The sequence below is a fragment of the Lissotriton helveticus genome, chromosome 1_1, assembly GCF_964261635.1.
Source record: "Lissotriton helveticus chromosome 1_1, aLisHel1.1, whole genome shotgun sequence".
Lineage (NCBI taxonomy): Eukaryota > Metazoa > Chordata > Amphibia > Caudata > Salamandridae > Lissotriton > Lissotriton helveticus.
This window is the reverse complement of record NC_136057.1, coordinates 1997995521-1999148953: the sequence shown is the minus strand read 5'-3', so window position 1 is coordinate 1999148953 and position 1153433 is coordinate 1997995521. Positions and strand designations below refer to the sequence as shown.

General features: G+C 46.0%; 6 protein-coding genes across 8 annotated transcripts in view; 4 read left to right on the top strand and 2 right to left on the bottom strand.

Annotated features, from left to right (window-relative positions):
• Positions 1–83762, top strand: part of DBT (dihydrolipoamide branched chain transacylase E2) — a 182061-nt gene extending 98299 nt beyond the window's left edge. Inside the window, exons 4-11 of the mRNA XM_078644489.1 lie at positions 12292–12473; positions 43198–43325; positions 45632–45875; positions 55523–55689; positions 57909–57986; positions 64490–64681; positions 76692–76763; positions 80737–83762. Of these exons, the coding sequence (XP_078500615.1) occupies positions 12292–12473; positions 43198–43325; positions 45632–45875; positions 55523–55689; positions 57909–57986; positions 64490–64681; positions 76692–76763; positions 80737–80904 (1231 nt within the window). The 3' untranslated portion in view covers positions 80905–83762. The remainder of the gene's footprint in view (positions 1–12291; positions 12474–43197; positions 43326–45631; positions 45876–55522; positions 55690–57908; positions 57987–64489; positions 64682–76691; positions 76764–80736) is intronic.
• A 36450-nt stretch (positions 83763–120212) lies between these two features.
• Positions 120213–180459, top strand: LOC144776166 (dynein light chain Tctex-type 5-B-like). Its single transcript, XM_078659255.1, has 2 exons — positions 120213–120284; positions 173444–180459. The coding sequence occupies exon 2, from the start codon at positions 173444–173446 to the stop codon at positions 174080–174082; it is 639 nt and encodes a 212-aa protein (XP_078515381.1). The 5' UTR covers positions 120213–120284; the 3' UTR covers positions 174083–180459.
• A 41155-nt stretch (positions 180460–221614) lies between these two features.
• On the top strand, positions 221615–422245 carry LRRC39 (leucine rich repeat containing 39). 3 transcript variants are annotated; one of them, XM_078644464.1, is made up of 9 exons: positions 221615–221740; positions 229847–230047; positions 254756–254861; positions 285832–285988; positions 304574–304710; positions 361097–361242; positions 413936–414088; positions 420589–420725; positions 421112–422245. In XM_078644464.1, the coding sequence occupies exons 2-9, from the start codon at positions 229920–229922 to the stop codon at positions 421165–421167; spliced, it is 1020 nt and encodes a 339-aa protein (XP_078500590.1). In that variant the 5' UTR covers positions 221615–221740; positions 229847–229919; the 3' UTR covers positions 421168–422245. The 3 variants fall into 3 exon arrangements, with proteins under 3 accessions (XP_078500590.1, XP_078500596.1, XP_078500603.1); XM_078644470.1 differs by having other exon boundaries at positions 221734–221871; XM_078644477.1 differs by lacking the exon at positions 221615–221740 and adding an exon at positions 229199–229279.
• On the bottom strand, positions 414646–597313 carry TRMT13 (tRNA methyltransferase 13). Its single transcript, XM_078644453.1, has 11 exons — positions 597049–597313; positions 576321–576367; positions 576160–576226; positions 569364–569426; positions 567505–567574; positions 541902–542008; positions 512771–512938; positions 476667–476739; positions 468527–468601; positions 436262–436670; positions 414646–421686 (listed from the first exon to the last, which is right to left on the bottom strand). Exons 1-11 carry the CDS (start codon positions 597232–597234, stop codon positions 421503–421505), a joined length of 1449 nt encoding a protein of 482 aa, XP_078500579.1. The 5' UTR covers positions 597235–597313; the 3' UTR covers positions 414646–421502.
• A 507-nt stretch (positions 597314–597820) lies between these two features.
• SASS6 (SAS-6 centriolar assembly protein) lies at positions 597821–805960 on the top strand. Its single transcript, XM_078644440.1, has 17 exons — positions 597821–598066; positions 629093–629153; positions 634271–634350; positions 637394–637498; positions 640152–640323; positions 650838–650915; positions 660460–660579; positions 669898–670089; positions 672410–672604; positions 672730–672819; positions 692008–692187; positions 721077–721158; positions 752429–752562; positions 756125–756274; positions 757001–757098; positions 770287–770375; positions 805539–805960. The coding sequence occupies exons 1-17, from the start codon at positions 598002–598004 to the stop codon at positions 805625–805627; spliced, it is 1980 nt and encodes a 659-aa protein (XP_078500566.1). The 5' UTR covers positions 597821–598001; the 3' UTR covers positions 805628–805960.
• Positions 805961–996890: 190930 nt separating this feature from the next.
• SLC71A1 (solute carrier family 71 member 1) overlaps positions 996891–1153433 on the bottom strand; it is a 294743-nt gene continuing 138200 nt past the window's right edge. The window contains exons 2-12 of the mRNA XM_078644426.1: positions 1144051–1144146; positions 1135229–1135291; positions 1120889–1121016; positions 1097359–1097473; positions 1096812–1097030; positions 1091868–1091981; positions 1072622–1072693; positions 1056257–1056369; positions 1025669–1025766; positions 1021497–1021660; positions 996891–998608 (exon numbers count right to left, since the gene is read on the bottom strand). Coding sequence (XP_078500552.1) covers positions 998402–998608; positions 1021497–1021660; positions 1025669–1025766; positions 1056257–1056369; positions 1072622–1072693; positions 1091868–1091981; positions 1096812–1097030; positions 1097359–1097473; positions 1120889–1121016; positions 1135229–1135291; positions 1144051–1144146 — 1389 coding nt within the window. The 3' untranslated portion in view covers positions 996891–998401. The remainder of the gene's footprint in view (positions 998609–1021496; positions 1021661–1025668; positions 1025767–1056256; positions 1056370–1072621; positions 1072694–1091867; positions 1091982–1096811; positions 1097031–1097358; positions 1097474–1120888; positions 1121017–1135228; positions 1135292–1144050; positions 1144147–1153433) is intronic.

The following is a 1153433-nucleotide window of genomic DNA, read 5'->3' as shown; positions in this document are numbered from 1 at the left end:
AAGCATTGTATTTGTTCAAGGTATCTGGCCATCTCATGGATGACTCCAATCCCATACAATTGAATAGTGCTTTGGAGTAAGGATTGTCCATTGTTTGTATGCTTTCCACTTTTACAGAGCTACATTGATGTGTATAACTAAAAACAGATAGCTCCTTCTTTCTTGACGAGAGGAACCAATTAGCGACTAGGAGAGCATAGTGTGGTGCCTAAAAGCGAGTCCTGCAAAAAGTGAGTGTATTTGACATTCTACACATTGAGCTGGGAAACACATTGATCCATTTGAGGTACCTCATTTGTCTCTTAGAGAAAATGGAAACCCATACATCCTGGTGTCCAGTTGCTCACATCCATCAGGTTTATTGAACTCCGAATAGCTACCACATTTGCCAAGACCAAAGCCTACTTCAATAAAACATCCTTTAATCGAGGCTTTAATGGCAATCTTGGTTCAATGGTTTGGACCTCCTTCTCCTTTTTAAAATGTTTGTTATTTCAGTCCTTTGTGTTAGCCAACCACCACTGGAATGCTAGTTTGAACGTGTAATTTCTGCTAAAAATGCATTACTGTCCTAAAGATGTTAAATTAACTTCTATGGGTCCAGATGTTGTAGGGCATTGTGGAAACTCTGGGGAAAAACACACTTGCGTGGGCAAGGCAAGCCAATCCACCAGTCTGATGTGCACTCCAAGGGAGCATACTTTGCTTGAAATGTACCTCAACTAGCTTCAGTCAGTTTGGTGACGCACCTGGAAGCACATGACACTCTAAAATGCAAACTAATGTACACAAAGTGGACCCTCCCATCTTAACAGCAATCTTTTATGTGGATAAAGAAATGTTCGTGTGTTTCTATTCTTGCCAACTAGTTCAAAGAAAGTATGATTTCTGATTACTGATTTCTGCAAGAAACCCCTTTATGTATTGCCATTTGTGGAAAAAAATCACACTTTGTTATATTGAGCCCAGCCATCAGAATATCCTCATGGCACTTCCTGGTAAAGAGATACTGAGTAAAACAATATTTTTACAAGGCTGAGCTTATAAGCGATTTTGACTGAGCAGGCTTGATCATCCTCACTGTGGATGGTCCTTTGGAGTATCTACTGCATGTGGATCCATTGAACCACAAAGGCCCTGTCTGCCGAGTTTCAGTATGTTGGTGGTGTCTGGAGAATGTGTTTTGATTGACAACATCGAGTATCCAGGAGTGCAATGTTGCATGATTCTGCTGAGATGTTGGTACCTTTCCCTGACTGTAATTATGCATTGGGGTAAAAGAAATGTTATAATCTCTCCACGCCTAGGTCCTCATTGGATGTCTTTCTCGATATTCTCAGAGTGTTCTGTGAGTTCTTGGGCTTTGCTATTAATTGGTCTAAGTCAGTGCTGTTGGTACTGTCCGGTGACCCGCCGGTGGTCCCGCAGAACTGCCCTCTCCAGGTGACTACCAAAGGTTTTGTGTATCTGGGTATCTATATTGCTTTGGACGCCAAGACGAGGTATACTGAGAATTTGCTACCACCGCTGGTTAGATTGCGCTCTGATGTTGTGCGTTGGAGGACGTTGCCCTTGTCGCTTTTGGGCAGGTCGGTTCTTTTAAAAATGTTAGCTCTTCCGCGCTTTCTGTACGTTCTCCAAAATGCCATGGACCTGGTACCTGCCAAATACTTTAAGGAAGTTGAGGCGCTCCAGAGACTCCTCCTCTGGGGAGGTAGACCCCGTATTGCCTACGCTAAGCTTACCCTGGCCTGGTATGACGGCGGTATTGGTCTTCCCGATTTGAGAAAATATTATTGGGCCTCCCAGTTAGCAGCTATTAATCAGATAGTTTACGGCCTGCCGGGAGACCCAGGGAACGCTATGGATCGTAGTCAGTCCCCTGTGGGAGACCTTCTTCGGGCTTTGTATAATCGGCCGGGGCGATTTTCTCTTACGGGACCCACCTCGCACGCAATCAGAGTTTGGCATGCTGTTAATAGGAACCTGGGCTGGGAAGGGAGACTGACCCTCGCGACCCCTCTCTTTAGCTCAGCCAAACTGGGTAACTTGTGGACCACCAAAGGTTTTGACAAGTGGGAGTTGATTGGACTTAGTCAAATAAAAGATGTCTGGGGGAAGGGGGAGGTACTGACTTTTGAGGCACTTCAGTAGAGTCACCACCTTCACGCCAGGGAACGCTTCCGCTATTTACAAGTCAGGCATGCCCTTTTGTCCCATATTTCGTTGGGAGACTCCCTCCCCGATGCCTCTCCCCTTGAATATTGTGTTGGATGGACATTTACCTGAAAAAACCATTTCCCTTATTTACCGTAAGCTGATTAATCACATGGATGACCCGCTGAGGTCTCTCAGGGAGGCTTGGATTGCGGATGGGTTAGAGATGGATGATGAGGACTGGATTGAGGCGGTCTCCTCCCCCAAGGTAGTGGCGGTGCAGATGAGATTGCGCTTGGTACAGTTGAAGATTTTGCATAGGTCCTACGTAACTGGTCCTGGGCTGGTGAAGATGGGATGGAGTACGAATGGTGAATGCAGGAGGGGCTGTGGGGAGATTGCTACATTCCTTCACATTCTGTGACATTCCTTCACGTTCTGCGGCATTGCGATAGCATCCAGGCCTATTGGCGCGACATACATGAGATTCTGCGGAATGTTCTGGGTTGTGAAGTGCGCTTGGAAGCGCGTAGGTGTCACTTAAACGTTTGGGAGCCCTCAGACCTTAATCAATATCTAAAGCAATGGGTTACACTGGCCTGTATGGTTGCCAAGCGCAACATAGCGCAATTATGGGGTGCTGCTCAATCGCCACGACGTGCCAAATGGGCCCAAGATCTCGACTGGTGTATGTTCAGGGAGCGTGCGGTGTATGTAGCGAGGGGCTGCCCCGAGAAATGGACGAAGATATGGGGGCCGTGGAATGTATACCGGGGAGATATCTGCGTTCCCCCAGCCAGGCGAACTGACTCGGCCACTCTGGATTCCCCTTGATTCCAAGTTTTTACTATACTGTTTTTAGGTCGAGCAGACTACTCTCAATGCGTGAGCATTGAGAGTCTGCTACAGACCTAATGTGGCCCGTATTCAGGAGAGTGGACAGCTACCAGACGCGCGCTTTGACGAGGTCAGATTTCACCTCGGGAGCGAGCGTCTGGTAGCTGCGCATGCGCAAATCAAATCCCTTGCTCACACACACACACAGGCAGCCCCCACCCCTCTGCATGCACGCACACACACACACACAGGCGCGCGCATGCACACGCAGGCATACGACACACATACAGGCACACATACAGGCACACTATCCCCTACCTCGCATTCTCTCTCAATCACACAGTCACGCATGCGCACACACATTCCCACACGCACACACGCGCGCACACATTCCCTCACCCCTCCCAGGCATACACACAGGCACGCACGCACTTCACTCAGCCCTGGGCCCCACTCACCGACTGCGCTCTTCCGGCGGGCTCCTCTCGCGCTCCGCGCCTCACGGAGCATCTCGTCTCCTCTTCACAATCGGGGCTCCCTCAGGTCCGAGGAGCCCCGCAACAGGCGCAACACTCCTCCTTCTCCCCGGCCCCCTCCTGGGGACCCGGGCTGATTCGGACAGGCAGGGCGCTCCATGCGCCGGCAGCTCGCGGACCTCGGGAGGCGGGACTTCCGGTCGGCCGCGACCGGATTGGCCGGCCGGCCAAGAGCTTCCGGGTCGCCGCGGGACTTGTATTTAATATACAGTCACCCTTCTTCCCTCATTGTCGTCCCCCTCCCCCAGCTGCATGCCTCCAGGACAACATACGCAGTAGATCTTGGATTTTGGCAGCACATTAATCATGTGCATCAGATGATGGCTTAGCGCGATAAGCTGAAAAACAGGTACGTGTGTGCTTGTTGTTATTGCTGTTGGGGGACACGGTAACCCGGGACCGGACCCGACCGCACCGGCCGAGGCTGATCTTTTTTAGTCCTTGTTAATTTGTAGCAGGCTGATGAAGCACATTAGAAGACAAGGCGACTTTCAGTGTCCCGAGGCATTAAACTGGCTATAACAGCTTTGCCGTTCTGCGATTACAACGCCCCTTTAATCAAAACTTCTGACCTGTGCGACTCCCGCCTCTGTAGTAAATATACGATTCTCCAGGAGTTTCCGAAGTCACTGCGAGGGCTTAAGGGAACAGAGAGCATCACCCCCCAGGACACTACCCTTTGATGCACAACGTTCACTAGTCAGGCCTATGGTCCGAGAATGGCTTAACTTATTCATGTCTGTATGTTTTCAGAGCCTCAAAGTGATTCAACTCAGGCACTCAAGCGCTATGTAAAGCCCCGAAACAATAAATTAGCCGTGTTCATCTTTACTGCCTATCCCTCTAGCTGTAGCCCCCACAAAACCAGTACCGCTCTGCTCTGTACACTACGAATGTGAATAAACAAACACATGTCCCTGGAGCGGGCGCCGTGCACAGTGCTATAGTTAATTAGCGAGGCAGGCCACACCTGGGATTTTTCATCAGAATTCTAGAACTTGTAGCATTGGTTTTATGCTGGGTTAAATACGACTCTGAGAACCAGATTGTAAGAAAAACGCCCGGACTGCCCTAAATAGGCTCGCGTGGACCTAGGAAACTTGGCAGCTGACGGGTACCTTCAGTGCAGGTTAATCTGTGGTCTGCAGAACAGTTAATATTGTAATTTCAAAGTTGTACTGTGTAATTCAATACATAAAAATAAATAAATGACCTCGTGCATCGTAAAGCACATTTTTTGTTTCCAGTAGCTGAGATGCCTGTCACACGAGCACTTACTTCTTTGATTTAGGTTTAGGCGAGCTCAGCTGGCGCAACGACTTGGGACTCCCCATGCATGACTCTAGCCTGGTTTTGTATCGTACCACACATCGCGAAACCTTTCACTTTGTGCATTAATCATGTGGCCCACAAAAGCAGCAGCTAACTACATTCTATAGAAAAAAAAATTTGCTTTTCTTACCGCTACTGTACATCGTGAGTACTTTCACCTTGTGCACTAAGCTTGCGACCCACGTTAATTAATTAACAAAGACACATTCCGGCAGTCGCTCCTCCTTAACCCTCGGTAGTGCATATGCTTTTCACAGTATTGGTGACTGCGCACTCACACATTGCTCACTCACAGTAATGTAGCCCACACATACTGCACCCTCACACACACTGCCCCCTCACACATTGCGCACTCACTACTTTAGGCCACACACACTGCACCCACACACCCCGCACTCTCACACACCTCGCAACCTCACACTCTCTCATTACACTGTGCCCTCACACACTGCCCCCTCACACACTGACCCCTCACACACTGACCCCTCACACACCACGCACTCACACATTGCGCACTCACATTGCTCACTCACACTACTTTAGGGCACACACACACCGCACAATCACACCCCTCACACACGGCCCCCTCACACACTGCCCCCTCACACATTGCTCACTCACACTACTTTAGGGCACACACACTGCACAATCACACCCACACCCTCACACACCTCGCACCCTCACACACTCATTACACTGCCCCCTCTCACACTGCACCCTCACACACTGCACCCTCACACATTAGCCCCCACTCGTCGCCACCACAACATCACTCAGCGCCACCACAGCATCAACAACAACTGGTTCAAATATGTTCTCTCAATGTTTCAAGCTTTATTTCAAATGTCACAATAAAATGTTAATATTTCACTTCTGTTCTTGGATTTTCGGCACAATAAAATACACTGAACATAATCTTCACAACAGTTATTTACAAAAGTTTAAGCTATTGCCATTATAAATTACAATAAGTATTAATTATTAAAAAAAACATTGATATTTGTAATATCAATACATGTAACTCACGTAAATACAACACATTGCATTACAAATGCTATAGGTGTCACATTTGCGAAAGTTATAACTATTGGCATTGTAAATGACAAAGCTATTAATTTCGCTATTTTCAAAACCAACACATAACAATATATAAATGCAATTACAATACAATACAATAAATAAAAAAATTGTAATTTACAATACCAATAGCTCAAACTTTCCTAATGCGAGACCTATTGCATTGTAAATGCTTGTTTTATCCTGTTTGCGAGTCATCCTCTGCTCCTAGCACTTTGTATTAATGTCGACTTATCCCCAATGCAATTGTTGTGTTTGTATTTTGTTGATTTATGATTAATAAAAAGAAATATAAAAAAATAAAAAAAATAAATGTTCTATGTTTGTGCCCCAAGATTGAGTTTGATTGCAGATTTCAGAGTTGTTGGTGCCTTCCACTGGGAATGGGTGAGTGGTGGGAAAGGAGGATGGGGTAGTGGTAAGGCAGACTGTGTCAAGAGTATGCAGAGACGGTGATGATATGTCCTAACTACAGACCCACTCTGAGTAATGAGTCCTTTTAAACTGGGTTGAATTCTGGGCCTTTAATAGTTTGAATTGGCATGATGGACTAACTTCCGAAAGCGTGTTAAGAGTAAGCTCAGTCTAGAGGTTGATGGTTTGTTTGACTTTGAGAAAAATGTACTTACATTTTCTTTCATTGAATTTTATTATGTTCCTTGTTATCCATGATACTACAGAAGAGATTAGTTTTTGTTTCTTGCATGTGTTGATTTTTCTTCCAGTTGATGTATTTCCTGTTTAAAATGTTGTGTCTTCAAAGTAGAAGTGGTAGAAAAGATCTATATTCCTTAGGAAGAATCCAATACAAACTTTGAACAATATGTGTGATGTACTGGGGGTCAGGTGGAATCCTTGTAAGACCCCCACCAAGCCACAGATGGGAGATGGAGTGGAAAGGACTTGGTCTGAGTGGTTGTGGTTGGCTAAAGAAGAAAGTTCTGATGCATTGGAGAGAGGTGTCCAAGATATCTGCTGTGTCTGATTGGTGATGGCGCAGGATCTCCTATTCTGTCGTACTGAGGGCTCCTTTCGGGTCAAGCCATATTACCTGGCATGTCTTGTAAATCTGTGGCATTTAGGAGGAAGGCTGGGTCTTTGCACAGGAAGCAGCCGTTTCCCATTTCCAATCTTACCTCTGCTTTCAAAGTCGTCTTGACCCCATTACAGTCAGGGCAATCCTGAATGTTGTAGATAAGAGGAAGATTGGTTGAAGGTGTCTGAGTCTAGTATGTTGTTCGAACTATAGCTGAAGCCAGTCTTGTGGTAACACAGAACACCATTTTAGCAGCACCCAGTTGAATGAGTGCAAACCGCAAAGCTGAACCAAACTCATGTTGGATTGTGGAAATTGTGAGGGCCATGTGTACGTTTCTTGAAAGTGGCAATGTTGAGCAGATAACCACCCCAGACAGAGTAAATGTGTGGGGCCAAGGCAAAGTGGGGGGTTCACTTCCTATTGTTTTAGCCAACCTAATGCCAACCTGCAAATTTATTTTCCCAGGAACCATGCCCTGAAACTCTGCAGTGGGAAGGGGAATACACATCTGCTTCTTGCCAAAAAAGGATCTCGAAACCACCCTATCTGAGCCCTTTCCCCCATCCTCCTATTTCTTCCTGTGCTTTGCTTTGCAGTGCCAAGCAAGCCTTGAAGGTTTTGGCTAAGCAAGTCCGGAATCGGTCAGGGTGAATAAACAATGTCTTTGAGACATGGATGCTACTTGCTTCCCTGGACCTTCCCAATCCCAACTCCCCTTTTACCACCCCAATCCCAACTCCCCTTTTACCACCCCTCCCCTGGTCCCTCTTTAGTCCTTCCACTCCCAACGCTGAAAAGCCTAGGAAGAATCACTGACCTAATCGGCATTGTTAAAAGTGTAAAGAAAAGTAACCCTATGATTGATCCCTTGGAGCTCAGGGTGTATAAAAACTGAGCCATTAGTTGTACTTTAGAAGGAAGTTGAGAAGTCTCGGTGTACCGGATCAGAGACCACTTAAAGGAGGGAATGTCTCTTTTGGGGCTCAGCCAAGACTCATTTACCGCTGGTTAGCGATTGTCTGTCGTGGCACACAAAGCAAAACATGGAATGGAATGGAATTTTACTTGGAGTAAATAGCCATGGTGCAGATTAAGTCCAACATTCTCTCTATTACGTTTTTGTTTGTCAATGAAATGTTCCAAGTGGGCCAGGGATGACCAAATGTGGTCTCTGGGTTAAATTATGCCCACAACTGATTAAACTGATTTAAGTTGCTGGTTTTCCCATTCAGACGAAACATAGCCCAGGTGTGCCTAGGCTGAATACATACAGCAATCTCTTTTCTATATTGACAAAAAGAGCAAACGACAATAAGGTGTTAAGTAATTACAGGTGACAGAATATTTCAACCATTGCCTTTTGTTTTTTTATTATGCAATCGTGTGCAAGTCTAGCAGATCGGCTCTGCCGACAACTGATTTACCTTGAACATTAATTTTTGCATCTTGTAGATTCATCTGTGCTTCAACCAGCCTCCCCATAGGTCGAAATTGCTGTAGGTGGCACCTTTCTTGCTTTCTGCCTCGAACTTGGGCACCTAGTTAAAAAAATTACAATAAAATCTTTCTGATACCTGGGGTTGTTTTTCAAAACTATATACAGTCTTGGAACAACCTGATGGCAGGCCTGTGTTTAAGCATGTATATATAGAATTGACGCCAAGCTGCAAACCCCAAGTTAGAACTCGACCGCCTAGGCTTCCCATCAACCAATTATTGTTGCCATTAATATGTGAAAATTATTGCTCTCATTGTAAAGTTATCAGCCCATGAATCATGTCACTCTTTTACAATTATTTCAAATCTCTTGTCTGCAGTTTCCATTGACAGACAGCAGTCTGCCTGGTTTGTGACCAAATCTATCTACTTGCAAGATTCCCGGTTTCCATTGGAGCGGTGCACTCCTACCAAACTACCTGTTGTCCAGCCTTTTAGCAAACAAATACTGAGATGCCAGCCGGGCCAGTAGGGCACCATTAGTCCTAGTTTATAGATCGAAGCAAAGGTGTGGGCGAAACATTTTAAAAATCTATGAATATCATTCACTTGCGTGCTTTAATAATTAATATACCAGAAAAAGAACATGATCCAAAATATAACCCCTTTCTTAACACTTCCGGCTGGATGTTTTAATTGCCACTGCAAATCGAATCTCGGGAGGGAACCAAATCCCTGAAAAAACTCTCCATACCAAGTCTGAAGGAAGGTTCAAACTAGACAAAGCGAGCAGACCATTTAGGAACCATAGTTGGGTAAATAGTAACCAGATGACATCCATTGAAGAAACTTTCTGGAAATGTGTCAAAACAATATTCACTGTGAAGCAATGTGCATATTCATCAGTCAGATATCTCGGTGCTCAGTCCAGTTGATGACATGACAACATCACCAAAAAAGCAAGACTCATGCGTATAGAGTCCAGGAGCGGAAGTGGTTTTCCAGGGGGCATGACGTGTAAATATACACTTCCAGAGATCCAAAATAATTCTCTGACGAAATACCAGCATGCCTTTGCTGCATCGGTTCATAGGATGATAGCACGTTCTTGTGTTGATACTAGCAGACTAGACACATGGCCAACATGACCTTGCTGGGTACAGAGAGAGCAGTAACCACAACTTTCTTCAGTGCTGGGCATATGAGTTGCACTGCAATAAGAGGTGTAAGGAGGAAGGTACAGAAGCATTGCCCTGCATCCGCATTATCTTAACTGATAATCTCCAGAGCAGTTATGTAATGCTTCAGTACTGAAACCAATCTACGTTAGTTGATAAGAACACATTTTTATGCAACGTATACATACTGCCACGGGTTTAATACTGAAATGCTATGTAATGCTACAGAGCACATAACACAAGTGCCGAAAAATAAAACGGGGATGCAAGGCTCTCACTCTGTGAACCACATTAGGATCCAAGCGTTACCTTGTCCCTCTTTCAAAGTTCCCAAAATATCTTCTTTATACTCTTTAATGCACAGGCTCATCATACCCAAATTTATAGTTTTATCTGTGGTCATAATCTTCACATTCTTTTTAGTCTCTAAATACTGGTTCACTCCATCATCCACACTAATGTCAAACTTTAAAGTGGCTTTTCACCCCTTCATAAATATAGACATAACCAGTCACAAGAGCAGCTGCTGTGGTTCAAAATAAAATGTTGGTTCTGCAGCATGACTAGCACATTTTTCTCCTCTTCCATGGATCTCATACTTCTCTCAGAATCTCTTGTTAACAAGTCTCTGTGCCTCTGCTCTACTGATCCTTTGTCCACAATGAACGTCAAGTCACAAAACTAAACAAAGGCTGACAATCTAACCAGGTCGGTGAATCGCTAGTTAAGAGCCCAATGGAAAATATAGCATGCACTGCCAAACACTCTTAAAGCACACCACTTTCCAACCCAAGTTAAGGTTCCCACTGTGACCTCTGCTGTTTCACATTCACATGTACCCTTTGTGTGTTCTTCCAAACAGACCACCTCAGTATGCTACACTATGTGAAGGACGCCTCCAGTTATCCCTAAAGGTGTCGGATTGTATTTTCGGCTGCAAAGACCGGATTATGCTTCCCTTGTTGATGCTGAATGTCCTCAAGATGCCTCTCTGGCCTTTGCTTGCAACACTTATGAAAGTCTCCAATGTCTCCTATCTGCCACATTGTAGATCTGTTTTTACAACTTCAAGTGGAGAACATGTCAGATTCAGAGCACTGACCTTTTCCCTCCTTCGCAGTGTGAAACGAGTAACCCTCAAATGTATGCTCCAAGTAATGCTGTCACTAGTTGTACTTCAGGCCATGTGTCTGTGGCACAGAAATTAGACCATCATACCCCAGTACTCATGAACTTCCCTCTAGAAGTTGAGATTGCTTTCAAGTTTGGATGATCAATTTCCAAAGTCCTTCCCTCTATCACCCAGTAAATTCATCATCTCTGTTGGTTCTCCCTGCACAAGGAATTATTCGAGACTGGCTCTGGAAATTTCTCTAATGGAAAAAAAGGTCTAAACAAATATTTGCGAGCTTCGCTCCTAAATATTGAAACACTCCGTTACATTAAAACACTCCTTAACCAGTTACAAAAAATGCCCACACCTGCTGGCCCTTTGCAATGCCTTGAAAACCTATTATTTGAAGTCACGCTTCCAGTCATTCTATACCCTTATCACTTCTTCCTTCTCCTGTCCTGCTGTTGTAAATTATATGACACTGAGACCTGTTTGTGCGTTGATGTATTGTCATTCATTCTCTTATAAGCCCTGTGCTCCTACTTTGACAAGGCCATTCACTAAAATTGAACTGAGACAAGACGAAGGTACTGGTACTGGGAAAGGATCCATCAACGTGGGGTCCTCAATACTGGCCAGAAACCCTGGAGGCAGTTACCAAGGTTAAGAACCTTGGACAAGGTGCTATCCATGAGACCGCAAGTGTCTAAGGTAGCAACCACCTGATTTGCTGTCCTGAAATGGCTCTGAAAGCTTCTTACTTTTGCTATTCTCCGATCAACAGACTGTAATCCAGGCACTTATGTCAAGACTGGACTACGGTAATGTGCTTTACCTGGGGGTGGATAAAGCATCCATTAGATGTTTACAACTGGTCCAGAAGTCAGAATGGTTTATAGACTCCCAAAAACTGCTTCAACCTTGCACCTTCTTTGTGAACTCCATTGGCTTAAGGTGCAGAAGCAAATTCATTTCAAAACCTTGTCCTACATGCACAGAGTAAGATCAGAGGCCGGCCCATGATGTCTTCATGAATTAGCTAGACCTTATCATCCGGCATGTACCTTGAGCTCTAGCGGACTTTCCCTCTGCAAGAGTCCTAGACTGGAATGTACTTGCATTGGAAGTCAATCTTTCGCACACCAAGGTCCCAAGTTGTGGAATGCCCTCCCAGAATTCCTGAGAGACTGCTCCCCTTGACGACCTTCCACAAACATCTGAAGACCTGGTTGTTTTAAGCTAGTGTGACTTGGATACGACCCAACCTATCATGTAAGCCCCGGGAAACCCCCAGTAGGTAGCTGTGCGCAATATAAAATGTCATATATAAAAATGAAATTTACCCCCATATATGTTTGCCACATGAACAAATAGACAAATGGGTTTCCCAGTCAGAAAAAAATGTAAATGTGTATTAATTAAATATGCCTGTAAGTATGAGCATAAAGCAGTTAACAGTGGTTTATAATTGTTTTGCCATTCCAGATAAACCTACATTTACAAACTTTTAATTGTTATATTTATTTCTACATGTAATTATGTTCAGTCCATTTATTTACATCTTTTTCTCTGTTCTGCTCTAAGGTATGTGAAAGAAGGAGACACTGTATCACAATTTGACAGCATTTGTGAAGTCCAGAGTGATAAAGCGTCTGTTACCATCACCAGTCGTTATGATGGAGTTATTAAAAAGCTGTACTACAATCTTGATGACATTGCTCTTGTGGGCAAACCTCTTGTCGACATAGAAACTGATGCAATAAAAGGTAAGTCCTGTTTTCTATCAACCGTCTTCGTCTTAATCCACTTTCTCTTTTCTATCACTCAATTCATTTGCATTTCCACATAAAAACATACAAATATCAGTGTCAGGTCCTAAATAAAATTTTCTTAAGGTATCTTACAGCAAATAAATATGCAGATCAGTCTTATGGTTGAAGATTGCACACAGCTGTGTTGGCACATAGTACAGACGTTGTATGTTTTCTGCAACCCCCCCTCCCTCCCCACACTGTCCTCAACTGTTGACTAGAGCAGATTCCTATTTATTTTATGTAAGGTGGACCATGAAACATGACCGATTTGATTGTAAGTATCCTGTTTTTTCACAAAATCCTATTTGGTTTTCAACAATAACAGCAGCTGGTACAAGTAACATCCTCTGGTGATAATCATGTTATAGTCACTTTCTCTCTGTGAACAAGGGCTACACACTGCACCTTAGGGTGCAGAGAGGAGTACATTACTAAGTGTGTCAGGATATGAACATTTCTATCAGAGTCAGGTCTATGTAATGCACCATCTAGATTGTATCCAGCCTAGGATATACAGTGTCTCAGGGAGGCTAAAGGGGAGACTGGGTGAGAGGAGTGTGATCAGAGCGGGAAGGTGTGGAAGAGAGGGACATTGGAGTCCCATGTCACACCAGCAAAGACCTGGCAGAAAGGGTGTATTTGTACATCAGGACTATAGTGTTTTGGTGTGGTTCCACCAGGCACCCAATATCTGTTTATTTTTCCAAGGGCAACACCTGGCTATAAAATGTTTCTTCTCCATAGGACAGCAACGGTCTGTACCCTGCCCCCTGAAGAGATGAAGCTTCTCTGGTCCTCCACTTGCGAGATAGGCCCCTCTTAGCAATCCTCCAGCCCATGCCTAGGAGCAGGTGGCAGCTTCTAGGGCCACCCTCCATCCCTATAGCAGGGACTGGTGGGTTACCATCAAGGGGCCTGCTCATTATTGCTGCAAGTGAGTGCTCGTTGAGGGACCAATATTGTTTAATAATCAAGCAGTCAGCAGTCATTGAAAGATTGTGCTGACGGCATTTAAGCTAAGAGTTTATGTGGGGGTAAGTTCCATTGCCTATTTTCCAGAGCCTCCCTTGTGTGTAGTAAGTCCTGTGGAAGTAGCTGAACTGAATCGGATGAAGACGGTATTAAATGACGAATTCACATGGGCGAATCTGGCTGCTCTCTATTTGTCATCATCCAAGCCTCCTAGCCTGCCATTTGGCGCGTAGGGAATTCAGAGTGTCAACCCAGTTGACTATGAGAGGATAGGTTCTTGATATGTCATGGTTGCCAATTGGCTTGAGTATCAATTTGGCCTCTAGTGTTTGGAACTCCAGAAGTGCCACAATGGGGATTGAGTAGATGCCGCTGTTGCTGGAGCCGAAAGAATTGGAAATTGTGCAATGAAAATCCATCCCTAAGCCCCCTAAAGAATCTTTTGTGGCAACCATCCCAGACATCTCCTAGCTTAGAAATGCCAATGTAGAGCCAACCCCTGAAAACTAAGGATCTGGTTGGGCAGGGAGCCAATCCCCCAACCACAGCGGAGTTTCTTGTGTGGGTATTTTGTACCACCCAATATGCCTCCGAGCGTTATGCCAAGCCCATAGTGTCATTTTTGTGCCTTTGGTTTAGCGGAGGATGGATCTTTGAGCTATAGAGGAAGTGGGGGGGGTCTTTCTCCAGGAAAAGATCTAACTCTTGAAGATGAGCTGAGTGATCTCTACCTCCGAAGAGGCAATCATTGATCACGATCAGGCGTGCTGCCCATTTATCATACTGAATATTTGTGGCAGCTAGGCCACCCTCTTGGGGTGGATAAGGTGCATATGATCAGAAATACCCTAAGCTGCTTGCCTGCTGACAGGAAGTTCCAAAATGAGTTGCAGATTTAGTAAACAAAATGGAGTCTGCATTTGGGAAATTCTGAAGGGTGTAAAATATACATTTACATATATCCATATTCTATTTGGGATGGAGTGTGGACCACTTTTCAGATCTTCATCGGTTTTTTTCTAACAAAGGTGATATATTTTAATTTGTGGGCATAGGAAGAGATATATATCACTCAGTTTAAATGAGTCTGTGCTGGCTTGAAGTTGGGAAAGCTTCACCTGGATGAACATCTCCCCTTTGATTGGAGCCAGAATTGACTTCTCCCAGTTGACAATAGGACCTGAAGCAGAGCCATATGTTCTGGAGATTTTAGGTAATTCGCCAGTTGCTGGTCGGTCATGCAAAAAAAGTAGGATATCAGCTTTCAAGGAGATGCAGTCCTCTGTCATGTCCTTTCACTGAAAGCCCTGCACTGGTGCACCTCTCCTGATCCATTCAGCTAGTTGTTTGATGGCTAGGGTGAGCAACGGGGTGGGGGGTAACCCTGTCCAGTGCCTATTACAAAAGGAAAGGGGTCAGACATCGCACATCACTCTATTAGCCCTCACTCTGGTACAGGTTATGAATAGAATGATACGGGCCAGAAACCAAGGACCAAAGTTCATTTTGGTCATGACTTGATACAGGACATTTCTAGTGGATGGAAATGAATACCTTTTCAAAGTCGAGGAGAACTAAAGGTAGTGACTGCCAGATACCGAAGGATAGCTTAACAATCCTTCTTTACCATTTTTATCTTCCCTCAACCTCTAACTGCCCTAGCCTGAAATTCACTTACAGAGCCCTTACTTTTAGAAGGATTGGTTCTGGCACTGTTCAATTACAATATTATGGCATGATCATTGAACTCCTGCTGATGTTTATCATACACTCACACTCCACATATAGCAAAAATGCCTCATCAATATAATCAAAACACAGAGATGCATATGATCCATGAGACCAATCCAATTTGTTGGTTGTAGAAATGGTTTGTAAGTGTATGTGGCAATAATGGTTTGTTTAGGACTAAGACCCTCACCCACCCTAAGGTGGCATGCTTCATTATACGGTCCATCCTCACACCATAAACCCAGGTTGCATGGTGTGGGCTACAACTCATTTCAAAAGAAAGAGGGAGGGGCTCTTAATGTTTTCAGCAGTGGTGGGGTCCTTATGAGAGCAAGGCCATGGGTGGGGTGTGTAGAGTGCAGGGTAGTGAATAGATGATAACAATGGGTTTCAAGAAATAATCTCTAAACTGAGAGAGGTGTTCCAAAAGGGAGCATAGACCACATACATTTGGCGTGGGAGATAATTGTTGCGAAGATGCCATCTTATTTACAGGATGCTAAGCATGTCCCTAATGCATTAAGGGATCTCCAGTTTGCTATGGGCAATAATTACTTGGTCAGCTTTGATGTTGTATCTCTCTACATTTTGTCTCTCGCGATGAGGCACGCAGGAAGATAGAGACTCTCCGACATGAAAACTTATTGGGTGAAAGAAACGCCATCTCTTTCATAATTGATTGCGCCACTCTAGCCATGAAGGCAAATTTCTTTTGGTTCCACACCAACTTTACTTAACTACCCGAACTTGAATGTGGAGTACCTTTGCTCCAAACATGATAAATCTAAATATACATTACTTTGAACGCACACACATTTACCTTGATCACAATACCTATCTGAAACATGGAACCTGGGTTTATGGTGTGAGGGGGGACTCTATGATGAAGTGTGCCACGTAAGGGTGGGTGAGGGCCTTCGTCTTAAACATAAACTATTGTTAACAGTTGGTAAAGGCAATCTGTTTTTACAACCAACAAATTGGATTGGTCTTATAGGCCATGTGCATCTGTTTGTGTTTTGAATAATTATTGGGAAATGATGCACATTTGGGGCCAGATGTAGGTAAATACTATTTACCGATTCTAAAATACCGAATTTTACCGATTCTGTATTTTAGAATGGGTAAATGGTATAAAGGTATTAATGAGGTAATTTTTACCGAATCTGTAAAATTTGGTAAATACCGATTCGGTATTTACCGAATCGGTATTCCCCATTCATTCCTATGGGCCTCCAGGCCCATAGGAATGAATGGGGAATACATATTTGGTAAATACCGAATGGGTAAGGGGGGAAGACCTACAAGGGTGGCAGGGTGTCACATTGACAACCTGTTGCACCCCTGAATAGTGCATGGGTGCACATGTGGCACACATACATGCCATAAGGGCATGTATCTCTGCCACATGGCACTGTTTAAAAAGCACAAAATTGCTTTTTTAACGGTTTTCGTTATTGGTAAATAACGAATCCTTACAGGTGAAAAGCATTCACTTGAGTGGTTCCTACATTTCAGATTCGGTAATTTACCGAATCGGTATTTAAGAATTTGGTAATTTACTGAATTCCTAAATACCGATTTGGTAAATTACCGAATCTGAAATGTAGCCACCTACATCCCAAATGCCTAATACCGGTCGGTAACGGCCGAAATTCGGTAATTTCGGCCGTTACCGACCAGTATTAGGGTTCCTACATCTGGCCCTTGATCTCTTAAACTTCCCTTTAGACCCTTTTGTGTGTATAATCTCTGTAGAGTCATATGTCACTAATCCCTACTTCAACCCAGTCTCTTTCATCTCTAATCATGCGCAGATATGCAGTGGATCGGTCGGGTTGCATACCCAGTGATCCCTTTAACTTTGAACCCCTTACAACCACCCCCACTCATTGTCCTCTGCTCTTCTAACCTTCCCAACTCCCTCGGTCCATAAATCATGTTTAGCTTACCTCTGCCCAGATATCCTTAAGCCACTTTTAATGCGGTGTAGGCATACAGTAACCTCTTTCTTTATCACTACACATTGCAAAGTTCCATTGCCTCGCACACAAATCATGAGGTCTCTCCTCCATCCATCTTAACATATACTAGATATACCACAGGAATACCTAATTTTTATTTGTTTAGTGGGTAACTTCGTCCATTGCAGCAATGTGATATGTGGAAGGTTCACAGGCAAAGTGTATCTGCAGCAGCCTAACTCCTACTATACAGACCTCTCAAAATACCTTGTGACAAGAACAGTGTCGCCCACAAGGTAGGGTACCAGATATTTTAAAGTTGAACATGTGTGAAATTAAAATAGGCATGTTCCTCCAGTGACTGGGCCCCAAAAGCGATTTTCACTGGCAAAGCTGTAGCTAAAGCCTAGAAAATTATAAACTTTAATTGTAACTTTTGACATGAAATCACTATAAACATTATGCCAAGATTATTGGTCGTATTTGTTAGATCCAATTTGTTTGTGCATTTAGAGTTTTAATAGATATTTAGTGAAAGTAACTTTTAGAAAATTACCTCTGCCTGAAGGTGTTGGAGGCTAATTTGCATAAGCTCTCCAGCAGATGCCCAACCTGTGCTTGGCCATAATGGGTTATGAAAACTGTTCCCAGAGCAGGAATAATGGCCTGGAAGTGGGGTAGTGTTTTCTTCCCCTTGCAGGAAGACTGGTTAGGGTGGGTCCAGGAATTTTATTAACTTGTAACGGTGTGTGCACTTTTCCAAGTAAATATAAAGTGAGACTGGCTTCAAACCCAGTGGGAGGGAACCTGCACCCAAAATTGGTTTGGAGTGGAAACAGGAGAGGAAACTGCTCATTTCACTTGCCACACCTCTGTGTTTACATGAGCTCTGCCTAATGGAGAAATGGGTTTTTCTTCTTGGATTTTAGGAATGAGGGGCTCGGTTTGTCCGCACAGCGGGCGCCGCTGCTGACGCGCCAAAGGCAAGCCCGCCTGCGCCCATCCGCGCCAGCACCGCACCCAGCACCAGAACCACTGGCCCTCTCGAACGCCACGCCACCTGACTCCACTAAAACTCCAGCACCCTCCACGCACTCAACACCGGACGATCACGCCCCTGCTGCCAGGCCGCCACGAAGCGCACACAAGGACCCTTCTCCTACCGGAACTGCAGCTACACCGGCATCTGACCCGCCAACCCACCGACAAGGAAAAGACCCAACTACCTCAGATGCATCCTCCTCAATATCTGCTCCGCCCGCAAACACGCAGTTGAACTCTGGGACCTACTCGACTCAACCTCCCCAGACATCGCCTTCCTGACAGAGACCTGGATGAACCCCTCCTCTGCATCCCGGACGGCTATAAGATCACCTGCAGGGACCGCACAAATGGAGTAGAAGGAGAAATCTCCATCGTCCACAGAAACACCCTCAAGAGTCTCGACCAGCACCGACGACCCCCTCAGCACCGCTGAACACCTGCACTTCAAGATCCACACAGATCCCAACACCACCTTCGGAGGAACCCTCATCTACAGACTCCCAGACCCCGACCACAGTTCAGTGACTCCATCGCCAACTTCATCAGCACACACGCCCTCGCCTCCATGGACTACATCCTCCTTGGGGACCTAAACTTCCACCTCGAGAACGACGACGACACCAACTCCTCCACCCTTACCGACAACCTAGCCAACCACGGACTCAGACAACTCATCACAACATCCACCCACTCCGCCAGTCACACGCTCGACCCCATCTTCTCCGCAAGCCCCCATGTCTCCGTCAACCACACCACCTAACTCCATTGGACAGACCATCGCTGCATCTATTTCACCTTCCGGAAACCCACCTCTCACCAGCGCTCCCAACAGATGCCTCGCCGCTGTTGGAGCAAAGCCACCGAAGAGCAGCTAACCACCACCCTCGCCCTGGGCCCACCCCCCGCCGAGCCCACCGGCACCGCCGCAGACAGTGGATCGACGACTGCGCCAACACCCTCGCCCGCTCAAGAGACCCTCCAACAGACACACCAACAAGAAAGCCAGGTGGTTCACTGAAGACCCTCCAGGCCTCCAAGCAAACCTGCCGAAAGCTGAAGAAGAACTGGCTCCATGAACGAACACCGGACAGCTACGCAGCCCACATGAACGCCACCTGCAGACACCATCACCTCATCAGTCGCCAAAAGAGCCTCCTTCACAGATCGCCTAGACAACGCACACAACAGCAAAGAGCTCTTCAACATAGTGAAGTAACTCTCCAACCCCAGCTCCTACGACATCCCACCTTCGCAAGACCTGTGCAACTCGCTGGCCACCTTCTTCCATCGCAAGATCATAGACATTCAAAACAGCTTCAACAACACAACCACCACGACAACCACTGAAACCCCCGCCCCCACGACCACCATCCGCACCAACCGCCTACTCTCCTGGACCAACATCAACGACGACGACACCACCAAGGTCATGAACACCATCCACTCCGGATCTCCATCAGATCCCTGCCCACACCACATCTTCAACAAAGCCAGCACCGCCATCGCACCCCATCTCCGGAAGTCATCAACATCTACTTCGAGAGAGCAACCTTCCCGGAGAGCTGGAAGCACGCCAAGATCAACGCCTTACTCAAGAAACCCAAGGCGGACCCCAAGGACCTTAAGAACTTCCGGTCCATCTTCCTGCTCCCATTCCCGGCGAAGGTCATCGAGAAAACTGTCAACAAACAACTGACCCGCTACCTCGAGGAAAACAGCATACTGGACCCATCAGTCTGGGTTCCACAGCAACCAGTGCTCCAAAACTGCCCTCATCGCCGCCACCGATGACATCAGGACCCTGCCAGACAGTGGAGAAACAGCGGCCCTGATCCTCCTGGACCTGTCAGCCGCCTTCGGCACGGTCTGCCACCACACACTAAGAACACTCCTCTACTACGCTGGGATCCAAGAGAAGGCCCTGGACTGGACCACCTCCTTCCTCACCGGCAGAACACAGAGCGTCCGCCTCCCCCCCTTCCGCTCCGAAGCCTCCAAGATAATCTGCGGCGTACCGAGGGCTCATCCCTCAGCCCAACTCTGTTCAACATCTACATGGCACCGCTCGCCTACGTCGCCCGACTGCACGACCTCAACATCATCGCCGACCACACAAAGCTGATCCTCTCCCTCAACAAGGACCCCCACACCGCCAAAACCAACCTCCACGAAGGAATGAAGGCCGTCGCCGAATGGAGGAGAAACAGCTGACTGAAGCTGAACTCTGAGAAGATGAAGGTCCTCATCCTCGGATCCACCCCTTCGGCCTGGAACGACTCTTGGTGGCCGACCGCACTGGAAACAGCTTCAACACCCACCGACCACGCACGCAACCTAGGGGTCATCCTCAACTCCACCCTCTCCATGACCAAGCAGGTCAACGCCGTCTCTTCCTCCTGCTTCAACACCCTACGCATGCTCCGCAAGATCTACAGGTGGATCCCCACTGAAACAAGAAGAACTGTCACCCAGGCCCTCGTCAGCAGCAGGTTGGACTACGGAAACGCCCTCTACGCAGGAGCCTCAGCCAAACTCCTGAAATGGCTTCAACGCATCCAGAATCCCTCTGCACGCCTGATCCTCAACATCCCTCGCCGCAGCCACATCACACCTCACCTGAGAGACCTGCACTGGCTCCCAGTCAATAAGAGGATAACCTTCAAGCTCCTCACCCACACATACAAGGTACCCCACAACACTGGACCAGTGTACCTCAACAGCCAACTCAGCTGCTACACCCCCACTCGTCGGGTCCCGTCCGCCAACCTCGCCCTGGCCACAGTCCCCCGCACCCGAAGTGCGACCTCCAGCGGCAGATCGTTCTCCCTCCCCATCCACCTATGGCAGACCCAAGACCTGCTGTCCTTCAGAAGACTCCTTAAGACCCGGCTCTTCGAGCAGTAGCAGCATCCCCACCCGCAGCGCCTTGAGACCCTCACGGGTAAGTAGTGCGCTTTACAAATATTATGATTGATTGATTAAAACAGGAACTGCTCAAAAAGTTGGTAGGGTTTCCCTTCACACGATTTACACCATTGGTTACAGTGTCAAGAAGACATACATGCGCATTGACTAGTGCCAACCATAAATGTGGCTGTCTGAGGATCCCTCCTCAAAAACACTTTCTGGACCTGAGGATGATCAGAAGAGGACTGCACCCTGCATGCTGTAACCAGAGAGGAGTACAACTGGACCTGCTGCATTTTGTCCACAGGACAAAGAAGTGGACTTCCAACGGTCAGTGAGCTGACCTCCTTTATGGCTAAAAGGGCGCAATGAGCTCCTGTAGGCCTTTTGACCAGTACCAACTGGACCCTGCTGGTGGCCTCAACTAAGTGATCCCTAGTCCCCAAGGTTCTTGAAGCCTAAAGTTTGACCCAGAGGAGTTGCTCCTGAAAAGGTTGGATTTAGAAAAGGTTTGGTCTTCCACAACCACCGGCACAGTCAAAGGGACCTCTGATAAGGCTTCCGATTTCGATTAATCTTCCTCCGATACAACTTCAGGATTTCTCTGCTAGAGGAGTTAAAACTCCATTAAAAAAATCAAAAAGATTCTCTGAAGGTACCTTAGACCGGGTCAAACCTGCTTTGTGTATCTGAACATCACTCCATCACGGTCAGTCTGAATTCATGCCTAGGTCTTGATCTATGGATTACATAGACTATCATTGGGGCTTACTACTTTTTGGCACAATATTTACATAAAATTTAAAAAAAATCATATTTCTTGTTCCATTTGGATGTTGTTCCACTTGTATTTTGTGTAATTTTATTTATTACATTTTACTTTTTATATTTCCTTTTGGGATTTTTATTGTTTGATCTTTTTATATTAGTACACTTTATTTTTTTTTTTACTGCATAAATACTTTAAACATTCCTCTAAGTTGAGACTGTCTGATTTGTGTTGCAACTTTTAGGAGGTTGAGCTCAGGTTATTATAGTGACTTTAGGGGTCAGCCTGGCAAGTTAATGTTCCTTGAGGTGGACGAACACAAGGTAAATTGCTATTTGATGAATGATTTTCCTTCCCATACTGCCAAACCATTTTTATGTTCCGTTTTGTGGGTACTTCTTGCTTTGTACAAATGTGTATGAAATGCTTTTTTATGGCAATCTAGCGATCAAATTAGTTTTGTTTTGTGGAAAAGATCTGGCTAGATATAAAGTAAAGAGCACAAAAAGATTACTTTTGGAGTGTAGACTCTCTCCCCTGCACTTGTGCACCCATTACATTCAGTAGTTGTTAATATCACTGCTTTTTCCTTTCATGGCCCTGGAAACCCTGTGGTAGATGCATGGAGCAAGAATGTTATGCCATGCTAAAGCTTAAGCACGTGGGGTCCGTCGTAAGGTTTCACTATTAGTTGCGGTTTACAAAGTAACCAAAATGAGTAAAATACATGTGTGCAAAAGTAACACCCATTATTTCCGATGTTCTAAACCACACCTCTATGGAAGGCTGTGCTTTATTAAAGAACATTATTATGAAAGGCATGTGATGGATATGTAGGTGTAACTCATTCTAATCCGCTAATTTTAGGGGATGTTAACCTACACTTTGATAATCAGACCTCTCCTATAGCTACAAGCCTGAGGAACGACTTAAAGACGCTTTATTTCCAACAGCTGGTAAATTAACTCACTCATATTTAGGGGCATATTCTTGACCCCATCTTTCCAATTCAACCTTAGTAAGAGCCGGGGGAGCTACTTTAACTGCCTGGTCTGATCACGCGTTTATCCCTTTTCAGATTCTTTGCCGAAACCATTACTTGTCCACTCTATTAAACCTCGAAAATGGACCTCTATCACTCCCATACGTCTGCCTTGAGCGGCAGGCCTCTATGCCTAGACACTTGTCCCCAGGTTGCCAGTCAGCAGGTTTCTGCCTGGATTGAGGAGGTTCTAGATGCTACAGCCCCCTGGAAAACGCGGAACAAGTCTCGCTCCAGACCTTTTGCTGATTGGCTCACGGAGGACCTTCTGCGGATAAAAAAGGCAGTAAGCTCCTAAAATGCAAGTGAGGTAGGAGCTATTGCACCCTAGACAAAGACATTACGTGCGCTGAATGATTATCATAAGCAGATCAGGCTCGCTCGTACTAAGCCTCGGCGGTGAACTCAGCTCCGCTCGCGAAGTTTGTAGAGTTTTCTGCACTCCGCATTACACGGAATTCGTGGAGTTCCAAAAAACAAGCAGAGCTGAGTCTTTTTTTCCTCGCTCGCGCTCGGCAACATCAAGTTGGTGATCGCGAGCGAGGAAAGTCCACCTCCTGCGAGATTTTTCAGCGCGGGCGGTCCGATTTCTCAATAAGAGTGGCTGCGTATGCTACCGACCGCTTGTGTTGAGAAACTGAAAGTTTGCGTTAAGAAAGGTGCCGCTCTGGTAGAAAATCTACTTGAGCGGCAGAAAGGAAGCAGCGCCCACTTGCGCTGTACATGGTGCTATTCGCGATAATTTCACAGCTCTGACAAACACCTAGCGCTGAAAATGACAGCGAATGGCATTTTTCTAACGCACTCCGCCGCTTGTGGAGCTCCATGCGGCGGAGTTTTTTTTTTTTTGTCAAACGTATTTTTATTGAAAGTTTTGGCAGAGTACATTATCTCCCGTTACCATTGCAGTCATTACATAAATGAGATTGAAAGGACATAACAGACATAGACGTCGGTAAGAGTCATACAGACCGTTAGGGTCGGACCCCAGCCCAGACTTTGTAGATTGCACATTGAAGGGTTACAGCTTCTAGTATAATAGGGTCAGGCTATGTCCCCGCTCTACACATAGCGCGACAGGCAAATCAAGAATTTTCTCGTTGATATCTGTGGCAGCTTTATCTGAAGTTTGACTGCAGCAAGAACGTTGTATCAACAGTACTACAGTGGAGTAAAAACGGCTCCCAACCTTAGAGCAGTGAACGAGAAAGAATCAGTCAACCCCTTCCCACCCACCTCCAACAATATGGTGGCGGCATGAAAGAAAAAAAAAGAAAGTAGGGAACACAAAAAGAAAAATGAATTGCGAAGGGCTTCAGGGATTGTACTTCATAGCTGGAAGAGGTGAAGTGCTCTGATGGAGGACAGGCAGACAGCAGAAGGCAGACCTTGGGATAGAAAGGTGACCAAGGGGCCCCATTTGAATTCAAAATTTTAAAGTCATCCCTGAAGATGTCTGACATTTGTTCTAGACTAAGGAGCTTCCATAATCTAAAATGCCAGAGGGAAATCGCCGTGGCTTCTCTCTTTTTCCATGCTGCCGCGAGCGTAGTCTTTGCGGCCCCTATACAGAGCCACATGATCTTTTTATCTGCCCGGGTTTGGCAAACTATACATATAACATGAAAATGTTTTTACGTCACTATTTAAAAAAATTATTTAGCTCGGTTTTCGAGCTGGTGTAGATGTACATAATCTCTACATGACCTCCGAGCGTGCAGGTTGATCCACTTTTTGAACCTTGGGGGGTGGGGTAATGTTTAAAATGAAGTGTCGGTAACTTTACCAGGGAAGGGCTGGGTGGAAAGGAACACACACACATACACCTCACTCACAAGCTTGCATTCACACATGAGCACACACCCACCTAGTCACAGCACTCACTGACAAATTCATACCTGCATGCAGCAAACATTTAAAAAAAACACAGAAAACATAACTGTCGCTCTCCTAGAGGTGAATACAAAGTAAGGTCCTTTGGATGAAATAATATTATCCACACTTCATTCAATCAGCACATTACATAAAAATCTGGTGTCACGCCTTACTTACTTACTCACCCATACTGAGAAGGATTGAACCATATGTAACCGGGAGATATACACTGATAAGGTGCGCAGGTCACCCGACTATTATTTTCACCATATGCACACTTGGGCCCATGAATTCAATTCACCATATTTATTAATCGGGTAACCTTACACTCTACTACCAGTAACCCAGTTCATTCTTATTGTTTCCACTGTACCCGACTTACCAATCCACGTCACGGGTACCTATGATCACAATGGATCAGGAGCTAGCTGTAAAAGGAAGGCAGACACCAAAATACAAATACCATTTACTATATCCGCACTCATATAATAACCACAGACTCAGGAAGTTTTGAAAACCTTTATCTAAATTTCATCAATCTCAGCAAGCAGAAAGTTAACAGTAAGTAGGCTGTCAATAACCAATATCATAAAAAGGGTATATCCGTGTAAGAAAATAATAAGACCAAATATTTAGAAGCCTAAAGGGAAAGTAAGAACAAGGAACATGCTAGTAAGAAATTTACAGGAATTTAGACTTGATGTGGAGTGATTAAAGGACGGAAAAATAAGGAACATGCTAGAATGTCACAGATTGTATACCCCTCAAGGTGGGCAAAGCAGAAGAACTTTAATGAATCTATAGAAGATTCAAAGGAAACATGTAGCTCTAGGGAAGGTAAAAATTGGAACACGCTAATACTCCAGAGCAATCACTTTACTTTGGATAAAGTAGGGTAAAGAAAAGGAACATCTATATTTCATGAACTGTATGTAGGAATGTACTTATAGGATGGGGAAAAAATGGAGCATGCTAATAAACAGCAAAAGTATAAGACTTTATTTATAGGTCCGCACAGGGAGGGTAAGAAAAGGAACAATGTGCAAGTACGATTTATTAAAAGCAAGGAGATCGAGGACGCAAATTAGGGTCCCTCAGAGTTATATTTACCTAGAACGGTGTGGAGACCAACCCTGGCCACGGGTCAGTTAAGGACAGGAGAATCCCCAAGGAAATACGGTCGCCGGTAGGCCAGCAGGTGCAGAAGGGAATCCCAGGACAGGAAAACCAGATTAGGATCAGGACAGGATCACCAAGGTAAGACCAGCACCCGCAGTTCAGTTGCAACGCCTGCGCTACACCCTCTCTGCAGCTATCAGTCAAAACCCCGATTGGGTTATCGAATTCCCCAGCAAAGTGCTCCGCCAGCACTTAAGGTTCTCAAAACCCCGAATGGGTCTGTGAGACAGTCGGACAGAGTGCTCCGCAGCACCTCTGTTTCCGGATCAGCTATTGAGTGCGTTGGGTCAGTGATAGGTCAGCTATTCGGACATGTCGGACAATTTCTCTAGCTAAACCTAGGCTAGTAATACTGTTTTCGGGTCAGTGTACCACCCCCAAAATGTTGCAAGTGTAAGAATCTCCAATTTCGATTGGTCAAAAGAAAGGACAGGTCATCACACCAACTAGGATTTGACTTTCTCAAGCCCTAATTTACATCTTTTGGGACCGCCTATTGAATTTGGGGTTCCCATGACATGTGCTTTTCACCTAACAATGGTTAATACAATATTCATATACAATTGTTTCAAATGTAGTACAGTTCGACTTTGTCTTGCTGGGTTACAGGTCGGTTCCCAGGAGCATCTTGGCTGTGGCTGCCAGCTGGCTGGGTTCCACTGGTGCAAGGTTTTCTTCCCTCTGCCAGGGTGACATGCGCAGTAGGGACTTCTAAAATGGAGTAGTAAGCACCTCCCAGGCCCAAAAGATTTGATACATGAAAAGTAAAGGAAAACAATTTAGAACACAGAAATAAAGGCGTACACTGTATACCAGGAATCCCTATATAACTCCCATTACTTTATAATAACTATAGCATTAGGATTAGTGCAGACAAACAGTATAGCGAAAGCTGCAGTGCAAGCTTCGGCATGTGAGGACATAAAGCAGCCATCTTATTGCTAATGCGCAAGTGCAAAGGATTCCCACCTGAACTGCGAGTACGTCACGTCACATGGGTATGACCGACGCATGCGCAGAAGAAATTCCCGCGTAGCAGCAGCCATTTTAGTGGCAAGCGTTTTAGGATGAGTAAACACATAAGCAAGCGTCACTGGGACACCCTGTGTAATGTAAAATGTGCAATATTAGTAACACGAACAGGTTGATTATATTTTATTAACATTATTTGAGGTTCTTGATACAAGCAAGTCGCTTTACATGCGAATCCTTGCTCCATCTATCCCCTCTTTGATGATATTTTATATCATCACAAATTAATAGAACCAGATGCCAACTCTTCTCATTTTTCCCAGTTCAATCTCTTCAAACATTCTGTTCAGCTTTTCTTTAGTCTCTTTATTAGGGTGAGAATTGTTCACCCTTTTATAAATCTGAATATTCAGTTCCTCTAATTCAAGTTCATCCACATTTCTCTTCACTCCTCTCTTGTTCACAGTGTACTTCTTTTGGTGTTTGCGACATTTGCAGAAGATTATTATGATAAATACTGCTATACCTATTCCCGCAATTGGCATCAGTACTTTACTCAAAAGACTTTAACCTAAATTAGAAATCCAATGACCTACGGCGGAGAGACCATCAGTAAGTCTCTTCCAGGCACTGTAAACCTCCAAGTGGTTTGAGTTCTTTTTCCCAAATTTGTTATGTTCCTTACATACCCTTTGATTTCAACACTTTTGTCAGGTATGTAAGTGCAACAATGTTGCGCTTTCAGCATTCTGCAGACTCCGCCCTCTTTTGCCAATAACGTGTCAAGAGCAAGTCTATTCTGTAAAACCATTGATCTCACCGCAACCAATTCGGTGTTGACCATCGGGAAACCTCCAGCAGTGTCGGTTGATAACCGATCCACAACTGTTGACAATTTGCAAATTCTGTGTGTATTCAGAACCACTCCCACTGTAGGTTTCAGTGCACTAAAAATATCTCCTACTATTTCACCAGCACTTTCTCTTTTAGTACGCGCTAATTCATTCGTTTTTTCAGTGCTTCCAGTGATTTTCCCCACATGGTATATCTTTGGGAAGACAATACCAAAATAACAGCTCCCGTACCAATGGTCGGGCAATTTGAAATAAGCCTTATTTCCACATATAAAATAAATTCCTGGAAACACAGGCTCTGACCCATCTTTGAAACCCCAACCCCCAATTACCTTGTAATTGTGTTCGCATTCACTGGAACCAATAAAAATATTGTTATAATAACTAGTTTTCTCTATTTTAAGACCAAGTTTCCCTTTCTTTTCGAAATCCAGTAACATGGCAGCATTAGCTCCACTATTTGAGGTGCTCCCTACACTCTCTGCCCATTTACGATTTTTCTGGTTCTTGTCTTTGGCTTTCCTTTGGAAACTTTCTCTCCTTTTCTCTACCATATTCAGAAATTCCTTTTCCTTTTCGTGTAATGAACAGGTTAAGTTATTCTTGTGTGCATTATCTATCTCTATTTTTCCTATAGTTAGAAAATAGTCACTCATGTATTTAGCTACATCTCTAGTTGTATGTACAGGGTTCAGGTTTCTTCGGACAGGAAGTTCAGCAAATGTCACGTCAAGATTTGAGTAATAATACTGTAAAGGTCCTCTTCTATAAAATAAACTAGTTAGTATGCTACAGGAAATTCCATAGGTTAAGGGCAAGTGGTGGTAAGTCACACCAGCTAAGTGGGTAGCTTCATGCAGACATAGCAATCATCTATTTTCATAGCTTCTACATAATGTACTAACAGGTTTGCGAAAACATTTAAATGAGTTTTATTCTTGATCTTATTGAAATGCAATCTTTCCTCATCTGGTGCTTCATAATCTAACTGTGTTTGTTTAAGGCTAAGTGGTTTGTCTAGTACGTCTACTCTTCGTGGTGTACTTCTAGTGTGTGATTCTACAGTGTCATCAGGTAGTCTATTATTTGGGTACAGACTGGGATTTTTACTCATTATAGAAGGAATAGTTATGGTTAGTCCTATCCAAAGTATCAGTACTATTGCTACACTACATAAACATACTTGGCAGCATGTTTTTAAACAACCTCGTCTCGGTCTCCCATTCACAGAAGAATCAGACATTTTGGCTCAAAAGAAGCTTCAACCCCTCTTTGTAACTCTTCACAGCTTGCTTACTCGAGTAACTTTTCAGGTTGGATTTGCTTCTTCACTGGTCTGGTCAGCAACCAATTCTTCCTCACTTTCGTCACTTATTTCCAGATTCTCAAATTCTTCCAGCACAAAGTAAGTCCACTCAGGACTCGGGTATTTGTTGTTAAGTTTCTTGATACGAGCACTTCTTCTCTTAGGCTTTGTTACTGCTGGTTCAGTTTGACTTGAGACCTCATTTACTTGCTCAGCCTCTTCGTTTATTGTCTTTAGTCGCAATCTCAGTCTTTTCACAAATCTGGGTACTGAGTCACCTTTTCTGAGTCTTTTAACTGGCACTGTGTCTTGGCCTTCTTCAAACACTCTTTTGTTTTCGTTCAGTTGTGGCACATTGGGATCAAATTAGTCTTCTGTATTGTTCCCTAACTGACTAGGTCCAGGTCTTTCATCTGTTTCTTCTGCCTGGTCCCTAAGCTGTCCTTGTTCAGGTGTATGCTGATTTTGGCTTTGATCTGTTTCGATTTCTTCTTCCTGAACACAATTGTCTAATCCTATCTGTTCCTGTTCAAGCTCTTCGAACTCTTGATTTTCTTCCGCTTGAACTTTCGCCCTCGTTTCTATCTGTCCCTCTCCTTTCTCAGGAGTTTGTGGTGGAGTGTCAATTACCTGTTCTCTCCCTATCTGGTCCTCCTCAGAATCAGATTTGACTTGGATTTCGATGATCTGAGTACCTTCTTCTTCACCTGTCTTGTCCTCACTATCCCACTGTCTATCTAAATTAATTTGTCTTCTTGTTCGTATAGGGTCGATTGTCAGATCGATTATTTGGACCCAATCTTCTTGACTGGAGCTCGGTTGTTCTTCTTCAGCTACTTCAGGACCGATATCTTGGGATCCTTCAGCTGCGCAACCTTCAGCCTCAGTTTCGTCAGGTTCAGTCACTCTCTTCGTATGGCTGGCATGGATCCAGCGAGGTACTCCTGCACACTTCACAGCTGTGGTGGTTACCAGTATCACCTGTCGTGGCTTTCCCCACCTCGGTTCAAGGCAACTTTTCCGAGTATGCTTCTTTATCACTACCCAGTCACCTGGATTCAGGTCATGTGCAGGAGTCGTCGGCCTGGCGTCGGCGTCTCCCCCAACCTGGTGAGAGAGAGAACGCACTTGGTCAGCCAGCTCTTTACAATATTCCAGCACCAAATCATCAGATATGCTTATCAGTTTGTATCCTGGCACCCATGCCTGCCGCATTGCTCTTCCCATCAGGATTTCATGGGGACTCAAACCTGTGTTCCGGTCTGGAATACTTCTGAGTCCCATCAACACAAGAGGCAGTGCATCTGGGTGATATGCACAGTGCAGTTTTTGCGTAATTTTGAAAGCTTCACAGATTTGCTTAATTATTTCGTTCTGGAAATGACTTCCTCTGTCTGATTCAATTGTGACTGGGAATCCGTACCTAGGTATTAGTTCCCTGAGTAATAATTTGGCTACTGTGATGCTGTCATTTCTACGTGCTTGATAAGCTTCCACCCATTTTGAAAATAGGCAGACAATGACAAGTAGGTATTTCATTCCTCGACAAGGGGGCAACTGAATAAAGTCTAGTTGTAGTCTAATAAAGGGGCCTTCTACCTTTCCAATAGTTCCTGGTAATACCACAGTTTTCTTTCCAGGGTTAAATTGTTGGCAAATCAAACACCTCTGGCAGAGTGCCTCTGCTACGTTTCTGAATTTCAAATTGAACCAGGTCCGACGAAACATGCAGATCATGGCGTCCCTGCCTAAATGTGTGTCTCCATGTATTAACCTAGCCATAGGAGCAAGCATACAGTCTGGCACCACAGGCACATCATCAAGGTAAACAATGACCCCCATCTTCATTTTTCCTTCGACAACCAAAGTTTCTCCATCTTTGCTTTTCCTGTGGCTCTGCTGCTTCCTGCAAGTCTCTCACTTCCTCCCATGTATTCACTCCCTCTAGCATCAAAAGTTGGAAGCTGTTTCCATTTCCCCCAATCTTTATATTGAGTGATACTTGGTATCTTGCACAATGTGGGGCTAACTGGTCAGCATATCGGTTACCTGCTGTCACTTTGTCATCACCAGATTTGTGAGCAGCACACTTGACCACAGCCAATTATTTTGGTAACTGGATTGATTCCAGTAAATACTGTACATATTTTCCATTTCGGATAGGGGTGCCTGGAGAAGTCAGGAACTCCCTTTGCATCCATAGCTGGCCAAAGTCATGCACAACCCCATAACCATACTGGCTATCCGTGTATATGGTTATTTTTGACTTCCTCCCAAATTTACAAGCTTTTGTCAATGCAACCAATTCAGCTATTTGTGCAGACTTGACTCCATATAAATAGGATGCTTCCACTGGACCTCCTAGAGTGCACACTGAGTAGGCAGCACTTAGGCCACCTTCCTCATGTCTCATGCATGAGCCGTCTACAAACAACTCATCTTCACTAATCAGAGGGCTTTCTCTTATGTCTGGGCGTGGTTTTGTACTGAACTCAGTCAAATCAATGCAGTCATGTTCGATTTCCTCCCTCACTTCTGCTGTGAATGAGCTAGGCAGTAAAGTAGCTGGATTCAGAATATTACATCTAGCAATTGTCACGTTTCCTGCACCTACAAGGATTCTGTCATACTTAGTCAGCCGACTAGGTGTGAGGTACTGGGTTTTAGTTCTCGTCAATAGAATCGCAACAGAATGTGGAACATACACAGTTACTGGATGTCCCATCACAATGGACTCACTCTGTTCCAGACTTGTGCATGTTGCAGCTACAGCTTTCAAGCATCCAGGTAATCCAGCTGCTACTGGGTCCAATGTGGAATAAAAGTATGCCACTGGATGTCGAGTCAAACCATGAATTTGGGTCAGGACTGAAAGTGCACAATTATCTTGTGTGTCACAGAACAGTGCAAAATCCTTTGAATAGTCAGGCATTCCTAATGCAGGAGCAGTACACAGACACTCTCTCAGTTTTACGAAGGCAGTTTTGCTTTCGTCATCCCACTCTACAGGATCTTTTGCTCCTTTATTTGTCATTTTTATCAATGGTCTTGCTAGGACTGCAAATCCCACAATCCACTGCCTACAGTATCCTACAACTCCTAGAAACATTCTGATTTCTTTCTGGGTATTGGGCAATTCCATGTTTCGAATTATTCTAATTATTTCTGTGGTGACTTTCCTGATACCTCTCTATCTGGTTTCCCCAGATATTTCACTGATGTGGTACAGAACTGCAGCTTTTCTGGTGACACTTTATGTCCACCTTCACCTAAATGGTTCAGCATGGTGTCAGTAACAGTCGTTTCTGCTCTTAGACGCCACCAAGAGGTCGTCTATATATTGCACCAGAACTGATTTTCCGGGCAATATTAGGGTTTCAAGGCACTTTTTCAGAATCTGATTAAAAATTGAGGGCCTTTCTGTGTACCCTTGAGGGACGCGATTCCAGACGTAGACATGGCTGTCGAATTCAAATGAGAAAAGAAATTTGCTGTCTGGATGCAATGGAATTGAAAAAAATGCATGACATAAGTCAATGACGGTAAACCATCCAGCATTCCATGGAATTTGGTATAGAATCACTGCAGGGTTTGGCACAACGGGACAGCACAGAACCACAATTTTGTTAACCTTGTGCAGGTCCTGTACTACCCTGTAGTTACCACTAGGTTTCTTGATGCCAATTATCGGTGAGTTACAAGGACTGCTCAATACTTCTTGCAAAATTCCTGCTTCTAGTAATCTTTTTATTTCAATAGCAACTCCTGCTTTTACTTCTGCACTCATTTTGTACTGTTTAGTATTTGGGTAGACTGCATCTTCTTTTATGGCTATTTTAATTGGGTCAACATTTGCCATGAATCCTACATCTTTTCCAGTAAAATCCCATACTTCCGGTTTCACTGTCTCTTGGAGCTCTTCGGGTAAGTCTTGTATTGTCAGTCTTTTAATTTCTGAGTCGGGTCTTGCTAACATTAATTTGTAAATTCCATCTTCATCTGGGGTCTGAATTTCGACGCCATTTAGAGTGCAAAAGATAGTACAATTCATTTTGCACAGCAAATCTCGTCCTAGCAGGTTTACAGGACTGGAATCACACACAACAAATCTATGCATTTCTTTACAATTCCCAATTTTAATCTCCATAGTTTCTGTAACTGGGGTACTAATTAGCTGATTAGAAACGCCCACTACTTGGATCGCTTCTCCGAGAGGGGTATGTTGGGAACGTCTGCTGTTCTCACAGTAAAACGGGTAGCACCAGTGTCCCAACAGGAAGGTGACGTCATTTCCTTCAACCTTTCCTTCAATGTATGGCCCTGACTGGTCCACCGGCAAGGAGGCGCAAAGCACGCACTCCTCGTCCTCCCCCCTCAGGCACCGTCAGTAGGTGTCATCACAGAGAAATGTGTCATTTAACAAAAATTCTGAAGTTGCTGCATTTCTATCCTCCCTTCCTTCCCAACCTTCGTTGTCTTCACCCTGTTGTGCTTTGTTCCTATAATTTGGTCTAGGCGCACGAGGCAACTGATTCTGTTTTACCTGCTGCTGAGTCTTCCGTGGAGTTTCATTCTGCTTCTGTGGATTTAAATCATTAATTTGCACATTACCATTCTGCACAGCCTTACACTCGTCCAGTTTCCAATCTTCCCTTGGCAGGGGAACTTTTTCTTTGCTTCCTCTCGGCTCATTTTCGCTCTGGGCTTTCCCCCACCCCGGGGCCTTGATTCTGAGTACTAGTCATTTTACTCAACTGCTGTTCCTGGTGCTCTGCTAATTTTACCTGTGCCCACATGACCTTTTCCTTTAACGCTTTTCGTTTATCTGCCAGCTCATCCTCGCAATATTTAGCATACTTCAGGACCTCATCAATGGGCTTAGATTGGCAGCAAATTTTATTGTCTTTGATCCACTGTGAAATCTCAGGTCTTAACCCTAGCACAAATCGATAAATGAAGTGGGTCATATATTTCATCTCAATGTTGTCCAGACCACTGTAACAGTCGCTCATAATAAGAGTGTACAGTTTCATCTCGATTCTGGGTAGTTCTATCTATTCGGGTCCAATCAGTTTCCTTTGCAGGCACCTTTCCTTTTAGATGCAATATTACCTGATTGTATTTTTTCATTACATCTGCTGAAGGAGCCCCTGTCTTTGGGTCCCTCTGGTACTCTTCACTAGGCCAATCTACAGCAATTTTACATTCTGTTCATAAATCTACAGGAACTACGATGTCAAAGAACCCATCTAGATCTTTCAGGAGGCATTTCTGAACTTTCACAAATCTCTCGACCTGTCTGTACCAATCTACAGGTTTTTCTCGTAATTTTGGGAAGTCATTTGTAAAGGACACAATATCCTGTCGGGACCATGGAACATGTACATATCCTCCACCTGGCACTTCTCGCATAGGATATAATTTTTCTGCCTTGTCTGCTTCTTTTAAGACATACTTAGAAGCATCTGCTTGGATCTAATTTCCTCTTTTTTTTCTTTGCCCACCTGGCTTTCCATTTTTCTAATTCTCCCCATTTTTGTAACAATTTAACAATTCTCTGATCTGTACCTTTTTCCCTGACACGTTCATGTTTTCCAAATCTTTGTCAGAGAATTCTGCTCTGTAGGGTTTTTGCAACACTTTAGATTTTCCAATATCTATTCCCATACTAGCTGCAGTGTCCATTAATTTCTCATGGAACACTCTGGTATTACGGGTGATGCTTTTGCAGATAAATAGCAATTCTTCTTCAGTCAGGGTGTTTAGTCTGTCCAAGCCCACATTTCCAGCCATCAGTTCTTCTACTTCTATTCTCAATTTGTAAATATCTAATGGTTTCGGCTGAGAATTTTGTTTTTCTAATTCTCGACTCCATCTTTCAATTTCTTCAGGAGTCACTACTGTGGCACTTCTAGTACCCGTAGATGACCCAATCTGCACTTCTCTCGAAGTGAAAGGAGTGTTCTTCCTCTGTGAACCCCCTTCTGGTTCCCTTATCGATAAGTCCATCAAGGAAATCACAAATTTTCACTTGCACTTGCCTGATCTACAATTAAGGGCTCTCTTCTCGGCTGTACTACGGATGGGGTGATAACTGGAGTTTTCGGACTATTCTGCTTATCCCCGTACAAAGGAACAACTGGTCCAATAGTAACTGGAATTGTCAAAGCTTCAGGACTTGTATTCAATTGGGAGATCTTCTGAATTAATTTTGTTCTTTGTTTAATTATAGCTTCTCGTTCTCTATCCTGCAGTACCTTTTCCATGGTTGTTTCGTGCACTATTTGCAGAACTAATGGAGGACTAAAATTCGGGGCAGTTGGGTGTGTCATACTTGGTCCATCACCATAATTAGGTTTCAGGAATGGATTTCCCGTACTTAAAGGTCTTGGTTCCTCCTGATAAGGCGGTCTTAGTCAGATATATCTCGCACTTGGGTCTTGATCCCTCAATATAAGGTGGTGGATTCTTCATTAACAATTCCTCAAGATAATCATCATCTGAATCCCCACTGGTCATTAAATGCTTTGTTTTCTCTGTCCTTTTCCCTCCCATGGGCTCTTCTACTGTTATTACAGGGTACAGTACTTCTACCATCATGTTCTGTCTCCATTCTTTCATTCTTTTTTCTTGGCTCTCTCTATTTACTTTCGGGTAAAACTTTGTTAACCCTTTGTCATTCCTGGGTCTGTCTCGCTCAAAAGCTTCTATTTCCCATTCTTCTAAGACTTCATCTTGCGTTAGTCTAGGTCTGGAATGTAAATCATTCATTCGGGTCCTCAAATTGAACAAAATCCTGCCATTAAATGTGCCTTCTAACGGAAATGCCAAAATTCCGTCATCTTTAGTATATTCCACCCAATTTTCCAAACATACGCAAGCATGGTACCCTCTGTCAAACATCATAAATGATGCGGGAGTATTAGGTGGTGGGATGATAACTCCTTCTCTAGTTTTGATAGGTTTGTCTTTCTTGAAATAATTCTTTACTTTGTTTACTAAGGTAATTTTCCTTTTGCTTCCGTACATGATGCAATTTCTAGCTGTTCTCCACTGATCTCTTACAAACACTTGAGATCTAGGATCCGGTCGGGACTCTGGATGTCTCGAATACCATATATACCTTTTCGCAAATGATCTTTGTTTACAAAAATTGCTTCCAATACAAATGCGTCTTTTATTTTCCTGCAACCAATCCAATGTGCGATTTCAAACCGTCTCAACTAATAGGTGCGCGACGTTACTCGTAAACGAGTTCTCATGCTCCTGTGTTCACCCATCCTTTACAATTTCTGTCTCCGCTACACGCTCGCTGTTTTGACCAATACCAGCGCGGCACTGACTGACGTCAGCGCAGCTCCGCAACTGACTCCCTCCTCCACACAGTAAGAAACTTCGATTTCTACTCTTTAAAGTGCAAGTGCTCGGTTTAATTCACTACGCAAACACATTCGCCACTGTACTAGAGTGTCTAGAGAGAAAAGATTTGTTTCACTGCAAGTAAACCTCTTCTATTTACTTTTCAAATACTGTGAGTAGATCCCTTCTGCCTACTCTTCACAGAAGCATTAGTGAACCTGCTACTCCTTCGACTCATCCACTTTGGGATATATATACTAAGCCAAAAGTTTCACCAGTGAACCCCTTTGCTACCAATCAAGCTCAGATGAACCTGCTACTCCTTCCATGTGACCCTTACTAGGTGATATCATAATAGAAGTTTTGCCAGCGAACTCTTTGCTATCATTTATTCATACATTTATACAGAAAACCCTAATTAGTGCTTCGAGTTCTGCCTAACCTGCATCAATTTTCCTCGAATAACTGACCTCACTGCGAGGTGGATTCTCCTCACCACCCGCTATTCTGCCCCCGGGGATTCCAGACAAACATATAACAATCACTAACGAGTGTATTAGTACATATATCAATATAGCAGCAAGAAAAACAATTTAAAACATTTCATAATTTTCAAAGCAATTAAAATTGACAATTTCACTTTTGATCGATCAATACTTTTAGCAGCAATAAAATGTTCACAGTTTAGCAGCAGTTTTACCTATTTACCTATCCTAACTAGTCCTACCTACCTTTAACTAGTCCCTAACCATTTCCTCTGCTACCAGAAAATTACTGATAAGGCGCGCAGGACACCCAACCGTTATTTTCACCATATGCACACTTGGGCCCATAAATTCAATTCACCATATTTATTAATCGCTTAACCTTACACTCTACTACCAGTAACCCAGTTCATTCCTATTGTTTCCACTGTACCCTACTTACCAATCCATGTCACGGGTACCTATGATCACAATGGATCAGAGAGCTAGCCGTAAAAGGAAGGCAGACACCAAAATACAAATACCAATTACTATATCCGCACTCATATAATAACCACAGACTCAGGAAGTTTTGAAAACCTTTATCTAAATTTCATCAATCTCAGCAAGCAGAAAGTTAACAGTAAGTAGGCTATCAATAACCAATATCATAAAAAGGGTATATCCGTGTAAGAAAATAATAAGACCAACCATTTAGAAGCCTAAAGGGAAAGTAAGAACAAGGAACATGCTAGTAAGAAATTTACAGGAATTTAGACTTGATGTGGAGTGACTAAAGGACGGAAAAATAAGGAACATGCTAGAATGTCACAGATTGTATACTCCTCAAGGTGGGCAAAGCAGGAGAACTTTAATAAATCTATAGAAGATTTGAAGGAAACATGTAGCTCTAGGGAAGGTAAAAATTGGAACACGCTAATACTCCAGAGCAATCACTTTACTTTGGCTAAAGGAGGGTAAAGAAAAGGAACATCTATATTTCATGAACTGTTTGTAGGAATGTACTTATAGGATGGGGAAAAAATGGAGCATGCTAATAAACAGCAAAAGTATAAGACTTTATTTATAGGTCCGCACAGGGAGGGTAAGAAAAGGAACAATGTGCAAGTACGATTTATTAAAAGCAAGGAGATAGAGGACGCAAATTGGGGTCCCTCCGAGTTATATTTACCTAGAACGGTGTGGAGACCAACCCTGGCCACGGGTCAGTTAAGGACAGGAGAAACCCCAAGGAAATACGGTCGCCGGTAGGCCAGCAGGTGCAGAGGGGAAACCCAGGACAGGAAAACCAGATTAGGATCAGGACAGGATCACCAAGGTAAGACCAGCACCCGCAGTTCAGTTGCAACGCTTGCGCTACACCCTCTCTGCAGCTATCAGTCAAAACCCCGATTGGGTTATCGAATTCCCCAGCAAAGTGCTCCGCCAGCACTTAAGGTTCTCAAAACCCCGAATGGGTCTGTGAGACAGTCGGACAGAGTGCTCCGCAGCACCTCTGTTTCCGGATCAGCTATTGAGTGCGTTGGGTCAGTGACAGGTCAGCTATTCGGACAAGTCGGACAATTTCTCTAGCTAAACCTAGGCTAGTTATACTGTTTTCGGGTCAGTGTACCACCCCCAAAATGTTGCAAGTGTAAGAATCTCCAATTTCGATTGGTCAAAAGAAAGGACAGGTCATCACACCAACTAGGATTTGACTTTCTCAAGCCCTAATTTACATCTTTTGGGACCGCCTATTGAATTTGGGGTTCCTATGACATGTGCTTTTCACCTAACAATGGTTAATACAATATTCATATACAATTGTTTCAAATGTAGTACAGTTCGACTTCGTCTTGCTGGGTTACAGGTCGGTTCCCAGGAGCATCTTGGCTGTGGCTGCCAGCTGGCTGGGTTCCACTGGTACAAGGTTTTCTTCCCTCTGCCAGGGTGACATGCGCAGTAGGGACTTCTAAAATGGAGTAGTAAGCACCTCCCAGGCCCAAAAGATTTGATACATGAAAAGTAAAGGAAAACAATTTAGAACACAGAAATAAAGGCTTACACTGTATACCAGGAATCCCTATATAACTCCCATTACTTTATAATAACTATAGCATTAGGATTAGTGCAGACAAACAGTATAGCGAAAGTTGCAGTGCAAGCTTCGGCATGTGAGGACATAAAGCAGCCATCTTATTGCTAATGCGCAAGTGCAAAGGATTCCCACCAGAACTGCGAGTACTTCACGTCACATGGGTATGACCTACGCATGCGCAGAAGAAATTCCCGCGTAGCAGCAGCCATCTTAGTGGCAAGCGTTTTAGGATTAACTGTAGCTCTCCTAGAGGTCCCAGGACACCTGGGACCTTAGGTCAGCCAATAAGGGATGGCAGCAGTCCTAACCTCGTCAAAGTGTGATGGGGTCAGTGAGATTCCTTACCACACCCTACTCTGTGACAAGGTGTCACTGATTGACTTTTGGCCCTAGGCACTTCAGGGCTTAAGACAGAAGCGCCCAGGTCCGAGGCAATTAGTTACGCTACCACTCATCATAAGGAGCAGGGCCTTGAGGCACTTTTGCCAGGCTGAGTAGGTCATGACCACAAGGCTGTGAAATCCTCTGCCTGGCAAAGTTCAGCTCAGGCAGCCAGGAGCCTGCACGTTCAGCGCATCTCTAGCTCCTACCTGTCTAACCGGTCAGGCTGACCTTTGTTGATCCAGACACACTCTTTTTGCGACCTCTACCAGCACGTATAAATGGGCAGCTGCTGTTGGAACGCTTACACAAAAACATGAACAACCAGACGAAACACCGTAAACGCGGTGCATCCACATATGCGTATTTTATGTAAATAGGCCACGGAAAACACTGATGCACAGGTTGGCAGATAATAGTGCATTCCATAATATTGCTGTTATTTAACATCTAGGCAACTCATGCAAGTCATGAAAATCCGAAACAAAATATCGCTGCTGCATTCTGAGACCTCAGACTAACTGTGTACCTGCTTGCAGTAAAGGTGGGCTGGAACTCCCTGCAGTGAGTGGATTTCCAGTTTGACTTTGGAGACTCTAAGCAGGTACTATCCATTAAGGGGTGGTAAGATGTGGGAAAACACCCCAGAACATGATAGGGAGCCTCCGAAAGTTTATTTTTGTTTTTGTAGGCGATGAGGTTGGTGGAGGGAGTAAGAAAGCCTCCCTCACCCCTTCCATGACGCTGCCCTCTTGCCACAAGATGGCAGAGCTGAAACATGCACTCTTTAAGTGGGTCGGGTCTCACCGAGTCTGAGCACGGGCAGTTTTTTTAAGGGGGGCTCAGAAAGTGTCTCTATCGGGCTCTGTTTTGTGCCCTAGCTCAGTCAGTCTGGCTTTTTTCCTGGACTGCAGTGACAGTAGCCCGGAAAAAAGTGCCAGGACACAAAACAGAGCCCGATAGAGACTAGTTTCGAGACAGCAGGCACATCTTGTGCGCTGCTGACACTGCTCTCTTCTCACTATTGTGCGCTGCTCTCTTCTCACTAGTGTGCGCTGCTCACTTCTCACTAGTGGAGAAGTTACGGCATGACGTTATGCCAGGTGAGCGTTGTAGGGGATGTGAAATCCTTTAAAGAGTCATTTTCTCTCTGTATTTCCCTCCTCTTTCTGAGACTGAGGTGCAGCAATATTGTTGTGGTGTCACCAGGGCTTTAAGCGGAAGCTTTCTCAATATTATCTACAAGCCAAAGTTGCTGCTTATTTATCTTTTGCAACTAACAACCATTGACAAAGCCAATAGTCCTGACTTGTAGGTATGATGTGACTTGTTGTATCATATATTTGGATGCAATGACAGAACCAGCAAAATACAAGTCTGGCAGCACACTATGCTAAACACAGATTTCTGGCTTTCATGTTTTTAGCCACGCCCCTAATTACATTGACCACGCCCCCTTGAGAGACCCCTCCCAGTTTTTTTTATCCCACTTAAAGCTCTGCACTCACGCTTCATCCATCAAGTGCCTCGTTCGCATTAACTAACTCAGACATCCACAAAACCACACATCCCTAAAACAACGAAGAAGCGCTCTTTTTACTCATAAAATAATGTGGCTTTGTGGAAGCTTCTTATGTTATTTAGTGTCCTTTCCTTTGGGACACCCGATGATGTTTGTGAAAATGAGCATCTTTGATGCTCGCAGCGTCTAAACATGATGGCAGATGGGGCCTGTATCGGGGATAGGTAATTGTGTCGACAGCAAGGCTAGTGATTACAGTAGTAGCAGGTACCAGAGCCACCGGAGCACTGAGCATGGAAGCAGATCCGTCCTGCTCTGTCTGGCGTCAAGCCATCTACACAGTTTGTCAGGCAGGCCAGGCCCGAGGACATTCGCATTGTCCCAGTAGAGCGCATCTCGGTTGCCAGGACTGTGCTGAAACGTCTCGGTTCCCATGCACTTGGCAGCTTGTTTGTAGGAGCCTTCTTCTGTCCCCGGCAGGTGCTTGAATCCAGATTCTTTCTGTGGTTAGCTTGGTGTGCGGACAGCATTTGACACCGACTGCGTTAAATGAAAAGAAAATGCATCCATGTATGAGGCAACATAAATACACTGTTTTCCAAAAGTGTGTCCAGAAGTTTAGCTGAGTAAATAGTGTTCCACGTTTTACTGCTTCTTGGGAATTGTCACAGTTTGACTGATGCTTTTTCATTTCCATCCACAAAGGTCGGGTCTACAACAGTCTGCAGAAAATAAGAAATTGATCATCTATTCCTGAAATGATGATGAACCACCAGTACTTATTTTTCACCTCCTCATGGGCATTCATGCCGAAGCAGCCGAGTCACACTATATGAAAATCTTTACATACACAAAGACATCAGTTTTACAAATACAAACCTCTTTTTAACCTTTAGATAAAAATACTTCTTATTGACGTCTGTGGCATTGCTTGACTTTGTTTCAAGAGCATAAGCAGTCAAGTTTGCATATTACAATCGCATTGTAGTTCAAATTGGCATGCCATTTGTCTGGTGTCACCTGTCAGAAAAGTTGTTTCATATTCTCCCATCACTAGATGCTAGAACCCCTACCAGTTAAATCGCTTAATACATCACATACAAATGGGGAGAGGTGTGGCGCCGCGGCCAGGGCGACTGACGCTGGAATCTGGGGACCACGGTTCGATCCCCGGCTCCGGCGGCAGGTTTGCCCAGCACCATGTGACTCTGGGCAATAACTTGCTTAATCTTCCCGACGGCCCCCAGCACCTAGAGACCCTTACGGGTGATTGTGCGCTTTACAAATGTGGACTTTAAATAACTGGAAACTGCTGCCTTCGCTCTTGGTATTACTATTGGTGTTTACCTTGCTGTGAGCGCAACATAGTGTTGTACGTAATATCCGGCAACAGCGGATGAAGCAAGACCCTGTTTTGTGAATCCATTGTGTTCACGGTCCCTCCATGCCCGTTCCTATTATGTTAAGGATATGCTGCCTTACAGGGTTGGTCATTACGGTTGCAGAAACCTTAGGTGAACCCAGCATCTTTGTAAACGCAGCTCCAGTTGAAATTACGTGCCCGTGCCACACTGGTCGAGTGACCAAAATGTCTTGAGGTAGCAGTAGTGACATCACACCCCATTAGGCCTCAGATGGCACTTTAACCTCAACCGCCCTTTATTCACTGCTGGTGCGCTTTGGAAAAGGAAAGGAATGTACACTACATCAAATAAACGGGTCCAGGGGCCCTATTTACAATCTCTATTGGGCTTTAAACCCCTGGGCTAGGATGGGACTAGCCAGGGTAGCAGATATGTTTTCCATAGTCACCACCACCACCACTAATTTACTTCCACTGACAGGATACAAGCTTACATGCATTTTAGTCCACTCGCAAAGTATGTTTGAATTGGGGGAAACAACTAGGCAGGTTTTTTGAGGCCTCGTACATATTTGTAGTAATAACTGTGCATTTCCTCACTGTCGCTGCCGACGGTCTTTAGTCGTTGGTAATGATCGCAGTGTCCTAGGTTGCAGAACCTCTACTCCTACCCCTACATTATTGTTGCTACGGTATTTAAATAACCCCCTGTGAAAATTGCATTGACGCCTCACAGCTCTGCTGTAAAATGTATCATACGCCAATATGGGTTTGAAAACGGAATTTTTTTTTACAATACGTGCTTTGTAAGTAGTACTTCGACATGTTCTGTCCCACTGCTGAACGTTTTTTTCCTGCTTCTTGTCATTTTCAGATGTGTCGGCTGAAGAGGATATTGTTGAAACGCCGGCCGTGTCTCACGAGGAGCACACTCACCAGGAGATCAAGGGCCACAAAACGCAGGCCACCCCGGCCGTGCGGCGCCTCGCCATGGAGAACAATGTGGGTTGGTGGATGGAAGAGGCTGGGTATCCAGCACTCGAGGCGGGTCACCTGTACGCTTGCGCTATAGAGGACTAGACTGCATGCGGAAGGACACAGTAGCGCGCGCGCGGTGAGGGAAAGGCGCTTTCTTGTAGAGCGGTGAAGTGGGTAGGCATGGTGATGAATTGGGGCTGGCCAGCCAATACCGGTCGTTCTTTGTCTGGAGGGGTGACCTGCTTCAGTTCGGGAAGAATTATTGCTTTAAAAAACTCATTACTCAGCCCTAAGTGTGAGTGTGGTCACTGGAGGGCCGGGCAGCAGCTCTGCTGGTGTTTGAAGAGAATCCTAGTTACAAGAAGGCACCAGGCAGTCATCTGCGGAATGCCGCTCGAGCTGCTCATTACATTTTTTGTTCTCTTTGCTTGAAGCTCATTTACAAGACCTTTAAAACGGGTCTTTTGCTCGGGGCTAAAAGCCGCACAGAGGGCATTGTATAGGAATTCCCACTGCTTTTAAGAGCCAGTAGTCTGAAAGGGGTTCTTAACTATTTATTCCTTCCGTGCCTCGTCTGCCTCGTGCTTAGCATGATAATGTATTTGGATCTGGGGTTCCACATTTAGAAAATTAGAATTTAGCTTATGTCAACGATTATGCCGTGCTAATGCAATTTGCGCATACCCAGCAACTTGGGGAATTGTGGACAATTTGGAAGGATGAGTGAGAATCAATCCGATATTCCCTAAAACTGCAAGTGGGGAAACATTAAAGGGAGAATATGTGGAATATTTGTATTTTTTATATTTAAAAATACTTTTTTGTGACCATTTTTATCATTTTGTAAATAAAAAAGCAAATGGAAATATCCTCAACAAGGAAATACCAAAAGTAACAATCATTGAAATTCAAGATATATATATATATATATATATATATATATATATATATATATATATATATATATATATATATATATATACATACACACACATATAGTGCTAAAGAAAAACAACATCAATAAGTTGATGTATGTGTTTAAAAAGTTGAAGTTCTGTGGTAGCTGTCTTGTTCTAAACACTTTATGCTGTAACAATTATTGTAACCTCCTCCAGTTAGCCATTTAACTCCTGTCTGCAGCCGCACACATATTACAAAGGTATCGAGTTAAAATAAGTAGTCCTCTGCTTTATTTTTGTTGCATTTACACTGGCTGTTGCGTTTTGCATTTCTCCACTGCATTATAGTCCTTATACGGTGTGGATTGGAGGCATCTGGTGTAATAAAAAAGTTATTCACCTTTGTACTGTAATGTGCACTCTTAGTCCTTAGTCTATCCATTTAAGATGACCCGGGCTCCAACCCCCAGTTTCGATGCAGTCAAGACATTCTGTGCACATAAGTGGTTGTTTAGGAACCCGAGGGTGGGAGATGCATATAAGAAAGGAACATGTACCTATAGTTGAATTAACAGTAGGTATGTTTGTCTCAGTGCCCGCTTCAATGGACAAGGCAGTAGGACATGTTATATGGCAATACCTACGGCAGTGAATTGGTTTTCCTTTACTTTCAATGATTTTGACACCGTGGTTCATGGTTTCATTTCTCTTATATTGAATGATCTGACCTCTGCCTTTATTTGCATCTGCTTGAGTGTTGTACATACAATTCAGGCGTGATAGAATAATGTTGCATGTCTGATTTGTATTACGGTGCCTCCTCTGATCAGAAACCGTGGCACGATTTTCAGTGGTCCAGGCAAAATAAAATGTTGCTAGATGGAGGGTTCCCCAGGCATAGAAAAGGGGCATTTTGCGACATTTTCTCAGTAATTTGGCAACACCTTTATCTGGTGTCCGAAATTAATACCTCACCTTATTTTACAGAAGCAGCTTCTCTCCCTCTGCTGTAAGATAAATACAGTTTGAAACGGTGGTGACACTGTTTGATTTTGAAGTCATCTTGGTTTGCGTACCTAGGTGATAGGAACACTAGAAGCACAAACCTTTTCTATAATGTTGAGCATTTCAGGGTTTACGTCAGCCTCTTGACGTGTCTGAGTATTTGCCACTGCCAGACCTAGTTTCTGGTACAACCCCTGCTTTCATTAGCACTTCTACTTTCACTTAAACACAACTTTTTAAAGCTGACGGTTTCCCAAGACATTTAAGGTTTCATGTGTTCTTGTCCTGACTGGACTAAATTGACATTTATAAAGTATTCTGTAGTCTTACCTTTATAACAAGTTGATTGTTCGAATGTACTATAGTAGATTAGGATTTTGTTTGTTTGGTTCTGATTGACTGGACATTGTATTTTATATTTTTCAGATCAAGCTTAGTGAAATTGTGGCAACTGGAAAAGATGGCCGAATCCTCAAAGAAGACATCTTGAACTTCATAGCTAAACAGACAGGCGCCATTTTACCTCCTTCTCCTCAGGCTGAGATCATCCCTCCTGCCCCAAAGTCGGAGTTTGTTCCTGCAGCACCAAAGGGCCAGGTGCCTGTTATTTCATTGCCCCTATCCAGACCTGCCCTGGTCACAGAAAAGGACCGAACTGAGCCCTTAAAAGGTACACATTATTTATCTACTCTTACCATAGAACTCGAAATTGCAATTGGAGGCAATGATTCTCCAACACGAAAAGGGGAAATGTTTGAATGGGCAAATGGGTTCATTCAGCTCTGAGACATATAAATAAAAATACATAGAGTCAGGAACGTTGTTAGAACTGGCTATTTCTGGTAGGCTAGGGCTGACGCCAAAGCCAGGCAGAAACCACCATTCTAGTCAGGGCAAGGGAGTCACACGCCAAGATAACCCCTGCTCACCCCCTTGGTAGCTTGGCACGAGCAGAGAGGCTAAACTCGGAGGCAATGTGTAAAGCATTTGCGCCAGCACACAACAGCAACAACATCCTAGGCACACCACAAAAGGAACTCCACACAAGGTTATATAAAAATAACTTCTGTATTGTCAAAATCACATCAGATAGAAATCACACATGTACATTGTGCCAACTGGCACGGGCAATATTCACAAGGGATTATTTACAAGACAGGGCAACATGGGCCACTGTCAGAATCAACACTTTTAGAAATAGAAATACTGTCAGAAATTAGAATAAAAGGATATAAAATCACTGTAGCACAAAATAACAGTTATAAATCACATCCAGTAACTACTGGGAACAGGTAAGTACCACCTACGCAACCCTAACCACCTTAGAATGTCACGCAGGGGACCAGGACCTCACTAGGACCACCTGTACTGGAAAGAACAACCACCTAAGAATAAAATACATTTAGGGGTATCAGCAAGAACACATTACACCTGATGCATCACAACATTCAGCGGTGTAGGAACCAGGCACATGATGCATCTAAAACACATTCAGAGGTGCAAGAACAAGGAAGACACATGATGTCTAAAAACATTCAGAGGTGCCAGAACCCAACTCAATAGCGCAAAAACACATGATGCATGAAAACGCATTCAGAGGTGTAAGATCAAGGTGCGTAATCATATTAAATGCATTACATTTCCTAGCACCATATCACATCGCGCAAAACTCACATTAGCCACTACTTGGGGCAGTCCCTAGGCCAGCTGGCCTTGTTGGGTCTAGGACGCCCTGTGTCTCAGTGTCAGGGCCTAAACGGTGCAGCTGCCCACTAATTGCTGGGCAGCTGGGATAAAAAGCAAACTAGGGCATGGGCTCTCACTAGCCCTTGAACAGTACTGCGCCACACGGCAGGAGCCCCACAGGCTCTTGAACCAATATGCCCCCATGAACCTCTCTGGTTCATCTGCACCTGTATTATCAAGTTCTTGTCATCCAAGAATAGTCTCTAGTCTCTAAAAATCAGTAGTAAAAATAACGTTACTGACTTATCTCAAAGTGGCTCTAAAAACGAGTAAACCAAGCAATGCCAGCGTAAGTAACCTACTGCACTGGCTCTTCAAACTACTGAGCCTCAACAATGTGAGCGCCTCCCAGGTAGTCGTGCCAGCACCCTCATGGACACTATCAGGTTAATATCCCACTCCTTGTGATGAAGCGCTCACCCCAAAAGCCTCGATGCCAGAAGACCTCTGATGTCAGCCCCGGCCGGTCCCGGTTGCTCTCCCGCCCGCTATTGGCAATCCAACAAGCGGCGCGGGAGGTATGCAGGCACTTGGTAGTTGGGACGGCAGGCCGGGGGTCACAGAGGCACTCGCGGTTCCCTCGGCGAGGACGGGTCTTCTCCGGGAAGGCTCTTCTTCGCGTCGCGGCTCCCGGGCATCTTCGAGCGCAGCTCCTCTCTGATGGGCCAATCACGTCGCGGCTCTGCAGGTGAGCCCTCGCAACCACCCGGGAGTCAGCCAACGGCAGTGCGGCTCCCGGGACCAGCCCCTGACGATGTCGAGCCGACAGCCAATCAGTGCGCGGCCTCGGCGATGACGCTGCGGCGCTGGACCAATCCCAGCGCGGCGTTACTGGGGGGCTCGTCTCCTTGGACCAATGGGAGCGCGGCGGCTTCGATCTTCACCCCCGCAGCTCCGATCAGGACGGCAACCTTCGAAGGGTGTTTCTGGCCCCGGGCAGTGGCGGTGAACAGGCGGCAGATGATTTTTGAGGGCGCAGGTCACGGCAAGACCGCCCTCCCAGCCACACAACCGCTTTAGTGCAGAACTTACGAGGGGAGACACCGCGGACCTCCGACCCTCGCTGAGTATGTGCCGATGAGCACACCGATCTCTGCCCACGCTCAGCAGTTGGTCATAAGCACGCACCCGGCCAAAACAGCCCGATCCTTACAGCGTTTTCAGTTTCTTGAGGAACCTTTTAACCCTGGGTTCCAGGAACAGGAGGCCAGCTCTTCTCAGGCCTTTGGAGATTCAAGTTGAAGACACAGCACACAGCAAAGTCTTTTTGGGTTCAAGCAGGCAGGGTCACAGCACACAGCAAAGCCCCTTTCTTCTTCTCAGCTTTTAGTTGAACAGCAGAACAGGTCAGCCCTTAGAGCACACAGCAAGGCAATCTTCCTTCAGTTCTCCAGCAGCCCTTCTTCCAGCAGAGGTTCCTCTTGATTGTAGAATCTAATCTTCTGTAGTCAGGGGTCCTTCTCTTATACCCCTAAAAGTCTTTGAAGTCCTTTGAAGTCTTTGTGCAAGTGGGCCCTGAGCCCGGTCTAAACCAGTTCTGGGTGTTGCAGGAGCACTGGGGCTTTCCTGGCTTCCTTCTTTCTTTCAGTATCAGGGACAGAGGTGACAGTCGCCCAGCGGGAGGTGGAGCCAGTATTGTGGTCAGGCAGGCACAGCCCTATTCACTCCTAGGTGCTATCTCCTCCCACTTCCCTGGCAGCAGATGCAGCCTTTCATCCACGGGCTGACTCAGACAACCTCCTGGGGGCTCTGCAGCCCCTGTCACCCTCAAACCAGACAGTCAATCCACAAGCAGGCCCAGGCAACTTGGGCCAGGCTCACCAGCCAATCACACGCCAATCACACGCCAGGCACAAATTACACAAATATGCCAACTTCTAAAAGTGTCACTTCTAGACTAGACATAATCATGCCGCATATACCATTGCGCAGCATTCAGTCTCACGAGTTCTCACATACCAAACTCGACCCTGCACTCCCCACACATCAGGAACTACCATGGGCATACATATTCCCCATTCATTCCTATGGGAGGGCAGGTCACTCACCACACATACACAGAGAGCTCACGCACTTTACACTGTACCACAGTGAAAAAGTGAGCAGAGGCCTAAAATCACCAACACCAGGTTCCAGAAACAGGCTAGGAAAAAGCAAAAAGTTTCGGGTTGAACCTGCCAAAAGGGCCAGGTCCAACAAACGTTAATCTAGGATCCTCAGCAGCTGACCAGAAAATGGATTGAAGGGGATGTTTAGTGAACCGCTGGCACTATTGCTAGTTGAAAAAGATGAAAAAACGCAGTTCTGAATCAGCAAACATGGAGGGGGAGGGTTAAATTATAGGGATCTTTATGGTGTTTACATTGTAATGGTATTTCAGTCTGACATGTTTTTGACTGAATAAATAGATTTAAATTTAAAAAAAAATAGCCTTAATGTTGATAGCCACTGCAAACTTGGTCTTTTCTGACCTCAAATAGCTTCACACAGGATTAGGGATTATACGCTTATAAAGTTTCTAGCTTTTTCAGCATTATTTTGTCAGGATTAACTGCCTACCCAAATGTAATAGTGAGCCTTAAACCATACAAATGTTTTCCATTTATCCAGCAAAGGATTGCTTGATAGTAAACTTGTTTATTTAAGTACCCCACCTCTACAGTAATTTACATTTTATGTTTTATGTTCCCTTTTCAGCCCCAAATGCAATTAAACCATGGTGTTTTGATTGAAGTGTTTTATTTAATTAATACAAATCCATGCAAATCAATGAGTAACGTACTCCAGGTTGCTGCATTGAGTGAAGCAGCCTTTATCCGGTGTCTGCAGTGCATGCCACAAACAATTTCCAATTCCAATTGAGTTTCTTACAGAGGGTTTCCTTTTTACAAACAATCAAATTAAAGAAAGATTTTTACAGCGGCATCCCCTCTATTAAAGCGGAGTAGGGCTGCCTCCCTGCTGCCACCCTCCAATAAAAGGGTAATAAAATCGTTTAATTTTAATCCCCCGGACCCACACACTTAGGACTCTGACGAGTCTTGCGGGCAGGTCCAGGGGATGACACTACTGGTGGAGGGAGTGGTAGTGCACTCCCTTCATTGCGCATGAAGGTTTGGCCATCCAAATTCAGACCGGCCAAACCCTCGTGCGCAGTGTAGCTCTCTCCAACCCCAGCTGCGTTGCACAGGCTCCTAGTTTGCCTGGGAGCATACGCTGCCAGCGCTTAGCCTATCCCGATGCTGCTTTCATGCAGCGTCAGTATTGGCCACAGTGCAGCCTGGAAGCCTGTGCCCAGATGCAGGAAGAGCGTGATGCGGTGGGAGACAGTGACGTTAAGGTAAGTTTAAAAAAAATATTTATATATATTCTTTTTGATCCCTGAACCTGCCTCCGCCCACCCCCACCTCCCTCCTGCCTCCGACCCATCCTGCCACTTTGGAAGGGGACGGGCCCCACTGCTGGATTTTTTGCCTGTTGGCTTCTTTTCAAGCAAAAGATTCAGATTAGACAAAAAATGAAATAAGCAATGAAGAGTCTGCAATACTCTAACACCCATTCCAACATGTTGAGATGTGCTGGAATGCCTTCACGAAGAAGTAGGTTTGTTAACCTTTCTCTGAATTTTAGGATATTTTTTCTGTGTAAGGTCTGGGAAACCAGAGGGTGGAGCCATTGCAGTAGAGAAATATTCATTTGAACCACGCATATGTGAGCAGTTTAATAGCCATTAGGTCAAGGAAATCTCTGCCTAAAGCATCTGATAAACTGCTGCTACTGGATACCTGGTTAGGTGTATTAAAGCTCTCCTATGCAGGGCCCTTTGGAAGAAATGCACAAATGATAGCTAAAGCCGTGCATGTTCAGCATTATCCATAAAACTTCATTCTAAGCCTTTTCAGACTTGCCAACAATCTTTACTTGAATACTTGTGTAGGATAGCCAGCCGAGATATTGCCACCTAAAGACAATTGGAATTTAGTGTGGTAGACTCTTAAGGGGACAAATACACCTAAGTAAGCATAAGCGTTGAAAATGCTTTAGAGAAAGGTGTTGGTTTGAAAGACAAGTCTAATATCTGCTATCGGAATGGAGAAAAATACGACACTCTGGATGCATAGTAGGAGCCACAAATGCCAGCAACACGTGTGTCAAACCCAAGACACAAATCTGCTGATGCCACGAAAATTTGTTAAAGCTCATTTCTAGGCAAAGATACAATTCCAACTTGTGAAACCAAAATTGTACCTATGATGACTCATTCCACCAATTTCACAAAACATCAAAGATAGTCGAGCAGACCATCGAAAATAACGGTGTGGTTCAAAACAAAAATTGCCTGCCCCAAATAGTTGGTACTTTACTCCATATGCCTTGTACTCTTTAGGTTTCGCCTGGCGTCCGCTGCACAGCAGCGTTCGCGCAGGCGAAATCTTATGTTACAACAGTACGAGGGGCTTTGTCCCGCCTGCTCTTCCATTGGCTAGCTCCATAAATGGAGGCTAGCCATTGGAAGATAGATCTGTCCGTCATTGCCGGAGCAGATTCGTGGGCGTTCCGGCGATTTTTACTCATCCCGCCCCCTTGCGATCGTCATTGCGGCGGTGGGCGGATGTTGTTTTTTTTCCCGCCAGGGTTTGTTTTGGGCATTTCTTTGAAGATGGCGCCCGGTGGAGAGTGATTTCAGCCCCTGCTCTGTATCCCGCAGGAGAGTGAGCTCTGCCCGTAATGCTTTTTTTTGTTCGCCGTCACCGGCCCTTCTAAAAGTATTCTTACTTTCTGTGTCCTCACTGGCCCCCTTTCCTTCGGCTGTTGCCGGCGCGTATAAACGCGCCTTCCCTTTGTCTGTCTGTGGGTCCCGCTGGCTCTCAGAGGAATGCGCTGCCAGCTGCCCATGTGTGCTGCAGTCACTGAAGGGTGCCCATGGCTGCTTCTCGATCTTGTTTTCTTAATCTCTCTTCCGCCCCCCACTTCCATCTCTCGCAGTCTCTCCCTCTTGCTGTCCTCTTCCCTCCCCGTCGCCCTCTGCGCTTTCTCCATTCATTATTCCTCGCCGCGGCCAGTGCTCACACTACTGCACATCTGCCTGCTCTTTTCTCAGGCTGGGCTATTATTCCCTCGTCTCCACTGCAGGCAGCAGCCTCCTCACAAAGTAATTCAAAGCCTCCCCGGCAGCGGCAGCCGGTGCCCGGCCACGTGCAGCCCTGCTCCGAAACGTCTGCGCCGACAATAGCCTGGCGCAGTGCAGAGCTGGCCGGGGCCTGATAAAGCAGAGGCTGGCCAGGAGGGGCACGAATCAGACCGCACATTCAAAACCGGCCTCTTCGAAATGCGACTGGGCTGAGAACTTTTATTTCCAGCAGCGACTTTGTCTGGGCTAAGAAATAACATCCCGACTCAATCCCTCTTTTATGCTGCTACAACATTTACAATTTTTATTTTCAAACCGCGCCGACGTTCAGCAGGATTACTTGTCTTTTGTTAAACTGATCAGTAAAGTGTGACGCGTGAGACTGCGAGCGGACATGACAACCTTACTATGTGAGAGGAGTGTGGTGGCGTGGACTTTTGGGCGGCTAGCAAATAAAGACGCACACACCAGTACTCTGGTACATACACTGACCACGCCAGACGCGCTGTCAGCGATTTATTGGACCCTACACGTCGCCGTGGGGTAATCAGAGGTCGGTGACTCCAGTACTACTTTTGACCTCTGATCACAACTAGGGGCTAATTCTGTTTCCGATGAAAACCCCTGTTGTGGCCTGTTGCTCGCTGTGCATGTGCCCCCTCCCCCCACCCCCCTGACCGTCATTGTGCTCGAGTCCCCCCCCACCCCACTTACCCTTGTTGTGCTCATGTCCCCCCACCCCCTGACCGTCGTTGTGCTCGAGCCCCCCCACCCCCTTGACCCTCGTTGTGCTCGTGTCCCCCCCCCCCCCTCAAAGCTAGCCTGTGTAGCAAAGCATGAATTTCAGCTTTGACTATACATTAGGCCGTGGGGTAACTCCCGTAGGTGAGCTAATTAGTCGCCACCAGGTCAGAGCCCCATTCCTGTGAGTGCGGGCCCCACTAGCCCTGCGCCGCGTTGCCTGCTCCGCTGCACGTGCAGTGACCGCATTGACTGCCCCAGCCCCACTGACTTCTCATGTCTCTCTGCCCCCGCCGGTCGCTCCCAACGACAGCCGCTTGTGTCTGGCTGTCAGTGCCCGGGTACAGCGTTTCTTCCAACAACAAGCGCCTCCCTATTTGGCCAAATAAGGGCATTCCTGCCCTCGCATATAACCAACCCTTCAACCTATAGACTGGCCGACCTCACCTAGGCATGTCGGCTTTAAAGCAATGTGCATCACACAATGAGCCAGACACCATTCTGGGAGGAGATTCTTTCTGCAGCAGCTCCGTAAACAGATCTCTACACACTCTGTTAGCTACGCTCTTTTTTTAACAACTGTTTTTATTAGTGTTTTTGCCTCTGTTGCCTGCTTGCAGTCCGGTTTTGTGTGTGCCTATGTTGCCTGCTTGCGACCCGGTTTTGTGTGTGCCTCTGTTGCCTGCTTGCGACCCGGTTTTGTTTGTGCCTCTTTTGCCTGCTTGCGACCCGGTTTTGTGTGTACCTCTGTTGCCTGCTTGCGATGCAGTTTTGTGTCTGCCTCTGTTGCCTGCTTGCAATGCGGTTTTGTGTGTGCCTCTGTTGCCTGCTTGCGACCCGGTTTTGTGTGTGCCTCTGTTGCCTGCTTGTGACCCGGTTTTGTGTGCGTGTGTGTGGGTGCAAATGCAATAGGTGTCGCATTTGCGAGAGATTAGGCTATTGGCTTTGTAAATGACAATGCCATTTATTTATGTTTTCAAAGCCAACACATAAATAAAAATGTTGTCATTTACAATGCCAATAGCTCTAACTTTTCCAAAGGCGAAACCGTTGCATTGTAAATTCTTGTTTTTTGTTCGCTGATAGAAACTGTTCGAGTTCGGCGATGGGAGGGATTGGATGAGTCCCAGATAGGCTGTCCTGTTTTCAGTGTTTATATTTTTTGTCGATTTCAGTGGTGTTTTCTGAGTGTTTGTCACACCTTTTGAAATTCGTGCTTATCAGTGATTATTCAGCAGCGTAACCCCCAAAATAGATAGTAACTGTATTTTCCAGGGTTTACAAAATATTTTGTGGTTTTTGCAGTGATTGTTATAAAGTACATATTTATTATAAAGTACATATTTATTATAAAGGAGAACTAATGGGGGTTTGTAGTGTCTTACCATTTCATAAGTCTGATGGACTTATGCTAGACCATTTTAAGCATGGAAAGACTGTGCATTGTACTTTCACTGACACTGACCTTATTACTGTCTCTACCATCTCATTACCTCTTACACACACTCATCAGGACTCTGTTTGATTTATATGATTAAGTAAGAGTGCCATATTCAAATGTGTTAAAACACACATTCCTGGACACAGTTTGGGTCATGAATCTACTTCTTACTAAATACTGTGGTATTGTAAGGGTTGTCAACCCTGCCAACCTTGTGAAACGATTACAATTTTAAATTACACCAGATCAATTGGTAGCCCTGTATTCTAAGGCTCCAAAATCTTAATGCTTTAAGCATGCTCGCCACTGCTTATCTGCACTCTTTGCCTGACAACATTGAGGCGGTGCTGCTGTTGTGTGTATATTCACAGCTGTCAAGTCTCCCCGAGGCAAATTTCTCACTTAAATCAGTCCTTATATTTTAGTAGACATCCCATTGTATTCTAGGACTTACAATTTTACTGTTAACATTGTAACTATGGGCTCCAAAGCCCCAGCAGTAAAGTACAGTTGGGTAAAAAGCCAGAATTAACTAAAGGTATCACAAATAACAAGGCAGTTTTGTTGTTTTGTTGGGGCATGGAAAGATTTGTCATGATTTCACTGCTATCCCATGTTCATAGTGAAATCCCTCTTTTCACAGGTAACCTGTCACTACACCATGAATGTTTAAATCCTGGGGTACTTGACAAGTGACCTGCTATCAATACTGATTTTGTTTGAAAAGGGGGCTGAGGTGTCAAAGGGTTTTACCCGTTCTGTGGGTAAATATGATAGTACATATTGGCCATTTCACTAGTCAGTGGAAGTATTATAACAGCCAAAATATTAAACATCATTTTAGTACTTCTAGGTTCTCTGCAATGCATAAAGTCATTTGCTCATACCTAAAACATGCTTCAAAACCCTGCCTCTTGAATCCAAGCACATAAAACTGGAGGAAACTAAAGGATGAAACAATATTTCAGTGAACTCTAAACAACAAAACTGAGGCAGAATAATCCTTGAACAGTTTTTCTTGCTGCTACCTTGTATAATACAGGTACATTGTGTTGACCCATTCAGAAATAAATAAAAAGGAGTCATTCTCAATTTCCTTTCTTTAAATGGCATAATAATTTGTGGTTGTGCCGGTGTTTATCAGTGTAGATATGTTGTGGGGTTTTATCAGTTTTTACAGCTTTAAACCTAAAGCAGGATAACATAACAGGCAAACATAATATATGATTGGCTGAAACATTTTGTGTACATGTTTTAGGCTTCCACAAAGCAATGGTCAAGACGATGAGTGCTGCTTTGAAGATTCCACATTTTGGTTATTGTGACGAGATTGACTTGACTCAGCTGGCCCAGCTAAGAAATGAACTGAAACCTGTGGCTGAAACCCGTGGCATTAAACTTTCCTTTATGCCATTCTTTATAAAGGTGAGTGCATCCTTGTGCCAATACTAGATGCCACGGTTCACCAAATGTAGTAAGACCTCTTCATTTTCTCCCCTTGCAGTACTGCCCCCACCTGCTTTTTACAGGACATCCTTTCCTCAGTCTTGTTGGGATTCAAACTGGTGAAAATTAATGCTAATTGTTCCCTTTAGTGATAATTCCTTCCCCTCCATTTCATGCAGCGACTAACCATGTGTGATATAAAGCTCCTTCTTGTTGACACCAGGCTTCCTTCATTGTCTTTCTGCAACCTGTCTAATGTTCTCCTATCGCATGATTGAAGTTTTAACGAATTAGTCTTACTAGTCATCTACGATTTAACCATGCTGAAATGGAATGTCTTTGCAGCACCACCTATCAGTCCAGGTTATACAAACTCCAGCGGGGCATGAGGTCCATTCTGCCACTTAGTAATGTGTAGTGGCCCCGTGAAAATAGCACATTGCTAGCTCTAGAACTTGACAGTGGGTGCCTCATCTTGATTCCTTCTGACCACTTCCTATCCTGTTGTTTTTATATAGCAGCAGTCAGTCAGGCCACCCATTAGTTTAGCACGCTCTGTTTCAAGCTGTGTGTAAAGTGAAAGACTTGCATTTAAATTGCAGACATACATGACTTGTAGTATTGTTTCCTTCAAGGTTCATTATTTGAGTAACATTTGAAGTACCGAAAATTATATTATCACCTCCCAACAATAATCATTGCATTACAAAATCCCCTTACCATTACCAATAAGCAGTCGGTCGGCAGTGTAGAAGGTTCAAGCGTTTATTACACAAACTCTGCCAGAGGAGCTCCTTGCGACCTAACCCACGAGGTCCGCCAAGAAGACTGCTGGCACATTGTCAGCACATCACATATATACAGTTGCGTTGGCATCATTATTGCCTAACATGGAAAAATACAAATTGGTACAGGCTAGTACAGTAATAGGAAAACCCATATAAGGCACACAAAGGGCTCCTGGTTTCGCTCAGGCAGCAAGGTCAGACGGGTGACTCCCTTCTGTCTTCCCAGAGACGGTCCACCCTGCACCCCTCCCGGAATGTGCTTATCGGCCCTTCTTCAGCTAACTACGACCGTGTCGATTCTAACGAGCTGAAACAGCAGTTTCTGCAACAGTTGGTTTCTTTCCCAGGAGCAAGGCTTTAGAGCTAAATGAGAATAGGGCCTGTGCATGTACGATATTAAAGAGGGCCATAATATGGTATTCATATAGCGTAACGTGGTGTGAAGCTAAATTAAAGTAAATACCGCAATACTACTTTTTGCGTGTCTAAAGTGTGGGTTTAGGGACACCATGCTAATCCTAACATATCGATTATCAATACTACGTGATCAGGAATCGATTCTGGTACCTCACATTAACATGGGAAATAGTAACACATTAGTACCAGTCCAGCTGAATTGTCGTTGTAAGAGCAATACAAAACTCAGTTATTAAAAAATGTCGGAAACCTTGCACTTACACCTGCATTCTATTCAGGCTGGGCTTTGGCACCATAATGTTGCATTCAGTAAATGCTGATATCACGTGGTGCGGTGTTCCATCCCCATTGGAAGTTCCAAATCACAAACTGGAGAGTAACCAGGTAATAACAGATTACTTCCATTGCTCCAAGTTGCAAAACTCATAATTTATTGTGTTTTTCCCTACACAAATTTAGCGAGGTTTTAAAATAGAGTCTGCACACAAATCTGGATCACATGTTTAAATTGAACAGTAATTTCAAACATGTAATCCAGATTTTTGTGCAGACTCCATTTTGTACTCCAATAGGGATTACCACTGCTCTGACAATCGGTTTTAAAGAGTGCGGTCTTTAAACTAGGTCGATTCAAGCCTCTCGCTTTTACTGGCTGATAAGCAAAGGGGCTAGCTAAGTAGATAGTTGTGGTGTGAAACTAGTGTAGAATCCTATTATTGAGTTTTCACTTGGGGCGTATGCGAAGAAATATGTGCCTCGCTGGCTTACAATTAGAAATTTTATTAGCAAAGCTAGCAATTAAATGCTTCTCTTACAGAAGTCTCTTTGTTCAAACTGTGCTCCAATTGTCATTTTTGTGGTGGAAAATGCCCTTACTAAACTGTCGCGATAATTCACTCGTACATATGTGTGTGCGGAAATCTGTTGTACTTGTGTTTTGCTCCGTACATCACAAAAAATCTAATAATAAAATGTACTGCATTCTGTTTGCAGGCAGCATCGCTGGGGCTGTTACATTACCCGGTGCTTAATTCATCGGTGGATGAAAACTGTCAAAATATCACATACAAGGTTTGTACAATAAGGAATGTGTAAAATAAATTGAATAGTAGCATCTCCGTTTGTTTAAATAAAGTCAATGGACGTAAATTTAACTGTTGGAATAAAATTATGGATTTAGTTGACCTTTAAATACTTTATGATTTGTTTTAACTACGAGTATATTCAATTGTTAGAATAAAATTACATTAGTTTCTTTACATATTTTATACTGCTTTTTACGGGTCACATATCTTGATTTCTAATACTAGACTACTGGGTAACCGCGGCATTATCCGAGTTATCATTGCTTTTAATCGCCTGTGTACCTGGTTTATACAAGATCAATCCATGATTACTGGTATGATTCTTGCACTTCTAAGACACTAGACTCCACAGGATGTAATACAAGAGTAGCGGTATGCAGTTACTGAGTTTAAGGATGATGGATCTATCTGAATTTTCCTAATATGCAGTATGTGGGTTCTTCATGATAGGCCTTGAATAGTGAGCTTTTAGATGTAGCACAAGAAGCATTCAGTAACAAGTACCGTTTTGAATGTAGAAACACAACCGGTGTTGGACAGAGATGAGGAAGTTGAGTGGCACGTTGTTGGCACGCTTGTACTCATCTACTCGGCAATATGGCCTCTGTGCTGCTTGTTGGCAACTCTAAGCTGATTGACTTTGGCCGTAGTACAATCCAAATGGATTAGCAAGGTGTTGATGATCTGTGTTTATTTGCATCTGCTTTAATAGGTATTTCTGCACAACTTTGTGTTTTTTTTTTTTTTTTTTGGAAGAAAATATTAATTTGACTTCTTTAATTGTTACTAAATATGACCTGGATGGATATTAACTAATTGTCTTATGAGGCATTGCTGTGCAATACAATTGAACATTATGAATGAACCTTTTCCCCAACGTGCTTGTGGCATTTCCAAATTAGCTTCTTTACCAGTTGACGCTGCTGTGTCAGGGCCCCCCTTCTATTGTTAATGCTCCGTCGATGAGCGGTGGAAGGACGCACCAATGTAGTTCAAGTGCAGGCATTCGTGCACCGATCATTTGCGGAGGGAACTTTATCTGTGAAGGCTTCCAGGGTAGATTTAGTGCCTGGCTCCCTCCTGCAAAAGAAAAAAGGAAGTTGACTGGCTGAAAAGAAGTTTTCACTCTGAAAATACACCCACCAGGGAGGGCATCCCCACTACTTCATTGAAAACTCCTATTAATAGTGTTATTCAAGACTCCGTGGACAAACTTTAAATTAAACTGGATTGTATGATTAAGGGACTGTTTCAACTCTTGGGGCAACATTTAGGAAATATCGAGCAAGGGAAGAATGATCTTAAAGAGGGCTATTTTATTATCCCTCACCATGGGGGGGTAGGGGGGGGAGTATACAGCGGACTTGTTCGGAGGGTAGCCTGTCTAATAATAGCCTGGTAAAGGGTGCCTTAGGAAGATTAGTCCAGGAGGGCGCTTTGGATAGGAGCAAAGACATTTCTTTGAGAGAGACTGCTCGTTCAGTTTCATGGTCTTCCGTTCGTTGTGCTAGCTCTTCTTTTGTTTCTCAATATCGTTCAGTGTTCTCAGAGTGAGGTTGTTATAATTTTGTCGCCTGCTGCTGATTTATGGCACAGTTGTGTCCTACGTCCAGCTAAAAAATAAGGTGACCCATTGGATTGGCTCACACTCCAATATAGATGTGAAAGCTTTACAAGGGGACTGCGTGATGGTCCACATCAATTGCCCTACGGAAGCAGCGCAAGTTTTGGCTGCTATTTGCTCCTTTAGACTTGGCAAACTGTCTTTAATTCAGGCCCTTCCGTCGGGTTTCTTCTACATTTGTCCTGAACACAAGTGGGTCGCCTGGGTATCTTCCCGCCTACAAAGCTTCCCACAACCATGTCTTTGTCGATTGCTAATCGATATGCTCCTTTGAGCTCTTTGAAATCTCGTGATTGACTTGAACATCTTGATTCATTACCTACGGTAGGAATTCCACTTGATGGTTGATCTTTTGTTCATTCCCCGGCAGGCCCAGCTGTGCGTAACTTTAATTAATTTAACTTATTAAGCTGAAATATCACCGGACTTGCCTCCAAATTGAGTGACCCGAACTGGCATTTATTCATTAGAAAGTTCAATATGATATGGTTACAGGAATCATGGTAGACTTTGAATTGTTTCTTTTTGGAGGGTGGTAGAACTGGGGGTCTCTGTTTGGCAATGTTATACACCTTTGACCAAATAAGGCCCGTTGCTTCTAAGTCAGGGAAAGGAGATTACACTCCTGGATAACCCCTGCTCACCCCCTTGGTAGCTTGGCACAAGCAAACAGGCTTATCTCAGAGGCAGTGTGTTAAGCATTTGGGAACACATACAGTAATACAGTGAAAAGACTACAGATGTACACCACACAGGTTTTATAAAAATAAGTATTCTTTATATAGACTTTTCACAAGACCATAAACGACAAAAATCCACAATACTGTAATCAATAATAATTCTTCAAGATGGTAGAAATAGTTCAAAAATAGGTTATTCACTTGAAAGCAGTCTTTAGCAACAGATACCCCAAAGGGAGTTATCACGATGTCAAGGTCAAAGAAATACCAAAGTACTGCGCTGTGGCACAGCAGCAGGTGTTGGCCCTATGTCGCAAGTCGGAGCAGCACTCACGGCTGTGGCATGCTTACGATGTCATTCGCTGATGTCGATGTGGCGGCCGGCGTCTGGTCAACGTTGCAAGTTGGAGCAGCGCTCACGGCTTCGATGCAGAGGACGGCATCACTCGCCGACGTCGGTGTTGCAGAATTTCTTCTGCAGCGGCTAAAACAGCAAGTTCCAGGTGCAGGCTAACAGAAGGGGTGAAGTCTGGTATCTCTGAGACTTCGGTCAGGAGGCAAGCTCAAATCAAGCCCTTGGAGTAATAATCTGCAAGATGATGAAAGTTCTTAAAAAGGTCCTTCTCCTTTCCTTAGCAATAAAGAAACCACTGCAGGCCAACCCAGCAAACAGCACACTGGCAGAGGGGCAGTCCAAACACCTACAGCTTTCTTGGTTCTTCTCCTTGGCAAAGGTTCGTATTGTGTTCCCAGAAGTAATCTAAAGTCTTGGGATCTGGGTCCCCACATTTATGCTGCAAAATCCTTTGTCCTCTGAAGGCAGAGGGGCCTGTACCTAGTCCTAACCAGTTCTGTGCAGTCCTGGAGCACTTTGTTTACAGGACCCCTTCTTTCAGTTGGCAGGGTGGGCCAGGGTCAACAAACACACCACAGGAGGTGGAGCCAGCATTGTGGAGGCAGGTACAACCCTATTCAGACCCAGGTGCTACTCCTCCCACCCATCTACATGCAGATAGGTCTATTCCCGCCTTGTGCTGACTCACACTGTTTCCTGGAGCCACCCCAGCCCCTGTCACTCTCAAACCAGACATACAATACACAAGCTAGCAGAGGCAGGCTGGCTGGTTAGGCAAGAAAATACTTACTTTCTAAAAGTGGTATTTTCAAACACAGAATGTTAAAACCAACTTTACTAAAAGATGTATTTTATCATTCTGAGTTCAGGCATACTAAATTCTGGTTCTGATCACTAAAAACGCTATGTGATATGTTGAAACTAGATATCAATAAGAAAAGAGGCAGAAACAAAGATAAAATCTAGAATAGTATAACGGGCCCTGGCAGTAAAAGTAGGGAGAATTTATGATTCTGGGGAGTTAGCAAACTTATCCAGAGAGAAGTCTAGATTATTATTATTTAAGATATTGTTTAGCTGTGTACTTTCTCTTGAGTGTTCCATATGTAAACCTTTTAAACCCTACAAAAAAAATACTTACACAATCAAGGGAGCTCTCACATTAATATATATTAAAATTACCAGCGATGATTAAATTGGACAAGCCTTCTCCTTTTCTAGGTAGTGATTCAATTAAAGAAACCAGCAATTGAATATTAAAAGAATTATGTGACCCTGATTTTGCATTATAGAAATGCAATAAATATAATGCTGTGGAACCAAGCAAAATTATTCTAATCACTACCCAGAAAAGGAGAAGGCGTGTCCAATTTAATCATCGCTGGTAATTGTAATATATATTTATGTGAGAACTCCCTTGATTGTGTAAGTATTTTTTTTTGTAGGGTTTAAAAAGGTTTACATATGGAACACTCAAGAGAAAGTACACAGCTAAACAATATCTTAAATAATAATAATCTAGACTTCTCTCTGGATAAGTTGGCTAACTCCCCAGGATCATAAATTCTCCCTAATTTTACTGCCAGGGCCTGTTATACTATTCTAGATTTTATCTTTGTTTCTGCCTCTTTTCTTATTGATATCTAGTTTCAACATATCACAGGGTTTTTAGTGATCAGAACCAGGTTTTCCTTACCTTAAGATGATGGCGGCCCATTTTAACTAGATTCCAGGGGTCATCAGAAGTCTGTTCTCCAACTAATCAGGGGAGGCACTGAAGGTGGGGGATGGTGGAGACTGAACGCTTGAAACAAACGTTGTTTCGTAGCTGCGCGCTGGATTTTGCCAACTGTTTAGATTTAACTGCTAGTAATCAGGCGATCATAGCGCACTTCAGAAATATTTTGTATAAGGTAGTGGCGCTTTTACACCTCCTAGAAACTAACTCTATCCCCCCACCGCCAAATGGTTTGATTCTAGCTGTTCCAAGGCCTTATGGATGGACCCTAAAGAGTGCACTAAAAGCTGACTCCAGAGATGGAGAGCTTGTTGCAACTTGCCATTCGAACTATATATCTGAGCTAAAAAGGTGCAAAGATGCCCCGAGGGAACAACCTTGGGATGATTTAGCTTAAGCAAGCACTTGGAAAAGTAGCTCGACTTTTTGGCACATTGCTAATCAACCATAATTTGCGCAGGCCAATAATGTTGCCTTATGCCATCATATTGCTGGTAACCATGGGTCTATCATTTCGAAAGTATATATAATAATTCACCCCATGCGGAGGCAGTTGTGTTAGAAATGCAAATTTTCTGGAGTTCGTATTTGGATTCTTTTGGGGGAGAAAGTCACCCAGGAATTGTTAGGACTAGCAAGCAATAAAGCTCCAGTTCTGGATGGATTTCCCCCAGATGTGTGCCTAAATGACGTTGTAGTCTGGGTCCCAGTATTGACTCGGATCCTAAACGCGGTGGTTAGGGCGGGTCCCCTCTTGCTTGGTCCACATCAGTTATAGTTCCTGTCCTCAAAAAGGGCTTCACATGGATGTTGCGGTTTTGATGGCGAGTACTGCTAAGGGATTGCAACCCCTCCTGAATTCCTTTGCCACCTTTATGGATAAGCTTGATTCGGCAGTCAATTTTACTAAGTCCTTTGTGATGGTAATGGGTCCCAGTTCGACCAAGACGCAAGCTTTTAACATTTGCAATCGCACCATTTCAAAGGTCAAGGCTTTCCCATATCTGGGAGTCCTGTTCAATTCCAATGTGGACCGGAAACCCCTACTGGCAGCTAAGAATGAGGAGCCTACTAGATCTGTTGCGACAGTTTTTGACTTTGCATCTAGGCTTGGTAGTAAACCCCTTCAGGCCCTGGTGAAGTTATACCATGCCAAGTGTATCTCTAAGGTTTCATATGGAAGTGACCTCTGGGGCTACGTAGCATTTAGCCGCCTTCAGATCACAGAAACTAAATTTTTGCAGCTGTTGTTAAGCGTTCCCCAAAGTACCCCGTCTGTGTGTTCAAGAAGGGTTGTGAGTTGGTTACTTGAGTGATTTATTAGCTGTTTGTCCTTCGCGGGGTTGGATCAAGTTGTGGACCAAGGAGGAACTCACTCTGAATAGATTGAGTTTGAAGGATTATCGTTTGCTTGATCATGCTCTTAAAATCTCTTGCATTAAATAGGTTAAGGATTCTATCCTGCATTTAAGGACGGGGGAGCTTTTTAACAACCCTGAAAGCATAAGCTAATCTGATAGAAAGTGGGTAAAAGTCAACTTTTTAGTATGGAGATCAATGTATAGAGAGGAGATTGAATTTGTGACACTCACGCTTTGGGGCTATGTGTTGCTGATAACGACTCAGATGATGGAGCCCTCTCCCTCCCATGTTAAAAACAATAGGGATCGTTTTATGCTGCACTTGTCGTTGGAGCTCCCCAGAGCATGTCATGATCATGGGTCTTTGGGTCCCTGCAGCTGCGACAATGTGTCTCTGCAGGACCTGTTAGATTTTGAGATGTTTCGTAGATAATATATTGAGCCTAGAAGATCTTTTATTATCCGGCTACTGTAGGACATGGGATTCTCTTGTACGACCAGCACTCATATTTTTACAGATGATGTCTGACGAATTTACATTTTTTAATGCAGACGTGGAAAGTCTAAATGGAGTTTAATTCTCAATATGAATTTTATCTTGTTTTTACTGTGAACATAAATACTCATGTTTTATTTATTTTTTTGTTTACGTTTAAGGTTTGAAAAGAAACAGAATTGTTAGAGACCATCGTGTTACATAGCCTAACTTATTTTACATGGCTTTTTTTCAGGCTGCTCATAACATTGGGATTGCTATGGACACACAAGGTGGTTTAGTTGTACCCAATGTGAAGAATGTACAAGCCTGCAGTATTTTTGAGATTGCTGCTGAAATAAATCGCTTGCAGACGTTGGGCTCTACTGGTCAGCTGGGAACAAAGGACCTTACTGGCGGGACATTCACTCTTTCCAACATTGGGACAGTGAGTATGGCAGTCATCTGTGCTGCAGAAAAGAAAAACTGCATCATAGTAATTCCAGCACAATGCATGACGTGGTGAAGAACATTTAGTAAACTCCGTTACGGAATAAGTTGCTGGATCTGTTTAAATTCTGCAGTCGTTAAACTCTTTCCTCTGATATAGAGTTTCAGTCCTCCTGGGGATGTTAACTTTGTTCTAATAGCGTTTTTCTATTTTTGTTTCGGAATTAGGGGAAATGGCAGTCTGTGCTTGCTTGTATGTCTGCTCGCTTGCAATATTTTGTCGACTGCGGGTCCTGGTTGCATGCAATATCTTAAAATTGTGAATGATGGGCTTTTTTGTGGGCAGTGTGTTAGAAGAAACTTTTAAATGTAGGGAGATTGAATGCTGTAAAGATGCACACTTTAAGAAGGGATGTGCTCGGTCTCTTTATTATGCCCAGATTGTACCTTGCAAATGAAAGATGTGTTGGGGAGGGGAACGACCAAAAATTTAAAGCAGTGGTATTTATAATAAAGTTGAGTGGTGCAGAGCCTGTTGGGGTGCTAGTTGGCCACTTTCTGCTGAGTAATCCGAGCACCACTTTTGTTGGTAGCACTGAGTGAAGCCTGAGTGCAGTGGATTGACCATGTGAGCTGGCAGAATTGCTTTGGAAAGGGTGGTGTAATTAGAGGACAGAGAAAGCTCATGGCAACACTAAGGATAGTAACTGGGAGTGACACTCTGCTTTCTAGCAGAGACAGTATGGTTAGCAGAGGTCATGCTCAGCACCCACGGTGAGTGGTAGCGCACAAAGGCCTACTTGTGATTGAGAATTCCCAGATTGGCTTGAGCCAGCATAAATTGCGGTGGCTCAGGACGTTTTGTGGACTCTAGTCTGGGCTTGGTGAGACAGAGACCAGTACAGGGATGACACATGTCAGTGGGCATCTAAATCGGCATTACTGCGGCACAAATGTGGCCCTCAAAACTTTTAAGAAACCTAGCAGGCAAAGACCAGCCAGGGCTATCTCCTTGCCTACAGTAGGGACAACACTCTAACCTGTGAGAAGAGTGATTCTGAAATAGGTGTTTTGGCTAGGGGTCTGAAGGAAATGATGGAGCCAAGAACTCCATATTAAAGAAATTTGCTGAAAGAAATTCAAGACTACAATGGAGGCATGGTTGGAGAAAATGGAGCCCAAGGTTAGGGTGGTGGAGGCGAAGACAAGATCTCTGGATACTAAGGTGTGCAGTCTGGAGAACATGGGAGGGTGAGAGGGAGGGTGGAGAAACAGGCACAGAAAGATATAGTTTCAAGGATTCAGACTTCGGGGTAATAGTCATTTTTAACAGTAAGATTAGAGGCTTTGGACAATATGTGAATAGTGGCTAATCTTAAGGTCCTAGAGTTTCCATCTGCTGGCTATGGGACAACCGTGTGGTAAGTGATGCATTCTTTCTTTAGCCAATTATTGCCTCTAAAGGAAAGTAGTACTGGAGAGTCGGAATGCAGACTCCAATACTAATCCAAGAAGTTGTCTAAGGTGTCGGGCAGGGGCACTATCATGGTAGTTTTGAACGATCAAGATCTCTCGGAACCTATTCTTCAGAAATCGGCCTCTCTGTTTCCAGATTATAGTGCGTGGACGTAACAAGTGGTGCCAGGAATTCCAAGTTTTGCATACATCACTTTTGGTTGCTGGTATTGCACCACCAGTGTGGAACCATGCCAAACCAAAAATATGGTTCAGCAATAAAACGCTTTCTCTCGTATAATGGTGGCAACAGCTTTTCTGAAGGGACTTAGCTTAGGTGCATAGGACTTTTAACAATTCACTCTTCGCTTTTGGTAGTTTTGTCCTTTTAAATTGCTTGCAAGTTCAGATTTAATTCAATTCCCCCACATAGTTACGAATGTAGCGACATGGGTGTGACGGAAATTATTATTTGTTGTGATTTTATTGGTTAGGGTTGTGGTACTTGTATCCCTGACTGCGTAACCCTACTCTTGTCAAATTTTTCTGCCCAATGTTTTACTGTGCTTTACCCTCCTTTTCTTCCGCTTAATTCCATCCTTTTATTTTGGAGCTCATTTAGAGAGCAATACCTCTGCATTATTTATTAGTTCAAAATGTTGGAGTTGTGTGCATCCTTTATTTGTATGTTTGCCTATTTTGTGTGTGTTTTCTTAAAAAGTACATGAGAATGTACCTGTTGGTCAGCAGATCATATATGTTTTCCTAATAAGCATGATTGAAACAGAAAATATTATGAAGTAGTGAAGGATAGCAAAGCACATCTGTTGAACATGTCTTGGGGTTTATAGCAAGATACTAACAAGAAATATTAGAGCTCATAGGATTTGTAGAAAATCACAGAAAACAAAGCAACCTTGTGACACGTGAAGTCTTCTTGCAACTGGCAGTGAGGCTCATGTCATGTCAACAGCAAGACAAAGGTTAATTTTCTTCTTGCATGGTAAGCCAACTTGAACATTCCTAGATTGTTTAAATCTAGTTGCACCCTTTAGTCTGTAGCCTCGGGTATTGCACTGATACCTTAAATCACTATTTTTTTCCCCCCAAGTTCCCAATGTTTGGTGAATATGTAACACTCTGCAATAGACTGGCACTGGAATAGGAAGTTAGCCATCCCAAGTGACTGCTGTGCTGATGGCAGAGCTCCACCTATAAGTGTTTACACATTTTTAGGTCTCGCCTGAGACCGCACATGCTGTCTCTTCGAGACATTTAGTAAGTGGCTTTTAAAAGTGCTACCAGAGGCTTTGGCTGGCCTCCGGCTTGCGTTCACGAGCGCGTGCACGTGCACAGCTGCCATGTGTTTTTATTGGTGTTATCAGGCTCCTCTGCTCGCACTCCCCTCTCCCCCTCCCTCTTCGTCAGTTTCATTTGTGTCTTCTATTGCTGTGAATGCTCCTGCTTCCACCAGGCACACACACCACCAGCCGTCAGTGCACGCTTCCACCAGGCACACACACCACCAGCCGTCAGTGCACGCTTTTCCACCAGGCACACACACCACCAGCCGTCAGTCCACGCTTTTCCACCAGGCACACACCGCACCAGCCGTCAGTGCACGCTTCCACCAGGCACACACACCACCAGCCGTCAGTGCACGCTTCCACCAGGCGCACACACCACCAGCCGTCAGTGCACGCTTCCACCAGGCACACACACCACCAGCCGTCAGTGCATTCTTCCACCAGGCACACACACCACCAGCCATCAGTGCACGCTTTTCCACCAGGCACACACACCACCAGCCGTCAGTGCACGCTTTTCCACCAAGCACACACACCACCAGCCGTCAGTGCACGCTTCCAGCAGGCACACACACCACCAGCCACACCACCGGCCGTCAGTGCACGCTTCCACCAGGCACACACCACCAGCCGTCAGTGCACGCTTTCCCACCAGGCACACACACCACCAGCCATCAGTGCATGCTTCCACCAGGCACACACACCACCAGCCGTCAATGCACGCTTCCACCAGGCACACACACCACCAGCAGTCAGTGCACGCTTCCATCAGGCACACACACCACCAGCCGTCAGTGCACGCTTCCACCAGGCACACACACACACCACCAGCCATCAGTGCACATTTCCACCAGGTACACACACCACCAGCCGTCAGTGCACGCTTTCACCAGGCACACACACCACCAGCCATAAGTGCAGCAGACCGGCTCTTCTCAGAGTTTCTTGGTAAATATGTGTTCGATGCCTGGGAGGGAGTGGGTCGGGATTCCTTAAACCATGCTGAGTATGCAGGTGCAGTGCAGGAACTCCTGTGTGAGTGAGTCATGCTGCCTGTGGCTCACTCACTCCACACTTGTAAATTGCGCATGCACCAGGCTTTTTCTCATTTGCAAAGTTTGGCACATGGGCAGCCCCCACACCCCCGGGAATGACTGCTTCCTACAACCAGAATGGAAAAAACATTCAGAGCAATGAAAACAAGTTTATTTGATGCTAAGAACTGTTAACAAAAACCATGTCCAGCTATTGTAGATCTGGCAATTTAAACAAAACAGCAACAAAAAACAAACCAGCATTGGCATAGCCAATAGGTCCCGCTTTTTGGACCCTATAAGTATTTAGTTATGCAGCAGAATATCCTTGGTGCAATAACACCAACTGTTGCATGGCTAAACACTTACAAGGTCCCAAATGCGAGGCCTATTGGCTATGCCAATGCTTGTTGATCTAGATATGCATCCATGGCCTATACATTTTGGATAAATGGAAAAAGGCGCCTTTAGAACTTGTTGCTGATTGTCTGCTGGACCCTCCTGATTGCTCATTGATGCTTTGATTATCAACAAAAGAGTTCATTTTTATAGTTTTCTCCTATGAGGGAGTGCTGAGGAGGCTCCCAAGAGACACTCTCCTGCCAAAGCGAAATACCAATATTTGTGATTATCCCATCGAAATTGAGATAACAATGGGTGATGTATTTACTGCACAGCAATCGTCAGCAGTTCAATCACCCAATGGAGGGAGCTAAAGACAAAAAACGACCTGCCTACTCTATTGATTTACAATGGTATACCTCCCATACATTTTTATTACATATTACATAAGTAGTCTTACTTAAGCCACCATAATCAATAACCCAACCTTACTAGAAGAATTTATCAGAAAATGTATTCAGTCTTCTATTTATGAGTCTTTTTATTTTTTTTATAAGTATTGTACTTCACATACACATATTCTTGGGACAAATAGAAACATTTATAACGCAACAAATAAAGATAATGTATAAAGCAAAGTTACTCTCTCCAGATAATTCCAGCAACACCCCAAGCATACCAGGTGTCTGTCTTTGGTTGTTTTTTTGTGTTTAACTTATTTCCCCCCTTTCTGCCGCTCTGTATTTCACTAACCAGGGGACCTCTTATGTTCTTGGAAACAGCTAGTCACATCCTACCTCTCTTGCATCGAGCTATGCAGAATGGGAGCCAGGTTGGAGGGTCCTCACAATCTGTTGACACTTCTGTAGTTTAGCTCTCCATTATAACTACTCGGCATCTTCTTCTGTACTCTTTCTAGGCAAGTACATTTCAGTCATCTGACCGCATTGAGCTGTTTTAGATAGTCTTGTTATCCCACCATGCCTGATTCGGGGGGAACTAGGACTCATGTAATCCATCATTCTGTGGGTTACAGTTTTTTCTTGCTAGAAACTTTATTCTGTTGCTCGCTTCCAAGCATATTTTCAAGTTGCAGACTCCGTTTTTTTCCTGGTAAAATGAGCAGTGTAACAACGTTGTTGTAACGTCTTAGTGAGAGATTAAGGCATTTCTTTTACCTTGGAGACCCAATGACACCACTTGCTTCTGTTGCTTCCAGTCAGCTGCAACTTCTAATTGACACAACACAGTAGACACATAGAAAGTGAGATGGACACAACAGTTTATAACCTCTAGATAAATGGGAAGCAAGCATACGAGGGCCATGTTGGGGATGAGATGGAAAAACATCTAGTTTATTATCTACACTTGACCACAGTTGTTGAAGTTCTTTTATTGTGCTTGGTCCAGCTGTGCATTTGCAGGTAAGTACATCCGATAAAAAAGGTCCATGTGATAAATAGTTCTTCCAGTACTTGTAACACATTTAGCAGTGCTTATCGATGTAAAACGAATCTATAAATAGATTATGGTGACTGTATATTTCGGCCAGGAGAAGGAACCCAGGATTCATGCAGGGACCGGTAATATAATCTAAGATCCATCCCTGATTGTTACTGTTGCAGTTCTCAGTCTTGTTGTTCAAAATCCAAACCCTCTATCCATGCTTCAAGCTTGAAAAGTTCATGAGGGGAAGGATTTACACATTGTCCAAGACCTGTAATATCAGATGTGCATAATATACTTTCTTAGCGGGAGAGGAGAGGAAATACCAACGGCTCATGGAGGAATAAGAGAGAGGGGGATGTCAAAGGTAGTGCTGTCAAAGGAAGTCATTAAATTGGAGCAAAGATAAATGACCTGACAGTATTTCAGAGAATTCAAATTGGGTTGTACAAACATAAAATCTGCCTCCTGTAAATAGGGAAAAAGGCAGCAAAGTCCCAAGTAGTCCGGAGTGAACATTACTTGCTGATTAAGGAGTGCAAAAGCCTACATCGTTGGTTGGCTTGTTGCTGAGAATTGGCTGAAGGAGCCGCCTACTTCAGCAAAGTCCGGTCTATTGATGCTGATATTTACTAAATTGATTTTCTCTTAAATTCTTGCTTTCTCACTCATTAATGGTCTAGCTTATTCATTTAGAGCTCTTAATTCTTGGGGGGGGGCAGAGGGGGGTGGTTTGTGTACACGCACAGCTAAGTTGATTTTATTGCAGTTCATTTGATTAGTGTTGAAGACTAAATTGCAGCAGAGCAACACATGGCCACTAGAATAGTATTTCCTGAATATTTCTACCCCTTTAACTTCCCCTCTTCTATAAAAAATTACCCATATCTGCTCACATAGGGACTGGTAGGGTAGTGATTTTAAGTGATTTGTGGGGGAGGTTGACACATGGTCGTAGTGAGCTGATCTGTGGCTAAGGTGGGGGAAGAGGATTGCTGATGGGTAAACTCCAGTTTAGGGCATCACTTTCACTCAATCTATAATACTGAGCCTGAGACTTGCCAACACTCAATCCCAAGGCATCTCCACTTCACACTTTACAGGTCACGTAGTTAGTGTCGTGGATCGATGACTAGTGATTTTGACAAGAATGTATTTAGTTAAGCCACCAGCAGCTCCTTTACAGATGCTTTGATCTACCCTTACTAAAAATTACAGGCAGGCCAAAAAATGCATACTTTTCCACCGTACTAATTTTATTTAGGAAGTGCAAAAACCCCACTTTGAGGGCATTGACCGACAACATCCTACATAGGAAGCTCATGCTTTGGAGCTCGTTGAGATCTGCATCTTCGCACCTGAAGCGTGAATTTGTGAAAAACGCCCTGTTTCTTTGTAGTTATTTTCAAAGGCCATTTGCTTTGAGTTTCTCTGTTTCACTTAAGGTCATACCTGCACATGCTTTTTAGAAAATCAAACTGTAAGTCTATTTGATCCTACTGTAGAAAGCTTCTCAAATTGGGTATAAATGTTCGTGTCACCATCTCTCAGGACGCTTCTGTCCTTGGTGAATTTCAGGTAGATGACTGCCCAATTTTGATGTGGCCACTACGGTTTTTAATAAATACATACTCCTAACCAAAGTAAGAGTACTGAAGTTTTCCTCAACATGATCAATATAGGTTACATAGTTAGTTTTGTAGGCTAAATGTCTTATAAAAAAACATGCTTGCTGATGGTGGCCTTGCTGGACGAGTAAGTCAACGTTTTATATACAGCATTTGATGCAGAATAATGTTTGTGTTAAAGTTAATAAGAGCGTTCAAGATTAGGATTACAAATAACTGTAATAGTTGCCCAGTGATCACAAGTGTAGTCCTTTATGTTCACTAGTGTCCTATAAAGGCAAACATCCACTTTTCTCTGTACAATCTCTTTTCAATGATTGAAAATAAACTGTCCTGGTTATCCTCAAAGACTCCAAGGCACTCCGTTTTGGGGAGTTGTGAGTGGAACCTTTATAATCTCTTGTCTAGTGGCTATTAGAATTGTAAAGCGGGTGCACAGAGGCATATGGATGCAACCTCTTACAAACAGACTGTTCACTGCAGTTTATCTCATTTTCAGAAAACATTATGAAAAGGTTAGGTTTTTGTACTTTAGCCAGGATTACAGGCTTGATTATACAGAGAAACACATTTAAAGAATTGCAGAGAAGGTATTCTGGAGCTCTTCTGTGCTTTGGAGTTTCAAAGGAATTCTCTCTCAATTGAGGAATGGGGGAGATGAGAACTTATCTGGGACCTATTAACAAGGTTCCAGGGGGAAGACACCCCATTCCCAATGGCCTCTGAGTGGCCTAGGTTACAGCAGGTTTCTCTCGTGCTGCTTTTCTACAACATATGGAAATGGTTTTTAAGTTGACATAGTAGTTGCTCAGAATGGGAGACCACTGCGGTCCTGAACTGGACATGGCATATCTTCTGGGAGTTCTTTGATCATAAGCCAAGCCTCATCTGCTTGCTTATATAATTCTGAAGTAAACAAGGGAGTAGAGCACATTAGGAATAATTAGGGGGTTACTGTGGGGTGCCCATTAATAACAGGCTAGCAAGTTCTCTTTATCTCTCTATGTTGTACTCACTGTCCCTCATTTCAAGTCTGAACTGAAGAATGAATATACCTTCTTGGAGAGAGTGGGGGGCATTGTGGCCTGTGTTTGAATCCGTCTAGCAAGACTTGATTCTAGAGCTAGTTAAGCTTACAGCTTTCAGGCTGAGGTATGTATCTGGTCTAGGCGATCTACATCTTTCTTTAGTGCTATCTTTCTAAGCTTGGAATTACCTGGCAGCTGAAAAGCCCTGGACTAAATCATCTGCATTTCCCTGAAATAATTGCTGTTTGCTACTGAGCTAAAGGAGTGTATGGCTTTGGGTTCCATTGAGCAGCCCATAGTGATACTAAATAGGCTATCTGTCAAGGGATTTCTTTTCTTGGAAAGGAGTCCTGAGAGAAATATGAGAACATGTGTAGGATAGTCTTATAAATACCCCTGTATTAATCCTCGGTGCGAGTATTATCACCAGAGCAGGGTATCTGGGATTCGGTATGCTGACGGGAAGTAACCTTGCCAGACAGCAAAAGTGTCTTACTCCTCAGTAAGAATCAATTTTCACTAAAACAGTTGTGCAGAAGCTCAAATCTCGCCTATCCTGCAGTTTTGCTTGCGGGCCAGCCGGATTAAATTTGAGACATGAGCTTAGGTCTTGGAAGACAGTTCATTTAGGATTTCATGTGGGTTCACAATGTTGTTTTTCCGAACTAATAAAACATTGCGATTATTTCCTTGACCATTTTCGCTTCTGGGAAAAAGCACCACAAGACTTCCACAATGTGAAGAAGGTGCTGATTTTCCTCAGGCTGACGTAGTTGACAATGCAAGGTCGGAGGCTCACATGCTCCTTGTGATAAAAACCAGTCCTTGTTCAGTTTGTCGCAAAAAGTGGTGTTCCAGATATTTTTTATGGTCCAATATGACCTACCATAAATTCTTCTGTAGAACAGGTTTAGCTAGGTATAGATACTTTACTAAAGGCCAAGCGTTAGTTGTTCAGCACTACTTTGTAACTTTGGCCAAACGACTTTCAAAATTACCCTAGTGAACGTCGTGCTGCTAGAGAGTATTCAGTTGGCCAGATTACTGCAGTTATTATTACAGTAATAATGTACCTGCTTGGATAATCCTTTGTTCACCCTTCCTGGTGTACACTTCTGTTGCATATTTGCAGACAGTTGTCTGCTATCCAATTACAAGGTTTTACATTTTCAAGTCTCATACATCATCGAGTTCCCTCTAAAGCCATTCGTTTTGGGGCCAAAAGTCCAGCACAACACAAAGCTTGATTTTGTAGCTGCACCACTTTGGTAGACCCGCTGCTTGCCCCAGTCCCATGTTTTACCTTCCAATGTAGCCACTGTTTTGGTCCTCAGAATCCTCCAGCGGGGCAGAACTGAAGTTGTAGCGAGGCAGAACTCTGCAAGGCAAGATACTTTTACTGTGCGGTCCCACTGAACCGTGCAGCAAAAAGCTGTGAGCTGGCCAAATTGAGATATCCTCCCTGCCTAGAAAGCATCCTTCCTGCACAAGTCTATGAACCTTGTCCTGGTTCTCTGGTTGTGGCAAAAATGGCTGAATAGTTCTCTCTGGTCATTCTTGCATTCCCTAGGTCTTCACAGTGGACAAATCTCTTGGGCTCCGGCAGTGTTCCGTTCTGTGGTCAGTTTGAATGTCTTGGAGTCGAATATCCTTCTTCTTTTTGTGTCCCTTGAGGAGGCAAACAGTTGGGCAGCTGCCTGACCTGTTGATAGCAAGTCCAGTCCCTTTGTCAGTTTCCTTTTCTTCCAGTAATCTTATTTTCTCTTGTGTGTTATTCCCAGGTTAAGCAGTGTTCTAAGGAGGCGCTAATGAGCTGCCAGTTTTATCCTGTGCCCTAGCCAGTGTCCTACACAATCTTGTCTACTTTATCACCCAAAGTCCAACTTCCTCTTTGCTTTACTGTCCAAATTCCCGAAAACTCTAATTCTAAAATACCTTTTCCCTTCTTCCATCATAAGAGACTCTGGCGCAGCCTAAACCAATCCCTCTATAGGTGCGATCTCTTCATCTGTTGTGGCCCAAACCTGTTTTCCCCCTGCCAGACAGTTTAGGAGGGCCCAAAGAATGAATGGGAGCAGTTGCTGTTAGCCTTATTTGGCATCTCTATGTCCAAAGCTGTATTGTAAAAACTGTACTCCTTCTGTCCATTGTTCCTGTCCCACTCCCGTAAGCCAAATCAGTGTTAATCGGCAAGTTGTTGAAAACACCTATGCCTTCTTAGATCTAAAGGCCAGGCCATTGACCTTTGGAGAGCAGGGTTGTTCACTCCAGTTAGGATTCTATTTCGCAGGCCTAGGTGAAATTGAAATGATGTTGGCGTAATTTCAGAAACTCCATGTTATGTGAAATTCCCAAAATTGCATCTTTATGCCACGTCTCATAATAACGGGCCAGGCATGGTAAACGTCTCCTGTAAGTGCATACAAATGGCTCAAACAGTCTCAACACGATCAGCTATTGTCCTGCACCACTTCTGTTCACTCTATATTTTCAACACAAAATGTGTCCTTGCTTTAAAAACATTAGGTTAGGATGCAGTTTGCATTAAATATTGCTAAATGACGGATTTACATTTTGCCTAATTGCGCATAATTTCCCCAAACATTTGCGTAATCATGTAAAAGCAAATTACGCACATTTCTGGATGGAAGATGAGTGGAAACACTGGTTCTAAGCTGGTAACCCAAAGTATATTTTTGTTAAGGTTATGTTTTCCACTAATGTTATTAAGAAAGTCCTTTCACCATGAAAGTAGAATTTTAATACTGAGTGGAATGTAACTTTGAATTACTTTGCTAACATTTTCCCTAGTGGAGATATAAAATAATGGTTTTAATTACATGCACGCCTGATAATGGAAAATATAGTTCAAACTACACCATAACAGCTTTTGGATATAGTTATTGTAAGGGCATGTTATTTCCAATATGTGGTGTACTTTGTTAATACATATGTATTAAGCCCTGCAGGCTTATGACACACATTAGGGCAACCTATTAATATATACAAATATTTGTTTATTTTCATGTATCGCTGGAGTTCTTTTAATCTATGGACCAATTAGAGCAAAGTGGTACTCCTGGCAGCCATGCATTTTTGTTATATGTGGGTGGTGTAAATGACAATTGAAACCCACCTATGACATTTAACTCCCATGCTATTGGTGCAAGTTTTGAGACATGATCTTAAAGGAAATGTATATGTCAGTGTGGTAAATCAAATGCGCAGAGCATGATTTAGGGAAGCCTACAGGTGATCTACCAGAGGCTGACACAACTAGAACAAAAATGATATCTTGCTTACAATCTACATATGAGTTAAACCAAATTCTATAATTCCTGGCGAGCTTTGCTAAAGATTTTAGATTAATTTTAAATGTTGGAGCTCACTAAGAGCCCCTTTGCAATCCATACTAGGCTTTTCAAAATGGGACAAAGCCTCACTTCTTCCAGTCAGTTGTGACTAAATTTACTGCAGTGCCTTTTTCTACATTTCCTCATTTGCGGCAAACTTGTGCGTGAATGGATGACGTTCTATAGATGGTAACTGATAGTGTTTTACTGTTACATCATTGTTTGTCTACAATTAATTGAAGCATGGTTATGAAAACACTATGAACAGAAATAAATGTGTTGTGCCATACCCTACTTGTTTGATTTGCCAATAACAAAACCTGAATATTAGACCACCTTCTTAAAGGGTTGAATAATCGAAGAATGTTAGTGCAATTCAAAAGTATTTGTAATTAACACGAGCCTTTTTTCACAGATTGGTGGCACCTACACAAAGCCAGTGATTCTTCCCCCTGAAGTAGCAATCGGAGCCATTGGAAAGATGCAGGTTGGTTTGTAAAGCATTTAAATGCTTGCAACAGTTCTAATTCACCATAGAGTGCCTTTTTTTATGGTGGCATCTTGTGGTATGTCTTTTCTTATCATAAAATTCTAATCAATCAAAGAAGTGTTGTAACCTAGCATAAAGTACAAATAGGCAGCTGTCTTTTCTTGGCGTAGTACTTCGGGGCTAAGAAGTTTTGTGCTGATGTATCTTAATAAATAACAAGCATTTGCAATGCAATAGGTCTCGCATTAACATGAGTTTAAGCTATTGGCGTTTTAAATGACCATGCGTTTTATTTGCTTCAAAAACGTAAACATAAATAAAAGGCATTGTCATTCACAATGCCAATAGCTCAAACTCGTTAGAATATTGGTGTGGGGTGGGAGTTTAAAGTGCAGCTGAGAGAAGAGCTTTGGGGGTGAGATTGAGCTTCAAAATGAACTCCACCTTTATCACTTGAAGTCATTACTTCAAGAAGTCAACATTCCACTGAGTTGATATACTCTCTGCAGTGGCTTCCCAGATGATGACGAACTTTTACTCTTAAACGGATAATGATGTAATTTCTACTGATCACCATTTTGAGGATTACTGCTTCATTTAAATGTGCACACGTGTTTTGAACTTTCTAGAATACTTTATTGTGGAAAAAAACATTCAGGGTAGTTCTTAACGACTTAATAAAAAATGGGCTGGACCAATGCATCGACTGCTGGAACGAGTTGGGAAAGAGGCATACATTCGAAAAATTATAAAACACAAATGCATGGTAGAAGCTGGCATTTACTGCTGTTATTTAAAAGTCCAGTGACAGGTCTTCGTTTTCAACCCAAGTGTTTTCTAGGTCACTCTACCGATCACTCAAACAGTTCCTGCACAATTAATGATAACAAAAGCAATTACACCTCTTACGCCACTAACTGACTTGACCAGCCAATACATAAACCCTCAGCAACCTAAAACCATGCAATCTATTAAAAACAAGGATGGACTCTGAAGCGGCTCTGTTGTCTAACCGCAGTCTAACGCTGTTTAGAAGAACTGGAAATGTTCGGCAACTGCGTAGTCAGGATCTTCACATGACGCTCGCTAAACATGAAAGCAGAGTCACCAACTAGCCGAGCATATAGGCATTGCTGTGGGTGATTGGGGAGGGGGTGGAAACTGCAGGTCATTGGGAGAAGGCAGTGATTAGCATGGCCTCCTGTTAATCAAGTTTGCGGAGGAGGAAAGGTGGGAGGGAACACGGCCTGGGGGTGTTGTTAATTTTGAAAGCGGGCGCCCGTGTTCTTAATCTGAAAGCGGCACCGCTGTTGTTAATCTGAAAGCGGGCACCGTGCTCAAGTGTAAAGCGTGGCGCTCGGGGGTGGGATAGGGATGAGGGGCTGCAACCAACGGGCTCCATTGTTCACATACTTTGATAGATTTAGGTGAACCAGGCATTACAAAAGAAATGCGCAGCCGCCATACTCTATCCTGAAGCATGCCTCAAGTTTTAACAAGAAGTCAGCGGCAGAGAAAGCGTTCGCTTTTACTTCCGCTTAATAAAACAAGCGTTAAGAGCGGCCGGCCGGGAAACTGAAAGTACGGCCGGCCAGCCATGATTCAATTAGGGGAGGAGAAGCCGCAGAGCGCACGCTGGGCGAAGCCCTTTGATGTGCTGTGCGGCCGTGAATGCGCGTGCTTGTTTGCTCACGTGAATCACGTGAACTCTAAGAAAACCGCAGCGCAAGAAGCCCTTGGTTTGACGAGGATTTCGAGCACTTGAATTCTCGCTCCCTCAATGCGCTTGCGCGCATTTAAGGTCACGAGACCTAAAAACCTTTAAGAGTTCAAAGTGATCGCATTAGGTACAATGTGTTGTGTGAAGCTTTTCATTTGGTTGAAGAATGAGAACAGCAGCATGGTGGTGACAGGAGAGGTGTCATGGGATGTGAAATGGGAGTCCTTTAGTCCCCACCTAAGAAAGGCAAAATGCCAAATTAGGCCAAAGAGGTTGGAGGAAAGATACAACATTTCATTGCTTTAAGCCACTAAGAATAGAAAACAAACATTGGCAAAGGCTATGGGTATGGCCTTCGTAAGCTGGTGTGATGGGTAATTTTTTACATTTTATGTTATAACCATATGTCTCAAAAGTAAAATGTAGAAGAAAAAAGATAACATTCAAATGCCCAATTGGTATTGCCAGATGCTTGCAAAAAACATTTGTAAATCAAAAAATGAACAAGCTATTCCATAAGTTTTTAATAGAACCATACGGGTTCTTCCTAGCAAGCAGGTGTATTTTTGTTTTAATGTACCTCATAGGATTATCATTTGTGCAAATAAAAATATAGTAGTGACTTTGTAATAATGCAGATTGAAGGCATAGTTTAAACACATAGGATGACTAAATAAAACTCATATGTGTGGCGGTTCAGAAGGAGGGACACGTACAACTGAATGGGGTAAATGAGGTTTTATTCGTATAAACGTTTTCTTTTTTCTCTGGGTAAGTCTTTCCCGTGCAAGGGTTGCCGGGTTCAGGGACTCCGTAAGTCTTCTGTGTCTTCTGGGACTTGTTCCCCTCGGTCTAGTCTCGGCGGGGTCCTCGTCCTTGGTGTTCGCCCAACGCCACATGCAGAAAAGGAAAGAGAGAACTCTAAGAGTTTGTTCTGGTTGTTTGCACCCCAGGGGGACCAAGGACGTGAGGGCACCAGTGCTTGAGTGAGCTTCACAACTATATCCGAGCGTGATAGACAGGTGCACGGGACGAAGGTGAAGAAAGGAGGTAGGGGGGGTCAAGGGAAACCAGGTAGGGAAAGAGACGTTAAGTACACTATTTACACGGCGTTGCCACGCCTCCCAAGCCAGCCCGCCACACGGTGACGCACCTGTGTGAGCCACACTCCTCCGTGAGCGTGGCTGGGCGATTCGTGGAAACGGTGGCCTCCTGGCACTGCTTCTCCTCGTCTCCGCTCCTCCGCTCTTCCTCCTCGTAACTCCCACGCTCTCCGCTCTTCTCCTCGTAACTCCCACGCTCTTCGCTCTTCTCCTCCCAGGTGTCGGGACACACCGATCTCTGTCCTTCCGGGTATTTGTCCACTCCTCTCGACCGTGCGTCACAGGGGGGCGTGACTCAATGCTTCCTGTTGGATTCGCTGAGGCATACCAACGCGTCACAGGGGGGCGTGTCCTCCCTGTCTTCCTCTTCCGCGTTAAAGGAACAGTTCTCCTTTCGGCTGTCCGGCCGGTTCCACCATTTCTTCGGACTCCACTTCCCAGGAGTTCAGAGCAAAAAATGTGTTTTCACGTGGAGTCCTAATAGTAGCAGTAGTGTAATCTGTACACAATTGGGAGTTTGCTTGGTTTATTACAAACCGCAATGTAACACTGCATGTGATTCAGTATTAAACATTATTTCAACTTTTTGTAGCTCTTTCATTTTTATTGAAGAAATCTGACAAAGTGTGCTGTACTCTGCTCTTGTACGAAGCAACGTAGGAATCGTGTTTTAGCCTAGCCAACTTAGTTTTCTTTTTTTTACTTCAGTGGGTTTCGAACGAATACATGTGTAAAGCGGTTCACATTTTGGCCAATTGAACTACAGGTTGTAGTGGTTGCACAATGCTATTTCAAACAAGCTACTGGTTTGGTCTGTGTACACTAGCACAACTTTCACTTGAAACTTTGGAGAAAAGACATTGACACTGAGCTGTAAGGCTATGTTCCTCTCTGACCTGTCACTCTCGGAAAGAAACACTGTCCTAATCATAATGGATAGTACAGATTTTGTCCCTCATTTCCTTGTTCGAGTCACCCCAACCCATCATTACAGGAAGTGTTAATATACATCTGTTTTCAAAAAAAGAATTTATCCTGTATCTTCTGTGGAAGAACTAAAACAGAAGTTTCAATTAACAAATAAATCTTAATGTTGAAATGATGTTATTCTTTTTCATTTACTTACTGTGTTTTCGCTTTTTACCAGGTTTTGCCTCGATTTAATGCTAAGGGTGAAGTAATTAGAGCACAAATCCTAAATGTGAGCTGGTCAGCTGACCATAGAATTATTGATGGAGCCACCATGGCCCGCTTCTCCAATTTGTGGAAATCCTACTTGGAAAATCCTGCTTCCATGCTTCTGGACCTCAAATGAAGGTGTGCACATCCACGAAGATCCCGGGCTTAAAGCGGACCTCTTTGAAGCTGACTATGCTAGCATCTCCAGTGTTATCATGCCCTGGTGAAACCTTTCAACACAGTTGTATAGATGTTGACTAATTTATTCTTTGTAGGGCTGTCATACTTTATAGGTCATGGTATGGTTACTGTTTCTCACTGGCTTGCTGGGAACCTTGATAAGCTGATGGAGCGGTCTGGAAGAAGACGAATCATGTGTAATGATCAAAACCTGGCTAGCAGATGAATGTTCGCATTGAACTGCTGACTGTTTTTAGGGGTATTTTTTATCACTCAAAGATTTCAAATTGGAACAAAGTTATTTTAATTAAAAAGCAGTGTTTCTCCTCATCAATGTGATTAAATGAATACCATGTTCAATTAAAAAGGCTTGTTTTTCTTTCTTTGAAAAACGTTGCATACATATTTACTGCTTGTCATTCTCATGGTTTATATTTAGACTATATTTTTGTGAAATGCTGTACAACATCAGTAAACTTCGTGTATGCATTGCATACATCACTTTTGTATTTTCCATTTTATTCCACTTATATAAGGCTTAAATGAGGCCTCTCAGGCCAAAATGTACATTAGAATGCAGACAATCCGAGTGAATGTTTTCATGTTTATTTTTTTTGACTTGCCTCTCGTCGTGCAAAGCAACTCCCAAGATTGATGACCAGAAATGGTTTGTACACGAAGCAATCCCAGCTGTCCAAGAAAGTGGCAATGCTGCTGCAATGTTTGTTTCTTTAAATCCTGAAATATTAATGCTACTAGGTGATCTGTTGTTTAAACACATTTTTTGAAAATTTTCAGACTGTTTGAAAAGCAGATGTTCTCTTAAAATATTTGTGCTTCAAATATAAACGAAGTTCATTACCACTTGAAATATCCGCAGCATGTAAATGACTAATATTTAAAACTTAAATAATAGTCTTCAACATTTTTTAGAAATTGTTACTAAGGGCTGTATCAACAACTGTTAGGAGCTGCAGTGATAAAAAATGTTGCTTTGCCATAATTTTTTTTTTTTTTGAACTATCCTCACTGCAAACGAAACTGACCTATTTTCAGCCTAACGGTTAGGCTGAAAATAGGTCAGTTTCGTTTGCAGTGAGGCCCTAACCCTAACCCTATGGCTAAACCAGCAAACTTGCCTAGCTGACATTCTTAAACGTCCCTGGGAATGTCTTGAGGTGAAAATGTAATTCTGTAATTCATACCCCTTGAGAATGTTGTAAAGCATTATAGTAACATGGTTCTTCAAACATTTTAGTGTTGTGGCTCAGCAATTCAACACGTGCGTGCTAAGGCTACCATAATGTTTTTTAGCAGTCCAGCGCATTCCTCAGTAGACCTAGCCTAAAATGGTGTTACCATTACTGGTTGTCAATGGTATAAGAGACCAATTTGAAATGCTGCCTGAGCATTTGCTTCGAAGGTGCCCTACCTTTGCCGCCACCGACCTCTGATTGATTTTTATGATGTACATCTAAGTGTTGGGAATGTTCTCTTGTGTTTCTGACACTGTAGATTTAGGTTTCTTTTTTTAATAGTACTAAATATTGCTTATTGATCTTCATGCCCACAGTGTCCTGGAAAAGGAAAACGTTGTCAGTCTAGAGGTAACAAGCATGCTTAACACCTGGATTGTTCTGTATGCAGTGAATCTTTATTTAACATGAGAAACGATAGGTTGACTGCAAAAAATATGAAACGTTTTGTTTGACATAAGATTGTTAAGATAGAAACAAAGGAATGAGGGTGTTGATGGTTCTTTATCCAAGTGCTCATATATCTATTTGTGGGCAACATTATTAGATTGTTGTCAATTTCGATATCCGGGCATTTAGGAACATATATTTCGATGTAAGAGGTCAATTTTTACATGTATTTCATGCTACTAACTGGGATGTGGGAGCGGGGACATTTGTCATTGCAGTGCAAAAATACCAGTTTAAACATTTCTCTGTCATTATGATCGTTTTGCTGGAAATTCCCTTTTTGTTATTTTCTACTTCACTACATCTTTTTTCAGGCAACTTTTTTTTCTTCTATCGTACAAGCTCTGTTTTACCAAAAAGGTTTGATGGTGTATTTAATTATAGATATTAGGTACTGATACTAATGTAGATGCTGATATTCAGCAAATAGGGTATTTTTAGTAGAGACCAATGAAATGCTAACGATTGTTGTATGGATTATTACAGCATCTTCCAACTGGTATACCTTATGTTGGGAAGAATGTTCGAGATTTCTTTCATCTACAGTGAGTGCACAGATACCTCTGATGGTGGCATTTCACTGCTGGTTCTGTGACGCAGAAATGAGTGTTTGTGCAAACAATGTCAATTTAACTATGGAGGTCATATTAAAGTAAACTAGGTTTATGAGTTTGCTAGACTGCGGCTTGCATTCATAGACAACCACTTCCATTTTATTGATGTGATACTCCACATTTAAATTAAAAACATACAATTCATTCTTGAGTATTATGACTGTGTCATGGAGCTTCAAGACGACTTATTCGTGATATTTCAACTGTACCAGTGGTTTAATCGGTGACAGTTCAAACTTACTTGGTTTTCACATTGTTAGTTTAAGCTGACGAATGTCAACTATCAATACAACTATCGGGAAACCTGCTCCAGAACACTAATATGAACAAGGGAGGAATTTGTGTTTAAGGGATAAAATTGAAAAATCGGTTTAGTTCTCGAAATATGAAGAGGCCTCTTTTTACAGATGTTCAACTGACACTCAAAGTGCTATGCACTTAATGAAATGTACTTGAAATGCGCCTTAATAAAAGTTTTTATTAAGAAACCATTATTTTTCGAGTTAATTGTATTCTTTTACCCATAAACAGTCCGACCCTCGCATAAAGTTAACATATTCTTTCTTATATGTCTTCCTGTTTGCTTAGGGACTGCATTCTTAAAACCTGCTCCCTCGTTTAGCGAAGCCTGCAACCATCTTTTGACCAATGTCACTTGTGTGCTCCAGAGTTACCTATAGTTCTCGCCTCCGGTGCATCTTGTGTGTGTCCTTTACTCCATCTCAAATTACTTTCTCATTCCAAGAAAGAGACCAGAAACTGCCTTAGTCCTGTTTCTGAGATGAAATGTGCCATTACATTAAATGTGCCATTACATTTCTCTTTCGGGGGAGGGGAATTGCAGCATTAGCTTTGTTGGCTGTTGAGTATTTTCTGCTGAATCAGTCAATCTTTAAGGCCCTGATATCCACCAGGAACCACAATATAGGCTATTTAGTCGCAAGTATTGCAACTAATGTAATTTTTAAATGTATTGTGATTTGAGGCATTCATTCCTATTTTAAACTCGGAAGTACTTTCTAAAAGGTTTTTGTTAATTATTCAGTATAATAAATGAGCGGCAGGTCATTGTGTCTGTCATGTTCTCTGTCTAAGGGTGTGGCATTCCGTAATGGTACACCGATCTCTCATTTTATGTAGGCAGAATAATTGCGAAAAATGAGCTTTCACTGGACAGTAACAGTCAAGATGATCTCAAGTCTTTCTTCCCTGCCCTCTTACCTAGTAGCCCTTTTCTTGCTTTGACTTGCAAGATGCCATTGCTGGAGTTGGGAACCACATTATGGGTGGATTTATGTCTCAGTAGTCCCTCATTTTGGGGTGTAATAAATCATTTAAAATTATTTGGTAGACCTTTATCAAATCATTCTGTTGCTGGATTGACATCTGACAAAATCTAGATCTGCACCTTGCTATATATGTCATTCAACTTCTGGCAGATTCCAGCAACATACATCAAACTCAGTCGGCTCTCCAAGTTGGATCATAAAGGTTGGTGTGCTCAGGTGTTGCACCTCTCTCTGGCCTAGGTTTGAATAATCAATTGTGTGTTTTGTGTGCATTTAGTAGCCTTTAGGTCCGGTTTACCACAGCCTGTTCTTTTTCATAGTTGGAGCAAGAAATCTTAAGAAGTATGTTCTCAGGAAGTGAGCGTTTCTGCTGCATCATCTACTTCATTAAATACCCTTGATTGTGAGCAAATACATGTGGCTGTTTTTCGTTTTTACAAGCAAGAGCTGAAAATGGCTTCTGAAATGGATACTATGGGGTTTGAGGCACTTGGCGAAAGACATATCTTGAGGGTCATGTCCCTGACCTTTGGCAGGGCCATTTTGACAGCCATGACCTTGACCCTATATGTGCCCTCCTCACCAACACGTGGGACAGGTGAATAAACAAGTATCTCGAAAGTGAGCGTGCCTATTTTCTCCCCCACCCTCCCTCCACACTTCATCTTCTTGATGGAATCTTCTTGATGGAGCGGAGGCTGATGGCAAGGCAGAAGGTGGAGTGAAGGGACAGGACCAGGACCTGACATTGCCTCTAGGTAGAATTCTTTACCCTCCTTCAGCAGACGAAATGCTCACAATTGGGGACTTTAAGGTGCCTCTCTAGTGTTTTTGATTTAGTGATTTTCTTACACATTGGTGATTCTCCTTGATTATTTAACTGCTAAAGGAATCTTTGTTTGTGCTGTCCGAATAGTTGTAGTCTTTACTATTTATGGAATTGCTTCTGATTGCCAGTTTGATTACTATATCCTTTGACACATTGCTTCACCTCCATTACAGCACCTAGTACAGAAAACAATAATTTACTGAATTTCTTGATGATCAATTACACACACTCTGTGACAAGAATTTGTGTTTGCCTCATTTACTCATTGTCCCTGTATGTGTTGTATGATAGTCAAAGTCTGCACAGATAAATGAACCGCCAAACAGGATGGAGTCCTTCATTGTCAGACCCTCTGAAAACAGATGCACAGTGTAGCAAAGGAGGCATTCGTAGCACAGATACCCATGAAATGCAAAAACTCATATTGGGATCATAGTTGAAGGTGTTCCAATCGTAGGTGGTTTACTGCTTGGTCATGAATACCTCATATTTAATTTCCCAGATTACTGACATTTCTCTTCAGTTTCTGATTTCAAATGGTATTTCTATTACATGTGTAGACTATGCTAGTGGTGTGTGGTCATTCCTTTCTAAAATGGCCATCAGCTTTACAAGAACAAGGTTGGTGATTTGCAGTTTCTTGTTGTAGTGAAAATAAGCAGACCCTGAATTAGTTGCTTCCAATGCCTATGTTCTTGAAATGGTGGTCATCAAAAACTCTAACACTGGGGCAGAACTGCCATTCACCAGCTGATTCCAGTCACTGGGTATCCTCCCATTTCCCCATCTTGGGTATCCTCACCGACTAGGGAGAAATGCATGCCATTGCAATCACTGTTAAAACTGGTCTCCTCATTTGTGCTCTAGCAAGAGGATGAGACATGGACATGGAGAAATATGGCCGCCGGAATATGGGTTTTCCCTTCATCACCTTTAAACAAAGACATTATATGATTAAAACTTACAATAATAATGCCTATTTGTAAAGCGCAGACATATCACCGCGTTGAGTTTTAAGGCGCTGGGGGCCGTCGGGGAGATTAAGTGAGCTATTGCCCAGAGTCACATGATACTGAGCTGCCACCAGTGATTGAACCGTGAACCCCCATGCTCCCAAGTCAGCCGCTCTGGCCCCTGCTCCACACCTCTGCCCTTAAAACATTAAACATAATTTTTAGTCCTACTAAATCATCTAATCAGGATGATGAGTGAACTATATAACAGAACCACAGGCTAGTTCCACACTGGCCTTAAAGGTCAACAAAAAGCAAAATGTGGCTAATGGTTTCAAATATAGATGCCGTTTTGATCTGTTCTGTCACATTATGCTTTATTTATAAGAACAGACTCCTTCCCCTGGCTGGATGCTGCCACCTGCTCTACACAGTAAATTGATACTTGTATAGCGCACTACTCACCCGCAAGGGTCTCAAGGCGCTTGTACGAATACCGCTGTGGAACCCATCCTGGCTTTCCCTGAGAGGTGTCCACTCCTGGGCACCCCCAAGGTGAAGGCCAGGCATCCTTAGCGTTGTGGGGGCTGTTGTGGAGATTAAGCAAGCTATTGCCCAGAGTTGCAGAGTGGGACTCCATGATTGGAATAGGCACCGAGGCGAGAATTATCAGGTCCGTGGAATTTTGAGCCCAAGACCCGCCGAGGCGGGGAATTGAACCCTGGTCCCGGGCTAGACCGCTGCATCAGGGTCTGCCGCTCTAACCATTGAGCCACACTTCTCCACAGTCAACTTAAAGTTATTGACCAGAATGTTGTGTTACCTCCAGTTTATTGGGTCACAGTGAGTAGATTCCCTGGCAGGTGTCCCTCACTCCAGCCCACTGAGTTAGGCTGCGGTGGAGAGGAGTGTTTAGATTCGGACAACCCTGTCCAAGACTCTCTCATTCATAGGTGGTATTCAGAGAGCTCCTGTATGTACCTCTGAAATCCGTATGCACACACAATTATTTCACAGAATGTTTATTGTAAATATTTCAACAAATCATATGTATTAGAATGATTGTAATTATTACAAACAGCTCAGGGATAGTTATACAGATTAGGGTACACGTTAGATATGTCCCAATCATAATTAATCAAACACTTCTATCCTACTAGTATTACCTAATTGTTTTGTGGCCAGCCTTGTGACAGCGTGGTGACTAAATTCAAATTATAAGCTAATACACAAAGGTGTCATGCCTCCCTGCTTTACTTGCCTTCAAGCTCAAAGTCAGAACTCCATGATTCTTCTCTCCTTCCATCAAGCTATCAGTGTGGGTAACCTCACTTCTCTACCAGTACCTCTGGGTATTCGAGTGATATAGAAACTATATATAACAAGCTAGAACATATATCCAGCCTATTAATATAACCTGCACGCACTGTATCCTTCATGTATTGTATCCCTCACTTGTACTCATAAACCATGCACTTATGCACACCTGAACAGCACTACATCCTTCACTCAAGGCAGGGGCTCACGTCTATTACCATGTAGAGAACTTTTCCGTCCCAACAGCAAATATAACAATTGACCTATTTTACAGTGGCCTTCTAAACTGAGATGGTTTGAGCTTCAGTGTATGTTGCTTTGTGAACAGCCACAAGAGTATCCCGAGCAGGGGCATTGTGCAACCCTCCGCTTTAGCAGCTTCAGTGGGGGTAGGGTTCTTTATTGTCTGCTACTCGGCAGACAAAAGCTAATATTTCTGTAAAGGAATACAGCATTAAAAGAAGAGTAATCAGGGTCAACGAAGAAGACAAGATGGGTAAAGAGAAAAGGGAAAGTTGGAATGTATATTGAATGGACGAAATGGTGAAACGATGTATGGATGTATAAATGGGTAGATGGATGAGTAGTTTACAGGATGAGTGAATGGATAGGTGGGAGGACAGGTGAAGGATGGTAGAGTGAAGAGATGGACAAGTAAAAGGACGGCAGAGTAAAGGGATGGATGAGTGGGTTGAATAGACGAGCGAATGGATGGTAGGATGGATGGCAGAGTGGATGGATGGATTGATGAATGGATGGATTGATGAATGGATAGATAGTAGAGTGGAAGGTCGAATGGATTGCAGAGCGGATAGATGGTAGGGTGGATGGATGGATGACGAGGTGGATCAACGGAAGAAATAAAGATTGAATTATGGCTGAAAATAATAATGGATGACGAAATGTATAGATAAAATTGTGGATGTCAGCGGGTGGATGGAAGGTCAAAAGGATGAATGTATAGAAGCTTGGATGGGAGAGATGAGGGTGCTCTTCTAGCGAGGGTTGTGCTCTCTTGCTTTGCTTGCTTGGTGTCGTCAAAAGTTTTAGTTCAAAGTGGTGGTAGTTTCCATCTCCTTGCTACTCCCTTTATCCTGAGGCCAGGAAATAATTCAGATTTTTTTGTTTTTTATTGTATATTTAAAAATAAAGTTACAGAAAATACAATTCCTAATAAGACATTTTGAAAATTAATAAAATATTCTGCTTTCGTTTGGTATCAGTGTTTACACATTTCATTATTAGTTTTGCTCAGCTGAGCTGCTTTGGTTCTTTTGACAACATTCCTGAGAGGTCAACTGTGATTTTATTGTGGTAATGTTCTGCATTTATTCTGCTCGTTGCTACTACGTTGTCGTGTTTGTTTACTATTGCTACCCTCATATACCAGGCACTTCAATCCTTGCATAGCTTTCCCGACATTGCATGCGCCAAAGTGTACTAAGTCTCCTTGGATAACATCTCTGTTCAATATTTATAAAAGGAAAAAGCCCTTAAGTCACTTACCCCAGATTTGGAAAGATTTAGTGCATTGCATTCTTTCAGATGTTAATCTTCTGGCAGTACACCCACAATCCAAGTTAGATTTAAATGAGTATTTTTTTCATGAAATTCCTCAGGACCGAACAGTTAGTACAGTGCTTTACAGACCAGTTGTAGGCGTAACAGAAGCAAAACGAAAGCATGTTTTGTAATTAAGTATAAATGTATGTTATTTTAAAGAAGGAACGATGCATACTGCCAATTATTAGTCGTTTAAGTCTTGTAAATGTTATGTTGAAATCATAGCTCAAAACCGAAATCACCGAACTTCATGTCTGTGTCATCGTCATTTAAATGAAATAAGCGTTTGGTACATACATCCTTAACTTTGCCACTGTTAACTTTCTAAGGATCATTATTTATTTTCATATTGCGATTCATAACACACCTGCCAATTCTAAGCGCTGTAACTGTTAGTGGGATTATGAAGGCTGTGTTTTATTTATTTTTTATTTTATTTATTTATTTAGAAGCTTGTAAAGCGCACGGCTACCCCCAACGGGGGTGTCCCGGCGCTGTAGACGTGCGGCAGCCAGAGAAGTTCAGTGAGGGCTAGATCAGAGAAAAGAGCCAGGTCTTGAGTTTCCTCCGAAACAAGGGCTCTGATGTAAGAAATCTGAGTTCCATCGGTAGTTGATTCCAGAGTTTGGATGTGGCCACAGCAAAGGTCCGGCCTCCAGTGCGTGCAAGACGGAAACGTGGGACATACATTAGGCGGAGATGATTAGATCTGAGGTCACGTGTTGATTGTGTCATTTTAAGTCTATGCCTCAGGTATGCAGGGCCTCGTCCATTAAGAGCTCTAAAGGCAAGGACCAGGGCCTTGAACTGTATACGGTACCTCACTGGCAGCCAGTGCAGTTTAGCCAAATAAGGTGAAATGGAGTGGCGGTAGGGAATATTACAAATCAGCCTGGCCGCTGAATTCTGCACTGTCTGAAGACGGTTAATGAGATACGCCAGTGCTCCTACAAACAGACTATTTGCGTAGTCCAAGTGGGACGTAATTAGGGCATGGACTACCGTCCTCTGTGAGTCACGTGGGAGGAAAGGGATGATTTTTTAATCATTCGAAGCTTTCCGAAGCAAGGTGCTGAAACTTTATTGATTTGGGTTTTGCAGGATAAAGCTGTATCAAATTGGAAACCCAAATTACGGGCAGCTTGGACTGGTACCGGGGGGGTGGGGGGGGGGTTGAGTTCAGACGGCCACCAAACCTTAGCGGGAATTGGAGATTTCTGATTAAAGAATAAGACCTCCGTCTTATCAGTGTTCAGTTTTAGATTGTTAGAGGACATCCAGGAGGCGATGTTCACCAGGCAGTGGCGGAAATTAGCCATGGAGCTATCAGAGTGGTCTGTGTTGGACATTTGTTGAGTGGATTCTGTGTACCAGAGGTGCAAGCAGAAAAGCACCCCCACATGGTGGTCATGAGGCACAGGGTCAGACTGATTTGCATATGGCCATGTCTGAACTGGGGTGGCGGAGTGAGCTAAAGAACGGTGATGGATTAAACCCTGATCAGTTGACTGGGGGTGAATGTTTGTATTGTCAACGCTCCGTCCATCACCACCTTTGGTTTTTCTTTGTTCGCCCTAAGTTGGCAGGGTAGGCTCAGACGTGAGTCCCTTGCTCACTTTGCCACTGGAGTCAAGCAAACCCGGCTGAAGACGGCTGTAATGCCAGAAACCGGTCCTGGGAAGCTTGATTCCGGTCCAGGGAAGACATGGCTTGGCAGTTCGGGCTGGACTGTTCCCATGAGGCACAGGGTCAGACTGATTTGCATATGGCCATGTCTGAACTGGGGTGGCGGAGTGAGCTAAAGAACGGTGATGGATTAAACCCAGATCAGTTGACTGGGGGTGAGTGTTTGTATTGTCAACGCTCCGTCCATCACCACCTTTGGTTTTTCTTTGTTCGCCCTAAGTTGGCAGGGAATGCTCAGACGTGAGTCCCTTGCTCACTTTGCCACTGGAGTCAAGCAAGCCCGGCTGAAGACGGCTGTAATGCCAGAAACCGGTCCTGGGAAGCTTGATTCCAGTCCAGGGAAGACATGGCTTGGCAGTTCGGGCTAGACTGTTCCCATGAGGCACAGGGTCAGACTGATTTGCATATGGCCATGTCTGAACTGGGGTGGCGGAGTGAGCTAAAGAACGGTGATGGATTAAACCCAGATCAGTTGACTGGGGGTGAGTGTTTGTATTGTCAACGCTCCGTCAATCACCACCTTTGGTTTTTCGTTGTTCGCCCTAAGTTGGCAGGGTATGCTCAGACGTGAGTCCCTTGCTCACTTTGCCACTGGAGTCAAGCAAGCCCGGCTGAAGACGGCTGTAATGCCAGAAACCGGTCCTGGGAAGCTTGATTCCGGTCCAGGGAAGACATGGCTTGGCAGTTCGGGCTGGACTGTTCCCATGAGGCACAGGGTCAGACTGATTTGCATATGGCCATGTCTGAACTGGGGTGGCGGAGTGAGCTAAAGAACGGTGATGGATTAAACCCAGATCAGTTGACTGGGGGTGAGTGTTTGTATGGTCAACGCTCCGTCCATCACCACCTTTGGTTTTTCTATGTTCGCCCTAAGTTGGCAGGGTATGCTCAGACGTGAGTCCCTTGCTCACTTTGCCACTGGAGTCAAGCAAGCCCGGCTGAAGACGGCTGTAATGCCAGAAACCGGAACTGGGAAGCTTGATTCCGGTCCAGGGAATACATGGCTTGGCAGTACGGGCTGGACTGTGCCCATGAGGCACAGGGTCAGACTGATTTGCATATGGCCATGTCTGAACTGGGGTGGCGGAGTGAGCTAAAGAACGGTGATGGATTAAACCCAGATAAGTTGACTGGGGGTGAGTGTTTGTATTGTCAACTCTCCGTCCATCACCACCTTTGGTTTTTCTTTGTTCGCCCTAAGTTGGCAGGGTATGCTCAGACGTGAGTAAATGTAAATGTATGTGTCTTGTAAAGCGCACTGCTGCCCTGAGGCGTCGTGGCGCTGTAGACCACTGGGGAACCCGTCCTGGCTATCCCTGTGAGATGGTCCCTACTGGTATCTCCAAGGTGAAACCAGGCATACCCGGCGAATGTGGGGGGCCGTTGTAGAGATGAGGCAAGCTAATGCCCAGAGTTGCCGAGTGTGATCCCTGGTTAGAGTAGGCACCGAGGCGAGAATTATCGAGTCCGCTGACCCTGGTCCACGACCCTGCCGTGTCGGGAATTGAACCCTGGTCCCGGGCCGTTCTCTGCTTCCGGGTCTGCCGCCTCTAACCAGTGAGCCACACCACTCCACGTGAGTCCCTTGCTCACTTTGCCACTGGAGTCAAGCAAGCCCGGCTGAAGACGGCTGTAATGCCAGAAACCGGTCCTGGGAAGCTTGATTCCGGTCCAGGGAAGACATGGCTTGGCAGTTCGGGCTGGACTGTTCCCATGAGGCACAGGGTCAGACTGATTTGCATATGGCCATGTCTGAACTGGGGTGGCGGAGTGAGCTAAAGAACGGTGATGGATTAAACCCAGATCAGTTGACTGGGGGTGAGTGTTTGTATTGTCAACGCTCCGTCCATCACCACCTTTGGTTTTTCTTTGGTCATATATACTGTGCCAGCGAGAAAACATTTCCTACTAGGGATGGGTGCATCGGAGAAAGCGGCTTACAAAGGAGAACCCGGATTTTAACTGTAATAACAATTTATTGTGCTATTGCATAGCTGAGCGAATGTACTTTCCCTCCTTTATATTTAAAGTTCTTAATGGATTGTTCAGCATCATAAATTGCTGGCAAGAAAATCTAAAAAAAAAACATTTTATATATAAAATAAATTCTACTGGAGGCTCACACAGGATCCACGACACCCTAGTCCTCTGTAGGCCAGCAACACCAACCGGGGTGCCAAGGCATCTAGGACAAACCTGCAGCGCCCCTCGCAAGTCACCCCAAAACCGCAAGCCGTATCTGGCCACCTTCTCGCCGCAAGAAACCGCCACCTCTACTAGCCTCCCAAACCACTTTCCGTCAGTCAGTGTCCAGTCCCTGGATCCTCCCTGTCCGCATGCCAGCCTGCCAGGTGATGGCATCCGACTGTGCGGTCCACTCAGGTGTGCAAAACCCATTGGGCAAAAAGGGCTCCAGCCACTAATCCACTCCCTCCACTGCACCCTCCCCACTCCTGTATCTTAGCCCGTGCTGCTACAGCTTCCAGCACACAGATAGTTCGGCACCTCCAGTTTGCTGGGCTGTGCTGGAGATGAGGCCACAATAACAACCTCAATCGAAGCTTTTTGGCTATCAAAAGTTTTATCTGCATAAAAAAGTATAGGGACTGTGATCCCGAAGCAATGGAAACAGGCCAAGAGACATGGCTAAAAAAGAAACGCATATTTACTACTATTTTATTCACCTGCCGGTATGTATATGTAAAATATAATGCACACAGTTATTGATGGTAAATGCATTCTTATATGTTATGAAAGCTCAATTATTTAATGCAGATGTCTGTGTAACTAGGCGGTCAAACACCTGAACCTTTGGGGGGTGCACTGGGGAATAGTGACATGTATTTATAGTGCATAGGTTGTGACTGAAATCACTGGGAATCTGTAACTCATTATTTTAAATTTGTATTACATACAATATATGATAGGCTGCTGCAATATGTGCAAACCTGTTGGACTTGATGTAGAAAGCCTTTTGCAGCAACGTAGCCTGCGATTTGCAAAATAACAGCGTTTGAGAATTCAAAATGAACTTTTTAATCTATTCAACCCATACGACTAGGTAACAGGTTACCAAATCAGAAAATGTTTAAGGAAGATATAAATCACTATTTGGAAAGGCCATGTTTAGCACGTGCCTTCTAAATATCGATTCATTAAGGTATGTATGAATGTTTTGCGACCAAAATCCAATCGCACAACATTGAAAAGACTCAGACTCCTGAGTTGTGGTGGTAACACATTTTCAAACATAAGTGTAAAAGAAAAAGTTTCTTGAGAAGTAGGGAGTGATCCAGGGGACCTGTGCTAACTCTTAAATACACTTACATTCATCCCTGTTTCTCTACGGAACATGGGCTGCAATTTGAAAATAAATATTTACTCTATTCAGATGCAATCACAGACATCGTGGTCAGCTGGCCCCAGCACTAGACCATCCTGGTGATGGTATCCAACTATAGTGAGTCACAATTCACAACCCACCTCATGAATGTTGATGTGGTAGGTTGGATTGGGACCCATTATGATTCCGAATTTTGTGATCTGACCTATTATTTTACAAAATTATTTACCATTCACAAAAGGTGTGTAGGATAACAGGAGTGCATGAAAATAGGTTGGTAGTATCAGGCAGTAACTAGTGCAAACGTTCTTTTATTTAATACGTTTCCTTTAGAAGGATTCACTCTGGAATGTAGCTGATAACACCCTTACATTGTGTCTCAAAAAGAAGTAACCTTTGTCACCATAAAGCCTTAAATGTCTCCATTAATGAAAGTCCTATACTGATTCCCAAGCAGCCATTATGGAACATTTTGTGAGGTTTTTATTTTTAAAGATTGGCAATGTTATTCCTAATTATTTTCGCCCACATCAACCACTTGGGTCATACAAAAGCCCTTTGCAGGTGGACGCCGCTTTGTTTGCGGTTCCAGTGCTTTTTGTGCCTCATGGTGTTGAGCTCCCTCTGCCTAATCAGCTCACATGCAAGGTGCCCATAAAAAAATATGAGCCCTGATTGGGAACTGTGTGGAGTCGAATTTCTGTGTGGAAATCCATTCAGCACATTCATAAGAGGTATGTTGTTTCTGCACCTGAATGTACTGCGTATAGGAACAATAAACCAGATTTTACCTGCAGCAAAAACCACCAGGTAAAATCACTGTGGGAACAGGCTGCATTGTAGCACCTACCAAACCTTAGAAAAGGCACAGGAGGAAGCATTACATGCTTTCCCCCCCCACCAGCCATCATTCTCCACTCTCCTCACCCTCTTCCAGTGCTTAATTTGAGCTAATAGGGCCCACTGGCATTCCTTTTTGGGGACCAGCAATTATTTTCCTCATTGAAAATTTCCAGAGAGCAGGAGAGGGAAAATGCACAAGGGGAAGGGAGGGGAAAGAGAAAGAAGTAAACACTGTCACAAAGGGAAACAGCTGGAACCTGCAAGAGTGAGAGAAAGGAGCAAGGAGAGTCTAGTAGTTGATTCAAGAGAGATGGGGTGGATTCCAGACTGTGCAGCTCTGGTATTCAGCACGCCTGTGCCAGCCGCATTCTTCTGGCCAGAGCACTGGGAGCTGGCACTTATTCTTCTACAAATGAAGCACTGCCCCCTTCACAGATTATGCATTTTCAGTCAGTATTCTAAAATCTTGAGCTGCATTCATTAGACCTGTTTATACCTTCATACTTAACACCTGCTTTCATCTGGCACTGTCCCTTGTGGGTGGAAAAAAAAGTAAAACTTGAAACCGTGCAGCAGCTAATTTTAGTACAAGATACCGAGGCTCCTATTGTGTAGTCTTTTTTGCTTTTATTTATACAGCAGTCAAGCAAGAAAACTACGTTTCCTATAAAACCAAAGAGAAAAACTACAGAATGACATCACCCTGTAAACACCAATAGGATGTTGAGTAACCTAATAATTATGTTGACTGTGAACAACAACTCCTCTTTTTTTGCTGCTCACAGTCAAGATACGTACTCTATTTTGCCTTTCGTCCATTTTTAATAGATTAGTGTACATGTTTATTCAATTGTTTTACATAGATATTTTATTGTTACTGTTTTAGCCTTGTGCGCGGTCGAGCACTTTGCTCTGCTCGTCCCATGCTGGTTGTCCGTTTTCTGTTACGGGACGTCTCCTGTCAGCAATTCTCAGCTGATCCTGCTGCCTTCCTGTTATTGACCACATTTCCTCACAGCCGCATTCTCCTGTTTTCTTCATTAGCTCCGCACTGGATGCTTTCTCTCATGGAGCTTTGCCAATATAGGACCGCCCTCTGGTGCGGCCTTGTATTTTTCTCCGCTCCTTGCTCTTGGTGAGTTCACCTTCATTGGCAACTTCCTGCTACTAATACATGCCCCTTTCTTTCAATCTACTCCTACGCTCAATTTAACCCTTTGTTTTCTGTTTTTTATACAATTCTAGGAAATAACTTTTTGTGTCACTTTAACCATGTCTGAGGAGAAAGATTCCCAGCAATTTAAAGATAATTTAAATTATTTTATTGAAGACTCAGTACAGCTGGCTTTTTCAGTCTCTATGCAGGATGTATCAAAAAATGTTGAAGCCTTTTTATCAAAAATGCGTTCTTCCTCCAATGAAGGCTCTTCTTTCAAGAGTAAGAAACATGCAGCAACCTTTGGGTCCCCTAAAGGTGTTTCAGTGACATTTTGTCCTCCCACCGAGAAGTTTCAGAGTCAGAGCCTCCCTCCTCCCCAGTCTCATATCCCAGTTAAGAGTCACCGACGAAGATGGTGTGTTGTATGACACAGATACTTTAGATGCGTCTGCAGATCCTACAAACTATGGGCCACCAGATAAAAGGCAGAAAATGTCTCCTCTTGATGGTAGTGTGTCTCACCCAGTGTCTCATGATTTAGTGGATCCCCTCAGTGAACTCCTGTACAATCCCTCATTTATTCACCATCCAAACTCAACTGAGTGGTTGCCTGCTGACCATGTGGCAGAGTATGTATCTTTTTATTTACGTAATACCCTCGATAAGTCTACCAGGAATAAATTAAAGTCTAAGTGTACCTGCCCTTCCCTCCCTAAGAAAATCACTGCTACTCCTATTATCGATTACAATATGCTCATGTTATTCACCAAAGTCGGCAAGGATCCTAAAAAGGGAGTGGAAAGAGCCTGGTCTAACTGCCAGGATAGGATGCAGGATTTGGTGGGCCCTCTCACCAGGATTCTACACTTGGCAGAGGAAGCCAAGATGGATGGTACTCTTATTGATCCTGACACTCTCTCCAATTGGGCCCAGCGGGCTATTTGCATTCTGGGCAATACTAATGAACATATTTTCCTGGAAACACGAAAAAGGTTGTATCTAAAGATTGACCCTGAACTGGGTACCCTGGCCTCTAAGGAGGTAGGTCTGTAGTGTAGCTCCTATTTTCCCAATAGGCTCTGCACATTGGAATAGTACCTACAGCAGTAAAGGCCTAGGCCAGACGTTAACTAGGTCTACTACTGTCGATACTAGACTTAATTTTTGGGTTTGCCAGCTAAGCTCAGAGTTCGCTAGAAACTTTCTCGAATGTTCAAGGAAGGATTAACTTCCCTGATTAGACAAGAAGGGATTTAGTTTCTGACAACCATAGAACATGACAACTTTGCTCTCCCCTAATCAAGAGTCAATCTCAAGAGTCGTGTGAGCACAAGGCAATTATTTTACTCAGTCAGTACGTGCATTCTTAGTCTCATCAGAATGTAGAGAAAAGGAAGAGACGGGCGTGTTCAATAAAAGATGTTATTTATTGATCAGTCTCTTTTCTCGTACAAGAGAAATGGATCGATATTATTGCGATACTTATAGTTAAGTAAAGTGCATACATTAAAAGCAATAGTACAAAATAATACTGTAAAAACATTGATATGGTTTCTGAGCCATATGATGTTTAAAATGATTAAAATATATTTACATACACATATACATTTGACTAAACGTACTCAACTGGTGTTTCTAAATACGCCTACCCCGTGTACCTGACCTAAGTCTAATGCGTGGGCGGGAATAGAAAGTTACAGTTTAAGTTAAGTTGGTTTTTGCCAAGTGAATAACTAAAGAATTCTCTAGGAGGGGTTATTCAGTTCTGTACCTGGAATTTAGGATGAATGAGGAATGGTATCTCTTTCTCTGCTCTCGATATTCCAGGCTGCCTGCGAGGGCTACCCGGAAGCGCCGGTGCTGGGTCTCTCGGCTTGAGATAGCAGCGCGTCTCTCAGCGCGTCAGGAAGGCGGGGCTGCTGCCTGCGGGGTCTGCTTCTGCTCTCTGCTTCGGCAAGTATGGCTGCTCCGTCTTGTCACCACGCGTGTGTTTTGCATAGGGCAAGGTCGGCAATATTTATACCTTAAAGGTGCCGGGATTGACGTAAGGATGGACATAGGTACGTCAATAAAGATGTCATACGACTTGCTCGTTAGCACATTCTTTACTAAAGTTCTCTGTGAAATCAAAACAATGGCCGCACGGATTATCCAGGTTGTCCTAGGTTTGATTTGTTATGAGAACGTCGTATGCCTTATCAGGGGCTGGAGGAATGTCGCTTGTCTAATTAGATCTCAAGCGTTATGACCTAATCAGATAACACGTTCCTGTGCCGTAGTGTGACTGCGTCAGATAACGGTATCTGCATCATGGGGGTTTTCTTGCCTCATGGGCTGACTGTTAGTTAACTAGCTAGTAAGTTTAACCAGAATAGGGTCAGGAATAGGGGGATCGATTCAGAACCTATAGAGATACACGACACCCACTCCACGCTAACTATGGTCATATCTACTAATCTATGCATAGTATAACATACTATAGAGTATAGTGTATACCTTACCACCCCAAAATACATAAATGCATTTCGAAATTTTCAAATATACTGAAAAATTGCAGTCATATATATTGTATGCACTTAAGCTATGAATTAAATGCAAAAGTAAACACGCATTGTTATGCATTATTGCTTGTTGGTATATGAGAAATACACATGAAATGGCTCTTAATATGGCTATACAGAAAAAAAGTCGAAACCATTTCATCACATAATATATTTTGTGAACATACCAGCGGGCAGCTAAAGTCTATATAAAGTCTATAAAGTATCTAAAAAAAAATAGAAATCTTAGTTCTCTAGGAATAGTTTCTTACTTTAAGCAGAAGATCAGTGTCCCGGGAAAAAATATATAGAAAAATATTTTAGGGGCTTGCTGAAAAAAGTTGCTGTCCGTGAACTGGATTGTAATTGTTCATGTGACTTTATTTTTAAAGTTGAAGGCCGAATTCAGGGAACGCCGTGTGCGAGTTTACTCAAAAGTCTCTATTTCTGTTCCGGAGAGAACATCATATCATTCAGGCTTTCGAAAAAACTGTCAACAGCTTCATGGGAAAGTTCCTCTAAGTCGGAAATAGGGGTAACCATGCATTCGTGCGCATGATTGTCTCCATTGACATTCTGATTTGCATTGCTGACAGAAGGTCGTACCTGTTCGATGCTGCTTTCATCTTGAACTTCACTACTCTTCAATCGCAGTGGTGAAGATTCCAGGAATGCCGTCATCAGAATTGGCAGCCTTTGAGGGCAGCACAGTGCGTGAACCTTGGTAGGAACCAACAGTGTATCTGCATCCACCGGCGCATCCGATTGTAGCGTCAGACAGGTGTCTAACACGCATTCTTCTCCGAATAGCAGACACCTTAGTACAGGTAAAACACACCTTTGCCACATTGGTCGAAATGATAGAAACCAAGTCATGTTTAGGTCTCTAAGCCGGGAGAGTCCCAGGATTTTTGATATCCGGTCCCGGTATCCAATGGCTAGGATCGTATCTTCCATTGTCGTCAGAGTTTGATCTGTGACATGGGTTGCCATAACGAAAAATAAGGACCAGGAATAGGATTCCTGCAATTAGTCCTAGGATCAGGGGAAGTCCGCCAAAAATCGAATGGACGAAATCTGGAAAAATACCCAGTATGGCTTTGAATGGTGTTAATGCCATCGAAAATACTGTCTTAAATACCTTTGAGACCCCAGTGGTATCAGAAATATTTAAGATTTCGCTCAGGATTTCCGCGAAATGTACGGGGGAATTGGTTGATAATAATGTATGTATCTCTGCAGTCGTCCTTGCGACTTGTAGATCATACGTTTCTTTAGATGACGTGAGCCTTGTAGGCATCTGAAGAAGCACTGTTTTCATTCTGCTTAAAGTGTCTATTCGAATAGAAGTAATTTTCAGACCGGGCCATGCCCTTGCCTCCCTGTCTGGAAAGGAGCTGGGGAACAAAGAACGTCCACAGCACTTGACCTTCGCCGTCGTAGTGACGAGATAAGGAGTCCCGGGCATAAGACTACAACATCTGCGGTCTACAATAAGAATGTAACTCCCATTATAGAGTCTTTGAAAGAATGGTTCTATTTCAGTTGCAGGTGCGCCTTGCTGGTGACATGAAAGGTTGTATGAATTCCCTTCACAGGCTCCGTGCAAACTAATACCGTTACACAGAAGCGTGCCGCTTAGTGACATAGCACAATTGTTGCCACTAAGAAACACTTTCTGTCCTTTGTTACTGACACATGCATGTGAATAGGGCAGGTTCCAAGTTGTTTTAAGGTACCCCTTTCCCAATTTCTCGTACATGCCAGCCTGTATATATTTTTGGCAGTATTGAAACCTGAAGGTTGAGATTGGAATATTTATGATTCCGTGGATTATCCATTCACTGACAGGTCGTTCTGACATTGTCAACGGTAATCTTTCTAGTTTTTCAATGCTCAAGATTGTATAATCAGCACCCTTCTGCGCCATACCGATTTGTCTATCAGTAAGGTTAAAGATTTGGAATAGTGACGTTGTGTTGATTAAACGCCAAGGCACATAGCCAGAACGCAGATTTTGTAACGTCCAGCCAAGCTGTACAATAGAACGCAATTGTGACTGACCATGTTGTAATAACAGTAAGTCTTGCGATAATATATCGATTGCTGAAGACACAATGCTGTCCAATGAAAAAATTCTGGAGGACAGAGTCATTAACCCATTGTCCACTACAGAAAGTGATTTTTCCAAATTAATACGGTCAATTTCCCGTATTCTTTCTGCTGTTTCAATTTGAGTAACCTTCCAGGCCTCATTGTATGCTGCATATACAGAGGCTGCTATGAAACGCTTATGACGCTGTTTGCGTGGTCCCAGTATGAAATCACGCAAGTCAGCACCATCAGTAAGTAAAGTTAGGTGTTGCTTAATTTCAGGCAGTGTGGAAGTTTGTAGCCATTGAAGGCATAATTTGCCCACACTGTAGGTTGTTATTATCCCTGGGTGATGTCTTTGGGGATATCTAGGTTCTGGCCTGGTCATTTTGAAACCCTGTGTTTTATTCAGGAATCTATCTTGACAGTTATTTGTATCTGTGGGCCAGATCAACCATTGTTTCCAATCAGGATGTGTTCTGTTTTGGTTAAGTATATGGTTTATGTCTATTTCTTCATCTGTATCAGAGTTATTGCTAAACATTGTTGGCTTTGGAATAGACGGGTTATTTAAATCTTTGATTTTGGCTAAGCCAAGACAGGTGGTTTGTTGAACAGTGTCATTTAAAAATATCATTTGTTCTGGGATCATGCAGGCTCTAAACAAAGCTTCTATACCCTGTACTTGCCATTCTTTTGTACCCCAAACACTTTTCAAATCAACATTTTTGTCCCAATAATTAAATCCAAAAGTATTCATTTGTTCAAAGAATAAGTCAGAATAAATCAATTTTGTGTTGGTTATCATGGTTTTGGTCCCTGTCTTGTTTGACAATTTAAAATAAAATGTTTCCGCATTACTTGTGTTAAAACCTGAAAAATATGAATATTTGCCATACACGGTTCTTGAGCTCCCTTTTGGAGGTGTAGCACAATGTTCCCATTGATTAAAATTTAAAACATTTCTAGGTTGTGCAGATTTATGCAAGAAATGGTTACCATAATGGTTATAGCAGTACATGCTGTCATAATTTGTAGAACCCTGCAAATAATCATGTTTTGTAAATTTAGCAGACATTACTAAGTCAGACATCATATTGTTAATACTTTCAAAGTCCCAATCATCAGCAAATGAGTTTGGTTTTGCAAAGTCACTCAAGGAGATCTTGATTTGGTGTGGATATTTCAGGATCTCGACCGGACCATAAATTTCATAGTCAGTGTTGTCCCAGGCTACCCCACCAGGTATTGGAATTGCTGTGAAGTTGGCTGAAGAAAGTTCTGAAGAAAGTTCTCGTTTCTCGACGTGTGAAGATGTGTGTGGTTTGAGGACCAAGTTGATGTTCTGACTTGCTGTGTCCATTTTAGCATATTTTCCCTCAATGAAGCGTCCCAAGGTAAATACCATGATGAGCCAAAGTATGAGGATAAATGCACCAAAACCCACCCAAAATTCAATCCATGGAGAAATCAGATATGTTTCTTTTAGTTGTTTCAAAAGTTCCTTCGCTTTGTCTTTAAAGGATTTTGATGAAAGCTGTGTCTTTTGTTCGCTGAAACCGTCAGAGGAATCATCGAAGTTGATGAAGTAACCGGATGCAGTTCTGTCAATTGTTCCAATTGGTTCAGGATTTTTGTTTCTTGCATTTTCACTTGGTACTTCTGTATAGATTGGTGTGTCTCTGCTAAATGTCTTTATTTGGGTTTTCAGAGGTCTTAGTTCTATTGCATTGTTGCATAGTCCTTGTTGTTCTTCTGTAGGCGTTTCGAATGTGATGAGCCTCTTTGATAGGACCTCTGTACTGGTAGCAAACCTTGGTGTTCTGCTACTTATTGGGAGTCCACTTGGCCTACCGTTGGTTATCGGCCACATGTTGTGGTTTTACCAGGTCGATGGATACAACTCGGTTCTCCTTTTTTCCAGCAAGTGGCGGTAGTACAACTGATCTTGTCCCGTTGACAGACAAGACAGGAACTGCTTTTCTGTAAGAAGGCCCAAATTCCTTCTTTACCGCGATCTTCTCCCTGACTAGATCCCCGACTTTTGGAATCCAGACAGGTCTTGCTGGGACAGGTGGTGATTCTTCAGTGGTTGTTGGCTGTTCTTTCAACTGTATGTTGCTCAGGTCTTTTCTTGTTTTGTTTAAGTCCTGCAAAATAGCCAAACGGTCTTTGACATCAAAGCTTTTTTCTGTTACCACTGAAGTCTGACTATCAAGGTCAGAGATCAACATCCTAGTTCCGAATAATAATTCGTACGGACTGAATCCCTTCAGAGAATTTCTTGGCAAGTTATTTAGACTACGTTGGACACTTATTAGATGTTTGACCCACCCAGCTCCCGAACCTAATACCTTTGCCGTTATAGATTGCTTTATGTCACGGTTTTTTCTTTCAACAATTCCGTTCCCCTCAGGGTGAAATGGACAAGAGTACCGCAATTGCACGCCCATGCTGACCATGGCCTCCTTATAAGCCCGAGAGCTAAAAGCAGGACCATTGTCCGAATGCAGAATGCCAATTGCGTATGTGCCGATAAAGACCCGCAAATCTTTTATAACAGTTCTGGCGTCAGCCGTTCGCTGGGGCCACATCCATATGAATCTCGTGCATGAGTCCACTGCGACCAAGATATATTTATAGTTACCGTCCCTTTGTAAGGGACCACAGTGGTCTAGATAAACACAGGCTAATGGTTTATCCGAGATTAGAAGGGGCGTCTGTGCTGGACGTCTCACAGTTGATACTTTCATTTTTTGACATATTTCACATGCTAGAACATAGTTCCTTGTTTGTCTTCTCATTTGCGGCCACCAGTATCTCTGTTTTAATAATGATACTGTGGCTGAGACGCCAGCATGGGTAGAAGCAAGCCCTTCGTGTGCCGCTATTATTAGTCCTAATCTGTGTTCCATGTTTGGAATTGCCCTAGCCCCCACTCCAGGGATTTGAGCAAAAGGAACATTGTTTTCATCTGTTATGTATGAGTACTTTAATGGAAAGCCTTTAGGGAGTGGTTCTATCGAATCCTTTTCAGAAGCGCTGACAGCTTGTAATATTTCGCTGTCTATTTTTGTTTTTGACCGGGTGATGGCAGCTACGGAAGCCGTTTGCACAGCTGCCTTCGCGGCCTCATCAGCCAATGAATTCCCTGCAACGTGAACGCCATCACGTTGATGACTCAGTGTATGTATCACGTGAGTCTTTGGTAGTTCTTTTTGTAAAAGAGCTACTTGTTCCCATAGCATTTTATGCTTGATTGTGCCTCCTTTCGCATCCTTGAAACCATTTTGAAGCCAGATCTGCAAGTATTCATTATAAGATTGAACGCAATAATACGAATCGCACACTATGAGTGTGGGGAATTCTCGATCGGTATTTTCAAGCGCCATCTTGAATGCTAGTAATTCAGCTCGCTGAGCTGTGCAATCTCCTAGAGATTGGGTCTTAGTTAGGGTTGGTTTAAATTTCCCTTCGTGCCAACGACCTTTAACAATCGCGCACGCAGCACTGTAAGCTTGTTTACCCCCTACTGCGGGTTGTGCTGATCCGTCTGTATATATTATACAGCCGTATTGGTCTAGAGGCAGAATTTCGGTTGGCAGAGGACATTCGAATTCATATTGTAGAAATTCTTGTGTTTTTAAGTAAGGATCAAATTCGTACACCACGTCTGTTGCAGCAAGAGAGTTAGCCCATTGTATCCATCTCGGATGGAGTGCTTTCGCATTTGGAATGCTTGCCTTTGTTACCGCCTCTAAGGCTGGTATTGGTGTCACGATTATTATTCGTTTACCTTGTGCCAGGGCTCGTTCTTTTGCTATAGCTGTCTGTGTTGCTGTAAGAATTTTTTCCGTTGGGCTAAATTTCATTTCAGCCTTAGTGTACAAGTGCGATTTAAATGCAATTGGTACCTTATCTCCCTCATTAGAGGTTAGGTATGTGAATCCGCATCTCCCTGGGATGACTCGGATCACAAGGTTGCGTGTATTATCACGGGTTTCTAATTTTGTTTTAATTAGCATGTCTGTTTGTAAGGATCTCAAAATTTCTGTGTGTGCTTGAGTCCAACTGGATCTTTTAAAGTCTGGTTTAATTAGATCATAAAGGGGTTTGACCCTTTCTGCGTAATTTGCAATATATGTTCTTCCGAAATTTAGGAAGCCTAGAATTGACTGTAGGTTTTTTAGTGTTTTAGGAGCTTGGATTACGGCACATTTCTCTAGGAAATTGTCTGCCAGGCTTTTGCCTTCACTTGATAACTCATATCCTAAGAATAGGACCGTCAGATGGGCAATTCTGGACTTTTTGAAGTTGAATTTGTAACCCTCTGCAGCGAAACCAAGTATTATGGTGTTCACTCTTTTCAAGTGAGTCTCCAAGTCATCATCTGTTAAGTAAATGTCATCGACATAAGATAATGCTTCATCATCATATAGTTGTAGTAATTCTGTTACTCTCGCTGAGAATACCCCCGGGCTGTTCTTGTACCCCTGGGCTAACCGACAGAATTGTTTTTGAGTGCCATTTACTGAGAATGCAGTTAAATATCTGCTCTCTGGTGCTATGTTTTGACAAAAGAATCCGTTGGAGATGTCCAAGGTTGTTTTGTATTTTTTGCGCACTATGTTATTCATTAGTGCAGCACTGTGTGAGTTTTGCACTGCAAAAGTTTTGCAACATGTGTTAAGGTGTCGGTAATCCAAAACTAGACGGTACGAATTGTCTGGTTTGGAGACCGGAAACAAAGGATTGTTCATTTGTGAGGTGCAAGTTTCAATCACCCCCTGGTATTCTAGCTGATCTAGTATTTCATTTACTTGTTTTTTAGCTTCTTGCTTAATTGGGTACTGCCTTTGTGCAGTAGGTTGTGATTTTAACTGGATTTTGTGAGGAGGAGAATCCTCATCCCATCCTACATGATTTTTATATAAAGCAGGTGCTAAGGCCACTGCCCACTTTCTAGCAAGTGTATATTTTTTATGAATCGGTATTTGATTCGAGAAGGCAGGCATAATTACTTCTTCGCCATGAGGGCACTCCCTGACAAACTCTGGTGGCCAGTCTTTTTCAGCTAGAAGGATGTCATAGCCTTTGGATAGGTTATCCCAAAATAGTCCCCTTATTTTCCTAGTCTTATCTCCCTCTATACGTAATGTTATCTCGTATATTTTGTGGGGCTTGCTAACTCTGGTATCTGCAGTTTCCACTTGAAGGTATTCATTCATGTCCACTGTCTCCAGATGATCCATAAGGACTTTGCGAGCTATGCTCACCTCTGCTGCGCTGTCTAGCATTGTCTGAGCCCATTCTCCGTTTTTCAGTTGTGTCCTCAGTATTCTCGGCATTGTTAACTACCTTGATACTGGCTACCTTCTTTTTTGGAAATTGTGATTTCTTTTTCAGTTGAGCAGGTTCCTTGTCTTTGGACTTGGCGTGCTCTTCTGATCGTCCTCTTCTTTCCGATTTCTGCGAGGAATTCTGAAAAGATTGAGAGGGACGTGTATCAATGTCTTGATATCTATCAGGTTTTTTAATATTATCCCTATTTCTAAGGTTATATCTATTCCCAGAGGGTTCACTCTGAGGTGACCTTTGTCTCGGGTTTGGAGATTTCTCTCTTCGCCTAGGAGACCTTCCTCTGGACTGGAATTTCTTTTCTTTTGGATTGGATTGTTTGTTTCCATCCCAGTTCTTTTTTGGTGAATTATTATTATTATTAAAAAACATTTTTTCTGGACTTGTAGTCAGTTGCGGTTTTACTGGTATTCCACCTAGACTATCTCTGCCTAGTTCTTCATAGGATTTTTCTATGATTCTGGCAATTTCAGCTGGTTGGTCTGCTATATCTGTCTCTTTTAACCTCTGGCGGATCGCCACGTTTGCTGCTTCACCCTTTATGTTGGCTAGTAATATAGCCGAGACCTGCTTGAAGTCTTTTAGTAATTTCATACCAAGAGTTAAAGCAGGTTCTGGACCATATTCATCTTGAATTTGTTTTAGCACATCTGGTATTACCGAAATGGATGGAACACCGTGCGTTTTTGTGTAGATGGAAGCAAAGACTGTACCCCAAGTGTCACAGTCCTCAATGTGTGGTGCGATTCCCATTGGGAGACATATAGTCAGAATTCTGTGTTTTTCTAATGGGGTGGTGTCAGGAAACACCGCCTCTATTTGGGTAATTTTCTGTGCCAACCAGAATGGTATCTGTTCCCGTTTAGCTGGAACTTTACCTAGGCAGGATTGGATGTTCTGTGGTGTAATTTTATTTGTGTTCCCCTGGTGAGGGGTCAGCTGTGGAAGTTTAATCGCTGGCTGAATTGTTGAAGTCCGCATTACATACTGAACTAATTGTCTGTGAATTTTTAGTAGTTGTTTTAGCTGTATTAACAGCTCTGCTGCAGGCATTCTTTCGATGTCTGGATATGGTGTGTATCCGGCTAAGACCGGCCACGTTGCTCCTGGTCTTCCTAAAGGACCGAGCCTTGTAATGTGATTATTATGTTTTAGGGCGCCATCAAATAAGAGCAAATGCTCTTGGAATTTGAGTGGTACTTCCACCTCCTCGAAAGGAGTGTACTCATTAGGAGGTTCCTCTATTTTGTAATAGTGGAAGTACTTTGTTATAGTATTAGCTGCTGGAAAATGTATCCATGTATAGTATACCTCTGTCTGCCGATATTCGTGTGCCTCGATTACGAATATGACTGTGCCACCTCTAGGTGTCAGTCCATTTTCTATAAGTTTTAAGGTTATAGATCTCCTTTTGGCGACCGGAATGAGTATTATATCCGCGTCTGCTGCTTGCATGGTAGCATCAGCATCTGCTATTTCAGTAGCTAATCTAGTAACCTCTCGTTCTTCATCGCTGTCCATTTTGCTGACAGGATGGTATTATGTTTATTTGCAGATCAGGTTTCTTTATGGAAACAGAGATTAGATGCACAATATTTTGGAACTGTTTTATCCTTCAACGTTGACTAGACCAAGAACCATACATAGGAGTTTCCTCCTGCGAGGTTTTGGAGGATATAATAACCTTTCACCCACTCCAGACGTCTTTGGAGTATTTGGGAAAAGGGGTCTGAGTGAGAAAGCACGACTGAGTTACTCTAAATGTCTTACGTTAGTTTTATCGCCCTTTCCAAACGCGTTGGGCGCCATGTAGTGTAGCTCCTATTTTCCCAATAGGCTCTGCGCATTGGAATAGTACCTACAGCAGTAAAGGCCTAGGCCAGACGTTAACTAGGTCTACTACTGTCGATACTAGACTTAATTTTTGGGTTTGCCAGCTAAGCTCAGAGTTCGCTAGAAACTTTCTCGAATGTTCAAGGAAGGATTAACTTCCCTGATTAGAAAAGAAGGGATTTAGTTTCTGACAACCATAGAACATGACAACTTTGCTCTCCCCTAATCAAGAGTCAATCTCAAGAGTCGTGTGAGCACAAGGCAATTATTTTACTCAGTCAGTACGTGCATTCTTAGTCTCATCAGAATGTAGAGAAAAGGAAGAGACGGGCGTGTTCAATAAAAGATGTTATTTATTGATCAGTCTCTTTTCTCGTACAAGAGAAATGGATCGATATTATTGCGATACTTATAGTTAAGTAAAGTGCATACATTAAAAGCAATAGTACAAAATAATACTGTAAAAACATTGATATGGTTTCTGAGCCATATGATGTTTAAAATGATTAAAATATATTTACATACACATATACATTTGACTAAACGTACTCAACTGGTGTTTCTAAATACGCCTACCCCGTGTACCTGACCTAAGTCTAATGCGTGGGCGGGAATAGAAAGTTACAGTTTATGTTAAGTTGGTTTTTGCCAAGTGAATAACTAAAGAATTCTCTAGGAGGGGTTATTCAGTTCTGTACCTGGAATTTAGGATGAATGAGGAATGGTATCTCTTTCTCTGCTCTCGATATTCCAGGCTGCCTGCGAGGGCTACCCGGAAGCGCCGGTGCTGGGTCTCTCGGCTTGAGATAGCAGCGCGTCTCTCAGCGCGTCAGGAAGGCGGGGCTGCTGCCTGCGGGGTCTGCTTCTGCTCTCTGCTTCGGCAAGTATGGCTGCTCCGTCTTGTCACCACGCGTGTGTTTTGCATAGGGCAAGGTCGGCAATATTTATACCTTAAAGGTGCCGGGATTGACGTAAGGATGGACATAGGTACGTCAATAAAGATGTCATACGACTTGCTCGTTAGCACATTCTTTACTAAAGTTCTCTGTGAAATCAAAACAATGGCCGCACGGATTATCCAGGTTGTCATAGGTTTGATTTGTTATGAGAACGTCGTATGCCTTATCAGGGGCTGGAGGAATGTCGCTTGTCTAATTAGATCTCAAGCGTTATGACCTAATCAGATAACACGTTCCTGTGCCGTAGTGTGACTGCGTCAGATAACGGTATCTGCATCATGGGGGTTTTCTTGCCTCATGGGCTGACTGTTAGTTAACTAGCTAGTAAGTTTAACCAGAATAGGGTCAGGAATAGGGGGATCGATTCAGAACCTATAGAGATACACGACAGGTCCTGCAGCCAACGGATTGTTATTCAGTGAGTCTTTCATCCAAGAGTTAGACAAATATGGTTCTACCTTTGCTACCAGAGACAATGCTCCGTTTTCTCTCAAGAGGATTTTTGCCCCTCGGATTTTCACCAGGGCCAGCAAAGGCCAGAATCGATTTGCCAGCTGCTCCTCCAACCGAGGCTGCTTAAACCAACAAAATCAATCCGACTCCTACTACAGATATTCAATTCTACCCCGCCATGCCAGAGGCTACCTGTCCATATGCTACAGGAACATAGGAGAGCAGTACTCTAGTTAGTGTTTCCAGTTCTGGCCTTCCTCCCAAAAGGAGGCAGACTGGCTCTGTTCCTCAGTTCATGGTTTTCTCTCACCACGGATCCCTGGGCAACTCAGTCAGTTCAGGGATATCTCATAGAGTTTTTCCAACCTCCGGTCCAATTTCAACGTCCTAGTCCTCTCCGTTTCACCCAGGAGCAAAACAGCCTCATACACAATGAAATGCAGTCCCTCCTCTCCAAACACGCTATAGAAGAAATCTCCTTCAATCCTTCAGATTCTCCTCAGCACGATTTTTAACGTGCAGAAAAACCCCCCAAAATTTCGGTTAGTCGTATATCCAAGAATTTTTAACAACTTTGTAGTGTAAAACCACTTGGAAACCATGCTACATCACAGAGATGTTCTCATTCGAGACGATTGGTTGGTCATACTCATCCTCAGGACGCTTATCTTACTGTCCCTATTCATTCGTCTCACAGGAAATATTTCCAGTTTCAATGGGGAAATTCTTTTAATCGTTACAGAGTGCTTCCCTTTGGCCTGTCTTTAGTCCCGTGGTGTTTTATTAAGATTCTCACACCAGTGGTAGCCTTTCTCAGAGTTAAAGGTATTTGTCTTATTGTTTATCTCAATGATTTTCTGATCTTGGTCCAGAACAGGATACTTCTTCTTTCTCACTTACACCTTTGTCAGACTCTTCTCTTTCGTTTAGGTTTTCCTATAAATATCCAAAAGTCGGCCTTGATCCCAACTAAACAGTTGGATTGCCTCGGTTTCCGGATTGACACTACCTGCTCTATTCTTAAACTCCCTTCACACAAAGTATTTCTCATAAAAAAGGAAATCCGTCATTCGCTAGCTCTTCCTCACTTCTCCCTCAGATCATTGGCTCGATTGGTAGGCCTTGTAGCTTCTTTAATTCAAGTTATTTTTCCCAGGCCCTCTTTAATATCAGGTTCTTCAACAATTAAAAATTCAGCAACTTTGCAGATGTCTAGCCTATTCATATCCCGTTTCCTTAGATCAAGAGACCAAAGAAGAGCTTCTTTGGTAGCTTCAGCATCTAGATACCTGGAACAGGAGAACTATTATCTCTGCCACCCCAGATCTTGTATTAGAATCTGATGCAAGCCGGACAGGTGGGGCGCAAGATGTCGTCAGTTCTCGAATGGAGGCGTATGGTCTCTGAAGGAGTCTTTGCATATCAACAGTTTAAAGGTGCTTGCAGGTTCCTTTGTCATCCAGTCCTTTACCAAAGAAAGAGCAAGTTCACCATTCTTCTTCACATGGACAATCTGACTGCTGTCAGATAGATAATTCACCTCAGTGGGACTAAGTCCAAGGTTCTAGCAGATTTAGCTAAACATCTTTGGGATTATTGTTTACAGTACAATCTTTCAGTCTGAGCTGTTTATCTTCCAGGAAAATTAAATGTAGTGGTAGACTGGTATTCCAGACACCTTCAGTATTCTAGCGAAAGGCAGTTGCACCCTTCTGTGTTCAATCGTCTTTCTTCTATCTATGGCATTATGTTGATAGATCTTTTGAACTCTCACCTCAACTCCCAGCTCTCTTCTTTTTTCAGCTGGAGACCAGAGCCTCGGGCCCTGGCTATGGATGCTTTTCTCCAATCTTGGCCTCAAACTCATCTTTATGCCTTTCCTCCTTTTCTCCTAATTGCACAAGTTCTAGCTCAGGCTTGCAGATAATGATCTTCTCTGATTCTAATAACTCCATTTTGGCAAGCCCAACCCTGGTATCCCACTCTGTTTGAGATCAGAGGTGGCTGGTCCATAGTGGGTGCTGTAGTAGTGCCCCACCAAAGAAACTGCTCACTGCAATTCAGGCAACAGAAATGTAAACAGACGAATTGACAGCTTTCACAATTTGTCTATTTACTTTTCTGGGCCTGTGCTTCACACAACTGAAATTGTGCATGTCAACACACAGAACAGGAGAGAGCAGGAGTCCAGATGCACTGCAAATGTGAGGGAGGGGCGCTGTTCATTTCAGCTCCTGACTCACATTGACAAACATTAGATATGCTGAGCATGCACAGTGTAGTGCAGCATGTCTAAGTATAGCATCCTGCTTGGGGGGTGACGTGTTTCTGACACAGTCACCTCATGCCCTATAAAATGCCAGGATATAGCCGAGTAAACAAAGGTCAGCCCCAAGTCGCATTCAGTCTTCTAGTTGCAACTGTCAGAAATCAACTCGTGATCTTGAGATGCATCATGGCTTCGAAGGCCCGTAGAAGCAGAGGAGAGAATCCATGAAAAAGTTGGCCTGCAGTAAATCGACTGGAAACGTGGCATTAAGGTTAGTTTCTTTTCAGTTAATGTTAAGAGTTTTACTAATTATTGACAGGATGCATGTATATTTTTTTGAAAACAGATTTTATTGTCAGATTGTATATATTATGCAGAGCCCTGTAACCCAGGGATAACTGCAGGTGAAAATAAACAGTACATCATCCGAGTGGCAATCGACTTTTCTTATGTAAGTACAAACAAATTATCAAAGGGTCACAAACAACTGAACACCCTCCCCCCCTCTCTCCCCACCCAACTGCCCCTGCCCCCCCAGCTCCCTCCCCCAACTCCCTCTCCCCCAAGGTTCTACCCATATGTAGTGATAAAAGCATAGGAAAGACACACCATCGTAGTATATGCACACCCTCCTCCCACGTTCCCATGACCCCCTCCCCGGAACTATCCGTGCCTGTCATTCCACACATGGAAGATCATCCCGCTCCACTGGGGGGTCAAGCCACAGGCCCTTATAATCCGCCCAGCGCTTCCAAATTTTATAATGTTTCCGCGGGCAACGCATAGCTACGAAAATTGGCTGCTCCAACCCCATACAATAATCAAATCCCTTCTTTCAAACGACCACCGACGGGGCTCGTGAATTCTTCCACCCTTTAGCGATGTCTCTTTTGGCCAGTGTAAGTGCAAGGAGCATCAGGTGTCTCTTGTAGAGGTTGCCCCCCATCTCCTCCATGACATGCAGTATGGCAAACTTCGGCGTACGGGGGAGCATACATCCCAACACCTCAGACATGCAGGCCAGGACCCCCCTCCAGAACCGAGACAGGGATTCACAGCTCCATACTGTATGAAGAAACATCCCGTCCTCCCTGTTACAACGGAGACAGACCGGTGAGGCAATCAGCCCAGCCCGCCACAGCCCAACCCTTGTAAAGTACACTCTGTGTAAGTATTTAAACTGAATAAGGCGGAGATGCATTGCTATGGCTGCACCCCTGGTGGCGGCCAGTGCCTCCCTCCAATCCTCCTCCTCAAGCTCGCCTATATTTTCCTCCCATTGCTCTGGATGCATGTATATTAAGTTATTTTTAAAGTAGTTTTTTTTTGTAATATGTTGTACAGTTAGCATTGAGAGTGTGCTGTGACCCCCACTTAACCTTCATATAATCCTATTTAACTTTCTTTCTAAACAGATTTTGTTTTTTCTGTTTACTAGAAGTTCGAGTCAGGCTCATGCCTACCTCTGGCTCAGCTAGAGGCTCTGTTGGGTTCAATGTGTCCTCTGGTTCCCTCCCTCTACACGAGATGTGGTGTTATGGGAAGAGCTGCTGACTATGGGACTCTGGAACCATGTTCAAGTCTCGGCGCCAGCTCAACATCAATTGATTTTGGGCAAATCACGTAATTTCTCGATGCATATAATACCTATTTTATAACCGACATAAGAATTCACTAAGGTATAAACAAATCTTAACATGAAGAAAGAAAGATACATACCCATTGACTGGCTGATTTGTACAGAGTGAAACCAGAAAACCTGGATAAATTGTGGCTTCACAGCTTAAATTGTGTCTTCTTAGGCAAATATTTTGTTTCACCAAAACTTTTTACTTCATTATCGTATATGAAAGAAATCACTTTTGAACATGTATCCAGGCTATTAGTTGTACAAAATTATCACTTTTACTAGTGCAGTGCTACAATGCGCCCTATTAATGTCAAAGCTTCAACGTGTTATAGAAATTCACTTTTTGAACTTTGAAGAGACTTTATCATATTTTACGTGGTTTGTTGTGTGATTTACCCAACACACATTTTCATAGCTTGGCTTGTGCATGGGCTCTGAAATCTGAGCCAACTCTCCCTGTTAATGTATTGTCTTGTCCACCTCTACTATGTACCAATACAGCGCTAAGAGGAATGTCTTCTGACTGGTGTACATCAGTCATTGTTACATCATCAGACAGCTGTAGGGTCAAGTTGGTCCTGCTATAACTGACCTAGTGAAGTGAATGATAAAGGGCAAAATGGTAGCGTGATGCACTTAGTACAACCGAATGCAGCAAGTCCTTATATACCTAGAAAAGCCAAGGCATACTTGCACATCCAAGAATACTCGAATATGTCATCAGTGTCCATTCAAAACCTCTAGATTTCAAGCTAATTAATGTGGCGATTAAGCTCCAAAGTGAACATTTTGTTCTAATGTTTTACTAAATCTTTGTAGCGGATAATCCTTGATGTAAGTTGTGCTTTTTAGGTTTGTCTGCTTCCTTATCCAAATTTAAAGAAGGCATTTACACCTTACCACTTTCAAAGTTCACCAGCCGCCACTGTTGGAGGTGGCTTCAGATTCTCCGGTTTGGATTCCTCCATTTCCCAAATTAATGCGTTGTCCTCTGGGTCATCCACACAACATGATTATAGAAGTCTCTCTTTTTCTGATAACTTGGAGGATTTCGGGTCATCCTGAAGAACCCCAGGAATTTTGGAAGACGCTATCCCGCTCATTCAACAGTCACGGGCTCCTGACTCGTCAATAACTTACAGATCGGCTTGGCTCGCCTGGTGTAGCTGGTGTATGAACTGAAATTCAGATCTCTTTTCAGCTGATGTAACATTAATTGTTAATTTCTTAGCTTCTTTAGCCTATCAAGGTAAAGCTCACCACACTATTAATGCATGCAGATCTGCTATTTCAGGCGAGCATCATCGAATGGATGGCAGACCCATTGGCAAACATCCTTTAATTTATCAACTGTTAAAGAGAGTAAGACATGTTAAACTTCTAGTTCCCATGTACAATACAATGTGGGATGTTAATTTGGTGCTCAAACTGTTTATTTCAAGGCAAAATAATGTTTTGCTCACTCTCAAACAAGTCTCTGCCAAGCTTGCTTTGATGTCTGTCTGAAAGCTTTGGATAAGTCTTCTTTTCACTGTTCCACTTTTGGTGTTTCCTTTTAGGTTTACAGACATACCAAGAGCAATTTATCTACCATTCATTATCCCTTTTTCTCTTCTCAACCCAAGTTGTGTGTTCGAACTGTTTAAAAAATGATGTTGCTCGTTCTACAGATTTGAGATACTCCTCTTCTCAATTACTCATTTATTTTAAAAACCTCATAAGCCTGTTTTCCCCCACACCCTTGCCCGTTGGGGACCAAATGGATCATGTTCCTAGATGGTATTAATATTGATTCTTCTGGCGCCCATTCAGCCAGGGGAGCCATGGCTTCTCGGACTTTCTGGGTAGGGGCCACTTTATATATTCTCGAATCTGCAGATTGGTCAAATTTAAATACTTCTAGAACTTTTTATTGTAAACCTATCGCTCATGTTTCTGATTCTGTTATTGTAATGCTTTGAACATGCATAACAGAAGCCTCTTTGTCCTGTAATAAAATTTAGATTTTTGAGTGGCTTGGATGAGCCTCATTTCTTTGCGGACTGTTTCATGGACTTGTTCGTCATGCTATTTACCTTTTATTCAGTTCTTTTGTTTATATTCTTACCTGTTTACCTTCTCACTTCAAGAAAAGAGGACTTTTTGTTCACAGTCAACATAATTATTAGGTAACTTGACATCTTATTGGTGTTTACATTGTGATGTCATTCTGTAGTTTTTCTCTTTGGTATTATGGAAATCGTAGTTTTCTTGCTTGACTGCTGTATAAATAAAAGCACGAAAAGACTGCATTATACTCGCCTTCATGTCTTTAATCAAATCTAGCCTTTCTGACGCCAAGTCTAGGAAAATCTCAATTATTATCAGTCACAAAAATTGGGAAGAAGTTATAGCGTACCAGCTTTTAAAACATGTTGAAATACACTGGTTAATAGATGCTAGGTGGCTGAGTTTAGAACCTTTTTTAGGGCCTGAGACTGCCCCTGTGGCTGTATTAAATGACGCCAGACAAGCTTACAATAATGGCATTTCCACTTGTGGTATCCTGCTGTTGCAGTTCTGTCATCCTGTTACCTTCAAATGAGGATCTTGAAGACAAAACGTTTTGTTCCATGCTTCAAGGCATTCGTAATTTGCCAGTATAACTTGCCGTGAATTTCAGAACATTTGATAGGTTCTCCAAGGCTCATCGTACGCTGCACTGGTTGCCAGTTTCAAAAAGGATCCATTATACAGTACTATGCTTACCCCCAGAGGCTATTATGAAACCACCTCAATGCTGCTTATCTGTTTGCTTCGGAGTCTTAGTGTTCACTTCATTTTGGCTCTTCCCGCGTGCTATCAGTCCCCAGATTTAGAACGGCTTGGTGTGGAAGTAGAAGAGGATGTTCCTTCTCATTGTTTGCTTTCTCAATTTGGATGCACTCAGTCTTGGCCTGCACAAAATAGAGGGCCATTCTGTGTTTAGGAGGGCTGTTAAAATGTATGTTCTGATTACTTTCAGATCTTTTCTGATGTCGTTAGTTAGACAAGGTGCCTTAGGGCATTTGTTGCACTTTATAACTAACAACTCAACTCATCTTCTATGTGTAGATTTTCAAAGTATTCAGTGGGTGGCCTCAAGTACTGAACATAAGGCCGGTGGCAATTTTAGAAGAAGTCAAGCAAGCAGAAATTATGGGTTGTAGTTCTGGCCGTTTGGGGATATTGTCATCTGAGAGAAAGCTCAGGTGTATAACGCCTGACCTATGCATAGACTGAGAGAAACCTCAGCTATGTACAGCCTGAACGTATTATTTACATCTAGCCAGATGAACACCTCTGCTGCCTAATGCAAATGCCTCTACAATCAGTTTCTCTAGTGCACTGTAAGACAGATGTACAATGTATTTACCATATGCCTTGAATGCTGTTTACCCGGTGTGTTGTCTACGCAGAGACAGTACAAAAGCAACGCCTCGTGTATGCATTGTATTGCTGTTTTGTGCCTCTTAGCTAATCTAGTCTGGCAGCAAAATACTTCTGAAACCTTATTCTGCTATCAAATGGAGCCTGGGTCTATCAAAAGCAGCACATTTATCCTAATATGTAAAACAGAATACCAATGCAAAAGTGTTGCACAGTGAAAACACTAATTTGTACACTACTTGTTCATGTGTAAAGTGACAAACCGGCAACCATGTAATTTTCCTGGGGCCGTATTACAGATAGTGCCACAACGTGTGCACCTGCTACTGATGACACTGAGACTGGCACACATGTAGGGCCAGTGCTATCACAGGAGGACATTCCCTGATTTGCTTACAGACATGCCTTGTGCAGATGATGTAAGCACTTTGAATCTGTGCCCACACCATATTATGGACATGGGCACAGAGGCAAACATGACCTTAGGAGGCACACAGATAGTCTGCAACAAAAAGGTGGCTCGCTATCAGTGCACCCCAAAAGGGCAGCCCTCTGAAGAGGTGGGAGGGTGTGTCACTGCACCTGCCTGCAAGGGGATCGCTCTCCCTCTAAGCGCAGGCAGGTTGCCACCTGTACTGTGAAACACAGAGCAGCTTCGAAGCAGCCACTCCCTATTTCACTGAATGTGCTGCCTCCAAGGAAGCACACGTGTGTGGCTGCCCCGGGGCAATGCATTCATTATAATAGGGCACACTGCCTCTGTTTGCGCCCATTGCACCTGTTTAAAGGTGCATCCTGGCCAAACAAAGACAGTTATTCTTATGAAAATACAGGCCTAGGTGTTTATCTTATGCTCCATTCAAGGTTAACCCTTTCTCTGTCCTGGCCTTACTTCTTCCTACAAATAGTATAGAAATGTAATAACATCCATTACAAAGAATATGGTCATTCATTTCAAAGGAATTTTGGAGAAATGGATAACAAATGTGGCAGTTTATAACACACGTTGCCCTGGAAGGATTCACACTTTATGTAATGGGGCCTTCAGAACAGAATTGACTGACTTTGTTATTAAACATATGCTATTATGAGGCACTATTTATTTGCCTGATATTGCTCATCAGCAACACATTCTCTGTTATGAAGTTTGAAGGAATACTTGCATCCTTTGCATGCTTCAACAGCATTCAAGGCACTACCTTTTTTGTCAGGTCTATAGGCCAGATAGCTTCCTGCAAGCATACAGCTCAGTCATCTCACATGTGGACTGATTTGTGTCTGATGCTAACAATAACTTATTTTTAATTTATTTAGAATAGCACGGGTTCCTGACAGAGTAATTAACAGGTGGCACTATTGCCAATTGATTGGCACTCACGTATCCAGTCTCAGGAGGAACGCAGCATCTGTTAGTTGTTCAAGGCGAGTGCGAGAGCATTGATGGCCACTTCAGCAGTTGGTGGCCAATGAACTACATAGTCCGCGTGTTGTGCGTCACGTGGCATACGTCGCTGCAGTTACTCCAAAGAGGCAGTGCCATAATCCTAGACCCATCAGTTTTACAGTCCACGCAAGACGTTTTCGGCTTGCCCGGTCTCGTAAGGGTGACATTTATTTTTTTTTAAAGCGGACAGTAATATGCACAAAACTCAACAGTTGGTAATTAAGCACGATTTTTCTTACATTAAAAATTGCCACGGCCTAATAAAAGGACTAGTCGCCTAGTTGCTGTGCAACCAGTTTGCACACTTTGTTCCCTTTAGAATTTTTTTCACCAGAACACTAGAGGTGACAGATATCCGACGACTCCTCTGTCAAACCACTAGTCCCTACATGTAGTCCTGAGGCTTTTACCAGTGTTTAATTTGAGCCTGTGGTTTCCAGTGCTCAGCACGAGCTCTAATAACAGTCTCCCTCATGGTGGTGCTGTTGGCTTATTCGGAGATGAGCACAACAACTTATGTTTAATCAGGCACTATACATTAACAAGCATTTGCAATGTAATAGGTCTCGCTTTGTGAGAGTTTCAGCTATTGGCATTGTAAATGACAATGCATTTTATGTACCTGTTTGGATGATAAACACATAAATAAAAGACATTGTCATTTACAATGCCAATACCTCAAACTCTTGTAAATGCAAGACCTATTTTACTTTAAAGAAGCGGCTACCATTGTCCCGGGCTGCTTGGAAAGTGAAAGCATGGCGCACTGAATGTTGTAGGAAAACATGTCCTGCCTGCAGTAGGAGAAACTCATTAAAGAAACTCATTAAAGAAAATAGTGCTTACATACTAAATAAGACATACCATGTAACAACAGAAGTAAAATGACTATAATTTTTTTTAAAGAACATTAAAAAAAAAAGTAAAAGGGCTAGTCCTCATGGGAGGTTACTGTAGAGATGACTCATATGGAATTGTAAATGTGTTGCTTAGCAGCTTAGAATGTTTAGTTTTGAGTAGATGATATTGAGCTGTGAAGCAAGCTGTGGATGAGCTGGAGGTTCCTGTACCTACTCTCCAATAAAGATTTTAATCACATTTTTCTGCTTGGATTCATCTTTACATTGGCGACGAGGCGGTACTAAGGAGGGACTAACAAATCAGAAGCCAACATTTCCAAAGGACAATGACACAAGCCAATGAAAAATATGGGCGGAGAATGGGCGGAGCTTCAAGTCTGTACTCCAATACAGCATGCCTCGCAGAGCACCGCATGCGCTGCCCAGGCTCGACCTAAAAACGACTACTACCTGCATCAACACCATTCTTAAACCTTTAAGTGGCTGGAATAGTCTGAACTGTCATGCTTATATGAGTGTGGTAGTGTTGGGTCTGTCATTTGCAGCACTGGAAGTGGCAATGGGTGGTGCAAAATACAGTGGCCTCCAGAAAAGGGCCATGGCACTTACCCATTTTACAAATTAAGCACTGTGTTTTTACAGTGCGACGTTTTTCTTGAGTCGCGCATTCAACTCTTGGCTTCTCCACTAATGCATAGTGTGATCTTGATGAAGTGGCTTTGTCCCTGCCATGCTCCAGCTGCTAAACGCGGAGCTCGTTAAACGTTCCTTAAGTCCTCTGCAATGCAAGTGGAGTTAGTGAGGGAAGGGGGCGTGCAGGGGTGGGAGAGCAATCCTTTCCTAGCAACCACATGACACAACACAAACACGAACCAGAACTCATTACAGAGGGCGGTTTTATGATCCAGGCGGTGGAGAAACGCACAAAGTGATGGGGGCGAAGTGGGGGGAAGATGAATGAAAACAAGGCGCTGGGAGAGTACCAGTCATTCTAGCGTTAAAGGCTGAGCGGAGCGTCCCAGACACCAGCTACCCCTCCACAGGAACGACAGGAAAGTTAGCATCCAGACAACAAGTGTCTTTTCTGGCCATAAAAACGCCACCTGCTGCAGGAGGGCTGCCAAGAAGAAACGGTGCTGTTTCTAGCGGTTTCCTTCAAAGATTGTGGGCCACTCAGTAAAAGAAGGTATCGTGTATTTTTGGGGGGTGGGGGCAGTGTGATTACAACTTTTTTTTTCCTAATAACTGTATTTTATTATTCGTACTATATCCGGGCTTAACATCCTGTCTGGTTGAATTTGAAAGGTGATGTGTTTGCACTCAGCACTGCAAGAGCGGTAATTGACATGACCCCCTGGCATGAATATATTGTTCCGACATAAAGTTTCATTTCAAAAGGTTTTGGGCAAAATAAAATTCTGTGTTGTGGTGAAAAAACTGTTAACAGAACGAGCAGAGTTTAGCAGTGTTGTTTTCGTATATAGTGCTGAGCAACTCGAGTGTGGTTTCAAAGCGCTGTAGGAGATACGTCACGCAGAGTTAGGGTCGTGGTTGCTCTCCCATGTGGTATATTTTGTCTAGAGGCAGATATATGTTTTATGTGGCGATCACCACAGGCGTTCACAGTTATAATGAGGGTCCTCTGAGGGCGATGTAGGGTTCGGTCTTGATCTTGCTAGTGGTACAGTGTAGTCTGGAAGGGTATTTTGAAGACCCAAGGTGAGAAAGTGAGAAACGTGGACAATAGGCGTGAGTCCTTCAAGTGTGAAACATATGGGATGGGAAAAGGGGTTCCGCTCAAAGCTGCCCTGTCCCCGGCTAGTGATTTTCCATCCTGTTTTGTCAGCCCTACAATACTAGTAAGCACAATGGAACTCGTGACTTCATGTTTACTATCTAAAAAGTGAAACTGCTCGTCTCGGCAGGCTAAATGTTGTTAACAGATGAAAAAGAACGGGCGGAACCCCCTCTCTTGACATGGGGTCTTCCGAGAACTCGGTAATACTCACTCAACAGTGCCCCTCGGACTGAACTCAGCCGGAAGAGGGGCGAGGTGTCCTGGAAAAAACTATATTGATTCCGGTCTTGAACTGATTTCTAAGTCTAGCTTATTGACAGCTTAATTTTTTTACAACCCTCAAGTAATCAAAATGATTCCTAAATTAAACAATACATACATGTGTGCATTTAAATTAGAAAGGCGTTTCAGCCGTCTTCATTCAACTGTTCTTCACATGTTGATTCTTCCAGCAAGGGGCAATGGGTACGCCTAGGGCACAATAAATAAAAAAAAAAACCAAGCATTGAAAATGCAATAGGTCTCGGATTTATTTGAGTTAGAGCTAATGGCATTGTAAATGGCAATGTCTTTTAGCCGTGGGTTATGGAGTGTATGCATGTGGTGTGTAGTGCAATTATGTGGGTTGGATTGAAATTGTAGCAATGGTGGCATGCTGCGCTTTAGATGAATATGTTTAAAAGTAAAGTGCACCATACTGCGATTGCTACAATAGTTAATTGTGGATGCGTTAACAATTGATGTGTGCACTGATGGCTCACTCTGCTGTCTCTCATGCTGTCACTCTCACTCTGCTGTCACTCTCACTCTGCTGTCACTCTCACTCTGCTGTCACTCATGCTGTCACTCTCACTCTCTCACTCTTCTGTCTCTCATGCTGTCACTCTCTCTCTGCTGTCACTCTCACTCTGCTGTCACTTATGCTGTCCCTCTGCTGTCACTCATGCTGTCACTCTCACTCTGCTGTCTCTCTCTCTGCTGTCACTCTCACTCTGTTGGCTCTCACTCTGCTGTCACTCATGCTGTCACTCTCACTCTGCTGTCACTCTCTCTCTGCTGTTACTCTCACTCTGTTGGCTCTCACTCTGCTGTCACTCTCACTCTGCTGTCACTCATGCTGTCACTCTCACTCTGCTGTCACTCATGCTGCCACTCTCACTCTGCTGTCACTCATGTTGTCACTCTAACTCTGCTGTCACTCATGCTGCCACTCTCACTCTGCTGCCACTCTCACTCTGCTGTCACTCTCACTCTGCTGTCACTCATGCTGCCACTCTCACTCTGCGGACACTCTCACTCTGCTGTCACTCATGCTGTCACTGTCACTCTGCTCTCGCTCATGCTGTCACTCTCACTCTGCTGTCACTCTCACTCTGCTGTCTCTCACTCTGCTGTCTCTCACTCTGCTGTCTCTCATGCTGTCACTCTCGCTCTGCTGTCACTCATGCTGTCACTCTCACTCTGCTGTCACTCTCACTCTGCTGTCACTATCACTCTGCTGTCACTCTTACTCTCACTCTGCTGTCTCTCATGCTGCCACTCTCTCTCTGCTGTCACTCTCACTCTGCTGTCACTCTCACTCTGCTGTCACTCATGCTGTCACTCTGCTGTCACTCATGCTGTCACTCTCACTCTGCTGTCACTATCTCTCTGCTGTCACTTTCACTCTGTTGGCTCTCACTCTGCTGTCACTCTCACTCTGCTGTCACTCATGCTGTCACTCTCAATCTGCTGTCACTCTCTGCTGTCACTCTCACTCTGTTGGCTCTCACTCTGCTGTCTCTCATGCTGTCACTCTCACTCTGCTGTCACTCTCACTCTGCTGTCACTCTCACTCTGCTGTCACTCATGCTGTCACTCTCACTCTCTCACTCTGCTGTCTCTCATGCTGTCACTCTCTCTCTGCTGTCACTCTCACTCTGCTGTCACTCATGCTGTCACTATGCTGTCACTCATGCTGTCACTCTCACTCTGCTGTCTCTCTGCTGTCACTCTCACTCTGTTGGCTCTCACTCTGCTGTCACTCATGCTGTCACTCTCACTCTGCTGTCACTCTCTCTGCTGTTACTCTCACTCTGTTGGCTCTCACTCTGCTGTCACTCTCACTCTGCTGTCACTCATGCTGTCACTCTCACTCTGCTGTCACTCATGCTGCCACTCTCACTCTGCTGTCACTCATGTTGTCACTCTAACTCTGCTGTCACTCATGCTGCCACTCTCACTCTGCTGGCACTCTCACTCTGCTGTCACTCTCACTCTGCTGTCACTCATGCTGTCACTCTCACTCTGCTGTCACTCATGCTGCCACTCTCACTCTGCTGTCACTCATGTTGTCACTCTAACTCTGCTGTCACTCATGCTGCCACTCTCACTCTGCGGACACTCTCACTCTGCTGTCACTCATGCTGTCACTCTAACTCTGCTCTCACTCATGCTGTCACTCTCACTCTGCTGTCACTCTCACTCTGCTGTCTCTCACTCTGCTGTCTCTCACTCTGCTGTCTCTCATGCTGTCACTCTCGCTCTGCTGTCACTCATGCTGTCACTCTCACTCTACTGTCACTCTCACTCTGCTGTCACTCTCACTCTGCTGTCACTCTCACTCTCACTCTGCTGTCTCTCATGCTGCCACTCTCTCTCTGCTGTCACTCTCACTCTGCTGTCACTCTCACTCTGCTGTCACTCTCACTCTGCTGTCACTCATGCTGTCACTCTGCTGTCACTCATGCTGTCACTCTCACTCTGCTGTCACTATCTCTCTGCTGTCACTCTCACTCTGTTGGCTCTCACTCTGCTGTCACTCTCACTCTGCTGTCACTCATGCTGTCACTCTCAATCTGCTGTCACTCTCTCTCTGCTGTCACTCTCACTCTGTTGGCTCTCACTCTGCTGTCTCTCATGCTGTCACTCTCGCTCTGCTGTCACTCATGCTGTCACTCTCACTCTGCTGTCACTCTCACTCTGCTGTCACTCTCACTCTCACTCTCACTCTGCTGTCACTCATGCTGCCACTCTCACTCTGCTGCCACTCTCACTCTGCTGTCACTCATGCTGCCACTTACTCTGCTGTCACTTTCACTCTGCTGTCACTCATGCTGTCACGCTCACTCTGCTCTCACTCATGCTGTCACTCTCACTCTGCTGTCACTCTCGCTCTGCTGTCACTCATGCTGTCACTCATGCTGTCACTCATGCTGTCACTCTCACTCTGCTGTCACTCTCACTCTGCTGTCTCATGCTGTCACTCTCACTCTGCTGTCACTCTCTCTGCTGTCACTCTCACTCTGCTGTCACTCTCACTCTGCTGTCACTCATGCTGTCACTCTCACTCTGCTGTCACTCATGCTGTCACTCTCACTCTGCTGTCACTCATGCTGTCACTCTCACTCTGCTGTCACTCTCACTCTGCTGTCACTCTCACTCTGCTGTCACTCTCACTCTGCTGTCACTCTGCTGTCACTCATGCTGTCACTCTCACTCTGCTGTCACTCATGCTGTCACTCTCGCTCTGCTGTCACTCTCACACTGCTATTTCAAAGAACAGTGGTCCTAAGCATAGAAGGGATAATAACAAAAAGTTTTTATAGACTTCAAAGCGCGGGGACGCACTGGGTCAGTGTAACCAGGCGCTCTACAAACTCCCGTAACATAGCATAACTTCAATAAGCACTATAAAGTTGATGCCTATGTCCAGCCGGACATGGAATGTTTATTAAAACGATGTATAGATACGAAAAAATGAAAACAAAAACAAATACATTAGGGCACAGTCCTGTACCCAACATGAGGAAAAATTAGAATAGAAATATGGAGAAAAAGTGAACGAAATATCAGGCAATAACTTTGGAGTCAATCGTGGCTTGCATCTTATTACATAGTACAGCAAGCTCTAACCGAAAATAACCACAATATAGAGACACAATGGTTAACCGCATGCGCGCTGCGGCGATTTTCGCGCTACGCAGCTTTTTTCAAAAAGCCGCGTTAGATGGCGAGCTCAGCTCGTCATCAGCGTGGGAGCGGCGCAACTGATGATGAGCTGAGCTCGTCATCAGCGCCGAAGGGGTTAATTTGTAGTACTGTTTGTGAAAGTCGACGTTTCGATCCCACGCGCCTACATTACCGGGATCATCATCAGGACTAATTGATATAATTGCCTGGTTGATAACATTTAGCCTGTTGGAATAAGGGGAGAGAAAAAACAGAAGATAGTGACCCAAGAGAATCACATAAGGTTCAAGTACGGGCATGTCAACAATAATTGGTGGTGAGGGTGACATCATTATAACAGACTATTTGTGACTCAATCTTTAGATTTATTCCGACAACCGGTGCCAAATTGGTGCTGGTGGTGCGAGGAGCCTGGAACAGCACGTTGTGAGTGCGGCTTAGCAGTGGCTTTCAGGGAAGGGGTTTGAATCATGCTTCAAGGCTGTTTGTCGTCGTTTTGAAGTGAAGGACGGCAAAAGTTTGTAACGTGATACGATGGCAGTGAAGATAGTGAATGAAAATTCAACAACGCAGTGAATGATCTGGACGCGCTCGGGAATTTAAGTGATTATTACGCGCAGTGTGGGTGGGACCGGTGTCTGGGGAACACCGAGGTATTCCATAAGGGAATACCGCTTTGATGGATTAAAATGAACTGCGCAGTTTAATCAAAATCAGTGAGTGTACAGGTAAATGACAATGTTGAGAATACCGCAGTGATGGAATAACCTGTGAAGTGCAGGTTCATGACAATGTAGGTAGGCGGCGGAGGGGCGAGATGTGCCGCTACCCTTGTTGTGGCTCAAGACGGGTCATAGGCGTCCTAGGGTTGGTCCCAAGTCGAGGCGCTTGGTGTGTTCTCCTGCAAAAAGTTCAGGTAAAACGTTCGCTTTACTGAGACCAATGGATGAACAAGGGTATGCTGGGATAGCGGTGGAAACAGCCTTGCCGTAATTACCTTGTATTTAATCAATGTTCATGGACCAGTGTGTTTCGGGTTTCTGTGTACGCCCGGGTCCTGCGGGATTATCCAAGAATACCGAATGCAATGGCGGTTTGGTTCCGTTTGGAGCTGAAATTGGGATAAGGAGTAAATTATCCCAGCAAACTGTTTGAAATTATCCCAGCAAACTGTTTGAAACTAAACTCAGATAAAACTGAGGTGGTCACCTTTGGCCTTCTCAGTCCTAACTGGTCCCCAACATGGTGGCCATCATCATTCGGAGCCTTGCCAAAACCGGCCACAAAAGTGAGAAATTTGGGCGTCATCTTCGATGACAAATTGAACTTTATGGCCCATGCCAATCAAACGGCCACCACAGCATTCTACAAACTACGCCTGGTTAGGAAGATCCTCCCTTTCCTTCCTAAAAATGTAGCCAAGACCTTGGTCAGCTCTCTGGTCCTAACAGCACTGGATTACTGCAATGGTCTGTTCTCCAATGCCCAAGTCAGAGTAATCAAGAAAATGCAGACAATCCAAAATGCTGCAGCCAGACTTCTTTCAGACACTCCCAAATTCAAGCCCATAGCTGAGACTTTAAGAAGTTTTCATTGGCTCTCTGTTGGGAACAGAATTAAATTTAAAACACTATGTATTGTCTACAAATCGCTACATCACCAAGCACCCCAATTTTTGAGAGACCATCTTGTTCCATACGCTCCCTCTCGAACACTCCGTTCAGCAAAACAGAACGATTTGGTAGTACCTCGGACTAAGCTGGTCAACTGGGGAGACAGGCGCTTCCTGGTCGCCGCTCCAAAACTGTGGAACACTCTCCCACAATTCATAAGATCCAGCCCAAATCTTATCTCTTTCAGGAAGAAACTGAAAACATGGTTATTCAATCTCTAAAAATTGAACAAAATTACACAGGAGAGCAAACAAATGTACAGCGCCGAGACGCCTGCGGGCAATTGTTCGCGCTTAACAAATGTTAAAAATAAATAAATAAATAAATTAGCCAACTAGGAACACCCTTACCTGCGTGGAGGTCGGGTAGCGGGGTTCGGGTGGGGGGGGGGGAAATTAGGGATTCAGAGCCGCTTACCTCAAAGGAGCCTCGGGTGGAGTAGACGCTGTGGTCGTTCCTCCATATACCGCGTGGTAGCTGGAACACTCTGGCACAGGGCTGCCCTGGTTTTAACCAAGAGTGTATGCGCACCATTTTGGTAATGGGGCGTTAAAAGAGAGGGTAGGACTACAGTGGTGTGAAAATTAGGTGTTGGGGCGTTGAAAGAGAGGGTAGGACTACAGTGGTGTGAAAATGGCGATGGCCATCTTGGGACGGTGAGCAAGGGTGGTGAAAATTATTTGTGAAGTGGACATTCCAATATAAGTACCCGATTTGTGAAGGATTAACGTGCCTTTTGGTGACAATATTTACATAATTTACACATTAATCAAGTACTGATATATACATATGTACAATTTGCACAGTTCAGACTGCTAATTTACTAATTTTGGCAAAATTACGGCACATTTAGTGCAAGGTTCACACAGTTGTATGCATATATACATACATGTACAGATCACGCAGTTCAGACTGCTAAATTATCCATTTGGGCACAATTACGCTATGCCTCTTTGGTCAGAAAAGGTTTAGGTTACATCATCCTCCATTGTGTGTTAACCAGTTATGGGGAGTGCTCCATTGAATTGCCCAAAGTTCCAGGTTGTTAAGAGTTCATATTTCAGGTGGTTTCAAGTTCAAAATAAAGTGGTACATTCTTCTGTTCTGTTCAGCCTGTTTCTTATGGAGTCAAAAAGAATTATGGATTTAAGCTCTTCTCTGTTCAGTAATTGTGACATGTTACCACCTCGCTGTGGCAATTTCAGTGCTTTCAAGACTGTCCAGCGAATGTCATCCTAGCTATGATTGGTATCCGAGAAGTGGTCAACCAGTGGGGCATCTGGTGTCCTGCACCTAATACGGCTTCTATGTTGGCAGATTCTAGTCTTTACCTTTTGTGTCGTTTGACCGATATAGACTTTATTGCAAGGAGAGTATATTGGATAAATCACGTTACAAGTATTACAATTTGAAAACGTGTTGCATCTCACTGTAGTATTGTTGAATGTGTAAATTTTACCTTCAATTGAAATAACACAAACATCTGCTGTCACTCATGCTGTCACTCTGCTGTCACTCATGCTGTCACTCTCACTCTGCTGTCTCTCTGCTGTCACTCTCACTCTGTTGGCTCTCACTCTGCTGCCACTCATGCTGTCACTCTCACTCTGCTGTCACTCTTTCTCTGCTGTTACTCTCACTCTGTTGGCTCTCACTCTGCTGTCACTCTCACTCTGCTGTCACTCATGCTGTCACTCTCACTCTGCTGTCACTCATGCTGCCACTCTGACTCTGCTGTCACTCTCACTCTGCTGTCACTCATGTTGTCACTCTAACTCTGCTGTCACTCGTGCTGCCACTCTCACTCTGCTGCCACTCTCACTCTGCCGTCACTCTCACTCTGCTGTCACTCATGCTGCCACTCTCACTCTGCTGACACTCTCACTCTGCTGTCACTCATGCTGTCACTCTCACTCTGCTCTCACTCATGCTATCACTCTCACTCCGCTGTCACTCTCACTCTCCTGTCTCTCACTCTGCTGTCTCTCACTCTGCTGTCTCTCATGCTGTCACTCTCGCTCTGCTGTCACTCATGCTGTCACTCTCACTCTGCTGTCACTCTCACTCTGCTGTCACTCTCACTCTCACTCTCACTCTCACTCTGCTGTCTCTCATGCTGCCACTCTCTCTCTGCTGTCACTCTCACTCTGCTGTCACTCTCACTCATGCTGTCACTCATGCTGTCACTCATGCTGTCACTCTCACTCTGCTGTCACTCTCACTCTGCTGTCACTCTCACTCTCACTCTGCTGTCACTCATGCTGCCACTCTCACTCTGCTGCCACTCTCACTCTGCTGCCACTCTCACTCTGCTGTCACTCACGCTGCCACTCACTCTGCTGTCACTTTCCCTCTGCTGTCACTCATGCTGTCATTCTCACTCTGCTCTCACTCATGCTGTCACTCTGCTGTCACTCTCACTCTGCTGTCACTCTCACTCTGCTGTCTCTCACACTCTGCTGTCTCTCATGCTGTCACTCTCGCTCTGCTGTCACTCATGCTGTCACTCTCACTCTGCTGTCACTCTCACTCTGCTGTCACTCTCACTCTGCTGTCTCATGCTGTCACTCTCACTCTGCTGTCACTCTCACTCTGCTGTCACTCATGCTGTCACTCTCACTCTGCTGTCACTCATGCTGTCACTCTCACTCTGCAGTCACTCATGCTGTCACTCTCACTCTGCTGTCACTCTCACTCTGCTGTCACTCTCACTCTGCTGTCACTCTGCTGTCACTCTCACTCTGCTGTCACTCATGCTGTCACTCTCACTCTGCTGTCACTCATGCTGTCACTCTCGCTCTGCTGTCACTCTCACACTGCTATTTCAAAGAACAGTGGTCCTAACCATAGAAGGGATAATAACAAAAAGTTTTTATAGACTTCAAAGCGCGGGGACGCACTGGGTCAGTGTAACCAGGCGCTCTACAAACTCCCGTAACATAGCATAACTTCAATAAGCACTATAAAGTTGATGCCTATGTCCAGCTGGACATGGAATGTTTATTGAAACGATGTATAGATACGAAAAAATGAAAACAAAAACAAATACATTAGGGCACAGTCCTGTACCCAACATGAGGAAAAGAAGAATAGAAATATGGAGAAAGAAAGTGAACGAAATATCAGGCAATAACTTTGGAGTCAATCGTGGCTTGCATCTTATTACATAGTACAGCAAGCTCTAACCGAAAATAACCACAATATATAGACACAATGGTTAACCGCATGCGCGCTGCGGCGATTTTCGCGCTACGCGGCTTTTTTCAAAAAGCCGCGTTAGATGGCGAGCTCAGCTCGTCATCAGCGTGGGAGCGGCGCAACTGATGATGAGCTGAGCTCGTCATCAGCGCCGAAGGGGTTAATTTGTAGTACTGTTTGTGAAAGTCGACGTTTCGATCCCACGCTCCTACATTACCGGGATCATCATCAGGACTAATTAATATAATTGCCTGGTTTATAACATTTAGCCTGTTGGAATAAGGGGAGAGAAAAAACAGAAGATAGTGACCCAAGAGAATCACATAAGGTTCAAGTACGGGCATGTCAACAATAATTGGTGGTGAGGGTAACATCATTATAACGGACTATTTGTGACTCAATCTTTAGATTTATTCCGACAACCGGTGCCAAATTGGTGCTCGTGGTGCGAGGAGCCTGGAACAGCACGTTGTGAGTGCGGCTTAGCAGTGGCTTTCGGGGAAGGGGTTTGAATCATGCTTCAAGGCTGTTTGTCGTCGTTTTGAAGTGAAGGACGGCAAAAGTTTGTAACGTGATACGATGGCAGTGAAGATAGTGAATGAAAATTCAACAACGCAGTGAATGATCTGGACGCGCTCGGGAATTTAAGTGATTATTCCGCGCAGTGTGGGTGGGACCGGTCAATACAAAGGGGAGGGACTAGGATAGGACAATATTTTACGGGGTCCAGTGTACTCGTCCTATAGACTCGTGACACAAAGGGATGTACAAAAATTCCCCGGGAAGAGTGACGGAGAGAGGTGTGTGTGCTAGTAAGTGGGGGGAATCCCCTTGTTGGAACTAGAACCCTCACACACCCAGCAAGCTAGGTGTCATGCTTCATCATATGGGCTCTGCTCCACGGCAGACTGGCGCTGCAATGTCTGACGGGCTCCCGAAACCGGGGCTCTTTATCGGAGATCTTCTGTTCCCGCCATATGGTGCATGCGTGTGAGAGGGCCTGGGGAGTGTGGTCGTGACGTGAATTTTAAATTAAAAAAGGTGAGCCAGTCCACATATTGAATTTATTCTCGTAGTAGACTCCCTTGGTTAAAAACAAAGGATGGTGGTGTGGGAGGGGAGAGACAATTACCCTGACACTATTAGAGTGAATTGGACTACTACCCTCAATTATCGGTCAACATGTTTCTTGCCTGATGGCAATTCTTCAGGACCTAATAGAATCGTACCACACTGTGAAAATTGTAGTGAAAACTATATAAATATATACACAAAAGTGAAGGGTCAAAAACTTGCAGGTAGGTATACGACCGTATTTAGTCAGTAATACCAGGGTGCAGGCCAGTCGGTCCTGCTGCAGTGTGAATGCCTGTAGAAATGAGATTGGGTTAAGAGACATCATACAGGATAACTGCATTAATGAAGTTACACCCTGAAAGGATAGTGAGCGCACACACACCCACAATAACCGTGCTAGTTAAAAAACCGATCATGAACACTGATAATAATGGCAAGCCATTGATGTGGACAATTAGTACAAGCCATTGCATGCATCGGTCGGAAGTGACATGAAGAAACAATTTTGTACAGTGCTGTACAATCTGAGGAGTGTAATCTAGGTAACCTTATCCTAAACAGGATCCGTGATGGACCTCTCAGTCTGCTCCCGTGGGACCGGCTGGGGAGGTATGGTACCTGATTAGCAGGAGACAATGGTTGTTTACAGAGTGGGCAGTCTATCGACATATTTGTCTGGAGTGCTGGCACCCAGGCGTAGACAAACCCAGTGGCACTCGAGACAAGGTAAGGTAGGGTGCCTCCCTACGTGCCCCGAGCACTGGAATCGTCCGGTGTGCCCCCCACTGCCTCAATCGGCCAGGGCTACACCGACCACCGGGGCGAGTGCGGCCAACAAGACCAGCGCCCGCCGTCTGTGCGCCGAGCCCCAAACGAAGCGTCAAGGACCCAGCGCGAGCTGGCAAAACAGCCGAGCCAGGTGGCCGCGTCCGTCCCGCAATTAAAGAAAGGCGTGCTGCACCGTCGTGCAGCGGGAGGCGGCCATCCAGAGAGTAACATGCCCATGGGATACAGTGGGGATTCACGAAAGAGCTTACCTGGTCAGTCGTCAGCGTACCAAGGCGGCTACATGAAAAAGTCTCACCTTCGGCGGCAGCAGTCCGGGCCGATTCACCTACCCCACGAGCAGCGTCTGGATAATGACGCAGAGCAGCTGGTGACGGTCTCTCTGCGCGGGCCATATTTAAGCGCCATCGAGATTGCCTGCTGCAGCATCGCTTTCCATTATGGGACCGCCCCCGCCCATGACTGCGCATGTGTTGTGTAGAGGGGGACTTTGCCAAGAGACGGTCTGTTGGTTATGGCGGCCATCTTGGAGTGGGGAAAGTTACAGATGAAAGCAGATGGGGAAGATGATAACTGTTCCTTATAAAGGCAGGGCAGTAGGGCATTTGACTGCGAGTATCCAAATTACCAGATAATCAAATGTAATGTGGCCTTACCATAACCGGGATATAGTATTAGACTCGCCAAAAGACGGTCTGATGGCTATGGCGGCCATCTTAGAGAGGTGAAAGTTAGTAGAGGAAAGCAGATGGGGAAGATGATAGTTGTTCCTTTTAGAGGCTGGGTCATAGAGCATGTGACTGCGAGTATCCAAATGCCCTACTAATCAATTGTAAAAATGGTCTCAACATAGCAGGGATACAGTAATAGACATATCATTGCTCGTGATGGACGTCGCATCAGTGTGTAGATCATAAGATCATGTGCCTAAAGATACCCAAGGGACAGAGTCATTTAATCCAACAAGGTCCAATCGAAGACGATGGACCCATCTTTGTTCAATCCTGAACAGGGCTTTTTTGGAAATGACTCGGTGGGCTTCTAACACCAACCAAGTGAGACTGTTTTCTGTGTGTTTGTTTTGGAAAAAATGCTCGTAAAGTTTGGTATGTGTTTTGTGGCACCTGATGTTGCTCTTGTGCTCTAAAATCCTTATTTTTATGTGCCTCATGGTCATTCCTATGTAGTTTTTGCCACAAGGGCAAGTAATCATGTAGACACAGTTGGTGCTGTTGCAGTTGGTGTGCTTGCGTAGTTGCCACCGAAATGTGTCAGAAAATCTTACTTCTTTACATTGGGATGCCTGGGGGCATGCCGCACATCCGCCACAGGGGAAATGACCAACCACTGGGGGAAGGTCCCACAGTCTCCTCTGGTTATCACTGTTGTTATGTCTCGGGCGGGTGTGTATAAGGGCATCCTTGAGATTTGCAGTTCTTTTAAATGCGAATCTGGGATTTGGAATTTCTAGCCCTCCCGAGTTGATTATTGGCCAATGTTTATTTATTGTTTTTTTGAGAAAAGTGGAATTGGGAGTGAAAGAGGTCACACATGTTATCAACTCATCTTGGGCTTTAGGATGTTCTTCCAAAAGGTTTATTCTAGGGTTATTCAGGGCTCTTTTGCGTGACTGTTTGATTAACCTAGTTGGATACCCTCTGTCTTGTAGTTTGTGTTGTAGCAGAGTGGCCTCCCTTTGGAAATCTTCTGTATCCGAGCAATTCCTCCTAATCCGGAGGAATTGGCCAAAGGGCAGGTTATCCCTTAAGGCCCGTGGGTGATGGCTCTGGAATAGTAGAAGACTGTTTCTATCAGTGTTTTTACGAAACAGGGTCGTGCTCAAGCTGGTAGGATTGAGGTTGATGCATAAGTCCAGGAAGGGGATGGTGGTGGTTGATATTGTTTCCGTGAACTTAAGGTATTGATTTTGAAGGTTAATCCAGCTGCAAAAGGCCTCACAGGTCCTGCGATCACCCTTCCAAAAGACCAGGATATCGTCAATATACCTGCGCCATAAGGTGATATTATCACGATAGGGGTTGTGTGCAGACTGGATAACTCTTTCCTCAAAGGTCGCCATGTAAATACATGCCAGGCTTGGAGCAAATGTAGAACCCATAGAGGTCCCCTGGATTTGATGGTAAAGTTGGGGACCATATTGGAAAAAGTTTTCGGTTAAAGCCAAGGATGCACATGCCATGATAAATGAAACCGGAGTTGGAGAGGACCAGTCCTCCAACAGTAGGGTGGACTCCACTGCCTCCAGAGTGGCCTGTTGAGGGATATTGGTGTAGAGCGCCTCAACATCCATCGTGAGGAGGAGGTCCACACCTTCCCTCCCCTCAAATGATTCAATAAGTCAGAGGACATCCCGGGTGTCTTGTAAAAAAGATGGGATTTTCTTCACCACAGGTTGCAGAAAGAAGTCACAAAATTTTGACAAGGGCTCTAGTAGGGAGCCTATGCCAGAGACAATGGGTCTCCCAGGGACTGGAGTGACACCCTTGTGAATTTTGGGGAGGGTGTAAAAGTAAGGGATGACTGGGTCCGTGGTGACTAAGAATGCTGCTTCGTTTTTGGAGATCCACTCATTTGTCTCGCCCTCAAGTACAAGGCTAGTAATAGTGGTCGTGAGTCGTTTGGTGGGGTCAGTGTTGAGTGGTCTATAATGGGAGATGTTAGCAAGTTGCCGTCGGCATTCTGTGTCATAGTCAGCCTGATTCTGGATCACAGTGGCCCCACCTTTATCTGCTTGTTTGATTACTATACTGGTGTCATTTCCAAGTTCAACCATAGCCTGTTTCTCAGCTTTAGACAGATTCACATAAGAGGAAATGTTAGGTTTGTTGTCTAAACTCCTCAGTACTGCTTTCTCAAAAGCAAGAATTTCTGGGGGAACCATCGAGTCTGACGGTGTAAAAGTAGATGGTTTGCGTAGACCAGTGTCTGTTTTGTCCTGTTCTGGTTTGTCTGCAAAAAAGGAATGAAGGCGTACCTTCCTGAAGAGTTGCTTAACTTCACAAGTTTCAGTGAAGCTATCAGGGGTTGGAGTGGGCACAAAGCCTAGTCCTTTCTCAAGGAGTTTGGTTTCCTGACTGCTTAAAGTTCTACTAGACAAATTCACAATCAGACTCTCCTGCCCCTGGTCGTGCTCCTGGTCTCTACCGCTGTCTGTGCAGCCGATTGATCTTGCCACTGGACTGTTTTTTTACCTCCTCACTTGCGCCCTCTTCCTCTGCCCCAGCCTCTGCCTAAAAAAGGTGGGTTGATTGGATAGAATTGAGGAGGTCCTTGAGGGTAGAAGGGGTACTGCCAGGGAGGGGGCATCTGTGGGGGTCCCTGGAACATTTGGCCATTGTTCGGCATTTGGTTCCAGCCTGGATGAGGGTGGTTACCACGGTTGTTGGGTCTGTTGTTGTCACTGGAGTCACTGCCAGAGGAGCCCCTCCGGCTATCATTATCCGAACTCCCATCAGTGGAGTACCCACTTTTGTTATTACTGTACCCCTCTTTAAGATAGGGGTATACCTTTTCCTTGTCAAATTTGGCTATATCCTTCTTCAGTTTGGTCATTTTTTGTTGTATGAGATACTCGCGGTTGTCAGTAATCTCTTGGTTAATCTCAGCCAACTTCGTTGTGAATGGAGTCTTTTTCATAGTGCTTTGAAGCGTGGCTTCTATGGCTGTGATTTTCACTAATAGGGCATCAGCCAATCTTTTTGCCGTTTTGACGATCAGAAATAAGAGGTCTTTGGTACATTTCCAGGAAACGTGGCACCAGTCCACCTTAAATTGACCGTCTTCTAGGAACAGTCTCGGCATGATGTTCACGATGAGACCCTGGGGAGCTATCTTGGCTCTTAGATATTCCATCATCATTTCCCCATGTATAGTTATTCTAAGCCATTCTTTTTTGAGGGTAGTTATAGTCACCCAATCCTCAGTGGTAGCACTGGAGGCAGTAGCTCCACCCATTCCAAAGAGTGAGGGAGCTGATCTCAATGCCTCTTCGATTGTTTCTTCATCGAAACTTAGACCTGGTACATCCTCCATAGTGAGGTACTCCAGGTCCTGGTTTTAGAAAAAATAGTAGTGAAAAGGTGATAAAGAATGCCAACTGTACGTAGTGTGTATCAGTGGACAAAGTAGGGTCCTCTCAGTAAAGGTTTGATTACTGTAGGTAGCCTCGAAATCCCACGAGAGAGCTCTCGCGCTAAACTGTCAATACAAAGGGGAGGGACTAGGATAGGACAATATTTTACGGGGTCCAGTGTACTCGTCCTATAGACTCGTGACACAAAGGGATGTGCAAAAGTTCCCCGGGAAGAGTGACGGAGAGAGGTGTGTGTGCTAGTAAGTGGGGGGAATCCCCTTGTTGGAACTAGAACCTTCACACACCCAGCAAGCTAGGCGTCATGCTTCATCATATGGGCTCTGCTCCTCGTCAGACTGGCGCTGCAATGTCTGACGGGCTCCCGAAACCGGGGCTCTTTATCGGAGATCTTCTGTTCCCGCCATATGGTGCATGCGTGTGCCAGGGCCTGGGGAGTGTGGTCGTGACGTGAATTTTAAATTAAAAAAGGTGAGTCAGTCCACATATTGAATTTATTCTTGTAGTAGACTCCCTTGGTTAAAAACAAAGGATGGTGGTGTGGGAGGGGAGAGACAATTACCCTGACACTATTAGAGTGAATTGGACTACTACCCTCAATTATCGGTCAACATGTTTCTTGCCTGATGGCAATTCTTCAGGACCTAATAGAATCGTACCACACTGTGAAAATTGTAGTGAAAACTATATAAATATATACACAAAAGTGAAGGGTCAAAAACTTGCAGATAGGTATACGACCGTATTTAGTCAGTAATACCAGGGTGCAGGCCAGTCGGTCCTGCTGCAGTGTGAATGCCTGTAGAAATGAGATTGGGTTAAGAGACATCATACAGGATAACTGCATTAATGAAGTTACACCCTGAAAGGATAGTGAGCGCACACACACCCACAATAACCGTGCTAGTTAAAAAACCGATCATGAACACTGATAATAATGGCAAGCCATTGATGTGGACAATTAGTACAAGCCATTGCATGCATCGGTCGGAAGTGACATGAAGAACAATTTTGTACAGTGCTGTACAATCTGAGGAGTGTTATCTAGGTAACCTTACCCTAAACAGGATCCCTGATGGACCTCTCAGTCTGCTCCCATGGGACCGGCTGGGGAGGTATGGTACCTGATTAGCAGGAGACAATGGTTGTTTACAGAGTGGGCAGTCTATCGACATATTTGTCTGGAGTGCTGGCACCCAGGCGTAGACAAACCCAGTGGCACTCGAGACAAGGTAAGGTAGGGTGCCTCGCTACGTGCCCCGAGCACTGGAATCGTCCGGTGTGCCCCCCACTGCCTCAATCGGCCAGGGCTACACCGACCACCGGGGCGAGTGCGGCCAACAAGACCAGCGCCCGCTGTCTGTGCGCCGAGCCCCAAACGAAGCGTCAAGGACCCAGCGCGAGCCGGCAAAACAGCCGAGCCAGGTGGCCGCGTCCGTCCCGCAATTAAAGAAAGGCGTGCTGCACCATCGTGCAGCGGGAGGCGGCCATCCAGAGAGTAACATGCCCATGGGATACAGTGGGGATTCACGAAAGAGCTTACCTGGTCAGTCGTCAGCGTACCAAGGCGGCTACATGAAAAAGTCTCACCTTCGGCGGCAGCAGTCCGGGCCGATTCACCTACCCCACGAGCAGCGTCTGGATAATGACGCAGAGCAGCTGGTGACGGTCTCTCTGCGCGGGCCATATTTAAGCGCCATCGAGATTGCCTGCTGCAGCATCGCTTTCCATTATGGGACCGCCCCCGCCCATGACTGCGCATGTGTTGTGTAGAGGGGGACTTTGCCAAGAGACGGTCTGTTGGTTATGGCAGCCATCTTGGAGTGGGGAAAGTTACAGATGAAAGCAGATGGGGAAGATGATAACTGTTCCTTATAAAGGCAGGGCAGTAGGGCATTTGACTGCGAGTATCCAAATTACCAGATAATCAAATGTAATGTGGCCTTACCATAACCGGGATATAGTATTAGACTCGCCAAAAGACGGTCTGATGGCTATGGCGGCCATCTTAGAGAGGTGAAAGTTAGTAGAGGAAAGCAGATGGGGAAGATGATAGTTGTTCCTTTTAGAGGCTGGGTCATAGAGCATGTGACTGCGAGTATCCAAATGCCCTACTAATCAATTGTAAAAATGGTCTCAACATAGCAGGGATACAGTAATAGACATATCATTGCTCGTGATGGACGTCGCATCAGTGTGTAGATCATAAGATCATGTGCCTAAAGATACCCAAGGGACAGAGTCATTTAATCCAACAAGGTCCAATCGAAGACGATGGACCCATCTTTGTTCAATCCTGAACAGGGCTTTTTTGGAAATGACTCGGTGGGCTTCTAACACCAACCAAGTGAGACTGTTTTCTGTGTGTTTGTTTTGGAAAAAATGCTCGTAAAGTTTGGTATGTGTTTTGTGGCACCTGATGTTGCTCTTGTGCTCTAAAATCCTTATTTTTATGTGCCTCATGGTCATTCCTATGTAGTTTTTGCCACAAGGGCAAGTAATCATGTAGACACAGTTGGTGCTGTTGCAGTTGGTGTGCCCTGAATAACCCTAGAATAAACCTTTTGGAAGAACATCCTAAAGCCCAAGATGAGTTGATAACATGTGTGACCTCTTTCACTCCCAATTCCACTTTTCTCAAAAAAACAATAAATAAACATTGGCCAATAATCAACTCGGGAGGGCTAGAAATTCCAAATCCCAGATTCGCATTTAAAAGAACTGCAAATCTCAAGGATGCCCTTATACACACCCACCCGAGACATAACAACAGTGATAACCAGAGGAGACTGTGGGACCTTCCCCCAGTGGTTGGTCATTTCCCCTGTGGCGGATGTGCGGCATGCCCCCAGACATCCCAATGTAAAGAAGTAAGATTTTCTGACACATTTCGGTGGCAACTACGCAAGCACACCAACTGCAACAGCACCAACTGTGTCTACATGATTACTTGCCCTTGTGGCAAAAACTACATAGGAATGACCATGAGGCACATAAAAATAAGGGTTTTAGAGCACAAGAGCAACATCAGGTGCCACAAAACACATACCAAACTTTACGAGCATTTTTTCCAAAACAAACACACAGAAAACAGTCTCACTTGGTTGGTGTTAGAAGCCCACCGAGTCATTTCCAAAAAAGCCCTGTTCAGGATTGAACAAAGATGGGTCCATCGTCTTCGATTGGACCTTGTTGGATTAAATGACTCTGTCCCTTGGGTATCTTTAGGCACATGATCTTATGATCTACACACTGATGCGACGTCCATCACGAGCAATGATATGTCTATTACTGTATCCCTGCTATGTTGAGACCATTTTTACAATTGATTAGTAGGGCATTTGGATACTCGCAGTCACATGCTCTATGACCCAGCCTCTAAAAGGAACAACTATCATCTTCCCCATCTGCTTTCCTCTACTAACTTTCACCTCTCTAAGATGGCCGCCATAGCCATCAGACCGTCTTTTGGCGAGTCTAATACTATATCCCGGTTATGGTAAGGCCACATTACATTTGATTATCTGGTAATTTGGATACTCGCAGTCAAATGCCCTACTGCCCTGCCTTTATAAGGAACAGTTATCATCTTCCCCATCTGCTTTCATCTGTAACTTTCCCCACTCCAAGATGGCCGCCATAACCAACAGACCGTCTCTTGGCAAAGTCCCCCTCTACACAACACATGCGCAGTCATGGGCGGGGGCGGTCCCATAATGGAAAGCGATGCTGCAGCAGGCAATCTCGATGGCGCTTAAATATGGCCCGCGCAGAGAGACCGTCACCAGCTGCTCTGCGTCATTATCCAGACGCTGCTCGTGGGGTAGGTGAATCGGCCCGGACTGCTGCCGCCGAAGGTGAGACTTTTTCATGTAGCCGCCTTGGTATGCTGACGACTGACCAGGTAAGCTCTTTCGTGAATCCCCACTGTATCCCATGGGCATGTTACTCTCTGGATGGCCGCCTCCCGCTGCACGACGGTGCAGCACGCCTTTCTTTAATTGCGGGACGGACGCGGCCACCTGGCTCGGCTGTTTTGCCGGCTCGCGCTGGGTCCTTGACGCTTCGTTTGGGGCTCGGCGCACAGACGGCGGGCGCTGGTCTTGTTGGCCGCACTCGCCCCGGTGGTCGGTGTAGCCCTGGCCGATTGAGGCAGTGGGGGGCACACCGGACGATTCCAGTGCTCGGGGCACATAGGGAGGCACCCTACCTTACCTTGTCTCGAGTGCCACTGGGTTTGTCTACGCCTGGGTGCCAGCACTCCAGACAAATATGTCGATAGACTGCCCACTCTGTAAACAACCATTGTCTCCTGCTAATCAGGTACCATACCTCCCCAGGCCGTCCCACGGGAGCAGACTGAGAGGTCCATCAGGGATCCTGTTTAGGGTAAGGTTACCTAGATAACACTCCTCAGATTGTACAGCACTGTACAAAATTGTTTCTTCATGTCACTTCCGACCGATGCATGCAATGGCTTGTACTAATTGTCCACATCAATGGCTTGCCATTATTATCAGTGTTCATGATCGGTTTTTTAACTAGCACGGTTATTGTGGGTGTGTGTGCGCTCACTATCCTTTCAGGGTGTAACTTCATTAATGCAGTTATCCTGTATGATGTCTCTTAACCCAATCTCATTTCTACAGGCATTCACACTGCAGCAGGACCGACTGGCCTGCACCCTGGTATTACTGACTAAATACGGTCGTATACCTACCTGCAAGTTTTTGACCCTTCACTTTTGTGTATATATTTATATAGTTTTCACTACAATTTTCACAGTGTGGTACGATTCTATTAGGTCCTGAAGAATTGCCATCAGGCAAGAAACATGTTGACCGATAATTGAGGGTAGTAGTCCAATTCACTCTAATAGTGTCAGGGTAATTGTCTCTCCCCTCCCACACCACCATCCTTTGTTTTTAACCAAGGGAGTCTACTACGAGAATAAATTCAATATGTGGACTGACTCACCTTTTTTAATTTAAAATTCACGTCACAACCACACTCCCCAGGCCCTCTCACACGCATGCACCATATGGCGGGAACAGAAGATCTCCGATAAAGAGCCCCGGTTTCGGGAGCCCGTCAGACATTGCAGCGCCAGTCTGACGAGGAGCAGAGCCCATATGATGAAGCATGACACCTAGCTTGCTGGGTGTGTGAGGGTTCTAGTTCCAACAAGGGGATTCACCCCACTTACTAGCACACACACCTCTCTCCGTCACTCTTCCCGGGGAACTTTTGTACATCCCTTTGTGTCACGAGTCTATAGGACGAGTACACTGGACCCCGTAAAATATTGTCCTATCCTAGTCCCTCCCCTTTGTATTGACAGTTTAGCGCGAGAGCTCTCTCGTGGGATTTCGAGGCTACCTACAGTAATCAAACCTTTACTGAGAGGACCCTACTTTGTCCACTGATACACACTACGTACAGTTGGCATTCTTTATCACCTTTTCACTACTATTTTTTCTAAAACCAGGACCTGGAGTACCTCACTATGGAGGATGTACCAGGTCTAAGTTTCGATGAAGAAACAATCGAAGAGGCATTGAGATCAGCTCCCTCACTCTTTGGAATGGGTGGAGCTACTGCCTCCAGTGCTACCACTGAGGATTGGGTGACTATAACTACCCTCAAAAAAGAATGGCTTAGAATAACTATACATGGGGAAATGATGATGGAATATCTAAGAGCCAAGATAGCTCCCCAGGGTCTCATCGTGAACATCATGCCGAGACTGTTCCTAGAAGACGGTCAATTTAAGGTGGACTGGTGCCACGTTTCCTGGAAATGTACCAAAGACCTCTTATTTCTGATCGTCAAAACGGCAAAAAGATTGGCTGATGCCCTATTAGTGAAAATCACAGCCATAGAAGCCACGCTTCAAAGCACTATGAAAAAGACTCCATTCACAACGAAGTTGGCTGAGATTAACCAAGAGATTACTGACAACCGAGAGTATCTCATACAACAAAAAATGACCAAACTGAAGAAGGATATAGCCAAATTTGACAAGGAAAAGGTATACCCCTATCTTAAAGAGGGGTACAGTAATAACAAAAGTGGGTACTCCACTGATGGGAGTTCGGATAATGATAGCCGGAGGGGCTCCTCTGGCAGTGACTCCAGTGACAACAACAGACCCAACAACCGTGGTAACCACCCTCATCCAGGCTGGAACCAAATGCCGAACAATGGCCAAATGTTCCAGGGACCCCCACAGATGCCCCCTCCCTGGCAGTACCCCTTCTACCCTCAAGGACCTCCTCAATTCTATCCAATCAACCCACCTTTTTTAGGCAGAGGCTGGGGCAGAGGAAGAGGGCGCAAGCGAGGAGGTCAAAAAACAGTCCAGTGGCAAGATCAATCGGCTGCACAGACAGCGGTAGAGACCAGGAGCACGACCAGGGGCAGGAGAGTCTGATTGTGAATTTGTCTAGTAGAACTTTAAGCAGTCAGGAAACCAAACTCCTTGAGAAAGGACTAGGCTTTGTGCCCACTCCAACCCCTGATAGCTTCACTGAAACTTGTGAAGTTAAGCAACTCTTCAGGAAGGTACGCCTTCGTTCCTTTTTTGCAGACAAACCAGAACAGGACAAAACAGACACTGGTCTACGCAAACCATCTACTTTTACACCGTCAGACTCGATGGTTCCCCCAGAAATTCTTGCTTTTGAGAAAGCAGTACTGAGGAGTTTAGACAACAAACCTAACATTTCCTCTTATGTGAATCTGTCTAAAGCTGAGAAACAGGCTATGGTTGAACTTGGAAATGACACCAGTATAGTAATCAAACAAGCAGATAAAGGTGGGGCCACTGTGATCCAGAATCAGGCTGACTATGACACAGAATGCCGACGGCAACTTGCTAACATCTCCCATTATAGACCACTCAACACTGACCCCACCAAACGACTCACGACCACTATTACAAGCCTTGTACTTGAGGGCGAGACAAATGAGTGGATCTCCAAAAACGAAGCAGCATTCTTAGTCACCACGGACCCAGTCATCCCTTACTTTTACACCCTCCCCAAAATTCACAAGGGTGTCACTCCAGTCCCTGGGAGACCCATTGTCTCTGGCATAGTCTCCCTACTAGAGCCCTTGTCAAAATTTTGTGACTTCTTTCTGCAACCTGTGGTGAAGAAAATCCCATCTTTTTTACAAGACACCCGGGATGTCCTCCGACTTATTGAATCATTTGAGGGGAGGGAAGGTGTGGACCTCCTCCTCACGATGGATGTTGAGGCGCTCTACACCAATATCCCTCAACAGGCCACTCTGGAGGCAGTGGAGTCCACCCTACTGTTGGAGGACTGGTCCTCTCCAACTCCGGTTTCATTTATCATGGCATGTGCATCCTTGGCTTTAACCGAAAACTTTTTCCAATATGGTCCCCAACTTTACCATCAAATCCAGGGGACCTCTATGGGTTCTACATTTGCTCCAAGCCTGGCATGTATTTACATGGCGACCTTTGAGGAAAGAGTTATCCAGTCTGCACACAACCCCTATCGTGATAATATCACCTTATGGCGCAGGTATATTGACGATATCCTGGTCTTTTGGAAGGGTGATCGCAGGACCTGTGAGGCCTTTTGCAGCTGGATTAACCTTCAAAATCAATACCTTAAGTTCACGGAAACAATATCAACCACCACCATCCCCTTCCTGGACTTATGCATCAACCTCAATCCTACCAGCTTGAGCACGACCCTGTTTCGTAAAAACACTGATAGAAACAGTCTTCTACTATTCCAGAGCCATCACCCACGGGCCTTAAGGGATAACCTGCCCTTTGGCCAATTCCTCCGGATTAGGAGGAATTGCTCGGATACAGAAGATTTCCAAAGGGAGGCCACTCTGCTACAACACAAACTACAAGACAGAGGGTATCCAACTAGGTTAATCAAACAGTCACGCAAAAGAGCCCTGAATAACCCTAGAATAAACCTTTTGGAAGAACATCCTAAAGCCCAAGATGAGTTGATAACATGTGTGACCTCTTTCACTCCCAATTCCACTTTTCTCAAAAAAACAATAAATAAACATTGGCCAATAATCAACTCGGGAGGGCTAGAAATTCCAAATCCCAGATTCGCATTTAAAAGAACTGCAAATCTCAAGGATGCTCTTATACACACCCGCCCGAGACATAACAACAGTGATAACCAGAGGAGACTGTGGGACCTTCCCCCAGTGGTTGGTCATTTCCCCTGTGGCGGATGTGCGGCATGCCCCCAGACATCCCAATGTAAAGAAGTAAGATTTTCTGACACATTTCGGTGGCAACTACGCAAGCACACCAACTGCAACAGCACCAACTGTGTCTACATGATTACTTGCCCTTGTGGCAAAAACTACATAGGAATGACCATGAGGCACATAAAAATAAGGATTTTAGAGCACAAGAGCAACATCAGGTGCCACAAAACACATACCAAACTTTACGAGCATTTTTTCCAAAACAAACACACAGAAAACAGTCTCACTTGGTTGGTGTTAGAAGCCCACCGAGTCATTTCCAAAAAAGCCCTGTTCAGGATTGAACAAAGATGGGTCCATCGTCTTCGATTGGACCTTGTTGGATTAAATGACTCTGTCCCTTGGGTATCTTTAGGCACATGATCTTATGATCTACACACTGATGCGACGTCCATCACGAGCAATGATATGTCTATTACTGTATCCCTGCTATGTTGAGACCATTTTTACAATTGATTAGTAGGGCATTTGGATACTCGCAGTCACATGCTCTATGACCCAGCCTCTAAAAGGAACAACTATCATCTTCCCCATCTGCTTTCCTCTACTAACTTTCACCTCTCTAAGATGGCCGCCATAGCCATCAGACCGTCTTTTGGCGAGTCTAATACTATATCCCGGTTATGGTAAGGCCACATTACATTTGATTATCTGGTAATTTGGATACTCGCAGTCAAATGCCCTACTGCCCTGCCTTTATAAGGAACAGTTATCATCTTCCCCATCTGCTTTCATCTGTAACTTTCCCCACTCCAAGATGGCCGCCATAACCAACAGACCGTCTCTTGGCAAAGTCCCCCTCTACACAACACATGCGCAGTCATGGGCGGGGGCGGTCCCATAATGGAAAGCGATGCTGCAGCAGGCAATCTCGATGGCGCTTAAATATGGCCCGCGCAGAGAGACCGTCACCAGCTGCTCTGCGTCATTATCCAGACGCTGCTCGTGGGGTAGGTGAATCGGCCCGGACTGCTGCCGCCGAAGGTGAGACTTTTTCATGTAGCCGCCTTGGTACGCTGACGACTGACCAGGTAAGCTCTTTCGTGAATCCCCACTGTATCCCATGGGCATGTTACTCTCTGGATGGCCGCCTCCCGCTGCACGACGGTGCAGCACGCCTTTCTTTAATTGTGGGACGGACGCGGCCACCTGGCTCGGCTGTTTTGCCGGCTCGCGCTGGGTCCTTGACGCTTCGTTTGGGGCTCGGCGCACAGACGGCGGGCGCTGGTCTTGTTGGCCGCACTCGCCCCGGTGGTCGGTGTAGCCCTGGCCGATTGAGGCAGTGGGGGGCACACCGGACGATTCCAGTGCTCGGGGCACGTAGGGAGGCACCCTACCTTACCTTGTCTCGAGTGCCACTGGGTTTGTCTACGCCTGGGTGCCAGCACTCCAGACAAATATGTCGATAGACTGCCCACTCTGTAAACAACCATTGTCTCCTGCTAATCAGGTACCATACCTCCCCAGCCGGTCCCACGGGAGCAGACTGAGAGGTCCATCAGGGATCCTGTTTAGGGTAAGGTTACCTAGATAACACTCCTCAGAATGTACAGCACTGTACAAAATTGTTTCTTCATGTCACTTCCGACCGATGCATGCAATGGCTTGTACTAATTGTCCACATCAATGGCTTGCCATTATTATCAGTGTTCATGATCGGTTTTTTAACTAGCACGGTTATTGTGGGTGTGTGTGCGCTCACTATCCTTTCAGGGTGTAACTTCATTAATGCAGTTATCCTGTATGATGTCTCTTAACCCAATCTCATTTCTACAGGCATTCACACTGCAGCAGGACCGACTGGCCTGCACCCTGGTATTACTGACTAAATACGGTCGTATACCTACCTGCAAGTTTTTGACCCTTCACTTTTGTGTATATATTTATATAGTTTTCACTACAATTTTCACAGTGTGGTACGATTCTATTAGGTCCTGAAGAATTGCCATCAGGCAAGAAACATGTTGACCGATAATTGAGGGTAGTAGTCCAATTCACTCTAATAGTGTCAGGGTAATTGTCTCTCCCCTCCCACACCACCATCCTTTGTTTTTAACCAACGGAGTCTACTACGAGAATAAATTCAATATGTGGACTGACTCACCTTTTTTAATTTAAAATTCACGTCACGACCACACTCCCCAGGCCCTCTCACACGCATGCACCATATGGCGGGAACAGAAGATCTCCAATAAAGAGCCCCGGTTTCGGGAGCCCGTCAGACATTGCAGCGCCAGTCTGACGAGGAGCAGAGCCCATATGATGAAGCATGACACCTAGCTTGCTGGGTGTGTGAGGGTTCTAGTTCCAACAAGGGGATTCCCCCCACTTACTAGCACACACACCTCTCTCCGTCACTCTTCCCGGGGAACTTTTGTACATCCCTTTGTGTCATGGGTGGGACCGGTGTCTGGGGAACACCGAGGTATTCCATAAGGGAATACCGCTTTGATGGATTAAAATGAACTGCGCAGTTTAATCAAAATCTGTGAGTGTACAGGTAAATGACAATGTTGAGAATACCTCAGTGATGGAATAACCTGTGAAGTGCAGGTTCATGACAATGTAGGTACGCGGCGGAGGGGCGAGATGTGCCGCTAACCTTGTTGTGGCTCAAGACGGGTCATAGGCGTCCTAGGGTTGGTCCCAAGTCGAGGCGCTTGGTGTGTTCTCCTGCAAAAAGTTCAGGTAAAACGTTCGCTTTACTGAGACCAATGGATGAACAAGGGTATTCTGGGAAAGCAGTGGAAACAGCCTTGCCGTAATTACCTTGTATTTAATCAATGTTCATGGACCAGTGTGTTTTGGGTTTCTGTGTACGCCCGGGTCCTGCGGGATTATCCAAGAATACCGAATGCAATGGCGGTTTGGTTCCGTTTGGAGCTGAAATTGGGATAAGGAGTAAATTAGCCAACTAGGAACACCCTTACCTGCGTGGAGGTCGGGTAGCGGGGGTCGGGTGGGGGGGGGGGAAATTAGGGATTCAGAGCCGCTTACCTCAAAGGAGCCTCGGGTGGAGTAGACGCTGTGGTCGTTCCTCCATATACCGCGTGGTAGCTGGAACACTCTGGCACAGGGCTGCCCTGGTTTTAACCAAGAGTGTATGCGCACCATTTTGGTAATGGGGCGTTAAAAGAGAGGGTAGGACTACAGTGGTGTGAAAATTAGGTGTTGGGGCGTTGAAAGAGAGGGTAGGACTACAGTGGTGTGAAAAGTGCGATGGCCATCTTGGGACGGTGAGCAGAGGCGGTGAAAATTATTTGTGAAGTGGACATTCCAATATAAGTACCCGATTTGTGAAGGATTAACGTGCCTTTTGGTGACAATATTTACATAATTTACACATTAATCAAGTACTGATATATACATATGTACAATTTGCACAGTTCAGACTGCTAATTTACTAATTTTGGCAAAGTTACGGCACATTTAGTGCAAGGTTCACACAGTTGTATGCATATATACATACATGTACAGATCACGCAGTTCATACTGCTAAATTATCAATTTGGGCACAATTACGCTATGCCTCTTTGGTCAGAAAAGGTTTAAGTTACATCATCCTCCATTGTGTGTTAACCAGTTATGGGGAGTGCTCCATTGAATTGCCCAAAGTTCCAGGTTGTTAAGAGTTCATATTTCAGGTGGTTTCAAGTTCAAAATAAAGTGGTACATTCTTCTGTTCTGTTCAGCCTGTTTCTTATGGAGTCAAAAAGAATTATGGATTTAAGCTCTTCTCTGTTCAGTAATTGAGACATGTTACCACCTCGTTGTGGCAATTTCAGTGCTTTCAAGACTGTCCAGCGAATGTCATCCTAGCTATGATTGGTATCCGTGAAGTGGTCAACCAGTGGGGCATTTGGTGTCCTGCACCTAATACGGCTTCTATGTTGGCAGATTCTAGTCTTTACCTTTTGTGTCGTTTGACCGATATAGACTTTATTGCAAGGAGAGTATATTGGATAAATCACGTTACAAGTATTACAATTTGAAAACGTGTTGCATCTCACTGTAGTATTGTTGAATGTGAAAATTTTACCTTCAATTGAAATAACACAAACATCTGCTGTCACTCATGCTGTCACTCTGCTGTCACTCATGCTGTCACTCTCACTCTGCTGTCTCTCTGCTGTCACTCTCACTCTGTTGGCTCTCACTCTGCTGCCACTCATGCTGTCACTCTCACTCTGCTGTCACTCTCTCTATGCTGTTACTCTCACTCTGTTGGCTCTCACTCTGCTGTCACTCATGCTGTCACTCTCACTCTGCTGTCACTCATGTTGTCACTCTAACACTGCTGTCACTCGTGCTGCCACTCTCACTCTGCTGCCACTCTCACTCTGCTGTCACTCTGACTCTGCTGTCACTCATGCTGCCACTCTCACTCTGCTGACACTCTCACTCTGCTGTCACTCATGCTGTCACTCTCACTCTGCTCTCACTCATGCTGTCACTCTCACTCCGCTGTCACTCTCACTCTGCTGTCTCTCACTCTGCTGTCTCTCACTCTGCTGTCTCTCATGCTGTCACTCTCGCTCTGCTGTCACTCATGCTGTCACTCTCACTCTGCTGTCACTCTCACTCTGCTGTCACTCTCACTCTGCTGTCACTCTCACTCTCACTCTCACTCTGCTGTCTCTCATGCTACCACTCTTTCTCTGCTGTCACTCTCACTCTGCTGTCACTCTCACCCTGCTGTCACTCATGCTGTCACTCTGCTGTCACTCATGCTGTCACTCTCACTCTGCTGTCACTCTCACTCTGCTGTCACTCTCACTCTCACTCTCACTCTGCTGTCACTCATGCTGCCACTCTCACTCTGCTGCCACTCTCACTCTGCTGTCACTCATGCTGCCACTCACTCTGCTGTCACTTTCACTCTGCTGTCACTCATGCTGTCACTCTCACTCTGCTCTCACTCATGCTGTCACTCTGCTGTCACTCTCACTCTGCTGTCACTCTCACTCTGCTGTCTCTCACACTCTGCTGTCTCTCATGCTGTCACTCTCGCTCTGCTGTCACTCATGCTGTCACTCATGCTGTCACTCTCACTCTGCTGTCACTCTCACTCTGCTGTCTCATGCTGTCACTCTCACTCTGCTGTCACTCTCACTCTGCTGTCACTCATGCTGTCACTCTCACTCTGCTGTCACTCATGCTGTCACTCTCACTCTGCTGTCACTCATGCTGTCACTCTCACTCTGCTGTCACTCTCACTCTGCTGTCACTCTCACTCTGCTGTCACTCTCACTCTGCTGTCACTCTGCTGTCACTCTCACTCTGCTGTCACTCATGCTGTCACTCTCACTCTGCTGTCACTCTCACTCTGCTGTCACTCATGCTGTCACTCTCGCTCTGCTGTCACTCTCACACTGCTATTTCAAAGAACAGTGGTCCTAACCATAGAAGGGATAATAACAAAAAGTTTTTATAGACTTCAAAGCGCGGGGACGCACTGGGTCAGTGTAACCAGGCGCTCTACAAACTCCCGTAACATAGCATAACTTCAATAAGCACTATAAAGTTGATGCCTATGTCCAGCCGGACATGGAATGTTTATTAAAACGATGTATAGATACAAAAAAATGAAAACAAAAACAAATACATTAGGGCACAGTCCTGTACCCAACATGAGGAAAAGAAGAATAGAAATATGGAGAAAGAAAGTGAACGAAATATCAGGCAATAACTTTGGAGTCAATCGTGGCTTGCATCTTATTACATAGTACAGCAAGCTCTAACCGAAAATAACCACAATATATAGACACAATGGTTAACCGCATGCGCGCTGCGGCGATTTTCGCGCTACGTGGCTTTTTTCAAAATGCCGCGTTAGATGGCGAGCTCAGCTCGTCATCAGCGTGGGAGCGGCGCAACTGATGATGAGCTGAGCTCGTCATCAGCGCCGAAGGGGTTAATTTGTAGTACTGTTTGTAAAAGTCGACGTTTCGATCCCACGCGCCTACATTACCGGGATCATCATCAGGACTAATTAATATAATTGCCTGGTTTATAACATTTAGCCTGTTGGAATAAGGGGAGAGAAAAAACAGAAGATAGTGACCCAAGAGAATCACATAAGGTTCAAGTACGGGCATGTCAACAATAATTGGTGGTGAGGGTGACATCATTATAACGGACTATTTGTGACTCAATCTTTAGATTTATTCCGACAACCGGTGCCAAATTGGTGCTCGTGGTGCGAGGAGCCTGGAACAGCACGTTGTGAGTGCGGCTTAGCAGTGGCTTTCGGGGAAGGGGTTTGAATCATGCTTCAAGGCTGTTTGTCGTAGTTTTGAAGTGAAGGACGGCAAAAGTTTGTAACGTGATACGATGGCAGTGAAGATAGTGAATGAAAATTCAACAACGCAGTGAATGATCTGGACGCGCTCGGGAATTTAAGTGATTATTCCGCGCAGTGTGGGTGGGACCGGTGTCTGGGGAACACCGAGGTATTCCATAAGGGAATACCGCTTTGATGGATTAAAATGAACTGCGCAGTTTAATCAAAATCTGTGAGTGTACAGGTAAATGACAATGTTGAGAATACCGCAGTGATGGAATAACCTGTGAAGTGCAGGTTCATGACAATGTAGGTACGCGGCGGAGGGGCGAGATGTGCCGCTAACCTTGTTGTGGCTCAAGACGGGTCATAGGCGTCCTAGGGTTGGTCCCAAGTCGAGGCGCTTGGTGTGTTCTCCTGCAAAAAGTTCAGGTAAAACGTTCGCTTTACTGAGACCAATGGATGAACAAGGGTATGCTGGGATAGCGGTGGAAACAGCCTTGCCGTAATTACCTTGTATTTAATCAATGTTCATGGACCAGTGTGTTTCGGGTTTCTGTGTACGCCCGGGTCCTGCGGGATTATCCAAGAATACCGAATGCAATGGCGGTTTGGTTCCGTTTGGAGCTGAAATTGGGATAAGGAGTAAATTAGCCAACTAGGAACACCCTTACCTGCGTGGAGGTCGGGTAGCGGGGGTCGGTGGGGGGGGGGGAAATTAGGGATTCAGAGCCGCTTACCTCAAAGGAGCCTCGGGTGGAGTAGACGCTGTGGTCGTTCCTCCATATACCGCGTGGTAGCTGGAACACTCTGGCACAAGGCTGCCCTGGTTTTAACCAAGAGTGTATGCGCACCATTTTGGTAATGGGGCGTTAAAAGAGAGGGTAGGACTACAGTGGTGTGAAAATTAGGTGTTGGGGCGTTGAAAGAGAGGGTAGGACTACAGTGGTGTGAAAATGGCGATGGCCATCTTGGGACGGTGAGCAGAGGTGGTGAAAATTATTTGTGAAGTGGACATTCCAATATAAGTACCCGATTTGTGAAGGATTAACGTGCCTTTTGGTGACAATATTTACATAATTTACACATTAATCAAGTACTGATATATACATATGTACAATTTGCACAGTTCAGACTGCTAATTTACTAATTTTGGCAAAATTACGGCACATTTAGTGCAAGGTTCACACAGTTGTATGCATATATACATACATGTACAGATCACGCAGTTCAGACTGCTAAATTATCCATTTGGGCACAATTACGCTATGCCTCTTTGGTCAGAAAAGGTTTAGGTTACATCATCCTCCATTGTGTGTTAACCAGTTATGGGGAGTGCTCCATTGAATTGCCCAAAGTTCCAGGTTGTTAAGAGTTCATATTTCAGGTGGTTTCAAGGTCAAAATAAAGTGGTACATTCTTCTGTTCTGTTCAGCCTGTTTCTTATGGAGTCAAAAAGAATTATGGATTTAAGCTCTTCTCTGTTCAATAATTGTGACATGTTACCACCTCGTTGTGGCAATTTCAGTGCTTTCAAGACTGTCCAGCGAATGTCATCCTCGCTATGATTGGTATCCGTGAAGTGGTCAACCAGTGGGGCATTTGGTGTCCTGCACCTAATACGGCTTCTATGTTGGCAGATTCTAGTCTTTACCTTTTGTGTCGTTTGACCGATATAGACTTTATTGCAAGGAGAGTATATTGGATAAATCACGTTACAAGTATTACAATTTGAAAACGTGTTGCATCTCACTGTAGTATTGTTGAATGTGAAAATTTTACCTTCAATTGAAATAACACAAACATCTGCTGTCACTCATGCTGTCACTCTGCTGTCACTCATGATGTCACTCTCACTCTGCTGTCTCTCTCTCTGCTGTCACTCTCACTCTGTTGGCTCTCACTCTGCTGTCACTCATGCTGTCACTCTCACTCTGCTGTCACTCTCTCTCTGCTGTTACTCTCACTCTGTTGGCTCTCACTCTGCTGTCACTCTCACTCTGCTGTCACTCATGCTGTCACTCTCACTGTGCTGTCACTCATGCTGCCACTCTGACTCTGCTGTCACTCTCACTCTGCTGTCACTCATGTTGTCACTCTAACTCTGCTGTCACTCGTGCTGCCACTCTCACTCTGCTGTCACTCTCACTCTGCTGTCACTCTCACTCTGCTGTCACTCATGCTGCCACTCTCACTCTGCTGACACTCTCACTCTGCTGTCACTCATGCTGTCACTCTCACTCTGCTGTCACTCATGCTGTCACTCTCACTCCGCTGTCACTCTCACTCTGCTGTCTCTCACTCTGCTGTCTCTCACTCTGCTGTCTCTCATGCTGTCACTCTCGCTCTGCTGTCACTCATGCTGTCACTCTCACTCTGCTGTCACTCTCACTCTGCTGTCACTCTCACTCTCACTCTGCTGTCTCTCATGCTGCCACTCTCTCTCTGCTGTCACTCTCACTCTGCTGTCACTCTCACTCTGCTGTCACTCATGCTGTCACTCTGCTGTCACTCATGCTGTCACTCTCACTCTGCTGTCACTATCTCTCTGCTGTCACTCTCACTTTGTTGGCTCTCACTCTGCTGTCACTCTCACTCAGCTGTCACTCATGCTGTCACTCTCAATCTGCTGTCACTCTCTCTCTGCTGTCACTCTCACTCTGTTGGCTCTCACTCTGCTGTCACTCTCACTCTGCTGTCACTCACGCTGTCACTCTCACTCTGCTGTCACACATGCTGCCACTCTCACTCTGCTGCCACTCTCACTCTGCTGTCACTCATGCTGCCACTCTCACTCTGCTGTCACTCATGCTGTCACTCTCACTCTGGTCTCACTCATGCTGTCACTCTCACTCTCACTCTGCTGTCTCTCACTCTGCTGTCTCTCATGCTGTCACTCTCGCTCTGCTGTCACTCATGCTGTCACTCTCACTCTGCTGTCACTTTCACTCTGCTGTCTCATGCTGTCACTCTCACTCTGCTGTCACTCTCACTCTGCTGTCACTCTCACTCTGCTGTCACTCATGCTGTCACTCTCACTCTGCTGTAACTCTCACTCTGCTGTCACTCTCACTCTGCTGTCACTCATGCTGTCACTCTCACTCTGCTGTCACTCATGCTGTCACTCTCACTCTGCTATCACTCTCACTCTGCTGTCACTCTCACTCTGCTGTCACTCTCACTCTGCTGTCACTCATGCTGTCACTCTCACTCTGCTGTCACTCTCACTCTGCTGTCACTCATGCTGTCACTCTCGCTCTGCTGTCACTCTCACACTGCTATTTCAAAGAACAGTGGTCCTAAGCATAGAAGGGATAATAACAAAAAGTTTTTATAGACTTCAAAGCGCGGGGACGCACTGGGTCAGTGTAACCAGGCGCTCTACAAACTCCCGTAACATAGCATAACTTCAATAAGCACTATAAAGTTGATGCCTATGTCCAGCCGGACATGGAATGTTTATTAAAACGATGTATAGATACGAAAAAATTAAAACAAATACATTAGGGCACAGTCCTGTACCCAACATGAGGAAAAGAAGAATAGAAATATGGAGAAAGAAAGTGAACGAAATATCAGGCAATAACTTTGGAGCCAATCGTGGCTTGCATCTTATTACATAGTACAGCAAGCTCTAACCGAAAATAACCACAATATATAGACACAATGGTTAACCGCATGCGCGCTGCGGCGATTTTCGCGCTACGTGGCTTTTTTAAAAAAGCCGCGTTAGATGGGGAGCTCAGCTCGTCATCAGCGTGGGAGCGGCGCAACTGATGATGAGCTGAGCTCGTCATCAGCGCCGAAGGGGTTCATTTGTAGTACTGTTTGTGAAAGTCGACGTTTCGATCCCACGCGCCTACATTACCGGGATCATCATCAGGACTAATTAATATAATTGCCTGGTTTATAACATTTAGCCTGTTGGAATAAGGGGAGAGAAAAAACAGAAGATAGTGACCCAAGAGAATCACATAAGGTTCAAGTACGGGCATGTCAACAATAATTGGTGGTGAGGGTGACATCATTATAACGGACTATTTGTGACTCAATCTTTAGATTTATTCCAACAACCGGTGCCAAATTGGTGCTCGTGGTGCGAGGAGCCTGGAACAGCACGTTGTGAGTGCGGCTTAGCAGTGGCTTTCGGGGAAGGGGTTTGAATCATGCTTCAAGGCTGTTTGTCGTCGTTTTGAAGTGAAGGACGGCAAAAGTTTGTAACGTGATACGATGGCAGTGAAGATAGTGAATGAAAATTCAACAACGCAGTGAATGATCTGGAAGCGCTCGGGATTTTAAGTGATTATTCCGCGCAGTGTGGGCGGGACCGGTGTCTGGGGAACACCGAGGTATTCCATAAGGGAATACCGCTTTGATGGATTAAAATGAACGGCGCAGTTTAATCAAAATCTGTGAGTGTACAGGTAAATGACAATGTTGAGAATACCGCAGTGATGGAATAACCTGTGAAGTGCAAGTTCATGACAATGTAGGTACGCGGCGGAGGGGCGAGATGTGCCGCTAACCTTGTTGTGGCTCAAGACGGGTCATAGGCGTCCTAGGGTTGGTCCCAAGTCGAGGCGCTTGGTGTGTTCTCCTGCAAAAAGTTTAGGTAAAACGTTCGCTTTACTGAGACCAATGGATGAACAAGGGTATGCTGGGATAGCGGTGGAAACAGCCTTGCCGTAATTACCTTGTATTTAATCAATGTTTATGGACCAGTGTGTTTCGGGTTTCTGTGTACGCCCGGGTCCTGCGGGAATATCCAAGAATACCGAATGCAATGGCGGTTTGGTTCCGTTTGGAGCTGAAATTGGGATAAGGAGTAAATTATCCAACTAGGAACACCCTTACCTGCGTGGAGGTCGGGTAGCGGGGGTCGGGTGGGGGGGGGGAAATTAGGGATTCAGAGCCGCTTACCTCAAAGGAGCCTCGGGTGGAGTAGACGCTGTGGTCGTTCCTCCATATACCGCGTGGTAGCTGGAACACTCTGGCACAGGGCTGCCCTGGTTTTAACCAAGAGTGTATGCGCACCATTTTGGTAATGGGGCGTTAAAAGAGAGGGTAGGACTACAGTGGTGTGAAAATTAGGTGTTGGGGCGTTGAAAGAGAGGGTAGGACTACAGTGGTGTGAAAATGGCGATGGCCATCTTGGGACGGTGAGCAGAGGTGGTGAAAATTATTTGTGAAGTGGACATTCCAATATAAGTACCCGATTTGTGAAGGATTAACGTGCCTTTTGGTGACAATATTTACATAATTTACACATTAATCAAGTACTGATATATACATATGTACAATTTGCACAGTTCAGACTGCTAATTTACTAATTTTGGCAAAATTACGGCACATTTAGTGCAAGGTTCACACAGTTGTATGCATATATACATACATGTACAGATCACGCAGTTCAGACTGCTAAATTATCCATTTGGGCACAATTACGCTATGCCTCTTTGGTCAGAAAAGGTTTAGGTTACATCATCCTCCATTGTGTGTTAACCAGTTATGGGGAGTGCTCCATTGAATTGCCCAAAGTTCCAGGTTGTTAAGAGTTCATATTTCAGGTGGTTTCAAGGTCAAAATAAAGTGGTACATTCTTCTGTTCTGTTCAGCCTGTTTCTTATGGAGTCAAAAAGAATTATGGATTTAAGCTCTTCTCTGTTCAATAATTGTGACATGTTACCACCTCGTTGTGGCAATTTCAGTGCTTTCAAGACTGTCCAGCGAATGTCATCCTCGCTATGATTGGTATCCGTGAAGTGGTCAACCAGTGGGGCATTTGGTGTCCTGCACCTAATACGGCTTCTATGTTGGCAGATTCTAGTCTTTACCTTTTGTGTCGTTTGACCGATATAGACTTTATTGCAAGGAGAGTATATTGGATAAATCACGTTACAAGTATTACAATTTGAAAACGTGTTGCATCTCACTGTAGTATTGTTGAATGTGAAAATTTTACCTTCAATTGAAATAACACAAACATCTGCTGTCACTCATGCTGTCACTCTGCTGTCACTCATGATGTCACTCTCACTCTGCTGTCTCTCTCTCTGCTGTCACTCTCACTCTGTTGGCTCTCACTCTGCTGTCACTCATGCTGTCACTCTCACTCTGCTGTCACTCTCTCTCTGCTGTTACTCTCACTCTGTTGGCTCTCACTCTGCTGTCACTCTCACTCTGCTGTCACTCATGCTGTCACTCTCACTGTGCTGTCACTCATGCTGCCACTCTGACTCTGCTGTCACTCTCACTCTGCTGTCACTCATGTTGTCACTCTAACTCTGCTGTCACTCGTGCTGCCACTCTCACTCTGCTGTCACTCTCACTCTGCTGTCACTCTCACTCTGCTGTCACTCATGCTGCCACTCTCACTCTGCTGACACTCTCACTCTGCTGTCACTCATGCTGTCACTCTCACTCTGCTGTCACTCATGCTGTCACTCTCACTCCGCTGTCACTCTCACTCTGCTGTCTCTCACTCTGCTGTCTCTCACTCTGCTGTCTCTCATGCTGTCACTCTCGCTCTGCTGTCACTCATGCTGTCACTCTCACTCTGCTGTCACTCTCACTCTGCTGTCACTCTCACTCTCACTCTGCTGTCTCTCATGCTGCCACTCTCTCTCTGCTGTCACTCTCACTCTGCTGTCACTCTCACTCTGCTGTCACTCATGCTGTCACTCTGCTGTCACTCATGCTGTCACTCTCACTCTGCTGTCACTATCTCTCTGCTGTCACTCTCACTTTGTTGGCTCTCACTCTGCTGTCACTCTCACTCAGCTGTCACTCATGCTGTCACTCTCAATCTGCTGTCACTCTCTCTCTGCTGTCACTCTCACTCTGTTGGCTCTCACTCTGCTGTCACTCTCACTCTGCTGTCACTCACGCTGTCACTCTCACTCTGCTGTCACACATGCTGCCACTCTCACTCTGCTGCCACTCTCACTCTGCTGTCACTCATGCTGCCACTCTCACTCTGCTGTCACTCATGCTGTCACTCTCACTCTGGTCTCACTCATGCTGTCACTCTCACTCTCACTCTGCTGTCTCTCACTCTGCTGTCTCTCATGCTGTCACTCTCGCTCTGCTGTCACTCATGCTGTCACTCTCACTCTGCTGTCACTTTCACTCTGCTGTCTCATGCTGTCACTCTCACTCTGCTGTCACTCTCACTCTGCTGTCACTCTCACTCTGCTGTCACTCATGCTGTCACTCTCACTCTGCTGTAACTCTCACTCTGCTGTCACTCTCACTCTGCTGTCACTCATGCTGTCACTCTCACTCTGCTGTCACTCATGCTGTCACTCTCACTCTGCTATCACTCTCACTCTGCTGTCACTCTCACTCTGCTGTCACTCTCACTCTGCTGTCACTCATGCTGTCACTCTCACTCTGCTGTCACTCTCACTCTGCTGTCACTCATGCTGTCACTCTCGCTCTGCTGTCACTCTCACACTGCTATTTCAAAGAACAGTGGTCCTAAGCATAGAAGGGATAATAACAAAAAGTTTTTATAGACTTCAAAGCGCGGGGACGCACTGGGTCAGTGTAACCAGGCGCTCTACAAACTCCCGTAACATAGCATAACTTCAATAAGCACTATAAAGTTGATGCCTATGTCCAGCCGGACATGGAATGTTTATTAAAACGATGTATAGATACGAAAAAATTAAAACAAATACATTAGGGCACAGTCCTGTACCCAACATGAGGAAAAGAAGAATAGAAATATGGAGAAAGAAAGTGAACGAAATATCAGGCAATAACTTTGGAGCCAATCGTGGCTTGCATCTTATTACATAGTACAGCAAGCTCTAACCGAAAATAACCACAATATATAGACACAATGGTTAACCGCATGCGCGCTGCGGCGATTTTCGCGCTACGTGGCTTTTTTAAAAAAGCCGCGTTAGATGGGGAGCTCAGCTCGTCATCAGCGTGGGAGCGGCGCAACTGATGATGAGCTGAGCTCGTCATCAGCGCCGAAGGGGTTCATTTGTAGTACTGTTTGTGAAAGTCGACGTTTCGATCCCACGCGCCTACATTACCGGGATCATCATCAGGACTAATTAATATAATTGCCTGGTTTATAACATTTAGCCTGTTGGAATAAGGGGAGAGAAAAAACAGAAGATAGTGACCCAAGAGAATCACATAAGGTTCAAGTACGGGCATGTCAACAATAATTGGTGGTGAGGGTGACATCATTATAACGGACTATTTGTGACTCAATCTTTAGATTTATTCCAACAACCGGTGCCAAATTGGTGCTCGTGGTGCGAGGAGCCTGGAACAGCACGTTGTGAGTGCGGCTTAGCAGTGGCTTTCGGGGAAGGGGTTTGAATCATGCTTCAAGGCTGTTTGTCGTCGTTTTGAAGTGAAGGACGGCAAAAGTTTGTAACGTGATACGATGGCAGTGAAGATAGTGAATGAAAATTCAACAACGCAGTGAATGATCTGGAAGCGCTCGGGATTTTAAGTGATTATTCCGCGCAGTGTGGGCGGGACCGGTGTCTGGGGAACACCGAGGTATTCCATAAGGGAATACCGCTTTGATGGATTAAAATGAACGGCGCAGTTTAATCAAAATCTGTGAGTGTACAGGTAAATGACAATGTTGAGAATACCGCAGTGATGGAATAACCTGTGAAGTGCAAGTTCATGACAATGTAGGTACGCGGCGGAGGGGCGAGATGTGCCGCTAACCTTGTTGTGGCTCAAGACGGGTCATAGGCGTCCTAGGGTTGGTCCCAAGTCGAGGCGCTTGGTGTGTTCTCCTGCAAAAAGTTTAGGTAAAACGTTCGCTTTACTGAGACCAATGGATGAACAAGGGTATGCTGGGATAGCGGTGGAAACAGCCTTGCCGTAATTACCTTGTATTTAATCAATGTTTATGGACCAGTGTGTTTCGGGTTTCTGTGTACGCCCGGGTCCTGCGGGAATATCCAAGAATACCGAATGCAATGGCGGTTTGGTTCCGTTTGGAGCTGAAATTGGGATAAGGAGTAAATTATCCAACTAGGAACACCCTTACCTGCGTGGAGGTCGGGTAGCGGGGGTCGGGTGGGGGGGGGGAAATTAGGGATTCAGAGCCGCTTACCTCAAAGGAGCCTCGGGTGGAGTAGACGCTGTGGTCGTTCCTCCATATACCGCGTGGTAGCTGGAACACTCTGGCACAGGGCTGCCCTGGTTTTAACCAAGAGTGTATGCGCACCATTTTGGTAATGGGGCGTTAAAAGAGAGGGTAGGACTACAGTGGTGTGAAAATTAGGTATTGGGGCGTTGAAAGAGAGGGTAGGACTACAGTGGTGTGAAAATGGCGATGGCCATCTTGGGACGGTGAGCAGAGGTGGTGAAAATTATTTGTTAAGTGGACATTCCAATATAAGTACCCGATTTGTGAAGGATTAACGTGCCTTTTGGTGACAATATTTACATAATTTACACATTAATCAAGTACTGATATATACATATGTGCAATTTGCACAGTTCAGACTGCTAATTTACTGATTTTGGCAAAATTACGGCACATTTAGTGCAAGGTTCACACAGTTGTATGCATATACATACATGTACAGATCACGCAGTTCAGACTGCTAAATTATCCATTTGGGCACAATTACGCTATGCCTCTTTGGTCAGAAAAGGTTTAGGTTACATCATCCTCCATTGTGTGTTAACCAGTTATGGGGAGTGCTCCATTGAATTGCCCAAAGTTCCAGGTTGTTAAGAGTTCATATTTCATGTGGTTTCAAGTTCAAAATAAAGTGGTACAGTCTTCTGTTCTGTTCAGCCTGTTTCTTACGGAGTCAAAAAGAATTATGGATTTAAGCTCTTCTCTGTTCAGTAATTGTGACATGTTACCACCTCGTTGTGGCAATTTCAGTGCTTTCATGACTGTCCAGCGAATGTCATCCTCGCTATGATTGGCATCCGTGAAGTGGTCAACCAGTGGGGCATTTGGTGTCCTGCACCTAATACGGCTTCTATGTTGGCAGATTCTAGTCTTTACCTTTTGTGTCGTTTGACCGATATAGACTTTATTGCAAGGAGAGTATATTGGATAAATCACGTTACAAGTATTACAATTTGAAAACGTGTTGCATCTCACTGTAGTATTGTTGAATGTGAAAATGGTACCTTCAATTGAAATAACACAAACATTGCACCCCCCACATTTAAATTGCCCCACAATGGGGGACAGACCCCAGGCAGATTCAAGAGTAGTAGATTGTGTAGGAGTGGGTAAGGCTGCTCTAACCAAATGGTCCTTGAGGTTCCTATTCTTTTTAAAGGCAAATAGGGGCCTGTCGATGTTCAGGATACCTGCATTGATGATGGGCCAATGGTGTAGTATCATTTTGCGTAATTTGTTAGACACAGGGGAAAAAGTAGGGACACATGCTATTTTCTCTAGCTCATTTTTGGGTTCAGGAGTTAGCAAGGTTTCTCTAGGGCAATACCATGCTCGTTTTGATGCGTTTTTCACAATTCTCTTAGAATAGCCCCGATCTTTTAATTTTGAGGTTAGGGTTGATGCCTCTCTAAAATAATCCTCCTTGCAGGAGCAATTTCTTCTGATTCTCAAAAATTGAGAATATGGGAGAGAGTCCCTCAAGGCCCTAGGATGGTTACTAGTGTAGTTTGAGAGCGTGTTACGCTCTGTAGGTTTCCTAAACAGTCGTGTCAGGAGTTCCCCCTCACAGTGAAAAATAGTAAGGTCCAGGAAGGCTATTGAGGAATTGTCAGTGGTGATTGTGAATGACAGACCAGAGCAGTTATTGTTCATCTAATGGAGAAACTGGCGTAGATCATTGATGTCATGTCTCCACAGGATGAAGATATCATCAATGTATCTACGCCAGAAACTGATACCAGAGAAGAATGGGTTAGTGAGTGTCAGGATAACATTTATTTCGAGTTGGTCTATGAAGAGTATAGCCAGATTGGGAGCAAAAAGCGAACCCATTGAGGTACCTTTGATTTGCTGGTAAAAAAGGTTATTGAATGTGAAGAAATTTCGAGTCAGGCAGAGTTCCAGAAGTTGTAAAATGAATGTGGGGGTAGGTACGGCATGGGGGCGTGGGCGAGAGTCCAGTGTTTTTTGTATCACCAATAGGGATGCTGTCTGGGAAATATTGGTGTACAGGGACTCCACGTCCAGGGTGCATAATGTGTCAGTAGTGGGATTGAAAGGGTGATGTTCTATCAGGTTTATCATTGCCATTGAATCTCTAACATAGCATTTTGTTGAGGGAACAAATCCCTTGATAAAAAAATCACATATGATCCAAGCGGTTCTAGAATAGACCCGCATGCTGAAACAATTGGGCGGCCTGGGGGATTGGTTATGTTTTTGTGAATTTTGGGAAGTGTATATATAACTGGGGGCGGGGGGATTTTACATTCAGAAAATTGAATTCTTTTTTGTAAGAAAGCCTTCATTGAGCCCGTCAGTGGTGATTTTCAAGATCAAACCTTGAATTTCCTTTGTGGGATTGGATGCCAGTCTTAGGTAATGGTCCTTATTATCCAGTTGTCTTTGGATTTCTGCCATATAAGCATCTCTTTCTTGTAACACGATTCCACCCCCTTTATCTGCACTTTTGATCACTAGTGCATTGTTAGTTTTCAGTAAATTGATCGCTTGTTTTTCTTTGAGGGTAATGTTATATGGGATGAATCTTTTGTTCTGCTCTAGATTTATAAATCTTTGAGAACCATTTTTTTCGAATGTCAGAATTTCTGATGGTAACATTCCTGATGATGGCAAGAATGTAGATGGAGGGCGGAAAGGAGTGTTATCAGTTGTGGGGTGAATTTGAAAGAAGGCTTGGAGACGTATACGTCTGAAAAATCTGAGAAGTTCTGTCTGGAGTTCCATGAAGTTTGGTGGGACTGTAGGGACGAAGGATAGTCCTTTTTTAAGTAAGGAAAGTTCATCCTGTGCTAGTAAATGATTGGACAAGTTGAAGATGGGGATAACATCTGTGTGTTGTGATGCTGGCCCTACCATTGGTAAAAGTTGTTGCGGGTCTTGCGTTCCCCTGGCGGATTGTGCCATCGCTAGACTTTCTTGACCCTGCCCCGTTGGGGCGGGTCCTGCTGGCCCCTGGCTAAAAAAGTATTGGGGTAGACTCCCCCCGCCTAGTGGAGCTGCGTTCCTCCCCTGGATCGGAGCTGTCTGATGAATCTGCCGAAGTGTCTGAAAAGCCGACCAGATTTTGGCGCCTGTTAAATCTGCCCCAGGGTCTGTTGTTCTGAGTGTTAGAATAGGACGTTTTGGTGTAAAAGTCCTTGTATAAATAGGGGTAGGTAGTCTCTATATTATATGTTTTGATGTCCTTTTTTATTTTGTTTGCCTTTTTATTCTGTTCCAGTCTGTGGAAATCGGCAATTGTCTTTTCAACTTGTTCCAGACGTTTTTTACTTTCAGTTGTTGGATTTGAATCTTGGATGTGTTTTAAAATGTCAGAGATCTCTATTCTCAATGCTTTCACTGTTTCAGTGGCAATATTGATTCCCAATACTAACCAATGGTGGGAGCAAGTCGTCCCAATGTAGCTGAAGTTGGAAATGTATTTGGGATTGTCAGTGAAAATCCCAGGAATGTTTCGGACCTGTAAACCCACGGGAATAACCTCAGCTTTAAGATAATCGGTGAGCATTAAGACCATGAGCTGTAGACGGACCTGCTTCTTCCTGAGTTTCTCTAGTTGGTCTGGAATAGAGGTGTTGGAGGGATTGGGGACTTCAGGAGTGTCTGATAGAAGTGAGGGGCCAGAACAGAGTTGTTTGATGTAATCGTCCGTGTATAGTGGTGCAAAAGCTGACATGCTGAGTCACTTGTGAGGTATTTAGAAGATGTGAGAGAGAGGTAAATGAGTACTAGGGTGGCCCGACCCGTTATCGGGTGGGTATGGGTAGGAACCCTTGCAATCCAGCCATTGCGCTAAAGTCTCAGTTTGACAAAACAAGGGGACCCGGTGGGTTCGCTTTGGACCGCGGGTAGTTAGTTATTTCAAAGAACAGTGGTCCTAAGCATAGAAGGGATAGTAGCAAAAAGTTTTTATAGACTTCAATAAGCACTATAAAGTTGATTCCTATGTCCAGCCGGACATGGAATGTTTATTAAAACGATGTATAGATACGAAAAAATTAAAACAAAAACAAATACATTAGGGCACCGTCCTGTACCCAACACGAGCAAAAGAAGAATAGAAATATGGAGAAAGAAAGTGAACGAAATATCAGGCAATAACTTTGGAGCCAATCGTGGCTTGCATCTTATTACATAGTACAGCAAGCTCTAACCGACAGTAACCACAATATATAGACACAATGATTAATTTGTAGTACTGTTTGTGAAAGTCGACGTTTCGATCCCACGCTCCTACATTACCGGGATCATCATCAGGACTAATTAATATAATTGCCTGGTTTAGAACATTTAGCCTGTTGGAATAAGGGGAGAGAAAAAACAGAAGATAGTGACCCAAGAGAATCACATACGGTTCAAGTACGGGCATGTCAACAATAATTGGTGGTGAGGGTGACATCATTATAACGGACTATTTGTGACTCAATCTTTAGATTTATTCCGACAACCGGTGGAAAATTGGTGCTCGTGGTGCGAGGAGCCTGGAACAGCACGTTGTGAGTGCGGCTTAGCAGTGGCTTTCGGGGACGGGGTTTGAATAATGCTTCAAGGCTGTTTGTCTTCGTTTTGAAGTGAAGGACGGCAAAAGTTTGTAACATGTGATACGATGGCAGTGAAGATAGTGAATGAAAATTCAATGACGCAGTGAATGATCTGGACGCGCTCAGGAATTTAAGTGATTATTCCGCGCTATGTGGGCGGGACCGGTATCTGGGGAACACCGAGGTATTCCATAAGGGAATACCGCATTGATGGATTAGAATGAACGGCGCAGTTTAATCAAAACCTGTGAGTGTACAGGTAAATGACAATGTTGAGAATACCGCAGTGATGGAATAACCTGTGAAGTGCACAGATTCTCTTAAAGCTGAGGTTATTCCCCTGGGTTTACAGGTCCGAAACATTCCTGGGATTTTCACTGACAATCCCAAATACATTTCCAACTTCAGCTACATTGGGACGACTTGCTCCCGCCATTGGTTAGTATTGGGAGTCGATATTGCCACTGAAACATTGAAAGCATTGGAAATAGAGATCTCTGACATTTTAAAACAAATCCAAGATTCAAATCCAACAACTGAAAGTAAAAAAACTTCTGGAACAAGTTGAAAAGACAATTGCCGATTTCCACAGACTGGAACAGAATAAAAAGGCAAACAAAATAAAAAACGACATCAAAACATATAATATAGAGACTACCTACCCCTATTTACACAAGGACTTTTACACCAACAGGTCCTATTCTAACACTCAGAACAACAGACCCTGGGGCAGATTTAACAGGCGCCAAAATCTGGTCGGCTTTTCGGACACTTTGGCAGATTCATCAGACAGCTCCGATCCAGGGGAGGGAGGCAGCTCCACTAGGCGGGGGGGGGGGGTGAGGCCACTCCAATACTTTTTTAGCCAGGGGCCAGCAGGACATGCCCCAACGGGGCAGGGTCAAGAAAGTCCAGTGATGGCACAATCCGCCACGGGAACGCAAGACCCACAACAACTTTTACCAATGGTAGCGCCAGCATCACAACACACAGATGTTATCCCCATCTTCAACTTGTCCAATCATTTACTAGCACAGGATGAACTTTCCTTACTTAAAAAAGGACTATCCTTCGTCCCTACAGTCCCACCAAACTTCATGGAACTCCAGACAGAACTTCTCAGATTTTTCAGACGTATCAGTCTCCAAGCCTTCTTTTAAATTCACCCCACAACTGATAACACGTCTCACACTCCTTTCCGCCCTCCATCTACATTCTTGCCATCAGCAGGAATGTTACCATCAGAAATTCTGACATTCGAAAAAATGGTTCTCAAAGATTTATCAAATCTAGAGCAGAGCAAAAGATTCATCCCATGTAACATTACCCTCAAAGAAAAACAAGCGATCAATTTAATGAAAACTAACAATGCACTAGTGATCTAAAGTGCAGATAAAGGGGGTGGAATCGTGTTACAAGAAAGAGATGCTTATATGGCAGAAATCCAAAGACAACTGGATAATAAGGACCATTACCTAAGACTGGCATCCAATCCCACAAAGGAAATTCAAGGCTTGATCGTGAAAATCACCACTGACGGGCTCAATGAAGGCTTTCGTACAAAAAATGAATTCAATTTCTGAATGTAAAATCCCCCCACACCCAAGTTATATATACACTTCCCAAAATTCACAAAAACATAACCAATCCCCCAGGCCGCCCAATTGTTTCAGCATGCGGGTCTATTCTAGAACCGCTTGGATCATATGTGGATTTTTTTATCGAGGGATTTGTTCCCTCAACAAAATGCTATGTTAGAGATTCAATGGCAATGATAAACCTGATAGAACATCACCCTTTCAATCCCACTACTGACACATTATGCACCATGGTCGTGGAGTCCCTGTACACCAATATTCCCCAGACAGTAGCCCTATTGGTGATACAAACAACACTGGACTCTCGCCCACGCCCCCATGCCGTACCTACCACCACATTCATTTTACAACTTCTGGAACTCTGTCTGACTCGAAATTTCTTCACATTCAATAACCTTTTTTACCAGCAAATCAAAGGTACCTCAATGGGTTCGCTTTTTGCTCCCAATCTGGCTATACTCTTCATAGACCAACTCGAAATAAATGTTATCCTGACACTCACTAACCCATTCTTCTCTGGTATCAGTTTCTGGCATAGATACATTGATGATATCTTCATCCTGTGGAGACATGACATCAATGATCTACGCCAGTTTCTCCATTAGATGAACAATAACTGCTCTGGTCTGTCATTCACAATCACCACTGACAATTCCTCAATAGCCTTCCTGGACCCACTATTTATCACTGTGAGGGGGAACTCCTGACACGACTGTTTAGGAAACCTACAGAGTAACACGCTCTTAAACTACACTAGTAACCATCCTAGTGCCTTGTCATGAACCTGCACTTCATAGGTTATTCCATCACAGCGGTATTCTCAACATTGTCATTTACCTGTACACTCACAGGTTTTGATTAAACTGCGCCGTTCATTTTAATCCATCAATGCGGTATTCCCCTATGGAATACCTCGGTGTTCCCCTGACACCGGTCCCGCGCACACTGCGCGTAATAATCACTTAAATTCCCGCGCGCGTCCAGATCATTCACTGCGTCATTGAATTTTCATTCACTATCTTCACTGCCATCGTATCACATGTTACAAACTTTTGCCGTCCTTCACTTCAAAACGACGACAAACAGCCTTGAAGCATGATTCAAACCCCTTCCCCGAAAGCCACTGCTAAGCCGCACTCACAACGTGCTGTTCCAGGCTCCTCGCACCACGAGCACCAATTTGGCACCAGTTGTCGGAATAAATCTAAAGATTGAGTCACAAATAGTCCGTTATAATGATGTCACCCTTACCACCAATTATTGTTGACATGCCCATACTTGAACCTTATGTGATTCTCTTGGGTCACTATCTTCTGTTTTTTCTCTCCCCTTATTCCAACAGGCTAAAGTTATAAACCAGGCAATTATATTAACTAGTCCTGATGATGATCCCGGTAATGTAGAAGCGTGGGATTGAAACGTCGACTTTCACAAACAGTACTACAAATTAACCATTGTGTCTATATATTGTGGTTACTGTCGGTTAGAGCTTGCTGTACTATCTAATAAGATGCAAGCCACGATTGGCTCCAAAGTTATTGCCTGATATTTCGTTCACTTTCTTTCTCCATATTTCTATTCTTCTTTTCCTCATGTTGGGTACAGGACTGTGCCCTAATGTATTTGTTTTTGTTTTCATTTTTTCCTGCCTATACATTGTTTTAATAAACATTCCATGTCCGGCTGGACATAGGAATCAACTTTATAGTGCTTATTGATGTTTTTAAAAACTTTTTGTTATTATCCCTTCTATGCTTAGGACCACTGTTCTTTGAAATAACTAACTACCCGCGGTCCAAAGCGAACCCACCAGGTCCCCTTGTTTTGTCAAACTGACTCTCACACTGCTGTCACTCTCACTCTGCTGTCACTCTCACTCTGCTGTCACTCATGCTGTCACTCTCACTCTGCTGTCACTCATGCTGTCACTCTCACTCTGCTGTCACTCTCACTCTGCTGTCACTCATGCTGTCACTCTCACTCTGCTGTCACTCTCACTCTGCTGTCACTCTCACTCTGCTGTCACTCATGCTCTCACTCTCACTCTGCTGTCACTCTCACTCTGCTGTCACTCTCACACTGCTGTCACTCATGCTGTCACTCTCACTGTCCAGTTTTTGATTTAAAATAAACAGTCAGTCATGCTCAAGACGATCACCGGACCGATTCAACACTCTGATATGCAACCAAGTTTTGCTAAGTACATGTAGACCCTCCGGAGAATGGTCACTGAGGATTGTTGCCAAGGATAGAATGTATACATTGAAGATAGTCACAGACAATGTCCCCACAGGAGATGGTAGTTTAGATGGGGAGGTATGATGCCCAATAGACCTGATAAGTTCTATTGTTGAGAATGGAGGACGATCAATGGAGGACAATCTGGCAAATCCACAGCATGAATCAAGTTGTATACGGAATATTACCAGGTTAGTATTTATTTATTTAATTCATATTTTTCTGCTATGCTACTGCACCATAATGGTGTTAGTGTGCTTTACATATGACATAAATTGGTCTGATTTAAATCAGAGGAGAAGTTTTCCAAAATGAAACAGCCATTCTAGCAAATGTCTGATTTTGTTCTTGAGGGGGTTTTAACTTTGGGATAAAGTGATTCTGTGCTTCTAAGTCCCCATCCAGATATGTTGAGGAGATCAGTCACGAAGGTTATAATTCGAAAGTGGAATGCCTCATGTCTAAACATGAAAAGAATTCTGGCTTTCATAGGAAGCCATTGTGGGTTTTTTAAGATAAGTGAGATGTGGTCCCAATTTTTTTTGTAGGTGATAAAAGTCTTACTATGGAGTGTAGAACTGTTTTCAGTAGTTTGGGAGAAGGTAGAGGTATGCCCGTCAATAAATGATCAAGATTGGAAATTGCAAGTGCTTTTGCAGCAGCATTTAAGTAGGTGGGGCAAAATAATGTAAAAATATTTTAAGTTCACAGGTGTGATAATTAGCTGCTCTTAGTATGTCGGGATAATGGTATGGTGGAGTCAAGGATGAAGCTCAGAGATTTTTCTGTGGACTAGATAGATGGGGAAAATAATCTACCTTGACTTCATGAGAGGTTAGGGATTGTTTTTTCAATTTATTTTCCCACGATGAGCAGAAACTTTATGAATATACTATTGGAAGGTTCTCCAACATCCTTTGTCAAGCAGGAGGAGAGGACAGGCATGTAGCTGATTGAGGACGTTTTCAAGTAAAATACCCACATGTTAATGAAAGTAGACATCTTCCCACTCAAATAAGGTATGCAGCAGTTGTAGATAAAGGTTGAAACGTGTGAGTGCAAGGACTGACACTTGTGGCACACTGCAAGACATCAGTGCTTTGACCGAGATTTACTTGATGGGGAAGTTGAGAACCGGCTCAGTTCTAGTCTTTACAAACCCATGCAATCCTCCAGTATAGAGACAAGGGGGCCTGGTTCGTTTGCCTCTGATGTCCTGAGATCCATCTTCTTAAAGCTCTGCAAAACCCAGCCATGTACAACCCTTTCAGCACTTGCCTCAGTGTTAATGATGGTGAACTGGCCCAGGCTTCTCAGGAGGGTTAGTATGGGCACTGTAACAGGCTCAATATTCAACCGCTAAACAACAGCACAATATAATAACTGATTGTCCAGTGCAGAGCTTACCTTTGTAAAAAGAAAAATACTTTTGAAACACAGTGAAACTTAAAACTACACACAACACAAAGGTATTTGGTACTCGGAGTTATGTTATGTTATGTTATATTAATTTATTGTGCGCAAGACTACCCCCGACTCCAAGGAGAGGTTGACAAGGGAACGCACAACAGGGCGTCCCATAAAGGCCTGATCTTGAAAGAGAGCAGGTCTCACTGGATCGGATGGAGACCCAGATTTAACTTGCAAAGCAAGTTTATCAAACCCATCCGAGGTAAGAGGGGGAAATGAACGCAGGGTGATCTGACGAGGTGTCCCATTGGAACTCCCCGACGAAACCCCAATGCTAGGGAACGTCCGATAGATAGCTTAGACTTTTCCCAAGAAATAGGAGGCAAGGGATTCGCAGTGGGAGACAGAACTCCCGGCTGTAGAGGGAGTCCGCTTGGCCATAAGATCTTTAACCGCCTTGAAGATGGCCCTTCTCTGGTAACCTTTTGGCAAGAATGTCCCTTTCTGTTTCCTTCTGCCACCCATTAATCTAAATGTTCCCTGGTGTGAGCGAATGTCCTGATAGGCCTGTGTTACCTCTTAAATAAGGCTTCTGCAAAATGTAGTGTACAAAATGATGCAAATGCTTGAAATCACTGGAATATTGAGGCGTATCATCTGTAGTTATGCAAGATAAAGACTGCCAGAACATTTAAAAAAAAAAGTATATAATGCAATGTACGATTTATGAAACCAAAAAAACTCAATGAAGTGTGTTTAAAAAAAAATAACCTGTTGTGGGCTAAAGCACAGGTGCAGGGCACCTCCCTTTGGTCTGGTAGGCATTAACAGCACTCAGTCTCTCAATGTTCGAATCACCTGTATTCAAGGCTTGTGATTGGCCTTGCATCATCCTGCCGCTCTTCTGTCCTGGCTTTCCTGCAATCAGGGAAAAATGTGCCAGCCACAGGTGCATGGCATGGCTACACCCCTCCTTGGCGCAGATCAGGTGGCCCTCTTCCATACCATCAGTCCACAGTGATGGGTGGGCTCACAGCTTGTGTTAGGGCCTTCTCGAGACTTCGGTGAGTAGGTCAAGTGAGGGCCTTGGTTCTCCTTGGTCAATGTGGTGATGCGGCCCACTTCTGGCGTAGATCCAGCGACGGCCGTTGAGTAGCTTCAATGTGCCTCAGCAGCAGTGGTTGAGCTGTGATCATGGCACGCTTCCATCAGTAACTCAGTAACCGCACAGTCCCATGGTCACACTCTGGCAAGTGCTGCAAGTCAGCAGCTTCTCTCTTCAAACGTAGTACATACAGGTAATACAGGGCTGGCCACTATCCATGTGGGCACACGAGGCAAGTGTCATGTGCTTACTCGGTCTCTTCTTTAGCAGTACAGACCTCTTCAGAACACTTTGGAGCATGTACCATGGCTGCAACAGCGAAGACTTTAGCAACACAAGTGCCATGATTTGATAATAATCAGGTTCAGGTTTAATATATCTTTATTCGGCTATAAAACAGCCATAAAGGAACAAAGTATCACACCACATGCCCAAAAAATGTACAAATACGCATATGACAAAAGATACAATAGAAAATGATATTTTTGTTTAAAATTAGAAACTAAAAAGTAATAAAATGCATGCGACTGATTCAAATCTCTTCCAAATAGTAATTGCTCTATTTATAAAATGTGACGTAGCATAGCAGGTATTTAATGAGTCTAATTTCTTTAAGCTTAGCAGGGCTAGTTTGTGTGATCTGATTTTATTCTTACGTAAAACAGGGACCAAAAATGAGTGATGTAATAGTCATTCCTTCAGTGGCACGGGCTGCTGGGCACACAGTGGTACCAGTGCCAGGACTACGACAACACAGTTGATAAGGCAATTTGCTCAGACACACTTCCGCAGTGCCACACATCCTCGGCTATGATTGCGATGACTGGCACTGAGGCTAGAGAATGCCATTCACACTTCCATGGACTCTGTAAGGTGGACCCATAGTGCCTGGGTCACTTCTCTGGCCCATGCCAGTTGTCCTCTCCTCCTGCAGGGTTTGCTTGCTTCTACCCTCTCCCTCAGGAAGAATCCTCCAGTCGTTCCAGGGCAACAAGCAGTTATTCTTCCAAGTCAGACTCCAGGTGGTATTCCCTCACCTCTGGGAAGCTGATTTTCGGGCAGACACCAACCCTGGTTGTGCAGTGGCCCTCTGGGAAATCTGTGGAGCACTTCTTCCTTGGTTGAAGAGAACTTGAACTGGAACCATAAATTGGTCAACGACTCATACTCTGATACACGTACAGCAGAAAAGAGATGTGTATTGTCTGTCTGCACTTTCAGAACTGATTTTTGTTGCTTCTTCTTTCATGTGTCCTTCTCAAGCTGTTTGCCAGACTCTGCTTTTGTCTAAAGTGATGCTCCTCACAGCAGGGCTGGAGCCCCACAACAAATGCAGAAAGAGGTGGGAACATTCTGCACCTGGCTATTACAGCTACACTCGACTGTGATCAGGAAGAGAGCCAACAGCTGACCCTTCACTAAAGGACCATTCACAATCTGGCACCAGGAACTGCAGTTTTTTACTCTTCGGCCCTGCCATCAATTTAATGGCAGTATTTAGTAGGACTAATCAACAGCTCTATGCAGCACAATGACCTCACTGAATTTATAAGAGGGCCTTGTTTCCTCTTTCCTCCCTTCAGTGTCTATGTCCCCTCCATCCAATCTCAGGAACGGGTTAACAATACACTTGGACTGTCGGGGAGAGTAGCATCACATCCACCATGTGCAAATGGGCAGGCTACGGACTTCCAACATGAAGCCACAGTCCTTCCTCACTCTGGTTCACTCGGATAAGTATGCTACGTGTAACATGAAAACCATGTACATACATACGCACAAGCATGCTCTTGTGATATCAGCACAGGGATCCAGGTTCACCTGTAGTTGCAGTTACATGAGTAGGCCAGTAGGCCACTACTCTTGTGACTTCAAAATCATGGTAAGTGGCCGCCAGCCGTGACATGGACAACAGTCTTCTGCCTCTACGGCGCACATGCTTGGTAAGTCCCCTCCTCAATCCAGGTCTAGATTCCTATCATGTCAGGCCTAGGTTTTGCACACTCTCTGAATTAGTGTGAGCCTGGGGCCAGAATCAAAAACTCAAGTTAGTGGGTACTCTCAACTGGGCACAGGACAGGGGTTATGATTGTACAACATGCAAGGGGCATTCCAATCTCAACAAACATGCTCTTAGTGGATGAGGTAAATTCACTGGTTGGGAATACCATTTTCAATTGGTTTCCCAAGCCTTGGCAACACATTTGTAATGGGAGGGTAGGTTTTGGTTGATGTATGTGTTATCTTTATATTGGTGTTAGTTGGTTAGTTTGCAACTATGGAAATGTCCCTGTTGAGTTCTGATCCATTAGGTGGAAATGGGCTCTGATAATTGTGGGAGGTAGAGTATCATGGTAATAGTTGGTGGTTTTGAGGAGTTTCATATATTTGGAGAGTTCAGCTTTGTCGATGGAAGAGGAGTCACAAGTGTTCTGGGTTTGGCAACGAGGTCCTTTATTGGGTGAAATATTTAGTTGAATATCTTAACATTTAAACTTAATTGCTCTTGCAAAGTAAGAGAGAAACTCATTACATTTTTTTATGGATGCAAATGTAGTGGCTTACAAGATGGTGCTGATAGTGTCAAATCCACAGAAAGACTGAGTAGTATTAGAGTGACAGACTGACTGTGATCCAGAGAGGGGAGTATCCCTTACCTCACACTAATGATTGTGATCTCCATTCCTCAGGGAAAAACCTGACTGGGAGTCAATGGTGTGAATGTCTGTCTACAAGTGGGAGCAAAATTGTGAATTTCTCACTTTTCTGATTTGTTTACACTACAAATTTAATTTGGACAGCCTACAAATTTAGTGCTCTGATAAACCAGGATATTTTAGTCTCTTGCACAAGATGAATGTGCAAAAAGTGGTTAAACGGTGGTTGGGTTCAGTTGGGAGCAATTTTGTTTTCAGCAGTGGTAGTGATTTTAGTCCTCAGAGTATCAATTTTAACTTATTATACAGAAATGTCCCCTTATATTATTACTATGTTATTGAAAATGATTTTATGTGTGCAGTATACCGAGATTCAGACCCGATCCAGGGTTTCTAAGCACATTTCTCAGCGATTAACCACGTTGTGTCGAAATTTCTTGAAGGCTGACAGCCCACTGACCCAGGCCTCTTCTACTTTGCAGATGGAGCACCTGGTTGCAGAAGGAGGACGGATTCACAGAAAATCCAGCAGTAGCTTTGAGGGTCCCCGAACAGGAAAGCACTTCACCAAACCTGAAGGGAAAGAGGGGGAAGCCTCTAGATCTGTAACAGAACCACAGACCAAGAAAGAGGCGATGAAACAACAGGGGAGGGAGGCCTGGACCAAAAAGAAGCCGCTCCCGCTGGACGCCAGGAAGCCCTGCGCCACCAAGCCGCCCAGCTGCACCCCTGCTGCGAGGAGGCCGGGCACGCTGATCCTGGCTCCCAGCCTGGAGTCCGTCTACCAGCCGCAGCCCCAGAGGCTCTTCTCGGCGCAGGAGGCCCAGCAGGTGATGAAAGCGGTGCTCGAGAGGACACTGCAGGACAGGCGCCATGAAGGCCCAGGCTGGGCCCAGCTGGCCTTGGACGTGGCCGAGGAAGTGAAGCAATCCATCAGGGACCTGGGCTATGAGAGGTACAAGCTGGTTTGCTACGTCGTGCTGGGCCCTGCGGGGAGGACTGGGCTGAGCTGCAGCAGCCGCAGCCTCTGGAGCCCGGCCTCGGACACCTATGCGGAGTACGTCTTCAGGAACAGCCGCGTCTTTGCTGTCTGCGTGGTCTTCGCCGGCTACTATGAGTGATACAAGTGTAGGAGTAAAGATCGTGCCATACACTGAATTTAAAACACAATATGAAAACACTGGCTCTGAGTCCCCTCGGCAGGTAGGGAGCATGCACTGTCGCTTGGAGACTAGCTGTTGAGTCTAAAAACACTCTAAAAGGGGGCTTTTAGCTCGGCTGTTACTGACAATACGTTGGCATCTTCTTTATCAGCCTTCTCCCTTGGCAGCGCGCGCCAGGGTCACTCCCTACACCACTTCCGTTTCTTTGTGTGGCGACTGGACGAAGTCAAGGTTGATTTATTTTAATTAATGTCAATCTGTGCGCGTCCTGCCGTCCTGGACTGAGGTACTATTTCTTTTTTGTGTGTGCATTTTTATATAGCGCACTTCTGTCCTCTAGTGGCCGAATCTGATTATTTCAAACCAGACCTCAGTTGTCTTTACTGGATTTACAACCAACCTCTTATGCTACGTTTTACAGTTCTTTGTCTTCCTTCCACTACCTTGAGTTTTGAACTCAACAGCTTGGTGATTCTTGGCTTCTACAAAGAGTTACAAGTTATTTTTTATTACTGTTGTTATTTCATTTGGAACTTTCAAACTGCACGTTTTCCACTAGTGACATTGTGTCACTCTAAATGTCCATGGCCATTTGTTTTGTAATTTTTTATAGCTCGAACTTGACACAAGGTATCGGAGCTCTTTACATGAGCACTAGTTACATTACACAAGTTCACATTCATGTTTATATTAAACAGGAGAGATTAAGTGATTTGACCAGACTTGCAGGATGTTGAGCTGAGCAGAGACTCTACCTGCTCCAGTGCTTAATTGGCAAAAAAACGTAAGTGTCGGTGCTCTCGTTATGTAACTGTCACACTCCTCCTACAAGTGTGAAATGTCGTACTATTTCAGGCCCCCAAAGCTATAAGAATTGCTTGGATGACAGGTAATAGTCCTTTTTAATGTATATTGAATTAATAACTAACTGTTATGAGGGTCATCTCAAATTAGCCACACAGCGCCACCTTGTGGCAGACTGTCTCAAGCGCTGGTGTTGACATTTAAGTGCATGTGCAGAGCACAGGAAACCAACGGCTCAAATTAAACACTGCTGGTTCCCCGCTTCAGAAGTCAGCATCTCTGGCTCTAGCCCCATTTCATTCTTCTTCCTCCCACCCACTCCTTCTCAATTTTACTTCTTAAGTCTGCTTGCATCTTGTTAGAAAACAAGTATTAGCAAAGCCAAACGGTCTCGCCTATGCCAGATCTATTGGCTTTGTCAATGTTTAGCCATATTGTCTAGCAGCCTAACAGTTGTGCAGCATGGCTGAAAGTGTAAAAATAAAAAGTGGTATGACGCAGTCAACATGGGCTGGAGAATAGCGCTTTTTTTTATTTAACCATGCAGCACAGCAGCCACACAACGCAACGTATAGCACGTTGTTTTTTTTACCTTTGGCAATGCTGCACAAAATTGACAATGCCAATAGAGCTCACATTGGCGAGACATATTGGTTTTGAAATACTTGTTATCACTTGGTCAACTGCTGCATAGCTGGCCTTTCCAAATGCATGTAAAAAAGTTCTAAATGCCTTGTAAAATTCTAGCTAAGGTGAAAGTAAAGTCATTTCCCGGTACATTTTTTCCCTGCCTCAATTTGCAAATACCTTATGTGGATGAATGTTCATTTTATTTTCAGTAAGTACCCATCATCAAAAAGACAATTATTTGGGAAATTCTTGTAGGCTTGCACTTTTATAATAGATGTCATTACTGGGCAAGATATCAATGGAAATGCTCCCGGCACAGAACTCAGGGTGCCTCTTTCTGATCTGTATGTTTTTACAATGCATCATCCTAAATTTCAGAGTTTTTAGGTTTGTTGTTACTGGATTTTGTTCTCTTTCAATTCTTATGCAGTCCTCTCACTACAGAAAACATCAGTGTGGTATTGATTCTGTGGATTCAGAACGGCCTGGAACAGTTTAATAATCAAAATAGCTGTTATGTTTCTACCTGACAAGATGCATGTAAGTGCCATTTTCTGGCTACCTTCAATACCTCTAGTCACTTGTAGTAAGAAAATGATGTGCCTGCTCAGTTGCTGCTCAACTCCAATAAGTGATTATAGTTGAGTCGTGAAGTTATTAGCAGACTGTATGACAGGCAGGTAAAGAAATGTTTATATCTGATTTTTAAACAACGAAAATGAATGCTAACTTTAAGCTCTTCTGAGCTGTTTCCATGAAATGTGCTGTAATTGGCAAAACAGGGCCATTTACGACAGATTGTTCCTTTTGGGAGAGCTTTAATGCATTAAAGGAAAGCAGGAATCACTTTGCATGTTACCACACGGCAACTATAGCTAATTTTGAGAGGGAACTGCATATAAACGGTATCTGATTTTGCAACAAAGTACTAGCTGTATATTGGTGAGTTTAATTTGCTCTACAGATTTCATATTCACTTTGCACAGTTTCAACTATTAATATGAGGGGTCAAGAGACCAAAAATGTAAGCTTTTTGGGGAAAAGGTAACGGTTTAACCATGCAGTATGGTAGTAAAATACCCTCCACCATATGTTTAAAGGATATTGCAAGCCACCTTGAAATACCATTATCTTCGTCCCCATGCCTCTTTTTTTGTGCCTTGCAGTATATGATAGCAAGTATCCTTTCTGTACATTATAAGTAGAGGTGTGCAAAATTCATGTAATTCGCTTTTACACAATTATGCAACATTTCTGGAAAATTATGCAAAATTGTACGAATCACAAATTCATCATTTAGCTCTAGATTTTAGCACAAAATGCATCCTTGTGTCAATTTTAGACGCAAGAAAAAATTTTGCCCAAATAAAACCACAGTTACTGCTGACCCGCGTTCTAGTTGTTCACGTTGTTCCTTTACTCCTTCACTATCATTTTGCTATAGATGGTGGCATATTTATGTGATATGGCGTAATGGAGTCATTTTGGTAATTTTGTATAACAGGCATACCACTACTCCTGAAATTACACCTGCGTAATTTAAATTTCACCTGAGTATAGTTATAAGGATATTGCAAATCACAGAGGTGTCCTGTGACCAAGTAGCACAATGAGGCTGAACTGTAAGGTACTTCATAAGGGCATGGAACTCCAAGGTGTCCCACACTAACATTTTTATTTATGGCAGAGTGTATTTTATTCCTTATTATACATGCTCTCACATCACCCGCCCCACAAACCGCTTGATGTTTTGCTGTTTCATATGAAAAAGATAGTATGGTTGCAGACATGAAAAATACAAGTAGAATATGTAGTATGAAATTAAACACTCAAAAAGCAGTTAGTAAATTGTTGCTAAAACATATTTTGCAGAAACATGCAGAGATTCTATTTTTCCACCTATGCGTGATCAAAATAAACATGTTTCCATAAATGTATATTTTCTGCTGAGCACTGTTATTTTGGATAAACAGATCAGAAGAACATGAGGCAGTCGTTCATTCAAATGTTTATGCTATTTCTATTATTATGAATATATTGAAAATGAAAATGATGTATGCTAAATGTTGGGTGCATGTAGCTCTTTCAAACTGTGGGATAAAGCATTGTTATACAAAGGCATGCTCTTGCTGTTTAAACTGCAGGTGTAAAGCTGAGACCTGCTTCTTACTTTGGCTGCCTGCTCTGGAAGCAGGCTTTATGATGCCACAATTCAACTGTATTAACATATTGCCCTTGAGCCACTCCATAATGTTATTATTGCAGGTGATTGAGACATCACAACTCGACTGTAATAAGGAAATCTGAGATGAGGTTTGCTTGCCCACAAGTATTGGATCCTTATAATGTACAGCAGAGGGTACTTTTATCCCATTTATGATGTGGATCTGCAAGAAACTGCCCTGGGAACAGCTTCATCTATGTGTAGCATCCAAGCTCTATTTGTACCTTTCTTTACTCAGTCACAGCTGCTGCTCTCAATACAGTATTGCAACTCAGGATAAAAAAATCAAAAAAGCCATATCATAAAACAATAGGTGTTTGCCTTTGAGCTCTAATTGAAGGCCCTGCGAGGCCCTTGGAGGTACTGAGAAAAGCTAGGTCTTCCAGCTGACTGCCTAGCATTCTGTATACACGTAGTGGCTACAAGTATACCATCGTTGGAGCAAAAAGATATGCTTTTCAATGGAGCTAAAATTACATCCAACAAACTCTTCCAAGTTCACCAGGAAATGATCACAACATGCACCGAAAAAGGCTAGATGCCTCCGTCTCAACACTTATGTGATCTAATGACATTCCTTGCGAACAAAGTCACTTTGGTCTGAGGAAATCTCACTCAAGCAGTCAGTCAGCCATTACCCATCCGCCTCTCCATGAGATCCTTGCTACGTACAAAACTTAATTTAAGCCAAGCATCAATCTCCTAGATCAGCGGTTCTTAACCTTTTGATTTCTTTGGACCCGTCAGTGCTTAATTTGTGAAAGAATAACTGCCTGGGCCGAAATCTTTCTCATAAGCCTGTGGCTAGCACTACTGAATATTGATACGCGGAATACCACGGCTGCTGAGTCTCGATGGCACCTCATGCCTCTTTAATCCACCATCAGAGAGTCAGGCCCCCTTTTTCTCACTCTTACAAGTTCCTGCTTCCTCCATTTGGCACTGTTTTTCTTTCTTTCTCTTCCTCCTTCTTTCACCCTATTGTGTTTGTTTTTGCTCTGGGTCAAAATTTGATGAGGTAAAATAAGTGCCATTCTCTAAAAATGAGTTTTGATAAGCCTCACCTGCAACCACCAGCTTAAATTGAGGAATGCTAATTCTAAGGGGAGAGGATGTAGCCGACTTTGAAGTTGGGGAACCAGGTTCGAGTTTGGTGGGAGACTCATACATCCTGTGATTCTGGGTAAATCGCTTAATCTCATTTTGCCTAAAAAATGAAGGTGTCCATCTGTAATGCAACTGGTGCTCATGTAAAGCGCTCTGATACTTTTAGGTCGAGTTTGCACTACATAAAACTGTAACAACAAAAAAACAACATAAACAAGGTCATATGTATTGCGAGGGTGCATATTTTCCCATATGGGGGAGGCCTAATTATGTTGCCCCACAATCCAGATGGCCTAGAAACTGTACGGCAAGTTCACATAAATATTCCCTAGTATCCAATGAAAACATTCGCTTAAGGCCCACTCAGGAACTGGGAGAACTGTTTTGTTAAAAGCTGCATCATTATATTGTCAACCAGTGCTTAATTTGTAAAAAAGCGTGTGTTGGTTTCCTAAGCTTTGCTTCACTAGGACGGTCAGCGCCAATAAATGTCAGCGCACCGTTTACCAAGGTTGCGTAGTCTTCAGTATACATCATGCCCCTATTATTCACTACGAGCACCATCTGCACCTTTATCCCACCCTTTCAGGGTCATGCTTTCTCCCTTTCAGACTTTTTCTGTTTATTTCCTCCTCCTTTCAACTTTGTGTGTTTTCCCTCTCTTGCTGCCTGGGAAGTGTCTGGTGATGAAAAGTAAGGGCCGGTCCCCAAAAATGAGTACCTGTGGCAACCACCAACTCAAATCAAGCACTGAAACCCTCGCCCATGCAATCTCTACAATTTAAACCTCAATACAATATACAAAACTGCAGAAACAAGTCTATATCAAATACTCAGATTGTGAAATATTTGAATTAATTCAAGAACAAAAAACAAATGTGAAAAACAACATTTTAATGGAAGGGTTGGCTTTTTCCGAAATGTAGTATTGTCTCTAAAAGATAACACAATATTCCAGACTCTGGCCTATAACTTGGTCTTATTTCTCCTAATGCATACTCTCCTTTTGTGGACTGCTTCAATTGAGGGCACCATTTGTCTATACAAGATTCTGTTTGCTTTATTTGCGCTGCTCATATGGCTCAAGCCGAGGATGCCAACTTAATTTATGGATTCCAATTTCAAAGTCCTTCATTTTTACAGAATGTTTTAAAATGTTCAATTTTTCTTTTTTGTGTATATGTACTTTATTAATTTAATAATTTTTTTTTTTTTTAAACCCTGAACTCCCTGTGGTCCGAGGACCATAAGTTAGGAACCACTCTCCTAGATCATGACAAGATCCATCACATCATCCTTAACTTCCCAGCTGGTCACTCAAAAAACAAAGAAAACCTCTTATCTCACTGGTAGAAAGAAAGTTAATTAACCAAACATCCTGGCATCTGTAAACCAGTCTCCTGCCTACCATGAATTTCAGGGAATAACAGGTATTCAGAAGGGACCATTACTAAGAATTGTGTTAATCTTCATCATAAATCTGTTGCTTTCATCACAGTGGATCATGGCAAATTTCATCTCCCAGTTGAAGTCCTTGCTATCAAATAGTACACAATTAGAAATATCCACATCTGACAGATTCAATTCTTTAAAAATCCTTAATAATTGTCTCAGTATTGTTTTAGCATTAATAGTTTTTGAACAGTATTAAACTTGTCATGAATAAAATGAATGAAAGGAAATTTTCAAAAATGCATTGCTGATTTACTTTTCCTCTAATTCAGCTACTGTACTGCAGCACTTCCTTCTCTCACTCACACATGTAAACTTGTGGGTGCAAGTTCCCTGTGTCCTGTCTGTGTGGTTATGAAAAAGGGAGATGTGTTGTTCTGGAGGATGATCCTGCGTATTGATTTTCAATGTGTCTTACTCTGTCTGGGAGTCAAGGCAGGAGAAAGGCTGGACAGTGAACTGCTTAACTCCTAAGAAGATATCCATCTGTACTTTAAAAAATATAAGGGACCAACCTACATGAGCAATGGAGTACGACCAATTTTATGGTATTTTTTTAGGAATTATAATTGTTTGTTTTTCGAAAAGTATTACATTTGACTTGAATTAATTAAGAGTATGTTGCATAATTCATAACTGATTTGGTTTTTCTGTAATTCAGCTCCTTCCGCTATTCATCCTTGTAAACTCCTCTTTGGCTCACAGTGGTGCATGTAGCGGTGGATACTGTTTGCGTTTTTCTACAACTGACCTCAGCTGCATCCCGTCCAGCCTGATGTTTGCGTCGTGGTCCCCCTCTGACTGACACCATCAATAACAACTTTCGCGCTGCCACAGATTTGTAGATGTTCAAGGTAGGGTGCATGTCACAGAGGTACAGATGCGGCTTGTGAGAGGTTCCACACCCAGGTATTCACTCAGAAACGGGGGTGCAAACGCAGCTGCATTACTTTCACCAAGGTGTATTCAGCTTCTGGGTCACACTATGATCAGAGAAGGCTGTGGAAGTTTCCGGTGGCTCTCCTCGACCTCTGACCCACACACCAAAGAGGGGTTCTCACAGTTCTGGGCAATGCATGGTTAGCATTTCCCGTTGTTTTAGGGGAGTGCCAATGATTGCCCATTAGCAGTGGGGTGCAAAATGTTGCCCTTGGAAAGTAATCTCCACCCTCTCTTCGCTTGACAGACTGACCTTTGATTGCCTCCAGCAAACACAGTACTTGTAAAAAAAAGAAACTGCAGTAGAAGCCTGTGTCCCTCATAGACCAGGTACAGCCCAAAGGACAGCAGGGAAAACCTTTCTCCCGCTAACAACAAGTGCAGCTTGACGATGCATGGGCAACACGGACATATGCAAAGAAAATGTCAGTCAGTCAGTCAGTCAAAAACTTTATTTCAGCTATTACAGCCATAAAAGCACATATAATATGACATTGTCAAATAGACATCATAAAATAGCACAATAATTTAAAAGCTAAGAGATACAAGTTTTCATTAGGACTCCTTGACAGTTAAAACATATCAATGGATTTAGAACCTGAAAGAATGGACTCTTCTGAACATTTTGCGTGCCGATAGCCATAAATGCTGGGATTATTGTTTTCAGCCTCAAGATCTCTAAAGTAGGACAAGCAGGAAGGAAAAAAATCGAAACAGCATTTCGAGTTCAAGACAGAGTGGTCTGGTCTGGTCAGCCGCCCGATAAATTTGGAATAATCTATACTCGATCTGAAGGAGCCCATATAGGGGTGGCAAATACTATCCTTGACCTCGCACTTTTTTAGTCACCCCATGCCACAGTCTCGCCTTCCAGAACCATCTTGACTGGAATCTTCTCACTTAACATTGCACATTGTGTCCATAAGCGCTGGAAATTGAAGTGTGGGAGTAGTGCAGCACCCCCAAAAATAACCATGCTAAAGTTGAGAAGGTGAAGCTGCAGTAAACATGCCTTTGAAGACGCAATGCGTTCAAAGATAGTGGTCAAACATCAGGCTATGTCGTCTGACAAATTGCTGCTTATTCTTTCAAATGAGATAGTGGCTTTACTTATCTTTCCCTTACTGCAAACTGGGAGGAATTTGTACAGTGAACTATGTGACAATCTTGCTGGGGCATGCCAGGAAAGCCATCTGTAGGATGGCATATTTTTTCTAACAAAACACAATTTAAATAGCTTTAAATTAACTGTACAAATATTTCAAAATATATCAGGAGCAAGGAAAGCATAAATAATGGACATATTTAAATATGAAGTGTGATGGAAACAAAGATTTTTAATAGGATTCAAACAAATCAAGCCACTTTACTTGGCGATGTGCAAATTCTAAATACATTGAAACCTGATCCCACATAATTTGTGCGCTGTATAGTCTTATCAGTAAATGTGTTTGTCTGATTTAGTGGAAATTGCGCTGTCTTAAATGACAGTGTGCTATCACGCCATGCTTTAATAATATATTTTCAACAGCATGCTCCAAAATGCACCACCAGCTTCTCACTACATCCTCAGCACACTCCTGCTGAGTATTCGTGGCTCATTTCCTGCACTTGTTCTTTATGATTCCTGCATTTTTCACAATACTATGACTTCTTTGATGTAACCTTGATTAAACGCCACCACTCTGAAAATTGTTCCAGCACCAGTGTTTGGGTCTGGAAAATGAAAAATTTCCTAGCTATCGTAAAGGAAAGTTTCAATTCTATTAAGGATGCGGAGGCGAGGATTAGGCTGTTCTTTCTCCACTTTATTCATTCCAGCGGCCATTATAAACAAAACAACATAATCAAACTACATTTCCCATGATGCCCAGGGAAAATGGAGAGAGAAAAAGTTCAACAATAACATTGTCCAATCCTGAGCCAGGATCACCAAAGACTTCTCCTCGAGGATGCTCTACCCTCCTCTTTCTTTGTGTGACTGCAGCCTGCAAGTCTTCGAGTTACTCTTGTTTAATGGCGTCCGAACCTAGGGCAAATAAGGAATAGGTTGTGATTCCAGAATACGGAACAACATTAATGTCCTCAACAACAGTGATTTTCACAACCAGTGCAAACGAGTTACTCACCACACGTACAAAGGTGTTCTGGGATGGATCCTCAACCGGGTGGGCAAATCCTTGCTTCTGCATCCTTAATAGAATTGAAACTTTCGTTTATAATAGCTAGGACATTTTTCATTCTATGTCAGGACCTGAGGCTTCGGATTAGGCTAGTTTAAAGCTCATCCACCACCAGAGATGCCAGTGATCACACTGGCTTGCAATAGAATCTCTTGAAGGTGGAGTCTCAGGACCAATCTGCGGCGTTAATGATATATTCCAACCGCGCCGCCAGAGAAAAAGCTTTGGATGCCATTGCACCCCGGACAGAATGAGCCCTGAAATGAGAAGTGTCTATCCCTGTTTCCTGCAAATCACAGCAAACCCATCTCGCAACCGTAGGGGAGGAAACCGCTCTGTATGGTTTAGTAAGAGCTATAAACAATTGCCTGATGCCCTGAGGACGTATATCGACTGTCGCCAATTCGTAGGCTATTAGAGGTTCTGACCACACATCATTTTGGGACATCCGGGAAAGCAGGATAGGACACAGACTTTGAATTACATTTGGTTCTCCTGGAGATATGAAATGTAACTCCTATCGGAGTGAATACTCAGCCCGTGAGATCCGAGGCTCGCACATCTGAAACCCTGCAACTGGATAATAAACAAAGAATGGACACCAGTTACGGTGGCATCTGTTTCCTGGAGAGATACTTATTCGATGGCCATGAGCGGAACAGATTTAAGACCTTGTTAACATCCCAAAGAGTAGAGTGCCGAGGTTCTGGGAGTGCGTATAGCCTGATGCCTCTTAATACCTTGCACACTAACAGATGTTCCCCTATTGGGTGACCATCCACTGGCATATGGCCTGCCGAAATTGCTGATCGGAAAGTGTTGATTGACCTGTAGGCTAGGCTCTCTTTCACCAGGGAGGCTAAGAAGTTAAGGACATAGACAACATCGGACGCCAACTCCCCCATCTAGACCAAGTGGAGCGGTATATCTTGTTAGTGCTCTCTGCCAAAGACTTTGCGAGTAGCGAGGCATCATCCTCCGAAAGGCCTGGCACCTCACAATGTTGGCTGTAACCCACCAGGCCATCAGTTAAAGGCCACCTGAGAGGAGGAGGTGTTGGGGATTCCCTTGTGGATCTCTGAGGAGATACCAAAACTGGGGTAGATGGATTGAAAAATCCCAAAAAGGTTCCATCAGAACTGGAAACCATGCTTGCGACCTCCAAATTGGGGTGATCACCACCAGATCCGCCTGTTGTCTTCTCACCTGGGTGGACTCAAAAGAAATCCTCAGCACACATCTGTAGTGTATCTAAACATTTATCTGCACATTGCATGCATAAATATTAACACAGTATTTTGAGTTTCTTGTTATGATACCTTTCCTGAATGAAGAACCGATTTTAAAACAGAAGACAGATATTTTACCCTTTGTGGGTTTGAATTATCACCACATAAGAAAAGAATATACCAAATATTGTAGAGCCTTGAGAAAGTTACGGGACGATTTCCCAGTGTATGCGACGAAACACGTGTCAGCTGAAGAGAAACTATAAGAATAAAGAAAGAAAAACAAGAAACTCAAAATACTGGGCTAATATTTATGCATGCAATGTGCAGATAAATGTTTAGATACGCAACAGACTTGTTCTGAGGATTTCCTTTGTGTATTCAGTGGCCTTGGCCACAATTTTGGGGGAGGTTGGTGGTTCTTCTCACCTTACAGCACCGTTCAGAATTTAGGATCTATTGAAACTCATATATGTGTGATTTTACTGAGTGATTCAGTTTCACCTAACTCAATAGTTCAAAGGTCACCTTGGTGGACACCCTCATTATCATCACAAAGGGGCCCAAGCGTAACCCTGTTCCGCACTCATTGTGCAGGAACGCATCCGCCACCAATGTTTCCGGATCCGAGCGTCAACTGTAATACCTCAGCAACTAGGTATCCAGTCCGCAACCTGATTGGATATTACCGGAAGATGTTCAGCCGAAAGTGAAATCTGGTTAGACACGCAGTATATCCAGAGGGTCCGTGCCAGATACAATAAGGCTCTGGATCTCGTTCTCCCCTAAGTGATTAATGTAACGTATCGCTGCCACATTGTCCATCTTGGTAAGGACACGACATTGGGCCTTGTCCCTGATCCAGCATTTCACCGCAAAGGAACCTGCCATCAGCTCCAAGTAATTTATGTGAAGACCCTGTTCTGCGGAGGACCATTTTCCTCCGGTAGAAATAGCCCCACACCGGGCACCCCAACCTGAACCACTTGCGTCGTACTCTATCACTAGGTCGGGTTGTGATCCGAAAATCGCCCGACCATTCTATGCCTCCATGTGGGAGATCCACCATCGCAATTCTGTTTTGGCCTCCTCCAAGAGGGGAACAAACTGGGAGTAAGTAAGGCCCTTGCGAAGGTTAGAGCTTTTGAGGCGTTGAAGGGCCCTGTAATGCAGGGAGGCCAGAAATATGGCCTGTATTGAAGACGATAGGCGGCCCACCACTCTGGCGAGTTGGCAAAGAGATATTGTGGGTTTGGCTAGAGTTTGTCTCAGTTCATGCCTGATTTTGGCCAGTTTGTGAGAGAGAAGGCTGAGTTGCCTCGACCGAGTCGACCAACAAACCAAGGAATTGCGTCTTCTGAGAGGGATGAGATCTGACTTGGATTCGTTGATCACAAACCTTAGGGACTCTACTGCCTGCTGTAGTTGGGATAGCAAGCGTTGGGGACACTGGTCATTATGAGGATATCGTCCAGATAAACAATCAACCGCATTCCCTCCAATCTGAGGTGCTCCACCACTGGCTTCATCATCTTGGTAAAACTCCACCGCGGGGCGGCGAATAGACCGAAAGGAAGGGACATAAATTCGAATGTCTGTGAGTTCCATTGGAACTGAAAAAAACGCCTGTGAGTTAAAAGGTTGGGATTGTAAGAAACGCATCTTTGAGGTCCAGGCGGACCATCCAGTCTTAGCTTTGGAGAAGGTCTCTGAGGAGGTGGATACCTTCCATCTTGAAGTGGCAATAGAAGAGCCACTCGTTGAATTCCTTGAGATTTATTGCAGGCCATTAGCCCCATCCTACTTCTTAACTAAAAAGATGTTGCTGAGGAAACCCCGTGGTCGAAAAGTCAAGATTACAATGGCCCTTTTCTGCAAGAGGTCTGAGACTTCCCTGTCTATCAGAAGCCTCTGTTCCCTCGGAAAGGCAACGGTCTTGGGCAAGCTAACTGGGTAGGATACTCAAAAAACTCTATCTGGAAGCCTTGCACTATCTGCAACACTCAGGCGTCTGAGTTTAAAGAGGCCAAATTGTGGAAAAAACATTGCTGTCTGCCCCATCACCACATCCTCTGATCTCTGTACTCTCACCTTGTTGGTTGTTGTAGGCTCTGTTTCCTCTTCCTCTATCACCTCTGCGGCGTGGATGCCACCTGGTAGGGAAGAAGTTCCCAAACTTGTTGGGGTCCTGCCATTGTCCTCTACGGGGTTCTGCAGACTTAAAGGAGGCTTGATTGTAGGGATGGCTGGTCGATCGCCCCCTACCACGACCGGCTGTGCCAAAAATATGCGGGGTGAAGATACATTTTATAGAGGTTTGGGCCTTGTCAAGGCATCGAATGTATTAACGGATTTTTCCAACTCCCTGACAGGGGGGTCTGCAAAAAGTTGGGCTTCCGCCACCGGCCAGCATCCGAGGTGGCCAATTCCCCAAACTTAGGGTCAATTTTAATCAACAAAGATCTGCAGCGTTCCGTGGAAATTGCCGCATTAGCATTTCCTTGGGCCCTGCTGGAAAGAGTCTCAGGGGAGATAAGCGTAACTGAGGATTTGGTGTCTTACGCCATATCTAAGATTTTAGCTAAGGGGCCTGCTGTGACCAGGAGTTTATCCTGGCACGCCCTCCAGGAACGATCCATGCCCTTCTAAGGGTCCCTGATAAATTTGGCCATGAACATGGCCATCTTAGGATCCACCTCAGGTGTGAGAGAGACCTTCGCATCTAAGGTCAGTCTTGGACATTCTGCTCTTAGGTAACTTCTAACCTCCTTATCTAGTGGCTTACAAAGTCTGGACAAAAGTTTTCATCAATGTGCAGGTATGTAACTTCCTCTTCCTCCTCCTCATAGTACTGGTCATCAAAGTCCTCCATAATGCTTAAAGATGAGGACTGTAGTCAGACCAAAGGGATTAATATAGGGAATTTCCCTGCGGACATGGAGACCCTTAGGGTATAGCTCACGTAATGTGGGTCTTTTACTCCCTACTGCTATTGAGGGTGTTTACCTGCCTGGGCTGGTCCCTTGAAAATTAAAATCTGCCTTACCAGAGATACGGGTGTCAAGCTCCAGGCAGGGGGCTCTTTTACTGGTTGATAAGGGCTGTAAAACCTGATCTTCTCCAGTGTGTGCACAGAATTGTTGAAAGGCACAAAGGATCGAGAAGTACGGCCAAGTGAGTCTCTCCACGTCAGTTACCACAATCACTGAGTGGAAATGAGACTCGCCGGCCGTGCAGGAGTAATGGCGGGCTAAAGCGCGATCAGCGAAACAGGCGCGGTCCCCTAGCAGCGTGAGGGTCGCTCCGTGTCAAGAGCCTGCCGGAATGCGAGCGCCTGTGTAAGGAGCAAGAGACACTTCTGCGGCCAATTATAGCTGAGAAAAGGTGCCACGAGAACCGGGAAACAAAGCAAAAGGTAACCGCTTATAATAAATAGTCGCGCTTAGGCACAGCATGCAACTTCTAAATGTTACACATTACAAAAACCAACATTTTAGTCAGAGAAGCAAATGACTTAACTTGATGCTGCTGGAGCAGCGAAGAAAGAGGAGGGTATAGCATCCTCAAGGGGAAGTCATCGGTGATCCTGGCTCAGGATTGGACAATGTTATTGTTGGACTTTTTCTCTCTCCATTTTCCCTGGGCTTCATGGAAAATGTAGTTTGATTATGTTCTTTTGTTAATGATGGCTGCTGGAATGAATAAAGTGGAGAAAGAACAGCCTAATCCAAAACCTCCGGTCCTGACATAGAATTGTTTGTTTGTGTCACATAGAACACCTGTCCCAGTGAGAGTTGTAATGAAGAGGAAGAACTTAGGAGACGCAACCTCTTGGGTGTAGAACACATTTTTTCCACCAACAGTCCACAACATAGGAGATACTGAGAGCACTGGTCACTTCAGCTGCCAGTCCTGGAGTGCCACCTATCAGATTCCATTGGAGTGATCATAGAACTCCACATTCCAAATATAAATTCTAATAAAAAAAACTGTGAAACATAAATAATATAAGCCATAACTATATATCATACGACCTACATCCCCAACCTTAATGAAAAAAACAATAAATGAATTTGAAGAAATCATAGTTTAAAAATTGTGTATGTAATTTAATTGCACAGAACATTGAGAAGAAATTTGGTGCGCATTTGTAATGTCTTTCCCACCAGAAAAAGATTAAGACAATCTGGAACTGTAACATGCACATTATCAGTGATTTGATTAGCAGTCAAGCTTTGAGAAATTATAGGACAGGAATCATTAGCAATACCCAGGTCAACATCTTTGCTGAGGGGCCCAACATCACACAACAATTCAGTATTATCAGACAACTGGGAATCATTGAAATCTTTAATAATGCTCGTACTCCTAAAAACCTCAGCTTCAGTATTAGAAATTGGAATCAATCGGTTTTATTCCACCATCCTTTACCTTGAAAGCAAAAGCGAACTCTCACTCATCTTCAAGATTTCAGCAGGAGGAGAAAATTTAGATACCCCCTGTCTGAAATAAAAAGGTTTCTTAATAAAAACAGAGCCAACAGAAAAATCGAAATCTTTCCCATGTTTCCTATTTCTTATTCTGAGAAATTCTGTCACACAAATTACTAACATCTGTGTCAATATTTACAGCTTGCGAACAACTTAACCAATTGGGAACCAATCTTAAATTAGGACGTCTACCTCTCGTCAATTTTGAATTGAGAAATGCCAGTAGTGTAGCCGCAGCTTGTGCAGGTAAGAGCGGTGGGGCCGGGTGGGGGTGTGGGATTTAGACAGACGATGAAGAGGGAAAATTAAATAAATACCTAATTTTCCCTCGTGGTCGTCTGTCGAAATCTTCCCCCTTGCCCCAGACACCCCAGCGCTCTTACCTCCACGGGCCGAGGCTGCAATAGTGGCTTGTGGAGTGGTGGGATACAACCACCCTTACCCTTACAAAAATGTAGACACCTCCTAATCAGAAGTTCTAGCTGTTTGCACCTCTTCTTTTAGAAATCAATTCTCCCTTGTAGGACGCTGGCTTTCTATGTAGTGTACTAAAATGAGTTACACTATGCAGGAAGTCCAGACAACCCTTATTGGTTTACAGGGCTTAAATTAATAATCCCAAATGCTCTATTTGTGGTAGTGTGGGCGAGTAGTTTAGGCTTATCAGAGGGTAGTGTTAAGCATATGTTGTACACACAGAATCAATAAATGAGACACACACTCAAGAAGAAACACAATAGCAATTTAGAAAACTAACTGAGATGTTTATATAATTTAGACACTAAGATCATCAAAATTAGGTAAGTACTTTAAATGTTCTAGATTTTAACACGTAAACAATAGAAAATCACAACTGTCAGATTTGAGGCAATAGCCTCAAACGTGGTAATGTTATCCTATATGGGAAACATTCATGGCATAGGGACACCTACAAACGATTCTCAGGGTTACTCTCCTGGACTTCAAAGGTCCTGAAGGTCCAAAGAACAACCAGCAGTTCAGATTTACCTGCCCTTGTGTGTCCGAGTGCAGAGGGGCTGGTCAGGATGGCAGCCTGTTCACTCTACTCGTTGAAGTCAATAGAGAAATCTGTCACGAGAAAAAGGCAAAAAGTGGGGACTTGGGGACAAGTCTGGCAGAACCGAAAGGGGTCTCAGCTCTTGAGTGTCTCTCTATAAAGGAGGCACCGTCGGTTGACTTATAATCGGGCTGTGGGGCTTGAATACAGAGGTGTTTTGTCTGGCGGGTCCTTTGCACTGGAGGCTCTCACTTCTTGGGGTCGTCCTGGCGATGGGGGCAAACAGGACAACAGGGCAACTCTCTGTGCTGGATTCGGTGATGCTGATGCCCCTAGTCAGTTGGTCAATCTTGGCAGGGTTGATGTCTGGACTGGACACTTAACAAGCCTTGGCTGCTGTTAGTGCTCTGATACCCATGATATTGGTGCTTGGATCCCGGAGGATCTAGTGGCTCGAAACTCCCTGGGGAGAGGGGACCAACCTCTGGGAGCCACAAAGTCCTTCACCTGGGGTGCTAATTCCTGGGTGGACCCAGTGGTCAGCAGAACGGTGTATTGCGCAGACACGGTCGGTGACTGTAGAGTGCAGGGGAATGGCTCCTCCACTTCAAGGTAAAGGCTGGTTGGTTGGCAAAGTGGTGGTAGCCCTACAAGGCTTTAGAAGGATGCTCAGGTGCTAGACTAGTAGGACTGCAGCAGGCAGGTAGGGTTTGTTGCCAGATCTGGATCTGGACCACAGTTCTTGCGTTTTTGGCTATTCTTGGTCCTCCTTCTATTCCCAGTAGATGAATCTGAGTTCTAGGTGTCATGGGGCCTCCTACATATTGAATGTAGGGGCGCTAAGGGGAGTGTGAGGTAGTAGCCACACCTGCTTTATGAACACTTACTGGGCAGAGTGGGCATAAACCTTACCCAGAGTTCCTAGTTACACACAAAATAAGATAGTGGAACCCTACTTTCATTGTTCACTTCAGGTAGCCCATGTTAGGGATATGACTAGCCTGAAAGAGAACACACCTTTTGACTAGTTGATGTTCCCTCCTTCCTGTTCCAAATGGGCCTCAATGTAGGGGGTGGCATCTCCCAGGTTTGGGGGCAGCTGGTGATGCATATCAAAGGCTGTAAAGGCTTTGAAGACTCTGGCGTTGATATGCTAAAACACTTGCCATCCTGCTGGAGGAGGTGTGAATACCTTCCTCCAGAGCAGCCATTGTTTCTGACTTCAGAGAGCGTAGGCTTTCACCGGCATGGAGTCTCTAACTTGTCTGTGGCGGCAGGATGACCTATACCAGTTAGCCAGCACACTAAGAGACTTGTAGGATTCAGGGGGCACCTCTAAGGTGTCCTCTGGGTGCATGTTAGGACAAATCCGATTCTGCCATTAGTATGGATTTCTTATGATAAGGTGTTTGATACCAAACACTATTATTTTCTATGAGGCCATCATGTAGTTGGGTAACTCTTAATGAACAGTGCCCAGTACATATACTTGAGATGACTTCCTGAACACTTACAATTTCCTGCCAATGGAACCAGACATCACTGGGACATATCTGTTCATGCAGATATGGCCTCACCTATAACATAATGCTCCCTACCTTAGGGCTCTAAGGCCTGCTGTAGGGGTAACGTACATATAGTATAGACAGTGTGCAATGGCATGGCACACAAGGAGTATGTCATGTTGTGTTTTCAAAATGGTTTGCACCATTTCACACAGCCTTCAATGGCAGTCTGCTTGCAATGTGTGTGTGGGTTTGTTGGACCTGGCATCCTTGGTGTGATTCCCCCTGTCTTTTTGACTTCTGCCTCCTGTATCTTTGCTGTGTGCTGAATTTCATATGTGCTGGTCTATATGCTTTGGGCACTTTGCCACTGCTGATCAGTGCCAAAGTGCAAGTGCACCTTATGTAAATTGTGTTTATGGATTGGTGTTTCCATGGTTGGCTTATTTGATTTACCAGTAAGTCCCTAGTACAGTGCACTGTGTGTGTCCAGACCTGTAATTCAAAGGCTGCTAATGTGAGAGGGCCTGCAGTACTGGTTGTGCCACCCACAGAAGCAGCCCTTCAAAGAGTGCTCAGACCTGCCACCGCAGTGCCTGTGTACAGTTTTACACTGCCATGTCGACCTGGCAACGACACCACTTGCCAGGCCCTAACCTTCCCTTTTCTTACATATAAGACACCCCTAATGTAGGCCCAAGGTATCCCTGTGGGCAGGGTGCAGGTGGGAGAAAGGCAGCACATGTATTGATGTGCGTGGCATGTCCAAATAGTGAAATACTGAGCATTTCGTTTTTCACTATTGAAAGGATATCTGTCCCATAGAGTGGCATGGGAGATACTTTGTACCATCTTACAAGTATAACTTCCCATGGGTAAAAGATAGGAGGCTGGAATTTAGCCTCTCTAAACTCAGAATTTAATAACACATCTTTTAGTAAAGGTGGTTTTTGTGTTTGAAAATGCCACTTTTAGAAATGAATATATAGAAAATGAAGGGCCACCCAATATTCCCTTGAAGGCTTGGTTGAACAATAAAGTAATCAATGTAAAGTACCCACAAAGGATTTGTTTTCACAAATATTTGCTTATTTAAAGAAATTCAATATGTCAAATTATGACATCAATATAATACTTCAAAGTTATTCAGACTAATCAATATACGAAGCAATATTCCCATTTAAAAAAAAAATAAAATAATGTATACAAAGGTGTTCACATTGGATCAGTCTAGGAAAAAACATACATTAACCATGGTTATAAAGTCACTTTCCATATTTTTCAAAAGCACAAGTCAGTGTATTTAAACGTCCAAATCCTATACACATTTTGAAACTGACTCAAAGGAATTCTGTTACAAATAACACATATGTCAATTTATTCAAAGGAATTTGGCCACTACTTCAGAAATTCGGACTCTATAGCAAAGTGTGGGGTAAATGGCGCCGTTACCATGGCCTGGATGGGGGACTCAGATCTGGTGGGAGTGAGCCGGCAATCAACCTCGGACGGGGGGGAGTGTGCTAGAGACTTTAATGATGAATCAAAATGGGATTCGAAGGGAGATCTGATTGTACTGGTGAAAGTGGAGGACTGTGAATTGTTTTTACCGGTGGAAGAGGGAGGGCGGGGGGAAGTGGGGGACATGATGATTCTTTTTTTTTTTTATATTTCTTTTTATTAACTCAAGGCATCCAACAGAGAAGACACAATACAGATGACTCACATCATAATTTACAGTACAGTTGACAAAATGTGGAGAGGAGTCGAACCAAAAATCACATTATAAAGGATATCACGGGGATGGGGGAACAATAAATACAGAATTTCAAGGTGGTGTACAATTTCGCCTCTATACTGATTCCATTGATTCCAAATTAAAGCCCACTTCCGAGGACGTCCTCTCGCAACATACACAGTTTTTTCTCGAAACATACTCCAATCCAAATCTTTCTTCCAGTTATCGAGAGTAGGAGGGATCTCAGCACCCCATTGTTGGGCAATATTCCTTTTAGCAATAATATAACTCAGTGTTGTCCACTGTGTCTGCGCACTGTTCAGATCCGTAGGTTCCCAAGCATTAAGAAGGCACCTTCGCGCCTCCGGCAAGAGTGGGACTCCAGTGACCTCCTGAATAACATTATGAATCCTACCCCAGTACTCAGTCATGTAGCTACACTCCCAGAAAATATGCATGAAAGTACCCACCAGTCCACATCTCCGTCTACATAACCCTTCCTCCGACAACCCCATCTGTACAAGGCGAGGACCAGTAACATAAACCCTGTGCAATATTTTTAATTGTACCAGTCTCAACCTCGCATGAATTGCTACCACTTTGGGGGAGGACACAGCTGATTGCCAATCTTCATCATCCAGTTCTAAACCATCACCTGTCCACTTTACCCTCAGATCCGCCAGTAAGTCCGCCCTATTATTGATAAGTTTTTTATAGATCAGGGAGATCGTTTTATCAGGGAGGTGACCATCCAAGATCCTATCCTCAAGAGGCGAGGCCTCTGGTAATTCCTCCCCCATAGGCAGAGCAGCCGTTAAAGAATGCCTGACCTGTAAATAGCGGAAGTGCTCCGAAACAGAAAGCTGGTACTCTACTCGCATTTCTTCAAATGATTTCACTCGCCCCTTGCTCCACATGTCCTTAACAGTTGAAATCCCTATCAGCTCCCACTTCAAATCCCTTAGTATTCCACAGTTTACCTAATCTCTCTGAGGCAAAGAGTGGGGTAACCTGCGTTAATTTATTTTTCCACCCCAAAGAACTCGTGGTATCATGCCAGATTTTTACCACATGCTTCGTTGGTCTCGTGAGACCAAGTTTCACCGGGTTAGAATACAGTGCTCTGTTGTAGCTGCCACCTGGCAAAAGCCATTTATCTATGGCATATCCGGGATCCTCCACTGGCCCATAAGTCCCATGATTGATAGCAGCCAGCTGGGAGGCCCAGTAATAGCGCTTGATGTCCGGGAGGGCGATACCACCATCATACCATGGGATCGTCAACTTGACCAGAGCAATGCGGGGTCTCCCCTCCCACAACAGGCTTTGTTGAAGTCCCTCTACCTCGCGGAAGTAACTCGCAGGCACTGCATCTTAAGTATTCTGAAGGGCATAAAGGAAGCGAGGAAGGGACATCATCTTAAAAAGGGCTGCCCGTCCCAACAAAGAAATCAGAAGCCGTCGCCAATGCGCAGAGTCACTTCTAAGCCGCTCCAGTGGGGGAAGTAGATTTTTGACATATCTAGCTGTCGCATCCAACTAAACAGAAGTACCTAGATATTTAAACCCATCCTTGGCAACCTGGATATGACAATTTCTCGGATTGACCTGGGCCTCTCCACTAAGGACATACAGCACAGATTTACCCCAGTTAATGGAAAGTCTAGAGTTTTTACCAAAAGAAGTTAACACATCGCATACCACCATGAGGGATTTCCGTGGAGAAGTCAAATAAAGCAGAATATCGTCTTCATATAAAGAAATCCGATCCTCCCACTCTGGGGACCATCATATTCTACGGATTGATGGCTCCCAACGGATCCACGCCGCCAGGGGCTCCAGGGCTAACGAGAAAAGGAGAGGCGAGAGAGGGCAACCCTGTCTCGTGCCTCGTTCTAAAAGAAAGGGTGCCGAGACTCGTCCATTAACTACTACCTGGGCAAGCGGCTCAATGTACAATAGCCGTATCCAGCCAATAAATTCAGGGCCAAATCCAAATTTAGCCAGGACCGCCCACAAATAAGACCATTCCACCGTGTCAAAAGCCATGGTTGCATCAAGGGATAGCGACCACCGCTGATTCCCTCAGAGTATGTGCTCTGGCTATCACTCCATGCAACCTCCTTAAATTCAGTGCAGTATTTCTATGAGGTATAAATCCTGATTGGTCCGGGTGGATCAATCCGCTAATCACTTTTACCAATCTGTTTGAAAGGGTCTTAGCCAATATTTTGGGCTCCGCATTCGTAAAGAAATAGGCCTATACGAGGTATATTTATCCCTGGGCTTACCGTCTTTATGAATCACTACCACCGATGCCACTCTCTGGTCCCTAGGCAGGATCCCCTTCTCCCGGGCCTCAACAAACATACCCTTTAAATAATGAGCTAATTTATCCGGTTTCAGTTTGTACAGTTCAATTGGAAGTCCATTAGGGCCTAACGCCTTGCCTGAGTTTAATGAGCGAATAGCCAGGGCTATCTCATCAGCTGTTAGAGGGCTATCCATAAAATCAAAATCTTCCTTACTCAAACAAGGGAGCCGTATATCACGAAGTAATAAATGGGAGTCCTCTTCCGGTCGATCCGAGACTGAAGCATAAACCCAATGAAAATATTTCGCAAAACAGTCTACTATATTCTGGGGGTCTGTGACTACCTCCCCTTCATCTGTAACTAGTTCCGGGACGACACGCTCAGCTCTTTCTTTCTTATCCAACCACGCTATTAGCTTCCCTGCCTTATCCCCAAGATCATATAATCTCCCATTCTGTTCCCTGTCGAAAGCTCTAGCCCTATCTGTAACCAGCGAGTTATAATCATGCTGTTTAAGACTTAAAACATGTAGTTTGTCCCGTGTCACCCCGTGCTCCAAATCGTCCTCTAATCTGCCAATTTCAGTTTCCACCTCAACAATTTCTTTATTCTTTACTTTTTTGGTTCCAGCTATTAAGCCCAAAGCTTGACCCCTGATAACTGTTTTGAATGCCTCCCAAAGTGACACCTTAGATAACACCGACCCTTCCTTTTCAGTAAAATAATTGTCTAACGCCTTTATGAGGTCCCCGCGCACCTTAGGGTTTCGAATGTACCACGGGTTGATGGGAGCAATTCTACCTGCAGCGTGTGATCCAATACAGAATCGAATCCACAATGGGGAGTGATCAGATATGCCTCTCGCAAGATGCATCACCTCTGTAATACAGGATGCCTGATCCGCTAGGACCAAACAATAGTCTAGCCGGGAGAGGCTATTATGTGCTCCTGAGTGGAAGGTATACTGCTTTTTATCCGGATGAAACAATCTCCAACTGTCTACCAAGCCCATCGCCTCTATAAAGTCAGGCAACCATCTCTGAGCATGTCCCGTATCTCGCGGGGGACACCTGCCCACTATTCCAGAAACTACAGCATTAAAATCACCACCTATAAGCAATAGACCCACAGGGAGTTCAAGCAGTAGCCTCCCAAGATCAAAAAAGGTTGTAGACTGCAGACCCGGTGGGACATAGACCGACAAGAGGGTTAGGACACGCCCCTCCCATCTACCCGTAATCCCCACATACCACCCTCTATCGTCTATCCACGTGGAATCCAGCACCAAGGGGAGAGCTTTTCGGATTAGGATGCCCACCCCCCTAGAACAAGACGTGAACCCCGCATGAGCAACCAATCTATACCCCATCCTATGCATAGCCATGCATGTATTCCCAATCAAATGCGTTTCCTGGAGTAAGACCACATCTGGCGCACAACGTTTTAAATATTGAAGAATCACACTACGCTTGATTTTGTCCCCCAATCCATTAACATTCCAACGTATAATCTTAAATTCACTACCCCCATTATCATAAAAAAGGGAAAGATAATCATCTGGTGTCTGTTGCACATTAGTCCAAACCAATACAGTGATGCCAACTATAACACAAAACATAGAGCAAAATAAACATAGTAATACAAACATTTCTTCAACTCTTCTCCCCCCTCCACCCACCCTGCACCCCTGCCTGTCGCTTACGTGCATCCCCAACTCGCAGTGTGCCTGTCGCCCCCTCGTCCCCAATCTAATCTACAACTACCAAGAGGTAGAAACTAGAGGGAGGGCTTACACTCGCCCGCCATCTCACCCCGCTGCCGCATTCCGTCACTGCCACCCCATGTCAGGTCTATACATTGCATCACCTATGCAGCCATAACAAAATTAGAGAGAACTTTACAAACCCACTCAACCCCCCGACCACACCATAGGAAAATATAAACCCAGTGTCCCTGTTGCACATTATTCTTGTTCCTCTACCTCATCCCGGCCCTGGCCCTTCATTTCCGTAGCTACCACACTATCCAACCAATCCGCCGCCTCCAGGATTGTCAAAGAACCAAGCTCTCCCATTAAGTTCCACTCGGAGTCGGGCCGGGAACATCATAGCATATTTAAGTCCTTTGTCTCTCAGTTTTTTTTTACCTACGAGGAAGTTCTGACGCTGTTTTTGTACCATCTGAGTAAAGTCAGGGAAAAAGGAGAGGGTCGCGTTTTCATACTTCAAGGGGGGTCCATTTCGTTCAGTTTGTAGAATCACATCCCTGTCCTGAAAATTTAGGACCATTGCTATCATTGGACGAGGGGGCGCTCCCGGTCTCGGTCTACCCCCCGGAACTCTATGTGCCCGCTCCACTGTGAACAGGTTACTGAGGCCCTTGGGTGTGAGATGGTCAAGGATCAGAGATTCGACAAACAAATCCGGCGTTTGGCCTTCTGTTTTTTCGGGTATTCCAAGAATGCGGACGTTATTGTGCCTGACCCTTCCCTCGTACTCGTCCAGTTTGCGTTCAGTGAGAGCTCTTGAGGTCTTAAGGTCCTGCACCTCTTGCTGCAACTGACTCACATCATCAATTAGACTATTAGATTTAAGTTCAAGGGATTTGACCTTTTCATTGGTCTTTGCGAGGTCCGCTCGGATCAGCCCCACCTCGATCGTGACATTGTCAAGTTTGGCATCAAGGGCTTCCATCTTCTGACCCAGTGATGCCTGCACCCCGTTAATAGCTGCCATTAGATATGTTAGCGTTGGGTCAACCGGGTCAGCAAGTGCCCACTCTCCCGCTAATGGCGTCTTCTTCACTTCCCCCGGGGATCCCTTGGAAACGGTATACCTATCCGGCCTATTTGATTTGACAGGCCTGGATCCCCTGGAGGAGCGCGGTAGGTACTTGTTCGACTCCGGTCTTGCCGACATGTCGCCGCAACTTACCACTAGCACCGACCGGAGTGAGCAACTTCACCAAAGGGCCTGGGAATATATTCCAGGGTTCAGGGGCCAACGGTTCACTGCACACCGATCAGCAGCCTCCACTCATCCCGGGCCGAGCCAGCGTCCACCGGGCCACCGAAGCGCCGCCCACCCTCCACCGGTCTCCAGTTTCTTGCCCAAACTACCAGTCCTCAATACCCAATAGAACAGGTGTCAGGGCCGATCAGCAGTGTGAGCAGGCGTGGCAATGGCTCTCAGAAAGTTCCACATTCAAGCCCAAAAGCACCAAACCCCCAAGGGCCATGCACACAGTATGCCGATCTGCGTCCAGGGGGGGCGGCAGTACCAACCATACCGCTCCCTGCATGTATGGCTCAAAGCAGGTATATTGCCCCGCTGCTTCCCAGCTTATGTCGGCAATTCGGGCAATAGGAAGCCGTCCCCCACGCTCCTATTATTATTATTATTATTATTATTATATAAAATTTGTATCGCGCGCAGTTACCCAGGGGCATCCCGGCGCAGTGAACACAGGAAAGGAAGGCTATCACTCAGTCCTACACCGGAAACAAGTGTGTTTTCAATAGTTTCCTAAAGTGCAGGATATTGGGCTCAGCGCGGATCTTGAGGGGCAAGGAGTTCCAGTGTGCCGCCACTTGCACCGAGAAACGTCGGCCCCCAGAGCGAGCTCTTTTTACTCTTGTAGTCTGCATCAGATGTCTTTGATCTGAGCGCAATGGACGTGTGGGCTTGTAGGGGCGTGCCATAGCGGACAGAATAGAAGGACCCCTACCATGCAAAATGTTATGGGCCGTACATAGTGCCTTAAATTTCACCCGCTCCTTAACAGGGAGCCAGTGAAGCGCTTTCAAGGCGGGGGCAGCTGACTGTCTTCGCGGCACATTCATCAGAACCCTCGCGGCTGCGTTCTGCACCTGCTGGAGGGTTTTAAAAGTCGCTTCGGGTGCGCCCAAAAATAGCGCATTCCCGAAGTCGAGCCGCGACAGAATTAGACCACGGATCAAAAGCTTCCTAGATGAATTAGGGAGCAAAGGTAACACCTTGCGGGCAGATCGCAGCAAGCCAAAGCAAACCCCCGCGGTTTTCCTAGCATGGGTCCTGAAGGACAAATCTTCCTCTAACCAAACCCCCAAGCTCTTGATTTCCTTCTTGGGGGATGGCGGGTCACCCAGGGACCGAGGCCAACAACTAGTGATGAGAGAGGGACTGGCCTTGCCCAGCACCATCAGCTCAGTCTTGTCACCGTTGAGCTTCAAAGCGGACTGGGACATCCAGCGATGAACATTAGTAAGACAGTCATGGAGGACTTCAGGTTGTTCCTCCAGCTGGGTGAGGCCTACAACCAGCTGAGTATCATCAGCATAGCTGATGATCTTCACTCCTGAAGGGGAGACCACTCTTTCAAGTGGAGCCATATAGGTGTTAAATAAGGTAGGGCTCAAGGATGAGCCCTGCGGGACTCCACATTGAAGAGGGAACAAGGTGGACTGTTCTCCCCCTTCCCATACTTGATAAGACCGGTCTGAGAGGAAAGATTTCAGCCATTTCAGGGCCATCCCTTTAACACCCACCTCTGCCAGCCGTTGGAGGAGCACCTGATGATTAACGGTGTCAAAGGCCGCACTCAAGTCCAGGAGGATCACTGCCACTGATCCCCCTGAATCAAGAATGCTCCTTGCTTCCTCCACCACTGCCAGCAAGGCTGTGTCTGTCCCCTGACCAGGGCAAAACCCGTCTGGGAGTCCCCTAGCAGATGGTGGTCTTCAAGATGGCGAGAGAGCTGGTAGTTGACCAGCTTCTCTGCGACTTTTGAAAAGCCGGGCAAGAGTGAAATGGGCCTGAAGTTGGCCAGATTTGATGGGTCTAATCCAGGTTTCTTCAATAGTGCTTTGACAACAGCGGATTTCCACCTTTGAGGCACTGTGCCCTGGGCAAGCGACAGGTTAATAAGATCCGCAAGCGGAGTGGAAAGAACATTTGCTACCTGTTTAAGGAATGTCATGGGCGCCGGGTCACTTGGAGACCCACTCTTCATCCTTTTCAGGACTTTTTCAACCTCCTCCTCTGAGAAGGGGCCGAACGAGGGCAGCTCAACGGGGCTTATTGTTGGGCTGCCGTCCATTTCCAAACTCTGCGACGTCGCAGGCAGTGAGGACAAAATCTTCTCGATTTTCAAGTGAAAGAAGTCGGCCAGCTCCTCACATTTCTCCTGCGGGTTGTCATGGACAACTGGAGGGACAGGAGCCTTCAGCAGCTCTTTAAAGATCTTGAAGGATTCCCCTGGTGAATTGCTTGCCTTCTCAATCCTGTCACTAAAAAAGTTCTTTTTAGCCTCTTTCAAAGCCACTTTGTACTTCCTCATCCCTGTCTTGTAGTCGTTCCGATTTTCGTCGGTCCGCTCTCTTCTCCATGCACGTTCTAATCTTTTGCATGAAGTTCTAAGAACCCTGAGTTCGGGAGTGTACCATGGGGCGGAGCCAACTCTTCTTTCTCTGAGAGGCCTCCTCTTTTTCGGGATCAGCAAATCCAAAGTGTTAGTGAGCCAATTGCCCACCTGCTGATCCGCCATAGTGGGGTCAGTAACAGGGGGAGGACAGGTTCTTGCCAACTCGGCTGCCCAGCTTTCCACTGGTAGCCTTGACCAGAGACGTTCCACTGTGTACCGTTGAGGTACCGGGTCTCTCCCCTTCACCAACTGCCACCTAAAAGGAACCAACCGGTGGTCAGTCCAGGGAAGAGCCAAGGGATGTAGGGCAAGCAGGTTTTCCGAGTTCGCGAAAACAACATCCAGCTGATGGCCCCTCTCATGGGTGGCGCCGACATTAACAAGGCGAAGATCAAGTGCGCCCAGCATGCCTTGTAAGTCTTTCGCCCATCCATCGTGAGGGTCATCAAAGTGCCCGTTCAGGTCCCCAAGAACTACAAAATTAGAGGATGCAGCGGCTAATGGTATCACCGCTTCGATAAAGGAATCTACAAAGTTTCCCATAGTAGCAGGAGGCCGATAAAGAAGGAGGCCTGATATGGAAAGAATAGAGGATAGTCGCAGCACAAATTGACAGCTTTCAGAATTATTAATGCCGCAATTTACAGCCTTGCACATGTAATTGTCTCTGTACAAGATGGCTACCCCATCCCCCCTCCCATCCGGCCTGTCCTGATGAAATATGAGGTATCCCGGCGGGAGGGCTTTTACAATATCCGGTCCAGAGCTAGGGGTTAGCCAAGTTTCTGTTAGAAACAACACGTCCAAATTATGATCTAAAATCAGAGAATGGATTTCCGTGGCATGGCAGGGTAAAGACCTGCAGTTGAGCAAGGCCATAGATAACTGTGTTTGGTCCCTGGCGCCACAGGCCGAACAACAGAGAGCACATTTCAAATAGGGGGTACCTTCTACCCAACAATAGCTACAACCAGAGCGTCTGGGGGCATGCAGTGACATCAGAGTATCCTTAGAGTACCTGATAATGGGATCCATGTGACGTACAGGATTGAACAGAGTGACATGCCCTGTGCCCGTCTGGGCACGGACGGGCGCAGACGGGCTGGACTCAAGCGCGACTCCGGCGCGTCCGCTGCCCGCGTCCGCTGTGCGGAAGCATGACTGACCATTTAAGTAGAGCGACTAGAGTGCTCGTCCAATAGCGCCCAACCCAAGATGGCCGCCAACTACAGCAACCCGGGACCCGGTGATCTTAGCCCAGAGGACGGCCAAGCCCCACCTGGGAAGCGGGGAAAAGACTGAGAAAAGTGCTAGCGTGCCAGTGAAATAAATGTCAGCCCCTAAGGTGTGCAAAATCTGGCTCGAGGGGGGGGACGGACACAAGGGAAATTCTATAATAACAATAAGTATTATTCAAAGCTTTAAAAGTTTTAAAAAGAGCGACCGCTCGGGAGCAGCCTTTAGCGTCTGTGCGAGGTAATCTCCTCCGCCTACTTCGGCACTGTTCAGGCGGTGGGATCAGAAGACAGATCATCAAAGCCCCGAATTTACCTCACGGAGCCGGAGCCGGGCAAAAGGAATACCCCCACTCGCGTTCCTCGCAACTCACCGCAAGCACCCTCGCAGAGGTGACCGGCCGCAGCTCCTCACCATCCTGCAGCAAGCAATCGGGGCCGGGCAGATGATTCCCGCTGCTCGCGATCCTCCCCACACACCTCGATCCACAGGCGGGGGCAACGGGACACTTCAAATGCTCCGGGGAATTGATATATATTTCTCCGGCTGGAGCGACTCAAAATACGGCCCCCAATGTTGTCGCACTGGAGGTCGGCCACTTCAGACACGCAGATCCCCGGCTCCTCCTCGGACCAGGCCCCAGACTTAGGCACGTCGCCACTCCTGCCCAGAGCCACGGAGACGAGTCGGGGGAAAAGGTAGGCACGCCGCTTGCACTCCCAAAGCAGGGGGTGATCACAGCTTACAGGATATCTGCCAGGATATTACATATGGGAGCGGTGGTCAATGGAGCCGGGTCTCTACACGACCATCATGGCCGTCGGCTTGACATGATGATTCTTAATGACATGCTTGTTATGTGTTTGCATAATAAAATACTAATACAAATATATTTTTTTAAATAATAATCACCAAAGAAGCCAAGAAAATCATTTTCATATTCCCTGAAGGCCTTAGGATTATTATCAGGGTTTTCCAGCTTAAATTTTCCTGACCAAATTTTAAAAAAGGTAGTCCATTGAAGATTTGAGCATGTACTCCTCCTTAGTTAATAAGTGTTTTAAGTATCACGAAAACAGTAGGACCAGGGCTTTCTCATGGCTGCAAGATATGTAATACAGCAGTATAAATTAGATGGAATTCAAAAATCCAGATGTAGGACACCACTGAGTGCACAGTGTGAGATGTTCGGGAGTGACGACTACAAAACTTATTTATTATATTTAGAAGTGCAAGTTCTAGAAAGCATCCAAAAAGCTAATTCCCATGGTGGACGTGACAGAGAAAGTGCACGAAGGAGGAAAGAGGTAATTCAAAAAGGGAAGAGTAAAGGTTCAGTTTAGAGGAGTAAAAGGTGCTGGCAAAAGAAGCGATTTGGAGTTTCAACAAAAACAGATTTGAGAGTTACTGCATGCAAACATATCCGTACTAGGTGCAAATGTAACTCTGGTGATCATGCGAAGTTATTTTAGATGTTAGTTATTCGTCAGCTGTGGGTTTGTGAGAGTTAGTTGGAAGTCATAAACTTATAGGATTGCGCTTTGTCATTAGTGTTTAACAAAGAGCTTTGTTGGTGAATTAAAAGAAAAACATTACATAGTTTCACTGTATAATTAAACCTTCTTGAGTAGTTAGAAGATCAAAAAACTGTTTCCTTTAACCCCTTCCATGCGGGGCTGTTTTCCCCGCCGTGCTGGGGGGCGGGGGCGGCGCGCACAGCGCCCCCATGCTCATGACGAGGTCAGCTCGTCATGAGCTACGGCGCTCCGGTGCTCATGACGAGCTGAGCTCATCATGGCCACACCCGTTCCAATGGAACGCTCAGCACTGCAGGGGAATCAGCCCAGCATGCGAGCGTTCCACGGAACAGGCGCGGTCATGACGAGCTCAGCTCGTCATGAGCACCGGAGCGCCGTAGCTCATGACGAGCTGAACTCGTCATGAGCGCTGAAGGGGTTAAGGCGTATTCAGATAGTGCATCAGCCTTCAAACAAACATATTAAATGTTGAGATCTGAGAAGAGGGGAGACACAGTGAAAGGAGCTACGAACAGAGAGAAGGGAAAAGGGTCATTCAGTTTAATATACTGCACATGAGCTGGAAAGGGATAAGGGCAAGAACAGGAAGAAAGGAATGAGAGCGTTACAATATTTTCATTTTTTATCAATGTTTTTGCTGAGCTAAGAAACGCAATAATTAGTCCTGTCCTGGAAATATTGTGTGCATAATCGTAATTGAAAGGCAAGATGGAATTTGGAGGCCACTTAAACATAAACATCAGCACAATTCGGAGATATGTATACATACAAAAGCAACTTATGTCAGGTCATTCTCAACCAAGTGAGAGGGTGCAGATGGCCAGGGAGTTGGAAGCTGCTTCTCCTGTTCAGAATATCCTAGGAGACAGACATGCTCAATCCACACTTTGGATTTCAGCAGGTAAGGGCCTCACTAACTTGAAATCTAACAATACTGTTTGAATACAACTTTACTCCCTCTGCTGGCCAAAAAACGAAGTGCACAGGTCCTAGTAAATACAGTTTAAACAGCTCACAGAAGCACCCTCCGATGTTGAAAATCCCTGTTGCTGGGGGGCAGAGGGGGGAGCCAGGGGAGCTGGACTCACTGGCTTGTGAACACAAAATGGTGGCTGGGAGTGCACTGTTTTAACATACAGGTCTTAGCACAGAGCAAAGGAGAAATTTGGAGGGAAAACAGAAATTGTCACCAAGGAATGAGAGGGACAAACTACAGACGTTGGACTTCAAATCCCACAATTCAACACGCTAAATGGAGGCAATCATGAGCAGGGAAAACCACAAGTTTAAAACACAACACAGGTGATCAAATATGCAATTACAAGCAGGCTAAAACTACAATTTTTAACTGTAACAACCACAGGCAAAGACAGTAAAAACAGAAAGTGAAAATCGTTTTTTAAATACATTTTTGTCTTTGGAAGAGACAGCACGCGTTTGTCTCCTTACCACTTCCTAGACTCTGCTCACTGCAATCTGGGGCACAGGTAGGCTGCATTTCACAAGATGGAGGAGAATGATTTGAGGTGCACCCAGCAAGGCCTTAAGGGGCCTGGGCAGGTGTGAGAGGAGGGCTCACACTTGCCTGGTAGCTGAATAGCCAATGGTCTGCTGGCCTGGGGGTGGGGGCTGGGCAGCTGCTTCTCCTGTTCAGAATCTCCTAAGAGACAGGCAGGCTCAATCCACACTTTGGACTTCAGCAGGTAAGGGCCTCACTAACTTAAAATTTAACAATACTATTTGAATAAAACTTTACTCCCTCTGCTGGCCAAAAAATGAAGTGCACAGGCCCTAGTAAATACAGTTTAAACAGCTCACAGAAGCACCCTCTGATGTAGAAGAGGCAGGGGGGCTGGTCTCACTGGCTTGTAAACACAAAATGGTGGCTGGGAGTGCACTGTTTTAACATACAGGTCTTAGCACAGAGCAAAGGAGAAATTTGGAGGGAAAACAGAAATTGTCACCAAGGAATGAGAGGGACAAACTACAGAGGTTGGACTTCAAATCCCACAATTCAACACGCTAAATGGAGGCAATCATGAGCAGGGAAAACCACAAGTTTAAAACACAACACAGGTGATCAAATATGCAATTACAGGCAGGCTAAAACTACAATTTTTAACTGTAACAACCACAGGCAAAGACAGTAAAAACAGAAAGTGAAAATCGTTTTTTAAATACATTTTTGTCTTTGGAAGAGACAGCAAGCGTTTGTCTCCTTACCACTTCCTAGACTCTGCTCACTGCAAACTGGGGCACAGGTAGGCTGCATTTCACAAGATGGAGGAGAATGATTTGAGGTGCACCCAGCAAGGCCTTAAGGGGCCTGGGCAGGTGTGAGAGGAGGGCTCACACTTGCCTGGTAGCTGAATAGCCAATGGTCTGCTGGCCTGGGGGTGGGGGCTGGGCAGCTGCTTCTCCTGTTCAGAATCTCCTAAGAGACAGGCAGGCTCAATCCACACTTTGGACTTCAGCAGGTAAGGGCCTCACTAACTTAAAATCTAACAATACTATTTGAATAATACTTTACTCCCTCTGCTGGCCAAAAAATGAAGTGCACAGGCCCTAGTAAATACAGTTTAAACAGTTCACAGAAGCACCCTCTGATGTAGAAGAGGCAGGGGGGCTGGTCTCACTGGCTTGTAAACACAAAATGGTGGCTGGGAGTGCACTGTTTTAACATACAGGTCTTAGCACAGAGCAAAGGAGAAATTTGGAGGGAAAACAGAAATTGTCACCAAGGAATGAGAGGGACAAACTACAGAGGTTGGACTGCAAATCCCACAATTCAACACACTAAATGGAGGCAATCATGAGCAGGGAAAACAACACGTTTAAAACACAACACAGGTGATCAAATATGCAATTACAGGCAGGCTAAAGCTACAATTTTTAACTGTAACAATCACAGGCAAAGACAGTAAAAACAGAAAGTGAAAATGTACATAAACAAACATTTTTCTAAAAATGCTGTTTTGTAACTTACATGTGTGCTGCATGAAGCAGCACACATGTAAGTTACAAACTGGCATTTTAGGTTTGTTTATGTGCAGGAAGGAACACCTTCCTGTACATAAACAAACCTTCCTGCTTGCAGACACCCTTGCATTCTGGTGCAAGGGTGCCTGCATTGGCGCTAAGATGTGAAACTTAGCGTCATCGCAGGGGGAAACGCAAGCCTGCACCATGTCCTTGTGAATATGGTGCAGCCTTGCTTTTCCGAAGTGGCGGAGAGAGGCGTTAAGCCAAGAAGGCTAACTCCTCTCTCCACCACTTCCTTGTGAATATCCCCCCAGGTTGTGTGATATCCCCAACTCCATTAACGCTAAATCCATAGGGTAGGCTTACATTCGTGGATGCAGTGACATCACTTTCTGAATGTCATTACACTCTCCTTTTGCTCTGAAGGTAAGTAAGAACACCGTGTTAGGGATTTTGAACATTACAGGTTTTGTATATCCTGTCACACTGGCTTTTCCAATGTACTGGATTACATTTCTATTTTCATTGTGTACTGTGTACTTTCTATTTGTTTAATTCCCATTCATCCTGTAAATACATTGATATATTTTGAGATATTATTAAAGTCTTATGTATTTTGTGTCTTTATAGTGCTTTTTCACTGTGAGGCCTGTGTGCATTTTACAGGGAACTCAAAATGCATATCTAGAGATAAAATACGTGTAGAGGCAGTGGAAACATTAAGGGATCAAATAAGAGCACAGTAGTACACATTGGAGATGCTGGGCAGTGTGAGATCCAGAATGATGGTACTGTACTGAGGAGGGACCTGTTTTGAGATTCAGAAGGGTTTAATTCGGGTATTTTGAGGAGTAAAGATGATCTGCTTCTCAGACCTCTGCTGCCTCCTGAGATGTTAAGTAGATCAGCCAAGTCTGGATTTCCTTGTAGATGATAGACCTGGCTTTGCATCAGATACTTGCATGGATTTGTGCCCAGTGGAGTTCTTTGTTTCTGGGTGTGGTAATATCGTATTTGCATAAGAGGGACAGGAGACAGACAGTTCAGCGAAGCACTGCTGTATTGGGGCTTGTGTTGATTAAAGGATTCCAGCTAATGGTGCTTTTCTAGATTGACCCATTAAAGAAACTAGGGGGAATTTTTTTTTTAGTTCTGTGAGGCAGAGCAAACACTGATTTGGTGATTCTTTCATGTTTTTTGATGGATGACAGTTAGAGAGGAGCTAAGCGTGAATTCCAGCAAATTCAATGAGGGTGCTAAGAAAAGGTCAACGCCGTCCTTATTATGTATGTCACTCAAGCAGGCAGTAATCCAATTAGTTACTTTATTTGTGTGAAAGAAGAAACTATTTCATTTTGGAGGTCTTTAGTTGCAGGATATTGTCAAACATCCCCAGTTTAAGTGTGATGAGAGTATGGTAGAGAGGGCAATTGAGAAGTTCTGATGTAGAGTTGTGAATCATCTGGAAAAAGGGGGATGGACACCTCTGACCCAAGCACCAGACTCTGGGGCTCCAGATATGAATTAACGGGCCCTGCCTGAGGTATGTTCCCCAGTCTTCTCAGTATGATGGTGTCTGAATAGAAATTAAGCCTACAACATCAGACCCTAGCCGCGGATGTACATGCGGTGTTCCTGATCAACTGTATTGAAAGCCACTGGGACGTCTCGTTGAATGAGTAGATAGGAATCTTTATCATCCAGTGTGCTGTACATATAGTCTAGGAACCTTATGGTTGGTGTTTGTAGTCATAATCGTGGAAACATGATTGATATGTTGCCAGCTGGTGACATTTGAGGATGCAGGTTACCAATTGTGATGAAACATCTCTCTGTAGTTTTGTCTGGCCAATGTGGGTTGGCGATGGATCTGCATTTATGAGAGAGCCTTAGGATCAAGGATGGACTCTGGCTAGACAGTCAGATCAGACTAGAGAGACAGAGACTTAGCATGTCTAGAGTCCCAATAGGTGTAAAACTCCTGCATTCTCACCTTTGATAGTGATTAGTTGTCCATGCAACTGCATGGTGTGGCTGAAAAACCAGGCAACTGTATTCTACAATATCTGCAAAGCTCCAAGCTGCCACTGCAAGTAACAAATACTACCCCACACAAGCATGATGAATCTGTTTAACTGATGATCTATATGTAAGTGAAACACATGGCATGCCATTCAGTACATCCCACTCAATACATAGCTGGGACGTGTAGTGTTGTGTAAATAAATAATGACAGAGCTATTTATGTCTGTAGACCTGTGACATGGGTGTTGGAGGGTATTAAAGTGAATGCAGGTTTAGAAAATGTAATTCTTGCTTACACGCTGAAGAATAAAGATGTGTATAATTACTTTTTGTGTGTGGCATAGTCATTGACGAGTACCTGGGCTGAGAAGAAAACTACAACTGGCAATGAGTAGGGGATAAGTAACTACAGAGAGCAATCTTGCAGAGAGTTTGCCATTGTACAGCAAACTGCTCGTGCATGCCACATGTGCCGCAGTTGAAGTGCAGAATTAACGCTGGCACCTGTGGATTCTTGGTGCATTGCCAGCCTATGTAAGTTTTGCAAACAAATAAAACACATCATTGAAAATCTACACATCGGTGGCCGAGAATCGTATGAAAAGGCCACAAACAGAGGTATCATGCTACTATGCAATTTAATGCTATGTGTCATGCTCCAAAACGAAAAAAATAAAAATAAATAAAGTTCTAAATCCTTCCCTCTACAATCCCTCCACTATCCTTTTTAATCCCAATAATAGACTAACATGTCCGCCACTCAAATTCATTTAATATTTCAATGTACTAGTTCACCATTAATTCACCATTAATCCTTTATGGATTTCAGAGTAGTGTGCTACTCGCCAAAAAAGCGCTTCAACACCTCATCAGGGGTAGTGAATGCCAGGTAAATGCAAAACTCTACCCCTTGTCTATCCCTCCACTATCCTTCTCAATCCAAACAACTGACTAATATATCCACCACTCAAATTAATTTCATATTTCACTATTCTAATTCACCTCTAATCCTTTATGAGTTCCAGAGCTGCGTCCTACTCGCTGAAAAAGCTCTTCAACACCTCAACAGGGGTAGCAAGTCCTATATAAATGCAAATCTTAATCCCTCTTCTATCCCTTTACTATCTTTCTCAATCCAAACAACTGACTAACATATCCACCACTCAAATTACTTTCATATTTCATAATACTAATTCACCACTAATCCTTTATGGGTTCCGGAGTAGCGTGCTACTTGCGGAAAAAGCACTTAAACACCCCATTAGGGGTAGCAAGCGCTATATAAATGCAAACCTTTTTCCTGCTTCTATCCCTCCACTATCCTTCTCAATCCAAATAACTGGCTAACATCTCCACCACATAATTCGACGTCTCTTCAGGGTCAGTAAGCGCTATATAAATGCAATTACAATACAATACCATATGAAGTGATAATGCTAAAGAGGAATGTAAGAAGTTAAACTGTAATCTGATGTGCTATGAAGAAGAGATCAACCAGGGGGTTACAAAGAGAAATTTAAGCGTAAAGCCAATTGAATATCATAATGTTATCTGCTTATCAAATCATTCGGATATGAAAATACTTTTCTACTTACCAAAACGACTAAAGAAAGTAATCAAACCACTGCCTGCTGTGGAGTGGTCCCAGAGAGAGGTTGTGCGTGCAGAGGTATTCATAATAAAAGAAGGCCACCACCAAAAGCTGTCGAGTGGGGGCTCAGGACAATTCTATAGATCTCCATTGAAATAAAGAGCTCCAATGGAGAGCAAGGGCAAGGCCAAACCTCCTCCAACTGTCAAGGTCGACCCTGAAGTCCGCACATCAAAAGGCTCTAGGGATGGCCTCCATGAGCAAGTTCACCAAGACACGTTAGGGAGACCAATGTTGTCCACCTATGGTTATACTGCTGCTACCTTCTTAACACCGCCATCATCATTTGATACTGCCAAAAAATACAATATTAGCAATAGATGGACTACTTGGATAGAGACTTTTGAGGATTTCATAGACGCAATCAAGAAAACAGGTGCCAAAAAGATTATCACGAATACAGGTGCAGCTCCTCTAGGGTGGAGGAGTTTCACCTCACTGCTCTCAGAGCAGGAAAAGTATAATAATCATAACATTGTTATTATCATTTTATTTTTGTTGCTATAGGGTCCAGTTAGGGCGAGGCTGGTGGGACAGAGATGAGGTGTGGTTTGTGCACACTAAGTGGGCATTACTGCTTGGCCGTCCGTCTTGGAGCGGCTAAACAGCCATGCACACTTTGCATGTTCTCCACTGGGCTGTAATACACAGCTTCGGTGAAGAACATGCGCAGGTTCCCTGTCTGAGTGCGGAACCATGGCGCTCAGACCAATCACAACACTGCATTGCAGTGTTGTGATTAGCTTAGGGAAGCCTGTGTGCTTCCTTCTTCTGGATCGAACCAATGACAGAGGAGGTAAGAGGTTTTATTTTATATATATTGTCCTGCCCGGCCATCCCCGTTCCCACTACTGCCACTACAAGTATCTGAAGAACATGGCTGTTGAAGTGTGTAAAGCAGGCTGTAAAACAGATACCGCAGGATGGGGAAGTGACATACAATCACATCAAAGAAGGCTTGAATGTCAAATTCAATCCAATGCCAAATGTAGATTATGAACGATATATCTTCAGTCAAGAACGCCAGAGAGTAAGTAAAACCGTTGATGTATTGGTTGAGAGACTGGATCTCCTCATATAGCACTGTAATTTCAGTGAATTTAATGACAAGAAAGCTACACGCGGGGGGCGTGGCTTGGACGCCGATCGGGATGGCGGCGTGAGCTCGTAGCTCCGCGCAGAATCCCGTTAATTCTCCTGCTTTCGGAACCCTAGGCGGCCCGGAGACGACGCTCCTGCCCTCTGAAGTGCGAGGGGACAGCTGGACACTATTGGTGAGCCGCTGGGGGACTGCAGGCCCCGAGGAGACCGAGTCGAAGAGGCGGCTGAGGTGTTGCCGAGGGTGCGAAGAAAATGGCGGCGAGGAGTTCGGCGGGCCCCGAACTCCAACTCTGAGCCGAGTTGTCGCCGTCTGGCGAGGGATACTGGCGGGAGACCCTGCGTTCGGCTGATCGAGGCACTGGGGTCGGAGGTGCTGTGCCTTGGGGTCGAGTGACGCTGCCTTGACTCACCAGGAGCTTGGGGACCCTGGCTGGCTGCCGCCTGGAGACCCACACTTTCCCCCTCAGGCTCCCGAGGGGGGCGGCAGAGCGGAGTGTACCTAGCTGGTTGTTGCTCCTGTGAGTTTCTGTGGAGACATTGCTCTGCCTGGTGCCCGACTACCTGGCACTAGCCTACGGGCGCTGACGACAGCGGGCTGCAGGACCTGTGACGCAGCACCCCGGAATGGCGGCGACTGGAGGGCCGGTGGCCGTGAGATGCACTGAGGAGGGCTCGGCGACATCGACTCGGCTGGGCGAGGGTCCCTCCCCGGAGCTTGACCGAGAACAGCGGCTGAACCAGCGATTGGATGCCATACTTGATGCGATCGCCTCGACTAAGGACGCGTTGCACCAGGACATCGCCCAAGTGGCCACGGGCCTAGGGCTGCTCCGCGCGGATCATGCGAAGCTAGCGGACAGAGTTAAGGACCATGACCAACTGCTGCTGGACCTGAAACCATCGGTGGTGGCCGCGGAGCATAGGATTGCGGACATGTTGGCCCGGCTGGACTCGCTGGAACGGAGGGCGGAGGATGCTGAAGGCCGCAATAGGCGGAACAACGTGCGGGTCGTCGGCCTTCCGGAACGGATTGAGGGGGAGGATGCGGTGGCCTATATGGAGACCTGGTTCCGCACTGTGGTGGCGCCGGAGGGGCTCACTCCTTTTTTCACGCTGGAGCGGGCCCACCGGGTTCCTGCTCGCCCGCCGGGGATTGGCCGCCCCCCCCCGACCGATGGTGGTGAGGCTCCTCCACTACAAGGAGCGAGATCTCCTCATACAGCGGGCCAGGATGTCGGGCCCTTATGAGGTGGAGAACAGTAGGGTTACGATCTTCCCGGACTACACCCAAGCGGTCCAGAAAAACCGGGCATCATTCTTGGCGGTGAAGAAAGAACTCAGGGAGGAAGGCGTTCAGTATTCCTTGCTCTACCCGGCTAAGTTGCGGATCATCATGGATGGGGCTACGCACTTTTTTCAGACTCCGGATGAGGTTTGGCTTTGGCTGGAGTCGTATAGAGCGGGGACGGACAGATCACATAAAAGCAGACGAGATGAACCCAAGCGGTCCCGGGTGAGGCAATCGCAGCGAATCAGATCCCGCAACAGGCGCCAGCGGGAGAAACGGGAGGCTCAAATGGCGGCGGAGAAGAGGGATGCACTCGCAGCGACGGCGGCCATTACAGGGTCGCAACAGAACAGTGAACGGGCTGAAACGGACTCGGGAGGGGAAGGCAGCAAGACGGGCGAGGAACTCTCGGAGGCGGAAAGCTTGAAGGGGCCGACGGTGACCCCACAGACTTCCGATGGTATCTTTTGCAGCTGAGTTTGGACTGGGCTAGTTCGAGACTTCACGGTAGGGTGGTATCCTGCTGTTGGAGGACGGGATGCCGGGAGGGGAGGCTGAGTGTTTCGGGAGGGATGGAGGCGCGGGGTGCGAGCTCCGCTTGCTGGGGTCGGCGGCGACTCACCCCCTTGGGCCCTTAAGGCCGACTGTGGTGGAGACCACAGGGTAGGAGAGTGGGACGTTGGTTCTAGGTTTGGATGGGGGCGGCCATTGGGTTCGTGAGCTCTGTCCTGGGGAGTGGGGTTTGGGGAGTTTTTCTGTTTTGGGGGTGTTTGGGGGGGGCAACTGCATTGGGGGGGCTGTGAACATTCGTTATTTGCTTTGGACTGTACGAAGTTGGAATGGGGACGTTACCTAATCTGAAATGCCTGACGTGGAATGTCCGGGGGCTGCGAACTATGGTGAAACGTCATAAGGTCCATGCATATCTAGTACGCAGGGGGGTTCAGATTGCCATGCTCCAGGAGACTCATCTTACTAAGAAAGAGTGTACTGCCTTGCAGAAACGATGGAGGGGCCAGGTGTTTGGCACCACTTACTCAGCGTATGCCAGGGGGGTGCTGATCTGGGTGAGGGCGGGGATACCCTTTCAATTACTGAATCAAGCTGTGGATCCGGATGGCAGGTTTGTGGCGGTGGAGGGGAGGTTATATGGACGGGATGTGGTTTTCTGCTGTGTGTATGCACCGAACGCTGATCAAGCTCGATATTTTGATAGCCTCTCGGGGTCTTTGGCCTCTTTCCTGGCGGCCCCAATAGTGCTAGGGGGGGACTTTAACTCGATCACGGATGTGGTTCTGGATAGGTCCCATCCCCCCCTGGTGGACTCCCCGGTGCGCAGGTTAGCCGCGCACAGGAAGGACTGGCAGGATAGGTGGGGGTTGCTGGATGTCTGGAGGGAACGGCACAGGGGAACCAGGGATTATTCCTTTTACTCTGCTCTTCATGACCTGCATGTCAGGATTGATTCGGTGCTCTGCAGTGGATCCCTGGCCCCGCTGATCTCCCATGCGGAGTACTTGGCTAGAACGATCTCAGATCATAACCCCCTATTGGTGCACATTCAGTGGCAGAGAGAGCGCTCAGTAATTCCAATGTGGCGGCTTCGGCCGGAAACGCTTGAAGATCCTGTGTTCTCTGATACGGTTCGACAAGGCATTGATAGCTATTTCGGAGTGAATGAGGGCTCGGCCACGAGTAGGTCCACTGAATGGGATGCAATGAAAGTGGTGGTGAGAGGAGTGTGTTTGGGTAGGTTTTCGAATGCTCGCACGGCTGTGTTGACTGACCTTATGAAAGCGGAAGAAAGGTTGAGGGACTTGGAGCGCCGCAGGCCAGCTAGACCGGACTTACAGGCCCAGCTCTTAGAAGCGAAAGAAGTGGTCGCCACTGAGACGGAACGTTTACGTAGCTATGATCACAGGCAATATATCATCAGGGCGCATGCGGAAAGAGACAAGGTGGGTACCCTCTTGGCCAGACTGGCTAATCCGGAACTTAGGGGCTCCCCGATCCTCGGCATTCGTACTGCGCAGGGAGAGATGGTATACACCCAAGCAGCGGTATTGGAATGTTTTAGGGGATATTATGAGGAACTGTATCAGGGCCAGCTGGGAGTGGGGGACCAGGACATTGCGGAATACTTGGGGGCAAGGCAGCTTCCGGTCCTAGATGAGGAAGACGCGAAGGAACTGGGCGGCCCGATCACGCTCTCGGAAATACGGGCGGCCATCAAGCATATGGCTCGCAACAAAACGCCCGGGGTGGACGGATTACCGATTGAATTTTATCAGCGGTATGCGGACTGTTTGGCGCCCAGGCTGTTGGTGGTGTACGCTGAAGCCTTCGAGGCTGGGGTATTGCCTGGGTCCATGCGGGAGGCCTTGATAGTGCCGCTCCTAAAGCCTGGCCGGGATGCTGCGGATGTGAGGTCTTACCGCCCGCTATCCATGCTGACGGTGGATTATAAAATTCTGAGCCGCATACTGGCCACCAGACTGGCCCCATATATGACGGGCCTGGTACATAGGGACCAGGCCGGGTTCATACCCACGAGGAGCACGGCGTTGAATATTCGCCGCTTGGTGGGGATAATGGACGCCATCTTGGACGAGGAGGGAGCCCCGGCGGTCCTATCCGTGGACATCGAGAAAGCCTTTGATAGCTTGGAATGGCCGTTCCTGGACGGAGTTTTGGAGAGGTTTGGCATGGGCGAGGGGTTCCGCAGGTGGACGAGGGTCTTGTATGCTTCGGCGGCGGCGAGGGTGCGCTTGGGCGGCCTGGTGTCTGCGGCGTACCCGGTGGGCAGGGGCACGCGGCAGGGATGCTCTCTGTCCCCCCTGTTGTTTGCTCTGGCGATGGAACCTTTGGCGGTCCATGCGAGGTCGGGTGTCAGGTACGCGGGGATAGCGAGAGGCGGGCAGTGGCATTATATATCGCTGTATGCGGATGACTTGCTCCTATACCTGGCTGATACCTCGCGGGCATTGACAGGTGCGATGGAGCTACTGTCGGAGTTCGGCCAGCTGTCGGGCCTTAAGGTCAATTGGGCGAAGACTTGTGTGTTCCCGCTGCGAGCGGACTCGCCCGTTCCTGGCGGCGACTTGGGCGTGGTGTGGGAGCCATCTTGTTTTACCTATCTGGGTGTTCGCATCTACCACGCGACTGCGGACCTCTTGGAGGGCAACATTGGACGCTGTGTTCGGGCACTGAGGGGCAGCTTGTCTTTCTGGTCGACCCTCCCGCTGACGGTTCTGGGTAGGATTGCCCTTTTGAAGATGGTGGCGCTCCCCCGCTTCCTCTATTATTTCCGAACGCTGCCTGTCTGGATTCCCCAAGGGGTCTTCAGAGACCTGAGATCGATGATTATTGGCTTCTTATGGGGGCACGGCCGCCGTAGAGTGGCCCTGACCACGCTCCTCCGCCCTAAGGTTGAAGGGGGCATGGCTGTGCCTGACTTCGAGCTGTATTATCTAGCGGCGCAGCTGCAGGTTCTTACACAGAACGTAGCTAGGGTGTTCCGGGGTCCAGAGGAGGACCGGGACCGAGGGATACGACGCCACGTGCTGTCCTACATTGTCATGCAGCAGAGGCTTGAGCTGCGGGCCCTCACTATGGAGGAAAGGACGCTCCGGCTGTGTTGGCAGAGGAGCCTTCGGAGAGCGAGGGCTTCGCGGCCTTATGCGCCGGAGATCCCGATCGGCATGCTGACGGCCTTGCCGCACGGAGGAGATTGGGAGGAGGCGGGACTACAGGTGGTAGGCGACTTGTACGTAGATGGGGCTTTGGCACCGTTCGAGACGCTCCGGGACCGGTTCGGGCTGCCCGACGGGGGGTTCCTCCTGCACGCGGCGGTGGTGGCTGCCATACAGAAGCACTGGAAGGGGGGGCTCGTAGAACCCACGACGACTATGGCGTGCCAATATGTGGTGATGGCGGCGGGCACGGTCAAAGCTGTGACGTGCCTCCATAATAGGATGTTGAATGAGGGACTGGAGCCACTCCTGGGGCTCAAGGCTAAATGGGAGGAGAGTGTGGGCCGGCACATACCGGATACGGCTTGGGGACACATCCTGCGGCGCACGTGGAAGGGCACGAGAAATGCGCGCTTTCAGCAAGTGCATTTCTATGTGCTTCATAGGGCCTATTTAACTCCAGAGAAATTACAGCGGTACTTCCAGGTGCCGGATGCTCGCTGCCCACGGTGTTCGTCTCTGGGAGCGGACATGGATCATTTGTTTTGGAAGTGCCCGCAATTGGGGACCTATTGGGCGGAGGTAGGGGGACTCCTGAATGTAGTGACAGATAGGGAGGTGGAATTTGACATGGCGGCGTGCCTGCTGCTCTGGTTCCCGCACACTAAACGCACCAAGGTGACGAGCAAGTTCCTTGATCTGGGTCTGATATTGGCGCAGAGGGAGATATCGTGGCATTGGAAGTCCAGGGGGGGGCCCTCGCTGCGTAGATGGAAGAATGAATTGCTGCGGTGGTCTGCCTGTGAGAGTGTGCTCCGGATGCGGCAGGCTGTTAAGATGGGGAATGAGAAAGTTTTGGAAGCGGCGCGTGCATGGGAGCTAGTGGTGCAGGCCTTGCGTGATTCTTTTGTGGACGACGAGGATGGGGAGAACTAAACCGGTGGACACCACGGGGCGAACACAGAAGTGCTATCTTCCGCACTGTGGTGGTTCCATCTAACTTGACAGGACGAGGCGTACGCCCAGCAGTTGCCAGGGGGGGGGGCCTTGGGGGGGACTGGTTCATGAGGGTTCGGGGTGGGACGGAAGCCACTGGATGGTAGCCGCCTGGGTGCTTTGACTCTACTAGGATGGTTGGTACAGGGTGGAGTATGAAAGGGCTGGAGGGAGTAGCCAGGCGGGAACGAACGATAGCACCTAGGGCAGGCCCCGATACGAGCGGTGTCACTGTTTACCTCTGGGATGGCTGACGGAGATGTTGTTGTGGGGGGGGGGATAAAAGCAGATACGTACAACGACTTTTCGACCATGGTCCCCGTGGGACGTGCACCGTGCTTTTCCTATTAAATGTAATGACATGCCGCCCGGCCCCCGGGATGCGGGCTGAATGGCTGTGTATGGTTTGGACTTCTTAGTGGACGGGGGGATGTCACGAGTGCAATGGTTGATTGTTTGTATCCTGTGGTTTCTAATTTTGCAATAAAAATATATTTAAAAAAAAAAAAGAAAGCTACACGCCTCAGAGTGATAGATGGATGCCTGTCAGATCCTTTTTGACGACGATTTCTGAAGGAAACTCTGAGCAAGTCGGCACACCTGCCGGTGATGACGAGCATGCTAATCGACAAGCGGCTGACATGGAGGTCGGAGGTGCCCAGAGTGCGTCAGTCATGAACTTGAAAAGCACAAAGCTGAGGGACACAAAATGATGTCTCCACAGAAAAAGAAAATGTGCTTCAGATGTGGATTGTCATTTCCACACAATGGTAGCTGTCACGTCATTGAACAGATTTGCAACTACGGTGGCAAAGCAAACCATTTTGTGACAGTTTGTAAGGCGAAGGGAAAACTAAGTGTGTCCGAGAGTTGCATCAGTGATTTTTGGCGCGCTCCCACAAGGTCAAGCGGTAACACCAACTGAGGCAAATTAAAATCAAACGAAGTCAAACTAAGTTAATCATTATCAAAATCATTGTCAAAGACTACCTCAGTGTCAGTTTCAGGTGAAAGTGACAATGATAACTGTGCAATGCCGATGTTTACTTCAGAGAGGGACACACATATGGGACTAGTTGAATGTGAGAAAAAACACAGATGAAAGAAAGATCAACAAGAAAAAGCATCAGTGACCTACAAACATTGTCCGAAGATTACCTCAGAATAACAATGGGTTTTCAATACTTTTTATTATTGGTAGCGAAGCATCGATCAACATTATGCCTGAGGAGAAATATTGTGAATTGTCTCCATTACTACAACTTACGCAATTGAAAACTAAAGTATATACATGGGTCATGTTGATACCTTTAAAAACTCAAGATTCATTTAAAGCCATGATGAAACAGTGGTAAAGCACCCATTCATGCACTTCAAGGTACAGCTTCAAGTGCTGTCTGCTCAGTTTCAACACTGCTGCTGAAATAAGTGCACTACAATATGAATGCTCATCATGAAAAAGTAAGTAGATTTCCTTCATTATTTTGTGGGTTAGAAAAGCTCAAGACTATGAAAGTAAAGTTACATATAAACAAGGATATTCGTCCTATTGTCCAAAGACACAGAAGAATTGCATTTCACTTGCAAGAAGCTGTTGAACGAGAACTTAATTTGTTGCTCAAACATGATATCATTGAATGCTGCACTGTGCCAACGTCATGTGTTTTTTCCATAGTGGCAGTGTCTAAAAGAGACAGTGAAGGAACTGTACACATTTGCGTTGACATATGTAAGGCTAGCAAGGCAATTGAGAAAGAACAATATCCAGGACCGCACATTGCAGATATGATAACTCAGTTGAATGGTTGCAAAGTTTTTCTCTCGACTCAACTTAAACAAAGGATATCACCAGTTGGAACTTGAAGAGAATTGCAGTACATTACAACCTTTAGAAAAACACATTGGTCTGTTTCGCTATAAGCAACAGACTTTTGGCGTATCCTCTGCTGTAGTACTTTTCCAAGATGTCAATTGCCAATTCATTTAACCTGTTGTAAATGTTTTCAACTATAGTGATGACATATTAGTCTTTGGAGCTACTCAAAAAGAGCATGAAAAAGCCTTCATGCAGGTATGTCATTTTTTAGACAAAATTGAAATTAATTATTTGTCTATGTCTTTTTTGGTGGGAGTATGACACCTGATCCAGCCAAAGTGCAAGCGCTATGTAATGCGAATCCCCCACAAGATATGTCCATGTTACATTCATTCTGCTGGATGACCAGTTACTGTTCTAGACTCATACAAGACTTTGCCACGGTCAGTACACCGTTACAAGAATTGACAAAAAAGAATTGGTCTGTCAATGGTCATGTGAGTGCGAGGAAAGTTTCAAGAGAATCAAGCTAGCCATCGAGAATGCCACTGAAATGGCTTACGTTGATCCTAAGCTTCATACAGAGGTTGTAGTTGATGCTAGCCCTGTCGGGTTAGGCGCAAATCTTGCACAGCACAATGGACAGCCATCTGTCCTTCGGGATATTGTAGCTTGCACCAGTAAAAGCTTGTCACATACTGAATATGCTTATTCACTACATGAGAAAGAAAGCTTGTCAGTGGTGTGGGTTTGTGAATATTTCCATGTTTGCTTATACGGAAAGCCTTCCACAGTAATGAATGATCATAAAGCACTATTGACAATATTTTGTAATCCTAAAGCCAAGATGCCTCCTCGTATTAAGCAATGGAGTCTGAGATAACAAAAATACAACTACACAATTATTCGCCGTCCAGGGAAAAATTAAAATCCTGCTGATTATTTTTCAAGAGTGCAATTACAATGCCCTAGAAACCCATCTATGACAAATGAAGCCTAAATAAGTCGGGGTACCACGTGGGTGGACGGCGTCCCCCCACTTATTTTACCGGGTGGACGCCGTCCCCTGCCCTGCCAAACAGCTAGACTTCACTCTTTGGCCTCTCTGGGACGAAGAGCTCGGAGCTCACGGCGCGCTTCTCACGCGCTTACTTCTCAGATGCAATTGCATCTAAGAGGTGAGCGAGGGGAGGCAATGAGCCCGATGGTGCAAGCCACCTTTCGTGACGTCACTTCCTGTTGTGACATCACTTTCGGTGACAGTGTCCCCCACTTCTGTTTTTAGGACTTGTGCCCTGCCTACCACATGATCTGGCCCTCTCCTGCAGCACGATTCCAGTGCCCCAGCTCCAGATATATGAAGCCACTCAGAACCACTCAAAATGGCTTTGTGTGGCTTCAAAACCCTACTTAGAGGTTTGCGTCATGCATGTACCACGTTGCCTGGTGCAAACGCGAGGCAAGCCTCTCATAAATATGCCTCTGTGTCTTTACAAGTTCAAAACAGTCCGATTTAGTAAATATGGACTCTTTTTTACATTTATCTAACTCGCTTTATGGTGCCTGTTTTACTTTGGTGCCTGAGCCTTTTAATCTGTCCAGGCCCAGTCGACCCTGTACGGTCAGTCAGCAAATGTGGGTGTAAAATCAATCAGTCACGAGCGCAGAACTGCTCAGCTGCTACAATTCATGAGTTCTAGCCAATGACGTCACGGCGCTCTCTTTTCCCCTTAGATGATTGACGTCACGGCGCTGCTCTCTTTTCCCCTTAGATGAATGACGTCACGGCGCTGCTGTCTGTCCCCTTAGATGATTGACGTCACGGCGCTGCTCTCTTTTCCTCTTAGATCATTGACGTCACGGCGCTGCTCTCTTATTGACGTCACGGTTCTGCTCTCGTTTCCCCTTAGATTATTGACGTCACGGCGCTGCTCTCTTTTCCCCTGAGATGATTGACGTCACGGCGCTGCTCTCTTTTCCCCTGAGATGATAGGGCAGACGAGAGTCACTGCTCGGTGCTGTCGTGTGACGCTGCCTGAGCAGCGCTCGAGTCGCCTTGTGATCCTGCTATTCTGGGTTTTGTCATGGGATAAAATTAGACTCGGGCTGGGGTCACGTTACACTTTATCGCGTCCTTAGTGAAGGGTCTTAATGCCTCTCAGTGGTGCCCCTGACACTGGATCACGGGCCCTTCTCTGCGGCCGCGCGCCAGAGCTGTGAGTTCTGAGTGAAATACCACCCGCAGGACACGAGTCAGGTACGTCCGTGTTCAATATATGGGCGAGAGAATTATTCAAGACGTCTCGTGGCTTGGGCACGCTGCTGTGTTTCTGGGGTTTATGTCTGGACTACTTTCAACAGCAAAACACTTGCACGCCTTTAATGCAGGTATTTCTTAGCCGTCTGTAGCATTTTAAAGCTGTCATTGAAATTCAACCTCATGAAGTGATCACTTGGGTTGTGGTTTTTTTTATGGCACCACATATCTGCAAAGTTCATTGCTTTTGGTCTTAGCATAGTTTCCTGGTTCATCTTTGCCAACGCAAAAGTTTTCTCTACATAACGAGATAATCTAATTCTCACCAAGTAGCGAGATAGGTCCAATCTAGTCGAACACAGCCGTCTGAAAGTGTATGCAGAATTTTGCTATCCACGTTTAACTTTTAAAGAGCTTTTCTTTGCACAGTGGGAATGTACAGAAGAACATTTACCGTTTTCTGAGTAGTATATCCTATGCAGAAACATTTAATTAGTGTCAATATAAGAACAAATGCTACATACATTGTCACCAAACTTACAATGTTCAGGCTGAATGTGGCAAAGCAAAAAGTTTGCAAACTTTGTGAAGTTGCAGAGTTTCCCATAGACATTTTGAAGGGTGCAACTTTGAACACCTCTATCTATGAGCCGAATCTTAATTTGTTGTCAGTGGGAAATCCAATTTGGTATGAGCACCTACCTCCTCTGGCTTGTGATTTGCATGATAGTATGACATATTGCATATTAGAATCTTGAACATCACGGCTGGTAGGTACTCCCTGGCATGGGTGGCATCTTCAGGTAGTTTGGGTGTTTTGACAAACAACTCTTTGCGTTATGGAACACACACATTCACTTTTAGCACTGTATAAAAAGCTCAGCATGCAAAGTCTTTTAGCTAAAAAGTAAGTAGTCACACACCACACTTGGTAGCCACGCAGAAACCCAAAACTGAAACACACACACACACTTTTGCTTTATAATCTCTTGTGAGAACACGGCCTTCAGCCTGTGGTCGTCATGGTCCACGTTTATTCTGAGTTATATGCAGAACATTTATAACAAGTTGTCCGAGGATCAAGGAGCTGCTCCAATCATGCTGCACCTGTTGGAAGGCGGATTTAGAAATATTTGTGGCCGCGCTGGATGCAGCGCACGGCTGTCCTGTCTGGTGGTGAGGTATTACTCGTGGTCGGGAGAGCAGCCACCCCACACTGTCAGAAGTGGTCTCGTCCAGTGTTTAGACACATCTAATAAGGCACAAGCTGAAAAACATCGAGGGGGTCAAATTAGCAGAGCAGTGCACAGTGACATCACATCAAATGAAGTCACATGAAGAATAGTGCTTGGCTTACGAAACATTTAATTGTTTGCACATATGAAACATACTTTTCATGGAACTAAACATAAATTGAGGAATGCGGAGATTGCTTAAGAATCTGCCCATTCTTGAAGTTATCGTTTATAATTTGAAGTCATCAATTTGATATCGAGGGTGACATATGAAATCAAAGGCAATTGTTTGTGATACATTTTAAAAATGTGACTGTGCAATAAAGATTGAGATTATGTAATATATTTCCAGCGCTCTATAGTGACCTCTTCATTACATGAGTATTTTACACTAACAAACCTAATTATACGGTCATTATTAAGAATATTTTTATTTCAGTTTTAGTTTTTGTGATTGCTTATGTTTTCCACATATTACGGAATTCTTCAGCTTATAGTAAGGATTCATTTAATACGTTTGATTAAGAACGTCTCTACGAAAAATAGGATACGATTATCTCTGTCCAACAAATTAAAAGCTCTTCAGTTTATATAAATCGAAATGACAAACATTTTTAAATAGAGGTTTTGTACTTGATAGTTATATTCAAAATAGAGTTTTCTATTTTTCACTGTGGATATGAAAGATGCTTGGTGTATTTTTTTGTTAAGAGTCAATAGTTTGGTATTCATGTGTTTGTTTACTGCTGCTGTGTTTAACCAGCATCTAAGCACAAAAGGAGTGGTGGGCACCTAATTCATCCTAGCCCCCCCCTGGGGCGTCCTCAAGTTTAAGGAGGATGCTATCTGGGGTTAGCCCTCTCCCCTCCACCGTGAGGCGAAGTGTGCTAGTGATGCATGCAATGAAACAGTACTTCAATGGCAGCTTTTGGGTACTTTTGCTGTCAGAGGGGGAGCAGATGGGAGAAGTTGAGCAGGGTCTGCAGTGCCTGCACGAGGTACATGTGTACACAGTTGAAAGGAGCACCCTTAACATCCATGTGAGACTCTGTTTGGCTTTTTCAACGAGGACGTGATCACATTTTACCACTTTGACGAAGAAACAATTTTATTTTTACTTGAGAAAGTTAAGGTAGCCCACAAGCCACATTGGAATGTGAAAACTGCAATTCCACCTCTAGTGACGTTTTTGAGCATGTTACATTTTTAAGATTTAACTTTCATTGTTCAGTGTGCCTCCAACCTCCCAGCATGGTCAGGGCCGGACTGAGAACCAAAACCGGCCCTGGCAAAGTGCTCGGCCGGCCCCCTGGGTGTGCGACCGAGCTCTTTGCCGGGGCCGGTTTGCTGCAAAAATGGACCTGTAACAAAAACGGCCCCCAGGGCCCAAAACCGGCCCCCACCCTTGCGGCGCACCGGGGGATTGCCCGGTACCCGCAACGGCCAGTCCGGGCCAGAGCATGGTTCAGCCTTCTTCTGCTTCATGGGTGCAGAGTTTGGCCACTCTATGTGCAAAGCAAGAACAAAATGTAAAAACTAGAGCCATATCGAGAAACTATTAATAGCTCCAGTCTTTTGTCTATGTCAATTGTAGTCCCAGATTAATGCTTAGATTTCACCTACTTGTTTTTAGTCACTAACCAACCCTGGGTCGACAATTACATCTATTGTAACAATAACCTCAATGTGACTACACTCAAAGGATGGGCACTTACCAATAGCATTCCGCTGTAGGGTTCAAGTGAAACCCGATTCAGTTGTCCTCCCAGCCTATTTCAGTCAATGTGGTCTGTCTATGCAAAGTTGCAGTTCTTCCAATGAAGCAAAGCTTGTTAACTTTTAACTTCTGCCAACACTCTTTTTCTTAGCTTCATAACTTTTAATCTCTTCCAATGTTCCATTTTCTTAGCCCCAGACACGTCGTTTTCATGAGCTCTTTGGTGAAGCACAGCAGGTACTGAGTATCAAACATGTTTGCAGCATAACATTGAAAGATCAGTGTCTGCTTAACTGATAAGCCTGCATTACACGGCAACTGCAGATGCTGCATAATTGTCAATATTGCTAGGCCATGTGTAATGTCACTAAGAGTTCAAATCTGCCTGACCAGGCACTGGCTTTCTCAATAATAGAGTGCTAGTAAAGATCACCAATACAAATGTCCAAAGACCTATAGCCATGCAGACCTGCCTCCAAAACTACTTTCACTGTGGACTTCATGTGCACCCTAATGTGCACAAAACAGAAATGCACCCCAGTCATTGACTTCAAAAATTTCCTTCATATGTCAGAACCGCCACAATAGTAACCGTAAACCTCCTCTCTAGCATACCCTTATGCCTAGACACCTTTAATTATATTGGCCTTAAAAATAGAAACACATTGCAGATACCCTTAGCCCGAAAATTCCCCATAGCAGCAATGCATTTGGCTTGCTCCTCACCCATTGCACAAATTCCCCGCTACCCTGCCCACTATCTTGCCTTCTCTTCCAGCCTCTGCCAAGTTCCCCCTGGTGCGTTGTTCCGGATCATGCTTTCTGCATCTTATTTTTACAAAACTGAATTCTAAAAAAAAATTCCACCTTTAAAACCTCGTGGCTGGGATGCAGCAAAACTGACAGGCAGGGTACTCAGACTCTGTTGCTTACTGCACATATGGTGCTTTCTCATTCAGTCTCTTGGGTCAGTTATAGCAGAAAAAACATCATCCTGACCACAGTCTCTAGCCACCCTTGGTTGGGGCTAACCACAGATGGCCGACTGGGACTTCCACTCTTGGACACAACCCACTCAGGATAGCACTATCCATGTCCTCTCCGTCCGCGCCTCTAATTTGTACTTTCACAGGGTCTTAGCCACCCAAGATTCATCAAAAAAGACATTGCAAGACATAGTTTCCATGTTCTTAGGAGGGAACTTGGCCGTATTCCACTATATCATTATCTGATTCTGCAATGACTTATAAAATCCTTATAACATATATATAGTATTGCAGAGTGTACTTAATTACATATTTTTTGTTTTGTAATGAGCTGGTTGGCACATCTCCCTGTAGATAAACAATACGTATGCCAAGGTCCTGATGGAATCTACAGATGAACCAAAGGTGAACACCCTTGGGACTCTGATTCATCTCTACTGCAGTTATTCCATCTCATTGACTGGGACTCCAAATGCATTGGGAGCCCAAGTGAAAGCAGCAAAATGGTTCTCCAACTATAACAACACCAAAATTCCCCTACCCTCAAAATGATGATCTTTTGGTGGAAGATGGCATTGGGAACAGCAGTTTGCTTCATCCTAGCGGGGGAAACACAGGACTGCAAAGAACATTTTTTTCTATATTGGTGATATGGTCTCAGAAAACCTTGAATGACCACATCTCATTTGTCTGAAACAGCAATTGAGAGATTTGTGAAAATATTTGTCAACCCAATCACAACCCAAGCTTACACAATAATGCTGTCCAAATGGCTTGAATCGTCACCTACAGTATCAAAATGCGGAGGCTAGAAAACACAAAGAAACATCTGTCAGTATTTCAATTATCTTACTCAGAAAGAATGTTCCTCTAACTAAATGATATTGGACCACGTGTGAAGACCTCCATTGAGAGGAGCACCAGAGTAGCTTACAGTCTAGTGGACATGGCATCGAAGAGCCACGTCTCAATGGAAAAACAACTTTGAAGTGGGCTTGCCTATAAGTAGGCTTTCCTGTTTTCAGTTTCTGTTTTTTTTTGTAAATTCTGGTGGGGCTTTATCAGTGTTTTCAATACCTTAAAAAACAGTGGTTATCAGTCGTCACACATTTTCACACCATTAAAAACAACAGAAACAGTTTTTTCCCCAGGGTTATGGAACGGTTTGCTTTTATTATTGCTTGCTTTCTGCAATGATAATACATGGTATACAGGCAGTGTACGTACAGTGCATATGAGGTCCAAATACATTTTTACACTTCAAACTTACTGTGGTACACCATAAAAATACTTCTTTTGTGAGTCTTTGGTCAGACACGCTCGCTTTTTCCGTCCCACGTAAACTTTTATCTGTGACAAGACCCTCTCTGCTTTGCCACTAGAGATGAGCAACGCCAAAACAGCCAGTACACAATTTGCTAACACTGGCCACTGATATTGCTTTCCATGCCAATACTGGTGCACCTGAAGATTGTGATTCTCTGGGACAGGTTCAGCAACATATGCGTTGAACTGAGCACATATGCCCTCAGAGTTATTGAAGTGGTCAGAAATGAAGCAGTACTTTTCAAATTCTGGTGAAAATTCCCCTTTATAGAAGGGCTCTAGAACTTGCCCAGACTTCTACAGTGAGGCTTAATTGACTTCAAATACCATGGTGGTGAAGGGACATCTTTATGCATCATTGCAAGCCATTTCTCATGCGTTGTAAAATAAATTTCCTGAATTACTCCTCAACATTTCTTTGCTTATCAAGTGGAAAACATTCTAGTATGTTGCAGTGCCAAAGTTACTTAAAGTGTCGCCAGCCTACTCTCAAGGAGATGTTTCACATGTACACCAATTAACACTGAACACTTGGTAGGCAAGAGTGTTTTCACACTCTAGTTTTATGATTGTGTCTACTACAACAGTCATGTTTTCCTATAAAAATTTAAGAATGCAGTAGAGTGTACTTTTTTTACATCACTATTAATATGCGACCAAAGATCCTCGCATTTCTTGCCTATGCCATCATCACTAAGCATAAACTCTGTAAACGACTGCCACTTCAATAATACAGCATTCATGGCCTCTAGGACAGAGAACCAACATCTATATGACACAGTTGGGATGACCAAAATGGACTACCAAGTCAATATCATTCTTCATTAACTCTGAAGATTGTAAAGATGCTTTCAGCATACCATCTAGCAAGTGGCAAGGATCTCCTACAGAGAGGCACTTCAGCTCAGGTATTTAATTTTCACAGTTCATCACAGAACATTTTCGTATACATAGCTGAATTACTGCAAATAAAACCAATATCACTCCAATCTTTATTGAACTTGGTATGAATGTTTTGCAGACGCATTCCAAGTGGTAGTGCGTTCAATGTTTTCCAAAAGTCTGGTGTCATGCTTTCACCACTATCCCAGATGCTTGTTGACAGCACTCTTTTCACACAACTTGTCACCACACCTTGCATTGAATGTTTAAAGCCTGGGGTGTTTGCCAATGTAATACTATCCATACCGACTTGCTAGAAAAGGGAGCTGATGTATCAAAGGGTTTCACCAATTTTCTATGGTTCAATGCGATGATACATATTGGGAAAGATTCTTATGAAACCAGCCATTTTACCTATCAGTGAAAGAATCAAACGTAGCCAAAATATCAAATATGACTTTGATATTCCCTGATTCTCTACAGTTTATAAAATAATTAAATACGACCTAAAACATACTTCTAAATCCTGCATCTTTAGACCAAAGACCACAACTGAAAAAATCAAAAGGAAGCAGAAACAATATTTTAGTGACATCCATAAACAACAAAACTCAAGCAGAATAATGTTAGCCCCTTCTTTCTTGCTGCTACCTTGTATAATAAAGTTACATTATATTTGCCCCTTCAGGAAGAAATAAAAATGATATTAACTCTCCCTTTTCCTCTCTTTGAATGGCATTTAGTTTGTGGTTGTGCAGGTGTTTGTTCCAGTGTTTATATCTTTACACTGTTGAGGGCTATTTTCCTTTCAGTGGGGTTTTATCCGTTATTAACCTACTGGTGAGGGCTATTTTCCTTTCGGTGGGGTTTTATTAGTTATTATAGGTTTAAACCTAAAACAGGATAGCCTGCCTATCAGATTATGATAGGGAATATCGAGGACAAAAAATTGAAAGGTCACAATATCGTGACCAGAATTTCAAGGGACAAAATATCAAAAGGTCACAATATCGTGACCAGAATATCGAGGACAAAATATAGAAAGGTCACAATATCATGACCAGAATATCAAAGGACAATATACCAAACAGGTAAGTGGCTAGAGGGAGATAAGGATTTACTATTAACTCCACATCTGTTTACCTTGAAGATATATATATAACACCAAGACATGTAAATGGGGAGTTAGGTATACAAAATGTATACAAACATACCATGTGATATTATGTCTCTCGATATTCTGTTGAAGATATTGTGACTGTTCAATATTTTGTATTGGTATTCCTGATATACAGAATCTCTGACAATTGATAATGATGTCAAATCAAGCACCTGTGCAATCCCACTGAACATACTGAAGAAATGACATCAAAGTCTTGAAAACCAAAAGCAGGTAAAGAAACTCAGACAGTTCAATAAGATGACTTTGCGGGACATCTTGAATGTGGCAAATAACCTTAATCCTACCTCTGGGCGCTGATTTTAGGTGCAAAAACTGTCCAAACTCTGAAAATCCCAGTTATGATGAAAAAATGAGAACTTAAGGCAGTTTTTGTTGATCTGTCCAGCCTGCAGGGACTTACGGAAAAAGAGATTAAAAGGAATCCGGAGAAAAGTTAAAGGAGGGGACATAAAACATTCTATGGTATAGCTTATCAGCTTGCAGACCAAACCTACTGCCTTTGGGGGTTCTAAAGCAACAGCAACATGTGTGACAGAAGCACCGAGGCAAGGGAACATCACCTTGGTTATTGACCTATTTTAGTTTCTGGTAAATTGAAAAACTGTCATTCAAGTTCCTGCAAATGTATAATTTACCTAGATGTGCTATCGCTTTGTGTTTCCTTCTTTGCTTTTTAATTTTCTTGCTTCTATCCCACTACTACTTTGCATATTGAACATCATTATAGGTTTTTCAGGTGAGTGTGTTCATTAGCTTATCTCTTTTCTGTTGATGTAGGCCAGCGCCTTAAAATGTTTGGAGAGTGACATGGAAATGCCCTCGACAAGGCACACAGCCACGTGAAAGCAAAATGAGAGGAGTCACAGTGTGTTTTGGGACGTTTACAAACATTAAGGCCCTTTGGGAAGGGCGTATTGAGAAGGAAAAAGAAAAGCTTCAAGTTGAAAAAGTAGCACGAGAGAAAACCTCAGTGAAGAGGTAAGTTCATAAAAAAAGATAAAACCATGAACTCGTCTATTTCTGTAGTCTGCAAACCAAGGCATTTTCCTACTGATTCCAAGTGATGGACACATCCAAAGAACACATTATGACTAGATTACTCATTGTAATTAGTGCTGTAATAGTCTTCTTCTTCACATTCCGTACTCATGAGGTGGAGTCCACATTTTGGATAGGAAACTTTACTGCTTCAGGCATTCCCTCCAGGGATATAACCTGAATATTATCCAAGATCCTTTCAGACCAAATGCCCACCACCCCTGGAAGGAGGTCAGGGCATAGGGGCTATAGCCAGTTAGAATAGGACTACAAGTAACAAAGCTTACTTGGAAGTCAGCTATGAATTTCGTAGGTCTCTCTTCTTTTACGCACTCTGTACTCATGAGGCATACTAAACCAGTTAGCTTTTGGCCAAGTAATAAGGCAACAAAGAGGCTCAATTTAGAGGTTGATGGTGAATCATCTAATGCAATAAACAGGCAAATGCCTCATTCACCAAACTCTTACTTCCCCCGTATTATCAGAAATAAGAGATCTGTTGTGTTTAAAATGGCAGAGCCAGCCACCATCTCTGCTGTCGGAGGCACCCTTACCATTGACAAATGTAAGCATTTGAAGGCTGATTTGGCTTTCAGTGGCCCGCTCTATGTAAGGTATGTCATCTAGCAGCTTGTCAGCCATTTAAATTGTTTTCTCCATTGCCAATATTCACTCTATGGCTGTTCCAAAGGGAAAAATCATCACTGATCCCTACCCATTGGGAGAAAGCTCCCAGAGCATCAGGAACATTGTTCACTTTCCAAAAACAAGGTCCCACTTTAGGGATTTACCTTTGGAGAATAAAAAATTCTAAATGATTTGCTGAACCGCCATGGCATGGTGGACCAGTTGGCACGGTTACCGTTCACAAAATGATCTCCCACAGTGGTGACGAAAGGCCTGCCACAAACCCGTCAAATTTTGACTTGGTCCACAGACCAACATTGGGCCTGCAGGCCAAGGTAGCTGTCAACCCAGTGATTTGGCTGCCCATCCACTAAACACGAAGGGCCTGATGTACATTTCGGCAGATGGGTTAAAGTGATGGATATCCAGTCTGCCGAAATTAAAATCCAATAGGATATTATGGGATTTATATTTCAGCGGACAGGATATCCATTGTGATGTGGTATCCAGTCTGCCGAAATCTAAATCAGGCCCCAAATGAAACCCCAAGTCTTGAAATTCTGCAAACAAATGTGTTGATTGTATTTAGCAGATTAAATAAAGAATTAACTGAAAACCTATGTGAAGAACTGAACCTGAATATTTTGGTATTCTCCACCTTCAGTATGGAATGCTGAGCAAGCACGGTGGGAACAGCCAATGATTTGCCCTGGATATGTCTGACAGAGGAACTTTCGGACCTCAGCCAAGGATGCATTTCTCCTCCTTGTAGACTGAGCCTGCATCCAAATAGCAAGAGATGCGAGGCCCACAGAAGTAGAAGAGATACAAGAGCTGAAGAATAGGCTTATGAAATAGTGAACCTTATTAAACAAATTATAGCAGCAGTGAAAGTCTTTTTGCCCTCAACTGATACCCACACATTATGTGCTACTATTCGATTGTTGGTACTGAATTTGTCAATGTAACACACAAAGAGCCAATGTAAATTGGCTTCTATGGAGGAGAATGGAGAGGGTAAGAAACAATACAGAACAACATTCTGAAGTAATGGCTACTAAAAAAATACACTTAATTGATAATAATGTAATTTCAATTGATTTCAGAGTTTTAAATGGATGAACTGTAAGCTTCCAGAATTGAAGGAAGATCTCACATGGGTACTAACGATATCAACAGAGATGGAAATTAGAAACACTGCGAAGCAACCCAGTCACCAAACTTTCCCATCTCCTAATTAGAGAAAGGACAGAGAAGGAACCTTCACAAAGGCTTCTTGTAGAAATAGTTAATACAGGCAGTATACAATAGTCCAAAGGAGATAACCTTTTTGAGGCACATCAACATTGAAGCATGCTCTATAGCATGTTGTCTGCTATGACATCAAGGAGTGTTCCCTGCAGGTAACCTTTTACTGCCAGCCCTCCAGGCTCAATTTCTAGTTACATAGCTACAGATCACAGAGATTTTTTTTTCTTTCCCACTCCACATGGCAGATGAAGTGAATATCCACCATAGAGGTGCTACTGCCATTCGACAAAGAAACTGAAACCATCCTATCCAGAACCAAGAAGTGTGAACACAGCTACCTCTGCCTTCTCTAGCCTCATATTCAGGTGAAATGAGGGGAAGAAATAGTGAAGTCCTTTCTACTGGATTTTTGCAGGGCAAGGGGTGTCCCAGGTGATCCCCCAGCCTTGGTAGTGAGGCATGGTTGTGTTGGGAGGTCATGGGACCTGAAGAACATACAAAAAAGGTTGGAGCCAGGTACTGAGCAGTTCCGCACCATTATGCTACTTGTGTGCATGAATGTCCATTTGATTGCTCCGTTAGTGAGGCAGCCTGCTCAGTTGCTGTCCTTCCGTGCAAGTCCCCGACTCAGGCGGCCATAGGACATAGCAGTTGGGGATGAGCAACAGTGCACCCCAAGGCTGAACACCCAGCCCCTGTGGCGCTGCCTTGCTACGCGCACTAACCTTTTCTGCGTGCAAGACCCCATTACCTCTCAGAGGTGAGCTGCATGCTGCCGCACCACAGCCTCATCCCGCCAGCACTGTCAAGCAGCAGCCTCACAGCACTTCAAGAGAAACTCAGCTCCAAAACTATGCCCAGGAGCCTCCTGTAACCCCAAATGGCCCTGCATCCCAACCCACGCGAAGGCCTAGCCTCGTGCCTTTCTATAAAGCAGTACTGAGATGGAGGGAGAAACAATAACAGCTGGGCAAGCGAACCATCATGGTCACTGCTAATGCCCAGTCTGCCCTTGAAGCAAGGGCTATAGCCAGCACCTCCACTCCCAAAAGGAGGCCTACCACCTGCCAAACTAGCCCTGCCACAGCTAAGTTGGTCATTATTGTTGCAGCCAGTGTGCCAGCTGCCCCTACAGTAAATGCTCATGTTACTTCATGGCAGCACTAGGCACTTAGCCTGTACTCCACCTCAGTTGGCCCCTGCCCCACAGGGAGAAAAAAACTGCCTCCCCCCCGGCATCCAGCCCCACCTTAGAACCCTTCTTCATCACCGACACCCCGTCCTCCCAATCAGCAAAATTGAGGACCTGGGTAGAAAGACAGGAAATGTATTTTGCCGCAGTGGGGCTCGAAACATACATTGCTCCTCCATCTGGTAGGTGAAGCCATCCACAAACTCTCTAAAAACATAGTTGGAGCAGGCCCTCTTTACACCTATGCCACCATCAAAGCAGCGTTGACCACACACCTTGAGCCTCAGCCACCTCCAACTAGGAGCAGGTCCTTCTCCGCCAGGCCCGGCAGATACCATAAGAATCAATGGACAAATTCTACGCCCAGCTATGAGAATTTGCTAGCACTTTTACCCACCCAGATGAACAAGATGAGATGAGCGCACAGTTCATCCAGGGCTGCTCTTAGCCGAATTTACAAGAGCGAATACTTCAGGTCCCCCGCATAACCCTGGTGAACATCCTGACACTGGTCAGGTCGAAAGAACTCTTTAAGTCATGTGTATCCCACATGGAGGCAACTCTTCATAAAGACAGAAACCGTCAACCAAGTTATGCAAACCTCGCATGATGGCAAGAAAGACTGCCCTAGGAACACCCCGACCAACAGGCCCTGTCGATGGTGCGGCGACGCAACTCTACATATCGGAGACTTCAAGGCGAAGGAAAAAAAGTGCTTGGCTTGTGGAAACATGAACTATTACACTAAAGTCTGTTGTTCAACTCCATGCCAAAACGCCCGGTGAAAAAGGCACGACAATGCTTTAAAAGGCTTAGTGCACATGATCCATGCTGTTGACCCAGCCCAGAAACAGGCCTACACAGCACCCTGCTGCTAAATCACCATCAAAGGCCAACCGGTCACTGTGCTCATAGACACAGGAGCATCAATTGACATATTGCCACTGGAGCTGCACCAGTCAATGCTCACCCCGCTGACCCTTCACCCCATGACCACGAAATTGTATGCCTTTGGCACCACCATGCGCTTCCCCCTTGCTGGAGAACTTCACAGCCGCGACTGCACAAAAAAGCCGCTCTACAAGGGCGAAGATCTATGTCACTTGAGGAGTAGCAGACATGCTTGTAAGTTGCCTCACAGCATAGACACAGAACTGTCGGTGGATGCCAGCCCACTGGTATAGGGGCCGTGCTTTCCCATAGGCAGCAGTGCGGAGAGGAGGCTGTTATCAACTATGCTAGGTAAGCCCTGACTTCCACGGAGCAGCACTACTCCCATATTGAGAAGGAGGTGATTGCAATACATTGGAGCTGCCAGCACTTCCACCTATCTTGATATGGCCATCCCTTAGCCACAAATACAAATACCAATCACAAACAACTAATCCTGATGTTTAAAGGATCCTCAACAAAGACTACTTCCAGGATCTAAAAATGGATCCTTCAACTACAAGACTACCAGTTGTTAGTGGAGCACAAGCCTGGATCACACGATCCCTCAGACTCTCTATCTTTGCACACCCGTGCAGCCATGCCCCAAAAAAAGAAAGAGGTGGCTGACACTGAAAAATATGCGAGGATGGTTGTAGAGTTGTCTAAGTCCCTCCCCATAACCCTGGTGGATATCGTGGAATTCACCAAGACTGATGACTGCCTCCAACTGGCCATCACAGTGACTCAGTCAGGGAGCTCGTACACTGTCACTTCAAAACTGTCTCAAACAACAGAGACGGCCTGACAGACACTGGTATCTTTGAACCACATAAGGAATGAGCTTACTGTCACAGTGGAAGGGCGTCTGTGAAGAGGGCCTTAGCATGCATACTAACAAGCCTAATCCAATGAATCATGGATCTCGCACACAGCTCCCACTAACGAATCGTCAAGACAAAGAACAGACTTTGCAATAAAGTATGGTTACCAGGACTGGACGACCGAGTCAAGCCACAGCCCCCCTAGACCACTCCTAGGTCCATCATCACTGAGCCTATCCCTGAAGTGCCATGGCACCACACTAACACTGATTTTGGAATCTCCCAGATGGAAGACATTTACTAGTAGTCGTCAATGACTTCTCTAAATACCCAAAGGTGGAGATTGTGGGATCAATGTCTGCAGAAGAGGCCATACCAAAGTTTGAAAAGATCATGGATACCCGTGGCCTGATCACAGACCTGCAAACTTATAATGGGCCTCCTTTCAGTGAGCATGTAATAGCAAACGGAGAGCCAAGCATCGCAAATTCACTCCTAGGTGGCCACAAGCAAATGGGGAAGTAGCGATATATATATACGAACCATCACAAAGACCATTCGCATTGCCCAAGCAGAGCAACAGTGTGCCGAAAAGTCAATTTACACCTTCCGCAAAGATTACTGACTAACTCCCCACACCACCAACGGAGTGGCACCCAGTATTCTTTGCTTGGGCCGGATGGTCGAAGTTGCCATCCTGCATCATTCTTTATGAACTGAGGCTCCCACGCTGGCCATTCAAGTGCCCTCTTGACAGATGGACCAAAACCGGCAAATGTCAAGACTAAGGGCCAGACCTTTCAACATGCAGGTGGAAGACTGGGTGCTAGTGAAGGACCAACACCACAGGAGTAAGTTCCAAACTCCCTTTGAACGCAAGCCGTTGTGGGTCACCCAGATCTAGGGCAATAAGTTGTCGGCTAGGAGGAGTTTGGAGTCAGTTACGCGTAATGCCTCCAGCTTCAAACATTTCCATCTGACCTCAGGGGGCAGTGGAGAGTGGAAAGAATAGGACATTGTAGCAGACCACCTATGCCAAGAACCCGGTGGTCCGGTAGAGGAGATTGAGCCACTGACCTTTCATCCAGGAGGGTCAGAGATGCCAAACCACTTGACTCCTGAACATGAGTCACAAACCACAGTCCTGTGAGGAGGAGGAAAAAAGGAGCAACGGAATCCTTGTAGTGGACACCAGAAAAGTCCCGACACCCAGGCTTGCCGAATGTCGGCTTGTACTGCCTTGCCACACTCTCCGGAGTAACCCCACTCTTTCCTGTAGGTTCCATAACTATGTGATGGATACTTAACACCAATGACTTATCAGGTTTTCCAGCATGCTGAAATTGATAAAAAAAAATTACGTACGCAAAAGCTGTAGTTATCTGCATATGTTTTTAAACTTGTGATTGGTCTGATTTTCATTTTCTTCTATCTTTCCATGATGGGGAGGAATGTAGTGTTGCAGGCCAAAGGGTGTCCTAGGTGATCCCGCAGCCTTGTTAGTGAGAGGTGGTTGGGTCGTGAGGTCATGGGACCTTAACCCGTTCGACGCTCATGACGAGCTGAGCTCGTCATGAATTACGCCTCTCGTACACTCATGATGAGCTCAGCTCGTCATGTAACACGGGTTTTTCAAAACCGCCGCGTACAGCGGGAAAACCGCTAGCGCGCACGCGGTTAAGACAGAAATAAAATGGCACAGCCCGGTGTTGGACAGTTCCGCACAACTTGTGTGAGTGAGTGTCCATTTGATTGTGCTGTTATTGGTACGGCCTACTTATTTGCTGACCCTGCAGAGCAAGCCCCCGGCCCAAGTGGACACACAACATAACACCTACCAACTCATCAGACAGCATGCACCCCCCATGTACCAGGACAATATATCCTTGCACAAAACCCGGGGAGTAAGCAATTCTCTCAACCAAAGTTGTTAATCTGCAGAAAATCCTTTAAAACGCCTCCAGATACAAGGAGAAGTCTAAGAGTAAAAGACAGATTCTTCTCAGTCTCTTTGCTTGAGGGTTCTCAATAACCAACAAGTGTCAATGGGGTCTGGTGGCTCAGTCAACTCATGCATCCATTCCAGAAACATGTGATAAAGCAATTCTCTCAACCAAAGTTGTTAATCTGCAGAAAATCCTTTAAAACGCCTCCAGATACAAGGAGAAGTCTAAGAGTAAAAGACAGATTCTTCTCAGTCTCTTTGCTTGAGGGTTCTCAATAACCAACAAGTGTCAATGGGGTCTGGTGGCTCAGTCAACTCATGCATCCATTCCAGAAACATGTGATAAAGATCAATTCAAAATGGTCAGGCGCTATCAGTAGATGTTTCCTAAGTTAAATTTGCCCGGCGTAAAACGCCTCTAATACCATACGAAGTTATTCAATAAAGAGGCAGGCGCTGGGGACAGGAAGACAGGAAACAAGTTTATTCCGTCGGAGTAGAACACATCAGATCAGACAACAAGGTATCGTCTCGAGGTGCTCTCTCAACCTCTCTGAGACCTGGTCTTTTATCCCCTGGGTTAAGACATGTGAACGTTCTTTATTACAACAAGGGCATTGTGAAGTATGAGAACGACATCCCCGGCACCCCCCCAGTTCCGGCCCATTCCAACACATGACAACAGTAGAAGCCCTTTCCCCTCATATGATTAGGAGGGGTTATCACGCAGCTGAGTGTTCTGCCGATTCCTTTGGAATGTGTGCGCCTGATCGAATCTCAGGGGGTGGGGACGTCATGATCAATAGTGGTCTCTTTCAGGAGAGGCGAGTGCATACAGTAGTGGGCAATAAACTGTATCCTCGGGCTAAGGGATGACCAGCGGTTCGTACAGGCAGTCGGGCTCAGAGGAAGGGGTCATCAAAGGAGGGGTATTCATGGACGGAAAGGAGGTGTTGGTCAGGCGCAGGGTGTGATTCCCTGAGACAGAGTCATGGGGGGGGGGTTCATGACTTGTGCATGTGAGCGCGGGGCAGCCAGGAGGCGCGGGGAAGGCTTGCAAGGTTCAGGGAAGTGTGCTGACGGGCGATCGTGAACAGGGAGACCATGGTACCTAAAATGGCTGTCGTGTATGCTCATACGTGAGTCTGCAAGATGGCGTAGATGATGTTCAGTACACGAACTAAAATTCCACAGTCCTCCCTTTAACATGTCTCGCCAGCTTGTCAGTTCGGATCAATCCCCATGAGACCACGCACCTCTATCTCGTATAGGGGACTCATGTGCTCATTTTTAAAGTTCAAAGTCTTTGGGCACATACAGTTGGAAATGAGTGCACATAAAGGTGGTAAACATTGAATACCTAAGCAACACCCACATAGTATCATGATTGGTATCAATAAAAACGTGAACAATCTCCACCCCCAGTTCTTCAAAGTGTCCCAGAACCAGCCTCCAAGCGACCATCCTTCCTGCTCCTGGTGAACCTCCGAGGACAGTCTGTGGAGGTGTTCGATTGCTTTGTAGACTGAAGGTGAGTTATCTGGCACGTAGGTGCAACAGCTGGAGCCGATGATGCGGCATGCACCTCCACGGTCGGCCAGAACCACATCTAGAACAAGACGGTTTTGAAGAGCCACCAGGCGGACTGCCTGAAGCTCAGCCGTGTTGTTAGCAAGGATGCCAGCGGTGATGTTAATGGTTGTTTCTAATGCCTGAGTCAGGTGTCGGATAGCGCGGCTATTTGCCATTGGTCCCCACAGAGGAACAAGTCCCTTTGCTGCATCCAGGAACTGTGCTCCGGTGGAGTCGGCTTGTTCAACATCTCCGGCGCGCTTTTGCCGGTGGTGGTTGGCTGAAGCCACATACGTGGGAGGGAGAATGAAGGCGATGTAGCACGTACCCCTCCAGCCTCTTGGGAGCCAAGTGTAAGCTTTGGTGCCACAAACAAAGTACATATTCGGGGAAGCAACAAAGGAGGGGGGGTCAGCTGAGACCAATGTTTTGGTGATGCAACAAGAACTGTGACCCACCAGCTGCGTTCCTTGTCCTTCGAGGCATACGAGTCCTGTGACATTGATGACAGACAGGGCCACGGTCAGGGTGGCAGCCGTTTGTTTCCGCAGGTGGGAGAAGGTGGGTCTGGCTGGATTGTGGAGCACTTGCATTTCGACCCTTTCTTTGGCAGGGATGTTCGTAAGGAAAGTTGAACCTGAAATTGCAGGACAAAAGGGAGCAGACGTCTTTTTTATTTTGTTCAGCCAGAACCCATAGTAGAAGTGTGACACGGTTTGACCAGAAGTGGCGTTGTCCTTGTGGCTTTCCTGCATGAGGATCAACCAGGCGAGGAAGGAGCCGTGAACTGAGAAAGGAGAAGGGATGAAGGGGATGGAATGTCCGGTAGCATGTGGGAGCAACCCACAGATCCAGCAGTTCGTGGCATTTGCAGCAAGGTTGTGCTGGTGCAACAGTTGTACGAAGGAATTGTTCCAGAACTCCCTACGCCTTTCTCGGAGCTGAGGTGAAAGGGTGATCAGGTGGTGCTCTTTCATGGTGGTTGGCTGGACAGTGGTTGGCAACATCTGGTGAGCGGGTGTGCTTTCCTCCAAGATCCAGAAGGAAGTCATGAGGAGGAGGCAGAAGAGGAAGACAATAAAGAAAGCGATTGTCTTTGATTTGTGCAAATTGTCAGTGTTTGGGTTCCTGTAGTGGGTATTTCCTGTTGCTTCCGACGTCTTCTTATCTGGCGCTTCCATCATCTTCTTATCTGGCGCTTCCATCATCTTCATCTTCAAGGTGCTCGGTAGTGGGCAGAACCACAGACTTTGTTTAGCTTCTCTCCGGGTAACCCTTGGTTGCTTTGGGTCACCGTTCTGAGATTTTTAACTTAGTCAGTGGCCTACTTAGCCGAAGCTCCCTCCTTTCGACGCAGGAAATACCCTTCTCGAGATGGCACAGTGGGATCAGAGTGTTTTGCAAGTTCAAGTGCCTCGGTATCAGGATAGCAGTTCAGTGATGGTCGGTCTTTGTTCAGGAGCTCTTCTTGGGTGCTGACGTTGTCTGTCGTGGCCAGGGTCGAGGAAACCTTCTTGCAGTGGTGTGCATGCAGCAGTTCTTTTTCCCCTCCACTCGAAGAGCCGTCCGAGTGGTGATCAGTACTTGCCAGGGGCCCGTCCACCGGGGTTCCAGACTCTTCGCTCGTTGAAAGTTCCGGATTAGGATGTAGTCCCCCGGTTGGATATCGTGACCGGGACCCCTGGAAGCATCGGGGATGGCCTGCTGCACCTGTTGATGAATGACAGACAACGTTTTAGTTCATTTGCATAAATAATCTGACAACAGGACGTCGGGGACGTCGTGAATGGAGGTCGGTTTGGGGGCAGTCCAGAGGTTCATAGGCCGCCCAAACACAACTTCGTAGGGGGTCAAGTGGTGCTTAGTGGGAGTGGAGCGCATCGATAGTAATGCCAGTGGAAGGGCATCTGGCCACTTAAGTCCTGTGGTGGCCACTATTTTTGACAGTTTCAGTTTCAGTGTAGCGTTGTGTCGTTCAACCAGGACAGCGGATTGGGGGTGGAAGACTGCGTGGAACCTCTGTTTTACCCCCAACCCCTTCAGGATTAGTTGGATAACTTCAGCTACGAAGTGGGGGCCATTGTCGCTCCATAAAATTCGACAAAGGCCGTAGCGAGGGAAAAACTCTTTCAGTATACTTTGGCAGTAGTCATGGCAGTGTTATCACGGGTCGGATAGGCTTCCACCCATTTGCTGAAGGCACATACAATGACCAATACGTACTTCAAGCCTTGGCACCTCTCTAATTGGATGTAATCCATCTGAAGGACCTCAAAGGGGTGGTCGGGGATCCCAAACCCTCCCCGGGGTACCACAGTTCCTTTCCCGGGGTTGTGTTGTAGGCAGATAAGGCACTGCTGGACCAGGCGTTTGGCTGAGTCGGGGATCTTGTTGTTGTGCCAGACTCTGGAGATGAGTTCAATCATGGGGGCAGAACCTATGTGTGCAGGGGAGTGTGCCATGGTCAGTATGGGGATCAAGTATGCATCAGGCAGCAACCATTTGTTCGTGTCTTTTGTCCGCCAGCAGTCCTCATCGTCCCTTAGACCCACCCGCGCCCACTCAGTCAGTTTGTGTGGTGTGCTGGCCGATTGGATGTCCCTGATTGTTTCCCTAGCGTCGGTCCATTTTTCTGCTTGTGACCTGGTCACATACATGCGTGTCGTTGTCCTATTCTCAGCTGTGGTTCGGGCAGTGGTGTCGGCCAGTGCGTTTCCCTGTCCGACTAGGTCTGTCACCTTCTTGTGTGCTTGGCATTTGATCACTGCTAATCGTTTGGGGAGAAGAACTGCTTCAATCAGGGCGGAGACTAAATCTCCGTGAAGGATGGGCGTACCGTGGGACGTCAGGAATCCCCTTTCCCTCCATAGGAGCCCAAAATGATAAACCACCCTGAAGGCGTACTGGCTGTCCGTGTAAATGTTTGCCGTGGTTCCTGCTGCTATGATACATGCTCGTGTGAGGGCAATTAGCTCTGCTGCCTGTGCGGATCGTTGTGTGATGCGAGCTGTTTCAACAACTGTTCGAGCTGTCGTCACCGCATAGGCAGCAGAGGTGGTGCCGTCTGGGAGTTTGATACAAGAGCCATCTACCCATAGTTCTCCATCAGGATCTGTGAAAGCAATGTCTCGGAGGTCAATTCTACTCCTGGTCTGTTCGTCCGTGAGGGTCACACAGTCGTGTATAGGGGGCACATCGGGGTCATTTTCGGGCAAGGGTAACAGTGTAGCAGGGTTCAATGTCGTGCATCTCTTCAGGGTGATGTGGGGTGCAAGTAGAGTCAATTCGTACCCTGTTAGTCGTGCGCTAGTCAGGTGTTGAGTCTTAGTCTGGTTCAAAAGGGTGTCAACTGCATGGGGCACTAATACCGTGAGGGAGTTTGAAAGCACAATTCCCTCACTCTGGCGGATAGAGACAGCAGCAGCGGCTACTGCTCGAAGGCAGGCAGGTAGAGCTCTGGCGACTGGATCAAGAGTGACAGAGAAGTAGGCACAAGGGCGTTGTTTGGCGCCGATGGGCTGAGTTAGAACAGACAATGCGCATCCCTCCCTTTCGTGAGTGAAGAGGGAGAAGGGCTTGGAGTAATCTGGTGTTCCTAGAACGGGTGCCGAGCAAAGGGCATCCCGCAACTCCTTAAAGGATGCTTGGCATTCGGGAGTCCACGGGAGTGGGAACAGAACATCTTTGGCCAACAGGGAAAGTAGGGGTTTTATAATGAGACTGAAATTTGGTAACCATTGTCGGCAGAAAGAAGTAAGGCCCACTAATGAACGGACTTGCTTCTGTGTTTTTGGAATGGGGGTGTCTAGGATGGTTTGGATTCGGTCGGGTGTAAGTTTCCTCCCTTCTTTGGACAGGAGATGGCCTAGGTATGTTACTTGGGGCTGGCAGAACTGCAGTTTCTTTTTGGAGACTTTGTGGCCATTCTCCGCAAGAAAGTGCAAGAGTTGGATAGTGGCTGTGATTGCAAGTGGAGTGGTGTCGGCCGCCAAAAGGATATCGTCAACATATTGGATCAACACCACTCCATCTGGTAGCTGGACGGCGTCCAGCTGTCTTTTGAGGGCCTGGCTGTAAATGCTGGGACTTTCAGTGTAGCCCTAGGGAGCTCTACAAAATCGGTATGAACAGTTTTTTAAAGTGAAGCCGAAGAGATAACGGCTGTCTGAATGGATGGGGATAGAGAAAAATGCATTTTTAAGATCAATAACGGTGAAGGTGGTGGCAGTGGACGGGATGAGAGTCAGGATGGTGGCGATGTCTGAGACTACGGGGTACTGTGGCACCACCACTTTGTTGACTTCTCGCAGGTCGATGATGAAGCGGTACGCTTTCTCATCTCCCTCACCTTGCTTCTTAACAATGGGTAGGATAGGGCTATTGCAGACATTACTAACCACTTCCTCTACCACTCCTGCATCTACCAAGGACTGAATAATCGCTACCAATGCCTTCTCGCCTTCGGGCGATATCCGGTACTGTGGGAGTTTCGGGAGTATTGCATCTGGTCGAACAGTTATGTGTACGGGATCGATCATCATTCGTCCTACATCCGAGTCGTTTCTGGCCCATAGGTACAGGGGTAGGGTATCGAGCAAGGATAGGTCAGCATCTGTTATGGCGTACATATGTCGTGCGGGGTAGGGTCTGGACATGCTCGGGTTGTCGTACAGGATGACTCGGACTCCATCCGGGGAACACCTAATAGTAGCTCGGAAATGTTTCAGTAAATCAATACCCATAATGGCGTCAGGGGAGTTGGAGGAGAGCAGAAATGTTGTGTCAGTGGGATTGTTTCCTAGGTCAAAGAAGATAGGTACAGACAGGGGATTAGTGGAGGGCGTTCCATCGAAACCTATCGAGGTAATGTGTGAGCCAGACAAGGGTGCCCTTGGAATCAGTCGTTTTGATAATACACTACGTGTCGCTCCAGTGTCTACCAAAAATGGAGACTTTGTACCCAAGACCTTAGCAGTGACGTAAGGACCTTGCTGGTCAACACAGAGCTCGACTGGATCCCTCCCTTGCCCCTGGCAGTCCTATGCAGAGTCGTGAGCATTGTTGCAGTCGGACTGTTGGCACTGATTCTGTCGGGGGCGGTCAAATGTGTTTGGTCTGCCAGATCGGTCATTGGTGGTGTCGCGGGTCTGCCCTCGTCCCTGCCCTCCAGTTTTGGAGCCATTTGTCATGTCCCTTGTTTCTTTATTTTTAATCATTTCCCGAAGGGCCAGGCATTGAGACTTCCAATGCCCAAATTCTTTGCAAAATGCACACTGGTTCTCATCGAGGTCGGTTCGTGGAGCGCCAGGTGTGGGGTTGCGGTCTCTAGGGGCCGAATTCCTAGGGGCATTCGACTGGTAGTTTCCCCTATATCGTTCCCTTCCTGTAGTCACTTCATGCAATTGAGCAATCATCACTCGTTCTTTTAAGTCCTTTTTCTTTTTCTCATTCGCCCTCTCGTTCTCGTTCTTTTGGTGTTCATAATACTGAGCCATCTGAAGGATAGCTGCAGGTTTGGAGGCTCCCCAACTACTCTCACTCATCTGTAACTTTTGGGAGACCTCTTGCGATAGCCCTTTTACGTAGTTTTGCACGAATAGGTGTTGCCCGGTTGCGGTGGTCATGTCTTGGCCACTGTAGTCGGAGAACACTGTTTCAAATTGGGAGAAATATTCTGATACATCTTCCTGAGGTTTCTGACGACAAGCCGTGACTACCGACCAGTCTACCTTCTTTTCTGGGATCAACGTCTTTAGCTTCTGTACTATTTTGTCGGGGAGTTCCAGTATGTCTTTTACAGGTTTCTTTCCGGGCTCTCGCTGCCTATCTAGGTCATCGAGTTGTTTCCAGGTGTGTCCGAACAGGTCTGTGTGGTCGGCTTTCCGGATTTGCTTCCACACATCAGCCGGCAGACACAACCCGAAAAACAAATCAATGTCTGATAGAGTCATTATGGTTGAGCCCAAGGCTGTGCCTAGTTCTGTATAAAATGCTGTAGGGTTCTTTCGTAGATCGGGCAGGGTTTGCCTAAAAGTTAAAATATCTTGCCGATCCCATGGTTGGTAAACCCAGTTGTACACAACCCTCCCTTTTGCATCTGCGTGGTTGATATCATCGTTTGTTCCCTGACCTCTTGGGGGAACCCAATAGGGGGCGGCTTCTCTGATAGGCATCATCGTGTTGGCTGCTTCTAATGAGGACTCAATCGTCTCAGGGACTGTGATCTTGACCTCTGGTTTCTGTTCCGCGAGGTGGCGGAAGACCTCAAGCGTTTGCATAAAGAGGTCCGTCACATCGCTCTCAGTTCCATCTCCAACATCGACCCTTCTATATAGAGCCGTCAATTTAGCAGGACCTTTATTCTGGTACCTATCCTCATACGCGTTCAGGGTGTGGTAGCTGAACCGTAAGATGAAATGCCGTCTGTGACTACCGGCATGTAAATTGTGCATATTCATCGTATATTCTTCGCTCTCCTTCCGTTCTACCAATGTTTTTGCTATCTTGTCGATTCCATCCCGCTCATCTTTGCTCAACCTATTTGGTCTGGCTGTTAGGTGCCTGCTAGTCTCATGTTCATCTGCTGTTGTTACCAATGCGGCTGGTGCGAAGGCCGTAAGAGCCGGGGCACTAGCGCTAGGGTCACCCACACCTGCACTTGGAACTGGTGAGTGTTGTGCTAGAGGCTGGCTGGGAGCATAAGGAGGAGGCATGTAGATAATTGGAGGACCGAGCAGTAACTCGTCGTTTGCCCGCTGTTTGGAGGGCATCTCCGGGTAGAGCGCAGAGGTGGTCCTGACAGGGCATTGGCCTGCCAGTCCTGATTCTTGCGTTTGTTTAACTTCCTCTCTTCTTCTTATTTCTTCATCTAGTTCTTTTGCGGCCAGATGGGCTGCTTTTCGTAACTCTTTCACTATTTTTGCTTCTTCTCTTTTCCTTCGATGTTCTGCTTCTTTGCGCCACATGCCAATACTATCGAGCATAGTGGGCGTTGCCTTATTTATTTTTACAGCTGCTTCTAGTGTTTTTATTTTATTTTCATCAAAAGAACCTATCAGTGGCCACTGACTTTCAGGATCCTTTTTTGTATATTTATGCCATAACTTACTATAAGCTATAGCGACTAGTCCTTGCTTAGTAAACATGTCCTTATTAGGGGTGCCTTCCAGTGGAGCTGGATGGTTCATCTCTAATAAGCGGTCCAGGTTGACCCAACTATTAACCAATGGGGAGAAGATAGGCATGACGGATTACAATGGGGGGGCAAAAGCCTGCACTACCTATCTTTTCACTATTTGCAAAGACTGGACAGAATATTCTATTCTACGCTATTTGCAAACAGAGAATACCTCCAGAAAGAACCAATTCCAAACAGTCAATGTTTGGACAAACAATCAATCAATGAGGAATGAAATAGGCACGACGTGTTAAAGGCTTGCGTTGCCTACCCTTCACTATCTGCAAAGGGAGAGAGAATATTCCTATTCTTCCCCGTTTGTAGGCAGAGAAGATCCTTAAGAGAACCAACTTCGAACAATTCAATGCTCGATTCAATCAATCAATCAATGAGGAGAAAAATAGGCACGACGTGTTAAAGGCTTGCGTTGCCTACCCTTCACTATCTGCAAAGACTAAACAGAGTATGGCGATTCTGTACTTGTTTGCAAATAGAGAATTTCTCAGAAACAGTCAATAAGTAATACTAGTATTTTCAAACAATCAATCAATCAATTTCGCAATTTGTCGTGTGTCACGACCTTACCCGGACCGCATGGACAGTTTCTCGTCTTCCGCTTCCAGCGCCCGATTGTCCTCTATTCTCTTGTTGCTATCGCGGCACTCCTGGTGGTTCCCAGTCAGGACCGTAGATCACTCGGGAGAGGTCAGCTCGGAATCAGTGAAGTTCAGATGATCGGCTGTCAGACGAGGGTCTATCGGACAGGAGCTCTCCCGATCGTTGCAGTTGTTCACTCTGTTGTCGGGACCTCTCCCACTGGATCCACGTGTCGCTGATGGGCCCCGCGTTTGGGACGCCAATTGATAAAGATCAATTCAAAATGGTCAGGCGCTTTCAGTAGATGTTTCCTAAGTTAAATTTGCCCGGCGTAAAACGCCTCTAATACCATACGAAGTTATTCAATAAAGAGGCAGGCGCTGGAGACAGGAAGACAGGAAACAAGTTTATTCCGTCGGAGTAGAACACATCAGATCAGACAACAAGGTATCGTCTCGAGGTGCTCTCTCAACCTCTCTGAGACCTGGTCTTTTATCCCCTGGGTTAAGACATGTGAACGTTCTTTATTACAACAAGGGCATTGTGAAGTATGAGAACGACATCCCCGGCACCCCCCCAGTTCCGGCCCATTCCAACACATGACAACGGTAGAAGCCCTTTCCCCTCATATGATTGGGAGGGGTTATCACGCAGCTGAGTGTTCTGCCGATTCCTTTGGAATGTGTGCGCCTGATCGAATCTCAGGGGGTGGGGACGTCATGATCAATAGTGGTCTCTTTCAGGAGAGGCGAGTGCATACAGTAGTGGGCAATAAACTGTATCCTCGGGCTAAGGGATGACCAGCGGTTCGTACAGGCAGTCGGGCTCAGAGGAAGGGGTCATCAAAGGAGGGGTATTCATGGACGGAAAGGAGGTGTTGGTCAGGCGCGGGGTGTGATTCCCTGAGACAGAGTCATGGGGGGGGGGGTTTCATGACTTGTGCATGTGAGCGCGGGGCAGCCAGGAGGCGCGGGGAAGGCTTGCAAGGTTCAGGGAAGTGTGCTGACGGGCGATCGTGAACAGGGAGACCATGGTACCTAAAATGGCTGTCGTGTATGCTCATACATGAGTCTGCAAGATGGCGTAGATGATGTTCAGTACACGAACTAAAATTCCACACATGTATTTACCCAAGTGGCCACAGGTTCAAATCTGTGGTTGATAAAAGGAGTACCATTGAGTTGCGAAACAATAAACATCTGTTATTAAGCGTGAAGATGCCCCAAGAGGGAAATATTCACTTTAAAAGTACACGTTACATTAGGGGAAGGAGCTCCGACTCGTTCAGGCCCACGTTCTTAGAGCAAAGGGTAACTATGTGACCATGTTGTCTGTCATAGCGCCCTGATTGCTGGTATCCGTCGTAAGGATATCCTGCAAAGCAGAAGTCAGTGAGATCCATTGCAAAAAGTGGATGAGTTCAACCGTCACAACAATGTGTCCTTGAGATTGGGAACAAATCTTTGAAGTTCTTCAAGGAAGGGTTAATTGACTATGCAAGTATGCTATGATATTTGGTTGGCACAGTCTGCCCAAGTCACCAAGAAGTTACATGTCATCACGTGGTTGGTGCAGCGTAAAGTTGCCCACTCTTTACATGTCACAAAACCCCAAAATAACAAATTCTTGACACACCAAATGAACGTGCTCTCTGCCCATTAGTTATACGTGCCTTTATGATTTGTGCACACGTTACATCTGATACTGCTGATGCAGTCTTTATTATAGAGTATGGTTTAGTTGAATGTTTTTGAATATTTAGTTCATATACATACCCTCTTCAATTAAAGAAATGCATTGAAAAACATTATACAGAAATAGTACAGCTAAAGTCTATTAATAAAGTGACTGACACGTATTAAATAATACGTTTATACGATTATTATCACTAAAAGGATTTATAAGAAATAACGCATATCATACTGAATAATGAGACATTTGCAATGTTTAATTAAACTTTAAACCTATTCTTTCATTTCATTAGTGCAGTTTTTCCACTTGATTTATAAATGTGCAAATTAGCCTCTGAAATAGCTAGAAATGTCGTTCATGGCTCTAAATGATCCTTATAGGAGTAGAATGACAATGGAGACTGCACGATAACATTTCATCACTGTATGCATTAGTATTACATGTATATATTCATGAATGTAGTCCCCAAGTATACTTACTGTTAGAAATGTATTTGCATGCTATATGATTAAGTGGACTAAGGTACTAAAAGAAATATTATAAACGTAAATGAAAGATTATTAGGATGCAGAGTAAACGTGCATTATAGATTAAAGGTGTTTAGTTAGCTGTTTTACATTAAAGGCCTGATTTGTGGTCCCATAAGAATCACTTGCATGTCTGCATTTTGCTGACTTGCTGTTCTTTGAAGGAGTTCTCAACAGCTATTAGTTTGAATTGATGCATTTCTTGTAACAAATAACAGATATATGTTTGGGAACAGATTCCAAGATTAGCTCATGAGAACTCTGTGGACAAACAATGTACTGTTGTCTTTAGCCATGAATGTGGGACCGAGAGGATGCTCCAATGTTCAGTATGTGACTTTCTTATGATGTTACATTCTAAACACCATGTGCAACTATACAAACATTTCAAACAAATACAATGGATTGCTATTGATGACATACCTAAAGGGGAGATGACAACATACTTCATGGATTATAATATAGGGATTGCCCTGGACGAGGGGGCAGATGACTTTGGACTTTTTTCCAGACCACATTCTGATCTTCTATATTGAACTTCCTCTCGTTTCTTCCAGAGCCCTCCTTTGGACTCTGACCTGAAACAAGCTTCCTATTCCCTAAAACCCAAATCCCTTGGCCCTATGAATGGACTCTTATAGGCTTTTCCCATGTGACGTTAATTTCTCACGTATGGTTCCGCTGGCTCATGAGCCATAACCAATAGCCAGTTCCTGAAAGAGATCGATCTTGCTGTTCCTCTGCTTCACTGCCACTTGTCTGCCTGATACACAAAAACAGAATCTCTATTAAATCTGGCTCCAATAAACGCAAAACTCACTGGTGTCTTTTATTATTGCTCTATAACAACAAAGAACTATTGCCTATACTGATGTAAATTTACAAAGAGTTTGCCACCAGAGCAAAGAAAGTTTATCCAAGCTGGGATGTGCTTATAAGTAGCTTTTTATTTTGATATCTCAGTCAAAAACACAGGAGTATATTTGTATTAATCATATACAGTTTGAACAAGAACAACATTTTTTATATACACTAAAGAAAATGTGGACAAAAAACCAGTGGATTGTTAAAATTCAACATACATGCCAAATTCAATCATATCACAATCATACCTTACCATTCATACACTAAACATAAACAAATACAAATACACACCCGACTAAATAAAAATAGATAATCGTGTAGTGTATTATGTCTGCTGCAGTCTATACAATTATCTGTACAATTATATTTACAGGTATAAATCAAAATGAATCAGCAGAATCAAAAACAATATATACAGTAGTTTTTTATGTATAAACCGGTAATGTGCCTCTATGTACACACTACAGGAAAAACCATGAAGGGGGAGCAGACACTAAACATGAAAAGGGCCTACGCGTTTCAAATCCCCAAGAGTTGACAGGGATTTTCGTCAGGGCCAGGTGGTTCACTACGGAGAATGTCCGAGGAAGGGATAGAGCCTGGAATGTATCTGTGTTGTTGCCAGTTCAAGTAGAGAAGGAGGGCCGGGGGTTCGTGGAAAAATGCGTCCTTGAACAGGATCAGTCGTTGTAAGAATCCGATGAAATTATATTGAGAAGCAGCCTCGGTGTTGAGCTCTGTGAGTTTCCAAGAATCGGCGCTCCACTCCACGCATGCGCGGGAGACCAGTGCCACCGGGGACGCCGATTCTTGGAAACTCACAGAGCTCAACACCGAGGCTGCTTCTCAATATAATTTCATCGGATTCTTACAACGACTGATCCTGTTCAAGGACGCATTTTTCCACGAACCCCCGGCCCTCCTTCTCTACTTGAACTGGCAACAACACAGATACATTCCAGGCTCTATCCCTTCCTCGGACATTCTCCGTAGTGAACCACCTGGCCCTGACGAAAATCCCTGTCAACTCTTGGGGATTTGAAACGCGTAGGCCCTTTTCATGTTTAGTGTCTGCTCCCCCTTCATGGTTTTTCCTGTAGTGTGTCCATAGAGGCACATTACCGGTTTATACATAAAAAACTACTGTATATATTGTTTTTGATTCTGCTGATTCATTTTGATTTATACCTGTAAATATAATTGTACAGATAATTGTATAGACTGCAGCAGACATAATACACTACACGATTATCTATTTTTATTTAGTCGGGTGTGTATTTGTATTTGTTTATGTTTAGTGTATGAATGGTAAGGTATGATTGTGATATGATTGAATTTGGCATGTATGTTGAATTTTAACAATCCACTGGTTTTTTGTCCACATTTTCTTTAGTGTACATAAAAAATGTTGTTCTTGTTCAAACTGTATATGATTAATACAAATATACTCCTGTGTTTTTGACTGAGATATCAAAATAAAAAGCTACTTATAAGCACATCCCAGCTTGGATAAACTTTCTTTGCTCTGGTGGCAAACTCTTTGTAAATTTACATCAGTATAGGCAATAGTTCTTTGTTGTTATAGAATTGTGTCTCAGCCTTGCTGATTAGGAGCCAACCCTTTTTGTTCTTAGGTTTTATTATTGCTCATCACAACTGTTGGGTTTTCTTTAGTCAGTCACTGGCCAGAAAATCCTTGCTACCTTCCTGATGATGTAGGGCTTGTACTCTTATTCTCTGTTATGAATGGGCTTCCATCCTCTTCTTGGATCAGAGGAAAGGTTGGTATTGGAGTAGGGAACTTATATTCAATGCAATTGCCATTCCTGCATATAGAGGCAGCAATCAAGCTGTCCTGATCCTCAGTGCAGATGATTGCTTACCTACTAATTTGGCCTCAAACTAGCTGAAGGAGACAATTTGCCTGAAGTCAACCTAAATGAACTCATCTCAAATTAATTTAAAGGCCTTCATGGCTTCTCCTGTACTGCTGCAATGTGCTGTCTCTGCTTGGATACCCTACAAAAGTTTTTGTCTAATTGAATTTTGAAAAAGGGTTCCTTCTTAAAGGTAATATCTCAATGGCTTTGTTTTCTGCCCTGCTTAGGCTCACTAATTCATTAGGTGGATATATGCCCTGGTGTAAATGCAAACTGCTAGGTTAAAAGCTGAAGTGTGGCTGCCATTGAATGCAAACTAAGATAGGAATTTCCTGTGCTTGCAGCAGTTGCAAGCATTTGATTCCCTCTTATTTCAATTGCAGGGAGAACAGCGTGGAAAAGTGGCAACAGAGACTCTGCACGTCCAACTTTTAAGTCTTGAATCATTTGCTTTTTCATTTGGTCTTGAATGGACGTCGTCAGTTAGGACTGAAAGCTGAACAGAGAGAAAATTCACCTGAATGCTGTGTAGAAGTGCCTTTCCCCCATCAGATCCTTTAATCTATAGCTTCGTCTAATTAAAAAAATAACATCCTTCATTTCTGGAAATAATGGGATCTTGGCATCTTTAGATGTTTGATACTGTTTGATGACCAGCTTGTCCAAAAGCCTTTGATCTTCCACAGCAGATCAAGCCATATTCTCCCATTCATGGGATAAAAACTGGGATAATGTGACCTAATGGATATATTTTCCATCAATTGATTATCATTTGGTGTCTGTATCTTGTTTCTATGAAAACTCTGAAGGGGCGATGAAGAAACGCCTTGCTTTATCTTTTGAATTTTAGATCCACCCTTTGGCAATCCCCCCTACATAATCTTCCTCACTCTTCTTCTTGATACGCGGAAAAGGCTGGCACCTCTTTTTGTTCCTCCTCTTATGGGCAGTAGAAGGGATGGGCAAGTGTCATAAAAGGAAGAGAATTTGTCCTCAGTAAACATTCACTTGGAAGATCACTTTCTAGGTCTAGCCCTGCTCAATTTACCAAACATTATGACCACCACCAGGAACAACACTTTCCTGTACCCTGCAGCACTCTTATTCTACTGACAGTCATCAAGTATGTACACACTGATCTTTCACATTGTATGAGAATGTGGTTCTACTGCAGACCCACATTTGTGTTGCTTTCAAGTCCCCTGCCGGAATTTCCAATCCCAGGAAGGTAATCAGAGAAAGATGCACATTGGTGTGTCCCATAATACCTTGCAACCATAAATCCAGCTTTTCTTGATACCTGACCTCCCTCTTTTATTGGCAGCCACGGATTTGCCTCCACCATTTAGTTAGTCCTCTTGCCCTGCAAGCGATCTCTACTCTGCGTCATTGCCCAACATGGAGCTATTATTATTGTTGGTTCTTTAACTCAAATAGTTTCCTGTTTGGGTATGAACTTCACCTCATGACTGGGATTAAGGAGAGGAATGTGAAATTTATATTTTGAGGTCACTAGATGTAAATGACACAAAACTATATCTAAAAAAAGCTGGAATTGTGCACAGGTAAAATACAAACCTGTTAAACCGGTCAACCGTAGAATGTTTTTCTCCAAAACATTTTGCCTTCATCTTCCTTTTTTGCTGATCTTGTATTTACTGGCCTTAGAACTCCACCCACTTCACCACTGCTTAAAACCTGGTAACATTGGCTTAACCCCAGTTGGCATATTTAATATACTTATAAGTCCCTAGTAAAGTGGTACTATATGTACCCAGGCCCTGTAAATTAAATGTCCAGTGGGCCTGCAGCACTTATTGTGCCACCCACTTTAGTAACCCGTAAACATGTCTAAGGACTACAATTGCAGCCTGTGTGCAGCTTTAAACTGCCATTTTGACCAGGCAAAATAAACCTTTTGCCAGGCACAAACCTTTGTTTGATTTACATATAAGTAACCACTAGGGTAGGCCCTAGACAGCCCAGAGGGCAGGGTGCAGTATATTTAAAAAGTAGGACATGTACTTTCAAGTTTTATATATACTGGTAGTGAAAAGCCATTAATGTGTTTTTTACTACTGCTAGGCCTGCCTCTTCCATAGGATAACCTTGGAATTACCTGGTTACGTTAAATAAGCTTCAGCTTCCAGATAGGAACAAGTTCATGTTTGATGGTTTTGGAATTGCAATGAATCTCTTGTTGTAAAGTCGGATTTTTAATTACAATTTTAAAAATGGCACTTTTAGAAAGTTGGCATTTTCCCGCCTTATCCATTTAGATCCTGCAATCTGTCTCTTGGTCACATGACTGGATGTAGCTGACAGGTGAGCTTTGTGTATTCCTACTAGACAGCCACACACAATGAAAAGCTCTGGTGTGCCTAAACGGGCCATCCCTGGTAGGATGGGAGAGCGGCACTGGGTACAGCCCAACTTACACTTAAAATAGGCTGTGTTCTGCCTCCACACAAAGGGCCTGTAGTTAGTCTGGAGCCAGGGCAAGGGGGCAGGACACCTGTGCACTTTAAAAGGAAACCTCTACAAGCTTCTCCCACTTCAAAGGAGGCACCTGGCATACATATTGGACCTCAGACACCAACTCTTCAGTACACTTCTGGAACTGTGGAAGACTCTAGCAGGAAGAAGGGCTGCTGTGCTGTTGAAAGGGCTGCCACTCTGCTGGACTGCTACATGTTGTGCTGACCTGCTGCTTGCTGCCCTCTTGTCTGGGTGAGAAGGACTGGACCTGCAACCTGTACCCATGACCACCAGAGTGACTCCAAGGGATAGACTCTTGTAACCAGCACCTGGCTTCGGCATCAGTTAGTTCTACCCTGCCAAATTGTGCCACCCCAGTACTCGACCCATGGAAGTGGGCCTAAGAGTTCTCTGCCAGCCCATCTGTGGATACAGCAGAACCGAAGGATCACCTCTGCTGCGCGGCGCAAACCAGAACAGAACCGACGCATCACCTTTGCTGCGAGGGTTCTTCCAGCGCAAGGACTCCGCATCGTCCTCGCAGCCCACAGCTGCATTGGAACCACTTCTGCACAATGCATTCCAGACACAGGACAGACTCTTTGCCTGATTCTTGTGTATCAAAAGTATATAACATAGGAGTGTCTCACATGCAAATAATTATTTTCTTTCCACAGTATTACATCTTCAGATTGCATGCTGTATCATAAAGCCTCCTCCTGTTATATTGCTAAAACTTTGCATGAAAAATATACCATAACTTAAAACTTTTGATTGTTCCCTCTCCTTCCTTTCTTTCTTTCTAATGGCTCTCCTCCTCTGGATGCCTCCTGTCTCTGAATATTGCCTATTCTATGTCACTTTGCAGTCTGCCGTAATCTCTTTTATCATATTTCTGCATATTGTCCACACCTTATTGAATAGATCACAGCCTTCCCATCTTCTAAACCATTTCCATAGTAAGCGCCATATAAATGCAATTATAGTACAATACAGTACGACATAGATGAAAGTGCTGAGGGTATTAGGCTATAGGAACAATTAAACCAATACAAAGTACAGTATATGCATTGTCATTTCTCTCCCTTGTAGGATTGCTCATGTATGGGAAGACCGAGTAAGTTTTGCCAAACTCAAAGAAAAAGTCATCAGTGAAGACGGGAGACTTATTTTAAGGATAGAAAAGGAAGAATGGAAGGTATTGGCCTAATGTTACTATTTTCTGCATTGTTCGGAATAAACCTACCTGCACATTAGTTCCCTTAAAACAATTGTTGTGGCTTACAAGGGCTCCAGTCAATTTCTCCATTGTTATTTCCTAATGCAATTTTTTAATGAAAAAATAGAGGGACCATACATTAAAGTGTACTTCACCGATTAAAGACTCTAATTTCCCAAAAAAATCATCTGACAGATCAGCCTAGGCTTTGTTTCCAAACCATTGAAACCATTTTAATGTAATTTGCCATGTGGATAATGTGCTCACTAGTCATTAGGTACCATGAGGTAAGAATAAAAGATCTTAACAGCCAGGAATTATTGCTAAAGGTTCCTAAGGTGTGAACTTCCATGTTGTTAGATATGTTATTTTGATACAGTCTAAGATAGAACACAGAGACCACTCCAACATACTGTGCTGTGTTTCTAGCAACCAATGCACACTGCATTTGGCAATTTACGAACCAAAACACCCCTCCTTAGCCTTTTTGAGATACATTCTTAATTCACCTTCCAGTTTGATATGAAATCCTCTCTTCTAGGACACCTATCAATGATGGGGTTTCTAGCAGTGTCTATGCTGTAGTATTCAAACACTTTTGACAAATTTATATAGGCTGTTTGACACCATTTGTTGACTTCTTTCAATGATTATAAACAAGAGGATTCAAATTAAGACAATGAATGTGTCAGTGTTAATGCTCTGCTTAGTAGAAATATCAGCACAAAAGTGGTATAGCCAGATCCTTGACAGGATGAGCCTTGAGTGACAATGATAATACCATGCTTTTGAAACATAATTTTGACCGGGGCAAATTGAAAGAAAATAGCTGCGCACTTACATCATGTTTCTTATATGTCTAAAAATGTTAAGCCTGCAAGTGCCTCACTCACTCAGTCAGTCATTCTCACTGACTCAGTCACTTACAGATCAGTCATCTTGCTTGCTGTCATTGTTTTTCTTGTATGCCCTGCTCCCCAGTCTGTGGCGACCAGGAATTAGCAATGCCACAAGACTGTGAACATTCTCAAAGCCCTCTTGAAGAGATATCGGGCATCATCATAGTTTTCCCCCAAACATCATCCAACTCAGGGCATTCTTCTTTCTTTGCCGTCCAGTTGAACACCTCTGAAAGTTTTACAGAGAACAGCAGCAATACATCTTCTACATTTAAGGCTGCAGGACCACATCTCCCTTGTTGCTACACCCCTCGCTGGCTGCCTGGTGCTAGAAGACCTACTTTAAAGACAGGGCACAATTCTCACAAAAGCTAATATTTGTTTGGGTAGATCATAAAATGTCTCTCATAATAGGGCACTACATTTCAGACAGGTACCCCATCAATCATTTCACTCTAGAAGAAGAAACCAACCAATGGCACCTACTTCTCAGTTCACACAGCAAAATTACGAACCTTTCTTCCAGCAATGTTGATAGTGGCAGTCACCTAAAATTTAGGTGGATTGCGAAGACCTGCCTTTTTCTACTTGAATCCATTGAAAATGGTCAGATCAGTCTCACTCTACCACCACCCTGGCAGGTTGGCAACCTTTAGATCCTAGTTACTACAAGCAGAAACATCCAACACAGGACTCAGACCCCTGTCTCTACACACAACAAAAATCATTCCGCACAAAGGGCCTGCACATCTGTAGGGAGATTTACAATGCAATACCAGATTTGTGAATCTGACCAAATATCCCAACCTTTATGATATATACTTACTCTCTTATACAATCACTGATACAAGCACACACTGATCAAATACAACCACTCTGAAAATCACTGGCTGTCATGTATAGTCATTTATATACTCCAACTCTCACATGCACTGTGTTTTACATTTGTAGTTACTTGGACATGTAGCACTCAGATATTCATTCACTCACCATCACACCCATAAACACACTCACCCACCCATACATCTGTTTTCACATGCACTCTTGAACCCATACACCCAATGAATGAAGCACTCACACATCTATACACGGAGTCACACACCTCCAATCCACCCACACACACACTCAGGCACCCATACAAATACTCATGCAACCAATCAATAACCCATATAGACACTCATGTAGTTACTCACCAACCAATGCAGCAGCTTACACAGCAATAGGTAGACTGATACAAACATTCACACCAACCCATGCATTCAGTAAGATACATTTAATCACTCACTTGTACAGTCAGTCACGCACCTACTAAGTCCTCCATCCAGACACGTATACACTAACTCATTCTTTAATACATCTTTGCATATATATATAAAACATATTTAAACTTTACAGAAACACACAGTCACTGGATGATGTAATCAGTGATGTCATATCAGTGATGTCATTTGAGATATTATCAGTGATGTCATCAGTGATGTCACTGACCATGTCATGAGTGATGTAATATGTGACGTCATCAGCAGTGCATTGCGGGGGCGCGAGTTATAGTTAGATGGACTAACTATAACGGGGTAATTTGGTAATTTCTATGGTTTTGTACTAGTGAAATGTCCAACTAACTATAACGCCCCTAAAAAACTATGTTTTTTTTCAGTGAATATATATATACACACATATATATATGTATGTTTGTTATAGTGGTACATTTACAAACACACAAACATTTTCATACAATGTAAAATATATTTTTTAACAATAATGTTATATATATATATATGTATATATACTCAAATGCAACACAGTGCAATATTTATTTTCCAAGCATCAATGGCCTTATCCAAAATAAACTGCATACATAAATGTTATTGTACCTTTCAGCATTGCTTCAATGTGTTCCGGGAAATAAAAAAACCTTCTCCGGTATCAAGACAAGAGCTTTACAGTATTATTTTAAGTCATCTTCCCTGTTCTGCTACACAGTGAAACTTAAATCTGTGTTAAAGATAACTTTCACAGAAATAGAGATAAAGTGAGAGCGCACTTTTTCAAAAACATGACAGGCATGACGCACTCATAAAAACACCAGATGCTTCTCCACAGAAGTATTTCACCTTTCTGTAGAATAGATAAACCTTCAGTAAGCCACCACATGTTTCTTTTAATTGTTAAGTCATAAATCTCCTCAGCAGGTCTTTAAAAGTTGACTGGAGCAACATTTGCTCACCTTATTAAAACAAACACATTCTGTCTCTTCTTACATGTCAGTGAGCAGGCTAGAAAATAATCTTTTTTTCTTCAAGGAAACTGCTGTCGCAAGTTGCTGTTATATCTTGTTCTATTTTGTGCAGTCACAAATTATCCTAATACCACTTTATTCTGAAGGTCTTCTCCTTGAGAGCCCAGCCTTGCTAGACTGCTTCTGCCCCTTGGGGTTCCAAGCCATGTCTCTGTCTCCATGGCCTTTAACATTCACTTATTGTTAATTCACTCATCACCATAAACACATGCTTGGTTCCAAACAAACCAGCAGTTTGTACCACTGGTAAAAACGAATACTACTTCTTTGTCAGTTTAGAAAGCTTTATTAAATAAAATATGCAAAGTAAAACATCATTACAAGAATAAATGGCATTGGGAAAATATATTAAAACAATTAAAATGAAACAGTATGTAACGCAGACCCTAAAGGGGTAAATAAACTGTACCAAGAAACAAAGCTTTCAAAGGTGCTTTGTTTTGTGGGAGGGGAGGGAAGGGAAAGAGAGAGAGAGGGAAAGGGAGGGGCAACTTAGAATACAAATTCAATGCCCGAAATTACTATAAGAAGATAAAAGTGAAAGGGAGATAATAAACATCATTTAACAAATTAAGGGAGTAAGAGCTAAACGTTCAGGGGACATGTTTGGAAAGAAAATCTGTTAAAGGCAACCATAACAAATCTTTTTTGATTAATAAAGGTACAGTGGTGGCAAAGGCACGGTCAAGCCTATGGTGATGACATAACAAATTCCACCAGGCATTATATGAAATCTTTGATGTATCTTTCCAATTGGTTGTAATTATCTGAAACGAAATTGCTACAAAAAGATCCAAGAATGTACGTACATTACAAGGAACATTCCAAATAGGTGAAGAACCACCCAAGAAAATATGTAGAATCTCGAAAGGAAAAGCAGTGGATTAAATGACATTTAATTTAGACCAAATGCAAGACCAAAGGTACTTAACCAACGGGCAGTGAAAGAACATGTGGAGTAAATCACTACTATCACATGAGCATGACCAGCATTTTTTTTAATCAACTAGCTTGAATTTGTGTAAGTCAGAAGGAGTAAAAAAAGTCTATTGTAAAAAAAATAAAAAGTCTGTGTGGTGCTAGCGGAACGGGAGACAGTATGTATTTTAGACCAGATAGTGTCCCACACCTGTAGAGAAAATTCTTGAGCTAGGTCTTTTTCCCATATAAGCTAAAGTTTAGATTTGAGTCTCTCAGTGGTGGGATAAGAGAGTATTTTATAAATAGCAGAAGCTCTGAGCGGAATAGAGAAGTCTGGTGGAGATAAGAGAGACAGGACAGTGGTAGAAAGGGAACTATTCTGAGAAATAATAGAGGTTAAGGTGTGTTTAAGTACAGAAAATTGGGAAGAGTGTGCATTAGAAAGGTTAAAAGTATCACGTATGTCCGGGAATGTTCTCAATGAGTTATCCTTAAGTAAGTGTTCGTAAGGGATGATGCCTTTGTCAATCCATTTTTTCCAGAAAAGCGCTCTGTTAATCTTGAGGAATTTATTGTACCAGATCGGAGTCAAAAAGAGAAGAGTAGCTTGTGAGAGAAAGGAACGAAACAATGAAAGAGCTAATGCTTTGGAATGTGTAAATATGGGTGTAATAAATCTCTTTGGAGGTTGAGATAAACGAGTAGCAGTAAGGAAAGAAAAAGGGACAAGTTGCGCAAGTTCTATTGAGCTCCAGGCTGTTAAGGGAGGAGAAAAGGAGTCTGTGAGAAAAGGCCAAATTTGATTTAAAGTGAAGGCCAAGTGAAAATGAGGGATATTAGGAAAATTAACCCCACCCATATCTTTGGGTTGTTGGAGGCGAAAGAGGGAGATCCTAGCTTTGCGATTATTCCATAAGAATTTTGTTAGGAGGCGATTAATGGTTTTGAAAAAATAGTGCGGAAGAGAGATAGGAAGCATGGAAAGATAAAAGTTAACAATAGGAAGTAGCATCATTTCAACAGTTGCTAACCTCCCCCACCAAGATAAGAAAAGGGGCGACCATCCCTCTATGAGCGAAGAAACCTTTTTAAGTATATCCGTATGGTTAATTTTAATGGTTTCTCTAATAGTATTGGCATAAAGAATACCTAAACACTTGATATATCTGGGATTCCATTCAAAGCCAGATCCCTGGAACATATGAGAGAGACAGAATTTGTTAAAAGGTAGGACTTCAGATTTGTCAATATTGAATTTATACCCAGATACTAAAGAATAATCCTGTAGTAAAGAAAAAAGTGCAGGTAAAGAAGTGGCCGGAATAGAAATATAAAGTAAAATGTCGTCTGCATAAGCAGTAAACTTAATCTCAATGTTCTTATATGTGAATCCAGTATAGGACGAAGAACACCGTATTTTTTCCTAGAAAGGTTCTAATGCAAGAATAAAAAGAAGGGGGGAGAGGGGACAGCCTTGTCTGGTTCCTCTCTGAAGGGAGAAATAGTTTGATTGTACATCATTAACCCAGATAGAGGTAGAGGGATCGAATATAACAGTTGAATGTAGTTAATAAAGGGAGGACTAAAACCATGCCATCTTAGTGCTCCAAACATAAAATCCCAGCTGACCCTATCAAATGCTTTTTCAGCATCTAATGTGATAGCTGCAACAGGGGATTCCATCTTTGAAGCAAGATGCAGGATATTAAGAAGAGTTGTGGAATTGTCAGTTATAGATCTACCTTTGATAAATCCAGACTGATATATATTAACAAGATCAGGGATTACTTTATTATTACGAATGGCAAGAATTTTGGCATACATTTTACAATCTGTGTTAATGAGTGAAATAGGCCTATCATTTTTGCAGAGGGAGAGATCTTTATCTTTTTTAGGAATAAGGCAAAGCATTGCCTGTGTGAAAGATACCCTAGATTCGCCTTTAGCAAGAAAGTAATTAATCAATGAAAGTAAGTGTGGTATTAAGACATTCTTAAAGTGGAGATAAAAGCGCACCGTAAATCCGCCTGGGCCGGGTGTTTTATCCTTGGGAAGAACAGTGATAGCAGTAAGTATGTCTTTTTCTGAGATAGGGATGTTAAGGGAGGAAAGATCTACAGAATTATCCAGAGATTTGGCGATAGACTGAAAGAAAGAGTCAATAGTTGCAGAAGAAGGACTAGATTCTGGATTGTAGAGGGAAGAGTAGTATTGGACGAAGCAGTCAAGAATTTTAGCATCCGTGAACTGAGAAACTCCCTGAGAGTCAGTGATGGCAATAATCTTAGATTTTTGTTTTTTAATTTTAAGGTAGTTCGCTAATGATTTGCCAGCTTTATTACGTCCGCCATACATTTTAGCATTACATTTAAGAAGGTGAATAGAAGCTGAATCCCAAGAATGTTTATTGTATTGCATTTTCGCTTTGATAAGAGAAGCTAGTGTGTCAGAGGAGTTAGTGGTAAAGTAAAGGTGTTCAAGTTCTTTTATTTGTTGAAGGATTTGAGATGCGTCTGAAAGGGCCTTTTTTTCTTACGGGATACAAAATCTATAATACAACCTCTGGCGGCAGCCTTGTAGGCATCCCAAATAAAGTGAAAATCCGATGTGAAGTTAAGATTATTGTGGAAGAATTCATCCAGGAAAAGAGTAAAGTGATCAGTAAACTGGGAATCTAGGAGGAGAGAGTTATTAAAACGCCAGCGTCGAGAGGCGGTACTAGTTGAGGGGTAATCCATGTCCAAAATGACGGGAGCATGGTCTGAAATAAGAATAGATCCTATTTCTGAGTTATTCATGAATTGGAAAATGTGTTGAGTGAGGAAAATATAGTCAATACGAGAGTGTAATTAATGCATCAGAGAAAAAAAAGAGAATTCAAGTGAGTCAGGGTGGGATGTTCTCCAGGAATCTATAAGGGCTCTAGAGGAGATGGATTTATGGAAGGACTTCTGCATTTTATTGGGAACGTATCTGGTTTGTGATTTCTGGTTTAGAAAGGGATCCATGAGTTGGTTACAGTCTCCACCCATAATTAAGTCCTCAGTAACATGGGAGGAAAGAAGTGAGGAGAAGTCATTCTAAAAGGTTAAATCAATACCATTAGGGCCATAAACATTACAAAAGGAAAGTTGTACATTGTTGACAATACTATCTAAAAACAACCATCTACCATTAGAATCATTTAACTCTTTCTGTAACAGAACAGTCAACAATTTACGAAATAAAATGACAACACCATTTTTGTTGTTAACTGCAGGAGAGCAAAAGACTTCTCCTACCCATTGTTTACGCAAGGAAGACACATCTTGCAAAGTGAGATGTGTTTCCTGCAGTTAGCTATTTGACATTTCAATCTCGCTAGATGAGATAAAACACGTTGCTTTTTAATAGGGTTGCGAATACCTTTAACATTCCATGAAATGATGCGAAGACCACTCATTCTGGAAAGTAGAATGAAATTAGGAAAAAGGGTGTAAAACAATCAGAGAGAAAAGAAAGAAATGAGAAAAAGTACGAACAATTATTAAAAAAGTAGTGAAAACAAGGAAGAATAAAAGGGAAAAAAATGGGCCATGTGACCACCACAGAGGAAAGAACCAAAGCAGATCAAGAGAACAGTAAAAATTCATTAGCTGGAATAGAAGAAAGAGAGAAGGATGTAATAATAAATGGTAAGTGAGAAACATTTTGCCAAAGGAAAAGAAAGAAAGAGAAATACAACCACCACAGAAACATGGTGAAATGATTAAGTTGAGAGGGAAAAGAAAAATACAATCTAAGAAGAGAAAGAAAAGAAAAAAGGAAGGGAGAAAGGAGAAAGAAGGGAAGGGAGTGAATAGGAAGAAGGGAGCATTATGTCCCAGAAGGATAGGAAAAGAGGAGATGACAAGAAGCTGAAGGGCTTTAGTCATAATAGTCAGGGAAAGGAGCACAAACAATATAGAGGGAGGGGGTGCGGGGGAAATAAACCAAGATGACCACATCACTGGAAGGGAAGCGTGAACAGAATCGGCAATATGACATTAGGTAAAAAGGAAGGGATTAATAAGCGAAACAAGACATAGTAAACAAATGAGACAATAAGACAAAGAACAAGCATTTACAATGCAATAGGTCTTGCAGCATTAAAGTTTGAGTTATTGGCATTGTGTATGACAATGCGTTGCATAACATTTTTAGCAAACTTTGAATTGGTGAGCAGTGAGAGTGTGTGCAAGAGTATGCTGTTTTTGAAAGCAGTGTGGTATAGAGGGCAGGAATTTTGGATGACCTGAGCAATGTGGATGATGCACCTCACGCACGGGGCTGACCCAGTTATTATTCACACAGCTCTGATGATGCACCTCACGCACGGGCTCACAGTTGTTATTCACACAGCTCTGATGATGCACCTCACGCACGGGGCTGACGCAGTTTTTATTTACACAGCTCTGATGATGCACCTCAGGCACGGGTTCACAGCTGTTATTATTCACACAGCTCTGATGATGCACCTCCGGCACGCGTTCACAGCTGTTATTATTCACACAGCTCTGATGATGCACCTCACGCACGGGGCTGACGCAGTTTTTATTTACACAGCTCTGATGATGCACCTCAGGCACGGGCTCACAGCTGTTATTATTCACACAGCTCTGATGATGCACCTCAGGCACGGGCTCACAGCTGTTATTATTCACACAGCTCTGATGATGCACCTCACGCACGGGGCTGACGCAGTTATTATTCACACAGCTCTGATGATGCACCTCAGGCAAGGGCTCACAGCTGTTATTATTCACACAGCTCTGACAATAGGTCTCTGGCGAGACCGCGATTAACGCCACAAGTCCTAAAAAAGGTAGCAGCATGCTGCCAAATCGCTGGTGGTGCTCTGGAAGCAGTGTCAGCGCTGGAAATATCCAAAAGTACTCCCCAAACTTCATTACAAGAAAGGGAACTGGCACTCGAAGTCAGGGGCATTAGACCTGTTTATTGAGTCAGGTCACCTCGGGCACTGGAACACCAAAGAGACGCGTTTTGGCAGTAAGACTGTCTTTACCAACCAAAAGTGTGCCATATTGGTGCTCTATTTAAACATTAACGATCAGACATAAAAAAAAATCACTTTTCTAAGGAGTAAAATACTAACCATGTCAGGACACACATAGAACAATTCAGTAGTGAAGTATTAGACCATTGTTATAGCTTCACACTGTCAATAGCAACAAAATTAAAACTCTATATGAGTTCACCTGAAACTAACTTCCAGCCAGTGTCTCTGAGCGCTATTCCTGTGATTAAACAATGGCATTATGTTCCACAGTCCCTCGATGCATCTTAGTGGCACATGTAAAAACTGGACTGGAATACAGTTCATGTCTTCAGCTGCAGTAAAGGCATTCAAAAGTTTTGAAAACAAACCAATCATGCATTAAAGCCATCCTTTAAAACAATGTTAATCAAAGCAATGCCACCTTTGAGATTAATTCAGGAACTCCTGTCATTGGAAATCATGTCTCTAATCTCAGAGGGACATCCTACACTTGGATTCTGAATAAAATGTCATTTTCTGCATTCAGTATTTCAGGATTTGCTTTCCAAATAAATTGCTTACAAAGGCAGAGGCATAATATTCAACTTAAATTCCTGTGTGCCGCGATCCGACAATCAGTGTTGAGGTCCCCTGACATATACATATAATCTGTGCTGAACATTACTTTAGCGTTGCATGTTAAGTTCAAAGTGAAAAATTTTACCACACCACTAGTTCACACTCCTGCTGAGATGCACACCCTAGTTTTGTCATGTTACCAGCTATATTAGGGTTTCTTTAGAGACTCTTTCACTCCAAACCATTCTGAGATACAGTAATTGATCTGTGCGTGTAGAGACAAATCACTTCTGTGGCACTTGCGAGTCAAGTTGTAGACAGCACATTCGTAATTCAAAGCATGAAAGAAGTTACTGCATGATAAATGTCCCATGATTTATGGTTAGTCCACGCAAAGTATGTTAAGCCATTGACGAGTCCTTTCTGCTGCACTTGTAAGTCAAGTTGTAGAAAGCATGTTTGTTATCTAGTGCTGCAAAGGAGCTACTGTAGTTGTTTTGTTATACTTTGGGATAACTGCCCGATCTCATGATGTATAATTGGTCAGTACACCTCTCTGCCATAGACAACATATAGTAAATAAATACAAGGCTGAAAGGAGACCCCGTGATAAGATACGAAAGCAGAGCGACAGAGCTGCTGAACAGGAGACCGAGCCCTTCTTAAAATGGCCAATGACTGCAATATGTGCGCGTGCACTCGAAAACGAAACCTAGCGTGAGGGCGGGACTTCCGTCTTGTGCGCGAAGCCGGCGCCCACGGAGTTCCTGGTCCGAGGAGCAGTGGTGACGCGGGGCTCCCATGCCTGAGGGAGAGCCCCGCGGAGGTGACAGAACACCGGATTGGCGGTAAGTGGGCCTTAGGGGGGGGCGCTTGTGTGTGTGCGCGCGTGTGTGTGTGTGCGACGGCGGGGGTGTCTCTGTATGTGTGCGTGTATGTGCGCTCCTGTGTGTGTATCTGTGTGCGACGGCGGGGGGGTGGGGTGGGGGAGTGTCCTGTGTGTGTCTCTGTGTGCGACGGCAGGGGGTGGGGGGGGAGTGTCTCTGTGTGTGTGGAATTTTAGTTTGTGTACTGAACATCATCTACGCCATCTTGCAGACTCACGTATGAGCATACACGACAGCCATTTTAGGTACCATGGTCTCCCTGTTCACGATCGCCCGTCAGCACACTTCCCTGAACCTTGCAAGCCTTCCCCGCGCCTCCTGGCTGCCCCGCGCTCACATGCACAAGTCATGAACCCCCCCCCCATGACTCTGTCTCAGGGAATCACACCCGCACCTGACCAACACCTCCTTTCCGTCCATGAATACCCCTCCTTTGATGACCCCTTCCTCTGAGCCCGACTGCCTGTACGAACCGCTGGTCATCCCTTAGCCCGAGGATACAGTTTATTGCCCACTACTGTATGCACTCGCCTCTCCTGAAAGAGACCACTATTGATCATGACGTCCCCACCCCCTGAGATTCGATCAGGCGCACACATTCCAAAGGAATCGGCAGAACACTCAGCTGCGTGATAACCCCTCCCAATCATATGAGGGGAAAGGGCTTCTACTGTTGTCATGTGTTGGAATGGGCCGGAACTGGGGGGGTGCCGGGGATGTCGTTCTCATACTTCACAATGCCCTTGTTGTAATAAAGAACGTTCACATGTCTTAACCCAGGGGATAAAAGACCAGGTCTCAGAGAGGTTGAGAGAGCACCTCGAGACGATACCTTGTTGTCTGATCTGATGTGTTCTACTCCGACGGAATAAACTTGTTTCCTGTCTTCCTGTCTCCAGCGCCTGCCTCTTTATTGAATAACTTCGTATGGTATTAGAGGCGTTTTACACCGGGCAAATTTAACTTAGGAAACATCTACTGAAAGCGCCTGACCATTTTGAATTGATCTTTATCAATTGGCGTCCCAAACGCGGGGCCCATCAGCGACACGTGGATCCAGTGGGAGAGGTCCCGACGACAGAGTGAACAACTGCAACGATCGGGAGAGCTCCTGTCCGATAGACCCTCGTCTGACAGCCGATCATCTGAACTTCACTGATTCCGAGCTGACCTCTCCCGAGTGATCTACGGTCCTGACTGGGAACCACCAGGAGTGCCGCGATAGCAACAAGAGAATAGAGGACAATCGGGCGCTGGAAGCGGAAGACGAGAAACTGTCCATGCGGTCCGGGTAAGGTCGTGACACACGACAAATTGCGAAATTGATTGATTGATTGTTTGAAAATACTAGTATTACTTATTGACTGTTTCTGAGAAATTCTCTATTTGCAAACAAGTACAGAATCGCCATACTCTGTTTAGTCTTTGCAGATAGTGAAGGGTAGGCAACGCAAGCCTTTAACACGTCGTGCCTATTTTCTCCTCATTGATTGATTGATTGAATCGAGCATTGAATTGTTCGAAGTTGGTTCTCTTAAGGATCTTCTCTGCCTACAAACGGGGAAGAATAGGAATATTCTCTCTCCCTTTGCAGATAGTGAAGGGTAGGCAACGCAAGCCTTTAACACGTCGTGCCTATTTCATTCCTCATTGATTGATTGTTTGTCCAAACATTGACTGTTTGGAATTGGTTCTTTCTGGAGGTATTCTCTGTTTGCAAATAGCGTAGAATAGAATATTCTGTCCAGTCTTTGCAAATAGTGAAAAGATAGGTAGTGCAGGCTTTTGCCCCCCATTGTAATCCGTCATGCCTATCTTCTCCCCATTGGTTAATAGTTGGGTCAACCCGGACCACTTATTAGAGATGAACCATCCAGCTCCACTGGAAGGCACCCCTAATAAGGACATGTTTACTAAGCAAGGACTAGTCGCTATAGCTTATAGTAAGTTATGGCATAAATATACAAAAAAGGATCCTGAAAGTCAGTGGCCACTGATAGGTTCTTTTGATGAAAATAAAATAAAAACACTAGAAGCAGCTGTAAAAATAAATAAGGCAACGCCCACTATGCTCGATAGTATTGGCATGTGGCGCAAAGAAGCAGAACATCGAAGGAAAAGAGAAGACGCAAAAATAGTGAAAGAGTTACGAAAAGCAGCCCATCTGGCCGCAAAAGAACTAGATGAAGAAATAAGAAGAAGAGAGGAAGTTAAACAAATGCAAGAATCAGGACTGGCAGGCCAATGCCCTGTCAGGACCACCTCTGCGCTCTACCCGGAGATGCCCTCCAAACAGCGGGCAAACGACGAGTTACTGCTCGGTCCTCCAATTATCTACATGCCTCCTCCTTATGCTCCCAGCCAGCCTCTAGCACAACACTCACCAGTTCCAAGTGCAGGTGTGGGTGACCCTAGCGCTAGTGCCCCGGCTCTTACGGCCTTCGCACCAGCCGCATTGGTAACAACAGCAGATGAACATGAGACTAGCAGGCACCTAACAGCCAGACCAAATAGGTTGAGCAAAGATGAGCGGGATGGAATCGACAAGATAGCAAAAACATTGGTAGAATGGAAGGAGAGCGAAGAATATACGATGAATATGCACAATTCAAATGCCGGTAGTCACAGACGGCATTTCATCTTACGGTTCAGCTACCACACCCTGAACGCGTATGAGGATAGGTACCAGAATAAAGGTCCTGCTAAATTGACGGCTCTATATAGAAGGGTCGATGTTGGAGATGGAACTGAGAGCGATGTGACGGACCTCTTTATGCAAACGCTTGAGGTCTTCCGCCACCTCGCGGAACAGAAACCAGAGGTCAAGATCACAGTCCCTGAGACGATTGAGTCCTCATTAGAAGCAGCCAGCACGATGATGCCTATCAGAGAAGCCGCCCCCTATTGGGTTCCCCCAAGAGGTCAGGGAACAAACGATGATATCAACCACGCAGATGCAAAAGGGAGGGTTGTGTACAACTGGGTTTACCAACCATGGGATCGGCAAGATATTTTAACTTTTAGGCAAACCCTGCCCGATCTACGAAAGAACCCTACAGCATTTTATACAGAACTAGGCACAGCCTTGGGCTCAACCATAATGACTCTATCAGACATTGATTTGTTTTTCGGGTTGTGTCTGCCGGCTGATGTGTGGAAGCAAATCCGGAAAGCCGACCACACAGACCTGTTCGGACACACCTGGAAACAACTCGATGACCTAGATAGGCAGCGAGAGCCCGGAAAGAAACCTGTAAAAGACATACTGGAACTCCCCGACAAAATAGTACAGAAGCTAAAGACGTTGATCCCAGAAAAGAAGGTAGACTGGTCGGTAGTCACGGCTTGTCGTCAGAAACCTCAGGAAGATGTATCAGAATATTTCTCCCAATTTGAAACAGTGTTCTCCGACTACAGTGGCCAAGACATGACCACCGCAACCGGACAGCACCTATTCGTGCAAAACTACGTTAAAGGGCTATCGCAAGAGGTCTCCCAAAAGTTACAGACGAGTGAGAGTAGTTGGGGAGCCTCCAAACCTGCAGCTGTCCTTCAGATGGCTCAGTATTATGAACACCAAAAGAACGAGTACGAGAGGGCGAATGAGAAAAAGAAAAAGGACTTAAAAGAACGAGTGATGATTGCTCAATTGCATGAAGTGACTACAGGAAGGGAACGATATAGGGGAAACTACCAGTCGAATGCCCCTAGGAATTCGGCCCCTAGAGACCGCAACCCCACACCTGGCGCTCCACGAACCGACCTCGATGAGAACCAGTGTGCATTTTGCAAAGAATTTGGGCATTGGAAGTCTCAATGCCTGGCCCTTCGGGAAATGATTAAAAATAAAGAAACAAGGGACATGACAAATGGCTCCAAAACTGGAGGGCAGGGACGAGGGCAGACCCGCGACACCACCAATGACCGATCTGGCAGACCAAACACATTTGACCGCCCCCGACAGAATCAGTGCCAACAGTCCGACTGCAACAATGCTCACGACTCTGCATAGGACTGCCAGGGGCAAGGGAGGGATCCAGTCGAGCTCTGTGTTGACCAGCAAGGTCCTTACGTCACTGCTAAGGTCCTGGGTACAAAGTCTCCATTTTTGGTAGACACTGGAGCGACACGTAGTGTATTATCAAAACGACTGATTCCAAGGGCACCCTTGTCTGGCTCACACATTACCTCGATAGGTTTCGATGGAACGCCCTCCACTAATCCCCTGTCTGTACTTATCTCCTTTGACCTAGGAAACAATCCCACTGACACAACATTTCTGCTCTCCTCCAACTCCCCTGACGCCATTATGGGTATTGATTTACTGAAACATTTCCGAGCTACTATTAGGTGTTCCCCGGATGGAGTCCGAGTCATCCTGTACGACAACCCGAGCATGTCCAGACCCTACCCCGCACGACATATGTACGCCATAACAGATGCTGACCTATCCTTGCTCGATACCCTACCCCTGTACCTATGGGCCAGAAACGACTCGGATGTAGGACGAATGATGATCGATCCTGTACACATAACTGTTCGACCAGATGCAATACTCCCGAAACTCCCACAGTACCGGATATCGCCCGAAGGCGAGAAGGCATTGGTAGCGATTATTCAGTCCTTGGTAGATGCAGGAGTGGTAGAGGAAGTGGTTAGTAATGTCTGCAATAGCCCTATCCTACCCATTGTTAAGAAGCAAGGTGAGGGAGATGAGAAAGCGTACCGCTTCATCATCGACCTGCGAGAAGTCAACAAAGTGGTGGTGCCACAGTACCCCGTAGTCTCAGACATCGCCACCATCCTGACTCTCATCCCGTCCACTGCCACCACCTTCACCGTTATTGATCTTAAAAATGCATTTTTCTCTATCCCCATCCATCCAGACAGCCGTTATCTCTTCGGCTTCACTTTAAAAAACCGTTCATACCGATTTTGTAGAGCTCCCCAGGGCTACACTGAAAGTCCCAGCATTTACAGCCAGGCCCTCAAAAGACAGCTGGACGCCGTCCAGCTACCAGATGGAGTGGTGTTGATCCAATATGTTGACGATATCCTTTTGGCGGCCGACACCACTCCACTTGCAATCACAGCCACTATCCAACTCTTGCACTTTCTTGCGGAGAATGGCCACAAAGTCTCCAAAAAGAAACTGCAGTTCTGCCAGCCCCAAGTAACATACCTAGGCCATCTCCTGTCCAAAGAAGGGAGGAAACTTACACCCGACCGAATCCAAACCATCCTAGACACCCCCATTCCAAAAACACAGAAGCAAGTCCGTTCATTAGTGGGCCTTACTTCTTTCTGCCGACAATGGTTACCAAATTTCAGTCTCATTATAAAACCCCTACTTTCCCTGTTGGCCAAAGATGTTCCGTTCCCACTCCCGTGGACTCCCGAATGCCAAGCATCCTTTAAGGAGTTGCGGGATGCCCTTTGCTCGGCACCCGTTCTAGGAACACCAGATTACTCCAAGCCCTTCTCCCTCTTCACTCACGAAAGGGAGGGATGCGCATTGTCTGTTCTAACTCAGCCCATCGGCGCCAAACAACGCCCTTGTGCCTACTTCTCTGCCACTCTTGATCCAGTCGCCAGAGCTCTACCTGCCTGCCTTCGAGCAGTAGCCGCTGCTGCTGTCTCTATCCGCCAGAGTGAGGGAATTGTGCTTTCAAACTCCCTCACGGTATTAGTGCCCCATGCAGTTGACACCCTTTTGAACCAGACTAAGACTCAACACCTGACTAGCGCACGACTAACAGGGTACGAATTGACTCTACTTGCACCCCACATCACCCTGAAGAGATGCACGACATTGAACCCTGCTACACTGTTACCCTTGCCCGAAAATGACCCCGATGTGCCCCCTATACACGACTGTGTGACCCTCACGGACGAACAGACCAGGAGTAGAATTGACCTCCGAGACATTGCTTTCACAGATCCTGATGGAGAACTATGGGTAGATGGCTCTTGTATCAAACTCCCAGACGGCACCACCTCTGCTGCCTATGCGGTGACGACAGCTCGAACAGTTGTTGAAACAGCTCGCATCACACAACGATCCGCACAGGCAGCAGAGCTAATTGCCCTCACACGAGCATGTATCATAGCAGCAGGAACCACGGCAAACATTTACACGGACAGCCAGTACGCCTTCAGGGTGGTTTATCATTTTGGGCTCCTATGGAGGGAAAGGGGATTCCTGACGTCCCACGGTACGCCCATCCTTCACGGAGATTTAGTCTCCGCCCTGATTGAAGCAGTTCTTCTCCCCAAACGATTAGCAGTGATCAAATGCCAAGCACACAAGAAGGTGACAGACCTAGTCGGACAGGGAAACGCACTGGCCGACACCACTGCCCGAACCACAGCTGAGAATAGGACAACGACACGCATGTATGTGACCAGGTCACAAGCAGAAAAATGGACCGATGCTAGGGAAACAATCAGGGACATCCAATCGGCCAGCATACCACACGAACTGACTGAGTGGGCGCGGGTGGGTCTAAGGGACGATGAGGACTGCTGGCGGACAAAAGACACGAACAAATGGTTGCTGCCTGATGCATACTTGATCCCCATACTGACCATGGCACACTCCCCTGCACACATAGGTTCTGCCCCCATGATTGAACTCATCTCCAGAGTCTGGCACAACAACAAGATCCCCGACTCAGCCAAACGCCTGGTCCAGCAGTGCCTTATCTGCCTACAACACAACCCCGGGAAAGGAACTGTGGTACCCCGGGGAGGGTTTGGGATCCCCGACCACCCCTTTGAGGTCCTTCAGATGGATTACATCCAATTAGAGAGGTGCCAAGGCTTGAAGTACGTATTGGTCATTGTATGTGCCTTCAGCAAATGGGTGGAAGCCTATCCGACCCGTGATAACACTGCCATGACTACTGCCAAAGTACTACTGAAAGAGTTTTTCCCTCGCTACGGCCTTTGTCGAATTTTATGGAGCGACAATGGCCCCCACTTCGTAGCTGAAGTTATCCAACTAATCCTGAAGGGGTTGGGGGTAAAACAGAGGTTCCACGCAGTCTTCCACCCCCAATCCGCTGGCCTGGTTGAACGACACAACGCTACACTGAAACTGAAACTGTCAAAAATAGTGGCCACCACAGGACTTAAGTGGCCAGATGCCCTTCCACTGGCATTACTATCGATGCGCTCCACTCCCACTAAGCACCACTAACCCCCTACGAAGTTGTGTTTGGGCGGCCTATGAACCTCTGGACTGCCCCCAAACCGACCTCCATTCACCATGTCCCCGACGTCCTGCTGTCAGATTATTTATGCAAATTAACTAAAACGTTGTCTGTCATTCATCAACAGGTGCAGCAGGCCATCCCCGATGCTTCCAGGGGTCCCGGTCACGATATCCAACCGGGGGACTACATCCTAATCCGGAACTTTCAACGAGCGAAGAGTCTGGAACCCCGGTGGACGGGCCCCTGGCAAGTACTGATCACCACTCGGACGGCTCTTCGAGTGGAGGGGAAAAAGAACTGGCTGCATGCACACCACTGCAAGAAGGTTTCCTCGACCCTGGCCACGACAGACAACGTCAGCACCCAAGAAGAGCTCCTGAACAAAGACCGACCATCACTGAACTGCTATCCTGATACCGAGGCACTTGAACTTGCAAAACACTCTGATCCCACTGTGCCATCTCGAGAAGGGTATTTCCTGCGTCGAAAGGAGGGAGCTTCGGCTAAGTAGGCCACTGACTAAGTTAAAAATCTCAGAACGGTGACCCAAAGCAACCAAGGGTTACCCGGAGAGAAGCTAAACAAAGTCTGTGGTTCTGCCCACTACCGAGCACCTTGAAGATGAAGATGATGGAAGCGCCAGATAAGAAGATGATGGAAGCGCCAGATAAGAAGACGTCGGAAGCAACAGGAAATACCCACTACAGGAACCCAAAGACTGACAATTTGCACAAATCAAAGACAATCGCTTTCTTTATTGTCTTCTTCTTCTGCCTCCTCCTCATGACTTCCTTCTGGATCTTGGAGGAAAGCACACCCGCTCACCAGATGTTGCCAACCACTGTCCAGCCAACCACCATGAAAGAGCACCACCTGATCACCCTTTCACCTCAGCTCCGAAAAAGGCGTAGGGAGTTCTGGAACAATTCCTTCGTACAACTGTTGCACCAGCACAACCTTGCTGCAAATGCCACGAACTGCTGGATCTGTGGGTTGCTCCCACATGCTACCGGACATTCCATCCCCTTCATCCCTTCTCCTTTCTCAGTTCACGGCTCCTGCCTCGCCTGGTTGATCCTCATGCAGGAAAGCCACAAGGACAACGCCACTTCTGGTCAAACCGTGTCACACTTCTACTATGGGTTCTGGCTGAACAAAATAAAAAAGACGTCTGCTCCCTTTTGTCCTGCAATTTCAGGTTCAACTTTCCTTACGAACATCCCTGCCAAAGAAAGGGTCGAAATGCAAGTGCTCCACAATCCAGCCAGACCCACCTTCTCCCACCTGCGGATACAAACGGCTGTCACCCTGACCGTGGCCCTGTCTGTCATTAATGTCACAGGACTCGTATGCCTCGAAGGACAAGGAATGCAGCTGGTGGGTCACAGTTCTTGTCGCATCACCAAAACATTGGTCTCAGCTGACCCCCCCTCCTTTGTTGCTTCCCCGAATATGTACTTTGTTTGTGGCACCAAAGCTTACACTTGGCTCCCAAGAGGCTGGAGGGGTACGTGCTACATCGCCTTCATTCTCCCTCCCACGTATGTGGCTTCAGCCAACCACCACCGGCAAAAGCGCACCGGAGATGTTGAACAAGCCGACTCCACCGGAGCACAGTTCCTGGATGCAGCAAAGGGACTTGTTCCTCTGTGGGGACCAATGGCAAATAGCCGCGCTATCCGACACCTGACTCAGGCATTAGAAACAACCATTAACATCACCGCTGGCATCCTTGCTAACAACACGGCTGAGCTTCAGGCAGTCCGCCTGGTGGCTCTTCAAAACCGTCTTGTTCTAGATGTGGTTCTGACCGACCGTGGAGGTGCATGCCGCATCATCGGCTCCAGCTGTTGCACCTACGTGCCAGATAACTCACCTTCAGTCTACAAAGCAATCGAACACCTCCACAGACTGTCCTCGGAGGTTCACCAGGAGCAGGAAGGATGGTCGCCTGGAGGCTGGTTCTGGGACACTTTGAAGAACTGGGGGTGGAGATTGTTCACGTTTTTATTGATACCAATCATGATACTATGTGGGTGTTGCTTAGGTATTCAATGTTTACCACCTTTATGTGCACTCATTTCCAACTGTATGTGCCCAAAGACTTTGAACTTTAAAACTGAGCACATGAGTCCCCTATACGAGATAGAGGTGCGTGGTCTCATGGGGATTGATCCGAACTGACAAGCTGGTGAGACATGTTAAAGGGAGGACTGTGGAATTTTAGTTCGTGTACTGAACATCATCTACGCCATCTTGCAGACTCACGTATGAGCATACACGACAGCCATTTTAGGTACCATGGTCTCCCTGTTCACGCTCGCCCGTCAGCACACTTCCCTGAACCTTGCAAGCCTTCCCCGCGCCTCCTGGCTGCCCCGCGCTCACATGCACAAGTCATGAACCCCCCCCCATGACTCTGTCTCAGGGAATCACACCCCGCGCCTGACCAACACCTCCTTTCCGTCCATGAATACCCCTCCTTTGATGACCCCTTCCTCTGAGCCCGACTGCCTGTACGAACCGCTGGTCATCCCTTAGCCCGAGGATACAGTTTATTGCCCACTACTGTATGCACTCGCCTCTCCTGAAAGAGACCACTATTGATCATGACGTCCCCACCCCCTGAGATTCGATCAGGCGCACACATTCCAAAGGAATCAGCAGAACACTCAGCTGCGTGATAACCCCTCCCAATCATATGAGGGGAAAGGGCTTCTACTGTTGTCATGTGTTGGAATGGGCCGGAACTGGGGGGGTGCCGGGGATGTCGTTCTCATACTTCACAATGCCCTTGTTGTAATAAAGAACGTTCACATGTCTTAACCCAGGGGATAAAAGACCAGGTCTCAGAGAGGTTGAGAGAGCACCTCGAGACGATACCTTGTTGTCTGATCTGATGTGTTCTACTCCGACGGAATAAACTTGTTTCCTGTCTTCCTGTCCCCAGCGCCTGCCTCTTTATTGAATAACTTCGTATGGTATTAGAGGCGTTTTACGCCGGGCAAATTTAACTTAGGAAACATCTACTGAAAGCGCCTGACCATTTTGAATTGATCTTTATCATGTGTGTGCGTGTATGTGCGCCTGTGTGTGTGTGCGCATGCGTGCAGGGGGAGGTGTGCCTGTGTATGTTTGCGCTTCCCAGGAGACAGGAGATGGCCACGGCGAGCGCGTTCGCGCACGCGTGGCCTGCGCCGATCGCCTTTTGGGAGATGCGGGCGGCCAGGTGCTGTCTCCTGGGAAGCAGACTCAGCAACTATAGATCTCTGGCGAGACAGCGCTTACCCGCTGTTCAACGCCACGAGACCTAAAAAGGGAGCTTACCGGGGTGTAGGTGAATACATCAACGGGGTACGTCAAACAAGTAGACAGACGAATGGTACACGTAGGGATCTTCAACCATAGTAAAAGATACACCTAAAACAGACAAGAGAACAATAAACAGTTAACTTAAGTTCTGTAATCTTCCTAAAGATCTCGGGATCGGGGAGACAAAAATAGCCACACGACAACAATGCTTAGGTTTGCTTCCCAGCAACCGTTTAATGTATACAGTGATTTGGCCAAAGTAAATAGTGAACTATTGTCTCGCTGTTGTGCGGAATTCCCCCACAACCAATAGTCAACCTAGAAACAAACAATAAAGTATAACGATACCCGTTAGCCGCCCAGGTCCTTCAGCAGGGCTTAGGTCCAACCGTCCTCCGCATGAATACCGGTCCCGGTATTCCCCAGCGGAGGGCACTGTGCAGAGCAACGGCCGACAATGCCGTTCGAATAAGGCTAATGGGGTTGGCTCGGTCCACTGTGTGGGAGCGCCAGTTGAGATGGCCTTTTGCGCTGTGTTTGAACGCACTCTGGAATGCCCAGCCGGGCACTCTACCGTAAGGTCCTGTGAGCGAGGAAGGGAGCAGCCGCTCCACCTTCAGCTATTACACACGGTTAGATAATCTCCACTTGTATTTCCGGTGTAGCGCACTGGTGATGTTACGGCACCTACACCCTCCGGTTCCTCCCTGATACACCGGAATCAAAACCCAAGCAGAGACGCGGCAAACACCTCCGTGGTGTGCGTCTCTGCCCAATCCTGTCCTGGGAGCGTAAAAACCAACACTCAACCAATACTCCTCAAGAGTGACGGTAAAACGAGCAGCCGCTCTGCCTTACCTCCGTCGCGGAACTGAAGCCTCCGAAAATCGGGTCTGGTGTCTTCCGCGAAACAACACGGGTCCGGCTTCTATAATCAGCAAGGTCTCTGCAGTAAACAAGGAGGCCGGCAAGGATCTCAATATCCGACGCCGTCCCTTGCTCCTGTGCGCTTTAAATAGGCGTTTCTGGTACTTGAGCTGGTCGCGCTAGGCATGCTGGTACTGGTAGTTCCTGATCCGCCTGCTGATTCCGGGCTTCACTGCTGTCCTGCGCGGTAGTACCACGTTGCGCAGCAGGAGACAGGGAATCCTTGACAAGTTCAAAGCAAGTGCAATGACCTAAAGGGAAGAAGAAAAAAATATAGGACCATAAAAGAACAATTAATGTTTGCCCAATTCCATATATATGTTCATCTCGATGGGTATGGATGAATTTCCGAATGTCAGCTGGGTCCTCAAATGAGAAATATCTGTCTTTGTAAGTCACTTTAAAGAAGCAGGGATGTATAAGACCATAGCGAGCATTCATAGATTTCAAAGCTGGCCTAAGGTCTAGGAATTCCTTACGTCTGTTAGCAGTTGGCTTGGATACATCTTGACTTAAGAATATTTTATGTCCTGACCAAAACATCTGCTTGTGTTGCTTGGCTGCAGTGAGGATAGTCATTAAGTCGGAGTATAGCAAAAAATAGGCGATGATACCTCTTGGTTTGGTGGCTGAGGATGCATTTTGAGGCCCTAATCTGTGAGCTCTTTGGATATTAAAATCAACATTCTTTGGGAGTCCAGCAATCTGTAAAACTTGAGTTTTCAAGAAGAAAATTATGTCAGATCCCTCTGAACCCTCCGGTATTCCATAGATTCGTAAATTGGTACGTCGATTTCGATTTTCCAAATCCTCTCTTCAGTTGGTTTACTTCCTTGGTAAGAGAGTCAACTTTTGCAATGACATCCTGAGCATCGCTTATCTTTTGTTCAACATCAGATGATCTCATATCCAAGCCAGACCATTTTTCTTCAATTCTTTGGAGAGTGGTAGTGGTTTCTGACATAAATGGACGGAAGAGACGCAGTTCATCCATTATATCTTCTAACGTGATGGGAAGATGAGATTTAGTTGGAGAAGAGGGGTCTTTCTTCAGACGTTTTCTTTTGTTGGTTGAAGAGTCTTTCCGGCCCACAGAAACAGTCCCAAAGGTGCTATGTAGTTTATTATATTGTGTGAGATCCATGTCAGAATAATAATGAGACAATCAGAAAAATAACTTAAGCACACAGACAAGAAAAAAGAAAGGGATCAACCCACTAAGGACCCAAAAAAATTGAATATCTGGTTCAAATTGGCTAGATTGACGCCAGGTATAGAAAAAGGCTGTGAAAACGTAGCCAGTATATTGTAGAAAAGTTCAGTAGGCGCGTGTGGACAGGATAAGAAATGGTAAAAGTCTGTCCAGGGGCAGGGCAAGACACTGAAGCGAGTATCAGCCGTTGGAAGAAAAAGATTGAAACTGGTGTGAGTACTACAGATAGCAGGTAGCGTACCTCAATATCAATGCCCACAAGGTGAAATCAGTTATTAACCAAATAGAACAGGAGGGAATGTGCAGAGCAAACAGCAACAATGTTGATGGTGCTGAGGAGAAAGAAACGCCTACTCCATTAGAAATGTGCCTTATTTGAAGCGTAGGCGTGGCTGCAGCCTTGAAATATGGGAACCAATATGAACAATATCGCAACTTTTTCAGTTTTGGGAGCACTGCTTAAGTAATCCCCGTTTTGTGAGGCAAGATATTTCACGCTGCTCTAGGCGCACAAAATGGCAATATGTAAAGCAGACAGCATTGACGGTGTTGAGGAGTAAGAAACGCCTACTCCATCAGAAGTGTGCCTTATTTGAAGCAAATGCGTGTCTGCAGCCTTGAAAGAGGAGGAACCAATATGAACAATATCGCTACGTTTTCAGTTTTGGGAGCATTTCTGAAGTAAGCCCTTTTCCATGAGGCAAAATATTTTCAAGCTGCTCTAGGCGCACAAAATGGCAATATGTAAAACAGGCAGCGACAGTACTGACAATGTCATTTTGTTTTAAGGAGCATTGCTCAAATAAGCTCCGTATTGTGAGGCAAAATTGTGTTCACTGCGTTCCAGGCACGTAAAATGGCAGCCTCGACAACAGGCTTGAAGAAACAGAAGTGAAAAAATGATGAAAACAAACCTATCGTCATGCGCCGGTGGTCGGAAAACACGCCATAATGATCCCGGCGGTTTCCGACATCGATGCTGCTGAAGGCAAACGGAAACAGAGCCAAATGAAGGTCCCTTCGCTGCAAGGAGAATGCCGAGTCTGTAGAGCCTCCTCAGGACGCAGCCATCTTGCCGCCGCCGCGCGCACCACCACGAATACTACTTCTTAAACCAAAGTTTTGTGACAACAGCAATTCCATTATTCTCGGTGCTACTGGGAAGACAGGATTTGGTGAAGTGTCCTTTTCCATATTGATATGAATGTGCTACACTAGCCACATAATCATGTTTTATATAATGTTTTAGACAAAAATACATTTAGTTTCTAACCCTTACAGTAGGAAAGTTCTTAACATTGCTGCAAACACTGTGTTTGACACTTTCGCAAACGTAAACTGGACATTGTTCAATTGTTGATTGATGAATTTAGTCATAACATAACATAATTGCAGTCATAACATATTTTGTATTTGTAAAGCACATTCTTACCCTGGAGGGTCCCGTGGCAACGAAATAATTGATGTTAAATAGTGCCCTATTCAATTATACTCATTTTATAGACCTCGGAAGGAAGAAAGGCTGCAGATCATTGTAGTGAATGCATTATTCCACTGAGGCATCACCCCTGGTATTTGCAATTGCAGTATGTTGGCAACATCACCAATTAATGAACTAGAAATTACTTTTCTCTACAACATTAAGGGGCACATTAGGATGGCGGACGGACTTGCGTCCGTCCGCCACCCTAGAGTAGGAGGGACCGTCCGCATGGGCTGCGGCGGTCCCTCCGTGCAAATTAGGATGTGACCGCCACCCTGGCGGTCACATCCTGGATATTTAACATTGCGGCGGGTGCAGCTTCAAGCTGCACCCGCCGCAATGTTAAAAAAGCATACATTGCATAGGTATGCAGCAAGCAGCAGGCACCGCGCGGTGCCAGCCGCTTGCTGCATACATATGCAGGGGGGTACCATAGGTACCCCCCATGTGCACCACCCCCCCTTCACCCAGGGGGCCCGCAACGGGCCCCCGCAGTGAAGCACCGTATGCTTTTACACGGCGAAATATCCGCCGTGTAAAAGCATTTCTTTCTGTGCATCCTAATATGGTGGACGGTGTCTGAGAGACACCGTCACCATATTACAGCTTTTCCGCCGCGGTTGTAAGCCAACCGCGGCGGAAAAGCTGCGGACGGAAACCAGGACCCACCAGCCATCCTAATGTGGTGGTGGATCTTTGGTGGGTCCGCTGCGGTTTTTCCGCATCCTCCGGGCCGGCGGTGGATTCCGCCGGCCCAGAGGATGCGGAAAAACCGCAATCCTAATGAGCCCCTAAATGCTTACATGAAATTCAGACACAAAAGAATCTTTCTCTTTCATGAAAATTTGTTTTTCACAAAACAATCATGTCTATATCACAGGCAGTGTACGCAAACAGGCACACATTGACAGAGAAAGAGGACATGTAAGCTTTGAACATTATTTCTCAAACTGTGGGTCACGAAAGTCCAAGTATTGAATAAAAAATGCCTTTAAATTCTGTATTTGTCTTCTCACATTTGCTGTGCTTCAAAGACAGAGGTCAAAGGTCAGGCTATGACAAATTGCTGCTGTTTTATTTTTACATAGGCATTGGTGTTTGCAAGCTCCTCAGTTTGCAGTCAGCGAAAGAAAAGTAAAGTGAATTATGCTACAATTTTGCTGGGGTACAGGTGTGGGAAAGGAAAAGCTTTTGGATGTCATGATTTTTGTAACACACAACATGTCCATACCTGTTAATGACCTTTACACATCCAGCAGTTTGGAAAGCAAAAACAAAGCACCTTTTTTGGTAATTCTGAGGTGTCATGGAAACAAAGATTTTAATAGGATCAAAACAAATCAAGACACTATACTCTGTGGTGCTCAAATGATAAATGTTCACTGAAACACGATTTCCACACTTTATCATTTGTGTGCAATATAACAGTAAAACTGTATGTCAGTTCAAATTTAGTGGCTATTTTTATGGAAAATTTGCTGTCTGAAAATGATGGTGCACTAGCACACAATGCTTTAGTTACATTAAAAAAATCGTCTGCCTTATGGCCATTAAAGCTAAGTTTGTTGTTTAAAAATTGGGTTGTGGTTGTAAAAAATGTTGGAACCACTGCTTTAGAAGGATCCCAACCGTGCTGCTTGTCTTTTTAAAGTCTAATATTTAGATCCTAAAGTCACCCTTGGGGGACAGAAACACAATTTATTTATTTATTTTATTTATAAAGTTTTATACAGCGCGGACTAGATCCCGAAGGATATCAGAACGCTTTACAGTTATAGGGAATGGTAACAATCAGATCATGAATCAACCATGGGTAGTAAAATAATCATAAGATCAAATAGTTCACACATAACAATTCAATTATAAGCCGAGTGGACAAGGAGGGGGCTATATGATGTAGCGTAGTGATATAAGGGTAGCAAGTGAATAATCATATACAGGAATAATAGTCAATACCCTAATAAAATCTAAACATGAATGATATGGGACTTCTACTAATCATTGGATCAAGTGGTGAACATCTAATAGAACATTTACAGACCTGGGTGAGCGCCGGATGGGCAAGACGAAGTAACATAATGATTTAAGGGAAACAAACACAATAATCATGTACAGGAATAATAATCACTACCAAATAATAATCATATACAGGAATGAATCAAACTATACAATGTCCGATGCATTTCGGGCAGAAAATAAAGTACAAGAAAGGTATATATATTGCCCCTTCTATTAAGGTAAGAACTTCTTCAAGAGGAATTTTTTGCTTCCAATGTGAAAGCGGCGTTGGAAGAGATCCTCAGAATTTTGGGTGGAAGAGAGTTCCAGATTTTAGTAGCAGATCCAGAGAAAGCTCGGTGGCAAGTTCTTGTTTTGCGGAAGATCTGTGGTTTCAAGAGGAGGGAATTGGCACTCCTTGCCAATCTACCTCCTCCAGATAGTTCTAGTTTTTGTGTGAGGTAGGTGGGGGTTTTGAAGTGGAGGGCTTTGTGTGAAAGGCAGGCAATCTTCAGATGGATTCTAGCTTCTTAGGGTAGCCAATTTAGTGATTTTAAAACCGGAGAGATGTGTGTATTTCGCTTGGTGCACGTGATCAATCTGGCCGCTGCATTCAGTGAGGCCTTTAGGGGGGGCCAAAGAGTATTTAGGGAGTCCACATAGCGTGGCATTGCGGTAGTCAAGTCTCGGTAGGACAAGTGCTTGGACCACTTGCGTGAAATCTGCTTGCGGTAGGAAAGGTTTCAGATTCCTGGGTGTTCTTAGAAGGTGGTTAGTTCCCTTGCACGCGTTGCTGATGTGAGACTTCATATGCAGATGCTTGTCCATAGTAATTCCTAGGGATTTAGCTGAGTCTATGATGCGGGTGGAGCAGTTGAAGGCGGTTAGTTGGTTCACCCATAGGTCGATTTTAGGAGTATATTCCGGAGGAGAAATGAGGAGGAATTCTGTTCTGGAGGTGTTTAGCAGGAGGTGGTTCTTAGTCAACCAATTTTGGGTAGTCAGGAGGGTAGAGTTGAGTGAAGTGATGTCCTCCGGAGAGAAGATTTTCAGATAGAGTCGGGTATCGCCTGCATACATATGGAACCTAATGTCCAGGGAATTTAGAACATTAGCTAATGGTTCCAGGAACAGATTGAAGAGAACAGGAGATAAGGAGGATCCTTGGGGAACCCCCATGCTGACTGGGAATGGATGGGAGAGTGAGTGGTTCGCTTTAAGTCTTTGGGTTCTGTGTTGCAAGAAGGACGCAAACCAATGCAGCACCTGATCTGAAAGGCCCATCCTATGCTCCAGAATGAATAGGAGGTTGTCATGATTGACAGTGTAAAATGCGTAGGAAAGGTCAAGTAGGATAAGGAGGCAGGATTCATTTCGATCAAGCATTGTTAAGATATCATCTATCACGTGAGTGAGGGCCGATTCAGTGCTATGTCCACTACGAAAGCCAGATTGATGTTGGTCCGGAGGTGGTAATTTTCGATGTGTGCACATAGTTGTGACTGGACGCATTTTTCCAGGAGTTTGGCAAGGGTAGGTATACTGGATATAGGTCGGAAGTTGTTAAGATCTGTACTATCGACTGGATTTTTTTAATATAGGCGTTACCTGTTCCTCTTTTAGGCATTCTGGGATCATGCCTTGTGACAAGGAAGCATTGACTATCTTTGTCCAGAAGGGGGTGATTTTGTCAACTAATTTGAAGATGTTAGGTGGTAACGGATCATTGAAGTGATTAGAAGGGTTGATAATCCGCAGTACCTTTTTGATATCATTTTCATTGAGAGGGTCAACGTTTTCCCAGGAAGCGTTGTTCTTAATACCCCTGCTAATTGATGTTGTCTTGTCAAGAATGGCCAGTAGGGTTCATTGGGTGGCAATAGTGCCTTCCTGGCTTCCAGATCAATGTTGATAAGCCTAGTTTTCTCCGTAAAAAAGACAGCCAAATCAACACAAGAGGGAGGTCAGATGTCTGAATCTGACTGGTTAGGGGCTGCTACCGATTGTTGTTTAACCAGTTCGAATAGTTTCTTGGGTCGATTCGCCGCTTGGTTAAGTTGGGTTCTGAAGTACTCCGCCTTGGCTGTCTTGATTTGTTTTTTTATATGCACTTCTTACTGCTCTACGGTTTTTTAGATTGTCAGCAGATGGGGTGGCTCTCCAGGACCGTTTAATGGCCCTTAGATTACGCCGTTCGGAGTTTAGGTTGCCATTGAACCATGGTTTGGACATTTTTGTAGGTGCATTTTTTTGTTGGAGTGGGGCCATAGAATCCATGATGTTGGAAATGGAAGAGTTGTAGAAGTCGGTGAGAGCATGGACTTCAGATAAGTCTGAATGTGTAGAGAGGGCCTGATTACAGTGGGTTGCTAGTTCAGCTGTATTGGAATCTCTGAGGTCCCTTTTCCAGATCTTTGGTTTGTTTTTTTGTGTCTTACTCCGATGAACCTCCAAGTTGATATGGAAGAAAATAATGTGATGGTCCGACCAATCACATGGTATGATGGAATCCACTGAGATGGAATGCCCTTTGGAGATTATGATGTCTAAGGTTTCCCCTTTAGTGAGAGTAGGCTGGTCTTAATGTTGAATCAAATCGTGGTCGTATAAGAAGGAGTTTAGGCATGAGACTGCATGATCATTAGTGTTAGACCAGTGAAGGTTAAAATCTCCCAGGTAGAGGTGAGACTGGGCTCAGTCCACATTGCCAGAGATGATTTCCATTAAGTGTTCACTGAAGGGGAGATTGTCGCCTGGGGGGTGGTAGAATGCGTGTAGTTTGCAAACCAGATGATTGTGAGAGGAGATGCTGAGACAAAGGTATTCGCATGTTACCGGCGAAGATGACTCTGAAAGGGAGACCGCAAGCGTTCTCCGGTGTATACAGGCTAGGCCACCACCCTGCTTCTTATCTCTGTCAAGGCGAATTATGTCATGGGTGGGGGGTACCAAGAGGTCAAGAAATGGAGTGGACAAATGGTTGAGCCATGTTTATGTGATGATAATGATGTCTATCTCATTCTGTTGAATGAGGTCGAAGCTAGCTAGCAGACCTACAATTAAGTAGTATGCATTTGAGTGGAGCCGCACTATGGGTGGGAGGGGTCTGTGAGATATTGACTTGCTTGAGGTTATCAATATTTATGAATCTGCAGTTGAGGTAGGAGTCTCTGTTAGGGTTAGAAAGAATGGTATGGATTATTCCGTTTGGGTTTGTGTTAAGGACCGCATTGGACGAGTAAGATTTGAGCAGATTGTCGATTTCATTGGGTGTGAGACCGGACGTGCTTCTTGGACGATAGACTGCGTTAGGTAGAGGAACAGATTTAGAGGTGGTAGGTGACAGGGGATGGTCGCAAGGAGGTGTGCCAGTGGCATTGGCGGCGGCTTTGGGCCTGATCATACTAGCGAGGAGGGGGCTTAACAAGGGGAGATATTCAAGTGAAGGGGTTTTCAAACTGTGGAGTTCGAGGGAGAGACGGTGCAGCTGTAGGGAGATATCGTCCAAGCGTGCCAACAGGTCTGGGTGTTGGGAGAGGGGAGGAGGGTGAGTGTGGAGACCTGAAGAGGAGGGCAGGTGACTAAGTGTGTTAGGGGGTCTGAAACGGTAATGGGGGATACACTGGGAGAGAATGTTTCTTAATAGAAAGAAATACTAAGTGGTACCCTGTAGTGTAATTACAAGTTAATCTCGTAACTAAAGACTAGATTTATAACATAACTTGGATGCACCAAATAACTGAGGCACGCTTTTTTATTATTACAAGAGGTGTGTACATGTTGCTTGTTTTCTGCTTAGTGCAATACTATAAAGGCAATGTTAATATTCTGTTTTACTCTGCTATGTAGACAAGGACAATCCTAATAAAATGGTGTTCATGCGCTTCCATATAAAACAAAATTATTGTGAATACCATTTAAAATAAGACCTGTCGAATGTTGATAGTTTTCTTTTTTTGTGTATTTTTATATCATTTGAATCCCCTTTGTATTAGAATATTAAAATGTCTAGTTAGACAATAAAGCCAGACAATTTGTTGCACAATTTGCCTTTATGTGTATAATATGTCATATAATTAGCCTTTAATTAATGCATAGTTTGGTACTGCAGTGCCACATAATTCCAATGACCTTAGAAATAGAAACATTTGTAAATAAGGTATGTGCCTGGTTTTATGTATCTATTATTTTTTTTAGAACCTACCTCCTTCTTTGGCGAAACTCTCCAACCTTCAGGAATGGCAAATACACAGAACAAATCTAACGAGAATTCCCAACTTTATCGCAAAATTTACCAATCTTATAGTTCTGGATTTATCCAGAAATTCTATTTCAGAGCTACCCAAAGAAATTGGTGAGTTTACAATTTCAAACTCATTGCTCTGTTTGGTTTTAGTAAATTAGTTTTTGATAAGTTCTTGTGCAAGTCAGTAATATTAACCAGATAATAATGTGACTTCTGCTGGAATTTTATAAGGTCACAGTTGTAAATCCTGTCAGAGCCTGGCAGATGAGGTGTCTGAAGTAATTGCTCAGTTCCCAAGTGACAAGGTACCAGGCCCAAATGGCTTGAAATGGAATTATTTAGGAACATGTAGGTCATTGTCACAGAAACATGTTCTGCAAATGTTTGAAGCAGCAAGAAGGTGAAATTGATTTGCATATGGTCACTGCTGTACAAGCCTGGAAAGTGGAAGACTATTGTGGATTGTATAGGCTGATTTTTCTCTATATATTGAACCTAAGCTTTTGACAAAAAGTATAGTGAATAGGCTATGCAGGGTAATTGAGGAACTTGTACATCTGGGCAAATTACGATACATATGAGTATGAGACTGAGCCTAAGAAGAATTTATAAATGCATGAAGTATGCCTATATGGTATGGAAACCTACACCTTTCACTTGGCACTAAAAAGGCATTCAATTCAGATGAGTGGGCTTATTTGTTTTCTATTATCACTAAAAACTGCACTGAACCATTGTTTATTCCTTGGATACTACTATTTTAATCTGAACTGATATCCAGGGTGAGAGTGAACGGTGTACTATTGAATAAATTCTGCTTAAGGGGGGATAAAAGACAGACTTACCCTTTAATACCATTGCTGTTTGCCTTTGCACTGGAGCTGTCAGCATGTTGGATTGGGAGGATCTGGAGGCTTATTTACAAGCCCCTTGCACCGCTGGTGTGTCAATTTTTGTGATGCACTGGCAGCGCATTTTCGGCCCCATATTTACAAGGACAGGAAAAGCCACCCTGCATGGCTTTTCCTGTCCTTGTAGGTGCATTTCCCTGTCCTTGTAAATACGGCCCCTTTACACACAGCACTTTTCGTGAAAGGGGCGATTCATGGTTGTTGCCACACAACACCCATGGAACCTGACACATTTCCAGATTTACGAGAAATCGTAAAGCTGTAAATGCTTCTGAATGCTACGCCTCCCCAGGGGAGGCCTAGGGAGGTGCAATGAGGAGAAATGTTCTATGCTTTCTGCAGCACACATAGAATGAGGAAATCACCTCTTATAATTGTGTATGTAAAGGAAGGTGTCTCTTCCTGCACATAAACAATCATTTAAAAAATGACATTTTGCAACTTCTATGTGTGCTATGCCAATGTAGCACACATGGAAGCTGACAAACGCCATTTCAAATTGGTTATGTGCAGAAAGGAACATCTTCCTGTACATAAACAATCATCCCCATGACTCAGGCATCCTTCCACCATGGTGCAAGGGTGCCTGCGAGGCGCACGGGAGCCAATTGTGCACCTGCGCAGGGAAAAGCACAGGGATGCGACATATTATTGTAAATATGTCACATCCTTGTGCTTTGCAAGTGCCGCAGCATGGCCCAGCCAAAGGGCTTGCGGTGCAGCGCTGCGGCACTTTCTTGTAAATGAGGCCCCTAGGGTCTCAGATGGACTAGTGAAAAGGAAATAATTAATCCTCAAATACTGGCCATGTTTCTTAACATAAAAAGAATAATTCCTGCATTTTACGCTTATCCTGTGCCTCACATCACAGAGGTTCATTGAGGAAATATCGTCCACATTAGGGCAATAGCAACTAGCTAAGGTATACTGGCTATGCCAGACCTTAATCTTTGCCACTATCCACCACCCCCCTTCGTCTGCCTTGTATCTCATCACTTCCACGCCAGCATTCACCATAACCAGAATGGCTAATCCCTTTGTGCAATGTTGCTGATCTGTGACCACTACTTTCTCCACCCACCTTTGCTTTGTCAAGCGGTTCATGCACCCCTTATGCAGTAAATGGGTCTACTGCAACAAATAACTTGATTCATGCTCTCCCTCAAATAATGAAGCACCAGGCGCTGCCTTCTTCTGACCCGCAGCTCATTCACGTTACAGCCCAAAACTGAAAGAGAATTGTTCCCCAACAGATCATGCTTTCCCCAAAATCCTTTACAAATTTCTCTCCCACAATTGTGACCCTGACTAACCTACACGAGGACTTTTTTGTTTTATATGTTAAATATTATATGTATAAATGTTACAAGTATTCTTTGCTTATTATATATAAATAGCAGCTAAAGAAAACTCAGACAAAGAGTAATTTACATTTTAAGGTGTTTGGTAGCTACACAAGGTTCTGAGAAAATTGAACAAAGTTGATACCATTTCCACACACAGATTGCAACTCAAAACCCAAATTTGAGTTACCTTTCCAGGTAAGCAAGCAACATTTCCGATTTCTATTTGTATGTGGCACGTAAGAGAGGAAAGAATTTGTGGACACTACTCTGATGAAGGAGCTGGTGAAGTCTGAGCAAGGTGTTAAACAAAGGAAGAGGGTTCCACTCTCCCTATTGGGACATGCGATCCTCTGTAAAATGATTATCCTCCCTAGTTTACTCTTTATAATTTAGGGGAGAGAAGTTGGCCTAACGGCTGGGCGGTTGTCCTCAAATCTGGGGAACTGGGTTTGAGTCTCGGCAACAACGCTGAACATCCTGCGATTCTGGGCAAATCACTTAATCTCCTCGTGCCAAACAAAAAAGTTTAAAAAAATGAATGTGTCCTCATGTAACGCAACTGGTGCTATTTAAAGCGCTCTGATACCCGATTCGGGTGAAGTTTGCGCATATAAAACTCTGTAAAAAAAAAAATACCCCTTAGTGGATATTAGGAAACTTTTTCAAGAACATCGAAGGGACACTCCCTACATTTTTGTGTGATGCCGCACTTCTATAATATCAATGACAATTGCCTTGCCTGGATTTACACAAATATTATTTAGTATCGCAGTTAGTAATAGTCAATGAGGGAGCTTTTATATTACAGTAGGAACTGTCACCGATAGACATGGATGTACTTGAAGATGGGAGGTGTCCTTGAATTTTTAATGGGATATAGGAGCGCACCGCTGGTGCCAGACCACATGAGGTGTGGAAAACCACAACCTTGAAACGACTTTGTGGGTGAGCAATATTTTAGAGATATGACAAAATTGAAAGGGTTGAGGAAGTGTAACTTGAAAGGTATCTCTACACTGGGTGATGTTTGGAGTCAGAAGTGGTTAAATAAACTTGACCAACCGAGCATTGGAAGCCTGGTCCTCAGTTATCTTGCAGCCAAAAGGTGGAACACTTTGCCATTGATTTTGAGATCTGAACCTACGGAAAGGACCTTTCACAAGGGACTAAAATCTAGGCTGTTTCGTCCTTAAAACAGGGATTATCTAGATGTCTTCGTGTCATGCTCCTGCTATTAGGCATAGTTCTTCTTCTCCCTTTCTCTTTATTTCTTCTAAGGGGGTTAGAATCCTAGCACAGGAACACACCGTTGGGTGTAACCAGGCGCTTTACAAATGGTGAGTACATAAAGAAGTAAATAAATTACATTGAATTCAATTATAACTAGCAGACATGGAAGTCTATAAAATATGTACAAATGAGCCATGTATACGCGGTATGTATTGGGGCTATTGAAGGGTTATGAGATTTCTCCACAATAGAAAACTAAGGGCCAGATGTAGGTGAGGGACATTTACCGACTCATAAATACCGAATTTTACCGATTCGGTATTTATGAATCGGTAAATATTAAGGAGGGAGATGTAGCTAATTTTTAAATTAGAAATACCGAATCGGTAACATTCGGTATTTACCGATTCGGTAAATACCGAATCGGTATTTCCTATTGATTCCTATGGGCTGTGAAGCCCATAGGAATCAATGGGAAATACCGATTCGGTATTTACCGAATCGGTAAATACCGAATGTTGCAAGGGTGCAGGGGGTGTCACTTTGACACCCTCTAGCACCCGAAGTAAAGGCATGTGTGACATGTGGCACACATACATGCCCTAAGGGCATGTCTGTGTGTCACATTGCACAGTGTGCATGCACAGATGTGCATGCACACCTGGATTCGGTATTTTACCACCCAATAGGATTGGGTGGTAAAATACCGACTCTTAAGGGCCTGTGACACTCTCAGGAGTGTCACCTACATTTGGATTTACCAAATCGGTAAAATTACCGATTCGGTATTTTACAAAATCGGTAATTTTACCGAATCGGTAATTTTACCGATTCTGTAAAATAATGGCCCCTACATGTGAAAACCCAAATACCGGTCGGTAACGGCCGAATTCGGCCGTTACCGACCGGTATTTGCTCTCCTACATCTGGCCTTAAGTGTTGACCCTTTAACTGAAAACAAAAATTCTGGATATATAGGACACTGGTAATTACCACTGAAGAGTCACTATATTGTTTAAGATCAATGTGTGCAAAAGAGGTGGGACTTTTGGATGGCAGAAAACTGGAGTAGGCATAGATATACCCAAAAAGAGGTAGCAATCCAGACACATATTTTGCACATGCTCACAGGTAAAAGATTATAGGAAAATTTAGGATGATTTATGCCTAAGACGATATGGAGAGACAGGTAGCTTTTTCATATCACTTGGCAATTCTCGCTATCCAGGCATTTTGAAAGAGTAAAAGAACAGGCAGTACTGATTTCAGGGCTACCACTTTTAAATGATACAAAACTGCTACTGGTAAGTGTATAGGAAAACCAGGCTACTCCCGACTGTATTAAATTATTATGATATATTGGGCTAATTGCAGTCCTTTGAGATATTGCTAGACTGCAGACACCCCTGAATAAATCATCATGGTCTTAATTGAAAAACTGATGCCCATGGAGTGAAACTTGCCCATATGGATAAAAGGTGTCAGATTGATAGTAGAGACTTGGTAGGATTGGAAAGGTTATAGCGAACCACTTTGGTTAAGATCTAAAAGTGTCAGCCACGAAGAATTAAACATTTTTGATCGTAGACCTATAATTTATCTCCCTTGGCAAACAATATTTCCATATGTTTTTATTCGAGCAAAAGTAAAATTAATAACATTTGTTTAAAATTAAAATCCTATAAGGGCTGGCTTCGGGCTTCATTTGGGGTTTCTTGGTGGGTCTGCCCATCAAACTTGTGGTTCTCCTGCCCCAGTAAGAGATTGGGGAATTTCCACATTTCCTACAGTGGAGCCTCCGTTGGATCTGGAATTGGATACACTTGACCCACTGTCCTAACTGTCACAGTGCCCCCAGGTCACAGTGCCTGCAGCCCCGCACTATCAAGACTTCTGCTCGGAACCACCACACAAAGCAAGGCAATCCTTGGCAGGAAAAGACAGAAATGTCCTCGACCTCAAAGTTTCATGAATGTCACATTAGGATGGCTATAACAATCTAATATAAAATAATATAATCTAATATAAACTAGTACCCAGCGGAGGTCGCCACTGGGTAGTTATAGTTTGGTCTGAATTGCCATAGGAAATGCCTTTTCTGGTTTGCTAATAACATTGACGCCATTTGTCAAATCTTCTGGAATCTATCCAAATAAAGCTCTTTTTGCCTAGTTTCATCAAGGAAAGTTTCATCCGTCAAGCAGTGTCTATGAAATTTGGCAGGAAGCTGCATCTGGCCCAGACAGCATGCTTTTTGTGATTTGGTGTAAATCTGTTCATTTGTTTTAGAAAAAGTAGGGATCAAAAAAGTAGGGATCAAAAATGTTGTATGGCTGAACAGTGGTGTTTGAGGAACTCTAGCAAGAGTCCCTCAAACCCAACTTCAAAAAGTAGAGAGTTCCGATTGGCCTAGGGACCTTTTTTGTGCCCTTGGGCCTCCTTGGTTCTGCGAGAGTGCACAGCTGCGGGTGCGAGTGCTCTGATTTGCTGGCCACAACAAGAGAAAAAATGTTGAGGCAGCCATCCCAGGACTTGGGATTAGGGGCCAAATGTACAAGGGGTTTTAGCTGTTGCGAATGGAGAATCAGACCATTTGCAACCGCTAACTAGCCTTTAGGCATGTACTAATCCTACTTTGTAACTTACTATTACGAAGAAGGTTGGTCAAGGGCGTACCTTCCTATTAGCGAGTTGCAGGGGGATGTATTCATGTTTTGACACCAGAATGCTGTCGCAAAACATTCCTAGATTACCTTCTGCTTCAAGTAGGTGGTAAGCCAGTCGCAAACAGTAAGGGGTGCCCAGGGGACCCCTTCACCTTTGTGTTTGGTAGCAAAAACTTGTTTTAAAAGGAGGCAGTGGTCCCACAGACAATTGCTTTCTCTTAAAAAATGTAACTGGACTGTTTCCTTTTTCTTTCTATATGCATCCCTTGCTTTAAGGAAAACAGGCTGCATCTAAAAAAAAGTTGCTTTATTTAACAGCAAACACAGACATGGTGGGTTGCTGTCCCTAGCAGGCCACCATCCCTGTGATTTTGGCCATTTCAATGGGTTACAAATTATGACCTGCCTCATGAATATTGATGACGCGGGTCCATATGCGATCTACTGGGAATTGCAAACAGTTCAAACACACTGTTGTACATTGCATTTTGCAACTTCCTAATTGGGAGTTGCAACTAGGAACTTACAAAATGTATGAGTCCTACATGTGGCCCTTAGTCCCCTGCCCTGAAATAGTAATAGTTAAATTTGGTTTAATAATAACTTTGATGCTGATGCACAAATCTTCACAAAACCTTCCAAATAAATCTCTTTTTTGCCTTGTTTCTTCATGGAAAGTTTCAGGGTGATCCATCAAGTGGGGTTTGGGAAAAAAGGGGGGTCCCAAAATATGAAATCCCCATGCATTGTTCATTGACTTATTTGAACAGCGCTACTGCAAAAACTGCTGATTGGATTTACACCAAATTTGGCAGGCAGCTGGATCTGGCCCAGACAGCATGCTTTTTGTGATTTTGTGTAAATCTGTTCATTTGTTTTTGAATAAGCAAGGATCAAAAGTGTTTGTATAACTGGGCAGTTGGGCTTGGGGGACTCTCGAAAGATTCCCTTAAACGTAAATTTAAAAAATAGAGCGTTCTGATTGGCTTAGGGAGCTTTTTTCCCCTTGGGCCTCCTCACTCTTGCGGGAGTGCACTTCAGCGGGACCCAGCGCTTTGATTGCCTAGACGCAACATGAGAAAAAATACTGTGGCAGCCATCACAGGACTCGGGGACCTAGTCTCCTGTCCTGAAATTGTTTATAAAAAAAACATAAAAGGAGGCAATGTAGTGATACCCTGCACCCTTAGCCCTTGCGGAGGGGGGCTGGGGCCAAAAGTTTTTTTTAAACGGGTTTTTGCAGCAAACTCGCTAGGCTTCTGCAGGATCACAGCAACAAAAAAAAGGCATCTGGAACATGCAGTGTAAAACAAAGAGGAGCCTGATGCAATTTCAAGGGGGCGGGTGGCACATGGCCCTACCGCCTGGGCTGATCACGGCCCCGGGACCCCATTCCCCAAGGCCTTGCATAATTTAAAAGGGCAGTGGGGGGTGCGACTCCCCTCGAAGAGCCTCGCTGAGGCCCCAAGGGCCTATCCCCAGAGCTGAATTAAAATTAAAAGGGAGGGGGCAAGGGGCTCCCCCTTCCTCAGCCTGTAAAGGCCCCTGGAACCCCATCTCCAGTGGCCAACAGATAAATAAAAGGGGGCTGCAGACATCCTCCTAGAACCTCTAAAGTTCGAGGGGACCCCATCGCCCAGGGGCAATTCCACTATGGTGTTCTAGGCAACCCACCCCTGTGACATTGTTTCCCTGCCTGCAGGAGCATGGGCAGGAAAGGCATGTCTGCTCCCATCCAGCTGGAACGTTAAAACTGATCCCACCGGGTGGGAGCAGACTTGTGTTTCCCTGCCTGCGCTTTTGCAGGCAGGAAAACTCATATTGCACCCACCAGCAGGAGCAAAGTCGGCTCCCAATGCACCAGGGCTTGATGCATGTGGGGAGCCAGCAGGGCCGCCGTGGCCCCCGTGGCTCCCAACAGAGTGTGCTGTGGATGCCCTGGGTCACCCACCTAAGGCTCCATGGGATGGGGTCCGCAGGGCCAATATTCGCTCAGGGAGGGTGCTGCACCCCCCACTTCCCTTACAAATGAAAGGCCCTGGTTGATGGCGTCCTTGGGCCACCAGAGACTTGGGAGGGAGGCCCGCACACCACCCCTCCACTTGAAATAAAGAAAGCCCTGGGAAATGGGGTACCTGGGGCCGTAAAGGCTCATGGAGTGGATTGAGCTCTCCTCTGCCCTTAAGGCTCATGGAGTGGATTGAGCTCTCCTCTGCCCTTAAATAAAGAAAGGCCATAGGGATAGGGTCCCCAGAGCGTAAAGGCTTGGGGAGGAGGGCTGCATACTCCCCTCCACTTAAAAAAAGGTATTGGAAGATGGGGTCCCCAGGACTGTAGATGCTCAGGGAGGGGTCCACGGGCCCACCTCCCAAATAAATATTTTAAAAAGGGTGTATTGGGTGGACACCGGGAGACCAAGAGCATATTTGTTTAGGAAAAGTGAATAATAAATAAGTGACAAGAGCCACTCATTTAATATTCCCTGCTCTCTGAAGAAATGCCTTCCAAGGGCGTTTTAGTTTATATTTTCTTGAGCTTGATGGTGCCCCTAGAATAGTAAGGGGCACCATCAAGCCTGTTTTTCCAATGTTGTTAGGGGTTGCAGGGAGTCCAGCAGCCCCCCAGCAACATGCAGTGCTTAATTTGAGACGGTGGTTTCCGGTGCTCAGCACCGGAACTTAATTATCAGCACCAGCACTTAATTGCCAGAACCTGTATTTATGACAGATGCCACATGGTGGCTCTGTTTGTGCAATTTAAAGATGAGCAGAAAAACTGTTTTCAGTAAACAATAAAAACAACTAATACCTGCCACCCATTCTTAAAGCTTTGGCGGCCCTCGAACAGTCTCAATTGCAAACTGCGGTGGCCTCCTGTTGAGGGCCTGCCACTCATTTTTTTTACAAATTAAGCACTGGCAACATAAAAAAAAAACAGTAAGTCTCCGTCATTAAATTCATGAACTCAAGAAGAACGTACCAATACTAAAAGAAATCTCAAAGGTATTTTTGTCTAATTTTATTTAAAAACAAAACAATATGTCTGTCTTATTTTAAACATTTTTCAGACCACAAAATGCAATATTAAAAAATATGTTAAAAGAAAGACTCACAGACATGCTTTTCTATTAAACCTTTATTAAACATTTTTATAATAATCACTATTATTAAACATTAAAATGTGTGAATTACTGAAATATAAATTTGTGTTAAAATATTGGTGATTTTTGGAGAAAAGATGATGGCCCACTTTTTATATTTTGGTGTTGTGACTCTTTGACAACATCAGTAAGCCTGCCTGAGTTCAGCTGGGACTTGCGAGCCCAACCGCAAATGTTTTCCTGCCAAAGGCCATGTGCAGCGTGGGGTTACTACCCTGTGAGGGGTTGGATGCAGGGCCCGTGCACAGCAGGAGGTTCCTTGTCCAATCCATAGCTGCGCACGGCCCTCTCCATGACTGCTAATTACCCCACATATTGCATCACTCATGACATCTTCTATAACATTACTGCAACATCTGAAATTACATCATTATGACAAAACTGTGCATGGCGAGGTTGCAAGTTATAGTTACTTTAGGTCTCGAGTTATAGTTACTTGAGATAACTATAACTAGTTAATTTCAGTGGCTTTCTGAGTTCAAAATGTTGCGTTGCCACTGAAATTTTCACCTAACTGTAACTTCATTTTACCCTTTTTTCAGTGACAAATATATATATATATATATATATATATATATATATATATATATTTGTAATCCAAATTGCTCTGCATTAGAGAAGCACACGAAAGCAGTGAGGTAACAATCCTCTATTTATTCATATTGCCGAAAATGGTTAACATCCGTCTTTCTCTCTGTTTGCCGACGCGTTTCTGTGCTGTTCGCACCTTCTTCCTGGGCTTGTGGTAATGCGGCGTTGTAAGGCTTCTGCAGCTCTTCAGTGATGCTGTCTATCGTAGTCCTGCATCAGGTGTGTGTGCTTTGTAGCACATAAAGACAAGCAGTGAGTTATGGGAGCTGTAGTCATCCTTTAACTTCCCACAGTGGGCTCCGCATTGTCACTTAATTTAAACAGTCTCAGTGGTTCGTGAAATCCACTGTGATATAAGGCACTTTAGTGTGCCCCGGAGGTCATACCATCTTCGTATTTAAGCAGAAACTGCTGTGCCATTTGAGCCGGAAATTTTCTGGCCCCACGGCCCCTTCCACCAGCGGCTCCGTCCTCCATCTGAAGGTAGTGCTCCTCCCACGACGAAGCTGTCGTGCGTAATTGTTTGTAATCCAAATTGCTCTGCATTAGAGAAGCACACGACAGCAGTGAGGTAACAATCCTCTATTTATTCATATTGCCGAAAATGGTTAACATCCGTCCTCTCTGTTTGCCGACGCGTTTCTGTGCTGTTCGCACCTTCTTCCAGGGCTTGTGGTAATGCGGTGTTGTAAGGCTTCTGCAGCTCTTCAGTGATGCTGTCTATCGTAGTCCTGCATCAGGTGTGTGTGCTCTGTAGCACATAAAGACTCGCATGACCTCCGGGGCACACTAAAGTGCCTTATATCACAGTGGATTTCACGAACCACTGAGACTGTTTAAATTAAGTGACAATGCGGAGCCCACTGTGGGAAGTTAAAGGATGACTACAGCTCCCATAACTCACTGCGAGTCTTTATGTGCTACAAAGCACACACACCTGATGCAGGACTACGATAGATAGCATCACTGAAGAGCTGCAGAAGCCTTACAACGCCGCATTACCACAAGCCCAGGAAGAAGGTGCGAACAGCACAGAAACGCGTCGACAAACACAGAGAAGGACGGATGTTAACCATTTTCGGCAATATGAATAAATAGAGGAACATTACCTCACTGCTGTCGTGTGCTTCTCTAATGCAGAGCAATTTGGATTACAAATATATATATATATATTCACTGAAGAAACCATAGGTTTCACACTCGTTATAGTTAGGAATTAGCATTTAAAAAACCTTTGAAATTCACTGAAAAAACCATAGGTTTCACACCAGTTATAGTTATCTGAACATTTTACTCATACAAAACCATTGAAATTCCCACGTTATAGTTAGTTGGACTCACTATAACTCGCGCGCCCGCAATCCACTGCTGATGATGTCACATATTACATCATTCATGACATGGTCAGTGACATCACTGATGACATCACTGATGACATCTCAAAAGACATCACTGATGACATCTCAAATGACATCACTGATGACATCACTGATGACATCATCCATGTGATAATACGATGCACCTCCTCACACTCTAATCTAACCTTTGATACACCCAGTGTTAAATACAAACTACCATTCCTGAAATTATTGACACACCAATACCAGTTACTACATACACACTCACAGATTCCTAAGTCTACACACATCCACTCATTCACCCATACAATCACTCATACATACAGTTACTCATCAATACAACACTATCATATGCACTCATACACCTATACAGACACTCACACACTGCCACTCATCCATGGAGTTACTCACAAATCTAGTCAGTCATGCAAAGAATCAATCACACTCCCATTTCCTCATCTATACAGTTATAGATGAGGAAACTAACACATACTTACTCTCTTTTACAATCACTGATACAAGTACACATTGATCCATACAGTCACTTACGCAATCACAGGCTCTCATGTATAGTCATTGATATATGCCAACTCTCACATGCACTGTGTTTTACATATGTACTTACTTGGACATGGGGCACTGAGATATCCATTCACTCACCAACACACCCATGCACACAGTCAACCGCCCATACAGCTGTTTCCACACTCACTCTTAACCCATACACCAAGTGAATCAACTGCTCACACATCTATGCACAGAGTCACACACCTCCCAGCCACTCCCACACACACTCACCCTCACATACAAATACTTGGGCAACCAATCAATAACCCATATAGCCACTCATATAGCTACTAATCAACACATGCAGCAGCTTACACAACAACAGTCATAATGATGCACAAATTCAGACAGTTTAGTCACTAACCCATGCATTCGGTAAAACACATTTAATCACTCACTCATACAGTCAGTCACGCACCTACTAAATCCTTCATCCAGACACTCACACATACACTCATTCTTCAATATGTAAAACATATTTTAACTTTACAGAAACACACAGACACTGGATGATGTCATCAGTGATGTCATCAGTGATGTCATTTGAGATGTCATCAGTGATGACATCAGTGATGTCATTTGAGATGTCATCAGTGATGTCATCAGTGATGTCACTGACCATGTCATGAATGATGTAATATGTGACATCATCAGCAGTGGATTGCGGGCGCGCGAGTTATAGTGAGTCCAACTAACTATAACGTGGGAATTTCAATGGTTTTGTATGAGTAAAATGTTCAGCTAACTATAACTGGTGTGAAACCTATGGTTTTTTCAGTGAATTTCAAAGGTTTTTTAAATGCTAATTTCTAACTATAACGAGTGTGAAACCTATGGTTTTTTCAGTGAATTTCAAAGGTTTTTTAAAAGCTAATTCCTAACTATAACGATTGTGAAACCTCTGTTTTTTTCAGTGAATTTCAAAGGTTTTTTAAAAACTAATTCCTTTATATATCGAGTTTGTAACCTACGATTTTTAGTGTTTTTTTTATCAGCTGTTTTGTATAAGTATTAATTATTATTTAATTTTTTTTTTAAATAATTTTTTCAATGTATTTTTCTTTTTTTTAATCATTTTTTCCTGGTGCGCTCAGGGTGCGCGCACCGGTAAGCTTACCCGTATCATTTTGACTTGGGGCGCTCAGGGTGCGCGCACCGGTAAGCTCTCCCGAGAGCGCAGCGAGAGCGCTATTTCTGCGTTCGTAAAAAAAATATGTATGAAAAGTAAATAATAATGCTGACATTCAGTACCATGCTTATAAAAGTAGTATTTTTGATTTTCCGAATGAAAAGGATTTTGCATTTCCGTAAAGCTACCAAAACGTCACTCAGGCGCGCCACGTAAGCGCCCCTGGAAGCACCTACATTCGCGCCCCGTAAGCGCCCCCGGAAGCGCTCCGGTGCGCGCAGCGTAAGCGCGCCAAGTCATGTGACCTTAAATTAACACTTTTCATTGTTGTAAACAGTTTTTTTTTACAAAGAATGAAAACCCCACCCATTTCCTTCACTTCTTCTTTCACTTTTGTGACTGAAAGACCTGTTTTTTGCTGCTCACACTTTTTGGAATTATCATGGCTGCTAGACCCACCAGTAGCAGTGAGGACTCAGATGGGTTCATTGAAGAAGAGACTCCTCAGCCTAGAGTAAAGGAGCACTTCATATGGAAATTTTTCTCAATACCTGCTGATAAAAAGAAAGCAAATGCTCCAAAGGTCCCTATGACGCTATCCCTAAGACCTATTTCCAAGAGATTGAGAGTCTTCAACGGCAATTGATATGGGATGGGCGTCCGCGCATAGCGCTTGCAAAGCTCACCATCCCTTGGTATGACGGGGGCATGGCGCTCCCCGATATCAAGCGATATTACTGGGCTTCCCAGTTGTCTGCCATTAATCACGTGATGTTTTCCCCGGGTCGTAATCCTGCATTCGAGATGGACAGACTCCAGCTTCCGGGTGGGGACTTTACTAGAGCGCTTTATTCCCGATCGGCCGGGCGCCATCTTGTGGGCCCATCCAGGATTGCAGTAACGGTGTGGCGGGCTGCGAGTGTGAGTTTGGGGTGGGAGGATCGATTGACGTTGGCGACGCCGCTTTATGCATCCGAACGTTTGGGCGGGCTCTGGTCTACCAAGGGTTTCGACCGCTGGGATGTGATTGGGATCTGTAAGGTGGGTGACGTGTACTCGAACGGTTGTGTGAAGTCGTTCCAGGCCCTCCAGGCGGAATATGGTTTGAGTGGTAGGGAATTTTTTCGCTACCTGCAGGTCCGGCATGCCCTCGCCTCAGTCTTGGTCCCTGGTGAGGCCCTGTCTGAATCTTCCCCCCTCGAGGACCGTGTCCTTGACGGGCATCTTCCCGATAGCACTATTTCTCTTATTTACAAGAAATTGATTAATAATCGGGCGGACTTACTGGTCCGACTTCGGGAGGCTTGGGTTTGCGATGGGTTGGAACTGGACGACGAAGATTGGCAATCGGCGCTCTCTTCTCCCAAGGAGGTGGCCATTCCTGCCCGTCTCCGCTTGGTTCAGCTTAAGATTCTTCATCGGGTCTATGTCACTGGTCCGCGTCTGGTTACGATGGGCTTTTCTTCGGATGGGCTGTGCAAGCGTGGATGTGGCTTGAGTGCAATCTTTTTGCATATCCTTTGGGAGTGCCCGGTTGTGGCTGCTTATTGGACGGCTGTGCTTGAGGTGATGACTGCTGTTACGGGTGTTGCCCTGCGACCGGAGCCTCGCAGATGTCTGTTGAATGTGTGGGAGCCCACTGACTACTCGGTGGCCCAGACCAGATGGGCTACCCTTGGTTACATGATTGCGAAGCGGGATGTCGCGCAACTCTGGGGCGCTTCCAGGCCCCCTGAGGTCTCAAAGTGGGAAGATAATATGGACTGGTCCATGTTTCGTGAGAAGACGGTTTATGTGGCCAGAGGCAGGCCCAGGGCGTGGACGAAGGTTTGGGGCCAGTGGAATGATTGTCGTGGGGATATTTGCACCCCTCCCCTTGACAACACAGCTGAGATTGTCCTTTCTCCCTAGACTAGAGTTCCCGGAACCCTTCCGTAAGGGTTTTTATACTTCCGGTTCTCCCCGCTGCTCCCCTCCTCCCCCTCCCCGACTTGATTGGAGCCTCTGGGCTCTGGGTGTGTTCTCCTGATCGTGGAACCGTCCCCTCCGCTCTTTGGGCTGACCTTAAGTATCATTCATTCGCCTTTTAGTGTTTGTGTTTCTTTTTGTAAAAAATAAAAATACAAATTGTTCTGTGATGTCTATAGAGTAATGCTTTGTACTTGAGCTGTACCCATCCGCGGGTGTACATTTTTTTACTTGCACTGTGCCTTGTTATTAGCGGCCAGCCTGTGAGGTTGTAGGCCCATTCTTGTACTTTTCTATGCTTACTCCAATAAAGGTTTTGAAAAAAAAAAAAAAAAAAAAAATGCTCCAAAGGTGGAGTGCAAAATCTTCCATACTGTACTTTCCCGAGGAGACCCCACAAGGAAGTACAGTTTCGGAAATTCAACTATGATTCGCCATGTTCAACGCCGGCATCCTCATAACTATGCCCGGGAGAGTGTCAGGGCTCTGGCACGAGAGGCTCCAAGAGATGATGCCTCTACTTCAACTGGAGGAGCAACTGTATCGGTGAGGGGGCGACCAGAACAGCTGATTACAAATATTCAGCCTGTTTTCGACGGAATCACAATCAAATGCAAAGATTGTGATGAATTACTTTGTTATGGGGAACAAACTATTATGAACATTGTCCGAACCAGAGAGAACCACCGCCGCCGTCCCCGCCCCTAATTTTGATTCTTTTTTTTGCTCCTGTTGAGCAGTTTGCCATTCCCTGTTTTTGTTTTTGTTGAGAAAAAAACGAAAAAAGAAGAAAAAAAAAAGTTATTTTAAGAACTACCTCCAATTCTCAAAAAAGAGCTGTATTCTTAAAAAAATCAAAAAGAGTAACTGAAGTGGAGTGTAGTGAGAGAGGAGAGGAAAATGAGTGAGAAAGTAAAGAAAGGGACGAGAGGGGAAGGGAAGTGAAGTAGGGGGAGTGAAAGAAGGTGAGTGTGGGAGGTCAGGAGAAGGAGAGTGAACATGTAGATGAGGATAAGTGAAGAAAATGTAGTAAAGGAACGGAGGTGTGGAAGGGTAAGAAAAGAGCAGTGATGTTTAGGAAAGAGTGGAGATACAGACTGGATAAAGGCAAGTGAGTGTGAGACAAGGTGAGACAGAGAAAGTGAAAGAAAAAGTGAGAGTAGAAGACTGAGGGCCTCATTTATGAGGCCATGCGTCACTTTTACGCCGCCGGTGCGTCACTTTTTGTAACGCACCAGTGGTGTAAAAAATGCGCCCTGTTGAGTCATATTTACAAAGAGACGCATCTAGGTAGATGCGTCACTTTGTAAACCCCTGCGCCACATCCTGCGCCAGGTATAATGTATGCAAGGGGGGCGTATTGACGCAAGGAAGGGTCGTAGAAGTGACGCAGTGAAATCTATGAGATTTCACTGTGTCACTTTTAGGAAAATCGTGCGCCTGCCTCACAGCAGGCGTAAGACTGACGCAGGCCCTTTCACATGGGGCTTGCCCCATGTGAAAGGATGCATTGCGGGAGTTGCGTCACTTTTGTGACACACTCCAGCAATGCATCACTTTTGCACTTACAGATACGTCAGAAATACTGACGTATCTGTAACTCCTTGCGACATGATGCGTCATACATTAAATATGACGCATCAGGAATGTCGCAAGGAGAGCACACTGAGAAGTGACGCATCACTGCTTTCACGCAGCGATGCGTCATTTCTCATAAAGGAGGCCCTGAGTGAGGGAGGAAAGAAACATAAGTGAGGGAGTGTGGCTGTGTTATAGGGAGTGAGCGTGATAGAAGAGGAGTGACAGACTAAGGGGTTAGAGAGTATTAGGCTAACAGAGAGAGAAAGAGGGTAGGGGAGTGTAGAAGTAAGAGGACAGAGGGAGTAAGAGAAGGAATTAGTGAAGTGGAGTAAGGAGAGTAAGGGAAGGGAAAACAGTGAAGGAGCGAAGGATGGGAAGAGAGAGGAAGGAAAGTAAAGGAGAAGGTCTGAAAGAAGGTGAGTGTGGGAGTATGGCTCAGTTATAGGGAGTGAGCGTGATAGAAGAGGAGTGAGAGACTAAAAGGACGGAGAGAATGAGGCTAACAGAGAGAGAATGAGAGAAGGGGAGTGTAGAACTAAGAGGACAGAGGGAGAAAGAGAAGGAGTTAGTGAAGTGGAGTAAAGAGAGTAAGGGAAGGGAAAAGTGTGAAGGAGCGAAAGAAGGGAAGAGACAGGAAGGAAAGTAAAGGAGAAGGTTTGGCATTACACTATTACACTATTTTCTTTCACTGTTTTTCCCTGTGGTACGCTCTGGGTGCGCGTACCGGAGCACGAACCTGGGAACGCACCCAGCGCTTACCCCGCGATTTTTTTTTTTAAAAAAACGTTTTTTGCCCTTCAGGGTCCTTCTAGGCCCCCCTCAGAAAACCTAGGGGGTCAGGAGGTGTCTACTCAGCCCCCTTTTAATTATATCCCCCTTTTTATTTTCACCTCTTGTGTATCGATTCTACCGAGACACAAGATGGCGGACTCTCCGGACTGTTTAGACACCCGACAGCCAATCAGCTTTCCGCTCGCGCACTCCCGTAGCGCGCCCGGTGCGCTCCCCGGTATGCGCACTTGTGAGCGCTCGGAGAGCGCCTATAGATATATATGTGTTTTTGAAGTTAATTTTCAAAAAAACCACTGGAGCAATTTTCACCAAATATAGCAAAGGCACATCTGCGTACCAGTCCCTACAATTTTGCCAAGTTTGGCGTAATTCCGTTCAGCGGTTCGGGCTGTAGACTTGTTAGACCGTCCTATGGAAATTAACATGGGGAAAACACGTTTTCGGACCCCCCCTTTTTTCTCAGCCCCCACTTCACGAATCCCCCCGAAACTTCCAGGGAAGGAGCGGAGCGGAGCTGGCCAAAATTTTGGAAAATTACACAAAAATTCCTCAAGCGGCGCCAGAGTTATTCCCAATAGAATGTTGTGGATTTCCTGTGGTAGCCAATCCTAACTATAACTACCTACTGGCGACCGTAGGTAATATATATATATAATTAAATATATAATTTAACTTATTATCCAACATTCTTACAATTGAAGTCACATAAAAAGTACTGTATTTAAACAGATATCACTAAGAGCATGCTTAGAAACTGCCATTGTGTTTGCCCGTTTTTGCGTCTTTAAATGATTAATTTCACAGCTGTGTCATATTTTATCATGATTTAAGGCGTAACCAATCAGTATTGTCGTTATTACCGCACTAGCACTTTAAATTTCAGCAACTCTTTCGGTGCACCATGTGACCAAGCCCTCTGTGTAGGGCGAAACGTTATCCTGCCGTGGTGTGCTGCTAAATAAAAAACTCACTAGCACTCTGGGTCTTCCGTGTTCTTGCTAGTTGGTCAGCCGAGGATTGATGGCGTGGCAGCAGGAGTACACATGTGGAAATATATATATATATATATATATATATATATATATATTGTTCCATCAATGTTGCCCTTGCAAATAAGAGGTCACTATATATATATTTTATTATTTTTTTAAAAGCAATCCTACAGCATGCTGACAAACAGCTGTGGTTTGGGTCTTCTTGTACCGTAGGTGCAGCAGCGTGAGGCTATCACGCAGGATGTCAGAGAGGAGTTGTGTCTAAATCAAACAGCAGGAGCCCTATCTTAGAGATAGGTCAAATTAGTCTGGCATTAACAGACGCAATCAGTGAAAAATGTTTTAATGAGAATTAATTTAGCATTTCAGTTTTTTTGAGTGAATTCTTGTTTTTTGCAGGACAGCTGGTTCGACTTCGAGAGCTCCTTGTCAGCTATAACCGAATTAAATGTGTCCCAGTGGAGCTAAGCGACTGTGAAAGCCTGGAGAAATTAGAACTGGCAGGGAACAGAGATATTTCTGACCTTCCACACCAGGTTTGGGAAGAAACACATATGATACTTTTATTGTGTCCAATACCATATTGGTTTTACTGATAAAAAGGATATGCCACATCCTCTCAAAACATAGTGCTCCACTGCAGTGCAATAAACAGTTACCTTGTTACCTTCTAGCTGGGGTTTACAAAGTTCAGTCTTATTAAAACTATTAATGTGAAACACAAAATTCTTGACAAATAATGTATGTGTTGTGTATGAATGCTTAATTGATTCATTTCTAAAAATATAAGTTCCAGGGCCCTCGTCATGAGGCCATTGGAGCTGGCATCACCCAATGCCAATTTTGTCAATTTAGGCGATTCCAGGCCCCCAAAGCTATAAGAATGGGTCGGGTGGCAGGTATTAGTAATTTAAAATTCTTCTTGAATTATTAAAAACTGTTGCTGTGCTAATCTCTAAATTAGACAAGCAGCGAGCGCCACCATGTGGCAGACTGTCATAGGTTCCGGTGTTGACAAGTGCTGGAACCCACCGACTCAAATTAAGCAATGTAAAATATATTAGGACTCTCTCATTGCCATAAAAACAACTTTGATTATTCTGGAACCAGAATTTATCTTTACAAATTCATAAGGAAACAAAAATTGTCCAAAGTACCCACATTAAGAGAATTATCTACTTCCACAATGGGAAGAATAGCGGACGAGACACTAGCAGAGCCAAGAAACCTATTAAGTGATCTATCAGTGGCGGACTTGGGTATTTTGGAGGATCTTCTGTCTTTGCAAGAAGAAGGTGGAATGGATATTGTATTAGAAGCCACACAAAGCTCTTCAAGTTCAAATTTGATCACAGCTTTTATCGAAGGAAGAGGCATTACTCCCTTTAAAGCCGAGATCTAGATATACTCCTTTAATGGCAAGAAACAATCTAGATGTGTTCTCAGAACATCTCATTAGAGAACTGCGACATATTAATGAAATGACCCAACGCAATTGGTACAATTTAACCATTGAGAAACTAATAAATATTGACAATGTGATTGTGAAACCTTCGGATAAAGGGGGTAATGTAGTACTGTGGGGCCAGAGATGTATGTGAATGAAGCTATGTCACAATTGACAGACAAATTAGATTTTTGGAAAGACACAGGGCTAATAAGTTGGGATGAATATCGTTTTTTAAAACAAGATTTTCCAGTCATACCTCCTTTCTATATTTAATTGCAGCCCAGAATAGCCTTTTTGAAAACATGTCTAGATATATTCACTATTTAAACCCGATAGTTAGCACTTTACCATCACATATTAGGTATAACTTAGACTTCTTGAAACTAATTTATGAAGTCAAATGAGATTCTAATATGCTTCTAATGACTCTAGACATGTCAACAATATATATAAGTATACACCATAGGGATGGTTTATGAGCTGAGCAACACTTTCTAAGCGTGAGACTGTCAGGGTATGCTATGCATAATACTATCCTCCTAGAAATGATTGAGTGGTGTATCACTAAAAACATTTTTATCTTTGCGAGCCAGCTTTACCAGCAACAAAGAGGGACAGCTATGTGTACCTGCTTCACCCCCAATTATGCTATTTAACTTATGAGCTGGTGGGAGGAGCAGGGGCTCAGGGGTCACGCTATGGAACATTGGTTACAACATACCATTTTGTGGGTGAGCTACATTAATGACCTCTTTGTGCATAGTAAGGGAGGCTAAACAATTTATGATGAAGCTTAATGAAAATGACCTCAACCTACCATTTACAGCTAAAATAAGCTCTGCATATGTAGGCTTCCTAGATGTAAATATTCATGTTGGATTGGATGGACTGGAAACCTCTATATTTTGGAAACCTACCACAGGTGATCCAGCGCGAGCCAATACCTAATCAGGGATCAATACTTGATAACATTCAAATGGCCCAAACACATTCACCCAAATCCCTGATGCGCTGCGGGTCAATTTATATTGACAAAATTAGTTCCCTTCACAGATTCATGTTCATCATTTATGAATACATAACTAAACCTGTACATCAACTTTCTTTCTTCTTGGTCAATGGACCAATTAGTTGAATAGTTGATGGTAATGATAGCACTATCTAACTAACTATCTAGTCAGCTAAATGATCACAGACTCTCGGTAAGATTAACAAGCTTTATCTCATAATCAATGTAAAATATTAAGCTCAATCTGCATTTACAGTCACAGTGCCAATAATGAAATTCACAAGAGAGAGAAAATAACAGCATATGCAAACAGATCAGTCTCATCATCAATTCAATATGCGCATGAAGGAGTGGATAGATTATGAGACATACATTTTAGAGACAAAAATACATTTGCAAAGTACGAGTCAGAATAATACCAACCCAAAGGATATGTGAAATACCACCCCCTTGGCCGAGGAGATGTGGGGATCCCCTGAAGTCAGTGAACAAAGATTCAGGACCCAGGAGCTGGACAGGGACAGGAACAGGAACAGGACCAGCTAGGCCTCTCTGCAGACCGACGAACAGTAACGCATTCACCCTTCTTCTCTTTCTCCCCGCAAGATAAAACCCCTAAAAGTACCCCAGTTATACCCTAAAACCTACATGTCCGCCCCACATCAGTTGAAACATTTCACACAAAATACGACAGCCTATTGGTGGATTTTAGGAGGTGTTCTGACACACCATTGTGACTTCATTCATGATGCAAACATGTTTCTTGTTTTTCATCCTTTCCCACCACTTGATAGTTGACTCGTTCACACAATTTAATTCATGATACAATTAAACATTTTTGCACATAATATTCTGCAATGTCCGTGGAAGGAGTCTTTAGTGAAACGGTCGGTCACATCCCTTGGCAAGCGAACAATGCATTCAGTGCAGTCTAGCCTTGAACCTCTTCTCTTTCTCTGCAGTGCTCAGCACTTCCATCTGTTTAGGTCATGTGTTCACTTTCGCTCATTTTCCAACCCCTCCTCTATCCATCAACAGAATTTGTATAGCGCGCTACTCACCCGTAGGGTCTCAAGGTGCTGAGGGGGAGGGGTTGCTACTGCTCGAACAGCCAGGTCTTGAGTTGTTTCCTGAAGGAGAGATGGTCCCGGGTCAGCCGTAGGTGAGTGGGGAGGGAGTTCCATGTCTTGGCCGCCAGGTAGGAGAAGGATCTTCCTCCGACGGTGGATTTGCAGATTCGTGGGACGGAGGCGAGGGCGAGGCTGGCGGATCGGTGCTGGCGGATCGGTGCTGGCGGGTGGGTGTGTAGAATGTGAGGCGGCTGTTGAGGTACCTCGGGCCCGTGTCGTGGAGAGGCTTGTGTGCGTGGGTGAGGAGTCTGAACGTGATCCTCTTGTTGACGGGGAGCCAGTGCAGGTCTTTCAGGTGGGCAGAGATGTGGCTGTGGCAAGGGATGTCCAGGATGAGTCATGCTGAGGCATTCTGAATGAGCTGGAGTTTGGCAGTGTTTCCAGCGTAGAGGGTGTTCCCGTAGTCCAGACGGCTGGTGACGAGGGCCTGGGTGACCGTCTTCCTGGTTTCAGTGGGGATCCATCGGAAGATCTTTCGGAGCATGCGCAGGGTGTTGAAGCAGGATGACGAGACGGCGTTGACTTGCTTGGTCATCGTGAGGGAGGAGTCCAGGATGAAGCCCAGGTTGCGTGCGTGGTCCGTTGGCTTGGGTGCGGTGCCCAGGGTAGGGGGCCACCAGGAGTCGTCCCAGGCGGAGGGAGATGGTCCTAGGATGAGGACTTCCGTCTTGTCTGAGTTCAGTTTCAGACGGCTGATCTTCATCCATTCTGCGACGTCTTTCATTCCTTCCTGGAGGTTGGCTTTGACGGTGGTGGGGTCGTTGGTGAGGGAGAGGATCAGCTAAGTGTCGTCGGCGTAGGAGATGATGTTGAGGTTGTGTTGGCGTGCGATGGCTGCGAGAAGGCTCATGTAGACGTTGAAGAGGGTGGGGCTGAGTGAGGATCCCTGCGGAACGCCGCAGATGACTTCCGTGGCCGCGGTTCGGAACGGGGGGAGGCGGACTCTCTGGGTTCTTCCGTCGAGGAACGAGATGATCCACTCCAGGGCCGCTCCTTGGATTCCTGTGTTGCTGAGGCGCTGTATCAGGGTGCGGTGGCATACGGTGTCGAAGGCTGCTGAGAGGTCCAAGAGGATGAGGGCAGCAGTTTCCCCGTTGTCGAGCAGGGACCTGATGTTGTCGGTGGCTGTGAAGAGGGCGGTCTCGGTGCTGTGGTTTGCTCGGAAACCGGACTGTGAGGGGTCGAGGGATCCGTTGGTCTCGAGGAAGGCGGAGAGTTGTCTGTTGATGGTCTTCTCGATGACTTTGGCTGGAAAGGGAAGGAGCGAGATGGGGCGGAAGTTCTTCCGGTCCGTGGGGTCCGCGGTGGGTTTCTTCAGGAGGGCGATCAGCTCGGCATGTTTCCAGCTCTCCGGGAAGGTGGCGGAAGCGAAGGAGCTGTTGATGATGTTCCGGAGTTGGGGTGCGATGATGGAGTCGGCTTTGTTGAAGATGTGGTGTGGGCAGGGGTCGGTAGGGGAGCCGGAGTGGATGGTGTTCATCAGGCGGGTGGTGTCTTCGGTGCTGACAGGGGTCCAGGTGCAAAGGGTGCTGGTGTGGGGTGCTGGTGTGGGGTGCTGGTTCGATGGTTGGGTGCGTGGTCAGCGCGCCGAAGCTGTTGTGTATGTCGGCAATCTTGCGGTGGAAGAACGAGGCGAGTGAGTCACAGAGGTCTTGCGAGGGTGTGATGTCGTTGTTGCCGGCGCTGGGGTTGGAGAGCTCTTTAACGATGCTGAAGAGTTCCTTGCTGTTGTGGGTGTTGTTGTCCAGTCGTTCTTTGAATGTTGTCTTCTTGGTGGTGCGGATCAGCTGGTGGTGTTTGCGGGTAGCGTTCTTGAGGGCGGTCATGTGTTCTGCTGTCTGGTCGTGGCGCCAGGCTTTCTCGAGGGTGCGGCAGGTTTTCTTGGAGTTTTTGAGGTCGTTGGTAAACCACGAGGCTTTCCTGCTGCCGGGTCTGCTGGGAGGATTCTTCAGTGGTGCGAGTTCGTCGGCGCAGTTGGTGAGCCACTGTGTGAGGTTGTGGGCTGCGGATAACTTAAGAATAATGGCGGCTCATTTTGACTCACTATGGCAAATGAAACATAAAAATTCATTAGTTACACATAATTGCACTTTTCACTGTTATACCACCCACCTTTACACTATTCCCTGTTATTGTTTTCCTAGCAGAAGCTTAAGCAGAAAGCAGCATTATTTATTATTTTTAAAGAAGGATGCAAGGTGTGGCCTAGTCATGCATTATTTCTCATTTCTTTCAAAGCACAAATGTGAATATGACTTAGTCCTTTCATGCATTAGCTTACATTAGTGGACCATGCGCAAAGCAATTTTCTCTCGTGTTCATGTGATGTGCATGTTAGTCTCTTACCATACACTGTTAGTATGTATTATGAGGGTGTCAATTCGAGCAGGTTTCTTTTTGCAAAATCCTGCTCCATCATTCCCCCCTCTGATGGCTTACTGGAGCCATCATAATTTATCTTATTTCAACACTTGTAAAGTGCACTGTCACCCAGCAGGCATCCTGGCTCTAACATATGTGTGCCCAGCTGGGCTCATGCTAGGGGCATCTCATCAGAATAGTAGAGTTATGCACTAGGGAAGAGACATGTCTTTAATCTCTTCCTGAACGGAAGAAGATCTTCCAACTGTCTCAACTCAAATGGAAGATTATTCCATAGTCGGGCAGCAGAGGTGCTGAAGGCTCTACCTCTTGATTTTGTTTGTTTAAATCTTGGCACCTTCACCATTCTAGCTGACGAGGAGCGAAGGCTCCTACATGGGACATACCTGGTGAATTTCTTCTCCATTAGTTTAGGTCCAGACCCATGCAGGGCCTTGAAAACTATGCAGAGAGACTCAAATTGGACGCTTTGCAGTATAGGGGGCCAGTGTGGCAACGACAAGGCCAAAGAGGCAGATGAAAGTCTTGGCCTCCTCAAGGCTAGCCTAGCTGCTATTGTTTGAATCCTCTGGAGCCTCAAACCCACCATACCAAGTGCCATCTTCATTTTACCTAGAATTCAGTATTCTGCTATCTTTTTATGGCACTTTCATCTAAAACTTTCATCTGGTCATAGTATCAATCAATCAATGTATTTATAGAGCGCACTACTCACCAGTGAGGGTCTCAAGGCGCTGGGGGGGGGGGAGGGTGCGGCTACTGATCGAACAGCCAGGTCTTGAGAAGTCTTCTGAAGGTCAGAAGGTCCTGGGTCTGTCGCAGGTGGGTGGGGAGGGTGTTCCATGTCTTGACGGCAAGGTAGGAGAATGATATGCCGCCAGTGGTCGCTCGGTGGATGCATGGGACGGTAGCGAGGGCGAGGTCAGCGGAGCGAAGCTGGCGGTTGGGGTGTAGAAGGTAAGTTGTTTGTTGAGGTATGCTGGTCCGGCATTGTGGAGTGCTTTGTGAGCATGGGTGAGGAGCTTGAAGGTGATCCTCTTGTTGACGGGGAGTCGGTGCAGATCTCTCAGGTGGGCTGTGATGTTACTGTGGCAGGGGATGTCAAAGATGAGGTCTGCGGAGGCGTTTTGTGTGCATTGAAGTCCTTTTTGGAGTTTGGCCGTGGTTCCCGCATAGAGGGCGTTACTGTAGTCCAGCCTGCTGCTGACAAGGACGTGGGTGACCATCCTTCTGGTTCTGGTGGGGATCCATCTGTAGATCTTGCGAAGCATGCGGAGGGTGTTGAAGCAGGAGAAGGAGACAGCGTTGACTTGCTGGGTCATAGATAGTGTTGAGTCCTGGATGAACCCCAGGTTGCGTGCGTGGTTGGTGGGTGTCGGTGCAGCTCCCAGAGTGGCCTGCCACCAGGAGTCGTCCCAGGCGGAGGGGGTGGAGCCGAGGATGAGGACCTCCGTCTTGTCAGAGTTCAATTTCAGACGACTGGTCTTCATCCATTCTGCGACGGCCTTCATTCCTTCGTGGAGGTTGGTTTTGGTTCTAATTCTATCTCTTCTCTTTTCCATTTTCTTGCTCTTCATTTATTCTTCGATTCTGTCGCTTCTTTTCTTCCACTTCTACATTTAATATACTTTTGTGTTATTATTATTACTAAGGCTACTTAGGCTACTGAAATGATTGGCATTATTATTTACCCTAATAGGCTGCTTCCAAAAGTAGACAACCATTTACCTACTGAAGAGAAACTCTTACCAAGTCTCTCCCAGACACCGTCAACCTCCAGTTGGGTCAAATCTTCATGTAAGTTCATAATATTCTTTTTACCTCAATACCTTTACTTTTCTCAGGGATATAGGTAGGGTTGGATTTTCAACATGCCACAGACTCCACCCTCTTATGCTAATAAGATATCAAGGGCAAGTCGATTCTGCAAAACCATTGATCTGATTGCAACCATTTCAGTGTCAATCATCAAGAACCCACCTTCAGTATCTGTTGATAAACGATCAGCCACTGTGAACAATTTTTGAATTTTGTGTGAATTCAGAACGACTCCAACTGAGGGTATCAGTGCACCAAAAATATCACCTACTATCTCTGAAAAACTTGCTCTCTTGTTATGTCTTAGTCCTTTTTTTATTTCACTTAGTCTGTTATTGTTTCTGTTTACACGGTAGACCTTTGGAAAGACTATTGCAAAATAACAACTACCATACCAATGTGCAGGCAACCTGTTATAGGCTTTCTTACCACACACATAATAGACTCCTGGGAAAACAGGATCAGTTCCACCCTTCAATCCCCAACCTCCAGTAATTTGGAAAGTATGCTCACATTCACTAGTACCAATGAAATAATTGTTATATGTAGTTTTCATTCTAAGCAAACAAATGTTTCCCCTTTGATGCCAGTCCAGGGACATTGCAGCGTATGTCTCGTCTTTCTCATAATTTCCTTGCCTGAAAGCCCACGGTGACTTCTGTTCAGCAGCTTTTCTATGGAAACGTTGCCATCTATTCTCTACCATCTCTATAAACACTTTTTCTTCTACTGGCAAACTACATGTTAGATTATTTCTACAACATATTCTATATCTAGTGTCTTAGTATTATGGAAGAATGCTCCCATATAACATGCATTTTTACTACTCACAACCTTATTTAGCTCCTTTATTACGGGTATTTCAGAAAACACCAAATCTATATTAGAATAATGATACTCGAGCCTTCCCGTCACGTAAAAGATGCTCATTAGGACACTGCAGGACACACCATATGTTAAAGGTAGGTGATGATATGTCACCCCCTGTGAGACAGACGGAGGTAATTGCATGCACACATAACAATCACTCACATTCATCGTGTTAATATACTCATACAACAATTTAGTAAAGACATTTAACGAGAAATCACTAATTGATTTATCATGATGGAGAATGCTTCTATCCATTGGTTCTATGTTATGGTTATTAGGTGTTTCCTTAGTAACATCACCCACTCTTTCACTTGTTACATCATTAGTATTATTTCCGTAATTAGTTAACGTTAGAATAGCTACAAGGACAATTAGTAATATCCACATAAATGTTAATAACATGACACTACATAAGCAAGCTTTAATACATCTACATTTTAGACTAGACTTTGGATGTTCGGTCACTTTTTCTTCAGCCATTTTGTAGTCTACAAAAATCTATCGAAATCTATGAACGCTAAACTTCTTAAAAATAAAAAATTCTGGAAAAATAGTGTAATCCTACACTTCAAGGCTTTCTTCTTTACTCCTTTCTTTCTTTTCTTTTCTTTAAGTCTTCTGAGTCATTAACATTTTCTTTTCATCTGACAAGGTTGCACCTTAATTTGTCACAGTTCTTTTAAGGAGGTCTCAGTTTGTTTTCATCAGCTTACTCATTGTCATCACTGTCTTTTTCTTCACTTGGATCTGAGCTTTCAATTTCTTCCAAGATGACATACGTCCATTCCGAAGCTGTGTATTTCTTACTTGGAATTCTTATTCTCCTTGTTTTTCATACTAATTCTTCTCCAGTCTCTTCTTGTTCTGTTTGACTTGAGACCTCATTATTTTGCTCTGGTCTTCTCTTTGATTTTCTCCTTACAAGAGTGTATTTCAGTCTTTTCACTCCACCTGGCCAATTGTCACCTTTTCTTGGTTTCTTAGTTTGAACTACCCTTTCACCTTCTGCATCTGGTTCACAGGTTCTTTTATTCGGCCTTTCTTCTATCTGTTCTTCTTCTTGATTTTCAATAACTTCTGTTTCTGCTGATTCAACAGTAATTTCACTTTCCCCTGATTCAACAGTGAACTCTCCGGTTCAACAGTAGTCTCACTTTCTTCTGGTTCAACAGCAGTCTCACGAGACCCAGTAGCTGCGGCCCACTCTACTTGACGTGTGCATGCTGTTCATCATCTGTTTATCCTTCAGAATCTGTCCCTCTAGATTCTTCAGCTTCACACACTTCAGCCTCTGGTCTTTGTCTTTTATTTACCTGTTGCTGCTGCTCTTGTCTTTCAAGTGGACTTGGGACTCGTCTGGTATGGCTTGCGTGAATCCAGTTTGGCAGGCCACCACACTTCACTGCTGTTGTCGTCACCAGTATGATCTGGTAAGGTCCGTTCCACCTAGGATCTAAACATGATTTTCTCACGTGTTTCTTGACGAGAACCCATTCACCAGGATTCAGATCATGAGCTTGGTTCCGCTGTGTTGTAATGACATTTTCTCCATCCCGGTAAGACACAGAACGCACCAGATCAGCCAATCATCTGCAATAATCAAGCGCTAGATCATCAGATATACTCATCAGTTTGTTTGCTGGTATAAATGCTTGTCTCATTCGTCCAATTAGAATTTTGTGAGGACTCAATCCCGTCTTTTTGTCAGGAGTACTTCTAGATTAATCAATACAAGAGGTAAAGCCTCAGGCCATGTCAGTGTTGTGGATGCACACACGTTCCCTAACCTAGTTTTATAGTGCCATTCCAGATGCTTTGGGCTGACAGGCACAATGCAGCTTCTGTTCAATTTGTAATGCTGCACAAATCATCCGAATTATCTCATTGTTAATGTGAGTTCCTCAATCTGTCTCTAAAGTGGCTGGAAATCCAAATCCAGGAATCAGTTCTCATAGAAGAAGCTTTGCGACATTTAAACTGTCATTCCTTCTTGTTGGGTTGGCTTCCACCCAGCGGGAAAACAAGCAGACAACAACCAACACATATTTCAGCCCGTTACATGAGGGAGCTATGTAAAATCCAATTGGAAATGGGTAAATGGTCCTGCTGCTTTTCCAAATGGTCCCCAAATAACAACTGTCTTTCTGCCTGGATTTTGCTGCTGACAGGTGACGCACCTCTGGCAAAGGTTCTCTGCAGTGACCCTGAACTTTGGGTTATACAATGACTGCTTGAAGAGCCTGATCATTGCATCTCTTCCAACATGTGCAATTCCATGGTATACCCTGGCCATATGGGAAAGTAAAGAATCTGGCATGACTGTTCTTTCGTCTATGTAGACCCATACTTCATCCTCTGCTCTCTTTCTACAGCCAGAATTTCTGCAAATGTCCTTTTCCTCATCACTTGCTTCTTCCTGCAGCTGCATAATCTCATCCCAAGTTTCAAATGAAGATGTAAACATAAGATGGCAATTGGTATTTCCCCTCTCAATCCCTCTGTTTAAGGCTATCAAATTTCGTTCACAGAAACGCGCTATTAGGTCGGCGTATCCGTTGCCCTTCGTCACATAATCATCTCCTGATTTATGTGTGGCGCATTTGACCACTGCAATTCTTTTGGGCAGTTGTAAAGCATCCAATAAATCCTTTACAGTTTTGCTGTTCCTTATAGGGGAACCTGAAGAAGTCAGAAATCCCATTTGCATCCATAGATGACCAAAGTCGTGTACAACCCCAAAACCATATTGACTATCAGTAAATATGGTTATTCTCAGGCTTTTGGCAATTTTGTATGCTCTAATCAGAGCTATCAATTCAGCAAATTGGGCGGAGTTTACCCCTTTTAGACAGGCTGCTTCTAGAACTCCCGCTGTGGTGCAAACAGCATAGGCAGTGCATAATTCATCTTTTTCATTTCTCAAACATGATCCATCAACAAACAACTCACAATCTGATTCTTCCAATAGAATGTCTTCTATGTCTGGCCTAGATTTGGCAAATGCAAAAACAATAATTGATGGACAGAATGCAGAACAATGTCATACATTCACCCCAGTACAGCAATCTGGGCCTAAATCCATCATTTTTTTGCTCACCATGCCATTCCAGTTTGGACCCAGCCATATGCAAATCAGTCTTGACCCTGCGCCCAATGGGAACAGTCCAGCCGGAACTGCCAGACCGGGTCCTCCCTGGACTGGAAACAAGCATCCTAGGACCGGTTTCGGGCTTTCAGCCCTCATCAGCCAGCATAGCTTGACTCCAGTGGCATGGAGAGCACGGGACCCACATCTGGGCATACCCGCCCCCCTCAGGGTGACAAATGCAAAAAGAACAAATGATGGACAGAATGCAGAACAATGTCATACATTCTCCCCAGTACAGAGATCTGGGCCTAAATCCATCGTTTTTTTGCTCACCATGCCATTCCAGTTTGGACCCAGCCATATGCAAATCAGTCTTGACCCTGTGCCCAATGGGAACAGTCCAGCCCGAACTGCCAGGCCAGGTCCTCCCAGGACTGGACACAAGCATCCTAGGAGCTAAATATAACACCTACAGCCCTCCGTAGCTTCGGACTTATTACAACATACGAAGAACTTAATAGGCATTTTTAAAGGAAAACTCATAACATATTTTATACAATTTTTGGTTTGCCAGCAGAGTGTTTTACATGCCAGGGGTATGGATGGCAGACAAAGGGCTTGGGATCTCCCCCTTAAGTGTAGTGAGACAGAGAAACCCACCTAATGGATGAATTGCAAAGCATGAAACCAAAACACCAGGGGTCAATCCCAGCTTCACCAAATTGTGTGACCATAGACAATTACCTTTTTGTCCTATGCCTCTTTGTTCATTATCACCACTTTGTGTGATCCTAGGCAGTCACCTGGTTTTACTTATTACACATCAAATGCAAAGATAAAGGGCAAAGAGACTCAGCGACATAAACCAATTGCTTAGGATGATAGAAAGCCAGGATTGATAGAGCACTTTGAAATACTTCATGACGTGTGGTGAGCTAACACCTCTCATGCAGCTTCTAAAAGACTAGAATGTTGCTCCATCTGTGGTCACAACCTGGGCGACATAAAGGTGCACATGATAAATCACGTGTCTCTCGTTCTTTTGAGGCCTCGTCGACCGGTCGGTGGGGTGAAGGCAAAAACGATTCATGTTTAGAAGCTATCACTTCATATGAATGCCACTCATTGCAGTGCATAGTCTAATGTACTTAACTGAAACACTTCTCTATGTTAAAGAAGCAAACTATTTCTTAAAACTGAAAACAGTGTCTCACTCGTAGGTAGTGTTGATAGGGAGTAAGGGTTATTGTACTCACATTGACCTTCTGCAGTATGGCATTCATACCTGCCCTCGTCTGCTTGCCGCCGGAGAAAGTGCGGCGAGAGGTGCTGGTTTAAAAAGGGGAGGGGTAATGGGAACTGATGATGTCCCTGCCTCGAGGCAGATGATGGAAGTGACGTAATTGGATGAGTGGCAAGGCTACAGTGGGCTTTCATTGCTAATGCTCTCGGGAGACGCTGTCTCTCTGATTATGGAAGAGATTTGGTCCCCCTCTCTGCCATTCTTTAGGTTTCGCCCTGGCCGTAGCAACTGCGTAGCAGTTGCTCCGCCCAGGGCGAAATCTAATGTTATCTCAATAGTGGGGACTTGAAACCACCCCTTCTTCCATTGGCTAGCTCCATAAATGGAGGCTAGCCATTGGAAGAGATTGGCTGTCAATCACGCTTTCCCCGTGAAAACGCGATTCGGGGGCGTTTCTCGGTCTTTTTTTAAGTCCCGCCCCTTTGTCCTGGGCCGCGCTGTGATTGGCTGCCGGCCCAGGGACACCCCCGTGACATCATTCCCCGGGCCGCGCTGTGATTGGCTGGCCGGCCCGGGACCTGACTTGTTATACTGCTTGAACTCGACCCCAAGATATCGGAGCGCTTTACATGAGCGCCAGTTGCATTATGGAAGGACACATTCATGTGTTTTTAGGCACGGGTAGAATAAGTGGTTTGCCCAGAATCACACTGATGTTGAGCCTCTAGCCAGACTCGAACCTGGATCCGCAGCTTTAAAGTCGGCCGATCTGGCCGTTAAGCCACACCCTCTTGAGGCATAGCCGGGCCACTCCTAGTAGTTGAGCACCGTATATTCAGCCCTTGTATTTTTGCACGCCAGTGACCTTTTTACTCTAGCTGCATGGGTTCGAATCCCACCTCAGCCACTTATTATCTTTTTTTGTTGTTGCAGTTTTTATACTGCTTGAACTCGACCCCAAGATATCGGAGCGCTTTACATGAGCGCCAGTTGCATTATGGAGGGACACATTCATGTGTTTTTTAGGCACGGGTAGAATAAGTGGTTTGCCCAGAATCACACTGATGTTGAGCCTCTAGCCAGACTCGAACCTGGATCCGCAGCTTCAAAGTCGGCTGATCTGGCCATTAAGCCACACCCTCTTGAGGCATAGCCGGGCCACTCCTAGTAGTTGAGCACCGTATATTCAGCCCTTGTATTTTTGCACGCCAGTGACCTTTTTACTCTAGCTGCATGGGTTCGAATCGCACCTCAGCCACTTATTATCTTTTTTTGTTGTTGCAGTTTTTATACTGCTTGAACTCGACCCCAAGATGTCGGAGCGCTTTACATGAGCGCCAGTTGCATTATGGAAAGACACATTCATGTGTTTTTTAGGCACGGGTAGATTAAGTGGTTTGCCCAGAATCACACTGATGTTGAGCCTCTAGCCAGACTCGAACCTGGATCCGCAGCTTCAAAGTCGGCCGATCTGGCCGTTAAGCCACACCCTCTTGAGGCATAGCCGGGCCACTCCTAGTAGTTGAGCACCGTATATTCAGCCCTTGTATTTTTGCACGCCAGTGACCTTTTTACTCTAGCTGCATGGGTTCGAATCCCACCTCAGCCACTTATCTTTTTTTGTTGTTGCAGTTTTTATACTGCTTGAACTCGACCCCAAGATATCGGAGCGCTTTACATGAGCGCCAGTTGCATTATGGAAAGACACATTCATGTGTTTTTTAGGCACGGGTAGATTAAGTGGTTTGCCCAGAATCACACTGATGTTGAGCCTCTAGCCAGACTCGAATCTGGATCCGCAGCTTCAAAGTCGGCCGATCTGGCCGTTAAGCCACACCCTCTTGAGGCATAGCCGGGCCACTCCTAGTAGTTGAGCACCGTATATTCAGCCCTTGTAATTTTGCACGCCAGTGACCTGTATGAGCCTTTTACTCTAGCTGCATGGGTTCGAATCCCACCTCAGCCACTTATTATCTTTTTTTGTTGTTGCAGTTTTTATACTGCTTGAACTCGACCCCAAGATATCGGAGCGCTTTACATGAGCGCCAGATGCATTATGGAGGGACACATTCATGTGTTTTTTAGGCACGGGTAGAATAAGTGGTTTGCCCAGAATCACACTGATGTTGAGCCTCTAACCAGACTCGAACCTGGATCCGCAGCTTCAAAGTCCACTACATTCATTCATACCCCCACAACAGACATACATCCATCCCACTCCATCCATCCATCCCACCACTCCATCCATACATCCCCCCACTGCATCCAACCATCACACTCCATCCATCACAATCCATCCCACTAAATCCCTATTTACATCCACCACTCCATCCATCCATAGCCTCCCTCCATTCCATCCATACAAAACATCCACTCCATTCTGCCAGCCATCCCCTAATCCATCCATATATCCATCACCACACTACATTCATTCATAACACCACAACATACATCCATCCATCCCACTACATCCAACAATACATCCCAAAGCATACATCCTTTAGCCACTCCATCCATACATTACATTCCAAATATGTAACACAGACATCCATACTATCCATCCATCCCATAAACTCCATCTATCCATCCATCCATACACTACTACATACATACAGCCAAACCACAATTACAAGTGCAGGGGATGAACAGTGCTAGTGTGAGTTCAGAGTGATGAGTGTGTCTTTGATAGTGCAGCCCATTAAGGTCATACTTATTTGTACTGGCCATGCTTGTTTCTTAACTTCCTGACATTTTGACGCAGCGTGAACACATTACTTTTTGTGGTCCAGCCCACGTAGTTTAACTTGTCTGATTGCAAAAGGCCTACTGTGTGCCTACAACCTGTCCATTGCTTACCATTGGTTGTGTTTATTGTCAATCTCATTTATTTGCTTCTTATTCGATGACTTTTTTTGTCTCGGATTGTACTCCGAGAGAGTGCATAGGTTTATCAGCTCTTTTCTTCTGTCCCCAGTGTGATCCCCACAAAATTTCCACCCCCCTATGTTCAATGTTTCTCTCTCAGAGCTGTTGGCAATGTAAATAACAATGCCATTTATTTATAAGTAAAAAAAAAAAAGAAATGTCATGAGCAATGCCAATAGCTCTAACTTTTCCAAAGGCGAAACCATTGCATTGTAAATGCTTGTTTTCATTTTGCTTCCTTCACCTAGGGAATCTTTTGAGATGCCTCCTCCCCCGTTGATTCAGAAAAGGGGGTGGTGATGAACAGAGTGCCTGAATTAAGCAGACCACTCTTACCCAGTCCAAAGATCAGGGCTTGATCCATCAACGTTTTTTAGCTCACTGCACCATCCCAGCTCAGAACTTGGCTATATGCAAATTAGTCTGTTCCTGTCCCAGTGCATGATGGGAACAGGGCAAACCAAACTACCAAGCCAATTCTTGTACTGGGAAGGAAACAAGCTTCCGGGGACCGGTTTCTGCCATTTCAGGCGTCGTCGGCCCGGCTTGCTTGAATCCTGATGGTGCGATGAGCAAGGGACTCACATCTGAGTATACCCTTCCACGCTTATGGTGGACAAAATGATTCAGAAAAGGGGGTGGTGATGAACAGAGTGCCTGAATTAAGCAGACCACTCTTACCCAGTCCAAAGATCAGGGCTTGATCCATCATCGTTTTTTAGCTCACTGCACCATCCCAGCTCAGAACTTGGCTATATGCAAATTAGTCTGTTCCTGTCCCAGTGCATGATGGGAACAGGGCAAACCAAACTACCAAGCCAATTCTTGTACTGGGAAGGAAACAAGCTTCCGGGGACCGGTTTCTGCCATTTCAGGCGTCGTCGGCCCGGCTTGCTTGAATCCTGATGGTGCAATGAGCAAGGGACTCACATCTGAGTATACCCTTCCACGCTTATGGTGGACAAAATGATTCAGAAAAGGGGGTGGTGATGAACAGAGTGCCTGAATTAAGCAGACCACTCTTACCCAGTCCAAAGATCAGGGCTTGATCCATCACCGTGTTTTAGCTCACTGCACCATCCCAGCTCAGAACTTGGCTATATGCAAATTAGTCTGTTCCTGTCCCAGTGCATGATGGGAACAGGGCAAACCAAACTACCAAGCCAATTCTTGTACTGGGAAGGAAACAAGCTTCCGGGGACCGGTTTCTGCCATTTCAGGCGTCGTCGGCCCGGCTTGCTTGAATCCTGATGGTGCAATGAGCAAGGGACTCACATCTGAGTATAACCTTCCACGCTTATGGTGGACAAAATGATTCAGAAAAGGGGGTGGTGATGAACAGAGTGCCTGAATTAAGCAGACCACTCTTACCCAGTCCAAAGATCAGGGCTTGATCCATCACCGTTTTTTAGCTCACTGCACCATCCCAGCTCAGAACTTGGCTATATGCAAATTAGTCTGTTCCTGTCCCAGTGCATGATGGGAACAGGGCAAACCAAACTACCAAGCCAATTCTTGTACTGGGAAGGAAACAAGCTTCCGGGGACCGGTTGCTGCCTCCCCCGTTGAGGCATCCCCGTGTACAGTTTGGGTGGGGTAAGTGCTGAGCTTTTATCACTGCCATCCTGTATGAACCACAGCACCGTAACCTCCGGGTTGCTTTGGTGATTTCTTAGCAACACATTGCCATAACACGTGACTGTAATACTTGAAAGCATTATCATGCCGTCATATTCAACTGCTGTATTTCAAACTGTGTATAGTTTTTCATACTACGTAGGTTCCTAATCATATGTGACTCATGTTAAATGTTCTCACTCACCACCACTTCCTCACCACGTCTTTTTATTCACTTCTATAGGTTGAATCAATACATAGGAGTGGTTCTAAACGACTGTTCCCAGACAACAACAACCACTCACCTCTCTCAGGTTGATATAACCAAGTGTATTATTTCCACTCACCCTCTGAAAATTTAACTGACCCTTCTCACTGGAGTAAGGGTATCAGAGTTCTTTTTCTTGCTTTTAATCATACCGAACAGATCCAAGAATAAATATTACTAGGGGTACCGGTATGTTATTTTGTATTCACTTACACACTCCCCACACACCCGCACTCACTACTACGGCGTTCCTCTTAAAAGATCTCTGCTCAAGAGCCCTCTTGCGGGGTCCGTGGGGGACTGCAGTGCCAACCCCATGAGGAGCTAAATGCCCTACGATTAAGCATGACACCTTAACGGGTGTGTGAGGGCAACTCTTCAAATTCGACGACATTTCCCCTACATACATTCCTTTTCATCCAACCTAATATTCATCTGTTTAGATGGATCACTAGCAACCTTTTTAGGTCTTGGCTAGCGAAGGCTGCGCTTGCGCAGTCTCGCTCGCGAGATCTTATGTCTCCTAGTAGTGGGGCTTGAACCCACCCCTCTTCGCCATTGGCTGGCCTCCTAAACGGCGGCCAGCCATTGGAGAAAAGGTCTCTCTGACGTTGTGTTTTCACTGTAAGCCCCGTCCTTTTCGGATTGAGGGGCGTGTGTTTTTCATTTCTTTCTTCCTCTAGAAAAACACGCCCCCCCAGTCCGAAAAGGACGGGGCTTACAGTGAAAACACAACGCCATGGCGAGTGCTTGTTAAATTAGTGACACTGGGAAACCCGGGGAGTAGAAAGGCGGTGGTTTTAAATTCTGGTGTTAGTTTATTCTGTGCGTTAAGGTAAGAACTGGGCCTTTAGCGGGTGTATGTGGGGAGGCTGTTGTGAAGCTAACAGACGCATTAACTTATCCGTTGGTTTCCTTTTCCCTAGCGCGCCGGTTTTGCCGTTAAAGTGCACAGCGCAACTGGTAGTGATGTTGCTTGAGATAGGACATTTGCGGCTATCTTCTCTGCCTTATTACCGCAGCCACCAGTGCCTTATTCTCCTTATTCTGGTGGGGCCTGCCACGGAAGCACAAGATCAGAACATGTGGTGCTGCTAACCAAACGCCTCCTGGTTTTTGGAGCGCGTCTTTATTTAGTAAGCTTACTAGTCATACTAGAGAAGGAGTCTTCTTAGTGCCATGCCTCGTTGTCTTACGAAAGTGGCAAGCACGACTAGAGTTTTTCTGCATGACAACTACGGTGCTCCAGAAGCAGTGCTATAAGTGGAAACAATTAATCCGAGCCCCCATAAATTGGTGGCAAGCGGTGAAAGCCGAAAGGGGGTTGTCACGAGGGATATCTGAAAAGCAAAGTTTCACTGTTGGTTTACACTTTAAAAAAAAATGTTTTTTCTCTCGACTGCAAATAAATTGGCAACACAAAGGAACTCTGTTATGGTTTACTTAATTGGTCACAGACCTGCTGCATTTTAAAATAGCTTACCTGGGTAAGGGCCCTGCTGTTGAGAGCTTTGTGTGCCCAGAAAGCTTTCACGAAATAGAAGTAACCTTAATGGTACTTTGGTGATTAATACACTTTCCGGATACCTCTGTGTTTTGTTAAGCCACAGTTTTAACTCATAAACTAGGGTAGAGGTATTAATGTGCCTTTCTGTAAAGACCAGGGTCTACCAGATAGCTCACTTTGCTACTGCTTTTTCCGTGATCTCTTTTTTTTGTTGCTGTTGTTACTTTTAGTACACAAGTTATCCTTTTTAGGACTCGGCTAGCGTAGGCTGCAATTGCGTAGTCTCGCTCGCGAGATCTTATGTCTCTAGTAGTGGGGCTTGAACCCGCCCCTCTTCTCCATTGGCCTAAACGGCGGCCATCCATTGGAGAAGAGGTCTCTCTGACGTTGTGTTTTCACTATAAGCCCCGTCCTTTTTGGATTGAGGGGCGTGTTTTTTTCGTTTCTTTCTCTCCTCTAGAAAAACAAGCCCCCCAGTCTGAAAAGGACGGGGCTTACAGCGAAAACACAACGTCATGGCGAGTGCTTGTTTTGGTTTCCATATGAGCGGGTTGTCGAAATGGAGAAAGAACTAAAATATGTTGGAGCACGCGACGTGCAGCGTTGCATGTCAATGGCTTGCCTTGTACTCTGTCCGGTAAACTAATGCTTGGCATTGTCTTACAGGCACATGCATCAAAGGATTTTGCGATCGCAAACGGTGCGAATCGCAAAAATCGTCCGTTTGCGATCGCAAAATCCTCTTTTGGAATGCATGATGGTTCAAGGCCCTCGCAACTTAAGAATTCGCAAATATTTGCGAATTCTCAAATTGCGATTGCATTTAAGGAATCGAATTTTGCGATTCCTTAAATGGAATGCATGAAACATTTAAAAATTGCGAATTCGCAATTAAGGGGAGCAAATTACCATGAGGTTGAACCTCATGGTAATTTGCGAAAACTTTGAAAAATGCACTTTTGTGCATTTTTCAAAGTTTCAAAGGGCATGTGTGTGCACAACATATGTGGAAAGAAGGTGTGCACTCTGTCATCATTGTATTTTGTGATCCACAACATATGTGCACAGATTGATTTCAGGGGTGTAACAGGGTGTCCTTTGGACACCCCTGCACCCTTGAAATCGCATTTTCAATTTGCGATTCGCTAATTGCAAATCGCAAATTGAGAATTTCTTCCCATTCATTCCTATGGGCCTCTAGGCCCATAGGAATTAATGGGGAGGTATTCCTTAATTGCGACTCGCAAATTGCGAGTCGCAATTAAGGAATAATAAGAAATTGCAAAATGTAATGCAATTTCTTGATGCATTGCATTTTGCAATTCCCTAATTGCGATTCCTTAATTTTCGCAATTAAGGAATCGCAAAATGTAATAATGATGCATGTGCCTGTTAGTCCCCATAGCAGGCTTGCTGAGTGGTCTCTTTGTGCAAGGGCAGCACCACACTGCGTTGTAAAACCTGCGACAATTGGGGCTTACATCACTGCAAACAGCTGAAAACCAGGAACATGGGCCCTTTTCATCAAAGTCATCCGCTGCGAGTGAGCCCAGTTCTATATATAGAACCATGTTCCCCATCTGAGCATAATGAGGCTGTAATGTGGCACAGACTGATTGCGTTATTTACTGGTTGCGCGATACTGCAGCTCGAGGATGCAAGGTCATGACATTGGAGACTTGTATGTCACGGCACCAATAATGTGCAGGTTTTACAGTTATTTTCTAAAATGCAATAACAGTAATTGTACTCTTGTTCGTGTCGAGTATCTGTTTGCCGTTGTCCCTCATTCCCCAGTCCCTCGTTAACTTAATGTTTTTAGATCTGGATTAAGACCATTTACCCATGAGGATTACTTCTTTTCGAGGCAGGACGTTTTTTTTTCTCGAGGCAGCAAACGTCAGCAGCCATTGTGCATAAGGCCACGCCCACTGGATTTAAGACCTCAGCCATCCCTTGTTATTGTGAGGGGATAGTCTCAATGGTGGCTCATCCTGATTTTTTATCCTCCTTCTTTCCGCTATCTGACAGGGCAAGTGCTCATCCATTGCGGAGATGATAGAGGGACACTTCCAAATAATATTAGATTAGATTAGGAGCAAGACCACTGACTCATTGTCAGTGAAACTGCTCTCCCACCCTCGCAGCTCCACCATTAAGTGAGGTGCCCCTGCCCCTGCACTCTTGAGTGTTGGTGATCGAGGCCCTCCTCCACCCGCAGGTTTCCCTGCGCCTCATCCCTGGTGGTCCAGTGGACCTCTGTCTCCTTTCTCTCACTCTACTCCTTCACTCGTTTTTCTACCCTTTCTATCTTTCACTTTTCTGCACCTTTCTGCATCTCTGCTCTTTTGTGCCTTATTTCTGCTTATTTTCCCTTTTTTCTTTATCCCTTCTTTCCTCCCTTTACCTTTCCCCGCCGCTGCTGCCCCCGCGGCCCCCCCCCCCCCCCCAGCGCGACCGGCCCAATTCAGCTCCCCTCCCCGCCTCCCAGCTGTCCAGCCCTCCCCGTCCGCGCCGCTGGTGCACCGTAGGCGCGTCAAAGTCTGCGCCCGTCTGCGACCCGTCCGCGACCAGCACCAGGAACCCTGGACCTCTGCCCTGCCAACGCTACGACCCAGCAGCACTCCACGCACTCAACCCAGGCTGCAACAACAACTGCAAGCTAGCATCACCAGCCGACACCCATGGACCCTTCAGCTGTCACCGCTGCCGGCACACCTGCAGCACCGCCAAGAACACGGATCCAGCACAACCCGCCCACAAGAACACAACCGAACCGAAGACCCTGCAATGCATCCTCCTCAACGTCCGATCCCTCCACAAACATGCCACAGAAATCTGGGACCTCCTCGACAGCACCACCCCGGACGTAGCATTCTTCACCGAAACCTGGACCAACACCACCTCAGGACCGGACATCGCCATCGCCATCGCCCTCCGAGGAACCCTCATCTACCGACCCCCTAGATCCCGCAGACCCTTCGCCAACTCCATCACGGACATTATCTCCCCGCAGGCCATCGCATCCACCAACTACACCCTGCTGGGAGACCTCAACTTCCACCTCGACAATCAACTGGACCCCAACACCACATGCCTCCTGGACAACCTCCACAACATTGGACTCCGCCAGATCGTGACCGAGCCCACGCACTCAGCAGGACACACCCTCGACCCCCTCTTCACTACAGGAAACTCCATCACCTTCAGCCACAACACCGAACTCCCATGGACCATCGTTGCGTCCACTTCACCTTCAGAACACCCTCCATCCACAGACACCAGCACCTGCTTCCACAAAGAAACTGGACCAAAATCACCGACGACAAGCTTACCTCCTCACTCAACAACTCCACCCCAACCATTGCGGAAAACGACGACCCCAACACCGCAGCCCGAACCCTGCATAGATGGATCTCGGACAGCACCAACACCATAGCCCCCCTCAAGAAAAACAACAATATCCGTGCCAAGAAAGCCAGATGGTTTACCACCGAACTTCGAGAATCCAGGCGCACATGCCGCCGCCTCGAAAAGCCCTGGAGAAACACCAAATCCACAGAAGCCCACAACAACTTCAGAGCCACCACCAACGCCCACCATCAACTCATCAGAGAAACGAGGAAAAAAGCGATTGAAGACAGAATCTACACCCATGCACATAACAGCAAGGAACTCTTCAGCATCATCAAGGAGTTTGCCCAACCCACCAGCGAGTCTACCGACATCCCTCCCTCACAAGACCTCTGCGACAAACTCAGCACCTTTTTCCACCACAAAATCAAGAGCATCTACGACAACTTCGACGAAGACAACCAACACACTGAACCCTCACCAACCACCTCAGACACCCGGAAACCAGCGATTGATGACTTGGCAGCCCTCACCACCGAAGACACACTGAAGACAATGAAGTCAATCCACTCAGGGGCCCCCACGGACCCCTGCCGCCACCACATCTTCAACAGAGCCGCCAACACCATCGCACCCATGCTCTGCCACACCATCAACCGCTCCCTGGTGACCGCCTCGTTCCCCGACGACTGGAAACACGCCGAGGTGAACCCCCTCCTAAAGAAACCCTCAGCGGACCCCACCGACCTCAAAAACTACAGACCCATCTCCCTGCTCCCGTTCCCAGCGAAAGTCATCGAGAAAGCCAACCATCAACAGCCAACTCGCCACATTCATTGAAGAACACAACATCCTCGACTCCTCCCAATCCGGCTTCAGAAAAAACCACAGTACGGAAACCACCCTCCTCGCGGCAACAGACGACATCCGCACCCTACTGGACAAAGGAGAAACAGTAGCCCTCATCCTCCTCGACCTATCAGCGGCGTTCGACACAGTCTCCCACCGCACCCTAATACGCAGACTCTACGACGCAGGAATCCAGGACAAGGCCCTCGACTGGATCTGCTCCTTCCTCTCCGGCAGGACGCAGCGGGTCAGACTCCCCCCTTTCCTCTCGGACCCCACACCTACCACCTGCGGAGTCCCCCAGGGCTCCTCCCTCAGCCCGACGCTCTTCAACGTCTACATGGCTCCACTTGCCCCCATCGTCAGAACCTACGGACTCAACATCGTGTCATACGCAGACGACACCCAGCTCATCCTCTCCCTATCCAACGAGCCCAACACCGCCAGACGCAACTTTCGAGAAGGCATGGAAGCCGTCGCCAAATGGATGAAAAACAGCTGCCTACAACTAAACACCAACAAAACAGAAGTACTCATCATTGGCGCAAACCGCGACGCCTGGAGCGACACCTGGTGGCCCACCGCCCTCGGAAACCCGCCAACCCCCACAGACCACGCACGCAACCTGGGAATCATCCTGGACTCCGAGCTCAAAATGGACCGCCAGATCAACTCTGTCTCATCTTCCTGCTTCCACACCCTCCGCCTCCTTCGTAAGACCTTCAAATGGATCCCCCTCGAACACCGAAAGACAGGCACTCACGCCCTGGTCACCAGCAGACTCGACTACGGCAACGCACTCTACGCCGGAATAAACAAAAACCTCATCCGCAAGCTACAGAACATCCAGAACGCCGCCGCAAGACTGGTCCTCAACCTGCCAAAACACTGCCACATCTCCCAGCACCTGCGCACACCCCACTGGCTCCCCGTCGAGGTGAGAATCACCTTTAAGATGCTCACCCACGCACACAAGGCCCTCCACGGCACTGGACCAGCATACCTGAACAGCCGACTCAAATTCCACGCATCCAAAGGACCCTACGATCAGCCCAGCTCTCCTACGCCGTGGTCCCCCGCACCAGAAAGACCAGATCGGGAGGCCGCTCCTTCTCCTTCCTCGCGGCCAAAGCATGGAACGCCCTTCCGCTCCACCTCAGACAGACAACATCGCTCCCCATCTTCGCAAGAAACCTCAAAACCTGGCTCTTCGACAGACCCCCTCCTTGATGGAATGGAACCTGCACTCCCCCCACCCCTAGCGCCTTGAGACCCTTACGGGTGAGTAGTTGCGCTTTAACAAACCCCTGATTGATTGATTGATTGTGGTCACAGTAGTGCACTATTCACATCCACCCCTAGGCCATAATTCCTATCTGTGATTCAGAATGTCATGAACAAGTCACAGTTTTTTTGCTGGTGTATATGTGTACTGCCTGCCTGCCTACGTTTTACTGGGTGGAAAATATGTAGGGGGATGCAATGCCCGCAGAAGCACCACATTTTGCATTTAATACTTTATTGTTCAGAGGAAAACTTTGAATATGTATATATCATGCCGGGTAAAATATCACACTCCTCGATATCTGTATTTTATTGGGGAGGGAAATACCTGAAGCCTCTCCGGCCCACTCGTAATCCAGTTCTTTGTGGTAAAGTGAATCTTGCCCTATGTGTGCTCCATCTACCACGTGACTCCATATGACACCTTTCAATTCCTAGCCCGGTTTGATGGATGGAAAAACGAGGAGATAATCTATATTTTACTAAAAACAAAACGTAAGTTCGAAGAGATGGGTTTGTGTTCTACAATTAAAGGTTATGAATATTTGTTTTAGGTCTGGCGTTAGCCAAGACTTTTAGATTTGAATACACTTATATGGACCATGTACTTAGCTATAGGTGCTGTCGGTCAGCTCTCTTCACCCATTGGTCTGTCAGTGTGTTATTGACATTTTTGTTCCACCCACATGCATGCAGCCTGGGAACCTGATCAGCCCACTTCAGTCGTCAGCTTAGCTCTCTGAGTGACGACGTTCTTTTCTTGTACAATGTGCACCTACACACAGTAAGTATTTAATTTAAGCAAATTTACAACAACAAAAAATCACAAACATTGGCAAAGCCAAAAGTTAGCAGCCAACAATACCAGATTTATTGACTCTACTAAAGTTTGTGTTTTTTGGCAACAAGTGTAGTGTACTAAGAGTGTTTGAAACATGTTCCAACCCAGACAGAAGTCTTGCTGTTAAATGTTGCAGTAATTGTAGGTGGGCCACGTTTTTAGGTTTCGCCTGGCGTCCGCTGCGCAGCAGCGTTCGCACAGGCGAAATCTTTTGAGAAGCAGTATGGGGCTTTGTCCCGCCTCTCTGTTCCATTGGCTAGCTCCATAAATGGAGGCTAGCCATTGGAACAGAGATGCGTCAGTCATTGCCCAAGCAGATTCGTGGGCGTTCCGGCAATTTTTACTCATCCCGCCCCTTTTAGAACGTCATTGCGGCGGTTTTAATCATTTCTCCTAAGATGGCGGCCGGGCGGTAGCTTACTTGAGAAGCTCCGCAGTGCCGTCTTGAACCAGCGTGTGCCAGTTCCCGCCTCCCTCCCGCTGTCCGTGTGCCTGTTCCCGCCCGCTGTTCGTGTGCCCGTTCCCGCCCCCCCTCCCGATGTCCGTGTACCCGTTTTGTGCCTTTAGTGAGGGCATTTTACTCGTTAAGTGCCAAGTTTTGAATCCCTGGCGAGTGCCCACCCCACCAGGGACCTTGCGGCAATTTCTTTTTTATTGTTTATTGCCCAAGCTAGTGCTTTATATTTAAATTAGAGAGGGTGCCTACCCCTCGTTTAACCAAGATTATACCCGGCGCCCGAACCGGAAGTCAGGCAGGCCGAGGGCGGGACTGCGGGACCACAGGAAGAGGCCGGGAGCCCACCCCACCTCCTCTGGAAGCTGCCGTGTCCGGAGAGACATGGCAGCATGACTCAGCGCACACTGCCTCCGAAAGACAAGCCATCTCCTCAGCGTAGATCCTTCTTCTGAGCGTAGTTCAGAGCACACCGCCTCCGGAAGACAAGCCTCTTGCCAAGCACCACAGTGAACAAACAGGAGTGTGGAGATCTCCCCTCACCGGTGCTGCTCGTAGCGCAAAGCCTCCAAGGGACAGGAGGATAAGCTGGAAAGATCTGGGGATTAATTTGTCTGCACGTAAAAGGAAGAAAAGCCTCACTAGGAAAGTGCAGGCACAATGTGTGCTTGATGTCGTGAAATCACTAAGGTTTCCAGTGTGGAGCCACCACAGACTGCCAAGAGCTCTGGACACCCTCAGGAAGAGGCTTCCGTCGGTACTTTACCATTGGTGAGAATTCGCAGAATGTCAGTGCTTTGCATGTTTACATTGTCTATGGGGTCCTACTTCCCACCTCTTCCACCTTTACGATATCTCAACATGGGCTTTCCTTCCAGTCATCGTCTTCTTTGGTAACTTGTTACCTCTCACGCTAGCCTAAGGGCAGCAGCTTCTCGCCATCACACCAGTTCTCATGCAGGTCAGCACAGCCAGTGTCAGTGTGATTGTTGGGAAATCTGACACACCCCGCAATCTTACTGACCAAGCCACGCCCCTGCCTTTCCCATCCAATTGCTTTCCCCATCCAGTCCTGGTATTTGCCCCCTCCACACATTGTTGCACCATCACTCCCCCCTGCATTGTTGCTTGCTTGCCCAGTCCGTCCCGTACTCCTCCCACATTGTTGCTTTCTTTGCCTGTCCACCCGCCTCCTGCATTGTTGTTGCTTGCCGATCTGAATTCCTACTGGTGGTTTATCTTTCTGTTTAGGGACAGTGTGGATTCTTCCGGTATCTTTAGGCTTATTCTTTGTTTATTGACGTAATTTCAACTTTTTATTAAAATTTCTGTCTCATGATATTGCGGCACTGCGACCTGTCCAAGTTGTCTTCAATGCTAAAAGTTTAGACTCCTGCCCCCATTCCTACCATGCCCCTCCTGCGTTTTTAGGTTTCGCCTGGCGTCCGCTGCGCAGCAGCGTTCGCACAGGCAAAATCTTTTGAGAAGCAGTATGGGGCTTTGTCCCGCCTCTCTGTTCCATTGGCTAGCTCCATAAATGGAGGCTAGCCATTGGAACAGAGATGCGTCAGTCATTGCCCGAGCAGATTCGTGGGCGTTCCGGCGATTTTTACTCATCCCGCCCCTTTTAGAACATCATTGCGGCGGTGGGCGGTGGTTTATTATTATTTTTTTTAGGTTTGTTTTAATCATTTCTCCTAAGATGGCGGCCGGGCGGTAGCTTACTTGAGAAGCTCCGCAGTGCCGTCTTGAACCAGCGTGTGCCAGTTCCCGCCCCCTCCCGCTGTCCGTGTGCCCGTTCCCACCCGCTGTTCGTGTGCCCGTTCCCGCCCCCCTCCCACTGTCCGTGTGCCCGTTTTGTGCCTTTAGCGCCGGCATTTTCCTCGTTAATTGCCAAGTTTTGAATCCCTGGCGAGTGCCCACCCCACCAGGGACCTTGCGGCGATTTCTTTTTTATTGTTTATTGCCTGAGCAAGTGCTTTATATTTAAATTAGAGAGGGTGCCAAACATAACAGTGCCTACCCCTCGTTTAACCGAGATTATCCCCGGCGCCCGAACCGGAAGTCAGGCAGGCCGAGGGTGGGACTGCGGGACCACAGAAAGAGGCCGGGAGCCCAGCCCACCCCACCTCCTCTGGAAGCTGACACGGAGAGACACGGCAGCATGGCTCAGCGCACACTGCCTCCGGAAGACAAGCCATCTCCTCAGCGTAGATCCTTCTTCTGAGCGTAGTTCAGAGCACACCACCTCCGGAAGACAAGCCGCTTGCCAAGCACCACAGTGAACGAACAGGAGTGTGGAGATCTCCCCTCACCGGTGTTGCTCGTAGCGCAAAGTCTCCAAGGGACAGGAGGATAAGCTGAAAAGATCTGGGGATCAATTTGTCTGCACGTAAAAGGAAGAAAAGCCTCACTAGGAAAGTGCAGGCACAATGTGTGCTTGATATCGTGAAATCACTAAGTTTTCCAGTGTGCAGCCACCACAGACTGCCAAGAGCTCTGGACACCCTCAGGAAGAGACTTCCGTCGGTACTTTACCATTGGTGAGAATTCGCAGTTTGTCAGTGCTTTGCATGTTTACATTGTCTATGGGGTCCTACTTCCCACCTCTTCCACCTTTACGATATCTCAACATGGGCTTTCCTTCCAGTCATCGGCTTCTTTGGTAACTTGTCACCTCTCACGCTAGCCTAAGGGCAGCAGCTTCTCGCCATCACACCAGTTCTCATGCAGGTCAGCACAGCCAGTGTCAGTGTGATTGTTGGGAAATCTGACACACCCCGCAATCTTATTGACCAAGCCACGCCCCTGCCTTTCCCATCCAATTGCTTTCCCCATCCAGTCCTGGTACTTGCCCCCTCCACACATTGTTGCACCATCCCTCCCCCCTGCATTGTTGCTTGCTTGCCCAGTCCGTCCCGTACTCCTCCCACATTGTTGCTTTCTTTGCCCGTCCACCCGCCTCCTGCATTGTTGTTGCTTGCCGATCTGATTTCCTACTGGTGGTTTACCTTTCTGTTTAGGGACAGTGTGGATTCTTCCGGTATCTTTAGGCTTATTCTTTGTTTATTGACGTAATTTCAACTTTTTATTAAAATTTCTGTCTCATGGTATTGCGGCAGTGCGACCTGTCCAAGTTGTCTTCAATGCTAAAAGTTTAGACTCCTGCCCCCATTCCTACCATGCCCCTCCTGCGTTTTTATTGCTTGCTCCCGTCCCTCTCCCTTTCCATTTAGCTATTGTTGCTGCTTTTCCCTACTCCTCCCGCCTCCCTGTTCGTTATTGTTGCTTGCCTTGTAACTTTGACCCCTCCCCTGTTGTTGTGGCTTACCTGTCCATCTTCCCCACAGACACCCTGTTGCGTTCCCACGCCCCTCATTACATTACTCACCTTGTTACTAGCCCTCGTCCCTCATGCTCCCTATAGCATTGTTGCTTGTGCTGCTCTGTTATTTCCCCCTCCCTTCATACCAGAAACAAAACAATATGATGCAGCCAGTGCTGGCTGTGTCATGACATTTCTTTCTCCAAATTTTCACACATGCTGCACAGCACCCACACTGCTTCATATGGCTAAAAAAACTCTCCAAGCCAATAGCAAATTCATTTGTGTCTTTTGTTGTTTATTTGTTGATGATATGTGCATGATTTATTTGTGTCTAACGGGTTCACATCTTCGTCTGATTACTATGACGCTATGACAATGCTGTTGATATCTGTGGGTAGCTCCACCTGTAGCATTTGGCTGGGGATGGCAGCAGCAGGGAGTTGCTCCAGCAGCAGTCATTTAGACTGGAGGTAGTAGCGACTGGTGGCGGTGGATGCAACAGGTTGATCTAGGATCCTTTGACGTGTTTTGAGCCACTGCCATTGGTTAATTAGTGCCAGTGTTTGCCAATGATCGGCACCGTTGCTTGTTTCTAAACACCGACAATTATTTAGAACAGTAAACCACAAGGCGACGCTGTCTCTCTATTTTTTAGCAAACCAATGCAATGTACTATAAAAACATAAATAGGGGGCGTGGCCAAGATGGCGGAGTGAGCGGACGTATCTCGCCACAGCTCCTGCCAACGGCCTGAATTCAGCACCGGTTCCGGCGCCTTTTCCAACCGAAGTCGGTGCCCAAGGCTGCCGGAACCATCCCAGCACCGGGGCGGACCCGCTGGGGGCGTCTGACGGCGCCGTGGACGGAGGCGGCGGATTGTAACGGCCCGGAGGCGCGAAGCGCCCATCCCCCCTCCGGCCGAAGGCGAGGCCGACGTGGAGTAGCGGACGCGGCCGAGCGGAGTGGCCCTGGCGCGGCGCCTCTGCGGGGCCTGGGACGGGACCCGCCCGCGAGCGCCTGGAGGCTGCCCCGAGACCCGGGACGCCTGCGTGAGGCGCCGAGAGCCCGGCGGAGGACGAGAGCCGGTCCGACGGCAAGAAGCACACGAAGGCTCCGCAAGGCGGGGAGGACAACGGAGGCCGCCAGCGGCGAGACGGGAGGTGAGGGCGGCTCCTGGGCGCACCGGGTGCGCTGTGACGGGCCGTAGGCGGCATTGGGGCGATTGTGGCGGCGAACCTCTCGGCGGGCACACCGGCCCGGGGCCTGCCGCGCCCTGCGTGCCTACCTCTCCTAAATTGCCTAAGCATGCGCTAGGGGCCCAGCGGGGGGTGTCTCCTACCTCCCTCAACAAAGACTGAGGTTGACCAGGCCTGCCTCCCTCCCTGCGTAGTAGACGGCGTCCGCCGAGGGACGGCGCTGGGGGGGCCCTCCCAGGCACACCGAGTGTCCACGTCTAGAGCTGCTGTCCTTCCCCAGGTCCCGAGGAGCTGAATGCGGCCGGCGTGGAGCCGCGGAGACTGACAGCGCCACGCGGTCTCCCACCCACGTGGCCTGCGGTCCTACCCGGCGGCGCACCCGCCCAGGATCCGGCGGCCCACAGAACTCTGGTGTGCAGTGACGGTGAGCGTTACCCCTCGCAGGCACGGCTTTCTCCACTCCCCGGCGCCCCTGACTTCCACAGCTTGGACACTACGACAGGCGCACCACAACCAGTTGAACGAAGGGTGTGAGGGACGTGCTGCAATATCGGTCCAGGATCCGCAGAGGGGCACTCGTGAGAGGGAGGCCTGGTGGGGCCCCTCACCCGTTGGCAAGCTCACTGAGACGCACGACCGGTAGCCCGAAAGGAGGTCACGGAGGGGGGAGTGCTCGGGCCGCCGGGGCAGAGGGATGTCCACGGGCAGGCCGCCCAGAGGCAAGACGGTGAAAGAGATGTTTGCTAAGTCGCACTCCCCTCCGCAGAAGGACGCCATGGCCCCAGTGCCGAAAAAAGTGGAACGGCCCCCGGAAGAGGGCGCGGAGCCCATAACGAAGGCCTTCCTAGAGTCCCTCTTTGCCTCCCTGCGTGATGATATCCAGACCTTCAAGACTGAGTTCACCAGTGAGATCCGCGAGGTGCGGCGCGAGATGGACGGCATAGGTGAACGGGTGGCGGACCTGGAGGCCAAGGGCGACGAACGGGAGACGGAACTCTCAGCTCAGCAACAGGAGATCATCCGCCTGCACGATCAGCAGGTGGATCTGCAACTCCACCTGAAAGACCTAGAAAATCGCTCCAGGCGCCATAACATCCGCATTCGCAATGTTGCCACGTCTGATGCCACTCTGGATGTATTTCGCTATGCCAGGGAGCTCTTCAACCATGTGCTGGGGAGGCCTTTGGACTCTCCCCTGCAGCTTGACAGGGCCCACAGGACCGGTCCGCCCCGCGCGGCAACGGCTCCACCGCCCGACATCTTAGTGTGCGTTCAAGACTACCGAACCAAGGAGGAAATACTACAGAGGGCTCGCCAGAAGCACCCGATAACGTTTCAGGGCACCTCGCTGCTGCTGTTTCAGGACCTGGCGGCACTCACGCTACACAAGCGCTGGCTCTTCAAGCCGGTTACCTCCTTCCTACAGCAGAAGGGCATTCCGTACAGTTGGGGCCACCCTTTCCGCCTCGTCTTCAGACTGGAGAATAAGCAGTACCAGCTTCGATCGGTCACTGAAGCTTGCTCTTTGCTTGGTATAGAGGCGCCGAAAGAGGAAGCGGAGGCCCAGGGGTCAATGCCAGAGACCGAGGGGAGGAGGCCGCAATGGAGCCAACAGCGGCGGCGGAAGCGAGTCAAGAAGCCACCGGCGACGGAGATCGCAGCAGGGCAACGCGCCGCGGTGGATGCAGTGGCCACAGACAGCGGCTCCGGCCCCATAGGATGACCGCTTCAAGACATTGATTGATTTGATCATCCGCTCTGGCCACCTGGCCGTTGGCGGGAGGAAGACTCCCGGACAGACCAGTAAGACTACCTTACTTTACCTCTTTTTTCTCCTTTTCGTCCTTGGATGAGAGACAATGATACTTTCTGGGGCATACACTGACGGTTTGCAGTTGGGGGGGAGGGGGGTGGGGAGTTGGGGTTGGGCTGAGTTCATGGGGGTTGGGAGTGGGGGGGAGGGTGGGGGGGTTCGTGGTCCATGGTCGGCGGGCGGTGTGGTGTGTTGGCTCCTCTATGGGAGGGAGGGCGGCGATACCGGGGGGTGGGTGAGTCTGCCAGTCGGGGCGCTGGGCACAGCACTAATGGCTATCTGTCAGACTTTCTCTTCCTGGATGGCACTGGATGACTTTGTTGTTCTCACTCTGAATGTGAGAGGCCTGAACAATCCGGTGAAACGCAAAGCAGTACTCTTGCTCTTAGAGCAATCCAAGGCTGACATCTGCCTATTGCAAGAGACGCACCTCCTAGCTAGGGACTGCCACCGCCTTCATTCTAGCAAGTTCCCGCTGCAATTTTTCTCCTCCTGTACAGAGAAAAAAGCCGGGGTGGCAATCCTGGTAGCACGCACGTTCAAGGGCAAGGTACTGGGTAAGATGGCAGAAATTAAGCGACTATTGCTGGTTTACAGATTTACACTGGGAGACCTGAACTACACGATTGGCTCGATCTACGGGCCAAACGAGGGCCAAGAGAAGTTCCTACACACTGCACTTACAGAAGCGACTGACACAATAGACCGTCACATTCTGCTTGGGGGTGATTTGAATTTGGTCCTAGATAACTTACTAGATCGATCCTGCCAGCGCGTTAGCCAGGTGGGTGCTTTGTCAGCGTCAGGATTGGCCCGCTTGAAAGACCTTGGGCTTGTGGATGTTTGGCACGAGCTTCACCCAGGCGAAACGGACTACACACACTTCTCAGCAGCGCGTAGAACATATGCACGCTTAGATTACTTGCTTGTCTCCACGGCGGCGCGCTTGCTTGTCACCAATGCAGAAATCGGTACGGCGTCCCTATCTGACCACGCCCCAGTCACGGTCACCCTGGCAGGGCCAAGGGAACCGCGTTTAGGTAGGGTATGGCGGCTCCGAGACTCACTGCTCTACAAGAAAGACGCGGTTGCCAGAATTCAGGGAGCCATAAAAGATTACCTGTCCCATAACAGTAACGGGGACACAGCACTGGCTACTCAATGGGCTGCGCTCAAAGCCGTGCTAAGGGGTGAATTTATATCGATTTCCTCTGCGGAAAACGTAGAACGCCAGGCCAAGAGGGACGAGCTCACCCAAAAGACCAGGGAGCTAGAGCAGATTCACAGAAGGACGGGAGCCCCGAGGATTTGGCGTCAACTAAGAGCTGCCCGTCAACAACTGGCAGCATTGGACATTGACAGGGCGGAGTATGCAGCTTTACGGCTGAAACACGCATACTACACTGGGGGGGATAGATGCGGGCGTCTCCTGGCACATAAACTACGAACGGTTGCTCAGAAGCGTGAGGTTAAAGAACTGAAAAGAAGCGATGGTACTAGGGTCACCGGTGATCGAGCAATAGCGGGGGCCTTTAGCGACTTCTATGCTACTCTCTACGGAGCAGACCCGCCTGATCCGGAGGCGGAAACGGCCTTTCTCGAGGGGATCCCATTACCAGCCCTAACCCAGGAGCAAATGGATAATCTGGAGAGAGACATCCGCCCGGAGGAAGTCATCTCGGCGATTTCTCGGCTCAAACTCGGGAAGTCGCCGGGGCCGGACGGCTTCCCGGCGTGCTTCTACAAAACCTTTTGTGTTCAGCTCGCGCCGCTGCTGGCCAGACTCTTTACATCGTTTGCGGAAGACGGGGCGATCTCCCGGGAACTGCTTGAGGCCTCCATTGCGGTTATACCCAAGCCGGACAAAGACCACACCGACTGTGGGGCATACAGGCCCATCTCCCTTTTAAATGTCGACCTTAAACTCTATACAGGGATCCTTGCCTTCAGACTGGGCCCCTATATGGGAGGTCTTATTCAGCCGGACCAGTCTGGCTTCATCCCGGAGCGCCAGGCCTCTGACAACACCAAACAGGCCTTCCATCTCATTGAGAAAGCATCCCACACACACGGCGAATACATGATGCTGGCCATCGATGCAGAGAAGGCCTTTGACAGGGTTCACTGGACCTATCTTGAGAAGGTCCTGCTGAAGGCGGGTATGGGACCCAAATTCCGGACTAGAGTACTGAACTGCTATAAATTTCCCTCTGCCTCGGTCAGGGTTAATGGCTTTTCCTCCCCACGTTTCCAGATTGAGAGAGGCACTAGGCAGGGGTGCCCGCTATCCCCTCTCCTGTTTGCCCTCTACATGGAACCGCTGGCACAGCTCATCCGAACTGACCCGGAAGTTAAAGGCATTAAATTTGGGGCGGACGTCCATGTCATAAGTCTCTACACGGACGATGTCTTGTTGTCACTCGCAGACCCCCGGAGCTCTCTCCCTGCCTGCATGGCCGACCTAGACAGGTTTGGCAGTGTGTCGGGCTTCAAGGTCAATTTGACGAAATCGGTGGCCCTCGACCTATCCCTGACCGTGGACACGCGCACCACGTTACAGACCCAATTTCCTCTGCAGTGGGCTACGGAAGCGGTTCCCTACCTGGGCATCAAACTGGCGGCCTCCCTTCAGACCACTGTGGACGTTAACTATACCCACCTCTGACAGAAAGTTAGACAGGAGCTGGGACAATGGAAACACTATCCACTGTCCTGGTTAGGCAGGGTAGCGGCGATCAAGATGACGATTCTCCCTCAGATTCTCTACATTTTTCGCACTATACCTCTCGTCCCTCCTAAAGGATGGATTAAATTGATGCAGTCGGAGCTTTCTCAATTTGTCCGGAATGGGAAGAAGCCGCGTCTGAAAGCTCAAATAGCGATGCTCACGCCGGAACAGGGGGGGATCGGGATTCCGAATTTAGCCTCCTACTTCCAAGCGGCACAATTACGCTTCATGGCGGAATGGGTCCAATGGGAGTCCGGGAAGCATTGGTTATTCCAAGACCAAGCGGTGGCAGGGCGCACATTGCAAGAGATCCCGTTTATGCGCAAGATACACAGGCCTCGCAACCTGTATGCGTCCCACATTACACGAGTCCCGCTTGAGATCTGGGATCGGGTTGGAGTGGAGCTTGGTGTCACCACCGCCCCTTCACCTCTCACCCCCATCCTTGATAACCCCGACTTCCAGCCGGGGCTAGATGGGAAGGCCTTCGAACGATGGAAGTCTGCTGGTTGCCGCTCCCTTTGCCAGGTGTATGGTCCCGAAGGGATAATTCCCTTTCCACAACTACGCCAGGACTTCGGCCTTCCGGAGACCGAGCGACTCCACTATTTCCAAATCAGGCACTGGGCCCTTAGCAAGACAGTGAGAGCGGACGCGGATAGGCGACTGACGGATTTCGAGTATTGGTTGATCACCCGCAAGTCAGACAAGCAGCTAATCTCGGACCTATACAAAATGCTCACACACAAACACAAGTACACCTACAGCGCGAGTAGGGCTCGCTGGGAGAGAGAGTTGGGGAGGACCTTTACACATAAGGAGTGGGAAGGTATATATTATAGAGCACGACACTCGGCGTATCATATGGGGCTCACTGACACTCTAACGAAGGTGGTGACCTATTGGTACTACACTCAAGAACGACTATACGAGATGGACAGTAGCAAAGACCCCCTGTGCTGGCGGGGCTGCGGACAACTGGGCACTCTCACACACACACTATGGGAATGCAGCCTTCTGCAAGATTACTGGTGTCAAATTCTGGACGACGTAGATAAACACTTTGACACCGAAATCCCACGGTTCCCTTCCTACGTCATTCTGGGGCTCCCGAATGCGCTGACCTACCCATTACGATCACGTAGGGGACGCCTGATAGCTATAGCTCTGGGTTCGGGGGTAATGGGGTAGGGGGTTTGGGACTGTTGGGGTTGGGGTACCGGGGCGGGGGGGGTGTTGGGCACGGGGAGGGATAGGTTGGTTAAGGCAAGGGGGGGTGGGGACGATAGTTCAAGAGTGTGTTGATGATCTGCACATCCAAGCAATAGGGGCATATTCTACATCAGCGACTGTAGGAGCGGGCTGGCGGAGGGAGTTAGAGCGGCCCTGAATAGCACTGCAATGTTTGAAACGCGGCCGGCGCGTGTTGGGTTGTAGGCGGCTTGCTGTGTATAACCACGATTTTCTATATACTGCATACTCCTGACCCCTCTGATGTAATCGAGCCCTAGCTCCTACTGAAACGATTGACAAGCGCTCTTGATTGTTGATGCCTGTACTGTGTTGACTTACTCAATAAAAATATTTAATACTAAAAACATAAAAAGAAATAGCACTTTGGGGCCTTTCCTAAAGCTCGGGGCGACCTGGAATTGTGCAAAATGTCAGCTTCTGTAAGTAATGCTGCCACAGTAATACAGACACTGGCATTTGGAGGAGCTGTGGTTAATGCCAGCTGCCGTGGCAGACCTCTGGCCCTAGGACTTTAATTTGTACAAATGAAACCGGGGTCTCTGCAATATTTGTGATGCAAATTAAAGGCTTCAAAGCATGATGTTCACAATAACCAACACCCTCACATAAGAACATGCTTAAAACGATCCCTACAAATGAAAAGTGATTGTAAGATAACTGATCGATAATATGCTTTTCGGGCATAATTCCAGCCAGAGGAACACAGTGTGTGGGTGAAAGAGTGGTAATTGCACTGCTTTTAGCAAAATTGAAACATCACCGTTTTTCCATTTTATGCAAACTGCAAGGACTTCCCGTCCATGCTGGCCCTGGAGGGTGCGTCCCAACGGGGGGTAGGGGGGCTGTGTGTGTCTGTGGCTCTGTGTATGTGTGTGTGTGGCTCTGCGTGTGGCTCTGCAGGTATGTATGTGTGTGGGACTCTGTGAGTTTCTGTGTTTGTTTGTGGCATTTGCGAGAGATTAAGCTATTGGCATTGTAAATGACAGTGCCGTTTATTTATCTGTTTTGAAAACCAACACATAAATACAAATGTTGTCATTTACAATGCCAATAGCTCTAACTTTTTCAAAGGCGAAACCGTTGCATTGTAAATGCTTGTTGTTAATCTCTTCCAGATATATCAGGGTTGTTACAAAGAGAGGTAGGGGACTGCCAGGGCTGTTTGCCCCCGGGCAGAGCACTTTACAGAGCCACACACTGCTACTGTCAAATCTAGGTATTTATTCCAAATGTAGGCTTCACGTGTTTTTGTGGTATAGTAAGACAAGTTAAGACCGCTGCCGATTTTAGTGTTTTATTCATGAAAGAAGTAAAGGCAACTGCCACTAGGTGGCGCCATATGCTCCAAATGTTTCGTCAGACATTGCTCCTGTTTTGAGGTGCTTGTGCTGAAACGTGAGGCCCTCTCACACAGATCCCATCTGTTGTATATTAACTCTCCAGCACTTTCAGGATAAATTCCACCAAACATTCCTACTGATGGATGATAACCTATTATATGTGACATAGTCTAAAATAGTCATATTTCATATGACATGGTTTGGTTTTATTTAACTTGTGAAAACAAAATAAACCCTCTTCCTTTAAGGTAATAATGAAAATGAGATGTCTGGGAACAGTTTCCCTGATGAACCTTCCAGCAAAGTAAGTACTTTTAGGCAGCCAGAGTACAGGGTCCTCAGATCGTTTTTTCAAATAACCTGAATTAAATTGCAGCACAAACAATGTTTTTAGTATTCGTTGTTCAAATCACCCGATCATTTATTCCTATAATTTAACATTTCTCCATTCATGAAAAAGAAACCTTCAAGAGGCAGCTTTGTTGAAGCATTTGACATCTGGCATGTGGTGGAATACTGCAGTTGGATTCATTAAAAGACACTTGCACAGGTTATTTTTCCTTCATTCTTTTCTTGTTTCTTCTGTTCTTTCTTTTTTTCTTGCTTCTTTACTCCTTTTTAGGTCTTTTATGGGTGCAGGGAATGGTTTACCCGGGATTATCGCGCATGTTCCCTCTTTTCCCCCTTGAGGATCCTCAAATGTTTCTTCCCCTCTCTGTTTTGCCTTTTCTCCATACCCTCGAATCCCTCCCACCCTCCCTTGGTGTTGTGACTACGTCCCCCCTTCCACTTAATGGAACTCTGCCTGAGGAAATCTACTATGTTTGTATATATATGTATATAGGGATAACTCTAATCAGTAGTATAGGCAGTAGACCTTTGTACCATCTACCATTCCTATGTGTTTCTTAGAGTATATCCATTCATATCCCTTCCCTATGTATATAGAGATAACTCTAATCACTAGTATATGCAGTAGACCTTTGTACTCTCTACCATTCCTATGTGACTCTTAGAGTATATCCAGTCATATCCCTTCCCTATGTATATAGAGATAACTCTAATCACTAGGATATGCAGTAGACCGCTGTGCTCTCTACCATTCCTATGTGACCCTTAGAGTATATCCAGTCATATCCCTTCCCTATGTATATAGAGATAACTCTAATCACTAGTATATGCAGTAGACCGTTGTGCTCTCTACCATTCCTATGTGACTCTTAGAGTATATCCATTTGTATCTCCTCCTTGTGTGACTTTACATCTTGTACATTTGCAATTTTTTCTGTTTGTATCCTTTATGTAACGCATGTAATCCTAAGTCCTTATGTTTCTCAACTGGTTCTTATGTAAAGCGCTCTGACACCTTCGGGTAAAGTTCGCGCTATATAAAATCGCATAAATAAATAAATAAATAAATGTCCCAGGGCAGCGGGACCCGTGCACCACGGTATGGAGGTTTGGTGGGTAGGGCGTCTGGCGGCCGTCTCGAAGTGAGTCCTGTGATGTTCGGGGTAGGGTTCTGCAGTTTTGGGTCGATCGGGGCCAATATTGAGGCTTTATTTTTGTGCTGGGGTGGGGGGGGGGGGTGTTATATGTTGAAATTGTATCCTTGTACTAGATTAAAAGGGGCTCATACCAGTTAGGAGCGTTTGATAGCCGTTATTCACTTACCTTCCACGTTGTTGTACCCTAGGTTGAAGACAGGCAATGTGACCTATTAAATGGGTCAGTGGTGTATACTTTCCAATCTCCATGCTACTCGCCCAAAAACGGTGTGCTGCAGGCATAACGTCTTTCATACACTGTATGATGGACATCCTGGCAGCCTTTTGTTTTAAATCTCCTATAACACGCAATAGGGGCTTTGGGGCAATCTTTCCAGTTTAATGGCCTGTTGTATTACCACTCGGCGTACATACTGTGGTTACTGGCCAGCCCGTTTCAGCAATTCTCGTACTGTGCGCAGGAGCGTTTTGCCTGTTCACGTCCATACGTGCCTATGGTGTTACTGGGCCAGTCTCATTTACTTATTTATTTATTGCGTATGCTTTAAAAATGCACGTTGTACCCTTCCTTATGTATATTGGTTTGGCCAATACTGTTTACATTAAGAATCCAATACACTGTATTTATTGGAAGATGTTCTTTTAGGCAAAAGGTCTGCTTGTGGGTTTTTTTGGTATAAAAGTGCATATGGTATTTACTTACACCCCCGCAGCTTAAAGCTCAATTTGGTGTGAATAAAATGTATTACAGGGTGAGAGGCCTATGCTACGCATTACTTGCGTGCCTGTATGTGTGTGCGTGGGTGGCTCTGTGTGTGTGTGGGTGGCTCTGTGTGGGGGTGACTGTGTGTGTGGGTGGCTCTGTGTGTGTGGGGGTGGCTCTGTGTGTGTGGGGGTGGCTGTGTGTGTGTGTGTGTGTGTGGGTGTCTCTGTGTGTATGTGGGAGGCTCTGTGTGGGTGGCTCTGTGTGGGTGGCTCTGTGTGGGTGTGTGGGTGGCTCTGTGTGTGTGTGTGGGTGGCTCTGTGTGTGTGGCTCTGTGTGTGAGTTCAAATGCAATAGGTCTCGCATTTGCGAGAGATTAAGCTATTGGCATTGTAAATGACAATGCCATTTATTTATATGTTTTAAAAACAAAAACATAAACAAAAATAATGTAATGAGCAATGCCAATAGCTCTAACTTTAACAAAGACGAGACCATTGCATTGTAAATGCTTGTTCTTCATCTTTACACTCTGCTGCCTATTAGGCAAGCGTCCCTTTACAGGAACAGTTACCCTCTAGTGATTTTGACGTATTGTCTTGGGAGCACGGGTACTAGACCTCTTTTCTTAGCTTCTCGTCCCTCTATCTGTGCATTCGATTAAGCCCAAAGCACCAAGGCTGCTTTAGAAAGTGATACTCTTGGACGTCACCAAGGGGTGGTCCCTGATGACTCTCAAAATAACAGGCCTTGGCTGGAAGTAGGTAATCCCCTAGCTTGAACTACACACAGTACATGTAGCCATGCACACAACTGCTTGTAAAAAGTGTCTGGCTGTCAGGCCCTTGCTAAAGAAAGTGACAGCCAGCTTGGAATGGTCAATACAGCATTGTTTTGCTGTGTTTAACACTAATTTTAAAAGTGTTACACCCCATCATTCAGCTAAAAGTATCTTGGTGATCTCATCCTTTCAAAAGAAAAAGATGTCACAAAAACATGCCACACACAATGAGCGCAACATAAAGCTAATATGTTTGAAAGAGCTGTGTACCGAATTACGAGTTTTGCGGTCCATTGAAACACCAAACCTGTGGTAGAGGTGCGGTGGCGGTCGAGGACCACTGCACCAGCGGTCCGACCGCCGTATTACGAGTACCTTGGTCGGAGCTTTTTGGGATGGCCGCAATTGCTAGGGATCCACGATCCCTGGTGGTGGCATGGTGGTCCGGGGAAGCAATATGTATTGCAGTGCTGCTGCGGCACCGCCATGCATATTACGAGTTTCCCCATTGCCAACCTTTTCATGGAGCCAATCCCACCATGAAAAAGCAGGTGATGGGGAAACAAAGGGGGCCCTACAAGGCCTCCTATTGCCTCTGTGCATGGGGGTACCTTCAGGGGGGAATATGTTGTTCCCCCTATGTGAATGCACCTCTGTTCCTGCACAACATGTCTGTTCAGTCCATGACGTGCAGGTACGTCGTCCATTGGCAGTCATGCGGCGGTGCAGTTATGAGGCTCACTATGAGCCTATAAACTGCACTGCCATAGGACCACCACGCTGCCTGACCTCTAGACAACAAAATAACTCGTAATCTGGCAGGCGGGTGGAGATCGAGTTAGGCAATCCTGGAGCGGGGCGCTGTCGTGGCGGCCCCGTCCAGGACTGCCAAACTCATAATCAGGCCCTAAGTCTCCAGGCGTTTCCTGAATAGCAAAACAACAGGCAGATTGTTCCAAACTCTTTTCACAGCTACTGAAAACGGTCGCCTACTCAGGTAGGTTTAATGAAATCTGGTAAAGTAAGCCAGAGATTCTGATAGAGGATTCTAGCGATCATTGTAGAATGCATTATAGACGAAGTATAATGCTTTATTTCACGGCTAAACAGAATAAACTTGGCTGGTGTAGTAGAGATATTTTCAGAGATGTTTCGCTTCAAAATTAGCCTTGCTGCTGAGTTCTGTAGTTATGGCAGGTAAGCTCAGGTAAATGTCATTACAAGAACCCACTCTTGATGATATGAACACACTAACAATTTGCACTTTCTGAGGCACGGATAAGATGTGTAAGATTCTTATTAAATATAAGTAACTGATACAAGTTGCCTTGCTCTTCCATGGTGAGTTGTTTATCAAATCTAATAAGGGTGGGCGTAGTTCGCGAAGTAGTGCTACGCGAAGCTACGCGAAGTGCACTTCGCAAACTTCACGTAGCACTACGTGAGCTGCGTAGTAGCATGTTCACACTGTACAAGGTGCATTTTCAATGATTGCACAGTGCGAGCAAGCATCCGGCACTGTGCAATCATTGAAAACGGCACCTTGCACAGTGTGAGCTGTAGTTTTCTGCCGCTCAAGTAGATTTTTACTCAAGCGGCAGCTTTCTTAACGCAAACTGGTAGTTTCTCATTGCGAGCTGTCGCGAGCATGCACGACCACTCGCAATGAGAAACCTGTCCTACCCGCGTTGAGAGTCTCGCCGGGATGTCATTTTGCTTGCTCGCGGTCGCGAACATGATGTTGAGGACCGCAAACAAGCAAAAAATGATCGCTGCACTACGCTACGCTGCGCTACGCGTGTTCGCACTGTGCTACGTGCAGCTCGCGTAGTGCAAAGTTGCACAAACTTCGCAAACTACGCCAGCGTAGTGTAGTGCTTCGCCCTAAATTCTTCACACACTGAATTCAGGTCAGTTCATCACCTAACGAGGAAAGTCAGAAAGGAAGATTCCATAACAGAATATCTTCAAAAGGAGCAAGAATCTGTTTCCTTCATTGAATTTGAACTAGTTCCACACGTCTACCCTTTAACCCAAGGCAGACAATTGTGGAGGTTATCTGCTTTTAGATTGGTATTTCCAGCTATCTTAAAAATGATCTGGGAATCGTCTGCATAGATGAATATTGACAAACCAGCAGAACACATAAGTGTGGCAAATTGTGCAGTGTACAAATTAAAGAGTAGAGGATACAAGCTGGAGCCCTGAGGAACTGCACATGATAATTTCTTACTCTGATAGATATGAATTGAACTTTGACTGTGCAGATGTTTTTTTTCCCCACAAAATCCTGGAAACAAATTAGGGCAGTGTCCTTAATTCCTACATTAACAGAATACTTTAGCAAAAGTTGATGCTCTAAGGTTTCAAAGGCAGCAGACAGATCCAGCAGGATCAGTGCAGCAGTTATGCCTTGATCCACGCAATGCCGGAGCTCATCTAACTCTGCTGTTCCTACAGTTTCCATACTATATCCTGTGTGAAAACCACTTGTACGGGACGCGGTAAATTATGGAACAAAATGAACAGGGCTCAAACACAGCACATTCAAGAAACCCTGCTAAAGTTGTCAGTTGTGAAACTGGCCTAACATTTTCCACACATTCTGGGACCAACTATGGATTTTTAATGAGAGGTGTAATGTATGCTTTTAGGTTCCTGGTACAGTAACTGTCCTTAAAGAAGCACTAAAAATATGTTGTATATGCCTTGTTGAGTTCAATAGCAATTCTTTGTGCAGATAGGCAGGGAGAATGCCCGATACAGAATGTGTAGACCTATCCTTTTTCATCAAAGCATAACATTGAATATTAATACAGAAAAACATGAAAATGTCTGTATTTTTGCCGGAGAACCCACTTGACTCTCTTCATTCACCTTACACATGCTTCTTCGTGCAGTAAAAAATACTTTAATGTTCTCTATTTTTGATTGAAAATGGTTGCACATTGACTGGAATCAGACAAGGAACTAGAATTTTGAGTGGACTTCAGAGTCACTTTTAACTCATTTATAACAGCAAAGAGCACCTTCAAGATGTTTGGCACTGACAGACGTTTGGGAGAAAAACAGGCTGGTTTTACATCACCTAATCCCTTCCTATAGGCACTAATCAAGGTCTTCCAAAAAAGTATGTGTATGTAGTATAATTATAGTGATATTAGTTTGGATAGGACTAACAGTTTTCATTCCTTTTGTGGTGAGCAAAAATACTAATATTGACCCTACTGAAATTGTAAATACTGACATTGAAGAACTGACAACACAGAGTGTAGCAAGACATGAGAAAGCACTCAAACAAACAAAACGAGACCTAGAAGCATCAGATGAGAGAGGACTACATTATCATGAAGTTAAGAATAAGACACATTTAAATGTTTTCGCAAACTTGTTAATACACTATGTAGAGACTATGGAAATTGAGGATTGCTATGTCTGCATGAAGCTACCTACCTCTGTGGCTGAAGGCATGACATACCATCACCTGCCCCTGACATACGGAATATCCTGTAGCATTTTAGCAAGCTTATTTTACAAAAGAGGACCGTTACAGTACTATTACTCTAACAATGACGTGATCTTTTCTGAACTTCCTATACGTGGGAACCTGAATCCTGTACATACCAAAAGTGACGTTACTCGCTATATGGGCGAATACTTTCTGACTATAGGTAATATAGACATAGGTGACGCACACAGAGATAACCTGACCTGTTCTTTGCGTGAGCAGGAAAAGATGTTCCTGAACATGGCAGAGAGGAGGAGAATAAAAATACAAAGAAAGGCAGATGATGAGAGACAGAAAACGCCAAAATGGGCTGAGGACATGGAGGGCACCTCAAATGGTGGGGCGGGACCTGCTCTGTTGCTGGATTTTGAAAGGAAGGGAAAGCTATGTCTTCACCGCGAGAAGACTAGCTACTATAATAACATTTTCATTGGTTCCAGTGAATGTGAACATAATTATAAGGTAATTGGAGGATGGGGTTTCAAAAATGGGTCAGAGCCTGTGTTTCCTGGAATTTATTATATATGTGGAGACAAGGCTTATTTCAAATTGCCGGATCACTGGTATGGAAGCTGCTATTTTGGCATTGTCTTCCCGAAAATATACCATGTGAATGAAGTTGCTGGAAGCAGTGAAAATACTAATGGCTTAGTGCGTAGTAAAAGAGAAAGCGTAGGTGAAATAATGGGTAGTATTTTCAGTGCACTGATACCTGGAGTGGGAGTGGTTCTGAACACTCACAGAATTTGCAAATTGTCCACTATAGTGGATGTGTTGTCTACAGACACAGCTCATGGATTTCTGCTGGTCAATACCGAAATGGTTGCGATCAGATCAATGGTTTTGCAGAACAGACTTGCTCTTGATACCTTATTGGCAAAAGAGGGCGGAGTCTGCCGGATGTTGAAGGCACAACATTGTTGCACTTATATTCCGGACAAAAGTGTGCAGCTCAAAAGATATGTGAAAAACATTACTAATTTGGAAAAGGAACTCAAACCACTCAAGGTTGACAGTACCTGGAAGAGACTGGTAGATGGTCTCTCAAATGTAGGTCATTGGCTTGCTAGCTTAGGTAAAAGCTTATTGTTTAAGGTACTGATGCCAATTGGAATTATAGGTCTTATCCTATTTTTCATATTTGTCTGTTGCAAATGCCGTAAGCACACCAGAAAGCATCAAGTGAATGCCAGAGGAGTGAAACGAAGTGTGGATGAGCTTGAATTAGAGGAAATGAATAATCAGATATACAAAAAGGTGAAAAATTCTCACCCTACCAAAAATGAGAAAGAGAAGCTGAATCGCTTGCTGGAAGAGATAGAGTTGTATAAAGTGTGAGAAGTTGGCATCTGGTTCCATTATTTTGTGATGATAGTAAATATCATCAAAGAGGGGATTGATAGAGCAAGCTTCGCATTGCGACTTGCTCGAGTCATGAACCTCGCCTGTGTGTAATCAATGAATAAAATTTGTACGTCTTACTAATCTTTTATTTTTATATACGAACGAAGTAGATGAAGCTTGCTTATGTGTTTTCTAATACGACTGATCCATGTCCCTAAAACATGGCCGCCGCTTGGAAAATTGCTTCTGCGCATGCGTCAGTCACACTCACGTGACCTGACGTAATTATAAGTTTGGTGGGAAAGGGTGCGCATGCGTAATACACAGCTTTCGTGAATAACGTGGTGATGCTCTTGTGGTCGTGTATATGTTGCTAATATTTCAATTGCATAGTATATTTTTATAATGATAAGTTTAAAGTACAAAACCAATGATGTGTTTACATACATTCACTTCTATGTTTTAATTTGTTACTTTTCATGTACTGCGGGAAATGGGGGTCCGAACCGGTTGGGAGCCATATTGTAGGTCGCTTCTACGCATGCTCATGCTCATGGTACGCAGCCAGTGGCAGCCTTGACCGGTGGAACTCAGCCAGCTGGCAGCCACAAGCAAGATGCTCATGTGAAAGCCACCTTTGACCTGGCAAGATGGAATCGACTGTCCTCGAGTTGTTACAAAGGAACAGTTCTTATTGTATTCCATGCAGTTTCTCATGGGAACCCCAATCTTGCTAGGCGGCACCTTACTATGCAAATCAGGCCTCTAAATAGTCTGTTCTGATTGGTGTGTTAACCAAAACCTACCTTAGGACCAATCCAAATTGAGGGATTCTGACACTTTGCAACATTGGGGGGTGGTACACCGTCCCAAAACAGTATATCTACCCTGGGTTCACCTAGGGAAATTGTCCGACTTGTCTGGTTTAGCTGACCTGTCACTGACCCAACGCACTCAATAGGTGACTGAAGATACAGAGCGCTGCGGAGCACTCTGTCCGAAATTTGACCATAGACTAAGGTTTTACTAAACCTTAAAGTGCTGGCGGAGCACTTTGCTGGGAGTTCGCTGACCCAACCGGGGTCTTGATCGATAGCTGCAGAGAGGGTGGAGCGCAGGCGTTGCTTCCGAACTGCGGGTGCCGGTCCTGTCCTGAGGGTCCTGTCCGAGTGGTCCTGTCCTGATTCTAATCTGGTCTTCCTGTCCTGTCCTGGGTGTCCATTCTGCACCTGCTGTCCATTGAGGGGTATCCTTCCTTGAGGGTTTCCTGTCCTTAACTGACCCGTGGCCAGGGTTTGGTTTCCACACCAGTCTAGGTAAATATCGCTCTGAAAACTCAAAATCTTGCACCTTTCTGAATTTCTGTCTTTTGTTTCAATAAAGACATATCTTTGCATATGTTAATTTTCCATGCTTTTCCGCAACCATTGAATCATAAAGTCATTTGCATTTGTTTCATAACGTGTTCCTATGTTACCCTACCTGTTAGAAATTATATTTTGCATTGCAGAACGTAATTTCCTGATATGGTCTAGAACATCCTTACTTAAACTGTCTAAAGAACTTTTGCCTTGAGGCATAGCGTGTTTTTCTTCATAGTCTCTCCTATAGATATATATATGTCCCGAAAATCCTGTCTCATTTCCTTGAGATAATTTCAGAATACTAGTCCTAATCAAAGACTATCCCATCTTTAGTGATTCATCTTAAACGTTCTAATTTCTGATCCTTCATTTTGAATGTGCCCTGGTTCCATTAGCTTATAAATGGTTGCACTGACTTATTTGCTATTCAGCTGTGTACTGTATGTTATTCTGTTTATTGATTGCTTAATTACTGTGAATTTGATACTCTCTGAATATTACTAAATTAGATAAAGACTTTAAAACTTCCAGTTGTCCGTGGTCATTTTACAAAGGGTTTTGAATGTTATTTGTTGGGTTTGTATTTTGCTGCCTTTCCTTTTACAGCTAGCTCCCTGATCCATTGTGGTCATAGGTACCTGCATCGGTGGATGGTAAGTCAGGTACTTTAGAGAATAACGAAAGGAACTCACACAATTATTGGTAGTAGACCGTGAGGTCATCCGATCAATGTATATGGAGATTTGAAATATATGGGCCCGAAGCCGGAAGTGGCGAAATTATTGGTCGGGTGACCCGCGCGCTCTATCACTATTAAAGGTCAAATTAATTAACATAGTGCAGTTCAGGCAAATCAAGTAACGTATGGTTATTTAAAGGTAAAATGGTAGGGTTTGTTTCTCTGTTTATTTGTTTACTGGAGGTTTTGGCCATTCATTAGTGACAAGGCCTGCTTTCTTTTCTAAAAGAAGAGACTAGAGTGTTTATAATGTATGTAACTCATTTTAGGGTATCACAAGAGGGGTTAAGATAAAAGACGTTAAATGTTGGTGCACAGAGTATGTATCAGTTGCTGGCATTTAGGGGTCAGTGTCAAATCCAGTAAACAGACAATTACACCAAAGTGCAAATGTTATAGTGATACCTTGTTAGGGTTTTTTAAAAATAATTGTATTCGCATTTAAGGCAGAGATACATTCAGAAACTGGGACATAGGAATTATGCCAGCAATAATATCACGTATGGGTGTACATCTTCCCATAGAGAAAGAAATGGAGAAGAGGGCAGAAGCAATAAGGGTATTTGTGATGTGACTAGAAGAGAGAGGAGAGAGAAGAGGTGGAGGGAGGAGGGGGGGCAAGCAGATCCAAAGAACATATCCTATTTGGACATACTGTGTTACACATCTTACTTAGAGAGTAACAAAAGAAGCTGAAGAGCCTAGTGAGATGGCTAGTGTAGAAGACGAAAAAGTACCTGTGTGCTTATCTGTCACATGTGGGTCAACTTACATTGATAAAGGAGATCATAAGGGTCAGTGGCGCATTCATGAATGAAAAATGGTGACGCATCTAGTGCAAGCCAGGCATATGTATGTATGGTGCGTTAATCGGATGTGGGCACCTGACCTCCCACAGGGGAGCGTATCATAGTTATTTGTCCGGCTGCGGGCCCTGTGCGTGAACATAGATAAAAAGGGTTCCCAAATGTCTTTGGGCCTAGAAGGTGACGGCATTTGCTTCCAGTAGGAAGCCAGCTGCTCCTGACAATATAATGCATCGCGTATCCAGGAGTCAATCTTTGGCACTGGCTTACGCCCCGAGTGCAATGCGACTCTATGCTTTGCCAGCAGAAATAGCATAGCCGCTAATTGTCGGATTCAGGCAGGAAGTCATGCACGTAACCCAAGAGGCATACTAGCGGTGTGTAGGGTGTTGGGTGGTTCAGAATCTGTGTAAGAGCTTGATTTATGGCCTGCCAATTTGTAGTAATCTGAGGACAAGTACACACTAGGTGTAAAAAAGTGTCCTGTGAGGTCACACATCCCTTGCAGTGCGCATCTTGTGTGATCCCCATATGTTGTAACTGTATTGTTGTGTGATATATCTGGTGTAGGAATTTAAAGTGAATTAGCCGCAGTCTAATTAGGGGAGAGGGCGGTCATTTGTGTACAACTGTAGTTCCACTGTTCTTCAGTTATTGTGATGCACAGATAATTTTCCCAGACTGTTCCTGCATTAGAGGTGCAAATAAGGGCAGAATCTTGCATGATGTTATTGAATCTGGTGATTAGTTTGTGAGAGGTGCTGTTAGTTGTGGCAGCGTTTCAGGGAAAGTAGCATGGACTGTTAGGCATACGGCTCGTATTTGTTGATATGTCAAGCACAGTAACGTTGGATTAATCAGTGGGAACAAAGAGGGGAATGAAGCGGCCCTCCAAGTATAGGTCTGCAAAAGTGAGCAGGCTTCTCTGTTGTGCACATTTTCTGGTGAGGGTGGCTTGTAGTGTGGTAAGTAATAGATTCTGACCTAGCGGTATTGATGGGGCATATAGAACGGTGAGTTTAGTGCGTCTGCGCGTGCCATCCCAGGCCCAGCACATGCATTCCACTATGTTTATTATCTTCCAAGGACGTCTATAGTGCTCATAAAGTACAGTATTTAGTGGACAGGGAGAGGTGGCATCCGCCTCCGCTGCCATGTGGAATTGGACCCTTATTGGATATAGCCAATTAGAATAGATAGTGAGCCTGAGCTAATAACGCATAGAGGTGCTGGTCAGGTGCACCCAGGCCCCCCTGATAGAAGGGGAGATTCAGTATTTCCCACTCTATTGGAGGTTGCTTACCGGCCCAAGCAAGGGATGTAAGATTGGAGCGCAGGAACTTGAAGAAAGAGGCAGTGAGGGGGATGGGCACATTATTAAAAAGATAAAGAAATTTGGGAAGTACTATCTTCTTGGCTATCGCCAAACGTCCAGTTAAGGAGAAAGGGAGTCTGTTCCATGTTCGAATTTTCTCTTCGAGCAATGTCTTGGCTCTCCCAAAGTTTACCCTCCATAATTCCTCAACTTCTCTTCTTAGCCAAATTTCCAGGTAGCGTACTGGCTCTTGCACCCAATGCAATGGTAATACCGACGACACTAGAGAGGTGGCGCCTGTAAAAGGAAACAGTGTGGATTTGGCCCAGGTGATACATATGGATTTGGCCCAGTCGATACATATGCCAGAGTAGCCACCAAACCCTATAATTACCTGTGTGATGGGATCAAGATTAGTTTGCGGATTGCAAATGTATAGAGCGATATCATCTGAATACATACTTACAATGAGGTTGCGCAATGTGAAATGTAAACCCTGGTGCATGTGATGTTGACGCAGTTTTGCCGCCAGGGCTTCCATAACTATTCCGAATAGGATAGGCGATAGGGGGCAACCCTGACAGGTGCATCTTGTTACCGGGAATGGATCGGATAACATGCCGTTAAGGCAAAATCTGGCTGTAGGGGCTGTGTATGATAGTTGGATGAGGCGGACAAATGTGGGGCTTACGCCTAGACAAGCAAGAAGGAAGAATATGTATGGCCAATCCAGAGAATCAAACGCCTTTGTGGCATCAAGTAGAGCAGCATGAGCAGCAATGTCAGTCTGTATGCTGTGAATCACGTAAAAGAGGGTGCGCAGATTGTGCTCAGTGGACGGACCGAGCACAAAGCCTGTTTAATCTGGGCGCACAATGTCGTGTAGAAGCACAAGTAGAGGATTGGCCAGTAATTTAGCAAGAATCTTATTATCAATGTTAATCATAGATAACGGCCGGTAGAAATCTCAATGATTGGCCGATTAGTCCAGCTTGAGTATAGCGACAATAACAGCCTCGCAGAGGGAGGGGGAAGCTCACCGGCTTAAACAGAAGCCTCAAACATGGCCTGTAAGTGTGGTATGAGCAAGGGGGCAAATTCTTTATAGAAAGAGGCAGTCAGGCCATCTAGGCCCGGTGCCTTGTTGCTAGCTAGACCCTGTATAACTCGCCTGATCTCATCCTCAGCAAAGGGGGCGTAGAGAAACTCCCGACATGAGTGATCGAGCAAGAGTAGTTGTAGTGTGTCCATGTAGTGTTGAATCTTGATTGTGCAAGTAGTATCCTTAGTGCTATAGAGGTCGACATAGTAAGATGTCATAGTGCGAAGCAGATCTTCAGGTGCATTGTGTCGCTCCTGATGCTCGTCGCGTAGCTCTACTACATATTCAAAGGCCGTCAGAGCATGCGTGCTAGAGTTTTCCCAGGTCGGTCTCTCTCGCCATACCTACGTGCCGCCTCTTCATTATATTCACTGTGGGTTTCCCGAAATTGTGTTCAATGGCAGAGGGGGAGTTAGCCTGCCGATGGTCTAATTCGAGCAACCGAAGTTGACCCTCCAGAGTGGCCAGTCGTGTTTGGATTGCCTTAAGGACTCCCGCCTGTTTGGTGAGGCACACTCTCCAAATCACAACCTTAAAGGCTTCCCAAAATACCGAAGGGGAGGAGACAGAGTTTCTATTGTGTTAAAAAAACTTTAGGATATACGTATGCACTTTTGGTTGGAATAAAGTACAGCGGAAAGCGTTGGGTGGGAGCCGCCACATAAACGCGCATGGTACAGCCGGCGGGAATGCAAATACAATCAGGACAAGAGCGTGATCAGATAGGGTTCTGGATAGAAGGGTTACCTCAGTCATCCAATTCAGCGCCCCACCGCCCTCTCTGTTCCCGAACTCCAGGTAAACATTTTGTGTGGCAATCATCGATGTAGGCTAGCCTAGAAAACTCCCCAATCCAAGCCGGACTGTGTGTCCGAAGCGGCAAGTGCACCCAGTTGATTTTTCCTGCGGCCAAGTGGAAGATGTAACAAGTCAGTTAGTGCCGGCAGGGGCCCCAGAGAAGGGAGCCATCAGACGCACCCTAGATACCACAAAGGGGTCTGCAGTTGATGGTGATGTGTCCTAAATAAAGTGGCAGAGTTATTCAATATCACCCATTTTATCCTCCTGTCTGACATGTGACGAAGTCTGTTTCGATGCAGACTCTTTTGCAAGGCAATTAGCGAACTTGAGAGTAGATTTTGGGTCTGTGAAGTGATGCGGTTTGCCCCCATGTGTGATGCACAGTTTGGCAGTATATAAAAGGGCGTAGGTAGCGTAGACTTTTTGCAGCTCTCTTTTACCAGGGAGGAATTCTCTATGCGCTGCCTGTACGGAAGGTAGAAAGTCCAGGTAGAATGATAGTCTGTTTCCTTGGAATTGTATGTCTCTTTGTTCCCTGGCTTGGCGTAGCACAGTGTCTCGAGCCTTGTAGTTGAGCAAGCGTGCCACAATAGGTCTGGGGTTGGACCTGGGGGGGACCTGGGAGCCATAGTGCGGTTCGCTCTTTTAACAATAAATAAAGGGGAAAATGCTTCCTGAAGAGTTCAGGAACCATGGTTTCCACATAGTCTTCCATTCTCTCGATATTTGTGGATTTTGGAATGCCAATATTTTTATGTTACTGAGCCTTGATCACACTTCTATGTCTTTGCGTTTGCATTTGATAAGCTTCAGCATTTTATCCATGCACAGGAGATGTGGCGTGATCCTTGTTTCCAGGCTTTATATCCTGTCTTTACGTTTATCGACTCTCTCTTTCATTCAATCAAGTCGATTCGCCATGAGATCTAGCTTAGCATTAATGGCACGTAAACTGGATTTTATATCAACTAGGATTTCTTTCTGATCGTCGTCTCGTTCTTCCGCATTCCCAGCATTGTCAGGTAGGTCGTCCTGAGCTGGGTCTCGGCCAGAATGACCAGTTCGCCTCTTACCCTCATAGGAAAGCTTCGACTGGTGTGCATCCTGCCTCCACATATTTGCGAGGTTGTGCATGGCAACTGATGGCGCCAAAAAGACGGCAGGTGGACCGAGGAGAGTCGAGATTACTTAGACTGCAGTGCCCGCAGGGAGAGAGTGGACCAGGTGACAAGCAGCAGCACCGTCCTCTGCGGATAGAGTATCTTCGGAACCAGGCATTGCTAAGGGAAATGCAGGTAAGTTCATTGCAGTCAGTACAGTGTTTATGGATGATCTATTTATGTGCAAGAGACTTCAGGAGGTGGACGCAATAGCATCCGCTGATATTCAGGTATATTGGGACCCCCACCACACCCGGGAAAATTATCAGGGCCTGGAGACACGAGCAGGCTGGGCGGTGCTCAGTCAAAGTAGGAGATGGAGCCCTCAATAGTATCCAGCAGATAAGGAGAAAGTTGATGCGTGATCCTGTCCCTGATATTAGTGAAGAGAGTACCTGAAGTGGAGCGCCCAAGCCCAGAGAGACATGCCGGCCATCTTCCAGCAGCCCGGAGGCCGAGGAGGGATGCGGGGCTTCGAGCAGTGTGGAATTCCCACCTCGATAATAAGTCTGCTGCCCAACTGCTGCTGGGAGCTCTGAGGCTGGATGCAGGTCCAATAGTGGGCCTCTACGTCCTACGCATAGAAGAGACATGTCTTGCCGTATCTTGGCAGACACAACGAACATGTCTGGGCAGCATGCAGGATGTAGAGGAGACACAATGAGCCTCAGGGCCATTACACAGCTCTTCTATGCGCACAACTCTCTCTGAATAGAGGGATAATAGAGGCGATTCTGTATGGTGAACCTACCATCGCCTCCTGAGAGAACCGTGCAAATCTGGAATACGTCCACTTATAATTTTAGCCTAACACGAGGCAAGGTGTGGCTTAGCGAATTAAAAGGTTCTCTTATCTGTAACTGCATTACATAAAAGAAAATAATAAGACTTCGGCTGTAAAACCATGAAGTCTCTCAGAGCCCTGATGAAGCCTTCTTTAAGGTGAAACGCGTTGGCTGCGCTTGCATGAATGGACACATTAAAGAAAGATTTGACTTCAACATTGAAGGCCCAAGAATCGTCTTTGTCTAAACTTTTTTTACGATTGTTGCCTCTCCATTTATGATTGTACCCAAAGAAATGGTGTGGACTGTGTTTTACTTATCAGTACTGTGTATATTGTGTTTTTGGTCAGAAGTTCTTTTCATGTTTGGCCAAGGCTTATGAAATGTGGAGTTATTAAGCAATCTAGGAAAACACTGATTATTACTTCTTCTGCCTTTTAAAAGGATTCATCCCGCTTCACCATTAGCCCAGTGCCCATCTTCTGTGGTAGCTACAGTGCTAGTCAGTGAATACAATTGGAATGCCAGAATCTGTGAGTGTTTACAATGCTGTTATATATTGGTTTCAACATTGGGGTGGTAGATTGAGAGACAAAATCAGCTGCCTGTTGTCAACTCTGTGTCAGAGTGGGAGTCTGGGATCATGACCATCAGCAAGCTTGGCTGTGAGGTGTCTGACTTTGCAGCTGGAGATCCGTCAATGAGGTGTTCTCGACTACACTCATGCAGGTGGCATGTCAGTTGCAAGGATATGGCACATGCATAGGTCAACATGCTTAGCTGTGAGGTATGCATTTGGATGGTAGTTGATATCATTGTGAGGTGTATGGCTGTTTACCACCTTCTGAAAAGTTCTTGTCTTGAAGTGCAGCTGGCAACAGAATGGTTATGTATAATTTACAGTCTACCCTTTCCTTGCAGGCTCTGCCATCTTCACTGACCCTGTTTTGATGGTAGATGGCAGGCAATGACTTTACCTACATATAGACAAGTGCCCTTTGATTATTTTGGAGCCGAGTCCTCAGAGACAGAGTCCAGAGCTTTTCACCTTTAGACACAAACCAGTTGATAAAGGTATTATAAAAACTTATAAAAACTATGTTGTGATAACTGGAATGTGTTAGAAATAGACATTACACCATTCATATAATATCAGGCCTTTTCTTCTGCTTTTAATGAATATATATATATATATATATATATATATATATATATATATATATATATATATATATATATATATATATATATATATATATACCAAGGTGTTTGACCCTCAGTTATTTCTGATGTTAGAAACCCTTTGCTTGTGGCCCAGCTGCCTCAGGGCTGCTGGCTACACAGCATCAGAAGGCCCACGGAATTAGAGTTGTGGTTCTGATAGTTATTTCCCTCTTTGCCACCACCATGTAAGTCTTGGAGGTCCGGAAGAAAGACACGCATTCTCAAATCTAATAGGTCTGGTGTTGGCCATCAGCCTTCAGGCAATTTTTGTTTTGTTTGTAATGGTGTTTGCATAATTGTATTGTTTGGGAATATGTTGGGCCCAATCAATCTAAATAAAAATCTACAGGCAAAAACGTTTGTTTCGTCTCAAACAACACAATACTGGACAGCATGCCGTAAATTGTACAGCATGCCATACCTTGTAGTGAAGTTAGACAAAATTAATAAGTCCATCCACACATAATTGGAAGAAGTCTGGTTGTTATACACCAAATTTTTGTAAAAATCAAAAGGTCTTGGCTAACACAGTCTTAAAAAAGTCAATCAGTCTAGCACTGGCTTCTAACCTCTTGCCAAAGAAGGAAAAAAAATTAAAGAAGGAAAGGAAGAGAGAAAGAAAGCAGGCAAGAAAAAAGACAAGAAAGAAGGACAGCGAAAGAAGGAAGGAAGGAAAAAGTGAATGAGAGCTAGAGAAAGAGACAAAGAAAGAAAAAAGAAAGAGGAAAGTGAAACAACAAAGAAAAGGAAAGAGGGAAAGAAAGAGAGAAGGAAAGAGAAAGAAACAAAGCGAGGATAGAGAAAATTGAAGAAGAAATGAAAGGCAAGAATGAGGAATGGCGAGAGAAAGAAGGAAAGAAAGAAAGAAAAAAGGAAAGTAAACAGAAGGAAAGAAAGAAAAAATAATGAAAAAAGCAAGAAGGAAAGAAGGAAAAAAAATAAGCAAGAAAAGAGAAAGAAGGTAGGAAAGAAAGAAGGAACAGCATTAGGAAAGAAAGGAAGAAAGAAGGAGAGAAAGAAAAAAAGAGGATAACCTAATAGAGAACAGGTTCAAATTGACACAATTTAGTATGCTGTGAAATAGCAACAGTCAGAAAAGCAAAACATTAGAAAAGCAAAACACTCCAAAAGGAATTTACAACCACATAGGCAGGAGATGAAATCTGATAAAGATGAACTGTGCATCAGAAGCATACTGCTATCACATCAGGCTTTACACACAAAAGAAACACTGAAGTAAATATAAAGTAAAAGCATAAACACTGGCACTGTAGGGAACTGCGAAGGTGCCCATGCAAGAGGGTAAAATGCAGTCACTCATATTAAAGTTAACCAGAGGCTTTAGTAGGCTGACCCATTGCCCCATGCTATATGCTGTAGTCAGCAGAAGAAAAATGTGAATGACACAACAACAGACCAATGGATGTAGAGATGTGACTTAAAGCATTATATGATAGTATATTATACATACTTTAGTAAAATCAAGAGATATTGCTAACACCAGACCAAAAAAAAAAGAATAATGTCCCTCACCCAATGAGAGATACCCCCAGCCAGTTAAGGGCATGTTTTTGGTTTTTAGAAACAAACTATAATTGTATTACTTTGTTTCAGAACTACATAAACTTCGTCAGCAAGCTTACAATGCAATGGAGGGTCAGCCGGCAACAGTTTTATGCCGAAAGTGCTCCTGCCACATCAGCGGAAACCCTTATTAAAATGAAAAAAGTCCCTCTGGTGGCAACAGGGATCTTTAAACAAGACAGGCTAGCTGCTGCTGGGGTTAAAGAGGTAGGGCCTCTGTTGCCCCAGCGACGTGGTGGTGAGGCCAATGAGGTGAGAATTACCTCTTTTTTCTTCACAATCAGCCAAGCTATTTAGCAAAACCTTACAGAAGAATTTGGCTTTTCATACGTTCATCCAATTTAATAATGTAAATAGACTTCGGAAAATTAAAAATTTGAGGAGGAATCTTCAATAAGTCTCTGCACTGCATAGTAACTAACATATGCAGGTTTTCTTTCTTTTTAGCTGAGTGACCTCAAGAAACTTCACCACCTCGATTTGAGCATGAACCAATTTACAACGATTCCCGACGCAGTACTGAATATGCCAGCATTGGAATGGTTAGACATGGGAAGCAACAAGATTCGGAAGCTGCCGGATTCTATTGATAGGTAAATGTTTTTATATATAGATCCATACCCTAAAATGCAGACGTACATTGCCAATGATCCAAATAGACCAACTATGTTTATAATGGCTGGAAAGGTGGTAGAGGTATTTAAAACATAAGAACAACAACCAGGCCAAGGAGGACTTATTCTCTACCCTCCGTTTCTTCTTGTGGGTGACCTGGTCATACAAATGCTGCACAGGTACAAAGGAAACAAGAATTGGCATAGCCAATAGGTCTCGCCTTTGGGACTTTAGAAGTGTTTAGACAGAGCTTTTGGCTTTGGCAATGTCTTTAAGCTATGTTGTAGAGCTTTGTGGCTGCTGTGCAGCATGTTGAAAAGTTATAATAAAAAAGTGTTATAAGCATTTTTGCTACCTTATATATAACCAGGAAGATATTATGTACAAATGAACGACCATATTCAAAAATAATTAACATAAAAAATGTCTCTAGCTTTTTTGTCGATGCACTGATGGCAACTTCTTCCAGCCTGTTCTAATGCTTGATTGTTATAGCTTTTTTTTAGCTGGTGGGGTTAGACATAAACCATGGGAGAGTGGAGGTTGGAAAATAGTAACAGAATTACAACTAACCCTGGGTGGAGTTTGTGGAGTTGCACTACGTGGTACTCCGCAAAGTGAAAAAAAAAACTCCACCACACTATGCAGAACTCCGCAAGTGGTGGAGTACGATAGAAAAATCCTTTTCGCAGTCATTGCACCGTGCCGGATGCTTGTCCACACTGTGCAATCATTGCGAACAGCACCATGCACAGTGCAGCGGTCCCTGCTTTCCTTCTCAGCCGCTCGAGTAGATTTTTACTTGAGTGGCAGATTTCTCAACCCGAACGGGCAGTTTCTCAATGCGAGCTGTCGCACGTTGAGAAATCTCGCTGGGATGTTCCACGCTCGCGCTCGCCAACTTGATGTTGACGATCGCGAACGAGGAAAAATCTTGCAGGAGATTTATTTTCTTTGCTTGCGGTCGCCAACTTGACGTTGACGAACACAAGCGAGGAAAAAAACTCCGCTCTGCAACGCGGAACAGAGTTTTTGGGAATTCCGCGAGCTCCGAGTAACTCGGAGTGAAAACTCTGCAAACTCCGCGAGCGGACCGGAGTTCACCGCCCAGGGTTAATTACAACATGAACGGCAGATGGACTTTGGGGGAGAATTAACAGATGCCAGATTCCGAGGGTAGAGAGAGGGGGTCCTGAGTAATTCTGAGGTTGTGATGTGCTGGTGTGGAGGTGATGCTGAGTGATACTGAGGTGGTGCTGATTGGTGCTGAGTGACATTGAGGTGGTGCGAAGTGATGCTGTGGTGCTGAGTCATGCTGAGGTGGTGGTGCTGCACTGGTGGTGCTGAGTTGATGCTCATGCTGAAGTGGTGCTGCATTGGTGCTGAATTGCTGCTGAGGTGGGGCTGCGCGGGTGGTGGGGCACTGATACAAAGGTGGTGTTTTGCTGCTCCTGATATGGTGCTGAGCTGATATTGAGGTGATGCTGCGCTGATGCTGAGGTGGTGCTGCACTGGTGGTGGTGCACTGATGAGGAGCCAGTGCAGTGTGGATGCTGAGATGGTGCTGTGGTGATGCTGAGGTGGTGCTGTGTGATAATGAGATGGTGCTGAGTCATGCTGAGTTGGTGCTGAGTCATGAGGAGGTGCTGCTGTGCTGATACTACAGCAGCATATTCCTATTTAAAAAGATAGGTTTTAACATAGTCTGTGCACATTTTGGAGTGGTCATGTGTGTCTTTGGCCAAGATTCGCTCACCCATGCTCTAATCTCATCCACAAAGAACTACGGACAAGGTAGTAACCTTTGATGTCAGAAAAAGGTATCCATCTAGTAGCATGATTGCACAGTGTGAAACTGGAACATCTGGCTGGTATCAATCCTGGCTCCCATGCTTGGCCAAACTGTGTAATCCTTGGTTAATTTCTTTCCCTGAGCCTATGTTTTTGTTCATTATCACATACAAGAGCACCTTTAAATACGAAGGTTCATGATGTGTACTGTCAAAAACTTCTATTGTGTACGGTTTAGTAGTCTATAATGTTGTTCCATCTATAGTAAAAATCCAGGCCGCATGTTAGGTACAAATAGCAACTTACATTTTAGTTCCCTACTAGTGAGGTCATCAGGGCAGAGCAGGAATGCTCCTCAGTGCATGTTTAAAAACTCTCATTATTAATAATACTAGTCCCCTCAACAAGTTAAACTAGCAGCATACGCTGAATATAGTCTAGTTTTTCTCTCACAACCACAGTCTTTCCTCACAGCCTTTCTAGAAGAAGTGGAAAATTATGGGCTGGTGTCAGGTTATAAATTGAACAAAGGGAAATGTGAGATTGTACCCTTAACTAAATACACCTTCAGGGAAGATTTTAAGATCTCTAATTTCGCCTGGAACTCTAAACATATAAAATATCTCGGCATCTGGTTCTCTTCCTCCATTAAAACATCCATTTCTCTAAACATTGATAAATGCTCTGCCAAACTTAAATCACTAACTACAAGATGGCACCCCCTCCATTTATCTTGGTAGGGTCGCTTAGACACTATCAAAATGATGCTCACACCTATAGTCTTATACATCCTTTCTAACATACCAACGTCCATTCCATCCAACTTCTTTCAAAAAATGTATTCCATTCTAACTTCATTTTTATGGAATGCTAAAAAATCACGAATGGCGCTACAGAAATTAACTAGACCAAAATCCGAAGGAGGGGTTAACTTTCCCCATTTCTCTAATTATCATAAAGCCTTCCAATTAAGACAACTGTCAAATTGGATTACTACTCAATCTGAAACTAGACCTCTTTGGGTGGATCTTGAACTCTCATTTTTAACCTCCTTCTCATTCCAGGAATACCTTTCCTTTACCCGGAAGCCACAAAATCTCTCTACTCCCATAATTAGGCAATCAACTAAACTATTATCTATTGCACCTCACTTAGTTACACATAACACAGAAACTTTTCTCAACTCCACAATTTGGCATAATAAATTGATCCTTTTTAAAGGGAACCCATATACTGGAAGGTATGGAGGAATAAAGGTCTACTTTGGGTGCACCAATTTTTTGACCAAGGCTTACCTATTCAATTTACACAAATGCAATCTCTTTATCACTTACCTCCTTCCTTTAAACCTAAATTTATGACTTTGCCGAGTGCAATAATTGAGACACTTGCGAAACTCACCACTCCACTCCCTTCACAATCCCATCCCATATTCCCATGGCATAATCTCCTGCTCATACACCCCAAAGCCTCCAATATTTATTCTCGTTTAATGACACCTCCCGATAATAGACAGAAAACTAAAGTAGAACTCTCATGGGAATCTGATCTGGAAGTGGATTGGCCCATTACTACATTTGGACGAAACTCAGGAAATCTTCAAGAGCGGCCAGTACAACACACAAACACTTTTCTTTATCTACAATCGTTTGTTTTTCACCCCTTTTTACCTAAACAAGATACACAACACAAATCCTAACACATGTTGGACATGCTCCCGAGGTGACGCTTACTTCAAACACATGATATTTACATGCACACATGTTTTTAAATTTTGGAAACAAGTTTGGCACCAGATCAACATTATTTTTCATACCAACACACCCCTCCCCTTACTAACCTTTTCCTAGGTAGTTTATCACCGGAATGGGGGGAACCTCAACCCCAACTAAGACTCATTGACTTGCTACTGGCTGTAGCGTTTCAACAGATATAAAAAAATTGGAAAGACTCTTCAAAACTATCCTATTTAGCATGGTGGTATGCAGTATGCCATAACCATCGTTTAGATACAGCCCTTGTCCACCCTATCTCTTTAGCTACGAAGAGATTACACCTCTGGTCTCCTCTCACGCATTTTCTGAATACAACAGCAGAGAACACTTCTTCACCAGTTCCTTTAATGCAAGAAGTTACCAAGCCTCCCTGACTTCCTACTGTTTGTTTTCACATAATTGTGCTCAATTTATCACTTCCTATTACACCCTTTCAATTGTATATTTTTTGACATGTACTACTATTTACAATATCTATAAACCTTTGAATGTATTCCTATCATTCCTTAAGTTATATTATTATTACCTTGAAGATTTTTGTATATTAAGAGTATTCTTAAATATCCTTTTCTGTTTGATATGCATCGGTAAATGATTGCCTGTATGAAGTATTGTTTTTTGCAATACCTTTAATTTCTAAATAAACCTTTATTTGAACTTAAAAAAAATACTAGTCAAAGCACAGATATAATCTGATGTACTAAGGTGAATCGCTTCTAAGGATAAACCTTTTTGAATTCTGAGGATACTTTATAATATTGTTAACATGATGTTTGATGCATGATTTACATGCCAAAATGTGTTAAGGCTAAGCTTGGCTCATGCATGGGCTCCTAAAAACAGAGCAGACCCTTTGCTTGGCTTTGCACTCGCTGTTAATTTTTTGGCTCACCAACCTCTAGAATCTACGCTTATAGTTTAAAAGTATCTCGTAGAATTTTTTCACACAGGGACAACTAACATAAGCGAATCACAGATAATTGGTGAAACATTTTTTGCGTAAAGCAGTTTGCCACAGCAAAAATTGTGCAATGAAAATTCTGAGAATGTCACAACATACTTGTAACGGATAATTCTGGTATTTTCCCACCATAATTCAAATCTGCCCTGTAATTCATTTCATTTCATGAAGCTTTATTCGGTACATGTTAGACGATGACCATAAAAGCACACAAGCAAAATGCATAATAAAATACAGGTACAGTTTAAAGAAAAAAAGGAATAAATATTTAAAATATCATGCTATTTCTAAACTGGATTGATTTACATATAAAAGTCGCTGTATAAAAACATTTGTCCGTGGTATTCACATTGTAAATCAACTTCATTGCGTCCTCCACATTTCAGACACCATACTTTACAAAAATTGGCTTCAAATAGGCCACCCTGACATTCAAAAAGAGAGTACAAATTAGCATAAAGTGCAAGGTGCTTTGCTTCGAACGCCCATCACATGGGCACGGCCCAACTGGGTGCTTCTTTGGTTGGGGAAAAGCCACCAAAACGTGAGCCGTACCAAGTCTGAGTCTGGTTAAAACAAACCTATGGGCGGGTCTAGTTACCATGTTCAAGTATAACTGGAATCCATCACTTTCAATATATTTGTTATAAAGGTAGACTGTAGTGAGGCGACAGTTAACTGCTAGACGTTTCTGGGCTCTATACAACATAAAAGTATTTTCCATATCTGATTTAGAGATGTTTCCTACAGAACATGGTTCTACCAATATGTTAAGCCCAAAAATATCCCGGAAACTGTCTACAACATACTTGAGCCAAGGTATCTTAATATAATTGTCCAGATCTAGACAGTCCTTGATGACGTTTTGATTAAAAGCTGTCTCTTCCTTCCGCCAAATCGCACGCCATATCATCAGAGGTCTCAGCAGGATGAGGTCGCCTAAATAAGCGACACCCAATTCTCTATGGATCAACTCGTTTGGGGCTGAGGTTGGTAGGCAAAGAAGTTTTTTAAGGAAAGTATCGTCTTCCCTCTGCACAGAACCTGCATTTGTATAACCCCATAGCCCTGCCCCATATAACGCAATTGAGACACTCCTGGCCTTGTAGATCAACAACATGTCCCTGATCCGCCTATCGCCGATTTTGGAGGCGAATTTAAATATACCATAGGCGCTCTTTGCCATCTTAGCCCTAACATTTAAAAGTTCTTGGGACCAGCTACCAGTACACGTAAAGGTAACACCCAGGTAGCAAAATGTTTCCACTTGCTGCACTTTCACCCCTTCAATAAAAAAGGCGTGCTTTTTATTGTTTTTGGCCCCACAGATCATTATATGTGTTTTACTCTTATTAATCAACAACTTTCTTTCTCTTATAAAATCAGAGAACCTATCCATCAGGCGCTGTAGACCTATAGGGGTCCTTGATAATAGCACAGCATCATCTGCATAAAGCAGAACTGGCACGCCTGATCCATTAACCTGTGGAGCATCCGCCTTGACTATTTTCAAAAGGAATCCACAGCGTTAACAAAAAGAGTAAACAACAAGGGGGCAAGAACACAGCCCTGTCTAATTCCCCGCTTTACATTAAAATTTGGGGTGCACTCTCCATTTACCCCATAGCGCAGGCAGGCTTGCATCTTTTCATAGAGTCTAGCTAGGAAAAAGATAATAGCCTCCGGTACACCCAGTTCTAGCAAGACTGGCCATAGAATAGAATGGTCTACTAGATCAAATGCACTGCTTAAATCGGCAAAACAGAGATATAGGGTACCGGGCTTTGCCTTTGTATACTTGCCAATTAAGAGTTCTAAATTCAGGCACTGATCTAGTGTCCCTCGGCCCTTTCTAAAGCCATACTGGGAGCTCGCAAGGATCCCCTTCTCCTCCGCCCAAACTTCCAACCTAGACAGCAGCACTCTGCTCATGACTTTCACCGATGAGTCGAGCAGACTAATTGGACGATAGTTACTTGCTGCTGACTTGTCCCCCTTCTTATAAATAGGGACAATAATGGAGTCTCCCCATGTAGGCAGAATCAGGGTAGTCACAGCTGCGTTAAGAACCAAGGTAAGAATAGGTCCCCACAGTAGCGGAACAGCCCTATACACATCAATGGGGACTCCATCAGGCCCTTGTGCCTTGCCTCCCTTGCTAGCCCCAATACTACTTTCAACTTCTCCCAGGGAGATGCCCAACGGGACTATAGGCCAACAACTTTGTTCTCCCTCAATTGGGCCACCAGCATGAAATATGGCCGAAAAATGAGATACCCACACCTCACTACTAACATTAGATGCAACATGTGGGACTTTATCGTCCTTAAGAAAGGGCGAATTGACCGTGGACCAAAACAAACAACTATCAGAGGTTTCTGCTACACGAGATAAACTATCCCACGCTTCCAATTGCAGCTCCCTCTTCCTTTTTGAGTGTCTTTTTATAGTCACGTCTCAGGAGTGTAACTTGGTTCTGATCCCTCGGTCTAAGTGTTAAGGCCTGTTTGAGTTGGGCAAGGAGCGCTGTACAGGCATGGTCAAACCAGCCCTTATTGTGTACAGCATTACCCGACCTACGTCCTGTAAATATGGAGTCAATAATTTTACTGATATTAACAAAATTATTCATAATGGCAACAGGCGCACTACCTGCTGCCAGAATGCCCTCGATATTTACCAGAGATTTTGATATGATTATAGGCAATACTGTAGTAGATTTTTCCCCTTTCCACCTTAACCTAGTCCCATTTGGCCTGTGTGGCTCGACACTGACTAGGGTTCTTAACACGTCCTGACTTCTACAGTGCCAGGACTCTATTCTCAATACAATACAATTATGATCACTTAAAGTAGGATCCTCAATTACCAAAGTCCTACAGTGTGGTACAGTACTTGATGAAACCATAACGTGATCTATGTTGGAATTGGTATTCCTTCCAGTGTATGTAGGGATAATTTGACCACTATTATCTGTCGCTGGCTCTAGTAGCTCTAAATCAAATGTTACCATGATATTGTTTATGGCCTCCCCATATGTGCTATGTGGAAAGTGGGGTGTATTCTCACCACTATTATTTAATACCCCACATGCCCTGGAGGACGAGAGTGGACAAATCGGAGAATTAAAATCACCCAGCCAAATGTAGCTAAAAATACATTTTGCTTCAGTTTCAAGCTTCACGAGTACATTTCCCAATTCCTCAATAACCTTATACCGTGAGTTATCAAAAATATTGTTATAAAAGTTAATTAAAAGCAGCTCTGAGCCTTCCTTCTGATGTACCCATAAAATTTGGGAATGGCTTCCTACTGTTATATGTTTAACAACAGTCAACAATAAGTCCACAGATATTAGTATGAGCAAACCACCCTTTGCCCTGCCGTACCGTGACTCAGTAGCTTCTAAACTATAACAAACAAACCCTTCAAAGCTAGGTTTTGTGGGACACCAGGTTTCCTGGAAACATAAAATATCGTATGACCTGATCGTGTCCACCCATCCCAATTTTTCCCCTTTGGATGCCCAACCAGCTATATTCCAGCTAACAATAGATGTACCCTCCATAGTACAACTTTTGGGTTGAACTAAAGCATTATCACAATTAACAACCTCTACACGGGGTACAACCTCAGCTGGACCACCATTGGTCTCCTCAGTACATGTGAAAATCTGGGTATTCACCGCTCTCTTTAAAGCAGGGGCAGGTTTAAGCCTATTTCCATAGTGCAGAGTAGGGTTTGCTAACCGAGATCGCTCAGGCTCTATACTAGTCCCATTTAAGTTTCCAACCTGGGCATTTAAGGTTACCCTCAGACGGGGCCTACTAACCTGTGAATGTCAATCATTCAGATCCAATGTACTCAAGGCTTGGTATCTATTCTGAGTCGGGATCTCAAAGATTGGACGCTTGTTTGTATTGGGAGGCCTACTGCCCTGTCATTCAACAGTCTAGCTCACCTCTGTCTAGGACCTGAAAACAACTTTTAGATGATCCCTGGTAACTGCCCGTATGCTCGGTGGTTCCGCTGAGCCGCGAAGGATCTATGTGTGTAAATTCCTCTGTTCTGCACCAGAGGCTCAAGGGGTGTGATGGATGTGTTAATCACCAACCTTTCTACAGTAGCATTTCTCACATGATACACTCAGGGTTTCAGCAATAAGTCCGCTCCGTCATCTGTTAAAACATGGCGACTGCGGGCAGATGAAAACGGTAACCTCAAAACACCTGATTTGCACTTAAAGCAGATACTATCTTCTTGTCATTTCCTATATCTATGGTTGAGAAAATCGAAATATGACGAGCAGCTACTGTAAACACAGCAAGTAAATACAGGCCACATTATTAATTTCTCCTTAGAAAGAATGCCCCATTTTAACACACAAAGCTGGTCTTTGAAAATAAGGTGTTTATTATGCCTGGGCAGAGTTCAAAGTGACAAAAAATCTCTGCACCCCAAGGCGGAGTTCCACAAGCATTGGAGTGCGTTAAGTCGCGTGGTTCATGCTGATTTTTAGCGCTGGGTGTTTGTCCATTGCTGTAAAATCAGTGTGAAAAGCACCACGTGCATCGCAAGAGGGTGCTGCTTCTTTCTTCCGCTCGAGTAGCAGTTCTACTTTAGCTTTCTCAACACGAATGGAAGGTTTCTCAACATGAGCATCTGCAACCGCCTACATTGAGAAATATCACTGGGAGGTTGTGTAGCGGTGGATTTTCCTCACTCGCGCTTGCCAACATAACGCTGGCAAGCACAAGTGAGGAAAAAATCTGCTCCAACTCCGGGTGCTACACGGAGCACAGAAAATTCTACAAACTCCGCGAACAGAGCAGAGTTCACTGCCCAGGCCTAGTGTTTCTGCGAGGAAAACCAAGGCATCTAGGAAACCACTGTAATTTCACCAAGCGATTACACGTTTTGAGTGTAAATGCCACTTTTAACACCAATGTATTTTTATTAAAAACTTCCACCTCGAAGCTTAGTGACTTTGTAGGAATCAGAATTTACTATAACACGAATCACTAGTGCTCAGCCTTCCTGGCAGCAAAAGACTATGAGCAGGCTGGACTATTCTTCGAATGTAGAAACGTGGCCACAGCAGCACCCATGGCACGGTCCATCGTGTTGTGCTGGACTAAGCTATACGGGGCAGAGCAAAAGCTTCTCTCCATGTTGCTGGTCTGTCTGTACTGTCACAGATGAGTGCTAACATGATGGAATAGATTTCACTCCGCCAGTGATGGAGCAGGTTTGAAGAATTTCAGACTACACATTTGTACAGCCTGAGTGACCTAGGGAGTTGGCATACAGTGGTTGGTCTGGGGATGATGGAATGTAAGGAAGCAAATGAGGCAAAAAGGTGAACAATGATTTCTGAAGATGGGTCTTCAGAAACAAAAAAAATGGCACAGGTCCTGTGTTTAGTGATCAACAGTTATCACAGATCGTTTGAGGCCCATTAGTGAAGGCACATGGTAGGGGACGAAGACCTAGTAGTGTAGCGATAAGCTGTGTGAATTATGTATGCCTGCTACAGAGATTGGTGTCATCTACTCAGTGTTTAATATATGTAGATGTTTTTATAATTATGTATATGTAGTACTGCAATAACGCTCATTTATTGATATTATTTCCTCATTTGTTGTACTTAATGTTATAACCTTCGAATAATGGAAGGGGTCAGTCTACCATGCCGGGATTTGCATGCATGACCTCCAGAACACCGCCTCTGCTGGCGGTGAGCATTCAGCTCACTGAGCAATCCTCTCTAATTAATTCTTATGAGCATAAATTTGTTTTGTGTACCTTCAGTGGAGAAGGTGTTTGTTGGCTTGAAATTGAGCTAACAATCCTAATAGTTTTACTGACATTTGCCATTTCTAACAGCTGCTTTTTTCCAGTAATACCTGCTCCAGGCGGATGGGTTGTGGGGAAAGGAGGGCTACACAAACAAGCGGCAGTGTGTCTTGTTTTTCAGGTTGAACACCTCTCTCCCTGTTGCTTCAGTGCTCCTTGAGCAAGCTGTGCCTTAAACAGTCCAGAAGGCCCCCTCCCAACCCATCACGCACTCTCCTTGCTTCCCCAGGCGGTGGTGAGTAAGGGGTCTGTCACCAGCCTCCAATATGAGTCACACTGGTTCTTCCTTGCCACACACAAGTGGTGCCGGGCATATGGAAACCTCGGCCAGATAAGTTTTCTCCCGGCATTCGATGCAGCAGACTTAGGCCGACCTGGGTTAGTCATTCGGAGGATTGATTACTGCCAGTGCTCTTGTCAGAACTCCCTGTAATCGGTCACAGTTCACCCGGCAAACCCTGCTGGTTATGACAATCCACTGCACCCAGGTTCCCTTCTTGTGACTCACTTGGCTTTTAAGCACGACTCTGGCTGGTTCACTGCCAGGTGCACTTTATGAAGCGTTGTTTTTTTCTATTACACCGTCCAGTGTGTGAAACTGTGACCTAGACTGTGATTGGCTTAGTTCCAGCCACAAACCTACATAAAAACACATGTCGCACATTACCACATACAGACCTAAGATTCACTCAAAAAGTGGTGGAAGGAGGTCCAAATAAAAGTGGCGTTGGAAATTCCACTAATCATTTCAGTTTTGCAATAGGTGCTGTATGTTCAATACATTAAGGAATATAAACACAATTTAAGAATTTTCCTAATCCTACTCAGATGCATGAATGTGCACATGAATTACTTTATGAGATGAATAATGTACTTGTGAGTCACAAGGGGATCAGTAAGAATATACAATAAAATGTTGATCTCTAAACGATAAGAGGCTGAGTGGACGCGATGGGATTGGAACCTGCGGCCATGGGGCCAGACGCAGATTTCTTGGGTCGATGTGTTCATCCACTGAACTACCAGAACATTTAGTCTACGTATCGCTCTGTAACTGGCCCCCGGGAATGTAGTGCTCTCCGCCTCGCCCACTGCCAGGGGGTCGAATGTCTGGCCCTTTTGGGCCGGCAGAAAAATAAACAAGTGAGACCAGAAAACTTCTGCCCCATCTCTCTCTTGCCATGGGTATCTAAAGTTGCCGAAGCCTATATCAATTCCATCCTCACTCTGTTCACTGAAAATAATTATCTGCTTGACCCTTCCCAGAATGGGTTCCGCCCTTGTCACAGCACAGAGACTGCTCTCCTGGTGGTAACGCACAAGTTACTTACCTTCGGTAACGATATATCTGTAAGAAACAGTAGTTAGTATTAGATTCCTTACCTTAGAATATCCCCAGTAAAGAATTGGCTTGGTAGTTTGGTCTGCCCTGTTCCCATGATGCACTGGGCCAGGGTCAGACTAATTTGCATGTAGCCAGGTTCTGAACTGGGATGGTGCAGTGAGCTAAAAAACGGTGATGGATCAAGCCCTGATCTTTTGACTGGGTATGAGTGTTCTGCTTAATTAAGATACTCTGTCCATCACCACCCCCCTTTTTTGAATCGTTTAGAATATCCCCAGGCGTCAGATTGGATCCTGAAAATTTTGTGTAGCAGTACCCCTGCGCGTCGGTAGGCGTCATCTGCGGCTCCGCGTCCTTCGTTGGCATCGTTGGCGCCGGAGTACTTAGACGCCGCCCTCGCGCGCTGACGTCAGTTCTTATACACAGCTTTTGCGCGCCAGAAACGCAGAGCCATGATAAAAACCAACACTGGTGCCATGAAAACTAGGGCCCTGAAAGGGGATGACCTTAACCCTAGATATCCGTTCGCAGAACGGGGAGGATGGGTGGGGCGGTAAGGAATCTAATACTAACTACTGTTTCTTACAGATATATCGTTACCAAAGGTAAGTAACTTGTGCATCTGAAAGAAACAGGTTAGTATTAGATTCCTTACCTTAGAATAGATACCCCAGCAATACCAACCCCGGTGGTGGGTCTGCAAACCAATGATCACACCAGAAAGTCCTGGAGAACGAAACGGCCGAAAAAGCCATCTCTCCGGACTTGGCTGTCCAGGCAGTAGTGTCTTGTGAACGTGTGCAGCGAGGCCCACAAAGCTGCCTGACAGATGTCCTGCAAGGGGACTCCCCGACCCAGGGCAGTAGTAGCCGCCGTGGCCTGAGTGGAATGGGCACGTAGCCCCACAGGAGGCTCCTTTTTAGCCAGACAGTAACAAGCCTTGATGCACAAGACGACCCATCGAGAAATGGTCAGTTTGTGCACCGCCCGTCCCTTCTTAGCGCCCACGCAACCAACAAAGAGTTGGTCATCCACCCGGAACTGGCGTGTGCGATCCAGATAATATGAGAGCGCACGTTTTGGGTCCAGACGGTGGAGCCTCTCTTCCTCTTTCGAGGGATGCGGAGGCGGAAAGAAGGTGGGCAAGGTGATGGACTGCCCGATGTGGAAGGCCGTGACTACCTTGGGCAGAAAAGAGGGTCGCGTCCGCAACCCAACTTTGTCCGGATGGACAGAAAGGAAGGGAGGTTGAGAAGAAAGAGCCTGGAGCTCACTCACTCTCCTGGTAGAGGTGATGGCAACCAGAAAGGCAGTCTTAAGAGTAAGGAGACGAAGAGGACAGTTATGAAGTGGCTCGAAGGGAGCGCACATCAGATAAGTCAGAACAAGGTTCAAGTCCCACTGAGGCATCACGAAAGGAACAGGAGGAAACATAGGAGTGATGCCCTTCAAAAACCTATTTACAACTGGGGACTTGAACAAAGAGGGCTGATCAGGGAGCCTTAAGAAGGTGGAAATGGCAGAGAGGTAGCCCTTTAGAGTGCCCAGAGCAGAGCCCTGCTGGGCAAGAGAAAGAAGAAAGAGGAGAACCTCTGAAAGAGGGGCAGAAAGGGGATCCACAGCCTTTGCTGTGCACCATGCCACAAATTTGTTCCACCTGCAGGCGTATAGAGATTTTGTGGAGAGACGCCTAGCTGCCAGAATCACATTACAGACTTCAGGAGGCAAGTCAAATGGCCTCAACTGCCGCCGCTCAATCTCCACGCATGTAAGTGGAGACTGGACAGGTTCGGGTGGAGGACCGTCCCCTGTTGCTGCGACAGAAGGTCCTCCTGAAGAGGCAGACGAATCGGGGGATCGACTGACATGAGTAGCTCGGGATACCAGTATCTTCGTGCCCAGTCCGGAGCCACAAGGATGACTTGGGCCCTGTCGCGCCTGATCTTCTTCAACACTCTGGGCAGAAGTGGTATAGGCGGAAAGGCGTACAACAGACCGCAACTCCACTCGCAATGAAAAGCGTCTCCGAGCGAGTGCCGCCTTGGAAATTCCAACGCGCAGACTGATGACATTGCGCGTTCTCTTCTGTGGCGAATAGATCTAACCATGGCTCTCCCCACTGCTGAAAGAGGCCTTGCGCCACGTCCGAGTTCAGACGCCATTCGTGATCCATCATGCACCGAAGGCTGAATTCGTCCCCCCTGGCGTTCGGGGAACCTGACAGGTGTTGAACCACCAGGGCCACGCCCTGATGTTCCAGCCACTGCCAGAGGCGCAGAGCCTCCTGGCAAAGGGTCCACGACCCCACCCCGCCATGTTTGTTGCAGTACCACATGGCGGTGGTGTTGTCCGTGAACACCTGCACTACACTCCCCTGGACAGAGGGGAGGAATGCCTTTAGTGTAAGCCGGATCGCCTGCAGCTCCAGAAGGTTGATGTGGAGCCGGGACTCTGCCGGAGACCAGAGGCCTCTGATCTCCGCCTCTCCCATGTGGCCCCCCCAGCCCTGGAGGGACGCGTCCGTCACAACTACGTGCTCCGGGTGGGGTAGGGAGAGGGATCTGCCGCTGACCCAATCACGGTCCGTGAGCCACCACTGCAACTGTCTTGCAGTGCCCTCCGAGATCAAGACATGGTCGGACAAGTTGCCCTGATGCTGGGCCCACTGAAACTTTAGGTCCCACTGCAGAGCCCGCATCCGCCACCTGGCGTGATGCACCAGAAGGATGCAGGAGGCCATCAGCCCCAGAAGCCGCAGCGTCAACCTGACCGAGACTCGGGATAAAGGCTGAAAGATCGGAATCAGAGCCTGAATATCCTGAACCCGCTGTTCGGGAGGATAAACCCGAAACTGCGCCGAGTCTAGAACCGCTCCGATGAAGAGGAGCTTCTGAGAGGGACACAGGTGCGACTTCGGCACATTGATGGAGAACCCCAGCAGGTGCAGGAGGTCGGCCGTAGTCTGGAGGTGGCTGACGACTGTCTGGGGCGAGCCCGCCTTCAACAACCAGTTGTCGAGGTAGGGGAAGACTGAAACCCCTAACCTGCGCAGATGAGCTGCGACCACCGCCATCACTTTCGTGAACACCCGTGGGGCGCTGGTAAGGCCGTAGAGGAGCACGGTAAATGGAAAGTGCTCGTAGCCTACCGTGAACCGCAGGTAGCGCCAGTGGGCCGGCAGGACGGGGATGTGGAAATAGGCGTCCTGCAAGTCCAACGCTACCATCCAGTCTCCCAGGTCTAGGGCAGCTAAGACTTGAGCCAAAGTCAGCATCTTGAACTTCTCCTTCCGGAGGAAGCCGTTGACGTTCCGGAGGTCCAAGATAGGGCGTGGGCCCACTTTGCCCTTCTTGGGAACCAGAAAGTAGTGGGAGTAACAACCACACCCTAATTCTGGCCCAGGAACGCGCTCGATGGCCCCCTGGCCAAGAGGGCCGTAACTACCTCTTGCAGAAGTTGCAAGTGATCCCCCGACACGCGATGGTACTGCGGTGGCATGGCTGGAGGGGTCGCCTCGAAGGTGAGGGAGTAGCCCCTTTGGACGATTTGCAGCACCCACCTGTCCGATGTGATGGATTGCCAGTGGAGGAGGTGATGGTGAACCCTGCCCCCCCACTGGCGTCAAATGGGCCTGAAAGATCGGACTAGGAAGGCTTTGAGGCGGATGCTGCGGGGGTGGATGTAGACTGGCCGCGCCGTTGTCCCCTGTTACCGCCGTGATGGTAACCACGTCCGCTACCGCGCTGAATGTTTTTTTTTTTTTTTTTTTTTACTTTTTTTTTTGAAAACTTTATTTTTGTTGCAGATTTATGTCACAAACAATAAGACAAAGATGCCGACAGTGCTATCCGTATGCATTACAGGCGTCAAACCAATGATTGAATATCACACAGCCCATCAGCCCACAACCCGAAGGCCGGGCGGCAGTAGGTGGTAACACGTCATAGCAAATAGAGAACACAACAATGCATCTGTACGGCAGAGTAATTCGTTCTGCTTTTGTCTCCTACTACATTTAGATTAACCCCCAACTCCCCGAAGGAACCCCCCCCCCCCAAAAAAAACTGGCATCTAACGGGAATTAACCCAAGCGTGTACAGTTCGTTCACCTCAGTGTGACTCTCCTAGGGGCCGAAGAGGCAGCAACGATTGTCCAAAGGAATAAGAAGAACTCTCACCTGAGACAAAACACAGTATCAGCAGGAGTAAGCATAGACGTGCGTGCTGGGCCAGGCCCTACTCCAAATTAGTACCCTCCCTCCCCCTCCCCACCACCCTCACTCTCTGATCCCGAGCCCTCAGGGGTGAACAACTCCGCACTCGTGCCCTCCGAGTCCTCAGCAGTCGCTCCTACCACACGCATCATTCTCCACGCAAGCAGGTCATCTTGTAGCCTCTCATCCCTGCGCACCTGTTGCATGAAAGTTTCCTCCGCTAGGGTCCACTCACCCACATCTCTAAGCCACTGCGACACCTCCGGAGCCCTCCGTCCCATCCACGTAATCGCCACCCTCCTCCTTGCCAGCACCAACAGCAGCTGTAACATCTTATAGGACAGGTTACGTTTCCTGGGTTTGGGGACCAAGGCTAACAAACAATGTAAGGGAGTCAGCTCCAGCCGGAGCCCGGTAATCGTACGTATGCGCTCCACCACCGACCGCCAGAATGAACCGCGCTGAATGTTAGTCTGCGTCCAGTGGCTGGCAGGACATGTGGGAGCACCCCTTCCGTGGCCACGAAAGGAGCGCTGGGCAGAAGATTGCTGGTGCGGGGCCGACAGGCCCAAGGACTTGGCCGTATCCCTGGAGTCCTTAAAGCGTTCCAGCGCATGATCTGCCTTGCCACCGAAGAGGTGGCTGCCATCGAACGGCATGTCCATAAGGGTGCTTTGGACATCAGCCGAAAAGTTGGTGGACCTCAGCCAGGCGTAGCGGCGAACCGCCACAGACGTGGAAAACGCTCTTCCTAGCGAGTCCGTGGTATCCAGTCCACATCTGATAGAGTACCGCGCTGCATCTCTTACCTCTGCTAGGGCTTGAGCGCGTTTTGCCCAGGCTCCCTCTGGGCACTCAGGCAGCACGGCCACAACCGTATCCCACAGAGAGTGGGTGTAACGGCCCAAGAGGCACACGGTGTTGACTGACCGCAATTCCAAACTAAGGGAGAACATCTTCTTTCCGAACTGTTCATACCTCTTGGATTCCCGATCTGGTGGTGCAGTCGGGAATGCGGATTGGGAGGTAGAGCCCTGGATAACCAGACTCTCGGGGTGGGGTGGGTGGACTAGAAACTAGGGTCGCCCGGGGCTGGGCGGTGGCACCTAGTGACGTTCCTATCTACAGGAGGACCTGTAGTAGGCCTGGACCAAGTGCCCAACAGGACGTCTGTGAGAGCCTCATTAAACGGCAGTAGAGGCTCTGGGGAGCTTACCTGCGGTTTAAGGACCACTGTGAGGACTGTTGCGACAGGGAGCTCAAGAGCCAAGGCCTTGGTTGCCCTCATCAGCACCACACTATAAGCTGCCCCCTCCTCTGTAGCCACGGTAGGAGGGGAGACAAAACCAGTGTCTGGGGAGGTATCCATGCCACTGGATTTCCCTAGTTCCTGTGTCCAGTCCTCATATGACTGGCACTCACGTGCCAGGGGGTCCTCAGACCCCTCCCAGTCTCCCTCGTCGTCCATGTCCTGAAATTCAGGGATAAAGGATGGACCCAGATCCTCGAAGAATTCCCCTTCGCTCCGACGCCGGATCCGGACCGAGGGTTGGACCAGGGACGGCGGCGTCCGAGGACGGCGCCGGGGGTGACACTCTAGGGGTCGACGCCGGCAGGGTCGTAAGGTCGACCAGCGTCGACCCGGATCCGGAACCGGATCCAGTGGGGCCTTGTGGCGCCGAAGTCACCGACGGCACCGGGGCCGAAGCACCCGACGGCGCCGGGACCGAAGCACCCGGCCCGCTTGGGCTCCCAGTCGGTCCGCTGGGCCCGAAGGCGCCGCGGAACCCGACGGAGGAGAGAGCGACCACAAGGCCATGAGGAAGGCGTCGATCTCCTCCGGCGTCGCGTTCTGCCCAGGGACCGGCGGGTATGGAGCAGGCCGCGACGCCTGCGGCTCCGGCGGAGCCGCGTGGGTGATGTCACCCGAACCCCCGGCCGCACCGCGCGAGCGTCGGGGGAGTCAGAAGAGCAATGTCGCCTCTTCGACTTCTTGTGCCTCTTACCTGAGGACTTGGAGCCCGACGAGTGGTGTCGACTCGCCGAGCTGTGATGACTCCAGCCCCGCGACTGGTCCCTCGACCTCCTTCCAGACCGGGACCTCGAGCAGCGCGGGCCGACGGCCGGAGCACGAGGCGCTTACGGGACCGCTCCCGCCTAGCCTTCAATGTCAATGCCCGGCAGTCGGGGCACGACTGGTCATCGTGGTCAGGCCCCTGGAAATGAAGGCACCGGCGGTGGGGGTTGGTAACCGACATCAGTAGGTTGCAGTCGGCACAGGGCTTGAACCCGGGCATCCCTACCGGCACAGATGTAGTCGCACGACTCGAAACGGATCCAAAAAGGATCGAAAAAGCTTAGTCAAAAAGTGACTAAAGGGTACCACTTTCTCCGGACCTGTGCTTGCTGGCGCGGAAAAAAGAAGAACTGACGTCAGCGTGCGAGGGCGGCGTCTAAATACTCCGGCGACATCATCCTGGCACCAACGACGCCGATGACGGACGCAGAGCCGCAGACGACGCCTACCGACGCACAGGGGTACTGCTACGCAAAATTTTCCAGATACAGTCTGACGCTTGGGGATATTCTAAGGTAAGGAATCTAATACTAACCTGTTTCTTTCAGATTGAACACTTAAGGGGTGCTCTGGGCGCAGGGCGCACGCCGGCTCTGATACTATTAGATCGGAGACCAGCATTTGATACAGTGTCCCACCAGATTCTACTGCAGCACCTGGAGGAGGCAGGCATTAGGGGTCTGACTCTGGGCTGGTTTGTTCCTTTTCTATCTAAGAGAACCTTTCAAGGGTCGGTTCCTCCTTTCAGTTTCCAGGTACATGCCATCCACCAAGGGGTCCCAGAGGGTTCGGCTCTCAGCCCAACCCTATTTATTATTTACATCCAACCCTTAGCTGAAGTAGCCAGGAGTAGAGGATTAACTGTGGTATCCTATGCAGATGACATACAGTCGCCGACAGCGCCGGGGCCGAAGCACCCGACGGCGCCGGGACCGAAGCACCCGGCCCGCTTGGGCTCCTAGTCGGTCCACTGGGCCTGAAGGCGCCGTGGAACCCGACGGAGGAGAGAGTGGTGGCACTGTCTCATGACTCCAGGCAGGACGCGCTCAAATTCAGGGATGATCTAACAGCTATAGCAGACTGGATGATCGCCAACTGCCTCCAACTTAATGCGGAGCAAATCAAAGATCTTGTTGGTGGGGAGAGACACCGAACTGTGGAGTGAGCGGTGGTGGCCAGCTACTCTGGGCTGCCCACCCACCCCTAAGCAGGCAGTCGAAAACCTGGGAGTATGGGTCAACTCTGCCTTCACCTTTCCGGCTCAAACCAAGGCGGTAGCCGGGACCGGTTTTGGACTTTTATGTGGGCTCAAGCCATTGTTGGTTTTATTTCAAACATACCATCCGTCAGGTCATTGTCCAGGCCACTATTCTATCAAGGTTGGACTATGCAAGCTCACTCTACATGGGGCGAAGAAAGCGGAGATTCTCCGCTTAGTAAGACCAAAGGCATTTTGAAAGCCAGACGAAACAACCAATGAAAAGCACTGGGCGTGTTCAAAGCCCATAGAAATGAATACTGCATGTCTCAAAGACAGCGCATGCGCGCTGTCTAGGCTCGAACTAAAAAGCAAATTGTTTTTGGCGCACTATTTGCTGCTTGCACAATAAAGAATGAAGCAAATAGAATTTGCTGCAGTACATATGAGATACAGACTGAAAAACAATTGCAAAAAAAATGTGCTTCATCATAGCTGATAATCAATTAAACTGCGTAATCGAGATTGAAAATGTGGCCAAAGAACAAACATTGTAAAAAACCTTGGAGCCAAGTGACTTTGCACTAGTTTTTGTTGCTTTCATGAGTTACTAATTTTGCGTAAAACATGTATTTTGCATTTCAAAAGAGACAGAAGATGTAGGTTATTTATTTATAAAGTTTTATATAGCGTGAACTTGACCCATGAAGTTATCAGAGTGCTTTACAGATGGTTGAAGCAAAAAGTAAAACAAGAACACAATCGACAACATAATCATGAGAGGTAAAAACAGTGTAGGTTCACAGATTGAAGAATGTAAAATCTCTAGGACAACTCGACGGGACCCTGAACATGGTCCGCCAGTCTAGTAGTAATCATGGGAGTATATCAAAGGTCAAGGTGATTGGGAAAGGGAAGAAAGCGAGCAATAACATAATTAGTCTATCCTGTTTTTGGTTTAAACCTATAATAACTGAAAAAACCCCACTGAAAGGAAAATAGCCCCCACCAGTGTAAACATATAACACTGAAAAAAAACCTTCACAAACTAAATGCCATTCAAAAAAGGAAAAGGTGAGTGAAAGAGTAATTTTTAATTCTTCCTGACAGGGCCAATACAATGTAACTTTGTTATACAAGGCAGCAGCAAGAAAGGCTGGGCTAACAATATTATGATTGAGTTTAGTCGGTCAGGGATGATACTAAAATATTTTTCTTCTTTTGCCTTTTTCAGTTGTGTGGTCTTTGGTCTAAAGATGCAGGGTTTAGCAGCATGTTTTAGGTTTTATTTAATTATTTTATAAACTCTAGAGAACACGGAAATATCAACATCATATTTGATATTTTAGCCATGTTTGATTTGTTCACCGATATGTAAAATGCCTGGTTTCATAAGAATCTTTCCCAATATGTATCATCACATTTACCCACTGACAGAGAATGGGTGAAACCCTTTGTTGCATTACCCCCCTTTTTTAGTGAGTCAGTATTGATAGTAGGTGAATTGCCAAACAACCAAGGCTTTAAGCATTCAATGCAAGGTCTAGTGACAGGTATATGTGAAAAGAGTGCTGTCATCAAGCATCTGAGATGGTGGTGAAAACATGACACCAGATGTTTGGAAAACATGGAACGCAGTGTCTCTTGGAATGTTGCTGCAAAAAGTTCTTACCAAGTTCAAAAAAGATTGGAGTGATATTATTTGTATTTGCAGTAATTCAGCTATGTGTATGAAAAAGTTGCGTGATGACCTTTCAAAATCGACACCTGAGCTGAAGTGCTTCCCTGTAAGAGATCCTTGCCACTTTCAGATGTTATGCTGAAAGCATCTTTACAATCTTCAGAGTTAATGAAGAATGCGATTGACTTTGTAGTCCATTCTGATGCACTGTTTCATTATGCGCAGTAACTAAAAAGCAAATATTTCTCATTTTTTGCTTTGTGTGGCATCACAGAAAGAGTCATCCCAACCGTGTCATTTAGCCGGTGGTTCTCAGTCCTAGAGGTCGTGAATGCTATGTTATTCATGTGGCAATCGTTTACTCAATTTTTGCTTAATGATGATGCCATAGGCAAGAAATGTGAGGATCTTTGGTTGCATATTGATAGTGATGTAAAGAAAATACACTCTACTGCATTCTTAGATTTTTACAGGAAAACATGACTGCTGTAGTGGACATAATAAAAAAAACTAGAGTCTGAAAACACCCTTGTCTACCAAGTGTTCAGCATAATTGGTGTAGATGTGAATCATCTCCTTGAGAGAAGGCTGGTCGGCACTTTTAGTGACTTTGGCACTGCAACATCTTCCATGTTCGAATTCTTGCCACTTGATAAGCAAAGAAAGGTTGCGGAGCAATTCAGGAAATTTTATTTTACAATGCATAAGAAATGGCTTGCAATGATGCATAGAAAAGTCCCTTCACTGACCATGGCATTTGAAGTCAATGAAGCCTCACTGAGGTACTCTCACAAGTTCTAGTAAAGGGGAGTTTTCTCCAGACTTTGAAAAGTACTACTTCAATAACTGAGGCATATGCAACAAGTTCAACGCATATGTTGCAGAACCTGTCCCAGAGAATCACAATTTTCAGGGGCACCAGTATTTGCATGGAAATCTGTCAGTGGTCGGAGTTAGCAAATTGTGTACTGGCTGTTTTGGTATTGCCCATATCAAATGCCACTGTTGCGAGGGCCTTTTCACAGATTACCGTTTACATGGGAAAGAAAGAACGAGCGTGCATGACCAAAGACTCACTAAAGAAGTATTGTATGGTGTACTACAATAAGTTTGATGTGTAGAAATGTATTTGGACCTCATATACCCTATATGTACACTGTCTATACACATGCACTATCCATGCAGAAAGCAAACAATAATAAAAGCAAAACATTTGATAAACACTGTTTCTGTTGTATTTAATGGTGCAAAAATATGTAACCACTGTTTTTTTAAAGTATTGAAAACACTGAAAAAAAAACACCAGAATTTACCAAAAATAGAAACTGAAAACAGGAAAGCCTAAACATAAATCAAGCGTAGTACAAACTGTGAAAGTTCTCAAATTGAGAATAGTAATATTTCTAGGACAGATAGACTGGATAATGGGCAAGGTCATACAGACTAATAGCAGTCATGGTTGCAGATCATGAGTCCGAATGAATGATCTAGTGAAGGAATTTGTTCATTAGTAGTCATTTAACTTGTATTTTGAAAGATGCAGTTGAGTGAAACAGTCTGATTTTGGGTGGTAGGGAATTCCAAATTCTAGGGGCCACACCGAGAAGGTTCTGTTGCAGGTTTTCTTTTTATGGATTTCTGTGGTTTCAGTACCAAGGTGATGGTGCTTCGAGAGGATCTGCACCCATCAGAGAATTCTAGCTTTTGTGCTGAGTACCTATGTGTGTTGTAATGAAGTGCTTTATGGGTCATGCAAGCAATTTTTAGCTGAATCCTTGCTTCATAAGGGAGCCATTTGTGGGTTTTTAGATCCGGGGTGATGTGGTTGTTTCTTTTTGTTCCTGTGATATGTCTAGTAGCCGCATTGAGAGAAGCCCTTGCAGGTGCCAACTAGGATCTGGGAAGGCAACAAAGGGTTTCACTTCCATAGCGCAACCTGGGGACGACTAGAGCTGGGACCACTGATTTGTAGTCATCTTGAGGGAGGAAGGATTTTCATTTTCTTAAAATATTCATTTGATAGTTGGCTCCTTTGATGGTGGTACGGATGTGCTCCTGCACGTTCGGGTTCTTGTCAAGAGTTATTCCTAGAGATCTTATGGAATCAATAATGTGTAGTGAGCAGTTAAGAGCAGTTAGATGATTCATCCTTAAGAGCAAAATTGGGTGACTGGTTGGGACGATTAGGAGGAATTCCGTTTTGATGGCATTAAGTTTGAGGTGGTTGCGGGTTAGCCAATTTTGTACTTCTAGTACAGTTGTGTTGAGGGACCTAATGCCTTCAGGTGAAAAGATATTCAAGTACAATTGGGTGTCATCAGCATACATGTGGTAATGAATGTTGGCGGAGTTCAAGATCTCAGATAAAGGCTCCATGAAAAGGTTGAAGAGGGTAGGAGAGAGGACCCTTGAGGGAACCCTAAAATGACTGGAGTGGCATTGGACAGGATTGGTTCACCTTTATTCTTTGAGTTCTGTTGTAGAGAAATGAGGTGAACCAGTTTAGTATGGGTCCTGAGAGCCCCATCCTCCTTTCAAGTAAGTCAAGGAGCCGGTCATGTTTAACTGTATCGAAGGTGGATGTTGAGTCTAGGAGGATTAGAAGCCAGGAATCGTGCAGATTCCACATTTTTAGCATGTCGTCCACTAAGTGTGTGAGTGCAGATTCAGAGCTGTGGCCTTGACGGAGGTCGGACTGGAATTAGTCAACAAGTTGGAACTGTTCATTATGGTTGCAAAGTTGGAACTGGATGCTTATTTCAATCAGTTTAACTTACTTTGTAATGTTGGAAACAGGGCAAGTTGTTTTGGTGCGAGCAATCTGCAGTAGGATTTTTCAGAATTGGAATTACCTGACCTACTTTTAAGGCAGTCTGGGATATGGTTTGAGGGTTTAAGCGCTGTAAGGATGATGTGAATGTCGTTTTCGCTGTGGGTTTTGAATGTATTCCAGGAGGCATTACTTTTGGGGGTGTGCCCTGAGGGACCAGGTGGCTCAGCAATTTGTGAGGTATGGGGGTGATTGGGGCAGGGGCAGGAGGGGAGTCTGACTGGCAGTATAACCTGAAGGAGTTCCCCTACTATCCGTAGGTCCATTTTGATTGTTTCTGTCTTTCCCAGGAAGGAGGCAAATTCATCATAGTTTGGCAGTAGATTGGACCCAGTTATTGCTGAGTTAGGTTGATTATTTGATTGTTGTTCGACCAGGTCAAAGAGTTTTTTGGGTTGGTTCTTCGCTAGGTCGAGCTGGGATCTAAAGAAATTCACTTTTGAGCTTCTGATGCGTTTATTATAAGTGTTTCTCACCGATCATAGCCGTTTTAGGTGTTTGATGGACGGTGAAATTATCCATGCTCATTCAGCAAGCCTTAGGTTGCGTCTTTCTGTGTTTAGGCTGTCATTGAACCATGGTTTCAAATCTTTGGTGGATATTCTTTTCAGTTATAAGGGTGCAACTGATTCTAGGATGTTCAGTATGGAAGTATTGCAGTGAGCCGTAATGACTTGGACATCCATCATGTCAGCCTGGGTAGGCAGGATGTTGTTGCTGAGGGAAGTCAGATCATCCAGTTTTATATGCCACAAGCTTCTCCAAAGTTATTTTTTTTTAGTTGGGTCAATATTTTACTGATAGCATTTGTGATGAGGAAGGTGATACGATGATGATCTGTCCAGTTGCAAGGGACTAATCATTTGAGTTGGCTATTATCCACCTTTGCAAAGATAAGGTCCAAAGTTTCACCCTTGTTGTGTGTAGGACTGTCACAGAACTAGGTCTGCTAAAAAAAATGGTTTTAAGACTGCTAACTGCAGAGTCATTCAGGTAATTCCAATGTAGGTTGAAGTCTCCCAGGAAGATCGGGGTAACTTGATGACCAGTGTGGGTTCTGTTGGTTTCCATTATTTTCTCAATGAATGGAAGGTTGCTTTCTGGTGGGTGAAAATTGCAAAAAACACAGTTGATGGACAGAATGTAGAACAATGTCATACATTCACCCCAGTACAAGGATCCATCCACCCCCTTTTGTACCGCTTTTGTTCCCATGAGGCACAGGGTCAGACTGATTTGCATATGGCCATTGTTGAACTGGGGTGGCAGAGTGGGCTAAAGAACGGTGATGGATTAAACCCAGATCTTTTGACTGGGTGTGAGTGTTTGATTGATTCAGATGCTCCGTCCATCACCACCCCCTTTTGTACCGCTTTTGGCCGCCATAAGTGTTGCAGGGTATGCTCAGACGTGAGTCCCTTGCTCACTTTGCCACTGGATTCAAGCAAGCCGGGCTGAAGACGGCTGGAATGCCAGAAACCGGTCCTCGGAAGCTTGTTTCCGGTCCAGGGAAGACATGGTTTGGCAGTTCGGGCTGGACTGTTCCCATGAGGCACAGGGTCAGACTGATTTGCATATGGCCATGTCTGAACTGGGGTGGCAGAGTGGGCTAAAGAACGGTGATGGATTAAACCCAGATCTTTTGACTGGGTGTGAGTGTTTGATTGATTCAGATGCTCCGTCCATCACCACCCCCTTTTGTACCGCTTTTGGCCGCCATAAGTGTGGCAGGGTATGCTCAAACGTGAGTCCCTTGCTCACTTTGCCACTGGATTCAAGCAAGCCGGGCTGAAGACGGCTGGAATGTCAGAAACCGGTCCTCGGAAGCTTGTTTCCGGTCCAGGGAAGACATGGCTTGGCAGTTCGGGCTGGACTGTTCCCATGAGGCACAGGGTCAGACTGATTTGCATATGGCCATGTCTGAACTGGGGTGGCAGAGTGGGCTAAAGAACGGTGATGGAATAAACCCAGATCTTTTGACTGGGTGTGAGTGTTTGATTGATTCAGATGCTCCGTCCACCCCCACCCCCTTTTGTACCGCTTTCTGGTGGGTGGTAGAATGTGTGAAGTTTGCATATGGGACTGTTGTTGCTTGCAATGTCAATGCATAGGTATTCAGAAGAGGATAGGGCCACGGTTTGTGACTGTTCCACTAAAAAATTGTTACAGTAGATGCAACCGATCCCACCACCAGGTCTGATAGATTTAACTAGTCTAATGATGTTGTGAATAGGGGGGACTAGCAAGTCTAGTATAGGAGCAAAGGTATCATTTAGTTATGTTACTGTAAGGATCACGAGGTCGAGCTCATGTGTGAGGATGAGGTCAGAAATATCTGGTGCTTGTATATTAGCCGATCTGCAGTTGAAAAGCATGCATTTCAAATAATGGTGTCATCTAAGGGAGTCTGTGTGATGGTTATACCCTTAAGATTGGCTTTTTTTACAGCTCTGGTGTTATGTCTAGGTTCTCTGTGTGGATTAGCAGAACTGCTTGGATTTGGCCCAGAGTGTCAGTGTTGGTGGCATTAGTAGAGTTATAACAAAAGGAGGAAAGCATGAATGTCACTGTTAGCTAGTCTGGTGTTCAGTCTTCTGGGCCAAGAGGAGGCGTTATGGGAGGGTATGGTTCTCCATCTCTGGTGAGGAGAGGAAGAGATCCGGGAAAGAAGTCTACAGCAGAAGTTAGGGGCTTGGGCGTGGATAGGACTAAAGTTCATCGGAGACCTGATGAGCCTTGATTGTACACCAGCTCTGTGGTGATGTTTGTGAGGCTATGCAGTTCTGCCGAGTTGAGAACGGGTGTGTGAAATCTCATCTAGTCTGGATTCCAGAGATGTGTGGAAGCTAGTGGTCCTAGAGTGGGGGAGGAGGCTGGGTGGTGAGGGGCAGCATCGGGTTGTAGTTTTGGAATTTTGCTGGCCTAGGACGGTCAGATGGGAGGGGAAGTCTGGGTAGGGATGGTGTTATGTGTGTGTGGTGGAAATGAGAGACTCCTGCGCTGAGTGAGGGTCATATCAGATAAAATGTTGATCAAGTAAGGAATTTCGGACTTCAAAAGTGTCAACCATTGGGCACAGGGGGGAATCGTGGGAGTGCAAGCGGGACCCGCTAGGGTGACTTCGGAAGACAGGGGTATTGCCGCTGTTGAGGAATTAGAGCAAGGACTGTGCTCACTGTTCTGGAGGCATAGTGATTGTGGTCAGTTCCGGGTGAGTCATGGGGGGCCTCGGTCCATTACAGAGGGTGTTGTACAAATGGTATTGTAGGAGGATGGTGACGTGGGGGAGCAGGGGTGGGAGATGGATAGGGGGCTGGGTGTGACAATGTCAAGAGTGGTCACTACTAGGGGTTCCTGAGATATGCCAATGGGACCAGTACCACCTTGGAAGGGGGAGGCATCCTTATTGGTTACAGCATTCTTGATATCGAAGATTTCATCCAATATTTCTAGATTGCTATTTGAAGATTGGGTAGGGGATAAGCCCATTATTGTATAGGGATACGGTAGCATCTGCTCTGCGGAAGATTGAGGGAGTGACAGATCCTCTAAATCCATGTGGTGTTTTCCTGGAGGTAGTGATCCGTAGCATGGAGTATTGGGCTTTCCTCCATAGTGTCATTTTTTTTTTTGTGTACAATATAAGGTCACTAATTATAACTCCTTTGTTTGAGCAGAAGTATGGGTCAGAGATTAGAGTTTCAGGGTGAGATTTGAGGAGTCTGTGTCTTAAGTTTTTTGCTGCATTGTTTGTTAGATTAGGAGCGTAATATATTTTATAAGCATTAAATCCAGTCGGCTCTAGTTTGATGTCAAGTGCTCTAGGGGAGTAAGGGCCCATGTTGGTTGAGCAACTAATGCCCAAAGGGAGAGATAGTATAAATAGATGGAGAAGCAGATACAAGAAATGTTCAGTGCAGCTACTCGTTAGAGCCCTGGCGTGGGAAGTAATGTTCTGTGCGGCTACACATGGCGTGGGAAGAATCCTGGTCTGGCCTGGAGACAGTTGTAGCTGTCCTGGCAGCCTCGTGTCCCCCCCAACCCCTCCCAAAATTAAAATCCTAAGGAAAGTATATGCACAAAAACTTTTAGGGGCTCTGGTCAGTCCTCTTCATCCCTGGGTCTTTCCGAGTCTCATTCACTTTTTAGGTCGAGCTATAGTTGCGCATGCCTAGCATGCGTGTCTTGCTCGGTACCTATTGTTTTCAGTTTCACGGGAATCTGAGACAGCATTCGGCCACGGGCCTCTGCTGTCTCAGATTTGTCCGTGTGAGCGCGCTTTCGTATCTGGCTGCTGGCAGCTTGCTGGAGACCGCTTGAGTGGTTTCGGTGTGCGTGTCTGCTGAAAACTTAAGGCATGTTTAAAAGACACAGCACACGCACACTTACACGCAGGCAGGCACACACACAGGCACAACAAACGCAGGCACATACAAGCGCACCCCCCCCCCGAACACGCAGGGCTTACATACACACACAAACGCGCACACACACTCCCAACCCCACTCACCGGGCACACGCAGGGCTTCCATCACTGGGGGGGGGGGGCACCGTCAATGTGCCCCGACGCCGCCCCTCACCGGGTCTGTTATACTCCTCTCGTCCTGTTCCTCCGTGTCCAGACTCCGCAGCCGCTCCGTTGTTTCTCCGCCCCTTCCGGACAGTTCGTGCGTGTCACGCCTCTCCTTTCTTCCGGCCGGAAATCCTATTTGCGTGTCAGGCCTCGTTTTCACCACGCATTTACAGCAATGCCGAGAGCTTGAAACTTCACCTCAGAAAAGCGGTTTGTAAATGCTATTGTATTCTTAACTTGGCGTGGGGTGCGGTCCAACGCAGCCAGCGTAGGACTCAGTGCTCGGAAATTGGTGTTAAATTGTACTTTACCTTATAGCTACGAAAATATTTTCCCCTTGGTGTTTTGCGCTTTACAATTCTTGTTTTTTCTCATCAATATGATTGTAAAACATGTCCGGACGAATTGACGAATACTTGACGTCCTGTTTTATTATTTCATGATGCAATGGTTTTAACTGCCCACCTAAGAAAAATGTGAGCTTCAGGGCTCAATGATTAAATAAATGCATACGTACATATAAAGCGCCGTAGTCAGTATTTGAGAAGCGTGCACAACATCTGTAGTGAGGTATTTGGTGCACGAGCAGGGTGTGCACCGTGTAAAGCATGGTGCACGAGCAGTGTGAGCCCCAGGTGTGCTCGGGATAGGAACACCTGCGCACAATTCACCCGTGCACAAGTGCACACAGCCGCGCCAGTGCTCAGCAGGCACACAGTTTTATGAGCACGTCCCAAGGGGTGTTTTCCCACAACTCCCTGTCACACTGCTTACTCGGCCTTTAACACATGAACAAAAGGATGGCTGCGGTTGCTCGGACCCACCCCCCCATACCCAGCTGCAACTATCTCCCAGGCTCTGCCTTTCTCTGAATGTATTTCTTCTATTGGGTTTCCACAATGTCTTCCCACTTCTTTTATTTCCACCAGTCCCACGTTTGCCGTTTCCTTTACACTTTACCCAGCCTCAACTCCGGTTTTCCTTTATTTTTCCTCTATCATTCTTCCGTACTTTATCAGTACCACCCTTTTTTGTTTTCATTTCTTCTTTGTCTCATACAATCTTTTCCACTCCCCCTCTCAGATTAGTTTGCTGTCCTATTACGCTTTCATTTGCCAATTTGCGGATTATTTCCTTTTATTGCTTCTTCTTGTTTCCTCTGCCTCATCTTTGTTTTCTTTCGCATCACTGAACACCGATGCATCACTGAACACCGCAGCATCACTCGTCGCCACCACAACATCACTCAGCGCCACCCCTGCATCAATCTGCGCAACCATTCAACAACAACTGGTTCAAATATGTTCTCTCAATGTTTCAAGCTATATTACAAATATCACAAAAAGATGTTAATATTTCACTTTTGTTCTTGGATTTTCGTCACAATAAAATACACTGAACATAATCTTCACAAAAGTTATTTACAAAAGTTTAAGCTATTGCCATTATAAATGACAATAACTTTTATTTAAGTATTAATTTTTTTTTTTAAAAGCCATTGTTATTTGTAATATCAATATATCTAAGTCACGTAAATACAAAACATGTTGCATTACAAATGCTATAGGTGTCACATTTGCGAAAGTTAAAACTCTTGGTATTGTAAATGACAAAGCTATTAATTTCACTATTTTCAAAAACAAAACAAATAAAAAAATTGTCATTTACAATACCAATAGCTCAAACTTTAGTGTTTTAGGGTAGGCAGAAGACTGAGGGTCAGGGGGAGGGTCGTGCAGGAGTAGTGTTTTAGGGTTTAGGGTAGGGAGAGGACTGGGGGTTGGGGGAGAGTTGTGCAGGGATAGTGTTTTAGGGTAGGGTCGGGGGGCCGTGTAGGGTAGTGTTTCAGGGTAGGGAGAGGACTGGGCATCAGGGGGAGGGTCGTGCAGGGGTACTGCTTTTGGGTAGGGAGATTACTGGGCATCAGGGGGAGGGTAGTGCAGGGGGAGTGTTTTAGGGTTTAGGGTAGGGAGAGGACTGGGAGTCGGGGGAGTGTCATGCAGGGGTAGTGCTTTAAGGTTTCCTTGCAAGCTGTCCTTGCAAGCCTTTGAGGCAGAATTCAAGGCGCTACCCCCGCTGAGGGACCAGGATGTATCAGGGGTACTGGATGAGTTTGGGGCGGGTCTGAAGTGTGTTTTGGACACCATTGTTCCCGCTCAGCCTCGGGCTAGATCTACCCGGGATCGCCGTTCAGCCCCCTGGTATTCAAGGGAGCTTAAACAGGAAAAATCATCGTGCAAAAGGCTGGAGAGACAGTGGCGTCGGTGTAAGTCCATACAATCTAAGGCGCTTTTCAAATTGGCTCTGGTATCCTATCACCAGAATTTGAAGGCAGCCAGATGTCGGTATATAGTGACACAAATCGAAAGAGCAGATAATTCTTCCAAGGCATTATTCGACATTGTGAAAGATTTCACGGCACTGGATGCCTGTAAACAACCAGTAATTGAATCACAAGAATTATGTGACTCGTTGGCCGGTTTTCTTCAGCAAAAAATTGAAAAAAATATACGCCAACTTTCCTTCCCCTAAACAGGACCCCACTTCATCGGAAGGGTGTGGGGAAGGTTACCCTGACCAGGTTGAATGTCTACTGGAACATTGTACACCTATCTCCCTTACGGAGGTCCTTAAAGCCTTGGAAACAGCTAAATCAGGCTCCCTGGCAAACCCTTGCCCCCCCAAGGTTATGGCACTTTTGGCAAACGCTCTGGCACCTTCAGTTCAAAAGATTTTTAATCTTTTGATCTCCGAAGGCGTGGTTCTATTCGCATGGAAGGAAGCTTTTGTCTGCCCAATACTGAAGAAGGCTACAGCTGATCCTCAGGACTTAGGCAATTATCGCCCCATCTCCTTGCTCCCTCTTTTGGTAAAAATGCTGGAAAGCTACATTAATCAACAATTAAATAGACATCTTGAATTAAATTCTATCCTGGACCCTTCACAATCTGGGTTCAGACGGGGCTTTAGCACAGAGACAGCCCTGCTGGCCATAACAGATTCCTTGAGGATGACTATGGACGGAGGAGGATCGGCTATTCTGGTCTTGCTTGACCTCTCCGCAGCATTCGATACCATCTCACACACGAAGCTCGCGGAGAGGTTGAGCTCGGCCGGTATTCAGGGTCTAGCCTTGACGTGGCTGCAGAGTTTTTTGCAGGACAGACAGCAAACTGTTACCATGGGCCCCTATCAGTCCAAAAGCATTCGGTTGAACAAGGGTGTCCCCCAGGGCTCCTGCCTTAGACCCACCCTTTTTAATATCTATTTGGCACCGTTGGCTAGGGTGGTAGAAGCCCTGGGGTTCGAAACAGTGTCATACGCCGATGACACCCAACTGGTGTTCAACTGTGGACCAGATAGAGAGGCCGATAAACATCGTTTCTGTACGGGTATGTTGGAGATTTCCAATTGGATGGGTAAAAACTATCTCCAGCTTAACCCAAGCAAGACAGAAATTATGCTTCTGGGCAAGGCAGGAGAGTCATGGTCCTCGGACTGGTGGCCGACGCAACTCGGTGCCCCTCATGTGCTGGCACAGAGTGTTAACAACCTGGGCATCAAATTGAATCAATCCCTCTCAATGCAAGACCATATATCTTCAATAGCCAGGGCTTGCTATTTCAGGCTGAAGCTGTTATGAAAAATTCTCCCCTTCATCCCTATGACCTATCGAAGGACGCTGATCCAAGCGACAATTATTAGTAGGCTAGACTATGGCAACACTCTTCTAGCCGAGGTCGGAGTATCCCACCTGAAAAAGTTGCAGGTCATTCAGAACACTGCTGCCAGGCTAGTTCTGAATCAACCAGCGGGCACACCATCACTGCCTTTGTTAAAATCACTCCACTGGCTTCCGGTCAAACAGCGGTCCTTTTTTAAGGTCTGCTGTCTGACATTTTCTGCCCTTCAGGGCTTAGGTCCCGTCTATCTGCAAAAGAAAGAGGTAAGATACAGACCCACCCGAGCGCTGAGGTCTAATTCGATGTGATTACTCCAAGTACCGCGCATCAAACGCAGTAGGTCGGGGGGCAAGGCCTTCTCTTACTTAGCCCCCAAATATTGGAACAGTCTCCCAGTGGCCCTGCGTGGAATTTCCTCTTATTATGCTTTTAGGAAACAACTCAAAGCATATCTGTATTAGCAGCCCTGACTTTCTGTCCTGCCATTTCGCTCTCCAGGTGTGACTGAGGAAAGCGCCGAGATGCCCCCCGGTGATTCGTGCGCGATACAAGTTCTCCACATAACAGGGTAGGGTCGGGGGTCGTGCAGGGTAGTGTTTTAGGGTAGGGAGAGGACTGGGGTCGGGGAGGGTGATGTAGGGGTAGTGAGAGTACAGGGGATCGGGGAGGGTCGTGCAGGGGTAGTGCTTTAAGGTTTAGGGTAGGGTCGGGGGTCGTGCAGGGTAGTGTTTTAGGGTAGGGAGAGGACTGGGGTCGGGGAGGGTCATGCAGGGGTAGTAATTTAAGGTTTAGGGTAGGGCAGGGTAGTGTAAATAATCTTAGACACTTTTACCAAGTGTATGCCTTTAGCACGCTTGCCTTTGCATTGTAATGGCATGCATGGAAAAGGCACATGCCTGGTAAAAGAATGCGTTGTAATGGTAGGTCGACGAAGGGGTACTAGCATAGTAATACCCGCGTTGTAATGGCACGCGTGATATTAGCATGCGTAGTATCGTCATACATCCAGAAAAAAGAGAAACTTCCACACATGCAATGTAGGTGTATAGCAGTGGCCTCTAGCAATTTAGGTCTCAGAGGTAAGACACATGAAATATGTGGACTAGTTCTGCCAAATGGAATCCGGAGCTCTCTGGAGATTTAAGAGTTTTTGCTGCTGATTAAAACTCCCAGATCTGTCAACCGAACTGGAGAAATACAAAGATCTCCTGGAGATGCAGAAGAGGACTACTAGTAACACTACTACTACTACATGTATAGCATACGAATACTCTACAGGGTCTCTAGGTGCTAATGACCTAACACTTCGTGTTGGAGACTGACATTCGGATGCAGCAGTCACTATTGGTGCCGTGGTGCATCTGCTGCCCCTGCCTTACTCTCCCTTTGACCCTCCATCTTGTTTACGTGTTCCCTGGCCCGCCCCTCCTCCCCGCTACCGCCTCCCAGCTGCTGCCCCTCCCACCCACGAATAGAGGGCTCCCTACCTCCTGTGACATGCTGTGATCGCCTGAACCTGCTCCAGCACGGTCGCTCCACCCACGCTCCCTGATCCCAGCTCCTGCTCGTGCTTTGGCTTGCTGGTGGTATCGTAACTGAACTGCTGATTTCTACCCGCATTATATTTAATTTGCATCGCGCTTCTGTAGCGTGCATTTGACTGTGCATTTGTGCTCATTGTGTTTCCGCATTGTAACTGAGCTGCCTCGTAGCGCGACTTTAGGCATACTACCTCACCTGATTCTTCTAGCTCGCTCTGCTGTACTTTGCAGCGCGACACTTGCTGAGGCATTATTTACTTGCTGGGACTTCGTCTGTGCCCCCGGTGCCGTGGTGCATCTGCTGCCCCTGCCTTACTCTCCCTTTGACCATCCATCTTGTTTACGTGTTCCCTGGCCCGCCCCTCCTCCCCGCTACCGCCTCCCAGCTGCTGCCCCTCCCACGCTCCGCCCCCCCACTCTCCATTTATGTCGGATGTCCACACGCGCAGCGTCCACGCGCTACGGCCGCGCCGAAGGTGCGCCAAAGGTAAGCCCGTCTACGCCCGTCCGCGCCTGGACCGCGCCCAGCGCCAGACCCCCTGGTTCCCGTAATGCCCAGCCCACTCGCATCACTTACGATGCCACCTCCCTCCTAGCCCTTAACCCCGGCCGTCCCCCAACTGCGTCCAAGCCGCTCCTGGACACACCCATGGACCCTTTTCTTGCAACTCCTGCAAGTTAGACGGCACCAAAATCAACTCCTCATCCACCAACACCAAACAGAGACCTGACACCAACCACCTAAATTGCATCCTGCTCAACACCCGCTCGGTCCACAGACACGCCATCGACCTCTGGAATCTACTAGACACCATCTCACCGGACGTCGCCTTCCTAACAGAAACATGGATGAATGCCTCTTCAGCCCCAGACATCACCATTGCCATCCCGGAAGGATACAAGATCATCCGTAAGGACCGCATCAAGCACACAGGAGGAGGCATCGCTATCGTCCATAAGAACTCCATCCGCATCTCAACCAGCTCAGACGTCAACCTTGCCAGCGCCGAACACCTCCACTTCCAGATCCACACCGACCCCAAGACCACACTCAGAGGCACCCTCCTCTACCGGCCTCCAGGACCCCGTGCACAATTCAGTGACGACATCACTGACTTTATCACCCCACACGCCCTCCCCTCCGAGGACTACATTCTATTGGGAGACCTCAATTTTCACCTGGAAAAAAGCAATGACAGCAGCGCCACCACCCTTCTGGACAATCTCGCCAACCTCGGACTCAAACAACTCGTCACTACCCCCACCCACATTGCAGGTCACACACTCGACCCCATCTTCACCTCCAGCAAACATGTCTCATTCAGTCACACCACAGCTCTTCATTGGACGGACCACAGCTGCGTTCACTTTATCTACAATAAGACCACAATCCACAACCATCCTCAACCCACCCTGCGAAGAAACTGGAACAAAATCACCATCGACCAGATCTCCTCATCGCTTCTTCTAAACCCCCCCGCCCACTCCTCAAACCCCGACCAAGCAGCTATTAACCTCACCCAATGGATATCCAACAGCGCCGACATCCTAGCACCGTTGAAAAAACGTCAAATCAAACTAGGCAGCAAAAACGCCTCCTGGTTCAACGATGATCTTAAGAAATCGAAGAAACTCTGTCGCTCCCTCGAGAAGGCCTGGAAGAAAGACCCAAACACCAACACCAGGGACGCCTTCAAAAACGCCACCCGCATACACCACCAACTAATCCGGTCTGCCAAGTAAGCCGCATTCAAAGACCGACTAGATAACAACGGCCACAACAGCAAGGAATTATTCAACATCGTCAAAGAATTTACCAACCCATCAACCAACTCCAACGACATCACCCCCTCCCAAGCCCTCTGCGACTCGCTAGCTTCCTTCTTCCACAACAAAATCGCAGACATCTACAACAGCTACGACAACCGACCCGGAGACCAACCCACCCAACCTTCCGCAGGACCTTCACCCCCCTTGAACATCCTTAACGACTGGAACCCAATCTCCACTGAGGACACCATCCGCCTGATGAACTCCATCCACTCAGGATCCCCAACTGACCCATGCCCTCACCACATCTTCAACAAAGCAGACTCCATCATAGCACCACACCTCCGAGATGTCATCAACTGCTCCCTCAACTCCGCCACCTTCCCGGAAAGCTGGAAACACGCAGAACTCAGCGCCCTTCTGAAAAAACCCACAGCTGACCCCAACGAACTCAAAAACTACCGCCCCATCTCGCTTCTTCCATTCCCGGCCAAAGTCATCGAGAAAGCTGTCAACAACCAGCTCGCTACCTTCCTCGAAACCAACAAATCCCTCGACTCCTCACAGTCCGGCTTCCGAGCCAAACACAGCACTGAGACCGCACTTATCGCAGCAACAGACGACATTCGAACCCTACTGGACAATGGAGACACAGTCGCCCTCATCCTCCTCAACCTCTCCGCTGCCTTCGACACAGTCTGTCATAGCACCCTTCTACAGCGCCTCAGAAACGTCGGAATCCAAGGAAAAGCACTGGAATGGATCACCTCGTTCCTCACCGGAAGAACCCAGAGAGTCCGCCTCCCACCATTCAAGTCAGAGGCCTCTGAAGTCATCTGCGGCGTGCCACAAGGATCGTCACTCAGCCCCACCCTCTTCAACGTATACATGAGCCCACTTGCGGCCATCGCTCGCCAACACAATCTCAACATCATCTCCTACGCTGACGACACTCAACTGATCCTCTCACTCACCAAAGACCCTAACACCGCCAAAACCAATCTACATGAAGGAATGAAAGAAGTAGCCGAATGGATGAAGCACAGCCGTCTGAAACTGAATTCAGACAAAACAGAAGTCCTCGTCTTAGGCACCTCCCCCTCCACCTGGGATGACTCTTGGTGGCCAGAGGCCCTTGGAAAAGCACCAATCCCGACGGACCACGCACGGAACCTGGGCGTCATCCTGGACTCCTCACTCTCGATGACCAGACAAGTCAACGCCGTTTCATCATCTTGCTTCAACATTCTTCGCATGCTCAAAAAAACATTTCGCTGGATCCCCACCGAAACTAGAAAAACGGTCACCCACGCACTGGTCACGAGCCGCCTGGACTACGGAAACACCCTATACGCCGGTACCACCGCAAAACTCCAGATAAAACTCCAATGCATCCAGAACGCTTCAGCCAGGCTCATACTAGACATCCCGCGTAAAGAACACATCTCTGGTCACCTGAAAAACCTCCACTGGCTCCCCGTAAATAAGAGGATTACTTTCCGCCTCCTAACCCACGCACACAAAGCACTTTACGAACTTGGACCCGAATGCCTCAACACACGACTGTCCTTATACACCCCCACCCGTCAGCTACGATCTTCCAACCAAGCCCTTGCCACTGTACCTCGCATCAACAAAACCACCATGGGAGGTAGATCTTTCTCCTACCTGGCAGCTAAAACCTGGAACTTACTTCCCACTCACCTTCGCCTTACTCAGAACCACCTAGCATTCAGAAAGCAACTTAAAACTTGGGTATTCGACAAGTAATTCCCCACCCTTCCTCAAGCGCCTTGAGACCCTATGGGTATGTAGCGCGCTATATAAATCTCTTGACTTGACTATTGTCAGAACGCTGCTAGCTGCGGCGCATGAAGGGTTTTAACTTTTTAAACATGTGAATTATTGAAATACTGCTTACTGCTATTTGCACCAAAAGTTGCTCTTGCCGTTACTCCCTCACTCCGGTCCGATGCGGCAAGTGCCGTTGCGCGGAGGGCTCCTTGGGAGTTGCACACACTTCTTGTTTTTGCTGGGGTTAGAGCACCAGTCTTTGGCACCCCCAACACTATTTAGGCCAAGACGAATGCGCACGCGCAGCGGGCGCGCCAAAGGCAAGCCAGTCTGCGCCCATCCGCACCCCGACTGGGCCCAGGGCCACAGCCCCCTGGCCCGATGTCCCCAGACCTAAAGAAAGTACATTACACAGGCAAGGAACCTTTAAAACTACGCATACCATCTAACAAGGCATGTTCCCACTTGGTACTAGAGGTTTCTGCCAATACACCTCTAAAAGCCTGCCCCCAATGCTTTTCCAAACCTTCTATCTGCTTAAATCCAGATGCTACTAACACACGGTGCACTAACAAAAACAAAAACGTTACAGCAGCTCTCATTAATGCTCGTTCATTAGGCAAACACAAAGACGAAATAGTAGACCTGCTAACTGACCATAATCTTGATGTCCTTTTTATAACGGAGACTTGGACAGACCCTGCATCTGGACCAAATCTCGTAGCGGCCACGCCCGAGGGCTACTCCGCCTTAAGACTAGATAGACCGAATAAAAAAAGGGGCGGGTTGGCGATAATCTTTCGCAGTAATTTAACAACTAAATTAGACCTTATCCCTTCTCCAACCGGTGAAGCAATGTACATCTCTATTCTGCTCACTCCCTCCCAAACCTTTAAAGGAGTTTTACTCTACCGTCCTCCAGGATCTAGGACAGAGTTTCTTTCCACTCTAAGTAACCTGGTGGAATATATATCAGCCGAAGACACCTTCTTCATTCTAGGTGATTTTAATTTTCACCTAGAGAACCACCAAGATAAGGACACCAGCACACTACTTGTAGACTTGGAAGCGGTGGGTCTATCACAGCGAGTTCTTAAGGCCACACATACAACAGGTCACACCTTGGATGGCCTCTTCTCTAATTCTCAAAATATCTCTCTAAAATAAATTCTCCCTTTAGTCTGGACCGACCATCATGCAATCATATTTAACATTCTTACCGACAATACATTTCCTCTAAATACCATCATAAATAGTCCAGTTGTAATTAAAGCCTGGAAAAATATAGATAATCATCTTCTCATGACACATCTATCCTCCACCCAACCTGACGTCTCTCCAGATCCAAATATTGCCTCAGCTAACTACGCAAATTGGTTGCATAATACATTCAACCTGTTAGTTCCTAACAAAATACTCTAAAAAAATCGGAGCTCTCCGTCAGCTCCGTGGTTCACTGAATCACTTAGGGAACAAAAGAAAGTTTGCAGAAATCGAGAAAGACAATGGCGTAAATCCTATACCAGTGAAGAGAAACTCCTTTACAAAGACGAACTTGCCAAATACAAACTTATGATTGCGTAAGAAAAAAGCAAACATTATGTAGCTCAGATTGAATCGGCAAAAAAATCCAACGAACGGCTCTATCAAGTAGTCACTAAGTTATCAGGTCATACCTCCACTGTAGTCTCAACTCCTTCACTGTCACTGTCGAACTCTCTAGCGTACTCTTTCTATGGAATGGAATGGAATAGATATTTATACAGCGCAAAACTGCCACCCTACGGGTATCCTGGCGCTTGGATGAGAGAAAAGGCCCTAAAGAGCAGAATCAATTATCCATTAAGAAGGACTAAGGCGCATTCCTTGGGAAGAGCCAAGTTTTCAAACTCTTCCTGAAGCCGATCAGCAAACCGGCCTGTCTTAAAGTCAGGGGCAGTTCATTCCAGATGCGAGACGGCATCACTCCAAAGGCTCTGCCCCCCTTCCGGGATCTCTTAAATCTGGTGGTGGTAATCAGACTAGTATTTGAAGAGCGGAGCTGCCTCCTTGGATTATACCAGGTAAATATTTCTTGTAGTGGAATCGGACCCTGGCCATGTACTGCCCTATATACAATGCAGAGAGATTTGAAACAAATTCTCTCTCCAATGGGCAGCCAATGAAGGTCTCTTAAAGCCAGTGTCGTTTAGGACCTGTGTTGTCTATTTAGCGCCAGCTTTGCTGCCATCGCCTGTACTCTCAGCAACCCCTGCACAATATATTGTGGTGATCCCAGATACAGGGAGTTGCAATAGTCCAGTCTACTCAATATTACACTCCTCACTACAAGAGGACGACTACAAGAAGTCCTGAAGGACTTCCTTCAGGAAGTAGGGGAAGAATCTTCCGTAGTACTCGTAGCAAGGAGAGGCAGACACTGGCAGTTTTATTAGCTTGCACGTCGATTTGAAGATTTTCATCTACCATAACTCCCAAATTGCGCACGACTTTGGCCGGAGCCAGAGAGTCACCCTCAGGAGTGAGCTTGAACTCTATTGGCAGATGTCGAGACAATCTGTTGGCAGGGCAGTACACAACCTCCGCTTTTACCTCATTAAACTGTAGATAACAACAAGGGGTGGTGATGGACAGAGTTTCTGAATTAAGCAGAATACTCTCACCCAGTCAAGAGATCAGGGCTGGATCCAACACCGTTTTTTAGCTCACTGCACCATCCCAGTACAGAACCTGGCTATATGCAAATTAGTCTGTTCCTGTCCCAGTGCATGATGGGAACAGGGCAAACCAAACTACCAAGCCAATTCTTACACTGGGAAGGAAACAAGCTTCCGGGGACCGGTTTCTGGCATTTCAGCCGTCGTCGGCCCGGCTTGCTTGAATCCTGATGGTGCAATGAGCAAGGGACTCACATCTGAGTATACCCTTCCACGCTTAGGGTGGACAAAATATTTAACAACAAGGGGTGGTGATGGACAGAGTTTCTGAATTAAGCAGAATACTCTCACCCAGTCAAGAGATCAGGGCTGGATCCAACACCGTTTTTTAGCTCACTGCACCATCCCAGTACAGAACCTGGCTATATGCAAATTAGTCTGTTCCTGTCCCAGTGCATGATGGGAACAGGGCAAACCAAACTACCAAGCCAATTCTTACACTGGGAAGGAAACAAGCTTCCGGGGACCGGTTTCTGGCATTTCAGCCGTCGTCGGCCCGGCTTGCTTGAATCATGATGGTGCAATGAGCAAGGGACTCACATCTGAGTATACCCTTCCACGCTTAGGGTGGACAAAATATTTAACAACAAGGGGTGGTGATGGACAGAGTTTCTGAATTAAGCAGAATACTCTCACCCAGTCAAGAGATCAGGGCTGGATCCAACACCGTTTTTTAGCTCACTGCACCATCCCAGTACAGAACCTGGCTATATGCAAATTAGTCTGTTCCTGTCCCAGTGCATGATGGGAACAGGGCAAACCAAACTACCAAGCCAATTCTTACACTGGGAAGGAAACAAGCTTCCGGGGACCGGTTTCTGGCATTTCAGCCGTCGTCGGCCCGGCTTGCTTGAATCCTGATGGTGCAATGAGCAAGGGACTCACATCTGAGTATACCCTTCCACGCTTAGGGTGGACAAAATATTTAACAACAAGGGGTGGTGATGGACAGAGTTTCTGAATTAAGCAGAATACTCTCACCCAGTCAAGAGATCAGGGCTGGATCCAACACCGTTTTTTTAGCTCACTGCACCATCCCAGTACAGAACCTGGCTATATGCAAATTAGTCTGTTCCTGTCCCAGTGCATGATGGGAACAGGGCAAACCAAACTACCAAGCCAATTCTTACACTGGGAAGGAAACAAGCTTCCGGGGACCGGTTTCTGGCATTTCAGCCGTCGTCGGCCCGGCTTGCTTGAATCCTGATGGTGCAATGAGCAAGGGACTCACATCTGAGTATACCCTTCCACGCTTAGGGTGGACAAAATATTTAACAACAAGGGGTGGTGATGGACAGAGTTTCTGAATTAAGCAGAATACTCTCACCCAGTCAAGAGATCAGGGCTGGATCCAACACCGTTTTTTTAGCTCACTGCACCATCCCAGTACAGAACCTGGCTATATGCAAATTAGTCTGTTCCTGTCCCAGTGCATGATGGGAACAGGGCAAACCAAACTACCAAGCCAATTCTTACACTGGGAAGGAAACAAGCTTCCGGGGACCGGTTTCTGGCATTTCAGCCGTCGTCGGCCCGGCTTGCTTGAATCCTGATGGTGCAATGAGCAAGGGACTCACATCTGAGTATACCCTTCCACGCTTAGGGTGGACAAAATATTTAACAACAAGGGGTGGTGATGGACAGAGTTTCTGAATTAAGCAGAATACTCTCACCCAGTCAAGAGATCAGGGCTGGATCCAACACCGTTTTTTAGCTCACTGCACCATCCCAGTACAGAACCTGGCTATATGCAAATTAGTCTGTTCCTGTCCCAGTGCATGATGGGAACAGGGCAAACCAAACTACCAAGCCAATTCTTACACTGGGAAGGAAACAAGCTTCCGGGGACCGGTTTCTGGCATTCCAGCCGTCGTCGGCCCGGCTTGCTTGAATCCTGATGGTGAAATGAGCAAGGGACTCACATCTGAGTCTACCCTTCCACGCTTAGGGTGGACAAAATATTTAACAACAAGGGGTGGTGATGGACAGTTTCCAAGCCAATTCTTACACTGGGAAGGAAACAAGCTTCCGGGGACCGGTTTCTGGCATTTCAAGCAAGCCGGGCCGACGACGCCTGAAATGGCAGAAACCGGTCCCCGGAAGCTTGTCTCCTTTCTGGTGAAGAATTGGCTTGGTAGTTTGGTCTGCCCTGTTCCCATGATGCACTGGGCCAGGGACAGACTAATTTGCATATAGCCAGGTTCTGAGCTGGGATGGGGCAGTGAGCTAAATAACGGTGATGGATCAAGCCCTGATCTTTGGACTGGGTAAGAGTGGTCTGCTTAATTCAGACACTCTGTTCATCACCACCCCCTTTTCTGAATCTTTTTTGGCCACTATAGGTGTGGCAGGGTATACTCAGACATGAGTCCCTTGCTCACTGCTCCATCAGGATTCAAGCAAGCCGGGCCGACGACGCCTGAAATGGCAGAAACCGGTCCCCGGAAGCTTGTCTCCTTTCTGGTGAAGAATTGGCTTGGTAGTTTGGTCTGCCCTGTTCCCATGATGCACTGGGCCAGGGACAGACTAATTTGCATATAGCCAGGTTCTGAGCTGGGATGGGGCAGTGAGCTAAATAACGGTGATGGATCAAGCCCTGATCTTTGGACTGGGTAAGAGTGGTCTGCTTAATTCAGACACTCTGTTCATCACCACCCCTTTTTCTGAATCGTTTTTGGCCACTATAGGTGTGGCAGGGTATACTCAGACATGAGTCCCTTGCTCACTGCTCCATCAGGATTCAAGCAAGCCGGGCCGACGACGCCTGAAATGGCAGAAACCGGTCCCCGGAAGCTTGTCTCCTTTCTGGTGAAGAATTGGCTTGGTAGTTTGGTCTGCCCTGTTCCCATGATGCACTGGGCCAGGGACAGACTAATTTGCATATAGCCAGGTTCTGAGCTGGGATGGGGCAGTGAGCTAAATAACGGTGATGGATCAAGCCCTGATCTTTGGACTGGGTAAGAGTGGTCTGCTTAATTCAGACACTCTGTTCATCACCACCCCCTTTTCTGAATCGTTTTTGGCCACTATAGGTGTGGCAGGGTATACTCAGACATGAGTCCCTTGCTCACTGCTCCATCAGGATTCAAGCAAGCCGGGCCGACGACGCCTGAAATGGCAGAAACCGGTCCCCGGAAGCTTGTCTCCTTTCTGGTGAAGAATTGGCTTGGTAGTTTGGTCTGCCCTGTTCCCATGATGCACTGGGCCAGGGACAGACTAATTTGCATATAGCCAGGTTCTGAGCTGGGATGGGGCAGTGAGCTAAATAACGGTGATGGATCAAGCCCTGATCTTTGGACTGGGTAAGAGTGGTCTGCTTAATTCAGACACTCTGTTCATCACCACCCCCTTTTCTGAATCATTAAACTGTAGGGCGGTTTTCCTAAGCCAGCCTGCAGTTTAACACATGAACTCCTGGAAGGTATCCAAATATACTGCTCTTTTGCCCTCCAAGGAGAACACCAGCTGAGTGTCATCTGCATAGTTGACAAGGTCTACCCCATAGGATTTAATAATGGGGAATAGGGGACGTAGATAGATATTGAAGAGGATCGGCTTATTGCCGAGCCCTGTGGTACCCCATGAAATACTGGGGACATGTCAGAGGTGAATGGCAGTAAAGACACAGCCTGTTGTCTTCCTGACGGGTAAGATCGTAGCCACTTTAGGACCCGTCCTTTGACCCCTAAACCGTCCAATCTCTCGACCAGCACATCATGGCTCACCGTGTCGAATGCGGCTGACATGTCCAATAGTACCAGGACAGATGAATTCCCATTGTCAGCACGCATTCGCAGATTATCAATTGCCGTTACCAGTGCGGTCTCAGTCCCATGACCCTGGCAAAAACCATACTGATCCCTATCCAGCAATAGATTATCCTCAAGATAGCACTACAGACGTTTGCTAACTACCTTTTCAAGGATTTTAACCGGGTAGGGCAGTAAGGAGATCGGTCTGAAACTCGCTGGGTCGGTTGGGTCCAGGGATGGTTTTTAAGTAGTGGAGTTACAATAGCTTGCTTCCAAGCCTCTGGTACCACACCTTCCTCCAATGACTGGCAGCAGATCTTCCATAGCCATGGAAAAGTTTCTTCACCCAGGATTTTCCAGATTTTATGAGGAAAAGGGTCTAATGGGGAGCCTGAGGACACACTTTGAGCCAGCTGGTTGAAAGAGTCCTCTGAGGGGACATAGAAGATGTCTAAGAGAGGTAGCTAACTGGGGTTCAACACCAGACTTCCCGGCTGAGCCAGCCAGGTCGTCAGATTGAAATTTCCCAACAATTTTATTTATTTTGTCCTCGAAGAAGAAGGCAATACCATCGCAGAGTTTCTGTGATGCTACTACCTTGTTGCTCCTACAAGCTGGACTAGATAGATCCCTACAATATTAAAGAGCGCTTTAGTACTATTGGGGGCTTGCTGAATGGATTTAGCATAAAAAGCTGCTTTAGCCCTGACAATAGATTCCTTGTAATGGATCTGTACCATTTTCAGAGCTTTCCTATCTAAATCCAGATAGGCCCTCCTCCATTTTCTCTCGGCCTATTTGCATGCTACACGTATCTGTTTTAATTCATTACTATACCAGGGGGCAGAGATTTTTTTTCCTGTTTGTGAGGTGCTATATTGGCACCACTATATCAAGGGTGTCCACCACGGCCTTACAGTAGGTCTGATAGTTTTCCCCTACAGAGGTGGAGGGAGTAAAAGACATCTGGCCCTGAAAAGACAGTTGGGTCTTGTTTTTCACCAGTTTGGCCCATTCCCTTCCTTTTCGAAAAGTCAATGACTGGTTACTTTTGTCCTCTAAGCTGGGTAACTTAATAGAAAAATGAATTAAGGAGTGGTCCGTCCAGCTTTGAGGCATGATATCAACCACCTCTGTCTCGGCCTTATTTGCATAAAAGAGATCTAAAACATGACCTCCTAGATGCGTTGGTTGAGTTACTAATTGACTAAGACCAAGGTTCTCACAAGTTTGCCTTAGGTCCCTCAAATGGTTATCTAGGCTGCCATTATCCCATAGGTTAAAATCTCCCAATACCATCATACGCGCATGAGTTATACTCAGGTCAATAATGGAGCTAAAAAGATCTTGAAACTGGGTGTCCGCCCTCGGGGTCTATAGCAAAGCACCCCCGTAAGTAGTCTGCCCATAGCCTCCTGAATTGAGAAGCCCAGTCGTTCGATCCCGTGAACCTCATCAATTTGTAGGGGTGCAAAATTCCATTTTACCCCCCCTCCTCTCCCAGTTGTCCTTGGTTTGTGAAATATTTTATACCCATCTGGGCAGGCAAAGCCCAATTGCACCCATGACTCTGATGTAGTCCAGGTTTCGGTTAAAAAAAGGGCGTCCAACTCCATGTTTTCAAGCATGGTGGACACCTCCTGGTAGTGTTTCCCCAGAGATCTACAGTTGATCATCCCACAGTTTAGGGTATTTCTACATCGACCCTCAATAATGGATGGTGGACACATCCCCCCTTCGTCCCTCATACCTATGGAGAATAGCTGTTCCCTGGAATATCTTATTCTATCCTGGAAAAGGTTGCAACGGGCAGCGTGGCTGGCGCTGGGCGTGGCCGGTGCGCGGATGGGCGCAGACGGGCTTGCGTCCGCGCGCCATCGGTGCGCCCGCTGGGCGCGATTTCCTGTTCTAAATAGGTAGGCGAGTGCCCAACCAGTAGAGCACAGCCCCGGAAGTACGGCCGAGCCCAAGTCCCCACGCCCAAGATGGCGCTAATGAAGACCGCTTGCTAGCTATTCTCGCTAAACAGCGAGATGAGTGGAAACGTAAATTACATTTACTCTGAATTCGCATCTCAAACTAATATTACCGACCAATCTCTGACCAATGGCACCTCAGAACATATTCTGGTGCAATTTAAAAATACCACTCTGGACCAAATTGCTAGTCTAATGTCCTCTATTAAGTCAGGTTCAGCCAATGTCCCTTGTCCGCCGGCTGTACTCACACCAGTCGCTGAACAGGTGGCATCTATTTTAGCCAAGATTTGTAACGCAATGTTTTCTTCAGGCATATACCCCACTACCTGGAAGAAAACTATCTTAAAACCTTTATTAAAAAAATCAAACCTGGACCCGGCTGACACTAAAAACTATAGGCCCATAGCCAGCCTGCCTTTTACGGCCAAAATAGTTGAAAATGTGATGAATATTCAACTCTCCAAGTACATAGAAGACCATCATCTGTTAGATGATAATCAATTTGGTTTTCGCAGAGACCATGGAACAGGGACCGCACTAATTAAGGCGTCGGAAGACATTAGAATTATTCTGGATCAGGGAGGAACAGTAGTTCTTATTTTACTGGACCTCTCAGCAGCTTTTGACACGGTCGTTCACACCATTCTGATCGACCGTGTCACCAGAATGGGTATTCAACATAGGGCAAGAGATTTGCTATTATCCTTTCTCACCAGCCGCACTCGGTTGGTAAACTTAGGCACTTTCCATTCTGCCCAACTGGCCCTCCCGTGTGGTGTCTCGCAAGGTTCGTCCCCAAGTCCGACTCTTTTTAATATCTACGTGTCGGACTTGGCCAGAGTCATCAAGGCACACGGGATGGGCCTTACATCATATGCCAACGATACCCAATTGGTGCTTGCAATAAATAACAACAAAGAAAGGGTAGCAGCTAACTTCCAAAAGGGCATGCTGGCCATCAGTAGCTGGATGGCCAGCAATTGCCTCAAGATGAAAACGGAGGTTATGACCTTTGGCAAGTTACCTCCCATCTGGTCCCACTCTTGGTGGCCCTCTTCACTGGCACCCATCTCCCCCCCTCCCCCCGATTCCATTCGCCAAGGTTAGGAATCTGGGCGTCATATTTGATGACAAACTGACCTTTGCATCTCATGCCAACTCGGTGGTCTCAGCCTCATTTCATAAACTACGTATGATTAAAAAGATTTTGCCATTTCTCCCATCGAATGCAGGAAAAACTCTGGTACATTGTGATGTCTTCCATAGATTATTGCAATGGGCTTCTTGCGAATGCACAAATCAAGGTCATTCAAAAGCTTCAAACAGTCCAGAATGCGGCAGTCAGAATGCTGTCTGGAACCCCCAAGTTCAAGTCCATCTCGCATATCATCAAGAATTATCAGTGGCTTTCTGTGAAAAATCGCATAAAGTTTAAGGCGTTATGTATGGCTTTTAAGGCCTCCCGTAAAACTGGACCCCAATTTTTAATAAATCAGCTAATAACCCATATTCCGAACAGGGCACTTCGCTCATCCACCGCATTTCAGCTAAAGGTACCACGTACAAAAACTGCCTCCTGGGGCGATAGGCGCTTTGTTGTCACTACTGCAAAGCTTTGGAATGCTCTCCCGTTGGAGAGCAGATCCTGTCAGTCCTTGCTAATCTTTAGAAAGATGATAAAAACCTGGCTGTTCAACCAATAACATACTTCCCACGGTATCTGCTTGCTGTCCGTAGCGCCAAGATACCCTCGGGTATTTGAGCGCTTTATAAATCTCAAAAATAAATAAATAAATAAATCCATGCTAAAGCCTTGGTGAATGAGGGGTCAGTTTTCAGACAAAATGGCAGTGGTACTTCTGGCTCACTGTAAATATGAAAGTACCAATGTGAATTTACTAGGACACTGGGAGCAGATCAAGCATAAACTAGACACAAGTTCAGATCAAAGGCAGAATCTTAACCAGGTTCACAACTTTGAATTCTTCCACTATGTAGGGTCTGGAATACCCAGAACTGGCATGGCAACTCTTCTAGGGTGAGCTTGGTCTTTTGCAAGATGAAAAGGTTCCAGAACTCCACTAACAAATCAGTGGTGTGAACTTGTGTTGAACGAACTCCACAGCCAATCAGAATAGTTGCAACAGTGGAATGTAACTATCTAGACAACGATAAAGAAGGCTTCAATTGACTTGGCTACCTTTGGCAGATTTAGGACCATTTGTGGGCTCAGTCTTGAATCCAATCTGAGGGAGAAGGGCTGGCAAACTGGCAATGTACCAGGATTCGGCACTTATCTGCTAAATTGATTCCTGGATGTATGTATTGTAAAGCACTTGTCTCTCACTAGTCAGCATCACATAAGCCTATGTCACTGGCTACGACCTGATACTTGTATCCAAATTCTCTGTTTGGAGTAAGAAGAGGTTTAGGACACAGGGAGGGAACTACTCTCAGTGTCCTCCAGATATAAAGATAGGCCATTCAAGATACGGGAGACAAGGAAGGCACTCTACTCTATCTGGAGGTGATTTTAACATTTAGGAGAAAGAGATACACCAGCATAGCTTTGGCTTCAGCAATGCTTTAGACTGCTTGATAAGAGTGACCACTGCTGCCAGAAGGGGCTCAGGTGCTTGTGACTAGCGATAGAGGCAATACTTCTAAATAAAATAACCCCACTACCATGACTAGAAGTACACACAAAAATCTCACCTGGTGGTACAACCACCTTCTCATGTTAGCAAGCCAAATAAAATGGTGGGGGTTTTCTCCGTCCTGGTCAAGGACTCTCAGTCCGCCAAGTTAACAGGCTACCTCCATACACACAAGTAAAAACACTATGCTATCTCTTCACCTCACAGATAGCTTGAGGAGTGTAAGCATCCAGTATCACATGCAGAGACAGATGTAACTCCTATTCAGTGTATGGGATCAAATAATAGATAAACCTGACCGTTGGGAAAGGCCTCGAAGGGCAATACTTTTGACCCTGTGCCTTAAGTGCTTAATCTGTCGCGAAAACTGGAGGAATTACAAAGAGGTCTACCCCCATCATTAAGTACTAAATTAACACCATACCTTTACTTAGAAAATATGGAGTAAAGTGGATTGAAATGGCGTAGAGTGAAATGTCCTGGAGTGAAGTACAGTGGAGTGGCACAGGGTGGAATAGAGTATCATAGAGTGAAGGAGCAGAGAGTGGCACAGAGTGGAGAAGCATACAATGAAGTAGTGTGGCAGAGTTGAGTGGCATAGAATGGAGTATAGTGAAACAGAATGGAGTTGCCTAGAGTGGAGTTAAGTGGTGTAGCGTGTCGTGGAGTGTCGTATGGTAGAGTAGAGTGTCATGGAGTAGAGTGTTGTGTAGTAGAGTGTCGTGTTGTGGTGTAGAGTGGAGTGTCAGAATGGAGTGGAGTGTCGTAGAGTGGATTGTAGTGGAGTGTTATTGAGTGTTGTGGCCTAGAGTGGAGTGGCGTAGAGTGGCTTAGAGTGGAACGGTGTTCAGTGGAGTAGAGTGGAATGGTGTACAGTGGAGTGGCATACAGTGACGTAGATGGTAGTGGCATAGTGTCATGGAGGGAGTGGAGTGGCATAGAGTCGCGAGAAGTAGAGTGGCATGGTGTGGCAAAAATTGTAGCAGAGTGGAGTGAGCATGATGTGGTAGCGTACTGACATTACAGACAACACATTTTCAATTGAAATTATCATTACACTTGCACAGACATACAGTTTTACTGATAAAACTATACATTCTACAAAATATAATGTGTGGAAATCGGCATCACATAGTGTACAGATTTGTTTTGGTTGTATTAAAATATTTGTTCTCACAACATTCCAGAATTACCAAAATATTTGCTTCATTTGTGCTCTAATAATTCTGACATTTTTTGAAAAATATTTATAGTTCATTTAAAGGCATTTACATTTTGATTTATGCCAGAAAGAAATACCATCCTCAAGCTTTTCCTTTCGGTCGTCATATAAATCATCTCACTTGGCATTCAGAGAAAGAGAAGTAATCACCAACTCCCCCCTCCGAAGACAGGGCTCAACATTCGACCCCTCTCTTTTAATGACCAGCCAATGTGACAAGATAAAAACAATATTTAAAGGACTGTCTATTGCTCATTCACTTCTGAAATCGAGTATGGTTATTTTGGGTGTATTTCAGCACCCGCTACGCTCCTACTTCCAGTGTCTATGGCATGGGTGTGAAATTGAGGAAGAGGATTACTTAAGTTATGCTATTAGTAGAGAGCACTGACCAAAATAAACAGGCTTGTAGACCCGGTGTCTCCAACTAGTCGATCGCGAGCTACCAGTAGTTCTCATACACCTTCAAAGTAGCTCACAGACTTGAATTCATTTTTAAATAAGCACAGGGTCTCATTTGTTTTTAACTTTAAGGGAAGGCTGTGCTTACTATACATTATTGTCATCAGGCTACAGATAGCAGGGCCTGATAATAAGCAGTAATCAGTCAGTTGTATGGGCCAGGCTGGGTCACAGAGGTGAAGAACTGAAGTATGTAACTCTTAAATAAAAGTCCTTTGTAGACTTAATATTGGAGCGTAAGAACAAAATGATGTTTCTCAATGCTTTTAAATAGGATAAAATTAAAAGTTACCTTAATGATGAACTCTTCATTTTAATTTTATCCCATTTCAAAAAGTTGTATTTACAAGCAGCAGGCCTTTTGCTCCCAGTGACCAGTAGACAGTGTGCCATATTTATAACTGACAAAATAGTCATTTTTTTTAAATCGGAGAAATTTAAACTGTAGAAAACCTTTTTTATGAAGCATTAATGTCTTTCTCCACTTTCAATTAAGCCAAATACCTCTTAATGTTTTACGAAGCATGTTTATTCACTTAACATTTCTCCCATTTAAACAAATGTATTTTCTGTTATAAATGTGAAACTATGTCTGCAGGCCACTAGGAGTAAGATGCTTGGTGTTTGTAAATGTGACACTTGGAAATGGGAGAAAATGTAAAAGATGAGTTTAATGGAATCCCCATATACAAAGTTAACTTTTCAGTCTAATTTTCTCAATACAGTGCCATATTTATAAGCGAAAAATACAGCCATTATTTTAAGTTGGCAAAATTTAAACTGGTGAAACATGTGCCATACTCTGAAAGTTCAGAAAAATGTTCAGCAAACATGTTTAATTCTTCCCATTTTTGTCATACATATAGTGGTGCCACATATGGCAAATGGTATGTCCTGTGCCACAAGTACGTACGACACGGTCTCTCAGTCACCCGTACGCATATATCCCATTCATGCGCACTTATGTTCATGCATCCCCAAAGACTACAATCTCACTGACACACATGGCAGCCCTATCATAGTGCCCTTAGTCAAAGTATTTTGTTCAATACCATAGCATTTGGCTCTATGGACATTAGGTTAAGGCCAATTAAGCTCGGTGTGGGAGAGACTAGTAACAAAACGTGAGTAGCTTAGCCTTAAGTAAATTACGATGATTTTCACTTATCAGAAGTAGCGCCCACTACAGAAAAGGTTGGAGACCCCCTGTTATAGACAGAACCTTGTTCCTCACAGGCATGCAAGACTGATGAACTGGTGGTGACAGAGATAAGAAAAATCCGTCAAACAGAAATATAGAAGGCAGGAAATGTTGTCACAGAAATACTGCACGTTTACTGCTTCCTGACCTAGTATACAAGGGAGACGACTGAAAACACATCTACTCTTGTAGAATCCTTTACGAAAAAGAAAAAAATAGTTCCCAGAAGGTGAGCACTCATAGAAGAATGGTAGCCAGCCAGAGAGGTGGTAAACAGGCTATGCTCCATATCAAGCCAATGGTAAGCAATGGACAGAATGTATTCCTAGGAAAACTTTCAGCATGCCTCCAATAGGTCTTTGCTGTAGGCTTCAACCTAATATGGTAACGGAAAGCTCTTCAGGCATTCCTATTTCTGCAATAAAAGAATATTGCATTCTCATTGCATTGGGAGTATAGTGAACAGTGCATAGACAGTGAACTATGACATTAGGGGTGTCTGTTTAAATGTGGTCAATTATCCAGGAGTATCTTATATTTAGGCGTGCTCTACATAGCAAGCAAACACTTGTGTTGAGGCATGCATGCAATGACATCTAGTAAAGCCAGACATTGCTACTATGATTAATTTGGCAGTCTTCATGATTGAAGTCACATTTCAGTGCAAAAATAGCATTGCCTGTTAGGATGCGATCATGCTAGGATGAGATCATGTGATGTATATTTACAAGGCATTTCAGTAGCATTCAGTATGAATATATAAAAAACGTCCCAACCTAAACTCATCTAATGACCGCCAAACAGAGTTAAATATCCATCAGGAGTTACAATGAAAAATGAAAGTAAATACACTGGCACATGACCATCTATGATGACCTCATTACATAGCGGCATGAGAAGTCAGCTATTAAAATCTGCAATTCTGAGGTAACAAATGAACTGCGAAAAATATAACTAGTCCACAATACCATAAGATGCCGAAAAGAGAGGGAAGATTATGGAAGTACACCAGAGATTCATAGTTGCAGGTTTGTAGCCACACAAACAGTTTGCCCAAGTAAGACATCATCGATGAAGAAATAAACACAGCGTGGATGCCAGAATTTCAAAGTTGCCACGGTCAGCAGATTTTTGCAGTACTGAAGCAATGACCATAGAATCATCACCTTTCTCCCTGGAGAGGAAACATTCTAGTCTCAAATTTAGAAAACAATTCAATAGATTTCCTTCTACAATGTATTTGTAATTATACCGGATTTTGAATGTTGCTTAGCTGCTGGCAAGTCCTGGGAAACCTTTGGTTTGAAGGGCGGTGGAATAGCTGCTCATACTTTCATAAGCGTTCTACCCAAGTATTTGCAATAGTATTATGAATGTGAGATTCACGATATTTAAACATTGTAAATGCAAACAGACAAACACATAAATATGACATAAAATGTATTTTTTTTAATAAGACATTAAATTCCGTCATAATTCTCTGGAATGAAGCATCTAGCAATTTGTCTTATTATTCATTCTAATGTGCCTATTCTGCAATCATGATGTCTTGTTTAATGGCTGCCTTAAATATAAACCTTGTATTCCAACAGGATGAAAACTCTGCATACATTCTGGATACAAAGGAATGAAATTGCAAACCTTCCAGAATCCATCAGCCACATGAACAATTTGAGCACTCTCGTTCTCAGCAACAACAAACTTCAGGATATTCCAGCGTGCTTACAGCAATTGTCAAATCTGAGGTAGACATTATTTTCATACTTACAAATAAATGCTTGTATGAGTGCTCAGTCACCGGCGCTTAATGTGGCAGTGGTTTCAGGTGGTGGGCTCCATCATTCATTTCTGGGGCTAGAGACTTATTTGTCCTCATCATACTTAAATAAAACGAAGAGCAACAGAGTGAAAGGCTAAATAGCTTGAAAGAAGCATGAGGAGGAAAACTTGGAAACCTGACACCAAGGGAGAAATAAGTGTTTAAACAAAACATGCAAGAGTGCGATAAAGAGATATGAAATGCATGGCGGTGGAGGCATGAGGCATGAGGTGGAATGAAGAATAGGCAGCCTTGGCAGCATGCTCCGATTTATGTTGTGTTGTATACATTTCTGAAGCTCACGTATACCAAACGGTATCATGACGCTGGGGTAGCTGAAAAATAGTGTGTTACTGATCATTACACATATCCTTGCTGAAAAGTCAAATCTAAAAAGCTTTCTAAACACAGAGTAGCAGGGTTAGACCTAATTTCAAGAGGGAAGGCGTAATGGATGCGGTGGGCAAGTACCGCATCTCAGAGTCAGAGTCAAAATCACTTTATTCGATTATTTTAAAATCATAAAAGTATGCTATACAAATACATTGGGATATCAAGAACAGTAATTAATTAAAAGGCAGTTTAGAAGTTAAAAACAATAAATATTCAATATGTACACAATGTTCAGTGGCAGTCAGGAGAGACTAATAGCTGAGTTAACAATTTTTTTTGCAAACTTTACAAAATCCCATAGAATGATAATTTCAGGAATTCTTTTGATACAAACTAATCAATCATGACATCTAGCACTGATCAACATTTACATGATGTAAAGCTGAGAACGACCGAAGTCTATTCTGTTTGGAACGAATAGAGGCAGTCAAACAGTTGGCTACCCCAAACATGACTAGTGGAGACTCCATAAGTTGCAAATACAGCAAGGCAGGTTTTATCTGCTTAAACCCTTTGTCCCTTAGTATTGGCTTGATACATTTTTTCCTGCCAGTCTTAAAAAAGGGGCAAAAAAACACAAAATGCAGTAAATCCTGGTCAGAGAAATCGTCACATTTACATGGTGCATTCTCATGAGGCTTGCACCACTTATCATCAATACCCAACAGAAAATGCACCTGATTAAAACGGAATTTTGTAAGAAGCCACCGATGGAATGGTTTAGTAACAATCGTCAAATATGATTGTATAGACATTGACGTGATCAGCATATAATGTGACCTTACAGTTGGCTTCATAATTTCACACGCTTCCCTTTCCGATTGTCGTTTTTTTATAAAGTGTGTTTTTACCCATTTAATATCTTCTCTTGTCAGGTTTTCAGGGTTAGTATACAGTTCAGGTCAGCCCAGATAAACTGCTGTAGATTTAATAAATGCCAACCACCGTATCTCCGCCACTTTGTCCCGCCCCATACAGTCCCTAATGATTTTATGATTTAGAGATAGATTGGGATTTAGCCAGGTTCTGATCCATGACAAAAGTGGGGCCATAGACAGGGTATCTCCAATATACCCCATCCCCAGTTCCATGTGCACGGCAAACGCTGGTGTAGATTGGGGAGACCCATAAGGGATCGCAGGAATCTATTTTCCTCTCTCTGTATCAGGGCAGAGTCTTTATAGCCCCATATCTTGCAATGGCTATGGTTTTGGCTCTATAGATGGTCAATATAGCCTCAGCTGGTTTCCCACCCAGTCGCTTTGCAAAACCCAAAATAGCAGCCAAGTGGGAAGGCGTGACGGATGCGGTGGGCAAGTACCACATCTGTAACGCACATATATATATATTTTTTGTTCACAAGTTAAGCATTGCCAGTCACTACACCACAAGTACTAATCAGATAGCTGATATAACAATGTTTTCTTGTTTTGGAATAATGTTATGATAACAAATTATGCTTACCTTTGTTTTTTAAGCCCTCGATATACCAAACCGCATTATTTGCACCCATCGCCTGTAATGCCGGCAAAAAAACCTCATACCAATTGCCCTGTTGATGTGTGGCATGAATATTGTTCCAACTCTTTGGCCATATAGAACACATGGCACCAACATGTACTGACATTGAAAAAGCTAATACAGTAACAGGGCATAGGATGCTCACAGCTCACTTTACCTAAACCCCTCATGGTAAGTCAGTAGGCTGTAGGGGAGGGACCCAACATTTTAGGATGCTTTGACTCATCACAAGGTACGTTTTACCCACTTCTCTTAATCTTCAAAACATGAAGAACTACATGCACCTCTTTTGCTAAAGATATTTTCTTACATCTCATGAGAACACAAGCTAGACCTAATGGTTTTGACAATGCTTTTATAAAATAAATTCCCAGTCTAACAGCTCGGTAGTGGAGAGGAAGACAAGTGTGAAAGCAGGACATAATAAAAGACACTAATCTATAGTATTCAGAAGCAAACTGTGAACACTCACATGTAGAGAAGGCTAGGCAGTGCTCGATTTGTACAAGAATGAATCCCTGGGCCCACATTTCTGCTCAGACGCCTGCAGCCGGTAAATTTAAATGTCGGCGCACCAGATACCAAGGATGGTTGTCTTATGTCTACCTCATGCCTCTTTAGTCCACTACCAGACAGCCCCTATCCGTTTATCTCACTTTTGCTGGTTCTGGCCTTCTCTCTTTGTGATGGTTTTTCCATCTTTCCATTCCTCCCTCTTTCCGATTTGTGCGTTTTCCCTCTCTTGCTATCAGTAAGTATGCAGAAAAATAGGTGCCGGTGGCCCCCACTGGCAACCACCGGCTCCAATTAAGTACTTACGTTAGGATTATATTTATTTATTTATTTTATACACTTATAAGGCGCGCAGCTACCCAAAAAGGGTTTCCCGGCGCCGAGATACAGCACTAAAGATAAGTATGATGAAATAGAGCAAACAAAATTTATTTCTCAAACAACCAGGTCTTAATGCTTCTCCTGAACCTGGCCTAGTTTTCCTCCTTGCGGATGTGGGGAGGGAGTGCATTCCAGAGAGTGGGTCCTAGGCGTGAAAAGGACCTCCCTCCCATTCTTGCTAGCTTGAACCTAGGTACACAAAAATTAGCTGCTGATTGCGAACGCAGGTTTCGTTCGGGAATGTAATGGCGGGCTAATGCTTGGAGATATTTTGGTGCCATGCCGGCTTTAATCCTGAACATGTAGCTCAGGGCATTGAACCTGATCCGGTTCTCAACTCTGAGCCAATGCAGGTCCCTCTGGTATTTTAATACACTGGTGGTTTTAGGGATTTTGCATAGTAGTCTGGCGGCTGAATTTTGTACCAATTGCAGTCGCCTAATTACAGCCTGATTTGAACCAAGGTACAAAATGTTGCCGTAGTCAAGCCGAGAAGTAATAAGGGCATTGACTACTGTCTTTTGAGTAGCAGAGGGCAACATCCACAGGATTTTCCTCAGCCGCTTCATGATGGTGAAACAAAGGCCAACGACCTTGTTGGCCTGTTGTCTCATGGAGAGGGCATTATCGACAAGTACCCCCAGATTACGTACATAGGTGGCTGGTGAGGGGAGGTTTCCCAAGCCAGAAGGCCAGTGGGCGGAGTTCCATAAGTTTTGGTTTTTTCCCAGGAGGAGGACCTCCGTTTTTTCTCCATTTAATTTCAGCTGGTTGTTGGACATCCAGTTGAAGATGTCGTAGACCTTGCTTGAGAAAAGAAGAGCTGAGGGGTTGGATTCGGACAGTGAGAAGATGATCTGCGAGTCATCAGCGTAGGTCATAAGGGTGAGTCCTGATTTGTCTGCTACGTCTGCCAGAGGACGAAGGTAAAGATTAAAAAACAGTGGGCTCAAGATAGAGCCCTGGGGTACTCCATGAGGGGCACTGAACGTTTCAGAACATGCGAGGGGGGAGGTTATTTGGAACGTCCGTTTTGTTAGGAAAGACCTGATCCACTCAAGTGCAGTTCCACAGATGCCATTCCTTCTTAGCGTAGTAAGTAGCTTTTTATGCGAGATGGTGTCAAAGGCCGCACTCAGGTCTAACAGAATGAGTGCGACCGTTTGACCCTCATCCAGGAGTTTCCGGATGTTCTCGGTTACTCCTAGCAGAGCAGTCTCAGTAGAGAAACCTGCCCTGAAGCCTGATTGTGACGGATGAAGGAGGGAATTTTCTTCAGTGAAGTGGGTTAAAGCGGAGTGAATATGTCTTTCCAGAAGTTTCGAGAAAGCTGGTAAAAGTGATATGGGTCGGTAGTTGGCTGGTATCTCGGATTAGCTGAGGGTTTCTTCAAAAGTGGACTAACCATGGCGTGCTTCCAGAGTGTAGGAACAGTGGAGAGTCTGAGGGAGGAATTTAAAGTGTCTGCGATGATATTCAAGGAGGGAGCCTCCAATTGTTTCAAGACACTAATGGGAATAGGGTCACGGGGGGAGCCAGACTTTACAGTTTTGAGGGTAGACCTCAAAGTCTCAATAGTAATCAGGGGCCAGTGGTCTAGGGTGTTTGTGGCAAAAGGTGTGAACGACGTGTCATCTTGTGGGGCGATTACACTAGTGTTCTTATTTATGTCACTGATTATTTTATCGATTTTTTCTGTAAAGAAAATGGCGAGATCTTGACATTGTTCTTTGTTAAGCGGGTGGGCGATAGCAGTAGTTTGTGCACCCGCTAATTCCTTCACCGTACTGAAGAGCGTTCTTGCCCTGTTTGTTGGTGTGTTGGTTGATGGTGTTTGCAACGTGAAGGGCTCGGGCCTTTATGCAGGCCGTGTGATATTTATTTCTTGCTTTTTGGTATATCTCTTTTTTTTCAGGTGCGTAATCTTTCCGCCACTGTCTTTCGAGTGCTTTGCACTTAGATTTTACTGATTTTAAGTGGTCATTAAACCAAGAGGCTGGGGGGCGGTGACAATTTCCCTTAATGTGATGGGGGGGGGGGGGGGGGAGGCAGACGTCTGCAGCGTCGCTGAGCCATAAATGTGTCGCATTGGCAATGCTTTCCATATCGTGGCCTTGAGTTGGGGGATTTATGGCTAAGGTGTTATTTAGTTGTTCGATGCTAAGTGTCTTCCAGTTTTTCATAGAGGTGGCTGGACAGATGGGCTGCAGCTGGGTAGGGGCTGGTAGTTTTAGACTGAAATGGATTAAATAGTGATCTGACCAGCAGACGGGAGTTGTACTGAGCCATCTCAGGTCAGTAATGTTTGAAAAAATTGAGTCGAGCAGGTGTCCTGCTTTATGCGTGGGACCAGAGTTCAATAGTCTCACGTTCAGTGCTGTTAGATCATCCAGCAGGTTAGTGCATGTGGCATTCGAAGGATCGTCTAGATGCAAATTTAAGTCTCCGATCAGCGAAAAAATTTTGGAGGCAAGATGGAAAGGCGTGATGTAATTCGCTGAATTCTGAGCCCACGTTGTAGCATTTCCAGGGGGCCTGTACATCAACAAACCAGAAAACGTGAAGTTGGGATTTAAGGTGATTTTAAAGAAGGCAGCTTCATATTCTGGGATGTCAACCGGCGCAAGGCTACATATTAGTTCTCTGATGAAAATAATGGCGATACCGCCACCTATTTTGCCCACTCTGTCCTTCCTGGCTATTGCATAGTTAGGGGGGAGAGCGGTGGCTACGTCAGGGCCAGCGCTATCATGGAGCCAGGTTTCCGTCAGGAAAAGTGCACTGGGTTTGTCTTCCAGTAGTAGGTTAAAAATGTCTAACATATGCTGAGGTAGAGAGCGGCAGTTTATGCTATAAAACAAAAAAATCTAAGGCCTTGGGTTTGGGTATTTGTCTCGGAATCGTGCTACGTTCTCTCGGGTCAGGGTAGGGTTGGAAGTTGGTGAGAGTGAGCTTACAGTTAGGGCATGAGGTGTTACCTGTGAGGTCAGGCCTGAGTGTAGTGCAGTTTCCATGGATGGCGGTACGTAAAGCCCTCAGTTGATCAGAGTTCATACCTGGTTTGCGCAAGGCCGGCCCGACATAGCTTTCAGCCCCGTGCTCTGTCCTGGCCCGGACGGGCACAGACGGGCTGGTCTTTGGCTTTTCTTCGGCACGTATACGGCGCTGACGCTGCGCGTATCCGCTGCGCGTTACAGTGGACATTAGGCTTATGTAGAGAACGGGCTAGTATTCAGCTCCGCCTCTACAACACTCGCCTAATCAGTGCCTGCACCGGGAGAGAACCCGGAAGAAGGTACCGCCCTGCACCCTCCACACTAACAAGCCTAACGCTTGCGGTGGACCGGGGTTTCAGGGGCGACAGGTGCCTCAGTGATAAGTAGCTCCAACACAGTTTAAAAATGTAACAAAGTGCAATTTTTAACATCAATCACACAGCGGGATGTAAAGACTTTCTAGTACGCGCTGCAACATACGTTCGTTAGAGCACGTGGGTGAGTGTCAGTGGTACAGATTCAATATGATTAGGAGTTATTAATATGATCTGTGTTGGTTTACATTATATTTAACTTTGGTCAATTTTAAAGGAAATAACTGGATTTTTTAATGTGCAAACAGATTTGTCAACTTCAGAGATAATCCACTCCAGCTACAGGTAACATTACCACCCTGTGAAAACCCGGAGGAGGAGGATGAACGGGAACTCTTTGGCCTAGAGTTCATGCACGCATACATACAAGAATCACTCCAGAAAGGTGGGGAAATAATTCTTACTCGTTCCTTCCATGACTACAAACAAAAATGGCATAAGACAAAGTTGACATTGGCACAAACCAAAGTCTAACAGTACCCTTGAATTTCAAGGGTAGATTATTATTAAATGCAGTAATGTATGCTAATTTCAGCCTACATCAAGTATCCTTTGTAGTTCTCTTTAAAATGCTGACATCTTTGTTACAAGGCAGGATGTGAATTTCAACCTCACGTTAAGGATGGTAGCTTCACATTATGTCTCTCTATTTGTGTAATTCTTACTTTAAAAATGGATTGTGGAGCATGAAACAACTGACTTAAAATAAGTGGGATCAATGTACATTTATGGACGTAAATAATATGTTAACAAGATTATTTTTACTTACAGAAACAGAAGACACTTATGCAGCTGTTCTATCAGTCACTATTGAAATGGAACGCTAAATACCACATTCCACGCCCAGCTTGCCAGATCTGACACATGCCAATGGATTATACCAAGGACGGTGCTCTTGAAGTCAAAACATTGCAAAACGTATATGATGTGTGACTGGGGCATCTAAATGCGTAACAAAGACAAGTCTTTCGGGCAGTGTGGCATACTTTTCTGACAGCTGCACTCCAAAGAGAACTGCTTAAAGAAATCCTTTTCCAGTCACACAACAAGATGGTGATAAAAACCGTTAACATTGTTGAACAAGTGATAAGTCTGTAAACAAGGTTTAAAGAGTGCAGGCATATCTGTGGCCATTCTAGCAAAGTACTCCATCTTGGAAAAGCTACAACAATGCAGATTGACTTGGTACAGCTGTCAACAGTACGTTCTCCAAGGACACCGCAGGGTCTGTGTAGTATTGCAGGTCGGCCCGATAGCCGTTGTGCTGTAAATAATGGATTCTCCCACGGTCAATCAACAGCTTGCAGAGACGCCCTATGTTTTCTCGTTCTTCCACGGTAAGCAGCCTAGAAGAGACAATAAACATCTTACAACAGCATATTACAATGGACATGCAACAACATCAATGTCCATTTCCCCCAAAAAAGACAAAAGATCTGGTCGCGAGCCCAGTTACTTTATCAGAAGCATTATATGCCTCAGCAAATATGATCAATCAGTTGTACTTCATAACCAACTTCATCGATTTCAAAATAGAGGCAGTGGGGAGTAACATGACTGTGTCACACTTAGTCTATAAAGAAATTGTGATCATGTAAATCAAAGGCTTAAGGAGTTCTGCTCCAAAGCAAGGACCTGCAGCTACTTTTACAATTTTGAAATGTTTAAAAATTTGCATCCACCCACCAGCACCCTGTAAAAACATCTCGGCTAATCTGTTCATGAGAACCTGGAGTAGAGAAACAAAAAAGATCTTGCCTGAAATCAGAAGAAGCGATCTGCCTGTTAAGACAGTTACACATATTAGCACAGACGACACCCTTTCAGTTGGCAAAATGTTGTGAGGATTTCACAGACATTAGCAAAAACACAACAGTCATGAAATAAAATTTCAGATGCATGATATTCTGCCTAGAATCTCTATGTGTTGGGTGTTATAAATACATGTAAAAAGAAGTATACAAAAATGTAAGGGAGGGAATGCTTGAATTAATTTCAGTCACCGGTAAGTACTCAAGGCCGCATCCCAGTCCATCATTGTTTTGCACACCATGCCACCTCCGTTTGGACCCAGCCATATGCAAACAAGTCTTCATCCTGCTCCAATGGGAACAGTCCAGCCCGAACTGTTAGGTCAGGCCCTCACCAAAACTGGAGCACAAGCAACCCGGGAACAGTTTCGCCCTGGTTAAGGGTCATCAGGAGGTATAGCTTGCTTCCAGTAAATACATATAGCAGTAGTGTAGTAGTATTTCCATGAATTCTGTGATGAAAGACACCTGCAGAAATGATAAAAGTGAAATTGTTCGAGGAGCTGAGGGGATCAGAGAGAGCACTTAAAGTAAACGACTCACGTGGACGTGTTGCTTTTTTCAGGGAGTGTTCAGGCCATCACAATGTGGTAACGCCAGCATGTTTACTGGCAACTGTGACCAACAGTTTCCGGGAAAGAAACTCTAAAATTTGTAGGATTCGAATGTAGATGTCACTGCATTGACATTATCGAACCTAGGAATGTAAATTCACTTGAATAAACTACCCGTTTAAACTATACTAATCATAAATGTTGGCTATTTGCCTGTTTTGCTGGTCTCTCAGGAGTACTTGCCTTGAGCAGCATCACTACTCTGGAAAATATTTCTGTCTGGTTAACACATTTTAAAATTCCAACAGAGGTTGCTGAATTTATATGTTAATTGGGAACGTGATCTCTGAGTTTACATTTCTTTTATTTAGTTTTCACTTTTACAGTGCTGGATGCTACTCTTTTTTCAAAACTACATTATAATTAGGAATTCGAATTACAGTATCTCAGGGAAAATAAACAGGATAGGTTACAGTCACTATTGTAGTTTATACATGCTACAGGTTAGTCTTTTAGCATACATAAATTTGCTCAACTTCTCCGAGACGGCTCCGATAGGTGTTGAGTATGCTACGGACTCGTAATCTAGAATGCCTTCGGTCTTAATTTCTGCTTCCCAAGAATAATGTCCAGGGCCCTTTCAGGTAGTGACTGGGGTATCCAGCACCATATCAGCACCTTCAAGTTACTGTTAGCTGGGCAAAATCATTCTCTTTTGTCAAGTGTGTGAGGTTTTCTTGCCATTACTGAGTCCAATAAATGTCAAGCATTTTGCCACCTCCAAAATATAGATTTCCTGCCTTGGGTCATGATTCTCAATTTCAATGAGAAGAGTATTTTGGCTTGGGCAACATCAATAAGAGGTCTTTATTAGGTGGTTCAAGATCACTGCTTTTCAGCTCTACAGTTCTAGAGGCATCCAGTAAGAAACATATTTGTGTCTCTTATCTGTGGGTTTCCGATCTGCTGGGCTGCTAAGGATTTACTCCTCTCAAACTTGGCTTCCCAGGATGAACACTATGATGGGTCCCACAGTGCCACTTGATATCCCAGCTTTGGTGCACTAAAGTGTCAAAATGTATGAATAGCCTCTGTAACCACCTCCGTGGGAATTTCCAGGGTTTTTGAAATTGATAAGGTGTGATAACCTCTAAAATATTATTGAAGTTCTATGTCCTGAGGGCATTTTCTATTAATTGCATTCTCTGATCTGCTACTCTATGGCACTTCGAGGCTACCATGACTCAATCTTGGGTCCCCTCTATGTCAACCCACGTCGGTTTAACTTGTCTTGGCAGGATGTGTGACTTTACTGCCCAGCACTGTTATGGTGTCTTGTAGCTTGTTGAACTGACTATTCAACACATAAGCAATTCTGTCAATCCTTTGCAACATGTCCATCTCATTGTTATGTTATGTTATGTTACGGACTTTTGTACTGCGCACAGCTGCCCCAGCTAAGGGGCGTCCTGGCGCATGGCAAGTAATAAGCAACATCTACAGGGAACATAACAGAGAAAACAAGGCAATTTATTCAAACAGAAGGGTTTTTAGAGCTTTACTAAAAGTTAAAAGATCAGAAAGCAGTCGCATATCAACAGGGAGAGAGTTCCAAAGCTCAGCCGCTCTGACCCGGAAAGAACGGCCACCTACCCGGCACAACCTGTAACGGGGGATCACTGTAAGAGCTTGACCCAAAGATCTTAGAGACCTGGCGGGCACATACCAGGACAGAAGATTCATAAGAATTTGAGGGCTCCCACCCAGTGGCGGCTGGTGACATTTGAAAGTGGTGAGGCGTAAACACTGCACTGTGGCGAGCGAGTGAGGCCGAACCACCTATGGGGGGATCGGGGGGTTCTCCCACGAGAACATTTTGAAAAAAATGGGCAAATGGTGCATTCTCAAGCACAATGATTTGAGAAAGAGGTGGCTTGTCGAATACATCTCTGGGAGTAGCCACACAAGTCTCTTTGCACTTGCACAGATACATCACTCTCCCTGCATTACATAGGCACAGTCACCCTGCACTCATAGACCCATTACTCACCCTTCCCTGACACATCACTAAGCCAGCATTCACCCATTCACATCACTCACCCTGGCCTAACACAGGCACTTTGCTCACCTGCTCACCCTGCACTCACACAGACATCACTAACCCTGGACTCACACAGGCACCCTGCTCACCCTGCACTCACACAGACATCACTAACCCTGGACTCACACAGGCAAACTGCTCACCCTGCGCTCACACAGACATCACTCACCCTGGTCTCACACAGGCACACTGCTCACCCTGCACTCTCACAGACATCACTCACCCTGGACTCACACAGGCACACTGCTCAACCTGCACTCACACAGACATCACTCACCCAGGCTAATTCTAAAATGTGGGAACTCATTTTAGAGATGTTTATAAATAGTCACAAATTAGCATTTCCGTTTTCCCCTATGGACTTTGTACAATTTCTGTGGAAAAATATGCCATGTGGCGGAGACTCAAAGCACTGGAATGTCGAATTTGCTGCCTTGTACTGTCAAGCCACCTGCTAGTCGAGTGGTGTTTCATTAAACTCATGTGTAAGTAAGAATACATTATTAGTATGCTTAAATTGAGATTAGGCTGCATTTCAATAAACTGATGCGATAATGCGGTGTCCCAGAAAGCAAGTAAAAAGATTCGTAATTGAGCAGTTATGCTGCGACATGGATGGATGGTGACACTTCACAAAATTATAAAAAACCAAAGCTTAATCTATAAAACTTTGACATAGGCACAGCAGTACTATAATTATTAAAACATATAATAATCATGTCATACTTCCCTCTAGGGTTACAGGCTGCTGTAAATCTCCCACTAAAGAGAATCGGGGGGGAGGGGACAAAACGAATGAAAGAGTAATTTCCCCCCATTTCATATAGGATGCTACTACCTCTTCTCTCTAAATAATCATTGCGTGTTCACGCACCTTGAACACGTCCTTTCCCCACTCCAGTTACATCATTTATATATATTGAGAGATGTTCCTAAGTAAGTAAGGGTGAGGGAGGGATGTAATTAGTAAATGCTCACTCACAGTGTCCGGCTTTGATGTCCCCAGTTTCTTCAGCCCGTCCAAAGGCAGCAGGTCGGCTGAGTCATTGTCATTGTGCATGAACTAACTGCTGCACCAACTTCTTTATCCTCCTCTGAATGCCTACTGTCAGCACACGATCTGCTTTGCGTGTGCTGAGACTGCTGTCTCGATGGGAGAAACGTCTTGTCTGCAGGTGCGCTGAGTGTGCAGACAGCGCCGTGCCTCACTGAGGTGTAAAGGAGATGTCAGCTCGCGGGCCATGTGCAAAGAGCACAATCTTTCTGGGAGTCATGGGAGGCGCGGGCGGTGTCCTGGCTGTGCAGGATTACTGCGCCTCACGAGGTGAGGCTGAGGGAGCTGTCAGACCGTGAGCCCGTGTGTAGAGTTAGAGTTTGCAGATTCACTGAAGACATGAAACGTGTCCGCCGGTGAGGTAGGTGTACTGTCACTGCTATGCCTCACAAAGGTATTAAGGAACTGTCAGCCTGTGAGCAAGGTGTACGGTCAGTCAGTGCTGCGCCTCGCAGAGGTATGAAGGAGCTGCTAGGCCCTGAGCTAGGTGTACTGATTGTGCTGTGCCTCCGAGTGCGGTAGGTGTACCAACAGGTGTAGTACCGACATAGCTGTGCCTCAAAGAAAGGTGTGAATGAGCTGTGCACTGAACGTGCTCAGCCACAGAGTGATGTAGGTGTGCCTCACAGAGTGAACTAGGTGTACTGACAGTGCTGCTCCTCACAGAGAGGTATGGTGGAGTTGTGTACTGACCGGTCTGAGCCTCACGGAGTGATGTAGGTGTGCCGACAGCGCTGTCGCTGTGCCTCTCAGAGGTACGAAAGAGTTGCCAGCCACTGCGCAGTGTGGGCGTGCTCGCTGCAGAGCAGCTTGTTAGCACTGTTGCTACTTGCTCCCTGATCTCGGCCTCCTTCCTCCCCGACTCCGAGTCCGACAGCATGCCCGTCTGCCCGAGTAGAACATGATGAACATCTCGGTGGCGGACCCCACGGGGGCATACACTCACAGTGATCTCTCACCCAGTCTCTCAGTCTCAGCTTTCCTGACCTTGTCAGCTCCCGCCCTCATTATAAAGCAGGAGACTAGGTCGGATCCAGATTCCATCTGATCTCACGCAGCTCTACAGCGAGTTTAGGCGGGGCCGCGGGCAGTACAGTTTGGCTTTTTTTTTATGCTGTTAACTTCTCTAAGTGCCACATCGGGGCTTGCTGCCGTGCCCTGTCGCTCATCCTGGTGGTGGCATCCTCCTCAGACTGGTGGTCTTGCAGGGCAGCTTTCATAAGCTGCTCACTGACACTCTCGCACTCGCAGGCCAGCAATCTTCCGGGCCTCGCTGACGCTGTGGCCGGGACACCCAGCGCTGGAGATGCGGGTTTCTGTGAAGCGCTCCTCGTGCCCGTGGTGGGCCTAGTTTAAATTCTTCTAGGGCAAGCGCGGCGGTAACTCAGCCAATCCTGGCGCAGCATAACATCGCCACTGCGCCAGGATTGGTTAAAGAGCAGGGCTAATACTGCCCATAATGAGACCCGGCTACCCCGGGTCACTGCCTGTGTTCGTGCTAGAGGAGGAGGAGGGAAGGGGCTACTGCGTGTGTGCGCATGCGTGGGCAAGTCAAAAAAATGACTTGTCCTAAATGCGCACACACTGCCCCTGCCACGCTGCTATCTGCTGCCAGCCCGCCACTCACTAGTCACTGCCGCAGGCCCGCCCCCAACACCCTCGGCGCTTCCGTTAGTAGTTAGTGACTTACTCCGACCGGGTCCGACATCAAAATCAATCATTGATTATTATGACTGTCGGGCCGGCGCTGCGCTCGTAATTTAATTTTTTGGTATGCGCAGTGTCAGTGACGTGACGGTCGTCCATGGGGCCCATGGCTAGTGGGGCAACGCCCCAACGCCCCCAATGGACGAACCGCCACTGCTCCCACCCCTCAAAATCTTGAAGGCCAGACACAGTACTTTAAACTGGATTCTTGACCTGATAGGCAGCCAATGCAGAAATCTCAAGGTGCCGGAAACGGAACATGTTCGAGGTAGGCAAACAATGGCTCTCGCCGCGGCATTCTGGACACGTTGGAGGCGGGTAACCTCCGCCACATTAGCCCCTACCAGAAGCGAGCTGGCATAGTCCAGGCGAGATAACACTGTAGACTGGACTATCAGCTGCCTGGTGCGGTGGTCAAAAAACTTCAAGACGGGACGCAACGACCGTAGTATACCAAAGCAACAGGCCGCAGTTCTCTTCGTATGGCCCACGAAGCTGAGGGAGGGATCCATCCAAACTCCGAGGTTCTTCAGCTCAGTGACCGGAATGGGGACATGTCCCAGTTCCGCTGGCCACCATCTGTCTCCCCACAGTTCCGACCTCCTACCGACTATCATGATCTCCGTTTTCTTTGCGTTGAGCTGGAGACAGTTGTTCTTCATCCAGCTCGCCACCGCCCTAAGTCCGCTCTGAAACCTGGGGGCATCCTGGTCCGCATCCCCGCTGATCGTAACCCCTAGCCGAGTGTCGTCGGCATAAGAGACCATGGTAATGCCCCATTGCTTGACGACCTCAGCCAGCGGTCTCACGTAAAGATTGAACAACGTGGGACTCAGCGAGGAGCCTTGCGGCACCCCCTGTTTCAGAGGATGGAATTGGGACTGGAACGGTGGGATGGCAACGCTAAAGAAACGATCGTCTAAGAAGGACCGGAACCACTGGAGGGCCAGACCACACAGCCCAATCTCCTCCAGGCGATGCAATAGGATGGGATGCGAGACGGTGTCAAACGCGGCGCTCAGATCTAATAACTCATTCCCCAGTGATTAGTGTCTTGCTGTTGCTGTTCGTCTGTCTCACATTTCAATGTTTGTGCCACTTCCATGCGGAGGATCTTCATCCTCACAAGCACTCAGTTTCATCAATCCTTCACCACTACCCTATGCACTGTCTGCGCCAAATGATCTCAACAGCAATCCTATTCACTCTCACTCGGCTAACTCGTGTTCTTCTTGAATTAGCACTACTGTTCACCACAATCTTGAGTCTGGAGGTTCTGGTAAGTCCTCCTGAGATGAAATGCGTACATCCTAGTGCTACCCACTCACTTTCTTGGCCCCACACTTCGGTTTGAGAAGGAAGAGATACTGAGTGTGAACTCTGAATAGGTTGGTTAAATTTTGCCCCTGTGGTCACTTGGACTGCAGAACCAGATTACAGAAGAACCTTAGTATTACTTTCACACACTGGAGAGTAAAGACATGGGAATATAAGATAAGAAATTAAAAGAAAATAAACATCACCCCATGTTGCATATCTTGGTTATGTGCATTGATGCTTGGGCTCGGATAAGTGAATGACTGGAATGTAGGTTGGGGATAGGGATTATTAAATGTTGGTGAGAGATAACTCAAAGTTAATCAGGTGCTTGTCGCGACTAAATATTTAGGTGTCCAGCCATGCAAGGATTTATGGGTGATTATAGTCTTGAATTATGACCTTACTGCAGTCGGAGACTATTGAATGGTATTTGATGTTGTGAAAGTCCCGAAAGAAGAGTGTGCACCAGGACACGCTTTCTTAGAGCTCCCTATTATTTGGAGAGAGCTTTGTTACACCCAGGTAAATGGCATTACAGTTATCAACGTGCCACATTACCATAGCAAGGATCAAAGCAATTTTCTGAGTTATTTGTAAAAGGCAAAGATGACAAACAGTTGACAGAGAACAAAGTTTTTCTACTTGATTTGTGAAATAGAGGTTGTCATCAAAGACCTTGCTAAAGAGTACATATCAATCCCATCCCTTATCATCAGGAAATTGCGCAGGCTATCGGATGTTCAGACTGTTAAAAGTGGAGTGGTGTAGGATTAACCGTATCCAGTCCGCAATCCATTGAGGTTCAGGCGCTCTGCATCATCCAGATTTGGATGAGTTAAAGGCCAGCAGCCGCTCTGGGTCTGTCAACTAAACCCTTGTAGCTTGAGGTAGAGCACTATATTGTTTGCATACATGTGAAACCCAATGTTGTGGATGTCAATGATGCTTATCGAGGAGAGCCATACAACTGTTGATTATCAACGGGTGTGAACCTTGAGGCACTCCACAGTTTATGGACAAGAAAACCCAATTTGACTTACTGAGTGTAGTTTTGTAGGACGAAGGTGAAAAACTGCAGGACGGTTCAGCCAATTTCATATGAACTATCTAGCAATTCTATTAATCTGCCATAATTGATGGCATTGAAGTCCGCAGAGAGAACCAGTATAAGGAGCATGCATGCATGGACACCATCCTTGACCTTTAAGAGCCAATAGGCACATTGTAACATGCAGGATCTTCACATAAGAAGTTCAGAGGCCATAAGAACGTTTTATAGCTTAAACATTTACTGCTGTATATCATTAATATGAACAAATGCAGTTTCAAGATATACTTCTAACTGCATAATGGAAACTAAAACCTAAAAAAGATGCACCTCTCCCGAAGCCTATCACAACTTTCTAGCTTAGAGATATGCTGTGCAGAAAACCCTGCGATGTTTTGCAAAAAAGGGCTGAACATGCTTAATGAGAAAAATAAAAAAAAACAGCTATTTGAATCCTTGATGATAATCACTGAGATTCTGAATGATATTAAAAACAATGATGAGAAGGAGGAAGAGGGCAATAACAATTATAAACTGTGGGATAAAATAGCTCTTAAAATACTTCTTAACTGCATCGCTGCGGCAGCTTTTCCCGCTGTGCGCGGCAATTTTAAAAATACCGCGTTACATGACGAGCTCAGCTCGTCATGAGCGTACGGCAGGTTACGCTCATGACGAGTTGAGCTCGTCATCAGCCTGGAAGGGGTTAATCAGCATCTCACAAAAACTAATTTGTATTAACTTTAGCAAGAAAAATGGTACACGGGACTTACCAAGCTTAGACCTGTTAGCTTCAGGATAAACACAATTATTTGTAATGAAGGCTTTAGTACATTGAGCTATTTTACAAGCTGGATATGTCAGGATTCATAACATAAAGGGAAAGTCCCTCGTTCTCACAGTTACAGAATCATCACTGGGAAACGCAAGACTGAGAATGGGGGGTGATTGACCCTTGTATTTTAAATCAATGATGACATGCAGCAAATAATTTCTTTTAAGTTATCTACAGTTGCTAAGGTACTTGGCTTGGTCCAGACATACTCATATTATACCCATTGTGAAACATTAGCCCTTGCAACCCTACAAAGAGACTACATTAAAAGACAATGTAATTCTTGTACACATTCTCTCAAGTAGTTCTGGCATTGCTGTGTCGGTTTGACACATAGCCTAACCTTTAGCCTGCAGTAACCAAAGAGTCACAATTGAGCTAATGACAGTAATGGCTCCACCCACAGAATCTAGCCACAGTAAGCATTGACTATATGCAGAAACAACTTATACCACAATGTGCCGCTCACAGGAAATCAAAGGCCTGACTGTCATCTGGTCCAGCTTTCACACATAGCAAGCCCATCAGAAAGCAGAAAAGTTCCGTTTCTGGAGCTGGGAAACCCCCTTCCCCATCACTGTTTAACTCTACAAAAACACCAACAAACTTGTCAACCCTGACAGATATGAGCTTAGGTAATGTGAAAGTTCCAGGCCTGGCGTGACTTCCTCTTTTTCGCCTTAACCTCTTTCCATAAAAGACTCATGTCAGTGAGGCACAGCAATTTTCCAATGCATCAAAGCCATAGTAACTGTTATGGAATACAGCCTTCCACTACCAATCCCTAAAATGCTCCTTTTGTAAAGAGAGTCATGTATGGTATAGGGAAGGAAAAGTCCTCTGCATGGTAATGGACGTGCACCCCTGCCCTGAGAGTCCAACTGTACTGATGTCTGGATCCCTAATGGTGATTTTTCTTATAGGCAAACAAGGATCGGGCATGAGCGCCATGATATAGGCCTGTCTCAAGGATTGCGATCTTGTAGATCAGGGAGGAACGCCCAAAGCAAAACCCTCCTAGTGCTGGAAGGCTACTGCCTTCACCAGGAGTTAAGCAACACACACGAGTACAGTGTAGTGATCAGTAGTAGTGAACAGGTCCTTTTTAACCTGCGTCACTGGAGTGAGGCCTAAAGGCTCATTAATTTTTTTAAGTTACGCTGCTGTGTGCTTAACTCACCCTTGGACTACATCAGTTGTGAAGTGCTGCATAGAGCAGAAGTGGTGTATCTGCGCTGGAGGTATGTGTGACTGAGAAGGGTACAATTCAGGGATACTGCAGCACTGAGCACTGCGTAAATGCCTGCGCTGGATGTATGTGTGCCTTTCAGTGGGACAATACTTGAAAGATGTGCATGTGCTAAATGTATGTATGCTTATGAGTTGTACAATACATGAATAATCTAGTGCTGTGCATGGTTAATACAGATGCTGTATGTAAGGGTGCCTATGAGGTACATTACAGGTATGTCACAGTAAGGTGCAGTGTGTGAAGGTGGTATACAAGTGATGGAGCATGCAAGCACTAGGTATATGTGTGGCCTGTGTAGCCGGACTATAAACGTTAGAGTCTCTTCTACTGTGACAGACTGTTTTTCAAGAGAATGAGAAAGAACATGAGTGGACACTACAAAAGAAGCAGACTCCCAACATGAAACCTTCAAAGACTCTGACCCTAAATCACATTTGAGGTCTAGAAATGGACTATTAGAAGGGGAGTTTGAGACACCAAAAACTGTTATCTGCCAAGCAGCCAGGTGGTCTGTGTGAGGAGAGGAAACTGCGCAAGACTTCTGCCTGTGACCAGGACTAGGGGCCAAGGCCTGCTAGTCTCCCTGCTGGGTGAGTTGCATCACCCAGGGAATCCAAGACCACCTGCGCTTGAGCACCAGCACCTGCCTGCTTGCCAAGAGCAGTGTTCCCTGTGGCAAAGGGGAGTGCGTTGGAGGGATCCAGGTCCAATGGGGAGCTCTATCGAGTGGACTCTCGCTCCATGGTGTGAGGAAATGGCAGCTGCACTGATGAGGTCATTGCCCATATGCATGACAGAGTTGGTGACCCGTGTCTGCCATGAAGTAGGCTGTGCGCCGCGCTGCACCGATAGGGCCAAAGCCCATGTGTAGTAGCCAGAGCCCATGTGTATTACCAAGTCGGCAACCCCGAACGCCTGGAGGTGCCTCTGTGAACAGACTGCCTTGGCGGGATGGGCCATAATCTTGAGCAGTAGCTAGTTGCAACCCCATATGTCAGGAGAGGCAGCTACCGAAGACTTCACCATGCTGATCGGGTGGGAGCTGTTGTACTGTTAGATACCTTGACCCAGTATACCAGAGAGGGTCACTGGGAGCATCAAGAACTGCGACCTGATCTGCCACCCCCCTACCAGAGAAGTGAGGGTGTTGTGGGAGCACCTGATCATCATCATCAAGACGAGGGATCTGCAACATGATCACCACAATCATCCCGCGCCAGGAGACAAACCGGAAGCTTACTCTGCAGGAGGAACTGCAGAGAATCTCTGGTCGCTACAGGAGTGAGGGACTCTCCACTGGTTGAGTGCAGCCACCTTGGCTGCATGTGGCAGACTTAACTAATCCCAGCTGCAGCCGATTCATGGCCCAGTGAACGGGGCACACTGAGGAAATCCAGATGCTCCATGCCTATCCTTGAAGTTAAGACTGATTTCAGGCCTGTCTGTCCCGGGGGAACTTGCTGTTAACTAGGGAAGACGCTCTGGAATAACATTGCCTTTAAAACAGAGTCAAAGCAGACTCTAGTGACTCGGACTGCTAGTGGGGCTTAGCCTGGATAATAACAATAGTGAATGGGGAATAACCACTATTGCTTACACAGGGAGGAAATGGAATCGGCAAAGAAACACACAAAGGGGGATTCTTAATTGGGAATGTTGTATTTTTGTGTGGTATGCAGTAGAAATAAAATACATTTCTTTTTTCATAAAAGTGAACATTCTTCTGGTCTATGATTTACTACTACTGCAGTGTGTATTTTGAATTGTGAGCTGTATTGATACTATCAGTACCCCTCCACCACCCTGAAGGAGCCTTGGACTGCTCAACCATGTTATGAATTAGAGTTAGGTGCATAAGTTACTTGCCCAGTTACTCAGAATCCGTAGTAAATTGGGCCCAGGACAACAGGAGTAAAAGGCCTCAATCCCCACGTTTGTGCCCAGTAACCCCTGCTTGCCCCTTGGCCGTCTGAAAGGGGTTTTGACATATGGGGTATAGAACACCAGAAATGCCATGTGGGTTAGACAAGAGGATGTATACATTTCAATGAGGAAGAAAAGTTTGGCTCAAATGTTTATTTATTTTTCTTCTGCTTTAATTGGAATCTTTGCCATAACAGGTGGTTTTACTATGTGTTTGCTATACATTATGTGTCTTTGTCCCATACCCACAGAGGTTCATAGACTGATTTCAGATATGAATGAACTGTTGGCTAAATGTTCATCTTTCATGCAATACCCAACGCTGCAGTTTAGCCTGTTCTTAAGCACGCTCTAGTTTACAAATGATGCACTATGACACAGGGATTTACAGACAACTGCCCAGAATCACAAACTGTGGTCCAGAGGGTAAGTGGGGATTAGAAGTCAGGCCTCTGGTCCGCACTGGTACAACTCCTCCTAGCGGTTCAATATATTATACTATAAAATGTTCATAACAATAGAATTTATTTCACTAATAAAACAATGTAAGCATAGCCTGCATGAATGTTAACAGCAGAGGATCCTCTGCCTCCATGAGCAGAGGAAAATAAAGATGCAGAGAGTTCAACTAAAACTACTTATAGAACTTTCATATTTCGGTATTGAAGTCCTAGGTCTGATTATGCCCTTTTGTACCAAACTCAACTTAACAAGAATCCAGACACATCCTGGGAGCTAGTGACGAGCCCTCCTGTCTTAGTCTGTATGCTCCAAGCTCAAAGTCCAGAATTTCTGAAACCCCCAGATGATGAATGATTGAATGAAATATTATTTCTAAAGCACGAACAGTTGCTCCCTGGCGCTGCCAGTAGTAGTCAATTATCCTAGCCTATACATCTCTGAGAAATATTTTTTTCATATCTTTTTTCAAACGGGCTTCGGTGTCCAACTTCTTTAGCTCTTTAGCCAGCATATTCTAATGTTTTGCAGCTAGATAGCAGAAGGCAGGACCCCCTCACCTAGCAAGCCTTACTCTGGGAAGTACAAGAACACCCTGATTAAAAGATCAGAGTTTTCACCTCTGCAGATACTCTCTGAATCTCTTAGGAAGATGGAGAGATCGCTTTTTGCGGATGGCACTAAAAGTAATCAACAGGGCCTTTAACATAATCCTCTTGTTCACAGTAAGCCAGTGAAGCTGCATAAGCCCAGGTCAATTGGACTGTCTTTTGGGGATTTTTTTTTTGCATGGTCTGTTGCATTTTACGCCACTTGGAGTTTAACAACTATGCAGGGATCCCCAGAAAAAGGAATTGGAATAATCTAGTCTGGATGTTACCAAAGCTAAAGAAATCTGCTTTCCAGTGTGAACAGGTAAGATTACGAAGGTCTTTTGCAAAGACTTCAGTAGACCAAGTCAGGTTCCAGTGATCGCCCGGATGTAAAGTTTAAAGGAGAGGTCTGTATCATAAACTCAAATGGAGAAGGACAGCAAAGACTAGGGCTTCCAATTTGTTAAAGCTGGGCTTAACAGAGCTCAGTTGCATCCAATTAGAGCTCAGTTGCATCCAATTAGCTACCTTAGGAAAGTAGATCTGGAAGGGTTCCACCAGTTTAGCATCTGTGTTCTGAAAAGAAAGCAGAAGCTTGATGTCTCCGGCATAAGATATTATATTAAAGCCCAACGTTCAACCACCTTAGCCAACTAGTGCCATGTAAATATTAAATAATGTGGGACTTAGTGCCAAGTCCTGAGGGACACCGTGTCTTAATACTTTGAAGTTGGAATTGTACACTAACAGGAAATATTTTATCCATAAATTGGCCCTATCCTTCACACTGACAGCCTCTAAGCATTCTAGCAAGATACTATGGGACATGATGTCGACAGCTGCCGAAAGATCCAAATGAAGTACGACAGAATATTTACCTTCATCTAGACTATGTTTGACAAATTCATAGATCACTAAAAGTGGTGCCACAGTAATATGTCTTGGGCGAAAGCCTGCCTGTGTTGAATGAAAGATACCATTAAATTCTAAGAACTGGATTATCTGCTTGTTTACAATTTTTTCAAGGACTTTATCCAAGATAGAAAACATGGAAATAGGCAGTTACTAAAAGAGAGGAGTGATTTACATTAGGGTTTTTCCACAGCGGACTGACAAAACATATTTAAAAAATAACTGTCAATTGGAACTAGTGAAAACTTAAAGGGGAAATATGACTTGCAGTCAAAAATGATCACCAAATTTTAGCTTTCTTGGTAACTATAAGCTAAAAACTAACTTCAAACTCAATGCTTTAAAAGTTTACCTTTGCAGGCTATCAGAACTGAAATTCTGCAGCTGGTCTTCTAAGTCATGTTGGTCAGCATTATTTTCAAGCTCTGAGCTCACAGCATGACTAGTGGAAGTGTCATCTGGCTTCTTTCGTATTCCACACGTGGCCCAGCTTGAGAGTCGCTGAAAAAAGCCAAAATCTTCTTCACTCAAGCCAAGTGTCTGGAAAAACGATTTACCTACATAATGTTTCCAGTCACACCTATGATGACAACACAATGCGATAACAATTCCAGCGACGGGCACTGATACATCATGCCCAGATGCATCACCTTTAGTAGAACTGTTGGGAGCGGGTTCAGTGATGTCTCTTTTTAAACGTTTAGAAGAAGGTTCCTCACCCACAGCTGCACAGGTTTCTAGTAAGCATCTCAAAGCAAGATCTGTGAAAGCAAAAGTGTTTTGGCACATCAATAACTTCATATCATGGAAACAAATATAGAAGTATGTAAGTGCAATTTAAAATTCAGGTCACAAATGGGAATTTGCATAATGATTCAACACATTTTGCTTGACACGCATTAAAAATCAAAGATACAGAACATTAATCTTAGAAATATGACAAATCTCTCCTAACCACAGGACACAAAGGGCAAAATGTAGGTTTTTTTTGCAGTGTTTTAATAGCAAATTTAATTAAGAATTCTGACTGGTCTTTTTTAGCAAGACAAATATTACTCCCAAGGAAATTCAAAAGTAAGCTGAACTTCTGAATTATTATTAGACATCTCCAATGCCCTAAATGGTGTAGTGATACAGGTGTGTCGTTTGTTTGTCCAATAACATATATATCACAACCTAAACCATAAACAATTATTTCTTGGCTCAGTACAACATCATATTTTTTTTATTCTACTCCAAATGTATTTTCCTCTGGAAAGTCTGTGAAAAGGTGTTTTAAGAAACACTAAAAGTGTAGTAACAAAGTACTATAAAATATTGTCACACAGCGACCTGCAGCTCTGTTTTTCCAGTGTAGCTTATTAGTTTTCATAGAAAAAACAATTTCAAAACCATACCTGGATGACAACACTGAAAAATGCTGTAGGTTAAGAGTAAACTAAAGTTTTATCATTACATTATTATTTGTTGTGGAAATGGTTACCAGTTATTGGAAATGTTTGAGAAAATTGCAAGACTAAGCAAGATCATAACTATTTGCAGATACCTCACCTTTTGAATTTGCCTACACCACAGTTTGGATTCTGAACATTTGCAAGCAATTGCTAACTCGTGCGGGTAGATGGCACCATCGGACTCCACAGCACCTCCAGAAGTGACAGTTGAGAGCCACATTTAGTGGCTACCCCTGTAAAGTGTTGTACAGTCTATTTTTAACCTCCTATTCGCCCTCTGATGTGGAACAAGAGTGACTGATCTAAATAAAATGGCAGTGTGCAAATGCTACAAGACAAAAGGAGACTAGGCTGTTCCCAGAAAGTCAGACGGTCACTAGGGTGCAAAGGGGGGGGGGGGGTGTAGTACATTGTAAGTTATCTTTCTAGTCTTTGTAGAACTCCTTTACTTGATGTTCCATATTCTGTATCCTTTGTATGTTTGTACTGTGGATTCTATACTGTGGCAGTTGACTAGTTGCTGCTGCAGTGGAGAGTCTGCTCTTACTCTACCGCTTATCCTGTATTAAAGAATCTTACCAACTATATCTACTTGGCCACTGGACTTATTTACCACAACTTTTTGGTGACTTGAAACCGATCCCTTCGTCTTGCTGCCGATCCAAGAGCCAAGAGCAGACCAATTTGAGGTGAACCTGTTCCGACATCGCATTTGTCTGTTCAACCCTCCTACACATCCAAAGAAGTTTACAGAGAACTCTCACGGAACCTTTCCGTCTGCTTCACTAACTGGCAAGTAAAAAGCTCAAGTCGAACGTTTGTTCCCCTTCTCCGTTCACCTACCTCACTCCTCCGTTTATGTGACTTGCCGTCTTCTACTCTTGTCTCTTCATTTTGACAAATGATGACGTGTTAGAATGTTCCCGTGGAGTTGGTGAATGCTTTGATGACGTCTGACTGCTTGCCGAGTTTTTAGCTTCAGCCGTACGCTACGTGTGAAGCGTCTACCCGACGCTACGAGTGCAGCTACGTTTATACAGCGTCAACACGTCTTTGGAAGCCATTTTGTGTTACCTTAGTAACCAGTTCATCTCCAGCGACGCAACGATATGAAGTAAATGACATTTAACTGGTATTTTACAGTTACAAATTCGTAACACGCTGTTCTTCTTTCAGCACTTTGAAGACTTTCACGTCTCTTCACCGAAATATTATTTCTGACACTTAACTGTTTTGGACACGTCAAGATTATTTTTCAACAGGTACTTTACGAATCTAACTCGGAGTGTGTTTTCTCTCTTAACGACTTTGGCACTAATTTAATTATGTCTGACCAAGTTGCTTTACAAAATTGCACTGTTGTCTTACCGCCTAGCTTCCTTCCCATTCCAGGTCAACCTAGCATATCATGGGAAGATTGGTTTCCCATGTTCGAGAACTATCTGGATGCATTAGATGCGCAAGAGTACTCTGCTAAACGTAAAAAAGCTCTTCTTTTGAGTTCACTGGGTAAAGAGGGTCAACGCGTTTTTAAATTCTTACCACAGGTTCTTCAAGCTGGTGCGCAAGCCCCTTTAGACGAATATAAAGAAGCTGTTTCTCGTTTAGAAGTAAGATATGCCAAAGAAGAAAACCTTGTTATGAATAGATACAAGTTTTACACTAAAAGTAAAAAAATGGGTGAAACTATAGATGATTTTGTGTCCAGATTGCGTGAAATGTCTGTCAAGTGCAAATTTGGTAATATGACCGATGAGTTGATTAGAGACCAACTCATAGTACAGTGTAACAATAAGAAAATTCAAGAGCGTTTATGGGCAGCAAAGAATCCCAACCTTCAAACGGCAATTGATTTAGCTAAGATTGTTTAGCAATCTGAGGGATGTATGAAGGAACTGGAAAAGAGAGCAACTTCAAGCGATGTTAGTGAAGTGTCTTGTCATTCTCACATGCTTTGTCCACAGGAGGACGATGATCAAGAAGATATCGCTCTCATTAAACACAGAAAGTTCTTTAACAAAAAAACAGTGAATGTCAAAAGTCAGAACGCATCTAAACCTGTCACTTCTAAACAATGTTTAAGATGTGGTAGTTATGGTCACGCTTCTGACTCCAAGTTTTGTTTTGCTGCCAAACAGGAATGTATGAAGTGTGGCAAGTTAGGGCACTATGCTAGAGTGTGTAAAGGAAAAAGTCGTTCATTAGTGTCGTGTGTAAGTGACATTCCAGAGATCGCTGATGACACAAGTAAGATTTTAGTAGTAGGGAATGATGATTGTCTTCACCACGAAGAGCACAAACGGAAAAACAGACCTAAAGCGTTGTTTACCATAAATGATAAAAATGTTAATTTAATGGTGGACACTGGTTCACGCTACACCATCATTCCTAACTGTGTTTTCGTGGAGGTAAGGGGCATGGGTCCACTTCTCCCAAAGGACATTTCTCCTGGTGGGTATCAGGGTGAACCTTTAGACATCCTTGGTTATTTTGAAGCCAACATCAAGTTTTCTACAAGACAAATTCATGGGAAGGTCTATGTTTCAGAGTCTGGTCCTGCTATCCTTGGGTGTGTTCACCAGTACGACATTTCTATTATTGCAATCCCCGTGCTGATCCTCAATTCATGGTTGTTGAGGGCATTGAGTTATATTCTATCCTTTCCAATTTTAAAACTGTTTTTGGTGAGAACTTGGGCCGTCTCAAGGGCTACTCCCATAAAATTATACTTAAGAAAGACTCTATTCCTGTCCAGCACAAAGTGAGGCGTATCCCCATTGTCATCAGGGATGAAGTGAAACGTCTTCTTGATGACATGTTAGCTTCTGGGGTGATCGAACCTGTCGAAGCTTCTCCTTGGGTTTCGCCTATTGTCGTCACGAAGAAATCGGACGGCAAACTCCGTTTCTGTGTGGACCTCAGGTCTCTTAATCAGTGTGTTGTGGCTGATACCTTCCCTTTGCCTAACATAGCTGAGCTTGTTACCACCCTTAATGGCGCAAAGTTTTTTTCCAAACTGGATCTCAGGAGTGCGTATCACGAAATTGATTTACATAAGGATTCCAAGAGTTTAACAGCCTTTATCACTCCGTGGGGCACCTATCAATTTACTCGACTCCCTTTTGGTCTCAATTCAGCAGCGAGTGTTTTTCAACGGATGGTTTCTAGCATCTTTGAAGGCGTACCAAAGGTTGTTTATTTTCAGGATGACATTTTGATTTATGGTCTAACTGAAGATCAACATAATTCCACACTCAAAGTTGTTTTAGAAAAATTATCCACTGCTGGTCTTACCTTGCGCAAGGACAAATGTTTGTTTGGGGTGGATCAGGTGGATTATTTGGGTTATACCATTACCCCTTCTGGCATCAAACCCAAAAAAGACTTGTGTGAGGCCATCCGTTCTGCTCCTCGACCTTGTGACAAGGATCAGTTACGTTCCTTTATGGGATTGATCGAATATTATTCGAAATTTGACAAAAAAAATTCTGATAAGACTGTTAGTATCAGGGCTTTGCTTAAACGTGGAGTATGTTTTATCTGGGGAGCCCATCAACAAGAGTGTTTTGAGAATATCAAGAAAGAGATTTGTGATGCAAAAGTGTTGTCTTCATTTGATATCCATAACAAGTCAATAGTCACTGTGGATGCTAGCGCGCATGGTTTGGGGGCTATGCTTTCACAAATAAAGGGGGCATCTGAAGTTACTATTGCTTTCGCATCGAGGACTCTCACCGACTCTGAGAAGAACTATTCAGTTATTGAGAGGGAGGCGCTAGACGCTTCCTGGGCAGTTGAATACTTCCGGACGTATCTTTGGGGCATGAAATTCATTTTAAGGTCTGATCACAAGCCTCTTATCAAAGTCCTTTCCCCAGGAGGGGCGGGTAAGGGTTCTGCCAGGCTTATGAAGCTTGCAGCCAGGCTGCAAGAATTTCAGTACTCTGTAGAGTATATTCAAGGATGGAGGAATGTTCAGGCCGATTACCTTTCGAGGTTGTCGTTAGACTGGCGTTCCTCTCATGATTCGGAGGTGCCTTTGGACATGGATAATGTAGCTGTTGCTTCAGTTGAAGACGCTGTCTTTGTTGGTGAAGGAGTTTTTTCTGCTAGTGATTGGTTAAAGGAAATGGCTGTTGATTTAACTCTTCAGGAGGTGGTTAAAACTTATCAAGTTGGGTTCTAGGCGTGAAAGTTCTGTCTCTGTTTCTGTCAGACCCTATATCAAGGTTTTGGATGAACTTTCTATAGTGAACGACATTTTACTTAAAGGAGAGAAATTTATACCCCCTTTTGGGTTGAGAAACAAATTGCTGGCTTTGGCACATGAGGGGCACATGGGTCAGACACTCACTCAAAGACGCATTAAGGATCACTTTTGGTGGCCAGGCATCGATACACAAGTGGCGGAATGGATTGAGAATTGTCCTATGTGCAGGGAGGGTGAGAAACGCTTGAAAACTGGTCCAAGGGTTTTTCCCGATACACACATACAAAGTCCTGGTCTACCATGGCACACGATTTGCCTTGACTTCAATGGCCCGATGGGTGAGTTAAATGAAAGGGACAGATTCGCCATAGTGGTAGTTGATGTTTTCACGAAATGGTTGGTTGTGCACTTCACTAATGATATCACTACATCGAATACCATCAGGTTTTTAGGTAATCTTTTCAAAGATGAGGGTTTGCCTTCAGTCATCATCACTGATAATGGTCCCCAACTCACATCTAGAGATATGCAAGTATTTTTAAAAGAATGTGGTATCTCCCATCATCGTACGTCTTTATATAACCCCCAGGGCAATGCGATATGTGAAAGAGCAAACAAGGTAGTGAAGGGTATTATTCAAATGGCTTCTAGTAGTGGGTGTATTGTCAGAAAGATGGTTAACGAAATGTTGTGGGCTTACCGCACTACTCCTTTAGCAGTTGGAGATCTGTCGCCTTTTCAATTGATGAGAGGACGTGATCCAGGTTTGAAGTTGTTTCCTTCTTGGATGAGAGATGTCGTTACTCTGCAGACTCAGGGTTGTGTTTTTGAAGGTAAACAGGTTGAAGTTTCTTCCTCTTCCTTTGTTCCTGATTCCTCTCCTTTTTTGTGGGGGATTTGGTCAAAGTTAAGTTGGGAAGGCTACAAAAGGGTTTGTCTAAATTCAAGGGTCCTTTCAAGGTAAAGAAGGTACTCGATCATTGTGTCATTCTTAATAATGGGGAGTGTTGGAACTTTAGAAGAGTTGCTCTCTATAAGAGAATGAAATCTGCTTCGTCTAACATTTCTCTTCCCTCACTGCTTGGTGGTAGTTCCACTTCCCTTTTGCCTGATTGTAGTGTTCCTTCTACAAGTGGCTACTTGTTAGCCAATCACACACCCGTGGAGCCTCCAGTTCACAATGAAGTCACTAGTTCTGGTGGTGGTGATGCTCCTGCTCCTTCGCAGGCCTTTCCTCCTGTTCACAATGATTTTGTGTGTACACGTTCTCCTAGGTCTCGACGACCGCCTGTTTATTTGCAAGATTTCTTTTTTTTTTTTTTTTTTTTTTTTACAACAGAAAGGGAGAAGATGTGTAGTACATTGTAAGTTATCTTTCTAGTCTTTGTAGAACTCCTTTACTTGATGTTCCATATTCTGTATCCTTTGTATGTTTGTACTGTGGATTCTATACTGTGGCAGTTGACTAGTTGCTGCTGCAGTGGAGAGTCTGCTCTTACTCTACCGCTTATCCTGTATTAAAGAATCTTACCAACTATATCTACTTGGCCACTGGACTTATTTACCACAGGGGGGGGAAGAGTACTCAATGGAGAACTACCCCAGGGTATCCATTTTGTTGGATATAGAGGCCTCACACACCCTTGCGGGTGTCATGCTTCATCATAGGCAATGCTCCTCGTTGGGTAGGCGGTGCATTTCCCAACGAGCAACACCTCAAAGAGGGGCTCTTTGGCGGAGATCTTTTAATCCAACTGCCTATGGGTGAAGTGGGGGTATGGGGCCAGTGAAGTGTAGACGGTGTGGGTGAAGGTAAAATGAAGCAAAAGGTACCGGAAAACAACTTTATTCAGGTGGTCCTTCGCCTCAGTTAAAACCAAAAATAGTCTGTTCTCGCTGCAATTTAAGTTTCCACATATGGAACAGTACTAAGATGTGAGAGATATGGTCTACATGTTTCTCGCTAAACGCTCATTGGCAAGCGATTCTTCAGGACCTAAAAAGACACAGTACTACTGTCTACAAAACATGACCTATATAAGTGTCAGTTTACCAAAAGCACAGACATTGTACTACCTGTTGAACAACCGCTCCTGCCTGGAATGGGAGACAAAAGAGGCCTTTACTACAGGTAAGTGACAAAATGCATTTCTCAAAGTGACCGTGAGTATATAGTGACAAGGTGACATACTAGTGAATGTGCAGCTAGTATGTGAATAAGACCAATAGTGGATATTCATTGCATGAGTATCTCGAGGACAATTAAAATCAATGTATTAAAACCAATAGTGCGCAGCATCATTCGTACAGGGCAAAATCCTAGACCATCCAGCGAGGTCAAAGTGTGATTAGACTCACCTCACAGTCAGAGTTTATACGTGTCAACAGTGCCCGGCGGGTCAGACATCAGGGTTGAAGCCAAAGTAGCTTAGGCTGGGGAGAGGTAGAGAGGTGTTGGCAAACTCAAAGTGTGTTTCCTGACAAGGGTTACGTCCACCAACGACATAGACAGTAACAAGAGTAACTGAGGGTTGTAAGAACTGAAGCCACCTAACTGGTTGACCCCAGGGGTTTATATACAGCATCAGATATTCATAGGAATGGTATAGACTGACAGAACATGTGAGGTGTGTTAAGTTGGTGTCATGTCTGAGCATCAGTGTAACCTAGGTCATAGATAAGGGCTCGAGTGTCAGTATACATTCGGTATTAGGTTAATGTGCAACATTTTCAAGAGACGAGTCATCGCTGCTCTTCACCGGGTGAGATAGCCGGTCTCCCGATCACATCGGAGGTGTGGCAATTAACGCCCCTCCAGGGCAGAGCCTCAAAGGGCCAGTTAAAAGTCCCGGTAAAGATATACAAAGTACAGTAGTTCTAGGTATGGCGCGTTAGTAAGCGCCGGTAATGATCATTAGGCAAACTGAACAGTTGAGTGAGCCCAATGACGCGCAGAGCTTATTACCCGCAAATCACAATTCAATCAAGGCGCGTTGGTGTGCGCCGGTACTTGTTAAGCAAGTTGTAAAGTATAGTGAGCCCAGGGGCGCGCGGAGCACATTACCCGCTAAACAACATTCAGATTCAGATATTCAGAGAGAAAAAGTTCTAGCTAAGGCGCGTTGGTATGCGCCGGTAATTATTCGGCAAACTGAAAAGTTGAAAAGTGGAGTGAGCCCCAGGAATGCGCAGGGCTTGTTACCCGCCAGGTACAGTTCAATCAAGGCGCGTTGGTGTGCGCCGGTAATTGTAAAGTGTAGTGAGCCCAGGGGCGCGCGGAGCACATTCCCCGCTAAACAACATATAGTGGCACTTACTTCATCTGCCCGTGTCCGTACCGTGTAGCCTACCCCTCACCGTCGAGCCCGGATAGTAGAGAAACGGTAAGGCGCCCATTAAGATAAAGGGAATTGGGGGGGCGTGGCGGTGTTCTCATCCGGGAACCCGAAGGTCACATGACAACATATGCGGGTGGAGCGGCCAGTGCAGAGTGGAGCCGGGGTATGAGTAATATCTGAATCATGTCTGTCTGGGCAGTGATGTACCTGGTCATTATTCGTATGGGACAGACTATCGCATGTGTCTAACTTAATTTAATATTAGATAGTAGGGCTCCAGCGTAAATTCAAAGCTTGTGTAAAATGTAGGCAAGGAGGCGGGGGCGAAATGGCAGTAAAGGTTTTTTTTTTTGTTTAGTTGGTCATCTGTTTATTCATACATCTGTGTATAGAGAGACCCCTTAGTGGGTTGCCATAGTGTACTATGATGATAATGAGGGTAACAATCTGTATGAGGTAGGGACCCCAGGGTGATATTGTACATAGCCCTCACAGTGTGCTCCATGGAATGTCCTCATTAAGCCCACAGCTATCTGTTGCTAGTCGGTGTACCCACCTCTGTTCCTTCAGGAATAGGTTTTGTTTAGATTTATCGGTAGTAGCTGCCAGTACTAGCCATGATAATGAGTCAGCTGTATGGTTCTGTTCCACGAAGTGTCTGCACATTTTGGTGTTAATCTTTTTGCAATGAAAGTTGCTCCTGTGCTCTGAGATGCGGGTCTTGATGGGGCGGGTGGTCATGCCCACATATTGTAGTCCACCGGGGCACCGCAATAGATATATGCAGTGAGATGTATTACAATTGGTGTGCCCCCGTAACTCCCATGTGAAGGCGTCCGTAAGTTGTATTGTCTTGTGTATTGTCGTAAAGGGGCATGCGCTGCATGTCCCACATGGGTAGTGTCCCTGCACTGGTGGTAATTGCCACAACGTTGTCGGTTTAGTTGTAATTGCTCTTTTGGGTCTGGTCTGGACTAGGATGTCCTTAATGTTTCTGGACCTCTTAAATGCAAATCTGGGTATTTCTAGATTCAGTGTCCCTGTGTTGAGAAGTGTGCAAATGCTATCATGAGACACTTTTAGAACTCCAACTTTACAGAACATGACGAGAGAAGGTGGTGAGCAATCTGTGGTTACCGTATCTACCATAAAGAGCATTACCAAAGTATCTTGTTCTTCAACTGAATACTTCTAATCACAGATTGCCCACCTTTTGAACAGATACTAAAGCTGTACCTCCTTAAAGGTGGAAGGTTTTAGAAGCCTTCAAAACTAAGTGGGCAAATTGCCCTCTCTGTGGATATGAAAATTGAGGCAGTAATCCCTGTTAAACGTATGGATGGACACTCATATGGCCTTCTGGCAGATGTCCAACACAGGATCACCCCTCGCACATGGAAGTATGCATCCCAGATTGAGGGTGGAGACGACCTGGGGACAAAATAAACATCTTGAACACGTTCTTCTGAAAGAAGGTTAAACCTAAGGTCTAATATTGGCCTGAGTCCTGCTTTTTTTTATAGTCACTCCAAACATCTGGGAGTAATCCACCTATCCATCTCTGTCTCAGAAGCCCTTTCTACAGCTGCATTCGTTAACAGTGACTGTACTTCCTGGGTGTGGCTGGAGGCATGATCTGCCGAAGTCTGAACACAAACAGAAGGAATGGGGTGGGTTCCAGCAGTTGTAAAAGAAAGTGTAACCATGCTGAACCACTTGCAGCACCCATTTGTCTGAGAGTGAACTGCACACCAGCTGGGCAGCTAAAACCGTATTCTGCAGCGTACTAGCCATTCGTTACCATGGGTAGGTAAATTAAAGCGGTTTGGCTGCAGTCACATCAGGCAACGAACAGAGAGTGGACTGCTGTCCTTGCTCGTGAACACCGCTTCAGCCACCACGATGGTCTTTGATCCTACCGAAAGGCTGCACAGGCGATTCCATGGCTTGCCTTAGGCAATAAGTGAGATCACAAGTATAATCTGTATTTTTTGTGTTTTTGGTGAAATTGAAGGAATGGGGGACCAAGAAGCAGATCAGAGCAGAACGGTCTTTGAAGCATTCCAATGCAGAATCTGATTTTTCTTGAAAAAGCATGGAGACATCAAATGGCATGTAAATAAGGGATGCCTGTATGTCCCTAGAGAATCCTGTGGGGGCTCATTAAGGCATGATGTCTGATCACCACACTGGAGGCTATGGCTCGACCTATACAGCCCGTTGTATCTAGACTGGTTCCCAACATATACTTAGCTGCATCCTATCCATCTTTAAATTGTTTGCGCAAAAGCATTTCTGAATTTCTCATAAGGACAGGTAAGATCTTGCTGGCCATACCGCCAATGATATGTGTATAGCGGCCCCACATGCAGCCAGTGCACAGGGACATCGAAGCCTTACTGGCAGATGAGAAGGTCCTTTTCCAAAATGCAACAATGGGGAATGCACTGGGGTTGATCTTGCTGGTCGATGAATGAACCCACAAGCTCTTAAGAGTCGGGTGGTGGGTCAGAAATGCAGGGTCTCCGAGGGGAAGGCCTAGCACAACCAGCCACAGGACAACTTACTGGGGGAGCCAAGCACAGCGTGCACCAGTTTGCCATCAATGTACCGGTCAAAGCTTCATTAAGGGTGGCAAGACTTTTGAAGACGCAGCCCCAGGATGCAAGGCGTCAGTCAATAGGTTTGCCATGGTCTCTATTGTAGGCAGCTGAAGTTCCAATACTTCTGCAGCTCATTGGACAACCACCACAAAAAAGGCACACGTCTGTAGGTGACATTGAGAGGCAGCCTGACTCGGTCTAAGAGGAAGTATCCAGGCCACCGTGGTTCTGTGAATCTAAATATAGGCCAACATCAGTGTAATGAAGGAGGAGTAATTTATCCGCTTCCATGTCATCAAGGAGAATGTTGTGAAGGCCCTGTACTGCTTTCCAATCCAATCCAACCTTTGGTAGTGCAGACATCAATAGATCGCTACAACCTGGCAGCCCTTCAAAACTGTGCCTCGGTTATCTCATAATGGGACATCCTCTTGGCATGAAGTGACATCAACTCCAGAACAGAAACAGGTGTTGTGGATGGATGTGGCGCAGGTACCACTGGTGCAGAGGAAGCGCTGGAGCTGATGCGGTTTTTGGCGCAGGTGTGCAGGTATGGGCCAGCACCGGTTAGTGGAAGAAAGGGGCCCAACAGGATTAATCGGTTCTGAGGCAGGCCCAGTGGCAGAAAACTGACTTGGGGCCACTGTGAATACCTGGGGCCAGATGGCACTCCAGAGCAAGCTGACATCATCCAGAATAGTTATAACATGATCTCCTGGAAGGCCTCTACTTTCTGCAGATTTGATGATGGCCTACTAAACTTGGGAAGTGATGTGACCCACTCTGGGAAAGGGTCCTAGCCAGACAAACAGGGAAGAGTTGATTGCCCCAGTATTGGAACATTCATAGATTCCCATGCTTTTGTATCATTCCCCGTCGTCGGAATGGGAGTCTCCGTAATAAAAAATACCATAGTAGTAGGTACAAAAGAGAAAGGAAAGGCCTAGGCCTCATTCCCTTTTGTAACATATCAGCCTCTTTTTGTAAAAGAGACCAAATCTTAGGCATCAGCCAATCAGAAGAGCCTCACCCCTGGAACCTTCCTGAAGGAACCTCAGAGCCTCAGATTTTCTACCGCACGTTGTGCTAGGGAGTCTCCATTGAGCTCTGCTCTATTTCAACTCTTTCAAGTAGATTTCTACAGTTTTTTCTTCAGGATTTCTTCAGTTTTACTTCCAAAATCTCTCCTTTTTCTTAAGGATGTCTGAAGTTGAGAAAAAGAAAGCCCTTTTCAAGCCCTGTTCCACCTGTGGAAAGAAAAGGCTGTTTGTGGAGGACAAACACAAGGATTGCATTTACTGCCTTTATCCGGATCACAAGGCGGAGGACTGCAAAATTTGTCGCACTCTCTCCACCAAGACCTTGAGAGATCGTGCTGGAAGACTGCTTACATGGCTACAGAGGCAGAAGGAGAGGAAACATGGAGTTTCCAGTGATGAGGAGGAATTTTCTTCATTTGCTTCCTCAAAAAGGTCAGTGAATAGGGGTAGAGGTTCCCCATCTTCCTCTGTTGGGCGCCCCTCAAAGGCTTCAAAAAAGACCCCCAGAGAGTCTGATAGCCGGGGTTCAGGAAGTTCCCCCCACCGCAGTGGGAAGGATAAGGCAGAACTGGTTTCGCCTCCTAAGGGTGAGAAGACAGACCCAGCCTTCAAAAACCCTCCTCACATTCTTCAGAGAGGAGTTCTAAGTCCTCTACGACGAAGACATCGTCGACGGTGGGTCCGTCGACGAAGAAAATGAAGCCCAAACTCCAGTTGGTCCCGTCGACGGGCTCGTCGGCGGGAGAATCGTCGACAAAGACTTCGTCGTCGCCGTCGAAGAAGGTATCGTCAACGGCAGTGTCGACGGGAGATGTGCCGACGACATCGTCGACGAAGACGTCGTCGACGGTTGCATTAACATCGTCGACGAGGAAACCATCATCGTCGACGGCGGTGACGACGACGGCGTTGACGACGGTATCGTCGGCGAGGATATCCCCGGCGTCGACGGAACCATCGACGATACTGGCTACGGAGAGACGAGTGACGGTTTCTATAACAAGAATCACTCCTGAGATGACATCCCCGAGAAGGGTGGCCCTTTTACCACCAACTTTGTTGTTGAACCAGGGAGAATCGGAGGAAGACGGACAAGATGCTTATGACTATGCCAATAGCCCGTCTCAGCTACTGATCAAGAGTCAAGAGACAGATTCAGAAGGGGCATATGACCAAGGGGATGGAGAATATCATCACATGGCCCATTCTAAGGGTTATGTGCAACAAGACATGACTTTGGTTCCCACAACATTCCTGCATGACCTCCACAAGATGTTGCAGGACTATAAATCAAGAGCAGAAAGACCAACACCACGTAGGTCTGCTCCTTCGACACCAGTGAGGAACCCCTCATCTGTAGTCACTCCGGTGCTTCCGATACAGACGCCACCTCAACCTCATCGGCCGGTGCCTCAGGCCCCGTCAGAGCCAGCCGATGACCCGGATGGGGATGGCGATGATCCAATGATAACCAAGAGTCGGATCATGATGGGGATGAATATGAGGACTACGTCATCCCAGACCAAGCTTCGCCTCATCCAGACTTGGTGGACTCACCTCCTGCTGACATCGGCAGTTTTCACCAGCTGATGGAACGTGCAGCCGGGAGATTTAAGCTGGTAATGCCCACTCAAACCACGGACTGTTTCTTGTATGATTTCAAGGAAACACACCGTAAGACGACAAGGTCGATTCCAATTGTGGATCATTGGTGGGAGGAAGGTTTGAAAGCTATGAAAAACCCAGCGACGGTGGACCCTGTACTACCGCGTCTAGATAAGAAGTATAAAGCACCAGATGATGGACCTGCAGCGCTGACGGGCCATCCGAAACCTGACTCTGTCATCTCACAGGCAGCACAGAGGAAGTCGCGGAACCCCTCTGCTCCTTTAACGGCCCCTCCTGACAAGGATGGACGACGACTGGATAACACGGGCAAGCGGTTTTCATCGATGGCTAGCCTGCTAATACGTGCCGCCAATGCTTTGGCGATATTAGGACGATATGATCGCTAATTATGGTGTGATGTAGCTCCATATCTGGAACAGCTTCCACCTGAGTCAGTGGCGGAAGCAAAGAAGACTTTACAAGAGGGCGAGGCGGTCTCTATGGAAATTATAGACTGTGCCATGGACATTGCCACGACGTCCTTTCGGGCGTTGGCAGGAGCGGCAGTGTTAGACCGGAAATTCAGAACAAGGTCCTTGATCTGCCCTTCGATGGCGAAGCCCTATTCGGGAAATTGATAGATGATACTCTTCAAGAGATCAAAAAAGACACAGAAACAGCCAGGTCCCTAGGTACCCTCAAGTATCGCAAATCTCCCTTCAGAGGTTCGAGAGGCAGAGGAGGTGGTTATAGAGGTTCATACCAACAACAGCAACAACGCTATTCTTCGAACAGCTCAGGATACCAGCAGAATCGCCAGTCATACCAGCAAAGGCAAGGCCAATCTTCGGGTTATTCGAGGCCTTACAATAAGGGCAAGCAGGCTGCCCGTGGACGGGACACGTCCAAGCGCCAATAGCGGCCTCCTGGCTCTGCCTACTGTTCCCTCCTCCAAGAAATCACCAGTTGGAGGCAGGGTGTCAAAATTCCTTCAAAATTGGTCCAAAATAACATCGGACCGTTGGGTGATCAACATCATAAGGCGAGGACATACTTTGGAATTTATGGAAGTCCCTCCACCCAGGCCCCCGGCAGCCGTTCCATCAAAACATCTGCGTCTCCTAAGGCTCGAAGTACAACACATGCTCCGCAAAGGGGCGATAGAGCCGGTCCCCTCCAAACAACAGGGCCAAGGTTTCTATTCCAGGTTCTTCCTGGTGAGAAAGACGCTGGAGAAATGGCGCCCCATCTTAGACCTCAGGGAGCTAAATACCTATCTCGTCTCCCTATCCTTCCGGATGGTATCCCTACAGGATATATTGAAGATGATCAGCCCGGGGGATTTCATGGCCACGCTCGATCTGGAGGACGCGTACTTCCATGTCCCGATTCACCCAGCACACAGAAGGTTCCTACGCTTCACAGTAGCCAAGAGCCATTTTCAGTTCAGGGTTCTGCCGTTCGGACTTCGCTCTGCCCCAAGGATTTTCACGAAGGTGCTGGCACCGGTGGCAGCATTTCTGCGAAGGAACCACTTCCAGGTCTTCCCTTATCTGGACGATTGGTTACTGAAGGCCCCATCCAGAAAGTTAGCGCAGGACGCGGTGCAGGCTTGCACCAATCTGTTCCAGAATCTGGGGCTCACTTTGAACAGAGAAACATCCACGCTGATGCCCTCAAGAAGAGCACGGTTCCTAGGAGCAGTGTTCGATTCAAAGCTCTCGAGGGCGTTTCCTACTCAAGAGAGGATAGAGAAACTGAAACGTTTGGCACGAAACCTTCGGGTAAAAAGGTGTCTTTCTGTACGCAGTTACAAGTCGCTGCTAGGGGTGATGTCATCATGTATTCCCTTAATTCCGCACTGCAGACTGCGGATGCGTCCCCTGCAGAAACAACTGCACCTCCAATGGAAACAAGTGCACGGATCGTTCGAGGACAAGGTGGTTGTCACTCGGGAGATGAAGGAGGCAGTGATTTGGTGGTCCAATCAAGACAATTTGTGCCAAGGTCTATCCTTCGCAAGCGTACCATCGCCTCAAATACTAATGACGGATGCGTCATTGGAGGGATGGGGAGCAGTGATGCAGGATCTGCAGGTCAGCGGCCATTGGTCTCCTCGCGAGCAAAAACTGCATATCAACTTGTTGGAGCTGAGAGCGATCAGGCTAGCTCTTCAAGCTTTTCTTCCGCGACGCCAGGGTTCACAAGTGCTCATCAGGACGGATAACACCACAGCTATGCATTATGTGAACAAAGAAGGTGGAACGAGATCACTCCTCTTGTCGAGAGAAGCTCAACAGATATGGGAATGGTCAATTCTTCAGAGAATTTCACTAAAGGCGGAGCACTTACCAGGAGTGCTGAACGAAGGCGCCGACAGACTGAGCAGGTTATCCTCAGTCAGTCACGAGTGGGAACTAAAACAGCAGGTTCTGGATCTACTATTTCAAACATGGGGCACACCGGAGGTGGACCTATTTGCAACTCCAACCGACAAGAAATGCCGGTTATACGCCAGCAGGTTCCACCATCAAGGCTCATTGGGCAATGCCCTGTCGATAGCCTGGACGGGGAGGTTTCTTTATGCGTTTCCACCAATTCCCCTGATTCCACGCCTCATAAGGAAGATGAAGACGGAACCATGCAAAGTACTCCTAATAGCCCCAGCATGGCCGAGACAATTTTGGTTCACAGAACTACATCTGCTGTCGCTAGTTCCTCCATTCCTTCTGGAGGAGGTTCCGGATCTTCTGACAATGTCCGGAGGACAGGTTTGGCATCCAGACCCAAAATCATTACACCTGACTGCATGGCTCCTGACCAGCGAGAATTCATGAATGTCCCTCTTTCCAAGGAGATCAAGGACATCCTTTCCCAGGCAAGAGCACCTTCAACAAACAAGACATACAGATTAAAATGGAAAAGGTTTTGTATTTGGTGTAAAAAGGAAAAGGTTGATCCTTTTACTTCAAAACCTCATCAACGCCTGCCTTATCTGCTCTCGCTAGCAAAGTCTAATCTGACCCATTCTACGATCAAGGTCCACTTGGCGGCAATTTCAAGATTCAGGAGATCTGACTCTGGTCCTTCATTATGGTCTTCAAGAATCGTCAAACAATTCCTCAAAGGCCTGTTCAGGGTCTATCCACCAGTGAGACCTCCTCCTCCAACTTGGCATTTAAACTTGGTCCTGGCTCAACTGATGAAGGAACCATTTGAGCCGATTCACCGCTCAGACTTGAAATACTTGTCATGGAAATTGGCTCTACTCTTAGCCCTGACATCGGCTAGGCGAGTGGGGGAGTTACAGGCTCTTACTATCCAAGAGCGTTTTTTACAGTTCAAACGGAACACGGTCATCTTGCGGACGAACCCAAGATTCATTCCTAAAGTTCCTACAGACTTTCACTTAAATGAACCAGTAATTCTAAAGAAATTTTTTCAAAACCCAGTCACTCCAGCGGAGAAGACATTGCACACTCTGGATGTACAACGATGTCTAAAATTTTACTTAGACCGTACCAAGGAATTTAGAAAGACTTCGCAATTGTTCATTGCCTTTGGTGGTCCAAGCAAAGGTCTTCCTCTGTCCAAACAGGGGATCACAAGATGGATTTCGAGTGCTATTCTACATTGCCACAACATAGCAGGAAAACCTCTGGTGGGCAGGATCCGTGCTCACTCAACGAGATCAGTGGCATCTTCAACAGCCCTCTTTGCGGGGGTACATATAAAGGACATTTGCAGGGCTGCTACCTGGAGCAGCGTGCACACTTAAACTAAGCATTACTGCTTAGAGTCATCGCAGCAGGATGATGCGGCGGTGGGCCAGGCTGTCCTGAGGAACCTCTTCAAGTGATTGGTGAGCTTTCCTTTCTATCCCACCTTCCTTTGGTAACACTTTTTGTGATTTCATTTCTAATGTTATGAGGTACTTATTTACAAAATGTGTTTATGATGGTTTACTGCTTGCTATTCTGATACAAAAGCATGAGAATCTATGACAGTTCCAATACTGGGGCAAGAAAACAAGTTACTTACCTGTAACTTTGGTTCCCCAGTATTGGTAACTTTCATAGATTCCCATGCGCCCACCCACCTCCCCGGGGAAAGCTCAGCCTTCAGCAAGTAGGGTGTCTAGCACACAACGGCTACGAAAATCTGAGGCTCTGAGGTTCCTTCAGGAAGGTTCCAGGGGTGAGGCTCTTCTGATTGGCTGATGCCTAAGATTTGGTCTCTTTTACAAAAAGAGGCTGATATGTTACAAAAGGGAATGAGGCCTAGGCCTTTCCTTTCTCTTTTGTACCTACTACCATGGTATTTTTTATTACCGAGACTCCCATTCCGACGACGGGGAATGATACAAAAGCATGGGAATCTATGAAAGTTACCAATACTGGGGAACCAAAGCTACAGGTGAGTAACTTGTTTTCTTCCTTCAAGAGCCGACTGCACAATATCTTCTTAAAGCAACAGTAATGTGACTGAAAAAGAGTCCTCCTGTACTTCTGGAGTTTTTAGAGCGGCTTGTCTTTCAACTTCATCTTTGATGGCAACAAAATAACTTTTCAGTTTTATTATTTTTTGTTCCTGGAAGACAGACACACCTGCTTCTGTTTTGTGCCTGTCTGCATTACGTTTCAGGCAAATTTAAGCAAAAACTGCAGAGCTGTCAGAAGGGCCCTTGTAAGAAATGGGGTTCCTGGGGCCCCACTGCACCGCGGGGCTGTTTTCTTCTTTGTTCTTCTTTGCGAGAGGCATTGATACTATATTCGCTTCCATCACGCACATTCACACACTGGCCGTACTTAATCCCATTCTCGCATGTTAAAAAATACTATGAGGGCATCAGCTCCTTCCAATTATTTGAGGCACTTTTTATAGTCTCCTTCTGAATTCAATCTTCACTTACTGTTGGGCCTCAATTTGAAGATTTCTTCCTTTAGGAAAGCGATACTGCTGAATGTAGCTATAAGTTCTGGTCTTTTTTTGACCAACAGTTTGGCATGGGATTTTAAATAGATTATTTTCTTCTGCACATTTGATACTCTGCCCTAAACCTCCTTCAAGCTGTTGATCACCGTAATTTACATTTTGGTTAATAGCATAAATAAAATGTGTTTGTTTCAGAATTGGACTTCAAAATTTAGTTTGGTGTATTTTATAGACAGCTTCACATTCTGCTTACCACTGTATCGTGTTAAATCATAGAACAAGCATTGGTAAAGCCGATATGTCTTGCCTTATTCAAGAGCTACTGGCTTTGCCAATGTCTTTTAGCCATGTTGTAAAGCAGCACAGTTGCAGGGGAGCATGCCAAACGTTAGAGAGAGAAAATGCCCTGGCCGCGTCATAGCGCTTTTTAGGGCTCGCCTGCTGATGCGCTTCAGCGCATAGCTGGCGAAGCTCTATAGGGGCTTATCCAGTGTTTATCCACTGGCGATTCCACTGGCGATTCCTTCAAGTGCATGTGCTTTTTAGGTCATTGCGCTTGCGCAAGCCCTAAAAAGCGCGTGCACAATGCCACCAGCCGCCTGCCTGCCTGCCTCGCATTACCACATCAAAGGCAGCCCTCCGAGCGCATTTCTCACCCCCTAATTATTCACGGCCGGCCGGCAGGCACATCAAAGGCTGCTGCTGCCGTGACTCGCATTTCTCCTCCCTCCTCCCCTATCACTGCCCAGGCCGGCCGTACTTTCTCTTTACAAGGGCCCCCATTCCTGAATCACTTGAAATCTCTCCACATTATTTGCATTTTGTTAATTAAAAAAATTAACTTCAACACAGCGTTGCACATTTTTCTCGACTTCGGAAGGATGAGTCCCAATCTCATTTGTACAAAGTGTTGTAATGGGATTATTGGAGAGTTAGAGAAACGTGCTCACAAGTTACATTTTTATGCAAATCATCTGAGTAAATAAACAATAGCATGGTGCCGTTTGCGTCCTTGACTTGATCTGGTTTTTATTTTTATTTTGCTATTATTCTCACAAAGGCTAAGAAGGTCTGCCTACTTTAGTATTAAGTGCTATACGTCGCATAAGCAACAGCTAACCATTCACTCACCCACGCAACGCCACTCACCCATGCAACGCCACTCACCCACGCAACGCCACTCACCCACGCAACGCCACTCACCCACGCAACGCCACTCACCCACGCAACGCCACTCACACACGCAACGCCACTCACACACGCAACGCCACTCACACACGCAACGCCACTCACGCAACGCCACACACACACGCAACGCCACACACACGCAACGCCACACACACATGCAACGCCACACACACATGCAACGCCACTCACACATGCAACGCCACTCAACCACGCAACGCCACTCACACACGCAACGCCACTCAACCACGCAACGCCACTCACCCACGCAACGCCACTCAGCCACGCAACGCCACTCAGCCACGCAACGCCACTCAGCCACGCAACGCCACTCACACACGCAACGCCACTCACACACGCAACGCCACTCACACACGCAACGCCACTCACACACGCAACGCCACACACACACGCAACGCCACACACACACGCAACGCCACACACACACGCAACGCCACTCACACATGCAACGCCACTCACACATGCAACGCCACTCACACATGCAACGCCACTCACACACGCAACGCCACTCACACACGCAACGCCACTCAACCACGCAACGCCACTCACCCACGCAACGCCACTCACCCACGCAACGCCACTCACCCACGCAACGCCACTCACCCACGCAACGCCACTCACCCACGCAACGCCACTCACCCACGCAACGCCACTCACCCACGCAACGCCACTCACCCACGCAACGCCACACACCCACGCAACGCCACACACCCACGCAACGCCACACACACACGCAACGCCACTCACACACGCAACGCCACTCACACACGCAACGCCACTCACACACGCAACGCCACTCACACACGCAACGCCACTCACCCACGCAACGCCACTCACCCACGCAACGCCACTCACCCACGCAACGCCACTCACCCACGCAACGCCACTCACCCACGCAACGCCACTCACCCACGCAACGCCACTCACCCACGCAACGCCACACACCCACGCAACGCCACTCACCCACGCAACGCCACTCACCCACGCAACGCCACTCACCCACGCAACGCCACTCACCCACGCAACGCCGCTCACCCACGCAACGCCGCTCACCCACGCAACGCCGCTCAGCCACGCAACGCCGCTCAGCCACGCAACGCCGCTCAGCCACGCAACGCCGCTCAGCCACGCAACGCCGCTCACCCACGCAACGCCACTCACCCACGCAACGCCACTCACCCACGCAACGCCACTCATCCACGCAACGCCACTCATCCACGCAACGCCACTCATCTATATGCAAAACGAAAAATGTCAAACTCTTCTATTGCGAGACCTATTGCATTTTCAATGCTTGTTTCCTTATGGCAGGTGGGGGTGGGCAACAAGGACAATGGGAGGAGGATGTCCGAGATTAAAAGGCAACACGGACAATGGGAAGGAGGGTGGAAGGCGGCAGGACGGTTAAAAAAAATGCTATGATGCGCCCAGCGCTGCCCACGTCATGGCACTTTTTTTCAGATTGTCGGTGGGGAGGGGTAAACATACAAAACACATAAGAGTGAGTAAGGTACATTCAGGTTACCCCATGATTATATGCGAGTATAAAATCCTAGGACATCCACAAAATAAGTGACCATAGACGCTGGACCAATAGAAAGAAGAAAATGTCGGGAGATAATGTGTGTATTTAAAAAATTATAATATATTTAATTCAACATGAAATAAAAATCATATAGAGACTAATGAGATAAGTCAAACTATATGATACAATAAGACATTAACATATTAAAATCTTTAACACAATACATCGAATACATTCATTGAAAAGCAAAACAACCTCATAATAAAAGCATAAATCCTGACTAATAGGACACTAATATACAGAAAGACGATGTATACTAAAACACTAATTGTCAACTATTACAGATTAATTCAATGGACTCGACGCGCGTTTCGGCAGTAGGGGAACTGCCTTCTTCAGGAGTCGTTGATTAAACTATAACACAAGAAAACGCTGATATTTTCCTCGGTAAATTAGAAGGATTTGCCAAAAATCACGAATAGTAAGGACATTTGTTAAAGATGATACCTTTTTAAAAGAATATAAGAATGCCGACAGCAAGATGGTGCTGTTCCATTTAGAGAACCTTTAATAAAATATAGACTTCGTGGGCTGCAGGATGGTGCAGTTCCAAGCGGCAGGATGGCGAAACGGACACCGACTTACCCCGGGGAATCCGTATTAAAGGTTGGCCAGAAATAAAATACACATCACTCTCGGCGTAGCAGTTCTGCTGTCCCGCCGCCTGGAACTGCACCAATTTGCAGTCCACGACATCTTTATTTTTACGAGGATTAACCAGAAGTGGCATCTACATCTTTTAACCTCGGCGAAGCGGTCCCACTAACCTATCGTCTGGATGTGCACCCAACTGCAGTTTGTGACACTTCCCTCATATTAAGAAAACTTGAAAAAAGCGGCAATCCGACTCGGTTCTCTAAATGGAACAGCACCATCTTGCTGTCGGCATTCTTATATTCTTTTAAAAAGGTATCATCTTTAACAAATGTCCTTACTATTCGTGATTTTTGGCAAATCCTTCTAATTTACCGAGGAAAATATCAGCGTTTTCTTGTGTTATAGTTTAATCAACGACTCCTGAAGAAGGCAGTTCCCCTACTGCCGAAACGCGCGTCGAGTCCATTGAATTAATCTGTAATAGTTGACAATTAGTGTTTTAGTATACATCGTCTTTCTGTATATTAGTGTCCTATTAGTCAGGATTTATGCTTTTATTATGAGGTTGTTTTGCTTTTCAATGAATGTATTTGATGTATTGTGTTAAAGATTTTAATATGTTAATGTCTTATTGTATCATATAGTTTGACTTATCTCATTAGTCTCTATATGATTTTTATTTCATGTTGAATTAAATATATTATAATTTTTTAAATACACACATTATCTCCCGACATTTTCTTCTTTCTATTGGTCCAGCGTCTATGGTCACTTATTTTGTGGATGTCCTAGGATTTTATACTCGCATTTGTCTTTACCCTGCCCTAGGAATCTGTGTATTTGTGATACCCAGGGGGTCCTTGTTTATCTCTCAATACCCCATGATTATAACCACAAAACTTCCCAAAAAAGCAACTGTCCTAAATGATCCTGTTGCATGCCTGTAGGAAGGTGGCTACCTGACTATGGTTACCCCAGATTTTTTGCCTTGTGTTTAGCTGGTTTTTGACTTAGTTGACCTGGTTCCCTGCTAATCAGGGCCCCAGGCCATCTGCTCTCTCTGTAAAATGGATTCCATGTACCCTAGGTACATACCACAATTGGAAATGGACTCCTTGTCAGCCCCTGTATAATGCACTATAGGTGCCCAGGGCATAGGGGCCACCAAGGCCTACCAGGGGCTGCAGCATATCTTTTGCCACCCCTGGCTGGTTCTTAAATTGACACAACTGGCTGATCACTCAGCTGGGGTAAGGTGGTGTAATCACCCCTTACTTAGGTATAGTATACCTATATCTAAACCTATATCTGGCACATATTAACCTGTGAGTCACTCCTATGGAAGGCCTCATCAATCCTGGAGGCAGAGTGCGTGGTTTAATGTGAGATGGAGCTCTAGCATGAGCTGAGCCTGTCTGCAGCTGTCGGGAACAACTCCCTAAGCTGTTTCAGGATAATGCCATACCATATACTCTTAAGTGCATTATAATCCTTGCGGTTATATAGCAACTTTGGTTTGGCTTTATCAAAACATGTCGTGTAAGGTGTCATACGATTTGGAATACTATCCCCTCGCCAGTTCTGGCGACGGGGATAGCATTCCACCCCTCTAGAGGGGTAAGACATGTTACTTTACTTAAATGCGGTTAATTTCTAAAAGGACCTTGGATCCACAAAATGGATGCCTCTGCCACAGACACGAGTCTGACCCCCTGAAGCTGACCGAAACTCAGCCAAATGGGGCCTGGACAAAGGGTTTCCTGTCGCAGGGAGGTGTTACACCCCCCCAGACAGGAGATAGTGGATTGTAGCAGGGAGGTTTGAAAGAAACCAGACACTGCATGGGGAGCACAAGGCTGCCCCTTGCATAATCCGGCCAAACCGGTTCTGGGGCACTCCAGCCCTCGTGCCAGGGCGGCCTGGATCAAAAGAAAGGGGTGTATCCACCCCCTTCCTGGGTCCCACCCATAGGAGGGGACCTAGCAGGTAATCCAGCCCCCCCAGATTCGAATAAGAGTGGGAGCAGTGCCAATGCACTGCAGATTATCCTGATGAAACATAAGAAACGAAACTCTGGACCCTTCGACATCCTACTCGACGTAGAAGCCCGAAAAATCTCCCTTGTGGTCAAGGAGTGACCACCCTGTGCAAACAGGCACCATCCAGCCATCGACGTCTGCTTTGTCGCAGTTCCCGCCGGAACTCGAGCGACAGAGACCGACGAGATCAAGCTTGCCTGCCTTCTAACAGCCCGATCCACAGTCCCTGCAGAGCTGAGACCCGTGGAGGCGACCGGAAGCGTGGGGCACGCCATGTTGGAAAGACCACGAGACGCTGACCGTGCAGCCCACGAGTGACCCTCGAAGCTGTACACCGGGGTTTGAGAAGCCCCAACCCTGAGCCACTCTTGCACCGAAGTTCAGCCCTCCACACTCGACGAGTGCTGCGTGGGGCCCTTCTGCTTCTTTTGGCTCAACGCGTTGGCCCGGTCACTTGCCAGCCGGCTCGTGGCCCCTGTGCCGACGAAACTTGAAATTCGACCTGCGATTCTGGTTGCTCCAGATTTGCACCAGCTCCCCTGAAAAGGAGCCCCCACTCTGACCCTCCTGGTTCGAGTGAGAAGCAACCTCCCGGTTCCGCGTGGATTGCTTTTGCCAAGTGTTGTTTGCTCCAATCTTGAAGCCGACAGCGCCGACGGCGAGAGCCTGCGTGGGACAGATCGTGACCCGCTCCTGGACGTCGTAGATGCCCCAGAGCTCACGTGACAGCGGAGAGAAGCTCCTCGACGACCACCTGATTGCGCCCGACATTGCCTGGTTCCGTCCTGGTTCCACCCTGGTCACTGCTGAGTGACCCAGCCTCTGTCCCCTCTGCTTTCAGGTACTTTTCAACTTGAGTCCGCCCTTGGACTCCACCGGACATTTCTCTTTCACCCTGCCTGCAGCCCTTTCAGCTCCAAGCACCAAGAGCCTGCGTGACGAAACCCGACTCAACTTCGACCCTGTGCACCCGCTTCCTGTGGGTGAGGTAACATTGCAACGCCGGTGTTCCCACACTGGTACACACCTCTAGGGTCTGTGTCTTAAGTTTTGTTCCTCTAGGTTCAGCGGAAGTGTCCTTTAATTCTAACTTTGTAACTTTTACGCACCATTGGTTAACATTGGTGCATGCGTGCGCTTTCTGCACTGCACCCGAATCCCGCGGGCTTTTCCCGACTTCAGCATTGCTTGTCCCGACTGCTCCCAGCGATTCCCTAGGCCCTAGGCCTAACCACTGTTCGATTGGTATCTCTTATACCACTTGTTTAGTATATGGTCTGAGTGGCCCCTCGCCCTCATCCATATTTGTGCAACTTTGTATGTTTATACTGTGCTTTTGATTTAACGCTTGTGCCCCTTTGTTCATAAAGAGTACTGGGGATTATTGTGAGTAATAAATACATATATTTTTATAATATATACTTGTGTGGTGTCCTTTCATTTGATATTACAGGATTGTATGTGGTAAAACAGCTTGCTTAACACGACCTCTTAAGTTAAGCCTTTAGGCTGCTTAGTCCATGCTACCCCTAGGATAGCTTGTCTAATAAGGTTGACTTACAACCAGACACCATAAGGGATTGTTTGGTCTGATAACCGGTGGTTCCAGAATTGGAAACATCACCTATCAGGCCAACTTCTCACATTGGTGAGCAGCGGTGCGGATTTGAGCTTGCTGTTGTTTTACCATTGCAATCTTTTATCAAATTGAAAGATCACATCAAGTACCTCTAGGTACATATAAATCAAAAGCTTAGCATATTTAAGTTCTACTGAACTTAGTAGTTGTAGATTAAAGGGATTAGCACACCCTGACTACAACTCACTAGCAAGGTACAGTAGGAAAACACTTAGTGTAGGTAAGTGCACCACTTACACCACACTAGAGTCATGTCTGGCACAGGTGAAGCCTCAGGCTCTCTGCCTGTGACAGTTGACCTTACCCAGGCAACTTCCAGTTATGACAAACTAACCCACAAAGACTTGGTTGCCTTGTGCATATCAAGAGGGTTAAAAAGGGGCAGAAGTCCCACCAGTCCTTCCCTGATAGCCATTCTAGAACAGGATGACTTAGAAAAGGCGAATGCAGTTCCCTTAGGATCAGGAGATGGAGTACAACCCCATGAGAATGAGATTCCCCCAGTGGTAGAAGAGGAGGAGGACTCAGATGTAGAGGACCCTGAAAATCAGGATCAAGGGGTTAACCAGGTTATAGTTGCCAGGCTTAGCCAGGCCAACTTAAACCTACTTGGGAATGGAGAGGGCCAGCACCTCCCCAGACCCTATAACATTCTCCCAGGCAACAGAAGAGTGAGATCTCCAGCAGGGGACTCTCATATTTCTAGTGCCTCAAGAGAATCTCAGAGAGGGATGACTCCTTCTCAGAAAAAAGAGCATGAGGCAAGAATGAGGGCTGTCAGACTCCAGATAGAGAGGGAGGAGGTAGCCCTGGCCCAAGCTAGACTTGCCTTGGCAAGAGAACAGAAAATGTGTGGCTTAGATGCCACTGGTGGCAGCAATATTCCTAAAGAGAAACCCAGGTCCTATGATAGTAGAAACCTGACAAAGATTGTGCCCCCCTACAAGGAAGGGGATGACATCCACAAGTGGATAATAATAATAATAATAATAATCCACATTTGTAAAGCGCACAATCACCCGTAAGGGTCTCTAGGCGCTGGGGGCCGTCGGGGAGATTAAGCGAGCTATTGCCCAGAGTAACATGGTGCTGGGCTAACCTGCCGCCGGAGCCGGGGATCGAACCGTGATCCCCCAGATTCCAGCGTCAGTCGCCCTGGCCGCGGCGCCACACCTCTCCCACGATAACTGCTCTTGAGAGAGCTTGCATGGTACAGCAGGTTCCTGAGGAACAGTGGGCAGCAATCTTATGGTACTCCTTTTCAGAGAAAGGGAGAGATAAGCTCCTCACTGTTAGACATGAGGATGCAAACAATTACAAAGTCCTGAGAAGTGTCCTAATAGATGGGTTTGGCTTAACCACTGAACAGTACAGGTTGAAGTTCAGAGACACCCAGAAGACACAGACACAGGACTGGACTGATTTTGTAGATTGTGCTACTAAGGCTCTGGAGGGTTGGCTAAATGGCAGCAAAGTACATGACTTCACAGGATTGTATAATTTGATTATGAGGGAGCAGATCCTAAGTAATTGTCAGAACCAGCTCTTACACCAGCACCTGGTGGACTCAGATTTGGCCTCTCCCCAAGAATTGGGAAAGAGGGCAGATAAATGGGTCAGAACCAGGATTAGGCCTAAGAATCAGGACAGTAACCAGAAGAAGGAGTCTACCAAGCCTCAAGATAAGGGTGGGGATAAAAGTAAAGAAAAGACTTCCCCAGGGCCCCAAAACTCCAAGAATGGGGGTGGGTCCCAAGACACTTCCTCAACAGAGAAAAAGCCCTATTGCCATGTCTGTAAGCAGGTTGGGCATTACAAAACAGACAACTGTTGTCCCAAGAATGGCAATAAAGAAAATATACCTCCAAAGCCAGCTCCGACACCTCCTGTTACTGTCAGCAGTAATCCCCCAGGAAGTGGGAGCACACCCAGGAATCTGGGTGGGTTTACTTTTGGAGCCCAGGAGGACCCTGGTCTATCCAGGTCCCCATCCCCAAATAATCTTGTTTATGAGACTGGCATGGGGTTTGCCAACTTCTCTGATTGCCCAAATACTTTGAGCAAATATAGACAAGAACCCATCATCAATGGTTTGAAAGTTGAAGCTCTTAGAGACACAGGGGCTAGCATCACCATGGTGGCTGACTGCATAGTCCCCTCTAAGCAACTTTTACCAGGTGCCACATACCAGGTAACAAACATTGACGGAATACAAACAAATCATCCCATGGCAGTAGTAAGTCTCAGCTGGGGAGGTGTCACTGGCCCAAAGAGAGTGGCAGTGTCATCAAACTTGCCTGTGGACTGTCTACTTGGTAATGATTTGGAAATCTCAGCCTGGGCTGAGGTTGAACAGGAAACCCATTCTAGAATGGTCAATTCCAATGGAAAGGTTAGGGGGGCTGTAATGGCTACAGCCCCAATTCAAGATGTCCTTCCTGAAAAGGTTGGTAGGGCTGAACAACTCTCTGCCCCATCTTTAGCAGAAGCTCTTCCTGAACAGAATAGCAAAGCTGTTATGATAACAGCAGAAACCCAAACTGAGTCTCCTCCTGAAAAGGTTGGTGGGGCTGTGATGGCCACAGTCCAAACTCAAACTGATATGTGTGTTGTGAAACCTGAAATGATGGATAACTCCACACAAACTGAGAGCATGGAGGAGGAAGAGAAATCTCCCCCTCACCAGACTTTAGAACAGGATCAGCCTCCTCAGGGAACTGATCTTACCCTTGATGAAGGAACTGCCCCAGAGGTGGTTGGGCCTAGCCTGACAGAGCCTCTGATGTCAGTGGACCCTTCTCAGGTGGGACCCAGTCTGGAGCAGGTAACCTGCCCCTCTCTCCCTTGCCTTAGCCAGCCCAGGGCTGCAGAGGACAAGAAGGACAGTGAGACCCAGAGGGCCCCCTGTCAAATAAAGCACCCCCATCAACAGATTAGGGGCACCAAAACTAGTAGCCCTAGTGAGGTGAAAACTTTAAAAACTCCTGAGGGAGCCCCCTTAAAAACAGTTAGGGACCTCCCACAGATGGATTCTGTTGGGCACAGCCAAACCTGGGACCCAAAGGGCCCAAACCTGAACTGTCCCTCCAGCAAGCCAAACAGAGGGACCCAGCCTCCAGCTTTAGGTAGCCAGAGGTTGACCCTGAGAGCACAGTGCAACTCAGTTAAAGAAAGAAAGGCACACATGGTGGAAGATAATGGGAGGAAGCTAAGCCCTAAATTAGTAGAGCCTCACTTCAATACTCCATATCCAAACCAGCCTTTAGCTTTGCATAAACACACCCAAGGTAGTGATTCCCTCTGGTGGAGACCCTCTAATACCCCAAGGGTGAGGGACTGCTTAGTGGACCATGAGACAGGGGGTACCCATGCTAGTGCAGGTACTTCCTTATATGGCCACTCAGGCAATATAGGCTTACCTGGCCAAGGATAGCCTTATCTCCTTTCGTTTGGGGGGGGGTTGTGTAGGAAGGTGGCTACCTGACTATGGTTACCCCAGATTTTTTGCCTTGTGTTTAGCTGGTTTTTGACTTAGTTGACCTGGTTCCCTGCTAATCAGGGCCCCAGGCCATCTGCTCTCTCTGTAAAATGGATTCCATGTACCCTAGGTACATACCACAATTGGAAATGGACTCCTTGTCAGCCCCTGTATAATGCACTATAGGCCCAGGGCATAGGGGCCACCAAGGCCTACCAGGGGCTGCAGCATATATTTTGCCACCCCTGGCTGGTTCTTAAATTGACACAACTGGCTGATCACTCAGCTGGGGTAAGGTGGTGTAATCACCCCTTACTTAGGTATAGTATACCTATATCTAAACCTATATCTGGACACATATTAACCTGTGAGTCACTCCTATGGAAGGCCTCATCAATCCTGGAGGCAGAGTGCGTGGTTTAATGTGAGATGGAGCTCTAGCATGAGCTGAGCCTGTCTGCAGCTGTCGGGAACAACTCCCTAAGCTGTTTCAGGATAATGCCATACCATATACTCTTAAGTGCATTATAATCCTCCCGGTTATATAGCAACTTTGGTTTGGCTTTATCAAAACAGGTCGTGTAAGGTGTCATACGATTTGGAATACTATCCCCTCGCCAGTTCTGGCGACGGGGATAGCATTCCACCCGTCTAGAGGGGTAAGACATGTTACTTTACTTAAATGCGGTTAATTTCTAAAAGGACCTTGGATCCACAAAATGGATGCCTCTGCCACAGACACGAGTCTGACCCCCTGAAGCTGACCGAAACTCAGCCAAATGGGGCCTGGACAAAGGGTTTCCTGTCGCAGGGAGGTGTTACACCCCCCCAGACAGGAGATAGTGGATTGTAGCAGGGAGGTTTGAAAGAAACCAGACACTGCATGGGGAGCACAAGGCTGCCCCTTGCATAATCCGGCCAAACCGGTTCTGGGGCACTCCAGCCCTCGTGCCAGGGCGGCCTGGATCAAAGGAAAGGGGTGTATCCACCCCCTTCCTGGGTCCCACCCATAGGAGGGGACCTAGCAGGTAATCCAGCCCCCCCAGATTCGAATAAGAGTGGGAGCAGTGCCAATGCACTGCAGATTATCCTGATGAAACATAAGAAACGAAACTCTGGACCCTTCGACATCCTACTCGACGTAGAAGCCCGAAGAATCTCCCTTGTGGTCAAGGAGTGACCACCCTGTGCAAACAGGCACCATCCAGCCATCGATGTCTGCTTTGTCGCAGTTCCCGCCGGAACTCGAGCGACAGAGACCGACGAGATCAAGCTTGCCTGCCTTCTAACAGCCCGATCCACAGTCCCTGCAGAGCTGAGACCCGTGGAGGCGACCGGAAGCGTGGGGCACGCCATCTTGGAAAGACCACGAGACGCTGACCGTGCAGCCCACGAGTGACCCTCGAAGCTGTAAACCGGGGTTTGAGAAGCCCCAACCCTGAGCCACTCTTGCACCGAAGTTCAGCCCTCCACACTCGACGAGTGCTGCGTGGGGCCCTTCTGCTTCTTTTGGCTCAACGCGTTGGCCCGGTCACTTGCCAGCCGGCTCGTGGCCCCTGTGCCGACGAAACTTGAAATTCGACCTGCGATTCTGGTTGCTCCAGATTTGCACCAGCTCCCCTGAAAAGGAGCCCCCACTCTGACCCTCCTGGTTCGAGTGAGAAGCAATCTCCCGGTTCCGCGTGGATTGCTTTTGCCAAGTGTTGTTTGCTCCAATCTTGAAGCCGATAGCGCCGACGGCGAGAGCCTGCGTGGGACAGATCGTGACCCGCTCCTGGACGTCGTAGATGCCCCAGAGCCCACGTGCCAGCGGAGAGAAGCTCCTCGACGACCACCCGATTGCGCCCGACATTGCCTGGTTCCGTCCTGGTTCCACCCTGGTCACTGCTGAGTGACCCAGACTCTGTCCCCTCTGCTTTCAGGTACTTTTCGACTTGAGTCCGCCCTTGGACTCCACCGGACACTTCTCTTTCACCCTGCCTGCAGCCCTTTCAGCTCCAAGCACCAAGAGCCTGCGTGACGAAACCCGACTCAACTTCGACCCTGTGCACCCGCTTCCTGTGGGTGAGGTAACATTGCAACGCCGGTGTTCCCACACTGGTACACACCTCTAGGGTCTGTGTCTTAAGTTTTGTTCCTCTAGGTTCAGCGGAAGTGTCCTTTAATTCTAACTTTGTAACTTTTACGCACCATTGGTTAAAATTGGTGCATGCGTGCGCTTTCTGCACTGCACCCGAATCCCGCGGGCTTTTCCCGACTTCAGCATTGCTTGTCCCGACTGCTCCCAGCGATTCCCTAGGCCCTAGGCCTAACCACTGTTCGATTGGTATCTCTTATACCACTTGTTTAGTATATGGTCTGAGTGGCCCCTCGCCCTCATCCATATTTGTGCAACTTTGTATGTTATACTGTGCTTTTGATTTAACGCTTGTGCCCCTTTGTTCATAAAGAGTACTGGGGATTATTGTGAGTAATAAATACATATATTTTTATAATATATACTTGTGTGGTGTCCTTTCATTTGATATTACAGGATTGTATGTGGTAAAACAGCTTGCTTAACACGACCTCTTAAGTTAAGCCTTTAGGCTGCTTAGTCCATGCTACCCCTAGGATAGCTTGTCTAATAAGGTTGACTTACAACCAGACACCATAAGGGATTGTTTGGTCTGATAACCGGTGGTTCCAGAATTGGAAACATCACCTATCAGGCCAACTTCTCACAATGCCCCATGCCATATATTGTTGTGGTACATCTTTATGACATTTGGTCTCCATTGTAAATTGGGTTCAGCAAATTTGGTCTTTTCAGTTCCTATTTATAAACATCACTCCTATGGGTATTACAGGATAATAATCTATTCAGAACAATAAACTGGTCATACCTGTTGCAGCACCACATAAATGTTTACCAATTCCCACCACTTGCGTTTTTTCCTTTGCAAGTACCGGTACCTTGCCTGAAAGAAATGGGAGAGTATTACTACAGAGAGTCTATAGCACATAGTAACTCAGGACTTGCTTTTGACACAGCTCTATCCATACAAGGACAATTTCTTTCCCTAGCAAGCAAAAAAGCACTTCCATACATCTGTCACTTTTCTTAAGGATGAAGTCTGTCTGATAGTATTACAAACAAAAGAAAAAATGTAGGCGTGCACCCAGATGTTTCTATTTATATCATCCCACCATTAAATTAAATGAACACCACTAACGTTGATAATGCGGGAAATAACTACATCCTCTGTAGTTGCCAAGAATGCTCTTTTCAGATACAATCTAAAAAAAAACTAAGAGATCAGCAAAAACAAAACAGATATTGACAAAGCCGATAGGTTAGTCTTTCATGTAGTGAACTACTTTTTAAAAACACACAGACAGTGAGCTAGAGAGAGTGTAGCATAGCCAGCATCAGTGCAAGCTTCCCTCATAGGCACAGAACAGGTACATTACGGATAGCAACCATTCATGAAGTTCAGATCCATAACGGCTAAGCAGGTTATTTCATGCTTTGCCCCATGTCTATGAAACTCTCTATCCAAAGACATCAAATCTGTAGAGGACATCAGACTCATCGTCGCTTGCAAAAAAATGGAAATTCACTTGTTCATAAAATCTCTGCAGAAAACTTAACCATAACTACCTTACTGCACTGCACACTCTGCTCCTACGTTTTTCAGTTATTGCCAATATGTTTTACTTCTGGGAGCATGTGAAGCACGATGTTAACTTCCGGCTACAGTGAGCTCTAAATATACTTTAATAATTAAATGTGAAAAAAGCCCTCGTTTTGCCCTCTGCCACAGTCACCAGCATAGACTACTGACAAATGTTAAACAGTCCTTGTTTCTCCTAAGATATTTCTGCTATGGGGAAACGAATAGTTTTCTTACCTGTCGGTGTAGTTTTGCAGCTTGAAGATCTTTCTGGATTCACTATGCTGTGCATTATTATTCCGCGGTCTTGTGGTTGGGTCCGGATTCGTAGTCTTTTCTTTTTTTTTTTTTTTTTTTCTCTTTGCCCAGGTGGGCGTCGGCGTCACACCCCCTTTGGGTGTATTTCCGGTGACGTCGGCATGCTTCCTGCGGAAGCTCCCACTCTTGGGCGCCATCTTCGGGTTCTTTTTTTCCGTGTTTCTTTCGTTTCCGAAGTAATGGCAATGTTCTTCTTAGTTTGTATTTACCGCTTTGTATTTTCAAAGTCTATTCTTTAGTTAACCACCTCTTCTCTCTCCAGCCTCATCTTTCTGGCGGAGGCGGGTGGGTTCGCTAGTGAATCCAGAAAGATCTTCAAGCTGCAAAACTACACCGACAGGTAAGAAAACTATTCGTTTTGCAGCGTGAATCTTTCTGGATTCACTATGCTGTGCATAGATTTTGTAGCGGTTTCTCATCTCTGTGGCGGCTGGGTGGAAGATGAGCGTTGGGTGTTGAATATGTGCTGTAGCACCTTCTGTCCCACTTGAGCTTCCTTGTTCATTTGTATGTCCACACAGTAGTGCTTCGTGAACGTGTGCACCGAAGCCCATGTTGCCGCCAGGCATATGTCCTCTATGGGTGTGTTAGCCAGGAAGGCTATTGTAGCGCCCTTCTTCCTGGTGGAGTGGGCACGTGTCCCCTCAGCCAGTTCCTGTCCTGCCCGTTTGTGGCAGAGTTGGATTGTTTGTGCGATCCATCGTGCAATGGTCCTTTTGGTTACTGCTTTGCCCATGAAGCTGTTTGCGAAGGACACAAAAAACTGTTTCGTTTTCCTGTGCCCCTTTGTCCTTTCAATGTAGTGCATGACTGCCCTTCTGGCGTCCAGGGTGTGCAGAGCTCTCTCTGCGCTGGTTGTGGGTTTTTGGAAAAAACTCGGTATCTGTATAGACTGGTTCATGTGAAAATTGGATACCACCTTCGGCATGAAGTGTGGGTCAGTCCTCATCACAACTCTATCGTTGTGTATTTGTATGTATGGTTCTTGTAGCGTCAGCGCTTGAAGCTCGCTTACTCTGCGTAAGGACGTTATCGCAACCAGGAAGGCTGTTTTCATAGTTAGCATCTTTAGGGAGGCCTTGTGAAGTGGTTCAAAGGGCTCTTTCATGAGTTCCGTTAGGACTGTGTTCAAGTTCCATGCAGGTGGCGGCACCCGCTTGGGTGGTGCGATCCTTTTCGCTCCTTCTAGGAATCTCTTCACCACCTGTGATGTGAAGAAGCTCCTGCACGTTTCTCCCCTTGTGTAGGCTACTATCGCTGCCAAGTGAACTCTTAACGAGGATGAGCTAAGGTTCTTCTCCAGTAAGTGCGTCAGGTACCTTAGCACTGTGGAGTCCCTCTTCATCTTATTGTGGAGTCTTTCCTGTCTGCACCATATTGTGAATCTTTTCCATTTCGCAACGTAGCACTTTCGAGTGCTGGGCCTTCGTGCCTCCCGAAGTACCCTCAGGGTGCTTTCTGGTAGTCTCAAATGTGCGAACTCTATGTCCTCAGGAGCCACGCTACTAGGCTCATGCTCTCTGGCTCTGGATGCAGTACCTCTCCGTTCTGCATGGACAGTAGATCTTTCCTCCTGCTGAATCTGTGGGGTGCACACTGTGTCATCTCCATGATCTGCGAGTACCAGGTCTGCCTCGCCCACTGCGGTGCGACCAGTATCAGTGTCATGTTGCTCGCTCTGCACTTGCTCAGTACTCTGTGCATCAGTGGTATCGGGGGAAAGGCGTAGGCAAATGTCCTTGACCAATCTATCCATAGGGCATTCCCCAGTGTCCCCTCCTCGGGCTGCCTGGATGCGAAGTTTTGGCATTTTGCATTCTGGCGTGTGGCAAACAGGTCCACCGATGGTGTCCCCCACCTGTCGAACAGGTATCTTGTCTCCTGAGCATTGAGCTCCCACTCGTGGGATGCCGATGTCTGCCTGCTGAGCCAATCGGCTTGTATGTTGTCCTTCCCTGGTAGGTGTATGGCTAGCAGGTCTATCTTGAGAGGGATGGCCCATCTCCATATCTCCTGCGCCAGCGTTGAAAGCGGTGCGGACTGTGTGCCCCCCTGCTTGTTGATGTAGAACATCGCAGTGGTGTTGTCTGTTTGTATCAATACCTTGTGCTTGTACAGTCTTGTTTGAAAGGCCTTCAGTGCAAGGAAGATTGTCTTCAATTCTAAGTAATTGATGTGCTTTGTGGCATCCGTCGGTGTCCACAGTCCCCTCACCTTGAGCTCCTCCATGTGAGCGCCCCATCCCTTCAGGGATGCGTCTGTGGTGATGGTCACTGTTGGCGTTGGGGGCGTTAGAGGCTTTCCCCTTGCTATGTTCTCCATGGTCCACCATGTCATCTCCTTCTGCACTGCGTGCGTTACAACCACTAGATCCTCCCAACTGCCTGTAGCTTGTGACCATTGCTCCTGTAGCCATTCTTGAATGGGTCTCATGTGGAGTCGTACATTCGGTACCAGGTGGATGCATGATGCCATCATCCCCATGATCTTGCTCGCCGTCCTCACTGTCCGAGCTTGTCCCTTCCGGTAGAGGCGAGTTTCCTTCACCAGCGCCCTCGCCCTCTTCTCGCTGGGGAACACCTTGCCCTGTAAGGTGTTGATCTGTGCTCCCAGGAAGATCTTCACTTGTTCCGGCTCCATTGATGATTTCTTCCAATGGATGGAGAACCCCAGGTTTATGAGCGTGCTGGTCACTGTATGTGCGTGCAGCTTGCATTTCTGGTATGAGTTTGCTTTCACCAGCCAGTCGTCCAGGTAAGGGTATACATGTATTCCCTGCCTTCTTAGGTGCGCTGCGACTGCTGCGAGGCACTTTGTGAAAACTCTTGGTGCCGATTTTAGACCGAAGGCCAGTGTCGTGAACTGGTAGTGGCTTTCTCCGACGGTGAACCTGAGCATGTGCTTGTGCTTCCTGTTCATTGGGATGTGCAGGTATGCGTCTTTGAGGTCTATAGTGACCATGAAGTCCCCGGTCTGCAACTGTGGGAGCACCTCTTGCAGGGAGGTCATTTTGAATTTTTGCGTTCTTATGAATTTGTTCACGAACCGTAAATCGAGAATGGGCCTCATTGTCTCGTCTACTTTTGGTACCAGGAAGTATGTTGAGTATACTCCTGTGTTTCTTTCCTTGAAGGGTACCCTTTCTATGGCCTGCTTCTGCAGGAGTTCTTTTGCTTCTTCCTGAAGGCACTGCAGCTGCTTGCTTGCTAGCGGCTTTCTTCTTGGTTTTCTGCTTGTTGGCCTCGCCTCCAACTCTATGCAGTATCCGAATTGGATAATGTTGAGGATCCATTTGTCTGATGTGATTCCTCTCCACTCCTGGAGGTGGAATCTTAATCTTCCTCCCACTGGTGTCCTGTGGTCGTAGGTGTCTAGTTTGTCTTGACCCATCTGTACGTGCTGCCCCCTGGGATCTTTTTTGTGGGTGGGCACACGGATTTTTTTGAAGTCACTTGGAGGTGGGCTGCTGGCCCCCTCTTCTATTTTGTCCCCGTCCATTTCTCCCTCGAAAGGACTGGCCTCTTTGTTGGTACTGCCAGGGCTGTTTCTGATGGCCCTGCTGACCCTGCGAGTCTGCCTGGTGCGTTTGCTGGAAAGCCTGGTGTGATGTACCTGGCTGGTTTCCGCCTCTTCCGCCGGGCCTCCGTGACGGGGTGCCCCTCTTGTTCCCTCTGAACTGCAATGCTCCCATGGATCTTGCTGTTTCGTTATCCTTCTTAAGTTGGCTGAGTTGCTCATCAACTGTTTGTCCGAAAAGCGTACTGCCGTTGAATGGTGTGTTCAGGATGCTGTGTTGCACCTCCGGTTTGAAACCGGATATCCTGAGCCAGGCGTGTCTCCTTTCCGTGACGCCCATCATCATGAGCCTGCTGGCGGTGTCTGCCCCATCCAGGGCCGTCTTAAGGCAAGAATTTGCAGCATTCTTCCCCTCTTCAATTAGCTTTTCGGCTTTCTGCTTGGCATCCTGGGGCAAGTCCTTCACCAACTGCCCCAGTCCCTCCATGATTTGGTACATGTGTCTGTTTACCAGGGCGTTGGAATTAGCCATGCGCCAGTGGGTCGCGGCATTCCGTTCGATCCTTCTGCCCACCAGATCCATCCTTTTGCTCTCTTTATCCGGTGGCGGGCCCGAGGTAGTGGGTACGTTAGCCCTCCTCCTTGCTGTGGCCGTGATAATGGAGTCTGCGGAGACCGTGCCCTGAATGTAGGCCGGGTCCTTTGCGGCATGCTTGTACTTCTTCTCAGTTCTGGGAGTTACTGCCTTGTATGTTGCGGGCTCCCTGAAAGCTTCCTTCCCCTGAGCCAAGACGCTCTCGAGCATCGGGAGGAACTGGCTCCTCGTTTGTGTTGGGAGCAATGTTTCCAGAAGGAAGTCTGCTTTCTGCTTCTCTTCGTCGAGCTTGAGCTTGAAAGCTGCTGCGGCAGATTGTATCACCGCGTTGTAGGCCCCGATGTCGTCCGGCGGCGAGGGCCTCGAGGGGTAGGTGTCGACCACCTCCTCCGGGCTGTCGGTGTCGACATCGATGTAATCTACCTCCTGAAGGTCATAGGGCGCCGACTCTGTGTCTGTCCTGCCCTCATCTTCCTCCCCATAGCTGTAGCTCTCGTGGGGATTCTCGTACTCCTCCTGGTCGTCGAACACCTCGACGTCCTGGTCTTGCTCGGTGACTTCGGCGACCTCTTCTTCTTCCTCCTCGACCGCCTCCAGCACTGGTGGCTTGGTCTTGTGAGGGATCGTGAAGGCCTTCATCCTTGCGTCGAAATCTTTTTTCCGCTGCATGAAGTTCTCCATTTCTGCCTCGAGGCGCCTTCTTTTCTTTTCCATCTCGGCCGCGTGTTCCGCGTCGGATGGTTCCGCCGCTCTCTTCGACGGATGGCTCGTCGCCGTGCCTCTCGGAGTCGAAGTTTTCGACGTCGAACCGGATATCGGGTCTCTGGTCGTCGTCGACAGTTTCGGGTCTTTCTCCCTCGTCGATCGATCCTTTTCGGGGACGATTTTCGACGTCTTCTGCTGATCAGCAGCTCTCGGCGCCGGGGACTCCTTCTCTGAGGATCCGCTGGGCCTGGGAGTAGTCGCGGACGCCGCCTTTTTTGGCGTCGGCGCTTTCGGGGTCTTGCCCTCGATTTTTCGAGACTCAGAGTCTCTCGGGTTCTTGGGGGCCGAAGAGTCTCCTACCTTGTCAGAAGTCTTCGTGTAATCGGTCTCTACGACCGTGTAGCTGTCGTCTTCGGCGGCAGCGTTGTCTTCTTCCTCGGAGGACATCCCCAGCTCGTAGAGCGACGGGGTCGGGGCCTTCCCCTGCAGGGCGGCGTGTGCTACCCTCTGCCTCTCTCTCACACGAAGGGTCTTCGGGGTGAAGGCGGAACAGGCGTTGCAGTCTCCGCTTTCGTGGTCCACCGGTAGGCAAAGGTTGCATACCGGGTGCTGGTCCTTCTGCGCGTACTTGTGGTGGCAGTTACGGCAGAACTTGAACGGCGTGTTGTCCATCCTCGAGCGTCCAGGGCCTCTCTGGTCGCGTGTTCGTCGACGGTCGTCGAAGATCTGGATGGAAAACGCCTTATCTTTGCTTGTCTTTCGTCGGTGAAGTCCCCTGGAGTCTTCAGATGACTTCTCCTCGTCTTTTCTGTATTTTCTTTCTTCTTTCTCCAAAAATGTCTGGAGCCCAAACGGGAACGATCCAGACCCGACCGCGGAAAAAAAGAATCTGAAGATGGCGCCCAAGAGTGGGAGCTTCCGCAGGAAGCATGCCGACGTCACCGGAAATACACCCAAAGGGGGTGTGACGCCGACGCCCACCTGGGCAAAGAGAAAAAAAAAAAAAAAAAAAGAAAAGACTACGAATCCGGACCCAACCACAAGACCGCGGAATAATAATGCACAGCATAGTGAATCCAGAAAGATTCACGCTGCAAAACTGAATTTCTTGTTCTGGCAGCAACACTATGTTACCCTGTACCTATCGTCTCCAATGAGAACAACAAACCTTCAGATTCCTGGACTCAAACATATATTCTCAATCTCAAACTTTTCTAAATCAGAAGCTTCCCTATGATATCTTTGCAATGGGTATAGCTGCTCAACTTAGTGATGTAACCACATTCACACAATCCTCATTAGCAACACCACGGTCTTCCAAAAGCTTGATCCAGATACAAACACCAGCACAGCTACCTTTGAGTTCAAAGCTCCCTTAGACGAGAAGGTCATGCCACTACAATGTGTTCCACTGCTTGTATAGATAACCCATTTTCAGCATTATGTACTTTTACATTCTGCAGGCAAGAGGGGAGTGTGTTCTGGTGCAGACATACAACCTCAACAACTCTTCATTAGGAAATGGTGAATTAATCAGTTCAAGTTAAAGATTTCATATGAACATGACTTTAAATAAATGACTGGAATGGGTTACGTACGCTGTGTAAAGTCTCTATTCTACCTATGCTTTGGATCCTGGATCCTTGTCTAAGATATAAAACCAAATTTAACCAAAACCAAGCCTCCGGCAACTTAAGAAGTTCATATATCTTGCGTACTCCAGCCCTATTAGTGAGTGTTAATCAAACACCTTCTTCTGATTCCGAAGTAATGAGTCTTTATATCAGATTTGAGGTTAACTCTATTATTCCTTCAAAGACTAACATCATCGGCAGCTTTTATTCCTTTGCTGTAAACAACCGACAAAGTGCAGAGTACCACAATCCAAAAAATTGCAATGGATAAAAGCTATAGGATCCTGGTTGTGGAACATTTTTGCAATATAGCACCCCTCATAACTTAGCACTAAGCATCTTAAAGAGTCATAGTTTCCCAGAGAGTGGTGTTAAATGTTATGTATGTTTATTAAGGCAGCTAAATACAATGTACAATGGGGCATGCCATCAATAGCCTCAGGGTGGAAAAACATGCCCAATTATCAGAGGGCTTTATGATTTATCGGGTCACTTTTGCAGAACGTTGTACTTCAAAAAAATCATAGTTTCGAACATTACTGTAAGCAAATCGGGAGGGGTAATGGAAGAGAGGGAAAGGTGTAAGATATAGTCAACTTACTTAAACATAAGTGCTGAATATCAATGTGCAGCCTTTCAAACAAAGAGTTATGTTTTCTGTGCTTTCCATCAACCTATAAAACAAAAATAATACACAAAGGACGATTTAGTGCCTTCTGACTGCAGCAAATGCATCGAAAAAGCTAAAAATTAAAGTAATGGTGAGAAAGTGAGAATAAGCTATGCAGTTTGTGAGCTACGTATTGTAATAGCTAAAATTAAACAATGAGGTATATGCCTTCAAAATGACTCAAAAAGTTAACAAAGGCTCTGCTCTTGACATCTGGTCTGACCTTTAGGTGTCACATTTGAAACAGACGGAAAAGGAACTTCGATGTAACTAAAAAGGTATTTCTTTTATGGGACTCAACTGAACTCATGTTACAGTGTACTTAACTTCCATCGGACCTAAACGGTATCTCACAGTAGGCCATTAGGAAACCATACATTAGTAAAGGAACAACAAACCTAGGCATCAAACAGTTTAGGCAGATATCAATAATGATCAGGTGATGCAACATCAGACAAAAAACAAGTGAGATGTTGTGGTCTGTCTGTCACGTGGTGAAGATGTAACACCCAAAAAAGCAAACATAAAACTAACGGCTGCCAGTTTCTAATATCAAATAAGTCTAGCACCAAAGGTATCCTTGAAAAATGGTGTTCAATGTGGGCAAGTCTGGGGCAAAGAAGTATGTATTTGTAAGCAGTATCAAAGTAAAAAGGTGGATGTTTCGACCTTTTAAAAGTCACTTGGAAGCATCTGCAACAAGCAAACTGGAATGTAGACTGGTATGGAAATCAGAAATGTATTGCCCAGCTTCACAGGCTGTGTGTCATATCAGTAAGTGAAGGACAAACCATCAACAATTATAAGGCAACTAGGGCAAAATTCAGCTGGTCATGGTCAGCAATCAAAACCTGTTCAATTGATTTATTTTTTGGATTGTTCAAGAGCCATATACTCCTGCTTCTAACTGTAGACTGCAACAACAACAACAATGTGACAGATGGCATGCTTGGATTGATCTCAGCCATTGGCAAACACTCGGGTCATCATCCCAGTCCTTTGTTTTTCGCCACCATGCCAATTCAGTTTGGACCAAACAATATGCAAATCGATCTTGATGCTGCTCCAATAGGAACTGTCCAACCTGAACTGCCAGTCCAGGTCATCTCTGAACTGGAACACAAGCAATCCAAGACTGGTTACCTTAGTACAACCAGAGAAGGGCAAGGTACACAAACAGAATAGAAAAGAACACTAAAACTAAAACCCCTAGAACCAACCCTCAACCACCTGTGATGTGGCACAGCAGGTTTAAGAAATTGGTTACTGATTGAGGGGGGCGGGGGGAACTTTACTCAAGAAGCAACCACAACTCTTGTCAGGGTGAAGTAACAAGCAAACCCCACAATAGCCTGTGTTTAACGCTCTGGTACCTTGTCACAGAGCAATCAGGCTTAACTTAGAGGCAATATGTATGCACACTTCAAACTGTAATAAAGTGAAAACACGATTTTGGAAAAAGGGGGTGGTGATGGACAGAGTTTCTGAATGATGCAGAATACTCTTACCAAGTCAAGAGATCATGGTTTTAATCCATCACCTGTTTTTTAGCTCATTGCACCATCCCAGCTCAGAACCTGGCTATATGCAAATTAGTCTGTTCCTGTCCCAGTGCATGATGGGAACAGGGCAAACCAAACTACCAAGCCAATTCTTATACTGGGAAGGAGACAAGCTTCCGGGGACCGGTTTCTGGCATCACAGCCTTCGTCGGCCCGGCTTGCTTGAATCCTGATGGTGCAATGAGCAAGGGACTCACGTCTGAGTATACCCTCCCACACATAGTGAAAACACAACACAATAAAACAAGCATTTGCAATGCAATAGGTCTCGCATTTACACGAGTTTTAAATATTGGCATAGTAAATGACTGCCTTTTATTTAAGTTTTAAAAACAAAGAAAAGGCAGTCATTTACAATGTCAATAGCTCAAACTTGCATAAATGCGAGACCTATTGCATTGCAAATGCTTGTTATAGGTGCTTCTGGGATGAGTTTACATTACAGGACACCCTCTTTGTTGCAGCTCATATCTTTTTCTCATCTTGTAAAGAAAACACCGACCACTCGTCGGAAAAGCGGAACATTTTGCGGACTACAAGGGAGACTTTCAAAAAGTGTCACAATTGATGGAGCACGATTTTAGTAAATAAAATAAAATCTGCTCAGAGAAAATCCACCCGTGTGTGTTTTAATAAAGTACTAATGTGTGTGAAATCCCAAGAATACTAAAAACGTGTAAATTCTGGAAATACAACTGGAAAATGTGCAAATGTTCACAAATTTAAAAGTCAGAAAAACACATGTAGTGCAGATGACATAGAGAATACTATCCTGTCTGTTCATTTGTTTTTATGTTTCCCGAAATGCAGGAATAAACAACTGCAAACACGAGAGAACTTTTATTCTTCTTGAAAGTTATGTAGGCCTTAGAAAATGACTTTTCTAAGAAGAAGAAGGGAGGGGAGGCAAAGCGGCGGGTAGAATAGAGAGGGCATGAAGGGATCGAATGCAAGGGAAAGAAAGGGAAGATGGACGAGATTAAGAGGAGCCACAGATGGACTTTAGAACAAAGCAGCGCTGGGAGGGGGGCTGGGCACGAAGGAAGGAGAAATGCGACTGATGGCCTGGCGGCCGTGAAGTGTGAAGTGTGAAGCAGTGGGCGGGGAAGCAGATCCCTTTGAAGCTCTCGGAGGCAGGAGCAAATGGTAAGGGGAGGAGAAATGCTGCTGGAAGGCTCGGGCAAGCTCGTGCACGAGGACGTGCACTTGATGAAAACGCTTTGCTTTAGTTTAGCTCTTGGTTTCACCCCAATAGGGCTCGCCTATTATATCCCTGCGGGATATTAATAGGCGAGCCCTAAAAATACCACACCAATTTAGAACATATATAAATCAAGCCAAAAATGACGAACATCTAAATCAGCAGAATTGGAGATATGCAATTTAAAAGATTTAAGTGAAAATTGAACCAAAAAGGACCAAGCGGCAACTATGGTTATATTGTTGTGCCAGACATGGACAAAGTCACTAGTTCAGGCTGACGAGATGGAGCGTGAGCCAGCTACAGAGAGCCATTTTGGCCAGCTGAACAGTACCTTAAATCCTGGTTGTGAAGAGATGCGAAGTGCCATGCCCATGCCAAGGATGCGTCGCGCAGCAGAGGCGATGCATTGGTTTCAAGGGCAATACGTTGAGCAGCAAAGGATCTGGGGGAGATAAACCGTGACGCAAAGGAGATGTGCTGGTTCTGCAGGATCCACGGATGGGCTGGCAGAACATGATATGGGAATGACAATGACTCCTGAGTTTTTCCCCTTCTAGATCTCAATCTTGTTGTGTGATTAAAAAACAACTTGACAATGTTCAAAGATCCTCTCACACAGCCTATTAGTCCATGAATCAACTACCAGTATGAGGAATACTGAGATAGGGAAGAGGCTGACTTCTTAAAGAAACACTGCAAAAATGTTAGTCTCATTTGAAATACTACTTATGTGGCTGTTTTCTCCTTCATTTTCTTCAAGTTTTCCCTGGTAGAACAATTGGGATTTATGCTGCAGTGTTGCTTTGTGTAATACTTTAATGTAATTTGACAACAGGGACAGCATTCAATAGTCTTGTCCTATTTTTCCAGTGACCGTTCTAGGATCTCCTCAAAAAGGCAACAACTTTTCTATCAATTGCCATCTATGAAGATCCTCGGATACAGACCTCTAGTTGTCTTTCACCAATGAGTCATCAAATAAGTGCTTCTGAGCTGCTTTACAAAAGAAAGGCATAATGGCTTCAAATTGATGTCAAGAACACCCTAATATACTGCTTTGAATTTGGAGACTTGGAATTTCAAGTATCTTGCCAGGCTTACTAGTGACAGTTCATAGAAATATGCCGACTGGTGGACGTAAGCTGTCTCATGATGCAGAAAACGGACATTTCTTGGTCGGCATAGTTCAGATGTGTGCATTTGGGTATCCCTAGCTTTGGGAGCTTGCATGGACAGATTTACATCAAAAGTGATGCCAGATATTTCATAGGTGAGACAGCTAGGGGTTTACAATCATAGATACAAGGCCAGATCTAGTGGGGCTGTTCTGGACCACAAACACTTTGTCTGAAAAAAAAATCAGGAATAATGATGCCACCCAACTTCTTAGGTTATAATAATGTTTTTACATTGTGAATGTCATATGCTGAAGAAACTTTAAACTACAGCTGGTGGCTTCTGCATACGGATAGCGAATACCATCCAGGCAACCCACATTGGGAACACCAGCAGTTCCACAAAAGGGTTAAATATTGAGGGGAGCAGGAATGATCTCAATGGTGCTCTAGAAGCTGTAGCTGGGGATTTGGAGAGTTCTAGCTGGACAAAACTGGATTATCACTTTAGGGAATGACGAGAGCAGAAGACGACAAAATGAGTGTTGCTTGTAATGGCCTCTCTCTTGTTTGGAGGCAGGACTTCTAGATTTGTGGCATGTGATCAAGGATCAGTATGCAGAGCCAACATAATGCCTATTGTCTCATGGATACATTGGTGACCATGCATATAAAACGTGTATCTTCATGGCAACATTCGTGACTTAGATAGTTCTACAAGCCATATACAGGATTAGGAGTGTGTGCATGCCCTTACAGACCTCAGGTAAATTTTTTGTCTGATTCTCATTGGGTTTGTTTTATAATAAAAAAACATTTTCCATTTACAAGACATTAAGCCACTTCTCACTACAAGGGAAAACGGCATATTATCAACATCTTGCATACCACCGCACTCAGCAATTTATGGACCTACATGGCACCCAGAATGAGCCTCAGTCGCCTGGCTTGTTATATTGAAAAGAGTTAAATGGAATAACACACTACATCCTCCTACTCACAAAGTCAACATTTACTGTTTATGAACTAAATAGAACATCCACTTTTTGTTGTAGAAGTAGAAGATGTGTGAGACATTCCTTTTTATGAGAAAACAATGTTGGTTCCTCCATTTTCTGCAAATTTCTACACATTAACTTGCCACACAACATAATCCTTTCTGTAAAACAAGAATGCTAGGACATATCTGATGAAATCAATGTTTGAATGATATGTTAAACAGCACAAGTATAGTGTACAATAAGGGAAATTAGCTCCAGATACAAACAGTAAAGGAATGCGATTTGGAGACCAAAAAGGAGTAACATACTTTGAAAACAATTGTTATCGTCCTTCCTTCTACAAAGCTAACTTTCCACAGGATGACACTGGAGGGAGCTCAAAATAAACGTCAAGCTATATCCTTCCCTGGCCAAGGACTACTTAGCAATCATGTAGACTTTTCAACACACAAAGCAATTACATTTATTTAAAAGTGGAAACATGGAAGTTCTTTGGTAAAGCAGGGCTCGACAAATCTAAAATTTTTTTACTTGACCTGCAGGTCGAGTGAGTAGACTTTTCTACTCGACCTAACAGCAATGCACTCGACCCACAAACTGATTGCATATGATTTTTTTTCAAAACATTTGCAGCGCCAACCACCAAAGAAAACGTTGGCCAACCAAATTAATAGCAAATTACCTCCCTATGTGTGTATCAAAGTGATATCAAAGTTTTGCTAATGCTACCCTTCTGAATGGATGCAAAGTGGTGGTGCAAACCCTAAGCAAACACAAAAATTCTCAGTACAATTTTAAGATGGTCTAAGCATTGGCATAGGCAATAGGTCTCGCCTTTGGGACCTTATAAGTGTTTAACGAAACGCAACAGTTGATGTTGTTACACCAAGGATATTTATTTGTGGTGCAATAAATACTTATAAGGTTCCAAAGCCAAGACTATGCTTATAGGCACGGTTTGTTAGCCAGTGGGCAGTCAGTGAGCAAGCTCAAACCACCTGGGGGTCTCTGCAAGAAAAACAGTAAAATAATGGGGCCGAATTGTGCATTTGCAGCCCTTTATGTCAGCGAAACAAACTAATTTCTGAACATCTGCTACTCATAAGTTGCGTTGTGCAAGCTCACTCCTCTCAGTTAAGTCATGGAAATTTCCCAGCCCTCACAACAAAACTCACTCAGACTGCCCTCAGAATTTACTTGCACAAATAATACTGCATTTGCTCCTCAGGTGCACCTGTGCCATTTTAACAGTTTGCTCTCTCATATGGGACAGCTTTCATTTTGGTACTGGACTAAGGATAAACCAGTTGTTCCGAATTCCCAAGACGGGATCAAGGTGGACTTACATCACAGCAATGCAGCAACAAAACTAACAAAAGAAAAGGAGGCAAGGACCAAGGTCAACTTACCCACCACAGACACATGGGATCACTAGCGGGCCAGCTGCAACACTCCTAAGCCAGACAGGCACGCACATAACAGTTAAAAAGTCTCCGGTCTGGAACAGTCACATAATGGAAAATCTTGCTCCCTAATAACCAGCATGCAGCACAAATAATAGCTACCAGATCTCTCTGATCTGAACACAACCTTAATCATTCCCAAAACGTACTCCTGGCATTCAGAAATAGGCACTGAAACCAATATACTCTAGTTTTAATGTGACATTGGGGGTCTACCATGTGGATTCTAGCAGCACAGCTGAGGCCGTGTTCCCTGCAATTAATTGCACCATCTTTTTATGGAAACAACATCTACGATCATGTCTCTGAAGCTCACTCCCCCCCCTCCCAAAACCTAACTCTGGGCCTAAACTTACTTTTTGGGGAGAAACTGGGGGTGCGGTGATTAGCAGTCACACAATCAGTGCACAATCCGCACCTCAAAGGTGATGAGTGACACTTTCTTGCAAGCAAACTCAAGCAATGAAGGTGAGGGAAACATACACATATTCACAAATTACAGCATAGTAAATTCACCACACAATGTTCTAATGGAACTTGCATATATCTGCTTAGATGGTTTGTGGGTAAAATAGATATACAAAACAAAGTCAGACAAATGTTGCAAATTAGGGACTCGATGTTAATTAGATTTCGAAAACTGCCTTTGGAGACTGTCTTCTCTGCAATCTTGCTTTTTTTTCTGTCATCTATGCTTCCAAATCACACAACAGAAGTGCTTCACTAAGTCATCACATGCCCCCACTGTTACAATAGGGGAGCAGTCACTCTGATCCTAAAGGGGTGCCTGAAGATTAACTAAATGAAATTGTACAGCTCTGTGTCTGATAAGAGTAATAAGCAACACAGGGAAGGGAGATGCTGAAAAACTATTTAAACAGGCATGCGAGAAGAGCTAATAAGGCCAACATTAAGTGTGTTCGTGGTACACTGTGCATGATAAGCTCTGCAAGACCACGCACAAGCTGATGCAAAGCCTAATCACAGTAAAATTCTAAGCAAATGAGGACAGCCTAATACATTACACTGCCTTTGAACACATCAAAAAGGGAATAAAAAAACTGATTATGGGTACAAATTAAAAGAGCAGTAACAGCGAGTCCTGTAGCGAACGGATATCATGCCTGTGTGTCACCCAACCCAGCACCGTCAAAAACGCCACAGCCAACTATACGTGCAGACACTTTCTTAGTCAAAGTCCGAGGCAGTGTTCTGGCAAGAAGCTATGGCGCCACAAAACTAAATCAGAGAGCTTTGCATTTTTGAAGATCGCAGGATATTGTAAGTCAAAATGCTACTGAACCTACGTTTTTTGGGGGACAGAAACTGTTTAACTCGTGTGTTGTAATTAGTAAAGTAAGCTACTGAGGATTCCAGATTCTTTGCACTTTCACCCAAAATCTAAGCTTGTGCACTGTAATGAAAAAGGCCGATGCCTCAATCCTCTGTAGAACTCCTCTAGTTTCTGCATATCGGGGAGAGCCATGGAAAGGATTTCATATTCTATTTCATACTCCAGGGGGTGAATCCCCCGTTTAACAGTTTGAAATGCCTCCTTTCTACCCACCCTTGCTCCAGCCCCATCCTCGGGAGTCTAACTGCTATCAGTCAGAGACCAGATAGAGCAATTACAGACCTCTGCTTCTAAATGGTATCATTGGGCACCCGAAGTGATAGTCAAAGAATGCACTAGGGCATTCTCAATTCGGGTCGAGGTCCTAAAACTCGTCAGTGACTACTGCATTTTGATACACCTGAAGTTGAAAAATAAGCACATTTCATAGAAGGCTAGGAGACTCCCTTCACTTGACCTGACCGGGAAAATGTGCAATTGGATATTCAAATTAAACGTCCCACAAGAGGTTTCTGCACATAAGGCCTGCAACAAAACAATATATAAAAACCGACTCACCTCCAAATCACCCTGCACTCCGTCCCGACTCCACCGACGAGAGCGCGCGTGGTGGCGTGCTGCGTCACTGCTGCACTTTAAGCAGCACAGCGCGCGAGGGCAGGCCAGGGCAGTCATTGGTAGCGCTTTCGCGCGCAACAAGATTGACGGCCCTGGGACCCACAGAAACAATAGGCAGCGCACCACACCACCACCACTATGTTAGGTGGTGCGTGCATGCTGTCCCCTAGAGCCTTCACGGCGCACCGCGTGCACTTGATACTTGAATGCCGTCGTTGCTGCCATTGTAATGCTGCCCCCTAGAGCCTTCACCTGCTACTGCAGTGCCAGATAAGCACTCGCCAGGCCGGTCAAGTAGGCCTTGAAACTGACTCGCCCTTCAGGAAATTCACTCGCATTTGCGAGCGGGCGAGTACATTTTTCGACCCCTGGGTAAAGACTTTGCAGACTGTAGACATTAAACCGTCAGGAACGTGACCTGGAAGCAGGGGTTCTTTTTTAGGTCTCGCTCGAGACCTATTGCTGCTAAGAAGCTTGTCAAGGAACACAGACTGGTGCACGAGCTGCTCAGGGTCTGTGGACGCGCTTACGCAGGCCAGCCGAAGGCACGCACACACGCTCATACACACAGACAGACACACACACGCACACACAGACACACACGCATGCATGCATACACACACACGCATGCATGCACACACACACACGCAGGCACATTCGCGCGCGCACCCTCCCCCCACAACTAACCCGCCCGCCAGCTCCAATCACCGGGATACAGGCTCCGTCACTACAAAGACACCATCGGAAACGTCAAATGTTTCACTAATCCCAGAAAACAAAACTGTGCGTGAAGCCAAAGGTATTGATCGTGTCCGCGAGGATAGCTTCCCTTTGATCCTCCTGTTATCCTAGGACCTAGGACATGAAGCGGGAAAACTTCTCTATACAAAAGGATTTCGGTTGTTTTGACTAAAATTACACAGTGGTCGAAGTGGGGACAAAAAAGTAAGGGAACTGTGGGCGGAGACTCAGGGGGCGGGAATAAGCAGAGGATTGGATTCGTGGGCGGAGTCGGAGGTGTAGCTAAAAATAGCAAAACATATCCAGATCGAGCCTCCCCTTCCCACCGTCATTCTGGCATCGATCAATACCCTGCTTTATACATACCCATGTTCTGTCCTCTCTTTGCCTCCATTACTACCTGGCATCGCTCATTACCGTACTTCTGGCATAGCAGGGTTGAGCCCTCATCTTGCCAACCTACATATTGGCCTCACTCTTAACCCTGATTTCAGCAAACCCAGATCTAGCCCTCCCCAATTTTAATTCCTGCCATCGCACATTACTCCGCTTCTAACATACCCAGATCCAGCTTTGCTTTCGCCCACTCTCACTTCCTGGCATTGAACAAAATCCTGCTTCTGGCATAGCCAGGTTCAGCCCTACCCTTGCACCCTTAGCCCCCGGCATAGTCGTTAGTATGCTTCTACCATACTTAGATCCAACTCTCATCTCGTCACCCTTAGGTTCTGGCTTCGCTAACTACCCAACTCGTTGCATACAGGGTATATCCTTCCTGTCACCTTACTTCCTGGCATTGTCCTTTACCCTACTTCTAGCACCCCAGGATCAAACCATTCTGTTGCCACCCCTATTTAAGGCAACACTAATTACTTTACTTTTAGGATGTCAAGAGCCAGCTATCCCCTCACCATCCTCACTTTCTAGCACTGCTCATTACCATGCATCTAGCATACCGAAATACAGCCCTCCCATCACCACCCTTGCTTCCTGGCACTCATTACCTTGCTTCTGGCATACCCAGCTTTAGCTCTTCCCTTACCGCCTTTACATCATGTTATAGTTTATTGCCATGCTTCTACCAAACTTAGATCTAGCCTTCATCTTTTCCTGCTTAGGTCTGAAATCGCTCACTACAAAACTTGGAGGATACCCAGGTACAGCCTTCCTCTGACCACCCTTACTTCCTGGCATTGCTCTTTACCTTAGTTCTAGGAGTGATTCAGCCCTTCCGGTGCCATCGCTACTTCCTGGCATTGCTAGTTACCTTGCTTATAGCATTACTAGAGTTAAACCCTATTTGCTAACCTTACTTCAAGGTATCCCAAATGACCTTACTTCTAGCATACCCAGATCCAACCATAGCCTCACTACCCTTACTTTTTATACATCATTAGCCTGTTTCTAGCATAGACAGGTTCAGCCCTTCCCTCGTCCACTACCTCCTTGCACCGCTTATTATTGCCCTACTCTAGAACACCCAGGTCCCACCCTTACTGCCCGGGATCGTTCATTACCCTAGGTCTAGCCATAGTTGGATCTCGCCCTCCCTTCGGAACTCCCACTTCCTAGAATCATTCATTCCCCCAGCTTCTAGCTTACATGGTTCATTTCTCCTCTTTCCACCCTTACTTCCTAGCACCACTCATTACCATGCTTCTTCATACCCAGATCCTGCAATCCCCCTCAACCTTACCTCCCGGCATCGCTCATTACCCTATATTTAGCGTACCCAACTCCAGCCCACCCTCCCCACCCAAACTTCCTGGTATCACTCATTACCTTGCTTCTAGCATACCCAATTGTTCACCCTCACATCGCTCATTACCCTGCTTCTAGCGTCCCCACATCGTACCCTTCCTCGCCACCCATGCTCTCTGGAATTACCTTGCTTCTAGCATACCTACACCCAGCACTCCCCTTGCTCCCCCTCACTTCCTAGCATATCATTACCCTGCTTCTAGCATACCCAGACCTCCCTCGCCACCCTCACTTCCTGGCAACGCTCATTACCCTGCTCGAGCATACCCACATCCTGGCCTCCCCTCGCTCCCCCTCACTTCCTGGCAAGACTCATTAAACTTGTTCTAACATACCCACATCCTGGCCTTCCCTCGCTCCCCCTCACTTCCTGGCATCACTCACTACCCTACTTCTAGTATACCTGGATTCAGCCCTCCCTCGCCACCCAAACTTCCTGGTATCACCCATTACCTTGCTTCTAGCATACCCACTTGTTCACCCTCACTTCCTCGCATCGCTTATTACCCTGCTTCTAGCGTCCCCACATTGAACCCTCCCTCGCCACCAATGCTCTCCGGAATTATCCCTCTTCTAGCATACCTACATCCAGCACTCCCTTCGCCCCCCACACTTCCTGGCACATCATTACCCTGCTTCTAGTATACTCGGGTCCAGCCCTCCCTCGCCACCCTCACTTCCTGGCAACGCTCATTACCCTGTTTCTAGCATACCCACATCCTGGCCTCCCCTTGCTCCCCCTCACTTCCTGGCATCACTCATTACCCTGCTTCTAGCATACCCACATCCTGGCCTCCCCTCGCTCCCCCTCACTTCCTGATATTTCTCATTACCCTGCTTCTAGTATACCCGGATCCAGCCCTCCCTCACCACCCTCACTTCCTGGCATATCATCCATAGACTGCAAACTGCCCAGGGGGCACATAGGGCGAGCGGCCATAAAAAAGACTTGAAGGGCATCAGCAGAGCCTCTGTACTGTAATTGCAGGTTAAGCTGCACGTCTGGATTGAGATAGGCAGGGACAGCAGTGTCGGGCCCCTACCAGCAGCACAGAGAGCAGTGGCAGATCGGGATAGATGCCCTTCGGTGGAGCAAAATGCCAACATTTTAGAAGAGTAAAGAGGGAGATTTGTTTAAAATAACCGGAAGAATGAACTTCCCCCATTGACTTCTGCAGAAGCAGAGGCCGCAGGCAGCAGAAATAAAGCTGGTTTTGGCTTTAAAGGTTGGGCGTCTCCCGCCCAAATCGGACTTATTGACATGTATGAATTTTAAATGCCCGCAGTGAGCCTGGCATGGGTGCCGCCAACTGCACTGGCTTCTGAGCAGGGCACTACATATTAAAAAAAAATAACATAAAAAAACAGCAGATAAGAAAATTGACATTTTCTGTTTATTAAACAAAATGCACCAGGTATTTTATTACCCCCACTTACTTGATGTTTGTGGAGTTCAGCTTCAGAGGCAGTCCAGGCTCCTCGTGCAAGCCCTGGTTCAGAGAAAAGGGCAGAGCTGTAAAGGAGGGGTCGGGGACCTCTGGGCAGGCACGGAGAGTAATATCCAGGAGAGGCTGGTGGGGCTGGGTCAGCTTTTCAGTGGCTGGCTGGAAAGCAGATTTATAGCAAGTCAGAAAGTCCCCCAGGTGGCGTCCATCAGTCCGCTTGACACCAAAGAATCCTGATGTGACCATTGTCACAGGTCACAGTGGGGGCAGGCAGGGTCTTCACAAATGAGGTGTGAATCACGTGCTCACGGCAGCCGCAGGGCCATCAGAGGTAGCCGCTTTCGCGCTATGCTACACTGATGGCCCTTTCAGTCTCACTTTGCAGGCCCCTAGACACAGCAGGGAAGGGGAGGAGGTTGGGCGCACTGCAGAGGCTTTTGTCAATATTCATGGTGCACCATGCGCCAGGCCTTCGTCAATATTCACGTTGCACCACTCATGGGGAAAAAAAGGTGTAATTTTAAAGTATGGCTCTTCATACAGTCCCGGTACGTTCTTTCAAAACCAAGAAGTAGGGGAACGGACTAGCATAATTTTTAGAAGTAGGGGCACACCGTGCCCTTCCGTTCCCGCCCACTTCCAACACTGCAATTACATGTGCCACGCCACCAACCTGTAAATCTGCACAAATTGCGTAGTAGGACGAGCTCTTCTCGTCTCCCCCAGGCGTTGCAGGAAGAGCAGACTGTACCAACCCGCATGCGTGTTCGCATCAGAGAGAAGTACTTCGTGCAGTAACGTGCACTCTCAGCAAGTAGACGTCGACCCGCAAGTTAACGACGAAGGACTAGAATTGTGTATCGATAAACCCAGCAGAGGAAGAGAGAAAGGGTTCTCTCATTGGTCATTAATAGGAGTGGGCGGATAGAGGCACCGCCCAATCATAGGCGTTGACTGTATGTCAATTCAGGGAGCCCTTGGACAGGTTACCAGTGATGCTGGTCTTCCTCCCGGCCGGTGATGGCGGAGGCAGCACCGCAGCCTCCAGCACCAGCCGCACCATGCCTCCACGAGCATTGGAGCTGGCCTTCTCCTATCTTGGTCTATCGGATTTACACTCATGCTCCCTGGTGTGCCGACTGTGCTACCGCCTGGTGCACGGCGACGAGAACGGGAAGGTGTGGCGGGGCCTATGTGCCCGGTGTCTAGGCGAGGACGAGGAGGGTCTTCGGGGAGACGTGCTATGTGGACTTGACACGTACAAGAGCAAGGTGCAGGGTTAGGAGCCACTTGGCCATTTTCTCACTGAATTGGGCAGGGGAGGCTGTAAAAGACCGACGACGTTCCATGAGCTTGGAATGTTTGCATTCTCCCTGCTCCTGAAGGCTAATTAATGAAGTGTACCGTGGTGGGTTTAGTATGGGCCTAGACGCTGCAAATCCGACATCACTAAAATGACCAGTGCATAAGGGAAGTCCCTCCGAGGGGCTTGAGCGATTACGTAATCAGGAGGAGGAAGAGGGGTTTGTATAGCCGTTGACAGCCATTCTAAGTGATGGCGCAGACACCCCAGAGATAGCATACAGAATAACAGTGATCTTTGGAATATGACCTTGAACCGTAAAGATTCCACACTTTATTCTTTGTGCATCTCGGTCGGTATAGCGGCATGACTTGCTGGCTTTACCTGGACCGATCACCATGTTTTGTAGTGTTTATGCCAATTTACTTTTCTTATGACACTGGGAACGAACATGCAGCTCGCGGAGATTACACCAGACCGCATCTATGTGTTGAGCGGAAGGGGGAATATGCAAATGATGCCGTTAAAGCAGAGCTAGAGTCAGTATTTTAGCAGGAATGTGTCTGAAGTATGCAAATGAGTACTTTGGCTCTGCGGTTGACTTGCTTTTCTGCAAGGCCAAATATAGTTATGTTGTAGAATATTGTTATAGCTTAGCGTTTGCCAGTTACTTGGCCTACTGGCTATGTTTATTTGGCCTTTTGGTACTTTCTTCATAGAAAAGGTGCTGCTTGTGCATAACTACCATCTAGCTGTTTGAGTGTCAGCAAAACTTTACTTACTTTAAAAAGTTGAGACCTGTTTTTTTCTTCTTCTTCAAATACCGAGATAATTAACAAATTAGTGCTGCAGTAGGCTGGGGACTGCTTTAAGCAGGTAGCCCAAGTTGTCCTTGCCTGCTGCCATTATCATAAAGGTGTTTCAAAAGATCTGTCATTCCCTGACACATTCCATTTGGCTGTGTGTCAGAGCTCATGTTATATACGCAGAGTGGTTCCTTTCATCCAGGCCTCTCCAGCCACTGCCAGAAGAAAGTGCCGTTTTTATTTTGGATCAGGTGAGTGGAGTATTTCAGTCATTAGTTTGTTAGTGTACCTCCATAAAGAGTGATTCCCATTGCAGCGCTTCCTTAGTGAAATGCCCGTACACATATTCTGCATTAGAGTCACATTTGTGCTTTACATTGTTTCCCCGCACACCAGCTGATGTGGCAATTAGAGCGATTTTGCACACTAATACGATTTTGCACCCAAATGGGAAACCACAACTCTGCTGTTTGTACCAGAGCACCCAGAAATTATTTTTCATTTAAAATTGACTGTATAGCCGAATGTGATTTCTGCACCTACCAGTTTACCGTATTTGTACTTATGTTGCACCAGGGGTGATTTTTTTTTTTTTTTACATTTTAGTTTGCTGTCATCCAAATGCGATGTCATCCTTATGAGTGCTTTTGACACCATATGTGGCATCTTTCTACTGACTTTTTCTCTGCACTCATTAGTTGTGAACTTTAAATATGATCTACACGTTTGTCTTTATAGCATGGGGGTTTTGCACCCAACTGTTTGTGCACCTAAATTAAATTTTTACACAAACGTGTGTTTTGCCTATAAATGGTATTTGTGCTTCTGAACTTTTCCACACTATGCTGCATCATTGGTGATTTTATACCTCGGTGGGCTGTCATCCAAATGTGATCTCATCTGATCTACTCATTTCCCCCCAATGCGACGCCTTACTCCTGCATTCTGTCTCTGCATTGAGTGATAACCCAGAGCTGCGATTGTTGCACACCAAATCTGCTTCTCGAGATAAATAGCCTCAATCTTTTTTGGGTGAACATATAACCACCACTTCTAAAACAGAACGTTTCTCAGCAAATCAGTCTAGATTGCATGCAGCAACACCTCGTAGGTCTCAGATACTATGAAGGACCTAAATGCTTTTGTCATGGATGGGCGATGAACCACTTATACTGTACCTACCACCTCCACTCACTAGGACTCCACTTTCTTAACCTCTTTCACTCCCACCACACCCTCAAGCAGAATTTCTGGGAATGAAATAAGGCCACCTAATGCCAGCATAGAGAAAGGTAGTCTGGATCAGAATTTGAAACACAACTACTCCTATACAGACGCAGACATAGGCATGATTCACAGGAGCTGTGATTACTTGCGGCAGTCTTCATTACAGCCACTTACAACTGACCAGAGTATAAAGTTCGAAATTTATTGCTCGACATCTAATTTAACCTGGAATGCAGGACATATTTTAAAGCCTGCAAGCCACTCTATGCTACCAGTTTCCCCTTCCTAGTAATTGCATCCCTAATCCTTCAAACCCGTTACATTTGCTAGCATTGCTCCACACGCATTGCCACTAATGCACTCTACACACCTGAATAAACTGTGATCAGATAGCACAACACCTGTTAAGACAGCCCTTACAGCAAGACCTCCTAAACACAATCCTAGATTAATCCACCCCAAACAATCTCAGCTGAATCGCCTTCCCTCAATTTACTGACCAATCTAAAATTACATCAAAGCTCCCCTCTAATCTCTAGATCTGCGATCTCTAATTCAACTTTCATATCCGTCCTCACACAGGACTGTGGCCATGACTATCACAATAATGGAAAGTGGGTTCTGCTCTTAACTCGATACCACTCTCGTTCCTCTAGGATGAATAATCCCCCAACTCGATAGGAAAGGAACTAGTAAGGTAGTTAAAGTTCCTTTAATGCAAACTAATGAATTCAGTAAACCTCTCCGATTTTTAATATGCACAACCCCTCAGCCAATGATAAGAAAACGGCTTAATTCTTGGGTATAAATAAGATTCCCATAGAAACATGTGTTAAGTTCATTTCTCCTGCACGCACAATCTCAAAGGCCATGAAACTTGTCCTTCAAACTAAGAGCGTGATTTAGAGTTTAGCAAAGTAGTACTGTGTCACAAATGTGATAGAGATCTCATCACATCTGTTAATTCATACTTTTTCAGTTTTCTTTGAGTCATGTACAAATTATACATTTTCTTATATTGTGTTTCACTATTCTGAATAATGTGGCTGATCTTTGGAATATCCTGACAAAGCCTCTGCTATTGATGTAATGGAACAAGTTTACCCAATATGGTATTTGGTCATGTAAGGCTGATCAGAGCATTGTTTTTCTCAGGCAATTTAGAATTTATATTAGACATGTGGCCGTAATTAGTGCAAAAAAGTAAACCATCTTTTAACTGTATTAAATCTCTGGATGCCGCGCTATTGGAAAAACGCCCAATGATTCCGCTGCCAGTATTGCAATCTTCCTGTTTGATAGTGAAACAACATTTTATTTTTTTAGGTCTCAAAAGACTTAATCTTACCCTGCTAAAAAGATCTCTGGGCATTCTACAACTTCCTTCTTCCCATCTGTCTGTTTGGGCAATCCAGCCCTCCCAATTAATGCATTAGTTTCCTAAGTATTTCTGGCGTTTTTTTTTTTTCAGAACAAATTTTATTGGGTTTCAGTAGTTGACAGAATATAAACAAGACACCGCTTCCGTAGTATCAGGAAGGCAGTGAAAATAAAAGAGCAATAAGATCAAAATATTCAATCAACGTTTACCCAAGCCCCCCTCCCCGTATTCCAACCCAACACCCACCCCCTCACCCTGCACGGTGTTTACATTGTCCAGAACATAATCTGAGGGATCGTAATAGCAGCATGCGGTACAGTTCACTCAGGGGCAGAACCAACAAGGTTCAGACCTGTGTCTCTTATCGCTGGGGGGTCCAGCTGTAGGCCCCGATAATCCACCCATTTCCTCCAGATTCGATAGTGTTTTCTAGGGCAGCCCCTGGCCTCAAAGATTGGACGTTCCAGGCCCATGTTGAAGTCCATGCCTCGCTTCCACACCCCCACCAGCGGAGCTCTGGGTGCCTTCCAAGCCTGGGCTATGTCCCTCTTGGCCACTGTGAGACCCAACAGGAGCAAGTGACGTTTATATCTATTACCCCCTACTTGCTCCATAACATGGAGGAGGCCCAACTTCGGCGTGCGAGGGAGGTCCCATGCCAGTACTTCCTCCAGACAGTCCCACACACCAGTCCAAAATCTCTGCAGCCGTACACATCCCCATACCGTATGTAAGAAGGAGCCTATCGCATTCCCACACCTCAGGCACTCCGGGGAGGCTATCAGCCCAGCTTTCCACAGCCGTTCCCTTGTATAATATGCTCTATGTAGGTACTTAAATTGGATGAATCGCAGGCGCACTGCTATTGCTGCCCCCCTAGGGGCCTCCAGGGCTTCCCTCCAGTCCTCCTCCTCCAACTCCCCCAGCTCACCCTCCCAAACTGCCCGCAAATTATCAAGGGAGGGGGAACAATGGGTAACCAGCGTTTGGTATATGGTTGATATTTTCTTTGTCTCCAATTCCCCCATAAATACTTGCGTGCGTGTCTGAGCTGCAGGTATCGAAAGAATTGAGACTGGGGCATGTCATATTCTACCCGCAATGCCTGGAACGACTTGAGGACTGTGCCCTTTAATACGTGGCCCAGTGCCGAGATGCCAATAGCATCCCAACCTTCAAAGCCCCGCAGGGAAGCCAAGCCGGGCAGTCTCCCATTGTGCCACAGGGGAGTCTCACCTGTTAGCCGATTCCACCACCCCATGCGGCGGAGAGCGTCGCGCCACACTCTGAAGACCACCTGAGTGACCATCGGGAGTCGTTTCCGGATAGCAGCCGAGTACAGGATAGTATGGAGCGTGTCCGGGTCCATCATATATCTTTCCAGGGCATAGGTCGGGTCTCCCCGGTCCCCATACCACCATTCGTTAAGGACAAGCAGGTGCGACGCCTGATAGTAGGATTGGACGTCCGAGGTGGCCAGCCCCCCACAGTAGGTCGACAGGAAGCAGGTACGAAGCGCCACTCTTACTGCTCCCCCAGTCCACAGGAATCGACCCAAAGCAGAGTTCACCTGCCGAAACCAGTGCGACGAAACTGGGTATGGGTGGTTTTGCAGTTGGTATAAAATACGGGGTAGGGCTACCATCTTGAAGATGGCCGAGCGGCCATAGACGTTCAGGGGCATCCTGGACCACGTCTGCATATCGGAACGGATCCTGTCCCAGACTGGCACTATGTTACGAGACCATGACACTCCCGGAACGTCCGTCAAGAAGACACCCAAATATTTAAGGCCTCCCGCCGCTTCTTGCAAGGCCGAGGCCCAAGGGCCCAAGGTCCCCCGGCCACCCAGGACCCACAATTTCGACTTCCGTACATTGATCCTAAGACCGGACACTTCCCCGAAAATGCGCATTATGTCCAGGACCCTCGGTCCCGATTTATTGAGGTCTGTGAGGAAAAAGAGCACATCGTCAGCATAGAGTGCAATCCTATCGGATGGGCCTCCCACCCATTCCACTCCGTGCAATTGAGCGTCCATCCTCACCCAAGCTGCAAGCGGCTCCATAGCCAAGGCGAACAGGTAAGGTGAGAGGGGGCATCCCTGTCGGGTGCCCCGACCAATGGGGAATGAACTGGAGACCGCCCCCGCAACCCTGACCGCTGCCGTCAGGTCCGTATACAGCAAGTGAATGTACGACAAAAAGCGCGGGCCCAGATTAAGCCGGAGGAGGAGCGCTCGAAGATATGGCCAGCTCAGGGAGTCAAAAGCGCGGTCAATGTCCGCCAGTAAGAGGGCCGCAGGGATGCCCGCCGCCCGCACCGCTTCTACCACTAAATGCGCGCGGCGTATATTATGTCTTGTCGCTCTGTGGGGCATGAAGCCCGCTTGATCCGCATGAATCAAGTCCGTAATATATGGGAGTAGGCGATTCACCAGAGCCTTTGCCAGTATTTTCGCCTCAAAGTTCAGCAATGATATCGGACGATAAGATTCGGGACTATCTTGGGGCCTCCCTGGCTTGCAAAAAACCACGATCTCGGCATGGCGCCAGTCCGCCGGCAGTCTGCCACGGTCCCTAGCCACTTCCAGGGCTTTCTTATAGCGCAGCCCCAATTGGAGATGGAACAACTTCATGAATTCACAGGGGAACCCATTGGGCCCAGGGGCCTTGCCCGTGTTTAGGCCGCCTAGAGCTGTTCCCAGCTCCTCAGCAGACAGTGGGAGATCCAGTTGATCCCTAGCTTCATCCGAGAGCGCCCGGGGCGGAAGGTCCGCAAGGAATCTATCGATCTCCTCCGCCGGGAGGGAGTCCTGGGGGGCATATTGCGTCTCGTAATATTGGGCAAATGTTTGGGCCAGGATCTCGGGAGCTGATATAGGGTTTCCGGCGGCATCACAGAGTCCCGGCAAGGGCTGGGCTTGATAGGTATCCTGACACAGCCGATAAAGCATCGTGCTAGATTTGTCCCCCCATTGATAAATTCGACTCTGTGTAGCTAGCCAGTTCTGTCTGGCTTCATCTAGCAATAAAGAGGTGTAAGAGCGCTGGAGGTGCAGCAACACAGCCACCGCGTCTTCGCTCTCCCCTGTCAGTCAGGTTGCCTCTTGGGTACGCACCTGATCAGCCGCGTCCGCCAGGGCCAACGTGCGGGCCTTACGATTTGCGGCGCACCACGCTATGTCCACGCCCCGGAGCACAGGTTTCAGAGCCTCCCACAAGGTCATGGCATCCATACCCGGGTCCTCATTCTCTAACCAGTAATGCGCTATTGCCTCCCTCATGCGCGATTGGTAGTCGTCGCGCTGCAAGTGCCACGTGGAGAGTCGCCAGCGAAACGGCTGTCGCCGCACACCTAGACTCAACGTCAATGCAATCGGGGAGTGGTCTGATAGGCCCCTAGGAAGTATGGAGGTAGAGACAACTCTCCCTATCCAGGGCTGCGGGACAAACAGGTAGTCCAGACAAGAGAAAGATTTGTGGACCGCGGACACAAAGGTATATTCGCGGGTGCATGATGATGCCGCCAAGTGTCAATCCATCCCATCCCTTGCACCATCCTACTCAGTCGTGTAGCAGTATCTAATAACTGGCCTCCGCCGGGTCTACAGCGATCAAGCCTCCCATCCATCACGTCATTCCAGTCTCCACCCACAATCGTCAACACAAGCGGGATATCAGTCCAGATATCGAACAGTCGTTCAATCAGAGCGTCTTGTAGTGGGGGGGGAGCATACACACTGCCAAAGACCACAGGCTCACTCCCCAGCTTCCCCTTGACAAACGCGTACCGTCCATGCACATCCAGCCACTGTGTGTCGTGTGTGTATGGGACCCTGCGATGAATCAAGATTGCAACTCCCCTGGACCCTCTCGTGAACCCAGCATGAAACACTTGGTCATACCCATGCCTCCGCAGACTAAGAACCTTTGTGCCCATGAGGTGCGTCTCTTGGAGTAACAAAACATCCGCTTTTTCAGTCTTCCCCAATCGCAGAACCGCACTCCGTTTGATTTTGTCAAGCATCCCTCTCACGTTCCAGCTCAATATACGCATCGTAGCATGCGAAAGGCTCGCACCCTGTTCATCAGCCGCCATCAATCACCCAAATCTTGAGAGTATCGGGCCACCAAGACCACACGCGCACATGCAGTTGCCCCCAAGTTCTCGCAAACACCGTGCTAGAGCTAGATCCAACTCCCCCCCCCCATGATTCCCGAACCCCCAAAACCCCGGTCCCCCCCCCTGCGCCCCCTCCCCCGCCCCAAACTGTACCAACGACCCCCCCTCCAACGCCCCACCCCATACCTCAAACATTGAAGTACCTGTCGCGGTGCAGGCAATCACAAACCTCCAATGGGAGGTCCAAGACCCACTACACCAATGGATCCCACCCAACTACCCACAAAGTATCTAACAACCTCCCACTCAACACGTGGGAACGAACTCCGGGAGTAGGCCCGCCCTCGGGTAAGCGTCACCCGACCTACTGCCCACCCATGAGTAAGGAATTATGTAGTCCATCAATGAGTGGCATGTCCAAGAGAAGCGCCAGGCCTACTCCACCCAGCCAGGCACCTCAACAGCCCAGTAGATCCGTTGCCAGAGTCTTCGTGAAAGTAAGGGTGTCAGGATTTCGACGGAGAAGAGTCTGTCTCCTCCGGTGCCTCGGCCGTCTCGTCGCGGGGAGGCGGGCGCTTTTGGGAGCGCGACCTCCAGTTACTCCTGCTGCGTGACCTTCTGGGCGGCTTTGGAGGTCTCCCGGTGGTCGACGAATCCGAGTTCCGCCTAGGGGGGGTATTCACCTTGACTCGCACTGTCTCGTCGGTCCATTCAAAAACCTCCTCCGGGGAATTGAAGAACTGGGTGCGGGACTGGAAGACCACACGCAGGCGAGCCGGGAAGAGTAGAGCATAAGGAATTTTGAGCTCACGCAGACGTGCCTTTGCTGCAGTGAACGACTGTCTCTGCTGCTGGACCAATTTTGTGTAATCCGGGAACACAAGGATTTTGTGGTTCTCAAACATTAGAGGGTCCTGGGCGCGGGCTTGTCGCAGGATAGTGTCCCCGTCGTGGTAGTTGAGCAATTTGGCAATCACTGAGCGGGGGCGAGCTCCAGTAGGTGGTTTAGGAAGGAGTGCTCGATGCGCCCGCTCTACCACAAAGCAGCGCAACAGTGTGTCCGGGGGGAGCCATCCCTCAAGCCATTGGGTCAGGAAGGCCTCCATGTTCCCTTTTTCACAGTCCTCCGGGAAGCCCACGAAGCGCAGGTTGTTCCTTCTGGCCCTCCCTTCCGCATCTTCCACCCGCAGCGCAAGCCCCTTCTGAATCCCCTCCATGGCGGCGACCTTCTTCTTGAGAATGACCACATCGTCCTCGACTTCCGTGATCCTGGATTCCGTTTCAGTGATACGTGCCACCGCATTGCGTAGGTCCTGTCGGAGCAAGGTCACGTCGGCTCCGACCGCTCCGATTTTCGCATCCAGCATGTCCCTCGACTGCGTGATCGCCGCCATCAACGCCGCGTTGTCAGGCCCCGTGCTCTGGGGACCACCAGACGCCCCCGCACTACCACTGGGTCCTGCAAACTTGTCCATCGGGCCCTGCTTAGAAGCATTGCCGCTGTTGCCCCCTCTCGTCATGTCTCGGACAGAGTGATGATCTCGACTACGAGGGACCAGCGGTCCAATGTACTCCTCACTAAGTGCACGTTCTCTGATGATGAGCGTCACCCGGACCGCCGTGGACCTCTGGATATGTGGCGCACCCCCGTGGAACTCCCGCAAGGCGCTATGTGTTCAGTGGCAGGGGATAGTGCCCGGTCTACACAGCCGAGCCACGTGGTAATGGGGCCACTCACTCCGCTGCGGGGCCCGCAGCAATCAACCCAGCACCCGCGCCACGCCTCTCAGCCGCAATGTCAATGCAATTTGGGGGGCCGCCTGTATGCCTAGGACAGTGTCAGCAGACTGCGGGGGTCCATCCAGGTCACTCCCCTTCACCACGGCCCGAGGCGGCCACCGAGCAGGAGTACATCAGCAGTCCGGCCCCCAGGAAGAGTCCAGCAGGGTCACAGTCCGAATATGGAGGGGGGAGGGGGGGACAAGTGGGGGGACAAGTAGGGGGTCGGTATGGCGGCCGCCCCCCTAGCGTTCCAGTGTCCCAGAGCCCCGCGGCTCGAGTCCGCCACCGAGTGAGGCCAGGTACAGTCCCAGAGCGTCCCCTCCCCCACTAGGCCTCACGCCCAGTCGCCTCTCCTTACCCCACCTCCGCTGGAAAACGGGCGCCGACTCCGTCTTCCCCCAGCCGGCGTTGCCGCCACTGCGCCAAGCGTCCAGGCGTTAGCGGGGCTAGATCGATCCCGGCCGCCTCTCTGCCACTTCACTTCCGCTGGAGCGGCACCTTCCGCCGGCGCGCCCCGGCTGCCACACACTTCCGGGCGGACCAACCCAAAATCGAGGTCCCGGCTGTGGCGTGGAGGAAGGCCCCTTCGCCGTCAGGGCTCCCGGCGGCTGTATCTCCCCAGCCGCAGACCGCCGGGACACCAGAGTTACTGCCGAGGCGTCGCCGTCGGATCCGCTGTCTGCCACCTGGTTTTGGGCGCAGTTCGGTCGGGGCGACGTAGGATGCAGGCAGGATATGCAGATGGCGGGACGGAGCTCACTTAGGCTACGTCCGCCATGGTCGCCGTCTTGGCCACGCCCCCGTATTTCTGGCGTTTTGCCTCCCTAATAAACCGCAGCTCAATTGTAGGGTCTCATACACCTGTTTCAGTATGACTGGTGTGCGAGCCTGGAAGAAATACAGAGACCTGGGGACAGTATCAATTTTTCTGCTTGCCAGTCTTCCCAGCCGGGAGATAAAGAGCAGTTGCTGTGTGTATAGCTTCCTTAATCTTTGATATCAGATACAGGTAAATAGCTCTTTGTAACTCCTTTTCTGGTTGAATTACGGTTACATCAAGATATTGAACTGTTTATTTTGACCAGCTTAAAGGTGCTAGCTCCTCCATCCACTCTCTAATCACTGATTCAAGCTTGACACTCACCAATTCAAAGTTACTGAATGTAGTGTGAGTTTAGATATGAGTGAATGTTGTTCCACAAACTCGAGTACCTACATAATAGATTGCACAGTGGCGCCCAGTGCTAGCAGAACATTATCTACAAATCAGTGTATTTTATGTCATTCCACCAAACTGCACTCCCACAGTGCCCTATGGTTTTCTAACTTTAATAAATAAGGGTGCCAAGGAGAGAACGAACACCTAGGGGCATGGCACAAAACTGTCTCATACTCTGAACATTTGGAAAGTAGACCGTCTCCCTCCATTTATCAACATCTGTGCCGTGATGAGGAATTGTTGACCCACATGAGTTTCCGCATAGTGGGTCCCAAACCAACCTTTCCTAGTACCAGTTTGAGAAGGGGCCAAGTTACAGGATCAAATGCGTTTTCCGTGTCAAATGTAAGGATAACCAATTTTACAGTCAAGTGCAACACACTTTAATGTTGTCACAGGTACATCTATTTCATTTGCATCCAATATGGCATTAGGAGCTCTAAACGATTGGTGAGGACCATATTAAATATTTGCTAGTTCTTAGAAGTGAGATAGGCCAGTAAGAGGCACAACACCCACTGGGTTTATCATTTTTGTTAATGAAGTACACAGTATAACCGTTTGCGAGCTAATACGGATGGACTTGGTGAGTCCGCCAGCCACCGGAGCCTTATTGAGCTGAAGGTCTTTAATTAATTTCTCCACTTTTTAGGTCTCGCTCTCGAGACCTATTGTTGTCGAAATGTCTCTCAAGGGAGATAGACCGGGGCACGCGAGGCGATTCGGGACCGTGGACGCGCACGTACAGGCACGCGCGCACATCTCCTGTCCCGCAGGCAAACCAGCATTCAGTTTCACTGCTTACAGTGATACAAGAGATGGCATGCCGTACACACACACACACACACACACATCCCCGCCCTCTCTTCTCCCCCCCCCCCCCCACTCACCGGGCTCTTTCCGCGTGTCCCTCTCCCTCTGCAGCGGGTCAGTCTCTGCAGCAGGCAGACTCGGAGGTCGGCGTGTCTTCTCCGGCGATTTTCAGCTTGCGCCGCTACAGCTAATGTGCACGCTCACGGCGACTGCGTCTCGTGCGCTCCCACAGCGCTGTTTTGCGCCCGGCGATCCTCAGCTTGTTTATGAACACTGTTCAGATACTCCTCCTACCTGCCTGGCAAATTCTCAACCATTTAAAGAGGCTTGCTCTTTCCAACCCATTGGGCCATACAGTGTAGCCTACTAGCTTCTAAAATCCAAGCCATCCAATCGGAGCAGGAGACGAAGCCTGGGCACGTTGAAGGCGTCTCATTTCTACCAGTTGCATTTACGGTAGTTATGAAGGCGGGGTCCAGTGAATGCCAGTAGCCAATGACAAGCGGGTGCGAGAAAATTCAAGCGCACTGCTGCATAGTCTTTCCTTCCGCTTTCTTGAGTTTTCGTTGTTGCTGCACGCGACGAAAGGGGATCCGTTGCTGTGAAAGTTGTAGAGGTGGCTCGACAAGGTGAGGAAGGGGTTTCGAGCCGATTTTCTAGGGTCGCTTTCCGTTCGTTGCCTTTTCGCTACACTCTTTCTTAAAGGGGTTCGGCTGAAGTGATCAAACTGAAGCCTCCTCTTGTGGCGTTCATAGCGACTAAGCAAAGTCGGGATATTTAAGCATCGCGTAGTTTCTAGAGGTACTGTTTGCGTTTGAACAGTCTATGTGCAGGACGTCACTTAATATTTCCCCATACCACTGTAGCCTGCATGGTTGATGCGAACGCTCCAAAACATAATTTAATCGCATTGTTTGCTAAGACTACTGTGTTTTTGTAATATTATATTTTAAGTTTTTGAAAATTAGCATTGAGTTTGGTTCATTCGGATGCTTAGATGGGGATAACATATAGGTGCTGCACATGCACGTGTTGATGTAAGACACGAAGCGTTTGCATGTCAAGTATTTCTCGTGATACAGCTCTGCTGTAGACGCACATATTTACTGTGTCAATGCGCCAATGATGTTGCCTTGAAAACGTACGTAGTGTGTATGCTGGATGTGGTTAGGGTGAAGTTTTGTATTTCATCGACCTCGTCTGGTCTTCTTAAGTTACAAAGTCATTGGCAGACGTTTGCATCATCAAAAGTCTGCCCGTTGGTAATGGAATGTGGACATCACTTATGTTACAGAAGAATTATCAGATATTACTGGACTTGATGACAATAACCAGTGACATGGTTATACAACCTGCCATACCCCATATGTCACAAACATTTGTTAACAGAAGGCACTTGATTAAGATCCGTTTTGTAGTATGACTTCATAACATTACAGAAAACCTTATCAACCAAATCTCACTTATACATTACATTCCTGTCATTCCCTGCTTCCTTAATTCCAATATGTGAACATTGCAATTGCAAAACCCTGCTATATGCTTCTACCTCTTTCTTTTTCTCTTCCATTCCAGCTTTTCCTTTCATTCTCCAGACTCCATCACACTCCTGCAACCCTGCCTCCATGCTAACTCCCCTATTTTGCTCCAAAGTCCCAAACCTACTCTTTCCCTTCTTTGAGCCTTCCTTCCTCAAGTGAATATGCCTGTACCGGGCTCTCCCTCCCCCACCCCCCATCCCAAACTACTTTTACTTTGGGGCTTCAACCTGTCTTCCGGTTTTATCGTGGCAACAAGTTTCTATTCTCTTAACTGGAAAGATCCTCTGTTAGATACTGAAACTGCCTGCCTACTTGGTTATTGGAGCCTATGACTACCTGACTTCATAACATTACAGTAAACGTCATCAACCAAACCTCACTAATACATTAAATTCCTGTAATTCCCCCTCTCAAAAACTCCCAACTTGTGAACATTGCAATAATAACCCCCATACGCTTCCACCTCTTTCATTTCTCTTTCCATTCTGCCTTTTCCTTGCATTCCCCAATATCTCTCTCACGACCCAGCAAGCTTCCCCAAGCCATCTACCCTAGTGTTGATCTTAAGCCCGAAACTTTCCTTTGTTCTCCACCCCCATCGGCACATTCGCATGCCCTCCCCCCCCTCCGTCAACCTGCTTCCACCCGGGAAAACCCTGTGCTGTTTTCCTTCCCCACGTACCCCTCCATACTTGAGTCAAATAATTGATACTCCCCTGCACACCACCACTTTTTTAATTACATAATTTTGCTAAAACCTCCCTCAACTCTAACATATAATAGGTTTGACCGAATTTAGACAAAAGCCCCTGTCCACATAAAATAAATAGCCTTCTTCTTGATTGTGCTTATGAAACAAAACTTCAATTCCCATAAACCATTAGGCTCACCTCTGAGGCGGAAACCGGAGGCTAGCAATTTTAAAGTGTGCATTTGTATTTATTTTGCGCCATATCTTTGTAGTTTTCTTTACCTTTTACTCAAGCAGCCTTATCCCTGCCATATCGCAGCCCACAGCGCAGCAGACTACGTGCTGACGCTGGGGAGAGAGTGTTTACAGCCGCCATACTGGGTGGGGGAAAGGGTGGCGGTCGAGTTGCTGGCCCCATCCCACCCTCCTCCACACTGGATATAAGGCATACGTCATCTCGTCCGCGCAGCGGGCGCGCCGGCGGCGCGCCAAAGGCAAGCCCGTCTGCGCCCGTCCGCGCCAGGACTGGGCCGAGGGCCACCACCCCTGGTTCAGTCGGGACAGCGAAGCGTATAATCTACTCTGGCGACGATCTTCTACATCTACGGTCAGTCCCACGTATCTTCTGCCCTCGATATAATCCTGAGGATATCTTTCACACCGAAACTACCGCCTGTCCCAGCTGTACCGCCTCCTTACCGTTTATCACCAAAGCCTGCACCAAATGAGGCCTAATAACAAAACGAGAAATATTGTCATTGTACTCATTAATGCTAGATCCCTTGGAAAACATAGACAGGAAATTCATGATCTGATTCTAGATAACAATATAGATATGCTATTCATTACTGAAACATGGATGGATGCTGAATCAGACCCAGACTTGGTGGTGGCTACCCCACAGGGTTATATAACTCACCGACACGACAGACAGGGAAAGAAAGGTGGAGGATTAGCGGTCATTACGCGAAGTTGCCTCTCAGTTAGAACATTTCCGATCCTGTCCAAATGCTGCGAAGCGCTTCAATTTGCTATCAAGCTGACGCCCTCATGTAGCCTTAAGGGAGTACTTATTTATAGACCTCCGGGCTCCCGTTCTGCGTTTTTGGCCAATCTTGGCTCGTTGCTCGAATCCCTGGTGACTGAGGACTCTTTTATGGTGCTGGGAGACCTGAATTTTCATCTAGAGAGACCTGAATTTTCATCTAGAGAAGCAGGAGGACGCTGACTCCCAAGCACTAATTGGAGACCTGAAGAGCTTGGGACTGGTCCAACTCGTCAATGCCCCAACTCACGAGGCCGGCCACACGCTGGACTGCATTTTTTCCAACATACATGGCATCTCCGTCCAGGACATCCTACCCCTAACATGGTCCGATCACTTTATCATCCTTTGTACCCTTCCCATTTCCACTACTCCCCCAATAAAACAAGCCCATCTAACCAAGGAGCCTTTCAGAGTATGGAAAGATATAGACAACTCCGCTTTTGCCGAGTTGCTGATTAAATCCCGTCCCACTATATCCATGGATCCTAACCGCGCCGCCAATCAATTCATCGACTGGATAGGAAATGCTGTGAATCCTCTAGTTCCATTTAAGACCATCTCTAGAAATAGAAAGATACCATCCTCCCCATGGTTCACAGAAGAACTCAGGAAACTAAAACAAGAATGTAGAAGGCATGAAAGACACTGGCGCAGGTCTTATGATCAAACTAGTAAAACACGCTATAAAGAGACACAGCTTATCTACAAAAAACTTATTCGGGAAACTAAGAAGAAGTTTTTGGGCGATCAAATTGATTCTTCCAAAAACTCCAGTAAACAGCTATTTGAAGTAGTGAAGCAACTGGCGGGGAACCTTATAGTCACAGCGCCCTCTCCATCACAGGCCCTCTGTGACTCCTTGGCCAATTTATTTTTCACCAAAGTCAATGACATTTACTCTGAGTTTTCAACCAAGGGTACACCTACGTCTCCAGCCATCCAAATTAAATCCCCTACTTGCTCATTATCCCAATTCCAAGAATTAGAGGAGGAACAAATGAGGGACGTCATAACGTCTATAAAAACTGGTTCTGCTCTAGACCCATGTCCTCCCAAAGTCTATCTACCGGTAATTGACGTTATCACTACAACTATCACACGTGTCTGTAATGTGATCCTTAGGTCTGGGATATACCCGAATATGTTAAAGAACACTCTCTTAAAACCCCTCCTTTAAAAACCCTCTTTAGACAAGGAGCTGCTGAAAAATTACAGACCCATTGCCAGTCTTCCATTTCTTGCCAAGGTGCTTGAAAGGGTAATGAATACTCAGTTGGCTGATTACCTTGAGCAAAATAAGTTATTGGACGACACGCAGTTTGGGTTTCGAAAGCTCCATGGTACGGAGACAGCTCTCATCAAAGCGGCAGATGATATTAGAACTATTAGAGACCATGGCGGGACAGCTGTCCTTATAATGCTGGATTTATCGGCGGCCTTCGACACGGTCAATCATTCCATCTTGATTGACCGTGTCGGAAATCTGGGCATCTGATCCAGTGCCAGAGACCTGCTTACCTCGTTTCTCTCCAGTAGAACTCAGGCAGTTACGCTGGGATCTTTCAAATCACCGGAACTTGCCTTACCTTGTGGAGTCCCCCAGGGATCATCGCTAAGTTCAACACTGTTTAATATCTACGTGTTGGACTTAGCGAGAGTGATTAAAACCTACCACATGAGCCTTACCTCTTATGCTGATGACACCCAGCTGGTGCTCGCTATCAACAATGATGGGGAACAGGTAGCGGCACTGTTTCAAGAAGGTATGCTGGCGATCAAAGACTGGATGCAGGCCAACTGCTTGAGGCGGAACTCCGAAAAGACAGAGGTGGTCATTTTTGGCAAAATCGTCCCACAATGGTCTCCAGTGTGGTGGCCCCCGTCCTTAGAAGTTTTACCAATTCCATCAGCTAAGGTCAGAAACCTGGGTATAATCTTCGATGAGAAGCTTAATTTTGAAGCACAAGCCAATCGGACAGTAGCAAACGCGCATCATAAACTCAGACTTATAAGGAAAATCACCCCATTTCTTTCTGATAGCGCTGGAAAAACTGTGGTGAGCACACTTGTGCTCTCCTCCTTGGACTACTGTAATGGCCTATTCACCAATGCACAATCCCGGGTGATTTCTAAGCTTCAAATGATCCAAAATGCGGCTGCTAGATTACTATCCAGGACCCCTAAATTTAAATCAGTCAGTCACATAATCAAGAGCTATCATTGGCTAACAATTAAAAACCGTATTAAATTTAAAGCACTGTGTTTAACTTTTAAAGCGATTCACAATCAAGGCCCAAGGTTTCTGCAAGAGCAGCTCTCTATCTATTGTCCGTCAAGACAACTGAGATCAATGCAACTGCATCAATTAGCAGTACCTCGCACTAGAACGGTTACCTGGGGAGACAGGCGTTTTACAGTGTCTTCAACCAGACTCTGGAACTCTCTTCCGTTGACAATTAGATCAGCCCAATCTCTTCTCCAGTTTAGGAAACTGGTGAAGACATGGTTGTTTAACCAGTAATGACCCCTTTGCCTAAATGCTGCTACCACTCAGAGATCCTATGCTGTAATTTTAGTGCCAAGACGCCCACGGGCAAACGTATGCGCTCTACAAATTGTATTAATAAATAAATAAATAAATAAACGGCCGGAAAACCTTCATTGCTGTATTGAGCTTCCTTCTATTCTTATCCATAGCATCCTTTTGCGCCCCTCTTCAATGCTTTCTCTGTACAAACACCTTCCATAAAATGCAAGTGCTAGTTCACTGACTTTTGAACACCAGTAAATACTCCTTCATTTGTTTAATGAGCATTAGTCTACCAGTTGCACTATGTCATTTTCTCCTATATGAATGAACATGTCCGGGCTCCCTCTACTTGAAAAAGCTCCACTCAGGCCTTGGTTGAATCCTTGGCTCCTTTAATTGTTGATCATGCTAATCTTCTTACGGTTGGAGATTTCAACTATTGGGCAAATGAGGAAGAAGGGGAGCAGCAGGCCAAGGATTTGACTGGCTGTCCTGACTGACTTAAACCTGGAACAATTAGCGGGTTGTCCAACTCGCATCATAGGCACACCCTGGACCAGCTAAGGACCATGACATTCCATGTGCATAATTTGAGGATAGCTCCATGTGGATGGTCTGATTATTACATGATGTCCTTTGTAGTATCTGCCTTAATGGATAAGTCCCACACTGGCTCCAATATCTATTCTAGGAATTGGGCTAGGGCTAACATTGCAGCTTTTTGCGAGGACTCAAGTAACTCTCCTCCCACCCCGAAGGAGGACATAGACACCTTTGCGCAGGGTATCACGAGCTGGCAGACAGTGGCTAGCAATGATCATGCACCCCTCCGTAAAACTAGAGCACCTAGGTGCCATGAGGCCAATAAATGGTTCACAGACAATCTGAAAATTGCCAAGCTGAGCCTTCGGCAAGCAGAAAGAAAATGGCTGGCGAGATGTGCGCCAGAACTGAAGAGTATACTAAACAACTTAGAAAGTATAAAAATCATCTGCGGCAAACTAAAGTAAACATATTTTCAGGCAGAATCATGAATGCCACTAATTGATCTATAGAGATCTTCAGGATTGTTTCTGATCTTTCTAACCCTGACCGAGTTACTTTACCGATTCTATCCACTCAAGATCTGTGCGACTCAGAATGTCTCAGGCATCAAATCATAACAGTTAGCAGACCTGCGGGTCTAGTGACTTAAATAAACTACTTGGTCCTACTATAATTTTCTTGACCCATAAACTGGTTTTTTGGTCTCGCTCGCGAGACCTATTGTCGTAGAGATGTCTCTCAAGGGAGACAGACCGGGGCACGCGCAGCGATTGGGTTCTGTGGACGCACGCGTCCAGCCCGGAGCCGTGCACATCTCCTGTCCCACATTCACTCGCAATCGCGCGTGCACTCACACAGCCATATACACACACACCCACACACACACACACACACACACACACACACACACACACACACAGACACGCATGCATGCATGCATGCACACACACACACGCATGCATGCACACACACACACAGGCACAATCGCGCGCGCACACACAGCCACACTCATGGATGCAAACATACACGCATGCACACACACACACACACACACACCCCCCCCCTACAACTAAGCCCTGCCTGCCCGCTCCACTCACCGGGCTACAGGCTCCGTCACGCGGGGCTTCCCTCTCTTGCATCGGCGGCCTCTGCTCCTCCTACGTGCCTTCTGCCCTTCTCGTTGTTACATAGTAGTCTCTTAGCATCAGTCACAGGAGGGCGGCGCTTGAGGCTGGAACTGCGCAGGTGCGTTGACGTACGGTCACGTAAGTCTCCAGTTCCGATGTCCGTGGTGCTTCCTAGTTGCTCCTCTAACTTAAATCGAAAGAGGTGCTAAGAGAGGCCTGAGGGTGGACAGCGGTGCCTGGACCAGTGGGATCGGAGGCCGGCATCATGCCGCTCTTCGGATCCAACCCCTTCGTTCAGGATGGCGGTGAGTGGGTGCGGCGGACATTGGTCTTCCAGCCTGACTCAGGCTCCGGACACCTGACAGGGGGAGGCTGGGGATCCTAGACATGACTATCCGATGTCCATGGTTTCCCGGAAGTGACAGTCCCAAGTAGCCAGGAATTAGTAGCTCTGTGACCCACCTCGTACTAAGAAGGGCTCTGTCATTAGCTCAACAGGTCAATCCTTGTTTACAGCTGTTGTGAACTTGGGCCACTCCTTCACAAATACCCCAATGGTGGAAATGTACATGCCCTAAGTCCCCAGTAAGTACACTGTGAAAACCCATTCACAGTAAGAAACACAAAGTTTCGACGGTTGAGTAAAAAGAGCACTGCTGCCGAAGAGTAGTAACATGAAAGAGCCAGCAGTGCCAGGAAAACAGTGAAACAGCAGCAGCGCTGGAGAATAGTACTATTGCTGCACTTCCACCAGGAAGTATTAAAGTGACAGGTCTCAGTTGGAATCGAAAGATAGACACTCACACAAAGCTTAAAGAAGCACTTTCGTCACACTGTTGTATTACAACAGCAGCAGTAATAAAGTAACAAGCAGGAGTGCTGGCAGAGACACTCACTGAAACATCACTAAAACTTCCAGCTGGTGAAACTACCATAGCAGCATTGCCATAGAGTACAGCTAAAGCAGCAGTGCTGCCAGCGGGTAACTACAGCACCATCACAGTCATAAAGTATTATTAAAGCTGTAATGTTAAAGTTCTAAAACTGGGGTACTGCAAGAGGATCATTGCGGCAAAAATACATCTAATTAACATAGTAAATGCAGTGGTACCTATATTTATTATTATTATGTGTTCTATAGTAATAGCTAAGTGACTCGGTATGGCAGTAATATTGAGATAGTAACCCTGCTGTCAAGCAGCGTTAGAGCTGCAGCCCTACAATCGAGTATTATTAATGTGACGCACTTTGCAGCTTCGTAGTTGTACAGACAACCGCTCGTACAGTCCCTCTTGTGAGCGTCACTATCTGCTACTACGGATTACAACTGTAATGTTAATATGTCTGTATGAAGGTATAGCGCCTAGTGCCGTCAGCAGCATTACTTTTAGCAGTCCGCTCTCCTGCTGCCCGCGGGAGAAGAGGATGGACAGGCGCCTGTAGCTGTAGATGAGACTCAACATGTTGAGCTGCGTAAACTGCTAGCTGTGTCTAACACCTTCCCCGATCTCCAGGTATCGCTCTTTCGGGCCAGCTACTGACAGTAGCCCTGTGTGTGTGTGTGTGTGTGTGTGCGTGTGTGAGAGAGAAAGATTGTGCGCTTGCCTATCTCTCGAGTCCCAACTACTGTTTGATGGTCACTGGCAACTTCCCCACCACAAGATTTCTCCTATAGCCAACCATGCAAACCATTCTCTCACTTCATACAGTTGTTAATCTCCACTGATTTCAACAATGCCAACATTTTAGACTAACACTCTTACCTTCGTTGGAGAATCAGCAGTTTAGTGGCATATCCTTGCGTTTGTAGCGCATGCCCTGTGTTATGAAAGTTGATGTTTTGTTGCCTTTTCCATTGTGTCTGTAAATTAACCTCCATAATTAAACATTAATCATTTCCTTCCATACTACCTTGCCCACCTAGTCCTCATGACTGTCTTCCCCAGTAACTGTTTGATGTAATCCATGTCATCATGTTAAGATATACAAATTAATTTCCTAGTCTCTCGTCATCAAAAGGCAAGCTTATAATGTGGGGCTCTGTGTGAGTGGGGTGCTCTGTGTGAGTGGGGTGCTCTGTGTGTGTGGGTGGGTCTGTGTGTGTGTGTGTGTGTGTGTGGGGCTCTATGCGTGTGTGTGTGGGGCTCTATGCGTGTGTGTGGGGCTCTGTGTGTGTGTGTGTGGGTCTGTATGTTTGTGTGTGGCATTTGGGAGAGATTAAGCTATTGGCATTGTAAATGACAATGCCATTTATTTATCGGTTTTCAAAACCAATACATAAATAAAAAAATTGTCATTTACAATGCCAATAGCTCTAACTTTTGCAAAGGCGAGACCGTTGCATTGTAAATGCTTGTTTTAAAGAAGGGGTTGGGTTCCAATCTGATAGTCAGTGGATGGTAAATACATATGTAAGATATGAAAAAGTGGCAAACTCAGAATATGTCAACCACAGACTAATAAATCCAACACCTGCTTTAGGAAAGATCGGGTGTTTTACTTATTATATTTTGTAAAAATATTTTTTAGCTCCTGTACCAAGGCCAAACAGTGTACAAAGTGTCACCACACTAAACTGATATTTTATTTTCATTTTAAATGAGCAGGAAAAATGAGGACCTTGGAAGCAAGGTGAATATAATGATTCATCAGCTGAGCTCTAATGTTTCAGATAAAATTGTAATTGTATTTATAATTATAATGTGCCCAGAAAGGTAGAATTTATTGTTACATTCGAGGGTTTTTGTGCCCTATATGAACTAAAGGACTAGGAGGGACTGAGAGGGCTAAAGTCAACACTTGCACCTCGGCTGGAGGAAAAGAACTCGTTAAGGTGACCAAATTGCTTAATTTTCTAAGCAAGAGTATACTTTCACTTCAGAAAAGCAGAATTGCATAAGATGAAGGTACAGCAAATTCTAAAAATATCAAACACTAGACATTGCAAATTACAGAACAAAACCTGAGTGAAAAGGGTGGTAGCACCTTGCTTTACTGGGCCACGTGGGAATTGAGCAGAGAGAGAAAAATGATTTTCAGCTACTTCAAAAGACAATATTCAGACTAACAAAATGCATGTTTCGTTAATTAAAATGCGTTGGTGAAATCATGCTTGAGCCGGTCATCAGCAGGGTAGTGGTGTGGGAGTTATGATATACAGCTTTGAAGGAAAATGTATTTTTTATTTTAATTTTGTTTTTGTCTTCCGAGTATACTATCAGAACTTCCATTTAACAAATATTTTTCAGTGAATGTCTGTCGGACAGGGTGCATAAGTATATACTTATTTTTTTACACATACACATGTCAAGCTAAAATTTTAAAAAATGACACAGAACCAGAGAAGAATGTATGCATCAGGACTTTGTGTCAATTTCTCCTGAATCGAGTTTTTTTTAAATTGATTTAGTAATACCCAATTGCAAGACTGAATCTACCTTCACTAGACATCTAGTGACAGAAATCTAAAACAGAGCTTGAAATATATTCATGCTTTGATATCAATACCAACACACGAAGTTAGCATGAAGGAAAAGCATACAAAGGAAAACACCGATATTTTTGCATTACTTTCAGTTAATGTTTATAGATCCAAAAATCAGCAATATCTTATTGTACTTCACAGTGTTTACCTTGAATCGCGTGGAGGCTCTTTCTACAAGGAGGAACTGAGTATTTTCTGTGTCTCCCAATGCTATATCGACCCAGTGGGATAGCTTTCCCCGTCCAGCGCCAAATTCCACATAGCACCTTCCAGATCCGAGCAATCCTAGCCTGTCCATGTTACCCAAAATTGAAGCCTGAAAAGTATTATTGCAGATATTATGGTTAAGCAACAACGGACATGCATAGACTTTTTGTACACACAGTATAAATCTAGCATTTCTTAAAAGTAATTTTAGAATAGATTTTTCTTTTAAATCTCTGGATGTTACCACTAGCGGAAACTCAAATGTTCAGAACATTGAAAACATTAGCGGATATGTTTTCTGGATTCCACAGGAACAACCGGATAACTTTGCATAAACAGCACTGAAAATGTATATCTATTTTACAATGGCAATAATAATGTAACAAAGAAGGTCAAGCTGCACTCGTATTTATGTTCAACATTCCAAACTGAAATATACACAGGCTACCTCCCCCATCACAAACATCTCTTTTGTCGTCTGATGTCACCCCAACACACACACACTCCAATACCTAGGTCTCTGGACACTCACTCACTTGGCCCCACCTTTTCTAATCACCCCTCAATAAGGTCACATGGCATCGAGGAGAATTCCCACTGGTTAACTGAGTGATATGTGATACGAAGCCCCCTTGCATAAATTATCTAGTTATTGTCAACTACTTAGCCGAACCTAAACACCATCTGAGCTATAATTACAATACATGTGTACTTAAGACATGATTCTATAATAGTCCTACATTTAAAAAATCTGAAGGAAAGGAAAACATGTCCATTAACTTTAAGGAATGAAGGAATCCGATTTTTGCACAGACGAGTATGTGCCACAGCTTTGGATTGTCCCTATATATGACCAAAATTCTTCTTTGACATCAGAGAAGATCTCATAAAGGAGGAAGTAGATCTGCCCGTATTTGATCAAATATCGGCTCAATTAGAGTCCAGAATTTTCAATAGTCACCCATTTAGTCACTCACCAATTAGTCAAGGCCAGATACAGTTTGGACAGAGGCAATTTGATAGAAAATGTGTCATTTTTATTCTTATTTACTTCATAAATTTTTATATATAGCACAATTATACAAGGTCATTTTTTAGACAATTTTCATGATAATAAGATAAAAACATATATATACAACCCATCAGGCCTTCCAGCATTCAGACTTCAACAAATTCAAACATCGCACCCAATCATGCTCAAACAAGACTCATTCATACATTCTACTCAGATGAGATTAGAGACAATTTGCTCTGAGATCATCCTGAATATTCATCTCAGCCATAGGCCGGGGATAGATGGAAATGTGTTCAGGGTAGATGGTTTCAACGCCGACGTGCGTTTCGGTGCCGGGCCCCAAGATAGGCCGCACCTTCGTCAGGGCAGGGAGAAGGAAGGAGGGGTTGTACTCAACAGTAGAATTAAAACTTCTGATATCCAGGCACTGTTAAACCCTGAGGTTCGTAGCTTGGAATTCAGCTGCAACAAGCGCAGCAAAGGATGTTGGGTTCTGTGCAAGACCTCTTCTTCGTCAAAGAAATGACGTAAACTTCTTTAGGCTTCACAAAAACTTTTCCTCAAAAGAAGTTCAAGGCTGGAGTTATAATGGTAAACAGCCTCCTGGAATATCTGCATACATGCCGGATACAGGCGGGAGTCTCACGATTTTCAAAACCAAAAGGACTTTATTTTGGCTGTTTCCCGCCGTGAACTGCTAAGAAACGATGCGAAATGTCGGACCTTTATTGCCACAGGAAAAGTTTGTTCAGACACGCGGCTCAGAGAAGATCTCAGAATGTTTAGATTTTTTAAACTTACACCATTCAACAGCTCCCTTTAGAGATTTGGCTGACCAGGAGTGGGGGATACTTGGTCTACAGCACTCCGTGCCAATATTCTATTTAGCACCTGACATACAGCACTCAATTCAACTATGAGGCAATATTTTATGTGCAACAGAGTAAATCTGGGAAGGTAAGTGGTAATCATAATTTCAGTCAGGGTTGGAGGGGAACAAAAAATAGGCCCGGGAACCAAAAGGAAAGTGGCTCACATTAGTGAATCGGATATCTAAAACAGTGGCTAACAATTTCAAATTGGGCCGGCTTGAAACTTGTAAAGAGAGGCTATAGAGGTGTTTTGCAAGGTATGGAAGACTGCATGCATTTGTGCTTGCTGCAGTGAACGTTTGTGGTAATATTAGGGATATCAACAGTAAAACCGGCCCAACAGACCATAAAACAGGCCCTCAAGCAGCCAAAATATTGGCCCACACACTGACTTGTCAGATAGTCCTTCGGACACTGTCAGAATAGCCTAAAGTCCACTCGGACGCTGATTTCAGTTAAGAGAGAGGTTATGAGTCATTGCTGTTTCTCTTTCATAATGATCTTCACTAATGACTTTTTATCTGTATTAATTGTGCAGCAGTATCATACCGGGAATGAGACCGGACTTCGTAGAAGAATTCTATTTCACAAAGGACGTTAAGGTTACACATTATAGAAGCATGCTTTTAATAATGCCTCTGAATTCAGGGCCTGGGACTTTGCTTAGTAACACATTTTTAGGTCTCGGCTAGACATCGCATGCACTGTCTCGAAGAGGCATGGTGTTTACAATCAGTGGACTTCAGCACGCCCATAGACTTACCAATTGTTTGCACCAATTGTTTGCACCATAGTCGCTCTTACATCCTTCGTTCTTGTTTTTCCATGGTATGTTGCGTCATGGTTTTTCTTGTGTTTAGCCCTTCCCCAGAGTATGAACCAACTACTTGAGTCCATCCATTGCTCATGTTTTAGGAGCTACTTTTGTCTTTATGTTTGAGAACTCCACAGCAGTGCTCATGTTTTCACTCGCTCCGTCTTATGTCTCCTGTTGCTTCTTTTCCCCTCCACCCGCCCCATTCCAACGCCAGCCAGATCGCCCTCACAATCGAACGTAGTCAACTCTGCACACAAGGTTCATGATTAAACAACTATTAATGTTAGGTTGAGGTGTAAACAGTCATAAACTGATCACTATGCACGGCTGACATTACTGACACACATACTTGAATATAAATGTATGTAGCCACATATTTACTTTCAAAAGATTACTTTTTTTTTTTAAGCTATTCCTACATTCACAAAATGCTCTCTGCTTACATGAAAAGAGCTGTGCGCTCGCACATTGGAGGTTTCGTCAACCCTCTTTCATTTGTGCTCTTCCATTGAAGTCTTTAACTCCGAGGCCGAGGAAACACTGCTTTATCTGGGTGTATACATACAAGGTGCCAAGGAAATTGATCTTAAAGCAATAAAGATGATCCCAGTCTTGTTCCCCTTGTGAGCTCTGGCACATCCTGACCGCTGCTCGCACAGACAATCCACTTTGCTGTGTATTGAAATTGCAGCTGGTTTTTATTTTCGTTTGATTCCATTCTTCTCTTTTTTAATCCTGTGTGGTGCAATCGTCACACACAGAAGAAGGTACAGTGCATAAATCCTGCTGACAACCTTTTGTCACATACAGTAACAGGTAAAATTCTGGGTGGTAGTAGGGATCGGAGATCTGAAACCGTCACAGGTTTGTGCCAGCTATAACAAGCAGCCAGGCTCTGCTTCCTCCACACATATTCTGTTACTCTCTGAATAGATAAATATGGCCGTGCACTGAAAAGTTCTACACAAAGTTCTAGACAATCTGCCTTCAGCTGCATCTTTGTGACTTTGCCCCAGCTGGCATAAATCTTTCCAGGGTTCTGAAGTGAGCTTAGACTGGATTTTACCACAGAGTGAAGCACAAGAAAACATTTGCTGTTTCACCAAGCGAACGTCAAAGAAATAAAGGAACTGTGAAACCAACTGACTTCACTTCTGCTATAACTTTACACTTTATACTTCCTCTCTGCTGAGGGTCGCCGTTTCTCCCAACTATTCTTGTCGAAATATAAGCAGAAAAATATTTGTACTCTGGCTCAAAACATGTTGCTTTTGATTGGATAAATTGGATGAAAGTAGCAACAACCGCTCATCGATATCTTAGCATCCTGCTTAGTTCAATCAATCCAATCCAGCTTTAGTCGGTTAAAAAAGTACAGCCATAAAAGCATCCTAAAAATAATAATGAATATCTTCACATTTCATCGCAGTCTCTGTACATGAAAACATATGAAACGTTAAAAAATGCCACTATACGTGGATATACGCAGTGGGCGTGATACAATAAAAACAAATGCAGGAGGTAGTTTGTACATAAAGTGCCATGTGCATAATATAAAGTACGGCAACAAAACTGCAACCCTGAAAATCATTAATCGATATACGTCCTATCTTCTTCATAAACAAGGGCCTCGAGGTGTGAGTTATATTTTCTTCTTCTAATTGCCATCTGAATGTAAACCACCACTGCATTACAAACTCTGTCATTTTCTAAATTGCTAATAAAATCAAAAGCAGTTTTATAGGTGAACAATCTTTCCTTTAAAAATAATAGACGTAAAATACTCTTCCTAATATCTCTATAAAAATCACAAAATAAAATAAAATGTAAGGTTGTCTGATCAGATTTTCCATCACAGGGGCACTTTGGGAGATTTTGTTTCCATTTGCCCATGGTTGGAAAAGCTATTAAAAAGTGGGCGATCCCCATTCTTAACTTAGTAAGATACGATCTATGTTTTGTATCAGAGACCTGGAGTAAATAGCGTTATATCCCTGGTCCAATGGGCTATCACAGTAGGCCCTGGTCAGCTGCTTCGAGTTTGCCTCAACTTCTCTTAGCCATTCCCTTGATTCTATAAGTCCAGTTTTTAGTTCCTTTTTACTATAGTCTAGCATTTGCAAAGGGTAGTTAAATTCAGTGTTCTCAGCACATTCCTTTAAAAGAATACTAATATACATCAGCCACGGATTTTTTTTACCTTGCTCATGAATGAGACAATCCTTAATGATTTCTTGGGCAAACTTGATACCCTCCATACTCCATATCCCACACCAAACAGTGAGACCTGCTACATAGATGAAATCTTTAATATAAGAGGCACAGCATCATAGCAAGTTCCAGTAAGGCACTTACTCTTAGAGAGGGTCAAACTTTCCCTAATTGGTTTGTTCCACATTTTTTTAAATCAAAAAATTGCCCCTGTAATCTATGTAAATTTTATTATGTAAATAGCAAGTTCCAGTAAGGCACTTACTCTTAGAGAGGGTCAAACTTTCCCTAATTGGTTTGTTCCACATTTTTTTAAATAAAAAAATTGCCCCTGTAATCTATGTAAATTTTAGTTTACAATAATGAATATGGGGTCCCCAATGACCGTTTGCTGTGAATAGCAGTCCTAAATATGAAAATGAATGCATTTCTGTGATAGAGACCCTATTTACATGGTGGGCCCTAATCTTTGCTTTCCCTTTACCACACACTATCGTAAATGTTTTTTTCAAATTAAGTACCAGGTCCTTTTCCTACATATATTTTGCAAATTTCTCAATTAGGCACTGAAGCCCATTAGCGGTTCTGGATAAAAGGACTGCGTCGTCCGCATAAGGGAACGTGGGGACGGCACGTTGACCAACTCTAGGGACATCAGCATTTAGCTTTAGCAAACCTTCACCTACTCCACTTATGTATAGAGGAAACAGGAGTGGAGCAGGAACGCATCACTGACTTATTTCCCATGATACTCTGAAATTGGTAGTGCACTCTCCTTCTGTCCCATATCGAACTCTTGTATTCAATTGTTTATATATTTGTGACAGGTATACAATAATATAATTCGGAGTACCCATGAGAGCCAAGGATTGCAATAATTTCACGATTCACTAGGTCGAAAGCACTTGTGAGGTCAACAAAACACAGGTGTAAATGGCCCTTTTCTACAACTGTATATTTACTTATTATTGAATGAAGGTTAATGCACTGCTCAACAGTCCCTATCTCTCTTCTGAATCCGTACTGTGATTCTGTAAGAATTGAATTTTCGGCTGCCAGATTTCCAATCTCTCCAGAAGAATTCTACCCATCAATTTTAACTTTGTGTCGAGAAGGGAAATAGGGCGATAGCATATGGCGTCACTTCTATCGTCTTTCTTAAAAATCGGGAGTATAATACTTTCTGGCCAAGTTCTCGGCACCAGACCACCTGCTACAGCATTAAACACTTTTTTGTAAAATAGTGGCCCAGAGACCCATATCCGTCTTAAAATTGTCTACTGGGACCCCATCGGGTCCTGTTGCCTTCCCATTTGTTCATCTATCTAGGGCCGCTGTGACCTCATCCAGAGTAAGAGGGGCCCGTTATTTATTTATGCATTTTGGAGATCTCTACTTGTGTCTTTCAGCTGACTTAATGCGCTTTATACAAAAGAGAAAATAGACAAAAATAAAGGGGCAGGCCAGAAAACAAGGATAAATCACGGCTTCCCTTGCTTAAATAGTGTGCTCTTGGGCTACATGACTAAAAGACATTAACATTGACAAAGCCAATAGCTCTCGCATTGCAGAGACCTATTGGCTTTAGCAATGCTTTTTATTCTTTCTGAGGAACACATGCATTTAAACTGGATTAAAAAAGCATTGAATAGGTGTTCCCTGTGTGAGATCTATTGGTTTTGTCAATGTCTTTAAACATTTTGCATAGTAGAGAGGAGTTCGGTACAACATGGCTGAAAATACAGTAAATAATAATGCTACGACGCAGGCAGCGCTGGCACTGTCATAGCACTTTTTTTCTTTAATTTAACCCTGGTTACACAGTAGCCCACGCTGGTTTGTAACACGTCCAAAAAACATTGTCTAAGCCAAAACATCTTGCATAGGTTTCACCTATGACTTTCCCAATACTTATTGCTTTGTGGGCTTTTGTTAGGATCTGGTGGGTGGTTTTTGCTATTCATTTTCTCATATTATCACAAACCTTGTCTTCAGCAAGCACAACTGCATGCAGTTTCTGATACTTTGCAAAATACCTATATATCGTGTCTTCATAAGTATAAAACTGCTCCGATTTGCAAATGTGGGCCACCTACTTCATTCGCTAATGGGGGGAGGGGCATTTTAGGTTTAGTGCCTAGGCCTATTTTTAGGTCTCGCGACCTATCAATGCGCATGCGCATTGAGCGGAGCGAGAATTCAAGTGCTCAAAATACTCGTGAAACCACGGGTTTTTCCTTCCATGCGGTTTTCTTCGAGTTCACGTGGCCACAGGCACGCGCTTTTGGGCCATAAACTTTCCCCCTCCCCAGCCAGCTTCCCCCAGGCCGTAGCAGCACTCCTCCCACACCTTTGAAGTGAAGCTTAGCTTCACTTCATAGGCCCCTGCTGCTTCACACCCTCATCCCGCTCTCCCCGCTCGGCCCCCTCCCCTGCCTGCCGTGTCGCATTTCTTGTTTTTATTGTTCTTCTCAGCCGTGTTTTGGATTTCTCCTCCCCCTCCCCATCCGGCTTCCCTCCGCGCGCCTGCCACACTTCTCCTCCCCTCGCTTGCATTCCCGCCCCCCCCACCAGGCTCTCCCGCCCCCATCCGTGCTTGTTTCTTTTGGTTGCTGGCTCTGTCCTGCCTTTCTCGTCCGTCCATCTGCTCCTTTCCACCCTTCCACTGTTGTGCTTGCGAGCAGGCTTTCACTTCTATTCACTTTGGAAGGAATGATGGCAGAATCTGGGGTGAAACTGAGCAGTCTGCCTGTGTGATAAGGCAAGCAATGGACATCTGTAGTCGTAGAATGCCAGATTCAGTGGCTGCCGGAATGTGATCCTCTGTTACCGTACTCGATTATTTCGGCTTGGAAGCCTACTCAGCTTTCCTTCGTTCTGTTTTTTTGGCATTTTCTTTTTTATTTGCCTTCAAATATTTTCGCTTTCGTTCTTCGCTTTCTTTTTTTCTTTCTTTGCAGGCAGGTTCTTTCCATCTCTCTCACCTCCGCCTTCTTTCGTTAAATTCCCTCCCTCATTCCTTCCCGCCTTACCTCTTTCTTTCCTTTTCCCTCTTGTTCGGGTCTGTTATATTTATTTTTCTGTTTTCGATATGAACATTGTCGTCATCGCAACAGTTTTATTAACGCTATTTATTCCGCTATCGAAAACGATATCAAGAAGCGCAGCAGAATTAATATTAATAAAATTGTGTAATGTACTTGGTGTTCACGTAAAGCGTTCCAACGTCTTCGGACCGAGTTGGCGCTACATAAACAAGCATTGGCATAGCCAATAGGTCTCGCTTTTCACTTATAAGGTCCCAAAGGCGAGACCTATTGGCTATGCCAATGCTTGTTTTGCTGGGTGCAGTTCAAGAACTGGCCAAAGATGTGGGGGATGATACAAGACCCTCTGCGAGCTGTGCATCCCCCACCTCCACCCAGCGTTTGGTCTTGTAGCCATATTGTGTCCAATCTCCAGAGCAGAGAAGCCTTTCACTTCCAAAATCTCAGCTTTTCGAAGTGTGGGGGAGGAAGGTCAAAGGACAATATGTCCCTGTGTTTTACCTCGCTTGTTCGTAAGTCTTGCAGATTAATACAACTGAGTGAAAGAGCGGCCTCAAATGATATTGTGTTATTGACTTAAGAGGGATGAAAGGCTAATGCAATCATAAGTGATAGGAAGTAATGCATTGTACAAAGATCTGCCCAGGAGGTGCATGAACCTTCTAAGCTGTCTAGTCAGCTAGAACAAGTTGCAGTCCTTCTCCGTCCCGTTTTGAATGGGAACAGCAGGAGTAACGATAAGCAGAGGTGCCAGATGAGGGAAGGTGGCGAGAGGGGCATCCCTGCATGATATCACAGAGCTTTCTTTGTGCTTAAGTGTGACCTCAGAAAGGAACTCTCCCTTGGCCAGCTTCCCATCCTCTCCTTCAACAACAGATCAGGATCAAACTCTCCCCTGGATGATGTGAGAAGCCCGCAGTCCCCAGCGCTACTTGGAAACAAAATGTTAAGTCCCTGCTGCCTGTCTAGACTACTTGGGAGACTTCCATGAGGAGCCAGGGAGGATGAGCATGGCTATTTTACCCATGATTTGGTCAACCCTGCCATTCACCCTGATCAGCGGATGTACATAATCACAGACATACGACTACTTCTGTATCAAAGGTAGAAGGTACCTCTCACAAACAGCGTCATAGCACTTTTTCTTAAGGGTGGGGCCAAGAATGAAGGGCATCAGAAGGGGCAACCAAGACAGAAGGATGAGGTGGGAGAAATGGGGGCAATCAGCAACGTAGCTGGATAGGGTGGGGCGCACGGAGTCAAGCAACACGGATAGGTGAGGGGTAGAGAGGGCCGGAAAACACATGCACTCTTCGGGAGTGCTAGAGTAAAAATAAAAGTACTTCTGCGAACCCACGGCCTGTGGAAGGACACTGGCCACAGACAGGAAAGTGTACTTGGCCAAAGTTCCAAGGAAGACATGAAGAACCGAAATAAAAGTGGATGCAGGAGGGCAGATCAATGACAAGCAATGGAATGAGAGTGACGTGGAAGCCAGCCAAAGGTAAGTAAAGGACGGGCTTTAAGCCCATTTTAATTTTTTTGTTTACAAGAGATTTTGCAAGCACAAGGCAAGCGTTGTGCAGGCAACACCTAAACAAATTACTAAAACCACACGTAAAATGTGTACACAATTCTACACTAAATTCCACGAAGGGACTGTTTAATATTTATACCCAAGAAATGACACTGAGGCAGCCTCTACATGTACTGAACAAACAGGATGTGGCAGTAAATCTAATTTAATCTATAGGCTTTTAAGGTGTTGTCTGCTCCTGCAGCCTTGGGCTAGTCACTACAAACTCAACTCATCTGCTGACTTGCAGAGAGAATGTGAAAAGAGATGCATTGAAAGTTTCTCCTTTTCGGAAAGGTAAAGATAGTTAGGAACAGACCGCAGGAAAAAAACAAAGCTCCAGCATAAAATCAGCTCCTTTCTGGTGGAAAATTTGTAATTTTTAGATGAACTCCTAAATACCACAGCAACGAGAGAAATGAGCTGCAGTTCTTGAAGCGAGACCCCAGATTCTTGGATACATTCTTGACTACTCTACCTATATCTCAGCCAGCTGGGAAGAAGAGAAAGTAGAACAACCGAGTACCTCTGCCTTCCCACAGTCAATATTGTACCCAATGCTGGCCACCCACCAGTCTCATATTCCCAAAGTGCAGGTACAACGAAGGCGCATAAAAGGAACTACTAGGATAGATAGTATTATCACAGAACAAACTGTGTGCTGATTAATTACATTGTCTCTGACTTTTTAGCAATCGGAAAAAGTCCTCATTATTGGTGTTTTGCGGTCTGCGGGGAGGGGGTATGGCGTTCACAGCTATGGTGGTATTACTGTCAAAAGTGTGCTGCAAGCCACACCCTACCCAAGCTTCTGGTGATATTCCGGTCTAGGCCTTGCATAGCCAGGTGCCTTAATGCCCTCACTCTCAAGCCACTGCTGCATGCCATCCAACTAATTCTTCGCAAAAGGGAGCTTTGTGAATAGTTATCTAGATCCGTTATCTCTCCCCTTTTAACTGGAGAAATAATTTCTGCTCCTTTCTGCAGTTGTGGAATGTGTCAAAGATAAAGCAATGCATTCAAATTCCTAGCAAGAAGAAGTCACAGTAAGTAGTATTAGCACACCATCCCCTTAGCTGTGTTTCAACATATAGGATTCTGAATTCATCTGGATCAGTTTTGTTTTGCATACTACTACAGCTTTTAGATGCACTCTCACAAATATACCTGAAGCTGTACCTTCAATTAATGCTATGCGCAAGGCTAATGTTCCCCAAATTGTAAGAAATCGCAATCCAGAAAGTTTCCATTTTGGTGATTTTATTCTATGTCAGGACCTGAGGCTTCGGATTATGCTTTTCTTCCTTCGCTTTTATTACACATACAAAAACACAGCAGCCTTAGAAAAGCTCCAATCAATTGTCAAACTGCAGAGAAACTCAGAAATAATCGATTTTTTAAACTTGTACGTCCAGGATGAACTACAACTCCAATGAGCTTGTCCTAACATCCACAACATTAGTCCTTCCATTATGTCCACTCCAGGTATGATAGCCAGTCCTTCCTCAACCTTCCTCCTTTTTCTTCGCTGCTCACGCAGCAGTCACTTAAGTGTTTTTATGGTCCCCGTTTTTGGGGTCTATTGTACTGTGTTGCCGTCTCTGAGAGGGACGGGGGTTATCTTGGGCTCTGGTTGTGCTTAATTGTGGGGTTTTTTCCCTACAGAGCCCTTAGTCGCGGGAGCGCTTTCGCTCCTTTCGCGACTCTTGTCCTGGCGGCGGTGCGGTGATTGGAGCACCCGCCAGAGGGCGCTCGAACGTCTCGCCGGCTCCTCGGCGCGCTTCCCTTCACTCTGGGGGGCCGCGCTAGGAGACGGTCTGCGACGGAGCTTTGCCCTCTCCACACTTGCTACGCACGGTGCTCCGGGTCCGTATTTGTCCCCATTTACCCTGCCTACGCCCTTCGGGGTCTGTATTGTGCGGCGGAGACCGCGGTGAACGTCGATAGGCGAGTGTGCACTTCTGGATTGTGGTTAGACGCGCATTGGGGGTGGACAGGCGTGTGGAGGGTCAGCGCGTTGGGGGGTTAGTGCAGCCCCACCTGCCAGTTTGTTTGGCCCAAAAAGTTATTGCAGCCTGATCGCCTGCCCATATTTTTATTACCCAACACCCTCTGTGGGGGTAAGACTTAAGGCACAGTCTTTTTGAGGGAAGCTTAGTTCTTAACTTGGCAGCCATGGAGCAAGGCGATTACTTTGAGGAGGAGCCCCACTCCTACTTACAGGATGAGGAGTTTTATCAGGCAGTTGACAGCTCTATCTATCGCTGCGTGACTGAGGTGGTGGGTCCCATGGAAGACCGCCTGTCAGCGCGCATTGTTGAGGAATGTGCAAAGCTTGAGCAGGCCCATTTGGGAGCCCCAGCTGGTCTCCCGGGCCCCTCAGGTGAGGACCCTAATGCCCTGAAGAAACCCTGCAGGGAGGGGGCAACGGAAGGGGGGCAAAGGGTGGAAGAGGCGCCTTTGAGCGTCTCAGGGACGCTTTTTTAGCCAAGGCGACTGCTGTCCCCTCTGCGCCACTTTCGGGTCCTGAGCCCTCAGTGATTTCGGAGACCGCACCTCCGTCGCCGGGGGTGGATTCCCCCGACACGGATGGCGATGGAGAGTCGGTGCGGTCTTGGCGCCCCTCGAGCTCGGCCGCCGAGTTACCCCGGGACAGTTCCGGCATGTTGGACCCGGATGAGATTATGCATCCGCGGTCCGCCGCCTGGACGCCGGGAGACACGGTGGCGAAGTTCGTGGCAGGTCGCCTGCGTAAGCCTTTGGAGAAAGAGGCCAGGGGATGCCTGCGAGGGGAGTGTCCGAGGCCCACGCTGGAGGGTAAGGTGGCCCCGACGCCCGAGTTAGATGCAAAAATGGCCACCTTCCTCGCAAAGTTTATGAAGGACCCGCGTAAGGGCATTGACCGTTCTTGGCGGTCGTGTCAAGATAAATTGCTGGAACCGGTTGGGCCCGCCACGAAGATCCTCGACATGGCGGAAGAGGCGAAGGCCAACGGCACGGCTATTTTCAACTGAGGTGTTGTCGAACTGGGCGCAGCGAGTGATCATTTTTTTGGGGAACGCCAACTGCGCCTTGTCGACCGAGCGGAGGAGATCCCTGCTTATTAAGCTGGATCCGAAGTTAGGAGATTTGGCTTCTTCGGAAGCGGGGGCGGTAGCCCAGGGTGGCCTCTTTGGGGAGCCATTCATTAAAGAGCTCGGAAAATTTGTGTCCACCTTCACCTCGCTGGATAAGGCGCAGTCCAGCATTAAGTGTGTGTTCCAACAGCGTTTTTCCCAAGGGGCCGGTTGGGGCAGGGGCCGCCCGACCGGCCGAGGAGGGCAGAATGCCAATAATAGAGGGCAAGGCTCTGGCAGAGGCCAGTACCAGACCTCAGCAAACCAACAACTTTTACCCCACGAGAGGGCAGCGCTTCGGCGGTCGAGGCTACCGCAAGAATCCTGGACCCAACAATCCCAACGGTGAGTGTTCTTTCTTCGGACCAGGTTCTCAGTAGTGGGAGTGGGAGTCGCTTACTGCAGACGCTTGGGTTTTGCAAACCGTGAGGGGGTTTCACATAGAGTTCTACGACTGGCCCGTTCAGGAGTCCCCTCCACGGCCGATAGTTTTTTCCGAGTCCGACGCGCGCTTGATAGACGGAGAGGTCTCGGAGCTACTCCAAAAGGGAGCCATCCGTCTCTCAACGCGCGATCCCGCTGGTTTCCTCAGCAACGTCTTCCTGGTGGACAAGACGGATGGAGGCAAACGTCTGGTGATCAACCTCAAGGAGTTCAACGGTTGGTTGGTCTACTGGCATTTCAAAATGGAGGGGATTCACCTCCTTCGGGATGTGCTCCTTCCACGGGATTGGATGGTGAGGTTGGATCTCAAAGACGCTTATTTGGTGGTACCCATCCATCCTTCGCATCGGCGTTTCCTTCAGTTTTGCTGGAGGGACGGAGTGTTCGAGTTCACCGCCCTTCCCTTCGGTCTTTCCTCGGCCCCTTGGTGCTTCACGAAGGTGCTGCACCCGGTGGTGGAGTAACTGCGGGGGCAGGGCATTCGGATGATCGTCCACCTGGACGACATCCTTTTGATGGCCCAGTGTCCAATTGTCTTGTCCGGTCAGCTTCAGCAGGCGGTTCGGCTTCTCCAAAGGCTGGGCTTTGTCATCAACGGATCCAGGTCGGTCCTGGCTCCGTGTCAGAAACTTACGTTTCTGGGTTTTGTCATAGACTCCGTCGGAGCCTCTCTCAGTCTACCCTCGAGGAAGATAGCCAAGATCAGGCATACGTTACGACAGACGGTTTCAAAAGACCGGACCTCTTTACGACAGGTGGCCAGGGTGGTAGGACTTCTGTCATCCTCCATTCAGGCGATTTTCCCGTGGCCATTGCACTACAGAGCGCTCCAACGCCTCAAGGCCCAACATCTCCGGAGGGGCATGTCCTACGACCAGATGGTGCTAAGTTGTGCTTCGTGCAGTGCTTGAAGGCTTATGAGGACATGACGTTGGATGTCCGCCCTCCGGGCGAACAACAATTGCTAATTGCCCTGAGAAAACCACACAGAGCAGTCTCTTTCCCCACCATTGCAAGGTGGGTGCGTTGGGTCATGCAAGAGGCGGGTATTGATACTAAACATTTTGGAGCGCACTCTGCCAGGGGAGCCATGGCTTCTAAGGCATTCTCGGTGGGAGCTCGTTTGGAGGACTTAATGCGAGCAGCTGATTGGTCCTCTGATTCCACGTTTAAGAGGTTTTATTTTAAACCGGTGGTGGACCTAGCTCATTTGGTGGTGAGTAAGCTTTAAACTAGCATAATCCGAAGCCTCCGGTCCTGACATAGAATCGAAATTTGCCTAGTTTACGTAACGGTAAGTTTCAATTCTATTAAGGACACGGAGGCGAGGATTATCCCACCCAGGAGTTAGACGTTCCGAACCCGCCCATATGGCAGTAAGTAAAAGTGTTTTCCATGTTTGCTACATGTTTTGATACCAGTCTTGATGATGTCCTCAGGTTGCATGTTGTCAGTGAGGTTGTGGTGCTTCACTTACGCTGTCATTTTTTCCGCTAGGAAATGACGGTTCCAAGCAAGACCAATGAGGAATGTGCGTAACCTGCGCGAAGAAAGAGGAGGAAGGTTGAGGAAGGACTGGCTATCATACCTGGAGTGGACATAATGGAAGGACTAATGTTGTGGATGTTAGGACAAGCTCATGGGAGTTGTAATTCATCCTGGACTTACAAGTTCAAAAAAATCGAATATTTCTGAGTTTTTCTGCAGTTTGACAATTGATTGGAGCTTTTCTAAGGCTGCTGTGTTTTTGTATGTGTAATAAAAGCGAAGGAAGGTAAGCATAATCCTCGCCTCCGTGTCCTTAATAGAATTGAAACTTACCGTTACGTAAGCTAGGCAAATTTCGATTCTCTAGCAGACAAAAAGAGACTTGGGGGAGCAATTAGGTATTTAAATAATGACTTGACACCCTTTATGACTGTGACTACGGGGGCATGTCCCTACTCTTTTTATGCAGCATGGTGGTTTCCAAGCAATAGGGAACCTTTATTGATGCAAAGAACTGAGGGTGAGTAACCCCACTGCATGTTTTAAGTCATATGTTGTGCGTCATGAAACAATAGGGAAAGGATGCGAGACAATAAAAAAAACATTAATAGTATTCCCAGATCCGTTTTTCCAGCCCTTATGAAAGCCTCGCACACCTAGTGGCCGTTAAGGCTGAAACATGTAGAAACTTGAGAAAGAGTATAGGGCCATTAAGCCACAGACACACCACATGTTTTTGCTCATACCATGGATGCCCATTATTAAAGGGATACCTTAATTCCAGTAGACCCCAGCTAAAAAACAATAGGATAGGTACTCCCTGAAACATGGTTGAGCCCATCCTAGTTTATAGCAACCAGGATGAGACCCGATGATGAAGCATTCTACTACTATGAGAATGTGTGAGGGTATTTTATAAAAACCTAAATAGGTTTTCAGTCGGTTAACTGCCATTATTTCTTCCTCAATTCCAATGAATAACTTTATTAAATATAGGTTGCACAATACCTTGTTGTGATAAGAGGTACTCTAGCATACAGGATGTGGGTCCCCACTGTAGCTTGAGTACCCATCGGCAGCACTATCTGATCTTTTAGACAGAGATCTCTATGGGAAATCTCAGGGGGCAGGGGATCAGTAAGTAATTCTCTCCATGTGGAAATGTGGGATCTAGTTGATTGGTTTTCCCTGAAGAGCCCTCTAGATCTGCTGTCAGCCTTGCACACAGCCCAATCAGGCTAGATGGATAAGATGCATTAGAAGCCACAATAAGCACAGGAAGGCCAGAAAGAAGAGTTCAGCACAAGGCTGACCTTACAGTTCTGTCACATACAAGCATGAATGGTAAATTGGTCAGAGGACTGGGATTAGCAAAACTGGAATGCATGGATGGGATGTGGATGGAAGCGGAGCACTCAATAGAAACATAACCAGAAGAGGCAAAGAGCAACATCTGTATAGAGGGAAATGAAGAAATAGGTACATGTGTAACACCCTGTACTAACTGTCAAATTGGGAGAATAGCATAGTGTGCTAAGAATCAAATCTGCCACAATGAAACCACAAGCGCTGAACGAGCTCCTGTGCAAACAACTGAGAGGAACACATCACACAGCGTCAAGTACACATGGACCTCTTATGATCTCAATTGAAAGGATACCTAATCTAGCAACTTAAAACAGAAGATTAAGGACAACATAAACCTAAACTAACACAAATTTCGTACTGGAGAATTCAAACTCTTCTAAGACCTACTTATTTGCATAGACACCATTTTTTATTAAACAGCTGACATTTGAAATGTCATTGCTCTAAAATAAATGTCGGTACAAAAGGGGGTGGTGATGGACGGAGCATCTGAACCAATCAAACACTCACACCCAGTCAACAGATCTGGGTTTAATCCATCACCGTTCTTTAGCCCACTCTGCCACCCCAGTTCAGACATGGCCATATGCAAATCAGTCTGACCCTCTGCCTCATGGGAACAGTTCAGCCCGAACTGCCAAGCCATGTCTTCCCTGATGGATTAAACCCAGATGTGTTGACTGGGCGTGAGTGTTTGATTGGTTCAGATGCTCCGTCCATCACCACCCCCTTTTGTACCGCTTTGGTCGCCATAAGTTGGCAGGGTATGCTCAGACGTGAATCCCTTGCTCACTTTGCCACTGGATTCAAGCAAGCCTGGCTGATGACGGCTGAAATGCCAGAACCCAATCCTAGGATGCTTTTTTCCGGTCCAAGGAAGACATGGCTTGGCAGTTGGAGCTGGACTGTTCCCATGAGGCACAGGGTCAGGCTGATTTGCATATGGCCATGTCTGAACTGGGGTGGCATAGTGGGCTAAAGAACAGTGATGGATTAAACCCAGATCTGTTGACTGGGTGTGAGTATTTGATTGGTTCAGATGCTCCGTCCATCACCACCCCTTTTTGTACTGCTAAAATAAATGTCAGTAAAGAAAATGTCAGTTATTTTCTTTTTGGTTTGGGGAATGCAGAAAATGGTGTCTTTGTTTATTAGTCTGCAAACTATCTTTACTTCAACACCTGTAACAAAGCAACATGGGTAGTTTGTGATCTCCATGTTGGTTTACCAATGAAGACATCCTGATTCTCAGCATGGCTGCAAATTCTAGTTTTTTTGTCGCGTCTGCAGCAGCTCATGCACGCTCACTTGCAGATGTATTGTTTACAAAAGGGACTTGGAGCCCATCTATTGCTTACCATTTGTTGGATTCAGTGTCATTCTTCTTTGCTGTCTCCTATTTGGCCAGTGCATGTCTAGAATCACTTTTGTTCCTTTCGATTGAGCCAGGTCCAAGCACAGATTGATTTAACTTAATAAATGCCCATCCACTGCTCATGACGTGACTGAGGTACTGTTGCTTTTAATCCCTCCCCCCTGTGTGTAGCGCTTCTTTCCCCTCCCACCCATCACATCGCCATGTTGCTGGGAGTGTCAGCAACTATTATGCACTGGGGTCCAGGGACTCGAGGGGCCCAGTGCACCCCATTGTAGCTGTCTTCTACTACTTTACAGGGGTGCATGAAGAGTCTGGTCCTTGTTGGCATTACTGTCCAGAAGTCCCAGCTACGTCACTGCCCAGGACATCATGAGACCTACAACACAATTTTACGCACAAATAGCTTGACCACCGACTGTCTCTGCCCTTCCAGGTCCTTTGGAAACCTGTTAGAAATCTCCCAACTGTATCCCGAGCCCACTATGCTTGCCAGGTCAGTAGAAATCAGCTGCACCACTTTAGTTTGCTAATAACTCAATTGCAGGGGAGTTGCACCCCTTGTCCTGGTCTATGCCGACCCAAACAAGCACTCTCACTCAAGGCTAAATTCTATAAGAGGTGGGCTTTACCTTAACACTCTAGTGGAGAAAAGCTTTGGAATTCAAAAGGTGTGAGACCGTGTATATTTTTGGCCGACATCAGCGCCTCCCAGTCTGGCAGGGCCTGAATGGGGACGATGTTCGACAGCTGGATATCGAGCCCCACTTCCTGCTACCGATGACAACTCCTGCCTTCAGATGTCATTTTGGATGTTTAAAACTAACCAGACGTAGTCCGTGCAGGCAACAGCGGTGGGGCCGGTTGGGCGGGTATTTTGAGGGGCGAGGTAAAATGTATTTACTTATTTAATTTTCCATCGGCATCGCCCTTGAAATACACCCCCCACCCCCACCTAGCTCCACTGCCCCACCGCTGTTACCTGCATGGACTGCAGCTGGAACTAACTGTGTAAAGAGCACCTGGCTGTGAAGAGAGGGGCTAAGACAGCGCTCCGGGTTGCGTACGCTGGAGGATATTTTACTTCTGGTCGAAGCACTTTTGCAGGTATCTCTTCACTCACTTCATATTCTCTAAAATTAAAAATAAAACACTTAAAATGTTAAATACCATGAATACAAGTGATGCACACATTTAACCCCATTGCTGCTGCCGTCGGCCGCTGAACGTTCGGAGCACTACCTGGCTGGTGCTGCGAACGTTCAACAGCCGACGCAGCCCCCCCCACTCTTCAGAACACCCGCACTGCGCAGAAATAACGGCCGCAGTTAAGGCGTTAAGTAAACCAGATGCACACTTGTATACACAGCAAAAAACACCACACCAGGGGTAGCAAGCGTTATATAAACGCAATTACAATACAATACATACACAACACACACAATTCATCACACACACACACTCAACACATCACACACACACACAAAATGAGCTGGGGTCAGCAGCTGAAAGGATTTTTTGAGCCCCAGGCAGAACTACAGTTTTGTTGCTGGAGAGCTACCTTTTCCCTAGCATCTGATCAAAACCTTTTGTTGCCAGTTGGCATCATTTTGTGGCCATTTGTGGGGGAGCCTTCGAGTAGTTGCTTAAACTACACGCCCCGGAATATCGTATTTATAAGAGCGGTGATTGATGAAGAAAATAAATACCACAATAAACGTGACCCTCAAAGAGTTGTAGCAAGTGGGTCACGGCCAGTGTACAGTAGGTGACGGAAGAAGATATGCATCAGCTTTAGTATGTAGAGAAAGCAGGAAAGAGTGGGTTTTCCTGTCATGTTGCATGTATTCATGCAGAAGCACAGTAAACAGAAGTTTAAAACAACACCTACTATGCCTCTCCCCCAAGAAGTTGTAGGCTGTGACAGCCATAGCACGGAGGAACCCTCAAGTTGTAATGTTTGGCGCTGCAATGCAATTATCGCCCACTCCAACAGTCACTTCGAACAGTGCCGTACATGCCAAAGCATCATTGAGGAACACAATATACAGGATTTTAAAATACCTCAAAATTATTCTTGTATTCCACAACAAATCCAAGCACTGTAACACTGGATTTGTGTTCTGTCTCTCCTTTTCAGCTATTCCACGTGACTTTATTGCACACGTACACTAGTGCACCACTGGCTGGTGGCAGCTGTATGAATAGAACACGGGTGTCACCAACTAGTCGATTGTGAGATACCAGTAGCTATGAGACATCTTCAAAGTAACTCACAGCCTTGAGTTTATTTTTCTTTTAACGTTAAGGGAAGGCTGTGCTTACTTTATATTATTGTCATCAGGCTGCAGATAGCAGGGCCTGATAACGAGCAGTGCTCAGTCAGGTTTATTGGCCAGGCTGGTTCACAGAGATGAAGAACTAAATCAATGAAGTATTTAACTCCTAAAAAAAGTCCTTGTCTACTCAATTTTGGATCCTAAGAACAAAATGATGTTTCTTAATGATTTTAAATGGGAGCAAATTTAAATGAAAAGTTACCTTAATGATTAACTCTTCATTTTAATTTTGTGCCAGTTCAAAGTGTTGCATTTACAAGCATCAGACCTTTTTGTCCCAGTGACCAGTAGACACTGTGCCATATTGCCAACTCAAATATAATAATTTTTTTCAAATGGGAGAAATTTAAAGTGAATAAAACTTGTTCTACAAAAGATTACGTTTTAATGTCTTTCTCCACTTTTGATTAAGCCAAATCAAATCAAATCAAATCAGGTGTTTGTTCAGCGCGACTACTCACCTGTAAGGGTCTCAAGGCGCTAGGGGTTTGGGGGGGGGGGGGTTCCCAGGTTCCAGTCCATCAAGGAGGGGGTTTGTCGAAGAGCCAGGTTTTGAGGTTTCTTGCGAAGATGGGGAGCGATGTTATCTGTCTGAGGTGGAGCGGAAGGTCGTCCCAGGCTCTGGCCGCGAGAAGGAGCGGCCTCCCGATCTGGTCTTTCTGGCGTGGGGGACCACGGCGTAGGAGAGCTGGGCTGATCGTAGGGTCCTTTGGGGTACGTGGAATTTGACTCGACTGTTCAGGTATGCTGGTCCGGTGTCGTGGAGGGCCTTGTGAGCGTGGGTTAGCATCTTGAAGGTGGTTCTAGCTTTGATGGGGAGCCAGTGGAGTGTGAACAGTTGCTGGGAGATGTGGCAGTGTCTTGGCAGGTTGAGGACCAGTCTTGAGGTGGCGTTTTGGATGTTCTGTAGCTTGCGGGTGAGGTTTTTGTTTATTCTGGCATAGAGTGCATTGCCGTAGTCGAGCCTACTGGTGACCAGGGCGTGAGTGACAGTCTTTCTGTGATCGAGGGGAATCCATATGAAGGTCTTAAGTAGGAGGCGGAGGATGTGGAAGCAGGAGGACGAGATGGAGTTGATCTGGCGGTCCATTTTGAGCTAGGAGTCCAGGATGATTCCCAGGTTGCGTGCGTGGTCCGTGAGGGTGGGCGGGCTTCCGAGGGCGGGGGGCCACCAGGTGTCGTTCCAGGCTTCTGGGATTGGGCCCATGATGAGTACTTCTTAATGTTTTATGAAGTATGTTTATTCACTTAAAACTCCTCCCATTTAACCATATCTATTTTTCTGTTATAAATGTGGTGAATGGCTATGTTACAACGCATGCGTTTAGAACGCATGCTATTACAACGCAGTGATTACAACTACCGGGTTGCTACATCGCAGACCATTACAACGCAAGTAATTACAATGACTTGGTGTAGGGGGGGCACAGGATGTTGGAATAGTATAATTTACTATTCCTACTCCAGTTTGTGCAACAATAGGGAAGATGTTGGTTTTTAAATCCAACACCTTCTACCACCTACAGCAAGTCAACGTAATGGCTTGCTTTGTAATGGCATGCAATGTCGTTGTAATGATCGCATTGTAATGGCATGCGATGTGTAAACATCATTGTTAATGATGTTTAACAAATGTGGTACCATGTCTACAGGCCACTGGGACCAAGATGCTTGGTGTTTCTAAATGTGACACTTGGTAATGGTAGAAAATTTTAATGATGAGGTTTATGGAATCCACATAAACAAGGTTAACTGTTCAGTTTAATTTTCTCGATACAGCGCCATATTTATAAGCGAATAATACAGCCATTATTTTAAGTTGGCGGAATTTAACTGCCGAAAAATGTTCAATTTTTCCACACTTTCAATTCCTCCCATTTGTGCTATACATGTTACGGTGCCACATATGGCAAAACGAAAGGTTATGTCCCGTGCCACAATTGCATACTCTCAGTCACCTGTACACATACATCCCATTCATACGCACATGTTAATACACCACTGACACACATGGCTGCCCTGTCATAATGCCCCTAGTAAAAGTATTTTATTCAAAACATAGCATCTGGCACTATGGACATTAGGCTAAAACCAATTAAGCTGGGTGTGGGAGAGGCTGATAACAATGCATGAGTTTAGCCTTAAGTAGCTAGTGATGATTTTCAGTGATCAGAAGTGGCTCCCACTACAGATGTAGAAACACACACGGCCACATATAGAGGCAAACCCACCAACAGCTATAAAAAGATTGAGACAGGATACAAAACACACACACACACACCGTTTTTGCGTTTCTAAACTAATCACTTCTTATGCATTTTTCCATACATTTCAGTCCTGAGATACACAACACTGGATAATTTCATATGCAGTGCCACAGATTCACTAAAAACCTCTGCAACCGGAGGCGTGGCTAGCAACCGGCGGAGATGGTCGCTCACTAAAGCGGCTCCCGACCCCCGCCTGCTCATCCGCCTAATTCCATCCGTTTTCTAGACCTGGGACCCCCTAAATATCGGGGGGGGGCCCCGTTGCGGACCTCAGTGCCTGCCCTGGTGCTGACTTTGCCCTGGCTCCTGGAGAAAACGTCCGGTGAGGCGGAGGTCCCGCTGCTGCTAAGATGGCGCCTACATCGGAGCTCCGGCTCCGTCACCGATTGTCCCTGCTGGTAGTGACCTGTCCGGAACCGGGATAGCGGAGCAGACCCTGCATTGCTCACCCGGAGCCCAGCTGGCAACCTCCCTGGCTGTCGTTACCTTCTTGACTGGCTGGCTTCCCGAGCTGCGCTGCCCTGAGGGGACGGGCTACGGCCGCTGTACTGCCGGAGTGCCGCCTACGCAACACCCCGGCTTCTGGGCCTGCGGCTCTTGGTGCTCCATAACTCTCTCCCTGCTCGCCTCTCCACTTGGCTGCGGCTCTCCACTCTGCCGCGACCCTGTTACTATCTGCCGTGTGGATTGACGGCGGAGCCAGGTCTGCACCGCATTATTTAGCCTGCATCCAGCCACCGGGCCCCGGACCTAAGCAACTTGGTCTCGCCGCGGCCCGCTCCAGTTGGCTACGGAGGCCCGAGCATCACAGTCCCGGCCCCCTCTTCATCCTGTGAGGCCAGCCTGCACTGCACCAGCGCTAAAGCTCCGGGCCGCGCTAGCGCTATTAACAGCGCCCACGTGACGTCCTGCACGGAGCCTCACATCCTAAGCGGCCTTTACCGATATACTTCCACCGTGAGCCCGGACTGCGGCCTGGCTCTCCTGGACACCCCGAGGGCTCCCCACTGCTCTTGCTGACACCGGACCAGCCCTTCTGCCAACGATCCTACCTAGTGCGTAGAGATCCTCCAACATCGCTACCGCGTGGTGAGTCCTTGCGCCCGATTTGACCTCCCAGGCTATCCTCGCTCCAAAGCGACGCTCCTGCGCCCCACCGGGACTTCTCACACGCTCCGCCCTCCGCCACCTGCTGTTCCCGGTACGCCACCCTGCCTTCTAAATTTGACCTACTCCAGCGAATGTTTGCGCTCCTCACTGTTGTGAAGGCCTAAACGCTGCGGCCCCCTGACCGGCTGTGCACGTGAAGAGGAGCTACACGGACACTGTATTTACAGGCTACGCTGGTGCTGTGGGAGCGCCCACGTACTGTCCTACACAGACTGTTACACGTGGAGGGGCTTTGGCTGGTTTCACTCTGCCTGCAGCCCGATGGCGGCCTGGCCCTCCTGAGGACTCTGGGGAGCTCTCGCTGCACTTGCCGACCCGGATCCGCCCTTCTGTTGCCGTGCCACCTGCAGACGTGGAGAATTGGAGCCGTTCCTACCCTGTGGAGATCTCTGACGCCTGCCTGGACCCCACTGTCGCCTTTTGTACCACAGTAACACCCCTGGGCCCGAGTGTCGCCGCCACTGGTGAGTGCTTTCCTGCTTGCCGCTCCCTGGAGACCGCCCGGCCTGCAGAGTCTGGCCTGTCGAGCTGAGTGTGTGCTGCCTACTTCTACGCTCTCGGACACTTCTATTGCTGCTTTCTGCCTCCCTCTGTACCTTGCACGCCGTTCCTCTTACGCCTCTGATCCTCATGGCGTCGAACAAGGGAACCAGACCCCTCAACCAGAGGCAGCTTAACAAGAACTCCTGGGGCACTAAGGGTGGCGATAAATCCGAGGCTTCCCCAGAGACCTTGAGCCTTACATCCCCCTCGCCAGGAGCAAAGGCTCTACCCTAGAGGACGTTATGCAGGCTATAGCTGGCGTCAGATCCTCCCTGGAGACGCGAATTGATTCAGTCAATATAGAGGTAACGCTGCTGCGGGCTTACCTGAGGAAAATAGACTCCAAGGTCAAGGATGTCGAAGTTAAGACTGCGGCTTGATGACACTTCTACCCTCCAGCAACAGGTGGTACAACTCCAGAAACAACAGAAACAGATGGGCGAAACAGCTCTCAAACTACTTTTCCATTGAACGGGCACACAGGGTCCCGGGGGGCAGACCCAAGCCGGGGGCACCCGCCCGACCCATCATCGCGAGGGTCTTCAACTTCCGTGATCGCGACGCCATCCTCCAAGCGGCCCGGGCGGGACCGCCCCTTCTCCTGTAAAATGCCCGCATAACGCTGTTCCCGGACTTCACCATGAAGGTCCAAGCCAGGCGCCGCAGCTTCCTGGAAGTCAAGAAAGCTTTACGTGATAAACATATTAAATACTCCATGCTTTTTCCAGCAAAATTGCGGGTGGAACATGAGGGCAGGGTGTGGTACTTCCTGTCGCCAGAGGAGGTGTGGGACTGGATAGAGGGCTGGCGCCGCACAGGGGCTTCTCCGAAACACCTCGACACCCATGATGACCAGGACACTCACACACATGCTGAACAGATGCCAGGTAGCCAAGAACTCTTCACTGGTCTCAACGGTGATGGGGACTGATGTTCCTCTGCCAGGACGAGTTTATCGTGTATGGACCTAGACTACTATGCAGCGGACCTGCTACTTTCATAGAAACTCACTTGCTGGAGATGCTCTGAGTGGCGGAGCTCCACACCCTGTTTGCTTTTGATTCCTGACGAGCCAGTCGGAGCCGCTCTGACTGCGTACCAGATACTCTTTCTGTTATGTGAAAATGGCACTGGGAACTGTTTGCCATTTACTTCTACTCGTAATTAATGGTCACTTCACTGCTAATATCAGGCGGGGGGGGGCCACCGGCTCACCAAGTACCCCTACCATGGTTGGGAGGGCGACAGGCACTCTGCCTAGTTGGGGTATGGATAGTTTTAAGTCCGCGGGCAGGGAAGCCGGGAGGGGGGATGGATGGGGAGGTGGGAAGGTTCGGGGTTCTCATGTTGTTGTTGCATTATCATTGCTTTTCTTTGTTTTTCCCTTTTTACTTTCCTGCGGAGTCCTCCTTTGTCGCATTGGTCTTATCTCTCGGCCCACTATGGATCCCACGCTGACCGGCTATGCACCCCAAACGTTGCCTGGTTCCCCGATGCCTTGTTGGCCTCTTTTTCCACAGCGTTGCTCCGACTTGCCGCCCTGGTGCTTCCGCCAGACTTACTCCTTTTGGCTGAGCCCCTTAGTCCACAGCTATGCTGCATCCCCACTCTAGAACCCTCACAATCCTGTCCTGGAACGTTAACGGGTTGGGGCATAAAATTAACAGAAGCGTGGTCCTCCAGTATCTTCGACGCCACTCCCCCGACATGGTCTTACTGCAGGACACGCATTTGGTGGGTAACACCTGTAAGGCTCTTCAACGGGGGGTATACATTATTAGTTCATGCGGGCTTCACTACTAGATCCCGCGGTACTGGGATCCTAATTAAGAAATCCTTAGCACTCACTTACTCCACGACGTGGGCTGACCCCTGGGCCGCATTGCACTTGTCGAGGCTACTTGGGAGGGCCGCCCGCTGAATCTGATCTCCGTCTATATTCCACCAACGCTTGTACAAGACTCCCTTAGGGAGCTGGGCGCACGCATGTTGGGTCCTCCAGGTAGAATCTGACCTCGTCCATCTCGAAACGGCACATAACACCGCCCCCACTGACGACACCGCTGCCCGTCTCCGTACTCAACAACTGGCATACCAAGCACTGACTCAGGAGAAGGCACGGGCCCGTCTGCTCCACTCGCGCCATCGGGTCTATGAATTCGGAGAGACTGCGGGTAAAATGCTTGCGTGGTTAGAGCACCGAGACCAAGGCTCTAGATGGGTTTCCTCCATCCTTAGACCAGACGGAGTTGCGGTTGTAGACCCGCAAGATATTGCAGAAGCCTTTGCTGACCACTTAGAGAGTGTTTATACCGCGGGTCCCTGCTATACGCCTGAAGAGTCTAGACAACTCCTGGCGGAGATGCGTCTTCCTGTCATATCTGATGTTGATAGGGCGACCCTTGATGCTGACATTACGGTGGAGGAACTCACTACAGCCCTATTTGAAATGAAATGAAATGAAAATGAAATGAAATTTAATTTATAAAGCGCATGGCTGCCCAAGAGCGTCCCAGCGCTAAGAGCGTCCCAGCGCTAAGAGCGTCCCAGCGCTATTTGCCGTCAATTCGGGCAAAGCTATGGGCCCAGATAGAGTCCCTGTTGAATTCCTCAAGGGAATGGCCGGAGAAATTACCCCTCATCTATTAAATATGTGTATACGAAGTCGAGAGGACGGTATGCTCCCACTAGCCCAGCGATTGGCTTCTATTGCTGTAATCCTCAAGCCGACCAAACCACCCACCAGCTGCGGCTCCTATTGGCCGATCTCCCTGATCAGCGCGGAGGCGAAGATCTTGGCCAAGCTGTTGGCTAATCGTCTACTTCTCGTGCTTCCCTCCCTCATACATGACGACCAGTCCGGTTTTCTCCCAGGTCGCAATACAGCGCTAAATCTGCGCAGGGTCAACAACGTCATTAGTCGTCAATCCATTATCCAGCAAGATGCGGCCATTTTATCCCTTGACGCTACGATGGCGTTTGACTCGATCGAATGGCCCTACCTCTTCGAGGTCCTGGCCCATTTTGGCTTTGGGCCCCAATTTATTAGTTGGGTACGCCTCCTGTATACAGATCTTTTTGCCCAGGTTAGAGTTAACGACCACACTTCGCGCCAATTTCGCCTCCACAGAGGCACCAGACATGGCTGCCCCCTATCCCCGTTGCTCTTCGCCCTTACCCTCGAACCCCTAGCCCACTGGGTCCGTACTGACGTCTCTATCAGAGGTCTCCAGTGGAACGACGAAGTTACGGATAAAATCCCCCTATATGCCGACGATATCCTGATTTATGTATCCTCTCCCCGGTCTTCCATCAATAGCTTATTCCATGTCCTTACTAACTTTGGGAAGTACTCGGGCTATTCGATCAATTGGACTAAATCTACACTATATATGTTGCATGGTCCCCCTCCCCGACTGCCCCGAGGATTCTCCATTGCGATGGCCGTGGACGGCTTTCAATATCTCGGCATTTATATTACGCCCGACTCGAAGGTTTTTCATGATCGTAATTTACTGGGCCCCCTCCGCCGGCTACGCTGCGACGTTGCCCATTGGCGATTCCTCCCGCTATCCCTCCCGGGTAGGGCGGCTCTGTTCAAAATGCTAGCTCTCCCGCACTTTCTATATGCCCTACAGAACTGCCCCTTCTTGATCCCGGACTCTTACTTTCGTATGGCGGAAAGTGAACTTCGTCTTCTGTTGTGGGATGGTAGAGCTGCTCGAATTGCTCTGTCTAAGCTTTTTCAAGGCTGGTACGATGGAGGCATTGCTCTGCCCAACCTCCGCCTCTACTACTGGGCGTCACAGTTAATAGCTGTTAATCACTGGATGCATGGCTCGCCCCTCAACCCGGCCTTCCTTCTTGATAGAATCCAAACTGGTCGGGAGGGTTATCTTGGGCCCTATACAGCAAACCCGCTAAAAACAGATACATCGGCCCCATGGCACACACGGTTCTACTGTGGCACAGAGCCAACAAGAGTCTGGGATGGGCGGACACGCTCTCTAGAGCTACCCCTTTGTGGTCGTCGCAACGCCTGGGCTCCCTCTGCTTTTCCCAGGGATTCGACAAATGGGACATGATGGGGATTTCAGAGGTGGGAGACCTTGTTCAAAAGGGTTCTATCCTGTCCTTTAGTGCTCTCCAGACAAAATACTCCCTAGCATCCACTGAATTCTTTCGATATTTACAAATTTCACATGCTATCCGGACCGTCTTTCCAGACCTCTCCTCAATCCCTCCTGTTTCCCCCCTAGAGGACAAATTACTGTCTGAGCCGCTACCGGAGAAGGGAATCTCCAACACCTACCGTAAATTATGTTTACGGTAGGTGCTACGGACCAAATGGGAAGTAGACCTGGGCCCCTTAGACGAGGAAGATTGGCGTTTAGCCCTCATGTCCCCTAGACAATCAGCTATCTGCCATAGATTCCGCCTGATTCAGTTAAAGATATTACATAGGACCTATATGCCCGCTCTTAATCTGGCGAAAATTGGACGGCGCCCCGACCCTATGTGCCTCCGAGGCTGTAATTTACCTGGCACCTTTTTTCACATACTGTGGGATTGCCCGAGGGTGCAACAGTTTTGGGGCCGTGTCCTCCAGAAAATGAGCGATTCTTTGGGTAAGCCGCTGTTACTGTTGCCAAAGCCATGTGTTATAGATATCTGGGGTGCCAACGACCTTAATGTTCAGGAACTACAATGGGCAGCTCTGGGATTTCTATTGGCTAAACGCTCCATTGCAATGAAATGGGGCTCCCGAGACATACCGCTGGCGGTGGGATGGGTGGCTGAAATGGACAGATGCATGATTGCAGAGAAGACGGTATACAAGGTACGGGGTTGCCCTGGGGTGTGGGACAAGAAGTGGGGCCACTGGAATGCGTACAGGGGTGAACTGTGTGACTCTCCAACTGCTGAACTGGCTATGTCACGTGCTGGACCTGTGGGACGACTCCTGCGTTAATTAAAGAGACGTCCGCATTGTAATATTAACTCCTATTTGATACACCCATTGTGACTATTGTTTGACTCTGCTTTTTCCATGTTTAGGTTCTTATATAAAAAAACACCAAACAGTTTATTTTATTGTCCTATGATCGTATTCTTGGTTTTAGCATTGCACCATGACCTATGATCGCCGCCGAGCCTCCGGGATGTCGGCACACTGGCTGTTTACGATTCTATTTTCAAGACTACTGCACGCTGCCGCCCCCAGGGTTGTAGGCAATAACCAGCTGTGTATGCTACACCTTTCGCAATAAAAACTGTTTTATTAAAAAAAAAAACCTTTGCAACCATTCTCATCCCAACATGACACTACTTTTTATCTGCTTTGGTGAACTTATGAAAATAACACAATATTTCCTGCCAGGGGCAGTGCATGCTCACCTGGAAGCAAATGAAGAAACATACCTGTTGCTTCAAGTGCTTTGAAGCTGAATCTCCATTCTTCGGGTCATTCAGAGCCTCTTGTAGCGCCTGGTGTGACAGCAATCTCTCCTCAAGTATAACATCCAATCCTATTTCAAAAGTACACACACATCCATTTAAAATATTTCCCATACTACGAACTGAATGAGAAGTACATCAATAACAAAACAGAAGCAGAACAAACCCCATTATCCAGATTTGTAGTTATTGTTTTAAAAATACCAGGGCATAACTGTCATAAAACAGGACTCGCATTCAAATACTGTGGTGTGTATACGTTAGATGAATCCTAGTCTCAAACTCCTATTATTATATAGGCCTGAGGGCTTCAAGACCTGCACAATTGTACAGTTTGGACTTATTGTGCCAAGCGATAGGCCCCTTATGTTGGGACGGTTTCCCAGAACTTGTTATTACGTTTCCCCATCCCTCATCCTTTCCTAATGCCTTTGCGGGGGTGGACAGCTGGAATACTAATGGACATGTGGGAGGTGCTTGTACGGGCAGGGGTGGTCCCAGTTGTGCACCACGAATACACGAAATATTGCCATACGTGACTGGGTTGCAGAGATGACGAAACTCCCTAACACAGACATAACATTCATTACACTGAACGTGAGAGGGTTACATACTGCAAGTAAACGCTATGCAGTATATGCCTATCTGAAACGACAACAAGCAAACATAGCCCTCCTGCAAGAGACCCACTGGACTACTACAGAGGTCGGACACTTACAGAGAAAATGGAGGGGCATTGTCTGCGCTACTGGGTACTCCGCGTTTGCCAGAGGGACATTAATTTGTGTCAGGTCAGGTATCCCATTTAAAGAACAGCTCAGGGTGGTGGATAAGGAAGGACGATTTGTACTGCTGGAAGGCCTATTGGATGGGCAATCAGTACTGATAGGCAGTATCTACGCTCCTAACACAGAACAGCATGTGTATTGGAACACCCTCACGAAAACACTGGCACACCATGCCGACACCCCCTGAATATTAGGTGGAGATTACAACTGCGTCATCAACACGGCCATGGACCGCTGCCCCCCCCCCCGGCACACTCACCATTATATAAACAGACGGAACTATTTAACTTATGGGTGAACCAATGGGCACTGGTAGACACATGGAGGGCGCAACACCCCACCACAAAACTATACTCATTCCATTCTATCCCTCATGATCTAAGGGTACGCCTGGATAGATTTCTCTGCTCCACATCCCTGCACACGAAGGTACAACACACAGACTACCTGGGAAGGGTGATCTCGGATCACGATGCACACTCACTGACCCTTAGGTGGAAACCACCACCCCCCCTTTTCCTACATGGACGCTCCCCCGGGACTGTCTCACGGATCCGGTCTTTACACACGACCACGGGGAACACTTACAGGGACCATTTTACACTTAATGCGGGGACGCCATCCTCTAGACTTTTAGAATGGGACGCACATAAAGTGGTAGCGAGGGGTCACTGCATACAACAGGGAGTGGGCGTGCGTAGACTTCTGGAGCGGACTCTACAAGACGCGGAAGGCATGTTAGCAACCTTAACAAAATCAGAAGACCGTGGTGAGGTCACTCCGGAGCGAGTGGCCGAAGCCTAAACGCGGTATGCGGAAACACTGAGAGACCTCCGCAAGTATAATTTCAGAGTCTTCGCATCTAAGGTACACCGTGAGGGCAAAAGGGGAGGGACACTATTGGCCTGGCTTGCTAGACAAGACCCCGGCGTGAAACCAGTTACTGAACTTAGAGACCAGACCGGGCAGCTCCAGACCTCCAAACTTGCAATCCTACAAGTCTTCTACACATATTACTCCAACATTTACCGGGCCCCGCGGCATGGAGACCCCCAAGCAACAGCCAGTTTTTTCCAAACTCCGACACTCCCTCAGGTCCCAGCGGAGGATAGGAAAGAGCTGGAGCAAAAGATAAAACCAGCAGAGGTGAAACAGGCGATAAGAGCATTAGCCAGGAATAAAGCACCAGGGATGGACGGTTTCCCGCTCGAATATTATAACACCTTCTCGGCCCAATTGGTCCCACGACTGGTCATCATGTTTAATGAAGCGCTCAAGGCAGGGGAATTGTCAGGTTCCCTTAGGGAGTCGATCATAGTTACATTTCTGACACCACACAGGGACTCCACACTCCGATCATCCTATAGGCCGTTGGCTTCACTCAACACGGACTGAAAAAATTAGGTAAAATACTAACAGTGAGATATGCCCAAATCCTGTCCCCGCTAGTCCACCCCGACCAATGTGGGTTTGTACCAAACCGTAACACGTCATACAACCTCCGTAGACTTTTCCATATTCAGGACACGACACGGGTTTTTTTTCCCAACGCAGCTTGCCTCATATTAGACCTCGAAAAGGCATTCGACACACTCTTATGGCCATATCTGTTCGAAGTCCTCAGAAGGAATAATATCGCCCCAGGCCGGTCAGCGTACACAAAGCCCTTGTACACGCGCCTCACATCCCAAGTCAGGATGGGCACCTACATCTCCCCGGAGTTTGCGATGGAGAGGGCAACCAGGCAGGGGTGTCCACTGTCACCCCTCCTGTTCGCCCTAGCGGTCGAACCCCTGGCGATCCGCCTGCGACAAGAGGGTGAGGACTGGGGGATTCCCCTAGCAGGCACAAGGCACTGTGTATCCCTATACACGGATGACCTATTGATATATGTTCGGGACGCCACCAGTGACCTGACATGTATTTGGAGAACATTAGAGAACTTCGCAGACATCTCGGGCCTCAAGGTAAACTGGGAGAAATCTTCGCTTTACCCGCTAAGCCCCCATATGGCCCCATTCGAGGTCCGGATAGGTACCCAATATCTGGCATGGAACACAGAGGCCCCCCGTTATCTAGGGTACGGCTAGATCACACTCCGGAGGATCTGCATGAGGGAAACCATCGTAAAACCCTGGCGGGCCTCCGATCGGCAATAGGATTCTGGAAAACGCTACCGCTGGCGCCCATAGGCTGAGTAGCTCTGGCAAAAATGATAATGGTTCCCAGGCTATTGTACCATTTCGTTAACCTCCCAGTGATTCCGCCGCGACCGTTCTTCAAAGAGCTAGACAGCCTCCTCACGGAGCTAGTGTGGGGTGGAGGACGACGACGGGTCGCGCTGTTCACACTTTACCTACCAACGACAGAGGGAGGTCTGGGAGCGCCAGCATTCGACGCGTACTTCTTAGCGGCCCAGCTCCAATGGCTATCATATTAGACAGCGGGGAGACACATAGGTGAAACCATCACTACAGATGATCCCACGCCACAACCAGCAATCCACAGAATGCTGCTGCCTGGCACTAAGACCATACGTACCCGGCCACTACAGATGTCCATAGCCCGCACCTGTATGATGCGTATCCACTGACTGTCCAAAACACGGCCGCCATAATCACCCTTGCTACCACTGGTAGGAGACTCATACTACACGCAGGGAATGCTCCAGGTTTGGACAGATTTGTCAGGCACAGAGATAGAATTTTTCTTTGAAGAAGGACAGTTGAAGTCATATGACCAGATGATGGAGCAGTACGATCTCCCTCCCGGGCAATTTCTGCTCCACAGACAGCTGATAGATAGCAGTCGAAGGTACTGGAATCCTACAACAGGGGAGCCCACACAGCACCCGGTGATACACACGCTCTTGCACATGGGGGTGGGACGACACTTGGTCACTTGGCTTTACAAGGCAGTACGTACACTGCTCCTCCCATCCCTTCAACCCCTGTGTCAGAAGTGGGAAACAGACATAGGCAGAGTAGTACACGACAAAGAATGGAAGATAGCCCTACAATATCCTAGAAAAGCAGACAATAGACTAGTAAACCCGGTAAGGATTACTTTTGCGGTTCAGTACTGGGCTACACGTTACAGTGCTAGCTTCTCTCCTGATCACAGGGGAGTACTTCGGAATTCGGTTGATTTTATATGAATATTTTAAGTTTCCAAAACTTCACACTTAAAGATTTTTTGAGTCCAACCAGTCAATGTTATCCGATGGCAGGTAAGTGAGTTACCGGTTTCCAGGTGAGTACTCGACGGGTGAAGGTGTGGTTCTGAGTATAGACTCAGGGGTCCCCCAGGGTCAGGTAGGTACAGTTGGTTCACCCTCAGCGGCGCAGGGGTGGCCGGGAGCAGAGGCAGTTAGGCCCAATGTTATCCAATGATGGATAGGGGACCTCCGGTTGGTGGCTGCTGGCTAGCAGGCCACGCGGCTGTGGGAGCTGGGCTCCTGGTCACTTGCTCAGGGCAAAGGGGGAAGCAGGATAGGGCAAAGGTGGCACAGCCAGCGGTACTCGGACGGCTGGGTGCAGGGTGCTTCTGAGCCGTCGGGAACTCAATGTTATCCAATGGGAAAGGTAAAAAGGGAACTAAGGCTGCAGGCTTGGGGCGGACACTCTCCAGGGGCGACCAGCACTTCGAGAGGTAAGTTGGGATCTTGGAGCACAGGTAGGTACCCCAAAGGGAGGCACAGGGGGCTGTAAGGCGCCGGGTGCAGGGGTGTCTTTGGGTGTCGGAAAAGCTTACCCTCAGCTGGTCGCGGTTTGGGTGGCCACTGGTTCTGAGTCTGCAGGCGTCATCTGGTTCGTCGAGGAGGGTCTTTGGGCACTGGACTTCGGGTCCCAGTCACCGGGGGGACATCCTCGTGGTCTTGGATCAGTCGGGCAAGGGCCGGGCTCGGCGAGTGCAGAGTGGGCTGGAACGGAGCTTCCTGGCTGGCACCAGGGGGGTTGTTGCAGCAGAGCCTCTGCTGATGGGAGTCCCTGTCTTTAAGAGGGTCAAGGCTGGCAGGTCCTCTTCGTGTTTCAAGGTTGCTGTCCGCAGGAGTTGCTGGGATTTAGGCAGGAGCAGGTTCCAGGGTCGACAGGCCGGTAGGGCTGGGGCCAAGTCAGTTGTTGTCGTCCTGTTAGCAGCTGCGCGTCGGGTCTTCTTCCTCTTGGTCTTCTTCTTTTCTTATCGGGATCTGAGGTAGGACGGTTCAGGGAGCCCCTAAATACTGAATTTAGGGGCGTTACAGGTAGGGCATGAAGAGGGACCAATAGGTCCCTGTCCTGGGGTGGGTACATCCCATATCCTATAACCACAATATAGACTCTAGAGGAGAATATAGTTATATATTTATTGGTTTAATTTCAAGTTTAAATTTTATGTTCCATATTTTTTGTCATGATTTAAGATTCCATATTAATTTCACATTTAGTCATTTCACGAGATAAATTTTAACAATCAATATATACAAATCCACTTAATGGACGGAGCGTTGATTCAGGCAGTGCGGCAGATGTCTACAACGCGCGTTTCGGCATACACGCCTTCATCAGGTAGCCGTCTATTGCTCAGACCGTTAGGATCACCAGTTGACGCGCAGCCTGCGACGCCCTGACGAGTACACATCGGCACCGGCTTCTCCCATTTTCAGGAGACACACAGAATTTAATTCTGGGCTGGGACAATCGGGTTCTTCATGCCCCACCCTCCCTATACTATGAAGTTATCGTGAATTGTTCCGAAATTTTCATCCGTTTTTATAGAATAGCAATGCCCGGCTGCCACAGTTTTCCATTACTTGCAATGAGCTAAGACGTTAACGCCCAATCGTAGCTATTTGTGTTTTCATACTTTACCACGAGATACACTTGAAGTCATAGTACATCTTTTATATCCTGAATAGGCTACTTTGTGCAATAGACGGCTACCTGATGAAGGCGTGTATGCCGTATGCAAGATGGCCGGAGCCCGGGGTCGTGCTTCACCTCGTCTCCCCCACCTGAGGGGTGGGGTTGGCACAGGCTGGCACCCCCCCCTTCCTGATGTAGTTTTTCCCGCCAGTCTTCCCGCCAGAGTGGGGGTCAGGACTGGTGGGGGCCAGTTGCTGGGTACAGCAAATGGTCTGGAGAAGCTCACAGAGGCGGCATGCCTTTGAAGCTTCCCCTGCCCATCCTGGGGGAGGAGACCTAACACCTCGCCCAGGATGTGCATTGTTGCAGGCCCAGGAGAGCGGGGGGGGGGGCTCTCCACCCAGGGGTCCAGCAACATGTCTGCTGTGTGGCAACCTCTGCAGCCACTCAGCCCAGACGTAGATTGTAGGTTAGGGTTTCACAGGGGGCATCTCTAAGATGCCCTCTGGTGAATTTTACATTAAATCCCACACTGGCATCAGTGCGGGTTTAATGTGCTGAGAAGTTTGGTACCAAACTTGTCAGTCTTCAGTGTAGCCATTATGGTGCTGTGGAGTTCGTAAGGACAACCTCCCAGCACCATATACTCTTAATGGCATCACTGCACTTACAGTGCCCAGGAATGGCCCTGGGTACTGTAGGGGCACAGGGCTCATGCACCTCTGCCCACACCTCTGGCATAGGGCACCCAGCTAGAGGGCTGACTGAAGTATGCCAGGGCAGTGGATTCTGTGGGCATGGCACACAGGGATGTGTGCCATGTCGACTCATTGTTTAGTTCTGTACTTAGACACTCAGCCTGCAAAGGCAGTGTGTGGGTGTCAGGGTACAGGGCCCCTGAGGGTGGCATAATAAGTGCTGCAGTCCTCAGGGGTCTTCTCTGGTCACCATGCCCTGGGTACCTAGGGTACCATTTACTAGGGGCCGACAGGTGGCCAGAAATGCCAATTGGGTTTTAGTTTCAACACAGTTTTAGGAAAGGGACACGGGCCCTGGGTACCTGATTGGCAGGAACCCAGGGCACACTCAGTCAAAGCACATCAGAAGTTCAGAAAAAAAGTGGGGGCATACCAATGCAAGAAAGATGGCACTTTCTCACACCACACACATCATTGACTGCACCAATTAACTCTGGAATCCCCCAAAGGTTCTGTTGTAGCACCAGCAGTATTCAATATAAACCTATCTTCAAAATATTGGTGAATTTAAATTCTCTGGACATGTAAAGGCTGATGGCGTGCCATTGTATCTTAAAACCTTCTGCTTCAATAACATCACAGCCCTTTGCTCTTGTGAAGAAACTTTAGCAATGGATGTCAATTAATGTTCTCCTTTTAATTTCCCAAAATAGATTTCATCCTTATTACCCTTAAGTACAAAAAACAAACTTCACAGTGCACCTCTGAATGAACACAAATAGTAAAATGTCCACCCATCTGTAAGTTCAACTGTGAAATTTCTCGATTTTACTACTGACCGCACCATTTTTTGCCCCAATTATTTTTTGATGTATTAGAGTACAAACCACACTAGAAAGTTGACCTAATGGGTAAAACACAAAGTAAAATCCGAAATTATAATGCAACCAATACCCCTCAAGTTTAGTATGCCATCAACAACAATCGGAGACCAGCTTTAGAGCAATTGGGGCGTTGCTCTCCAATTCTTTGCCTGAATACAGAACCTTTATTCCAGTCACACAATACAGGAGGGGTAAAGGTTACTAAGGGGAAAATAGCATTGATCAACAGACAATTGCCTTGATTTTTCCATATGGGTAATAGATGGAACCCATCACCAATCCCCCAGTGCTTCATCTGCATACATTTTCAGCCTTTATCTCAACAAATTATGCATTCAGTTGCTTGCTTGAGTATATCCTTTTCTGCCGCAACTTCATGTTATTCTTGCATTGCATTGCAACCCTTTATGTTTGAGAAGCCCTACAGTATATCTCTCATGCAATAATGTATTATTAATACTACAACTGTCTAACACCTTTCAGAAAAGATTGTATCTTATTAGAACCAGTTTAACAACCAAATAAAGCAATAGGCAACTGCAAGATAACCAGCACATTTGTCAGAAGGGCTTTCCACTGCGCGGGAACACAGTTTTTATATACGTTTTAGTAATGTTTTTAGTAACGTTTGATTCTACTAAAGGTCTGTAAACATGAAGTGCCTGATTAAGAGTTGCTGGTAATGGCAAATCCTGTAAGAGGAAGTGATGAAACTAGATGAGAGAATAATAGAGGCACTTTTCTATGCCATGGAGGATAGAATGTGGATTTTCACCTGGCTTTCACAATCCCTCCTGAACCTGGAAGATTGTTCATCAATATCCAAATCTAATTCATGTTTTGTCATACATTTTTTATTGATTTTACAAATTTGACTTTCGATCATACCTTTTCATGACATTTGGTTCTCAGCAAATATTACATATAATTTTCGTATTCTTAGCAACATCATACTGCATCTCTATCTGCTGGCTAACACAGAGTCCGGAATACAGCTGATCACCATATTAGTATCGGAGTTCTGTATGTAAACAGACATGTAAACCAATGTAACAAACGTTTTGCTAATAGTTTGGGAAAATGCCCCATTATACATGTCACTCCCATTCTGTCCTCAATTTTAATGCTGATTTTTGGACTATGTGCACTGAGGACACTGCTGTCCAGTTCAAAATGCATAGCATGTATTCAGGACTGCCCCTGCAGACTGGGCAATCAGTTTTAAAATGGTTATTTCGACCTGGAAAATAAACCTCCTGTTAGGACTAAACCTTCCTTTTAATGCGTATGTAGGAAGCTGCCTCACTACATTGTGTATTAAACCGAGGTACACTATGCAGAGTCCAGGCAACCCTTATTGGTTTACAGAGACACAAGTAACAAATCTAAAAGCTATATTTTGTGGTAGTGTGTGCGAGCAGTTTAGGCTTATCAGAGTGTAGTGCTAAGCATTTTTTGTACTCGCAGAGGAATAAATGAGACACACTCAAGAATAAATCTGAGACCAAATTAAAACAATAACAAGTATTTTAATATGAATTTCAACGGCAATAACTTCGGGATCAAGTAAGTACTTTTCGAGATATTGATTTTTAAAGGAAAGTAAAATGTTCACTTAGATGCAGTCATTACGCAGTAGAGCTTTTCTATGGGGGAAAAAAGGCATAGAATGCATACAGTTACTTACCAAAGGAGAGGAAAGGGGCACCTAGAAACAGGATTCAGAGGGGGCATTGGGTACAAGACTGGGAGCTCCGAACAGGGGGCTCGGTTCGGGAGAGCCCTGGGAACAAGAAAGCACAGTTGGTTCTTGGAAATCCAGGCTGGGATATTCGGGTATAGAGTGGTTAGGTCTGCTGGGCGTGTGCGTCACGGGTAGGGTTGTCAGTCTCGCCGGTTGAGGGGACAAAAACAGGGCAGCTGAGCCGCTCTTAAAGTGGGTCTCTGCGGTGCTGACGGGAAACGGCCTTAACAACTTGGGCTGATCCAAGCGTGCCGGTTCCACCCAAGCGGAACGCTTGCCTCAACCACACATATGCCTTAACCATGCATATGCATTGTTAAGGCAGTCCGCGGTCTGGATGGGCGGCAAGAGGAACACAAAGGATCAGGAGAGGAAGCTACGGAACACTGTCGTGGCCGGGGTTGGGGGTAGTTGATATGGGTGGGAGGGATAATTTTAGGTCTCAGGGCGGAGGGTGGGTCGGTGATGTTTTTTGGCTGGGGGCAGTGTTTTAGGGCTCAGGGTAGTTTTGAAGGCTGAAGCATGGTTTTAGGACTCAGGGTGGGAAAGGGCAGTTTTTAGTGGTGGGGGTCAGTTTTAGGGCTCAGGGCAGGGGGTCTGCAGTCAGGGTAGTTTTTAGGCAGGGTTTTAGGCTTCATGGCGGAGGGAGGAAAAAGGGAAATTTTCAGGGGTGGAGGTCAAGGCGGGGGAGGGGCTGGGGTTGGGTAGTTTTTTGGGCAGGGGCCAAGTGTTAGGGGTCAGGGTGAAGAATCAGAAAGTTTTAAGGGCTGGGGCAGGGTGGACTGCAGGTATGGGGTGTTAGGGTGCCGGACAGAGGGGCTGGGGTGTGAAATTTACCACACATATCCCTTTAACAATCAGGTCTCTACAATGAAATTCGTTGTAAAGGAATGCGTGGTAAAGGCATGTGTGGTAAAGAAGCGGGGGTGCTTCAGACTGCGTTGTTTAAGCAGGCGTGGTTTAGGCATGCATGCTTGTATCATACAACTGGTGCTGACGTTCCTCGACGGCTGCTTGGTCTGGTTTGGACTTATACAGACTTTAATTTCTGCAAGGGGTCTAGTACCCCTGGTACTGGTGCTATGTGGCTACAGTTGGTCATGGCGTCTTCTCCTTTGGTGGGGGGAGAAGGATCTTACCTTCAGGAGCATGGTGACCTCGTCCTGTGCAGCTGCTGTGTCGGACGATCCGGGGAGCAGCAGGTCAGTAGACCGCACTTTGCTGTTTAGTGATTGCAGGCTGCAGAGAAAAAGCTCCTCTACTCCAAGGGAGATTGCTGGCAATTTGTGAAGTGCAGGCAGTCCTCCAAGGTGCTTGACAGATGCACAGAGTCAGTACGAGTCGCTTTCTTGCATTTGTCTGGACAGGTGCAGGCAGGCAGGGTCAAAAAGTACACATATGGTCCTCAGTTTAGGCTTCTTCACTCTTTTTGGTCCTCTTCTTCTTGTGTCCATCTCAGTTCCTGGTGTCATTGGTACTACTAAAATACCTAATTTAGGGGCATTAAGGGGAGTGTAAAGTAGAAGCAAATGGACGTCTTACCTTTGGAGTGCCTACACCCCCATATATGACCCCTTCCTTCCTTCCTGTGGCGAGTGGACATAACCCTGATGCAGTCTATCCAATATCACCAAAAACCAAGAGGGTGGAATTCTTCTTTACGTGTTCACTTCAGGTAGCCCACCTTAGGAGTGTAACTAGCCTAATAGTGAGCATGCGTCCTGACTAGCTAATTGTCCTGCCTGTCCTGGAGCCAAATGGGCCCTGTGCATTTCCCCTATCTGGGCAAACAGGGTGTCCCATATCAAAGTCAGCAGAGGCCTATGTAGTCTCCTGCCTTGATATGCTGATTACTAGCCATCTTGCTTGGAGGAGTTGACAACACCTCTGGCCGGAGCAGGCATTGTTTCTGACCTCAGAGGGCGTGGGCTCTCATCTCAGAAACACATCTGTGGTGGCAGGCTGGTCGTACCAGTGTGCCAGCACACCAGAGGTTGGTAGCTTTTCAGGGGGCACATCTAAAGTGCCCTCTGGGTGCATGTCTTAATAAATTCACTACAGGCATCCGTATGGATTTATTAAGACAATGTATTTGATGCCAAACACCATAGGTTTCAGTGAGGCCATCATGTAGCTGGGGAACTCGTAATGATCAGTGACCAGTACATGTACTCGAGATGGCTTCCCTGTTCACTTGTACTATCTAGCAATTTGCCTAAATAGCACAGGGGCATGCCTGCTCATGCAGATATGTCCTCACATGTAAAATAATGCACCCTGCCTAAGGGCTGTAAGGCCTACTGTAGGGGTGACTTACATATACTGCATGCAGTGTTTGGGGACATGGTACACAGGGTGTGTGCCATGTCGTGTTTTCACTTCTGTCTGCACCATTTCATGCAGCCTGCAAGGGCAATCAGCATGAGTTTGTTGGTGGGTCCCTTGGGGGGGCACAATCATTCTGCAGCCCTTGGGGACTCTCTTGAGTACTCATGCCCTACTTACAAGGGTTACAAGGGGTACCATTTACTAGGAACTTACAGGAGTGCTAAAAGGTATTGCCAATTGTGGAACAATTGCTCAGTTACTTTGTTTTTGGGAAAAAAACACTAACACTAGGGACCTGGTTGGAAGTAACCCAGAACACTTCACTCAAAGTTGCATCAAATATCCAAAAATAGGAATGACCATCTGAAAAAGGGGCACTTTCCATCAGCTTATAAGTCATCCCTAAAGTGGTCCCTAAATGCCCAGAGGGCAGGGTGCATGATATTTAAAAAGCAGGAAATATATTTATTTATTTTGTTTTACATCTCCTGCCAGTGACAGCCTCAAAAGTCGTTTTCACTAAAGCAAGGCCAGATTTCCCATAGGAAAGCCTCATTGAGCCTTGTTCGGTTACAGCTAGCAGCCTTGACCCCCTGGAGGAATCTGAGCTCATCGGATAAAGGTGGCAAAAGAATCAGGTAGGTGAAGGACATTCCTTGGGTGTGTATTTTCACATTTTTCCCGCTCTGAGCTTTCTCGCCAGATGTCAACAGCTTCACCAGGACTTCGTCTGACAGATACCTGGCCTCCTGGAGCCTTTCTTAGCCATAGCCTATTGCCTTGCCCCGATGAGGATTTTTGACTTCCATTTTGGGGGCTAAGCCAGAACTCAAAACTTCTAACCGGGACAAACCCGGTCTCGGTATCAGACAAGTGCTTCATTGGGGTCTACCTTAAATCACGCCTATGTCCTGATCAAGCTCAACCAGATGACTGTGGTTGGTACTTAGCACTTTTTGGCACTATTTGTAGCTAAAACTTCTAAAACTCATCTTCAGTTCCCATCATTGCATTTTTGTTATTTAATCTAATTTTGTTATTTAAAATATTCTTTTTTTTTATAAATTGGTGTAAGATTTATTTTGTGTTGGCCTTTTGATTTTTAGGTCTCGGACTGCGAACCGATCGCGAAGCGATCGTCACTCCGAGACTCTATTGCAATCATTTCTGCTTTCAAGGAGTCAAGGGAGACAGGCGACAAGTGATGTGCACGCGCGCGTAAACTGATCAGGTCACGCGTGCTTCCTGTCTCCCATGGCTCCTTGGAAGCAGACACGCACGCACACACACATACATACAGACCCCCCCCGCCGCACATACACACACACACACATACAGAACCCCCCCCCCCGCCGCCGCGCATACACACACGCACACACATATAGACCCCCCCAGAAGGAGCCCCTAAGTCCAGACAGCACATCTTGTACCCCTGACCCCACTGTGCCCCCCTCAGTACCTGGGTCTGGGTCGTCGTCATTCAGCTCCAACACCTCGATGATCTCCTCGTTACCATGAAAGTCTCCGACCTGCACCCCTGCCACAGCCCCCTCGGCGTCCTCCATAGGTGCAAGTGCCCAGCCTGACACACATGGGTCTCTTCCCCTCCCGCGGCCGGATCTTACGGTGCAGCCTACCCAGAGGAAGCGAGGTGTAAACAGCAGTGGACCAATCACGACTCGGATACATTCTGCCGTCCTGCCCTCCCCCGTGAGCTGGGGAAGCTTGCATGGACAACGAAACTAGAGAAATCCGGGAAATGTAGTTTTGGGTATCGATACACTTTATTGTGGCATTAATCCTACTTGACTGTTTTAGTTGCGTGATTACACTCTATGTGAAGCAGAAAGAGGATAGAACAGAAGGAACTGTATACATAGCTTAATTCGCTACCGTTTTGGAACATTCGAAGGGCGTTTTATTTAGCGAAATGTACCTTAAATGACACGACGGTAGATATTTTAATTTACGGTACGGGCAAAAGTAAAAATAAATAACCCATCTAATGCTTGCATTTTTCCTTTCATGTAAGAAATATCTTTCAAATTGGGTAAGGTTATTTCCGTTCCATATTAAAGCAGATACTCGTGAAGATTCCTGACTTTTTCCTTACATAGCTGCTTGAATAACGAAATCTATTTCACTAGCGAACAAAAGTTAGTCCATTTTCTATGGCTAAAAAAATATGGAGTACAAAAAAAAAACAGGTTTTCGTGAATAAGCCCGGTGTCGGGACTACAGCTCCCGGCATGCCCAAAACTGTCAGTCACGCCGTTCCAACATGGCGGCTGCCAGTGGCTGGTTATTGGGGTCAGGAGCTGGCACACTGTTGGGTGAGTACAGAGGCTACCTAGAAGTTGTCTCCTCTACGTCTGTCAGTTCGTATCTACAGACCGTGTTTTGTTTAATCTGTTTTAATTCTCACCTCGAAACACTTCCAACTGTGAATGAGGGCAAGTATGAAATGTCTTAAAACCTCCCCGGCCCTGCTTGTTTTCAAATTTTGCACTTGGCAGTGTCCCCCATCCAACATATAATCGTCCTAACACGCCCCCGTCACCTTCTCCCAGTCTCTTAACAAAGGCAACCTTTCGAAAAGGTTTTTTTTTTTTTATAAACTTTGTTTATTGAGTTTTAAACACAGAGTAATACAGGGGTTGGTATTGTGGTTTACAGTAATAACACCTGGATCTTACAATATAGACAACATATAGCAATTCAGCATCATCATATAATGAAAGGCGGTCAACAAGGTAGGTACTGTGTATGTCAAGTGAGGAACAGTTTCTTATTGCCATTGTACAGTATGGGAGTGTCATGCTTCAGCTTGCCACTAAGGTGTCTAGAAGGTAAATGTCAGTCTTTCATACATGATAGCGGTGAACATTGGAGTTGTGCCAGTCGTTAGGCCATACAGCCATTTATGTAGTACATGTTCACAGTACGATGCCACCCGTGGGTATCACTTCACGCCAGTTCAGTCACATCACACTTAACCGTCAACACCATTCCAAGTCCCCACTCCATCCGAACCACCGTCTCCATCTCCCTGAGCTGACAGATACTTAACTAGAGGATCTCAAACGTCACTGGGCCTGCCAGAAATCGGAAGCGTTTCAGCAAAAGTTGCATATTGTTCCTGGCAATGGGTCATATCTGCAAGCCATTCTTTAAACTTTGGGGCCCTGCCACGCTCCCATCTACACGCAATGCGCCGCTTTGCGAGAAGCAGAGCTATATCCAAGAATTTCCTGTAAGACTTCGGGATGTGTGGAGTGTGTCCCAAAAGAATAACCAATGGATCAGGATTTATGGATTCCCCAACCATTGATTCAAGGGCACCATGCACCTGCTGCCAGTAAGTATGAACCAGGGGGCATTCCCAGGCGAGGTGTAAGAAACCAGCACACTCCGCGCGACAACGCTCGCACCTGTCATCACTGGACAGGCGGAACTTGTACTTTTTGACCGGCGTATAGTACAACCGCTGCAAGAACTTATAATGGATCATCTTGAGCCTACTGCTGGTTGATATACGAGCCGTTAGCTTACAGCAGTATAGCCATTGTTCATCAGTGACCTCTGTGGCTAGGTTGGTTGCCCAGTGCATTCGGGCCGCGCTCTCCAGACCCGGGCTGCACACCCTGACGTGGCGGTACATGCCCGACACCAGATGCGCACTATCCTGTGAGCACAACATAAAGTGTAATGGAGTTAGGGCCTCAGGTTCATTGGGAAAATCAGGCAATATGTCCTTTATCCCCTGGCGCAGTCTCATGTAATAGAACATATCAAGTGGAGTAGGTTCGTAAGAAGTGAAAAACAGATCTACAGAATTGAATTGGCCATTGGAGAAGAGATCGCCCCAGCAAGTGATTCGCAGGTGCCGACAGAGCAATCTAAAGCCATGTTTCTGCAGGAGTTCAAGATTAGGGTGGTATGCCAGCGGTAACCGAGGAGAATACAGCAAGATACACTCTAGCCTCTTAGCAATGCGGTGCCAGGCGTCCAAAGTGCATGTGATGGAACTAAGTATGTGGTGTGTCTATGGACGCCACTGGGCAGTGTAAGAGCCAATGGAGGGGAAGGGGGTTCGCGATCCAGTCTTCGACTGCCAGTGGAGGCATAAACGGAGTAGGGACCATCCAATGATAGGCATAGTGCGCCTGAGCACACAAATAATAAACCTCGAAATCGGGCACATCGAAGCCCCCCTTATCATATGGTTGAGTTAGCATTGACCACCGCAGTCGTGGGTGCTTACCTCCCCAGAATAAACGACACAGCTCCGACTTTAATGTTTTATAGAAAAACGCACCAGGGTAGTAAGGGATAGTAAGGAAAAGATACAGAAATCGGGGCAACACCACCATTTTGATGAGCGATGCCCTCCCCGCCATGGAGAGTGGAAGGGAGATCTAACGGTCGACCGATGCAGTTAGTTCCGTGACCGCCACTCCATAGTTCAGCCGTAATGTTTCATCTTTATCACGTGAAATTTGAATACCAAGGTAACGCAGGTCCGAACGGCACCACTCCAGAAGAAAGTCAATTGGGAAGTCAGCAGTTGCGTCCGTAAGAGGGTAAAATTGTGACTTAGCCCAGTTTATGTGCACTCCAGACAGTCTACCGAATACAACAAATTCCCCGAGTAAAGGGTTTAAGTTTTACGACGGATCTTTGACATAGAGCGTCAGGTCATCCGCATATAGTGATACATCGATCTGTCGTTGGAAGCACCAAACTGCGCCCTCTCGGTGCAGCTGACGTAGCCTGCAAGCCAGAGGTTCAATGGCTATCGCGAATAGGAGTGGGGATAACGGGCAACCCTGTCGGGTGCCCCTTGTGATGGCAATGGAAGGAGAAAGGTGGCCATTTATCAGGATTTTCGCTGTTGGTTGCGTATACAGAAATTGGACCCAAGAGATGAATAATTTGGGGAACCCCATGCGCACCAGAACAGTGAATAGGTACGGCCATTCGACAGAATCGAAGGTCTTACTGGCGTCAATAAAAACTGCTGCAATGGGGAGATCAGGGTGCACTGCGCGGAGCAGGGAAAACAATGTGCGTAGATTCTGGGAGGTGGAACGACCAGGGACAAACCCAGACTGGTCAGGCAATACTATCTGGGTCATTAGAAGGGATAGTCTGGTGGCCAACACCTTCGCCAGAATTTTAACGTCACAATTCAAAAGTGAAAGTGGGCGATAGGAGTCACAGGTGCTGGGGTTTTTGCCAGGCTTCAGTAATGAGGTAATCACGACTTCGCGCATTGAGCAAGGAAGAACTCCGTCAGCCAGGGATTCTTCGAAGACCTCGCGAAGGACTGGGGCCATAATATCGATATATGTTTTGTAAAACTCAGCTGGGATCCCGTCTAGGCCGGGTGCTTTTCCATTTTTAAGTGACATAATAGCATCTCTGATTTCGTCAAGTTCGAAAGGAGCGGCCAGGAAGGCCCTGTCTCCATCACTGAGCCAGCATAAGGCTACATCACCAAGGAAATCATCATACGACATATCCGAGGTCGTGGCAGTGGTATAGAGTGTTTGGTAATGAGACATGAATGTAGTCAATATGTCATCTGTGTTTCTAACTGTTTGTCCCTGTTGTCCCACAACCTCTAGAATTGTATTGTGACTGTGCGGGGTCCGTGTCAACACTGTTAGGGCCCTGCCACGTCTGTCTCCTTCACAGTATTTCCTCGCCTGCCAGTATTTCCCCTTAAACTTGGCTTCCCTATTCGCTTCCTCCTCGTATTGCGTCAGTTTATCTCTAAACTCTGCATGTGTTTTGGTACTATCCCCCCACTACCATCCGAGCCTCCAAGTTCTTAAGTTCTCTATCGAGTGTATAAATAGTGCGTTGAATATCACGCAAGACCCCCGAAACTTTTCGATATACAATACCCCCTAACCGTGACCTTGAATGCCTCCCAAATGTGTTCGACAGAGTCTACAGACCCCTTGTTTCGAGGGAAGAAATCAGCAATCCCCACGCCAAGTTCAGTGCGAAACACTGCATCCAATAGGGCCGCTGGCTGTAGCCTCCAATGTGGTCTGGGGTTGTCCCATCCAGGCACCTGTAGTTGTACCAGGACTGGACTATGATCTGAGTATGTCCTGGGGAGGTGCACCACCCTGGAAACCCCTGCGCTAATCTCTCTAGACATAAGAAGATAGTCCAGTCGTGCCCATGTGCCCGTCAGTGATGTGAAATGTGTGCCCTCCTTCCGGGAAGGGTGCAAGTAACGCTAGCTATCCACCAAATTGCTCTCCGATATCACACCCATCAGAGCCTCCCTGGACCTTGGCTTGTAGTGCGTAACTCCATCTGCCCTATCCAGGTGGGGCATCAGCGCTAAGTTAAAGTCGCCCCCCCAAATAACATGTCGGGATCCCGCGTCCAGAATTTTGCCCAATAATGTAGTAAAGAAAGTTGGGGTATCCACATTAGGCGCATAACAGTTCACTAACGTGATGGTATCATGACCTAGACGTCCCCATATCAGGGCATAGCGACCCTCCACATCCGACAGTTCACCACACACCTGGCATGGCACATTGCGCCTAATCAGGATGGCCGCCCTCTTGCATAGGAGGAGTAAGATGAAAAAACACGGGCGTTTGCCCATTTGCTGGCGAAGGTCATGCATGCTTGTGGTGAGATGTGTGTTTCCTGCAACATGGGGACCTGAACTCGGTGGCGGTCCAAATATGCAATCACATTTCTACATTTCTTGGCATTGTTAAGTCCCCTTATATTCCACGATATACAGATCAATTGTGCATCAGACCCTGATCCCGCCATAAGCTAAAGAACATCATCGATTTGCAACATGCTATAGTAGTCTCTGTATATCCATCTCTTCTCAGGTGATGGGGATTTCCACAAATTTCCAACAACCGCCCTCCCACCCTGTAAACCGGAGTCTCCTCCTCAACAGTACTCTCCCCCCTCCCACTACTGCATCCCAATCATGCCAGCAGCCACCCTTTCCCACCCAGCCCCTCCCCCCTACTCCCCGTAACTTCCACAATTTGTTCCCATGAATGGGGTTTACCCGCAGGGGAAACAACATCAAGAACGCACAGCCACTTCTCCCTACGTGAACCTCCTGTTCTGTACCGCCCTTGGTGGAGGTCAAGGCAGGGATAGTGGTCCCTGGAATACTTTACCACTGGACGAGTTTAATAGTCCCCAACTTCAGGATGGCGTCCGATCAGACGTATACAATTGTCCCAGGTTCCAGCTATTCTTTGACAAGTGCGAAGTTTTTTTTACAAGGAATATTTTGAAATCGGCCACGCCAGGATTCTGAGTTCACTCCCCTCCTCCAAAGGCTGCAGGTTCGTGACAACCTTGCGTTCCTACACCTCACTTACACCCTCTTCAAATGTCCCTTCTGCACCCCCTCTCTGCCCCATTCTGATACTCGGTGCGTCGCCAAAGGTGGTAACTCACACACTGGTTTACATATCACAAATACTTCACAGGTAACAGCCACCACATGCCTCTCAACATGTGCTTCCGGTCCTTTGGGCGAGTCTTGCAATGTCCCTTTGTTAGGGCGACATTAGCGCCCTGAAGCAAAGTGTTCTCTCCTTTCACCACATGCAGGCACTTTTAACACCGCCCTATCACACCAGAAATGTCTTCTTATCAACGGCTAAATGTTATAAACTGTGCACTGCTAATTTAACCCAAGTTTTCAATGTATGCCGTGCTCCTTGGGATTGCTCCCCGCTCGGGAGCAACAATTCAGCTTATGGATAGCACTGGCGCAAGTCATGCGAGAGTGGCTCCCAGGGCACAGGTCAATGAATGCTGAAGACTTCAGCTAAAGATAGTCAATAAAATGTTGTTTAACAACGGTTTAAATGACGAAAGAAACTTTTTCCTTTTGGTTTTTCCTTCAAGGTATTTTATTCATACTTTTGAGTTTCAACCATGTTTTATATTTTCCTTCGTTTTTCGATCAAGAAGCAAAATTTAACAATCCGTGAATGTTCCAATGCATTTCGCCCATCGGGCTTCATCAGGGAAATCTACAACATGAAAATATGTCTATCACCAATCAGAACTTAATGCATTATTCCAGTGGTTCCCAAACTTTTTTGACCTGTGGCTCCCTTGGACTAATTGGCAGCTGGCCGTGGCTCCCCATCATTTTTTTTTACCAGTGAGGGGTTGGGGGGGAGGGAGGTGAGCCCGACCTCGGGAGTACTACCTGTCGTCTTCCCAAAGTCAAGTAAGAGTAAAGTGAGTTGGGGTGTTTTAGAATATTAAAGATGTCAGCAAGGTTGTTATTGTTTTCACTGTAGTAAGAGAAATGAAAGAATTACATTTCAGCAATAAAAGAAGTGATTTAGAATAGCATGCATCTCTTTAATAAAGGCATGGTCTTCAAAGGTACGTCCGCGGACTTAGAAAGGGACGGCTCTTCTGGAAAGGAGTACAATGGAAAGATAAAAAGAGGCTACACGAGAGGTAATAGTGGTGAGTGGGGATACCAACACAATAGGCTGGTCCATGTTTACATTTTATTACTTGCACTTTTGAGGTTTAAAATACTATTTTTAAAGTTATAATGATGGACAGGGAAACTTGTATTAGTTTTATAATCAGTGAAAGAAGTTTATATGTTTGCTATGCATATATGTCATTATACATAAGTATAAATAAACAGGTTAAAAAACACAAAGGCATGATCTTCTATCCACAGAGCTGCAGAAAATTTCCCTTAACCTGCCAAAGGAGTTTACTTCATATTTTACTCCCCAAAAGAAGTGGGATTCATTAATGTTTAGCTTTCATGTTTAGCTTTCACACCAGCTCGAAACAGAACACTGCTCATTATACCCCATCTTTTTTCATGATATCACCTCAAGCGTCTGCCCAAACTTAGCAAGTTGGAATGCGAGGTTCAAATCTGCACACTCTGCCCGATATGTGACAGGTCTGCAGCATCTTAACGCACATTGTGCAAATGAGTTTTCAGAAACCTACCATTAATGTGCACATTAGATTTCTTACCGTTAACAGTGTCTGAAGGCAGGTTAGCAGGTCAAAAGCAGGGTAGCGTTTTAACGCCCCCAATGGCCCTGATAACAGTGGAAGTGTACAGTATTTTTTTGCCCCCCTCCATCCCAGTGTCCCTTCCACTGTAAAATCTGAGGGGATAAAACCCCCACATCCCCACACTTCCTAGGCTCATGCCTGTATGACCCCCGGTCCAGCGAGAAACATAACACCTCCGCCTGAGTAGTAAAAGCTGCTCAGGCGATTAGGCAGACCTGATAGGGGCTGGGGAAGGGCAGGATTCAGGCAGCAATCAACAAACCTCTCTCCCTTTGTCCTGGAAGCTCAGGCTCTGGTGGCAGCGAGAACGAGGTGAGGTGTGAAATCATCCCTGGAGCTTTTCAGCACTACAAAAGGGAAGGTCACAGTTCAAGGGCAGGGCCATTGGCACATCAAAGCATTACTGCAATGAGCTTCAGTTTCCCAAATTGTGTCCGCGGCGCCCCTGGCTTCTCATGACGGCGCACCGGGGTGCCGCGGCGCACAGTTTGGGAACCACTGCATTATTCAATTACATCGCACTAAAATATACTCATTAAATCAAATCTACTACATAATAGTGTTATACTCTGAGCTCAACCGGTTAAATGTCCAACCATTCTTATATCCAGTATTAATTCTTAATACAAGCATTTATAACTATGGTATCACTCAGGTACATACTGAGCCTGTTTGTGAGCTGTTGTTCGCTAGATGTTCCCACTCTCATTTTAAGTTAAACCAGGCTCCCTAAGGGCTGCTAAATCGTTATCTACTGTGTTGAGCTCAGAGTATAACACTATTATGTAGTAGATTTGATTTAATGAGTATATTTTAGTGCGATGTAATTGAATAATGCATTAAGTTCTGATTGGTGATAGATATATTTTCATGTTGTAGATTTCCCTGATGAAGCATTGGAACATTCACGGATTGTTAAATTTTGCTTCTTGATCGAAAAACGAAGGAAAATATAAAACATGGTTGAAACTCAAAAGTATGAATAAAATACCTTGAAGGAAAAACCAAAAGGAAATAGTTTCTTTCGTCATTTAAACCGTTGTTAAACAAAACTTTATTGACTATCTTTAGCTGAAGTCTTCAGCATTCATTGACCTGTGCCCTGGGAGCCACTCTCGCATGACTTGCGCCAGTTCTTATCAACGGCGCCATCGACACTTTAAACACAAGTTTAAAGATGCCCTCTGACCTTTCCTTTCACTCCCTGACCCCCTCACACACCCTTTGATCCTCAGCAGAACACTCGCACCTACTTCAGACACAAGGGAACCCCCTCACACCGTCTCTGTCTTACACAAGCCAACTGCGCTACTTTTCTTATTCAAATACGGGCCCCTGTTTAGCTCTCCCTGGCGCTTGCAAACATTCACGGCCAGAGCAGGATTTCATTGGTCCTTTGATCCGTAGGGCAAAAACCCCTTCGTTTGGTTTAAAATGTGCGCCTAGCACCTCTGTGCAAATACACTCTTGCCAGACATTTTCCAGGTGCGCTATCTTTTTTCTTTTCTAACTCCTATCTAATTTCTTTCTCAAATAATGCGTTTCCATTAAGAAGCCATTAAAGCAAGCCAGCAGCATCCATACTAGTATCTACATTACTCCGCAATATTATTAAAACACCTTAAATATACAATTACCAGTTCATTTAAAATTAGCCATGCTATTTAATAAAATGCTACGCTAACATTGTTTTACAACATAATTGCCTGCTTGTATTCCTGAACTCAAAAACATCTATTCTACCTTCCTAGGACCGTTAATGAAACCAGACAATTCGCTTTTCCAGGCTCCTTTTATCTGCAATTTATGATTTTCACAGGCTCTTTAATGACACATGTTCACGTGTTTTATTAGTCCTAAAAGCTAAGATAGCTATCTTCTGTTCCTGCTCCTCTACTTAAACCCAGGAAGAAAAGCATTTCCAAACTTCCTTCCCATTCCAAACTGAGCTGTTGCTATACATTGTAGGAGCCCGACTCATCGCTATCTACTGCGCCTTAGGAGTCTCAAGGCGAGAGCGGCATGTCCTGTGCCCTGCCCCAGCACAGTCTGTGTGTGTGTTTGTGTGTATGTGATGTGAGAGTGTGTTCGTATGGGTGTGTGTATGGGTGTGTGAGAGCACGAGACAGTATGTGTCTGTGTGCATACCCAAAGGCGCACACTGCACCAGTGCACGCGCCTCTCCTTTTATTTAAAAGGATTCCCAGCTCCAGGCGCACACACACACACACACACACACACAACCACACACACAACGACACACACACATACAACCACACACACACACACAACCACAACTACACATAAAACCACACATACAACCACACACACAACCACACCGTCAGTGCGCACTTTCACCAGGCACAGACACCATCAGTTGTCAGTGCACGCTTTTACAAGGCCCAAACACCACCAGCCGTCAGTGCACGCTTCCACCAGGCGCACACCACCAGACATCAGTGCATGCTGTCACCAGGCACACACACACACCACCAGATGTCAGTGCACACTTTCATCAGACACACACCAACAGCCGTCAGTGCATGCTTTCACCAAGCACACACACCAACAGCCGTCAATGCACGCTTCCGCCAGGCACACACACCACCAGCCAGCAGTGCACACTTCCACCAGGAACACACACCACCAGCCATCAGTGCAGAATTTCTACAGGCACACACACTACCAGCCATCAGTGCACACATCCATTGTTAACGCATCCACAATTAACTATTGTAGCAATCGCAGTATGGCACACTTTACTTTTAAACATATTCATCTAAAGCGCAGCATGCCACCATTGCTACAAAAATAAATACTCATTTTTTTGGCCTACAATTTATAGACTTTTGTTGCAGTTGGTGTTGCAATATTTAGCAATGCCAATAGCTCAAACTTAATTAACCCGAGACCTATTGCATTGCAAATGCTTGTTTAACTGTTTTGGTACTTCTATATGCTTAAAACATTTTCTTAAGTTAAACCTGTCTTCCATGTGCTTTAGCTACCAGGGGTTGAGGTCAGGTTTAAATTACTGAAACCTTTATTGGATCCAACAAGAAAAGTGGCATAATTATGTGTGGTGGACTACCATCCACTCCAAGTAATAATCAACTTTCACACAAATACCCAGCCAGTTTCCAGCTTCAATTGCTTAATATTTGTATGGTCTCGTTTGGAATGAAATGTAAGAGGTTGTATCAATTTTAGGTATGTCCTTCCACTTGTACGTATTTTTTATCAAAAGGGAGGGGAGAATGAACCACAACTGTCTCAAAGCCAGAGTCTCAAGAATGCTGTATTGGAAATCCTCAATCATACGGTCACTGTATGCAGTGTATATAATCTCTGCTAAGAATGGCTTGGTGGATTGTGTTGTAGATTCTGTCCCTCGAGTGTCCCATTCTCTGAATGACATCTAGACCTCCACCAGGGGAGAGACTGTCTGGATGATGATAGTGGTGAGTGAGTTAAAATTACCTCCTATCCTATAGGTGAATCTTTATTTGGGGGAGTTAATTAGGATAGGGGAAGACCAAAAACAAGACGTTGTTATGTGGATGAGTCACCACTCCACAACACCTAGTGGTTGGGTCGACACGTTTCAGACTGGAATAGCCAATACGGGTCTATGGCCTTCGTCAGGACTAGATTTGAGAAGGCTTTTTTCTGTAGACCTGAACGTGAATTATGTTGGTGGTTATAGACACCGTCTTTGGCCTATAATAAGTAAATCAGGAGAACTGGAAACAGCACTTATCCTCTAATACAGTAGATTCCTAGTTCGCCCTGTGAGACACTAACCAAACATATCAATAGTAATGTCCTGGGTGGCAATAAAGACCCAACAAGAATACTGACATTATTATGTGTGGTGGACTACCATCAACCCCAAGTAAAAATCCACTTTCCCACAAATACCCATACAATTTCTAGCTTGAATTGCTTAATATTTGTATTGTTCTGTTTAGGAGTAAATGTAAAAGGCTGTATCAGCTTTAGGTATGTCCTTCGACTGGTACGAACAATTACTTAAGCGCGGGTAATCGTGCCTTTATTGCTCTCCTATACTTGTGTGGGTTCCTCACAATACTCTTTTTCTTGTTCACTAAATGCTGCTATTGGATCAGTCCACCTATAAGCAACTGGTAGCCTCTGCCCCCTTTTTATTTGACTTGCAGAGCTCCTCAATGGCCCATTTTTCCACCCATGCCTTCCACCTATGTTGGGGTCCCTCTGGCAACCTCCAGTGCACGGCTATAGCGTGCTACGCTATCACTAGTACTAGGTCTATGAATTGGGTGCCTATTTTCCATTTCTTTGGTTGATGGTACAGGCCTAGTATGCATACCTCCATTGCATCTAAATGTGTTGTGTGTGTTAGGTGCTCTAGATTAGTTGTCCACTTCCGCCAATAGTCAGGTACAGTTGTACAAGACCAGACCAAGTGAACAAAGTCTGCATTTATCAGTGAGCACCAAGGGCAAACATTATTATCAGTCCCTGCAATCACATTTAGTATGTGTGGCATCAGATCTGTGGTATGGAGGTAGTTAAGTTGTGTAAATCTGAATCTAGAGTATATGGATACCTGATGGGGGTATCTTAGGACGGCAGTCCATTCTTTATCCAGCAACTCTCAACCTATTATCCCCTCCAATGTGGTTTTTGTTTTGACCACTGTATCCGTTGTCATCTAGAGCACCAATTTGTGAATTCATGAGACCAATTTCCATCTGCCCTCAAATGTTAATAAAGTCTGCATGACAAAATTTGAAGGGGGTTTAGTTTGCCCTTCTCTCCATTCAGCGGAGATCACTTGCATACATGTGCCATAATCGAAGAACTGTGATTATGGTAGGCCTGCTTCCTCTGCCAGCATGGCAAAGCTGTGTATCTCCCCGCTAGAGTCAGAGTGCCCACTGTGAAAAGTTCCCGTGGTCATCCATTTCTCCTGGTCGCAAAGTACCCTCACCTTGGCGATGGGAGACCGAATACAGTGGTATCTGCTAAGTTTTCTTGACTATCCTTTTCCAGTTTCATAGCGTTATAGCAAGGAGTTTGGGGTGCTTAACATGTTTGCTATTATCCTTGTCTCCATGTCTTTAAAAATAGTTCAAATTTCTAAGCTCCCATAAATTATAGACCTGTGTAATTTCAAAGTTAACAGCGCTGAAAATGGTCTCTTATGACTTACCATGGACTGCCTTTTTCAGCTTGTTTATTAAGTTCTGTAATTGTACTTCAGACAAAGAAGAAATTGGGATCTGTGTAAAAAAAGTTTAGAGAAAATTCAAATGAAAAAGATTTTGTATGTGTCAATTCTATGTTGTAACTACCAAACAATGTATATGTTACTTCAAGTAAAACACCAGAAACAATATCCATTATAATGAAGAAAATCCTAGTTGTGGCCATTCTCCTAAGTTTTATTATATTTTAGAATATGTACATTTAGCAGAAAGCTGCCCTCCACATAACATTTTTGCGATGAACAATAATCTGATATTGTGTGCGTTTTAAAGAAGCACTTGATTTAACAATGTATAAACAAGACGGCTACAAACGCAGTATTCTATTCACACCTCTGATATGCCTTCTTGGTTATTCTACTTAAAATTTATTAACCGCATGCGCGCTAGCGGTTTTCCCGCTGCGCGCTGCGATTCGCAAAAACCCTCGTTACGTGACAAGGTCAGCTCGTCACACGCGCAGCGCAGGTAACGCCCATGACGAGCTGACCTTGTCACGCACGTCGAAGGGGTTAATCAGCTCCCTTTGCATCCCGCTTTTTTCTATTTGAAGGAATGCTTTAAATAAACAAGACATCCTCCAGTGCCAGTTTGTTTTTTCTCTTTAATCACAAGAAATACATGCATCAATATATTTAAATGAAATTTGCTACCACATACAAAAATGTTAATGTAGAAATCTTGCTTTCAAATAGTTACAATATTCTGTAGATTAGAACAAACGTTTTGTACACAAGGAATGACTTTTTCCTACATGTGGCTGGCTTACATCTGAAAACAAGTCACCTTGTTCTTTTTAAGAGACACAGAAGAAACTCTACAGTATGGATCTGTAGACATCTTAACTATGTTCCAATTACTAACAAACAAAATAAAAAACACCTAAATAAAGATTTGATAATTGAATGCTTGACTTGAACATTGGACCAAAGAACAAATGGAGTACACACACCGCTAGTCCCCTGTGATTTTTTGTATCGGATGTTATATATCCTTGTGTGCAATTTCCCGTATGCACCCCCTGCCCAAGGGTGTCTCCCTTTTCAAGGGAATACAATACAACCAAACACAGTCGAAGCTGCACCACAAAAAAAGGGCAAATATGTAAATGAAAGAGCGTCAAAGTTTCAAAATCAAATACAACTCTTATTTGCAATTGACAGTCTCTACACAATCCATATATTTTTCTGTTCCTTTATGGGTTGAAAATTTCCAAAAACCATCAGACAACATGTTTCGTCCATTTAAAGATTGGACTTCTTCAGGGCAATAGAGACGTATAACGTCTATTCGGATCTAATTTAGTGCGTCAAAGGGCACTTTTCTATAAGTATGCCAATATCTGGCATCTGTATGACGCTAGAGTAACAGTCCAAGCAATGAAGCCAATCAAAGCAATAGTCCAATACAGACGATGAATTGCTGTAACCATAAGGATGGTATATTCGAAAAGACAATTGGATATAGGTGTACCAATCACACTATGAATGGCACCGCATAGTGGAGATTATCCACCAAGCTGTATGTATCACAGTCTGGAGTACAAAAGGTCAGATTGCTGACTTGAAGAGCGGCGGTCGTGTGATTTGACAATAACAATATATAAACAATAGGTAAAACTGAGAAACTCTTGAAAGTAACACTAAGCCTCAAATTTAAATCAACACTATTTGACCAAGATCTTTCCCTTTATCAGCCCCCAATAAAGACCGTAATCCCAGCTTTAAACCCAACAACGTTCTGCTTCAATGATTTTAAGAAGTGTCAATAGATAATGTCACAATGTACAAAAATAGAAACTTACTTGCTCTTGGGATGTAGCCGTTCCATCTTCTGAACCAGAATTTATGTCTTGGACATAGTAAACCTAAAGAAAACATGCATTAAGTGAATGGAACTCTAAACTAACAAACGTAAAAAACAATTCAAAAGAGCTGATCAGTTTGATCTTTCATCTGGCACAAAAAGACCAATGGACTTTAAAATAAGCTTCTCTACTCAGCACTGCAGCCTGCAAGGAGCAGGACTGGACATAAAGAATATATTAGCCGCTTAGAAGCATAAGGTCTTCAAATGAGCAGTAAGAACTGAAAAACAATTAGGAGCTGTCAAGTGGCAGAAAGATGCTGTAAAAATATTTCAACAAATTTACTGTAGAAATTACACACATTATGTAGCTATAGATCATAACAAACATACCACGGATATGTTCAATTAAATGCAAATACATTTACTCTAGTTATTAGTCTGAGGGGATATATTTCCTCAGTCATGCAACTAAAGAATTTATGTTCAGCTACTAAGAATTTCTGATTGTAAAAGAGTGCTGCTGTGGATTTCGAGGACTTAGTGTAATGTTAGATTATGATTCCGTTACTTAGTCACTAGCTAGGCTACAATGCCATGTTGTTATTTTTGGTTGGGCATGTCTGGCAAGGTGCAGCTTCATTTCCTATTGCACTATGACCGTGGGGTCCACGATTAAACATAAATATGCCACTTATGGTATCTTGTGCAGCACAAAAGTAACTACTAGAAATTCTTGCATCAATCTCAACTGCTAACAATTCAGAAAATACCTAGGCAAGGGACAATATGTACATATGTGCAGGCATAACAGAATCACAACGTACAGTTTAAGTACAATACATCAAAATATCATATGTTACTACTTTGTTGTTTATCAAAAAGAGTACTTTTAATTGTTATAAGTTATCACAAATCAGACAATAATAGTTTTCAGCATAAAACCAGCAACATAATTTTATACAGTGTCCTATATTGCAGAGTAGTGCACGTTTAATTATACATTTTTATTAACAATCTTTTCCCTTTTGTATTTTTCCTTGTGTATTTAAGTATACATTACATTAATTAATCATAATTCATTTTCCCCGCAGTCGGCAAGTCTACCTTGTATGCAGGGGCCCCATTTTTTCAAATGTATTATTCTTGTAGTCTGTTTGTGAGGGGATACTCAATGATGACCGGCTGGGTACATTAACATTGTATAAGAATTTTGTCGAAATTAAAGTTGTTCCCCAAGTGACCTGTCCTTTGCTTCGCTACAGCCTCTTCTTTTGTTTCTTTTGTTTCTTTTCCTTTCTCAATAGGGTAGGTTTGTCAGTTACAAACCCTTGAATTATGCTATGGTCGGATTAATTAATGTATACTTAAATTCTATGGCAGGACCGGAGGCTTCAGATTAGGCTTTTCTTTCTCCATTTATTTTACTCCAGCAACTTTTATTTAAAAAAACTACATCAACAATAAAAACTACATTTCCCATGATGCAAAGGAAAAGGGAAAGTGAAAAATATCCAACAGAAGTGATCAATCCCAAAAGAGGACATCCAACAACTTCCTTAGAGGACGCTCTACCCTCCTCTTTCTTCGCTGCTCCAGCAGCATCAAGATAAGTGTTTTTGGTTCTCCCTTCAGAAATTGCTTATTTTTGCTCATTATTGTGTTAAAGTGCATGTTTTTTGCTTGGGCGCGTCTGTTTATGCTGTGGTAAGCCTTGTTTGACGTGCGGGTTAACATACTTCCCGATTTTAACGGCCACGGGAGTGTCTTTCACTCCTTCGCAGCCGCATTCTTGCCCTCAGCGCGGTGCGGCCCTCTCGCCGCTAGGGGACCGCGCGCCTTTGATTTTCGCGTGCTTACCCCCCCGTGCAGCCGTGCAGCAGGCGAGTCGTCTGCTCCGCCTGTAGTTAATTGTGGGAAGACTTGCTCGGCTGCGCATCGCTGCACATGAGGGGGAAGACGCTTTAAGCTGTAGATACTTGTAATTTGATTGGCGCGGTCAAGTGCTTAGGAAATTATTTGATGTGAGAGTCCCTGCCTGGAGCCTGGCACCTGGGTACCGGATACGACTTGTTTTTGTTTAAAACTAAGGGACCGGCCCAGTCAGGCATTACCCTCAGCACCCAGCAGGGAGCAGTGGTTCCAGGGCTTCGCCCCTTATATTAGTCAATACATATATTTTGACTGGATCCAGGGTGTATTCCCTACACAGAACCCCTTTGTTTGTTCATAGTCTTTAGTTTTAAACAGACTATGGAGGATTTTGAAGATTATTACACCGAGGAGGAGGAGGAGATCACCTATTTACCTACTGAAGATCACTTTTGTCAGGTGATGGATACCTCCATCCTTAAGGCTGTTTCTCAAGTGGTTGCACCCGTGGAGAGGAAATTAGACCTACTTCAGGCTCAGTGCCAGCAACCCCTCCTCCCGAGGGAAGATTTAACGGGGCCTAAGCATCCCCTACCTACAGGAGAGCCCGCCACTAGCGCCTTAGACCCGAAACGAAAGCGACCTGACGACGCTGGTGTGGATTCAGATGCTTTTGCTCGTTTAAAAAAGGCATTTTTGAATGCCCAGTCCTCCTCTGCGCCCATTAAACCGGTGGAGGATCTGGCGGGACCCTCTGGTTTGCCGGTTGCTTCGCCTGCGGGTGATCCAGATGAGTCTTCCCCAGATGTCCGATGGGGATGGCGATTCGGGCAGGCTCTGGCGCCCAGCAAAGGTAGACCAGGTGGCGATCCCTGAGGTAGACAGTGTCATGCTCAATCCTGATGACTTCTTGCACCAGAGGTTGGCGGCGTGGGTTCCAGCCCCTAAAGAAGCTGCCTACATGGCGGCCAGACTGCGTAAGCCTCTGGATAAAGAAGTCAGGAGTTGCCTAAGAGCAGAATGCCCTAGACCGGCCCTAGAGGGTAAGGTTGCAGTTACGCCTGAGGTGGACCCTAAGATGGCCATGTTTCTGGCTAAGTTTATTCGTGACCCCAAGAAAGGCATTGACCGCTCGTGGAGAGCGTGCCAGGATAAACTCGTGGACATGGCAGGCCCCCTAGCAAAAATTATTGACATGGATAAGGACGCCAAAGCCTTGAGCAGCCTTATTTCCCCAGGCACCCTTTCCAGCTGAGCTCAGAGGGCAATCATTTTTCTGGGGAACGCCAATGCGGCGATCTCTACGGAGCGTCGCAGGTCTCTGCTGATAAAAATAGACCTTAAGTTAGGGGAACTGGCCACCTTCGAAGCTGGTCCAGTGGCGGAGGGTAATCTCTTTGGAGACCCCTTCGTAAAGGAATTGGGCAAATTCATAAATACTTTTAACTCGCTGGATAAGGCCCAAACGTCTATAACGTGCATCTTCACCCCGCGTGTTTTTGGTGCAGCCGGTCATGGCAGGGGGCGCTTGACCAGCCGTCCCTGCAACAAAGCCTCCTACAAATCGTCAAAGCCTCATAGAGGACAGTGGCAAGATCCAGAGAAATTCATCAACTTCTACCCCACCAGATCATACCCACGCCGTAGGGACGGCAGAGGATGAGGAAATGTTTCCTACAACAATCAACAAGGTGAGAATACAAAATTTGGAGGATGTGAAAGTATTTTCTTCACAATTGGTCTTCGCTAACTTTAGACGCCTGGGTTTTACAGACTGTCAATGGTTCCAAATAGAGTTTTTCGAGTTACTAACTCAACCGATTCACCCAAAGCCCTTGACTTTCCCGAAAGATCAGATGGACTTAAGAGACAGGGAGGTTTCGGAGCTGTTGAGGAAGGGAGCGATCATTCTCTCAACCTTGCATCCTCGAGGTTTTCTCAGCAACATTTTTCTCGTGGAGAAACAGGATGTGGGCTAACGCCCAGTAATAAAACTCAAGGAGTTCAACAAGTGGCTAATTTACCGCCACTTCAAGATGGAGGGTATTCACTTCCTCAGGGACCTTCTACAAGGACAGGACGGTCCATTTGGATCTCAAGGACGCTTACCTTACTGTCCCTGTTCTTTCTCCTCACAGACGGTTTCTTCAATTTCAGTGGAATTCACAGATCTTTGAATTCACCTCCCTTCCTTTTGGTCTATCCTCCGCTCTGTGGTGCTTCACCAAGGTGATAAAGCCAGTGGTGGAACGCCTCAGATCGGAGGAGGTAAGGTTGATAATCTATCTGGACGATATGCTCCTTATGAGTCAATGTCTCCAACGCTTGATTGTCCAACTGCAACAGGCAGTAACACTTCTAGAGTCCCTGGAGTTTGTGATCGAGTCCAAATCAGACTTTATCCCTTCTCATAAGATGCAGTTTCTGGGTTTCATGATAGACTCAGTAAACACAACTTTATCTCTCCTGTCTTGCAAATATACAAGATCAGACACAAACTGAGACGTACGCTAGCAAAGCCCACAATATCCTTACGTCACCTAGCCAGGGTGGTGGGTCTTCTGTCATCGTCAATTCAGGCCATCTTTCCGGGCCTTTTGAGACGAACCAAAAGCAATTCGAGGTTGGTGTCCTATCCTGCCTTTCCTGATGTCCCTAAATTATGTGTGGTCAGGGCGCTCAAGGCCTTCTAAGTGGTAATGATTAACATATGCCCACAGGGCATCAAACAACTGTTTATAGCCCTCACCAAACCACACAGGCGGTCTCACCACCTACGATTGCGAGAGGAGTTCTCTGGGCGAGGCAGGTATGGATACTTCCCATTTTGGGGCTGATTCGGTTCGAGGTGCAATGGCATCAAAAGTTTTTTCCCTGGGGTGCGGCTGGAGGATATCCTTAATGCCGCAGACTGGTCCTCAGACTCCACCTTCAAAAGGTTTTACTTTAAACCAGTGGTATCACTGGCTTCTTTAGTGGTGGACAAGCTTTAAACTAGCCTAATCTGAAGCCTCCGGTCCAGCCATAGAATGCAATATTTCCTAGCTATCGTAAATGAAAGTTTCGATTCTATTAAGGACTCGGAGGCGAGGATTAGCCCACCCTTTCTGTAGGACCCTCCCAGAACACCTACGTAACTGTGGTGAGTAAAACATTTACAATTAGTATTTCTTCACACTACCTTTTGATGGTTGTATCTTTCTTATTCGGAATGTAATTGTCACTGATATTTGAGGATGCACGTGCTGTGTTACATTTCTCAAATTTACAAATATCCTTCTTCAATTTAGGATCGGACGATGGCAAACAAGAATAACCAAAGACGGGATTGATGTAGCCTCAGGAAGAAGGAGGAGGGTAGAGCGTCCTCGAAGGAAGTTGTTGGATGTCCTTGTGTGGGATTGGTCACTTCTGTTGGACTTTTTTCACTTTACATTTCTCTTTGCATCATGGGAAATGTTGTTTTTATTGTTAATGTGGTTTTAATAAAAGCAGCTAGAGTAAAATGAATGCAGAAAGAAAAGCCTAGTCCTCGCCCTAAATAGAATTGAAACTTTGCTTTACTATAGCTAGGAAATTTTGCATGCACAAGAAAAAATTAAAAAAATGGAAAAGAATGCTAATGAAAATGTATAATTAAACATCAGTACACTGCAACATAGGACACTGTATAAAATGATGTTGCTGGTTTTTATGCTGAAAACTATTATTGTCTGATTTGTGATAACTTATAACAATTAAAAATACTCTTTCTTTTTGATAAACAACAAAGTAGTCACGTATGATATTTTGATGTATTGTAATTAAACTGTATGTTGTGATTCCATTATGCCTACACATATGTACATATTGTCACTTGCCTAGATTTTTTCTGAATTGTTATTATTTTCCCTGCGGTCGGCAAGTCTACCTTGTAAGCAGGGGACCCATTTTTTCAAATGTATCAACCTCAACTATTGCCAGTTATACTGGGTACCTTAGATTGGGTTATGGTTAGTTTGTCTGTGCCAAATCAAACCTGACATGAAAACACCAGACTGAAAGAGCCAGGCTAGAAAGCAGTCTTGATGAATTAAGTCTTGGCCTCATTCAGAGAAATATCTTTTTTTTTAAAAACATATTTTATTGATTTTTATCTCGACAATCAGGTAATCCTCACCACATTTTACAAATATCCACCCCACCCATTACACAGTTAGTAGTGGCCCAAATACATACCAACTATTCTGCTAGTTAACAGTCAATCCAGAGATATATCATCAATGAGCAAATACCATCCACTTCGGGGACAATAAACGACATCCTAGTAGTGGCATACGCAGTGTTTAGCAACAATGCAGATTAACCGGTGACCCACATATGCATGAGAAACATAAATTAGAACTTCTTGATGATCTCATTGGTAAGTAGAAGCAGGAGGGAAGACACTGCTCAGGAGCAAGAGGGCAGATATTCAGGAATGTGTGAGCGCTGTCAGAATAAGGATTGTGTACATTTAAGACTGCTCAAAGTAGTCCAACAGCTGTAAAAATGGATTAAAAGATTTAGAGATGATATTCTACTAGCCAGAACAGAGCAAATGTTTAAAGGGAGAAGAGATTTTTACAAGAGGAGAAGGGAGACCTTCATCCTCAACATGACCAAAAACAGATAGGGCAAACTGTAACTCCAACATCTACTGTCTTTTATTCATGAGGAAGTGTCTCTCAGATTCCTCTTTTCAATCTCAGTTTCCAGTTTCGTACAACATTGACCATTACACACTTTATTTTCTATCATTAGCTTGGTCCACCTAATACAGTAATATTGAAATGTTACATTGTTTAAGCAGGGCATATAGCAGGTGCTACTAATACCCAAATCAAAGGGATAAAAATGGAGCTGGCATTGGGGGATTCAAATTAAAAGCCCGCAGTACTCACTGGCTTTGCTTTCTCTCTAGAATTGCATTTTCTCAGATGCTTCTGTAGTTGATCTTCATATACAGTGCTAAAAACAAAAAGGCAGCAGAGTAAACATGGTAGGTCATTAACAGAAAAAAGAGACAAACAGAATATACAATGTGTTATTCACCATCACTTACTGTTTTGGATCAAGAGGACAGGGGATTCTTTTCTTAGTAGATTCACCCTGTGGCAATACAAAAACAGAGTCGCTGTTTATCGTTTTTTTTCTCACCAGTACACCCAATAACAATATCTGGAGTACTTGATATGGAAGCAGGCAACTCTTCCCCACTCTAATCTTCTTACTCTTCCAGACTATTTTGGACCTGTAAGGTGTTATGTGAGAAAACTATATATAAGCAGAAAGGTCGAGGGAAGGTAGCTTGGCTTGAATCGGTAAGAAAGCAAACAGTGCTATGATTTTTCTTCAAGGGGTGTAATTTGACATTTGAAACTGGAATTTCTCAATTGTGCTTTATTCCCACTGTATGTCCCACACTAAAATAAGATGAAACATATACAATTCGTTGAGTGCAACTGAAAAAAATATGTTTAAAGGTTTACACCTCAGATGATTATCAATGAAGCTACCAATTACTAACACATAGCGGGCAACAGTGGGCGGGCGTACTTGCATCATCATGCACCTACAAAATGACATAAGTGCAAGTTTTTCTTTTCAAATTTTGCAATTCGAGATAGATTACAATGGAAGTCGTGTGAAAGGGTTTTTAAGGAATAGGTGATGATAGCAATCAATATGCTTCCTGACCCATAAAAAAAGTGAAATGGAGTGTGCTGGGAGAAGCACACAAGGGAGAAGCACGAGGGGGAAAGTAACAGAGCATGGGTGAGTTTGGAGAGGGAACAAGCACATGAGAAACAGCTTGCGGCAAACGAGGGAGGCAGAAGCACAAAGGCAGGTATTGGGGGGACAGAAGCACGAGAGAGAGATGAAAAACACAAGCATTCTTGCACAGTGATAAGCCAAAAAGAACAAATTAGTTACATAAAAGTGAGAACGGGAAGGATAAAACCCAGACAGTCAAAGTCATGGGAACAGGCTATCCTCCAGAGAAGGAACAAATACAAGTTGGATAACTCTGAAAAGGAAAGTCATTGAACAAGAAGCAATCAAATAAGAGTGACAATAGAGCCAATCAATGGTAAGCAGTGGCATAGCTGCCACGTTTCCCATGCTCATGTGTGAGTAGTTAGTCAAGGTCCTTTTTAGATTTCGCCTGCACATCTCTTGCACTGGGCTTTCCAAATCTCTTGTATTTAATATATCTTAAAAGGGGGCTCTGATCAATTCCCATTGCTGAATTACTCTGTTCATTCGCTGGATTGTTGTTTTTTACACTTCTCCTGGCTGCATGCCTTTACGATACTTCTACTATAGCGGTTCACACTGTTTAAGCCCCATTCACTGTCAAAATAAGATCTCTTCCAACGGAAAAGGTAGACAGCTTCTAACAGTAAGCTGGAATGCTTGCTTTTTATTACTTAGTTGTGTAAAGCAAATACTTTAGCCTTAGAACGTTTGTGGCATTTCCCATTCATGCTTCAGTACCTACCTTTGCACTGTGAAGCCATTATCAGATTGATTTTTCAACTTAATCTATTTGGTCATTAAGATCAAATTCTAAATGTTGTAATAAACATTGTGTGTTAAAAATAAAGTTAATGTACAAGAGCTATGCTATAATTTACTACTAAACAGGCAGCCACCAGTGCAGATCTCTTGCAGACAACAGGGTCATGATTTGAATGGTGCAGCAGGTGCAGTAACACCAGTCCCAAAAGTTGGTAGCACTCCTCTAAACACCTAATATTGCTATATTTGACTACTAAACAGGCAGTCACAATAGCAGTTATCTTGCAGTTAAAAGGGGCCTGATCTGAATGGTGCAGCAGGTGCAGTGGCACCGGGGTCAAAAGCTCTAGGGACACCACTAAACCCAGAATATTGCTAAAATGTAAAACTAAACAGGCAGTCACATGTGCAGTTACCTTTCAGACAACAGGGTCATGATTTCAATGGTGAAGCAGGTACAGTGGCACCATGACCAAAAGCTCCAAGCGCCCCACTAAACACAGATTAGTGCTAAATGTTACAACTAAACTGGCAGTCACAAGTGCAGTTATCTTTCAAGCACTAGGGTCATGATTTGAACGGTGCAGCAGGTGCAATATCACGGGTCCAAGAAGTTGTAAGAACTCATCTTAACACTTAATATTACTATATTTTTTCAACTAAACAGGCAGTCACAATTGCAGTTACCTTGCAATTGAAAGGGGATTGATTTAAATGGTGCAGCAGGTGTAGTGGCACTGTGTCCAAAAGTAGTCATAACTCCTCTAAACACCCAATATTGCAATATTTTACAACTAAACGGGCAGTTATAAGTGCAGTCATCTAGCAAGCAGTGGGGTCATGAATTCAATAGTGCAGCTGGTGCCGGGACGCCATGACCAAAAGCTCTAAACATGTAATATTGCTATATTTTATTCATAAACAGGCAACCACATTTGGAGTTACCTTGAAGACAACAGAACCTTGAGTTGACTGGTGCAAAAGGAGCAGAAGCACCGGGTCCAAAAGTTGTCGGAACTCCTCTAAAAACATAATATTGCAATATTTGACTACTAAACAGGCAGTCGCAATTGCAGTTACCTTGCTGTTAAAGGAGACTTCATTTTGAATGGTGCAGCAGCTCTGGGCCCAAAAGCTCTAGGGACCCCACTAAACCCAGAGTATTGCTAAATTTTACTACTAAACAAGACAGTCACAAGTGCATTTATCTAGCAGGCAATGGGGACATGATTTGAATGGTGCAGCAGCACCAGGACCAAAAGCTCTAGGCACCCCATTAGACACATAATATTGCTATATTTTACTACTAAACAGGCAGTCACAAGTGCAGTTACCTTGCAGACAACAGGGTCATGATTTGAATGGTGTAGCGGCACTGGGCCCAAAAGTTGTCAGAACTCCTCTAAACACCTAACATTGCTATATTTGACTACTATACAGGTAGACACAATTGTAGTTAAAATGGGCTGGATTTGAATGGTGCAACAGGTGCAGTGGCACCAGGGCCAAAATCTCAAGGGACCACACTAAACGCTGAATATTGCTAAATATTACTACTAAAGAGGCAGTCACAAGTGCAGTTATCTAGCATGCACTAGGGCCATGATTTCAATGCTGCTGCAGGTGCATTGGCACCAGGCCAAAAGCTGTCAGAACGCCCTAAACACAATAAATTGCTATATTTAACTACTAAATAGGCAGTCACAGGGGCAGTTACCTTGCAGACACTATGGTAATTATTTCAATGGTGCAGCAGGTGCAGTGACACCGGGGTCAAACATTGTCATAACTCCTCCAAGCACCAAAAATTGCTATATTTTACTACTAAACAGGCAGTCACAAATGCAGTTATCTTGCAGGCACTAGGGGCATTATTTGAATGATGCAGCAGGTGCAGTGGCACCGGGCCCTGCAATTGTCAAGACTCCTCTAAACACATAATATTGCTAGAACATCAATTAATTCTATTGTTTCCCTCTTTCATTTTTCAAAATGTTGCTAGTACTTTCCCAAACTATACCACTAATAACAGCACAATATATTGCCTTTTAGTACATAAACAAGTCATAACACTTTACCAGACGATCTGTAACTTATATTGTACAACTACTAATCTAGCTACAACTTACAACTAAAAACAGTTTACTATTAGTCACATAGGCAAAACCTAATAGGTTTATCAATGCTTGTTTGTTCTGGGACTTGTAGTCTTATTTGATTCAGTTTAGAATTAGGACTACAAGTCCAAGTATCCTAAGAAAAAGCCCAGGCTGCCTGAACTAGTAATGCATGGACCTGGGAAACTTAGCAGCGATGCGATGGGCAGGCTGTAAGCCCCTGTGAACATATAGGGCTGCAACAAACGGGTCTTTTGCAGTCACTGGCTGGTAGAATCAACCTAAAACTAGCATTCGCAAAGCCAAAAGGTTGTGTGTTGGGGAAACTATTGGCTTTGTCAAAGGTCTTTAGAGATGCCTAGGGAGCAGCACGAGGGATGCTGTAAGCCCCTGTGAACATATAGGGCTGCAACAAACTGGTCTTTTGCAGTCACTGTCTGGTAGACTCAACCTAAAACTAGCATTCGCAAAGCCAAAAGGTTGTGTGTTGGGGAAGCTATTGGCTTTGTCAAAGGTCTTTAGAGATGCCAATGGAGCATCCCTGGTGCTGCCTACATAAAGCGCCATTTTGTATGCGAATGTACTACAAATGCACATGCCGGCACAATGAGTCATCTTCTTACAAACAAGGGGACTCAATGGATAAACTAGGACCATGGGTAGTCACGTACTATAAAGAACAGAGGTCCTAGTAGTGAGAAAAATTAGCTTAACACGATAGATTTATAGACTAGAGTCAGTACTGTAAATTAAATCCATATACCCAGCCGGGCAAAGGATATTTATTATACAATTGGTATGGCAATCAGAACCACAGTATATATACAAACAAGTGATAGGGCACAGTCCTGTACCTATCATTCAAAAGGAAAACAAAAAGAATAAGGAAGGTAGTGAGAGTTGAGAAAAGAAAAGAAATAACAGGCAAAAGCAAAGGCGCCAATTTTGTGGCTTGCATGTAGTTACATATCATAGCAAGCTCACAATTACAGTAACTACAATTGGATGAACACAATGGTTACTTATGTAGAACTGTATTTTAAAGTCGACGTTTCGATCCCCTGGCTCCTAATAAACCCGGGATCATCATCAGGACTAATGATATTAATTGCCTGGTTTGGTTCCAACCTGTTGAATCAAGTGGAAAGAAAAAAGAGCAGATAAACAATAATGAGGACGTTGTCCTGGAGCAAAAAATAATTAAGGTAAGCATCACGTATATACGGCGAGTGCACCCATCCATGTGCAGACAGTAATTTCAATCATACTTATTTCAGATTGGCGAACATCTCTGGTGTCGTGTACAACCGAGCAAGAGCCTTGGTTGAGGAGGACCGACGTGTGAGGAAAATTTTTAATAACAGTGTGGATTGTGATCATGAATGCGGCGCAGTGAAGAAACTGGTCTATAATTGTGACATCATCCAACTTTGGCGTAGATACATTGATGACGTCTTCATTTTATGGAGACTTGACGTCAATGTCCTGCGCCAATTTCTTCAACTGATGAATACCAATTGTTCCGGCCTGGGCTTTACAATCACTTTTGATAAAGCCGCAATTGACTTCCTGGACCTAACCATATTCCACCAGGACGGGGAGCTCCTCACACACCTTTTCAGAAAGCCAACTGAGAGGAACACACTCCTGGCATATACTAGCAATCACCCAAGGGACCTTCGTGACTCCCTCCCATGCTCCCAATTCCTTAGAATCAGGAGGAATTGTTCTTGTAAGGAAGACTACTTTAGGGAAGGCTCCATTCTGTCATCTAAGCTGAAAGACCGTAGCTACCCCCGAAGAATCGTGAAGAATGCATTAAAACGGGCATGGTACTGCCCTAGAGAAACACTGCTAGTCCCGAAACCGAAAAATGAACTAGAGAGGATACCACGTGTAACTACATTCTCTCCTCTCTCCAACAACTTGCGAAAAATGATACTGCACCATTGGCCCATCATCAATGCCGAGGTCCTTAACATCGACAAGCCATTATTTGCTTTAAAAAAAAGCAAAAACCTTAAGGACCACCTAGTAAGAGCAGCCTTGCCCAACGTGAACCAATTTGTTACTCTTTAATCTGTATGGGGTCTGTCCCCCATTGTTGGGCACTTCAAATGTGGTGGCTGCATTGTATGCGAGTTTACAATTGAGGGTAAATCTGTGACATTTAATAACACCACATTTAATTGTAACACTTTTTCCAATTATAACACGTGCAACGTTATTTATTTAATTCATTGTCCATGCAATAAAGTTTACATCGGCCAAACAACGCAGAAAGTCAAAACACGCATCAGTCAACACAGAAGCCGCATCAGATGCAGAACACCTAATGCCCCGTTGGTTGACCACTTCACCGATGCCAATCATAATGAGGATGACATTAGATGGACAGTGCTGAAAGCATTGAAATTGCCGCAAAGGGGTGGCAACATGTCAGCCTTGTTAAACAGGGAGGAACTGAAGTGCATAATTTTGTTTGACTCAATGCATAATGGCCTCAACAGAGCTGAGGATTGGACTACCCTGCTCTAAACCAGGCATAACAACGAACCTTCAATTGATACCTTGCCTCTTCAAAGATGTAACCACGAACTGGGTTTAAAGACGTAACTCTCTAAAAGATGTAACCACGCTCTGGGCTCAAGACAGAACAGCTGTCCAAATTGACAATGAACACTGAGTATTAGATACACATGACTACGGTACAAAAAGTACTAATTGCTAGCTCCATCGTTGGGTGCACAATTGTATATGCACAAGATATAATTATGACGAAAATTGAAATGCCAGAATGTACAAATGTAAATACTTTAATATTGGATTATGAACTCCAAAATGTGCGAATATGTAGATCAAATACACACTGGTGGCACATCAGGGAACACAAGACCCACATAATAATTCACTGTTCACGAGCACAACCTTCACGGCTTGATTTACTTAACCTCCCCTTACCACTCCAAGATGGCGGGACCTATTCCCTAGGGCCAAAAGGGCCGCAACTTTGCTCAGCACCCGAAGTCCGCCCCTCGGTTTTCTTTGAAACCTATTTACATGCGCATGCCTTAGCCCACCCAGTCGCTACCAGGCGCTGGATACCGAAGGAGAGACCATTGCGTCGTCGCCTTCCCCCGCATCGCGGAACTAAACTATCAGGTGAGCCCGACCCGTGACTTACTCACGGGCTCTACACTGAGACTCCAGAACTCAAACAACGTCGCTGTAATTAACAAGCCAGTGGTAACATCGATTCACAAATAAACAGACTGTTGAGCAATGAGATTTCCCTATGCATGCAATATTTTATGCTTGCATTTGGAGTTTTTAGTGTTTGGAGTTTTAAGGTTCTTCACATTTATTTTTGTTTAACGCACCTAGACTAATAAGTCTTTCACAATCCGGTTGGATCACAATTATTATTTTGCTTTTCACTTTGGTGGCTTGAATGAGGGCCTTTGAGTTTGTCTTTGCACTTCCTTGTCTTTCTTTGGAATAGAAAATTGGGTTTTTGTTCGGTGGTGCTTATACACTGGAAAGTGATTTTAATGATTCTTAATGAGCTCCTGTCATCCGTAGTAACATCATCATGACGATGCTCATAGCACAACTTGACTTCTGTCAATTGGTTGTAAATATGCAATATATAACATATTTAGTTTGTAATTATTGTCTTTATTGCATATTCTAGCCCTGATGAAGTCTAATTGCATAGACTGCTGTAAATAGACTAAACACGTGTTGGCTAGTGATCTGAAGAGATGTTTGAGGCTTGAAAAGAACATTAAAGAAGATTGACACCGAGTTTGGAATACGTTACTTTATTCAACTGCTGTTTTGTACACGATTCAGTTATGCTCTGGATATATTGTGTATAACATATAAATCTATTGTGTTAAGCTAATTTTTCTCACTACTAGGCACAATGAGTCAGACACTTTTTTCCCCTTTGATTTACAGACCTGAGTTTGATCGGTAAATAAAAAAATAAAGTAGAAAAACAGTTTTTCTTAAAGCAGGTGGGCAAAGCAACACAGGGAGGGTAGGGGGTATGGAAACGCAAATGTGGAGTGTGAGGGAGAGGAAAGGAAATTGGCAGGAGAGCAATTTGGATTTGGGGACATACAGGGGCGAGAATTTAGAACAGGAGGAAGCACATGAGGGTAAGCACATCATAAAGCAGCACTGTCCAGTTTCTCAAGTCAGTGCCTGATGTTATGCTCCAGTCCAGGTTTTTTCTTTGAATTTGGGACTTGCAGTCTTGTTAAAGTCTTTTATTGTTTGATTATTTAAAATCATTACAATGAGAAAAAAAACATTTTGTAGTAAATATATAAAAAGAGAGATATAAAAGTGAACCATGATACAAAAGTTAAAACAATGTGATAAATCGAAGCGTCATTGAAACGTGAAATCCCAGGTTACGGTTACATGATTTTCCAACAAGTTACTTTAGCTAAACAAGCATTGGAAATGCAATAGGTCTCGCATTTGTCCGATTTGGAGCTATTGGTATTGTAAAGGCCAAAGTTTTTTACTTGTCCAATAGATATGCCCACACTACCATTAAAAAATAAAGAACTCTGCTGTGTATGTTTTTATGTAGTATTAACATAGTTACAATAAAAAGAAATATAAAGAGAAATGTCCTTTTCGTAATAAAATAGTAACCAATCCTGATTGGCACAGTTTTAAGTCATTAAAATGACTTCCTGGCATACAACACAGCTCATAAAAAACCTGACATTTTACAACATATGTAGCTTTGTTTCACTCATATTTAGGTTTCGAAACCTGGCGAGGGGCGAAGCCCCTCCCAGATCGAAATCTTTTGTTTTCAATAGTGAGGTTAGGACAGCCTCTGTTTCCAATTGGCTAGCTCCATAAATGGAGACTAGCCATTGGGAGACAGAGGCTGTCAATCGCGCTTTCTCACGAAAACGCGATTCGGGGGCGTTTCTGGTGCTTTTTTTAAGCCCCGCCCCTTTGTCCCGGGCCGCGCTGCGATTGGCTGCCGGCCCGGGACACCCCCGTAAACGTCATTCCCGGGCCGCGCTGTGATTGGCTGCCGGCCCGGGACACCCCCGTGACGTCAGCCAATCACAGCGCGGCCCGGGACCTGACTTGTTTTTTTTGCCAGAAATCCGTATATTTCAGCGCTGTACATGAATATGCAAAGCGTCCCTTTGACTACAACAAAGTGCACTTTTTAACCGGCCCATTAAATATAGACGTGTGCGGAAGGTTAAGTGCATCGTTTTGTGGTCTTTCTCGCTGCTGTTTTGTAAAAGTTAACAATGATTCCACCCATTGACTCCGAATTTAACCTAGCTGTGCAGGCGCTGATTGTGGGTCTGTACTTCCTGTTCGTGTTCGGGGTAAGCCATGCATGCGCGGGTGGGCGAAGAGGGTTGTGCTGCAATATTGTCTACTGCGCACACGTTGCTCTCATGTCCAAGTGAAAGACTACAGTGCGTATACACCCTTCAGCTTGTTTATCATATTTTGGACATCGTGCTTCTAAACTGTCTTTAAAAAAACATTCACGCATTTTAATACAAGTGTTGTGATCGCGAATTAAAAACCACTAGGGTGATACATAACTTCTCACTACGTTGGAAGGTCGTGAAAGGTATCCCTGTAGACAGTTCACGGAGCCGCCTATTTAAGTGGTGACGTCTGACATGTTTATGCGTCTTCAGGAAACACGCACTTCTGCTCTTTGGACCTATCTTGTCAAAGGTACATCTACGCTGTGTTCGTAAATCTTTTAGCAGACCCTTCCTTTACTTTTACGGAGATGGTGAACAACAAAGAAACGCTCAAATATGCAACCTCCTCTTACACGAATGCTTCTTCCACGACGCACGGGCGAGGTTAAAGAGAATCCAATTTTTTTTTCATGTTGGCGCACTGGTTCTCATCACGAGAACGCGCGTGCATTAATAAAGTTACGCACCTTTGTGAAACCATGAAAAGTGCAATGGGAACTGTATGCCAAAGGAACAAGCATTGTCATAGCCAATAGGTCTCGCCTTTGGGACCTTATAAGTCTTTAGCCAAAGGCGAGACCTATATTCTCATCATTATCAACATTAAACATGCACATTAAATCATCACAGGAAAGTCGTTTTTTTTTTACCACGTGCTTCATTGGGATAACAAAAACATAACGCCTTGCTCATGACGTTTCATAACTGTATTTAAGGTTCTCGCTCCCTCAACAACAATAAAACTTTTCATGCCTGTGCAGCCGGAGTTCCCGTTTCTGTGACTGCCAATCTTGGTATGCAGTTGGCACCTTTACCTTGTTTTACTTATTTCTGCATGTTCGCAATAAGCATTCACACTTGTGTGAAAAACAGAAGACATTCTCAGACGAAGACCCACATTATCAACAGTGTGAAAAATACGAAAGTGGACTTTTTCACCTATTATTTATGTGGCATGCACATTTGTTTTGGTTTACCGTTTTCACCTATTATTTATGTGGCATGTACATTTGTTCTGGTTTACTGCTTTCACCTAATATTTATGTGGCATGTACATTTGTTTTGGTTTACCATTTTTACCTATTATTTATGTAGCATGTACATTTGTTTTGGTTTACATGTTTTCACCTATTATTTATGTGGCATGTTTACCGTTTTGGAGCTTCAGCAACAAACATCCAGAACACAGGTGGAGTTGCACTCCAAGCAAAGAGTTACATGTTTATTTTAAAGAAACCACTATTTTGAATTTGGTTGTGGACAACACCAACATTTAACTATTATTTCCTAACAGAAGAAAGGCACAAGTAGCTTATGAAAATTGCCCGCTCATTATATACTTTAATATGGATTACATACGAATCCAAGTCTTATGATGGCATGAGCGCATTCTGAATAGTCCCTTTTATGATAGAACCACGTGTATTTTGGGGGGTATTAAAGTCAAATATTACTTTGCTGCAATATGAGGACAGTGTTTCAAGATAGCTGTTTTGGTGTGAAACAAGGATAGCTCTACCTCCCCATCTGACTTTCTGTGCAATGTGCAGAGGGTGCAATGTTTCATCTAGGCTGCAGGCCTAGATGAAAACAGATCTCACACTAGTAAAATACATGAAATGAGGATATGGTTTATTGAATCAAAGGCCATCCCACGCCCACACTCCATCCCTCGCCCACACTCCATCCCTCGCCCTCCCTCTATCTCTCTCTCGCCCTCCCTCTATCTCTCTCTCGCCCTCCCTCTATCTCTCTCTCGCCCTCCCTCTATCTCTCTCTCGCCCTCCCTCTATCTCTCTCTCGCCCTCCCTCTATCTCTCTCTCGCCCTCCCTCTATCTCTCGCCCTCTATCTATCTCTCGCCCTCTATCTATCTCTCGCCCTCTATCTCTCGCCCTCTATCTATCTCTCGCCCTCTATCTATCTCTCGCCCTCTATCTATCTCTCGCCCTCTATCTATCTCTCGCCCTCTATCTATCTCTCGCCCTCCCTCTATCTCTCGCCCTCCCTCTATCTCTCGCCCTCCCTCTCTTTCGCCCTCCCTCTATCTATCTTTTGCCCTCCCTCTATCTATCTATCGCCCTCCCTCTATCTATCTATCGCCCTCACTATCTATCGCATCACCACAGCATCACTCAGCACCACCACAGCATCACTCAGGGGCACCACAACATCACTATGCGCTACCAAAATGCTTATAACTACAACAGTAACTTACAATATTATTATACTATAATATTATTGCCAACATTGCTTAATATTTTTCAACAGCTATCATCTTGCAAATCATCTTTATACACCAATACAGACTTTGCTAAAAATTTAATGCAACACATTGTAATATACAATGCCAATAACTCAAACTTTAATGCTGCGAGACCTATTGCATTGCAAATGCTTGTTTTTTTAGGTTTCGACTTTTGGCGAGGGGCGAAGCCACTCCCAGTCGAAATCTGTTGTTTTTAGTAGTGAGGTTAGGACAGCCTCTGTTTCCAATTGTAATAAGTTCACAACGGGGTGAACCCTAAGACAGCCTGACCTGGGTCAGTAAAGGTAGGTATGTATATATTGGTCAGTGTCTATTTAGTTATAAATCAAGAATTCATCATGAGTAATCTTTTACATCACAAACTTTTTAAGCAATTACTTTGGTGTAGTACAAGGAATTTATTCCAATTTTTCAAAAATTAGTATACATGGTAATGTTTTTACCAGAATTCCACAAGTTATGCCTCATTCAGGCAGACAATTTCTTCATTGAATCAAGCATGGTCAGCCAGCCAGAAAGGCTCAACACAATAGTTTCAAAATAGTCCTTGTGGATTCATACAGTCATATTGAAAATTCACACAAAATTATACAATGAAAATTGCGCTCAAAGGTGAAAGAGAGGAGACAGTTTGAGAGGGATGGGTGTGATTGGGTGGTGGTGGGGACTGGGTAAAGGATGTTGTGACCATGTAACAATCACAGTGATTAATGTAACCTTTCCAGACTAATTTTGTTCATTAGTTCCGTTAAACAACTTTAACATAGGGTTTGTATGTATCAACCAGTTATTTCCTATGTTAAGTAATTGGAAACAGTGCGGTCTACGTTTCGACCCCTAAGGAGCAAGGGTTGATTGAAGCCTCATACTGGGGTCTTCTTCAGGACGAAAGTACATGGAGCGCCTAAAGATGACATAATTTAGAACAAAAAGGAGACTGTCAGGAATTATATTAAATGCCGGGTTGTACTACATTTATTTACGCGGGAAGGAAAGATTTCTTACTTATAAACAGGTCGTTCAGTGGCCTCATGATAATGGACCTAATTCGGTTCCTCAGGCAGGGCCATTCATCTAGAAATAATTCAAAAAATGAAGGATGTCGGTTTAGGAAGTGGGTTAGAGAGTAACCCTATCATTTTAGCATAAAGTGTAAAGTGTGATCCCATCAAGGGACTTACTGGGGCATCCGGGGCTTTCCAAACTGGCACAACGTTATGGCTTGGTTTCCGCTCCTCCAGATGGACGTATCTGAGAGTTCAAGAAAACCAACATGAGAAAATCACGTAGTAAATTAGGGGGCCATGGCCCGTGGGCATAGTCTTGAGTAATGTATTTAGACGGGCGAGATGGAAATAATGCTCGTCACACAGTTCCATGTGCAAACAATGTAATATCTGGGCTGGGCGTATATAACTACTCATCAATTTAAAACGAACCCACATAGGAGAATCACGTAATTACTAAGGACGTCATGGTCCGTGGGCATTGTCTTAAGTAAAATATTGGAAGTGTTTCAAACGTGTCCGGATTAAAGTTACTACTCATCATACATTGCCATATGTACAAAATGTACTAACCGGGCTGTGCATACATTACTGATCATGAATTAAAAATTGAAAACCGCGGGGGCGGCGGTTTTCAATTTTTAATTCATGATCAGTAATGTATGCACAGCCCGGTTAGTACATTTTGTACATATGGCAATGTATGATGAGTAGTAACTTTAATCCGGACACGTTTGAAACACTTCCAATATTTTACTTAAGACAATGCCCACGGACCATGACGTCCTTAGTAATTACGTGATTCTCCTATGTGGGTTCGTTTTAAATTGATGAGTAGTTATATACGCCCAGCCCAGATATTACATTGTTTGCACATGGAACTGTGTGACGAGCATTATTTCCATCTCGCCCGTCTAAATACATTACTCAAGACTATGCCCACGGGCCATGGCCCCCTAATTTACTACGTGATTTTCTCATGTTGGTTTTCTTGAACTCTCAGATACGTCCATCTGGAGGAGCGGAAACCAAGCCATAACGTTGTGCCAGTTTGGAAAGCCCCGGATGTAGTACAACCCGGCATTTAATATAATTCCTGACAGTCTCCTTTTTGTTCTAAATTATGTCATCTTTAGGCGCTCCATGTACTTTCGTCCTGAAGAAGACCCCAGTATGAGGCTTCAATCAACCCTTGCTCCTTAGGGGTCGAAACGTAGACCGCACTGTTTCCAATTACTTAACATAGGAAATAACTGGTTGATACATACAAACCCTATGTTAAAGTTGTTTAACGGAACTAATGAACAAAATTAGTCTGGAAAGGTTACATTAATCACTGTGATTGTTACATGGTCACAACATCCTTTACCCAGTCCCCACCACCACCCAATCACACCCATCCCTCTCAAACTGTCTCCTCTCTTTCACCTTTGAGCGCAATTTTCATTGTATAATTTTGTGTGAATTTTCAATATGACTGTATGAATCCACAAGGACTATTTTGAAACTATTGTGTTGAGCCTTTCTGGCTGGCTGACCATGCTTGATTCAATGAAGAAATTGTCTGCCTGAATGAGGCATAACTTGTGGAATTCTGGTAAAAACATTACCATGTATACTAATTTTTGAAAAATTGGAATAAATTCCGTGTACTACACCAAAGTAATTGCTTAAAAAGTTTGTGATGTAAAAGATTACTCATGATGAATTCTTGATTTATAACTAAATAGACACTGACCAATATATACATACCTATCTGTTTCCAATTGGCTAGCTCCATAAATGGAGGCTAGCCATTGGGAGGCAGAGGCTGTCAATCGCGCTTTCTCACGAAAACGCGATTCGGGGGCGTTTCTGGTGCTTTTTTTAAGCCCCGCCCCTTTGTCCCGGGCCGCGCTGCGATTGGCTGCCGGCCCGGGACACCCCCGTGACGTCATTCCCGGGCCGCGCTGTGATTGGCTGCCGGCCGGGACACCCCCGTGACGTCAGCCAATCACAGCGCGGCCCGGGACCTGACTTGTTTTCCTAATGTAACGCATTTATATTATTATAAATATGTGCCATTTATAAAAAGTGAAACAGGTATGGAAGTCTTTACTACCATAAATACGTATACTTCTGTGCTTTTCTGACGCCGCCCACCCCTAAACATAATGACAGGATGAATACGTACCACTCCAACATGGCAACCTGCATACTTAATGAAGCAGGAACTGAAACTTAGTGGATTTTTATTTGCGGTGCATCTATATTCACAAAGGAAAGCGCTGGTTGTAATTACTTCCTCGTGTTGTCTATATTTTATGTTTACTGCTCTCATTGTAAGAACCCTAGTAAAGAGAGTGCGCGCGGACGAAGCTTCTTTGTTTTTTGTGCGTTTTGGCGAAAGCGCTCCCTAGGCTCTCACGAGAATTGCAGGGGCCGGCTTCAGTCGCTGGTTGGTGGGATGCGTTGGAAAAGCCGGCTGCAAGGCGGGCGCGCTCTTCCGCCCATGGAGACCACGGCACCGGCACCGCAGGTTCCCGAGGAGCCGTCAGCCGCCGGCACCGAAATACCGAAGGAAGGTACACAGGTGAGTGACCGTAAACCAAGGTTATGCAAGTTGTCTCATCTCTCAAAAACCTTAGGCTGTCAGTTTGACCGCGTAGCTAAACTACACGCCGAATGCAGCTTTTCTCGTCCCCCTTCTAACTCCAGTTGTGAAGCCGTCGGGCTGTCACTTGTATCTTCGCTCCTGTTATGTTATGTTCGCTCCCACCTCTGGCCACGGAAGAATAATACCCCCACCTCCCTCCTGCAGTGGTAGTTGTCAGTCTGTGCCACTGCTCCGTCACAAAGCTACAGACCATCAGCAAGTGAAAGAAAGTATTCATGGGGTACATCTTAGCCACTCCCTGGCTCGCCCCGCCCCTTTCCTTCTCATTTGGGTCACTATCCTCAGTGTGCTATCCGCCCCGAAGAGCTGCGAGCAGCTGAGATGCTTATCTCGTACAGTGGCTCGACACTTACATTGTTCACACGTCCCCTGTAGGATGTTGCCGAAGAAATGCTGTAGTGCGCATCTCTCTTCAACCTTGGCTTAAAAATGTTACAATTGGCCCACACAAGGGAAACTAAGCCACATTCTTCAATATTAAGAAACAGTAGACGGCCTTGTATACATCTCCCTCTTTCTCTGAACATTTCTGGAATAGGAACTGACACTGTCATCAATAAGCCATATCATTTATTTCAGCTTTAAGGAGTTGCCTTATAAATATTATCCTGAGTCTGGCTGCAAGTATTTTAACGTATTGGAGCGAGGTCTTGTACAATTTTAGCTTCTCTCCTGAGATGACAAATCCAACGCTATTCAGCCCCTGCTGTTACAACGCTGTATTTTATATTTTTTTAATTCTGTTTTAATAGTCGTGTATAATTTTGCACAGCGCTCTTTGCCTCCATCCTCTTCCCTCTTTTTTCTCTCCATTGCATATTGCACTATTTCTTTCGCAGTGTCTCGGGACTTTCCAACGCTCATTGTCTTCCCTTGTACTTTCTTTCTCCTTCATTTGTTGTGTTGCGTGCCTATGTGTCTCTTGGTCTGTGTTGCTCCTCCGTTTCACTCTCTTTCTTTTGCTCTCCGTTCTATTCCCTCTCTCCTCCCCCTCTCTTTCTTTCCTGTTCCGCTGCCAGTCTTCACTTTTCTCTCGATCCCCACTTATGTCTCCATTCTCCTCGGCCCATCTTGCTGCTGTATCTTTCTTTCCCATATCTCCCCTTCTCTCTGTCTCCATATTCTTTGATTTCTCTTTGCTCTTCTTTCCGCGCTCACTTCCCGCGCCCCTGTTTCCTCATTCTTCACTGTCTCTTCGCCCCATTCTTGCTTCGGTCTTTCTCTCTCTCTCTCTCCTCTGCCTGGCTTTGTGTCAGTGGGAGTGCTGTGATTTGGGAGCCAAGCTCGCCTGCTCAGTTTTTCCAGACCCTCATTTGGAAGGAAGAAAGTAGTGTCAGAATAAGAGTCCTTCCCGCCACATACACCTTCCTACTCTTCCCTCAGTGTGTCACCCTGTTCGCGCGTGTGTGGATGTCTGAACGTGCATATCGCAATCACTGTGTGGCAACGTATAGCGCCTCTCACTTTATCTCTAAATCTGCATTGTACCTGTCACCGTCTGTCTAAAAAACACGCATATCTCATTGGAACGTGCGCTTCCCTCACCCACAGTGGGTCGATCACTCCTTTATTCTCCCTGTGTGTTACGAGGTGGCTTAAAATCTGCGCGTCTGCATGTTTGTGCCCCACACGTAGATTCCATTTACGTGTTTATAATCATTTCTGTGTGGCCATTAGTCTGTCCATGAGTGTCTGAAGTTGTGCAAGTGTGAGTGCACCCATAGATGCAAAGGTTTCAGATTGCTATGAGTGACATTTTCAAAATGTAAATGCAATTATGAGTGACATTTTGACGAGTAAGAGTGACACTTTCTTACGAGCAAAAAAATCAAGCAATGAAGACAGGGAAACATACAAATGTCAGAAATGAATCAGACTGAGATACTGTAAGATTTTAAAACGGGTGCAAACAACTGAGGTGGCTGACCCATAATTACATGAAATTATGAAAATGTCACATATAGCCATCGGAAACCTTGGCAGTTATTGGCAGACTGGCCTGTACCCTCACCTTGGAGAATGCCTGACCAAGAGTTAATGAACGCCTTTGCCTCACTTATGCTTCAGTCCTTCTGAAACATACAGATGGATTCAGGAGCAGAAATCGAAGCTCTCAGCCGGCAGGGCCCATTCAGCTATATCCTTACTTAACAAGCATTGAAAATGGAATAGGTCTCGCCTATGATTAAGTTAAAGCCATTTGCTTTGCTAATGGTATTGTATTCTAGCTTGGCATTATTTAGTGTATATTTGTGATATGTTGTAGTTGTATGTAGTTAGAATTGTTTTGTTAGATGTGTAGTAGTTTAAAGCATAGCGTTAGTAGGAAAAGAGCAGTGTTTTCGAATTGGGAGGTGAATGAATAGAAGAATAGTATGTGTTAATTTCGTATAGTGAGGGTTACAATAGCATGAGGCGGATGAAAGGGGCGAGGCGAGAGCAAATATATGCACATATCACAAATATACACTAAATAATGCAAAGCTAGAATACAATACTATTAGCAAAGCAAATGGCTTTTTTGTATTTGTATCCAGAGCGCAGCGCCCGCTTTAGGGACACCGGGCTCTGTTTATTTATTTATATTTAACTTTCATGTTGAGCGTGGCTTTCACTTCTGGGACACCGCGCTCTGTTTATTATTATTTTTTCAACTTTAATAGTGAGCGCGCTGCACGCTTCAAGGACACCGCGCTCAGTGTTAAAGTAAAAAAAAAAAAAAAGAGCACGGTGTCCTTGAAGCGGCCCACGCTCAGTTTTAAGCTAAAATCATTTGCAATAGGTCTCGCATTTACGCGAGTTTAGGCTATTTTCATTGTAAATGACAATGCCTTTTATTTATTTTTTTTAAACAAAAATAGGCATTGTCATTTACGAAACCTATTGCATTGCAAATGCTTGTTTTATTTATTTATAAAGTTTTATATAGCTCGAAGGGCATTGAGTCAAATAGTGCAAACATAACAGATCATTATATGTTTTCGTTGTTTTTAATACTAGAATACTTGTATCCAATGTATATAGTGCTGATATGCCAAGATATCAGCTTCAAAGCACATACATAGAACAAGTAGCAATAAATACAAAGTAGAAACAGGTAAAACAAAGGAGGAAAACAGAGTATAACAACACGTTCAGGTGTGTAACTGCCCCATTTTGTTTGTATTGTGGTGTTCTCAGCTCCTCAATGTTTCATGTGTTTAGTAGTAGTTATTGTCACAGATATTATTCTCAGTAAAGCGCTCTCACCCAGTATGTGCCTGTTATGTGCTATTAAAAAAGCGTCCAAATAAATATAGTTGCACTGAGAGACTCACACAAACGTGTAGACACAGAATCAGGCATACAGACAAACGCATACACAGACATGCCTACATTCAGGAAAACAGCCAGCTGAAGCCTCATACACAGATACATGCAAAACACACAAGCAAACATTCTCACACACACACACACATATATATATGCAGGAACCAGCAGATACATACAAACACAGACACACGTGCACACAGACATGCACTTAAGCAAGCATGCACATACAGCATTACCAAGGTGAAATACATCTACACACACACACATGCACATATACAAGCACACACTCCTACATACCTACACACGTGCACACTCAGACACACATCTGCAGGCATGCACGTGCACACTCGCAATTATCGTGTAATCAAGTTTGTTGGGATTAACTACTGTGTGCATCACGTTCTTGGATTTCAGGTGGGTCATGGAGCATTTGTACAGCACACAACTGCACTAAAGAGGCCATGCAGGACTCGCACTGCAAAGAGCAGTTCTAGGCAGACCTGACTATTTTCTTGGAGAAGTAGGACGTAGTAGTATGTTTCACGTGAGAAGTTTTTGGTGCGGAGTGTAAGGTTCTGACGAGTGGTCTGAAAAACACAAGCATACAGAAATGCATACTTACAAAAGCGCAGGCGGATTCATGCCATGGTGCAGCGGTGAGACCCCTGAGGGTAGAGGGAGGAGGTCAGGCAGAGCAGCTAATGCAGTGGAGGAGAAGATGCTTTGCCGCCTCATTAAGGGAAATGTTGTGTTTGTGCCCAGTGGGGGGAGGGCTCTTAATGCAAAGCAGGAGGGGGAAAGCAAATAGAGCTTTAAGGAGTGTGCAAAGGGAGACAAGGGGGAGTGGTGTAGGCGGGCAAAAAAAGTGTGTTTATTTTTGCATCGCGCTTTCACTTTAACAATAGCAGTTAAAGTGAAAGTGCTGCATTGGTACTTAGAGAGGCGCTGGTACCGCAATTATGACTCCACAGGACGCTGGCAGGCCATCTTCGCCCCCCCCGCTATTGTGAAATAAATTAAAAGAAGAAAACACACAGCAAAATAAAGGCACATGAGGGTGCCGCATTGGTACTTACAGAGGCGCTGGCACCGCAATTATGACTCCACAGGACGCGGGCAGGCCATCTTCAGGCCCCCACCATTGCTGCAGAGTGGAGTAGTGGGCCGCAACCAGTGCCCAAGGGAGGGTCACACCAGACCCCATCCCGGTACATGCAACCAGTGCCCAAGGGAGGGTGCACACTAGGAGCCATCCCCAGATCCATGAGGGAGGCAGCAGGCGGTAGTGATGCACAGGAAGTCAGGAAACATTGCACAAATGGGGAAAAAGTGCCTAGCCAGTAATTGAAGGAGACCGTATCACGTCGCAAGTAAACGATCCAGTCTGGGTGGGCGGGGCCAAAAGGAGACAGGGCAGTAACAAGGAGGGACTAAAAAGCCTCACTTACAATCGGTGGCCAGCGTTTAGCATGTACTATGCTGCATGCCAATGAAAACACGGGGCGGAGCCTACACTCCACTTCTAAAAGTTAATTGAGTTAATTGATTACAAGAAGCCTCGCAGAACGACAGCGCATGCGAGCTGCAACGCTAGGCGAGACCTAAAAAAACTGTACAGTCCCAATAAAAACACTTAAAAAGAGACAGAGAAAAGGAAGGCAGACGTAGCACTTGTCCCTAAGAGTCTGGCAGTCCTGCATAGTGTCGAGTATCCCTAAGGGTGAGAGAAAAGTAAGGTTACTAGCACTCCTGCTGATTAAAATGTTATCTGCTCTCGAGACAAACTTGGTGAATCTGATGTTAAGCATTGTGTTTACCGGGTTCATGGCTGGTATGATGGCAGGATCGGACACCAAGTTTATTCCATTCGCCCCACAACTGTATTCTTCTATTGTTGAGTAAGGCAGGGCAGAAACATACCACGTGCTCAATCGTTGTAGTCTGGTTGATTTCATTATATAACAGGAGTACATGTCCCAGAAATTAAAGAAAAACCCTTAACAGGATCAACAAACACATACAGATCTGGGAAACCTGACAACTATGATAAGGAGGGGGGGGAACATTGGTGAGAAACAAGAAAGAGAAGCGCAGTGTGGGGGAAGGAAAAGAACACTAAGGATACAGCTGAAAAACATATACTCTCTCCTGGAATTCCTAAGAGAAAAGGAATAAGTGGTTCCCTAAAAGCATTGGAAGGTCACAAGTTTGCCAGCGACGTTCCAGGGGAGGGACACAAAAGATTGACAAGGCAAGCCATCAAATAAGTAGGCAAATGAGAGTCTCGGTAAAGCCAACCAATATTAAGCAGTACTCGGGCTGCATAGCTTCTTTAAATTACTGGCAAGTTCACAATATGTCTTTCACAACATGCTGCGCTGTCTAGTAAACTCAACCTAAAAATACTCCATACTTCTTTCCCGTGCGTTGCGTGCTCCCCGCATAACCTCTTTCCTTCTGACACAATCATCTTGCAGAATCTGCTCTTTTTTGCCACGTAGAAACCACATCTGCCCGGCATTGGTGCATGCACACCGTCTTCAGCAGGCGCTGCCATTTCTGCAACGATACAGTCTGACTCCAGGAAGGAACAAATCATGCAACCATCCCTACGCTCCCGGCATGTGTTCTACTCAAAACAGAAAGCAGACGTCATTTTCGCAGCCATCTTGGAAAGGGTTTTTTAGAAGTAAGTTGAGGGGAAGTGGGAAACGTAAGACTGAACACCTTCAGAACGTTCTGTTTATACTCGTGAAATTCTCTGCGTTTATTTATGTGGCTTATGTCATGTACCATATGTAACATTTCCAACGTATTGCATTTTCTGACCCGCCTTTTCTGGCTCCTTGGAAGGCAAATGTTTTTCTGCATTTTTTTGTTTTGTCGGTAGCTAAGAACGACACAGTAAAGACATTACATTTAGGTTGGGATCCATCAGACGGTGACTCTATTATGCACTTCGTTGCCTAGCAATGGGGTACGTTGAATACTGCAAAACAGAAGAGTGTACATTATTATGTAACTAATCTCTATATTACACAGCGTCCAAAATAGCACTAGAATAGTACGTCGGGGGAAATCGGCACACAACTAGTGTACCGATTTAGGATCAAGAAGTAGGCTATGTGCCCCGCACAATGATGGCTCCATGCCCTGCTGCATCCGTTTCCGCCCTTCGTGCGTGAGGTTAGAGGTCCTTTACGTCGGCGCTGCGGGCGGTTGCCTGTAGTCTCAGCAACGGCGGGCGGGGAGCGCCAAACTCAAAGCTGGAAATCCTTTGGAACCTGAGATCCTGCCGTGCAGAAGTGGGGACACCCAAAAGCCGCTCCCCGGAGAGTACCGGAGCCAGGGGAGCATGATCTGGCAATGGCTGACCTCCTCTTCAACCAGCTGGTGGCCACGCAGATAAAGTGCAAGGACTGTGAGGAGAGGTGGGATGAGAAATGGGGTGTCAATAGGGAGAACCCGGAAAATCTATAAGGGTGGTGTGAAGGGTCCTTGAGCGGATACAGGCATACCTGTCAGCAAATAGTGAACGCCACAGTTGATAGACTTCTATGACATTTGGGTAGTTTTCCATTTGACTTCTGTAGGTACTATAACTTTGATTGCCTTAATTGTATTTGTGTTGATGTTTGTTACTCGTATAATTTTCCATATCGTTTTTATTATTGTTGCGCGCACCATAATATGATAAGCAAATATGGTTTGTCAGGGTACAGTTATGTTATTAGTTGTACTTTGCATTTGGATTTTCACTCGGGAACTTCTATCAAATATAAACCATAGATTGTTCTTACAGTAGTGCGACTAGTCAATCAAACTTTTGTCTTAGAAGGTTGTGGCTTTATTGGTTTTCTCGCAATCACTCGGATGTCCCATTTTTCACATGAAAACCAATACTCGTTCCATCTGAAAGGAAAGATTGCGAGTGGCCTATCCATTCTGAGAGCAAGTGTATGTTCAAGCAGCAGTATCCTTTATTTATGCCAGAATGTCTTACATTTGAAATGTAATTTACAATTCAATTATGGGATAGAGTGGAAACTGATAGGGCGGAGAGGACCTCTTGAATCTTGACAAAAATTATGTCCCGAAAGCGCAATGCTTTATAAGTCCAGTCTGAGTGAAGCATATTCAGAAATTATACTAACTTCCCTAGCCATAGTGGTCCTTCATGGGCACCAGCATGTTTGGGAATCAGCCGATTGTCAGGGAGGTAAGGGGTGTGAGGGGAAAGGGATATCATTAGAACGAGTAAAACTATGTTCCTTGAAACAGAGGGGAGTAGTGAGAATGATCTCAATGGAACAAGAGGCAATGCATTGGAGCAGAGAAGAAGCTATAGAAAATATGCAAGCGGAGAGAATTGGAAGATTACAAGCATAGACAGAATAGGAGGAAAACAGACTCTTTAGAATGAGATAAAAGAATGAAGTAAAGCATAAGCAGTAGAATGAAAGAAGAAAGGAAAGAGATAGTATGAGGAATATCAAAGGTACAGAAATATAAACATAATATGGGCATTACATTTCTACAGTAACAGTCAACTTTAACCATAACTCAAATCTCCCGGATGGTGATACTTACACCCAAACAGATGGCATATTCACTGTTTCAGTTTGTCTTGTGTCTTACAGCTTGTATCACGTCCTCTTCCATTGTCTATTGACTGCCAAGTTGTAGTCTAACTTCTCTTTCTGTGACCCTTCCTGGTGTATATTATGGAAAATCTGTTCAGCCTATGGTTCAATAGTCCTAGCTGCCCTAAGTGATGTCACATGAGCACTGTTTCATTTTTTTGTCCTTTCCGACTGAATAGAAAGTTGTGTTTTTTCAATCTTTTTAGTGTGTTTTGGATTGCCAGCATCTTAGGCATTTCCGATTTAATTCTGTCTTGTTTTAAGGGTCCCTAACATCATAAAAACAATGATTTCACATGTATGAGGGTTTAGCGAGGTTGAGAACTTTGTATGTTTTTGCAGGCTATGTAGTGGGCCGGCGAGTATAGTGCATATTTCATTGGTGCAAGTGAGCGGTGCATGCTCCCAATAACAACACCTGCTTCCATTAATGTGTTGTACAGTAACGACCTGGCCAATTGTCCTTAAATTAGTGGCTGTTATAATGGAGTTTGGACAGCTGAGCACAGAACATGAAAAATCATGCCCCATATTGATTAAATGACCAACAAACCCTTATTCCTCTTTGCACGTCATCCATGCTGGAAAAGACGAATAAGAAACATGACATTTAATTACCACAGCTTTAATCCAAGGCTTGTCCTGCACCAGAGGTTTTGTCACTTGAAAGGAGGTTATAACTACATATATACAATACCTATTTGCTGACCAAACCAGTGCTAATGTTGAGCAAACCTGATCCAGTAAATCTAACTGAGGACTCCTCTTTAGCGTATCAACATAGTTAGTTGGAGATCAGAAAGTTAGCACTAAGCAGTAGATAAGTCAAGGGCGTTGTGAAATTTATGGGCGAACAACAAAATCATTTGGGACAGCTAGATGGGTAGAGTAGGTAGTTTCAGCATAGTTGAATTGGGAAGCACTGAGAATCAAAATGTGTTTTATTGTTTGAGTATACAAACTGGGAGCTTGGGTATCTGAGCAGATTGTATCTTAAATGATTTTTATTTTAGGGTAATTCAAAGAATTAAACCGATGAAGGGTCTTACTCTAGATCCTGTTACAATTGGCATCCTTGACATGCTATCCCCCCACATTCCCCCCCCTCCCTTCATGTTGGCCAGATTCGTTTTCGTTGGCTTTAAGTCTCTACAGTGGCCTCTGCACTTTACCACTGCTAACCAGTGCTAAAGTGCTTGAGCTCTCCCCTCCACATATGGTAACATTGGCACATTTAATTTACTTGTAAGTTCCTAGTACTTTGTGCAGCCAGTACCCAGAGCCTGTAAATTAAATGATGCTAGTGGGCCTGCAGCACTCGTAATACCACTCACTAAAGTAGCACTTTTAATCATGTCTCAGGTCTGTCACTGCAGCCTGTAGTGCTGTTTTGAGCTGCCATTTCAACATGGTAAAATAAACTGTTTGCCGGGCACAAACCTTACTTTTTAGGTCTCGCCTGTCGATGCGCATGCGCATCGAGCTTGCGAGACTATTGGGGCTTAAACAGTCTTTAACCAACTTGCAAGGAATCGTGGCGATTCCTTGCAGTGCCCGTGAAATTCAAAAGCGCGTGCACATGCCCCCAGCCGCCTGCCTTGCATGTCTTTTCCCTCAGCCGCACTCCTCCCACACCCCCGCTCCGCCCCCTCCCCTGTCTGCCGTGTCGCATTTCTTCAGGGCACTTTCTCCACGGCCGCCAGGCCACATCAAAGGCTTCCCCAGCACTGCTCCACCCATCAATCACCATCCCACTGCCACCCCCCTCCCTCTCCATATGGTGCGCTCTGCCTCAGGCCTCTGAGCCGTCCCTACGCTCCCCACCCACCCCCATCCTTCACACCCTTTGTCATTACTTCGGCCCAAGCCTGAGCCATCCCTACGCTCCCCGCCCACCCCCCTCCTTCACACCCTTCGGCACCACTCCGGCCCCGATCCTGAGCCGTCACTTATTCACGGCCGCAGGCCATGACTCGCATGTACTTCCCCGGCTCTGCTCCCCGCCCCGCCTCCTCTCTATCCCTCGCTCTCCTTGTTTTGTTCTCATTCTCGCAAGCTTTTACCAAGTCTCAAGGCCGCACTTTCAAGGCCTGTCTCTTTCACGGCCAATGCTTGTTTACTTCGTCTCCCCCTAACCCCAACACTTCGAGATCGCTGTTATTTTTTTTTTTTTAATTTAATTAGTTGATTCCCGTGATTTGTGTATTTAAATTAGTAGTTAAGGAGATTAACGTTGAGCCAACGCCTAGGCTCGAACTCTGGTCTCCAAGTCTCTGGTCGGTGAAACTGTTTCAGCACAACAACAGCCACGTCACAACCCACCATTTGGAGCAATGCGCTCCCGCCATGCCCCCACAGCAGTGCCAAGAGCTTGTTAATTCTTAACTAACTGCGCAAATTGCTCTGTACCACAAACTGCTACCCCCCACGCCTCAACTCTCCACGTCTGCACTTCTACTCTTCCCTACTCTCTAACACTACACCCTCTCACGCAGGCTCTCCACACTTTCACTCGCTTTCCCTGCTCCTTCACCTGTCGGACTCCTCTTCGTCCTCTCACATTTATACCTGTTTAGTCCCATCTTTCCGGCTTTCCCTTCCCATCTCCTCCCTCTGCCTCATCTCCCTGACTTGTCATTCGACGACCCCCTCACACACAGCCCAAGCCTTCCATCCATCGTACTCGCTTGCTTCCTCCCACCTTCCTCACCCTTTAACAATGTCCTACCCTCCAAGGTATCTCCCACATGCTTTACCTCTTACACTCCCCCTAACACACATGCTCTCCCCTCTTCATCGGCTCTTCTCTCCCTGTTACTTCTTCCCTTCCAACACCTTCTCCTCCCTTACCCACTCCTTCTCTCGGCCCCATGCTCCCTTCACACTCTGCCCCCCCCCCATCTCTCTCTTTTTTTCTGCCTACGCTGCCTTTACTGCCCCGTCCTCACCTTTACGAATTTACGCTGTTTACCGTGTGTCTCTTCTTTTACAACTTATTTGAGTGTTTTTTGTGTCTACACTCCAGGCCTTTGGGGTTCTGTTAACCCAGGGGCGTAACGCAGGCACCTGGAGAGGGGCATAATTTGAGCCGGTGGTTACCACCGCATCCACCACCACATCCACCACCACATCCACCACCACATCCAACACCACATCCACCACACCCACCACCACACCCACCACCACTACATCCACCACCCCATCCACCACCACCACCCCATCCACCACCACCACCGCATCCACCACCACCGCATCCACCACCACCGCATCCACCACCACCGCATCCACCACCACCGCATCCACCGCCACATCCACCACCGCCACATCCACCACCGCCACATCCACCACCGCCACATCCACCACCGCCACATCCACCACCGCCACATCCACCGCCACATCCACCGCCACATCCACCACACCCACCACCACCACATCCACTACACCCACCACCACTACATCCACCACCACCACCCCATCCACCACCACCACCACCCCATCCACCACCACCACCGCATCCACCACACCACATCCACCGCATCCACCACACCACATCCACCGCATCCACCACCACCACATCCACCGCATCCACCACCACCACATCCACCATCACCACCACATCCACCACCACATCCACCTCCACATCCACCTCCACATCCACCATCACCTCCACATCCACCATGACATCCACCGCCACATCCACCACCACATCCACCACCACATCCACCACCACCACATCCACCACATGCACCACCGCATCATCCACCACCGCATCCACCACCGCATCCACCACCACCGCATCCACCACCACTGCATCCACCACCACCGCATCCACCACCACCACATCCTCCACCACCACATCCACCACCACATCCACTATCACCTCGACATCCACCATGACATCCACCGCCACATCCACCACATGCACCACCACCGCATCCACCACATGCACCACCACTGCATCCACCACCACATCCACCACACCTACCACATCCACCACCACACCCACCACCACGTCCACCACCACATCCACCGCATCCACCACCACATCCACCGCATCCACATCCACATCCACCACCACATCCACCACCACATCCACCACCACATCCCCATCCACCACCACCACCACATCCACCACCACCACCACCGCATCCACCACCACCACCGCATCCACCACCACCACCGCATCCACCACCACCACCGCATCCACCACCACCACCGCATCCACCAACACCGCATCCACCATCACCACCACATCCACCATCACCTCCACATCCACCTCCACATCCACCATCACCTCCACATCCACCGCCACATCCACCGCCACATCCACCACCACATGCACCACCGCATCCACCACCACCACATGCACCACCGCATCCACCACCACATGCACCACCGCATGCACCACCGCATGCACCACCGCATGCACCACCGCATGCACCACCGCATGCACCACCGCATGCACCACCGCATCCACCACCACCGCATCCACCACCACCACATCCACCACATCCTCCAACACATCCACCACCACTTCCACCACATCCACACCACATCCACCACCACATCCACCACCACATCCACTATCACCTCAACATCCACCGCCACATCCACCACATGCACCACCACCGCATCCACCACATGCACCACCACTTTATCCACCACACCTACCACACCCACCACCACACCCACCACCACACCCACCACCACGTCCACCACCACATCCACCACCGCATCCACCACCACATCCACCACCACCTCCACCACCACATCCACCACATCCACCACCACCGCATCCACCACCACCCCATCCACCACATCCACCACCACATCCACCATCACCACATCCACCATCACCACATCCACCATCACCACATCCACCACATCCACCACCACCACATCCACCACCACCACCACATCCACCACATCCACCACCACCACATCCACCACCACCGCATCCACCCCCATCACCACCACATCCACCATCACCACCACCACCACATCCCCCAGATCCACCACCACCACATCTATATGTGTGTGTGTGTGTGTGTGTGTGTGTGTGTGTATGTCGCTCTGTGTGTGTGGAGGTGCAAATGCAAGGTTCTTGGATTTTCGTCACAATAAAATACACTGAACATAATCTTCACAAAAGATATTTACAAACGTTTAAGCTATTGCCATTATAAATTACAATACATTTTATTTAAGTAATAATTATTCACAAAATTAAAAGCCATTGTTATTTGTAATATCAATACATCTAAGTCACGTCAATCCAACACACATTGCATTACAAATGCTATAGGTGTCACATTTGCGAAAGTTAAAACTATTGACATTGTAACTGACAAAGCTATTAATTTTGCAATTTTTCAAAACCAACACATAAATAAAAAAAGTCAAACTTTCCTAATGCGAGACCTATTGCATTTCCAATGCTTGTTAGTACTTCTAATTCACTCCTAAGATAGGTCCTAAATGCTTACTGGGAAGGGTGCATTGTATTGCAAAGGAATGACATGTATACTTAAGTCTTACATGTGCTGGCAGTGAAAACTCCTAGAAGTCATTTTTCACTGCTGTAAAGCCTTTCTTCCCATTGACTATTGCTGGGTTACCTTATGAATGAATGAAACGTCATTTGTAGAGTGCACGCCTACTCCGAGGAGTGTCCCAGTGCTAAATACGCTTTTCTGGAAAATAGTCCACTAGGAAAAGTTAATCTTATTTGCTAAATAATCAGATTGTTAATATCTTTCCCGAAAGTTGAGAGTTCCGGGGTGGCCTGGAGTGGCAGTGGGAGCTGATTCAGGCCTTAGCCCCGGGATACAAGAAAGATCTGCTTCCTATTCTAGACCGGAGGATCTTCGGATGGTGGCCTGTTGGCCATATGTGAATTGCAGTGTCCTGGAAGGAGTATAGAAGGGAGTTTCTTCCCAAGATGTACTGCGTCCTTCACATTTAGAGCTTTATGCACCAGGACCAGTGTTTTAAATTGAATCTTCTTTTTCACGGGAATCCTGAGAAGTGCACACAGATGTGGGAACAGGCGGGTCCTGGGGGCCAGATTGAAAATCAATCTGGCAGCCGCATTTTTAACCACTTTCAGCTTGTTCAGGAGATATTCTGGCAGCCCCAGTTACAGGGCATTTCCATAAACTAGTCCGGAAGTGATCAACACCTGAACCACAGTTTTCCTGGATTCAACTGAGAGCAATGGCAAGAATGTTTTCAGATTGCTTAGTAACCCAAAGCAGGTCCCCACCAGGGTTTGAATTTGGGGTTGCGCATACAGAGCGCTGTCAATCTTGAACCCCAATTTTTTTACTGTTCTCTGAAGAGTTGCTACGGGATGACATCTTGGGGCCCCCATGATCTCTAGATTTCAGACAGTGTTGTACCAAAGAAAACTATCTCTGATTTGTCTGGATTACATTTTAGTTAGTTGGTTGCCAACCAGTTGAAAACTTTAGATAGGCATGTTTTAATGATTTCTACCCCAAATTCCGGCCTGTTATCATAGGAGAAGAGAAGATGCATGTCGTCGGCATACAATATCACTTTGGCACCAAATGATTTAGCCATAATGGCTAGGGGGCTCATGTAGGCATTAAAAAGTTTTGGGCTCAGTGCTGAGCCCTGGGGAACACCCACCTTTGAGTTCTGTATGCGGGAGGAAGAGGAAGCAATGCTTCTTTGCTTCTATTATCTAGGAAGGAGGTCAGCCACTTGAATGCCTAACCTCCAATTCCGGTGTTGTGGGGATGGTCCAATAGTCTGTCATGAGGGACTGTGTCAAAAGCTGCAGAGAGATCCAACATGATCAAGATGGCCTCACCCCTCAATTTAACTTGTCCTTGATGTAGGCTGTTACCTCTAGCAAGGCTGTGTCCATGCTACAGCTTGGTCTAAAACCCGATTGACTGGGGTGCAGTTCATTGTTGCTTTCAAGGTGGCCTGAGATCAGTGAATTTACATATTTTTCTAACATGTTAGAGAAGGTGGGAAGGAGAGAAATAGGTCTGTAATTGTCCAGGACCTTGAAGTTGGTGGACAGCTTTTTAAGTAGATGGAGGATTTTAGCATGTTTGCATTTCTGAGGCATTTTTCCAGATGCCAGTGAAGCATTTAGGCCTTTATCAAGTACTGGATTGATAGCCTGGGCCACCTTGGCCAAGAGCCGGGGTGGACAAGGAAGAGCAGGTGAGCCTGACTTTAAACTCCTAATGGCCGACAGGAACTCATCTATGGATATGGGAGGGCAGTAAAGGAGTGGGAGTACTTTGTCCAGGGATTTCCAGGGGGGCGGGCCACTTGGTGACATAGCTCACACGCCACAGGATGATACCTAACGTGGCTCGAATAGAGGCTTCTTTCTCATGAAAGAATACAGCCATTTGGTTGATCCAAAAGACTGTAGGTCGTTGGTATTTCATTTATTAAATTTAATAAGTGCTAACTTTGGATTGGGAGCAGTTTTTTTTACGGAGCTTTATATAGAGCAAACTTGACCCAAAGGTATCAGAGTGCTGTACACTAGCACCAGTTGCGTTACATGAGGACACATTAATTTTATGTTGGGACATATTTTCTCGAAGTCTTTGCAGTTTTTGTTCGGTGTAAATTGTGCTGAAGGCACAACAGGGCGAAAATAGCACTCCGTTCAAGCACAGAGTCTCAATTCTGCTTAGGTGTGGGTTGCGAGGACAAGTGAAATCGAACGGATGTGAATTATGCAATTCAGGGTTTTCTAGAGTGATACAAATGTGTATTTCTGTAGGTGTCCATTTGGCTGTGTAGTTTAAGGTTGTATCTATGGGCAGTGTTCAATTGTTTCATACACTGCTTGTTTGAGATCGGGCAAATCAGGCCCCTGGTAGAAGCCCTTAGGCGAAAAGTCAGGAAATTTAAGTCGTGGCCCCAGGCAGATTGCTGTTATAAAAACTTTTACGACAGTTCCTTGGGCACCATGTGGTTACTTTTGATTCAATCTATAGTCCTGGGCAAAGTATTCTTATTTCAACGGCAATAGTTGTGGCATCTTTGTGCACCTTGAAACCTCTGATCCTATCCATTCGATGTTTGGACATACGAGTCACTTGACGTTGGGGGTGGAAATAGCGGGCATATACAGGACAGGACAGTAGACCTCTTCTATTCTTCCGACGACCAACGCCGCACCCTTTTCACTAATTCTCTCCCTCCTCGAGTGTCTTACGGTTCTGTGTCTAATTTTCAATTCGCTTTTGGGAGTTGTAGCAATTTGCTAAAGTCTTTGGTGCAAACCATCGCAATGGACCGCACACCACTCGCCCCTCCTCCGGGTCGCCCCTAGGGACTCTGGTACATGGAGTTCTTGAGTGGTTCACCAAAGTGGGTGCAAGTAGGTACTTGTTGAACTGATGATCTCTAGACCCGATACATGTCCCGGGTTTTTGGATATCGCCCGAGACATGGCTCGGGTTTCGGGATAACTTCCCTCATCAGTAGAGAAAATTGTTAGGGGTGGAAGAGAAGGCCGCCAAACAACCGTCAATGGCCTCGATGCCCGAACCGGCACGCAGGTGCGTCGTCCAGGAGCCCGTCGGCTCAAAGCTCAAGGGAGCCAATTTGTAGAAACCATCGCAATGGACCGCACACCGCTAGCCCCTCCTCCGGGTCGCCCCTAGGGACTCTGGTACATGGAGTTCTTGAGTGGTTCACCAAAGTGGGTGCAAGTAGGTACTTGTTGAACTGATGATCTCTAGACCCGATACATGTCCCGGGTTTTTGGATATCGCCCGAGACATGGCTCGGGTTTCGGGATAACTTCCCTCATCAGTAGAGAAAATTGTTAGGGGTGGAAGAGAAGGCCGCCAAACAACCATCAATGGCCTCGATGCCCGAACCGGCACGCAGGTGCGTCGTCCAGGAGCCCGTCGGCTCAAAGCTCAAGGGAGCCAATTTGTAGAAACCATCGCAATGGACCGCACACCGCTAGCCCCTCCTCCGGGTCTCCCCTAGGGACTCAGATACATGGAGTTCTTGAGTGGTTCACCAAAGTGGGTGCAAGTAGGTACTTGTTGAACTGATGATCTCTAGACCCGATACATGTCCCGGGTTTTTGGATATCGCCCGAGACATGGCTCGGGTTTCGGGATAACTTCCCTCATCAGTAGAGAAAATTGTTAGGGGTGGAGGAGAAGGCCGCCAAACAACCGTCAATGGCCTCGATGCCCCAACCGGCACGCAGGTGCGTCGTCCAGGAGCCCGTCGGCTCAAAGCTCAAGGGAGCCAATTTGTAGAAACCATCGCAATGGACCGCACACCGCTAGCCCCTCCTCCGGGTCGCCCCTAGGGACTCTGGTACATGGAGTTCTTGAGTGGTTCACCAAAGTGGGTGCAAGTAGGTACTTGTTGAACTAATGATCTCTAGACCCGATACATGTCCCGGGTTTTTGGATATCGCCCGAGACATGGCTCGGGTTTCGGGATAACTTCCCTCATCAGTAGAGAAAATTGTTAGGGGTGGAAGAGAAGTACCTACTTGCACCCACTGGGGTGAACCACTCAAGAACTCCATGTACCAGAGTCCCTAGGGGCGATCCGGAGGAGGGGCTAGCGGTGTGCGGTCCATTGCGATGGTTTCTACAAAGTCTCTGGTGCTGCACGTCTGGATATCTGGAATTTCTGCTCCTCAGGAATCTGCAAAGTCTGGTTCAGCATACGCAATGTACTGCAAAGAGTGATCTAACTGATTGGGCTAGTTATACCGTACGTTATTCCTGTCCCATCCTTTGAAGTAGAAGCCTTATTGTTCCATGGAGCCACCCCTTCATTTCTTCGTGTGTGCTCTCAGGTTGTACCTGTCTTTTCCTTCTTTTGTTTGGTCCGTAAAGAGTAGGTCTTTGGCTGTGGCAGTATACTGTTTCCCTCTTTCCTCGTTGAGGGCGCTGTGCATTATCGCTGTGTCGTCGGACCTCTGTTGTTGGGCCAGGCTCATTGGCACTTTCTTACAGTGCGTGGCGTGTACCCAATTCTTCCTGTTGGTGACTCGGACTGCTGTTCGGCGTTGCAAGTAGGACCTGTTCAGGCCCCTTCCATCTGGGCTCCAGATTCTTTGCACGTTGAAAGTTCTTCGTGACAACCCATTCTCTGGGCCGAAGTAGGCCTCCTGGACCCTCCGATTTATCTGGTAATGAACCTGTACCTGTTGGTGAATGAAAGAGAGATTGTCTGTCAGTTCCTTTACATAATCTATTAAAATAGGATATTCAAGTTCTTTAATCTTTTCCGGGCGTGTTGGACCCCATACATTCATTGGTTTGCCAAACACAATCTCATAGGGCATAAGGCCGGACCTGCTGTGGATAACTGCACGAGTGGACATGAGCGCTAAAGGCAGTGCATCTGGCCACTGGAGGCCCGTTGATGCCTGAATTTTTGCTAGTTTGAGCTTCAGAGTCTCGTTATGTCTTTCCACCAATCCCGCGGATTGTGGATGATTAGCAGCATGAAACTACTGGTGTATGCCTAGGCTGTCTGTTATTAATTTGATCACTCGTCCAATGAAATGGGGTCCATTATCACTCTGCAAAATTCCGCAAATTCCTAATCTGGGAAAGTATTCCTTTAACAAGGTCTTTGAAGTCGTTAGTGCAGTATTGTCTTTTGTAGGATACGCCTCCACCGATTTACTGAAAGCACACACAATGACCAAAACATATTTTAAGTTATGGCATAGTTCGAGCTCAATGAAGTCCATCTTCAAGACTTTGAATGGTGCACTCGGAGTTGAGAACCCTCCTTTTGGAGTTGTTACCCCCTTTCCTGGATTGTGTTGCAGGCATATCATACAGTGTTTAACGTGTTGTTCTGCTGTCTTCTTGATACAAGGTGATCCCACACTTGTTCTAACAGTGCAGCAGTGCTTTTTGCACTGACGTGAGCTGGGCCATGGGCCATTGTTACAAATGGCAGTAAATAGGATTTGGGTAGTTTCCACTTCTACCCATCTGGGCCATTTCTCCAGCAATTCTCACCGTCCAATATCCCTGTTTGTCCCCATTGTTCTATCTCTTTTGTGGTGGCCATCTGTTGGATCTCCCTGACCTCATCATGTACATTTGCTTGTTGTTCGGCTTGTGAGTATAGCACGTAAACTTTATCCTGCTGACTGCGTGCAGTGTCTTTTGCTGTGGCGTTGGCAGAGGCATTTCCTTGACCCACGTCATCAGCTATTCTCTGGTGTGCACTACATTTTATGATGGCTACATGTGTAGGTGATATCAGTGCTGTTAATATCTTTTGGACTAACTCGCAATGTTGTATTTTTGTGCCATGGGAAGTTAGGAAGCCTCTCTCCTTCCACAGTCGACCAAAGTTATGTGCCACCCTCGAAGGCATATTGGCTGTCGGTGTAAATATTCACATTGAGGCCCTGACTCATTTCGCATGCTCTGAGAAGTGCAACAAGTTCTGCTGCCTGAGCAGATTTGTTTGGGATACGTGCTGTCTCAATTATTGTTTGTAGTGTAGTGATGGCGTAAGCAGCTGTAGTGGTGCCCTCTGGTAATTTAAAACAAGATCCATCTATGTAAAGGTCGAAATTGAAATTGGGTAGGGGCATGTCTGTAAGGTCTATTCGCCCCTTTGTTTATTCTTCTGTGGGGAAGATGCAATCGTGCATGTCACTACGTTGCACTGAAGGTAAGGGTAGCTGGGTTCAAAGCTAAGCAGCGTTTGAGTGTGACATGTGGTGCCAGCAAGGTGAGTTCATAACCAGTGAGGCGTGCACTTGTGAGGTGTTGTGTCTTAGTTTGGTTGAGCAATATATCCACTGGATGGGGAACAAGGACCTTGAGACTGTGGTCTAGTACAAGGCCTGCTGTCTGTCTGATGGAGATGGCTGTTGCAGCCACCGCTCTCAAACAACCAGGAAGCGCTCTAGCCACAGGATCTAGTATGCCGAGAAGTATGCACATGGGCATAGTTTATCTCCATGTGGTTGACATAGAACAGAGAGTGCACAACCCTCTCGCTTTTGGACATAGAGGAAGAATGGCTTTTTGTAATCGGGTGTACCAAGGACGGGGGAGGAACAGAGGGCATCCCAAAGCTGCTGGTATGCACTCTGACAGTCTGGGGTCCAAGGCAGAGGTAATGGGGTGATCTTAGTTGTGAGGGTGAGGAAAGGTTTGATGATGAGGGTGAAATTTGGAATCCATTGGCGCAGTATGATTTTATGCCAATGAATGCCCTAACTTCCTTTTGGGTGCGGGGAATGGGTGTATGTATGATATGTCTTGATTCTGTCCGGAGTCAGTGATCGCCCCTCCTTCGACAAGAGGTGAAAGTAGGTGACCTGTGGTCGACAAAATTGCAATTTATTTTGAGATACTTTGTGTCCCAATTCAGCAAGATGATGAAGTAACAACCAAGTGGTGTTGGTGAAAATCTCCGTGTTATCAGCTGCGATGAGTAAATCATCAACATATTGTAACAATGCAGCGCCTGGTGGTAGTTGTAGTGTGTTGAGTTGTCTTTTAAGCGATTGACTATAGATACTTGGTGTTGGACCCGGTCCTTTGGGCAGGTTCACCCCGTGACTTTTTGCTTTTTCCTAGCCTGTTTTTGGAACCTGGGTTGGTGATTTTAGGCCTCTGCGCACTTTTTCACTGTGGTACAGTGTAAAGTGCGTGTGCTTTCTGTGTATGGATGGTGAGCGCCCTGCCCTCCCATAGGAATGAATGGGGAATATGTATGCCCATGGTAGATTCCTGATGCATGGGGAGTGCAGGGGAGAGTTTGATATGTATGAACTCGTGAGAATGAATGCTGCAGAATGGTGTATGCGGCATGGCTGTGTGTAGTCTAGAAGCGCCACTTTTAGAAGTTGGCATAATTGTGTAGTGAGTCTGCTAGCACGTGATTGGCTGATGGGCCTGGCCCAGGCATGCCTGGGCCTGTTGGTAGATGGACTGTCTGGAGGAGGGGGTCTGAGTCAAGCCGTAGATGAAAGGCCCCCCATCTGCTGTTAGGGGGGAGTGGAAAGAGCTCTGGTGGTGCCAGGCTGTGTCTGTCGGCCCACCCTGGATGACTCTCCCTCCCGATGGCCCCCTGTCACCTCTGACCTGAGGCTGACAGGCGAGGGAAACCAGATACTCCCAGAGCTTAGGGCTCGCCTACACAAAGACTTCTAAAGACTTCAAAGCTTTTTCTGTGGATAAGAAGGGGCTCTGCCCCTTCCAAAATGTTCTTGTCTTGTTCTTGGTTGCTGGACTTGAAGCTAGGAGGGGTGGGCGCTGCCCAGCTCCTGGATGCCTGGACTCCTGGGGGACCCCTCTGCCCTGCCTGGGCTGAGGGGGGGACTTGGCTTTACTCCTGGGAGGCTCTGGGACCGTGGCAGCATGGAGGAGCTGCATTTTCCTGGGGAGAGCGCTGGAGCTGGATTTCTAGCGCCTGGAGGCGCTGCGCTTCCCCCTGAGCGCCTGGGAGCGCTCTGCCGGTGTTCTAGCGCTTAGGAGCGCTTCATTTCACCCAAGCGCTTGAGAGCGCTTTTCCTGGACTCTCTAGCGCTTAGGAGCGCTTCAGGCTCGGCGATAGCGCTGGACGCGCTGAGGTGACGCCCGTAGTTATTTACTGCACGAGAGCCCACCTCGCTTTGTCATTCCCTTGGATAGCTGCCCGCCTGCCTGTCTGAATCGGGCCGCCGCGCTGCCCGCGGCGACCCGGAAGTGGTTGACCGGCCGGCCAATCCTGTGGCGGCCGGCCGGAAGTCCCGCCCCGCGGTCCGCGTGAGGAAGATGAGGAGGCGAGGGGAAGATGGCGCTGCATGGCGGCGGGTCGGCCGGGCTCCCGTGAGCTGAGGGAGCCCGGCGGCATCTGAGGAGGAAGAAGAAGAAGCGTGGCGGTCGGCTTGCAGGGCTCCCGTGATGCGAGGGAGCCCTGCTGCATCAAGGAGCCGCCGCCGCCTGAGAGCCCCGCAGAGAAGAGCCGACGCCGCCTCCCAAGGTACCGGTGAGTGCGGGCGTGCAGGGGACAGTGCTGCTTCTGCTCCGCTCCAGGAGGGAGTTCGGGGGTGTTCCTTGCCGGTGAGGCAGAGTTGGTGCTTGGGCGGCCCCGGTTGGCAGTGGGTCGCCCCAACGTTAAGCCAGAGCCTTGAGGCTCCACCGAAGGGGCATGATAATTGGGAGCTTGAGAGCTCCGCCACGGCAGAAGAGGGGAGGGGCGCTGGGGCACGCTGCGGTGTCCGCCCCCCCCAGTGGCGCGAGCTCGCGCCGATAGCCAGTGTGAAGCCACGAGGGCTTCGAGGGCGGCCCCAGATGGCAGTGGGTCGCCCCAACGTTCTATGAGCCCAGAGGGGCTCCAGGGGCCTCATTTTGTGTGCTTTGAGCCCAGAGAGGCTCGGGGGCCAGGTGCTTGATGTCGGGCCCCCGAGGGAGGGCTCCAACGACCCCCACAGTTGCTTTAAGAGCCTGTGTGGCTCAAACGGTGTTGCGAAGGTTATTGACAGAGCCTGTGTGGCTCCAACCTTTCGCGTAGTTCGTTCTAGGGCCAGTGAGGGCCCCCGCGCAGTTATGATTCTCCGGCTGTCCAGCAATTAGTGGGCAGCTGCACCGTTTAGGCGCAAGTTGGAGAGAGAGTCCCTGCATGGGACAGCGAGGGCACCGTGGTGCCAGGCCTACCCAGCTGCGCAGCACTTAGTGCCAGCTGCTACGTTTAGGCCCTTGTGAGTGTTCCCAGGGGCCCAGCAAGTAGTGGGCCCCTGCATCGTTTAGGCCCCTGACATTGAGACTCAGGGCGTTCTAGCCCCAACAAGGCCAGTTGGCCTAGGGACTGCCACAGGTGGTGGCTTATGTAGGTTTTGCGCAATTGTATGGTTATTGCACCTCTGAATGTATTTCCTTGCATCATGTTTTATTCCTGCACCTCTGAATGTTTTAGACATCATGTGACTTTTGCGCTACTGTATTATTCTGGTACCTCTGAATGTAATTTTATTGCATCATGTGCTTTATTCTGAACACCGCTGAATGTGTAGGTTTATACATTATGTGTTTCCCTTTATTACTCCTCTGAATGTATCTTTATGCATCATGGGTACTGTGTTCTTTCTTTAGACCCCTAGACGCTGTGTGCTACTTATGTGGTTTTCCTTTAATACTCCTCTGCATGTGTTTCATACATCATGGGTAATGTGTTCTTTCTTAGACCCCTAAATGCTGTGTGATACTTAGGTGGTTGTTCTTTTTAGTACAGGTGGTCCTAGTGAGGTCCTGGTCCCCTGCGTGACAGTCTCCCAAGGAGTTTAGGGTTGCGTAGGTGGTACTTACCTGTTCCCAGTAGTTACTGGATGTGATCTATAACTGTTACTTTGTGTTACAGTGAAGTTTATATACTTTTATTCTAATTTCTGACAAGTATTTCTATATCTGCAAAGTGTTGATTCAGACAGTGGCCCATGTGGCCCTGTCTTGTAAATAATCCCTTGTGAATATTGCCGTGCCAGTTGGCACAATGTACATGTGTGATTTCTATCTGATATGTTTTTGACAATACAAAAGTTATTTTAAAATAACCTTGTGTGGAGTCTCTTTTGTGGTGTACCTAGTATGTTGTTGCTGTTGTGCGCTGACGCAAATGCTTTACACATCGCCTCCGAGTTTAGCCTAGACTGCTTGCGCCATGCTACCTAGAGGGTTAGCAGGGGTTATCTTGGCGTGTGACTTCCTTGCCCTGACTGGAATGGTGGTTTCTGCCTGGCTTTGGCATCAGCCTTAGCCTACCAGAAATAGCCGGTTTCCAACACTTGGACTTTCTGCATAGCCTTGAGGAGCACGGCAGAAGTGATAGGAACGCCCCTTTAAGCAGAATCCAAACAAATATCTACTAGAGGGCGCTGTTGGCATAGAAAAGAATGCACTCTTTAGGTCTATGACACAGAGAATGCACATTCCGTTGGTGGGACCATTGTGAGCAACATAGTCATGTCTGGGACTACGGGAAATTGTGTAATCACTATTTTATTAATCTCGCGCAAATCAACAATAAATCTGTACACCTTTCCCGTTGCAGCAGATGTAGTGCGTTTGAGGATGGGCAAAATAGGGCTGTTAAATGTAAATGTCGGAATTTGTAAAGCGCACAGCTACCTCCACCGGAGGTGTCCCGGCGCTGTCCGTATACCGCTTAGGAACCCTTCCTGGCTTTCCTGGGAAATGTCCACTCCTGGGCACCCCCCAGGTGCAGCCAGGCATCCCAGCGCTTTTGGGGCCGTTGTGGAGACTAAGCAAGCTATTGCCCAGAGTTGCAGCGTGGGACCCATGATCAGAACAGGCACTGAGGCGAGAATATCTAGTCAGGGGAATTAATGAGCCGGAGACCCGCCGAGGCGGGAATCGAACCCTGGTCCCTGGCCAGAGCTCTGCATCAAGGTCTGCATGCTCTAACCATTGAGCCACACTTCTCCACACAGATTACCTTTAGTTTCCTCAACTACCCCCTTTCTGATCATGTCTTCTATTATGTGAACTAGTGCATTTTCACCTTGCTGGGAGATTTTGTAATGGGGGACGCTTGGCAGAACTGCATTGGGCTTAACCTGGATATGTACAGGGTCAATTTGTATTAAACCGACGTCGGTGTCACATTTTGCCCATACCGAAGACGGTACTGTGGATAAATGACGGTGTACTTCCTTACTGACCTATTGTTTGACGTTATCTGGTTCCCCCATTGTGATGTACACACCGTCCGCCGAAGAGTATATGCGGGCATTGAAGTATTTGAGTAAATCTAATCCTAACAAGTTATCAGGACAGTTTGGGGCCAGTAGGAACGGCATGTTGGCAGTGAAGGGGCCTATGGTAAGATCAAGTGGTTTTGACACGGGACTGAGAATTGGTTTTCCAGCGAAACCAACGGATACATTGTTATGGCCAGGCAAGGGCGTCCCAGGGACCAATTGTTGGGAAATGGTGCTACGGGTAGCCCTGGTATCAACCAGAAATTGTTGCAATTGTCCCAGTATTTCTGCTGTCACATATGGGCCTGGCTGGCCTACCGGTATTACAACTGATCCCTTCTCTTTTCCTACGCTGCCCTAGTTGAAATATACCCCGGTAGTGGTATCCTCATTGAAGTCATTGGCATAGTAGGTCTTTGTGAGTTCAGAGATATCAAAGTAGTTTCTTCTGTCACTGGGGGAAGGTCTGCGAGTTGGGCCCCTCTTACCCCGACCCCTTCCCTCCTTTTTACAGTAAGCACATTGGTTGGGTCCCAGAGAATCAAATGTCACTGGGTCCTGCATTAAACGTTTCGTGGGGTCATAGTTACCCACTCCCCGACCCCTTTCTCTCTTAAGACCGTACGCTTGTTGTAATAGAATTTTATTCTTAAGGTCTTTTGTTTTAAACACTTTCTTGTCTTTGTCCTCATTTATTTAGCTTTCATAATGCTGTGCCATGTCCACAATACTGATCGATGTTGACGTGGCCCAAGTACTTTCTGCTAATTTTAACTTCTGTGAAACTTCTGGCAATAAATTTTGGACGAATTTGTCAACAAATAAGTGTCTGCCTGTGTCTGTCGAGGTATCATCCCTACGTAAACAGCATTTTGAATCTGGATTGAGGTTTGGTGCTTTCAGGCGTCTGGATTTGGGACCAGTGCCAGGAGTGTAGGATTTTAACATGGATGAATTTTAGATGGGGTTTTTGCAGTCTGTTGCGAGAATCCTTAAGAGCCACCCATTCCTCGTCCTCTAAATCTGTCTTGCTGTTTCTTCTTTAGCAACAGTACTATTTTGTTTGAGAACAACTGTATAAAGATGGTGCTGTAGATTACTAAAACCACTCAACTAAATTGGCCCCAAAAGAAATAAGTTCAGATGTGGGTACTGGTGGGTAATTAAGTAAGGGCCCAGAGTTCTTCTCAGACTGCCTCAATTGGCTGTATTACTTTGGAGGAGGAGTCCAGACTAAACTCTAATAGTAAATCTATTACTTATTTCATTCAGCCAGTCCCCAGATATGTATTTTTATTGTGGTTGATTCTCACCCTCGTCCAATTGGGAGGGGGTAACCAAATCTGAGTTTAATGTTTCTCTATACAGAGGGAGGGCATCGGCATGCAGACCAAAACCAGGCAGATCAATATCTTGGGCCTCACTACCCCCCAGGGCTTTTCTAGCTGTTCTTGGGATAAATTGGCAGACCATGAAGATGTTTTGTAGCAAAAGGGGTCTTCTAAAATAAGATTTACGCCCGCCAGGAGTGATGTCCTGCATCAGGACCTGGGTGGCTGGTGGGGTCAAGTCCATGCCCCCAGCCCTTTGGACTTTTGTGACGGACTATCGTTCCCTCCTTTTGCCTATTGTGCAGGGGGGTTCTGTCATGTTGTTGGGGGTTTTGGTTTTTGGGAGGTGCCTTTGGGGGGATGGTGGGGAGTTGGGAGAGGGGGATTCGGGGGGGAGGGGGGTCTTCGCATCAGCCGTTAATTGCCTCCATTTCAACGCTGAATGACCTGCTGCCTATAGGTGATGTGCCCTGCCCTAGTAGAGCTATCTGTGTTCTGCCTTTATGATGGGGAAAGATTTGAAAGTTGTTAGTCTGAATGTGCAGGGCCCTAACAGCCCGGTAAAACGGGCGGCTATTTTGTCATTGTTGGAGGGGGCGGGGGGGCGATATCTGCTTGCTGCAGGAGACTCACCTCCTCTCCAAGGACACTAAGAGAATGAGGGATAGAGGCTTCCCCATTTAAATGTGGTCCTCTTGCGCTACAAAGAAACAGGACGTAGCGATATTGATCAGTGCTAAAGCGCATTGCAAAATATTGTCTCAGGTGGTTGACATCAAAGGCCGATTTCTAGCTGTCAGGATCCAATGGGGTGACACCCGCCTTGCAGTAGGCTCTCTCTATGCTCCTAATGTTCAGCAGGAACCCTTCCTGACCGCAGCACTTGCGGACGCTCTTGCGTCTCCTGACCCCTGGGTACTGGTGGGGGGTGATCTGAATGTGGTTATGGACCCGTCCCTAGATAGGTCAGAAGCGCGCTCGCACCAAACTGGGGCATTATCCAAGGGGGGCTACTGTGGTTACAGGAATGGGGACTCCATGATGTTTGGTGTACACTGCACCCGCTAGAGCGCGATTACACCTACTACTCTGCCCACAAAACCTACGCACGCCTAGACCACTTCCTTGCATCTACCTCCCTCATGCCCCAGCTCTCCTCGGCGGAGATTGCCCCGCGCTCCCTATCCGATCATGCCCTCATCTCCGTGCGGGTGGCCGGGGGCGGGTGCACGCGATCGTCCGGGGGCTGACGCCTACGCGACTCTCTCCTCAACTCCGCCTCAGTGGTGGAGCGCCTGCGTGACTCGATCACACATTACCTCGCGGCCAATGACGTGGACGACATGCCGCTGAGCTCAGTGTGGGAAGCGCTTAAGTTGGTGGTGAGAGGCGACTGCATAGCGGTCTCGGCGTCGCTGGCTAAATTGTGCAGGGAGAAACGGGAAGAGCTTGATAGGGAGGTGCGGGGGCTAGAGGCGATCCATAAGCGAACCGGAGCGCAGCGGGTTTGGAGAGAACTGGAGATGAAGAGGCGCATGCTTAAACACCTAGATCTTGACCGCGCCGAATACGCACTCTTGCGCTTACGACACAAGTTCTATCTTAGCGGCGATAAAGGGGGCAGGATGCTGGCTCACCGCTTGAGGGCACGCACGCAACAGGCGACTATTCCGGTCATCCGTGACGCGGACGCCGTAGAGCAGACGGCGGACGACCGCATGGCGGCGGCCTTTCAGCGCTTCTATCACACTCTGTACACATGCGAGCCACCCGCCCGAGCCCGATCATGTCCAGGCCTACTTGGCGACCTGCGGGATCCCGCCCCTTTCCCCGAGTTCGGCGGCTGCTCTCGACGCGGAGATACGCATTGAAGAGGTTATCTCCGCGATTGCACGCCTGAAGGCGGCCAAGTCTCCGGGGCCGGATGGCTTTTCGGCCACCTTCTACAAGAAGTTCTGCAGGGAGTTGGCACCCTTCCTGACGCGCCTCTTTAACTCCTTCAGGGAGACGGGGGGGGGGGGGGGTGACTCCGTCCATGGCCGAGGCAGTCATCACGGTTATCCCCAAGACAGGGAAGGATGCCAAGGAGTGCAGCTCGTACCGCCCCATCTCACTCCTCAATGTGGACATGAAACTATTCTCGGGTATCTTGGCTGCCCGCCTTAGCCCGTACATGGACGGAGTTATTGAGCCTGATCAGGTGGGATTCGTTCCTACGCGACAAGGGGGCGAGAACACTAAGAGGCTCCTCCACCTGATGGACTCGGTGCACCGCTCCCGTACGCAGGCCCTATTCCTCTCTATCGACGCCGAGAAGGCGTTCGACCGGGTTGACGGGTCGTACTTGTTCGCGGTCCTGAAGACCTTTGGGCTAGGAGACACCTATGTCAACTGGGTGCGCTGCCTCTATGCTTCCCCGAGAGCGGCGGTGAGAGTCAATGGCTGTCGGTCGGAGCATTTTCCCATCACACGCGGGACGCGACAGGGTTGCCCCCTGTCGCCCTTGCTCTTCGCGCTCTACATGGAGCCGTTTGCCCAACGCCTCCGAGACAATGCGGCCATACACGGAATTCGCTTTGGCGCTGGAAATCACAAGGTGAGTCTTTATGCCGATGATGTGATCCTTTCGCTCACCCAACCTCATTCTTCGCTACGGCACCTCTCCCACAAGCTCCGGGAGTTCGGGTCGGTGGCTGGCTTCAAGGTCAACTTCCTTAAATCCCAAATCCTCAACGTCTCCGTGCCGGCGGAGGAAGTCCGCGATCTTCAGAAGGACTTCGACTTCCAGTGGGTCCATACGGACATCCCTTACCTCGGAATTCGTTTGGCGCCCACAATCCCTCAGACTGTTGCCCTTAATTACAGGCTTCTGATCGAACAGGCAGCCAAATCTGTCTCGAACTGGTCCCGGTTGCAGTTGGCCTGGTTCGGTCGATTGGCGGCGATAAAGATGACGATCCTCCCGCGCATCCTCTACCTCTTTCAGATGTTGCCCTTGTACCCTCCGCCGGGGGCGCTGAAGAAACTGCAGAGGCTGCTTACCACATTTCTGTGGAATCGCAAGCACCCACGGGTGGCGTTTGCCCGGGTTAAGACTCCCTGTGCCGAGGGCGGTCTGGGCTTCCCGTGCATAGAGGCTTACTATCAAGCGTCATGCCTGCGTTACATCCTTGAGTGGAACAGGCCGCTGTCCAGCAAGCATTGGCTATTTATGGACCAGACGGTGGCAGGCCGCAATATTTGGCGCGAACTGTGACTCCCGCGTAAACACAGGGCGTGGGGCTTGTACTCGTCGCCGGTCACCTCCCCGACGATGGACGCCTGGAATCGGCTGGCGCGCAGGCGGGGGTGGACCACCTTCCCGTCGCCTTTGACGCCCATTGTGGACAACCCGGAGTTCCCCCCGGGATGCGCTTCGCTGGTGTTTCAACGCTGGAGAGAACAAGGCTGTAAGAGGGTGGGCCACCTCTTCAATTTGGAGGGGCTGATCCCGTTCTCCTCTCTCCGTTAAGAGTACTTTGATCTGCTCGATTCGGATGCCTTCCCTTATCCGCAGGTCGCTCACTGGGTCACGCTACCCTCTAACGTGGCGAACATGTCCCGCCCCATGACGAAGCTAGAGCGCTGGGTTGTCTGTAAGAAGGACGACCGCAGACTCATCTCTGAAGTTTATGCATTGATTCTTGCGTGTCCACATACACAGCGCACTAAAGCGCAGGTTCGGTGGGAGACGGAGCTGGCCGCCCGTGACTCACAAGGAATGGGATAAGGTGCACTATCGTGCTCATCACACCGCTACTAATGTGGCCGTAGCCGAATCGGCCTATAAAATGGTATAATACTAGTATCATTCCCCGGCCAGGATCCACGCGTGGGATCCCAAATGCCCGAGTCTCTGTTGGCCGGGCTGCGGTGCGACGGGCTCCCTTACGCATCTGCTCTGGCACTGCCCCAAACTGGTGCGATTTTGGCAGGCGGTCCTAGACGACGTGGACAACGCATTCGGCATTACATTTCCCAGGGCCCCGGAGCATGTTCTGCTAGGCTTACCACACCCTAAAGCGTTCCCCTTGCGTTCCCTGCGAGGTAGGCAGATAGCCCTAGCTTTAGTGGCCACGCGCCTAGTCATCCTTGCGCAGTGGCGTTCCCCTGATGCCCCTGACCCGAGAGATTGGATTAGACGGCTGTGGCTACTGCTGGGTATGGAGAGGCTTTCGCTTTGTGTGGATGGTAAGGGAGAGACCTATGCGGAGCTGTGGGAACCATTCATACACTTGCTATCGCGAGATTTGCGAGAGGTAACATGCCCCAAGTTCTTGCAAATCCTGCAGCTTATTCCGCTGGAACCGGTGAGGGCGAGCTCCTAGGGAGAGTGGGATGGCTTTGTGTGGGCTGGGAAGCAGGTGTGGGCAGAGACGGAGACACAGGCAAGGCTGATGCGGAGTGGGGTGGCGGGGGGAGGAGGGGGTTTGTGGTGGTTGGAGGGGGTTGGAGGGGGTGGGTGGGCTTCTGTTTTTGTGTTAGTTTTATTCTTCTATAAAATGCAGTTTCAGTACGAGACTTGGCCGCCCCATCGGGCCACTAGTTTATCCTCGCCGGGTCGCCCCCTGGGATGTAGACCCTATGGCTGTGTTTATATGCTGTCGGATTATGCTCTGCCGGCCGATGGATGTAGGCAGGCCAGCTGTGTTGAATGCTATGTCGCTGCTCAATAAAAAACGTTTGATTCTAAAATAAGATTTACTGGGGGGGGGGGGGGAAGGGGGGAGCTAGAGGGCGCGCGGCAAGATGGCCGCACTTCTGTGAGGCTCTGCCAGACCGAGCCAACATCCGTCATTAATCCGCCACATCCATACGCTTTTGCCTTATTAATTGCTGGCAGACTTTGACCTGCAGATCGATGAGCGGAGTCAAGCTACGGCGAGGGCTGAGAAACATGTGGGACGCACGCTGTGGTCATGCTGGGTGAGCTGTGAGGCCCTTACAACATGGCGGACTGACTTGGGCCGGAGACTGCCTGCGCAGATCTTGCAAGCGCACTGAGGAGACAGTCTCTGGCGTGTCGACCGCTGGTGATAACGCTGGAGCGGCTGAGGAGGTGCGGCGGTAAAGGATAACACAGCTTGCCTACCTGTAAACGACAAACGGCGGAAGAAGTGGCTGGACGATCGCGATCAAGATGGCGTGACGATGCCTGGTGCGCGCTTGCCAGGGGCTGCTGCTGCGGAGGCGGTGTTTTCTTGCCGGACGGCTGTGGGACCGGCGCTCTCCCTGAGTTGCCTGCGGTGAGTGGGGTAGGGGCCTGGCTGCGGCTGGGGCTGCGGAGGCGGCATGAAGCCGGGGACTGGGTTTCGCCTCAGCGAGCTGCGGGCGGCCGGAGGGGGGGCGTGGGTTGAGGCGGCACCGCTGGGGAAGGACGAGAGTGAGATGCGGAGCAACTGTGAGGCCTGGGTGGCTGCAGGCAGTGAGCTGTCTGGGAGAGCGCCGACGTAGGCTTTGTGAGGTGGGCCGCAAATCACCGGCCTCCATTGACAACGAGCGGCTGAAGTACGGGATACTGGTCGGCTGCCACCGGGCTTCAAGGTCACAAGGCACGGGAAAGAGAGCTTTGGTCATTGTTGGATACCTTAGTGGCACAGTGTGACAGCACCTGGGACATAATAGGAAGTAGGTACAATACAGTTCTAGTGGGTCACAGACGTTATACATTTGCTGTGAGTGCGGGCCACGTGGACGGGAAGGTATCAACCGGCCATAGTGATTGTGCTCCTCTGGCCTCCATTTTGATGAAGTCAGTGGAGACTGTACTAGGCCGATTGCAGGGCAGTTAATTCTCGCACTAGAGACGCTTCTGTTTCCAGATCTGGGCTGCATCTTACATTATGGGCTGGACGGATAGAAATCAGCCTAAGCTAACGTTTGAAGGGAGGCGTCCGACTGTGTCCACACAACAGTCTGAAACAGACTCTGCTACTGCGGACACGGCTGGGTGTTACCAGAATCTGGAGACCACATTGATCGCAATGCAGAAGACGCTGCAGGCCATTTAGGGCAGTATGGCAGCAGTTAATCATAGGCTAGACCATATGTCCACGCAATTGGAGAGACAGAAAGCGCGAATGGGGGAGGTGGAGCAGAGGGTGTCTGCCACGGAGGATGGTCTCACGACGGTTTCAGACAAGGCGCTTAACATGGAGAAGGTCCTCTTGCTTATTCAAGTGAAAAATGAAGATTTAGAAGCGCGGTCCCGGCGCAATAATATCCGCGTCACGGGGCTGCCGGAGTCCACCAATGTGGGCAAAATGGAGGAGTTTATGAAGCGTTTGATAGTGGACATTTTTGGCGCCTACCAATTATCGCGCATGTTCATTGTTGAGCGCGCTCATCGTTCGCTGACTGTGAGACCAGTGCCGGGGGCCCCTCCGCGCCCTGTCATAGCGCGCATCCTGAATTACAGAGATAGGGATGTAATATTGAGGTTGGCACGAGAGAAAGGGTCCATTGAATATCAAGGGAATAAACTGGCCTTTTTTTCGGACTTTACAGTTGCGGTTCAGGCAGCACGGAGGGAATTCAACAACGTGAAGCAATTCTTGCGGAAAGAAGAAGTCCAATATGCTATGCTATATCCGGCCCGGCTGCGAATCGGTGCAGCTGCAGACAATAAGATTTTCACCTCCCCGAAGGCTGCAATGGAATTTGCCAAAAAGCTGAAGCGGCGAAAGCGCGATTCGGCCAGTGCACAGGCCGACGATCACTCGGGGGAGGAATAACATAGGGACTTGCATCTGTGCTGATGTGGACATTATGGAGTGTTTAGATGTCACTATGACTGGTTATGCACTGTACATTTGTTGCACTATATAGCTTAGAAATGTGAGTGGAACTTATGCTGCTCTAGGCAGCTAATGCTAAGATATGGTTAATCTAAATGAACCTCTGTTTTTGAACACCAGGGGCAACCATGATGGTTAGGATGATTTCAAGTTAGTTTGTAAGCTCCTCTGATTTTCTGGAACACGTCGGCGCCTTTGTTTTATATGTGCAGGCAAGGCCTTCTCTATGCGCTACAAGGAGCCTGTACTGGGATGAAGTGTTGGGTGTTTAATATTGATGCTTGGTCGCCTCCTGTACATTAGGAGGATAGAGCATCTACGCCCCCACATGGGTGTACCCCAAAGATGTAATGTTGAGTTGAGGTTGAGGGGGGTAGGGGGCTGGGGAATGCTTTGGCAGATTGGGTGTGCTGAAGTGGGCGGGGGGTTGGCGGGGATGGGACCTGGGGTTGGGGGTTGTTTAGTGCATGTTGGTTGGGGGGGTGTTTGTGTGTGTGTGTGCATGGGGTGCAGCGTATGCTTATGAATTCTACTACTCGTTATTGACGGAGTGTTACTCGACTTCTATCACAAGATACGATTTCTATCTGTCCTAAATGGATAAAGTAGGCAAAATCAATTGGCTAACGTGGAATGTGCGGGGGCTGAACGGGCCTGACGCCGCCGCCCTCAACACACTCAATGCCGGCCGGAACCCCGCCTGCTGCCGAGCCGCCCCGAAACGCTTCCACGGACCCTTCACCTGCACAACCTGCAAGTTCACCTGCCTCCGAACATGCACCGCGCCCGCAAAGCCAAACCCCAGCAGCGACATCAAGTGCATCCTGCTCAACACCCGCTCCGTCCACAGACACGCCGTCGAACTCTGGAACCTGCTTGACACAACATCACCAGACGTCGCGTTCCTCACGGAAACCTGGATGAACGCCTCCTCAGCCTCCGCCATCGCCATCCCGGATGGATACAAGATCATCAGGAGGGACCGCATCAACCAGACCGGAGGAGGCATCGCAATCGTCCACAAGAACACCATCCGCATCACGACCGACGCCGACGACCCCTTCACCGCCGCCGAACACCTCCACTTCCAGATCCACACCGACCCAAAGACGACCCTCAGAGGCACCCTCATCTACAGACCCCCAGGACCACGCACACAATTCAGCGAAGACATCACGGACTTCATCAGCCCACACGCCCTCCCCTCCACCGACTACATCCTCCTAGGGGACCTCAACTTCCACCTGGAGAACAACAAGGACCGCAATACCGTCACCCTGCTGGACAACCTCGCCAAGCAACTCGGACTCGGACTCAAGCAACTGGTCAACACCCCCACCCACTTCGCCGGCCACACGCTTGACCCCGTCTTCTCATCCAGCAAGCACATCGCCTTCAGCCACTCCACCGGACTTCACTGGACCGACCACAGCTGCGTCCACTTCAGCTTCAGAAAAACCACGACCCACCACCACCCGCAACAGGCTCCTCACAGAAGCTGGAGCAAGATCACCACCGACCAGCTCACCACCTCCCTCATCCAGAACCCACCTGCCAGCACTCCGGACCCCAACGAAGCAGCCCGCAACTTCACGCAGTGGCTGACAGCCTGCGCCAACGACCTCGCACCACTAAAGAACCCTCCCAGTAAACCCAGAAGCAGGAAGGCCCCCTGGTTCACCGACGAACTCAAGGACTCCAAGAAGACCTGCCGCACCCTCGAGAAAGCCTGGCTCCTCGACCGGACCACTGACAACATGACCGACCTGCAAGCACCACCAGCTCATCCGCACCACCAGCTCATCCGCACCACCAGCTCATCCGCACCACCAAGAAGAAATCACTAAAGGATCGACTGGACAACAACGCCCACAACAGCAAGGAACTCTTCAGCATCGTCAAGGAGTTCTCCAACGCCAGCACCGGCAACAACGACATCACCCCTTCACAAGATCTCTGCGACTTCCTCGCATCGTTCTTCCACCGCAAGATTGCCGACATCCACAACAGCTTCGGCACACCATCCTCGCACCCAACCGCCGAACCAACGCACCCCACCACGACCCTCCGCACCTGGACCGCAGTGACCACCGAAGACACAGCCCGCACGATGAACACGATCCACTCCGGATCTCCGACTGACCCCTGCCCCCACCACGTCTTCAACAAGGCCGACTCCACCATCGCACCCCAACTCCGAGACGTCATCAACACCTCCTTCGACACCGCTACATTCCCGGAGAGCTGGAAGCATGCCGAGCTCAGCGCCCTACTGAAGAAACCAACAGCGGACCCCACCGACCTCAAAAACGTCCGCCCCATCTCGCTCCTCCCTTTTACTGCCAAAGTCATCGAGAAGATCGTCAACAGACAGCTTGCCGCCTTCCTCGAGACAAATGGATCCCTCGACCCCTCGCAGTCCTGCTTCAGAGCCAACCACAGCACCGAGACCGCCCTCATCGCAGTCACCGACGACATCCGAGCCCTTCTCGACAACGGGGAAACAGCGGCACTCATCCTCCTGGACCTCTCCGCCGCATTCGACACTGTCTGCCATTGCACCCTAGTCCAACGCCTCGGCAACACCGGCATCCAAGAGAAGGCATTGAAGTGGATCATCTCGTTCCTCGCTGGAAGAACACAGAGAGTCCGCCTCCCCCCGTTTCGTTCCGAGGCCACCGAAGTCATCTGCGGCGTCCCGCAAGGATCATCACTCAGCCCCACCCTCTTCAACATCTACATGAGACCTCTCGCAGCCATCGCACGCCAACACAACCTCAACATCATCTCCTACGCCGACGACACTCTGCTGATCCTCTCCCTCACCAGAGACCCCGACACCGCCAGAACCAGCCTCCACGAAGGGATGAAAGACGTCGCCGAGTGGATGAAGAACAGACGCTTGAAACTGAACTCAGACAAGACGGAAGTCCTCATCCATGGACCATCACCCTCCGCCTGGGACGACTCCTGGTGGCCCCCAGCCCTGGGCACCGCCCCCAAGCCGACAGACCACGCACGCAACCTGGGCTTCATCCTGGACTCCTCCCTCTCGATGACCAGACAAGTCAACGCCGTCTCCTCTTCATGCTTTCACACCCTCCGCATGCTCCGCAAGATCTTCCGATGGATCCCGATCGAAACCAGGAAGACGGTCACCCAGGCCCTCGTCAACAGCCGGCTGGACTACGGAAACGCCCTCTACGCCGGAACCACAGCCAAGCTACAGAAAAGACTACAACGCATCCAGAACCCCTCCGCCCGACTCATCCTGGACATCCCTCGATGCAGCCACATCTCCGGCCACCTGAGGAACCTGCACTGGCTCCCCGTCAACAAGAGGATCACGTTCAGGCTCCTCACCCACGCACACAAGTCTCTCCACAACCTGGGCCCCAGGTACCTCGACGACCGCCTGACCTTCCACACGCCCACCCGCCAGCTCGGTCCGCTACCCTCGCCCTCGCCGCCGTACCACGCATCTGAAGAGCCACCGCCGGAGGCAGATCCTTCTCCTACCTGGCGGCCAAGACATGGAACTCCCTCCCCATCCACCTCCGGCTGACCCAGGACCACCTCGCCTTCAGGAGACAACTCAAGACCTGGCTGTTCGAGCAGTAGCTGGCCCCTTCCCCCAAGCGCCTTGAGACCCTTCCGGGTGAGTAGCGCGCTATACAAGTGCTATGATTGATTGATTGATTGATTGATCAAACAACCAGACAGTAAAGAACTCAGTAAAATACACTGTTAATAGTAATTTAAAACGTTATTATGTTACAAAAACAGGCATGACTAATGTAAAATGCTTTCGTTTCTTTACAATGTAACCTTCTATGACCTATACTAATGTCACGTCATGAAGTCGTTCCCCCCACATCCAATGGTTGTCAAGGGATCACTATATATAATGAGCACATTACTGGTGACAGTAGATGTAGTGAACAAGGCGGATCCGGCCGCCGAAACGCGTCTATTCGTTGTCTTGAGATTATATTACCTTTGATTTGAAAAATCCCACGGAGTCGGTGCCTGCTTTTGATTGAATGGATGATTCAGGACTGGATATATATATATGTATGTATGTATGTATGTATGTATGTATGTATGTATGTATGTATGTATGTATGTATGTATGTATATATATATATATATATATATATATATATATGTATATATATATATATATATATATATATATATATATATGTATGTATGTATGTATGTATATGACCCAGCCTAACTGAAGAAAACATGGAGGCGTTAGAATCCATTGTCAAGGAGAGAATGTAAAGTTACTTACAGTTTGTGAAAGCTGAATGTTTTTACCCATTTTACCATTATGTATTTAAAGTGACTATTATCAGTCTAGAGAACATGTACAGCATCCTTGTACGGGTTGTTGGGTGCTTAGGAAAGAATGGGAACATTGAAAGTGTTATTGACTGGCCACAAGTTGATGTGATCAGCACATGATTGTGAAAGCATTGCCAGGGATACCATGATTGTGAAAGCATTGCCAGGGATACCATGATTGTGAAAGCATTGCCAGGGATACCATGATTGTGAAAGCATTGCCAGGGATACCATGATTGTGAAAGCATTGCCAGGGATACCATGATTGTGAAAGCATTGCCAGGGATACCATGATTGTGATAGCATTGCCAGGGATACCATGATTGTGAAAGCATTGCCAGGGATACCATGATTGTGAAAGCATTGCCAGGGATACCATGATTGTGATAGCATTGCCAGAGATGCGCTACCCCTTATTCATCATCTTGTTAATTTGCTCGTTGTCCTAGCTGCTACTCCGCTCCTGTACTGCTTTACGAGTAATCTGGTGTGCTGTCCTGGTCTTAACTATCTTGTAATATTTAAATATCTGCACGATCTGGTGATTCACTGTAACAATGTTTTGTAGGAGGGTCAACGTTAGAGTCTGTATTGAGCTCCAGTCAGTCTCCAGTCCTGTTCATAAAAAGGTTGGTCTTCTGTTTTTTTTCTTTTCTTTTTCCAGTTATGCTGACGAGCCATATTACTTATGCAGTATACTGTGTGTTTAAATGCCATGTTATTCTAGAATTGTGTTAAAAAATACAGTTTTTTGTTTCATGCAATGATAATTCTAGTTCACTGAATGAGGCTTTATACAAGCCAAATGGATGATGCCAAAAGCTGCTTACTGATAATAATACCTGTCAGATGAGCTCATCCTAGAGTTGTAGTTGCATTTGTTCAGGTCTTGTTGACATATTGTTAGATCTTTCATTGATACGCCAAGTCTTTATGAAGTGAACGACTCTTCCTAATTTGGAGCACTAATACGTTTAGTTAGCAAACGGATAATCAGTACTGCAGTTAAAAGGGCAGGACTAGTTTTAAAGGGCGGATCATAGTTTGCATTCCCATTAAATTCTCCATAAATGTAAACTTACATGTGTCTTCACATTGCTGACTCGAAGCACCTTATATCTTGTCACGGTAATAGTAGAGAAGCTATTTAGCAATTTACCCTTTAATATACAGAAGCGCAGCATACTCCTTTATGGCTCAATGATCATACATTGTAGGGTACTGTAAAAGCAAAGCATGATTTACGTTTGCATCATTTCAATTCCTTAAATTAACATTTTCAGAGAAGCACTTGCAGGCAGTTAGAATTCATTAATTTTAACGTAGAAAATCTATTCTTCTTTGCTGCAGCTGTTTGCTGGCTAAGGCTCTATCTTTTTCTTTATTACTTCCAGTTTCAGGCTAATTAGGGATTGTAGTAAACACCGCCCTTCTTTTTACCTTGTGTCTGGGATACAAATTTCGATACATGTGCCTCAGATTTGACTAAGCAGCTTTTAATCAGAATTTTAGAAGAAAAGTACAATTCGATTGCCAGTACAAACAAAACATTATGCATTTAGTCGAATGTAGAAGTTTTTTCTGCCGCCCCCTTTTAAAAAAATTCCAATTATGTTTTCAACAGTTGTCTCACTTGGAACCCAAAGCTGTAATTTATTTTGCTTGACTAGATAGGATATGTTATTTCTAAACAAATCCTCAACATGTCCATAATTGTCTTTTTGGGTTTTGAAATACTTAGCCCACCATTAGGAGGTTTTATCTCTTTCACTCGAATATAGTATGATTTTGTCTGGTTGTATGAATGATAGTAGTGCAGCATGATTTTTATTTTTATGATAGGCTGACTGGTCCTGCTCGCTTTTAGACTTTTTCCACCTTGAATGTTCTGCTAACACCGGGACTCCTCTCCGGAGGCACCTACATGCTCTAGAAATGCTGTAAATTTAATTGTGAGCCATAGAAACCTGACCTGATACACACTCTAGTGGCCCGCTCCTTCACATTTTTATTCCACCCACTCTGTGTATATACCTACTTGTCTAGCCTCCAGACCTATTTAAGAATTTTTGCTATCTACTAATGAATTAGTCATTCTTAGAGGCCGACCTCACAATTAGATTTTGATCATAAGACAAAATTGCATAACTTTCACACTGTGGAAGAGAGTGGAATGCCACTGTATATTTGGTCTTTGTAGTACATCAGTGGAAAGGAGTCAGGTTGCTCAGCTATCAACGCACAATGAGTCATACCTGGTCATATAGTTGGCTGCCACATAGTTTTCCTGTTGTGTGCATGGGCTGCTGATGGGACTCACTGCTTCACTTCCTGATCAGTTTAGGATACAACTCATCCAGAGTGTTTGGAGCACCCTGTAATGGTTTGCTGCTTCTGCTGAGCTTCTGACCCCCTAGCCTGCGAGTTTAGGCAAGGAGGCACCAGGCAAAAGTGGTGCACCTAGAAGCTCAACAAGGCTCATTCTGTTTACTCCTGGCCCAAACCATGTCCATCATGTTTGAACCATTTCTGGCCACATTCTGCACATTTGTAGTGATGGCTGCCTTTTCAATCTAGGCTTTGGTCCATCAAATTTGAAATAAAACCCTTACAGGGCCTCTTGTGCCTTATCACTGCACACGTTCTCTCTGTTCTTTTGCCTATTGGCAAGTAAAATGTCTCTGGCTGTACAGCCTTTGCAGTCTCGTCCATTAAGACTTGAAATGGTCCAAGGACTCCTACACTTTGACTGATTTAACAATCACTCCCCCCCCCCCCAGGCTGCTGCAGTTTAGAAATAGTAATCTTATGGGAAGGACGAATGAAAGACAAATGAAATGTAGAAAGTAAAAGTCTTCCCCAATGGAATGTGAATGTTTGGAATGACCTATATAAATTCCCTTCTATGAAGACATATTGAATTATCTATAGATATTACCTCATAAGAAGAGAATGTGCCGTCCTACTACTTAATGATATTGTGGGCTATACACAGTTTTGTAAAGGCTACAATTGTTAATAGACCAGATTAAGGTCTCTGAACAATTGTAGATGCTTACTGCTAGTATTAAGGAGGAAAACATGTAGCACCTATTGAAAAATGGTGCACCCACCGTATATTTGTGGTGAGTACATTTACACACATAGACCCTGCCTTAAATCAACAGATTTTCCCAAACCTGGTGACTAGCATACACAAACTGACAGAGTATACATGCACACTACCTTCTGTAAATTATGCCCAAGCACATGCAACCTAAATTGATGCAAAAAGCTAGGATCAATTAAATATACCTGTTTAGTCCCCAACCAGACAATGACAATCCCTTTATAAAGCAGTCAAATCATTAAGAGGATCATTCCACTTGCATTTTAGTTGTACAGCATTTCAGGCCTCACACTCTCTTGTCTCTGTTACAGTGGACATCTTGTGGAATGTTAACAAACTTTGCTTCCTCAAAAAAGCATGACATTTGTCAACAGAGTGTGGTTCATATTTATATCCATAAAGTTCTTTTGCTTATGCACCAGTCAAATGTGACCAAGGTGTGCTCTGACAAGACTTTGCTTTCTACTTAACGGAGCCAGCATTTTGTGTGCTCTAGTTGCAGAAGAATTGGTAATGATCCCCTCACAATAGTCTATGCCCTGCTCTACCAATTTGACAAATCACAGCATGCCTCACAAATGGAAACTAAAATCTTATGTTTTCTGCTGACATTGCAGTACCCTGTGTCTTGCTCAGAATAATGTAATCAACTGATACATTGATGAGGATTTGTCCGTTATGGGCAATGATAATACTCTATGATCGATGCATCGATTTCCACAGGTTAGAGAGGGTATGCTTCCAATGATTTAGATCTTCTATTTCATTCAAGACTGCATGCTTATTCACATAGGGATTACCAGTCTGCTTCTTTTTACCTCCTGCCATTGGTTGAAGATGTTGTTCCCAACATTCTACAAGGTTCTTTTCTCCTATTTTCCATATCAGAAACAATGATAGGTGCCACTCTTAGGATTTATTTTACAAAGTGATGGCCTAGTTCCTAGGGATAAAGTATTTTCCCCTATGAAACGGACTCCTTTCATGGTAGAATTGTAAAAATTATTCAGGAAAGTCTGCTAGATAACTGTGCAGTAAAATACCTTTGGTTGCCTTACTGGACATTAGAGAAAAAGATTAAATCATTTTCGACTTGCGTGCCCCAATACTGGTGACGTGTTTACTTTGCTGAGGGCTCTTAAATAAATAGAAACAATGAATACTACAACAGCAGTTTCCTTCTATGTCGAGTGTTTTTCATAGCCACTCTAGATAGATATTTTTACACACATTTCTTTATGCTTTACCTCATTATTGCAAACTCTTCTGTAATGGCCATGTAGGCAAACTTTCCCATCTATAACCACTGCTTTGTGTAACTTGAGCCTTTTCGTTTTGAAGACTAATTTCTTACTGGCCATAATCTGTATAATGTTGGTGCTTTCCATTCTCTCCATACTCTTTTCTTTTTTTTTTTTTATTATTGCTGTACACTGCCTTCTCCAAAGCGGAGTCATCCCTACCCAACCACCATTGTATTTTAAAATGACTTTGTTTCCCAGTCACACTCTGGTGCGACGGTCTATAATCTTTCTAGCTGAACACTTTTAAAGTCAAGAAAGCTTTCTGTAATCTAGGTTAGATGTGATCTGAATTTGTGCAGATCGTCTTCAATGAACTTATTGAAGATCATCTGCACTTTTGTGACCAAGAAGTAATGGCAAGCTTTCAGGCATTTGTATTCAAATTGGACAAGAACTGTTTGACACCTTGCTTTAAAATAAAATAGCCCCCATACAGTTCCTCAATGTTGGCACACATGCTATAAAGTAAAAGTAACATTGATAGATATTTAGAGATCATGATATTATCCCAGACCAAACACGAGCTCGGCACCCAATAAAACTGAAATGTATGATAATACATAGAGTGGAAAGAAAGCCTTGTCAGTTTAACATTGGATTTAGAAATAGCAGAAGTCACTCCTAGCACACCATAAAAATACCCTAAAAATACCAAATTTGGTAGCTTAACTCAAGGCTTTGAAACCTCATTCCATTTACTCATTAAACCTCACTGCTACCTTCATTCATTTTGACCTCCCTCTTGCGCTTGTTTCTTCTGGGGATCAGCGAAACATTCTCAGTTCTTATTTTTTCTTTTCTTACTTAGAACATTTTGAGGCTACCTATTTGGAATTTGGTAGGGCGCAGGTTCAAATCTTGCCAGTGGCAATAACAAGCCAGTCCTATTTCTACTGTCAAATAAGTACTAGTAATTTATGTAATAGTAACTTCTGCTATTTTATATAACAGGAAAATGATACATAGGTAATATATAAAGTACACATAAATTCATAGAAACAAAAAAGGATCCTTCTGCTTCTCCTAGGTTAGGTGGAAAGTGTTATGTTTCAATGCACGATGGTCTTTTTGTAATCTCGCTAATAGCTGCTTTGACCTAACAGATCTGTTTTTCGTGAGTGGTTAAGGAGATGGAACTAACTTAATGATGATCAGAAGCTACTCATTCCAGCCTGTGGCCACCTCCTGTTCGAACTTCAGTACTAAGCACAGCACATGCTTAGTACTGAAGTACTGAACTAACGTTTGGTGTGCTTCTAAATTTAACCTTGTCGTTTTGGACTTACATTTGCAAATAGTGTCCTAATTTAGCATTTTTAATTAATTTTTTTAGGATCTGATTGTACGGTTGACTGATGACACTGATCCATTTTTTCTGTTTAATCTGGTTATTTCTGAAGAAGAGTTTCAGAGGTGAGTCATATGGCCATTTTATGAGTTACTAATGTGCAATGCAAAGGTTTTTTTACGTGATGTGAAAACATTAAATGCTTGTGCTAAAACACTTACACAGTAAATAAGTGTTCATGGGAGAATTAATGCTATTGCTACATAGCTGTCAGTAATATTACACAATGAAGACCTCCTCATATGTTTCACCTAACTAAGAAAGTATTTTTCATTCTTCTGTTGCTGCCCTATTAATGTTAGTTTCCAGAAAGTTGTTTTAACTTTAATTGCCCTGGTGCAAGAACATTAGAGATGTCCCTCGAATTCTTGGTCCTATTGAGTTAGCAAAGAGATGGATTGAGATTTGCTGTTTAGGTGTTGAGTGACTTATTTTCATTGTAAGTTCAAATGTCCTTTTATAGAAAGTACAAAGAAATTCTTAAACTGAAGAGGTACTGTGAGAAATAGCTGTTTTTATCAGATCAAACTTATTTTGGACCAAAAAGTTATTGGAAAATTATTATTTTCTCTAATTTTGTTTTCATCCTAAGAGAACACCAAAAAATAAAGAGATCTTCAGAAGGCGCAGATCCTGTGAAAGGAGCACCAGTTACATGTATTCCCTCTAGACTTCTATACCTGGTAGTGTTTGTAGTAACAATGGAAGGGATTTGAGTTGCTTGTATCCTAGTCAAATAAGACCACTGGCTATACACTTTAAATAATCCACAACATGAAAATGTTTGTTGTTCATTCGGTATTGTTGATTTGTAGTTTTATTCTTGGTTAGAATTGAAAGCCTATTGTGTATACAATTGGTATAGAGAATACGTACACAGAGGGTGAGCCATACCAGAAGTTATTCATATAAATGTACATGCATGAAGCTTTACATATACAAATCTGAATTGGAATCCGGTACCTCGTCTGTAGTTCATCTAAAAATCTGGTGTGCTTCAGCCTCCTTTGAATCGTGTTTAACACCTTCTAAAAGAAAATGTATCGTTTTTTTATCCAAGTGCCGCAAAATTACGTAAATTGTGTTACTGGTGCTGTCCTGAACACAACTGTGGAAATTAGAATACAAGTATCCTAGGATTCTTTTGGGGATTTCCAAGCTAAAAACAATATGTCACAGTGTACCTTAAATTCCTGTTAAAAGGATTCTTTGGGCAAACCTTCCAGCTGAGTCTCTTGTTATAGGAGGCATCACAGGACATGGCCACTTTCTATTCATGGCAAGTAATTATTGGACTAGTCCACGTCAGACTGCACATTCGGTGATAAAGTGGATCAGTAAAGGATAAGTGGTAGACTCCACCAACATTACAGAAATCCTTTGATACTCATATTGACTGTGATTTTAATAATCCTTGATCCCAAAGTCAGGAGGAAATAGAAATTGTGGTATGGCTGGTTAGTGATGCCAAAGCACTGTTTATAATGAACAAAAGGAGGCTACAATGAACCCACCAGGAATTCCTTAATTTACTTTAGTTTCTTCTGCAGTGGACTTTGGGACTTATTTCAGCAGGAGTTTGTGTCCCTATATGATATGTTTGTCTCAGCTCGCTGCTCTAGATTATAGGCATCTAAGGGGTAGGCATATCAGAAAGGTTATCTTTAGTTGATGAGAGCAACATATGTGTGCTCTTGTTGCATAACTCTTTTGGTACACCAGATTTTCCACATGCTGAAAAAATGAAATTACCTAAAAAAATAAGCTTTTTGCGTATAATTATTATAGCATATTGGTGACTATATACATGTAATATTTCCTGAAAGCTGACCAACATCTCAGGGACCTCCCCGTCCTCCCTTCTTAAGGGTAAGTGTTCGCTTATGAGCAACACATCATGGGTGTCCTAAAAGTAATCGCTGTTCTTGGTAGACTGTAATAAGGACAGCAAAATCTGTTTCATTTAAACTGTTTCAATATGTTTCTCTTTGGACTGGTTGCTGATGACCTTTTCTTTTTGTGTGGTATTGTGCTAACCGTTCTGGTGCGAAACACGATCTAATCTTGATAGAATAAAAACAAAGCTAACTGTCTGCACCGGCCAATGAGCGCGACTTTCCTATTGAAGTGTTGAACCCATAGCAAAATTAGCATTAATGTACATAGCAGTGGCACAAGGGACAGCTGCAAGACAAAGTAAGTTATAACAAAAACATTCTTAAAGGTTGTGTACAGTTTTCAAATCACCACCCCTTTACTTCAGCACATAGAATACATTTTGTTTTAATCCAGTAGCCTATTTCAGTAATTCAAACGGTGTATCAGCTAAATGTATTTCACAAGGAATGTTCCAGCACAGTCCTAGGAGCAACGTAGTGCTCGACATCTAATGATATCTAAGAATGTATCAAACTGACCCCTCTTTCATCATGAGGTATAACCTAAATTTAAGTTTAATATTTGGCATTGTATTAGATTATTTATCTAGGAGTTTCTTAAACCTTACCTCTGTTTTTTTGCTGTACATTCTGTGACGGACACATGTACAATGGGAGAGCGGTCATGTCATTTCCTTGCTACATTTGAGATCGGTCTTTGTGCCAATAATAGTGCACACGTTTTTGGTACATCCAAAAATGTACAGCTAATGAGTACTATCACTGGAGACTGCCTTACTACATCCTCCAGCTTTCAAGGCAATTCTTGCCAGGTCCCGTTTCCATGTATTCACTTTGCTTCATAAAACTTAATATCAGCATTTGTGAGAAGTTGCTTTTAGTTGCAGGATCATCACTACAGAACTGTTTTTCCCTTGGTCTTTTTAGTTCTGATTGTATTGTAAAAGAAATGCTTCTAAGTTACAATGGTGTGCCTCTTTGGTTTGACAAATTACACCTTCTGCCAGGGGGAATGCAAGGAAGTTTCTTAGTGTGTGTGTGAATAACCTGACATAACACTGGGCTATTAAATGTCCTTGACTTAAAAATGTGTTAACGTTCACATACATTCTGAATGTATGCTTTTAGTCACCTTGAAATTGACAGTTAAGACTTGATTTCCCTTACCGATTTGTGCTAATCCACTTTTTCCCCTCATGTTTTGATGAAGTCTGAAATGTCAGCAGAGTCTTCTGGTAGATTTTTCTGCCTTTCCACAAAGATTTATTGATCTGCTTCAACAGTGTATTCAAGAACAAAGCAAAGAAGTTCCAAGGTAAGGAATCGATATTATTTAAGAAAATGTCCTGAGTTCCTCAAAACTATCCCGATACTTTATGTTCATTGCATTATCATAAACATTATTTCTGCCCATTTGCAAGCAATTAAATACCGCAAAATTCTTCATTTTCCTACCTGCTCTTCACTAGTGCCCTGTGCTGCCAACCTACTAAGTTGCCCAGGGTTTATTGAAATGAGGAAATACAATTATTTTTTTAAGTGATATGTATTGTTTTGCGAACCATTTTACAGACCAGACAAAACTGTAGATCTCTTATGCACCTAGTAACACAAAAAATGCAGAAAATGGTACCACCGACTGCTACATTGGCAGTGGATACATACATTTGTCTAGGTATCTTATTGCACTGTAAGACTGGGTGGAAAATAAACTAGTGTTTCTCTAGTAACATTAGGCATAGGTAACCATCCACTAAAAGAATTTGTCTGGGCCAGATCGTTTATTTGCATTAAATTACAGTGATGCCTGGCAGATATCTTAGCGTGAAGAAGGGTTTTTAGAAACAACAACAATCAAAATTAGGATATAATATGCATAATACTCCTATTTGGCAATCTTTTGCAAGCCTATTTTAATCCTGTTGTTAATACAAGTGGTATTGGCCATTGTTCGGTTCTTAATCCAATGCTGTTAACTGAACAGTACCCTATTTACTAGTAACGTGCTACATTTCTTTTAGAAGGTGTGGCATTACATATTACTAAACCTTGAAAGGATGATAAAAGCAGTATTAGTGTAGGAAATTGTGAGAGCAGCAAGGCAGGTTTAGCTTGCAAAAAAGTTGCAAAAATAAACAAGTTTTCAGGTTCCTTCAGAATTAGACCAGGTCATTAATGTCTTGTAGACTTCGAGGCAGAGAACACTTTCCCTTCTATGGCAGTCTGAAAGGAAGGACACTCGGGCAAGGTCCTTTTTAGGTTTGCAGTCTGACCAGGTGAGAGGAGTTCTCATATTTAATTGCCATTATTTAGCGGTCCTTTGTGAGTGAGGTCTAGCATTTTTAAATCGCCATCCATTTTCGCATTATAGTCCATATAGTAATTTGAGGATAACTCTAGTCTGGTTACCTTGTTAAGCCTCTACAATTTTTTTGTGGCGAGTTATGTACATCATCTTTTATGGCTGTGTGTGTGGTGTGCCCAATTCTATACACATCAAAAGATTAGTTTTAATTGGTTAAATTGGTGATTATGAATGGTAGGTTGAAAAGAAAAATCTTTACAGAAGTAAGATCTCCTTTAATATTCAAAAGCATGGTTCATAACAAGAGAATCTGTCTACATACATAATTGCATAACACTTTTATAACGTAGAGCAAACTCTCCACTTGAAACAGAACAATTCCTTTTTGAAAAATATATTTTCTTTCTAATGTTCTTTTTTTAATAACCATGAAAACCTGTTCTATAATTAAAATAGATTTAAGATCACATAGGAGTATTATTTATTAAACCGTCTTTCATTTTCCCGTATTTAAAATTGAAGGACATTTTTATACACAGACATACAGAATCACAGAGAGATTCAAGGTCCTGCTTACATGAATGTAGCCAATGGCCTTAAAGATGCCAGCTTGCAGCTCAAAGACCGCCCCACCCTGTTATTTTCTAGATGTGGCCATAGATACAGATTTAGTGGTTTCTTAAGATTGTGTCCCCCTCCCCGCCCCCCCCAAAAAATCATACAGAATATAAATAATCTACATACATAGAGGGTCTTTTGGTCAGGGAGCTTCATCCATTGGGCTGTTATAGTACCATTCTCATTTTTACTTATCTTCCGCCTATCCCGGCATACAGCATGGGGGCTACAAGTCAGCTCGCTTTACCTACTGACTCCTTTCATTTTGAGTGACTGTACAATGCCTGTTCACTGTGTTCACATCCACCTAATAATCGTTGCTCTCTCTTCAGCAATAGTTCTTGTTTATATTAACTTTAGGTTGCTGCGTAGATAAAGTGTGTTATCCTCCGGCTTTGTACAGAAATAGTTTTCTAGTGGTAATTTTCCACTTTGTGCTCTCTCTACAGTGGAGATTTCTATTTTTCTGACAGACAAAAGCTGGAAACTTTTGCCAAATTTTCTAATTGTGAAATTGTTAAAATTGATAAAAGTGTAGTCTAGGAATCAAAATGTAAACTGTCATTACTGAGCTGGGTGGGGGCAGGAGAGAATCAATAATCCATTTGTGATTACCTTGTTTTCTACTAGTTTTGTGGACTAGTCCGCAATAGGACCATAGAGAAGCTTTGCATGTACCGAAGATCTTCTTAGCTCCTCTGAGATACCCGAAAAAACAGCCCTGAACTTTGAGGGGTATTAAAAGAGATATGTACCCTTGATGTAGCGGAGCTGTTTGTTTTTCATATGGTGTGCCTTAATTTCAAGAATACTGCCTCCGACATCAAAAGATGCATCACTTGTATTTGCTTTTTATTAGGTACCTTTAATTGCAGTGGCTTAAGCAAATGGTTGATGATTTCTTTTTTAATTATTTGTAGCATACTCCGCAAGGTTACATAGTCTTTACATAAACTACTAATTTACTTCTAATTTTCCCTAATTGACATCTGTTTTTTACCACATGATGTCATTTGTTTCAATCTGTCTAATCATTTTTTTAAAGGTTCTTGCTCCAGCTAGTTTCTTCAGCATCGGTATTGGACCACACGCCTGCCTTTTTGAATGTTGTGGAAACCAACCCATTTAAACATTTGACACACCTCTCGTTAAAACTTTTACCCGGAAGTGATACAGATATAAAGAAGTACTTGGCTATCTGTTTAAGGGGTATTAAGGTAATACACATTTTAATTCCACTGAAGTGTTTCTTGGTTCCTTACAAACATTTACCTGTTATTGGATGGCTTCTCTTGTATTCCGTTCCATTCCATTGCTTGCTTCTGGGGTTTATACTCTTATAGCTGGTACTTTCCTTGCTCAAACGTCTCCAGATTATGTACATGGCTTTGCGCCTGTTCATCATTTGGGACATTAGCTTAAAATGTACATTCCAATTTGATTGTAAAATGCACGTTTAGCTTTGTATTTATTGTGTCTTCATTTGGTCTTCGTGGGTGTATTTTCTGTCTGCCATTTATCATGTTTTGTTGACTTATGTATGACACTGTTTGAAATCCTTGTCATCTTAAGCCTTTCGAATGAAACTTTAGGTACAGATTTTTGACAGTTCTTTTCCTTCCCTAGTCCACATGCTTTTGGAATTTGTTCAACAGGGATTTATGTGAACCCATTAAATTAATTAACTTTCTCTGTTTCTCCTCAGTTTATTACTGTCTGCTCCAAAAGGATTTGTCGTTTTTTTTTGTCCCCAATGTATGAACAAGACTATAAACAAAAACACTGATAATCTTTGCTCAGGTGTTCTAAGCTATCTGAAGGTAAGGCAGGCTGCATTCTATTAGACCCACAGCCTCCATCACATAAACATAATGAGGCACAAAACCCATAATTGAGTGTTACTGATGCATTGAGACCATGTGTTTTTTAAAGTAATGGACCCAAGCTGCACCTTAGAATACCAAGCTGCTTCCGCAAGCCTAAACCCATCACAGTTATTTCTTTCCTGAGGAAGTCATCAACTTAGTGCTGCAACTCAAGGCATGTTACAGCGGTTCTTATCTTCTTGGCTATGTAATCCATCAGTAATCAAAAGCAATATTCCTGTCTAGTAGTTCTACATCCCGTGCAGAAAACGAAGAACTGTATTTATGACTGTATTGAAAGCAACCTTTATCTGACTCTGCTTGCCTCCTCCATGGTATGCAGATATAGCGAGTAAGCGAGAAGAGCTTCTAGAGATTACCAAAATATTATCAAAACCTTCAACGCAGTAGCCTCACTTACTTTAAACAACCTGCAGAACTAATGGAGACCTCTCCAAAGCCCAAATGACAATATACCACACGAAATCACAAGGGCATTGAAGACCCATTTTGCTGCCTTGATTAGTCTGGCCACACATTTAATTAAATGTTCTGTTCTCAAATGGTTTTCGTCCTTCCTTCACAATCGGTCACAGAAGTTCAAGATCGACAATGTGCTATCCACACCTGTGCCTGCAGATCTAGGTGTTCCACAAGGATCCTCCCTCTCCCCCACACTGTTCAACCTAGTCATGGAACCGCTCGCCACCTTGCTCCAAGCCTCCAATGTCCAATTCCATATGTACGCCGACGACACACAACTCTACCTAAAGCTACAATCCCCGGAAGATATCAAACATCTGAATTCCACGCTTATTAACACTCAATCTTGGCTGGCAGATAATCACCTCAAACTAAATTCTCTGAAAACCGAGTTCCTACTCATCTCACCCCCGGCGAAAACTTCCACCACCCAAACCTGGCTCAATAACCTAACAGCACTCAATGTCCAACCTACCATCTTGGACTCGGCGAAATCCCTAGGCATCACACTCGACGCCAAGCTCAACATGCAGCAGCACGTTAGCAAAGCCACAAAAGCAGCTAATTTCCAAATCAACACATTGAGGAAAATTAAACCTTTCCTCCCTGCCGAAGACTTCCAAACTGCTGTACAAGCTCTAGTCATCCCTCGAATAGACTACGGAATTGTGGCCCTCAGCGGACTCCCGCTATCCACAACTGCACCCTTAAGAGCCTCCCTGAACGCTGCAGCAAGACTCATTACTGGCTCAAGAAAACATTCGCATATATCCCCAGACTTAAAGTCTCTAAAATGGCTGCCTTTTGAAGCCAGAATACAGCTAAAAATTGCAGTTATGACACACGCGGCCGTGCACCACAATGCACCCAACTACCTCGCTCAAAAGTTGTCTATCTCAGGAGGGTCGAGGTCCAATAGAAGTACAAAAAACCTACTCCTGAAACCTCGTAGATTCCGGAAAGAGAAAACATACAAGCGCTACTTCTCTGGAATGGCACCCAGGATTTGGAACGCGCTCCCGCCTGAAACTAGGCTGATCTCCTCCACTGCACTCTTCAAGAAAGAGGTGAAAACCATCCTTCTGGCCAAGATCTCCTGAACATGATTGATGCTGGATCAGAGACTCTGCATTGCTGTGTATCACTGTTCACCTTGTCCTCTGGCACTATACTTCTAACTTGATGTTGTCACTACCAATATATGATACACGTTGATTCACTCTCCAGATGCCCCCACTCAGTGTTCTCGCTACACTAAGACTTGGGTATAAGCCATCCACACACCCAAGGTGCACCTGAACACCCCTGTAGTGGGATCAATGACTTGTACCGTCTTATATTATTTGTTTACCTGATTGTATATTGATATGTTTTATGTATGTTACTATTATCCCACCATGTTAGTGACTACTATACTGCTCCCATTATCTCTGTTCACTCCTACTGCCCCTACCCTGTCTTTGTGAAGCGCTCTGATATCTGTAAGGATCTTGTTCGCGCTATATAAAACTTTGAATAAATAAATAAATAAATAAAATAAATAAATTTGAGAGCTTTTCTAAAAGTTCTTACAGTTGATGTGGCCAGCCACAGCTAACGAAGCCTCTTCAGCATCTGACCAACATTGTAAAAAACTCCCTGACCTTGAAAGATGAGAACCGGAAGAATTCAGATCTTATTGTGCCTCCCAGATTTGTAATAGCTTTATTGTTCTTTTGAACCCTGAGCCAACAAGACAGACTTCAAAAGTCAAACCTCCCAAAAGAACCATGTTGAGCATCTACCATAAAAGATCTTTTCTGAACTCTCACCTGACATCATAAGCACTATTAGTGCTAACATGTCCTCCACTGCAGTAGAAGCCAGTAATTGCTCAATTGAAATTGGCTAGCCCATATTAAACCTCCCTTTTTGCAAGCAGTGTGATGGGAGATTTCACATTCCATCTGAGTTTTTTTTGAGTCATGCAACATATTTTGTCTTTCGTTCACAGAGGGGACTTGCCATTTTAACCAATATCGGGGAAGACCTGCTTGTTTCACGTGGTACAAGCTTCCCATAACTAGTAAGCCCATGTGACCTCTCTGCAGCACACTAAAAGGTTGACCAAGAAATTCTTTTATAGCCTCTGTAAACGTGCACTGTCGGAGGGTTTTAAAGTACCACTACATAGTGGTGCCATGTGTTACTCTTAGCTGAATTTATTAAGCCAAAATTGACACTGCTACGTCTTCGACTTAGCGCATGAACTGTGCCATCACTCAACACCTACTCGTTGTCACAGCTGCTCCTTATCTGCGTGAGATTACTCTGTAATACGTATCATTTTCTGATGTATGGGGGTCATCATCCTTACATGTGGCCCACATCCAACCTCTATTCTGGCCTGGCAATTGGATCAGGAGAAAGAAATCATAAGTGTGCATGGGCTGGGCAACTCTGCAAATTCTGAGTACAACCACTAGGCCTGGTACAGAGGACATTTCCTGTATTATGTCTCGGAATACCCCAGACTTCTGGGCCCGCAAGTACTATCGAGTATAGCAGCTTGGTTGATTTGAAACGACTTCTGTAAAGGATACAATTTACAATTCTCAATTCACTCCATCTTGATGTGTTGTGAAACAAAAACCACATTTCGAAAAACCTTTCAAATATGTCTCTCACCAGGTTAACAGGTACAAGGTTATAACCATGGAACTAGGCCACCAAGATGGGGAGAAAATTCCAGCAAGGATAAATCTGTCTTCTCAGTATTGGAGCCTGATTACGAGTGCCCAAGTGTAGGAAGTTGGCTCTGTGTATTGTATGCCACTGGGTGGTTATACAGTGCACACAGTTCAGGGGTTCCCCAGAAGTGTACAGAGCTCAATTTAACCCCATATTGCTTTATTAATGATAGTATGGACGTGCATCCTTAGGCCGAATGCCAAGGAGTGTAAGACATTTAGTGCTCAACATTGACCAATAATGGACGCACCGCTCAAGAAGGAGATCCACACCAATTTTAGAAAAATAAGCAGTTGTACTTTATTTTAAGACCAAGATCTTCGCAATAAGTACGTTTTTAAATATAAATACTTTTAACTTTCAAAAGTCGACACTTAGAACAATTTTCTGAACATTTCAATGCTATCCTATGGAGGAGAACAATAATGCGGTGGAACAAGTAAGTATCAGACTTGCAGTTCCAGTCTTTGGGACCAAAGGAAATCAAGGGACACGGGTCCAGTGAGTACCAAAACTGCACCACCAGCGGCACAGGGGAGGCTGGGTGCAGAGGTCAAAATTGGCGTTTGGCCCATTACGTTCCAATGGACACTGGGGTGCTCAAAGCCACACTATTTGGAGGTAAGTAAATGGTTGCAGCGGCCAATCTTTGGAGGTTACGACCAGCACAGGTGGGAGGGGGCCACAAAGTAGCACCAAACATACACCACCAGCGGCACAAGGCCGGCCGGCTGCAGGGTGTAATTTCAGCATTTGGTCCCAATGCTTTTCAAAGAGGATTCTGCTTTCGACAAACAGACTGGAGGCGTTGCACAGGAGGATGCGGGGGGGAGACCAACGACAGCAGAGGTAAGTAGAAATGTAGGGCGTTGTACGTACACCGGCGATTCAGCTCACCAAGGCGCAGGGGCTTTGGGTGCAGTGGTGCTTTTTGGTGTCAGAGTTTTCTTTCCAGAGCCGGTAGCGGTCAGGGGGAGCCTTTGGATTCAGGCTGCAGGGGTCGTTGTGGAGTTCATGAGAGGCCAGCCAATGCTGGAGTCGAGGTTCGGATCGCTGAGGTTCGGATCGCTGAGGTGACTTCACTGGACAGGTGAGCCACTCAGACTCGGGCCATGGGGGTCAAGTGCAGAGTGGGCAGAAGTCTCCGTTGGATCTGGAGCCCTTGGAGTTGAATTCTTATGGACAGAGCCGCTGTCCTCAGGAGTTCTGGTCTTTGTTGAAGAGCAGGCAGGAGTCTTTGGGATTCTGCAAGTCGTTGGCCACAGGACAGGGGTCTTCTTTGCAGAGTCTTTAAAGCTGGAGACAGGCCGGTAGGGCTAGGGCCAAGTCAGTAGTCCTCTTCAGGCTTTGCTGCACGGTGTCTAATTCGTCTTTTCTTAGGTACTAAATTTAGGGGACGTTTGAGGGGAGTAGTAGGTAGGGCCATTGGGCACCTTAACTGGGGCGACTACACCCTCTGTCATGTCACCCTCCTGTGGGAGGGGGCATAGACCTAGCCCTGATTGGAGGAATCCCCTCATCTTCAAGATGGAGGGGAATGAAAAGTGTGCATAACTTCACTACCTCCACCTGAGGGGTCGAGTTGGCAAAGGTGGGCACACCCCCTAACCTTTCTGAGTTTTCCCGCTCAAAGTGGGGGTGTAAAACGGGGCTGTCATCTGCTGCTAGCAGCTGTGGCAGGGGGTCTCATTACAAAAGAGACAGGCCTTTGAAGCTTCCCCTTTGAGCACAGCCCCAACCTGGGGGAGGAGGTGTAACACCTCTGCCTATGATGTGCATTGTTTCTGGTCACAGAGAGAAGAGCCTCTCCACCCATGGATTCAAAAGCATGTCCGTGTGTGGCAGGCTGCCTAAAGACAGTCAGTGCCTGTCACGGGACCAGTCGAAACATCCCCCGTGACTGATTTTTCATCTACTCCGCAGGATTGGACTGGGCCCTTTGATTTGATTGATTTGATTTATCAATTTATAGAGCGCGCGAATGCCCGACGGCGTCTTGGCGCTAAGATATACCCTTGGCTCTTAAAGATGTTAATTAGAGCTATGCGGAGAAAAGCCAGGTTTTAACTTCCTTTCTAAAAGATTTCAAGAATGGGCTGATTTTTATGGCAAGAGGAGGCTGATTCCAGGTTCTTGCTGTATGTACAAGGAAACTTCTTCTGCCCCAATTAGCTCTTCTGAATCTCGGGACCCTGATGAGTCTCTTTTGGCCGGATCTGAGAAGTCTATTTGGCTCATAAAGTTTTAGATGTGACTTCAGGAATTGTGATCCAGTTCCGTTAATCGCCTTGTATGCCAAGCACAATGATTTAAATTGTACCCTTTTTGCAATTGGCAGCCAGTGTAGGGTTTTTAGTTTGTGGCTGATTGGTTCAAACTTAGGTATGCCTAATACAAGCCTGGCTGCTGCATTCTGCAGGCGTTGAAGTTTGGCTAAGATTTTCATCCTGGCTCCAGCATAAAGGCCGTTTCCGTAGTCCAGTCTTGACAAAGCTAAAGCTGTCACCACTGTCTTACGCGAATCCTGCGGTAGATAAGGTAGTATCTTTTTTATCATTTTTAGGATATACCAAAGTGTTGATGCCAGCTTGCTGGCTTGGGCGTCAAATGAGAGATTGGTGTCTAGAGTGACTCCCAGGTTCTTCACTTTTTCTGATGATTCTGGGCATCGTCCCATATTTTTAGGCCACCAGGAGGGAGACCATATATTTGTGTTACCTCCTAATATCATGACCTCACTCTTGTCCCCGTTAAGTTTTAGGCAGTTTCTTTTCATCCATTGGCTGACCTGTACCATGCAATGTTGAAATTTTTCTGCTGTTTCCTCCACATCCTTACTGATTGACACCAAGATTTGAGTATCGTCAGCATAGGATATTGGAGTGAATCCACAGTTCCTTATTATTTCAGCAAGAGGGGCCACATATAGATTAAAAAGAGTGGGCTCATCGAGGAGCCCTGCGGGACCCCGCATGGCAGATTGAATATATTGGATTTAGCTCCTCCTGATTCTACCGAGAAAGTTCTGTTCTCTAGGTAGGAAGCAATGAGGGTACATGCTGAGTCATGTATTTCTGCTGCTTTCAGTCGGGTTAGGAGGATCTCGTGGCTGACCGTATCGAAGGCCGCCGATAGGTCAAGTAGCACCAAGGCGGCCTTCGCTCCATTGTCCAACACTTGCCTAATTTCCTCCACTGCTGTGAGTAGAGCAGTCTCCGTTCCGTGTCCCTAGCGAAAACCGAACTGAGAATGGTCCAGCCAGTCACCATCCATCAAATATCGGGATAACTGTTTGTTTAACAGTTTCTCGATAATTTTCACGGCAAAAGGGATCCTGGCTATTGGTCTATAATTGTTTGGCATTTCACAGTCTAGGTTTGTTTTTTTCAGTAGCGGCCTGATCGATATCATTTTCCAATCATCTGGAAAGATGTTGGTTTCGATAATTTGGAGAAATAGTTTTTCTAACACCAGGCTCAGCTGTTCTGAGCAGATTTGCATTATTTTAGGTGGACAGGGGTCCATTGGGCTACCTGAGTTAGTGGTAAGAACCTCTTTCTGGATCTGATCTACTGTAGGAGGGGTGAAATGGGGTTGAGCTGATTGTTACACCGGATTTATTAGGTGTAAGGTATCCTGGTCTGCCATCTCCGTGTTGTGATTTTTAAAGGAGTCATAGACTGAAGATACTTTGCTAACAACGAATTCACCTAATGTGTTACAGAAGTCTGATGACATTCCTTCTGAGTTATTTTCAAATTTTGATAATTTAACGAAATATATACTTTTTTCAGTTATTATTAGTTTTTTTATAACTGGATAAAGCAGCTTTATATTCTTGTCTGAGCTGGGTGTCATAATTGGCTCTCCATTTTTTTTCTGCTCTTCTGCACTTCTGTTTTTGTGCCTTCAATGCTTCCGAGAACCACGGCTGTGAGGGGGTTTTTCTTTTAAAGGTAACTTTTTTTTGTGGGACTGTGAGTTTAACTGCAGTGTCTAACCACTCGTTGAATTGTTTACAGGCTATATTGCAGTTTGCATCAAATGTAGGATAAGCTGTTCGGAGTATATCAACAAATGCCTGATGGTTAACCTTAGACCAGTCAGGGTATGTTGTTTTCTTAAGGGTTTCCACAGGTCTCCCCGTATCTTCTTTAATTTCTAATATAAACAGGACTACCTTGTGGTCCGACCATGGGACCAGGAGAGTATCAATTTTATTTAAGCTCTGACATGAGGTAAATATACCGTCCAGTGTGTGGCCAGCGTTATGGGTATCTAGGTGTACCTTTTGTTCCAAATCAAAATTTGACATTGCATCCATAAATGATGCTATCTTAGGGTCAGAGGTTTTCTCTAGATGTAAATTAAAATCTCCTAAAATTGTATAGTCAGGGCCTGTCACGCTTGATTCTAAAAATGGACTTAACGACTCAATTAGGGGCGTTTTTGCGCTAGGTGGTTTGTAGATTAGTAGTCCACGTGTAGTTATCTGTGATCTTGATTTGGAAGGTAAAGGTTTCACAGTCCGAGTTACTTCCTCTTTCTGAGCTCTTAACGAAAGCCTGGACTCTCCTGAAGAGACCTCCCCCTCCGTGACGTCAGACAGTGCTGGTGTATCCGCTTCAGCGCTGTACGCTAAAGGGACGGACCCGGAAGAACGCGGTGTCGAAGCCGGGAGAGGAGGAAGACGACCCAAGAAGAGCACAACGCACGGCACCGAAGAGGACCCCCGCCTGGAAGCCGTGTCGGAGCAGCTGAGGACCTCGTGACCCAAGGAGAGCACAATGCATGGCACCGAAGAGGACCCCCGCCTGGAAGCCGTGTCGGAGCAGCTGAGTACCTCGGGAGACATCACGGGAGCAGCCGGAGAAGGAGACGTGAACAAGGAGAAGCCAGGAGGCCACCGTCACCACTTTTTGCCCAGTCACGCTCAGGAAGAAGCGTGGCTCAGCAAGGTACGGGGCCGGTTCAGAGGTTTATTTTCTAAGGGAGGGGCCGGGTAACGAGGAGGCTGGGAGGGAACCCCTCTAGTATAATAGGGAAACGCACGCTTTTCCCTTGTGCACTATCACTACACCAACACAAGGTGAAACGCCACTGCGCCAACAGTACGAGTGACTATTTTCAAAGGCATTTGGTGGTGGTTCTCCCCTCCTCACAACGTTGCCCTCACACCCTACCCTATACTCTCAGTAGTGAAGTAGAGCCGTGTTCTAAAGCCACCTCTCCTTTCTCTTTCCTTTTGAGCGGAGCCGGTGAAGTGCTGTCCTAATCCGAAGAGCCGGAGGAAGACCTCAAAGACCTGCCTAGAGCTCTGGACAAATTTTCAATTGTTTTGCCCCATGTTTGACTTTGAATAAACCTACGGTTTTCAAAACACTTCTGACTGGTGGCTCCTTCCCTCCTTGTTAACCCTGAAAGGTTACAGTGCCCACACCAGGGCCGGTAGGTTTTCAGGGGGCACCTCTGAGGTGCCCTCTGAGTACATGTTTTCATAAATCTCACACTGGTGTCCGTGTGGATTTATTACAAGGAGCTGTTTGGTACCAAACACTCTTGGTTTCAGTGAAGCCATCATGGTGCTTGGGAACTCGAGTTGTTTAGTTTACAGTCCATGTACTCCTTATGGTTTCCTTGGCACTTACAATATTTAAGAATTGACTGAAGTATTGTAGGGGCATATCTACTTGGGCAGATATACTCTCACCTGTGGTATAATGCCTTAGGGATGTACGTCCTGCTAGAGGGGTGACTTACCTATACCTACAGGCAATGCTGGGTGCCATGTTGTTTTTTCCCTCACAACGGCATGCAAACTGCAAGGTCAGTGGCATGGTCCTAGTGAGGCGGGTTTTAATGACCCGCTTCAGCTTCCAGGACCTAGGTACCCAGGGTACTACTTACTAGTCTTACAGAGGGCAGAAGTACCAATTGGGGATATGTTTTAGGGAAGAAGCACTGGAATAAGAGACCGGGTTGGCAGGGACCATGTGCACTACAATCGAAAACACATCAATTACCAGGCAAAAAGTGGGGGCTAACCATGTCAAAAGAGGCTCTTTCTCACACCAAATAAATTGTAATTGGAGCAGTTATAAAGCCATTGTGAGTAGTTAAAATTAGCTGAAGAAGGATCAACAGAAAGCAGAGGAGCTTAGTTTACATCTGCTGGAGATGGTTTGTAAGCCTGGTTGCTTTGGAATGGTATGACATGTGTAGCGTGGTCTGGACATTGGAGAAAAGTTGTCAACTGAAGTACTAAATCATTGTTAGAATTGAAGACATTGTCAATAGTGTGCCTTGCACTATATGTTGCACCAGTCACTTTTTGATCAAGGCTAATACAAGAGCAGGCAGGCACTTCTCTTCTGCCTGGATGTTGAAGTGGCCTAACGGTGAAAAGGTGGATGCCTAATGGTCAAAGGAGCCCATGATCTCTGCTAAGGCTGTGTTAATTTCAAATGAACCGGAAAGACGATAAATGAAGTTGTGTGATTGTTACAAGTATGTAATGTTCTTCTACAACATCACATTTTTTTATCGATTTGCATACTCCCAATGAAGACTATCAAGTAGTACATAACCAAGTTAGAGAAAGTAGAAATTATGTCTAAGTATTTAAATACATTTTTATTTTTCATATAATGCAGGAAGAAAAATTGTTGCTGGAGCGAAAACTTAAAAAAACAGAAGACGATTTAGGCCGACAACTTAGTTACACACAACAGGTAAACTGCAAAATATTTGTTATACGTACTATGGCTTATAGAATACAGCTTTCATTTTAATTAAATGTGGTTACCGGTGTTGCATTGCTTTGTAGTATTTGTATTACTACCCCTGCATGGGGCGCTGTAGCAATTACCAATAGGGACAGCAAGCAATCCAGTTGTCCAATAATATTTCTAATTTCTATATTCGATATAGGACTCCCTGTCTTCTGCGCTATTCACAAAGTTATGTTTGGTGATAATGTGCCCTATTACGGAAACAAATGAATGTCACAGCTTGTATTTGCACTGTGGAAAGGTCATCATTGAAAGAATGAGCAACCGTTTGCCAGACTGGAAAACATTTGACAAACCGGGCAGTGATTTCCACCAATCTCCCTGCCCCACCCCGTTGCCGGGTGAAGTGCGACTGCGCCCACTGGCTGTTGAATGCCTGGGGAACCCCGGGACCTACATGCTCCTCTACCTGGGACCACATAACTGTGTTGCAACTTTATATATGCCGCACAATTAGTGCACCCCCAAACACATTCTTTGCCTGCTTTTTTAATATGCCGCTGCGCTGACGTAATGGTGTGCCCTCATTTGCATGAGGCAGTGTCCCATGTAAATGAAATAATGCCTCTCTCCCCCTCGCCACTCCTCCCCCAACTCCACAGGGATTGCACCTGTGCACATTTTGTTCTGGCTTCATCCATATCGGAGAAAGGGGCCACAAAATAATTTACAATCCATTTTCCAATATTAAAGGGCCCTGGGGCAAAAAAAAAAAAAGAAGCAAGCACTTCATGGAATATACAAGTTGTGTTCCTCGGGGGAAATTGAGCTGGCTGCTCAGTCTTTAGGCCAAGTAGTATCTTGAAACATTTCCAGTTTGAAACCAAACAAAGAAATCTCTGATGCTGACCGTGTCATGATTTAAAAGCATTTGTTATTGGATTTAGGCCCAGATCTCTGTACTGGGGTGAATGTATGACATTGTTCTGCATTCTGTCCTTCAACTGTTGTTTTTGCATTTGTCACCCCGAGTGGGATGGGTATGCTCAGGCGTGAGTCCCATGCTCTCCACGCCACTGGAATCAAGCTATCCTGTCTGAAGAGGTCTGAAAGCCCGAAACCGGTCCTAGGATGCTTGTTTCCTGTCCAGGGAGGACCTGGCTTGGCAGTTCTGGCTGGACTGTTCCCATGGGGCACAGGGTCGAGACTGATTTGCATATGGCTGGGTCCAAACTGGAATGGCATGGTGAGCAAATAAACGATGGATTTAGACCCAGATCTCTGTACTAGGGTGAATGTATGACATTGTTTTGCATTCTGTCCATCAACTGTTGTTTTTGCAAGATTTAAAAGCATTTGTTATTGGAGCAGCAACATTTTCTCTTGCTTGTTATATTTACCGTTGCCCTTTGCAGCACAAAGAAAGGTCCAGAACATGGGAAGTAGTAGAGAAAAGCATGCTTCTGTTATTGATCCAGTTAAGATATTTCTTTTAGGGTATCAAGCCATCTCGCAATAAGTTTACTACATAAATGACTGTGAAAATCAATGATTGAGTACCCCTTTTTAGGTTTCGACCTGGCGAAAAGCTGCGCAAGCAGCGATTCGCGCAGGCGAAATCTTATGTCTTACACTGTGTGGCTGGGAATCCGCCCCTCTGTTCCATTGGCTAGCTCCATAAATGGAGGCTAGCCATTGGAACCGAGATCTGTCCGTCAATTGCGGAGCAGATTCGGGGGCGTTCCGGCCATTTTTACTCATCCTGCCCCTTCTGACAACGTCATGCGGCCGTGGGCGGGGTTTATTTTTTTTTGTCCTCCATGTTTGTTTTGGCCATTCCGCGGCCGACCGCCGCCGGAGGAAGTCCAGGTGAGTGCTGGCCGTTCCCGCCGCCCCCCTCCTCCCGCTGTCCGTGCTCCGCCCCCCCTCCTGCTGTCCGTGACCGAACATCTGTTCTACTGAATCGTTTTAAAATATCAGGGTCACTTTATCAAACAACGAAAAAAATCTAATTATTAAAAGAGGAGTTTCAAATCTTTGGTTTTGATGCGGAAAAGAGTAATTTTATGGAAACGTGAACACCAACACGAAAATAAGCAACACGTTGCATGAAGATTATAAACACATCGCGAGACCCCAGAGGAAGTTATTATCTCACTAAACAGCTGTCGGGCGCTTGCCTGAGTCACACTTTGCTTAGCTGCTCCGCTGCTCACAGCAGGCTTTCTCGGGGGCGGTATTTATATATTTTGCTTGAACTGTATAATGTCTGCATGTGAATCAACTCGTGCGCGGCCCTGATCAGCAGGCCGTTTGCTCTCTTTGTTGCTGTGAGTGGTACCTGTTCTGGTGTGTTAGCTTTAATGAGCGTTTGGGGAAGGCGTGGAGCAGGCTGGGGTTCAAATGGCGAAGTGCCTGGAGAGAGTGGGGGAGGCGTGGGCTTGTTAGCTTGTTCTGTTGTCTGTGTTTTCTTGCCCGCCCCCCCCCCCTCCCACTGTCCGTGCTCCGCCCCACTCCCGCTGTCCGTGCTCCGCCCCCCCTCCCGCTGTCCGTGACCGACCATCTGTTCTACTGAATCGTTTTAAAATATCAGGGTCACACTATCAAACGACGAAAAAAATCCAATTATTAAAAGAGGAGTTTCAAATCTTTGGTTTTGATTCGGAAAAGAGTAATTTTATGGAAACGTGAACACCAACACGAAAATAAGCAACACGTTGCATGAAGATTATAAACACATCGCGAGACCCCAGAGGAAGTTAATATCTCACTAAACAGCTGTCGGGCGCTTGCCTGAGTCACACTTTGCTTAGCTGCTCCGCTGCTCACAGCAGGCTTTCTCGAGGACGGTATTTATATATTTTGCTTGAACTGTATAATGTCTGCATGTGAATCAACTCGTGCGCGGCCCTGATCAGCAGGCCGTTTGCTCTCTTTGTTGCTGTGAGTGGTACCTGTTCTGGTGTGTTAGCTTTAATGAGCGTTTGGGGAAGGCGTGGAGCAGGCTGGGGTTCAAATGGCGAAGTGCCTGGAGAGAGTGGGGGAGGCGTGGGCTTGTTAGCTTGTTCTGTTGTCGGTGTTTTCTTGCCCGAAGTCTGAATATTTTGTTGTTTGGCGTCCCTCATGGCCAGCATGGCTGATTCAGTTGACAGTATTGTGCAAATGATCTTTTTGTTTAGTTTATCTGGGAAAACATGTTTTTGTTCATGATTGGACCGAATTAAAAGGTATCTTTCAAGCAGAAAGGATTGTAAACAACATTGCTAAGCCTCCCGCCTCAATTTCGTTTTTAGGTCTCGCGACCTATCAATGCGCATGCGCATTGAGCGGAGCGAGAATTCAAGTGCTCAAAATACTCGTCAAACCAAGGGTTTTTTGGTGCGGTTTTCTTCGAGTTCACGTGAATCACGTGACCAAACAAGCACGCGCATCAGCCTCCCTCCTAATTGCATTTTTTCACGGCCGCCACCACATCAAAGGGCTTCTCCCAGCGTGCGCTCTGCGGCTTCTCCTCCCCTAATTATTCATGGCTGGCCGGTCGTACTTTCAGTTTCCCGGCCGCTCATCTTCTCGCTTGCTCCCTTTACTAACAAGCATTTACTAACAAAGTCTTGAAAGTCTGCTTTAACAGCGTGCGCATCAAATACGGCTTTATTTGTGTTTTCTTTTACCAAGTGTCAAGAGACAAAATAAAAAGTGGCGTCTTTCTGGTGCCATAGCTTGAGTAAGCAACGTGTGCACGGAGCAATGCCATTTCAGAAATGGAAGTGTGCTTTAAGGGAGTGTGCTTCAAATACAGCTTTAGTTCATTTTTTTAATTTTTTTACTAGGTTTCAGAGCAGCATCCCCAATTTGTCAAACGCAGTCTACTCGCTCATAGGCAATGTCCACTAATTCTCTCAATTCGCTTTTTCGTGGGTCACACACAATTGTTCCCTGCGCTTGCTTTTTGCCATGCGTACTTTTAACACTCCCCCCTCCCAACACATCTTAATACAGTCCGCAATCAGTGCATACTGCACACACTCAGTGCACACTGCCCTAACTCACAGTGCACACAGCACTCACTCAGTGCACACAGCACGCACTCACTGCACACAGCACTCACTCGCACTGCACACAGGGATCACTCACACTGCTAACAGGCGTTACTCAGTGCAAGCAGCCCTCAATCAGTGCACACAGCACTCACTCACACTGCACACAGGCCTCACTCACACTGCACACAGGCCTCACTCAGTGTACACAGCCTTCAATCACACTGCATACAGTCCGCAATAAGTGCATACTGCACACACTCAGTGCACACAGACATAACTCACAGTGCACACAGCACTCACTCAGTGCACACAGCTCTCACTCACCCTGCACACAGGCCTCACTCACACTGCAAACAGGCGTTACTCAGTGCAAGCAGCCCTCACTCAGTGCACACAGCCCTCACTCACACTGCACACATGCCTCACTCACAATCCACACAGGCCTCACTCAGTGCACTCAGCCTTCTATCACACTGCATACAGTCCGCACTCAGTGCATACTGTACACACTCATTGCATACTGCACACACTTAGTGCACATGTGTGTGCGCAACACCAGTGTAAATCACCATTTCAGGGGTGCTACAGGGTGTCCTTTGGACACCCTTGAAATTGCTTTCTTATTTGCGATTCGCTAATTGCAAATCGCAAATAAGGATTAACTCCCCATTCATTCCTATGGGCCTATGGAGTCATTCCTTAATTGCGATTAGCAATTAGCGAATCGCAAATAAGGAAGATGTAGAAATCACTATACATTTTAGAATTTCTACATGCATCCCGTTTTGCGAGTCTTTAATTGCGATTCCTTAACAATCGCTATTAAGGACTTGCAAAAGAGGAGCATGATGAATCTGGGGGATTGTGATTATAAAAAACAAAAAACATAATTTTGCTACTTTAAAAACGTCAACATAAGTTAAAAAATTAATAGATTTACAAAACCAATAGCTCCAACTTTCCTACTGCGAGACCTATTGGCAACGCCAGTGCTTGTTAAATGTGATAATATCCAGAATGATTTCCTAATGCATTACCAACGCACTACTTAACAAAATGTATGAAGTGAAATAGTTTGATAGTTTGAAAACGTTTTCTGTTTGACTGTCTCTTCAATCCTCGATGTTGGCTGGGTCAAAAGTAAAGATGCCCATTTAGATCCCGAGCCTTTAGAAACAAATTAGGTTTTGCCTTGCCATTGACAACATGTACCTGGACTGTGTTTTGGAGTGGTTTCGTTATTCATCTTAACTAATACGTCGTTTTTTGTATATTCGCTTGCATTGATTCCTCTTTTCTCTGCGACTGCTTGAGCTTTAATGTTATTAGATAAAGTATTTATATTTGTTCCTTGGTATTGTCATGCCATGGCTACCAACAATATACCAGGAATACCACCCGTAAACCAGGGAAAGCATTATGTTAGGGTAAGCATTATCATAAAATGCACGCGCTCAGTATGTAATGAATTGCTACTATAATATGGTGGCTCGCAGTGTGTGGGGGGGGCTCTGTGTGGGTGTGTGGGGGCTCTGTGTGGGTGTGTGGGGGGGGCTCTGTGTGGGTGTGGGGGGGGCTCTGTGTGGGGGGGCTATGTGTGTGTGTGGGGAGGCTCTGTGTGGGTGTGTGTGTGGGTGGGGCTCTGTGTGGGGGGCTCTCTGTGGGTGTGGGTGTGGCATTTGCGAGAGATTAAGCTATTGCCATTGCCAACACATAAATACAAATTTTGTCATTTACAATGCCAATAGCTCTAACTTTTGCAAAGGCGAAACCGTTGCATTGTAAATGCTTGTTGTTTTAGAGATTAGTTGACAGCCATTTTAATTGATTGATTTATCAAACAGCTGTTTTTCATGAAGGAACAGATATGCTTTAGAAGCTTTCATAAAAATCTATGAAATGCAACATGTACAAAGTGAAAAGAAATCTGGACATAGTAAATTAAGTATTGCTGACCATTTTATCATCAACATTCAACATAAATGATCAACATAAATAGTTTATTTTCCAACAGTTCCCCAATCTCATGTTCGGTTCGTTTGTTGCACACTGTTATTTACCAAAAGTGCGTGTTTGTTATTTGTGTGCTTGCAAACTGGTTCGCCTAGGAAGTGCTACTTTGTGTCCATTCATCTCATGGACGCTCAAACTTATTTAGTAAGACGATTCATGTCTGTATATGACGACACTACACGTTCCTTAATATCGTGCTTATATCGTAAAAAGTTTATCTGTTGAGATTCAACACAATTTAAAAAAATGCAGAGTAAGGTCAGATAATATTATAAATGAGCACATAATTGATCATAGATCATGATTTCAAGTTACTGGGATCCTTAACAATCGGTCTAATTGCATACAATATTATGTTTCAGCAACTTACTGCAAGCAAGTCTGACCCTTCCTCCCCCGTTATTGCTTAGACTGACCATGATCTATCCCTTGAGATCTGACTTTGATCTACAGCTTCCGCTTATCAGATAAAAAACGTTCACCATCCCTAAAGTCATATTGCTTGAACAATTACTCTTACACTGACCTTTAGTTGTGCCTGTTAACCTGTGTGTTTTTTTTTTTTTTTGGCCTCCTGAGATTTCATTAACTCAACCTTTGGCCCGCATTGGTTTAACAAGCATTTACAATGCAATGGTCGCGGCTTTGTTAAAGTTAGAGCTATTGGCATTGCAAATGGCATTTTTTTCATTTTCTTTTAAAACATAAATAAATGGTATTGTCATTTACAATGGCAATAGGTGAGCATTCAAGAGTAGTAGAGAGTATTAGCAGACACAGAGCCACACACACACAGAAAAACACACACACACACACACACACACACACACACACACACTACAAGACAACAGGTGATCCCTCGTGAAATGTCTATTTAGCAGTGTTTGTGCAAACAGCACATGCTGTTAACATGTAACCAAGTTGAGAAAGCAATTGCTTACTACATGGCTCCTGTATTCTGCTCACACACGCCAATGTGTGAATTGGTAAATGCAGGTCACACGCACTAATAATGTACAAGCTAACAAACGTGCACACTGTGTGCAAATTCGTGAAAACTGCGAGTATACATCATTTAGATGGACACAGCCATGGCTCACGCCGTGCACGCTCCTACATCTAGTGCTCTTTCATTAACAGTGCACACACTTCAGAATGATGTACAGCAGCGAATGATGCACTCACCAGTCATGTGCAGTCATGCACGTAGAGCACATGCAATGTGTTCGGTCTGCAATAACCACCATACACATCTGGCATATATAAGAAACGAAAGCTACCTATCACTCACACATTAGGTGCACTATACAACACCCACAGAGCAGTGCACACTCCTCTGTGCTGTCAACACGTCAGTGATGCGCACGTGCATAACACTGGTATTGCTGTGCATTCAACAGCAAGGTAGTGCCAATCAAACAAGCTGTTCACAATAGTCTCGCAGTGCTCACGCGCGTGCATACATACTGCAGTTCCTAGTAAACGCAGAGACATTACACGTGTGTGTTCTGGGAAGTGATGCTTGTGAATGCGCGCAGAGACGCATTCATCTACACACATACATGGTAAACGTGCATGTAGAGTGCACAAACATATACTTAAGATACACGTACATGCTTGAAAGTGAAATGCAAATAGACAACATCGTTTTGAGGACCAGCAAATCCAATGCCATTCACAAAGAGTGGCGTGCAGGCACTGCCAGGCACACGCCAATATATACAACACACCCACAAATGCACTGGCACCAGCCACGCAAAGTAAAAGCTAAGCTGGGGAGCAGACTCGGAGATCCACGCACGCATACGTGCACACACTGAATGGCACACATTTCTGGGACCACTGGCACTGTGCTACACACTGAAAATGCCAACAATCAGCAGTGTCCATATACACAGCAAAATAATTGTACAGTGACACACATCCACACGCATGAACGCAGTCATGTATACTTAAATTGCCCCAAACAACCCATACCAGTTGCGTAAACCATACCTAGACCGCTCCAACCCGCCAGGCCCGTCTCTAAAATACCCCACCACTTACCTGAAGATTATGTGGGGGTGGGGTTACAAAACACCGCCTCCGGGATGGGTCCTACACCTGCGGCGCCGGCATCCTGTCCCTTATTCCGGGTGGGGGAGGAAGTATTCGTCACTTGGCGCCCCTCAAGGTAGGGGGGCTTAGTTGCCCTCCATGGGGGCCGGGTGGCGGTGCCACCCCGCGCTGAAATCAGCCATCGGCGGCCCTTAAGGGTTGGAATCTCACGGGGGTGGCGGCAGTCTCCGGTATCTACAATGGAGTTCGAAGCAAGCGCGATGCAAGTCACTTGAAATTAATTCTGTAATGCTGGGGCCTTCCTCGCCCTTTCGGGTGGGGACAGGATATTTAGAGGGGGTGGCGGCGCAATCCCAGTCGCAAAATGACGTCTGATCCTTTCCAAAACTCCCCCTCACGTCGCCGCTTTGAGAATGATCCAGAAATGGCCGGCGCCCGGGAGGTGCCAAATAATCAGAAGAAAGAAAGGTGCCCCTTTTTTATGCCCTCCAAAAACGGCACCGTGCCCTCCCAACACCCACAACTTGAAGAAAGGGTCTGCTAAAATGTCGGGGAGGGGTGAGTGATGGGGGGCACGTGGTGAAAGGGTGATGCACCTTTCTTGCAGCCTCAGTTGACGGGTTTTCTGCCTTTTGGGGAGGGAGGTCTGTGGTAGTCTAGTTTACTCACAAAACAAGCCATCAGGAGGGCAGTCGAACACCACCATGTTTCTCCGAGGTGAAGCCGGAATGCTTCCGAGAAACGTTGCATCATTTTTGGATTCAGGGGCGTGTTTTTCTTTCTCTCCTCTTCCCATTGGCTGGAATGTAAAATTCCAGCCAATGGAAAGAGGAGAGAAAGAACATGAAAAAAAAACGCCCCCGAATCCCAAAAAGACGGGGCTTAAACGGACCGACGCCCCTCTTCTCCAATGGCTGGCCTCCGTTTAGGAAGCCAGCCAATGGAGAAGAGGGGCGGGTTCAAGCCCCACACTCTAAAACATAAGATCTCGCCGGCGAGACTGCGCACGCGCAGCCTACGCAGGCCGAGACCTAAAAACGAGTGTCGGTGCTTATTGTGTAATAACAATGATGTGCATATTGTATAGTCAGTGGCGTTTTACTAACCCATTGTACTAGATCATAGTACAAACTATCTCTTTTAGTTATTGCACTTATTTGTTGCCCATACTGTCTTATTGAGTCAAATGAACAGAATTACATCTTTCCCAGGTGATAGCTCATTATAATTTACTATGATAGGAACATCATGCAAACAATCTATTTCTAGAATGCTAATTGAAAGGTGGTGTCACATGAGGTGAAAGATACGCAACAACCTTGCTAAACTATTTGTGTTTAACCATGTAAAGGTAATTTGATCAGATTGATTGGTCAGGTATGCATGTTGATTGAACTGTTGGCTTTTTTAAAAAACATTTTTTTTCTGTGTAGACCTTGTCTGAAAAAAGCAGAGAACTTGACCGGTTAAGAAGTGAATGGACCACACAAGCAGCTACATTAACAAACAAACATTCAGAGGAGCTCACACGTGAAAAGGAAAAGGCTCTTCAGGTATTACACCATGTCTGGAAATTATTTTCATATTCATGTTTACTTTTTGCTTTTCTAAAATGTTCTTGTAGTTTCCTTTCAAAGTGTTTAATGCGTTTATAAAGTTGGGGTTCAAGAACCTTAGTGCAGTATTTTGAGAGCAAAATAAACTAAAATATTTTTTGATTCATCTTTAACTTTGCACTGAATGAAGACTACAAAGTTAAATACAATTATTCATATGCTGGTTCCTAGCTGTACCTGCTACTACTTACAAAATATATAATTTTAGAAGTAATGCATTGTTTACAACACGTCATGGAGTTAACTTAAGGTTCAGCATGCGATTAGCACAAAACAGAAGTTCAGGACATTTTTGGGAAAGTACCCTAGGTACTGATGATCTACTCAAGGTAGTGTTGCTTGGTTACTAGAAAACAAAAAACAATTATCTAGTTTTTGAAGTATTTCAGTGACTGTATGTTGAATTAAACCAATTTGCAAGCATTGTAAAATATACTCACAGTTAAATGTTCAGAGCCGTAAACTCTGATCACCATATCTAAGGTAGCATTCAGTTGATTCATAATGAAAAGCCCTTGTACAGTTTCTTATCTGTTATTTAGGATGAATGGTAGAACGTTCAAAGGCCATGAAAGCAGTGGCTTTTCTGGTGTGCTGTAGTAGTTTGATGTGATATAATACATTAATATGTTTAGGGCCCTATGTATCATTCCCATTCGCAAACCAGAAGTATGCAATTTACGCACTAACTGATTTGTGATTGGGAACGCAAAACAGTGTCTCTAATTAATATTATTTACGCAGGTCTCAATTTGTGACCTCTGTAAATGGCAGGCAGTGGAGGGATGGAGGCCTGCAAGGGACAACAGACCTGGATCCCCTGCCTTTGCTTTCTTATACGGAAAACCTTTTTTTTATTTTAAAGCAGCATGCGTCTGTTAAAGGCAATAGTGTTGGTTTTATTTATTTGTTTAAAATTGTCTAGTTTGGGGACACCCTTGCAAGCTGAGGCTCTGAGGAACACTATCTGCACACCCACCACGACTGCTGGCATGATTCACAAAGGGTAAGGTGCTCCAAAGGGAACACCTTGCCCTTTTGCAAATTGGTTACCACCTTTACTCTAGACCTGTAACTCCTCAGTGGTTTGTTACGGAAGTTGCAATCACAAACCATTGTTCTATTTCCTTTCAAATCTAAAATAGAAGGCGGACATCCATTTCATGCCCCCCCTCCTATTTATGATTTGTTAAAGATCGCAAAAGCTCTTTATGAGTTGCAAAATCATAAAAGGGCGTTTTTGCAATCACAAACACTGTAATTGCAGAAGAGCTTTGTACATCAGGCCCTTGGTTCTCAGTACTTCTCATGAGAATCCTTTACCGTATGCATACCATATGCATGTATGTCTAGTATTTGCATTTCTGAAGAGTTACTCCCAAAACCACTTTAAACTTCACTTCTCCCTCCAACGACCATCCTAATTCACCTTGTGTTTGAGGGGCGTCCTCATGCAGAGGTCTGTTGATTTTAACAGATATGATTTATACTATCTATTTACCCTTTTCCCTGATTCATTTCCCTGATTCATTTCCCTGATTCATTTCCCTGATTCATCTACTCCAAGCCCTTTTTAGGTTTCGCCTATTATCATTCGCTTGCGAATGTAATAGGCGAAAATTCAAGGGCTTGATCGACTCGTCCAACCACTGCGGTTTTCTCACAGTGCATGTGAGTCACGTGACCACAAAAGCGGGTCACGTGACCACACAAGCACGCGCATCTCTCCCTAATCCGACAGCCTCCCCTCGCTCGCATTCCCGCCCCCCCCACCATTTGCCAGCATACACTCTCCAAGCGCTTCGCGCACGGCCATCTGTTCTCCAGCACCTCCCCTCTCTCTCCCGGCACACAGCCTTACTTGAAGGGGCTTCGGTTACTCCCCTGCTTCGTACCATCCCCTCTGTCTCCAAATGCAGCTCTTTCACCGACTCCTTTCTCTCCTCCTCTCTCCACCCGCCCCCCTCCCCCATCCCACCCCTTCAAACCACCTCACCCTCCTCTAATTCCATTACCCGACTGGCCTCTGTCACCGCTCCCCCTCCCCCTCCCCCTTGCCTTCTCTCTCTTTGTTCTCTAATCACTCTCCCTTAACCACTCCCTTCTTTCATCCATCCTTCTTGCCTCTCGCCCCCTCCCCCCCGCCAGCCTCCTTCCGCCACCCTCCCCCCTCGCCGGGGACGCCTTGCTCTTGGAATCACAGTTTCAAAGACACATCCGTGAATTTTAGCTCCGAACCCGGTGGTGGAAAAACATAATCCAGGGTGGAGTCTGCATGCTGATACATACACCTAGTTTCAAATACGGAATAATAAATCATTCCCAAAACCAAAACTTACAACTTTTCATGCGAACAACTTGCAATATTTTAAAAATAACACTCGATGGGAGGACAGTGCACAGCACGTTGTGTAGTAACAGCGCGTGCTGTAAGCATACGGCACCATAAACCCTTTACCTCTCTGGTCCTCGTTACTGCTATGACCAATGAGACCAGCAGTAACAAAGACCGCGCCAGGGGTGCCAAAAGGACAAGCTGGGGAGCAGCCGCCATCTCTCATCCACAACCCTCATCCACAACCCTCAAGCATGCACAGCGTGTATGCGACTCGAGAGAATCACGGTTCTGCTGTCTGTACTTTTTTTTATCAGGTTCCCGCCTGCTTTGTCAATAAAACCAATGCCTTTGATTGATATCATAAATTATAGCAGCTGCAGTTCCCCTGCATTGACGACTCATGAAAACGGGCATCAGCAGTAATGTTACTTTGCAGCTGCAATTTCGATGTTATTTTTGAATGATTAATGTTCAGCCACTGCGGGTTGACTTCCCGCATTCTGCTGCCTATCGTCAGCGTCTACGTTGTCAGCGAGTCCTTTCTTGCACACAGAAAGAAACAATATACTTAAGTCATGCGACTTAAACGTGCATTTCTTTTTTTTTTTTTTTTTTTTTTTAACTAACACTATGTGCTAAAAATCAGACTGAAATTTGAACACGGGTTTATTCTATTTTGAAAAAACGTTCAATAGCAACAAATAAAAGAAGCACTGGCGTTGCCAATAGGTTTCGCATTTGGAAAGTTGGAGCTATTGGTTTTGTAAATGACATTTTATATTTATATATTGTTATTGACAATGCCAATAACGATATATAAATATAAAATGTCATTTACAAAACCAATAGCTCCAACTTTCCAAATGCGAAACCTATTGGCAACGCCAGTGCTTGTTCAGCCTGTCACTCTAGGATCGTTCTTTCTGGGTTCCTTTACCAAAGGACACTGCTTTCTTCATAGTTGAGTTGACTTCAGAGGATAAGAATCTTTCAAGATTCTTTACGAGGGAACTCAAGCCTTACCCCGTAACTGTCCCATCCAAGTCAGCACCTCGGGATTCAACTACTTAGGAATATTCATCTCCCTAGATACCACGGTGTGCTATGACCACAATCTCCCCCCCCCCCCCCCCCCCCTTCAGCGCCTACAGCATGATATAGCCAGCTGGAGGACTCTCCCTCTATCCCTCCTGGGCAGGGCTGCCCAATTCAAAATGATGTTCCTTCCCCGTTTTCTCTACACTCTACAAAACTCCCTCAATGTAGTCCCCCTTGCCTATTTTTAGAGAAATCGAGCACCTTCAAAGAGAGCTGTTGTGGAATGGAACACCACGCATAGCTCTCAAGAAACATACCCTGAAATGGTATGATTGTGGCATCGCTCTCCCTGATATTCAAAAATATTATTGGGCGGCCCATATGTCTGCTATCAATCACGGCACCTACGGAGCACCCGACGACCCAGGCTATCGTATGGACAGATTGCTTCTTCCGGGTGGGAACTATAATAGATCGCTTTACGCCAAACCCGCTCGTCCTCCAATAACAGGCCCTACTGGACACTCGATAGCAGTATGGCATGCTGGCAACAGATCCCTGGGATTGGAGGGTAAACTGACATTGGCCACCCCCCTGTGGGACTCTGCAGGACTAGGGAATCTATGTACGACAAAGAGATTTTATAGGTGGGGTATGATTGGCATCTCTCGGATAAACGACCTATGGGAGAAGACTGACAGAAAATCGTTTGCTGCCCTCCAGGACCAACACGAACTTGCCGATACTGAGTATTTCCGTTACACACAGGTACGACATACCTTACGTGCCGTCATTCCCAGGGGTTCCTGCCCCCCCCCGGAGTCCTCCCCATTGGAGAGTAGGATATTGTACGGTCACCTCCCAGAAAGACTATCTCGTTGATTTATAACAAATTAATCTACAACATGGATGACCCTTTAGCGCTCTTACGACAAAAGTGGGAGGCCGACGGTATTGAATTGGAGGACGAGGACTGGCAAAACGCCGTGTCCTCTCCTAGGGAGGTGGCGATTCCGGCACGACTACGACTTGTACAACTTAAAATCCTCCACAGGATATATATTTGACAGGACCTATACTTGTGCAGATGGGAAGGGCAATTGCGGGAGACTGTCGTAGACACTGTGGACAGGTAGGCACCTTCTTACACATCACCTTCAGTCCTACTGGAAAGAGGTACATGAAGTGGTAAGGGAGGTCCTGGCTGTGTCTCTTCTCCCAAAAGCGCGCAGATGCTTACTGAACATTTGGGAGCCAATTGATCTCAACACAAACCAAATGCAATGGGTCACTTTATGGTGGCAAAAAGGAACATTGCACAGGCATGGGGAGGCTGCAGCTCCACCCACACTGGGAGCATGGAAGATATGTATGGATTGGTGCATGTTCCGTGAGAAGACGGCTTTCGATGCTTGGGGCTGCCCCAAAAATGGTCCTGTCTATGGGGGCCATGGAACTCATACAGAGGGGACATATGTATTCCGCCCCAAGACATTGTCCTTGACGACTCACCTACGCCTTGAGCTTGTCCTAACTGTGTGCGATGTTCATAAATGTTACCAGATTCTGTCTCGCCTAAACAGAGATTGTACTAGTATTTTGTGTCTTTGTACGTCGATGATTGTTAATAAAAAGAAATAAAAAAAAATCTTTCAAGGTTAATGTTCACCCGCAGAAGGAGTGTCTGATGTGCTTGATTCCTCACCTTGTCCATAACAACTGCACAGTATGCTAGACCTAGTCTCAGTCTGTGGTCCCTGATAATTTAAAAATGAAAATAGTCTTTGTCCTCATGGGCTGAAAGAATATCAGAGGTTGGAGATCCATCTAGCATGGCAGACCGCTCAATAATTGTCTGAAGAAACAGCTATTCTGGACGGTGAGCATACAGGAGGCAATCACCGTCTTTCAGATACAGTATGACTTGCTTATGTCTTCTAGATAGATGTTTCAGTATACCGACAACCGCAAGCATTACTTTGATTTTCTCTTGTTGGCTAAAGATTGAATTCAGAACTCCTTTGTTTGGATTCAAATCTGCACCTAGGATCTTCCCAAAATGTCTTGCCCTCCCCCTTGCCCCCAAACACTCCCCAGTGGAAGCCCACCTCTCGAGACCAGGTCATCAGGTTTTCCCTTACCCAAGACTCGCCGATAAAAGTATGGAAATGCAGCTCAACCACCCTAATTGTCTGCAGCAGCCTGTCTCGTTATTTGGCAACTACTGAAGAAAAGAATATGTGGCCTGGTATCAAGAAGTCACCAGGACTCTAACACGCACTACTAAAGATACAAATTCTCCTATGGTTCGTTTAGTTCAATTTTTTTATCAACAGTTCAAAGAATGTAAATTTCACAATTACCTTTTATGCTCCTACATGATTGCTTGCAAAGTCAGCAATTATTACATCATTGTAACATTTTAAATACAAACAAATTCACATTTCCAAATAAATAAAAACCCAATGCATTTCGGGGCTTTGGCCCCTTCGTCGGGGGTCTGTTTAGAAGAAAAGAACAAGGAAACTTTGTTACTTTTGGAGCTTACGGAGGTTGCTAAATTTCTACAATGTGTACAATTTATCGGTTCTTACCACGAAAATGGGACAACACAATCAGTCCTTTACTAGTTTGCTTTAGTCTGTTGGCAGTAATACATCTAAAGAAAAAATATTATATAATTAAAAAATTGAGTTTATTTTATTTAAATAGAAACTACAGGGATATTATGGTAAATGGGGTTACCTGAATCTTTTTGCCTATTAAGACGTCTGGAAAAAAAAAGGGGTTGCTCAAAATTACTTGAAGGTAAACCAAACCAAGTATTTATTTTATGTAAAGTCGCACGCGTGTATATGCTCACCTGTGGGTTTCTTAAATGCGCATATGTGATAAACCTAGATGGGACAAGAATTACAATTGCCCTTGAGTATAATATTTTGCTGTTTGAAAAAAATGAGATTTGTGGGTTTTCAGAAGTTTCAAGAAAAGCTTTTACCTGTGAGCCTTGTGGAAATAACGTTGGTCTCGCTATATCTTGAATCACGATTCACTGTGGATATAAGGAATACAAGAAAGCTGACCTATTAGGGAACTTACTATTGATATTAAGGCCGGTCAGTTACACGTAAAACACTTACTCGAGAGTAAGCTTACCGTTTGCGCAAACTACTGCCTTTCAAAAAGCGTCCTTCACCAAGCCGATCGACCGGAGCTAACTCTAACCGACGGAAGTCCTTTCTTTATTGCTAGTTCATTGCTACACGGTGCGTAGCAATAGACAAATGGTTCATACTGGTTTAAACTAATTCCGTCGCCTTTATCAAATGGTGAAGATTAAAGAATACTTTATGTGCAGTATAAAGAAGCTCCCTCATGAACAGCAATCGTCGATACATGTGAAGTTGTGTATAAATAAAATTACACGAGTAATTAACTTTCGGAAAGCATCTTATGTCAAAATCTGTCGTCCGAAGCTTTCCCTAGCTAACAGTCCTTTCTTAATTGTTAGTTTGTCCATAGAGGAGGAGTTTTTATTGGTTTTGATGCTAATATTAAATGGTGGAAGTTAAAAGATGCGCTCATTGTTCAATGTTTGAAAGCTTCCACATGAACATTAGTCATCAGTACTTATGCAATTGCGTGTGAATTTAGAAAAGGGAATGCAATAAAACCAAATGTAGATATGAAACATAAAAAATATAACCATAATCTGTGTGTTTCCTCCTTCCTATTTACATACTAATCAGTAGTAGAAACTCATATTATGAAAAAAACTCATATGTTAAAGAAGCTCTATTTTGTTGCATTCTAACTCTTTCGTTCGTGTACATTGATGTTATGTAGTATTGTCTGAACATACATCTCACAGTGTGTTTGAGTCCCTGGGGGGTCAAGTGTTTGAAACTCAAAGAAAGCAAATCATTTTATCATTCAACCCATTCGGGGTAAGTGTCTGTAATTTGCGTATCCAGAAAGCTTCTCTCTGGAGAGGATTTTCGCATTGTCCAGTCCTAGTCTCTGCGGAATTAATTCAATAATTTGAAAACGTAATTGAGCTATGGAATGACTGAAGAAAGACAAGCTTATCCTACAGCTCGTAAATACTACTTCTGGGAGGAGTGCTAGACGCAACTTGAGCCAAAGCCTTTCCATCTTTTGATGGGGTGCAAAAGCTAATTTCCATGGCCAAGGACTTTTGCCACCCCCCACATCAGTACTGTTTGATCCTAAAGGTCTCTCCTAGGATTAGTCCTCCATTTAGCCACAGATATTGTTCTGTCCTCCTCACCCGCACCCTACACAACAGGAGTTAGATTTTTAGTGGCCACAAATAGCAGAACATGTGGTGACGTGGGGCATATTCCACATCAACTAAAGACAGCAGTACAGTACTAGCAACAAGATCACAACTTCAGTGTGGTTCTAAACTTTAGAGCGTCCACACAAATGTTAATTCAGTGTAGGAATCCTTCAGAGGACATTAACCAGATAATCCAGTGAGTGTCAACACACACATTTTTCGAAAGAGGGGAGTAATTTTCCTCAGGCTCCAGGCTTTTCTGCCCTGTTTTACAGGAGCTGCTGAACTAGTGAAGAGAGCAACTGTGACTTAAATGTCTTATATAACCAAACCACGGTGGGGAGGCTGGAGGATCAAGAAGTAAAGTGCCATGCTCGATATGAAGAGACTCGGACTGGACAGTCGCCAATATTATTTCCCTGTTGTAGGGATACTTATTAGGAGTTGGGTGCATTATCCAAGTAGATTAAGGGGACTTACAAATAGATAATGGATCCTTTTCAGCTGCTAAAGGTTTTTCAACACTGGTGACCTCAGGAGCTAGACATGGAGACACAAGACATCCTAGTTCTCCAACAGCAGAGATTGGCAGCTGGGGTCGAGGAAAAGTGCTTGATAAACTGGTGTGGTGTGTTTTTCTTCTTTTAACCGCATGCGCGCTAGTGGTTTTCCCGCTGCGAGCTGCGTTTTAAAAATAACCCGCGTTACGTGACGAGCTCAGCTCGTCATCAGAATAGGGCAGGTTACGCCGATGACGAGCTGAGCTCGTCATCAGCCCCGAAGGGGTTAAATGATTTCCAAAGTGAACAGCAAGGTCACGAGGGACCATCTGTGATCATTCTAATAGCTCCACTATGTAGTAGGAGTATATAGGGAGTATTGGTGCACGATCTCCTGCAAATGAATTCCAACCCTCTTGTCATCCTAATGAACCACCCACACCTTCTCTGCAAGCGGGGAGGACAAGTCTGTAATATGACTTAATGTCACAGGGTTTTACATCCCAGCTCCTTGAAATTTAGAATGTGCTTCTGCTTTGTGTCAGAATGCAGGCATTTGCTCATCCTGTCATGAGCATTCTCAACCACAACTGTATAGAAAGTCAGATGGAAAGATGTCTGTATATTGAAAGATAGTATTCACTCACTATCTTGTAAGCCTTATTAGTGGCCACTTTACCTTTAGTTTTGAAGCATGAGTTCACCAGGTTTAAGAGGTAACTAATCAATCGGTGTATTGTCAGATTGCATCTCCATCTCTCTACTCCCCATTTATTATCATGCCATGTGCCTTTTAATTCTTACTGTTGGTATTTGTAAAATGTTCTGCTGTCCATGTGACCAGGTTTGTGATATATAAATACTTTTTAATTAATAAATATGTAATGTTACTGTGATCTCCCTGCTGCACGACATGGAATGAATCAAGCTTGTGAATCTATGGATGCACCAGCACTGAAGGTTATTAGTGCCATTTGCTTTTTATTTGAGACTTCAAATGATCTACTGTTTTTCAAGTCATCTTTTTATGTCTGTCTTTCTTTCCATATTGTCCACTTGTCCATTTGTTCGTGCAGACACATTCCCAGTGGCAGCAGCAAAATGAACAACAGAGGAAAGAGCTGGAAAGCTTACATCATAAAAGTATCCAACAGCTACAGAACCGACTTACAGAGCTGGAGCTTGCCAACAAGGAGTTAACTGAGAGGCGATATAAAGCTGACTCTACAATCAGAGAACTTAAAGCTAAGCTTTCTGGAATTGATGATGTGAGGATTTTTTTGAATTCTTGGTATTATAGTTTTGATTTTAAAATAATCTCAATGGAATTATGTTTTTCACCAATTCTTGCAATACAAATTGGTTTACAAATAGTACTATTTTTGGATTACAATTCACTGAAGCAGTTTAAAAATAAGCATTTTTGTTTGCATTTTACAGAATCGGTATGTTTACAGTAATGACAGTCCCTGAAGCACTGTAATAGTCAATGTGCTTTACATTAACTTGATGAATTTACTATGACATCATTAGCTCAGGGTTTCTCGTTAAATCATGGTTTAACAGAACAAAGCAAATGAAGGATTACTGTCACTCCAGTAGAGGTGAGTGGCAGGGTGTCCTTCTGCCATGTCCTTTGCAGGTTCACTGGTGAAGAAGCAAGCTGTTTTCTCATGGGAGAGACATTGGAGGAAATTAAGCAGTGAAGGTACAAACCGCAAGCGTATGGGTCCTGGATAGGGAGGAATTGCCTATTGTTACCAGGGTAATGAGTGAGGGATATACTGGAAGAGACAGCATTTAGTGCGGACACTGGGATAGAAAGGAAGGATGGTGAAACGGGATTCCCCTTCCAGTCTGAATCAGATGGAGGGAATTCTTAGAAAAAGGAGATAAAGTGAAGTAAAACCAGCAGTAAGATGGGTTGTGGCGTGCCCCTTATCAGAACAAAAAATTTACTGATCTGTAACCCTGGCAATTCTCTACCAAATGTAGCCTGATTATGTTGTATACATTAGATTTTACATTACTACTGGGCTATAAAGCAGTGCTGGGTGAGACATGCTTGCTTTATATGAACCGAAGCTCACACACCTTCTAGATCTGAATCCTACAAAATCTCAAACCATATTTACTGTCAAATGCTCCCTGATGGTGCTCCCTACGACCAGCACACTACACTTGCAACTATTATTTCACCATAGGGAGTTCTATAAACCACTATTTCATCAACTCGACTCCATCAATGAGGGCCCCTTTGTTGACCTGCATTATTGGTTAACTGTGTCACAACCACACCTGTGACAAGAAACATACTGTCAACCACATCTTTTTTAGCAACAGTCTTGTCAAACATGTTACTCTCAATGATAGAAGCCTAGTTAATGACACACTTGGGGGTCAATGACAACCTTGTTGACAGCTAGGAAATCTTTCACCTGAAAGAGAGCATCCTTATCAATGGCAGCACAGTCAAAATCTGTCCTATTAATAAGATCAACTGTATTCACCCGTTAAGGTGCCTTCTGAGCTGCCTATACAGATTTTCGAAAATGATGAAGCGGAAGTTAAAAAGGTTACCTTGGTTATGTTTCACTCCCTTAACTAAGACTTCTGCTTATCATCTGGTGACAAGGTTATGGGTTTCCTTGAAGATGGCTACATGCAGGGTCGGGAGCAGGTAAAATAGGTTCATTTATTTCACAACGTGTTTCATGGGCATAATTCCTCATCTACATTGCAGGTTAAAATGCCCACTTCCCCATAACATGCAAGTTGTAGTAGAAAGGCTATTACTGATGAAGTATCACAAGATTTTCTCTGCTGCCTTGATTGAGGCCTTTCAAGGCCCATAATAGTCCCACCTTCATTGATCCTTAATGCACAATTGCCCGGTGCTTCCTTTGTTGTTTGAAGAGGTGGATGGGTGCATATTTCAATAGGTTGTGATAAGTGACTGAATTCAGGTGCCCGATGACTTTGAAAACCTCAGCCATACAAATTAGTATAAAAACTAAGGGGCATTTGAAAGTGGCCACTGGTAAGATTAGGTGGTGCTATTGAGGCAAACTTCGTAGATTCTCCCCTGAATAAAATTAGAAGATTTCAGTCACTAATAGATACTTCTTCCAGAAAGTTCAACGTTCTGGTGCTAGAAAAAGAGAAAACATTTTTTATGAGTTCAGTTACTGTCCAGGATATCATTCAAGGAAATCTCTTTTTCAGACCACCTCTCTGAACAATATCTTCTGAGGAAAATGTCTGCTTAATTCTGTGATATTGTAGACAAGTTGGTAAAGAGACTTGCTGACAGGGCTTGAATGGGATTTATTTCCTGTAAGGCAGTTGTCGTAAATTGGTCTACAGTGGCTGGATGCATGTAGATTTTCTAGGTGACCATTGCCAATTATTTTTTGTCCTATTGATCTGATCTATCCTATACATATTTATACTTTGTACATGTCTGGAGAATGTGGTATTGATCTAAAATAAGTGTACCTGAGTTCTCCCAGGTGAGTGCCCATACTCTCTGCATAGCCCCAGTGCACATTTCCTTTAATTTTGTTTTGTTTCTGTTTTATTTCAAAGGAATGCCAGAGGGCGAAGCAAGAGGTCCAGTCCCTAAGGCGCGAAAACTCTACTCTTGATGCTGAATGCCATGAGAAAGAGAAGCACACAAACCAACTACAAACTCGAGTGGCTGTCTTGGAACAAGAGATCAAAGACAAAGACCAGCTAGTGATAAGGACTAAAGAAGTTCTTGATGCAACACAGGAACAAAAGGTTTCGAGCATTTTCTTTCAGAGATAGTTATGGAAAGAATCACTACATAATCAGTGGTTGCATGTAAAGCAAAATATTTATTTTCGGGCTCCGTTGAATGACATTTTTCTTTACATTTGATTCAGATGGTTCTAGAAACTAATGCAGAGAAAAAGCAGGTTCACATTGGAAAACTTGAAGCAACAGTTAAGTCTTTATCAACAGAACTTCTCAAGGTGAGTTTAAAAAACTAATGATGATGAATGTAGTACACCACTTATTCAGTTGCATTATAATACCCATTAACCTGTTGACTTGCCAAATGGAAATATAACTTTAAAAGTAGGCAGTAACTGTGAAGGCATCAGTAATATTTGTACCTTTGCACTACCCATGTGGTACATCTTACTTCACAGTGAATATCTACACAATCTCTCTATTATCTACACTTGTCTACTAGGAAATTGCTAACAAATCTTTTAAACATCAGGTCTCTAATGTTGAAACAAGCCATTGTCATCCCATCCTAAAGATGACTGACGTAGACTTTAGTCTTAAAGTTATGCAAATTGTTTTGAAATAAAGAGCAATTAATGGATCTTTTCTTTAGAAACCCCACAAATTAATTTCACTCCATTTACAACACTTTTAACAAGACTGGAATTCCGATGGTCTTCCTCCTGTTAGACCTTCATCGAGTGATGGACTTAGGTGGGCTCGCTGTTTTGTTCCTTGCTGACCTTGGCACCATAAATCGCTTAATTTCATCTGCTGGGACTCCAGTGTGTGACCAGGATCAATGTGACCCTGTAGTATCTCTTGACCTTTTTGGATGTCAGTGTTCCTTGAGCTCAGCTGTCTCATAGCTCTCCATAAAGTCAATTAGGACATGACTTATGCTGTGCTGTTAAATCTTCAGTGCTATTAATGCCCGCCTGTCCTTGTGAAGTTCTGGTAGCTGCATCATTCTTAACACTGTCCTTAAAATCATTGTTTTTGATGAAGTGCTAGGACTTCAAATTAAAGGGGGTGGGGGGTTCCTATCATTCATTCTTATCCAAGGCACAATGCATCATTGAACAGGCTCTAGAAAAAGCCCCTGATCCATCTGCCCACATTTTGCACTTCTATCCTCCAGAAAAGGGTACTACAATAGATTCTGAATATTATTCTCACAATCCAGCCACTAGCCTTACACTTTCATCCCTTCTCCTTTACCACATCTGCCACAACTTATGTTTATCAACATACTCCATTGTTCCTCCAACCCTTGGAAGGAATTCCGATAAAATTCTGCAACTCGAATGAACAAATTGAGTCTACCTGGTTTCGGGGAAAAAACATACTGCAACCGTGCCATTTGCTGTAACCCCTTACCTGACATGAACTACCCCTATCATTGAAGATTTTCCCTGGTTTTTAAGGGATGTGCCAGTCCAGGTTAAAGAGCTGATCACGACATTCAGGACTTTCAATTCACTGGACACAAAGTAAACTCATGACAAAATCATAACTCGCCTATGAAGCAGGATGTCTTGTTCCTGTAATGGAGGCATGCTGGTATATAAGCACGCTTTCTCGATGGTATCACAGCAAGTCTAAACTCTTGCTGCTTTACTTTTAATTCTCTGGATGCTGCTGAGGCGGCAGGCGTGCACGGCGCTCCCCTGGTTACACAGTAAGTCTCCTTGAGTCTGGTGGCAGGTCTTATGTGCTCCTGGATTCCTTTAGTTGAATTTTTGCTGTTCATCTGCAGGTCACAACTCTCTTCATGGGCTCACATTGTTGCAGGGTGATGGCCCTTTCACCTCATCCTGGCCTCTTCCTGGCAGGAAGGGGCTCGCATACAGCTGCTTACAGGGCGACTGCCCCGTCAGGACACCGCACTGCACAGGCTGATGGACCTGCTCTCGTTGCATGAATGCTCTGAGTCGAGGGCCCTCAACCTTCAGCGACGCCCCCACTTGGCATACAGGGTTTGAGAGTGGCACAAATAAGCCATTTGCCCTCTTCAGGTCACAACATTGCACAGGACAACTGCCCTTTTATCTTCACAGCATGGCACCAGGGTGATGGCCCGTATCCTTTCCTGCTGCTCCCACCTGGCATATGGGGGTCACGAGTAGCGCACAAGGGCAAATGGCAAATGATGGCAGCATTCCAGATGGATCAGAATCTCACACTCCGTTTCCGCGATCCACTCAGCAGGATCCCCACAGGTCCTTGCCCCCTTTAGGTAATCTCCTACTTAGATTTTCCTCTGGTTTTGGGTTGGACCGAAGATGCGTCAGGGTCGAGTGTTCCTGATTCTCCTAGGTGTTGTACCCTCATTTAGAAGGGAGTCTGGCAGACCATACGTGAGAGGGGCCGAGGTCATGGCACGCACACACATAATCAGTGTCTGCACATGACCAAAATCTGTTACCAAGGATCCAGATATTACTGCCACTGGTACACTGCTTGTAATTCACAATTGGGTAACCATCTGAGCCTGCAGTTTCCCCCGATTGCAAGATCGACACAGCAGAGTATATCTCCTCTACAGAGGGCCTGATCTAATTCTTGGACTTAGTCAGGCATGGATGATAGTGGAATATCAAAGAGAACGGGATGATCTCTCTCTGGTGAGTGCTGTCGGTGTCTGGCATAGAAAGCTTCGTAGAAACCTGTGAAGGCCTGAGCAATCTCAGGCAGCCCCTCCCAGTAGCGTCTAGATTAATCCCAAATGCGGATGCAATCCTGTCAGATTCCACAGGTCACCAACCAGTATAACAACTTGCCAGATCTATCACCTGCTTCTTACACTCTGTGGGTCGAGGCCCTCCAGCATTGTTTCGCCTCATCAAGGGAGACCTGTCGCAGGTCAGCGTGGGCGACAGCCAGGTGGCGACGATCTCCTCTGCATCACTGCAGCTGCAGTCGGTCTTCAGCTAAAGTATCTGGCCATCTAAATCAGCTATCCGCGCCAGTCTGCGGGCCTCAATACCGCGCCTAGCCCTTCATGTGACCCCTTAAGCTTTGCCTGCTGGATGCCCACATTAAGATGGAAAAAGGCCTGTAGCGGCTCCTCCACAAATGTGATGCATTCAGGGACCTGCAGATGCTAGGCACTGCATCTCAAGGCAGGGCTAAAGTTGATGCGCCGAGCCGCCATTCAATTAAGAGAGGCGTATCGTCCGATGCCCCGTGGAATAATGGGCACCGACTGGACATAGAGGAGGTTAGCAGCTGGCAGCCATAGCAGGTCAGTTCGCAATTGCATATTGTGGGCTGCCTATTGGTATGTATAAGCTCATATTGCAGGATGCTAGTAGCGCCAAGCATCACACAGCCCCATGGGATCTGTTTAGGAGGATAAATAGATCAATGGAGTGCATCGGTCTGGATACGAAACGGAAGGGGCATCAATATTAGGGTTAGGTGCCGCATTAAAGACCCCTCCAGTCCCTGTGATCCCCACAAGGAGGGTCAAGATAAAGGATTGTAACATCTGGAGAGTGGGTTGCAACAATGGTGGGGGGGGGGGAAAGCAAGAAATGAACTATAGTGTTTGGCCGGCAGGCGACACTCCACTCCCACATATCGCCCCTGGGGATCCCTATTGAACCTATTAACCGTCATAAAGAGGGATTTATGTAGCAATATAGCTACCCCCCGGGAGCCTCTCACAAACCCAGAGTGAAAAACCCTGTCATACCCAAAACAGCCCAGAAAGACGCATCGCGAGCCCAAGAGGTGAGCTTCCTGTAATAGGACAACTGCTGGCTTGGATCTCTTAACATAACGCAGCACCGCAGCGCGCTTGATGAGACTGTTGGCATTCCAGAACACCATCAAGTTAGGGACGGACATGATAAGTGAGGAAAGTGCTGTAGGTCCTGCCAAGGGCCATGAATATTTGTCTACGGTGTAGTCGACACAGTCAAAAAAATACATGAGAAGTCTTTGAAATATTTGCTGTGAAATACCGCGAAAAGGAAAAGACCTGGTTAGAACAACAAACCCAGCCCAAAGGACCAACTGAACATCTCCCCAACCCTGCACTCCTTCTCAGGAAGCATCTGTCGCACTTAAACAAACTACATCTACAGCATCAAAAAATAGGGGTACCCATCCATGGTGTCAAGGTGCCCATTAAGTAGGAGAATGTTCCTGACAGCTTACAGGTGAAAATCAAGGTTAGCAAGAAATGTCTGGGCCTGGGCAGCTAGAGCAGCATCAGGTCTTGGCATGGGGCAACAAGAGTTGTGTTGAAGAACTAGCAACCGGGCAAGTGTGTGTCCTAGCGAACAAGTAGAGACCAGAATAGCCCGCCAAGGCACCCCTGCCATTTTTGCCAACAAGTGTAATGCAAGTGAAATGTAAGACTGAAAAATATAATAGCAGTAATCAAGGAGGTGAGGTAGGTTGAGAAAGCTCGGACATCATAAAAGGTCTGCAAAATCAGTGGGGTGTCTCTCACATTGTCGTCCAGCCGCCCTTAGTTTGCAAGCTGCAGGTCCGGCGAGGTGCCCGTCTCCTGTTGATCCACCTGTGACTTTCTGAAACGGGAGCGACCACCCCTGTTCCGTTGATGAGCGAGTGTCCCAGTGGGGTCACCAATTTGATGTGCATCAGGTAAAGATAGTCTCGGAGGGAGCTGTTCCATTGCCCGCTCCCATGCTTGCTCCGGGGTATCACAAAAAGGCTATTAGATTCAAAGATGTCCTTCAAGCGGCCGCGAAGAGAAGCCAGAATGAAGCTTTATAGTGAAAATTGAGAGGGCGGAGCTTCTGCTTCACCTCCTTAAAAGAGGGGCAACGCTGCTGCACCGCCTTGTTGTAATCAGGGAAGAGGAGTATCTTTAAACTGGAATGCCTTTACCCTGGTTGGGATTCAGAAAAGGGGGTAGCTTGTCTCCTTTCTGGTGAAGAATTGGCTTGGTAGTTTGGTCTGCCCTGTTCCCATGATGCACTGGGCCAGGGACAGACTAATTTGCATATAGCCAGGTTCTGAGCTGGGATGGGGCAGTGAGCTAAATAACGGTGATGGATCAAGCCCTGATCTTTGGACTGGGTAAGAGTGGTCTGCTTAATTCAGACACTCTGTTCATCACAACCCCCCTTTTTCTGAATCTTTACCCTGGTTGGGAGCAGGCCTCATGCAGGATAGTATCCCGGTGTTGGACCTGCGATGGGCAAGCCCAGCACAAAGGGGGTAGCTTGGCTCAAGTGACAAGGCAAGTGAAGGCTGTAGTGTTAAGCCGGCTCTGACCCAATAATAACTCCTTGTACATCCACACCCAAAAGAAGGACACCACACCACTGCTGTAGAAAAATACGATTCCTTTATATAAAAGTTCTTTGTTGTAAATAGGGTTGACTGGGAAAGCACATATACATTTCTTTTGGTCATACAGTTCTGGTAATAAATAGTATTAATAAATGGAATAACTTCAGGAATGAGTATCACAATAAATATCACAATAAATATTAGAATAAATATCAGAATAAATATCAGAATAAATATTGGTTCATTTAAATAAACAACCACATGTTTCTTCTGGTATCGCTGCCACCAATTAAATACTTTAGAATCATTACATCTGCAATACGTTTCAAATGGGAAAGATAACTCTTACAATTTATGCTGTTTTCAATGACCAGGTATACGGCTTCTCTGAGCACAAAATAAGGTTTGGGACTCGTTAATAATCACTCAAGGCGTATGCGCGTATATCTAGAAGGCAAGGAAACACAGTAAATACATCATTTGCACTCGGCGGTCACCGGGATAGGATCTCTGCTTTGCCGGTGAAGTCTATGCGCGCCTACGGGCTTTAGCACCACTTGAGCACAGGCGGCACCAGTTCAAAGTCATTAGACTGACGAACGGGCTGCCGGAGAGGTCACACAACCTTCGCGCACAGTCAAATGAATGCCGGTTCACAGTTCCTTCACAACGCTGCATTCACTATGAGGAAACGGGCCCACCTCACATCGGCTGCAATCAAGATACGATTCAGTCGGGCACAGCACTCCTCTCGTTAGCAACGGGGTTCTCAGGGGCTCCACGGACCTCCCTCCGACTTCCGCATTCAGGGTGGTTCCCGCCCACAGCTACAGCTCCCGGGTCACTGGGGAGTGGCAGAGACGCTAGTCCTGCCCAACGAAGGCCGGCCTTTCCCCGCCCGGCGCACCACCTCACCTTCAATCTGCGCAGGAAGCGCTCTACGCTGGTGGGGCTCGAAGACGTCCGAGCTCCCCTCTAGAGGCACCTGTCGCGAAGGGGGCACAGCTGACGATCGCGGTCGCGACGAACTTGCTCTCGCCTCGCGACTCGATAAATCGATCACAGTTCACCACCGGGGGGGGCGGAGAGGCACACAAATCTGGCCACAGTCTTTGGGGGCAATGAGGTACTCGCTGGGCTGGCGCTGTAGGCGCTAGGTCACTTCTCACGTAGCTGACTGGAACGCCAGTCAGACACAACGCCAGCAACCCTTTGCTGCTCTACTGCCTGCGCTACCAGCCACCTCAGGGGTCAACAGGGCAGGTGTCAATCTGGTGTCAAGTCTGGAATCTCTTCTCTAGTCTGAACTAATCTCCATCATCTAAAATGGCCGCCAGGGACTGGGCCTTATATAGCCAGTGCCCTGGGGTACTGGCACGAGCCAGAAGGTTCTAGAACCTTCTCTGGCTGTGACAATGACATGGCACTCTTGAGGGGTATTTAGGACACTCACAGCCACCATACTGGGGTTCTAGAGCAGCCATTTTGTGTACCTGAGGAAAATAAAGGAATTCCTGTCAGAAATGCGCGCCAAACAAAGGGCGCCAAAACCTCAAAAGGCCAGGGTTCATGAAGGCTCCAATGGGAGTCACTTCACATGTGGAAAAAGGGTGTCCACCATTTTAAGTTCATTTACACAGGTTGACAACCCCAGCTTGTAATGCCACAGGTTTGGGCCAGGCGCCTTGTAAATAGGTGCCACAAACCTTGTGAGCAACTGGGCGTCAAGGAACATCTAACCCCATGAAACAACACATAGAAAGTCCTGGTAGACAAATAAAAAGCGACAAATTTTGGGAGGTACAGGGGAACAAAAGAAATCATAGTGGTGAGGGGACTCTCAGAAGCAGACGGGTCTAACACGCGTCCCCCCCAGCTGAAAGTGGGGAGAGCTACCCAACCCCTTGGGAGTCCTCAACACTAAGGCGGAAATACCTGGAGAGACCGTCTGCATTGGCGTGGTCAACTCCGGGCCGGTGTTCCACCCGAAAGTCCATTCCCTGTAGGGAGATAGACCACCTCAACAGTTTGGGATTTTCCCCCTTCATTTGCATGAGCCAACGAAGGGGTCGGTGGTCTGTCTGAACAAGGAAGTGTGAACCAAACAAATATGGTCGCAGCTTCTTCAGTGCCCAGACCACCGCAAAGGCTTCCCGCTCGATGGTACTCCACCTCTGTTCCCGGGGAAGCAGTCTTCGTGACAGAAAGACCACGGGCTGATCCAGACCCTCTTCATTGAGTTGCGATAGCACCGCCCCAATGCCAATGTCGGATGCATCTGTCTGGACAATGAACTCTTTTGAAAAATCTGGAGCCTTCAGGAGTGGAGCTTTACACAATGCTTGTTTCAGAGTGTCGAAGGCTCGCTGGCAAGCCTCCGTCCAAATGACTCTCCTGGGTTGCTTTTTGGCCGTGAGTTCTGTAAGGGGTGCCACGATAGTGCCATACCCCTTCACGAATCGTCTGTAGTAACCTGTGAGGCCCAGGAAGGCTCGGACCTCAGTCTGGGTCTTGGGGGGTTTCCAGGCCATGATTGCCTTAATCTTCGCCTGAAGGGGCTGCACCGTTCCCCGGCCCACCAAGTGTCCTAAGTACACTACCGACCCCTGTCCAATCTGACATTTGCTGGCCTTGATCGTCAAGCCAGCCCGTTCCAGGGTCTGGAGAACGGCTTGCAAGTGCTGCAAGTGATCCTCCCAGCTGCTACTGAAGACAGCTATGTCATCCAAGTAAGCAGCAGAGAATGACTCCATCCCGGTGAGGATCGTGTTCACCAGCCGCTGAAAAGTGGCAGGAGCGTTCTTGAGCCCAAAGGGCATGACGCAAAACTGGTAGTGTCCATCAGGTGTGGAGAAGGCTGACCTTTCCTTGGCTCCATTAGACATGGGAATCTGCCAGTACTCTGCAGTGAGGTCAATGGTACTGAGATATTGGGCAGCTCCCAACCGGTCAATCAATTCATCCGCCCGAGGGATCGGATGAGCATCCGTTTTGGTTACCGAATTTAGTCCTCGGTAGTCCACACACAATCTCAATTCTGGTGTGGTGCCAGGTGGGGCAGCTTTAGGAACTAACACCACCGGGCTAGACCAAGGGCTACTTGAAGGTTCGATGACTCCTAGCTCCAGCATCTTAGCTACTTCGCTTTGGATACTGGCCTTCACCTTGTCAGACAGCCGGTAAGACTTTGACTTCACAGGTGGGCTGTCCCCTGTGTCCACGTCATGGGTACACAAGTGAGTCTTACCCGGGACAAGGGAGAACAGAGGAGCGAATGACCCCAAGACCTGGCGACATTCCTCCTGCTGCTCAGGAGTCAGGGTTGGCGAGAGTTTCACTCCGTCCACTGACCCATCCTTTTCTTGAGACGCAAAAAGGTCGGGGAGAGGCTCCGTGTCCTCTTCCTCCGATCCGTCAGTCACCATAACCAACATGACTTCGGGCCTCTCGTAGTGGGGCTTGAGGCGATTGGCATGTAACACCCGATGCGGATGCCGAGGGGTCTTTACGTCCACCAGATAGGTAGACTTGCCCTTCTTCTCCAATACCTCGTAGGGGCCTGTCCAACGATCCTGGAGGGCACTCAGCTCTCCAGGCTCCATCACCCACACCTTCTGGCCAGGCTCCAACTCCACTGGGTGAGCGTTGTGGTCATACCACGCTTTCATAACTGCCTGACTGGCTTCCAAGTTGTCAGAAGCTTGCTTCCACAACTTAGCCATTTGGCTTCGGAAGGCCAGCATGTAGCTCACCACATCCTGGGGAACTTTCCGGGGAGACTTTTTCCAGGAGTCCCTCACCAGGCTGAGAGGTCCACGTACAGGGTGCCCGTACAAAAGCTCGAAGGGGCTGAAGCCCACTCCCTTTTGCGGCACTTCCCTGTAGGAAAAGAGCAAACAGGGTAGGAGGACGTCCCATTTCCTCCGCAGGCTTTCGGGTAGACTTCTGATCATACCCTTCAAGGTTTGGTTGAACCTTTCCACAAGACCATTGGTCTGTGGGTGATAAGGAGTGGTGAACCTATAAGTCACTCCACACTCCTTCCACATGGCCCGCATATATGCTGACAGGAAGTTGGTCCCCCTGTCGGACACAACTTCCTTGGGGAATCCCACTCGGGTAAAGATCCCCATCAGGGCCTTGGCCACTACTGGTGCGGTAATGGTTCTCAGAGGAATTGCCTCTGGATACCTTGTGGCGTGATCCACCAGGACCAGGATAAACCTGTGACCGGATGATGTAGGTGGATCTAGGGGCCCAGCAATGTCGATGCCCACCCTTTCAAAGGGGGTGCCAACGACGGGAAGTGGTTCCAGGGGAGCCTTCAGCTTCGTCCCTGTTTTTCCACTGGCTTGGCATGACACGCACGACCGACAGTATGTGTCGGACGCCACCCTCATTCGAGGCCAATAAAAGTGGGGGACAAGCCGGGCAAAGGTCTTGTCCTGACCCAAGTGTCCTGCCAAGGGAATCTCATGAGCCAACTCTAATAGGAAGGCTCGGTAACACTGTGGGACTACCAGGGCCCGTGACAATCCGTGCACTGGCGCCCTGGGTTCACTGTAGATGAGACCATCCTCCCAGTAAACACGATAGTTCCCAGACTCGTTACCTGCTGCCTGGGCTTCAGCCTGTTGCCTCAGACCCTCGAGGGTGGGACATTCCCTTTGTCCCTTGCTCAGTTCCTCCCTGGATGGTCCTCAATCAATCAATCAATCAATCAAGGCATTTATAGAGCGCACTACTCACCCGGAGGGTACCAAGGCGCTTGGGGGGGGTACCGCTACTGCTCGAACAGCCAGGTCTTGAGCTTCTTCCTGAAGGAGAGGTGGTCTTGGGTCAGGCGAAGGTCGGGAGGGAGGGTGTTCCAGGTCTTGGCGGCCAGGTAGGAGAAGGACCTTCCTCCTGTTCTCGCTCTTCGGATGCGGGGGACGGCGTCGAGGGCGTGGTTGGTCGATCGGAGGTGGCGTTTGGGAGCGTAGAAGTTGAGGCGGTTGTTGAGGTAGCTCTGGCCTTGGTCGTGTAGGGCTTTGTGTGCGTGGGTGAGGAGACGGAAGATGATTCTCTTGTTGACGGGGAGCCAGTGCAGGTCTCTCAGATGTCCGGAGATGTGGCTGCGTCGGGGGATGTCGAGGATGAGTCTGGCTGAGGCGTTCTGGATCCGCTGGAGTCTCTTCTGGAGCTTGGCGGTGGTTCCGGCGTAGAGGGCGTTGCCGTAGTCCAGTCGGCTGGTGACGAGGGCCTGGGTGACCATCTTCCTGGTCTCGGTGGGGATCCACAGGAAGATCTTCCGTAGCATGCGTAGGATGTTGAAGCATGACGAGGAGACGGCGTTGACTTGTCTGGTCATGGAGAGGGAGGAGTCCAGTATGAAGCCCAGGTTGCGTGCGTGGTCTGTCGGTTTGGGTGCGGTGCCCAGGGCGGGGGGCCACCAGGAGTCGTCCCAGGCGGAGGGCGAGGAACCCAGGATGAGGACATCCGTCTTGTCTGAGTTCAGTTTCAGGCGGCTGGTCGTCATCCACTCGGCTACGTCTTTCATCCCTTCGTGGAGGTTGGTTCTGGCGGCGGCGGGGTCGTTGGTCAGGGAGAGGATCAGCTGGGTGTCGTCGGCGTAGGAGATGATGTTGAGGTTGTGTTGGCGTGCGATGGCCGCAAGGGGGCTCATGTAGACGTTGAAGAGGGTGGGGCTGAGCGAGGAGCCCTGAGGAACGCCGCAGATGACCTCCGTGGCTGCAGAACTGAACGGTGGTAGGCGGACTCTGTGTCCTTCCAGCGAGGAAGGAGATGATCCACTCCAGTGCCTTCTCCTGGATTCCGATGTTGCTGAGGCGCTGCACTAGGGTGCGGTGGCAGACTGTGTCGAACGCCGCGGAGAGGTCTAGGAGGATGAGGGCCGCTGTTTCACCGTTGTCCAGCAGGGCCCGGATGTCATCGGTGACATCCACTCGCCACTCAGCGGGGATAGGCAAGTCCTCCAACGGAACCATGTCCTCCTCCGCGGACTCCGGGTCCACCTCCACAGGTGGCCTATCCGTCTCACGGGGCATGGACATCGAGGCAGGCTCCTCCTGTCCTCGAAATGTTCCCTCATCAGCAGCTGGGTGGGCCATTGTTCCAGGCTCCAACCCACGCGACTTCTCCTCCCGAGCAGCCGCAGACCTGGTACTCACACAGGCCCAATCAGGTGTACCCAGCATCTCAGTATGAGTCCGGTATTCCACCTCCTTCCAAGCATTGTGCTCCATATCATTGCCCAGCAGACAATCGACTGGCACGGCGGGGCTTACGGCAACTCGAAGTGAACCTGCAACCCCTCCCCACTCAAAGGGAACCTCGGCCACAGGATAGTGGCCCATTCTGCCGTCAGCCATCGCGGCTGGATGAAGTACGCCTGGAATCACCTGCTCTGAGGACACCAGATGACTCCTTACCATAGTCATACTGGCTCCTGTATCTCTCAGAGCTTCCCCTCTATGGCCATTGATGGTGACCCATTGCCCATACTTGGTAGTATTTGAGGGCACCTGGATCTTTGGAACCACCTCCCGATCACCCCGGGACACTAAGGTGACACCCGCCCACTCCCCCCCCTTAACTAAGGGCATCTCCTCCCCGAGCGCTACACTAGCGACTCCCGGGGCCTTTCCTCCAGTGGGAGGGGGTGGTCTCTTTGGGCATTTCACGTCTCCCTTATAATGTCCAATACCACCGCACTCATAGCAATGGATAACCCTTGGCTGCTGACTCTGGCCAGGATTAGGGTTCTTCTGCGGGTTAGCCTTAGAAGTGGAGAAGAAACTTTTCCCCTTAAAGGTATTTTGGGGGCCTTTGGAGAACTCCTGCTTCTTGTTATCTCCCCCCTCTTTCTTCTGGGGAGCGCCCTGTCCGGACTTCTGAGAATCTCCTCCCGTCCCCTTCGTGGACACTCGGGTACTTGCCCAAATGTCCGCCTCCTCAGCAAGCTTACGGGGGCAAGTAAGTTTGCTGTCTACCAGGTGTTGCCTCAGCTCGGGAAGACATTTCTCGAGTAGATGTTCCTTGAGTATCAGGTCGTACAACCCTCAATAGTCCTCCACCTCATTACCTTGTACCCACCCATCCAGGGCTTTCTTAGCAAAATCCAGGAAGTCAACCCAATTCTGTGAGCTCAGCTTGTGGCTGCCCCTAAACCTTTGCCGGTATTTCTCGGGGGTCAACCCAAACTTCCTGATGAGCGCCACCTTCATGGCGGGGTAATTAATCTGTTCCTCCCGGTCTAGGGCCAATAGGGCATCCCTACCTGTCGGAGGCATGTACCGGTATAATCCACCACCCCAATGCTTCTCATGGATCCCATGGGCTCTTAAGGAGACCTCATAGGCTGCCAGCCACTTGGCTATGTCGTCTCCAGCGGTATAACTGGCGACTACGTCCTTGGGTAAATGGGGCCTGGGCTCCCTAGCAAATTCCTTTGACTCGACACCCTTCGGAGTGATGTTAGGGGCCTGGAATTCGAGTTCTCGTAGCTTGAACTCGTGTTCCATCCTTTTCCTTTCCATCTCCAGCTTGGACTCATGTTCCAACCTCCTCCCCTCCCTCCTTTCTTCCAACTCCATTTTTGCTATTTCCCACCTTAACAGTCTTTCCTCTCTCCTGTCAGCTAACTCGGTTTCTGACAACCCTCTCGATGACACACTGCTGCCCTCCCGTGAGGTTGCTTTGGGGCTGATTGACATCTCACCCACCCCCGGGGGACATTCCGCAGTCCTATCAATGACAGTACCTCTGTCCGATTCCTCCTCCTCCACCGTTCCCTCCGTGTGTGCTTCCACCCATGCTCGCAGACTAGTACGGAGCTCCTCTCTTTTGGCCCCTCGCCTGACAAACACTCCCCTCTCCTGACAGAAATCCTTGAGCTGTGCCACAGTATAGGTCTCCAGCTCTGACATTTCGAATTCCATCTCGTCAGTGAAAAGTGTGGACCACCACCCCGAAGTAGGTGACCAGGATAAGAACTTTGAGGGTCACTTCCACCCACCTCCAGGAAAGAATTTGGAAAAAATAAAACGTTGAATTGGAGGGCCGCTAGGAGAAAACTCCGGGTGTGTACCTGTGGTGCACACTGAATTATTATGGGGTTCAAAACAAGCACGGCTCGCAATCCCACCCGCTGAGCACCAATTTTATGTTGGACCTGCGATGGGCAAGCCCAGCACAAAGGGGGTAGCTTGGCTCAAGTGACAAGGCAAGTGAAGGCTGTAGTGTTAAGCCGGCTCTGACCCAATAATAACTCCTTGTACATCCACACCAAAAAGAAGGACACCACACCACTGCTGTAGAAAAATACGATTCCTTTATATAAAAGTTCTTTGTTGTAAATAGGGTTGACTGGGAAAGCACATATACATTTCTTTTGGTCATACAGTTCTGGTAATAAATAGTATTAATAAATGGAATAACTTCAGGAATGAGTATCACAATAAATATTAGAATAAATATCAGAATAAATATCAGAATAAATATTGGTTCATTTAAATAAACAACCACATGTTTCTTCTGGTATCGCTGCCACCAATTAAATACTTTAGAATCATTACATCTGCAATACGTTTCAAATGGGAAAGATAACTCTTACAATTTATGCTGTTTTCAATGACCAGGTATACGGCTTCTCTGAGCACAAAATAAGGTTTGGGACTCTTTAATAATCACTCAAGGCGTATGCGCGTATATCTAGAAGGCAAGAAAACACAGTAAATACATCATTTGCACTCGGCGGTCACCGGGATAGGATCTCTGCTTTGCCGGTGAAGTCTATGCGCGCCTACGGGCTTTAGCACCACTTGAGCACAGGCGGCACCAGTTCAAAGTCATTAGACTGACGAACGGGCTGCCGGAGAGGTCACACAACCTTCGCGCACAGTCAAATGAATGCCGGTTCACAGTTCCTTCACAACGCTGCATTCACTATGAGGAAACGGGCCCACCTCACATCGGCTGCAATCAAGATACGATTCAGTCGGGCACAGCACTCCTCTCGTTAGCAACGGGGCTCTCAGGGGCTCCACGGACCTCCCTCCGACTTCCGCATTCAGGGTGGTTCCCGCCCACAGCTACAGCTCCCGGGTCACTGGGGAGTGGCAGAGACGCTAGTCCTGCCCAACGAAGGCCGGCCTTTCCCCGCCCCGGTGCACCACCTCACCTTCAATCTGCGCAGGAAGCGCTCTACGCTGGTGGGGCTCGAAGACGTCCGAGCTCCCCTCTAGAGGCACCTGTCGCGAAGGGGGCACAGCTGACGATCGCGGTCGCGGCGGACTTGCTCTCGCCTCGCGACTCGATAAATCGATCACAGTTCACCACCGGGGGGGCGGAGAGGCACACGAATCTGGCCACAGTCTTTGGGGGCAATGAGGTACTCGCTGGGCAGGCGCTGTAGGCGCTAGGTCACTTCTCACGTAGCTGACTGGAACGCCAGTCAGACACAACGCCAGCAACCCTTTGCTGCTCTACTGCCTGCGCTACCAGCCACCTCAGGGGTCAACAGGGCAGGTGTCAATCTGGTGTCAAGTCTGGAATCTCTTCTCTAGTCTGAACTAATCTCCATCATCTAAAATGGCCGCCAGGGACTGGGCCTTATATAGCCAGTGCCCTGGGGTACTGGCACGAGCCAGAAGGTTCTAGAACCTTCTCTGACTGTGACAATGACATGGCACTCTTGAGGGGTATTTAGGACACTCACAGCCACCGTACTGGGGTTCTAGAGCAGCCATTTTGTGTACCTGAGGAAAATAAAGGAATTCCTGTCAGAAATGCGCGCCAAACAAAGGGCGCCAAAACCTCAAAAGGCCAGGGTTCATGAAGGCTCCAATGGGAGTCACTTCACATGAGGAAAAAGGGTGTCCACCATTTTAAGTTCATTTACACAGGTTGACAACCCCAGCTTGTAATGCCACAGGTTTGGGCCAGGCGCCTTGTAAATAGGTGCCACAAACCTTGTGAGCAACTGGGCGTCAAGGAACATCTAACCCCATGAAACAACACATAAGTCCTGGTAGACAAATAAAAAGCGACAAATTTTGGGAGGTACAGGGGAACAAAAGAAATCATAGTGGTGAGGGGACTCTCCGAAGCAGACGGGTCTAACACCCGGTCTCTAAAGTTAAGCAGTGGCAGTATCACAGGCCGAGGCATGACCCCAACCGGGGACCTGGAAGCCAGGAACGGTGTGCCCTTCAATGATTAATAGCTGTGAAAGCTTCCAAAGGCAGGAACAGAACCATTCCTGTAGCGTCTCAGCCAGGCTTAAGGACTCGGGAAGACCTACAAGTCGGAGGTTGTCACGCCTCAAGTGGTTTTCAGCATCTTCCGCCCTTTCGGTGAGGGTGGCCACCTAGGTGGATAATTTCAATACATGATGCTTGAGAGTAGCGACTTCATCTTCAACCATGAAGATCCGCGTCTCTGCTTCGGTCACTCTACTACTTAGTGTAGCTCTCTTCACGCAGCAGAGAGAAGTCCACTCGGAGACCATCAACTTTGGACTTCACAGCCTCTCTCGAGTCTTGGACTGCCTTAAGGATCATTCCTAAGTCTGCTGCAGAGGGCTGCTCAGACAGGGTCTCAGAGCCCCCTGCATTCTCTGTAGCATCAGGTGGGGGACTGTTTACCGGTTCCTTTTAGTCAGTCCCTTTTGGTCAGGCCAGGTGGGCGGAGAGGCTTCCCGCGACCCCTCATTCGAGTCCAGTGGCCCAGCTGCACACAGAAGAGTGGCCTAGGTGAAACTGGCCCACTTGCCACACAGGCACCATGAGCAGCCAGCCCGCAGCTGGCGCAGACTCCTCCAAGTATGGATCCACCCCTGGATGCAGCAGCGCAGGTCTTGCAACAGATCCCAGTACACAGTTATTCACCAATCCATAGGTACCGTAGGGCTGGACACTAGCAATGTGTGAGGCAGGAAACCGATCAGACAGGGGGCAGGATAGATATGGCAGCCAGGGGGCCCGGGAGACCTGGGTATCCCTGCATGTCAGTGTAGGTCATTTGTGACCAGACGTCCAACAGCGTATCCATCTCCGTGGATGTCGGAGCCCTTGAGTAACTGTGTCACCTCTCGAGATAAGACCTCAGCCACACAGTATGGGCATCTGGCCATCCGTGATAGAGTTCCCGGGTGCAAGGAGGAAAGGGGGTGTTTGAGAGTAACAGGAGAGGTGGGCAACAATCAACCCCCTCCCCCTTCCAATGATTGATTCAAGTACAGAGTGGCCACAGCCGATCCGGCCCGAGCACCAAGGTGCAAATTAAGCACCACACAAGTCTACTGCATTACTGCCACTAGTGCATTCCACTGCATTCACCTCGGGCCACAAGTCCACCAGTCCGTGGTGCCTCGGGACCTAATACCACATGAATTCGCAATTGCTACCCGAGTGCAGCGGGGCTAAGGAGGCAGGTCCCTGTAAAGTCCCTAACCAAGATCCCGCAGTACTCATCAGCAGGAACAGAGGTTCAGGCTGTACCCGTCTGCCGTTGTCGGCTTCGGGCCCTTCAGTACCAGGCCCACCAAACAGTTGTTTTGAGAGATTGTAGCAGGAGTCTTGCTCTGGCATGAATTTTGTGTATTTGTGAATCATATCTAAGCTATTTTTACTTATGTTTAATGTATTTATTTCCTTTCTGTTGTATGTACTTTTATTTAAGATGCTGCTGTATTTATGAATTAGTTCTCTTTTTGATAATACCTATTAAAAAAAAAAGCGTTTTTTCATGGCTAGTTCATTTTCGGCTCACATCCTTAGATTACCTTGTAAGACCTGTATGCGTCCACTCTCAGTTCGTAGTGGAACAGCCAAAGTATCTTTCTCAGGTTTATACCATGAGCCTCATCACTTGTAGCTACATTTTGTATATCCACAAATACTCAACTATATATATCTTACAGCCTATGCTATCATGTTTCTCTGGATACGGAATAAAGCTCTCTTCATGCTATGTTGCCTCCACTTTTCTCAGATTTTTTTTAAAGACGGTCTCCATTAGCTTCTTAAGATGCAAAAACATAGATAAGTATATTCCAAAATGGAAAGAATGACTTTTGCTGACAAGTAAAGTGAGTATTTTCTTGCAGTAAGACACAGCTTGACAAGCATTGGCAAAGCCAATAGGGCTTGTATATGTGAGAGTTATTGCCTTTGCAAATGTTTTCTACCTATGTTGTACAGCAGAGCAGCATGGCTGAAAGCAAATACAAAGTGCTAGACTCTGTCAGCTCTGGTTGGGCGCATTATAGCGCATTCTTTTTTTAAAAAAACGTTCATCCTTGCTGCACAGCATTCCCGCTAAAACATTGACAAAGCCAATAACTCTTGCCTAGGTGCAGCCTATTGGCTTTGCCAGTGCTTGACAGGAGGGAGAGGGTGAGGGAGGAAAGGCAAGCTAACAAGTAACACAGAAGGCAGTGGAGGAAGCGAAAAATCAATATGACTCGACTAGTGGTAACCCCCATAATAGCACTTTATGGTACGGAAGGTAGGAGCGAAGTGAACGAGTGGAGAGAAAGTAACATGGATGGCATAGAGGATGGGGGTAAACTTACATGGAGAAAGGGCAGAGAGGGTGGGGACAAAGGAAAATGTCTGGCGGGCAGCGAGAACAGATTTAAAGCCAAGCAAAATGATGCTGGGAGGCAGAAGCAACAATGCGGACAAGCATAAACTCTCTTATGGAGTGCTGCAACTAAAATAAAGTAGCCCCTAAAGCACAAGCAGTGGAAGGACACTGGGCAAGGAATCAATACTTGGGCAAGCTCCAGGGGAGGAACAGACACACGAAGAGGAAGTGAATCCCTCATGCGCTGACCAAAAAAGCAAGGAAATGAGTGACGAGATAACCAACCACTGGTAAGCAATCGATGGGCTCTAAGCCCCATTTTAGTAAAAAAAAAAAAAAGGTCTCGCCAGTGACCGCGCATGCGCTGTCTCAGACAAGACCTAAACATGCACTTGGGAGCAGAATATTGTGATTTTTTAAGACTTAAATGTACAACTATATAACTAATTAATAATACTACATATACATAGTTCCATTGTTCTCAATTTGTTTTTGTATTTTATAAGAACCATAAAAATCCAATTTCTGCAGTTACCATGCCTCCAAACCTAGTATGCAATATCAAGAAAGAAGTAGATAAACAAAAACAGCATTATTTAATCATCACTTGATGATAAGCTTCAACATTTTCAAAATGCCTCAGACCTCCTGAAAACCATCTGAGCTTTCAAATTAGTAGACTTTTTAAACTAATTCTTGACATTGGAGTGGTCAAAAGATTTAAGTAGTTTTAACTACCTTAGGCCATGACTACATAAAGTACTCAGCACCTAGCAATGTCAGAGTGCAATAATTAAGTTTTATGTTGCTTGTGGTCTGGAAAAGTTTAATTTCAACCTTGAATTAAGTTTTCTTTCTGCATCTTTGTGTTTTATTTCTTTTACATTCACTTTCTCTTTTTACATTTTCCATGCTATTTTTCTAATGATACACTTAAGTTAATTAAAAAGATTGTGATAGAGAAACAACATGATTCTGCCCACTGTGTCTCGTAATTAATGGGGACTGCTTTACAGCTAGTACTTCTGGTCTTCATAAACATTTTACAACTGAGATTTGTGAAAGCTACCATAGGTTATATGACCTAATTAAAAATTGAACCGCATTCTGAGTCTAGTAATGCTCCACCAGGATTTGATTAGCCTGTTTAAGTTTTCAAGTGTGTTATCAATGTTTTTTCCACATCACATAAAACGTGCTGGTTTTCGGGGATAAAATAATTTGAAAAAAGGAAATCCAAATAAATTCTCTGCGATATGGGCAAACGGGGGATTCCAAAATTTCCCAAAGTAGTAGTATGATTTGAAATGATTAAGTTCTTCTAAAGTAGCAAAGATGGTGACCATTCTTTGCAGTTAGTTTTCATTTATTTAAAAATGTTTCTATGGTATTCAGATGTAACAAGAAGTGTTTCTATTGTGGAAACTGCACTGAAAAATGAAGTGATCAGTATTATGTTCAAAAACATTGTTCTGGATGAATGTTTTAGTTGCCATTCGATTTCTTTGTGTGTGTGTGTGTGGGTGGATGGGACTCACTCACTTGTTCATTATGTTTTATAGGCCAACGAAATCATTAAGAAATTGCAAGGAGAAATGAAAACACTTGTGGGAAAATTGAAGTTAAAGAACACTGTGACGGTTCAACAAGAAAAGCTGTTGACTGAAAAAGAACAGCAAATCCAGTATGAGCAAAAAGTACTTCAGGACACTAGGCAATCACTTCAACTAAAAGAAGATGAGGTAAAGTATAACATTTTCTTTTTCCTAGGTGTTGAGTACCATGTGGAAACAAGCATTGAAAATGCAATAGGTCTCGCAATAGAAGAGTTTGACCTTTTTTGTTTTGCAAATGGATGAGTGGCGTTGCGTGGATGAGTGGCGTTGCGTGGATGAGTGGCGTTGCGTGGATGAGTGGCGTTGCGTGGATGAGTGGCGTAGCGTGTGTGAGTGGCGTAGCGTGTGTGAGTGGCGTAGCGTGTGTGAGTGCCGTTGCGTGTGTGAGTGGCGTTGCGTGTGTGAGTGGCGTTGCGTGTGTGAGTGGCGTTGCGTGTGTGAGTGGCGTTGCGTGTGTGAGTGGCGTTGCGTGTGTGAGTGGCGTTGCGTGTGTGAGTGGCGTTGCGTGTGTGAGTGGCGTTGCGGGTGTGAGTGGCGTTGCGTGGGTGAGTGGGGTTGCGTGGATGAGTGGGGTTGGAATGCAATAGGTCTCGCATTAGAAAAGTTGTAGTTATTGGTCTAGTAAATGACATATTATTTATTTTTTGGTTGTTAAAATTGCTAAATTGATGGCTTTGTCATTTACAATGCCAATAGTTATAACTTTCGCGAATGTGACACCTATAGCATTTGGAATGCAACATGTTTTGTATTTACGTGACTTATATGGCAGCTCTGGTCGTTATGCCACATCTCTAGAGAGCAGGAGAGTGCAGCAGGGGAGAGGGTGAGTGAGGTTGAGGTGTTGAGGGTGAGTGAGGGTGAGGGTGATGAGGGTGAGGTGTGGAGGGTGAGTGAGGGTGATGAGGGTGAGGGTGAGTGAGGGTGAGTGAGGGTGATGAGGGTGAGGGTGAGGTGTTGAGGGTGAGGGTGAGTGAGGGTGAAGGTGAGTGAGGGTGAGTGAGGGTGAGGGTGAGGTGTTGAGGGTGAGTGAGGGTGAGGGATTATTGAGGGTGAGTGAGGGTGAGGGCTTGAGGATGAGGAGTTGAGGGTGAGTGAGGGTGAGTGAGGGTGAGTGAGGGTGAGTGAGGTTGAGGTGTTGAGGGTGAGTGAGGGTGAGGAGTTGAGGGTGAGTGAGGGTGAGGGTGATGAGGGTGAGGTGTGGAGGGTGAGTAAGGGTGATGAGGGTGAGGGTGAGTGAGGGTGATGAGGGTGAGGGTGATGAGGGTGAGGGTGAGGTGTTGAGGGTGAGGGTGAGTGAGGGTGAAGGTGAGTGAGGGTGAGGGTGAGGTGTTGAGGGTGAGTGAGGGTGAGGGTGAGGGATTATTGAGGGTGAGTGAGGGTGAGGGTGAGGGTGAGTGAGGCTGTGGGGTTGAGGGTGAGTGAGGGTGAGGTGTTGAGGGTGAGTGAGGGTGAGGGTGAGTGACGGTGAGGCGGTGAGGGTGAGGAGTTGAGGGTGAGTGAGGGTGAGGTGTTGAGGGTGAGTGAGGGTGAGTGAGGGTGAGTGAGGGTGAGTGAGGGTGAGTGAGGGTGAGTGAGGGGTTGAGGGTGAGGAGTTGAGGGTGAGGTGTTGAGGGTGAGTGAGGGTAAGGGTGAGTGAGGGTGAAGGTGAGTGAGGGTGAGCGGTTGATGGTGAGTGAGGGTGAGGGTGAGTGAGGGTGAGGGTGAGTGAGGGTGAGTGTGAGGGGTTGAGGATGAGGTGTTGAGGGTGAGTGAGGGTGAGGGTGAGTGAGGGTGTGGATGTCTGTTGCTTGTGGATGTCTGTTGCTTGTGGATGTCTGTTGCTTGTGGATGTCTGATGCTTGTGGATGTCTGATGCTTGTGGATGTCTGATGCTTGTGAATGTCTGATGCTTGTGGATGTCTGATGCTTGTGAATGTCTGATGCTTGTGGATGTCTGATGCTTGTGGATGTCTGATGCTAAGCATGTCTGATGCTTGTGGATGTCTGATGCTAAGCATGTCTGATGCTTGTGGATGTCTGATGCTTGTGGATGTCTGATGCTTGTGGATGTCTGATGCTTGTGGATGTCTGATGCTTGTGGATGTCTGATGCTTGTGGATGTCTGATGCTTGTGGATGTCTGCCGCTTGTGGATGTCTGCCGCTTGTGGATGCCTGCCGCTTGTGGATGCCTGATGCTTGTGGATGTCTGCTGCTTGTGATGCTTGTGGATGTCTGATGCTTGTGATGCTTGTGGATGTCTGATGCTTGTGATGCTTGTGGATGTCTGATGCTTGTGGATGTCTGATGCTTGTGGATGTCTGATGCTTGTGGATGTCTGATGCTTGTGGATGTCTGATGCTTGTGGATGTCTGATGCTTGTGGATGTCTGCTGCTTGTGATGCTTGTGGATGTCTGATGCTTGTGGATGTCTGTTGCTTGTGGATGTCTGATGCTAAGCATGTCTGATGCTTGTGGATGTCTGATGCTAAGCATGTCTGATGCTTGTGGATGTCTGATGCTAAGCATGTCTAATGCTTGTGGATGTCTGATGCTTGTGGATGTCTGATGCTTGTGGATGTCTGATGCTTGTGGATGTCTGATGCTTGTGGATGTCTGATGCTTGTGGATGTCTGATGCTTGTGATGCTTGTGGATGTCTGATGCTTGTGGATGTGTGATGCTTGTGGATGTGTGATGCTTGTGGATGTCTGATGCTTGTGGATGTCTGATGCTTGTGGATGTCTGATGCTTGTGGATGTCTGATGCTTGTGGATGTCTGATGCTTGTGGATGTCTGATGCTTGTGATGCTTGTGGATGTCTGATGCTTGTGATGCTTGTGGATGTCTGATGCTTGTGATGCTTGTGGATGTCTGATGCTTGTGATGCTTGTGGATGTCTGATGCTTGTGATGCTTGTGGATGTCTGATGGATGTCTGATGCTTGTGGATGTCTGATGCTTGTGGATGTCTGATGCTTGTGGATGTCTGATGCTTGTGGATGTCTGATGCTTGTGGATGTCTGATGCTTGTGGATGTCTGATGCTTGTGGATGTCTGATGCTTGTGGATGTCTGATGCTTGTGATGCTTGTGGATGTCTGATGCTTGTGTTGCTTGTGGATGTCTGATGCTTGTGGATGTCTGATGCTTGTGGATGTCTGATGCTTGTGATGCTTGTGGATGTCTGATGCTTGTGGATGTCTGTTGCTTGTGATGCTTGTGGATGTCTGATGCTTGTGGATGTCTGATGCTTGTGGATGTCTGATGCTTGTGGATGTCTGATGCTAAGCATGTCTGATGCTAAGCATGTCTGATGCTTGTGGATGTCTGATGCTTGTGGATGTCTGATGCTTGTGGATGTCTGATGCTTGTGGATGTCTGATGCTTGTGGATGTCTGATGCTTGTGGATGTCTGATGCTTGTGGATGCCTGATGCTTGTGGATGTCTGCTGCTTGTGATGCTTGTGGATGTCTGATGCTTGTGGATGTCTGATGCTTGTGAATGTCTGATGCTTGTGGATGTCTGATGCTTGTGAATGTCTGATGCTTGTGGATGTCTGATGCTAAGCATGTCTGATGCTTGTGGATGTCTGATGCTAAGCATGTCTGATGCTTGTGGATGTCTGATGCTTGTGGATGTCTGATGCTTGTGGATGTCTGATGCTTGTGGATGTCTGATGCTTGTGGATGTCTGATGCTTGTGGATGTCTGATGCTTGTGGATGTCTGATGCTTGTGATGCTTGTGGATGTCTGATGCTTGTGATGCTTGTGGATGTCTGATGCTTGTGGATGTCTGATGCTTGTGGATGTCTGATGCTTGTGGATGACTGATGCTTGTGATGCTTGTGGATGTCTGATGCTTGTGATGCTTGTGGATGTCTGATGCTTGTGGATGTCTGATGCTGGTGGATGTCTGATGCTTGTGATGCTTGTGGATGTCTGATGCTTGTGGATGTCTGATGCTTGTGGATGTCTGATGCTTGTGGATGTCTGATGCTTGTGGATGTCTGATGCTTGTGGATGTCTGATGCTTGTGGATGTCTGATGCTAAGCATGTCTGATGCTAAGCATGTCTGATGCTAAGCATGTCTGATGCTTGTGGATGTCTGATGCTAAGCATGTCTGATGCTTGTGGATGTCTGATGCTTGTGGATGTCTGTTGCTTGTGGATGTCTGATGCTTGTGGATGTCTGATGCTTGTGGATGTCTGATGCTTGTGGATGTCTGATGCTTGTGATGCTTGTGGATGTCTGATGCTTGTGATGCTTGTGGATGTCTGATGCTTGTGATGCTTGTGGATGTCTGATGCTTGTGGATGTCTGCTGCTTGTGATGCTTGTGGATGTCTGATGCTTGTGGATGTCTGTTGCTTGTGGATGTCTGCTGCTTGTGATGCTTGTGGATGTCTGTTGCTTGTGGATGTCTGCTGCTTGTGATGCTTGTGGATGTCTGTTGCTTGTGGATGTCTGCTGCTTGTGATGCTTGTGGATGTCTGACGCTTGTGGATGCCTGACGCTTGTGGATGCCTGACGCTTGTGGATGCCTGACGCTTGTGGATGCCTGACGCTTGTGGATGTCTGCTGCTTGTGATGCTTGTGGATGTCTGATGTTTGTGGATGTCTGTTGCTTGTGGATGTTTGATGCATATGGATGCTTGATGCAGATTGCATGTCTGCTGGGGTGACAGCGTCAGTACAAGTCAAGCTCTAAGTTGGTGTGTGCTGGGACGGGCAGTGTCAGAACTGGTTGCCTCGGGGAAAAATACAAGTTCTCCCTGTAAATAAAGAAAGAGGAGGTGAGAAAGGAGGGTCCGGCTTGGAGCTGGGAAAGAGGCTGAAAGGGAGGGGAGAATGCATGGAGCGCATTCCAATGAAGTCTGTTGCGAGGCGTGGGGGGTGGGGGAGGGGAGCAGGCATATGGTGTGTGTGAGCAGCCTTTGATGTGCGAGAGAGTGGCCGTGAAAGAAGTAAACAGCAGGCATGTAATTAGGGGGGAGGAGAAGTCGCGCTGGGGTGAATACCCGAGGCCAAGCTGCCCGCGGGAGGGAGGCTGAGGGAAAATACATGCAAGGCAGGCGGCTGGGGGCATGTGCACGCGCTTTTTCACGGGCACTGCAAGGAATCGCCACGATTCCTTGCAAGTTGGTTAAAGACTGTTTAAGCCCCCATAGTCTCGCAAGCTCGATGCGCATGCGCATCGACAGGCGAGACCTAAAAAACCTTCAAATCCATAATCTCGGAAATACTTTACCTGCTATTTAGAAGAATATTGTTTTTTCCTTAAAAGTAAAAAACTTTCCCCCCGAATTTTGCAGAAGTCCAAGCTTTGGTGGTCCGCTTTTTACCTTGCTTGTTTCTTTTTCCAAGCTACTAGCAGGTAGCAGATTCTTATGGATATTGGTGTTGCGGCTGTCTCAGGAAATCTGTCTTAGAGACCAAGGCTTCCCTTCATAAGTTGTGCAACCACTTTTGGGAAGAAACTGGCAGTTTTCCGGCTGCAAATTTGTATGTACTTTCTTGAAGTACATTAGAGTAATAATCACATATAAAATTACTCAGTTGGTTAATGGAGGAACATAGTTTTAGATCTAAAATTCTCTGAACTATGCATAAGGCGATATATATGTGTGTGTATGTATATATATATATATATATATATATATATATATATATATATATATATATATATTATATATTATATATGCTTTTTTTTCACCCATTTCTTTAATTCTTTTTCTTTAAGCAAATAATCACTCACCGTAAATAATGGTATTTACCAGTACGAGGATACCACATCAGTTTAGACATAGAATTGCTTTTCCTTCTTTGATGTTTTTCACAGTACATCTCTGTTACACAGCTAAAATATTCGTGGAAAATTAGACAGAGGGAATCTGTACCACCTCTCCCTCATACATTCAATCTACATAGGTGTACTGGGTCATTATCCTTGTGGCCACTATCAAGATTGCCCTTGTGATATGTTGTTAAATTAATTACGCTACATGGTTTAGGTTACATATCTCACACAATTTCCCCAAATCTTCTGGGGATTTATGTGGGCATCCCCTGCACATTTCTTTTTCCACCACTATACACTAGTCCACATTCAAAACCCAATTCTCTCATTTTCAAACCCTGAAACCGTGATGTGTTTCATGTGGCCACTGTAAGTTCTAAGATACACAACAAGCGCTTATCTTTAGGTGACAGATGTTCACCCCATAAAGCCAAGCCTTTTTTTTCATTCCATTTTTTGCAGGTGGTGATTTCATTTAGTTTAATTTCAATTTTCATCCAGTAGTCCACGATCCTAGGGCAATCCCACCACATATGAATATAAGTTGTTGTAGGTCTTATTGAGAGTATTCCTTTGCCCCGAGTTACTACCTCCTGTTGAATGTATGATGTGGAATTTTGACTTGTACTAGCCAAAACCTTGCCCTGATTGCTACTTCGAAGGGAGCCACTTTGCCTCTTCCCATTATTCATCTTCCAGCTACCCTATGTCCTTTTCCCATTTTTCTTTAACCAGTGTCAGTAAATCCGGTGAGTTGTTTTGTCAGAGTTGTATATCGGTGATGAGGGTTTCTTCTGGTATGGTTCTGTCAGGACCACGTTTGCAATTGGAGTTATATCCTGTATCTTCTATGTTGATATTGTCTGCACCCTTCAGTCTCAATACCCGACCCATACATTCCATTGTCATGTGCACTCTTTCCAAATTGTGTCTTGTGGCCCTCCCTTTCATGAAGCCAGACTGATCTGGGTTTGCAGTTAGCAAATGTACTGTAATATTGGCAATTACTTTGGCCTAAACCACCTTCTCCACTTTCAGAATAAATATGTGTCTATATGAGTAATGCTCCTCTGTTGGTTTGCTCTGTTGTAATATTCCTGTTATAGTTGCCTCCCTCAGAATCTGTGGTCATTGACCTGCATCACTGACTTCTCTATATAGTGCATGCTGTAATTGTATTGGCTATGCAATTAAATTATTCTACCTGTAGTCCTTCAGAGCTAGTGCTAGTGTAGTTTCCCCGTTTGGAGTTGGGCAGGACTGCTGCAACTCTATCTGTCCCTGGTCTTCGTTTTAGCTAAGTGTAGGCCTTGCTATATCCCTTGCAAAGCGTCCCAATTAATCTGTCTCCTATTACCTTCTGGGTGTCTACATATCCTGAAATTATTTTACAGTTACCATTATCTCAGTACTACTGCTTACTTCCTAGCTTTCACAGACCTTTATTTCCTGTTGATACTTTAAACCGCAGACTCTTCACCTTGTGACTATCCCCAGACACAGACTGGATCTGGAATCTCAAAAAGCAGTTCCCCTGCACACAGGTGGCACCATGTGGCTCTGTACTGATCTCGTGCAACTCCTGAACTGAAGAACAGATTCGCATATAAATGCCATCTATCCATGGTGGCCCCAGTTCCTTTCTTCACATGCCTTTAGACGCAGATCTGGAGCTTCGTTCTTTTTTTTTTTGTCACTTTGTGAAGTGATCTATTTTCTTTAAAGATGTTCCCGTGTGCAACGGAACATGCCACCACCTAAGACTACAGGGTTTAAGCCTTGTATGGACTGTTGCAAAAAGATGTCTGTGACCCATACCTGCGAGGTGTGTTTCTGGTGTTTGTCGTATGACTTAAAGGTTGAGGCAAAGATTTGTGGCAAAGCACCACAAGACTACACTCGGGTCCTGCTCTAGGCGAAGTCATTCCCACAGCAGATTATCTTCACTGTTGAAGTCTTTGGGCAAGTCAAAGAAAAAACATACCTAGTTTCGGATAAGGGAGCCAATCCACTGGCATCCTGTTGTCTTCATCATACGCATGAGCAAACTCTTCCCCATCCCCACCATTGTTATCTCCATATGACTGGCTTTAACCAGCGTTGGAGCAAAAAGTTGGTCTTTTGTCTGTGCCCATCAAGAGCTGTAGAGCACTAGTGTTAGAGTTCGAGGGGTTACCTATTTGCTGCAGTATCAAGGTGTGGCCTTGGTCAAGATGAATTTGACTCAGAGGTGCAGAAAAAGTGGGTTGCGCTTCTTTTTAAGAACATCTATACAGGCATCAGCATGTATTGGACAGGCGCAGAGTTCGCACCAAATCCGAAGTAAAAATGAACTGATGCCGGTGAGGAGCCCAAAGCAGGTTCAAGGGGTACAGAAGGCACCAATGGTGGACTTGCCAGCAGTCGGTAACCTACCTCAATGCTCCTGTGGATAGTTGAGGCCCATAGGCAAAGCAGAGGGAGCCAGCAACCTGCCAAAGATTCACAGCATGGCCTCTCTCCAAGCTTCGACCTGCTGCAACATCGCTTATGGACACGGGGAATGGATCAGGACCAAAGACTGAATATGCACCTCAGTGGAAAGGGAGCGAGACCTTGAGGCACAGTGATGCCCCTGTTCCTCCCCCAGAGCGGTGCGAAGTGGCGAAGTCAGTTGCATAAGACCTCCAGATGACAGTGAACCTCTTGACATCATTGGGATTTTTCACCAGCTCGCTGAAGTCACACTGGACTCCTTTGCAGAGGCATCACTTCATCTGAGCAATTCTATAGTGCACTTTAATGCCTTTCCTCCAGACCAACACATCCAGGACATTTAGGCTATGATCCAGATCTTTCAGCATCTGTCCTGGGTCTCAGTGAAGGTAGCTTTGAGACTATTTGTCCTTCATGACTACTGCCTTTTGCTGATCGAGCATGCCCGATGGCATATGTATGGGATATGTAGTCTCAGAGGGCCCTGCTCCTGGGGAACCTGTTGGATTGTCAAGGAGCTCTGATGACGTCCCTCTTCTAAGGAGTGGCACAATACCATTAGGTGCCCAACTCCCAGCACCACTAGTGCCGCTCATCAACTACTGCGGGCAGCCAATGTGGCCAGGTAAGGGGGAAAGGTTTGGGGTTGGGACCCGCATGGAAGGAGAATTGAGAAACCATTTTTTTTTGTTCTATTGACTCTCGCATGATACTCTAATTGTGTTAAATCTTGTAAACAGCCCTACCTTGGCTTTCCTACCTTAAGGATCAGGACTTGGGATTCGATGTATTCCTCTTTTATTTCTGTCTTACTTGGGAGGTGTTTGTGCTATGAGAGTTTTACTTAATGTCACCTGTTTGCTCTGTCTAACCTTTGTCTAAAATAAAAATATCATCAACAGCCTAAACCTCATTAATAACAGTCACAATGAGTCTTTAGTAACTGCTTTAAAAACCCTAAAGGTAAACTGTTAGTGGGTTTCCTTTTGATCTAGTAAGGGATTGAAGAACAGTTTGTTCTGTGTTCAGTATCACAAAGTTCCTTACCTCATTAACTTAAAATGACTCTTTCTATTTAAAGGTGTGGTGCTTCAGAACTACTCTTGGACAAACTTGTGTTGAGCTCAATCAGTGAGTCAGTCAGAAATCTTTATTTGTCTAAATATCAGCCATAAAAGAATAAATCATTAAAAAATATTTACATTGGATGAATAAAATATTAACAACAAATATTAATTCTATGTAGATCACAATTTCATTCTCTGGATATCAATATTCTAAATAGTAATTGCCACAAATAACATCTTGAAAATGTAAAACCGGGACATAAGTAAATTAATAAAATCATTTACTAACAATGTCCCGTAACCGAACAGCCGAAGAAATATATCTGTAGATCATTAGAAAAGTAAATTCATCATTTAAAAGCATGAGGTGATGGTAATGCTGCCAGACACTTTCTAATGTTTAAAATTGTTTAAAGAGGAATAATAAAAGCACGCCTTGGTATAATGTAAAGTTTACAAAAAAACATGAAATGTAAAGTACTCTGAACAGTCTTAGTCACGAGTGCACTGGTCCAGTTTGGCATCCCGATAAACTTTACGTGGATAAGAAACCAAAAAATGTGAAATGCCAAACCTGAATCTTATGAACTAAAACAATTTGGCGTGACTAAAATGGAAAGAAAGATAGGGCTCAATACGTGGAGTGTAGACTAACAATGAATGTTCTACAACACTCTTTTTGGCCATCTCTATTCTTCCTCTGGTTGAATAAAAATGTGTTAAAAGATCTCTTTTTAACTTAACTTTAGATATCTTAGCGATACTAAGCTGGATTATAGAAACTATGTACCAGCCCCATGTTCTCTAACTCCTTCTTTATATAGCTAAACCAGGGTATTTTTGTCATGCACTCCAGTTAAAGGCAATCTAAAAGTAATAGCACGATTTAAGGCTGGTTCTTCCTTCGCCCATATAGTGTACCACAGTAGTATCGGAGCAAGCTGGATACGAAAAGACAAAGGAACCAAGCCAAGTTTGCTGTGACAGATGGTGGCAGCAGTACTTTTAGAGACGGTCAACAAGCGTTTCATAAACATGTTCTCTGCTCTTTGTTCATAAACATGTTCTCTGCTCTTTGTAGGTCCCCTACATTACAAGAACCCCAGACTCCAGCACCATACAGGGTGACAGCACATGAGCGGGCTTTATAAATATTAATGATTGCGTTGATTGATTTTGAGCCTAGCTTTTTAGTAAATCTAAAAATCGCCTCCAGGGTTTGGTTAAAACTACTAGTCCTTGATTCTACTAGATGACGTCATGTGCTTTTCTGATCGAAAAGAATTCCCAAATAGGAGAAGGTGGGAAAATAAGACAATTTTTCATTACTTATAAAACAAGATTTTAAAATGGTGGGGGTTTTACCCACCACCATAGTATAAGATTTTACTACATTAGTATTCAAGCCAAGGTCATTCATAAAATCATTACACCTGGTTAGGAGCCTCTGCAACCCCACCCCAGTTCTAAATATTAGGACGCAATCATCTGCATAAAGTAATGCAGGTAGCGACCTGCGGCTTATCGTGGGTATGTCCACACTCCCCTGTTTATATAATTGTCAAGATCATTTATATACAAACGGAACAAAAAAGGTGCAAGAACGCAACCTTTGCGAACCCCTCAATTAATTTTTATTGAGGCCGTCAGTTCGCCACCTACTCCATATCGGACTCTCCCTATCACATCTTTATGCATGGCTACTAGAAAATGAACAATAGATGGTTCAATGCCCATATTCAGCATCTTTTCCCACAGCCTTCCAATCTGGACCCAATCAAAAGCAGACGTCCGGTCCATAAAACCAAGGTAATGGGATCCTGCCTTGGATGGTCTATATTTGCCTATGACCAGTTGCAGATTGAGGCATTGTTCTACCGTGCCCAGGCCTCTCTTAAAACCATATTGGATATCTGAGAACTTTCCTCTGTCTGATACCCAGTTCCCCAACCGCTCTAATATTACCCCGCCCATCAATTTACAGGTACAATTAATTAAGGAGTTGGGCTGATAACATTTAGGATCAGACCTGTCCCATTTCTTTTAAAAAATAGGAACTATTGTCACGGTTCTCCATAAATCAGGAGGACCCTGGGCCGCATAACAACTTAGAATGATTGTTAACAGTGGTAGCCACAGTGGTTGATTAACTAAAATCTGGCCCGCTGAGATGCCATCAGGGCTTGAGGCCTTGGTCTTCACAGTATGATTTAAAGCCCTTTCTACCTACCTCAATCAATGAAACGGCATGGTTCAGAGTCGTAAACTTGTCCATCTGGGTGTTGGGGGAGACTGCAAAAGATCTGCAGTGGTGGCTGCTTGACTGAAATTGTACCAGCGGAACAACCCTCCCCCTCCTCCACCCAGACTATACTGTGACAAAAGCATTACTCCTGGGTTGGGATGCCATCTGGAAGAGGTGTAGATCATAAGGTCTCTGATCTCCAGCTGAGTCCCACCTCCTAAATCGGTTGGAACTACAAGTGATATGCAAGGCCAACCATCAAGGACAGGCTGTTTCAGGTTCTCGCAGGCAATATCACCGCCTTGTGGTACTGCAACAACCCGAGCTGTGCCAGGAGGCTCTGTGCCTCTATGCTGGCCAAGCTTTCTGGCCGTTTCAATGGTGGCACACCACTGGGCGGGATCTTTAAACGCCAGGATAGACTAGCTTAACCCTTGACTTCTAGTAGGTCACGAATTGCAGCTATACCCAGATATGCGCATGGGGCTCTTCCAGCAAGGAGGAGATCCCTGGTCTGACCTCTTAGCCACCACTTAGAACATGCAGGGAGAGCACTTTTCCTGTTGGAGTTACCAAAAATATTTATATCTGCAAACACTATCCCTATAGGGATAGATGCACACTCTTACTTCTTTTGAAGACAATAGGGGAATCAGTCACTACTGCAGATCAATTTTGTGAACAATGTAGACATGTCTTTCTGCGTGTATTACTTTGCATTACATTTGAATTCTTATTAATAATCCGAGCCATGGAAACTATCAAAATCGCTCATTAAATCAATTAATTCACATAATTACACCAGTGTGTGCATGAAATAGCATTCATTCACATTATTACATGGCAATACACTCCGTTTAAATTGGGGGCGAGTCCGAACTAATTAAATGTCCATGCTACACACTAAGAGTGTTCCAATCATCATAACCTCAAACCTGTATCCCTTTACTGTCCCATCTTTTTATTTGGCTAATTACTCTGGTTCATTGTTTCCTGAACAGAACTTCTCTTGGATGAACTGTCAACGTGTTTCAGCCTTCATCCATCGAGATGTTCTACAAGGATGTGAAGCATTCAAAAAAACTAATGGTCTCTATACAGGGTCCTTGAATTGGCTGCATCTCTCCCTCAAAGAAATTTGCGAAGAATAATGTGGGTGAAGCGTCTTCATATAACGCAGATGATTAATGAAAGCCTGTATTCAGACAATACCCCATAGCTGCTTCACAGGTGATATCAGAATTACTGTGTAGGGAGCTTGCATTGTCAAGGATATCCTGAATTTACTGTTGGGCTGCTTGTGGCAAGGAAAGTTCCCACAAATGCTCTCTCTAGAGACTCTTTTAAATGCAGTGGAGCACAACACTCCTCTGCACCATTGCGCTTCTGCCTATCCCCCTCCCCCCCAAAATTCTGAAGATCAAGAACTCTCAGGCCCAAGTCATCCTACTGGTTCCAGATAGGGCTGGGAGAGCATGGTATCTGAAGCTCCTGGGCCTGACGATCTGTCCTCTGATCAGGCTGCGGCTTAAGGAGGCTCTTCTGTCACAGCAATAGGGCTGGGCCTTGCTCCTGGGCCTGTTAAATTTGCACCTGTGTGTGTGGAGGGTGAGTGGCAGCAGTTTATCTTCTTTCGACCTTCTTCCTGAAGCTGTTGATTTAATCCTGAAATCCAGGCATCCGTTAACAAAATCAGTGCATGTATACTGGGATATGTTTGTGGCTTAATGTTGCAACATGCCACACGGATCCGTTGCAGGCTAAACTGTTGGATGTATGTTTTTTTTTTTTTAATCTTTGGGCCAATCAAGGTATTGCTGTGGCAAGTGCTAAAGGTTATTTGCCGTCACTTTCAGCCTTGTTATGTTTGCCGGACCATTCGTCCTTGTTCAAAATCACCCATTAGAATTAATTGGTGTCTATATAACCATGAACAACTCCATGTCATCTCTGACAAAGGTGAAAACATCAGAATGTGTCAATTAAAATGGACATCTCATTCAGAGGGAAAATACCATCATTGGAAACAGAGTAAAGATGAAAAATTGGTGTCCCAAATGGGTAAAACATGTGTGGCAGCAAACGTCATCAAAGCTTGGGAACCACAATCTCCTCGCTAGTAGAATTTCCTCATCCCATCAAAAACAAGAAGGAATACTAAAACCTCAAGGTAAAGGATTATATATAATTTTGAAAGAAAACTCTTGGTACATAGATGAATTAAAAGCGTTACTAAAATAAGACTGTCAAAATTACCAAAAATATGGATAAACATCTGCAAAATTAGCCATCAAATGTCTTAAATAAAAAGTCTCAGTGAAATGCTAGGAAACAAAGGCAGCATTTGAAACAAATCTGATATATTTGTTTAGTGGGCATTCCCCTAAGATACAAAGGAATTCTGGAGATTAAGGCGAGAGTAAAGGGAGTATTCTCATGGTCTACGACCAAAGCCCAAATCTTATGGTCAAGCAAGAGTGCTTCCCAGATGATGAAGTGGGTTTAGGTAGCTAAAAGTATATCAAGTTTGATTTTTGTCCTTATTGAGAAGCAGTTGTGCACCTGGACTTTATTGGGTTCCTGTAACAGTTTTTAAGACTGATTCTGATACCTGGATCACCCTCTTATTCATGGAGAGGGTCAGTATTGCACCCCACTCCCAAAAAAGGTTCTATAAATGACCCTCAGAATTACAGTACAGTAGCTTTATTAGATAGTGAGGCTAAGGTGTTTGACAGATTACTTGTGGAAGAGCTAGAAGATTGTGTTAGTATTCTGAATATCTTACTAGTATTTCAAACCTTCTTTAGAAAAGGGTCCAAACACTGGGTAAGATAACAAAAATCAATCTCCTAGCAGAAAAGGCTATTGTCAAAAATACATTGCTATACGTTTTCAGGGGTGGCTTTTCCATAATGGCAGAGTAGCTATGCCCCGCTGCTAAAAGGTAATAAATAAAATGATAATAAGGGCATTTTATTATCATTTCATTTTTGCTTCTCTAAACTGCTGTTCGCGTGAGTCTTCAGTGGGGCGGGACCAGGCAATCCTTTTGTGACAGGCATGGCAGGGGAGGAGCGGTGTGCACTTTTAAGTGCACATGACAATTTGGATGGCCGTCTTTGGCTGGCCAAACCGTCATGCACACTTAGGTTTCTCCAGCCCTGCTGTGCAACACAGCCAAGTTGGAGAAACACCACAGGCTCCAATGCACTGTCTGAGCAGCAAACCAGGCCACTCGGACCAATCCCAGCGCTTCTTTCATACTGGAAATAGTATTCCCAGCATGAGAGGTGCACCTGGATCGGCATGTGGGAGCCTGCGCAGCCCGAGTCTAGGATCAGGAAGCGACAGGTAGGTGCAGTTTTAATTATTTCTTTTTTGTTTAATTTTTTTGTGTTCCCTTCTCCCCCGCACCCCCGACCAAGCGAGCAGCTGTCACTGTACGTTTTTGTCAATTACAGTGTAGCATTTGACAAAGTATTAGAGAAAAACTGTGCAGAAAGATATGTTCCTGTAACATGCCAGAATAACTGTTTTGTTTGATTCGCCTTTTACACACCGACACCTGGGTATGGGTTAAGCTGGGTAGTGGAGCCACGCTCTCCAAGAAAATTCCCACTAATAGGAGGTTAATGCAAAGCTGCGTGCGTGTTGGATCATACTTCAATAGGTCTTGAAAGGTCTTTAAATAGTTTTCAGTTGTATACTGAGGATAATGAATTAAAATTAAATTTGGTGAAGATAAACGTTATTAAATTCAGAAATATAAAACCTCAATATTCTTGGGGGATGGGAGACCAAAAGCTATCGACCGCACTTGCTTATACTGGGGGTAGGGTATGAAAATAAAAGCACCCTTAAAAATCAGCTTAGTGGGATTCTGTTGTGCTGTTTGCAGAGTCCTCTACGGAAAGGTTCTAGACTATTAAACAGCACTTGTATAGTAAATGTATTTGGCTTACCAAGGGGTCAGTGAGCTAAGACTGGCACTTGGATTTGTTAATGTCTTAACAATTGCAGTCCTCTAATCTATGAAATACTGTTTTAGATTTAGAAATTCACTAACTGGGTCATTAAACAATTATGATTTGGAATGAACTTGGAGAATATGCTAAAATTCATAACCATTATAGAATATCTAAACTTGATAGAATTCTAAAATGGATGCAATTAAATGAGTGCTGGGAAAGCAGTACTGGATATAGCCATGTAAAACAAAATCAAAGCTTGTAGCGAGGATCAACTCATTCAAGACAACATTGAGGATTTTGAAAAGCTGAGAGCATAGCTTCTATTACCATAATATTCATCGCTTACACCCCAAATTGTACCTCTCCATGAATATAAGACCAACGTTCAGAACAAAAAACCTTTGGAACCCTGAAGAAAATTCAAGTGTTGGGTCCTTGGTACATGTTATCCGTATGTGCCTCCATTTGTTGATTTTAAGGAGTTTTTTATGATCATGTTTGTAGGAAACTTTTTTTTTTGTGCAGTACCTCTCCCACTTTTTGCCTGTGTTTTTTTAAACAACTTTGACAGATGTGTACTGGGTCCTTGCTAACCAGGTTCCCAGTACCAGTTTTCCTTCTGTAAAAGCTGTACAATTGTTCCCCTAATTGGCAACCCTGGGCTGCAGCACGATTTGTGCCACCCTAAGGGACTCCTCAACAAGCACATCCAAGACAGCCATTGCAAGCTGCATGTCTTGGTGCAAACGAAAGTCACACATCCTTGTGTGCCTTGTCCCTAACACTGCTTGTAATATGTGTAAGCCACCCCTACAGCAGGCCTAACATCCCTAAGGCAGGGTGCTGAATATTACATGTGAGGGCATTCTTGCATGCGTAAATATGACCCTGTGTCTGTCAGTCCTATTTCTGCCAGTACAAGTGACCTGGGAAGCCATTTTAGTACATGTGCTAGACACTGATGAAAACACTGGCTTCACTGAAAATAGGGATGTCTGGTGCCCCCTGAAAATCTATCAACATCTGGTGTACTTGCTGACCTAGTTTCTGCTGGCCTGCTCCGTGAGATGCTGTTCTAACCTCCTAGGGTGAGAGGCTCTGCTCTCAGACGACCGGTTTGGGGGGGGGAAGGGGGACGGGGGGGTGTAACACCCACTCCCACAGTATGTATTGCTGATTAACCTCCTCGTGCTGGCTAGTGTCAAAGACGTTGCCACTGTTAGAATGTAAATCTGGCTACGCTCAAATGTGAGGAAGCCACCCTCAGTCCAAAGCACCCTTGACACCTGGACAAGCGGGAAAATGAGTTGGGTAGACGTGTCACCTAAGTTGGGCTACTGTGAGGTGGACATGATGTTTCAGAAGTACCCATCTTTGTGATTGCATACTTAGGAATTCTGGGATAGGGTTATGCTTACTTTCCATTAAATCAGGCTCTAGTTTTTAGCATATAGTGCCCCAGGCCCATTCTGTCCACATCTGAAGCATAAGAGTCTCAATTGTCCCTGCCAGCCCACAGACAGGGTTGTGTTAAAATTGTCCACACTGCGTCTTCGTCAGGATGCGTCTGTCATTTAGGAGAACAAAATTGTCCAAGAGTAAGAGTGGGGGGCCAACTGGGACTTTCCACAGCTTTAGAAACCCTTTGTATTCTATGCTTTCTTAAAAAGTTTCCAAGAAGTGACGCAAATCATTGTATATAACTGTTCAATTTCATTATGGTTTACGGTCAAACATCAAGTGACCTTTTGGTAAACTTTTGTAATGTCACTTCGTTGTTCCTAATATTTCCGGGAAGGGACCGAAGTGCGTCATGTTCTGCGGTCAAAGCACCTGCTAATGTTGTGATTCTGTGGTCAATAGTTCCTCATTAAAAGAGTATAAATGATCTGCTCTTCAGTCCATTCGACGGACTACCTTGCACAATTGATCCCATGGGTCATAACGCGTGTGTGTGTGTGCACCTCAGCCATCTTCTCTAGCATCTAGCAAAAAGTGGTCATATTGGGAACGTGGTAACCCCAAGGGTCAGTAGTCCATTGGCTACTACCCTACAATCCTATAATGCCCCTAAATTCAGTATTTAGGGGAGTCCCTGGCACCAGAGAAAGAGATCCTGATGACCTAAGAAGAGAGGACACCGAGAAGAGAGATGAAGCAGCTGACGTGGTACCAACTGTGTCAGCCTGTCTGTGTCCCTCATCGAAAATGGCAGCAAATTTGACTTGCCCTGCACATCTGACTCCAGAAACTTTGGAGGACTGCCTACCTTTGAGAAAAAAACTAAAGATCTCCAATGAACAGCTGACCTGGTCTAAAGAACTCCAAAGGAGAAGACTCCGGACCTGCCAAAACCTGACACCTGAAGCAACCACTGCACCTGTCACCCCTGACCTGAGATGAAGCAGGCCAATGGTGCCAAAAAGGAATCCTAGCCCTCCAGAGTTCAAGTTCATCGTGGTTTCACCCCTCCTGGACTGTATCGGTAAGGAAAAATCCGAATCCTAAGGACACCCGTCACCCCTGGGCTTTCTTTAAGAGGACCAAAGGTGTCCCCTGAGCATTGCAAGGGCTCTACCTACTTGCTTGTTCAGCCCGACTGGTTTTCTAGCCAGAGCCCACAGCCTCATTTTACAGAGACCAATCCCCATTGAAACGCATTGGGCTCCCGACGCTGATTTGCACTGTGCACCCGGCAGCCCTCGTGCTGCTGTGGTATTGGACTGTTGGTGCTGCCTTGGACCTTGCCCACCAGTCAACTTAACTACTGGAGATTGGTCCTGTAAGTCGAACCTGGCACACAGAGAGAGTAAGCATATTTGCACTATATTGAACAGTAGTTATGGGGCAGTTATTCGGATGTTAATGTACAAAAAATGTCTACAGTATTGATTTTTAGTGAGCGTAACTGTATTTTATTGTGATGGTTTAAATTAACTGAATAACTTTCTCTCCACCTCCTGTGATGCGTTTTCTAAAAGCGTAGCAACATCTGTTTCTACTAAAACCCTTTGTTGAGGCACAGTGGGAATTTAGTTTGGTCCTCACTTTCCTTACATGTACCCCTTTCGAACCAATGCAGAGTTGTTCATTGCATCTCCTCACATTAAAAACTGTTATCACATTTGCACTCTGTATGAGTGAGCTTCAGACCATCTCTTTCCAGTCTTCTAGCACCATTTTCCCAGATAAACTGGTTTTAGCCTTGAGTAGTGTTCCTGCTCAAGGTGGTGACCCCTTTTCATGTCAGACACATAATCACTCTTCAAACCTTCTTTGAGTTGTCTCATTCCTCAAAAGAGGAAGAGAGATGCAACTGCTTGAACTCAAAGAGCGCGCTGAAGTTTTACATTGATCGTGCCAAGAAACAACAGGTGGACAGTCTGCTCTTTGTGGGGTTCTGTGGTGTTAAGGGCAAGTTGATGCTGAAGTGAGCCATCTGCTGATGAATATTAAGATCTGCTACGCTTTGGCTAAGAAGCAGCCTCTTGAAGGCCTAAGGGTTCATTCCACCAAAGTTAAGGCTACTACCACTGCATTGTCACCTGAATTGCCTGCCCTGGATATCTATCGGGCTGCTGCATGGGCATTTGTGCACACACTCGCCAAGCACTATTGCCTTGACAGCCAGGTCTGAGGGGAAGGGCATTTCACCAGTTTGGTCCTGCTGAACTATATCTGATTCATGCAGAAGATCTACTTACTTGACAAGGACTGCATTGGTATCTATTCACAAGTTGAGGAATCTGCAATTTAGTAGTATCGGTCAGAAGAATGCGTTAGCCCACACAAGAAGTAAAAGGATAGATGTTTTGTTATATTGGCATAAAACTGAATTGGCAATTAGGTTCAAACGTTCTTCTTAATGTTGCTGTTCAATGATTCCCACTTGCTGGGCGATTGGTTTTACAAGTAAGGACCATACATTTTAATTTGTTTAAATGTTCAGTTTCAAGAGAAAAGTTGCAAATGGCTGTGAAATGTTCATTCTCTGTTCCTGAAATAAGTCCAGTGTGTGAAGACTAGTATGAGTTTCCATTTATCAATGGTACAACACTACATTGATTTCTCTACATCAGTGTAGCAACTTGTAGGAAAGTGCCCCTTTTTTGCATGGTTGCCCCCACGTTTTGCCTAACGCTTTTGCCTAACTAACACTTTTAGTGTGCCCTGGGTTCCTGCCAAACCGTTCTTCCCCTAAACTGTACTATTGCAAAACCCAATTGTCAACTCTGGCCACAAGCAAATCCCTTGTAAAAGGTACCATAGGCACTGTGACCAGGGAAGGCCTCTAAGAGCTGCAACACGTATTGTGCCACCTTTAGAGGCCCTGTAACATTACACATACACACCCACACACACATGCTGCCATTGCAGGTTGTGTGTTTTTGTGCCTAGTAAAGTGAAGAGTCGACAAGGCACACATCCCATGTACCATGTCTACAATCCACTACCCTGGCATAGGTAACCCCTTTAGCTCGGTGCACTTTACTAGTGGTGAGGGTAATGGCGCATGAGCCCTATACCCCTACAGTGTCTAAGTCCAATCTTAGAAATTGTAAGTGCAGTAATGCTATAAAGAGTATATAGTCTGGGAGTTTGTCACTACGAAGCTTGATATCAAACTTCTCAGCACATTAAACCCACACTTATTCCAGTGTGGGATTTAATGAAAAATGCACTTAGAGGGCCTACCTTTAGTTGTCGTGCCTTCAGTGGTTGTGCCAAGTCACGGCGGGGTTGTGCTTGTCGTGGTCCATAATGAGCTGCAGTGGGAGGGTATAAACGCTCTCGACCCAGCGTTAGAACGGTATGCGTTCTAGTGTTTCTTCTGGTACCTCGCGTTTCCGGATACTTACCCTTGCTTCCAGTCGAAGTGGTGGCATCTCCGTCTCCTGCGTTTCCTCGGCGTCCTCTGGCTCCCGTCTGCTGGGAATTGGATATTGCTGCACAGCGCCTCGGTGTCTCTTGTCCTTATTCTGCACCTGCTAGCCCTTCCTCCTCTTCTCCGTAATTGCGAAGCGTCCCGCTGAGTCCCTGTTCACGGTAGCAGCATCTTCGCGTTGGTGAGGCGTCACGTTGTGTTTCTTCTTCCGGTAGCGATCTTGAACTTCACTCTTCGGCTGGAGAAACTGAATTGCAGAGGGAGGCGCAGCTGCTCGCGGAACGTATCAAATCAGGGAAAAAACAAAAGAGAAAGAAAGAACCAGTGCGATAAATTGATTATGAACATTAATATTGGCCTGTGATATAAGGCCATAGTGAGCAATACTTTTCTCTGTGAGCCCCTCCGCTTTTGGGGATCTGCCTTGTTCTGTTTTTCTTTTGAGTTTCTGCAAATAAGAAATATATTTATGTTAATTATCCTGAAGGAAGGAAACACAAGGCCAACCCAAGTTGCAATTAGTAGTATACTTTTCTTCTATAAATGGACATTTCTAGAATAGGTGAGTGATTTGTTCTCTTACTTTCTTTTACTGTTATCAGAGTTGTTTTGGGGGGCATTTAAGTCAGTGTTTACCTGCATAAATAAAAGATATCAATATCATACAGCATATTGCAGATAAATCCCACCATACAGTAATTGGGCTAGTGTTTAAACAGAGGAGGGGAAAGTTCAGGTACTAAAACTACAATCATTTTCCACTGTATAATTCTCTAGAATATGCAATCCAGAATTCACTTTCTTTCTTGTTACCTCATGTAGGTATTCTCCTGATTGTCTGAACGGACATCCAACCAGGGATCATCGAGGGACAGTGTCTCTCTTTTCCCTTCCCCGCTCCCCCTTTACAATTGAGCTTTGACCTGGTTGGGCACCATTGGTGAATAGGGGACATTGGGATCTCTTTCGTCTTGCATATTGTTCCTGCGGAAATCCTAATAAGAGCTTTAAACTATTGTCCTGTCTGAGTGGCTGCTTGCCAGCTTCCACCACCAGACATGTTTCTGGACCCCTCGTTCGAGAGTCTGCCACTCTTGGGTTCCTGAAACAAAGCACATCCTGGGTCGAGGTGTCAAGACTCGTCCCCCAGGATGGGCAGGGTCCACGAAGGGGAAGCTTCAAAGGCTTGCCGACTTTGTGAGCTACCCCAGGCATTTGCTGCTTCCAGCAACTGGCCCCCTCTTGTTCTGACCCCCACTTTAGGTGGGAGAATCGGCGGGAAAACCAAGTTAGGAGGAGAGGTGTGCCCACCTTTGCCAACCTCATCCCTCAGGTGGGGGAGACGAGGTGAAACACAACTCAGTCCCCGCCTTCTTGAAGATGGGGGGACCCAACGAACAAGAGTGAGGCTTATGCCTCCCTCCCACTGGAGGGTGGCATAATAGGGGGTGTACCCACCACAAAGAAGGGTCTCATTTTTCCTGACCTGTACCTACCTGTAACACCCCTAAATTTTTAATTTAGGGGTACCCTAAACCTTGCCTCCTCAGACAAGAAGAATCAAGTAGAAGAAGGACCAATGAGCCGTGCTGAAGGAAGAAGAGTAAGACAGTAACTGACTTGGCCCCGCCCTAACCGGCCTGTCCTGACCTCAACCTGCTCCAACGAAATCCCGGTGTGTCCTGCAACCCTCAAGAACCCGGAGAACCTGCCCTGCATTCCCCAACCAGACTTTGTCTCCTGTGACTCTTACGGCCCGACTTCAAGTGGCCCAACACCACAAGGAAGTCTTCCCTGTGATTTTGATCTGGGATCTGGTGCTCCCTGACCTACCTCAAGTCTCCAACCGACACCTGCAGCCCCTTTCTGGAGAATCCCTGTGACTGGAGCCAGTAAGAAATCCCGACGGCAAAAGACACCCCTGCACCCGATGCCCCACGAACTTGGGTGGCCCAACTGACGGTGTCCCGGCATCCCAAGACATCCCAACTTATCTATCAAGCGGTGGTCGCATCCAGAAGATCTTCGTCACCGAGCCTGCAGTGTTTGTTGCAACTGGAGAATCCGCATTGGAAACAGGGTACCCGACCCCAAACAGCACCCTGCACCCGGCGCTGCTGTGGGTGCACCTTGTGTGCTAAATCAGACCCTCAAAGTCCAGGAGCTTTACTCCTTCAAGCTTGTGGGCTTGTGGCCCTCTATCCCCCATTGGATAACGTTGGGCCTCAGTACTCTGCACCCGCCTGTGCATGCGCCATTGAGGGTGCTTTGGGAGTGCAACCTCGACCCTGGAGGAAACCCTTGTTCTAACGCCAGAAAACGAAGTCCCAAACCTTAGTACTTACTGTTAAGTCGATAACATTGTTTTCTCCCATTGGACTGCATTGACTGATGTCTTGTGAAAATTGTTCGAAGTGTGGAGATGGTTTGTATGAAACCGTAAGAAACTGCATATGTACAAACACAGATTTACTTACCTGTATCTAGGAAATGTCCCAGTGTGATATCTATTACAAAAAAAAACACTCTGCGAGGCACCGGCAGCCAGACTGGCGTTCACCTGGACATTGCTTCCATACTGCGGATCGACTCAACTTTATCGACCGCCAAACCCTGAATTCCCATTCCCTGAAGCACCCCAAGCGAGGCCATCACCTCTGCACCCTCCAATTTCGGATCGACCTCACAGAAATTGACCGCTCCAGTAACGGAAGCCTTTTATTCTGCCTTACCTGAAGAATGGGTTACACGGGCGCCTAAACCACATGTACCTCACTTCGGTGCCCAAAGCATCCTCTTCAACCGGGAGCTCAACGCAGCCCCCGGTAGACACACTGTGACTCTGAGCGCTTGGGGGCTATAACGAGCCAATACCAAGGCGCATTTACAATTTTACCAGGCAATGATTCTGTTAAAGTCCTGATGATGATCCCTTTTAATTAGAGCCCGGGATCGAAACGTCGACCTTTCTTAGTAGACGTACTGTTGATCATTGTTATTATTGAATGTATGGTCTGCTCTGGGAAACACTGATATTTTTTTGATCTTAACAGTGCCCAGACTGCTCACTTCTTTGTTGCCTGAAGCACTTGTCTTTAAACTTTTCTCCTTTCTCCCTCTAATTTTTCAATCTTCCAGTTCGGCGCAGGACTGTGCCTTATAGCAAAACCTTTTTGCTGCAAAAAATGTATTTTTAAAAAAAACGAAAACACTTGAATCAACTATAATAAAATTCCCTGCCCGGCTGGGTGAGGAAAACATATAGTAGCCTATTGTGGTCTATATAATACAAGTACAGTATCCCTTCAAGCTTTGGACCTTTTTTTTTTTTTTTTTTTTTTTGTAATAACTAATACCCATGGTCCACAGCTACCAAGTGGGTCCCCCTTGTTTTCTATAAAACTAGTGTGATATCTAAGCATATAACACGGAGTAGAAAAAGTAAATCTCAAAAGTGATTTACACAGTATTCTGATAAGTAATTCTAACTGTTTTATAAACAAATGACTTGCCTGTAACCAATCCAATTGCATTCAGACTGTATTTAACTACAATATTCTTGCAAAGTATTATTACACTTACCTGTACCAGGCCTGGCTAGTTTCTAGAAATTAAAATACAACAAAATAATATTTGTATACAAACAAATTGGTCTGAGTCCAGTCTTTGAGTGTGAGACATCATTTCTTGCCTGAGGTTGTACAGTAAATGCTTAACACTACCCTCTGATGAAGCCTTACTGCTCGCCCACACTACCACAAATAGAGAGTAAGGTGTCATCTTCTTTTACCTCTGCCTACCTTTGGGGTTCCACTGGACTCTGGGCACACTATACCTTACTTTGGTATAGTATATACAGCGCTAGTTTCCTACGCAACTACATTGATGGTCAGTCTAACAACTAAGCTAAGCAGTACAGTTAAATTAAGGACAAGGGTCAAATAACAATTAATGATATTAAAAAAATCTAAAGTAACATTTCTTGTTAACTAAAATTTTAACAAGCATTTGCAATGCAATAGGTCTCGCATTAGGAAAGTTTGAGCTATTGGTATTGTAAAATGACACATTTTTTATTTGCGTTGGTTTTGAAAATAGCGAAATTAATAGCTTTGTCATTTACAATGCCAATAGTTTTAACTTTCGCAAATGTGACGCCTATAGCATTTGTAATGCAATATGTGTTGTATTTACGTGACTTAGATGTATTGATATTACAAATAACAATGACTTTTAATTTTTTTTAAATAATTAATACTTAAATAAAAGTTATTGTAATTTATAATGGCAATAGCTTAAAGTTTTGTAAATCACTTTTGTGAAGATTATGTTCAGTGTATTTTACTGTGACGAAAATCCAAGAACAGAAGTGAAATATTAACATCTTTTCATGACATTTGTAATAAAGCTTGAAACATTGAGAGAACATATTTGAACCAGTTGTTGAATGGTTGCACAGATTGATGCTGTTGTAGCACATAGTGATGTTGTGGTGCCCCTGAGTGATGCTGTGGTGGTGCTGAGTTTTGCTGTGGTGATGTGATAGATAGAGGGAGGGCGCTAGATAGATAGGGTGAGGGAGATAGATGGATAGGGTGAGGGCGATAGATAGATAGGGTGAGGGCGATAGATAGATAGGGTGAGGGCGATAGATAGATAGGGTGAGGGCGATAGATAGATAGGGTGAGGGCGATAGATAGGGTGAGGGCGATAGATAGGGTGAGGGCGATGGATAGATAGAGTGAGGGCGATGGATAGATTGAATGAAGGCGATGGATAAGAGGGAGGGCGAAGGATAGATAGAGGGAGGGCGAAGGATAGATAGAGGGAGGGCGAAGGATAGATAGAGGGAGGGCGAAGGATAGATAGAGGGAGGGCGAAGGATAGATAGAGGGAGGGCTTTGGATAAATAGAGGGAGGGCGAAGGATAGAGGGAGGGCTTTGGATAGATAGAGGGAGGGCTTTGGATAGATAGAGGGAGGGCTTTGGATAGATAGAGGGAGGGCGATGGATAGATAGAGGGAGGGCGATGGATAGATAGAGGGAGGGCGATGGATGGATAGATAGATAGAGGGAGGGGGATGGATGGATAGATAGAGGGAGGGCGATGGATGGATAGATAGAGGGAGGGCGATGGATGGATAGATAGAGGGAGGGCGATGGATGGATAGATAGAGGGAGGGCGATGGATGGATAGATAGAGGGAGGGCGATGGATGGATAGATAGAGGGAGGGCGATGGATGGATAGATAGAGGGAGGGCGATGGATGGATAGATAGAGGGAGGGCGATGGATAGATAGAGGGAGGGCGATGGATAGATAGCGATGGATAGATAGCGATGGATAGATAGCGATGGATAGATAGCGATGGATAGATAGCGATGGATAGATAGAGGGAGGGCGATATAGAGGGCAATAGATCGAGTGAAGGCGAGGTTGGCGGCTTTATGCTAAGTGTAATGGTTATCCAAAATTACCAATTTCGAGCTGTGGAAGAGGGCCGGTTTTACTAAAGTGCAAAGTCTGAAAAAGACACATTTATATTACTGACAGTCTAGCATGAGTAGGTGGATAGAATCACAATACTTGTAGCTGAAGAGTTTAACAATAATTGGTTTGGAAGCAGAATGGAACCAGAGTGAGAGATCCACATATGTGCTCAACAGTACTATGCTTCGATATCTCAGATGTATGAAACAGTTCAGACATTACTTTCTTGAACAACGGTTCCGTATTGCTCATCGCTCTCTCAGGAATTTCCATTACATGCACTTTGTCACATACAGAGTAACCCTCAATATTTTCAGATTTGCTTTGAATCTGTTTCACTGCCAAAATAAGCATTTCTACAGTGTATGGGGAGCCTGTGTATTGTTATCTTGGTTTGGAAATCATCTGACTTTTATCATTATTTCTGTCTGAATGTTTACCATGCCTCGATTGTACGTATTCACCTTACAAGGAGTCTTCTTCCGTGCAAGCCATTGAATTGCAGGGTGCTACAGGCCTCCACCCATGCCCATTAATATTCGTTAAGCACAAAAAACCCCTCAAAAACATCCGCCACGACAACCACATAGACTCTCTCCCTATCAGAAATTGGGCTCTCACAATTCTAAAGATATTGACTTAATGTGCTTTAAACCAATATATTGAAGGTCTTTAGTTCACTGCAATTTACTTGATAGTAATATATTTTTTTAGGGTGATAGACAATTATTGTTTGCTGTTTTAGCCCTCTGGCTATACAAAATACAGACAATCATTGACCTTACTTAGGCTGAACGAGCCTTAAAAGCCAGCACTCTAAATAAAGGGGGCAGCGAGTGACCGCCGACTTACAATGTGCTATAATGAGGGAGGGGCTGAACGCGAGTGTTGTGGAAGGGATGAGGGGGGTTGTGAACGACACAGGGGGCATGTTTTGAATTAGCATATTGTGAAGCGTTTTTTGATTAAATAACTAAACTGCAAACACCACCAACCTATCTCATTCAATTCACCGATCGTCTATGTCCAATGGCGATGTAGACATGGCAAACAAGCTGAAAGGGCACATTTGCATTGCTTTGACAGTTATGAATACGCGTAGTCGTGCACAACACGGACTGGGAAGACTAAAGTAGGCCATAGTTGGCGATCAAAATAGGATGTTTTTATTATAGGGACAGAATAGCTGGATCTAGTGACGTACATTTGAGGAGTCAGGAAGATTTGACTAAAGTGAACAGCGCTGTTATGTAACTGTGCCAATGACCACAGGGTAACGGCATTTCCCCGACTACGAAACAGACTTTGGTGAAGGAAATGGGGGGCCAGCGGTGTTGCAGACGGCGGACTGGAGCGTGCAGCTCTCGTCCTCCCCCTCAGCAGCCCCAGTGATGATCCGGATGCCTGCTCTCACTGTACACTTTCTTACTACAGCCCTGTAATGTGATACCAGGAGCTGGATCCCGGTCTCAACCCTGTTTCCCCACAAATACACATTCCTCCATTTACACGAGCACCCCCTCACACAACAGATCGGCAAACTGTTCACACTCGGAGGGACTCGCGCCTGCACACTCCAGGAAAGCCCAGCCAGCTGTGGGGTTCTGGAGCTCTGGATTGCCGTATTCAAGGAACCCCTTCATGGTTTTTGGATATATTTTTCTTAGTTTTTTTTTTCCATCTGGCAAGGACTTCATTTGCCTTTTTGGTGAACTTCTCTCACTGCCATGAAATTGGATATACTAGTGTTTTTTCTGCCTGGTGTCTGGGATGACAGCCGTGGAAGGTAAATCCATTCCAGGTTACTAAAGACAGCAAAAGTGAAAGCAGGGGTTGCGCGTGCCGGTAAAGAAGTGAGGTGCGTGTGACGGCAAAAGTAACAAGCATTGGCGGCTGCGAAATTAAGTTAAAACAAGCCGTGAGCGTGCACATCCCGAAACCGGAAGTTCGGGAGCGTCACGCCTTGTCGTGGGGCGGGACATCCGTCTTCTGAGGGAAGCCCACGGAGTGGCTGGCCCAGAGGAGCAGTGGTGACGCGGGGCTCCCATGCCTGAGGGAGAGCCCCGCGGAGGCTGCAGAAGTCCGGAGTGGTGGCTGAGGCCGCCGATGCGGTGAGTGGGGCTTACTTGTACTGGTGGAGGAGGGGCGGGCGGGGGCTGGGGGGGGTGTGTGCGTGGTGGTGTGTGTGTGTGTGTGTGTGTGTGTGTGTGCGCGCGCGCGTGTGTCTCTGTGTGTGTGCGCGCTTGTGGGTCTCTGTGTGTGTGCGCTCGTCTGTGTGGCCTAAGTAACGCAAAGCGGGGGGGGGGTGGCTGTGTGTGCCGTTACTGCATGCGAGAAGTGCATGAGGCTTGCAAGGGAGACAGGAGATGGGCAAAGCGCGTAACTGTACGTGGTGAACGCGCGCGTCCACAGATCCGATCTGGCCTGCAGGCTGCGCATGCCCATCTCCTGTCGCCCTTGAATGCATAGTCTGCGACTATAGGTCTCGCTGGCGACAGCGCTTCGCGCTGCATCGCCAGGTGCGAGACCTAAAAAGGGGGTATGATCCTCCAGACAAAAAGGTATTTTAATGTACAAATTTTTTTGAAGTAGTTATTTATTTTACGTTTTGATGTTAAATTAAAGATTAATGTTTGAGTTTGAAATCAGATAAGGACATTTTAATTAAATGTATCTTAAATTCTTTACGGGTCACTATCAGTCGTTAGTATCAGTAGCTTTAGATTAAGAATAATAAAGGCACTAGTGGTAACATGTATTATAGGTTTATCTTGATATAGTGGCTGTTAATGTAGGTGTAAGAACAGTGGATGTAATAACATGCAACCCAAATTGCACTTTTTGGTGGTGTACAGGTGCAACCTTCTTTTTCAGAAATTATTCTCTATAATAACCTGTTCTGTGTAAATTTTAAAGTTAAACAATATTTACACTTGTTTTGTAAGGGAACCCCACAATGGTAAATAAGTTTACAGTTTTTTTCTCAAATTCATAGCTCGATAATATATTTGTTTTGAATGTCTGCTTTTAACAACCATACCTGTAGTTTTGGATTTGGAGTAGTTTTCCACTAATTTTGTGTTTTGTAATGCTTTTTCAGGTAATTAAACTGCAAGAAGTGGTTGAAGCAACCACCCAAAAGCTGGAAGAAAGCAAGCAGTTGCTAAAAACTAATGAAAATGGTGGGTATATAAGGTGATTACTCTTGGTCATCTCCGAAAGTGAAAGCACAATTTTCTCAAAGGTCCATACTAATAAGCAGAATTATAGGATAATAATCATATTTATTAAGCACTTTTTTGTCACTTAGAAGGAAAACTAGATAGAACAAGCACTGGCGTTGCCAATAGGTTTCGCATTTGGAAAGTTGGAGCTATTGGTTTTGTAAATTACATTTTATATTTATATATTGTTATTGACAATGCCAATACTTTTAACTTTAGCATATGTGACACTTTTAGTATTTGTAATGTCACATGTTTTGTATTGACGTGACTTAGATGTATTGATATTACAATAAACAATGGCTTTTAATTTTTTTAAATAATTAATACTTAAATACTTAAATGTTATTGTTTTTTTTTTCCCTTCGTGAAGCATTATTCAAGTAATGTCATTGTAAATAAAAAAAGTCGTTTACCCCCAGGACATACAGATTCTGGTGTCCAAAGCACCAAATGTGCATGCTATCCCCCATTTGGAAATGGAAAACCTGTGATAGGTGCCATTTATCATGTGTTGAATTCCGAACCTAGAGAACCATCCGATGGTACAGAGCCCCCCTCAAGTGCACGAAAAAGTTTACGCTGCGCTACAAGGGAAAGAAAGTGTTGTGCTGTTGCTGCCACATATGTAATCCAATGAGTAATTAGCGTCAGTCTAAATAACAGGGGTTACAGGATTGTGAAGGGGGACTCCGAGGGAGCAGAGCCCATGACCTGATCCCAGCCCCGGGGCGGCCGGCAGAGTGGAGGGAAGGAGAGCTCGGGGTGTCTGTGGAGGTATACACGGGGTGGGGTGCAGATCAAGAGTGCCCGAGGGCATGGGTTTAAGTACTTCTGAGGGTTCGAAGATGGATTTGTAGTCGGAAGGGCCTAGGACTCTGTGGGGTGAGGGGGTCTGAGAGAGAGCTGTGACGCATGAGAGTCTGGAGGGGCAGAAGAGTGAGGGGGTCTGAGATGTATGGAGTTTATGAGAGCGGATATGGTTTGAGGGGGTCTGGGGCGGGGTTTGTATAGTGGATATGGTTTGAGGGAGTCTGGGCGGGGTTTGTATAGTGGATATGGTTTGAGGGGGTCTGGGGCGGGGTTTGTATAGTGGATATGGTTTGAGGGGGTCTGAGTTGTAAGGAGTTTATGAGAGCGGATATGGTTTGAGGGGGTCTGGGGCGGGGTTTGTATAGTGGATATGGTTTGAGGGGGTCGGAGTTGTATGGAGTTTATGAGAGCGGATATGGTTTGAGGGGGTCTGGCGTCAACGTTAAGACTGTCCGAAGCGTCTTAGGTGAGGAGGTTTGCGTGACTGGTGTGTGGATTCAGAGACCTGAGCGCTCTGCGGTGCGTGGCATCTGTGTGAGACTGGAGCTGGTTTGAAGGAGCCTGAGAGGGTTTGTAGATAGACTTATCCTGAGGAGTCTGTAAGAGAGCGGACAGGGGTAGTATGGAGGAGCTGAGTGGATCTGAAACGATCTGATGGGTTCTGAGAAGATATCTAGGTTAACCATTTGTGTAGCGCCTGAAGCGCGCCAAGCGCTGAGGGGGAGAGGAGGCGGATGTAAGAGGGCAGGCTGGAGCGGAGCCTCATCGGGTCTCGGTTCATGCGCGGAGGGGGGTTTTAAGATACTGCAGGAGTCTGCAGGGGGGGCGCCGTGAGCTGGAGGTCTGGCGGGGGTGAGCGAGGGCTGAGGGGAAGGGTTATGACTGAGTCTGGGTAGTTAGAGGGGGATCTGGGTAGTTTCCTAGGGTTATAGGGCGATGGCATCTGGTGTTTTGAAGGGTCCATGAAGAAACGGCGGAGTTCTGTGGTGGTCGGGGTGAGGGGATGTGGCGGACATTAAGGGGGTCTGCAAGGACCGAAGGAGAGGGCGAGCAGCCCGGGACGAGAGAGCTGCAACGCGAGGATGTGGATGACGGGGGGTTGGTGGGGGTCTGAGATGATCAGGAGCGGGGGGAGGGGGTCCTGGGGGCTTTGATGTGAGAGATAAATTAGGGGTGGGGTGGACTCTGGCAGGGGAGGGAACATGGCCTGGAGAGAGGCCGGAGGGAAGCCGGATGGGGGCGGGAGAGCCTGGTGGGGGGGCGGGAATGCGAGCGAGGGGAGGAGAAGTGTGGCAGGCGGAATAGGGAGATGCGTGTGCTTGTGTGGTCTCGTGACCCGCTTTTGTGGTCACGTGACTCACATGCACTGTGAGAAAACCGCAGTGGTTTCACGAGTCGATTGAGCACTTGAATTTTCGCCTATTACATTCCCAAGCGAATGTTAATAGGCGAAACCTAAAAAAGTAATTTTTTTTTACCTCACTTCAGTGCATAGTATTTTCCAGGTTCCCAGGTTGTATGTATTAGCAAGATGCTTGAAAGATGTTATCACTAATGAATATAATTATTTCTGATGATTCAGATCCAGTGCAACCGTAAATATAAAATCTGCCACTCAACCTTTGTGAGTACCCAAATCCTCGGTCAGGAGCAATTTTTATTATTATTATTGTTATAGATTTGTACAGCTCATGGCTATCCACAAGGGTTTCCCAGTGCTAAGCTACAGTGAGGTACCAGAACTGCAAAAACATGCCTTTCCTGTCAACCGAGTAGACCAGCTTTAATACGACCAGGTTTTTAGCTACTTTTCAGAAGACCAAACAAAAGTGGCAATCTCTCATATCAGAGGGTAAGGGATTCACTAGCTTCGGGCCGAAAAAAAAAAAAAGGCTTCACCCCCTTGGCGGGAATCCCTAATTCTGAGAATTGCACCCAGATCAAGATTACTTGAACGCAAAGACCAGCTAGGTGTATATGGTACTACCAGACATCTAAGATGGATGAGGCAATAATTAGACTTTTCTGCACATAGCATAATGCGTTAAATTGAACACTACGTTTAGTTGGCAGCCCATTGAGTTCCTGGAGCAGGCTAGCAGTTAAGGCCATCTTAGGGGGTGGGGTGAAGTAGGAGTCTTGCAGCAGCGTCTTGCACGAACTGGAGCGGCTTGAGCAGGCTTTTCCTCGTATGGAATGTTTCCATAATCCAGACTGGAAATGACCAAGACCTGGATAACAACTTTTTTGGGTGGAGACAGGAAGACAACCCAGAATTTTCTTGAATCATCTTAAAATGCCAAAACAGGCAGAAGCCACCTTGGTGATTTGGTGACTCATGGACAACCTGTAAGCCGGTTGGACTCCTAAATTCTTTACCCCAAGTACTTGAGTAGGAACAATACCCATAACCTTGGGCCACAGGTGAGGACCCCAAAGGTGGGGATGGTTGCCCACCAATAGAATCTGCCTTATCCCTGCTCAGCTTAAAGGTATTCTCATTCATCGAGGAAGATACTTCTGTGAGGCAGCTGATCAAGGACTCTGCGCCACGATATTCCTGAGATGGCAGGGAGAAAACAATTTGAGTGTTGTCGGCGTACGATAGGAGAGTGAGAATGCAGTTCTCATTAATGTGAGTGGGCTTACGTGAAGGTTAAAGAGAGTTGGGCTAATGGTTTATCCCTAAGGGACACCAGATGATATAGTATGTAGCTTTGAATGGTGCGGAGGAGTGTGAACTTGGAAAACATGATCTTGCAGGAAAGAGCACAGCCATGACAGGGCCATATCTTTCACACCCATAGCCTCTAATCTTTGGAGAAGAGTATTGTTGTTCATTGTGGCAAAGGGCTTCACTGAGATCTAAAAGATGCAGCTGTACCACCATTATCTAATAATGCCTTGGATATTCTGTCATGGCGAGAAGAGGTGACTCCGTGCTATGGCTTGCTCTAAAGCCTGACTGCTAAGGGTGGAGCAAGCCATTATGTTCAGTGTACATCGTGAGATGTTTATTCACTTGTTTTTCCATACTCTGGACCAGAGTAGGTAGAAGAGATTGGCCTATAGTTAGACCAGATAAAAGGATCAAGATTTGTTTCTTAAGCAGGGCCATGACCATTGTGTATTTCCAAGGTTTTGGGCCAATGCCTTCAGAAAGCGATGCATTTAGAAGCGGAGTGAGCAGCTCCAGAAATTGTAAATCGAGTTACCAAACATCGAAGGAGGACAAGGGTCCATAGGTCAACCTGATTTGGTGGTGGTAAGAAGTGATAAAAAGTTCAGGAGATCCAGGAGCTGAAATGAGTTCCGAGGGCAAGGTAAGGTGCTTTGTCCCGATGACAGTTGGGGTTTAATGTGGTTCTTACTGTACCAAAGCTAGATTTTCCCCCAATTGATAAGAATTGGTAATCTTTACATGTGATGGTATAGGCATGATCTAAGTTCCTTTTTTAAAAACAAATTTCCTGTTGGCGAAGTAAAAAGGCGTGTATTCTATGTCGTTTTTGTACTGCACCCAACCCCCGTACATTCCAGGTAACCAGCCTATATTTTCCTTTGGTATCAGCCATGGTCAAGTACAAGTGTCACAATGAATATCTTCTCATGTTGCAATGAGTGTGTAGTCAGTACTAGCCAGGAGACGTCACCCACCCTTACCCAAACACGAACTCTATAGGCGCAGCCTTGGAACTTTGCTGTGCCGAACCAAAAAGTGCAAAATATCACTAAACATTCAACAGTGCATACGCTTTTGGGGGGTCGACTAAGCATGGGCCATGTCCAGAAAGCCATACTCGTCTGCGCTGCCGGCTCGACGGTGCCGCCGGGAAGTCATAATACAAACTACAGGTAAAGGTAGCCTATGGGGGGGAAGAATAGCTTTCCTTGCTCACATAACAGTGTACTTCACTAGTTTCACAGGAGTGTAGGGTAGGTCCCTCAATCACAGTCAGCATGTGATACACACAACATAGTCGACCCAGACCTCAGCATACAGAGATTTACACAGGGTCAATTACTCCTGGAGTATATCCCCTCTCCCCCTCATTAACTCAGCTTCTCAAGCAGTATACAACAGAAAGGATATCAGTAGGTCTTAGGGTCTCTGATCCCATCCGTTCCAGTAGTTACTCCTGGGCGTTGTCTAGAAGTTCATCCGCTGCTCTAGGTGTTACAGTCGGGAACAACACCATACTGTGCTCCGAGTCAGAGTGCAGTGTGCTGTCCTCAGTGTCCGTGTTGATTGTCTCCCGCTCCACTCTGAAGGAGCCCACCATCGCGACCGCGTCTTCCTGGCCTTTTTTCTGTTGGAAGGGAGTAGGTTTACGTCGTTTTGGTTCTGTGGTCTGCGTGTCGGGCCTGTCTCCCATGTGGTCAGAGTCATTCTTGGAGCCACAGGCCGACGATCCCGGAGTCAGTCCTGGGTTCTCCTCAATGTCCAGCCACTCCTCCACATCCGTAGGGCTCTCAAAAAAGTGAGTTTTATTGTCGTGGATCACCTTAAGGCGGTCCGGAAACAACAGGGCGTATCGGAGTTTGGCTTTCTGGAGTCTGTTTTATCTCGTAATAGGAGGATCGTTGTTTCTGCACCAAGTTGGTATAGTCCGGATATAGTGAAATGCGTTTATTCTCGTATTCGATGAGGGACTTCATTCGGGCCTTTTGGAGCAGCACGTCTCTGTCCCGGTAATTAAGAATTTTCACAATCAACGGTCTCGGCGCCTGTCCTGGTTTCGGTTGTCCGGTGGGAATCCGATGGGCCCTCTCCACACAGAAGAACGGTGACAGGCCTTCCTTAGCCACGTTGTCTCGGAACCACTGCTCCATGAAGTCCGTCGCGTGGGCCCCCTTGCTTCGTTCCGGAAGTCCAATGACACGGATATTATTGCGTCAATTGCGGCCCTCGGCATCCTCCACCTGGTCCATGAGGGATTTTACTTGGTGTTGCATGCGTTGGATGGAGGCGGTGTGGTCTGCCACCGTTGGGGTGAGGTCCGTTAGCGTTGACCCCTGGTCTTTAACCCTGTCTACCAACTTGTCGTGGTCGGCTTTCAACAGCGAAAGGTTAGTGGTAAGGGTGCCCACCTGTGTCTCCATCGCGGCCCTGGAGTCTCTAATTTCTTTGAGTATCAGGTCCAGTTTGTCCATTTGTTGGTCACCAGACAGGGCAGGGTTCAGCATCAGCGGTGCGGAGCCACCCGGACCAGTGTCCCGTTGGCACTCCTTCCTTGCCATCCGTGGCTTTCGCCCCTTTCCGGACCATGATTCTCGCCCTCGGGCTTCAGCAGCGATCGGGACTGTGGGCCAGTGGAGCACTCCCCAACCACTATGCCGCCAGTACTCAGGTGTCCGTCCCAGGTCCGAATTTTGCCATGCCTCCGGCAAGCAGATGGTCCCCAGATTCGGGATCGCTCAGATCTTCTCTGGGGGGGGGGGGGGTGTTTACAGTCCGCACCCCCTTCACTTCGCTCCGGGGGGGTACGAGGGGCTGATTCCTAAGGTGCGTGTGTAGCCGCCTCGGTCCGGCCCCCGCAGCCCGGCGCGGCACTGGCTAGGCGGCTTCTGGTTTTTGCCGTGACGGCCTCCCCCACTCTCGGGTCCTATGCCCAGTCCGGCCTTACTTGTTCCTCCGGGGAGGGGGGTCCACAGTCCGCACCTCCTTCTCTACGCTCCGGGGGGGGGGTACGAGGGGCTGATCCCTAAGGTGCGTGTGCAGCCGTCCCGGTCTGGCCCTCGCAGCTCGGTGCGGCTCCGGGTAGGCGGTTTCTGTTTTTTTCCGCGCCGGCCTCTCCCACTCACGGGCCCTATGCCCGGTCCGGCCTCATTTGTTCCTTCGAGCCATTTCAACCCCCACTTCAGGCGGCGTCGGTGGGGAGGAGGGCAGAAGGAAGGCAGGTCCGCTCGCTCACCTCGGCACCGTGCTCTCCCCACCTCCCGGTGTCGCACCAGGTCTCCGGGCAAAGTCGCGGTTGTGGCGCAGCATTCAGGCCTCTCCAGACCGGGGCTCACCACATCAGGTCGGATCTCGTCCCGGGGTGTCAGCTCACAGCACGATCCAAGCCCTCTGTCAGTATGCAGGAAGGCGCCGAGATTTTCTCCGTAGCAGCTCCGGGCCGTTGCGCCGTTCAGCGGTCAGCGATCCGGGCACGTACACTACGCGATGTCCGGGCTCATAGCGTGGAACTAGGCCTCGGACTGCTCTCGATTGTCCGCTCTGTTTTCGCAGCCCTCGGGACCTTCAAAATTTCGTTGAGTCTGCTGAAGGCGTTACAGAGCCAGGGACCGTAGTTTAGTGGCGTGTTGCGCCCCCCTAAGCGCGGTTTTCAGGATTATTGACCCCCGGCGGCACCGGAGCTCTAGCAGACTCCGTCCGCCATCTTGGCCTGCTAGCCACGCCCCCTCTAAGTTCCTTTTTGATCTGTAAATCTTTACTTTTTGGCTGCTGCTTGATACCCTGTCGCTGCTTTCTTTCCTTTCTGCAAACTACATATGTCTTGTTGTCTACTTTTCTCCACATAAAGTTCACAGGGTGTCTGTGATTTTGTTGTTGTCAGTACTCTTGACGTGGCAAGTAATTAGGGAGTGTTCTTGATGTTGAGACTAATTAGGGAGTAGAAATGTAATTTAATTTGCTGAGAAGTCAAGGCAGCCTTTAACTTCTAGCTATGAACATTTAGTCATCAAAATGTGGTAAAAACGATTTTTTTTAAATGTGTTTACTAGGGTTTTATATACAATATAACAACATTTGCAAACGTGGATCCAGGCATAGTGAGACATTACAACCTGTTGCATTCAATATCTCTTTGCAGACTTGCGTTACTGTTGATACTGTGTTGCACATGGGGAAATATCTTGTAAAAACAATTTATGAAAAATCATGGTAGTGCCCAACTCTGGGAGTCTATCTTTGGTGCCTATTTCCTATATTGCAAAACAAAAACCATTTCAACTTCAAAACATGCTCAATATAGAAAATAAAGCAAAACCAAAGGGGATGATGGTTAGAGTGTTGAACATTGCAAGCACTCACCCCCCAGTCAACTGATCTGGGTTTAATACATCATCATTCTTTAGCTCACTCCGCCACCCCAGTTCAGACATGGGCATATGCAAATCAGTCTGACCCTGTGCCTCATAGAAACAGTCCAGCCCGAACTGCCAAGCCATGTCTTCCCTGGACCGGAAAGAAGCATCCTGGGACCGGTTTCTGGCTAAACAGCCGTCATCAGCCAGGCTAGCTTGAATCCAGCGGCAAAGTGAGCAAGGGACCCTCGTCTGGGCATTCCCTGCCAACTTAGGGCGAACAAAGCAAAACCAAAGGGGGGGATGATGGACGGAGTGTTGAACATTGCAGGCACTCACCCCCAGTCAACTGATCTGGGTTTAATCCATCAGCATTCTTTAGCTCACTCGGCCACCCCAGTTCAGACATGGCCATATGCAAATCAGTCTGCCCCTGTGCCTCATGGTAACAGTCCAGCCCGAACTGCCAAGCCATGTCTTCCCTGGACCGGAAACAAGCATCCTGGGACCGGTTTCTGGCTAATCCGCCGTCATCAGCCAGTCTAGCTAGAGTGGTGGGAGGAGTTGACACTTGCACCCGAGTAGGGCTGTGCCTGGCCCCACACAAAGAGCTACATACCCCCCTGTAGTGTGTCTGGAGCCAGGGCCAGGTCTTTGTACTTCAAAGGCCAAAATAGGTATAAGTACTGGACCCCTGACACCATAACGAGAGAAACAGAAGCACTTCTGGACTGAGGACATTCTACCAGGAAGAAGAGCTGTTGAGGAACTACCACTTTGCTCCTTGCTTAGCTGCATTGGCCTGTTGTCTTCTGCTTCTTGCCTGGGAGTGAGAGGACTGGACTTTGCTCTCTGCATTCTGCTTCCCAAGGTTTCTCCAAGGGCTTGAATTGGACTGTTCTCCTGTTGGAAGTCGCAGGGACTTCACCTACATCTTGCTACCAGCACCTGGGCTCCACTGCTATGAGTCCTGACCTGCCAAGTGATGCCAAACCTAGTGCTGCCCCTTTGGAGGTGATTCTGGTGCTGCAACCAAGGAACTGACGCATAGACTCCGAGGGTCACTTAGAACTGGCACATCCCTGTGAAATCTACGCATCACCGCTGTCTGCAAGGAAGCGGTGGTCCCCGCTCGCTGTGTGTAATGCAACAATGTGACTTACAGCGCAAGCCCCGACTGTGCTCCGACTCCTCAGCGCCTGTTGCCTGTGGTTTGACACCAATGCCATGGAATCGACGCACTGCGCTGTGACATTGACGCATCATCAACACTTGATTGCCTTCGGGACCCAAGGCTTCGCATCTGCAACCAACGCATCACCTTCCCTGCGCCAGTATCGTCCCCGGTCGTTAGTGACTCAACGACCCTGTACCGCCTCCAGGAACCAATGCATCACCTTGCTACAGTGACAAATCACCTCCTTTGCCTTTGTGCAATGTACCGTCTCTGAGCACCAATTTTCAACAACCCTTCATGGCATTGAAAATGCTCCTTTAGTCATTCCTGGAAGTGATCAAACAGATATTTGAGTTTTTTATTTTATTTATTTTTTTGTAAGCTGAAGCCATTACTTGTAGGGGAGGTTTTTTCTTTTTTTTAAATAACCTTCGTATTTCTATTTGAGCATGTGTTTGGTGTATCGGAGCAGTGCACAACAACATATGTATGGCATACTGAGCAACAGCAGCTATAATGTTTATCTTGCAGTAGGATACAGTGTTAAAGCTTTGGGTCATTTCCCCTAAGTTAAACATATAGAACTGATAGTTTGATCCCAAACTCGGTCAGCTATGGCTTCTGGATCTTTAGAGGTTTCTGGGGTCTGCCTCTTGCTTGCTGAATGGTTTACTCAAGCATAGCACCTTGTCCAGTCTCTGGAACCATTCTAGAAATTAAGAAGCTGAGGCTGACCTCCGGTCTCGACTCATCATTGATGCTCTCGAGCCTCATTGATGCTCTCGAGCCATCATTTTTGCCTCCCACCAGTCGCTGCCCGCTAAATGGCCCTATTCTGCCCCCATGCAATCTTTGCCTAGCTGGGGCATTATGTACCAATGTTTGGTGTACCTGAGGTATTTTCTGAGGTCTTTTGTTTCAAATGGCTGCATTTAGAATGATCTGCTAGCTCTTTTCAAAGTCCTTCTAACGCATTTGAACGTATCTGAAAAATTAAGGCCTGTGAATGAACGTTCTTTATCCAGATGTAGAATATACATAATATAATTACGATCCAATGCATCTCCCACTCAAGATATTCCAGTGGAATCCCACTGTGAGACACAGCTCATCTGTCCCTACCAGCATAGCCATGTCCTATTCTGAAGCAGAATTTCCCATTTCACCTGACTTTCTCAGCTGGTCCGCTTAAGAGCCTTATGCTATCAGTCAAAAACCACTTCAGTAATTTGGGGTGGTTCAGACGGTAACCTGTCCCTATAAGGCCACAAAGTAGGTCTGGTTTGGTCAGCTCTGAAATGCTACCATAGGGTCAGGATCATCTTGTCTGAATTGCCAGTCATTGAGCAGTGTAAAAATAAGCCACCTAATAGTATTATTACATATCCGCTATGGCCAGTCTTCTGTTATATGAAGATTCTTTACATTTATCATATGCTGTTATGGAAACTATATGCGCCGTTGGGAGCTAAGAATATTTTCACAACCTCCGAAGGAACACTCCAGGATTTTCATAGGGTTACTCTTGCTTAACCTTTTCTGCATGCTTACCCCATATTTTTTGCCTCTTATGGGACCCTGTATTTTTGCTCGCTTTACAGCTCTGTGTACTTACCCGTGCTAACCAGTAATGAAAGTGCACGTGTTCCCCTTTAAACATTGTTTAATTGGCACATATAACTTACCTATAAGTCCCTGTAATGTGGTGTAGAAAGTGCACCCAAGCCTGGAAGTTAAATACCATTAGTTCACTGTAGAACCCATTATGCTATCCACTAAACTGGCAGGGAAAACATGGTTGCAGGCCTACTCTGTGTAGCCTGATGGCTGCAGTGATTTTAAATATTAGTAAGTCATCTCAATGTAAACCTTGTAGCGCTCCGGTTAGGGTGCATGCTATTTAAAAGTGAGTCCTGTAAAACATTTATGTTACTGTGTCCCTTCAGTGACAACACCCTAAAAGCTGATTTCAAGGATACAGGCCTAGCTTTCCTATGTAGAATACCAAAGAACAGACTAAAATACTAATACTGTATCTCAGTAATGGTTATTAAAAATCCAGTTTGTGGTGGTTAGTTTTTAATGAATATATGAAGAAAAGTTACACTTTATGTGCATGAACTGTCAGACAACCGATTAGAATACACATCTGCCAGCTCTCAACCTGTGCTCAGGCCTGAATAGGCGTGGAAAAAAAGAGTGAAATGGCCCGCAGAAGCAAACCATAGACTGACCGAAATGCACAGATTTGACTTTCCTGAATTCCACAAAATATTCAAGGTGGGGGCTGTAAGCATTCTTTTGACACTACAATGCCAAATCCTACTTGACAGGGCTGTTTAGCCAAATCTAACACGTAAGGCACACTTGAAGGGAAGCAGACAGGAAGCCAAGACAACTCTTGTGGATCCCCTGTCTAGACCCTGCTTTTGTTCTACTAGACTTCTGTCTTTGTACTTGCTGTGGGTATAGTGCTTGGATTTGAGTATTTTTAGTATGAAATGTTGGAGAACACTAGGATTACCATAGCACTCTGCCCACATAATCCCCCAGCCCTCAGAGACCAAGTTTAGTGTATCTTGAAAATTCCCCGACTTGTGACTGGACCTATTTGCAGTAAGACAAACAGGAACTAAAGGAAAAGTATATATAGTTGACCCAAGGAACTTATAACTTGTTAGTTCGAACGTGCCAGGAGTCATTCACACCCTCTAGCTCAGTGTTTAATTTGTAAAAAAAAAAAAAAAAAAAAAAAAAGGACCCTTGTCAGGAGGCCACTACAGCTTGCACCACCCATTACCCTTGTCAGTGCTGCCAATGACAGTATCAATATAACTACTAACCATAAAGTGTGACAATTTGGACATTTCCATTCCCCTAAAGCTATTAGAAAAGCTTGGGCAGCAGGTAATAGTCATTTTTTATGTATTTTGGATAAGTAAAAAACTGTTGTTGTCCTCCTCTCTAAATTAGATAGACAGCGCCACCATGTAGCAGACTGTCGTATGTGCTGGTGTTGACAATTTAGTGCTGGTGCCGAGCACCGGAAGCCACTGGCTAAAATTAAACATTGCTCTAGCTAACACCAGGCAAAAATATGGGACTGCCAGACACCCACCACAGAATACTTTCTGGATCTGCTTAACATCAGAAAAGAACTGGACCTGCTGTCTGTGTCCTGAAGGACTAGACTTGAGGTAGAATATTGCAGGGCTGTTCCTTTGCCCTTTGTTGGTCTTTGATAACACTTAATCCAAAGAATTTGAAACTAAGTTGGGCTAGTGCCTACTAAATTTGCCCTATCACTACTAGATTCCCCTCCTTGGAGTGGGTGGATTTTCAAACTTGTCTCAAGTAACCATCAGGCCTGAGATCACTTTAACCTTATTGAGAATATCCATATATCTCTGATATGTCAATTGTTGGTTGCTAGCATGCAAAAGTAAATAGTCTTTGTGCAGGGCTGTGCGGTCACCCATACCTTCACTCCAGTCAAGACCTTATACGAACCCTTTCATCCTGAACCAAGCTGCTGGTCGTCTCATTTCTAACACAACTAGTAAATGGGAGAGATGGCAAGGCTGCTGGGTTCCTTAGTGAAGGAAGGAGACCAGACTCAATTATCCTACCCACACCGATAGGGGTTTCAGCAAAGGAGTTTGACATATGACCAGAATATTGGGCTTGAGTTTTTTTGCTCAAGAACTACTTCAAGCTCTGCAAGTCAAATGCATTTTCAAAGTCAATTAATATAATTGCCAGTGGCGTGGGCGAAGTGGCTGTACATTCCTTGACCAAGCGCACTTGCCTTAGATTGTTATTGGTGGCCCTTGAAGGTACAAATGAATATATGTCTTTGTATTAAGGTAAAAATTACCTGAAGCAAGTAATTCGCTAATACTTAGGCCAACAGTTTGTCTTCTGTGTTTCTATGAGAGATTGAACTGTATTTTCCATACCTATCTGTAGAGATAACGGCAATAGTAGCTGCAAGGAGATCTTCCAAGAGGATTCCCGTGTGTCCATAATGCAGCATTTATGGGTTGTGACAGATAAGGAAGTAGGGCAGACTCTTAAAATATTTAGTCCTGAAAAATTATGCTTTTGATGGATTTGTAGAGGGCTTCTTATTTAAGATGTGCCATCCCCAGTGCATTATCTGTTAAAATAATTCAGTAGTCTCACAATGTTTGCTTTCTCGGTACCCCAGAGACAGCCTTGGTGTTCTTCCATAGGCACCCATTGTTCCAGCCAGAAACTTGGAGAGTTTGGCGGTTGGGATCCTTTTGGATTTTTCTGGAGTCCCCACAATCCTCTGATTGTTCCAGCACAAACCACCCTCTGTATCCTCCTCTTAATTCTCTACGTTCTAGGTTGATGTCACAAGGCGGGCCACCATATCCTTGATGATATTGACCATGTCTTCGGTCTCAGATATCCTTCCTTCTGCTTTCTTGATACATTCAACTACATTTCGAAGGTGAAGCAAGGAGTCCTCCAGAGCCACTTCATTAATTTTATTTTCTAGCAATTACTGGGAGGCTCAGATACCCAAAATAATAGCGTCTATAGCAGTGGTTGCCTCAACTGACTCGCTCATTGCGGACGATAGCAGAGGTGGTGGCTGGAATTTTCTGTGTTGTATGTGTATCCAGTTTGGTGTTCTGAGCTTGCGCTTTTGCCCATCTCTAAGCACATATGAGCATCTTAGTACTGTCGCCGTACTCTAACCACAGGGCTAGAGTGACCGCATCACACTTGACAAATGGCTATTCAGATTCTAGTCATTCAGGCCTGCCCGTGGGTTTTTGCTTCCCCATTAGGCGCTCCCTGTATTCAGCACTAGTCCGTCTTTATTCTGTCTGATAGTTCTGGGATGTCCGGTATACCCTGGGGAGCTCCAGGGCTTCTTTATAGTTGTGGCTCCATGGAGCAATCCTCACAGTGGTATTCTTGGATGAAATGGGGCTGTCTCATTGCCCAGCAGTTGCCACCACACAACTCGGACTCAGATCACAGCCAGACACACCAGTGGGCCGATCCAGTGGCATCAAAAATTGGTCTTGTTTGGATCAGCACCTAGCCCACGTTTGTGATATTCTTCCAGCCTGGCCAAGGGGTCTTCTTCAACAAGGGGGTGGGCCACTCCTTTTGAGCTATTGTTCAGCCACCACAGTGCACATATGCTTTCTTTGTGGCCACTAGGCAGGTGATATTCCAGCAGACCCGGGTACACTTAGAGGTTCAGGTTACTGCATTCCGCTGACATCTGTTGAGGAAAAGCCGATGGGGAGGACAAGGCCAAAGTTTGAATGATTCTCCCTCCGTCTGATCCCCTGCCCAAGTCAGGAACAGTCCAAGGGGGTATCCAGTGTCACTGCTGAAGTCCATACGCCACCCTTACCATAGAGCTATCTGCCGGGGCCATCTATGCTTGCCACCACCTTGGTAGATGCTGACTTGACCTGTTGGGATCCCCAGATATCCTCACCTCCCCTTGTGCCTTGGCTCCCGCCTTGTTGGTCTCCTTGGCTGCTACGCTGCCCACACAATGGTTGTCACAAGCAGCTGGGGTGGAGCCAAGCTCAAAGGCAGTGCACAGGAAATATTGAGTACAGTAGTGGCTTCAGCACAGTCTGGCTGCGTTCCTAATTAAGCATGCTTAAGGATTCTTATGGAAAGGCCTGGATCACTCTAAATTGCATCCACCAACCTGACCACTGTAGTGGGAATTTTTTTTACCATGCAACTGTACCTCAGGTGTTTGAAGTTATGCACATGTGTTTCAGAGCCTAGAGTTCATAAATGCACTCTTCCTTATCCTATCAATGAATAATATTGATCATTATTTGTTTACTGTTATATTTTGAACAGCAAATATCCCAAATATGGGATATAGGGTTGGGTCCATAGAAAACGGGTGATTGGACCACGAATAGTTGAAAATCAGAGAGCAAACCTTGTGTAGGTGTTTTTAATAGTTGCATTAAAGTAGGAACAAAAAAAGTAACGAATTGATCCTCATGTATGGTGCTTTTTGTTTTGAGGTAGGTTCCTCTCAGACGCCCGGAACCGATGCCTTTTTGTTTTTTTTAAAAATTTGTAATGACGATTGGTGCACATGGCGCATTGACGTCATTACACTGAAATTGAAATTAGTAGAATGGTTCTCATTTCCTTTTCATTATATTAGTGCTCAAGAGCATATCTCGACCCCCCAAGCACTGACCTAGATGGGGGAGGAGTCATTGGAAAGGGGAGAATCCCTATTGTATAGTGGCATTTCTGCACCCAAAATTTGACCCCGGTGACAAAGGCCACTAAACACCTCCTATTTCAGCATGGCACCAAAACAAACAAAGTATAGGGTGACCTACTCTGGCATTGAGCCAACACTCCTACCCCAGAACGGGCAATAGAACTTCTGCGCCTCTGGGGACTAAAGCTTTCCCTTCCCTATGGCAAGAGGGCAAATTGATATTCAAAAAATACATATGGGTAGCAGAGTGTGGCTAAGTCCCAATATTGTTACTCTTCTGTGTTGAATGGCTGTACTTTTAGGACTCTGGTTGGCTGCCATCTGGTGAAACCTCCCAAACCCAGGCATTTATGAAAACTAGACACCTGAGGCATTCCACGCTTTCTTACCCATAATGCTGTGTTTACATCAAACCTTAAATGTTAGGAAAATGTGCATTTTTTTATTGTGTGATGTATATTCAATGAACCCACTGGGATCAAATACCCACCCCCCTCATCCCGATAAAAATGCTACGTGTTAGCCCTGGCATCGTTTTCACCCTAATGTTTCACCTTCAGACCTCCTGTTTTTGCTGACTTTGTTTTTGCTGGCCTTAGGACTTTGCACACTTTACCACTGCTAACCTGTGCTAAGGTGCTTGTACTCGCTCCTTAAAACATGTTAGATTGACTTATACCTAATTGGCATATTTACTATACAGGGCTCGACAAATCCACTCGCCCGCTCGCATTTGCGAGGGAGAATGGATGAGGACGAGCTATTTTTAGGTCCTACTCGCCCTTTCTGGCGAGTAGGAAATCAAACTAACTTTTGTCCTCGGTCTTTAAAAACAGAGCAAAAGTGACAAGATAACACGATTTAACCCCTTCAGCGCTAATGACAAGGGTAACTCGTCATGGACTTTCCATTGATTTCAATGGAAAGTCAATGGAACCCCTCGCACACCCCTTAGCAGCCAAGTGGTTAAAGGCATTTTTATTGCTCACAAAGGAAATGAGCAATAAACATGCCTTTAAATCTTGTTATCTTGTCACTTTTGCTCCGTTTTCAGAGACTGAGGTCAAGTGGCTGGAGTCAGGTCGGGGGTATTTTCCATGGTACTAGACCTGCAGGACTAGTACCATTTTTCGGATTTGTCGAGCCCTGCTATACTTGTAGGTCCCTGGTAAAGTGGCACTACCTATGTCCAGGGCCTGTAAATTAAATGCTTCTGGTGGGCCTGCAGCACTGACTGTGCAACCCACTTAGGTAGCACTTAAAACATATCTCGGGCTTGCCATTGCAGGCTATGTGTGCAGTTTTAAACTGCCATTTCGACCTGGCAAGGTAAACTTTTTGCCAGGCCCATATCTTCATTTTTAGGTCTCGCCTGTCAATGCGCTTGCGCATTGAGCTTGCGAGAGATATTGGGGCTTAACCAGAACTTAACCATCGGGCGATTTAATGCAGTTCATGTGAACACAAGGACGCGCATTCTCGCCACATGCACTTTTTTTAAGTTCTTTCATTGGCTCTTCACTTTAAGTCCTCCCACCCTCTCCCTGTCCAGCGCGCGCCTCCCCCTGCGTGCGCTTGGCCTCAGGAAGGTATTTCTCCTCTTCTAATTATTCCCTTCACTTCGCGTTTCTCCTCCCCCCTTTCAACTTTCACGGCCGCCAGGCCGTGTCTCGCGTTTCTCCTTTTATTTTTTTTAACTTGTTCCTATTAACCTGGCTGTTGACATGGGGGTGATCCGGTTTGCTTGTCGATTCGCTTGTGTGCTCATAGTGAAGCCCATCCACGAAACATGCAATTTGGCAGCGGACAAGGATCACAATTCTGTCCATTCCCTTAACCTTTCAAGACAAACATACTTCACTTGGGCTTGTTTTCTTACTTCTATTCCTCCCATTTTTATGTCCCGTGTGTATTTAATTCATATACTCTATTTGCTTTCATCAAAGTGGTTGGGTGCTTTTTCTCTACTTTTGTATCTCATTCGTGCCATATTGTGAGTTCTGGTCCCTGGAACCCTTTTGTGTTGTTAACTTTCTGTGTGCTGTACGCACGCGCTTTTCCCACCACAGGCACCATCTGCGCCCACATCAAAGCAATCAGACTCCCTCCCACTGGCTTCTGAAGCTTCCCCCAGCATGCGCTCGCTCGGTCTCGGGCATTTCTCCTCCCCTAATTATTCACTGCCCACGGCCGGCCAGTGGTACTTTCTGTCTCGCATTTCCCCCCCTCCCCTGCTTCACATGAACGCTTGTTCTCAAGGCTGTTTCTTGGTTGTCCAATAATATGTCCATGTCAGTAATGAAGGATGAACATAGTGAAGTTTGTTCCCGAAATCCATGCCATGCATCTTTGGCCTTAACGTTTCTTTAAAATATTTACACCGTTTGACGTACACTGCTTCTCGTATTCTGCAATGTACTGCATCAAGGATATAAAGTAAAAAAATTCCCAAATTGTATCCGTTCTACACATTTGCACTGTACCAATCTCTTCAACAAAAGCCAAACCTCTCGGCTTTGCTCGTTTGAAATGACCCCCCTCCTGACTGGATACTAAAATAATTCCTTGTTCTGCATTATCAAATCACTCGCTGTTCGGAAGACATCGGTTGCAGCGCTCGCCTTTTGTATAAATCATTGTTATAATGTTTCTTAGTTAAGTTGGTTTAATTTAATCCAACAAAAACTGCAAGTCCCAGAATTCATTGATTTGTTTAATGCAACTCAGAGCACGTGGTGTTATGCCCCCGTCATATTGTTCAGGCACCTTGCCATGGTTGGATTCCTGTGAATCCTGCACCTTTTAATGGGGGCAAGGGCTCTCCTTGTGTAAAGCCTCTCTCTATGCCTCCACAATGCCTTGCAAACATCAGATGACGTGTTAACAGACATCCACAGCAACGAGCATGTTCTCTAGTAGCAGCACGCAAGAGTAATTAACATCTAGGGATTTACCAGCTGATATCAGCCTGTACTTACACTTGCTTGTCTTTTTACCATCTGCTTAAATCACTGTGCACCTTGCCAGGGATTCTATTTTAGCCCTACAATGCTGGCTTCTGAGTAGAGTATTCATTTTTCCTATTAACCTGGCTGTTGACATGGGGGTGATCCGGTTTGCTTGTCGATTCGCTTGTGTGTTCATAGTCAAGCCCATCCACGAAACATGCAATTTGGCAGCGGACAAGGATCACAATTCTGTCCATTCCCTTAACCTTTCAAGACAAACATACTTCACTTGGGCTTGCTTTCTTACTTCTATTCCTCCCATTTGTATGTCCCGTGTGTATTTAATTCATATACTCTATTTGCTTTCATCAAAGTGGTTGGGTGCTTTTTCTGTACTTTTGTATCTCATTCGTGCCATATTGTGAGTTCTGGTTCCTGGAACCCTTTTGTGTTGTTAACTTTCTGTGTGCTGTACTTATGAGTCCATATGCCACCTGGAAAGTCCTCATTGAATTTCCATGCCCTCTGTTAGACTAGTTTTTTGTGCCTTTCTGCCCTCTGCATCACCACATCATCACTCAGCACAACCACAGCATCACTCCGCACAACCACAGCATCACTCCGCACAACCACAGCATCACTCAGCACAACCACAGCATCACTCAGCACCACCACAGCACCACCACAGCACCACCACAGCACCACCACAGCACCACTCAGCACCACCACAGCACCTCTCAGCACCACCACATTATCACTCAGCACCATCACAGCACCACTCAGCACCACCACAGCATCACTCAGCACCACCACAGCACCATTCAGCACCACCACAGCATCACTCGGCGCAACTCCAGCATCACTCAGCACCACTCCGCACCACCACAGCATTACTAAGCGCAACCACAGCATCACTCAGCGCAACCACAGCATCACTCAGCGCCACCACAGCATCACTCAGTGCCACCACAGCATCACTCAGCGCCACCACAGCATCACTCAGCGCCACCACAGCATCACTCAGCGCCACCACAGCATCACTCAGCGCCACCACAGCACCACTCAGCACCACCACAGCTCAACTCAGCACCACCACAGCACAACTCAGCACCACCACAGCATCACTCAGCGCAACCCCAGCATCACTCAGCACCACTAAGCACCACCACAGCATCACTCAGCACCACCACAGCATCACTCAGCACCACCACATTATCACTCAGCACCCCCACAGCACCCCTCAGCACCCCTCAGCACCCCTCAGCACCACCACTCAGCACCACCACTCAGCACCACCACTCAGCACCACCACTCAGCACCACCACTCAGCACCACCACAACACCACCACAACACCACCACAGCACCACCACAGCACCACCACAGCATCACTCAGCACCACCACAGCACCACTTGTTCAAATATGTTCTCTCAATGTTTCAAGCTTTATTACAAATGTCACAAAAAGATGTTAAATAATGCTATAGGTGTCACATTTGCAAATTCTATAAATATTAGCATTTACAATAACAAAATTAATACATTTGCTATTATAAAAACATAAACATAACTTAAAAAATTATTACATTTACAAGACCAATAGCTCCAACTTTTCTGATGCGAGACCTATTGCATTTCCAATGCTTGTTAATACATATGTCACCGCTAGGGTAGGCACTTGACAGAGCAGAAGGCAAGGTGCAATGTATTTAAAAAGTAGGACATGTACTTTCACGTTTTACATGCACTGATAGTGAAAAACTCTTACATTTGTTTTTTACTACTGCCAGGCCTAACTCTCCCATAGGATAACATTAGAGTTACCTTATTACATTTAATAAGTGTCATTTCCAAATGGGAGAAGGTAACCAGTGCATTGTTGGGGTCTTTGGAATTGTAATGAAAAAGACATCAACTTCCAAGCTTATGGTGAAGTTGGATTATAAATTAGAACTTTAAAAAATGCCACTTTTAGAAAGTTAGCATTTTCTTGCATTATTCATTTGGTGCCTGAAGCCGGTTTCTGGGTCACATGACTGGATGTAGTTGACCGTTCGGCTTGGTGTACTCATCCTAGACAGCCACACAAAAATGGGGAGCATAGGTGTGATTGGATGGGCCATCACTGGCAGGATGGAAGAGAGGAACTGGGCCCAACCCAACTTACACCTGAATATGCTGTGTCCTGTTTCTGCACAAAGGGCTGCATACACCCTGTAGTTAGTCTGGAGCCAGGGCAAGGAAGGCAGGGCACCAGTGTACTTCAAAGGCCATCCTCTAGAAGCTTCTCCCCACTTCAAAGGGACAATTGTGTATAAATACTGGACCTCCGACACCAACTCTTTTGGACCTGTGGATACTCTGCCAGGAAGAAGGACTGCTGTTCTGCTGAAAGGACCTCCAATATGCTGGACTTCTGCTATGAAGGACTGCTGCCCTGCTGTGCTAACCTGCTGCCCTCTTGCCTGGGTGAGAAGGACAGGGCATGTATCTCTTTACCCAGAACCCAGAGTAGTTTTAAGATTCTAAGGGCTAGTTGGCTGGCCTCCTGATCTAAAGTCTCAGGGACACAACAGACCTCCACCACCCTTATTCCTGCACCTGGACTCTGCCATTTGTGAGTCTAACCTGCCAAGTGGTACCTCCCCTAGTCCTGGACCCTTGGAAGTAGGCATAAGATGCTCAACCAACCAGCCTCTGTGGATCCAGTGTAGCCGATGGATTAAACCTGTCGCCCCTGCAACCTCTTCAAACCTCCCGCTGCACAAACATCCTCGTCAAAGGCCCTCGCATCGCTTATTGACTGAAGCCTCAACAACAACATCAAACTCCGCCTCGCAGCTCATCGGAGCCAATGCATCACCCCAACCGGGCAACGCATCCTCAATACCTGACTTCACATCACCAGCCTCGCTACACCTCGGAACAGACTCATCGCTTTGGCTCCGTAGTGCAGCTTCACAGATCCTCGCATCGCTTCATAAACCAGGATTTAAGGTACTTTGTTCAGCTGGCCTACCTAGGTCCCTGTAGGCAGCCCGCACTTCATCACGGTCGGCCTCTACTTATGACATTGTCCCAGTACAGGGCAACCAGATATCCACATTTGGTGCTTTGTGTTTTTTGGTGTTATTGTCACTAAAATCTTTAGCATTGTATATATCTGGTTCTACTGATTTGATTTTTCTTGTTTTGGTCTTGTTTTATTTAATAAAGAAAGTTCAATGTTTCTAACTTGGCGTGGAATCCTTTTTGTGTGGTGTTTTGACTTTATTACTGATTGAAGTGTTGCACAAATACATTACACACTGCCTCTATGTTAAGCCTGACTGCTCTGTGCCAAGCTACCAGAGGGTTGAGCACAGGCTAATTTAGAATTGGCTTGTGCCTCACCCTGACATTTGATTGTGGTTGCTGCTTGACCAGTGCTCACGCTCAAGTCTACCAACAACCCAATTTCTTACACAAATGTGGTAGCGTTTTTATCGGGACAAGTGGAGGTGGGGGGCAGGGGATGAGGGTGGTGCTGGGTGGTCAACATTTTGTGGATCCCTCCAGATTCAGGCATTTTACTTGACATAAATGCAAGGAATGTGCACAATTTTAGGCCAAGCTTTAGGTTTGCAGAGCATTGTGGGTAAGAAAACATTGTAGGATCCACACAAGACACACCACCCGGGACTACCCTGTGTGTCTAGTTTTCAGAAATGTTTGAGTTTGGGAAGTTTCCCTGGGTGGCAGCCAAGTCTGGACCCGAATACTACCACTACCACCATCGCCAAATCAGGTCCGGTTTTGATGGGAAATGTTGAGGTCTCTGCGTTGTGTTTTTTGTCCCTTTCATGTCGTGGGCTATGCCCACCCACACAAGTGACTGTTATTTGTATATAGACACTTGGGGGAATGCTAGGTTGTACGAAACCTGTGGCTTCCCGCAGATTCCAAAATTTTCCATCACAAATTAGAGGACATTTTCTTTTTTGTACGTTTGAGCCTTGCAAGTTGTTCTGGGTATGAAAACCATGCAAGTCATCCCACCCTAAATTCCCCTGGGTGTTAAGTTTTTAAAAAATTTGCAGGTTTGCTCAGTTTCCCTGTGTGCCGGCTGAGCAAAGACACAGCTACCCACATCGCAAATAAAGGGTCAGTGTTTAGTTGAAAAATTCGATGTCCATGTTGCAATTAGGGCCCTTCCCTGTCGTGTTCTAAAGGCCTACCCTCACAAGAGCAGTATCATTTTAATCGGGAGACTTGGGAGAGCTCTAGATGGTAGGAAATATCTGGCTCCCCGCACGTCCCAGAACATTCTATTACAGAAATGTTAGGAAAATGTGTTTATTTTATTCCGTTTATTTTTGGGGAAGTCAGTGTGAGGTTTGCAAGGGCTTCTGGGTATGAAAACCTTGTCAGAGCCACACAAGTCTCCCCCCATTCTGGATTTCCCCCGGTTAACTAATTGTCAAAAATGTGCAGGTTTACTAGGTGCTGTAAGTGACTGCTCCGCGAGTGATCAAAATCCAGGGATACCCACATTGCAAAAAAAAAAAGGGGTCCATGTCCGAGGAAACATGTGATATGTCCATGTTGCGTTTCAGGTTTTTCCCCTGTCGCATGCATTAAGCATACCTAAGAGAGTGAGATACCGTTTTTATCAGGAGATATGTGGGAACACAGTATAGTAGAACATATATTATTACCAATTCTATTTCGTTGCATTTGTGCCTTCCAATTGGAAACCAGTTTGGAAGAAAGAAGACTTTTTGAGAAATGCGGTCTAAATCGCATACTAGGATTGGTACCTGTAGTGGTTAGCGCTCGTGTGTTCCTGACTGCTCTGGAAAAACACACACACACGCACGCACCCACGTCATCCGCAGGCCAGGCGTGACCTGCGGGGAAATAAATAAACGGAAAGAACCTGCTCCGGGGTTACTTCCGGCACTGGCACCGAGAGTAGCGTATGTCTTTATGCGCCCTAAGCTTAGCCAGCATGCGGTGGGCCCTTCATTGTCCCGGCACCACAGTACCCACAAATTCAGAGATGTACAAATAAGCAATGTGCCTAAACTCAGTATCTCAGAAATACATGGGTTTCCTTCAGACCTATTTTTCACTCTTGTGTATTTTACATAGTAAGGTGCACCTCAGTTGTTGGCTCTGGATACCCCTGGTTCTTGTACAACCTTCAAATCCTATATATATAATCTATCACAGTGACTGGAAGGGTCTAGCAGACATAAACGTATAATGCTTTTGTATATCGCTCATCGTGACAGGAATTTATAGATAAAAACATTGTCAAAATGGCTGTTGTTTCCGTCAAGTTTTCATTTTATTTTTTTCAACTTAACAGTTCGTTTTATTGTGAGAACCTTGAGGGATTTAAACAAATGACCCCTTGTTGAATTCAGAATTGTGGTTACTTTTCAGAAACCTATAGCTTTCAGGTTCACCCAAGAGTTTCACACCTGTTCCCACCACAAACGTAGAAGACGGTTGAAAGCACAAAAAATAGTAAAGCTGGGCTACCTCCTGGAAATATGAAAACGTTTTTTTCCCCCAGCTGTGCATGTTCCTGAAAGCTGGAACTATGGTTACGTTAGCACAGCAAACCTTTTATTGATACAATTTTTAGGGGGACATACATACACTTTTTTAATAAGCTTTTTTTCCCCATTTCCCCCAACTTTAGCTTTGTGTTGGCTATTTTCTCGATCCCCTCCAGGAGAACTTATAAACCCTGGGTACCTTTAGTATCCCCAGGATCTTGGAAAAAATGGCGCAAACTTGGCTTGCAAACCTGATGTGGAAAAAATGCTATGGAGCCCTAAGTGTGAACTACCCCAAATAGCCAAAAGAGGGCATAGCATTCTAGGGGGAAAAGGCTTCGCACCAAAAGGGTGAAAGACAAATCACATAAAGTTCATATACATAACAGACATTAACAAAAGACCAGAATTAATACAAAAGTGAATTACATGTGAAAAATTAGATATGTGCCACCACCTCCTTTTTGTGATAATTAACTAAAATCTACATGTCACTAAAGGACCATTATTGGTAAACATAAAAAACAATTCATGTTTTTTAATCCAAGAAAAAGAACTGGTATTACATTCGAAAACGTTGCCGGTCTGCATCAATTCTTGTCTTTTGTTAATGTTTGTTATGTACTTATGAACTTTATGCCATTTGATTTTAAATCCTGTATCTTTACTCTGTATGTTTTGTGTACTAAACCTATGTAAAATTACATGATTAAGATCGGCTGAATGCTGAATTTGTGTCCAGTATACGAGGATCCGTTTTTTTTGTTTCTTCCTTTAAAGCAACTATTGAAAAAATACCATTGCACTTTGTTTTCTCTCTAGGTTTCTACTGTTGTAGATTGACATTATCAACATGTGTACCCTTCACAGTTAACTCCTGTTGGACTTCAGGGGTTATGTTAGTTGACTATACAAAACAGTCACCTTCCGCTCATTGTTCTACGAGCATACTACTTTAGTGTGGAATTTGTAGAGACTCATAGATGGTGTCCTCTTTCAACCATGCCATATCATATCTTTGATTTATCTATGGACTTATCGATTCGGCTTTCACTCTGAAGGAACTACACAGGCATCTGGCACAAAACCAAATTAGTTCTGTAAAATCTCAGTCCAGAAACATAGAAAATACCAGTCAGATACTGGAGCCTGTTAACCTATGTATCTTCGAGTCACTCCTATGAAAGGGACAGTTTTCAGGTTCTGGCTTGTTACAGTAGAGTTCCTACAAATCTTTGTCAATATAACTGCAAAATGTATTGCAGAGACAATTGAAACAAGTGCTTCCGGCCATTTACTATTATTCTTACTGCCCTGGGAAAAGTTGATTAGGTAGTAATGGATTATGCTGCTGCAATGTTTTCTCTTAAGAAGCAGGGTGAGATATTGTCTTTGCTGTGTAAATCAACCATTCATCTTAGGATCTGATCCTTCAACAGTAATGTTTTCCAGTTAGCACTGAATCAAAAAGGGAGTACAAATGGGAAGGAATTTTGATTTTCAGCAGGCTGTATTTTGGCCACTTTAGTGGTACCTAAGTAAAGCAGTGCTGACCTTTTTGCACACCCTTGGGTTGTACTTTAGTTGGCCTTTTACCAAAGTTGACATTCTTTATGAGAATTGGACACAATTAATTTGCAGATGCTTAAGATGCTCTGCTGCTGTTAGAGGATGCCCATTATGCTTTACTCCCCATTAACCCTACTTTATGTGACTGGAGAAAAAAACCTTTAGAGGATTCATGTTCTCACCCAATAGTGAAGGAGACCGCAAAGGCTATGAACGCCGAAATAACCATGATAGCTTGCCTATGTGAAAAAATGAATTATTTTCTAGCACCTAATCTCTTGCAACCATCCAATTAATTAGCTTTTTGCTTCTTCGTTGCCTGGGTGACATCAGGAAATGGCAGAAACCATTGAAAGATTTTTCTTCCTTTGTGCTCTGTCATGGATTATTTACCTTATCAGCACCCTCGTTTGTTGTGATCATTGGTTATTTACCATCTCGGAGTCCACTCCTTTTTAAAGTGGTAAAGCCCTACGACCCTCCGCTTCTGGGGTCTCTTGAGCAAGGTTTAGTATATTTCAAACCGGTTTTGCATGAACCAAGTGAATGTCGTCATCTTCCACTCCTGCCTCATTTGCCTCTCAATCCTCTTTAAAATCTCCATGGGGCCCATTCGCCTTCATTACTTCTGATTTTAACTTCCCAAGTCCAGTGATTTTCATTTTCTGTGCTCCTGTGGTACATTCAGTCACAAACATCCTCTGTGCAGACTCTATCCTGGACTGTTTGATCAGTTCATTGAACAGTTACATGAGGGCATGTTCAACAGGGGACACTGCCTCTCGGAAGCACAAACTGCATTTCATCTCTTTGGAATTCACTCTTTGGGGGGAAATCCTCTTGTTCAACTTTACTCCCTCTTTTTGAGCTGGAAAACATTGCTTAATTAGTGGGACCAGGTCAGATGTTAGGAAAAACAATCGATAACAGTCCTTGTAAATAGTTTTCATTTGAGTAAACTAACCCTTCTCCTGCTGTCTCTACTCTCTTTGAAATTTTATGTCAGGCCACAGTGGCTAACATTATGTGATATCCTTTTATTGCTCCTACTGTCTTTGCAATTTCATTTGGCTATTATGTCTCCCAATTCTCGCCCTTTAAACTCTTCCATTACCCCTTCCTATTTCCCTTGCATTGTTCTCAGTAGTGGGCATTTTCACTTGTATGCTCCCAAAATGGTAGACTTGTAGCTTCTTCTATCATCTTCCCAGCTTGTTGTGGGAGGCACTCTTCAAATTAGACCATTGCTCCCTGTTGCTGCCTTTCTCAGTTGTATGCCTCCCACTCGGATGCATGCTTTTGACTCGCAGCTGCACCTGGCGAACTTGCTATTTGCAGTGCATTGCTATCTGAGGGTAGTGGCAGGGTGTGTTGACACCAGTATTTAGTTCCATTTTCTACTGGATTTGTTGGAGAAGGATGACAACCATTACTTTATGCAGTTTGTCTGATTTAGGGCCTGTAGAGCTACTCACAGCTTTTTTCTTGGCAGTTCACCACATCCAGGGTTGGCCCTATCCATATATTGCAACAAGCATGAGGGGGGGAAGTGCTTAGTTTGGGATGGCTATGATTGTAACTTTATCCATCTCGTTCTATTTCATGATCACACCACTAAAAACAACCCTTTGACAACAATTGGTGCACAATAGTCTTTCTCTGTCAAAGCTGTACACATGTATAAAAGAGTTTACTGCCTGTTATAAATAAACATGCTTTTGATTTCAGAGAATGGGTTGGATAATTTGTTTCTAGAATTGTGATATCCTTTACCTCTTTTTCTTTTGCTGACAAGGATTGTGATTCCATATCAAGACCCATTGGCTCACATTATGCTTGTTTAAGTTTATCGGTAACTTTCAAAGCCAATAGATTTTTTTTAAATTTTAAAATAAACTTCTCGGCGAAGAGTCACTGAGCAGTCCTAAGAATACACGATACCCTCCAGTCTAACCCTCTGCTATGGGAATCACATTGCTGAATGTGACATACGTACCTAAGAATCGCATTCGAAACACCTTCCAGTTGAATGACCTGCTGAAATGTCAAGCACTCAAATGTCAGCAGCTCTTTTACTGGAGGTGAGACTAAACAAATGTCCTACAACCCTTTAAAAGAAACAGTCTAATTCATCAACCACCTTGTGAGTAGATAAAAGTCTGAGATATCCTAAAGTACTGTTTTATCTGGGACTTTAAAAATCTATAGGTAGGTCTGAGCACGGTCAATGGTTTTTCAAAGAACCCAAGAGACTTTCATGAGCTCCTCGCCCTCCTTCAGAGGATGTACCCTGAAACTATCCATGCCCTTACTGTCAGAAGATCATACAACACCAAAAAGACTCCGAAGGTCCTTTAGATTATTAAGAACATAGCGAACTGAAGGGAAAAAAATTAAAATTATGTACAAAGTTCTTGCAGAAGTGGAACGAAGGTTATGCCCTCCACAAAGGTGTGATCAGAGCTAATGTTATATTTTGATGGCAAACCTATTCATTTACACTTGAAATCATAAGGAATGGAGGGAAGCATCGTTGTAACTCTGTCTTCTGTTGCCCAAAAAATTCATGCCTGCTGCTGAATTAACTCGCCAACTGGGAATTGAACCTAAAAACAATCTGTTCTTTTCAGCACTCAGATTTGATGATTGCCTGCCCCTGTAAGCTGTATTTCCAACCACAAGTCTTCAAAATTTACTAACCTTGAAGGTATTCTGTCTCTGTAATTGACTAAACTTGACAGAACTTTGCTTGCATCAAAATATAGAAGTCCAGACAATAGTGAAAGAAGCATTTCACCAGGTATGCCAAGGCCATCCTGCCTCCCGGTTCATTTACATATGGTATTTGACAGTATGTTCTCAATCATGAGCAGAATATAGCACTGCACTTTACCCCACCTAAACACCCTTGCTAGTAGCTTCAGACAGTTTATTTGCTGGGATAGCTACTGATTAGACCATTTTCAGGAAATAAATGAGCGAATATAGAAATACCACTATTCAAAACAGTTGCTGTCTGACTCCATCACTTAGTCAGTAGTATGCTTTATAAACAAGGAACAACAATTTACATTTCCATATTTTATAGCCACCACTACAACTCTGTCCCGTCATACAACTCCAAGGGTGGTCTCTCAGTACTTGACTTTCATTGTCAGAGATGTTTTAGCTTCGGTCCTCGTGGAGCAAGAGAATTGGCATGAATCGAAGACTGGAAGCCGACAATTCAGGGCAGCTCTCCAAGAGATACCTCCTGCTTCCCTATAGCGAGCATTCTCTTGCACGGAGATCCAAAATGGCGGCTCCCCTCAACATGGCACCTCACTGTTTCTACTAAATACCCAAGAAGCTCCATCATCTTATTTGGATATGGTACATATTTCTTTCAGTTCATATGAAAACAAGAATGATGTAGCAAGGTCATTGTCTGGCGTTGCAAACCTGCCTGCTCTCCCTTTATTGAAACATGAAAATTATGTTGTACAAATAAATTCACATTCTGCCCTGAGTCCTTACTGCTTTCTCTACTGGGATTGAGCAGTAAGACAAAGCACCAAGTGGCCAATGAAAGAACAAAAGTGAGATGGATGCACTTTGACCCTCTTGAATGAATTGCTGGTAGTGACAAAGGGAAGGACATCGGAACTGTCAGAGCGTCCTTCGTGTCTAGGTGAACCAATCAGTCACTTGAAAATAGCATGTTTTATGTAGGTTGATGCCCTTAATCTTTAAATGCTGGTTATATGATAAACTGGCAATCTATTGAACTAAGATACATCACAAGTCTGAAGTCTGGAATACTCTTTTTTTTTTCGTTTAATAAAAATGGTGCTCTTGATTCAATAAGCTTTACAATGAACAAGCTCCCTCTCCTCCACTTTGTCTACTTAAGTCCACCCTCTTCTGCAGGAGCAATGTGTTCCCTGAAGCTTATTGTCACTTATGCAAAAGGCTGTTTATTGAGCCTTCTTTGAGACTTTCGCCTCCACATTGCATACACTAGGATCTTGGCCATGGCATGGCAGCAATATCCAGCATTTATTCCTTACTTTTCATTTTAAATGTTTATTACCTTGTTCTTTATTTCTGATGTGTAGTATTTGGCAAATCAGCGGTTCCCGACCTAGATATTTTAGGGCATTGTAAGGTTTTTGTGGAAATGGTCAGGTACGCTCAAGGATGGTATTCAGCTTGCAGACATGGGGTGTATCTAGTCTTCCTGACCAAACCCAGAACCAACAGCTTCCTCTCTTCCATTGTGCATCCTCTAAGGGTTTATGCAGTGCGTAATCACATTACACAGGCCTTATTGGACTTAGACCAGGCTACACCACAAAGTACACTGGGCTGAATTATCAGAGATTGGGAATTGTCCGACTGGGCTTTCTGCTAAAGATGTGTGCAGTCTACCAAAGGCATCTGTCAGCATGCACTCTATTAACATGTCCAGAGCAATCACAAGTTGTATGCAGGACATCCTTTTGGTGAGTGGGAATTGTGCCACCATGGATGATCCTAGGGCATCTTGATACTATATGCATCATGGTATCAGATGGACCTAATTTGCATAGGACCATTGGTACCTTTGCCTCGTTCTTCCATAAGGACCCTACCTTTGAAGCTCTCGTGTGAGTCACCCTCTGATGCAATTATTTCATAGTTTTACAACTTACCACATGAGTTTAAGTTGACAGTCTTCACTGTCCTGTGAATAGTCTGTACCTGTTCCTGTTGGATGCAAGGCAACACACACTGTGCCTCTAGAATGACAAGGAGTGGACACAAAGTAGTGGTTGACACAATAGGTTTACATGTGGATATGTAGCACAATGCACAATATTGGAGTGGTCTTTTAAATTAAAATTGTAAATCTGAAAAATGCCCTAGCTCTGACTTGGGGTTTCTGCACACTTCATGTGAGCCACAGTCTAACTGCTAAGGATGCTTCCTGTGCTCTCAAAAGCATTCAGATACTGTTCAGGTTCTTAATCTCATTCTATCACGAGCGTGCAGAAGTGTGCCCCTTCTGGGCACCTGGTCAAGGTCTCCAGGAACTCGGGCAAAACAACCCACTGCCAGGGGAGGGGAGAGAGTAGTGCTTGCGCTTCTTTGAGACCCTGGCACTTAGGATTTTACAGTTGCTACTCGGTTACGAGGAAGGGAAGCCAAGGCGTCTAGCAGCCTTAAGACTAATGAAATAAAGTTAGTTGTCGTACATTACCAATGAGCACCATCAGTACTCTTTTCTCCTGCATACCAGCCCATACACAATAGGTTAATAGAAAAAGTACTTATGTGTGCAAAAAAAGGAAACTGGAGCTTAGGATAAGTAAGATAAGGGGCTTGCTGTTCTGATTACGGGTATGTTACAGGGCTTTGGTTTTAATTAGTTTTTTGAATTCTTGCATGATGCAGAAAGAGAGTTTGTTAACTTAGCATTTTCATCTTGTGGTGAAAAATGTGCTTCTTTTCAGTGCATTTTAAAATGAAATTATTGAGTTTCTGTGTAGTAGTAAAATGGCAGAAAAATGTATGCACAATGAGAGCATGTTAAAGGAGAACGCTCTGCAAAATGATGTTTACATGAAACCTTTGTCTCATCTAGTAATTATAAACCTAGTTTAGGTGGGGGCTTTTCTTATTTTCTATAAAAAGCTACCCACCATTAAACGGAAAGGAATTGTTCTTCCTTGCCAAATGGAAAATAATACTTTTCGTTCATTGTCATTTCGGATTTGATTTGTGGCGTTATTAAAAAAAAAAAAAAAATCTGAACCCAAAGTCCCACTATAGATGTATGTAGATTTTTCAGTCATCCTTACTTTGATATTACAAATGAATGTCTTTCTTCTTTTCTGAATTTGTATTGATATTTCTTTGCAGTTATTACATGGCTAAATAGGCAACTGAATGAGAATCAGTGTGCAAAAAAGCAAGAAGCACTTGTCACAATGGCCAATCCTCCAGCATACCCTAACAGTGGTACTTTCAGAACAAGCCTTTCACCCAACTATGTGGTAGGATATAAAAATGCATGATATCTTAACATTTACTATTAACACCTATGCATGCAAGCGTATTACGTAGTTAAACCGAATGTACCATCTTCAATTTTACCTGTTTCAAACTGAAAGAAAGGGAATGTAGTTATTGCAGTTGCTCTTGAAATTGAAAAACTGTACACAATGAGATTATGAACTAGAATGAATGTTCTACCTACACTGTGGCATGCTTTTTGCGATAATGGCTTGTGGAAAGAAATATTTATTTTGTCTTGCATGGTTGATCATTTTGTTTGCTATTTCTGTAGCTAGTAATTGAAGAGGAGTGTGGATATTTGCTAATGACCATCAAAGAGTTTCAGAATTAGTTCCTTTACATATAACTCGTCATCCCTATGAAGGCAGCATATTGTTCACAATGCACATATAGGAGTGTGCACATCATTTAAACTCCAGTCATTTCTTTTGGTAAGGATTAATCCATTTCCTTTTTTTCTCTGGCATAATAACGAGGAACCTAGGTCTTTCTTTTGTATCTAACAAAAATGGGTTATACTATGAGGAGGATTGGGGCCTCGACGTCTCCTTCATGGTAAATCGGTATCCTGACTTTTTGTCGGCCTACCTGTCCTATTAAGAAAGAAGGTGCACTGAGGCCGAGGCCTAGGCCTATCCATGATGCAGAGATCCAGTACCACCTGCCCTCTGTGTTGAATTGGGGCTATTGCCCATGTCCCGGGTTGTTGACATAAAGTGGAGGTGGCAGTTCACAGATTGTTATGGATTAATAATCCTGCAAAGGTCTTTTTTCAGTTCCAGCGGGGTGTGCGGCCTACTGGCCCCACTAATGAAAAAGTGCTCCTTAAATGTAACACCCAGATCTTTGTGCTGTCATTTCTTATTTATATTGAATGCATGCATGTGTTTGGTGTAGAGGCTTAAACAAAACTCCATGTGATGGTGAGAGCCTGATTGCTGGGACCAGTGGGATCCATGCTGGATTACCTCAAGTTTATAATGGCACAAGACGGAAAATGGGATACAGTTCTACATTCAGTGAAAGTGTATTGTCTGCATTCCTAAATCTGAAGAGAGGAGACTGAAGTGAGGTAGAGTGAAGGCAGAGCTAATTGTAGAAACCATAGAAGTTTTATGAGGACCTTTGGTGGTTAATCCTCCTGAGCACTACAGTTTGGTTAACTGTGGGAAGTAAATGTGTCTGCACATTCTGATATAAAGGGTGAGGACTTTTCCAGGCAGAGTCTTCCCTTTTTGTTTCCCTGATTGCTCTTCGAGTAGGCTGAAAACAGCCAGGTGTAGAGTCGTCACACTTTATTGCCCCCATATTTTCGTATTCTTCTGCTTTGAGCGAACATCACCTACTGTGAGAGCCCTCAACTTGCACAAAAGTGGTCTGCACAGCAGCCAGGAAATGGTGTTTGAAAGGGACCCGCCTCAAACCAATTCCAGGCCTTTAGATCTGTGTGGAAAATGAGTCTAAACATTGGACCCAACTCACCCCGCTTCCAGTTCCAATTTCTTCTTGACCAAGGAAGGAAGTGCTCTGCAGAGTACTTAAAGAGCTGCTGTGAGATGAGGGTTTGTGTATGCATAACAGCCAGTCTGAACAACTTGCCTATGAAGTTTTGGGTCTGTCTAAAGCCTAGAAGCCTGCTGCCCGCTTTGACAAGAGAAGGAGAGTGCCAGGTTCTGCCTAAGGTGAGACTGTTCAGGAGGAGAAGCCCACTTAGTTCCATTCAGTTTGGAGCACCAAAATCAGCTTGGGCCACCGACCCAAGTTGTGAGGTGTCAACTGGGCTTCCTACATAGTAGATGTAGTGAACTTCGCAAAGTGAGACCCCTGCAGCATGATTGGAGGGGCTTGTACAGCTGCTGGTTTGATGTGTGGTGCACCATTGCCACGATCTACGTCACTGCTATAGCAAAGGACCTGCTCCACAGCCTGGAGGTACACTCACTTACAATCCCTTGCTGTATGGCACCTCACTGCCAGATCAACGTTGCTGCTGTACTGTGGGTCTTGTCCGACATGCCAGAGGTAACAGCTGCTGAAGAACAGCAACCACCAACCAGGCCTGCTGCACTGTTAGTTTCAAGCAGCCTGAGTGAAGAGCCCGACCAACATCTGTGTCCCGTGCCGCAGACTATGACGCTGACAGTACAATCTGGTCAAGCGCAACAGCCCACGTCACTCCAAGCTGTGTGTCCCCACTGAACAGGTAACTGAAGGTCTGAGATTAAAAGACTAAGAGACTTTGTCTTGATCACACAAAGTAAACCTGCCAATAGGAAGTTAACATTTGCCAGTGCACACTCTTGTGCTCAAGAACTGACTGGACGACCAACTGGTTACCTGTTATGGTGGTCGCTTAGTGAACCTGTGCCTATTTCTAATCATTGAAGATGTCCCTTTATCTCTGCTAAGTCACGGAAGATATATGGGGCACTCTAAAAGCTGGGGTAGGCCACCATAGATGGCTAAGGGTTTGACTAACGCCCATAGGTGGGTTCGTAAAACCTTTTAGCTGAACCACCATGTGTAATAGTCCTTTATTTTTACTTAGACAAACACTGGGTTAAATTGTAAATTATTTTGTTTGTCTGTTTGGCTGTTTGATTTTCTGTGAAGACTTTGACTGCTCACCCTCTCTAATTTCAGAGTTGAGTGTGGAAAGGTTGTACTTGGCCCTGATTGCAGAGCTACAGCAGGACAGATCCCATAGGCAAACCACCTCAACCACCACAGTCCAGAAGCCTCTATCTGTCAGGAGGCCACCCCACTAATGGGTGTGACAAGATTCAAACAATTGAATCGGAACCTGGCATCACTGTATGGGTTGCTTTGAATACACATACTTGATGGTCCTACGAACAAACCTTAGGTACTTTGCCACCTCTTGTGGACCTGTGAGCAAAATATTTAATAGGATCTGACACTGCTTTTGTAATTAAGTTGCCAACCCTCTTTCTTCTTATTGTGGTCAGTGAAAAATATTATGTCTTTAAGCCACAATTCATGGTTGTGCAGTGATTTCACGATTTTTAAAGTATGATGTAAGGTCCAAAACAAACCTAAACTGAAGAGCTGGTTAAAAGAAACTTTTTAATGAAAAGGAATATTGATTTTAATGACCGGTTATCTACCTTGAATTAAATTGCATGTTCAAATAAAAATTACTGTATATGATTAAAATAGTATTTTGCATCTTATTTCCACTATAGTTATCTCCTGTTGGTGTTGGGTGAAAAAGGTTCAAAATATATAATTCCCTTTTATGCAGTTTCTTTCAGTATATTTTACAGATGAAAATGCTGCTTTCAGTTTTGCTTCTCTTAAGTTCTTGGCTCATTAAACATTTAGGCTTTATAGCTTATTCTTGTTTGTTATTATTGAAGTGGTGTATTTTCTCAATGCCATTCCAGTTTGAGTCCACTTTTGTAAAAATAATTCTTCTAAGCATTTATGTATGGGTTTTAAAAGGTTGAGAAGCAATTACAGTCCTCATGTTTTTTTTTATTGATCCCAACTTTGCCCATCTTTTTTGTTTTTGTGCAGCCTGAAAATAGGCAATATATCACCAACTCAGGACCTAACTATCCTGCCTCCTCTGCAGTCCCCTTCAAAAATTCCTTCCCGCAAGCGTTTTCGACCAACATTGCCAGTCAACACTCAGCGTATGCACATGCTCAAGGCTCTGGACCAAAGGCAGGCATTTTAGTTTACTGCACTTGATACTTTATAAAATAACTTTTTTTTTAGTTATTTTGTTTTCTGACTAACTCTGTAATGTATAAATTTACTGGACCACTTTTCTGTAAATTGCATGTTTAAATGATAATACATTTCAGCCATCATATGCGTAATGTAAATGGTAAATGTAAACCTAGGAAAGCAAAAAATTCTCTGAGTCTGAACTTTGATTGTTTTGAAAATAGCCATACGTTGTCATGAATTCACAAAAATGGGACTAGTTTTTTTTTTAAAGACAAGTGCATTTGCTTATGGAAAATATATTTAAACATTTGTGGGAATATGTACTCCTTCTTTAAATTAAAACTTTTAACGTTCCCTTGAAGAAATCCACAAAATTTGAATTTAAGAGTATGGTATTTTTGGCAGACTGTATATCAAATAAAGAGAATTAAAACTATTGTTATAAACTGACTTCTATAAAAGACTGATTTTAATTTGTCACTTAATTTCCTTAACAATACCCTTTTCCTTAACCACACAAATGTACTCTCAGGGTTGAGTAATTAGAAATTAAACTTTATTTATGCAGAGATGTCACTGGCCTAGAAATGCTAAATTCAAGCACTTCTTTAACTTTATATATCCTAGAATCTAGGTTAATGAAGGTAGTGTGAATGCTGTTGAATGAGATATTTTAAAGATTTGTACTAATGCAAGTTTTGTTCACTATTTGCACAGGTTCAATTAAATATGCCTTTTCCAAGACCAAATGCATTTTCGCCTGAAATTCAGACCGGATTTAGTGCTGCAACAACCCGTACAACAAATAAAGAAAAGTGAGTGCCTCATTTTGTTTTTAAAGTTAATCAGTTTGCATATGGTTGTGTTGCTCCCTGGAGAAGTCAAAATGGGTATGTCTAATCACTTACCATACTGCTGTTGGCAAAGCCTGCTGCTTTAGAATGGATCAGTGAAGTGATTACTTTGCAGAGGCAACATGCTGTCTATCTTGGAGAAGACCACTGTTGTATTTTCCTTCACGGAATTCCCTTTTAATTTCTGATGAAAATGAATCAACTGCATTGCATGGACATGCTTTCTTTTTCTGCATCACTTTATAGGGAGGCAGTACATTCATCGGATCCTAAACATTGGCCTAACTTGACATTTTTTATGGCATCCATTACCTAGATTTCATTCTATGTCTATCTGTATTTAGAGCCAACTAAATATTTCTATATTTTCCTCATTTCCTTTTCTTTCTGTTATATATAGCAAACTCATCTGTTGTATCAACACAGGTTGTTGTCTTCTCTCTGCCTTTTTAATGACTTTTTAGTTTTGTGTTTCTTAGCTTAAAGACAATTCATCAATATCCTTTCAGTTTCGCTGCATAAATGTAAGACGTTTACTGTGTTCTGTAGGAGTCAGTGGCCCGCTAGGTAAAATTTTGATGTATTCATGTTTGGACAGTTTCAGTACATCTAACTATTTTGGAGTGGAATATCTTAAGTAAGTCTTTATAGATACTTGTTTCTGCTTTGCAGCTGAGTTAGTTTTTGCATTCTCAGTCTTTTTATCGTTTTTGTAGTCTGTTGGGGGTCTCATAAAAATTTGATTAATGATGGATGTTTCTTCTGCCAGATTCCTCACCTCTTGAATATCACAGGTGCCAGACTGGATCTCGAAACTTCTGAACTAAATAGCCTGCGCTGGTAGGTGGCGCTGGCTCAATTACGATGCAGAAAGCGAGGTTTTGGTGGTGTTAAGCAAGCCAAATTGCACCCACCTGGGTGCCATGACGCCAAATCCTTTTTCCACCCTACTTCGCACGGATCTGGGGCTTTCTTCTATCCGGTTTTCTCCTAAGAGATTTACTCATTTGACAAAAAGTGGGTTTTTGTGCAGCGTATTAGGGATGTTTCCCCATAAAAATTGTCATTGTTCATTCCCTGTCAGCCTGTGGCAGACACATCAAGTTCAGATCCACATGAGGACTGTCTAGTGTTTGAGTTTCAGGTGTGATTCCAGAATATGCAACTGATGTTGCAGCATGCTTCCAAATGCCATCAAGGAATGCAAGGCCAAGTTATTCATGACCCATTGTACTCAACAGATCCTGATCAATCGCGTAATCTGTTTCCATCTCACCCCTGGTAGAATTCCAATTATCTGGCGTTCCAAAATGCCGGCGGACTAAACGCTTTCCAGACATTGATATAGACCAACCTCCAGGTCCGGTCTCTGTAATTTTGCCTCTGTTCCACCCAGTGCGTAAGAAGGTGGCTGGCTTACTAGACCAACCTCTTCCATCTGTGGGACTAAAGTCCAATGTTTTGATAGCCATTCTGAAATCACCCACATCAGCATAACTGCTCCTACCTTTTGACGACAGCCCGATCTGTGCCTGCTGTGAAAAGATCTATGCTAAGAACATACAGACAAACAAGAGGGGGTCATCCGTCTTGGGAGAGCTTGTAGTACAGGCCTCTTCGTGTGGCAAACAGAACTTGAAATGCTACCCAACACACCTGCCTGACAGAGATTCAAACAAATTTGAAGGACTTGGAAAATAGGCCTTGCATTACTTAGTTTAGCATTTCGTTCTCTGTGTCCCAAGCATTCTGGGACAATACACACATGCCTTACGGTACATGGTAGCAATTGTAGTGCCCAATCTCCAGGTAATCTAAATGATAATTTCAGCACGTTTGTCTGTTATGGCCAGGATGCATAGAGAACCCCCCGTGAGAGCTTGTTTGGATATTTCAAGTCCATGGTCAGGGATATGGTTCATCTGTCTCCCTATGCATACCTGCCTGGTTGAGAGCTCCAGATTTTTCTTAAGAAGTCCAATCCACAGTAATGGACATGCTGCTATTAGAGTTTGACTCTTTGGATACAAAGTGGGCACAGCACTTTAACGACTTAAAGCAGAAAGAACCACAGCCTGTTAGGCCTTCAGTCACACCATAGAGACTAATTCTTTGACTTTTTAAAAGGCCTCTTATTCTAGCAGCGTCGGATTACCCAGGTTCTTCTGCAGCAACAACAGCACCGCCTTGTCAGAGGTCCGCAAAGGAAGGAGACCGGCATTCTCAGCAGCTCTCCTCACCTTCTGGACATCCTGGGAACACTGTTTAGCTTGCCTCCAAAGAAGAATGTGCACACCATTAGAGGCCAGGTTTCCTCTTTTCTGCAGGCTGGGAGAGGCGGGACTTCAGATGCCCTGCTGTCCTGAATTTCTCTTTTCAGCACAGAATTTATCCCAATGGCCTCAAAAAGGCTCTTGGACTTGGTTTATTCTGTATCTACTTCACCCACGAGCATGGGTAAACGCAAATTAAGTTTGGCCTCGTGGGCTGGCTTACTTCCGTGTAGTGGCAAAAATATAATGACGCTTCTTACTTTAGCGGTGGGGTCTTTCATGGAAGAAATTAGTGCTGCTGAGGTGAAACATAGCCTTGGTACCCAGGCAGTTGGTCACCATGAGTGAGTGACTGGTATTCGTTATGATGCTGTGGATCCTGCCACCTCGATTGTACCAAACTGCTCTCCAACAGGTCTCCCTCTATCTAACTGTAGGCAGGACCTACCTATATCAGGTTCCCACCACTTTTCAAGCGCAAATGATGGGCGGCACTCCTTAAATGGATCCATGTCAGCCCCTATGGCAGCTGTTAAGAAGAAACGCCTTGCCAGGGGTTCTTTGCCTCAGTCAATCAACCTCCCCCCTCTGTCATCCCAGGTTGTTCATAATCTGAGGATCATTGTATTGTGTTTGTTGAAAGGCTTATAGAAAGACTTGCAGAAAATGTGTCGGCCGACCATGAAACTTTGGTTGTTTCCACTGCCCTTTCCTGTTAAGTCAGACTTTCCAAGATTGAGGATGGTATTACAAGCAGGGGGTGGGGTGGGGATGTGGACTTTTAAAGTCTCCTTGGCTAATGAATCTGTCAGAAGAGATCCCCCAGTTTTAGTTTCCATGGAACAGAGTTTTAATTCAGCTATTGCTTGAGAGAGGGCTTTGCCTACAGCTACTTCTCCCCAGCGGAGGGCTCTGTGCCATCCTGACCCGTCTTTGAACCAGTGTGTCAGTCGGGAAGCTCGCATGATGTGAGGTCTATTACCACAAATTCCATCCATGGTTTTTAATTTTTTTTTTTGCTACAGGCGGATTCACGTTTATTACTACCAAGGGAAGGCCTTGGATTCTCATCTTTGCCCATCCCCATAATTGGTGCTGCATCTAGTGAGGCATACAGTAAAGATTTGTTTTCTTCTTGGTCCTCTAATTGCCTTGTAATTTAGGCTTATCTGCTGCTCCTACATCTTATGTTATTATTCTGGCATATATGTCCCCTTATTGGCTCCTAACAGTAGAAGGCTATATGTGTTTGAAGAATAAGGCGGTTCATTGGATTAACGAGCATTTGGGTATGACCGATAGTTGTTCAAGTCCATTTTAATGGCTAGGACAGTTCTATGAATTCAGTTCAATTCATGACACTTATAGAGCGTAAGAGGTGTTCCGGCGCTAGCAGAGAGCTCCAAAGATAGAACCTAAGGGTATGGACCTAGATACCCAATAGACCGGAGTCGAAAAGCAAGGTTTTGCAACCTGTGTCTGAAAACACTCCGAGGGACTACCAATGCTGGCTGAGCGGAAGAGCATCTAGGTAATCTAGGCATGGTTAGGTCCTCAATTTAAAACCTTTCATGGTGATTTTGTGGTAGTGAATTTTGATAATCCCCACACCGTAGGTTTTCTGTTGTCACAGTTTCCAGATGGACCTGGGCCACTTGCTAAAATTAGTCTTCTTCCCTTAGGTTATTTTTATAAACTTGCCCCTCTTTTGTCCTCTTTATTCTACGCCTAATTTGTTTTAGGTTGCTTCTGTTGCTCCTTCAAACATAAGTTCTAGGCCTGCCTAAGAGAGTAGCTTACCCACTACTAACAGATCTACCCCATGAGAACCTTGTCTGAAATTTACATCCACCTCATTCCCCCAAGACCATGCCTGCTTGTAAGATTGATTCCCCGAATAGTATTCCTCTTTTGAGTTGGATTGTTGCAGGGCTTATAAACAAAAGAGGTAATAAGGATTTTTTACTTTGCTACAAACTAATTTGTCTACAGGAATCATGGGATACCGATACCAAATTTTATCTGGATGGCTATATTTCGTACTTTGTTCCTGCTACTCCTTCATCTCATGCGAGGGCCAGAGTGGGGCCTTCTTAGTCTGGTGTCTTTGTCTTTAAGTTTTTGCATAGTGTTACCTACCAGCTCCCCAAATCTAGCCTCTTTTGTTGACAGTTCCTGTTTGTCCTTGTATATTGTTAGTTAATTTCTATAATGCATTTTCACAGACAGGCAGTCAAGGGCATGTTTTGAAGAGCTTTCAAATCCATGTTAGGTAATAACTTTATTACCTTAGCTTGCAATTCTAATCTGCATCCTTGTACAAGAGGGTGCTTGTCACAACATTCTGCAATGAATGACTCTCCCTCGGAGGTCTTACATTTTTTGCATCTGTCCAAGGGTAATTTTATGAACCTGTTCTTTACGGAGTATAATATAGTTTCTATTTTTACTGCTACGACTAAGACTCAATCTGATGTGGTTGTTGCTGCTTTTATTGGGAGAGGTGCTGCTAGTGTTATTTATTCCAGCTCTCATTTATTCATCTATGGTCCATTTTATGTTACATTTTGAGGTGGTCTGGTGTCCATTGAGTGATCACAGTCCTTTAATGGCTTTTTTCAGCTGAGACTGATAATGTTCCTCCTAAGTGCTGTATCATGTATACTGCCGTTTTCCATCTAAAAGGCTGTCACTTCAAGATGAGTTCTGTTTGAATTGTGATTCTTCTGATTTGGTTATTTTATATTAATTATCTATTGTATGCAATAATATTACATTCTCTTGACTTCTAATTCTATTTCCAGGGTCTCTAAGCCCCTTAAATGGTTTGACGCAAACTGTTCTAAGATCGTCTTTTAATGGATGCTTTGAGGTCTGTTCCTAGGGATCTCCAAAATGTTACTTTCTGTCGTTTTTCATATAGAAGAATATTAAAGTAGCATAAACAGTCTTTGCTTAAGGTGGCTAGGGAGGACCTGCTTCTTGCTAGTAGGTACTGTGATAACTCTTTGTTTTGGGAGATTATTAATCTCTCTGTTATGAAGCCTGCCTTCGACCCTGTTTTACTTTGTACTATCTCACCTGAGCTCTGGGTCAAACATTTTGAGCATATTTATGGTGGGCCTGGTTTTACTTCTAAATCTTGTAATTTTTCTCAGTTTACTGTTCCTATTGTTCCTCTTACCTTCTTGCATGATGAGGTTTACAAGGCCATTCAGGCACTTTCCTTTAATAAGGCTCCTGGTCCTGACAGAGACACCATAGATGTTTTTAAATCAAACCTAACACTCTGATCACCCTTTATCTCAATGTGGTTGCCAAACATTCTATTCCTAAATACTGGTCCTATTCAGTGATGTCCCTGTTTTTAAAAAGGGTAGCCAGGCCTACCCTAAATGCCTTCGCCCAATGTCTTTGATATGTTGTGTGTTAAGATCTTTGGTCAAGTAGTCTTGAACAGATTAGTGAATTGGGCTCTTGAAAGTTCTGTTCTATCGGGCATTCAGTATGGGTTTCGACCCGGTTTATGGACCGATTTGATTATTCATAAATATACAATGACCAAACAAGTGGCTCCTCACTTGGCATTCATGGACTTGAGCTCTGCTTTTGACAATGTTATAGAGACAAACTATGAGATATTATATTGCTTCTTAGGGTGAAATTGAATGTAGTTTCTCTTTTGCGTTACCTTCGCTTTAATATGTCTGCTGCTGTTCATTTTGGGTCTCAGGAGGAATGCACTGTTCACTTTAATCTGAATCGGGGGGATTCAACAAGACTGCATATTGGCTCCATTTTTTTTTACCCTCTATATTAATAACCTGGAGAAGGTGTTAATTGAGTGGGGGTACAGACATGCCTCGTATTGGCAATAGTTCTGTTTCAGTGCTGCTTTATGCAGGCGATGCATCCCTTATTTCTAGACCTGCTTTGGGGTTGGATTGTCTCCTTAACTTTTGTAATTTTTATGGACAGCCTTGATTTAAAGACCAACTTTTCCAAGTCTCACGTTATGGTGATAGGCCGTCAGTCTACAAAGTCAAGAACCTTTAGGGTGCATAATAATATTATTAGTCTTGTTAAATTTTTTCTTACCTAGGTGTTCAAGTTGACTTTTCCATGATGTAGTCCCTTTTGGAAATTCTGCAGTAAGTATTACTTTCACTAGGAGCATTACTTCTGTCTTTGGTTTTGCAAATAGGCTGGGGCACAAATCAATTAAGACTCTGCTTGATATTTATAGTGCTTAGTGTGTCCCAGTGGCTGCCTATGAAAGTGACATATGGGGTTATGTAGATACTTGGCTCTCTTAGTAATTGAGATAACATTTCTAAAAATACTGTTATGACTTCTCCACAGTACTTCTTCTTTCGTTCTTCATGAGGAACCTTTTTTGATGTTTCTAGGGAATAGCCTACAGATATGGCCGCTTCTTTAGCTATCTGTGTGGCTACACCCCGAGAAAAGTTTCAAACGACTGGTCTTTAAAAATTGCTTGCGTTTGGATCTAGTAGCTAATATCTCATGGTTAAACCACATCAAAGCTAGTTTTAGCAAACTTGGCCATCCTGAAATGTTTAGTAATTTGGACTTAATTGCCCAAAGTGCTATTGCCTGGGCCAAAGTAGTTTTAAGGCTTTGAGAGAGATAGCCTTGCTCTGTACAAAACGTATGTGTAAACGTAAGTCCCGTTGCCAAGAGCCTTATTTACCTTTCATGTTGAACCACCATTGTTTTTTATTGACTTGTTTTAGATTGGTTCTTAGTCACCATTTGTTGACCATCCCTCGCGGTAGTTCACCTGAGTCTGTTTTTATTCCATGTCGATGTGATGGCATTTCACCAATACTACAGAAGTTACCACATGACCTATATACTTTTCATTATATACATGGTTTACATAAATTTACTTTGTTCATGCACAATAGAACTGATGAATTTCATTTTCATTTTATTATTTCATCATTCTTTTGTTTGTCATTTGTACTTCTTATAAATTCATCATTTTTTATTTAATCATTTTCATTTCTTAAAAATATTTTTCTCTTTTTTTTGTATATATTATTTTGTGAAAGATACATATTCCAACAAGTACACAAAATTATTACAAAAAGGAAGAAGAAACCCTGGATAATACGAACACAAAAAATGCAATATCAATCATTCACTCACATTCATTCAAATCCTATTACCATCCACACATTCCATACAAAAATGCAGTATCTGGACAAATCTTGACATAACCAGGCAGAGTTAGAATTTTTACTGCCTGAATTAATAACCATAAGATGAAAAGAATGGGTTCCACGCAAGGTCGACGCGCGTTTCGGTGGGTTCTGTACCACCTTCTTCAGGACCTATGCAGATACAAACATTTCTTAACACAACATAAGCCAGGGAATCTGAAATCACAAAAAACATAAAAATTGTTGTGCAAGTATTCTGAACATCATTCTTCAAAAAGACATTTAGTACACTTTTGCGTTTTGAGTTCACTGATGGCCACACAGCAATGCAAAAGTCTCCAAATCGAGTAAAGTTAAAAAGTAGAACTGTGATTCAAGATAGATTAGAGTAACAGAGTTTAAACTAACACCAAGTAGATTAGATTCAAACCATGAAAAGGAGAGAATAAAGCACTACGAGTGTCCTAAAATTATCAAAAGTTAACCATATAGGTGACTTCCTTCCACTCCAAAGCATTTTGGTGAAGAGGATATTATGGACTAGGAGAAAAAATAAGACTTGAACACTAATCACCACTGTGGCATGCCTAAATCCTAAAATCAAGGACATCTGCACTTACTATTCTTTCGCAAGGCGTATGTCTTACAGTCTTCTTTAAAATTCAATTTGCGATATTCCTCATTTCAATAGTCTCAGTATACATCAAGGAATATAAATTCCTAAGAAATGTAAGAGCAAAAGTTATAAAAGCTCTGTTTTTATATAACCTCAATGATATTTATACTCATAAAAGACATACTTCCATTGTTTTGTGGAACCCATTTTGGACAAGTTCATCCGGCTTTGTTCTACCTCATGTTAATATCTGATTCGAAGATCTGTTTTTATGTGACTAACTCTTTATCGGGCGCAGTCCATTTACGGAAAAAAATATTGCTTGTATGAAATTCTATGTTTTATTGTTTTTATCTTTTATGGTTTCTTTTTATAAACCGAATAAAGATTTTGACCTCAAAATGTAATATATATATATATAGCCGATTGAGGAAATACAATGTTATTTTTATTGCAGATTATTAAAGAATGTGACATTCACAATTGACCTTGAATAGTTTTATTCTCTTCCAGGGGATACTCATTAATAGTCATAAGCACTGAATAATCTCCGCCCATGAGCGGGAACCCGGAACATATAATAAAATATATATGTGTAAATATATAATAATAGTACATAGTACTAAACAAATTATACACATATATATGTATAACCAATAGAAATGCAGCCCAATATAACCCATAGGCTAATAAAGCCATAATTACATATTTGGACAGAGCAAAGACTTTGAGACAGTCAGACCGTTTGTTCATTAACTATGGTCCTGTTAATACAGGCTCTGCAGCATCTAAGAGGTCCATTGCTATATGGATTGTTTCTTGTATCCTTCTAACTTATCAGTTGTCAAATAGGTCTTTGTCAGGAAGACCAAAGGCACATTCTACACGAGGGAAAGCTTCTACCATAGCTCTTCTTAGAAATGTTTCTATGGCAGAAATTTGTAAGGCAGCTACTTGGCGTTCTGTGCATACTTTTACTCGCCATTAATGCCTTGACTCAGACACACAGGCAGATGCACAAGTACTCTCAGGAGTAGTAGAACGATGCCTACTGCGTTCCCTAGAGCGCGAACGCCTTCGCACTGGAGATATGGATCTCCTTGGAGACCCACCAGCCGGTGGTCTCGAAGCCTCCATAGTCAGTGGTCTTTGATTAGGTCTTGGCTGTATCTTCCAAAGACTGATGTGCTCTAGCCCTCTTGGAGACATACCTGCAGGTGGTGTTTTACGCACCGGAGAGCCCTCCGGGGAAACCTGCACAATCTGCATTCACTACGAAGAAGAAGAAGCAGACGAGGAAGTATTCCCAACTGAATGTGGAGACCCAGAAGCTGGAGCCTGCACCTCTCTGGGGACCAACTGTCTTTCTCCTGACGCTGACTTTCTTGACATCGAGTCAGAATGAGCCACCAATGAAGAATCTTGGTGTGGAGAGGTTCCGACCACTGGAGATCTGTTCACCGATGCCCTTGACTGCAGGTCGTGTGAAGCAGATCTTGGAGGGTCATCCAACACCCTCGACGCTGATTCAGACCTCGACAAAGACCTATGAGAGGTCCGAGAGGTTGATCTAGAATGCCTCGACGTCGACCGTGAGACGAGCAGCGGAGACCTTGACGTCGACTTCCTCGACGTCGGACATTCTCTCGAGGCCGACTGGACCATCTCAAACCTCGAGCCCGAGGCATGCCTCGACGTCGATCCAGGTCTCGACGGTAATCTGGATCGTCTTCTCTTTTCAGGTCTCGACGTCGATCTGAACTTCTCTCTCGACGTTGATCTAACTCTTCCTCTCGGCGACGTTCGCACTCTCTCTCTCTCGACGTCGAACGCCTTGCGCTCGACGTCGTCCTCACAGCAATAGACACCAGATGTCTCGACGTCGATACACTTCTCGACGGCAACCTCGATCTCCGCTTCGACACCGACTTATGCCTCACCGGCGATGTCTTTGACATTGATGCAGTTTTCGCTTCCTGATGTCGTTTTTTCTTGCTTTTACCTTAAGAGAAGCAGATCTTCAACGTTTTGAATGAGAAGCTGACCTTCCAGATGACAAAACACTCTTTTCCCCCTTTTCACAACGTCCTTCTCTCTCCATAAGCCCCAAAAGCTGAACCTTTTCTCTAGCTTTCAAAGTTCTGCTAGAAAGCTTGAGACAATGGTAACATTTTTCCACATCATGTGTGGAAGGAAGACAAACCACACAAACAGAATGAGGATCTGTTTTGGACATCTTCTTCCCACAGGAAGGACACTTATAGAATAAAGGTGGCATAACTGACTAGAATTTTTCTAAAGACTTAGTCAGAAAAGGTAGAAAAACACCACCAAAAGCCAATACTGTCAGAAAAGACAGGAAAAAACCAAATTCTGACTGAAAACAGTCAAATTCAGCCGAGCTCAAGTTCCAGGTTCCTCACAGAACAAGCCGGAAAAAAGAACTGACCTAACTGTCACCTGTGGTGCATGATGGGAACAGAGTTCCCCTGGAGGCCTTAAAGGCAAAGTGTTCAGATTTTCTGAGGCCTTAAAGGCGAGGTGTCAGTCTGATTTTCTGTACAGGGATAGTTTTTCTGTATGCAGCCTTCTTAGGCTAATTGCCTTTTATTACAAATTCTTTGATGAAAATGAAAGATTTTTTGCTGATTATGGAATGCTTTTGAGGCTCATGCCTTTTTTATTGCATTGTTTATATGGTTTATTTTCATACTGCAGAAAATATGTAATTATGGCTTTATTAGCCTATGGGTTATGTTGGGCTGCATTTTTATTGGTTATACATAAATATGTGTATAATTTGTTTAGTACTATGTACTATTATTATATATATTTAAACATATATATATATATATATATATATTTTATTATATGTTCCGGGTTCCCGCTCATGGGCGGAGATTATTCAGTGCTTATGACTTTAATGAGTATACCCCGGGAAGAGAACTAGGATTACAGGTAAGTAACTAATCCTTGCTGTCAAACAAAGGTTCAAAGTGCCTTGCTTACCTGCTTTGTTGTGTGCATGATATTCTCTATCAATATATACATATGCATTTTTTATTCCTTTCTCTTCCCTCCCTTCATTCTTGCGTTATCTTAAGTTTTTTACGTTATCTCAGTACCCTTTATTATTATTTTCTAGGTATTCCAAGTTCTGTAAATGTGAAAATAAACCAGGCAATATATGAGGTGTATTAGGAAGCTGTCATTATTACTGTATTGTTTATTTTGTTTGTCAACCATATATAAGAACATCCTTTGTAACTGTGGAAACAATATATGTTGCACTGTTTCGCGCGGGACTCCACCGACAATGCATTTCTACTATGCAGGGCTAACCGACTGTTCCCACACCTTGTCCTGATGATGGCCTCTCATATATAGAAGTCGAAACACCATCGACTGTAGACATATCAACTCCTATTTTGTAATATACAAGTAGCCACAGGAGTCAAACGTTTTGTTGCTTTTAGATGAGGTTTGTTTCTTCATCACTCACTTATCACTGCACGTTTTCTCACTTAACTGTGAGCCCTGAATCTTGCATTACACTACCAAAAGATTTTAAATGCTTCAATAATGTACAGTGAATAAATACATTGAAATAAAACATCGTGTATCTGTCTGCTCTGTTTGTCCTGGTGGACTAATAATTGTCTGGCCTTAACATTAACTTAGACCTTTTTGTCTCTTGCTTATTTGAATAATTGCTTAAGTGAATCATCTTTTTTACAATGCGGGTTATTACCCCCAGGTTCTCTGTAAATTGTTGGTTTTCTCTTGATTTATAATACAAATCTTACATATACCAAGCACAATAGATATGCCATTTTGGCAGCTTTCGTTTCATACCCAATTACACTAGTCACCAAAATATACCACTAAAACACATACTAAATATTAAGTCTTAGATCGCTGGAGAATTTTGATAAACAAAATTCACGGATGTCCAACATCAGTAGTATGCCGCATTTGGGAGCATCTAATTAGTATGTATCCCACTCGTGACTATGAGACACTTCAAAGGCAACGAAATAGATTGGATTTTATATCCTATATGCAGCTATCTTAAATACAGCGCATTAGACTGAATATCCTGCATTCTTCTAACGCAGATAAGATACGCTACACATCTAACGACACTATGCTTGGATGAATTATAACCATGGGGCATGTTACTCGACAAAAATACACAAGCATTCTTTAAAAAAAATCCTAAACAGAACATAAATCAAAGCCTCAGTGAATAAGACCTGTACCCCCACAGTTCGATACCTATGATTAAATATTTCCATCTAAGTCGTGCTCACAGCCTTAAACCATACAAACACAACTGATTATGGCCAGCAATAATACATTCAGAATCATGTCAATAGACTGCACTATTCAAATGACAATAACAGAAAATTGCCTGACAATAGAATGGGGCAGACTTCTTCTAATCAATAAGGTATACAATTCCGGAAATTAGTATGTTTCTTCCACTCTGTGTGCAGAAAATACGAAATGTACAAATTAATAAGTATTTTTAATAGGCTCCTCGGATTTCGCCCTATTGTAAATATATATATGGAGAAACGTAGTGTAATATGCTATTTATTACCACTGTTAGGTTCCCTTCGCTCAACTGTGGTTCTAAATAAAAGATTACACTATGCACTTCTGCTTATGATTTATGTCACGTCATTTCTCATTTTTATTTGTTTTGCAAACTTTGTTTAGCGAAAACTATGACGGGGCATAAATGTGTGCAGTATGATAAATTCACACTGAAGATGCCTGTGATTTTTTTTTTTTTTTTTAAGTGAGTTGTTTCCCCGAGTAATGCTTTTGTGGCATGCAATCTAGGAGGCAGTAAACTGTGTTTTATTATGTCAACTTGTCTGTACTGTTGCACTACACTTGATATTGACTTTTGCACTCTAGGAATAAATGCACCGATGAGTTTTTATTACAGTTGCTCTTAATGTCACGTTATTCAGCCACATTCATTTTCACTGCTTTGGTTAGAGCAGGAGCGAGAACACCAATTTATAATAAATTGTTTTTTTTTCTCTTTTTTCAACAGTGAACCTTTCGGACTGGAACTAAAATACATTAAGAAACGAGATGATAGCATTCCATTACGAGGACTGAGCCAAAACACAATCCATTCTGGTAAGCCGATGTGAACGTACTGAAGATGCACCAATTATTTTGTTTGTGTCATTTTGTTAAGAATTTTTTTGGGATGCGGAACAAGTTTGTCAGGTTTTTTTGTTTTTTTTAAATTTATTTTTATTAGTTTTTCACAATACAAAAATATAAAGAGATGTGACATATAACGAATTGGCAGTTATACGGGCGAGCAAGTTGGGTTACAGGATTTGCATTTGTCTGCCCAGCATTTCTTCAGTAGCCCTTAAAACATTTAACATTAAACATTGAACGTATAGGTAATTGCGTGTTTGCACGTGCTTGTTCTTAAAGACACAACATAGACGTGTTTGATTCTAGCAGTCCTGTTTCTCCGTGGAAGTGAAAGGATATAGTCATTTCAAAGTTCAGTCGCGCTTGTACAATCGCTTCTTGTGCTTCGATATGTAGGTCCGCACTCTTCTATGCTTGATTCTAACATTCCCTGAGGTAGTGTTGTTTGTGCAAAGGTTTTGGGTGTTTTCATGAGGTAGATATCTATTGAGGCTCCGGAGTCTTATCGTGCGTCTGTGGGGTAAGTTCTTCTATGCGTCCGGGGTTTTGGAGTTCTCTTAGGGTAAAAAAAAAATAAACTGTTTGTAAAGTCAAGTGATTCTGTCCTGCGTTTCTTTAGGCACTGGCGGTTTGCCATTTGCGATTCTGCTTATTCAGCGGTGGGGTCTGGAGAGGCACTTCTCTTGCTGGTTGGTGTTGACATCTCCATAGCCTGAGTTTTTGGGCCTTCTAGGTACCGGGCTAGTTCCATGGGGTCGTCGTAGGACAGTGTAACTCCTTTGTTGGTTATTTTGAATCTCGGCCAATGTAAAGGTGATGTTCTCTTTCTTTAATAGTCAAAGGGATTTGGAGCACCCTGCTGACACGTCACAGCTGAATTACCTCATGCATCATGGTCGATGTGGTTCAATGTTGCTCGCTTCACACACAGTTCTCACAGTTTGTTTGCCAGTGCCAGTATTCTTTTCAAGTGTATCCCCAGACACGTGTTTCTAGATTCCTCTTTCATCAGTGGGGAAAATGTTCATAGGTCGCTGGACGTGCTGCCGCAGTTTCCTCAGGGTTAGTGCCACTCTCAGCGCGCAGGTGCTCACAGAGCTCGTCAGCTCACGGCCCACGGGAGCCATCTTAAACAGTCAAAGGGATTTGGAGCACCCTGCTGACACGTCACAGCTGAATTACCTCATGCATCATGGTCGATGTGGTTCAATGTTGCTCGCTTCACACACAGTTCTCACAGTTTGTTGGCCAGTGCCAGTACCAGTATTCTTTTCAAGTGTATCCCCAGACACGTGTTTCTAGATTCCTCTCATCAGTGGGGAAAATGTTCATAGGTCGCTGGACGTGCTGCCGCAGTTTCCTCAGGTTAGTGCCACTCTCAGCGCGCAGGTGCTCACAGAGCTCGTCAGCTCACGGCCCACGGGAGCCATCTTAAACAGTCAAAGGGATTTGGAGCACCCTGCTGACACGTCACAGCTGAATTACCTCATGCATCATGGCGATGTAGTTCAATTTGTGATGTTCTCTTTCTTTAGCCTTTCTCTTTGGTTTAGGAGCGTTTTCTGTTATCGACTGTGGGTTTAGAGTAGTCCTGTGTGAGGATGATTTTGTTCCCGTTCCACAGCAGGTTGTGATTATTTCTTGTGACTCCGAAAATCGCTTCCGTTTAATGTGACCATAGTGGTTTACATATGATTGGTCTCGGTACTGTTCTATTTGATTGTCTTATGGCTGGTACTCTGTATGCCTTGTCTAATTCGAAAGGGTTCTCGAACTTGAGGTTGGTTAGCTTGGGGATGAGGTTTTGCAGGAGTGACACACACGAGCCCGCTTTGTCTATCTCGCCTTCTGGCATTACCAGAATTCTTATGTTGCCTTTTCTGCTTCTGTCCTTGAACTCTGCAGCCTGCTTTTGAAGGTCTGTGGTTACTTTGGCTATGTTTCCGAATGCCTTTCCAGTGAGCTGTGCCCTGCCTTCCATGTCACTGACTCTGTTCTACTTCGGAGAGCCTGCTATTAGCTGTGTGAATGTCCGCTCTTACAGATGCCAGTTCAAGCTGGATCGCGTCAGTGGGGTTTTTTTTTATCGTCTTTGCTAGGTCGTGTACCTCAGCAAGTTTTTTTAGGATGCTGTCAAGGGTACTGCTTATGTCTGATTTTTGTTTTATTGGCGAATCGTGGATTCCCTCGGGTTTCGTCTTTTTGGGCAGTTGTTTCCCATCATTCCCCGCCAATTTGGCTAGGCCTCTTTTTGTTAGTAGGCAGTCAAATCTTTTGGCCCTATGTGGGTTGCTGCTTGCTTGTTTGTTTGCTCCTATCTGTGTGGTTAGTTGTTGATATGGGAACCGTTTTGGAGTCCTTGGTGCCTGATTTCCTGTCTTTTCAGCCTTGTTTAGTGCACGGTTTGCCTCTTTCTCCTGAGTTTCCGTGTTTTTACTTGCTTCGTTATGTCCTGCTTGATGTCGGGAGCTCGTTATGTGGATCCAGGCCCCATTTTTAAAAAAAAAATCCTTTACTTTTGTTCTTGCGTAATCTGGTTGTGTGTGAGTTAGATCTCTACCTGTGCCCACCTTTGGCTGTGATTGACTACTTGCTGCTTTGTGATGGCTTGTGGTGGTTTGTCTCGTTCACTGTGTCGCCTAAGGCGTGTCTGATCCCTGCTGCGGCTTGTTGTTTGTGGCCGTGCTGGTTGTATTTACCCTTATACTGTGTTAGTTCGCGACTGTGGTCTCTTTTGATGATTTTGGGCTGCCGGTTCCTCCAATTGCATGGGCTAGGGTTGCTCAAGATGGCAATGTCCCGTTGAGCTGAACTGTGTGGATTCGTATTGGCCGCTTATTTTTGGTTTTGTTTTGGCTGCTCCTTTTGTTCCCGCCCTGTCGTTACTTTGCAAGATGGCGGCTCCTATGGATAGCTTCAGTTTCACTCCTCTTTTCGCCTGGGCTGATCCCTGCTAGTTCTGCTACTTGTTGCTCTTATCTACCTCCTCGATATTTGGAAGAAGTATAAGCTTAGGAGGGTGTTTTTGCGGCCAAGCGCAACTGCAGAATCGTTTATAGTTTGCTTGTGTTTTTGACTGCTCGCGCACTATTCAAAATGGCGGTGCCCACGGATAGTTTTGGTTTCGCCTTTGCTGTAGTTGGTCTGTTTCCTGTTGTGGACTGGGCCTCTGTTGTGGGACTGCTGGGCCGCTGGTTGGCGATGCGTCCCCCCTCTGGAGTGTCTCGGTTTTTCTCCTCTCACTGTGGCTGCCCCCTGTTCCGTTTCGCTCCTTGTGTGCTTTTGTCTGCTCGCGCACTGTGAAAGATGGCGGCGCCTTTAGATGGTTTCGGTTTCGCCTTCGCTTTTGCAGGTGGGGCATCGCCTCTGTGTGGTTGAACTGTCTGATATTGTGATCAGGGCCACTGTTGTTGGTCTGGTGGGCCACTGGTTAGCGTTGCGTCCCCCCTAAGGAGTGTCCCGATTGTTTCTCTCCTCAAAATGGCTGTCCCCTTTTTCGTTTCGCTTTCTACGCGATGGTGGCGAACGATGTGTTCAGTTCTTGTCGGAGTTTAGGCAGCAAGGTATTCTGTTCGCAGCAGGGGGGGGTGTGAGCACTGACTTCATGGCGAGTGTTCTTGGATGTAGACTCCTTGCGCCCGTGCCTCCGATTGTTTGCTCTATTACTCCGACGTTGCCATTTTCTTTTTTCCGGTGCCGGAGATCTTCTGCTTGGAACCGATTTAGTAGGTTGTGCCGTAGTTATCGCCCCGTATAGATGGTATCCTCTGGCTCCCCAGAGTTTCAGATTCCTCTTGGATTGCTTGGAGTTTCGTATGTTTAGGTGGAGTTGTGTTTAGGGCTCGTTATTTATCCTGGGTGTAGAGGAGCTCTGGACTCGGGCAACTCTCCTCATTGCTGTCCAAGCCACGCCCCCTCTGTCAGGTTTTTGTCCAGAATCAAGCCTAGTGATCTATTAGAGTTAACTACATGTGGGGTGCAGTTGAGGGGTGTAAGCTATTTGAGCCAGTCCTGAAAGGGGTTAGTATGATTGTGTGGGGCGAGCAAGAGGAATTCTGTGTTGAGTGAATTTAGCGAAAGGTGGTTGAGCGATCACCATTTTTGGGTTTTTAAGAGAGCAAGTTTGAGAGTAGTAATGTCTTCCGGTGAAGAAATTTTCTTACACAGTTGTGTATCATCAGCATACATGTGGTAATGAGTGTTAGATCGATTCAGAATTTCGCTGTGGGGTTCCAGATACAGGTTGACGAGAGTAGGAGAAAGTGCGGATTCTTGTGGGACTCCAATTGAAACAGGAATACTGTTGGAAAGGTCATTGTTTACTTCGAATCTTTGAGTTCTCCCTTGAAGGAATGAGATAAACCAATTTAACACTGTTCCTGATAACCCCATCCTTGTTTCAAGTAGGTTATTTAATTTGTCGCTGAGGAGAGATCCAATAGTATAAGTAGGCAAGGTTCAATCTGGTCTAGAAGTCATAGGGCATTGTCTACAATGTGAGTTAAGGCGGTTTCTGTACTGTGACCCGATCTGAAGCCAAACTGGAATTGGTCGAGTAGCTGAAAATGATCAATGTGATTACAGAGTTGAGCATGAACATATTTCTCAGAAGTTTTGATAGAGATATGATAGTAGAAATAGATCTGTAGTTGTTAGGCTCAGATAAATCTGACTTAGGTTTCTTTGGTAAGGGGATGAATTGACTAATGTTGAGGCAATCTGGCCTTGAGTGAGAGATTCATGTACAATCATCAACCAGTGCAGGAAAATGGATGAGGTAGGCACTTTAAAGAGTTTGGTAGGCAGAGGATCTTTGGAGAGGTATGTTAAGCAGCTCAAGATCATCCAGAAGTCTGAAGGTATTCCACAAAGCTTCATTTTTTGGAGTAAAGGCAGCTGAAGCGATCATAGGGGAGCTCAACCCTGGTGAACCAGAGACTAGTAGTGGAGAGCTTGATACGGTAAGTTTGGTAAAGAGAGTTGCAGATCTAATTTGATCTTTCTTGTTTTTTCAGTGAAATGCGCTGAGAGCCCCCTCACTGCTTGGTATTAAGTCTTTAAGAGTCCAAAGTTGATTAGAGAGTTGGTTAGATTGTTTGATTTCGAAAAGTTTTTTATGTCTAATTTTGGCCATGTCAAGTTGCGATCTAAAGTGATAAGCTTTAGATCTGCGTATTTTTCTGTTATAGGCATTTCAAGTCTTCCTTAGTCTTTTGAGGTTGGCTAGAGAAGGAGAGGTTCTCCAAGATCTTTCAGCGAGCCTAAGATTACGCCGTTCCGAGTTAAGGGAGCTGTTGAACCAAGGCTGAGAGTGCTTGTTAGGGATTCTTTTGAGATGTAATGGAGCGAGAGCATTGAAGATATCAGTCATGGAATAAGTGTAGTGGTCAGTGAGATCATCCAGGTTAGTCATCTTGTGGGGCGACTGAAGAAGAATATTGCTCATAGTGGTAAGATCATTTACGTTGATGTTTCTCAGATCTCTAGACCATTGTTTGTTTTTTCGAGATTGACCTTGTCTGATCAAACATTTGTCCATGATTCGAAAAGAGATTAAGAGGTGATCTGACAAGTTGCAAGGTGCTATATCATCAAGTTGAATGATGTTATCTTTGGCTATGATAAGGTCTAGGGTGGAACCTTTGATATGCGTGGGCTTGTTGTAGAATTGGGTAAGATTCATGTTGAATAGGATGGTCTTGAAGGTGTTTACTAATGGATCGTTTTCATTTACATTGTAAATTGAAGTCCCCAAGGAGGATATGGTTGTGAGATTGGTCCTCATTCTTTGAAATGGCCTCCATCATTTGTTCAGTGAACACTGGGTTATTTCCAGGAGGGTGGTAGATAGAGTAGAGTGTATAAATTAATATGTCATTGTTTCAGTTTTCTAGTTCCAGGTGTTCGTATGAGGACATCGGAGCCGAGTGAATCTGTCTCAAGCAGAGATTAGATCGATGGATGCAAGCAACTCCACCTCCAGTTTTAACTAATCTATCCAATCTAATCCTGTTGTTGTCTGGGGGGACTAGAATGTCTAGGATTGATGTAGAGGTTTCCTTGAGCCAAGTTTCCGTTAAGATCAGGAGATTTAGATCATGTGAGAGGATCTCCCATGTCTGGGCATTACAGAGATTCTATTGCTCAACTGAGAATAGGCATTTTAAATACATGCTGGAGGTCTACAGCATGAAAATTCCACCCATCTTGTTTTATGCCTTGGAATATGCACAGATTAAAACCTGGCTACCAATAACTGTGAAAGAAGGGACTAACCTTCGAAAACTGCTGAAAGTCACCCAATCTGTCCCCGTAGAAGCCTTACGCCTCGAGCTTTCTTTAACTGTATATATACGCTCAAGCCATATCTAAGAGCCCTGGCTCCTTAAGACATATATTAAAACGAGAGACTTTTGGAGAAGATTCAGCACTGCACACTTTTAATAGGAATCTCAAAATAGCCCTTGATGTATCTCAATGCACTGTTGCTCTTTTGCAGGTTTGGTCTCCAGCACATCTGAAGATTTTTTTAAACACACTAAGAATAAACTTTGCACTAGATAGAGAGCACTGCACTCAAATAAAGCACTTCAATAGGTTTTCAGAAAATTCAGTATATAAAACTCCCGAGCCTTATCTACAGTTTCAGCTAGAACATAGAGTAAGGCGCTGTATTTTTCTTTTGCGATTAGGAATTAATCCTTTAAAAGTGTACTCTTCCAGATGGAAGCCTCCTGAACATTACTCGAGTATCAGCGATTTGTGCACCGGAGGAGTACAAGATCTTTTCCACGTTTTTTTGTTTGTCCAAATCAGACTTCGGTAGAGGCACAACAACGTTTTATAAACCCTATACATTTTAAATACAACATCATTCTAACTCAAGATTTAATTATGCAGTGCAAGTCTACTCCTAATGAATTTGTCATAACTTGTTTAAGTTTTTAAAGAGTTTCTTAGAATTGTTTTAAAAGTGTGTGTACTAAATAATTATAAACATATGTCCTTTTATTCGTCAATTTTAACCTACAATGCCAATAATGAGTTTTAAAGCAACCCTAAAAGCTTAAATCCAGTTACTTCATATCATGTATTTGTATTAATTGACCTCAGTTGGGGTCTGAATCAAATACAATTTTTGAATTTGATGTGAAAGGATTATGTATGCAATATCAGGTGTGTGTCTTGCTGCAGATCTGCAATTAGATGGCATGGATTTGATGTGAGATTTGGTGACAACGCCTTCGAGGTGTGCGGTTTGGACCGGAAGAAAGTTTTCCATGTTCTTAGATATGAGGTTGACACTGGGTTCTCTAAATGGATTGGAAGTAATAGTTTGTATCTTGAAAGTAGAGAGAGCAGAAACAGAATGGACTGTTATGTTATGTTATTAAATACTTGTAGAGCGCACGTACACCCATAGGTTTCATGGCGATAGAACTAAAGATTGTTGCGGCAGAGTTACTAGGCATAGGCTTGCTCAAATAACCATGTTTTTAACGCCTTGTTATTGCAACTTCTGAGTGCCAGAGGAAGGGAATTCCAGAGTCTGGGGGCCAAGTGAGAGAAGCTGCAGCCTCCCTGTCGTTTCCGTCTAAAAGATGAAGTAGTTAGCAGGGAGAGGTGGGCTGAACGGAGGATTGTAGGATTGTAGAAGGGACTGAATGTCTGTATTTGTCAGGTGATCGGTGACCCTATTAGGTCTGGAGTGATTGTTAGATTGAGGCCGAGATTTCCCGTGAGTATTTCCTAGGTTGTCCCTAGCTAAGATTTTCCTATGGAAGTAGTTGAGTGTAGAGGAGAGCTTAGGCCACCTTCCAAGGGTCCAGGACTGGGGTGGCACCACTTTGGGGTGTAGACTCACAGATTGCAAAGTCCAGGTGCAGATGCAAGGTTCTTAGAAGCTGGTTAAGTTCCTGAGGCTTCATATCAGGAGTTCAGCCAACTAGCTCTTGAAGTCACCCTGGGTTCTGGGTGCAAGAGATGCAGGTGCAATCCTTTTCACCCAAGCAAGAGGGCAGCAGGAAGGAGTCCAGCAGAGTAACAGTCCAACAGAGTAGCCATCCTTTCAGCAGCACAGCAGTCCTTCTTCCTGACAGAGTATCCACAGGTCCAGCAGTTTACAGTGGTGGTGTCTGAGGTCCAGAACTTGCAGCACCCAGTGGTGCTTTTGAAGAGTGGGGAGACTACAAATAGATGCCTTTGAAGTGCACATATGTCTTCCCTTCCTGCTCTGGCTCCAAACCCACTACAAAGGGGAATGCAGCCCTTTGTGTGTGGACAGGGCACAGCCTATTCAAATGTGAGGCTGTGTCCAGCTCCCCCTACTACCCTGCCAGGATTACCCATCCACGGCCGCTATTTGCGTACAAGAAAAACCAAAGTATAGGGCAACAAATTATGAGGGCGGATGTATCTTTACCCAAAAAGAAAAGTGACCTATTAACCCAATGGAATCTTAAACCGATTACAGGGCATCACAAATGCGGCACCTGCGTTGTGTGCCCTAATACCATTGAAGGTGATGAGTTCCAACATGAGGGGACTAGATGGAAACACAGTGAATTTTCCAACTGTAAGACCAAGAATGTGGTCTATCTAGTTCAGTGTCCCTGCGCAAAAATCTATATAGGGAAAACGACACAACAAGCTAACACCCGCATCTGCCAGCATAGGTCAAGGATAAAAAACAAAATTGTTAATGCCCCAATGGTTGATCACTTTTTGACGGAGAAACATGATGCAAATGATCTGAAGTGGACGGTGCTATATACACTTCGATCTACAAACCGAGATGTGGATGTAGATAAAAAGCTTCTTCAGAAAGAAGCATATCTCATCCTAAAATTCAAGAGCGCACAAAAAGGCCTTAATACTTTATCTGAAATTGCAAGAGTGTAAAACTACGGAGCTTCGGTGATGCGCAGCCACCCTGGCTGCTCTGTTTGTCTCATTCCTCATTTTTAATGCTCAAAATTTTTTTTACATCCATGGGGCACCACCCATATTATTTTAAAGCTAAAAATGCCACCAAACTTTCGCGCCACATTACGCTTACAATTCGCGTTTTGGGCCCCGAACTACGTTTCCCATAATGCACGGAACTTTACCTGGGAGTTATATCCAGGTAAACATACCTGGCGCCCATCTTGGATTCGGCACAGAACGCCGCAGACAGGGACAGGAGAGGACACAGGTATGCAATGCTTCTTTGTTCCTTTCATTGCTTCAAAAAAAATTCCCCGGTATTCATAATTGATTAACTTATTCCGCTATCTCCACAGCGGATGCCTCCACAATTCCGAAGGTATGACGAGAATACTTAAAATAGAATAATACGAAGCCCCAAGCCTCGCAGTTGCCAAAGAAAGGTATGCCGTTTTTTCATATCTTCTAGAACAGCTTGGCCAGATCCACGTCCATTGTTCTAATCTGTTGTCCCCGTTTCCCCAGTGTGAATACTTCATTGTTCCGCCCCCTCATCCATCTGAGAGTACAACGGTGACACAGCGGCAGCCGTCAGGCTTCATTTATGCGTCTCCTGACGGTATGTCGCTTCATTTAATTTCATTTTACACTGTTTGCGATTTTGTACAGACACAAGATGCAAGTCTGACAAGAATTGCTTAACCTTTAGGTGGTCCCCCGCCCAGTTCTTGATTACATGTCTAAGAAGTTCGACTTTGCACAGACAGAAACCACGTGCATTTTCGCATCTCCTACAATCTGGTAGGTTCATTCCCTTTTCTTAGCGCCACTATTTTGGGAGTAGAGTCTATAGTTCACAAAACCATAATTCGCTTCCCTTTCCCTCCTTTTCACAGACAGAATTTTTGCGCCCTGATGAGATTCCAGGAAATCACTCACTGGAATCGAAACGCGTCGGCCAGTTAGAAAGGATTTATTGTGATCCATTTCCTTATACCAGCATTTTGCGGGCGGCAAAAAACTTACAAATTAACTTTGCTTCTTTTCTATTTTTCTTTCTTTTTTCATTATTCTTTGTGCCTTAATCGCCTCTCACAGTGGTAAATGTATCGTTGTATGTTGCACATGTTTGAAATGTTCTGTTTGTTTTAGAATCATCACTTATTTTGTTTTTGACTGTTTTTTCAAGCAAAACTAGTACTATATTTGTATAGTGTAAGAGCATGATATTCATGGTGTGAATATGTTACGCAGTAACGTGTCTTTATATGTGTTTAATCCGTCTTTTTGAACTTTGATTAATTGAAAAGTCAATCCGGTAAAAATAAAAATACCTTGTTGAATACGACTGGTAGCGTGTTCAGCTTTCCTCAATTGTGGATATAAATGTAGGTGACGAGGCAATTCTTGGTATGGTTGTGTAAAATAAGGTCCAGCCTCCTCACCTGTCCCTAAGGGCCTGGCTCCTTTTGTTTTCCGGATTACCCATCCAGGCACATGCAGTGTGTGTGGCTGGATGGCCCTTTATCTCTATTGTGTGTGACTGTCTAGGTAGAACACACAAAAGCCCAACTGAAAACTACATCCAGACAGAGACCATCTGCAAGCACCAACTGGCTAAGCCAAGAAATTGCCACCTTTCTAAAAATGCTGCAGCAACAAAGGATGGACGGAATGCTGAATAAATCAAACCTTCCCCCCAGTCAAGAGATCAAGGTTAAATCCATCGTTCTTTTGCTCACTATGCCACCCCAGTTTGAACCCAGCCATATGCAAATCTGTCTTGACCCTGCTCTTTGTGGGAACAGTCCAGCCCAAACTGCCAAATCGGGTCTTCCCAGAACCAGAAACAAGCATCCTAGGTCCAGTTTTGGGGTATCACCTCTCATTAGGCATGCTAGTCTGAATCCAGTGGCACAGCGAGCAAAGGACAGGCGTCTGGGCATACCCATCCAACTTAGAGCGAAAAATGATGGACGGAATGTTGACTAAATCAAACCTTCACCCCAGTCCAGACATCTAGGTTAAAGCCATTGTTCTTTTGCCCACTATGATAACTGCACATCCAGCGCTGGGTGTGTCCCCCTGGGCACAACGTTATGTCCTACTAATCGGGTCCTCAAGTTGTAAATAAAGATAATCCAACAACAATGTTTTAATCATTGTTTTGCAGCGTGAATCTTTCTGGATTCACTATGCTGTGCATTATTCCGCGGTCTTGTGGTTGGGTCCGGATTCGTAGTCCTTTTTTTTTTTTTTTTTTTCTTAGCCCAGGTGGGCGTCGGCGTCACACCCCCTTGGGTGTATTTCCGGTGACGTCGGCATGCTTCCTGCGGAAGCTCCCACTCTTGGGCGCCATCTTCTGATTCTTTTTTTCCGCGGTCGGGTCTGGATCGTTCCCGTTTGGGCTCCAGACATTTTTGGAGAAAGAAGAAAGAAAATACAGAAAATACGAGGAAAAGTCATCTGAAGACTCCAGGGGACTTCATCGACGAAAAGTCAGCAAGGATAAGGCGTTTTCCATCGAGATCTTCGACGACCGTCGACGAACACGCGACCAGAGAGGCCCTGGACGCTTGATGATGGACAACACGCCGTTCAAGTTCTGCCGTAACTGCCACCACAAGTACGCGCAGAAGGACCAGCACCCGGTATGCAACCTTTGCCTACCGGTGGACCACAAAAGCGGAGACTGCAACGCCTGTTCCGCCTTCGCCTCGAAGACCCTTCGTGTGAGAGAGAGGCAGAGGGTAGCACACGCCGCCCTGCAGGGGAAGACCCCGACTCCGTCACTCTACGAGCTGGGGATGTCCTCCGAGGAAGAAGACAACGCTGCCGCCGAAGACGACAGCTACACGGTCGTAGAGACCGATTACACGAAGACTTCTGACAAGGTAGGAGACTCTTCGGCCCCCAAGAACCCGAGAGACTCTGAGTCTAGAAAAATCGAGGGCAAGACCCCGAAAGCGCCGACGCCAAAAAAGGCAGCGTCCGCGACTACTCCCAGGCCCAGCGGATCCTCCGAGAAGGAGTCCCCGGCGCCGAGAGCTGCTGATCAGCAGAAAACGTCGAAAATCGTCCCCGAAAAGGATCGATCGACACCGAGGGAGAAAGACCCAAAACTGACGACGTCGACCAGAGACCCAAAATCCGGTTCAACGTCGAAAACTTCGACACCGAAAGGCACGGCGACGAGCCATCCGCCGAAGAGAGCGGCCGACCCATCCGACGCGGAACACGCGGCCGAGATGGAGAAGAAGAGAAGGCGCCTCGAGGCAGAAATGGAGAACATCATGCAGCGGAAGAAAGATTTCGACGCAAAGATGAAAGCCTTCACGATCCCTCACAAGACCAAGCCACCGGTGATGGAGGCGGTCGAGGAGGAAGAGGAGATCGCCGAAGTCACCGAGGAACAAGACCAGGACGTCGAGGTGATCGACGACCAGGAGGAGTACGAGAATCCCTACGATAGTTACAACTATGGGGAGGAAGAGGATGGCAGGACAGACACAGAGTCGGCACCCTCTGACCTTCAGGAGGTAGATTACATCGATGTCGACACCGACAGCCCGGAGGAGGTGGTCGACACTTACCCCTCGAGGCCCTCGCCGCCGGACGACATCGGGGCCTACAACTCGGTGATACAATCTGCCGCAGCAGCTTTCAAGCTCAAGCTCGACGAAGAGAAGCAGAAAGCAGACTTCCTTCTAGAAACATTGCTCCCAACACAAACGAGGAGCCAATTCCTTCCAATGCTCGAAAGCGTCTTGGCTCAGGGGAAGGAAGCATTCAGGGAGCCCGCAACATGCAAAGCAGTAACTCCCAGAACTGATAAAAAGTACAAACATGCCGCAAAGGACCCGGCCTACATTCAGGGCACGGTCTCCGCAGACTCCATTATCACGGCCACAGCAAGGAGGAGGGCCAACGTACCCACTACCTCGGGCCCGCCACCGGATAAGGAGAGCAAAAGGATGGATCTGGTGGGCAGAAGGATCGAACGGAATGCCGCGACCCACTGGCGTATGGCTAATTCCAACGCCCTGATAAACAGGCACATGTACCAGATCGTGGAGGGGCTGGGGCAGTTGGTGAAGGACCTGCCCCAGGATGCCAGGCAGAAGGCCGAAAAGCTGGTTGAAGAGGGAAAGAACGCAGCTAATTCTTGCCTTAAGACGGCCCTGGATGGGGCAGACACAGCCAGCAGGCTCATGATGATGGGTGTCACGGAAAGGAGGCACGCCTGGCTCAGGATTTCAGGTTTCAAACCGGAGGTGCAACACAGCATCCTGAACACACCGTTCAACGGCAACACGCTTTTCGGGACAACAGTTGATGAAACGCTCAGCCAACTGAAAAAAGATAACGAAACAGCAAGATCCATGGGAGCATTGCAGTTCAGAGGGAACAAGAGGGGCACCCCGTCACGGAGGTCCGGCGGGAGAGGCGGAAACCAGCCAGGTACATCACACCAGGCTTTCCAGCAAACGCACCAGTCAGACCCGCAAGCTCAGCATGGTCAGCAGAAGCAGTCCTGGCAGTACCAACAAAGAGGCCAGTCCTTTCGAGGGAGAAATGGACGGGGACAAAATAGGAGAGGGGGGCAGCAGCCCACCTGTAAGTGACTTCAAAAAACTCCGTGTGCCCGCCCACAAAAAAGGTCCCAGGGGGCAGCACGTACAGATGGGTCAAGACAAACTAGACACCTACGACCACATGACACCAGTGGGAGGAAGATTAAGATTTTACCTCCGAGAGTGGAGAGAAATCACATCAGACAAATGGATCCTCAACATTATCCAATTCGGATACTGCTTAGAATTGGAGGGGAGACCAACAAGCAGAAAACCGAAAAGAAAAACACTAGCGAGCAAGCAGCTGCAGTGTCTTCAGGAGGAGGCAAAGGAACTCCTGCGGAAGCAGGCCATAGAACGGGTACCCTTCAAGGAAAGAAACACAGGAATATACACTACGTACTTCCTGGTACCAAAGGTAGACGAGACAATGAGGCCCATTCTAGACTTACGGTTCCTGAACAAATTCATAAGAACGCAAAAATTCAAAATGAACTCCCTGCAAGAGGTGCTCCCACAGTTGCAGACCGGGGACTTCATGGTCACAATAGACCTCAAAGACGCCTACCTGCACATCCCAATGAACAGAAAGCACAAACACATGCTCAGGTTCACCATTGGAGAAAGCCACTACCAGTTCACGACACTGGCCTTCGGACTAAAATCAGCACCAAGAGTTTTCACAAAGTGCCTCGCAGCAGTCGCAGCGCACCTACGAAGGCAAGGTATACACGTATACCCTTACCTGGACGACTGGCTGGTGAAAGCAAACTCATACCAGAAATGCAAGCAGCACGCACATACAGTGACGAGCACGCTCATAAACCTGGGGTTCTCCATCCATTGGAAAAAATCATCAATGGAGCCGGAACAGGTCAAAATCTTCCTGGGAGCACAGATCAACACCTTACAGGGCAAGGTGTTCCCCAGCGAGAAGAGGGCGAGGGCGCTGGTGAAGGAAACTCGCCTCTACCGGAAGGGACAAGCTCGGACAGTGAGGACTGCGAGCAAGATCATGGGCATGATGGCATCATGCATCCACCTGGTACCAAATGTACGACTCCACATGAGACCCATTCAAGAATGGCTGCAGGAGCAATGGTCACAAGCTACAGGCGGTTGGGAGGATCTAGTGGTTGTAACGCACGCAGTGCAGAAGGAGATGGCATGGTGGACCGTGGAGAACATAACAAGGGGAAAGCCTCTAACGCCCCCAACGCCAACAGTGACCATCACCACAGACGCATCCCTGAAGGGATGGGGCGCTCACATGGAGGAGCTCAAGGTGAGGGGACTGTGGACGACAACAGATGCGGCAAAGCACATCAATTACCTAGAACTGAAGACGATCTTCCTTGCACTGAAAGCCTTTCAAACAAGACTGTACAAACACAAGGTATTGATACAAACAGACAACACCACTGCGATGTTCTACATCAACAAGCAGGGGGGCACACAGTCAGCACCGCTTTCAACGCTGGCGCAGGAGATATGGAGATGGGCCATCCCTCTCAAGATAGACCTGCTAGCCATACACCTACCAGGGAAGGACAACATACAAGCCGATTGGCTCAGCAGGCAGACATCGGCATCCCACGAGTGGGAGCTCAATGCTCAGGAGACAAGGTACCTGTTCGACAGGTGGGGGACACCATCGGTGGACCTGTTTGCCACACGCCAGAATGCAAAATGCCAAAACTTCGCATCCAGGCAGCCCGAGGAGGGGTCACTGGGGAATGCCCTATGGATAGATTGGTCAAGGACATTTGCTTACGCCTTTCCCCCGATACCACTGATGCACAGAGTGCTGAGCAAGTGCAGAGCGAGCAACATGACCCTGATACTGGTCGCACCACAGTGGGCGAGGCAGACATGGTACTCGCAGATCATGGAGATGAGACAGTGTGCACCCCACAGATTCAGCAGGAGGAAAGACCTACTCTCCATGCAGAACGGAGAGGTACTACATCCAGAGCCAGAGAGCATGAGCCTAGTGGCGTGGCTCCTGAGGACATAGAGTTCGCACATTTGAGACTACCAGAAAGCACCCTGAGGGTTCTTAGGGAGGCACGAAGGCCCAGCACTCGAAAGTGCTACGTTGCGAAATGGAAAAGATTCACAATATTGTGACAGGAAAGACTACACAATAGAATGAAGAGGGACTCCACAGTGCTAAGGTACCTGACGCACTTGCTGGAGAAGAACCTTAGCTCATCCTCCTTAAGAGTTCACTTGGCAGCGATAGTCGCCTACACAAGGGGAGAAACGTGCAGGAGCTTCTTCACATCACAAGTGGTGAAGAGATTCCTAGAAGGAGCGAAAAGGATCGCACCACCCAAGCGGGTGCCGCCACCTTCATGGAACTTGAACACAGTCCTAACGGAACTCATGAAAGAGCCCTTTGAACCACTTCACAAGGTCTCCCTAAAGATGCTAACTATGAAAACAGCCTTCCTGGTTGCAATAACGTCCTTACGCAGAGTAAGCAAGCTTCAAGCGCTGACGCTACAAGAACCCTACATACAAATACACAACGATAGAGTTGTGATGAGGACTGACCCACACTTCATGCCGAAGGTGGTATCCAAATTTCACATGAACCAGTCTATACAGATACCGAGTTTTTTCCAAAAACCAACAACCAGCGCAGAGCGAGCTCTGCACACCCTGGACGCCAGAAGGGCAGTCATGCACTACATTGAAAGGACAAAAGGACACAGGAAAACAAAACAGTTTTTTGTGTCATTCGCAAACAGCTTCATGGGCAAAGCAGTAACCAAAAAGACCATTGCACGATGGATCGCACAGACAATTCAACTCTGCCACAAACGTGCAGGACAAGAACTGGCTGAGGGGACACGTGCCCACTCCACCAGGAAGAAGGGCGCTACAATAGCCTTCCTGGCTAACACACCCATAGAGGACATATGCCTGGCGGCAACATGGGCTTCGGTGCACACGTTCACGAAGCACTACTGTGTGGACATACAAATGAACAAGGAAGCTCAAGTGGGACAGAAGGTGCTACAGCACATATTCAACACCCAACGCTCATCTTCCACCCAGCCGCCACAGAGATGAGAAACCGCTACAAAATCTATGCACAGCATAGTGAATCCAGAAAGATTCACGCTGCAAAACGAATAGTTTTCTTACCTGTCGGTGTAGTTTTGCAGCTTGAAGATCTTTCTGGATTCACTAGCGAACCCACCCACCTCCGCCAGAAAGATGAGGCTGGAGAGAGAAGAGGTGGTTAACTAAAGAAAGGACTTTGAAGGTACAAAGCGGTAAATACAAACTAAATAGAACATTGCCATTACTTCGGAAACGAAAGAAACACGGAAAAAAAGAACCCGAAGATGGCGCCCAAGAGTGGGAGCTTCCGCAGGAAGCATGCCGACGTCACCGGAAATACACCCAAGGGGGTGTGACGCCGACGCCCACCTGGGCTAAGAAAAAAAAAAAAAACAAAGAAAAGACTACGAATCCGGACCCAACCACAAGACCGCGGAATAATGCACAGCATAGTGAATCCAGAAAGATCTTCAAGCTGCAAAACTACACCGACAGGTAAGAAAACTATTCGTTTTGATTTATTCTCAAATTAATTCTTGCAATTTCGCTTCATTCATTTTAAACGACAGCCGTTAGACCAAAAATATCTGGATTTCGACATCCAATGCATTTCGGGTATCTCACCCTTCATCAGGGATCTATCCTAAAACAAACATGTATATCATGAGGGACTAAAGATTTATATGCGGTTAGACACAATAATGATGTGTGTGAATGGCATGCAATCACGCTAATCAAGGTGGTGTTTTAAAAGATGCAGTGTTGAAAACATAAGAATTTGCCTGGATTATATCTTGCACATAGTGAAGTAATGTGCCGTTTATAAATTAACATATGTATGGCGGTATTGAGACAAGGGCTCTGAGCGTGGTTGTGTCAAAAGGTGAAGCATGCTGCGATTTTTAAGAAACATACGTAACGCACTATGCAGCGTGATGGCATAGCTTTAAATAAAACAAATCACAGCGTTTGTATCCATGACCTGAGGGTCAGCACATTCAATTAGGAACTCGAGTTAAAACAACAACGTGCAAGGTATAGTGCAAGGAATTAGTAAAGCAGAGTGTGAACATGCTAAAGTAACATAGTAATCAAGAGCGATTTGTTTGTGGTAAAAAAATACTGTGCTATTAGCCGAGGGAAGCGAAAATCAGGTTTCACGAGGTTAAACAAATGTTTGTTTGAATATCCGATATTGTCACAATACAGTCGCGTGTAGCGTGCATACAACGGTAATCTCAAACTGGTGAATAAATGAAAAATAAGAAATGACATGCTGTGCGATGCCTTGCAATCCAATCATCTCGTCCGCGTTTGGTTCGGCCGTTATGTATTAATACGGGCTATTATGTGTTTAAAACTAATGCAATGATAATCAACAAAGGACTATCCGAATCGAAGATTGGCGGCCATCTTAGAGTGGTGTAAATTAATAGGATGCTTATGTGGCTGGTGTAATGTCCCATCAATATGAGTGTAAATGTAATAAGTGGGAAAACGCTGCAGTCGTTATCAAGGCAACGTAACCATGGTAATGGTAGGCAAGATATAGCAAAAGACTTCTTAATGCGCACAATGAGAACTAATTAAGTGTAGACCTATACATAAGCTTTTTATCATCATATATAGCAAGCAGATTCTATACGTTCATTCTTTCCGTATGGTTTCATACTGTCCAATGTTTTTATCCAATAGTTCTCACGCTGGAGGAGATATTTTCTGTTGTCACAACCTTCCTTTTTAGTAACCACTTCGAGGATCAGGAATTTCAATTGACTGATATTGTGGCGATTTTCATGAAAATGATTGGCCATGACTGATTTGATGTTCTTTGTGCGTATGTTAGACTTATGTTCGTTGATTCTTACATTGATTTTTCGTTCAGTTTTTTCAACGTAAACTTGTCCGCAAGGACATTTGAGTAAATAGACTGTGTTCATGGTATCGCATGTGGCTGGAACGTGTAATTTTATGTTGTTGCCTTTTCTGGGATGCGTGATTGTGGCTCCTGGCATAATATTGTGGCAGTTGTTACAGTTGTGGCATGCCATAGTTCCTTTATGAGAGGCTTTTTCTTTTTTTCTGGTCTGTTTCAGCATCTCACCCATGTTTTTGTTTCTAGTGTACGCAAAAACTGGAAAATTGGAGAATAGTTGATTGAAATCCGGTTCCTGGCTCAATATCGGCCAATGTTGTTTTATAATACGTTTAACGCATTTGCTTGCGGCGGAATATTCTCTCACCATCACTATACAGTTGGTAACTTTTTGAGGTGATTTTTGTAGGAGATCTGTTCTGCTTTTGGAATTGCATCTCTGTTTTGCTTGGTCCAGGATGTACCTTGGGTAGCCTCTTTGTCTGAATCGTGTTGTCATTTCATCAAACCGTTTGTCCGCAGTTTCGGGGTTGGATACTATTCGTCTTACCCTAAGCATTTGGGAATATGGTAAGTGACGTTTCAATGTTTCCTGATGAAAATTCTCGTAGTGCAGGATGTTCTTACGATTAGTGGGTTTTCTATGGATATCTGTTACAAATGTTCCCTCTACCAAGGTGATTGCCACATCCAAGAATGTGATGTTTTTCTTTCTGTATGTCATAAGTAAATTGTATGATCAAAAGGAGGGAGAAAGAGGCTAAGTTCGGCCTCTTGAATCCTAAAGTATAGCACTATAACCCATAGTCAACGGATTGTGAGAAACTAGCCTGTCAAAAAAGTAATAGCAGGTTTTTCCAAATTGGGTAAGCCTTTCTTGAAAAAGAAAATTATTTTCTATAGTCCCATCACTCACCAGAGGTTGCCCTTAGGTGACATGCTTGATCATTGGGGCTTCCCAAGCATCTACTGCTTGGGGCGTGCTGCGACTTGCGAAGGATACGTAGGAGCACTTTATGGTGAAACTATGTGTAGTGCGGTGTATGGTGAAGTGGTGATTTTGTGTGAGTTAAAAATACCTAGCTAGTAAGCCAACACATTTATTCTGATAGATACATCTGCCAGTGGATTCCTCACCTTGTGAATATCCCCTTGCGTCAGCAACATTCGGAAATTCTTTTCGTAGCCTCGCGCCGACGTGGACTTGGACGTCATAGAGACACGGCATTGCACGCGACTCCGCTGATGTCACCGACGCCTATAATAGGCCCACGCCGGCGTGATGACATCAGTTCCCTTTTTTCCGCGTCGTCGACGCTAACGGTTTCGGGAATCTCAGTAGCCAACTGGTACTTTGTTGCCTTATTGTTACCGTTTTCTGCTTCTTTGTTTCTTGTCTCTTCGACGATGTCGACAAAGAAGACCGGCTTCAAGCCCTGCAGGGAGTGCAGGAAAATGATGTCCATAACTGACCCGCACAAGGACTGCATTTGAGCTCTGATCACGATGTGGATGGATGTTCCTCTTATCGGAAGATAAACCCGAAGGCCCTGAGGGAAAGAGAGCCCAAACTCCTGGTAGCGAAGCTGAAGGCTGGGAAAGGAAAATCTTCGAGGTCTCGTTCTCGAAGGGCGAGGTCGATGTCGAAGTCAAGATCCGGATCTCGAGAGGAGTCGTCTTCGAGGTCCGCTTCAGACCATGCTTCGAAGTCGAGAAGGAAGCATAAGAAGAAGAGTCATGAGTCCCGACGTCGTTCTGGTAAGGAGTCGAGGTCACCGAGGAAGGTTCGTTCTAAGGTGGTTACGCTGGATGTCTCGGATCATGAAGGTGAGGCCTCGCCTTCGGAGCCGCGGGTACAGTCGCCGACTCCGGCTTCGAATCAGTCTCCGGCGCTGTCCCCGGCCCGAGATGAGGAAGAGGTTCAGGAGGATGTGGATTCTGCGCCTGTCGAAGAGCCGAATCCGAACCCTCCACAAGACCAGCATGAGGGTTTCCAGCCACCCTTTCCAGCCCCAGGCCAGGACCCATCGCCGTTTTTGAACGCTATGTATGGCGTCTTTTCAAGGGCGTGGTACCCCTCTGGCACACCTTCAGGTCCCATGGGTCCTCTGGCCTTCAATTTAGGAGTCCCTCACTCCTATCCTCCTGCTCCATTCATGCCCTATATGCCGGCTCCGCCGCCGCCATGGCAATATCCGGCTCCGCCGAGGTCGTCGACGCGCCTGCTCCAGATCGACTTAGAGGGCATCCCACTGAGCCATCGGGTTCGATACCGGCGTCGATCCCGGCTCCGTCTGAGCCGTTGGTGGATCCGGCTGCCAGGCGTGTAAAGGAGAGGTCCAGAAGGGAAGCACAACGCCTTTTGGAAGAGCAAAGGTATATAGTCACATCCTGATATGGAGGAAGGTGAACTGGAGGAGGACTGTTTTGAGGATCTGGCTGACGCTGGTAGCCTGGATTTCTCTCCAGAGTGGGAGTTGCCATCAGGCTCTTATACACCTTCTAAGGACGTCCAGCCTTATCATGTAGTGATGAGGAAGGCGGCAGAACTTCTGCAATTGACATTGCCAACAGTGGAGTTTAAATCCAATCTTCTAACAGAAGTTTTGCATTCGCCTAGCTCTGTGGTAGAACCATTGCTTCCGTTTAATGATGCCTTAACGGAACCCATTTTGGAGGTGTGGAAAAAACCACTGTCGGCTCCTGCAGTATCCAAGAGTGTGGCGAGAAGGTACAGGGTTGCACCTGAAGACCCTGCTTTTTTGACATCTCATCCATCACCAGAGAGTCTAGTCATACAAGTAGCCTGTTCCAAAAAGAATGTGAGTGCCTTTCCTCAGGTCCCCGGTGATAAAGAGGCAAAGAAACAGGATCAGGTGGCTAAAAAGACCTTCTCCTCTGCAAGTATGGCGTTGAAGTCAACTAATGCCACTTGCCTTATGGGGAGGTATGTGCATGCTCTTATGGATACTATGCGTACTATAGCTCCTAAGATTCCTGATGCCAACAGGAAGGATTTTGAGGAGGTAATATCAGGTGCACAGGCTGCGGCACGTCAAGTAATAGAGTGGTCTGGACACTGCGGATTCGGTGGCACGTATCATGGATACTGCGGTTGACACTAGAAGATCAGCTTGGCTGAAATCCTCAGACTTTTCGGCAGATGTTCAGGTGGCTTTGCTAGATCTGCCGTTTGATGGATCTGGTCTCTTTGGGGAAAAAGCTGATACGGCCTTGGAGAGATTTAAAGACAGTAGGGTGACTGCTAAATCTTTAGGTCTCCAGATCAGAGGTTCTTCGGCCAGGAGATTCAGAGGTTTTGGACGCTCTTCCTTTCGGAATTACCGGCAAGGTCAGCAGCAGCAACAACAACAGCAGCAGCAAAATTCCATGTACAGATCTTACAGGGGAAAGCAAAGAGCGCGTCCTCGTGGACGTCAGGCCTCTTCCTCCTCCACCTCCTCCAACCCTCCAGCCACAGAAAAGCAACCCTAGATCCGCCATTCAGGATCATGTGGGTCCGGTGGGGGGTCGGCTTACCCATTTTCTATGGGATTGGGAATCGGTTACATCAGATCTTTGGGTTCTCAATCTCGTAGAAAATGGGTATGCCCTTCCCTTTCGGGAATTCCCTCCCAATTACCCTCCTTGCCAATGTTTTTGCACGCAGGAACACCTGTTACTCCTGCAGGAGGAGGTTCAGACTCTATTAAGAAAGGGTGCAATAGAGGTGGTCCCAGAGCAGGAAAGGGGTCAGGGATGCTACTCCCGGTATTTCCTGATTCCCAAAAAGGATGGCAGACATCGTCCAATCCTGGATCTCAGGATCTTGAATCTCTATCTAAAACAAGAGAAATTCAAGATGCTCACCCTTGCTCAGGTTCTTCAAGCGCTGCTGGAAGAAGACTGGATGGTGTCGCTCGACTTGCAGGATGCGTACTTTCACATCCCAATCCTGAAGTTGCACAGGAAGTATCTCCGTTTTACGGTGGGATCGCAACACTATCAGTTTGCGGTCCTTCCTTTTGGAATTACTACTGCGCCTCGAGTCTTTACCAAGGTGATGGCGGTGGTGGCAGCATATCTCAGAAGGTCGGGGATTCCAGTATTCCCCTATTTGGACGACTGGCTGGTCAAAGCAGAGTCGTCAGAGAGAGTGCTCCAACATCTGCAAGAGACAACCCAGTTGTTGTACAGGTTGGGTTTTTCGATAAATGTACCCAAGTCTCACCTGGTGCCCTCCCAGCGCATCCTGTTCATAGGTGCTGTACTGGACACAACTGTATGTCGTGCATTCCCTCCTCCTCAAATGATTCGCGACATACAGGAAATTATTCCTTTATTTTACAATGGAGTGGTCGTTCCAGACCTGAAGGTCCTTCGTCTGCTCGGTCTGATGGCTTCCTGCATTCTGTTGGCCAACCATGCACGCTGGCACATGAGGGCGCTCCAGTGGTGCCTCCGCAGGCAGTGGTATCAACACAACGGAGATCTCAGGGAGTCAGTGAGGATCACCAGAGAAGCTGCAGCAGATCTGTCTTGGTGGGGCGTGGAAGGCAACCTGTCTCAGGGGAAGCCTTTTCAACTGCCTCCTCCGGTGGCCACAGTAATAACGGATGCATCCACTCTAGGGTGGGGTGCTCATCTGGGGGACCTGGAGGTCAAGGGTCTTTGGTCTCCAAAGAAAAGGTTGCTTCATCTCAACCTTCTGGAATTGCGGGCAATACGTTTGGCTCTCAAGGCCTTCCTCCCTTCCCTTCCCTTCGCGGTCGGTCGGTTCAAGTCCTGACGGACAACACGACCGCGATGTGGTATATCAACAAGCAGGGAGGAGTGGGGTCGCAGTGTCTCTGCAGAGAGGCTCTGCGTCTCTGGTCCTGGGTTCAGGACCATCAGATTTGTCTGATGGCAAATCATCTGGCCGGAGTTCTGAACGTGCGTGCAGACAGTCCCAGTCGGCAGTTCTCAGCCGACCATGAGTGGAGGCTTCACCCGGGGGTGGTTCGTCACGTCTTTCGGACGTGGGGGACTCCTCAGGTGGACCTGTTCGCCACTCGCGAGAATGCTCACTGCCTGTCATTCTGCAGTCTCCAGTATCCGAGGCAAGGAGCTTTGGGGGACGCGTTTCAGTTGAGTTGGGGAAGTCAACTCCTTTACGTGTTTCCTCCCATACCCTTGATTCCTCAGGTTCAGAGGAAGATTCGCCAAGACCGGGCCCAAGTCATATTGGTCGCCCCGGATTGACCAAGAAGGGTGTGGTACTCGGACCTTCTCCACCTCTCCTCTCACCCGCCGCTCCGTCTCCCTCACAGGGCAGACCTCCTCTCTCAGCTGGAGGGGCAGGTTCTACACCCCCACCTCCAGACATTACACCTTCATGCCTGGAGATTGAACGGGGCAACCTGAATTCCTTTTCTCTCCCTCAGGATGTGGTGGATGTCATTCTTTCAGCTAGACGTGACTCCACTAAGTCCATCTATTCATATAGATGGTCTAGATTTGTCACCTGGTGTGGAGAGAAATCTGTTGACCGTTTGAAAGCCCGTTTATCTTATGTTCTTCAGTTTGCTCTCTTTTTGGCACAGCAAGGACTTGCTGTTGCCACAGTCAAGGGTTATCTCTTGGCTTTGTCCGCATTTCTATGTTTGCCGGACAAGCCTTCTCTTTTCAAATCTCCTGTAGTTTTAAGGTTTTCGAAGGGTCTCACTAATAAATTCCCTCCTACTCCCTTTATTGTGCCTCAATGGGACTTAAATCTTGTCTTAACATATTTGATGGGTGCTCCCTTTGAGCCCTTACACAAGTGTCCTATGAGGCTTTTGACTTTTAAGACCGTCTTCCTGATTGGAATTACCTCGGCAAGGAGGGTAAGTGAGCTTCAAGCTCTTAGTTCCAAGCCCCCTTTCTTGACCATTCATGCTGATCGAATGGTTCTTAGGACCAGGGCTGCTTTTCTCCCTAAGGTGAAAACTCCCTTTCACCCAGGACAATACATTACCCTCCCTACCTTTTATCCTCCCCCTCACCCTTCCAAGGAGAAGGAGAGGTTACACTGTCTGGACCCTAGGAGGGCGGTGTCTTTTTACCTGGACAGAACGTGTGTATGACCAGCTCTTCGTTGGGTTTGCTGGCTGCAAGAAAGGAAGAGCGGTTCATAAAAGAACTCTTTCAAGATGGGTCATCCTCTGTATAAAGATCTGTTACTCTTTGGCCGGTAAGGAACCTCCAGAGGGTATAAGGGCTCATTCTACAAGAGCTAAGTCGTCAACCTCGGCTTTGTCTAGAGGTGTTCCTGTAGAGGATATTTGTAGGGCTGCAACTTGGTCCTCCCTCCACACTTTTGCGAAGCATTACTACTTGGACTCTGAGGTGAGGAGGGATGGCCACTTTGCTTGCTCTGTCCTCTAGGATTTTCTGGTTTAGGAGAGTGGACACCCTCCTCCGGGAGTGGGGACTGCTGTGGGAATCTATTCACAAGGTGAGGAATCCACTGGCAGATGTATCTATCAGAAGAACAAGTTACTTACCTTCGGTAACGCTTTTTCTGGTAGATACAGTATCTGCCTGTGGGTTCCTCACTGACCCCCGCCTCCCCGTTGTCCACTCTTCTATGCCAGAATAACTGTATTGTATTTGTTTTATGGTCAAAGAAAATTGGTTATTTCAAATGTTTTCTTGCATTGACTTCACACTGTGTGTGTTACTTTGACTATCGTGTACTGTGTATGCTATGTATATTTCTACTGTCATTGGTCCGTCCGTGTGCCTCGAAGGCACGGAAAAAAGGGCGGAACTGATGTCATCACGCCGGCGTGGGCCTATTATAGGCGTCAGTGACGTCAGCCGTGTCTCTATGACGTCCAAGTCCACGTCGGCGCGAGGCTACGAAAAGAATTTCCGAATGTTGCTGACGCAAGGGGATATTCTCAAGGTGAGGAATCCACAGGCAGATACTGTATCTACCAGAAAAAGCGTTACCGAAGGTAAGTAACTTGTTCTTCTTGCCTCTAGTTGGTATAGTAAAAAGGGGTTAGATATAGGAATTAGATCAATAATGTGGTCAAAATCCTAGCTATCTTGTCGACATGTTTCAAGGTGTCCACTACACCTTTTCTTCAGGACAACATGGGGGGCCAGCCCCATGTATGCCACTCCGGTGGTGAACCTAGAATAAGGTTAACAATTAAATGGATACACACCAAGGTCCAAGGTACGGTTGCACCTGGGACGAGTAGGTTCTAAACGGACAGAGGATTTCCGAGCTAATAGTCTACAGGCCCCTCCACCCAGGCGGACCATGGGGCATATTACTGCTAATACCTAAATACTACGGATTCAACTCTAACCGTATGTATACCTGATAGATACACACATTAGGTGTGTCTATCCATTTAATTGTTAACCTTATTCTAGGTTCACCACCGGAGTGGCATACTTTGGGCTGGCCCCCATGTTATCCTGAAGAAAAGGTGTAGGTGACACCTTGAAACATGTCGACAAAATAGCTAGGATTTTGACCACATTATTGATATAATTCCTATATCTAACCCCTTTTTACTATACCAACTAGAGGCAAGAATAAATGTGTTGGCTTCCTAGCTAGGTATTTTTAACTCCCACAAAATCACCACTCCACCATACACCGCACTGCACATAGTTTTACCATAAAGTGCTCCTACGTATCCTTCGCAAGTCGCAGCACGCCCCAAGCAGTAGATGCTTGGGTCGCCCCAATGATGAAGCATGTCACCTAAGGGCAACCTCAGGTGAGTGAGGGGACTATAGAAAAGAATTTTCTTGTCCAAGAAAGGCTTACCCAATTTGGAAAAACCTGCTAATACTTTTTTGACAGGCTAGTTTCTCACAATCCATTGACTATGGGTTATAGTGCTAAAAGTAAATTGTATTCTGTTGTTGATGTCGTTGAGTTTCTTTAGTGCTTCAACTCATGTCGCTTCTGGACCGCTCCAAACTATTAGTAGGACATAACGTTGGGGAACACACCCACGCCGGATGTGCAGTTATCACAGTATCAGATGACGTCGTGAATGGAAGATGCCACCCCAGGAGCACACATAAGAATGATTAACTTAATTTACACCTTGTGAATCTTGTTGTTGCGCGCATTGACTCTGTCTTTTGCTCACTCTGCTACCCCAGTTTGGGTGGCATAGTAAGCAAAAGAACAGTGGATTAAACCCAGATTTCTTGATTGGGGGTGTATGTGGTTGAAAAGTTTCAGCACTCCGTCCATCATCTTGTTGTGTTTGCTATGTTTGCCATAAATGGCCATGGATATGCCCAGACGTGAGTCCCTTGTTCGCTGTGCCACTGGATTTAAGCTAGCCTGGTTGAGAGAGTTGATGCCCCGAAACCGGCCCCGGGATGCTTGTTTCCGGTCCAAGGAGGACCTGGCAGTTCGGGCTGGTCTGTTCCCATGAGGAACAGGGTCAAGACTGATTTGCATATGACTGGGTCCAAACTGGGGTGGAATAGTGAGAAAAAGAACGATGGATTAAACCCAGACCTCTTGTCTGGGGGTGTGTGGTTGCAAAGTCCATCATCTTATTGTGTTTGCAGCTTTCTAAAAGTGGCATTTTCAAGATTGTAATTTAAAATGCAACTTTACCATTTAATTAGGATTTAAAATTATGATTCCAGAGACACCAAATATGAACCAGTGATATCTTTCCACTTGATGATTAGGCTTATAAAATGCAATAAGGTAATTCCAGTGTTATCCTGTGGGAGCTATAGACCTTGCAGTAGTGAAAAACTGATTGAACTGTGTTTCACCACCAGGTTATGTAGAACTAGAAACGATATGCCCATTATCAATTGCACCCTGCCCTCTAAGCTGCCCAGGGCCTACACTAGGGGTGACATGTATTAGAAGGAAGGTTTCGGCCTGGCAAGAGGTTTTACTTGTCAGGTTAACATAACAGTTTAAAACTGCACACACAGGCTTTGCAGTGACCGGCCTGAGGCATGTTTGAAGGACTACTTAAGTGGGTGATGTAGGGCCACTAGAAGCATTCATTTACAGGCTCAGGTAGTCCACATTACTAGGCACTTTAAAGTAAGGAGTAGTTTCTGTCCTGCAACTCCAGTTCTGTAGTAGGGGTATCTCTGTTATAGTCATAATCTAGTGAATAGTCCCGCCCATGTGCGTGGACCCCGGAGCAATCAAAAAATAATCTCTTACAGTGTCGAAAAATGCAGAGCTGCACACACACTTAAGAGAGAATTTAAAGACAGATAATGCAGCCTAAAAAGGCTACACTGTCCAGCACTTCAACTAGAAATTCCACCACAAAAAATCCACAAAACAGCAAAGCCTGTACAGATTTCCCTTGCTTAAACAGCAAAATCCCTCAGGAATGATAGAGAGAAGAACCTGGACAGACAAGCCCCATAGACTGACATTATGTGGCTCAGAACAGGATACTGTGCCTTTAAGAGAACTTTCCAGAACTTCACAGTATCCCAGAATGCACTGCAGGTCCCAGTTACTTTCAGTTCTTTTTGAAGGCGTAACACGCCAGACCTGTAGCATTCCGTACATGAATATCTCTCTCCACCGGGGAGGAGGGCGGGCGCTTAGGACTATAACAGATACCCCTACTACAGAACTGGAGTTACAGGACAGAAACTACTCCTTCTGTAGTAGGGGATCTCTGTGTATAGTCATAATCTAGTGAATAGAATGGCAAGCCCATCCCCACACCAAAGCGGCGGCGGAGAAACGATAAATAACGCCACTATTGTGCGAACAGATTCCGCAGCGAAGCCTACCCAACCTGAGCGTCTGCCCTGGCATCAGTGTCCAGGCAGTAATGCTTAGCAAAGGTATGGACCGACTTCCAAGTGGCCGCCTTGCAGATCTCTGCAATGGGAACATTACGAAGCAACGCTGTCGTGGCAGCTTTGCCCCTGGTGGAATGAGCCTTAGGTTTGCCCCCTAAGGTCTTATTAGCTTTGTAGTAACACAATTGTATGCAGGACACAATCCACCTCGAGATGGACTGTTTAGAGGTAGCAAGACCCGTCCTGACTGACCCATAATTGATGAACAATTGGTCTGACCTACGAATATCTTTGGTTTTATCCAGATAAAATTTCAGCACCCTCCTAACATCCAGGGAATGCAAAGACCTTTCCGCTGGAGATGAAGGATTCTGAAAGAACGTAGGTAAAGTTATAGTCTGGTTGATATGAAAATCAGAAATAACCTTGGGAAGAAACTTAGGGTGAGTACGCATAACAACCTTAGCAGCATGAAATACAGTATAAGGTTCTTGGCAACACAACGCCTGAATTTCACTCACCCTGCGGGCCGATGTAATGGCCACGAGGAACGCCGCCTTCAGGACAGGTGCTGCAACGAAGCCTTATGAATAGGTTCAAAAGGCTCCTTCATCAACCTGGACAGCACCACATTCAAGTCCCATGAAGGCGAAGGAAGCCTGACAGGAGGGAATACTTTCTTCAAGCCTTCCAGAAAATCTTTGATCACAGGGATCTGGAAGAAGGAAGTCTGTGAAGGGCATTTCCTGTAGGCAGTCAAAGCAGCCAGATGAACCTTAATGGAATGGACATTAAGGCCAGACTGCGCCAGATGTAGCAGATATGGAAGGATGACATCCTCCTTGCATGTCGTAGGGTCATAGTTCTTAGACTTGCACCAGATGCAAAACCTCTTCCACTTGTAAGCATACGAAGTCCTAGTGGAAGGTCGCTTAGCCTCCTTCAGTATGCCCATACAATCCTCTGGGAGATTCAGATGGCCATATTGCACTATTTCAGGAGCCATGCCGCCAAACTCAAAGACGAGAGGTTGGGGTGCACCATTCGCCCCCCGAACTTCGTGAGAAGGTCCGGCCTGCACGGCAGCTTCATGTGAGGAAGGAGAGACCGGTGAAGCAGGTCCGTGAACCACCACTGTCTGGGCCATTCCGGGGCAATCGGAATCATCCTCGCCCTGGATTGGGACAGCTTGATGTGAACCGTCGGGATCAGGGGAATGGGTGGAAAAGCGTACAGAAAGCTGTTCGACCAGTTGATCCATAACGCGTTCCCCAGCGTCCCTGGCTGGTAGTACCTGGAGGCGAAGTCTCGCCATTTGCTGTTTTCGGCGGTGGCGAACAGATCTAGGTCTGGAGTTCCCCCCCTTGCGAAGACTTCTCCTAATACTTCGTCGTTTATGACCCATTCGTGATTTTCCTGAATCAGTCTGCTCAGCTCGTCTGCTTGAACATTCTGCACACCTGGCAGATGAGTGGCCGTAATCGACAGTCCTCGGGCCAGAAGCCAGTGCCAGATCGCCTGCGCCTCCTGCGACAGAGTGCGGGATCTCGACCTGCTTGTTGAGGTAATACATCGTGGTCGTATTGTCCGTCTGTACAAGCCGAGAGTTGGTCCGGAAGGACGGATGAAAAGCCTTCAGCGCTAAGTGAACAGCTCTGAGTTCCAGGAAACTGATGTGGTACGTGGACTCCGTCGGGGACCACGTCCCTTGAATCTGTAGGTCTCCGGAGTGCGCTCTCCATCCCTGGAGAGAAGCATCCGTCACGATAGTCTGTGTGGGAATGTCCTTGTGGAAGGGAACCCCTCGGAGGAGATTCTCCGCTGAACACCACCACTTCAGAGACTGAAGAGCATGTAGAGACAGTCGTATTTTGTCGTCCCAAGATCCTCTCCTCTGGTCCCACTGATCTTCTAAGCACTCCTGCAGCGGTCTCATGTGCAGCCGCGCATGTGGCGTCAGGAAGATACAAGAGGCCATCGATCCCAGCAGAGAAGACACCGTCCTCACTGTCGTAGATGGAGTGGACATGAGAGCCTGAGCCTTCCGAAGGAGTGATAATCGTCGCTCCTCCGAAGGAGACACGCTTGCTGACAGCGTATTGATGGAAGCTCCCAAGTACTGAATGCACTGGACCGGAGTCGGGACAGACTTGGACATGTTGATGTGCAACCCCAGCTTGTTCAATAGAACGCACGTCTTCTGGAAGTGTGCTTGAGCTTCCGAGAAGGAGGAGGCCTTGATCAACCAATCGTCCAAGTACGGGTAGACAAACACCTTGTTCTTCCTCAGGTGTGCCGCTACCACTGCCTTGCACTTCGAGAACGTCCTGGGCGCAGACTTCAGCCCGAACGGAAGTACCGTGTACTGATAGTGATTGGTGCTGACTTGAAATCGCAGGAACTTCCTGTGTTTGCGTGCAATGGGCACATGGAAGTATGCATCCTGTAGGTCTATGGCACATAGCCAGTCTCCCTGTTGCAACTGAGGATAAATCTGATGCAACGACAGCATGCGAAACCTTTCTCTGCGAATCCACTTGTTTGCCTGTCGCAAATCCAGAATGGGCCTGAACTCGTTCTTGTCCTTCTTGCGGACCAGAAAGAACCGGGAGTACAGACCTCTTCCTCTTTGAGACAGAGGTACTTCTTCTATCGCCCTTTTCCTTAACAGGATATCGGCCTCCGCCTGGAGCTCGCGCAGCTGATACTGCGAGCTGACCGGAGGAATCGATGGAGGAGGGCTGATGAACCGAAGACTGTATCCATTGCAAACAATATTCAGCACCCACTTGTCCTGAGTAATTTTTCTCCACTCTGCCAGAAAAAATTGAACGCTTCCCCCCACCGGAGCGGGTAACGGATGAAGGGGAAGTAACCGCTCAGGGTCGAGACCCGGCCGGGCCCTTGTTCGCGGTAGAGGACTGCTGTCCACCTCTACCCCTCTGGCGTTTCTGGAACGGTCTCCGGAACTGCTGCTGTTGCTGCTGCTGCTGTTGTCCCGAAGACTGACCTCGTCCTTTCCACTGCGAGCCGAACCGCCGTTGGAACTGGCGGTAGGGCTTCTTGTCTTTGGGCTTCTCCAAGCCCACAGCCGTCAGGGTTTCAGCCTCTGCCTTCATCCGGACCATTTCATCGTCGGCATGTTTCCCGAATAGCGTCTCATCGGAAAACGGCAGATTGGCCACCCGCTGTTGCGCCTCAGGCTTGAGTGACGTAAGCCTGAGCCAAGCATGGCGGCACTGGTTGATACCGTGGCAGTAACCATGTGCGGCCAACAGTGCGATATCCGCAGCGGCGCTGATGGCTTGGTTCGAGACCAGCATCCCTTCCTTGACAATTTCCAGGAAGTCCTCCCTCCTGTCTCGTGGGACAAGGTCCGCGAACTGTTCCAGGGAGTCCCACAGCGCACGGTCGTACCGTCCCAGCAACGCCGAATCGCTGGAGGCCTTCATCGTAGTGGAAGAAGTCCCACACGCCTTCCTTCCAGCCGAATCAATCCAGCGGCTCTCTTTATCCGGAGGCACGGTGGAGGACGGGGAGGTAGAATGCAACTTCCTGGCCGCCGTCACTATCACTGAATCGGGCACTGGGTCCATCCTTAGGAAGGCCGGGTCCGAGTCAGGAGCCCTGTACTTCTTCAGAAGTCTGGAGGGAGCGGCATTCACCACCGCTGGTGTAAGGAACAGCTCTTGTGCAGGTTCGACCAGTCCTGGCACCAACGGCAGCAGAGGCCGAGACAGGTGCTTCTTGTGCAGAGTCTCGAATATCACGGACGTCGTAGGTGTAGGAGCCGTCACCGTGATACCCAGCTTCGCAGCCCCCCTCAGGAGAACCTCCTGGAACGTACCGATGTCATTGATCGGAGACACCCTAGTCTCCGGGGAGTCCGACAAGGTAGGCGAATAGGAACGAGTCCTAGAGGATGCCGTACGGGACCTGGACCTATGCCTCCTATGGCGATGCCGAGATCTAGTGGAGGATCTGTGTCTACTCATCGATCTTCCTCTCCGTCCGGAGCGCGATCGCGACCTCCTAGGTCTGGGACGTTCTGCCAGTTTCCCCGGAGCGGACGTCTTGGGCTTGGGTGGTTCCTTAGACTTAGGCGTCTTCTTGGGAGGGGTCGGAAGCCTGGGCAACGAGACCGACCTCGGTGGAACCGGTGGCGGTTTGTCTGGCACAGGAGGGCGTGGTCCCGCTGGAAGCGGGGGCAGAGGAGGCACCGGAAGAGGGGTGGGAGCCCTCGGAGGCGGACCTCTCTGCAACGGAGGCGGAGGTGTAACAGTCTTCTTCGGAGTATACACTTCGGAGTACACCGATCCCGGTGACCTGCCATCCTTTCCAGACTGAGGGGAGCCCCCCACAGTCTTAGGCCTGGTATCACGATCCCTCGACGTCAAAGAACGGTGACCAGACGCCGAGCGTGGGTCCCTCGACGTCGAGCGCCCCTTTGGCGTCGACCGTCCGTGCTTCGGCGTCGACCGTTTTCCACGCCTCGACGTCTATCCCGACCATCTCGACGACGACCCCTTGCGCCTCGACGGCGATCTCTTGTGCCTCGACGGCGATCTCTTGTGCCTCGACGTCGACCTCGACCGCGACCTGTTCCGCCTCGACCGCGACCTGTTCCGCCTCGACGGCGACCTCTTCCGCCTCGACGGCGATCTCTTCCGCCTCGACGGCGATCTCTTCTGCCTCGACGGCGACCTCTTCCGTCTCGACGGCGGCCTCGACGACGAGTATCCCCTCGACGACGAGAACGTCCTCTCCGTCGACGGCGAACGGCGGTGTCGCCTCGAGGGCGAGCGCCGACGCCGGGCCCGTCGACGCCGATCACTCGACGTCGATGCCGAAGACGACGACGATGAAATCGTCAAAGGATTCGACGGCGGCCTGTGTAACTCCCTCGACGGACGACGTTTCTTCGACCCAGAGCCCTGGGGAGACGAGGAGCCGGCCGTGGACCTCCCTCTCGACGTCGTGGTCAGTGCCACCGACCCTGACGGAGAATGGGGACGTTTGCTGGACTTCCTGCCCCTGGGGAGCCCCCCAGAGGCCTCAGCATGGGCAGATGAAGCCCCTCCAGACCCACCTTGCGCCTTCAGCCTTCTTTCCTCGAGGCCCTGAAGTCTGATCTTCATTCTGTCCTTCAGGGTCCTGCCAGAGAAGCCCTGACAAATCTCACACTCCTCTGGGACGTGGGAAGATGGAAGACAGAGGATACACACCTCATGAGGGTCTGATTTTGCCTTCTTCCTGGAGCACTCCGGGCATTTGTCAAATAATGCAGGCATATTTGACATCCAAAGGGAGCAAAAACCAAGAAGAACAGCACAAAAGTATTTTGAAAGCACTCAAATCGAATTTAAATTGAAAAAACACCAATAAACCCTTGAAAAGGGAGAGCTCAATGCTCCAGGGTCCTGCTTGCAGGAGCCGGAAAAAAGAACTGAAAGTAACTGGGACCTGCAGTGCATTCTGGGATACTGTGAAGTTCTGGAAAGTTCTTTTAAAGGCACAGTATCCTGTTCTGAGCCACATAATGGCAGCCTATGGGGCTTGTCTGTCCAGGTTCTTCTCTCTATCATTCCTGAGGGATTTTGCTGTTTAAGCAAGGGAAATCTGTACAGGCTTTGCTGTTTTGTGGATTTTTTGTGGTGGAATTTCTAGTTGAAGTACTGGACAGTGTAGCCTTTTTAGGCTGCATTATCTGTCTTTAAATTCTCTCTTAAGTGTCTGTGCAGTTCTGCATTTTTCGACACTGTAAGAGATTATTTTTTGATTGCTCCGGGGTCCACGCACATGGGCGGGACTATTCACTAGATTATGACTATACACAGAGATCCCCTACTACAGAAATAAACATGCCAATTGTAGATAAGCCAATGTTGCTACATTTTAGTGAACTAGCACAAGCCCTTTAGCCCTAGTTAGCAGTGGTAAAGTGTGCAGAATCGTATAGCCAGCTTAAACGAAGTCCACAAAAGCAGGGGTTCTGAATGTGAGAAGGTAGGGAAAACCACACCAAGGATTCCAGGTCTAACACACTGGTCTTTTATGGATGTGTGTTTTGTATCGGCATGTTTTTCACAAGCCTACGTTACATTTCCCTAAACCCCTTTCATTTAATAGTAATGAATCCACATTTCCCAACACTATCCTACGTCTCTCCCACATTTACTACTGAAATCTGTACTCAGGAGTGTGAAGATCTCTGCACAGAAAAGATAGGGGAGGCAGAGGTCTCAAGTCGTATGTCTGTGAATTGCACTCTTTCGTACACGAGAAGTTCTATTGTATGTGCTACAACATCCCATTTGAGAATCGAGCTCATAGTCGACGAAATTCAGGCTAGATGCTACGTGTTGAAACCACTTTTTTGTTGGGTGGGGTTCCAGAAAGCTACAAATACCTATACTTTGCAAAACAAAAACTCATTCCACAAGTGGAAAAGGTGCAAGGTCATTACTGTGGGGTAGTTGGTAAAAAAAGTGAGGCTCTTGGTACTACTCTGCATAATGCGTTGGAAGGGTTGCTGGCTTCCTTAAAGAAGCACTGGTATTTTTCAGGTTTGTGAAGTGATCTACCGGACTTCATCTCTACCTTTCACATTTTGAAAGCGAACTATAAAAAGTTCAATCAGTCCAGTTTTACAAGTTACTTGTGTTTTGAACGTAATAAAAAATGTTCATGTAATCAACGCTGCATGCACGTGGGCGTAATTTAAAGTTAGCATTCTCTATGTAAAAGTCTTCTATCACTCTGCACTTGGATAGAAATGTTTGACTTCAAGAAGTGTTTGCAAACGGTTCCTTATATATATTTTGTACGAAGAAATGTAAAATGTCTGACGAATATGTTTTACTATTGCAGAGCAGCAGAAATCGATGGCAGTGGCACAAACGTCTAGCAAAAGCGGCCCCCCGCCTGCACCATCTGCTTACTTTCCAGGGAAGCAATGACCTTTTCCAAGGAAATAATCGACTTTCTTTTAAAGTGTCACTGATTTCAGATGGCCTATATAACAAGGTGTTTTTGTAGGCAGCGTGAAATTGTGAATTGATGTCTAATTGAGCCATTAATGTTATCACTGGCTGTTTGATTCTTTACTTCTGCTCTGTCGTTGAAGCCATAATGCAGATTAATGTATTTTTTCATAATTGCATGTGTAATCCAAGTAAACCGTTACTGTGCCAGCCCTTACACCTTTATAAATTAATACAATTTTGGCTGTACATTTCATGTCACATATGTATATACATATAATATATATTATAAATATTTTTCATGCTAAATGTTTATATTGAATGATGCCAAAAAACTGTTGAGCTGTCTACTGTCTTTTCGAAAAAGTTTCAGAAAATGAGTATAGGTGTATTTGTGAACGTTCACATAAATAGTATTCCGAAGTGCCTTGGGTTGGGGAAGAGAAGGAGCAATATGTAGATGAGTACTATCCTCTTTCTTGGGACATAATGCTCCTCTGTTGAACTCGTCAAATAAGGTAGAGGAAGGTTTTTTATTGTTTAAATTACCAGTACATTCAAGCTGCTCAACCTGGTCTCTTGCTGCTGCACACTATTTACTTTTCGTGGAAAGCAATTTTCCTTAAATTAATCTGTGTAGTGGACAGTGCTACTAAAGAAATGTGGTACATATGTGTTTTTAATGAATGATCCTTTAAAGGCTGTTATACGTTGTTTTGTTTTTTTTGTCCATTATTAATAAGCTCATGAAATAGGTGGACGAAGATACACCATTTTAATAGGTATATTTAAGACTGTTCATTCTGAAGTCTTAGTTTCAGAAATGACAGTAGATAAGGCACAGATCTGGTTTCTGAAACGGTATCAAAACTAAGCAAAGCATTTTTTTTACCAATACATACTTGTTTGACTCGTCTGTTCTTTCACTTTGGTTTGAATGGCAATCGTGTCTCTCCAGAAAGACCGTCAATTGGCACCACAACTATTTAAGAGTGACCTTGTGCAGTTGGGAACTTCAAGAGTGCAGTACAAACTTTGCACCAAACCATCGCCCTCTAGCGATTGCCTTTTGTTATGCATCTGCCCTGGGTTTTTACCTATTGGATTCGAGTTTATGAACATTTAAGACTGATAAAACGTCGTTATTCATGACTTTCTCAAATCAGACACGTGTTTATCATTTTTCTGAGTCACAATTCAATCCCAGGTTAAGTTGGTCTAATTGTGGTACTATTGTGATGACAGTTGGAATACAGATCTACCTCTTTTCGAAAAAACTAAAACACAATTCTCAAGCGGTTTGCATTTTTGTATAATTTTGTAGAATAAAACCTAACCCTATTAAATTTTGACATGATAATGTTGTTCTTAAAAATGACCGAAAACAGATTGCTGTGTTAACACATTAAAGAAATCAGAAATGTCACCCCATGCTATATGTTCCATCTGTGCCATATTCCTCGTTTCTTTTTCTCTGCCACTGTAAACATGACTCTAAATGTGAATGGTTAGCAGAAGATTAATCAAACTACCAAGTGCACTTTGGGGGTTTAGTAACTGCTGCAAGTTTCTCACGGTTATGTCTAATAAGTCACAACTGTGTGTGGAATTTGACAACTAACCACAATAGCTTGAATATCAAGTGTGCGGAGTTCACGATGCGCACGTGTCTTGCTTCGCACTACCAAATACTACTCTCCCACACAGTGGCTCAAACACGATGAAGCAATTAACATTGCATAGCACTCCATGGAAAGGGATTTCACTTTATAAAATGTAGCACATCAAAGACTGTCTTTTCAGAATAAGGCGGGGGTTTTATTTATGCAATGCTCTCTAACAGAAAGATGTGAAATAAATAACATTCAAATGTATATAGAGATGTGTGTGTGCGTGCATATGTATATATGTATATATATATATATATATATATATATATATATATATATATATATATATATATATATATATATATACACACATATATATATATTACCTACTGGCGGTCGCCAGTAGGTATATATAGTTAGGATTTTTTCTCTATGGGTTTTTTGAAAATTCTATGTCTAATAACTTTGGCGTTTGTGGACGGAATCGGCTGAAATTTTCAGGAAAATGGCACATTTTGTTTCTGAGCAGCCCTTGAAAATTTGGGGGGGGTTCGTCCAGTGGGGGCCGAGAAAAAAGGGGGGTCCCAAAACGTGTTTTTAACATTGAGTTTTCCATAGGGCGGTTGGCCTCACTTTTAGCCCGAACGGCTGAATGGATTTGCACGAAACTTGGCAAAATTGTAGGGACTGGTAGCCCGATGTGCCTTTTGTAGGTCTCAATATATGTGCTCCAGTGGATTTTGAGAAATTAACGTTTAAAAAAAGATATATATCTGTAACAGCGGACCGGTTAGCGCTCTGGTTCGCGGACTTTTCGCGCAACGGAGCTTTGTGAAGCGAAGCTGATTGGTTCTCCGGCGTCTGTCAACATTCCAAACAGTCCGTAGCGGCCGCCATCTTGTCTCTCGGTAGGATCGAGAGACAAGAGGAGGTCAAAACAAAGGGGGAAATAACTATAAGGGGGCATAGTAGATCCTCGCTGACCCCCTAGGTTTGATGTGGAGGTTTTAAAAGGGCCCCGCGGGGCAAAAAAAAAACAAAATAATAATAATCGAACGGCTGAATGGATTTGCACGAAACTTGGCAAAATATTAGGGACTGGTAGCCCGATGTGCCTTTGCTAGGTCTCAATATATGTGCTCCAGTGGATTTTGAGAAATTAACGTTGAAAAAAAGATATATATCTGTAACAGCGCTCCGCTTCGCGTACTTTTCGCGTTACGGAGCTTTGCGAAGCTGATTGGTTCTCCGGCGTCTGTCAACATTCCAAACAGTCCGTAGCGGCCGCCATCTTGTCCCTCGGTAGGATTGAGAGACAAGAGGAGGCCAAAGCGAAGGGGGAAATGACCATAAGGGGGCATAGTAGATCCTTCCTGACCTCTTAGGTTTGATGTACCATTTTGCCAAGTTTGGTGTAATTCCGTTCAGCCATTCAGGCTGTAGACGTATGTAAATGTCCTATGGAAAATTGCATGGGGAAAACACATTTGAAAGTGTTGAAATTTAGAACCAATTAAAATGTTACTTTGGTTTTGTATTTGTGTGTGATGAAAGTTAATTCGTTATGTATATATGTCAAATGAGAGGAAACCACAGCCATTTTGTGATACTACTGTCTGAGGTACATTTGTGAGGAATTTTTGGTGGTGAATTTCTGGTGTTTGATTTACACAGTACTAACACTTCTGCTACTTTTAAAAAGGTGAGTTGTTAATTTGTATGGGGAACTATGTTGTACACTTGAAGATAATTTGAAAAATGTTTTCTGTTATTTATTTGCAGTCCTTCTGTTATACTAAATACTTGATAAAGTTAGTTTTATATTATGTATTACTAAAGACGATAAATGAAAGTGATTATTTTTTTCTGCAATTTACAGCAAGCAATTTCAAAATAAAATGGCTCACAATGAAGAGACCGTGGCAATTTCTTTTGAATTGTCCACTACATTGATTGAAATTGAGAGCACCAATAATGAAATATTGTCACAAGGAGGACATGACTTGTATGATTCCATTAGATTGATTGAAATGGACAGCACCAAGAATGAAATATTGTCACAAGGAGATGACTTGAATGATTCCACTACATTGATTGAAATTGAGAGCACCAATAATGAAATATTGTCACAAGGAGGAGATGGCTTGTATGATTCCATTAGATTGATTGAAATGGACAGCACCAATAATGAAATATTGTCACAAGGAGGAGATGACTTGAATGATTCCACTACATTGATTGAAATTGAGAGCACCAATAATGAAATATTGTCACGAGGAGATGACTTGAATGATTCCACTACATTGATTGAAATGGACAGCACCAATAATGAAATATTGTCAGAAGGAGGAGATGACTTGAATGATTTTTTTGATCAATCTCTTGATGGCGAATTTATCGAGTGTTTGGAGACCATAGAGTTACAAGAATCATCATTGCAGACTTTTAATGAGGAGATTCCAGATGAGATGATTGAAGAGGAAATTACTGATGAGGACATGTTACTAGTTGTTTCAAATTTAGAAAATTCTGAAGAATAAATTTATATTTAGAAATCAAAAATTGTTTGAGACATTATTCATTTTTATTTTTAATTTATGAGGTTGTAGCGAAGTGATTGTAGTATAAAATGAGACTTATAGTATAGAGTGCAACATTTTTATGTTACATGGTAAGTTTACTCATATTTACTTCCCTTCTGCCACTATATTATCTCCAATGTGTATTTGACATGTCTTCTTCATCTCCGGCCTCCTTTCTCTCACTGTGTGTCTCCGATGCATCTTATCGCTGGTATTTTGTGTAATTACAGAAGAGAGTAAAATAAAATAGTTTGGAACGTGAAAAGGGGGCAAAGTAGAGTACTCCTCACCCCCTAGGCCTTTTTAGGCGGTCCCAAAAGGATCAGTTTCTGCTTTCCTGAGAGATTATGGTATGAGTTCCATATACCACAATAACTTGCATTACAACATGCAAGATATCTATCTCCTATTACCAACTTTTGGAGATATTCGCGGTAAGCGCGAATATCTCCAAAAAGTAACACCTGCCCTGAGCAGTTCTTAGCCATGTTATCCAATGGGAGGTGGATAACATGGCTAAGAGTATTAGCTCGGTAATGCATGAATATCGCTGAGTTTTTAGCGATATTCATGCATTGCGGCCGTTTATTATCGCATTTGCGATAAACCTTGATAATAGTAAGGTTTATCTTCGATAATTTCTGACGATGCTTAGTGGTAAAAAATTGGTTGGTAAGCATCGTTAGCGATAAATATCGCTTAACTTTGGTAATATGCCCCAACGTCTGTTAACGTTCGATTCGAAGGAAATGAGGAAGTGTTGAAAAACATTGTCTGCGCCATCTTGCCTTTTTTGAAATGCCACACTTTTGTCGTGCACGGCAGCCATTTTAGATGTCTTGACCAGACCCACTCTCTGCACGCTGTCGATTCGTAGCATGGCTCCTCACCCTCGTAAGCATCTCCCCCAGGCACTGGTCACCACCGCTCTCTGTCTTATGCATGGGCAATAAACCTTCCCCCATCTGCGCTGCTCTTCCCTGAGAATCACACTCTGTGCCCGCCCGACACCTCCCTTTCGCCCTATTCACTACCGCACCCTCTGACACTCCTCTTCCTCTGTGTCCGAATGTCCAGGCCGGTCCTAGGCTATCAGCTAGCCCTGCAGATGTAGTTTATGGCCCCAGCTGTAAAGAATCACCCCTCTTCAAAGGAGTTATAGTAGATCAAGGCCCACACCCGATGTGATCCGTCACAGCACACGCGTTCCTACTATCTGAAAACCATCCTGTATTGTGATTGGGGAGGGGACCGAGCCTGAAGCGGAAGATTCCAGGAATGACTCTTTGTACATCAAAGTTTTTACAATTATGTGTCACATTAAAAATATATAGCACTCCAACAAAGTAGTAGGAATATAAAACTTTAATAACATATAAATATATACAACAAAACAAAAACAGTAAAAACATTTAAACAACGAAGAGACCGTGGCAATTTCTTTTTAATTATCCAATAGATTTATTGAAATTGACAGCACCAATAATGAAATATTCTTGTCAGTAGCGGTCTGTTGTGCGAATAGTTCCAAGGCAGCAGAACGCGCTGAAATCTAGATGGCACGAAAGTGATGTCTAGTAAGTTGCCGCCCAGCAAAAAACGGCGTGGGGCGCCGCGGGGGTGAGTGAGTCCAGTAGGCACCACAGCTATTCTTACCGGCATTGCAGAATTACTGCTGGGGACAATGCCTGTGCTGTAGCAGGGTCACAGCAGAAACAAAAAGGATTCTGTTGAAGATGTTGTTGGTTTTCAATTTGAAAACAGTTCTGGTGTCAACTGCTATGCTAATGTAGTGGTTAATGTTTTGTTTTCTCTAGAAAATGTAAAAGAGGGGGAGGCAGTCCAAAGTTCCGTTAAAAGGGCAAAGGAAAGGATCGGTGGTTTGAACTATCAGTCAAAAAGGGGAGGGGGTGCAATAATTTTTCCTACCGGGTCACACTGTGCTTTCACCGGAAGTAAGGTCTGCAGGATTGTAGTAATTCAAAGTGAGGCTGGCGCCAGCATGGGAGCGCCGACGTCCCGCAGATACAGTTTCGTCACTCCACGGGCGATCATGGCAGTCATTCCCCATCGGGGGTCGGAGACTCCCGCGGCTCCTCTAGAATCTTCAAGGTCGTGGAGGACTACGGTGGTGGAGTCAACCAGTGACCGGGCCATTTCTTTATGTTGGGCCCGCTCTTGCCAGGTCGACCGCCATTTTGAGAGTTCGGCAGCTACCGGCGATCGCGGGGTCACATGAGCGGACGGGCTCCACCCTGCCGGGCGAGACGTTGCAGCATGGCCACAGTGGAAGAACCGTTATCTAGGTCGTTCCGAAACTGTGCAGCACTGTAGTTAGGATGCCACCGCCTGGAGCGCTGAGGGTGCAGCTGGGAAGCCTCCACCTGGGGAGGCGGGAGAGGCCTGTTCGCACCGTCTCTCCCTCCCAGTGCACCCCACGGCGTCTCGCTTGAGATTTGTTATGGCCGGACCAGGCGATGAGGACGAGGGGGGGGTCGGAGGCATGTGCAAGACATCCCCCTCCAGTGTTGTCGCAGCCATTATAAAAGAAAGAAGTGTCCCGTCCGTCTTCGGGCCGGGCTTCCGGTGGATGTCGGCCGGACGCCCCTGGCTCTGGCCCCATGAACGGGTTTCTTGGTTTATCGGCTGCAGCCGGATCCCGTCGGCCTCGGCCCCCCGACCGTTGGTGGTCGGACCGGAAGAGCATGTGGCGGGACTACCTGCAACTCTCAAGGGCCACCGCGGCCGGACTGGGAGAGAGAGGGGAGGGTCGAGGAGACATTCTCCCCCCTGCAACTGTTCAGCGTTGTAAAGGCAATCCCCTGGCCGGGTCCCGCTGGTCTCGGCCTCTCCTCCGGCTACACCCTACGTTAGGATCTCCTGGCCGAGGCGTGGCAGCAGGACCTGCCTTATATGGGCTGCTCCCGGCTGGGCGTAGCCGGAACCCTGCCCCACCTTGGAAGTTTCCAGAGTGGGGGTGGATGTTCTACTGACTTGCATTTTCCCTAGTCTATCGATTTTTTTGGCGTGGCAGGCGGTGGGACAGCGAGGGGTGATTTGGTTTCTCTTACTGTTTTTCTGGTCTCTCACCACTGGCATATTTTAACGTTTTCTTGTTTCTAGGACATTAATAGGTTTTATCATTACGTTATGTTATCGTTTCTTTGTTCGTTGTTTAATAAAAGTTCATGTTCATCAGTGGCCTACTGATTTTCGTTTTCCTATTTTTTTCTTTCCAGGTTGTTTCATGGTAAAGTTTCTGTTAACAGGATACAGTGATCACTTCGTTATTATTGCATATGTCCTTTTCACTAGGGGTGCTCTCTGGTCGGGCCAGATGACGTATCTCTAGTAAATGGTCCGGGTGAAAAAGGTGCATCAATCAGTGGGGAGTAGATAGGCATGACAGATTACAACGGGGGAGAACGGTCCGCATTACGTACCCTTTCACTACTTGCAAAGATTTTCCTACGTTTATTTGCAAACAGGGAATACCTCCAAAAAGAACTAATTCCCAAACAGTCAATGTTCGGACAATCAATCAATCAATGAGGAATGAAATAGGTACGACGTGTTAAAGGCTTGCGTTACCTACCCTTCACTATCTGCAAAGGGAGATAGAATATTCCTATTCTTCCTCGTTTGCAGGTAGAGAAGATCGTTAAGAGAATTAACTTCGAACAATTCAATGCTCGATTGAAACAATCAACAAGGGGTACTGTGAACACAAATGAACGCCGCTTATATACATACGCATTGCTATTTTCAACAGGTTGTTCCTAATGTTTCTATTTTAGCGAGGTCAAAAGAGATCCCATTAGTGGCCTACTGATTTTGCTCGATTCCTTTTGTTTTTTTACACGATTTTTCGCTATCTGCAAAGACTAAACAGAGTATTGCGACTCTGTGCTTGTTTGTAAATAGAGAATGAACCAAAGAGAACAATCAATCAAATGGAGAGAGAAGCAGGCACGACGGATTACAAAGGGGGAAAGGGCTGCGTTAACTACCCTTCACTATCTGCAAAGAGAGAGTACTCCTAATAGAAATGAGGGGTGGGGGGCAGCAATCAAAGCAGATCAGTGTGCATAAACACGAAAAAAAAATTCTTACCACGTACTTGACATTCGACAGCTTATGATATTTGCTATTAAAAAACCATTGAAATTCACTGAAAAAACCATAGGTTATAGACCATATATAGTTAGGAATTAGCATTTACAAAACCTTGAAAATTCACTGAAAAAACCATAGGTTATAGACCATATATAGTTAGGAATTAGCATTTAAAAAACCTTATTTTACTCACACAAAACCATTGAAATTCCATATATAGTTAGTTGCACTAACTATATATTGCGCACCCGCAATCCACTGCTGATGATGTCACATATTACATCATTCATGACATGGTCAGTGACATCACTGATGACATCTCAAATGACATCACTGATGACATCTCACTTGACATCAATGATCACATCACTGATGATATCATTCATGTGACAATACAATGCATCTCCTCACATTTTAATATAACCTCTGTTTCACCCAGTGTTAAAAACAGAGTATAATTTTTGAAACCATTGACACACCAATACTAGTTACTACATACGTACTCACTGATTCCTACGTCTACACACACATTCACTCATTCACCCATACAATCATTCATACATACAATCACTCATGTTTACAACACAATCATATGCACTCATACACCTATACAGACACTCACACTCTGCCACTCATCCATGGAGTTACTCACACACCTAGTCAGTCCTGTAAAGAATCAATCACACTTCCATTTTCTACTCTATACAGTTAAACATAGAGCACCTTACGTTTTCAACCATATACTAACACATACTTACTCTCTTATACAATCATTGATACAAGTACACATTGATCTGTACAGAGTCACACACCTCCCATCCAGCCACACACACACTCAGTCTCCCATGCAAATACTTGGGCAATCAATCAATAACCCATATAGTTACTCATATAGCTACTGATCAACACATGCAGCAGTTTACAGAACAACAGACATAATGATGCACAAATTAAGACAGTTTAGTCACTAACCCATGCACTCAGTGAGACACATTTAATCACTCACTCATACATTCAGTCATGCACCTACTAAATCCTTCGTCCAGACACTTATACATCCACTCATTCTTCAATATGTAAGACATATTTTAACTTTACAGAAACAGTCACTGGATGTTGTCATCAGTGATGTCATCAGTGATGTCATCAGTGATGTCATTTGAGATGTCATCAGTGATGTCATCAGTGATGTCACTGACCATGTCATGAATGATGTAATATGTGACATCATCAGCAGTGGATTGCGGGTGCGCAATATATAGTTAGTGCAACTAACTATATATGGAATTTCAATGGTTTTGTGTGAGTAAAATAAGGTTTTTTAAATGCTAATTCCTAACTATATATGGTCTATAACCTATGGTTTTTTCAGTGAATATATATACATACAATCCATAAAAACACACTTGGCAAATGCAACTGTTAAATGCATGGATAATATTTTACACAAGCAGCAGATAACACTGGGCGTCCTTCAAGAAATCAGAAAGATATATACACTAAATACATCAAATGATTACCTTGGATGTGCACACAGACTTTCACACATCACAAAGTCAATACTCAAAACACCTCGGGTGATTATAGCCACTGGAAACTGAATATGCGTGCAAACAGCCATGCATCACAATGGCACCAATCAAAAATCAAACACTTCACCTGGTGCAATCTTAATCCTGGCCCGTCCACCTTTCAGGCTCAACAATCCCGGTTTCTAAAATAACAAACCACAGCTTTATAATCTCAAAACATACTAGAAGGTTCCAAGAGGCCTTCCTCTGCACCAAGGAAACTTACTGGGCTTGACCTCCTTCCATGCATCCATTCCAGGGCAAAGGAGTTCTCGTGTTCCTCCTGCATTTTCACATGTTCCATCGTTTATCTTAACGAAGCTTACGAAATTCTCAGACGGTACATTCAACAATCTCCTCTCCAAAAACAAAGCAGATTTGAACGTGAATAACCCAAACACCTTGAGCACTCTGGGGGCCTGCCTGTGCGCAGAAGAAGCTCAAGAAAAACAGAGGGCATGTCATAGCTAATCATAAGAACTTCATAATACTTCCCAATGGACAACACAATGCACATTTCTGCACCACCGCCTACAGCATCACACACTTCATCTCTCAATGTATAACATAATGCACATTTGAGCACCACTGCTCATAACACTGAACTTCGAGACTCTCTCCCATGCTTTCAAATGCACATCCCACATGTTCTGTTCCTGGCAAAGCTGTTCTACTCTGTGACAGCTCCCTCTTTAAGACTGCAAGATTACATGAAAGAAATCGTCAAGGGAAAAAAACCAATGCAGGACGTACATTCAGGCTAGGGTAAAGTAAAACACCAAAAGTCAATTAAAATGATGGCAGTCAAAGGTCATCGCGTGGTTTCAAACCATAGGATTGCCTCTTAGCACTACAGCATGTCACCTACCTTCAGTAATACTCTTTCTGATGGATACTCCATCTAACCACAGATTCCTCAGCTTAGCTCCCCATGTTATATATTGGCTCCAGAAAACTTCATCAGCATTGCGCCTGCATCTCGCAAAATGGTGCTCTGCAGCTCTGTGTTGGCTCTGTAGCACCCCAGAAATGATGGTTCAGAGCAGCATATAAACACCACTCCTTGAAATCAGTTTCTTGGTTTCCCCCGTATGCGCCCTCACACTGTGAACAATTGTTGGTACCAATGTACTGAAAACTAACTGGGGACCTTTTAAGAAGTTAAACAGAGGCCATTCCACATAACTGGGAGGTTGAGAGGGATGTGAGGAATTTGCAGATGGATAGAGTATCCATCTGAAAGAGCTGTACTGAAGGCTAAGTATCTTGTTCTTCAGATGGATATTTCTAAATGCAGATTACTCACCTTAGAATAGATAACAAAACAGTAACTTACATAGTGCAGAGTCTGTGATGCCATCCTGCCTACCAGCTCCGCCGTCTGCAACTGGTGCAGAACCAGGCTGCTAGGCTCATTTTCCACCAACCTAGACACCACCATGTCCGCCCCTGCTTAAGTCTTCACTGGCTCCCGGTGGCCAAACGCTGCGAATTCACATTAGGCTGCATCACCGTCAAAGCATTGGCCGGCCTTGGCCCAGCTTTCATTTCCTCTTTGATCCACCGCAATCTCCCCTCTCGCGGTCTTCGCTCCTCCCACTTGGCCTTGCTTACCACTCCAACCTTCAAACATAAGAAACACGGTGGTCTTAGATTCTCTTTTCTTGCCCCCTTCTTTTGGAACTCACTCCCCCTGGAATTTAGATTAACTACATCCTATGCCCACTTCAGATCCCGTCTGAAAACTCTGCTGTTCTGTCAGGCCTACCAGTAACTCAATGCCCTCCTTTCACTTCCCTGCTGCCCCCCGTTCACAGCGCCATGAAACCGTTTAGTGAAAGTGCGCTTTAAAAATAACTTTAACATAACATCAGTACCAAGCTGCCAAATTGGCCCTTCCATTAGACCTGGCTGCCAAGGCAGTAGTGCTTCATGAACATGTCCATTGACCAAATTAAAGTCCAACTGTAGCATCACAAACAGTTTGGGAAGGAACATGTGTATCAAACAAATAAATAAAATCTCATCACAACAGGTGATTTAAACAAGGACGGTTGGTCCTTTAAACGTAGAATGGCACGACAAATAACCTATATTAGTGCCACTGCAAAGTCTTGCTGGGCCAAAGGTAAAACCAACAAAAATACATCTGGCAGCTTTACTTGTTAGAGGTCAGTGTTGCGAATGCCACATTGAGTTACAAATTTGTCCCAGCCCCAGGAATAAATGCACGTTGTGGAAGGGCACCTGGCAGCAAGGTTGACTTCCACCACTTCAGGGGGCAGATTAAATGCAGTCAGTTGCTGCCACATGTAGGTGTAGGCTGCACAGACTTTGGTGAAGGAACCTGCCTTGCTGCTGCAATAAAATTTTCTTATGAAATGGTAGCCTGATCAGAGGTGAAATGCTCAGGCTCAGAAGCTCGGGGTATCATACACTACTGGTCTCATCTGCTGCCACTAGGATGACTTAGGCCTGGTCGTTCTTTATCTTTTTTGGATTTTGGGGCAGGATATATATGGGTGAAAAGGCAAACAGGAGTCCTGTGTTCCATTCTAGCCAGCACGCATGTGCTAACAAGTGTTCTGGTAGAAACTCCAACATTAAAAACCTTAGACACTGTGTTTTCCACTGTGGTGGAAATGCACAGTCGGGTTCTCTCAACTGTTGCTCTGTGCTACCTCGGGATGTAGACACTACCTGTGATCTGCCAGGCCCAGCCTGCTTAGTTGGGCCGGTCAGGATGTCGGAGAGCTTCCAGGTAGTTTGCCTTTAGGGAAATCATGTGATGATCCAACTAACTGCTGAGCCTTTGGCACAGGACACAGGGCCTCACTCTTCCCTGCTCATTGCAGTACCACAGGACAGTGGTGTTGTGCGTGAGAACCTGCACTAGTCTCCCTGTGATGGCTGGCAGGAAGGTCTGTAGAGCCAGACAAATGGCCCGTAACTCCAAAAGACTGAAATGGAGCTGACCTTTTATCAGAGTCCTATTATCTGATAGGAACATCTAGCTGCAGATTCCTTACCTTAAAATTACCTATCCCCAGGTGCCAGACTGGATCCGGAAATGTTTTTGAGCAGTACACCTGCGCACCGGTAGGGGGCATTGTTCGTCTCCACGTGGCATTGTCTGCACAGGAAGGGGTGTGCGCGGTACGTATATAGATACCACCCCAGCCTGCTGATGTCAGTTTTTTCTTTCTCCGCTAGTCAGCACAGATACCGGAATAGCAACCCCTAGTCAATTTTTTACTTATCTTTTTTCAATGTTTTGTCAAAGTGTTTTAAGGTTTTTCCTCCTGGTGTGGCAGGATAATGCCATCTAGTAAGGCCGACTTCAAGCCCTGCGGCATCAGTCACCGCTCGATGTTGGTTACGGACCCGAACATTGAGTGCCTACAGCGTGACCATGACCTGAAGGCCTGCTCTGATTGCCACGCCATGCACACAAAGGCCTTGAGAGAGCAGTGCCCTAAGCTCCTGGGGGCACTACCTGCAATGCCACAACAATCCAGATCCCGTTCTAGAGGTAGTTTCTGGGAGCAGTGGTGGAGTCCAAGAAGCTCATTGCACTCAGTCGCTGGGATTCCGGTAAGTCCTGCCACAAGAAGATGTAGAAGATATTTTGATTTCCCCTCGTCCAACATGACGAGAGAGCGTCACTTGAGACCTGCCTCTGTGGTTGAGCCAACGCCTGGATCTGCTCTGCACCTCGCTGAGTTTCTGGGAGCAGGAGTGACCTCCCGCCCAGTTTAATTCCTTGAGGTTAATCACCTCCCACAGGTTCAGGAGGAATCCCTACTGGATCCACTCCGGCTGCTCCGATGCCAGTTGCGACCCAGGGATCCACAGATGGATCCAGATCTGTGCTGGTTATACCATGTCCACCTTCTCCTGCCCCAGTCTCGTGGCCGGCGGCACCATCCCGGTTTACATTCTGGAATCGGACAATGAGCAAGTGGGCGTCTCCAGATGCCAAATGGAGCCAGGCCGCAACGTGGGCCCTATTCCTTTGGGCTAGGCCTTGGAGAAAAAAGGGGGGAGTCGCTGGACCCTGAAGAATACGAGCCTTATGACTACTTGGACTGGTGTGAAGATCTGGGTGAAGCAAGCAGACTGAACACTTTTCCAGATACCAGCATGCTTTCCTCCCCCTGCAGTGGCTATGGAGGAGGGAGCTTCATTTGCGATGGTGCGGTGGAGGGCGGCTGAGATCCTATACCTTGGCTTGCCCTCAGTGGCTCAATGTCTTGAGAGAAAGTGCTTCAATCTAGAGTTTCCCCTTCCGAAATGCTTATCCCATTCAACGATGTAATTACTGATGTCCTGCTTAGAACCTGGTTCAAACCTAGCACAGGGGCTCCTGTGAAAAGGACAATTGCCCACTGCCCCGCTCCAGGGGACACCAAATTCCTCACGGAACACCCTACCACAGAGAGCTTGGTGGTCCAAGCCTCCACTGAGCGCATAAATCTTGGCGCATTCCCAACCGCCCAGATGGATCAGGAATCCAAGAGGCTGAACAATTTAGACAAGAAAATGCTTTCTTTCACCAGCTTGTCATTGCAGTCAGTGAACACCGCACGCCTTTTGAGCTGCTATTCCTTCTCTGTGGGATACGGTTGCACAGGTGCGACCTATGGTCCCAGAGGAGGCCCGGGCTATGCTGTTGCTGACAAGAGGGATGCAGCGAAGTTCACCATTAGATGTGTACTAGACCCAATCGACTCACTAGGCAGATTGGTTTTGTTGACAGTGCCATGCTGCGCCACACATGGTTGAGTACTGCAGGCTTTTTAGGGGTTAACCGGACAATACTCGTGGACATGCCCTCTGATGGCTCTTGTCTCTTTGTAGACCAGGTGGATTCGGCGCTGGAGCACTTTTAGGACAGCAGGGCTACAGGCAGGTCCTTGGGCCTTTGCATGGCCGATCGTCACCCTTAATCTGCATTCCTTTCATAGCCATGGAAGGAGCATACAGCTGCGCGTTTACCCGCCCAACCACCACGGTGTGCAAGTGGATGTGGTATCTACCTGCCGCCTGAGTCGGGTAGCCAATGTTTGGGCTAGTCCACCACCCCCATAGCAGCCTAAGCCTTCAAACCCTCCAAGTCTGCCTGTTTATCATTATGGGCACCCAGTGGACATCAGGATTTGCCATCACCTGCCCCACTGACAGTCAATAACATTGGACAGGTGGGTTTTGCAGATTGTCGGAAGGCGACTCTCTCCCCTTCGGGACTACCCCTACTTCCATGCCACCTACTTGTGACTAGTTGACAGGGGACCATCTATCTATTCTCTGTCAGGAAGTGATGGCTCTTTTGGCCAAAGGAGCCATAGAGAGTGTGCTGATGCCAGAAGTAGGTTGTGGTTGCTATGCCTGCTACTTTCTGAAGCACAAGAAGGATGAAGGTGTTTGTCCTATCCTCGACCTGTGCGCTCTCAATTTCTTCTTCAAGAAGATGCTCACTCTTGCTCAGGTTCTGTCTGCTCTAGACCCAGGAAGCGGGTTCACGGTAGTCCACAAGCACTTTCAGTTCGCTGTGCTCCCTTTAGGCTTCACCTGCGCTCCTCGGGGTTTCTCCAAGGTGATAGCGGTGGTTACAGCTCCTCTGCAGAGATCAGGTTGCCAATCTTCCCCTATCTCAACGACTGGCTATTGAGGGTGGGCTCTTACCAAGTCTGTTGTCTCCCAGTTTCAGACTACGGTGGACCTCCTGCATTCACTGGGGTTCACAATCAATGTGCCAAAGTCACACCTGACTGCCTCTCAGACGTTCCCTTTCATTAAAGCTGTTCTGGACACAGTGCAGTTTCAGGGCTCTTCTCCCGAATGGCGAGTCCAGGATATTCAGGCTAGGATACTGATGTTTCAGCCTCTATCCTAAATTTCAGTGATACTAACTCTGAGGCTGCTGGGCTTCATGGCCTTCTTCATCCTGCTTGTGACACATGCCCATTGGCATATGTTGGCCCTGCAGTGAGTCCTGAAGTTCCAGTGGGCTCCTCATCAGGGGAATCTCTCCGACATAGTCCAAGTCTCGGAGGGAACTGCAAAGGACCTGCATTGGTGGCTTACAAACCGCGATTGTGTCAGCGCTAACCCCTCTCCCTTCCCCAAGCAGATCTGACTCTAGTGACAGATGCGTCACTCCTGGGATAGAGCGGCCATCCAAGGACTCTGGTCTGCAGCGGAAATCTGGACTCCACATCAGTCTCTTGGATCTCGGAGAGATCCGATTGGCAGTCAGAACCTTTCTACCCTCCATCCAGGGAAGGCAAGAGCAAGTGTCCACGGACAACACCACCGCCAACAAGTAGAGCTGGTTGGGGGTCATGGATCTTTTGTCAAGAGGCCCTGCATCTCTGGAAGTGGCTGTAATAGCAGAGCATACCCCAGGTGGTTCAGCATCTAACAGGCTCTCTGAACACCAGAAAAGATGAACTCCGCTGCAAATGCTTCGCGGATCACGAATGGCGTCTCCATCCGGAAGTGATGCAAGGTCTCTTTCAGCAATGGGGAAAGCCTTGTGTTCGCCACCGCTGAGAACTTGCAATGTCAGCAGTTCTGCATACTGGAGTTTCCAAGGCAGCTCTCGCTCATAGATGCTTTTAGTCTCTGGTGGAGCTCAGGCCTCCTATACGCCTTGTCTGGTAGACTGTATCTTGTTGCAGTTTCCTTACCGACACACCCGACCTCCCCTGCTTTGTGAACAGATTTCTAGGGACAGGGCTTTCCCTTTCAGGGCCCTAGTTTTCCATAACAGTGGTCAGTGTACTTCATGGCTCCACACATCTGGCATGGAAAGTTGCAAAAAGTAACTGATGTCGGTGCTCTGAGGTGGCACCGCGCACGTCACTTCTGGTGCGCACGACGGACTAGCCATGTGGAGCTGTACTACACCACCTACCAGCACTGCTCAAGAACCATTTTCGGACCCAGTCTGATGCCTGGGGATAATTCTAAGGTAAAGAATCTGTGGCTAGATAGTCTTTACCAGAAAAGGCGTTACCAAAGGGCAGTAACTTGTTCACCTTCAACTCCCAGCCCAGCAGGGATGCGTTGATCACTACTATCAACTCTTGGTAAGGAAAAGAGAGGGACCTGCCACTACACCAATTCGGTTTGAGTAGCTACCAATACAAATCATGAGCCACCTCCTCCAATGTCTGGGTGACATCTGTAAGATTTCTTTGGTGTTCTGGCCATTAGAACTTTAGATTTCCCTTCAAAGCCTGCATGCACAGCTGGCGGGGAGGATGCAGGAGGCTTAAGGGCCAAGAAGCCTCAGAGCTGCTCTCACCGATATCCAGGCTGAAACATTGGGATCATAGAATGTTGTGGACTTGTTGCAGAGGGAAGGCCTTGAACAGCACTGTATCCTAGATAGCTTCAATTAATGTAAACCTCTGCAAAGGAGTCTGGTGTAACTTGGGCTCATCGATGGTGAACCCCAGCGTTGTTAGTTGGTACACTGTCGCCTGGAAGTGGTCTAAAACTGACTGTGGTAATCCTGATTTCAACAGCCAGTGGTCGATTAGGGGAACATTTGTATCCTTGACCTACAAGTATAATAGTGGGCAGTGACCAATGGCAATGGAGAAGTCTATGGGGGGGGGGCATGGCAAACGAAATGCTCCTCAACTATATTGAACTGCAGATGATGTCTGTGTGTACTGCATTACGGATATATCAAAATATACATACTGCCAGTCCAAGGACATCGTCCAGGGCAGACATCTGGGTCAGTGTGAGCATTTTTAATTTGTCCTGCAGGAAGGCATTTAAAGGCCAGAGGTGCAAAATAGGCCTCAGATCCCCAAGGTATTCACAAGGAAACAGCAATTGTAATAACCCTCTTCATAGCATCCTTTGAGAGTAACACACTCGCCTCCTGCAATGGAATGGGTAAGTGTTCTTCTGAAATTATCTCTATGTGGCAGGAATTGTTGGTGGGACAAAAAGGAAAGGCCTGGCATAGTCCCATCTGTCGAACGTAATATATCGCAACATGGGGGCACTAGATAGTACCCCTGGCCTCGGCACTGTGGCTATGGTGAACACTGAAGTCAATATTCCACTTCTCAATATAACTCCTTGTGCATCATATTATTCACTGTTATTCCTCATTTAATCATATATTCCATCTTGCATCATTCTACATCCACTTGCAAGGAAATGCCAATTTCCTGTGCTTCTCATACTCCCGATGGGCCATCCGTGCCTCTTCATTCAAGAATACGTAAAAATGCCAATTTCATATGAAGCAGTTTATTTGAAAACCCAATGCATTTCGGGCCTCTATGGGCCCTTCGTCAGGGGAAACTGGAAAGATTAATTAAACAAAATTAATATATAGTCCATCACATTTTTTCAAAGTAAAACATGTGCTTTTACATCTTTTCCCATGTTCAACCAACAGTATAATCCTGCACACTATTCTCAAAGGGCCCTGTGATTGTCATCTCATATGCTACGGTAATATAAATCACTCAGATCTCATGAATGCACCTAAGCGCAAACAACATTAACTTGTAATCCCGTCAGTGAACACACTTCATCACCCCTCCTAAACCGTTAGCTTTTCACTACATCCCTCCAGTTAAACACTCCTTCATAGTACCCAGCTGCAGTGCACATTTAAAGCAACAGATTTCTAGAAACTAATTTCACAATAATGCACCGTATTTTTCTGTCATTCATAAGATTTACTTTAGACGATGTTTCGTGTTAAATAAACTTAACGGCTGCATTCCTACCCTCTCTCAAACATTCTGCCTGTTACAGTAATAAATGCACATTTGAAGCTCTCTGTGACTTCCCAACCAGGGGCGGGCTGAGGGTTTAAATACCAGGTGATTGCAGCATCACGAAAGATTTTCACTGCGGAAGCGAGGGGAACAAGTCTGCGTCAGTGGAGCAGGTATGCAAGGGCGTTAGTGGGCGGTTAAACACTACAGATTGGGAAGTCACAGAGAGCTTCAAATGTGCATTTATTACTGTAACAGGCAGAATGTTTGAGAGAGGGTAGGAATGCAGCCGTTAAGTTTATTTAACACGAAACATCGTCTAAAGTAAATCTTATGAATGACAGAAAAATACGGTGCATTATTGTGAAATTAGTTTCTAGAAATCTGTTGCTTTAAATGTGCACTGCAGCTGGGTACTATGAAGGAGTGTTTAACTGGAGGGATGTAGTGAAAAGCTAACGGTTTAGGAGGGGTGATGAAGTGTGTTCACTGACGGGATTACAAGTTAATGTTGTTTGCGCTTAGGTGCATTCATGAGATCTGAGTGATTTATATTACCGTAGCATATGAGATGACAATCACAGGGCCCTTTGAGAATAGTGTGCAGGATTATACTGTTGGTTGAACATGGGAAAAGATGTAAAAGCACACGTTTTACTTTGAAAAAATGTGATGGACTATATATTAATTTTGTTTAATTAATCTTTCCAGTTTCCCCTGACGAAGGGCCCATAGAGGCCCGAAATGCATTGGGTTTTCAAATAAACTGCTTCATATGAAATTGGCATTTTTACGTATTCTTGAATGAAGAGGCACGGATGGCCCATCGGGAGTATGAGAAGCACAGGAAATTGGCATTTCCTTGCAAGTGGATGTAGAATGATGCAAGATGGAATATATGATTAAATGAGGAATAACAGTGAATAATATGATGCACAAGGAGTTATATTGAGAAGTGGAATATTGACTTCAGTGTTCACCATAGCCACAGTGCCGAGGCCAGGGGTACTATCTAGTGCCCCCATGTTGCTATACTTTACCCTTACGTGCCTTCAGGGCTGGGCACGTCGACTTCGAGCACGCTTGGATTAATTAAGGAATTTGACAATTTAAGTAGAAAGCAGGTGTGCAACCTACCCCCACATGAACGTAATATATCGCCACCGTGGGATGAAATGATAAATTTTGCACCTCGCTGGGTGCTCGTGAGCCACTAAGAGCAAACAAGTGGTTTAAGAGCTACTGCAGCAGGGAAGGAGTAATGGGAGAATGGATGTCCATGCTGTCCTACTCGCTACTGGCAAACCCTTATCCATGGTCTCCAAAGGACTGAGGTGACTGCTGCAGCGGGTAAAAAAGATCTCTTTGCTACACTCCAGCCTCTTGGAATATTCTGAGTTTTAAGAACTAGTGTGAAAACTGCATGGCAGGGGCAGTCCGACGCAAAGAGCGCGCTTTGGTTCTACTTTCTTTAAAGCAGCTCCAGTGCAGTCTGCCTTTCACTGAAAAGGGGCGAGCCATCGCAAGACATATCCATGAGGCAGTTGTGTACATCACAAGAAAATTCTGTGGAACACTTCCACTCATGTTGATGAAGTACAACACTGGTGTCAATTGCCCTTCCCAGGCAATCAGTAGTATCTAGATCAGTGCAGATAACTTATTAGGCCACGCCTTATCCATCATGAATTGTTTGAGCCAAAGAGACCCTTAGGTCTTCAGAGATCACCAGCAAGATCTTGTTGGCCATATCCCACAGGTCAATTGTATAACAACTCAGTAAGCAAACCGCATTAACAAACCATAATGCTTGACTGGCCGAGGAAAACACGTTTGCCAATAGCCCCAATCCTCTTGAATTACCTATCCACGGGAGTTGTCGGGAATTAACTGGGATTCCCTAAATGGTTGATGCCTGAACCACAAGGTTGTTTTGAGTTGGATGTTTAGTAAAATAATAAGAATTGCTGTGAGCTGGCCTGTGACGCCTGCTTATTTGTGGGTGGACAAGAACCAGGGTTAGGACCAAGGAATATTTCCTCAGTGCCAAAACATCCCTTGATGAGATTTCCGCACTTTCCAAATTCAAATTTAAACTGCTCGAAATCCAGAGCCTCAACTTCTCTCTGGATCACCACTGTAAATAAGACACTGTCTTCCATTGGTGGCACACATGGAGAGTCACGCCCTGCTTCGGGAGAGGTGTCAAGGCCACGGGCCTCTTGCACATCAATGTAAAATGCATCTATGTAGTGAAGGGTAAGAAAGCCAGTTCCATCTCCATTATATTTGTCTACATCAAGGATTGTCCCTTGATCTAAGTCAGAGTCAAAAAACATAATGGAGCCTTTGCTGGTGAGTGCACCAGGTCAGAGTCTGGGTGTATGCGGACCTTTTCAACATTAGTATTCGTGTAGCACATGATTGAGCCAAAACCAGTTTGGTGTTTGGCATCGATCCATACAGGACCCTTTTCACGCATTGGCATGGAAGAGATCAACGCAGTTCCTATAGCCAGAGTAGAAGTGTGTGTCGTTATGGGGCATGAAGCAGTTCCCAAGGCGTCTGAAATTGCTCAGGACTGATCCACTAGTGCTATCTTGACTGGGGACCCCCTATAGGTCAGTGAGGCCCAAAGGCACCGAAAGTGCACCAAAGATCTGCAGCATGGCCTCATTGGAGGCTTCAATCTATTGTGTTGTTGTTTCCAGTGGGCAACTCAACTCTTGGTGCACTGGTATCAGCTGAGAAATTCGCTCCAATACCACAAACCTTGACGTTTTATAATAGCTCACCTGCAATGGTAAGTGGTGTTGGCTTCAGTTTGCCGTCTGTTGCAGAGTGGATGTGATGTTACTGGAGCCATATAGGGCCACAGCTGTGCTCAGAAGGCAATGGATCTCTTCTTCCTCACCCATCAACTGGGATCTGGACCGGATTTCTATAATTGTTTTGTTTTCACACAAAAATCCTCTTTTTCCAGCCATTTTGATTTTGATGTGGATTTGTAGAGCGCGAATTGCTGCCCTGAGGCGTCCAAGTGCTTGCAATAACAAGAACCTACTGGGGAAACAGATGGGGAAGAGGGTAGATCTTAAAAAGGTGAGTTAAAAAGGAAGGTTTTAAGCTGTTTGCGAAACGTGGTGAGATTGGAATTGGCTCTGAGGTGCAGTGGAAGGGCATTCCAAGTTCTGGCGGCGTTGTGGGCAAAGGTCCTGCCGCCGGATCTGGATCTTTTTATTCTAGGAGCCACTGCTAGAAATGTCTGGCTGGAGCGAAGACTTCTGTTGGGCGTGTAGTGAGTGACTAGGTCGCGGGTGATAATCGGACCATTGTCCCAGAAGGCTTGATGGGCAATACACATTGCCTTAAAAAGAATTCTTTGTCGGACCGGTAGCCAGTGGAGGCTAACCAGTCCGGCCCTCACTGATTCTCTGCGAGGGATTTCCAGCAGTAAGCGGGCTGCGCAGTTCTGCACTGTTTGCAGCCTGCGCAGAGTGTACTCTGGGGCGCCGAGATAGAGCACATTATTAAAATCAAGGCGTGATTGTATAAGCCCTTGTATAGCCACCTGTTTGGCTTCCATGGGAAGGAGGGGGAAGATTTTCTTTAGCATCCTCATGATGCCAAAACAGGTGGCGGATAGTTTTGTGGCCTGCACGTTGAAAGATAGGGATCTATCCAACCAGACTCCAAGGCTTTTGATATTGTCTTTGGGAGTTGGAGGAGGACCCAGACACGGGGGCCACAGGGCGTCGGGGAGGCGGAGATCTGGGGGGCCTAGGAGCATCAGCTCCGTTTTGTCTCTGTTCAACTTGAGGGATGAAGAGGACATCCAGGTCTTCACCTCTTCAAGGCACTCTCTGAGCCCACCTGACGCAGGTCGGATGTCCTCCTGCGCCAGGGAGACTACCAGCTGCGTGTCGTCCGCATACGAGATGATCTTAATCCCGAAAGGACGGACGACTTCAGCCAGTGGCCTCATGTACAGGTTGAAGAGTGCGGGGCTCAGAGAGGAGCCCTGGGGGACTCCACACTTCAGGGGTCTGCTGGAAGAGACGGACTCACCCTCAAAGACTCTGAAGGATCTGTCTTCTAGAAAGGACTTGAACCACGACCAGGCTTTGTCCTTAATCCCGGCACAGGACATCCGGTGCAGCAGGATGTCGTGGCTGACCGTATCGAACGCTGCGCTTAGGTCAAGGAGGATCACTGCCACTGACCCTCCTTGGTCCAGGATTTTTCTAGCTTCCTCGGTGACCATGAGGAGGGCGGTCTCGGTCCCGTGCTTTGTTCTGAAGCCCGTCTGCGTGGAGTCTAGTAAGTGAAAACTTTCCAGAAAGTTTACTAGATGATGATTTACATGTTTTTCTAAGATCTTGCTCACCCAGGGGAGCAGGGAGATGGGTCGGTAATTACCCAGGTCAGTTGGATCTAGATTGGGCTTTTTTAGTAGAGCTCTGACCATGGCCTGCTTCCAGACGACCGGAACAGTGCTAGAGGTGATTGAAGTATTTAATACCTCCCTAATTATAGGCAGGGTGATCTGGGAGGCGGCCATTATTATGTCTGGAGGGGCTGGGTCATCAGGGGATCCGGATTTGACTTTGTTCGCTAAGGATTCAAGGGTTGTGAGGTCCAGTAGGGGAAAGTGAGTCAAAGTGGATTGAGGTAATAGGGGGGGGGGGGTATGGTGCTGGGGATTTATTGGGTTGGATAGAGGAGGTGATGTATTTAGGGGGGGGGAGGAAAGGCTGAGTAGATGGTGTTTACTTTTTGGAAGAAGAATTCCGCAACGTTGTTGCAGTGGGTGGTGGTTTTTTCGACCTGCAAGGTGGGGGGAGGCCTCGTTAACTGTTTCACGATGTGAAAAATCTCCTTCGGTTTAGACTTGGCCATCACTATTCTGTCGGAGAAATATGTGGCCTGGGCTGATTTTACTTGCGTTTTGTATTCGCTAATAGATTCTCGGTAGAGGGTTTTATTGTCTGCCAAGTAATCTGAGCGCCAGCGTCTTTCCAGTCTCCTGCATAGACGTTTCTTGTCCCTGAGAGAGTTCGTGTACCAGGGGGCAGTTTTGTGGGGGCATTTCAGCGTAGTCTTACTTATTGGGAGTGTTGTGTCTAGGGTTTGTGTGATCCAGTTGACGTAGGCCTGGTTGGCTAGGCCAGGGTCCTCGTGATCACGGGGTTGAGTGCTAGCAAGTTTGGTAGCCCAGTTATCCACCGCGAGGCGGGACCAGGCTCGCATGAGCTTGGTGGTGGGTACCGTGGATGGAGGTTTAAGCGCGGTTCAGCTGATGGGAACCATGAAGTGGTCTGTCCATGGCAGGGGGATAGGTGGGCCGGCTAGGAGATCAGGGCAGTTGCTGAAAACCGGGTCCAGCAGGTGGCCTTTGATGTGAGTAGGGGTTGTGACACGTTGGGTAAGTTGCAGGGCTGCTAGGTCGTCTGCTAAGGTGGCGGCAATGTGGTCTAGTGAGGAGTCAAAATGCAGGTTGAGCTCGCCAAGCAAAGTAAAGTTGGATGTGGTACTTACTCGTTCGGCCACACTTGAAGGTAGGTTTACGTGGAACTGCTTCGGGGGGCCAGGGGGACGGTAGATAAGAGTGCCTGAGAAGCAGCTGTTGGGTGAGAGTTCGATGTTAAAAGCAAGACTCTCACAGTCCGTGATGGTATCGTGGGCAACTCTGCAGTGATACTGTTCTTTATAGATAATTGCCAGACCACCTCCTCTCCCTTTGGGTCGGTCTAGCCGACTGATTTGGAAGCCTGACGGAAGAGCGTCTACAACCGCAGGGTCGGATTCAGGTGTCAGCCAGGTTTCCGTCAGGAACAATATATCTGGGGTGTGTTCCTCTATTAACAGTGCCATTTCGGCGCTGTGTTTCGGGAGGGAGCGACCGTTCAGTAGGAACATGCGAAAATCATATGTCGGTTCCGGGCTTGGTTTGGTGTTAAGGGGTAGATGGCAATTGGGACAGACTTGTGGCAGGGCGTCGGCATGATAAGTATGCCGAGTGCAAATGCTGGCGGAAGGCCTAAGGCTGTGGAGGGTTTCGGCACTGTAGTATATGGGCTCTGAAGTTTGAGATGTAAGGGGGGTGGCCCCGGGCACAGACGAGCTTGCCTTATGCGCGTCTTCGGCGCGCAATCGTCGCGCCCGCTGCGCTCGTCTGCTGCGCTTCCGGAACATGCACATTTTTGTAGGGAGGGGACAGGCAAGGGCTTCGAGTGGGCGTGTCCCAATCAGGGCGAGGGGAATGTAGTAGGCGGGAAAGCGGCGATTTCGCCCTAACCAGCGCTCTTTTTCAGCGGGGAAGGGTGCCTGCACACAGTGGTTGTGTCCCAGGAGAGGTGAGTGATTAAAAATCCAAGTGAAAAAAATTACAATTTTACAAGTTTTAAAAGCAGTGAATACTCTGTCTTCCTACTACTCCCGGCTGTGCCTCAGGAGGGTCCAAGTTAGGGATGTTACATCCTGAAAAATCAAGCTATAAGTCCTGCTGCTACAGGACTGTCGTGGATAGATATCCATTTCAGACCCCAACAAATTATGTCTGTGGGGCTGAGGGAGGAAATACGACTCCCAAGTCGTGAAACAAGTGTTGCCACAGGCACACCAGAGCTATTAAGTAGTGGGAGGCAAATGTTTATTTAGCGTGCAATGAGCTCCGGCTTCAGGTTTGATTTAGAGTTGTGCTCTTCTGCTTCCCAGAAATCTTCAAAGGGAAATGGAAAGAAACACAAGAAGAGTTGCTATAACTCCTCTTCCAGATGTTGCTAAGGCTCATTCTTCATCTCCAGAGACTACCTCCAGTCACTAGCTTCTATCCTCCTCCAGGCCCCTCTCTGCAAACGAAGGTTATACTCATGCAGTCCTGATGGAAGGTGCAACTGGTAGTGGAAGAGGACAGGTTCAATGAAGGCACTCAACCTTGGCGTGCGCCAATAAAAGAATATTAGACGATGAAGGATCTTACTACAGACACTGATCCAAATCAAATGCACCAAGTGATCATACATGATGATAGCAGTGAGGCAACCAACATGGTCCTTCACTGCAGATTAGGACATCCCATACTATTTGACACATTAAGAATGCCAGTGCGCTTGAGAGGGTGACAGACATGGATATGGAGTTCCCTTTTGTAGCCTGTAGCTCCCTGAGGTGGCCTCATTTACAGCATTTCAGAGAAGGTGGCAGAGATGCTCGATTTGCCACTTCCCACAATGGTGGCCAAGTCAGATATCTTGACTGAGATAGTTCAAACCGCTTCGGTGACCTGAATCTCTACTCGCATTTAATGACACTCTCACAAAGCATCTTAAAGCAGCATAGGACAAGCAGACATCTGCCCTGGTGATCAGCAGACTCATTGCCTGCCACTATAAACAAGCACCACAAGATGCTAACTTTCTCTCCACCCATCCTTTGCCATAGAGCTTTCTTTTGGAAACCATGTCATACTCAAAGCAGAATCTTGGAGTATTTCCAAAAGCACCTACCAGCAAGAAGTTGGAGGCTTTGGGCAGAAAGATATTCTCAGCTGGGAGTTTGGCGCTGAGGTCGATGAATGCCACATGTCTTCTTAGCAGATATACTCAAGCACTCTGGGGAAGTGGCAGGCATGGTGGTGGCAAGTCTGCCTGATGGACAATTTTGCTGAGGTGGTCAGATTGCCTCCAGACCGATCCTTTGAGCAGGCCTAGACACTGGATTTGGTGGCGAGGGCCATGGGGGTCCTGTGTTACGCTGAGCAGGCATGCCTGTCTGTGTTCCATAGGTTTCTCAGGCAACATTCAAGACTGCCTGACAGATACGCCATTTGATGGATTTTCTCCTAGGCAGTGGCAAAGCAAATTCAGCCGTGGTTGATGAGCCCTAATCAGGGTGAAACTGGTCTAGGTTGCTTGTCTTCAGATCCATTGAGGACCTGGTTTGGCAGTTTGAGCTGGACTGTTCCAATTGGAGCAGGGTCAAAACTGTTTTGCGTTTGGCTGGGTCCAAACGGAGGTGACATTGTGTTCAAAATGTCTATGGACTGGGATGCAGCCCCTAGTAATTATCAGTGGCTGAGATTAATTCAAGCATCCCATCAATCACATTTTGTAAACTTCAGTGTATTGCCCTAAGTGGAACAGGTATGACCAGACATGGGTCTTGTGCACACTGTTTCAATAGAAACAAGTTATGCTTGGCTGATGAACCCTAATCAGGGTGAAACCTCTCCTAGTTTGCTTGTTCTCTAGTTCAGGGAGGGCCTGGCCTTGTTCTTCGGGCTGGACTGTTTTCATTGGAGAACGGTCAAGATTGATTTGCATATGGTTGGGTCCAAACTGAGGTAGCATTGCGTGGCAAGAAATGATGGACTGGGATGCCGCCAGAGTAATTACCAGTGGCTGAGATTATTTCAAACATTCTAGCTACCAATATTTGTATATTGCAGTGATATTTGGATCAGTCATTTGCAGCCAGTGAGTTACACAGGCAATACAGAAAGTTTCATTAACCCAACAAATAGCCTAACCAGTTTCTTTAGCAGTGCCGAGGCAAGCCCAAAGGCCAAGCAACCCTCCTTCTCCATCCCTGCACCAGCAGGAAATCTGCTTTAGTGCCCCCCTTAAAAGAATACGCACAGCCAGTTGGAGAAAGGGTATCCTAATTTCTGCAGGCCTGGAAGATAAAAACATGGGTTCTTTAGATGATAGAAATGGGCTGTGCCCTTCCCTTTCACAGGCCCCTCTCTAAGTCCCCCGCCATCCCTTTTCTTTCATTCAGAGCACCCCACTTGGCTTTTCCAACGGAGGTGGTGGCTCTTTTGGGGGAAAGGAGCAGTGGAGTTGATCTCAGAACAGGAAATGGGGCAGAGGTGCTATTGAGTGTACTTCCTTGATCCCAAGAACGATGGCCATCTGTATTCCATCCTGGACCTTGGTGTCTTGAACTTTTACCTCACTGGCAAACGTTGAATATTCTCATCTCTCTTTTTCAGGTGATTTTGGAGCTGGAACCAGAACACTGGATGGTGTGCCACGACTTTCAGGACCTATGTTTCTGCAAACCAATCCTGCATAATGCACAGGAGGTGGCTATGGTTTCTGGTTGGCTCCATCAATTACCAACTCATGGGCGTCCCTTTTAGACTGAAATTAGCACCCAGAGTCTTCAGCAATTTGATGGTGGTTGTGGCACATCTGCGGAGGAAGGGGATCCATTTTTCATGCATGTGGACGATTGGCTGCTCAATGAAGACTTGCCGCAGCTGGTATCATACTACCCATAAAGCTCATCATCCCTGCTGATCAACTTAGGCTTTTCCATCAACCTGCTAAGTGGCATCTTGAGCCATCTCAGCACCGCCTGTTCATAGGGACTGTCCTGGACACATCGTCTTCTCTGGTGTATCCCCCTCCGCCCCCTTTTGTACCTTCCGATGCAGATCTGGAGTACTGATCCTAACTAGACAGTGTGCTGGGAAGTTATGTTCCCTCTGAAAACTACAGGCTTCAAACCATGCAGAGACTTCAGGAGGCTGATGTTGCTCTAGGACCCACAAGAGGTGGGTTACTGATGCCTGGGCTCTGTTGATGACGGTAAGTCATGCCACATGGGTGCCCTATTGAATCTAAAGGTGCTTCGTGACTGGCAAGTAAATCTCTACATTGACGAACACAACAAGGTCATGGCCAAGTCTCAGTCTCTCTGTCAGGCTATTCCTGTGAGTGATCCACTCCCTGATCGAAGTATTCAGGTAGGTCAAAGTCCAAACAAAGCCACAAAGTGGAATTCAACACCATCCCGACCTTCAGCTCACAAGAGAAGGCTCAGGGCATCAAGATAAAGATCACACTCCTTTGAAGTTTCTGGTTTCTGAACCGATTCCTTAGTTGGTCTTGATGCGCTTAGAGTTTCCCAGGCTTTTCTCATCGACTTTCAAGGAAGCTATGCTGCATATCTTTTTTTGCAACTCCAGCTCCATCTGGCGTGCCTTCAGGCCCCACTGGGCTGCAGAACTACCAGTCTGATTACTGTAAGCAGGGCCTCCTTTGATGGAGTCTGTTTCCATGTGACTAGTTACCGGGTCCATACAAAATCTGGTTTAGACTTCCACACAGGCACTACGCTCCACGCTGGCTCTCCTTGCATCAGTGCTAATGCCCATGTCAGGCACCGAAGCAATGTCAGCCCAAGCTCTGCTGCCTGACCCCAACCTGGTGCCTCTGCTCCGATGCAACTTTCAGCAAACCCCGCAATACATTATCGCCGCTTTTATAGGCAGGAAACTGCTGTTAAAGCGGCCATAATGGGCTTGATAATATGCCCTTGTGAATTCCCATAGAAGCCCAGGTTCTGGTGTTAACCTGGGCTTCTATGGGAATTCACAAGGGCATATTATCAAGCCCATTATCGCTGCTTTAGCGCCAGTTTCCTGCCGATAAAAGCGGCGATAATGTATCGCCCTTTCATGATAATATGGCCCTCCATTCTTCTTCGCTCCGACTCTGACCCTATGTAAGTTACACACATGATGAGAAGGGTGATTGATTAGTCTCTACTCGCTATACTAATGATGCACTAGACCTGCGTTTACAAAATGTGTGTTTGCTAAGCACATCCCATGAAACAGAGCAGCAGTGGTCTGGAGGGCAGTGGTTATGCTGGATCTGCAGTTCCCCTCCATCGAGACAAAAACAAACCTTCTGATGGATACTTCTACCTGCAGGTTTCTCACCTTGAACACTCACCCAGCAGGTAGAAGTATCCTTCTATCTGCCTGGGCGCTCGAAACGCGTATTTATGCCCGTAAATAAAATTCCTTGATAGTACCTGGTTGGTGTGGCTCGATCTTCTTTCCAGATCAGGAGAAGTTTTGGTGTATATATATATATGTATGTATATATATATATATATATATATATATATATATATATATATATACGATAACGCTCCCACAGCGCACCGTACACATCAGCACTCTCCAGGAGAAGAACGGACACCAAAATCCGGTAATTAATGCAGCAGAGGTTTTTCATTTTTAGTTTGAATCTTCAGTGAATCAGGGGTGCCACGATCCGACGCGTTTCGGCGATCCTGTCGCCTTGCTCACCTGTATATATAATGTGTATCTATACACACGCATATGTATATTACCTACTGGCGGTCGCCAGTAGGTATATATAGTTAGGACCTAGTTACCATAGGAAATTCCGAACATTCTATTGGGAATAACTTTGGCGCCGATTGAGGGATCTGCCTGTAATTTTCCTTAAATTTGCCTCACTGCACTCCGCTCCTTCCCTGAAAGTTTCGGGGGGATTCGGCAAGCGGGGGCCGAGAAAAAAGGGGGTCCCAAAACGTGTTTTCCCCATGTTAATTTCCATAGGGACATTCTGACAAGGCTACAGCTCGAACGGCTGAACGGAATTACACCAGATTTGGCAAAATGGTAGGGACTGGTATGCAGCAGTGCCTTTTGTATATTTGGTCAAAATCCCTCCAGTAATTATTGAGAAAATGGAATTTGTTCAAATTATATATCTATATGTGGCACACTGTAAGCTTACTGTACTCTGTACCTTCCAGAGTACGAGCTGCTACTGTCTGTGAACATTCCAAAACAGAAATTGTTGGCAGCCATCTTGTGCCTCGGTAGACTGAGGCACAGGCACAGGAAAGCAGAAAATCGCGGGTGTACAGAGTACAGTAAGCTTACCGCAAGCTTACTGTACTCTGTACGGTGCGCATACCCTTGCGATTTTTCGATTTTTTGGGGGGAGGGCCTGGGGGGGCCTTGTGGGGCACCCTGAGCAGGCATAGGGGGTCAGGGTGCTTCTACCCTGCCCCCTTTGCGTGTTTTGCACCTTTGTTTCACTGCTTTCTTGTACCTTGGTTCTACCGAGGCACAAGATGGCTGCCAACACTTCCTGGTTTGGAGTGTTGACAGACAGGGGCAGCCAATCGGCATGCATTTCACAGGAAAGCAGCATGCTCCTTGGCTGTCAACACTTCTAACCAGGAAGTGTTGGCATTCATCTTGTGCTAGGTAGACCGAGACACAAAAGAAGCAGAGCGCACAGCCCACACAGCTCTCACAGCCCACACAGCTCTCACAGCTCTCACAGCCCACACAGCTCTCACAGCCCGCACAGCCCACACAACCCTCACAGCTCACATCCCACACAGCTCTCACAGCCCACTCAGCTCTCACAGCCCACACAGCTCTCACAGGCCTCACAGCCCACACAGCCCACACAGCTCTCACAGCCCACACAGCCCACACAGCTCACATCCCACACAGCTCGCACAGCCCATACAGCTTTCACAGCCCATACAGCTCTCACAGCCCACACAGCTCTCACAGCCCACACAGCTCTCACAGCCCACACATCTCACACTTTCACAGCCCACACAGCTCTCACAGCCCACACAGCCCACACAGCTCTCACAGCCCACACAGCTCTCACAGCCCACAGCCCACACAGCTCACAGCCCACACAGCTCACAGCCCACACAGCCCTCACAGCCCACACAGCCCTCACAGCCCACACAGCCCTCACAGCTCACACAGCCCACACAGCTCTCACAGCCCACACAGCCCTCACATCCCACAGAGCTCTCACAGCTCTCACAGCCCACACAGCCCACACTCTCACAGCCCACACTCTCACAGCCCACACTCTCACAGCCCACACAGCTCTCACAGCCCGCACAGCTCTCACAGCCCACACAGCTGTCACAGCTCTCACAGCCCACACAGCCCACACTCTCACAGCCCACAGAGCCCTCACAACCCACACAGCTCACATCCCACACAGCTCACATCCCACACAGCTCTCACAGCCCACACAGCCCTCACAGCCCACACAGCCCTCACAGCCCTCACAGCCCACACAGCCCTCACAGCCCACACAGCTCTCACAGCTCTCACAGCTCTCACAGGCCACACAGCTCTCACAGCCCACACAGCTCTCACAGCCCACACACAGCCCTCACAGCTCACATCCCACATCCCACAGAGCTCTCACAGCCCACGGAGCTCTCACAGGCCTCACAGCCCACACAGCTCTCACAGCCCACACAGCTCTCACAGCCCACACAGCTCTCACAGCCCACACAGCCCACACTCACAGCCCGCACAGCTCTCACAGCCCACACAGCTGTCACAGCTCTCACAGCCCACACAGCTCACACAACTCTCACAGCCCACACAGCTCTCACAGCCCACACAGCTCTCACAGGCCTCACAGCCCTCACAGCCCACACAGTCCACACAGCCCTCACAGCTTTCACAGCCCACACAGCTCTCACAGCCCACACAGCCCACACAGCTCTCACAGCCCACACAGCTCTCACAGCCCACACAGCTCTCACAGCCCACACAGCTCTCACAGCTCTCACAGCCCACACAGCTCTCACAGCCCTCACAGCCCACACAGCTCACATCCCACACAGCTCTCACAGCTCTCACGGCCCACACAGCTCTCACGGCCCACACAGCTCTCACAGCTCTCACAGCCCACACAGCTCTCACAGCCCACACAGCCCACACTCTCACAGCCCACACAGCCCGCACAGCTCTCACAGCCCGCACAGCTCTCACAGCCCACACAGCTCTCACAGCCCACACAGCTCTCACGGCCCACACAGCTCTCACGGCCCACACAGCTCTCACGGCCCACACAGCTCTCACGGCCCACACAGCTCTCACAGCTCATACAGCTCTCACAGCCCACACAGCTCTCACAGCCCTCACAGCTCTCACAGCCCACACAGCCCACACAGCTCTCACAGCCCACACAGCTCTCACAGCCCACACAGCTCTCACAGCCCACACAGCTCTCACAGCTCACACAGCTCTCACAGCCCACACAGCCCACACAGCTCTCACAGCCCACACAGCTCTCACAGCCCCCACAGCCCTCACAGCCCTCACAGCTCTCACAGCCCACACAGCCCACACAGCCCTCACAGCCCACACAGCCCTCACAGCCCACACAGCTCTCACAGCCCACACAGCCCACACAGCCCACACAGCTCTCACAGCCCACACAGCTCTCACAGCCCACACAGCTCTCACAGCCCACACAGCCCACACAGCTCTCACAGCCCGCACAGCTCTCACAGCCCACACAGCCCTCACAGCCCACACAGCTCTCACAGCCCACACAGCCCTCACAGCCCACACAGCTCTCACAGCCCACACAGCTCTCACAGCTCTCACAGCTCTCACAGCCCACACAGCTCTCACAGCCCACACAGCTCTCTCAGCCCACACAGCTCTCAGCCCACACAGCTCTCACAGCCCACACAGCTCTCACAGCTCACACAGCCCTCAGAGGCCCACACAGCTCACATCCCACACAGCTCTCACGGCTCTCACGGCTCTCACGGCTCTCACTGCTCTCACTGCTCTCACTGCTCTCACAGCCCACACAGCTCTCACAGCCCACACAGCCCACACAGCCCACACAGCTCTCACAGACCACACAGCTCTCACAGACCACACAGCTCTCACAGACCACACAGCTCTCACAGCCCACACAGCTCTCACAGCCCTCACAGCCCACACAGCTCACATCCCACACAGCTCTCACAGCCCTCACAGCTCTCACAGCCCTCACAGCTCTCACAGCCCTCACAGCTCTCACAGCCCACACAGCTCTCACAGCCCACACAGCCCACACAGCCCACACAGCCCTCACAGCCCTCACAGCCCTCACAGCCCTCACAGCCCTCACAGCCCTCACAGCCCTCACAGCCCACACAGCCCTCACAGCCCTCACAGCTCTCACAGCTCTCACAGCCCTGGCAAAGATGATACCAGCAGCGAACAAGCACTGGCAAAGACAATAACGGCAGCAAAGAAACGCTGGCAAAGACAATAACGGCAGCAAAGAAACACAGGCAAAGGCAATACCAGCAGCGAACAAACACTGGGAAAGATAATACAATCAGGGGGGCAGGGGCACGAAAAACGGCACAATCAGGGGACAGAAGGCCCGACAAACGGCACAATCAGGGGGCAGAAGGCAAGAAAAAACAGCACAATTAGTGGGCAGAAGGCAACAAATACGGCACAATCAGGGAGCAGAAGGCAAGAAATACGGCACAATCAGGGTGCAGAAGGCAAGAAATATGGCACAATCAGGGTGCAGAAGGCAAGAAATACGGAACAATCAGGGGGGTAGAAGCCAAGAAATATGGCACAATCAGGGGGGCAGAAGCAAGAAATACGGCACAATCAGGGTGGCAGAAGGCAAGAAATACGGCACAATCAGAGAGCATCTTGCTCCGGTCCAAAAATCGGATCCTTAGGGCTGCTCAGGTGGTCCCACAAGGATATTAACATATTTAAACGTTATCCGCTAATAGAATTAGCATTTTAAAAACCTTGCAAATTCACTGAAAAAAACATAGGTTTCAGGCCTTATTTAGTTAGGAATTCGCATTTAAAAAACCTTTGAAATTCACTGAAAAAACCATAGGTTTCAGGCCTTATATAGTTAGGAATTAGCATTTAAAAAATCTTTGAAATTCACTGAAAAAACCATAGGTTTCAGGCCTTATATAGTTAGGAATTAGCATTTAAAAAAACCTTGCAAATTCACTGAAAAAACCATAGGTTTGAGGTCATATATAGTTAGGAATTAGCATTTAAAAAAACATTGAAATTGCTCCTATATAGTTAGTTGTACTAACTATATTTCGCGCACCCGCAATCCACTGCTGATGATGTCACATATTACATCATTCATGACATGGTCAGTAACATCACTAATGACATCTCAAATGACATCACTGATGACATCATCCAGTGACTGTGTGTTTCTGTAAAGTTTAAATATGTTTTACATATTGAAGAATGAGTGGATGTATAAGTGTCTGGATGAAAGATTTAGTAGGTACATGACTGAATGTATGAGTGAGTGATTAAATGTGTCGTACTGAATGCATGGGTTAGTGACTAAACTGTCTGAAAGTGTGCATCAGTATGTCTGTTGTTGTGTAAGCAACTGCATGTGTTGATCAGTAGCTATATGAGTGGCTATATGTGTTATTGATTGTTTGCCCAAGTATTTGTATGGGAGACTGAGTGTGTGTGTGGGTAGCTGGCATATATAAATGACTATACATAAGAGTCACTGATTGTGCGAGTGGCTGTATGGATCATTGTGTACTTGTATCAGTAATTGTATAAAAAAGTAAGTATGTGTTAGTATATGTTTGAATAAGTGAGGTGTTGTGTGTATAACTGTATAGTTAAGGAAATGAAAGTGTGATTGATTCTTTGCATGACTGACTAGATGTGTGAGTAACTCCATGGATGAGTGGCAGAGTGTGAGTGTCTGTATAGGTGTTGAGTGCAGATGATAGTGTTGTATTGATGAGTGACTGTATGTATGAGTGATTCTATGGGTAAATGATTGGATGTGTGTATAGACCTAGCAATCAGTGTGTGCGTATGTAGTAACTGGTATTGGTGTGTCAATGGTTTCAAGAATGGTAGTCTGTGTTTAACACTGGGTGTATCAAAGGTTATATTAGAGTTTGAAGAAGTGCATCGTATTATCACATGAATGATATCATCAGTGATGTGATCAGTGATGTCATTTGAGATGTCATCAGTGATGTCACTGACCATGTCATGAATGATGTAATATGTGACATCATCAGTAGTGGATTGCGGGTGCGCGAAATATAGTTAGCACAACTAACTATATAGGAGCAATTTCAATGTTTTTTTAAATGCTAATTCCTAACTATATATGACCTGAAACCTATAGTTTTTTCTGGGAATATATATATATATATATATATATATATATGGACACGTGAACAAGGGCTTACGAGTTTGAAACGCGTTGTGTTGGGTCACTGAAATAAAACCACACTTTTTGCCCATTAAACCTCGGAGGTCTGTGTCTCTTTCCTCGCCTAACCCGCCGTCGGCGGAATCAGGAAGTGGTTCGAGTTTCCAGGGGATATATATATATATATATATATATATATATATATATATATACACACACACACACACACACATACACATACATACATACACCCACCCTCCCTCTCCGTGCTAAAGCTGGGCTCAGTTCATTATTGTTGTGACTCACCATCAATACTTCAAAGTCCCACAGAAACTTCTTCTCATTGGATCAATTTTTAACTGGGTGGCGTTCAAGGCTTTTCCTCCACCCAGGACCCAAGGAATTTGAGTATTTACAAAATAAATACCCTAAGGTCCATAAAGACCAGACCAAGCCCCCAGGGAGGCCCATCGTGGCAGGATGTGACTCCCTCCTCGAGCCTATTGCAAACTATGTGGATTGCTTCCTAAAACAATTTATGGATAGAGTCACTTCATTCCTTCAGGACACAACAGACTTTATCAATAAACTGGATATGGTCGAATTTGATCAAGGGAAAGACATATTGGTCACACTTGATGTGACATCCCTTTATACCCAAATACCCCAGGATGAAGCAGTGGCAGTGCTTTCATACTTCCTTGATTCACGTCCCAGACCTGTGCAAGTGCCCACCCACTTTTGGTTGATTTAGCTTCTTTTGCTTTAAAGAAAAACTACTTCTGCTTTGGGAAAGACTTTTACCTCCAGGTGAAAGGAGTAGCAATGGGGTGCCCATTCGCCCCGGAACTGGCAGTATTGTTCATGTCATTGTATGAGGATACGTATGTCCACAATAACAACCCATTTGGAAAGTACATCAGAACGTGGCTACGTTTTATAGATGATGTCTTCATGGTGTGGACAGGTGGAGAAGACAATTTAAAACTGTTCCACACATGGTTAAATGCTAGAACACTGGACATACAGTTCAGCATAGCCCATTCGAATAAAAAGATACAATTTCTGGACGTGGAAGTCTTTCCCTCTGCCGGCAAATTAGTGACATCATTGTTTGTCAAGCCAACAGACCGTAATAAAGCTCTCTTGTTCTCAAGCAATCATCCGAGGAGCCTAAAAGAAAATCTCCCTTATGGGCAATTTTTGCGTGTACCTAGAAATTGTACATCTAATGCTGATTACAAGTTCCATGCCAACAATCTGGTGTCTAAACTGTGCGACCATGGATACCCAAGAAAATTGGTGCGAAACTGTATGAAACGGGCGAGATGGACCCAACGGGAAACCCTACTTGAGCGACGAAATAAACCCCAGCTAAAACGCCAAGTTTGTGTAACGACTTTTTGTCCAAATGCAAACAAACTTAAAAAGATCATTGGACAAAATTGGCACCTGGTAAAAAATCTGAGTGAAAGCATGAACCAGCCACCACTTTTTGCATTCAAAAAGGAAAACAGCATTGCTAACTATGTGGTGAGAGCTGCAAACACGCAAGAAAAACAACCCACATTACGACAAATGATGGGCTTAAACCCTATTGTGAGTTACCACAAATGTGGCACATGCCTATGTTGTGATACCACCACGGAAGGGTTTTTAGTCCAACACAATGGCATCTCGTGGAAACACGAAACGTTCAGTAACTGCAAGTCCAAGTTTGTGGTGTATGGGATCACATGTCCATGTGGACTCCTATATATTGGCAAAACTAACCAAGAGGCGCGTCAGAGAATCTCCCAACATAAATCAAGGATCAAAAATAAAGTGGAAACTGCACCATTGGTCAATCATTGGACGAGACTTAACCACCAAATCAGCGACTTAAAATGGACTATCATCTCCAAGGTCGAAAAAGACCCTCGTGGTGGGGATTGGGATTCCAAATTATCCAAAAGAGAGGCACTCCTCATTGTAAAATTCGATACGGCTACTACAGGTCTGAATGAATTATCCGAAATCTACAAACTATAAGTCATTCTATTAGTGCGGATCCTTATTCTTCATTCACCACTTTCAAGTGCACTATGAGATTACCCCCTAGGTGGTGCTGTGCAGGCACCACTGTCCAAGTCTCTCAATTAATTAATGTTTCGTTTTGTTAATCTTTTATTTTTTTTTAAAAAGGGACCACAGGCTACAGTAAAATATGAGGATTTATGTTGCTTGCTTTTTTGTATTCAATCAGGCACCTCCTTCCCGTGAGACGCCCCCAGACCCAGTTCTGCGGCCCATCTGACGAATTCACCAGGACTACGCATACGTGAGGGACTAGCGCCTTTAGACACCTCCTGATCCAGTTCTGTGGTCTATAAACGGCATCCCGTTCGTCTGACTGATTTACCATGACTATGCATGCGTGAGGGATTAGCGCTCCTAGACCGCCACCCGTCCTACTCGGCAGATTCTATCAGCCCCGGTAAGCCCCGCAATTTCGGCCCGATTGGATTGCGGAACCACTCCTCATCAGTCCCATCGTGATCTAACACCACCCTGCATTTTTATTACAGAGTGGGCACAACACGTTTTCAGCCGCACGCGCTGCAGTCAATCACAGCGCCTTTCCAGCCCCCGTCCGCTGAACGTGTTTTCCAGCAATGGGTAAGAGCGACTCTGAGCTTATGTGTGCGTTTCCTTCTGCTCCACACCAAGAGTTGGTTATATATACCAATGCTCATTATTATTTTTTACTCAGATTTCGCGTACCTGATTCGATCTTGACCTTCCCGCAGCTGGCGACACTGCATTGATTTCAAGGTAAATCAATGTTCATGAGTTCCAGCAAATATTACAATGAGACTAGCCTGTTCTTGCTGCTTTGTATTGGCTATACACCTCACTTTTCACTGACACTAGGCATTTGTCTATCCTGTCTTTTATTTTTTCACTTTTCTAGGAGTCTGCAGCCTTGCACCTACTAATGAGGGTAAGCGATGTGATATGGTGGTGTAGCAGTGCTTTTTAGTGTCCTTGAATTTCAGACAATGAATGTTTACTTAGTGTCTGTCTCTTTCTACTTTTCAGAACGCCTTCTGGCCCTGAGGAGAATCCCCCTTTGAGTTATAGGGATTCGAAACGCGTAGGCCTTTTTATCCCTCGGTCTGCTCTCTTGTATGTTCTTGTGCTTACTTGTTTCGCACTCGAATATTTTGTATATTATCTTTACTTAAAATGTATTGTTTGAATAGCCCTGACTGTGACATAAACATCCCAGTGGTTAGTGATTGCAAAACATTCATGTAATCCCTCTTGTAATTAGAGCAGACCGCTCTTGATTTCCCCTACGGGTATTCAGCTCTACCTGTATTGGGTAATCGCTTTTGAATTTCTTGTTTGAACGTTTGGATGTGAATGCGAGTGGGATGACTGTGATATGCGTGACTTTTGTGGTGATATAAATTGTATTCTATTGTGTCTTATCTTTTAATTTTGCGTCTGCAATTTTTCTATTTTTGTACTAAGGTTCATGTTTGGTATTTTCAAAATTGATTCAAATAAATAGCTATTAAATAGCCATTTCCATTTTCGAATTCCTTTTCTTCTTTGGATGTCACTAAGTGTGTTAAATAACCCTATCAGTATTGGCACATTCCTTTGTTTGTTTGTTTGATAGGCTCAGCCTTACTGATTAGAGCTAGCCCTTGTTTGTTAGTACTTTCCTCCACCAGAGCGTGTCTGGGACATTCCTGGTATGATCATGCTGTTTCAGGATCAGTCCTGGTTCTCTGTGAACAGGGTTGTGAGTCTTCTTGTCGTTTTGCATCTTCCTTCTCCTCCACAACAGCAGTTGGCACATGTGAGACAAACAATGTAATCTCAAATTGCAGCAGGGTCAACATCAGAACTGCCTCTTTGATGCCATTCAGGATCTGCAGTGGTAGCTAGCAGTCAGTTGCCAATCTAAACAGCTGCAGGCCACTCTCTGTTCCCCCACCCAGGGTTCACAGTTAGAACAGAATATTTGCTGCTGGGTTGGGAGTGTTACTGAGGGCAGATGTAGATCGGAGGCCTCTGGTTTTCAGCAGAGAGCTTGTTCCTTCTGGAGCTTTAGATATCTGCTTAACCCTTAAAGCCTTCTTGCCATTCCCCAAATGGAGTCAACGGCAACAACAAAGTGATGGATGGAATGCTTGAATTAATCTCAGCCAATGGCAATCGCTCGGGCTGCATTTCAGTCCATTTTATTGCACCCACCATGCCACTGTAGACAAAGGCCCAACTTTATGCAAATCAGTACCAACCCTGCTCCACATGGGAACAGTCTAGCCTGAACTGCCAGGTGAGTCCCCCTCCAGAAGGAACCACAAGTCACTCCAGACCAGTTTCACCCTTCTTAAGCCTGGTCAGTAGGGTGTAGTTTGAATCCTATTACGCAGTACGCATGTCTGGGAATACTTATCGCACTTAGGGCGTCGACTACAACAACAACAGCAAAATGGTGGATGAAATGCTTGGCTAAGTCAGCCATTGGCAATCACTTGAGCAGCATTTTAGTCCATGGTGTTTCAGTGAGCAGACGTGGGTCCTGTGCTCACTGTGCAACCGGAATCAAGCTGCACCTGACTGAAGAGCCCCAACTCGGGTGATATGGGTATTTATTGCTTGTGCTTCTATTCAAAGAGGACCTGGCTTGCCAGTATGAACTGGCCTGTTGCTATTAGAGCAGGATAAAGGCTGATTTGCATATGGTTGGGTCAAATCTGAGGTGGCATAGTTAGCAAAAAACAATGGACTGGGATCCGGCCTGAGTAATTACCAATGGCTGAGATTAATTCCAGCATCCCACCCATCACTTTTTTTTTGTTTAGTCCATCAAATGGAGGCTGGTGCAGGTTGTCGTGGACAACACTACTGTCATGGGCCACAGTAACAAGCCAGGAGAAGTGTTGTCCTGGGCCCTGCGCCAGGAGCTCTTGTGCTTGTTAGAAGTGTTCTGGCTGGAATGGACCAAGGAAATCCTGTACACCTTTCCATCAGTCTCGTACTTCATGTTCTGAAGATCAGGAAAGCCTTCTCAAATCATCTTGATTGACCCAGACAGGGCTTGGATAGTGTTGGATCCAGAGCTTCTGAGCTTGAGTATTTAACCTTTTCTAAGGAATCTGGGTTGGGTGGATCTCCTGTCTCAGCACAAAGGCAAGGTGCTGCATCCAAATCTTTGCAGCTTACACTCCTGCATTGAAAACGGTAGCAGTAAAAAGTTTTTGAGTTGCTGATTGAGGTGGTAGATGTTAACCTTGCTGCCAGACTCCATTCCACAAAGTACTCTACAGTGGAATAAATGTGTTGCCTGGTATGAGACCCAGACCAAGATCTTGCAGTGAACACTATAAAAGCTTTTATGTCTGCTGTCTCTCTGTTTACTGGATCAACTATCCTTATTGAAATCCTCAATTGTGGTACATTTCCTCTCAAACTGTTTGTGATGCCCCAGTGGGCCGTAATCTGGTCTTGACATTGCATATGTCCATAAACTTTGAGCCAAGGCACAGCTGCTCTTCAAGGCTCTTGACACGTAAAAGTCTTCCCTGTTGCCATCACATCAGCTTGGTGCGTGAGCGAGCTGCAGGTGCTGTGGGTAGAACAGTCCTATACTACATTTTTTCTTGGCAACTTGGTATTGAGGACTTTGATGATTCCATTACCTTCATCCAAAGAAGGAGTTGAGCTTTTACATCGACGCAACGCTTGATCATTGGATGCAATCAGCTCTTCGTCAGCTTCTCAGGTGCACTCTGCTAAGGTGACTCATCCTCTACATTAAGATCTGCTATGCACAGGGCAAAAAATCACCATCTCCCCCAACCCTGAAGACCCATTCCACACAGGCCAAGGCTGCAGTAATGACATTGGCATAGTGAGTGCTGTTTTCTTTAATTTCTTTCGTCTGCAAGGCTGCAACATGGGCTTCAATACTTACGTTCACAAAGCACTACTGCCTCGACAGCCTGATCTGATGAGGAGGTACTTTGCTTACTCAGTCCTGCGGGATGTTTTCACTCCCCAGAACCTCTTCCTTTGGGAGGTGCTGCTTGATATGTTTTTTAAGGTGAGAAATCTGCAGTCAGATGTATCCATCAGAAGAACAAGATACTTGCCTTCACTAATCCTCCTTTTGGTGGATAATATATCTACATACAGGTTCCTCACAGCCCTCCCACCTAGCTGGTCTGTGGGGGTGGCGTCTTTAACATCTAAACAAAAACAAGTCCTAAATTAGAGATCAGTACACTGTTAGCAGCAATTTTGTTTTTGCTCTGAGTGCACAGAAAGGGAAAAGACAAAAAAACAAATGCAATTGTGATGGGTTGGTGCTTATATGTGGCTCTGCATTGCCTTATCCAGTTGTGGAATGAAGACAATATGGCATTTCTCCTTCATAGCACTGATTTAAACTGGGCACTATTTTCTGGCGCTAAACCCAGTCTACTTTTTTAGGTAAATAGGGCTATATGCTGATTTGTGTTACTTTGAAGTGATTTTTTCAGTGCTAAACAGGATTACAGCTGAATAGTAGAAAGGTAAAAAAAAAAAAAGATTTGCATCACTTTTGTGATGCAAACACGGCGTAACATTTTAGTAAATATACCCCAGAGTTTCTTGACACTTACTCAGAGTCCCACTCTGCCATGATTGTTGCAATCCCACAAAGCAATAGGGTTGTCTGTGAGAACGTGCACCAGCCTCTCCCATACTGATGGCAGGAAAGCCTTCAGGACCCAGAGGCCTTTGATCTCTACCTACTACGGATGATTGTCGTCCTCTTCCTACCCCTGAATGACGCATCAGTCACCACTGTCAACTCTGGGTGGGGGGGAGCAGACTGCCTAGGACAGATTTTGATCAGTTAGCCACCACTACAGATATTGGGCCATCTACTTTGAGACCTGGATGGGATTGAAAAGGAAGCCTCTATGCTGGGGCCACGGGGATTTCTGGGTACATTGCAGAGCCCACATGTGCCACATAGCAAATTTACAAAGGTTGCATATGGCTAAGAGGCCAATATGCTATTTACCTTTGTAAATGCACTTTCTAGGCAATACTCTATCTTACCGAAGGTAAGTTGAATTCTGCTGGATAATTCTCACTGCACATTCCTCACCTTAGGAATAGTTATGAAAGCAATACCTCCCAAAAATGGAGGGCCTGTGGAGTGAATTCAGACCAAAAAGTCCTGCAGGACCAAACGGCAAAATAGCCTTCCCTTCGGACCTGGTTGTCAAGTCAGTAGTGCTTTGTGAACATGTGAACCGTTGCCCTTATTGCAGCCTGAAAGATATAAAGGAAATAATAACCCTCCTCTTTCTGAATCTTAGACCCTCTTTATAGCACCATTGAAGGCGAACACTCCCAGCTCTTGCAGTAGAATGCAGAAGTGTTTATCTGAAAGTTGACTGGATGTGCTGGAGCAGCCAGAAAGGGTAGCCTGTAACCATGCTAAACAATCTGTATGGCCTATCTGACGTGATAGATTGCCATCCGGGGAGGGAAAATTGAATCCTGCACCCCAGCAGGATGGGTGTGTGCTGCTAAGGGCAAACTAAACCAGCATATGGTAGTTGCTGCAGCTGAGGGGGATTGGAACGACTGGTGCCCCTGCTGACCTGCACGATGTCTGCTAGATGAATGTAGAATGTTACAATGCAAACCATTACAACGCATACCTTTACATCGCAGTTTTTACAATGTAAAAACCATTACAACACATGTTCATTGAGATATATTAAAACTCCCATTACAAAGCATTCCATTACAATGCATACTATTACAAAGCATTCCTTTACAACGCATAATATTTTTTCACTATTTATAACCAAAATTTTATGAGATCTACATTTTAGGATTCATCCCCTGGGACGGGATGCAAGGGAAATATTGGTTTTGGGTGGGGGAGAGTCCTAATATCCAGGTATTAATTTTAATACTCAGTATTTTTTTATACTACCTAACCATTAAAAGACCTGGGTATTATTAATAAAATCAAAAAATATGTTTAAAAAAACAGCGAAATTAACACAGATATTTACAGCATTTTTTTTATAAAATACACACTACTGTCAGAGACAAAAATATTATACATACAATCATCTACACCATCTGCCCCCTCACTTACCATCTACCATCTGTTTTCTTCAGCGCCATGAAACCCCTGGGTGACCGTGTGCTTAACAAATTCCGTATAGAAATAGAAATTCCGTATAGAATCAACTTGAAACACATAAAGCGGTATTCCTTCAACTATTTTTATTGCAGCCTCTGACCCACCATCTACTCAAAATGGCTGGAATTCCGAGAAGTAACGTATAAACCAATATCTTTTTTACAAGACAAAATAATTATACATTCTGTCAGGTTGTGAATAGTGCAAAAAATAGTTTACAAGGCATATTTTTATTTAAATTTTCGTTTACCCCCGAAAAACTTATAAAAGAAACTGCCCACCATTTTGTGCTCAGTGGTTCACTGACTTCCATACTGACCACACGCAGCAGGAGTAGCAGGATAATTGTTTCGACTTACCAGTTGAACACTGCCATCAACAGACTGAAGTAAGTGTGCGTTTATAAGTAAACACCTTCCAAATGATTACACCTAATTCACAAGTACTTATAATATATTTGTAACATATTTACAGCATTTGAAAAACAGCCCCTAGTTTACTGCAGACATTCCTCAAATTATCTTTCCATTGAAAAGTAAGTGAATGAACAAACAAAATGTATTTAAAGAAAAAAGCCCAAAAATAAAAAAGAATTATTAAAATTTTCTTTTAAATATCAACAGACATTGGACATAAAGCAACACCAATTACCAACCTTGGACAAACAAACCTTTACAAAAACAACTGTAAGTAAACTGTAAAATATGATCTGAAAAAAAAACGTTATTAATTTCAAAAATATATTAGCATGCACTGGTCTGCAAAATTACTATTCTAACACCTCCGTGTGTTTGCCTCAGGGAATTTGCTGGATGGTAGTTGGAGCAATTTTACTATTCCTACTCAGACAGGTGCTAGCCTCAGGGAAAGTGCTGGATGGTGGTAGGGGCAAATTTACAATTTCTACTCCGACAATTGTTTGCCTAAGGGAAAGTGTTGGATAGTGGTGGGGGCAAATTTACTATTCCTACTCCGACAAGTGCTGGATGGCGATGGGGGCAAATTTACTATTCCTACTCTGACAGGTGCTTGCCTCATGGAAAGTGCTGGATGGTGGTGGGCCAAATTTACTATTCCTACTCCGACAGGTGCTTCCCTCATAGAAAGTGCTGGATGGTGGTGCGCCAAATTTACTATTCCTACTCTGACAGGTGCTAGCCTCAGGGAAAGTGCTCTATGGTGGAGGGGGCAAATTTAAAGAACTTAAATAAAAAATGAATATTTAAACAAATTTCACATTTTCATTTCTGTTCTTTTTCAAGCATGCAATAAAAGTGATTTTTTTTGTTTTTACAATTCTCTACAGATAAAATCATATTACCCCACCAGTGTGGAGGAACACATCCACAACAACAAAAAACAAGTCAAGCCCATCAACACAGAAGCCAAACTATACAAGGTACAAATGATCAAAAACCAAAAATAATAACTTTTTTTTGCAGGTTTCGAGTTACGAAACATTCTATGGAAAAAGTAATATTAAATTAAAAACTAGAGCCTCACAAACAAAAAGAAACTGACTGTTTTCTAATAAATAATGCCTGAACTTTGTCTTTTGGCTATTTGCAAAAGTGGATTTTTCATTGCAAAAAACTAAGAACATTTCTGCACTTTGTTCAGAACCAAAGAAGCTAAGCACACAACACCACAGAAAGAACATTTCAAAGAAACCCAGCATCAACTCCAGGACTTTCCGGTCACACAACCTAATAAAGGTAACCTGTTTCATTCTGTCAAGTCTTTCCAAAAATAATCTTTTTTCATCAAAGCTAACAAGGCAGCAAACCATTCCAAATCAACATTGCCAAGCCAATGCAATTAAATCCTGGTTCAATTCTGTAAAAAAAGAGAAGCTGACAAATAATGAATGCACACTAGTTTTACGCTTGCAGGCAAAATATTTTCAAAAGCAATCATACACAAAATCACTAAAACAATGTTTTCTCTTTTTCTTCTTTCTATAGGGAATGGCAGCAAGACACCAAGACAAATATTTGAAATCAAGCAGGGGAAAGACTGTTAAGTTACAGTGGTTACGTTTATTGTAAGGAGAGATTAACTGAGCCCAGGTGTCATTGGAGTTGTGTGCAATATTGCTCATCCCATTGAACAAAATTAAGAGAGATTCCCCTATGGCCTTATAATTTCATGTTCGACATAGTTCAAACTGTAATTCATATTGGCAAAATCCCATTAGGCACCATAGATAACGAGAAAACTATTTTTTCATTGATTTCTTTTATTCTTTTACCTTTTTACACATAGGTTACTTTCATTTTTTTCCTTTTTTTTTGGTGGATATTTTCATCATATAAACATCTAATAAATACTGTACATAATTCAAATATCAAAAACATATACAAGCAAAATTTTTAGAAAAAAGCCCTGTTAACCACACATACGACAATCACTCACTATTCATGCATACTTGATAGTCTTTCCCATTCAACACACTATCCAATCATACATATTCTGTGTTCGAGGTAGTCCAGATGGTTTAAATGACTAAATACGCCAGGTCTACGCGTTTCGGTGGATTGTAACCACCTTCCTCAGGACCAACAGATCTTCTCCCTTTAATTCTTGTGTGGGCAGGGTATCTGAAATAGTAAATATAAAAACATCTATCTGTTGCCAATATTTGGGATTTCCAATCACTTAATGATACATTTATCCATAACTGTCTACGATTGCACAGAGTGTACCATATGCCCACCCGGGGATCCAACCGAGTGATAGGCACTAAACATTAATTTAATTTGCATATTCTTATTAAGTAGTTTTGTAGCAAATCATATAACTAAATTTTGCGAATTCAGCAATGAACTGTTTCCAAACAAGAGCAATTTAATATTTACATCAGTTGTAGAAGAACTTTCTGGAATATTACACAATTCATGAGAGTCATATAGCATGAATGTTTACCTATATCGTCTGCAAATAGATATTAGTCGGGGATGTAGGATTTGTTTGAAGATATCAATTCCACCGAAGAAATCAGTTTGTATCCTAAAAAACATGTATTATATAATCTCAATACTTTGAGTATTTATTTATAAGTGCACATGGTCTCTTTACCGCTCATTTTGATCTCAATGAGTTACCTTATATCAGAATGTAAAGGGTCTTGCTTTCCAAGTACAGGCTCTTGCTAATAGGTTTGTTTCTTTTTTTCTTTTTTCTTAAAAAATTTTTTGGGGGTAAGCACGAGGACTTTATCACCTGCAAAGGGGGATACAAGCGTATGCTTGGAGTAGGTAGTCTGACATATAAGACCACATCTATATTATCATGATACTGTGGCATAAATACTAACCTCATCAAAAAGGTCTTTGGAGTGTTATAAAGAGGTCATAAAGGCCTTGACGTATTTATGGATTGGCGTCCTATGTTCTCATCAAGAAGCTGTAACATTTAAATATAGTGGTCAGAGCACTGTGAAATTCTTTTTCAGGTAATTATTTACAAATAAGGACTAGTATACGAACCTTTAACAGTGGAGCTGTATCCCCTTCGATTTTTTTCCCTTTTTCTTTTACCCCTTTCCCCTCGTCCTATTCCTCTGGTTTGTTCAACTAGGAATAAGGTAAGGCGACAGAGTTTGTAAAACATGGATGGAACATCACCTTAGATACAATGTCTATGTTTTGAGACAGTGTTGGTGTTAATTCCTACTCTGACAGGTGCTAGCCTCAGGGAAAGTGCTGTATGGTGGAGGGGGCAAATTTAAAGAACTTAAATAAAAAATGAATATTTAAACAAATTTCACATTTTCATTTCTGTTCTTTTTCAAGCATGCAATAAAAGTGATTTTTTTTGTTTTTACAATTCTCTACAGATAAAATCATATTACCCCACCAGTGTGGAGGAACACATCCACAACAACAAAAAACAAGTCAAGCCCATCAACACAGAAGCCAAACTATACAAGGTACAAATGATCAAAAACCAAAAATAATAACTTTTTTTTGCAGGTTTCGAGTTACGAAACATTCTATGGAAAAAGTAATATTAAATTAAAAACTAGAGCCTCACAAACAAAAAGAAACTGACTGTTTTCTAATAAATAATGCCTGAACTTTGTCTTTTGGCTATTTGCAAAAGTGGATTTTTCATTGCAAAAAACTAAGAACATTTCTGCACTTTGTTCAGAACCAAAGAAGCTAAGCACACAACACCACAGAAAGAACAATTCAAAGAAAAATTCAAAGAAACCCAGCATCAACTCCAGGACTTTCCGGTCACACAACCTAATAAAGGTAACCTGTTTCATTCTGTCAAGTCTTTCCAAAAATAATCTTTTTTCATCAAAGCTAACAAGGCAGGAAACAATTCCAAATCAACATTGCCAAGCCAATGCAATTAAATCCTGGTTCAATTCTGTAAAAAAAAGAAGCTGACAAATAATGAATGCACACTAGTTTTACGCTTGCAGGCAAAATATTTTCAAAAGCAATCATACACAAAATCACTAAAACAATGTTTTCTCTTTTTCTTCTTTCTATAGGGAATGGCAGCAAGACACCAAGCCAAATATTTGAAATCAAGCAGGGGAAAGACTGTTAAGTTACAGTGGTTACGTTTATTGTAAGGAGAGATTAACTGAGCCCAGGTGTCATTGGAGTTGTGTGCAATATTGCTCATCCCATTGAACAGGCAGAGCAGTTCCTCTTGGTGACACTGTTGAAAGGACGAGCATAATGGAGATGGAGGTAAGTGAAAATATAAATGAAATGAAAGACCTGGCATCCACCTCCAATGTACCCTGTGGCTCAGTTTTGAGGGAGGTATCACAAAACATACCAATCCATGTATCAAGTTGTATGCCCACAATCCCCAACCTACGCAGAATTATACAGCGTAAAAAACAGGCAAGTAGCCTATTGCATATTTCTGCACCTCCAGCACCACTTATGTTCTGATTTACGGTAAAGCAGTTCCTTTAAAACTCCTTGTCCCATACTATCTCTACTATGCTGCCTCCTCCCTAGGTGGAATGGGCTCTAAGTATATAATTCTATACTCCGCCCAACGCCTACAAATCTTTGGGTGTTTTTGTGGGCAGCCCTGTGCCTCAAAAATAGGTACCTCCAACACCATGTTAACATCCAAACCTTTTTTCCATGCCGATTGGGAAGGCGGGACTTCAGCTTTCCAGTTTCGTGCAATATCTCGTTTTGCTAGCACTGGGCCCAATAGCAACAAATGACGTTTATATATGTTCCCACCAATCCCTTCCATGATGTGAAGAAGCACCCAGCCTATGCGAGGAAGGGAGCTCCCACCCCAACACCTCTGTCAGACAGGCCAAGACCCCCGCCAAATCATAGCAAGCGCTGTACACTGCCACACTGTGGGAAGTAGAGTGCCATCCTCCCTACAGCATCGTAAACACATTGGGGATGCCACCAGCCCAGTCGTCCACAACCAGATTCTGGTAAAGTATACCCTATGTAATTAGTTAAATTGTATTAGTGGAAGCTCCATTGCAATCGCAGCCCCCTCCGGGGGATGCCAATGCATCAATCGAATCATCTCCGTCCAGTGGGCCATGGTCTCCCTTCCACGCCACCCTGAATTTATCAAGCATGGTGGGGCTATTCGTTACGAATGACTGGTATATTTTGGAAATGTTATGATCTTGTAACTCCCCCATGAACGCTTTTGCCTCAATGGGACTGAAGTCAGGGAGGAATTCCAGCTCTGTAATACTAGGGAGTAGGGCATGCTAGAGTTGAAGGTATCTAAAAAACTGGGCCTTTGGCATCTGGTATTCTTGCTGGAGATCTTGAAAAGACTTCAGTACTGTGCCCCGCATCACATCTCCCAAGGAGGAAATCCCTATGCTGTCCCACCCTCGGAATCCAGACAAGGCTGCCACTTGCGGTAGGCCCCCATTCGACCACAATGGAGTTTCCTTCGTTAACCTGCCCCACCAACCCAGCTTTCTTAACACCTGCTGCCACACCCGAAAGACTATCTTCATAGCCGACGGTAGGGCTTTAAGGCAGGAGGCAGAATACAGAAGAGTATGCAGGGTGGCCTCTCCCATGCATTGTCGTTCCACTGCATACGCAGGATCACTTCTGTCCCTGTACCACCAGTCATTCAAAATCGAGAGATGCGAGGCCATGTAGTATGATTGTATATCTGAGGTGGCTAACCCCTCGGAGTACGTTGATTGGAAACACGTTTTCAACTCCACTCTGGATGCCTTACCTGCCCAGAAGAACTGGCTTGGAACCGAATTCACCTGCAGAAACCATGCCGTAGGGAACGGGTAGGGGTGGTTTTGCAATTGATATAACCATTGTGGTAACAATACCATTTTGAAGATTGGCGATCGACCCGGAGGTAGAGTGGCATATGAGACCACGTCTTTAGTTCCTCGCAGACCCTTGTCCACGCCAGTACAATATTTCTGTCCCAGGAAACCCCTGCCGAATCTGATAAAAAGCCTCCCAAATATTTTACCCCTTTTATAGTAACCTGCACTGACGAGGTCCAGGCGCCCAGTCCCTCATGTTTCCCCAGCACCCAGAGTGTAGATTTACTGGGACTCATAAACAGACAGGATGATTCCCCAAATATCTGCATAATGCATAATATCCTTAGTCCTGTTTTATTGATATCTGTCAAGAAGAATAGGACGTCGTCCGCATACAGTGCGATGCCTTCCGACAGTCCCCGGGTCCACTCAAACCCTGTCACTTGTGTGTCCATCCGCACCCATGCCGCCAAGGGTTCCCTCGCCAAAGCAAATGAGTATGGCAACAGTGGGCAGCCTTGACGGGTGCCCCAACTGATAGGAAAGGTGAAGGAGACAGAGCTCGCAACACGGACCAATGCCGTTAGGTCTGTGTACAATAGTTTAAGGTATGATAAAAATCGGGGTCCGATATTCAAGTGGTCCAGCAGGGTGAACAGGTATGTCCAGCTGAAAGAGTCGAATGCTCTATCCATGGCTGCTCCAAATCCCGGATGGCGGCCACGGCTACGTGTGCCCGACGTATTTTGTGACGTGTTGCTCTATTGGACATGAATCCCGCCTGGTCCGGATGGACTAAGGAAGTGATATGTGTCTGAAGACGATTGGCCAGGGCCTTAGCGAGGCTCTTGGCCTCGATATTTAACAATGAGATAGGGCAATATCTCACGGGAGGCCACCACGTGTTCGTGCCTCCTCCACCACTCTCAGCAAATGGGATGCCAGCTTCGTGGAATACCTCTTAAAAAAATTTGGCAGGTTAGTCGTTGTGGCCCGGGGCCGTCCCCGAGTTTAAGTCCCCCAGCGCTTTAGACAATTCCTCCTCTGTGAGTGGGAGGTCCAGATCCGCCCAGGCTGTGTCAGAAAGGGTCTGAGGCAGGATATCACTTATAAAACTATGCACTACCTCCCCCGATAGGGATTCCTTTGCTGCATAGAGTTCCGCGAAGTAGTTTGCAAAACTCTCCGCTATCAATAAAGGATCTTCGAGCACCCTCCCGTCCGGTCCTTGCGCCTCAGGGAGAACCAGGGGGCACAAGGCTCCCTTGCACAGACGGTGTAACAGTTTGCTAGATTTGTGCCCCACTGGTGAATCCTGCTACGGGATGCCAGCCATGCCAAGCAAACCTCATCCATCAATAGGGAAGCAAGTGCCTGTCTTGCCAACAGCCGCTGGCGTTGCACCAGCCCACCCCCCTCGTCTCTACTATCTAGCTCGAGATTTACAAGATTGGCCTCTGATTCAAACAGTGCTTCCCTCCGAGTCCTACGCGGCGCGGAGCAATATGATATTTCCCCCCCCCGTATAGTTGACTTTAAGGCCTGCCATATGGGTTCGGCTGTCTCCACCGAGTCCACATTCAGCTCCAGGTATTGATCAATAGCCTGGCCTATGCTTTTCCTATATTCCTCGTTCTGCAGATTCCAGGGGGAGAGCTGCCAATGAAATGGTGGTTTTGCAGGGCCAGATGTATTTCCAGCGCTACCGGGGAATGATCGGAAAGTCCTCTAGGCAGAATCTCCAACTCCTTCACCCTACCTGCCGCACTTGATGGTACAAATATATAGTCCAGTCTGGAGAATGAATCATGCACTGATGAGATATATGTGAATCCCTGTTCTTCCCTATGTATCATACGCCAGGGGTCCATCCAGCCCAGACTTGACTCCATGGACCATCGTTTTGTGGACCGTTCCCCTCTAGAGTGACCTCCCTGTTTCCACCTATCCCTTGATAGATCCATTACATCAATCCAGTCCCCCCTATAATGGTTAGCCCGCCTGGTATAGTTACCCATACATTCGTAAGACGCTCGACCAGTGCCAAGGGGGCCGGGGTGCGTATATGCTGCCCAGTATTACCTATGATTACCTATGTACCCATGATGAGGACATATCTTCCCTGTGTGTCCACCCATGTCCTGGAGTGCTTATACGGGATCCTACAGTGGACAAGTATAGCTACCCCCTGGGAGCCCCAGGTGAAACCACTTAAAATACCCAAATCTACAGAAGCACAGGTCCTTCGTTCCCAGCATGTGGATCTCTTGCAGCAACAGGATAACGGTCAAATATCATTTGCGATACAAAAGGGGATGATGGACGGAGCGTTTGAGCAAATCAAACACTCACCCCCAGTCAACTGATCTGGGTTTAATCCATCACCATTCTTTAGCTCACTCAGCCACCCCAGTTCAGACATGGCCATATGCAAATCAGTCTAACCCTGTGCCTCATGGGAACAGTCCAGCCCGAACTACCAAGCCATGTCTTCCCTGGACCGGAAACAAGCATCCTGGGACCGGTTTCGGATTCGTAATCCTCATCAGCCAGGCTATCTTGAATCCAGTGGCCAAGTGAGCAAGGGACTCACGTCTGAGCATACCCTGCCACACTTAGGGCGAACAAAGCGATACAAAAGGGGATGATGGACGGAGCGTTTGAGCAAATCAAACACTCACCCCCAGTCAACTGATCTGGGTTTAATCCATCACCATTCTTTAGCTCACTCAGCCACCCCAGGTCAGACATGGCCATATGCAAATCAGTCTGACCCTGTGCCTGAATATCATTTGGCCTGTTGGAGTATGGCCCCCCTCTTTATCTTATCAAGCGCTCCCCTCACATTCCAACTTCCAATGCGGAGGTCCCCCTTGAGGGCTTGCAGTCTAGTTGTGGGAGTTGTCATGGTAATGTCGGTGATCCTAACCCCCAGTACGAGACTCCACCATCCCATACTATGCGACTTAGAAATCCAAGGGCGCAGCGCACTGAGACCATACCTGCTCCTCCCCGCCAGGGATATAATGTAATCTACCTTTCGGGTGCACGTAGTATCTCTAAATAACAATAATCCAGTGCATGTGATCAACATAAACAACCCAAATACCCTCCTCCCCCTACCCCAATACCTCAAAACCACTGAAGTATCTGTCGCGGTGAAGGTGGCTTGCAGACTCCAACGGGAGTCCCCCGCCCGCCTTCTCCAATGGATCCCCTGAATTCTACCGATGGTCTACGGACCAACCCCCAATACCACTAAAAGTCAAATGAGGGTATTAGCCCCCACTATGTCCTTGTCCATCTATGCAAATATTTTCAGATGCCCCCCTTTACAACGACATCCGGTATCACTTGGCTGGGTGTCCTCGACGAGGCACCGAAGCAGATCAGCCAGTATCACTGCAGGACCTGGATCTGCGCTTGGATCTCGATCGTCTGTTCCCTGTCCATTTGGGCGGTTTACTGCCCCTTTCACTTGCCGATGAGGCTGGTAGTGTCTTGGGGGCGTGTGCGGCCGGGCTTTGACCGTTTCATCCATCCAATGAAAAACTTCTTCCGGTGAATCAAAGAACAATGTGCGTGACTGGTACACCACACGCAATTTGACTGCATATGTAAATGTAAATGTAAATGTATTTCGATTTATATAGCGCACGAATCACCCAGGGGTCTCAAGGCGCTTGCTTAGGGAACCCGTCCTGGTATTCCCCTGTGAGATACCCCGGCAGGGTATTCACAATGTGAAAGCCAGGCATCCCACCGCGAGGGGCCGTAGTGGAGATTAAGCAAGCTATTGCCCAGAGTCGCAGAGTGTGACCCCGTGAGTCGAGTAGGCACCGGAGCGAGAATTGTCGAGTCCGTGGAATTTTTTAGCCCGAGACCCGCCGAGGCGGGGAATCGAACCCTGGTCCACGGCTGATCTCAGCTTCCGGGTCTGCCGCCTCTAACCACTGAGCCACGCTTCTCCACTAGCATATGGCAGCTTCAATTCTCGAAGGTGGGCCTTGGCTGCCCTAAAAGACTGTCGTTGCTGTTGAACCAGTCTGGTGTAGTCCGGGAATATAGGGCTACGAGTGTTCTCAAATAACATGGGTTCTTTAAGTCGGGCTTGTTTCAAAATGATGTCTCTCTCATGGAAATTTAGGATCTTGGCTATGATAGGTCTTGGTCGTGCTTCCGGGATGTTTATTTTTTTAAACTAAATTTGTTTTTATTGGTAACCAGATCACCTAAAATAAAGTGTTTTTCAGGGAGTATTTGGTTACTTCTTAATTTGCACAACATCACTTGCACTAGCACATAATTACAACCTGCTCCGCTGCAATTGCAGGCGTTGTAGCACACCGGAACGGCATTCGGCTGATCCGGTGGGGGCCCTATGATGAAGCATGTCACCAACCAGGTTGGTGAGTGAGGGCCCTTTTAACAAAACATTTGTGTGTTTCTTTTAGTGCGTCACTAGTAGTCACTCTTTCGTTGTTATTGAGTATTAAATCACTTCCCCACCAATAAACTCTATTTCCTCGCCCATCCCACCCCAATGGATGGGTGCCAAACTCTATTGTTATTCTCAATTTTTTTCATTTTCTAATTTTATTCTACAAATAGTAGTAATTATTAATTAATACCAGTGTACTAATATTACAAACTGGGTATTAATTCATCCCCCCACCCAAACCCCCTGTTTCACTAGCATCCCATTCCAGGGTATGGGTGCCAATATCTTTTATTTATTTTAAAAAGATATATTAATTTTACAATTAAATAATGGATACATTAATTAATATTTAATACTCATGTATTAAAATTAATACAAGATTATTAATACACTCCCCCACCCAAAACCCCTGTTTCCCATGCATACAGTTCCAGCGGATAGGTGCCAAGTCTTTTTAATTAATATTTTAGAAATATTTTATTTTAAACATTTCTAACAGCTAAAATAATTAATAAATAATGCTCAAGTATTAAAATGAATGCCGGAGTATTAATACACTTCCCCACCCAAAACCCCTGTTTCCCAAGCATCCCGTCCCAGGTGATAAGTGCAAAGCACTTTTAATGAATTTTTGGGATATATTAGATTTTTTTTAAATACAAACAACTAAACTAAATAATAATTAATACTGAAGTATTAAAATGAATACCTGCGTATTAATACATTCCCCCACCCAAAACCCCTGTTTCCCGAGCATCCTGCCCCAGGGGATGGGTGCCAAGTCCTTTTAATTATTTTTTTTAAGTTAAACATATTAGTTAATATTTTGAAATTAATATAATGTTAAAACTTGTATAATACCCAAGTATACAATAAATACAGTCAACCACCCATAAAAAATAAAAACTTACCTCCAATACTCACCTTACAATGCATTGTAATGGCATGCATAGTAAAGGTCTTACGATGTAATGCCTGTGTTGTAATGGACGTTTCCCCTGCCAGATCCTTGTCCAAGGCTTCAAAATAACTGGGTTACTTGCCTCTGTCTGTAAGCCAACCCATTGGAGTAGCCCCTAAATTTCCAAAACTGATGAGCGAACTGATTGACAACGGTCAACAGTCCTACAGAGCGTTTAGTAGCTCTGCTGTCCTTAAAACGTGCGAGGGCAGAAGCAGCTTTTTCGCCAAAAAGTTGTGAGCTATCCAAGGGCACATTCATGAGAGAAACCTGAAAATCCTGTGGAATCCTGTGGAATGCATCCATGTATGGCAGTGCAGCACAATACTGGTAGCAACCACCATCTTCCCTAAAAGGTTGGTGGTGTCTAGGGCCAGGATGAACTATGTACTTGGCTGCTTCTTGTCTATCACATATTGTTTGGGGGAGAAAGGCCTTATCGTCGTTTGGAACCTCTGGCAAGATCTCACTAGCTATGATTAAAAGTCCATGCTTATAGCGGCCTTGTAAACTAACTGTTGCCCAGTCTCAATGCCTGGCTGGCCAATGACAACATTCTTTTCCTAAAAACCTCAAATTACTTTGGCTCCCTAACTGGAAGAGTTATAGGGAAATAATTGAGGTTACCTTACTGATAAGGTGCCTACCTCACAAACCTGTCTGGAGTATAGTGCTTAGTGAGAAAACACGGATTACCAGGTGCAGAGGCACTAAATTTAGTTTAGTTTATTAGTCAATTAAAACCATAAACAAAATCACACGGTTAAGAAGTACATAACGAATAAAAAGTAAAATGGATATAAAACAGGTATGTCATACAGTTAGTACAACCTCGACTCTTCACGCTCCATACCATTTGCTTTTTTCAACTTTCCTTCCTAGAAATTTTAGTCAGGATACCAACACTAATCTATGTTAGAAAAAAAGTGACTAAACAGAAATCATTTGTTACCCTAATGTATAAAAAGGCAAGCTTTTTGCACAGATAACTAAAATATCTCTCAAGTACAATAATATATATAATTAAAATGCCTATAAGCAGTACTAAGAAAGGTATCAATACGGTGCCAGATGGACTATGAAACACGCTATAAAAAACAATTCTACAAATATTCACATCATTAATAATACAAAAATAGATAAAGTAATTATCTGAGTTTAATGGGATAGGAACTACAGGTTTTAGGCCCAGATGTAGGTAATTCATATTTACCGACTCTTAAATACCGAATTTTACCGATTCGGTATTTAAGAGTCGGTAAATATGAAGGGGGGGAGATGTAGGTATTACAGAATCTGTAAATACCGAATCCTTAAGATTCGGTATTTACCGATTCTGTAATTACAGATTCGGTATTTCCCATTGATTCCTATGGGCTTTGAAGCCCATAGGAATCAATGGGAAATACCGATTCTGTAGTAGGGGATCTCTGTGTATAGTCATAATCTAGTGAATAGTCCCGCCCATGTGCGTGGACCCCGGAGCAATCAAAAATAATCTCTTACAGTGTCAAAAAATGCAGAAATGCATAGACACTTAAGAGAACATTTTAAAGACAGATAATGCAGCCTAAAAAGGCTACACTGTCCAGTACTTCAACTAGAAATTCCACCATAAAATCCACAAAACAGCAAAAGCCTGTACAGATTTCCCTTGCTTTACCAGCAAAATCCCTCAGGAATGATAGAGAGAAGAACCTGGACAGACAAGCCCCATAGGCTGCCATTATGTGGCTCAAAACAGGATACTGTGCCTTTAAGAGAATCTTCCAGAACCTTATCCCAGAATGCATAGCAGGTCCAACTGACTTCAGTTCTTTTTTCCGGCTCCTGCAAGCAGGACCCTGGAGCATTGAGCTCTCCCTTTTCAAGGGTTTTGTTGGTGTTTTTTCACTGATTTCGATTTTGTGTACTTTTAAAGTACTTTGGTGACTTTCTTCTTGGGTTTCTGCTCTCTTTGGCTGTCCATAATGCCTGCATTATTTGATAAATGCCCAGAGTGCTCCAGGAAGAAGGCCAAGTCAGACCCCCATGAGGTGTGTATCCTCTGCCTTCCCTCTTCCCACATCCCAGAGGAGTGGGTGATCTGTAGAGGCTTCTCTGGCAGGACCCTGAAGGACAGGAGAAAAATCAGACTTCAGGGGCTTGAAGAAAGAAGACTGAAGGCTCAAGGTGGGTCTGGAGGGGCTTCTGCTGCCCATGCTGAGGCCTCTGGGGGGCTACCCAGGGGCAGGAAGTCCAGCAAACGTCCAAGGTCTCCGTCTGGTTCAGTTGCTATGACCACGACGTCGAGAGGAAGGTCCACGGCCAGTTCCCGGTCTCCCCAGGACTCTGGGTCGAGAAAACGTCGCCCGTCGACGTTGAGGGACGTTTACAGGCCGCCGTCGAACCCGGTGTCGATCTCCTCGTCGTCGCCATCGGCGCCGAGTGGACGGCATCGGAGGGCCCGGCGTCGGCGCTCGCCGTCGAGGCGACACCGCCGTTCGCCGTCGAAGACACGGACATCGTCGTCGTCGAGGGGATCCTCGTCGTCGAGGTCGCCGTCGAGACGGAGGAGGTCTCCGGCGCCGAAGAAGTCGACGTCGAGGCGATCGAAGAGGTCGACGTCGAGGCGATCGAAGAGGTCGACGTCGAGGCGATCGAAGAGGTCGTCGTCGAGGTCGCCGTCGAGGCGTCATCGCCCGTCGTCGAGATTCAGAGGTTCGTCCATCTGGTCGGGGTCGACGTCGAGGCGGAGAAGCCGGTCGACGCCGAGGAGTGTGAAACGGTCGACGCCGAAAGGCCGCTCGCCGTCAAAGGAACCACGTTCGACGTCTGAACACCGGTCTTCGACGTCAGGGGGTCGTAAGGACAGGCCGAAGACTGTGGGGGGCTCCCCTCAGTCAGGACGAGATGGTAGCTCGCCGGGAACGGCGTACTCAGAGGTGTATACCTTTAAGAAGACTATCGCACCTCCTCCTCCTTTGCCTCGAGGTCCTCCTCCGAGGGCTCCGACCCCTCCTCCATTGCCTCCTCTACCTGTTCCGTCAGGACCGCAGGCCCCGGTGCCGAGTGCGCCTCCTCCGGTTCCACCGAGATCGGTGTCGATGCCCAGGCTTCCGACACCTCCGAAGAAGACTCCTAAGTCGAAGGTTCCTCCTAAGCCCAAGACGTCCGACCCGGAGAGGCCGGCGGAGCGTCCCAGACCAAAGAGATCGAGGTCACGCTCAGGGAGAAGGGACAGGTCGAGGAGTGGACGCGGATCCTCCTCGAGATCCAGGCATCGCCATAGGAGGCATAGGTCCAGGTCTCGTTCTGCCTCTGGGACCCGTTCCTACTCACCTACGTTGTCAGATTCACCGGAGACGAGGGTGTCCCTGATTGATGACATTGGCACGTTCCAGGAGGTTCTCCTGCGCGGGGCGGCGAAGTTGGGGATCGAGGTTACGGCCCCTACGCCCTCAACTTCAGTGATCTTTGAGACATAGCATAAGAAACACCTGTCTCGCCCCCTACTGCCTTTGGTGCCAGGACTACTTGAGCCGGCGGAACAACGCTTCCTTACGCCGGCGGTGGTGAAAGCTGCGCCTTCCAGGCTCCTCAAGAAATACAGGGCTCCAGAGTCGGACCCGGCTTTCTTGCGAAAGGACCCGGCGCCGGATTCGGTGATTGTGACGGCGGCTCGGAAGCTCCATGCCACCTCTCCTGCCTCCACCGTGCCTCCCGATAAGGAGAGCCGCTGGATTGACTCTGCTGGACGAAAGGCGTGTGGGACGTCCTCCACAACGATGAAGGCCTCCAGTGACTCGGCGTTGTTGGGACGATACGACCGTGCACTGTGGGACTCCATGGAACGGTTTGCGGACCTCGTTCCGCGCGACCGGAGAGAGGATTTCATGGAGATCGTCCAGGAAGGGATGCTGGTTTCTAACCAGGCCATCAGCGCCGCTGCAGATATCTCCTTGCTGGCCGCGCATGGATACTGCCACGGTATCAATCAGAGGCGCCATGCTTGGCTTCGGTTGACGTCGCTTAAACCTGAGTCGCAACAACGAGTGGCGAATCTGCCGTTTTCCGGAGATACCCTTTTCGGGAAACACGCAGATGACGAGATGGCCAGGATGAAGGCCGAGGCGGAAACATTGACGGCGGTGGGCTTGGAGAAGCCCAAAGAAAAGAAACCCTACCGCCAGTTCCAACGACGGTTCGGGTCGCAGGGTCGAGGAAGGGGTCAGTCTTCTGGACAACATCAGCAGCAGCAGCAACAACAGCAGCAGTACAGAAGACCCTTCCAAAAACGTCAGAGGGGTAGAGGTGCACAACAGTCCTCTACCGCGAACAAGGGCCCGGCTGGGTCTCGACCCTGAGCAGTTACTTCCCCTTCGTCCGTTACCCGCTCCGGTGGGGGGAAGCATTCAATTTTTTCTGGCAGAGTGGAGAAAAATTACTCAGGACAAGTGGGTGCTGAATATTGTTTGCAATGGATACAGTCTTCGTTTCACCAGCCCTCCTCCATCGATTCCTCCGATCGGCTCGCAGTATCAACTGCGCGAGCTTCAGGCGGAGGCCGACATCCTGTTAAGGAAAAGGGCGATAGAGGATGTACCTCTGTCTCAAAGAGGAAAGGGTCTGTACTCTCGGTTCTTTCTGGTCCGCAAGAAGGACAAGAACGAGTTCAGGCCCATTCTGGACTTGCGACAGGCAAACAAATGGATTCGCAGAGAAAAGTTTTGCATGCTGTCGTTGCATCAGATTTATCCTCAGCTGCAACGGGGAGACTGGCTTTGTGCCATAGACCTGCAGGATGCGTATTTCCATGTGCCCATTGCACACAAACACAGGAAGTTCATGCGATTTCAAGTCGGCACCAATCACTATCAGTACACGGTACTTCCGTTTGGGCTGAAGTCTGCGCCCAGGACATTCTCGAAGTGCATGGCAGTGGTAGCGGCACACCTGAGGAAGAACAAGGTGTTTGTCTACCCGTACCTGGACGATTGGTTGATCAAGGCATCCTCCTTCTCGGAAGCTCAAGCGCACTTCCAGAAGACGTGCATTCTCTTGAACAAGCTGGGGTTGCACATCATGTCCCAGTCTGTCCCGACTCCGGTCCAGTGCATCCAGTACTTGGGAGCCTCCATCGATACGCTGTCGGCAAGCGTGTCTCCTTCGGAAGAGCGACGTTTATCACTCCTTCGGAAGGCTCGGGCTCTCATGTCCACTCCATCCACGACAGTGAGGACGGTGTCTTCTCTACTGGGATCGATGGCCTCTTGTATCTTCCTGACGCCACATGCGCGGCTGCACATGAGACCGCTGCAGGAGTGCTTGGAAGATCAGTGGGACCAGAGGAGAGGATCTTGGGACGACACGATACGACTGTCTCTACATGCTCTCCAGTCTCTGAAGTGGTGGTGTTCAGCGGAAAATCTCCTCAGAAGGGTTCCCTTCCACAAGGACATTCCCACTCAGACTATCGTGACGGATGCTTCTCTCCTGGGATGGGGAGCGCACTCCGGAGATCTGCAGATTCAAGGGACGTGGTCCCCGTCGGAGTCCACGTACCACATCAATTTCCTGGAACTCAAGGCTGTTCACTTGGCGCTGAAGGCCTTTCACCCGTCCTTCCGGACCAACTCTCTGCTTGTACAGACGGACAATACGACCACGATGTATTACCTCAACAAGCAGGGGGGCTCGAGATCATGCACTCTGTCTCAGGAGGCGCAGGCGATCTGGCATTGGCTTCTGGCTCGAGGACTCTCGATAACGGCCACTCATCTGCCAGGTGTGCAGAATGTTCAGGCAGACGAGCTGAGCAGACTGATTCAGGAAAACCACGAATGGGTCATAAACGACGAAGTACTAGGAGAAGTCTTCGCAAGGTGGGGAACTCCAGATGTAGATCTGTTCGCCACCGCCGAAAACAGCAAATGCCGAGACTTCGCCTCCAGGTACTACCAGCCAGGGACGCTGGGGAACGCGTTATGGATCAACTGGTCGAACAGCTTTCTGTACGCTTTCCACCCATTCCCCTGATTCCAGCGGTTCTCATCAAGCTCTCCCAATCCAGGGCGAAGATGATTCTGATTGCCCCGGAATGGCCCAGACAGTGGTGGTTCACGGACCTACTTCACCGGTCTCTCCTTCCTTACATGAAGCTGCCGTGCAGGCCAGACCTTCTCGCGAAGTTCGGGGGGCGAATGGTGCACCCCAACCTCTCGTCTTTGAGTTTGGCGGCATGGCTCCTGAAATAGTGCAATATGGCCATTTGAATCTCTCAGAGGATTGTATGGACATACTGAAGGAGGCTAAACGGCCTTCCACTAGGACTTCTTATGCCTACAAGTGGAAGAGGTTTTGCATCTGGTGCAAGTCTAAGAACTTCAACCCTACGACATGCAAGGAAGATGTCATCCTTCCGTATCTGTTACATCTGGCGCAGTCTGGCCTTAATGTCCATTCCATTAAGGTTCATCTGGCTGCTTTGACTGCCTACAGGAAATGCCCTTCACAGACTTCCTTCTTCCAGATCCCTGTGATCAAAGATTTTCTGGAAGGCTTGAAGAAAGTGTTCCCTCCTGTCAGGCTTCCTTCGCCTTCATGGGACTTGAATGTGGTGCTGTCCAGATTGATGAAGGAGCCTTTTGAGCCTATTCATAAGGCTTTGTTGCAGCACCTGTCCTGGAAGGCGGCGTTCCTAGTGGCCATTACATCGGCCCGCAGGGTGAGTGAAATTCAGGCGTTGTGTTGCCAAGAACCTTATACTGTATTTCATGCTGCTAAGGTTGTTAGGCGTACTCACCCTAAGTTTCTTCCCAAGGTTGTTTCTGATTTTCATATCAATCAGACTATATCTTTACCTACGTTCTTTCAGAATCCTTCATCTCCAGCGGAAAGGTCTTTGCATTCCCTGGATGTTCGGAGGGTGCTGAAATTTTATCTGGATAAAACCAGGGAGATTCGTAGGTCAGACCAATTGTTCATCAATTATGGATCGGTCAGGACGGGTCTTGCGACCTCTAAGCAGTCTATCTCTAGGTGGATTGTGTCCTGCATACAGCTGTGTTACCAAAAAGCTAATAAGACCTTAGGAGGTAAGCCTAAGGCTCATTCCACCAGGGGCAAGGCTGCCACGACAGCATTGCTCCGTAATGTTCCGATTGCAGAAATCTGCAAGGCTGCCACTTGGAAGTCGGTTCATACCTTTGCTAAGCATTACTGCCTGGACACTGATGCCAGGGCAGACGCTCAGGTTGGGCAGGCTTCGTTGCGAAATCTGTTCGCACAGTAGTGGCGTTAATTCTCTTTTCTCCACCGCCGCTTTGGTGTGGGGATGGGCCTGCCATTCTATTCACTAGATTATGACTATACACAGAGATCCCCTACTACAGAAGGAGTAGTTTCTGTCCTGTAACTCCAGTTCTGTAGTAGGGGTATCTCTGTTATAGTCATAAGCGCCCTCCCTCCTCCCCGGTGGAGAGAGACATATTCCTTATGGAATGCTACAGGTCTGGCGTGTTACGCCTTCAAAAAGAACTGAAGTCAGTTGGACCTGCTATGCATTCTGGGATACTGGGAGAAGGTTCTGGAAGATTCTCTTAAAGGCACAGTATCCTGTTTTGAGCCACATAATGGCAGCCTATGGGGCTTGTCTGTCCAGGTTCTTCTCTCTATCATTCCTGAGGGATTTCTCGGTAAAGCAAGGGAATTCTGTACAGGCTTTTGCTGTTTTGTGGATTTTATGGTGGAATTTCTAGTTGAAGTACTGGACAGTGTAGCCTTTTTAGGCTGCATTATCTGTCTTTAAAATTTTCTCTTAAGTGTCTTATGCATTTCTGCATTTTTTGACACTGTAAGGGATTATTTTTGATTGCTCCGGTGTCCACGCACATGGGCGGGACTATTCACTAGGTTATGACTATAACAGAGATACCCCTACTACAGAACTGGAGTTACAGGACAGAAACTACTCCTTCTGTAATTACAGAATCGGTAAATACCGATTTTAGCAAGGGTGCAGGGGGTGTCACTTTGACACCCTCTAGCACCCCAAAGACGGGCATGTGAGCCATGTGGCACACAGACATGCCCTAAGGGCATGTCTGTCTGTCACATGGCTAGGTGTGCATGCACACATGTGCATGCACACCTGGAGTCGGTATTTTACCACACAATAGGATTGTGTGGTAAAATACCGATTCTTAAAGCCCTGTGGCACTCTGACATGTGCCAGCTACATCTGCATTTACAGAATCGGTATTTTACCGAGTCTGTATTTACCGATTCGGTAATTTTACCGAATCGGTAAATACAGAATTGGTAAAATACCAATTCTGTAAATGCATGCCCTACATCTGAAAACCCAAATACCGGTCGGTAACGGCCGAATTCGGCCGTTACCGACCGGTATTTTGGCTCCTACATCTGGCCCTATGTCCCTAGCAGCCCGTCCTTCACAGTTACTGTGCGTGCTCGGTTAACATTAAGGGTTTCCGAGTTATCACAATTTAGGATTACATTCAGGGACCACCTCCAGATTACACATCACATATCCTGTTAGCTGATCATTTTGTTAAAACAGATCAATAACTGGGTCAGTCTAATGTTCAGCATGGTGTTGATTGGGTCCATGGACTCCACCAGTGCATGCCTGCAGGACCTAATTCCACGTTCAATGAACTTTCAATAGAGGACAATGGTAAATCCAGGACCCAAGATGCCCTTAAAACTACAACTGCAAATGATGCACTCTCTTTAGTAGGTGGCCCAAGTGGCAAGTCCAACACCGTAACAGGGGAGGTATCAACCTGACTGGCCTCATGCAAGTCTGTATACAAACTATCATCATAATGAAGGGGAAGACAACAATAGTCAACTCCACCACCATCATCAACATCATCTCTCTCTGAGGATGCTCTTTGGTTAGAATCAGAGCCAAAAAGATAATAACGGCTCTGTTGGCGCACCCACCTTGGTTGAGGCATTAGTGCAGAATCTGGCTGTATGACAACCATTTGCACATTAGTAATTTTGTAGTACAAAATCAGGCTGAATTTGGTTAAAGGTCAGACTTTGGGACCAGAAGCAGGTTTTCTGGTGCACGTGCCACCAATATAGAGAAGCAGAAGCTAGCGCAGACCGCACCCTGTACTGGACTAAGAGCAGGGTCAGTCCCCGCCAGGGGAGGCTCTGCAATAGGTTGCCGGACTGGAGATCCATGTGGAGCCATGGGGCCCGAATGCTCACCAGAGGGTTTGGGTAAAGCACTGAATATCTGCCTCTTGAAGGCCTCAATTTACGGCGTCGTCACCAATGGCCAGGCAAACTCAAAATCAGCTGGGGAATCGGCTCCATACACTGGGACCACAAACGAAACCGACCAGCATTGTGACGACCATGCGCCTTTTCTTGGACATGAAGTCGCAGGAGGAGAACACATTCCACGTTGCTTTTTTGAGGTTTCCTTTTTGACTTCTATTTACTGGAGGACTTCTCTTGAAAATGGCTCTGGTAGGGTGACCGGGTCTGTGACCTAAAGTAAGGGAGAGTGGAACCTACAACTTCTTCTCGTGCTTGTGCCATACAGCTTCACACCTCCGTCTTGGATCACCTTAGGGTGTATTAGGCCACTATTGTTGCATGACGTCGAGTCATGCCTAGAGACCCATCTCGTGTGAGTCAATGACTGACATCTGTTTCCTGCTATTATGGCATGGCTTGAATTCGGTCATTATTAGAAGGGATACAGTTCTTTACTACACTGGCTCTTATTTTTTATTTTTTAATATCTTTATTTTTTTTTTGTTTCATTGATAATGCAGCAAATATGGCATAAAGGTGCAAACACACCCCCAACGGTAAATACTAAACTGTGAAAGAAGGCATGCACTTACCCACACCTGCCCGTTCAAGTATGAGGCATTAATATTTCCATGGATAGGAGAAACCACAGTGATTACAGCAATGTTCCCACACATAGTACGATTCTTTCATGTCAAGGGAGTCGAAGCTCCCGATGATAGGGGGATGTCAGTGTCTAAACTCCCCCCCCCTTGTGAAATTTGCACCGGCAACCCCCCCATGTCTTGTACAAGATCGTCTCGGCTGCCATATATAGGTCCATCCCTCTCTTCCATGTGCGCAATGTCAGGGTTTCAGGCACCGGCCCCTCCCAATACCATGCCATGTCTCGATTGACAACCACCACTCCCACATTACAACAAGCATTACAAATGCAATAGGTTTCGCCTTTCATTAAGTTAAAGCTATTTGCTTTGATATACAATACCATTAGCAAAGCAAATGGCTTTAACTAATCAAAGGCGAGACCTATTGCATTTTCAATGTTTGTTTCTCTTTCTCCCTTTTCAATATTTGTAGTGTCTGGATGATGCTTGCTGTATCCATAAACCAAATAAAATTGGTTCTAACCAAAAAATTTTTACCTTTGCAAAAAAAAAAAAAAATATATATATATATATATATATCCAAACCATAACAGAGCCCTCATGGAAAAGAAGCCTCACAAAGGTAACTTTGGCACCCTTCTTTATTAAAAGTAACAGCCTGCCAGCAGGATAGTTCATGCAACCTTCATATAGGGATTAAAGAGCCAGACGCGTTTCAGGAAATCGTGTTCCTTTCGTTATGCCTCGCTTAATTGTTTGGACTACAGATCCCAGTAAGCCTCTGTGACTGAACACGCCCAAGGGGCGGGGACTGAATACCTAAGAGGCACACCTTAGTCATCGGTGAGCGCTTGCCACTGAGGAAGAGAGCAACGTCTCTTGAAACGCGTCTGGCAACCTTTGTGTGAATCATGCTGGTGCTGGAAGCCAGCTAAGCAAGCTGTTGAAATAAAGGAGGTTTGAATCGTTTTCGTGTGTGGCTTCTCCCTGTATGGGTACCTGCGTATGGTTGGATATATATATATATATATATATATATATATATATCCCTGTTGCTATACTTGCATGAACGTGCTGGGAGGTGTTGAGTTAAACACAAAGGGGCTTATTTACAAGCCTCTTGCGCCACTTTTGTGTCATTTTTAATATGGGAAAAGTGACGTACCAGTGGCGCAAGGGGCTTGTAAATAAGCCCCAAAGAGAGCAGAGAAGGGGATGCAGTGGGAAACAAACTATGAGGGAGAGAGTAAGAAAACACATGCACTCCTATGGAGTGCTCAAAGAACTGAAACTAGCTTTCTAATGTAAACTATGGAAGGATGGATACAAGTCATCAAATGTAATGTTGCAAAGAAACTTTGCTTCAGCAGAGCGCAGCCACAATAAGAGGAAGGAAAGACATGGAATAAGCAAGCAAGCAAATGAGCCTCACACACTGAGGTGCTGGGGTAACAAGGAGACCTTGTGCTCTCTCAGCAGGGCTGGGGAAATAAGAGTGGAGGCAGTCACTTTCACTGAAGAGAGAAATGCAGCAGTCAAGCCCAAGACTCTCGCCACAAGCATGGAGGCAAACATCTCTCACAGCATATTTGTAGGGAAACCAACCATCTTGTTTTCTGAGGGTTTCTCCTCTCTCCTGGAAATATAATCTTGGCGTTTCTCTTTTCCATCAGCTAATTCCGGATGCTTACATATGTCACCCTAGGGCATAGAGTATTATTTGCCCAAGATCGTTACATTTTGTGAAAGTAAGGCACCCAAGAATACAACAGTACTGCTTGCTGGAAATGACACAACTTTATCACAGTATCACATTGTAGGGAACAGACCTTGAATTCGGGTGCTACCTAGCCCCCATCCCCACTTCACCCCGAGGTAATAGCCAATCCAGTTTTTATCGTAACCATACACTAAACAGGAGCTTTTAAAAAAAAAAATTTGTAAAAGACTCCCTAGCATAGCAAAAATTACTGTAGGGGAGTACATTTAAAAAGTGATTGCTCCAGAGCACACAGTTTAGCCAAATGGCGAGACTGGGATAAAAACAAGTCACGCCTTCTCGTTCCACACTTACCAACTAACCCACTAAATCACTACTTGGGGGGGTTCATAACTTTTAAAAACGCCTAATCATGAGCAGTTGGTTATAAAATGAAACCCAAAACTCCCCCGTGACTTAACCCGTGCACCCCAACCGAAGACTTCTGGTGTGTCCGCAGACGTAAAAAGTCCAGCGAGACGATCATGGAATGCTGTCCGCCCTACATATTCGGAGCACAGGATGGCAGGAAGTAACAGGGCGCCGGCGAAGCACTTGCGGCCTGTACCGGGGTTTCATATCGGAGATGAGAAATGAATGAAACGGATGTAGCAGCGCCCGTTCCAGCTTTAAAGCCTTCGAAGCGAAGTGAAATCTCGCAATTCTACCCAGTGTTCTAAAATCACGCGAGTTCTCGGGAGACTGAAAAGTGATGGTGCTTTTTCTTTTCCAAATCATGAAATCAACCTTTAATTGAACTGCAGTGAATGACTTCATGTTACACAGCACTTTTCCGAGAAACAAGAAGGAAGTGACGAGCCATGGGCACTGGCCTGCACGCGGTGACCCTTAGTGCCATTACCAGCAACTTCTCCCACCCCCATTGTGAGCATGCAAGAATGAATAAAAACACAAGACCACTTGTTATGGGAAAATCTTGCTGCTGGTTTATTCCATACAAGAGTATGCAATATGTGGGTTATCTTACGAGTGAGCCAAGGGTGGGCAGCTGTGCCAGCCTATGCAGCCCCGCCCGCCTGGTGAGCCAGCACTGGGGGGACACCCCGTCCGTGCTACCTTGCTGATCCTCTTACGGATCACGTGACACGTTGGTCTCTTCTACTCACGCCTTTTTCAGGGCGGAGCATAGCAGAGCACACCCCCGGTTGGTCAGGCCCCAAACCGCTCGATGGACTAACGGGGCGCCGTCACAGTTTTCCGGGAACCTGCCCTAAGGCTCCTGGTCTTTGGCTCTGGCACCCCTATTGTGCCACGCAGAGGTACCCTTACTGTACCAGTCTGCTGCAGAGGTACCCTTACTGTGCCCGTCTGCTTCCAGATTCCCTGTAACTCCGCCAGAGCTCTGAAGGAGGCTACCGTCGATGACAGAGCCCCCCACAATGAGCTACACCGACACCTACAGCCTGCTCTCTCCAGTGCCTCCTGCAAGTCTAGTAGGAATAGGTCCATCCCCCCCCGTCCCTCTCATAGTACCCCTCGACTCTGTACTGGATCAGTTCGTGCCTGATAAAACCCAGTCCCCTCTGGTCTGTGGACTTACGCATGGCCCGTTGACTCTCCTACGTGCATGTTCCACCGCCTCATTGGAACTGGCCCCGTGCCAAAGTCTGCGAGGGATGATTTCTGACCACCAGAGTTCACTTTGTCCCACTTGTTTGCCGATTTCCCCCCAGTTCAGACTTCATGGCTTGTAAAAGTGAGGTTGGTGCCCCCCAAATGGATCACCAATATGCTGGGCAGGGCGCCCCCTAAAGCGAAACGTGCTCCAGTCTGTTCCTGATGCTGCTCCATCTCATCCCTGGAAATCCCATCCAGACAAACTGCGTTTGTGTGAAACCCCGCATCCAATTTCTGCGAGCAGCTCACTGAGCCATCCTGTGAATGTGTGAATGGCCGATCACCCACACTCTGGAACCTGGTGAATGAACGGACGCTATCTTTTAACAACTTGTTTAATATCTAATTAATCACACATCTTAAAACACTACAAACCACGGCACTCATATTTACATGCTGAGCCTTCAAGGGCGGATATAACGCTCACAACATTGCGATTGCCAGCGCCCAACCCTCTTTATGCCTTCCAGCCCCATGCCCGCCTTCAATACCGCCGTGGCTGCCCCAATTCTGAATGAGGGGCTGGAATACTTCTTGTCTGGGGAGGCTTGGCCCGTGCGGCTCAGGCAGGTGGCAATGATCCGGTCGACCTGGAATTTAGTCAGGGGACCCAAGTCTGCATGTATTGCGCTGTCGGACGCACGGACAAGTAATCCCCAACTGTCGACACTGGGCAATACCTAGGATCTCCTAGCGGTTCAAGGACTATGTCCACCCCACGCCCCGTGTGATCGTCTTGGACCTCCTGATGTGTATCATTAGCTTGTCAGTCAGGTTGACATACTGGCTACTCAAAGCGGCGCCAGAAGTGTCTGTTTTTGACCTGGCTACCGATTCGCCCATCCTGAAAGCCCCAAAGAATGCCAGGCTGAGGGCTGCCGAGAATAGCTTGGCCTCAAAGTCGGTGACCTGGTGTATCACATCTAGCATCCATTGCAGGGTGGGGAAGTCGATGGGGCCCCTCATGTCAGGAGTCCTAACCTCATCTCTGGCCCATCCTTTGAGCGCCGCTCTGATCAAGAAGGACTTGGTTGGGTCCTGCCCCCCCTTCAGCTTGGTGTTGTGGCTCACGCTGCCAGTTGGCCACAGACCCATGAGTGACTCTTCCCTTAGTCGTTGGCCCATAAAACAAAAGCTTGAACCTGTTGGCCCATGGCCAGGGAGCCTGTGCTCAGGGTCTCTGTAACAGCTAGGAATGTGCCAAGCTGGGCCTTGTACTTCTTCCTTGTCTCTGGTGCCAAGGAATGTTCCCCAAGCGATCTCAGCGCTGCTCCACTGCAGGATGCCCCGTTGGTGTGGTGGGAAGGGTGTCATCTCCGCTCTTGCTCGCGGCCAGGCCTGTCGGAAACTGAGCCACTGAAAACGAGAGAGAGCGTCAGCTGCCACATTCTTGACCCCCTCAATGTGCCTCGCCCTAACCTCGATTTTGTTGCGCAAGCCGGCCCTGACCACTTCCCTCAGTACAACACTAGGGGGCACCTTGCTGACTGCCCATTGATCGCCTGCACCACTGCCATGTTGTCTGACCAGAAAATTACCTTCCTGTCTGCCCATGCTTGGTGCCACAAGTGCAGGGCAATCACGATGGGGAACAGCTCGAGTACTGTTATGTTAGAGGTTACCTTGCATTGCCGCCATGCATTGGGCCACTTCTGTGCACACCACTCCTCCCCCATTATGGCACCAAAACCCTCTCTCCCTGAGGCATCTGTGAAAAGGCACAGCTAAGGCTGCCTCTCCATATGACTGTCCCATTAAAGTCAAGCAGGAAATCGGACCACATTGAGAGGTCCGTCTTTAGTCCGCTGCCTAGTTTTACCAGGTAGTGTTTCTTAAGTATCTTGGCCATGGCCCTGGCTAGCCTTTTCGAAAATACTCTCCCTGCTGGGATGACTCTGGCTGCAAAATTCAGTATACCTAGAAGGCTCTGCACCGCGCCCAGGGTGGCCGTGTCCTTGCCCAGTAACGCCTGAATATCCCGTCTCAGATCCTCCACCTTCTCGGCAGGGTGCCTGGACTTACCCTTGATGGTGTCCAGTTCGATGCCCAAAAACGTGAGAACCTGGGCAGGACCCTCAGTCTTACCCGGTGCAAGGGTGACCCCCAGATGGCCCGCCAGAGACTGGAAGCACTGCAACCCCTCCCTACACTCCTGGGTACCCACACCCCCAATGAACAGGAAGTCGTCTAGGTAGTGGGTCACTCCCTTGATCCCGTAGGTCTAGGAAAGGGCCCACTGGAGGAAGGAGCAGAAAGCCTCAAAGTACGCGCAGGATACAGCGCAGCCCATGGGCATGCAGTGATCAAAGAAAAACTCTCCCTGCCATTTGAAACATAGGAGGTGCTGGCTAGCCGGGTGAACCGGGAGTAGGCGGAAGGCAGACTCAATGTCGGCCTTGGCCAGCCCAGCCCCTTTCCCTGCTCTCCTGACCATGTCTACTGCCATGTCCAGGGAGCAGCAGGAAACTGTACAATACCCCTCCTGTAACCAGTGGTTCACTGAGTCGCCCTTAGGGTACGACAGGTGGTGGATCAATCGGTAGGCCCCAAGCTGCTTCTTGGGGAGATGAGGAAATGCTCCAGGGGGGTGGCTAAAGGGGCCCGCTACTCTGCCCAGGGCCACCTCCTTCCGAACCTTCTCCCTTACTACTCCCGGCAGGTCCCTGGCTGACTTTAGATTCCCAGCATCCCTGCAACCCAAGAGGCCCTGGTAAGGAATCCTAAACCCTTCTATGAAACCCTGGGCCAGGAGCAGTCTGTTTTTGTGGATGGGATAGGACCTGAGCAGGGGGAGGATGTACTTCAAAATGATGGGGGAGGGCCCCTTGACAGAGGTTGGCATGCATGCACTCGCCGGCATGGGGGGTAGAATGGGGTAGGCAGGGGGGGTGGGGTTGGTTGAGAATTCACCGGCGGTTCTGCTTCCTCTCTGTTACTGGTTATCTTGTCTGCCAGAATGAGGTGGGGGCCATCTCGCTTGACCGTGCAAGACACGGCCGGGTGCGGTGCCCCACACTTGCTGCAGCTGTGGTTAAACTTGCAGGCCTTACCCCAGCAGCAGGACCCTGCGTTAAACAACCTGCAGGTACCGGAGTTAAATTTCCTACTCCCTTGCTTCTGACCCCTTCCCTGGCTCCCTCAAAAAGGCTGTTTGAACGGGCGCTTCCCAGCCTGCTTGGTCCCTTTCTGAGTATCCCAATCCTTCTGAGTCTTGCTCGCCCCCTCTTTGTGTTCCACTGTGAGTTTGCACGTGTTGTACCCAGAGCTGGATCACTTTTTGGTCCCACCCTAACTTCGGGCATATGGCCATCCTTTTGCGGAAATCTTGGTCGTAGTAGAACCAACCGACCCCTCCAGTTCCTTTAGACTCCTGCTGTATGGTGTGTAAATACTGCATTAACGCCTCCCCTTGCTCAGGAAACTTTTCCATAATTACTGCTGAAAGTATGGTGAACGCCTCAACCCAGTTCTCAATTGTTTTTTTGGGCCAGCGTTGGTATCTCACCTTCTTCTCCTCCTCTTTCCCCCCCATCTTCCTCTTGTCTGCCTATGCTGTCCCATGCATGAGTAACGTCAGGATATCAATGTACTCACGTCTCCATATGCCCTCTTTGGCTGCCTGGGGCACTTGCCATGACAGTGAACAGCGCCCTGAGGCTAAGGGTGCCACGGTGATGAGTGGCCAGAGTGCCGGTCCCACTGCTGCCTTGGGGGGGGGGGGGGCTCCGTGGGGGTGGAGGAGGTGCTGGGTTGCGGCAGAGCAGGAGTAACTGCCCCAGGGCCACTAGTTGGCTGGGGACTCGTTGCGGCCACTTGATCAGAAGTTGATGGTGGTGCCGCCAGCTAGTTGTCCCCTTAGCCAGTGGCAGGAATGGCTGGTGCTGAGGTGATGGGGACCAATGTTGCGTCGGACCCTAGGCCCCAACCCTGTGGTGGCCCTGGAACCCCCCACCCTGGCTGTTGTGTTCACGCAACTTGCCTGTCCCCCCCAAACCTGCAACACTGTGGGTGCCCCTGGTGCCGCGGGCACTGCCGCCAGCAACGGAGGCGCCGATGCCATGGCATCTAGCCGCGTCTGAAATTGCCACATCAAAATCAGCATATTGTCCATCATTTACCCATTTGCACAAAGTTCTCGGCCCCTGCAGTAGTGTTCGGTACGGCCGCTGGTCCCCACAGTGATTTCTGGTTCTCGCCGGGTGGTCACTGTTAGAAATAGGGTAGCCAATTCTACGGCGGGTAGCATGGTGCAGAGCGGGCAGGCCAAACTCCTGAGGACATGTGTGAAGCATCCACGCAGGACAACCAGACGACACACAAGGCACACCACAAAAAGAGACACAACACCAGTTTTGGTGAAAAAGAATAACTTTTTTATTGTCTCAAATCAGCTCATGACCTAAATTATTTTTTAGTACTAAACAATTCTCTTATTTTCATCAGCAAAGTCTTTAACACAAGGTGACAACATTATATTTGATCAAATGTTTTTATAAATTTTATTACTTTTTTTGCAAAATTCTATTTTTCACAGTGTTTCATAATTTCATAACAATTATTTTATCAAAAAGGACATATAAATCAAGTAAGTAAAAAAGAATCCATACAGAAAGAAAATACAATCTCACATATCTCTCATACATACACTCTCATACATTGTACATTCATCCTTTATTCTGTGTCTGAGGGGTCACAAGTTGTTCTGTGATCTTTTACGCAAGGTCGACGCGTTTCGGTGGAATGAGACCACCTTCCTCAGGACCTTTAGCAGAACAGGTGCTCTTTCCAATAAATATAAATTCTGTATGGATATCTGTAATTATAAATAACATATCATGTATCTGAGGTGTTTGCTACACATGATTTCTCAAATAATACAAAATTCATATACTTTGACTGTTGTCCTGAATTCCTTGTGTGCTACTCCCAGGGCATTGCTCATTCCAATTTAAATAAACATTTAATGTCTTTTGTGATTACTCCATTTAGGGTGCAAATCAGCACTAGAACCTATGTCATGTCCCCATTGAGTGAGGCCAACATTTAGCATTCTAGGAAGAAGGGGAAGATAGACAGTAGAGAGGAGAATGCTGCTAATGAGTCTAGCAGGTTTAATGATTATCCAGATTAAGAAGTGGTTCAAAGAAGAGACTATACGGGTCTCACATGAATTTGACTCCTATATTAATTTGTTCCTATTGATGTATGTTATTCTAAACTTAGTGCAGCGACATTTTGTGCCTCAGAATAGAGTTAAATCTGATGTGTTCTTACCCTTGTAGAGTGCATTCAGATATTTCCTAATTTCGATTATCAATCTGATTTCGGATAGGCACTCCTGTAAATATAATAAATGTATATATCTCTGACCTTGTAACTGTCTAATTTTGAGGAACATTACAGTTTGTATATGGAGAGGTTGACTTACCCCCTATTGACAATCGATATGTTTCATTCAAAGTATAGTGAGCTTCAATTCTTCTTTTCACTGGGAATTTTTTTTTTAAATCGTTTTCTGAAAGGAGTATGGAAATAACTTAGCCCCATATTGTTCATATCTCATTATTTGTAGAAAAAGATCTAGTAGATGAGAAACTGACCTGGGATATAGAGGCAGCAATTAATACGTTATCCAATAGTGAGCCTAGAGTCATTTCTTTGTCCCGACCATTTCATAGACAATTTCGATACAAGTTGGTTTCTGAAAAGGATATGGATTGAGCTTAGTCCCATTATGTCTATGTTATTTTTGCCAACAATGTTGGTAGATAAAAAAACTAACCTTATGTATAACGTTAACAATTCAAATGTTTGTCCATCAAGTAAGGGTTTATCGTTTGTCCCTTTTGCCTCCATTGATAAATTTAAACTTCATACAGATCTCCACACTTTCTTCAGAAAAGTAAGACTGAAGAAATATTTTGAGGGTAGGAATATGGGAGATGAGACCGATAATCTCTCTAACTGCAAACCACCATCCATCTTTACTCCAACTTTGGACATGGTTGGTCCTGAAGTACAAATTTTTGAACGTCAGGTGCTTTCCGATGTAAATAAGCTATTATTGAAACAACAAAGACCTAACTTTAATCTAACCAAACAAGAGAATATGGCCTTAAAAGATCTTGAGAAAAACTCCCAGTTAGTAATTAAACCTTGTGACAAAGGGGGGGGGGGGGGCATTTCGGTTTTTGATAAATCTGATTATGATAACAAAATGAAAACTATGCTATCCAATACAGATCACTATAGACCAGCAAATATCAGAGAAATGCAAAGACTCAATATGACCATTAAAGAAATGACACATGTTGCATTAGAGAATGGATATATATGTGAAAAATAATTTCAATTTTTGAATAAATCATGCCCAGTAACACCCGCCATGTATGGTCTCCCCAAAACCCATAGAATGAAAGCAATCCACCCATGCGCCCTATTATATCAACTATAGGCTCCAACACAGAAGCTTTATCCAAATATGTGGATACTTTCTTATGCCCCCTCACACAAAAATACGAATCGTTCGTACGAGACGCAGGAGACATGATTAAGAAAATTGAAGGCATGGCATTTAATCCTACGACTGACATTCTGGTAACGCTTGACATTGAGGAGTTGTACACCAACATACCTCAATGTCAAGCGTTACAGGCAGTGAATGCCTTGTTACAAAGATACCCGAACGACAGACCGGACGTATTTATCATCCAATGCTTGGAGGTAGTCCTCCTGAATAACTTCTTGGAATTTGAAGGATCCCTCTACAAACAAATTAAAGACACCAGCATTGGGGCTTCTTGCGCCCCCAGTGTGGCTAACACATACATGGGAGAGTGGGAGAGAAAGAACATCTATAACATCGATGCCCCCTTCTTTGAAAACGTTTCTGTATGGCGACGTTTCATAGACGATATCTTCTTCATTTGGCACGGGGATACGACTCAACTTGAAGAATATATCCTATGGCTCAATGCGAGCGACAAAAATTTTAAATTTACATCTAATTACAGTCGCAATAAAGTTGAATACTTGGACATTACAATTGAAGGTAAGGAGGAAACATTACAAGTAAGCCTCTTTCGCAAACCTACTGCCAAAAATACGATCCTTCAGTTTGGAAGTTTCCATCCCCACTGTCAGAAGGACTCAATTCCGTTCGGTGAATTTCTGCAGATTCGCCGCAATTGCACCGCTCTCACTGATTATGTTACCCACAGTGCATCCTTGAGAGATCGGTTAATTGAAAGGGGATATCCTCATCGCCTGGTTCGACAAGCTTTTAAAAGAGCCAAATATTACGATAGAGACGCTTTGCTCAATCGTAATAGACAGAAACCCCAAGATAAGCTAACCTGTGTGATAAATCACTCCACATTAAATTACAAAATAAAAAATGTGATTAACAAGAATTGGAGAATTCTTGAAGTGGAGAATGAGACTACCTTGGATAAACCCTTGGTGGCTTACAGACGCAATAGGAATCTCAGAGACCGATTGGTCCACACACGCAATAAACCACGTCAAAGTGAGATCCAGACAACACTGACCGGGTTGGATACTATGCGAGGGAACCATAGATGTGGTAATTGTCACGCCTGTGATTCGGCTATAGTAAGTGATAACATACAGCACAACAGTATAAATATAACTCTAAAATCATTCACAAACTGCAGAAGCAAAAATGTCATTTATTATATTGTTTGCCCATGTGGTCTCGCCTACATAGGTGAAACAGGGCGTGAATTTAGACTCGGGTTCAGTGAACATAAATCAGCGGTAAGGACTAATAAAATGACAGCACCCTTAACCCAACATTGCATTGATCAGAATCACAAGGAATGTGAACTCAAGTGGTGTATTCTGGAAAAAGTACAACACAAAAATGGTGAATTAATGGAAAGAACAAGGAAAAAGCGTGAATTCTACTGGATTTTCAAGTTGGACAGTGTAAGATTGGGTTTGAACGAGAATATTTCCTGGTATGTGACAGAATGATCAATTGACTTGTGGGTTACGTTCCAGCAATAATTCTCTGAATTCTCTGAACCTTAAACATAATCCCATCACCACTGAAAAGTTTTGTTGCTTATCACCATTGCCAAGTTTTGGTGCCCTCCCTAATTTGTACTGCCACGGCTTTACCAAACGTTGAGCATGGTTATTGCCAGAAATAGACATCTATGATAAACAATCTTGCTGGAATCAATTCACATGATTTTCGGCCTCTTATTTGTGAAGATCGATCTGACTAAAAACTTAATTCCTCAGATAGGAGATGGTTCCATTTGTATATGTCTGCCCTTTATGACTTATTTCAATATGTTAATATTTTTTAAAAAAAGTAAGTGAAACAGAAATCGCTTACCATTCAAAGAGTTGCGGTATCACCACACTAACACCAGGTAATATGAATATATATCTGGCATATGAAGTTTATTTACACGATCGACACAACACAAATGCGGTGTGATAGATACAGATGATTAATACCAACTAAATAAATGACACAACGATATTGGTTACTAAGAAAAAAAAATTCTTTTGCAAACCTTATACCATTTATAAATGGCATCCGTTTTGCACTCAGTATGTCGAAAATCAGACATCCTATATGAATCTTGCATATATTTAGGAATGGCGCCCGACTAATATGTAATGAGTTAGACATATATTTTCAACTAAAGAAGTGATTACTAGAATAGTTATCTGTGGCAAAGAACCGAACGGATTATTCACTCACTGACCTTTTGCCAACTTAGACATGGCGCCCGAGTTATATGCGATCTGTCGAGTATCTAACATAATTTACTCCACCAGTTACAAATGGCGCCCGTTTAGCACGCCACAATCGGACATTGGAAACAGACATTTGGCGCGAACCTCACTACTTAAATACAGGCATACTCGCTGGTTCCTTAGAGCGTGCGGGACTACGGACCGGGGTTATTGGACGGCAGCGTTTTTGAAGAGGAAAGGCAAGCGCATACTCGTTAGGAAACCTTAATGGGAATACAATAATGACTACCGTCTGTTGCAATATATGCTAAATGCTTAGAGAATAACGGGACAAACGGGGAAGAATAGGCTTTGAGTCATGTAGTCTTCCGCACTCGATAGTGCGGTTAAATCTAGAAAACGGAACTTAAAATAAATCACTAAACAGTGACCGGCCACGACAATTGTAGATATAGCTTAAAAATGCTGTGTGTACAGTAGATGCACTAACGGTATCGGTCGAGCTCGGCAAAAAGGCGAGAGTATATTGAGTTTTATATCTAGATTTTGCCCGTAGACTCGTCTAATATTGGAGTACAATTATTTTAATTGTTTTGGCAAACTCGTACATTAATTGCATGTACGATAGTTAATATATTCTCTTTCGACAGGAAAACAATACAGAAATGCCGTTAAACAACTGTCGAGGCAGATGAGTGATCTGAAGTGCGTTGATGGACAAACATTTGAATTGTTAACGTTATACATAAGGTTAGTTTTTTTTATCTACCAACATTGTTGGCAAAAATAACATATAGACATAATGGGACTAAGCTCAATCCATATCCTTTTCAGAAACCAACTTGTATCGAAATTGTCTATGAAATGGTCGGGACAAAGAAATGACTCTAGGCTCACTATTGGATAACGTATTAATTGCTGCCTCTATATCCCAGGTCAGTTTCCCATCTACTAGATCTTTTTCTACAAATAATGAGATATGAACAATATGGGGCTAAGTTATTTCCATACTCCTTTCAGAAAACGATTTAAAAAAAAATTCCCAGTGAAAAGAAGAATTGAAGCTCACTATACTTTGAATGAAACATATCGATTGTCAATAGGTGGTAAGTCAACCTCTCCATATACAAACTGTAATGTTCCTCAAAATTAGACAGTTACAAGGTCAGAGATATATACATTTATTATATTTACAGGAGTGCCTATCCGAAATCAGATTGATAATCGAAATTAGGAAATATCTGAACGCACTCTACAAGTGTAAGAACACATCAGATTTAACTCTATTCTGAGGCACAAAATGTTGCTGCACTAAGTTTAGAATAACATACATCAATAGGAACAAATGAATATAGGAGTCAAATTCATGTGAGACCCGTATAGGCTCCTCTTTGAACCACTTCTTAATCTGGATAATCATTAAACCTGCTAGACTCTTTATCAGCATTCTCCTCTCTACTGTCTATCTTCCCCTTCTTCCTAAAATGCTAAATGTTGGCCTCACTCAATGGGGACATGACATAGGTTCTAGTGCTGATTTGCACCCTAAATGGAGTAATCACAAAAGACATTAAATGTTTATTTAAATTGGAATGAGCAATGCCCTGGGAGTAGCACACAAGGAATTCAGGACAACAGTCAAAGTGTATTAATTTTGTATTATTTGAGAAATCATGTGTAGCAAACACCTCAGATACATGATATGTTATTTATAATTACAGATATCCATACAGAATTGATATTTATTGGAAAGAGCATCTGTTCTGCTAAAGATCCTGAGGAAGGTGGTCTCATTCCACCGAAACGCGTCGACCTTGCGTAAAAGATCACAGAACAACTTGTGACCCCTCAGACACAGAATAAAGGATGAATGTACAATGTATGAGAGTGTATGTATGAGAGATATGTGAGATTGTATTTTCTTTCTGTATGGATTCTTTTTTACTTACTTGATTTATATGTCCTTTTTGATCAAATAATTGTTATGAAATTATGAAACACTGTGAAAAATAGAATTTTGCAAAAAAAAAGTAATAACATTTATAAAAAAATTTGATCAAATATAATGTTGTCACCTTGTGTTAAAGACTTTGCTGATGAAAATAAGAGAATTGTTTAGTACTAAAAAATAATTTAGGTCATGAGGGAATTTTTCTCTATGGTATTGTTGTGTTCCCCTCTTTCCCTGACCTTAAAGTACATTTAGAGGGGGTCCCCTTTTCTATGTAAATTGTCTCAAATCAGCAACAGAAATCACAGTAGTCACAATGCTGCGACAACTGGCGCCAGGGCAGTATATACAAGGGGGATTATTTACAGGGTAGATGAAGGAAAAGATAAGTCCATCAGTTCCAAGGATGTAGAAAAAAACATAAAGCATTAACATTAGGTGTAAAAGCACATTATGCATGGCATCCGCATCCCCTGCAAAAAGGACATTAAGATCAATATTTCAACCAAGGCTAGCTGAAAAGGGGCTCTGGTGTACCGCCCCCCTGGCCCTTGTATGAATTTTTACATTTCTCCTAGTTGAGGCGCTGGCCCCGTACGTTAACGCTGACAGCGATTTTCTACTCCTTGGGGATTTAAACGTCCATAGCGAATTGCAAAATTGTGAGGAGGTTCAGTCTCTACATTCCGACCTCTCATCATTGGGTTTAGCCCAGGTCAGCAGTGGCCCTACGCATCAGGCAGGGCATACACTGGACCTAATTCTTTCTAACTACCCCACGATCAACTGCCTTCCTCCTAGGCAGGTAAATTGGACTGATCATTTTATTCTAGAATTTTATACACCTCATTTTTACAAAACCCCCCCAACAATCGGCGCTACCCACCAGGAGGAGACAATGGCATGAAATGACTGCAGAGGCTTTTAAGGAGAGGTTTGTAGAACCCCACATTACTCCTGGGGAGGGCATTGAGGTGGCTATAACTAAATATGAAAGTGCTATCTACACAGCAGTTGATTCCATTGCCTCCCTGAAACTGTTCAAACCACGCCCTGCACATAGGCAGGAAGTGTGGTTCCCTGAACATCTATGGTCCTTGAAACGAGCCTCCAGGAAGCTCGAAAAGGTATGGAGAACATCCCACTTGAATGAGGACAAGAACCGCTATTGGAGAACCCTAACCATTTATCATAAAGCCATTAGAGCCGCTCGCAAAAACTACATTGCGTTACAACTCTCTGAAGCCGGTGGTGCTCCGAAGGTGCTGTATCAGATCTTGCAGTCCTTTGTGAAACCAGCTGCTTGTGAGAGTTTGGACTTTTCGTCGCAGTATCTAGGTGATGAAATCTCCGGTTTCTTCACAAATAAAATAGATAAGATTTATGAGAAAATCACCATCTCTAAACTATCTATAAGCCAGCCTGTACCTTTGCCCCAGGTCATGGAAAAAGCACACCCTATGACGCTCACTGTGCTCCCTCCTATCTCTTTAGAAGAGGTAGAAAGCTTAGTGAGCCAAATTAAGAGTGGCTGTCCATCTGACCTCATTCCAGCTAGACTAATGCCGATGGTTGGCAGCACACTTGGCCCTGGGATTCAGCGCCTTATCAATCTCTCGCTGACCGAAGGCCGAGTCCTGCTAGAGTGGAAAAAGGCTATGGTGAGACCTATCCGGAAAAAACTCTGCAATTCCTTGGACGGATATGTCCAACCTCAGACCAATATCTCTGCTCCCATTTTTCGGAAAACTCACAGAGAAGCATGTGAATAAACATCTTTCGAATTTTATCGAACAGTCAGGTAGCCTGGATTATTCTCAATCCGGCTTCAGGCCGAATTACAGTACGGAGTCAGCATTACTGTCAGTCATGGACGATCTCCACATGTACCAGGACAAGGGTTATTCCGTGGTTCTGGTACTGTTAGACTTATCAGCTGCGTTCGATACCGTATCACATAGTATCCTGCTCGGACGGCTTGCAGAGTTTGGCATTGAGAAGATGGCATTGGCCTGGCTGAGGAGTTTTTTATCCGATCGCACTCAGTGTGTTAACATGGGGGCATTCCGCTCGGCTGAGGTAGGGATCACAAAGGGGGTGCCACAGGGCTCTTGTCTGAGCCCCACTCTTTTTAATATCTATGTGGCCCCCCTGGCTAGGATCATGAGATCATTTGGTTTCATCCCGGTATCATATGCAGATGATACACAGCTCCTTTTTCCTTTCAAATCCCTCACCACCGAGGTTAAAACCGCTTTCTCTAACGGCATGAAGACAGTTGCCCAGTGGATGTCTTTGAACTTCCTACAATGCAATGTTGCTAAGACGGAGGTTATGCTCTTTGGGGAGGCCAAATTTTTATGGACCCCGATTGGTGGCCGCAAGATCTAGGTCCGGTCCCTGATCCTAAGCAGATCGTTAAGAACTTGGGGATGCGCTTGGATCAGGAGCTAACCCTAAAGCAGCATGGGAACAATATTATTGGGTCTTGCTTTTATGTTATAGGTCTTCTCCGCAGAGTGTTCCCCCTACTCCCTGATCACACCAGGAAAACCTTGGTGCAGGCCCTTATTCTTAGTCGGCTTGACTACTGCAACGGACTGTTGGCATCGGCCAACGATGGAGTATTAGCCAAACTTCAAGTAATACAAAACACTGCTGCTAGACTGGTTTTGAATGCCCCTCCTAGATCTCCGTCCAAACCCCTTTTGGACAAACTTCATTGGCTATCCGTCGCCAAAGGGTCAAATTTAAGATCTGTTGTGTAATCCACAAGAGTCTTAACGGTATTGGACCTTCATACATGACGGATACATTTGTACCATATAATTCTGCTCGCTCCCTCTGGTCTAGCAACCAGCGCCTCCTTCGAGTGCCTATTGTGAAGAAAGCAAGACAGGGCGGTAAAGCTCTGTCAGTGGTCGGCCCCAGATTATGGAACAAGCTCCCCCTGATTCTTAAGCAATGTCCTGAACATCTGAGCTTCCGGAAAAAGCTGAAAACCTTTTTGTTTCAGAACTAGCTCTCTCTAAAGGTGACTGATTCTCCTAATCTGTGTTTCTGGTGTTTCTGGGCGCGGAGATACTCCTTCGGGAGTTTATTCTAGCGCGATATAAACCCATAAATAGAAATAGAAATAGGCGTTCAGCATTAACATTAGGCTTAGACATACAGTAGACCTGGATCATGAGGCAGGAACACAGTGCGCATAAGAATGGCCTAGAACATCAGGTGAACCAAAACTATGCGTAGGCATATAAACTCACTATACCTCATCAGCACAAAGCATAAGAACATAGAGGCATAACTTTAGTATGGAAAACATTAGGTAACAAGACACCCGGCATGAACTCCTCAGGGTGCACCTTAGGGGAAACATCAACACATAGTTGCATGGCATGTCACAGGGCCAGAAACCTTCTTAAGCAAGAGCACACTCAACATGAGGGCATACCATGAGCATCAACATGTTGGCAGTCTGGGCATCATGAGGGCATATCTCACACAGGTATGCAGTAGGCTCGGGGGCTGTACATTTCCTAGGTCCGGGTTCAACCTTCCAATACCTCCGGGGCAGGGGGATCAGATAGGTACCCCAACACTTACATAACTTTCGCAGGAGGCACATAACAGTAGGCTTCCATTACCTAGGGGCAGGATGGAACCATCAAACCAGTTCCTCGACCTGGGTGACATAAAGGCATCAGGCCCAACCTTTCCTGCGCATGGGCACTCGGCACTCACCTCAGCAGTCAACCACCGCGTGCTGCCGGTCATCTTTGAACCCCTCCATACACTGGATGCCCCACACGTTGCCACTGCCCACTGTCCAGTGGGGCAGTGGTGACAAGTAAAGTTAGGCCCCACAGGTCTCTAGCTATAACACTGCCCCCAGATGTGGCCAAAAACCGCTGCAGCGGCCCGCACTGCAGCGCTGCTGGAACCAGGGATGATTGCAGGTCCTCTCGTCCGTCTGGGGCCTCCAGCACCAACAGTGTGCCTAAGCCGGCCCCCTACAGTCCCGCTCACGCAGCCCCACTCACCGGCTGCTCCTGGACTCTGTTCTCCTCGTCGGGGAAGCTCCTGCGACTGTCCCCGGCACTGAGGCTGTACCTCAGTGAGACCCGTGCCTCAGTGAGACCCGCGCCTCCGTGCTCCTTCCCGGCAGGCACGGCGCCGGCAGGGCTCTTTCCGGCTGTGGCGGCAGGTCCTCCTCTTCACCCGGGTCTCGCTCCGAGGGGCCCGGGCCTTTGCAACCTTCACGCGGGGCTCTCCCTTCCACCAGGGGGGCCCTCCGATCCCTTGCAGTACTTCCCCGCCAGCGGAGGCGCGGTAGGCTCCCGTCCTCCTGGGTCTGGACAGCTCCGGGCTCCCGGCCAGATCCTGGGCCCGGGAGCCAATCTGAGCGTGACTCTCTTGGGCCGCGCCCACAACGGCCAATGGCTGCGCAGCAGGGCGGGGGCCCGGTCGATGACGCGGCCAGTGCCCCGTCACGTGCTGGCGGCACTTTCGGCTTCTCCGGCCCAACACGGGCCCTCCCAATACAGCGGCGGGAATTCGCAGTGGCGCCTCTCCCTCCTTCGGTGCGGTGGAGTCCGCGCAACTTCCCACACACCTCTTGGGCCGCAGCGGTGAGTACCTTAGCAGCGCGTCTTCACGCGGGGTAGGCACCCGCTTAGCTTTTAAATATGCAGAAGTGTGACACTCTCCCCCTTCTTGCTCCCGGGCTGCGGGGGTGAATCCGGGCAGTTCCAGTGGCAGCGAAATGCGGGGTAGGCTCCCGCTTCTTCTGGGCACATCGCCTCTGACAGTGCAGCTCTTCGCAGGGCCACAGCTTCTTCTTGGCACAGCGCTTTGACGCTTAGGCAACCTCCAGTAGCGGCGGTACTGGGCAATAGCGCTTTACCAGCACAGCGCTTGGAAGGCACAGTCCGGAGTTCAGGTGGGCACAGTTCTTTTAACACAGCGCTGTAGGATCAGGCAGTATAATGCTTAGCAGGCAGCCATTCCTCCCAGTCCTGGCGGGCAGCGCTTACAGGCTACACAGCGCTCCAGTAGCACAGCGCCAGGGTGGGGGCAGTTCCCTCAAGGCGGCGCTGTAGGCCTCACCTCTGGCGCTTGACATACAGCGCCGCACTCCCCAAGCGCTAGACAACAGACAAACTTGGGATAGGAGATAGCGCTCTTCTCTCCATGTGCTTTTAGGTGTAGCGCTCGCGTGGCGCAAGGTCCCACCAGCCTCAGGGACCTAGGATGGAGCTCCTTCCTCAGGTAGCAGAGCAGCAGGCACTACTGGGCCTGGTCAGCAGTCAGTGGGTACTCATCAAAACAGGGCGGTAGGCCTTAACCATCCTCCACTGTAGCATGGCACTCCTCCTGTAAAGCAGCCTGTACTCCTGCAGTGGGGCTTCCACTAGCCCTGGGGACAGCAGAGGGGTTTTGGCTGGGTGCAGGGCCCAGCACACAGGCCCGAGTTGCGGTATTCCCTGGCAGCAGGTCCCCTCACGTTCCTGTCCCTGCTCTGCCTGAGCACATGGTGGCACAGCCCCCTTACTTATACGCCCCTCACCCCCCTACCAGGCAGTGCCAGCAGCTTCTAGAAGCCTCTGGGGAAATGTTTCAAACTGGCTCAGGGGGAGGAGTAGAGCACCCTGGGTGCCAGGCTTTCCCTCCAAATGCTGGGATGGCTGGGTACCAAACAACTAGACCGCTAACCCACTGCAGTCAGGTGGCACAACACACAGCCATAGCATCCATTTTAAATGCAGTATGCTACCAGGGTACATTTCTACTATGGGGTTAATAAGTGCACATACCATTGCATCACATTACCCTTGACATCTCACTCCACACATGGCCTACACATTTCTTCACCATGGGGGAGACATCCTAACACAGGGGGGTGAAAAGCGAAAATTTTGGGAGAAAAGGGCCAAGTCCAACAGTCACTACACTAGCTTTCGCCAGGGGCATGTCCATGGGGAAGTCATTGTTGTGGGCTTGCGTACCCTCTTGGATCTGAGGGGTCCCTGCTCGACAAGGCCCACCTGAGTCTCAGGTAGAATGTCGGCCACCACCCCGGAATCCTCATGCCATCTAGCGTCGAGGAAACCTTGAGCCCATTCAGGTCCTTTATCTTTGTCCATGGCCATGAAGTTTTCCCACAGTCCCACCTGTGATGTGCTGGGCTGGGACTCCTCTACACAGCTGATTTGTGAGAACAGTGGGGCAGGAGTTCCCTGGCTGTCCATGGCTCCGGATAGTCGAGCTGACTATCTAGGCATGCCCGGGAGAAGAGAAGTACGTAAACACTTGTCCCACCCAGCCCTGTGGGAACCCACACACTGCTGGGCTGGCTAGCGCCCTGTTGTCCCGTCACCGGAGGATGTCCAACCCACTCCTTCCCCGGTACTTACTTCACTTCTTGGTTCCTCACAACCTAACTCTTGAACGGCCGCGGGAAGAACAATCGGAGCGGAAGGAGGTCGCGCGCTTGGGGCAGGCGACACGTCACGACAATTTCCTGAAAGAAGAACGATTAACACAGACATTTCATGGAGGCTTGGACCCACACCACCCCCGACCGTCTGGGCGTGCTCTGGGAGGAGAGAATATCATGAATGCTTGTACTAACCTGCCCAAGTGGAGGGGTGGGGGGCACCACACTCCTGAACGGTTTTGGAATGGATCAGAGTGGTGGGAAGTCGAGAAGAACGGATCAAGTCAGTGGGCAGTCGACACGCTTGTGCGGGTGAGACGTCAATGACTACTTCCTGGAAACAGAAAGATTAGCACGGGCATCCCATTTTGGCATGGTACCACACCAACCCCCCGCCCTGCTCCTTCAACATCCGCTAACCCAGCCTCCACAACTTACTGAATCCGACAGATGCGTGGCCCGGTGGCCTCGGTCAGTCCTCCTGATCCGGGCTTGAGCGCTTTTCCGGAACCTTGGCGAGAAATTGACAAAGGTTATGTCCCTACCGGTTCCGCCTTGGTGCCCCCTTGTTTTGGCGCACCCTTTCTTAACTTCTTTGCCATGTCTCCCGTCCACCCATGGTGCATCTCCCCCTTACCCTGCTGGTCACCCCCGAATACCTCCATGCATCTTCGCCCTGTCCTGCTTTCTGGTTTTCGTCAGCACCAGGATCCATCTCAGTGCACCTGCCTGTAATCTCTGGGGGTGGTGGGGGTAAAGACAGCATTATTGTTAGTCATTTGCAACATCATGGACTCCCTCTTCAGTCCGTAATCCAAGGCGCACCCCAGAGAACCTGTTTAACTTAAACTTAGGCAGGAGAGGGCCAGGAGGATTTTTTTTGTGGGGGGGGGGGGAGAGGGGTGGTGGCACAGGACCTGGGGAATTGCCCCCACAAACCATTATACACCGGTGGTGGACAGCCCCCAGGAATCCACCATGAGCAACATGAGTACAAGCAGCGGACCATGGTTAAGAGGAGCTGGAAACACCCCCTCCCCACAAGCGTGGCCATCTATCCCCACCGGCTCCGGGCCTACATCCCTCCAGGAATTATAAAATTGGCAGGCAGTGGGAGGCCTTAACATTCCAAAACATGCAGCCTTCACTGGCTGAGGTCGCACCTGGTGTAGTGTCCTGCCGGGACACTGTCTAGTTGTTTTGAGTGTAACCCTACACTGAGCACCCACCCACCACAGACGTCACTGGGTCAGGTGACGCTGTTAATAAAAGAGGCCGAGCGCATGTGCTCGTGGCGAGAGTTACTATCCCCCAACTGGTGTCTGTGTCATTCATTCTTACCACCATGCGGGCCTAGGGCCCCATCTTTACAATGGCAACGAGGCGGTAACGCGATGCCACGCGTGCCAGCTAAAAGAAAATCGTTGGGGGAAAAAGGAGGGGCATGCTGCCCGTGCCATGAGCAATCCTCCCAACAGCAAGTGACCTTCAGCGGAGGCCCGCGGGGCGTGTGCTGAGCCCCGGGCCGAGAACACGAAGCAGGAGGTGACCGGGAGCTCACCCCGCACCTCCCGTGCCCAGCGTGTGTGCCCCCCCTGCCTGGGGCGAAGAGAGAGCCGTGCGGAGCCCACCCGCATCGGCTGCCACCGAGCCGGACCTGAATGCCCCCCACAGATGCGGCAACCAATGCGGAGCCAACCGCAACGAAGTGAAAGGCCCGTAGGCCGGAGGTGAGCCCAGGTGCTGTGAATGACCTCGGGGGTCGCTCATGCCAGAAGCGACCCCCCCTTATGACTGATTACACAAGCGGAGTCCGCATAGTCGTGGCGCCCTGCCGGGCGCGAGGAGGCCGACAATAAACATATAGCAAAACAAGGCCAGCGGAGCCCACCCGCAGCCTGCCTGGAGCGTCTCCTGTCCCCCGTCGCGCAGCATGTGTGTTGCGAGTCTACCGCGGCGAGGGTGAAAGAACTTTAAAGAGAAACCAATGCGGAGCCCACCCGCAACCGGCCGATAAAGACTCCACCTGAACCCCCCCGCCGCGCAGCGTGTGAAGGTGAAGCGAGCTGCGGCGGCGGAGTGCAAGACCGTGAAGACGGTGAGGCGAGTGAAGGTCAAGAAAGAGCCCGCAGCGTTGGGAGAGCTGCCGGGCGTGAGGGGAGAAAGCCCACCCGTTTCTGCCGAGGCGGTCCGCCGAGGGAGGAACGAGCTAGAAGGCTGGCCGGTGATACGGAGTGTCCGCAGGATGCAGGCGGCCAGCGGGAGCTTACCCCGCGACTGAAGAGCCAGCCTGTTTGGGCCGTGACATACGTAGTGGCAGCGACGCGAGCGGGGCCGTACTGCAATGACACCCGCTGCCGTCTGCCATGAGGCCGAAGGATGCCCAGACTGAGTGTGCCCAGCGACGCTGCTCTCAGACCCCCGAGACCCCCCCTCTGAAGCAGGAGCCCACCCTGCGCTCATGTGGAACGACCGGAACCTCCGGCAGCAGCACCAACCCTAAGCAGCGTTGACCCCTCCCACCGAGTGAACCGGGAGTCTGCGGCAGACATAGGGAAAGTGCAGGAGACTCACCGGTACGTAGAGGAGTCCTCCGGTGGGGGTCTGGCCTTCCGTGTGCGGGGTGCGAGAGACGTTCCCAAGAGAAACACCTGCCTGTTCTCCCCCTCCGGGACCCGCGGAGCCACCAAATCTAAAAGTAAGCCCCTCTGTGGGAGAGGAGAGGGAACACGAGCGAGGAACTGCCGAGTACACGTTCCCTATCAAGCAACACTGCCATCCAGGGGACAGTCGCCAGTAGGAAGTCACAAACAAACATTGGTCAAACCAAGTGCCATAGAAGAAACCAAGTGCCATAGAAGGAAGTGGACAAGCCACATCCACACCTGCAAGTTTGTGCTGCCGCCACCACAACGACAATAGAAGCGCCCAAACCCCAGGACGAAAAGAAAAGCAGCCTTGGACAGTGAGGACGGCTGCATGCATGGAATAGTGCGCAAGTGTCCTGATATCCCACGGCACTCACAGGGAGTCTACCGTTTCTGACAGCGTCTGGCAACAGAAAAGGCAACACTAAAGCACAGGAACACAGCCACGCCCGAATGACGCCACGTCAATCCGCAACCTCCTGAGGACAAAAGGAGACGGCGCAGGAACGCCCCAGAAGCACAAAAAAACTCACCACAAAGCGCAGGAACGTGCCAGGAGTGCAAGAACTTCACACCCGCGCGCCAGGACAGCGCAGCACTGCGCTGGGACGTGCCAAGAGCGCCAGAAATCAGGGGCGCCAGAGTGACGCTGCACAGCGACACGCCAATGCCACGGGACAGCACACAAAGGTCCCCGAGAGAGACAGCGACGTCTCACAGCAACCAGAGCGCCATCATCAGCAAGCATGATGGCATGCCCAAGCGAGGGTACAAGGAGCGGTGACGCAACCCTCCTCCGCGCAGACGAAGCGCACCAACGCCAAAACACCGTGACGGTGAATAGCGACCATGAAGAAGATAGCACATCATGACGACTCATGCCGAAGGTAAAGCTGACCACCCAGTCTGGTTGCCAAAGAAAAAAGAAGCAACTGAGAAGATGGCGACAACCGGTCCAGTCACTAGAAGAGAAGACCAGTGTCTGAGAGCTATGCCCAGACCAGAGAGAAACAGGTGGAGTGCACGCTGCCTGGAGAAGACTGGCTGGGAAGACCAAGACAGTACAGTGACCGGATCACGTCGCAAGAAGGAACAGGGAGAAGAAGGGCGCGACGCCATAAAGAAAAGGAAGAAGGAACAGTAGAGCCAAAGGAACCCGACGAGACAGGAGAGTCATGATGGGAATGACCAAGGAAGGGTTTCCTGATTAAAGGCTATAGAAGTGATCAAGTAACAGGAAGATACGACGACAGGTCTAGTCACCAAGCCAAGTGAAGACAGTGTCCCACCGCATGGACAAGACCAAGGGGAAAACATGTAGAGGGCCCGCTACATGGAGGAACCTGGTTAGCATGAGTAAGCAAGAAAGAAGACCGGACCGCGTCGAGGAAGAGAACGAAGAGGAAGAATGGAGTACCATAATATCACTCCACCGAGGAAGAAAGAGACATCATTCAGCACACAGGAACATCCATGATGTCAAAGGAGCATCGCACCATCCGTGTGGATCCCAGTAATCCCGACAGGCTGCACCTGAGGAAACCAACCACCGAAGAGCCGTATGGGTGCCCCGTGAACCTGAAGCTTGCCGAAGCAGAGTATACCCGAGCACTAGACAATCCACCCTTGTGGACTACACAAGACTCGACTGTGGCCATGTCCGAAGTTCCGCAGCGACCCGCACAGCCCCTGCGATCAAGTGGCAGTCCATGGGACAAGGGCCTCGGCGATATTCCTGTGACAGAGGAATCCATATGGCAGAGGTGTAGTAGCGGCAGCTCCATGACAGGCTACAGGAAGCACGAAGGCCCCGGGTGAACACCTGGCACCGAGAAACGGTCTGAAGAAGGCACTAAACCCATGTCCTAATGGCAAGACCATCCTGGCGATGACATCAACACCCCAGGGGCAACATGAGCGACTTGGCAGTGAGTCCGTTGGCAGTTCCTCAGCGACGCCTTTGCACGGCTCATGCGAAGCCCCGCACGGTCCACCCGGTCCCATCGCGTCCAGCAAGTGGGTCCTCCCAGCGACTCTAGTGAGAGAAGAGTCCAAGCAGGAGAGGCCAATCTTCGAGGCTCCAGCGAGAGAGGAGTCAGGCAAGAAAGGCAAGTCGGAAGGCACTCGACCGGCAGGAGGTGTGAAAGCATCAAGATCAGCGAATCCAAGGAAAGACCTCTCGTGCCATAGTCGCCTCCAGCAACCAAAAAGCGTTATCATCCACTGGACTAGAAACACCTGCGAGACCCCTCAAGGGTTACACCCATTCTGCTCCCGATGCGCCAAGTGATGATCACTGTAGATAAGCTTCAACGCAGCAAGACAAGGATGATCTGAAGTACACCGCTGAGGTGAAGCTCATCTGATTGACTTTGCAGTCCAGAACTTTTGACATCTCCCAGCTGACCGCCTGAAGAGAATCCGTTGGGGGCTGTAAATTTCTGTTGTTCTGTTTTCTTGCAGGTTGGACATTCGTTTTTCCTTTCCTTAAATTTTGGGAGGGATGTAGTGTCCTGCCAGGACACTGTCTAGTTGTTTGAGTGTAACCCTACACTGAGCACCCACCCACCACAGACGTCACTGGGTCAGGTGACGCTGTTAATAAAAGAGGCCGAGCGCACGTGCTTGTGGCCAGAGTTACTATCCCCTAACTGGTGTCTGTGTCATTCATTCTTACCACCATGCGGGCCTAGGGCCCCATCTTTACACCTGGGAGGAGACCGCGCTGCATGCGGAACCCCCACACTGTCTGTGGCCTACATAATAATGTGTTGACTTGCGGCTGCTCCCGCGGGTCCTACAGGCACAGGCCAGAACACCCGTTGTGAAAGCAAAGAAGCGCAGGGACTGGAAAACGCCAACGCCACCCTTTCCGTAAAGAGGCCTGGGCGGGCGAGGAGCGAGGCATGGGGTGGGGGGACCAACCGCTCGCCCCGGGGGACGCTCCTCACGCTATGGACACCAGGGGCAGGCCGTCAAGTGACGTCATTTCTTGGCAATACAGCACATGGCAGGGTATCACATCACCTGATTGATACATAGTGCGTGGCAATGCAGTGTGTGCCCGCAGCTCTACAACCTAACAATTCCCCTTCTCATGCCATCTGCCAGGCATCGCGCTCCCCGCCCTGCGAGAAGCGCCGCTCTCCCTCCTCCGGGATAGTGGCAAGGGGGCTGAGCGCCGCAGCTGATTAGCGGCTGCCCCCGGTCCCTGCAGGCTGTGGGAATTTACTCCCCCTGCACAGGGCAGAACACTGCTGCGGACAGCTGCACTCTCGAAGTCCTACCGGCCTTTCGAATGCCCCAGCAGGGCTGCCGGGGAGAGGAGCTGTCCTGGTGTGAGTGACTCTGCCCCAGCGCCACCAGCCTGTCATTGAGAGCCTCCTGGGTCTCCTCTCTCCTGCGCCAGGCACTCACGCACCCGTCTCCCTGCAGCAGTCTGGGCGCCAGAGCAGCAGAGGAAAGAAGAACGAGAGGAGCCTGCCCCGAGGGTGCAGAGACACACCCTCCTTCTGATCTCCCACCCAGCAGTGACTCCTCACTTGTCTCACTTCCCTCTGTCGCCTGTCTGTGCTAACGTCTTATCCTACGCCCCTGCATTTTACACCCCAGGCAGAGGGAGGCACTCGCAGAGCAGGGCAGTCAAGCGCTGGGGGGCAGTATCGGGTACTGGCTCGGTAGGACAGTCAGGCGCTGGTGGGCAGTATCGGGCGCCAGCTCTGCGACGGAGCGGGGACTTGGGGGGGGGGGGGGGGGGCAGCTGACCGGAGGGAGACCCCCCCCCCCCGGGCGATTTGTGAGGGGCTGTGGGGGGGGGGTTAGAGGCAGGAGCATCGGCCATTTCAGGGTTTGGGCTTTTTCTAGTTGGTAGCCCAAAAGGAGCCCAAGCATAAATGCTTTGGGCTCCTGCTCCCAGCCACCATTTTAGGTTTGGTGACCTGGTGGCTGGGAGCTTTGGCAGGAATTTTTTGGAATTTTTTCTATTTTCATTGTTTATAGTTAGTGGAGGTAGCTTTTAGTTAACATATATTTACAATTGTGCTTACTGTTAGAAGGGAGGATTATAGGGTCCTTGAGGCGCATCTTCTCCTCAGTGAGGCAGGCAGAATGGATTTGGTGATCGGCAGGGAGCGGCGCCCCCCCCCCCCCCTCTTTGTCAGGCCTTGGCTGGCGTCGCTGCTGCGGTTGCAGCGTGTACCACTTCGAAACGGCGACGGGCGTCTCCGGTAGGTGAAAGGGGCCGGTATTGTACTAGTTAACCGGCCCTGTCATGTGCGTAGCATGGAGGGGGCGGGGACGCTGTTGGTGCGTCGAGCGGGACTATACAAAGTAGGGCTGATGCCACTGTAGCGTGCCCTGTACTGGTTGGGAGCGTTTGTGTGGCAGCCGGGTCCCGTGAACAGGGAGAGGGGGCGGGTGCCTCTCCATTAATTCATGTGAGGTGCGGAGGCCGGCAGGGGGGACAGGAAGCGTTCGGCTTCGCTCTCGACCGCCCCGCGTTTGCTAGAGCCAGTATCTGGTGGTGCACAAGGGAGCGCGCATCGTGATTATGTTGAGGGGGAGGGGGGGGCAGAGTGAAGGGGAGTGGGGAGGGGTTCAGGGCTTTCCTTTTCGGCCCATTTCATTCGGAGGGTCCCGAGGCTGCGTGGATGGAGGGTAATGTAGGCATGCATGCTGACAGGCCTGGCAGCGTTTTCAAGACTGTGTCGGCCCAGAACGTGAATGAAGGGGAATGTGTCACTCGGGTTATTGAAGGAGTTGGAATCGACTTAGAAGTTGAGGGCAATTTGGGCAACCCCCTCTATTATTATCTCCCCCAGCATCTGTGAGGGGGTATGTTTTGTCGGTTTCAGGGAGTTTTTAAAAGGTGATAGCGAATGGGCTCAAGTGGGAGAAGGGTGTGTCAGCAAGAGAGTCTTTTTCTGGTTTTGGTGTAGGGCAGGTAGACGGGATTGCGGCATTTGGAGATACGCCAGCTGGTGCGTGGGCCATGTCAGCAGGGGAGTGTGCTGGTGGTTTTGTTCCCAGTTCATTTTCTCTGGTTGAGAACGATTTGGAGCCGGCGGGTAGCGTTCAAGCACGGGAAGGTTTGGATACCTTTGCCCTTGATCAGAAGAATTGCGGGTCCGTGGGGCAGTTGAAAGGTCTTCTCGCCTTATGGGCGCTGGAGCTTGAAGACTATCAGGGGTGTGTTAGGGTGGCATCAAGTAGATAAGGGAGTTGCGAAAAGGACAGAGAGTTAGCGCCCAGCTTCGGCGGTGGTGACGGCTATGTTAGATTGGAGTGAGGTTGAAGAGGTAGGTGGCTATTCACCGGTGGTAGGTTCCGGAAGGGCTGTGCAGTCGGGTCGAGTAAGGAGGCGGTCGGCAGTTTTTGTGATGCCAAGGTGGCAGATGTCTGACGCGGATTTGGCTTTTAGGGATCCCAGCAAATCAGGCCAAACTTTTTCTTTTCAGGATTCAGTCCAGCGCGGCGCTGCAGACTCGGTAGGGCGCGGTTCGGCCCAATTGCGCCGAGGTGAAGGGAGGACAAAGCCTTGCGCAGCACTTTCTGTACCACCGAGGGACCCCGTCGCGGTCAGCGCACGAAGGTCCGGCGCAACCTCGCTGGCCCCAACGAATAGCAGGTCTAGGTGGTCTACCTTACCGTCGGCTATGGAGCTTCGGAGTCAACGTTTGGGGGAGTACCGGCGGGTACAGTCGGCTCCCCCGCCGAAGGAACGCCAAGTGTACATGACGGACAGTATTGTTGATGCGGGTTTTGGTAGGACCCGTGAGTTGCATTTGATAATGAGGAGCTTCAGGTGATGTAGCCGAGTTTGCTTGATTTTGATGAAGACAACCCCGAGGAAGGGGAATTGCAGGATATGGAGGGGGGAGGGCCCTCTCACGCTTCTCTCAGTTTTTTACAGGTTTCAGGAGTGGCACAGCAGCCAAGGATCAGACGAGAGCACGGCCCCTTGGTGAGGGCTCCTCAGACTCGGGAAAGAGTGGATTTATTGGCATGGCGGTCGGAGTCGGCACAAACCTTACCTCACGGGTTCGAAGAGGGAAACACATCTCAACGACCTTCGCGGTGCAGAAGGGTACGAGGCAAGGCTGCCTGCTCTCGCCTCTCCTGTTCGCCCTCGCGGTCGAACCCCTCGCCATTCGGTTGCGCAAGGAGGGTATCCACTGGGGTATTCCGCTCGCGGACGTCACCCACAGTGTGTCCATGTACGCTGATGACCTCTTGATTTATGTAAGAGACATCTCGGACGACGTCACTCCCATATGGTCAGCGCTTACAGACTTCGCGAGCGCCTCCGGGCTCCGAGTCAACTGGGACAAATCCACAGTTTACCCCTTTCATCCGGACTTGCCTCCCTGTGACATTTGGGTGGGAGCACAGAAAATGTCCTGGACAGCGGAGGCCCCCCTGATACCTCGGGATCCGTCTCTACCACTCCCCGACCGATCTATTCGAGGGAAACCATTGTAGAGCGCTGGCTGGTGTCCGCTCGGCGGTCGGCTTCTGGTCCAAGCTTCCACTCGCCCCGATCGGTCGTGTGGCTTTAGCTAAAATGATCATGCTCCCCCGACTCCTGTACCACTTTGTGAACCTTCCGGTCATCCCACCCAGGGCCTTCTTCCGCGATCTCGATTCCCTCCTACGTACACTAATATGGGGATCGGGTAGACACAGAATAGCACTCAAGACATTGCAACTGACGACCACCCAGGGAGGCCTAGGAGCCCCTTCCTTCGAGTCTTATTTCCTGGCGGCTCAACTCCAGTGGTTGTCTTACTGGACGGCGGGGCGTACATGGGCGAAACACACACCCCGACGGGAGAGATCCCCACTCCGGAACTCACCGACTCCTTCTCCCGGGTACGAAACCACGGCGTACATATCCCCTACAGGTGACGGTGGCGCGCCGGTGCATGCTCAAGGTACATCGCATGTCGCCCGATACGCCCCCATGCTCCCCGCTACTCCCACTGATCGGTTGGCCCAGGCTCGACACATACTTCCCGACCAACACGCTCACTGCATGGACGGCATGCGGGATCACGGACATGGAATCCCTCTTTGACGAAGGCCAGCTCAAACCTTTCCGACAGCTCGTGACCGAGTACGGCCTCCCCCAGGTCAGTTCCTGCGCTATCGTCAGCTCCTGGAAGGCTTCCGCCCCCATCACAACCTTCAGGCTGGGGAACCAGATACGCATCCGGTTATACACGCCATCCTACACATGGGGACGGGTAGACACCTTGTTACCTGGCTATACAGGGCGTTGCGCGACATCGCGCACACACCCCTAACAGCGCTGCGCGCCACATGGGAAGACGAAATCGGATGCCCACTACACGACTCTGAATGGGTCAAGGCACTTGAAGCCCCCAAAAAGACATCTGGAAATGCCCGTTTCAAAAACGTACAATACAACATTCTTCATAGGGCATATTTAACGCCAGCGAGCCTGCAAAAATTCTACCCCGACTCCCAATTCCTTTGCCCCAGATGTCACTCTCAGAACGCAGACTTCCATCACATGTTCTGGAGCTGCCCTAACCTCCACACTCTATGGCAAGCAATCCATACCACTCTGACAGACCTCACGGGACTTACCACCCTCGCCACGTGGGAGGCCAGCGCGCAGGGCATATTTAGGATCCCCAAGCATCTCAGGGCACACAAGCGTTTCATCTCCTTGGCATTCTTACTGGCAAAGAGGAGCATAGCCATGCACTGGCAATCCCCCGCGGGTCCCCCCTTGGCAGCATGGGTGGGAGCAGTATGTAAGTGGGCGGCAGCGGAGGAGGATGCTCTACGTGAAGAAGAGGTTAAGGGGGCCCGGAAACGTCCCATCTCCATGGAATAGGCCATGCTAATATACAGCTTCAAACAACTGACACAGGAGAGAGCTCCGGAAACTCCCCCGCCCAGTTCCGTCACTCCTGGCCCCCCGACGCAGTCATGACCCCAGTCCTTCGACCCCCTCTCTGATAGCACCACGATTCCACGATACACCTGGTTACGTCCAGTCTCACCAGACCCATACCGCCCCCTTTCCTACGCACACTTTGCACCCACATGCTTCTTCCCCTGGTTTATACCCCACACGTTTCTTGCTACTGCTAGCACATGGACCACAAGGACCCGACCCACACGCCACTGTTCCTCCATTCTCGACCTCCACTGTTGTTTATGCACCCTGTAGTGTATATGTTTCATGATATGGTCTGTATTGTGCAATATCGAAAAGCTAATAAAAACAAGTTAAAAAAAAAAAATGGCGGTCGGAGTCGGCTAGACCAGCCTCTTTAGAGCCAGGTGAGAAAGCTCATACACAAGCCAAACCGAAAATGGTGTCTGTGGGGACTGGGGAGGAGGGGGCCGGGGGGATGTTGGAGGGGAGACTGTTCAAAGGTAAATATGTCAAGGACACTGGAGTGGGCACTGAGGATGGAAATGTGGCCTTGGTCAATAAAGTGGAGAGTGGGACTGATACGGTTAAAGCAAAGGGGTTAAGGAGCCATTTGATAGTAAAGACTTGAAAATTAAAAAAGATGCCTTACATGGGGGTAACTAAACCGTTGGGTGCTCATTTAATGTTGGCTACCAAGGAGCGTATATGGAAGGGTGAGCATTTTGAGATTGAAACTCTTGCACAGAGAGGTCAGGTCTAAGGAAGGTTCTAAGGAGGAGGAGTATGAATTGGCTAAACCCCCTAAGGTGCCGTTTGACTATTGAAAATTGGACGGCAGCGTTCGTAATATACGCAAGCGTTTATTGTGGGAAATTCCTGAAGCGCAGCGTGTCTATCTTTAAATACATGATGTGATTCGGAAGGCGCAGATTACTGGAGGAGGTTATGCATGGGCTCATACGATGAGGAGTTTAGGGCTCAGATGGCATGGGACCAAGAAGCAAAGCGGGGGGAGTTTGATACAGATTTATGGCAGTATACTATAAGAGCGGCTGCAGGCGGCAAGACCATTTTCACAGCTAGCGGTTTGCTGTTAATTTACCAGCCCTTTCAGGGGAAGCCCACCCGGGGTGGGGTGGGAAGCGGAGCAACTACATAATCTGGAATTGGAGCGTGCTGGGATTTCAATAAAGGATTATGCACTAGGGAGTTTTGCAAGTACAGGTACGAATGCTCCAGCTGTGGTAGGCACCATCCCCTCGTTAAATGTTGTGGGGCCAAAACCGCAAGGTAGTCAGCAAGGGAATTAGTCAGGGGCAGGTACATCTGGCGCCCCACAGCAGTTTCAAGGGGGTCCGGGAGGTAGAGGGGCGCAGGGCTCTGGGCCAAAGGGCTCCTATGCCAGTTAGGCTGTCAAAGCTAGAGCAGGCACTTCGGGGGTAAGAGGATGTAGGAGTGAAACAGAAACTTTTGGAAGGTTTTCAATATGGTTTTCTTTTAGGTTATTTGGGACCAAGGCAGAGAAGGGGGCTGATAACTTGAAGTCAGCATCTGAACATAGCGGGGTGGTGCGAGAAACCCTGAGCAAAGAAGTGCATGAAGGAAGGATGGCAGGCCCTTTTGATAACTGGCCGATCCAGAACTTGATAATATCACCTATTGGAGTGGTGCCCAAAAGAGCAAGGGCAATACAGGCTAATTCAGCACTTGTCGTGGCCTGATGGGTCTTCGGTGAATGGTTTCATTGATGAGGAGGCTGCCTCGGTTTCATATTCCTCAGTTGACGTGGCCATGTCACTGGGGTGACCGCGGGCGCAACTGCAGAGATGGCAAAATGTGATATTAAGTCTGTGTTTTGGTTGCTTCCAGTCCATCCAGATGATTGGGATCTTCTGTGTATCCATTTCGAGGGTAAATGGTACGTGGACGAAGCATTACCGATGGGTTGCTCCATGTCATGTGCTCTATTGGAAAGTTTCAGCACCTTTTTGCAGTGGTATTTCACGCACCAAACAGGTCATACCTTGGTAACACACTGTTTGGATAACTTTTTCTTTGTTGGTTCCCCGGGCTCCGCGGAGTGCCAGACAGCTCTGGACACTTTTCATGAGCTCATGGAGAATATGGGTTTGACCTTGGCTCCTGAAACAACAATGGGACCTGTTACACTTTTGATCCTTTTTGGGTACTGAAATTGATTGGAGTAGCAATGCGGGTTCGCTTGCCGGATGATAAAAATATTGAAAATGCTACAATTGCTGGTCAGTCTGCTGTCGAAACAGAAGGTGAAGGTGAAGGAGATTCAGGTGTTGTGGGGACATCTTAACTTCGCTTGCAGGGTGGTCAGAGCAGGGAGGTCTTTCTGTAGGAGATTAGGCAGAGCTTTGGCTGGTCAGCATTTGCCTCACCACCGTGTCTGCTTGTCAGTAGGAGTGTAAGAGGTTTGGCGTATGTGGTCCTTTTTTCTTATTTTAGTAATGGTGTGCCCTTGGTCAGGGTGGACGTTGTGCAGTGGGTTGTGCAATTTTTTTCGGATGCAGCGGGCAGTGATGATTTTGGCCGTTATTGGCGAGGCAGGTGGGTGCAGAAGAGTGGGGAGATTCCGTGGGCTGGCCAAGGAGGCGGACAGGACAGCGACCCCAATGCCGGAACACCTGTGGTATGTAGGCAACGTAGGGTATTACAACTTGTGGTAGGTTTCTATGGCTACGTCTACGCGAGCTGCAATTTCCCTGGCATGGAAGGTATTTTTAGCGACTGGGGCATGTAGGCGAGATGAAGCCTGGCGTCGTTCTAAAGATGTAGTACAGTTCATTTTGGATATTATAGAGAGAGGCCTGTCTCGGGTGACCATTTCGGGGAAGCTGGCAGGTATATCTTTTCTGGGGAAACTCTTTTGGGGCTATTCTCCTTCAGCTGGCGAGGTCGGGAAGAGAATGCTTGTAGGTTGGGCCAGGGAGCGTGGATGTGTTCAGTTGTCTCGTTCTCCCCTCTCGTGGCAGAATTTGGCTCATTTGTTGGAAGTTTTACCCTCGGTTTGCAGGGATGACTTTGAAGCTTGTTTGTTTGCTGCTCTGATGGCATCTTTTCGAGTCCCGGCGTTATTAGGTACCCAAGCAAAAAGGGAATTTTTTGGCAAGAAGTGTTGTTCTCAGAAGAAGGTGTGCACTTTTGGCTTTCTAGTTCTAAAATTGATCAGAACAGGATGGGGAAAGGGGTTTGGTTAGCAGCAAGGACTCCTAAGGTTACGTGTCCATTGCATTTGGCTCGTTGCTGGAAGATATTGTCGGAGGGGTCAGAGTGCGATCCTGTTTTTCAGTACATTATGGGGCGCCAGTAATAGCATACCAACTACGCATTGTGTTGCGAAAGGCTTTGCAGAAGATTAGGTTGGACGAGGAGCAATATGGAACTCATTCTTTTAGAATTGGAGCAGCGACTGAAACGCATAATAGGGGTTGGTCTCAAGGGGAAATCATGCGGTTAGGGCGCTGGTCGTCAAATTGTTTTCAGCGTTATGTGCGGGGCAACGCGAGGGAGGCGCATGCGTCATCCTCTTTGCTTTGAGATTCATTGTCTTTTTCTCTTTACAGGTTCTGTGGCTAGGCCCCAGTCTAAGAAGTGTCAGTTTGGATAATGGGGCATTCGTGCATCAAATGGGCCCAAGTTTAGGCAGGCCAAAGTTATTTTCGAAAAATGTTGGGTTTTTTAATGACCAAATGTTTAATATTTTGGAAGGGAAAAGGGGGTATGCTTTGGAAGGAACTCATTCCATGTTGAATAAGGCGTTGGTGAGAGGTCCTATGTCCGGACATTTTACTGATACACTTGGGTGAGAACGATCTTTGCGGATTTCAAGGTGTGTGTGAGAAGTTGGCCTGATGTGCAGTGTTCACTATTCTAGTGATCACTATATATCAGTCCAAACAACCCTTATTGATGATTGGTTGTAAGTCAACCTTATAGACCAGCTATCCTAGTAGCATGGATACGAGCAGTCTAAGGCTAAGACTCTAGAGGGCGTGTTAAGCCAGCTGTTTTACCATCACATTACCCCTTGAACACCCAGTGAAAGGACACCACACAAGTGTTATGAAAATAAACAGTGTATTTATTAGAATCACAACAACCCTGTACTCTTTATGAGGACAGGGTGCTAGGCACACAACAAAACTCTTACGAAAATACTTAAGTTAGCACGTTATACACAAATGCCCGAGGGGCACGAAAAACCATATATTCTAAAAGTGGAATGCGAAATTACTAGCAGGTAAGTACAGTACTAATAGGCTTTGGAATCGCTAGGACTTGACTATAGAATCGTTAGATTACTTCTAGGAGACCTAGGGGACTCGGGTGCAGAGTGTGCACTCTCACGCGGGATGCGGGACAAAGTCTATGGAAGTTAGTAAAGGTAAAGTTAGTGTTCACGGGCGAACCCGACCTGGTAGGAAGAAAACGACAGTTGATCCTGACCCTAGGATAGTGAGGCTATGCTGGGACACCGAAGTGCCAAAGTTACCTAGCCCAGGGGCTGCAGCTGCATAGGTCTGCAAAGACGTCGGGAATCCTCGTGCCGGACCAGGAGCCTGGAAGGAAGAAGTTGCTGGCAGGCGACCAGTGAAGAAAAGTTCGATGGATCCAAGCCTGGATCAAGGAAGACGGAAACCTGAAAGCAGAGGGGACCAAGTTCTTGAATCACTAGCCAGTGATTAAGTGGGCACCAGGATGGCACCGGGCGAAGTCACCTCGACTAGGTGAGTGGGCGACGCTGGCTCTGCAGATCTCACGGACCAGGAGGCGTTGTCGGCGACCAGGATGGAGAGGCGAGCTGTCCCACGATGGATGAAGCTGTCGGCGTCGAAGTTACCCAGGATTGGGCAACAAGCCTTGGCTAATTCAAGCCCACGCGGTGGACTCAAAATGGCGTCTTGAGTGGACCAGGAGGGTCCGGGGTGCTCCTCTTTTGGAAGGGAGCAAGGGCCAGCCTGGAGCAACCAGACCAGCAGCAGAAATGTCGTCGGGCGTCGTTCAGAAGGCCACAAGCCAGCGGGCTAGTAGCCAAACAACGCGGTGAGCAGCCAAAAGCAGAAGGGCCCCACGCAGATCGTGGAGATGCTGGGGGGCTGCACTTCGGTGCTGGAGCTGCTCAGGGTCGGGGCTTCTCGGACCCCAAAGCACTCACCAGGAATTCACTCGGCGGGCTTGCTGGAAAGAAGTCGTGCAGTCTTGCAGATGGCCGGTCCCTTGAGGTCTCGTCGCACCCACGGTTCTCAGCTGGGCTGTAGAGGTGGGTAGAGGTCAGAGGTGCCAGGGAAGCCGGTTCTCGTCGAGCTGGGCAGTCGGATTCCGGAGGAAGGACTTGCAGCAGACCGCAGTGTTCTTAGATGGTGCCTGCGGATGCAGGGTGACTACTCCTTAGTCACAAGGGAGAAATCTTAGGAAGAAGTCTTGAGTTCCTTTCGTGGAAAGTAGTTTCAGGATTCAAAGATGATCTGATTTGGAAGGGGGCCAGTTCCTACCTTTATCCTGTAAAAAGGGGCTGGCACGCGACTAAGTCCTGCCCTATGGGTGGGACTAGGAGGGGGGTGGTTACACCCACTTCCTTGGCGGCTTTTCCCCAGCACAGGGTCTGGAGTGACCCTGGAACTGGTTCCAGCCAGCCTATGCACAGTGAGCACCGGGGTGCCACGTGCAGTCACCTTCCTCTAAAGCCCTGCCTACCTACAATACACAAAACCCTGTCTGGGACGGTGCTGGCACCGCCCCTGGCAGGAAACCCTTTGTCCTTATCTCCTGCTCTGGGAGGACTCCCAGCAGCAGGAGGGCAGACTCGTGTCTCGGTGGCAGCATCCATTTTGTGGAGCTGAGGCTCTGTTTGACTTTAACCGGGGTTAGGGGTTACATGCATGTCGTGTCCCTCTAGAAGGGTGGAATGCTAACCCCGTCGCCAGAATTGGCGAGGGGTTAGTATTCCAATTCGTATGACACCTTACTCGACATGTTTTGATAAAGCGATACCAGAGTTGGCATATAACCGCGAGGATTATAATGCACTTAAGAGTATATGGTATGCGATATCATGGAAACGGCTAAGGGATGGATCCCGAAAGCCGCAGACAGGCTCAGCTCATGCCAGAGCACCATCTCACACGATTCCAAGCACTCTGCCTTCAGGATTGTTAAGGCCTGCCATAGGAGTGACTGATAGGAGATCTGTGTGTCCATTTTTAGGGTTAGATATAGGTATACTATATCTAAAGCAAAGGGTGATTACACCACCTTGCCCCAGCTGTCGTGCAGCCAGTTGTGTCAGATTTGGATGGCCAGCCAGGGGTGGCATAATACATGCTGCAGCCCCTGGTAGGCCCTGGGTACACCTATGCCCTGGGTACCTAAGGTACACTGTACAGGGACTGATAAGGTGACTCAGTATCCAATTTAGATATGTACCTAAGGTACATGGAATCCATTTTACAGAGAGAGCAGTAGGCCTGGGGCCCTGAATAGCAGGGCCCCAGGTCAACTAAGTCAGAAAACCAGCAAAACACCAGGCAAAAAGTTGGGGGCAACCATAGTCAGGGAATCTACCTTCCTACATAACCCCCCCCCAAACGAAAGGAGATAAGGCTAGCCTTGCCAGGTAAGCCTATATTGCCTGAGTGGCCATATAAGGAAGTACCATCACTGGCATGGTTACCCCCTATCTCATGGTCCACTAAGCAATCCCTCACCCTAAGGGTGTCTGAGGGTCTCCACCATAGGGAATCTCTACCTGTGGTGTGTTTTGGCAAAGTAAAAGGCTGGTGCTGAAATGGAGTACTGAAGTGAGACTCCACTAATTTTGGGCTCAGCTTCCTCCAATCATTTTCCACCATAGAGGCCTTTCTTTCCAAGACTGAGTTGTTTTGGGCTCTCAGGGTCAACCTCTGGCTACCTACAGCTGGAGGTTGGGTCCCTCTGTTTGGCTTACTGGAGGGACAGGTCAGGTTTGGGGCCCTCAGGTCCCAGGTTTGGCTGTGCCCAACAGTGTCCATCTGTGGGAGGTCCCTAACTAAATTTAAGGGGGATCCCTCAGGAGTTGATTTTATTTTCACTTGGCTAGTACTACTAGCTTCAGTGCCCTTAATCTGTTGATTGGGAAGTTCTTTTGGACAGGGGGCCCTTTGGGGTCCACCACTGGCCTCCCTGACCTCTACAGCCCTGGGCTGACTGAGGCAGGGTAGAGAGGGGCAGGTTACCTGCTCCAGACTGGGTCCCACCTTGGAAGGGTCCACTGACATCAGGGGTTCTGCCAGGCTAGGCCTGACTACCTCTGTGGCAGTTTCTTCACAAGGGGTCAGATCAGTTCCCTGAGGAGGCTGATCCTGTCCTAAAGTCTGGTGGAAGGGAGAGTTCTCTTCCTCCTCAATACTCTCTGTCTGAGTGGAGTGATCCATAGTTTCAGGCTTCACAACACTGTCATCTGTCTGAGTTTGAGCTGTGGCCATCACAACTCTCCCAACCTTTTCAGGAGGGGGCTCAGTTTGGGTGTGGGCTGTTACCATTACAGCCTTGACAACCTGTTCTGGGAAGGAAGTTGTCTGAGATGGGGTTGTGACTGGCACAACCCTCCTGACCTGTTCAGGGAGGACATCTTGGACTGGGGCTGTGGCTACCACTGCCCCCCTAACCTTACCATGGATGTTTACCATTTTAGAATGGGTTTCTTGCTCAACTTCAGCCCAGGCTGAGAGCTCTAAATCATTCCCCAGTAGGCAATCTACAGGCAAGTTTGGTGACACTGCCACTCTCTTGTGGCCAGTGACACCTCCCCAGCTGAGATTGACCACTGCCATGGGATGATCTCTCTGTACTCCATCAATATTGGTTACCTGGTATGTGGCACCAGGTAAAAGTTGCCTTGAGGGGACTAGACTCTCAGTCACCATAGTGATGCTAGCCCCTGTATCTCTATAGGCCTCAACTTTTATACCATTGATGAGGGGCTCCTGTCTGTACTTGCTCAAAGTGTTGGGACAAGTTGTGAAGTTGGCAAACCCCATGCCAGTCTCACAGACAAGAGTATCTAAGTTTGGGGACCTGGTTAGGCCAGAGTCCCCAGGAACTCCCAAAGTAAATGCACCCAAATTCTTGGGGGCACTCCCACCACCTGGGGGATTACTACTAGTAGTAACAGGAGGTTTGGGAATGTTACTTGGGGGTATGTTTTCCTTATTGTTATTCTTTGGGCAACTGCTGTCAGTTTTTAAATGACCCACCTGTTTACAGGGATAACAATAAGGTTTCTTCTGGTTGTTGGAAGGATTCTGGGACCCACCCCCCTCAGAGGATTTTTGGGGCCCTGATGTGGTTTGATCTGTAGATTTATTCCCACCCTTCTCTTGAGGCTTGGTTGATTCCTTTTTCTGGTCACCACCTTGGTTCTTGGGCCTAATCCTGGTTCTGACCCATTTGTCTGCCCTCTTACCCAATTCTTGTGGAGAGGTCAGATCAGAGTCTACCAGGTGCTGGTGTAATAACTGGTTCTGACAATTATTTAAAATTTGTTCTCTCATCATTAGATTATACAATCCTGTGTAATCTGTAACCTTGCTACCCAGCAACCAGCCCTCCAAAGCCTTAGTGGCACAATCCACAAAATCAGACCAGTCCTGAGACTGAGTTTTCTGGGTGTCTCTGAACAGCAACCTGTACTGCTCAGTGGTTAAACCAAACCCATCAACCAGTGTATTCTTCAGGACCTGGTAATTGTTAGCATCCTCCACTCTTGTAGTGAGGAGCTTATCTCTACCTTTACCATCAAAGGAGAGCCACAGTATAGCTGCCCACTGACTCTGGGGAATGCCCTGCACAGTGCAGGCCCTCTCCAGAGCAGCCATCCATTTCTGGATATCATCCCCTTGCTTAAAGGGGGGCACTATTTTAGTCAGGTGTTTAGTATCTAAACCCTTCTCTCTATCTCTTGGGAGATTGCTGCCACCAGTGGGAGCTAGCCCACTCATCTGCTGCTCTCTTGCCAGGGCAAGCTTCTCTTTGGCCAGGGCAATTTCTTCCCTTTCAATCCTCAGTTCAGCTTGTCTCATCCTAGCTTCATGCTCTCTTCTCTGAGGGGAAGTAAATCTCCTCTGGGGAGGATTCCTTCTCCCCTGAGAAGAGGCATTAGAGTGCAGAGATCTATTGGAGTCCCTAGAAAGAGATCTATCTCTCCTAACTCCAAGGTTAGGCCCACTTCGGGTTAGTACTGGGGGTCCCCCAGATCCTAGCCCAAGTAAGTCTAAGTTGGTCCTAGTTAGCCTTCTGACTACCTCAAGACCTTTGTCTACCTCATCCCCAGAGAGTTCCTCCTGATCCTCCTCCTCCTCAACTGCAGTAGCAGTGTTGGGGAGGTCTGGATCCCCAGAGGTCCCCTCTAAGGCTGGCATGTTCTCATGTAACTGAGAAAGCTTTCTGGCATCATATGTCTCTAAGAGACCTATCAGAAAGGGAATGGTGGGGTTAGACCCCTGCTTCAGTTTTCTGGAGACACAGATCTGTCTCATCTCCTGGAAACTGAGAGCTGCATATCTTGAAGTGACCTGTGGAGGGTCAACACTGACCAGGGGAGTCTCAGTAGAATCTCCCTGGGTAGACATGCTTTTCTAGTGAGGTGTAAGTGGTGCACTTACCTACACTATATGTTTGCCTACTGATCCCTTGCTAGAGTTGTAGTTTAGGGTGTGCTAGGCCCTAGGAGCTACAACAGCTGGTTCAGTAGAACTCAGAGTATTCTAAGCTAAGTTATATGTACCTTTAGTACTTATGTGATCTTTCACAAGATATTCTTAGGGCATGTGTGGTAAAACAACAGCAAGCTCAAATCCCAACCGCTGCTCACCAATGTGAGAAGTTGGCCTGATGTGCAGTGTTCACTATTCTAGTGATCACTATATATCAGTCCAAACAACCCTTATTGATGATTGGTTGTAAGTCAACCTTATAGACCAGCTATCCTAGTAGCATGGATACGAGCAGTCTAAGGCTAAGACTCTAGAGGGCGTGTTAAGCCAGCTGTTTTACCATCACATTACCCCTTGAACACCCAGTGAAAGGACACCACACAAGTGTTATGAAAATAAACAGTGTATTTATTAGAATCACAACAACCCTGTACTCTTTATGAGGACAGGGTGCTAGGCACACAACAAAACTCTTACGAAAATACTTAAGTTAGCACGTTATACACAAATGCCCGAGGGGCACGAAAAACCATATATTCTAAAAGTGGAATGCGAAATTACTAGCAGGTAAGTACAGTACTAATAGGCTTTGGAATCGCTAGGACTTGACTATAGAATCGTTAGATTACTTCTAGGAGACCTAGGGGACTCGGGTGCAGAGTGTGCACTCTCACGCGGGATGCGGGACAAAGTCTATGGAAGTTAGTAAAGGCAAAGTTAGTGTTCACGGGCGAACCCGACCTGGTAGGAAGAAAACGACAGTGGATCCTGACCCTAGGATAGTGAGGCTATGCTGGGACACCGAAGTGCCAAAGTTACCTAGCCCAGGGGCTGCAGCTGCATAGGTCTGCAAAGACGTCGGGAATCCTCGTGCCGGACCAGGAGCCTGGAAGGAAGAAGTTGCTGGCAGGCGACCAGTGAAGAAAAGTTCGATGGATCCAAGCCTGGATCAAGGAAGACGGAAACCTGAAAGCAGAGGGGACCAAGTTCTTGAATCACTAGCCAGTGATTAAGTGGGCACCAGGATGGCACCGGGCGAAGTCACCTCGACTAGGTGAGTGGGCGACGCTGGCTCTGCAGATCTCACGGACCAGGAGGCGTTGTCGGCGACCAGGATGGAGAGGCGAGCTGTCCCACGATGGATGAAGCTGTCGGCGTCGAAGTTACCCAGGATTGGGCAACAAGCCTTGGCTAATTCAAGCCCACGCAGTGGACTCAAAATGGCGTCTTGAGTCGACCAGGAGGGTCCGGGGTGCTCCTCTTTTGGAAGGGAGCAAGGGCCAGCCTGGAGCAACCAGACCAGCAGCAGAAATGTCGTCGGGCGTCGTTCAGAAGGCCACAAGCCAGCGGGCTAGTAGCCAAACAACGCGGTGAGCAGCCAAAAGCAGAAGGGCCCCACGCAGATCGTGGAGATGCTGGGGGGCTGCACTTCGGTGCTGGAGCTGCTCAGGGTCGGGGCTTCTCGGACCCCAAAGCACTCACCAGGAATTCACTCGGCGGGCTTGCTGGAAAGAAGTCGTGCAGTCTTGCAGATGGCCGGTCCCTTGAGGTCTCGTCGCACCCACGGTTCTCAGCTGGGCTGTAGAGGTGGGTAGAGGTCAGAGGTGCCAGGGAAGCCGGTTCTCGTCGAGCTGGGCAGTCGGATTCCGGAGGAAGGACTTGCAGCAGACCGCAGTGTTCTTAGATGGTGCCTGCGGATGCAGGGTGACTACTCCTTAGTCACAAGGGAGAAATCTTAGGAAGAAGTCTTGAGTTCCTTTCGTGGAAAGTAGTTTCAGTATTCAAAGATGATCTGATTTGGAAGGGGGCCAGTTCCTACCTTTATCCTGTAAAAAGGGGCTGGCACGCGACTAAGTCCTGCCCTATGGGTGGGACTAGGAGGGGGGTGGTTACACCCACTTCCTTGGCGGCTTTTCCCCAGCACAGGGTCTGGAGTGACCCTGGAACTGGTTCCAGCCAGCCTATGCACAGTGATCACCGGGGTGCCACGTGCAGTCACCTTCCTCTAAAGCCCTGCCTACCTACAATACACAAAACCCTGTCTGGGACGGTGCTGGCACCGCCCCTGGCAGGAAACCCTTTGTCCTTATCTCCTGCTCTGGGAGGACTCCCAGCAGCAGGAGGGCAGACTCGTGTCTCGGTGGCAGCATCCATTTTGTGGAGCTGAGGCTCTGTTTGACTTTAACCGGGGTTAGGGGTTACATGCATGTCGTGTCCCTCTAGAAGGGTGGAATGCTAACCCCGTCGCCAGAATTGGCGAGGGGTTAGTATTCCAATTCGTATGACACCTTACTCGACATGTTTTGATAAAGCGATACCAGAGTTGGCATATAACCGCGAGGATTATAATGCACTTAAGAGTATATGGTATGCGATATCATGGAAACGGCTAAGGGATGGATCCCGAAAGCCGCAGACAGGCTCAGCTCATGCCAGAGCACCATCTCACACGATTCCAAGCACTCTGCCTTCAGGATTGTTAAGGCCTGCCATAGGAGTGACTGATAGGAGATCTGTGTGTCCATTTTTAGGGTTAGATATAGGTATACTATATCTAAAGCAAAGGGTGATTACACCACCTTGCCCCAGCTGTCGTGCAGCCAGTTGTGTCAGATTTGGATGGCCAGCCAGGGGTGGCATAATACATGCTGCAGCCCCTGGTAGGCCCTGGGTACACCTATGCCCTGGGTACCTAAGGTACACTGTACAGGGACTGATAAGGTGACTCAGTATCCAATTTAGATATGTACCTAAGGTACATGGAATCCATTTTACAGAGAGAGCAGTAGGCCTGGGGCCCTGAATAGCAGGGCCCCAGGTCAACTAAGTCAGAAAACCAGCAAAACACCAGGCAAAAAGTTGGGGGCAACCATAGTCAGGGAATCTACCTTCCTACAGTGTGCTTCTGCTGCGGTCTATGGAGAGGCACTTGACTTTACTTAAGGAACAATAGTCTGGTTGCCATGTGCTATGGACTGAATTAGGGCCTCGCAGGGTAGGGGGAGGGGCGGTGAACCCCAGAGACATTGACAGGGCTGGGAAGGAGGTGCACTTAGAGATTTCTAGGTTTTGCCGTTAATTGGGTTTCGGGAGAATGCCGCACAGAGTTGAGTTCTTCCGTGTTGATGGTGTGCATTTATCCAGGCTTGGAATGGTTCTTTACTTGCTGGAGGTCAGGGAGTTTGGTTCAGATGCCTGCATGTTCAGCAGTGAGGTTTTTTAGAATATTTCCTACCGGGGGGGCAGAAAGGGGGGTAGTTTTCTCCCCCACCTTTCTGGGTGGCGGGGTCTAGTTGTTTTTGGGCAGTTTTGGCAGAGGTTTGTTGATTAATGGGTAAGTTGTGTTGTGTTATCGACAGGGAAAGGATAGGTTGGTCGTTTTTAGTTCGGATTACAAGTTTTGGGGGATTGACAGATGTGAAGGGGCAGGCATGGGAGTTGGTTAACAGAGGGCTTGTATTTATAGGTTATAATGGTTGATATGGTGATGTAATGTTTTTGTAATGTTGAAATGTATTGTATGGGTGGGGGCGGGGTCATGAACTTTTAGGGGCGGGGCGGGGTTAGGGATGTTACATATTTAGTGAGGTTTAGTTTTGGAAGGCTTTTTGCCGAGGTTGATTTAATATGTGATGTGCACCTGTTCCAACAAAAAGCGGCCTTTTCCACATATTCCTTGTCGTAGTCTGCTTCACCCCCCCTCACCCCTCCCTCCCAAGGGGTGCTTGGGGGGGGGGGGGCAGCCGACCGGCGGGAGGTCCCCCCCCGGGCGATTTGGGAGGGGCTGTGGGGGGAGTTAGAGGCAGGAGCATCGGCCATTTCAGGGTTTGGGCTTTTTCTAGTTGGTAGCCCAAAAGGAGACCAAGCATAAATGCTTTGGGCTCCTGCTCCCAGCCACCATTTTAGGTTTGGTGACCTGGTGGCTGGGAGCTTTGGCAGAAATGTTTTCCCTCCCTCCCTCCCTCCCATTTACTGTTACCTTTTTTCCTTCCTTTTTCAGTTTATAGGCCTTCTTTCTTTAATTTTTGTATATTTTTTGTAAGTTATTATCTTGGTTGGTTTCGTTGGAACAGGGGAGCAAGGGTTGTTTGCTGTATTCTGTCGCTTGGAGCAGGTGCCGTGCGGGGTCTAGTTGTTTTTGGGCAGTTTTGGCAGAGGTTTGTTGATTAATGGGTAAGTTGTGTTATCGACAGGGAAAGGATAGGTTGGTCGTTTTTAGTTCGGATTACATGTTTTGGGGGATTGACAGATGTGAAGAGGCAGGCATGGGAGTTGGTTAACAGAGGGCTTGTATTTATAGGTTATAATGGTTGATATGGTGATGTAATGTTTTTGTAATGTTGAAATGTATTGTATGGGTGGGGGCCGGGTCATGAACTTTTAGGGCGCAGTTGGGTGCTCATGTCGATGGGCAGAGGTAGTGGTTGACTGTAGTGGGCAGTGCTGCATGCTCACGTTTGAGGATGGAACTCGGACACTGGTTGGCAGAGTCACGCTCTAGCAGGCCCGGCTCCAGGAATTTTTATTTGGGTGGGCTGAGGGGGCATTTGGGTGGGCCACTGCGGGCTCAATTTGTTGCATATATGTCTGGGCAGGCCTGCTTCAGGGCCCTCCTTTATCTCTTCTTAGTCTACAAGGCCCAGTAAAACGCACTATTTTCCAAATCTCTTTCTACATATTATCACTCTCAAAAAGTGTTTTTTTCCATGTAAAGTTCCTTTGATGGGAAGAGGAGGTTTCTGAGGTGGGACTATCAGGCAAGTGACACATCTCGGGCTCCCTCTGTGCGAGCCTTCAGTGAGAATCCCTCCTCATTACTATCCCCACCTGACCCCGGACTCTGCAACACACTCCCTACAGACTTGATTATCCACTACACGTCTTCAGTGCACCTTATCTCACAGCTAACCTTGGGCCCCGGCCCCATATCAGGCACCATTGGGCTCCACTTTCATTTTTTCCCGGTAAAAACATTAGTAAAATCACCTTCAAACTTAGAAACATTGAATATAGCAGTAAATATAATTAGCACGCACTTTAAAGTATGTCCACAGTAGCCCTTATGACCCGACTGTTAATTAAATAAACAAAAACAGGAAGGCCATGACAGGGTCGGATTTAGCGCTGATGCGAAAGTCTTTTTTGGCGCCACACCAATAACCTCTTTTTCCATAAATACCTTTACTACCACCTTCTAACAGTGCCCCTCATCCCTCCATGGCCTCCCCTATTGACCTCCTCCTCGGATTCCCTCACTGCCACACGCCACAAGTGCCCCTCATCTCCCCGTAGCCCCTCCCCCTCATGACATTCTCCTCGGATTCCCTCACTGCCACCCTCCACCAGTGCCCCTCATCTCTCTCAAATCCCTCCCCCAATGACCTCCTTCCTGGATTCCCTCACTGCTACCCTCTACCAGTGCCCCTCATCTCTTCATAGCACTCCCCACCCTTTGACCTCCTCCTCGGACTCCCTCACTGCCACCCTCCACTAGTGCCCTTCATCTCTCCGTAGTTCCCCTTTTAAAAACTGTATGTGTGCGCGCCCAATGAAGCTGTCTCATCCCGAGCGCACACACACAGACAGCCCTTTGAGATTATCGCAGCCGCACCCGAGTACTTCACAGGTCTTTAAAAGACCATTTACATGTTAAGAAGGCTTTGTTTATTTTTTCACCCCTTCATCTCCACATGGCGCCTGCCTTCAAGCCCTCACTGCGAGGGCCAAGGCATCTGTTTGAGTGGGCCAGGCTCATATTTGGGTGGGACTGGCCCACCCGGCCCACCCGCTAGAACCGGGCCTGCACTCTAGTGTGCCAATGTCAAGCGCCCTGCTACGGAGGGCATTGGCAACCTCTGTATAAGGTGGGCAGTGTCAAGCACCGGCTACGGAGGGCAGTAGCAACCTTTGTATGAGGTGGGCAGTGCCAAGCGCCAGCTACGGTGGACAGTGGCAACCTCTGTATGAGGTGGGCAGTGCTAAGGGCCGGCTACAGGGGGCAGTGGCAACCTCTGTATGAGGTGGGCAGTGTCAAGCACCAGCTACGGTGGACAGTGGCAACCTCTGCATGAGGTGGGCAGTGTCAGATTGAATAGAAACAAGCGCTCACCATTGCCTTGTCCTCCCCATGACCTCGTGCGCCTCTGAGCTCAACCTCTTGTCTTTATGGGGCCATGTGTTTATACACATGGCCCCATAAAGATAAAAAACCTTTTACGCCAGAAGGAAAGCAGGCGAGCCCATCCAAGTGGGCCGTCTCAAAAAGAGAAAAGTATATCTCACAAAAAGCTCTTTTCCAATGGCTGGCCACCGTTTAGCATAAACGGTGACACCAGCCAGTGGAAAAGACGGGCGGGGCTTAAAGCCCTTTACTTGAAACTCCTCCAAAATATTACATGTCGCCGAGCAAGCTGTGCATGTGCGCAGCTACGCAAGCCGAGACCTAAAAAGGAGGTGCGCCCTGGAGACTTCAGTATCCCCCAGCGCTCCCAACAGGATATACCACAACCGACCCAATTCTCATACCACCTGTGACCAGTATTTCTGAATATCCAGGCAACTCCAGAGCATATAGATATGTGAGCCCCTCGCTCCTCCACATCGAAGACAGTCCGGGGGTCCGCCATTCCGAAACAGTGTAATCTGTCCTTGTTATAATATACCCTTTGGAGAATTTAGAGCTGTATCAGGCAGGATCTTATTGCCACCTCTCTCAGGTGCATCAGGGCTGCCTCCCAATCTTCAGGTCTTCCACCTTTAGGCACCACTGTTCCCTTAATTTGGCCACTTTATCTGGCATGTGGTTATTGAGTGTTTTATATGTGAGGGAGCTTCTGGTTGCAGTCTTCCCTCCAGTTGGGCAAATTCAGGTAAGTCCAGCGTCTCAATGCCTTCCACCTGCCAGGCATGTCTCAGCTGGGCATATTTCAGAAACTGGTTGCAGTGCATGGAGTTATTGCTCCAGAGAGATGCAAGCAGCACAGCTTGCCTCCCTCAAGAAGATCCCCATATATGCTAGAACCCGAGTAAGTCCCCGGCTCCGAACCCTCTAAGACATGTAAGTTTCCCAATCTCCTTCAACCATGCACCCTCTCAGATCGGTGTCTCTCCTATCATTTTATCCTCCCTGCCTATACGGTCAGTGGCCCTCTGCCAGGCCTCTATCGCCAACTGGGTAGCTGGCAACAATCATCAACCCCACCCCACCCCCCATACAGGAAGTGGAGATAAGAGTTGCTAGCAAATTGGGTGCATTCCAGCCTGTAGTTGGAGTGGGGCGAACACGCAGTCATTCACAGCTACTAGGTGTGCTGCCAAATAGTAGGCCCTCATATCCGGGAGGGCAATGCCCCATTATAGGGGTGATGCTGAAGCTTGGAGAGGGCTAGTCTGGGGTATCACCCAGATCATAGCAGGTAGCAAAGGTCACTCCAGCTTGACAAAAGTAGCCTCAGGTAGTAGGTATTCTGCATGGCGTACGATAGTTTTGGGAGCATAATCACTTTAAAAAGGGTTGTTCTCCCCCAAAAGGATGAGGGGCAACGTACGCTATCCATCCTCGTTGTCCTGGAAAGTCTGTATCACTCTCCTGAGGTTTCTAGTAAAACACTGCTCCTGCTTCACATGCCCAGATACTGAAAGCCTTCAGTCACCACATGAAGCATCTGAGAAAGATCGGCGGAATTCAAAAGGGTATAGGGATGAGAGAGTACCGACTTGTTCCAATTGATAGAATAGCCTGAGTGAGCCCCATGGGACTCGAAGGATCGTAGAAATAGTTTCGAGTTTAGTGACATATAGCAAAATGTCATCAGCATGGAGAGATGTTTTCCTCCTCCCTAGCCATAGCTGAGACCTTGAACACCCAAATATCTGGGTGGGACCGAATCACGCCGCCAATGGTTCGATAGTGAGGACGAACAACAAGGGGGACAGGGAGAACCCCTGTTGGGTTCCTCGCTCTATTGTAAATGCCAACAAGAGAACTTAATTTACTTGAACCACAGCCGTAGGGGCCTGGTGTAGCAAGGAGATCCATTTTCGAAAGCCGGGGCCCAAAAAAATACTGACCATCTGGTAGAGAAAGGGCCAGTGTATGTCATTGAATAGGGCTATGTCATTAAACTCCATTTCTGTGGCCAGTGCTAGGAAAATATGAGGGTCTTCTCTCTAGCAACCTCCGACATCCAATTATGGAGGTGCTGAAGGTTAAGGCTTACAGACCTGCCTGGCATGAAGCCCGACTGATCTCTATGAATGAGCAGAACAATCACAATTGGGAGTATCGAGGCTAGAATGGTAGCCAGCACTTTCATTTCAATGTTTAACAGAGAGATGGGGTGATAGGAGGTGCTATCGCCGGACGGGCTCTGCGCTACCCTAAATTCCTCCTTATGGGCGATTTCAATATTCATTTAGATAACCCGGAGTCCCCTGACGCCATGGCTCTATTTGATCTTCTGGCCATGACACAGCTGACCCAGTGGGTTTCTAAGCCCACCCACTCAAGGGGTCATCTGATTGACCTGGTATGTTCTAATTTTGAATTGCATACGGATGACCCATTGCCTGTCTCCTGGTGTGATCATTCCCTGATTACCTTCTCTTGGGATATGGGGAAAACTTCTCGTAAGCCACTTGTTCCATCTGGCCCCCCCTCCCGTAAGGTGGATATTTTGGGATTAATGGAGGCCCTTAGGCATTCTCAGGTCGACCCGGCTGCCAACCTGGAGGAGGCGGTTGACCGGTTTAACACCTGGGTTAGCCGGGGTTGAATCCTCAGGCAAACCTCCATCTAACAAGGTTCACCGTCCTTCTCCTTCTCAGCCCTGGTACTCCCTTGCCTTAAAGTCGATGAAACTGGGCTGTAAGAAGTTGGAACGTCAGTGGAGAGCTGCCTACTGTCCTGCAGCTAAGTCCAAGTTGCATACAGCACAGAGACTCTACTATACAGCAGTCAGGAAAGCTAAAAGCGTTTTTAACGCTGATAGAATAATGAAAGCCAATAACAATGGTAAAGAGATTTTTTCTATTGTTAAAAGCTTTATGTCACGTTGTGCGGAACACAAAGCCACTCCAGCCTCCGTAGGATGGTGCGAGTTGCTATCAGCATTCTTTATTCATAAGATACAAATAATCCAAGAATGCTTGGATCTATCAGTGCCACTTTTGAACCCCCTCCCAATACCTCCCCTCTGTATCCCCCTTAACACATCACTCTAGCAGTTTACTCTGGCTGAGGAGGCTGACATTCTTTCTATTCTGAAATCTCTCAAGTCAGGCTCACCTTCTGCCCCGTGTCTGGCTAGAGTTTTAGCAGGAGTGGCTGATGTTGTTTGCACTGAAGTAACGACCATTGTCAATTGGTCACTTCAGGCGGCGATTGTACCGGGACAGTGGAAACAAGCCAAGCTTCTCCCTCTCCTTAAGAATCCGACGGCGGACCACGCTGTTCCTGCCAACTATCGCCCTATTTCTTTACTACCTGCATTGGCGAAAGTCTGCGAGAAAGTGGCCTTTTGCCAATTAGATGCCTTTGTGGAATCCTCGGGGGCTCTACATCCAGCCCAGTCAGGTTTCAGAACATTGTATAGTACAGAGACAGCTCTGGTGGAAATGGCAGAGGCAATTAGGAAGTGCTTGGATGGACGCGGCACGGCGGCTCTGATTTTATTGGACCTCTCTGCCGCCTTCGATACGGTCCCTCACCAGCTTTTTAACATCTATCTGACTCCTTTGGTCTCCCTGGCTGAAGAGCTTGGGGCCAAAATTATGGCCTATGCCGAAGACACTCAGCTTTTATTTACTTGGAACGCCCACAACCTGTGCACTGGGGCTGCTCAGAGCTGCCTTACGGCTGTGTTCACATGGCTAGTACAGGCTAAGTTAAAGTGCAATGAGGGTAAATCAGAAGTTCTTTTGTATGGCCAATTTCTGCCACATTTTGTGGAGGCTCTGTGGCCCACCGCTTTTCCCCGCCCATTTTCAGAGGGAGGTCTGGCAAAAGATTTGGGGGTTTGGTTCGGGGAGGATCTCAGATTCTCCGATCACATCAAGAGACTAACGGGTGTCTGTTTTGGTACACTCAAGTGACTTAGTAGATTTTTCCCTTTGCTTCCGCAGCCAGCCAAGGAAATGGTGGCTCAGGCACTTATATTGTCCCGTTTAGATTATGCAATTGCGCTTTCATTGGCATTCCGAGTTATTTAGTGAACAAACTCCAATTGATCCAAAACGCGGTGGCCAGACTCTTATTTAACATCTCTAAGAAAACCAGCATAAGGGCACACCTCCGTGACCTTCACTGGCTGCGGCCCAGAGAGTGCAGTTTAAGGCCCTCTCCTTAGCACATAGAGCCCTGCATGATTCTGGTCCCTCTTATATTAGGAAACGTGTGACCTTTTATACTCCGCAACGCTCTTTGCGCTCTGCCTCCCACCGTCTGATGGCCACCCCCCGCTTACGACGCTCCAGATCGGGGGTTCAGTCACTCTCGGTCAAGGTAGCCTTGCTCTGGAACAGTCTTCCAGTTGCTTTACGCCACACTCAGGATCTTGGTGCCTTTAGGAGACTTCTCAAAACCCACCTTTTTAATCAAGCTTTCTTTTAATCTTCTCCTTCCGCACGTCTGAGTCCGTATCGCGCCAGGATACTCCAGAGTAATTGTGCGCGTTATAAGTCTCTTATAACATAACAGTTGGTTTCATGGTCTACTATGCTTATCAATCTTGACAATGTTTGCACATTGTCGATACAGTGGTAGTGCACCACGGTCTCTTGCCTCCTTAAAGAGATTGAGCATGTAGGGGGCCAGCAAACCTGAGTATCTTTTGAAGAACTCCTCCGGGAGGCCATTTGGCCCAGCGTCTTTCCCATTTTCATGATATCAGCCTGGAAGAGGTCATAGTGGGATGCCATCCCCCGTTTATTTTATTTATTTATTTATAAAGTTTTATATAGCGCGAACAAGATCCCGAGAGATATCAGAGTGCTTTATAATAGGATGGAAGGACATAAATGTAATATCAACATCAGGTAAGAATAGGAAACAAGAATGATCGCATAACTACAAGACAATTGAGTCAAGGAGAGTAGAACATAAACCAGGTATATATCGAGCTACGAAGGGGGCATGCGTTTACTAAGCCAGGCAAGCAACTTGCCATCTTTGTCTCCTGCATCGTAAAGATGGTGCTGTGTTGCACTGGTTCCTATTGTTTAAACATCATCGAAGGGCCTACGAATACGGACATGGAGCTCCAGATCCATGTCGGAAAGCGCGAAAAGGGAACTGATGTCAGAGTGGTGTTTAATCGCAGCTCTACTCTGTCATTTCCAAGGGGGGAGGGAGGTACAGAGCCAGTGTCGGGCCAAACTGCAATGCCTAGAAGCACACCTAGGGACAATACTAATGGTGAGAAATGTACTATTATAAGTATCCATCACTAATATCAGCATCATAGCCGAAATGTAAGGCTTGTTGTTATGGAGGAAAAGCCTTCAACTACACCATATGCAGGTTTGCTCCAACAAACGGAAGCAGGTGGGACTTCCGCTCCTTTATGGTAAAACACTATTACATTCGAATTTCCACTATCTACAACTCACATCAGTTTTCCCACTTTCAGCACCCATGAATCGAGATTTAAGGTTCTTATCTCTGGTAATGTCTTATCTGGTAGATACTCTACCTAGCTGCAGATTCCTTACTTTAGAATAACCTCCAGTCGTCAGACTGGATCCGGAAACTTTTTAGTGAGCAGTACCCCTGTGTGCCGGCAGGTGCTACAGTTAGGCTCTACATGGCATCGTCAGCGCTGGATGTGATGTGTTCGGTGCCTAGGAAGACGCCACCCCAGGACGCTGACATCAGTTTCTTTTCACAAATTTCCACACCAGGAGCACAGAGCCAAGAAGAACACGACCACTGGTGTGGAAAACTAGGGCCCTGAAGGAGAAAGGCCAGTATTTAAAACATGATTTGCAGGAGAGGGAGGATAGGTGTGTAAGGAATCTGCAGCTAGATAGAGTTTCTACCAGATAAGGCACTACCGATGGTAAGTAACTTGGTCATCTGATATAGACTTGTAACTACAGATTTCTTACCTTAGAATAGATACCCCAGCAATGGCTCCCTGGAGGTGCATCTGCAAAGCAGATTCACACTCGAAAGCACTACAGAACCGATTAGCAAAGTACCCGTCCCAACAAATCTGACTGTCCACGCAGTAATGCTTTGTAAATGTGTAGAGAAGCTCATGTTGCTACCGGGCAGATATCCAAGACAAGAACTCTGCTTGTTAACCCAGTGGTTACTGCCTTAGCTCTGGTGCAATGAGTATGTAAACCCTCAGAGGCTTGCTTTTTGGCCAACACATAGCAGAGCACGATCCATTGGGAGATGGTCCACTAACCTTTCCCTTCTTAATGCCAACATACTGCACAAAGAGTTGGTCATCCACTAGGAACTCTCTCATGTGGTCAAGGTAGAACGAAAACGCTCTTTTTGGGTCCCGTTGGTGAAGCCGCTCTCTTTCTGAAAGGGATGTGGCAGAGCGTAAAATGTAGACAGGGTGATGGTCTGGCCTACATGGAAAGGAGTGAGTACTTTCGGCAGAAAGGAAGCTCTAGTGTGAACAAGCTTGTCTGGGTAGATGTTCAGGTAAAGAGACTTCAATGACAAAGCTTGAAGCTCACTGACCCTTCCGGCAGATGTTATCACCATGAGGGAGGACAGCTGTGCAAAACTCAAGGGAAGCGCACATCAGAAAAGTCAAATTCATGTGAGACCTGGAACTACCAGCCTTAGACGAACAAGTAGCAGATACACTGGGGCGGGACGTAGAAATTGGGGAAGTGAGGGGGGCCATTAAAAATATGGCTAGAAACAAAACCCCAGGAACGGATGGCCTACCAATTGAATTTTACCTAAAATATATTGATCTATTAGCCCCCAAACTGGTAGTTATATAACGCGGCGAAATAGCTGGGACACCTGCCCGTTTCCACCATCGCTTTATTCGCCCTAAGTTGGCAGGGTATGCCCACACGTAGGTCCCTTGCTCACTTTGCCACTGGATTCAAGCTAGCCTGGCTGATGACGGCTGATTAGCCAGAAACCGGTCCCAGGATGCTTGTTTCCGGTCCAGGGAAGACATGGCTTGGCAGTTCGGGCTGGACTGTTTCCATGAGGCACAGGGTCAGACTGATTTGCATACGGCCATGTCTGAACTGGGGTGGTGGAGTGAGCTAAAGAATGATGATGGATTAAACCCAGATCAGTTGACTGGGGGTGAGTGTTTGATTCGTTCCAACGCTCTGTTCATCATCCGCTTTGGTATCATTTTGTTTACACCAGAGAGCACTTTGCCACTATCAGTAGAAGGCAGAGTAGCCTTACTTAAAATGGTTACCCTACTGAGACTGTTGTATTTCTTTGGAACCCTACCAGTTTGGATACTGCCACGCTACTTGCCCAACTCAAATGGTCACAGGGTTTTTATGGGGGTCTAGCAGGCGGAGAGCAGCACTTAGTGTGCTAATGAGACCAAGTGGGGATGGGCAGTGCCTGACTTTGAGGCCTACTACTTGCCGGCGCAGCTCTAATATCTTACGAAATGGGTAGCGGGGGTTAAGGGGAGCAGAGGACACGGGCGATGATTTGATGGCTTTGAAGCTCCTATCCTGCCTTATTTTCAGACACCTGATCCAGAGCCAGGCCCTCCCCAAGGAATTAGATACAGCTAGGCGGTGCTGGCACAGATACCTGTGGCGTGCCAAGATTGGGTGCCCCTATGCCCCAGATATTCTGTTACTTATGTGAGAGGCATTACCACATGGGGGAAGCTTGCAGAGTGGCGACATGGGTGGACCAGGGATTGGTTGTGATGGGGGACTTGTATGAGGAAGGGACAAGGACCCATTCGATAACCTGCGGGCCCGGTACGACTTACCCAGGGGAGATTTCCTATTGCATGCTGCCCTCACTGCGGTCATATGAAAGCACTGGGGGAGGGAACTCACCAAACCATCCACGTCATTGGGGTGCCAATATGTAGTGATGGAGGCAGGCACATTCAAAGCGGTCACCTGTTTATACAGATACATTACAAGGGAAGCCTTACCCCCCTACTGGAGTTGCGCCTTAAGTGGGATGCCACCTGGGGAGAAGCTATCCCAGAGAAAACCTGGGGTGAGCTAGTGGAGAGGGCTTGGAAAAACACCAGAAATGCAAGATTCCAACTGGTCCACTTTTACATATTGCCCAGGGTATATCTCACTCTGGAGAAAATTAATAATTACTTTGCGATCCATACTGTGGCTTGCCCCAAGTGTAATGTACACATTGTGGACTTCAAGCACATGTTCTGGGACTGCCCGCAACTAGGCACTTTCTGGGAAGAGGTAACTGAGATATTGGCTGAAGTCACTGACAGAGACACTGCAGCATCCCTTAAATATTGCTTGTTACACTGATTCCCGCACACGTCCAAAAATAAAGTCATGGGCACATTTTCAGACATGGGTCTCCTCCTATCCAAATGGGACATTACCATGCACTGGAAAGTGAAACAAGGTCCAAGTGTAGTCAGGTGAAAGACGGAACTCACTAAGTGGGCAGAATGTGAGGGAATAATCTGGTTGCAAATCGCTCAAAGGACTGGGAATAAGAAAACTTTAGAAGTAGCTAGGGCATGGGAAGCTTTAGTTGTGACACTCAAGGCCCCAGTAGTTAATGAGGAGGAGGATCCACTAGAAGCGCCCCTAGAAGGAATAGGCTAGACCACAGTCACCTGCCTTGCCCAATGAGGTCTCAAGTAGAGGGTCTCTGGAAGTAGCAGGATGCTGACTGTACTGTCTAGGGGGTTTGATATGAGTGCCTCAGGTCTATGGTGTGACCTCAATTGCATGAAACAAGAATTACAAAATAGGGTTTATCTGCCAGTGACACACCTGAGGGGGGGAGGTGGATTGTTGAGGGTTAATGAACTTGAAACACAACCGCATATAAGAGCTCCAATTGATTACCGCTAGAAGTATGCTCAGAAATTGCCATAGGAGGAGTTGGGGGGGGGGGGGGGGGGGAAATATGCGACTTGTAACAGTTATTGCTGCTCTTTCCCTACTTCTGTATAAGTTGTGTAGGGAACTGGAGGACTATGATCCTGATCAAATGATACACACTGTATTGATGCCGCCTGGAACTTCATGTCAAATTCAATAAAGTTTGTTTATAAAAAAAATCAGAAAAGCCAACACCAGATTACGGTCCCATTGAGGCATTATGAAGGTGGAAACATTTCAAGAACGTATTTACAACAATGGATTTGAAGAGGGATGGCTGATCAGGCAACCACAGACAGGCAGAGATGGCAGAAAGAAAGTCTTTTAGAGTGTCCAGAGCAGAGCCCTGCTGATCAAGAGAGAGGATAAGGAGAAGGACCTGAGAGAGGATAAGGAGAAGAACCTGAGAGAGGGGAGCAGAAAGAGGGTCAACCGGTTTCTCTGCACACCATACCACAAATTTGTCTCAGTAGCAGGTGTTTGAAGTCTTGTCAGAGGGACGCCTGGCTGCCAACATAACAATGCAGAAGGTCGAAAGCAGTCAACTGTTGCCACTCAATCTCTTCGCAAGAAGGCGTAGCGTTGACAGGGTCAGGTGGCAAACTCTCCCCTGTTGCTATGACAGAAAATCCTCACGAAGAGGTAGCTTAATCGGAGGACCGATGGCCATGCTCAACCGTTCAGGATACCAAACCTTCCAAGCCCAGTCCGGAACCACAAGGATGACTTGGACCCTGTCGATCCTGATCTTCTTGAGACCGCTGGGCAGGAGTGGTATGGGGGCAGAAAGGTGTACAGGAGGCCTCCGCTCCACTCGAGATGAAAAGCATCTCTGAGCTACAGCCACGTAGAGAACTCCATTGCGCGTTCTCTGCAGTGGGGAACAGATCTAACCACGGCTCCCCCACTGCTGAAAGAGACTGCACCACCTCCGAATGGAGACTTCATTCGTGACTTGCAAGGCATCTTCGGCTGAGTTTGTCAGTCCTGGTGTTCAGAGAGCCAGACAGGTGTTTAACCACCAGGGAAATTTCCTGCCATTCCAGCTGTGTCCAGAGACGGTGGGCCTCTTGACAGAGGGTCCACGACCGCACCCCGGTTGTTGCAGTACCACATGGTTGTGGTGTTGTCCGAGAACACCTGCACTAGCCTTCCCTTGATGGATGGCAGAAAATCATTTAATGCAAGACAAATCACCCGGAGCTTTAGTAGGTTTATTTGGAGTCCGGTTTCCGCACGGGGATTCTGAATTCCACCTCTCCCAGATGGCCGCCCCATCCCAGGAGTGACGGATCTGTCACCACGGTCAGATTTGGTTGGGAAAAGGAGAGGGGGTCTGCCACTGACCCAAAAGTGGTTCATTAACCACCACCGCAGATCAGTTGCAGTTCCCACTGAGATCTGGATCATGTCGGAGGGATTCCCCTGATACTGCGCCAACTGGAACTTCAGGTCCCACTGCAGAGCCCACATATGCCAGCCCATCAGCCTCAGAGTCAGTCTCAGCAAAATCCAGGAGAGGCTGAAACATCGGTATCATGGCGTGAGTATCCTGAACTAGTCGTTCAGGAGGATAGGCTGGAACTTTACAGTATCAAGAACAGTTCCAAAGAAAGGGAGAGTCTAAGAGGGAGTTGGGTGTGACTTCAACACGTTGATACTGAACCCTAGCAAATACAGTAGGTTGGCCGTAGTTTTCAGGTGGCAGCCAATCATCAAGATATGGGGGAAGACTGGCACTCCCTGCTCTCCGCAGATTAACTGCAACCACCGCCATCAAGTTGGTGAACTATCGAGGGGCGCTGATCAGGCCAATATGATGCATGACGAGCCGACAGTGCTCGTAGATCATTGTGAACCGCAAGTAGTGCCTTTGGGCAGACAGAACAGGAATGTGGAAGTATGCATCCTGCAAGTCCAATGCTACTATCCAATCTCCTGTATCCAGGGCAGACAGGACGTGAGCAAGCATGAGCATATTAAACTTCTTCTTGAGGAAAATTGGAAAGGCCTCCGTCCTTCTTGGGCACAAGAAAGTAGCAATAATAATAAACAATCACAACCTAGTTCTTGGCGTTAGCACCGTCTCTATGTCTTCCTTGGCCAAGAGAGCGGTTCCGTCCTGGCCAAGAATGGAGAGATGGTTCTCAATTAGCCTGTTGCAAGTGGGTGGAAGTGTAGGCACAGAGGGGGAGTAGCCCCTTCAGACAGTCTGTAGAACCCAGCTGTTTGATATTATAGACCGCCGGTGGGGCAGGTAATGGCATATCCTGCCTCCCACTGGGTGTCCATGATGGTAAGAGGGCAAACTAAAAAGGTTCGGAGACTACCAGGGGAGTGGGGGACTGGAACAACCTCTGGCTGTCCGATCCAGGGGTCTATGTGTACCGCGTCCTCGAACACACAGAGGCTGGGAAGCTTGCACACTGTGGTGGCTGGGACCCTAAATATGCATCTGGAAGCACCTTCCGTGGCCACTAATGGAGTGAAAGGCAGACTGGGGTTGGCAAAAGGCCATGGAAAGGCCCAAGGACCAGGCCGTAGCCCAGCTATCCTAGACACTCTGCAGTGCGGAATCTGCCTTGGTTCTGAAGCGATCGGTGCTATCAATGTGCATGTCCAGAAGTGATGACTTGACATCCCCTGAAAAGCCAGGCCCCCGGCAATTAAACTGATGTGCCTGGTGAGTCAGTGATATCCAGTCCACATCGGATTGTGAACTTATCTGCATCTCTCCTGTCAGCATCAGCTTGGGAAAGTATGGCCCGGGCCTCCTCTGGAATCATGGACAGCACCTGCGCAACCGAATCCCATAGTGCATGGGAGTAACAGCCCAAAAGGCATGCAGTAACAGGTTGGTGAAAGAAAACATTTCCTTGCCTAAGCTACCCAGCCGCTTGGATTCCCTATTCGGTAGGAAACATGCCAGGATTTACACAGGAAGTAGAGGCTTTGATGGCCAAGCTCTCTGGGATGGGGTGTTGTGTGAGGGGGTGGGGTGTTGTGTGAGGAACTGAGGGTCCCCTGGGGTGGGATGATGGCAGCAGGCAATTGTCCTGTTCACAGGAGCCCCTGTACCTGAACCAAGTCCCAAGCAAAATGTCCGTGTGAGCCTCATTAAATGGCAGAAGTGGTTCTGAGGGGGTCACTCTTGGCTGAAACATCACTATCAAGAAGTTAATCTTGACTGTCACTGAGGGTAGGCTACAGTCCAGGACCTCGGCTGCCCTTCTCACCAACATAGGAAATTACACTTCCTCCTTTAGCCATGCTAGGGGGAAGAAAGCATGCCAGTATCTGGAGAAGTTTCCAGTCCACTGGCCTCCGCCTAGTCTTCATACCACTCCATTGTGGGATCTAGGGGCTAGTATTCTTCAGGGTCCAGCGACCCCTCCTAATATTCCCCAAGTTCTAGCCCAAAGGAATAGGGCTCAAGCTGTGGAACTCCTGGCTCCAGTCGGAGCCAGACCTTGAATGGCAAGGCTTCCTTGGCTCCTTTGAAGACCGCAAAGGACAGGGCGAAGTCGAAGACCTTTCCGACTTCTTGTTATTTTTTTCTTGTGGAACTTGCCCGGATGACTTCAAGTGCATGAGGATCTTGGTCCTCCATGACTGATCGACCTTCCTCTTAACCGGGATCAAGACCGTCGTGGCATCGCACGTCAAGCAGCTTGAAGAACTCCCCCCGTAAGAGCTTGGGGTACATGGCATGCCATTCAGCACAGGTCGTCACGTCATGTCAATACCAGCCGCCGCAGAGCTTGAAGCCAGCCTTCCTAGTAAACATCCCTGCCAAACCAGATCTCTCTCACTCAAAAAAAGTCAAAACAAGCATTTACAATGCAACGGTTTCGCCTTTGCAAAAGTTAGAGCTTTTTTCATTGTAAATGAATTTTTTTTTATTTATGGGTTGGTTTTGAAAACCGATAAATAAATGGCATTGTCATTTACATTGCCAATAGCTTAATCTCTCGCAAATGTGAGACCTATTGTACCCTACTGGACGAGCTCAGCAGACAGCAATTACTTGCAGACGAGTTCTATAACACAACAGTGACACTGCTAAATCCAGCGCTTCACAATAGAAACAGAAATGATACATGAGAAGATTACGAGTGAACAAATTACAAAAGCAGACGTTAAGTTACATGAGGCAAAAGTGACAATTGTGAGCAAACAAAATACACGAGGTAGCAAAAGGTACATTACAGGAGAAATATACGAACTCGAAAGTTTCAAACCGGCATCCCGGAGCGGCCACGTCCGCTGGTTGAAGACGGCGGAAGGGAGACACAAGAGAGGGGCCATGCCTTAACGGTACAACTGTGAGAGCAGAGGAAGAAGCAAACACTTGAGTCGAAGTCGCAGCGACTAAGCGAGCCAAGCCAGCGCGTAACAGATGAAGCGGAGAGAGAGCACAGCCGGGCATGGCCAGCACCAGGTTTTTTATCATCCACGTCCTGTGGCCTCATGGAGCGACATCCTCCCTGCCGGCACTCGCCTTCGGCCGGAGCAGTTGGTCGCACTCTGTGCAGCGCCACTTGTTCCCTCTGTAGTACAACCAGCCCATCAGTAGCTTACTCTGATGTCGAGGATCTTCAAAGACTGTTGTCAGACATAAAAAAAAAAACCTCCAGAGGTGGGGATGGAGGGTGACCAACTCAAGGAATAAACAATCATTTGCAATGCAATAGGTTTCGCATTTGTTGGAGTTATTGACATTGTAAATGACAATGTTTTTTAGGTATGTTTTTTAAAGTGGAGTGATAATTTAAAGGACAAGAGGTGTGTAAACACACACTTTATACATGTAGTCGTTGCTTAGGAGAAGCAATGCTGCCAGTAACTGCACCTCTTTTACTGCCAGCCGTGCTTCTCATAAGCAAGGACTATAAGTTTAAAGTGCGTGTTTACACACTGCTTCCAGGTTTTGAAAACACAGAAATAAGTCATTGTTATTTACAATGCCAATAACTCAAACTTCTGCAAATGCGAGACCTATTGCATTGCAAATGCGTGTTATAATTATGTCTTCAATACTCTTGCTGAAATGCGGTTCAGGCACTTACCGGTCTTTGTTGACGAACTTCCTTAAGGTACTCCTCAAGATCTGAAAGATACTTCCCATGTCTTATTGTGAAATAAAATAGCCGATGTTTTCTGACTCGCTCAACTAGAACAGTCTCCAAGAACTGCTGCAGCATGTTTGTACTCCGGGTCCAGAGCCGCCGCTTTAACAACTTCAAAAGGATGAGACACAGAGTGACGTCACTCAAGACATAAATCTGTGCACTGGAGGCTTCACGCACCGCATAATCCACCCTGCTATCCAGCAATTCCAGTGCAAGCCAGAGAGGCTTTACTTTATAGTGTAGTACAGTGTTTCTTCATTAAAATAGACTGGCTTCAGCTGAGAATGTAATGTTCCTAATTTGCATTTTTATATTGTTCTTTCGTTGTGCTATTTCGGGATAGAATTACAAAAAAATGTGACCAGTGAGCACTGCAGCACTGACGTCCTACTTTCCAAACGCCAAGAAATTGCAATAATGCACGTAAACACACACTCAGAACTCTCATTTCATAGACATATATTTATTTATTTATATTTAAGTTTTAACAGGTACCACGAAGTTGTCCGAGTGCTTTAAGGCACTTTATATACGTATCATAAAATGTTATTCATGTTTTGAGGCTCGGGGCAAATAAGTGATTTGCCCAGAATCACGGAAAATGTGCGAAGCCGGGATTCGAATCCGGTTCCATTTCAATGCGGCCAGTTACAGCCACAAGGCCACATATCCTTGCCTAAAATTAAATGAATTTTTTAAAAAATGCTTTTTTATTCCTACCAAAAACTAGACTCAGTTCATCTATCGATCTAGCTATCTAATTGTCTGTCTTTCTATCTATATAACGATCGGTAAAATTAGTTTTGACTAACCGCACAAGTCAGGCAGCCGTATGGATGTGGAATCATTTGATATATCTGGATGTGAACTCCCACGAGCTCAAACGCCTGAGCTAATAATATAGTCACCCCACAGCCAGACCACAACATTGCAAGTCACCAGCCATTAAACAAACATGGCCTGTACTGCCTGGGTGAAAGGCATGGCCCTCAGTGGCGCTGAGTCACGCTCGCTGGTCCGGAACATAGCAATTCACACGCACTTATATTGTGCCATTTACAGAATCTTAGGATGCGTGGTCACGGTAACCCATGGCAGGCATCATTCAGCATCTGGTTGCCGTCGCTCTGTTCTCCCCCTGGACAGCAGACTGTAGAATGCCTGGAAAAGATCACCTTTGGAGGCATTGGGGATTTCTTTTTTTTATTATTTTAATGAATTTATTTCCAGGAAAACTTAAGCAACTTTCCGAAGATCACAGTACATACTGTAGATGCGGGGACTCAAATGTGCCACATCAACCATCAGCAATTATATAGTTCATGGCATAAATAATCATTAGAATGCACTGTTATACGTTGTATGGATCTGTGTAGTAATTGCACTGGTAAATCTAAACTTGCCCTGTATAATAATTTAAATCATTTTACATTACTCATAGCATGGGAAACTTCTTTTAATTGACACGACATTGGAGCAGCCCAAGTGCATCTCTTCCCCCTCCCCCCAAACACGCCCAGCACCACCACTCACAAACCTCACCAGTTGCCACTGCATCTTCGCCCCCCATATGTCGCCTTATCCTCCCCAGTCTTTCTACTGATCCTCGCCCTTCTGCCACTCTGTGTTATAGTGAACCCCGGAGAACGTTTACCGAAACACTAAAACCATTAATTAGAACTGTAATAAGTCTGCAGCACGCGCGATGCTAGGCAATACACGTCATGCCAAGACCGAATGGAACGTTCTCAATTCCTGAATAGAATTAATTATATAAATATATGTTTACAATAAAAAAGCTCAAAAAGCGGAATTCATCTTCTTAAATCTCCGACGAGTAGCAGGCAGAAAGCTGGGACTTTAGCAGATTTTGACTGTTCCCCTTGACAAGAGCAATAAATAAACAAAGCAGTAAAGTAAAACAGAAAAATAAAAACATATTTAAAAACAGTAAAATATAAGTTGAAAACAACCTTTCAAATGAGAGCGTTTCTCTGGAAAGAAGAGACCTCTGGGAACCTGCCACCTTTTGCTAGTGCTATAACTATTACCCCAATCTTTTCATTTACAGTCTACTAACAAAAGCGATTGAAAATATAAAATGGGATCTGTGTCTGGTTTTATGAAATGTCCTTTTTGAAGCACATTTTGTTGTGCGAATACGCAGATGTGTTTAGAAAATTAAAAGGTGGCCCATTGATTTTTAATTTTTTATAGAGTTCCAGCTGGACGCTGCAGTAGTTTGAGACCCGGACACTCATGTAAGGGAGTTAGCGCTCGTGAAAGGTTAAAACTAAGATTTCAGTTTTTCTTGTTTAAAGGACTTGTTTTTCCCACGGCTAGAGCGGAATTCATTTTCGGAGGTGCTGCCTGAGTTACTGACACCAGTTTAATAGGAGATGCAAGTCACTGAGAGACCTGTTGGTTGTGTGCCTGTACAACCATCTGAGAGTCCTCTACAGCTTAGAAGTCCAGACAGGAATGGCTCTGCTTCTCATCCATCTACAGAAAATAAAATGAGTGCGGTAATAGTAACGTGTTATTCAAGCGCCTAGAAGCAATTCTGTTTGTGATGTGTGCTAAATATTTACATACCTACTGCTTTTGCCTGGCTTCACAGGTAACAACTCCTTTGTGCTAATATTTTAATTGCATTATGAATATAATGATATTTTAGCATTTGTATAGCGCTTCGTACACCGTTATGGGAAGCTGAAGCAAATTTTCGGGCAGGCGGCGGGCTGCACGCCGGGGGATTGTGTGATTGCCATAACGATTTATTGGTTGTGATCATGTGTGCGATGTTTTGGTGTGCTGCACAGCTAGCCAGAAAGGCGCTGTGCTGCTGTCTTGGGTGATAGCGGGTTCGGGTGTTAACAGAGCACGACAGCAGTCAGGTCCCGGGCCGTGCTGTGATTGGCTGACGTCACGGGGGTGTCCTGGGCCGGCAGCCAATCACAGCGCGGCCCGGGAAATGACGTCACTGGGGTGTCCCGGGCCTGCAGCCAATCACAGCGTGGCCCGGGACACACGGCAACAAGGGGCGGGGCTTAAAAAAAGACCCAGAAACGCCCCCGAATCGCGTTTTCACTGGAAAACGTGATTGACGGCCAATCTCTTCCAATGGCTAGCCTCCATTTATGGAGCTAGCCAATGGAAGAAGGGGCGGTTTCAAGTCCCCACTATGGAGATAACATTAGATTTCGCCTGGGCGGAGCAACTGCTATGCAGTTGCAACACCAGGACGAAACCTAAAAAGAGTCAGTCAAAAATTGACTGGGGGCAGTTGTCTCCGGATCTGCACTGACTAATACGGAAAGAACTAACGTCAGCATGCTGGGATGTTGCCTAAATAGGTGCCAGGCACATCACTTCCAGGGACGACGATGGCATGCGGAGCGATGCCAGGGGTGCTGCTCACAAAAATGTTTCTGGATCCAGTCTAATGCCTGGAGATAATTCGGATGTTAGAAATCTGTGGCTATAAGTCTCTATCAGATACGTGAATAAGAAACTCCTTGCCTTTTGAGATAGGCAGGGACTGCCATCACTTGTGAACATACACAGGCGGGGGAGGATTCGCAGAGGTGAGGCCGAAAGGAAGCATTGCAAATTGAAAGTGCTGCTGGCTCACGTTGTAGCGCAGGTAACACCTGTGGAACTATAGCGTGGGTATATGAAAATACATGTCCTGGAAATTTAAGAACATCATCCAGTTTCCTTGTTCCAGAGAAAACAGAATTTGAGCCGGTGTCAGCATTTAGAATATGTGCTTCCACAGAAAAGCATTCAGGGTATGAAGGTCACAGCCCCCCACACACACAAAAGTATGATATGCATTCGGTGGCAGCACTGGGGAAGTTAAAAGGTGTACCTCTTTGCAGCAGGATAGACAGATGCTGGTCGGAACTTTGCTCTGATGTGTAGGAATGTGGAGTGCACAGGAAGTGAAAGGTAGTACACCTATTTGCAAGACCCATCTGTTGGATGTGATGGATTGCTGATCTGAAAGAAAATGCTCAACCTGGCTTTCCACTGGGCAAGCATGGGATGCTGGATTTGGTGCCCCTGCTGGATTTGGTGCCCCTGCTGTCCTGTGTGATGTCTACTGGTGCTGCGTCTGCGGCACCCAAAGGAACCCACTTTGGCTCTACTATCTTTAAGCCACTACAGTGTGGAGTCTGCCATCTTTCTGAAGAGCCGAGACAGATCAAAGGGCATGTCAATCAGCGATACTTGCACTTTGTCAGAAAATCCAGTCAACCTCATCCAAGCATGTAGTCAGAGCACAAAACTTGTACCAACTGCTTTACCAGTACAGTGGTGTTTAAGCGTGTGTGTGTGGGGTGACAAATAAGTTACTTACCTTCAGTATTGCCCTCTCTGATTGGATATTCTAATTGCAGATCCTTAACCTTGTGAATATTACTCCCGGTACCAGACTGAGTCCGGAACTGAAAGCAGTACTCCTACATGCTGGTAGGTGGTGTCATGCAGGTTCACACCCACATGGTTCGTCTCCAGAGTGACGAGTGGGTTGGCTATAAACACCACCCAGTCAAGCTGATGTCAGTTGCTTTCTGTTGGAAATGTGCCTTTTCTGCAGGTTTACATACACCAAATGTTGTTGGCCCTTTTGCTGCTCCCTGCAGAATTGTTTGCCCTTTAACCCTACTAGCCAGTGGTAAATTGCTTGTGCTCCTTCTTTCAACATGGTAAAATTGGTAAACTCTTGACTGGCATAATTAACTTATCTGTAAGTCCATAGGATATGGTACCCACAGGGTACACAGGACCTGTAAGTTAAATGTCACCAGTGGGCTGCAGCATACCTTGTGTTACCCTTTGCAGTGACAATGTAAGCATGACTGCAACCCTACCACTCGGCATGGCTGTGCAGTTTTAAACTGCCAGATCAACCTGTCAAATCCTTTTGCAGGACTAAACTTTCCTTTTAAATCTTAATAAGTCTCCCCTATGGAAGCCCCTATTGCCCATAGGGTAGAATGGATAGTATTTAAAAGTTAGACATTCAGAATTGTAATATTATACATGCAAAGCCTGATGGCTATTTTAACTGGAGCAATGCAGGATGTTTCCATAGGAAAATGCTGGAATATATACCACCTTGTTATGCCTATTTCACATTGGTACAGGAAATATTTCAAAGGCACTTTTTAATAGTTAAACAAAATCCAATTACATGGTAAATTGGAATTTTATATATTAAAGAAAAGGTAAAAGCCATCTTTTGCCTACCTAAAGCCTATGGAGGCCTCTCTGTAAGTATTTAACTGTCTCCTGGCAGCTCCGATGTGGTCTTGTGAGAACTGCTCCCAGGACAGGGACAATGAGCCTTATGTGTGTGGAGGTGTTTTTCTCTCCTTGACAGGATGGCCTGGGCCCACATACTTGGTGTACTTCAAAGATGCCTCCCGCTCACAGGCGTCCCCATTTCTTCTGGTTAGCCAGACAACAATCCGAGTGCCTCAGGACTGGTTTAAAGTGACCACCAGTGGGGGCCTGGGAGCATCCTCTTTGACATTAGTATGTCAAATCCTGTTTGAATGTTATCCAGTTTGGCATGTCTGCTGGAGTTTTACATATAGCATTTGGGGTACATTTCAAAGTAGAGAAACAGAATGCCAAAACACTTGGGGCACTTTTATCAAGAAATCATGCAGCGTAGCAAGCCACCTTGGTGTGCTGTGTGGGCAGGAATGTACAGTGTTTAACATTATACTGTGTATTCCGGTCTTTTCCTTGCTGTGGCTCACAATGTGCTGTCTAGCCCCAATGCAGGCACACTTGCACCATGGTGCAAGGGTGTCTGTGTTTCAGGATGGCACTTCCTGCACAAAAATAATCCAGAGGCATTTTCCTCTTGCTGTGTGTGCTGTAGAATGCAACCGACATAGAAAGAGGAAAGAAACAAGGACTAATTCAAGATATTTTTCCTCGTTATGTCTCCCCTGGGAAGGCACAGCATTTTGACACATTCCCAGTTCTACCAGTAATGTTAAATCTGGAAATGCGCGAAAATCCATGAGTGGATGCTTGGGAACACCCAAACTCCACCTATAGAACGTTTCCCTGGGGCAGAGAAATTAAATGAGGTGATTTGCGCTGCTTTGCATTACTCTAGATTTATAAAGCCTCTCAGGGCCACGTAAGGTGTCCTTGTGTGGCTTGATGAATCTAACTTAGTAGGTTTGCCACTCTTACCCATATTGCATGGCTCAAGGGTAACAACTCTTTGATGAATATGCCCCCGAGTATGAATCCAGTTTCTGTTTGCTAAAAAATCAGCTTTAATTTTACCTCACTTCTGAGTGTGTTGAGGGTACAGGAACTGGAAAAAAAGGAAAATCTGAAAGAGACTATTAGGTATAGATTCCTTACCATAGAATTACCCCCCAGGTGTCCGACTGGATCCAGAGAATTTTTTCTTAGCAGTACCCCTGCGTGTCGGTAGGTGGCATTGGTCGACTCCGCGTTCGGCGGCGGCGTTGTGATCGCTGGGATGAAGGTGCGGACTGGAGAGAGGAGTTCGGCGAGGCCAGTGGTCTGGACACCTCCCCAGACCTAGGTATGCTTTCTCCCTCTACCGTGGCTACGGAGGAAGGAGCCTCCTACGCTGTGTTATTGCGTAGGGCAGCTGAGGCCTTGGGCCTTGAGCTTCCTACGTTGGCAGTCAGGACTAATCTCCTGACTGAGGTGCTTTAGCCAGCAGCGGCCTCTTCAGAGCCCCTGCTGCGTTCAATGAAGCCCTCACAGACATTCTTTTGGGAACTTGGTTCAAGCCCAGCACAGGGACCCCTGTGGATAAGATGATTGTCCCACCACCTGGCGCCGGGTGACCCCATTTTCCTTTCCCAACACCCTACCCCCAAAAGCTTGGTAGTCCATGCCTCCACATCCAAAGGCACATTCCCTACTGTTCCCCCAGATAGGGAATCCAAGAAGCTGGACCATCTTTGGAAGAAGATGTTTACTTCCGCCAGCTTAGGACTGTGGTCGCTGAACACCGCATGTCTCTTTGGCCGTTACACCCTCTCTGTGTGGGACATGGTTGTGCAGGTGCTGCCACAGTGCCCAGAGGAGGTCCGGTTGTTCTCCCCCGTCCGGTAGCAGGGGGTAGAGATGCAGCAAAGTTCGCCATTCGATGTGGGTTGGATACCGCCGACATGTTGGGTAGAACACTTTCTTCGTCGGTAGCCCTGAGGCACTACGCCTGGCTGAGGTCGACTGGCTTCTCCGGGGATGTCCACTTGACCCTTTTGGACATGCCTTTTGATTTTTATTTATTTATTTATTTTGAGAGTTTTATAGAGCGCGAACAAGACCCTTGCGGATATCAGAGCGCTTTACAACAGAGTGAGGTTACTTGTGCCAAAGTAGATAGTTATCCAATACATACAACACATCAATCAGGTGTACAAAACAGCTTGTGCAAGGCGAGCAGAGGAGATGCTAGCGAGTAAGATCCTGTTGAGTCAAGGCCAAGGCAACTATAATAACTAGGTAGTCGAGTGGACAGATGTGAAGGAGGAATAATATAGTGACTAGGTAGTCTAGTGGACATTTGTCATAGGAGGAATACTGGTGAAGGTAAGAAAGATCATCAGAGATTCATAAGTCTATGTTCATGTGAATTTAGCCATGAGGATCGATTTTACTTCCTTTTTGAAAGAAACAGTGGAGGGATTGCGTCTGGTTTCCGGAGGTAGAGCATTCCAAATCCCGGCTGCCATCCCTGAGAAGGATCGTGTACATGATTTTTTCTTGTTGAATCTTTGTGGCTTCAGGAATAGATTTTCTGTGCTTCTTGTGGATCTTATACCACCAGAGATTGTGAGTTTCTGTGAGAGGTATTTTGGTGCATTGTGATGTAAAGCCTTATGCGTCATGCACACAATTTTCAGGTGGCTTCTGGCTTCAAATAGTAGCCAGTTAAGGGATTTTAAGTCTGGGGAGATGTGGGCCCTTCTTTTTGAGCCTGTGGTGAGTTTCGATGCAGCATTGATGGAGGCTCTAAGGGGTGTTGTTGTTGCTTTAGGCAAGCCACAGAGAGAGATATTTCCATAATCCACCCGCAGGATGACTAATGCTTGAACTGCCAACTTGAAGTCACTGTGTTTATCTGGAAGTTTGCTCCCTTTGTTGCAGTGCTAATGTGTTTCTGCATATTGTGGTTACAGTCTAGGGTTATGCCTAATGATTTTGCTGAGTCAACCAAGGTAGGCTGAGTGTTGAATGCCGAAAGATGTTTGAGCCAGTCCTGAAAGAAGGGGACTTTGGCGGGTGGGGCGATTAGGAGGAATTCAGTTTTTAGAGTGTTCAGTTTGAGGTGGTTCTCTGCCAACCAAGTCTGAGTTTTCCCAAGCATTGTATAAAGTAGTTTAATGTCTTCTGGAGTGTGTATCTTAAGGTAAAGTTGGGTGTCATCTGCGTACATGTGGTATCGCACGTTTGATGCTTGCAGCGATTCGGTGAGTGGTTCCATGAATAAATTGAACAGTGTCGGTGATAGCGAGGACCCTTGCGGGACTCCCAACGTTACTGGAACAGGTTTGGATACGGTGATATTGACCTTAAATTTTTGGGTCCTGTTTTGAAGAAAAAAAGGAGGTGAACCAGTTGAGCACTGAGCCTGATAAGCCCATTCTGTGAGTCAGCAGATCTATCAGGTTTTCGTGTTTGACCGTATCAAAGGCTGAGGATGGGAGGCGTGGCTTGGAGCCACAGATGGAAGCCGCCTGATCCGCGAGCTCTGCAACTGAGCCCGCAAATATCCTGAAGAAACGGCGCCCTATGCCCCCTGACCCACTCAGAAGGTGTATGAAGGGGTTGGACACACTCGACACGGATTTGGAGGAGATCGCTGGCCGACGACCCAAGCTCTGACGATCGGGAGCCTGACCGGAGCAGATGGAAGAGTGTAGCCCAAAATGGTGCCCGCCTGAGAGAATTGAAACTGGGAGCTGCTCCGGACACCGGAACACACTCGTCACCCTGCAGCAATTGGCTGGCGTCGGACTGGAGAGCCGCGGGAGCCGGGACACGTGAACTTTATCATCAGCGAGGAGGGCGAACGGTGCGGACCCTCTCCTCCCTGCATTGTCTCACCATCACCTGGAACAGAGGCAGCGTGGGTGACGAGAGGCCCGAGATTGGAAGCACCGAGGTGGAAGGAGAGACGCCTGACGGGCGACTGTAGGCGAGCGCTCCCGGGGTCCCCAAATGAGGCGATTACAGGATTGAAGCGCCGGACCTGATTGCGGTTTCGCCCTGAGAGCCCACAGGCTGGCGAGATAGCACACGCACTGGATCTGAGGTGGGCCCGAAGCACTTACACAGCCTGAGACTTGGAGTGCTGTGGAGCCCTGAAACAGGTGACAACCATGGGGATAATCACTGCGGACCAGGGAAGACGCCCAAATGGCCCATGCCTCGACCCCCACGCTTCCCGACACCTGCATTTCATGGCATCTGATACCCGTGGGACCCCCCCCAGGTGAATCATCGGAGAGCAGAGGCGCAACCACGGTGGCGCGGTGCGAGACCGTGAGGCGATGGAACGGAGCCCCTGGAACCCTCTGCTGTGGTACCTGCTGACAACGCCCATGGAACTGGTGCAAGAGCAGTCCAAAAAGTAAGCGGAAAGCTCACTGGGGGGCCGGAGGGTATCGGCACCTCTGCGGGGGGAGGGTCAGGCTTCATGACCATCGCGCCTTGAGAGTTTGATGGACTGGGAGGCTGAGTGATTGGCCCCAAGAGGGATAGACCCACGGTAGAGCTGTCGACTAAGACCTGACCCCGACCCCACTGCACAGCACCGTGAAAACAGCTGACCAACGCCCTTTCCCCTTGACACTGAGGCGAGACCCGGAGGCACGCAAAAGCCGACCGACCCCCTTAAATATTGGATTGCGGAGTTTGTAGACACCCCACATGCACTGTCCCCACGACACATGGCCCTGAAGACTTGAGGTGATGGAGACAAACCCAGGAATGGCAGATTAACGACCCACGGAGGCCCGCACAGGAGAGGTATCAGGCGACAGCTGGGGGAGCTGGCCAACGCTAACAGCGCACCGGGGAGGAAGTCTAGAGAACCCAGGGGACGCAATAGCACAGCAAAGGCGTAAAAGTTGGCTGGGGGTGATTGGACCACCGAATTGACCGCTGAGAGGAGTTTGGACACGCCCCTTACCAGAGTGGGATCCTAGCAACCCTGCCGACTGGGCACGAAGTGGAAGAGGGTTTGCCTCTGCGGTGACGCAACATGGGGAAGCCAAGAAGCAAAAAAGAAGGGACTCCGCAGCAATCGGACACTGAACTTTCGGGTCACGGTGAACAGGAAGAACAGAACCAGCCACGTGACCCGCAACTGCAACAGCAGCTAGACAAAATTTTAGCGGCGATAGTGGACACCAAGGCGACACTGCAGCAGGATATAGCGCAGGTGGCGACAGGCCTCGGGCTCCTGCAGGCGGACCATGATAAGCTTGTGGACAGAGTTACAGCGGTGGAGGATACGCTCCAGACCATGGCGCCAATACAAACTGGCCTCAAGGCTACTGTGTCTGATGTTATAGACCGAGTAAGAGCACTAGAGAAAAGGGCGGAGGAGGCAGAAGAGCGCAATCGCCGGAACAATGTCCGCATAGTGGGACTACCGGAGAAAACAGAGGGAGATGATATGGTGAGATACCTGGAGGAATGGCTCAAGATGGTGGTGGCTCCGGAGGGCCTGTCGACCTTCTACACGCTGGAGAGAGCTCACAGAGTGCCCGCTAGACCTCCCCAACAAGGGGGACCCCCACGACCAGTGGTAGCAAGGCTGTTACAATACCGGGACAGGGACCTCCTGCTCCAGAGAGCGTGCATGAATGGGCCCTACCAGGTGGGAAATAGCAAGGTGAACCTATTCCCGGACTACACATATGAAACACAACGGAGGCAATCCTCCTTTCTAGCTTTCAAGAGAGAACTACGCGAGGAAGGACTCCAATATTCATTGCTTTTCCCAGCCAGACTACGAATCATTGTTGATGGCTCAGCAAACTTTTATGACACTCCGGAAGAGGTCTGTGCATGGTTGGAACTATATAGAGCAGGAAAAGACAGCACAGAGCGCCATGCACGTAACACCACAGATTTTCTACAGCAGAGGAGATCAAGGAGGCCCCGACATCGCCAAGGGAGCCCGAAGGGGCCGCTCTCGCAGGAAGTAGTGGCGGAGCGGAGAAGTGCGCTCGACGCGGTGATGGTGCTATCAGGCTGACAAGGACACCAATCTCCAGAGCGGACAGACTCGGACAAGGGTAAAGAGGGCTCAGATGATGAACACTCTGAAGCGGACAGCACGCATCTCCCGCCAGTCACGCCAGCCACGGCGGACGAGATTTTGGACGAAAGTTGAGATGGCTGAGTGCCTATTTGTAGTGCGTCACCCTGGATATACCACTGCAGGTTTGACAAGGGATTGGAGGGGGAGGAGATAGTGGGAAATAGCTAAGGGCAAGTGCAAATACAGGCAGGTGAGTCAGAAAAGGAAACCGGACCATGGACCTGATACTGATATAGCCCCTTGGACATAAACTGTTGAGAATGATTGATCCTATGCTGCTGGGGGGACGGGGGATAACAGAGGGGCTTGATTATGGAGGGTTCAGTTGGACACTGCGAATCAGAGGTGTGGCGGCTACCCGTTGGTGACCAGTCCCCCCTCATTGCCCATAAGGCATCCTCACAGTTTCTGCTGTTGGGCTTAGTAGCTGTTTGACAGAAGTCATAGTTTGGATGGGAGCTAGATGGGAGTCACTATTCCTGTTCTTGGGGGGGTGGGGGGATTGGGACTGTTGAGGGGAAGTTGGGGAGGGGTCGCCACCGACGCAGAGGCAGGGAAATGTTTCCAATTCCACAGGATGCTATGAGAGAATGGCTGATTCATCTGATTTGCGATGTATAACCTGGAATGTGAGGGGGCTTCACACTATGATGAGACTGCATAGGGTTCATGCCTATTTGATTCGCAGGGGGGGTGCACATCGCACTACTCCAAGAAACACCCTTAACAAAAGCTGAAGGGATAGCGCTGCAGCGCAGATGGAGGGGCCAGGTATACAATACTACATACTCCGCATTTGCTAGAGGGACATTGATCTGGATTAGAGTGGGGGTCCCTTTTCAGATGACTAAGCAGACGATTGACCCTGAGGGTAGATATGTAGCAGTTGAGGGAAAGCTAAGAGGCAGGCACATCGCCTTTTGTAGTGTATATGCACCCAATATTGATCAGTTGAGCTTTCTAGCGAGGATGTCCGGAGCTCTGGCACATTACCTCGCGAGCCCACTCATGATGGGGGGAGGCTTTAATTCAGTAGCGGATGTTTCTTTATATAGATCTCACCCTCCATTGGCAGACTCCCCGATACATCGATTGACAAAAGGCAGACTAGATTGGCAGGTGCGCTGGGGACTGATAGATGCTTGGCGTGCCCAGCACCCGGGAGATCGGGACTACTCCGATTTCTCTGGCATGCATGATTTGCACGTACGATTAGATGTGGTACTGTGCTCCCCAACGGTAATGCCAACTATTGTGCGAACTGAATACCTAACGATTTCAGATCATAACCCCCTGTTGCTTGCCATGGACTGGATGGCTGGAGTCTCGTGCGTCCCTACATGGCGATTGCGACCCGAAGCGTTAGATGACCCACTCTTCCATTCAGCACTGGAAGAGGGAATAACACAGTACTTTGCGGACAACGCTGGCATGACAGCAATGAGGGCGACAGAATGGGATGCCTTTAATTTGGTCATCAGGGGACTCTGCATAGGAAAACATGTGGGGGTGCAAAGGGTGCTCCTAGGCGATTTGGACAAGGCTGACGCTCGGTTGCGAGAGATGGAGATGGCGAGGCCTGGCCACCCCGACCTACAGGAAGCGGTTAGTGCAGCCAAAGAAGCGGTAGCAGTTGAAGTAGAGCGCTTGCGCAGCTTTGACTATAGGGCCTACACGATGCGGGCTCATGCGGAGGGAGATAAGGCGGGAACATTATTGGCCTGGTTGGCCAACCCCATAAAGAGAAGTTCCCCCATCCTTACTTTGGAGACGGAGGGAGGAGGAAAGATCTATACCCAAAACGAAATTATGCAGTGTTTCAAGCGCTATTATGAGTTACTCTATAAAACCAAATTAGAGGTCGGGGACCCTGCCATCGATACCTTTCTAGACAAGCTGAATTTGCCGGGACTAGACCAGGAACAAGCGAAGGTCTTGGGTAAAGACATAGAGCTAGAGGAAATTCGTGGTGCATTAAGTGCATGGCCCGCAACAAAACACCAGGGCTAGATGGATTACCCATAGAATTGTATGGGAAATATGCTGATTTGTTGGCGCCGAGGCTCCAAGAAGTCTATAAAGAGGCCAGGGAGTCGGGACAACTGCCCCAATCAATGCGCGAAGCGCTAGTGATTCCCTTGTTGAAACCAGGGAGGGAGAGTGAGAGTACGGCCTCCTATAGACCACTGTCGATGTTAACTACCGACTACAAAATACTGAGTAGCATATTGGCGACCCGATTGCTGCAACACATGACCATGCTGGTTCACGAAGACCAAGCTGGGTTCATACCAACGCGGAACACGACTGCGAACATCGGCGACTGGTGCGATTATTAGACGATGATCACCCAGAAACACAAAAGCCAATGATATTGTCAGTAGATATCGAGAAGGCTTTCGATAGCTTAGAATGGGGATACTTATACAAAGTTCTGCGACGTTTTGGCTTAGGAGAGGATTACCTACAATGGACGAAGGTGCTGTATGCATCGGTGGGGGCTAGAGTGAGAATAGGGTCATTGATATCACCGCAATACCCAGTAGAACGAGGGACGAGGCAGGGTTGCCCGTTATCCCCATTATTATTCGTTCTGGCGGTGGAGCCCCTCGCAGCCTAGATTCGGACAGGGAAACACTATGGGGGCCTGAACAGCAGAGACTGGCAGCAATACATTTCGCTTTACGCGGACGACTTACTACTGTTCCTTGAAGACGCCGATGGGGCACTGGCGGGGGCGGAAAGCCTACTCTCGACATTCGGAGAAATTTCGGGCCTAAGGGTAAACTGGTCCAAGACATGCCTGTTCCCGTTAAGACAAGGGGAGACTAAGCTGTGGTGTATTTACTATGGGTACTGTATCGATCCCCCTATTTCTGACCCTTGTCTGGTTAACAATTAACTAGCAGCCATTCAACTGCACAGAAACCCGTTATCTGATTAGGTCATAGCGCATGCCATCTCATTAGGCAAGCACTATTTCTCCAGCCCCCTAATAGGCATACGGTGTTCTCAAAACAAATCAAACCTACCACGACCTGGGAAATCCCCACAGCCATTGTTTTGATTTAGCCGAGAACTTCAGTAAAGAATGTGCGAACGACCAGTTCGTATGACATCCTTATTGACGTATTTATGTCCATCCTTACGTCAATCCCGGCACCTTTCAGGTATAAATAATACCGACATTGCCTTAAGCAAACACACGAGGTGGTGACAAGATTAGAGCAGCGAGACTTGCCGAGGAGCCCAGCTGACAGCGAAGCCCACAGACGCTGCCCCTCCTTTCTGACGCGCTGAGAGAGAGACGCTGCCTTTTCTCCTGCCGAGAAATCCAGCTCCGGCGCTTCCAAGCCGCCCTCGCAGGCAGCTGGAATATCAAGACCTGAGATAGAGATACCAGCCCTCCAGCCTTCTAAATCCCAGGTACTGAACTGAATCATCCTTTGTAGAGAATTCTTGAAGCAGACCCTTGGCAAAGCAAACTTAACTTAAACTGCTACTTATCTACTCCCGCCCACGTATTAGGCTTAGGTCAGGTACATTGGGGTAGGCGTAGTTAGAAGCACCAGTTGAGTACGATTAGTCAATGTATATATGTATGTATCTATTTTATCCATTTTAAGTATCATATGGCTAAGAAACCATATCAATGCTTTTACAGTATTATTTTATAATTCTGTTATTACTGTATGCACTTTACTTAACTATAAGTATTGCAATAATAGCGATTCATTTCTCTTGTATGAGAAAAGAGACTGATCAATAAATAACATCTTTTTATTGAACACGCCAGTCTCTTCCTTTTCTCTACAATCTGGTGAAACTAAGAATGCACTGAACTGACTGAGTAAAATAAGTTGTCTTTTGTTTTCACACGACTCTAGAGATACACTCTTGATTAGGGGAGAGCAAAGTTGTCATGTTCTATGGTTGTCAGAAACTAAATCCCTTCTTATCTATCCAGGGAGGTTAAACTGCTCCTTGTCTATTCGAGAAAGTTTCTAGTGAACTCTGAGCTAGCTGGCAAACATTCAACTTTAAGTCTAATATCGACAGTAGAAGACCTAGTTAACCTCTGTCCTACGTCTATACTATTGAAGATATTATTCCAATGCGCAGAGCCTATTGGGATAATAGGAACTACACTACATTGCGCCCAACTGTTTGGATAGGCGATAAATCTAACGTAAGACATTAGAGTAACTCAGTCGTGTTTTTTCACACAGACCCCTTTTTCCCCATAATACTCCAAAGACGTCTGGAGTGGGTGAAAGGTTAAATCCGCCAAACTTAGTAGGAGGAGACTCCTATGTATGGTTCTTGGTTTATTCAACGTTGAAGGATACACTGTTCCAAAATATTGTGCATCTAATCTTTGTTTCCATAGAAACCTGATCTGCAAATAAACAAAATCTTCTTGACAGTAGAATGTCAGAAACTGAAGAAGAAAGGGAGACAGCTAGAATAGCAGCTGAACTCATAGCAGCTGACAATACTCTGCTGCAAACTGACCCGGAGGCAATACTCATCCCGGTCAACATAAGGAAATCTATAACTTTAAAACTTATAGAAAATGGGCTGACACCGAGAGGTGGTACAGTCATATTCGTAATTGAGGCACACGAATATCGGCAGACAGAGGTATTCTATTCATGGATAAACTTTCCAGCAGCAAACGCTGTAACAAAGGACTTCCACTACTACAAAATAGAGGAACCTCCTAATGAGTACACTCCTTTCGAGGAGGTGGAAATACCACTCAAATACCAAGAGCACCTGCTCTGGTTTAATGGCGCCCTAAAACATAATAATCACATCACCAGGCTCGGTCCACTAGGTAGACCAGGAGCAACGTGGCCGGTCCTATCCGGATACACACCACATCCAGACATTGAAGAAATGTCTGCACCAGATCTTTTAGCACAGCTAAAACAACTAATTAAAATACACAGACAATTAGTCCAATATGTAATGCGGACTTCAACAGTCCAACCAGCTATTAAAATTCCACAGCTGATCCCTCACCAAGGGAACACAAATAAAATTACACCACAGAACATACAGTCCTGTCTAGGTAAAGTACCCACCAAACGGGAACAAATTCCATTCTGGTTAGCACAAAAAATCACTCAAATAGAGGCGGTATTTCCAGATACCACCCCGGTTGAGAAACACAGGATTCTGACTATCTGTCTTCCAATGGGAATCGCACCACATGTGGAGGACTGTGACACTTGGGGTACAGTCTTTGCTTCCATTTACACAAAAACACATGGTGTTCCATCCATGTCAGTAATACCAGATGTGCTAAAACAAATTCAAGATGAATACGGTCCAGAACCTGCTTTAACTCTTGGTATGAAATTACTAAAAGACTTCAAGCAGGTCTCGGCAATATTATTAGCCAATATAAAGGGAGAAGCAGCAAATGTGGCGATCCGCCAGAGGTTGAAAGAGACAGATATAGCAGACCAACCATTTGAGATTGCCAGAATCATAGAAAAATCCTATGAAGAACTAGGAAGAGAAAACCGGTGAAACCCCAACTTATTAAACAAGCATTAGAAATGCAATCGGGCTCGGATTTATTTGAGTTTGAGCTAATGGCATTGTAAATGCCAATGTATTGTTGCTATGTGTTATGGAGTGTGTTCATGTGGTGTGTACTGTACTGCTAGTGATCTCCTTGTGAATGTGCGAATATTGCACCACTTGCCTGTGATGTCCTTCTTATGCACCGCCACTCTGCACCGCCACTCTGCACCGCCACTCTGCACCACCGCACCGCCACTCTGCACCGCCACTCTGCACCGCCGCTCTTCCACTCTGCACCGCCACTGTGCACCGCCACTCTGCACCACCACTCTGCACCGACACCGCACCGCCACTCTGCACCGCCACTCTGCACCACCACTCTGCACTCTGCACCGCCACTCTGCACCGCCACTGGCGCCAGGTGTTGCGCACCATGTCACAAGCATTGGGTGTCTCCCTCACACCTGAGCCCCGTAAATGCATCCTGAACATATGGGATCCCACAGACCTCACTCGACAGGGACAGACATGGGCTGCACTCGGTTTCATAGTGGCTAAAAGAGATATAGCGCAGAAATGGGGAGTGGCTACCCTCCCCCCCCCCCCATGCTGGCCTTGTGGTGTAGCAATATGGATGTCATTATGGTGACGGAACGCACGGTCTATAAAACTAGGGGAAGCCCACGTAAATGGAATACACTATGGGCGCCTTGGAACACATGTAGGGGAGACATATGCGACTTACTACCGGAAGACGAAGCGGATAGTTCAGATGAGGAAGATATGGAGGCGTAATGATGCAGCATGTAGAAAGAATTATCTATTTCCACAAAAATGTATAATATGCGGACTGTCTTGAAAATAGTCAAAATGCTCAGCAGATATGGTCATGTAACCTACTGTCAGGTGCAGCATGTGCTTTCCTAAGTTATGATATTCAATCTCATTTGTGACTATGATCGTTGCTGATGATGTAACTGTTCTTATTAGAAATGTAATGCTGCAACGTATAGAAAGACTTGTCTATTTCCATAGAAAATATATGATATGTGGCCTGTTTCGAGAATATCCAAATTGCCTAACCGGAATGGTCATGTAACCAACTGTCAGATACAACGAATACCTATATATGTTATGGTGTTTGACAACATTTGTGATTATGATTATTGATGACGATGCAACTGTTTTTCTTTAATAAAATAATTTTTTTTTTAAAACAGCTGGATTTTCTTTTGAAAACAAAAAAAGTAATGACTCGCTTACCATGGGAGGTTTCTCCTGTGGCTTGGGGGGTCAATAATTTTTTTTTACTTGCACTTACTGCCACATGGAGTGGTGTGAAAGTAACATTTTCCCATGTCATCCCCCACTCTAAATAGGGCACGTGGACAAAATGGCCAAACCACTGGCGGCCCATAAGCCATCAGGGCGTCTGAGGAGTATGCCAGAGCAGTCTCCGTCCTTGACATTCTTAAATTGAGACCAACTCTAAATGAGGTGGATGAAACCTCAGAAGAAAGGGTAAACTCCATATACGTGAGAGACAGTCAGTGCATTATTCCTCCTGGATTCATACGCACAGGGAGAACTAAACAATAAAAAAAGCTCTCACATGAGCGCGTGGGAAACCCCAACATTGTCAATCATTTCTGTCATCCGAACACGGTTTGATAAACCAGGCACTGTAGTCGTGGGCGTCACGTTGTGTATTTCACGGCACAGAAATGAAAGCCCACAACGGTAACCACATTCACATTCCAATACCTGCATCAAAGGCCACACAGTGCTGAAAAGTGGCGAACAGCCCAATAATCATCTGCAGCTGCATACGTGCAAACGCGATTAATAAACCACATTATGAACATACTGTAGGCGATCACATGCGCTTTGCCGTGTGTTTTTGCAAGGACACTGATAGACTCGGTAAATTATACGGTAAAGCGTCCTTTGATAGAAAACATGTCTCTTCGCTAGAAAGCGCAGCTATAATGAAAAAGAGCCAGAGCTACTAACTTCTACAGAGGGAGGTGTGTGCAGCAGCCAGCCTCCTGGGTACCACTGGGAGGAGGAGAGCTGTGAAGAGCTCTCAGTGTCAACAACAGCTTAAGACACCCTTTCATTCCCTGAGGGTAGCACCTGCGACTGTCTACAAACACCGCCATTTGAGGTGGCAAGTGAGTCACGCTTAAAATAAACAAACTATGCCAATATCTGACTGTTTGTATATTATATCCTCTGAGATTGAATGTTCTCGTTTTCATCCCGAATGATCGCCGATTAACGTGTTGGTAATGAGCTAACGAACACAGCAGCACAGTGAAAGCAGACATTCATAAAAATACAAGATGCATAACAAATACGAGATGCATACTGGCGATTGCAATTGCATTTTACTTGAGCCTTCTACTGAAGCACACATCAACTTTAAAAATCAAAGTTATTAAACATGTGTTTAACCTTGTTCCTCTAAAATCCCATTGGGCATCTTTTTGTCACCCGAAGTAACAACAGCCTTCCGTTGTTTCCTGAACCTAAACGAAAGCCAGGCACACCGTTTTAATACACTGCATTAAAGAACTGAAGCATCGCAGCGCTATTTTGCAAAAATAAGATTCACAGACCAGGTGAGCCCCGTGAAGCTCTTTCTTCTCATCCTGAAAGCCGGCGAGCGCTGTATGTAACACGACTCCTCCAGCAGCCGCCAGCGAGCTGCCTCGCCTCACGCCGTAATACAGAATAACAAGGAAGCTGCGCGCTGAGCGCTGCAGAATTGTGAACGCGCCCGGCCATCTGTATTCACTAACGGAGGCTCCCTGACAGCTCCTAATTATAAGTTATGTACTTCTTTGCGCAAGCACGCACGAAATATGCCCAAAATGGCGGAACAAAACTACATTCACCCCATCACTTCAAGCCTATTAAAACGAAAACACAAGGAAGACGAATCACTGACCAGATGACAGAAAACCCTAAGGAATGTGTGGAATTTCTCTCTCCAAGGCCCTCTTCTTCTTTTTTTTCTCCTTTAACATTAGTTCTCTAACTCCTCCCCCAGGGGGAGGAGTCCGAGCCCTAAAAACCTGAAAAAATATTTATTAAGAATAATCTGAACACTTCAAAAAAGAGCTGGGATGGAAATAAACAATCCACTCCTAAAGAAAAAAGATTCCAGTCCAGAGGAAGGTCTCCTCGGCGGAGAGAAAGATCTCCGGACCAAGGGCACAAGTCTCCCCAGAGGGAGCCCTCTGAGAAAAAATACAACCTTAGAAATAGGGATAATCTGAAGAAACCTGATAGATATCAAGATATTGATACACGTCCCTCTCAATCTTTTCAGACTTCCTCGCAGAAATCGGAAAGAAGAGGACGATCAGAACACAGGGAAGAGCACGTCAAGTCCAAAGACAAGGAACCTGCTCATCAAAATAAAAAATTACAGTTTCCAAAAAAGAAGGTAGCCAGTATTAAAGTAATCAATCATGCCGAGAATACTGAGGACATAGCTGAAAAACGGAGAATGGGCTCAGACAATGCTAGACAGCGCAGCAGAAGTGAGCATAGCTCGCAAGATCCTTATGAATCATCTGGAGACAGTGGACACGAATGAATACATTCAGGTGGAAACTGCAGATACCAGAGTTAGCAAACCTCATAAAATATATGAAATAACATTGCGTATAGAGGGGGATAAGACTAGGAAAATAAGGGGTCTCTTTTGGGATAATCTCTCCAAGGGCTATGATATCCTTCTAGCTGAAAGAGACTGGCCACCAGAGTTTGTCAGGGAGTGCCCTCATGGCGAAGAAATAATTATGCCTGCCTTCTCAAATCATATTCCAATTCATAAAAAATATACACTTGCAAGAAAGTGGGCAGTAGCCCAAGCTCCTGCATTATATAAAAACCATGTGGGATGGGATGAGGACTCTCCTCCTCACAAAATCCAGTTAAAATCACAACCTACTGCACAGAGGCAGTACCCAATTAAGCAAGAAGCTAGGAAACGGGTAAAAGAGATCCTAGATCAATTTGAATACCAGGGGGTGATTGAAACTTGCCCCTCACAAATGAATAATCCTTTGTTTCCTGTCTCCAAACCAGACAATTCATATGGTCTTGTTTTGGACTACAGACACCTTAACTCATGTTGCAAAACCTTTGCAGTACAAAACTCGCATAGTGCTGCACTAATGAATAACATAGTGCGCAAAAAATACAAAACAACATTAGACATCTCTAATGGATTCTTCTGTCAAAATATAGCACCAGAGAGCAGATATTTGACCGCGTTCTCAATAAATGGCGCGCAAAAAAATTTCTGTCGTTTGCCTCAGGGGTTCAAGAATAGCCCAGGATTATTCTCAGCAAGAGTAACAGAGTTACTACAAATATATGATGATGAGGCATTATCTTATGTCGATGACATCTATCTAACAGATGATGACTTGGGTACTCACTTGAAGAGAGTGAACACCATAATACTTGGGTTCGCAGCAGAGGGTTACAAATTCAACTTTAAAAAGTCAAGAATTGCCCATCTAACAGTCCTGTTTTTAGGATATGAACTATCAAGTGAAGGCAAAAGCCTGGCTGACAATTTCCTAGAGAAATGTGCTGTAATCCAATCACCTAGAACACTAAAAAACTTACAATCAATTCTAGGTTTCCTGAATTTCGGAAGAACTTAAATTATAAAATATGCAGAGAGAGTTAAACCTCTCTATGATCTTATAAAACCAGATTTTAAAAGAATCAATTGGACTCAAAAACACACAGAAATTTTGAGATCTTTACAAACAGATATGTTAGTTAAAACAAAATTACAAACACGTGACAACACACGCAACCTTGTGATTCGAGTCATCCCAGGAAGATGCGGATTCACATACCTGACCTCTAATGAGGGAGAGAAGGTACCAATAGCATACAAATCACATTTGTACACAGAAGCTGAAAAAAGGTTCAGCATCAAGGAAAACATTGTTCAGGCGGTTCAAACAGCTGTAGCAAAAGAAAAATACCAAGCAGACGGTAGACAGGTTACAGTCAGAACAGCAGAATCAGCTTTTGAGGCATTAACAACACCGGCACTGAATCCAGAATGGATACAATGGGTAAATTCTGTTGCTACAGACAAAGTAAAATACTATTTTGACCCGGAAATGAAAGAATTAAAATATCTAGAATATGAGAGAGAATACCCTCTGCCAATCGACATTCTGCCTTTACGACAGTACGCCTGTATAATATATACAGACGGACATGCTCAACCCTCAGTTTGGGGAGAGCTGGCTTACAATGCCACATGCGAAATTGTAAAAGAAGTGTGGCGCGGAGGTAAATTAAGACCTCTACTTACAAAAACACACTCAGTAGAAAATAATTCAGAACAACAAACTGAAATAATAGCGTTAAAAATGGCGCTGGATAATGCCGATCGCAAATTCCCGACACTTATAGTGTGCGATTCGTATTACTGCGTCAAATCATACAATAACGATTTACAGAAATGGATTCAAAACGGTTACAAAGATGACACAGGTGCAACAATAAAGCAAAAAGTGCTTTGGGAACAAGTAGTTCTTTTACAGAAAGAACTACCAAAAACTCACGTGATACATTCACTGAGTCATCAGCGTTATGGCGTTCACGTTGCAGGGAATTCATTGGCTGAGACAGCCACAGCGGTAGCAACTATATCGGCTTCCGTAGCTACAAAAAAGCGTACAGTAAAATACATTGACGGAGAAACGGTGCTGGCAGTAAAAACGTCATCAAAAGGCGACTGCTCAGCATTACCGATCAATTACCCACTCAATTATACATACATAATCGATGCAAACTCAGTCCCTTTTGCTCGAATCCCTGGAGTGGGGGATAGAGTATTTCCAAACACGGACAGGAGAGGCTTGTTAATAGCAGACGCACATATGGGTGAGGGTCTCAGACACCTTAAGCTAAAAGATTCTCTGGAAGAATTACAATCAGTGTACTGGTGGCCAGGTATGAGCCTGCATCATCACATTTTTGTAAAAAACTGCCCAGACTGCAATAGAGATCGCAGTGGCGAGAGAAACAGTTTATTACCATGGCGTTTCACTCCAGAATGTATCAAATAAAAAAAATAAAAAAAAACTCAGTATGAATAATGCGTCACATTAACATGTAAAGGCTATTTTCACTTATAATGTAGACCCCAACTCTCGGCTGACGTCGGAACTGTTATACAAAGATTTGCGAGTCTAAAATGGCATACACGCTAGAAGCATGTTACGTTCTGACCAAAATCTTTCCTTTAGCTCTAAAAACAGCTTATGGGGGGTGCCTGGCCAGAATGAACATTGCATTGCGGGACTCTTCTCACTTCCTTCCTGAGGGAAACGGGATGGTGTAAAGAAAAAACCAAGGCATAAAGCAATCTATAACAGCAAAGGTATTAGGTTCAGGAGCTGGGTGGGTCAAACATCTAATAAGTGTCCAACGTAGTCTAAATAACCTGCCAAGAAATTCTCTTAAAGAACTCAGTCCGTACGAACTATTGTTTGGGACTAGAATGTTAATCCAGGACTTAGATAGTCAGACTTCAGTGGTTAAAGAAAAATGCTTTGATATCAAAGATCGCTTGGCTATTTTACAGGACTTAAATGAAACAAGAAAAGACCTGAGCAACATAAAGTTGAAACAGCAGCCAACAACCACTGAAGAAAAACCACCTGTCCCAGCAAGGCCTGTCTGGATTCCAAAAGTCAGGGATCTGGTCAGAGAAAAGATCGCGGTAAAGAAGGAATTTGGGCCTTCTTACAGAAAAGCAGTTCCTGTCTTGTCTATCAACGGGACAAGATCAGTAGTACTACCGCCCCTTGCTGGTAAAAAGGAGAACCGAGTCATATCCATCGACCTGGTTAAACCACAATCATGTGGCCGATAACAAATAGTAGGCCAAGTGGACTCCCAAGAAGTAGCAGAACACCAAAGTTTGCTACATCCACAGAGGTTCAAACTGAAAGACTGATCACATTTGGAAAATCTACAGTGAAACAACAAGGACTATGCAACAAGGCAATTGAACTTGAACCTCTTAAAACCCAAATAAAAACTTTTCATCAAGGTACAACAACCTACGATGATGTAACTACAGACTTTGCTAAGGAAATAAAGCAAAATCCAAAAACAAAAAGTAATCCAGAAGCAATTGGAACAATTGACAGAACGGCATCCGGCTACTTCATCAATTTCGATGATTCTTCAGAAGAACAAAGCGAACCAGAAGTACAGCCATCAACAAAAACTTTTAAAGACAAAACAAAGGAACTTTTTCATCAACTAAAGGGAACCTATCTGACTTCTCCATGGATTGAAATTTGGGTGACATTAGGTGCATTTATCCTCATACTTTGGCTCATCATGGTACTATGCTTGGGACATTTCATTGAGGGAAAATATGCTAAAATGGACACAGTAAGCCAGAAAATCAACTTGATCCTTAAACCACACACATCTTCACACGTCAAGAAAAGAGAACTTTCTTCAGTGAACTTCACAGCCAACCCTATACCAGGCGGTGTAGCATGGGACAATACTGATTATGAAATCTATGGCCCGGTTGAAATCCTGAAGTATCCACACCAATTTAAGATCTCGTTAAGTGACTTTGTAAAACCAAGCACATTTGCTGATGATTGGGACTTTGAAAGTATTAATGATATGATGTCTGACCTAGTAATGTCTGCTAAATTTACAGAACATGATTATTTGCAGGGTTCGTCTAATTATGATCAAATGTTCTGCTATAACCACTATGGTAACCATTATCTCCATAAATCTGCACAACATAGAAATGTTTTAAATTATAACCAATGGGAACTTTGTGCTACTCCACCAAAGGGTAGTTCCAAAACATTTTATGATAAATATTCATACTTTTCAGGGTTTAACACAAGTAATGCAGAAACATTTTATTTCAAATTGTCAAATAAGACAGGTATGAAGACCATGCTTACAAACACAAAATTGATATATTCAGATTCATTTTTTGAGCAAATGAATACATTTGGTTTTGATTTCTGGAACAATAACATTGAAACAAAAACTGTTTGGGGTACAAAAGATTGGCAAGTACAAGGTATAGAATCATTGTTCAGAGCCTGCATGATCCCAGAACAAATTATATTTTTGAATGACACTATTCAACAAACTACCTGTCTTGGCTTAGCCAAAATCAAAGACTTAAACAAACCGTCTATTCCAAAGCCAACAACGAACAGTAATAACTCTATAGATGTTGAGATAGACGTGAACCATATTTTAAACCAAAACAGAACACATCCTGATTGGAAACAATGGTTGATCTGGCCCACAGGCACAAATAACTGTCAAGACAGATTCCTGAACAAAATACAGGGGTTCAAATTGACCAGGCCAGACCCTAGATATTCCCAAAGACAACATCCAGGGATAGTAACTACTTACAGTGTGGGCAAGCTCTGCATTCAATGGCTATAAACATCCACACTGGCAGAAATTAAGCAACACCTAACTTTACTTCAAGAGGGTGCTGACTTGCGTGATTTCATTATGGGACCACGCAAACAGCGTCAAAAACGTTTCATAGCGGCCTCTATATATGCAGCTTACAATGAAGTTTGGAAAGTAACCCAAATTGAGACAGCAGAAAAAATACGGGAAATTGACCGTATTAATTTGGAAAAATCACTTTCTGTCGTGGACAATGGGTTAATGACTCTGTCCTCCAGAATATATTCACTGGACAGTATTGTGTCTTCAGCAATCGATATAATATCGCAAGACTTACTGATGTTACAAAACGGTCAGTCCCAATTGCGTTCTATTGTAAAACTTGGCTGGACGTTACAAAATCTGCGTTCAGGCTATGTGCCTTGGCGTTTAATCAACACAACGTCACTATTTAATATCTTTAACCTTACTGATAAACAAATCAGTTTGGCACAGAAGGGTGCTGACTATACAATTCTGAGCATTGAAAAACTTGAGAGATTACCATTGACAATGTCAGAACGACCTGTCATTGAATGGATAATACATGGGATAATAAATATTCCGATAACAACTTTCCAGTTTCAATACTGCCAAAAATATATACAGGCAGGCCAGTATGAAAGGTTGGGTAAAGGATACATTAAGTCAACATGGAACTTGCCCTATACACACGCATGTGTTAGTAATAAAGGACAAAGTGTGTTCCTTAGTGGCAATAATTGTGAAAGGTCACTAAGCGGTACACTTCTGTGTCAGGGTATTAGTTTGCATGGAGCATGTGAAGGGACTTCAAATAACCTTTCATGTCACCAGATAGGCACACCTGCAACACAAATAGAACCATTCTTTAAGAGACTCTCGAACGGGAGTTACATTCTAATTGTAGATCGCAGATGTTGCAGTCTGCTGCCCGGAAAACCTTATCTCATAACCGTGACTACGAAGGTCATGTGCTGTGAACGAGTATTGTTCCCGAACGATGCCCGAGACAGGGAGGCAAGGTTGTGGCCCAGTTTGAAAATTTCTTCTATTCGAATTGATACTTTAAGCAGAATGAAGACAGTGCTCCTACAGACGCCGACCATGTTAACGTCATCAAAAGAAACGTATGATCTCCAAGTTGCAAGGACAACTGCTGAGATTCATTCACTGTTATCAACCAATCCCCCCATGCATTTCGCAGAAATACTGAGCGAAATCTTAAATATTTCTGATACAAGCGGAATCGCGAGTGTATTTAAGACAGTGTTTTCAGGAGCTTTAACCCCATTCAAAGCCATCCTGGGTATTTTTCCTGATTTTGTCCATTCTATCTTTGGCGGACTTCCTCTCCTTTTGGCACTAGTGGCAGGCATCCTATTTTTGATCCTGTTACTTCGCTATGGCAAACCACGTCACAGACAAGACACCAGCGATAATGGAAGAAACAATCCGAGCTATTGGCTACCGGGACCGCATAACTAAAGTCCTTGGACTAGCACGGCTACGAGATTTAAACATGACTTGGTTTCTTTCATTTAGACCGATGTGGCAAAGTTGTGTTATGCCTGTATTAAGGTGCTTGCTATGCGGCGAAGAATGCGTGTTGGACACCTGTCTGACACTACAATCAGATATGCCAATGGACGCAGAGACTTTGTTGGGTCCGGTAACGGCTCATGCATCGTGCTGTCCCCAGCGGCTACCAATCCTGATGACGGCATTCGTGGAGACTTCACCACTACGATTGAAGAGTTGTGAAGTACAAGATGAAAGCAGCATCGATCAGGTACGACCTTCTGTCAGCTATGCTGATCGAAACATCAATGAAGGCAATCATGCTCATGAATGCATGTTAAAAAAAATTCCGAGTTAGTGGAACTCTCGCAGGAAGCAGTTGACAGTTTTTTCGAAAGTCTCAACAATATGATGTTTTCACCAGAGCAGAAAGAATGACTTTGAGAAAACTAGCACACGGCGTTCCCTACACCCTGAATTTGGCCTTCAACTTTGAAAATAAAGCACTAAGAAATTTTCTCACCAGTTTTTACGGAGAGCGAGACATTTTTTTTTTTTTTTCTTTCCCCTTCCATTTCCCAAAATATTTACGATTTTTTGGGACACTTATCTTCTGCTTAAAGTAAAACTATTCCTAGAGAACAAAATTTCTATTTTTAGCTACTCTAGAGACATTAGCTACCCTCTAGCATGTTCACAAGTATTTATGATTTTGTGATGGGATGGTCTCGAATTTTTCTTCTGTATTAAGAGCCATCTCATGTGTAATTTCCGCATTTCGTTCATGCTGATTTCAAAATATGCGTTTAGATTTAGCATTATTATACTGCTTGAAGTGCATATAGTGACTATACTCATCTTTTCGTGTATTTCGCATTTCCAAATTTCAATATGCAAAAGATTGTATTTTGGGGTGGTTCGGTATACACATGCACTACTAGTTTTGTTTACTATGCCTAGACTTGTAAATATGGACATAGATTACGTGGAGTGGGTGTGGTGTATTTACTATGGGTACTGTATTGATCCCCCTATTTCTGACCCTTGTCTGGTTAACAATTAACTAGCAGCCATTCAACTGCACAGAAACCCGTTATCTGATTAGCCACACAACGGCACAGAAGCCCGTTATCTGATTAGGTCATAGCGCATGCCATCTCATTAGGCAAGCACTATTTCTCCAGCCCCCTAATAGGCATACGGTGTTCTCAAAACAAATCAAACCTACCACGACCTGGGAAATCCCCACAGCCATTGTTTTGATTTAGCCGAGAACTTCAGTAAAGAATGTGCGAACGACCAGTTCGTATGACATCCTTATTGACGTATTTATGTCCATCCTTACGTCAATCCCGGCACCTTTCAGGTATAAATAATACCGACATTGACTTAAGCAAACACACGAGGTGGTGACAAGATTGGAGCAGCAAGACTTGCCGAGGAGCCCAGCTGACAGCGAAGCCCACAGACGCTGCCCCTCCTTTCTGACGCGCTGAGAGAGAGACGCTGCCTTTTCTCCTGCCGAGAAATCCAGCTCCGGCGCTTCCAAGCCGCCCTCGCAGGCAGCTGGAATATCAAGACCTGAGATAGAGATACCAGTCCTCCAGCCTTCTAAATCCCAGGTACTGAACTGAATCATCCTTTGTAGAGAATTCTTGAAGCAGACCCTTGGCAAAGCAAACTTAACTTAAACTGCTACTTATCTACTCCCGCCCACGTATTAGGCTTAGGTCAGGTACATTGGGGTAGGCGTAGTTAGAAGCACCAGTTGAGTACGATTAGTCAATGTATATATGTATGTATCTATTTTATCCATTTTAAGTATCATATGGCTAAGAAACCATATCAATGCTTTTACAGTATTATTTTATAATTCTGTTATTACTGTATGCACTTTACTTAACTATAACTATTGCAATAATAGCGATTCATTTCTCTTGTATGAGAAAAGAGACTGATCAATAAATAACATCTTTTTATTGAACACGCCCGTCTCTTCCTTTTCTCTACAATCTGGTGAAACTAAGAATGCACTGAACTGACTGAGTAAAATAAGTTGTCTTTTGTTTTCACACAACTCTAGAGATACACTCTTGATTAGGGGAGAGCAAAGTTGTCATGTTCTATGGTTGTCAGAAACTAAATCCCTTCTTGTCTATCCAGGGAGGTTAAACTCCTCCTTGTCTATTCGAGAAAGTTTCTAGTGAACTCTGAGCTAGCTGGCAAACATTAAACTTTAAGTCTAATATCGACAGTAGAAGACCTAGTTAACCTATGTCCTACGTCTATACTATTGAAGATATTATTCCAATGCGCAGAGCCTATTGGGATAATAGGAACTACACTACAAAGCTGAATGTGAGTCAAGCGGTGAATTGGGAACCCTCCTGCTTGAAATACCTAGACGTACACATCTATCACACGGCGGCGGACATGCTGGAGGGGAATGTGGGTCATGGCGTAAGGGCTCTGAAGGGCAGCATGGCTTTCTGGGCCACCCTTCCGCTATCAGTGACAGGCCGCATATCCCTCCTAAAAATGGTAGCACTCCCCCGCTTCTTATACTATTTTAGAACGTTGCTGGTATGGATACCCAACTCCACTTTCAGAATACTGAAATCACTGGTGGTGTCCTTTCTCTGGGGTACGGGCAGGCGTAGAGTCGCACACACGACGCTCGTACGGCCTAAGGCCGAGGGAGGACTAGCGGTCCCAGACTTTGAGCTATATTATTTAGCAGCTCAACTGCAGATATTCACACAGGAAATAGCGAGGGTATTCCGAGGACCTGAACACAAGAGGGGAGGGGGAACACCGCGCCACGTCCTCTCGTATATTGCTTTGCAGCAGAAACTAGACCTCAGGGATCTCCTCACCGAGGAGAAAACGATGAGACTCTGTTGGAATCACTCCCAATGCAGGGCGGGAGTGCTACACCCGTACATGCCCGAGATACCGCTTGGAATGGTGACGGCATTACCGCACGGCAGAGATTGGTCGCAATTACAAACCTGGGAAGAAGCGGGACTACAAGTGTTAGGGGATCTGTACGAGGACGGAACTTTACTACCCTTCCAAATTCTCCAAGAGAGATTTGATTTACCAAGAGGAAGTTTCTTGTTGCATGCAGCGCTCACTAGAGCGATACAGGCGCATTGGAAAGAGAACTGCTCCAACCCAAGACGTCGATGGCCTGCCAATACGCCATGATGGCGGCAGGAACATTTAAAGCGGTCACGTGCCAGTACTCTAGAATGCTCCATGAGGGCCTGCAGCCCCTGGCAGTTCTGAAGGGAAAGTGGGAAATTGATTTAAATAAAGATATCCCTCAAGCAGCCTGGACACAGATAGTGCGACGAGCCTGGAAGAGCACAAGGAACGCGAGGTTCCAACTAGTACATTTCTATATCCTCCACAGAGCATACTTAACACCTGGGAAAATCCAGAAATATTTTAAAGTGGAGGAGGCAGCATGTCCTAGATGTATGAGAGCTGGGGTGGAATTGGATCATATGCTGTGGTCTTGCCCAGTGATAGGACTCTACTGGAAGGAGGTGGGAGATACCATGAATGAGGTGACAGAGAGGCGGCTGGAGTTTGATATGGCTATTAGTATACTGCACTGGTTCCCCCACACATCCAAAAATAAGATTACGAGTACGTTTATAGATATGGGACTTATATTAGCAAAGCGAGAAATTACAAGACATTGGAAAGCAACAATGGGTCCCACCAGTAAAAGGTGGAAGAGTGAATTACTGAAATGGGCCACCAGCGAAAGCGCGTTGCGATATCAGTTGGCGCGCAGGTGAAACGATGATAAGGTGCTGGAGGCGGCAGCTGCATGGGAGGCACTAGTGCAGGCACTACGAGAATACGAACCGCATGATGATGGAGAGGGGCAGCTCGCTGCTGGGGCAGAAGCCCCGGAACAGGACGGGTACATCACATAGTGCAACACATAGCCACTCCTGGAACTGTATGTTAAATGAATGCAGGTACGACTGCGTCGGTGGTGGGGGAGGGAAGTTACCATTTTTTCATGGAAACAAGGGCAGGGGCTTAGTTCTAAAGGGTTCTGTTTCATCCAAGGTGCTGATTTTGAAGAACTAATATAGCATCATACCATGAATAACGGATGGGGGGTTTTGATTGATCCTTTGTGGATATGATGATAAACACTAAGTAAGGATTTATGTATGTTTGTACAAAAAAACAATAAACTACGTTTTCAAAAAAAAAATCAAAGGCTGAGGATAGGTCTAGCAGGATGAGCAGGCAAGTACCGTTCTGATCAAGTATTTGTAGCGCATCATCAATTATGTGTGTCATAGCTGATTCCGTACTATGGCCTGCTCGGAAGCCCGATTGGTGTTTGTTAAGAAGGTCGAAGCGATCAATGCGATTTGTCAATTGGAGGTGGACACATGTTCCCAATAGTTTGGCCAAGGTAGCAATGTTCAAAATAGGGCGATAGTTTAGATCTGTCGGATCCGCTGTGGGTTTCTTTCAGATGGGAGAGACCTGTCCCACTTTGAGGGTGTCCGGGATGCAACCTTGTTGCAGTGAACTGTTAATGATTTTGGTCCAGAGAGGCAGGAGCAGTGGGGTCCAGTCTTTAACAGTTTTTGCTGGGAGAGCATCAGTGAGGTGATTGGCAGGCTTCAGGATGCTAAGCAACTTGCCTATCACATCTTCTGTGTAGGTGTCAAAAGAGGACCAGCCTGCGTTTTGTTTTAGGTTAGTCTTTGCAGGGGTTTGTTGAGGCGAACTTGGACGTGTAGGGGGTGTTTTGATGAGGGAGCTCAAGTGTAAGCTTAAGTCATTGAGGAGGTCTTTCTTGATGTTGTCAGTCTTTAGATTAAAGAAGGTAGAGAATTCTTCGCATGTGGGTTGGAGACGGGCTATGTCTAGTGGTTGTTGAGGTGCATCCTTAGATTGGGTTTTGATTAATTCAAACAATTTTTTGGGACGGTTTCTTGCTTGGTCTAATTGGTGGCTGAAGAAGTCTGCTTTTGCGCGCTTGATTTTCTATAGTATGCGTTTCTCTTTATTCTTAAAATTTTAAGGTGTTTAGCAGAAGGTACTGATCTCCAGTTGCGTTCCGAAGTTCTAAGGGAACGTCTATCTTCATTAAGTAGGCCATTGTACCAGGGTTTAGAGTCTTTCATGGAGACTCTCTTTAGTTGAAGAGGAGCAGCCTCATTGATTATCGAAGTCATGGTACTGAGGTAGTGGTTGGTGAGATCATGTACGTTGGATGAGTCAGCAGGGGGCAGAAGACGCTTGTAACAGGTAGAAGGTAGAGTGAGGGGGTTGAGTTTTTTCACGTCTCTTCCAGACCTTAGGTTTTGTGGATTGAGCCGCGTTCAATTTCAATGATTCATTGATATAGAGGTGATGATATGGTGATCAGACCAGTCACAGGGTTGGATCGAATCTAGCTGAATGGAGTCATTTTTGAAGATTATTAAATCCAAGTTTGCGCCTTTATCGTGTGTAGGGCTGTTGCAAATTTGGGAGAGGTCTAAAGTGCAGAGGAAGTTTTTGAGACTATTGACCACTGAGTCGTTGTGGTCATTCCAATGGAGATTAAGGTCACCAAGGAATATTTGGGTATTTTGTCATCCGCTGTTCATTGTGATCATGTCCATGAGGTGTTCGGTGAAGAGGAGGTTGTGATAGATAGTGTGTAAGGAGCATATTGGTTTGCTGTTGATGTCGAGGCATATGTATTCCCAAGAGGTGAATAGAGGGGATATGGCTCTGTTTACGGTGATGTTGATCCGGTGTATACATGCGATACCACCCCCTGTTTTACCGGACCTGTCCAATCTAATGATATCGTAATTTGGGGGGACAAGAATTTCGAGGAGTGGTGAGAAGGATTCTGTGAGCCAGGTTTCCGTTAGTATTATCAGGTCTAAGTCATGTGTGATAATGTCGTCAGCTATGTCTGCTGCGTGTCTAGAGGCCGATCTACAGTTCAGGAGTGTGCATTTAAGACGGGGCGTGATGGAGGAAGCTGTGGGATCCTGCATGAGTGTGATTCTTTGAAGATTATTGTCGGTGATTCCTCTGTTGTTGTATGTGGAAGGACTGTGAGGGTTGAGGGGGATAGTGGGGATGGGCATGAATGCGGGGGAAGTGGTTGATGTGGGAGGGGGTTTGTAGGAGTGTAGGAGAGACCATAAGTCATTCTCCGATAGCGGGTTGATGCTTCGCATAGGGCGGGTAGCGAGGTTGCGATAGATTTCCAGCAGGGCCAAGAGTGAGTGGGGTGGATGGTGGGTGAGTAGTGAGCTTGCTAGATGAAGGAGTACGTGAGGATCTAGTTCGCCATGGTTGTCTCCAGACTATTTCTTTAAAAGCGTGGAGTTCCTCTTTGATATGGTGAAGAGCAGACATAATCTCGTCTAATCTGGTATCTGTCGCGGTTATGGCTGTGGTTGGTATCTGAGATAGTAGTGTGGGTGTCTGAGCATTGGCCTGGCTGGGTGCATGGAATGGCGCAGGGAGGGGTAATATTGGAGGCGGGGTTGCAATCAGGGGGTGGGATGTCCTGTTAGGTGCCAACAAATGGACTTTGTGGTGTTGGTTGGCCTGATGGGAGTCTGTGTTGGGGATGCTGTTGTGGTGCAGTGATGAGGTAGGGGGAGAGAGGAATAAGGAGTGGGTGTTGTTAGAGGGCGGAGGAGCGATGGTTGTATCCGGAGGGAGTTCCAATTCTGTTGTAGGAGAATGTGTCGTATCCATATTGAAATGGTGGGAGTGCGAGTTAGGGGTGTCAGTGTGATGCAGGGATGGAGTAGGGGGAGAAATGATTAGGGGTGGGGTGAAGTTAGAGGGTGGGGGAGCCCATATCATGTCCGGGCGGGGTTCAGTTTCAATAATTGTATCTGGTAGGGGTTCTCCTTCAATCGTAGGTGCATGGATCGTTTTGGTGCAAGGGTGGGGGGAGTACGTGGTGGGAGTGTCATGGTGAAACGAGGCTGCAGTGGGAGAAGAAATGGTTATGGAGGGGGATATGATAGATGAGGTGGAGGCTATGATTGTAGTGGGTAAGGGTACAATTTCTGTTGTGGGTGCGTATGTTGTCTGTTACGTTCGGTAGGGGTGGCGTGTGAGGCATAGCTGAGGGGATGAGAGGCTTGTTGGTGGGGGGGTTGGCAGAGGCGTCAGGATCTGATATCTGTGGTGATGGGAGAGCAGGGGGGAAGAGGGTTATGGAGGGTGTCGGAGCTGTGATATCCTGTGCATTGGAGGTGGAGATGGATTGGGTAGTGGTATGTGGATTAGACAGTTGTGCTTTAATAATGGGGAAGATGTTATCTAGTAGATTTAAACTACGGTCAGTGATTGTATGAGTATAATACCGTTATTGTAGATGGTGATGGTTGCTGTTGCTTGGAAGAGCAGGGAGGGTGCAATAGAAATCACTAGACCATGTGTGGATTTCCTGGTGGCAGATATCGAGAATAAGGCTAGGAATGCTTTCCTCCATTGGGCTCTACGTTTGGTGTGGAAAATGATGTCCGTGGTTGTGGTCCCATTGTGTAATGAAAAGTAGGGATCGGTGAAAGGGAGTTTCAGGGTGAGCTTTTAAAAAATTGTGTTTGAAGCATTTGGCAGCATTTTTTGAGTTTGGGGGGGGTAAATGATGTAAGTTTGTGTGCCTGAGAGTTCCATGCTATGTGTTAAGGGGTGGGTAAGGTGAGGAAGAGTAGGAGTGTGTGTGTGCGGAGGAGAGATGGGATGGATGTGTATCGGGAATTGAGAGAGGAGAGATCCAAAACCTAAGGAGCGAGGAGTATGGGGAGGGAGAAGAAGACACCGAGTATGTGTTGGCTGTGGAGGGGAAATGGGGTCGGATGAGTAGTTGTCAAGAAGGCCGTTTCCTGCGCGCCGATCTGGGCAGGCAGTGGGGTAAATAGAGGTAGGCAAGGGGTGGATGGAGGGATTAAGGTAGTGAAAGTCTGGCGTGCGGTGAGGGAGAGTAACCGTCGGTGGTTGAATGGGCTACGGAAATCGTGGGGGTAGCTCCCTAGCTGTCGGCTTGCGAGTGGGCAGTGTGGGGCGATTGTAATGTGGACTGACCGTGAGGTGAGGGAATAGAGCTGCCGGTGGTCAGCAGTGTCAAAGGTAGATCAGCGCTGTACCACAGTTGTGAAGGTGTTCCAAGATGTCCGATGCTTTAGTCAGGTTCTTCCTCAACTGTTGTGTGGTCCTTTGTTTATTTCCATCAGGTGCGGGGGAGGAAACAATGTAGTCTTATTTTCATAGCCACTCCAAGATGGCCGATTCATTAGTTAGGGTCTTCCACAACTGTAGTGTGGTCCCTTGTTTATTTCCATCAGGTCGCCTGTTTAATAACAAGGTGGACAATGTGCTCGAGCGCTTCAAGGACTCTAAAGCTACGGGTAGATCCTTGGGCCTCGCTGCCATCTTTCACCCCACTCAGTCTGCCTTTTGCCCCTTTGGTGGCTACGGAAGGGGTGCACCACCACATTCTACCCAGAGCCACAGCCCAGCACAAGCTACACAGCCCCTGCGCAGCTGGGAATATGGGACACACCGCCGTGGGTCTGGGTGCCAGCGGGCAGGCCAGTCCAACAGTGCCCCCTCTGCAGCAGCCTCCAAACCTTCCTAGTCCGACCTTTCAGCGCCACTCGTTCCCGGCAGGATCAGCCATCATCTCCCACACTGGTACAAAATTACATTGGACAGTTGGGTTTTGCAGATAGTCTGAAGGGGCTACTCCCTCCCCTTCGAGGCTACCCCTCCCTCCAAGGCGCAATCATTCCATCGCATGTCAGAGGATCAATTTGCCCTTCTCCGTCAGGAAGTTACGGCTCCCTTGGCGAGTCCCTGTCCCAGATGTAGGTCATGGTTGTTACTCCCACTACTTCCTGGTGCCAAGATTGACAAACGCTTGCACCACATCTTGGATCTCAGGGACGTCAAACGCTTCTTCCGGCAAGAGAAGTTCAAAATGTTGAGGTTAGGTCCTGTCTGCCCTCAACCATGGAGGCTGGATGGTAGTGTTGGACTTGCAGGACGCTTACGTCCACATCCCGGTCCTGCCAGCCCACAGACGTTACCTACGGTTCACGGTAGGCCACAAGCATTTTCAGTTTACCATTCTCCCCTTCGGCCTTACCAGTGCCCCTCGGGTGTTCAAGAAAGTGATGGTGGTGGTCGCAGATCATCTGCGCAGATCAGGAGTTCCAGTCTTCTCCCATCTCAATGACTGGCTGCTGAAGGCGGGCTCACCCCAGGCTGTGGTCTCCCACTTCTAGGCTACAGCAGGCCGCCTGCACTCGCTGGGGTTCACTATCAACATGCCGAAGTCAAGTCTGATTCCCTCTAGAAGATTCTTTTCATTGGAGCAGTTCTGGATATAGCGCATTTTCAGGCTTATCCTCCTGAGCAGTGAGTCCCGGATATTCGGGCTATGATACTGATGTTTCAGCCCATTATCCCTGATTTCGGTGAGAATGACCTTGAGGCTGCTGTGCCTCATGGCCTCTTGCATCCTGCTGGTGGATCATGCCAGGTGGCATATGCGGGCCCTGCAGTGGGACCAGAAGTTCCAGTGCGCACAGCATCAGGGGAATCTTTCCGATTGCGTCCAGATTGCGGAAGGCACTGCACACCAATTGCAGTGGTGGCTAACGAACCAGGATTGGGTATACGAAAAATCCCTCACCCTTCCCCAACCTGAGTTCACAGTGGTGACAGATGCATCACTCCTGGGATAGGGCAGCCACATGGGAGAGGCGGAGATCAGAGGCCTCTCGTCTCCTGGGGAGTATGGGCTCCACATCAACCTTCTGGAGCTCCAGGTGATTTGCCTAGCACTGAAGGCATTCTGTCTTCTGTCAAATGAGGAGATGTGCAGGTGTTCACAGACATCACTACTGCCATGTGGTACTGCAACAAACAGGGTGGGGTTGTGGACCCTGTGTCAGGAGGCTATTCACCTTTGCACATGGCCAGAACATCAGGGCACGTCCTTGGTGATTCAACACCTGGCAGGTTCCCTGAATGCCATGGCGGACAAACGCGCAATGTCAGCAGTTCTGCACAGTGGAATTTCCTAAGCGGCACTCGCTAGGTGACTCTTTTCCTAGCAAGTGGAGTTGTGGTCTTCTATACGCCTTTCAGCCTATACCACTTCTGTCCAGAGTGCTGAAGAAGTTCAAGCGCAACCGGGCCCAAGTCTTTCTTGTGGCTCCGGACTGGGTACGAAGAGTCTGGTATCCCAAGCTCTTGAACATCTCCATCGAACCTCCGATCACACTGCCCCTTCGGTAGGATCTTCTGTTGCAGTAGCAGGGGACGGTCCTCCAGCCAAACCTGTCCAGCCCCCACCTCCTTGCGTGGCGATTGAGCGGCGCCCGTTGGCAGCCTTTGACCTTTCTCCTAAAGTCTGTAATGTAATCTTGGCAGCCAGGCATCCCTCCACTAAAACACTATACCTCTGGAGATTAAACACATTTGTGGCATGGTGCATAGCAAAGGCTGTGGATCCCCTTTCTGCCCCTCTTTAAGAGGTTCTCCTCTTCATTCTGTCTTTGGCCAAGCAGGGCTCTGCTCTGAGCACCCATAAAGGCTATCTTTCGGCCTTTGTTCACCTTCCTGGTCAGCCTTTTCTTTTCAAGTCCCCTATTGTAAACAGGTTTCTTAAGGGCATTATTCACCTTTTTCCTCCTATTCCTTTCGTAATGCCCCAGTGGGACTTGAATCTGGTCTTGACTTACCTTTTGTGAGCTCCTTTCGAGCCACTACATAATTGTCTTCTCAGACACTTGACCTTAAAGACTGCTTTTCTGGTTGCCATCACCTCTGCTCGCAGGGTGAGTGAGATTCAGGCTCCATCTTCTAAACCTCCTTTCCTTGCTGTTCATCCAGACAAGGTTGTCCTTCGGACTAGACCTTCTTTTCTTCCCAAAGTGGCTACCTCTTTCCAAATAGGACAGACCATCACTTTGCCCACCTTCTTCCCACCCCCGCATCCTTCCAAGGAGGAGGAGAGACTCCTCCTCCTCGGAAGGATGGATCCACCTGGATCCAAAATGTGCATTGTCATCCTATTTGGAATGCACAAAAGAATTCTGGGTGGACGATCAACTCTTTATTTGGCTATGTGGGGGCCAAGAAAGGTCAGGGCGTGCAAAAACAGATCATCTCTCGATGGGTCGTCCTTTGCATTAAGATCAGTTACTCCTTGGCGAAAAAAGAGCCTCCGGTAGGACTGTGTGCCCATTCCAACAGGGCGACTGCAGCCACTATTGCTTTGGGGCGTGAAGCCCCCTTCAGTGACATCTGCCAGGCAACCACTTGGGCATCATGGCACATGTTCACTAACCATTACTGCCTGGATACTCAAGTCCGGAGGGACAGCTTCTTTGGCCGTTCAGTTTTCCAGGACTTTCTGGTGTGAACTTAGTTCGCAAACCCACCTCCGAGGTTGGTATTGCTGGGGCATCTATTCTAAGGTAAGGAATCGATAACTAATAGTCTCTTTCAGATGAACAAGTTGCTTATCTTCGGTAACAAAATATCTGTAAGAGACATATATTAGTTATCGATTCCTTACCTTAGAATTGATATCCCAGTAATACCAACCCAGGAGGTGGGTCGGACAGATACCGCAACGGCATCCCGGTGATCACGACGCCGACGAACGTGGAGTCGACCAGCGCCACCTACCGATGCGCAGGGGCACTGCTAAGAAAAAATTCTCCTGATCCAGTCTGACACCTGGGGTAATTCTAAGGTAAGGAGTCGATAACTAATATATGTCTCTTACAGATATATCGTTACCGAAGGAAAGTAACTTGTTCTTTAGTGTTAGAGGACACTAGGATAACTATAATACACTTCCACACATACATCCCCTCAGAGCCCATGTTGGGTGTTTGAAGACTTTAGGCCTCTTGAAAATGCCCAAAATGGGTAAGGTTAGCCATGGCAAACTTTACCCCATTGGTTAGTGTTCCTAGGGGTCATTCCCACTCACTAGCTAGTGCCAGAAATAAATGTTGCAGCTCCAGGCACCCACTTGAAAACACTTGTGAAAGATCGGAAGAGGACTGAACATGTGGAGACTTGAGACGAGCCTAAGAGACAGGACCTGCTCTCCATCTTGTACCCAGGATGAAGACGTAAACTTCAAGGTTTATAAGGCTGACCTCCTGCTAAAGCTACAGTGACAAAACAAGCATCAACAGACTTATTCCTACAACTGACCTTGGCAAATGGATCTGGACTAGATCTTGCTGTGGCCTCAGACTCCCAGCAAGACTCTAGGTGCCGCCCCAGATATCTTGGGAGGCTTTAGAAGTGTACATCTGTAGTGGATGAGGACTAACATCAGAAGCAAAATCTTTGACTAAAGCAAACCTGCTTAGTACATCTAATCTGCGCTCCATCCCAGGGAGTGTCAATTTGCATCCATGTCCTGGTCTACCATGACCATTGACTATCATTGGCACTTTGTGCAAGATTTCTATGTAAATCATTCCCAATTCATACCTCCAGTTTCCATTATTGAATTTTTGTACATTTGGTGTAATTTTGTATGTAAATTGTACTTCCTTTCTCTCATTCATTTGGGGATTTTATGGTTTTGTATTTTGACTTTATCACAGTGTACTCTGTGCCTTAGATACCGGGAGATTGAGCTCAGCTTTATTTAGTGGTTCACCCTGATAATGGTTGTGACTAATCCAAGTGGGCATATACTCAACTAATAACCCAGGGCTACATGTACGAAATTGTGTGTTTGTGATTTCCTGATACATTTTAGCGATTCACTATTAGGAAATCGCCAACTGTGAGTACAACACGGTTAGAGATTCGCAGTGGGTCGCAAATGGATCTTCCTCATCAAAATTCATGAGGCAGGTTGCAATTTGCGACCCATTGTGAAGAGCTACAATTACAGGAATGGGGACTTGCTGTGCTAAGCAGACCACCATGTCTGTGACTGCTTTAAAAGAAAAAAAAGAAAAAAATATATATATATATATATATATATATATTTGTTTGTAATACAGCCCGTTTTACTTAAAGGAAATTGTGATGCATTTCAAAAATAAAAATGAAAAGCTACCCTTTCAAATTTTTACAAGTAGGCAGTTGTCTGTTGGACCACTGTCATCTCTTAAAAAATGTTGGCGCCAACATTCAGGAAGGGGTGTCCCTTGGGGACCTGTTCCCATTTGAGAATGGGTTCCCACCAACTTGAAGTTGGGGATAACTGTAAAAGTTTTGCGACCGCATTCCCAGTTGCCCAAAAATTCATACATACTATTGGTATTAGGAAGGGACGTCCTAAACATGCCCCTTCTTAAAACCGAATTGCAAAAGCAAAATGTGAGTCGGTAAAAAGTTGGTGTGTATTTTGCCAGGTACAGAAGGCAAAATGCTTTTACCGTTCACAAACGGGCTGATGGGCCGTTTGTGACATGCAAAATGCTTTGTACACCTGGCCCCCAATTTCTTACACTTCATTTTTTTTAATTCTTTTTATTAAACACATAAATAAATCATAAACACATACAATAATACACTGGGTTGCATCAAAAGAACTTCCTGAACAAGATACGTCTATCATAATCAAAAATTCAACATCAATATCAACGTTTGGGTTCAGAGATCTTCCGCCAATACTGGGTCGACCTGCACAGCCGGAGGCGCACAGATATCACCCCAATACACATTCCACGGCCCCCAGATCTTCCCCCACTTCTTGGGTCTCCCTCTAGCCACATATACTGCCCGCTCTCTAAACATACACCAGTCCAAATCTTCCATCCACTCCCCAATGGTGGGGGGCTGACTCGCCCCCCCACAGTTGAGCAATGTTCTGTTTAGCAATGCCGCAAGCCAACGTGGCCCACACCCTACCATGCGATGTGAGGTCCGTGGGGTCCCAGACATTTAACAAACAGCGTCGCGCTTCCAACTCAAAACTCACCCCCCAGACCTCATGCACCCTAACATGCCCCGCGACCAATACCCCCGGATGAGAGCACAATCCCATATCATATGGAAAAACGTTCCATCCTCTCCTACATTCATCACTCACAGCCAAACCCATTCGCACCATAGCTGCGATGGAGGATCTTCAATTGAACCAATCTGAGCCTCATTTGAACTGCCACAACCCTAGGAGAGGCCACAGCCTCCCTCCAATCTGCATCGTCCAGGATTAGACCGTCTGCCATCCATTGGTCCCGAAGAGCCACTAGGGGATCCTCCGTGTGATTAACCAGTTTCTTGTAAATCAAGGAGATCGTCTTCATTGGAAGATGACCATCCAACACTCGATCTTCCAAAGGGGACGCTTCCGGAAGCGTCCCACCCCGGGGGACGGCAGCCAGTAACGCATGCCTAATCTGGAAGTAGCGAAATCGCTCACTCCCGTGCAGCTGATAGCGTTCCTGTAGTGCTTCAAAGGAAAGAATACCATTGTTGCCCCAGAGGTCCCCTACTCGGGCTATCCCTATAAGGTCCCACTTGTCAAACCCCTCAGACTTCCAAAGACTACCTAGACGTTCTGCGTTCCAAAGAGGCGTAGCCAACGTGATCCTTCCCTCCCATTTAAGAGAACGGTTAGCCTCATTCCATACCTGAACAGCGACCGCCGTGGACCCTATCAAAGGATAACGTCCGCGTCTAGCATACAGCACCCTAGAGAACTCCCCCCAGGATCTTGACCGCGATCCATCGCATAGCCTGGGTCTAGAGGCGAGCCATAGATGGCCTCATTCACCGCCGCCAGTTGGGATGTCCAATAATACTTCCGAATGTTGGGCAGGCCAATCCCCCAGTCGCACCATGGCAATGTAAATTTTGTGTATTGCAATTCGGGGCCTGCCATCCCAGAGAAGTTGTCTCTGGAGAGACTCGACCTCCTTAAAATACGACGGTGGAACCGGGTCCATGGAATTGTGCAGCGCATAGAGGAAACGGGGAAGGGCCAACATTTTAAACAATACGGCTCGACCAAGAAGGGAGAGCGGAAGCGATTTCCACCGGGCCACGCCACGCCGAAGCAGAGTCAGGGACGGCAACAGGTTATTAGAATACCAGCTCCGAGGATCCAGAGAAACAAAAATGCCAAGATATTTAAAACCTTCCGTTCCCACCCTGACCGGACAGCCTTCCGGAACCACAGGAGGATCACCGCTCAAGACAAAGAGAACCGACTTCGCCCAATTAATGGCGAAGCCGGAATATCTGCCAAACACCTCCAGAACATCGAGAAAAGCCATAAGTGAGGCTTGGGGATGAGTCAAATATAACAAAATGTCATCCGCATAGAACGATATCTTATCCTCCCACTCGGGCGTCCATCTAATCCCCCGTATCGATCTATCCCAACGGACCCAAGCCGCAAGTGGCTCGAGTGCCAAGGCAAATAACAGCGGGGAAAGAGGACATCCCTGTCTGGTGCCCCTACCCAACTTAAAATCAGACGATCTGTGGTTGTTAACAACACGAGCAAGTGGATCCGAATATAAGAGACGGACCCAGGAAGCAAATTCCGGGCCGATACCCATCATATCCAGGACGGCAAACAAATAGGGCCATTCCACTCTATCGAACGCCATAGTGGCATCTAAGGATAATGAAATTGTCGATTCATGAATTTGGGAGGCCCCACCCAACACCCCATGCAGCCTACGTAAGTTAAGAGCCGTGTTCCGGCGAGGCATAAAACCAGACTGGTCCGGATGAACCAGTGTCGTTATAACCTTGACCAACCGCGTCGCCAGTAATTTCGCCAGGACTTTTGGCTCAGCATTCAGCAATGAAATGGGCCGATAGGAAGCACACTCCGTCTTCGGCTTACCCTCCTTGTGCAGGACTATGATGCTTGCCACTCACTGATCGTACAGAAGCTGTCCTTTCTCCCTACTCTCCATAAACATGTCTCTAACGAAGGGAGCCAACTTATTCGCGTTCACCTTATAGAGCTCAACGGGGAGGCCATAAGGACCCGAAGCTTTACCTGACCGAACCCCTCTGATCGCCTGCGCCACCTCGTCGTTGGTAAACGGGGAGTCCAGGAATTTCCTGTCCTCCTCTGTGAGAATGGGCATTGGAATGTCACAGATCATTCTCACACTTCTTAATGCTTGTCCACGCTCTCAGACAGAGCTCATCAGCAAAATGGCTTGACCAGTGTTCAGATTTCTAGGTTGGGACCGCATTACATAGACAAACAAAAGTCCATTACACAGAATGCGGGGTGGATGAGAAATCTGCAGTCGGACTATCAGAAAGAGTGTTACCGAAGACAAATAACTTCTTCTTCTAATGGATACTACTAACTGCAGATTCCTCACTTTGTGAGCAGATACCAAGGCAGTACCTTTCCCGGAGGAGGGTCTAAGGAATGGCTCAAACCAAAATGTCCTGCAGGACCAAACAGGCAAATTGTCCATCCTTGCAGACTTGACTGTCAAGACAATAGTGCTTAGTGAACATGTGCACTGATGCTCAACTAGCTGCCTGATCGAGATCCTGGACAGGTAACCGGCATGCTAGTGCAGCAGTAGCAGCCTTCGCTCAAGTGGAAAGAGCCATTAACCCTTCAGGTGGCTGCTCTTTAGTTAGCATGTAGCTGATTTGCATGGAGAGGAAAATCGATCTAGAGATTTTTCTTTTCAGCTCAGCCTGGCCCTCCTTTGCTCATGAGAAGCCTACAAAGAGTAGATCATCCACCCGATGATCCTTGGCATGATCAATGTAGACACCACTCAAAAGAGGATCCAAACAGAACCTCTTCCGAGGAGTGAGGCAAGACAAAAAGTCGGAAGAATGATATTCTGCATAACGAGGAAAGGTGGAAATGCAGCTTGAGTTCTCTACGCCAGATTGTAGTGGAAGAATGTTGTACAAGGTGGTTGAACCGAGAGGGCCTGCAGCACACTCATGTGGCGAGCTGATGCGATTGCAACCAGAAAAAACATTTTCAGATTCAAGAAATTTAGACAGCAGTGCATGGGGTACACATCAAAAAAAAGTGAGAACAAAACTCAAGTCCTACTGTGGCACAGCAAATGGCTTCTGTGAAAACGTGTTGTAAACCTTTAAGGAATCAATAGGTGATTTAAACAAAGAAGGCTGATCCGGCAACCTCAGGAAAGCTGAAATAGCCTTTAACACTGTCTGATGCAAGTCCTTGCTGAACAAAGTGCAGGACCCGTTGTTGTAACATTAAATCCTCCTGAAGCGCCAGCTTTATCTGAGGATAGATGCTAATGCCCAGGAATTCTGAACTGCACACCCTCCTGGCCCGATCCAGGATAACTTGGGCCTAGTTGAGCGTGATCTTTCTCAGAACTTGACAGAAATAACTGTGTTGGTGTTCAGAAGGTGAATACTTCACCAACATGCCTTAACATTTTGTCTTTATCTTGTCTCGTTTGCTGTGTGCTTAAAATAAAAAAAACAGAATCCCAATGTGAGCCTATCACATTGCTGCTTATTCGTTTAATATGGAGATTGGGATTTACATTCTTTTTCTGACATTAAAGTGAGCGGATTTTGTAGTTATCTATGTTACTATCTTGCTGGAGCAGATGGAGTGCAAAGAGAAAGGCTGTGGGATGTTATTTTTTTCTTACACCACAACATTCGAAAACCTGTAAAGGGCCGGCTCAAATATTTCAAACTATATATCAGCAGTTGAAAAAAACAAATGTAGCACTGATTTGTAATTCTGAACTCTGATTGAACGTTTTAATAAGATTGAAACAAATCAAGACACTTTAGTTATGTGATGGCCAAATAATTATTCACTGAAACCCGATTTCCACATATTGAAGTTTGTGCTCTTTATAGTTTTATCAGTGAAACTGTAGGACAAGTTACTTACCTTTGGTAGAGACCTGATCTAGCCGCAGATTTCTTACCTTTGAATTTACCAGGCGTCAGACTGGATCCCAAAGACTTTTCTTTGAGCAATACCCAGCATGCTGGTAGGTGGCATCTGTTGGATGTGCGTGACTGCGTCGTCCACACCAAAGTGACATCCACGTCACCTATATAGGCACCACCTCGAAGCCCTGAAGTCAGTTATTTTTTATTGACTTTCCATGCCAGAAATGCGGAGCCACAAAGAGTAAGGACACTGGTGTGTTTTTAAGAAACTAGGGCCCTGAAAGGGAAAAACCCAGACCATAGAAAGTTGTCCACCGTGCAGGGAGCATAGGTGGGTCAGTAACGGATCATTTCTCTACCAGATAAGGCGTTACCGAAGGTAAGTAACCTGTCCTTCTGATAGAGACATCTTGCTGCAGATTCCTTACCTTTGAAAAGATACCCAAGCAATGCCATCCCCGGAGCACGAACTGCAGGCAAATTTACACTAGATAATCCTGCAGGACTGAGCAGCCAAATTGGCGTTGTCTGCGGACTTGACTATCTAGGCAGTAACATTTGGTGAACATGTGGAGGGATGCCCATGCTACTGCCTGACAGATGTCCAGGACTGGGATTCCATGCTGCACAGCAGTGGTAGTAGCTGTAGCTATGGTGGAATGAGCCCTTAAGCCTTCAGGAAGCTGTTTCTTGGCCAGAGAATAGCACTTTCTTTTGCAGAGGACGACCCACCGGGAGATGGGCCTTTTCTGCACCACAAGACCTTTCTTCGTATCCCACGAAGAGTTGGTTGTCCACCCGGAACTCTTTTTTGCAGTCAAGGTAGAATGACAACGGTCTTTTGGGAACCAGGTGGTGGAGTCACATCTCTTCATTAGAGGGATGCGGAGAAGCGCAGAAAATTGGCAAGGTGACAGAATGCCCCACATGGAGTTACCATTTTCGGAAGGAAATAGGCCCTAGAGCAAAGAACCCATTTGTCAGGGAATATTATAATATAGGGTGGCTTGGACAATAAAGCCTGCAGCTCGCCTACCCTCCTGGCAGATGTAATTGCCACTAAGAAGGCTGTTTTTATGGTGAGCTGCTGGAGGGGGCTCAAATGGAGAGCACATTAGGAAAGTGAGAACCAAATTGAGGTCCAACTGAGGCATAATGAAAGGGGCAGGAGGGAACATCTGTACAAGGCCTTTCAGAAATCTATGTACAATTGGTGATTTAAATAAGGAGGGTTGGTCTGGCAGCCTCAAGAAGGCATACAAAGCTGAAAGATAATTAATACAACACGAATATCCAAGGGTCGAACGATGAGTGCTTTGAACACTATGAACTCCAGAAACAGGTATTATGTATTCGCGCCAAATTCCTAGATAAAGAAGGAAAATCCTATTTAAGTGGACGGATTCCCATCACTCACCACAGAGGTGACATGCTTCATCATCTGGGTCTCCTCTTGATGTCACGCTAGTGGCACTAAGGGCTACAACCTCATCAGAATGATGGGGGAGTCCGAGGATGTTTTAAGAGTAGCCAGGGAGAAACTGTAGTCCTGTCTAGATTACCAGATGAGAGCATTTAAACTGTGTGGGAAGTAACTGCAGTGCAAATTAATAAAGTGATCTGTGAATTTAAAATTGAGCTGTGAGAAACCTATCTTTATTAATGTCTCCCACAATTCAAACTAAATTTACATCCAGTGCTTTCTTCAGGATCACTACTATGTTGCTACTGCAAATGTGAAAAAAGAAAATACAGATAATGATAAATCCAAGTACATCTGAAACAGTTGGAACCGATACAACCCAATCACCTGTAATCAGGAATGTACACTCCTTCCTCTGCAGAACCTGTGTAGCTGACGGTATCTGTAACGCAAAACCCGACTCACCCAGACCCCTAAAAATACCCCAAAACCCTAACTCACCCTGACCCCTAAAAATACCCCAGCACCCCAAAACCTAAATGCACCCTGACCCCGAAAAATACCCAAGCATCCCAAATCCTAAACGCACCCTGAACCCTAAAACTACCCCCTGCACCCCAAAACCCGACTCACCCAGACCCCTAAAAATACCCCAAAACCCTAACTCACCCAGACCCCTAAAAATACCCAAGCATCCCAAATCCTAAACGCACCCTGAACCCTAAAACTACCCCCTGCACTCCAAAACCCTAACTCACCCTGACCCCTAAAAATGCCCAAGCACCCCAAAACCTAAACACACCCTGAACCCTAAAAATACCCCAGCACCTCAAAACCTAAATGCACCCTGAACCCTTAAAATACCCCAGCACCCCAAAACCTAAACGCACCCTGACCCCTAAAAATGCCCAAGCACCCCAAAACCTAAACACACCCTGAACCCTAAAAATACCCCAGCACCCCAAAACCTAAACGCACCCTGAACCCTAAAACTACCCCCTGCACCCCAAAACCCGACTCACCCAGACCCCTAAAAATACCCCAAAACCCTAACTCACCCGGACCCCTAAAAATACCCAAGCATCCCAAATCCTAAACGCACCCTGAACCCTAAAACTACCCCCTGCACTCCAAAACCTTAACTCACCCTGACCCCTAAAAATGCCCAAGCACCCCAAAACCTAAACACACCCTGAACCCTAAAAATACCCCAGCACCCCAAAACCTAAATGCACCCTGAACCCTTAAAATACCCCAGCACCCCAAAACCTAAACGCACCCTGAACCCTAAAAATACCCCAGCACCCCAAAACCTAAGAGCACCCTGAACCCGTAACATACCCCAGCACCCCAAAACCTAAACGCACCCTGAACCCTAAAATACCCCAGTATCCCTAAACCGAAATACACCTTGCACCCTAAAAATACACCCTGCACCGTAAAAATGCCCCAGCACCCCAAAACCTAAACGCACCTTGCACCCTAAAAATACACCCTGCACCTTAAAAATGCCCCAGCACCCCAAAACCTAAACGCACCCTGAACTCTAAAAGTTCCCCCTGCCCCCCCAAACCCTAACTCAACCTGACCCCCCCAAAATACCCCAGCACCCCTAAACGCACCCAGAAGCATAAAATGACTACCTGCACCCCAAAACCCTAACGCCCATGAACCCCTAAAAATACTCCAGCACCCCAAAACACAAAAATACTTTACACTATAATTTCCCAAGAACCCCAAAACATATACCCCTATACCCACATTTACCTTATCCTTACATATATAAAAACATATGCTTTTTCCATTCATGGATTTACAACGAATTTCGTTGTAAATGTTTGCGTGGTAAAAGCATATAAAATGTAATGCCATGCATTGTAATCGCATGGCGGAGTCATGGTATATGCGTTATAATAGTATGCGGAGTGATGGTATGCGGTGTGAAATATTCGTGGTAATGGGTGTTTACCCAGAACCACTGGTCCTCCCGGACCCATGCCATAAGCATTTGCTGCACTTCTGGGCACGCCGGACTGGATCATTATTCAGACCACCCTAGCCAGAACCCTAGTACGGGTGGGGCACGTTAATTGCTGGCCTCAGCCCCCCATCCTCCCAAAAGTGGATCCTGAGTAAGGACGCGACTGACTGGATCAGATAAGGTGGCATCCCTGCTTAGACTCCCGGGCACGGCTGGGTATTCCCGTTGCCAAGAAGTACACACACATTGCTTGCGCCTGGATCAAACACCTGATGCGCAATGTCATCCAGCAGAGGCAGCAAACCAGGACAGCAGACCAAACTGGACAAGTATACACTTCCCAAAATATCTATACCTGATCCATCCCCCACAAGCAGGAGTGGAGGTGCGACAGGGGAGGCAGACCCAGAACCCACACTCAAGGACGTCCTAGAAGCAATTGCTAGAATAAAGTCCTCATTGGAACACAAGATGGACACCATCACGGTGGAGGTCAACTTACTCCTGGCGGACATGAACAAAAACACCGAGCAGATCAAGCAAGTGGAACTCACCACGGCAAGACTGGTGGAAGACGCCTCCCAGCTGCAGACTGAGGTCAAGGAACTGCAGCAATTCCAGAAATTTGCTGAAACCAAGCTGGACGACTACGAAGGGAGCCTTCGACGCAACAATGTGGGAATCTTGGGTATCCCGGAAAGGTCGGAGGGACAGGCCATGGATCTCTTTGTAGAGGAACTTATTTTAAATCACCTGCAACGCAGGGGCTCGGGAAGTTTTTTGTTATTGAAAGAGCACATAGAGTCCCTGGGGGCCGGCCGAAACCTGATCTCCTCCTCGACCGATCCTTGCTAGGATTTTCAATTTCCGCAATCGAGACATGATACTCCAACATGCCCGGACGGTGCCTCGCCTGAAATATGAAAAAGCGAAAATAACCTTCTTCGCGGACTTCACCCAGCTGGTGCAGAGGCAAAGACACTACTTGCTGGGGATCAAGAAGGCGTTGAGAGACAAGGGGTACAAATACGCCATGCTGTTCCCAGCCAGGCTTCGAGTGGAAGCGGACGGAAAGGCCTGTTTTTTTGATAACCCAGATATTGCGGCGGACTGGCTGGAGTCGTTGATGGTCTACTCATGAGACATGGTGGCGAGGTGGTTCGGGGGGGGAGGTGGACTGGGGGTTGGGGTGCGGTGGGGGTGGGTACATAATACCACCCGATCTTTGAAGGGGAGCCAAAAATTTGGTGGGGCAACCTGGTTGTCAATACAGTGGATGAGATGAGTATTTCATCAAAACAGGCCTGTTGGACATGCAGAATTGTGAGTGAGGTATTGCACGACTTTATTGACTGTGGTTGGGGGGGGATGGAGGGGGCATCACGTACCCCACTTTCCTACTTTTAGTATCTTGTAGGGCTCAGCAAGTTAAGTTATGGGCAGTTTGAAGCCTGGGGTGCATGGGTGCAGGGAGGGGGGAGCTTGGAGGTTGGAAGGGAAAATTATGGTTTTCAAGGTTTGAAATGTACGTAGAGTTTGTTCTTTAGACAACACCAACATGGGCAACCGAGCAGGAGCAGCTTCTATGCATTAATATAGATGGGCACACAGTGGGATATAGGGGTTAGAGTTCTCAGCTGGAATGTAAACGGACTGGGTGACGAGATCGAGATCGAGATCAAATGTGGCATGGTCAACCAATACATCAGGCGACAGGCCCCAGGCGTCATCCTCCTACAGGAAACACACCTTATTGGGAACTCATGCCAGGCTCTGAACAAGGGAAGATATAGGTTGGTGGCACACGCGGGCTTTACTACTTGGTCGAGAGTGTGGTCATATTAACCAAAAACTCATTCCCTTTCACCGTGCAAACCACATGGTCTGATGCACGAGGTCGATATATAGGGGTCTTAGGTATGTGGGAGGGCAAGACGGCCACATTTGTTTCAGTGTATGTTCCCCCGGCCTTCAGAACGATGCATTCAAGGACCTTGGTGCTATACTCTTGTCACTCCCCGTAGGGCTCCTAGTGATAGGAGATTTTAATGCAGTGCTGTCTGGAACACTTGACCGTTATCCACCGCAGGAAATCAGACACACACAGAAGTGGTTACTAGACTTTCTCGAGTCCATGGGACTGGTGGATGGTTGGAGGATACATAACTTAGACAGGACCCAATACACATTCTTGTTGGGAGCCCACCACAGTCTATCTCGAATTGACTACATCCTAGTCCCGGCGGCACAGGCATTCAATATCCGGGAGGTGCGTCACTTGTGTAGAGGCATCTCGGACCACTCCCTGGTCTGGATGAAGGTAGTCCTGGGTCAAATGAGCGCTGGAAATATAGCCCCCATTAATTCATGGAAACTCAGAAGAAAATTGCCCAAGCGACAGACAACTGCTTTCAAGATAATGAGGGGACTGTTGACTCAGGGCAGACGTTATGGGAAGCCTACAAAACAGTTATTCGCGGGGAAATCCTGTCCCTGATTGCGGGAAAGAAAAATGACAAGCAGGTAGATTTAGTGTGTGCAGAAGAAGAAATACTGAGAGTGGAAGAATTAGCTCAGGCTGTGACACCCGATAAACTACATCTCCTTAACCTGAAACAAGACGACTTTAAAAGCATAGCTGAAGACAGAGGCGGGGCACAGGGCAGAGACACGCAGAGCAGAATCTATGAACATGGTGATAAGGCGGGGAAGCTAACTGCATGGTTGGATAGGAGGCAATGGGCGGCCCGTCTGGTGCCAGAGTGACAAGGAGAGGACACCGTCCCCATAACTGACCCACAGGAAATAGCTGACCAATTTGCAGGCTACTATCAAACGGTGTACAATACGACTGGTAAATACACGGATGGAGGCAACAGTGAATTGCTTAGAGATATCAGACTTCCCACCCTCTCACAAGAAAATAGAAAATATATCAAGTCCGCTCTCACAGACGATGAGGTGGCAGAGGCAATACGGGGGGTGAACTCGGGAAAGGTGTCAGGTCCCACTGCCATTCGAATTGAATTGTACAAATTGAGACCGGACAAGATAGCCCCGTACCTCCGTTCAATGTTCATTGAGAGCAGGGGCAGGGGGATGGTCCCCTTTGATCAACGTGTTGCAAATATCGTGGTCATTCATAAGAAGGGTAAACCTAAAATTAGCAGTGCGTCCTATAGACCAATATTGCTGCTTAACGCAGAACCTAAGATCCTTGCAAAACTATTAACCACATGCTTGATTAAAGTTATTGATACACTAGTGCACCCCGACCAGTCAGGCTTCATGCCACATCGCAATACCGCCCTCAATTTACGCCGCTTGCATGGTGTTTGGGCAGAGTACCAACTATGCTAGAACCCGCCATATTGGTATCCCTAGACGCCACCATGGAATTCGATATGGTCAATGGCCATACCTCTCCGCCTTGCTGGACAAATTGGGATGTGGTCCCATCTTTAAGAGCTGGGTAAGCCTACTATACTCCAGCCCCATGGCTCAGGTTGTTGTGAACAACCGCAAGTCTCCAGCTTTCCAACTGAGCCGTAGCACGTGCCAGGGGTCCCCCTATCGCCGCTCCTCTTCGCATTAGCCTTGGAGCCCCTGGCGGCATGGATCCATAGAGATCAAGTGATTCGCGTGATGAGGTGGTCCCTGGTTGGGAAGATAAGATATCGCTATACACAGACGACATTCTGCTGTATCTGACCTCCCCAAGAGCCTCCTTGATATTCTTGCGGTGTTCGGGAGATACTCCGGATTCACCATAAACTGGTCAAAGTCTGTGTCCTACGTCCTACAGGGAGAACCACCCACTCTCCTGAGGGGCTGCCCGATACAGATAGTGTCGGACGGCTTCCCCTATCTTGGCATCTTCATCACGCTGAGCTCGGAGCTCCGCTTTGCCCGCAACCTGGTGCCACCTATACAGAGGCTGAAAAGTGAAATCACGCACTGGAAGTCTTTGCCCATCTCGTTAGGTAAAGCAGTCCTTTTCAAAATGATGGCACTGCCCCGCTGCCTCTACTCTCTCCAGAACTCAATGGACCCAGTTCCCACATCTTACTTCAAAGAAATAGAGAACCTTCAAAGAGATCTCTTATGGGACGGTAAGCCCCAAATTGCCCTAACTAAATTGAACCTTAATTGGTATGACGGGGCATCAACCTTCCAGATATTAGGACGTATTATTGGGCGTCCCATTTGGTAGCTATCCACAAAGGGATTTATGCCATGGATAGGTGGCTACTCCCAGGGGGGGGGGGAATACGGCTGAGCGCTATATGCCAGGCGACTTCTCACTCGGTCCATGTTTGGTATGATGTAGCTAACAAGCAGCTGGGATGGGACAGTGGACTTACCATGGCAACTCCACTGTGGAACTCTGAGAGGCTGGGAAGTCTGTGGCAGTCCAAGGGCTTCGATAAATGGGACCTTATTGGAATCTCAGAGATCAAAGCTATCGGGGGTAAGGAGTCTATTCTTCCCTTCGCCTCCCTCCAACAGCAGTACCGCCTGGCGGATACTGAATATTATGAGTATCTTCAAATATGGCATGCCCTGCTTACCCACGTCACCAACAAATCCACACTTCCGGAGGCCTCCCCCTTAGAGGACAGATGCCCACCTCCCCGAGAAAACCGTCTCCCTGATCTACAAAAAACTGAATAATAATATGGAAGATCCACCTCAATCCACCTCAATCGCTGAAGGAGAAATGGGTTAGAGATGGCATAGAATTAGATGAGGAAGACTAGCAGGAGGCAGTCTCCTCCCCGAGAGAAGTAGCAGTCCAGGCAAAGCTACGATTGGCACAACTCAAAATTCTGCACAGGGCTGGGCTTGGTACGCATGGGCAGAGCAGAAAATGAAGAGTGCAGACGTGGGTGCGGGGAAATCGGCACATTTATACACGTATTATGGACCTGTGTACATATGCAGTCTTATTGGCAAGCTAGACATCACGCCCTACAGGAGGTACTCAATATTGACCTGTAGCCCGAGGCTCGCAGGTGCTTAGTAAACATTTGGGAACCCACGGATCTCACCTCTTATACTACACAATGGGCAACTCTGGCACTAATGATTGCGAAAAGGAATATTGCACATCACTGGGGGGCCAGTCAGTCACCTACACTGGGAAAATGGGAGGAGGACCTAGATTGGTGTATGTTTAGGGAGAATTCAGTCTATGTTGCAATTGGGTGCCCTGGGAATTGGAATAAAGTGTGGGGGCCATGGAACCACTTCAGAGGTGATATCTGTACTCCACAGACTCCCTTGCATGAATCTAAGACTCTTGAGACCCCTGGATTTGTTTTGTATTGTTAAATGCGACTTGATTTACTGTGTTCCAGATTGGAAAAATCGGAATTTGTAATGTCTCTTGCGCGTGAATTCCAATGGTGAATTTTGTCGTTGTTTAATAAAAAGATTTATATATAAAAAAAAAAAAGTGCAGAGTTGACCAGTTCGGGTGGAGGACCCTCCCCTAGTGCTGCAACAGAAGATCCTCCCAGAGGGGCAGCCTGATCGGAGAATCGATGCTCATTTGTAGAAGCTTGGGATACCAGACTCCCTGTGTCCAGTCCAGAGCAACAAGGATGACTAGGGTCCGTCGTTCCTGATCTTCTTGAGAACTCTAGACAGGAGTGGTATGGTCAGAAAGACGTACAGGAGGCCTGAGCTCCAAAGCGTCTTCGTGCGAGAGATGACTTGCAAACTCCAGTACGCGTAACTACTAACACTCAGTGTTCTTTGCAGAGGTGAACAGATCTAACCAAGATTCTCCCCACTGCTGAAAGAGTCCTTGTGCCACCTCTGGATAGTGATGCCACTCATTCACCAGGCACAGTAAATTAAGTTTGTCCATTCAGGGAATCTGCCAGGTGTGGAACCACCTGGGATATATGCCCTGCCGTTCCAGCCATGCTCAGAGACAAAGGGTCCACAACCCCACTCCGCCCAGTTTGTTGCAGTACCACATGGCGCTGGTGCCATCTGTGAACACTTGAACTAGCCTTCCTTTGAATGAGGGTAGAAAGGTTTTCAATGGCAATCGGAATGCTCAAAGCTCCAGCATGTTGATATGGAGTTCAAATTCTGCCGTAGACCAGAGTCCTCCGATCTCTACCTTTCCAAGACGGCCGCCCCACCCCAACAGTGACACATTTTTTATTACTTTGAGATCTGGTTGGGGAAGGGAGAAGGGTGCCTGTGACCCAATCGCGGTTCATTAGCCACCACTGCAGGTCTTGTGCAGTTCTCTCTGAGATCTGGACCCTGTCAGAGAGATTCCGCTTATGTGCACCCATTGGAACCACAAGCCCCACTGCAAAGCTATGCGGCTCAGCAACCTCCGAGTCATTCTCAACAAAATCCAGGATAGAGGTTGTTACATTGGTATCGTAGCCTGAATATCCTGGACTCGCTGTTCGGGCGGAAAAGCCAGAAACTGCACTGTATCCAGAATGGCTAAGATGAAAAGCAGTGTCTGAAAGAGTGTCAGGTGTGACTTTAGCACAATGATAGTGAACCCCAATGAATGCAGGAGGTTTGCCGTAGTCTGGAGGGGGGAGATGACAGCCTGGGGCGAGCCCGCCTTCAGCAGCAAGTCGTCGAGATAGGGGAATACTGGCACCCGTGATCTGCGCAAATGAGCTGCGACCACCGCCATAACTTTGGTGAACACCTAAGGGGCGCTGGTAAGGCAAAAACTAAGCACAGAACTGAAAATGGCTTGTGGCTCACCTTAAACCGAAGGCTTGACGGCAATGTGGAAATAGGCATCCGGCAAGTCCAATGATACCGTCCAGTCTCCAAGGTCAAGGGCTGACAGGACCTGAGCATCTTGAATTTTTTCATTATTGAAGTAGCAATTGAGGGCTTGTAGGTTTAGGATAGGACAGAGACCCTTTTCCTTTTTCGGGGGGAGAAAGTAGCTGGAATAGCAACCACAGCCTACTTCTGCCTCAGGATTCCTCTCTATGGCTCCATTCGCCCAGAGAGCCATGACTTCCTCCTGGAGTAAAATTAAATGATCCTCCGTTAGCTGGTTGTAGGCAAGGAGGGAGCGGTGGGTTTGAAGGGGAGGGAGTAGCCCCAACAGACTATCTGGAGAACCCACCTGTCTGATGTGATGGTCTGCCAGTGTTGGAGGTGATGGCTGATCCTGCCACCAACTGGACGCCCATGGTCTGGAAGGGTGAAACTAGGAGGGTTTGGAGGCAGAAGCTGCTGTGGAGTGGTGGTCTGACCCGACCTCTGGCCGCCGACCCACGTAATCGGAACAAACTGCACTTGCGCAGAGATTACTGAACTTGCACAGCTGGAGGCTGAGGTATGGCTGGCACAGCTAAAAGCCCCTTCCGTAGCCACGAAAGGGGCGTAAGGCTAACTGAGGATGTGCAGCCACTGAGAGGCCTAAGGATTTGGCCATAGCCCATGACTGCCTAAAGAGCTCAAGATCAGTGTCTGCCTTGTTTCTGAAGAGACCGGTGTCATCAAAGGCCATGTACATGAGCAAGACCTGCAACGGGGTTTAACCCAATAAGGCCTGATAGGTGGCAAGGGATCCATGTCACAAAACAAAATCATATCAAATACCCCACAGTGGCAATGATAAAAATTAGTTAAAGAAGCACAACATACACATCATTCTAAGGTGCATGAGAATTGATCTCATTTCATAATTTATGTTATTCTTTTCAAAGTTTTCCATTTTTTGATAATCTTCTCCACTTGGTACAAACAATATAATTTTTTTTTTTGGGCTACACAACCACCTCGCTTGCCCTTCTTTGTTACAGAGGGAATTTTACATAACACTGAACGCTTTGCCCTGCAATTCGCTAATCAGTAACCTTGCTTACCTTTGCCTATTATTGGGGCATCCTTACTCAAGACTGAACATTTCGTTTTTAATATTTGAATTACTTTTTTGCCATTTCCACTTTTTGCTCCTGTAGTATGGCGCTGTGTAATTCCACCTTTACCAGTCAATAAAGCATCTAATTATATCGCTCTCCCGATCCAAAAAACTGATCACAAAAAACCAATGTAGTTTTTTTCGATTAAATAAAGTTAATGAAGTTCATTTCCATCCTGAGTTCCAAGCCTCTTCTTGGCCGGACTCTCTGATAGGTCCCTATGACTCACATGCTCACTATCCAAACCTCACAGTGATGCTGTAACCTGATTGGCTGCCTCTCCCAAGCCTCACTTTCAGTCCTTCCAGGGATTGGCTATTAGGTAATGAAGTTCATTTCCATCCTGAGTTCCAAGCCTCTTCTTGGCTGGACTCTCTGATAGGTCCCTATGACTCACATGCTCACTATCCAAGCCTCACAGTGATGCTGTAACCTGGTTGGCTGCCTCTCCCAAGCCTCACTTGCAACCCTTCCAGGGATTGGCTATTCCGCCTGGGCCAGCAGTCGCCGCCCCTGTCAGCACAACACTTTAGCTTTTTTCCACCATTGCCCCATATCCACGGGGTCCGGTAGCAGGAGACGCTAGGTGCAAAACGGGTGGCAGGCGTTGCGGGCATAAGATCTCCAGACCACCCTTACTTCCAATCAGATAAGTAATCTGTGCACACTCTTTCCTTTGTTTTAACTCCGTTTTTCGTCTTTCTTGTTATCCCTCCACAGGGTGTGCCATTGTCACTTTCCCCCCCCTCCCGAGACCCATGGGGTGTGGATCTTGTGCATTACAAGTGAGAACTCTGTCCAGTATTTGTCAATTATTTCTTTTTTGACGCCATACTTTACATCACCTTTTGCCTCATTTTCCGGGTAGTTTGATCGCCTAACCACGAGTATTGTGTTACCGGCCGATCTGTCTAACGGCCATTTCTACGTGACATAGTGCATGTTTCTACGCTGTTCCCACCTATAGGACGGCGTTTTCTTGCACTAAAATAGCGTTTATGGCACCATGATCACCTTCTCAGTAGTCTCAAGCACGTCCACAGAGTTTTTACGCTGCAAAAAACCCTTGAGATGGATCGCACTAACTGTGTGTTGTTTGTCTTTTGTGTATGTATGTCCTTTTCTTTCAGGCAGTACAGGGACCTCAAATTGAAGGTTTCCCATCACTTTTGTTTGGTTTTTGCACTTTATTTTACACACTTGTTTTTAACTTTCACGTCCTCTGGTAAGGGTGGGCCTTAGCGCGCCCATACCGCCGAGGTACACCACCTGACGGTCCTGATGAAAGCCCAGTAAATGACACATAGACGGGCAGAAACATGTTGACCCCACTTTAAGTGGAAATAACCGAGTCATTAACTGGTAAGTTTCCCACACATATTTTACTTATGTCAAACTGACCATTGAATAAAAAAAATTCCGTATGGTACACATTTCTTTTTGACACTTTTGCCACAAAGAACCTGCTCCGCAGTAATCTGGCGTTGTAGCACACCAGGGAGGCATTCGGCTTCTCCAGGTGGGCCCGATGATGAAGCATGTCACCACCCAGGGTGGTGAGTGAGGGCTTCCTAAAAAAAAAAAAAAACCCGCTGATTTCCACTGTGACTTCTTCAGGGAGATTTCTTCTCTGTGTCTAGTGCTTACACACTTCTCTCACGACACTCTTTTGTTGTTTTACAAGATTTAACAGGGGGACCAAGAGTATCCTTTTCCCTCTCTCTCAATTTGTTATTACAAATATACAAACAAAATTCAAATTTATATAGGTCAAAACAAAACACGACACAGAACAATCAATACGTTATTTGAAAACAAAATATCTAGTAAACGAACATGAGTTGTTGACAACGGGTCAAAGTAGCTCACATCTATCTTTTTAGAGCCCTTGAACTTAGTGCCTGGGTTATGTGGTCACTATTGCCTTCCCACACTCAGCCAGGTCCAATCATATGTATAGTCGTTTTCGAACTATTGCATACTTTTCAGGCATAGCCAATGTTCTTATATTGAGGTGGTACACCTTACGAAAAAAATGTAACAGTGAAAAGAATAACAAATTGTGAAATGAGATAAAATTCTCAAGCACCTTAGATTGATGTGTATGTTGTGCTTCTTTAACTAATTTTTATCATTGGCTCTGTGGGGTATTTGATATGATTTTGTGTCATGAGAAAGACCTGGACATCCCCCGAAAAGCCAGATAGTCTCAGCCAGGCGTGACATCCGACAGTCACGGTCAATGAAATTGCTCTGCCCAGCGAGTCAGTCGTGTCTATACCACATCTAATGGTGAACTTTGCTGTGTCTCTCTTAGCTGACACTGCTTGGAAAAGGACGGCACATGCCTCCTCCAGGACCTGTGGCTGCACTTGCACCACCGTTTTCCACAGTGTGTGGGAATAATGGCTGAAAAAAGCATGCAGTGTTCACTGACCACAATGCAAGGATGGCGGAAGAAAAAATGGTCCTCGCAAACTATCCACAGGCTTTTGGATTCCCTACCTGGGAGAGCAGAAGTGAACGCCTCCTGGGACGTAGATGTCTGGACTACCAAGTTCTCTGGGTTAGGGTCGGTAGTGTGGAAATTTGGGTTGCCCGGAGCAGGGCAGTGGTGGTGGGCAATCGTCCTATTCACAGGAGCCCCTTTTTTGGGCTTTGACTAGGTTCCCAGATGGACTTCCATGATGGCATCACTTATGGGAATAAGTGTTCTGAGGAGGAAACTCCCGCCTGTAGCATCTTTTTAAGATGTTAGTCTTGACCTCCACCGAAGGAAACTGAAAGCCAAGGACCTCAGCTGCCCTTCACACCACCATAGATTAAGACACTCCCTCCTCCGTACCAACTGTAGGGCCAGAAAGCATGCCAGTATCTGGAGAAGTATCCAGTCCACTGACTTTACCCAATTCATACTCATACCAGTCCATTTCCTCAACAAGCTGGTCTTATAAAGGGTCCTGCGACCCCTCCCAATGTTCTGTCACTCCTACCCCTCCAGAAAAAGACTCAGGAAATGACCTAGGAATTGTAGGTCTTGGAAACGCCTTACCGGTTCCGGGTCGTCAGATAAAAATGGGGCTGACGTGGTCATGAGTGTCAGGGAAGGTTGCAGTGGCACAACCAATGCCGGACCGGATGCATGGGTGCTGGAGTGGAACCCGATGGAGCCCTCTTGGGGCCTAAATGCGCACTGGAGGGGCCAGGCCTCCCAAAAAGGAAATGAATGGGCTCATAAAATTCTCTTAGTTTGGCGGGTGTTGCTCTTGCTCCAGGTAAATCGGGGAGAAGCGGAGCCAACCCAGGCTCTGTAGAACAAGGCCATGAAAGCCGAACGCTCCTCTATCGCGTTGGTCGATGGACGGGGAGAAGTCTAAGCATGCCTCAAATTCTTGTGCTTTTTGTGCCTCTTACCTAAATGTCTCGATGATTTTGAGTGGGACAAAGAGGACTTGGGACTCCTGGAGCAGTGCCGGGACCTTCCTCTCGACTGGGACTTGAGGAGCCAAGAGACCTACACACCAAAAAAGAGGGGGGTGACAAAATGTTGAAAAATCCTGTCAAATAGTGACTGGGTAACTCTCTTTATGGAGCAGAGTTTGACTGATGCAGAAAGAAAAGAACTGACATCAGCGCGCCAACGTGGCACATACATAGGTGATGCAGACGTCCCTTTTGGTGCAGACGTCACACTGGACCGACCGACCGACGCAACCTACAGATGCACGGATATTGCTCAAAGAAAAATCTTCCAGTTCCCGTCTGACACCTGGGAAATTCAAAGGTAAGAAATCTGCGGTTACATGTCTCTATCAGATTGTCTGTGTAAATTTAGTGGCTATTTCAGTGAAGAATGTGCTCACTGTGAATTACAGTGCACTACCAGAATATATCTGTGAGTGTGCATCAAAATGCACCACCCGCTACTTACCACATCCTTACTACTCTCCTACTTAGTGGGCGTGGTGCATTTGGTACACTTGTTCTTTGAGAGATGTTTGGATTTTTCACAATCCTTATGACTCAGAGGATGTAACAGATGGCAGCACCCTCGCTCTGAACATGGTTCCAGCACCATTGCAGCCCTCCCTCTCCCAAGGCACTGCCTTCTTAAATACGAACATAATGTTTCGTCTTCGTGCATCTGAGGGCAGTGTATATGCCAGGCACATTACACAAACCAATTTTGCAGATTACAGGTACCTGAATTTGTGTAAAAAAAAAAAAATTTGAAAGAAACCATAAGCCCAGAGGAAATCGTAGAGTTACACCCCATAACGACGAAACGTGTTGGCATTAAGGATTGGAGGATCTGGTGGCATTAAAGAAGAAACAAAAGGCCAATTTACTATTTCTTTGTTTATTTTGTATAAGACATGAGTGCTCCAAAAATTGTAAATAATCTGAGTGGAAGTGTGAGCTGAAGTTGACAGGCACACTAACAAGTTATAGTCTTTGGGTGCATTATAGCACATTGGTCACACAACAGGAGTCGTGGCTTGAGCCAAGACATTGAAGGGGCACTTGAGCCCCGTGACGGACATATTCATGCGGTCACGGCACAGCTTGAATCATGTATGTATGTATTGCATACTTATATAGCGCAAACTATCACCTTAAGGGTATTCTGGCGCTCTGACTCTTAGCAGACCATACGCGATGTTACACTGATGCAATACTTACACAATGCTAGGAAAGAGAAACATTTTTAATCCTTTTTTAAAGGAAGAAAGGTCCCCCAGGCTTCTCAAAGACAAAGGTAGGGAGTTCCACAATTTAGCTGCGGTAAATCTAAAGGAGCGTCCCCCCCATCCGTGTCCTCAAGATCTTAGGGACTACCACCAGGCAGGCTGACGAGGAGCGAAGAGATCTGGCAGGCGTATACCAAGAAAACAGCTCCTGCAGAGGAGACGGACCCTGCCCATGAAGGGCCCTAAACACTAAACGCACTGCGTTGGGAGATTGGCAACCAATGAAGGTCCATAAGCGCCAAGGAAGATGAATCAGAGCGCCGATGAGAAAGCCAGCTTGGCAGCCATGTTCTGTACTCGCTGCAGTTTACCCACCAGGGTGGCTGGCGTACCCAGAAGTAGTGCGTTGCAGTAGTCGAGTCTGCTTAAGATGATGCCATGCACTACCTCTGGTCGGGCATGGACTGGGAGCAGTGGAAGGATCTTCCGTAGTGTGCGGAGCAACATCATGCAGGTAGCCACTGTTTTATTCACAAACGTGTCTAACTAAGTTAGATCCAAGCATCACACCCACATTCCGAACAAAGTCTGCCACCAAAACTGCACCCTGGGAAGAAGTAGGCCAAAAGTCCAACGGCAACGGCCGAGGGGTACGATCCAGCGAACAGTGCAGCACCTCCATTTTAGAGCTGTTAAAATGCAGGGAGTTTTGACTCAACCAATCCGCGGTAGCTGTCATACAGCGATGGAAGGTCTCCTGAGACACCGCATCCCTACCTTCAAAGGAGAAGATAAGTTGTGTGTCATCGGCGTAGTTGATGACCGCAATACCAAAGGACTTAATCTAACCAGGGGACGGAGGTAAAGATTGAATAAAATAGGGCTAATGGCCGACCCTTGGGGTACGCCCTGCCCCACATTTATGATGTCAGATCTGTAGGGCAAAAGCAAAAACAACAGGTGATGGACAGAATGCAGAACAATGTCATACATTCACCCCAGTACAGAGATCTGGGCCTAAATCCATCTTTTTTTTGCTCACCATGCCTTTCCAGTTTGAACCCAGCTATATGCAAATCAGCCTTGACCCTGTGCCCCATGGGAACAGTCCAGCCCGAACTGCCAAGCCAGGTCCTCCCCGGACTGGAAACAAGCATCCAAGGACCGGTTTCGGGCTTTCAGCCCTCATCAGCCTGGATAGCTTGATTCCAGTGGCATGGAGAGCACGGCAGTTCGGGCTGGACTGTTCCCATGAGGCACAGGGTCAGACTGATTTGCATATAGCCATGTGTGAACTGGGGTGGCGGAGTGGGCTAAAGAATGGTGATGGATCAAACCCAGATCTTTTGACTGGGTGTGAGTGTTTGATTGTTTCAGATGCTCCGTCCATCACCACCCCCTTTTGTACCGCTTTGGCCGCCATGAGTGCGGCAGGGTATGCTCAGACGTGAGTCCCTTGCTCACTTTGCCACTGGATTCAAGCTAGCCAGGCTGAAGATGGCTGGAATGCCAAAAACCGGTCCTCGGAAGCTTGTTTCCGGTCCAGGGAAGGCATGGCTTGGCAGTTCGGGCTGGACTGTTCCCATGAGGCACAGGGTCAGACTGATTTGCATATAGCCATGTCTGAACTGGGGTGGCAGAGTGGGCTAAAGAATGGTGATGGATCAAACCCAGATCTTTTGACTGGGTGTGAGTGTTTGATTGGTTCAGATGCTCCGTCCATCACCACCCCCTTTGGTACAGATCTGTAGGGCGGCAAGGCTACCACCTGGTGTCTATTACCATGATAGGAGACCAGCCAGTCCAGAGGCAGGCCAGACACCCCAATTTCCTCCAGTCTCCTGACGAGAATGGCATGGCTGACCATGTCGAACGCGGCCGACATATCGAGCAGCACTAAAAAGGCTGCCCGACCGAGATCGACTCGCGAACGAAGATCGCCCAAAACGGTCACCAATGCGGACTCAGTACCATGGGCTGGCCTGAAGCCAAACTGGGCCACATCCAGACAGGTCTTGGTCTCCATGAAACTGGACAGATGTTTGGTGGCCAGCTTCTCCAAGATCTTAATGGGAAAAGGAAGCAGCGAGATGGGCCTGTAGTTCGCTGAACAGGTGGGATCCAGCGTTTCCTTTTTCAACAGCGGAGAGACCACGGTCAGTTTCCAGCAATCCGGAACTCGGGCGGTACTGAGGGACTGGCAGCAGATGGCATGGAGGGGGGGGGGGGGGGAAACTCCTCTTTGAACACTTTCCAAATTTTATATGGTAGCGGGTCCAGGGGAGAGCCTGAAGATACACTGTTGGCCAGCAGACAGAAATCCTCAAAGGAAGGAATCATGTCCTTCTCAATGCAGACAGTTTGCTAGCACACTGTGAAAAGACTTATGAAGTTGTCGAAAGGCGAAGGAAGTTGAGAGTGGAGTTCTAAATGCACTTGAGAAGGCATACAAAGCAAGGATCTGATGTCAGCACGCAGAAATGGCACTTCTATGTGGCTTCACACCATCACTTTTGGGGTGATACAGTATTAATGGTAAGCTGTGTGACACAACCTAGCAGCGCGTGATAGTGTTGGAAAATTCTCTGGGTCCAGTCTGGCACCTGGGGAACAATCTAAAGGTAAGGAGTCTGCAGTTAAAGTATCCATCAGAAACAATCCTTCATCAGACCTTCAAAAAGGCTATGATAATATTTTCAGCAAATAAATAGTAAAATTGGTATTCAGTGGTTTAATGGACTCAATAAAATGTTTTAGTTTTAGCAGTGCTTTGAAACTAACAGAAAGGCATCAAAATACAATGCATATATTAAGAAAATGTTTGCATTCTCTTGAAGTTTTGTTTCTATGAGAATGTGTCTTGCTCTGATAACACATGCACACTAGTTGCTAGCAAACCTTCTGGTGTATCAAAGTGCAATTTCATATTGCCTTTGAAAAAGTAATTACAGTGCCACAAAATCCTGAAAATGGTCAGGCTTCAAATATGGAGGTGTTTGCCCATTACTCAATTATTCACTGTGCTACAGGCATCCAGAAAATGTAGTTTACAGCACTTGAAATTTACAAACAAGGGTTGAATGACAGTATAAAAAAGAAAAACAAAAGAGTGAATCAGTGATGAGACTTTTATGATCAGGAATGGTTAGTGGACTTACAGGAAATAATTAGTATTACCTTTTGTGCAATACTTTGAGCTTCCACTATTTCATTTGGTCACAAGAACACAGTTGTGTCTGAATTAAGGATATTATACCTCATTTAGTACTGATTTTCACATCTAGAAAAAGTAAAGTAATGCTGCATAATGTACAATCAGGTTCTAATTGTTTCCACAACAGGCTTGTTAACTTGAAATAATGAACATGGCAAGTCTACTTGGATACAAAAATAGAACCCAAACCCTATTAACAAATCACAATGTTAACAGTTAATCCATATATTTTATTAACGGTTTACATTATGGCCATAGAAGCTAGCATTTTCCATATAGACATAAGGTGTTTTTATATCTACCATGTGTAAAATCGAGATTAAAACAGTGGGCATGCCATAAAAATAAAGCATGATAGCACAATCTGGATTATAAATCAAGACAAAAAATAAGGTGACTTCTTAATGTACTTTTTGAACATCTGGGAGGCAACAAAAGCTTTTTTCAGAAAAGCAGATTTAGAAAATAAACACTTTCAATCTTTTAAAGACTGTCTCTTTTCAGAACTAGCAAGGAGCAGTAGAGCATTGTTCAAACAGCTCCACAAATGTACTTCAATACTATTCGATTTGAAACATTAGTTGGGAGTATAATAGAGCATCCATGCCTCTTCACCTTTGTAAATACTTGGATGCAGACATTAAACAGCCCATTAAAAAGTGGGCAGAAGCCACCACTGGACAAAGGTTTTCAAACTTTATATGGGTAGGAAATTTGTTGCCACTGTTAACAGAAGGTGGAGTCTGAAAATAGTGCATTAAAAAAAGAATAAAAACGTAAAATTATTAATGTATTACAGTGGCCGCAAGGTGACACATTTTACTACATCCCAAAAGAAGATAAGCATTTTAAATTCAAAGAGCAATGAGCGGGAACTATTTTCCCATTCAATTAGAATGGATTAATTCAAATAGGCTACAAACGACATTGTGGCATTACCATTCAATGATTGAGTCTTGTTTAAAAGTCAGTTTTATTAACAATATATTTACACATTATACTGCTCCTTTTCATCTATGATATATGTTTTAAAGTTAAAAAAGTATTGAGCATTAACCACAAAACAAAATGAAACCATTTTAAACTATACAATACTTTATACACAATTTATACAAAGCAACACCTTTTTTTAAATAATATACCTGGACACAAAAATATACACCTTTAGAGAAATTCACATCAGTAACTGTATAAAGCTGTCTTTACTAAGGTCCTAAAATTTAGGACTATAATATTAGCTCTGAAAACTATATGTGAGGCTATGACAATCCTGAAAGGTCACTGACATTTTCAAGGCTATACACTTCAATTTCAGTTGTTTTAGCTTCAAGTTTTAAGATTCGTACTATTATACGAAAACATAGTGGTAACTTGTGTATTAAACTGGAATTAAGAAAGCAGAACTGTAGGAGCCAACAGCAGAAGTCCAATTGTTCACCTTTCAATACCATCCCTCTAACTTCAAATACAACTGAAAGTTTTTCAAGACTGCATACATGCTACTCAAAATATGATAAATTAGCTTTGTAATGCACTTAAAAATTTGACATACTGTTCTGCAAGTGCTCAAAACATGATTTCATGAGATTCAAATTAAAGAAAAACAGCCAAAGTGATTCTAAGAAACAGTAAAAACCAAGAGATTAGTTTCCTCCTTATTTTAAGAGTGCATTCAACATTAAGGCTTTCAACTGGCTATTTTCACCATGAACTGAAGGCATGTAGACATATTTCTCTGAGACACCATAGGTAGCTTCAAAGTCGTATACGTTAGAGTAGCAATAATACATATTGCCCTATAAAAAATGTCCTGCTGTAGTTACTTCATGTTGGCAGTTTTCTTTGATCTGAAAACTCTTGTGCATTTTAATAATTTTCAAACCAAGGGACAGTGGCACTTTTAGAGTGCCTATTCTAATAGCAAAATATTTTTAATCAAGCAAACAGGATTTTGTTGTTGGTTGTGGCAGTGAGCATGAGTAGATCAATAAAGTTCATTTATGCTCTTGGATACAAAGTCAACAACATACAGGGCAGGAATAGAAGTGCACGAGGAAAGAACTGGATTTACGTCTCACACCACAAAGATGTATGATATTGCACTAAACAAAGCATATATGTAGTACTTATGCTGTAAGAAATTAAAGCAGGAACACATGCTGAATACTAGAATCTTTTTTACACCCCCCTAGACTGACGTAGAAGTCCGTTTTGTAATATGCAGCGATATAATAACAGCATGAGACTAAAGCTACAATGGCAAGTGCATTTTTAACAAAAACTGTGACAAAACATGAGTTAGTCATAACATCTTTGGAGATATTTTAGCTTTTTTCAGTTTTTACAAAAATTCCAGGCTTAAATAAATTTAGGACCACCTTAGAAAATTTCCATCTGAATTGGTTGTACATCCAGAAACTGCAGATGTAAAGAAATAAAATTAAGTCATTACAAACAGATTGCTGTCATACATTTGTATCCTGCAATAAGGGTTCTTTGGCCTCTCCAGGGGCCTGAGGACTGTGCTGGTGACCATGGCTACCACAGTGCTTTTTCCAACTGCCAGAACGTGCATTCAGATTTGTGTGTTCAGGAATAAACAAGGCAACAAGCAGAGCTAACAACACGGAGCATGCACCAAATAGAAATGGTGGTCCAGGAATGATGGAATTCTGGAGGGGGAAAAAACATGTGGTTATGCATTTTTACAAACATTTCGGTTCTTCAAATTTATTTTCCTTACTTAAATTCTCTCCACCAGAAAACACCAAGATTTTTTTTTAAAGCTTTATGTCGGCTACGCATACACTATGTAATGCTACTGCATACACCAACATCACTATAAATAGAATCCATATTTTGGAAAAAAAGCTAAATGGTCTATATTAGTATTCTATCACTCACTGTCTACAGTTGGTAGGCAAGTCTTTTTTATATAGCTATTTTTGTTAAGATGCCTTCCAAAGTCATCCGACAAGACGGATCACACAAGGTTATGATTTTTTCTTCTTTTAAAAAAATTTTTTTTTATTCAATCATCATCACTTTGTTATTTCCATGTTACACAATTTGAGAATCAAAAAAGAGAAAAAACAAACCGAGATCTAAGCACATTTAGTTGGAAATTATCGCTTTGTACTGATGCATATACTTAAATATTTACAATCACTATAAAAGCAAATATCTTTTTATCCTTATGGCATACAGGACATGTCACAGTCTTAGCTATATTATACATATCTATTCTTAATGGTCTGATGTTAATATGACTCTAACCCCATATTTCCCATCATTCTTCCTCTCACTCGGAATCCTCCTAGCTTTAAATCGAGAAGAAAGGGGAGAAAGGGTACTCTTAGTCTTTCCCAGCTAATTGCTTTCCAATCTTTCTTTCCATTCTGTAACTGGTGCCCAGATACGTTTCCCTTGCTGCCTTGCTTTATATCCTTTTTTCTCATATAATGCCTTCTCTAAGTTATACATAGCAAGGAGGCGTGATAACCATTGTTGAAACATTGGGGGTTTTGAGTCCTTCCATAAAGATGTTATGCAAATTCTACTTATAGCCATTGCCAGGAATAGAAATTCTTGATCAGCTACAGGACTTCCTCCTCTTACTACCAACACCATTAATTCATTAGTTAGACTTATCTGGATCCCCAATGCTCTTGCCAAAAACTGTTCTATTGCCTTTTTAAATGGGTTTAAAATAGTACATGAGGCAAACATATGGATTGTGTCAGCTTATGTGCTTTGAAAGCGCAGGCACGTAATACCACTTGTACCCCCCCAGCGAGCTATTCTTTTTGGTGTGTAATATAACTCGAAAACAGTTTTGTAGTGTTGTGCCTGGAGATTCGTCACCTTTAATACTGTGCCTGATAATTTCATAGAGGTTTCAAGCTCATCGCCATCTATATCTAATTTTGTTCTCAACTTTTCAGTGGTTTTCGCCAGATCATCCTCTGTGTGCTGGCTCAGTTCCTCATATATATGTGTGATTGAGCATCCTTCCTGACTTAATAATAACTCCATGAGTGCTTCTCTTTCAAATATTTTGTTACCTCCTTGCTTCTTTAGCAGAGCAGACCTATCTCTACATTGTATAGATTTTGTGCTCTATCGAAAGTCATTATAACTGTATTGTCAGTCAGATCCCCAATAGTTTTAACCCCCAACTCGTCCCATCGTCTCATTACATTATCGTGGAACACCTCCGATAAGTGAAGGGTTCTTGAATAACGGGGTGTAATAGTTCATCCTCCCAAGCCCAAGTTTTTTACGGACTGAGGTCCAAACCGTTATCGCTGCCTCAAGTGTCTTGAACTTCACTTTTTTGTGATAGCTTGCCTCACTGAACGTTAGAAGCCAGTTATTGGCTTTAGTTATTAAAAGTTCAAAGATATCTGGCACGCCACCATCTCCCCTCCATTTATCAGGAGGTAGAGCCTCCTAATAGCCCCCTCATATATTGTACAGCCGACGCCCAGTAATATGCCCGAAAATCAGGTACTGCCCAACCCCCTCTGTCCCTGGCGAGGGATATAAATGTAATATCCCTTCACGTTCTACCTTGTGTCCAGATAAAACGGTTGGCAACTCCTTCGATCTCTTTAAACCAATTATTGCAAATTTTCAAGGGATGGTCCTAAATAGGTACAGGATTTTGGGGAGAAATATCATTTTTAATATATGACAGCAGCCTACTATCGTCAGGTGCAGATTGTTCATTCTATCCAGATCTTTTCTAGATTTTTTGATTACAGTGGCGAGATTTTTTTCCACTAGCTTCGTTAGATCTGATGTCATTGTTATTCCAAGGTAGATAGCTGAATCTGTTACTCTTTGATCTGCCAATGTGATTTTATTATTGACCACTATGTGTTTTGCCTTGGTTTAATTTATACCCAGACAATGACCCGTAAATGTCTGCTTCTTGTTCTATTTCGACCAATGCTGTGACAGGATCTGCAGACGTGATTGCTAAGTCATCTGCATAGCCTAAGATTTTAGTTTCGTGCCCATTCAGTATTATTGGGGGCATATTTCTAATCAGCTCTATTCTCCTGATGAAGGAATCAATGTAGAAAGCGAGAAGGAGCGGGGAACAGGAACACCCTTGCCGGTTTCCCCGCCGAATACTGATTGCCTCGCTTGTCTCACCCATAGCTCAAAGCCTGATCTTGGGGTTTCTATATAATGCCTGTAAGGCCCTTATACAACTTCTTCCAATGTTTACTTTTTCTAGTGCGGACCAGAGAAAGCCCCACTAGGCCCTATCAAAAGCTTTCTCGGCGTCGAGCAATATAAGGCCATAGGATCTCGTGAGGCTGCCGTTCCGTCAAATAAAACACACACCCTTCTAATGTGATCTGTGGTACCCCTCCCTGGGATAAACCCATGTTGTCTAGGAGAGATTACCTTCCCTATCACTGAGCTCAAGCGGTTAGCTAGGATCTTTGAATATATTTTGGTATCACTGTTCATAAGACTAATTGGTCTATATGATCCCGGATCTGTTGGGGGTTTACCTTTTTTCAAAAACACCACCATTGATGCTTCTTCCCAAGAGTGTGGGGGTGCCTCTCCACTCTGGACTTGACCCATAAGTCGACATATATCTTCTTTTAACGCTGGAAAAAGTTTCTTATAGAACTCCAGGGGGATAAGATCAGGCCCCGCCGCTTACCACTCGGTAGATCATTAATTGCTCGCCTGGATTTCCTCTAAGGAAAAACTGGCTTCCATAGCTGCATTATAGTCAATAGAGAGCTTCTCGATTGATGCCGACTCAAGATAGTGGTCAATTTCCTCTGTACCTGCTTCCCCATCTGAGTCATATAAACTCTGATAAAATTCCTGAAATATCATACAGATCTCTTTAGGAGTGGTGGCGGTTACCCCAGTGCCTGAGACAAGTTCTGATATGTCCCCTCTAGTTGTAGCCTGTGGAGTTTTAACTGCTAGAATGCGCCCTACTTGCTCACTATACTCATAATTTTGCCGGCTGCTTTTATGGCAATCGATTCCCCTGCTGAGGCTTTAGCTAGAGCCAGTTTCTGGACAATTTCTTCTATACTGTGATTAGAGCCGATCGCTCTGGCCAACTCTTCCTCCAACGCAGCAATTAGCTTGATCTTCTTGTTCATATCTGTCTTTTCTGCCTTATTTCGTTTTATAGATTAACTCGGTCTCCCCCCTAATACCCACCTTCAAGGCATCCCAAACTATCCCCGCCTGCGCCGTCCCTCTGTTTATTTCAAGAAATTCCTTCAGCCAGCCTTCCATATGTGCGACATATTTGGTGTCTTGTAATAAAGCTCGCTCAAATGACTAGCTGGTTTGCTGACTCTGACCGTTTGGGATTGAAATCTCTAATACTAGGGGATTATGATCAGATATTATGCGTGGTAGCTTGCTTATTTTGGAAATAGAAAGAAAAGTCGGAGAAACCAAAAAATAATCTAATCGTGCTAGTGCCTTATGTGGTGCAGAGTAATATGTGCTGCCACCCCCACTTGCATTTTGTTGTTCCCATATATCTATAAGCCCGTTAGCATTAATAATTTGGATTAGAGCCTTGTGGTTTTTCCTCTTTCGTCCTACAAAGTTATCAGGGTCTTCCTTCAATAAACCATTTAATCCATTAATATTAAAATCACCGCACATTATTATTGGGAGAGGCCAATTTGCCATCTGTGTGTTAATTTGATTGAATATCGTCGGATCATCAACTGTTGGGGCATATATCGAGCATAGGGTAAAATTCAACCCCAAAGTTTGACACTCAACCATAGCCCACCGGCCGTAAGGATCGGTAAGGCATTTCTTAACCATTATGGCCTTAGCCTGAGCAAGTATCGCCCCCCGTGTCCTAGTGCCCTGTGAAGTGCATGCTAAAAGTTGAAAACCCAGCTGTTCCTCCCTTTCCCCCTCCTTTTTAAGTGCATACATTTTCCCAGATTCTTGTGCTAGTGTCTATAGGAAAGAGAGAAAGTCAAATCGAGCCAGCCATTTCCCCTTTTTTTTTTTTTTTTAAAAAGGTGTAGATTTGGCATTTTCAGGCTTCAGCGTGTCCATATAAGCCTTAGCTTGGATTTCAGATGAAACAACTCTTGAATTGTTTTTATAGATGATCTTCAGCCTAGCTGGATTCATTAGATAGGCTTGTAAGCCCATCGATCGGCATGGTTCCACCAGCTCTCTCAACCGCCAACGTCTCTCTACTGTACTGTGACAGTAATCAGGAGTGGTAAAAAAAAAATGTAATTCTCAAAGGAGCGTTTAGCATCTGGCGAGCTTTAGAAAACACTTCTTCTCTAAGCACAAAATTTCCAAAGTATATTAAGATCGCTCTTGGTCTTATCACCCCCTCCTGTGTTCTTGTTTGACTTTTCTTCAGAGTTAGTGGAGAACGGTGGACTCTTTGGATTTCAGTTCCCCAATCCCATTGGTGTAGTTCTGGAAAAGCTCCCTTCATTAATTTCTGGGCATAGGTCCTGATATCGTCGCCTTCCACCCCCTCTTCGATTCCTAGAATCCTTAGATTATTTCATCTGACGATTTTCGAGATCTTCTAGTTTCCATTGCACATCTGTTAGTTGTTTATCATAAGTAAGGAGCTTGGCTGAGTCTTTCACCTGGCAATTTTCAAGAAGGCTTGTACGGTCTTTCAATTGGGCCAGTCTTGTATTAGTATATGTACATATTTTAGCCACTTTCCTTTCTGCCCCTTGTAGGTTCTTAGTTGCCAGCCTGTTCTTTTTGCCATCCATTCTTGTCTCTTCCTGAAACTGCTTAATTGACTCCAGAATGGTCCGAAGAGAGGGAGAATCTTCATCCGCCCTTGTCGTCACCCGTTCTGTATGTTCAGGATACGTGCCCCTGGTAGCTGAATAATCCCATTTTAACTTTGGATCCAGATCGTCTCTGCTAACCCGACTGCGTTCACCGCTAACTTTCTCCAGGGAGTGGGAATCTCTTTGTTTCCTTGACAGTTTATTTTTTTCTTACCACAGTATCCTTTGGCAGGTTTCCCATGGCAGCATTGAAGCTGGCTGTGGAGCTAGAGAGCAGGGCTTCGCAACTGTCTTCTGTCTCAGAGGGGGTAGCCTCGGACCCATCAGTAACTGAATAGAACTTTTCCCCGAAGTCCTGAGTATGATTTTTACTTCAACGCAAAAGAATAGTATTTATAAGCTTTCAATTTAATTTACTGATCAAGTAAGTGCCACTAAAATCACTTAAACTTTCTAACTGGTCTTTACTATGAAGCAAAGCATTTTCAATAATATCTAATGGATGATATTAAAACCAGATATGTTGTGAACACAATGCTTATATGCACCTGCTCCAAATGGAACTCAAAGCCATTATAAGTTTACAAGAGAAGGTGAACGAAGAATAATTCCATGGATGTGAATTACTTTTCAGCATATACAAGTTACAAGTACCTTTATATTACTCGTATTAAACCCTTAATAGGCAAAGAACTAAGGTGAGCAAGTCTCCCTCTTTTTGACGTGAACAGAATAATGCCAGCACCATGGCCAACTATGGTCTTCACCCTTGTCACAAATTTGAACGCTATGCTAATTTGCCCCTTAACTATGCCTAAAAAAAATACATACTCCGGCAGCACAAGGAAGCTTTGGAGCAGAAATTTCTGATATCCAGTCTCATTGGCAGCCGCCAGGACCATGAATAATGTTTCCGGCAATGTGGATTTCACTGTGGTTAAAGCCAAGGGACTGGAGAACCCTTAGCCCAATATACAGTTATAGTTTTTCATTTGCTAATATCCACAACGGCGGAGTTCTTCCAGCAGTTTAAATTTATAACCGTCATTTATAACAGTCATGGACAAATCACTGAGTGCCATCTAAGGGGTATCAGATAGACTTTCTTTTCAAGCCATTGAAGGCCTTCAAGCCTTTCAAAGCAAGAAAGTCCTTTTACCCCAAGATTCTAGATGGAAATACTTGAGAATAAGGCAGGTGGACAACAAGCACACTGCAAAACCTTCAGCAGAGACTAATAACTCCCAGTGCCATCCTCAGGACCAGCCACCACCCTCTGCGAATCTATAAGAGATCTATTGCTGAAGAACCTAAAAAATGATAACATGAATCATCCTTGATACATTCAATGTTGGGGCAAATTCTACCTTGACTAATCGTCCAGTGGCATTCACCTGGGAGAAATGTTAGGTGGCTACCCTCCCCAAACATTCTGCCAACATTATACTCCAGTCTAAAATCTTCCAAATTCCTCCCTAAATGATGGCAAGTTTGCCAAGAAGTTGTGTTAATGTTACCTTTTTTTAGCAAACATGTAACTCCTAGTTCTAAAGCCTTTTCCCATTATCAACATTCTTCCGACAACCCACACGCAATTGAACAGAAAACACACACCAATTTGCTCCTTTTTCAAACTGTAAGGAAACTGGTGGTGTGGGTCACATATGACTTGCACATATTTATGGGATGTGGGTAAACCATGCTCTGTATTTGAAGTTGCTATCAGACATTTCCAGCGCTTTTTGTTAGGGATACCCAAAGGTTGGTACGGGGAAAGACCTTGTAGATGGGAGTTAAATCACCATAAGAGAACTATATCCTTCATAATGTTCCAGAGCCTTTGGCAATTAGTGTCAAGATGTGTGTGGTCTTCCTTTGCTTCAAAAAGCAATACAAGCTGTGTTAGGATTATCTATCTACTGTAAAATGGCTTTGCCATGTGCTACTGGGCTGCAAGAAAAAAAAGCAAGTCTTAATGCTCTAAACTTAAATTGATTTGTAACTTAACTCACTGATTCTATCATTTTCGCTCATCACACAGGCATTCAAGGAGAAGCACTCTCTGATGTACCTGCCACAACTAAGCATACAAGGAAAATTGGGCCACCCCCTCAACGAAATTCAAAAAGGAAGGCCACTAGTTAATACAGAGTCCATCTTTGGCTTGTGAGGAAGTCCATGATTTTTTTTTTTAAAACATATTTTTATTGTAGCGAAGGCATAGAAAAAAAGGCACCAAGCATACCGACATCAACACTGTTGATATGCAATCAGTAAGAGCATGCAATTCCAATGGCACTACACAGCCATGTATGGCCCACATCCCGGAGGCTGGGCGGGGTAGGATCAGGGCATGTTTATCAAAGGAGAAATTTGCGTTTGTGCTCCAAGGATATGAAGCCTATCCGTGTCTTCGCCATTTTTGTCATTTCACATTCTTATATTACAAAACAGTTTAACAACAACTATTTACCCCACAAATGGCATCGCTAGTACTGATCCAATAGAGTAGGACATTTGTGTGAGGGTCAGCTAAGGTCCAGTCAATTTAAGGCGGTAAAGACCTATGGGAATCACAGTAATATACATGCATACATATTAAGGGATCTTAGCGCGGCAACGGGGGACACCTACACTGTCTCACGGCCCTCCCCTCCAGCACCCTCTCCTCCACAGTCAGACTCCGAGGCATCAGAATAAAACAACTCAGCGCTGGTGGCATCAGAGTCATCCTCCGCCAGTCCCTCCATGCACAGTGTCCTCCAGGCAAGCAAATCATCCTGCAACTTGTCATCCCTGCGGGTGTGTTGCATGTGGGTCTCCTCAGCCAAGGCCCATTCTCTCGCGTCCCTCAGCCACATGGGAATCTCAGGCGCCCTCTGACCCATCCAAGTGATAGCCACTCGTCTCCGCGCCAAAACTAGTAGGAGTTGCAGGAACTTATAAGACAGTCTCCTTTTTTTGGGTCTGGGCACCAACGCAAGGAGACATTGGAGTGGGTCTAGCAGAAGCTGAAGCTGCGTAGCTTGAACAATATACTTCACCACCCTGCGCCAAAATTCCTGGACAAGAGGACATTCCCACGCCAAGTGCAGGAAGCCCGCCCTCCCCACTCCACATCCAGGACAATTGTGGCGTCTATCCGCCGATATACGATGGAGGGAGACCGGTGTCATATATGTGCGGTGGACAAAATTAAAGTGTATAAGTTTAAAACGTGCATTACAGGAGACCTTATGGGTCAACAGTCCAATCCGCTTCCTCTGTGCAGGCTCCAATTCCCCCCCTAGGTCTGCCTCCCATGCCACCCAGGCTGGGGCTATCGGGGGGGGGGGGTCGAATCCCGGCGCATAGCGGAGTAGAGGAGGGAAATCAGGCGTTTACCTCTCCCACAGGACATGATGATGTCGAGGGTATTGGTGAGCGGAGGCACCTCCGGGAATTGGGGCCATGTTATCCTGGCCACCTCTTGAAGACTACCGTAGTGAGGGTATTGTCCCTCACCGAGCTCAAAGGACTCCATGGCACCCTCAAAGGACACAAAGGAGTCATTCGGGTAGAGGTCTGCGAGAGTCTCACAACCACCAGATCGCCACTCCCGAAAGGACATGTTTTCCTCCAGGCGGAGTATCGGGGCCAAGATCCAAACTGGGAGCTCCCTATGGAACGGTGCGTGCAGCAGTACCTTGTCGACAAAGCGCTGGAGGAAGTCCATGATTAACATTTATTTATGCTCAAAGGTTGTGACGATGATACAGTTGATAATAGAGTGTTACATGTAGGGAGTTGAGCAATGAGGAAGATGAGCAGCCGAGACGTGCTTCGTCCAAAGCGGACTTTATCATGGCTGTAAAAGCAGAGTTGATTTTATTCAATGAAAACAACCAAACCGTTCTGTCAACAGAAGACTTGTTATTGGAACCTCATAAATTAGATAGCGTGTGTTTGAAACACTGTGGTTTCCTCTATACTGGACGGCTTATAAAGGCCTTCACATATAACGATTGATCAGTCTACTCAAGCAAGTTGTCTACAGGAGTTCTACTGTATAACACTCAATACCTAACTTAGTTTAGGGGAGAGGATGTGACTTGATGGCCAGAGTGGCCAACTTTGGAACTGGGGAACCAGGTTCGAGTCCGAGACAGCTCAACATCCTGTGATTCTGGAAAAATCCCTTAAGCTCCCCGTGCCTCCCAAAAAATGAATGTGTCCTTGTGTAATGTAACTCGTGTTCATGTAAAGCACTCCAATACCTTTAGGTCGAGTTTGCGCTACATAAATCTGCAAAACAATTAAAAATAAAATACCTATACTGCTGGAAGCTCAATGGGACTGAATTCGTCCACAACACTTTCATCCCAATATTGAAGTCTAGCTCCGCTATTACATACTTTACCTACTCTTACAAGTACTTTAATCCTAATGAGGAACACATGTGGTACAAGTCGGTGGTTGACCTTAAGTTTCGGCATTGTCATTGGGTAAGGAAAATGCTACTTTCCAGTATGCATCTGTTCTTGGCATGTAGAGCTGCAGAGTTGTACACTAAGTATTAGATCGCCACCTGGTGTTGGGCTCGGATAATTGCAGGTTGTTGTCTTCTTGGAAGAAGTCTTTGTAGTCACAAGATAGGTGACTCCTCCCTTGGACAATACTGCGCATGGGCATCGGCTCCATCCTTAGATTGTTTTTCGCCATGATGGGAAATGATGGAGCTAGTAGAAGTAAAGAAAGAAGGATGTCCATGCGTGTGCATCTAAGTAAGATGAAAAACTGGAACGGATAAAAGTCCCGGGGAGGCGGGAGTGCGTGTACAACTCTGCAGCTCTACATGCCAAGAACAGATGCATACTGGTAAGTAACATTTTCCGTTCGAGGCATATGAGCTGCAGATTGTACACTATGCATTGATTGTGCAGCAGTGTCTCACCTGTATCCGTTGCAGTAGTTTGAAAGAGAGTTTTAAGGACAGCTTGGCCTACAGCAGCTTGCTGCTTTGCTTGCACATCAACACAATAGTGTTTGGTGAATGTGTGTGGTGTAGACCATGTTGCTGCCTTGCATATGTCCTCTAGGGGTATGTTTCCTAAGAAAGCCATAGAGGCTCCTAGTTTGCGAGTGGAGTGCGCTCTAGGAGGAACTGTTAATGTACGTTTAGCTTTAATATAGCATATTTGTATACACTTTACAATCCACCTTGCAATCCCATCCTTTGAGATGGGGTTGCCTTTGTGTGGAGGAAAGATACAAACAGTTGTTTTGTCTTTCGAAAGGATTTAGTTCTATCTATATAGTATAAGAGAGCCCTCTTAACATCTAATGTGTGTAAAGCCCTTTCCGCTACAGAGTCTGGGTTTTGGAAAAACACCGGTAACTCTACAGATTAGGTGAAAAGGAGTGATAACCTTTGGAAGAAATTTTGGATAAGATCTAAGAACCACTTTGTTAGGATGTATTTGAAAAAATGGTTCTTGTATAGTGAAGGCTTGTATCTCACTTACTCTTCTGAGAGAAGTAATGGCAACAAGGAAAGCTGTTTTCCAGGTTAGGAATTGCAGTTCACATTTATGTAGCGGCTCGAAAGGGGGCCCCATGAGTCTTGTAAGGACAAGATTGAGGTTCTCCACAGGAGAAGGTGGCAATCTGGGTGGGATTATTCCTTTTAATCCTTCCATGAATGCTTTGATTGCAGGTACTCTGAAGAGAGACAGATGTTGCCTGTTTTGTAAATAGGCTGCAATTGCTGCAAGGTGCAGGCGTATGGAAGAATATGCCAAATTAGACCTTTGTAAATGTAAAAGGTAGCAAATGATATTTTGGATGGAAGCATCCAGGGGATCAATTTGATTATTGTTGCAATAAATGGCAAATCTTTTCCATTTAGCGGCATAACACGCTCTGGTAGTGGGTCTCCTAGCCTCTTTAATGATATTCATACAGTCTGGTGGTAGGTTTAGATAACCAAACTGTAAGACTTCAGGAGCCAGATCGCCAAATTCAGTTGGTTTGGGTCTGGACGTCTGATTTCTCCATGGTTCTGTGTTAACAGGGAGGGTGTGATCCGTAGCTTTTGATGTGGAACTAGAGAGAGATCCAGTAGTGTGGTGAACCACGGTCAGCGTGCCCATGTGGGAACTACTAGGATCAGTGTGAGAGACTGTTGTCTGAGCTTGAGCACTACTAATGGAATGAGTGGGAGAGGCGGAAAAGCGTACGGCAATCTGCCTGACCAATTCATCCATATCGCATAGCCTTCGGACAGTGGGTGTGGAAACCTGGCGGCGAAGGCTGGGCATTTTGCGTTTTCGTGAGTGGCAAACAGATCTATGTGTGGGTGCCCCCACCTATGGAAGAATGGCTGAAGAACTTGTGGATGTAGTTCCCATTCGTGAATCTGTTGTGACTGCCGACTTAACAGATCTGCTATCTGATTGTGAACTCCTGGAAGGTGTTCCGCTAACAGATAAATGTTTTGAGGAATGGCCCATCTCCAAATGTTCTGTGCAAGTTGGGACAATTGCATAGAGTGTGTCCCCCTCCTGTTTTTGTATATAGTACATGGCTGTCATATTGTCCGTCCAGATTAGGACACCTTTGTTTTGTACTTGAAGTTGAAAAGTTTTGAGTGCTAAGAATATTGCTAGCAGCTCTAGATGGTTGATATGGAGTAGTTTTTGTTGATTGGTCCATTGGCCCTGAGTTGTGTGATGTAAGAGATGGGCTCCCCACCCTGTGAGGGATGCGTCTGTTGTAAGCACTACTTGTGGAACAGGCTCGAGGAACGGCCGCCCCTTTGTTAAGTTTTTGGTGTTCCACCACTGCAGAGAGCGATGCGTGCAGCTTTCTACCAACACCAGGTCTGTTAGTTGACCTTGAGCTTGGTTCCACTGTTGTGCTAGGCATTCTTGTAATGGGCGCATTTGCAATCGTGCGTGTGGTACTATGAAGATGCAAGATGCCATCATGCCTAATAGTCTCAAACACCCTGGCTTGCAGAGATTGTTGGTGTTGAAAAGCAGTGACTAAGGATTGAATGCTCTGTATCCTTGCTGGACTGGGATACGCTAGAGCTGTAGACGTGTTTATTGTAGCCCCTAGATACTGATGTACATGCGAAGGCTGCAGGTGCGACTTGGTGTAGCTTATTGTAAACCCTAAGTCGTGCAATGTTTGAATTGTCCGATGTGTGTGTTGAACACACTGGTTGAATGACTTCGCTTTTATGAGCCAGTCGTCCAGATAAGGGAAGACACGTATTTGTTGTCTTCTGAGATGTTCTGCTACCACTGCTAGGCACTTTGTGAATACTCTTGGCGCCATTGTCACTCCGAATAGGAGGACTTTGAACTGGTAGTGTTGTCCTTCCAGTACAAACCTTAGATACTTTCTGTGGGCAGGATGTATGGGGATATGGAAGTAGGCGTCCTTTAGATCTAGTGTCGTAAGGAAGTCGCCTTGTTGCAGCAGTGGAAGCACTTGTTGTAGAGTGATCATGTGAAAATGATCTGATTGTATGTAATGGTTGAGGGGCATGAGGTCGAGAATTGGCCTTAGTGTTCCGTCCTTTTTGGGAATTAGAAAGTACAGCGAGTAAACCCCTGTTCCTTGTTCTTTTAAAGGGACTATTTGAATAGCATCTTTTTGTAGAAGTGATAGAACCTCCTGTTGAAGCAGAGTCAGATGGTCTGTAGACATTGGACGCTGCCTGGGAGGTATGTGTTAGAGGGGTTGCTGTAAGTTCCAGGCAGTAGCCATGTTGGATAGTCTGTCTTACCCACTTGTCTGTTGTAAAAGAGTTACAGACAGGTAGGAACTGTGTTAATCTGCCCCCTACAGGAGTGGAATGCTGTGGGGGGAGCAGAGGGAAGTCACTGTTTTGTGGTGGAAGAGGATCGGTTGTTATTGTTACCACGACTTCTTCCTTTGTTATTATTGCCTCTGTATCCTCCTCTAAAGTATCCCTTGTTAGAGGATGTTTGGGATTTGAAAGATGTTGTAGTGTCTGCTCCAGTTTGTTTGGAGCCTCCTCTGTACGAGGAGCGATGAAAGGAGCTTCTAGCTGGTGTGGACTGTAAACCCCCCCATAGACTTTGCGGTGTCTGTATCTTTCTTAATTTTTTCCAGCGTAGTGTCTACTTCTGGGCCAAATAACTGGTTCTGATTAAATGGTTGGTTTAAAATGGTGGTTTGACCTTCTTGTTTAAACCCCGAAATGCGTAACCATGCATGTCTCCTGAGTATGACACTGGTGTTTACAGCTCTATATGCTGTGTCTACGACATCTAGTGCGCATTTTATTGAGGCATTGGATATTAACTTGCCTTCCTGAATAAGGTCATTTGCTTGATCTTTGTACTGATCTGGTAGGTGCTCAAGTAGTTTTTCTAACTGGTCATAATGAGCCCTATCGTAACGAGAGATGAGGGCTTGTGTATTTGCTATACGCCAGATGTTTGTAGCTTGTGCAGCTATTCTCTTACCTGACGCGTCAATTACTTTTGATTCTTTGTCAGGTGGGGGTGCTTCGCCAGAAGTTTGAGAGTTTGCCCTCTTCCTAGCATTGGCCACAACTAATGAGTCTAGTGGCAGATGTCCTTTAATGTAGACGGGATCTGTGGGTGCTGGTCTATTTTTTTCTCGATTCTAGGGTTTAGTATCCTAGAGCGTACAGGGTCTTTAAATACCTCTGGAGCGTGTTTTATAACCCCCTTGATCATGGGAAGAATTTGAGCAGACCGCTGAGACTGCTCAAAGGTATCTAGGAGAAAATCTTCTATGCTATCGGACTGCATAGGGACTCCATGGTAAAACGCAGCTCTGTTTAACAGCTGACCAAAACCAATGGTATCTTCTGGAGGGGAAGGCTTTGATGGGTATGACTGCGGTTCAGGGATGTCAGGCACATTTTGTGGGTTTGTAAAATCCCAAATAGGTACATATTTTGGGTTTGAAAAATCCCATACACCCTCATCTACCTGGTATGAATCAGAGTCTTGCATGTCCTCCCCTCCACCCAAATTGTATTAATCATCATTCTGCTGTGGGGAATGTGATGATAATGGAGAATGTACAGGAGAGATTTGAGGTGATATGTGAGGAGGAACAGGAGAAGAAGAGAAAGGTATAGGAGAGGAAGGGTGCATAGGAGATGTTGCACAGTCCTTTTTGGCAGGAACCACAGGTGTGGGTGGTGCATCTGCTGGTCTCTTCTTGTGAGGTGTAGCACCTACATGACCTGTTTTTGGGTCTATGTAGATCTTCTTTTGTCGAGGATCTGGTCTAAAAAGTTCTTCCTGCTTTACAACCTTCTTGGGCGTCGATTTTTTCGGTTCCAGAGGAGGCTGTTATGTGCCTTTAGCCTTGGGAGGTGTTATAACGTACTGTGGCATATTTTTTGGTGCCAAAGGTGTTGTTTTTGGCTTTGTAGGCATGTTCGAGGATTTGGGCACCTCTGAATCAGGCTTTGAGGTCTTCGGCGTCGAAGGTGTAGAAGTAGACGGCTTCGGAGCCGGTGCTTCTTTCGGTTTTGGTACCGGTAAGTCTTTATGTTTCAGTGCCGGTACTGGTTTAGGCTTTGATGCCGACGGGTCTTTTGGCTTCGGTGCCGAGGCGTCTTTATTTTTTTGGTGCCCATGGAAGAGGCTTGCTCGGTGTTGAGGCACTAGAAGGCTTAGTTGGTTTCTTCGGAGCCGGGCTGGAAAGCGGGGCTTTTGAAGCAGGTATTCTGTCTCGACTGGGCCCTTTGGGCGGAGTGCTGACCTTTGCCTTCGATTTGGGCAGAATATGTGGTGCAGGGGCAGTAGTACTCAAGCGCTGACCCGATGGAATGGAGTCGTCTGCCTCTGATACGATCTGGGGATCAGGTGAGTCTTCTTCGGGAACGAGGGGAACCTCTTCGTCGAAGATGTCTTCCGGTACTGGAGCTGATCTACTCATTTCGTGTCGACGTGCTCTCCGATCCCGGATGGTTTTGTTTGATCGGAAGGATGCACAAGCTGTGCAGGTCGACTCGTCGTGTTCCGGCGAAAGAGAGGTTGCAGACCTCGTGGCGGTTACAATGTGGAAACTTTGCTTGACATACCGAGCATCTCTTGAACGGAGTTCTTTCCATGTGGTGTAGGCCTCACGGCGTTGATAGGCCTAACGGCCCACTTCGATGACCGGAATAGAAATGATGGCATCGAAAAGTATTGTAGTCGATGTCGAAGGTAGTTATTGGAAGTTTGTGTGAGTTCTGCGCTTCGAAGTTGCTGAAAAGTGTTTTTCTAGCCGGAGCGGAGAAACTTCCATCCGAACCCAGTGGCGGAAAAAAAACAATCTAAGGATGGAGCTGAAGCCTGTGCGCAGTATTGTCCAAGGGAGGAGTCACCTATCTCGTGACTACAAAGACTTCTTCCAAGAAAACAACAACCTGCAATCATCCGAGCCCAACACCAGGTGGCGATCTAATGCATAGTGTACAATCTGCAGCTCATGTGCCTCGAACACTCAGCTTTTTCAGCCTTTATAACGTATGATTTGAACAAATCATGTGTAAGCTTGCTCATCTTTTTTGATTGCTCATTTGCTTACATGTAACACCATATTGACAACGGTTTCATCGCTATTCTTGGATTTACTCACAAGCCAAAGAAGACCTCTGTATTAACTTGTGTCACCACTTTTGAATTTAGGGGACACGCTCCAATCTTTCCTATTTATGGGCTCACCCAGTGCTGAGGGCCCACTATATTTAAGTATGTAACATCAGTTAGCAAGGTATTTTTGGATTGTCACAGGACCTTATTCTTGTGCATCTAGATACATTTCTTTATTATTCCTATTGATTCTTCATACTGCCGTATACATCGCGAAGATTTGCAACAATTTATAATACTACCTTTGTAATAGTACATCTGCCACAACTACTTAGCCCTGCAATGATTCTCAGAGTAATATGTTGGAGCTGGTACAGCCAATATCTCAACAGAGCTTAAATCCTGACATTTCAGGATTTGTGGAAGATGTCTGTGCCCTCCCCCCGCCCCCCCCAGAGACACCTAGCAGGCTCGTTCTGTCAGGAGACTTGCCTGAAGAAAGGGAGAGGGACCTTTCTAGGATGTCTTGAAGGGCCAGAGAGAGAGACAGTTTAACTTCCCCATTATTAGCTTTTAGGTGTATAGAGGTGTAGGAGTTACAAGCCAAAGGGCTGCAGCTAGACCCCACACACCACAGAGGCTGTAGGGATCAGACAAAGACATTCTTTGGCTTCAACATCAGAGTTTGTGTCTGAGATCATAAAAGGTGAAAACTGACCTAATCCACTGTCATGTAGATATACGAAACTTCATTTAACACCAAAGGTCTGAATAGTCACTGCAAAGGCACAGAAAAAACAAACAAAGGCAAATGAACCAAACCCTCTGTGCCTGAGCTGTCTGGCATGAAAGCACTGGGGCTGGGCCTGCTAGAATGTGCCTCCCCACCCCCTAAAGTTAGCTTTCTATAGCTGTGAGGGAGTGACGGTGGGAGGGTGACAGGGTCCTGCTCGGCAGAACCATGATGAGTGGACCAAGAAGCCACTGGGCCCAACAACGCAGAAACATAATCAAAACCAAAGAAATAAGCATCCAGCAGAGTGTGGAGAGGGACAGGTCTAGCATGTACTAGATATCAGTAAGAAGGAAAGTAAATAGGGGAGGGGACTGTGAGGAGTGAGAGCCACCCCCCACCTGCTGCTTCCCCTCAGTGTTGGGGGCGCCACTGTGCTGCCACAGGAAGCAGTTAGTCAAACAAGTGAAGGGGTCAGAGACTTGGTGGCCAGAAGCAAAGGTATTCCGTTCAGGACATATAGTTGATCAAGGGCTGCAAAAGGCAAGTACATTTCTTCTTGAAAAACAAGATCTATTGGAACATTTGCTCCATGAGTAAGGTGTGCCATAGCAGTGTGAACTAAGCCAAGAGAGGGCAGCAGTGTTTTTCCAGGTCAGAGCTATGAGTTGCTTCGCTGCTCCAGTTATGTGGTGGACAAGGTACCAACCAGAATGGGTCTGTGGCTCCAGCATAACTGGGCCTAAACCTAGGATGATTGTGCAGTAGTCTGCTGGTGGGGGGGATGGGGAGGGGCAGGGGGAGGGGGAGGGGGTAGGGAGAGGGGAAGGGGAGAGGGGGAAGGGGGGAGGGGGGAAAGGAAGAGGGAGAGGGGGAGAGGGAGAGGGAGGGGGAGAGGGAGAGGAAGAGGGAGAGGGAGAGAGCAGAGCGCGCCGTCCATCTTCTCCTTGTGTTCGCTTTGTTCACCCTAAGTTGGCAGGGTATGCCCAGACGTGGGTCCCTTGCTCACTTTGCCACTGGATTCAAGCTAGCCTGGCTGATGAATAGTGTTACCCAGAAACCGGTCCCAGGATGTTTGTTTCGGGTTCAAGGCTTTACGAAACTGGGACTCATTCTGAGTATTATGAAGCTAAATCGAAGCAGATTCCAAGCTTGCGCGGTGCGAAATGAAAAAGAGGAGCCCCTTTCCTTGAGCGTTTGAATGGAGGAACTACTATAAGAAGAGCCTTTGAGGTGCAAAGTGCTCTTGTTAGACGATAAGACAAGAGCTTCTCTATTAGGTACTGGGAGCCCGAATTATAAAAAGGAACGACGGGCCAGTATCAGAGACTTAAACATAATTCTCTTAATCGGCAGCAAGGGCAGTTAGCTAAGCTAAACAGGTGGAGATAAAAGTATGACAACGGAGTTTAGATAAGAAGTGGGCATCTGCATTCTGGACAACTTGTAGATGTTTAAGGAGATAATCCAGGAGGCCTCAGTCACTTGCACTGGTGTAGTCCAACCTAGACGTAAGAAAAGAATGAATCACCGCTCCCTAGGCTCAAAGGGCGGCCGATAAATACATTTCTTAAGTGCCCTCATGATAACGAAACAAGATCCCACTACCGCTGATAGCTGGTATTGAAAAGAAAGACTAATCAAATTTAACTCAGCAGGGGGAACGTGTGAAGGCAGTACAACTGGCCGACAGTTATCCCACCAATAGTTAGAGGCTGAGCCAAACAGAAGGTCTTCCGTTTTATACAGATTACATTGCAGGTTATTGGCCCACATGCAACTCATTACTGCTCCCACACATGCTGAAAAAGATTTTTTGTGCAGCCAAAGAGCTGTTGTCATATGAAAGGAGAAGCAGAGTATCATGTGCATAGGAAATTCTCTTAATAAGTGATATTACTACAGATTTTGCAGAACTGTGCATGCAAGACTGATGTAATCTAACTTCTGCCCGATCTTATAAGATCTCTGTAGATTGAGCTTTAGCACTATTGTACAAGCCTTTATTAGCACTGTTGTATATGCCTATATTTATCTATTTCTTCAGTCGATAGCCTATGAATCTGAGAATAGTATAACTTAGTTTTTCATCCTGCCCCCTTTTTTCTAGTTTTTACATACTAGAAAACTATCTAAAAGAGGCAGGATGAAAAGTGAATTTTTTTTTTTTTTTTGTTTAAGGATAAACACTTTGGACTATATAGGGATTGTGAAAATGCATACCCAGATTTTAGTCTGCATTCGTATAGCTCTTTAGCCAATTTTAGACAAGTTGTGGCATCATTTTCTGATGTCTTGGTTTTTGTGAATGCAGACATTTTAAAGGCAAGTAATGCTTGCCTGGCACTCAAAAGTATTAGAATGTGTCATTAATGCCCTATTAATTTCTCTGTTTGAAGTCAATTTAAGTGAAAATTGCACTTTAAAATGAACCAGTTGGTCTCTTTTTTTCCAAAATTTTCTCAGGGGAGACCCTTATGAACACTCCGGGAGAAAGTCAGGCTTGTTTTCTACACTTGCTCACAGAGTCCAACTTTAGACAAAGATTTACACCCCCTCCAGTTTCAAATTTCACCAGATGCCACTACACTTTTTCACCAAAATTTAGCATCTTTGGCAGAGAGAGATTTTTTAAAACCGTAATCTATGAAAAATGTGGTAACAGACCATATGTAAAACTAAGTTGACAAGTCAGCCACAATTTCTTCTGTAGCATATGCACAAATCGATTAGGTACACCCGCCTGTTTCTTACAGATATATCGTTACCGAAGTTAAGTAACTTGTTTATCTGAAAGAAACAGTTAGTTAGAGATTCCTTACCTTAGAATAGATACCCCAGCAATATCAACTCCAGAGGTGAGTCTGCAAGCTAAGTTCACACCAGAAAGTCCTGGAGAACAGAATGGCCAAAGAAGGCGTCTCTCCGGACTTGGCTGTCCAGGCAGTAGTGTTTAGTGAACATGTGCAACGATGCCCACGTAGCTGCCCGACAGATGTCATTTGGTGGGACTCCTCCTCCCAAAGCAGTGGTAGCTGCCGTCACCCTGGTGGAATGGGCGCGCAGTCCCACTGGAGGCTCTCTCTTTGCCAAACAATAGCAGGCTTTGATTAATAGAACGACCCACCTGGAGATGGTCCATTTGTGCACGGCCCAACCTTTCTTAGCGCCCACGTACCCAACAAAGAGCTGGTCGTGTACCCGGAATTGTTTGGTGCTATCCAAGTAGAAGGAAAGTGCATGTTTTGGATCCAGACGATGGATCCTCTTTTGAAGAATGCGGAGGCGGAAAGAAGGTGGGCCCAGTGATGGTTTGGCCAATGTGGAAAGAAGTAACCACCTTTGGAAGAAAGGAAGGTCTAGTTCATAGGACGACCTTGTCCGGATGGACAGCCAAAAAGGGAGGCTTGGAAGAAAGCGCTTGTAGCTCACTCACCCTGCGTGCAGAGGTGATGGCCACCAGAAAGGCAGTTTTCAAAGTGAGAAGCCTGAGAGGACAGTTATGTAGTGGGTCAGAGGGAGCGCACATAAGATAGGTAAGAACCAAGTTCACATCCCACGAAGGGGACAAGAGGAAAAAGATGAGTAATGTCCTTAAGAAATCTATTTACAACAGGGGACTTGAAAAGAGAAGGCTGATAAGGAAGCCTGAGGAAGGCTGAAATGGCCGAAAGGTAGCCGTTTAGAGTGCCCAGAGCAGAGCCCAGCTGGGCCAAAGAAATGGAAGCACAAGAGAACCTCAGAAAGAGGGGCGGAAAGGGGATACACAGCCTTTTGCTATGCACCATGCCACAAATGTATTCCATCGGCAGGGGTATACTGTCTTAGTGGAGGGACGCTTGGCTGCCAAGACTCTTCATGCCCAATCCGGAGCCACAAAATGACTTTGGCCCGGTCGCGCTAGATCTTCTTCAGCACTCTGGGCAGAAGTGGTATAGGCGGAAATGCGTACAACAGACCGCAACTCCACTCGCAATCAAAAGCGTTGCCTAGCGAGTGCCGCCATGGAAATTCCAACGCGCAGAATTCCCGACAATGCGCGTTCTCTTCGGTGGCGAATAGATCTAACCAAAGCGCTCCCCACTGCTGAAAGAGACCTTGCACCACCTCCGAGTGAAGACACCATTAGTGATCCATCATGCACCTGCGGCTGAGTTCATCCGCTCTGATGTTCGGGGAACCTGCCAGGTGTTTAACCACCAGGGATATGCCCTGATGTTCTAGTCATGTCCAGAGGCGGAGGGCATCCTCATGTAGGGTCCATAACCCCACCCCGCCTTGTTTGTTGCAGTCCCACATGGCAGTGGTTTTGTCTGTGAACACCTGCACTACTCTTCCCCGGACAGAGGGAAGGAATGCTTTGAGTGCAAAACAAATCGCCCTGAGCTCCAGAAGGTTGATGTGGAGCCCAGACTCCGCCGGAGACCAGAGGCCTCTGATCTCCGCCTCAGCCATGTTGCCACCCCATCCCAGAAGTGATGCATCGGTCACCACTGTGAACTCTGGTTGGGGAAGGGAGAGGGTTCTGTCGCCGACCCAGTCCTGCTTTGTGAGCCACCACTGCAACTGGTGTGCAGTGCCCTCCGAGGTCTGGAGCAATCGGACAGATTGCCCCACTGAAACCTCAGGCCCCACTGAAACCTCAGGTCCCACTGCAGAGCCTGCATATGTCAACTGGCATGGTCAACCAGCAGGATGCAGGAGGCATCAGACCCAGCAGCCTGAGGGTCATCCTGACCAAAACCCAGGATAGAGGCTGAAAGATCTGAATGATAGCCTGAATATCCTGGACTCGCTATTCGGGAGGATAAACCAGAAACTGTGTCGTGTCCAGAACTGCTACGGTAAAGAGGAGATTCTGAGAGGGGGTCAGGTGTGACTTTGGCACTTTGATGGAGACCCCCAACAAATGCAGGAGCTCGGCCATAAACTGGAGGTGGGAGACGACAGCCTGGGGCGAGCCTGCCTTTAACAGCCAGTCGTCGAGATAGGGGAAGACTGGAAACCCAGATGTGAAAGTAGTGGGAATAGCAACCATGACCTACTTCTGGTGCAAGAACGCGCTTGATGGCACCATTGGCCAAGAGTGCTGAAACTTCCTTTTGGAGAAGGGTCAGGCGATCCTTCGACATGCAATGGTACTGAGGTGGCATGGACGGAGGGGGTAGTCTCGAAGGAGAGTGAGTACCCCCCTCAGACTATTTGCAAAACCCACCCGTCCGACGTGATGGTGCGCCAGTGGGGGAGGTGATGGCAGATCCTGCCGCCCACTGGCGTTTGTTGGCCCTGCAAGGTAGGACTAGGAGGGTGAGGGAGCTGTGGTGGACTGGCCCGCCCGCTGGCCCCCAGAACCTCAGCAGTGGTTCCCACGTCCCCGGCCGTGCTGGGGCTGAACATCCTGCGCCGGCCTGTGGCTCTGGGCACCCCTTCCATAGCCACGAAAAGGGCGAAAGGCAGACTGCGCAGGGTGGGTGGTGGAGAGGCCCAAGGACCTGGCGGTAGCCCGAGAGTCCTTAAAGCGCTCTAGCCGTTGTCTGCCTTGTCGCCGAAAAGGCAACGGCCATCAAAGGGCATGTCCATAAGGGTGAATTGGACATCCCCGGAAAAACTAGTCGAACGCGACCAGGCGTAGCATCGAAGGGCTACTGACATTGAATTCGTCCTTTAAAGTGCGTAGAGGCACACGCAGTGCGGATCAGTCACCGACATCAGTCGGCTACAGGAACCGCTAGCCTTAAAGCCAGGCATCCCTTGTGTACCAGGAGTCGATGGACTAAAAAAAAAAAACAAAGTTGACAAAAGTCGAGAAAAAGTTCAGTCAAAAAATGACAGGGGGTACTGACGGATCTGCACTTGCTGGCATGGAAAAAGAAAGAACTGACGTTAACGCGCGAGGGCGGCGTCTTTGTAGCTACCGCAACGTCATCCTGGCGACCACGACGCGAACGACTAATGCAGAGTCGACAGACGCCACCTTCCGATGCGCCAGGGGACTGCTGACGAAAAACCTTCCTGACTAGGGGTAATTTTAAGGTAAGGAAACTATAACTGTTTCTTTCAGATTGTTTATTTTGTAGACTGTGTCCAGAGTCTCAACACTAAGAAGGTTCATTAGATACAACAAAGGAGCCCCCAGAGAAATTATAACTAAATCAATGAAGTAATTTTTTTGGGTGTGAGATCACATCCAAAAGGCCTCCATTTGAAACAGTATATAGATATAAGACTTAGATTATATCCCATAGTGTTTAGCATAATAACAAAGCAATCATGAAACACCTTAAACGCCAAGGTGTGCATTTACTGGTCCAAATTCTGTGCTAAGTATGTGCACTCGATATTTATACATACAAAAGCAATTTTCATATTAGATCTTTAAAAACAAAACGTGTAAAACTCATGTTCAACAATTAAATCTTGCATAAAGATTCAAACCAAATGAGAATACCTGTTGAGAATGATGTTGTGCGACTCTATTTTCTCCAGGTTCATTTTCAGTTATTGTTGGCTCTGTTAGTTCCACATGAAAAATATAGAATATAAATCCGTAGAGTGCTGGCCCCAAGCCATTACACAGCCCTCGAATGCCAGTTATCATTCCCTGCCCAACACCTGAAAAAGGGGGAATCAACAAATTAACTGCTATATTTTCCAGACACAGACAAAATTGTGTGTAACATATGGTATTTGGGTTAGAAACAAAAACCGAAGGTTATACTAAAAACGCTTATCAAAGGCTCATACTAGGTAACCTGAAAAATGCTGTGCAATTTCTCATGTGCGTAGTAAGGCATTGTACTCATCACCTTATGTAGGAAGCTGGCTCTGTATATGATATCACTAGGTGGTAATAAAGCGCATAGAGTCCAGGGGTTCCAAAAAAGTGTACAGGACTTCATGAAAAACCCAAAGTGCTCTATTAGTGGTAGTGTGGGCGATTGGCCTTAGGCCTAACAGAGGAATGCAAGACATTCATTGCACACACATGATCAATAATGGACACATGACTCAAGGAGATCTAGACCAATTTCTGTAAAAGTATACTTTGTTTGTATTTTATTTTAAGACCCAGGTCTTCTTAATAAGGTAAGTACGTTGCTAATCAAAAATATTTTTTACTTTTAAAAAAATCAACACCTAGAAAACTTTTCACACTGTCCAATTTTATTTTATTGGGGAAAACAGTATCGCGGTTAAACAGGTGAGTATCGAACTGACAATTTCAGTCTTCAGAGTCAAAAGTCAGCAAAGACCAGGGGTCAGGTAAGTAAACTGCACCACCCACAGCACAGGGGCGGGCTGGTGCAGAGGTCAAAATAGGAGTCCAACCCAATGCCTTCCGATGGAGACAGGGGGTGGCTAGGGGCACACTGCTTGCAGGTAGGCACATCGATTGCAGGGGCTAGGCTTTGGGGGTTACATTAAGCACAGGAGGCGACGGGGCAACAAAGCAGCACCAAGCATTCACCACCAGCGGCACAGGGGCGGCCGGGTGCAGTGTTCAAGTTTGACGTCAGGCGCCCAATGCGTTTTAATTAGGATTCTTTGGTCAGCAAAGAGGCTGCAGGTGTGGCACTGGAGTCTGCATGAGGGAGACCAACAGTAGCAGATGGGATGTAGGGGGTTGCAGAGGCACTGTCATATCAGCTCACCAAGGCCAGGGGCTTCAGGTGTAGGGGTGCTTTTGGATGTCAGAATCTTCTAACTGGAGCTGGTCGAGGTCGGGTGGGGTCGGGTCTGGATTTTACATTGCAGGCGCCGTTGTGGAGGTAAGGAGAGGTCAGCCAAAGCTTGACACAAGGTCAGGCTCGCCGTGGAGACTTCACTGCACAGGTGTGCCAATCAGACTCGGGCCGTGGGTGTCAGGTGTAGAGCAGGCAGGAGACTCTGATCCGCCTGGATCCGGAGTCTTTGGAGTCCATTTTTTCTGGGCAGGTTGAGAGATTGGAGTCTTTATTGAAGGGAATAGTCTTCCTAGGGGTTTTGAAGTCGTTGTTGCAAAACAGGTCGAAGGGTTGTTAAAGCTGGAGACAGGCCAGTAGACGGGGGCCAAGGCATTGCAGTCTTTGGGCTTTTGCAGCAGGCGGCTTCTTGCTTCTTAGGTTATCACAGATCTGGGGTCCAGGTCTGGGAGAGCCACCTAAATACTAAATTTAGGAGGTGTTTTTAGCGGCAGGTAGGGCCAATGTGCACCGTACCTGGGTGACTACACCCTCTAGTATGCCACCCTCCTGTGGGTGGGGGCATAGACAACCTTGACTAGAGGGGTCCCCCATCCTCAGGATGGCAGGGACTGAAAATGGGGTTCACCTCGCTTCCTCCCACCTTAGGGGTGGGGTTGGCAGAGGCAAGCAAACCTATCTTTTTTTCTGCCGGTTTTCCCACCCATAGTGGGGGCTGGCTCGCAGCAGGGGCTGGGGGGGGGGTCGCATTACAAAGGGGACATGCATTTGAAGCGTCTGTACTTCGAGGAGGCATGACACCTGTGCCCAGGATGTGCATTTTTTCTGGTCCCAGAGAGCAGGAGCTCTCTACCTAGGGATCCAGAAACATGTCTGGTGGTGGCTGGATGCCTACAGCTGGTCAGAGAACACATCAGGGCTGGTAGGGATTCAGTGAGCTACAATAAATTGCACACTGGCATCAGTGTGGGTTTACTGAAAGGAGTAGTTTGGTGCCAATCACTCCTGTATTCAGTGAAGCCATGATGATGATGTGGAACTTGAGTTGTTAAGTTCTCAGTCCATGTTCTCTCTAGGACTTCACTGGCACTTACAATAATAGGAAATGATGCCCAATATTGTAGAGGTGTATCTGCTCAAGCAGATATGCCCTCACCTGTAGTATAGTGCACTCTGTCATATGGATGTGAAGCCTGCTAGAGGGGTAACTTACCTATGCTGCCTGGCAGTGTTAGCTGGCAAGGTACCCAGAAAGGGTGTCTTGTCGACTGTCGTTTTCACCCTCACAGGGGCATGCAGGCTGCAAGGGAAGTGGCATGGTCCCAGCACTCAGGCCCTAGGTACCATGGGTACCAGTTACTAGGGACTTACAGGGGCAGAAGTACCAAGTGGGAGTTTATTCTAGGGAAGGAGCACTGGGCACCTGGTTGGCAGGGACCCTGTGCACTACATTTGAAACCACATCAAGACCAGGGAAAAAGTGGCGGGATAACCTTGCATAAGAGACTTTCTCACATCATCTGTTCATTTTCAAGTGCCATGGAGGTCTGCTGAGTTTAAGATAAGCTTCTCTTTTCCCTTACACTGTTATAGCCCACCAGCAAAACTCAAACATAAAGACCACAGTGGAACAAAACAAAAGAAAACACTCCTGGACAATATCTACAGCTAGGCCAAAGCTTTAGAACAAGCTAGAATGAAGAAATACATACTTCATAACTATTATGTTGACAGGCAGTTGGAGGCAAGCTGCTTTGTTGAGATGGACTTAGCTGCCAGAGCATGCAAGTCTAAACCTCTGACTAGTACAAAAGGATTTTTATTTTAATGAACTCTCTCAACTCCAACTTTTGAGCTGCGAAGTGTATAGAAATTCATAGCACTATCTGTTGCACTGCACAATACAGAAGATGGGAGCAACCGAAATTTGTGTACTCATAAATCATTTAGATATATGATATTTGCTGCCCTGGTTCATTTCTCTCCAAGCCTGCAGACATCAACACTAAGTAAAATGTACTTCTAAAAGAGGGTCCTTTCTGCAGATTGCTCACCCCGAGCCCTTCCCAGCCCTCAGGAATGCCCTATCCCCTGCACCAAGTGGCGTGTCTGCAATGTCTTTCACTGATCCCCATGACCTCTTCAGAAGCAAAGAAGCAAGCTCATAACAGAGCAAACTCTTGACATTAGATTTTCTTTAGCATATCGCACAGACTTCGAAATTGGTAGTTTGCTAACTATTCTCTGAATGTATCCCCCCACTTCTTTACAATTTGACTTTTTTGTAGCACAAAATCTGTAGCTCAAATTCTGTCATTGTTATGACGTTTTAGCACTTTAAGGAACTGGGGGGGCGTCCAGATTTTGATTTTCTTGTGAAAATGTGGTATCAGTAATTTGAATGGATACGTGTTATGCTATGTGAATATATCCTGTTCTGTTTGATGCAGGAGATTCAGTTCTGTGCAGAATTACAATGGGTAATAGTGGCTGCAGCTAACTGCTGCAGCCAAAAGCACTCACTGACCACTGGCAGTGAGTGCTTTTGGGTGTCAAATAGCCAATTAATGGCATAGTTTGCTATGTTAGATGTGAATTGAGAGTTCTGTGCTGGATGGGTCTGAAAATACTTTTGTATGTGACCTTGGAGCTAATCACTAATATTGGCTGCTGTCGGGGTTGGCATAATATCAATACCATATGTTTAGAGTCTCTGTGAGTACAAGTGACCAGTATACTCTATTTATATTGTAACTTTGACAAAAAGTATTCTTTCTACTTGATATGTTTGTTATATTAATCACTCAGTGTCTTGTATTTGAATAAGTTTATCAAAGTACAAAAAATTATCTGTTTCACCAGTGTGTGTCTTAAACGAGCTATTTCTGTGTTTCACCCAGATAAAATGTAATCCATCCCTGGTCATAAAAATGTTTACCTTGTTGATCAGCTTCAGCAGTTCGAGAGACTAAAGCGCTTATAGCAGGGAAAGTGATACTTGACATGGCTGCAACAGCTCCAGCAGCCCACATCATCCTGTGTAGGAAAAGTAAAGAAAGGCTGTCAAGATCCGCAATATACTGTGCTGAAACACTCAATATACACAGTAGCAACTTTTATTTATAGTGGGCCTTAAAAATATGAGAATCGCCAATATTACAAGATTAGTGGCCCCATGCAGTTGCACTCCCTGGGATCTGAAGGTACTCTGCTCCAAGTACTTTTTGCCACCCATTCAGACTTGCAAAGAGGAGGAGGGGTATGTAAGAGGGGGTCCCTCCTCCTCTTTCTGCTGTAGAATTACATGTATATATGATGTACAACTTTTTTCAGTTCAAAAAGTATTTTATTGTTCAAAAACAAGGTGTCAATACAAAGTACAAAAGCAGATCAAGAAAGACATAAGAGCAATTGAATAAAATATTACAACGAAAAACGAGCTAGGGAGCAATACGAAGAGGGTAAAAAGGTTATAAATGTAAGACAATGCAATTATGGGAAAAGAGAGTAAAAAAAAAAAAGAGAATAATGAATTAATAAGGAACGTCAAAGGCAATCACGGAGGTTTAGAAACTTCTTGTTGAGTAGGCTATAAATGAAAAGAGCCTTTGGCACATACATCAAGAAATAACGTGATGGGAAGCCATAAGTTCATACGCTTTGTCGCCATGTGAATAGGAAAGACAAAAGCAGTGTCTAATCTATGATTGTGACATACATTGTACCACCATGCTTTAAATGAAATATTTGAAAAGTTTTTCCAATTAACGGTAATATGTTGAAACGCAGCAGCAAGTAACAGGTCAATAATTTGAACATTAAGTGTGGCATCCGCCCAACAGGTAGAAAGGCTACCTAGGAAGATATGAGTAAAAGAGAAGGGAATATGGTTGTGAAAAATTACATTAATTTGGGACCATACCTGTTTCCAAAAGTCATGGACCTCATTACACATGAATAACATATGAAATAGGGTGACATGCGGGGATGAACAGGTCCAACACAGGTCTGGGGTTGTGGAAAACCTTCTATTAAGGTCAAATGGTGTAAAAAGAAGTCTGTTGTAAATAAAGAACAGGGATTGAGTCAAGGTCGCTGCTCTAGATGATTTACAAATTTTAGTCCATATCTCATTCCACCGAGATATAGGCCAAGAAGTAGCAAAATCACTTTCCCATTGTTCTTCTACCTTAGTTTTAGGCCTAGGGAACTCTGTGATGTGAATATATTTATAAATATCAGAAGTTTTGTGAGTGACTTTTAAAAAAGAATAAAGTCGTGAAGTGGAAGTGGGAGATGTGGGATGAACTAAGGGTTGTGAGAGCCGAGTATAAGTAATCATTACTGCTTCTTTAAGTAAAAGGTATTTGCAAGCAAAAGAAGTAGGTAGGTGAAAGATTGGCAAAGTTGGGGGAAAGGTATAAAAGTAAAGTGTGAAAATAATTGAGAAACCCAAATTAATCCCTTCTGCCTCCAAGATTTCCAATAAAAGGGCTTATTGTTGATTAATATATTCAAATTGTGCCAAATGGTGGAGTTGAAAAAATCAGTAACTGTAGTGATGGGAGAAGGAGTGGAGGATAAAAGCAATTTGGTGGTGAATCTATGTAAGGGAGTGGATAACGCAGAGGGTTTGTGAGAAAAGGAAAGATATTCAGCAAATGAGAAAGGGGAAAGTGATCGACGCTCAGCCGTGACCCATAAAGGACAGGGATCAACAGGATCATGTAACCAAAAAGAAGCTTGTCGCTATAGAAATGCCTTTTGGTATGCCGGAAAGTATGGAAAATTAACTCCACCTTCCGACTTTGGACATATTAGTCTGGCAAGGGACATCCAAGACTTTTTGCCGTTCCAAAGAAAGGAAGATAGGATAGAGTTAATCTTTTTGAAAAATGTGGATGGGATGGGCACAGGGATATTCAAGATTGTGTAGAGGATTATGGGGGACAGCATCATCTTAATAGTGTCAAGGCGACCCCACCATGACAAATAAAGAGGGTGCCATTTAGCCGTCAAGTCCGTTATTTTTTGGATACACTTGGTCAGGCATAAAGAGACTGTATCCAAAATTGTGGGCAAATAAAATTGGAGGAAGTGAAATCGGGTTTAAAAGTAAATTTTGTCAAGGGCAAAATCTCACATTTGTCATTATTAAGTTTATAGCCGGAAATCGAGGAGTATTCGTTACCCTCCTCTAGAAAGGCTGGTACAGATTCTGTGGGGCTAGATATAAAAAGTAAAATGTCATCAGCGTATGCTGCGAGTTTGATGTGAGAATTCATAGTTTGAAATCCATGTATGTTAGTGTTTTAACGGAGCTTGGAGAGGAAGGGCTCTAAAGCCAAATTGAAAAAAACGGGGACAGGGGACAGCCTTGACGGACTCCCCTTCCTAGGTCAAAAAAGGAGGAAACTAAACTATTGGCACAAACTGCTGCACGTGGGTTGGAGTAAAGGGGGGAGATTAAGGAAATACATTTGGGGCCAAAACCAAACCATTGGAGGGCATAAAAAAGATAAGTCCATTCTACCCTGTCAATAGCTCTCTCTGCATCCCGTGCAATCGCCGCAAGAGAATGTTGCAAACGAGAGGACTTCGACAGGACATTAAACAAAAGTCTGGTGTTATCAGTAATAAAACGTCCTTTGACAAAGCCAGATTGTTCTGAACCTAGTAGGTCAGGAAATAAGAGGTCTAATCTTGTTGCAAGCGATTTGGCAAATATTTTATAGTCAATGTTAACCAGAGATATGGGTCTGTAATTCTTACAATATTTTGTATCCTTTCCCTCTTTGGGAATGAGGCAAATGTGAGCATCTGAAAAGGAGCCTGATGAGCTTCCCAAGGTAAGAAATGTGCCTATTAAAGAATGTAATTTAGGTAATAAGAGTTTGGAGAAGTGGAGATAAAATTCAACTGTAAAACCATCTGGTCCAGGGGCTTTGGCTTTTTTAAGATGCTTAAGTGCGGCAAGCAGCTCTTGCTGGGAAACGTCCAAGTCTAATGAGGTAAGATCAATGGGAAAGTGCTGGGGTATGGTGTACAACTTTAATTGTGGTTGCAAATCACTGAACATATACCAACACTTGATAATTCGGGGGTCGGGGGTGGGGGGTTTGGTAAATCAGTTTCACAAAGTGAAGCTGTCCCTGTGGAAGAGGTCTGTGAATGGTGGTTGGCAGCCTCAAGGAAGGGGACACAGACTAGAGGACATTTCCTGCTTGTGTGTAAATAGTTTATTTTTAGGAGCAGCCCCTGCCTGGTTAGGGGACAGAGCTTGTGAAAAAAGGGTGTTCAGAGGGAGAAAATACAAACAATTGTATGTCCCTAGTAGGCTTCCATTCACTGCATCTGCAGGGTTTGCAAAATGCCTCATTGCCTCAACTCCAACATTAATAATGCACTAATCAGCTACGTTGCAAAATGGGCTTAGCTATGGGTCCTATATTTCCATAAACTGTTTAGGGAGAGAAAAAAGCTACTTGTAATCCTAGCTTTCCATTTTAGGTTTCTTCATAAGAATTAGAATGTCACTGCCCAAATTCATAAATATTTCCCAAAAAGCATTTAATATTTTTGGCAAATAATCATTTTAATGAACATCTGGAGACTTGTATTGTGCTGTATGTTTTACTTTCAGAACTAAGCAGATGGTCAGAAAAAATCTAAAGAAATTTAATTATCCATTCTCTCAGGCAAGAAAGCCATGGGAAGTAAATACTGCTGCTTATAATCAGATTGGGCCAATTGTGAGGAAAATTGATAGTATAACCAAGCAATTGAAAACAACCTGTAGGATGATTTGGGTAGGAAAAAGACATTTCTTTTATTCATGGCATTTTCTCCATAGACGGCAGAATCTCTGCTCATGTGCAAGACGCCGAAAACTTTTTTTTTTTTTTAACTGTAAATTATATTATTTAAAACGTTTTTGTAAGAAAACGTCCCAACAAGAGGCAATGTGTTGTCTTTCCTCTGAAACAAAGTTTAATTTGCAAAGCAGCACTGAAAATTACATTCAACTGTGAAGATAAAAGTCCCCAAATCTTTCCGTCTAACAAAAACAAGCAATAGTTGTGAATTTAGTTTTGTGTTTCACCTGGAAGAAAATGTGCGCTGCTCCTTCGACGATTTTGGATGCTACACTGTCTAATCATAGCAAAAACGGTCAGTAGCCATTACATTGGTCTTACACAAAATAGGCAAAGAGCGTACCACTATCCTTTCCATTATCCTACTTTCCAGGAGAAGTAACCATAATAGAGAACTAAGAACTAAGTTCATAACTAACTATTCCTACATGTTGGGATTTCCTAGGATATTTATAGACTATAGATTATAGTAACAAATGCACCTTGAATAAAGGAGGCATGAAATCCAAGCGAACACAAGATGTAATTTGAGCTAAGGATTTTGATTTATTTTTAATAACTAAAACCTGGACAACTTCTGGCTCTGCATTTGATCTGGGTTGTGCATGCCACGTAGGTTTTAAGTTAATGCATCACCAGCGTCCTCTATGAGGAGGTGAAGGGCTTGTGGTAATCGTTGTGGAGACGTGGAACATAAAGCCTTTAAACCTGGACATACTGCACTGTGCTGAACCTTTTGGTTTCTAGACTACATCTATCCTCTGTGCCTTCTATTGTTGGGGTGATTTGCTATCCCTGTCCTGGCCAGATTCTGTTAAATGTTTAATGAAGTTTATTTGTCTTCACTTTTTTCCATTCTCATTTCTTTATTCTAGGTGACATCAATATTTGTTGGGTAATGCACATTATTCTTCTACTAGGGACCGATGGAACTCTATGGAAGCAGTAGGCCTCCAACAATTGGTCTCAGACCTACTCAAGGATGGCCACACTATCCATTTGATTTCTGCTCCAGAAAGCTTGGTGACCATTATTCAGATCCTCTCAGATATGGACTGATTATTCTCTCATTCTTTTTCACAATTTGGCCAGTAGCGTTATCACAACTTTGCTCCAAATCTAACAATAAATATATTTGTCTAGGCCTTGTGCCAAATTAACACACGAGACTATCAGCTGTTATGTCTACTAACCCTGAAATCCCGATTTCGGGCACAGCAATGAAGGACCCTGAAGTCTATCCTCCAATTCACTGCATAGTTGAGGATGCCTCTACATCCTATCATAGTAAGATTATCCAGGCTTTAGGTATTATCCTTTCATATAAGATTCGTCCTCGTGTGCAGCCTTCACCACGATTGTACAGTGATAGTTTAAAACTAGCTACATTAGAGTATAAAAAGCTGAGAAACCCTTGCAAGAGATCTCTTGACCTGAACTCAGAATGGAGTTAAAAGCAGTACAAAAACCAAACAACTGATTTGCACAATAAGGACGAATATTATGCACAATCTATTCTCTCACTCTCAAATACTACTAAATAACATTTCTCGGTGGTTCAATCACTTGCTAATCCCTCTTGGTCTTCCCAGGCTATAGAGCATACACAACTGTGTGACAGAGTCTCCTCTTGCTGGTAATGTGCATGGTCATCGAATCCATTTAGATTGTGGCTGAAGGATGGAATAGGAAGTATAGGCTTGTATAGTGTGATGTCCATGCTAAGGGAATTCGTGAAAACGCGTAACTGTAACAAACAGGTTTCCAGTGAGGAGGGTGGGTGCATGTGAATCTGCCTTACTACATGCCACGAAAAGATGCTTACTGGGTAAGTAACATTTTTGATTTGAGGCATGTGTGGCTGTAGATAGCTAGCATAGACTGCAAAGCAGTCCTCAATAAGTGATGGCTACCCTGTGGGGGTTACAGTTGTTTGGAATAATGTACGTAGAACTGCTTTTCCAACATTGGCTTGTTAATGGGCCAGCATATCTACACAGTAAAGTTTTGTAAATGTATGCAGTGTAGAACATGCAGCTGCTCTACATATGTCCGCTATAGGTATATTTTCTAGGAAAACCATTGACGCTCCTTTTTGATGAGTAGATTGAGCTCTAGGATGGATAGGTGAACTTCTTTTAACTTTAGCGTAACGTTGGGATGCATTTGACAATCCAAAGTGCTATGCCCGATTTAGAAATGGCTCTTCCTTTGTATGGCTTTAAAAAGGCAACAAAGAGTAGCTGTGTTTTCCTAAATGATTTGGCCCTATTAATATAATACATGAGGGTTTGTTTTACATCTAAGGCAGAGGTCTTCAATCTTTGGGGCGTGAGCCCTCATTCTCCGACCACGTGGCTGTCTTTTTCATGGCCTTTGATGAATCGTTAGATTTCCTTTAAAAAAAACCTGGAATTGTCGAAAAAAACAACTTTGAGCTCCTCTGTTGGTTTTAGACTCAATGGCAGAGAAAAATTATATGAAGAGTGTGACTGCGCACAGGATCACCTGGGGCCTCGTCTGACGTCGCATAGGGTCAGGTATACCACCAAATAGTGGTCGACGATGCTCAAAAGGGGGGGCGGGAGGGATGATGCTGGAACAATGCACAGCATGTGAATCCAGAAATGTATTTATGCTGTAAAGCCTTTAACAGTCCCCACTGCAAGACCTTGCTAGGCCAAAGATAAAACAAAAAAACACATCGAACAGCTTTGCTTGTGATTATCAGTCTTGCAAACACCACACCAGACTACAACTACAAACCTGTCTCAACGCACAGAATTAATTAATTGTTTTGAAGGGCATCTGGTGGCAAGATGCCATCCAACTCTTCAGGTGGCAGATTAAAAGCAGTCAACTGGTGCCATTCAAATGTAAATGTAGAATGTGCAGATTTGGGTGGAGGACCATGCTCTGCAGCGGAGACAAAAGGTCTTTGCGAAGTGGTGGGCTGATAGGAAAAGAGATGCTCACACCCAGAAGGTAGGGGTACCACGCTCTCCTCACCCAAACTGGAGCCACTAGGATGATGTGAGACTGGTCGCTCTTCATCTTTCCCAGAACTCGAAGCAGGTGATGCACTGGTGGGAAGGCACACAGAAGTCCTGCTTTCCATACTAGCCAAAACATGTCTCTTGACGAGTGTTTTTGCAGCATCCCCAATATTCAAAACGTTTCACACTGGGCATTCGAGGACGACAAAAAAATGAAGCAGACTGATGTGGAGCTGGCACTTCACTTGAGATGACCGGCCCAGTCCAAAAGAGATGCTATTCGTCACCACTGTCCGCTACAGAAGGAAGAAAGGACTGCCTCTGAACCAACTGTGTTCAAGCAGCTACCACTGGAGGGCTGGATCCGTCTCTACAGATATCCAAATGAATCAGTCAGATTACCTTGATTCTGGGCACACCAAGTTCAAGTTCCGCAAAGCCGGCATATGGTACCTGGCATTGCAGACAATGGAGGATGCAGGAAGCGCAGAGACAAAGAAGCCTCCAAGCTGCTCTCAATGGGATCCAGGGTCAACCTGAAACATCAGGATTACAGTCCGAATATCCTAGACTCATTATAGCAGAGGGAAAGCCCTGAACTCCATCGTGTCCAGAATTGCTCCAATAAACTGAAGCCTTTGCAATGGAGTCAGGAGGGACTTTCAGTCATTGACAGTGAACCCAAACGACGTCAGGAGGTTCACCATCGTCCAATGGTGGTCCATGATTAACTGTATCGAGCCTGCCATCAATATCCAGTGATCGAGGTACAGGAATACAGCTACCCCAGACCTCAATGGGCTACGACCACTGACATCACTTTCACGAACACCAGAGGGGTGCCGAAGAGGCTGAACGAGAACACACAGCAAACTGAAGATGCTCCTGACGTATCTTTAACAACAAGTCTCTGGGTCTGCAGGACAGGTATATGAAAATAAGACTACAGCAGGTCCAAGAACACCATCCTGTCATCCAGGTCCACAGCAGACAGGATCTGGACCAGCATGGGCATTTCAAATGCGTCTTTCCACAGGACGGCATTAAGAAGGCAGAGGTCCGGGCGTGGTTTGAACGCCGGGGAAGATGGCCGCCTAAGCCCTTCTCTCCTCCCGTGGCGTCGACTACCGGAAAGATTACCATCGCTTTCCTGCAAGTCCCGACGACCCAAATGGTGTGGTGTGGTGTCGGAACATATCGGGATCCTGATGGTGGTCCTTGAACACTTGAACTACCGTGCGGTAGCTGCATGCCGCCCGATCTACTTGTGACCGCATGGTTCCGACTGTGAGACTCTGCCCGCACCGTCATTTCACCTGTATGCGGCTTCAAAAGCGATCGTGAGGCTGCTGCACATGGTGATTCCAGGGCTGAGCAGTGGACGAGTGAGAGGCTGTTACACAGCATAAACCGCCCAAATACCTCGTAAAAGGAGATCAAGACTCACGGATAACACAGGTACTGCGCTCAGACGATGGCAAAATGGCAGCCGCATAGCGTACAATAGCTGAAATTGACGACAAAAAGAACGCTCATACTTTATTAACACGGGCAGACTGCACATGAAGCAAATTAAAGAGGGGCAGCACATTAACAAATGATCGCTGTAGATCTGCACAGCACCCTGATCGAAACTGGATGTTACCCCATGCACCCGACCGAAGTAATGCCAACACAGTACTTCTCCGCCGTATCCAAGTGCAATTAACAGCGCTGGGGACCTGTTGATATTCGCACCTGTTCCTGGGATTGGCAAGATTTTTTGAATGTGTTTGGTGCCAATGTTCTTGCAAATGGAGAAAAGGAAGTGTTCACATCGTGCCCTGCCTGACTTTAAAATGGCCAACAACCGGGACAGTTCCTCTTACTGATGCACGATGAAGGAGTAAATGCTGTGTTACAGCCTTTCATTTCGCTGTAAGGAGAGAACTCATTACCAAGGCATAGTACATCTATCAACACCAAGCCATATCAAGCTAAATTAAGGCACAAGTAAGAAGTACAGGGTGGCTGCTGTTATATGTTGCCTGACAGGTGCCTTGGAGCATGGGTTGGTGGCACTGGTGACAATGGAGCAGTATAGTGCCTAAACTTCTACTAAGATCTGCAAGGCTGCTGTGGGCCAAATATATATATATATATCAGTTATCTCTACTCAAGAAGACAACTCACAACTCATAGCCTATCACTACCCGCGCCACGGAGTAAGCATTTGCGACACGTAAACAAGACAAACCATATAACCTCTGCACAATTGATATTGGACGTGCAAACATGGGAGAAAAGGAAGCTAAAACCCTTAAAAGATTGAAAGCAGACCCACCGAATCCTGTCTCGCCAACAAAGGGGGGACGCGACAAACGCAACGCTGGACACGATACTCCTCAAGTTGGCTGAAGTCCATGAAATTACAAAATCTACCAGGGAGGAAATCGCAGCAGTGCGGCAAGACACTAACGTAAGGCTGTCCGAGACTGAGAGCAGGATCAGCCAATTGGAGGATTCGGAGGTAAAGGTGGACAAAGCTCTTAAAGACCTCACTCAATCTACATCGACAATGTCACGGCGCATTTCGGAATTGGAAGACAGAAACAGAAGAGGGAACCTTCGTATTTTTGGAATTCCTGAAGGAGCAGAAGATAAAGATGGCTCATGTATATCGTTCTTAGAATCTTGGTTTCCCCAAGCGACGAATCTCTCTTTCACTACGCCACTGGAGTTCGATCGGGCTCACAGGGTTCCTGGTCGCATCACACACCAACAGAGGGGTACTAGGCCAATAGTATGCAAGCCATTAAGATATCAGCATGTGGAGCAGATTCTGTCATTTATGCGCAAACACAATCACATCCTCTGGAAGACCAATAAAGTTTACATCTCCCAAGACTATTGCAAAGAGACGGTCAATTTGAGAAAGAACTTCCTTGCACTGCGACCACGACTGCGTTCACTGGAATACCAATATGGTTTTGTTGGAACCGCACGATTCAGAGTAGTGATCCAAGGAGTAACACGAATTTTCACGGACCCAGCCCACCTACAAAAATTACTAGATGGTCATGAAGACTCGAAAATGGACACTGCCGTGGCGGGGAATACACGGTCGGACGGCACCTAGCCCTTTTGTCCATCGCCATCCAGATTGATGCTCGCATGACATCACTGCAATCCTTATTTAAAGATATGTGTTCATCACTGGTATCGTTATGATATTTTGCAACAACAATGGCTGGTGAGGTGGTAGGATGCACTTTTCCTTCTTACACCTTATTAAAACAAAGTGTACCAGAGCAAGCATGCCTAGTTACACAAGGCATGGTTCTGTTTGCACAGAGTATTTTGTTTGGTATAATGGACGATAATAAGTGATAGCTCTGGTTACGATAGTGGTGTAACAGAAGTTCATCGTAAAACATTTTGAAACTTGTTATAAGTCTGATTAAGATCCTATACATAGTGCTTCTCTATACTAAGTTACTAGTTTGAATTCTATAAAAGGGTGCCACGCCACTATTTCCCCTTAGGTGGGTGATGTCCAGACTCGATGTTATTGATTTGTACGCATAATCTACGTAGTGGAACTGTTCGATATGGTTAACTAAATAAGCAAGTCACCTTGAGGCGATGTGCCGTTAACATGTGCCTACAGCATAGTCATGATGTTTTGATGTTTTAATGTCCCTAGATCCTCTTCTTATATGGTTAAGATCGAGTTGCCTTATGTAAGTATGTAAGCAGGTTACTATAGTTAGTCGCCACGGAGGAGAGAAGCTAGTGTTGTTACTTCTCCTTGGTTGCCATGTCCTTAGTGTACTGTTTGGGTGGGAAGGGAGGGTTGGGGTTGTGGGTGGGTTGGATGGGATTCTTGGTTTCATTAGTAATTTTTCATTTGTCTTCAGTTGGAATTTTGCCTCTCTTTTTCCCTATGTCTTTGTACCCCGGCAGCAAAGCTCGACGTCTAGGCACTGAAGAGGATGTGCACAACAGGCCATGTACTACCACACAATGATGTTGTGGGGACTTGACCCTACCATAGTTAGGATTATAGCAACAAACGCTGGTGACAATGTGTATAAGATAGAGCTAGGCGCACCATTCCCGCTCCTCTTTCATGATGGCAAATAAGCAGAATATTAAGATAGTTTCCCTTAATGTCAAGGGAATCAATCACCTCATCAAAAAGAGAAAAATCCTAGATTATCTGAACAAACAAAAGAGAGACATCATATTATTACAGGAGACTAAAATTGACTCGCCACAATTTAATTCAATGAAATACAAATGGTATAGTGAGGCTATTGGGTCTGACGCATTGGGGAAAAAGAATAGAGTTCTTACACTTATTGCTAAAAGAGCTAACATTGATGTCCTATCAAGCGTTGCAGATACTAAAGGTAGATGGGTCTCGACCAAACTCTCAAAAGATGGGAGGGAATTTTATGTTACCAATGTTTATGCGCCCAATAAAGATGAGCAAGATTTCTGGAAGGAACTCTGCACACATATTGATACAATACCTGATACATGACGCATATTTTAGGCGGAGACTTGAACCTCCCAATGGACCCTATCCTCGACAGGGACTCGCGCTGCCCACTTCGTTCAACCAATTCACATAAAGCACTCCTCAATCTCTGCAAGCGCTTTAATCTGGTAGATTGTTGGAGAATGATGAACCCAACAGGTAGACATTTTATTCCCCACCACATGGCTCATATTCACGCATAGACTATCTACTTGCATCGGCTCACGCCACCGCAAAGATTGAGGGCACTTCCATTGAACCACGTGTAGTCTCTGACCACTCATGCATTTCAATGTCTCTGGCAATACAAAGCGGGGTCAAGAGGTCAACTCTATGGAGATTCAACAATGCAGTATTAAAAAAGGCATACAACAGGGCGGCAATAGAAACAGCCATCAAGGACTATCTGACTCATAACAAGAAAGGGGACACCACAGACCTTACAAGATGGGAAGCACTGAAAACTACAGTCAGAGGTGTAATCGTAAAGATAAGGTCAGCCATGAACAGGGACGCTAATTCCACTCTAACACGACTTGAAAAGGAAATAGCAGCATTAGAACAACGGCATATAATAACTAAAGACGCCCTAGACCTCAATGACCTAATGAATAAAAAATATGAATATAACAAACTAATTAGTGAACGAGCAGGGGTCTGGATACAACACCAGAAAAACTTCAGGCTGTGCCACAACAACAAAGCAGGTAAAAGCCTTGCTTCTTACCTAAAATTCAAATTGAAACAGAATTCCATCAAAAGTATTGTGGACAAATCAGGGACACCACACTCAGACCCCAACAAAATTGCTGAAATCTTCAAGGATTTCTATAATGATTTATACAGCAAAAATAAAAACATCGATGGCTCTAAGTTAGGGTGCTTTCTATAAAAATGTAAACTCCCAACCCTTTCGTCAAATGATCAAAATGAATTGAACAGCCCAATATCCAAGGAGGACATACACCAGGCCATTAAATCCCTCAAAACTGGAAAAGCTCCAGGCCCTGATGGGCTTAGTGCTATGTTCTACAAAAACTTCTCGAATGAACGGATAGAACCACTACAGGATTTGTACGAGCAGTTCGCCACTAGTGGACAAATCCTCGGCACCCCTGCAGAAGCCATCATTGCCGTCTTGCCAAAAGATGGTAAAGATCCCACGTCTCCGAAAAATTATAGGCCAATAAGCCTGATCAATCTTGATTGCAAAATATATGCCATGATTTTGGCCAAAAGAATCCAAAAAGTATTACCTCAACTGATCCATCCATCGCAAGTAGGGTTCCTCAAGAACAGATTATCCAGTGATAATACGCGAACGCTTGCGCATATCCTAGAAAAAGCAAAACTGACTAACTCCCCCACGGTGGCAGTGACCCTAGACGCCGAGAAGGCTTTTGACAAGGTCGACTGGGACTATCTAGAAGCAACACTGCGTAAATTTGACTTGGGAACGGACTTCATCCGCATGGTGATGGCCTTATATGCTAAGCCTTCGGCAAAAGTAAGAGCAGGTGGTTGCCTCTGGGATTCATTTGAACTGAAGCAAGGCACAAGACAAGGCTGTCCCCTCTCCCCCTCGTTATTTCTTCTGGCGATTGACTCCTTCTTAGACTCTCTGAGAAACAACTACCTAATTAAAGGAATAGATTTTGGAGGAGTCATAGGTAAAATCTCGGCTTACGCAGACGACGTTTTGGTGGTCTCAGAAGATGCGGGAAAAGCGATTCCGGCACTGATGTCCTCCATTGCGGAGTTTGCTGAAGTGTCAGGATATAAACTTAAGACAAAACGGAGGTAAAACTGCTTAACAATATAGGCGGGAAAGACATCCTAGGCAATTCCGGACTATGCTTGCAACCGAAGAGTTTTAAATATCTTGGCATTGAATTCGAAAAAGACCTCATCAGTACTCTCAAAATTAACAAACTTGCCTTATATAAAAAGATATCCTCTCTGCTAGACGGGTGGTCCCCGAAATTCTTATCCTGGTGGGGCAGAGTGGAAACGCTAAAGATGATATTTACGCCGCTCATAAATTATTTAATAAGTATGTTACCAATGTTATTGTCGGAAGATTTCCTCTCCAAAATACACAAGATTTTTAACGTATTCTTATGGCAAAAAAAAACCAAGAATCTCCCTGCGTAAACTCCAACTGCCGAAGGACAGAGGAGGCGTAGGTTTACCAAACTTTAGATGCTACCAGACGGCCTATCTATGTAAGCAGGGAGCAAATTGGTTTCAGACGTCTCAGGACTACACTCCAACATGGCTACAGGTCGAAAAATCAATCATTAACAACCTCCCGCTTTCCACTATAATGACTATGGACGCCACAGCCTTCTCCCACACTAAATACGTGTTTCTTAATACTAAAAGGGCCCTCCTTAATCTAGAGAAACATTGTAAGGCAAAAGTAAAGTTCTCCAAATCCAACTTAACATCGTTCTGGTTCAACCCGGCTTTAAAAGATGACGGCCAACTCCTCTTTTGGGAACACTGGTCTGGGTTGGGAATAAATGTACTACAGGATATTTACGAAGGATCCTCACCTCTAACCTTTGCCACTTTACAAACTAAGTTCAATCTCCAACCACTTGACTTTTACAAATTCCTACGCCTTAAAGCACTTGTATCTGCCAGAGCCATTCAGCCACAGAACCCTTCACTCTGCCATAAACTGACACAACTCATGCCCATGGGCCATATGGTGTCGAAAATTTATAAGATTCTGTCTCCTATGCCTCAAAAAACACATAGAAAGGGTGAGCGTGACTGGGAAAAGGAGCCTAACTCCTCTAATGTGGCTTTTGAATGGGATAAAATACACCTTACACCCTTTTGTAATAAGATATCCCCGATAATGTCACAGACTAAATTCATGTTGATAAACAGGTCATTGTGAGCTCCAGAAAAACTATTCAAACTCATAGAAAGTCCACTTTGTTGGAACTGCAAGTCAGACGTGGGCGACTTCGCACACATGCTCTTTCACTGCCCGCTGCTGGGAAAATTCTGGGATGAGTTCTATAACTACATTCAGCGTACCTTCCATTATAATCCACCTAGGGAATTCGCGTATGTTCTACTGGGGGCAATTGATCCCAACATAATAAGAGACCACGACAGACACCTGTTAGATCTCATGATAACACTGACTTGCAAGGTCGTACTCAGTAAGTGGAAGAGTGCTTCCGAAGTCTCTTTCAAAATATGGCGGAAGTGGTTGACGTCCCTCAGGGGAGCGGACAATGACATTCTCCATTCATCACCTTGGAAAAAACCCCATGTTAAATTTTGGAGTTTACTGGACTCACTGGAACTCTGTTATGAGCCGCCTTAGACACTATCTCGCATTACCCTTGTGAAGGTGTACCGATATCTGTACTTGCTCTGTGAATTTGCAGTCTTCTTCTTCTTCTTATATACGCACTGTTCAATAATAGACTTTTGCTGCCTGACCTCCCCCCCTACTTCCTTCCCCCTCCCCCTTCCATTAATATATGGTCGCAATATGTTAGGTATGGATGGTTAAACAATATTTCCTCCCCCCTTCCCTAGTGCCCATATAGAACTATGACACGCACTTGTTAAGCGTTACTGTATGTACAGCATTATATCTTTTGCCTTATGTGCATTACATGCTCACCCAGTATCTGTTATACCGTATATATATACCTTTATACTGTCCAGTATTTTATTGTCAATCAATGACTGATCTTATTTTATAATTATAGTTTGTATATTTTTGTGTATCTTTGTGTATTATGTGTATTATTTGCATTATTGCATTATTTGTATCATTTGTATCATTTGTATCATTTGTATCATTTGTATTATTTGTATTTTCAATAAAAAAGATCTGAACAAAAAAAGAGGGCAGAGGTCCAAACCATGCCTGAAGCCCAAGCAAAAAGAATGTACTGTTGCTCGTGGAAACCCACTGTACCATGGGATAAATAGAGAGCGACCAGAAAGGAAAGGTAGGCCATAACCATTTTTTACTAATTGTAAGGCCAATCTGTCAGACGTGACGGACACCCAACCTGGGAGAAAGTGTCAAAACCTGCATCCACACTGTGTGGGCATTTGCAACTAAAAGCAAAGTAAAGTGGTTTAGAAGCCACTGCAAGAGGAGGAAGAGGAACTGAAGACTGATGCACTGCTGACGCGTACTGCCAAGCCCACGGCCTCAAACAGACTGGGATGCCTACTACACGGTCTATGCGCCAGCCCTCTGACATAACCTCAAAACTTTCTGAATTGTTGCGGGAATAGTTAAGCAGGGACGAACCGCCTCCAAGAGTGCGCCATCTCTCTACTGCCCTTGAAGCACTGTAATACAGAGTCAGCCTTCTAACCGAAAAGGTGATATGCATCAAAGGCCTGTGCATGAGAGAGGCTTATACATGGCCAGAGAATATTGTGGAACACATCTATGTATGTCAAGGAAGTACAACACTTATCTACTGACCTTTCCTGGCAATCCATGGTATCCAACGTACAAACAGGAGACTCTACCTATATGATTAAGCTATGCGTCAGCTTATAATGTAACCACTCTATTAGTGCTAGTAATGAACATGCTCTTCACAGCAAGTAAGTGGATATAAACATTATTTTTTCATTTTAAAGTAATTTTGGTGTGTCACAGTGAAAAGTCATAATATAGATTGAAGAAAAAACAGGTCTCATTTACTCATTCATCACTCGCAACATACATACAGTATCATACTCATATCCTCTCTCATAAGTAAAAGAGAATAGCAATAATTCTAGAAACGTGCTAAAAGTTCAGGTCCCAATATATGTAACGGTGATGAATAATCAATTTTAACCACAACTGTCTTCATCTTTGTGTTCAAGAACAACAAAGGGATTGATTTTGCAAAGTAATATCAAAAGATGAGGAAAAGATTCAACATTAGAAAACACTTTTCAAATGTATTGCTCAAATTTTCAGATTGAATAGGATAAGAGTTCATAAAGGGAACTCATTCAGGCGCCTACTGGGTATCACCTTCTTCAGGGAGCATGTGGTGGTAAAAAAAAGAAGAATAGGCAATGTGGACCTGTCTGGAGCCTGATATGGCGGTATAGACCCCCTCTGGGGAAACTGTTTGGGGAACGAGATCAAGCTTTATGGAGAGACACTGCCAGGAGAGCGCTGTGCAGATTTAAAATTTCTGATTACTGTCGTAAGAGTCGTAAGCTACACCTCGTAGTGGGGCAGAGATCCTGAAAGATTGCCAGTCAATGATTTCCAAAAATCCAATGTTGTGGTGACTGCTCAGTGTATAAACTCAGACGTGAGAAATTAAAAGGAGAGGGACCTAGACGTGCCGCGCTGGTGCTGTAATCCGATAGTCTTGTTTGAGTTCCTTTCACTTCATAAGGGTAGTAATGATGGTGACTGGACCGGGAAGTGGTCGCTGAGTCAGCCAAGTAACGGCATACCAGTGCGGTGTCCCGCTGCAGGAAATCGAGCAGGCTTGTACATGGCCAGAGAATATTGTGGAACACATCCATGAATGTCAAGGAAGTACAACACTTATCTACTTCCCTGGCAATCCATGGTATCCAGACTTCCACGGATAACAGATCTGGCAGTGTCTTGACCATAATGAATTGACTGAGCCAAAGAGACCCAAGAGCCCCCCCCTAGCCATGTCCCACAGGGCATGTGTGTAATAACCCAGCAAACAAACAGCATTCACAACAGTAAGGCTAGCATGGGGGAAGAATGTATGTGGAAGAAAGGGGCCCCAGCCTTAAAGAATGAACCCTGGCAAGGAACCTATACTTGTTAGAAAAGACCAGAAGTGTTCGCACCGGGTTACGTGCATATTTTTGAACCACACAAGTGAACGCTGAACAAATAAATCAGATACTACTAAAGTACGAATCTGAGTATATTGAAGGATTCTCGGGGCAATCTGTAGAGCTTGTGCTTCTCGACAAGTACTGTGCAAAGAAGGATAAGAAAACAAATATGTTTCCCATCTTGGACTATATAACTGTCCAACCTACTCTTGCCTCTAGTAAAGATGCTGGTTAGAGATAACCTACCTGCTTCCGAATTAACCTTCCGTTAGTCAGAGGCCTTATGGTTTTCTAATCATTGGTTAGTCATTGGTTGCACCACGAAGCAGCTTCTGTGTGAATGTTCGTTCCGAGGTCGGCTGAGGACTGATAGGATCGGTAAATATCAGAACGTCACGGCATGTTAGTTTTCCGTGAGCCGGCATGTTAGATAAACCATTAATATCAAAAACCGCATCGAGTGCGGAAGACAGCACTCCCTAGAAAGGTCCTGCTGTACTAAATTCCATAATAGTTTCTGTATATGTACTGCACAGTATGGCTTTTTCAGAAAGTCGATCAGACTTCTTAGTTTATCTATTTGAGGCCCGTCTAATCGTGACTCTCCTGCAGATCATTAACCGTTAAGGTGGAGAAATTAGAACTACTACCAATATTTAATCTTAGCAAGAAAGACTTAACATCAGATACTATCTCAGTTTTAACCAAAGGTCTCACGTTTGCTCCCCATTCGGGTTTGAACAAATTTGACCTATTTAGAGACTTACAAACCTTCCTTCGTAAAGTCAGATTAAAATTCTTCTATCAAGGACAAGAATGTCCTACAGAGGAGGTGAATCGATCTGGGTTAAGACCCAAATCACTGTTCACACCCACAGTTGACCAATTGCCAACCCAGGTCGCTATTTTTGAACAAGTCATCAGTGAGAAATTCACTAATATAACCAATTTTACTCCCAAAACACCATTTAATTTGACATCCGTTCAATACAAGGGTATGAAGGATATCAAACAAGATAACATCACAGTGAAGGCATGTGACAAAGGGGGTGGAATCGTAGTATATGATACATCTGGCTATATTGCCAAAATGGAAGAAATGCTGAGCGACATAAGATTTTATGCCCCGATAACAAGAGATTCTACTGCACAAACTAAAAACAAAATAAAAAGATTGACAGACAAGGCTTTGAGAGAAGGAGAAATCTGCAAAAAAGAATGGGAATATTTAAATGTTAATAATCCTAGGCTTGCTAGCATCTATGGAATTCCTAAGGTGCACAAAGACCCATAGTTACAACAATTGGCTCAGTCACAGAGCCACTAGCAAAATATATAGATGCTATTCTATGTCCTCACATCTCCCGGATCCCAGGATATGTACAAGATACAAGACAGATCATAAATCTGGTGGAAAATGTCAAATTTTGTAACACGTCACAATGGCTGGTTACTATGGACATAGAAGCACTATACAGCAATATTCCCATCATGGGAGCACTCGAGGCCACTCATTGGTTTGTGCAGAAATACAACATAATTGGCCCAACTATATTTATTTTGGAATGCCTAAAGACTGTCCTGATGGACAACATTTTTTAATTCAATGGTAATCTGTATAAACAACAGGGAGTTAGCATGGGGGCTTCATGCGCTCCAACCATTGCCAATATATACATGACCAAGTTTGAAGACCAATTCATATTCAATGAGGCTACGCCATTCTATGAATCTGTGACCACATGGTCACGGTACATAGACAACGTTTTCTTCATTTGGATAGATAATGAAGACAATCTGGAACAATTCTTACAATGGATAAACTTGTGTGACAACATTTGATTTACTCATCGTGTAGACAACACACAAGTTGAGTACTTAGATGTTTTGATTAAACATCAAAATGGGGCCCTTGCTGTGGATTTATACGTTAAGCCCACAGCTAGGAACACATTACTACACTATGATAGTTACCACCCCACTATCCAAAAGAATAGCGTCCCCTTTGGGGAATTCTTACGTTTAAGACGTAATTGTACTAGTATTTCGGATTACGATGACAACTCAGTCATGATGAAGTCTACATTTTTGGCTCGGGGCTACCCAAAGAAAATAATACGGGATTCATATAAGCGGGCCCGCTTTTATGATCGCCAGCACCTTTTAGAGCCTAGGATAGATAAAAATACCCCCAGTCTAGTGTTCATCACCAAACATTCAGTGCTCAACAAAAGAATCAGACAAACAATATGTGCCAACTGGCACATACTGAATGTGAATGTCCCAAAGGAAAACCAGCTGCCAAAACCTATGTTTGCGTACAAAAGGAACAAATCCTTGAAAGATCATATTGTCAGGTCACGCATGACACCCAGAATATCAAGTAGTCAACATTCTCTTGTAAATTTGCAACCAGTACAAGGCACATACAGTTGTTCGAATTGCAAATCATGCTCTACAGCGATTCAGGGACCCACGTTGCAGTTTAACAAACAACTGATCAGACCTGTAGATCTTAATAATTGTAGAAGTGTAAATGTCATTTATTTAATAATTTGCCCCTGTCAGAAAGGATACGTGGGACAGACAGGTCGAGCATTGAACGTCAGGCTGACGGAACACAGGTCCGCGATTCGAACCAAGAAGTTGACAGCACCTATGGTTGCCCATTATCTAGAGAAAAACCGGAGAAGTGTGGCTCACTGGTTAGAGCAGGCAGACCCTGAAGCAGAGGTCAGACCCGGGACCAGGGTTCAATTCCCGACGCGGCAGGGTCTCGAGCTCAAATGTCCACAGACTCGATAATTCTCGCTTCGGTGCCTGACCTAATCATGGGTTCACACTCTGCAACTCTGGGCATTAAGCTTGCTTAATCTCCACAACGGCCCCCCGCGGCGGGATGCCTGGCTTTCACCTTGGGGATGCCCTGTAGGGGCTATCTCACAGGGAAAAGCCAGGACGGGTTCCCAAGGCAAAGCGCTTAGAGACCCCTGAGTTATAAGCGCTATATAAATCCAAACATGCATACATACATACACCTGAAAATATGTCCTGGTACATTCTAGAGAGGGTACACCACAAGACAGGATTAGATGTAGATAAAATCAGAAAAATGAGAGAGGTGTATTGGATTTTTATTCTGGGGACAGCCATTAATGGATTAAACATGGACATACCATGGGAACAAGCAATACTGTAAAATGTTTCTGTAAGTTTAAGTAATTGAGATGTCCTGTTTTAGGAGCATATATATATATATGGTTGTCTTAGTTTCTGATCATCACATGCCTGCAGATAACTTCTTAATTTTGGTCTATAGTCTCCCCATATGATTTAATATTAGACACCCTTCCCTTACATATAATTGCTTCACACACTATATATATATTCGATTTTTTACATAGTTATTCTTTTATATCCATAATTAGATCTGACCACAGATTTTTTGTAAAGGATGACGCAGGTTATTTCTCAAATCTCCATAGGTGGCTTAATATAATTAACACACCTCACAGTATACAAGATATATGAAATACAGAAACGCTTCGTGTATGGCAGAATTCACCCCGTTTCAACATGGCGGTCTCCATTTCACATCTCGTATAAGGAGGACGGTAGATGCTCACCAATAAATCCTACATGGTTCCAATATCGGTAAGGGAGTCGTTATCACTATGAGAACGCTTGAACTATTTTGGCTCATTCTGGCCGAGCGCAGTTCGATGTTGTACAGTTATAATTTATGGTTCAAGCCCTTTAATAACGAAACGAGAGTTAAAATAAATCATGTTAAGATGGCGACTCTGGATTCACAGATTCACCGAGCACAAGATCAGTACTTTCTTTCAGTCTCACATCGCGAGACTTTGAATTTGGCGCGTAACCAAGGATCTTAAAAGAGGAAGTCTTAGCATTTTCCGCGATCGCATTGATAGAAGAGAAGCATCGCGTAGACGAGGGCCGCATTTAAAACACCAGTAAGTAGAAGCTCGAGTTCCAGAGGATATCCCTCCTTTATGGTTAGAGTAAGGGTAGAGGGCTGGTAAGAGTAAGGGTAACAGTCCATATTACCCTTTAGAGTACCGTGGGATTTGGCTGGTAACGAAATTTTAGAGGCATGGTGGGGTAGAATTAGCTACGTTTCAATCTGGTTTTGCTCAACTTAGGTTTGTTAAAGACACTGACACATCCTTCCCTTACCGTGCATCTTAACGGTTAATGATCTGCAGGAGAGTCACGATTAGACGGGCCTCAAATAGATAAATTAAAGTAACATAAGAAGTCGGATCGACTTTCTGAAAAGGCCATACTGTGCAGTACATGTACAGAAACTATTATGGAATTTAGTACAGCAGGACCTTTCTAGGGAGTGCTGTCTTCTGCACTCGATGGGGTTTTTGATATTAATGGTTTATCTAACATGCCGGCTCACGGAAAACTAACATGCCGTGACGTTCTGATATTTACAGATCCTATCAGTCCTCAGCCCACCTCGGAACGAACATTCACACAGAAGCTGCTTCGTGGTGCAACCAATGACTAACCAATGATTAGAAAACCATAAGGCCTCCGACTAACGGAAGGTTCATTCGGAAGCAGGTAGGTTATCTCTAACCAGAATCTTTACTAGAGCCTAGAGTAGGTTAGACAGTTATATAGTCCAAGATGGAAAACATATTTGTTTTCTTATCCTTCTTTGCACAGTACTTGGCGAGCAGCACAAGCTCTACAGATTGCCCCGAGAATCCTTCAATATACTCAGATTCGTGGCAGTAAGAAATGCTTATCACAGTCTATTAAGTAGGTACATTTTTGTATTGACCTTGAACATTCATCGAGTTAGAGACGAAATAAGCTAATGGCAACGTTGTGTATGCCCTTTTTTTCAACAGACAATTCCTTAGCTGTTTTTATCCAAAGTCTTCGCTCCTTGAGTGGTTATGGGAGGTCTATCTGAGATATACACTAGTCAATTCATTTAGATTCATTCCATCCTCAATACAGGTTTGTTCCCTCCTTTAATTTTTTCCACATATAGAGATTTATCCATCGGTCTCTCACTTTATTTATTGTCCATTAGGGAGTGTACCATTTCCTTAGGTTACTCCATAAGTATCCTTATCTGCAGACATGTTCCCTTGATCGAATCTAGGACCGCTAATATATAATCCTTATTTGTGTAATTTTTTGTAAATATTGTATAGATTGTAAGTATGTATAGTAGAACTCAGTGAGATGTAGATACAACTTGTAAATAATTGTACAGTAATGTCAAACATATGTGTAACTTAGTATAAAGACAAGCTTGTCTAATCAGGCAAGGAGCTAACGGTGTGAGAGAAGTCCCTTGTGTCCGAATCAGCACAGTATAGACATGGAGTTGATGTAAATAGTATAACTAGTTGGACGTTGTCATTTAAGATCAAAATTGCAAGAATGATTAATTGAAATCAAATTTTCTTTATTGTTATAGTATCAACGTGTTCGATAGAAAATACCGAATTCCTGAGGAAGGCAAACCGCCGAAACGCGTTGAAGGGGAATCGGTTCTGTATTCCATGAAATGACTTACTATTGTTATGTCTGTATCTGTAATGCATACATTTGTATTCAATTATGTTTAAATGAAAAATGATGCACTTTGTAAAGACTAAAAAGTAATTTATAAAAAAAAAGATATAAAAATGAGAAATGATTATAATTAAAACAAAACAAAGAAATAAAGCGCAAAAGAACTTTAGTAGTATTTGATTTATTTGTTCAGCGTTCACTTGTGTGGTTCAAAAATATGCACGTAACCCGGTGCCACACTTCTGGTCTTTTCTAACAAGTATAGCATGGGGGAAGAAACCATGCTCTTGCAAAAAGCCTCCATCCTATTGAATTCTCAGTTTGGAGAAGGGGTTGGAAATGACTTAAGATTCAACTTACTGGTCGAGGTTGCATGATCAGGCTTACTGGGTAAGGGATGCTTTGTGAGAAAATACAGGTCACCAGGTGCCGGTCGGAGGTGTCTGGTTACCTGCCTATTCACAGGCGGACAAGAACAAAGCTTTGACCAAGTAGCCATCAAAGAATCAGTGACGCACTAGTTACTTACCTTCGGTAACAATATATCTGTAAGAAACAGTAGTTAGTATTAAATTCCTTACCTTAGAATATCCCTAGGCGTCAGACTGGATCCGGAAACATTTGCGTAGCAGTACCCTTGCGCGTCGGTAGGCGCTGTCTGCGGCTCCGCGTCCGTCGTCGGCATGACGTCGCCGGAGTACTTAAACACCGCCCTCGCGCGCTGACGTCAGTTCTTATACACAGCTTTTTCGCGCCAGAAACGCAGAGCCATGATAAAAACCAACACTGGTGCCATGAAACTGGGGCCCTGAAAGGGGATGACCTTAACCCTAGGTATCGGTTTGCAGAACGGGGAGGATGGGTGGGGCGGTAAGGAATCTAATACTAACTACTGTTTCTTACAGATATATCGTTACCGAAGGTAAGTAACTTGTGCATCTGAAAGAAACAGGTTAGTATTAGATTCCTTACCTTAGAATAGATACCCCAGCAATACCAACCTGCGAACCAATGATCACACCAGAAAGTCCTGGAGAACGGAACGTCCGAAAAAGCCATCTCTCCGGACTTCACTGTCCAGACAGTAGTGTCGTGCGAACGTGTGCAGCGAGGCCCACGTAGCTGCCTGACAGATGTCCTGCAAGGGGACTCCCCGGCCCAGGGCAGTAGTAGCCACAGTGGCCCATGTAGAATGGGCACGAAGCCCCACAGAAGGGTCCTTTCGAGCCAATGAGTAACAAGCCTTGATGCACAAGACGACCCATCGGGAAATGATTCGTTTGTGCACCGCCCGTCCCTTCTTAGCGCCCACGTAACCAACAAAGAGTTTGTCATCCACCCGGAACTGGCGTGTGGATTCCAGATAGAATGAGAGGGCACGTTTTGGGTCCAGACGGTGGAGCCTCTCTTCCTCTTTCGAGGGATGCGGAGGCGGAAAGAAGGTGGGCAAAGTGATGGACTGCCAGATGTGGAAGGCTGTGACTACCTTGGGCAGGAAAGAGTGTCGCGTCGCAAACACAACTTTGTCCGGATGGACGAAAAGGAAAGGAGGCTTAGAAGAAAGGGCCTGGAGCTCACTCACTCTCCTGGCAGAGGTGATGGCAACCAGGAAAGCGGTCTTCAGTGTAAGGAGGTGAAGAGGACAGTTATGAAGTGGCTCAAAGGGAGCGCACATCAGAAAGGTTAGAACAAGGTTCAAGTCCCACTGAGGCATCACGAAAGGAACTGGAGGAAACATACGAGTGATGCCCTTCAAAAACCTATTTACAACCAGGGACTTGAACAAAGAGGGTTGATCAGGTAGCCTTAAGAAGGCGGAAATGGCCGAGAGGTAGCCCTTGCTGGGCAAGAGAAAGAAGAAAGAGGAGATCCTGTGAAAGGGGCAGAAAGGGGATCCACAGCCTTTACTCTGTACCATGCCACAAATTTGTTCCACCTGCAGGTGTATACCGATTTTGTGAAGGGAGGCCTGGCTGCCAGAATGACATTACAGATTTCAGGAGGCAAGTCAAATGGCCTCAACTGCCGCCGCTCAATCTCCACGCATGTAAGTGGAGACGGGACAGGTTCGGGTGGAGGACAGTCCCTGCTGCGACAGAAGGTCCTCCTGAAGGGGCAGACGAATCGGGGGATCAACAGACATGCTGAGTAGCTCGGGATACCAGAACCTCCGTGCCCTGTCCGGAGCCACAAGGATGACTTTGGCCCGGTCGCGTCTGATCTTCTTCAGCACTCTGGGCAGAAGTGGTATAGGCGGAAAGGCGTACAACAGATCGCAACGCCACTCGTGACGAAAAGCGTCTCCGAGCGAGTGCCGTCTTGGAAATTCCAACGCGCTGAACTGATGACATTGCGCGTTCTCTTCTGTGGCGAATAGATCTAACCACTGCTGAAAGAGGCCTTGCGCCACGTCCGAGTTCAGACGCCATTCGTGATCCATCATGCACCGACGGCTGAGTTCGTCCGCCCTGGCGTTCAGGGAACCTGCCAGGTGTTGAACCACCAGGGTCACGCCCTGTTGCTCCAGCCACAGCCAGAGGCGCAGAGCCTCCTGGCATAGGGTCCACGACATAAAAGGTCCAATAGGGTCCACGACCCCACCCCGTTTGTTGCAGTACCACATGGCGGTGGTGTTGTACATGAACACCTGCACTACACTCCCCCGGACAGAGGGGAGGAATGCCTTCAGTGCAAGCCGGATCGCCCGCAGCTCCAGAAGGTTGATATGGAGCTGGGACTCCGCCAGAGACCAGAGGCCTCTGATCTCCTCCTCTCCCATGTGGCCTCCCCAGCCCTGGAGGGACGCGTCCGTCACAACTACGTGCTCCGGTTGGGGTAGGGAGAGGGATCTGCCGTTGACCCAATCGCTGTCCGTGAGCCACCACTGCAACTGCCTTGCAGTGCCCTCCGAGATCAAGACGTGGTCGGACAAGTTGCCCTGATGCTGGGCCCACTGAAACTTCAGGTCCCACTGCAGGGCTCGCATCTGCCACCTGGCGTGATGCACCAGAAGGATGCAGGAGGCCATCAGCCCCAGTGTCAACCTGACCGAGACTCTGGATAACGGCTGAAAGATCGTAATCAGAGCCTGAATATCCCGAACCCGCTGTTCGGGAGGATAAACCCGAAACTGCGCCGACTAGAACCGCTCCGATGTAGAGGAGCTTCTGAGAGGGACACAGGTGTGACTTCGGCACATTGATGGAGAACCACAGCAGGTGCAGGAGGTCGGCCGTAGTCTGGAGGTGGCTGACGACTGTCTGGGGCGAGCCCGCCTTCAACAACCAGTCATCGAGGTAGGGAAAGACAAACCCCTAACCTGCGCAGATGAGCTGCGACCACCGCCATCACTTTCGTGAACACCCGTGGGGCGCTGGTAAGGCCGAAGGGGAGCACGGTAAACTGAAAGTGCTCGTGGCCTACCGTGAACCGCAGGTAGCGCAGGTGGGCCGGCAGGACGGGGATGTGGAAATAAGCGTCCTGCAAGTCCAACGCTACCATCCAGTCTCCCGGGTCCAGGGCAGCTAAGACCTGAGCCAGTGTCAGCATCTTGAACCTCTCCTTCTGGAGGAAGCCGTTGACGTTCCGCAGGTCCAAGATAGGGCGAAGTCCCCCTTTGCCCTTCTTGGGAACCAGAAAGTAGTGGGAGTAACAGCCACACCCTAACTTCTGGCTCAGGAACGCGCTCAGTGGCCCCCTTGGCCAAGAGGGCCGTAACTTCCTCTCGCAGAAGATTCAAGTGATCCCCCGACACGCGGTGGTACTGCGGGGGCATGGCTGGAGGGGTTGCCTCGAAGGGGAGGGAGTAGCCCCTTCGGACGATTTGCAGCACCCACCTGTCCGATGTGATGTTGCGCCAGTGGAGGAGGTGATGGCGAACCCTGTCCCCCACTGGCGCCACCTGGGCCTGAAAGCTCGGACTAGGAGGGCTTTGAGGCAGATGCTGCGGGAGTGGATGTGGACTGGCCTCGCCGTTGTCCCCGGGAAACCGCCACGGCGGTTATCACGTCCGCCACCGCGCTGGATGTTAGTCTGCGGCCCGTGGCTGGCAGGACATGTCGGGCGCCCCTTCCTTGGTCACGAAAGGGGCGAAAGGCAGCAGATTGCTGGCGCGGGGCCGGCAGGTCCAAGGACTTGGCCGTAGCCCTGGAGTCCTTAAAGCGGTCAAGCGCGCTATCGGCCTTGTCGCCAAAGAGGCGACGGCCATCAAACGGCAAGTCCATAAGTGTGTTTTGGACGAGAAGTTGGCGGACCTCAGCCAGGCGTGGCGACGAATCGCCACCGTCGTTGCCATCGCTATACCCAGCGAGTCCGTTGTATCCAGCCCACATCGGATGGAGTACCGTGCCGCATCTCGACCCTCCGCAAGGGCTTGGGCAAGTTTAGTCCGGGCCTCCTCCGGACATTGTGGCAGCACGTCCGCGACCGTGTCCCACAGAGAGTGTGTATAACGGCCCAAAAGGCACGCGTGTTAACGGACCGCAACCCCAAACTCAGTGAGGAGAACATCTCTTACCATACTGTTCGTACCTCTTGGATTCCTGATCGGGGGGAGCCGTCGGGAATGCGGTCTGAGAGTTAGAGGCCTGTATGACCAGGCTCTCGGGAGTGGGGTGGGTGGACAGGAAGCATGGGTTGCCCGGAGCTGGGCGGTGGCGCCTGGCCACGTTCCTATCTACAGGGGCACCTGTAGCGGGCCTGGACCAGGTGCCCAAAAGTCAGACAAGGCCTCATTAAACGGCAACAGAAGCCCTGATGAGCTTGCTTGCGGTTTAAGGACCTTAGTGAGGAGGTTAGTCCTCACTGCCGCGACGGGGAGTTCAAGGGATAAGGCCTTGGCCGCCCGCGTCAACGCCACACTATAGGCAGCCCCTTCCTCCGAAACCACAGTAGGAGGGGAGACAAAACCAGTGTCTGGCGAAGTTTCCAAACCACTGGCATACCCTAGCTCATCTGCCCAGTCCTGATAAGACTGGCACTCACATGCCAGAGGGTCCTCAGACCCCTCCCAATCCGCCTCGCCACCCATCTCTTGGTACTCAGGGTCAAATGATGGGGCCGGATCATAGAAGAAAAAATCTCCCATCGGCGTCGAATGCGGCGTCGAGCGATGCTGCTCTGGCGTCGGAACGGGGTCGAGGGGGGAACCGGGGACGTCGTCGTCCGAGGACGGCGCCGGAGGCAACACCCTAGGGGCCGGCGCGGTCGTAAGGTCGACTGGCAACGACCCGGATCCAGCAGGGCCCTGCGGCGCCGGGACCGAAGTCGCCGACGGCACCGGGGCCTTAGCACCCGGCCCGCTTGGGCTCTCAGTTGGGGCCGCTTGGCCCGAAGGCGCCGCGGAACCCGACAGAGGAGTGAGTGACCTCATGGCCGTGAGGAAGGCGTCGATCTTCTCCGGTGTCGCGTTCTGCCCAGGGACCGGCGTGTATGGAGCAGGCCGCGTTACCCGCGGCTCTGCCGGAGCCGCATGGGCGGTGTCGCGCGAGCGTCGGGGGGAGTCGGAAGAGCAATGTCGCTTCTTCGATTTCTTGTGCCTCTTACCGGAGGACTTGGAGCTCGAGGAGTGGTGACGATCCTCCGAGCCGTGATGACTCCGGCCCCGCGACCGATCCCTCGACCTCCTTCCGGACCGGGACCTCGAATGGCGCAGGGCCGACTGCCGGAGCTCGAGGCTCTTGCGGGGCCGTTCCCGCCTTCGACGTCAAAGCCCGGCAGTTGGGGCATGACTTGTCATCGTGGTCAGGCCCCAGGCAATCAAGACACCGGCGATGGGGGTCGGTAACCGTCATCAGTAAGTGTGTGTCCATGCTGGTCAGGGTGTTGTTTTGAGATTTAGTCTTTACATTCTCATTTCTCCCTTTTTTGTGTAATTTGCTGTTTTTTAATCAATAAGGTACTTTTATGTTGTGTAATAAGATCTCTCTAGAGATACGTTTTTAACAAACAGAACTAAGTTTTTAATATACAGTGAATAATAAAGATTCATGATCTTTCTACACTATGTTCTTGGGTTCTAATTGGTGCTGTTAGAGTGAGTTTTGATTGGAAGTAGTATATGTGTGATGTGTGCATAACAACAGAGCCCAAAGGGACTATTGTTTTCAGTGTCTACTTAAGGTATTATAAATACAGTATGCAGTGAGCAGGACATCCCAAACATTAACATCTTGGGGTGTCCCTTGCTCTGGCATAGGATCAGAGTCCAACCCCAAAATATAATGAAGCCTCTGCCGGCGACATCAGTAGGGATGAAGTTGGTTCAGGATGGGACATTGGCAGCGCTGACATCAGTGTAGCAGGGACTGGTGTGGAACTCAGGGTGGAAGTAGTTGGTCCCCGAGTATCAGACGGAACCAGGAATAGAACCACTGGCAGTAACCAGACTATGGCCCTATGTGGTTCCTTGGGGCCTGAAGGCACAGCAAAAGGATCCGAAAGCACACTAAAAATTTGCAGCATAGCCTCTTTGAAGGCCACGGTCTGCTTCAGGAATTGCCGGAGGCCACAGAAATTTGGAGCACTACAGGACTAGCTGAGGAATCAGTACTGTGGCCAGAGACCTTGAAGGGGTACAACAAACGTCATGATGTTCTTGCGCCTTCTATTTGGGATCAGAGTGGAAGTATGGGGTTGAGTGTGACTTATTTTATTTTGCTTGCTTTTGGACTTAGGATTATGAGCGTGAAGTTGAGAGGTCACTGGAACGGCCACCAGACCAGATCTAAATGCACAACTTGGAACATGTGTGGGACAAACATGAACGTTGTGACTACTACTTGTATTTGGTGTCATACAAATTCACCTCTGATTCTTGGATCACCTGATCACATAAGGGTTGCACTTATTGCATGACTGATTTGTGGACTGAGCCCAGACACCCAAGACACCTCCTGCCGAGCAGTAACAGGCACCTGCTTCCTGCAGTTGGGCATGGCTTAAAACTGGTTCTTTTGGGTAAAGACAACATTCAATAGTATACTGGTGAAACAGTTTAGAAATCGTCAGATAAACCTACAAAATTGGGAGTAGAGCTCCAGATCTGCGTCTGTAGGCACAGAAAGAAAGCAACTGACGTCAGCTCGCAAGTTGGCTTATATGCAGCCCTTCTCTGTCACTTCCAGGGTGGTGTGGAATTAGGCCCGTGTGGGAGCACTACTTGGAGATAATTTTTCTGGATCCAGTCTGGCACCCGAGGAGTATTCGAAGGTGAATTTATGCTAGAAGTATCTATCAGAAATATAATAACACTTACAGGTTGCGTCGAAGTTGGTTTTCAACGTGGTACCTTACAAATTTGGGACTATTACTTTCATAACAGCACCACTTGGAAGGTGGAGGAGTCTCCAGTTGTTCAGTTTTCCCCTTTGCTTCAGAGCAAAAGTGAGCCTGACCTGCTACGGTTTACACAGCAGAATTATTACAGTCACACTGTCACAGATGTCACCCTGTGAGTTCAAGACAATCCATTGTGTGCTAAAAGTCAGGGCATCTTTGTTGCACATGTGCTCATGGACTAGTCATGTGTGCCAGACAGTTCTGACCATAACATGTTTCAAGAAAATATACAATCTGTGGCATGTTTTATCATTTCGACTGCAGGCATTTCAGTCTAAACGTGTGGGATAGAACCACTGCCTTTTCCGATTCAATCACCCCGACAAGACATTTCTGGACATGCAGAAGTTTACAAACACACAAGCTAATCGTGTTTGGTTGAATTGACTTACCAAGGTTCAGAGCCGAAGCCATACCAGGCAAGCTGTAATATTTGAAATCCCAGACCCAACAAGATAGTATTTTTATTTCCAATGGATCTCATCAACAAACTCAAGACTACGGTCTGTTAAAACACAATTGGGAAGCAAGATTTAAAGCAACAGATATCATTAAATTGCTTTGCCAGTTTATTTACACAAACATACAATGAGAAAACAAACATTAGGCCCACTGTATTGTCTCTACATACTATAATACCGAAAGACTCAACCTAGGTCTCCAGCTGAGCCCTGGATGCTTTGTTTACCAGGAGAGCTCTCAGGTGGTTTCCGAATCATGCCAGAGTTAAGGCTGTACGTTTAAGGCAAGAGCTAAAACAAAGACTGGTGTGTGGCCCTCTGTCCCAAACACATGGCTGATTAGAACTATCCTTGCCACAATTAGGGTCTTGCCTTACCCCAAAGAGACAAATCTGTAGCTTCAAAATCTTCACAGTTCCAAATATCCTTCAAGGAAGGGAATATGATGCCAAATTAAGAAACCTCTTACTCCTTCCAATATAAAAACCCAAGATGTCTTAGTAAATGTCCAGTTTTTAAAAAATAGTTCCGGAATATGAACCATGGCACAAATGGCAACGGAATGTAAGTGGAAACCTCACTATCTGACCTGGACACTACTACAGCAATGTAGGGGCTGACAGATTAAGGATAATGTTACTTACCCAGGTAGCATCTGTTCTTGGCATGTAAAGCTGTAGATTCACATGCTTTGCATACTCCTGCCATCTAGTGTTGGGTCAGGGTGTTTGCAAGTTGTTTTTCTTCGAAGAAGTCGTTCCTAGTCACGATGTAAGGCGACTCCTTTCTTCGGTGATAGTGCGCATGGTCATGGTTTTCCCGCAAGAGGGTGAGAATGGAGTAAGTAAGTGTAGTAGAGAGATGTTCATGCGTACAAATGTATAGTGAAGAGCTGCAACAATTACTAGTACCCAGGGAGGCGGCTGGGTGCATGTGAATCTACAGCTCTACATGACAGGAACAGATGCTTACTGGGTAACTAACATTATCAGTTCGAGGCATGTATGCTGTAGACACACATGCTTTGCATAGACTATAAAGCACTATACTCCCAAAGCGGTGGATAACCTGTAGATGTTGTAGTTGTTAGGAACAGTGTTTTAAGTACTGCTTGGCCTACATTAGCCTGTTATCGTGCGAACACATCTACAGAATAGTGTTTGGTAAATGTGTGTGGTTTAGACCATGTAGCTGCTTTACATATGTCAGCTGGAGGGATGTTCCCTAAAATTGCCACAGAAGCCCCTATTTTGGGAGAGGAACATGCTCTATGGGGGATAGTCAAAAGTCCTTTCGCTTTAGCATAGCATGTTTGAATGCATTTAACAATCCATCTCACAATACAAGATTTAGAGATAGGATTGCCTTTATGCGGTGGAGCAAATGCTACAAACAGTTGTTTTTGGAAGTCCTTTGTTCTATCTATGTAGTACAATAAAGCTCTTTTAACGTCAAGCGTGTGATGAGCACGTTCTGATATGGAATCAGGTGGAGGAAAGAAAACTGGTAACTCAACCGATTGGTTTATATGAAAAGCAGAAACTACTTTGGGAAGGAATTTGGGGTTGGTACGGAGAACTATCCTGACTTTGTGTAGCTGAAAGAAAGGTTCTTCTAGCGTTAATGCCTCTAGCTCACTAACTCTCCTAAGTGACATGATAGCAATGAGGAAAGCAACTTTACATGAGAGGAACTGTAAAGGGCATTTGTGTAATGGTTCAAAAGGTGGACCCATGAGCACACTGGGGCAGGAGGAATCCTTTGTAGTATTACCCTTTTTAAACCTTTCATGAAGACCTTGATTACTGAAACTCTGAATAGTGACAAATTTTGCTTATTTTGTAAGTATCCAGCTACAGCTGCAAGGTGCAAATGAATAGACGTGTAAGCTAGTCCTGCTCGTTGTAAATGTAAGAAATAAAAAATAATGTTTCATATAGAAGCATATAAAGGATTGATTTTGTTGTTGTTGCAATATACAGCAAATCTTTTCCATTTTGCAGCATAGCAAGCTCTGGTGGTAGGTTTTCTTGCTTCTTTTAGAATATTCATACAGTCTGTTGGTATATTTAAGTAAACAAACTAAGACTTCAGGATCCAGATCGCTAAATTCAGTTCTTTGGGATTTGGATGTCTGATTTCTCCATGGTTCATTTTGAGGATACTGGAGTTCAGGCGTAGTTTTTGATGTGGAACTAGTGACAGCTCCAACAGGGTGGTGTACCATGGTTGACGAGCCCATGTGGGAGCTACCAGAAATAGTGTGAGGGATGTTTGCCTGAGCTTCCGAACCACCCATGGATGACTCGGCGAGGCAAGAAAGCGTAGGCAAATATCCCTGACCAGTTCATCCATAGGGCACTGCCCTTTGATTGCAGGTGTGGGTACCTGGAGCTGAAGTTTGGGCATTTTGTTTTCGGCCATAGAGAATAGGTCTATTTGTGGAAATCCCCACTGTTGGAAGTATGGAAGGAGAACTGCCAGAAGATATATCTTGTGATGGATCGCCTAATTGCAAATAGTTTGAGCGAGTGTTGACAGTTGTAGAGAGTGTCCCCCCCGCTTCTGCACATAATACATTGCAGTCATGATGTCCGTCCGTTTTGGCTGTGAGATGAGTTTGAAAATATTTTAGTGCTAAGAAGACAGCTAAGAGCTCTAGATAGTTGATATGGAGGAGTTTGGTGTGTATTGCTCCACATGCCTTGTATTGTGTAACCTTTGAGATGAGCTCCCCAACCTGTTAGAAATGAGTCTGCTGTGAGCACGATCTGTGGAACAGGGTTGATGAAAGGGTGACCTGCTAATAAGGTTTGTGGATTCCACCACTGCAGAGAGCAATGCGTATGGCCGTCTACCAACACTAGATCGGTTAATCAACCCTGTGATTGATTCCACTGACGTGCTAAGCACTCTTGTAGGGGGTGCATGTGAAGCCTTCCATGGGGTACAATTGCTATGCAAGACGCCATCATTCCCGTTGCATGAACACTCTGGCTGGTAATGCTTGGTTGGGCTCAAACTGTTGAATCGTAGCCTGAATATTGTGTATTCTGGCTACATTGGGAGAGGTTGACTGTATCAGAGTGGCTACTAGATAAGACTATCTGTGAGGGATGCAGGTGAGATTTTTGTGCATGGATGGTGAAGCTTAGTTGATGAAGTAGATCTATTGTGATTAGTGTGTGCTGCAGACAGTGTTGGTAAGTGCTGGCTTTGATTAGCCAGTGATCTAGGTAGGGGAAGACTTAAATTGTTATCGGAGATGAGCAGCGACTACTGCCAGGCATTTGGTAAAAACTCTGAGCGCTGTAGTCACTCCGAAGGGAAGTACCTTGAACTGGTAGTGCTTGCCAGCTATCACAAATCTCAGGTATTTGCGATGAGCTGGATGAATTGGAACATGAAAATATGGGTCTTTTAAATCTAGAGTAGACAAAGTCTGCTGTTTGTAAAAGTGGGAGTACCTGTTGAAGTGTCACCATATGAAAATGCTCTGACAGTATGTAATGGTTTAGCTATCTCAGATGTAGAATAGGTCTTATTGAACCATCCTTTTTGGGGATGAAAAAGTACGGAGGGTAAACCACTGAGCCCTGGTACCGTATTGGAAATGGCTCTATCGCTCCTTTTAGTAAAAGGGACTGGACCTCTTGTTTTAACAAGTATATGTGTTCTGGAGATAACTTGTGAGATCCTGGTAGAATGTTTGGGGGATTGCTGGTAAGCTCAAGGCAATAACCATGTTGGATAATTCCAAGCACCCATTTTGTCTGATGTTGTAGACTGCCAAATAGGGAGGAATTGGGGAATTCTACCCCGACAGGTGTGGTATAATCAGGGGGAAGCCTGGGCAAGTCACTGTTTGTTGGGGGAGGGAGAGTTATGGGGTGTGTTACCCTTACCCCTACCCTTGAAGTTTTGGAGAAGGGTTTGGGATATATACCCACCTTTAACGGTGATACATTTCAAGTGAGACAGGAGTTGACCTCTTTTTTTCGTAAAATACGACTTCGGTCCTTTTTTCAAGATAAACCTTTGAACGATGATAATGAGGACAGATCTAACACGGGACTTAGGCAGCGTTCAACGTTTAATCCCCATGAACATATGGTTCCTGCTGAAATCATTACCTGTGAGAAGGCAGTCTTGAAGGATGTTTCTACTTTATGCCAAAAAGACAAGAGTCAATTTCAGAACTTGCTGTAGCACGAATACCATATACTACAAGGACTGGCCGAGGATGAATTTATCACAATCAAACCGGCCGACCAAGGCGGGGCTACTGTAATTTTGGACACAGCAACATAAAGAGCAGAGTGCAGACGCCAGCTCGACAATACCAGATTTTATCGATCATTGAAAATGGATCCTACCACACGCTTGGCTTTGACTATCAAGGGATTGGTAGATGAAGCAAAAGAAGAAGTGTGGATAAATGATCATGAGGCCTCTTTTTTAATAACTGCTCATCCTATCATCCCTTATTTTTATGTATTGCCAAAGATACATAAGGAGCAGCTACCACCACCGGGGAGGCCTATCACCTCTGGTATCGGTTCCATTTTGGAGCCTTTATCAACTTTCATGGACTTCTTCTTGAGACCTCTAGTACGCAGAATGCCTACGTAAATACAAGATACCAAGGATCTACTACGTCGTTTGGCGGAAACATCTTTTGACACTGAACGAGACTATTTAGCCTTGTTTGATGTTGAATCATTGTATACTTGCATACCACAAGATGAGACGCTATCAACTATTGAGACATTGCTTAATAAGTATAGTATAACTCCGGTACATTTCATCATGGCCTGTGCTAAACTGGCCATGAAGGAAAATGTCTTTAAAATTTGAAGGAGAGCTGTTTCTCCAAACATCCGGGACTTCCATGGGCAGTGTTTTTGCTCCAAGTCTGGCGAATCTCTATGTACACAATTTTGAGCTATCCGAGACTCTGAATGAGAATAATACCTTTGTACAGCACATCCAAATATGGAAGCGCTATATCGATGATATTTTTGTGGTATGGAGAGGTTCCCCTAATACCATCATATCATTCCATCAATGGATGAACACAAGGAATGAGTTCCTGAAATTTACCTTTGAATTTTCCAAGATCAGTTTACCTTTTCTGGATGTGCGGATTTTCCCAGAAGGAAACAATCTGGATACCGAGCTATACCGCAAACCTATGGCACGTAACTCATTACTATCATATCGGAGTTTTCACCCCAAAGCTCTCCGTGAGAACCTGCCCTTTGGGCAATTTTTACGTGTTCGACGTAACTGTACGTCTCTGATGAAATATGAGGAACATTCCAAACAGCTGCCTCTCCAACTGAACCAGAGGAATTACCCAGCTGGTACCATCCACAAGTCAAAGAAGAGAGCAGCCAATAACAACAGACAAGCTCTGATTGAAATTACACCGCTTAAAGAACAACAGGAGAGACAACTTGTGGTAACACCTTTAGTGGGTACTCGAACGACAAAGAAGAGCATTCTCAAACACTGGAGATTTCTCAACATTGGAGACTCGCCATTACCTCCCCCTTTATTTGCGTTCAAAAGAAATACAAACATCAAAGATATGATTGTCCACACAAGACTGATTACAAAAAAGACAGGTCATCAAACGACTTTGTGGGGCTTAGCACCAGTAAAGGGACATTTTCCTTGTAGTTCTTGTGCCGTGTGTGCACAAACAAAATACACTACGGAAATTGACATTGGAACAGATCGTCCTTGGATGCTGTCAAAACATACCAATTGCAACAGCGAAAAATTGGTTTACATGATTACATGCCCATGTAGCTTGTGCTACGAGCGCCTGACCACACGTAAAGTGAAAACCAGAATTCTTGAGCACAAAAGTACAATTCGCTGCAAGAAAAGGTCAACGAAATTGACCAATCGCTTTATAGATCCGCTTTATAGATCAAAAGCATTCAGAAACTGATACGACCTGGGTAGTCCTTGGGCAACCATATATTCCATCGCACATTACAGATTTCTCTAAATTTCTACTCAACCAAGAACAATGCTGGATTTACAGGCTTCATACTGATACTAGAGGCCTCAATGATGACATGCCTTGGCTATTGCTATGAATTATACACTCAGTATACTTGGAATATGTAGTCTTGTTCGTTTTCATCTGCGCTCTATATAGTGTACTGGTATCACTGAGAAGGACTGACAATGTGCTTGACGAGGTCATAGGACACCTTACGTCAACATATGCCTTCAAGAAGATTTTTTTAGAGATAGCCTAGATAGAATATGATACACTAGTACACCGAGGCAGCTTTTGCGAAATGGTGAAGATTGTTGAGAATCACACTAACCGTATGTGCACTGGGGTTTTACTCTCTCTGGCTGCATATGTGACTGTTGTCTTTTCCATTTGCATAGAAATGTACTTACGGTTGGAGCAGGTACTTATACTACGATAGCTCCATGCACGACAACTTTCTATATTATTTATGATTATGTAATAGGGTAAAAGTACAGAAAGTACGCGCACTTACTAATCATGCGCGAAAAGATCAGTCTTTCATTTACATACAACTGCGTATACAGCGTGCAGCAGTTCTATCAGGCATAAAGAAGAGTTTTTCGAGGGGTCCTTCACGTACTTTTGAGCATAAATGAATAACCTTCTCTTGTCCTGAGTTTGCTTGCCACTGAAAGAGCATAGACTCCAGGATCTATAACTGCTACAGCACGCAGTAACATCGAATAGATCTTAAGTTGTAAGGTTAACACGAAACCACCACACATGCGTGTTCAGTAGTAAGTTTAATGCGCTACCACCACAAATGTGCATTGAGATTAGTTTCTAAGTTCTGCACATGCGCAGAGACACAGAACCACGGTGTAATCAGGCACCTTGGACAACCAGTTTGGGGTCCTTCACCAGCTGCCGGCAATAAGCTTCGATTGAACACACTTTAAAAATGAACGGCTCCTTCCGTTCAGTACCTCCGGTTGCAGCCTCAGTCCGCGACGGGGTACCGACGGATAGGTAAGAAGTAATGTATAAATCTGTGTGCACATGATGAAATAGAGATTTGACACGAGGTATATACTCTTTTTTTTTTAATATAGAGTGGGCCCTCTTCACTGAGCTGCCGCCAGGTTAAGGTGGGGTTTTATATATCCATCAAGTTGGGTGAGTTATTTTCTGCCCTTCTCATTACTTTGTGATGAGAGTATACATTTAGGATCCTTTCAGTATTTAATTAGGTGTGTGTTGTAATTCACAGAGTTATGTTTCTTGACCTAATAGATGCCTATTTCTTTATTTTTTCTAGGTATTTCTAGTATTACGGAAAGGATACACTGGAACAATGGTCTAGTATCTTTAGTACACAATAGTGTCAATGCACTTTTTGCGTTTTTTCACTTTAGCAGCAGCTTTGTATTTATTTTGTGGTCCTGACGAAAGCCCGGATACTCTTGTAGATCATAGGGGCTGAAACAGGTTGACCGTGTTTGCACTGCTTTTTAACCCTACCTGCGAGAGCAAGCCAATAAAGTTAGATCATTTTTGCTGTCACTAGGTAGTTTTAAATCACATTTTCTCATTTTTTTGCGCTGCCGTTTTTGCACCTAATCTTATTCACCACAGGACTTTAGGATCCCAGAGAGTGTAGCAGCTTCTATATAAAAACATTCATGAGCTCCTCCCTTACAGTGAGGGGGTTGTAGCCCTCAGTGGAACTAGGTTTTTCCACTGGCAGGAGATACCCAAATGATGAAGCATGTGACCTATGAAGAGTGACGGTATTCGTCCTATAGGGATTTCTCCCCCATGGAGAATTCCACATAGTCTGTTACTTCTAGCACACACCGTTATCATAAACCCACGGATTTTCTGTGTTATTTATTTTTATGTGAATATGGCCAGTGGTCGGGGTTAATATGCAACATCTTTTGCTTCGGATCGGGTGGTAATGGAATAGTGTCCAATTTCGGATCCAAAGAGGCCGCTTTGTGTTACGGCACCGAAGTCTTCGGTGCAGACGGAGGCTGACCGTTTGGCGTTGAAAATTTGGGCTCTGAAGGCTGCTTAGCTTTCGGTGTGGAGGATTTCGGCTCCAAGCCGGATTTGTGCTTGGAACCAGAGGCTTTCGGCTCCGAGGAGGACTTTTGTCCACTCAGTTCCGAGCCGGAAGGCTTGACTGGTAGTTTCGTTGCTGGGCCTGGAGGTCGGGTGTCGGAAATGTCATCTCGGTGCTGACCCTGGCAAGGAGGCTGAGGTGGTGCCGAAGCCTTGTATTTTTTCAGAGTTTGTGGGGGCAAGGGGTCTTTGGTACGCAAGTCACCTTGTCCCTGCGGCAGTTCTTTGGCGTCCGGGTCTATCTCGAGCTACGAGTCTGAGTCTTTTTCGGAGATAGGCTTCCTCCTCCTCTGCCGCTACTGACTCGATGTCTTCTTGGCCTGAATCTTGACCGAACATATCCGGCGTGTCTTCGATGCTTTTACGCTGCATCTCTCGAAGTGTGCCCGACGGTCACGAATAGTCTTTTTCGTTCAGAACAATCTGCAAGTGTCGCAGTCTTCTTCCTTGTGCTCCAGAGACAAGCACAAGCTGCACACCTTGTGCGAGTCAGTGATCAGACACTTTGCGTGACACTGAGGACAGAATTTAAACGGAGTCCAATCCATTGACGGAGAGCTACTGGGCGCGGTTAGGCTTCAAAGCCCGTTCACGAAGTTTTCCGATTGAAAGTCGATTTGGATGACGAAACGATACGCGGAGAAGGGGGAAACTCATACAGAAACAATACAGTCAAGGGTAGAGAGGAGTGCACGTCGAAGGGTACCCGAAAAACAGTTTTGAACCAGAGCGCAGCAATACACATCCGAACCCGATGGCGTAAAAAACAATCAAACAATTGAGTTGATGACCATGCGCACTATCAATGAAAGGAGAAGTCACCTTACCTCGAGGCTAGGAAAGACTTCTTCGAAGAAAAACAACTTGCAAACAATTGGACCCAACACTAGATGGCAGAAGTATATAAAGCATGTGTATCTACAGCACACGCCTTGAACATGTATTTTTATTTCTTTTTTCCCCAAACTCTTCCTACTTTGGACATTAGTTGACCCACTTCAGCCAGTGGTCCTCTTTCAAGTCTGGGGACAGCCTTTAAAGTTTCCAGTTTGACTATTTTATCACAACATGTAGCATTTTCAGAATATCTGGGTTTCTGTAGTAGAGATCAACATGCAAAGCTTTTGGGATCATGTTTCCACCCTGGACAAGTTAAGGATCACCGCGGTCGAAGCTGAGCCACTGCTATTGATGAACAAGAACCACAGATCATGTAAAAGGCAACAGAATGAGAGAATATACATGTCTGGCTTATATCAAGCTGCCAGCCAACAGGATTAGAATAATAGAAAAAAAAACATATCTCTGGAACCACAGCAAATCAGGAAAATGTTGGGTGACAGAAGTGGAGTTGATGGAGTCCCAGAACGTGTGTGCAAAGCTGGTCTACTGCTATTATCCTTCATGTATTTCTTTTTCAAATCTGGTGCGATCATTAATGTGTGTGTCGTATTAACCATCAGAGATCTTGATCATAACTACTAGGTCAGGGATGCCTGGTGGCTGTTCGGACACCACCATGGACGATGTGTCCTCTGTCCATTTCGAACAAGAGCAATAAACAGTGGCGAAATGGCTGATTGAAAAATCTGAAATTAGGAAAGGTCCCTGTGTGTTTATGCAGAATGAAAAGTTTTAGATAAGGTCTCAGAGCTTTCGTAGTGACATGTTTTTAAAAGCAAAGGGCAAGACCTGAGAAATGTGTTACTGTTTGATAGTTACGGTGCAAATCAGTCAAAGTTTGTTGCCATGAGTTACTCTTCCACTTGACCTTGCCTAAGCTGGCATGGCGTTTAGTAGCTCTGGTCTTTAGATAACCAGGGTTCAAGTGGTCTCAATCACTACCTTTTCAAGCATACGTACTGATGGATCATTAATTTCTTGCAAGACAGAAGTACTCCTGAAAGGTGATGTACAAGATAAAGATGCCCAGAGACAAGATGGGAATATGTATGTTCTGATCTTCAGGTACCACCAACTGTTGGTCATGTGGGAAGTGAAGCACTGCAGCAATAGCTTATCAAAGCCATTTTGTGATGGGAAGCTTTTCAGGAAGTCTTGATAGCTGATCCTTTCAATTGCTGCATGAATGTCGAGGAACACAAGGAGATAGTCCTGAAAGAGAGTGCTGGTTTTATTTGACTTATGCAACTGACATCTAGATGCCCTTGCCCAGGAAATGGGAGGTATGGGATCAGAAGTAGTTGCCTAAGTCATAGGTGATGATGGCAAGCTTTGTGTAACAATATCTCACTGGTCTTGTGGAAGGCTGTATTTTAACTCCTTCCTCATGAGGAAGATGAGGCTTCAATTGTCCTTTCTGATGCAGAGTCAGCACCTGTCCGACCACGACTAAGGCTGCGCTCCACCACCATGAGGCCATGCTTCCTACACTTGATGAAATACCTCCACTTGATCGAATTTCACAATGACAAACTGTTATACCTGGCACTGTTGGCGTGGGCCTCCCTTCCATTTTTTGCTGTTGCCTCATGGGTTTTTGCTGGTTGTAGATGCTTTGGGCACTGTGCCACTGCTATTCAGTGCCACAGTGCAAGTGCTCCCTATGGTAAATTGATGTATGGATTAGTGACCCCATGATTGGCTGGTTTGGTTTACTTGTCAGACCCTAGTACAGTGCACTGAGTGTTCCAAGGGCTTGTAAACCAAATGCTGGTGGTGGGCTTGCAGCACTGGTTGTGCCACCCACAGAAGCAGCCTGTAAAGTGTGTCTCAGGTCTGCGATTGCAGAGCCTGTGTGCTGTCTGGTACTGCCATGTTGACTAGGCAAGTGCATCCACTTGCCAGTCCCTAAACCTTTACTTTTCTGCATATTAGTAACACCTATGGTTGGCCCAAGGTCAGGGTGAATTGTAGGTAAAAGGTAAAACATGCCCTGATGTGTGTGGCATGTCCTAATAATGAACTACAGCCATTTTCGTTTTTCACTATTGCAAGGCTACCTGTTCCGCATAGGCCAGAATGGGCAGTTTGACACCTTATAATCCTACCTGACTCAGGGAACCAGGTAGAAATTTGAGTTTAGTATGCCTGAACTCAGACTGATAAAATATATCTTTTAGTGAAGTTGGTTTTAACATTCTGTGTTTGAAAATACCACTTTTAGAAAGTGGGTATTTTCTTGCCTAACTATCTAAGCCTGCCTCTGCTAGGTTGTGCATTCCTTGTCTGGAGTTTGAGTGACAGGGGCTGGAGGATTCCAGGAGACCGGGTGAGTCAGCACAGGGCTGAATAGAGTTATCTGCATCTAGATGGGTGGGAGGAGTTGCACCTGGAACCTGAAGAGGGCTGTGCCTGCCTTCCACAATGCTGGCTCCACCTCCTGTGGTGCATCTGATGTCCCTGCCCTGCACTGTGAAAGGAAAGAAGGAGTCATGTAAACAGAGTGCTCCAGGACTGACCAGAACTGGTTTGGACTGGGTACAGGAACCTCTGCCTTTAGAGGACAAAGGATGTGCTAGTATAAATATTGGGACCCAGACCCCAAAACTTTGGATCACTTTTGGGAAACAAGAAGAACCTTTGCTGAGGAGAGGAACCAGAGAAACAGAGGAGGAGACTATCCGTAAGCTGAGTGCTGTTTGGGGGATTGGCCTGCAGTGGTTGCCTGGCTGCCAAAGAAAGGAGAAAGGACTTTGTGCTACTTTCAAATCAACTTGTAAAGGATCTCCAAGGGCTTGCGATAGAGCTTGCCTTCTGCCGAAGTCTCGGGGACAACAGACTTCACCAACCAGCTCCCCTGCCTTCCCATGTTGGGAATTGAAGCGCCTGCTGTTGAGCTGAGCCTTCTGAGAGACTGCGTGTCGCTGGGAGCGCGACTCAAGATGAAGAAGCGTGCCGCCGCTGCTGCCATCACATCACCCGAAGTGCCTCGCATCACCGGAGCAGAGTGTCGCGTTGCAGCAGATGCAATCGCATCACCGGAGAAGCGTGCCGCAGGGCCTGTCGCGGCTAAGAAGAATTGTTGAGTCGCTGCACGGCCGTCGGGCGTGCACGCATTGTTGTTGCACCAAGAAGACGATGCCATTTTGTTTCATTGTACCAGATCTTCATCGCATCAGGGCGCTGCTGGTCGCATCGCCACAGAAGTGCTGTAGGAAACCGATGCATCATCTCCCCACGCGGAGAAGAACACACGCATCCCCTACGCAGCAGTAGGGACCCGACGCATCAACGTTCTTGCGTGTAAGGAACCAACGCATCACCTTCCCTGCAACACTTTCGTTGTATAGCGTTATGCATCCAAAGGTACATTGAACTCAAAGTGTCTTATTTTACATCTAAAGAGAACTAACCATTTTTGAAGTACAGTATTGTGGATTTAGGGGAGGATAGCATTCATTCTCTCGACGTTCTTACCTTCCATCGTTCACTCAATAGCAGACGGAGGACCATCTTTCCAATTTTCAGCAGGAAGTGCATGATGAAGCATGACATCACTCGGGATGTGGGAAGGCATCAAGATACCAGACTTGCGCTCGCCTCTAGTCTATGGGGTTTAGACCTAGGTTTCTCTTGTTCCCACTTCTTTTCTCTTTTTCTTTGATGTGGATGACTATTGCGCCCACACTCGGAACAGTTACCCTTTGTTGGAATTGAATGGTAGCAGTTCACTTGGAGGACAGGATTGCTAACCTACCTCCACAACTGACTGATGAATGCAGGCTCAACTCAGGAAGTCCTCAACCACCTCTAGACTATGGTGAACCTCCAGTCATCTTTGAGTTCACTATCAACAAGCAAAAAGTCACATCCAACTCCTTCTCAGATGCTCCCCTTCATCTGAGCCATTCTGACATGGTTCAATATCAGGCCTTTTCCCCAGGGAAGGGAGTCCAGGACATTTAAGCCATGATCGTGATCTTTCCACCTCGGTCCTGAATTTCAGTAAGGTTGACTCAGAGGTCGACCTCACTGATGGCCTCCTGCATCCTGCTGGTCGAGCACGCCAGGGGGCACATATGGGCTTTGCAGTGGGATCTGAAGTCTCAGTGGGCCCAACATCAAAAGAACTTTCCAAAACATATTCAGATTTCGAAGGAGACAGCAAAAGAATTGCAGTGGTGGCTACTAGACCACAACTAGTCCATAGGCAGACCCCACTCCCTTCCTCACCCAGAGCTGACAGTGGTGATTGATGCACGCTTCTGAGTTGTAGGCTAGCCATCCGGGAGAGGTGAAGAACCGAGGCCTCGGATGTCCAGCGGAGTTCCACCTCCATCTCAACCTTCTGGAGCAGATGGCCATCCACTCTGCAATGAAACCCTTCCTTCCTCCAACAAAGGGATGCTAGTCCAGGAGCTCACAGACAACACCACCAAGTTCTACTGCAAGAAGCAAGGTGGGGTGGAGCCATGGAACTCCTAGGAATTTTCCTGGTACTTAACCACTTGTCAGGCTCTTTGAATGTCAGGACCGACAAGCTCAGCTGTTGAGTGGCAATTAACTACGGAGGCGAAGTGAGAAATCTTTTGCAAATGGAGAGAACCTTGGCTCAACCTCATCGCCACCACCGATGAACAATGTCAGCACTTCTGTGGGCTGGAGTGTCCAAGGAGAATCTCGCTTTGAGATGCGTTCCACCTCAACTGGACCCTGGACTCTTGTAAGCCTTTCCGCCAATGTCACTCCTGCCCTCAAGAATATCTTTCAGAGTTGATAATGTCATCTTTGCAAAGCCCTTCTGCTACCTCACAGCCAAAGCCTGGAACGACCTCTACCCCTCAACCCCCAGCAACTCCCCACACTGCTCCAGTTCAGGAAGGACCTCATGACCTCTTTGGTTGACCCCAGCCCTCAGAGCCGCCTACTCCCCTCCCCCCCCAGCGTCTTGAGAGACCCTAACGTTGAGTAGCTGCGCCTTATCAACCCCTGATTGCAGACAGGCACTAAAAAAATCTGTATACGCCTGTCATTGGGACAAATGTATGGCTTGGTGCAGTACTTGGCAGATATACCCCCTCCAGGTGAAGTTATCTGACATTTTATCTGGCAAGGCTTTGCTCTGGGCACAGTTAAGGGGTACCTTGTAGCTATTTCAGCTTTTTTGCGGTTCCCAGATCAGCCTTCATTGTTTAAGCCTCCAGTTGTTTTATATTTTTGAAAAGGGTTACATTTGTTTCCTCCCTCTGTGATGCCACAGTGGGACCTTAACTTGCTCATTACATTTCTCATGTGTAATCCATTCAAGCCGCTTCACAGCTGCTCCTTGTGGCGTCTCACCCTCAAGACAGTGTTCCTCGTCACCATTACATCGGTGTGGCCTTTTTCCCAGGCAAGCTGCTATTACAGCTGCAAGCATTTTTCTGGCCTAAAGTTGTGACGCTGTTCCACGTCAGTCAGAACACCACCCTGCCGACATTCTATGTTCCATAGCTTGGACCCCAAGAGAGCACTGAGCTTTTACATACATCGTACCAAAGAACATCAGGTGGACAATCAGTTCTTGTGGGGTTCCTCGGAGTGGTCTGTCCTTCAAGACTGTCTGGCTGGAGTCCAGTCACAGACCCACATCCAAATCGGTACTGCTTTGGTACCTATTTAAAAGTGAGGAATCTGTGGCTAGAAGTCTCAGAAGAACGCGTTGCTTACTATTCGTAAAGCTCTTTATGGTAGAGACTATCCAGTCACAGATCCCTCACCAACCCTCCCCATTCTGTGGCTGAACTCTATCCATTAGTAAGATCCCATGTCTAGGAACCTGCTCATTTGTCACACCAATTTCCTCGAAAGCAACTGATGACAGCATGTGGGATTGGCCGCAATATAGGCTATGCATCAAATTTCCATGGATGAATGGCATCAGTGCGAAGTCGCACTGTGCCACCTATGGGCACACAAAGGTACAGCTGAAAAGTTTTCGGATCCAGTCTGACACCTAGGAAATATTCAAAAGGTGAGGAATCTGCGGCTAGATAGAGTCTTTACTAGAAAGAGTGTATTCGAAGGTAAATAACTTCTACCTCCACCAAGGCCAGTAACTTGAGCGCTGGTTTGAAGATTAGTGATGTGGCTGATCACCTGCAATGTGCTTCGCTGTGGAGGAAAACAGTTTCCTGTGAGGCTGAAAATCACCTGGTGTGGCAAGGGTAGGGTATGGGTTCAGATTGCAGGAGACAAGGAGGTGGCTTAGCTTGAGGTTCTTGCAGTGTGGGCCCATTGCTGCATTGATCTGTATGCTGTCTGATACGGAGTCAGGAAAATACTCACCGACTGCTCCCTTCAGCAGCTACTCCTCCCTGCTCTGGGTTCATATCCCTCCCCTGACAAAAAGAAGCAAGGGGGAGTACCTTTAAATGCTAATCTGATGATGTCATGAATAAAACGGTCATGGCCGAGAGCAGCCAGCCCCATGACACTGCTAACAGCAGCCCTCGTCACAGTTAGCAGATGGAAGGGCCAACTTGGATTGGTCAGATGCTTAGAGAGAATAAGGAGGGTTACAGGTTAAACTGAAAATGCCATGTCTACTTTAGTAGGTAATAATCTGGTATTTTCAGTTTAAACCAAAAAGACAAGTAGCTATGAAGCTGGGCAAGGTTGTTACAAGATACAATTACAGCTGACCTGTATAATGGCAAAATTAGTACTGAAGATGAAAATAGATCAAATTCGACTAACATAAATGTCACACGTTAATTCAAATAAAATTGCTACAACATGTAGGGAAAGGTACATGCAATAAGATACCGTTTAACAGCCTCTAACTGTTTAAAGGTTGCAAACATCTGCTATGAAGGTTCATCAAATCAAAATATTCAGTGGTAAAAATGTGTTTTTCTATAGTGCTTAACTAAGGAATGAGGCAAGTGCAGATCCTGGGAATGGAATCGGTTGAACAACAACTACAGTGGAGTTTCAATTTTTCTTTTAGCAGTACAGTAATATAGTCTTTATGTTGCACGAAAAAAGTAAAGAGAAAGGAAGGCCAGACACTACAAATCCAGTGCAAGTTAAATTGGGTAATGGAGCAGATTTCTAAATAAGATAATGGCAAGTAATTTAACAATACAGTGCTATATTTTACAATTACAAAGTATATTTTTTCTTGTCCCAAGATAACATTAAATGCTAAGTTTAAGAATAAGAGGAAGAAACACCCTGTTTAGACCTTGGGTTTTGGACTGCATCTAGTTACATTTACATACCTGTGCAATAATTGACAGAATCCCCAGAACTGCTATAAATGCTGCAACGCTTTCAGGTGAAAAGCCCATAATCTAAAAGAAGAAACAAAGCACATTATGTTGGAAAAATACTATTTCAACATTGTTACAGTCCTATAAACAGAGACACAATGATTCAGAAATGCTGAAAAGATCACACACACACACAATATACATACACATGCAAACCTCGTCCTCAAGTCTGCAGGTCAGATTATAGGAAAACATGCAACACAGATGTGTGGATAGATGGTTGTGAGAAGCTTTTGCCTGTCTACTACATGTAGTTCTTTCTAACACAGATGGATTGAAAATCACAGAGAAGGGAAAAGACTGGTGGCTGCATGCAACACAAGTCAAACCTAGACCATACAGATAGGTTTATGATAAATTATTGTTACATCTACTGAAAACCACTAATTCTGCTTTCGTTCTGAAGTAATACACAGAGGAGGGAGTCACAGAGAGAGGAGAGAGATGCAATGGAAAAAGAGAGAGAAACTTAGAATGAGGGAAAGAAAGACAGAAGAGGAGGGACCAAGGTGAAGAGGAACCAAGAGGAAGAGACAGAGGAGAGAGTGGGAGGAGGAGACAGAGGAGAAAAGAAGTAGAAGAAGAAAGAAGTAAAGGAGGATAAGAGATGGAAAAGAAATAGAATGAGTGCAAAAGAGGAGAGTGAGCATGGGAGAATTGGTGAAAAAGTAACAGGAGTGATCAGAAATGCTGAAAAACAGAAGTATAAGTGGAGAAAAAGGAGAGATTAAGAGACCTTGTATGTAGTAGGATTTAAAGTTAAAGGTGACAAGCCAGCTGGCAGCAGATATTTACTGTTTTAAAAACTAATAATATTTACTTTGGAATTGCTTGGGAAGCACCGCTCAAATCAGCACCTTTGTAGAATGCTTGGCCTTCTGATAACTAGGTAATTAAAACACTGTTCAAAACTACATCTCTTGATTGCATGAAGTGTAAAGGCAAATGGTTAGATCACATGGGAATCTAATAATTAACCAGCACAAGATAGCTTCTTAGCTACAAATTTGGTAATAGCATTTTGCTGATTTGTAACACCAGCTCCTCTATATGTTTGCCAGTTTAACAGCCACACATATTTTTACTCTGTTCTTCCATAGGTAATAGCGGCATTAAACCATTAATCAAATTTATTACACAGAGGTGTCCAATATAGGATAAGTGCCAGAGATTAGGAAAAACTCATACAACTAAAAATACTCTGTGTCCATATGAGTGGTCCAACAGAAAACACGGGTTGAGGAGTCAAACGCAAAATCACATAGGCTGAGAAGGAGTGGTTTCTTACCTGTAACTCCAGTTCTGTAGTAGGGGTATCTCTATTATAGTCATAATCTAGTGAATAGTCCCGCCCATGTGCGGGGACCCCGGAGCAATCAAAAATAGTCTCTTAAGTTGTCTTCTTCTGTAGTCCTGCATAGACACTTAAGAGAAAATCAAGACAAATAATGCAGCCTAAACAACAAGGCTACATTGGCCAGCACTTCATCATGAAGTGAAAAGGATAGCCAAATAAAATCAAATGTTATACATTTTGCAAGTTTCACACAGAGAGAAACTCCCCTTCACACAAATCCTTTGAAATGATAGAGAGGAAGGGTAGGACAGACAAGCCCCATAGGCTGCCATTATGTGTCTGGAAAAGGGATACCGTGCCTTTAAGGAAACTTTCCAGAACTCTCTTGGTATCCCAGAATGCACAGCAAATCCCTCCACTTTCAGTTTTTTGGAAGTGTATAAAGCTAGACCTGTAGCATTCCATAATCCATCCTTTTCTCCACTGGGGAGGAGGGCAGGGCGCTTATGACTATAACAGAGATAACCCTACTACAGAACTGGAGTTACAGGTAAGAAACAACTCCTTCTGTAGTAGGGGATCTCTGTGCATAGTCATAATCTAGTGAATAGAATGGCAAGCCCATCCCAACAAACCAATCCGACGGGGGAGGAAAAAGACAACATCACTACTGTGCAAACAGACTTCTCAACGAAGCCTGCACCACCTGAGCATCTGCTCTGGCCTCAGAGTCCAGACAGTACTGTTTAGCAAAGGTATGGGCCGACCTCCACGTGGCAGCCCTACAGATATCTGCAATGGGAACCTTACGAAGCAAAGCTGTTGTAGCTGCTTTGCCCCTGGTGGAATAAGCCTTAGGCTTACCCCCTAAGGTTTTGTTACCCTTTTGGTAACATAACTGGATACAGGACACAATCCACCTCGAGACGGACTGTTTTGAGGTGGCATGACCAGTCCTGACCGACCCATAATTGACAAACAATTGGTCTGACCTACGAATGTCCTTGGTCTTATCCAAGTAGAATTTCAACACCCTTCTGACATCCAGGGAACGAAGAGACCTTTCCGCTGGAGTGGAAGGATCTTTTGAAAAACGTAGGTAAAGTTATAGTCTGATAGACATGGATATCAGAAATCATCTTAGGAAGGAACTTAGGGTGAGTACACATCACAACCTTAGCAGTATGAAATAGCGTATAAGGTTCTTGGCAACACAATGCCTGAATTTCAGCCACCCTGCGGGCCAATGTAATGGCCACGAGGAAAGCCGCCTTCCATGATAAGTGCTGTAATGAAGCCTTATGAATAGGTTCAAAGGGATCCTTCATCAACCTGGACAGCACCATATTCAGCTCCCCCAAAGGCGAAGGACACCTAACAGGAGGAAACACTTTCTTCAATCCTTCCAAAAATTCTTTAATCAAAGGAATCTTGCAGAAGGATGACTCTGAAGGGCCTCTCCTATACACAGTTAATGCTGCAAGGTGAACCTTAATAGAATGAAAATTAAGGCCAGATTGAGCCCAAATGCAACAGGTATGGAAGTATGACATCCTCCTTGTAGGTCCTCGGAACATAGTTTTTAGACGTAGACCAGATGCAGAACCTCTTCCACGTGAAGGCATAGGAAGTCCTAGTGGAAGGTCGCTTAGCCTCCTTGAGTATCCATGCAATCATCAGGCAGATACAGGCGTACATATTGCACTATCTCAGAAGCCATGCCGCCAAACCAAACGATGAGAGGTTGGGGTGCACCATCTGCCCCCGAACTTCGTGAGAAGGACCGGCCGACCCGGCAGTCGCAGGGGAGACCTGGGAAGCAGGTCCTTGAACCACCACTGTCGGGGCCATTCCAGAGCAATGAGGATCCTCTGATCTATGGACTGAGACAGCTTAATGAGTACTGCCGGAATCAGGGGAAGGGGTGGAAAAGCGTACAAAAGGCTGTTCGACCAGCTGATCCATAGCACGTTCCCCAGAGTCCCCTGTTAATACCAGGAGGCGAAAACTCTGCATTTTCTGTTTACGGCGGTGGCGAACAGATCTACGTCTGGAGTGCCCCACCTGTCAAAGATGTGTCCTAGCACCTCGTCATGTAGGACCCACTCGTGGTTTTCTTGCACCAGCCTGCTGACTGCGTCCGTCCGAGCATTCCGCACACCTGTCAGAGGGGTAGCCGTTAGCGACAGTCCTCTGGCTAGCAGCCAGTGCCAGATCGCCTGCACTTCTTGTAACTGTGTGCGCGATCTCAAGCCCCGCTGCTTGTTGAGGTTATACATTGCGGTCGTATTGTCCGTCTGTACAAGCACGGGGTTGGTCTGGAAGGACGGATGAAAGGCCTTCAGTGCCAAGTGGACAGCTCTGAGGTTCAAGAAATTGACGTGATACGTGGAATCCGCCGGGGACCACGTTCCCTGGATCAGTAGATAATCTGAATGCGCTCCCCAGCCGTGGAGAGAAGCATCCGTGATGATAGCCTGACTGGGAATGTCCTTGTGGAATGGAACCCCCCTTTGAGGAGATTCTCTGCGGAGCACTGTAGGAGAGTTGGGTCTGCAATCCTATGATCACCCAGATTTTTGCTTTTTGCTTCACTGGTTTACGACTTTCCCTGGCTGTGGGCCTGCTAATCAGACCCACAGCCTAGCTGTTCTCTCTACTCCAAATTGTACCCAGGTACTGAATTGGCACTGGGCCCTCTCAAGTCCCTGTACCCAGGGCTGAGGTGCACCCAGAAGTCTCCCAGGGGCTGCAGCATGTATTATGCCACCCCTGGGCTGACTAACTAAATCAGACACAACTGGCTGCTTGACAGCTGGGGCAAAGTGGTGTAATCACCCTTTGCTTTAGATATAGTATTCCTATATCTAAACCTAAATGGGCACACAGATCTCCTATCAGTCACTCCTATGGCAGGACTTAACAATCCTGAAGGCAGAGTGCTTGGAATCGTGTGAGATAGTGCTCTGGCATGAGCTGAGCCTGTCTGCGGCTTTCGGGATCCATCCCTTAGCCGTTTCCATGATATCGCATACCATATACTCTTAAGTGCATTATAATCCTCGCGGTTATATGCCAACTCTGGTATCGCTTTATCAAAACATGTCGAGTAAGGTGTCATACGAATTGGAATACTAACCCCTCGCCAATTCTGGCGACGGGGTTAGCATTCCACCCTTCTAGAGGGACACGACATGTATGTAACCTGTAACCCCGGTTAAAGTCAGACAGAGCCTTAGCTCCACAAAATGGATGCTGCCACCGAGACACAAGTCTGCCCTCCTGCTGCTGGGAGTCCTCCCAGCCCAGGAGGCAAGGACAAAGGGTTTCCTGCCAGGGGCGGTGCCAGCACCGTCCCAGACAGGATTTTGTGTATCCTAGGTAGGCAGGGCTTTAGAGGAAGGTGACTGCAAGTGGCACCCCGGTGCTCACTGTGCATAGGCCGGCTGGAACCAGTTCCAGGGGCACTCCAGCCCCTGGCCTGGGGAAAGCCCGCCAAAGGAGAGGGGTGTAACCACCCCTGCAGGAGAGTAGGGTCTGCAATCCTATGATCACCCAGATTTTTGCTTTTTGCTGCACTGGTTTACGACTTTCCCTGGCTGTGGGCCTGCTAATCAGACCCACAGCCTAGCTGTTCTCTCTCTCCAAATTGTACTCAGGTACTGAATTGGCACTGGGCCCTCTCCAAGTCCCTGTACCCAGGGCTGAGGTGTACCCAGAAGTCTCCCAGGGGCTGAAGCATGTATTATGCCACCCCTGGGCTGACTAACTAAACTGACACAACTGGCTGCACGACAGCTGGGGCAAGGGGTGTACTCACCCTTTGCTTTAGATATAGTATACCTATATCTAACCCTAAAATGGACACACAGATCTATCAGTCACTCCTATGGCAGGCCTTAACAATCCTGAAGGCAGAGTGCTTGGAATCGTGTGAGATGGTGCTCTGGCATGAGCTGAGCCTGTCTGCGGCTTTCGGGATCTATCCCTTAGCCGTTTCCATGATATCGCATACCATATACTCTTAAGTGCATTATAATCCTCGCGGTTATATGCCAACTCTGGTATCGCTTTATCAAAACATGTCGAGTAAGGTGTCATACGAATTGGAATACTAACCCCTCGCCAATTCTGGCGACGGGGTTAGCATTCAACCCTTCTAGAGGGACACGACATGTATGTAACCCCTAACCCCGGTTAAAGTCAAACAGAGCCTCAGCTCCACAAAATGGATGCTGCCACCGAGACACAAGTCTGCCCTCCTGCTGCTGGGAGTCCTCCCAGAGCAGGAGATAAGGACAAAGGGTTTCCTGCCAGGGGCGGTGCCAGCACCGTCCCAGACAGGATTTTGTGTATCCTAGGTAGGCAGGGCTTCAGAGGAAGGTGACTGCAAGTGGCACCCCGGTGCTCACTATGCATAGGCCGGCTTGAACCAGTTCCAGGGACACTCCAGACCCTGAGCTGGGGAAAAGCCCGCCAAGGAAGTGGGTGTAACCACCCCCCTCCTGGTCCCACCCATAGGGCAGGACCTAGTCGCGTGCCAGCCCCCTTTTCCCCAGATAAAGGTAGGAGCAGGCCCCCTTCCAAATTAGATCATCTTTGGAATCAAGACACGACTTTCTACGAAAGGACTTCAAGATTTCCTTCTTCAAGATTCTCCCTTGTGACTAAGGAGTAGTCACCCTGCATCCGCAGGCACCATCGCAAGAACACTGCGGTCTGCTGTAAGTCCTTCCTCCGGAATCCGACTGCCCAGCTCGACAAGACCCGGCTTCCCTGGCACCTCCGACCTCTACTCACCTCTACAGCCAAGCTGAGAACCGTGAGTGCGACGAGACCTCAAGGGACCGACTATTGCCAAGACTGCACGACTTCTGCACAGCAAGCCCACCGAGTAATTTCCTGGCGAGTGCTTTGGGGTCCGAGAAGCCCCGACCCTGAGCAGCTCCAGCACCGAAGAGTAGCCCCCCCAGCATCTCCACGATCGGCGTGGGGCCCTTCTGCTTTTTGCTGCTCACCGCGTTGTTTGGCTACTAGCCCGCTGGCTTGTGGCCTTCTGAACGACGCCAGACGACATCACTGCTGCTGGTCTGGTTGCTTCAGACTGGCCCTTGCTCCCTTCCAGAAGAGGAGCACCCCGGACCCTCCTGGTCCACTCAAGACGCCATTTTGAGTCCACCGCGTGGGCTTGAATTAGCCAAGGCTTTGTTGCCCAATCCTGGGGTCTTCGACGCCGACAGCTTCATCCATCGTGGGACAGCTCGCCTCTCCATCCTGGTCGCCGACAACGCCTCCTGGTCCGTGAGATCTGCAGAGCCAGCGTCGCCCACTCACCTAGTCGAGGTGACTACCATCCGGTGCCCTCCTGGTGCCCACTGACTACTGGCTAGTAGTCACGAACTTGGTCCCCTCTGCTTTCAGGTGTCATCCATCTTCCAGATCCAGGCTTGGATCAACTCGAACTATCTTCACTGGTCGCCTGCCAGCATCTTTCTTCCAGGCTCCTGGTCCGGCAACGAGGATTCCCGACGTCTTTTGAGACCTATGCAGCTGCAGCCCCTGGGCTAGGTAACTTCGGCATTTCGGTGCCCCAGTATAGCCTCACTATCCAAGGGTCAGGATCCACTGTCGTTTTCTCCCTGCCAGGTCGGGTTCGCCCGTGAACACTAACTTTAGCGTTACTAGCTTCCATAGACTTTGTCCCGCATCCCGCGTGAGAGTGCACACTCTGCACCCGAGTCCCCTGGGCCTCCTAGAAGTAATCTAACGATTCCCTAGTCAAGTCCTAGCGATTCCAAAGCCTATTAGTACTGTACTTACCTGCTAGTAATTTCGCATTCCACTTTTAAAGTATATGGTTTTTCGTGCCCCTCGGGCATTTGTGTATACCGTGCTAACTTAAGTATTTTCGTAAGAGTTTTGTTGTGTGCCTAGCACCCTGTCCTCATAAAGAGTACAGGGTTGTTGTGATTCTAATAAATACATTGTTTATTTTCATAACACTTGTGTGGTGTCCTTTCACTGGGTGTTCAAGGGGTAATGTGATGGTAAAACAGCTGGCTTAACACGCCCTCTAGAGTCTTAGCCTTAGACTGCTCGTATCCATGCTACTAGGATAGCTGGTCTATAAGGTTGACTTACAACCAATCATCAATAAGGGTTGTTTGGACTGATATATAGTGATCACTAGAATAGTGAGCACTGCACATCAGGCCAACTTCTCACAACTCCCCTCCTAGTCCCACCCATAGGGCAGGACTTAGTCGCGTGCCAGCCCCTTTTTGCAGGATAAAGGTAGGAACTGGCCCCCTTCCAAATCAGATCATCTTTGAATCCTGAAACTACTTTCCACGAAAGGAACTCAAGACTTCTTCCCAAGATTCTCCCTTGTGACTAAGGAGTAGTCACCCTGCAGTAGCAGGCACCAACCAAGCATCGCGGTTTGTTGCCAGTCTCTCCTCCGGATCAAGACTGCTCCAGCACGACAAGAACCGGCTTCCCTGGCACCTCTGACCTCAACCTACATCATCAGCCCAGCTGTGATCCATGGGTGTGACGAGACCTCGAGGGACCGGCCATCTTCAGAACTGCACGACGCTTGTCCAGCACGACCACCGAGTGACCCTCGACCGAGTGCTTTGGGGTAAGAGAAGCCCCGACCCTGAGCAGCTCCAGCACCGAAGTTCAGCCCCCCTGCATCCACGAGATCTGCGTGGGGCCCTTCTGCTCTTTGCTGCCAACCGCGTTGTCCAGGTCGCTTGCCCGTTGGCTAGTGGCCCTCTCACGACGCTCCACGACGACAACCACTGCTGGTCTGGTTGCTCCAGACTAGCCCTTGCTCCCCTCCAAAAGAGGAGCACCCTGGACCCTCCTGGTCCACTCAAGACGCCATTTTAGGTCCACCGCGTGGGCCTTGCATTTGCCAAGACTTGTTGCCCAATCCTGGGTCCAGCGACGTCGACAGCAAGTACCTTCGTGGGACAGCTCGCACCTCCATCCTGGTCGCCGACAACGCCTCCTGGTCCGAGAGACTGCAGAGCCCAGCAGCGCCCACTCACCTGGCTGAGGTGACTTCGTCCGGTGCCATCCTGGTGCCCACTCAAATCACTGGCTAGTGATTCAGAACTTGGTCCCCTCTGCTTACAGGTTTCTTCTTCCCTGATCCAGGCTTGGATCACCACGAACGTCTTCACTGGCCGCCTGCCAGCAACTTCTTTCTTCAGGCTCCTGGATCTTCAACGAGGGTTTCCGACGCAACTTCAACCCTATGCAGCCGCAGCCCCTGGGCTAGGTAACCTGAGTACTCCGGTGCTCCAGCATAGTCCAACACCCTAAGTGTTCGGATCCACTCTTGTTTTCGACCCACCTAGTCGGGTTCGCCCGAGAACAGTAACTTTGCAACTGCTAGCCTCCATAGACTTTTTCCCGCCTTACGCGTGAGAGTTCCCACTCTGCACACGACGTCCACAGGCCTCCTGCATCTAATCCCAGTGTTTAGAATTGTAGGCCTAGCGATTCCTGAGTCTAGAAAAGTATTACTTACCTGCTAGCAAGTTCGCATTCCACTTACTGAGTATATGGTTTTTCGTGCCCCTAGGGCATTTGTGTAAATTGTGCAACTTAAAGTATTTTCGTAAGAGTTTTGTTGTGTGCTTAGCTCCCTGACTCATAAAGAGTTCAGGGTAGACTTGTTATAAATAAATATCTGTTTATTTTCATAACAACTTGTGTGGTGTCCTTTCACTTGGTGTTCAAGGGGTAATATGATGGTAAAACAGCTGGCTTAACACGCCCTCTAGAGTCTTAGCCTTAGACTGCTCGTATCCATGCTACTAGGATAGCTGGTCTATAAGGTTGACTTACAACCAATCATCAATAAGGGTTGTTTGGACTGATACATAGTGATCACAAGAATAGTGAGCACTGTATATCAGGCCAACTTCTCACAAGCACCACCAACTCAGGGACTGTTGAGCGTGAAGGAACAGCCGGATCCTATCGTCCCATATCCCCCGCTTCTGGTCCCACTGATACTCCAGACATTCCTGCAGCACCCTCATGTGGAGGCGTGCGTTTGGCGTGAGGAAGATGCCAGAGGCCATCGACCCCAGTAGAAAAGACACCGGCCTCCTTTGAAGGAGACACGCTTGCTGAAAGAGTATCGATGGAGGCCCCCAAGTACTGTAGGCACTGGACAGGAGTCGGAACAGACTTGGACATGTTCATGTGCAACCCCAGCTTGTTCAGCAGAACGACCGTCCTGTTGAAGTGCAATTGCGCTTCCTGGAAGGTTGAGGCTTTGATCAACCAGCCGTCCAGGTACGGGTAGACAAAAACCTCGTTCTTTCTCAGGTGCGCTGCCACCCCTGCCATGCATTTTGAAAAAGTCCTGGGTGCAGACTTCAGTCCAAACGGTAGTACGGTGTACTGATAGTGATTGGCGCCGACTAGGAATCGCAGGGACTTCCGCTGTTTCCGTGCAATGGGCACATGGAAGTATGCATTCTGCAGATCTATTACGCCAAGCCAGTCTCCTCTTTGCAGCTGAGGATAAATCTTGTTCAAAGGCAGCATGCAAAACTTCTCTCTGCGAATCCATTTGCTTGCTTGTCGCAAATCCAGAATGGGCCTGAACTCGTTCTTGGCCTTCTTGCGTACCAGGAAGAACCCTGAGTAAAGACCCTTTCCCCTTTGAGACAGAGGGACGTCTTCTATCGCCCTTTTTCTTAACAGGGTATTGGCCTCCGCTTGGAGTTCGCGCAGTTGGAACTGCGAATGAACCGGTGGAATTGCTGGAGGCGGGCTGACAAGACGAAGACTGTATCCATTGCAAACAATATTCAGCACCCACTAGACATGAATATTTTTTTTTTTTTCATTCTGCCAGTAACTTGTAGGCTTACCCCCACCGGAGCGGGTTACGGACGAGGGGGAAGTAACTCCTCTGGGCTTAGACCCGGCAGGGACTTTGTTCGCCGAGGAGCATCGAGCTCTCCCGCGTATCCACTGCGCACATTATACTTGTGAATTATTCAATGGAGGCCAGGGACCACAGACAAATTCTGGGAGAAAAAACGCCGCTAGAAAGGGCGGAAGGCCGTAAGCCGTTCGGAGGCCCGGGACCACAGACAAATTCTGGGAGGAAAAACGCCGCTAGAAAGGGCGGAAGGCCTTAAGCCGTTCTCCACGCTTCCCCAAAACTACAGCCTTCAAAAGTCTCCGAATCAGACTTCATGCGGACTACTCACTACCCGTATGGAAGCCAAAGGGTTGCCCAAAGAGCAGGAGATTCAGAAGCACACTGCTGTTGCCGCAGGCTGCAGAGATGTCAGACGAATACAAGTATGTCCCCGAAGAACAAAAACCATGGCAATATCAGGGGGTTGCCAGGAGAAAAATATCCATTGCCGATGATTAGATCTGAAACCATCAGGCCCACTATCTCTTGTAAGGCTTCCCTCCTGTCTCTCGGCAGGAGCTCCACAAATTGGTGAAGAAAGAATAGACCCACACAGGGATCTATCACAACGACCCAGCAAAAGCGGGCCACAGCATGCTGTTTGTATTCCGTCACCCCTGTGACAAAGTCAGGAGTAGGTTTGAAGCCAGAATCTCCTGGCAGGTGGCAGTGGACGAAAGTTAAGTACCGCCAACCAGTGAACAACCCACTAGGAAGGACATTTTTAAGAGTAGGAGAGCACCTCCCCGCACTCATGGAAGATGCATTTCTGGCATGCCTGAACCGAGACCTTCCATAACGGTGATGTCCAAACCTAATGGAAGACAACAGAGCCCATGCGACCAACGCCCCAAAATGAGATCTCGTTCCAGGTCATCCAGGTGCCACGGGGGGTCTCGACAGAGGAGCCAAAGGCCCCTGAGGCGGTGGAGAGAATTCCGAGGCATCCCCGGTGGTATCACCAGTGGGGGCAGAGCAGGGGGCGACCTAGACGATGAGTGGGTATGCAAATACTCAAAACTAGGCAAAGGGATCAACGTCCCTCGCTTATGAGTGGTAAATAGCCTCGGGCTCCCCATCAGAAGGGTTCCTCGACGCTGATCCACTGCTCGGCATCGAGAGGCGACGTTGCCGGGGACCCAAAGTCTCCGCCGCTGGTAATGACACCGCGGCGGTAACCCATGACGTCGTCACTACGATGTCACCATCACTAAGGCATTGACTGTCTCTACGACATTGCCACAACGTCAAAACGTCTCTACGGTCTCCAGTCGACTTCACTTCGAGCACCACTGCTCCTCGACGTCGAGCACCACTGCTCCTCGACGTCGAGCACCACTGCTCCTCGACGTCGAGCACCACTGCCCCTCGACGTCGAGCATCAGCGCCCCTCGACGTCAAGCATCAGCGCCCCTCGACGTCAAGCATCAGCGCCCCTCGACGTCAAGCATCAGCGCCCCTCGACGTCAAGCATCAGCGCCCCTCGACGTCAAGCATCAGCGCCCCTCGACGTCAAGCATCAGCGCCCCTCGACGTCAAGCATCAGCGCCCCTCGACGTCAAGCATCAGCGCCCCTCGACGTCAAGCATCAGCGCCCCTCGACGTCAAGCATCAGCGCCCCTCGACGTCAAGCATCAGCGCCCCTCGACGTCAAGCATCAGCGCCCCTCGACGTCAAGCATCAGCGCCCCTCGACGTCAAGCATCAGCTCCCCTCGACGTCAAGCATCAGCGCCCTTCGACGTCAAGCATCAGCGCCCTTCGACGTCAAGCATCACCTCTCCTCGACGTCGAGCATTATACTGCACCTAGACGTCAAACACCACTGCTCCTTGGCGTTGAGCTTCCCCTCGACGTCTAGCATCAGCGCCCCTCGACGTCAAGCATCAGCGCCCCTCGACGTCAAGCATCAGCGCCCCTCGACGTCAAGCATCAGCGCCCCTCGACGTCAAGCATCAGCGCCCTTCGACGTCAAGCATCAGCGCCCTTCGACGTCAAGCATCAGCGCCCTTCGACGTCAAGCATCACCTCTCCTCGACGTCGAGCATTATACTGCACCTAGACGTCAAACACCACTGCTCCTTGGCGTTGAGCTTCCCCTCGACGTCTAGCATCAGCGCCCCTCGACGTCAAGCATCAGCGCCCCTCGACGTCAAGCATCAGCGCCCCTCGACGTCAAGCATCAGCGCCCCTCGACGTCAAGCATCAGCGCCCCTCGACGTCAAGCATCAGCGCCCCTCGACGTCAAGCATCAGCGCCCCTCGACGTCAAGCATCAGCGCCCCTCGACGTCAAGCATCAGCGCCCTTCGACGTCAAGCATCAGCGCCCTTCGACGTCAAGCATCAGCGCCCTTCGACGTCAAGCATCACCTCTCCTCGACGTCGAGCATTATACTGCACCTAGACGTCAAACACCACTGCTCCTTGGCGTTGAGCTTCCCCTCGACGTCTAGCATCAGCGCCCCTCGACGTCAAGCATCAGCGCCCCTCGACGTCAAGCATCAGCGCCCCTCGACGTCAAGCATCAGCGCCCCTCGACGTCAAGCATCAGCGCCCTTCGACGTCAAGCATCAGCGCCCTTCGACGTCAAGCATCAGCGCCCTTCGACGTCAAGCATCACCTCTCCTCGACGTCGAGCATTATACTGCACCTAGACGTCAAACACCACTGCTCCTTGGCGTTGAGCTTCCCCTCGACGTCTAGCATCAGCGCCCCTCGACGTCAAGCATCAGCGCCCCTCGACGTCAAGCATCAGCGCCCCTCGACGTCAAGCATCAGCGCCCCTCGACGTCAAGCATCAGCGCCCCTCGACGTCAAGCATCAGCGCCCCTCGACGTCAAGCATCAGCGCCCTTCGACGTCAAGCATCAGCGCCCTTCGACGTCAAGCATCACCTCTCCTCGACGTCGAGCATTATACTGCACCTAGACGTCAAACACCACTGCTCCTTGGCGTTGAGCTTCCCCTCGACGTCGAGCATCACCTCTCCTCGACGTCGAGCATTATACTGCACCTAGACGTCAAACACCACTGCTCCTTGGCGTTGAGCTTCCCCTCGACGTCTAGCATCAGCGCCCCTCGACGTCAAGCATCAGCGCCCCTCGACGTCAAGCATCAGCGCCCCTCGACGTCAAGCATCAGCGCCCCTCGACGTCAAGCATCAGCGCCCTTCGACGTCAAGCATCACCTCTCCTCGACGTCGAGCATTATACTGCACCTAGACGTCAAACACCACTGCTCCTTGGCGTTGAGCTTCCCCTCGACGTCTAGCATCACCGCTCTTCGACGTCGAGCATCACCGCTCCTCGGCATTGAGCTGCCCCTCGATGTCGAGCATCACCGCTCTTCGACGTCGAGCATCACCGCTCTTCGACGTCGAGCATCACCGCTCTTCGACGTCGAGCATCACCGCTCTTCGACGTCGAGCATCACCGCTCTTCGACGTCGAGCATCACCGCTCTTCGACGTCGAGCATCACCGCTCTTCGACGTCGAGCATCACCGCTCTTCGACGTCGAGCATCACCGCTCTTCGACGTCGAGCATCACCGCTCTTCGACGACGAGCATCACCGCTCTTCGACGTCGAGCATCACCGCTCCTCGACGACGAGCATCACCGCTCCTCGACGACGAGCATCACCGCTCCTCGACGACGAGCATCACCGCTCCTCGACGACGAGCATCACCGCTCCTCGACGACGAGCATCACCGCTCCTCGACGACGAGCATCACCGCTCCTCGACGACGAGCATCACCGCTCTTCGACGACGAGCATCACCGCTCCTCGGCATTGAGCTGCCCTTCGACGTCGAGCATCACCGCTCTTCGACGTCGAGCATCACCGCTCCTCGGCATTGAGCTGCCCCTCGATGTCGAGCATCACCGCTCCTCGACGTCGAGCATCACCGCTCCTCGACGTCGAGCATCACCGCTCCTCGACGTCGAGCATCACCGCTCCTCGACGACGAGCATCACCGCTCCTCGACGACGAGCATCACCGCTCCTCGGCATTGAGCTGCCCCTCGACGTCGAGCATCACCGCTCTTCGACGTCGAGCATCACCGCTCTTCGACGTCGAGCATCACCGCTCTTCGACGTCGAGCATCACCGCTCTTCGACGTCGAGCATCACCGCTCTTCGACGTCGAGCATCACCGCTCTTCGACGTCGAGCATCACCGCTCTTCGACGTCGAGCATCACCGCTCTTCGACGTCGAGCATCACCGCTCTTCGACGTCGAGCATCACCGCTCTTCGACGTCGAGCATCACCGCTCTTCGACGTCGAGCATCACCGCTCTTCGACGTCGAGCATCACCGCTCTTCGACGTCGAGCATCACCGCTCTTCGACGTCGAGCATCACCGCTCTTCGACGTCGAGCATCACCGCTCTTCGACGTCGAGCATCACCGCTCTTCGAGGTCGAGCATCACCGCTCTTCGACGTCGAGCATCACCGCTCTTCGACGTCGAGCATCACCGCTCTTCGACGTCGAGCATCACCGCTCTTCGAGGTCGAGCATCACGTCGACACTCACCACAACGTCATGGTCCTCCAGGGCTACTCCTAGACGTCGACCTTTAGCATCACGTCGACCGGAGTCCTGGGTTGACGGAGAGCATACCTGCCCTCGATGTCGCCGCCCTCGACGCTGACCAGAACCGCGTCATTTTTCCAGACGCTTTCCTACTGGGGAGAACCCCAGAGGGCACAGCATGGGACTCGGAAGAGGTCCTACCCTCTCCTTACCCAGAGGCTGAAGAGGATGCCTTCAAACTTCGCTGCTCCAAACCTGGGAGCCGAAGCCTCCTGGAAAAGAATTGACAGAGAAGACAGGTGTCAAAGACATAAGACACGGGTAAGCACAGAATACAAACACTGTGAGCTTCAGCTTTGGTCTTTATTACAACTGCAGGCAAAGCCCTTGTCAGAAAGAAACAGCATAAAGACAAGAAAACAGCAGAAATTCTGCCAAAAAACACAGCAGAATGTAGATAAAGGCCAAAGACGTCGAGGGAAGCTGCAAAAAACCAGAAATAATCACTAAAAGTGAATAAAAACGCTCAAAAATGTAGAGCTAATGCTCCAGGGTCCTGCTAGCAGGAGCCGGAAAAAAGAACTGAAAGTGGAGGGAGTTGCTGTGCATTCTGGGATTCCAAGAGAGTTCTGGAAAGTTTCCTTAAAGGCACGGTATCCCTTTTCCAGATACATAATGGCAGCCTATGGGGCTTGTCTGTCTGTTAGAAAGGCAAACCCGGGGGAGGCAGAAGGTGTCTGACTGACCACCCCTAGGTCTACCCCTCCTTCAGAGAAGGGACCGAGCGATGTCGAGAGGCCTCCGACGGGAGGGCCCTCTCCTAGAATCGTACAACAGAGTAACCACACCACTACAAATATACACCACACGTAGATAGAGTTTTCAATCTTTATCGGGCAATAAGAATCGTTTCAATATATACAGCAGATCCCGAGATCTGGAAAGTCTCGTGGCAAGGTAGCGGGACAGTCTTATAGATGGTCGGTTGCAAGGAGACCCTACGCACAGCTCTCAATCCTCGAGCTGGGGGGTTCCGGAAGGTTGGGCCGCGGCAGCGCCAGCAGGCTCCAAGATGGTTCAGCGAGTGTGGACCGCGGCAGCGCCAGCAGGTTCCAAGATGATTCAGCGAGTGTGGACCGCGGCAGCGCCAGCAGGTTCCAAGATGGTTCAGCGATTGTGGACCGCGGCAGCGCCAGCAGGTTCCAAGATGATTCAGCGAGTGTGGACCGCGGCAGCGCCAGCAGGTTCCAAGATGGTTCAGCGAGTGTGGACCGCGGCAGCGCCAGCAGGTTCCAAGATGGTTCAGCGAGTGTGGACCGCGGCAGCGCCAGCAGGTTCCGAGATGGTTACAGCAAAGATGGACCGCGGCAGCGCCAGCAGGCTCCAAGGTAGTTAAAGCGAAGATGGACCGCGGCAGCGCCAGCAGGTTCCAGGTAGAGCAGCAAGGGGAGTTCGTCTCAGGGTCAGACGCGACAGCGTCAGCAGGGCTTCTCGACTCCGGGATACAACTGCCGTCCTACTCCGGGGCTGGCCCAGATATATAGGTCTGGAGTCCTTTGATGTCCGGACCCTCTAGCCTGGGGGTCAGAGGGGCCGGGATGATGGTGTCCAGACACCAAGCAGGGGGTGGGGCCAGCACTCAGGGAGGCCGGAGGTCGATCGAAACCAGGCATCCGGGGACGGTTGGAGAGCCATCGAAACTCCCCTCTCCTTGTCTCTGGTTGAGTGGCCGCTCTACCACCCGGAGGGTTCTTGGTGCCTCGATGGCGGGCTCGCTGGGTCCGTGGCCGCGGCTGGTCCGGGACCACGTGTCTGTGACGTGATGGGCCCAAGATGGCGTTGGGCCTGGAATGTGGGTCCGGGGTGGGCACCGGACCGGTAATGCTGGGGCGGCCTGAGTGTGCCGTGTCAGTGGTTGTGGGCAGCCGGGTGGCGGATCTGGTGGTTTGGAGGGCGTGCAGAGGTGTGCCCGAGGCCGACCCGGGCTGGATGGGGGGGCCGATGTCGTCCGGGGCCCGCCATGCGGGAGGGGTAGGACCACGCCACGAGGCCGGGTCCAGCACTGTCCAACTCTTCCTCTCTATCATTTCAAAGGATTTGTGTGAAGGGGAGTTTCTCTCTGTGTGTAACTTGGCAAAATGTATAAAATTTGATTTTATTTGGCTATCCTTTTCACTTCATGATGAAGTGCTGGCGAATGTAGCCTTGTAGTTTAGGCTGCATTATTTGTCTTGATTTTCTCCTAAGTGTCTATGCAGGTCTGCAGAAGAAGACAACTTAAGAGACTATTTTTGATTGCTCCGGGGTCCCTGCACATGGGCGTGACTATTCACTTGATTATGACTATACACAGGGATCCCAGTAACAAGATCCACCTGGGTCAAGCCTAATTAACAGAAAGAGCCAATCTACTGCAAGTTCTAACTATTAAAGTGAACACCTAGTAGTACATCGCAGTAGTTGAAATCCTTTTATGACTATTCTGACTTGCCTTCCCATGGTCCTATCTTGCCCTCCAAAATTTGAGATTTCAGAAAACCCCTCCATAAGTTTTGCTGAAAGGTTGCAGATTAATTTCCAGTCTATGTCCAAGAAAGTCCTGAACAATTTCCGCCTGCTAATTGGAGAAGAGCTAGACTTGCTCTCCAACACAAAAAGCGGTGTCGAGAGGAGAGACACACTGATTGGCATTAGAAATGCAAGACTATTCAGAGTTCTCAATATATGCTAAATACTTGGAAAATACAGATGGCTGAAATCTGCTCAAATGGAAGTCCTTGCTCGCTTTAAGTTTTAATGGTACTTGAGAACTAGAAGCACTTGATATTGAAAGTTCGGATGTTATGTGCTACTGTCCGAATGGAGGCAGCTCCACACATGGGCAGTATTCAATGGCACCTACAATTAAGCAAACACAGATTTCTACTAAGCTAAGTAATTGGATTGGTAACGTATACTAAGGAACTAATCAACTACTGCCCAATCTACAATCTGCCTCAGCTGCCAAGCTGTTGAAGAGTAATTATGCAGTACATGGATGTTCTCACTCACTGTGTATATTCTTTCAGACTAAGAGGGTTTTGGATCGGATAAAAGGACATTATGAGTTGTGCAATATGTATTTCAAGTACATTGCCAGATATCAGATGACACTTGTAACCTTACCATAATACGTCTCAATCTTTGGTAGCATTTGGCACTGGGGGTAATTTAGACAGTCATTCTTATGGGCTGACTGGGAGTGAACAAGATGGTGCCCGAGTGTGCAACCAACTCTGTCTGCCGTTTTCATGTCATTTGAACACTGTTTAATGCGTGATGCCCCTCCGGACACTCCTCAATGTATAAACCTGCCTGTTAACCAGACTGAAGAATGAAGGCATTTGATTTTTTACATATGAGAAAGATAAGCATTTTCTTTTAAACTGCTTACAACTGACCTTATGCTACCATCATGGAGATCTGTCTTCTAAGACATTAGTTGTGGATGCCGCAGGATTTGTTTTCACCTACGGACTTGGAGTTTGTTTGGCCTGGTGAAAGTTGCCAGTGAAATCTCCTTCCCAGGTAGTCAAAGATCTTTCAAATCCAACAGATGAAAATCTGCCCATGTGAACCCAGGTCAATGAAGGTGTCAAGGCTTGCAAATACAATTACAGCATTCTGTGGTAGGTGCTGCCAATTTTTCCCCAACTTAGTGCCGCATAGTGCCAGGAACTCTTATCTCCACTAGACTGCACTACTGCGATAGCTCCTACTTTGGCTTCGCAAAACCAGATGAACAGTCAGCAACATCTTAAAAATGAAGCATCATGAATTGCTGACATCAGAGATAAACCGCAGCACATGATACCCATGCGACAATTAAAATTGAAAGCAACTTTGTAATATAAGGGTTTGTTGAGCCCACAGTCAGCCTACTTAGCTACACATCTAAAATGTTATGTGCCTACTGTATTATGGTTAGCCTTTGAAAACCTTCAAAATCCTCACAACTTTGGGAAAGAGATGTCTCTGGAGTGCAGGTGGATACATTTCCAAACCCTTATAGAGTTTTCTATATTTACAAAGGCATCATATACATTCCAGAGGAAATTTAGAATGGGGACTTTTCTGCCTAAACCAACTAGTTTTGCTTCAGTTCCTTCAAATCTTTTTGTATAAGAACCCATGACTATAACCCTTTTAGTTATAAACCTCCTTTGTAAAATAAGTAAATGCCTGAGTTCTATTTAAATTCACAGTATATAAATGGATGTTATTACTATATCCTGAAACTCTGGCATGGATCCGAACCTCTTGACGAACACTCCAGAAATAGTGCAAATACCAACACACTAGAGAACTCTACTAACTGATAATTTCTTCATTGATTAAATACATACAAAAGCAGTAACACAGAAGGTTACCTGTCTGAGATACAGGAAGAAACTGGAATACTGTCCCGCCTCAGGAAGGTAGGAGAGGAAAACCGTTATGCAAATGAGAAGTACAATAGGATCTTGGCCAACTTTCTTTAAAGACTGAAAAAGAAATACAGAAAGTTCAAAAATCACAATGCAGAATGTGAAAAAAACATCACTAATTTCTTATCTGGAATGTCCCAAAACCATTTTTAGGGCATATACAAGTCTATCATTGTTTTGTTTAAAATAATTCACATTTATTTCCTAATGGCTGGAGAACAAGGGTTGATCGACTATAGTACATCTCTAAATGGACCTTTTACACAATACAGTTAAGTTGTACAGCACAGCAAATTCTTGCTTAGGCAAGACGACGAGGCTTTTTTGGCTGTTCATCTGGAACGCCACAAGGAAAATTATGTCAGTGAGGCATACAATAATTTTCTCCTCCAGAATGATATACTTCAATGTCACATCTCCGAAACAGATTACCGAACAAAGTACAGAACTAAGGGAATAGAGGTGCAAGGTGGCGCACAAGTGATGGGGCAACAGTAGTATTAAAGACGTCAAATGTTTCTTGCATAAAACGCCAAACCCTGTGGTACATGCAGATTAGAGTTTTAGGAAACTTTGAGAGTATTAAGGTGAAACATCAGAGGGTAAACTATGAAATCACTACACTATATAGACCACACTTAACGGTACCACTCATTCCCTTGTTTTAGCATTTTCTGCAATACTACCCAGGTCCAGAACGAATCATTCCAACAATGAGTTCTAAACCACAATAGCCATGGATCAAGTAAAGTATTTCCAAAGCTATTTGGAGACCTTGTTGGACAGAGTGTCAATCCGTGTACAACAAAAGATTCAGTGACTCAAAGTCACTTGTAACTTTTTTCATCACCATTTACCACATTGTTTACTGCTTTTTATATCTACTTTCATGGCAGCCCCCAACTAGCAAGCATGTAGGGTCAGAATTTCTCCAGCAATTAACGGCACTAGGCTGCTCTGCTAAACCTTTCATTAACACCTGCAATAGTCCACAGAGTAGTACTTCATAAAAGTAAGCAGAGAATACCACATTAAATATCATTGAAATAACAATCATGTGGTTAGAAGCAACAGTTTATTTTGTTCTCCGATAACGAGCCAAGATGCCTATTATAATAGGCTCCTTGGCCTGCTCTGAAAGAACCACGAGCAGCACAACCCCCAGGATATAGACTCCATAATAACAGTATGCCAAAAATGATTTGCCAAAGACGTACAAATAAACAAGTATGTTAACTTCAGTCCCATCATAAACCGGATCAACGCTGGGACACTGACTTCCAAGGATGGAAAGCAGCCGCACTTTTATGGCCTGTTCTGAGAACTGCATTAGCCTCGTTCTTGGTATAATAAAGGTAAGTTAAAAAGACTCGCTTTTATTGGATATTTTATGTAATGGATTCTGCTTTTATGACAATCTGTCGAATAAAACCTTGATGATGATGAAAAGACTCGCTGACTCTTGTGGCAAATAAATGATACTTGAAATGTCATTGCTCAGCACGTTTCCAATAAACTCGAAATTAGGTGATGTCAGGACTTGTAACAGGTTATGTAATGAAGGTATGAAAATAAATGCAATTTGATCTAATGTGCACAGCAAATCTTGTTTCTTTTAAAACTACACAAGTTGGTTAACAATATCTTGTATTTTCCAGTGCCGTGCTTGGATCCCTTTTGCCAATCCCTAGGATAGTTTTGAAAAAGCATGACATCTATTTCTCAAACCACAGGGCTAGCAGAAATTCCGACCTGAAATCAAAAAAAAAATTAAGTATTCTTCCTCTTGGTTTAGAGTTCTTCTGGTTCTGTATCAACCTACTGCACATAAAGTTTGCTGCCATGTCTTAAGACAGGATCTTACAGGAACGTCATGAATATGGTGGCATCAAACCACACTAATAGGTTCCAATGGCAAATTACTTTGGACTCAAGTCGCAGCTCTCAAAGTTTACTTTTTATAGAACGTTTACCTTCTTGTAAAAGGCAAAGTGTTTAAAAGATAATTACATCTACGGAAACGTATAGGTTAAATATTACTATCGCCCTCTGGCATAGCTGCTGAAAACAGAAGCAGGATTTATTTCCTCAAAAGCTGGGTAACTGTAGAGTGTATTTTTCTTAGGCTCTCTTCTGATCTCTTGCAATGAACAGCACGGGGCCAAATGCACAGCACTTGTAGCTGCTGAAATAAAGAACGTAAACCTTACAGCCAAAGGAAGAATTCTCTAAAGATCAGTTACCAGAAGCTAATTTATATTAAGGTTTCCAGATTGCTGGAGAAAGATGAAGGGCAGAAGGCAGTGCCACAGCAGCTTTTCAGAAAGCATCAACAATGTTCAACTAGTAAGAGGTTCATCAATGTTGAGAGATTCTTTGTCTCCTCAGTGTTAGTGAGCAATAAATAGTAATAAGCAGTTTATTGCTCAACCTCATTAAAACATATAAATATTAGATGGCGAGATTTAGAAAGCTGGTGTCGCCGTTACAATAGTAAATAGTCTAGTCTTTTTAGGTTTCAACAACCACAATATTAGGGAAGAGGTTCAATTTTAAGCTTCCCTCTGAAAGGTAATGCCCCTTTCACTCTTCTTCTGGTTCTCATGAAAAGGGACAGGTCACTGAAGTTGAACTGTTGTAATTTTTACAGGAGTATTCTCAAAATTCTCAGAAAAATCGCCTAAAAGTTTGAAATTGATTCTCATGGTAAGGCTGTAAAGGACCAAACGTCTGACATTAACCACATACCTTTTGCGAGTTTCTCCTACATCTTTTATGGACCTACATTCACCTTTTTTACTGATCTCTCACTGAGTCCATTATGAGGTTAGAAGGTTATCAAGTGTCAGTCTTTACTGCTCCATTAGCCCCTTGTGGCAATGACAATTTGCAGTCACACTTGTACATTTTGTGCAAGTTCTCTTCTCAGTTAGGTTTGTAACACCTATTTGCTGAAATGGTTGCATCCCATAAAATGTATTAAACCTTCATGTCAGGAAGCACTGCAATATCATCTGCCATTGTTAATTTGTTATTATCTCAGATCGTGTTTCCATCCAGCACAAAATGGGACCTATTGAAGAAACCCTTCAATCAACTGATGAAATGAGCATCACATTACTTGTGCCCCTGCACCGCTCTCTGGTTTCTCACATGGTATAGTATAGGTTACTACCGTCAATCTAATTTCCATCTTATTGAAAAGCACCGGGACTGAGGGGAGGATCCTATACTGTTTCCCATATTCTTTTACGGCCAGTCTCAGTACGGCCACATGCCTCCCCTATTGTCAATGCATATGATTGGGAAACAACGTTACAACGCAAGCATTACAACACATGCTTTTACCCCGCATGCCATTAAAACGAAAATGGCTGGCTGTAGGGGGTATAAGGTGTTGGATTTGACTCCAACACCTTCCCTACTGTTGCAGACACTAGAGTTGGAATAGTAAATTATACTATTTCAAACTCTAGCGCACCCTCGATAGCAAGTCAGGGTAAAAGCATGCGCTGTAACGTCATACAACCCCTGTGATTTGCAGAACGACAAAAGGTCCATTTGGGCTCCGGTGATGTTTAATCCATTTATGGGTCTAATGTGAGACATGGCTTCAAGGTGTGGTTGCCTCAACTTAAGAGTATTTTGAACCCACTTGTAGCTTAAGGAGTCAAATGTGGTAGATAGCCACGGTCCCCTCATTCTGGTGAGAAGAGATGTGGATGGTATCATCCTCTAAGAAATTAAATCCTGAAAAGCAGAGTCACTTTTTTTATCCCCAGTGAGGAGATAGTTCTAGTATTCAATTTTAGATGTTGATACTTTTCTGTGATAATAGTAGACTGCACTGGTAAATTCAGTCTGAGAGCTTACATTTGTAATAGATTTCAAGTTACCAGCTCACAGCACTACTGTTGAAAAGTAAACTTGCCTAGTATCGAAATATGTGCTCTATTATGCAAAACCTACACTCCCCATCAGATAATCTTCCCAAAGTTGCCATATTATATGTGCATTTGAATGTTGATAGCAGCTAATGCTGCACAGGACTGCCACGGTGCACTTATGAAGCATTAAAATGAGCTTCCCATTGTACGACTTTACAATAGTTAAGAGGAAGCATACACACTTCACACCATGTAGAAAGTCCTACGCTACGAGCCCCTTGAGTGGTGTATTCAAGGAAAGTGAGTTTGTTTAATTTACAAGGTTGGATATTCCTGTCAACCATCCATTCCCATGCTAAGCTGGTTTTGCCTGCCAGTATTGTCAAATCTAAAGGAAAAAGGTGTTCATGGAAAATGCTTGGTATTTAATATAGAAATCACTATGGATCCCTATAGGCCTACTTTGGTAAAACAAAGAAGCCTCAATAAGCTACAATCAAAGTTGTAATGGGGTGGAAAGCAATAGCACAAAATAAATGTTCACTGCTCATAAGGTAAATGTTTCATAAAGCAATACTGCTGTTGCAATACAAATCAACAATAACAAAGGCTATCACTATCACATTTGTCTATCATTTCATTAATCTCTGCAAATCATCCTTTCTAAAAAGACTAATTGTAACAATCACCCACCTAAAGTATGTCATGCAATTATCTATCGACATATTCAAACCTAATTGGATGGAACAAAAGAAACACTTGGAATTTTAAAAAAAACTCGAATTATTATCAAACTAAGAATGAAAACAAAAACATTTGTTGTGAACAAAAGAAAATGCTCCAGAGTTGTAACTGAGTGTAATAAAGAAGTAGGATTTTCGCTTTGCAAGCAGAAATAGACTTACATTCTCACGTCAATCAGTGGTTGAACTTCCCCAGTGTGGAAGTGTCGGAATAAAAGGCAAGAAAACGTAAGAAGCCCCTTCAAATATTTACTTACAGCAAATGGGTCCGCCTGCTCCCATGAAATTGGAGCACCCCAAGATGCAGGTCGCATCTTCTCTGGCAGAGATTCTGGGACAGCTACAAGTATAAAACAGATATCCAACAAAGCTATAGCAGTTGCCAGGACAACCACAAAGTTGTCGCCATAGACATGACCAAGATATGCTCCAATCGCGGGACTAGTAACCAAACTTGCTGCAAACGTTGCAGAAACCTAAAATAAAATGAAAACAGTTTAAAGTCTTACATTTAAAAATGGACAGGTCTCTAACAAAAGAAGAACTTCTTTCTCTTCCATGTTTCATACATAAAACATCGGATGCTACAGATGACAAACTGCTACAGGTTACCACGGTTATAATTTATATTAATTTGCTCTTCAGTGGCTCACTTACAGTCCACTTAACTCTAGTGCATACATCACTTACAATAATATTTCTCAAAAAAGACGATTATAAATAGGACAATACACATGTGCTTGAGAACCTACCAGGTACTCAATAATTACAAATTTAAAAGAACAGTGATTAAGGGTAACATACCAAACCATAGGCCATGCTTCTTTCATGTTCTTGAGTTATATCTGCTACATATGCAAAAACCACAGAGAACGTCACTGCGAAAACTCCAGAAACAGAGATAACTGCAAAGTACCACCTTTAAATAAAAAGAAGTGGGTTAACATCGAAAAGGTTTTGGAAATAGTGATGGCAAAACATGGATCCTGCAGGAAAGGGTGGTTGGATCACTCCTTCATTAATAATAATAAAATACCAAACATGGCAACCTGCACATTGTCTATTGAGGACTTCCCATCGTTTACATTCTAAAGCTTCAATCTGGAAGAATGAAAGTATTCGTATTAATGGACGTGCACTTTCCTGGGTTGAGTGGAGTTCGAGAGGAATCTTAAATCAACTTATAATAGATGGTGAATTGAAATCTTTTGAGATTCTTAGTGAAGAATTTGATCTTTCTATACACCAGGCCTCAAGATACTTTCAACTTCAGCAGTGTCTGAAGAGATGTCTTGGACGTCCCGTTGGTAATTACAAACCTCGCCGATATTGACTATTCTTTGTACTTTGGGTCGGCATAAAGGTGTTATGTCGGGTTTATATAGAACTCTGATTAACCATTTATACTTGCTGCCGCTTCTTACCACTGTCCGTGATAAATGGCAGGAACCTTTGCATATCATCGTGAAGCGAGTATGAAGTTTTGTCTTTTTGAAACTTTACACAATTGGCATCCCACCCCCAAAGTTGCAACACGCTGGATTATCATCGCATTCTAGGTGTTGGAGATGCTCCGGGGAGAACTGTGACCTTCTACATATAATCTGTGAATTTCCCCATATGAAAGAATTTTGGTCAGAGATAGGAGCTGCACTATTGGAAACAATTCTTCTTACACTTCCTCTTATACCGGTCACAATTTTATTACATGACCGTAGAAGTTTCCCAACTATTTCACGACCTCAGAGTTGACTCTTACACACTGCACTCTCTACTGCTAAACTATTTTTAAGACTGTGGCAATCACCTAACCCTCCATCCATAGAGGATTGGATGATTGCAATGGTGCAGACAGCATCATATGAACATGTAATATGTAAGAAGCAAGATCAAGAACTAATATTCCAGCAGGTGTGGACCCCTTTTCTTCGAGATTCCTGAAACTTGTAATCTCCTTTTCTCTTCTTTCCTTTCTTATTTTTAATTATCCCCCTCACCCCCCTTTTCTTTTTTCCTCTTCCATACTAGGTTGTAGGTGTATAATATTTGTCCCATATTGATATATGGTTCATGATCTTGTTTTGTATTTTGTGAAATTGTACATCTCTAATCTCCAATAAAGAATGATGAGGAAAAAAGATAATTATACAATCCAAAAAGGTGGCAGAGGCATGAGTAAACAGCACCCCAAAAGGGTTATAGAACAACTCCCTCCCACTGATCATTGTCCTACAAGCCACTTAAGTGGCATCGGCGCACAAAATTTTTAAACAAGTTGATATTTTAGGACTTAGCAGTGCTGCAGCAAGTAAAACCAACCAAAAGGCTCATTCTTTAACAAGTATTGATAAAGCCAAGATTTATTGTTGTAAATATTTTGTTCCTAGAGACGTGCAAGTACAGGAGTTAATGGTTAAAGAGGAACATGTGTCGAGTGATTTTTGAGGATATGGTTGAAATTGAAGAATGGTATATGTGCTTACATGTTTTTATTGAGGTTTGCAATTCAACAGAAAATACATATACCAAAGGAGCAAAAATAAAGTATACATGTAGTTAAAATAAACATATATAACAGGCACTTACACAAAGATTTTACTACAGTGCTCCTTTACAAATCTAGATGTATAATGCATTTGTCATACGAAGGTAGATATTAAAAATACGTTTGCAAACATGAATCATGCTCAGAAGATGTAGCAGCAGCTGATGCTTATTTTACACATACGCTTCTTCTGCACATGCGCCTGTTCCACAAATGAGGGAACATATGCTGCTGGCCCCTGCCATGGGTTAATTTAAAAGTGCAACACTACTGCCAAAGTTGTGCTTGCAGCATTGCTAGCTTTGCTAGTGAAGCTTGTGCCCCTTTTAACTATACAAAAAACAGAATGACTTATGTATGGGAGATGCTGCAGGAAGTAACAGAGTGGGATCAGCACTGGTTCAAGGTGGAACAGAGGGTGACTGGGTGGAGAATTTCAGGATGAGCGGAGGAGCGAAGGGTGCAAGGGAAAAGCGCACAATGCAAGTTTTCTTTGCATGCAGATTAACACAGCACAGGAAGCAACAGGGCATGTTAACCCATGCAAACACACACCAATAACAAATGGGGTACTGCATGACTGGGTGCCAGTATATGTCGTCAGTGTGTATACATGGAAGTCTGTAAGTCTCTCTGCCTTCATGTGTGTATGTTTACATCCATTTGCATGAATTATACATAGTCCCAATCCCTGCTGGCTTTGTCAATGCTTGTTAAGATAGTAACAGAGGAGAAGAGGCATTTAGTGATGTCAGGCCATTTTTCCAGGCTCTCTGGCATTTCATAAAACAGTTGCAAACCTTAAATACGACTGACTGTGCACCAGATATCTCTGCCTGCCAGAGTGCGTCTGACATTTGACTGACTCTGTCCTAACTTTGATGGCTTGTCAACCCTTTGCCTCAGCACTACTGACCTTTCCAAGAGGCTTCTGGCATGCAACCGACTCCACAGCCTACTGATCTTTATGAACTGTGCATGGCATCTGCCGTACTCTGCTTCTATCCTATCAGCCTCTGAAAGGTGCATATCGCATGTAACTGACCGTCCACCACCCTACAGGCCCGAAAAACGAAATGTGTGCTTGACATGTGACATAACTCTGCTCCGGCCCTACTTGGCTAAGATAGGTGCGCTTCGTGCGAGTGGCTCTTCGTCAACCTTACCGGCGTAGAGAGAGGCGTATCCGGCATATGAATGATTCTGTCACAGCACTATAGATTTGCTGGGGTCACACCAGATATGTGACTGATTCTGACTAGCCTACTGGTTTTTCATCGGCACGGGCCGACCCGGTCGGCAGTTATCCCACTCCCGTCAAAGGTCATTTTTAGGTTGAGCCTAGAGCAGGGCGCATGCGCTGCTTGCTCGACTTTTAGCAATGGGCTTAAGAAAGCTCACCACACGCTTGTGCGGGTGTTTTTGTTTTTCTCCTAGGCTATTGGGCTTTGCGTGCGTCTTTCTAAGAAAGACGTATAAGATAAACAGGAGGGAACCCATAGACCAAGTTGGGATGGGTGTAGACTGTAAGCATAGACAATTCCCAACAGGTATCAATAGGAAGACAATTCAACGGGTGTATGCAATATGCATTACAAAAAAAGGAAAAAAGGAGTCACTGTAAATTTGAGAACAAACGGGTATTATTCACCATTTAGAAAGCAAGGCAGGTCTTATGCAAGATCATACAGTTAAACAGCACTGTATACAGTAAATGGGGTGACAACCCGGTGGCACTTGGTGCAAGTGATATATACATGAATATATACAGTGAATAGTGATGGTGGTGCAAGTGCAGGGGTGAAAACAGCGTGGTCGGCGCGAAGTGACAGTGAAAATAACAGAGTAATGGCTCCAGAGATTTAAGTAATAATCACTTAAAACAAGATTCAATTTTAGGAGTACAAAACACGTAGGGCGCCATAAAATTAGGCTGTGTGGTCGACGGCGTTTCGATCCTCATCAAATCGGGATCATCATCAGGACGGGGTTGTCGGGGAAAACAGTGCTGTGGGGTAAGGAAAGGACGAATCAAGGAAGGACCTTAGATCTGACGGATGCGCGACTAGCTAGCAGTGGGTAAGTTGCTGACAGAGAGGGACCGGCTGGGTTTACAGGTAGGTAGCCAGGGTTCTAAGTAAGCCCATGCAGGGTGGCAAGCGGCTGGTTTAAAGGCACAGGTATGGCGCTACAGGCGGCGCTGCACGTAAAAGGATTCTAAGCAAGCGGGCTGGGGTCTCTGATGGGCGGCAGAGGGCTAGCGTTAAAGCCCAGGACTGGCGCTGTGAGGAAAGACTGAATGAAAAAGCGCGGGAGCTGGGCGAAGGCAACAGCCTGGTGCGTCGCTCTGAAGTGGATGAATGAAAAACTTACAAATCCGCTACTGTCAAGTTCGTGCGGTCGGAAGGGCTGGATCCGTGGGTCCAGAGCTGCACAAAAGGGGGCTTAGTATTAGAGCAAGTGGTACAACAAAGTAAAATAAATTTTAAGTTGAGCCCGGAGGGCTATGAAATTACCTGAATGAAGGGTAGGGGATGTATGAGTCGGCGGGGGTGATCTGCGTCTAAGGGAAGGAAAGGGGTCATTAACCTCCAAAAGACTCGGAGAGTGGACTAACAAACGATGTAGATGGGTGGGTGCTCAGAGCGGCTTACCTGAATGAATCAGAGGTATTTATCGTGGGTTAATCCGTGGTGTAGCTTCAAGCAGTGAATGCGGGAGCTGAGCGCGGTAGGACAACAGCGCTGTTCAAAGTAGCCGTGGAAGGGGGGGCGGGGCAGGAGGCGAGACACTGCGCGCGCCCAGTAGGGAGGCGGGGTGAGGGGAGTGGCTGCCGGTTGCCGCGGCAACTCTAGTAACCAGGAAGAGAAAAGGAAAAACACGCGCACTCTCGAAGCAGAGGCGTGTCGGTTCATATGGCAACCAGGGGAAGCCGTGTCAGGGCGGGTTGCCAGGATTTAAGATGGAACGGGGCAGAGGTTGATAAGATACAGTGAGATGCAGCAAGGTTACTTGGCCATAATAAACGCACGATCCAACATCAGCGAAACATAATTACTGGGAGGCATTTTACAATTACATTTATAGACAGCCGGAGAAAAGCATTAATTATAAGCAATGTAAGATACAGTGGTTACATGCATTGAATATCCTAGAGTATGTCATTTCTACATGTGAACCTCAATGCGTAGAGCAGCTATATAAATTCAACCTTGTGTAAGCGATGGGCGGCTATTTACTAGAAGGGCCATATATTCCACATCAGGTTTTGAACAAGAGGGCAGAGTCAACAGACATGATAAGTCCAGACAAAACACCATTATCATATGTAAAATGCATGCCAGATTTGGTTATTTGAACATGTGAACATTTGAGACAAGAGAACTGATAGTATGTTCAGAGTGATGGGCAGGGGATATTTCGGGGTGTCACGGAACCATGTTACACTTCAGATGAGAATAGTATTGTTCCACTCATCAAAGGTGTTTAGCCCATGGTTCACCGAGTCCACTCTCGAGATCCATTTACATTCTGCTCTGTTGAGGAGGGCGGTCATGTTGCCACCTCTAACAGGTAATGTAGGTTTCTCGATGACAGTCCATCTGAGATCTGTATCTGCATGTGATTTCTCCAAGAAATGTGCAACTAGTGGAGCAGTTAATACCTTGCAATTTATCCGACTTTTGTGTTGGATTATGCGTTGTTTCACCATTTGAGTTGTTTGGCCGATATAGAGTAGGTCACATGGACAACGGATGGCATAGATGACATTCTGGGTTTTGCAGTTAGAATGGTGCGTGAGTTGATGGCTTTGGCCATTAAACAGGAATTCTTTGGTGTTTGCAGTCAAGTCACACACACTGCAAGATTGGCATTTGAAATGTCCAATAACTGGCTCCAATCCCCACGCAGCGGTGATGGTATGTTTTTCGGTTGAGGTGGTGGCCCATGTAATTGCGTGTACCAGGTGGTTGGCGATATTATTGCCCCTCTGGTAGGAGAAAAGGGGGGGCTCACGAAATTGGAATACGGGTCATGGTCTTCTTGTTGCTGTTGGGAACCAGTAGATCTTCGCGATGGTTAAAATTAACCAACAGAGGCTACCCCAGACGCCTTGTGACCAAAGCCAAAAAGCGAGCCTGGTATAACCATCGCGAAGATCTACTGGTTCCCAACAGCAACAAGAAGACCATGACCCGTATTCCTTTCGTGTCTGTATACAGCCCGGACAGCAACAAAGTGTCCAAAATAATTAGGAAGAACTGGCCGATTTTACGCTGTGAGGAACAATTTCGTGAGCCCCCCCTTTTCTCCTACCAGAGGGGCAATAATATCGCCAACCACCTGGTACACGCAATTACATGGGCCACCACCTCAACCGAAAAACATACCATCACCGCTGCGTGGGGATTGGAGCCAGTTATTGGACATTTCAAATGCCAATCTTGCAGTGTGTGTGACTTGACTGCAAACACCAAAGAATTCCTGTTTAATGGCCAAAGCCATCAACTCACGCACCATTCTAACTGCAAAACCCAGAATGTCATCTATGCCATCCGTTGTCCATGTGACCTACTCTATATCGGCCAAACAACTCAAATGGTGAAACAACGCATAATCCAACACTAAAGTCGGATAAATTGCAAGGTATTAACTGCTCCACTAGTTGCACATTTCTTGGAGAAATCACATGCAGATACAGATCTCAGATGGACTGTCATCGAGAAACCTACATTACCTGTTAGAGGTGGCAACATGACCGCCCTCCTCAACAGAGCAGAATGTAAATGGATCTCGAGAGTGGACTCGGTGAACCATGGGCTAAACACCTTTGATGAGTGGAACAATACTATTCTCATCTGAAGTGTAACATGGTTCCGTGACACCCCGAAATATCCCCTGCCCATCACTCTGAACATACTATCAGTTCTCTTGTCTCAAATGTTCACATGTTCAAATAACCAAATCTGGCATGCATTTTACATATGATAATGGTGTTTTGTCTGGACTTATCATGTCTGTTGACTCTGCCCTCTTGTTCAAAACCTGATGTGGAATATATGGCCCTTCTAGTAAATAGCCGCCCATCGCTTACACAAGGTTGAATTTATATAGCTGCTCTACGCATTGAGGTTCACATGTAGAAATGACATACTCTAGGATATTCAATGCATGTAACCACTGTATCTTACATTGCTTATAATTAATGCTTTTCTCCGGCTGTCTATAAATGTAATTGTAAAATGCCTCCCAGTAATTATGTTTCGCTGATGTTGGATCGTGCGTTTATTATGGCCAAGTAACCTTGCTGCATCTCACTGTATCTTATCAACCTCTGCCCCGTTCCATCTTAAATCCTGGCAACCCGCCCTGACACGGCTTCCCCTGGTTGCCATATGAACCGACACGCATCTGCTTCGAGAGTGCGCGTGTTTTTCCTTTTCTCTTCCTGGTTACTAGAGTTGCCGCGGCAACCGGCAGCCACTCCCCTCACCCCGCCTCCCTACTGGGCGCGCGCAGTGTCTCGCCTCCTGCCCCGCCCCCCCTTCCACGGCTACTTTGAACAGCGCTGTTGTCCTACCGCGCTCAGCTCCCGCATTCACTGCTTGAAGCTACACCACGGATTAACCCACGATAAATACCTCTGATTCATTCAGGTAAGCCGCTCTGAGCACCCACCCATCTACATCGTTTGTTAGTCCACTCTCCGAGTCTTTTGGAGGTTAATGACCCCTTTCCTTCCCTTAGACGCAGATCACCCCCGCCGACTCATACATCCCCTACCCTTCATTCAGGTAATTTCATAGCCCTCCGGGCTCAACTTAAAATTTATTTTACTTTGTTGTACCACTTGCTCTAATACTAAGCCCCCTTTTGTGCAGCTCTGGACCCACGTATCCAGCCCTTCCGACCGCACGAACTTGACAGTAGCGGATTTGTAAGTTTTTCATTCATCCACTTCAGAGCGACGCACCAGGCTGTTGCCTTCGCCCAGCTCCCGCGCTTTTTCATTCAGTCTTTCCTCACAGCGCCAGTCCTGGGCTTTAACGCTAGCCCTCTGCCGCCCATCAGAGACCCCAGCCCGCTTGCTTAGAATCCTTTTACGTGCAGCGCCGCCTGTAGCGCCATACCTGTGCCTTTAAACCAGCCGCTTGCCACCCTGCATGGGCTTACTTAGAACCCTGGCTACCTACCTGTAAACCCAGCCGGTCCCTCTCTCAGTCAGCAACTTACCCACTGCTAGCTAGTCGCGCATCCGTCAGATCTAAGGTCCTTCCTTGATTCGTCCTTTCCTTACCCCACAGCACTGTTTTCCCCGACAACCCCGTCCTGATGATGATCCCGATTTGATGAGGATCGAAACGCCGTCGACCACACAGCCTAATTTTATGGCGCCCTACGTGTTTTGTACTCCTAAAATTGAATCTTGTTTTAAGTGATTATTACTTAAATCTCTGGAGCCATTACTCTGTTATTTTCACTGTCACTTCGCGCCGACCACGCTGTTTTCACCCCTGCACTTGCACCACCATCACTATTCACTGTATATATTCATGTATATATCACTTGCACCAAGTGCCACCGGGTTGTCACCCCATTTACTGTATACAGTGCTGTTTAACTGTATGATCTTGCATAAGACCTGCCTTGCTTTCTAAATGGTGAATAATACCCGTTTGTTCTCAAATTTACAGTGACTCCTTTTTTCCTTTTTTTGTAATGCATATTGCATACACCCGTTGAATTGTCTTCCTATTGATACCTGTTGGGAATTGTCTATGCTTACTTTCTAAGAAAGACTGCACGCATTTGGGCAAAGGCCATTGCATTTCCCGCCTTTGCTCCGCTCACGGCCTATTGCTTGCGGTTACCCGCACAGGCCACATCTGTTTTCAATTATTGTGCCCAGACACGGGCGCGATAACTGAAAACAGATCGCTCGCTGTAGCGCCCACACCACTCGCGTGCTTGTTTTCTAAAGTTTCACTATGTACAGCGATACCTTTAGGGAACATAGCGGTCGGTAAAGAAGGTACAAATAAGTAACTACGCGGGGTAGTTGATAAATTTTGTTGTGAGAAGCCGCTTGTTTATTCATCTAAAACTGCCATCAAGCTATGAATGGGCATCGAAGCACTACACAGAAAATGGCATTAAGAAATCAATAGACGAAAGCGATTGCACTAATGACAGTACAATGAACACTTTCAAAATACCAAACATGCCACCTCCATCAGCGTGGCCCTGATTGTACGTGTGACCCTCTGTTCCTCCGCAGGCACTCGTGTGATGATTATGCTAAGTGGCTCACTCCTGGCGTTTGTTGTGCACATAAAGCCGGGATGAGCCTGGCCACTGGCTCGTGACGCGGCCCTCTCCATCTGCCCACCTTGTGGAATGGCCATCCGCGAGAATTCTGCTGCGCCCTTTGGAATCTTTCAGCCACACGTGATCTGCGCAGTCGGTAACCAGCTCTGGTTACCAGCACTTGTCTCAGTTTAACTTAACAAGCCAAGACTTCACTGTTTACATTTTCCTTTGTGCATATAGCGCTCAATAACCCTGAAAGCCTATTTCTAAGCACTTCCAATTGTGACGTAAAAAACTATATTTTACTAATACACCAAGGAGGTTTATATGGCGAGTTCTCCATCGGATTTCGCCCTTCGATCAGAACATCATTACCTCTCAACCAGGCCCTAAATCCTTTAGCTATTAGCTCAAACAGTAATCTAATGTTTACGTTTGATCGCACCTTGTCGCCCTGAAGCTCGTGGAAAGGCAATTTGCAAGTAACATTCAAGAAAGTAAGAAAGGATCATGCAGAAGATATGATTCATCCAGGATCACACAATAAGATCAAGTGGATTAGAAATCTGGTATTCTGATTCTACAACTAGATCACATCTCTTCCGTTGCCAATTTAATTGATGGAAAATGCAGGGCAGCAAATCGGGGCCTTGGTGACAGCCCAGTGCCTACTGAAAGGTTTGAGGGGCAGGGTGAGAGTCGTTTGCATGTCATTCAGCCGGACTTACCTCCACAGGCATGGATGTCGCCTTGACATGTTACTGACTCCATCCCAGCCCCTTGAGTCATTCGTTGATGCCCGTTGATACGTCACTCCTTTACAGTCAGTGCTGTTCAGGTTCTTGTGCAGGTCAAGGTAAGAGTGCGGATAAAGGACGCAGTAGAAAGGGCTTTCCAGCGAGGGCAAGCTGGTCCTGTGACAAGGCTCTCAGTCACCCGATCCTTGTGCGAGGCCCGAGCAGCAACAAGAGCGGGCATGTGACTGGAAGCGTAGGAAACATTGTGCCCGCCGCGCGCCTTCCTCGTGCAGTAGGAAGAACGATAGCATGCTTTGGAAGGAAGCCAGATCTAGTGATCAGGGGGCATGCGTTATAATTCCATCGTCTCCACCTTCTAAAATGTGTGATCGTGCGCAATTCACTTTATCTCCTTGTGACCCAGCTGGCTTAACTGTAATGATGTTTACCATGTGAGACAGAAAAGAGGGGCACTCAGTTGTTTAAAGAGAAGAGAGAGTGAGTGTGTGTGTGTAAAAGTAATAGAATATTTTCTTATATACACCTGGGGACAGAAATTTACCATTTGTAGTGACCACAAACCACTCACCAAGTTACTCACCCCAGAAGGTCTTTTCCTGCATCTTCAGGAATTACTAGGTTATTTATGAGTCTGCAGGATTTTATTTATGAGTTATAGTATGTCTCTAGAAATAAAAATGTGGCTGCTGATTATTTAAGCAGAATGTCCTCCCCATTGGCGAATTGGATATGAATGATAGGAATGACTTGTCAATGGCTTGCGTTAGAAAGTTTTGAGAATGGTTGTCAAGCAACTTCTGCACAAGCATGGTGTTTGAAGTAGGAGTCTGAAGCCGTTATTGAAAAAGTTAAAGTGTGGATTACTAATGGTTGGAACGCAGAGCATAACATTTTCAGCAATTTAGCGAGGTACATAATGAGTTGAGCAGTGTAACATCTTTCTAATGACAGGTGATAAAGTTGAGGGAGTAGGTCACTGCATTTTTGTGCGACGGCCACCGAGGTGTGAAAACCAAAAGGAGCATTAGGGAAATGTAGTGGTGATCAGGAGTAGACATCACCATCTAAAGATTTGTTTAAGAGTGTGCTGAGTGTCAAAAAGTAGATAAATCACATAAAACTTGAGCTCCAGCCATGTGTTGTATTGAATGTCCTACTGGACCGTGGCATAGTAATGCTTTAGTTATCATGAGGCTGATTACTTGGGATTATGGTACTTTTAGATACATTGCTGTAATAGTTGATCTTTTTTCCAAATGGATGGAGGTGGAAGCCTTCAACAAGTTGGACGCACATTCGGGATCAAATTCTTGGGTCACATGTTTGACACAAAAGGCTTCTCTGCACTCAAACCTACTGATAAGGATGTACAATTCATGTATCATGACATGTTAGAATGTATACAATGCTCAAGAATTAAACTTAAATAATTGGAACATCCCAATGGGAATGGTGCAGTAGAAAGATGAACTGCAATATCAAGGCAACTTTACAACTAGCCAAACGGTCCACAAAGATTTTCATATGTGAGTTGGAAAGAATACTATGGGCATTCAGAACTACTACTTTGGATACAACTCAATTAAGTCATTTCGTAATTATTATTATTAGAGGTCACATGGTTTACTCTAAAGCAAATCTAGGATTAATGAATAGTACTGTTTTGGTGCGTTGGGACCTGGATGATGTCAAACCTTCCATTCGACTTGCTCAGAGTAAATATAACAAGCACTGGCATAGCCAATAGGTCTTGCCTTTGGGACAATATAAGTGTTTAGCCATGCAACAGTTGATGCTGCACCAAGGATATTGTGCTGCAGGATTGAAAGCTTGTAAGGTCCCAAAGGCGAGACCTATTGGCTATGCCAATGCTTATTACACTTCTCATTATATAAGCTCTCTTCTAAGCCTTAAGCACCCTTGAGAATGGTGAATTAAACACAAAGGTCCAAGATGTTTAACTTTCCCAGTGTTGAAAGGGATTGATGATCGCCTAAGCTTCTTTTAAATTTAGAATCAAAGAGTGGGTTTTACTTTTATGGTACGGTCTTGGGGGGGAAATAAAAAAACACCGTAGATTCGTGAAAATGTTTAGACTTCTAAGCAAACGCAAAAATTAAGAACTTTTTCAAAATGATGACTATAACAGTTGTCACTTTAAGCCAAACGTGAGAGGTAGCCTGGCCAAATATGCATTTTTTGTGGGATGCCTGTTGTCAGGACATACATACAGAACCTGGTGAAATAATTAGCAAAGTATTTTGCGTTTGCAAACCCTGGGATTCACAAAATTAGAGGGCTTGTGACTGCACAATGATTTTTTATTGCCTAAAACCTTTTTATAAGTAAGAAAAGCCTTCCCGAATAGCAAATGGATTTTATGATGACTCATTCCTAATCGCAAGTAGGAAGGGACATTAAAGGACTTGCCCCCTCCCAATTTCAAATCGCAATTTCAATGGTTTGTGACCGCAAACGCAGTTCCAAGCTTTTGAAATGTTACTTCTCTTCAAAGGAGGGAGGGGCGGGCTAAAACATTGAACAGTGGGGGCGGGGCCATCTTAAAAACTTAAAAATACTTCTGGGGCCTTCTTTCACAGGGGCTTAGCTTAGTCGATGAGACTGATTCAAGGGTGTGAATTGCAAATTTCTCATCTAAACAACAGTAGGCAGAAGGGTGGAAGGATGATCAAGCTTTGTGACACAGATCCCACGAGTTCCTTTAAAACAATAATTACCAGTTGAAACCTTTTAGTCAAATGAGAACAACCGACAAGGGCATAGAAGACCCAACGCTGGCCCCTTAGACCCAACTGTGAAGCCAGGAATGTATTTGGGGGATAGGATCACCATCCCCTTAACCCTAGTAGACCTGGCAGGATGTGGAAAGATAATGTTACTTACCCAGTAAGCATCTGTTCTTGACATGCAGAGCTGTAGATTCACATGCTGTGCATAGCTCGCCATCTAGTGTTGGGTCCGGATGTTTGCACTTTGTTTTTCTTCGAAGAAGTCTTTCCAGTCACAAGGTAGGGGACTCCTCCTTTCGATGACAGAGTGCATGGGCATCGACTCCATTGTTAGATTGTTTGCCGCAGAGGGTGAGAATGGAGTAGTAGTAAAGAATAGAGATGTATGTAAATTAAATTGAGAACTGCAGCATCTACAGTTATGGTGGGTGGGCACATGTGAATCTACAGCTCTACATGCCAAGAACAGATGCTTACTGGATAAGTAACATTAGCCGGTCGAGGCATGTGAGCTGTAAATCACATGCTGTGCATAGAATACATAGCAGTATCCTCCCAAAGCGGTGGCTAACCTGTAGCTGTTGGAGTTGTCTGAAATAGTGTATTAAGTACTGCTTGACCCACATTGGCATGTTGTCTTGTTGACAGCTACACAACAATGTTTACAAAATGTGTGCGGCGTAGACCATGTTGCAGCTTTGCAAATGACAACAATAGGAATGTTTCCTAAAAAAGCCATAGTGGCCCCTAGCTCACGAGTGGAATGTGCCCTAGGGGGTACAGTCAGAGTTCTCTTTGCTTTCGCAAAGCAGGTTTAAATGCACTTAACAATCCACCTTTCAATGCCTGATTTGGAGATAGGATTGCCCTTGTGTGGTGGCGCAGAAGCAACAAAGAGCTGTTTTGTGTTACAAAGAGATTTTGTCCTTTCAATTTAGTACAAGAGTGCTCTTCTAACATCTAGGGTGTGTAGAGCGGTTTCTGTAACGGAATCAGGTAAGGAAAGAATACGGATAATTCTACCGACTGATTAATGTTAAATGCAGATAAGACCTTAGGGAAAAATTTAGGATTAGTACTTTGTGCAGTTGGGAAAATGGTTCTTGTATGGTTAATGCCTGTAATTCGCTCTCCTTAATGATGTTTTTGCAATTAGGAAAGCTGTTTTCCAAGAGAGGAACTGTAGTTCGCATTTGTGCATGGGTTCAAAAGGTGGGCCCATCAACCTTGTGAGGACTTTATTAAGATTCCGCACTAGAGCTGGTAGAAGTTTTGGTGGTATGACTCTTTTTAGTCCTTCCATGAAAGCTTTGCTCACAGGTACTCTAAATAATAACAAATGCTGTCTATTTTGTAGATATGCAACAACTGCCGCTAGATGTCGTCTGATAGAGGTATACGCCAACGTTGACTGTTGCAAGTGTAACAGATAACATATGATGTTCTGTATAGAAGCATCAAGAGAGTTTATTGTTACTACAGTAAATAACAAATCTCTTCCACTTAGCTGCATAGCAGGCCCTTGTAGTAGGTCTTCTAGCCTCTCTAATGATATTCATACATTCTAAAGGAAGGTTTAAGTAACCAAACTCTAAGACTTCAGGAGCCAGGTCGCGAGGTTCAGTTGCTTGGGATATGGGTGTCTAATTTCTCCATGGCTCTGTGCAAGGAGACTGGAGGTTAAATGTAGCTTTTGATGCGGGAATAGAGATAGCTCCAACATGGTTGTGAACTATGGTTGACGTGCCCATGTGGGAGCTACTAGGATTAGTAAGAGATTTTTGCCTGAGCTTCTCAACCACTAATGGAATGAGTGGGAGAGGCGGAAACGTGTTGACAAATATCCCTGACCAGTTCATCCATACTGCATTGCCCTTGGATTGCGGGTGTGGGTACCTCGAGGCAAAGCTTTGGCATTTTGGTGAGTGGCGAACAGGTTTATGTGAGGGACTACCCAACTTTGAAAGTGTAGGAGGAGAGCCTGAGGGTGGAGTTCCCATTTGTGTATTTGCCGTCTGTCTGCTGAGATCTGCAATCTAGTTGTTCACTCCTGGGAGGGGTTCCACTAGGAGATAACGTTTGTGGTGAATGGCCCACCACCAGATGTCTTGGGCTAAGTGTCACAGTTGGAGAGTGTGTCCCCCCCCCGTTTTTGTATGTAATACATAGCTGTCATGTTGTCTGTACGAACCAAGACAGCTTTGCCTTCCAGCGGAGTCTGCAACGCCTTGAGAGCTAGAAAGATTGCAAGCAGCTCTAGATGACTGATGTGAAGCAACGTATGCTGATGACTCCACAGGCCTTGCACTGTGTGTTGATGTAGATGAGCTCTCTAACCAGTGAGGGACACATCTGATGTCAGTACTATCTGTGGAACCGGGTCTATAAAAGGTCGTCCTTTTGACACATTTTGTGCGTTCCACCACTGCAGAGAGCGATGAGTACGCCCCGCTTACCAACAATAGATCGGCCAATAGACCCTGTGACTGGTTCCACTGAATGGCTAAGCATTCTTGAAGTGGATGCATGTGCACTCTGGCATGGGGGACTATTATGACGCAAGATGCCATCATTCCCAGCAATTGCATATAAACCCGAGCTGGAATCCAATGACTGGTTTGAAATTGGAGTACTAAAGCCTGAATATTTCGAATTCTGGCTGCACTGGGAACCGCCAGGGCTTTTTGAGTATTTAGCATGGCTCGTAGCTAGTCCTGAGTATTGGCTGGTTGGAGATGTGATTTTGTCACGTTAATTGTGAGCCCTAGTTGATGTAGTAACTTGATTATTCTGAGAGTGTGCTGAAGGCATTCCTGGTATGTGCTGGCTTTGATGAGCCAGTCTTCCAAGTATGTTAAGACATGGATGCTTTGTGGTGGTGAGCAGCTACTACCGCCAGACACTTTGTGAAGACTCTGGGGGCAGTGGTGACTCCGAATGGAAGCACCTTGAACTGGAAGTGTTGACCCACTACCACGAACCTGAGGAATTTGTGAGGACCGGGTGGATTGGAATATGACAACTGGCGTTTTTTTAGATCTAAAGTAGACAGAAAGTCGCCTTTTTGCAGGAGAGGTAATACTTTGCAGTGTCACCATGTGGAAATGATCTGACTCAATGTAAAGATTTAGTTCTCTTGAGATCTAACATTGGTCTGAGAGAACCATCTTTTTGGGGTATTAGGAAGTAAAAAGAGTACACGCCCGACCCGTGATGTTGCTAGATGGAGAGGGTTGGTTATTGCCCTTATAGGTGGAGGTGGTCTCCGAGGAGGAATTTTTAGAGCCTCTGCAGTAAAAGGAGCGCCTAAAGGAATCACAGCTTTGTGCTGACCGAAGGGCTCCCATGGATTTAGCCACTTCAATGTCCTTCATTTTCTCTCATGAAGAATCTACCACTGGGCCAAATAGATGCTCTTTATCAAAGGGAGAGTTTAAAATGGAGGTTTGCACCTCTGGTTTGAACCCGGATATGTGAAGCCAAGCATGTCTTCTCAAGAGGACAATGGTGTTTACCGCTCTAGCAACCTTGTCTGCAGCATCTAGGGAACATCTTATAGCGTTTTTGGAAATAAGTTGCCCTTCACGCACCAGGTTTTGTGCCTTAGATCTGTGTTCCTGGGGCAAATATTGTATTCATTGCTGCATCTCGTCCCAGTGTGCACCGTCATATCGTGCTAGCAATGCCTGAGTGTAGGAGACCCACCAGGAATTGGCCACCGGAGAGGCCACCCTTTTCCCAGAAGCATCAATAAGTTTGGATTCTTTATCCGGGGATGGAGCATCTCCTGTTGCCTGTGAGTTGGCCCTTTTCCTTGCATTGGACACAACCAGGGAGTCTAGTGGCAACTGACCTTTTATATATACTGTGCCCGATAGTGCTGGCTTGTATTTTTTGTCTACTCTAGGGGTAAGATTACGAGCTCTGACCAGGTCATTAAAAATGGCATCTACATGCCTGATCATCCCTTTGAGCATAGGTAGTGTATGTAATCACCTCTGCGTGGTACTGAGGGTTTCAAAGAGGAAATCCTCTTCTAAGGACTCTTTATGGAGCTACACCCGATGGTAGTGGCAGCTCTACCCAGTAACTCAATGTAGCCTACACTGCCATCTGGTGGAGAGGGCTTGTTAGGATATAAACCAGGATGATTGCCCGTGTGTGAATTGGTATTGTTATCATCCCATGGGTCTTGCATTGGTTGATTATCATTGCCATGCCCATTGTCATCCCTATCATCCTGGTTGTCTGGTGTATGCTGTGGTGAATGTTGAGGTGAAACAGGCTGAAACTGAGGTAAAGGAAGAGAATGAGGAGGAGGAGGAGGGGAAGAGTTAGTTCCCACCATTTTCTTCTTTAAAGGAATGTGCTATTCTTCCACTGCATCAGTCCTCCTTTTTAAAGTCACTTTAGTGGTGATATGTCAATCCAGTTCGAGGGTGAATATACAGCACATTTTGTTCCAAATCCGGTTTGTTGATCAAAGCGTCAAAACAGCCTTTTTGGTGATTTCGGCACATCTGACTGTTTTGGTGCTGAAGTCTTGGGTGTTGCTGTTTTCGGTTCCGAAGTGTGTTTCGGTGATGACTGGTGGGGCTCGGTGCCGGGCTTGTGTTTCGAACCTGAAGGTCTCGGCTACGAACTTGATTTGGAGGGAGTCTTTTCGGACCTGGAAGGCTTTTTGGTAGGCTTCTGTACCCAGCCAGAAGGCGGGACGTCGGAAGCATGGTCTTGGTGCCGACCGTTGCCTGAGGGCGCGGTTTGGAAAGGAGCCTTCTTCTTTTGTAGAGTTGAGTCTTGGGACAAGGGGGAGGGGTCAGAGGAGCTGTACTCTCAGTACGTTGTCCATGTGGGATTTCGTCCTCTTGGTCGGAGTTGAGCTCTGGGATGGGGGTCGGTTCCTGCTCCTCCTCAGTTCCCATGGCCTCGCCGGCCTCTTCGTCCGAAGATATCCGGAATGGAGCTTGTGTGCTGGCTCTGCATGTCGCGACGTCGAGCCCGATAGTCGCGAAGTCTCTTCTTGGAGTGGAAAGCCTGGCATGCGTTGCAGTCCTGTTCTCTGTGTTTGAGGGACAAACACATATTACACACTTTGTGCGAGATGGGGCACAGGTATTTCGCGAGACAACAAGGGCAGAATTGAAAGGGAGTCTGTTCCATCGACTGCGGGTCGGCCCGACACGGGTAGGCACGACGACCTTTCCGATCGAAAGTTTTGTTTTTGCAAGTAAATACGATACGCGATAAAAGGGAAAACGCAAACAAAAACAATACCGTCGAGGGCGAGTATCTTGCGCACCGAGGGAAACCGAAGGAACGGTGTCAAACCGCAGCGCAGTGTTAGACGTCGGAACCCGATGGCGGGAAAAAAACAATGGAGTAAATGCCCATGCGCACTATAATCGAAAGGAGGAGCCACCGACCTCGTGACTGGAAAGACTTCTTTGAAGAAAAACAAAGTGCAAACATCCGGACACAACACTAGATGGCGAGCTATGCACAGTATGTGATCTACAGCTCACATGCCTCAAACCTTTTTTCTAGTGTGTCGCATTACAAGTGATTTTTTTTAATTCTAAAAATACACAAGGCCAGTTGGATAGAAATTTAAAAATAATTGCATAATATCTGAGCATCTGTCCCCCAATAGAGTTTTAGAAAAGTGATGACAGATAGCACAGCATAAGCAATTTGTTTTTCTTTTTTTTCTTTTCATACAGCACTTATATGCATCTAATACCTTTACACACTATTTTCAGGATGGAGTGTTGGTGAGGGAGAAATCTTTCTTGCTGTTCTATGGGAAGGATTCCTCAAATACAGAACAGATAGAAAGTGGAATATACGCTCTATGGCACTACCTGATAACTCAGAGTTACACCTTCCATCCACTACTCATATTTACAACATACCCATGAACAATGGTTAAGGAAAAATAATAAATAATAGTACTCTTTATGAAAATAAGTGGCTTCAGTGCATAATTTATAATTTGGCTACCAGCTACAACTGTTGTGAAACGTGTACATATTGTTTTACAGACGGCATTGTGAGTGTTTTCTGTCGAATTATTTTGTGAGGCAACGGGATCGCGAAATAGGACCTCTTGGAGAAATGCTCACAAGTACCAATAACAAGCTTTGCAGAAGGAATGGTGGGGAAAATTAGACACGAGACCCAAAAAAGGTTTCGGAAAATGAGAGCAATCAGTGTGAGGAAAAGAGTGGGTCGTAAAGAAGTGAATTTCAGAGGCAGAGTAAGGAAGAAAGTACTCAAACAGTAACTCAATGCATTTGTCATCATAATCCATTTCAAGCACTGCCTTCTAATCTAATCCTTTCCCTGCAACCACTGTTTATCCTTGTAAAAGATTTGACTTCCCTAAACCTCATGGTATCTGTCCTTCCAGAAACCAAGTTAACTGTTCCTGAAATGAATATGTCGGTTAGGAGGGTCATTGTGTGCGACATGTCAACAATTTATTGCCAGAGTGGCTTGCTAGAGTCTGCTCTAGAATATCTTGAAAAGCTCAATGTGCCTTTATGTCAAGCCCCGATTCCCCTCAGTCACCAAATAGGTCTAGCTCCTTCACTGTCGCATTTTGACCTGCCCTCTCCTGCATCTCATTATATTATTTTCCATCCTTCCGTGTTGGCCATTCACTTAATAAAGGATATTTTTTCTGTCCAGTGAGAAACCAGAGTGTTGAGAAATGACCACTTGATTCGCAATGTTCCATTTTCATTCCCTCTATCTGGTCCCTCTTTTCTGGCTCTCCTGTTTTCTCCCCTCTCCATCAGCACAACTTCCCCTTTTACACTCCCATCTCCCTCGTTCCTCTCCATCTATTTTTCTCACCCTTCTCTGTCTCGGAGTCTCTCATTCTCTTTTTGTCTGGGTTTCTCGGTCTATTTCGATCTCTCTGGGTCACACTAGGTTTATTATGGGAAGTGCTGAAAGGTCATGGATAGGTAGGGGAAGAGATGAGGACCAATAGATAAGGGGAAATAAAGTTCTAAGGGGAAAGTGTGAGGAAGGGCTAATTGGCAGAAGATATGAAAGAAAAGTAGACAGTAAGAGGGAGGAGAGGTGTAAGAGATGAGGAGGGAATCGAAAAAGAAGAACGGAGGGAGAATAGGCTTATGTGACTGTGGGATGGGCAGAGCTGCTCACCCTACACCCACAAAGCCCTCCCTCCTCCCCTCATCCGACTTCCTTTAGCCTGCCTCCTGAGTATAGATGTAGACCTTGTAATTTGTTTTCTTCTGCAGAGGTACAAAGTTATCCATTGCTAGCCTTATTGAGAATGAAGCTAATTAGTGTTGATGAGAGAACATGCTGTTGAGGAGCCAACTCTTAGGCCCTTGATGGGTGTGATGACTTCAGGGAGTGTGTCTAATGTGTTTCTTTGTTGTGGGGCAAGGTATACTGGTACCAATGTGGATGTTGTGCTAAGGTGGCAATGCTTAGCCAAAAGTGTGACTCTGGTGTTGTGTGAGTGATAGTATGAGCTTTCAAAAAAAAAAAAAAATCACAGACCTTAGAATTTACAAGTGAAGTAATGTTTATCATCCAAGAAAATTACCCAAACTAGAGTACAAGATTGTCCCGTTAATGCAACTTTGGCAAGCAATACTGATTTAATAATCATAGTGTGAGATCTTAAATAATACACAGAAACGATTAGAGGATCTTCCCCAGCAAACGGTTTCATAGTTGGTACAAACTTATTGATTTTAAAGTACTTTTAGCATACCTCGCTAGTATAAAACTGACAGAGCTTTAAGATATTTACTTTTTGCATGTAATAAATACTGATCCATTATAGCTGCAAATGTGTATTGTTTGCAGTGCCTCTTGGCAAAAAGGCTGTCCCTTTCTCATCAGCTGGACAGGCTAGATCTCATTAACATTCTCTTTCTCCTTTCTCTAGCTCTTCCTCTTAATTATCTAACTCTCTTCACGTGATCCTCTCTCTGTTCTGAGTCCCTTATCTTCTTTGTGCCTCTTTTCTTTCACTATTGCGTGCCTTCTCTATCCAGTCAGTCTTGCTAAAACTGTTTCTGTATCAATGTTTACCTTCATTTTCTCCCTCCCCTTTATTTTGGTTTTACTTTTTCTTCTCCCTTACACCTCTTCTTCTCTTCCTCTTTCATTTTCTCTTCAGTCTTTCATCCCTCTTCCTATGCCTGCCATTCTCATCATTCTTCTTTCTCCCCAACATTCTTGTCTGCAGCTCTATATTTTTCTCTTTTCTCTGCCCCTTCCTTCTCACTCTTTCTCTCGCCTTTTCTCCCGCTTGCACCTTCTGTATGTCTTTCATATTTCTGCCCCTTTGTTCCTGTATCCTCGCTTTCTTTCACTTACAATTTTGGTTTTAACATAATTTCCTCCTATGTCCAACATATTCTGTGATCTCTCCTTGTTTTGTCTGCTCTTTTATGCATGCCTCCTCTTATTTCTTTCACTCGTGGTCCTTATTTCTTCACATCCCATCACTTTCCTGAATTTTTTCCTTCGTTCTGTCCCACTTTCTATCTTTTCTATACATCTTTAATTCTTTGTTGTCACCCTTTTCTGTCTCACTTTCTATATTTCCTTTCTCCGCAGTTCCCTGTCTCGCAACCTCTTTTCTTTCAATACTCACCATTTTCTAGTCTAATTATTTTGAATATACCTCTCAACAGTGCTCTCCCGAAGCCCTCAGTTTCAATATTTCAATGTAAATGAAACATTCTTTTTTTTCTTCTTTGTTTTTTCCCCCCCCCCCAAGGTCCAGCGTTAGCCAAACTTTTTGACTGTACTAAAATGTATATATAATACACTTACTTTTATGGGCTTTCAGACATCTCTCCATCTATTGTCTATTGTCTCATTCTCATTTCTTCCGCTCATTAGGAGCAGCGGGCAATAGGTCCGCCCATTTTAGCCATTGGCTAACTTCACTGTGAGCATTTGCATTGTCCTCTTTCACAGTAGGTCCATTCAGGGATTGCTACAGCAATCTGTGCATTTGAGACTCAAAAATATTTGCTGTTAACCAATTTTTGCTCATATATATATATATTGATGATTGTCCAGCAGCTTTCCCAAAAAAAGCTACCAAAAGAATGACCAAACAAAACAACATTGATAAAGTCAAAAGGATGGTGGACAACGCAAGACCTATTTGCTTTGCTAATGATTGTTATGCGTTATACTTTATTCCTGTTGCAACCTCAAGTTCCACAGTAACATGTTTCTTGATTCCCAAATTATGGTGACCTGTGCTTTATGTAGCACCTGTTCCAACAGATGTCAGCAGAACGTTCGTTAATACACATTTAAGAAGGATGAAAGGCTATGTATCTCCCACTGAAATTAATAATTGTGCCCTATATGGTAGGCACAGATTTCTGCAAAAGTCACAATAACATTTAACCACATTAGGCCTTGACGAAATTTCTGTTATTGACGAACTCTTGTGAAAATCTCAAATGTTGTACTTAAACAAATTTTGCAAAATGTCTTACCATTTCATGTGCAAATTTTTTCTTACATTTTGCCCACAGGACACTAGTCTGACCATAAAATGTCCTACGGGGACAGCAAAATCACAGTAGAGGTAACTTTTTCTTCAAATCAATCTCCTACTGGATTCCTGTGTGGATTTTGTACACAAGGCATGCCATCACATCCAATTTTTACTCAAGATACAGAGCCAACTATATGTAAACATTACTTGCATTTTGAAAAAAATGCAATTGCGGACAGTCCTAACCCACTAGTTGTTACTACACGCAGAAAAATACAACCCAGAGATAGATTGTAAAATATATTTAAAACAGTTCAAGTCAAAATAGTGCCACGTATTATAATTGCCCTTGCATTGCAAAAAAAAAACCATTTAGACTACTGTTGAGATTTCTTTCCTAATGTGACATGCACTTTTAGTTGTCTTTGGAAAGCAGACCTCTTTCAGAATATTATCACTCGCTTTCCCATAATTTCCTATCGATAATAGCTTCCATTTTCAACTTTAGTTGTAACAGGAGCATGCAAGGCACGATATACAGGTCAGTCCCTGGATAGCTACACCTGCGGTTTAATATGTGGTGTCACTGCTACTTTAAACCTACCCCTAAGATGCATTATGTAAGCTAGGTGACTGTTTATTATTATGAAAGAGAAATCATAAGAAGCAACCACAAAAATAAATAAACTCACCAAGACCAGTAAAACTATAAATGGCTCTCCGACTTCAAGCAGGTGAGAGCGACCCTTGGTCTGTAGGCTGCAACCCATTCAGCCCTCTCCCGGCCACTGAAAGGGAGGCTGAAGTCCTTTTTGCCTAATGGGTTTTGCGTCCCTGCATTCAGCGGGTGAAGTTAGAATCAAGGTTCAGAGCAGATATCCAAGAAGGCAGCGGGTGCAATAGCCAATTCCCTGTAGACCAAATTCAGGAGGCCATACTAGAACAAGCTTTCAAGGCTTGCAGAACATGTTAAGTTAGGGATGAATGACTCGTAGCTTACATACAGATATATGGAGTGGGTGCTTAAGTCACTAAGAGGAATCCATAGGTGGATGTGTGTGAATATGTGAGTTCTGACACCATTCTCTAATGTCATATTTCACATCTGAATACTGATGTTTCTGCTGCCGTCACAGATTGCTGTTTGTGTCGATTGCTTGTTTTTTTTTTTACGTACTGAGGAGTAGCCTGAACCTAAAAGGCCATTGTTATTCGGAGCAGCCCTGCAAAAGCTTAAGTAAATAAACTCTACGTAGGCACACAGCAGTCAACCTATTTTATAAAGGTTTTGAATGTGCGCAACAGATGCTCTGCAACCCTTGCTTTGGTTCTGCACTTGTTCAAAATGTTGAGGGCCGCTAAGTGAGAGACAAACTGCTACTATAACCTACGTTTTGCCTCTACATGTTATGTGTATCAAATAAAAAATACATATCAATTCTAATTTCATACTCACCATGGACTGATCTTCATTAATGGAATTGGAGCGCAAGTAAAAAAGACTGTTAGCAGCAAGAAGGATTTTCGCCCCCAAACATCTGAAAGGGCACCTATGAGAGGAGCACTGAGGAACGATAGCAAGCCCTGAAAGACACAATAGAACATGTAAGAATCTCATGTAATTTCCTACCTGAAGACTACCAGGGAAGGTTATATGGTTATCTAAAGGTCAGCTGTGTAAGGAAGACAAAATTATTTTGATTAAGCTATTAAATGCCCTTGCAGGAAAACCAGAAAAATATGATCATGTTTTCACTCCTGAAATCATAGGAACAACAATCAGAAATGTGTTTAATAAAGTTGGACCAGTAAGTCAACTAGTTGGATGTTACTACCATCAAACCCCAAAAGCACTTCAAATGACACTGTGTAGATGTCTGAACAAGAGATGAACAGTTTCGTTTTAGTAGGTAAATAAAGCTGGTCTTGTTTATATTTTTGCAATCCTCTTTTTGTTTAAATCTTTTTTATTAACACATTTGCAAATGTTTAAAACATACGATCAGAGCAGTGCTCATACAGCAAAAAGGAAGAAAAAGAAAAGTGATGGCCAACAGCATAATGTGCAGTTCTTAATAGCAAAAGAAGAAACAGGCGAGTAGTTCACGGCAATCACAAAGTCATGGGTCAATACCCCTAGACAGGGCGGATCAGTGCTGACGAGTCTCACCAGCGGGTGGCATGCAAACGGACCAAATTTAGTGCAGTTCAAACTCAACTGGGGACATAGGGTACAATAAAATAACGACAACATAAGCCAAGGAAGAGAAACAAATAGTTTTCTTACCTGTCGGTATAGTTTTGCAGCTTGAAGATCTTTCTGGATTCACTATGCTGTGCATTATTCCGCGGTCTTGTGGTTGGGTCCGGAATCGTAGTCTTTTCTTTGTTTTTTTTTGTTTTTTGTAGCCCAGGTGGGCGTCGGCGTCACACCTCCTTGGGTGTATTTCCGGTGACGTCGGCATGCTTCCTGCGGAAGCTCCCACTCTTGGGCGCCATATTCGGATTCTTTTTTTCCGTGTTTGTTCTGTTTCCGAAGTAATGGCAATGTTCCATTAAGTGATTTACCGCTTTTAACCTTTAAAGTATATATTTTTTTTTTTATATTTGTCTCTGTTTATAACCACCTTTTCTCTCTCCAGCCTCATCTTTCTGGCGGAGGTGGGTGAGTTCGCTAGTGAATCCAGAAAGATCTTCAAGCTGCAAAACTATACCGACAGGTAAGAAAACTATTCGTTTTGCAGCGTGAATCTTTCTGGATTCACTATGCTGTGCATAGATTTTGTAGCGGTTTCTCATTTCTGTGGCGGCTGGGTGGAAGATAAGCGTTGGTTATTGAATATGTGTTGGAGCACCTTTTGTCCGACTTGTGCTTCCTTGTTCATCTGTATATCCACACAGTAGTGCTTCGTGAACGTGTGCACCGAAGCCCATGTTGCCGCCAGGCATATGTCTTGTATGGGTGTGTTAGCCAGGAAAGCTATTGTCGCACCCTTTATCCTAGTGGAGTGGGCACGTGTCCCCTCTGCTAGTTCTTGTCCTGCTCGCTTGTGGCAGAGCTGAATTGTTTGTGCGATCCATCGTGCAATAGTCTCTTTGGTTACTGCTCTCCCCATGAAACTGTTGGCGAATGACACAAAGAACTGTTTTGTTTTCCTGTGTCCCTTCGTTCTCAATGTAGTGCATGACTGCCCTTCTGGCGTCCAGGGTGTGCAGAGCTCGCTCTGCGCTAGTGGTTGGTTATTGGAAAAAACTCTATCTGTATAGACTGGTTCATGTGGAATTTGGACACCACCTTCGGCATGAAGTGTGGGTCAGTTCTCATCACAACCCTATCATTGTGTATTTGTATGTAGGGTTCTTGTAGCGTTAGTGCCTGAAGTTCGCTTACTCTGCGTAAGGACGTTATTGCAACCAGGAAAGCTGTTTTCATAGTTAGCATCTTTAGGGAGGTCTTGTGAAGTGGTTCAAAGGGCTCTTTCATGAGTTCCGTTAGGACTATGTTCAAGTTCCATGCAGGTGGCGGCACCCGCTTTGGTGGTGCAATCCTCTTCGCTCCTTCCAGGAATCTTTTCACCACCTGTGATGTGAAGAAACTCCTGCACGTTTCTCCTCTTGTGTAGGCGACTATTGCTGCCAAGTGAACTCTCAGCGAGGATGAACTAAGGTTTTTCTCCAGCAGGTGCGTGAGGTACTTTAGCACTGTGGAGTCCTTCTTCATTTTATTGTGAAGTTTTTCTTTTCTGCACTACATTGTGAATCTTTTCCACTTCGCAACATAGCACTTCCGAGTGCTGGGTTTTCGTGCCTCCCGAAGGACCCTCAGGGTGCTTTCTGGCAGCTTCAAATGTGCAAACTATGTCCTCAGGAGCCATGCCACCAGGCTCAGGCTCTCTGGCTCTGGGTGCAGCACCTCTCCGTTCTGCATGGAGAGCAGGTCTTTCCTTTTGCCGAATCTGTGGGGTGCACACTGTGTCATCTCCATGCTCTGCGAGTACCATGTCTGTCTGGCCCACTGCGTGCGACCAGTATCAGGGTCATGTTGCTCGCTCAGCACTCTGTGCATCAGTGGTATCGGGGGGGGGGGGGGGGGGGGGGGGGGGGGGGGGGAAGCGTAAGCAAATGTCCTGGACCAATCTATTCATAGGGCATTCCCCAGGGATCCCTCCTCGGGCTGTCTGGATGCGAAGTTTTGGCATTTTGCATTCTGGCGTGTGGCAAACAGGTCCACCGATGGCGTTCCCCATCTGTCGAACAGCCACCTTGTCTCTTGAGCATTGAGCTCCCACTCGTGGGATGCCGAAGTCTGTCTACTGAGCCAGTCTGCTTGTATGTTGTCCTTCCCTGGTAGGTGTATGGCTAGCAGGTCTATCTTGAGTGGGATGGCCCATCTCCATATCTCCTGCGCTAGCGTCGAAAGCATGGTTGACTGTGTCCCACACGGCTTGTTGATGTAGAACATCGCTGTGGTGTTGTCTGTTTGTAGCAATACCTTGTGCTTGTACAGCCTTGTTTGGAAAGCTTTCAGTGCAAGGAAGGTTGTCTTCAATTCCAGGTAATTGATGTGCTTTGTCGCATCTGCTGGTGTCCACAGTCCTCTCACTTTGAGTTCCTCCATGTGAGCGCCCCATCCCTTCAGGGATGCGTCTGTGGTGATGGTCACTGTTGGTGGTGGGGGCCTTAGAGGCTTTCCCTTTGTTATGTTCTCCATGTTCCACCATGTCATTTCCTTCTGCACTGAGTGCGTTACAACCACTAGATCCTCCCAACTGCCTGTAGCTTGTGACCATTGCTCCTGTAGCCATTCTTGAATGGGTCTCATGTGGAGTCGTACATTTGGTACTAGGTGGATGCATGATGCCATCATGCCCATGATCTTGCTCGCAGTCCTCACTGTCCGAGCTTGCCCCTTCTGGTAGAGGCGAGTTTCTTTCACCGGCGCTCTCGCCCTCTTCTCGCTGGGGACCACCTTGCCCTGTAAGGTGTTGATCTGTGCTCCCAGGAAGATCTTCACTTGTTCCGGCTCCATTGATGATTTCTTCCAATGGATGGAGAACCCCAGGTTTATGAGCGTGGTCGTCACTGTTTGTGCGTCCCGCTTGCATTTCTGGTATGAGTTTGCTTTCACTATCCAGTCGTCCAGGTAAGGGTATACATGTATTCCTTGCCTTCGTAGGTGCGTTGCGACTGCCGCGAGGCACTTTGTGAAGACCCTTGGTGCTGACTTTAGCCCGAAGGCTAGTGTTATGAACTGGTAGTGGTTTTCTCCGATGGTGAATCTGAGCATATGCTTGTGCTTTCTGTTCATTGGGATGTGCAGGTAGGCGTCCTTGAGGTCTATCGTGATCATGAAGTTCCCGATTTGCAATTGCGGGAGCACCTCTTGTAGGGAGGTCATTTTGAACTTTTGCGTTCTTATGAATTTGTTCAGGAACCTTAGGTCCAGAATGGGTCTCATTGTTTCGTCTAATTTTGACACCAGGAAGTACGTTGAATATACCCCCTTGTTCCTTTCCCTGAAGGGTACCGGTTCTATGGCCTGCTTCTGCAGGAGCTCCTTTGCTTCTTCGTGAAGACGCTCCAGTTGTTTGTTTGCTAGTGGTCTTCTTTTTGGTTTTCTGCTGGTTGGCCTCCCCTCCAACTCTATGCAGTATCCGAATTGGATGATGTTGAGAATCCATTTGTCTGATGTGATTTCTCTCCATTTTTGGAGGTAAAAACTTAATCTTCCTCCCACTGGTGTTATGTGGTCGTAGGTGTCTAGTTTGTGTAACACCTGATCCCTCTGTATGTGCTGCCCCCTGGGATCTTTTCTGTGGGTGGGCACATGGAGTTTTTCGAAGTCACTTAGAGGCGGGCTGCTGCCCCCCTCTTTTATTCTGTCCACGTCCATTTCCTCTCTCTCGAAAGGACTGTCCTCTTGGCTGGTACTGCCAGGACTGCTTATGCTGACCCTGCTGAGCTTGTGAGTCTGCCTGGTGCGTTTGCTGGAAAGCCTGGTGTGATGTACCTGGCTGGTTTCCGCCTCTCCCGCCGGGCCTTCGTGACGGGGTGCCCCTTTTGCTACCTCTGAACTGCAATGCTCCCATGGACCTTGCCGTTTCGTTATCCTTTTTCAGTTGACTGAGCTTCTCATCAACTGTTGTTCCAAACAGTGTTGCGCCGTTGAACGGTGTGTTCAGGATGCTGTGTTGCACCTCGGGTTTGAAACCTGAAATCCTGAGCCAGGCGTTTCTCCTTTCCGTGATGCCCATCATCATGAGCCTGCTGGAGGTGTCTGCTCCATCCAGGGCAGTTTTGAGGCAAGAATTTGCCGCGTTCTTCCCCTCCTCCACTAATCTTTCGGCCATTTGCCTGGCCTCTTGGGGCAGGTCTTTCACCAGCTGACCCAGTTCCTCCATGATCTGGTACATGTGCCTGTTGATCAGGGCGTTGGAATTTGCCATGCGCCAGTGGGTCGCAGCATTCCGTTCAATCCTCTTGCCCACCAGGTCCATCCTCTTGCTTTCCTTATCTGGTGGTGGCCCAGAAGTAGTGGGCACGTTAGCCCTCTTTCTTGCTGTGGCTGTGATGATGGAGTCTGCTGAGACCGTGCCCTGAATGTAGGGTGGGTCTTTTGAGGAATGTTTGTATTTTTTCTACATCCTGGGAGTGACCGCCTTGCATGTTGCGGGCTCCTTGAATGCTTCCCTTCCCTGGGCCAAGACGCTGTCGAGCATGGGCAGGTACTGGCTCTTTGTTTGTGTGGGGAGCAGTGTTTCCAGAAGGAAGTCAGCTTTCTGCTTCTCTTCGTCGAGCTTGAGTCTGAATGCTGCTGCGGCAGTCTTTATCACCGAGTTGTAGGCCTCGATGTCGTCCGGCGGCGAGGGCCTCGAGGGATATGTGTCGACAACATCCTCTAGGCTTAGGGTGTCGACATCCAGATAATCCACCTCCTGTGATTCAGAGGGAGCCGTCCCGGCGTCCGTCCTGTTGTCCTCTTCCTCCTCATAGTCGTAACTATAGTAGGGACTCTTCTTCTTCCTGGTCGATTTCCTCGATGTCAGGCGCCTGTTCCTCTGCGTCATAGTCTTCCTCCTCGACAACCTCCACAACCTGTGGCTTTGTTTTGTGGGGAATCGTGAAGGCCTTCATCTTGGCGTCGAATTCCTTCTTCCGCTGCAAGATGTTTTCCATTTCGGCCTCGAGGCGCCTCTTCTTTTTCTCCATCTCCGCTGCGTGTTCCACGCCGGATGGTTCGGCCGCTCTTTTCGGCGGCTGGCTCGGCGCCGAGCAGGTCTTCGGCGCCGAAGGCTTCGACGTCGAACCGGATTTCTTGTCTCTGGTCGGCGTTGGTGCTTTAGGGTCCTTATCCCTCGGCGTCGATTGATCCTTTTCGGGGACGAATTTCGACGACTTTTGCTGTTCAACAGCTCTCGGCGCCGGGGACTCCTTCTCAGAGGATCCGCTGGGCCTGGATGTAGCCGCGGGCGCCAAAGTTTTTGGCGCCTGCGCTTTCGAGGCCTTGCCCTCGTTCTTTCGAGACTCAGAGTCTCTCGGGTTCTTAGGGGCCGTAGAGTCTCCTACCTTATCAGAAGTCTTGGTGTAATCGGTCCCTACGACCGTGTAGCGGTCGTCTTCGGCGGCAGCGTTGTCCTCTTCCTCGGAAGACATCCCCAGATCGTAAAGGGATGGAGTCGGGGCTTTTCCCTGCAGGGTGGCGTGCGCTACCCTCTGTCTCTCTCTCACACGAAGGGTCTTCGGGGTGAAGACGGAGCAGGCGTTGCAGTCCTTGCTTTCGTGGTCTACCGGTAGGCAAAGGTTGCAAACCGGGTGCTGGTCCTTCTGCGCGTACTTGTGGTGGCAGTTACGGCAGAACTTGAACGCCGTGTTGTCCATCTTGAGCGCTCAGGGGGCCCCCTGGTCGTGCGTTCGTCGACGGGCGTCGAAGTTCTCGAATATTTCTCCTTCTTTGGCCCTTGGTTGATGAAGTTGTAGTGTGTTATCTAGGAAACCTGAATCGATATTCCTATTTTATGCCCTTGTCCGGCTATAATCAATAATATCCATACAAAGGCATAATAACCATATCCATAATTCAGTCGTAGCACATGCTGTCACATTAAGCAAGGCTACTTCTCCGGCCCCCTAGTAAGCACACCAAGTTCTCTAAACAAAACCAAGCCTCCAACAACCTGGGAAATCCCCCTTGCTATTGTTTTGATTTCGTCCTAGAACTCCTGTAAAGCACTGTAAGAACGGCCAGTTCTTAGTGACATCTTTATTGACGTCTTATGTCCAACCTTACGTCAAACCCAGGCACCTTTCAGGTATAAATATACCACCGTTGCCTCAAGCAAACACACGGTGGTAATTCTGGAGCAGAGCAGCTATCTACTTCCGAAAGCCCAGCTGATGCGAGAGCCCACAGACGCTGCCCCTCCTCTTTGACGCGCTGAGAAAGACGCTGTCTTTTCTCCTGTCGAGAAATCCAGCTCCGGCGTTTCCAGCCTACCCTTGCGGGTTTGCTGGGATATCGAGTCCTGAGAGAGAGATACCAGACCTCCTGCTTTCTATTACCCAGGTACGGAACTGACTAAACCCTTACAGAGAATTCTTGAGTCAGATTCTTGGCAAAACAAACTTAACTTAAACTGCTACTTAATTACTCCCTCCCACGTATTAGGCTTAGGTCAGGTACACCGGGGTAGGCGTATTTAGAAGCACCAGTTGAGTACGATTAGTCAATGTATATATGTATGTATATATTTTATCTATTTTAAAGTATCATATGGCTAAGAAACCATATCAATGCTTTTACAGTATTATTTTATAATCCTCCTTTTACTGTACGCACTTTACCTTACCATGAGCATTACAATCGTGGCAATTCATTTCTCTTGTAGGAGGAAGAAGACTGCTCAATAAATAACACCTTTTATTGAAAACGCCCGTCTCTCTTTTCTCTGCATTCTGGTGAAACTAAGTACGCACATTTGACTGAGTAAAATAGCTGTCTATTGTTTTCACACGACTCTAGAGATATACTCTTATTCAGGGAGAGCAAAGTTGTCATGTTTTATGGTCTTTGGTCGGTGCGCTCCTGACGGCTGGGGCAATTTTTAACTGTGTTTACTTGTGCTTTTACTCGCGCTGTTGGTCATCGCGCTACAGAGGGTCTAGGGCTCATTTTACTTCGCGCTGCTTCCCAGGTGTCGGATCATTAGGCCGGGGAATCAGATCAGGCTTACCTGCATTTTAATTTGGCATTCACCCGCATTTGGCGGGACACAGATAGTGTAGCGGGTCCGACCGCCATCTTGGGTGGGGGTCAAGGCTGGGAGCACTTCGGGCGCCATCTTGGTGAGGGAAAGGGACGCAGGAGGCGGACTTCCGCACCTTGTAAGCTTATTTAAGCTACCAGGTTGCAGCCAGGTTAGATCTTTGGTCGGCGCGTTCCTGACGGCTGGGGCAATTTTTAACTGTGTTTACTTGTGCTTTTACTCGCGCTGTTGGTCATCGCGCTACAGAGCGTCTAGGGCTCATTTTACTTCGCGCTGCTTCCCAAGTGTCGGATCATTAGGCCGGGGAATCATATCACGCTTACCTGCATTTTAATTTGGCATTCACCCGCATTTGGCGGGACACAGATAGTGTAGCGGGTCCGACCGCCATCTTGGGTGGGGGTCAAGGCTGGGAGCACTTCGGGCGCCATCTTGGTGAGGGCAAGGGATGCAGGAGGCGGACTTCCGCTCGGCCGAATACCAGATAACGATGGAGATTCAAACGCGCAGCGGTTACGCGCAGGGGGCGCGTCGTAGGCGCGCCGGAGGTGCGCCAGAGGTAAGCCCGTTTGCGCCCGTTCGCGCAACGGGCGCGCATAGGGCCGCTCCCTCTGGCTCATCACATTCTCCTCGCCTAGTCTATTCTCGGGCTGCATTACTGGAACTAAGACCGTCCCTGGCGCCCCTGACTCGGAGGGTGATTGCCCCAGGCTCCTCTCATTCTCTGTCCTGCGGACTTCTTAATGTTCGGTCGCTCTGCAAGCACCATATAGAGATTGCCTTCCTGATTGAATCCTCAGGGTTGGATTTGTTGTTTTTAACAGAAACCTGGACCCGGGAGGACTGCCTAGTTGAACTGGAATTGGCCTGCCCCCCAGGCTTTAAAATCATTCACACCCCTCGATTGAAGAACAGAGGTGGTGGAATTGGTATCATCTATAGAGAGTCGTTGGGTCTTTTCCAGCTTAAAATCAGTGAGGTTTCGGGCTTCGAACTGATAGGATTCTCCATTAAAGACCTGGAGAGAACACTCCTTGCAGGTGTGTTATGTTATCGCCCACCGGGCTCTGTTCCCTCCCTATCAGACTTTCTTGATCTGATATACGACCTATCGAATACTCACTCTAAGTTGTTGGTCCTGGGGGACTTCAACTTATGGCAAGGCGGCCCACTGGATGGAGCGTTCCCGACACTCTGCCAAGCACTTGGTGATATTCAGCTGCAGCAACTGGTTGGCGCCGCTACTCACCGGGGAGGTCACGCCCTGGACCTGATTTTCGCTGACGCTCAATCAGTAGTGGTCAGTGATATCCTACGCCAATGCTGGACCAACCACGCACTGGTGGCTTTCTCCCTTTGCATAGGGGTTCATCCCTCTGAAGCTGCCGGGGTAGGATTATCGAAACTGGGTAGACCTTGGTCCCGACTTTTTAAGTCATCTCCACTGCCTTCCTTATTACCAGACAATTTTTGTCTGAGCAACTCGGTGGAGGAAAGCTACCTCTCCCTGTGCCGGTCTATCACTGACTCGTTAGATGAGCTGGTGCCCCTTCGTAGGTCTCGAGGGAGAGTGAATCGTGCTTTCCCCTGGTACACGGAAGAGCTACGACAGCGAAAGCGGAGCTGTAAACGTGCTGAGAGAGTCTGGAGGAAGCAGTATTTAGCATCGGATAAGGCAGCGTTTAGGCTCGCACTGCAGGGCTACAAGGCGCAGATTAGGTTGGCAAAGGCGGCCTTTCTGGAATCCACCTTGAATAAGGCGCCTAATAAATCTCAAGCCCTGTTCAAAATTGTCAGGGACTTGTCTCACCCAGTGTGTGTAGCCAACACGGTCGTGGCGTCGCAAGCCCTGTGCGACTCCCTGGCGGGTGCTTTTGAGGAGAAGACTGTAAAGGTCTTAGAGGGCTTAATAAACCCTCTGCCCGCTGCTCTCGGTTTGGGAGCTCCGGTTAGCCCGCTCAGTCGACCCCGGCCAGTAGGGCTTTGCCCTAGCTCGGGAGCTCCGAACGGGTCACCCAGTCGACCCCAGCCGACTGCCGTAGCTCTCACACAGGGTATTCTTGGCTTGGGCGCTCCGGCTGGTCCGTCCAGTCGACCCCAGACGGGCACGTCTGGCCCCAGTCTGGTAGCTCCGGATGGACCACCCGGTCGACCCCAGCCGTGTGACCCAGCTCTTTATTTGGGAGCTCCGGAGACCTCCTCTAGTCGACCCCAATTAAGACTGTTTCCATGTCCCTCCTTTGAGGATTTCTGTAGTTTGGCACATACGGTAGCCTCTGGCTCTCCGCTCGACCCACTACCTCCCAAATTCTGGAAGGCCTTTCACGCAGAACTCTTTCAACCCCTGCATTCCATCTGCCTCCAGTCTTTGGAGTTGGCTTCGGTCCCCGAGTGTTGGAAGCTAGCAGTAGTGTCACCTCTGCTCAAGAAGCCAATGCTGGACCCTGCTTGCCTTTCTAACTATAGGCCAATCTCTTTGCTCCCATTTCCTATTAAGATCATGGAAAAATGGGTGACCCGCTCGCTTTCAGCGTTCCTGGAGGACATCGGATGGTTTGACGAGGCCCAGTTTGGCTTCCGCCCCGGGCACGGGACGGAATCTGCCCTTGTAACCGTACTGGACAACCTTCGATCGCGTGTCGACAGTGGTCGGGCAGCCTTTCTAGTGCTGCTCGACATGTCGGCCGCGTTCAACACGGTCTGCCATCAGACCCTTATCAGGAGACTGGAGGAATGTGGGGTCACAGAGGGTGCAAGAGACTGGCTGATATCTTATTTGGGTAATCGGCAACAGCTGGTCTCGCTTCCCCCATTCAGTTCTGAGCCAAGAAAAGTTGGACAGGGGGTTCCACAGGGCTCGGCCATCAGCCCGATATTTTTCAACCTATACCTTTGCCCCCTGGTCCAGCTTATCAAATCTTTTGGTGTCTCGGCTTTTAACTATGCCGACGACACCCAACTGGTTTTTTCTCTGGAAGGAATCAATGCAGTCCCGCTGGAGACATTTCATCTCTGCATGACAGCCACAGCGGACTGGTTACGGGCCAATTCCCTCCAATTTAACAGCTCGAAGATGGAGGTGCTCTATTGTTCCATAGACCGGATTCCGCGTGTTCTTCCAGAGAACTTTTGGCCTACCACCTTCCCCGAGCCAGTAGCGGCGGTTGGATCAGCTCGCAACTTGGGGGTGATTTTCGGCCCAAATTTACAGCTTGATCTGCACGTCAATAAAACTATCTCTACGTGCATGATGCTGTTACGCATGTTGCGTAAAGTTCTGCCCCTTCTCCCCGCCCAGGCCAGGTAGTTCGCAGCACCATTCTAAGTCGTTTAGACTATTGTAATGCGCTACTTCTGGAGGCCCCTAAAAATCAGCTGGGGAAGTTACAACGAGTGCAGAACATGGCCGCCAAGTTGGCTCTTTCCCGCCCCAGGTCCAGCTCCTCCACTCTCGCTCTAAGAGACTTACACTGGCTTCCGGTACATCTGCGAGTGTCGTATAAAGCCGCGTGCCTGGTGTTTAAGGCGGTACACCAACTGGGCCCGATACCATTGCGGAATATGTTTGCCTGGTATTCTGCCTCGCGGCCTCTTCGTTCCTCTTCGGCACAACTGCTGGTTGTCCCAAGGTTTCAGAGAGTTAGGATGGGTGGCCGCTCATTTAGCGTTGCAGCGGCCAAACTTTGGAACTCCCTGCCTAGTTCTCTGAGAAGCCATAAGGACTACCTGCAGTTTAGGAAAGCGCTGAAAACGCACCTCTTTCTGAAAATTGATTGAGCAGTGAGTAGTGTACCGTCCAGAAGTTCATAGCGCCAGGATGCCCTCTGGGTGACAGGTCTGCGCTCTACAAATACACTAAATAATAATAATAATAATAATAAAATTACAAGTCTTGCAAAATTCTGCTGCCCGTCTAGTGCTAAGACTCCCCTGCAGAGCTCCTTCCAGACCCTCCCTGGCTACCCTCCACTGGCTGCCCATTAGTAAGAGGATACAATTCAAAGCACTCCTCTGGTGCCATAGGATTATCCATCACAAAGCCCCCTCCTACATGTCTGATCTAGCCTTACTCTATGAGCCTAACAGATCCCTACGCTCCAAGGGAACAGGTCTGCTCAAAACAACACTCCCAAAAAAAGCTAGAATGGGAGGCAGATCCTTTCGCACTCTTGCAGCTAAAAATTGGAATACCCTCCCCATGAACATCAGACGAGATAAAAATGAGGCATCTTTTAGAAAATTGCTGAAAACCTATCTATTCACTCTCTAATTGCTTGTCTTTTTTTTTGGTTCCACCCTCCTAAAACTCTCTCTCCACAGCGCGGGGACACGCCGGGAGGCGTCACCAGGCGCTTTACAAACCCCTATAATAATAATAATAATAATAATAATAATAATAATAATGGTTGTCAGAAGCTAATCCCTTCTTGTCTATCCAGGGAGGTTAAACTCCTCCTCGTTTATTCGAAAAAGTTTCTAGTGACCTCTGAGTTAGCTGGCAAACCTTAAATCTAATATAGTCAGTAGAGAGCTAGATAACCTCAGTCCTACGTCTACACTGCTGAATATATTATTCCAATGCGCAGAGCCTATTGGGAATATAGGAACTACACTACAAAGTCTCCTGGAGTCTTCTGAGAGGTTTTCCTTCCAAATTCTGTATTCTTCTTCTTCTTTCTCCAAAAATGTCTGGAGCCCAAACGGGAACGATCCAGACCCGACCGTGGAAAAAAGAATCTGAAGATGGCGCCCAAGAGTGGGAGCTTCCGCAGAAAGCATGCCGACGTCACCGGAAATACACCCAAGGAGGTGTGACGCCGACGCCCACCTGGGCTACAAAAAAAACAAAAACAAAGAAAAGACTACGATTCCGGACCCAACCACAAGACCGCGGAATAATGCACAGCATAGTGAATCCAGAAAGATTCACTCTGCAAAACTGGAGTCGCTTAAGACCTGCTGCCCCATCTAGTGTAGCCGGGGGAGCCAGAACTGCCAGGATCCAGAGGCCGGGGCAATGGAGTTCTGAAACAGGAGAGCTAAAGGAATATGCAGGGCAGCACTACTCTACGCCTCTATCAGTGAGGGATGGATCCTGAGTGGCGGCCCCAGATAAAGCATTTGCGTCCCCCACGTTAGTGACCACCTCCTGAAGCTTGGAAACCATTATGTGCCATTGAGGCGCTAGGGGAAATTTACGGATGCCGAGTAGGTCCTCTCTACGTAGTGCAGCGCCCTCCGCTTTAGCCCAATTAAGCTGGGATCGGCAGGCAGGCAAGTGGGTGAGGTGATAGAGGGGATTTCCAGCGCCTAGTGATCAATCGCTTGGTCACTATTAGACCAAGGCCTAGAAATCATATGACAGCTCTATATTTTTTGTTTCTACTAAAAAGGTGTAATATATGGGCTTCTCAGCTAGGCAGAATGGTTCAGGAGGTGCAAGTAGTCAAGGTGATTGTCACGTTGTTCCAGTAGTCAGTTAAGACCAGCCAGTGGCAGAGCATATGGAGGATGTCCGCATCTAACTGCCAACAGCGGGGGCAAACCGCATCTGCGCGGAGGAAATACCTGTTAATTCGAGTTGGAGTAAGGTAAGCCAGATGTAGCATGAAGAATGTAATTTGTTTGAACCGTTGATTACGCAGAATGTATGTCGGGTCATTAAAAAATGATATTACAAATCACAGGCTTTGCAACCGCAAAATACCTTTGTATATCATGCCACATGTCTGAATGCTTCTGGGGCATGGGGGATTGGTGCAGTGAAGAGTTTTAATCAGAAAGACAGTGACATACTAAAACGAAAGTAGCATGAGTTGGAGAAAAAAACCTTTTGCAGCCACCTTCGGAGATTCTGCAGAAACACCACATTATGCAATTTACAAAAAAACGTTAATTCGTATGATTTTTCCGTTGAAACTCTGACCTGCAGAATGGGGAACTACAGCCTACATTTAAAGTCGCTACTCCACTTGCAGGGTGTACTTTTCTCACATCTGTCTCGCTACGTTTCTTATCTACAATCATAATACACCTTCGGCACACTGTCATCAGAGGCTTTTTCAGAATTCAAGTGTCCATGGTGGAGGGTGCCAAGGCTACTGTGTTACTTAACGCTGGCAGGCATCTTTAAATACCAGTTCAGACATCTAGGATTGCATGATGAGTGCAATCAATCCGTGGGTTTCAGACTCAATATGCGAACTTTGTACACTGCTCAATCCCTATCAAATTAACGTTTGTTCCAAAACTGCAATTGAGCCAAATGTCGTGCCAAAGTCACATTTTTCTTAAATATAATTAATTTTTACCACTAATATTTTTGGGGGCAAAAACATCTCTTTTTAAAGGAAAATTCGACAGGAAACAGAGACATGAAGATTCATGTGTGTTTATGCTGAATCATTACTAGGTGTTAAATCTCAACTGTAACCAAGGTGAGGCAAATCTACTTATCAATGAGACCATATACTTCATTTTACAAATTTTTTCCTTCATCTGGAAACATCAGAGGCAAGTGACCAACATCTTACCTTTACGCCTTGGATCAAGCCATTCATTAGAAATGTGTGTTTTGGGAAGGTTTCATGCAAGACCTAGGAGAGAAGAAAGCAGACAGTCAGTGAAGGGGCTACTGCTACACAAGCAAAGGGAATAATTCCCCAAGACAAAAAAGTACTGCATTTTGATTGCTCTTTACCAGATTTACTTTAAAGACACTGAAATATTCAGCAGAACCACATGATGATAGCTTATCACATGCAAAGAAATCATAATAAGTTGTTTTGTTGTTTGATCACTACCAAAGTGCTTGTAGAAAGTAGGAAGGACACTGCAAAAGATTATCATAAGGCTAATAAAAAAAAAATCTAAGACCTCAACCACAAAGGAATGATGGCATGGTTTAACTGTACCCTGGTAAAAAGGGTTTGAAAGTTAATATTCTTACTCAAAATTAACAGCTGAAATCAGAGTTAAATTGCAAAGTGTTTTTTTCATGATTAAATTAACAGTTTGTCAGGTGACCAAATATATATTTTTGGAGACAGTCTAAAAAATTACTCCGGCGTCCAAACTCCAGCGTCTAACTTTACCTTTGTGAATCAGACCCTTAATTTTTTGCCTCCCTTTGCAAATGCCACACACATTTAATTAACAGTTACATTTATACACACACACACACACACACACACACACACACACACACACACACACACACACACACACACACACACACACACACACACACACACACACACACACACACACACACACACACACACACACACACACACACACACACACACACACACACACACACACACACACACACACACACACACACACACACACACACACACACACACACACACACACACACACACACACACACACACACACACACACACACACACTCTAATCGGCCTGTCATCTGGATAAGGAAGTGTCAGACACATCCAGAGTCTGCAGTAACCCGACGCGTTTCGAGTATTTTACCCTTAATCATAGGTTTCCACTGCCACACACAAACTTCCAAAATATGGTTTCCAGCGATCTCCCTTAATAAATAACCATCAATCAAAGTCAGGTGAGTACAGCTTCAATTGCATGCTGGGACTGGAAGTACATACAATAAAACCCAAGTGGGCTATAGGCAGTTCTGTGTAAATAAAATGTTCATCACGGGTGTGCCAGAACGAGCATTTCCCCAAAACACCAAAAACACTTTCCGCCTGTTAGGCTGCTTGGGTAGAAGGCACTACATGGAGCAGCACATTTAGAATGCCTATTCCCGTAGTAGATCCTTGACCTCCAACGAGAGAGGCATGTGATCTTACCTGATATTTCATGTTTTGGTTTGAGTTTTTTGGTTTCAGTAGAGCATCTATACACACTAGTCATATCCAACAGGATACAGTCTTATTTGTCTGAGGTTATGGTCTTCTATCACTATTGGAATAATATTAGTCTCTCCAAGTTCCCTAGCTGAGATGGTCTGTTAGTGAAACAATTACACTGTTCATTGCTTTGAGGAGCAGAGGTGTGGCTTTTTCATTGACATCTCACAAGATAAGCTCTCTGGGGAGTTGTCAGTTGCCACATTGTTACTGTGCCCTTAAAGTATGCAGGCTATGCTGGTATAGTTGTCCATAAGTTTGTACGGCAAACATTTGCCGTGCAACATTCTGCACCTTGGTGGCCCACTTATAAGAAAGTGCGTCCTTTGATGAAAGGATTCCACAGACTTTGCCGTTTCATTGTCTTTTTTTCTGACTTCAGGACATCTTGCACCTTTGTTCAGAAGCCTGCAGCCATGCACGTCACTTTAAGACCAGTCAGTTATCTACTAGCTGAGTCTGCCGCACTGAGAGATGATACATTGCAAGTGTTTGCCACCAATGTGCTCCCCTGCACAATGACAAATTCCCGTTTGAGTTCCTAACTATATACTGCAAAAGGTAATCAATATTCAGCCACTTCTGGTGACCATATATGTTGATTAAAACCGTGAAATTTGTAAAATGCCACACCCTGACTGCCCACAACTCTTACATTCTTGCTTTTCTCACCAGCAGGACAGCATGGGAGAGGCAGTGGTAAGCCTCTGGTTAAATAAATCTGCTGTGCACTCCTATGCAGTAGTTCTGTTACAGCAGTGCCTCGTAGATCGGGAGACCGAATTTATATGGAATTCATTAGTATTAATGTTCCCCCTGTCCTGGATGTCACTTAACTCAAATAGGCCGGTGCACAGGAAAATTTCTTTATCCATATTTTTGTAAAGACTCTGAAGTACAGGCAACAAACTGGTACATCCTCTGAAGAAGTATCTAGGTAGGAGTATCTCAACTAAGAAGCAGAAGGTCTCTTTCTCTTCTTTTGAATCAATATCATACATACGTGGAAATCTCATATGGCGGTGATGTCTAATGGGGTAGGAGTAAAAGTTCTTGGATAGAAAGTCAGGCTGATACGGTTTCCATATTTTCTCTTACTGCTCCATAGTATCATATGCAGTGTCCTGCATCTGCTCAAATGTGCTTCATTAATGGTATTTGAGGTGGGTTTGGGACTAAGTGTTCCCGCGGCCATGTGTTGGCTGGAGCTATGGGGATGCAGGCTCATATTCATTGAAGCTAAGCTCCTCCTAAAGTATATTTTGGGCAGTTTTCCCAGAAATGAGAGAGGAACCCAATGCAGTATCAAAAAATTAGTGCAAAATTCTCTGTTCCCAAACAGTTACATTTTTAGGTTGAGACTATCACACAGCGATACTGTCTGGCTGCAAAAGACCTATTGAAGGCTTACCAAGACCATACAGGTGCTTCGAGTCGGTCTTTTGCTTACCACTGGCTAGCTTTGCTGTCAGTCTCATTTGTTGGTTATTAATGTTCCAGCTTTTCAATCTTGTGTTTGTGCCTCCCGTTGAGCATAGTCTCTTCACCATCTATTTTGATTGGCTGGCTTCCAATGCTAGATTTTTAAGCACTACTTTGTTCTATTTGGTTAACCATTCCACAAGAGTGAAGGGCAAGTTACTTACCTTCAGTAAAGCCTTATCTGGTAGAGACATGATCGAGCCGCAGATACTGATAATTGGATTTCCCAGACATCAGACTGGATCTGGAAGATTATTCTTCGAGCAATACCCCTTAGCGCCTGTGGGTGGCATCAGTCTGCTCCGTGTGATGTGATGACGTTGGGGTCTTACCTGCCGGAAGTGACGGCCATGGCACCTATACAGGCACCACTTTGGCGTGCTGAAGTCAGTCACTTTTCATGAATATTCACACCAGAAATGTGGAGCCAGGAAGAGTAGACAATGGTGTGTTTTTAAGAAACTAGGGCTCTGAAAGGGAACAGCCCTGACACTAGAAACTTGTCCGCAGTGCGGGGATGATGAGTGGGTCTGTAAAGATTCTGCAGCTAGATCATGTCTCAGCCAGATAAGGAGATACGAAAGGTAAGTAACTTGCCAATCTGCTAAAGGCATCTAGCCACAGATTCCTTAGCTCTGAATAGATACCCATGCAATGCCATCCTCGGAAGGACTTGTTGTGTAAGTCGCTCAATCTCATACAAGGAGGTGGAGGCTGGACAGGTTTGGGTAGAGGACCGTCCACTCCTGCTGCGATTGAAGATCCTCCCGAAAAGGCAGTCGAGTCGGAGGATCGATGGCCATGTTGAGTAGCTCGATGACTTGGGCGTGGTCACGCATGATCTTCAGCACTCTGGGCAGAAATGGTATAGGTGGAAAGGCGTACAACAGACCGCAACACTACGCGCAACAAAAAGCGTCGCCTAGCGAGTGCCGCCTTTGCAATCCCCACACGCAGAATTCCTGACATTGTGGGTTCTCTTCGGTGGCGAATAGATCTAACCAAGGCTCTCCCCACTGTTGAAAGAGACCTTGCATCACCTCTGAGTGAAGACGCCATTCGTGAAATAGGAGTGCAGTGCCTCTGAGATCTGGATGCAATCAGACAGATTCCTCTGATGTTGCGCTCACTGGAACTTCAGGACCCACTGCAGATCCTGCATATGCCACCTGACATGATCCACCAGCAGTATGCAGGAGGCCATCAGGCCCAGCAGCTGGAGGGTCATCCTGACTGAAACCCGGGATAAGGGCTGAAAGATCTGAATCATAGCCCAAATATCCCAGACTCGCTGCTCGGGAGGATAGACCCGAAACTGCGTTGTGTCCAGAACCGCTCCGATGAAGAGGAGCTTCTGAGAGGGAATCATTTGGGACTTAGGCATGTTGATGGAGAACACCAGCGAATGCAGGTCAGCAGTAGTCTGGAAGTGGGAGACGACTGCCTTGGATGAGGTCACCTTCAACAACCAGCTGTCGAGATAGGGGGAAGACAGGAATCCCTGATATGCACAGATGAGCTGCGACAACCGCCATCACTTTCGTGAACACCCGAGGGGCACTGGGATGGCCGAAGGGTAGCACAGTAAACTAAAAAGGCTTGTGGCCCACCATGAACTGCAAGTAGCACTGGTGGGCCGGCAGGACGGGGATGTGAAAATAGGTGTCCTGCAGGTCCAACGCTACCAACCAGTCTCCAGGGTCGAGGGCAGGTAGATGCTCCTGAGGTCCAAGATAGGACGCAGGCCCTTGTCCTTCTTGGGGACCAGAAAGTAGTGGGAATAGCAACCACGACCTACTTCTGGGACAGGAACAGGCTCGATGGCTCCCTTGGCCAAGAGAGATGAAATTTCCTGTTGGAGATGGCCCATGTGATCCTCCAACATGCGATGGTACCGAGGTAGCATAGCTGGAGGGGTAGTCTCCAAGTATCAGACTATTTGCAAAACCCACTCATCTGACGTGATGGTGCGTCAGTGGGGGAGGTGATGGCGTATCCTGACGCCCGCTGGCTATTGATGGGCCTCAAAAGTAGGACTAGGAAGGTTTGGAGGTGGAAGCAGAGGGGGGTGTTGGTGGACTGGCCCGCTCGCTGGCCCCCAGAACCACGTCAGTGGTTAGCACGTCAGTGGTTAGCACGTCAGTGGTTACCACGTCCCCAGCCGCGCTACAGTTGGGCAGCTTGCGCCGGCCTGTGGCCCTGGGCGGGACGTAGTGGGGCACCCCTTCCGTAGCCACAGAAGGGTCAAAAAGCAGACTGCGCAGAGCGAGTGGAGAGGCCCAAGGACTTAGCCGTAGCCTGTGAGTCCTTGAAACGGCAATGGTCATCAGACGGCATGTCCATCAGGGTGTTCAGGACATCCCCAGAAAAGCCAGTCGATCTCATCCAGGCGTAGCGGCGAAGGGCTACCGGCATTGAAATCGTCCTGCCTAAAGTCAGCGGTATCCAGCCCAAAACAAATGGTAAACTTTGCTACATCCCTCCCAGCTGCAACAGCGAGTACTGTCCGGGCCTCCTACGGACACTGGGGCAGCACTTGAGTGGGAATAACAGCCCAATAGACATGTAGCGTTTACCGACCGCAGCCCCAAACTGGCGGAAGAAAAAATCTTCTTGCCAAGATGATCTAGCTTCTTGGATTCCCTATCTGGTGGAGCGTTAGGGAATGCGCTCTTGGAAGTAGAGGCTTGAACCACCAAGCTCTCGGGGTGGGGTGTTGGGAGAGGAAAGTGGGGTCACCGGGGGCCGGGTGGTGGCGTCTGGCAACCATCCTATCCACGGGAGCCCCCGTGTTGGGACTGGATCAAGTGCCCAAAAGGATGTCAGTCAGGGCTTCATTGAACGGCAGCAGGGGCTCTGAAGAACTCGCTGCCGGCTGAAGCACCTCTGTCAGGGGGTTAGTCCTGACTGCCACCGTAGGAAGCTCAAGGTTGAGTGCCTCGGCCACACTACGCAACACCGCTGCTCCGTAGCCACGGTAGGAGACAACATGTCACGGTCTGGTGAGGTATCCAGTCTGCTAGCATCCCCCAGGTCCTCTCTCCAGTCCTGTTCGTACTCAAACTGGTCTGACAAAGGATCCCCAGACCCCTCCCAGTCTTCCTCAGCCTCTTCTGGCTGCCAGGTTGCCTGAAAATGGCCAGGGTGGAACTTAGGGGCAAAAGTACCCATTGAAGCTGGTTCTGGTATTGGCCGACGCCGATCTGGCTCCGTTTCCACGTCAGGTTGGAAGCCAGGGTAGATGCCGGCTGGGGGACCAGGTGGAGTCTGTTGCGGACGCGGTACTTGTGGAGTCAGCGCCAGTGGAGTTGTCACAAGGTCGACCGGCGCTGTTTTGGATCCAGGCCCGGATCCATGAGGGTCCTGCAAACCGGGGCAGGAGTCACCGGCAGGGAAGGCCTAGGGCCCCCAACCGAGTCCATGGGGCCCAAAAGGCACGCCGCCGGAGACCGGCTGCCCAAAGATGGCATGCATGGCTTCGTAAAACTAACAAAGCTAGGCAGGGGTCGCTCTGGGTCCGGGAAGGGAGGAAAACTAGGAATCAGCCCTTCAGGCTCAGCACGCGGAGTCACAGGAGTGGCACCACCCGGATCCCTGGTCGCGTTGGCCGACCGACAGGGAAAAGTCGAAGAGCGACGATGCTTCTTCAACTTCTTCTTGTGCTTCGACTTACCTGACCCAGAGTAGGAAGACTTAGATGAATAGTGGTATTGGCTCCGCGACCGGTCCCTCGACCTCCCTCGTGACCGGGACCTCGAACGACACGGAGCGGACTGCTGTTGCTTAAGAAGCTTTCGGGACCGCTCCCGCAAAGACTTCGGAGCCATGGTCCGGCAATCGGAGCACGACTCGGGGTCATGGTCGCGCTCCAGGCAAAGAAGGCCCAAACGATGCGGATCAGTCACCGACATCATTCGGGAACAGGAAGCGCAGGCCTTGAACCAGGCATCCCTACGTGCACCAGGAGTCGGAAGGACTCGAAAAGACGTAGACTAAAGTTCAGTCAAAAAGTGACTGGAGGTACTGCTCTCTCCGGATCTGCGCTGGCTGGCGCGGAAAAAGAAAGAACTAACGTCAGCGCACGACGGCGGCGTCTTAGTAGCTACCGTGACATCATCCCGGCAACACAACGTCATTGACGGGCGCGGGGCCGACAGACGCCACCTTCCGATGCGCAGCTACTGCTGACAAAAAAAATTCCTGATCCATTTTGACGCCTGTGGGCAACTCTAAGGTAAGGAATCTATAACTGTTTTTCAGATTAACAGTATAAAACCAGAGAGTTGTTGCATAAGTTACTCGAGTTGAAGCATGAGCAAGGTGGGTGAGAAAAGAGCATAACATGCAAGGGGATGGACCTGGCCATACATATGAAGTTGATGAATATGAGGAAATTCGGTTCAAATCCACAGTGGTAAAATGCTGTAGTGAGCACTGGTGAGGGCATGGGAGCATGCCAATTTATGACCAACATTTTGCATAAATGGTACATGCACAAACATAGAAAGAACAATTAAAAAAGCTGTAGAAGCGATTTCCCAGCTCGACCAGGAGGTGGCACTTGTATCAAACAGGTCTCGAAGGATAGAGCACCAGGACATTTCCATATGGTGGTTAACACCACCATATGGAAATGTGATCACATGACCCTGTAGTACAGGAGTGTTAAAAGAAAGTGCAGATAGACGAAATCCTTCAATAGTGGCCTACTCAACCAAGACCTAATCAATTGTCTTTCCTAGGCTCTTAGCAGCCGCTTCCTACCGTGAGGTTTTTCAAACTTCCCCTAAAACAGAGCCCTGCAGCTCAGATGGATAGTGGCACGTCCTAGAATAATCCTCCTTCTTCCTGCATTTTAAGGCCTTCCTAGTACTGACAATGGTCCTGTTTTGACAGATTTATTCCATCTCCGTATTGTGTCCTCTGCCAAAATTCCTGAACCGCCATCAGAAACACTTCACTCAGAAGAAGAAAAAGATCAATTACACTCTGTCCCACTACTCTAACACAACACCCAAGACTGCCATATACGACTTATATAACTTCTTACATTTTAGTCTGTCCAACATTACCTACTTTTGATTCTAATTACCACTTCCTCGATGTCCTTCTAAATTGTATTCACTCCTAATCTAAATTTTGATTTCTTGTTCATTTTCACACTGAGACAGAAGATGGGGGGTAAAACTTGAAACTCGTCAGGGTCCATCTTGCCAAAGACACACACAGTGGGTTTTAGTTTCAAACAACAGAGTTCGTCTTTGCGGTTCTATAGGTTGGGAATGTATAACCACACCAAATGCTAAAAGAATGCAAATGACTAAGACTTCTCTAATTTAAAACCGGAAACATGAAAAGAGGAAGAGGTTCTATTTTATAGACCTCCATATCCGGTTTGAGTGGTGGAGGGAAGTAGGATTGATTTGCTGTAAGAAGTTGTTTACAGAGATTGTTTGCTCTGTGCTCTGTTTTCTCACGGTCTGTTTAGGCACAGCTTGGTGGAAGAAATGAATCACAGGCTAGTCGCTAGCCTATGACCATCTGCGTTCATCTACGAACACGTTATATACCATTTAAAAGTGTTACCAGTGTTGTGCAGGAAAACACTAAAAACAAATACACCCACTCATTTATTTTCAGTCCCACTGGTGAACCTGATGACCTTGCAAGAACATTTTAAATCTATTTTCTAGCTTTGTGGAGTGTGTAAAGGCTTCCAGTTCAACTTATCTAGCTTTTATTTGCCACTTATTAGCTACCCTTTCAAAGGGTGGCAAAATAATATATTCTGTATACTGGGCTAGTTAATACACTACTGTCAAAACTTAGGAAAAAAATGCCCTTCAAAATAACTCTTTTACCATAAGACAAATACAGTTAACGAAACACGCCGATGAAATATGTAAACTGTTATATGTTTATAATCACACACACAAATTACTGGAAATTTTGGAGAAAAAAAAGGAAATCCTTACCACCAACGTTGGTGCCGTTAAAAGTCCCCAAGCGAAAAACTCCAAAAATATTACTATCACGGCATGATAGACGCTGGGAGAACCGATTCCTTGAGGCTGAAAGACACAAAGCAAATTTAACGTTGCAGAGTCATCATCGAAAAGAAACCATAAACACACAATACAAATTTTTCATCACCCATAAAGTTTTTCATTGTAGCATTTAATTTACACATTTTAAAGTGTGAAATAAATATAGAAATATGACATGAGTGCTGAGTTACAGTGTTAACTCTTCTCCTAGACCGTCCTTTGCTATGAGAATAAAAATACCCTAAATTAGTAAGTAATTTACCAGAGCATATGTTTTAGTCCCTTAACGCTAAACCATGCCAAGTTAAAACAAGCATTTGCAAGTTCAGTGTGTCTCAGCTCGACTGAACTCAATTGGCTTTTCGCCAAGTCTTTCTGACCGGCAGTCGTTATCAAACAAACGTTTCTATTTTCATGTGTGTTGTTGAACTCCACCTGCTGGGAGGATCACAGAGGGAACTCAACATGGCAAACATTTAAAAATCCTTACATCACAGTGGAGCGGGAGGTTGTTTAGTTCAAAGGAACGGTACAGTTCTTCCTCCTAAATTTTAAAGGGCCTACATCTGTCACTGGACAGCGTCTATAAATGAATTTCACTTTCCGCTACCAGCTGGATTGTCAGACCTTTTTGAACTACAGGTTTTACTTAAAAGGAAGCTGACCCTTTACCAACATTAGGTGGCATGATTCATCATTGGGGTCACTCCTCAACCAGCAAACAAGTTGCTTAGCTGGTTGAGTTAGTTTGTCCTGGTATAGTTGCTTTTTTTAAATAAAATTGCATTGGGTGAAAATATCCTCCAATTGTATAGGTATTGTAGTTCACATGTACAAGACTAAAAACTGGTTTGATGAAGGTGTGGTCAGTTATAACTTCCGCAGCACTTTTCTATTGGTCAACAGGTTTCTACCCAGATATTCCTAGCCTAACACTCCTGGGGCAATCTTCAGGATTTAAGAGACGTTCTTAGTCTACCTATCACCAGCCCAGGCTTACAAGTGAAAAGTACTAAGGTGACAGTGCAAAATATAAAATGGTTAAACTTGACTGACCAGGTGTAACAGGTTCTGGTGTGGTCAACAACATTTTTTAGTTCAATCAATTAAAAAAAACACATCTTATTCAGTGCGCTTCCCCCATGCACATCAGTAATCGAATAATTTTCTCCTGGATATATCTTGCCCACCCTCAACGTAAGTCACACTCACATATTGCTCCACCCCAAAAACCGGTGAATACACTCCAAGGTAAGGTGGCACATGCACCTGCCCCTATAATTTGCATTTTCTCTATTACTTGTTTAGTCTGTATAAATGGACTGCTAGAGGGGGGGCAGATTTGTATCCTATATTGTTTCTGGCTGAAGTCAGTTCTGTATTGCATAAGGGAGTCAAATTCCAAGGCTTCGATTTGTTAAAGAAACCTGTAGTTCAGCATCTCTGGAAGTAAATGGTCATGGGAAATACCCCTGGTTGGAAACCAAACGCTTGGCACCACTTCCCGAGATTCATCTGTGACAGGGAAACATATGCATGGCATCTACACAAGGAGTAGGAAACTGACAAAGACATTCAATCATGAGGAAGAAGCTAATTCAAAGCTCACTCAGTATCTGATTGTAGACAATAGGTCTGCCCCAAGGCAAGACCTAAAATAGGCCTGATTCAACAGATTGGAATATTGCAGTGTTGAGAGCTATTCAGTCAAATGCTTGGCGAGATTAGTGTTGTCCAAACATGTCAGACTCTACTGTCTGAGAGGGTAATATGGATTAAGGGAGAACTAGAAGAAAGGAGGCAGTGGGTGTCCATGGATGTTATCTAAGATAGTAGCATTGTGTAGATGGGTGGCCACAGGCGAGGAGAGTTGGGAAGAGACTTGGAAGTTTACTCAGACCTGATGGGGATATTACCTGTACTTCACTCGAAAGGCAAAGTAGCCAGATTGGGAAGCCCATTCAGGGGCAAGTCAACAAGATAGTGTCAGAACTGTGAATACAACCTATAGAAGACAATGGGGTGTAGAAATAACTGAATGATGATTCAAGTATTATTTTTCAGGAATATCTCAAAATTGAGAAAGAAACGCAGGACAACAATGTCATGGTTAAGTATTAAGTGAAATATTTTATTAACAGCTGTATTGTTCTATGGGTGATGAGCAAGAGTATGGGTGGACTCCTATTAATCTCACCTCACCTGCCTCTCTTTCCGCTTTATCCAACTTTCACTCCCTCCTGACCTCCCCATTATCTCACTATGCATCAACTTAATTTCACTGCACTTCATCCTCTATTCCCACCTCACCTTTCTCTTCCTCGCCTGTCTTTCTTCCTCGCCTTTCTCTCTCTTCCTTGCCCTTCTTTCACCTCTTGCTCACCCTCCTCGCCGCCTTCATCTATTCCCCTCACCAGCCTCCTTTTTTCTCACTATTCTCCCTCCTGCCTCAGCCTCCTTCCTATTACCATCCAGTCTTTCTGCTTTACCTTATCCTCTCTTTGCCTCCGCATTCTCTCACTCTCCCTCTCTCGCTCTCTCTACAACTCACTTGTCTCACTATCTCACCCTCTTCTGTCAGCCTCACCTCCACTGCTGCTGCTCACAGGGTAATGACTGTGTATGTAAAGGAATGAGGGGTGTGCATTTATGCTTGTGTTGGTATATAGGCGAGCGTGAATGGGCCTGGCACTTATCTGCATCTGTTCTTTACTGGTAGTTCTCCGCGTTGTAAACAGTGGTAGCAACTAAGGCCTGACTTAAACAGCGCAAATTCATGAGCACCCATGAGATCTACAAAGACCTAGGGTTAATCGTATTTTAACTAAATAAGCGAGGTAGCAGTAGGAGCTTACAAAGGGACATGGTAATAATAATTTTCTATGTGTCTCACTTTCAAAAAAACATGCACACTCCCCTTTGGGGTACAAGGCCTACCTATGAGTGACTTTTATTTTTAGTATTAAATCCTTTTCATTGAAGGAGTGTCACACAGTAAGCATGAACAAAATAATAGAGACATTACTTAAAATAGCTTAACCAAAATAGAATACACAAGATATACTGCGTCCGTGCAGCAGCTACAGACCAAAGATAGCACCAAATCAAAGTGCGTACAACCCCCTCATTAAAGAAATCAAATAGAAAGGAAAACAAGCATTTACAATGCAATGGTTTCGCCTTTGGAAAAGTTTGAGCTATTGGCATTGTAAATGACAAAATTTGTATTTATGTGTTGGTTTTGAAAACAGATAAATAAATGTCAATGTCATTTACATTGCCATTAGCGTAATCTCTCGCAAATGTGAGACCTATTGTACCCTACGGACGAGTTCAGCAGACAGCAATTACTACCACACACACACACACCCAGTTGAAAATCTCCTGCAAAAGGATGTTGAAGTGCCATTCCTTTCAAATGAAAGAAGTACAGGTACTCAGTGCCTGCCCATTTAAAGCACTGCTCTCGCCCCACGTGGATGAAGCAGTACACCCTCTTCTTGTGTGCCACGTCATTGTAACGCAGACTACACCTTTCTGTCCATGTTATGATTTGTAGTGTAATAGATGACGCATTCCGAGACGAGAGGTGTCTTCATTTGAGTGGGCTGAACTAACTAGACTAACACGAGTACTGATGATAGGGATGTGAAGAATGGAAAGCGCGAATCTAAAATAAACATTTCAGGAGAGATGCTGTGGTGCCAGAGTTGCCGAATTTGGAGCTGGGGAACCGAGTTTGAGTCCCGGCATCAGCTCAACATCCTGTGATTCTGTGCAGATCACTTAATGCCCCAGAGTTTACAAAAAAATGTATGGGTTGTAACTGGTTCTCATGTAAAGCGATCCAATACCTTCGTGGAGTTTGCGCCATTTAAACTGCAAAAACGTAACGTTGCATTACGCCACACCTACTACCTACGTGAAAAAAAAGACCCAAGATGCCCCGGGAATGCGAGGCCACCCACCAACGTAAGTGACCAGACCCTTACTAGACACTTGCACCTTTATAATAACCACAGTCCTTCGTTCATACTCGCCCCAACCCTGCCTCCCCCACTGTGCAATCTAGACCCCCGTGCTGCACACCACCGACCCCCTCCACATACATAGCACCTCACTCACCCCCGGTAGGAGGCCGCTCGGAAGGGTCCGGGCTAGGCGCTGCATGGGGTCTGCCCGGGGCTTTTCTACTCTGCCCTCTGAGCGGACAGCTGTTCCCCCACCCTCCTCCTGGCGAGCAGGAAACGGAGAGCCCCCGCTCACACCCTCGAACACCCCGTCCTACAGATAGCGAGCCGCGGGAGTCTCTGACCGCCCACACGGCCACTTGTCATCTGCTGACCAGGCTTCTTACGAAACGGTTAAAAGCGAGATGAAAACATTTTCCTTGCAGCACAACTTCTGACTGGGAAAGGCTTTTTATTCTCTATTTTTCAGATCCCGACAATGTTTTGATCTTACCTTGCGTGACGCACCCTTTACATTCTACTCACTCTGGACAACTGTACTGTATTATTATATAGGATATTATATGTTAGATTTTCACTGTTATAACGAAACTGTTCATATGTAAATTACCCCCCACACACACACGCTTATTATTTTTGTCCACGCTATATAAAAGTGCTAATAAATACATAGCTCTGTGTGCCCGAGTGGGAGGGGTCACGCCATAAAAAAATATTTATTAAAGCAAATATTTAGGCCTCTGACGGCAGCGCGATCCTATAAGTTGGAGATGTTTTATGTACTTTAGTATAGGACAGCAAAACTCAAAATACAGGGCTTGAAGAGGCTCACTTTACCACGAGCCTCAGAGCCCTGTTACTAACTGTCGTGACCTCTGACCTGTAAACCTACTGAAGCGTGCCTTTTGGAGCCAGGGAGGCGGCCAATGGGGCTCCGACTCCATATCCGGTGATATTTACAGGTTCAAGGAGTTCCATGCTGCCCCCACCCCTAAACATTCCACCCTGGGGAGGTGCATGGGAGGTGGCGGGGGCTGAACGTCACACCCAGCCATTATCAGGTCGACCCATCCAAGGGCTAGGGGGCATTTGCATTCCTTAGTGGAGGGGGGATGGGGAACGAACTCACTGAACCTGAAACTGTCACGTGAGGAAGGGAGGGAGGGAGGGAGGGAGGGAGGGAGGGTCTCGGGTCCCGTTTCACGCTCGTGCCTCAACACGTCACCAGTTTAGCAGCCTGACGCCTGTGAAATGTGTAATCCGAGTGCGTGGTTCTGCTTTCTTAGGCCCGCACCATGTGAACAAGCCGAGAGGAATTCAGAATTTGCCAGTTCAAATAATTAAAATCCTTACAGTAACAAGGAAAGGCACGGACAGCGGGAGGGGGGGCAGGAGAGGCACGGACAGCGGGAGGGGGGACGGGAAAGGCACGGACAGCGGGAGGGGGGATAGGAAAGGCACGGACAGCGGGAGGGGGGACGGGAAAGGCACGGACAGCGGGAGGGGGGACGGGAAAGGCACGGACAGCGGGAGGGGGGACAGGTAAGGCACGGACAGCGGGAGGGGGGACGGGAAAGGCACGGACAGCGGGAGGGGGGGCGGGAACGGCAAACGGCAAGAAAGGCAAAGCAGAAGGCAAGAAAAAGCACTCACCTGGACTTCTTCCGGCGGCAGTCGGCCTGCAATGACCAAAACAAACCTTCCCCCAAAAAAAAAATAGGAACCGCCCACCACCGCAATGACGTTACCAAAGGGGCTGAATGCCTAAAAATCGCCGGAACGCCCCCGAATCTGCTCCGGCATTGACGGACAGATCTCTGTTCCAATGGCTAGCCTCCATTTATGGAGCTAGCCAATGGAACAGAGGGGCGGGACATGAGCACACATACTCTAAACATAAGATTTCGCCTGCGCGAAACGCTGTTTGCGCAGCTTTCGACAGGCGAAACCTAAAAAGGGGGGGAGAAAGGGAAAGAACACCTCCCCCCCCCCCACCCTGCCCCCTCTAACCCACCCCTCCACCTGGTCCCCGTCCACCACATTAAGCCATGTCCTTCCCTCAAGCTTTATTCTCCACCATCCGGGTCAGAGAGACGCAGCAGTCTAAGGTACCGTGGGCAAGTGACCTCTCGAAACTCAGAAGACAATAGGGACAAAAAGGGCTGCCATAATTCCGCATATTTTGCTCCCTCCCCTGCCGCTGTTAGAGAGAGTTTTTCCATGCCGAGCACCATCTATACAACCCTGCAGTCTGGGAACAAGCGCAGTCCTCCAGTGAACTACAATATTCTGCAACGCTGAGCCTAGCGCAATCGCGATCAAGCGACCTCTACGGGAATGCAGCGCATACATCAAGGGGTTCGGAAGCCCCAGAAGGACATATGAGGGGAGACGAGGAATCTCTATCAAAGTGTGCATCCACCTCAACTAGAACCTGTTTCCAATAGCCTTTAAGGTATGTACAATCCCAGAGCAAATGCACCAGATTCCCCACCTGTCCACACCCTCGCCAACAAAGTGCCTCCCTAGTATGATCCATTTCGTGAAGACGTTCAGGGGTGTAGTACCAGTATGTTCCAATTTTTGTTAGAGTGTCTGTAAGTCCCATATGGTAGGCGGAATGACGCACCCTATAGTAAATACCTTCCCATTCTTTGCGGGTAAAAGTCCTGTCCAATTCCCTCTCCTAACGAGTCCTACTAGAACTGTAGACATATGTGTATTTATTCAGTAGTATCTTATAAAGGTCAGAGATTAATTTCTTGTCTGTCTTGCGTGTAATTAGCCAATATTCATATGAAGAAAGCTGTCTGTCGGCTTCGGAGCGGACTTGCGCACTGAGAGCCCAATGTCGTGCCTGCAGATAGCGGAGCCTTTCCCCTTCAGACAACCCAAATTCTTGACGAAGATGAGAGAAGGTAATCACCCCGTCAGCTGTATATAGATGGTAAAGAAATCTACATCCTGCAGCCCGCCAACCCGCGAAGGCCACAGCGTCTAACCCCGGGGTGAAGTCCGGATTGTCCAAAATAGGGGTAAGAGGTGACGGGAAAGTAGTGAATTTGTGACTAGTGTTCGTCCTATCCCATACCTCTAAGGAAACTCTGGTGACGTATGAGGCATACAAGTTGGGGGGTCTATGGTGCTTACGGAGAAAGGGGACTTACTGTAAAGGTCTGCCAGCCACAGCCTGGTCTTGAAAAAGCCAGTGCTTTTCAGACTCCCATCTACTCCATTCCACCAAGAAGCGGAGCTGAGCCGCCCGAAAATATGATAACAAATCTGGGAGGCCAATCCCTCCATGCTCCGGCTGAAGCATCGCTATTCGGAGCTTAAGGCACGGCTTTCTCCCATTCCAAATGAATTGGGCCAGCTTAGATTGCGTCTGCTTTATCCAACCTTTGGGAGGTCGTAGAGGAAAAGTACGAAATAAATATAAGACCTGCGGAAGAACGGTCATTTTAATGGCTGCAACCCTACCCAACCAGGATAAAGGATGGTGCTTCCACTGCCCCAATTCCTTCCGGATCTTGGCCCGTAACAGCGCATAATTAATGTCTACCGTGTCTCTTAGAGATGGTGCCAGCCTAATCCCCAAATAGGGAACCGCCTCAGTCGCCCAATGTATAGGAAACTCCTGAGCCAGTAGCTCCCGAGTGCTTTTCTCCAGGGACAAGTCTAACGCTACCGGTTTGCTCATATTTACCTTAAACCCTGAGATCTGGCTGAATGAGTCCAAGTCTGCGATACAGGCCGGTAAAGCGACCGCGGGTTGTGATAACGATATCAAGACATTATCCGCATACAAGCTAATTGTATGCACATAACCCCCAAACTTCATCCCCGTAACTTCTGGACTGCACCTCAATTTCTGCACCAAGGGCTCCATATACAGAGCAAAAAGGAGGGGTGATAATGGGCATCCTGCCTCGTTCCCCTCTCTATAGCAAACCAGGGGGAAGTGAAACCGTTAACCCGCGCTGTCGCATATTTATAACAGTTCAACATATGAGTACGGAACTTCGGCCCCATACCCGCCTTCTCAAGGACCCTCGCTAAATAGGGCCAATGGACCAGGGCCGGTGAGTGGTCTCCAAAGGTAAGGGCATTCAACTGACGTGCCTTTTGAAGGATCTCCTCCTTTGTGCGAAAGTCCTGCACACAGACTAAGATGTCGGGAGGTGGGGCGGGGGCGGAGCGCCCACCCGGAGCGCCCTGTCAATGCGAAGCTCCGTGTCAGAGGGGCGTCCCAGTATTTGGTTAAACAGTTCGCGGGCAAACCGGAAGAGATCTTTAGTGTCCTCGGTCATTTGCACTCCTCTAATCCTAATATTATGACGTCGGGAGCGATTTTCCAAATCCACCAGGTGCGTTTGAAGGTCAACTTGCTGATCATGTACACAAATTATTTCCTGCTGCATTGCCTCCACTTCAGCATCCCGGCCTTCACATTTGCCCTCCAGGTCCGCCACCCTTTCCCGGGCCGACGACGCCTGCAATGGCAGAAACCGGTCCCCGGAAGCTTGTCTCCTTTCTGGTGAAGAATTTGCTTGGTAGTTTGGTCTGCCCTGTTCCCATGATGCACTGGGCCAGGGACAGACTAATTTGCATATAGCCAGGTTCTGAGCTGGGATGGGGCAGTGAGCTAAATAACGGTGATGGATCAAGCCCTGATCTTTGGACTGGGTAAGAGTGGTCTGCTTAATTCAGACACTCTGTTCATCACCACCCCCTTTTCTGAATCATTTTGTCCACCATAAGTGTGGAAGGGTATACTCAGACATGAGTCCCTTGCTCACTGCTCCATCAGGATTCAAGCAAGCCGGGCCGACGACGCCTGGAATGGCAGAAACCGGTCCCCGGAAGCTTGTCTCCTTTCTGGTGAAGAATTGGCTTGGTAGTTTGGTCTGCCCTGTTCCCATGATGCACTGGGCCAGGGACAGACTAATTTGCATATAGCCAGGTTCTGAGCTGGGATGGGGCAGTGAGCTAAATAACGGTGATGGATCAAGCCCTGATCTTTGGACTGGGTAAGAGTGGTCTGCTTAATTCAGACACTCTGTTCATCACCACCCCCTTTTCTGAATCATTTTGTCCACCATAAGCGTGGAAGGGTATACTCAGACATGAGTCCCTTGCTCACTGCTCCATCAGGATTCAAGCAAGCCGGGCCGACGACGCCTGGAATGGCAGAAACCGGTCCCCGGAAGCTTGTCTCCTTTCTGGTGAAGAATTGGCTTGGTAGTTTGGTCTGCCCTGTTCCCATGATGCACTGGGCCAGGGACAGACTAATTTGCATATAGCCAGGTTCTGAGCTGGGATGGGGCAGTGAGCTAAATA

Coding starts and splice junctions, on each gene's coding strand:
- LOC144776166 (XM_078659255.1), top strand. CDS start 173,444: ATGGAGCACCTGGTTGCAGAAGGAGGACGGATTCACAGAAAATCCAGC.
- LRRC39 (XM_078644464.1), top strand. CDS start 229,920: ATGAGAGGAGTCACAGTGTGTTTTGGGACGTTTACAAACATTAAGGCC. Junction 254,862..285,831: donor TAGAAAAGGAAGAATGGAAG/GTATTGGCCTAA, acceptor TATTTTTTTTAG/AACCTACCTCCTTCTTTGGC. Junction 414,089..420,588: donor CAGCAATTGTCAAATCTGAG/GTAGACATTATT, acceptor ATGTGCAAACAG/ATTTGTCAACTTCAGAGATA.
- TRMT13 (XM_078644453.1), bottom strand. CDS start 597,234: ATGATTTGTTCCTTCCTGGAGTCAGACTGTATCGTTGCAGAAATGGCA. Junction 512,939..541,901: donor CAAAGCACTTGAAGCAACAG/GTATGTTTCTTC, acceptor AATACTTTTCAG/GCTTCAATTTTGGGTAACAT. Junction 421,687..436,261: donor AGTTCTGATAGCCTGCAAAG/GTAAACTTTTAA, acceptor TGTCTCTTCTAG/GCTGCTTACCGTGGAAGAAC.
- SASS6 (XM_078644440.1), top strand. CDS start 598,002: ATGGCTGACCTCCTCTTCAACCAGCTGGTGGCCACGCAGATAAAGTGC. Junction 634,351..637,393: donor TCTGAAGAAGAGTTTCAGAG/GTGAGTCATATG, acceptor GTTTTGATGAAG/TCTGAAATGTCAGCAGAGTC. Junction 660,580..669,897: donor AAAAGGAAAAGGCTCTTCAG/GTATTACACCAT, acceptor TTGTTCGTGCAG/ACACATTCCCAGTGGCAGCA.